General features: G+C 37.2%; 1 protein-coding gene, 1 long non-coding RNA gene and 2 pseudogenes across 34 annotated transcripts; 2 read left to right on the top strand and 2 right to left on the bottom strand.

Annotated features, from left to right (window-relative positions):
• Positions 1-53173: 53173 nt before the first annotated feature.
• LOC109702312 (large ribosomal subunit protein uL23 pseudogene) lies at positions 53174-53999 on the bottom strand (annotated as a pseudogene).
• Positions 54000-249518: 195519 nt separating this feature from the next.
• Positions 249519-251787, top strand: LOC109702311 (heat shock protein HSP 90-alpha pseudogene; annotated as a pseudogene).
• A 54467-nt stretch (positions 251788-306254) lies between these two features.
• Celf2 (CUGBP Elav-like family member 2) lies at positions 306255-1114298 on the top strand. Of its 33 annotated transcripts, none has more exons than XM_074056689.1 (16): positions 306255-306579; positions 505961-505999; positions 718310-718345; positions 829753-829829; positions 945748-945944; positions 1000528-1000610; positions 1031276-1031324; positions 1039480-1039614; positions 1047772-1047851; positions 1051894-1052052; positions 1055749-1055812; positions 1065857-1065991; positions 1092197-1092316; positions 1098856-1099053; positions 1103008-1103151; positions 1106688-1114298. In XM_074056689.1, the coding sequence occupies exons 5-16, from the start codon at positions 945767-945769 to the stop codon at positions 1106813-1106815; spliced, it is 1473 nt and encodes a 490-aa protein (XP_073912790.1). In that variant the 5' UTR covers positions 306255-306579; positions 505961-505999; positions 718310-718345; positions 829753-829829; positions 945748-945766; the 3' UTR covers positions 1106816-1114298. The 33 variants fall into 33 exon arrangements, with proteins under 33 accessions (XP_073912790.1, XP_073912789.1, XP_073912791.1 ...); XM_074056688.1 differs by lacking the exon at positions 829753-829829 and adding an exon at positions 789015-789084; XM_074056690.1 differs by lacking the exon at positions 829753-829829 and adding an exon at positions 768283-768432.
• On the bottom strand, positions 577272-611675 carry LOC141417534 (uncharacterized). The gene is made up of 4 exons (XR_012442171.1): positions 611546-611675; positions 605321-605482; positions 581079-581195; positions 577272-580785 (listed from the first exon to the last, which is right to left on the bottom strand). It is a non-coding gene; the product is annotated as an uncharacterized lncRNA (long non-coding RNA).
• Positions 1114299-1153433: the final 39135 nt, after the last annotated feature.

Raw genomic sequence — 1153433 nt, 5'->3', positions numbered from 1 at the left:
GATATCACAACAGAAAAGTGGAAAAGGAATTATAATAAAGTACAGTGAATGTAGACAACGTATGGCTAAACACAAATAAATACTAACAAAGCAAAGCAACAGCAATAAGGGCTTATGGATTGATTTTAAATATTTGGTGATAGAGAACATAGCATTGCTTTTCAGAGCTTAAACTCCAGGAGAAGTAACGAAGGTCCAAAGTTATGCTTTGGAATATGTTAGGTCTCCTATGATTCTGTGGCTTCACAAAAACTGAGAGATTTGTACACATAATAAAATAAAATTAAGACTGTGACTACATGTGAATTTCTCCAGTACATTCTGTTTGAGTTTTAGGGGTTGAAAAAAAAAAAAGACAATTAGGAAATCTGCTAGGGGACAATGTAGAGTTGTAAGGTTCTCACATTGTCTGGAGAATGTTAATATGAATTCATATTAGACTAATAAATTAACAAGTCATTTTATAATTCTAAGATGTGAGGTAAAAATAATGAAATAATTTATAATCAATATGCTAATGGGGATTAAAACATAATAAAAGAAGGAAAGGATAAACAAAAGTAAATGAAACAAGAGAAAGCCAATAAGTAGTAGGAATAATTCCATATACCTCTGTAATAATATTTTACTTAAGATGGAAAAAGTTTCTAATCATCAAAAATTATCAGAATGAATTTTGATGCTGTTTTTAAAAGACAGACCTCAAATATAAGAATGCTGAAAGACTGAAATGAGTGCATGGAAAAAATATACCATGTAATCACTAACTAAATATAGCTGTGTCACTATAAATGATAACACAATGGATTTTAAATCAAGGAGATTTAAGCATAAACAGAAATAAAGAAAAAAGAAAAAATAAATTTATCAAACCACTAAGATGTATCAATCTGAATCTGTATGCACTTAAAAACATTATCTCAAGATGATATCAAACAAAGTTGATACTGCCAAAAGTAGAAACACTCCACACTGCAACAGTGATGGAAGACATTAGTGTGCCTCTCAAAATGATTGATGGAGCAAGAAGACAAAAAATTGATAATAATAAGAACTGAAAACATGACTAACAAATATGCCCTAATTGAAAGAAGTGCTGATTTGGTTGCCATCACCTATGTACTAACAATCTCATTTTTCCATGATACAATTAATTGATTACTGTGTTCCAAGAGAGGAATTTTCGGAGAGTTGGAAGTCAGAAATGGAACAGAAGGCAATTTTCAGAAGGTCATGGTGGTTGGTGCAGCTTTCAGACATCTACATAAGTTCAGTTTTCACTTCACGTATCAGCACAGGTTTTCCTGATATCAGCAGCTTTCTTTGGTGCGATAGGGTTCTACAGTAACACCTTAGGATTGTTTTTGCTGTCTTCTGGCTATAGCTCTGCAAATCTTCATTCAGCTAGCTCTTCTCACAACTGTGTAAACTCTTTCCTCCTTATTTATTCCCTTCACTCCATAAAACTTCCTAGGAGATACTCTCAGTGACTGACCAGATCTCCTTCATTGAGCCAATATATTCATTACCTGCTGCTGTGAGTGCACTGCTTATGATACATAACTCTCCCTTCTCTGTAGAACTACCATTACCTTGATGCATGCCACCATACCCAATGGTTCCTGGGTATGAACCTCATCCACTAAATGAGATAGAGTGAGATACAGATCAAAACCCTGTCTGATTTGCCCCAAGGTGGAAAAATTCCATGGTGCCACTCATGCTCAAGAATTCTTCATGCTTCTCTCTCTCTCTCTCTTTCTCTCTCAATCTCTATCTCTCTTTCTCTCTCGGTCTCTCTCTCTCTCTCTCTCTCTCTCTCTCTCTCTCTCTCTCTCTCTCTCCTTGTATCTCTCTGTCTCCTCTTCATGGCTACCATAAGCAGCCAAGTGTTCACTTGCCTCCTCCCCCAATTCCTACCCTGCTTCCCTCTTATTCTCAGCAGATTCTTCTGAGAACAGCTTCAATTGCTTGCATAAGGATCCTCAACTGAACTCTGACCCTATGAAACTCAAGCTAAAACATACTAGAAGAGCTCTGTTTCTCTTTTTATTTAATCCTTATTGCATGTTTATTAGCATATATTAGTTATACAAAACGGTTTCATTGCGATATTCCATACATGTATACAATGTACCCACACCAAATTCATCCCTTTACCACTTCCCCTCATCCCCTGTCACCTCTTCTTAAAACAATTTCAACAAGCTATGTTCTTTGATAAAACCCAGACCAATAAAGGATTTGGTAATTCAAATGCTTCCAGGGTAAGCTAACCTTAATGGTGGGAATTGAGGACTGAGTCTCTAATTGGTTTTGCTTCAAATACATCCATGATTCCATTTCTACTGGCAGATTGAATGCTAGAGGCAGTGACATACAGTTTTGAGGTACTTAAGATGTCAGCAGCAGTCAACTAAAATAGTCTAGCAGTTATATATGATTTTGGGTGGTCAAGTAGCTGCTTCAATAAAGCATTATAGTAAAGACCAGGAAGTTACTTGGTTTCTTTTAATGGTACTCAAAACCGTGTACAAAGAAGGTGATAAGTTCAGAAATTCCCATCTCAAGGCTCTGCAATGGAAGCAGAAAGTTCCTAGTATTAGAAACCTTCATCTCTGTAGTTGCAGGAACAAGATCTTTGAAAAACAACCCTTAATTTAATCTTGCAATTGACTGAATTTTGACACATACTAAATTAACAAATTTGTAAGGTGTCTTTAAATGTAATTAAACTAATGATTGAAAAAGTGTGAGCAGAGCACCTAGAAGTGAGCCCCTCAGATTTTCCCACCTTTCATTGTAATTAGAGGTAGACCATGTCACTTTCTGAAGATGGTTACAACTCACAAATAGTATGTATAACTCACAAAATAATTCCTTTATAAGCTTTCCCTCTCCCATTACTCACCACCCATTGCTTCTAGACTTATAACTAGACTAAAATACCACCAGATGTGAGGGGTATGGATACTAACTGTGACTTGAAAGAATGTGATAGGCACACACAATTAATATTCATGTAAATCTTATAAATATGTATGGGAATAGATTTTCAAAATAGAATGTAATGTTGGGACAGACAACAAGTTTATATGAAAACACTAACTAGATAATCTAGATTCAATTTATTAGTTTGAGCATATGCATTAGTTCTAGCATTTCACCTTACAGGTTGAATGAAACTTGGAGCCAATAGTGATCTATATAAATGGAAATGTAATAGCAGAACTTCATGATTAAACTGAGGATAAGTATCTAAAAGTTTAGACAGGAACTAGGGGAGAGATTCATCATTAGTAACCATCCCTTCCCTTAATTATCTTTCCTCATATACTCTATAGGTGGAATCCTGAATAAAGGAAATATCAATGAATCAAATTATTGAAAAATACATTGATCAGGAGATCATAAGTTCCTAAAACTCTCTCTAATGGCTATTCTTCAAAGGCAGAAGATGCAATCGTCAAAATGAGTTTACTGAATTCATTGGCAAGGATAGGATTACAGGACACTAACCTAATGGCAACTTTTAATCAACAGGGATAAAATGGTCACTATTACTTTAATGAGAATGAGTACTGAAAGAATTATCAAAATAATTTAATCCTTGGATCTCTTTGGCAATTGTTCCTACTATTGTCTTAACAGAATTTCTATAAGCCAAAATCCTTTGGATCAGCAAACTGAGATCTGATCTGAATCATTACTACATTTCACAGTCTTTTTCTCTCATTCCAAAATCAAGTTAACTCACAGTCCCAGAATCCTTTGAATGAAAGGAATCCTTAGTACAGAATGAATTGCACATGAAGACCCTTACAACAATGCCTAAAATGTATGCTATAAATCCTCCCTCTAGACTTTCCCTAGAGGAATGTAAAGCTATTTGTTTGCATGACTAAGTATTAGAGGCAGGAAAAATTTTACAGGTCTTAAAGGGATTATTAGATGCTAACTCTGAACTGATGCTAAACTCTCATGAACCAAAACATCATTATGATTCACCCATAGGAATGCAGACCTGGCAGATTCCAGAAAGAACCCCCATGATTACTTACCCATTTCCAAAATATATAGTCATAATAAACAAGTTGATAAATCTCTATATTGATTTCGCCAGTAAGGACTATTATAATGGGAAACGCTTGGTCGAAACACCCAGAGTTGCTTCTACTGTCAAACCAGCAAATTAAAGGCAAAACATCATTTTTTGAGAGATTGCAGAGCTGGTCTCTTTATGGGAGAAAAAAAAACACAGGTGCCAAGTATATAGGTATTCATGATTATTTCCTTTATCTACATTGTAGAACCAGTTTGGTTTCACCTGAAAGGGATAGCAATACATCTTCACAATTATAATTCACTGATACCACAGCACTTCATCATAATTGAATCTGCAGAAAAGTTTAATATCCAACATCCACAGGAAATAAGTTTAATGTACTGCAGTGATTTTATAATAATTATAACTATTAATTAAAAACTTGGGAAGTATCTAGTATATTTGATGAGAAATTGAAATTACAGGGAGAAAAAAATAAGCACCTAAATATTTGTGACCCTGCCACTTGGGTGAAATTTCTAGAGATCTGGTGACCTAGGACTTGGCAAGATGTTGGGATGTAGCTCAGGGGTAGAACATTTGTCTAACATGAGTAAGACCTTGAGTTAACCACATACACACAAAAAAAGATGACTTCTTAAGATAAAGGATAAGTTAGTGGATTTGGCATAACTTATCACTAAGAAAGAAGCACAATGCCTATTAGAATGCAATTTTTATTTAATAATGTACTTTTGAGTACAACACTCTAAGCCATATACAGAATGATTATATAAGGCTATCAAATTTAGAAGAATTCAGAGCAAAAGAAGGCTCTAAAATAGTTGTGGGTTGACACAAAAGTTGCCCTGTTATATAAATCATGAAGCTGAGCACTTACCTGGAGAAGACATGGAACCATGAAAACTTGAGATGCTTGAGGATAAAGGAAATATGTGCAGAATAATGGAAGCCTTTAACACTGTAGCAACAATGGGGTGGGCTTGGAAAACTTCCAATCACAAGAAACTTAATCAAGCAAAGCCTCACTGCTTCATTACAATGTCCCTCCTTAAGTTTGCACTGAGACCTCTCTTCCTTCAAGAAGCTGCCAGCCAATGACTGGGTGGCCTCCAAAGTGCTAGCCACTTGTTCCTTGTCCTGTCCAATTGGTATGATTTTTATCAATAAAAATGTGACACTCTATAGAAATCCATATCCCTTAATGTTACATTATGGCAAAAGGAAGAAAAATTTACATAAATCTTTGGCAAAACTGTGAATGACTAGTATCCACCCCATGTGAATTAAAATTGTGTTGGATTCTTTGCCCGAATTGGAATGGACCCATGTACCCAAGACCTGATAAATACATTCTGGTAACATTGCCTCGTCTGGGACAGTAGCTGCTAGGATGATGTCTGAGGTATTAGAATTACTCTTTCAGATCTATCCAGTTTCTGAGGGGGTCAGAGTGGTTAACTGAATTAGCACTGTAAAGATTACCATGCCTATATTCTTTATGTCCTCTGGCCTTATATAATATACCTATTCCAGCATGTCCACTATATTAGTCAGGATTCTTCAGAGAAACAAAGCCAATTAAATGTGTATACTTGCAGAGAGATTTATTATAATGAACTATCTTATGTAATTATGGAGTGTGAGAGATTCAGACCCAGGAAAGCCCATAATATGGTTTTAATCAAGAGCCCATGTACCCATGAAGCAGGAGAGGTTATGGTGCAAGTTGAACTCTGAGTCCAAATCCAAAGACAGAAGAAAACCAGTGCCTCAGATCAGACAGTCAGGGAGAGTTCTTACTTACTCAGCCTTTGTTGTTCACCTGCAGTGGAGATGACAATGTGCTTTACTCAGTCTACTGAATTAAATGTTATTTTCACCAGGAAACACCCTCACAGGCACATCTAGAAATAATGTTTAACCAAACATTGGGGCACTCTGTGACTCTGTTGCATTAATACACAAATATAACCACATATCCATACCCTTTAGACTCCACGGTCCTTCTCTTGCCATCTTTTAGGGAAATTCAAGCACTTACATTTTGTTGGGCATTGGCCACTTTTTCTTACAGGTTTCTAAGAGTTACACTATCAGCAAATATCCTATCTCTTACTGTCCTTGTAGAGTGTTAAATCATGTGACTTGGGGAAACATACCTAAATCAATGACATTTTGGTTACCCAGTCTTAAATTCTATCTGCTTGATGAAACACCCTAAAATCCAACCACCAGAACACTTCTCCATGTCCTGCTTGGCACATTCAAACTAATTCTTATATTTCCATACTTACATCATTTTTATAGATCCAAAACAGGAGATGGTTCATAGTGGGATTTAAACCTAGAAAATAGCCTGCTGTCTAGGATAGAAATCTCTAAGACAGCCACCTGTTGACTTGCAGGGAAGAGACTGCTGCCCAGAAAGTTCAGGGGGATAGTGGGATCAAACACCCTCTAATTGTGGGAGCAAACCCCCTCTAAATGTAGGATCAAATGTTCTAGAGGACTTCATCCAAATTTTTAGGATCTCTGATTTCCCCTTCCAGATTCTGACCTCCACATAACAGACCTGCAGTGGCTGAGAATTCAAACATCTCTAGGGGCTCTGCCCTCACAATTAAGTCTTCAACCTGCTGTTCATCTGTGTCTGCTCTCCCAGTACAGGTGATAAGAGTTTTTTATACCTAACACTCTGGCTCTCTGGTTGTCACACTTAGCCATTAACAGCTGCCTGTTCAGAGCCCACAGTCGCTCATTATCCTTCTGCAGGGACTCAATATAACTTAGCAGTAACCAGTACAACTGTGCTATATTTGTAGACTTTGTTACCACATATATTTTAAATATTACCTCATCAAACCTGTAATAATATCACCTGTGCCCTGGAATGATTTCTTAAGTCAATACTGGTGAAATCCTTAATAATAAAATTGATGCTTTATGCTACCTATATCAATGCCCCAGTCACCTTGGAGTCTATCCCAAATAATCATCTTACCTCCACTTTTCTCTCTTGGTGCCATTTATGTTACTCCAGGCCTTTTGAGAAGTAGAGTCCAACACAAGATTAAACATGTAATATTTTATTAGGAAAAATACTTGCATGGGGGCATTAGGAAAGAGCCAATGAAATTTTAAGGAGCCATGAGACCAGGATGCTGTATTGATTCTGACCCCTGGTTCAGGAGATAGGAAAAGATGGATAGAAGAGGCCTGAAGAACAGGCAGTCTCAGGAATACTGGGCAGAGATGAAGGAATTTATCAAGCTAACGATGACTGTCAGGGTCATCAATATCCCTGTGACCCTGAGTCATTGATTAAGATCAACCAATGGGGTTGTGGCCCTCTTGCAAGTAATAATCAGCAATATTAAAAATAAGTTGCTGAATTACAGTGAGGGTGTGTGAAATGATGTTATAATGAGCACAAGGGACTCCATAAAGTTGAACCCAGTAAGCAGTGACTCTAAGGGGTTTTAGTAGTATTGTGCAAAAATGGCTGGAGGTGTCCATCCCATAGGCAATAAGTACCTGGTGGGGACTGGGAGGGACACTTCATAATTTCACACTTACTTCCACTCAGTATCTCAAAAGCTAGGAAAAGACTATGAGAATGTAATAAAAAAAAAACTGGTTCTGTACATTATTCTAACTTCCCAAGAATAATTTCAATGGCCTTGGTTACCCTATGGAGAAGACTATCTTTTAAAAACAGTAGAATTTCTTTTCTATAATTTTGGGTTATTTTCCTTTAAGACAATCACTACTTTCTTTGCTTAGTTTTGATTTCATCCCCAGAGACTGTCCTTTCAACTGGTAGTATTTGAAACCTTAAAATTTAAATAGTAAGAATCTCATTCTTACCTCATTGTGTCATCTGCAAATGTTTACCTGGATGTTCTTTTATAATGTTCAAGAAATCCCCTGTTCCATTATTTCTTTAATGTTTTAAGAAGAACATGTGATTTGTATCATACATGAAATTCAATATGAGTTATCTAGGAAAAAACCAGTGCTAGTAATTCACATAAAAATAATTAAAGAGAACCACACCTTTTATGACAAAGCATTTGAACAAAATTTGAAGGAGGGAATTAACCAGAAGTTTTAGTGACTTAAAATAAATTTCATAATATTCAAACTATTAGAAATCTTATCACATATTTATTAAAAGTGAAGAGATTTTTTTCTGAAGAAAGGAAATCTGACTGATGACTTAATAAATGCTTTCAAGCCTAAGTTGACTGCTCTGATCTCCATCTGTTCTTTAATGATGTTGATGATAATACCAGGAAAAAAAGATTTATGAAGCAAAAGGAAGAGATTCAGCAAAAACATAACGAAGAATGTCTTGATAAAATGAATCATTTAAAAATATCAGATTCTACCAATACCCCAAAGCCCTTAGATGTTCCTCCTACCTCTCAAGAACAATAAGATCAGTCAAAATGTTTGGTCTGCCTAGAGTATTGTGTTGTTGAAAGAATTCAATTTAGTTCATGTCTTAACTAAAATTATTATAAGTGTTGTATTCTAGACATTTAAAAAAGGCTGCCATTTTGGAAACTGTATTTCACTCCTTCAAGAAAAAAAGGCATACCTTATCAAACTTCATTTGATGAATGAGGCATTTGCTTGATAATGATAAATGATAAGTGAGAAGAAAACCATCAATCTGGTTTATAATTAATAAATACATTTAAATAAATCCCTGCTACATATATACATATAAGTTTAAGGCTGAAGAAATTGCAACATTAGCAATGCTTTGTCCAAACTGTAAATATTGATACTGATAATGTGATAGTAACACATTATCAGTAGCCGAGTTTGTAAACCAATGCTGTCAACTGTTTTTAAGAGGCTTGAGTTCTCCATTTATATTCTATTGTTATGGTCAATGCCTTGGTTTATCATTAGAAGAAACAGACTTATTGACCACAGATAATGCAAGGGGAAGTCTCACATTAGTCATCTACAATGAGTAGATATTATTTTCTTATCTAGACTTCCAAATCATTGTGACTAAGGGACTAATTAAAACATTATTTAAAAATCTACCATTTGAATAAATTTGCCTCTATTTATCAGTCTCCCATGAAATGTGTGTCCTTTGAAATCCATCCTCCTTAAATATTTTGAAAAATTTATACCAACAGCATGAAGTTTTAATTACAATTTATAGGCTTGTGTTTAAATTGCATTTTAAACTAATTTGGTTTGTTCTTAAAGTTAATTAACTAATCGAGAGACTGTTTCTTGGTGCAATTGAGATAATAGAGCAGATGTGGAGATTTATTGGCAACTGTTGGAAGCATCCCAAACTTAGACATTCTGTTTTTGTCATGCTTAACTAACCTTTAAAACCATGTTCCTCTTCAAGGCGAGAGATCTCATTTGTGTATGTGGACACAAGGAAAAATCAGGTAGGCTATTGTGAGCTTATTACCTAAAGACTTTTATGTATAGGTGCTAATATTCATGCTTTCTACCTGAATTCTATGGTCAGATACTAGCATCACACAAGTAAATGGAGTATGAGAGGGAGCTCGCACTACTGTCTTAATGACATGACTTGGTTATTTCTTCTGCTTTGTATTCAATTGTTCAGTTCAGTCCTGTTTGCTTCAAGCAATTCAGACCTATCAAAGAAGTTTCCTGAGTAAACTACATGACTCTCTGAGGAGAATAAAAGTAACAAATTTGACACCTTCCATACTCTACACAGAATGCAAACTCACTCTCCTTTTTTATGCTCCTGATATCTCCGGGAGATATGGGAGACAACCTCTTCTGTATTACATGATCCTTGTAACTGAAAAGTCAGCAAGTAATGTTTATTATGTTTTAACCTTATGCCACTTATTCCCCCTAAGGGCTTCATAGATGTTGCATTAGTTATTGTCATAACAATGTATTATACAAGTTCCCTTTCATAGCTGAGGAAGTAGAAGCACAGGAAAGGTAAATAATTTGTCCAAGAACCTACAAAAACTAAAATTTTGATCCAGGATTCTCATGTAAGTAATCTTGAGAAAAAGTGATTTTATTTTTTCACAATGTGCACATCAACCCCAGGGCCTCACAGATGATAAGCAGTGCTTTACCACAGAACTTCACTCCCATCCTAAGAGCTGTAAAGAAAAAAAAAGTGTACACATAAATTCAAATAGATATTATATATCATATTTCACAATAGCTTGTTTTTACTTCAAATGGTGCAAAAAATGCTTCACATTTCTATAGGGTTTATAAGAATAATTTTAATAGATGTTTGGGGCTAGGATATGTGGCTTAATACAGTACTTGGAGAGAGAGAGAGAAATTCTTAGTAGTTTACCTGGCGAGCTGTGGGTGTAGCTCATTGGTGGAGCTCTTGCCTAGCATGCACAAGGCCCTGGGCTCCATCTCCAACATTGAGAAAATAAAGCTTACCTGGTTTATATATCTTAACCAATTAAAACAATTCCCCTATTTGCATAATATACATATATAGAGAAAAAGAGTATGAGAAAATATATGTATGTAAGCATCTTAATAAAAATGAGGTTTTGCTTAAGCTGATTTGTTTTCCTTAAATTCTCAGAATGTGACTAGAAGCATAAATATATGGCTAATTTTACAGATCCTGTCATATACTATACATTTATCAGCAAAAGAGACAGGCAAAGATTGATCGAGTGACTCATATAGTGGGTGAAAAGTAAAGGCAAGGGTATCTACTAAAGAATGAGATATTTCCACTCAAATTGCTATGGCATGGGATGCAATTCAATATTTAAGAATTATTCTTGGGCAGTTCAATTATTATGGAAAATAAACACAGTTTTCCATAGGCAGAACCATAAAACTTTCCCAGATGCTCTAGAGTCTAAGGATTTATTTGATGCACTTTAGTCACTAATAGAATGCTCCTCAGTCTACCAACATCATTGCCAAACCATTTGAATATCTTTTAGTCAAAAGTCCAGATTCAAACATAGTATTTTGGTGCTGGTAATTATTCTTCTAGAGAATAATTAACCTCTCACAATACTAATATTAGGGAAAAGGTAAAAATGTTCATTGTCATGGTCACCTGTTATGATTCAGAGGTAGTAGTTTGATCTTCAGAATAAACAGGTTAATTTAAATGTGATAGGATAACTGAATGCTATGTTTTGTTTGTAATTTAAAGTATAATATGCTATTGAGTAGATAATGAGGTAAAGATGAAGATTCCATTCATTCCATATGTACGAAAAACTCAACCTATGCATCCACAGTTTCCATTCAAAGATTCAACCAACTGTGAACTGAAAATAATTTTAATTGCATCTATATTGAACATTTCAATAGTTTGTATGTCATTATTCCTTAAACCATATAGTATCAGAACTGTTTGTGCAGCACTTACATTGAAGTAGATACTTTATGTAATCTAGAGACAATGTAAAGTATAGAGAAAGATAGATAAGTTACATGCAAATACTACAATATTTTGGGTAGGGGCCTTGGGTAAGCATCCACAGATGTACAGGTGACCCTGGAACCAATTCCCCATGCATATGGAAGAATGGTTACTCAAGCTATTTTCCTAATGCACTGGTGGTTATCAGGTGATAATGTGCTTTTTTTAAATTTATAAACAATAGGATTGTTTCTGCTACTTGAAGGACTTCATAAAGAAAGTATTATAAGGTTTGCTATAAATCACCGGTGCTAAACATTGAGTTTATGCCTATAAAAATCAATACTATGACAGCCTGACTCTTTGGAGGATTTCATTATAAAGATGACTAAATATTCCATGAAATGTTCTAAAGCTTAGTTCATTTACATGGTAAATGACCATTATAACAAATTCATGAGAGCTGGCAGAAAGCAGGTGAACAAAAACAAGCTCAAAGTGAGGTACTTATGAACATTCAAATGAATGTTCCTTTTTGGTACAATGCAGTTCAAGCTCCCTTTTGAGTCTCAGCTCAATTACTATGCTCAATAGGTATTTGGTCAGTGCCTTAATGATCACTAAGATTGCAGTACAAATTTCAAAGAACAGATTGGAATGAGCCTTTGGTTCTGTTATGGGTGGTTTGAGAGCATGCTTTAATAATCCCCTACTCTTGTTCCGTTGACAAGCACAAGGTTGACATCCAGAGACTCTCTTCTTGGGCATTTGTGCATATCGGGTTTAGTTCCCTCACTGCCAACTTGATAGACCCACCAAATGACTAAGCATTCATCCAGAAGCTATTATACTTCATTCTCTGCAACAGGTTGGAGGATTTAGGTATACCATATTGGATGACAGCAATTTTTAGCAATCATACTCAAAATTATCTTTGCAATCTCTTTTCCATGAGCTAACATTTTCCTTGGTTTTTTTCCTCCTCACCTATCTCAAAAGATTTTAAAACCAATCATGCATATATTTAATAATTATATTAAATTAAATATAATTTAATATATTGTTTTCATAACTTTTATGTGAGATTTACTTTCTGGAGTATGTTTATGAGTGTGTGTTTGTGTGCACGCGCACATGTGACCATCTTATGAAGCAAAGATAGTGACAAAAATGACTCTATGTAAACTCTGCATTAAGCTGTTTCAAACTCTGCTTCAGCACACTATTATTTGTCTTCCAGCACTGCAAAAAAGTTTTGGGGTACAAGGCCCTGTCTTTGATTCCCAACACCACCAGAAAGTAATTCAATAAAGTCTTTGGTATAAGATATTCATTTTACTTATGCTTAGCATTTTTTGATCAATTCTTTTTGGTTTTCTCCCCTATGCTTGTTTAGTGTATCTTTTGACATCAAATCCTTTGCAAGCTGCCAGATTAGTTTGCACTGTTTGGGGAACAAGTTAGCTCAAAAGTAATCATGTACTAATCAATTACAAAATTTGAACATCCTCTAAAATGTTTTTCTTTACTTAATAATGAGTCATTATAATCTTGTAGCTATGTAGACCCAATGTTCTGTTCCCAAATATTAAAAGACAAAAATTTCATGAAGTCCTACTCTGTAAATCTTCTAAAGCCTTACCTATGCCAGATTTAGAAGACAGTATATCAGTTTGAATGCATGACTCTAGAAGTTGAATAAAGCTATCAAACTTGTTATATGTTATGAATTATTGTAGCATAAATTTATATAAATATGTCTGGACAAAAGAAACATGTTATGTTACCCAGGAGCATTTTATTAAAATCTACCAGCCATGGAAAAGTTATAGTTGCTAATACTTTAATGTACTTGTATTTGTGCAAAGTAATAGTACCTAACTCATATTCAGAATTAAATGAGGTAGTAATATGAAGTGCATATGCTCATACCAGTAACATAGTTATTGCTAAATAATGGTAATAATAATAACTAGAAATAATATGACTCTTAGGTGATCCAGAACATTGCATGGTACTAATAAATGTACTTTGCTGAATCTGGTAGAATTCATTCTCTTGAGATTAAGTATATATTTAAGCAAACCTCAAACTGGAAAATTACAAGATAGATTGAATATCCAAGACATAGAAAATATATCTAATCTCTTAAGTTTATATTTAGATGAGCCAAGATAGGCAACTGTGAGATGAGTTTATTGGCTAGACATATAAAACACATAAAAACCTCAAATTATAGTTGGAATCACCATGCAACAGTGATCATCGGTCATTTGTAGGTAAAAAATAACTGAGTTAAAAGAATCATACCAAATTAGTTCATGACAAAAAGCACATAGAAAAGGCACACATAACATCTTTTCCTTTAGATGTGGTACATGAATACCAATTATTCTATCTAAATACCTGGGATAATTATTCAGCAATTTTAGAGTTCTGACCTAAAAGTTCAGCCTAACTTCCCATGAGAGCTACTTATAAGGCTTTATTATGGTGTGATTACAATATAATTTAGCCCGTAAGTACATATGTGAGCCAAGAGGCTACATTTTATAGACTCTTTATTACAAGCTTGAGGGGAAAAATGATAGTTATCATCTGGGAATTTAAGATGGTATTTTAAAAATATGAGTGAGAAATGACAGACTGTTCATTTTTAGTAGGAGGAAATATCACTTAACCTTAGTTTTTGCTCATCTGGAAAACAGTGCATTCCACTGAATCCTTTTGGCCCATCAATCCTAAAGATAAGGTAAGAGACTTGGGAGCAGTTATTATTTTAAGAGAGGATGGGTTAAATTAATACTCATTGCTAATGAGGTCATAAAAGAGAAAAAAAAGACAAAACACATGGGGCTGAAACAAGAACTTTTTCAAGGAACTGAGAGCCTAAAAAGACCATAGTGAGCCTGTAGGGCAATCCCATTAAAGGTAAATAAGGAAGATCTTTGAGTTCTTTTCCACCAAACATAGGCAAGCATTCTTAGTCCCTGCCCTAATCCAGTGTCCATTCACCATAAAAAGAAAATACTTAAACTAAGTACTCAATGGATTTTTCTTTTCCTTTTCTTTAGAAATTTGTTGTAAGGGAAGAGTTCTATTATGCTGTGAAGAGCTGTTCTTATTATCCTAGATTCTACTTACATATTTATGTGTTTACTTTTCCCACTTCTAATTAATATCATAGTAAGCTCCTAAAATATTGTAATAAGACAAGAAGAAAAAACATAAGATATTCAAAAACATAAAAGATCAAGGAAATCAAGAAAAGATCTATTTTTCCATAAATTTATGATCAACTATGTAGAAAATCCCATGAAATCTAAAAAGTAGTAAAAAACCTAATTAGTGGGTTTAAGGCTGTAGGATTCAAGGTCAACATACAAATAACAACTGAATTTTATATAACAGTAATTAACAACTGATCATTGAATTTAATAACATTACCATTTGTATATTAGGTCTAATGTAAAGTTTAAAATGAGAGCAATTACTATTTGAAATCTGATTTAAATGGATGTATTCCTCCTTTTCCATGAACAAAACTATGGATTATTTTTCAAATGGTGGGCATTCATTTTGAAAATAAAATGCAGCTCATTGGTAGAGTACGAGCTTTGGCAGCACAAGCCCTGGGTTCAATCTCCAGCTAGGAAAGAAGAAAGAAAGGAAGGGAGGGAGGGAAGGGAAAAGGGAGGGAAGGAAGAGGAATATTTAAAAAAACACACTTATAATAACATCAACATCAAAAACATGAATCGCTATAAGAAAAATTTACCTGAAATTGTGTAAGATTTATGTATTGAAAATTATAAAACATTTTTAAAGGAAATTCAAGAATTGAGAAATATATCATTTTCATTCACTGAAAAACTCAGTATTGTTTAGATATCTAACCTCCCCAAATAGATATATAAATTAACTGCAATCCTAACAAAAATCCAAGTTGTCCAGTTTTTCTAACACTCATATGGAAATACAAAGTACCTAAAATAGCCCTAACAATTTTGAAAACTGAGGATACTACCTTACTTCAAGAATTACCATGTACTCTTGATATAAACATAGACAAACAGAGCAAGGAGATAAAATTAAAAGCTCAGAAATAGACTTGCAGGTAGATGATACTAATTTTTCATAAAGGGATATAGCAATTTAGCAGAGAAAGTATAGTCTTTTAACTAATGGTACTGGAAACTATGAATATCCATATTTTATTCATCTAAACTTCTCACCACATAATCAATTAACATAAAACTGATCATAGATCTATACATATAATTTTAAACTCTAAAACTTCAAAGAGAAAGCACAGGAGGCAATGCTTATGATATTGGGGTATGCAAAGATTTCTTAAATACCACAATAAATGCATAACACATAACCAGAAAAAAGTACATTAAATTTCATCAAAATAAAGTACTTTGACCTTCTAAAGACATAATTAGCTAATAAAAAAAATAAGTCAGAGGATGGAGGGAAGATAATTTTAAATTCTATATGTAATTGTGGACTTGAATCTAGAATATATAAACAATATTCAAATCTCAATAATAAGAAAATAAACAATCCAAATTAGAATTGTATAAAATGGTTAAACAGGTAATTCACCAAAGTAAATACATACATATAAAATAAGCACATAAGATAGAGGCTTGACAAAATCATTAGTCAGTAAAAAAATGCAAATTGGTACCAAAAAGAGGTAGCTCATTGAAAATAAACACCAATCAACAGAGGACTATCCAGTCCTCTGTAATAAAGGGGAATAGCAACTGATATACACTATAACATGGGTGTATCTTTAAATAATTGTTCTGAATAAAAGAAGTCAGCCTTTAAAAGAGTGCATACCATCACTATCAATGACTTCAATGCTACTAAATCCAAGAGTCATTTTTGGTTATCCCATTTCTAGAAAATACTGACTACCCATAGTGAAAAGTCTGTAGTCTGGTTGGGGATGGGGAGACTGGAAGGGGGAGATTAGAAAGTAACATGGGAAACATTTAGGAAGCCTTGAGTCTAATCCACAGTAGCACAAAAAATACTATTTCTATATAGATTGATAGACCTTTGTGATAACTTATGCGGGTAGCACTAGTCCTCTGAGTGTGCTAAAAAGCCACTGCAGAGTTCTGAAGAGGCAAGTGCTATTATACAATTCACATTTTAAAAGGATCGGCTAACTCATGTGTAACTAACTGTAACTGATTGTTTTTCTAACTTTAAATTTATCACCACAGCCTTCAAATGATTATAGCATGTTCTCCTAGTCATTTCACTCTTCCATTCCCTGAAATAACTATTTCTTTCACCCAGTTTCCATCCTCTATTCTATAGACTAACGATCTTGACTTCTACTCCAGTGAAAAATTGATATCAGAAGAGAAATTCCACTGATTCCCTGAAGTGTGTCCCCTCACCAGCCAAAACCTACACTCACCAGTTCTGCTCCTTGCCTTTTGTTTTTGCTTTTGTTTGGGATTTCATTTTTTTCTTTTTCTTTCTTGAGACAGGGTAGCCTAATACATTGGACTATACCTTACACCAGGATGTAGCCCATGGCTGACCTAGAGCTTACAATTCTCCTTCCTCAGCCACCTGAGTGCTAGGACTATAGGCATACGCCACCATGCCTGGCTCTTCCTTATCTTTTAATGTAGGTGAATTATTCCTCCCAACCTCTGAACTTGCTCAACGACATTGTTCATCTTGTCTCTAGATTTTGCTCTATGTGATTAATTTTGTGAGTCAACTTGATTGGGCCACAGAGTGACTAGATACTTAGTCAATCATTATTCTGGGTGTTTCCATGAACATGTTTCTGAATACGATCAACGTCTAAGTCATAGACTGAGTAAAACAGATTGTCCTCCCCAATGAAGACAGGCCTCATCAAATCAGTAGAAGGCCTGAGTAGAGCAAAAGTCTGATCCTCTCCCCCCAGGTAAGAGGAACTTCCTCCTGGTTGACAGCCTTTAGACTGGGGAATGCACCTTTTTCTGCCTTTGAACTTGAAATGCAGGCCCTTTCTGGTCTCAGAATTGGCAGACTCTGAAGGGAAACCATGTTTGTCCTCCTGAATTTTAGGTCTTTGGATTTAGGTTAGACCAAAGTCAGTGACTCTTCTGGATCCCAGCTTACTGACTTCTCTATCTTTATAATCATTCTCTCTCTCTCTCTCTCTCTCTCTCTCTCTCTCTCTCTCTCTCTCTCTCTCTCACATACACACACACACACACACAGATACAACTCTACCATCATCAGTTGTTTTGCTGTCTACTTGATCGTTGCTGTAAGCTAAAACTACACCACTTTCTCACATCAAATTTTTTAAAATTGCTTCTCTTGACTCTGATCTCACTTTCATCTGCTTCCACATTTTTGCTGCCCATTTGAAGCAAAATTCCTGAAACCTTTGTCGATTCTTACTGCCTCCAGTTCCTCTTCCCTGATCCTCGCTTCACTCTTTCTAATCTTGTTTTCCAGCCACCACCACATTGAAAGTGTCCTCGTCAAGATCATCAGTGGTTTCCACATAACTGATCACAAGTCACTGCTCAGTCTTTGTTTTTCTTACTAAATCATTAGCATTTGTCATCACTGATGGTTTCCTCCTGGACACACCTTTGTAACTCAGCTTCCGGGATGCTATATTCTTATTATAGTTTCCTTCACTACTTTTTACTCATGTTTCTGCTTTTAGTGTTGGAGTGTCACAGTGCCCAGTCTTTGATTTTGGCCCCAGACCCTGCTTTGTTCACACTCACACCTTTTTGGTTTGAATGTGCTGTTAAGCACCAGACATTGACAATGGCCAGATGGATAGGTACAGCTCAGAACTCTTCACTGTAGTTCTGACTCATATTTCCTACCATCCTATATATACTTTATGACGTCTCTTGATGTTTAACGGACAACTATAATTTGACATGTACAAACCTTGGGATCTGGTTTCCTCATACATTTTCTCCACTGAGGGCCTTCTAAACCAATACATAGGAATTCCGTCTTTTCAATTATTCTAGTAAAAAATCAGAGTCATCTCTGACTTCTTTATTTTAAAACAGTATGCAGTCCTTCAGGATATCCTGCTTTATCTCACCTTCAAATACATGCAAAATCTGGTCTTTTCTCAGCACAGGGAGTGATGACACATGTCTGTAATTCTAGCTACTAGGGAGGTTGAGATCAGAAGGATAACAATTCAAAGCCAGCCCAGACAAAAGTTAGTGAGATCCCATTTCAACAAACAAGCAGGCCATAACTGACATCCCAGCTACTTGGGAGTCATAAGTACAAGGATCCATGTCCAAGGCTGGAGCTCGGAAAAAGCATAAATCTCTACCTGAAAATAACTAAAACTAAAAGGGCTGGGGGCATAGCTCAAGTGATAAGCACCTGCCTAGTAAGCTCAAGGCTCTGAAAACAAAACCTTTGATGTCTTCAATGTCTCTGATACTAAACCATTGTAGTATGTCATATATTTTGTTTCATTTAGAGAAGTTCTCCATATATATTCCAAGTAATGATAATATTTTTAATATTTTCTTGATTGAAATATAATCTCTTGCTCTCTATTTTTCTGTTTCTCAATGTAATTGTAATGGATTCAAAAGTGTCTGTCTTTTCATTTCATCCTTGCCTCTTGTGGCCAAGTTAAGAAATACTCCTTTATCTGATGTAATAAAGAAGATACTTTACTGCATTAGTTCTTCAAGATGATTGCTTTTCATAATTATAAACACTTTAGAACATAGTCTAGTAGAAATTAAGGACCCACTTTTCCCCCAAAACATATTTATTAAATATTTTTTCCCTAAAATGCTATATTTTGACACCATCTGTAAATTCTTAGGCAGATTCTCTAAGAAAACAGTCTGAGACAAGATGATGGAGCTCAACTTGATAGGCAAAGATTGGGAGGATCACAGTTCAAGGTCAGATTAAACAAAAAGTTAGCAAGACCTATCTTCACAAACAAACTGAGCCTGGTGGTCACATCTGTAATCTCATCTACCCAGGAGATGAAAGTAGAAAGATAATGGTTCAAGGCTGACCCAGGCAAAAATGTGAGATCCCATCTGAAAAATAATCTATGGCTAAAAGGCCGAGGTTGTTATTCATGTAGGAGAAAATTTGCCTAGAAAGCACAAGTCTTTGAGTTCATGCCCCAGCATAGGAAAAAAACAAAAAAAGATAAAGAGGCTAACACTGTATTTGCAAAATGTAACCCACCTTCTAGGATGATATACTCTAATTTTCCTCTCTCTTCAGTTTCCTTTGCTATTTTTCCCACCTGTTCCCAGCCTCAGTACTGGAGTATGTAGTTCAATGGGCTTTTAAGTACCAGTTATTAGCAACTGTCAAAAGGACAGACAGTCCTTTGGGGAAAAAAATGACACTGAAGTAGGGAAAGTGGGAAGCAGGCCATGTCATGCACTAACCTTCAACTAATGCTATTTTCCAAATAACTGCTTAGAGTTCCCTCAGATACATCTGGCAAAACCAGACATAGATCATCATAGCTGTGCCTGCAGGTAGAGGGACAGGAAGGATGTCTACTTCCTCTCTTGTTGGTCCATCTGTCAATGTTCACACCATAAGGGGCTTATTCCTACTGAACATCTGGGTTACATTCCCAACAGCTTAGCAACTACTTAGGAAGCCATAGTCCATGCTCAAATGTAGGGTGTATTCTCCCAGTTCAGAGAAACTGAGTGAAAGAGGCAAGGAGCCAATCAAATCAGAAAGAATGAGTTGCCAGGTGTACACCTACAATCTCAACTACTTAAGAGGTAGAAGAAGAGGAACATAGTTCAAAGACAACCTGTGCAAAGTTAGTGCAAGACTCTATTTGAAAAACAAATAATAAAAAGGCCAGAGGTGTGGCTCAAATGGAAGAGTGCTAGCTAGCAAGTGTGAAGCCCTGACTTCAATCCATAGTACAACCAAAACAGAAAAAAGGGAAATCTCAAAGGATTCTGAGAAAGAAAACAAGATCGATATCCAAAACAATCCTACAACATGCTACTTGATATACTGGGTCTGTTTCTGAGTTCACTATACTCTTCCACTCATCTATTTATCCTGGGGGACACCAAGCTGTTTAACTGTAGTGTATTTACAATGGGTCAAATATCTGGTAAGTCAATGATAAGCCTTACATTGTTTATGGGTTAAGCTTTCATATACATTTTGGAATCATTTTTGGAAGTTCCAGTAAAGTAAAACCATTTAATATTAATTGGTATCAGATCATATTTATAAAATTTGAGAGAATCATCACTGCTTCATGACACAGTTTCCATCCTGGCACATGATATTTGGGGGTTTTCATAAACATCCTGAATACTGAGGTTAGATTTATACTTCATGTGTTTTCTTGTAACTGTGAGGGAATTCCTTGACTTTTGTTTTTAAATTGGCTGTGTTGATGTATTGGAACTTTACTGAACTGCATAGGCTGAGTTTTATCCAGCATGCTTATAGAACCCTTATCACATCTTCTGCATTGTGTATACATAAATCTCATGAATTTTCTTTGAATAATATTTTAGATTCTTTCTTTAAAACTCTTCAACATTTTATCTCATTTACTTTTCCCTCTAATTGTTCTACCTGAGACTTTCCACCTGATGTTGACTAAATGTACTGCTAGAAATCATCTTTGCCTTATTTCTGCATTCACAATTAGAGATGATTTTAATAGATGTGCTCTATCAAGGCAAGGCTGACAAGAGTCTGATTTTCATGATTTGATTATTAATTGTATCAAATGATCTTTCTGTCTCTGTTTACATGATCAAATTTTTCCTATTTGACCTGTTAGTGTAGTGAATTACATTATGAGGTTTTTTAATACTTCAATGTCTTTCTATAGGAACTCTATATTTTCTTGTTGAATTAAATAAAATATTTTCACTGGATGCAGTTCTGGAAAGGTTCATCCTTTTGAATACTAACTGGATTCTTTCTGCCGATTTCATCAGAACATGTAAACAAAGTCCCAGACTTCTCATTCTATCTTCCCTATTCCTAAAACATGTTGTATGTTTTCTGTTTATATTTCTATGTTTATTCTCAGTGTTTTGCTTAAATCTTTCCTCCACTACACAAACTTTTTGTCTTTAGCTATGGATATCTGATTTTTAAGCAATCCATTACTTTTATTTTTAATGTAAATATATTAACTGATACACAAAAATGCACATATTGATGAAGCACTGTGTGATGTTTTAATACATACATTCTGTAATATTTAAAGGTATATGTGTGTATATATATATATATATATACATATATCCAAACATTAAAAACTTCAATGATTATTTTCATTTCCTAAAGAGTTTTGTTTGGTTCATTTTTATATAGGATTTTTATTTTATTTCTCATTCTTTCATTTCATTTCTCTCCCTTTTTGGAGCTCTCTAATAAATCTAAACTTTCTTATTGTCTTTCCAAGAGTCTATTATTGCTAGATCATTTGGTTTGAAATCTCCCTTTAAGTATTTTTCTATCCTGGTAAATATTTTTCTATCTTGGTTTATCACTGTTATAAGATTACCTTCAATAAGGATTAAATTTTTTTGTTTGGAAGTTCTGCATAATGTAGGTTATTAATATATCTCTTCAGAATGATTTGGCTTGTTCTCAGTGGGACACTACACATGACAGTGACTCAACCTTGATGATCTGCTGTTTGACTTGGGATTTCCATGCCAAAGTATCACAAGGGTATCATTATTGGAGCTTCTATACCTGACTGTGGCACAGGCTTGGGGGTTTCAATTCACAAGAAGTTAATTTGTAAAATTATTTATTCATTATTTTCTGCACAAATCCCAAGACAGGAAATAAGCATTGTAATTGCTTCTCTAGACTTACGGGACATGTACTCAAGCTTGATTTTCATGACCAAGTCAGATGTTTAAGGTTTTATGAAGTGTTTACTTACATTCCTAAGGCCTTAAGGTTTGTGAGGTAACCGAAGCTCCAGCTCCTTGAAATTACATCTCAATCCACTGCATTGCCAAGCATCAATTCTTGTTTACTACACTGTATTTGAGTTCTTCTTTCACTCTTATGTATGCCTCTTCAAATTTCTTGACTTCGTGTTTAAATTATTACCATTGTGGTAATAATTTATCAATCACAAATTATATTTATGATCAAGAAGGAGCTACTCCTTTGTTGCCAAAAGTCCTGGTCTACTCATTGTTCCCCAACTTTTTCTTAATTTTGATTTCTGTTCTTGAATTAATTAAGCTTTCCTCATTTCTCAATTATCCTTGATTTGTAAATACCTCTCATTATCATATGCAAAATACCATTTTTCCTCCAATAAGTGCCAATCTTGCAACTTGAAGTCATCATATGAATTTTTATTGTCTAAAATGTAAGTTTTGTTGGATGTGGTGGCACATGCCTGTAATTCTAGTTACTCCATCCAAGGCCAGCCCTTGGATGAAGTTAGTGAGACTCCCATCTCAACAAACAAGATAGAGGTGGTAGTACCCACCTGTAATTTCAGCTATGTAGGAGGCATAGGTAGGAGGATTACAATTCAGATTAGTCCTGAGCAAAAAAACCAAAGACCCTATCTAAAAAGTAACTAAAGCATAAAAGGACTGAGGGAGTGGTTGAAGTGGTAGAGCACTTGTGTAGCAATTGTGAGGCTCTGTTTGTAGCCCAGGTTGCACCAACAAATAAATAAAAACATTAAGTTAAACTTTTTCAGTCCAAAGATCATGCTTCATGATTTTATGGCTCTCCCTGTCCTCCTGGTAGTTGTTATTTGGTATTTTCTGGTGCCGTATATTAGGAATTCTAGAAAAAAAAAAACTATCCTAACTTGTTTCAGAGTATGTCCTAGAACTTTACATAAATTATTAATTTATCCTCTTATGCAGCAGACTTGGGAGTATGCAGTTCAATCTTCTTTCTGGAGAAAACCTGTTGCAAAGAACTGCTGATCTGACAGACCTGCTGTTCGCATCAAGGTCAGGGTCATCCCAAGCATCTCCAGTCAATGCAATGGGCACTAGGGTGGGATGCCTCCTGTACGATGTGGCATCTTTGCTTGGCGTTCTCACTGTCCTGGCTGAGACTTCCTCTTAGTTGCATTGTAATCTAAGACTCACATCTGATCCTCCTTCCTTCTCTCTTCCTCAGCATGTTCAGATATGTATTATGGTCAGACCTTCACCATGAATTCTGCTACCTCTACTCTTTATCCTTCATAGATGTTTATGCTAGTAACTCTTTCACTTCTAATTCCACCATGGCCTCTGCTTCCCATGAGATTTAAGCAGACCATCATCTTAACTTTTTTTTTAAATGAGGAAACCAGAACTTTTAAAGATCAAAAGATTTGTCAAGTGCACACAGGTAGTTAATCAAACAATTTTTTCTGACTGCACAGCTCATGTATTTTCAATCACCTGGGGGAAGTGAAAACAATGGGAAGCAATGTCTGGCCACTTGTGGGCATTAAGGAATAACACTGAAATCACATTCCTCTAATAATCACTATTAGTATTTCATGTCCAAAGGGGTTAATAAAGTCATATTTGATTTGTTAAGGGGAAACATTTAACCACTGTTATTTCCTGACTTGTGAAAACATGAAAGGTTAGCATTTGCTTCAGATAGTCACAGGGAAGCCATATGAGAAAACAAAAACCATTCACTTTATACCATTCATGACTATTGATCAGGTTTGATACTATGGATTAGGAAGGTGTAAATAGTGAAAGGTCTAGAAATGTTTTATTTGGAAAATTCTTTTAAGGTTATCTCCACTGCTTTGGTTAAGGGCCTTATATCTAATTTTCTATACCACTCCCAGATTTCTCTATCTTTATGCATATTATATTGAATTAGAACTTTTGTTTTTATAGCCACCCATATATTCCCAAATCCATGGCCCAACCCAAATACCAGCAGGCAAATCTCACACATCATACATACACATTTAAAGACGTTATACCCATGAAAGGAAGAGGCAAAATCTTTCTTCATTGTGTGCTCATTTCCTGGGTTGATGCATTGCAATAGCAGGCATCTAATAAATACAGTGATATTCTTTAAATAAATAGATTTTATACATGTGTTAAAATATTTAAAAGACTGCCCCATGAGAAGAAATAATTCTTTGCAGTTATTAGAAGGTATTGCTTTATTATTTGGGATTCAAGCTAAAGTGCTATAACAAAGGCATCCTAAACAGAGTAGGTTAAACAAAACCGAATTTTATTCCTCTGTCACCAAAAGAAAAGGCCCCTTGACTGAAGGTACAGCCCTACCATTTTGAATACAGAGCAACAATCTTAGAATCAAGTAATTTCCTTAGCCGTGGTTATCTCTAACCAATGGTAAGGAGAAACAAAGTACAGAACAGTTCACATCTGATTTTTTTTTAATTTTTGTTGTTGTACTGGGGGTACATTGCTATATTTACCAAATTTCTTACAATCTATCATAGTTAAATTTACTCCCTCCATCATTCTCCTTTATCCCAACTTCCACCATTCCTGGAATAATTTCAATAGGTCTCATTTTTCCACTTACATACGTGAGTACAGAATGTTTTTACCATGTTCACCACTCCCATCAATCCCCTTTCCTTATACCTCCCCCTCCCACTGGTACCCACCCTCCAGACAGAACCTGCTTTGCCTTCCTGTTCCTGTTTTTATAGAAAAAAATGGCATTTTTATTTGCTTAAGATCACTCTACAGGGTGTTTCATTGTGACATTTCCATGTATATATGTATTGTAACACAAATTAATTCCTGCCCTCTATTTTTCTCCTTTCTACCTTAGTCACCTTCTTATGTGATGTCAACAGATTTAAAAATTCTATATTCATTCTTGTATAAGAAGTACATCAGCCATATTCACCTTCTTAACTTCCTTCTTTCACCTTCTCACATATGAGAGATGTAACCTGTTTTTTAAAATATTGCTTGTATTTGTATTGGTTCTATATTGCACATATAAGAGTAAACAAGTAGCCTTTGATTTTCTGAGCCTGGCTAACTTCACTTAAGGTATTGTTCTCCAGTTCTATCCATTTACCTGCAAAACAAAATTTCATTCTTTGTGGCTGAGTAAAATACTATTGTATATAAATACCACATTTTCTTAATTCATTCATCAGTAGTGGAGCATCTTGGCTGTTTCCATAGCTTAGCTATTGTGAATAGTGCTGCAATAAACATGGGTGTGCAGATGCCTTCATTGTAATCTGATTCATATTTCTTTGGGTATATCCCTAGCAGTGGTATTGCTGGATCATATGGCAGTTCTATCTTTAGCTTTTTGAGGAGCCTCCATAGTGGTTATACTAGCTTACATCCTCACCGACAGTGTATGAGGGTTCCCTTTTCCCCTCAACCTCTCCAACAAATCCAATTGTTTTAGTAGCAATACATGGACATGGCACACATCCTTTTCCATCCATTTGCCTAGAACTTAATTATGACTGTACCTTGCTGATTGAAAAATAGTCTTCAGCTCTATGTCCATGTATCAGTTAAATCTTTTCTTCTGTGAAATCAGGGGAGAAGGGGGAATGGGACAATGAACCATCACCCATAACTCTATGTAACAAGCATCTTTTAACTAGAACTGAATAGGAAGCAATATTTTTGGCTAAAAATTAGCAAGGTAACTTATTACTAAATACAGTTAAATAGAAACATGATTATCATCTACAAAAGAAAATCTAAGATCAATACTTTTTTCTCCAGTGGTAAGTTCAAAGAAATGACTGTTTGAGTTCTTATTGCATGATTTTATGACTCTACTGTATTTCTTATACAATATAGATCATATTGTATACAGAAGGCATTTAGGTGACCTGTTTCTTCCCACTCTACAAACTCCTTAAGAGTAAAGACTGTGTCTACTTTTGAAATCAGCTCTATGTCATACATGACAGATGGTACATACATAGCAGGTAAACTCATAGCTGCTGAATAAATGAATCAATGACTCTTAAAAAGGACAGACTGAAAACTAAAAGACTAGGGAATGCCCTTATGTTCATTAGTGAAGCTTGAACTGACATTTAATACTTGAAATTATCAGATTTTTGTATTGTAAAATATTGTACTATGTCTGTGAAAGGTATTGCATAAACATGAAACACAAATATGTGTTGAGTATAATTTTTTGAAATTTCCCACAAACTGACAGTAGTTCTTTCTGGAGTCACAGAAAAGATGAATGTTGGTTTTTGGTACTTCAATACAAAATGACTATAAACTCATTGTACCTCTGTACCCTCACTGAAATTTGAATCTTTATTCAGTTTATAGATTCAATTATTATTTAAATTAAAAAATCATCCCAAAATAAACCACTTAAAATAATGTCAATATCCTTGGAGAAGAACATTTTCAACCTTCTCTGTGCATCTCAGTTGTTCTAGATAATTAAGAGTCTTTCTACTTCTAAGATATATTAAGGGACTGGGTGACAAAAGATAAATAACACTATTTTCTCTCTCTTTCTCTCTCTCTCTCTCTTCTTCTTCTTCTCCTTCTTCTTCTGCTTCTTCTTCTTCTTTTCTTTTTCTCTCTCTTTCCTCTCTCTGCCTATCCTTCCCTCCATCCTTATTCTCTGCCCATCAAACTCCTTCCACTCACCCTATTTAAATATTCTATCCAAATTTTCCCTTTGGCTGTTATCTATATTTTTATTTATTCCTCAAGTCTGCATTTTTCAAGTATACTCTTTCCCTGGATACAGCAATAACAGTATATACAGAAGAAAAAAATCAGTAAGGAAATAATGAAATGCAAATAAAGGAAAGTAATGACAGTATTTTCTATAATTAATAACTAATACAATAATCAGATAGATTTTTTTCTCTTTTATACTTTTTTTTTGTCTCCCTTTCCCTCTTGCCTATTTGCCTTAACCAGGATTTTAAGAATAGGCTGTGAAATTAAGGTTGAACACAGAATGGTACACAATATACTCATATATTAATTCATATGTGATTATTATAGCAGATATAATTCATAAGCTGTCTGTTATTTCAGGGTAAATGAAAATCCACTCCACTCTATGACATGTTATGAAAAATGCATTCTCTACACAAGTAATAATACCAAAGACTCAGATATAACCTGAAGCAGCAATTCTGATTTTTATACCAGAATCTAGTTAAGGTTTTTAAATGACTTGTCTATTGCAGAAGAATAGGACATATGCTCATATATGAGTAATGCTGAATGGTTTTTATAGAGCTTCCTTAAAAAAAGGTAGGAGCCTACTTTGATGTCGGTGCCATTTTGAGAAGTGGATGAAATCAGAGAGCAGAACTTATCATTCAGTGATAGATGGGGAGGCTACCTATGGCCTAGTGAGTAGAAAAATTGGTTATGTCATTTCATGTGCACCACTGATGTCCCAAGTCACTGTTCAGAGAACCCCTATTTTTCACCATGCTAACTTGACTGGTCCATTTATTTAACATTACCCCATCAAGACCAACACTTTACTTTTGTCAGATTTGACCCATTAATTTGGTAATTCTCAGATACATCAATGGGGGAGGCACATATATCATCAGGATTTGTTCTCACATGTAATGTGCAAGAATAGTTTCTGTCCAAAAGCAAAATATTGTGGCTTACCCATGTATGTATTTGCTGCATCTATGAAGCATTTCCTAAGGGCTACAGAATTGGCCTTACACATTCAGCTGTCAAATGGCTCATGCAACCTTGGCTAAATTATTTCATTTTTCTGACTCATTCCTTCCTCCTTAAAATGAGAGAGCTGAAATAAGTGATCTCTAAATGTTTCTTCTAGCTGTTTCTTTCCTTAAAGGGCACTATATATAGCAAGGGCCATGCAGCAGGTCACATGTCACACAATATTATTTCCTGTAGTTGCAGTCATTCTGATGAATGAAATAAGAATGAGAAGCATACTCATCTCCCTTTGACAGTTCTCCTGCAGTCTTCAATAATGACTGATACGTAGCATTGAGTACAAATAAACAACAAAAACAAATTTCTCAGACTCAGCCTACAGAGGAATATTGGACAGCAGCTCTGCATCTTGCAGTTCTCCATTTCTTTTCTCCCTTATCGTTAAAGAAGTCTCACCTAAGTGCACCACAGAGCCTGTCCCATGATCAGTCACATTAGAGAGCAATTTTTACCTCATTTTCTTTCTTCCATATCAGACTATTAACTCTCTGAAGCAGGAAATGTGTTTTTGTGGACTTTTTTCCAATGTGAATAAGTTATTACTGCCTACCTTCCAAAGATCTCTATTTAATGATCTCTTTAATGACTAACTTCCTATCACTAATCATGAACAATGACTGAGTGGGGCCTGGTAACTCAAGCTTATAGTGCATTCTCACTGAGCAACCAATCCGGAAGAAGGAAATATGGTTAACATGACTTAACTTTTCAGATTAGATTGGTCAAAGTTCTTCATTTGCTCTAGTCAACTATTTATTATTCCCAGTCCAAACAACTGTGTTGGAGATGGGATGAGAGAAGGTTTCACCATTATTCACTTAACACAGAGAAACTAAAGCAGATACCATAAAAGCAACTGAGGCCAATAGGAAAAGGGGACCAGGAACTAGAGAAAAGGTTAGATCAAAAAGAATTAACCTAGAAGGTAACATACACACACAGGAAATTAATGTGAGTCAACTCCCTGTATAGCTGTCCTTATCTCAACTAGCAAAAACACTTTTTCCTTCCTATTATTGCTTATACTCTCTCTACAACAAAATTAGAAATAAGGGCAAAATAGTTTTTGCTGGTTATTGAGGGGGTCGGGGGGAGAGAGAGGGGTGGAGTGGGTGGTAAGGGAGGGGGTGGGGGCAGGGGAGAGAAATGACCCAAGCATTGTATGCACATATGAATAATAAAACAATAAAAATAAATAAATAAAATAAAACATGCATATTACGTGCTGTAGTTTCTTGCAACTATTGAAAATAATGGGCTACATACATCACATATGAACTAATTTTCAACCTTTGGGATAATGAATTCTAGAAAAACAGTGAGTAATAAATACTAGAATTAAAGTGACAAAGATGAGATATGTCACCTGACCTTAGGAAGCATGTAATCTATCTTTAAATTTAATTATCTATTTCCTGATTAGTAATATTTGATGTAGGGATTCTTCCAGACAGTGTTGAAGGGGTGAGAGACATCCTGAATGACTTCTTGTTTAATAAGAACTTATATTGTTTGAAGTCCCACACACATACCCCAAGTATCTGAAAGTGGAATACATTTCAGAGTTCCATCTGGAAAAATTCCCAGCTAATACCCAACATCATGAAATGTGAAGCAGGTTAAATTCCAAACCTGGTGGGAAAGGCAATCCCAGCATCTCCTGGTTAAAAGGTATCTATGGTAGTCAGGTACTGAGTGATCCCTTACAAAACATAGTCAATCAACAGCACATCAGAGGTCAGGGATAGCTCTCAGCAGGATTCAGAGCCATAGAACTTGAGAACTAAAAGGGTCTGATAGTTTATTTAATACCTCAAATTTGGACAAAGGCCCAGAAGCATTCTAAGTAGGACCTTCATGTGGGTTTTTCCTAGACCAAAGAGGCAGATATATGTGCCACTCAATTTGTTTGATGCCAGATTTGTACTACAAACTTCTTTTTTTTGGGCAGGCCTAAGGTTTGAAATCAGGGCCTCATGCTTGCTAGGTAGGCACCGTACCACTTCAGCCACTCCACCGACTTTTGTTTTAGTGGTTGAGTATTTTTGAGACACAGTCTCGAGAACTATTTGCCCAAGGCTGGCTTCAAACCATGATCCTCCTGATCTTTGTCTCCTGAGTAGCTGACTTTACAAGTATGAGCCACCTGTACCCAGCAAAATTCTCTTATCTTTATCCTTTGTGAATTAGTTCACTTTGTAGTTAGGAAAAGTAAGGGAAATTAAAAGATATCCAACTCATCCTACCAATTACGTGAAAATGAGATCAAAATTTTGTACCCTTTCTGCTAGAGTGTTTTTTAACTCTTTCTGCTGTTTTGTCCTGTTTATTTTCTGTTGAGACAAAAAAAAAAGTCATTTTTCAAATTATTTGCTAAGCAATTATACTTATCCTTGGTATAGAAGGCACAATATTCACGTGGTTCCTTGGAGTTAAGAAGTCAGGTATTTATTTTTGAATTACAATCAGTTATTTTCCTGGGGAAATCCAAAAGTTAAATTCCATCTAAAATATATTAACTTACCACTTGGTTCTCATAAACAATTCCTTAAGGAATTTAACTCAGAACAGGTTCTTAACACAGGATGCTGTACTCATGACAAAAGATAGTCACCTATTCAAATTCCTGGTGGTCACAAGCTAAAACACATACTCCTGTTTTTCTTAAAACCAGGTTTTTATCATGTCATGTGTTACAAATAATAGGTATCTTTTTCTCAGCAACTCAGGCCATTAAACAAAATCTTAAATGTCTGCTTTTTTTCTTTTACAGGAGTCCTTCCTCTGTGGCTGTTTTCAGTCTGCTGACATTAGCCCTTTTGGGCTCTGTTCCCACACTGAAAACAAAGAAAGAGGTTCTTGTGAAGATGAATTTGTGCGTGGCTTGGAGTGGTACACATGCCTTCCTTCTCTCATTCTAACCTTAGATATAGTTTTCAAGTATTTTCCTTATTACCTGTCAAAAATCAGTCCAACTGAGAAATATCAGACTAGATGTTTGTGGAAAAAAATGGCTAAAAATCAACTCTCTTGAATGATGTAAATAAAATTCCAATGTATGACCACATTACATTCAGTGAACTAAATAAATATGTGTTTATTTTGAATTTGGAAGTAAAATACTCCAATAATTCTTTCAATTATAGAATCATATCATTTCATTTTATACTCCATAATAAAACTCATTAAGCATAATTTATGCTATAACAAGAATATTCCACTGTCTTTGAAAGCATTAACTCTTATCTCTCTCAGATTGGTTTAGGATTATGCAAAAGGATCTACATGACGTGTTACGTTGTGAAAATAGAAAAGTGTTCTCTTTTTACTGTATCAGTAATCATCCTGAACTTTCTACAATAGCAATAAAATAAATAAGCTTCAATCTCTGGAACAGGCCTTCACTCTCAGCATCCTGTAAGCATCCTTTGATTTAAAGAAAAATGATGAGAAAATATGACCATTTCACCTCAACTATGCCACAGGATGACAAGAGCCAAAATGTCAATAGCAAAATGGAGCTACCATAAACTTGTGAAAGCAGTATACTTGATATAGAAACTATGTAACATTCCTGTTTCCACCATAGTTGTGGTATATTCCACTCAGAATTACATGAAATGCCATAAATAATAAAATGAGATTTTAAACTGTGGTTTTGAAGATAAAACTGGTGTTTACATGATGGTATATATGGAAAATTCACTATTGACGAAACTATTTGCAAAGAGAATTCAATAAAGTGACTAGATACAAGATTAATACAAAATAACCAATGCTTTCCTATGTTCCAGAAAACAACTAAAATACATTATTAAGGAGAATGGTGGAAGGGGTGAATTCAAGTATATTTGATATAGTGTTAAGAACTTTCATAATGCCACAATGTACCACAGCACAACAATTAAAAAAAAAAAAGATTAAGCCAAAAAGGAATATTTATGAGCATTAGAAACAGATCTGAGCTGGAAACTAACAACATAAAAATATTCCACACTGTGAAGAACTAAGACAACAATTCCTGTTGTAGAAAACATAAGGCAGAAACATCCATAATAGTAAAAATCATAATATATCTAAGTATAATCATACCAAGGAATATGTAAGACCTTTATTAAAAGCACCTACACAATAGAAGCAGAGGGTACAGAAGGTAATGCTTGAGTGCACAGAAGAGTGAGTGCTAAGGCTGAGAAAAGTTCATGTTTCCAAGATGTTCATTTCCAAAATTATACTGGGAATGCAGTGTCATTCAATCTTTAAAAGTTTGCTTTTTTTCATGAACTTGAAAAACTAATTCAGCAACTTACATGAAATATTAGATATGAAAACTAGCCAAAGATATATTTTACAAGAGAAAAACAATAAAGCAGTGCCTGCTCTCCCAGGTATGAAAATGTATCATCAACAATCATAATAGGACAGTGTAACCTTGTGCAGAAGAAGACAGGCACATCACTGGGCTAAAGTAGAGAGTCCAAGGCAGATGCAGTATAGATGGGACTTTGGAATGTGAAAATTATGATGTTTGAAACTACTAAGGAGAAAAGTATATTCATCAATAAAGTATATTAGGCCAATTTACTATTTGATATGGGAAAAAGATACAATTTTATATTTTTTCCCAAAGGCAAAAAGAAATTCCAGTTAGACCTAAGTGTAAAAATAAAGAAAAAAAATGTTTGTACAATTATTAGAAAAATATGGAATATCTACAACAAAAGTTCTTAAGAATGGAATATATTTAAAGACATCAAAGCATAAAAATCCTGAAAATATGCCATAATGAAATTCAAGAAATAAACTGGAAGAAAATACTTTATAACACATAAGCCAAATTAAATTAATATTGAAAATATGTAAATTAATAAATGTAAGTTTGTTCATTAAATGAGTTATAATTGAATATGCTAAATAACACAAAAATAAATATAGAAAATATAATTGAAAAGTGAATAATAGAAGCAATAAAAATTTCACAAGTCATCTTCAACTAAATTAATTAGAGAGAAATGCAGAATAAAAGTATACACTAGCCAGTAAACGCTTGTAAAGATGAACAATAAATAAAGTTTTGCAGAAATGAATCTGCATTAGAAAATGCTATGTACCAGCTTTGAAGAAAGAAGTAACTATACATCCAGACATGAACAGATCTCAAAAGAAAATAATTTAGTCTCCAGAAAGGCAGTTCCAATATATTCTGAGTGAATTTTTTTCTACTGGATGCTGTACTAGAAGTATGAACAAAGTGTGGAGGCGGAGCATGTATGTATATGAAGGTAGCATAATGAAACCCATCCAAAACCATGTGAAAAAGGGAGAAAGAGAAAAGGACTAAAGGAATATAATTGGGGGGGGGGAGTGAACTTCCTCAAAGTACACGATAGGTATCTGTGAAATTTTCCCAAAGAAATTCCCTTATAGTATTAATGATTGCTAAAATAATTGTTTTAAAAAACTGCTAGGGCTCAAAGGGCAGAATTGACTTTGAGAAAATGGCAGAAGGTGTGACCCCATAGCCGAAATATGAGTGACTATTTGACAGAAAAGTAGTGGAGAGGATATCGTCTCAGAAGAAGACATAATCGGATACAGTCATCTATAATCAAGTATTAGCTACTCTCTTCAGCAGGTCAGGGTCTTTGATGCCTTCTTGCCTTATACTGATCTGTTTTTCTGTATTTAACTCCTCCCCCCATTCTCCTCTCAGTTCCTCCCTCCCTGTGTGCCTGGGTAATTCCTCCTTCTGTCTCTAAAGCTTTCCCTGACCCCCCCCCATCTTCTTTCTTTAAGTTACCTTAGTCCCTAAGAGTTCTTTCCCATAAAATCTATTCTGTTTAAGGTTCAGAACCAAAATGAGTTAAAGAAATTGATTTTTTATAAAGTCAGTAAAATACTAATATAATGTGAATTAAACTCATCTCAGGGTTTGTGTGTTTCAAAGCAAAAATAAGGAAAGCAAAATACTAGTGTAAACCTAAACAATTCTGTAAGAAACATGTTCCTTAGGCAAATGATGCCAGTTTAAAATTAGTATATGAACATTTTTTGCCACCTAGCTTCCCACTTATAGATAGAATAAATGACTCCACATAATGGTACGTTTCTTAAATGTACACACGTAGATGTGAAGTTTGTTTTTCCTCTTCTGGAAATCCTAGGAGACTGCTACTGCTAATGTCTTTTCCTGTATTAAGTTTACAATTTTTTTAAAGAAAGAAGTAAGCAAATTTATAATATGAAAATTTAGAGATTTGCAATGTCAAGCCAATAATTTGACACATGCTCCTGTCCCCCTTAGGCATTACACTGAGGATGAAAATGTCCAAAAAGTTTAAAATAAATGGCACACAGAATCAGTACATTTTTGTGTCCTTTTATCAAAACTTGAAAAAGAATCTGCTGCTGATTTTTTAAACAGAAAAGGCAATATAACTTTGATTATCAGTTAAGAAATGTCCATCATATTTAAAAGTCCATGAAATTTATCTAATATAATTATTTTAGTATTTCATTGCTATCAAGAAAGGGATATTTCATTGCTATCTAGAAAGGGATATTTTATCCAAGCAAAGGAAATCAGAGCCCTAGTAAATAGGATCAATAGACAAGACAGACAGGAAAACTATATGAGAAAACAAAATAAACATGAGTGCATCTGCATAGGTTATTTGTTCTGGACATTATCAGTTAGTTTCAATCATTTCATTTTATTTAAACTAGGTTGAGGTTTAGGTTACTGAAACACAAGTGCGATCTTTGTGGACTGGAATCATTGCCATCACTTAAAGGGTTGTGTGGATCTGATACCAGACCTCTGGAAATCTAATAACTCTCTATTACTTATTCCTTAAAAAGAAGAAAGGATAGGATAAAAGTTAGATGCCCAACCTCCAGGAAATGGCTTAAGTTGCTGAAGCAAAATGCTGTCTTTATTTAGATGTTTAATAGCCATGGACAAATCATACTCAGGGGCAGCTGACTTGTAATCTCTTAATACACTTGTGTTCGATCAACTTATTGTAGGTTTTGGGTTCCTCTTTATATGCTTCAATTAATACATCAGTAGCAAAGAAACCTTTCAATCCAGACAGAAAATTACCATTTTGCTGAATGATTTACATTTATGCTTAAAAAAAATAGACCAACATTTCCAAAACAGTGATTCAAAAGGGTTATACATAGATTTCTGTTGTTCAAGTGGAATTCAATGTACAAAATACTAACAACAGAAATCAATACCTCCTTTCATTTCATAGTGTGCCTTAAACAACATCACTCAGCTTTTCAGAGACTGGCTATTTGATTCTGGACATGTTCCTAATGGCCTCTGCTTTAGTTACGAATAAACTTAGCAGAATAAAGTGGGAAGACTCTCACTCACTGTGATGTTCCTGCATTCCAAGAACCGTTCATGAGCTCATCCTGACAATGGAAGGATAAATGGAGGCTCCCTAAAGCTAATCACTCCTAAGTTCCAAACTATGTTCAAACCACAACCTTTAATAAAAAAGGATTTGTTCATTTTAACTTCAGTGTTTTTGGAAGGGAGGAACTGAAATGTCCATAACACGAAAGAGTATTTCTATCATTTGGCCATGAAGAGACCAGAGAATTCAACAGGCCCTTCCTCACTACAAAGACTGATCACATTATGCAATAGCTTTGCATCTGTTGTTTCTGTTCGCATCTCTCAAAGAAAGCTCCCCATTGCCTGACTAACCAATGGGATACTTTAGAACAAAATCAGATTGGGCTTGCTTTTTTCCTATGAAGTCCTTCTTAACAAAAACAATTAGGAAAATACAACTTGCTAAAAGAAAAGAAGTTTTGTTGTGTTATTGTTTTGTTTTTTCCTGGTGCAGGGGATCAAACTCAGGACCTTGGTCATGTTAGGCAAGTATTCTATATCTGAACTACATCTCAGCCCAATGAGAAGATATTCTATATCTCAGCCCAATGAGAAGTTTTAGTGTCATTTATAATTACATTTTTGGCATTATCAGAAATAATTAGTTTACATTCATAATATATCTGAAATATCACTTAGGAATAAATATGAAATGCAATTGAGAATGCTTATTTTCAATATTCAAGAAATGCAATAAACTATCTGATTTCTTTAATTGCCACAAGTTTAACAAATATGGAAACACACAGTTCCTTTATTTTGTTTTTGCCAATTCTTGTGCCTTTTCTTGAAGTATTTAAAAGCACCATCTAATCACCACTGAAAGAAAACTGTTTTATTTTTATCCACTCTACAATTTCAAAATTCTTTCAATTTTTCTTCAGCAAGAAAAGTTTAATGAGGCACATTTGATTGTTTCCATGGTATTTCAAAGGAAGATTACTAGCTGAAGGCAAGATGATGTATACAGAAAAATAATAAATGATAGCACTTGCAAAAGAGAGAAACTTTTAAAACAAATTCCATAGGATTGTAGTTATTTATAATCTATAAAATGCCAATCATTTTCTATCTGTTTAAAGATCAGTTTTTTTCTGATAAAAAAAAGGGGGATGTGTATAACAAGTCTTCAATCATATAACACAGCTTACCACTGCTGATACAAAAATATTCAATTGTGGAACTGGTTCAAAATTCAGTTTTCTATTTAAAAAAATGAGAATGATGTCTCCCTTACATAGTCTTTGAAGCAATAACTAGCACACTGAGATTTTTGTGTGTGTTTTGGAAAATATTAGCATCTATGCTCTGTTACCTCTGAACTTTGACACTACCAAATTTTCCTAGATACTTCTCCAAAGTATATATTGATGATTTTCTTCATAATTTTGTAAGTATCTTGATAGGGTCTAAAGTTTAAAATACAAAATCAATTAATTCAAACATTTCTGTAAAGACTCCTGCAGAAGAATCACAGTGTGACATTTATAACTTGTGATGATAACTAAATATCATCCTATTAATCTCCCACTCTCTTTCCCATGCTGAAGACTGAGTGGGTGAGTTCACGTGTCAGTGGGGGAACAGGTCTGGAAGTCACATGTGTCTGACATCACAGGTCTTGTGTTAACATCTCCAAAAAGAGATGGCCTAGCGTATAATATAAACATTATACTGGTGAAGACAATTCGGTACAATATCAACAAAATAAGAAAGTATAAGTCATTAAAAATGTAAACATTATGAGTTAGTGTGTTCTAATAGAAATAAGCTTGAAGCAAAAAGAAAAGGACTTGGTTTATAGCTAAATCTGCCCTTAAGAAAAAAATACAAATTCTTGAGCACCAGTTTCTTTATTTGTAAATTGGTGGTAGATTAGGTAATTGCAGAATTACCTTTAAGTTCAGGCTGATATGAATTATAGGGGGAAGTAAACAATAAGTGTTATGTACTGGCTAAGTTCTTAAGCCAGAGGGTCCCAACAGATAATATTTGGCCACCCCTGCCTCAAGAGTCCACAGAGATAAGTAGTGGTAAAGTAAGAAGAATTCATTCAGTATGTCCATACTGGGAAGAGCAGTAGTACCAGCATCCTAAACTCTTTCTTTGGAATATTGACAAGAGCTTCTAAGAGTATATAGGGGATGAATCAGGGTGAGTGATTAGAAGTATGTGTAGTCAAGCAGTCTTGGTCAGACTGTGATCTGATTGGTCGTTATCTAAGGTCTTGGACTGTTGGTGCTGAAGACATGTTAGTGCTTGAGGGGACAATTGGTTTAGTTATAAGATAACTGCCTACAGTTCTTGCTGCTCTCGGAATTTGGGATAAACTGAAAAGAAATGACTCAGAGAAAAATAGGCTAGTGGAGCAAAAATGGAGTCAGGACAATGACAAGGTCCTCCCTGAAATCCCCCCGTTTTAAAGGAGTCCCTGTTACATGTCATTTGAGTAGCTGTAAGTCAAAGGTTAACAAGGAAAAAGGACACAAAAACAGGTTAAAAAGAGAGTGGACTATTCAGTCTTTTCTTGGTGTGTGATCCGGCCACAAAGTCAAAAAAGAGAACTGCTGTATACTGACAGGCTAACCACTCAAATCTTCTTTGTAAAAAATCCTCGCGTCAGGTGCAACACAAACAAAAGCATCAGAGAAGCCAAATTCACTGAAGACCATAGTACACATGAGTATGTTAAAGTAATCCAGAGCCAGAAGTAGACTGTAAAAACAGATTTCATTCAGAAACTACTGCAATAAGGAGAAAGAGACCTCAATATAGAGCTGGGCCCAATAATGAAACAAGCAGAACATGCAGGAATTTATGTTACCATTGCATGGGGTATACATACCTCAGTTCTTCAGGTGCAATGTCTATGTTTAAAATGCTACCCAGGTGCAGCAGGACCACAAAGAGTAGGAAGATAGTAAGAAATGATTTACTAGTAAGGTGAAATACACCTTGAAACATGAGGCAGGCAGTTTGGATAAGGACTGATTATTCCAAAATGGTTTGGGCTTGGAATTTTATTATTCAATAGGGCAGGACAACTAGATAGGGTAAAATTAGGCCCCTCCCCAAATGATTTGGCAACTTTACAGTGGCTGCCGGGGTGTGAGAAGTTGTATACTCGCTCTTTTGAGAAAATGAGGGCAGGTCCGTGTGCATTTTATTGTTTTGTCCTTCCTGGTTTAGGGCTACAAGTGGAAGGTCAAGAAGATCAAATAGCTGTTATTATACCCACTATTCCTCCCTCCCCGCTCTGCTTGATGTGGATGGGGTGTGTACTCCATAAGGAGTGTATACAGCCACTGTCTTAATTGTTTGTCCAGCATGTTAGCTATCTGGGCTTTTATGATTCTGCCCCCATGAAGGAGGAATGGAATCTTGTTGTCCAAGGCACTTCTTTGTTCCTGCTCATATCTATCCAGTTGCTCAGGTTAACATTTATAGCCAAGGAGAAAGTTGGGGGTTAGGTGATGAATGAAAAATTGCTAAGAGGAGGAATCAAGAATAGGAGGATGAAGAGATCCTCAGACTGACCTAACAGGATTCTTGCTGAAGGCAGGCTGAGTGACAATCAGATATTAAGGATGATGCAATGTTAAAGGTAAAGGGATTCTCTATAAGCTGACTCAGCAAGGTTCTGGCAATCACTAGTCTAAACAGACCCCGAAAGGATGGAGCCACAATCAGGGTCTACTCAAGAAAAGAGCTCAGAAGAGTCTGACTGAAGTTTGGTCAAAGGAATGGTATTTGTCTGTGATAAGCAATGCACACAAAAAGGGACATAGAACAAAAATCACATCAACCAGCCACCACAGTGAGGTCAGTAGAGTTCTGAACAGAGACTGAAATTGTTCTAAGGACCAAAAAAGCAAGGTGCCAGTGGCTCAAGCCTGTAATCCTAGAACTCAGGAGGCAAAGATCAGGAAGATTGTGGTTCAAAGTCAGCCAGGGGAAATAGTTCTTGAGACTCTATCTCTGAAAAACCCTTCACAGAAAAGGGCTGGTGGGGTGGCTCAAGGTATAGGCCCTGAGTTCAAGCACCAGTGCCGCAAAAAAAAAAAGAAAAAGAAAAAGAAAACATTATACCAACATGTGGTCCTATTAAAATTAGACACAGCAAATGTGTAGCTATACATTTCATTTACTTTTGTGGTAGGAAAAACAAATCATGTGCTTTGTTGAGTCTATGCACTTATACAAATACCCTAATTAGAAATTCAGATTCTAGAAACTCTCTGTAAAGAAGACCAGTGCCCATTTGAATATTTCAGACTTTCTAAAAAAGAAAAAGTGACCAAGCTTTCCTTGACTGGTTGAAACATTCTGTAGAAAAAAAGAAAGAGAATAACTTATTCAATGAAAGTGTTAAATATTCTCCAATATCTAGAGTGAGCAACTTCTCTCGGCATGGGTTGAGCTGAATTTCAAAACCATTGTCATTCCTAAGACAACCTGTAGTTTTAAATGACTAGGCTGTCAGCCTGCAAGTTCCTGCATTGCCTTTCTGCTTTAGTGAATAGTAACAATTACATTGCAAACAGCATGTTATTTCCAACTGTTTTTTTTTTTTGACAGAAATCTTTGTGTTACAAATATTGCAGACTTGAGTTTGCATGATTCATTTTTTATGTAAATCTTAAGGGTGGAGTTTTTGTTAAGGCTTCAATAAATTTGATCTTTAAAATAGTATTGACTTATCTTTTGTTCACTCAAGAAAAATTGATAAGCTGAATGGTTATTTGTGTAGACCATTTTTGACATATTGTTGTCAGGTTCATATGGCGAGACTTTTTAATGGTTGGAATTCACTGGTTAGGGGAAGTGATGTAATTTGGAAGAAGAACTAGGGAAATTTTATATATATGTTTTTTTTCAAAGAACTTGTTGCAATGTCCCTATTCTGAAAAACAACAGATTGACATGTCCTAGACATGACCAAATAAAAGATATCAATTTTTAATTTAAAAAAGGGGGAACAAAACCTGGATGACTCTGACTCTCAATCTTTCAAGCTGATTTAAACTTTTAAGAACTGCTGAGTCTTTGAAGATCTAAGGAAAAACCAGTAGAATTAAACCTGCCTTCTGATTATTTAAATATTTATTTATCTATCTATGGATCTATCATCTATACATACATATATATATGTATAGCTGCAAATATCTAAAACAGTTTTTGCTGAACACAAAGGCATTGTATAGAAATAATAATATCTAGCTTTTTATACTGTATGCCTAGTAATTGATTTATAATCTACATGTATAATCCTTATGTAGGTATCTGTGTCTTTCTACCTGTCTATATGTTTCCTGAGCACTAAGTATGCACGAGGCATGGTCTTTGCAAACAGGAACAACTAAAGGGTAGACAAATGTTCCTGCCTTCGCCAGTATTCCCCTTAGATTGACTGTACTTAAAGCAGGTATTTTCATGACTGTAGGACCATGATCCCCCTTTTCTTAGAGCATTTACTTTAGAAAACTCATAATTACAACTTCTTTCTCTGGCTCTTCGAGATGTAAATCAGTCACTTTCCATTTTTACCACCAGAATATCTTTTTCAAGCAGCTAGGTGCTATCCCTTTCAAATGTGATCATTGAATGAGATAGTACCCCTATCTTGCTGGCCTTGTGGGAGAGAAGGAGTCTACTTTGATAAGAGACAATTAGCAAACACAGAAGGTCAATCTAATTATCTGAACATGATTTGAACAGTTGGCCATTTGTGATTGACTGAAAGCTCAACCACTAAGCCAATGTGATTGACTAATTAGCTATTTCTTACAAAGGCAAGTTCCTGTTTAGGATTTTATTTTTTCCAAGGACTAAGTAAGTTTGCAGCTTATTACCTAAAGACTCTAAGAAGGCTTCCTCAGATCACATTTAGTTTGATTTAACAATTTCCCCTTTGGTCAGCCTGGATTTTGAGAAATTGACTAAAACTTAGGCTGTTGACATCACTTTCTGTCACTATCCTAAAATGGACTTATTTGGTCTCAGTTCCCACGAGATAATATCAGAACAGTGGATTTTAAGGAATAGTGGATTTTATAAGGAAACTGAACAATAGAAAAAAATGGTTAACATCAGGCTAATTCAGGTTACTACTTCTCAGAGTTAAAGCAAATGGGACTTTCTTAATATGCTCCCTCAGGTATACTAGAATAACCTGTTTTCAGGAGGAAAGAAAACTGGTTTGTTTGGGGATCTGTTTATTTCCTTAAAGTTAGTTTGTGTAGCATTTGGTGTGAGTGATTCTCTTTTTGTTTGGTCATTTGGGGCTTAGTGCCTGAGCTTAGTCTAAAACAATGACTTCCCAGAATTTTGTTTACAAAGTCAACATCATTTGTCCTCAGTGCGTATTATGAAGTCTTGTGACCTTCAAATCATGATTATAGTATTAAAATTCACTGAGTGTTTTCAAAATATCAATCCTCACATCATCCTAATTTCTCCTTTTCCTTTTACCTGTACATGATTGTCTGACAAATTCTGGTGTTTCTTAGGTAATTCTTCCTTTTATTTAACTATTGTTACCACTGAGAGGCACAGCCATCTGCAATATAAAAGTAACTGTAAGTGAAACTAGAGTTTGGGATCCAAGGCCCAGACTCCTGAGATTCCGTATTGCCAGGTCCCACCACCTGCCCCTAAATGCCAAATAAAGAAGCATGGTGAAGGCATCTTCAGGGTATAGCGTAAGCTATAGGTTTAAGTAGACAAAAGAACTGGGGGCATGATCTGGTTGGTCTTTATCTCAGTTCTTATTCTGGGAGAGGTTTAGGAGTTGTAGCTAGAGGGTGGTACATCCAGAGGAGTCTCTACTGTTAGGAGTAGTTTTGAACCCTTGTCATGCAGATGTTGAAGTTGTTATCTGGAGAGTGGTCCATCCAGAGGAGGCTCCACCATGGAAGTAATTTCAGTCCCTTGTCATGGAGATGTCTCATCTGTCTTTGCTGAAATCCAAGGTGATTGCAAAGTGACTGCAAACAGAATAGTTTGGGGCAAAGACAGATACAAAATGGACAGACGCCATGGTTTTAGTTAATTCGTGGACCAAGAATGAGTCAGTGTTTTTCAGCAAAAGCATTTTAAGCACCTCTAACATGAACAGCAACATGATATACTATCCAAACATAGGTTTTAGCAAGTGTTCATTATTCAGAGCAATTTGACTTAGACAAATACACTTGTAAATAACTTTGTTTCTCCACAATCCATTTATCCAAATAATACATTTCTCAACTAAGAGCATCTTTTTATTCTTCAGGACTTCATTAAAATATCTATCTGTCTTTGTCTCTCAATTTCTCATTATTATGTCATAAACTATACTCAAGCCCCATAAGCAAATCCAGCCACTGTCTTTGCCAGGTCACCTTTCCACATCCCTGCAAAACCTCATAGCTATCCTTCCTTTTGTCTACCTTCTCAAAGAGTCTAAGACTTTATCAGGGATGTGGTATGTTTTTCAGAAGCCAAACATAAATTTAGCTTTGGTTAATCAGCAGATTTTTTGATTGAAAAACAAAGTCATATTTTATTGAAAACTAGAATTCCCGATATTCTTGGGTTTATATAGTATCAAGAAACACCAGAATTTTTTTTTTATTTTAAAATCAAATTTATTGAGATAATTTACATATAGTAATGTAAAATGTACCCATTTTACATGTCCTGTTTCATGATTTTCCCAAAAGTGTATATCCGTGTACACAATCAGAATAAAGAATATTTAACATAACAAAACCTGACTGTGATTTTTAATTATCACTCCAATTCCATAAGGAACTACAGTTGTGTTAATATCATTATCATTGCCTTACCCATATTTCTATATAAATGGAATGTATGTACTTTGGTATCTAGCTTTTTGTCTCACCGAATAATGATTTTTAAGAGTTATCCATGGTGCTCTGAGTAAGTGAATGAGTAATTTCTTTCTTATTATTTAAAAATATTTTATTGTCTCTATATAGCACAGTTTATGTCTCCATTACAGCAGCACCAACCTGGACTTATGCCAACAGAGACTCTGAGAAAGGGGTTTGAGTCAAGTAGAAAGGGATTTTATGCAATCTTAGGTCCCAAGGTAAGAAATGCCCCCAAGTTTGCAGAGGGCAAAGAGATGTTGACTGATATGGGGTCTTGGGCTGTTCTGGGGAGGGGTCTAAGGGCCAGGCATTGAGAGGGAGCTTATTAAATGTTGAGGTTTCCATAACATGCCAGCCTTGTTCTGCCTGAGGGTAGAGATTGTAGGATTATAATGGGGATAGTCTGGGCATTTGACTTTATGGTTCAGGGAGGGTACTACATTTTATTGTATTGTGAATATAGATTATATTATATGATTATTGATGAAGCTGGAATTAAATCTATTTGTTTTAAATTTATCCTTTTTGTTTTTCCTCTTTGCCTTATTTTGAATTAATTGAATATCTTTTACAATTGCATTTTATTTCACTCGTAGGCATATTACCTGTAACTATTTGTGATGCTCTTTGGAGGTTATTTCTGGATTTGTGTAATATATAATTTATTCATCACAGTCTACATTAAACTACTATTATACATTTTTACATGTAAATTATCTTTGCATTATCCTCAACCTGCCATACATTTGGTTGTACATATTTTGTAAAACAGAAATTATTATTTTTGCCTTAAATAGGCCACTCCCTCTTTGTAAAAAATATAATTTTTAAAAAGTTATTTTAGGTTCATAGAAAAATTGAGGAGAAAGTATAGATTTCCCATAAATCCTCTTCCCCCAACAGATGTATCACATCCTTCATTTTTAACCTTACCCACCACAGTGGTGTGTTAGTAATAATTGATGAAGCTCTATTGACACATTGTCATCACCCAAACTCCACTGTTTACATTGAGGCTTACTCTTGGTGTTGTGCACATTCTGTAGATTTGGACAGATGTATAATGGACATATACTAGAGGTACAAGTGGTAGGAGTGGTATTGTATGGAAGAGTTCCACAGCCCCAAAATATTCTCTGTGTTCTTCTTACTTAAACTTTCTTTCCCCACTGGTCTCTGACCACCACTGATATTTTTACTGTCTTTTCATTTTTGTCTTTTCCATAATATCATATTATTGGAATCATATAATATGTATCCTTTTCAGATTAGCTACTTATGGGTACATTTCCTTTCATTGCAATTAAATAATCATAAATATAGCCATTTATATTTATCAATAACCAATTTTTCTTCTCTTTTTTCTAACTTTAACCTTTCAGAAATGTATTCCTCTTGGTGTTGAGATCTTTCAGCCTTTCTATGTATGGAAAGTATTCATTTTGCCTTTTATCTGAAAGGTATTTTAAGCAGTTATAGACATCTAAGATGACACCCTTTTTTTGTTGTTTTAATCATCTTACTAACTTTGAGTTTCTTGCACACTTCATTTTCTGCTGAGAAGTTCTGTTGAGAAGAACAATGTTTTTCAATTTCAAAATTTTCAATGTTGTTATTGTTTTGTCATTGTTTTGTTATTGCTTATTGAGATTTTGAAACTGTGAGATTATTGTTTTTACTATATTTGGAAGGTTGGGGCATTATTTCATTAAATGTTCCTAAGATCCCTTTTCCTTCATAGACTAATTATACTGCTTGAAGTTGTCTTGCATTTAATGATATTGTATACAATTTTTAGTCTCTTTTCTCCATATATTTCAATTTGTGCAGTATTTCTTGCTCTATCTTCAGGTTTACTAATCTTATTTGCTATAGGGTTAATCTCTCTTGTGTGTTTTTCATCTCAACTGCTGTAGTTTCATCTCTGGAAGGTAATATTCAGCCTATTTTTCTATTACCTTTTATGTCTCTAACATTGTCGGTCATGCTCCTGATTTCTTCTTCAGGGGAATAATATCTATATTCATGTTCCTGTCTACTTTGCTACCTTTGTCATTTCTGAGTTAGTTTTGATAGATTGTATATATGTTAATTATGAGACACATTTTCTGCTTCTTTGCATGCCTAATAACTTATTGTTGGCTTTTACTCAGATGCTTAGTATTTCTGTACTCCAATAAATATCCTTAAACATTTTTATGGTGATTCCATTAAGCTACTGGGAAGTTGATCATTCCAGGTCTTGTTTATTTAAGTCTGTCAAGTGGATCCTCTAAGCAGTGCTTACTCTAGGGTTGTTTTTGCCGCATTTGTGAGGCATAGCTTTTCCAAGTGCTTCCTGCTTTAGCCTATGAATTGTGAGGTCTCCCACTCTGAATGGAGGGTAAAGAAATTATTCTCAGCCATGCTTGGGCCTCAGGAATTGATCTTTCTACTATAATATTTTCCGCAGTTTCAGTTTATGTCCGCACACATACATACTCTAATCAATATTCAACTGAAGATTTGAAGAGAATTGTCTGCACACTTTCAGAGATTTCTATGCACAGTTCTTTCATCCTGTCTGAAATTTAGACTTATTTCATAAACATAATTCACTCATTATGTCAGAAAACTTAGGACTTTACAGTGGTTTCACTTTTAATGGCATGGCCTGAAAACAGTTACTGGCAATACACTAAGATGTCTGAAGACTCTGATCACATTTATTCTTCATATTCAATATAAGAAAATAAGCTTTGCAATCAGATGCACTTTGGAACTAGTAAAAGTACTTATTAAAGCAATTATCTAGATAATTGAGAACTTAAAATGTAATATTTAAAGATACTACAAAACAAAATAGTTTTAAAAATTCTTTCTTGTCTCTTGTAAGTCATTGTCCTTTATTGTCTGGTATCAGAAATTTTAAATGATTATCCCTATTATTTTTTCTGTTTTTATTTTTTTTAGTTGTTTTTAGTGAGAAGTTAAGGCCTGGCCTGTGACTCAATGTAAGTAACAAAGTTTTAGTTTTAAGGACAGTTATTTTTGATATTCTGTGGTAGTTCTCTTATTCATGTCTTATGAAATTTGAATATTGATGTAAACAGAATTATAAGAAAATTCTAAAAATGCAGCATCTGAACATGTTTTATGATCAGACTATAATAGCTACAATCCAGTTACCTGCTTTTTTCCTTCCTTATTTATTTTCCTACCTTAGTTCTCTTCTTCCTTCTTTCCCTTCCTTCTTCCCTCCCTCCCTTACTTCCTCCCTCCTTCCCTCCTTTCTTTCCTTCCTTCTTTCCTTACTCCCTTGTATTCTTCCTTCTTTATTTCCTTCCTCCCATCTTTTCTTCATTTTATAATATTGCTAGGGAGGCCTTAGGAAAATGGTGCTAAGTTATAATGATGAATGACAATACTAAAATAATATTTGCATTCTAACACAAGTGCCAGTATACGCAAACATTCAAAGATATTCACTTTGAATGCTTCATTCCCCTTACTTCACTTGATAGGGCAAGGAATACTTTTAGATTTCTGCAAATATATGTTTCACAAACACATATACACTGGAAAAATTCAATGCAGTTATCTAGATAACTGAGGACTTAAAATGTAACATTTAAAGATACTAAAAAAATAGTTTAGAAAAGTTTTTGTTTAAATTATTTAGCTATATGCTTCATATATATTGTGCTTTTTCTATGCAAATATATTATGATTGTTTCCCAGGTCCTCTTTCACCCCAGTTAAGTTAAAGCTTCTAAGAGACTGGACTAATGATCTCACATCTATATTTACACATTTAATCCAGTCAATTATCAGATGCTAAAATAAACTTTTACAAAGTGGCAAATATAAAGTCTTTTCTCTTTTGAATGGTGGCTGAGTTTAAACAGTATAATAAGCCTTAAAATTGGTAAAAGTGTGTGTGTGCATGTGTATGTGTGTCTATACATCTATTTAGAGAGTTGCCAGTTTTATACTTTTTCAAGTTTTCATCCACCAAGCAGCTTTGTGAAACAGATGCTGTTTATCATGTCCTTGCCTTTTCCAAGTTGACGTTAATTTTAGAAGTCAATGAGAAACATTAATTCTAAAAGCTAAAATCCTTTGTCAAACTAAATGTGGGAAGGTAGACAGAATATTATAAGACTTTATTGGAAATACATCAGCTCATTGGTTCTTGTGTAGTCCTCTTTCTGCAGAGATCTATATTTATGCGTGTTCCTGTTCACTTCCTGAGAAATCTATAAATTATATCCATATCCATCAGTCTGACAAATGTATTACCTTATACACCAAAGGAGAATTTTATCAGGAGAATTTTAATGGCCTGTAGCTATTGAACACAGCTGGTGATAAACCATCTCTTATGGTATTGACCACAGCTCTTAGAATGCTTTCAAAACAGCATTCAAGAAAACCAGAAAATGGGGTATAATGTGCATGTTTCATTGCAGTATTTGTTGGAAAACATGCACATATTCTCAGCTTTATTATTGGATTTAAATTGCAACTAATTAGTAAATGTCATAGTTCTTACATCTGGCCCTCTGAAGAAACCTTCACTATGTGTCCAGTACTTTAATACAATCTATCGCTGTTTTACTAAAAAGAATACTAATGATTGACTTAAATGAGTATATTGAACAAATGTATACAGTTGGCATTTGAACTAGGATTTTTCTGCTAACAACATTTGCTCTTGAATTATACAAGATGTTCTCAGTTAAATACTGGGGTGTGATCATATAATTGAGGACCATTATTTGATAAACTATTAAGGAGAAAAAAAACAGGGATTCAAACATTCCCTGGCATATCTATTCTTTTTCTTCTTTTACCGATTTTCCTTTGAAGTATTTAACAATGTTCCATTCTAAGAAAATAAATCTAATGTAAAAGTTCATAATAATGGACTTCAAGAACCCTGTGAAGCAAAAGTCATAAACCCAATTTATTTCAGAGTAATTTTCAAACCACTGTGTTTGACAAATTGCTGTTCATTTTCACAATCAACAGCTAAAAGATTTTGCTTGCAGGTTTTTGTTTTTTGCATTTTCTTATGGGAAAATGTCACTTAAATGCCCCCCATCAATTGCAACATCGCACTGAGGTTTTAGTAAAAATAATTTGCTTTTACTTTCTATTATATTCTTTAGGGTGCCTTAATTGGAATCCCATTTTTACCTTCTCCTTGAATTTTGGTCCAAGCTAAATCCTACAGGCAGCTTACTGCATTAATAGGTAATTTTACTAGTTCAAAAATGCAACTGATTGCAAAAGCTTAATTTTGTGTATTGAATGTGAAGAATAAATATCATTAATAAAGAAAGAAAAAAATTGAGTGATTTCTTTTATTCTTATGAAACATATCCTTCAAATGTACATCTTAGGGATAATGAGTCCTTCTACACAATGAAATTATTTTAAAATGTACTTGCTCAAGCCTATCTTATTCTATAATTTCCAACTGTACTGTGGTGCTGGATTCTAAGAATACAATTGTGGGACAAAATAGACTCAGTCTTTTATTTTTATTATTCATATGTGCATACAATGCTTGGGTCATTTCTCCTCCTTCCCCCAACCCCCTCCCTTACCACCCACTCCACCCCCTCCCTCTCCCCACCACCCCCTCAATACCCAGCAGAAATTATTTTGCCCTTATCTCTAATTTTGTTGAAGAGAGAGTATAAGCAATAATAGGAAGGAACAAGGGTTTTTGTTGGTTGAGAAAAGGATAGCTATACAGGGAGTTGACTCACATTAATTTCCTGTGCTTGTGTGTTACCTTCTAGGTTAATTCTTCTTGATCTAACCTTTTCTCTAGTTCCTGGTCCCCTTCTCCTATTGACCTCAGTTTTAAGGTATCTGCTTTAGTTTCTCTGCCTTGAGGGCAACAAATGCTACCTATTTTTTTAGGTGTCTTACCTATCCTCATATCTCCATTGTGTGGTCTCGCTTTAATCTTATGATTGTGGGTTGTAGTGTGTTGGCCTCAAGGTATTAACTAAGTAATCATATAAATGTGTTATGATAAATTATGTCAAGTGCTTTGAAGAAAACATTAGGGTATACAAGGAGTATATAGTCAGGAGACATGATCTGGAATTAGAAATTGGTTTGGGAAGTCTTTTCTGAAAATAATGTTAAAACTGATTTAAAAATAAATGGATGTATAGGAATTAATTAGGCAGAGGGGAAGTTGAAAATGAACAATTTGGAATAAGAAGCAAAACCAGGAGAGGTCTCTGAGACGAGAAAGAACATTGTTGATTTAGGGGGTAAAAATGACATTAAATGAACCAAAAAGCAGCAGGAAGCTAGATTACATGAGATCATGAAACCATTCTGTTCTGGTGTTTCTACCCCAAGAAGACTGGAAATCCTGAGGGATTATATAACTGATATCAAATATATAGTTAGACACTTTTTCTTATAATATAAAGCTCCCCACAAACTAGAAGAAAAAATGTATCATTGGTTGTAATTTTAGAAGTTAAATACAGTAGCCTATATCTCTGATCTTAGAGTACAATGTCATTTTTCTTTAAGTAAATGATAATTTAGGACCTCCAAAAGAATCACCAGTTTATTCATTGTTTTCTAGAGCATGGGTTGGTAAATCTCAATACAGAATTTCTCCATTATGGTTGATGAACCTAAGCATTCTAAACTAAATTCTATGGTTCATTAATTGAACCTGTTACATCCCCACCTCATTACCTTGAGAAAGCTATGGTGCAACCAAGGTAGAGGTTAATGATTCTGAAAGGCTATTGTTGAGAATCTACCACCTGCAGATATTTAGATTTGTCCTTTTTCTTCATGGCTACATTATGTTCAAATAGTAGGTAAATCCTAAATAATAATTGTTTCTCTTTAATTATATGCCTCTGTCTATTTTTTCCTATATTTAAGAATGATTTTGGCTTCCAATTTCACTAATTTTCTAAACTCCAATTTTAGTCATACATACAGTCACTTGCTTTTCTGACTTTTGAAGCACTTGTTATCTTGGTTAGCTCCCCTACTTTTCAAATTAGTTGCTAACAAAGGCAAACTAAGATTTTTGAAATCAGAAAATGTCTTTTTGTCTATCTTCTGTTGATTCATAGTTTTGCTGGGTATAGACGTTTAGGGTTATAATTATCTACTTTCACTACAAAATATAGCATTTTTTGCATCAGAATGAAAGCATTGCCCATGATTCTCTGACATGCAGTGTTACAGTTAAAAATCTCCAAGCCTTTCTTCCCTCTAGATGATTTTATGATTTGTCTCTTACAAGGTTCTGTTTGTATCATGATGATATGCTTAGAAGTGTATTTTTTTCAAAATTTTCTTACCAAAACACTACAAAGTAATAATTCTAAGTCAAATAGCCTCATTTCTCCTCTACTCATTCTTACTAGTTGATCAAATGTCACTCTTAGTTGCTTCTTCTGAAGTTATTACTAAATAATATTAAGTAATTACTAAATAATGTGAATGTACTCATGTCTCTCAGTCTACAATGATTTTAATCTTAGAACCCATACTTTGTGTTATTTTTTTCATTAGTTTCTCCTTCTTATTTTCTGTGAATTAAAAAAAAATTGAACTGATATTAAACTTTTATACTGACAACCTAATTTTCTCCAATTGCTCTTTACCTTGTTTTTTTTTTTTTTTAACATTCCAGGCATTTTACTTTGTCTTAAAAATCTGCCTCACAAATGTAATTAGTTAGGCTATAATTTAGTTTTTATTTCTTTTAAGTTCTCTTTTGCTTATAGATGTTTTCATTATCCTGGAATTTTTCTTTTTAATTATTGGGGTTTTGAGAATTTCCTTTCCTTAAGTGTTTGATGGTCCTTGCCTACCCTTTAATATTTAAGACTGAACCACTAAAGGCAGTGAAATTTTTGGCTCAGATGTAAGCTGAAAATTAGGGTGCTTATTGCAATTTATAGACTTTCATTTTGCCCTCTTTGGCTTCCCAACTTCATTAGATTACAGCTTTTCAACTGCCTGAGTATTTGTAGCTGATTACAGAACAAATAGATTTGTTTTTCCTTCTTCAGAATTTTCCAACATCATTTTGTTTGACTGCTGTTGCACACACGTGTACACACAGAGGCACCACATTCATCTCCCGGCATAGAGTTTTATATATGATGGTCATGCTGTTTAGCAGGTGGTTTCCTGAAAGTGGATCACTGTTACCTACTTTGGTGCTGAAGGTAGTTAATTTCCAATTTTCTTTCATTGCTGAAATTTTCTGATTTCCTAAAAGCTAGAAGTGTATTTCTCTGGCCTTCGCTTTCCAAGACCTTCACACATTTTGTAACTCCTACTTATTTCCCTGCTTCTAAAATAGAAACTTCCTCCTGTGTGGGCAGTCATTTCTTCATTTTTCAATCCTTTTCCTTTCATGTATTATTCTTTAAAAAAGAATTACCAGTTTCCTCAAAAATTTAGCATATCGTCTGATTCTCAAATATTTAAGTTATTTTATCAATGACTTAATTATTCAAGGGTTAACTGGAAACCAGCTCTGAGTCAACTCAAAGGGCATGAAAAAAATATATAAACTCTTCAAGCACTTACTACATTAATCAAGTCGCAGGTAAAATAGTTAAAATAGTAGTTCAACTCATAATTTCAATAACTACTCAAGAAGTTTAGGGAAAATCAGTAGACTGAGAACAACAAAGAGAGGAAGCTGTGGAGGACAAGTCGAACTCAAATTGAACTCTTGATAATAGTGCTTGGGGGAGATGGAGGAGAAGGAGGAACATGAGCCTGGGAACTAGGAATAATTGTAGCAAGTTACAAACACAAACAGTGAGAAGTAAATGATAAATCTGTAGATATATGAGCACAAGATTACTAATGGCCAAGATTATGGTGGCTATTAGTAATTAGTACAAAAGAGAAAGGGACATATTAAAATGCACCAGGAGTTCTGCACCTAGATAGGAATCAAACGGTTAAATCTGAGCTGCAATTCACTGAAGAATAAAGCCATATGCTTAGTCTTACACATGTTGAGCTGGAGGTTGTAGCTGGTTACAAGATTTCTAAGTGGAATCCCTTACATTTGTTCCAGGAGTTAGAAGAACGAGAAGATACCATGGTAAGCTGATGGCCAGAGAATATTACGAATGATGATTCTCAATCTTTCTCTGCCCACTGTCCCCCTTTTTTAAAATCACAAGTGTTTTACAATGCTTATTTATTATTGAAATAAAATTCTTGATGATATAACCTATCTATGCCTTAAAATTAATGTAACTATAATATAAAGTAGTAATGAAAAGAAAACCAATTTATAATGAAAGAACAAGTTTTCCACTATAATCCTTGGACAGACTGCTGTAGAGGAGACAGTGAAGTATTCTGATTCTTACAATTACATGTAGAATAATGAGAATAGTGACAACCTTAAATGCAGACAGATTTAGGTATGTGGTATTGCTTATTTAGATGTTCTGAATATGGATACCTCAACTGCTGCAATTTTCCAACCACATAAGATAATCCTCTATCAAACTCCTAAGGAAAATAAACAAACAACAACAACAACAAAAATCTTTATTCTGTCATTTATATTTTAGTTGTATTATTGTAAAATTTATTGGTTGTAAAAGCATACAATAATACATTATGTTTACAGGTAAATTGGAGTTAGGTTCTAATGACAAAGGCATTTTTATCCTTCTGGTAAGTAGTACCACCTTTGCTAATAATCACTTCTAGGGACATAGTGAGTGTGGGACCCAGAAGAATATAGGATAATTGAATCCAGAAAATGTGATGATTGATCTTTAAACCCACATTTTCCAGATTTTTCTTCCTAGAAAGTTTGCATTTTCTTTCCTCCATAGACTTCTTCACTCATATCACTTTTTCTCTCCCATATAATGTTCCTCAGTCTTTGCCTCTTATCTAAACCAACTGAACAGAAATAGAATTACTGGGTCAGTGATGTTGAAACTGGAAGAATCTTTTTTTTTAATGGTGAAAAAAGATGTATATTTAGGATTTTCCTGCTGGACTTAGTTTAGATGATTCCAATTTTGTAGTCAACATGTAAAGCATGATAATCAGGCAGGAGCCATGGACATATGCCTTCTTCTTTCCATCAGACCTGATCAGCGTATTGACCTTAGCCACATCGATGTCATGGATCTTCTTCACAGCCTGTTTGAGCTGGTGCTTGTTGGCCTTGACATCCACAATAAACACAAGTGTGCTGTTGTCTTCTTTCTTCTTCATGGCTGACTCAGTGGTCGGGGGAACTTGATGATGGCATAGTGGTCAAGCTTGTTTCTCCTGGGACCCTCTTCCTAGGGTATTTGGGCTGCCTCCATAGCCACAGTGTCTTGGGCCACCTGAAAGTGGGTGACGTGCACATCTTCTTTTTGTGGCTGTGGATGCCTTTCAGCACTGCCTTCTTGGCCTTCAAAGCCATTGCTTTGGTTTTAGCTTTGGGAGGGCCACTAGCTTCCTTCCTCACTTTCAGCACCATGTTGGTGAAAAGCTGGAAGGATCTTTAGTGATTACCTTCATTTTGGACCAAAGAAGAAACTAAATTGTTAAATAGTTTGATAATTTTTGCCATAGTTGTGGTCAGAATTCCCAGTGGAAAAACATTTTAATTTAGCTGACAGATTTGTGATATTTTTAGCTACATGTATAAAGAATTTTATTTTTCTCTGCCACAACGAAGGGAATCATAAACTTTTAATAATTATAGGACAACAAAAAAGGAAAAACAATCCCCCAAAATAAGTAAGCTTCTAGAACTTTGATAAAACCCAAATAATTCTCATCCTTTGGTTCAGAATCTCTGTCAGCCCAGCTTCTGTGTGGTAAGCATACATACATGTCTATATCATGTTAACACTCATTACACATTTTGGTTTTGCTTTCAGAGTCTCTTTGTTAGTGTCAGTAATTATTTGTCAATTATACTGAAATAAAATCAAATGTATTTGTTGTTTGACAATTTAAAATATTTTACTACTTCAAAACATCTGTCTATTTTTTCCTTTCATTTCCTTCTTTCACAACATGATTTCTTTCTTCATTTGGACCACAATCTTTGAGACCAGTCACCTAAGTGTCAACACAATCTCAGAATTATGAGAAATAAGTGGATTTTAGTATACAATGGTGTCCTACAGCCAGAAGTAGAAGAATGTAGCCACTTCAGTCACAATATACACATACTTATGCGTGTATTTCCATGTATATGTATACACACATACATGTATATATACCACCAATGTATATGTATGCATGTAGATATAAACATATAAATATGTGTAGGCAAGTTTTATGTCACTGATCTTGTTTCTAAAACTTCTGATGTAAAATACTATGCATTGGGGAGTGTAGTAAACTGTTGAACAAGGACGCATAGGAAGTAAGTTAGATCACAGTCTCAATTCTGTCACTGACAGCAATTTCAGACCTTTTTGAAATGCACAAGGAATAACAAGGTGTTGTCTGATCATATTGGGCACCTGGCACAATAGAAGGATATTGGTAGTTCTGGGAGTGGTGGTACATGCTTAGAATTCATGTTACTTGGGAGGCAGAGATAAGACAATCATAGTTTGAGATCAGCGGGGACAAACATAGTGAGATCTCATCTCAACAAACATGCTCAGTGTGGTGCTTGTGCACATCTGTAACCATAGCTACTCAGGTAGTACTGGTAGGAGAATTGTGGTTTTAGTTTGGCCTGGGCAGGAAATGCTAGACCCTATCTGGAAACCAGATTAAAGCAAAAAGGAATGAGGGCATGCCCCAAGTGGTACAGGCCTTTCTTAGCAAACACAAATCCTTGAGTTCAAAACTCAGTACTAAAAATAAAATAAAAGACATTGATAGAGAATTTCTTTAACCAGAAAATTTTCTTCCAAAATTTATGGAAGAGAAGTTGTTATTTTCCCTTCTCCACTAGGATAGAAACTTCTCCATGTACAAGGACACTCCCATTCAGGGTGCTGGCACTCAGAGAAACGCTTACTATGGCTGTACTTTATCTTGACGTCAACTATGAAGCAGCTTTGGGGTTCTTTGATGGTTTTTCCTCTTCTTCTCACACTTTTGCTTTGCCTCCTTATCTTTGATTGTTTTTCATGTTTTAATGGATGCTTTATGTCAATAGGAAAAGTTTGGATATTTGTGTAAGACTCAGTATTTGCTGTTCTGGGATCATTTGTCAACATGGTAAAACAGTGAAGACAGAAATAAAATCATAGCCCATGCAGCATCAGAACTCCACACATCTAAAACACACCCAAAGAGAGCCATCTTTCTAAAACACTCCCAAAGAGAGTCACCAAAAGGTTCTTATTAGTTTGTTTGTTTTTTTCATTCAGGCAGTGTACACTTAATGACACCTCATTGATTTTGCACTGTTTAATTTAAAAGCGTGGTCAGGCTAGCACATAATCTTGTGTTGAGTAAAGACACAGGGTTATTTATATGGCAAAGCATTAGATGAAATGTAAAAGTCCCAATTGACTAACAAGTACACAATTCAAACCAAATCACATTAGGGGAGTCTGTGTAGGCTCCAGCACAAAGGCATCCCAAGGGATGGTGGCAAGGATCATTTGGCATCAAAATCAAACCTACAAGATTGTATTCAGAGTTCTTAATGTTTGAGTTTTGCTAAGAACTTACCCACTGTGGGAATTCACTCCTGCCTCCTGGCCAGGGACACAGGGTAGTCACCTACGATTTTCTTTTGTTTTAACAGTCATTTCTTTAAATGCTGAGGTGTCAGTGACAAAGCCTGAGAGTACATGAAACTTTCATACATAGAAGATAGATTCAATGTATAAATGTACACAATACAGACATGATCATACACACATGTAATATTTTCAATAATGGGACTGTTTGAGGGGTTTGGGGAGAAGGGTGGGAAAGAATGATAGAGAGTGAATAATATTGAAATTCATTGCATCTGTGTAAGGCACAACGAAATGCACTGAAATCTGTTGAACAATGCAGGAGAGGGGGAAAGGGTAAGGAAGAGTAATAAAGGGGGTTAGATTGTTTAAGTACAATATATTCACTGACGAAGTACTATGGCAATGAATGTACATTTAAATAATGAAGGATAGGAGTTAAAATAGGTTGTGTTAGTGGGTGGTGAGAGGTGAGTAGAGAGAGTAAAGGAATGTGAATATGATGATGTTCCTTATATACTTGTATGAACATAAAACAGTGAAACCTGACCATATCATTTTAAGTAGGGAGAAGGAAATGAGAAAAAATGATGGTGCACCTGACCAAGGTACATTGTAAGCATATATGGAAATGTCACAATTAAACCCCCGTCCTACTAGTATAGTCTAACAAAATACTTAGAAAACCACAAGTGCATAGCATATTGCCTGGCACATATGACATTCAGCTGACAGTTGTCATTCTTTTTCTTCTCCTTCAATCATTCATTCAAATTATTGAGTGACTACTTACTACTAGATGTTAGACGCCAGACAAATAACTGACTACAACAGACAAAATACATGGTTGGGGTGGGAAAAAGGCAGGATCACAAGCAAAATAAACACATAAAGTAAATTGCATATTTTCATATTTATATATATATAGAATATGGCAAGTGATGAAAATCCCATGACAACAAAAATTTAAGACAATATAGAGGAATCAGAGTCCTGTGAATACTGGGTAAGTGGGAGGAAGGGAGCCCTGCAGATGTCTCAGGCAGAGAGGGAAGAAGCTGCAAAAGTCCTGAGGTTAGGCAGTGCTTTCTTGCTTGGAGTTCAAGTCAAAGTCACATAGAAGACTAAAGTAGGAGGGAAAGGAGAATAGGGAAAACAGAGGAATTTTGTTTTTAAAAAAGAACAACAGATTCATAAGTAGCTATCAAATACTGAGCACTTACTATATGTGCTCATTTGATCCAGAGTAGTTGTTCAACAGATGTTCATTGAATGACCTTATAAATGAATATACTACATTGAGCACTTACTATAGATAGAGTTCTAAACATATTGTTTATAACAGACTGTTGTCTCCAATATCAACTATACATTGGCGAGGAACAGTCTTATCATTGGCAAAGTGTTAAGATTAGTTATTAAACAGATAAATTATGAATATTTGTGACAGTCTAAAGCCGATAGTCTAAAGCTGTATGAATTCCAAAAGGTTGTATTTTTGATATTCACTAATTATTAAGTCTTGGAATTTCAGAAGATATTGATTTCAGCCCTATACTTGGCTAAAGACTTATGCCATCACACCTTCATCTACACAAATCAGAACACCATTTACCCAATAAACAGATTGAATTTGAGTTACTAAGAAAGAATGGGATAATATTCCGCCAATCTAAAATGAAATTACCTAGATTCTCTGTAACCAGTGTTCTACTTCAGCTTTTTTAATTTGTAAAAAGAAAAATCACTCTTTGTTATCAGGTGTTTGGAATCATCACTGCAGTTTTGTTTAGGACTTCCTTTATGAATTTCACAAAGAGGTTCTGGATATGCAGGGACATACCCAGAACCTAGCTCCCACCAGTCATTCCCCCACTGTCTTTTTGAACTGGCCTTTACTTACCACTTGGGCTGTCTATATGCTTATTTAGCCAACTCAAAGGCTATGTCCATCGTTACCTTATAAACCATCACATTTATGACCTCTAAAAGCAAACTAGTTCAAATTCATTAACAATCTATTTAACAACAACAAAAAATAACAGATTCCCATGTTCTGTTGAATTGCACCTAAACTCTTTGTTCACTCTACTCATCAGGAAAATATGCTAATTTTCTCTCTGGCATTGTTCCAAGTTAAGGAACAATTACAAAGAGAAAGATTTTTATAAAAAGATATGACATAATGAGCTTCGATTCTTAGATAGGTAACTGGTAGCAGGATGCATGTTAGATAGATAACGTGAGAGACTGAACAGAGTGAGCAGTTAGGATGCTGTTGTAAAAGTTCTAGTATCAAAGGGGATTTTGCAATTTAATACCCACATAATCATTCAGCACCTTCTACATGGCTCACAGTTTACTTGCTGTAGCTCTGACAGTTTCCAACAGGCAAGTCTAGGGCTCTGGGAATGAAATTTGCAATTTTATTTATTTATTTACTTTTGTTCATGATATGCTGGTCAGGATGCTATCCTCAGCACATGTGTTCCATAAATACGTAGTTTTGTCTCCATCATGACTTACTTTTGTAAGCTTGAGACAATGTTTTAAGTTCTTTTCCCCTTGTTGAATTAGCTCTTCTTTAAATTCCCATCTAGCTCCAAAAAGTTATGCACAATCCTTACTTAGATAATCAGAAAATTCCCCTATGTTTTAAAATTGTTCTCTCAAGGATTGTACATTAAATCAATTTTCTATTTACATTTTTTTTGACAAGACTGGGTCTTGAACTCAGGGCTTCAAGCTTAAAAAGCAGGTACTCTACCACTTAAGCCGTAACTCTAGTCCATTTTGGTCTGGTTTTTTGGAAGATGAGGTATCTCAAACTATTTGCCCAGGTTGGTTTCAAACCACAGTCCTCCCAATCTCAGCCTCCCAAGTAGCTAGGATTATAGGTGGGAGCCACCAGTACCCTGCCATAAAATCAATTATGCATCTATCAGAAGACTAGTTAAATACATCAGAACATCTTATGATAGAATAACATGTTATTTTTAGTGACTCAATCTGTTGCTATCTATCAACTGCCATTCATTTGTTAAATGTAAAAACAGTTTGCAAGTCATGTATAATATGATTTCATTTATACTATATATTTCTAGGGAGAAAGAAACCACAGCACAAATTTCAATGATTTCCAGAGGAAAACTTTTAGATTAATTCTATTTTCTTCTTTACATTTTCTTCATTTTTTTATCTTTACAGTTTTCTGAATAGTTTTTGAATCCACATAAAAATTTTGAATAAATGTTAGAAAAATAAAATTGACTACAGCAGGGTTATTGAAATAAATATAAAATATAATCCTCTGGTTATGTAAGTGAATATGTGATTCCTTAGGTATTTTATAGATCCTCCCATTTATCTATACTCAGAACAAAAATCCCATTTCATTCCAACATTAGAAATTCCAGAGAATGGAGAATGCAAATGTTAAGGCCTGCTTTCATGATTATAACCTCCTTGTCTGAATTTTTTAAATAGCATACTCATTTTCCAAGGACATTCAATGAAGAAAAATCTGGTTCTCCATATACCAATCTCTCACTTCTTTTTATTTATTGTTCATAACAGGCAATTAACCTATTAAGGAGATTCCCTTCCATTTCTCCTGTGAAAATGTGAACTGTTTTATTTCTTCCCTCTACCATATTAACTAAAAACTGCAAGATTCAGAATCATTGCACTTGAATCCAATCAACATAGCCATTTTCAAAGTAGAATGGTTTAGCTGTTCAGTCCCTGCTGCTTAAAATTCTGCATTCCCCATTTAGTGTGTCAAAAAGCTATGGCTAATTATTCTCATAGCAATGATAATCATACCAATTATGACTCTTAAAAGAACTGAGAAGACAAAAGTACAGATAAGACTCAGAGAGACAAGTTAGGAAAAAAAAAGTGATTTCAGATGTCATAAACCTGAGCCCACATGGTCTTCTCCTTTTGGAAAGAATAATAATTCAAAGTATATGAAAGGGTCACATTATCCCTATGAAATCTTGGGAAATGGGTGAGCCTTCATTCTTACCATCACATCTATTCCCACATTTGGTGACTGTGCCAACTTCTTGTCAAAACCCATCCTTTGCCCACTCTAAAATTTATCAAAGAAAAGGTTAGCAACAACTCTAAGGAAATGAAAGGTATAAAAGGAAATATATTCTTCGGTCAAGAGAATTTGTCTTTAACACTATGAGTTGAATGCAAATACCTTTATCCACACATGTACATGTACACAAGTATATATCTTGCTATTTTACTTTTTTTTTTTCGGCAGTACTGAGGTTTGAACTCAAGCCCTTGAGCTTGCTAACCAGATATGCTATACTTGAGCCAGCCTGATATTTTGCTTCTAAACACAGTGATACTTGCCTTGTGCTCCATTAGTGACAGTAACAGAAGTAAAAGCATTAAGATTATAGCTTTAATCCATAGCTCAAATATTTGATAAATCAGTAACAGAAAGATTTTAAAGTTTCAGGCCATAATCAGATTATATCCAACATGGTAACCAAAACAGGGTTGCATTCTATTCACAATCTACTAAGCCAGTAAAAAGATTCCTGTACAATCAGTACTGTACTAGAACCTAAATAATAGGAAGACTCACAGAAATTATGAAGGCTATAAATTTTTTTAAACTATGTAAGATATCAAAATTGAAAGTCTATTTTCTTATCCTTTGTCTTTGTTTTCATAAGAAGAGAACTAATTTTCTCAGAGGGTTTGAGGAAGCTGCTATGCTAGGAATTCTTCATTAGAGAGGACAGGTTACATTAAAAAGAAGCAATAGAAATTTATATCTCTTGTCTTAATCAGCTCAGGCTGTTATAACAAAGTACCATAGATGGAGTGACTTGTCAACAACAGTTATTTTTCACAGTTCTGGAGACTGGAAGTCTGAGATCAGGGTGCTAGCCTGGATGGGTTCTGGTGAGAGCATTTCCCCAGATTGCAGAATGCTGAATTCTCATTTTATCCTCACTCGGCCAAGGGCAGAGAAAGGAAGCAAGCTTTGTGGTCTCTTATTCCATTCAATAATAGGACTTCACCTTTATGACCTTTTTATCTCTCAAGGGCCCCATCTCCAAATATCATTGCATTGGGAATTAGGGCTTCAATAAATGAATTTTAGGGGATCATAGATTTGACGCCTGTTTTGAAATTAGGTGTCAAATAAATGAAGTAAGAATTTAGTGCCTCTAATAAAAACATATGCACATGATATGTTGCAATGAACACAAATAGAAAAATAGGTTCCATCTTCCATGTTAAGGATTCCTGTAGAAAGCTGAGTATTCAGTTGATATGGAGCTACCTCTTTGCTGTGTGAGCTGCAAAGATTTTGTCCCATTTCCCATGAAGGCTCTGTGTGCCTCTGACAATAACGTCAAGGGACTGTGCTGCCATGTGGAGAGACGTGGGCATTTCTGAAAGTGTCACCCAGAGAGGTTCTCTGAGGACTCCCAGCCATGTGTAGATTTCTTTTTTCCCCTCTCTGCCTGCTTCTTCACTCCCCCACATGCCACCCTCCTTCCCCTCTTCCCTCAAATGTTCTGTAGCTGTCAAGCTTCTTTTATAGAAATAAGTGAAATTATAATGAGACAAGAGTTAGACGTGCTAGAGATGAAAAGAAAGACTTTAAGGAAATGAAAAAAGGAATTGCGGCACTCTTTGAAAGCCTTAAGGAGGAGGAAAGAGGGCAGATAAAGGGTGTCACTCTGCTCAGGAAGCTCTCTCCTCACATGCCTGACTTTCAAAAATGCCTCTGATAATTTCCCATGGAGTTGGTGCTGCATTTAACTGGATTTTAACAAAATTTCACTGCAGAGGCTCGAAAAGCTGAGACTCCAGAATTTTCTCCACCATAGCCTGTCAATTGGAAATCATGATTTTTTTACCTCTTCATGAAATTTCTCACTAAGAGCAGAGGTCTTCCCACTTCCTGACACAGCCAGTTGTCCATTTTTATCCAGAACGGACAGCCTGCTTATGATTGGTAATGAAATTGGTGCTCCCTCTACCAATCATAGTATTATGGCCTTAAAAATATTACAATAAAGAAATGATAAAAGCTTAAGGTGATGGATATGCTAATTACTCTGAGCTGATCACCATCCAAACTACATGTGAATCAAAACATCACATTTTGTCTCATAAATATATACAAATATTAGGTATCAATTAAAAAATATTGCTCATCATAGCAGCAAGCAGCTCTGTAATGCCTGTTTTCTTTCTTTTCCTTCCTTCCTCTTCCTTCCTTCGTTCCTTCCTTCCTTCCTTCCTTCTTTCTTTCTTTCCTTCTTTCTTTCTTTCTTTCTTCTTTCTCTCTCTCATTATGTGACTCAGGCTAGCCTTGATCTCATGGTCCTGCTGTCTCAGCCTCCCAAGTGCTGGGATTGCAGGCATGCTCCATTACACCTAGTTAATGCCTTACAAAATGCATTTATGGTCTTTATCTCCTTTTTGTGGTCTCTCTCCCTCCACCCCTCTCCTCTGAAGAAAAGCAACCATATCTGCCTTGTTTCTGTGTCATCATTATTTGATAGATGAAAATATGGTCAAAATCACAGTTTGTAAAGGGTAGAACATGGTCGAAACTTGAGCCTTTTGTTTTAAAATATTCCATTGTATGTAGCAGCTTGTGTGAGAATCAAAAGGCAGTCACGCTATATTCTGGATGAAGGAATCTCTTGGTGTGGATAGGCCTACAGTTTAATGAGGTAAGGCAAGTTTAGAGTGGAAAATTATGGGTGTACTTTTGAATATGGTGAGGTTGAACTGTCTGTAGGGAAGCTACATGGAATTCCTTTACATGTATGGAATTAGTATTCATGGGAGACACTTGGAATCCAATAGGTATTTAATCCAGAACACTACATAAAACTGCCCAAGAAGAGTGCATTGAGTTAGAAATGTTTTTACAGTTCAATGCTTGGGAAATGACAGTACTTGAATAAGGATGCAAAGAAATAATTAGATAATTAAAAGAGTATTTATTTATAATCATAAAATTCAAAAGGGAAAAGTCTCAAAATTAAATCCCAGTAACATATTTGGTTAAAAAAACAAGAAACCTGACCAGAACTGACATTAGAGATTCAGTATTGAATTCCAGGGCCTTCCTTGGTTGATCCTAGCGAAGGACACTATCTGCAAAAACACCTCAGACTGGAATTACGATCAGGTTTGGTGACCTGTAATTCCACGTCCTTCTATACTATTCATCTTGTATGAACTAGAATCAAATGAACTTGTGATGGTGTTAGTCATGCTGCCCACACTGTTCGAGAGCACGTGTGCCACTTTTGCACTTTATTTAGTGTTTGTTGTCTCTCCCTACCAGAACTCTGTGTTCACATGGTTAAATAGTCTACGTCTACAATCTGTCAATTGCTGAAGGCAGCCTTCCCAACGCTGAACAAATAAGGAAAATAAAGATGGGATGGGTTTGAGGTACTCCTGAGATTATAGTGAGGTGAACCTTGACCCAACTTTTATTTTATCAAATGACTCCCTCATGTGTTGTGATGAGGTTCAGGACATGCTACCACAGAACCTGCCACCTGACATCAGAGAAAATAGAAGAAGCAGGAAGTTCACTCTCCCGTTTCCCTCCTGGAAGCTGGTCATATAACCTAGCTAACTTTCCTCAGATGTAGGTCATAAGAACCTCAAATGAGATGTGTCCTCTCTATACCCAGAGGAAATAAGCATCCTTCACTTAGGACAAGTGGACATGGAAGAATCTCAACTGGCCTTGCTAACTCTCCCCAGTTCATTACCATTTGATTGTACGCCATTTGTGCAACCATTCTTCTCCTTGATTGTTAAGGTTGAATAGTATTCCACTGTGTATATCTTTATCCATTGATCCATGGACAGACACTTAGATTGCTTCCATAGCTTAGCTGTTGTGAATATTGCTGCAATAAATATGGGCTTACATGTATCACTTCAACAAATTTATTTCAATTCCTTCGGATAAAATACCCAGAGAAATTGTCAGATCATATAGTAGTTCTATGTCTGCTTTTCAGAAGAACTGCCATAGTGCTCCCCACAATAGCTATTTAATCCACATTCTCACCTAAGGTGTACCATGGTTCTCTTTCTTCCACATTCTCACCACTTACTATCTTTTGTCCTGTTTGATAGTAGCCATTTTTACAGATATGAGGTGACATCTCACCATGGTTTTAATTTTTCATTTTTCTGATGGTTAGTGGTGTTGAGCATTTTCTTCATGTATAGTTAGACATTTTTGTGTCTTCTTTTGAGAAGGTCCTTTGCCCACATGGTCAATATTGCTATCTTGTTAAATTCATCCTGATCCCAAATAATCATCATCATTTCTATGTATTTCCACCTAATCTCAGATTTTTATGGAAATAGAAAGCTTTACAAACTGGATGGCTTCCATTACAAGGTGAAATTTGCACTCCTCTAACTGTGGTATTTTGGGGTAGGGTTCCAATCATAAGTTTTGGAGCATTGAAGGTTGGTGGAAGAACCTGGGGAGAACTGACTTCTTCTCACAGGTCACTATAGGTGGGATCATTCCTAGGTCTTTGGAAAGATAAATTAGTCACTTTAGGTAAGAGAAAGAGGATTATTTGACAAAGAGAATTAATGAGCGTTTGGATGCTGTTAAAAAAAAAAGTTGGAATGGGAAGAGTTTAGGGAACTAAGAATTTTCCCAAGCTTTCTTTAGAGTATCATTCTGATTTTCAAGGTCATATACTTTCCTGGTAAATTCTGTAAAATTCTCATGGAAGACCTCATGAGCCTATAAAATTACATGAGCTTATCATAATGGAGTTCTTTGAATCAGATATTGTTGATAAAGCTAAAAAAGAAATATCTCAAACTTCTGTTTTGCAAGAAATGAGATGTTTAACATAGTCTTAAAAACATCCCTTTTGGCACAGTCACAGAGAATCAGTCTGTACCTTGTTTGGAGAATTTAGGAATTTTGGTGTGCCATTCATTTTCCTCTAGTTTCCCAAGACTTTTAGGAATCATTTCCTATATCTAGTTTTGAATTCAGTCTTCTCTTCATGGCAAAGTCCACTCAGTTCTCTAATGTTGTGCTTTCAATGAGCACTTCATTTCCAGTGAACACAGGTGATAATTAAATTTGTTTCTTCACCACTGCTTGCCATGAAGTGTGAAGGTTGTATTCCCTAAGGCTAGCTGACTTTTCCCCTTCAGCAGTAACCAAGCTGAAAACCAATTCTAGATCTCCTGCATGGTGATTTGTTATGTGCAGTCACTCCTGGGATTGATTCCCATGTCAATCTGGAAAAGGATTTAGTTGCTAGCAAACTAACTCTGGACAATTCAAGTAACAAATAAAGATTTTCCAAAGGCTGACAAGGTATCCACAGATTTACTAGGAATGCTGAAGAACCAAGTGGAACCAAGTGGGGGAAAAAACAGAGCTACTCTTGAGGAAAACAGTATGTTTTTCCTGTCCGACGGGGACATTTCTACTGCAGTCTCCAAGTATACCAAATAAGAGCTTGTACTATGGATTCCCCCTTAGATTAGACTTCAACCATGACTACATATTTTATTTTATTTTCTAGCCACAAATTCAAAATATGTCTAATTAGTCTGGCCTGGGATAGATACTTATAGCCTTCTATGTACTACCTTATTTGGTGTTGACATAGAGAAGCTTTAAAAGCAAAAACTGTAAGTGTTAGAAAAGAGGACACAGAGAAGAAAAAGAGACTGAGACCTCTATAGCCCCGCCCACACTTTATTTCTCAGTGGTAAGGGGCATCCTGCACTCTCGACAGGCTGAGATGCAAGCCACACTGGGGGGTAGGGGTGAGGAGCTTTTATGGGGTAGGCAGTCAGGGACCGATAAAGGGAAGTGTCTTTGTGATTTCAGACAGTTGCACCTTGCAAGCAGTCAGGAAACAATAAGGGGAAGTGTCCTTGTGGTCTCAGGCAGCTGTGCCTTTTGTTACATCAGAGGTAACTTAGGCAGCATGGGGGTCTGCACCTGGGACTTCTGGGACCCTGGAGAGTTAACCCTTTATTTCAGACCCTGAAGGGTATAAAGAAAGGGGGCACAGTGGTATCATCTGGCTACTTCCTGCTAAGAAGGGGCGGTGTGGTGAGCCTGGGGTGAATAGCTTGTAATAGCAGTAGGGAGCTGAGCTGAACTGGTCTTGTGTTATGGTGTTTTCTTGAAGAAACCAGTCAGCAAAGAGGTGTAGGGTTATTTATCTTAAGTGTTAGCAGGAGTAGACAGTTCTTGCATCATCAAAGGTGAATACACAAGGAACTGGAATTTTATTTTTTTGTACCTATTTGAGATGTAAGCTTAGAGCATTCATTATGCAAGACCCAAATAGGAGTAAGAGGAGGAGCATAAAAAGGGGGTCGGCCAAAGGTAATGCCCAAGGAACCCAGCTCCTTATGTTGTTCCAGAAGGACATTGGCTAGCTCTTGTCTCCTTTTTGTAACGGGCTCTTGTAACTCCTGGGCCTTGTTTCTGACCACCCCAGATTTGTTAGTATAACAGCAATATTCTTCATTTAGGAAAAGGCATGTTCCACCCTTTTCAGCGGTTAACAGGTCCAGTGTACATGTGTTTTGGAGCACCATGGAGGCGAGTGAATCTACCTCCTCCTGCACGGCCATTGTGAACTGTGAGACCCATTCAAGGTGGTTGTTAAAACTCTGTTGACAACTTTTGGTAGGTATGGATCAATGAGGAGATGCCTCCAATGCCTGTACCTATTCCAGCTGTGATCCCTATGGCTACTAGCTAGGGAATAATTTGGATAGCAATCTTTGATTGTGTGTAGGCTGCTAAGGGAATAGGGAGAGGTTGATCATTAGGTAAACATTGACTTGCAGAGTTAGGAAGCCCAGAGTGCAGATCCCTTTCCACTTGGGAGGCAGACAGGCATAAGCTGTGGTTCCACAAACACAAATGGCTCCAGAATGAAGTGAACGTAGAGGGAAAATGACAGAGCAGTCACTGAAGTTGTTTTATTACAAAGCTCTTTAGGAATTTTCCCTACTGATCTTGCCCCCTGTGGGCTTTAGAAGCACTGGGGCCTGGATGGGTGAGTGTTACCCCCAAATACACTAGGGGGAAGGGGGAGTTTTTTTATAGGATGAATTAAAATTAAAGCTTATGGAGGTAGCCAATACTTGTAGGAAGATTGGAGAAAAACATAGTCAACAGTCTTCAGCTAAAGAGGGGTTGTATCATTTAGGAGATGATGGGTGGAATCAAGTAGTCTGTATATCTGGGGGGGTCTATGTCACAAGTCCTACTGCATTGAGGAGGGCTTTTAAGCCTGTTGTTTGGGTTAGACTCCTAGCAGACACAGCCTGTCATCCTAGGGCAAACCGGATCTGCATAACCCCAATAGCTATTAGCTGTTAAGTTTCCAAATGAATATTTTCTTCTGTTTGTATAACAGGAAAAGACTTTGTCTGCTCTGTAACATCTTTGTGGCATATGGGAATAAGCAGAGGTGCAGGGACATGGTGGCAGTGGTGGGTCTACAGGGACTGGAGTTAGATTATCAAGAGATGCAATTGTAGCTGGAGGAGAGGGAATGGTAGGAAGAGGGACAGGGTGGGAACTACATCTCCAGGAGGTACATAACAAAAATCCCAGCATGGCCCCATTATGTAAGTTTGCCCCTCATAGAGGCAGAAAGTGGGTCCTTGTTTGACACATTGATAAGATAATTTTGAAAATTCCAAGAGGCGAGGAGATATGTGCAGCATTTACAGGGAGGGTAGGAATCCATTGCTACAGGGTAGAGTAAAGCACAGATTATAAGAATAAGTGCAGCATAAGAAATAGGGCACACAGGATAAGGTATCCACCACTTAAGGCTGGTGCCATGTCCACTCAAGGAGAGAGGTAGCCCACAAACCAACACTCAAGATAAGGGACACAAGAATGTAAACAGGCCACAAAAAGAGGGGGAGAGGAAACATAGGTTACATGTCTGATGTGGACAGATCAGGAAGTCATGGCGGGTGTGGATCCTGGGGCTTCTTCCTCTTCTTGGATGGGAGGTAGACAGTATATCCTGTGTTAAGGAATAAGTGAAGCAAGAGAATTATAAACATTGGGGTAGATGATGGGCAAAGAGTAGGAGGCAGAGGCAGAAGGAAAAAAACTCAATTTGGTCTGGGGAAAAGTTGGCAAAAGTTCCAAGGAGCCACAGGTCATCAATAAGATCAATGGTCTGTGAGAGGGTCAGGCAGATGTCTGGAGCATAGAACTGATGAAGGTCTGATAGGAGAAGGTTAGGAATTCACAAAACTGTTGGAGGGAGGTCATTTATGGGTTCGGGATTTCTTCTTTTTCTGGGATAAGAGATAGGCAGGATATCCTCAAGAGAAATGGGTCCTATAGAGGTGGAAAGAAAAAAGGGAGTTTGGAGTTTGAGTCTGGATATATGGACCCAGGAAGGGTGTCCCTAGAGCTTGGTCACCATGGAGATAGTCAGAATGACCTTAAAGGGTCCTGTCCATTTCGAAGAGAGTTATGCAGAGGACACCATGTGTGGAGGAGAGACATATACTTGATCCCCCACCTGAATGGGGGAATTATTAGCTGGGAGGAGGGAGTCTGCATCCTTCCAGAGGGTATTTAGAAGAGAGGTGAGAAGAGGAAGGTGGAGGGGGTAAAGGTGGGCGTATGGTGACAATGTTGGGAGACCTGGAGGTAGGAAAGGACACCCATATAGAAGCTCAAAAGGACTAAGGTTGAGGGTTTTTGGGGGGAAGGCCCGGAGTTTGAGCAGGACCAAAGGAAGGAGCTTAACCCAATCCTGGTGGATCTCAAGACCCATTTTAGTGAGGGCGTGTTTTAGGGTCTGGTTGGTACATTTGACCTTGCCTGAGGATTGTGAGTGGTAAGAAATGGGGAATTTCCTTGTAGTTTGCAGGTATTTGGCTATGTCCTGGGAAGTGGAGAAGGTGGGCCACTATCAGACTAAATGAAGGTTGGGAGACTGAAGAGGGGAATAATTTCTTGGGTCAGGATGGTGGCAATGGTGGAGGCCCATTTATTTCAGGTTGGAAAAGCTTCCACCCATCCTGAGAAGGTGTCTACCAGAACTAGAAGATATTTGTACTGCTTGACGGATGGCATATGAGTAAAGTCAATCTACCAATCCACTGCTGGGAGAGAGCCTCAGAATTGAGGGGTCAGAAAGGTTGGTGGTCTGAGGTTAGAGTTGGGATGGCTTTTCTTGCATATGGAGCAGCCTTGTAGAGGTGCTGTGGGTGAGAAGTGCCCTGAGAGGTGAGATGCATGTGAGTTTTAAGGAAGTTAGTTAGAGATTGTAGATTAGGGTAAAACAATTTGTGTAGATACTGGAGGGTGGAAAGAGTGGTCTGTTGAGGAAGTGCCAGGGAGTTTTCTAAGTACCACCAGCCTTGATGTTTTTGGGCCACTTTGGAGAGGAGAGCTTGTTCCTCTTCTGGGGTGTATGGGGTTTGGGGAAAGTCCTTTGTTAGGAATAGGTTAGGGGAAGGTAAAGGTTTGAGAGCTGTCTGTTTTGCTATTCTTTCAGCAGTATTATTGCCTTGAGAAAGTTATTGTCCATACCTTTGGTGTTTCCTGCAGTGGACTATTGCTACCTGGGAGGGTAGCATAGCTGCATTGAGGAGTTTCTGTTTGAGGTCTCTGTTTATGATGGGGTTTTTGCACTGGGTTAAGAATCCCCTTTCTCTTCAACTAAGAATGTTGGAATGGATGATGTGTATGCATATTTTATGTCTATATAAATATTAATTATCTTTTTTTGAGCTAGAGTAAGGGCTCATGTAAGGGCAGTGAATTCTGCCTGTTGGGAGGAGGTTTGGGGAGGTAAAGATAAGGCCTCAATAACTTTGTGGGAAGGGAGACTTGAGCAAGAACAATGACATATTCTGCTTGATGGGGAGGGTCCTTATAAGAGCTGCCATGTATGAACCAATAATCAGGAACATCTGGTATGAGGGTGTCTAGATTTGGAAGGAGGGGTTGAAAGTGAGGTCTAGGGTCTCAGAGTATGAGTGAATGGGGCCTTCCTGTAGTGGAATGGAAGGAAGGAGAGTGGATGGATTTAGGGTTGAGCATTGCAGGAAAGAAACTTGTGGATCCAACAGAGTGGCATGGAGTAGTTGGAATCAGGATGAAGGTAGAGTTAGAAATGCTTAGTGGCTAAGGAGGTCTTTGAGGGAGTGGGAGGAAAAAACTATGAGGAGAAAACTATGTTAGGTTATTAGCCTCAGTGATTAGAGTTGTGACAATGTCTAGAACACAGAGGAAAAGACCCTATCCCCTGAACACTGGATCTAGCTGTTTTGAGAGGTAAGCAATAGGGTGATGGGTGTTGCCTGCCTTTTGGCATAAGATGCCTAGGGCTTGGCCCTTGTTAGAGTAAACAGGTAGAAGGGTTCGGAGGAGTTGGGTAAATGGAGGGATGAGGCTTGGCTAAGTGATTTTTTGAGAGTGATTGGATTGGGGGTTAGGAAGGAGGGCGTGAGGATGGGTTCATCTAGGGACCCTTTGGTAGCTTTGATCAGAAGTTGGGCCACCAGGGAGAAGTTAGGAATCCATATCCAGAAGTAGTTAAAAAGACCTAGGAGGGACGAGTTCCCTTTTGGAGGATGGTAAGGGAATTTGTAATAAGTTTTGTATCCTCTTGGGGGGGATGGATCAGCAGCCAGGAGAGAGAGAAAGACCAAGGTAGGTGACAGAAGAGGAGAATAATTGGGCCTTTTGTTTTGATACCCTATATCCCTACCCAGCAAGAGCATTGAGGAGAGAGATGGTGTGTGTTAGGCGGTTGTCAGGTAGGACTACATAGGAGAAGGTCATCCATGTGCTGGATGAGCCTACTGGGATGTAAATCTAAGATCGGAGGTCATGTTGTAGAGCCTGGCCAAAATGGTGGGGGCTGTCCCAGAATCCCTGAGGCAGAACAGCCCATGTTAGCTGTTGGGAGAGAAGGGAGTCAGGGACTGTTCAGCTGAAGGCGAACTAAGGTTGGGATGCAGCATGTAAGGGGATAGTAAAGAAGGCATCCTTGAGGTCTAATGCTGTGAAGAACTGGGTAGTTGCAGGAATAGTAGAAAGAAGGGTATAAGGATTGGAACTATGGGATAGGTGAGTAAGACAGCCCTAGATCTTTTACTAATCAGTAGTCACCATTGGGTTTCTGGACTCCCAGGATAGGGGTATTATGAGGTGAGCAGGTGGGAAAAAATGGTGGTTGAGTTACATGGAGGGATATGAAGACAGGCTCCTAATTTGTGGAGTATGTCTCCTCCCAAGAGAGGGATTGGACATTGAGGCATTATGAGGAAAGAATGGATAAGAGTAACCTGGCCAAAACAACAAAGGACTTTTTGTGTCTGCCAGGGAAAGCTATTGGTCCCCAAGATTCCCATTACAGCTGTGTGGCTTTGTTCTGAGGGTCCTGACCAAGAGGTGAAGGAGGGAGAGAGTAGCCCCAGTATCAGCCACAAAGGTTATCTGTTGGTCTGCCACTGTCCCATTACCCTGGGCTCCTGTGACTGCATGATGTTTGTTGGAGGGGCTAAGGGGCCCTGGCCTCCTCATTCCAACAATTGATCATATGGGGTTCCTGGGGCAGTAGGGAGCACTGAGGATTGGGGGTTCCAACCCTGGGAGCAATCCATTTTCCAGTGTCCCCATTGGCCACAGGAAGGGCACAGCTTGGAGGGAGGTCTAGGGTTTGGGCAGGCCTTGGCCCAGTATCCCAGGTTGCCACAGGGGAAGCAATTTCCAGGAGGAGTGCCAGTGGAGTGACAGGCAGGGGTGGGGCTTGAGGCAGTTTTTTGTGGGCACACATGGGACTGTAGAACTGAGGCCAGAAGTTGGTATTTAACTTAGAGGAGTTTTTCCTTTTCTTTTTTATGTTCTTCATCTCTATTATTGAACACTTGAAATGCCACATTTAGAAGTTCCTATTGAGGGGTCTCGGGTCCCTGTTCTAATTGCCTTAGCTTTTTTAAAATATCTGGGGCTGACTGGCCTATAAATTGAACGTGGAGAAAAAGAATGGCAGCTGGGGAATTAAGGTCTAGATTGGTATATTTAGTGATGGTGTCTGTGAGACATGCAGGAAGAAAGCCAGATTCTCCTCCAGTCCCTGGGGACCTCTCTTATTTTGTCATAGTTAACCTGGGTGTGGACATTATTTTTCATCCCCTTAAGGAGGCAAGAGATCATATGGTTAATACGAATTGTGCCAGCACCCCAGGTTGATATGTCCAATCTGGTTCTGCAGAGGGAATAACATTGTCAGCCTCCAGGTGGAGGCCAGGATTTTGTCCATGTAGCTGATTGGCACGTTCCCAGGCAGATGGCCAAATACAGTTGTGCTCATCTGGGGATAGGGTGGAAGCGAGAATATAATATAGGTCAGCCCAGGTTAAGTGATAAGCATGAGTTATGTGGAGAAACTCCTTGCAGAATCTGATGGGATTTTCAGAGAAACATCCCAGGTGATTTTCTACCTGATGTCGCTCAAAGAAAAGGGACCATGAGCCTGAATATGCCCTCAGCCCCCACCACCTCACAGAGAGGGAACATGTGAGCTGCCTGTATGCCAGACCGGGTAAGAGGAAGGGAAGGCATGGGACTGGGGTGAGGACTAGGCTTGATGGGCTGGGAAGGAATGGCAGGGGGTAAGGATGGGGAGGAGTATGGGGAGGGAGAAGGAGGCAAAAGGGGGTACAGTCAGGGTGCCTGGTATGGGGGGTTCATCTGCAGGGTCATGTGTGTCTGAATCAGGAGGAGGATCATTAGAGGAGGTCTGGGGTGAGGGAGCCTGAATGGAGGTTATTTTGGAGGAGGGAGAAACAGGGTTGGAGAGAAGGAGTTGTTAGGTAAGCCAGTTGGAGCAGAGAGAAGCATGAGAATGGAGGAGAAGGAAGGCCTGCAGGTAGGGGACCTCTGACCATTTGCCATTTCATTGAAGAAATGAGTTCATGTCCTGGAGAATGGCCAGGTTGAAAGTGCCATATTCAGGCCAATGACTACTATTGTCCAGTGGATATTGAGGACAAATTTGGACACAAAGGCATGTAAGGTTTTTGGGTTTGAGGTCCGGTGTTAAACTGAGGGCCCCAAGGTGTTTTAGAAGGCAAAAAAGAGGACTGTCCATAGGGATAGATAAATTTGACCCCATGTTGAGAAGGAGAACAGGAAGAGGAGAGGGCCTGTGGACTCACAAGAGGGTGTCCCAGGTTGCCTTGTTCAGGCAGGACAAAGAGTCTTTGGGGAGATCGAGTGAGCATCCTTGGCTTCTAGGTATCCAAGATGATCCCCGGGACCTGGAGGGAAAGAGTTCCTGAAAAGAAGTGTTGCTCTTGGGGCACCTCCAAGAGCAAAGAGAAATCCTTACCTTGTGTCCCCTTCAATTAGTGGCCAATGTTGGGCACAGAGAAACAAATGGCAAAGGTCTCTGGCATGGAGGTCACAGATGTCCTGTCCTGTTTGGGAGAGAAAGAGAGAGAGAGAAAGAGGCAGACAGTAGCAGTGGGTTACTTGGTCAATCCAATATGGCCTCCTTTGGGAGGCCTTCCTTGCTCACGTGACAGTAAGGCAACAAGAGATGTAAAACCTCTGGGTTGCTTACAGGCCGACATTTAGTCTTCATGAGCTCGGGGGTGACCGAGATCCACTGTGTAGTGTTGAGGGATAAAGGAACAAGAGCAAGAGCAAGGGAGAGAAAGCAAAGAAGAGAGAGAGAGATGGAGAGCACTGGAGGAGGTAAAGGAAGGAGGACCTGGGCTAATGAACCAGGAGCCCTCCTCCTGGGTTTCGGCACCAAATGTTAGAAAAGAGGACACAGAGAAGAAAAAGAGACAAGACTCTGCAGACCAGACCACGCTTTATTTCTCAGTGGTGAGGGGTGTCCTGAACTCTCAACAGGCTGAGATGTAAGCCATACAGGGGGCTAGGGGTGAGGAGTTTTTGTAGGGTAGGCAGGCAGGGAGCGATAAAGAGAAGTGTCCTTGTGATTTCAGACAGCTGCCCCTTGCAAGCAGTTGGGAAGTGATAACGGGAAGTGTCCTTGTGGTCTCAGGCAGCTGTGCCTTTTGTTACACCAGAGGTTACTTAGATAGCATGGGGGTCTCCTCTTGGGACTTCTGGGACCCTGGAGAGTTAACCCTTTAGTGAGTTATTAGTTTCTACATCAGGAAGTAAATTCTGCTTCCTTTTAGACAGTGTAAGGTGAGTCATTCTCTAAACATTAATGGAGAAAGCTACCTCAAAGGAGCCACTGTTTATTATACCCTCATTGTCTACAGCAGCCACACTGACCAGCTTCTTTCTTTCGCTGGGCCATTTCAGTATCCTTCTCTTCTTATAACCATCTTTAGGAATTCTCTTCCACAGGTCTTTGTGTGTCTGACTTCTCCTCATCAAATCGGTCCTACCTTAAATGCCATTTCTTTAAAGTGGACTTCCTTAACTATCCTATCTAAAGCAACATGGCTGCTTTCTCTGATCTCCATCAACCACACTTAACCCCATTACTCAGGTTTCTTTCTTTACATCACTGATAAGAAACTGATGCATACTGATAATTAATCTGAAATTATCTCATCTAGTTATTGAAATGCTATTACCTGCCCTCCCCATCTAGAGTACATGTCAAGAGATCAAAGACCTTGTCTATGACCTTGTATGGTTTGTTTGAACCACTGACTCTACCCCAGCATCCAGAATAGTGACAGGTACATATCATAGCTCAGTTGGTATTTGTGAAGTAAATAAATTAATCTAAGCTCATATCTGGGATGGGCACAGACCCAGGTGCAATCAGAGGTCTGGACAGAGATGGGATGTAGGACCTCCCATAATTCAAGTATGTATTATTGTTGGTTTGCATTCTTCCCAATAGAGTGCTCAGCATGGGATGTTGGCTTCTGAGCTCAACCTGAATCTAAATAATGCATGATTGTGAGAGAGTGAAAATATAAAAGACCATGCCAATTGTAAGTCTTACCTACAATGCATGTAGATTGTTCTGCAGGCACCTCTTTCTGGCCAATCTGATGACACAACTCCTGGAATGCAGAGGTCCCACTGTGTAAATCACCATTGCAGCGTCTACTGATTCATGGCAATTTTTTGTTGAAATGAAAAGCTCTGCATGCCTCTAGGGCATGTACATTTGATATGCTCTGGGCAATATTACAAATGTCAGTGTCTGGGGTCTCATCATTCAACGTAGGAAACTGGAGACATTTCCTGGTAACTCTGAAATGATCAGAAAATTTTTAAAAAGAAGAAGAAAGAAAGAATGAAGGAAAGAAAGAAATAAAGACCCTAAAAGGCAAGTCCTAAGGATTATGGGATATCAGGAAAAGTTTGGAGGTATATTTAGAAAAGAAAATGATCATATCCTACACCTAAAATGGCATAAAATAGTTTGCAAATGCACATATCCACATATCAGTAAGTAAATGATAATTTCTATTTGAGACTTATATTCTTGCTTTGTAGTGTCAACTTAAGCAAAATGTAGAAGTATATTTTTCAAACACCCAGAGCTGCAGTGATGAAAAAGAGACTTGCCATTTCTGCCATGACCTCAATTTATGACTTCAGGCATGTCACTGTGGCACTGTCAGCTGCAGAATACTGAGTAAAATAAACTCTGTGGTCATTGCCCTAATCTTTCTCTTTGAGCCCCAGGGGGGAAAAAAAAAAAACCTCTGTAGTGTATACCTGTTGATGTTGGGATCTACTGCATGATTCTGAGGAATTTAATTTTGATAACCATCATGTGTAAATGCCATTTTCTTCTTCTTCTCCTCATTTTCCTCCTCCTCCTCCTCCTCCTTCTTCTTCTTCAATAGTCTTCTACTTCCCTGTGAATTACAAGGGAAATATTTTTCTAGGAGATTTTCTCCCTCCCAGGTAAGTATTTTCTATTTCACTGAAACCAGGTAAATATTTTAGTCTTCCATTTCGGATCTGTCTGCCAGTTATGGGGAGCCAATGTTGTGGGTACAGGCAATGACTTTTGTAATCCCCTTCAGATCACTGCCTCATTTAGCTTTGCCACAGGGGAGACTTTCCATTCGCTTTAGAAATTCCTTTTCTTTCTGTAATTCACTTCTCTTTTTGTTAGCTCTGCAGAAAGCCATCTCCATTCTTATTGTTTTGCTTTATCAGTGATTACACCGTAAGTCCCTGATGTCACCATAAGAGACTCCTGATCAGCTCTATGTGATTGGCTTCCATGAGAAGAGGGAGGAGGGTGAGGCAAACAGTTCTGGAAAGGCAGCTGGGGCTCAGCTGCCATGGTGATAAGGAACAGAGAACTATGAAGTGTCCAAGCAGAAAACTCGGACTAAAAAACTGCTAAGGCAGAGAAAGGCATAACACACATGTGGCTGGATCCTGAGCATATGTGCTCAAGCCAGAGGAGAAAATTTAAGGGAAAGGCTTCTTTCTTGGGCCAGGTAGATGATATAAGTCATTCGTTTGACAGTCAAACCTCTCATTTGAGATTTCTAGAAGGAAGCACGTCTCTCACATATGGCACAGGATATTTTTATCCCCAAATGCACTTTTTCTCAGAAGGGAAATTACAGAGATAAAACCATAGCGAATTTTCTGGGGATTAAAAAAAAAAAAAACACAGTCATTCTGAGGCCAAATCTCCCTGTGTTTATCTCAGTACTAACCTCCACTTACTCTACTGAGCATTGAAAGCTACACTCCCCCTAGATCTCCTCCAAATATATATCAGTAATTAATTAAATTTGTTAAATTCACTAAACATACATTATCTGACCATGTCAGTAGGGGGAATAAAGGAAAGTATTATTGAAGGTAATTTACAGGTTGCAAATTTTCAAAATGGTGAAGCCCAGAGATGCTATAAATTTCTAACACATGCTGTTATTATAAAAATAAAAACCTACATGGACATGAACTGGTATGTCATCCTTATAGCATGGATTCTTTCTGATGAAGCTGTTTCACTGTAGGCTAGGGTCACTTACAGCATTAGTATTCTGTGATTAGTCATCTTTTCTACCAAACAAATGCAATTTAAAAAGCTATCCAGATTGTTGCAGAAGCACAAACAAAACTCTGGCTTCTTCTTCATGTCACCTGTGGTCTCACAATGAATTTTTGTGTTATCTCTCATTGTATTTTTAAGTCTCTGTTGTTCTAATTCTTAGCTGACTTTTCCCCTGTGGGTCTGTAAAAAACATGCTCCTCCAGGAACAGAATTTTAGAGTTACTTCTCCATTTCCTTTGTTTTGGGGGACAGAATTAGTTGGGCCCTCAGGGAGGGCTTAACTCAGTGGTGGTAAGATAGAGAAGTTGGGTGTGGCAGTGCATTCCTGTAATCCTAGCACTTGGAAGACTAAGGCAGGAGGATCTCAAGTTAGAGGCCAGCCTGAACTTCATTGAGAGTTTGGGCTAACCTCACAGCAAGACCCTGTCTCAAAAAACAAAGATGAAAGCTGGCAGCTTTCATACTGTGAGAAAAGCAGGACCATCGTCCCCTCTATCCCATTAAACAAAAGGGAGAATGTGATGTACTGTGGCAAGCAAGTGTGTGTGTCTTATACCAGATACCTGGTGTGAGTCTGGCTCTACTACCCACTGACTTACACAGGTGGTGAGAACTATTTGTGTTGCTTTTATCGAAAAAACAATGCAGATGATAATAGTAGAAACAGACTCAAAATTGTGATAAGGATTAAGTGGGTTAAAATATGGAAATAGATAAATAGCTAATGAAGACATATATACATTCATACACACATACATACATATACACAATGGAATATTAGTGTGAATATAATATGGAAGAATGAGATCCTGTGATTTACAGCAACACAGATGGAGCTGGAGATACCATGTTAAGTGAAACAAGCCAGACACACAAAACAAACACCACTTGCTCTCATTCACTGAGAAAAGCAGTAAGTCACCCTAGAATGGAATGAAATAGTGACCACTAGAGATTGAGAATGGTAGGCGGACAGGAAGAAATCCAGTAACAGAGTGAAGGAGTCATTCTTCATTCTCCTTTAGCACATACAGGAGCTGTTAGCTGAGACAACCTGTGATATAATTTCAAGTGACAAGAGGAAAGCAGGATTCTCAACACATAAAATGGTCGATGCTCAAAGAGATGGAAATGCTTGATTTGATAGATACGCATTGCATCTATCAATTACACTAATTGAATTAGTATAATGTACTTCATAAAGATGAGCAATTGAAAATTTTAAATTTAAAAACAAAAGAATATAACCTCCCATTGACCTCTGTCCTTGCTAAGACCTGATATTGCAAAATAAGGAAACAATACATATGCAAATAAAATGTTAACATTAAGTTATGTGAATTTGTGATTCAGGTCAATTAAATACTTTGTTCTTAATGCTAAAAAATTATGAACATGCTTCGAAGTGTGCTTAGCTTGTGATAAGCACTGTGTGAGCGCTGGTCCCTATTATTATGCAATAAAATGACATTTTACTGCAGTGAATACCATAGGCTTGCCTTACTTGCAGATTTTGAGAAAATGTGGTAAAAAAAAAATTCCCACATAGCATCACACAGCTCAGTTCATGAGAAGTTCTGAACTAATTCTGCATTATCATCCGCTGTGTTTAAATTCTATACACCCTGAGCCCTTACGGCTTTTCCTCAATAGCAATCTCCTTGGAGCCATAGACTTGTGAATACCAGGGGTCTATTGTAATTTTAAGGCACTGAAGTGACTTTTCTTTTGGTGGGGTGAGTTTTGAACTCAGGACTACGTGCTCACAAGGCAGGTGCTCTTCGGTTTGAGCCAAGCTTCCAGTATCAGAAGTGACTTTTAAATTAATATTATGTGAAATGTCTATCATGGATAGATATTCTTTGTGCCACAACTCTGTAAGGTTAATTGGAAAGATCTTTTCACCACATTTTACTAGTGAAAAACTGGTTATTCCTAACTATAATCTATGAAGTTAGATAAAAGTAAGAAAATTGTATCAGTATTCGATAGAGGTTAAGTCCACACACAGAGGTCAGACATAGTTATCAGTCAAAGGAAAATAGCTGAAGAAGCTATGATGAAGAATATGTTCCTAAGAATTTTATATTTAATCAATCAGTAGTGCATAATGCTAGCAGATTTTTAATTGAAACTCATGTGATATAATAGATATTTATGGCTAGACATGGTGGTATAGGCCTGTAATCTCAGTTACTTGGAAGGTTAAGATTGGGAGGCCAACATAGGCAAAAAGTTAGTGAGAATCCATCTGAACAAAAAAGCCAGTATGGCAAAGTGTTTCTGTAATCCTAGCTAAGTAGGAGGCATAGTAGGAAGATTATCAGCCTAGGCAAACTCACAAGATCCTGTCTGAAAAAAATAACTAAAGCAAAAAGGGATGCGTTATGGCTCAAGTGGTAGAGTGTCTGCCTAGCAAGTGGGAGGCCCTGAGTTCAAGCCCTGAAAAAAGAAAAAAATTGAAGTTTATTATAGCTATGATGATATGGTCTAGAGAATAGAAAGAGTAAAGTTTTTTGTCTATGAAGTCAGGGAGGGCTTCACAGAGAAGGTGACAGTTTTAGCTAGGCTTCTCCAGAAGAAGAAAGGAGACATGGCATTTAAGAAGGATGCATTCAGTAACTTTTAGCTAGATTTGCTCTCTTCATAGTCTGTGTTCCTCAACTAAGATAACAGTGACTGTCACCCCTCGGACATGGAGGCCTAGACAGCAGATCGCCCTGAAGGCCTGCTCTCCAGCTCCCGGGTCATAGGGCACCAAGGCATTCTGAAAACAGCATGAACCACCAGGGTTGCTTGTCCAGGCAGAATCCTATCACTTTAAAAAACATTCACTTTTCATCCTGTAAATGCATCTTAGGTCTGCAGCGAGGAATATGCACTTGTACTTCCTTCAATCCCATCGGTGACAGCAAGGAGTGAACTCATGGGAAGCATGGTGTCACACTGGCTAGCAAATTCAGTCTACAAACACCTTCAGATCCACCAACCACACTATTTTCCAGGAACTCCATCATTTTCTTCCTAGTATTAATGAGGCTTCTTCGACATTTTTGTCCTAAAATGTTTGGTTTCACCAAGAAATCCAAGAGGACATTGTCTGTAGTCAACTGTCACCTGTTAAGGAGAAGTTGTACACATGCCCATCATGGACTCCAAAGTTTCCCTTCTTGCCCAGCAAGCAGACACAGCACAAAGTACAACCATCTGGAACTACTTTTAAACCATCATGACAATTTCCATACTCCTGACCCTCTATTTTCATATATATTAATGCCTAAGAAAGGCTGATTGGATTTCTTTAAAATAGAATTCAACCCACTTTTTAACTCCTTTTTTTGGTATGCAACTGATTACACAGGGCTAATCCTTTCCATTATTTTATCCTCCTATTTTCTTATGATTTTTTTTCTTTTTAAATGATCTAAAGTTGTGCTGTCTGATAGTCACCAACGTGACTAATAAGCCCTTGAAATGTAGGATACATCCAGGATGCTGAAGACCTTAGAACAACACAATAAAAAATACTTTGGTCTTGCACTGGCTACATGTTGAAATGATCAGGTTTGGTACATGTTGATACAATAGATGTATCATTAGAATTAATTTTCCTATGCCTTTTGCATTATAACATGGCTACCTGCAATGTACATTGTATTTATATTAGATGGCAATGCTTAGTAGTCTAGAAATGTAACCTTTTTCCTAATCCTCTGAGAACATTTACTACTTCTTTCTTTACTGAGATAGCTGGTTGACTGGATCATCTAGGATAGTTAATAGAAAAATATTTTTAATATCTGCCTGGATATCCTGCCAGTATTTTCAGTAATCTGTAAGAGTCTGCAATTTAAATATTTGTCATTTACAAAAGCATATAAAGTCTTTGTTTTTTTAGGATAACAAAAGATATTTGCAACTACTGCCCTGTCTAAAGGTTTCTTTTCGTCTCATATGCAGATCCATTGCTTGACACCAACATCCATCCATTTTGTTATTGTTGTTAGTATCTTACAAACCTAATTTATAAATTAAACTTACCACAGGTATGCATGTATAGGAAGAAAATATTACACATAAGGCTCAGAATCATCTTCAGTTTCAGGCACCCACTGGGATCTTGAACAATTTCCAAGAGGGTAAGGGGGATGGTGAAGAATATCATGCTTGTATATTCTGTGTACTTGTTTGTGGACGTGTCACATTCACTGATCTTTCTCCACTCAAAAGTGACCCACCCCCATGGTTTAGCTCTTTTAGCCATGCAAAATCGCATTAATACTGATGTATAGAGGCCAAGCACTATGTGAGGTATAAGGCCTGGCATGGTGAAAGATGGTAAGACACAGTTGTGGACCAATAGTTATATAGAAGAAACACAAAAAAGATCATTTCGATATATAAAAGGCACTTAGCTCAGTGTTGGGGGATAGCCATTGGAGAGTTGAGTCTGAAGTAAATTGAAGAGTTAGTAGACAGGTGAAGCAGTGGGAAAAATCATTCCAGGCAGAAGAACTAGTATGAGCAAAAGCTGAGACCAGACATCAGGCTAGGTTTCATAAAATATAAGCACTGCATGCCTTCTTTATTTTTCTTTCTGTCAAAGACCAAACTTTATGGAGATGCATCCAATTTAATGGATTAAAATGTCCTCAAGTTTATTTTGGTAGAAAAATTGGTATCAAAACACCTTTATAATACCATAATCTCCCATGATAAGGCCATTGGTAATGATTTCTTTCATTAAAAACTAGAATTCAAAATAACTAGTATGTGTTACTCGAAGAAATTTTCAATCTCTTTTCAACTTCCTCTTAATAATTCTCTATGGAATTCAGTATCTGTTGTTATTTGTTACAAGAAAATGGACACATAAGTATTATTCCCTATTAATTAAATCACACTATGATATATTTATACTGTAGTGATAGTATCATCTTGTTTAACAAAGCTAAGGCATAATATTAGAAATGATTGCAAAGAGTTAAGTATTGGGATATGGAAATGGGGTAATTTGTCTCTCCATCTGATAGTTTGTCCGAAAGTAGATGCTCGCTAAGCATTTGTTAAATAATTATTCAAAAAACTGATCAATCCAGTATTGCTGGATGCAGTGTTTCAGGGTTGTAATAATTCCCACAGAGGTGAAGAAACTAACAATTTTGTACATTGTATTGGGCTCTCTGAATTCCAAAAAGCTGTTCTTGGTGTATTTTGGCTATTTCTTAGAGAGATAAAAATCTCGTGATTTGCTTCCACTGTTCATTAATTCCTCAGCTAAATACTAAAACACCTAGAACAGCTCCAAATACCAAAGAAACAGTCAATTATATGCTATTTAATGAGGGTGATGACAATAAAAGCTACAAGGCTGGAAAATGAATAGCAATGCTAAGAGCCCATTTTAACAAGCTGGATGATTCTTCCAAATTACTACATTCAGGAATTTCTTTCTCTCTCTCTCTCTCTCTCTCTCTCTCTCTCTCTCTCTCTCTCTCTCTCTCTCTCTCTCTCTTTCCTAAATAGTGTCCCTCAAAGTAATCAGGGAGTTCTTGCCATGTAGTTTGACAGTTATGATTCTTTTATTGATAAGATATTCTTTCTGAAAGACAGATGTCTTAATAAGGTGACTGTAAAGAAGAATATCTGTGAATTCATGGCAAAGGAGTTTATATTGGTCAGTTTATCAGATTATAAAATTTTTAGGGGTAGAGCAATATTAGAAGCAATATTATAAATATGGCACAATAAATGTATGTTTCTTACATTTCCTTTCATGTCCTATAAACTTAGAACCATATCAAATACAATCTAAATTAGATAGTCAGTAGTATATTTCTAGCTTCATGAGACAAGTACACATTTCTATAAATGCAAAAAATATAAGAAAAGTGAAATCCATAAGTAAGGGAGGAGGTGATAGCTAGGAATTTGGCTCCTGCCAGGGAATAAAGTCTAAGAGTGTTTTACACTAGGGCACCTAAGAAGGTGTAGGTCTACGTACTAAAGCCAGGAGTTGGGGTGGTCCTTAGCAATATATGAGAAAAGCTGGAGTAACCTTCACATGATTTTGCTGAAAGCTCTGGACCAAAGTAAGACAGGGGACAAAGATGAATTCTGTTGACAAACTAGCCTCAGTTTTATGAACAGATGAGTAAACATCTCAATATCAATATCAACAGGATTCCAAAATCTAGTGTTTGACTAGGGGCTATAAGTGATCAGGTGAGGAAATGTCTAAAATTTTGTATAAGAAAAGCAATAATGAGAAAAAAAGAAACAGTAAGACAAAATTCAAAACAAATATTTCAATATACTTAAAATCAACCTTCAAACCAAAATTTCAGATTAAAAAAATAGTAGGTTAGAATACCACAGATTTTATCATACTTATTGATTTGATTTTAGGTAGAGGTTTTTATTTACAGAATTTGAATACACTTTAATATTAAATATAAGGCCAGAATGAAACAACTCCTTAAAAGAAGTAATGATTTACATATAAAATAATATTATTCCTTAAAAATATGAAAAGATTATGGAAGAAACATAATAATATAAGAACTGTAGCATATTTTTAAAACCTACTTCATATATATTTATATGTATATATTTATATTTAAGGTACAGCATTTGAAATTTTTAGAAAAGTAGGTAGTTTAAAAGTACCTGACAGAGGATTAATGGTTTCTAAGATTCACCCAGAAACCAGCAGAAATAAAATGAGATTAGAAACATGAAAGAGTAATCAATTTCTATGGAGAACAGATTGAGATGTTGCAGCACATTTTAATTAAATTGGCAAAAAAAAAAAAAGAGGGTAACAGTAAATATTATGTGTCAATTTGGCTAGGCCCTATAGCTCAGTTTATTTATTTATTTATTTATTTATTTTTATTATTCATTTATTCACATGTGCATACATTTTTGGGTCATTTCTCCCCCCTGCCCCTGCCTGTACCCTTTCGCCCCAACCCCCCTCACTTCCAGGCAGAACCTGTTCTGCACTTTTCTCCAGTTCCATTGAAGAGTAGACATAAGCAATAATAAGAAAGACATAGCATTTTTGCTAGTTGAGATAATGACAGCTATACAGAGAGATTCCTAGCATTGGTTTCATGTACAAATGTGTTATAACCCAGGATGATTCATCTCTATAGCTCAGTTTTTTAATCAAACACTAATCTACATGTTGCTTTGAAGGTGTTTTGCAGACATCATCAACATTTACCATATGACTTTAAGTAAACCAGATTTCCCTTCATAAAATGAATGGGTCTCATTTAATCAGTAATAGGTCCTTAAAAACAAAAACAAAGGTTACCCACAAAAGGAATTCTCCTTCAAAATTTTAACATAGAAACTCCACCTGAATTTCCAGGTCAATGGTCTACTATATTACTTGGGTTTTCCAGAGAAACAGAACCAATAGATAACAAAGATAGATATTGTATCTATCTATTGTATCTATCTATCTATCTATATATCTCCAAGATTGATTATGGGAATGTAAATGAGGACATAGTATTATGAGAATATATGCAATTATACATCATTACGAGAAGATAAATAATTATACAGCAATAGAAATATTTATTATGAGAATTGGCTCATGATCATGGAGGTTGAGAAGTCCCATAATCTGTGTGCTGGGTAACTGGAAAAGCCAGTGGTGCCATTTAGGCTAAGTCTAAAGACTGAGAGCCGGGGAGCCGGTGTAAGGCCTCGTTGAGTCTGGAGCCCTGAGAATGAGGGTGGCTAACATCCTAGGGCAACAGCGAAGTCACCGTTCTTCTACTCTTTTCTTCTATTCCGGCCCTCAGTGGAATCTTCAGTTTGATAGTTTGCCCTACAAAAATTTCTAGTGGGCCAGTCCTCACAATCACATGTGCCAATTCTTTAAGTAAATCTTCCTCTTTTTCCTTTATGTCCTGTTGGTCCTGCTTGTCTGGAAAACCATCTCATTCTTCCAAGAGAATAGAGATGATGGATTGAAACCAATATATAAAATGCTGGTATTTTTGTGAAACTCAGCAAAGACAGAATCTTTAGATTAAATGAAAGTAGATTCTAAAAACTAAGTGGAATAAGTGCAGAAAAGTCCAAACACATTGTGCTAAAAGTGAAAAATTGTAATCTTTAAAAAGAAATAATGAAAAAAGAATGACTTGCTTCTTTCTGAGAAAACTCCTTAATATTCTTTTATTGAGGAAAAGATGGTTGGTAAGGTTTCATAAAGATTTTTTAAAAATATATTTTCTTTATTTTTTAAATGATGATTAGAATGGGTATAAAAATTCTAAGTTTCAGTTATTTTTTTTTTTCAAAATTTGAGGCCAGCCCAGGCAAGTCTGCAAGTCTCCATCTCCACAAATATAACAACCAGTGGAAAATGGAATGGAGGTGTAGGTCAAGCAGTAGAGTTCCTGCTTTTCAAGTGTGAAGCCCTGAGTTCAAATCCCAGTCCCACCAAAATATATATATGTGTCCACACACATACACACATATATGTATACATATGTATGTAAATGAATATAACAAACTCTTGAGCAGCCACCAAATCAAAAGGGAAAATTTGAATCAGACCACAATGAAATGAAGCTAGAAATCAATAATTGGAAAATTCCAAAATATTTTGAAGTAACACATTCATAAATTCTGCAGGAATAAAGAAAAAAATATGAATATGATTCCAAAGGAATTAGACAATTAGAAAGTTGAAAATTAGAGATTGATAAATCAATTTTAAAATAAAATTTATCCAAATTTGTGGGATGCAGCAAAGGCCATGTTTAGAGAAAAATGGCCTCAAATAAATGTGCTAGAAAAGAAAACTTTCAATCTGTTTCTTAAACTTCTACTTTAGAAAATTACAAAAAGAAAAGTCAGTTGAACCCAAAGTTGTCAGAAGAAAACATGAATTTGAAGTTGGATGGTTTCAAATTCAAATTCTGGCTCTATCACTTACCCATGTGACATTAGATAGGTAATGAAAATATTCCCAACCTCAATGTCTTTTTCTGGCATTAGGTTAATATCGGCCCAAGGGTATGAGTTGAGAGGTATACCCTATGCTTCTGTCTTCTGGAAGAGATCATAGAGACTTGGCATAATTTCACAAATGTTTGATCTTATATTCAGGTAAATCCATGGAGGATTGTTGTTTTCTTTTCTTAAGACATTATTCATTACTGATTCTATATCTTCAATAGATGTGTGTCTATCCAGACTTGTTTACTGCTCCTTTGGTGAATTTTAGCAGATTGTATTATTTTTTCTTTTCTTTTTTTTTTTTTTTGGTGGTAATACTAGGAATTTGAACTCAGGGCCTTGTACTTGCCAGGCATGTGCTCTTGAGCCACTCCACCATCCCGTGTGTGTGTGTGTGTGTGTGTGTGTGTGTGTGTGTGTGTGTGTGTGTGTGTGTATGTATGCTATATTTTTGAGATAGAGTCTAGCTTTTTCAGAAGGCTGGCCTCAAACAATGATCCTCCTGATCTCTTGATCTCTGCCACCTGAGTAGCTAGGATCACAGGTGTGAGCCACTGGCACCTGGCTGAATTTATATTCTAAAATATTAGTATAACAATTCTTTTATTTCAGATTTTTTTCTGTTTTTCTTTGACGTCATTACATTCCTGAAACTAAAGAATAGTTTTTATATTTAACTATGTAGTGAAAGCATTGTATTATTCTTTTGTTTTAATTTTTTCTCAGGATAGATATTTAGGCCCTGTTTTTGAAAGCATAGCCCAAAACACCCACAAGATAGGAATTTCTCGATTGCATCTCCTACATAAAGAATGGATTTACCAAGAGTTATAGATTATGGAAAATGAAGTCATTTCTCCTGTGAGCCATTTTCCAAATGACATTCTTTTGAGAGAAATTTCTCAATTAATTCTCTGTCCTTAGTGATTTTAAAGGGTTCAAAGTCATAACCAGTAGAAATATTTCTCTTACCCCTTGTATCTTATACCCATTCTCCAAGAGCACTGTAATGCACCAAAACTTCAATGTATTTCTCCCAACCCATTTTGCCAATCTTGCATTATGTCCTAAACACAAAATACCCATCATTCTTTTCTCAAATCCCAACTATGTTTCCTGAGGAGCACTCTTCTTTTTTTGAAGTCCTGAGACTTCCTCCTGCAGTCTTTGGTTTATTTTACCCATTCTCCCACCATAATTCTCTATCTCTTAAGGAGTATGAATTTCCAAGGAGTTCTAGTTTATGGAAAGGAAGCCAAATTCTAAATGATGCTCTTGTGAAAGGAATACAAGACATAACAAACAACTTGAAGTGAACTAACTGCATGGCTTGTACTCTAAGACACTCATTTTCCACATTTTACACATCTCTTAAAATCAATCAATAGTATGTCATAATTTAAAGGGAAGCATTTATTTTTTCAGCAACATCCATTCTGAATCTCTCTTCATATACTTAGTTCTTTCTTCTGACCAACTGATATCCTTCTTTGTATCCTTGTCCTCAAAGACATTCCTTTTTCCTTAGTCTATAATACACCAACCCAAAGAGCATGATGTATGAGAAAGGAGGAAAACCCAAAAAAATCAGCATTCACTTTGGATTGGTAGAGGAAAAAGCAAACCTTTCTAGTCTCTATATCAGACATTTTTATCCTATCATATTTATTAGAAGGAACCTTATGAAGCAAGATATCCTCACACTTGATTTTGAACTTATAAAATATTATTGTAATTCACAAAGTTCATTGTAATATCACTAATTCATTTCTCTGAAATCCTTAAATAAAGTCATTCTATCAGAGTAAACAGTAGTCCTAGCTAATTTGGAAGCTAAGATAAGAGGACCGTTTGAGTCCAGGAGTTCCAGGCCAACATAAGCTAACACAACAAGACCTCTTCTCTTAAAATAAATAAGCATGCCATATGTTTATACACAACTTTGAAGGACATGGACGAACTCTGACTAATCTATAGGTTGTGGGAAGAAAACAGTTGCATCAATAGAACTGGAGAACATCATCTTAAGTGAAGTTAGCCAGGCTCAGAAAGTCAAAGACCACATTTTCTCTCTCATATGGGGAATATAGACCCAATATGAACAAAAGAAATATCATATGTATGTATAAATACATATAGAACATGTACTCCAAAATGGGCCTGGTAGAGGAGACTAAGGGAAGAGGAAAAGGAGGAAAGGAAAATAGTGAACAGTAATGAAATACATCACATCTGTGTAGGAACAAGACATGACAAAGCACACTGAAAACTGTTGAACAATACAGGATAGGGAAAAAAGGGTGAGGAAGTACAGAAGAGGGAATTAGATTGATTTAAACACAATATATTTACGGGTAAAATACCAACACAAAAATTCCACTGAGCGATGAATGGACACCTATACAATGAAGGACAAGAGGAGGGTGCTAATGGGAAGGGAGGATAAATGAAGAAAGCAAAGAAGATGAATATGGTTAATATACTTTCTATTTAAGAATGAATATGGAACATGCAAACCTGTTGAAATCACCATAAGATGGGGACTAAGGTAGAAAGGAGAATAATGAGAGGGATGAACCAATTGGGATATATATAAGGAAAGGTCACAAGGAAACTCCCTGTATAACCATCATAAACAAAAAAAAATGCCTTCTTTTAAAAAAATGAAGAACTGAAAGGTAAAAGAAGTCCTGTCTGGGAGTTGGACCAGTGGAAGGGAGATGGCATAAGGACAGGGTGCAGGAGGACAAATATGGTACAAGTACTAAGTATTCGTGTATGAAAAGGAAGCAATGAGACCTGTTGAAACTGTTCTAAAGGGGTGAGGGAAATAAAGGAGGCATATGGAGGAGGTGAATCTAACTAAGATACATTGTAAGCACTTTTGTAAATGTCCCAGTGTAACCCCAGTACTACTTTAATATGCTAATAACCAAGTAAAAGGCAAAAGGAGTCTTGATTGCCCTAGAAACTTCCTCAGAAACTAGACTCAATCTTAAGTTTTGACATAAAAGTCGTAAGTGCCTCAGAAAAAATATTTACTTTTGGGCAGTATTTTGGGGAAAATGCTTACTCTATTCTAATAGAAAAAATTAAAGTAGAAGAATGGGTACCAATGTATGTCTCCATGGACAACTGCCAAAGGAGAGCCACAGGTGAGTAACAAGGACTTATCCCACAACGCTATGAGGCTTGACCTCCGAGCTATTTGTCATTTATGCCAGTGAGATAAAGAGTAATGCTTTCATTTTCATGGGTTCATTTTATTTCCTTAAAATAAAGAAATTATAGTAGCAGTGTGGGAATTGCTTCTGCAGCACTACTGCCATTATGATAAATAGGGATACACATATTTGCTCTGTTTCTTGGTGAAAAATTTTAAATGGCATTATACTAAGACAGACTAATATGGCCAGTTGCTAAATTGTATTCTCATGAACATATCTTCTAAGAGGTCAAGAAAGGGGTCTTGCAAGTTACCTCCTAGGTAAATAATGATCCCCAAATCCTAAAAAATGGTCTTTCCATTCTTATGCATTTTCTTTTCTTCTTTTTTTCCCCAATAGTACTGGGATTTGAACTCAGAGCCTCACACTTGCTACACAAGCACTCTGTCACCTGAGCCACAAACTGGCCCTTTATCCTTTAGTTTTATTTCAGATACAGTCTAACACTTTTTGACCAATTCCGGGCTCATACCATAATCCTCCTACATAGCTAGAATTACAGGTATATACCGACATAGATGGGTTCTTTGTTGAGATAGAATCTAGCTAACTTTTTGCCCTAGCTGCCCTTGAACTATGATCGTCCTCTTTGACTCCCGAATAGCTGAGATTATAGGAATGTGCCGCCACACCCACCCCCTTCTTATGTATTTTATGTACTCACCTCTTATATGTACCTAGACTCTCAGCTATTAAAATTGGAGTTGATAATGACATTAAGTAGCTATCTCCTCAAGTTAGACATTGCTTCAAGAACTGATGTCACTAGGCCGTTTAAGATTTAATTCTGCTGAGTCTTGCTACCTATACTGAAAATTTTACTCAAGAGGTGAGGACATCTGTTCACCATGTAGATATGTGTTACATTGTCACTAGAAATTCTGATGAATACTAGCATTCCTGTTCCTTCAGTAAATTCTACATTTTTCCCTCTTTACAGGAGACCTTTGTTACTATATACATTCCAGATTGTGCCATTTGATGACTTCTCTGATTCATCAAATTTTTCACTATTTTAAATCTGCTAACTATCCATTCAGGTTTTAATTTTACTTGGCAAATTGTTCATTTCTATGTGTCTATATGTTCTTTTTTGAAATAATTTTTGTCTTTTCATAAGATGATGGTTTTTCCTCACACTGAAATCATTATAACCATACTGTTTAACATATGCATAATCCAGATATAATTATCTGGATTTCTTGGGATATAATCATTTGGTGTTTTTTCTTTACATGAGATCATTTTTAGCAAACTGCAATGCCTGAGTTGAATGTTTTCCCTTGTGAAAAGTTTGCATTTGTTTCTACCAACTAATTAAGAAGTATGGTCAAACCAGGACTACTTTTTAATTTAATGTTAATTTCTATCCAAGATATCATAAAACTTGCTGGTACATAGTGGAAACCCAGCCTTTTTATATAGTATTCTTTAAGACTGCAAGTTCTCAGAAGAGACCATAGGATTTCCACACAGAGAGCAAACAAAGAGACATAAGTTTCCCTGCTGTCTTTATGTGCTGGACCAGTGGACAGTTGTTCTACTCTATCTGTTCATTGAGAAAGCAGTCATATGGGCTGGGTGCAGTGGTTCGAGTCTATAATTCCAGCTACTTGGGAGGCAGAGATCAGAAGGATCATGGTTAGAGGCCAGTCTGGCCCAAAAGTTAACGATATTCCATCTCAACAAATAAGCTGGGCGTGGTGACATATGCCTATCATCCCAGCCATGTTGGAGGTGCAAATAGGACCCATTCCAGTTCCCACAAAAACATGAGACCTTATTTGAAAAAATAACTAAAAGCCAAAAGGGCTAGGGATGTGAATCAAGAGGTAGAGTACCTGCCTAGCAAGAGTGAGGTGCTGAGTTCAAACCCCAGCACCACCAAACAAACAAAAACAATGCAGACATTAAATCCTAACTTTTTGTGAAGAGTCTACACATGAACTATACCTCTTCTAAGACCTTGTTAAGAGTTCACCTCTGGTTCTCCATGACCATTCAGACTCTAACTCCTTGCTTGTTATGAACTGAAATCTTCCCATGAACATTTCTTTGTCAAATTATTTTGCCACCGTGCTTTGACTTTTTCACTCCAGATTTCCCTTTATCTCATTGGAACTTAAATTTATATTTTTTTCTTTTCTCCTTTTTTTAAATCATTTTTACATTTACTTACATGTGTATATATAGCTTAATGAATGTTTATCATGATTTATTCAGAATGGTTCTTTGCCATGCATTAGAATTTTATCAGGTTACCCGGGGTATACCATTGTCATAAACAAAAAAAAATTCTTTAGTAAGAACATTATTAAAATCATTATTTTACATTTAACTCTCATAGTTTGATATACACAGCAGTCATCTCATTTCATAAAACACTGATGCCAACAAATATATCTGACATTATTCTACACTAGTGAATATTTTTCTCCCTCCTAGCTAAATTCTGGTTCATTAAAAATGTAGCAATCATGGACACCATAACTTCATCCATAGACAAAAAAAGAAGATTTTGATACATATATAATGGAAATTAGGCATATTCATTAACATACTATGGAGAACATTTGAAAATTTAAAGCTGTTTGATTAAAAAACCTTTTACTTTCTTCATCTGAAAATTTTAAAAGTACACTTATAACTTTTGGTAATGATTCATATGTCCCTTGAAATTTTTTAGAAATGCCACTCAAATTATTAATGTTAGGTATGTTATTGCTGAAACAAAAGCTAAAATATGTTGAATATCAAGATCGCAATGTTCTAAATCATATAACATAGACATCTCTCCATAATTGCTGTTGAAATCCAAGTGGTCAAGTAATTTGGCAGAATCTGCTGAATGGTATTTTCAGTTTCTGGCCATATTTCATGATCATACTGTGTTTATCAGAGTTAGATGTACCAAAATTAAAGATGATTTGGATTCAAGAAGAAGGGCCCACTGAGACTCACAAATATGCAATGATACAAGAATAGAATTGGTAGCCAAGAGTTTATTGTGAGAGGAGTGGGAGTGAAGATTACACGTGGGGGAGCAGTGGGCATATCTGTGTCAGAATTTAATAATATTAGCAATAATTAATGGACCATGTAAGATCAAAGCCAATCAGAGAGCTAGCATCATGAAGAATTCAAACTATGAAAAGGAGGTAACACATGGTTACATTACTTTTAGGTCACGGTTATCATCTGCAAGGGAATTTAAGAAGTATTTGATAAAGGTCAAAACACAAGGAACATAGGCTAAGAGTAAGCCTGGAACAAACCTAATTGAACAGTTTGATGGATAATTCTATTCTATCCAAGTATGATATGTTTGATACATAGTAAGAACTTTTGTAAATGCCACAATGTACACCCACCCAGCGAAACAATAAACAAAAGTCTAAAACAATAAAAAAAGAAAAGAAAAATAATAAAAATGAAAAGCAAAAAAAATTATTATTTTTGTATTCCTTTTGTCAAGTGCCCTACTGTTTACAAAAATCAAGACAGGTGTTGAAAGCCCCTGCCTAGTAGTGTCTGCCTAGCAAGTACAAAACCCTGAGTTCAAACTCCAGTACCACAAAAAAGAAAAAAAAAAAACTAAGATAAATATAAATATTTAGGTAGGCGTCAACAAAAATAAAGGAAGAGACAAAGGGTTGGATTATATAGTTACAGATAAATGTCTTGGAAAGACTTAAAGAAGCTAAGTCAGACAAAATACAGTAAATTTGAGTAATATTGTTGGATTTACCCACAATCATAACAAATGTTGCAATATATGTTTTTAATGTTGTCAGTTCGTTCCATTCCATTTCCCTTACTCTTAGAAGAGCAAATTATTATTAATCCAGCTTCATGATGATTGCAACAAAGCAGATGCTGCAGATGAATTTGTTTATAGAATAAAATATGCTTTTGATAATGGCCATAGCTAGCTTTTACATGCTAAAGAGAAATATAGTTAAGATATATTAGATAATGTACTCTTAATAAATGAAGTGTATTTTCATTAACAATGCCTCAAGTTTTAATTAGTTCCTATTTATGGAGGCTAGTTTTATGTTTCATAAATTAATGTTATGAAAAGTCTATTTTCTTTCACAATACATTGTGCAATTTATGGTTTTCAAGATTCTGCCACAATTATCTTTGCTTGTTGTAATGGTTTTAAATTAATGTAGGCAGGTAAAGCTTTGCAATATAACATCAGTTTAAAAAGTTACACCCAGAGCTCTCTAGAACGTCTTCCATCCCAGAGAGGTAAGTGAACAAGTCAGCTCTACATTCATTGGAATAGCATGCTTTCTCAATGTGTCATTCTCAACAGGAACAGAAATCTAATCCACAAGAACCACATAAAAAGTTCTACTTTTCCCATCTTGTTTTCATTAATTGTGAGCTGAAATTTGCATTTAGATTCTACTTCTAATACTATAGAAGGGTATTGTCATTTATGTGAATCATCATAGGCTCATTTCACATTTAAAATATTTCTTGGCAGGACAGGCAAATCTATGAAGAGTTCAAATATCAAGAATGGAAATTTCCTGAATGCTCTTTAAGCTTGGTCTATACATAAAAGAGTGTCACACAAACAAACAAACAAAACCTAAAAGATCACAGTCTGCTACACTCTCAGCTACTTTTAAGCCTCCCTCCTCCCCATCCATTCAAAGGTCCATCCTTGCAAGTGACTCTGTGACTCACGCTAAGAATGCTCATACCCCAAAGTGACAACTTTACGATATGTGACTTTTAATGTCATGCATGCATAATCTAATGCCACATTTTAATTATTTTTCACATTAGTAGGGAAAGTTGATGCATGGGAAATGCCAGAGAACATACCATATGGTATTTCTTTTTTAGTTTTTAGAATCTAATTTTTGTTGGTTTTACTATCAAAAGAAAATAATAGTAGAGGATTGTAGTATATCCCTCATTGCTTTCTGTGAAAGAAATGATGTTCACGTTGTTCCTCATTGCTGAATAACTTGGAGTGCCTCTATTCCAAGGTATATGTCCCAGCTACATGAACATCAGGCTTGGCCACATGACTTGCTTTGCCTGATTGACTGCAACTGGAAACAATGCAAGTCATGCTGCATACCCTAAGTAGGAAGGAGACACTGTAGGCTTCACAATTCATCATTTCTACCTTGTTGTTGACAGTTTTTATCTTACATAAAGAAGAAACTGTGTAACAATATGATAGAATGGACTACTTACACCAAACAAAGGCATTGTGACATAGCTTCCAGGTCATTTGGAGGGCATTAAGGCTAATTAAGGGGAGAATTATGATAAGTTTCTAGAAATTTTGCAGATTTTAAATAGATATCTATTTCAGTCCTAAACCCCCTTGTCCTTTTGTTTTAACATGTTGACTAGCAATTCCTCTAAACAGTGCTAACCCAAGAGCCTAGTCAGAGTTCAGAAAATGTTTTTTATTTGTTTGCTTGTTTTTATAAGACAATTTGTTCCAAATTGAAACTTAATGTTCAAAATAGCATTAAGACCTAATTTTGTAAGGGGAAAGCCCACCTTTTCCTATTTTATGTCTCTCTGAAAGAATAATTCTAAAAGAATGAGGATTGAATTGTCTTTGGACTTTAATATAAAGTACTTTGCTACAATTGAATGGTTTGAGGCACAGTGAATTGAGTTTAATAAAGGCGGTCACATCCCCAGTGTGCGTGTAATGGGTGTGCAAGGACATTCTGGCGAAGGAAAAATTTATGTTTACAACAACAAGATTTTCTTCCCTTTGTGGTTTGAATTATTTTTTGATAGTTATAATAAAAATAAAGATGACAGAAAATTTCTAGAGTTCTAGAAGCCTGGAGATTGGCCAGCTGACACATCATTTCTCCTCAAGAATGCCATGTGCCCATAGGTACTGTACGTACAGACTGACCACCCGTCTTCTTCATTCTTCCACCAATGAGAAGAAGGAAATAGGTGGGCAGAGTTGAATGTAACCTATCTTCCTGAAAAGCTGGCTTTGGAAGATCTGGCAGAAGAATCCTCCTTAATAAGGTTTAAGGCTGACTGTCAGGTCTTCCTGCTATTAGATACAGTAGTGACATTTTAGTCAGAACCAAAACAAATAAAAACGTCCTACACACAAAAGAATTATGCTTGCATGTACTCTCCAATAAAGTTAAAACTATGAAAGTAAGACTTACTTGCTTACAACCTTAGAATGAAGATCTGGACCTTTGTTAGGTCTTGTAAATAATGCTCCCAGGCTCATCTTACATAAATCTTTTAGAAGAGAACTTCTTCCACTTACAGGAGTTTTGGATAGAAATTTAGTTTTATTTGTCTTTGGTCCTAAAGTAGTCACCCAAAACCATTAAACTATATGAAGAATCTCCTTGTTATAAAGGACTTTTTTCTCATGGGCTTCAAATTATGTGTTGGAAATCCACAAGGTGTTTCTGCATATAATTATTAACCTAATCACAAATATTAATGAGCAGGTAAATATTGGAGAATTGAAACTGATTTTTTACCCATTATAATATTATTATCTAATTAATGATAATTAATAGCTATTAAAAACTCAAATGAAAGCTTACCTGCTGCCTCTATCTGTTTTTATTACCAAAATCAAAGTTTTTCATCTTTGAAAAGGATGGGATAGCTAAGTCAAAAGTTTCCTTTGACTATTCAATACCTTCTAAACTGTGACCTCTCTCATTTATTATTCTTTGTTCTTTCCCTCTTATACTTCTCATATGTAATTAATATAAAGCACTACAGTTGGCATTAAAGAAAACAAAATGTAACATAAAAAGGTACTAACTCTATAATCATTCACATTCTTGTAATAAATAAAAGACATATCTACATGTCTTTAAGACATGGCAGATGTGCTGTATCATTAAATAAGACTTTATTAGATAGGCATCCATTGAAAAGCCATTCATGTGCACTCTGTTCTCTCTATAATGAAAAATAACCTTGTTTATCCAACTCATTGGGTTGTCTCACATTTGTTCTATTACAAATGCACAAGTCTACATGCATGCATCTGTCATTTATGTTTCTTCAAAATGGCCAGAACTCATCCCATTCCTCCAAGTCCCTGCTCAACTCTCACCCTTTCCGTTAAGCTTGTCTTTCCAAACTCAATAAAATTCAATTATTTACAATATCACTCCATTCTTCATTATTCTATTTCTTATTCATACACATTATCCTTACAGATTGCTTATTATTATAGAAAAATCATACATCTGCTATACTATAACTCTTTCAATTTGCAAATTTGAAAACTAGAATGAGTATCCCTTATGTAAAATCTTGAGACTCAAAGCATTACAGGTGCTGGTTTTCAGTTTTTGAAATGTTTACTTAGATTTTATCAGTTGACCATCTCTAATCTACAAATCTGAAAACCAAAATGTTCCAAAACATGAAACATTTTGAACACTGGCATGACACTCAAAAAGTTTCAGATTTCACAGCATTTTAGAGTTCAAATTTGTGTATTAGTAAAGGCAAGATAAAACAATAGCAGAAAATGCCTTTCTCCTTTCAACTGGTAAATAATAACTGTAGAGTTTAAAATTGCAATAGAAGGGAGTCTAACAGTAGAAAAGGAATCTAAGGAGGCAGAAAGGAAACCATGTAAAAAATTATGCTCTATCTTCTCACATTCTCCACATTGGTAACAGAGAGACCTTATCCTGGATTTCAGATTCCTTTGTCATATGATGTACTGTGATGCTAAATTAATGCTAATAGACAAACCTAAACTTTTAGCAATCTGTCACTGGGTGGTGACAAAGTCACATGGTACATAGTTTGAACAATTCCAAATGTAAACCACAAACACATTCAAATACATAATAATATTTCATATATACATATATCACTTTAGCTTCTTTTCTTGCTAATTTTGTTCTAATTTTGAGAAGCACACAGATATTTAAAACTCAGATTTCTAACCCTAAAAATTCACTTTTTTTTAAAGCTCTCATTCCCTTACTCAGAGCCACCTTAAGATACATCATTCTTACCTGATCCATCCTCCAAATCAGCTTTCAGAGTAACCGAAATGTCTAAAAAAGTTTGGCCTCCATTTCCCTCTGAGTTAAAAATTACTGACACTTACCTTCTTGTTCTTTTTAAAATATTCCTCATTTTCTTGAAATGCCAGAAGGCAAAAATATAAAGGAAGAACCTCAAATTTTCCAACGGTTTTAAACTCTGCAGCCATTATTTACCAATTAAAAGGAGACAGGCTGAATCTCATTCAAGGCATTTTCTACTATGCTTTCATCTTGCCTTTACTACTACTTCTAACTTAATTTCCACATGGCAGTACACTTGCCAATTAACTAGAGTTCCAGTCTATATATAAATACTGTCTATATTTTCAAGACTCTGTGCCTTTATCATCCTGTACAACCCGTGCTGTCTCTGACTGTCAGAAACTTGCCATCATCTCAGTATAGTCCAAATATTACACAAAATACTCCCTAATGGTTGCTGCTATTTGGGATTCTTCCCTCTCCTGAGAATTATTCATTTATTTCTCCAGGGATCTTATATACTGACCGATACTACATTTATTCTTACAGCTTGTTTCTACTTTCTGTTAAACCAAAAGCATTTTATTGCATAGACAAGATTAATTCTCTATGTTTTCTTCCTTCCAGTAAAACTCATTGCATCTGGCTTCTTCCTGTTTCTCAAAAAAGAACTTATCGAGCTACAATGAGCAGAATTTGGTATGATATATACAGCATGACTTAGCTTTTGAGCTGCCTAGTGTTATAACCATTTTTTAAGGAAATAGAATTACCAGTTGTAAAAGGGGAAGAGGAGAAAATAGGAATAAAATGGAGGGGATGAGCTCATTCAAAGTACATGGTGCTCACTCATGGAATTACCACAATGATCATATTATTAATGTATACTAATCCAAAAATATAATAAAACTATTTTTAAAAAGAGAGAAATGAGAGAGGGCTTCATGCTGCACACATTCACACACATTGTTAAACTGAATCTGTTTAGATATGCGGACATACATTTTTTGGATAATATTTTTACTTCTTTCTTAAATGTTCTAATAATATTAGAAGAAAACACAGTAGGGGAAGGGATCTTGTTTTTCAGATTTTAGGATAATCAGAACTTTACTGAAGGGATAGACTAGAGGGAACAAAATAGCAAAAAGGGACTTATAAAAATAAGGTAATGAGTGAAGTTTATCACAAAGGGTAAACTTAGCTTGAATTTTTGGTGGTAGGCAAGTGGGTTGAAGTGGAATGATTCAAAGAGGAAAATTACATGAACTGAGTGGGAGAAATGAGTGATTTTATAGTAAAGAATTTTAAATACAAAAGAAGAAAAATTGTATGAAGCTAAAAAATTTCTTTAATAAAAAATGTGAATGATCACACACAGAAAATGATTCATCGCAGGATGAAGGGTGAGCTTCGGCTCTCTTACAGTCATCTCGGTATGCCTGTGTGACCTTTGTAGACTGGTGAACAACAGGAGATGCCAACAGGGCTCCACAATCAGCAGAAAGGGAGGCAAAGTTATTGTAAGGACCGTAGATTTAGGATTTGTACAAAAACAGCTTTAAAATAACAAGAATCAGTACACAAACAAAATCTTGGGAGTGATTCTTGAAATAGCTAAAATCGTATTAATTTCCATTGTGAAAACTTAAGACTTTTGGGGAAAGGCATATTTCAAATATAGCTTTTTCAAAAAAGAGCTTATATTGTTAAAATGTGTTTTGGAATTTATTTTAGCAATTTTATACTTACATTTATGTATTAGAATCCTACTCATTTTTGTTTCAGTCAGAACTCAGCCCCTTATGTCTTTGTGATTGTGGGAAAACACTTAAACTTCCTTACTTTCATTCTTTTTGTTGGAAAACACAAGAAGAATGACTAACCTAGAGGTAGTGGGGTACCTGGAGGCAGCAAAGTGAATCAGCTAGCATGGAGCCCACAACCTATTAGGAATAAAGCCTTTAAGCTCTAACATACATTATGGGACTTTGTAATTAAAGTTTTTAGTTCATGCTTTGTACAGCTTTTATTAAATATTTTTAAATGTGTTAATTTATTAAATATGCTTCAGTCCAGTTGATTTTCTGCTTGACTTTTAAGCTCAGCTCAAGTTCAGAAATTTGGCAACATAACAATGTAAAGGCTTGGTTTCTTTACAATCTATCCCATTTCATGCAAACTTTCTACTTTCACCCTCCATCACAGCCCCCATACCTCTTTCTGCAGTATTTCTACTAACTAGTCAAGAATTGAGTGATGTTACTATTAAAGAATAAGATGGTACTAATGGAATAAAGAAAAATTCATCTCAGATAAAAGTAGACAAAGCAAAATAAAGCAGAAAGAGATCAATTAGAAAAATTTTGACTTATTCAAAACATAAGAAATTATATCTTCTTGAAAACCTGTGGATATGTACATGCTTTTGAACTCTTGTGAAAGCAATAATGACATTAAATAAACATTAAGTGCTTAAAACCCCATACATGTACACTAACAAAACTGACAAAATGTTCCATAGCTGCTGTAGTTTCTAGTTAGACCCAACCTACTGACCCATTAAAATTACATTTGCTGAACCAAAACTTAGCAGCTGGAATGCCATCTTGTGTATGCTTCAGTGATTCCACTTACTCAGACATTCCTTTTGCATATCTGACATACAGTAGATATTCTAGTCTAGAATAATAAAGAATGAAAACTAAAAGAACTTGAAAAATAAATTTGAAAATCACATATTATTTCAGAAATTTCAAATGATTTGAATTCAAATAGCTTTAATCAATTAAATTCATTAGATATCCATTATTTTCAAGACACTCTCGTAGATATGATGGGTATGCAGAGATATATAGCAATATACAAATAATAATAGCAATAAAATAAATAATAATATTTCACAGCTATGAATGGTTCATCAAAGGACTGCTGGAATGGTTTAATATTCAGGGAAAGCACGAATAAAACCATTTGATTATATTGATATATGTAGACAAAACTCTACCCATATTTGTGGAAATGTCTTAGCAAGTACAAAATTAGGCAGGAATTATTTAAATTGGTAATGCTCAATACCAAAAATATATAACCAATATATTGTTTAAAAGTGAGACATTAAAGAGTAGATACTCTTATACCACTATTGAAGAGATAAAATTAATATCTCAAGCCAATATGTCTTGAGATTGCATAAAGCAGGCATATCCATAGGAAGGAGAGAGGTGCAGAGGTCAGGAATAAGTGTTCCGTAAGTTATGATTAGTGTAATATGTATGGAAATTATCATAGGATGGAATAAGGACTATCTGAAAATGGTAGGTTTTCATTGAAGAGTTACACTGGACCATAATGAAGAGTGAAAAAGCCACATAAAACCCAGCAGATAATGTAAAGTAGTCTCTTAGTAGTGGAGAAAAATTAGTCCTCCATTAAAATTGGCTCTAGTTCATGTGCAAAGCTTAAAAGCAAACATGAAAAATATCAAGCTGTTTTTACCAATGTCACAGGACATTTGAGTATTTTTTAAAACACAAGATTTTCTTGGACTCAATAATAAATATTGTCTGTCATCTAACCAAAAATGAATAAACATCCATAGAAGTAAAAATATATAACACACAATAAAGAGAAAAATCAATCAAAACTGGTCCAATGTATACTGAACTTGAATACCACTCAGAAACTCACTAAAAGAAAAATCCTGAATGAAATGAAAACTAAAGACGTTTTAGATTCAGCAGAAAACTGATGTCAATAGGGAAACTGTAGAACCAAATTGGAGACACAGGTGAATATAGAGAAGTACAGCTTTCTAGAGCAGAAGTTCAATAGAAGCCACCACTAGGACCAGAAACTGATTCCTTCCACACAGGACATCATGTCTAACTGTCCAAAACAATTACAAGGAATACTAAAGACAACCCAATGTTTAAAGAGACAGAGCAAGCATCAGCACCAGATTCAAATATGGCAGGTATCTTGGAACTCTCAGACTTATATTTTAAGATAGCTATAATTAATATGCTAAGGCATCTAAAGGAAAAAGTACACAACAAAGAACATGTGTAATTATTATGGCTTGCATTTGGAATGTCCCCCAAAGGCTTGATCCATAGGTGGTGGTGCTATTAAGAGATGGTGAAAATTTTAGAAAGTAGACCTTAATTGGGAGAAGTAGGTAACTTATGGCATGTCCTTGAAGGACATATTTTGTCCCTGGTCCATTCCCCTCTCTCTCTATTTCCTGGTTGCCATGGAGTGAGCAGCTTTCCTCCATCATGATGTCAAGAGAATGCTGCTTCTGCCATGAAGCTTCTGCCTTAGCAATAGGCCTAAAAGCAGCTTGTGGAAGCAACCAACCAAAATCTCTGAAACCACGAGCCAAAATGAACCTTCCCCCCCTTTACATTGTTTTTCTTAGGTATTTTGTCACAGCATCAGAAAGCTGATTAACATGGAAATTTAATCAAGGAGGTAGAAATGTTTATAACAGATTAAAATAAAGCTGAGTATCGTGGCACATGCATATAATCCTGAGGATCATGGGTTCCAGGCTAGCCTGGACTACACAGTAAGACTTTGTCTCAAAATAAAATTTAAGAATTAAAATGAAATCCTATAAATAAAATTCTACAAAGAATGCCTTTGAGGGGCACATCAGTAGACTGGCGCCAGCTCAGGAAAGATCCAGAGAACTTGAAGAGAGGTCAGTAGAATTTCTAAAACTGGAGGCCAGAAACAAAAAAGATATAATAGAACATCCAAGAACTGTGAACAAATCCGAATTACCATGTGTTGTATGGGCATATAGGAAAGAGGGACTGCAATAGGAGAAATATTTGAAGACACATGCATGAGGATTTTTTTAACATTTATACCAAACATCAGATTGCAGATTGAAATGCCTCAAAAATCTATGCTGTGCATACTATATTTAAATGTCAGAAAATTTTTTTAAAAAAGAAGAAAAATGCTCTATCTATGCAGGGATAATGATAAATATTGCATTGGCCTTTTTGGAAGCCCTGTAAGCAAAGAGAATGTGGTGAAACAATTAGTTTTGAAGAAAAAAAATCAAATCAATGATTTAGAACTCTGTGAAATTATCCTTCAAAAAGTAAAGAACAAATGGAGTTTATCAAACAAAACTGGAAAAAATTTCACCAATAGATCTGTTTCTCAAGAAATGTCACGACAATTTCTTCACAGAGAAGAAAACTCAGATTTGCATAAAGAAGGGATAAATGAAAGTGAAATAAAATGTTTCATATTTCATATTGATCTAATAGACAAATGTTTGTTCAAAATAGTAACATGCTACATAAGCAAAATGGATGACAGCAGTCGTATAACCAACAGAAAGGAGAAATTGAGAATAGTTTGTTTAAAGGTAAACACCCTACTTCTGAAATGTATAGTGTTATTTGAAAGTGGGCTTTGTTATAAATATCTATTGCAAATTCTAAGATAACCACTAACTTTTTAAAGAAGTATAATTGATATGGTATGTGTGATAAGATATAAAATCATATAAAATGCTCAATTAAAACTAAAATGGGGGCCAAGGGTGTGGTCCCAGTGGTAGAGAACCTACCCGTAGAAATAAGGCCCTGAGTGCTACCAAAAAATGTGTTGGCCAGGCACAGTGGATCAAATATATAATCCTAACTATCACCATTCAAGGACAGACCAAGCAAAATATTTGAGAGATCCAATCTCAACCAATGGCTGGGCACAGTGTCACACCCTGTCATCCCTGTTACAGAGAAGAATCACAAATAGGATTGCTGTATAAGCTGGTCCAGGCATAAAGCAAGATCTACCTCAAAAATAATCAAAGCAAAAATGACTCGTAGTGTGGTTCAAGCGGTAGAGCACCTGCATAACCAGCACAAGGCCCTGAGTTCAACTCCTAATACTGCCAAAAAAAAAAAAAAAGATCCAAAATGATAGAAAAGGAGCTGAATCATAAAAATAACAGCAGAGAGAAAATAGTAACAGATATAAATCCAACTATATCAATAATGCTTTAAATGTAAGTAGTCTAAATACACAAAGTGAAAAAAAAAAAAGAAAGAAACTGCCCAAGTAGATGAAAAGCAAGACCCCAGTGTATTTTATCTAAAAGGCACACAGGTTAGAGGACTGGATATGGTAGCATACATCTGTAATTCCGCTACTTGGGAGGTGGAGACAGGAGGATTGTGGTTCAAGGCCAACCAGGTAAAAGTTAGCTAGGCACTACCTCAAAAACAAGCTGGGTATATTATGTGTCTATAATCCCAGACACTCCAGATGCAGAGGTAGAAGGATCATAGTCTAAAGTTAGGCTAGAGAAGCATGTGAGACCCTATCTGAAAAACAAACTAAAAACAAAAGGGTTGGGAGAGTGGCTCAAGTGGCAGAGCACTAGCCTAGCAAGCACAAGGCCCTGAGTTAAATCCCCAGAACAGAACACTTTAAATAAAAAGGGAGAGAGAAAAATACACCATGCTGACAGGAGACAATGGAAGGCTGCAGCAGCTATATTAATTTCAGACAAAGCTGACTTCAGAGCAAGGATAATTAGCATGGGATTAGGAAGGGCATTGAGTAATGAAAAAGGAATCAACTTTCCAATAAACTGAACAATATGTAATCTGTATGCATCTAACAAGTGTCAAAATCTGTAAAGCCAAAACTGATAGAACTGTAAGGAGACATAAATGAACACAGTATTGTACTTGGAGACCTCAATAGCTTTCAGTATTTGACAAATGCAGTACACAGAAAATTAGTAAGGACACAGTGGAACTCAACAGCACCATAAATCAACTGGAGGTAATTGACATTTAGGGAACACTTCACCCATTGGCAGAATACACATTCTTCTCAAGCTTTCATGGACATTCACCAAAATAGACCACACGCAGTGACACAATCCACACTACAACTATAAAGAATAGAAACCATGGAAGTATTCTTTGAAAACAAAGTGGAATTAAGATAAAAATCAACAACAAAAAGATAGCCAGGAAATTCCAAAATATTTGGAGACTAAACAAAATACTTTCAAAAAACAATGAGCCAAAACAACCTCAAGAAAAAATTTAAAATATTTTCAACCAAATGAAATTGAAAATAAAACATATCAAACTTGTATAATTCAGAAAAAGTAATGCTTAAAGAAAAACTTTTATCATTGAATGTATGTAATAGGAGAGAAGAAAGATACAAAATAAATAATCAAAGCTTCTATCTTAGTAAACTATGAAAGGAAGTAAAAATAAATCTAGAGTAGGCAAAAAAATTGAAAATTAAAACAGTGCAGAAATAGTAAAATTGAAAACAAACAGTAGAAAAACTTAGTAAATCTTAATGAAACATCAGTTCTTTGAAAGAATCATTAAGACCATAAGCTACCTCCAGCTGGTATAACTTAAGAAGAAAGGGAGAATACAGAAATTACTAACATTATAAATGAAAAAATAGCCATAATTTATGACACTGTCAACCTTAAAAGGAGAAACTTCTATAATCTGATAAAGAACACTATAAGAAACCTAGAAAGACTGTCCCTTCTCACTGGTCCTATTCCAGAACACACTGGAAGTCCTAGACAATAAAATGAAAATTAAAAGGAATACAAAAGATATATAGATTGAGAAGGAAGAGATTAAAAAGAAGGTCTTGGTATACAGATGTTGTCTCCCTATAAAGACAATTTCAAAGAATCACTAAAACTATCAAGAATTATAAAATGGTTGTAGGATATAAGGCTAAGATACAAATCAATTGCTTTCTATATGCAAGTAATGAAAATAATTGTTGTTTGGATTAGAAAGATGGTACCATTTACATTTAGCACATTAAAATTGAATATAAATCAAATAAAATCAACCCAATCTATATTAGGAAAACTGCAAAACTCAGAAGCAAGAAATCAAAAAACTAAACAGTGATACGTTCTACATTTATGGCCAGGAAGACCCTGTATTATTTTCATATCAATTCTTCAGAACTTCACCTATAGATTCAATGAAATGCCAGTAAAATATCACTAAGTTATTTTATGGATATTGACAAAAGGTTTCTAGCATCTATATGGATTATCCTATATAGGAACAAATTCAGAGAACCAGCATTACTTAACTTCAAGCTTACTATATAAAGACATAGTAGTACGCCAAAAGAACAGACAGGGATTTAGTGGAAGTGACCTACATACATACAAATATGGTCAACTGATCTTGGACGAAGGAACAAAGGCAGTTCAATAGTGAAAGGATAAGTCTTTCAACAAATGTGTGAAACAACTGGACATCTTCATGTGAGACCAGACCTCATATCTTCCTCAAATATTAATTCAAAGTGGTCCAGGAACCTAAACTAAAATGCAAAATTACAAAAACTCCTAGAGGATAACACCAAAGAAACCCATCTAGGTAACCTTATGTTTGGAAATGACTTCTTAGATAATCACCAAAACCATGATCTCTGAAAGAACACACTGAAAAGTTAGATTTCACTAAATCTTAATTATCTATTGTATGAAAGAAACCATTGTGAGACTGAAAAGGTAAACCACAGACTGGTAGATGATCTTTATCCATATTTCCTAATGGACTAATATTCAAAATATACAAAGAATTTATGTGATTCAATAATAAGAAACAAATTAACCCAATTGAAAATAATGGGCAAAACATCTACACAGACATCATGCCAAAGAATATATACAAATATCAGATAAGCATATGAAAAAACCCTTGGTATCATATGTCATCAGGAAAAGAAAACTGCAATGAAACACCACTCCACACTTATTGGAATGGCTAAAATTTAGAACATGACATCACCAAATGCTGACAAATGTGTGTAATAGCAGGAACTATCTTCCATTGCTAATAGGAAAGTAAAATGATGCAGCCACTTTGGAAGACAGCTTGGCAGTTTCTTACACGGAACATGTTTTCCATGTTATTCTATATCTTGCTCCTTGGTATTTACCAAAGTGAATTGAAAACTTACATCCACACACAAAGATTCACACAAAAGTTTACGGTAGCTTTATTCATAACTACCCAAACCTGGAGGAAATTGAAATGTCCTTCAGCCAATGAATGAACAAAGAAAGTGTGGTACTTAGAAACAATCAAATACTATTCAGTGCTAAAAGAAGTAAACTGTGCAGCTATGAAAAGACACGGAGGAAGCTTAAGTGCATAGAGATAAGAAAAAGAGGCTAATTTTAGAAGCTATTTACTATGTGATTCCAACAATGTAGTATTGTACCAAAAAATATCCTACAGAAACAATAAAAACATCAGTAGTTGCTGTAGTTTTGGGGGAGGAAAATATCAACATGTGAAATGCATACTAGGTAGTAGGAGTACATGTGGGTAGTTAAGATGGCTCTTGTGTGACACTGATGGTGAATTTATGTCATTATACATTTTTCAAAACCCACGAAATGTGGAAAAATGTGAACTATAATAGACACTATGGACACTAATAATACCCATCAATAATTGTTTATTAACTTCAATAAATGTAGCATATTATTGCAAACTGTTATTAATAGGGGAATCCATGTGAAGAGAGAGGGTGTATAGGGAAACTGTGGTTTCTGCTTAATTCTCTATAAAGCAAAAATACAGTTTAATTGCTTTAAATTGATGCAGAAATATCACAAATGATAGAACTAATAGACCAATAACACTAAAATCAATGTTATAATTGTGCTTTTCTTTTATTTTATGGTCCAGGGGATTAAATCGAGGGCCTTATGCATGCTAGGTAGGTACTCTGTCATTTGAGCCATGTACCCCAGCACTTTCTGTTTTGGTTCCTTTTCAAATATGATCTTTTTTTGCCCAGCCTAGAAATATAATCCTTCTACTTATGGCTCCTGCATAGGTGGGATTAAAGTGTTGAATAGCCATGCCTGGCTTGGTTTGTTGACATGGGGTTCCCACTAAGTTTTTGCCCAGCTGGTCTTGCATCTCAGTCCTCCTGCTTTCTACCTTCTGAATAGCTGGAATTGCAGATGTGTGTCTCCGTGTCCGGTTAATAATTGTATTTTATATGTTCAGGAAGAAAAAGGAAAAATTTATTGTGCTGCGTAGAAACATATAACTTATAAAATAATTAAAATTAATAGCTGTAGATAAAATATAATGCCCAATAAACAAATATACTACATGGGATTAACAGAAAAATGAAACATAGAACAAAAATATATTTGCATTGTATATATGGATTGTTACATGGACAGAGAGAGTCATCTAATAGACATCTTCAAGTGACCAAGGTACACAAATGGAATTTCCTAAAAATAAGAAGATTAAGAGAATATTTGAATAAATGGTCAAATACTTTTTTTAATTGAGTAAAAACAATGAAAGCACAGGTCCACAATGTTCCATGAGCCCCAAGCAAAGAAATATGAAGAAAACAATTTAACAAGGTACAGGTGGATGAAATCACTTAAGACAAGTTTTAAAGAGATAAATCATGAAAACCAATTAAAGAAGGCACATTTTGCAAGTGATAAAGGAGGTAAGACTAAGAACAGATTGCTACCAGGAACCCATGCACATGTGAAGAACTAGAAAAGCCCTTCTAAAATACTGAAAGAAAAAACTGCCAACCTAAAAGTCTCAGGGCATACACTTATCTTTCAATAATGAGTATGAAATAAAGACTGTCAGATATACAAAAACTGGAAGTTTTATCATCAGGTTTGTACTACAAAAAATGACAAAGGAATTGCTTCAGGCATAAGGTAAATAATGCCAGGTAGAAATACGCCATCTCTATAAAAGAATAAAGACAGTGGGTATGAAAAAGACATCAGTAATTTTTTTTAATGTTTCTCATTCTTGCAATCAGTTTAAAAACTTCTTTTTAAAAGTACTAATAATCTATTTTTTATTTTATAAGAAATATCAAAATAAAATGTATGGATATAGTGGCTCAAAGGTCAGGAGACAAGGAGATAGATGCTTCAGATATCCACTAAATATGAAGTAGCATGATGTCACCTGAAGGTAGATTATGGATTTAAAATGCATTAAACCAACTGTGAAGCAATCATCAAAAAGATATGGCTGCAAAACCAGCCAAGGCAATAAAATGAAATCATAAAAAAGAAGAAAAATAAGTTCAGATGACTAATGAATAAAAATGGCAAACATGACAAGATGTTAGACTGAGGCAAACCCATATTGATAATCACATTAATTGTTAATAGTCTAAATATTCCAATTAAGACAGAGATTCTTCAGTTGGATTTTTTAAAATTTCAACTATATACTGTCTACAAGAGATTCATTCACTAGAAATATAAAAAATCAATTAGGTTAAATCAAAGAGACAAATATATATTCAATGCAAACACTAATGAAATGAAGTTGAAGTAGCAATATTAATATCAGAAAAAGGAGATATCAGAAAAAAACATTATAACTCAGATAAAAGGGCATTTCATGATAGAGGATCCAATTCATCAATAGACATAATAATCCTAAATGTCTGTGTATTTAATAGCAGAACTTCAAACATATAGAGCAAAAGTGATAGAGGCAACAGAAGAAATAAACTAATTCTCTATTTTAGTTTGGTAAGCACAAAATCTTAATAATTGACAAGATTAGACAGAAATATCAATAAGCGTAAAGACGATCTGAATGACAACTATTAATCAACAAAATAGAATAAAACATTCTAGAATATTTTCCACCAAATCTACATTCTTTTAAAGTGCACATGTAACTTTTACAAAATAGAATTTATTCTGGGCTGTAAATAAAATCTCAATAAATTTAAATAACTCCCACAGATATGTCCTATAACCACAGTAAAATTAAACTAGGAACTGTTAACAGAAAGATACCTTGGAACTCACCAAATGTTTGTAAACTAAATGACATACTATTACATATCACATGGTTAAAGATAAAAATGTAAAAGGAAAATCACATTTTGAACAGAAATAAATTAAAAATAAAGCATATCATTATTTGCAGAATTAATCAGAGGCAACAGAGGAAAACTTATAGGACTAAATATTTATACTAAAAAAGAAGAAAGATCTCACAATAATAATCTAAGCTTCAACCTTATGAAGAAGAGCAAATCCAACCAAATGTAAGCAGAATGGGAAATAAGAAATATAAGAAAATAAATAAGTAGAAAACAAATAGAAAAGTTAATGAAACAAAAAATAGTTTTTTGAGAAACCAATAGTATCAATAAATTTTTAGCGAGGATCATGAACACAGAAATGAGATAAAAGTTACCAATCCCAGGAATTAGGTTTTATTGATAACTTTATATATTCTTCAAATATTAGTAAGGGAATGTAATGAATAACTTTATATCATTAAAGTTAACAACTTAGGTGAAAGGAATACATTGCTTAAAAGACTCAGACTACCAAATTTCATGTGAAAGATAATAGATAATGGAGAAAGACTGCATTTCCTAAACAAATAAAATTTATAGTTTAATACCTTCCCAAGAAGGACTTAGGACCATATGGCATCACTGGTGAATTCTATCAAATAATAAAGGCAGAATTTATGGCAATTTTGCACCAAATCATTATGAAAATTGAAAAGGAAAGAGTATTTCCTGATACCACAATCATGTGAAGATATGCAAAGAAAAGAAACAAACCAACTTCCTTCATAATTTTCTTAAAATTTTTAGCAGATCAGATTTGACTGAGGTTTATTCTGGGAATTCATGTTACTCAACATCAAAATTGAATTAATGAAATTCACCAAATCAAAGTATAATAAAAATATGATCATCTTGAGAAATGAAGAATAAAATTCAGCGTTTATTCACATAACAATTTTTAGCAATATAGCTTCTTAACCTTTGATCCAAATTAGGCATTTCTACTCTGTTTTCATAGCTTGCTATTATTTTCCATATCACAAGACTCATTACACTCCGTGTGTTGTGTAGTTATTGCCTCTTCAGTGACTCAAATGCCTAGGATCTGCAGTATATAACTAATACTCAATAAATTGTTAATGAAGGATTCACAGTTGGTTCTTGGCTGAGAGACTTGTGTTCATTTTAACATATTAGAAATATACAATAAGTAATTGGGTTTCTTTTACATTTTTATTAGCATATGTTAGTTGTAGAGGGGACTTTCATCGTGACATCTACATGTGCTTACAAAGTACCTTAATTAGATTTACCTCCTCCATCATTCTCCCTTATCCCCTCTTTCCCTGTTAGCACAATTTCAACGTTTCATTGTTCTATTTTCATATATGTATGCAAAGAACATCAACCATATTCTCCCTCCTTCGCCCTCTCTTTTCATCCTCCCCTTCCTATTGAGACTTGCTCCCAGACAAAACCTGTTTTACCTTCCTGCCCTTCATTTTCTTATGTATATATTGATTTATGGGGACTCGCCATGATATTTCACCCATGTATATATTGTACTTGAACCAGACAAATCTTCTCTATTACTTATTCTTTCTCTATCTTCCTACAATAGGTTACTGTTAATACGTATTTTTATGGGCCAGAAAAAGTGTTAAGTGATACCCATGCAACTATCAAAAAAGGTAGACTCTATTGTCATAATTGCAGTCTTACAGATATGAAAAAAAAGGCACAGATATGGTCAGCAAGGGCCCAAAGTCATATAGATGATAATCAGATTCTGGAAGCTGGATTTTCAACCCCTTTTTCCCCCTCTTACACAGAGGAACATGCTGACATGGGACAGGTTATAGAGGAAAGTGGATGTATTTACCCAGGCCACAGTAAGTGCAAACTTGCACATGACATTCATCTCTCTGCTAAGTAGAACATAAATGGGCTTCAGTGTTTGCCCTCAATAAGATCAGAAGAAATGTACAAGTGTAGAGATTCCATTAACAAATGTGTTGACAACCTTTTATCTGCTACTGCTGGACTAGGCAGGGGTTCCGAAAATAAATTAAACATAATCTCTGTCTTTGAAGACCTCACAATCTCTACGAAAACTGGCAAATTAAAAAGTATTTCTGTAGCTCTTTTTTTGTTGTTGTATCATGACCTTATTTCTCTTTTAAATTTGTAAACATAAGGTGATAATAAGAAAAAAAAATTCTTCTAGATTTTCTCAGTAAATAAAAACAGAATTTATTTTTCTTTTGGAAATTGTGAAAATTGGAATTTTTCTACATGATACGAGTTTATATTGAAGTAAATAAAGCATAAACAGTTAAATCAACACAAATCTTGTGACAATTGTGTCACATCCTGATCTTTCTTCAAAAAATTCTGAGACCTACACATGTGTTTAAAAAATCTACACATAGGTTAAAATTAGTTTTCCAAGCTTAACTGTACAACTTTGAAAGAGTAGTAGGATTTCATTTGCCAATAATTTCACACAATGTCACTAGTTAACAACCAGATAACTTCTTCTACTGGTGCCCCTTTTAAGACACTTGTATCTCAGAGCACATAATATAGAGAATGAACCTATGAAAATTACTTGGGCCCCAAAGAAAAATATAGGAAATTGCTACTTCTTAGGACTTATTAACATCAAAGCACATTGAATATCTCCCCATGTTGAGGAATGGGGTTATGCAGGTCAACCTCCACACTGGTACATTGTATTTCATCTCTGTCTAATGAGTCAGTTGAGATGGTGGTTCTAATTCATTTGATCAATGTAATCAGATAAAAAGGTGGCCTCATTGCCACTACACTACACAAAAATGTGTATTTATGTATAGAATGACACATAGTGCCATAAGATATTTTTAATAGAGCAAGCAACAGAACAGACAAAATTGCCTGAGATACTCAAAATACAGACTTTTTTCTGTGACCATGGAAACAGATATGGTATTTTTTAGTTTGAATTATCGTCAGAGGGAAGCTGTACCCCTTCAGAGCTTTCTAGTACTGTAAGGGTCTTAGTATTAATGAAAGAGGTAGGGATTGTGACTGGACATTGGGGGTTTTGGAGTTGATAGAAATCTCTTGGAAGGAAGGTATTAGACTTTTATTTGGGACTGGAGGGACTGGTATAGCAATCAGATGTCTAACTATTTTGTAGAGAAGTTCAGCAAACTAAGCTACTTAGAAGCTAGTGGTTTGGAGAAGAATGTAAAAAGAACGAAGTATATACTTAATGTCATATTAACATTATGCTATTAAGATGTACTTGTATCTTCAAGACTTTAATTGATTTTGAACATGAAGAGATGTTTAGTGTGAGTTAAGAAGAAATATTCACTAAGTCAGTATTACTATTAAACGAAAGTAAATTGACAGTATAGGTCCAAAGTGGTAGAGATGCCAAAGATCACTTTACCAAGTTGGTTACAGTTTTTTTTTTATTGTTTTATTATTAATATGTGCATACAACACTTGGGTCATTTCTCCCCCCTGCCCCTACCCCCTCCCTTACAACCCACTCCGCCCCCTCCCTCTCCCCCCAACCCTCTCAATACCCGGCAGAAACTATTTTGCCCTTATCTCTAATTTTGTTGAAGAGAGAGTAGAAGCAATAATAGGAAGGAACAAGGGTTTTTGCTGGTTGAGATAAGGCTACCTATACAGGGAGTTGACGCACATTGATTTCCTGTGTGTGTGTGTTACCTTCTAGGTTAATTCTTTTTGATCTAACCTTTTCTCTAGTTCCTGGTCCTCTTTTCCTATTGGCCTCAGTTGCTTTTTTTTTTTTTCATTTTTCTTTTATTATTCATATGTGCATACAAGGCTTGGTTCATTTCTCCCCCCTGCCCCCACCCCCTCCCTTACCACCCACTCCACCCCCTCCTGCTCCCCCCCCTCAATACCCAGCAGAAACTATTTTGCTTTTAAGGTATCTGCTTTAGTTTCTCTGCGTTGAGAACAACAAATGCTAGCTAATTTTTTAGGTGTCTTACCTATCCTCACCCCTCCCTTGTGTGCTAAAGCTTTTATCATGTGCTCAAAGTCCAATCCCCTTGTTGTGTTTGCCTTGATCTAATGTCCACATATGAGGGAGAACATATAATTTTTGGTCTTTTGGGCCAGGCTAACCTCACTCAGAATAATGTTCCCCAATTCCATCCATTTACCAGCGAATGATAACATTTCGTTCTTCTTCATAGCTGCATAAAATTCCACTGTGTATAGATACCACATTTTCTTTATCCATTCTTCAGTGGTGGAGCATCTTGGCTGTTTCTATAACTTGGCTATTGTGAATAGTGCCACAATAAACATGGGTGTGCAGATGCCTCTGGAGTAACCTGTGTCACAGTCTTTTGGGTATATCCCCAAGAGTGGTATTGCTGGATCAAATGGTAGATCAATGTTTAGCTTTTCAAGTAGCCTCCAAATTTTTTTCCAGAGTGGTTGTACTAGTTTACATTCCCACCAACAGTGTAAGAGGGTTCCTTTTTCCCCCACATCCTCGTGAACAACTGGTGGTGGTGGTATTGCTAATGATGGCTATTCTAACAGGGGTGAGGTGGACTCTTAGTGTGGTTTTAATTTGCATTTCCTTTATTGCTAGAGATGGTGAGCATTTTTTCATGTGTTTTCTGGCCATTTGAATTTCTTCTTTTGAGAAAGTTCTGTTTAGTTCACGTGCCCATTTCTTTATTGGTTCATTAGTTTTGGGAAAATTTAGTTTTTTAAGTTCCCTATATATTCTGGTTATCAGTCCTTTGTCTGATGTGTAGCTGGCAAATATGTTCTCCCACTCTGTGGGTGATCTCTTCAGTTTAGAGACCATTTCTTTTGTTGAGCAGAAGTTTTTAGTTTTATGAGGTCCCATTGATCTATACTATCTCTTAGTTGCTGTGCTGCTGGGGTTCCATTGAGAAAGTTCTTACCTATACCTACTAACTCCAGAGTATTTCTTACTCTTTCCTGTATCAACTTTAGAGTTTGGGGTCTGATATTAAGATCCTTGAACCATTTTGAGTTAATCTTGGTATAGGGTAATATACATGGATCTAGTTTCAGTTTTTTGCAGACTGCTAACCAGTTTTCCCAGCAGTTTTTGTTGAAGAGGCTGCTATTTATCCATCATATGTTTTTAGCGCCTTTGTCAAAGACAAGTTGGTTATAGTTGTGTGGCTTCATATCCAGGTCCTCTATTCTGTTCCACTGGTCTTCATGTCTGTTTTTGTGCCAGTACCATGCTGTTTTTATTGTTATTGCTTTGTAATATAGTTTGAAGTCAGGTATCGTGATACCTCCTGCATTGTTCTTTTGACTGAGTATTGCCTTGGCTATTCATGGCCTCTTGTGTTTCCATATAAATTTAACGGTAGGTTTTTCAATCTCTTTAACGAATGTCATTGGAATTTTGATGGGAATTGCATTAAACATGTAGATTACTTTGGGGAGTATTGACATTTTTACTATGTTGATTCTACCAATCCATGAGCATGGGAGATCTCTCCACTTTCTATAGTCTTCCTCAATCTCTTTCTTCAGAAGTGTATAGTTTTCCTTGTAGAGGTTTCACATCTTTTGTTAGGTTTACACCTAGGTATTTGATTTTTTTGAGGCTATTGTAAATGGAATTCTTTTCATACATTCTTTTTCCGTTTGCTCATTGTTAGTGTATAGAAATGCTAATGATTTTTCTATGTTGATTTTATATCCTGCTACCTTGCTATAGCTATTGATGATGTCTAAAAGCTTCCTATACTTTACTTTACTTTATACTTTTTACTTTACTTTTATACTTTAAAGTATAGGATCATGTCATCTGCAAATAGGGATATTTTAACAGTTTCTTTACCTGTTTGTATTCCTGTTATTCCTTCTTCTTGCCTAATTGCTCTGGCTAGGAATTCCAGTACTATGTTGAATAGGAGTGGAGATAGTGGGCATCCTTGTCTGGTTCCTGATTTTAGAGGGAATGGTTTCAGTTTTTCTCCATTAAGTATAATGCTGGCTGTAGGTTTGTCATATATAGCTTTTATAATGTTGAGGTACTTTCCTTCTATTCCTAGTTTTCTTAGAGCTTTTATCATGAAATGATGTTGGATCTTATCAAAGGCTTTTTCTGCATCTATTGAGATGATCAAGTGGTTTTTGTCGTTGCTTCTGTTAATGTGGTTTATTACGTTTATTGATTTTCGTATGTTGAACCACCCCTGCATTCCTGGGATGAAGCCTACTTGGTCGTGGTGAATAATCTTTTTGATGTGTTGTTGAATTTGGTTTGCCATTATTTTGTTGAGGATTTTTGTATCAATGTTCACTAAGGAGATTGGCCTATAGTTCTCCTTTTTGGAGGTGTCTTTGCCTAGTTTTGGGATAAGTGTAATACTGGCTTCATAAAATGTGTTAGGCAGTTTTTCTTCCCTTTCTATTTCATGGAACAGTTTAAGGAGGGTTGGTATCACTGCTTCTTTAAAGGTCTGATAGAATTCAGCAGAGAATCCATCAGGTCCTGGACTTTTCTTTTTAGGGAGACTCTTGATGGCTACTTCAATTTCATTTTGTGTTGTAGATCTATTCAGGTGATTGATTTTCTCTTGGTTCAGTTTTGGATGATCATATGTATCTAGAAATCTGTCCATTTCTTCAAGATTTTCAAATTCATTTGAATATAGGTTCTTGAAGTAGTCTCTGACGATTTCCTGGACTTCCATGTGTTTTTTGTTATCTCCCCTTTTGCATTCCTGATTCTACTAATTTGGGTTTTTTCTTTCCTCATTTTAGTCAGGTTTGCCAGGGGTCTATCGATCTTGTTTATTTTTTCAAAGAACCAACTTTTTGTTTCATTAATTCTTTGCATGGTTTTTTTGGTTTCTATTTCATTGATTTCAGCTCTTATTTTTATTATTTCTCTCCTTCTATTTGTTTTGGGATTTGCTTGTTCTTGTTTTTCCAGGAGTTTGAGATGTATTATTAGGTCATTGATTTGTGATCTTTCAGTCTTTTTAAGATATGCACTCATGGCTATAAACTGTCCTCTCAGGACTGTCTTTCCTGTGTCCCATAGGTTCCAGTAGGTTGTGTTTTCATTTTCATTGACTTCCAGGAACTTTTTAATTTCCTCTTTTATTTCATCAATGATCCATTGTTCATTAAGTAATGAGTTATTTAGTTTCCAGCTGTTTGCATGTTTTTTGTCTTTACTTTTGTTGTTGAGTTTTAGTTTTACTGCATTGTGATCAGTATGCATGGTATAATTTCTATTTTCTTATATTTGCTGAGGCTTGCTTTGTGCCCTAGGATATGATCTATTTTGGAGAAGGTTCCATGGGCTGCTGATAACAATGTATATTGTGTAGAAGTTGGATGAAATGTTCTGTAGACATCAAGTAGGTCTATTTGATCTATTGTATATTTTAGATCTTGGATTTCTTTATTGATTTTTTGTTTGGATGACCTATCTATTAATGACAGTGGGGTGTTAAAGTCTCCCACAACCACTGTGTTGGAGTTAATATATGCTTTTAGGTCTTTCAGGGTATGTTTGATGAAATTGGGTGCATTGACATTGGGTGCATATAGGTTGATGATTATTATTTCCTTTTGGTCTATTTCCCCTTTTATTAGTATGGAATATCCTTCTTTATCTCGTTTGATCAATGTAGGTTTGAAGTCTACTTTGTCAGAGATAAGTATTGCTACTCTTGCCTGTTTTCGGGGGCCATTGGCTTGGTAAATCTTCTTCCAGCCTTTCATCCTAAGCCTATGCTTATTTCTGTCGGTGAGATGGGTCTCCTGTAAGCAACAAATTGTTGGATCTTCCTTTTTAATCCATTTCATCAAGCAGTGCCTTTTGATGGGTGAATTAAGTCTGTTAACATTAATCATTAGTACTGATAGGTATGTTGTGATTCCTGTCATTTAGTTGTCTTAGTTGTTTGAAGGTTTGATTGTGTATACCTAAGTTGAGGTTACTCTCTACTGTCTTGCTTTTTCTTTTCCTGTGGTTTGGTGCTGCCTGTCTTTTCATGGTTAAGTTGGGTTTCACTTTCTGTGTGCAGAATCCCTTGAAGAATCTTTTGTAGTGGTGGCTTTGTGGTCACATATTGTTTTAGTTTCTGCTTATCATGGAAGACTTTTATTGCTCCATCTATTTTGAATGATAGTTTTGCTGGATAGAGTATCCTGGGGTTGAAGTTATTTTCATTCAGTGCCCAGAAGATCTCATCCCATGCTCTTCTTGCTTTTAATGTTTCTGTTGAGAAGTCTGCTGTGATTTTGTTGGATTTACCTTTGTATGTTATTTGTTTTTTCTCTCTTACAGCCTTCAATATTCTTTCCCTGGTTTCTGAACCTGTTTTAATGATGATATGTTGTGGTGTAGTTCTATTTTGATCTGGTCTGTTTGGTGTCCTGGAGGCCTCTTGCACCTGTATGGGAATATCTTTCTCTAGATTTGGGAAATTTTCTGTTATCATTTTGTTGAATATATTACACATTCTGTTTGCTTGCACCTCTTCTCCTTCTTTGATGCCCATGATTCTCAAGTTTGGTCTTTTGATGGAGTTGGTGAGTTCTTGCATTTTCTTTTCACAGGTCTTGAGTTGCTTAATTAATAGTTCTTTGGTTTTTCCTTTAATTACCATTTCATCTTCAAGTTCTGAGATTCTGTCTTCTGTTTGTTTTATTCTGCTGGATTGGCCTTCCATTTTGTTATGCAGTTCTGCTTCGTTCTTTTTTCTGAGGTTTTCCATATCCTGGGTGGTTTCCTCTTTAATGTTGTCTATTTTTGTCCTGAATTCATTTATCTCTTTATTAATCGTGTTCTCTGTTTCACTTTGGTGTTTATACAGTACTTCTTTGGTTTCCTTTATTTCTTCTTTTGCTTTTTCAAATTCTCTATTTTTGTTGTCTTGGAATTTCTTGAGTGTCTCCTGTACATTTTGGTTGACCATATCCAGTGTCATCTCTATAAAATTCTCATTGAGTACCTGTAGTATGTCTTCTTTTAAATTATTCTTGTGGGCTTCATTGGGTTCTTTGGCATAGTTTATCTTCATTTTTTTGGAGTCTGGATCTGAGTATCTGTTTTCTTCATTTCCCTCTGGTTCATGTACTAATTTTTTGCTGTGGGGAAACTTGTTTCCCTGTTTGTTCTGTCTTCCCATCATTGCCCTTGGTGTTGTTATTGTCCCTGTACTGTGTGCAATTAAGTATTTTCTAGCTTGTAATAATAGCAATGGTGATATTTAGAATAAAGGGTAAGAGGAGATGGAAAGCAAAGATGTTAAGGAAGAAGGGAAAAACAAATAAACAAACAAGTAGGAAAAAACAAAACAAAGAATCAAACAAAAAAGTTTCAAAGGTATAAACAAGGAGTGTTAGTGTACTAATCGACAGTAAGCTGAACAGGCATTAGAGAGACAGACAGAGGATTGAAAATAAAAAATAAAAAGAATAAAGATAAGAATAAAAATAAAAAATAAGTAAATGAAAGAAAAAATATATAAAAATAAAATAAAATAAAACAAAATGAAAAATAAGAAATAAAAAAACCCTCCAAGTTCAAATGCAATGAATTTTCAATCTTAATAATTTTGGTGTCTGTCTCAGCCTCCAATCTTGGAGATGGTGCCTCAGATGTTGCTCTGTAGTTGTCTCATCAAAGGGGATGCTTAAAGTAGAACAAAACTGCACAAAAAAACAAAAAATAAACCCCACAAAGTGTCCCAAGTTCAAATGCAGTACAGTTTCAGTGAGTTTTTCAGCATGCAGGTGTAGTTCGGTTGTTTTCTCATCAAAGGTAGGGAGAGAGAAAAAAGAGTCTGGAGACAGTTCTGTGAATGGTATCTGAGGCTGTGGCTTGCCTGCCCGCTGCTGTCAGCCTGCTGTTGCTGGAGGCTTTATTTATGCAGATCTCGGGAGTGAGCTTAGCACTCACCTGGCCCTGCAGGCTTTGTTTACTCAGAGTTCTCCTGTGCTCAAGCCTCTGCTACAAGCTTTCCCCTTTCCAAGCACACTGTGGGAGGTGACACTGCACCCACTTTCTCAGGCCTGCGTGTTTATTCACAGTTCACGTGGGAAGTGGGCCTTCCCCGCTCTCCTATGGAGTTTTCCTCCCTCCGCCACTCTCACAAGCTTTCCCACTCCTGGTTGCTGGGCGTGTGCCCCTGCTCCCACTGGAGCCTCTCTGGCCAGGCCCGGTTTGTTTATTTACAGTTCTGGGAAGGATTCCCCTTGCCCCCTCTTCAGCACTCAGTGCACCCCACCCTCTTTGCAATGTGTCTTTATTGTTCTTATTGCTTATTACTCAGTTTCTCTTTTTTCCCCAGGTGGAGATTGGTCTGTCCAGGGGGCTATGCTGTTCTGGCCCAGGGTTGTCTGTGGGAGTACTGCGTACCACTTAGCTCACCTTGTCCGTGTCTTCCCAATCCATCTGGGCACAGGTGACTCGTGGCCTGGGGGTCCTCTTGGTTTCTCTATTTAACATGAAGTGGAGATTCTCTGCACTGGCTGGAGGTGTGGAGGAGTCAAAATTTTGCCTCTTCTCGGTGGTTTTGCCTGCAAGTTGTGTCTCTGGCATCTCTCCAAGATTTCACTATAGGAGGCTCACTTTCTGCTTCCTCCCTCTAGCCACCATCTTGGAATCCTCCCTGGTTGCAGTTTTTAAGAGGTCTTTGTTTCTTATATTCATATCTTATATATTTAAATATCTGCATATATGTATATAATGTGCATGATGACATAGTTTAAAAATGAGCACTTTTCAGTGTGGTGTACAAAGAGTTTAGGACTTATCATTCCCATCCTCACAAGAAGAAAATAGCTGAATAAATGAAAAGCCAACAACTCTTCTTAGATTACTCATCACAGAATTGAAGTCAAAGGATGAACTACTGCTCCCTAAACTAGGAAGACAGTAATACAGAAAGCACAGGTCTCTGTGAGCAGAAGCTGCCAATGGGCCCTAGAGAGAACACTCAATGAGTAATACCTAAGGGCCAGCACTAGGGAGTTCCCCACACTTTCATAAGATTTGCCTCCAGGGGCCTGGTCAGTTGTAAGGATGTGAGATGTCAGTTATCAGATGCAGGGATGTGAGGATGGAAAACCCAAAATCTATAGGAGGAGAATATAGGAGTTTCCTGTTCAATTTTTCTGCAAACCTAAAACACATCTAAGAATTATATTCTATTAAATAAACAATAACAAAATAGCAATACTACTTACTGAACAATAAAATAAAATTTAGCATTTTATCCCATAGCTCAGATACCAATTTAATTTCTCTATGCAGATTTTGAGTTTCAGTTTATCACTGGGGTGAAAGAGGTCCTCATTGGTATTCCTTTCTGAAGGAAGAAAAAGTATTGGGACAGGATTTAAAGTGACAAAAACCACCAAAGTACAGGAGTTGAAAGTTTTCAGCCTTACTTCTTCCTCTAGACCCACTGATCAGTGTGGTAGTGCTCCACCTCTGATACAGTCCATCTGCACTCACCTCTGATCATTCAGCTGGTAAATTATTTTAATATTATACCTAATGTTTACTCAGCATCTATTTTACACTGGCCCTATGATAGTCATGTCATATACATTAGTTTGTTGTTTTCCTTTAAAAAAGAGAACAAAAAAAAGTAAAAAGTTTGAATTGTGCACCTTGATTAACTTTCCCAAAAGAATCACAGTCCTAGAAACTCATTGCCAGATCAAGAAACATAACATTACTAGTATCCAAATTTCCCTCTTCTCTTCATTCTAACTTTCAGCTTCTACCATTGCATGAAACTTCTGCCAGAACAGGTGTGCTCTGGAGTATTTTTGTTTTGTTTTATTTTAATTTTATATGCTTCAGATCTTGCAGAATTTATACTTTTTTGTGTCTGGCTTTTTTGATCAGTATTCTGTTTGTGACTTTCATCCATGTATTTTTTATGGGCATATTTCATTTATTCTTATAACCTTATGGAATTTCACTGTATATACACACACTGTAATGTATGGCCTATTGTGTGGAGAGAAATCACCATTGTTTCCAGTTTGGGGTTATGGCAAATACTTACTGATGTTATGAAAATATATGTCATTTTGTTTTTGATGATCATATATGTGTTTTGGTCAACAGATATGTCATTTTGTGAGTATATATATACATTTTATTGGTAAATAATTAAGACTAGAACTTTGGGTAGGAGGATACACATATATGTGGCTTTAGCAAATGCTTCCAAAATTGTTTTCATAAGTAGTTATGTCGGCTTTCACATCCACTCAAAGTAAATGAGGTTTCCAGTTGTCCCATGTTCCTCAAAATTACATCTTTTCTGTCCTTTTCATTTTACACCATTAGTTATTTTTTTGACAAATAAAGTTAAGTAGTATTTTATATTTGTCTTGGCCATTTGTATGTCTTCTTTTGCTAATTTTTCTACTTGATTGACTTTTTTCCCCTGTAGAAATATAGGAATTCTTTTTGTATTTGGGAAAACTGTCTGTTGAATATAAATATTGAAAATGTATTTTCTTATTCCTGCTATGTAGCTTGCCTATTCACACCTATAATTACATCATTTGAAGAACAGGGATTTAATTTGAATATAATCCAATTTAATTATGTGTTCCTTTATGATTAAGTATAGTCTTAAGTGCTTTTGTAGTGTGATTTAAGAAAATTTTACTTACCACAAGGCCTCTAAGAAATTACTATATTTCTATGTAAAACTTTTAGTAATTTGTCTTTCACATTTCAGTCTGTCTTCTGCTAGGCATTGATTTTGTATATGGCACAGGACAGAGGTCAAGATTTATTCTTTTACATATGGATAATCGTTGACCTTGGTAATATTACTAAAAAGAATACTCATTCCCCACTACATCAAAGGGTTGTTTGTGCATAGATCACCTATCTTTGTATGTGAGGACTTATTTCTATATTTTCTATTTTGTTCTGTAGATCTATTTGTTTATACTTATAATAAAAATCACAATGGAAAATCATTTTACTTGATAATTGGCTTACAGTCTTTACTAACTCCTTCAAGTTAATTTCTTTATTACTGGTCTTTCCTGAACACATTTTAAAGTTATCAGGTCAGTTCCCATGAAAACTATTCCAATCTTATTCTTCCAATATCTATATCACCTATTGGCCTGTTTCCATTATCCCTTTTTCCAGAAATTATATCTATTTTAGCATTCCTGTCTTAGTACTCTAGTATCTGTGTCACCTAGTCATCTGTCCCCATACTGTACTTTTTACCTTGGTTTACAATCATATGTCATTATTTAATGTACTAGATTTAAGACAATCATAGATTCTTTGCTATTTGTCCCACTGATTGATGGAGTCAAATTAATTCTTCCTTGAATACCTACTAGTTTTGGTGATTTTCTTAGCCTAAAGAAGGTATGAAAATAATATTCTGGGTTTTCAAAGTTTGGTCAAAAGAAATATTTGTTTCCTAGATCTATTCTAACACTCTTAAGCTAGTGAACATTTTCTGAGGAATCCCAAGCAACCCCATGGAAAGGCCCAGGTATAGAGGACCACAAAATTGCTACCTTTGAGTTCCCATCTCACAGTCAGCATTATTTGCTATATGTATGAGAGAACCATCTTTCAAGTTTATCTTCCAGCCCAAGTTTTAACTGTGTGGTATATAGATAAGCCATTTCCATTATACACTGACTAAATTGAAGATTAATAGGCACAAAGTGTTATTTTTCAATTATTTGAAATCACTAAGACCTGGGGTGGATGACTAAACAACAGTCAATAACTTAACATTTGAAATTCTTTAGTGTTTCTAAATATTTGACATTGTATATAAAGAAATGTAGAAGCTTGTTGTAATGCTATATTTCACCAGAGTCATCCTTTCCTCTACCAGAAGACAGATTTGAGGGCTGTACTCATTAACGTAGTGAAGAAATGAGTTGTATTGAGACTAATATAAAACCCAGTTTCCTTAGTTCACTTTTATTTGTAGTACACAACCATCCACAGTTTCTAATTTCTGATTTAGTATAGACTTAAACTTCTAAAATGCATTAAGAAACTGTGCATTAGCACTCTTCAAGTGTCAAAGGGTCTCCTGGTTTTTCTGGCTTAACAATAGCCTTGTTCCTTGAGTAGTCACAGACTCTCAGATACTAATTCATATCAAAAATTAATCAGCTATTGACCTTCAGCTATTTACCTATCAGAGGATCTCCCCATACATAACTGTGGTCTGCTTGTTTGTGTCTACAGCTCCCCACATTTATACATTAAAATCTTTACCTTCAGTGTGATGATGTTAGGATACCTGGCTTCAGGGAGGTCAATAGTCACAGGGGCAGAGCTCTGATGAATGAGGCCAGTGTCCTTATAAAAGAGAACCACAGAGTTGTCTTAAACCTTCTACCATATGAGGATATAGACAAAATTTCCTGTCAGTGAGTCTTCAGAAAACAGGCCTTCAGTAGACACTAGTGCTGCCTTGATCTTGGATTTGTTCAAACTCATGAACTGTGAGAAATGTATTTCTGTTGTTCATGCAGGCTTTCTATCACAGCCTGAGTCGACTAAGGCAGTCTTCATTACTTCCATAGCTTCCTAATGAGTTAACACAGATGATAGCTGAATTTTATATGGCTTTTCAAGTTGTCCTTACCGACATTTTTCTTCTTCTGGAAAATTCTGTATTTTCAGTAGCAGAATTTTGAAAACTTGTTTTAATTTTAACATCAAATTTTAAAGAAAGATAATGCTGTTTTTCACATTTTTGACTAAGAAATTATCCTCAAAGAAATTAAATTTACTAAAAGACACATGGTAATTTGATCAGAGTGGACAAGTTTGAATTCAAACTCATGTCTATCTCATTTCAGAATCTGTGATTTTAAGCAATAAGTTGTAATTTTCTAATATTTTATTAATGATCTATAATTCTGTTTAGGAGTTTTTTTTTAATAAGTAAAGCAAGATTTTGAGGGTCCTGACACTAAGAAGTAGAAGGAAGCAAAATGTACGTGGTAAGAATCCATTCATCAACTTTTTGGTTGGTGTTCATAACCCTGAGCTTAAGAATATACAGTGAAACTTATGCTAAGAAAAGAATCTTGTGGTGAGTTCCATTTCCCCCTGTGTTTTCAGAGCTTAATATGATTTCCTATGTTTCTTCTCACCCCAAATAAAAATGAGCTTTTTATCTAATATATTTGGAATTTTTTTAAGATGACAAGGCTTAGAGAATTTGGTGCAGTTGTAAGGCATTTTAAATAGCATTTAAATGAATAGCAGCATTTTCTGTCTTTTTATGAAAAAAATATATAGTGCATGTTATATCTTTTCATTGTCAGTATTCAGAGTTCACATAATTTAAATGGTTTGAAAATCTCTTGTAGTTGCAAGTTGAAGTTATTTTGTGAAAACAAGGACACCAGTCTAGGAATATATTAAGAAAAGATTCTTCTGTAGTCAAAGTTAAAACAGCAGCAAAACCAATACAAATATCCTACTTTAATATTTTTCCTTATTTTCATAAAAGTTAACAAATTATACTTTTGTGTATTTATGGGCTACAAAGTGAAGTTATGATTTTTTTTTCTTTTGTGATACTGAAATGTGAACTCAGGGCCTATACCTTGAGCCACTTCACCAGCCCTTTTTTTTGTGATGGCTTTTTTTGAGATAGGGTATTGTGAACTATTTGCCTGGGCTGGCTTCGAACCAAGATCCTCCTGATCTCTGCCTCCTGTGTAGCTATAATTACAGGCATGAGCCACTGGCCCCCGGCTGATGTCAAGATTTTTAGTGCAATGTCAAATGACAAAATCAAGATAATTAACATGTCCATCACCTCAAATATTTACTATTTTCTGATGAAAACATTTGAACTTCACCCTCAGTCATACTGAAATGTATAATACTCAATTATTAGCTATATTCATATGCTGTGCAGTAGATCTAAGAAGAAAAATAATTCAGACATCCTTCTCCTCTAACTGGCTTTGTATTCTTTAATTATCATCCTCCCCATTCTCTGCACCTCCAGCCACATATAACCAGATTCTACAAATACAGTATTACAAAGACCATATCGCTGCCAACTCCTCCATGATGAAATGAAGTGCTACTTTCTGTGCACAGTGTAACACATAAACCAACACATGAAATAACACATTGGAAACAAATACCTCATCCACTATTTTGATCAAGGCTGGACCACATAGACCAGTGTGTCCTATAAGATGATATCACTGAGTGACATTGTAAACCATCTTAAATTGTGCAAGTGTCTTCTGTAATGTTTACACAATGATGCAAACCACCTAAAGAAGCATTTCTCAGAGTGTAGCCTTGTTGTTAAGCAATGCATTATTAAATATGCATTAATAGATAGTCTAAGAAATTTGTAGCTTCCTGATTGCTAATGGCAAGATTCCCAAGAAGGGCTCTTCTTGCCCACTTTAGATTTCTCCTCATTGATACTTGAAATATTTTTTGATAAGCATAAACTCTTCCATTTTATCACTTTTGCAAAATGTAAACTTAGATTCTGCCACCTATTGCATGTATTTGTAAGGCATCCCAGTTGTATTTGCAGTCTAAGTTGTAAATAGCTGGTGCTTGGCATTGGTGATCTAAGTTGTAAGTCGCTGATACCACGAGCAAAGCAGGGCTACAACCCAGGTGTTCAGAACCATGCACCATACACATATCCACACATCATGATGACTTCATAGCTCAGACATTTTCTTGCCTCTGTGTTTGGGGCTATGAGGAAGAGAGAAAGATAAAAAAATCCTAACCCATCACTTTAGTTATAAGGGACTGATTTCTCCTGTTGTAAAAAGCCAATACATTCAATACATTTAAGCATATCTTTTCAAGTTGATAGGTCAATTAGAAAGCAATATCTTCCCTCAGATGAATTCAGTAGAGAAATAGAATTGGATTAATCAAGGGGAAAAATTATCCAGGAGAAAAATTAAGTGAAATTACCAAGACAATTTACTGAATAATAGATGCTAAATAAGGAAATGTTCATATGGGCATGGGTCAGAAACGTTCATGGTTCTATTCTGAAGCTTTGACATATAGAAATCAATATGTGGGTGGTGGGTTAGACTCTTAAAATAAGAGTCTAAGGGCAGCACCAAGAAATTACTTAAAAGGAAAAGTGTGCAAACAAACAAACACAAAAATCAGCACATCGTTTTTCTTTTAAACTCTAAGAATAGAATATTTTCTCTCCTGAAAGTTACATAAAATTCCCAATCTCTCAGTATTGGGAGTCTGTAACAATCTATCCAGGGTGCTAGACAGTATGGATTATGCACTGTTCTTGTCTTAGTCTGTTAGGGCTTTTATGAAGAAAATACCATAAGCTAAATGATTTATAAACAATGGAAATTTATTCCTCATAGTCTGGAGGCTGGAAGTCTGAGAACAGGGTGCCTACAGCGTGGGGCTCTAGACAGGGTACTCTCCCAAGCTGTAGACTACAAACTTCTCATGTGGTGGAAAGGGCCAGGAGTCTCTCAAGTCAATTTTATAAGGGCACTAATCCTATCATGAGGCCTCTGTCCTCATGACCGAGTCATCTCCCAAAGAACTCATGTCTTAATACCATCAATTTAAGGGTTAGGATTTCAGCATAAGAATTTTGTGGAGGGAGAGCATCAACATTCAGACCATAGCAATTCTCTTGCCATTTTGAGTATCTCTTGTATGATTCCAGAGTCTCAAATAAGGTTAATGGTGTAATCCTCTGATAATATATTAGTTTTCATATCCCTCCTTTTATCTCTAAGTACCCTGTTAGATCCAGTCTTACTTCACTCCTTTCAGTATAGGGAAAAGATTTAGGAAGGACTGTAATAAATTATACAATCATAAATCCAAATATACATTATCCTAATGAATACCTTAACTTTGCTTAATATGACAAAACTATAAGGATATTGATTTTTATCATATTTTCAGCTAAAAATATTGTGTGCTGATTCAAAAAATATTTGTACTTTAGAGCCTGTTACATAAGAATTCATCAGGAAATACATTGTAAATAGCATAACACTGAGGGCACATCTCTAACAAGCTTTTAATCTAGGGGAATATGTATATAAAAAGCATACAAGAGAGAGGGAGAGACTTAGTACAAGCACTAGAAGAAAGATACAAAAGTTCATGAATGAGAGAGTTCATCTTGTTGGAAATGAAGGAGAAAGAATGATGGGAAGGTAAAATTTGATTTGAGCCCAGAATATGTGCAGGATCTTGAAAAGTAGACATGTTGGGAAATAACACCCAGGTAAATGTCACAAAAGCAAGTTGAAATAGGAATACATGAAGCATTCTGTGTTAACGATATGGGGCCAGTCTGTATGCATAAGATGTAATGGGATTAATAACAGCAGTTTTTGCTTAAGAAATGAAAGATTCTTTTTAGTTTACGTCACAGTTTCAATAAATGTTCTATATACAATATTATATATGGCACCTCAGGAATTCTTCCATTTTGGCCTCCTTCTCTAGGGTCTCTTCCAGCAGTTCAATGGGCTTACAACCAAATAGACTGAAACCTCCAAAGACAAAAGTCTGTGGAGGGCATTGTGGAGGCATTGTTCATCATTTCTGCAGACATTCCAGAGCTTGAAACATGGTGCATCCTTGATGCCAGGAGATATCAAAATGCAGTCTTTCTGAAGGCCCAGAAGCCAAAACAAGTCCAGTGTTAAATATATAGTGGTGTCTTCACACAGAACATAGCGGATTATCACTATCCTTAGGAAAAAAAGGATGGATTGGTATTGTAGACTTTAAATGCCAAGTCTGAATACTTTTTTTAAAATTTTTATTGTTTTATTATTCATATGTGCATACAATGCTTGGGTCATTTCTCCCCCCTGCCCCCACCCCCTCCCTTACCACCAACTCTATCCTCTCCCTCTCTCCCCCACCCCCTCAATACCTGGCAGAAACTATTTTGCCCTTATCTCTAATTTTGTTGAAGAGAGTATAAGCAATAATAGGAAGGAACAAGGGTTTTTGCTAGTTGAATGCCAAGTCTGAATACTTTTTTTATAATAATTCTGTTTCTGCCATACCACATAGATTCATTCTACCCATTATACAGCACTATTGACAAAAAATCTTGACCTCATGATAGCAAGATTGCTAAAAACATTCACAAAACAGCCAAGTCTAAGAAAGACTGTGAAGCACCTCTTCTTTTAGAAATCTAAATTAGCACATAAAGATGTTTTGAAGCCTTTCTCACTCAAGAATGATTCTTTTAATGTCACCTTAGGTTAATTATAAGCTCTCTTCTTTCTTTCTTCCTTCTCTACCTTCTAACAGAAATTTCTAAGATTCACATAGTTCTAAGGCACAGGCTAATTATAGTTAAATATTTCCATGTCTTACCACTGTCATGGTACTAAATACTCTTTTTTTAGATATAGACTTTAATGTCAGTCATATGTTTTCTTCCAGATTTACATTCAGTTCTTTGAAGCTAGCACAGTCACAATAACTTCCTTTAATGAATAAACAATTTCCTAAGAGTTGTCCACCATGTATCATCTCTTTCCTTAAATTTATTTGAATTTTTATGCTGCATTTGTGACAATTGTGGGCAGGGCAAAAACTGTTAAATTTGTATAGGTAGCAAACAATGAGTACTTCATATACGTCAGGCACGCTAATGAGACTTAGGAAATCAAAGTGAGTAAGAAATAATTGAAAATAAGACAAGGTATGATAAAGTAAGTTGGAAAGATGCTTATTGATGTCTTAGGCAAACGTTATAACCCAGTAACTTCCAAATATTCAATTTCTTTTCACCAAGATTTATGTAAGCTCTACAGATTTCCCTGTCCAAAATGTATTAACTGATTTTTCTTCCAGACTCCATCTCTGAAGAAGGAATTTAGTGTGTCTTATTACTTTGAGTGAAGAAGAGTCATCCATGACTGAGAAGTTTGGCTGTGCCTGTGCTGATAATAACTTATGGATATTGGAACAGGAACAAGAAATGAAAAAGAAATGGTGATATAGACTTCAGCTTCTAGAAATTGAGCAAGTTGCCTTCCCTTGCATGTTTCAAAACTTTGATTACATGACAGTGTCCATTTTTTGTTTTCTATTTCATTCTTTAATGTTCACTCCAGCCATTTTCTAATTGTGAAAAGGCCATTTTCTAATAAAGAAGTGCTTAGTTTAGTGGCTTGAATAATATTCAGGTTTACGGCTGTAAACTCTGTGGTAGTGTTACTTTTCCTACTTTCTACTGATATTGTGACCTACTGGCAATTCATTTTTCAGATACTATTATAAAGTCAGATAGCCATGTACTCTGTCAAGATTATCTCAGTGTATGTATTGTCATTTAGTATGGTAGTAAAGAAAAAATATGACAAAAGATTAGGCCCTAGGAACAAAATGAAAGATTTGACTAGTTTTATAAGCTTTTATCATTTGATAAAAATACATATCTAGGGAATATTCACTGATCAGAAAGTTCTTTCAGGAGAAATTTAAAGGACATGCTAAAATTTAAGAGGAACTTAAGGCAGTGTGAGTCTTTTCAAAACGGCACAGACCTAGAAGAATAATGTGAGGAAGGTTGGAGACCAGAGTTTCTAAGTACTGGGGAGGGGACAGAGAAAGGACCCCCATGTGGTAAAATGTTGCTTTCTGCCATTTCTCAAACTGGAGCCAAAACTCAGTGTCAACACTGAAACCTTCATTTCCCTTAACCCCAAGTAACTTAATCATCAATATCTTCCATCCTCAGAAAATGTTATATTCTTCATTTTCTAAATTAGTGCAGTCACTTTCATATTGCAGACCCAGATTATCATCATCTGATATGTTGTAGTAATACAAATTTCTCACACCTGACCCCAGAAACCTTATGGCTTTGTCAACCAGCTCCTTTAGTGTTTTCAAATGCATGCTCTAAAACTCAAATCCAGCATATTATTCCTTCCACATAAAAATATTGATAATTCTTTCTCTTCTTTTCACTCTTCTCTTACATCTGCCCTTTGGTCTACTCTTTCCTCTTTAAAAATTCACTCCAAAAGCCATTGTGTGGAAATAAACAAGGTGAGAATATGTGGTGAAAGAGGGGCACTGGATATGCCTGGGCAGAGATGGATCCATGTAGTCACATTGTGGTTGTTGGAGACTGAGCAGGTTATGACACTCCTTACTTCCTAGGGCAGCTGACTGTGGTTGTCAGAATTGAAGCAGGATGAGAAAGGCATCCACATAAGATGTAGTGAGGTAGGCCACAGATGAAATGTAGGAGCCTCAGCAAAGTATTTGTGCCCTCAGTTCCATCCCCAGCACCACAAAAACAAAACAGAAAGAAAAGAAATGATAACTAAATGGACCACAAATTCTCTTTGCTATGAAGAGCATTAGCAAAATTTGAATGGAGTCAGAGGATTACTGATAATAACATTTAAGTGTTCACTTCCTGCTTTTTCTGGTGATATTTGCTGAAAAATATTCTTGTTTATAGAAAATTAAAATATTCAGAAACTTTAAAAAGTGATGATTTCAGTGACTCAAAAGCATGTTTCAGGTGCACATTCTAGCTCAATTTACTTTTTCAAAGCTTATTTCAAACACACACACACCCTGCCCTCCAACCTGTTTCACATAACTTATAATATCTCTTTAGTTTTACACATGTAGTTTTGCCTGATTTTCTTCATCTGGAAAACACTTTTACTCATTAAATTAAGTATTCAAGTCAATGGTAAGACACTGTGTAACAACTTATGAGAGTCCACTAAGGGCTATGCACTGTTCTCTCCTTATACATTTCACATTCTTCCTAATGAGTAGCAGTTAACTCTGTAATTCCATTGTAACAATGTGCTTATGACTCTGATGTCTTCCCTAGAATATAAAGGGTTTTTTTTTAATTGACATATTAAGTTTCTAGGGCTCACTGCCTATAATATCTGACATGTAGTATATCCTCAAATATATTCTGCATAAATGAATGACTGTTCTATGTCAACCTAAAGTGTTTTGTATGCCACAACTATCAGCTCTTCAATCTGTGACAGAAATATTTTAATTAGATAAGTATATAGATATATTGCGGAGAAAAACTGTAGATGTCAGCAGGCTTTTTTACATAGATAATATTTCTTAATATATTCTAATACTTTCTGCTTGAATATCATAGGGAAAATCCGTTGCCTTGTACGCTGACATCTAGTAGTGACCTATTCCTGAGTCCCTTTTCACAACCACAAATCAAGTGATCTCAGTGTCTCCCTCTTTGGCCACCCTGTGATTGCTGAGGCTAGGGGTTCTTTAACTTGAATATCCATCAAAATCACCTGGAGCGCTTGTTAATTCATAAATCTCTGGACCCCCCAACTCCAGAGCAGAGCCAAGCAATTTGCATTTCTAACAAATCCACAATTGATAAAACACTGCTTCCCTGGTTATCACTCTTTTAAAACCACTGGCTTAGGTTTCTCTCAGCAAACTGAAGATTAGTTAACACTCTGACTCATATCATTAATCCTCCAGTCAACATAAGAAAGGAAATATTTCCATTGAGTAAGTGAAGTTTGAGTATTCCCCTTGTATGCTATAACAGAATACCTGAGACTGGATAATTTGTAAGAGCAGTTTATTTCCTCACCTTTCTGGAGAGTGGGAAGTCTAAGATTAAGGCAGAGTCATCTGGTGTCTGGCAAGGCTGCTATCACTATTATCAAGATGGTACCGTCTCAAAGCATCCTCACATAGCATAAGGCAGAAGGGGGGAAAAAAGACCTAATCTAATTCCTTCCCAAGTTTTTATGAAGTGCTAATTCATTAATGAGAGCAAGGCCCTCATTACTTAATCATTTCCCCTAAAGTCCCCACCTCTTAATAGCACCACAATAAGAATTAAGTTTCAACATGAATTTGAAAGGGGCACATTCAAAGTACAGGAAAGAAAATAAATGCTATACAAAGTTTTCACTCCTCCATTATTCCAGGATCATTTCACCAAACCATGATTTGATTTCATTGCAGACTTCCTAGACTTCCATCTCACTGGACATCCCCAAAACCCAATTCTTTTCTCTACATTCACTTCTTTATTGCCCACTCTACAAGGGATTGATTATTCCTCCATAAGCTCAGTTATCTTAAATCCAGTCAGAATGTTTAATCCTAGAACGTACTCTCTTATACTCTTGCACCAATTTATGTTCCTTTTAGGCACAGGACCACTCTACCTCATCATCTAGCTTGATCATCTATTTACCACATCTTGACTCATTGAAGACCTTGCATCACAGTGTTCCTTTCTATTGATGTACAGCTATTACAGTGGGAATTTCAATGCCTCTGTATTATGCCTGGTTCTCATCCACCAAATACTAAAGACATTCTCTCCTAACTTATTTAATTTACCCTTTCCCAAAGTAAAGTGTTGAGCTCTTCCATGCAAATCATAAAATTATGCATTTCATTCTCTGACAACCATTTATCTTTCAATATACCTCATGTGTCCTTAAAATAAAGTCTACCAATACCTCTACTTTGTTCTCATGGAACAAAGGAGTCATTGGACTCTTTGCTCTTGAATTTCCTCATTCTTACTTTTTCTCCCTTGTGCACAGCAAATGCCAAATTTAATCTGAAGCTACATATATTTAATAAATCAGTCAATCTTTTAAGTATTGTGTCTTATTTTCTTCATTAACTATTAATTTTGTTTTTAATGGTTTCTAATGGTATTAAGTATTGAATTATTTTACTGAAATTAAATATTAATTCCTTAAATTATTAAATCCACTTGGAATTAATATTGTACCAGTCTACCTAAAATATACAACAGTATAATCTCAATCCTACATTACTTTTGTCATATATTTTATTTCTTCTTGTGTAATAACCCTATAATGCAACGAATTCAGCCCTGTTGGTCTTCTTTATCCCTCTTCCCCTTTTTAAACAAGTTTTAATGAGTTTCGTTATTCTATACTGCACTTTTTATTATTTTTCATTTGTGATTATATTTGTCATGGCATGTGTTCCTTCTTAATGTTAAATTTTTCTTCCATTATTACTTTCTTTTAAAGAGAATTATATTCCTGTCTTTCTTGTCACATAGGTCTGCTGTTAGCAATTTTTTTCAGCTTTTATTTATCTAAAAACTTACTATTTTTTGCTTATATGTGAGTGACATTTTGCTGAATATAATATTCTACTGATTTTTAAAGTTTTTCCTTTCAACACATTAGTCTCTATTATTCTTTTATTCCCTGGTGTCCATATTGTCCCTCATGAATATCATCGACTTTCATTCTGTTTCTGCACTATCATACGCCAAGTTATGTTTTTATCCTATTTATATTTCTCAGGACTTGCTGAGCTTCTGAAATCTGAAATCTGTATTTTTTTTTTACCAAATTTAGAGAAGTTTTGGCCCTTATTTTTTATACAATTTTCCCTGTTGTCTCTCTGCTATCCTTTCAGTCTAGTTTCACACATCAGAACCTGTGATGTTGTTATATAGATAGGACTCTGTTCTTTTATTTTATTTTTGCATTTTCTCTTTTCCAATAGAATATTTCTTATTTGTCTATTTCAAGTTTATTGAACTTTTTCCATTCTCAAATTTGTAGTTAATCCTCTTTCATTTTTCTGACAGCTTATATTTTAATTTTAAAAATTCCATTTCATCCTTTTTATGCTTGAATTTCTCTTCTATAATTCCCAATCTAATTGTTCACCATGTACTTTCTTTTCCTCTAGTATATATTAATTGTACAAAGGGGTTTCATTGTAATATTTCCATTCATGTATGTACTGTACTTTGACTGAATTCATCCCTTCTATTGGGCTTCCTCATCCCTCTTCCCCTTTGTAAACCAATTTTAATGAGTTTCATCATTCTGTTTTCATGTATGTATATGAAGTACTTTGATCATAATCACTCCCTTTCACCCTTCTCCTTTTGTCCTCCCCCTTTCCTCTCATTCATCTCCTCAAAGAGTAACTGCTTTATACTCATGTATATCCTTGAACATATTTTAAATAATTCTCTTAAAATCCTTGTCTACTAACACCATCTGAGCTTAGGTTTATATTGCTGGGTTTTGTTTTAGTGTTTTATTTTCTTTCTTGATTCTAGGACAGTCTTTCTTATTCTTTCACTGTCTTATAATTTTTTAACCTATCTTAGGCATTGATTGAAAAATAAGCTTGGCTGAGCCATGCTGCCTTCCACTAAAGGATATTGTCTTTTTTTTTTTTTTTTACTATTTAGATAAATTACTGGTGGGTATTTTTAAATCCCATGAATTTTACTTATATTCATTTTTAGGTTTTATTTTGGTTTTGTTTTTAGGCCTCATACATGGTCCTTATTTGTATCCCCTATATGTTGTGATCCTAATCCCTAATATATGATACGTGGAGGTGGAACCTCTGGGGAATAAGTATATCATGTGTCACCTCCAGAATGATATTAGTGCCCTTATAAGAGATATGATAAGACAGATTCTCTCTCTCTCTCTCTCTCTCTCTCTTTCTTCTCTCTTTCTATTCCCTCTTCCTCTTCATCATGATGATTAGTAAAAAGGATGTGTCTTTAACCTATAAAGATAACCCTCAGGAGACACTAGAACCATAATATATAAACATCTGGGGTTTTTGTCTTTTTTTTCTTTTTTAATTTTATTATTTGAGACAGGGTTTTCATATGTATCTCAGGCTGGCCTCAAACTTACTATACAACCCAGGCTAACTTTGAACTTCCAGTCCTCCTGCTTCTGCCTCCCCAGTGCTGGGATTATAAGTATACATTAATGGCTACTCTTTAAACCTCCGGGTCTGTGTTATTTTTATGGCAGTCTAAATTGATTAATATAGTTATTATTCTTATGACTCTCATATCATCCTCAATGGTTTGCCTATGATGACCTGTGATATCTTTCCATTCTAGATGGCTGAACCAGAACTTGAATTACACACAAATATGCAACCTGTATTATCTCTGGTCATATCCCAGCCCTGTTGCAATTTATCATTCCTAGGACTCACCAAGTCTTCCATTACGCATGTCCTTGAACACCAATGGGCAATCTGCACTAAGAATATTATCATTATCTTTTGTGGAACTCTCTCTGGAATACTGCTCTACAAATTCTAATTAGGCCTACAACCCAAACTCTATACTTTAATCAATGCCTCCTCAAATCAGTGAATTATTGGAGTCAAACGAATATAAAATTTGATTTCTAATATACTTGGTTCATGTCTATAGATATTTTCCCCTTTGTATTTTCTTTTTAAGTGTAATGATCTGAGAGAGCTGTCAAATTCTGTTTCCTTCAGTGTAGCCTATTTTTTTTTTCTGCTTGGTTCTTAATAAGATTCTATTTTTACTAACTTCAAAATATTAGAAAATATATCTGGTTACACTCAATTTATTGACTTTTCTTGGCCAACAACAAATCTTATTGATATTCATACACAATTTTCACTTACTTAGGTAATATTCAATCCATTAAATCTTTGATTATTGCTTTCTTTCAAAATGTTTTCCATTATGTCTTTTAATCCAGTGCCAAATCTTTTTTGTTGGTTCTTCAAGTTTTGGTCTTCATTCCATCATTTCTCTATTATTATGTTCTGATCAATCTGTAATGAATCAGTTTTGCTCTTAACTACTTTTCATGCACATCTTCATTCCCACTAAAGCTTTTTAATTTCCTTACAAATATTCAGCATTCCTTTCATCTCCTTCTTCATTTTCACCCAATGATTTCTCATGTCTTACCTATTGTTGGCTACATAATTTTATGCAGAAGAGGGCTTAGTACATAAGAGAAAATAAATGTTAAGGCAAATTAAAAATTAAATGAATTGATATAAGAAGTTTAAAAAATACACAGATTGTTCAGTCAGTGTGAAGCAATTGATACAATAATGAGAGTAAAAAATTAAAATCCAGTATATTTTTCATGACAAAAAGCACAGAGTTGATGTTTAACTTAATGGAAGAGAAGTTCTAACTGAAATTGTTTGTAATGTGCTCCATTTTTTGTTGCTTGACAATCTTCTTCCTCATATACTTTTTTTTTTTTTGATGGTATTAGGGTTAGATCTCAGGGCCTCACATTTGCTAGGTATGCACTCTATCACTTGAGGCACACTGCTATCTTTTTTTGCTCTAGTTAATTCTTCAGACAAGTTCTCACCAACTTTTTACCCAGAGTAGCCTTGAACTATTATCCTCACAATCTTTGCTTTCTGAGTAGCTGGGATTACAGGGGTGATCACCTCACCCAGCCCTTTCTTATAGTTTAAGCATTGCTATTGCCAAATAATCATTTCAAACAGGCCATTAAAGAAGGAAAACATTAAAAAAGTAGACAGTATTAGGTGGTCCAGTAATACCTTGTTTAAAGCTCTACTGTGATGGCTCTTTTGATGTGTCAGCTTGGATAGGCTAGTTATTCAATCAAACACTAATCTAAGTGTTGCTGTAGATATAATTTAAACCCCTAATCAATTTACTTTAAGTAAGTGAGATTATCCTGGATACTGTGGGTGGCACTGATTCAATCAGTTAAAACATCTTCAAAGCAAGGTTGCAATTTCGCCAAGAAGAAGAAATTCTGCCTTTGGACACTGACTTCTATTCATGTCTATGAATTATACTCTGAACATAGTCCCCTTTCCTCCTCATGAAGGACTTCATTACAGAGTATAGACTGTCACATTTTTTCTGTAAGCCAGTTTCTTGCTAAAACATCTGTATGTATGTCTCTCCATCATATATGTGTGTATACACAGCATATATATTGTACTGTACATGATATATGTGTGCATGTGTTTGTATATTATGTATTATATAAGTATAAATTATCTGTGTGGTTATATATATGCATATATAGTACATATTAATCAGGGCTCAATAAATGGATTTCAGTTCTGTTAGAATTCCATCTTAAGGGAAGGTCTGGAAAGGAGGTATTTTTGGATTTTCATTTTGATTTTGGAAATGTGGGGATGATTCTCCCACAAATAATAGGTGAGATTAATAAGGGACAAAATCAAGTTAGGAATGAGAATATATAATTACACCTGCATACTCAAGAGCTTCTTGGGGACTTCATATATTGTTTCTTAACAAAACAATGAAGAAATAATGTAGCAATTACTTGATGTAAGCTAAATAAATAATGTAGCAATTTCTTTTTCCATACATTCACTTAAATCCCATGCCTGACATTAAGCAAAAAGATGCATGATGGGGTACAGAACTATTGCTTTTATAACACATCAGTTAACGCATCACAAAGTTGCTTTCATTTGACTGTAAAAATTTCATTTTTGTTATAAATAATATAGCAAATGACAGTCAGTTGATAGATTTTCCCAATGAGCCATCTGTGAAACTAAATTTGACCCAATGATGATAATGCATTTAGGATCATTAACCTAAAATTTCATTCATGAGTCATAGCAGAATGAGCTCTAGAACTGTATGTTAATTATTGAAATATGAGTGTCTATAAGTTCATTAATTTTCAGAAGTTATTTAGCAACACCCAGGGAGCTTCCATGAAGCCTAAATTGCAGAAATGTTTTGTGAGCAAGAACCAAGCAGATTTCTTCCATTTATACAACTTGGAGTTTTAGGATCAAACTTAAGTGAGAAGTCCAACTCTGCTGTTTATTACCAATAGAAATCAGTTAGAAAATTTTTGTGTCACGGTGTCCTTTTCATCTGAAAAAATTAAGGAAATAGGTTCCATGTTCAAATGCTGTACAAATTAAACACAATAACAAAAGCAAGTTTCAAAAGAAGAAAATTCTATCCCTTGTGTCATTTTATTGGATATCTGTAAGATTTTTCTTTACAAATGAAAAAGATTTTTGTTCTGGTTTGAAAATCAGATTCATTGGTGTACATCTTTATCATGTGAAAAATCTACCAAAGCTTACCTTGTGTTTTTCTTCTGATGATGATCTTCCTGAATCACACATATACAACTCCAGTTATAGCGACAAGTCTAAAAATATCCTTAGGCTTGCCAATCCAGTTCTTGAAGGAAGAATAAAAGGAAGAGACTAGTGAGAGAAGGCAAACAGAGAGGTTAGCATACTGGTTATTTTGAGAAGTATTAGAAAGATAAATTATGGATGTGATAATAATAAATAATTTTGTGACCTCCAAGAGACAAAGAACTCTATCTCTCTGCAGTTGTGGTGGTCCTGATTAATAACTTTTAGAAATACTCTAGAAGATGAATAGAGGTCCTATTCCCTCTTAAAAACTAACTGTGATGGTTGACTTCATCTGCAGTACAGAAAATTTCCAACTCTGTCTTCTAATAATATTATTTATTCATGGCAAAGGATATATATCCAGCAGAATGGATAAGTATGCTGAATTAATGAGAAGCCTCAACATCTCACTGGCTTACAATAACTTATACTTCTCAACTGAGAGCTTCTCTTGGTGGCTGTCTGGCATTTTTCCATATTAGCACATGCATATGTAATCTCTTAAGCAAGAGAAGAGAAAGATGGAGAATTTTTTTAATCAGCCTTCACATTTCATGGTGAACACAAATGATATAGCTTCTTAAATCTCAAAGAATCAGGGAAGAGTCATCTTGTATCAACAAAAACAAAAACCAACAAAGTGACTAACAAGGTAGTATATATAAGTCTGCTTTTTATTACTCCAACAAAACACCTGAGAGAATCAGAGCATAAAGAGGAAAAGTTAATTTTTGGGTAACAATTTTTGAGGTCTCTGTCCATGGCTCCATTGCTTTGGGCACATGGTAACACAAGCTGGAGCACATGATATAGGCAGTCTGTTCACCTCATGTCCAAAAGAGAAAGAAAGAGAACAGCATCCATAATCTCCTTTGAGGTTATACTTCAATGACCTAACACCTCCCAAGTGATCCCACCTCACAAAGTTACCTCCACCCCCCAATAGTGCAGTGGGTGGGCTAAGAACAAAGCCTTTAACACAAGAGTTTTGGGGTACACTTATCCAAGCCACCACAAAGTCTAACCAGTTTTAGACTAGAACTTATTTAATATAAATGATTTAATTAATTATTAAGTTAAATAATCATTTAAAATTTACTTTAAGTTAATTATTCAATTTTTAAATAATTGTGTATGCTAGAAAGCACTTCTTTCTCATATGCACTATTACATTCATTTTCAATAATATGAAAATCTACTGAATCATTAGTGCATTTATGTTTAAATAAAATTTTCTTATACACTCAAGGTATGTATATAATTCAGATTATGATTCTTATACATTTTTCTGAAACTTTATCTTTATGATCTGCCAGCATTAGATGTGGATTTTAGCATAATCTTTCAGTAATATGAAAGTAGGGTATGTCAGATTGAAGGAAGAATGGTAACAAGATCAATTAGGAAAGCACCATTGCTTCTTTGTTCTAGACACAATATATTTTCCAAAGCCAGCCCACAGTGCAAAGACATTTTTAAGGCTTTGTCCACTTATTCAGAGAGGAAACATGGCTCAGTGGTCTGAAATAGCAGCCTTGAAGTTCAAGTTCTGTGAGTTCTGATATTACATTTTTTAAAAAAGAAGCAAAAACATTGCTAGTGCTTTTTAGATACCTTTAAAATTCTTCCTTAATATTGAGTTTTATTTATTCTTTCCTTTTTTGTTATTGCTCAAGTGGCATTGATCATATGGGTCATGGATCCAAAAGTGGAAGTCAAGGCTGTCCCGTGACTAAAAGAGACCACAGGAACATGTCTAGATGGAGCTTGCACAGGTAGTGGTTTCCTTTTTGTTTTGATTAGCATCTGAAGACTTTTAAGATGGTTGAAAAGTGAGTATTGGTTTAACAAAAGAAATGGGATACAAGTAAGAAAGAAGACTTAGAAATCTGGGGAAAAAAGAAGTGGACTACTGGAAAATTTAAATTGTGGGGGCATTTAATACTAATTTCAAATGGGATGAGAGTATTTCCTGATGGCAATGTATATATTTGCTTCTTTATTTTTCTAATACTGTAAGAACAAATCATCCAAATATCAAATACCTTTTTCAGAACACATGTGAATTTTACTGGGCTCTGCTGGGTTATTTTTCTAAACATAAATAGTTTTTCTTCCATGATGAATGTTAAAATTCTAAATTTTATAAAATTAAAAACAAAGAAATTACTTAGTAAAAGCATAAATTGAAAAGAGTCAATGAATGATCAGTAAAAATGAACTTGGTTTCTTTCTTTCTTTCTTTCTTTCTTTCTTTCTTTCCTTCTTTCCTTCCTTCCTTCTTTCTTTCTTTTTCTCTCTTTTCTTGGCAGTACTGGGATTTGAACTCAAGGCTTCACCTTCTAGAAAGGCACTTTACCACTTGAGTCATTCCACCAGCCCTTCAATGGTTTCTAATAGATTCATTTTGGATTAGCACTCTGATTTATTAGGCAAAGGCAATGTGCTCTCCTTCCAACAGTTCCCCACAGATAGTTGGTACACACAAATAGCCTACAGATAATAAGAATTGTTTACAAAATCATGACACGTAACTTGAAGAAGATTTTCTTCTAATATCCTCAAAGTTCTCCTTTATTACACTAAAATATAATTAAATTCAACTACTATCACGTATGATTATCTGTCCTGCAACAATGTTTTATTTTCAAGGACATGCAATAAGAATTCTAGCTTGACCTCAAGTGTTACAGTGTGTGAGGAAGAATTCTGTTGTGTATAATATGTGGCTACACAAAGCATTTGTGGATGCAGTACTATATATTTTTTAAAGCAAAATACTTTATGACTTGGTCTGACTTTTAATTCCCAAAGAGGTTATTTTGTAACTAAAAAAAAATCCACCCCTAATCTGAAATAATTTGGGAACTGGGAGCCATGGGAAATAGATATGTCATAGAAATATAAACAGTGATTAACGTGTTTGCCTCAGCTTCCTCCAGGAAAAAAAATGAATGGGTTTAATTAAATGATGGATAACTTTAGTTTGTTCCCTACTAGTGAAATCATATCAAATTTCTCATCCTGGAGATGTCCTTAAATGTGATAAACGTTTCACTTTTTACTTATCAGAATAAACGACTTGTACTGATTATCAGAATAACTACTTGAATTCATAATAGTTAAATAAAAAATATTAATATTGATTTATAGAATTTTGTCAACATTTGGGCTGTTTTTAATCGGTGAACACCCATTACAGAGCAGGCTGTCTAAATTTTCATGGTTCATTTCTTGTCCAGTAGTCTAAAAGCATTAAAGTATTTTCATAAAAAGTTTTAAAACTGCAAACATTTCTATACTTATAAAACAATTTACTCTGAAATGCTGAAGGCATGGTTCTTCATACTGAAATTAACAGAATGTTCTTAAGACAATCAAGTACTCAACAAATATTAATTTTCCCTTCAGGTCTGGGAGGAAACTGATTAATCATCTTCTAATCTAATAATTTTCCAAATGCAGTAATTTCGTAGTAACATCTCTGATAGCTATTTTAGAAATCAAAAGCATTCTGTTTCAATATCCTTGTTTTAGAAATGGGAAAAAAACTGAAGTGATTAGGCCAAGATTGCATAGGTAAGAGCTGATAGAGGACCAGAACCTAATTTTTTGTGTATATATATATATATATATATATATATATATATATGTCTATATTGCCCTTTTCAGACTGTGACAACAAAAAATATCTTTGTGCCGGTGCATCTGTCACTCATAGGTACACTCACACATACACAAGCAGACTCCAACACAGGCTCATACAATTTCTTTCTTGGACTATGACCTTCTTATTGAAATTCTGTATTTAAACTCATCACACCGACCTCCTGACTCTTGAAAACTCCTTGTCAATCCTTCCAATTTAATCTTTATAGAATAAAACCCTGACCTAATTCTCTTCCAATCAACATTCTTCAAGAGTTTTTTACACATGACATAAAATCCTTTTTCATCAGGCCATTATCCTTCTGTTAAGGCAAACTATGCTCTACTCTCTCATTGATTTTTTTTAAAATGAACTTTTATTTTAGAATGATTTTAGATTTGTATAAAATTTGCAATGATGATACAAGTTATCATCATCTACTCAGTTGCTCCTAAAGGTGACAATACTACATTACCAAGTGCTGTGGTTGGGATATGGTTTGTCCCACAAATGTCATAATGCATTCCCAGTACAACAACAATAAAAAATTCATTCATTCATTCATTTAAAAACACAATGGGCCCCATCCTTTCCTGGTCTCCTGTTTTCGTGCCCTCACATATTCCCCTTCTCTGTAAAGTTGATTCCCTTTTCATGTCTCCTCCAGGTTGTGATACAGCCACAGGTTCCTCACAGGACACTGGTGCCATGCTGTCTGGATCTTTCAATCACTATAATCATGAGTCAAATAAACCTCTTTTCTTTTTATAGTACACAGCATCTGGTATTCTCTTACAACAACACAAAATCAACTAACACACCATGGTTCATTTAACAAAGCAAGGAACCAACATTGGTATGTTACTCCTTTCTAAACTTCACATTTTATTCCTATGGCACTAATTCTTGTTGTTTTTTTGTTTGTTGTTTGTGATACTGGGGATTGAACTCAGGACCTCGCTCATGCTAGGCAAGTGCTCTACTACTAACCCATACACTACATTTTTCCTAATGTTATTTTTTCTTTGTCAAGGATTCAATCTACTTACTGTATTATACATTTTCAAATATCCTTACTTTCACAGTCATTACTTATTCTTTATCACCTAAGCAGTTTTGAGTACTAGTTAAGTATTTTGCAGAATGTCCCTCTATTTGGTTTAATCTAATGATTTCCTCACAATTATACTAGGATCATGGTTCTGGGGAGAAAACATTATAAAGAGGAAATGCCTCTCTCTTCCCATCTCATTATGATGTTTCTGGTGATCTTAACCCTATGAATATGGTCAAAGACTGTTTGACAGAATTCTCCACTATGAATTTAATATTTTTCCTTTTTCATATTCAGTGTTTTGGAATCAAGCCTGTCCATATGCAAGGGGATTGGAGAGGAAGTTTGTTAAACTCCACCACCTGGAAGGGGGGTATCTGTGTATTTACATAGAATTTTTCAATCATTTATTTATATCAGAATAAACTTGTACATATATATTTTATGCATTATACTTTGGGATATAATCCAGTTCTATATTACTTTCTTTATTGCCCAAATCGTTCCAATTTTTGCCATTTGTAGCTCTTTTTATGTTGGATAAGGTATCCCTTTAACATGGCTATTTTTTTCCTCTGGTATGCCTTTCTGGCAAGACAAGTTGCTCTAGGCTCATCTTGTGTATTTCCTTTCTTAGTCATAGAATTTTCCTTTTCTCCAGTAAGTACTGGATTATTTTATTGGGAAATTGAGTTTGGGCCTTTTTACTCCAAATATGCAGCACCCCATTTCAGAATCTGTATGGATTATTTATATGTGCTTCCTTTAACTTCATGAGTGTTTCTACAATAGTGGTTAACATTTCTCACCTGATTTTCAAGTCTAAGAGGATAGTCTGTCAGATCTTCCAGCTGTGCAAAAAGTTCCTGCTAAAAACAATAGACAAAGGTGGCCTGTCTTCAAAGTTTAGAGAATCTCCAATGATTCTTAAGTACCCACAAATAGGCATTTTCCCATAGATATTGCTAAAAGTAGCCAGAGCAATGCCAGTAGTGGGACTTACTACCTATCTTCCACTTGGCAAAGGAATGCTGACATAAGGAAAAGAGGCCATCAGAATGACTGAGAGTCTGTATAAACATTTTGTTTCCTCCTGGTACTCCATTGTCCTCTCTCTAAACCAAATTAAGGGAAATCCAGGATAATCATGAGTGATATTGTAGGGACCAAGAGTGTGGCCAGTATCTCTTCTTGGGCTTCTCCTATACATCTTCTCCCCTTTCTATCTAAAAAGAAAGGCAGAATAGAATTATCTTGTTTCCACTTGCATTTCTGTAGTAATGTGATCATCCAATGTGTATGAATTATGATGGACCAGGTCTAGTTTGTCAGTTGCTCCTGTTTTGCTGTGACTGGTCTGGGTGTGGTCATAGGACTTGATCTATCTACATCAAAAGATCTTTAGTGCCTTTCTCATGGAGAAATGGATGCTGTTGGTATAAACACACATGCTAGACTGAGTCTTGCAACTACGAGCTCATAATCATGAAGAAAAAATATAAACCTTTGTTTAGTCCACCAACCTTTATGCCCTTCTAGGTAAACAATAATGCTAGAATAACTCTTAGTGAGATTTTTTTATTACTACAGTTTCTTACGCACAGATTAAGATCTTCCCTAGATGAGTGTGTTCTGAGTCACAGAATCTTCAGGCCCACCTTTGAGTAGACTCTAGAGTAAACCTACATTGAGAAGAACATTCTAAGAGCCTAAGAGTAGGTCCCGTTGTTATTTTCAGTGTCCTTACCTCTCCATGGTTTTTGACTTGAGCATCTTGTGCTTGTAGGGTGGTTTTCTTTCTGATACATAGATTTCTGAGTCTAAGAGATCTATGTTAGTAGGCCATGCATTACTTAGGGCTTAAAGGAAATGTGATCTTGGGACAAGGGAAGGGTATGGAAATAAACTTCACTCCAACTCCATACCTACTCTGTGGTCCTCAGAGGAAAAGTAGGAAAAAGTCATTTGTTCCTGTTGCTTTGCAGAAGGGAATACACAGGTAGAGATGACATAGATGCTCAGATGGTTGCTGGACCAGATGAAGGGAACCTCAACATAGAAAAGAGATTAGGAAGACAAAGGATTGGCTGTACCAAAGTGAGTCAAAGACCCTCCTCCAAAAAGGAATCCCTCCACTATAGAGATACAGAGCTAGGTTGAATAGCTACCTCCCCAATCACATATGTATATGGGAACACTTCTTACAGTAGGGGCTGTCACACCACATGGAGCAGTCTGGTCACAGAAGTCAATCACATGAGGAAGACTTTGTCATCCCAATTGTCTTGCACTTTCCCTGACCCTCATGCCACGGTTTTGCTGGCACGGTTCCAGGCTGAGTTCACGGTGGAGAAGAGTTGAGTTCCAAACTGATTTTCACATCATCTAAACAATGAGTATATGTTATATACTAATACGTCAATAAAATGACTAGTATTTCCTCCACTAGACTATTCTTTCCTAGGTACAAGGAACAATATTGTATATTATACCCACAGTCTTCTTCAATAGTTGTCATTGAGGGAAGAAAAGAGTCAGGAGGGGGAAGAGAAGAAAACATCTCTCCTCCAAAAAGTGTTAATGAGTAGAAAGGGGTTTTTGTTTGTTTGTTTTAGTTGTTACAATGACTAGGGGATGTTCAAAGGATTTAAGTGGTAGGGACTGATCATTCTAATGGTCTGCAAGACAGTACCCCAAAATGAAGAATGGATAGATGAATGGATGGATGGGTGGATGATTGAATGAATTTGTTTCTCCATATTTTATGTAATAAATATAAGCAAAAAAATTCCAATAATGGAAAAGATGTCTTCTAGAACAGATGAAAAGAGATTTTGAAGTCTTTACAAATTGAATATTTAATATAAAAATAAAGTCATGTTTTGTATGGGACAAAAATATACTTTGCTATCTTCTTTAGTCTCATTTTAATGTAAATATTACTGATTTGTTTACTAGATGACAGTATATTTTTAAATCAACTACAAATACAAATTTTCCTCTTTAACTGTATCTTCTAAAAATCTTCTCATAGTATCTATCACATATTCAGTGTCCTAAAAATAGAGTGTCTGTACAAGATGTGCCTTTCTTTCCCGCCTAACCTCTTTCTGTGTCACTTTTCCTCTCTCTATTGCTATCTTTAGTCATCCCAAATCTAACACTACTGTGTGGTTGCTATGAGGAGAGCAGGGATCCAAACCTAAGCATGCTCTGTGATTATTTTTGTTTCCCAGTGCATTCAGCTTATTCCGTCTGCATGATTGCCAGAGCCTCCGAGAACGATAATTTCACATACCATTCTTTTTAGCAAAATGTGCTTAAGGAAGATGAAGCTGCCCACCCCAGGAAAGTGACAGGAAACAGAGGGAATGGGCATTGACATTTCTTCAGTGAAGTCACTATTGTCTTCTGTGACGTGCCAATGCTTTGATGTTTGCTTTTTCTTTTTTTCAGCCCAAATCGTGCTTGTTGGTAACTCCAGCTTTCTTTACAAGGGGGTCACAACCTCCAGAGAGCCTCCATCTGTCTGCCTGGAGCTGGTAGTTTCATTGGTATCAAGGTTCACTGTGGTTAGAGCTCATTAGAAGACGTGCTGACATTGATTTCAGACCTTTACATTCAATGATTTTCCTCTAGCTTGTTTCCCTATACATTGAGAGAATCAGAGGTATAATAAAGCCAAAAGAAATAACATACTCTAATAAAAAAAATGCAAGCCATGAAATATAGGCCACAGCTGCCAGATGATATAACTTCTAAAGCCAATCTGGAATAGGGAAGAAACCTAATTTAAACATTTCTATTATACAAAATATTCAATAGACCAGTAGCCACCACCTCCTACCCCAAATAAATAAATAAATAGAAATTCTTCAAAGTTTTCCAAGTTAACGATCTTTTTTTTTTTTGACCAGAATCAGAAAGACCTTATTTTTAGCTAAATCTAATTCACAACAGGACTAGAAATAGTGTGACTACTGCCATACTGGAGAATTTTAATTCCTCAAAGTTCCATCTGGAAACCAAGCAAAAAAAAACTGTTTTCTTGGCAGTTCTCAAGAAATGGTGCAGATTTCAGAAGATGAAGGGAAGCAAAATAAAGAATAGGGGCCCCATCGCCACCATCAAAACAACAGTAACAAAAAGCAGCTATTGAAATGCTTTGGAATCTATGGTTCAACTTCTTTTTTTTTTTTTTTTCAAAAAGTAGCAGCAAGATTGCTGTTTCCATTCCTGAGACTACAGATGGATAAAAACAGATTTTGAGAAAGGTGGAAACTTTCTTATTCCCTGGTTAGGAAACCAGCACCAGAGGGAATATTTTACATTTTCCTAAAACCTTGAATTCCCTGCCCAATGCCTCCCTGGACGCTCCTTACCAGCGAATTTGCATTGCCTCTTGGAATAGGCGGCATGGAAGTAGGGATCCCCAAATACATTCCCTTCTCCACAAGACGTCATGCTAGAGTTAACAGTTCAGAAACATTCCTGGCCCAGCCTCCCTGCCCAGAGGCTCTTCTCCATGCCTTGACAATTACATATTTGGATTTTCTAAGAATCCATGATTTTAATGCTCTCATTGTTCCAGACTACATTTATTCATTGTATATTGTAAGCCCTGATTTATTTTTTTATATTAGATTTCTGATCATAGTATTTATGCCCAGTTCTTTGCCTACTTCGAAAGCTTGTGAAATCTTCAAATATCATTTTTCTCTGTAAGTTTATCTTTGTGGTACTATTCTCTCTGCTGTTTTGAATTGAATTTGAGTCTAGCATTGAGTGTGTGTGTCTGTGTTTGTGTCTGTGTAATTGTGAGTGTGTGTGTGTGTGGCAGGGAGTGGGGGACTTTTGATGAGGACGTGAGGCATTAGAGAATATAAAACACAATGGATACATCACCAGGCATTTCTGATTATCTGGTGGACTGAATTGTTACCAAGCTCCCCAAACAGATACGCTTTCTTCTCTTACAAATAAATAAAGAAATGGCTCAGTCAGGTGCTATTTTCTCAGTCTAGAGAAGGGGTAACATTTCCCAGTGGGGTAAATTGTAATGGACCAGATGACAATACAAGCACGGAGGTTTTCTTAAGAGAAAGTGCTCTGGAAAATTAACACTTTTCAACAATAGAAAGGCTAACAGCTTCCATCTTTTCCCTAGAAGGGCGTAGGCGCTCTGCAGGCACACAGGCTTCGCGGCATCTCCAACAACAATTCCCCTAATGTGGGAACAGTGCCTGCCCCGGGCTCTGTGAGTGCAGGGCTAATTGTATGGTGTCAGATGGTAGGTGTGTCCGTGGTAAAATTTTAAGAGGCACATCAGTGCAGCTTTATACAGCATAATAGGCACTGATTAGGCAGCAGTGTGGCGAGGCAGCAGTGTGTTTCAGCACTGACTGTTAGCTGCCAGCGTTAAGGCCAACTTGAAAAACAGAAAAACACAATGGTGCTGGAGGGATGATGGCTGCAGTCCCAATTTCTTTCCTGAGGGATGAGCTATTGCTCTAGAAAGGATTGAGATGGGCACAATTGTCCAACTCTTCTGGAAGTCCTGACAGGTGCCTGAGGGTCACTCAGGGTCAGCTCTGACTTCCCTGTGTCTGCTGTAATCCCTGCAGCAGGCCATTCTACACTTGCATGGTGTCTGGTAAGATGGAGTCCAGACCCCCGTTCCCAGGCGGGATTGCATATAAGTGACACAAAGTGTTTGACACACATGGAAGGTATAGCTGAAGGCTCTTACTGTTACTGTTTCTGTTAATAGACTATTCCTAACCATCCAGTGTCAAAATGGCCCTGTCCAGCATGGAACCAGCATGTGACAATGGACCATGGCTCACCTTCCTACTCTGTGTCCTTGGCCAAATGACACCCAGTTGTCCACAGTGCCTGCTTTGTAAACTGGGGGTTTTGTTTTTGTTTGTTTTCTGATTACTCCCTGCTTTCCATTTCTGGAGTTACACCTCTAAAGAAGGCCTTGTGCCCTCACTCAAGTGTTCCAGGCCCAGGAAATCAACTACACCAGGGCCCACAACTGCCAGACAGAGCTCCTTAAACAGCACGGATGCAATCTGTCCTCTCTGCCCTTCAGATGTCCAACAATGACCCAGTTTCCTCTGCCTTCGCTGCCTCATCTCCCCCAGCTCTCCAAATAGAGCTTCATATACTGAGACTGGCCATTTTTCTTATTTGTACACATGGTTTGCTTTCTTTTCATTTTGTATTTTGTCTTTGCTTCTCTATCCTGTATTTGGAATGCTCTCTGTTACCTTCTGTGAAAGCTACAACTTGCACTACTCAAAGTCTATCTCCCTTAAAATAGTCTTTTCTGACAGTAGTTTTGCTTGGATTGCAGGCTCAGTCTTTTATGGATTCTCAGTGTCCCCATGGTTAAGGACAAACATCTTCACACCATTTACAACCAAATCAGAATTATGGGTCTGTTGTTTAGTCTATGCCTCACTTTCTTACCTACAATGCAGAAAAGGCTTCCACGTTAATGTTGAGAGGATTTCATGTGATAAATAAAATGCCTGACACATGGACAATCAAGAAATGGTGTTAATGACTACTGCTGTTTTTATTATTGGACTTATTATTTCCTACTTATCCAAGTGTTTCCAGCACCTCTGTACATGGATTATGCTAAATTACCAGTCATTCATAAGTTACTCACATATGGATATTCATTTAAGCCTTAAGCAGTTCAATGACAGGGATCATAAATCTTCATCCTTTGGCTTCTCCCCAATACCTACCTCCCCAAATCATTTAGCATTCAACTGTGCTTGGGGTTAACATTTAATACATATTACAATCACTGTCTACTCTTAAGGATTCACAGATGGAAAATCTAGCTCTATTACTTTGTTTATTAAGGAAGAATTTTTCCCCACATACTGTTTTCAACTTATCTTCTTTTACTTAGAGCCTACAAAAACCATAAGAGGTGATTTGAGAAAACCAAAAATCGTATGTTCTCCCTCATATGTGGACATTAGATCAAGGGCAAACACAACAAGGGGATTCGACTATAAGCACATGATAAAAGCGAGAGCACACAAGGAAGGGGTGAGGATAGGTAAGACACCTAAAAAATTAGCTAGCATTTGTTGCCCTTATCACAGATAAACTAAAGCAGATACCTTAAAAGCAACTGAGGCCAATAGGAAAAGGGGAACAGGAACTAGAGAAAAGGTTAGATCAAAAAGAATTAACCTAGAAGGTAACACCCACACACAGGAAATCAATGTGAGTCAACTCCCTGTATAGCTATCCTTATCTCAACCAGCAAAAACCCTTGTTTCTTCCTATTATTGCTTATACTCTCTCTACAACAAAATTAGAAATAAGGACAAAATAGTTTCTGCTGGGTATTGAGGGGGTGGGGAGGAGAGGGAGGGGGCGGAGTGGGTGGTAAGGGAGGGAGTGGGGGCAGGGGGGAGAAATGAACCAAGCCTTGTATGCACATATGAATAATAAAAGAAAAGAAAAAAAAAAGAGGTGTTTTGAGTATGTTTCATAAAATTCAAATGTTCAACACAATTAAGCCAGAATCCCAATTCCTGTAATCCTTCAAACTGTTTTCTAAACCACATCTCTAAAATTAGTATAAATGTAAGTAAGTTTTTTTTATTTTTTGCAGTGCTGAGGATTGAACCCAGCTAAGTAAACTTAGTTTAAAATAAAACCCTGGAAAGATCCCTTCCTTTCTGTCTGGCAGCAGCCATCAAGGAGTCCAAAATGAGTGCATATAAGTATATCCAGAAGCTGTGGAGGAGGAAGCAGTCAGACGAGATGCGCTTTCTGCTGAGGGTGATGCTGGGAGGACCAACAGCTCATGACTGCACAGGGCTCCCAGCCCCACCCGGCCTGACAAAGTGCACTGCCTGGGATACAAGGCCAAGCAAGGTTATGTCATATACAGATTCGTGTACGCTGTGGTGGCTGCAAATGCCCAACTCCTAAGGGTGCAACTTATGCCAAGCCTGTCCATTATGGTGTCAACCAGCTGAAGTTTGCACGAAGCTTTCAGCCCGTTGCTGAGGGATGAGCTGGAGATCACTGTGGAGCTCTGAGAGTTCTGTACTCTTACTGGGTTCAGAACCAGTAATACTCTCCAGCTCCTCTGCTACCACTAATGAAAGTAATGCTTGTGAAATTCATACCTAATAAACAATTTAAGACAGTCAAACAAAACCCCTAAAACATTTATCATAGTCATAGCTCCTATTTTATTGCTTTTTAAATTTCATGTATGTTCTAACTGACTTATATATGATATTATGATAAGAGGTCTTCTAAATTCTATGTGTTTTCTCTTATCTTGAATCAATAATTTTAATCCTCCTAACCTTCTAGGTTGCCATTGTACTTCCTGGACTTATCTTATTTTCTGAATAAAAACAATGTGAATAATAACAGTCAATGTACATCAAGCACTTACTCTGTGCTAAACCCTTCCTGCATCAAAATGAGATTAAAGGTGCAAGAGATTGATCGTGGAACAACTGCAAAGGATTAAAAGGGACAGAACCAGAGAAAACAGGGAGAACTTTTAGACTGTAGCATAGAAGATTGGATAGGAATTGCTTAAAACAGTAGGGCAGTTCTCAGGATAAGGAGAGGCCTCAAGCCAAAGTTGTTCATTAAAGGTGTTCTCTTTTCTTGCAAGAATTGGACTTGCTTTAGTAGCTTGTTGAAAATGGGGGCAGATCGAGGAAGTCATCAGCTGCAGCCATCAGCCAAGTATGTTCCCTACAGCAGGAGATGTAAGCAGCACATTTCCATGCATGCACTAAATTCATCTCAGAATGGATGAAAGACCTGAGAGATTATGCAATTTACCTAAAGGCATGCCACTAAGGAGTGGCATTGTTGGATTTTTTTAATTTTATTTTTAAAAATTTTTTATTATGATATATCCGTTGTACTGGAGCGATTAATTGTGACAATTCCAAATAGGTTTATATTGTACCTTGGTTAGATTGCCCCTAGAGGCAGTCTAACTTCAGATCCCATAGCAGGTAGATAAATCAGTAAGGGTGTGTGTGTGTGTGTGTGTGTGTGTGTGTGTGTGTGTGTGTGTGTGTGTAATACCTGTATATACATATCTATAGATATAGAAATAGATAAACATAAAGATGGAGAAAGAGAGAGTAAGGAAGAATATATGAAAACATAATATATATAGTACAGTCATCTCTGTATATATGGGGAATTTGTTCTAGGAAGCCCACACATAACAAATCTGCAGATATACTTTGTATATGAAATGACAGATATTTGCATGTAACCTATGCACATTCTCTATCTACTTTACATCATCTCTAGATATACAATGTAAATGATATATAAATAGTTGTTAAACTATATTTTTTAGGAAACAGTAACAAGAAAAAAATCTGCAAGTGTTTAATACAAATGCAGGTATTTTTTCAAATATTTTGAATCCATAGTTGATTGGATCTATGGATTCAGAACCTGTGGATATGGAGGGCTAACTGTATATGCAATATACAGTGTTACTGAATTTAAATTTTGACTGACTGCACTTTAGAGACAGACGTAGGAGGATGGTGAGTTTGAGGCCAACCTGGGCTACTCAAGTTATCCTTGAGTTTTACAAGCTATCTTACATAATAAGACCCTGTTTCAAAAAACAAGGGCTGGGGATGTGGTTCAGTGGTAGAGCACTTGTCTAGTATACATAAGGCTCTAGATTCAATCCCCAGTACTGCAAAACCAAAAAAGTTAACTCATTCTACTCCTTTTATAAATGCTATAGATCATTCTTAATCTAGCAAATTAGTCATAGGAAGTCATAGCTTATTACTCTTGGAGTGTGCTTTAAGCTTTATATTAAATGTTAAGAAATTTTGGAAGAAAATAATACTTCTACATCTTCTTTTATTTTGCTTACCTGGATTACAAAGAGTAATATTTAAACGGTAAATAAATACAATAGGAATCTCCTGAAAAGGTGAAATTCTCTCTCTATATATATACACATATATACATATATGTAATATTACATATATACATATATAATATTATATATCATATATGTGATATATTACACATCACATATATGATATATAATATATAATATATAGTGTGTATATGTGTGTGTTTTCCCTGATACTGGAGTTTGAACTCAGGGCTCACACTTGCTAGGCAGGCATTCTACCTACCACTTGAGCCACACCTCCAGACCAGTGTTATATTTTTATATATTTCCTTTGGCAATTTCTATCTGCTATGACATGATCCTCCAACAATACCAATAATTGTTTCATGTTTTTGTTATTGTTTTCTATCTAGATTACTACTTTGCATACTTCTCTTGTACGCTTGTATTAGTCAGGACAAACTTGGGTAGAGCAACAAGCAGACCAGACGTGGACAGAGAGAGATCAGCAGAAATATTCTCCTCCATGTGATCATGCAAACATCCGGGCTCCTCACCTGTTGTGGCTATGGCAACACATATATGAATAATTCATAGTATTCTACAATCAGGAGTTTTTCTGGGTCAGACATAGATAAAGCACATAGCAGTTTTGTTTCCATCCCATCTGAGTTTCCTAATTTATATACCTAAATATACCTGCAGACAGGTCTTCAAAATGCAATCTAGCTTTAAGCCTAGAAGAGGGGCCAATAATTTTGACTAGCTAGCTAGTAGTTTCTGCAAATCACATATGATGTTCTTGTAATCTTATTAATACTCCAACTTCCCTGTATTAGGATTCCCTTCCATCTTAACCATCTCACTTTTAGATAGCTTCCAAAGGCCTTTTTGTACATATATGAAACCTCATTTAAGCATCTGGGTAAAAGGTTGTGACTCTGAGTAAAACCAGTGCTGCCCTACTCTCAATGGTCAACTTTTAAATTTATTTGTTCAAGTTATTCCAACAAATATGGTTTATTAAACACCATACTTATTTTAAAATGATCAATAGACCATTAGGGGTTAAAACCTTATCTCAGCGAGAGCACACAAGGAAGGGGTGAGGATAGGTAAGACACCTAAAAAATTAGCTAGCATTTGTTGCCCTTATCACAGATAAACTAAAGCAGATACCTTAAAAGCAACTGAGGCCAATAGGAAAAGGGGAACAGGAACTAGAGAAAAGGTTAGATCAAAAAGAATTAACCTAGAAGGTAACACCCACACACAGGAAATCAATGTGAGTCAACTCCCTGTATAGCTATCCTTATCTCAACCAGCAAAAACCCTTGTTTCTTCCTATTATTGCTTATACTCTCTCTACAACAAAATTAGAAATAAGGACAAAATAGTTTCTGCTGGGTATTGAGGGGGTGGGGAGGAGAGGGAGGGGGCGGAGTGGGTGGTAAGGGAGGGAGTGGGGGCAGGGGGGAGAAATGACCCAAGCCTTGTATGCACATATGAATAATAAAATTTAAAAAAAAAAAACCTTATCTCTCCCATCTGTCCATTTTATACTTGAGGATGTTCGGCACAGGGCTAATATGACTATGGCTCCTTCTGGATGCATTCCCTATCTCCTTATCATCACCATAAATTGTGGAATGTGGTAGTTGTGGTAGTTCTGTGATGGAGCAGAATGAACACTAGATTGGAAGTTAAAAAAGAGTGGAGCTAGTTTCAGACCCATTTATTTGTATGGAAATACAAAAATAAAATTTATCTCTCTTAGCTTAGTTCCATCAAACTATAAATGGGAATCTTGCTCCTCTGATTTCACAAAGCTATGATGGGTAAAGTACAAATGTGCTTTGAAAACCATATCTCAGGTGCCAAAGGGTAGCAATCCTTGTTATCTTCATAACAGAAGATAATAGATCAACCTTTGTGGAGTTCCCAATTTTTTTCAGGTTCTGTATAAGGCACTGTAGAATGATAAACACGAGTGAGGAGCCATAAGTTAAGTGTTGAAGATAAAAGAAACTGCCACAAAAATATGATAAAAGATAAAAGATAGAGGCTCAAAGAAAATATGAAAGCAATTGCAAACTAAAATAGCATGGCAGAGCTCAGAGGGTGCTAGAGATAATCTTTTTGATCAGCATGGTGCAGAATAAATTAGGAAATCTTGCTGATCATTTCTGCTTTACTCTGGGCCACGCCTTGACGCAACCAATACTTACTGAGACTGCCAAGCCCACATCAGATTCTTCATGCAAATCCCTTGGATTCTGCAAAGTCACTAAGGATTTCTTTAAAGAGTCCAGGCCCTAGACCTTCAGAGGTATCACTGAGGGCATATGAGATGCCACTGTTAGGATGACATTAAGCTATATTTTTGCTGAAACTGAGAGTCTATAAGTTTATAGCCATATATTTATTTTACATTTTAAAGTGAAATTTAATAGAGAAACATAAAAACTATTAATAGTGGCCACTTAATAGTGGCCACATTACACAGTAAAATAAACAAGAGTAGCATACATATTTTTTATAAAACTAAACACTCAGGTGTACTAATGACAGTCACATAGGTATAATGATTATGAACAGACAAACACTATCCATTAGAAACAGGACAAAAGTGAAATGTGTAAGTGCTTATCACTATGTCTGGTAATTGTATGCACCCATCTTCAAAATTGATGTCATCTGAAATACTGTGATGGACAACCAGTCTTTTGATAAAGTCAATCAAAAATTGTGATCAGTCACCACTATAAATGCAGTTGCCTAAAGAGTCAAGATCTCAAGACATTTTATCTTTCACAAATACATACGTTCAAAGGGATATCTCTTTATTTATTGGGAAAAGCTCATCATTTAGGCATACATGCACAATATAGCCACACATTTCAAAATATCCATGTATTGACATAGATTATCTGGCATTGTACTGTTTACATACAACTTTTTTGGCATATGAGTTAGGAGAAAAAGTTCACACAGTCACTAGAATGTGCAGTAATTTGCTTCCTGAGCAAAAATGCAAGCAAGATCAGGGCAGAAGTCAGTAATAAAGACATGACAGCTCAGGGTTCAAGATTGGCTAATTAATCACTGCAATGACGACGTGATATTATAGGCGTTGGGACACTATTATATTGCAGGACTGATTGCAATATAATTATAATTATTGTTAATGTACATTTTTTTGGGGTCTTTTAATTTTTTTCAGGTGTGCTACCAAAATCTCTAGTATGTAAAAGTAAACTGCCAACACAGATAGAAAATCGTCACAGATGTCAGAAGAAAATTCTATTGACTAACATTTAATAATATCACTTGTATTTGTTCCATGCTATCTACTTCAACAGAAAGAAAAATATCAATAAATTAACATAATAGAAATTATGTTCCAATTTATGTGAAGTCTAGTTTATAGTAGGATGGGATGGGGATTGTGCTTCATGCAGTCATTCAGATACCCAGGCTGTTGAAATCTCTACCAATTTTTACTACATGCCCTCCTAGGTTATTCTGGGCACCAAGTCCTAGCCAGCTGACATAGAGAGAGGCTTTTGTGAGATATTTTTATGAGTTAGACAGTCACTTTTTGCCCATTCCATTGACCATAACGCAGTCAGATGGCCACACCAAATTGCAGAGGATGATTTGAAATGTAACATATTTGTGAACCCAAAAGGAAGCTGAACAGTTCTGAAGATAAACTACCTTGAATTTGTTTGACATGAGAACATACATTTGTATAATTCTTATACAGTTATATAGGTCTCATTCATCTTTTTGACTCTTTGGATTATAAACAACCCTGCAAATTATTTTAGTCATCTTCCTTGTTTTTGAAAACAGAACCAATTTTAAGCTTTTTCTAAGTCCTATGCCTTGCCCACCTGCTGCCAATTTGGGAATCTGGGACTCAGGTTCAATTCTTCTAACTCCAAGACTCATTTTCTTTCTTTATCTTGTCCCATGCACATCCCTTGCCACATGCTTTAATGGGAAAGAGAGAAGAAACACAGTGATTATTCTGCCTTAATATTGCTTTAAAAAGCCCACACAAAAGCAAATGAGAAATATTTATAGAGCAATATATAGACAAAAACCTAATAGATGACATAGAGGCTAAAAGCAATGAAGCTTGGTAGGGATAATCCACCTAATACTACCATGCATATTACATGCATTAGTCAGAAACCTAAGATTTCAATCTAAGGTTTCCGTCAGCTTTCCTGGAAATAAAGAATGTCCTAAACATAAGTTTGGGAGCTAATTTTTATCCTGCTCCTAAAAACAGGTTGCACCAAAACCTGATTCTTTTTGCAGGATTTGATATATTCTCAAGCACTGATTCATAGAGCATGCTAAAGAGAAAATAGTTCTGAAGGAAAAGAAAAAAAACCTTATGCTCCAGCTGAAAAAAGTAGGTTTAATAAGGTTAGATTCAGCCAGTGTCTACTGAGCACCTAATAGAAACTAGGCACTACAGATGATTTCACAGACCTTATTTTGTTTGTTCAAATGAAATTATGTAGAAGCAAAATCACATTTGTATTATCTAGAGGTATAAATTATTTGTGTTTTCTTTGAATCTCTTCAGTATGAAGAAATGATATTTGGCTTTAGTATTTTTTCCAGATTATTGCAAACTTTGCAAAAGTTTCCTTTATTCTTTAATAAAATCATAAATCTCAAAGCAGAAGGAGAGATCAAAAGCACATCTGCTCTACCTCACTACCTTGAAGCAATGAGTGCTGTTTCCCTACTCATTGGCTACATAACCATGAGCAAGTCACTTTTCTAAGCCTTGAATCTACACATGGTAAATCACACTACTAATAAGCTTCTGCTGTTTCTCGAGCTGATAGCTAGGAGCATCAAAGGTTCATTATATTTTCTAAATTATATAGTAGTATGTGTACATCAGATAATATTTGATTGTCATATTAACCGTTGAGACCACTGGGGCTTACATAGCGTAAAGGACTTACTAGGTGTCAAGAGTCAGGTAGAATGCTGGGGAAACCTAGGTCTAAAAAGCCAGAACAGCTTTTTTTGGATCTGAACTTTAATTGATTTATATGCAAAGGACTTGGACAGATGTTTTTCTGTTTCTTTTGATCTTTCCCAAGATTAAAGTGGGTGAAATATCATTGCAGAATTATTTTGTTCAGTGGGTAAAAGAGGCAGAAGCAGCATCGTGGTGAGTGGCTGATTCCATGAACCATTGCTTATGCATGGAAATCACAAAACCCTGGAGTCTCCACCTTTTCTAAATGCTTGAACATCACACACACACACACACAACTTAGGAATTGAAGCCCTTGCATTATTTTCCTGGTCATAGGTAGAATGGCACCAATCTAGGAGAGGGGACAAGTTCTATGGACCCAAATAAAATGGGTTTTGCCCTGTAATAGCACAAAATTAACACTTCTCTATATTTTCACTGCAGTTAGCATCTGAAAATCTATGTCTGAACGTCCACTTTGAGGATTTATTTCACATTCTGGTAAGAATGAGCCAGTATCAACTTGGAACACAGAATTTTGGCTGAACAAAAGAGATACTTGAGGTAGGCTTTTTAAATAAATGTAGGGAAAATAGTGTTGGTAAGTGTGCCCAGAGTCATTGTGGCTTTAGGGGCATTTTGATCAATTGAAATAACAAAGTAATTAACACCTGCTGTGTGTTGCAGCAGGGAACAAGGTAAATTGCCATTCTTTTGGAAGCCTCTGCCTTCTACAAATGCTGCTTTTGAAGGAGCGTCACAGGGAAGATCAACGTGTGCACAAGCAGATCCCTTTCCAGAAAGAGGCCTGCAAAATGTTTCACCTTTAAATTTACATATATATTTGTTCTTGTGCTCATCCAAGAATTTGATCTCTACAGGAAGATGTCTATAGATAAGGCCAAATCATACTTTACTCTGCTGGGTGAGCTCTTCTCTCTCAGATGTAAAATTTCTATCAATCTAAAAAAATAGGAGCTCTTTATACGTCAGCAAATAGTGTTCTTTGAAAAACTGATGCACTGGACTGTGTCCCCCTAAAATTCTTATGCTGAGCGCCTAATCCTTAGTATCACCATGTGACTATATTTGGAGGTAGGAAATTTAAAAGAGTAAAGCAATCCAAATGAGGGCACATATAATGGGCTCTAATCCACTATATGTGTCCTTATAAGAAAAGATTAGGACACAGACATGTACACAGGGAAGACCATGTGAAGGCAGGGTGAGAATATAGCCCTCTGTATGTAGAGAGAGGTCTTTGAAAAAAACCAATCCTGGTTTCCAGAAATGCTATGGCCACCTTAATAGTACCATTTGAACTGAACCATTGTTCTTAACTCTTTCTCAGGGAAAGCATTGGAAAAAAAAAAAAAAAGTGAAAGTTTTAACTAGTTCAATGAGATAAACTTGGGATGTTGAACTAATCAACCCTGTGTGAAAATCTCCCAGTTATTTTATGGATAACACTAAATAAGTCAGAAATTATATTTTATAGCTCTAGTACTAAAAAGACCTACTCTAATACATTTCCTTTATATAGAAATATGAAGAGTATTAGAACAAAGTGGAGTTTATAAAAAGAATGAATATGAAAAAGAAATTGGTGAATTAATAACCTTGCCCAAGAAGAGAGTCTTAAAACACACATAATACACACATATTGATTCCTTTTTATTGGATTGGTCCTATGTTGCACTCTGCCACCTATATTTTCAGTAGCTCCTCTGCTGTCCCCACCCTTTTTGTGACTCTTGAAAGTCGTCCACTTTTGTTTGTGAGACTGACTCTCTGTTTGGAGGGAAAGTACTCTGTCAAGCCAATGAAGTAGTGACTTTTACACTACCCCATTCATCATTGGGGTGGGGTAACTGAAAAAACACAGTGACTCAGCCTCCACCCCAGCAGGAGCTAAGTATATCATCTGCCTGAGCACCTGATCACCAGTTGCCAAGGCTGAGACAATCCAAGAGCCCTAGGAAGACAGATGTCCAAGAGACATGCTGCCAGGCAGAGAGCAACAATTTTTCCATAAATTGACTATCTCTGCTTCTATCTGCTTCCCCCTTCCCTGTCACATTTTCAGAATAGTTATTTCAGCCTTCGTCTGTTTGATTGCCTGTCCCCTTTGTCAGACCTGGTGAGCCATTTGGTGGCAATGGCAGTGGCCATCTGTGCTGTTAGAACGAGGCTCTTTTTTCATTACTTACCTGTCTTTCCCATTCCAGAGATTCTTGGTAATAAGGAATAAGGTGTCTCACTTTTCTGGGCTTAGTGCCACCAACTGGGTGGGCCTTACATCTTGAGCCAGACATTCAGGTAGGATAATCTAAAGGGGATTATATTTTCTTGGCAATTTCCTTTGCATTCCCATAGCACTGAAAGTTACCTGGCTGTCCCCATTTGACTATTCTATTGATCCCTCTACTTTAAGGGATTTACTTTTCTCCTGAAAGTCCAGTCTGCCGAGGCAAATGAGATTGAGCATAAGCTGAACAAGAGGGAATGATGAATGGGATACTCTCCAATTCTTGGGAAAAAAAGTGTAAATTCCTATCCAGTGGAATTAAGGTTATTGCATAGGGTTTTCCGGGTTTTAAAATACTATTAACAGATACTCAGGCCTATGGGGATACCCCAATTAAGTATGTGTTGCCCACACTCTTTTAGATTTTCTTGGGTCGTATATGCGTTCACTTTAAGTGAAAAAAAGCTAGCTTGGAAAACCAAAGCTCTTTACTTTTAGACCTAATGTAGGAGAAATAATTTTTTTTCCCAAGCTAAGAAAAATGATCCTCATGTAATCTGGAAATTACATGAGTTCAGCAGTTTTTTCACCCTGGTTTAATTTTCTCTTTGAAAATATTGGCAAAGATCAGTACAATTAGCTGTTAAATTAGAATATTTTAAAATCTAAAAGCTATTTGGTACAGTGGGAGCACAGCATGAAGGCAACCTTTATAGGGGAAAGCACAGCAAAGCAGGTTGGAAATGGGGTGTGTGACTTGTCCCTATTTCAGAGGAAATATGAACAAGTTACTAAAACTGCCTCTTCCTTTTGTTGTTTAAACTTAAGCTACTCTTCTTCTTATTTCTTAAAGTAATGCTTCTCTCCTTCCTAGTCCATAGTAATATTATAAGCACAAAAGGAATTAATGGTTATCAAGATCATAGAAGTATTGTTGTACTCTAAAATGAAAGTATAATCAACTGCAATAAATTCTCATCTAGACACTTTTAATTTAGAATTTGGTACAACATGCAAAGACACACTTCTGAAGTTCACTTTTGCACCATGTGGGAAGAAAACATTTGCAAAGATTTGAGAAGGTAAACAGAATTTTTATAAGAAAGCACATAAGCAATACATGTAATTATAATCCTTTTCCTTTAAGTAATTACTTAAAAATGAAAGAGATCTCCAAATTCACTGTTATCAATCTTAAAAAGATTGCACTTTATGAAACCAATAAGATATCATATTAGTGCAATATGTATTAGGATTTGGTTGTGGGGGACAGTACTAGTACTAAACTCAGAACCTCATTTGAGCCACGCCCAGAACTCTTTTTCTTTATTACTTTTTGGATGGGAGCCCAAGTTTTTTGCCTGAGTCCAAATGGGCCATCCTCAGACCATAATGCTCCCATCTACATCTCCCATGTAGCTGGCATTGCAAGCATGTACCACTGTGCCCAGCCCAAATATCAGAATTTTTAAATCCACTTTTCCCATCTCCATTTTGTAACTTGGCTAGAATATGACCCCAAAATCATATTTTTATTTTTCGACAAAATTCAATGAAATCTTGGCTCACATTTTGATGAAGGATACCTACCTATAAGCATGTAGTGAATTTGGTTGCAAAACAATATTCTATAGTGATAGAAGAAAGGGAGCATTTAATTCTCACTAATGATATTTGAGTTGGGCTTTAGAAATTAGTAGAATTCCAGTAGCAGAGATTGGAAAAAAAGAACATTCTAAGGAGGTAGGCTAAAAAGAAAGTGCATAAGGACATGATGTATTCAGAAACTGGCAAATTGTCTTATTGTTGAGTAATAGGGGACAAAAATATCAGAGACAAATTTGAACAATAAAGACTGTGACATGACCCTGCCTTTGGGTACCATGCTAATGAGATCACCTGCATATATTTAAGGAGGATCTAATGTAGCATTTGATTTTGGAAGAGCATCATGGTAAAACTTAAGAATAACCCCAAACAAGGAAAGAGTTTAGGGTAAGGGTTAGGTCAAAGGCAGGGAATAGACAAGGATATCTAGTGCACACTTAGCTTGACAAAGTTTTGAGGCTATATCAAAGGAGCTCTAAGATCAAGTTGCCCATCAAAATAACAGCATCTGGCTGGGATATAGCTCAGTTGTAGAGCACTTGAATGAGACCCTGGGTTTGATTCTAGCACCAAAAAAGAAAAGAAAAGCAATAGGTCTGAATGTCCTGAGATACTGAGAAATGAATAAGATTATTTACATGTAGAGATAGGAGACTAAAAATATAGCTCCTGGTCATTAAACTGTTGAATATTGCTTAAGCATACCAGTGTGTTGAATCAGATGAGAACAGTGTTGAGGACAAAGTGAAAAACTTGCCACAAATGGAAAGTAAGGAAGAGTCAGTGAAGGGACCCAAGGAGGAATTCCAAAGGAAAATTAAAAGCACAAGGTGTCTAGGATGTTTCTGAAGCTGAGGAAACATAATTCAGGGAAAACAACATTACTCTAACTGTCAAAGGCCACAGAGTTTGAATCAAATGAGAGTTGGGCAATTATTATTTAATAAATATAGAAACATTGATGATCTTTGAAAGCACAGTACCAGAGGAGAGAATGAGAGGACAAATAGATGACCTGGAGCTGAGAAAAAAGTAACTGGTTGAAAGACAAACATGATGGAGAATGAGCATCTTCCTCATAAAACTAAGGTCAGAGAATGGAGGATATTTAGAACTATAGAGAAATCAGTGGAAAAGTAAGAGTAAAGATCAAAGAGATAGATGAGATCAAAGAGGTAGTTTGTGAATACAGAGTCCTACAGAAGATAAGAGGAGATGGGTTTTAGGGGCTCTGTTTTAAGTGTAGATCTTGGAAAGAAATATGGCATCAAATTTCTTGGAGATAAGAAAAATAAGTACATAAAACTCAAACTATGGTGGTTTAATGTAATGACAAAAGAAACTGGAGAAGTCACATCAGCTGTCCTTGCTTTTCTCCAGTGAAATCAGAACTCAGTGGAAAAAGAGTAGTCTGGGAAAACTGGGATGATTATAAAATACTTAGTGGAATTAACCAGGAAATCAACAGAGATCAAAGACGATTGGCAAGAATCAATTAGGCAAAAGCTGATTTTGATGGTGATTTTTAATTTTTTATGTTCTCTGCAAAAGTATAAAAAAAGATTGTAATCCAAAAGAGAAAAGTTTTAAACTTGATACTATCAGATAAAGCGTACTGTATCTTTTTGTCTATCTCTATCTACTTACTGATTTTTACTTCTAAGCATGTATATGTATGGAAAGGTGACTGTATATTAATCAGGGTCATAACAGAAAAATGGCACACAACTCAAATGTGTTCATTGAGGAGAGTGTAAGAAAATATCCATTTATAAAGATATTGGTTGGGTAAAGAGAAACTAAGAATAGTTGATGATCTAACTGAGAGCAAGTGATAGTTTAAGTATGGGAAGGAAACCTGAGCGAGTAGGAGAGGGCTTTTATGAAACCTAAATCTGTAGCTCTAGAAAGGACCATTCGGCAGGAATTATGGCTTTTGGAAGTTGATTGAATTTTGCCAACCTGTGCCTCTGAAGGAATGAAGTTAAGGATATATATATTCTAATGGATGCATCTTCCCAAATCTCACCTTTTTTTATTTAATCTGAAGAGTAGGGAGTCGCAAGAGCCAGCTGGTGCTAGGAGCTCTTTCACTGACTGGAGAAATTGGAAGATAAAGTAGAGACAAGGCTGCAGGCATTGCTCAAGTGATTGAGCACTTGCCTACCAAACACAAGGCTCTGAGTTCAAACCCCAACAACCCTCTACCCCCAGAAAATGCAGACAATTTTAGTATAACATCATTAAAACATCCCAAACAACTTGTGGGTAAGACCCTGAATTTTGTAACAGATGTATTCTTGTTTTCATATTTTTAATTTTCTAAATCGAGATGTTCTTTTGATGGGAATAAATTTTTCCCTATTCCAAAAACTGTTCTTATATTTATGTTAACTCTCACAATCAAAGACAGTTTATCATAAAAGAATTATGGCAATGGAGAAATTATAAAAATGAAAAACAAGAAAGACTGAGGTTGACATGATAATTACTAAAACAAACTTTCAATCAAAATGCTTCTGAATATTCTTTTGGCAGGTGCTTATTGATGCAAATTGAACGGAAGATGAAGTAAGCAGATTGCCATTTAAATCTTAATTAAATTAAGACTTAAACATCAGTCCAATCTTTTAGTGTCCTCAATAAACAAGGGACAAGACTAAGCAAGAAAAGAAATTAAGATGCAGCTTAGCTTATTTTTTAATTTATCATTTCCAGCCCAAATGAGAAGATGAAGAAAAAGTGATAAGGAAGAATTCTCTAAAGATTTACTGGTAGCATCTTTGAAATTGCATCAATTGTGTTTGTACTATCACCATCCTTTGCTTTTCACCCACAACAATATCATCCCACAGTGTTTTGGAAACTCCATGTTACTTAGTCATATTTCTAAGCAATGCAAAGCCATTATTTTAAGAAAATTCAATGCAAATAGACATTATTGTATTTAGTATATATTTGGGACACAAACCTTTCTTTGAAGTTTGCTTGGAATTATGGTGTAGATGTCATAATTATAGTTTATTTAATGAGGTTTTCTCATCCTCTTCCAAATACTAAGAAACTAGCTTGTTTTGTCATTGCCTTGCATAAAATGTGTTGCAGTTCATCCAGTATGATAATTCTTTCATTGACTTTAAATAGCTTTAGAAGTTATCGGTGATAATCTCTCATATCCAAGACATAAATGACTTCCCTTAATAAAAATATATTGAAAGTCATTTAGAACACTACTTTAAACATGACACTGGGGTTACATAGCTAAAACATGCTGTGTTTCTCTGTCAAGAAGTTTACACTCTGTTATTTGAATCAGTTATGTAAATAAATAAATGTCACACAGTGTACCACAAGCTATAATTCCAGCTGAGTTCAAAGTACTCCAGGAGAGAAACAAAGCAAGAAATGTCTGGCTCTGCTGAAGAATAATGATAAAAGCTTCTTAAATGGGATGACATAAATCGAGTCTTAAGAAACAAGAACAAAACATAATTTTTAGTCTCTATTTAATCCTAAATTACATTGGATTCTCTTGTTTCTCTTGTGCACTGATAAAATTTTTCATTCAAAATTTTTAAGTGAATTAGATGAGGAAAATACTCCAAAAGCATTTTAGCTGTCCTAACTGCAACTAACACCTATTAATAACAAAAATGGATGCATCTTTAAAAATTTGGATGTTGCTGTTGATACATTACATTAAAAAACATAAAATAAAGCTTATATCATTAAAATTATGTCTACCACACCTGTATCAGATGCTTATTTGTGTAAATCCTATATTAAGACTTGTGACTGTGCATAAAGATGCAAAGGCAAAGACCTTGATCTTAGGGTACTTTACATTTGAGCAAAGAAAAGTGTTTCTGTTCAAAATAATCTAAAAAGATAGTTATAGGAAGGCACAAAAGAGCTATAGTCTGATGAGAGGAAGAGAGAGTATTCTATGAAGAAAAAGCTCAAAACTTTCTTCCAGGAGCTAAGAATTTTTCTACATATGTTTTGAGTTGTTTTCTGAATTATAGTGACAGAATTGTCCTGGTGATGGATTACTGTGATCGCTGTGTGTCCAGAATCAATTGTGAAATATGACACATTTCTTAACAAAGCTTCCATGGCCATGTGTGCAATGTCTAAATAAATGCAATAATGAATGGTCCCATGCTGGAATCAACATGGCCTTGACTTCCATATCCCACGGAATCTTGCTAAAACATCATACCAACCCATACCAAACAGTCCTAACCATTCGGAGAGAGGGAGTAAAGAGAGAGCCAAAACACTTAATTGTGCATTTTGAAAAAAACCATTTTATCTACTCAGAAACCTCTACTAATCTACCAGAAGTGATGGGATACAACTGCCAGGATAAGATTTTTGTCAAACAGGTGTCAAGTGCAAACAAAAGGGTTGGGATAATCAATATTGATCAGGTAAACCAAAGAAAATGTGAGACTTCAGTTTTTTCAAGACTTAAATTTCTACCCAAGCTATCCCAACACTGGCAGAAAATGCAGTCCTCATATTCTCAGACAACTGGATTTACTACACTAAGCACTGGGATCCATATGACATCATAGGAACTTCAAATCTTAACAGTATTCCTACCTTTAAAATGGGTCCAACTGGCCTGTCAAAGTTCATGGAGTACATTAAAAATGACTGAGCAGAGTGATTTTTAAAGACAACAAATAGGACGTGCCATACACTTGCTAAATAATCATATTTAATATCTAGGCACTATCGCGAACGGCAGATAAATGCTGAGTACATTAGGGCCCATTCAATTTGCATTTAACTTCAAGAAAATAAAATTTTTGAAGTAATTTGTTTTATACAACTATAGCTTCTAAAGAGACATAAATTGTATTTGTGTCTCTGAGGCTCAGTGAAATTCTTGATTGAAATGAAATGTATCATCTGGCTTCTGCATTGATTTTGCTTGAGCAAAAAAGAGTGAGTTGAGTCTCCAGACTGCAAATGCATATGATATGTGGCTGCACTTTTTCTAATGCAAAATTTCACCGTCTGTTGCCATGAAAAATGAAGATGTGCCTTCCTATTAAAACTGAGTAGGGGACTAGGGATGTAGCTCAGTGGGAGAGCATTTGCCCTACATATACAAGGCTGTACTCAATTCCCAGCACTGTAATAAATAAATAAATAAAACAAAACAGAAACTGAGAAGGGTCACTCTCTAGTATTTCCAGTGAAAAAATACAGTTACTGAGGGCAGAAATAAATTTTAGTACTGAATTATGTACCCTGGACCTACTTTACCATTATAGAGAGAGTGGACGTGTGTTTAAGTATAAGACACTGAAGTGTTTATGATCACTGCTCTAATAATGATTTTCGGATTTTCTTTACAAGCATTTTCAATTGAGTATAAATTTAGTTGCACATACAGGTCAGTTGTCTTGGTATAACCACATTGGGTAAGAGTAAAATGCAATTAGCCTTTGCTATATTTAGTCATTAAAATGGTGGGCTGCTTGTTTCAATACAAAATCTTGCCTATACTTACTAATACATCACCACTTTATGAGTTTTTGTTTTCTCCTCATTTAAAATCAACAGATTTTAATTTTTTAAGTGAGGCATGCACCATTTTTTCCTTGTCTCCTTCAAGAAGATTTAAACAGGGATTCAAAAAGAAACTCTGTAAATAATTTTCAATTACTTCTCTCTTTTTTATGAAAATTATGTTTACTTGCTTCTTTACATGTCTATTAAGAAGTCCCCAGTGCCTTCTTAAAGCCCAAAATAAACATTTCAAAGAGCAGTTGGCCTGAACAAAACCTTAGGGATGACTGTAAGGCATGGAAAAATCCTGCCATTCTCGTCCATCCTTGAGGACCTTATGGACAACTGAGGCATCTCACCTTCAAACAGAGATGGAAATTGTACAGACAGGGCCAGCTTAATGAGGTTGTCACCTGTATAAACACATTAGATGGTCTGCACTTAGAAGATTCCCATGGGTAATTTCATGTTTTGAAATTCTTAAACATTTGCAAATAAGAGGCTCTGTGTTTTCAATATGCATCTTGATCTGAAAATTATGGAGCTGGTCCTGACTTGGGGCAATATTTTTCACTAGTTAGCAATGCATTTTCTATCCATATAAGACATATTAAAATTTATGACAGATCTCTGTTTCTTGGTCCAGAGACATCTCATTTTGACGTGAGGAAGCAAAGTACTGTCTGATCGACAAAGATTAGAAAACCTCCAGCTTTAATAGATCCCAAAATAAACCCACCTCATCTTTGGTATTTCCAACCTCAGTGGGGAAAAGGAATTAGCATTTGAAATGGCTGATGCATGGAAATGCAGGTACAAATGGTTTTCAAACCCCAGAATTATAAGAGTTATTCAATTTATACAATGTAGTGAGTACAGTATCACTCCCTGCTCTTCTTAGTACATCAAGCTGCCACCTTAGAAATTTCATGTTTGAAGCCACCGAGAACCAAGGTAGCTAACTGCAAAATAACAAAAGTGAATTAACATGACCACTTAGTTAATCCAAGAAGTTAATGAAATTTTCACTTTTAATATACTGAAAGATCTTAAAATTGTTTATTATTTTTAATTCTATGTGAGGTTATATTAACAGTATAGTCTCAAAGTCCTATATTCAATCCATCACATAGTTCCATCTCTTAAGGAAAAGAGGGTCCTTTCAGTTTGCTATGGAACATTGTGTTTGTCTTTCAATCACGTTCATATCCATCACTTATCGATCAATCCACATCTTGTTCATCATTACTTCTCTCCCTCCCTTCATTGAGCCACACTTAGAATGCTTTGAATTCCATGTGATTATTTTGTCTTTATCACTAAAAGATAAAACAATCAAAGCAGTAATACGTCTCTCTTTATATCCCCAGTTCATTATACAATGTAAGCAATCAATGAGTATTTGATAAACTAAATGAATCTTTTCACAGTCCACTTAGGAAAACTCGGAGTTCATAGTGAGTGACATAAATTTGAGCTCTTTGACAGTGAAACAATATGACTCAGTTAACAAACCTTCTCTTTGTTGTTTTTATGAAACAACCATGTATCAGCTCTTAAGGATTAGTTGTATAAAAATATGAATAACTCAATATTATTGAGCTGTACATTAAGAAATGCTTAAGAGAATTACTTTTTATATGTTTTAATCACACTTTAGAAAAACCTCAAAAATAAGAAAGCAAATGACATAATTAAAAAGACAATGATCTGAGCAGAAAACACAACATCAAGGAAGTTACAAAGATAACAAATAAGCATATGAAATGAATCTCAACATACTTTTCACTGGAGAACTGTGAACTAAAATGAGTATCTCTGCAAGTATTAGAAAGTCTACAATATGATAAATGGATAATACCAATTTCTGATGAGAATATTTAACAAAAAGAATTCTCATTCATTGTCAATGGGAATGCAAAATGATGCATCAACTTTGAAAGACTTTTAACTTCTTACAAAGTTAATCATAGTCTTACCAAAGTATAAAATTATATTTATAGGTTCTTATCCAATTAAGTGGAAAAATTATCTCTATATCAAGACTTGAAAACAAATACTTACAGCGTCTTTCTTATATTTCTTATTTTATTTTAGTTATCAGATTCTTGTTGTATTGGAGGCATATTGTGACATTTATAAAAATGCTTAAATATATTTTAGATTCACCTTTATTTCCATTCCCCCCATTCTTAGAGTAGTTTCAACAGATCTCATTCATTTTCCATTTTCATACATGAGTACACAATATTTCCACCGTGTTCACCCTCCTACACCCTTTCCTTATATCCACCTCCCTCCCCCGGTTACAGCATCTTTCTCCATAATTACCCCAAACTAAAAGAAAATAAGATTTCTTTCAATAGGTGAATAGATAATGTAGGATACATTCAAGCAGTAAAAAATATTTAGCAATAATAAGAAATGCACCACAAAACCCCTGAATTAAACTTAAATGCTTATTATTAAGAGCAAGAAAACAATTGAAAGGATATATATTATAGAATTCCAACTATATGAACTTCTGGAAAAAACAACAATATATAGACAGTAAGAGATTAGCAGTTTTCAGGGACCTGAGGGTGTGTATAAACATTGGATATGTGACACACAGAAGATTTTTAGGGTGGTAGTTTTCTCAGTGTGATAAGGAAATTGTTAATTCATGACATTATACATTGTCAAAACTTAAAGAACTTTATTAGCACAAAGAGTAAACCTTAATATATATACACTTAAAAACATAGAATGTTTGAGTATTTCAAGAAAGAGGATATAACTGGATTTTAAGTATGAAGCAACATAAGTTAAAGATACATGGGGGGGGTAAAGGAATATCCTAGTAATTTTGAAAATTACTATAAATCTATAAGGCAAAGGAACTGCCTTATAGGAACATAAGCACTGTACCATAGCAGATAAAGTTGTTTTCCATGAGAGTATTGGGGTAGCAGTTAGCAGTTCTGATCCTAGTGTACATATATAGTGGAATTGAATGATTAATTAAATAGATGGTTGGTGGTGGTAGCCGATTATCATGAGAATTTACAGACAAGCAAGGGGACAAGCCTGTTGTAATGTACTAGGGTTGAAGACTTCAGGATGTAATCATATTTAGTTTAACATAGACACAGATGGTTACATATGGAAATATTAATAGATATAGGTGAATACAATGATTGGTATACACACCTATATTTTAATGCCCTGTCAAGCAAGAGGGCCTAAAAGAAATGACACCCTGGTAGCAGCAAGCATTCAAAGCATCTGGTCCCAGATTTAAAATGAAGCAAGGTTTCTTGAAGAAATACCTGATTCTACCATTGGAAATACACAAGATGATCCTGGAACATCTTATAAGGCCAAAAAGAAATAAATTGCCTTGAACTGTTCTTTGTGGTTATTATAAAATACCTAAAGCTAGATAATTTATAAGGAAAAGAAGTTAACTTGGGCTCACAGTTTTGGAGGTTGGATTGGGTGACCATATCCTTTAAGGGCCTCTGCTATGTCACAACCATAAAAATTGTGGGAAGAGAAATAGCCATGCAGAAAGAGCAGGCATTGAGATAGCTTCACTTTATAACAACCTGCTCTTGGGAGAATCAACTAGGTCCTGTAAGAACTATTTACGTCACTTCTGCGTGTGGTGCCCACAGTGACCTGATCACTTTCCACTGGGCCTCTTAAAGATCTCACTGATTCCACAGAGGGGACCAAGCATCCAGCACATGAACCTATACATATACAAACTACAGCAGAAACCTTTTAAACACACACACACACACACACACACACACACACACACACACTGATAGAGATATATCACAGGGACTTAGGAGGCAAATGAAGCTACCAATAGCCAATGCTGAGAAAATTTGAACAACAAAGTGAATAAAGTAGAGTTAGATCACAGCCCAAAGCATAAAATAAACATCAATGAGTCCACACTTAGGTATTTATTTTATTTTACTTTTTACTTTTTATTTTTTTATTATTCATATGTGCATACAACACTTGGGTCATTTCTCCCCCCTGCCCCCACCCCCTCCCTTACCACCCACTCTGCCCCCTCCCTTTCCCCCCACCCCCTCGATATCCGGCAGAAACTATTTTGCCCTTATCTCTAATTTTGTTGTAGAGAGAGTATAAGCAATAATAGGAAGGAACAAGGGTTTTTGCTAGTTGAGATAAGGATAGCTATACAGGGAGTTGACTCACATTAATTTCCTGTGCATGTGTGTTACCTTCTAGGTTAATTCTTTTTGATCTCACCTTTTCTCTAGTTCCTGGTCTCCTTCTCCTATTGGCCTCAGTTGCTTTTAAGGTATCTGCTTTAGTTTCTCTGCATTGAGGGCAGAGAAATTTTTAAGTGTAGCTAAATTTTTAAGTGTCTTACCTATCCTCATATCTCCCTTGTGTGCACTTGCTTTTATCTTGTGATCAAAGTTCAATCCCCTTGTTGTGTTTGCCCTTGATCTAATGTCCACATATGAGGGAGAACATATAATTTTTGGTCTTTTGGGCCAGGCTAACCTCACTCAGAATGATGTTCTCCAATGCCATCCATTTACCAGCGAATGATAACATTTCGTTCTTCTTCATGGCTGCATAAAATTCCATTGTGTATAGATACTACATTTTCTTGATCCATTCGTCAGTAGTGGGGCATCTTGGCTGTTTCCATAACTTGGCTATTGTGAATAGTGCCACAATAAACATGGGTGTGCAGGTGCCTCTGGAGTAACCTGTGTCACAGTCTTTTGGGTATATCCCCAAGAGTGGTATTGCTGGATCAAATGGTAGATCAATATTTAGCTGTTTAAGTAACCTCCAAATTTTTTTCCAGAGTGGTTGTACTAGTTTACATTCCCACCAACAGTGTAAGAGGGTTCCTTTTTCCCCACATCCTCGCGAACAACTGGTGGTGGTGATGTTGCTAATGATGGCTATTCTAACAGGGGTGAGGTGGAATCTTAGTGTGGTTTTAATTTGCATTTCCTTTATTGCTAGAGATGGTGAGCATTTTTTCATGTGTTTTTTGGCCATTTGAATTTCTTCTTTTGAGAAAGTTCTGTTTAGTTCACTTGCCCATTTCTTTATTGGTTCATTAGTTTTGGGAGAATTTAGTTTTTTAAGTTCCCTATATATTCTGGTTATCAGTCCTTTGTCTGATGTGTAGCTGGCAAATATTTTCTCCCTTCAGTGGGTGTTCTCTTCGGTTTAGAGACCATTTCTTTTGATGAGCAGAAGCTTTTTAGTTTTATGAAGTCCCATTTATCTATGCTATCTCTTAGTTGCTGTGCTGCTGGGGTTCCATTGAGAAAGTTCTTACCTATACCTACTAACTCCAGAGTATTTCCTACTCTTTCCTATATCAACTTTAGAGTTTGGGGTCTGTTATTAAGATCCTTGATCCATTTTGAGTTAATATTGGTATAGGGTAATATACATGGATCTAGTTTCAGTTTTTTGCAGACTACTAACCAGTTTTCCCATCAGTTTTTGTTGAAGAGGCTGCTTTTTCTCCATCGTATATTTTTAGCACCTTTGTCAAAGACAAGTTGGTTATAGTTGTGTGGCTTCATATCTGGGTCCTCTATTCTGTTCCACTGGTCTTCATGTCTGTTTTTGTGCCAGTACCATGCTGTTTTTATTGTTATTGCTTTGTAATATAGTTTGAAGTCAGGTATTGTGATACCTCCAGCATTGTTCTTTTGACTGAGTATTGCCTTGTCTATTCATGGCCTCTTGTGTTTCCATATAAATTTAACAGTAGATTTTTCAATCTCTTTAATAAATGTCATTGGAATTTTGATGGGAATTGCATTACATATTTAAATGGTTGAATACATAAATAAGTTTAGGTGGAGAGGCAAATCTTCCATGTAGAAAAATTCCAAATCACTTATGAAGTATACCACCCTTAAGGATGCAAGCAGAAACACTTACTCCCTAAATGTGCACTGTGCATAGTGACTTCCTTCCAATGGGCATAGAAAACTGAGTAACTTTCTCATGGAGAGACCTGACAAACACAACCTTGGCCAGGTGATCAAGGTCAATATCAACTCTAGCAAGTCATGTTGGGGATATGTACTCTTGATAACGATGTGATGAAAATAGTAGTCTATCACTGTGATCTTTCTTCCCATTACCTATTCTCCAGTCTAATCATTAGAACATCAGATTACAGTAGAGGAACATCTTGCAAAGTACTAGTTCCTTTCTACTCAAAACTGCTTAGGCCATTCAATATAAGTCTGAGAAATTATTACAAACCGGAGGCACCTAAGGAGACAGGATGCCAGGCTGAAATGTGGTATTCAGGATGGGATCCTGGTAGACCAAATGATATTAGGTAAAGCCTAAAGGAATCTGAATGAAGTATAAACCCAAGTTAATAATAATGTTGAATGTTATTTCTTAATTATAACAAAAAACTATACTGATAAAGATGGTAGTGATATAGTAAGATTCCCTGTGTGCAAGGAATAGGGACTCTGTCTGGATTATCTTAACGTTTTTCTCAATCTAAAACTATTTTAAAAAGTTTTTTGCCAGGTGTCATGGTAGAAGACTATAATCCCAGCATTCAGGAGGCTTAGGTAGTAAGATTGTGAATTCCAGGACAGCCTGGGCTACAAAAGCTCTATAGTGAGACCCTGACCCAAAAAAAGCAGATAAATAATAAATAAAAAATAAGGCTTATTTTAAAAGCTAATTTTTAACTCCATGAGTAAGAAAATGTGATTCTATATGGTTTATTTTTCAAATATCAAAGGCTTATTTTATTCCTATTGTATTTCATACTGGTAGGTGTAAGTAGATTGTAGAAAATAACCTTAAATTCCTTAATTTTCCAAGACAATCATTATGACTTTTCCATGGTCTTAAATGATAGGAGTTTTCATTGAATCAATGCAAATGTTTTAAGAAAAACTATTATTTTTCAAAGCAAATCAATTCTTAACACTTAAAAGATATCAAAACTTAACCTATAAATTATCTTTAACCTAGAAGGAAAATATTTATGGTTTCTCCCTCTACAAATCTGAAAACTGCTTTTAGTCAACTTCTATTTTCCTCCTTCTACTGCCAACTCCATTTCTTTGCCTAACTAGACAGAATCTCAAAGTTCAGCAGTTGAAATCTCAGTAATAGAAAACTAGGCACTTGTCACCATCATAATATACATGTCTTAGGAATTTCATTACAAAACATAAAAATAAAATTACCACGATGAAGGTATCCTTAATGTCAGTATCTGCCAGTGTCTTCATTCTCTTTGATGATGATCACTTCCTAGAAATCAGATGTGCTTATTCTACAGCCACTTTATAAATGTATTATTTCAAACTGAGGAGTTTATAAAAACAAATTTGTATATCAGCAGAATCAAAACCCAGTTGAAACTGCCTTTCTTCTCAATGTGCTTTGCATTGGTGATTTCCTTTTAAATATGAAATGCCTGCTTATTACTTTTGTAGGAGCTAAGTTTTATTCAGCTGATTATGAAATCATGAATGTGGTTTGATATATTCTATTTGGCTAAGTTAATATCAGGTTTAAAAAAGACATTAGTTCTGAGACTCTACATGTACATATGATCATATAAAAGACAGTTCACCTAATGTGGAAAGTCAGTCTTTTTTTTTCAGCACTTTGTAACTTCTTTTAAAATTGATATTACTATCTAGAAAATGAGTTCTGCATTCATCTCTTTGGGGATTAATATAAATTGTATTTTTATATCAGTTATGCCACACCATTTCCTAGGAATTATATTTGGAAGTCAGCCAGGCGAATGGAGAAGAACACTGAGAAAGAGAGGCAGACCAGTTTGACTTGACTCCTACCTCCACTCCTTGGATGTGTGGATATCTCAGATCTCAGCATCTTCACTTAGGAAATTGTGATGAGCTCATGCATATCCAGAACATAGCTCAGTGCTAGACACATTAGCAGGTTCTTAATAGAGGTTAATTCTTTTTAAATCTTCTACATTGCATTTGGGAGGACTCTTTTTATGGGTAATAAATATAACCAAACTATATTAGAAAAGGAGAAGATTATAGTTGAACAATAAAGATAAAGTAAAATTAAAATGCAGGATTTTAAAGGACAGAGTTTTGAGGTCTTTAATATGTGTTTGGATGGAACCTGAGTTGGGTGTGAGAGAAGAAGGAAGAGTATTTTTGCAATTTCAAGATTTGTTGCAATGTTACATTAAATCAGAAACACTGGAAAAGTTCAGCTTTTTAACTAAATGATGGTACATACATGATACTAAATACTATGAAGTCCTTAAAACTGTGTAGTGGATACCATTAAGTAAAAGAAATGCCAAATCACAAACTGGGAGAAAACATTCACAATACAAAGAAATTACAATTGTTTGTATAATGATATTATACTTGTAAATTAATTTTTTAAACTCAATGATAAAATATTTGAAGGTTTCCTTCACCATCTCAAAAGGTACTCATCCTAATAGTCAAAAATGTGCCAAATAAAACAGCAATGCAGTGCCACTACACATTTTTAAGAAAAGCTGAAATTGAAAAGACCAATAATACCAAGTGTTAGCAAAGAGGTAGAGAAACTATTACTCTCATATAAGTGCAAAATGGTATAAGTCCTGAGGAAAACCAATGGAAAGTTTATAAAAAATTAAACAGACATCTATTCTATTGCTCAGCAGCTCCACTCCTAGGTCCAGGAACAAAAAAGTAATTAACTCATATGTACATGAAAAGATTTATACAAAAATATGCATAGCCACCCAATATAAAATAACCGAAACCTAGGAGCCAACCAAATGTGTACCAATAAGAGAATTTGAAGTACCTTACATCATATTCATAAAAGAGAATATATCAAACAATTAATATATCCAATGACATGGAAAGAGTGCTCAAGGATGATGATCAAAAGACTGCCAATAGCATGCTTTTGTTTACATGAAGTTCACAAGCAGATAAATTCAGCGTGTGGCAACAGAAATCACAACCATGATAATTGACACAGAGCACTTAATGGAAAAGAACCTCCAGAGTGATGGGAGAGATCTATTTCTCATTATGAGGTAAGATTACCTACTTCATACATTTGGCCAAATTTACCAAAACATAGCCATGACATTTGTGCAATATACAACATGTAAATGATACCCCAATTTTTAATTTTAAAAAACTACAAGAATAAAGTATAGTTGAAACGCTTATGTAAAACAAACCACAAAATCAGCTTTCCACTTTGGCACTTTTTGAGTGCCACACCACGCACCAGGCTGTGGGACCACGGGCTGAACACAAGTGACAGATTTGCCCAGAGTGTGACCTAAGGTCTGAAAGGAGGATCATTAATGCCACATTAAGTCAGGGCCATCTGGTCTGTGATTCTGTCTTACAAAACCAGACATTTTCTGGGTGGACATGGTTTTTGTGTTCTCGTATGTCAGGAACACATCCTACAGTTTTCTATTCTCCTGCAATGTGTGTTGTAGGAGGCATCATCTACTAAGGAAATTAACCTTTATTTGATGCTTTTTGTGGTCCCCTGTATGCCATGACTTTGTTATTGGAATTATACATCATTAAAATGACTAAAATAAAACTGTATATTCTATTAGTGAGCCCTAAAGTACTGAAATTCTAGCTTCAAGTAAGGGTCTGGAAAACTAAGTGAGTCGATTCACCTTCTGTTTTTGCCCTTTTGACTTGAACTCTGATTATGTCAGACACTCGGATGGATGTCACCACCCTATAATCCTCTGACTAACCTTCACCCTTTGCATAGTTTTAGAGAAAGCTGAAGAAGCGCCCTGTCCAAATCTAGCTACTGGGCACTGTGTCATTTAGTCAATTACATTCACATTAGAGCTGACACAGAGAAATGACTGTTCACCGCCAAGACTCTAATTCTTGCCCTGTTTCCCCTTTTCTTCCACGACTCCACCTTCTCTCATGTGCTCCAAAACATCTCACTTATAACTAGGTGAAGGTGAAGAGCTTAAGTAAAAAAAAACAAAAACTGAGTTTTAACACATGGTTATTTTTGGTATCAGTGATATACCAAAAAAAACTGAATGCACAATTATAAACTGGGAAGTGAATTTTCAACTGGATGTCCAGTCCTGAATTAATTTCAACCTTCTGTATGATGATACTACTTATGACATGTTCTAAAAATAGGAAAGTCCAATTGCATACTTATTATTGGCATTCTGAAAAAAATGTATATTCTTATACATATTTAAATTTTTGAAATGTGACATTATGTGTTTTTTGTTTAGGTAAGGATGGATTCATGAAGAGAATATATCTGTTAAATGTCTTTCTTAACTCTTTGATGAATCATGTATACCAAATTTGAAAAAAATCACTTTAACAATATGTTTGCTATTTCCATCCAATGTGAAGAAAAATTGAAAAAAATTATGGTATATGAGAACATCCTTATTATATTTGGGAAAATCAGTGTCACTCTCTTGCTCAAATTGTTCCAAATTCAGAATATTTAACATGAGCTCAGCTTCTTTCCTATTAAGAAGGATCTGGTGAGATATGCTGAAAAGGATTTATAGGAAGGTCAAGATACTCAGATTTATCTGAATCCATCTACACAAATTTCTTTCTTTCTTCTTTTTCTTTTTCTTTCTTTTCTTTTTTTTTTTGACAGTACCAGGGCTTGAACTCAGGACCTTGTACTTTCTACACAGGCACTCTACCACTTGAGTCATGCTTTCAGTCCTCCAAATTTCTCCATTCCAGCCATCAGGGACCCATTCTTTGCTTTACCAGAGCCTGACATTCACATAAAATTTTCAATGAGCATGAGAAATCTACTTGAATCATGACATAAATGTAAATCATTACATAGTGGTAATCATAGAATCACCTTTCCTAGGTGTTCTTACTATGCTTAGAGGTGTTCACTTTCATTCTCTAATGCAATTTTTAAAAAGTTAGTATACTCAATAGTACCAATGACAGCATTTCCATCATAAGACTTTTGAAGTAGCCACTTTGTTACCCCAAGACAGTGTGCTTGTCTCTTTACAGGAACATTATTCCAGAAAACATTTAGGACTTGAGACTTTTATATTAAAGAAAAGTCCTCATTATGGACATTGTAGTAGAGTTTAGTGGATAATTGAAATAACTTAAGTAAATGCAAGTGTCCAATCTGACATCTTTACCCAGAAAATGACATCATTTAGAATGTTTGGGAAGGCACATATATCTTTAGACATTCTGCTACAAATCAGAGTTTTTCCACCAAAACTTCCGTTTTTAAGAGGCCTCTGAAAATTCTTTGTGAATATGAGAAAAAAGCCAAGTTTCTTATGTACTGATTAAAATGCATTAATTAAAATAAGGTGTCATTTCAAAAGTGAAGACAGATTTTTACAGCAGGAAATGGAGTTTCAGTAACAATAATATGTATCCTGGTTATCATTTGTGATGAGCATCAGACTCTGAGCTTTCTGACCAGTACCTTCTGTTTTATTCCACCAGGTCCTTTCTTCTTCTGGCCCACTTAAGGCTTCAAAATATTATAAGCAGTACATTTTAGTAGAGGAGACATTAATTTGCATCCTTGGCATTTAATTATCTCTGGAGTCATTCTCCATTCATATTTGGCAACAGATGTAGGACTGGTTTTCTGCTTCTAGTAGCTTTTCTCCTATATTCCATTTCTGTTTTCTTTCCATTCCCTGATTAGAAAAAAATCACCATGCCCCTTGTTTCTATTTGAACAGTAGAATATACAGTTGTGTCTGGAAATTCAATTTCCTCATGGTGGTCTGTTGCAATAAGTAGAGAGTTCTCTTCATAAATAAGTCTTAAATTAGGGAGACCAAACTTCATAATTTGTGATTCTATTTGTGATGCTTTTACATAGATTACTAAAGAAAAAGTAACATATACTTTACTATCTACAGGTAGCTCCATATCTGCAATCGCAGCTATTCAGGAGGTAATGACTGGAGAATCAGTCTGGGCAAAAAATTAACAAGATCCCATCTCAATATATAAGCTGAGCAATGTGGTACACACCTGTCATCCCAGCTACCTAGGAGGGAATAGATAGGAGGATCTTGGTCCAGCCCAGTCCTGGACAAAAACTACTTGAAAAAGTATTAAATCACAGAAGAGAAGGGTATGCTTAGCAAGCATGAGGCTGTGAATTCAACAGTATTGAAAAAAAATCAAAGAATTTATAAAGTTAGAGAATTGCTGTACTATAACTCAAAAATAACATGCAAATTTTTGAGGTGGGATTGCATGAGGAAAACTCCAGAATAGACTTGCTGTATATAAGTATTATTACTAGAATATTCCCCTAAATTATGAAAGGACAATTTTTAAGATCTCATTATCAAAGATATGATGGTTCAGTTGAAATTTATATAATCTAATCTTAGACATGAAGTCTAAGATTCATGGGTATATTCATAAATATAGTCTATAGAAACAAGAAGTTGAAAATAAATAAATCAAAAATAAAAATCCCCATTTCTTAATTTTTCACTGCCATCTGCTAGACCTTCATTATCTTCTAAAATACCTTACAAAGCGTGGTTTCAATGAAGCTGGAATTTTAATTTTTTCCCTCATATTTCTGGGTTTAATTAGCATTCAGTAAAGTCCTTAACTGTTTAAGAGTGGTTTGGTTATGGGAAATATGTTATCTCCTTCCAAATCCAGGGCTGTAAAACTGTCTTTAAACACAGTTAAATAAAATTGAAATACTTTTAAAATTGCCACCCAAAGTGTATGCTTTTAAGAGCTGTTAAGTAATTTAAGAGACTCACTCGGGCTTTGTCTTGAACAGATGCGTGAGCACAATGTGAAAGGGAGCACGTCTAACAGTGAAACAGTGGATGATGAAATTATGTATGTATTTATAGTACTTACATTGTTCTGTAGCTCTTTATATAACCACCTTTTCACTTCGGGATTTTTTTCATGGTATATGTTGTGATTTTATCTGTTTGCTTTTCTTTTCTTTGGAGACAATGGGTTATTTAGTATCTCTTTTTAAAAGCTGTTTAGGGGTGTGCATTTTAACAGCCTTTGCTAGTTGCATTATTTGCTTGATTTCCTGTCTGTGAAATCTCTTCCTTATGAAGCAAACAAAGAAAATGCTTTTGGCTTTGGGTACAGAGGAGAGAATCTTGTGATATGAATGGGGAGGGAACAAGCCAGAAGTTTTAACTGCCTTTGATGTATTTTCCCACAAATTCTTATTTTTCAAAAAACTTATCATCAAATTAATGGTATTAAGCATTACTGATAGAAATTGTAACATATAAACATTTTAAGAACAGTATTCTTTACATGTATTCTCATTTATCATAAAGCATACAAATGCATGCTTTGCATTTATTTATAAATATTGAACTTAATCCTCACAAATGAAATATTTAGGAGGTAAGTGTTGTTTTTCCCTTTTTAAAGGCTGAAAAACTGAGGTTCAGTGAGATTAAAATTTTTCCATAATAATATGGTCAGGGTATGAAAGAGCTGAGAAATTAGATCACTTCTATATGACTGAAAACTCTGAGCAATTAATGACAAAACAGTGAACAGTGTAGATAAGGATAAGTTTGTATTTTTGCAAAGGCTGAAGTTGAAGAAGTAAACAAGGACAAAAGTGGTAACATATATAATAATGATAGCAAGAACTACTACACTATTGTCATCCACAATTATGGTCCAGGAATCAAAACTACACCTGTCACATAAAATATATTTTTCTTTCCTACTAACCTAAGGAGTCACAATAGGACTCTCAGTTTAAGATCAAAAAATTAAATTCAGGAAAATTAGGTATCTCAGTAAAAGTCACACAGCTAGTACATTACAAATAGAGTCCAACTATTTTCCAAAATCCATACTTAATCTTCTGCCCCATTTGTAGGCTACATTTCTTCTCTACTTGGGATTTCACCTCAGAAAGTTATTCTGATGGAATATTGGTTTTTAAAAATCCTAGTATAATGTGACATTTATACAGCACAATGATTAGAAGCGCTGTTATATTTACAGATCTAGTCATCCTATTCTTTTCAGTTTAAAAAGAAAAAGATTTTCTGAAAATAGTGGAGAAAGGCTAGCCGCAGGTGTGAAAACCTTCCATGTAAGTCAAAAAATCTCTTAGCAAATGATAATATTCTCAGTGGATAAGGACAGAGGTATGATGTTAGGTCACTAAAATTCTGGAACTCCTTGCAATACGAGCAGAAAATAGAGCAAAAGAAATATGAAGTTTTCACAAGATGCACCATCTGAAAGCAAAGTTTAATATGAATAGCAGCCCAGAAATAGGATCTAACACTTCTTCAAAGTCTGTCTGAATGACAGAATCCTTGAGTTGTAATGTTAAATGTTTGGATTAAAATTTTTAGGTTATATCTACAAAGTTTGTCAAAGTCAAAGAAAACATATTATTTGTGTGTGTAATACTGTATAATCTACTTAGGCTGTCATAACAAAATATCTACTATAGACTAGATGGTTTAAACAATAGTAAGTTATTTCTTACAATTATAGAACCTGGAAGTCTAAGATTGGAGTGTCACAGTAGTTGGGTTCTGAAAAGAGCTTCTTTTCCTGACTTGTAGATAGCTGCTTTTTTGCTGTATGCTCATGTGATTAGAGAAAGGGTGAGCTCTCCGGTACTTCTTCTTAGAAGGACACTGATGTATTAACAGGGACACATCTTCATCTTAATGATTTCATCTAGCCCTGGTTACCTCCCTAAGTTCCATCTGAATACCATCCTATTGAGTGTTAGTATTCAAAATATGGATTTTGAGGTGTACACAGACATTGTCTCTCCCTATTCTCTCCGTATGTATATATATAAATATACACATACGGAGAGAGAGATACATACACATATATATAAACACATATATGCAAACACTGATAGATACATTGACACAGATAGAGATATAATTATATCTATATATAATTATATATTTTACTAATATAGATGCAAAGATAGTAGAACCAGGTATAAAAATAGAAGTGATGACATCTCCTTTCAATCTTCACTTATATATAGCACATCAACTATTTTTGAAACAGCTGACAGAATGTTGCTTTTTCTTCGTAGTGCAAAACTCAGCTTTAGCCTAGTCATATCAGTCATTTTTTCCAAATCAGCATCATAGATCAGCAGACAACAGAAGCACCTAAGTTTCATGTGTCTTTACAGGAGACTGGGCACACCTTACAATTGTTTATGTTATCCTGACCCGTAGGTTTTTTTGCTTTTATCAAACAATAATATTTTAAAAGAAGAAACAAGATAGAACTGAAGTACTAGGCTGGCTGCATTGTTATATATATTTAGAAGTGAATCCATTGCAGCTATAACTTTTCACAGTTCAGAGTGAAGATACTATTAATAAAATTTAGACTTTGTTAAAATTTGCACAAAAATTATAGTCTCTAACTTCCAAATATATGAAGGAAGGGAAATGGAAAAAAGAAGTTTTTATAACCAATATGAAAGTAAGGGGACAAAAGATGTGCAAAAGGACAGGAAAATGAGTGTGGTTACTGATGCCTATAATACTAGTACTGTGGAGGTTGGGGGATCTCAAGTTAGAGGTCATCCAGAGGCACATAGTGAATTTGAGGCCATCCTGGGTTATGTAGTAAAACTGACTTTAAAAAAAAAAAAAAGGAGTAAGAAAATCCGAACAAAGAAAAAAAATTCACCCACTTAGAAGGGCATCCAAAAAATAAAGAGTTTTAAAAAAGGAAAAATCAGGATAAGTAGGAACCATTTTAATTCAATGGTAGAAGTAAATCAGAAGTCAAATAAAAGCAAATGGATTGAACATTCTGAGTAAGCATCAAGGATCCTCTAAATAATATTAGCTAATTGATATTTAATATTAGCTAATTGACATTTCCCAGTACATATAGACAGATTTGCTTTACTAGTATTCATTTACTGTGGGTTTCTCTTCTATGTTCATGATTAGGATTACTAGCAAGTTATTTTATTTTTCCATACTTTGGTTACCTGATTTTTCTAATTTACAAACTTGTATTAGCTTCATAAAATGTAATAAGGTTGGGGGGTTTGTTGTTTTATGTTTGTGCTAAGCTAAGGAATTCGTATAATATTTAAAAACTATTGGTAGACGATGCCTGAGATGTTATAAGGACTTGAAGTGTTTGATTGCATTGGGGAGGGTAATTTTTAACTAAGGTTGAACCTTTTTAATCATGACACATCTATCAGATTTCTGATTTCTTCTTCACTACACTTTGGTAAATTTTATTTTCTTGAAAAGTAACACTTCTGGCTATTTTCATACGTATTGCCTCAGATATCTTTTATATTTTCTCTTGACACATTTAAAACTTCTATTCTAGCTATAATTAATCCTCCTTTACATTTCTAATATTCTTTATCTGTGTTGTCTTTTGATCCTTGATTTGTCATGCCAGAGATTTATCTACTTTATTAGTTTTTTCTTCTTATTGATCTTTTCCAGTCTGTCTGTATTTTCAATGTAATTAATGTTAGCTTATACCTTTATAATTTCCTCTCCTTAACTTTTATTAGCTTTACTTTACTCCTTTACTGAGGAGGGGGAAAGAAAACAGCTGAGGTAACACAATCTAGCTGCATTTCTCCCTCTCTGATTGTTGGAAACATTAGACAATTCTTCCACACCATGGTTTTCATGAATAGGAGACATTGTCACCCCTTTTTCTTCTATCATCAAGTTTAAACAAGGCAAAAAAATTATATATTATGAATTTATATGGGATTAAGAGTTGCCAGTTTGGAAAGACAATTAGAACATGTGTAAATTTTTAAATCACTGTAGAAGTTTGCATAAAGAAATGATCATTCTCAAAGGGACTGAGCTAATCTTTAAAGTGATGAGCACTTGAAAAAATGTCCTTTTAGTACTAACTCTGAAATTAATTGTTTTATGAATTGTACTTTTAAAAAATTCTACTACTTCTTTTATACAAAGATACTGTAGGATTATGTTAACTCCACAAAGCAGTTACATAAGAATTAAGTTATATAAATACAAAAGGAATAGTGCATTTGCATCTTGTAAAATAAAGTTAAATGTTTGGTTATAAGCAAAGTTACTGTCTGCTGTTTTTACAAAGATTTCTTGAAAGACATTTTATTAAAACACCATACAAATTAAATTCTTCAATTAACATTGATACTACTTCCTTAAGGGAAGCATGTTTAAAATTAAATTTGTGTGTGATTACCTCAAACATAGCCTTATTAACAACCACCTAGATGTTTGTGGGTTTTCATGCATTAAATTTTTGTTGCCGATTATTCACGGTTTGTTAATTGGTGTGATACTTGATGAATATTGATGGTGCATATTGTGGAAATAATTTCCATATGAAAGGGCGTAAGAGCATTTCCTGCCCAGGAAAAACCCTGCAAATAAAAATAAAAGAATTCTGAAAGCCTGAATTTGGAACATAAGTTGACTCTCTTATTTTTTAATAGTTAAGTATTTTCTACAACCAGACATCTCAAATGTGTGTATGCAGATTATAGCTGAATACTTTACTGGTGTCCAAAACAAATCAAGAAATTAATTTATTCATTAGCGTCCTGTTTAAATGTCTAATATGAAGGTTAAATGTTTGCTTTGTTTAAATGAAATATTCAGAGTTTAGGAAAATCTATGAGATTTAACTTCTATGTTTTCATACTGTATGTTTTTCTCATTTTATAGTAAATACATTAACTTAGCCAACACTGTTGCATAGGGAAGACCTCACTAAATTCACAGGATCTTCTTTAGTCAACATGTGATTATTATTTTTCAAGCTGACAACTCATAGATTACTGTATTTATAGTAATTAGTTTTATAATTTAATGAAATTGGAATCTGTTCAATGTCTTTGTTATCATAGAGCCACACACTAAGTGCTCAATAAATATTTGTATTTAACGACTCTTTAATATCTATTTAAAAACACTTGGACAATGTGGTAGAAGGCATCTAAATATCATCTCACTCAATCTTCACCAACTTTATTCTAAAATCATTAAAGTCATAACATTGTGGAAAACGAAGACTTGAGAAATTAAGTTCCTCATTGTTTGAGTTCAGGATCATCTTATTTAGGTAGTTATGGCTTTCTTGAAATTATAAATGGAAGGTAGAAATTGTGATATTTTATAGGCATCTCAGTGAGTTTATCTTTCAAACTTATAAGGACAAGGAAGCAGGCTGATTATCACATGGCACAGGTTCAATGACCTCTTTCCTTGAAATTGGATCATACTCTCTGGGGTTCCATCCTTATAAATATACATCTTGTAAACATTTTGGCAGCAAGATTTCCTATCACAGAGTGAGGCTTGAGTTTGGTCAATCTGAATTGCTTTTCTTTGCTTTCTCTACTAGCCAGGTTCCTGCATCTTTGGGTATCTTTTAATTTTTGAATCATATGCTAGTTCCTTAACATCAAGTACACTACGTACTTTTTCCTATAAACACTAAAACTTATTCAACCCCATGAATTATACCCACGTAGCTACTAAATAGTTAGTCTGGGACTGAATTTCCAAGTCTGGCTCTTCTTAAAAACAGAGGCTTTCTTGAGACCCTTAGCTCTTTGGAGTCTAGTTGTATGTATTATGTTTTTGGTGATGGTGCTACGCTTGCTAGGCATGCACTTTACCACTTGAGCCATACCCCAAGTCCTTTTTTCAAATAGGATCTTACTTTTTCCCTAGGCCTGGCCTGGGACCATGATCCTTCTACCTTTGGCCTCCTGCATAGCTAGGACCAATTGTTTGTTGAGAAAGTCTCCTGTCTCACTAATATTTTATCACAGCCTGACACTGACCTTGATCCTCCTGATCTCCACCTCCAGAGTAGCTGAAATTATAGGAATGAGCCACCATAACAGGCTCTTTTATGCATTACTGTTAATAGAAGAAACATAAATTAATCCTTTTTTAAGACTATTAACACAAGCAAGAGGACTAGTTTATTTTCACATATCTGGAAACCTTATGAGTTTGAAATAACTTAAGGACCCCAGACTACTTTCTGAATTCCAAAAATATGCTTTCCTGTTCCCTTTTTGTGACAGCAAGTGAATTACTTCTTGAAAATCAACCTGTCACCAATATCCCCAGTCCATCCCAATGGAGTCATGAGCTAAGTGGTCATGGTGGTAGGCAAGTCCACCAAAGTGGTCTTTCACTCATCATGACTGATTTGGCCATAGCCATATCTGAGCATCTAACCTGCTAGCAGCAGGGATAACAACTGGACCTTCATTCTGGTACTCTGTCCCTGAGTCACTAGCCAGCCTCCAAGTGCCGTATGATTACTTTGGACCCCCTTCCATCATGAGAGAGAAAATTCTTTACTCTCACTCGAATAGTCATCTGCTCTAAATATGGATTTGTCTTATTTTCTGTATATATTTTTGTCAAAATCATCATCCATGGACTTATCAAATATGTTTAATATTGTATTATTCCTTGCTTCTGATGGTACAACTCTCTAGCTATCTAACCAACCATTGGAACACTTAGTGGTTTAACAAAACAATCAATTATCTTTCTTCACTGTTGACTACTTGGTTGGTGTTGGTTTAATCCTTCTGTTCCATTATAGTCATTGGGCATCTCAACAAATCTGGGGTATCAAAATACATATCATTTAGGTGATGATGTCTTTAAAGCTTAGATGGCTGGGAGTTTCTCTCTTCATCTGGCCTTTCCACGTAGATTCTTCAGAAAGGTAACAAGACTTCTTAGTTGATAATTTAAGACTCCCCAAATCACACACACACACACACACACACACACTCACAGTTTCTAGCTTCTCTTAAGGTCCAGATCCAGAACTATCTTAAATTGTTCAAACATGGCCAGCAGAGTTTCAAGGGGAGAAAAAAACTTTCTGCTTCAAAAATAAGTAAAGAGAAAACAAGAAATTTTTAAAATGTGAACACAAGTAATAATCAACATAAAACCAAGAACATTTGCCTAGATTCTAAGGAGTGAAGAAGGACACTGTGTTTGAGGGCAGGGGTACAGGAGGAAGAGAAAGAACAGTGTGAGATAAGGCTAGCTCAGAAAACTGCAAAATCTTACCAGCCTCAATGAGGCTATGGGATCTTATTAGAAATGATATGGAAGGAGGCCATTCAATGATTTTAGATAGGGAGATTAAATGGATAGATTTTTCATTTTTGACAGTTCGTGCTGGCTAGAATAGAAAAATGGTTTGGCAGGGAACAGGAGTGGACTCATTTAGTAAACTGCTGCAATAATATGGGAGAGAGGTGACAGTTTATTAGACTAGGGTGGAAACATAGAAATAGAAAAAAATCAGGCTGCTTCAAAAGATTTATGAGATAGAATCAACAGGACATTATGATTAATTAAATGTGGGTATATCAGCCTCTGGCTTGAATCACTAGCTATATGGTGTTGAAGATCAAGACAGGAAGCCACAGAAGGAGATTTGGAGGGAATGCTCATTAGTTCTGCTTTGGATGTACTGAGGTTTGGTTCCTGAGAGACATCCCAATGAAAATGCTAGACAGGCAATAAGCCAACTATGGAAGTGGAGCCCAAAAATGAGGCTTGTGAGTATAGAGCTGTTAATTTATGAATTATAAAGGTAACTACAATAGTTGTGAATGAAGCCACTTCTGATAAGGAAAATGCAAAGTAAGAAGAAGAGAGGGTTTACTAAGCATCATTTAGGAAATCCCTGAATGATTTCCTAATCATTTAGGAAAGACCTTCACAGACATTTCAAGATCAAAAGCCAAGAAGATAAAACTCAAGGAGATGTGGTATCATAAATAATAAAGAAGATAATTATTTAAGAATATAAATCTAAGGTCTTGTTCATGATTGGATGCTGAGGTGAAGGAAATGAGACAATAGGGAGAATAGTCAATAATCAGGTTTCAAGAGGAGGATTTTTTTTTTTTTTGGTGGTGGTGGTGGTGACAGTGCGGTTTGAACTCAGGGCCTTGTGCTTGCTAAATAAGAGGAGGATTTTTAACCCAGTTCCTGGACCACCGCCAGTTGCTCGATTTTAATTCTCCCTACAGAGCCATCAGTGTAGCTTCTGGTTTCCCATGGCTCCTCCTAAATGGTATATTTCCTGTGGTACCTCCCACTGACCAACCCCACCTGGAAGCTGAAACATGAAACAATTCAGACATTACACAACGCTGTAACTTTGACATATATCATGCAGGTTAGGACTAGTTGGTGATCTCAGCCCCTTAGTCAGATATATTCAACCCAGTGAATTCCATTTGTATCCTATTGATTATTGATAAGTGCTAACCTCAGAAATTTTTTTATGTAAAAGAAATAAGATTCTATGTCAAGTTCCTGTTTTGGGGATTTTTCTAAAACTTGCAACCAAATCTAAACCTAATTAGTTACAGTAAGAAATGTTTTTATTTTAAATGCAATGACAAGCCATTAAAGTATTTTTCATCTTTTTTCAAAAAGTATATAAATCTTAAAAAGCTCAAAAGAGGGTTTTAAGGGAAAGCATTGGTTTCTGAGAGCAGAGGTATAATTATGAGGTGACAAACAGATGAATATGTATAAGGAAGGGTTAAAGAATTGCACAGTCTGTAAGATTTTATCTTTCATGCATACTAGTAAGTTCCTCTGCCACAGTTTCATGAATGAGATGCTTATTACTCTATACAAAGATGAGCACCATGTCAGACCCCAAATTTGCATCAGTTCCCCAACCCCCAATTTACACAGGGGAATTGAGACAAGGGTTAGGTGATACTACATTATTGTGAGTTTTCCTATAAAAACAATACAGGAAAAGAAACTGGAGTCTGGGTTTCCTAAAACTTTTTAAATGGCAGTTAGCCCGTTTGCTGTGTTTTGTCTATGTCTTCCAAGATTATTCACTAAACAGACAACCATCCTGGAAGAGATACTCTAGAAAAAATCCTTTACTCCCAAGATATTCAGAAACATGAAAGACCCATAAAGAATTTTCTGTCATCTGAGGAGGCCCATGACATTTGTCAATGGCTGAGCAAAACAAGCTAAAGGCTCATCAAGTCTGGATCATCTTCTGGTAGTTTGTAGATATGAGGACTTAGCAGAATTCAGATATTCATAATACCTAATAAGTGTTCCCCTAATTAGAATGTTCACTTGAGTATTTTAATTTCTGCATGTCCACAGCGTTTGTTAGCTGTTATGGAAGTAGCAGTGACTATCATCTAGAGATGAATGCAATTTGGGTTGCATAATGTAGTAGTGATTATGAGCACAAGACTAAGAAACCAACCAATAGGTATTACTGCATTTAAATTAAGAATTTCTACTCAATAGTGAACACCAAGTAGTAAACAAATTGGTAGAAAATATTTTCAATATCTGCAGTGACAAAGAGATTAATATATGAACTCTACAAGAATTTCTTCAGATCAGCAAGAAAAGATAGACTAACCACAGGAATTGATTATGATGATGCAATTCACAGAAAGAGAAATCAATTGTCCTAGAAATATTAAAAGAAATGATCTATTGGGTGGTTATTGACAAAATGCAAATTAAAACAATGAGCTAATCCAAGTTGGTAATAATCATAAAATCAAATGATAAGTCATGGTGGATATGTGGAAACTAGAGTCATAAGCAATATTGAAGGAAAAATAATGATGCAGCTTTCTATCACTCTAGCAAAGATACTAATCAAATGATAACCATAATCTGATAATAAAATTATAAAAAGAAAAGATTTGTTCAGGCTCACATATTCTAGTCCATGATCAAGTAGCCCCATTACTTTGGACTTGAGATCAGGCAGCACATCATGGTGGGAGTACATGGTAAAGCAAAACAATTCACTCAAGGGTCAGGAAATAAAGAAAAGACAGTGATAGGGACAAATGGGGATCCCAAAATCCCTTTCAAATGTATAATCCCAATGACTTAAAGATCTCCTACTAGGTCCTACCTCTGAAAGGTTCCACCAGCTCCCAGTAGAACCACCCTAGAATACAAGCCTTTAACACATGGGTCTTTGAGGGACATTCAAGATCCAAACTATAACTAAGGATATAGGAAAACTAGAACTACAGCACTGTTGATAGAAAAAGAATGATGAAGATTTTTAGAAAGCCATCTGGTGGTACTTAAGGAAATGAAATATGTTTATGCATATGCTACAATTTAGCAGTCCTTCTCTTTGAGTAGGTACCAGACAGAATCTCCCACAATTTCATAAAATGATACATCTGAACAAGGCTGCTGTCAGGATATATCAGACTCAGAAAAATATTTTTGGCAAAACTTATCTGAATATACAACATGATATGAAAATGTATTTAAAAATTTGAGGTCACATGAGTATAGTGGTTTACTGAAAATAATTTGGGGTAACTGATAGAAAAACCTTCCCAATGACTACATGTGACCAGTCTTCATAGTTTCTATATGCCATGTCTTTTTGTTCAGACCCAATGATTGTCTCTTCATGTTCATTATTGTCAAACATGTTTGACAATTTCTGAGCAATTTCAAGTCTTCTGCCATGAGTAAAAAGGAATAGACTGTTATTACTCATAACTCCATTACTGTTAAAAATAATATAGATAGTCTTGCCTCTGTAGTCATGTCTTATCAATAATTTGCTGATTACTTTCATGACTCATGACTCTATGCCAGCCATTCTGCATTCTTCCATCCATGAAAACTGCTACAAAAGACTATATCAAAAGTTGTTACTCTCCATTGACAATGGCTACAACATAAGACTTACCCAGATTATGAAGAATGCATTAATAATTTGTTCTCTTTTGATGTTAAGGTTAACATATATAGATTAACACATCATTTAATGCCATGTCTTCTTTTATTGTTTTATCACTTTTACATTTATTCACATTTGTATACATTGTTTGGGCCACGCCCCTCCCCACTTCCCACCCCTGCTTGTGGGCAAAACTTGTTCTGCCTTCTTGTTCTCTGATTACATATGAGCTAATAAGAAACACAGAGCATTTTTGCTAGTTTGAGATAAAGATAACTAAACAGAGAGATTCCTGGCATTGTTCCCATGCACATGTGTATTACAACGTACATTGTTTCATTTCTACCATACCTCTTCACTGCTTCCTAGACCCCTTCCCAAAGTGGCTTTGGCCAGTTTAAGATTCCTATATTTGCTACTCTGCCATGAGCACATCAACCACATTCAAGTTTTAGGTTTCCTTACCTTTCCCTGCTCCTCCTGAGCACATTCTCCCCTTAGTGTATGACCATGTATACCCATGTGTAATAATATTGCTATATTTGTTTTAGGTTTATGAGGGAGAACATGCAATTTTTGGCCTTCTGAGCCTGACTAACTTCACTTAAGATGATGTCCTCCAGTTCCATCCATTTACTTGCAAATGACAAAAACAACTAAATGGCAGGAATCACCACATACCTATGTCAATGGACTCAACTCCCCCATCAAAAGATACCCATTGGAAAATTGGATTAAAAAGGAAGATCTAATCTGTTGTTTACAAGAGACCCACCTTATTGAAAGAAATAAACAGTGGCTTAGGGTTAAAGTCTAAAAGAAGATTTATTAAGCCAATGGTCCTCAAAAACAGGCAGGAGTAGCAATACTTATATCAGACAAAGTAGACTTCAAACTTACATTGGTCAAATGAGATAAAGAAGGCCACTTCATACTAATAAAAAGGGCAATACACTAAAAGGAAATAACAACTATCAACCTACATGCACCCAATGAGTGCACCCAATTTCATCAAACATACACTAAAGGACTTAAAAACACATATAGACCCCAACACAGTGGAAGTGGGAGATTTTAATACCTGTCTATCACAGTAGATTGGTCACCTAAACAAAAAATCAACAAAGAAATCTTAGAACTAAATGACACCATAGATAAAATGAACCTAACTAATGTCTACAGAATATTTCACCTGACAACAGCACAATGTACATTCTTCTCAGCAGCTCAGGGAACTTTCTCCAAAATAGTTCATATTTTAGGGCACAAAGCAATCCTCAGCAAATATAAGAAAATAGAAATAATCCCATGCATTCTATCTGATCACAATGCAATAAAATTAAAACTCAACAAAAACAACAGCAGAAAATATGCAAATAACTGGAGGCTGAACAACACATTGTTCAAAGATCAGTGGGTCATAGAAGAAATAAAAAAGGGAATCAAAGGTTCCTAGAAGTTAATGAAAATGAAAACACCACCTACTAAAACCTATGGAACACAGCAAAGGTAGTCCTAAGAAGAAAGTTTACAGCCATGAGTGCATATACTAAAAAACACAGAAAGATCTCAAACAAATGACCTAATGCTTCATCTCAAACTCCTAGAAAAACTAGAGCAAGAAAATCCAAAACAAGCAGAAGAAGGGAAATAATAAAAATAAGGACAGAAATTAATGAAATAGAGACCAAAAAAAAAAAAATACAAAGAATCAACTAAACAAAAAGCTGGTTCTTTGAAAAAAATAAATAAGGTTGACAAATCCCTGACAAATCTGACTAAAATGAAGAGGGAAAAGACCCAAATTAGTAAAATCAAAAACAAAAAATGGGAGATACACTAAGGAAATCCAGGGAATCATCAGAGACTACTTTGAGAACCTACATTCAAATAATCTGGAAAATCTAGAATAAATGGACAAATTTCAAGATACTTATGACCATCCAAAACTGAACCTAGAGGTTATTAACCACCTAAACAGATCTATAACACAAAATGAAATTGAAGCAGCAATAAAGAGTCTCCTAGAAAAGAAAAGCCCAAGACCTGACAGATTCTTTGCTCAATTCTACCAGACCTTTAAAGAAGAGCTAATACTAACACTGCTTAAACTTTTCCATGAAATAGAAAGGGAAGGAACACTGCCTAACTCATTCTATGAAGCCAGTATTATACTCATCCCAAAACTGGACAAGGACACATCCAAAAAGGAGAACTACAGGCTAATCTCCTTAATGAACATTGATGCAAAAATCCTCAATAAAATAATGGCAAACCAAATCCAACAACACATCAGAAAATTCCTTCACCATGACCAAGTCAGCCTCATCCTAGGGATGCAGGGGTGGTTCAACATATGCAAATCAATAAAGGTAATACAACACATTAATAGAAGAAAAGACAAAAAGCACTTGATCATCTCAACAGATGCAGAAAATATCTTTTATAACATTCAACAGCATTTCATGATGAAAGCTCTAAGAAAACCAGGAATAGAAGGAACGTAACTCAACATTTTAAAGGCAATATATGACAAATTTATAGCCAACATCATACTTAATGGGGAAAAAATGGAACTATTTCCCCAATGCCATGTCTGAGTATTTTATATAGTAATCAATGTATTGCTGTGATATGATTTCTTTCTATGTTGTCTATACCCTTGTCTTCTGCACATAGCCACCAGTGGAAGGAGGCCAGAAGCCATTGGGCCAGTACTACTTTCTCAAAGAATGCCTATCCTTCATCTTTCACTGCTTGAGACCAAGCAGAAAGTGCATGATATCATCATATTGTTTATAGAAAGAATATATAAGTACAAGGGCTTAGTAGAATTGTGGACCAAAATTTAGGTATCAAATGCCCCTGGATGACTGGTGTGCTTGATAATTGAGGGCTTTATGGCATGCAGTTTCCAGAGGGAGAAGAGTGACCACTCTGGATTCCATCATTAGGAAGAGAAAAAATGAGTGTGGCATATAGTGTAAAAGATGGGTGACAGTCCCCTATTACCTTAGACAGTCTGGATATCTAATCTCATGTTCAACCACAGGCATGAGTGAGGTCCTGGAGTTTCTTAGGCATTTTAGACAGACTTTTTTGTTACTGTGACAAATACCTGAGAGAATAACTTAGAGAAGAAAGAATTACTTTGGCTCACAAATTCAGAGGCTTCAGATCATGGTCAGTTTGTTCCATTGCTGTAGGTCTGTGGCAAGGCAGAATATCATAGCAGTAAGAATGTATAGTAGAGAAAAGTTGCTTACTTCCTGATGGACAGGAAGCAATGAGAATAACAGGAAGAGACTGGGTATAAGCTATATCTTTTCAGAGCATGCATTAGTGACCAACTTCCCCCAAGTAGGCCTCATTTTACACAATCCTACTGCCTCCCAATAGTTATTTAAAATTTTAATCTACCAATGATTAATCCCTAATTCAACCACTTCCCCAAAACCCCACTTCTGCACTTTTGCATACTGCTTGCATCAAGAACCAAGCCTTCAATACATGAACCTTTTGGGAAAACACATCATATCCAAACCATAACACTATGGCAACTGGTCAACCACACATGCTAGGATAAGAGTCAGAAATCACCACAAAAGGGAGAAATGGTAGTTGAGATCCACATAAATCATGTATCAGGCTCAGGGCACTAACATTTATCACATTGCCAGTCTGAGAAGTCCCTGGCACCACGGTAGAACTTGGGAATGTTCAAGCATGGCACTCTAAACTGTAGCACTATCTGAAGCCTGGGTTCAAGAGCAAAATTCCTATGACCATGCCCACAATCATCACGTTGTGTAAGGAGGTTCACTCCATTATGATTTCAAAGAGAGGAAACATATGGAAACCCTACAAGGAAAATATTATGTATGCAAAGCAAAGAGTGTAATATAAAGTGTTCCAAATAGTAATAGATCCATATAGAATAGCCTAATGTATCAGACACCTCTTGGGTAATACTCACAATTTTCTTGGCCTTGCCAAGACCCCCAGATACTTCTGTGGCAACCACTTTTGCATGCTCTTCCAAAAGACTTGCCCAGATACAACCTGATAGCTCCTGATCTTGACCCATACAACAAACCATGGTTTCCATATCTGGAGTTCCCTGCACATACAGTACAATTGCAAACAGAAATTATGGGAGATTAGTGACTGCAGGATCCCAGTTGGCCAAGGGAGAACCAAAACCAGAGGATAAACAAGTACTTCCCACTTTGATTCCTGGAAGAAAATTCTGAAATACATTTCATACAACTCCTTAGAAGCTCCAGAAGAATCAATAGGTAAGAGTGAAATTAACTTGATAATTTTGGCTGTCATTCGTTCTATGCTCACTCATTTTGTCCCTTGCACCAGCACTCTGGGAACATTCTGAAATAAACTATCTGCATGGAAACCATTGTCTCAGACTTTCCTTCAGGAGAACCCAGGCTAACGCACATGGACAGAACTTTTAAAGACACAATGTTGTCTGAAAAGAGTTAGAAATAAAAAACAGATCTACAGCCCAGTAACACTTATATAAATTAAAAACACATACACATACCCCAAAACTGTAGTCATATATTTAGAAGAAGATATACACACATTTGCATGTAAAACCCTAGAGTTGACACTTTTAATGGTGAGGAAAATGAAAGGAAATGAAGTGGAGAATAAAATGACAATAACAAGTTGAGATCTGAAAAATTACTCAACTCAATCCCCCTAGTTTTTTATGGAAATAGAGGTATTGAGATATAGGAGTGAGAGAGAGAGAGAGAGAGAGAGAGAGAGAGAGAGAGAGAGAGAGAGAGAGAGTTCTCAAACAAAGGAAGGTTTTTTCTCCAAGAAATATTCCTTAGTTTCTTAGTGATTTTGAGGAAAAGTACACTTAAGAAAAAAGAGAAGGAAGATAGGATTTTCTGGATGACATTTACATCCTTCTCTACTCACAGAAGTGACAATTCTTGCTTATATGTCTTGTTCATCTTTGGTACTCTGGCTGTAGCACAGAATATTTGGAAATTTAAAATGAAAATATCACTGCCCCTTGGAAGTCCAAACCATACCTTATCTCACTATTTCACTTTAATTATTTCATTCTCTTTATATTATTTGTATTTGACCTGCTGGAAATATTGCTTACTGAGGTTGGTAGTGGAGTAGGACAAAGAAGAGACTTTCTGATATGAAATTTGCAATGCTGTTTTGCTCCTTCATACATAAGTATTCTGAATTTCCACCCAGATTTCCTGGGTATTTTGGGAACTACTATAATTATTTTGCCTGTGTTTTTCAAATCTGCATTTATTCTGCTTTTTTTCTTAATGTATGAACATTATGATGAAAAATCTGAAAGGAAAAAGAAAGGCAAATTGTGGCCAGTGTGTCATTGGTGAGATGCTCAGCTTTAGTTTGGTCTTGGTGACTTTCCCTTGCAAGGAAGGACATGCATAGTGCTTGATTTGGCATATGTTCTATCTCAAAGAAAATGAAAGAAACTTTTGTTCAGAAAGATAATAGGACTTCCCATTCCTACATATGGATGGCAAAAGATGGGCAATTTTCAGCAGCTGGATTGTCTTATTGTAAATTATCTTTGGCCCAAAAAATTGAAGCCTTTCTGTCACCCAAGTAAAGTAAGGAGGCACCCTGTCCACATTCACACATGTGCAATATGAACATGTGAGTTGAGAGCTGAAAACTCAAAACCTCAGCACTAATCTTCCTGAGAAAACTTACCCCTGGGTATGGACTGTTGTCAGAACACAAAGCCTTTTTAGGATGATCCCCTCCTTCCAATCATTCATGCTTCTTGTTCCTGAAATTTTAGTCTTACTAAAAACTTATAAGTTCAGAAACATTCCCTAAACCCTTTTAAAATTAGAATTTCCCTGCTAAAATGCAAGTGACATAAAATTTCATTAAGCTTACTTTAAGTATTTCAGACTTGCTTCATAATTTTCCCCTCAGGGAGCACCAGGCACTTTTAAGAGACAACTATGTATGGAAGACAGAACAATAGTTTGTAGGAAATATACTGTCATCAGTCAAATCTTTGCTGCTTTAGAGCTGTATGAAGATAAAGTACTCCCTCATCCATAGAGGATACCTTCCAAGACCCTCAGTGGATACCTGAAGCCATAGACATTACCAAACTCTATCCATGCTGTCTTTCCTATACATGTATACATATGATAAAGTTTAATTTATAAATGTGTAAACCTAAGAGATGAAAGACAATAACCAAGCAATAACCTCCCATTATCTGCAGGGGATATGTTCCAAGACTCCCAAAGGATGGTGCTGAACCCTACATATACTTTTCCCTAATTTATAGATAAGGCACAGTAAGATATTAATATCAATAACCAATAAGTTAAAACAATTATAACAATATTCTATAATAAAAGTTATCTGAATATATTTTTTCTCTCTCTCAATAACTTAGAATGCTATACTCACTCTTCTTCTTCTAGACTTTGGATAACAAAAACCATGGAAAACAAACCACAGATAAAGGAAGACCACTATAGGAAAAATTTAAAAACCTTATTTGCTCTCTAATAGAGATACCTTAACATAGGAAGATATTCAATTGTTACTTCTCTCTCTTTGTTGGTACATTTTTTCCCACCTTAATGCAAAGTACTTGAAGCTTTTATTGTTATTGGCAGAGAAATCTATCTAAACTGAATCATGATTCATTTCCTTATGTTCTCTTCTTTTTAAATCTTTTTAATTTTTTGTGGTACTGGCATTTGAGCTCAGGGCTTCAAGCTTAATATACAGGTATCCTACCACTTGAGCCATATCCCAGCCCCTTCTTGTTTTAAATGACCCCCTATTCATTAATTTTGGGGGTGAGGACAGAAAATCTTACAATAGTAAAAGAGAATAAGTACTCAATATTAAGAATTTTTTAAAATATTCTAGCTCTTTTGAAGCTATATACACTATGAAAAGGATACAGCAATAATCATAAAAATTATTTTATAATATACCAACTGAATGAATGTAATATTCCTTTTCTTTTTGCCACATAATATAATCTTCTATAAGACTTTACTCTCCTAGCTTTAAAAAATCCAGCCTCTATCATTATCAAAGTACCTTCATTTATTCCACTGTATGATACAGGGTAGTGGGATTATATTGCCAGGGTAGAGTAATAGAGAAATAGAAGATGGATAGATAGATAGATAGATAGACAGATAATAGATGAATAGATAGTTAATAGATGATGATAACAGATAGATGATAGATGATGAAAGATAGGTAGACAGACAGATATATGGATGGATAGACAGACAAATAAGATTTACTGCAAAGAATTGGCTTAAGTGGTTATGGTAGCTGAGAGGACCCATGATCTGCTGTCTGCAACCCAGAAACATAAGTGGTACAAATTCTAATCCAACTCTACAAGCCTGAGAACCAGGAATGCACATAGCATAAGTCCCAGTCTAAGAGCAGAAGACTGACATCTCAGCTCAGAAGTCAAGTAGAGAGAGAATTCATCATCTTCCACCATTTTTTTCCTTTTCTATTCCGGTCTTCAGTAAGTTAGATGATGCCAACCAAATTGGGAAGGACAATTTGCTTTACTCAGTCTACCAACTCTGATGCTAATGTCATTCAGCAATATCATCACAGGCACACCCAGAAATCATGTTCAACCAAATATCTGGGCATTGTTTGTCCCAATCAAGTTGATACATAAAATTAACAATCACATCAGTCATCCTTTAATGTAACAATTGATGCAGTGAAGGAAAGTTCCAGATCATCCTAAGTATGAGTCTTTCCATTTCTTTTTGACTGAAACCCACAGCTAGAAGCTTGGAAATATACCCTCAATAGTTTTAGCAAACTTCAGTTAGAAGCAATCTGACCATAACCTATTAGATGGCAGTATAATCAAAAAGAAAAATAGTTTATTTGTCCTAAAATATTTTTCTAACATCTCCCAAGGAATGGATGAGTCATTCCTGTATAGAAGATGTTTGGTCTAGACCATAAACATATCCTTACTACCTCTGGATAGAATGGATCACTTATAATATACACTTACATAGTTGACACCATTGTTACTCAGGATTTGGCTTGTTTGGCCATGGTGTCATGTTGGTGTGTTGGTACATTGTTCTAGTGTCTGATGTGCTTATATAGAATGGTTTAGATTATCCATGAAGAATTTTATCAGTATCCTAGACAATAAGACTTAAATACAGTGTATGATGTTCAAGTTAGAAGTTCGTGCACAGGGCTTCAGTTGTCTAGGTTAAAGTTGTATTTCTGTTATTCATTAGTATTGTGGTGGGAAAATTACTATTTCTTTGCCTCTGTGTTCTAATCTATAGAGTGACAGTAATAATAGCATCAACACTGTATGGTTATAAGAAGATCTTATGGGGTCATGGATATAATTCTTACAGGGCAGTGATAATTGTGTGTTAACTTTGAGGAGAAAAGAGCAAACCATATATTGTATAGGTAGTTCATCTGACCTCTGTACTCCTGCAGCAATTTCCTGATAAAGGACATCTTATTCTTTAGGCTTCTGCCCCTGATTTCAGATTAGCTTTCTAGAAATAGAAATAGCTCTCCCTTAGCACTCAACTTAGAAGTAGCTTGTTTGCTTCTCAAAGATCATGTGTAAAAGGGAGACCTGTTTTTACTACAAAGGTGTCATGTGTTCCCTCCTGGAGTGAACTTTTGTACAATTCCTAATCCAAGGTCATTGGCTTAGTCTTTCTAGTCACTTTATATTGTCTTCAAGCCTTGATTAGTGACTAGTAAGGGATCTCTTCACCTTCTCAAAAAATAATAATTTTTTGGCTCTCTTAAATCCGTCAATTTTTTTCCTTACTTCTTAGTTCATGCTAGGGAGGCACTGGGGCTCATTATGCAAATTAAAATGACTTATACACAACCCAAATCACCTTAGGTTATACTAACGAGCTCTAGATAAGAAAGAATGAACGTAAAATTGTATCAGGGGTATTTAGAAATAACTGCCCAACTAAAAGAATAATGAGATAAATTGTAAAGGGAAGCTATGGAGAGGTAGTTAAAATAATATTTTACATCTTCAATCATTTTTTAAAATGCGTTCTCCTGCTAACGTGTACATCTGAGCTGCATGTGTAAGAAACCATTGTGAATTTTGCCCAATATTGAGCTTGATAATGTGTGATTATATTAATAAAAGGATATTTTGCCTTCTTTAACACCAGTTCTAAGGGTCAGAGGGTCCCATGCTACCCTGCAAATCTGAAAAGTTTGTGACTAAATATACCAGTGAAGTGGTATCTCACTGTGCCACACAAAGATGAAATTACTGAAAGTGGTGATTTATTCAGTAACATGTAACTCTTCATCAATCCTATAACCTGCCCTAGCCATAGAGTCATTCAACCTAAATGAAAGTGTCCACGACTCAACCCAGCAGGAGTTTGTGCCAAACTTACAATCAAAGAACACAGATTTTTCAGACCCCTCTCTCTTCAGGAATTCCATTTGGGGATCTGCTTTAATGTTCTTCTCATATTTTAAAAAGTTCAATTTCTGAGAAAATAATCTATTTTAGATAATTTATGCATAAACAAATTTGTTGTTTAATAGTATCTGAATAGATATGGCATTAAATCAATTGAACTAGTTCAGAAAATAAAGAGACAAATTCTAAGGTTGAGTTTCCAGGGAGGAATCCCCAAACCACATTGAATAGTTATGCCACCAAGAGCATTTACTACTTCTACCATGATCAGGTAGCCAGAAGAATAAGGAAAATACCAGAAAAAAATCTGCTGTGGGTTCAAGCAACCCTGCCCCTGCCTTAGTTCACTCTAAATGGGTACCCAAGTCCCATTTCATTCATCCTTTGACTCCTCCAAATTCAGAATTCAAACGAGTGTATCTGATTGGCAAGACCTGAAGCAAACCTTGAGATCCCCAGCTGTGACAGTGTTGGAACTAGAGTGCCTAGCTTTTCTCTGTTTATTAAAGGATGATCAAAATACACATTGAATGAGCAAGGTTCACAGCACCCACCAAACTGTCATTGTAAATCCCAGCTGGTCCTGATCTCAAGGAGTATGATTCAAAGAAAGTCATGTGTGAGGACACATCTCTGTGACTGGTGTGTAGGGTAGCAATAGATCCATCCACACATGAATGGAAGGTATCCTCCTGCTCTCTTGTACAATCCACATTTAGAGAGCTCCCTTCCCCTCTAGATTTCCTAGCTTTTCACTATCCTCTTCATCCTCCACTTAAGGCGTTCAAATTGACATCAGAGTTGAATACAAAACTATGCATGTGATGTATCTGTGTTTGGCCCAGAAAGTTGATTTATTCATTGACTTGAAATCCCTCAACCATTTCTAGTATTGCAACCCAAGCCAGCATTTACTGTTGTTACCTAATGTACTTCTTATTAGACAATATTGATTGTATAGTTTTTTTCATATGAATTGTGATTAATCTAGTTCTCCTCTATTCTGTAGCTTATTTTACCTGGTTTCATCTTTCTGACCTGAGAATTTATTAGCAAATCAAATTGGTAAACACAGCTTTCAGTCACTCCTAAATTTGATAAGCAGACTTTACTGCCTATAAAGTTATTGCTAAAACTATAAACATATTGCTAACATTTCTTCAAATGTTTGTGGAAAGATCCAGTGTATATTTTAATCATTATTTATTTTCATTGTCCTCTGTGATATTTGTTCCTTAATTCTCCTTACCTGTTTTATTTTGGTTAATTATAATTGTTCAAAATTCCAATTCCTCTCCTGTTTTTACTCCAAATTGTTTTATATAATTTTAACATATATGTACTGTACATATATACTACATGTATATATATATATATATATATATATACAGCATATATGTATATGCTATAATTTAAGAGAGACTATAATCCCAGAGAGATTAATGTTAACATAGTATATCTTGGCAATAATATCATAGCACCTAGTGATTAATATAAGAATTTTTTTTAAAAATAGTGTAATTCCATTTGCAGCCTTTCCTTTATACTCTGGTTATCAGGTTTTATATACTTATATATTTATGCTCACCAATCCTATAGATTCTTTAATGTATTTGTCACACTTTTTATGTTTAAATCCCTTGCTGTTAATTTCTATATATGCCTAATTTTTGGACTGTTTTTAGAGCCCGATTTTTCTCTTTGAATATTTCAGTTCAAAATATTAAACTGTGGATGTTGCACTATTGAGACAGATATCTCCAAAGATATCTGTTATTGCCAAAGAAAGAAGAGTCTTACTCTTTGGCAGCTAAATTACTGGAAATCAACTTGAGCTGATTGATGCTTGGTTTCAAACTTTGTTAAGATAGGTCCATTTTGGTTTCACCTTTTATTTATAGAGTGAATCCCTTTGTCTTTGTATATAGTACTCCTAACGCTTTGGGAGTTCAACGAAAATCCCCAAATATTTACCTCACCCCTCTAACCCCATGGAACTTGAATTCCTAATTCAATCTCGTATGTGGGGGGCAGGTACATTTCATCTGTCCTGGTTTTAAACTTGTCTGTTCTTCTGAGCTCCTTGATCCCTCTTCTCACACATATTCATTCATGGTCTGAATTATCTAGAGGCAGTTTATCTGCCAATTTAGGGTTCCTCGTTCTATGGCTTCATTCTTCCTGGGATTCTGCCTGCCTCTCAGTTCTCAGCCACCCTGTGCCCCAAACTAACACTTCCCTCTTTGGGTTAATAATAATACTGTTTATTCCTGCTTGGTTTTATCTATCTAGTAGGTTGAGGATTATCCTCGGGGAAAAGCTATATTACCAGGATTTCACCCACTGTGTTTTTCTTCTTTCATGGGTTAAACCCCCTCCAGTGTCTACCTGATTTGGGTCATGCTCTGGTGCCTTCAAATAGCTTTTTAAATATAATTGTTATCAGCGGGAGAACTCATCCAATGCAAGCTATTCTGCAATCTATGAAAATAAGAAACAAAAAACATGTTCTTAAACATGAATTCATTTCTATCTATAAGAATGGACTATACATGTAAGGCAACAAAAACACAGAATAATGGATAATATGCTCTGGATTCTAATTTATTTATGTGACTGCAGGTAGGCTGTTTCATCTGTCAGCTGCATTCACCTCTTCTCTAAAATTGCCATTTTTTTTTAATGGAATGTGGTGACTCTCAAAAATAATTCATTCTTTATCCTTTCCCATTGCTGAAGGCAGCTGAAAGACTGAATTTAACATTTTGAAGCAATGTGAACTCTACTGGGGAGAGGGAAACTGTCTGAATTAATATAACTCCCCAGTTTGCTAAAACAACCGAGTGACTTATACACTGTAAAAATCTGATTCATTAAGTTCTAAAATAACACTGCTTAGCCTTACTCATTTCTCAGTACTTGTTCTTGACTTTACCTCCTTTGTGTGCAATGGGAGAGAACGTCAAGATACATGACGCCTTCCCCAATAATTTTTAAAAGTAAAAGTGAGATTGTTGCTATACTGTCTCTCATTTCCATTAGGTCCTCCTTGAGAAGTAAGTTAGAGGAATACAGATTTCTGGAGGTTTTTTTTTTCAAAACATAATACACAAACATATACATGCACACAAAAATGACAGCAAGCAATTTAAGAAATGCAGAGGTTAGGGTGTGGCTCAAGTGGTACAGCATCTGCTTAACAAGCTCAACAGCCTAAGTTCAAACTCCAGTACCACCAAAAATAATAGTAGTAATAACTAAAAATATTTAAAAAGAAAAAGAGACTGTTTTTGTTTCAGCTATAGCTTAGAGAAGGATCATTTTGTTGATTGAAGCCAATAAATGTGTCCTGTGACTTATCTTTTGCTCAAAATTTGGGTTTTCCAACCTCTGCATTAGATTGGGAATGGTTGATAGGACTCTCTAGTCCTATCAATTACTTCTTTTGAGTTATCTAGATATTGTTTAATAATTTTATACAACAAAACTATCCAGCAATTTGGAAAATAACTTTAATAATATTATTGAATATATATTCTCTCTCTCTCTACACACACACACACACACACACACACACACACACACACACACACATGGGTGATATTGACTGCTAGGAGAAAACTCTACTTGTGAAATGTTGGCATTAAAGCTTATAAGCCAGAGTTTAAATTAATGATAAAATTCACATTCCTAGAAATTTGCCATCTCCTAGTTCATGATTTTATATGTCTACCTTTATACAAGGTAGATCAATATTGAAATTGAGAAACAAAGTGGTAAAAACACACACATAGTCCCTCATTTGTAGTTAGGATTTATGCTTAAGTTGGTATCTGAGAGATACCATTTAATATAGATAAATGACTACACTAAATAACTTAATAACTACTATATAGATAGTTGGTTGCTTCCCTGCATGGAAAATATGCATATGCAAAGAGTAAAGAAGGCAAGAGGAAAGGAAAAGACACAGGGAGGGAAGGAGAAAGAGAGGGAAAGGAGAGAATGGGAGGGATGAAAGATAGGAAAGGAAGGAGGGAAGCAGGAGGCATAGACAGAAGAAAGAACACCTGTATTATAAAACCATTATAATAACAGTAAGATGGTGTGACACTGTACCATGAAGAAGGTTATTCAGCTAAATAATAGTCTTTGTTATCAGATAGCTGGGTTTGAATCTTGATCTTTCTGAATTCTTTGTGGAATTATGAAAATTACTTTTCTGAATTTTAGTCTTCTTATCAGTAAAAATGGGAATAGTATCCAAACACACATTAACTTCAATGTGATAGTGAGCATTAAGTTAGATAACTGATATGAAAATATGTGCCACAATATTTCTTTATATACCTAAACTATAGGTATAGTTTAGATGATTGAATCAAATCAATGAGCCAAACTTCCAAATACCGTTGTTTTGACATATGCTTTTGCAACATTCTTTTCCTTTTGTAGAGAAAAGCAAGCCAAATAAAAATAATTTGACTTCACTGAGACACTTTTGGTTCAATATATAATTATCCTAAAGTGTACAGATATGTCACTAAAGTTACATTAGAATTTGATGCTTTTTCCAATAAACAAGTTAATTTTATATTTCTAAACTTTAAAGAGAAGGTTGAAAACCTATTGCTACGAAAGATATTTTTGAAATTCTGTGTTCCAGCAAGGGTCAGAACTAAAGAGATTACTAACAGTTATTAGTGTTCAAATCCTAAATGATGCTTCAGGTGGTAAAACAATATATGACCTAATTCCCCATCCATGCCTTTGATTATTGTACCTGAAGAATTAGCAGTAATCCTCACTTGAAATGACTTAATGTATTCTGGATCTACTTGGCCCATCCCTTCTGTAGCTTTTTTCCCCTGAACATTTATTGACATAAACAATCTTATCCACATAACCTCATATAATTCCAACAACTGTCCCCTAAGGGTGGTACTATTGTCTTTTTGACAGGGAAAGCAGCTAAGGTTCAGTAAGTTTTCACACAGCAAGCAAGAGCCAACACTATTCAAAATCAGACCATTTGTACATCAAAGCTCCACTTTTGCATACACCCTCCTTAAGTGGATAGTCATGGATATTTCTATAGCTTCTCTATAAGTAGGAAAGTCATACTCATATACATTATGTCTTTTCAATTTTTGTAAGTTGGAGGTAGGTAAATTCAATACAAAGGTCATCTTTGAATGAGAATGTAAGCCAGAAGGTGACAGCCTCACAAGTGAGCAAGTGTGTGTAAGTGTGCACCCATCTGTGTGAGTCAGGAAGGCTTTGTGCTATTGTTTTGCCCGTGTTCATTAGCTGTGAGATGACTCTGTGTATGTACTGATCTGATGTTTTTGTAGCAACATTTATTGTAAGCACCACACTTCTGGGTCCTCGGACTTCCTTTCTCTCAATTGCTCTGTGAATACCTTGACTGCAAATATTGAGTCTGTGCCCAGTCCCCCAGTGACAAAACCATGAAGGTCTCCAAAGCACATGGTTTGAGAACATCTCCTGAGCACATTAACCAGAGAAAGGCTTCCTCTATACCATTAAACCAATGGTTTTGGAGATGACACCTGGTAAGTTTCTCAGATGAAGAGGAATTTCAGTCTGAATGCTGGGAAAATATTGTCTGTGAAGAGAGGTGTGTGGTAGTACATATCTTTTAATAGGTCCCCTCCACCCCAACATTTCAACAATTCCCAGGTATTACTTAAAAATTCATATCATTGAATGTAATTTTGTAAAACTGAAGTAATACTACAATCCCATAGGGTTAATTGCCAGTAACTAGATTTTCATAAGAGGACATTGAGAATGGTGAAACAGGAAACTACCAAAGATTTCTCAGGATCACCATGAAGGAGTAAGTTAAAGCATTTCTAGTTAATGGTTTATTTTTGCACTAATATAGTCATTCGTGGCTCAAAAAATATTTGCTGTATATAAAATAGTGAATAAACTATACGATTTTTGCCTTCTCAAAATGAATAGGGACAAGTAAATAGATGATTAAAATGTAGAAGGATAGGAACTTTAAGAATGCAGCAAGCTTTGATAGCCCATCAGAGGGCCCCTGAATTAAGAAGAATAAGGGGATTTTTTTTTTATGAGATAGATGATTCAACTGTGCTTAAAGGATAAGTAGGGGGTACGCAGAAAGAACTAGTGGGAAGAAATCCTGTGTGGGGAAGAAAGTGAGGTCGTTTTCACACTTCCTACTTTTAAGGTGTGTCAAATACCTATCAGCATCTGCTACCATTTCTACTAAGTACAGATAATGTGTCAAACACATTTTTAAGTGGCAAGTATTGTCTCTAAGTGCTCTTAATAACTTAAGGAGATAGATTTTTAAGTCTCCTTTTCACAATGAGGTTCAATAAATATTTGTGAGTGATTAGTACATGAATGGCAATAGAGATTGCCCAAAGGTGACAAAACATGAAAAAAAAAGAAGTTTATGAAAGAACTTAAGGAATAGCACAAAGTAGAAAGAGGATTAAACTACTGAAAAAATGGAAGAAAATCCAACGCAGTGAATAAAGAAAGGTGGTGTAGTCTGTCATGCCAACTAGAAGTCAGTATCGTAAAGACTGAATGTGAAAACAGGGAGTAGCAGTCATTTTTCAGGGGACTGAAAAGAGAGCAGAAAGCAAACAAACAGAGGAAGTGGAGAGAATGAAATTCATACAAATACCAGGCTGAGAGGAGAGGAGAGAGGTGGGCAGTAGAAAAGTGGAAAACAGTGTTCAGGGACTACATTGGTCTGAAATTTTAAGGTAGGATGAAAGCAAAGTATGTTTTCATGCTGACAACAAAAATGGGCAGTATTTAAGGAAAGGTAAAACAGGAAAATGAATTCTTCCTGAATATCTTCAGGGAGATGTGTAACGGAACTGAAGGAAGTGGGAAACTGCATACAGTCAGGGCCTTAGCTTAGACTAGGAGGAAGGACATTTTTTCTAATACAGCAGGAAGGAAAGATTTGGGTAGGTTTATATATTCTACATTCTCTGCTATAACTCCTCACATAGACTGTACTACAAAATTCAATCAAGTAATGAATTAAACAAAACTACCCAATGCAATTAAGATTCACCAGGATATTGATTTGGTTATTTGCTTCTTGTTTAGTCAGTAACATGCTAGTTAGTATTATGCACTAATTTTAAACAGCAGCTTAAAAAATTGAGAGTGAACCGGGCAGGGTGGCTCATGCCTGTAATCCTAGCTATTCAGGAGTCAGAGATCAGGAGGGTCGTGGTTTGAAGGTAGACCAGGCAAATAGTTCGCAACCCTATCTCAAAAAAACCCTTCACCAAAAAAAGGGCTAGTGGAGTGCTAAAGATGTAAGCCCTGAGTTCAAACCCTAGTACTACAAAAAAAAAAAAAAGCAACCATAAAGTTAACATAGCTAGTTAAAATAGCTAACTAATTGTAAAGAACAATTTAAGAAATAAGAGTGAGCAGAAAATCGGTATATTCCACCTTCTTATTTGCTCATTTTTCCAATTTGGTCTGCTGTCTTAAAGATTGGAAATTGTCAGAATTTTCCACCCACATTAATATGTCAGAATTATGAGGAATGCAGAAGTTTGGTGTCTTAGATACAACCTCCAAACAAACATGTCTACACCATCTTAGTTCTTGTATTGGAATCCTTTTTTTTCCCCCCAGCATTGCCACTGAAGTTATTTTTGGAACATCGTATAGATTTTTCATTGAAACATCTGTGTTAACTTTTATTATCCCTGGTCTGCTTTGTAATTTTGGAAACAGATATAAAGACCAAGCAACCCAAAGCGCAGTAATATAGTAGGAAGCATCCTTCATAAGTCAATTGAGGAATTTAATAATCTCTTTAGAAATAAGCTCTGCAGCTATGAGAAAAATGTGTGGGTTAAAGGCCTTCCAATTAAGAAAGGTTTCTCTGTGGATTTATAGGCTGGTGGTTCACTCTTCCTGTTCGTGTTTCCATGGCAACTGTCAGGTAGATTTTCTGCTACTTGCTAGGAAGTTGGAAATGTTGAGTCTGGTTGAGCCTTTTCAATTCAGTGAAGCTTAAATGAAATTCTTTGCAAGGAACTGGCATTTAGCCTGGGTCACTTATTCATATCTAGAAGAAAAAAATCAATTATAGTAATCAAATGTGCAAATTTTTTATTGGGATTATTTTTGGTACATATTTTGTGCTGTAATCTATTTTTAATGCCAGGGTGCTAAAGGTTTGAAGGGCTGCAGCTGGCCTCTTTGCTGTCTGATGGCTTGTGGCTTTAATTACAGCCCAAGACAGAGAAAGCAAGCTTTTTTCTGGTCTACTTTTGCAAGCTATAATCACCCCTGGTGATATTCTGAAGCAAACTAGGATCCAGGAGTCTCATTAGGTTGAGACACCTCTACTACTGCATGAAACACAGTGTACAACCTTTTCTTCTTTTATTTTTCCTTCCTGATAGTTGTTTGGATTAAAGCCTGGGAAAATAAATAATGTATATGCTATTATTTAAACTTCTTGGAAGTACACTGTCTTCATTTTCCCTTCAGATTAAACCCACTTGGGCATCACTCACTACAAGTTAATTCCAACCCACATTGACTGACAGCTCCACGTAGGATGGTCTTCTTTAATCCTCAAAGAAAGAAAAAAAAAATCAAGCATGTAGGAGGGCAAAGTGAGGGCTTTACATAACATACAACATATGCCACACAAAGGACAGACATCTGAGGGGCATCACTTAGTGCATTCTTTTGTTAGCATCTTTGCTCACTGGTATAGAAACATCAGTGTCTTCAGAAAATAAGGCACAGTGCTTATTTCACATGGTGCTGCTTAATTTTATCTGCCAGCTCCTCCCCTGTGAACATTTCATATAAGATATATTATTTATGACAAAGACTTTGAATGCAGATTTCTCTTTATTTTGTTCTGTTCTTCTTCTCTTTTCATTTATATGCCATATCTTTATCTATTACATGAATGCATCATAAAATTGAAATTGATTGTTGGTAAAAATAAGAATAAATAAGAGAAAGGAGGAGAGAGAGAGAGACAGTTCTTTAAAAAGTCAAAGCTGAAATGTCTTTTACTTACTTCTCTTGCCTTGTCTTATTTTTTCCTCTTTGGTCTAGAAACTGTGCTTTCTTCTATTAAGCTAAATAAAAACTTTCTGAGAAGAGCAATTGAAGTTGAAGGAAGCTCACTCTTCAGTCACTATGCTAGGGAGTGGAAATGAAGTCGCTCGGCTCTGCTCTCAACTTTATTTACTCTAAAAGGTGGGCAATTTTCTCTTAAAATCAATTGTACCTGGAGTTGTATGGCTCAGGCAGCAGAAGATGAATCTGTACCCAGAAGCAGAGAGGCAAAGGAAATCCATGTTCTGAACACTTGTTGACATCTGGAAAGCTAGGAAAGAATGGACTTTCTTAATTATAGAAATACATTAGAATAAGTGGAGACATAAAAGGATAAATTCTTTGCCACAGAGAGAGCACTCTAACTTACTCTTTGGCCCTTGTGAACAGAGACATTGTGGATAAACTAAGGAAGTGCAAGTCTCCTCTGAGGAAGCAGAAAGCTTTGGACTTTCGTTGTCCCTTCCCAGAAGAGAGAAATCAGTCCCTCTGTGCTTACTCACACTTTGGGTGAGAGTGCTTCTGCCCCTGCTCTTCCTCCAAAGCAGGTGCCTCTTCTGCTCCCATCCCTCTTGGTCCAGCATGTGCCCAAGTGTGGGAGGAAGGACCAGCTCTTGAGGTGGGCAGTTGCCCTGACTCAGGCTATGTCTTAGCTGAGCATAGATTTAATTCAGACTAACTCAAGCTCTCTTCTTCCAGACTTTTCCTCCAGGAAAAAATAGATAGCTTTTAAGAACAGGCCTCAAATGCTCTGCTTTGGCAATCCTCCTTGGGATTACCTGCTCTGCCTATCCAGCTCTGTCTTGTTCCTGGCTCATGGTAAGTGCCAGGCTTAATGCTGTAGAGTCCAGCCACTAAATGGGCAGAGATCACTTTTTCCCTCCTTTTTGCTCTTCCCTTCCCAGTTTCAGTCCATTAACCCCACTCTGATTTTTCTTACTTTATTTAAGACTAATTTCCCCAGTCTCTTTGCTGTGTTTTTTACACATGCATCATTTCCCTATGACTTGATAAAGACAGGAAACCTAACACCACTGTACTGTCTATTTCTTACAGCTCAGATGAGCACCCTTCTCAGGTCTCCTCCATCCACTCACACTGAGACTTTGCCTAAAAACCAATTCAAAGGTTGGTAAGAATCTCTCTTTAGCCTGGCAAGCTTCCCTCTAAAGTATCTTCTTTCAGGGCCCTCACAATCATAGTTAAGTTCTCTAAGCCTTAGTGTCTGCATTTATGAAATGAGTATAATTGTACATAAACTATATTCTTATAAAGATTAAATTATTTGAAACAGCTGGGCATGGTGGCACACACCTGAAGTCACATCTACTCTTGAGGCTGAGGCAGGAGGATCTCTTGAACTAGAAAGAAGACCAGCATGTGCAACACAGCAAGATTCTGCCTCTAAACACACAAGCACACACACACACACACACACACACACACACGTGCAATAAAGTTAGTGCATAATTGTCTAGCACTCAAAAAGTGCTTGATAAGCATTAGTTTTTACCATTATTCTTTGTGGGGGTTTTGTTGTTGTTACAAGCTTTAAAATCCTACAGGAACATGTTGGAATTTCTCTATGTGATATTAAGTGAACCTTAAAAATTCACTGAGCCTGCTCCTTTTGAAGTAAAATGAGGGAAATCACACCTACTCCCTAGGACTGTTAAGGCATTAACTGGGTGGAAGTCAGGTAGCTTTCAGAATGTGCCTGGCCCTTTAGCATGTCAGTTCTTTAAAACTCTTATTAATTATTCTTTTTATCTTTAATTCCCCATTGTGTGCCTAAAATACTTACATAATCTTCCTCCATCTTACTATCTCTTTTCTTTAAAATGTTCTCTTTCTTCTTTCATCCTTGGGGAAAACTCTGTTTCTTTGATGCCACAAATCTTAGAATACCAGAAAGCAAGGGAGCCATTCTTCAGCTCATTCCCCTTACAAATCTACATGATTGTTTTCAAGAAATTGCTTCTAAAAAAAAGAGCATCTCCCCTCACTGAGGTAGGATGACATGCAATGAAAAGAACATGTTGTGCCATTCCCAGAGAGGTGCAAGTGGTAAAGGGGGGTGTCTTCTGAAAACCCCTAACCCCAAAGAGCCCACTTTCAGCCCTACAGTGAAGGTATCCTTACTGGCAGAAGTGCTGGAGACAGTCTATCTTGAATGTCTCCTGCCCTTATCACACATACACATTTGGATGTTTTTGGTTCTTCAATCCTGGTTGTGGGGTCTAATTCCTTTGTTAAGCTTACAGTCTCTGCAATAGCAAAATGTGGAATTATTCCTGTCAAAACTGCCCCTTCCAGATTGGCTAACTTGAAGATCAGAGCTTTCTGCACAAGAAAAGACTTCCTGGCTCAATGTGTCAGCTCCTTTTCATGTAGCTAGATCTTTCAATTTGTAGCATAACCCCTGCAGCACAAGAGAAAAAAGATGATATGTCTGAAATGCTGAACTGCGGTCACCCTGCCTACCATTATGTTTCCACAGGCATTTCTATAAAAAGCTGCAAAACCAAGGGGTCTGAGATCTAACACCTGGAATGGCTGCAATCGCTCAAAGGCACCCCTTTTCCTATCTCTTGCTGATTGACCCCATCCTGTCTTGCTTTTCAACACACAGCCCCTATCTCTATTTTTAGGTCAGTGACCAGCCATTCAGAGAGGCTCCAAACACTTCTCACTGTTCTCTGGATAGCTTCCCCTGTGAGTTTGTTGTAAGGCTCAGAAAAACACTGTTCCTATCTTACCTGGGTCATTTATTGTGTGATATTATCTACTTTCCTGGAGTTCTTCAATGTTTCATTGTCTATAAAATAATAAACAATAGTGACAGCTAAAAGTGTTGAGTACTGCTTTCTGCAAGGTATTATTCTGAATGTTTTCAGTGTGCAACTGTATGTTGTGCAATTCTTTAAACCTCACCTCCATATTATGAATCAGGTATTTTTTGTGAGGGTGGAAATTGAACAGAGTTCTCCAAGGCAATAAATGGTAAAGCTGGAACTGGAACTGAGAGTCTGTGATGGTTAATCTTGATTATCAACTTGATTGGATTGAAAGACACCTTGAACATTAGTAAAGCACACTTCTTGGAGTGTCTGTGAGGGACTTTCCAGAAGCAAATGGACTATGGTACAGCAACTGAAGGGGGAAGATCTACCCTGAATGTGGATGGTACCAGCTAGTAGGCTGGGGGCCTGAATGAAACAAAAGTTCAAGAGAAATCCTGCTAGTGCAGGCTTGGTCCACTCTCTCTGCTTCCTGGTTTTCCTCCACCCTGCCCTTCTGCCATGATGTCCTCTCCAGAAATAAGGAGTCAAATGACCATGACTGCACTTGTAAAACCATGAGCCCAAATAAATCTCCTCCTTTTAAATTGTTTTTCACAGGTATTTGTCACAGTAAAGAAAAGCTAAGTAACACAGAGTCTACATTTATAATCATAAGTAACACTTATTGAATGTACAGCTTGTAATAGATACAACTCTAGTCAATTCTTATTATACACAGTAGTTATCGTCTATAAAGTAGCTGGGAATGCTGAATTAGTGAATACTGAACTGCAACTCCTAGGGGAAATACAGGGTTAGATTCTTGCAAGTCTCTGGTCACATCATTTTTGTCAGCAGATCAATACTGAACCTTGTATTGAAAGTGTTTCTGTTTACAGACACCTTGTTTAGTAACATTGAACTCATGGCCAATAATACTATAACTTGTGCCTAACAAAGCTTATATAACACATGGATTTTTCTCAATAAGGCGCATCACAGCCTCCATGCACTTAGGAACTCTAGACAGCACTTCAACACAACACTTGTGGGCCATTTCAAATAGCAAAATCACTAACAAAATATAATTTAAAAACACAGCAGTAAATAGACCACAAAAAGGATAAGTGTTTATAACATGAGAGCTGAAACCACAAGGCAGAGTGTCAGTTTGTTCAACCTCACCTGGGAATGTACAATGGGTAACTCCAATTATTTCCTGCTCTGTATAAGTCTTCAAGTGACTGCACAAGCAACAATGAGTCTTGATTTGGGGTCACAAATAAATTTTGGAGAATAGTGAATTTACTAATATGAAATCTGTGAATAAAATTTCATATAATTAGAAAGGTTCAGAAGACCTTAAAACAAGAGATGGACTGGTAGATGATTGAGAGGAGTTCCAGACAGGGTCACTCCCACATGCAAAAACATGGGGCTATGCCACCCTCTCCCCAAATCGAAGAAAGAAAATGAGATATTCTGGTTGCCTCTTCACATTGTACATGAAGCTTAATATCTAAGAAATACTTGTATATCTTGAGTCATTGTTTGGGATTTCAGAAATATGTTTTTTCTTTACAGATACACAACTACAACTTATATATCTACAACTTATAGTTTTTTCTCTTTGCAGTGGTTTATAGTGGCATCTGAGTAGTGGATATAAAAACATATTTTATTTCAGGAGAAGATAATTGGTTGGTGGGATAAAATAGGGAAGATTATTTATTCCCACTCCCCACACCATAGCTCCTGGCACTTGTAAACTAAGGCTAGGTTGCTGAGCTGGTTTGGGTTGGGTTTCTGGCATGGTTCTTTATATTTTGCTACTTGAAAATGCTAAATGGACCAGCAGTGTTAGCATTACCTACTTGCTTGTATAAATGCAGAAGCTCAGGCCTCCCATCAGACCTGCTGAATGGGAATCTGCATTTTAACAAAGTATGTATGTGCTTCCTATGTCAATTAAAGTGAGAGAATCAGAGCTTTGCAAAATCAAGCCCAGATTTCAGCTTGCTAATGCCTCACAATGTTAAACCCTATAATTCTCCCTTACTGTTTATATACTGTTTACTTTTACTCAAGTACCAAGGCCACTGGAAACTCAGAAAACGCTAGAACTCTCTGTGACTCTTGAATGACATCACTGAGCAGTCCACTCTTGGTCAAATTGCATTAGAGTCTTTTTCTGTTTTGGTTTTTTTTTTCTTTTTTGTAATTTTGCATTTATTCTCATTCTCAGCATCTGGTTATGTTTATTATCCATGACCAAAACTTGCACTGAGATGTTTAAGTTTCAAAATAGTCCACTCAGCCCTTTTGATCCATCATCAGACGTTTATCGTGTCATAGAGCCTGCATATCAAGTTATGACTCCTTTTACTAACTCTGAGAAAAAATTATGAGAGGTTTTTAATATTTGACTTTTTTAAACCAAAGCTTCTGTTCCAAATGTTTGCCCAACTCAGAGGTCCATGACTCTTAAAACTAGACAGTCCTTAAGTATCAGAAGATTCAGAGCAAGTTCTTATTCTTTCTACATAATTTCTCTTATCCAGAGTTTTCCAATCTGCAGAATAATAGAAAGATAATAGACAGCTTCTCAAATTCACAGAACCTTTAAAAGAGCTAATGAGAAAGTGTTTTCTAAAGCATAAAGTGCTGTGTAAATGCAAATTATCTTAGTTACAATAACTCAAAGTAGCAATAACTCATGGTCCTCATGCTCCTAAAAATTCAGTAATTTTCAGTGTATTCAGTGTTAAATTTCCAGAATCACCAACTGAAGTCTGTGGAATCAGATCATATCTTATACACATTTGTACAGCCAACACCTTTGACAGTGACTGACAGAAACCTGCTGCAAAGCGGGAGACATTCCAGGTTTTTTCCCGAAGTCTAAGCTTCTTTAAATGCAATGAAAGTATTTGGGTCATTTTTCATGAGACCATCAGAAACCAGAAAACTCTTGTGAGAGCCTCTTTTGGTGTTCAAATCATGAATCATGGTAGAAAACCAAAGGGCAAGTACATACATAAGAGAGAGACAAAATAAGAGAGGGGGAACTCTCCTCATAATTGAGTCAGTTGTCCCCACCTTGCAGCACAGCTCTATTGAGGAAATAAGGTTCCAACACATGATCTTTTGGGGGACACACTCAAACCATAGCAAAAAGTGTTAATGTTTTTATAACAAGGTGCCGTTTGGTCACTCATTTCTTATTTGTTTAAAAATATAAAACAGCTTATATGTGATTGGATATTAAATATAAAAAATGAACACATCTAGCATTTAAAGAGTGACATTAGTAATCCTATGGTTTACATATTGTTCCCTTAAATAAGTCTGACTTCATTTCATATCCAAACAGCAAAATAACTTAAAATATTATTCACCCTGCATTGCAAGGTTTCATATTATTTGGAAATACATATCACTTGGTAGTTTTTATTTTATTAAGGAAGACTCTTCAATTGTCATTTTAACATATTCTTTGAACTATCTTAGGTGATTGCCAAAATATTCTTCTAGACTTCTATGGAAAAAGTTTATTGTAAAATATTTCAGCTTCTGCTTATTTTTCTTACAATAAAAATAGCATAAGTGAATCTATATCAGTTGTTGCCATGGTAGCTAACATATTTATATATTGAGAAAGAACATGAAAATTTCTAGAAGCATTTCCATCCTTATGATATATGTCTCTATAGACAAGACCATATACTTTGGAGCACTTTAAGTTCAAGAGATTCTAGAGGATGTCCTGTTGTAATCATCTGGACGATCTTCCCACCATAAAAAGAGATGTCATCAGAGCTGGGTTTTGGTGTTTAGTTGCTATATTGGACCCTACTTATTGTACAGCAGGAAACTGATCACTGTTATTTTTAAAAAAGATTAGAAAATATTCCTCACAGTATATTTATGCTTCAGCTGTTTACTAAATGCTGTAAATATCTCAGTTTTAAAAGAGTTTTCAAACCTAATAAAACATTGATAAGTCACCTAACTGCCTGAGTCATAGGCTAGGTGGGCTCTAAATCAAGCATATGACATGTATTTATACCTGAACACATCTTTATGACAAAAAATTTACAATCTCTGCTATATTACTAATCTGGAAGAAGTGACAGCTACATACTGGATAATTATACAAAATATGCAAAGTGATGGAAGTATAAACAAGGCATCTTAGGAACACAGAGAAGGGTCATCTAACTTAGCCTAAAGTTATTAAGGAAGATTTGGAGAGAAAAATGGGAAGACGGAGAGGAAGGGAGAGAGATAATGCCTGAATTAAGTCTTAAAATGAGGACATTTTTTTCTAAGAAATCAATATTTAGACAGACAATTAAGGTAATATTTAGCAAATACAGTGAAAATACCCATTATGTACTTACAAAAGCAGTTCTGAGTATATGAAGGAAAATGTCCAGAGAGAGGCAAGATTACATAATGAGAACTCAGTTCAATTTAACTACCCTTATTGAGCCTGTATTATTGCCAGATATCTACTAGATACAATGGTAGCTCCCAAGAGGCTCACCTTGTGTGAAACATAAACAACCTTTAAAAATAGTTCTAATCTTGCTCTACGATAAGACTCTTTAAAATACATCTCACTGTAATTTTACTTTAAACTGGTTTATTTTGTGGTAAACAATTTTAAATTTTCTGATCATTTTAAGTTTTTCCTTAAAAACAAGGATGGGTAGACAAAAATAGGAAATAGTTATCTATTTTCTATTTTCCTTTTTCTTTCTTTCCTTTTATTGCTACTGTGGAAGACTCAGCAGAAAATGTGTTGTCTACAGGGGTAAATAAGAAGTATAATTGAACTGAAAAGCAAAGTGAAAGTAAAAACCACTGAACAAGAAGTTAACAGAATTTGGAATGATTTCTTTCTCTGCCACTTATTCTCTTTGCAATTTCTCTTGGGGGAAGCCCTAACCCAGGCAATGGTCTGAGTGTTTGTGTCTCTCCAAAATTCATGTTGAAAGCTAATCCCCACTGTTTTGATTTTAAGACTGGGGACTTTAGGAGGTAATTAGATCCTGAGGTCTCCACTCTCACAAATGGGTAGAACCCTCATAAAAGAGACTTCAGGGAGTTTCTGCCACTTTCTCCATGGGAGGACAAGTACCATCTACAGCAAGGAGGTGCCATCTTTGAAGCAGATTGCAAGCCCTCACCAGACACTGAATCTTGTGGTATCTCACCTTGCCCTTCCCAACCTCCCAAAGTGTGAGCAATACAGTTACATTGTTTTAAACTATGCAGTCCAAGGTATTGTGTCATAGCATCCTGAACCCAAGAAGCTCCAGAAAATCAGGGGCATGAACAGGTACCAGTTCAATAAGCTTAGGTGCTTGACCTTGAGATACTTACAGTGTGTGTAGAGATAATAGAAATTAAATAGTGTAATGAACTTGTGATGGAACAGTGAGAAAAGGAATTTAAATTCAGTCTTTCTATGGCTCCATTTCTTGTCATCAGATAAGATCATAAGAGCAGTGGGATAATTTGACCTGAATCCCATCAACTCATTCTAAAAATTATATACAAAGACAAATTTAAAATTTTTTTAAAGTACTACATATTTAGTATGTAGCACTTTTAATTTTTAAATTTTTTTAAGTTAATTTAATTTTTAATATTACAAAGGACTAGGCACTAGGATTTTCAAACAAGTGATATTAGTAAAACTAGAAAAATACCATTGATCAAACTGTCCAAAAATAGTGAATAATTCAATAAATTATAGTGTACACTGTATTTGTTATTATGGAATAATTGTATTTATCATATAGATAAAATATTCTATGTCATATAGAATCTATTATATAGATAATATAATTCTATAACATAAATTGACTAAATATTGATAATATTATTCTCATTGAGATATTTTAGTGAACAAAATGTTTTAGTGAACAAGACAGTACATGGAGCAATAAATATAACAAAGTTACCTGTTTGGATTTGTTAAGTTATCTGCTACTCTGAGATACCACCTTTGATTGCCTGTATTGTAGTTTTTTTCTTAATGCTTTTTTGTGTCTAAAAGTAAATTATAATATTGAGGAGAAAGACATGGGGAAGAAAATGGGAACGATTTGGACATGAGAGATGATGGGGAAAAGTTAGCAAGGAGCGAAAGGTCCTCTGGAAAAGAAGAATTCTACACGGAAGAGAGTAATAAACAATGAGTAGCTGACAGCAGGAGTTGAGACTAAGTTGCTGCTAAAGAACAAGAAAAGGCCTGCATATGACCCAAAAAATATGCAAAAGAAACTATATGAGGACCACATTTCCAACATGTAATGTACGTTTAATAAACACAAGTTTACAGAATTAGTAAGCATACAAATGAATAGTAAGCGCTTGTGGGAACCAACACAGGCAAGGTGGACAGGTAAACAAAAGACAGAGCTAGATAGTTTTAAGGATGTTCAAATTAACTTTCATTAATTTTAATTTTTTTAAGTGTTCTCTTTTTTATTGTGCAGGAGGTATTGTAAATGCATTGCGGCATTTACAATAGTTCTTACAATTTACCAAATATATCATACTTGAATTCACCACTCCATAAATCTCCTTTACCCTCTTCCTAACACACACACACTCCTGGAATAGTCACAACAGGTATTATCTTTCCATCACATATATGTGTACACAGTATTTGCACTATATTCACCCTCCCATACCCTTTTCCCCACCTCCTCCCCTGCCTCACTAGTACCAGTCCTGCCAGACAGAACCTGTTCAGCCCTCCTCTTCTCTGATTTTGTAAAAGAAAAAAAATAACATTTTTATTTGTTTAAGATAGCTACACAGGGTGTTTCCTTGTGACACTTCCACATATATATGTATTATATTGGTTCTTCTCTATTTTTCATCTTTCTACTTAGTCCTCTTCTTATGGTAATTTCAACAAGTTTAAAAATTCTATAGTCACTCTTGTATAGAGAGTGCATCAACCATATTCACCTTCTTAACTTCCTTGCTTTACCTTCCCTCTCTCATATGTGGTATCCCCTTAGTGTGACCTGTTTTTCATAATATTGATGTATTTGCATTTGTATGAAAGAAAATATGTGACTTTTGGCCTTCTGAGCCTGGCTAACTTCATTTAAGATGATGTCCTCCGGTTCCTTCCATTTACCTGAAAATGACAAAATTTCATTCTTTATGGCTGAATAAAATTCCATTGTGTATAAATACATATCCTTAATTCATTCATCAGTGCTGGGGCATCTTTGGCTGTTTCCATAGTTAGCTATGGTGAATAGTGCTGCAATAAACATGGGTGTGCAGGTGCCTTTACTGTAATCTGACTCACATTCCTTCAGGTACATCCCCTAGGAGTCAGTGGTATTGCTGGATCATAAGGCAGATTTATTTTTAGTTTTATGAGGGGCCTCCATACTGTTTTCTATAGTGGTTGTAATAATTATATAGTATATATAAGTTATGTATGTAATTACACATATGTAGACATAAGTATTAATCCTAATTTTAGGAAAGTTATTAAAATTAGTGATGAGAAAAACAAATAATTTTCATGTGTTAAAGCTGTCCCAGTGAGAATATAATGATTCAACAGTCAAGTCAATTAATGTATTTCACCGTAATAACAGACTTAAGAAGAAAAACATAATAATCATCTCAACAGTTTTCAAAAACATGGATTCAGAATTTTAAAAAAAACTCAGCAAACTAGTAATAGAAGAGAACATCCTTTACATGATAAAGAGCATCTATTTTTAAAAATCTATAGTTTATATGATGGAAAAAACTGTATAATTCCTCCAAAATCAGAGAATTGTCCTTTTTAAAGAATAAATGTTATTAAATATGCTCTTAGAAGATGCATATGTAAAGTTGTGGCTACAGGTGAACAAATGAACATCTCCATCATCTCACGTAGTTACCCATTTCCCCCGCTGTGGCAAGAGCATCTATAATCTCCTCATTTGGCAAAACGTCCTGAACACAGCATGCTACTATGAAGTATATTTCTCATTTTGCCCATTGACCTCTTGATTTGCTCATCCTACATCCTGCCTCTTGGTATCCTCTGACTTACATCTCCCCATTTCTTTCCCTACTCTAACTTGGGCAATCATCATTTTATTCTCTGTATCTACATACTTAGCCTTTATGTTGTTGTTGTCATTTTAGGTTCCACATATAACTGATCAAACTGTATCTGGCTAACTTCATTTAGCATATAATGTCTTGAAGTTTATCAGTGGTATGGCAACATTTCTTCTTTTTTGAGACTGAATAATACATTTTGTATAGATAGAAAAATACAACATAATTTTATATTTTATAGCATAGTTATAATTTTATACTTTACACTTTAATTTATATATGTATACACATACACATATAGGTCTCTTTATCAATTCACCCATTAGTGTACACCTGGGTTGTTTTTTTTCCATATCTGAGCTATTGTGAACAGTGCTGCAGTGAACATACAAATTCAGGTAGCTTTAGGATGGAGTAATTTCATTTATTTGGGGTATGTAGTCAGAAGTGGGACTGCTAGGTCATATAGTAGTTCTATTTGCAACTATTTAGGACCCTCCAGACTTTACCAATCTACATTTCCACAAGCAATATACAGGGTTCCCTTTTCTCCACTCTCTTGCCAATGCTTTTCTCATCTTTTTGATAATAGCTATTTTAAAGGTAGGAGTTGGTATCTCACAGTGACTTCCCCGACGATTAGAGGGGCTAACACTTCAGGACCTATTGGCCACTATTATGTCTTCTTTGAAGAAAGATCTACCAAATCGTTTCCCATTTTTAATTGGGCTGTATAGTTTCTTGACATTGAGTTGTATGAGTTCTTTATAAAGCTGCAAATTGAGAATAACATTTACAGACCATATATCCCATTTGTCAGTTAAGGGGTTAATATCCAAAAATTTCCTCTGAGCACTCCTATTCAACATCACAATGACAGTATTATTATAATAAGACATAGAAAACACTTCAAATAATCTACAAAAATTCTGTCTCAGTGATTTTCCTAAAAGTCACAGGATACAAGGGCATTATATGCAAATCATAGTTTCTACATACTAGTGAAAAAATGGAAAAATTGAAATAAAATATTCCCAGTAACATTTACAGGCATTCCAAATCACAGCCATAATTAGTTATAAATCTAAAAAAGCATAGGATCTGTATGTTGAATACAAAACACCAATTAAAAACATCAAAGATCTAAATAATTGGAGATGTACATTGTGTTTAGAAAACAGAAAACTCAATATTGTTAAGATATTCTTCCCAAAGTAAGCAGCAAATTTAATGCAATCAAGGCAAAATTTAATAAAAAATGTTATAAAGATCACTAGCCATTCTGAAATTGATATAGAAAGGCAAATGAGTTAGAGAAGTGAAAACAATTTCTGACAAATAAGGTAGATCATGAAGAGCTCTTAAAACTCAATATGAAAAGCATAAAATCAGGAAATAACAATTTTTTAATGGGCAAATGTTTTTACAGACACTTTACCAGTGAAGACACACAGATGGCAAATGAACACACAATCAGACTTCAAAAATATTTGTTCCTAGGAAAATGCAAATTAAAACCACAATTAGATATCGTGATGTACATATTAGAATGGCTATTATCATGTTATAAAAAAAAAAACACTGACAGTACCAAATGTTGACAAATATCCGAAGCAAGTAGAACTCTTATATACTGTGGATGGGAATGCAAAATGGCACAGCAACTGCAAAAAAAAACCATTTTAGCAAGCCTTTGTAAAGCTAAACCTCACTCTACAGATGACCCACTGCCCTACTTTTCATGTTAATCCTAGCAAAGTGAAACACCTAGGCATGAATGCTTATAGAAGTTTTCTTCATAATAACCAAGAACTAGAAACAATACAAATGTCATTCAACCAATGAAAAGATTATGACTGGTTTATGTCCATACAATGGAAGACTATGAAACAATAAAAGTGAATTAACTTGATTCATGTAAAAAGTTAAATAAATCTTAAATGCATTTTCCAAAGTGAAAGAGGCACAACTCCATGTGTATGACATGTGAGGAAGGCAAAACTACAGTGGCTACCAGAATTTGGTGAAAAGTGTGAGGGTAGATGAAGGTATTGGCCATGTAGGGGCAATACAAAGGAAACTAGGGTGGTGTGACATCAGTTACCTCATAAAATTGTGAAAGTAAGCTACTCCACATTTCAGGAACATAACCTTCAAGAGTTTGACTATCATTATAGAAATGTGCACTGATTGAGATATTTTGGGCCCTGCAAACAATGCAATGCATCTTTCTAGAGAATTTGTACCCAGCAGGATTCTGCACAGCTGGGTATTTCCACCTGCCAGTAAGCTCAGGAGGTTACTACCACGATGGTTTGCTTTATAGATATCACTGTAAGTGGGGCTGACAAGGCTAAAATTCTACTGCACTTTCTTCCTCTGACCCCAGAGATTACAAAGTGATGTCCATGGGATTTTAGTTGTTTAAAACATGTAAGTACTATTAAGGTTATTTTCTTTTCCAGTTTCAAAACTGAGTAAAAATTCTGAAGATCCCATCCAGGTTCCTATATAATGAAGAACTAGGACTTTTTTTCCCATCTAATGTTCTTCTCTTTAATGTTAAAACTATCCTCTGTGCTATTTCTCTATTTATAGCCCAGACAATTCAGCTCCAGGCAGGCAGTTCTATTGAAAGATAAACAAACTTGTAAGGCACCCCCACTGGTTTGGAAATGGCCAGCCTTGCTGACAGGGCAGAGTGCAGATGATGGAGCCCATCCAGGGGTGTTGGTCACTTACTACAAAGCTGAGGACCCCACAGTGTCTTTGGCCAAGGAACAGCTGGTGATTACAGCATTTTTATCTCTTAATAAAAAATCAAAACCAATGCCCACACAAACTGGTTAAAAATATCAGTTGGAGTTTTTATCTAATATATCAACTCTGAAATAACACCCTGACTTCCTTTGCCTAATGTGCTTATCAATCTCTGACGATCCTTTAGAGGATTTTGTTGAAAAATCTTGCCTTTGAAAATGTGATTTGATCAAGTTGGAGCAGTCACGGGCATCTCAAAGGCACATGCCCTTTTCTTACTGCCCCTGTCCCTGACTCCTCACCACTGGGGGTAGGATCTTGTGTATTCTTACATGAAAGGAGGGGATAAAGAATGATAATAAGTCCTCTCTCAGGAATGGATTTCTGCAGACCTTTTTTCAATTTGCCATTCTAATCCGTGGTCTCCTTGGATCTTTATACCACCTAGTTAATGAACTCATATTGAATCGTGTTGCCTCCTAATTAATTAAACTTACTATTATAAAATGAGACTGTTCTTGTGATCATGAGTCCATTCTTCATAATTGTAATTTGACAGCCTTTCATCGAAGGCTTTCTTTCTAATTTCTTTAAGTTTCAAGAATAAATTTCGGCAAACTAGTATCTTTCCAGAGTGTGGCCCAATCCATACTCTGAATAATTATTGTTCATCAAAGAAGCTGCCCTTGAAAAGCATCCAAGAGTGGTAAGTAGGCAATTAATTATGATATCATTATATTTATGCATATGATACTTGTTATGGTTTAGATAAGTATTCCCCAAACTCCATGGGTTAAAGGTTTGGTCCTTAGCCTGTGGTGATATTGGGTGGTGGTGGTACCCTTAAGAAGTGGAGCCTAGTGGAAAGTCTTTAGCTATTGTGGGATTTCTTTCCCTCCCTCTCTCTCTCGCTTTTTCACTTTCTGTACAGTGAGGTTTCATTGCTCTATTTTCATATATTGATGCAAAACCTATCCACCATATACACCCTCATTCCTCCTTTTCTTGTGCCCAACCTCTCCCACTGTTACCCACCCTAGAAAAAAATTTATTTTTCCCTCCTTCTCTTCATTTTTTTAAAGTAAGTGTATATTGATGGTCTAAGGGAGTTTTTAGCCTTGCTGCTTCAGGTCTGTATATATTGTGCTTTTACCAAATTAACCCCTCCTCTCCATTACTTATTCATTCTCCATCACCACGCCCCCTTAACATTCAACAGCTTACAGTACAGTGCATTATATTATATGCATATACAGATGGGTGTTTCAATATTTTTCATTCTCTAACATTTTCTTTCTCTCTCCCACCTCCCACAGCCCCCTCAAAAAGACTCACTAGTAAAATATTGTTCTCTCTCTCTCTCACACATGTCTGATCATGTATGTTTTTATATATACATTTAACTTATAGGTCTACATTACATATATGAGAGAAATCATGTGACTTTTGATTTTTTGGGGGTTGGCTTACTTTGCTTAACATGATGCTCTCCAGTTCCATCCATTTACCTGCAAACAGCATAATTTCATTCTTCTAAAACTCCATTGTGTATATATATACCACATTTTCTTAATCCTTTCATCATTAATAACATAAAGTCTGTTTTGGTACTCTGTTAGCTTTCTACCACTACAGCAAATGCCTGAGATAATCCACTTAAAGAGCAAATAAGTTTACTTTGGCTCATAGTTTCAGAGGTTCCAGTTCATTGGAACCTCCAAATTGGTTAGCTTCTTTGCTTTTGGGCCTGTGGAGAGGCAAGTCATCATAGTGATGAAAATAGAGCAATGAAACCTATTGAAATTGTTCAAAGGGGAGAAAGGGAGAAAGATGGAGAGGGACAAATCTAATTAAAATATATTGTAAGCACATATGTAATTATCACAATGTATTCCTCTATACAACTACTATAAGCTAAGGAGATCATTTTTTAATAACTTCGTGATGTTGAGAACATTTCTAGATGTGTGAGAGAGAATGAAACTGACAAGATATTTTAGGGGTTAAAGCACAGAAGAACGTAAAGGATGATGAAGACCCTGAATGTCACTAACATAAATCTAGCATCATTAGATCTTCATTTGTGAATATACTCCTGAAGCAGTATGGAGATTGAGTTTGAAACGGATAAGACTCTGGACAATAAAACCAGCTATCAGGTTGCTGTCATAATTCAAGAAAGAAAATGTACTCAGAGCAGTGAACGACAAAATATCTGAAAGCTTTCCAAAAGTTTTTTTTTTTAATCTTTATTTCTCAACAGCAGACAAAAACTAGATAGGTAAGAGAGACAGGGATGTGGAAAAAATTTTCTTACTAAAATTTCCAAACAAAATCTACTGTCCTTTTATTTTGCTTAATAATTAACATTATTTGATGGAGATGACAGATGACATTATACACAGTGTAATAGCAGTACAAATGAATTCAATTCCAAGTGAGGATAAAATTAATACTAATCATTTGTTGAGGTAAATTTCAGATCAGATGCAACTACTTATTATTAAGAATATAATACAGACATGTAAAAGGTCATAGCTGTTGCCTATGCAGATGTCCTACTTTCAGACTTTACTGAGTAGAGAACAAAGCAACCTTTCACATCTACTTCATTATATTTTGAAAGAGAAGGAAATGAGTTGTGTATTTTCTAAAGACAAATTTTTCATACATGTGCCTCCTTATGGTAGTTTTCCATACTGTAACTTAGTTTACTGATCTACAATCCTATGTTCCATGTTATATTTGCATTATTTTCATGTCCTTTCTCTTCTTCTTCTTTAAGGTGGTAGCCAGCCATAACTTCTAAAAAATAAACATACAAAGTAAAACCCTACAGCTGGCCGTGTCATGGGATAAGCTACAGCATTGCAAGACCCTAATTAATATTCATCATCTTTGGTCTCTACCGTTGATTCCAGTTTGTGCTCACCTTCAGCTCTATTTCTGTTGGTTAAGGTTACTTGTCTGGTGAGGCAACTCAGTGCCCAAGGCTGGTAAGGGTATAACTGAGGCACTGTAGCCAAAGAAGACAAATCCGTAGTCAGGACATGTATCACTACCTGTAAGGATGAATCTCAGACGGACCAAAGCTGTGCAACATTACCAGCTTACCACACGTAGCTAGACGGTCTCCTTGAGGAATTGTAGAGATGGGACTTTCAGCTGCAAGGGTAGCTAGATTAAGCTTGGTGAGATGGAGTTAGTGCCAGTGAAGCCTGATTTCCATCCTTGCTAACATGACTCCTTTATTCATGGGCAAAAACCATAGCCAAGAACAGGGGTTGGCTACATCTAGTGGGTGAAATATTGATTGCATCCACTTACTTCTCCATCCTTTCGTTGAAGTGGATGTTCTTTGGCAGGCATTGACATGACACAGAGTTCTGCATAGTTTGTATTCATTCCCATCCACAAACTTCTCCTTGTCTCTAATCTTCAATGTCTAGGAATCCATGTTTATTCCTAACTCAGAATACTTCTCTCTCCAAACAAAGTGCATTATCAAATGCACTATGTGAAGCACTGATACTGAGATTTCCCCTAATTACTATTCTCCAGAGACACCACTGCTTATGTCTTTACAGCAGTTATGTCATCTTGTATTAATAAACCAACTGACCTACTCATCACCTGGTAAAGCTGTAAACTAAGGTACTGGTATGATAATAGGTGGATGGCATGCAGTCTGAGCCACTAGCAAGCACAATGCCTGTGTTCAAAACACAGTACTTCCAAAAATTGATTTTACCTGACCAAGTCTTCACTATCAATTAGAGTCAGTATTGGCCTTTTAAATAATATGAACTAACTTCAGGACCCTATAGTTCTCTCCTGCTACTTTCCCATCTAGATTTTATCTACTGTATTAGAGTTGTCCATAACCAACAGTATGGACAGATAGAGAGATGATAGATAGATAGATAGATAGATAGATAGATAGATAGACAGATAGATAGAAAATCTTAAGGAGCTGGTGCACATAGGCAATTGTGGGGGCTGGCAAGTCAACATGTGTTTGACAAGCTGCTGGAAATTCAAGTGGAATTCTGTGTTCCAGTCTTGAGGCAGAACTTCTTCAGGAAATTCAGTCTTTTCCCTGATGGCCTTCATTTGATTGTATGAAGCTTACTCATATCAGAGTAAACTATTTTAACTTAAAGTCAACTATTTATCAATGTATTGTCCTAATCTAAAAATGCTTTCACATCTAGGCTAGTGTTTGACCAAACTAATGGGCATCATAACCTAGCCTACTTGACATATAAATAATTAATTGTGTATAAATTATATCCACTATGTATTCTTGGAGTACAGTTACATTTACCAGTCTACACAGACTAAGCAGAAAACTGCCAGTGTCTTCTATCATTGGTCTCCCTGGTAGAGTCGGTTAAGTGGTCTTAGGAAAGACTGGGGGAAGTGCATTCGGACTGTATCCACTTTCTGTGACAGTTCAGTCTGTTTTTGAAGCCTCAGATACTCTTTAAACAGACAGGCTCTGGTTCTGAGAATTTGCTCAGGTCTGGATTTGGAGGAAGAGGTCATGATATCCAAACTGACACTGCGAGTACCTGCCTTCTGCTTCCTTGCTCTTGATTTCTTGTAAAATCAAGTGGTACCTTGCTGCTGGCCCAGCTATCTCGCCATGGAACACCATAATCTGTTAGCCATCACCACAGATCTTTGCAAGTTGAGATAGGTGTCATCCTATCTCAATTACAGTGATTGTGTCCATCTTGCCTATAATGATTCAATACTGTCACTTGGTATGAAATATTATAGAATGTTCACATTTTGAAGACACAAGGAACCCATATTCAAAGCAGCCTCTCCCACCATCAAGCCTGACCTAGAAAAGATAGTCATTGAGTTTTCTGCACATATAAAATGAGAGTGAAAACAAAAAGAGGTGTATGTCACTGGCTGGTGTTTGACAAAGACAAGATTAAAACACCTAAGTGACTGTGAAGAAAGTGATTCATCGTCTATTATTAGTGAGTTGGAGTGCTTCTAATCCATGCCTGGCATAACGAAGAGATAGGTACTTAACATATTCCTCCCCACTGAAACCGTGAAGAAGTTACTTCTTACTATCTCTCTTCATTTGCTTGCTGAAGGATCACATTTTCCTTCCCAAATAGCATCTAAAAGGTAGCATACATGGTGAAAAATTGGTTAGGTATGGAGTGTGAAGGCAATTTTAATACTGAATTTATTTAGTCCAGAACATTTCTTTTTGTACATGTAAGTGTAACTTAAACAAATCAATTCCATCTGATTAAACTCACTTTACATGGTTAATGTACCGTGGGCTCTCTTTCTACTCTGGTGCTTTTCCCAAAGATCACACGAAAAGCATTTAGATGTTTGTTTTACGTGTCACCCTCATGTACACAAAATCCAACAGATTGAAAAGGAAACATTGCATTAAGTTAATTCAGCTTCAAGTTCAAAGGCTCATCATGTATGATAAACAAACCAAAAGAAATGATAAGATGCAATGTCACATTTCATTTAATAGTGAAATCCACTCACAACAGTGCAGGGTCTAATTCACCGTACCTTCACCATACACTCAAGTCATAGCTCCTCAGGGAAAGAAAACAAAATCCCTCCTAGAACCTGAAGTTGGCAAATACAATGTGAAGTTATAAATGATTTAGAACAGTGGTTCTCAACCTCGGCTACACTTTATAACCACCTGGGGAGATAGTAAAATTCCCACTTCTCTGACTTCACCTGACACTAATTAATTCAGAATTTCTAGGGTTAAAATCTAAGCATCAATATTTTCTAAAGAACCCCAGGTAATTCCAATGTGTGAGCAAGGTTGAGAGCTTCTCATTTAAAGAATGATTCTCAAAGTTTGGTGCACTTCAAGTCATTTGGAAGTTTATGAAACTCAGATTTCTGGGCCCAACCCCAGAATTTCTGAGTCAGTTCCATAATTTGAATTTCAAACAGGTGATGTTCTTGATTGGTCCAGGTAACATACTTAAGAAACAACTGATTTAGAGAAAACCAGTACACCTCACATAAGAAGTAAATCCTATTGGGTTGCCATTGATATGGTCACAAAACAATGATAAAAGATGTCTCTCCGTTTCTATGAGAAAACAAAGCAAAACTAAACCTCTACTACGTGGGAGTTCTGTGGAAGGATAAGCTGGTAATTAAATGAATACCCCAATTACAGAAATATGAACTCCTACAGAAGGAAAATAATCCAACAAGTTTGAGAATTTAAATATGAGTGTAAGGCGAAAAGGATAGAAGATATGCTTGTGATTTGAAATATTCTGGCCAAATAAGAAAAGAAGACAGTTTTATGTCTTCATTTGTTTGGCAGTGTCAGGAACCATTTTGCAGGTGCCTTTTATTATCAACATTATGGGAACAAATCAGACTAGAAAATACACCCTAATACTGATGGTGATTGTGATGATAAATTTGAATTCATTTGGAATCTCACAAAATATATTTGGCCGCTCATGTTTCTATGTTCTAAAAAATACGATGTATCTTATAACATTTAATCCTCAAACAAAAGTGGACCTGTTTTAATTTCTTCTCCTTCCCTCTGCTTAAACCAAGATTAGATAACATCAGCAGTTTGGTGCCTACCACAAAGTAAGCCCATGGGATTCAGTAAGCATGCTGCTTATTGTATAGAAAATCTTGAATAGGAACAGCGGCTTTCATCCTGAGTTTTTTATGCTGGTTGGTTGGTTGGTTGAGTGGCTTGTGGTTTGTTGACTTGCTAGTTGGTTAGTTGGTTGGCTTTTTCCTTGCACACATTGCATATTTAATGTTACTTAATCCAGTGAAACCTGAACTGATTTTTCAATGAGGGCTTCCTGGACTTCCAGTCTCTGTCACCTGGTCCATGTTGCCATCTGTGTTAATCAGGACAGCAGGAAACCCAAGAGACTACAGGACAGAGGCTGACTACAGATAAGCACAACCATGACTCAAACACGGAACTCTGTAGTCTCTAGGGGAATACATGCTGCTGTGCAACAGTCATCTGTCCATCTCTGCACTTCTGCCATCTTACACATAACACTGACAACTCTTGTTCTGGACTATCTTTTCCAGGATGTTTATACAGTGACGATAGAGAGATAGTCCCCCTCTAAACAGAAGATATATTTGTTTGCTGACAAGCACAATAAAGGTAATGTGTTTTCTCTCTTAGGGAAAAGATTGGGTAGGTTTGCTTGTGGTCTACTTTGAGGATTGGGGTTTCCTAAATTTGGGTTTCCTTAGCTGAAATCAAACCCACCACATAAGCAGAGTCCTCTAGGTTCTGCCTTTGCATGTCCACCATGAGGTGTCATGGGAAGGAAGCTGATGTAAGCATGAAACTATGACTGCCTATTGTGTCATGAGCAATAAAACCCTCTGTGTCTGGTGCAGGACTTTGGGTCTTCTGTCAGTATCCATGAAATTGTGTCATTTGGGGATATGTCATTCTTGACTGACAGGAAGGGTAAAATCCCAAACCTTTCACAGTACAAATACCAAAGCAGCAAACCTGTTTGTACATTTATGGTTCCTGTGGACTGTGTTTTAACAAAAAAAAATAGAAAGAGTACATTAACTATCAACAGGCTGACTGTTATTAAAATAATTATGTCTTTTCACTACAATAGGACAATAAATAGTCTTCAAAAGTCATAAATATGTAGATTCTGATACAGGAAGAAATCCAATACAGTTTAAATTAATAAATTGTATATATAATCTTATATACTACATAGATATGAAATTGCAAGTATAGATTATAAGTTTGTTTATGCTTAAGAGAATTTAGTGTCTGCTTCTTATATTTTTGATTTTTGCATAGTTTATGACAAAACTTCTTTGCTTTTACACAGAAAAAGTAATGAACACACTGGTTAAGAAAATATTTTTCAAAGGATAAAGAGAAACAGAATATAGTTGCTAGAAATACAGGCCACATTTTTCAGCCTCCTTCTTGCAAGGAATTATTATCATGTGACCAAGTTCTGGTCAAAGAAATATAGGTAGATGTATGTGTCTCTACGGGTATCTTTAAATGTATGCAATAGTATGTATTCCTTTACCCGCTCTCTTCTCCCAGGAATTCAGACTTGATGGCTGGAACATGAACAGTTAACTGGGACCATGAAGCAAAAGCCATGTGTTGAGGATGATGAAGATACAAAAGACCAAGGAGTCTGTGTTCCTAATATCATGCAATACTGTGTCAGACCAACACTTTCTAAAATGAGACTTCCAGAACATGAGAGGAAAATGACCTTTAATTGCTTTCAGCTACCTTCATTATAGCAGAAATGGCTCAAGGCAGAATTACACCTTGAAGAATCAGATTTATGTATCAACACTGGGTTCCTAGAACAATACTGACATTGTGAATATCAACAAGAATGTCATAACCAGTATACGACTTCAAAAAGAGAGGATAAACAAACACTCTACTCAAATTTGCAGAGCCTTAGCAGGACTCTTGAGGACTCTGTCTCTGTTTACAGGAAGCTAGTATCCTACCGATGATGTTCTAAGTTAACGTAGACGGACTCCTTTTGGCTGTCTTCCAGAATGCAGGAAGTGAATCACACCTCTCTGTTTATTAAACGTGCTATATTAACTTCCTAAAAACCCAGAAAATTAATACAGAGTAGAGGAAGCTACCTCCCAGAAAAAAATATATTTAATTAATAGAACTTTAAAATTCATTTTCCTGGCTTTAGTTTTTCAGTTTTGAACTTTTCTGAATAGCTATTATGCCATTCTAACAAGAATGTACATAAAATCAATAAACTGAAAAGTTCAACATTGTATAATATGACTAAACTTGGAAATATTGTGCAATATGGTACACACTGAGCTTATCCTACCAGACTTTTTTTTCTTGTTACTACAATCTCTCTTAAGGTGTTATAGTTTTTAGGTAATGGACTTCATGTTTTAAGGCAAAGTTATTTCTGAGTATCAGGAAGTGATCTTTAGAGAAAATTTGATCTGAAGTCTTTGTTTTTCCCCTTTAATCAATATTAAACTCAGGTAAAGTGTTTAGCTTTGAAAAGTTCTAACTCACACAGTGAATTCTTGGAGTATAAAATTAAAAATTAGTGAATACATAAAACAATAACTATGGTTAAGTTCTGGTTAGAACACTAGATATTACATAAGGTATGCAATACTAGCACTGAGACCATTCCTGAAGTATAACAACGTCATACCCCGGATTTTTAAGAAAAAGAGATCATTTGTAAATTTTGTAGGAAATGGAGAAGTTTGTCTTCTAATTCCTTACATTTGGGATTTGTTAGATTTAACTTGGCTCTAAAATCAGCATGCTTGCCAATTTAATCCACGTGTGACTCTGAATACCTAGAAATTCAGTCTCATTACATACTATTTCCTTCCTCTTTCTCAAATATCAATAGCTGCATCCTAAACGCTTAGAAAAATCTTAAAGTATTCTATTAAAAAATGGCACTTGGTTACTTGGTTGCAAATTAGCTAGCCCTGAAATCTGATGTATCTCAAGATTGTCCAGGGCCACTCAGCAAAGTGTCTCTATATATAAAGAAGAACAAAAAGCCATGCTTTACCAGATTGTCTACCAGGATAAGTCAGGAGCCACATCAGTGGCTACTCCTCTTGGAACTGACAGTGGAGAGACACATGGCGAAATACACCAAGTATGAAGGACTGTTGTCTCAGATCCTGATTACCACTGGTATCTCTGGTAAAGCAAGCAAGCAGAGACATCAGGAAACATGGATCTGGCAAGGAGGAAAGTCAATGGCTGGGTGCAGGTAGCTAATACCTGTAATCCTAGCTACTCAGGAGGATCACAGTTCAAAGCCAGACCGAGGCAAATAGTTCATGAGACCTCTGATGGAGTGGCTCAAGGTGTAGGCCCTGAGTTCAAGCCCCGATACCAATAAATAAATAAATTAATTAATTAAAATAAAAAGGAAAGTCAATAGACAGAATGCAAGCCTACATCTGTTTCAATTATGATCACTGCTGGTAACATTCAGCAGCTCAATTAGCTCAACGTAATGATGGAGGAAGAATTAAAATGATGCAATCACAAGCCATGGAATGTCAGCAGCCACTAGAAGCTGGAAGAAGGAAGGAATGGAACAGAATCTCCCCTAGAGCCTCCGGAGGGGCTATGTCCTTTCCTTCACTTGGACTTTGGGCCTCCAGCTCTATGAATTAATTCATTTCCATTGTTTTAAACCACGTTTGTTACAGCAGTCACAGGAAACTAATACACCCAGGAAGTAGATAGCGTTAACTACATTTTGCAAATAAGGAAATGAAACCATGAAAAAGGTGAGAGAGATCCCAAAGTTACGGGACAAGTGGCAGGACAAAGTTTGCAGTCCAAGCAATCTGGCCCCAGTGCTCACAGTCTCAGCCCCTCCACTACACCATTAATTCATAAAACCACAAGAAGTACTCCATATATCATCTTGTTATAGAAGAAGACTAGAGCTGCTTCCATCAAATGTCAGAAAGTCAACGCAGGCAGAAATTTACCTCTTATCAGTGATTTTAGCTGTGAGAAAATAGGGAACTAGGAGATGAAAAAATGAGGTACGAGAGACGTGTCGTAAGAAAGTAATCACTACAATAAGGAAACAGCTTCTAGGTGCTCTTATATTATTCTACCTGGCTAAGATAGTCAAAGATTTAAAACCTGTAAGTGTGATTTTAGGGAATGTAATATAAAGCTAGAAATGATAGAAAATGAATCCAATAGAAAAAAATACCCCAAAATGTGATTATAGAGTTTTATCATTTCCTTTGTCAGAAATACAGTTTATCTCAACATGACGGAATAGACTCAGGAAGGGATAAAAATATCATGTCACTTTGGCACCCTAAATAGAAGTGAAGATTAGAATGAAGATGTTTCACTAAACTGAAACAGTTGGGCTTGGATTTATGGGGTACCAATAGCACCAATACCAAGCCCAGCATCCAAGATTCAGGAGTTATGCAGCAAAGTGCAGAGTGACGTCATAAAACCCCTATGTAACTCACCCTTCAAGGAAGTTGTGTAACTCCTAGACCTTTTTACCCTGTATTTGCTCCTCAGTGTGCCCTGGGCCACCTAACTTGCTTCCTCATGTCTTGAGATTTGTATCCTTGAGCTGAAAAGTAGGTAGAACTGGTAAATATTGAAAACCTGGCTCCCTACAACATAAAAATCAGTTTATAGTATTTGCCAATGTCCATGGTATAAATATACTTATGATGGTGAATTTCAAACTATCGGAAAACCATTAGTAGGCCTAAAATAGGAAAAAAAAATACAATAGTCACCATTCTACTGTATTTCCACCAACAGGCAAAGGCAACTTTAAGAATATAAATAACTGTAAAATGCACAGAAATAATCAGGAAGTGGTGTTTAGAGTATTTATGACTTCCTTTTGAATACACTTATTATTGATTATAGAATTTAATTTTTAATAATGGCTGTGCCCAACAACATACTGAAAAAGATTCCTGAAAACTTAGCAGTTGACTCTCATGGGTCAGTACAAGCTGCCTTCATCCATCACACCCCTGGGAAGTGGACATGTCTACCCAAACAGTTAGATTTTTGAATTCATGTTTTCACCCAGGGATCTGAGGGTTTGGATTAATTCACAATTCATTTGTAGCCTCAATCAATGCTTATTGTGTATATTACCCTAGATTTTTATTCTTTAACGTATGATTGACACCAAGCTTTGGAATTTAGTGTTTATAAATACTCAGGAGTAATAGAGCATTTTCTTTATCTCTAGAACACCTCACATGTCTAAAAACTGAATATTAGACTACCTTTATTCTTCCTGTTTTGTTTTTGTTTTTGAAATTTTTTATTAGCATGAATTAATTGTACAAAGGGTTCTGATATTTACATATATGCATATAATTTACATTCATTAAATTCATCGTACCTACACTATTACTTTCTAAATTCCTCTCTCTCCTCCCCAGTTCTTCTTAACAGTTTGTAGTGGGTTTCATTATGCTATCTTCACACATATATACTGTTCAATCATATTCACCCTCCAATACCTTCTTATTCCCTCCTCCCCCTGGTTCCAATCCCCAACAGTCTCCCTTTACAATCATGTCGTGTTATTCTGATTAAGTCTTGATTCTGCATATGAGCAAAACCATGTGATGTTTGTCTTTCTGAGCTTGACTTACCTCACTCAATACAATGCTCTCCAGTTCCATCCATTTTTCTACAGACAACATAGCTTTAATCTTAAAAATTGATGTGGCTACTCTAACCCTTGGAATTCCCCTGACCACCTATGTCCACAGAACTTCTTAATTCACAGACTACTTCTCTCATTTTCTTCCCCATTTATTCTGGACTAAAAATCCTGTTAATTTTAATTTTAATTTAACTAGATACATTTATTATCACTCTTTCCAAGTCACCATTGAAATCATGCCCAACGGCAGACCAAATTTTAAATCAAAAGAAGTCTAATGAGGTTTTCCCTTGGTTTGTTTTTTGTTTGTATTTTTAAACATAAATAGTTCTTGGCACAGAAGAATTTTGGAGCTATTTGGCAAGTTAATGTTACTGATGCTCATAAGATCGGCAAGCAAGGATAATCTCATAAGTTTAACATAGTTGTTGCTTCAGCATCCATTTTTAGGCCTGGTGTAACTTGTTCGAAACCCAGTCATACCCTGTCACCTTGGGCCTGCTTAAAACTTCCTCCCAGTAGAGTAGTTTATAATTTAGCCCACTAGTTCCTCATCAGTTTGAGCCTAAACCCAATATGCCCCACAGCTGCTGACTATCATGAAACTTAATGGCAAACACCAGCATTATATAAACAAGTCCCATCTTCACATGCGTTCTCCTGAAATTAGTCAATGCATAGGCCCATGGGAAAGCCTAAGAGATAATGCCCAGGACCTGAATACAGGTACAACACCACTGTCCCTCTCACTCTAGCTTCCGATCTGCAGTTGAGTTCCCTGAAGCTTCCAAACATCCCGTTTCTCTGGGATCTGTAATTAATATCTTGTTTCATGCATTTTTGTTTCACCAAATCATTGTCTCAGCTGACTAATATCTGAACCTACCACAGCCTGCAAAAGCATGACAGTGTTGACTACAGCTGCTCCCAACACAGTAATGAAGGTCAAATGAGAAAGAAATCATGGTGATAGAATTCACAACAGATAAAGATCATGTTATTATCATAAACCAGGCAAGGTAGTCCATTAGAGACCTTGATAGACCCAATGAGGGTTAAAGCCTGATCAAGGATACCAGGGCCTGGTGGAAGGCAGCTGAGTTCATGTAAGTATCAAAATTCAGAACTTCACAAAGTGACTACAAAATGGAGATCAGATTTTCAGGAAAGTTTCTGATATGGTCTGTGTTCAAACAGAAGCCATCACAAAACAACAGTTGCCCATACCTACAAGCAAGTAAAAACAAGAATCTAGAAAGAGAAATGTGTAATCTTTGAAAACAAAAACTGATAACCTATCTCTATTTGTTCTGAACTGCCCAACTTGCTGGGATGCTATGTCAATGATATGACAGCATGCTGACATCTATCTAAAACAGTTATGAAAACACAAATTCACAGCATACGCCATTCCAGTTTCCCACAGCCAAGAACAATACCTGTGACATAAATGATATTTCTGACGTCAGAGTATAAGAAACCCAGAGCAATCTTACACTATATTAGATTCACTCATCACTTCTATATTATCCCAATTCTTGTTATCTATATTATAATTTCAACCACACTGTCATCAAGACAGCACCGTTTTTATATCAAAAATAAATTAGTCCCTGAGACATGTGCATGTGTGTTCATGTAATCACAGAGTGATACAGAACATAAGCATATTACCTCACTTCTATGAAAATAATCCTGTCTTACTGTATTACATTTAAGAGAAGAGCGTGCTATATTAGACATGGCATAGCCGGCACATTCATTTCAAATCCATTTCAGGTAAAAATTCTATTTTACTAAACTTGGTTGGATATTAAATTGCTACTGTGTAGTTAAACATCAAAATAGACATTAATTTCCAAGGTATACACAGGGGAGACTCCATTGCCTTAGTGGGCCTTTTCTTTTTCCTTTATATAAAGCAGATATTTATGCAGGTACTTTTTACAAATGATATCTCTCTGTCTCTTTGATACTCTTACAGCAAGAGAGATATATTGTGGACTTTGAAACTATGTTTCTAGAGTAAAAAACATATCTGAAGCTGTAAAGATCTAATTTTTTTATACAATTATGTGAATTTAGTGTGAGAGATTCTTAATGAAATTTAGCATTGTCTAAATTGGATTCACGGAGAAAAGTGTTCTTTTAAAATGTACCCAATATTTGAATGTGTTCTTCTGAAGCATGCTTTCTATACTTGTCTGTAGGTTATGAGCTTTTTGAGGGCAAGGATATGTCTAATTTTTCTTTGTATCTGAGCAGATATAAACATTCAATAGACACTTTATATTTATCGAATGAGCAGGTTTCGCAAAAAGTTTGCACAAGACTACTAAGCTCTTCAGTAGAAAACAAAAAAAAATCTGAAAGAGCAGCAAGGTCAAGGTCACAACTAAATGCAAAGATGTTGATAGAAGGAAAAAATAATAATAGAAAGCAGCAATGGGCTTTGGATGGAAATTCTCAAAGCAGGAGGGTTTCCAAGTAAAGTAATATTTAGAATATCACTGCTGTCCTTCACTGGAGGCTATCTATCAGTAGACCAACTACAGGACTTAGGAAGAAACTATGTAGCTTCTTCTCCCTACAGTTTGACTAACACTTAACCAGGACTATTCTTTATTATTTTCTTTTTCCTCAGACCTGCCAGTAACTTTTTTACCCACTCTATCTGGAATCTAATGGATACTCAACTATCAGCTTCCTTCATTTACCTCCTCTCCCACTTTTCTACCCAGTGTTCCCCTAAGACCTCACAATGCTTGTATTAATCATTAATCGAGTGAAAATGGAAATATCAAGGCATATATCAGCCTATAAAATAGATTGTTTGGCAAGAACTCTTATTCAAAAGTATGAAGGAAAATAAAAAAAGGAAGAGAGATACTTTTATTTCTTTCTGTTAAAAGATAAACTTATGGGGAAAATCTAAAGATTCCCATCTTATGCATGAGAACACATATAAATATATACACATATATATTATATATAGTGCAGAAAACAGGAAATCTTAAAGTTACTCTCTGCTTAATAACCAGGGGCTTGCAAACATATTTATTAAATAGAATTTTCATTGCATCTTCGGATATATGCCATCACACTATTTGTCTGGTGCTGTTGACTTTTCTCTCAGACCTATGCCCACAGTTTATGTCACCGTAATGAAATTGAATGACAGTGACAGAATCAAGTCTAAGTGAATTCTCATGCATCTTCCAAATTCTGGATAATTAAGTGTAGGATTTTAAAATTCCTTTATGTATATATTGCCAGCCTTTAATATAAGTAAACATGTTTTGTGTCTTTGATTATTTAATGCTGATTTTTTAATGTATTTTTTACTACTGACTATGGCAAGTAGGGGAATAATTTATCCTTTTAAGTCCAAACCTAAGATTATAGAATATGTACTTTCTCTTGAGCCTTCATTCAATTAAAAATCACATTCATCTTCATTATTTAACTCATTTTAAATGCACATACTAAAGTACTGTGTTCCAGATAAGGTTTTTGTCTTGAATGAGCCTATAGTCTGTTGTGGGGGAGGGACCAACAAAGAGTCAAAAGACAGAGATCCCAACTAAAGCAGTCAGTGGACATGCCTTAGCACAGAAGGTTGGGGGAACATAGGTAAAATCAAGCAGGTAAGCAATTAAGAAGGACCTTTTATGTTATGCTATGATGTTATCATCCTTTGACCTTTTTTAAGTGGGGAGTAATTTCTACCTTTCTCCTTTGGAATGTCTATGATGGCTTTATGGAGTGTAGATTTGCTATCATGAGTACAGTTGGGAGGACCAGTTAAGATAATGCTGTAATCTGAGAGAATCAAATCAATATCAGCAGCAATGGAAAGAAGAGAAGGCTTGTGGCAGCTGTGAGTTGCCACTTGGGCTGACTTTCAAGAACGACCTTGACATTTAAGTGCAGGAAATACAGTTAGCCAGCTTCCTTTAGTTATTATGTGTTAGGGATTTAAGCTCTCATTTGTTCCACCCAAGTAGCCTTGAGCCAACGACAAAAGGTGGCAGCAACATGAGGATTTGGCCATCCCCACCTGACTTGACATTCTTCTGATGGCTGATCTTCAGTCTTGAGTTTCCTGTGGTGATAAAGACTTTGTAAGCTCTGCTCAATTCTGTTTCCTCTCACCTTTCTTCTCACAGATACCAGATCTGCAATGTGATCTGAAGGCTCTTCCTGACCAATTCTATTTCTGGTCCCCTTTATCTGTCACAGGTATCACTCGCAAGTAAACTGCTTACCCTCATGGCTCCATCTCAGCCTTTCCCTCCTGGGAAACACATTCACCATAGGATATTTGAGAAACTACTAGAATACAGAATTGGCAGGAAAATTTCTGATTGTGTCAGAAGATGTTCCAAAGACAACTCAGGATTTCTGCACTGATCATATTCTTATTTTCGTAAATGTGTCACAGGAGCCAGAGCAAGTCTGGATATGGTTGCTTTTGAATATGGCAAACTGTTTCCTGTCTGGCATGTAACAGATCGAGCCCATAAATAATTGTACACATAGCTTTAGAGATCAGAAGAGAATTCAAGTCTGTCTCTGTGCATTAAGGATGCATATTTTATAATCATAAACTCACTAGTCCTGATTAACTGAGGTTGGTACAGTTGTCAACTACAGTAGCTATCCAATTCTACCATTAACATAACTAGTTGTGATAAATATTTTGCTTTATATTGTGACACAACACACATCTTTTACAACAGATATAATAATATAATTAGTGCACAGGCTCTAAATTCACATTGGAGTGCTTTCACACATTTTTTTTTGTACAAACTAGGGTAGCATATTTTTAACAACAATCCAATTAGGAGAACAACATTTTTGTGCTTCAGTTTTTTTCATTTGTTAAACAGGAGTAAGACAGTAGTAACCTCAAAGGTTTCCGAAAGGATTGAATAAGCAAACACATAAACCTTTAGCATAGTGGAGGAACCAGGCTATTTTTTTACTAACTCTTTTATATGTCCTTTAATTTCCTATGGTGATATTATTGTTCACATGCAAAATACACTTGTTCAGACAATAAATTGCAAATAAGTTGAGTGAAAAGAAAAGTAAAAATTTTCTACATCCATGGATGTCATACCCTAAACAAGACTTGACTTGTAAAGGTCAGAATCTTACTGAGTTTAATTCCAAACCATTGTCTGCCATATCCTTTCCAGGTTTTCTAGAATTCCTAGCAAGAAGGAGGCAAGGTGTTAAATCCTCCAGATCTCTGTCTAAGAACATTATTGTCAGCATCAATCTGCTCCTTTCTTCACCCCTTAGAAATTGTACAGTCATCCACTTCAGCATTCTCTATAATCCCAGGCTTCAAGGGAATCCCTTAGTAGAACAGTGGTGACATTCTTATAAGAACAATGAGCGAGTTGCAACATCATTTTTTCTATGTTCTTGCTTCTGTCACAATTAACTAAGAGCTATATCTGAGGATCTTTGCAAATCAGGACCAACTGTAAAACCTTCACCTGACTCTAGGATCCTTATTCAAACATAATTTGAATTCTAAGAAAGTTTAGGCATTCTCATTTGCCTTTTTTTAAGCCTACCAGAGTTTGAACTCAGAGGCTCATGCTTGCTAGGCAGACCTTCTATCACTTGAACCATGCCCCCCAGCTCTTTTTGGTTATTTTTCAGGTAGTGTTTCACACGCAGGTATGGATTTCCCTACCCATGGCCTTCCACATAGCAAGGTCCACAGGCATGAGCCACCAAGCCCAGCTTATATAACCTTTTGCTTAAGGCCAGTCTTAAACCATGATCCTCCTGATCTCCTCCTCCTGAGTAGGTGTGATTTCAGATATGGGTTATTGCACCTAGCATTTTTCTTCCTTTCTTACCAATACAATGTAATCACTGATATCAAGATTCTATTTTTTAAACACTGTTAGAACATGTGACCTGATAACAATATTTTATTCCATTTTAAGGCACCTAGAGGTATCTAAAAAAGTCAGGATGCATACTAACATGTTGGAGTTTTGGAGATGATTTTGGTTTTTTTGGCACTATTAGAGTGTGAGCTCAGGGTCTCATGCCTACTAGGCAAGGGCTCTTACCACTTGAGCCATTCCACCAGCCCCAGAGTTCTGTAGACTGGATATGTGAATTAAATCACATCTTAGAAATTCTACAGTAAATGATTATCTTAAGTATAGGATTTATTCACTAACAATAATCATAATAATATTAAATCTACTCTATGTGAATGAAATAAGAGCTTGAGTAATATCTTAGGGGTACAATTTCATGTTGTCAGAACCAAGTGAATAATATGTAAAAAAGAAAGCAGAAAATAAATGCTTTAATGTTGTTCATATTACACATTCCCTCCAAGTTAGTCCCACAATTATTCATATACCAATTCTATAATTAGTTTTAATATATAATTTATATTTATTATTTGCACTATCACTTGACATTTATAACTTCTTCTAGGGTGCTGAGTGGCTCAACTGGTAGAGTGCCTGCCTAGCAAGTGTGAGGCCTTGAGTTCAAACCCCAGTGTTACCAAAAACCCCAAGCAAACAAACAAACAAAAAAAAACCAGGAAAATAAAAAGGACAACTTCTATCTTGCTTTATTTCAGACAGTAGAAGCATTACTAGTTCAAATGCAAACTTATTATATATTCTGAGTGAAATGCTGTATCTCTTTAGAAATTCAATTTTTACAGTATTAACTATAGCTGTATTTTGTGTTAGTTTGTTTCCCTCTGGCATCCAAAGACATCAAGTTCATTCCATATGTAATTTCAGGTCAACACAGGCTGCTTAATTAGCAGCTAGTTGAATTGCAGAGCAATTTCACTCTGATAGTTTTAACAACTATAATAACATTTCCTGCAAAGTTGCCTTACGGAAATAACTGGTAGTATCTAACTCAACCCAATGGACATTCAGTTTCCACTTACCTTTGGTGACACAGCCCTCACTACCTAATGAGGTTATATGTTTTATGATTTAGCAGCTCCAGATTTCAGCCATCGTATAGATTTTATTTTGCCTAAATGCAAAAGTTCAGCATACTTTCTGGGCAGTCTGGTAGTATGGGAAAGGTAAAATAATGAATAAAACTATAAAAATTCTTGTTGATATTGACATAATTTCTTCTGCATAAGGAATGATTATACAAGGGAGGAGATAGGCTATATCAACAGAGGTTATATCCTCTGTCTGCTTTGAATGACCAGGCAACAATAATCACCTCCCACTGTCAAAAACCAATAGACATAGCTCTTGCCACCCTATTTCAAGTATCTCAATCACCTTCAGCCTCTAAAAGGACTTTTCTGACTGCTCATGTAGGCAATGTATTATTGTGGTAGAAACAGACAGACAACAACTTTAAGGAACTATTCAGCAGATTTGGGGGACAACAAAAGAAGGCTGGAAAGTAGAAAACAGTTAACAATCTGCAGAAGCCATGGGTAAAGATGAATGATGGTAGACAGTGAGCCCAGTCTTACCATTTTTCCTTTAGTTTTGCCTCCTTTTCCCTTAAATGAGCACACTTCAGATTGGAATTAAGTAGAAAAAAAAGTAGTATCTACCAAAAGGTGATGTGTGTGTCTCATGCTAATTAAATGCCCTCCATATTTCTTAGACAGAACCTCAGTTCAGAAATAAAGATCAAGCACACACCATATTCCAACATGTCCCAGGGAGGAATGGGTGGCCCTAAAGCAGGTGGGAGTCTCAGGAGATCATTATCTGGCTGGAAGAACTTTAAGAAGAATGTCTGTGGCAGAGATCTAAGGAGCTCAAAAAACTCAAAGCAAAGTGTTTAGATCTCTATTCAAAAATCTGTGACAAGGTGCAGAGGCAAGAATTACAAAGGTCCCATTCCTCAGCTTCACCTGGTCCCCTGCCAAGCTCCCACTGGTTTCAAAGACATGCCAGGCTTGAATCAGTGAGAAAGGGACCAAAGACAGGAAGAAAGAATTGCTGAACAAGGAAAAAGGAATTTCTGTGGAAGAATTTTAGTACAAAAGAGTGCCCCTTTTCTCGAACCCACATGAGTGCTAATGCAACAGAGAGAAGCATCCATTATATATGTATAATACATGGTTATAATATAAACCATATCATAGAAGAGATCATCTGATCATGCAGCTTATACAACAAATAACATATATGTTCTTTCTTATCAGAAGAAGTTGAACTGAGGGAAATAGGAGCAGTAAGGGTATGTATGAGACAGTATCACCATAAATCCATTTGAAGACTAATTTTTTCTTATAAATTCAACACTGGTTACTACTTTTCTCTTTTTTTTTTTATTATTCATATGTGCATACAAGGCTTGGGTCATTTCTCTCCCCTGCCCCCACCCCCTCCCTTACCACCCACTGCCCCCCTCTCCCCCCCACCCCTTCAATACCCAGCAGAAACTATTTTGCCCTTATTTTTAATTTTGTTGAAGAGAGAGTATAAGCAATAATAGGAAGGAACAAGGGTTTTTGCTGGTTGAGATAAGGATAGCTATACAGGGCATTGACTCACATTGATTTCCTGTGCGTGGGTGTTACCTTCTAGGTTAATTCTTTTTGATCTCACCTTTTCTCTAGTTCCTGGTCCCCTTTTCCTATTGGCCTCAGTTGCTTTTAAGGTATCTGCTTTAGTTTCTCTGCGTTAAGGGCAACAAATGCTAGCTAATTTTTTAGGTGTCTTACCTATCCTCACCCCTCCCTTGTGTACTAAAGCTTTTATCATGTGCTCAAAGTCCAATCCCATTGTTGTGTTTGCCCTTGATCTAATGTCCACATATGAGGGAGAACATACGATTTTTGGTCTTTTGGGCCAGGCTAACCTCACTCAGAATGATGTTCTCCAATTCCATCCATTTACCAGCGAATGATAACATTTCATTCTTCTTCATGGCTGCATAAAATTCCATTGTGTATAGATACCACATTTTCTTAATCCATTCGTCAGTGGTGGGGCATCTTGGCTGTTTCCATAACTTGGCTACTGTGAATAGTGCCGCAATGAACATGGGTGTACAGGTGCCTCTGGAGTAACCTGTGTCACTACTTTTCATCAGAGGGACCATAGTAAGGGATACCAGATTACCCAAGTATACTTAGAACCTGACTAATGACAGCACAGGAGAGAAGAGACTTTTCTGGATTTAAAAAAAAAAATGTATTCATAAAAGGACTTCGGAAAATAGGTATATCACTAATTCTTTTGTAGTCATAAAATATTTTTCATATTGAGGTCTTTGATTCATGTAACATTTATTTTTGTGTCACAAGGATTTTTAATATAGATAAAATTTATTATTGCAAATCATTTATTAAATGACTTCTTTTTCCCAGGAGTGCACTATAGTAATTCTCTGTCATCAAGTCCTTGTGTATTTGGGTCTGTTTCTGGTATATCTAGTGTCATTTATCTAAAGTTAATACAGATAGATGGTAGTAACATATACACACACACACACACACACACACACACACTTTTTTCTTCAACATTAATTTGTATTTGTTTTGTCTAGCAAATTTAGAATCAAATAATCAAATTCTACTTAAGCCTTAAATTATATTTAAATTGTAAAATAATTTGAGAGGAGTTCACATGGAGACATTATTTAGTTATCTATTAACAAAGAGTCTAGAAGAGAATTTACAACGACTTCAATCAGCACATGGACCAAGAACTCAATGTCTGCTGCACCACCTGTGTTGCTGTGCAAACTACCATGCTCCCCTCTAGCCCCAGTCTTGCACTTTTTGTACTCTTTTTTTCGTTAAATTCATCTTTTTTGCCTTTCCAAGGATGTCTCTTCAGATATTCTTGTCCTTTTCTCTTCAACCATCAATTTTTCATCTCTAGCAGATTATTCCCCTCAATATACAAATATGATGGTGTTTCTCCATCTTAAAAAACTACTCTTGACCTTAATTTTTCTTTCAGTGATCGCTCCAGATCTCTATTTCCCTATACCATAAAATGTTTCAAAGCGTTGTTTTTACCACAATCTCCCTTAAACTCCTTTGGCCAGGATTTCTCATGATTCTATTAAAACTGTTCTTATTAATATGACTAATGCCTTACCCATTGAAAAAAAATTTCAATGAAGTTCTATTTCTCTAGGAAACAATCCAGCCCACCTAATTTTCAAACTTATTGACAGATAATTATGTATTATATAATTTTATATCTTTTCAATATTTGTAACATTGATAAGTAATGATTATACCTATTATTTCCTTTTCTACCTTGTCCTTTTTTGCTTTTGAGGGTATATGTTCCCTTCTCAGACTGATATTTTTCTTTGATCTTCTTTTATTGTTTCTATTCTCACCTTAATTATGTTTTGATTTTAGCTCCTTTGGACTCATTTGCTGTTTTTATTGTAGTTTCTTAAAATTGAGACATCAGTCAATTTTAATTGTTTTTATACAGATAAAAATATTTGTCCAAATGGTCCATGCTTGAACTCTCATGCTTTGAATACCTGTCCCTTCTTTCAGAAGATGGCATTGAAAGTGACCCTCTGAGTGATATATGCTGATGGCACTCTGGAATTGGTTTAGTTAAGTCATTTCAGATAAAAACACTTATTATCACTGTGGATCCACTTCTCAGGTATTAGTTTATCAAGCCTTTGAAGAAATGAACTTTGAGTGGGTATGGAAGAAAGGGATGCATTTTATATAATGCTGCAATGAAGCCTCCCATTGGCTTTTGACTAGAAAGAATTCTGAGTCAGTTCACAACTCTATTGTGGAAGCACTGAAGAGATAGAGGCAAGAAGATCTCAAGTTCAAGGCCAGCCTGGGCTACATAATGAGACCCTATCTCAAAAAAACAAAGGCTGAAGATGTAGCTCAATGATTGAATGCTTGCTTAGCATGCAAAAGACTCTTGGTTCTATCCCAGTACCACACAGGAAAAAACAAAACAAAACTGTAATAGGCAGACAGTTAAGGGAATTACTAGACAGAGAAGTTCGTGACCTCACAAACAAAGATTTCAGTCAGTATAGACTCAAGTTACAGTTAAAGTTTGAATGGAAGAGCCTAGCATTGTTGCTCCACACCTGGTTGTTGCTATTTATATTCCTTTACTGAACCTACATTTTCATAAGCTTTTCATCAGCTAAATGATAGACACTTCTGCTTCATGGTCAAGACAGTCAGAAACCATTCATACAGGCCAACTGGCTTGTTTCCTTCTGTTTACTCCCTCATCTGGATTTATTAAGCAAAACCTTCAAAAATAAATGTTTCATGGATTATCTAGAGATCTACCAAAAATATTTGCCTTTAAAGTTTTCATACACAATTTGTTAGTTATTTTCAAAATATGTTCTAATCTTTGGTATGATGTTTTTCTTTAAATCTTGAATTGCTTCCTTTCTTATCTCAACTTTTTAACAAACTTTTTCTGTTATCTTTTAGCACTCTATTTAATTGCACTGAGGTCAGAAAATATGCTCTATCTTATTTATTCCCTTGGAAATTTTTTGAGCTTGCTTTATAACTTAAGATATTATAAAATTTGGTGCATCTTTTATATGTGCTTTAAAGGAATGTATATTCTGCAGTTTTGGATACAGAACTCGATGCAACTCAATAGATCAAGTTTCTAATTATTCTATCAATTATTTATAAAGCTGTATTAAAATGTCCAATTGTGAATTCATCTTTTTAACCCTTGTAGTGTCATCTGGTTTAGTTTTGTTTAATTTGGGTCTATGTATTAGATATGTGTAATTTCTAAATTACAATTTTCTGATAAACTGGACTTTTTATACTCTGCACTAATCCATGCCTGATAAATGCTTTTGCCTGCAATAGGTTTCTTTTGGAAATAATTAAGATAGTATGTCTTTCTCCATCTTTCAATTTTAGAGATGTCTCTGGTAAGGAACATGTAGTCTACTTGCAGTTTTGTCTTGTTTTCCAGCCTGAAAATTCTTTGATTTCTTTAATTATAGCATTCAATCCACTTACATTTAATGATACATTTGGAGATGTTTGTGCTTTGTATTTTTTGCACCTGTTCAATATTTTTCTCATTTATTGCCTTTTTTATCACAGCATTTTTCTTCCTTTTACTTTTGTTTTTAGCCTGTTAGACTGGAATTTTTAAACTTTGCTTGTAAGGTATCCTCTTTTTTCAATTCATTTAGTTCTCTATGTAGAATTCTAAGGTGATTCTCATGACCTGTGCCCTCTGCTTGACTGTGAGCAAGAACTGAAATATGATGAGATATCACTTCTATGATTGTGTCTCATATGACAAAAGGGAACTGATCAGGTGAGCTTGTATAAAAGATACTAATCACCAAGGAAGAAAAAGAACATGCATTAAAATGAAAGGATTAAAAAACAGAATATCAGCTGACTTCACAACATCCCTGATATGGATGCATATCTTCAGTGTGCTGAGAAAAGCCAGTGAAAAAATTTATAATAGATGAAAATGACTTTCAATAATGAGAGAAGAGTAAAAAAAAAAACATTCTCTGGCACACAAAAAGTGAATTTTCCCCACATGAAGCCATTAAAAGAAAATTCTAAAGTATATATTCTAATCAGAAAAGATGTGTTCCAGATGAGGAGTTTGAGATGAAAGAAGAAATAGAGAGAAAAGCAAATGGTAAATGTGTAGGTAAATCTAAGTGAACATTGACAGTATAGATCATTATATCCATAATGTCTTATAGCACTAAAAACAGAACAGACTTTAAGACTCTAAGTATGCAGGTGTTGAGATATTCAAACTGCATTATCTGGTGGAGGGAAAATAGGTTGATTAATTTTAAAATATAAAGTGTACATTAAACTTTATAGTGTAATTGCTAAATGTATTGGTTTTATAACCCTGCATAACAAATTATCACAAACTCAGCTGCTTAAAAAGACAAGTAGCCAGATGTGGAAGTACATGCATGCAATCCCAGCGCTTGGAGGCTAAGGCATGCCAGTCTGGTGCTATTTAACTAGACACTGTTGCAAGACTTAAACAACTCATTATTTCTTAATTTCATGGGGCAGGAGTCTGGCATGTATTAAGTGGGTTCTGTGCTCAGGCTAAGTGTTGAACAAGATGCCATACTTGAGATTCAGGTTACTCTTCCAAGCCCACTGGTTTTTGGGAGATTTTGGCTCCTTATGGTAGGACTACAAGACTTAACTTCTAGAGGCAGACCGCCTTTCCCTGATACAGGGCCCTTATCACAACATGGACAACTGATATGTGCTCGTGACGTTTAAAAAAATAAAATTTTAGCATTTAATTTCTAAGGGGTTAACAAACTATTTTTTTAAATTATATTTTCCCCCCTATTTGATTTTTATTTTTACTTTCTTTTTATAATTCTTTTAGTACAAAAAAAAAACTTGGGGAGTAGTGATTTCCTTTCCTTTCCCTATCTCTCCCATGTGATTTCCCCTTAGTGTGTGACCCATGTCCAATAATATTACTGCATTTGTTTTAGTTTTATAATCCTTATGGAAGGGAGAACATGCAATTTTTGGCCTTCGGAGCCTGACTAAGTTCACTTAAGATGATGTTCTCCAGTTCCCTCCATTTACCTGTGATTGACAAAATTTCATTCTTCTTTGTGGCTGAATAAAACTCCATTGTGTAGTTGCTTCAGCGTTCTGGTGGTGCTATGTCTAGGAGATTTTTGCTGTCGCTCAACCAAGATGCTGGAGGAAACCCAGACCCAAGACCAGCCCATGGAGGAGGAAGAGGTGGAGATGCTCGCCTTCCAGGCAGAAATTGCCCATTTGATGCCACTGACCATCAATACTTTCTACTCGAACAAAGAGATCTTCCTGAGGGAGCTGATTTCTAATTCATTAGACGCTCTGGACAAAATCCAATATGAAAGCCTGACAGATCCCAGCAAACTAGACTCTGGAAAGGAGCTGCATGTTAATTTCATTCCTAACAAACAAGATCAAACCCTTACTATTGTGGATATTGGAATTGGGATGACCAAGGCAGACTTGATCAATAACCTTGGTACCATCACCAAGTCTAGGACCAAAGCCTTCATGGAGGCTTTGCAGCCGGTGCAGATATCTCTATGATTGGCCAGTTTGGTGTTGGCTTTTATTCTGCATATTTGGTTGCTGAGAAAGTGACTGTGATCACCAAACACAATGACAATGAGCAGTATGCCTGGGATTCATCAGCAGGGGCGGGGGGCTCGTTCACAGTGAGGACTGACACAGGGGAACTGATGGGCCATGGAACAAAGGTTATCCTACATCTGAAAGAAGACCAAACTGAGTATTTAGAAAGAAGAAAGAAGGATAAAGGAGATTGTGAAGAAACATTCTCAGTTTATTGGCTATCCCATTACTCTTTTTGTGGAGAAGGAATGAGATAAAGAAGTCAGTGATGATGAGGCTGAAGAAAAGAAAGATAAAGAGGAAGCAAAGGAAAAAGAAGAGAAGTCTGATGACAAACCTGAAATAGAAGATGTTGGTTCTGATGAAGAAAAAGAAGAAAAGAAGGATGGTGACAAGAAGAAGAAAAAGATTAAGGAAAAGTACACTGACCAAGAAGAACTAAACTAAACAAAGCCTATTTGGACGAGAAATCCTGGTGACATTACTAATGAAGAGTACGGAGAGTTCTACAAGAGCTTGACCAATGATTGGGAAGATCACCTGGCAGTTAAGCATTTTTCCATGGAAGGACAATTGGAATTCAGAACTCTTCTTTTTGTCCCAAGTTGTGCTCCTTCTGACCTACTTGAAAACAGAAAGAAAATGAACAACATTAAGTTGTATGTGTGCAGAGTTTTCATCATGGATAACTGTGAGGAGCTTATTCCTGAGTATCTGAATTTCATTAGAGGGGTGGTGGACTCTGAGGATCTTCCTCTAAATATTTCCCATGAGATGTTGCAACAAAGCAAAATTTTGAAAGTTATCCGAAAGAATTTGGTCAAGAAATGCTGAGAACTAGTCACTGAACTGGCAGAAGATAAAGAGAACTACATAAAGTTTTATGAGCAGTTCTCTAAGAACATAAAGCTTGGAATACATGAAGATTCTCAAAATTGGGAAAAGCTTTCAGTGCTTTTACGCTATTACACATCTGCTTCTGGTGATGAGATGGTTTCTCTTAAGGACTATGCACCAGAATGAAGGAAAACCAGAAACGCATCTACTATATCAAAGGTGAAACCAGGGATCGGGTAGCTAACTCTGCCTTTGTGGAACGTCTTCGGAAGCATGCCTTAGAAGTGATCTATATGATTGAGCCAACTGACGAGTACTGTGTGCAACAGCTGAAGGAGCTTGAGGGGAAGACATTAGTGTCAGTCACCAGAGAGGGATTGGAACTCCCAGAAGATGAAGAAGAGAAGAAGAAACAGGAGGAGAAAAAAACAAAGTTTGAGAACCTCTGTAAAATTATGAAAGACATCCTGGAGAAAAAAGTTGAAAAGGTGGTTGTGTCAAACCGATTGGTGACATCGCCATGCTGTATTGTCACAAGCACATATGGTTGGACAGCAAACATGGAAAGAATCATGAAGGCTCAAGCTCGAAGAGACAACTCAACAATGGGTTACATGGCATCAAAGAAACATTTGGAGATAAATCCTGATCACTCTATTATTGAGACCTTAAGGCAAAAGGCAGAGGCTGACAAGAATGACAAGTCTGTGAAGGATCTGGTCATTTTGCTTTGTGAAACTGCACTCCTGTCTTCTGCCTTCAGTCTGGAAGATCCCCAGACACATGCTACCAGAATCTACAGGATGATCAAACTTGGTCTAGGTATTGATGAGGATGACCCTACTGCAGATGATGCCAGTGCTGCTGTATCTGAAGAAATGCCACCCCTTGAAGGAGATGAGGACACATCACGCATGGAAGAAGTAGACTAAGCTCCAGAAGAACCACTTGTACACCTGCTTCAATACTTTACCTTCATTCCTCTGGTAATATATTGTCCAGGGCTTTTTGTTGTTGTTGTTGTTAACATTTTAAGTCTGTATGGCATGATAACTACTTAAAGGAAGTTAAGATTTCTTTCTACTTTTAAGTGATCCTGTGATACTTTCAGGCAGTAAGGCAAAGCAAGTAACGCTTTTAGTTTCACAGTGGTTTACTTCGAACAGGTCAAGATGATGTTTGCTGTAAGATGTAACCTATTGTGTTAACTTCGTGGTCTCAAAGTGTTTAGCTGTTAAAGCCAGATTCCTTAGACCAAATTTTCTGTCACTAAAGTGTTCTGAAATAACCTTGATGTTTAAAAAGAATTTTTTTGTTAAAATAAGGCTTGAGTTTTATCTTGTAGAGTACACTTTGTAAATTTTCCATCCTTTGTAGTTCTGCATGTACTAGTCCTAGAAAAATGAGTGTGTGAAACTGAAACAACTCGATGGGAGGAATCCTCGACAGGACTTGTTTTCCAAAGAAAAGTACTGTTTAGAGAAAAAAAATTCCTAGTGTGCTGTAAAACCCTTACTCAACGAGGCTTATGTATGGGAATGTAGTGCCCAAGTCACATTCTGCTTTAAGAGGTAACAAATACAGATGAGTTAGAAATTTAAAAAATAATAATAATAAATAAATAAATAAATAAATAAAATTCCATTGTGTATAAAAGGCCACATTTTCTTAATCCATTCTTTGGTAGTAGGGAGACTTGACTGTTTCCATAACTTGGCTATTGTAAATGGTGCTGCAATAAACATGGGTGTGCAGGTGCATTTGTAATAACCTGAGTCACATTCCTCCAGGTATATCCCTAGGAGGAGTACTGCTGGATCATATGGCAGGTCTATTTTTAGTTTTTTAAGAAGCCTCCATATTGTTTTCTTAATGGTTGTACTAGCTTACATTCTTAACAGCCGTGTATGAGGGTTTCTTTTTCCCCGCATTCTTGCCAACATATGTTGGTGGTGTTCTTGATGATACTTATTCTAACAGAGGTAAGGTAGAATCTTAGTGTGGTTTTGCTTTGCATTTGCTTTATGGGAAGGAATGGTGAGCATTTTTTCATGTGTTTTTTGGCCATTTGGATTTATTCCTTTGAAAAAGTTCTGTTTAGTTCAGTTGCCCATTTCTGTGTTGGTTCATTGATTTTTGGGGAATTTAGTTTTTTGAGCTACCCAAGTGTAGCTCCCAGGTCTCGAGGTAGTTTCTGAAGTCACAGAACTCAGGAATTCTGATTTCCTACCCTATCTGCCATCTTGGATCTCTCTGAGGTGAAATCTTAACGTGTTTTTCATTTGCATTTCCTTTATGCCCAGACATGTTGAGCATTTCATTATGTATTAATTGGCCACTTGTATTTCATCCTTTGAAAAATTTTGGTTCAGTTGAAATTTGCCCATTTCTTCATGGGGTCATTGATCATTTGGAAGTTTACATTTTGGAGCCTGGTAAATTCTGATTATTAATCTCTTATCTGTTTATAGCTGACAGAGATATTCTTTCACTCTGTAGGCTGTCTCTTCAATCTAGTGACAGCTTCCTTTGTTGTGCAGGTTTTTAGTTTCATGTAGTCCCATTTCTCTTAACTGCTGAGCTATTGGAGTTCTATTCAGTAAGTTATTGCCTATGCCTATATGTTCCAGTGTTTTTCATATTCTTTCCTGAAGTAGTTTCAGAGTTTGAGGACTTACATTGAGATCTGTGATCCACTTTGAGTTGATACTAGTATAAGGTAAAAGACAGGCATCAAGTTTCAGTTTTCCTACCAAGATGTGTAAATGAGGCTATCTTTACTCCAACATATGTTTTAGGCCCCAATGCAAAAAATAGACGACCATAGTTGTATGGATTTATGTATGGGTCTTTTATTCTGTTCATTGGTCTTAACATCCATTTTTGTACCAGGACCGTGTTGTTTTTATTACGATAGCTCTGTAGTGTAGTTTGATGTCAGGTATTGCAATAACTCCAGCATTTCTCTTTTTTCTTCTAGTGCTTCTATATGAATTATATTTCCATTTCTTTTTTCCCCTTTCCTTCTCTCTCTCTCTCTCTCTTTATGTTGTGAATACCAGTTTAACACTCTTTACTGTTCAAATAAAATTTTAGGATTAATTTTGTATCTCTGTGTAGAATGTCATTGGAATTTTGATGGGGATTTCATTGAACATTGCTTTTGGTAGTACAGCCATTTTCACCATGTTTTGCCAATCCATGAACAATCCATGGATTGTTCCATGCCAATCCATGATCTTTCCATCTTCTGATCTCTTCTTCAATTTCTTTCTATAGTAATTTATAGTTTTCATTACAGAGCTCTTTCATTTCCTTCGTTAAATTATTATTTGAGGTTGTTGAAACTGGAGTTGTTTTCCTAAATTCTTTCTCAGTCTGTTCATTGTTATATAGAAAAGCTACTGAGTTTTTGTATATTGACTTTTTATCCTGCTACTTTGCTAAAAGTGCCTATGATGTCTAAGTTTTTGGGTGGAGTTTTTAGGGTCTTTTATGAATAAGATCATATGATCTACAAATAAGGATAATTTGACTTCTTTCTTTCCTATTTGAATTCCTTTTATTTCTTCCTCCTTATTGATCTGACTAGGAGTTACAAAACTATATTGAATAAGAGTGGGGAGAGTTGACATCTTTGTTTCATTCCTGACTTTAGAGGAAATTTTCCATTTCTTCATATTTAGTATGATGTTGGCTATAGGTTTGCCATATATAGCCTTTATTATGTTGAGGTACATTCCTTCTATTCCTAGTTTTCTTAGAGCTTTTATCATGAAAAGATGTTGAATTTTGCCAAAGACTTCTTTTTATCTATTGAGGTGATCATGTGATTTTTGTCCTTGTCTCGATTTATATGCTGCTTTACATTCATCGGTTTGCATATGTTGAACCATCCCTGCAACCCAGAAATGAAACTGACTTGAATGTATGATCTTTTTGATATATTGTTGAACTTGATTTGGCAGTATTTTATTGAGAATTTCATATCTGTGTCCATTAATGAAATTCACATATAATCTCTTTTTTCTTGCATCCTTGTCTGGTTTTTGAATGAATATAATGCTGGCTTCACAGGAGTGTTCCTTACTTAATAGTGTTCCCTCTCTATTTCATGGAAATGTTTGAGGAGTGTTGGTATTAGTTCTTCTTTAAGGTTCTGGTAAAATTCAGCAGTGAACACATAAGGGTCCTGGACTTCTCTTAGTTGGGAGACAGTTACTGGTTCAATTTCACTGCTTGTTATAGATCAATTTAGGTGATTTATATCCTCTTGGATCAGTTTTGTTTGGTCAGATGCATCTAGAAATTTATCCATTTGATCTGGATTTTCCATGTTAATTTGAGGGTAGATTTTCAAAGAATTCCCTATTGATTCTTTGGATTTCATTGGTATTTGATGTGCTATTCCCTTTTATTACTTCTAATTTTATTAATTTCAGTCTTTTCTCCCTCTTTCTAGTAAGACTTGATGGGGTTTATCAATTTTATTTATCTTTTGTAGACCCAACTTTTATTGCTTTCATTCTTTGCATAGATTTTTGATCTCTATTTCATCGATCTAGCCATTATTTTTGTTATTTCTCTCCTCCTGCTAGTTTTGGGTTTAGCTTAATTCTTATTTTTCTGAGAACTTGAGATGCAGCATTTGTTCATTTATTTGTGATCTTTCTGTATTTTTAATGCATTCATTCATACCTATAAATTTTCCCCTTATCACTGCCTTTTCTGTGTTCCATAGGTTCTTGTAGGTTGTGTTTTCATTGTCATTATATTATAGGAACTTTTTAATTTTCCCCTTTATTTCTTCAATGACCCACTGATCAGTCAACAAAGTATTTTCAGTTTCCATGTATTTGAATATTTTCTGTAGTTCCTTTTGTTGTTGAGTTCTAGTTTTATTCTGCTGTGGTCTAATAGGATGGAGAGAGCTATTTCAATTTTCTTATATTTGTTAAGACTTGCTTTGTGTCCTAAAGTATGGGTTGCTGAGAAAAAATGTGCATTTGTGCAATAGCTGGATGATATACTCTGTAGATGTCTATTAAATCTACTTGGTCTATGGTGTCATTTAATTCTGAGATTTCTTTGTTGATATTTTTTGTTGTTGTTGCTATGGATAAACTAACTATTGGTGACCATGGGGTATTAAATTCTCCTACTATCATTGTGCTGGATTATAGCTGTACTTTTTATTTCATTTGAGTTTGTTTAATGAAGTTGGGTGCACTGACATTGGGGGGGGTGTATAAGTTAACAATTGTTACTGCCTAACTGATTTTATGAAGCCAATATTACTCTCATCCCAAAACCAGGCAAGGACACCTCCAAAAAGGAGAACTATAGGCCAATTTCCTTAATGAACATCGATGCAAAAATCCTTAATAAAATAATGGCAAACTGAATCCAACAGCACATCAGAAAAGTCATACACCATGACCAAGTTGGCTTTATCCCAGGGATGCAGGGGTGATTCAACATATGTAAATCCATAAATGTAATATAGCACATTAATAGAAGTAAAGACAAAAACCACTTGATCATCTCAATAGATGCAAAGAAAAGCTTTCAACAAGCTCCAACACCACTTCATGACAAAAGCACTAAGAAAAATAGCAATAAAAGGAATGTACCTCAGCCAACATCATACTTAATGATGAAAAACTGAAACCATTTCCCCCAAAATCAGGAATAAGACAAGGGTGCCCACTATCACCACTCCTATTCAACATAGTCCTGGAATTTCTAGCCAGAGCAATTAGGTAAGAAGAAGAAATAAAAGGAATGCAAATAGGTAAAAAAACTGTCAAAATATCCTTATTTACAGATGATATGATTCTATACCTTAAAGACCCAAAAAAGTCTACCCAAAAACACTTAGATACCATAAACAGATATAACAAGGTGGCAGGATACAAAATCAACTTACAAAAATCATTAGCTTTTCTATACAACAACAATGAACAAACTGAAAAGGAATACATGGAAACAATTCCATTTACAATAGCCTCAAAAAAATCAAATACCTAGGAGTAAACTTAACAAAGTGAATGACCTCTACAAAGAGAACTATAGCCCCCTGAAGAAAGAGATGGAGGAAGACTACAGAAGATGGAGCGATCTCCCATGCTCATGGATGGGAAGACTCAACATAGTAAAAATGGCTATACTACCAAAAGCAATCCACATGTTTAATGCAATTCCCATCAAAATTCCAATGGCATTCATCACAGAGATTGAAAAATCTACCCTAAAGTTCATTTGGAAACACAAGAGACCACAATTAGCCAAAGCAATGCTGAGCAAAAAGTGCAATGCTGGGGATATCACAATACCTAGCTTCAAATTATATTACAAAGCAATAGCAATATAACAGCATGGTACTGGCACAAAAACAGACATGAGTATCAGTGGAACAGAATAGAAGACCCAAATATGAATCCACACAATTATACCCACCTTATTTTTGACAAAGGTGCCAAAAATATACAACAGAGAATAGACAGCCTCTTCAACAAATGTTGCTGGGAAAAGTGGTTATCCATCAGCAAGAAACTGAAACTAGATCCATGCTTATCACCCTATACTAGGATCAACTTAAAATGGATCAAGGACCTTAATCTCGGACCTGAAACTCTCAATTTAGTACAGAAAGTAGCAGGAAACACTCTGGAAGTATTAGGTATAGGCATAGACTTGCTCAATAGGACCCCAGCAGCTCAGAAACTAACAGAAAGGATGGACAAATGGGACTTCATAAAATTAAAAAGCTTCTGCACAACAAAAAAAAAGGTCTCTAAACTGAAGAGACCACCCACAGAGTGGGAGAAAATATTTGTCAGCTATACATCAGACAAAGGACTGATAACCAGAATTATACAGGGAATTTAAGAAACTAAACTCTCCCAAAATCATGAACCAATAAAGAAATGGGCAACTGAACTAAACAGAACTTTCTCAAAAGAAGAAATTCAAATGGCCAAAAAACACATGAAAAAATGCTCACCATCTCTAGCCATAAAGGAAATGCAAATCAAAACCACACTAACATTCCACCTCATCCCTGTTAGAATAGCCATCATCAAAAACACCACCAACAACAGGTGTTGGTGAGGATGTGGGGAAAAAGTAACCCTCGTACACTGCTGGTGGGATTGCAAGCTGGTAAAACCACTCTAGAAAAAAATTTGGAGGCTTCTTAAAAATCTAAACATAGATCTGCTATATGATCCAGTAATCCCATTCCTGGGGATATACCCAAAGGAATGGGACACAGACTACTCCAGAGGTACCTGCACACCCATGTTTATTGCAGCACTATTCACAACAGCCAAGTTATGGAAACAACCAAGATGTCCCACTACTGATGAATGGATCAAGAAAGTGTGGTATTTATACACAATGGAATTTTACTCAGCCATGAAGAAGAATTAAATCTTATCATTTGCAAGTAAATGGATGGAACTGGAGAACACCATTCTGAGCGAGGTTAGCCAGACTCAGAAGACCAAAAATCCTATGTTCTCCCTCATATGTGGACTTTAGATCCAGGGCAAATACAGCAACGTTGTTGGGTCACATGCTATGGGGAGAGCACATACAGGAGGTATGGGGATAGGTAGAAAACCCAAAACATGAAAGTGTTTGATGTCCCTACTCCAGAGGAAATAATACAGAAACCTTAAAGTGACAGAGGTCAACATGAGAAGGGGATCAGGAACCAGTGCAAAGATCTGTTAGAGATGAATCAACTTAGGTTGTAACACATTTGTACACATAGAAGCAATACTAGGAATCTCTCTGTATAGCTATCCTTAACTCAACTAGCAAAAATGTTTTGTCTTTCTTATTATGCTTATGTCTTCTCTTCTACAAAATTAGAGATAAGGGCAGAACAGGTTCTGCCTGGAAGTGAGGGAAGGAGGGAAAGAGAGGATGGAGGGGGTGGGCAGGTAGGAGAAATGAACCAATGTACACACATGTGAATAAATGAATAATTAAAAAAATTGTTTTTTCCTCCTGATGTATTGTTCCTTTTATTAATATGGAAGGATCTTGTCTCTTTAATTTAGGTTTGAATTCTACTTTATCAGATTGGGTATAGCTACAAATGCTTGTTTTGAGGGTCCATTTACTTGGAAAATAATTTTTTCTACCCTTTTACCCTAAGCCAATGTCTGTTTTTATCAGTAATATGTATTTCTCATATGCAATCCTCAGCTCTTATTTTTAAATCCAGCTCACCAATCTATGTTTTTGATGGAAGAAGTTGTGACCATTAACATTCAGTATAAGTTTTGAAAAGTTTGTGATAATTCCTGCCATTTTACTGCTTTTCTGTGCATATGTTTCTGTGTGTGTGTGTGTGTGTGTATGTTTATATGATTAATTCCTACTCTTCATTTGCTTATCTACTTATCTCATGAAATTTATTTATTCCCATACTTTCATGGCTATTTATATCTTCAACTTCTATGTGTAAGATTCTGTTGAGTATCTTCTGGCGTGCTGGTTTAGTGGTCATAAATTGATTTAGTTTGCTGTTTATCATGTAGTGTTCATATTTATCCTTCAATTATGAATGATAACTTTGCTGGGAAAAATAAGTTAGGTTTGAAATTATTTTCTTTCAGTACTTAAAATACTTTATTCCATGTCTTCTTTCCTCTTAAGGTTTCTAATGAGAAATCTGTTGTTACTCTGATGAGTTTAGCATTATAGTTGATTTGATGTTTCTTCTTTGTAGTTTTCAATATTTTTTCCTTGTTCTCTGTATTAATGTTTTAACTATAAGATGCCATGGGGAGGTTCTATTTGGTTGTGTCTTGTTAGTGTCATAGAGGCCTTGTATACCTGGATGGTATCTCTTTCTCAAGTTTTGGGAAATTTTCTGCTGTTTTTTGTTGAATATGTGTCCTATGCCTTTGACTTACACCTCTTCTTCAGTGCCCATGATTTGTCCTCTTAATGGAGTCACAGAATTCTTGTATACTCCATTTGCATGCCTCATTCTTTTTCCTATGTATTCATCTGTTTTTTGTATTATATTTACTTTGTCTTCAAGTCCTGAAATTTTGTCTTCTTTTTTGTTCCAGACTACTGGAGTGATTTCAGCTGTATTTTTTTTAACTTAAGAAGAAGCTTTTTATTGCCAGAGTTTCAATCTTGTTTTTTAGGTCCTCCTATATTATTATTGAATTCCCCTTTTGCATCTTTTATTTTCTTCCTTATTTCACTTAGCTGTTTATTTGTGTCTTCCTTGAATTCATTCAGGTGTTTTTTTGCATCTTCTTTGAGTCCATTTAGTTGTTTCTTTGCATACTCATTTAATTCATTTAGCTGTTCATTCATATTCTTTTTTATTTCATTGACTTGGTGGCCTCTTGCCATCTCATTAATCCACTGGCCTGAGGGTGTAACTTAACAATAACAAATTCACCAATTCAATACCAAACCTACCAAACTAGATATTTACATGTATCATAAAAACTTTGGTAGTATTATCTATATATAGTGGGGAGTTAGCAAAATGAAACTTGTTTTCGTAGAAGTTAAAACTTAGATAGTAAAAATAATGGGGTTAGGAGAGGAAATGAGAAGGAAGGAAAATGGGGAGAAATGGAGAAGTGCTGGTAACCAAGACCCTAGTGTGTAGGGATGTAGTTCAATTGCCGTAGAGAAGGGTGATTCCGCTATTGTCAGGGATAGTGGAAGGATAGAAAGGTTGAGAGTAATATAAGAAGGAGGTAGAATAAACCACATGTTTGTAAACAAGAGATGGGGGAAAAGAGAGGAAGAAAAAAAGGGGTGAGAAATGAAAGAGTAAGGAGGAAAAGTTGGCAATATAAGAATGATAGACAAATTAAAACTTTAATTTAAAATGTTTCTAAAGTTCAGATTTCTTCCTTGTTGAGAAGAGTGGATGTCTTTTCTATTATTTCAGTACTCTGAATTCTTCCTTCCAAGCTCCAGTCCTCAGGTTTTTGTCTGCAGTTCTCTTGTTGTATGTACTCATGTCTCGCCACAGGGCCCTGGATTGCCCAGGTGTAACCTGGGGGGTGTTGGGTGGACTCTGAATTAGGGCAGCTGTTGGATTTAGAAGGAGCAGTTCCAGATGTGTGAGGTAGCTGTTGTGGGTAAGTTGTAGGTTCTCCAAACATATCCAGTGGGTTAGAAAGCACTCTGCTGCTTTCAGAGCTTGCTCTTTTCCCTGTTCAGAGAATTCAATTGCTGCTCTGGCTGGTACATGAAAAGCAATTTTTAATTTTTCCCATTTTCAACTTAGACCCCCAATTTAATGTTTTGGTTGGGGAATGAAGGGCAAACTCTCCTGTCATTAATGTATATGCATATGCTGCTGACTTGGGTAGTCATCTAAGACTTCTAGCTATCTGACTAGCTCACTCAGGCACCATTCTTGTTTTGGGATAGAGACTTGGATTCTAAGCCTGCTTGCTTCCTGTCCCTCCTTTGGAAAGAGATGCTGGACTGAATACCTTCAACCCTCCCACACAGGGCCAGCCTAGGAGACTTTAATCAGTCTCACTGGGGGCTGGAGTTACCAGATTCAGCCCACTTAGCTATTAGGTTTCTCAAGTTAGGATAGATTATTTCCCATGACCTGAGCTGACCTATGTGATAGTCTGCTTGCTCCCTGTCCCTTCTTTGAATAGAGATGCTGCTCTGAACAGATTCATTCTTCCATTGCCAGGCTGGTCTGGGAGTCGTCAATCAACCCACTTAGGCAAAAGTTTTCTCATGAGGATGAGGGGTCAGATTTAGCCTACTTTAACACCCAGATATCCTGGAGGTTGTATGGATTATTTCTCATGAGCAGAGCAGCTAGCTTGTCTGATTGCTTTGCAGGCTTGTTTCTTTGGTATCAGAGGGAACACAGGTCAATGGTCAGTGACTGTCCCATGGCTTGGGCAAGTCTCTAAGACCTTGTGTTAATGTTTAGCATGTCAAGTGAGTGAGAACTAACACAGGTCCAGACTAGAGAAGAAAAACAACAACAACAAAATTCAGGTCATAACATGGAATAGTATAGGTCCCTATCAGTGCTCATGTGCCTGTCATGGGATTGTGCTTTTAGAAGCCTAGTTAAGAGGTTGGTCTCTAGGTATGGTCTGCCCTTATATTGGTGCCCTTTTTTTTAGTGAAACTAACTTGACCACCAATCTTTGCAGCCATGTTCCCCATCTCTGAATTGTTAAAATTTATAGAAATAAAAACCTCAAAAGTTTGAGCTAAAAATTGAAAACTTGAGTTGACTTGTATCTGTATTAAAAATAGTCAATCTGTAATTAAAATCCTTCCCAGATTCAGATATATTAATCAGTGAATTCTCCAAAATGCTTAAGGGAGAAATAATAACAAACTCTACCAGAAACAATGAGAAATGGCAGCATCTCCATTTGATTTTATGAGGCAAGCAAAATGGCAGTGGAAACTGTAGCAAACTGCTTTCTTAGCTAGAAGCTGATTCTTGAGTGTGGGCCCTTGTTGGTTCTCCAATTGAGTACATCTATAGGATTTCTTAGTGACCACAGAGAGCTACATTTCCGAGTCATACCACCCCAAGGCAACCTTACCCAAAGACTGGGCTACTAGCTGAACAAAAGCCCAGCACACTGACTTTGAGGAAGAATAAATGCTAATGCATTATCCTGGTTTAAAACTTTGAATTGTCTATGGCTTCTGGTCTTACCATAGCACAATAGAATTTTTCCTCTTTCCAGGACCACCTCCCTTCATAACACATCTTGACTAAGTTAGATTTACTTTCCAAGAATTCAGTTTGTTATTTAACATTTGAAAATCAATCAATGAAATTCACATTTGCATGAAAAAGAAAAGAAAAATCATGACTATTTTAACAAATAAGAAAAAGCATAGATAATTAAACAACCAGTTTTAGATTTTAAAAAATCCTCTTAGAAAACCAGCAATAAAAATTAAAGCTCTAAATCTAATGGGAAAATCTATAGATGTTCTATAGTAAAGATCTAATTATTGGCAAAATCTTAAAGAAATTTCCCTGTGGCTGTGAATGAAAAAAAGATGGTAGTTATTCCAGTTTTATTCATCAATAGTACCTAGGTCCCAGAAAGTGTAATGTGGCAAGAAAGAGCAATAAAAAAAATATGGAGGAGGGACTAAAGGAGAATAAATATTCTTTGCAGGTCATAAATTTGCATTTAAACAGGTTGACAAATTAAATGTTCAGATTAATATTGTGATATTAATAAAATTGGCAAGCTTATTGGATATGAAGCTAATATACAAAATTAATTACATTTTTATGTGCTAACAAAACACAAATGTTTTTAACTATAGCATTTATCATACCATGAAGGACACAAAATAAGCACAAAACATACACAAGAATTCTTAAGTAAAACTACAAAGCATTGCTGAGACAAAGAACTAAATATCTCTAGTTCCATGTTTGTGAATTCTTCCCAAAGTAATCTATAGATTTAATATAATCTCAGTAAGACCCCAGTATTTTTATCTTTTTTCTATATTAATTTGAAAATGGATTGTTATTTTCAAATATATGTGATAATGCAAAGAGCCAAGAATAGGAAAGACAATCTTGAAGAAGAAAGGCATACCTAATTTTTTATATTAGCAGTTGTTCATATGCATTTTTAAACTACAGTAATTAAGACAGCTTACAATTGGTATAAGAACAGATACCTGACAAAGGGAACAGAACAGAGAGTTCTTAAGCACATATTTAGTTAGCTGATTGGTATCAAAGTTATCACTTCAAAGTGTTGGGAAAATGATAACCTTTACAATAGATGATTATGGGTCAGTTGCATATCCATATGAGAAAAATAATTTACTCTATCTTACACTTTACAAATGCATCAATTCCATATAAATATGAAAAATAAAATATTAAATTCTAAGTATTAGAGAATCTTTTCATGATTTTGAGTTAGGCAAAGCTTTCTTGAACAGGACACATAAAACATCAACCAGGAAGAAGGAAAAAGATATGGTAGATTGAGCTATCTTAAAATTAAGAGCGTCTCTTCATCAAAAGTCAATGAGAGTAACATAGAAAACTTCAGAATGAAGTGCAATTCCCATTACTTATGTACCTTGAACTTGTAAGTTTAGTTATTGACTAAAAATTGGAACTCCAAAATCAATTCTTGCTACACTTTTGTAATCATCACAAACACAACACACCACACCATTTACATCAGATGAGGTAATGTTCAATATAGGTCTTCTCCATTCAGCTCTCATTCTATAAATAAGTGTCCTTTGTGTGACATATTTACTGCCATGTTTTGCATTTTTTAGTTATTTGTTGATTTTTTCACTGTTTTGAACAGTTACCAGGAGTGGTGCAGTGTGGGGTTCCTAAGTTCAAGGTTATGATGTGCCTCTCTGCTCTGTTCCTTTTATTAGGTATCTGCCTATTTTTTTTTACAGTGAAAATGTGTGCATTAAGTATTATTTATTCAGACATGAATTTTGCTGTTGGCAATGAGTTAAATATTAATGAATGCACAGTACATACTCAATATGGTGCTTTAAACATAAAACAAGGATATGTATTATTTCATTAACAAAATGGTGACCAAAATCACAATAATCTAACCCTTTTATCCCTCACTATCCATAAAGAATTGTTATTAGGGCTTATATGCTATGCACATCTTTCTGTATACTTAAATCTTCTCTAGATTACTTATAAAAACTAATACATATAATTTCTATGTAAGTATTTGCTATAATGTATCATTTAGGGAATAATGACAAGAAAAATCTGTGCATGTTCAGTATAGACACAATTATTTTTAAATATTTTTAGCCCTCGGTTAAGAATTGAAACCCAGGCTTATGAAATATCATCCATATTTCCACTTGGAGTAATGATTTAGTATTCAGTAATTCAGTGTTCATAGTAACTTTACGAACCACAACTACCATAAATAATGAGGATAAATTGCAGTAGTATTACACATGTGTTATAAAGGAATTGTTTTCAAAATATATAAAGAACTTTAGAAAAGAAAACTATAGGTAACCCTATATAAACATGGGCTGAATTGAGTTATCATCCAGGTAGACTCTTGATTTTATTTATTTGTAGAGTGAGACAGACAAAGAGAGATGGTCTGTACCATAGTTTCACTCACAAAAATGATAATCTACAATTTGGATATGACAAAGTTGTTTTTAAATTAAGTAATTTTTAATTTAATGAATTCCCAATGCAAATATATTTGGTGTTATACTTTATAAAAATGACAAGATCATGTCTAATAAGATCTCAACTAATATGCTAGAATAAACATGCAGCTACCTTATCTAAAGTCCATCAGTATTACTTGAGGCTGTCTTTTCTTTACAGAACTTAAAAATGTTTGAGAGTAATTTCTCAAACATTGTAATTTCTGTAGAGCTTTAGTAAAGTCTTGGTATTTTCCAGGAAAAAATATACTAAAAGATATTAATACTACAAAATTTCACTTACACAACTTTTGTCAGAATCTTTTTGTATCTGCTGTTTGCTTTTCATGGCTAAGCTTTTGCACAAGCATTCTTCTGTATGTCTCTATTTACTCTAAGTTGACCATCATTCACTGTCCAACTCCTTTGAAGTCTTTTCTGGTTTCTCCTTGAGAACTAATCCCTTCTGCTTCTGAGCTCACATTGTACTTTACAGACTTTTAGACCTTCCCTTTTTGCCTTGCCACGATAGGTTACAAATTCCACTTAGTTTAGAGGCAAAGCACACCTTAGTACTTATCTCACACAGCAACTTAAAATTTTTACATTTTAAATGCATTCTATAGATCCTTGATTTAAAAGGCACTTACTCTATAACATACATTTTAGTCATTTTCTAGGAAATGAATAATAAGCAAGTGAAAATAGGGAATAAGTAGGACAAAAGCAATCCCAACAAAATAAAATAAACAAAGTAAAACTGAAAAAAGCAGTTAAGATAACATGTGATAAAGCTAAGAAAGTTCTTTTTGAAAGCACCTTCACAGCCATACCCAGATCTTCCCTTCTCACCTAAAATTCTGCTATTCTTTTTGGCTCCCACCTTTCACTCTGCTTTTGACTACTGTCTTAGTACATTTTATGTTACTATAACAGAATGGCACAAACTGAGTAATTTATAAAGAAATATTTTTATTTGGCTATGATTTTGAAGGCTGGAAAGTTTAAGATCTAGGGGCCAAATCTGGTGAAGATCTTGCTGCATCATAATATGGCTGAAGGAGTCATATGGCAAGAGAGAGGACGTATGTACACTTGGGGTTCTCCCCCTCTTCTTATAAAATCATTAAATCCATCATAAGGGCCCTATATTCCTAAACCCGTCTAATCCCAGTTACCTTCCAAATAGCAACACATGAATTTGCAGTTTCTAACATATGAACTTTCAAAGCATGACAGCTACTGAGTTCTGCTATCATTACTCTTTGCCAGTCACCTGCCAGATCAGAGCTCAACCATTAGACTGTGGTCATGCTGGAATATCCACCTCTCCAACCTTTCCACATTTGCTTCGAAGCATCAAATTTAGTAGGATACAAATTCCCACAGTCAGATGCCAGTGTGCTGGCAGTAGACTTTGTTTCCTTACAGAAGGTGGCCTTTTTTATTTTGATGACTAACTGAATGAAAAACCATTCTTGATACCACAATTGACACTTGAGATAAATATCAAATAATAGTCAGTTTGTTCACCAATAAGAACAATCTCTCTGAAAAAAACTGAGTCAATTTTCAAGAGCAATTTGAGTCAAATTTCTTATAACTACTCCAGCAGATTGATACTTTATTTTTGGCATATATAAATACATTAACTATTAGAAGTTTCAAATTTGAACTGTATGGGTCACCGGTCTGCTTGAAAAGAGAAAAAAATAAGTAACACAACAACAGTAGAGTGCCTGAGATAAAAGGATGATTGTCAGTTGATAATGATGTTCAAAGCAACATTTTTGTTCCCTCAGTCTTGGGAGAATACACTGTCCTATGCTCTTGAGACAGCTGTTTTTATCATGGCAACAGCTGGAGCTGTGGAGCCCTGTGGGCAGCATCAGATCACTTCCTGGACCCTGTGGTTCCCAAGAGAGAGTACTTAGTGTCTCCTGCTGCAAACAGAGGACACATCAAAGGAAATGACATAGCAGTGAGGGCTAGTCATTTCCTAGCGCTATCCAAATTATATCAGGCCTAAGGCCTCTGAAAAAAGTCATTCTTACCTCCATGATGTTTTAGCTGATAAAATGCACATCTGATTAAAGATTCATCCTCATTAGCACTGTAATTAATACTATCATCAAAAACCTGCAATGAATAGCTGCACCACCAGGCCTTAGTGACAGGCTCAGGGAAGACAGAGGATGAAATAGATCAGTGCCTCCATTGCCTGCTGGACAGTTGCCCCAGATTGCCCATGAGCACAAGGGAAGAACTTTAAAAATGTCCAAAATGAACCTTTTATTTGCTCTTCATAAAGCTTCTTTACCTCCTATTGCACCCCTTTCTTTGTTAGTGGCACCAACATTCATCAGGAAGAACTTGGAAATGACTCAGATGCCTCTCTATCCTACCCTTAAACTCATTCACCAGACTTTGCAGTCTGTGTTGCATAAGTGGTTCTTTATTCTCAGTTGCCTGCATTTCTGCATTTCTTATTGCATTTACTATAAATATGTAGTTTCCTCCTAATCTTCCTCCAATCAGTTCTCAACAATTAATCAAAATTATTAATGACTGCTGTTTGTAACCATACAAACCATGGCATAATTTCACATTGACTTTAGGATCATCTCCAAACCCTTTTACAAAATGTGCAAACCTGTAAGTTATCTATTTAGGCATATCTCCCTATCTCAGCCATTCTAATTTTTAGGCTCCATTGGTGCTAAGCTACTTCCCCTAAATGAATCAAATATCACATTCCAATCCTTTCTTTGCTTATGTTCCTTTCTGCTTGTAATAAAAATTTCCTTCCATTTGCTTCCCCTACCTCTGCTTAAGGAACTTCAACTCCTCCTTGAGCCAAGCACAGATGTCACCTCTCTAAGAAACATTTCCTGACACCTTGCCCTCAATCCTATACCTTCCTTCCCTGAACCTAGTAATCCAGCCATTCCTCCATCTTTGGACTAATTCCACTATACTTGTATTATGTGCCTGGCTCCTCATCTGTATATCAAGCCATTTACTAGAAACCAGGGACATTGTCTTGTATTCTATTTATCACCAGCATCTTGCACAGTCCCTGATATGTAATAGGTACAAAATAAATATTTTAAACTGAATGAGGTTGAATAGAGCTGAATTACAATCTGGTTGCTGAGGGAGTACATGCAAATAAGAAGATTCAAATGCAAAGTGCCAAATGAGAGCTTATAGCTGCTCAAAAGAGAAAGCAATTACTCTAGGCTAGGGAGAGTTGGATTGGATGAGGCAGAACATTCGATAGAATCAGTGCTGTATTTCATGGGCATTTATGTTCATTTCAATCTTCCCAGAGTTACACTAATTGTAGAAGTGGCTGATTCAAAAGTAACAGGATAGTATCAGCAGGACCCACTTCTGGTGTACAATGTGTTCCTGAAAGCAATACAGGTACCTATATACTTCCATGTGTGGAGAACAAGGAGTGTAGCTTCATTTCCACAACAGCGTAAACTAGAAATTCTTTCAAATTAATTTTTATTCTGGTGTAATAAACACCCCTCGTCCCTACAATAGAAGACTTCCATGAATCAACAAAATAATATCCGAGTACAAAGCTTACTTTGCCAGTGTTTAAAGTAATACTAAGGAAAATGAGTAGGCACTCACCTTGCATTGTCTACAGTGAGGGTCTACCAGAGTACCTGCTGTCAGACCTAAGAGTCAGTCTTTGAGACAAATTGCTGCTTCTAGCCATAGAGAATTAAGACACACCTTTCTAGTGGTGGAAAAAGGTTATCTTCCTCTTTGCAGCCTTTTAGTTTTCAGTAATGCTAAATTCCCATTTCAGACCATCCTGCTAGAAAATAAAAAATTTAATAGTCAAACATGCATATATTTATCACATAACATGTTTTGAAATATGTATACATTGTAGAAGGACCAAATTGAGCTAGTTATCGTATGTACTACCGCATAGTTTCCTGTGGTGAGACTACCCAAAATTTCTCTTACCAATTTTTAATAATATATGTTATGGTTAACTATAATCATGTGTTATAAAGTAGTTCCCTTGAACTTACCCCTTCTAACTGAAATTTTGTGTCCTTTGATCAACATCTCACTAGCTTTCTCTATTCCACACCCTTCAACCCCTGGTCATCACCATTTGGTTCTCTGCTTCTGTGAGTTCATTGTTTTTTAAATTCCACAAATAAATGAGATTACGAAGTACTTATTTTCTATACCTGACTTATTTCACTTAACGTAAGATCCCCCAGATTCATTAATGTTTGTCTCAAGTGACAGAACATTGTTTTCTTGTGCTTGCTAGACAGGTGCTCTGACACTTGAGCCACACTTCCAATCCACAGAATTTTCTATTTTTAAAGGCATAATAGTATTCCATTGTAGGTATATACCACATTTTTCTTAACCATTTATCTACTGATGGACATTTAAGATGACTCTATAGCTTGGCTATTGTGAATAATGCTGCAGATATACTATTAACATTCTAATTAACTCAATTACACTGTAGTGGAATTTCTCATAAGTTGTATCTTCAATATTTTAAGATGTCTCAATACAGTTTTCCATAATGGCTGCATGAATTTATATTACCATCAGCAATATGTTGGGGTTCTCTTTTCTCTACATCTTTGCTAACATGTTAACTTTTATCTTTTTGATAATAGCCATTCTAATAGGTATGAGGAGATATTATATATTAATTTTCATTTCTGTAATGATTATTTATGTGAGAATTTTTCATCTACTTGCTAGAGATTTATTTATATACCTTCTTTTGAAAAAATTACTATTCAAGTCCTTTACCCATTTTTTAATCATTTGTTTTCTTGCTTTTGAGTTGTTGGAGTTCTTTATATGTATTGAATATTAACCTTTTATCGAATTCTTACTGGATGAGGGAGTGAGAGAGTCCTCACAGCTTCTCAGTTTCTATGTAAAATCACAGTTAGTTGAGATTCAAATGTGAAAAGCATTCCAAGGTGTCTCAAAACAAATAGTCTCACAAGGTAAAAGCTTTAGAGTATTTATTAAAAATAATATTACTTCCTTTTCTCCTTTTCTATCTATACTGACTCAAAATGGTTTGACAATATTTTCTCTCACTCTGTAGTTTGTCTCTTCATTCTTTTGCTTGCTCTCTTTAGTGTGCAGAAGCTTGTGGTTTGGTGCAATCCCTCTTGTTGCTTCTGTTTCCTGTGCTTTTGGAGTTATAGCCAAAAACATCATTACATAGAACAATTTCATGGAGCTTTTCCCACATGATCTGTTCTACTAGTTTCTGAATGCTTCATACATATTTTGACACCCATCAACCCATAATGATGATTCATTTAGGGATTTCTTGTTTTTAAACTGAGGTAAATATTCAGCTAAGTGAAAATGTATAGGTGCCAACCAACCCAGAAGGCTGCTCCTAGCTATCCCAGAAACTGGGAGTCCTGAATATCTTACCAGTTCCTTCCCACATGTGACAGCTTCTAGGCTTTCTACTTACTTCAGGACCCTGTGGAGAGTCTACTCAGTAACTCTTTATTCACTGAGATCAGGGCAGAGGATTTCCATGTTTGTCAGAGCTGTGAAAGATAATTGAGAAAGTAAATGACCACCATCATATTTTCAAACATACCCTGCTATCTCCAGTCTTGCTCACTTATCAGTCAAGCAGATCTCCAAAGAGTAATGCAGGGTAAAAGATATGTAATTTGTAATAATCTTCATTTTTAGATAAATAGACAAGTAGATACTTTGTTTAGCTAAATAACTTATCTGTGACTTATTTATTCCCAAGCATAAGAAGGTGACCAAGTGAGTCAGACATTTTAAGTGTTCCCCTCTTAGACCCAAAGAAGGGTGTTATGACCTAAATGTTCCTCCAGTCCAACAAAACCCTTTCTCCCTCCATCACTCAAACCTCTGTTCTATGGAATTCAGAATTCTCTTTTCTGCCTTCCCTATCCAGTCCATGCTTTACTCCAAACAGAACTATTCTGAATCTCAATTGACTTAAGGAGCCAATGCACCTCAGCAAGGCCAAGGATATTTTCCCCCAGAGAAACAAGAGTGTGGTCTTACTTGAGATACTACTGTCCCTCATGGTAGCACAACTCCAGCTACAAGACAAGCACCACAACTGGAACATTGTTTTCAGGAGCATTGATTCTTTTCTGGGCTTGCCTTACCTTAAAAGATCTTTTTCCTTGGCATCAGATTGGAAATATATGCTCTGATTAGATTATCTTCTTAATTCCAAATATGACTCACCTCTGTTCCCACCCCCATTCCCATTTAAAGAGAAAATGTCTTGATTATTCTATCACTAATTTAGTATAAAATGTTTTAAAATTTTTATATTAGTATATCTGAAGAATATATTCAGGGAGTGAACATATTTGAGATCCCAGGCATGAGTCACAAAATGAATACCATTTTCATCTGTTAAATGACATGCAGACTACAGGCTTTCGCTTAGACTCCTACTCAATGTGTGCTGAGGGATTCACATAGTCACAGGCATATGGACAAGCAAATTTGGAAGAGCTCAGAATAGAGTCCCTATAAGTTCATATATATTGAGTCCCAAGTGGAATATTGATCTTGATATCAAGAGTGAGATCAGGAGTGTTATTGTCATTGAATCAGTGAACTTAAATCTTAGGTGACTAGAGTAAGGTTAAGAGTGTAATCTACCAAGAAGGAAATATGTTGTAATTATATCCCTTGGGATACTAAGTGCATAGCAAGAAGAGCACAAACCAAAAACACTACATTGAAAAGCAAATAGTAAGTTTGCAAAGTCTTCTATGAACATTTTTTTGAGGCACCATCACACTTTATAGCTGAGGCTATAAAGAAGGCTTTAGCCTTCTAAGTGCTAAGATTACATGCATGAACCACCAAACCCAGCACTCTATGAATACTTTCTAATATTGAAAGTATAACTGATGAACAAAGGGCATGAATTTTATTTTCTCCAAGCTTAAAAAATTCATACAAGTTTAACATTTGAATTGGGAATATAACACAGAACCCATGGTTGGGAAAGTTGACTTTAGAATCATAGCGAATAATAATATTTTACCACTGAGTGTGGACAAAAAAATCTAACCTCTCCCAGAAATATTCCATGAAATTCTACAGCTGATGATTTGCAAATGAAACAGACTCACCTTGTATTTCCACTTATTTATTGCTAGAATAGTGTAAATGTTGCAGGTAATAATTATAAAAATGTGTTAATTTTATTAAGGTATAAATAAATAATTAAGTGACAAGTTAGATTGGAGCTTTTAAAACCATTTCCCTGGCTCTCCATTTATTCAATTAATTTAGTAGACAGTCACAGAACACATTTGAAGTTCAAGATCTACAGCACTGTGATGGAGGTGAGGTATAGGGTACAGAGAAGATGTGAGAAGTAAGACATTAGCCTTTCTCATAAGACTCGCAATGTAATAGAGGGAGTTAGCTTGCAATACCCAGAATTAGCATATAAGGTAGAAAGTCACAGGTGCTAAGAAAAATGCATACAAAATGACATGAGTTTGAGATAATGAATCATTCATATCTAGCTAGTAAAAATAAAGAAGACAATGGAAGATGTTGTATCTGAAATAGATCTTAAAATGTCATCTGTCACACTGGAATTAATCTCAAAATGTAGATACATAGGATAATGAAAGTAAACAGACACATGCAGGGGAAGGTAAGGTAGTTTCATAAGCCCTCAGAGGGTACACATGACCTGTCCTATGAAATTCTACATGCAAATGATCTGTGGAGAACATCCCCAACTGTCATCAGAGTCTCAGAACGGGTCTAAATCATAAAAAATGTTCAGGAACTCTCTTATGTAGAACATGTTCTGGGAATAGCAAGAAATATGCAATGCACATTTTATCTTGTGAACAATTATGGTATCAAATCAACAAGCAATGCGCTAAAAAGGAAGCAGTTTCAACCCATTAATTTCTAAGGTGAGGAAATGAATCTCTGAGAAGTGATAGATCTTATTATTGAATAGGGGTATGGGTAATATTTAGAATGCCTTTTTTGAAGATATGTGAAAAGTGGACTTTATTTAGTAGGCAAAAGGGAGTTATTAAATTGTTTTGGACAAGGAGCATATACAGAAGACATGTCTGGCATAACTGTTGGTTGGATGAAAATGGCAAAATCTAGACTCAAGAAGTTCAATTGGAATTTATTCTAATGGTTCAAAGCAGAAACAAAGATTCTCTAAATCATGATGGTAGTATAGAAAACGAAAAGGAGGCTGTGGATTCAAAAGGCTCAATGAAGGTAAACGCCATAGAATTCAGAATAAAATAGAATGTCAAATAGAGAAAGGTATCAAAGACGATGCAAAGATTTCAGGTCTTGGAAACTGGGGATGATATTGTGGAAATACGTAGCTCATGGGGAGAAAAAGTTTAAGATAAAGATGATACTTGGTTTTGATACAGACAATTCAATTAACAAAATGAATTATGCCAACTCCCTTTTAAAAGTTACAGCTCAGCAGTTAGTTTTTAAGGAGGCATTAGCATCAGTCCAAAGACAAAGTAATGGTCAGAGCTGATGTTCAGCCTGGTGCTATTTTCCTCCTGGTACAGGCACAGTATTTGTAAGCAAGAAAGGTCTAGTTAGTTGAGTCTATCTGGTGGTCTTTAAATAGAGTAGTTTATATAGGGGAAAAATCAGAATAACTGTTATGTTACCCATTAGTTTATCATATTTATTACTACTACACCAATACATGTTACTGAGGAAGTATTTCATGGGCTCTTGTGATATATTAGTAACACAGGTACTTTTCAAGGGGAGTACAAAAAAAAAGAATAGTTTTGAACTTTAAGCAATTGACAGTTTAGTAGAATTGTCAGACATAAACACAATCACTTCTTTCACGTTGACACTCCATTGTTTATCTAAGTCTAAAATGCTAGAAGCCTTGTAAAATATGCTTATCCCCTTTGTTCTTCTCTTAAAAATAGTTTCACTCTGTTAGAATTTGGAACAGGTAACAATCAGCTGAAAATTCAGAAACAAACCTTGTTACTACAGAATTCAAAGAAACAAATGCAAATTATTCCTTCAACTTTTGCACTTGCTCTATATGAAATTGATGGTAGCTTTTGACTGCCAGAGTGAAAAATCAAGTTTCAGCCTCATGGGTATATGTTCTGAGGTTCCATGGTAAGCCACTGAGGAGACTTCCAAGATTCTGATTGTCCTTAGATCTGTTCGTGTAAGCACATAAGACTCTGTATTTTCTGTCTTATACAAAAAACACACAGTTTCAACATTCTTGAATTTCTATTTTAGCCTATTTAACTATCTGTTCAAGCAAACTTTTTCACCTTCTAATCCTGTTGGCTCTAAAGTTTTACTTTTCTTTTAGTTAGCTTTTGTTAAGGTCAGAGTGAAACTAAATGATTTGAAATGAAAAGATAAAACCAAGGAGTGTGCCAGTTACTGCCTACTCTCCTCCCATCATGCCTTTTGTCCTTCAAGCTGCTGGTTTCTCTGAACAGGTTCCAGCCTTTGTGTGAGACCCTAGAGTGCTGGACCTGCAGCTGGCATATGTCATAATTACTTTGGAGTGGGACTATTCTGAGAGCATGGAGAAATAATGAGATTTGCCTGAAAAATTATTATTAGCACCTCTTAAAGATTTAGATCAAGCTTTGCCTCTCTCTCCTTATTCTAAAGTGTTAAATATGTTAATGAGGTGGTCCAGAAAAAAGAATAGAATACTCTTAATGCAAGTGTGAAAGGCACTGTAATAGAAGACTGGAAAAGATGAACATTTGAATTGTGAAGATATTCAGTGCTGCTACCAGCAAATAGGGGTGATGGGGAGCATGACAGACCACACCCTGATGGCTAAGGTGAGAATGGAAGAATAAGTCTCAGGGGACTAAGTCATACACCGATATAAATCATACTGAAAGCATGTAACTAAAGTGCTCCCCCATTTCAACACCCCACCTTAATGAGGTTTCTTTGCTAGATCCCTACATGAGTAAGGCTGCCCTCCATGGAAGCAGGCAGGCAGGCCTCAAGGGAAGCAGCTGTGTCCCAGCTGCAAGCAGAAGAATATAATTGCTAGAGAAAAAAAAAAAAAAAAAACAAGTTGGTGCTCTCAGGTGATAGTTTGAACTTGAGTCAACCTTCACTTGTTGTGATTTATTATTTGTGGGAACTTACACATTACTTGGTCTGGTCTAGCCAGATTATCTTCATCTGTAAAATGGGAGCAATGGTTAGCTCTATGTTGTGAGGTTTTGATGATAATTAAATAGGATGATACTTTTTAGTGGGGCATGGTGGTACAAGCCTGTAATTCCAGTACTTGGGAAGTGGGAGCATGGGGATGGAAAGTTCAAAGCCTCATGGTGAGTTTCAGGCCAGCTTGGTTGAGATGGGATCTTAGAACTTTTTTCCTAGAGTGACCTCGAACCATGATCTTTCCAATCTCCTCCTCCAGAGTGGCTAGGATTACAAAAGTGAGCCACCACTCCCAGCATCCATTCTGAATTTTTAAAAGGGATTTGACCATCTCTTCTGAAATCTCTCAGTTCAGTTTCCTCTGTATACACTGATGAATCTTCCTTCTCCACTAGTCTGTTTCTGTCTTTAGCCAACTGCATTGCCCTTACCTGCCTGAATCCTGCTACCATAACTGTATAGTTTATATTTTGTGGTTGATTTATTGCCCACCAACAAATAACCAACTTTGAGAGTTGTTGCATCTATGTTTTCTACATCTCATCCATCACTATCTTCATCAAACGTTTACCTACTTTCCCCAACCAATAGGAATGCTTCTATTCTATGTTACGATCCTTTACTAAATTGAAAGCAACTAAGGAAATGCAATTAGAGTTTAAGGAACATAATTAGAAAAGGAAATATACAAAGACAGTGCATTAGAGCATATTTAATATTTAAATACAAGTGTGTAATTTCCAATTTAGACTTATAGGGAAAAAAATCTAATGATGCCCCTTTTTATAAAAGTGTTTGCTCAAATCAATTTCTAGATTCCATTAAAGATGGATCATTATCCTGAAAGTTAGATCATGCAAATAACAGTTTATTAATATGTTTACAGAAACGAATTCTATCATAAGAAACATAGAATCTCTTAGGAAAAATCATATGTATATAACTACAAGGGAAGGTAGAAATTTAGTTGTAAGAGACGTTCAGATAAAGGTTATTGGAGCTCTGAGAACAAATGACAAAATTCCAAATACAGAATTAAGATCAGCTTCTTGGAGCAAGGATGTGCAAAGTCTTGGAGTATCTTCATGTGCAACTGTATGTCCTCAAAAAACAGTTGACTGCATCTCAGAAATATAAAGTGCACATACCCATTGAATTTATCTGTCATTCACTGTTAAACTCTCTTTATGCTATCATGCAATAACTATTTTTTGTCCCTACCCCAAACAGTCCCAAATCAACTAACTAGAAGATGGCTTAATTTTTTGTTAATTTTTTCAGTCTATAATATTAGCAAACATTTTTCTAAAGAGTCAGGAAGTTGATTCTTGAAGCTTTGATGGCCATAGGGTCTCTGTTGCCATCATTTACCTCTGCTACCATAGCATAAAATAGCCACAGACAGCATGTACACATGTATATGGCTCTCGTCAAAAAAAATCTTTGCTTACAAAAGCAGGCAGCAGGCTAGACTGAACCTGTTAGCACCAGCTTGCCATTTCCTGGTGTATAGTATACACTTATTGATGTGTCAATCCAAAGAATATTTATGCTGTCTGATATTCATAGAAATGGAACTATAGCAAGTATGGAGTAAGCATGTCTACTAGGGTAAACACCCAGCTCTCAAAAACAATAAGGGATCTGAGACTTTACAATAGCTGCAAAGGAGTAAGTTTGTCTGATAGTTACATGGATCCTGGCACAAGACATCTGGCTCCTGGGTCAAAGACAAAAGACAATTTATTACTCACCGTGGTAGAGTGAGATTGTCAACACTTCTTCTGCTGGTTCCCCAACCCCTGGTTCTCATAGTCAACACAAAGCAAGTCATTAATACTATACACATGGTTCATTGTGTTATAGGGAGAAAAACCCCAAACATAGAGACAGAACATGACTCTTCTATAATGCACAGTGAGCCTGCCTGAACTTTGCCCCATAGACAGACATTAACTTCATTACATTGGACACTAATCATGCCTATCCTATATGCTCTGAAGGTAGACATCATTTCCGTTTTCCAATGCTGTTCTCCATATGAACATATCTGAATAGATAATCCAGAACAAAGATGTGTAATGCCTCTACCCAGAAGACATGCAGGAGTTCTGGATGCTCACAGATAATTGTCTATCAACCCAAACTCCCCAAACTGTAATAATGTTCCTGTAAGTGTTGAAAGTGTTGATAGAAATACAGGGTGAAACAAATCACACTTAAAAACCCACAGAATTGCTATCTCAGAAATAACAGAAGTACTCTTTACCATTTTAAATATCACTTCAAAGTGAATCAAAGACATTAATGTAAGCCCTGAAACTTTGAAACTACTGCAGAACAAAATAAGAAACATATTGTATCATATAGGTACAGGTAATAACTTCCTAAATAGAACTCCAATAGCTCAGCAATTAAGAGAAAGGATTAACAAATGGGATTTACATGAGACTAAAAAGCTTCTTCTGCACAGCAAAGGAAATGGTCACCAGACTGAAGAGGCAGTCCATAGAATGGGAGAAAATCTTTGCCAGGTATACATCTGACAAGGAATTTGTAACTAGAATTTATAGGGAGCTCAAAAAACTAAACTCCCGAAGAATCAATGACCCAATGAAGAAGTAGGCAAATGAAATGCATAGAAATTTTTCAAAGGAGGAAATACAAACGAAAAAAAAAAAAAAAAAACACATGAAGAAATGCTCAACATCTCTGGCCATAAAGGAAATGGAACTCGAAACCACATTAAAATTCTACCTCACTCCTGTTAGAATGGCTATCATCAAGAAAAAGTTTTATACATGTATGTATGCATGTTTATAAGTGCATACATGCATGGAAAGGCATCCTTTGTGTGTTTATCAGAGATAAGGGGTAAACACTGTTATTAATCTGAAAATAAACTGAAGTGCTTCACATTTTAAGTAAACTCAAGAGAACTTCAGAAGTTTTCAAGACATTCACCTTCTCAGATTTTTGTGAAATTTAGTTTCTAAGAGTTCAAATGACATTTATATGGTAAAAGCTGACCCATGCCATTCCTAGTCTGCAATGCTGGGAAACCAAGGTAGTGGAGATGCATAGAGTGATTAGGACTATGGCCCTTGGGCAGAGTTAGAGCAAAATCCTAATTTTAAATACTACTTTTTGAACAAAAGTTCTTATATATTTATTACTGAACAAACCTGTTAGTGTTAGAAGCATAAAAACAAAGAAAAAGGCATTTTTTTCCTCCCAATAAAACCTGCCCAGCTGTCCAGATAAGGATGATTTTTTCAATTTAATATGGTAAGACGTTAATGGCCTTGATAAAGCATCAATATGCAAGTCATTTCCTTTCCTCCTCCTTACAGACCTAGCTGGGTTCTTCTCCAGTGCCTCCTTTTGGATATGTACCTGATTTTCTTAACAGTTTTCATTTTTATCCCCAGGGGATAAGATCATTTGCTTCTGTTTCTTGGCCAGGAATCATTTGATCCTGAAAGTATTATGTGAAGACTCAGTGAGGAAGAAAGCCAACTTCACAAGCCATCATGGAGGAGAAAGGGAGAGAGAGGTCCAATTGTTTTCAGTTTTTGAACTGAAATGGTCAAATATTTGATTAAAGTAAAATGCTACTTTTGCTCTTATAGTCACTGATTTTGCCTTCATGTATTTCTAGGGCAGTATAATAAGTTCTATAGAGAAAACAGAATGTAGGGTCACAATCAGTCTTTGCAAAAGGAACTGTCCTAACATCAGTATACATATATGTGTATATATGTGTGTATGTGTGTATACACATATATTAACCTTTTTGGAAATATGTACCTATAACTATGTCACTTTTAGTAGTTTTTAACTAGAACATTTGCCACAAAAGATTGCTGACTCATTGGACACAGTGAATTTTGTCACTTCCTGTGTACGGACATTTTTCAAGTGTGACCTTGTTTATACAAATATACATGAAGATTCCTAGAAAATGCTTTGAGTTCATCTCTCTTGTGCCTCATTCAAGTGTAAAGATGATTTGGCAGGGAGGAAATGAAATGGCAGGCACCAGGTTTTAAGTTTTATTTTCACCATGCTTGTACTTTGTTCTACTTTTAGAAGCAGCGTGATGTCAGTCACATTTAAATCTGATGAAAACCTGAATTTTTCATATTAATTAAAGTTCAATGGATTCCTTATAAAGAATACATGAAAAGATCAGCAGCAAAGGGGGGCAGGGGCAGTCATGTGGAGTGGATTTTCTACAGATTAACTGTGGCTGGGCTGAACTCCCTCCTGGGTCTTCTGAATTGACTCCAAATTCAGAAAGATTGACAATGTTATCTTATCCTGCATGAATTTTTTTCCTTCTTCAAAAAAAAAGCATAAATGTCACTGAGGGATGTGGTTTACTTAAAACTCATGTGTTCTCCCTTAACAGGACTATCACGTGCTCACATTTCAGTTGTGACACTCTACCATATACCATGAGGAGTAACCACCCCTGCCCTGGTGCTTCCGGAGGAAGCTATTCTGGTGTGAAGTGCCTCTCCCCCTCAAAAGCCACACAAATTTATCTGTGTTAATTTTTGACATTTTCAAACCTCCCATAGAATAGGGTACAGGATGAAATGGTCATGGGGACACACATTTGAAAACCTACAATAATAACAAATATTATTGCCTTTAAATATTTTACCTTTTCATGCCTCCACATTGAGTTATAGTAAGAAACTGTTGAGTGATATATGGATATAAGTCAATTCTTGGTAATATTTCTTGGGCATGTTGACCCCTAACAATTCTACATATTGTTAAGGAGGTTTGTTTCTTTTTTTTTTTAAGTAAGTGAAACATGATTTATTGTTTATGTAAAAGAAACTGAAAAAGAAACAAAGGGAAAGTATAATGAAGTAAGAAAGTAACTTCTTAGTGTTACAGGAGGAAGAAACAAGTGGAACTTAAATCAAGATTATGCAACTTGGTTGACTTTAATAAAATCCAATTAATTCACCTAATATAAAAATCAGCTACAATATGGCTGGAGGCATAGCTTAGCAGTAGAATGCTTGACTAGCATGCATGAGGTGCTGAGTTCAATACCCAACACCAGAAAAAAAAAGGATATATTAAATGATTAGACAAATATACAATTGTATATTTTCATAGTTTTAACACTGGTATATATTACTTGAGAAATAGTATTCAAACCACTATGACTGCACTTATGACTGCATCCAAATTATTCACCATCTTCCTGATTAGAATTTACTGAAACAGAGACATAAATAATCATGAATGAACCAATCAGTGAATTCTATAGAGAAAAATTATAGGTTTTTATACAGAAGGCCAAAATAAACATATCTAATAAAAAATTAAATTTAACTCAATGAGTTTTGAGTGCTTACCATGTATCTACCACCACATCACAGCAGCACACACACTGTTGCTAAGCAAAATGAAGGCCGACTATCTAAGGAATACTAAAATTTAAAAATGTACAGACTTTATTAAAAATCATGGTAGTTTATACTGATTTATGTAATAAGAAATAGAAAGCTTGTTTTCAAAATTGGTTTTGAATGCTCAGTGATAAATTTGAAATCCCAGACATCATGACTGCTACATTCACCACGAATCACAGCAGATCTGACAGCAGTGCCTTCACTTGCTTTATGAGTCAAAGACACGGTCCAAATGGTTTATTTGATAATAATTGAAAACCTTGATATTGAACAAATTTATTTTCTATCATGGGACTTTTTTATGGAACAAATATCTATTTTCTTACCCATCATTCAGTGGCTTTTTCCATTTATCAATTTGGAATGTATTTTCTCTTAACATTGCTTTTCTTTTAGTAACAAAAAGGATAAAATAGAAAAATCTTTAGAGTTGCATCCACAGTTTTCTACTTTTTGCTTGATCAAGTGAATATGTGCTATTTTATGTTTTATCTTTAAGAGGGGAGAAAGCTATCTCTATCATATTTCTTTATTAATATCTATGCAGTAATACAAGGTCAAATGTACATCAGGAAGTGAAGAATTCAACCCAGTTGATAAGTAAAGTTTATTATTAAAAGAAAAATGGGTATGTGAATGGCTTTTCAGCCAAGAAACCAAAAGATGGGAGCTATTTTGCTTAAGCTTTCTTCAGTGATACTGCTATAAGCAGGGTTCCCTCTTTTTACACACTTTTCCATTCTCACTGAAGAAGTAATGCTCCAAAGGAATAAGAAAGTTTACTCAGGAAGGTCAAACAGAATTCCTACTCTGGTTAAGGATACTGATGAATAGCAATTGCAAATTTTACTGTCTCCTGTATGTCTAAGTCTCATGCCTTTGTCTTTAATTCTGCAATCACCTTTCAACTCAAATTTTATTATGTTATGGTAGAAATAAGCAAAGTAAGATTCAGAGAGATTAAATAATATGCACAGGAAAGCCAGTTAGTAATTTCTGAAGCTGCAATTCCAAAACAGAGCACTCTCTCTAAACATGGGGACAGTTCATTGCATCACATGGGCACCTCAGTGGATAAGAATCCAAGATTAACTCACCAGGAAAAAGTCATGTTCCCTAAAAGGGTTCAATAATTTAAAACAAGGTATGTTTAATGGAATGAAAACTGAAAGAAAAATGTCATGTTCACCAGTTCCCTAAAGCAGATTAATCTGTTTTATATATATATATAATACATATATATAAATTTATATATAAATGTATTATATATAATATATATATAAATTACCATATATGTATATATAAATTACCAATGTTTTAAAAATTGTTATTGAGAATTAGTCAGATAAGAATGCATAAGACACACTCACATGTAGTTTGAAGTTCACTGTCACTTCGTGCTAACACTAAGATATTGGTGATATATCTTAAAAGAAAAGAGAATGCTACATAAATAGTTAACATACTTTTAAAAGACTTTCTTACTGATACAATGTGAATGATAGAAATCAGAATTGATACCTATCTCTTTGACTATCATGCTTTACCACATTCTGAACAAGTTGAATAAAGGCATGAAAAGTTACGAAGCTTTACTTTAAGATTATTCCTGAAAGCACAAAGCTGGATACTTTGTGCTATATTTTGCAATGTTTTTTTCTGTTATGCAAGCGAGACCTAGAAAAAGCATCTAAAAAGCCTTTTAAGGAAGTTTAATATTGAGATGCAATCATTTTTTTTCTGTTTGAATCTTTTATACAATGAAATGTTAAAAGTCCAATCCAGAGATGAAAATATTTTACATGATTAATGCTACAGAACACAGAAATCATGGAATGTGTTTATGACATGCAAACTATGAAAACTGCTCTTACTTGAATAACCAATCTAAAGTTTAAAATAGTTTTCCAAATAATACAAATTTTATTTTTCAATCTCAATTCTTTGGCAGCAATATGAATCAACCTTCATTTTGATTGGAAAGATACTAAATTTTTATTTTCTTTCCTATATTGTATAGATTAATATCTAGTTGGCAAGTAATATAACTTACTTATGCAAAAGAGGGGAATTTTATTTTTAAAATAGTGTTGTATCTTTTGGAACTTAAGAAAAGAAATATGGTTGGGCTCACAAAAAAAAAAAAAAAAAAGAACCAGAAGCAATTGTATGAATGATACCAGAATTCTGTCTTCAACATTCTGTTCCTCCCTCTCATCCCTTCCCCGCTCCCTCTCTCTGTCTCTGAAGACACGCAACCTCTCTTTTTCTAGTCTATGGCAAGACTCATGAGGATTTGCAACACTCACTCTGTTTTTCCTACAGCTGCAGTAACTTTAAAAATATCACATTGGGGGGAGAAATGTACCAAACAATGTATGCACATGTGAATAAGTGAATAAAAAAAGAGAGCATTTGGGTTTAGGAAAAAAAAAAAAAATATATATATATATATATATATATCACATTGACAATCTGCATCTTAAATTCAGCATCCTCCTAAAAGGTGTGAGTTTGGATCAAGAAAAGTCAGATATCTTCTGAACCCATCATCTGCATCTAGAAGTACACAGGTCAAAGGGATCACTGTTGTACTTATGTGGATAGAGGTTGTGACTCCCAAAATTGGAGAGAAAATCTGGGAAGAAAATCCCATCAATGTCACTATTCTGTGAATTTAAGTAATATCTATTAGGTTACAAGTAGGAGATAGTTATCACATTAACTTACCCTTCCCACCCCTTCACATCCAAAGACAAATAGGCCCTTGACTCACCACAAATCGGCAATTAGTTTAGGATGAACATTGCTTGGTTCAGTTGTTTTCACAGTTTGGATTTATGAAGCATTCCAACTGTAGTTGGCAAAAGTTATTGAGTACACTTAGGGAAGCTGCCAAAATGTGCAGTGTTTTTGGCAAAAGAAAAAAACCAGATGGTCCCATCAAATGGATCACATTCATGGGCATTAAATTAGATTTGAAGAGAAGAGTGATATCTACCTGTGGGATCTGTTTTAAAAGGTTAAATGGCTCAGTTATCATAAGCTAGGACATAAACCTTCAAGCAACTGATTATGATTTGAATATGTAGGCTACATTCCAGATATTGAAATAGTGGCAGGAGGAGATGCTCCAAGAAGACAGCAGAGCATGAGCTGAACTCTACAACAAAGCTGCTGGAAGCAAGGAAGTGATAACAAGTTGACAGATCATCCTTGCGATAGAAGTCAAACTTGAGCAGAGTCATCAAAGATGAAAACATCAGTGTGCATGAACACAAAGCAAGAAAGCAGAACTTCAAAGGGCCTCAAGTATGCAAGCAATATTCTAGGTTCCTATTTTAAGGCCTGAAGAGTGCTCAGAGAACATTCAGAATAACCTCATTTTGCAGATGCAGAAACTGAGGTTCAAAACGCTTAGGACTGAGTGCCAGGCTTTCAAATGCTGAGAACAGAAATCTTTCTATCATTCAATGGGGATGTTGAGTCAATAATTAAAAATGAAGTAGTCTGCTGGGAAAGATGGCCTTCAAATAAATTCATCCATGACTGTTTGTCTGACCATGCCTTTTCTTTAGCATTCCTCTCTATTTTAGTAATGAATGCAATGAGTGTCACTCAAAAGTCACAAATGGAGGAATGCTGCTGTTAATCCTAAGACCAACTCCACCAAAAATTGAATTTCTGGTACAATGAAGTTGGTAAAAACTCAAGGGTAAGTAGTTAATTTAATACAGTCAACTTAGCTTTAAAGGACATGTCTAACACATATCTCCTAATGCCTAATGCCACATACCAATAGATGATAGAGAGACAGATAGATAGAATAGATAGATAGTTCGATAGATAGGTGATAGATAAGGTAGATTTATAGGTAGATGGATGGATGGATAGATTAGATTAGATAGATTTATAGATAGATAAGTACATACATACAAAGAAATAGAACGGGGCAGAGATAGCCATTGAAATTTACACTTCTCTCTTCCAAGCTGTAAATCACCTGGAAAGGACCTGCACAGTAGCCAAGCCTTTCATTTTTCAGCTGCCCCTGCGTGATGACCAGAGTAACAACAGCAGTGATGATTGTGCTGCTTGCAGCTCTAGGTCTTAACCAATTGTGTGCTTGTTCTGCGCTTTACCCCCTTCTCCGTTGGCTGCATGAAGAGAACTCTTAGGCATGGTAGAGCTACAATTGGGGAAAAGCTTAGGTTCTGACCACATGGCTTAGAGAAAAGTTTTACATAGCTTAGGAACATCCACATTACCTGTTACTTGAGCAAGAAATAAACATTAGAAAGGGTGAACTACTGAAAGTTTACAGGTTACTTAAAAAGTAGCCAAATTACCCAATTTAATGCAATAGACCAGTTCCTTTTATAGATGCCATGTTAGATATGTCTGAAATGAATGACAATAGGCCACGTTCCTAAAGGGAAATGTATGAATAAAGTAGGTCTATTAGAAATACATAAGGCAAAGAAATTATAAGCCTGAGCATCACTCTAGTTATGATAGTATTTCTTCAGAGCTTCAGAGCTGATGTGTCTCTTTGCATATCAGAAAACAAAGTTTTACACTAAAATGATGACTTATTGTTTGATTCAAGCCACGGGATCAAATTATATTATTAGAGTGAGATTTCCAAAGAACTATTGGGAATTATTTAAGCTGTTATTTCTAACAGGTTTTTCTAAGTCATCTCCTTTAGGGCCTGTGCAGCCTAATTTGTTTGTGTCAACAAGAAAATATCAAAGAAGAAGAGCAAAGTTCTGAAATACCCAGCAAGTAGAACACAGACTCAAGAGACATTAATATAATAATGCCAAATCAGAAGAAGGCCCTAATGAGAATGCAAACATCCTGTTCAACTCCTTCATTTTACACGAAGTAAACTTGCTTTCCTTTTTTTAATGTTGCTTAGCTAATAAGACTTCAAAATTCAGAGATTCTGGACTTTTCATCTAGAGTGTTTTTCACTAAGAAACTCTTTCAATTTGAATTCCTCACAGATGCATACTTCAGTTATTCTCCTTTATGTTCCAAACTATTATCATGTACTAGTTTATGTACAGTGGGACTGAAGCACACTAGCTTAGAGAACTTGTTTCTTGTCTAAGCAGATGAGATCTACATAGCAATGTTTATTTCTTAGGGTTTTCAAAACTGTTACTGTGTAGTAAAGTATAATTGACCATGGTATCATATATTCTTGCAAGTAACATGAAAGCATGTCTTTATTATCCATATTTTTAACCAAGAAAATAACTAGCAGGAGAACATGAATATTGGAAAATCTTCTGGATACTCCACACTCTATGAGAGATGAGATTTCTTAGAATTAAAAGGGCCCCTATGACTTATATTCTAGTCATAATTCAGTATTTTGTGTTAAATAGGAACATGTCTAAGAATTGATATCACTTTTTCCATTGAAGACTCATAATTTCTTAAAGAGAAGAAACATTAAGTTATTCGTATAATTTGAAGTGACAGATACCAAGTTATGGTATGATCACAAGGAAAATTAAGTTATATCTTCTTCATCCTAATGATCTTTCCAACTATTTTTAACAAGAAACAAAGTTGACCACAGTGATAAATGCTAAAACCTGGGAATTTTCATTTTTCAAGGCAAATGCAGTGAATTTTATGCCAGAATCTCTGATTGTACAAATATTACATGACACCCTTGAGAACATGATTGCATACTCAACAAAAATAAATTCTTCCACCATACAAACATTGAGAAAGAATTAAGATTTTATAATCTTATTTATCACACAAAACTATTGTGTCTCTGTGCCAACAGAAAATATGAAAAGAGTAGAGTAGCTGAAAGAAGAGAAAAGAAACTCTCAGTAATGGGAATCACAAAAGGTATAATTAGGCTTTCTTTTTTCTTGCTGATAGGAAAGTGAAGACTGTATTTAGGGAAAAGAAATAGCTCCCACCACCAACGTGGAAGCCAAGTTACTGAAGGGAAAAACAAACCTCTGAGACTTACAATTCAGGTGGAATGACACCACATTGCACATGAAATATATATAGCTGTGTGCATATGTATGTATGATTATACGCTATGGTTCTCGGTGCAAGGCTTAAAAGATGGGCAGATGGTAAAACCCACTGATGAGCCTGTCAGGAAAATTACCCTTTGAGATTGACATGCAGAAACACAGTAGAATAGTATTTAGCCTTCAAAAAAGAAACACTATCATTTGCAAAAACATGAGTGACCCTGAAGGATATTATGCTGGGTGAAAAAAAGAAACAGAGTAGAATTGTAGATACTAGGGGTAGGAACGAGGAAGTGCAGGTCAAAGTGTGCAAATTTTGCAGTTTTGTTGGTGATTAACTCTAGTGTTCTACTGTGTAGCATGAGGACGACAGTTAATATTGTGATATATACTGAAAATTTTCTAGAAGTAGATTTTTCTTACAAAAAAAGCTACTATGGCAGGTTAATTTGTTTGACTGTAGTAATCATTTCACTATGGATACATATGTTAAAATATTATGTAAACCTTAAATATATACAATAAAAATAAATAGAAATAATGCTATTAAGTTGAAACAGCAAGAAAACAGAATGTAAGCATTAGTGATTAAGTCACTTAATATTTAGGGAAACCTACCTTTTTTCCATTGTTGGATACCGTTATAGTCTTTCTTAGGAATTCAAGGTAAAGAAGTCATTAGTGAATCAAAGATCCAAGTATGTTAAGCACATGATTAAGTATTAATCATACTAAAAATCACTGTTCCACTAACTTTTTTGATGATACAGAGAGAAAAACTTAAAAAATCACAAGTAAGCAGCCTTCCGAACTTTTGGATAGGGAACACTTCCATGTAGCTAGCACATAGATCAGGACCCAGAGCAAGAGCACAGAAGCAACTAAGTCATGACCTTAGTGGCTTTCTTAGCCACTACCACCCCCAAAGACTTGCTCCCACCCCAACACCCAATACCATACCTGAACTTTATTTGTGCTGAACTTGATGGAGTTGAATCCTCCAGTGTGTCCTCTAGCTCTGGGCACACGAATGCAGCATAACAAATCTTCCCAAAAATCAGTAGCTTAGAAAAACCTAGCCATCAGCTACATTTGTGTTTCAGACATTTTTTTTTCATTTTCCATTATGAAGAGCACATTTTACACCATCAATCAACAAATTTTTCCCTTAAGGGCTAGAGAGTAATAATTTTAGGCATTGTAAGTTATTACAGACCATCCTCAATGTTGTTATTATAGCAATCATATAGTATGTAAAAAAGCAATCAGATAGTATGTAAAAAAGGTGTGGCTGTGTTGGCGAGGATGCAGGGCAAAAGGAACCCTCATATACTGTTGGTGGGAATGTAAACTAGTACAACCACTCTGGAAAAAAATTTGGAGGCTACTCAAAACGCTAAACATTGATCTACCATTTGATCCAGCAATACCACTCTTGGGGATATACCCAAAAGACTGTGACACAGGTTACTCCAGAGGCACCTGGAGTTTATTGCAGCACTATTCACAATAGCCAAGTTATGGAAACAGCCAAAATGCCCCACCACTGACGAATGGATTAAGAAAATGTGGTATCTATACACAATGGAATTTTATGTAGCCGTGAAGAAGAATGAAATGTTATCATTCGCTGGTAAATGGATGGAATTGGAGAACATCATTCTGAGTGAGGTTAGCCTGGCCCAAAAGACCAAAAATAGATTGGACTTTGAGCACATGATAAAAGCGAGTGCACACAAGGGAGATATGAGGATAGGTAAGACACCTAAAAAATTAGCTAGCATTTGTTGCCCTTAACGCAGAGAAACTAAAGCAGATACCTTAAAAGCTACGGAGGCCAACAGGAAAAGGGGACCAGGAACTAGAGAAAAGGTTAGATCAAAAAGAATTAACCTAGAAGGTAACACACACGCACAGGAAATCAATGTAAGTCAACTCCCTGTATAGCTATCCTTATCTCAACCAGGAACACTTGTTCCTTCCTATTATTGCTTATACTCTCTCTTCAACAAAATTAGAGATAAGGGAAAAATAGTTTCTTCTGGGTATTGAGAGGGTGGGGGGGAGAGGGAGGGGGCAGAGTGGGTGGTAAGGGAGGGGGTGGGGGCAGGGGGGAGAAATGACCCAAGTCTTGTATGCACATATGAATAATGAAACAATAAAAAAAAGGTGTGGCCGTGTCCAGATTTGTCCAATTGGCAATACGTTGCTAATTTTTGGCTGTATTAAATTTTCACAGATCCAACATCTCAGTGGCTTAACACAGCAAAAGTGTGATTTCCTTCTCATGTGGACATGACTAGCACAGGCTAGATGGAGTAGGACAAGCAGGCACTTTCACGTTCACCGTGGCGATGGAAAGCAAACATGGCCACTGATCCACTGGCTCAGAGTTAACACCCAGAAATGATGCACATAATTTTCTATTCATGTCTTACCAGTCAAAGCAAATCACATAACCTTTGCTTCACTTCAAAAGTGCAGGAAAATATGATCCTCTTCCTGCCTAAGAGGAGAGGAGGGTTGAAGTATCTGTGAACACGCTCTTGATAACTCTAGTTGTTGCTGCGTTTGGACAATATGGTGGGCTTAAACCCTCGAACTTCACACTGCATTTCTGCTGATGTGAGAGATAGGTCATCACAGATCTTGGTGTTTGGGTTATGTGGCTGTTGATAAGGTGAATTATTTTCAATATTCATGGGTAAAGGGAATTAGACCTATTTGCTTTACATGGAAAATACAGCAGTGTGTATTCATTATTTTACCCCAAGATTGTGTCAACTCTCATGCTCTCACAATATTTTCTACAAAGACTTTGGTCATATTCTACAAAATATTATCCTTGGCCATCCATTGATCGTATCATATTAAAATGCTTTGATGAACAGAAAGTGGTAAGTACTCCAGGTGCCCTAGTAAGGTACATAACATGCCAAAAGGTACACAAGGTACCTGTAAAACTTAGGCACCTGCCACTCTTATAATGCTTATAAGATTCCATCAATCTGAGACGTTTTATCCAATCTGAGGCAAAGGGCTGCCTACAGAGTCATACACTCTTTCACCAGGACAGAGACACCACCATGGGCTTAGTGACTTTCTCTGTATTTTAGAGGTAACGTGTGGCATATTTATGCAGTATCTGATGCTCTTAATCAGTGACTGAAAGGATACCAACTTTATGTGCACAGAGCAGGAGAGAGCTTTGTGACTGTTCCAGACTTCATGACATGTCAGAGAGAATGGTGCTGGAGGCATCCGTGATAGATAAAGTGCTGTGTAAATCCCTGGTATTCTCCAAAAGATGAGTCACTACCTAGAACCCAAGGGTTCTGAAGCAAGGTACTGCCTAGTGCTTGAAAAGCGGCTGCTGCCTGGTTCAAGCAGAGAGCAAGTGCCTATTCGCGCATGCATATAGTAAGTTGGGTATAGCCAGATTTACCAAATTACAAAGTTGAACAGGTACAGACATAGTTCATCATACAATGGAAAACATATATTCTGAATTTGTCCTGAGTAAAGCCACATGACCCTTGAAATTACAAGAATAGATATTTCAGATCCCCATAGCTTTGCTATGTGTCTCCCAACACTCTAGCCTCCTGAAACAAAGAGGGAAAGGAAACAGGAAGGAAAGAAAGACTAAGTCATACTCCAAAAGTAGCTTGGTTGGTAAATATGTTGGTTTAAACAGAAAACAGTATCATGCTATACTACAGTGCTACTCAGAGACGTCCTCAAGAAATAGTGGAAGAAACACATCTTTTATTTGTAGAGCTACATGAAATAGACTTGGTTGCTGGGCATGGTGGCTCACACCTATAATCATAGCTACTCAAGAGGTGGAGATGCAAAGTATTGCAGTTCTAGGGCAGCCCAGGCAAAAAGTAAAAGAGACTCTACCAATAAAATCTGAATGTGGTGGCACACAGCATCATTCCAGCTACATAGGCAGTGTAAATAAGAGGATCACAGCCTGGGACATAAATAAGAAAACCTATTAAAAAATATTTAAAGCAAGGTAAAGATATGGCTCAACTCTTAGAACACCTACCTAGCAAGCACAAAGCCCTGAGTTCAAACCCCAGTACCACACAAACGCACACACACAAAATAGACTTAATCATCCCTTTTGTATGGAGGTGGAGGGAAAAAAATGTAATCTGAGGTGAGAAGATACATGAATTTAGTAATTACTGATTATTAAGAACCTGTAAATAACCACACAGAAAAACTGAATACAAGAGGAGGAAAACAAACATGTCATGGACCTATGAGTATGGGAATAAATCAATACCTACCAGGAAAAAAGAGGCACTCAACAAGTAGGCAGGATGAGTTTGAGTGTAAATATCAGAGAGACTCTGTCCCATCCATCTCCTTTCTTGCAAAATGGCACTATAAATGGAGCAGTGATGATGACGAAGGTGGAGACTATACAACAGCCCAAGAACCCTGGATCATCTGCACCATGGCTTTACTACCTATTTCTGTTCCTCAGTCTTCAACCCTGTCAGCAGTAGAGACCCAACCTGAACTTTTAATATAGAACTCTTATGCAAAGAGGTTGATCTGCAAACCTATCCTATGAGACTTCTACTATCTCAGAGGACAGTACATTCCCACCAAAACTAACACAAAGATGAAGATTTGCCCAACATACTCTCTCAGTGCCTCACCAAACACCAGCCTCAGATGGTTTATGTGATGCTGATGCTCAATTTACTTCCACAGAGTCCCACAGAACATGACTATGAATTAAATGACCCATCTTACAGCAACCTTGGTGAGAAAATGGACACCAGTTTTTCTGTTTTTAAGCTATTTTGTTTCACTAATCAATTTCGTTATCCCTGGGCCAGTACCACACTGCCTACTGATTAATAATAAATCCTAACACTGGTAAAGTAACCGACATACATATACACACCATTTTCTTTGGTAGAGAATTTCTGGCAGATTTTGGTCTTTGAGTATTCTATATAAATTTGAGAACCATGAAGTCTCACATGATGTCCTTTTGGAATTTTGAAGGAAATATCATTGAACTATAAATCAATTTGAGGAACAATTAGATATTTACAATGTGAGTCTTCAATTCACAAATATGACATCTCTATTTATTGAATTGTTCTTTAAAAAAATTTAAACGTCTCAGGTTTTCTCCATTCGTGTCAGACACAAATTTTGCTAGATTTTTTGTCATTTTATTAACATTGTAATTGGCACAGATGCTTTTGTGGTTTTTGTTTCCTGTTTGTTCATATATAGAAATAAATTTTTATATTAAGCATATAGCCAGTTTCATTTTCAAACATCTCTATTATTCATAGTAATTAATAAGAATTTGTTCTTGTTTTCTTTTCTCTCTCTTTTTTTTGTTGGTACAAGGGTTTGAATTCAGTTTCCTGCTTGCTAGGTAAGTGCTCCAACACTTGAACCATGCCCCCAGATTTATAAGTTATGGAGATGATACTTTTTCTTTAGTATTTATCAGAAAACTTGAAATAATATTTATAAAATACAGAATTCAATAACTTTAATATATCAAAACTCTTTGAAGTCAAAGAGGACATGAGTGCTCTAACAAAAAATTGGACAAAATGAGAAACTAAACTAACAAGATATATAAATCACTAAGGTAAAAGAAAAAGCATAATCTCAATAGCTTATAAATCAAATTGAAATACACATTTAGTATGGTTTACTCAACTTAGTACTCTTTTGGAATGGAATTATTTAAAAACTTTGCATCTATCAGTACTCTTGCCCTTTATTGACTATGGTTCCTCATTAGCAGATCCAACCAACCATGGATTAAAGATATTCCAAAAGTTGTGTTTGTTTTGAACATGTGCTGACTGTTTTCTTAGCATTCCTTAAACATTAAAGTACAGCATACATTCTACTTACATTGTTTAAGGTAATCTAGAGATGACTTCAGGTCTACAACAGGATATTCATAGGTTAAATTTGAATACTATGCCATTTCATATATGGGTTTTCAGTGTTCATGGAATTTGTTGTTTGCATGGGGTTCTAGAACCAAGTTCTATGGATACCAAGGGAAGATAGTATGTGCAATGTGAATTAGATTAATTTTTCTGGAATTAACTTTAGTAACATATGCATATATGTCACACCTTGAAAACTGTGCATAATTTCTAAGTCAGTAATCTTTTTTCCTTGATCAAAGAAAACACCTTATTAAATTTTAAAGCAGAAACTTTCTTTCACATAATTTAAAGTAACACATTTCCAGATATTAGAGTACTCTTTGTGTGTTTGGGATTGATTCTACCAGCTTTCAAATATCTTCAGACAAATAATTTAAAATACACAAGTCCTAACTTTGGGCATTTGAGTAACTTAAGAGCTATGATTTCATGATTACAATCACTGTGCTTTCATTCTCTATTACACATCTACTCTTTAAATAAAGGAAAACAGTACCATGGGGGTTAGAGAAAAGAACTCTACAAAAGCCAGTTTTAAAATTCTAAACTCTTTAAAAACTTGAGTCCATCTATAACCCACTGTATAAATGGGGTTCTTAGATTAATTTCCACACTGAATACAATGTGTATAAAAAGATGATTAATGCACCTGTGCTAATTTAAAACTTAAGTACATAGCATTAAAACTCAACAATAACCACATGCAATTTGCTGAATTGTTTGTTCCTCAAATTCATGCATACATTGAAGTTCTACTCCTCATTCAGAATATGACTGCAATTGAGTCTTTAAAGTATTAAGTTAAAACTATGTTATTAGAGTGGTCTGTTATCAATATGACTGATATCTTCATGAAAAAATCTGATGAAGGACACAGACACAGAGAAAAAAAACAAGGTGAGGACACAGGAGGAAGATTATCAACAAGCCAAAGAGAAAGACCTTGCAAGAAACCTACCCAGCTGCCACCTTGATCTAGGACTTATACCCCTCAGACCTGTGAGACAATAGTTTTCTACTTATTTCAATTTTAAGAAATCTATGCATTCCATGAAGACTATGTATAAATACATTTCTGTCAGACAACAGAAATGTTCTAAACACAAGTAAATTGTCCTAACAGACATTGGTTGCAGTAAACTGTCTCATTCACATTTGCTTGAGTAAAGGGGAAATGGTGACAGTCCAGATGCCACAGGCAGCCATCCAAGGAGGAGGCATAGTCTTGCTGGACCATGAGGAGGCAGAAATGGAGATGTAAGAGGAGACTCATTGCAGAGTTCCTTGAGGAATGAAACATCTTCAGCAATTCCAGTGCAGTCTCCATTTGCTGTCAGGCAGCACTTAAAAAAATGTACGTTAATTATGAAAAGAGGTTTCATTGTGATACCTCCATACATGCATATGACATACTTTGATCTTATTTACCCCTTCTGTTACTCTTTCTTATTCCCCTCTCCACCTTTTAAAAATAACTTTAATGGGTTTCATTACTTTATTTTCATATATGCATATGATACACTTTGACCATATTCACCACCCTCTTCACTCTCTCCTTTCACCCTCCTTCCTCTCTCATTGGTTTCCCACACCCCACAACAATCCCCCTTTTACATTTCTGTTATAGTTTTTAGGTCTAGATTCCACACACGAGATAAAACATGAGATTTTTATCTTTCTAAGTCTGTCTTATTTTGCTTAACAGGATGATTTCTAGTTCCATTTTCCTGTAAGTTGCAAGTGACACAATTTCTTTCTTTTTTTTTTTCATTTTTCTTTTATTATTCATATGTGCATACAAGGCTTGGTTCATTTCTCCCCCCTGCCCCCACCCCCTCCCTTACCACCCACTCCGCCCCCTCCCTCTCCCCCCCCAATACCCAGCAGAAACTATTTTGCCCTTATTTCTAATCTTGTTGTAGAGAGAGTATAAGCAATAATAGGAAGGAACAAGAGTTTTTGCTGGTTGAGATAAGGATAGCTATACAGGGCATTGGCTCACATTGATTTCCTGTGCGTGGGTGTTACCTTCTAGGTTAATTCTTTTTGATCTAACCTTTTCTCTAGTACCTGTTCCCATTTTCCTATTGGCCTCAGTTGCTTTGAGGTATCTGCTTTAGTTTCCCTACGTTAAGGGCAACAAATGCTATCTAGTTTTTTGGGTGTCTTACCTATCCTCATCCCTACCTTGTGTGCTCTCGCTTTTATCATGTGCTCAAAGTCCAATCCCCTTGTTGTGCTTGCCCTTGATCTAATGTCCACATATGAGGGAGAACATACGATTTTTGGTTTTTTGAGCCAGGCTAACCTCACTCAGAATGATGTTCTCCAATTCCATCCATTTACCAGCGAATGATAACATTTCGTTCTTCTTCATGGCTGCATAAAATTCCACTGTGTATAGCTACCACATTTTCTTAATCCAAGTGGTGGGACATCTTGGCTGTTTCCATAACTTGGCTATTGTGAATAGTGCCGCAATAAACATGGATGTGCAGGTGCCTCTGGAGTAACAGTCTTTTGGGTATATCCCCAAGAGTGGTATTGCTGGATCAAATGGTAGATCGATGTCCAGCTTTTTAAGTAGCCTCCAAATTTTTTTCCAGAGTGGTTGTACTAGTCTACATTCCCACCAACAGTGTAAGAGGGTTCCTTTTTCCCCGCATCCTCGCCAACATCTGTTGTTGGTGGTGTCGCTGATGATGGCTATTCTAACAGGGGTGAGGTGGAATCTTAGCATGGTTTTAATTTGCATTTCCTTTACACAATTTCTTTCTTTATGGCTGAATAATGCTTTATTGTGTATGTAGACCACATTTTTATCCATTCACCTGTCGATGGGCACTAGGCTGATTCCATCATTTGACTGTTGCAAATAGTGCTGCATGGGTATGCAGGTGTCTCTGTAGTGTGCTGACTTACATTCCTTCAATAATATCCAGAAGAAGTAGTTCTATTTTTACCTCTTTGATGAAATTGCATACTGATTTCACCTGTATAGAGACCTTCTCTATCAATAGTTTTTGGATGTGGCTCTCCAGTCTGCATTTTGCTTCTTGTTTTCTTTATGTACTTTTTTCCATCCTTTGACTTTCAACATTCTCCTATTTTACACTTTCCATATTTTACACTTTATACAGCTTTTTAAAATGATACCACTTGTAGTGACACAGAACTATAACTTTTGAAATTCCCTTGAAAATCTATCTTTTCACCAGGAGCCTTAGTTCTTTCACATTTATAACAATTAATATTATTCTTGAATTCATTTTACTACATTTCTTTTTATTTTTTATTTATTTATTTATTTATTTATTTATTTATTGCTTTTGAGGAGAAGAATAGGATATTGGCTCCAAGAGTGGATTTTCTAACCATACCTTTTGAAATTCTTTTGTTACACTTTACTCCTCTGGAAAATAATGATAATGGTAAAGCTATAGCGTTGCACTGAAGATTCAATTAGTTAACATGTGTAAAGTGTTTAAGTTTACATGGGTTTTAGGAATCACACTGTGCATTTTCTTTACAATAACAACTCTTTCTCTTTTATTACCTTTTTGTTTCATCAGTTTGCTTGATTATTTTCAACATTTTCCTTCTACTAATTTGAACTTTAAGCTCCTATTTCTTTATTTTAGTACTTACTCTTTTTTCCATGAACATTTAACATAGCGTGAGTACAAAAACAAGATAACAACTTTATAGAAAAATAAGACTTGTTCCTAGAAAACAAGACTCAGAGACATTAATGCAAGTTACCTTTCCTCTGACTTAGATACTATTTTTGATTAGCATCTCAGTTTTGTCTTTTTGCAAGAGCCTCACAATTCTGACAACAATATTTTGCAGAGGGAAAATTAAATTTATACATTTGGCTAGATTGTTCTTTACTTTGTATTTTATCATTAATATTCCATTTTCTTCTGATGTATCTAAGATATATGTAGCTATTCCAAATGTCTTTATTTTGTAAATATTCTAAATTAACTCTTTCCACAGCTTTTATTACAAATAAAAAACTCTGCTACAATACAGAAAAAAAAATACACACATTTAGACGTACGTTCCAATGCAAGCTGACAAATGTACACATCCATGTGTCAGCCACCACCATATTTTCTTCTCTCCAGAAATTTCCCTTTGCACCTTGGCATCATTGACTGCAGCCTCATGACCATTGTCTGATTTTTATCAGTGTAGATTAGTTTTGCCTGTTCTAGAACATCAGGAAACTCCGTACTGGTGGGTACTTAGCTCCTTTCAGAGAGCATAATGCCTGCAAGAAACATCTACACTCTTGACTTTACCATCAGGTTGCTTGTATTTGCTACCATTAGTAACGACTGAATGAGTCACCAAAATTTATCTATCAATCCACCACTAATTATGTTCTTACTTCCAGTTTCTGCCTATTGTAGGTAAATTGGTTATGCATATCAAATGCAATTATTTGGGAAATAGGTATTTTAACTTCTCTTGGATAAATTTTTAAGAGTTGACTGGTAGCACAGTAAGGCAGGTATGTTTTTGCCTACAAGAAATTTCAGACTGTTTCTTTTCTTGTTGTATCTGTGCCAGGTCTGGGTAATATAGTTAGCTTGCTGTTATTACAGAAGGGTAATTAGGAAAATATTCTGTCCTCTATTGAGAAAACTGTATAAAAATGGACATTATTCATTTGTTAGGATTCATCAATATAATCACATCTTGACTTTTCTTTCCAGTAATATATACTATCATAAATTTAATTAGTTTATTAATAAACAATTTTCAGACCAGGTGTGGTGGTACATGGCAGTAATCCCAGCATTCAGGAGGCTAAGGTAGGAGAATCCTGAGTTTGAGGCCAGCCTGGTCTATAGAGAGAGAATAGATAAATAAATAAATAATTTTCAGGTTCTCTGATTTTTGCTGTCAATTTTCATAAAATGAGTTTTTCAAGGAATTTATAAATTTTTATCTAATATGTTGCTGCCATTGAATGTGGACAACATTCCATTATTCTTGCGAGATCTGAAAGATGTATACAGATATTGCCTATCTTATTATTGACATTAGGCACTTTTTCTTTTTCTTTCATCAGTCTTGAAACTTATTAATACTTGTTTTTAATAGGCAAGGGTATGGTATATCTGAGACTATTCCAGGAAAAAATAGGTATTACCAGGCACAACATTCTGAGGTCAGAATTTGTATATCTATATTGATTTGCTGTCTACTCATTCAATCCATTTCTGAGAAAAGAGTCAAAATCTCTAACTCTAATTTTGAATTTGTCTATTTCTCTCTTCATCTTTGTGAGTTTGCTTCATATTTTTCAAGGTATCTTATATTTTATTTTTTTTAGGAAACCACACATTTAAGATTGCTATGTTTTCCTGCTGAGTTTACGCTTTTAGCAAAATTAAGTTTCTCCTTTTGTCTCTGCCAATCTTTCTTATTTGGAAATCTACCTAGTTTGATCTAAATTAATCATGCCATTGCTTTCATATGCTTCAAGACTTTCACGTACTTACATATCTACATGGTATACATCTGCCATCTTTTATGTTAAAGCTAGATGTACCTTTAGATTTTTACAGTAAATCTCTGTTGATTACACTTTGTTGGGTCTGATAATCTCTACCTTTTAATTGGTATTTTTGGTTCATTAACATTTAATGCAGTCATTGATATAGTTAGGTATTTCTACTTGTTTTCTATCTGTCTCATTGATTGTAATCCTATTGTTTCTCTTTTGCTACTTTATTTTTATAAGATTAAAGAACAATTCTCATGACAAGAAAATAGGCAAAAATAGTCATTATTGTTTTTATAAGTCAAGGTCAATGTCTGCCTTTAAAGAGTGTTGCGTTTTGTTTCATTAGGGTGTGACTTTGCTAGCATCTCTAATATAATTTGTAGAGGGATAATTTTAGATTTTTCTTAAGGAAGGCTATATAACTCTCAGATATGTCTTTTATTCTTAAGTTATTACCTTGCTGATTTATCCAGTGTGTTAACAAAGTTCTACTGCTCTGATTGACCTGGAATACCCAGCACTTCGCAGAACTGTGCAATATGAGTTCTACTCTTCATCTACCAGCAGATACACTGGGCTAAGCTATACAGAAACCCACCTTGGTTTTAGGGAAGCACCACTAAGGAACCTATATATACACTCAGGAGTTTCTCTCTCCATCCCATCCTCCTTTCTAGTTACTTGTCTTACAAATTTCAGATTCTTCTTTTTAAATTTTTTTTTCATTTTTGTTAGTATATATTCATTGTACAGGAGAGATTTATTGTGACAATTCCAGATAGTAGTACATTGTACATTGATTATATCATCTCCACCATATCCCCCTCCCCCAACCCCTTCCCTGTGCCACTTAAAACAATTATAAATGGTTTCATCATTCTATCTCATATGTGTATGTGAAACCCTTCAACCATATTCAGCTTTTCAAATAGTCTTGAGCTCTGTACCTCCTCTAGTCAGTGAGACTATGAAGCTTTGCCTTAGCTTTACTAGTATTTGGGGATCTTTCCCTAGAGATAAAACTGAGGTGAATGTAGAACTCAGTTCTACATTCCCTTCTCTCAGGGATGACAATTGAGCTTCTCATGATCCAGCACTGTACAGTTATTTCATATGTTTCTTCCAGTTTTATATTCCATGACAAGATGGAAAGTTCCACATTGTGTTATGTTTACCATGGCTGGAAGTGGATACTCCTTTAAAAACACTTCCTCTTTTGTCTTCATTGTGTCTCATCATGGAATTTATTCCTTTTATTAGTTTTCTTTGAAATGTGCCCTGCTTCCTGTGATTTCATATAAATCATTAAGAAGTAACTGGGGAATTTTTTATATCCTCCAAATATTGCTATATTTTATGTAGGATCCTCAATATATAACTCAAGCAATGTATTGTGGATCCAGATTTCCTGGGTTCTAAAGTGTCATATTTTGATTGAAATTGATTTGCATTTATAAATTAATTTGAACTAGTTCTGTATAACATTGTCATAATATTCATATCCTATGTTATGTATTTCAGCAGCATTTTATAAATTTTTCTAAGAACTTGCATATCTCTTCTTAAATGTATTCCTCAAAGCTTTCTGGCTTTATTTCTAGAAGCTTTTGCTTTTCATGAAATGTCATGTTTATTGCTGAATTATAGGCATATTCTTGATTTTTATATGTTTCTTTTATATCAGTCACCTGGATGATTTCCTCTTAGTTATAGCTACTTACATGTAGAGTCTTTTAAATGTTCTATCTAGATGCTATACCATCTGAAAATAGAAAAGAAAAATTACTGAGTTTTTCTTCTTTCACAAAATGCATACTGTTTATTTTTACCTCATATCTCTAAGATAATGTTGAATAACAAGGATAATCGAAATCACTCTTTTCTTGCTTCTTGACTCCATTGGGAATGCTTTTGAGTTTCAGCATTAAATATGCATGTCATAAGCTTTAGGTAAATGACATTTACTACATTCTACGATCATTTGTTAAAGAATTATTTTTACTTATGAATTAGTTTAAAATTTGCTTAGGTTGCTCTATTCTAGGCACTAGAGATACAACTCTCAATTCTTTGAAGAAAGATGTTCATTTCTTTGTTCCTGCTGAGTGTGTCTATTTCAATTACTCCCATTTCTCTGGTCCCTCCTTCTCTTAGTTTCTCCCCTCTTTTCAAGATGATGGCTACATAGATGTCACTTCATCTTGGAAGCCATCCCTGGTCCCTTATATCTCAACTGGTAATATCCTTTGCATCCCCATGTCATGCTATACTTCCCACATCCTGATGCTTATTACCCACAATTATAGTTATCTATAACTTGTCTTTGTCCCATAGTCTGAGATAAAATGTTGAATCTTGTTCCCAGTTGTATCTCTAGTGATGAGGGCAGCATCTGGAACAAATCAGATGCTTAATATTTTTTAATTGATTAATTGCTTATTATATGTCTTATTTGCTTTCATGACTGGGGTAGACCAGAATTTGATTATTTTGGAGGGTTAAATTTTAATTACTATGATCTCTGATATGAGAAGCTGGGCCCATTTATGACCCAAATTGGACCTGTTGTTTATGAAATGTAAATGTTGTGTTCAGATAATTTAGCACACCATTCTGAGACCTCTCTGTGGGAACCTATAAAATTTTCTCTAATTTTTCATATCAGAGAGCTAGATTTCTCCTATACAAATGTTCTACTTTTATTTTATGGACAATATTGCACGTTTCCAACCATATTTTCTATTTTTCACTGTTTGGGAAGCTAAGAATCATTGCAGCTTAATTATAAGAAGGTGTAAACCATTATAGAATCATTTTGGACATTAATTTGATTCCAGGTTTTCTTTTGTATTTGGTTTCTTATATTTTGCCTCTTCTCTAAAATATTAAATTATATTTTATATTGTCAAATTATATTTCCCTATAAACTACATTAAATCATTTTCAAGGAAGCAAGGTAAAATATTTTCAGGGGCAATGTGTTATTGAAGTAATCCTTGCTACCTCAATCTGTTTTAAATGCTGCTGGCAGATTTGTCTTTCAACAATACATAAATAATTATGCTATGCTCCTGCTTAAAATACTTCAGTGGCTTTTCTTTGCTTCTAGGGTAGAACACAAACTTCTTAGAAAGTTACATGTGGCTCCTCACAGTTCCTTTTTCAGAACAATATTGACTTTTTATTTAAGCACATCATGTCTGTAATTTTGATGAAATGATTTGTAAAATAAAAAGTAATAAATTTCTATAACAACATATTGGCTTACCTTTCCACTAAAATTATAGAGTAATATATTATATCTTCGTAATAGTGAACTTAGGATTAGTTTTGGTTTTGTTTGTTGTCTTGTTCTGAATTTCCCATAATGGTGTATACTGAATTCTGTTTGCCAAGGAATACAAATGATAGAAAGTTTATGTCATGCTGTATATGACAGAGAGAGCAAGAGGGGACATAAATAAGTAGCTATTGATTATTCAACTTATGTCTAAATGTGTTTTATGTCCTGTGTAGCAAATGGAGGTATATGTCACTACCTGGATAACAAAGTTAATTCAGAATCAAGAAATCCCCATTTCTTGAAATGGCTTTAAATTAAATGAAAGTGTTAAATTACTTCAGGAAAAGGAAAAAAGTCAATCTTAATTTGCAGTATTCAAATCTAATTTTCCATACCTACTGTCCCCTTTGATTTTCTTACTAAATCTAAAAGAGAGAAATTATGGTTGTTCCCCCTTTATTATGGGAGAAAGGGGTTTTAAGACACTTTTCTGTGCCTGAAATCATGGAAAGTACAGAGTCTATATATATTATGATTTTCCCAACATATACATGGCTAGCATAAAGTTTAATCTATAAGCTAGACATAAAAGATTAATAATAATAATAAAATAGAACCATTGCAGCATATGCTATGACAAGTTATTTTAAACATATGAGTTACTAATTTCTGGAATTTTCCACTTAATATTTTTAGACTACCGTTGATTGTGGGGTTACTTAAAGCACAAAAATGCAAAACCACAGACAAGGGAGACTACCGTATGTTATTTCTGGCAATACAGAAAATCACGGCTTAAGAAAAATAACTCTGCCCTAAAACATACTTCCTTACCAAGACTTGAAATGAAATTCTGAATTTTGGAATGGAATGCTGCATTCCTTTGCTAAAATATCAAAATAGCAAGTCCTTTAATTCTGCCTTACTAACAACATCAAAATAACAGAAGTTATGTCAATGAGTGTTTTGTAGAGCATCTGCAGGATGGAAAGGCTAAACTTCCTTTGAAATCAATTGATAGAGAGGCTAATTAGAGAAAACTCACAATGACTAAAAGTAAGATCTTGAAAGGGCAGAATAATGCCAGTTGACCAGTAGCAATAACTGTATCATACACCATTAAAGAAAAGTTATACATTTAAACATGCCAAATTTCTGGGATGCTTAAAGTGTATTTTAGCATACTTCATGTTCATTTACTTGGTTATACAAAAAGCATTTCCTCAGCCAACTAGATGTGCCGTAAGATCTTCTTTGAAATTATATGCATCCATCAGCCTCTCTAAATTGAATGCCATAAAATGATAAGAGATAGAGATATATTCTGTGCATGTACATTTATTTGTTGTCTTCTCTGTCATATGAAACTTTGCTTCTTTTCAATATGCTCTGAAAAATTCTAGCAGCCACTTTTCCCAGGAAATGGGCACTTCTGTAAAATGTTGTAGTTCTTTGTATCTCTCTAACACAGCAATTCTCTATATTTTCCATGGCTTACAGTATCCTCCACTTATATCATCTATGCTTAAATGGTAAGAAAATGCCATCTTACTTCATACTTCACATATATCCAGCACCTGTAGTTCAGGTACATGCTGTTTATCCATTTGGCCCACTCTCACCGTTTATTTCAGAAGCGAATTCAATCTAAAAGCACAGTTCACTTGTAGTGTGTGTTCTTCTCTATGTGAGAATGTGAGGACAAGTTGGAAATGGTCTCAAAGTTAAAAATCACCCTTATTGTATTCATTGTATTCTAAGCCAACTCTCAATCTCTGTTTTCATTTCTTTACAGTTTAAATTCCTGGAGCGAAATTGTCCACAATTCTATTTCCACCTGGTCTCAAAGAAATGATTGCATTAAAATAAAAATTATATTAAAATCAGGAAATGTGTGTCTGTGTCTGTGTATATTTTAAAAGATCAAGCTAAATTTTTATAAATTTAATGAAACGGGTCTAATAGTGTAGACATGGTTCCAGAAAACGACTCAAGGATCCATGTTGTAGGACACTTTTATGATAAGATTGAGGTAAACATTTCCCAGCTGTTAGGTTATAATAGCTAACTAGTACAATAAAAATGATAATTTTTGTGAGAATTCTACTGAAGGAAAAAGTTACTACACTGACTACTGACATCATTAAGATATCAGGGCCACCTATGTCATGTACTAGGCAGTGTTCCACAGCCCTGAAGACAAAACAATGAAACCACACTGAAAACAGTTGATTCACAGTGACGGAGAGACTTATCAGAAGGTAACAAAATAATTTTAATATATGTAAAAAGCTTCAAAGTGATTTTTAATTGTTAATTTTATCTGGTAATACTAAAATGTATCAATTTGGCTGTTTTTTTAAATGAGTTCACATTCCCCACCCTGACATTGAATTCTCTGAGCATGAAAATTTAATGTGTGACATCAAACTTTTCCAAAGAATTTCTTTGTAAAGTATATCTCTAATAAATTTGTTCAATGTGTTTCTTTAATGTTTTAATTTGAAAGTCACTTAAATGTATGCCACTACACAATTCAGTAGCAATTTACTTTTGAAGTGGTTTGTTTTGTAACCTGGTTATAAAATATCTAATATACTACTTGACTCCCCTCCAGCATCAGATAAATATTTCTAAAGTAACAAGTTAAATGACTTCTAGCTCCATATGTTTTACACATTTTCTTAAAACCTAGCCTTTATTTAAATAAAAATGTTTATTCTCTAATGTTCAATGTCAGGACTTTTTATTTATTAAGATTAACATTTAGATTATTAAACACAGTAGGCATTCTTTCTGCTACATTTAAAACAGACATTCAGAATGTAAACCAATATGAGCTACTCTATGTGTATCTGTACATTGTTTGACACGTTCTAATTTTTATTATTCACAATAATACCAAAGTAGTTAATATTGGCATGCTAGTCATAAATACTTACAATCTTAAAGTAAGATACCAATTTTTAAAAGCCATTATCCTTTGGATTTTTTTTCACTTCTGCACATTTTTTCTTCCTAGAACTTTTTCTTGAAAAAGAGAGGATTGAAGGAAAGCCACTTGAAATTATAGAATGCTTCAGGAAAATAAAATCTCTCTTCAATTAAGTCTTTTCAAAAAAATCTATGCATAACACTTTCCGAGCCAAGGCATAAGTTGGTTTTATTGCATTTTATGCTGTGACAAAGTACCATAATTAGCACATTGGTGTAATTCACCACTGTTTCATTACAGTTGATTGCCTAACTACCTGGGAAGTTAACATGGCTTCTTGTGTACTTGACCTGCCTTATTTTTCTATGCCATCGCTGTTAGTGGGAATTGAGCCAAGGCATTCATTGCTAACAGTAATAGAAAAAATAATCCTGATAAAACTTATAAAATAAGGAAAATATGTAGTTTTGCTCTTTGCCTCTTCACTCCTTTCCATTTTTAATTGGCTTGATTTTATGATGAAAATTCAAATAAAAGAACAACTATCTGACATTCAGCTAAGGCTTTAGCAATTTAGAAAGCCAAATCACTTTTATTTAATTTAAACTATTAATCATTTCTCTTCTGAAAGTCTGACTTTGAAAAATGAAGTACATTAAAACAACCCATGCTTGACTTTATGGGATTCTATAAGTAATACAGAAATAGTGAAAGCCATTTAAATGGCTTGAGGTAGGGATAACAGGAAATATTTTAATGCAAAAAATATCATGCAAAAGTAGATTAAACACTATTGTCTCATCAAGAGTAACTTTCTTCCAAGTCTTCAGCCAGTGGGAAAGAACCATGTACATGTATATCTTTGACTCCTTAACCACCAACAACTGTATGATATGACAAAGTAATTATCAGGGTACTGTTAGGTTAGAGTACCAAGAAAAGCCCATCCTTTAATAAAAGAACCAATGATATACACCATTACATAAAAATCAATGTGGAGCTCAAGAGGCAAAATTGCAGATGATCCATACCTCCTATAGGCTTATGATAGCTTCAGAACTAAGGTGGTCTATATGACCCTCATCTGAAAAGAGCAATCACAAAACGCGTGTGGAAAAGTCTGTGTAAACAATTTACTGTCTCACAGAAGGATGCCTTTTATTATCTGTCATAATTCCTCTGCTACAAAGTAGCAGTACACTGCATATTAAGTAACAGGTGTTATTGTTGTAGCTAAAATTAAAGGGTCTTCTATAGGAGACAACATAGGTTAAGTTTGCATTGTAAACCAAGTTTACCTCTGTGATCTTTAGTTACCTGCCCAGTTTCTGAATAGTGAGATAAACTTTTGCATTTGGTTATGGAGGCTTTCTTATTTTCAGATTTCATCCTTAGAAATTTCTAGTGCTTCTAGAAACTTCTTAGGCACTCTCACTTGAATTATTCTCAGCATCCCATGATCAAAAAAAGTCCAAAGAGAAGTGGAAGCCCTAATAATTTTACTATTTCTACTACTGCAATCCTAGAAATTTCTATATGAGGTAAAGAAACAGATAGGAGATAATGTGTTTTGGAGTAGGGAATAAGGACAATCAGGAATACAAAAAAATGGCACTAAAATAAAAGTAGCAAAAATGTTATTAATAGTGTTTAATGATTCTTATAAATATTTAGGAAAAATGAAATAACAACCCAAGCAGGAAGCAAAGACCATCATTATGAACTAGAGTGTATCAAGACATATGGAAGGGAATTACATGTAAACACCTCAAATGAAAACTGCAGAATACCTTTGCACTGATGATTTTTAGTTGTCAGGACAGTGAGACCCAAACAGCAGACAGAATGGTCCCAGCATGCTTGTTGCCTTTTTGTGTTTGCACAGTGGCTGTCAGTTTCAGCCTTGCAGGTAGTGGAACCCAGCGGGAAGAAGGGGCGGGACCCAGCGATACAGCCTGAACTGAGAGCAAATTTAAATTACTGAGCCTTTTTTTTTTCCTTTTTTATTTTTCTACTCTGCGACAAACTGAAAAGATTCCAGCACGCTAATTTAACCACCCTGCTTCTTCTTCTTTGCCTTTTTCTTTTTTTTTTTTTTTCTGTCTCCCTGCTTCCAGGATAATTAAAAGAGAAACCTGTAAAGGCAACATTCCTGTGAGCGAGTTGGTGCTGCAACGTGCTGGTAAGAAAATGAATTTAATTTTTTTATCTTTTTTTTTTTTTTGGCTTTTCCTTTTTTTAAAAGAGCTGAAGGCTTTGTCTGTCTAATGCAGTCATAAGCGTGGCTTCCCTGCCGTGAGGGGTTAGCATGTAACGAAAAGGTGTAATTGCCTGATATATGACCTTCGTATCATACTTATAATGGGTAATAACAGCATTCCTACCTACCCTGATGATGCTTCTCTCTGCAAATTGACTATCCACCCAGTTGCAACAGGGCTAAGATTGTCGCACTATGACAATGAGTTGTTGATTGTTTGGGGTTGGAGTTCCAGGGTCCTGTCAGAAAGAATTCCTGAGTTTCTCCAAGTTACTACATAGCAGGAGGTATTAATGGTTTTTAATAGGACCCTTACAGATCATAACTGTTTGCTGTTTACTGCACAAACAGGAAGTACAGCGATGGAACTTTTTTTAAGGAACACTGTAATTATTGCAGACTTCTTTAGTCCAGTTAATGAAACAAACTGAAGCAAGTGCTCAGTAAAGTTATTTTAATCCCTTTCATCTGTAAGTAGTCAGGAGTTCATTAGACAATCAACTGGGGAGAACCCATATCATTTGGGGACCTTGTACTTGAGATGTCAACTTTATTCTTTAAAAGGACAAATTTTAATTCAACCCAATTAAATTCAACAAGTATCTCGATACACTCTGCCTGGTCCTGCTACAGAGAATGTCCTATTATTCTATTGTGGAGGAGAAACTGAAACTAGATTGTGTAAATTTTCAGCAGCCAGTTTTCTTATCACCTTTAGAGCTGACCAGGTCAATTAAGACATTACAAAATCTATGACTATTAATCATAAAATAAAGTTCTCAAGGTGAAATGTCCTATAACAAATGTATTTCTATTCCATTTGTGCATGTAAATTTTGCTTATGTTGGTTTGCAACTATGGCCAGTATTTTTTAAGATTGGATTTTAACATAATAAAGAACAAGGATAGGATTAGTAATACTAACATTTTTACTATATACCAAACACGTCCACGTGGCTAGCCAGATTCTAGCCCCAGACGCTGGGAGACACATGAAAAGGTCCAGTCTGCTTAGATGTAAGTCAAAAAACTTAGGAGCAAATATCTTCCTTTCTTTTTTAATTTTGCTTTTAAAAGCACATAGGAAGCATCAAGAATACAATTTTCTGTTCTTCATCGTAAACTGATAGTTTTATGTAGTGTTTCCTTTTGTTTTTTTTTTTTAATAGATAAGTAGAAATGTAATGGAGAGCTGTTCAATTACAGAAAGCACTCTCCATGTATCCATTAAAAGTTTTTTCTAAAGAAAAACTCTTCCATGGATACTTAAAAGTTGTATGCTATTTGCATCTTACAGAAAATGTGGCATTCCGTATAGTGGTGGCATTTGTTCCTTGGTCTCTGTCTCTATTCTAATTGTGTCATTCTTACATTTAACAGCTGAAACTTACTGCCCTCGGGGCCTCATTGTTGCCCCCTCCCCCCCCCCAGATCACTTGCAATATCTGAAAAGTCCTCAGAACATTAGAAAAATGTCAATTGTTCAAATAATTTCTGCCTCTTTACAAGAGAAAATGCTGTGGATTTAATAGTTCATTTAAAAAATCTGTTCTTATCCACCAGCAACTGTCTATTAGCAACATTTCAGTTATAATTGGAATAAATTGTTGCCCAGTAACAAGCAGCTAACTCCACAGTGACTTTCCATAGAATCAGTGACTAGAAATAGCTACAAAGAGCTAAATGCAAGTCAAATGACAGCCCTTATATTTCTTAATTTTGAAAAAAAATGATTCATTTCTTTGTAATTTCACCATTATCTTCAGATTCTTAAATTTTCAAATCAAGGTGCTTCTTGCAAATTTCTAATTGACCAAAATGAGGAATAAAGGTCAGATCTGTGCAAATTTCTATTTGTGGCTCAAAATAAGAATACTAGAATGTAAGCATAACCTCCACTACTAGTGTTAACAAGATTCGGAGCTAGCAACACCATTATGTGTGGGGAGCTGCTCTCATTTCTAACAGAATGTAATGTAAAATTATGGTTGTCACTGTAGGACTCTGTCATTTGAACTAGTAATCAGTCCATAATTCTGTAGATTGCTGCAGTTTAACTGATGCTATCCCCCATTAATAAAATACTGAATAACACTGAAATTACATTTGTCCTAGCCATTCTTTCAGTAGATAAAGAACCAGGAATCCTAAGCCCCGGTACCTAAGTGTGTATATCGGAATGCCTTTTCTTCTTCTTCCCTTGCTTAAGTGCTATAACATTACAACTTCCAGAACAAAATTCTTTCACAATAGTTCTGCATCTGACATCAGCGCTTGGGGCATTTGGGAATAACTTGCACCGGTGTTAAAATAAAAAATACCTGACAAAGAGAATTCACATTGTTACTTTTCACACATACAGACAAAATTATTGATGGTGCCAAAATGAAGGCAACATGAAATTATAAGGATTGTTTACTGAAAATATGACACTTGATATTTGTTCAATTCATTATAAATGTTTACCAAGTATCAACTATACAACAAGTAATATGTCAAAATCTATGAGGAACAGAAAGAATTGAAAAAGCCACATCTTGGTCACTAAAGGAATTACAAGGTATTGGAAGTTCAGCTGGTAGAATAGCAAAAGTAACTTGATTAATTAACCTGTAATGAACTTAACATTCTGTTAGGCTACTGTGAGCAAGGAAATTTATAACATATTTTTTTTTACCTCCTAGAGCTGGTACATTCTTCACTTCCCATATTTGCTTCAATTCTATTCCTATATCCACATACATTTTTCTATTTCCTGTGTTTTAAAAGTTATTCTTGAAACAACAGTTTTAACACTTACATTTTTTAAGTATAAAAGAAATGAAGAAAGAAGCACTGAACTGCATATCAGGAGATATTAAGCCTCTTCCCTAATCACCTACTAATTTTGTTGCTTAGTCTTCCTAGGCTCTGTCTTCTCATCTTTACAAAAAGGAATTTACTCCATCCAACAATATAATTTTTTTAATCTCATCCCAATTGAAGATGGGCAATTTCCAAGAAAAAGAAAGAGAGTTATGGCAGACACCATGTAACAATAGTTTAAACAAAATGAAAGAGAATTATCAGTTAATAAACCACAAATCCCAACCTCCACATTTGTGCTGTGTTGATACAGGGTCATGCACATCCGTGGATTTTGTACCCACTTCTCTCTTCATTGACATGGTAATAGGGGAGTATTGTAATGAACAGTGAGCGTGTATAAAGAATGCTGCTCTGGTATGTGTTGGAATACATCTCAAATATGACCCATGCAGAAAAGAGAATTTTTCTCCTTAAGCCACTCTGTAAATGCTGACATTTTCTGTATACTTTTCAATTTGATAAGTTTTCATTAATGTATCAGATCATGAAACCACCACAAAAATCAAGAGGCAGAAAATCTTCATTCAACACAAGTTTCTTTGTGTTTCTGTGCAGTCATTTCGTGCCTCCACAACTAGCATGTAGACAACTACTTATTTGCTTTCTTTCACTATAGAGTAATTTACACTTTATAAATGTTGTATAAATAAAATCATGCAGTACACACTCTTCTACATCTAGTGCTTTTCACTTAGCATAATGTCGTTGTGATCCATACTTATCATTGCATTTATCAGTAGTTTTTTATTGCTAAATAGTATTTCATTTATGGAGAAGCCACATTTTTCCATCCATTCACCTGTTGAGGCATATGTGAATAGTTTCCATTTGGGAACTGTTATAAGCAAAGCTATATGAACATGCATGCAGACATCTTTATGTGTGAGGGTGTACGTTTCTCCTGGGGAATAGCTGGAAGTAAAAATGCTGGGTCAGGTTGTAAATATATATTTGAATGTATAAAGAAAAATCAAGCAGTTTTCCAAAGTAGTTGTAAGATTTAATGCTTATACCAGCAATGTGTGAGAGTTCTTTCCAGTTGCTGGACATCCTTGCTACCAGTTGGTGTTGCCAATCTTCAATTTTAGCTATTCTAATGAGTTTGTGGCAGTATGTCACTCTGGTTTTCATCAGCATTCTCCCTGGAAGCTAATGATGTGCTTTTGTTGTGTGTGCTCATTGGCTGATTATGAAGTGTCTTTTGAAGTCTTTGAACCAATTTTTACTGTCCTTTGTGCATTCTCTTAATATTAAGTTATTGGAGTTCTTTTAATATTCTGGATAGATGCCTCCTTTTAGATAACTGCATAGAAAATATTTTCTCCCAGTATACAACTTTTCCCAAGATTTTTAAATGGTATTTTTGTAGGAAAATTTATTTGCATAAATATAATCGCCAGTTTACCATATTACTTTTTTGTATTCTCTTTAAGAAATCTTTATCTACTTGACACAACAAAGATTTTTTTCCTTGATTTTTCTGTATAGACTTTATGATTTCAGTTTTTACTTATAGATCTCTGATGTGTTCTGTATAAATTTTTATGTTTGGTATGAAAGTAACATGAAGACTCATTTTTTTTGTCTGAGTAATTAATGGTTTCAAACCATTACTAAAAAGACTACTCGTTCCCCTATTTAATTACCTTATGTCACTGATAGTATAAATTATTAGCATATAAGTTCATCATTTGGGGGAATCTCTCTGTTTTGTATCATTCATCAGATGTTGATTCTTTCACCAGTTCTGTACTATATTGATTACCCTCACTTTGTGATGAGGTTTGAGAACAGGTAGTATAAGTTTTCCAACTTTTTTGTTCCTAAAAATTGTGATAGTTATTCTAAGTTGTCCTCATTTCCATATAAATTTTAGAATTAGCTTATAAACTTTTACCTCAATAAAAACCCTGCTGAAATTCTTATTAGAATCGCATTGAATATATAGCTCAATGTGTAGAACTGACATTTTAACTATATTAAGTCTTCCATCCATAAAAATTATTTAGTTCTCCATTTATTTAGGTTTTTTTTCATTTCTTGTAAGAAATGGATGGTAATTTCCAGTATAGAAGTATTTCACCACTTTTATTAAATTTATCTCAAAGTATAAAATGTTTTTGGATGGTATTCAAATGAAATTTTATTTTTATCTCATTTTCTAAGTGTTTGTGTCTATTATATAAAAACTTTTGATTTTTTGTATAACAACCTTTTATACTGCTACCTTCATAGATTCATCTAGTAGCTCTAGTAGGTGTTTAAATGTATATATTTCTTTGGACTTCCTAAATACAACATAATCCCTGGCAAAAATCCCTAATCTTTTCTAATCTTTTTTCAGCAGGTTGAAATATCTAGAATCTCCAGTAAAATGTTAAATAGAAAGTGTGAGTGTGAACATATTTGACTGTTTTCCAGTCTTGAGAAAAGACATTCAATCACTCACCTCATAGTGTGAGGGGCTTTCATGCATAAAGAAGTCTCTTGTGGCCCTCAGTTACTAAGAATTTTTACAATGAAAGGGTGGTGTCCGATTTTTATGCTGAGAATTTGACATGCTAATATTTTATTAAGGATTTTCTTGTCTAGATTCATGAGAGATATTGGTTGGCTTCTTTCTTTATTCTTAATGTCTTTGGTGTGGCTACTCTCACAAAATAGGTTAAGAAGTATTCGTTTTTCCTCGATTTTATGAACTACTAGTGTTAACTAGTATTCTTTTATTTTCCTTAAATATTTGTTGGAATTTACCAGTAAGCTCTCTGGTCCTATAGATTTCTTGTTATAAAACTTTTAATTACAAATTCAACTTCATTAGTAGATATACAGTTGTTTATATTTTCTGTTTCTTCTCATGGTAGCTTTAGTCATATTATTCAGAGACTTTATGTATTTCATGTGAGTTATCACAGTATTGCTACAGAATGTAGCAATGTTTACTACATGCTTATCCCTTTTGTATTCTGGGATCTGGAGTCATTTCCTTTATCATTCTTAACATTTCTTTTTTGCATCAGTATGTTAGTTTTCTGTTTCTAACATAACAAATCGCTATGAACTTAGTGACTTAAATAATACAAGTTTATGATTTTATAGTCCTCTAAATCAGAAGTCTGACTTAGGTCTCGCCAGACTAAAGTCAAAGTGTCAGCAGGGCTGCACTCCTTTCAGGGAAGGATCGATTTCTTAGCAGTTCTTGAACTGAGAGCACTGTTTCCTGGCTGAGAGCTATTCCAGCTCCTAGACATCACATACCTTCTTTGACTTGTGGATTCACATTGCCTTCCATCTTCAAATCCTTCAATGTTGACACAAGTCTCTCTCACACTCCTAATCCTCCTTTCTCCATCTTCTCCTATCCCACATCTTTAACTCAACTGAAAAGGATGTCCATTTTTACAGACCCACGTGATTGTGTGGGCACACTTAGACATCCAGAATCTCTATGTCAAGGGAAACAATTACATCTCCCTCATCAATCACATCTGCAGTTTTTTCTGCCATCTAAAGTCACCTATTTGAAGGTTTCAGGAATTAGAACCTGGGCATCTTTCAGAAGCTATTTTTCTGCCTTCTTTGGTAAAAACTGAATAATTAATTTCAGTCTTCTCTTCATTTTATAATCCATACCTTTAAAGCTATAAAATTCCCCCAGCCACCACTTAAGGTATTAGATGCTTCTCTCAAATTTTCACTTACTTTATTTTTATTATTACTACATTTAAATAATTTCTAATTTATTTGTGATTGTTTCTTTCTCCTACTGAATTTAGGGATGTATGTAACTTAATTTTTAAATACAGCTTTTCTAGATGTTTTGCCTTTTTCTGATTTCTACTTTATTTCCATTCTGATAAGAAAGCATAGTTAATATGATCTTTTAATTTATTTCCCAACATCTTGCTTATCTTGATGAAAATTCTAGATATGCATAAACAGAAATCATATTCCATAGCTATTGGTACAGTGTTCTTTAATTGCTACTTCTGTTGGTGGAGTCCTATAGTTATATTTACTTACTGATTTTTTTGTCTATTCTATCAATTTGAGAGTAGCATAAAGCCTACCTTTACCTATTATTAGAGATTTGTCTTTTTCTCTCCCTAGCTTCTATTGGATTTCTGTCCCTATATTTTGAAGTTCTATTCTTAGGTCATATAAATTTATAATTGTTATCTAGTACTACTGTATTGACTTCTGTTCATTATGAAGAATGCCATTCTTTTCTCCAGGCACACTCTATTTTGGTTAGCTTTTCCTTCCTTCTTTTATATTAACCAAGTACTTTTGAAAACTCCATTTTAATTTATGTATTGATTTTTTAATTCTATCTCTCTGCATTATTTTTCTGTGGTTGCCTAAGAAATTACAATATGCATTTAAAGCTTAATCTAATCTACAGTTACTATAATTAATATTTCATCAGCATATTTTCACTTATCATCTGTCTTTTAAGCTTTATTTTTAGATTGATTACATTTATAGATAGAAAGATGGATAGATAGATATGTATATATATTAAGCTTATTGGTAAGTTGTTTTATTGGTTTTTTAAAATTGTTTCTCTTTTAAACAATTTAAGAGTAATAAACATGTTTATATAGCCTGAGCAAACTTTTCTCATTTTCTGTTTATCTAAAAATGTTCTAATTTCATCTTTTTTATTTTTAGGATATCTTCACTAAACATAGAATTCATCATTGATAGCTACATTTTTACACTCAGAACTTTGTCACTCCAATATCATCTGGCCTCCATAATTTTTTAGGAGAAGTCAGGAATCAATCATAGCATTCATTTCCTCTAACTAATTTGTAAATTCTCTCTAGTTGAATTCAAATTTTGTTTGTTTATCTTTGGATTTCAGTAGTTTAACTACAATGTGTTTAGGAATGATTTTCTATGTTTTAATCCTGCCTGAAGTTCCTTAAGTTTCTTGGCTCTGAATTTAATGTTTTCCATCAATTTTAGGGCAAATTCTTCCATTATTTATTCATTTAAAAAATATTGCAATCACTTCTGTCTTTCCTTTCCTTTATAAATTGCAATTACCTATAACGTCACTGGTATTTTCTCACAGGGCTCTGAGATTCCATTTCAGGGCTCTGAGATTCCATTTATTTTCTTTCAACCTATTTCTCTTTGTTTTTCAAATTGGGCAGTTTTTTTTTATTTATCTGTACTTTATTTTATTTTGCTCTGCCATCTCCACTCTGGTTGAGTTTATCTAGTGAATTTTTAAAGTTTATTAAGTTTTCAGTTCTCAATTTTCTTTTCTTTTTTTTTCAGTACTGGTGTTTGAACTCATGGTCTTATACTTGCTAGGCAAGCACTCTATCACTTGAGCCATGCCCCCAGCCCTTCTATAGCTTATTTATTTTTTATTTATTATTTATTTATTTATTTATTTTTAGATAGGATCTTTCTTTTTCCTAGGGCTGGCCTCAGATTGCAATCTTCCTACCTATACCTCCCATGTACTTGGGATTATAGTCACTCACCACCATACCCAGCTTGTTTGTTGAGATTTTCTGGGCTGCCCTTTAACCACAATCTTCCTGCATTCTGCCTCTTGAGTAGCTAGGATTACAGGCATGAGGGTAGGCTGCCTACCCTGATCTCTATTTTTTTCTATTCATTTATTTCTCTGTTGAGATTCCCTTTAATTTCTACTCATAACAATATAATTTCTTTAATTTTTTGCACATATTTATAATTGCTGCTCCAAAGTTCTTTTCAGCTAAAACTAGAACCTGACATTCAGTTTCTGTTTATTGTCTTTGCTCCTGTTCTTTGACTACACATTCCTCTCTCTGCATACCTAGTAATTTTTGGTAAACTGGATGTTGAAGATAATACATTGCTGTGACAATGGATTCTATAGTATTCTGAGAATTGTTGCTCTTTACTTCCAATATTCAGTTGATTTGCCTGGATATGACTGACATGTTTGTCTTCTCTGTGATATGCAGCCACTGGTATCTCTAATCTGTCCTTATTGCTTCTAAATGCTGCTTTTTATTAGCCTGGCCTCCTAGAGGTCTCCTTTTTGACTGTGAAATTTGGCAACCAGAGATTTAGACAAAGATTTTACTCATATTTGGTGTTCATCTGTTCAATGGATTCTTTGTTTCTAGAATTTTTCTTCTAAATTCAGATGCTATGGATATATCCTCAGAATCTCACTTCTGACACATCAAACCTCTTTGGCTACAGCTTCCTGCTGCTTATGTTTTGTACAATCAAAAGCATTTTCAGGTTAAAAAGCAGTAAAATTTTATATCTTGTCCCATGTATCTTTTATCTTTCAAGAATAGATTCACCTTTGACCTCCTTCTACTTTGTTGCTTGACTCTGTAGAATCTCTCCTCCCCAAGTATGGCTCAACTGTCAGCCAGACACTATGGGTTTTCATTTCATTCCTGTGTAATTCATCTTTACATTCCTGTGTGCATTGCCAGCCCGGAACTCTAATTTCTGTCAACATTTGCTAATCAAGTTTTTTTTTCTACTGCTATTTTCCACTCTCATGGTCATGGAGATTGGGGAATACCCTCAGATCACAAACATAGTTTTTACCCTTTGCAATTGTTATTTTCTTAAAAGAATTAAACCTTAGAACATTCATCCTACATTTGAACCTATTCCATGGTCCTTAAGCTATTATGATCTTTTTGTAATTTATTCAGTCTCCATCATTGTTGTATGCAGAAGGGTTTGCATAGCATTGAACTCCACTGCCACCACTATAAATTCCCTCTGAAGGCATATTGATATATATCTGTGTCTGCTATGTCACAAAAACTGTTGAAGAAGTGAGATATAAGGTACTTCAAGTCAAAGTCTTTGACTTTTCAATGTATGTGAATTTCTCACTTTCTCTGTGGTTATTATACCCCCTTAATTAAGTGGTTAATAAATTCACATACCAAAGTCTCACTTTAAGTATTAGAACCATGGAAATGTCATAACGAAACCCAATATATTTTACAATTAATATGTGCTAATAAAAGAGAGAATTGGAAGTACTGAATTTTATAAAAAGGGCTCTGAACTAGATTCATTCTACTTTGGAGCAAACTGACAAGATTTAATTTAGTGATCAATGATTCCAAACTCTCCATTGGTAGCTGATCAGAGCTTCCATGATCATTAGTGTGTTGTTTTCCCATGGAGAGCAGGTAGTGAGATCATCAATTGCTCATTCTCATTCTTCAACTTAGGCTTCAAATAGTGGCTCATTGGTGAAAGTAAACTCTGCTCAAAGAAATTAGGAAGCCATGGCACCATGGCTACTATTTACAATAATAACTAGCAAATACACATGTGAGAAGTATTACAAATAGTAACTAATTCACTTTGTGTTCATGAAAATACACATTAAAATGGAGATCCTTCCACTGTGCTTTTACTGGATGTATTGCACTGTCTTTTAGCTATTATGGTCTTTTAGTAATGTATTCAATCTTCATCTTGCTGTCTGTAGAAGAGTTTGTATGGCATTTAACTCTACTGCCATTACTATAAATTCCTTCAGTAGGTATATTGATGTATATCTGTGTCTCATATGTCACAAAATCTGTTGAAAAAGTGAGGAATAAGGAATTCCTAGTCATACTCCTAATACATTTTGAGTTAAATTTTATTTTTGCACCCAAAAACAAATACATTGAGTCATAATCTCCATTATCACACAATGTGAATTTATTTGGAAATAAGTCGTTGCAGACTTAATTAATTAGGATTATACTGGAGTAAAGTTGGTTCCTCATACAACCATAAAATAGCCACGTAAAGAGCATCACATAGCGAGGTTCCTTGTGAAAATGAAGATGGAAACCAACCTCCTGCCACTATAAGCTAGGGAAAACCAAAAATTGCCAGAAAATCCCCAGACTCCATAAAGAGGCAAGAAAAGAATCCTTTTTAGTTTTCAAAAGAAGCGTGGCCTTACCAACTTCTGGCCTCTAGAAATGTGATACAATAAATTTCTATTATCTTAATTCACCCAGTTTCGGATACATTTTTATAACAAACCCTAATCCGGGTGCCACTGCTAGATATTCATTAATAGAAACATGACATAATTCTGAGATTTAACAATGAAAGATGAAACTTGGTTAGGATGGCATATGCCGTACTATGTTGGTTGTTCTTACAGTTCTTGTTTAAGCATTTGTTTAATGTAATGAACATGTCTATGGTTGGCCATCATATTTCTTATGTAGGCTAAGGGTAATAATCATTAAGTCTACATTATACTAATCATTTGTACTGAGTCACATACTAAGTTCTGAGAAGAGCTGGAAAAAGGAGAAGCATGTCATTTTTCACTCCTTATTTGTCCTCCAAATTACATCTGAGCCACTAAATATTAAATATTGTTTTTAACACTGATTCTAAAAAATTAAAAGTTTAACATCTGAAAGGGAAAGCATTTGAATTCAGACAAACCAGGAACTGTATCTTATACAGAAATTTCTTGTTATTCTTATTTTTGTAAGTGCTATTTTCTATACAGTGAGTGAGGAAGCCTTATCTAAGAAAGGTAACAATTAAATTCTAGAGTGGTCTTAAGGAGAAAGTTATGGGCATTCAGAGAAATAACATCCAAGAGCAAATGGAGGCAGATATAAAATAGCACTGTTAGCCAGAATGAGTTTGCAGAACAAGTAATGTCTGGAGCAGCGTAATGGTGAGAGTGGTTGGACAGAAGAGCAGTCACACGTTGTGGGCAGAACAAGGCAAACGTTTTCTATAAAGAGCCAGAGAACAAACGCTTCAGGCTTTGCTGGCCATGATGCCTAAGGTGCCTAAGACACCTCAAGTCTGTGCTGTGGTGTGAATGAAAGTACCCATACATAACATGTGTGTTAGCTTTCCATCACACTAACAAATACCTGAAATAATCAACTTATTAAGAGAAAAGGTTTGTTTCTTCTCACCATTTTGGACTTTGTCCATGATCAAGCTTTTATACCTCTGGTGGAGGTACAGAGTGGCAATGACAGGAGCACATGGTGAAGGCAACAAAAAGAGAAGCAAAAATGAGAGAGAAGGGGGCTAGAGCCCCACTATCCCATTCAAGGACATGTCTCCAAGGACCTGAAACCTCCCACTAGATGCTAACTCTTAAAGGTTGCACAACCTCTGAATGTTGCCAAGCTGGCAACTCATTTAATACATGGGCCTTTTGGAGACATTCCAGATCAAAATTATATCAATATGTAAATAAGTAAACATGACTGTGTTCCAATAAAATTTTATTCATGAGCACTAAAATTTGAATTATATATTATATGGCAACCATGTAAAAGTTGGAAAACCATTCTTGACTTGCAGACCATACAGCAGAACTAGTTTGTTACTGATGTAAGACATAGGACATGGTGAGCTCTGCTGATTAAATTATCTGCATGACAGGAAGTCATCAGGAAGGTTTTGAACTGACAGTTTTCATTTTTAAAGATCACAGTGACTTTTCTGAGAAGAATAGACTGTAGAGGAGAAACAGCAAAAAAGAAACAGGTTACTCCTAGATAGTGATGAAGAGGCTTGGACTAAGATGTTAGCGGTGGAGGTAATGAGAAGAGGCAGCTTTAGGGCATACTTTAAAAGTAAATCTAAGAGCTGGTGAATTGGGAATGGTGTCACCCACACAGAGGTCAATAGGATGAAATTTGTGTAGAAAAGATAGAAAAAAATGGGGGATTGAGATGAGTCCAAGGTTCGAATGTCCAAAGTAATATTCTAAGAAGCAGTGGAGTGGTTTTCTCTTTTTTTTTCTTTGTAAAAATAAACATTTTGTTTGTATTAATATATTTTGAAATTTATAAAACCAGATAAGAGACAAAATTAGGAAATGTTAATATCAATTAGATTAAAATGTTTCTTAAGCATAAACAGAGTATCCCAATCAAATAAGGGGTTTTCTTAACACAAGAAAATGTCTTATGTGAAAGAACACTATAGAAGGTACTTATATATTGGTATACTAATTTATCTATTAATTCTATGCTAATCTTAAAACAACTTCAAAGTCCATATAGTTACAGATCCCTTCTATCACTAAATATAAATTAAAAGAAAAGGTGCTTGCTAATAATTCTTTTACTATATAAGACAAAAAATAAATGTAAGATTAAACTGCCTTGCTCAATGCAAATTAAATATTCTTAGAATGTACAAAGAAAAATGACAAATTCTATACTCACACCAATTTGAGATAATATAAATATGCCTATATCAAACAAATATGAAAGGTTTTTTATTTGTTTTTCTTTTTTTCAGGGTGGGGGAGCTGCCTGCATTGGGCTTTTAACTCAGGGCTTTTTGCTTGTTAAGAAATCAGTCTAGCAACTTGAATCACACCTCCAGCCCTTGGATGGTTTCCTTATTGGAACAGGTCCTTAGAAACCATGTTTTGAACAAGTCTCTACATTTGTACGTCTAGTGTACTTTTGTGAACACATTCAGTGACTTCCCTGTACATTTCTCCATATCTGTCTGATTTTGATAGGGCAAGTATTTTGCGTCCATTCTGGCAATGAAGGAACTGAGTACAAGGAGATACCTGTTCAACAGTATGCAATGAGTTTCTAATGGTCTAGTCCTTTAACCCCTGTCCTCTAGACTCAGATCCTTTCCACTTTATCAGTCTGCCTCTGCCCCACTCATATAAGTGCACATGCATAAAGCAGGCAATCATTTTGAGTTGTCAATGTCTCAACTCGGTTATCAACAGGATTGTTCAAGCTCCAGTGCCACTCAGAGAAAAAAAACAATAGGAAAGTAGTTGTGCTTTCTGCTTCCAGATCAACTTTTCAGGGAAGCATCCTTATCTAGGAAGAAAGGAAAATACAGTTATATAATTTGAGGGCCTCTTTCTGGGGAACAAATCCACCCATGGGTTAAAGGACAAAGAACACATTATGTAGTAATTAAAACATTTTGCTCCCTAACACATATGCTCAATGTACATTAACCTCACAGGTAATTTGAGGCTAACAAAAAGTGCTCCTGGTTACTTAACACTTTGTTCATACCCTCTCTGTATTTTCTATGCATAAAAGGCTTAACTTTTAAATAAGAAACCCTTAAACTCTCAATTTCAAGCAATTAAGATCATAGAGTGCATATTTCTTTGAGTAGTCAGACATTTTCTTCTTTTTATTCTTTTTTATATCCCACTTTTAAGCTGTTTAGCTTTTTCTTTTGTAGTGGTTGTTGACAATTCCTTTTCATTTTGTATACCATCACTTCTGAGTCACTTTGGCACCTGGTTCTGCTCAAGTTAACTATAGATTGCTGCTTTCCACTACCAAGACTGCTGAGTTTTTGTTCTCTTGAATACTCATTCCGGTGCCGAGTTGGTTAGCTCCAATTAGTAAAGAGTGATTGACAACCTGGGAAAATTCTTAAATGCAAGAGCATCCTAGGCAAAATCACATAATTTTCAACTTGTTTTAATGTCATGCCACTCATGTTTACTAGAGAAGATTATCGTTTTAAGGCTCTATTTTTTTATTTAACTTTAATCAAATAGCCATTCCCCTCTGCCTCAACTCCAATCACATGGAATGAATTATTCAACTTTGTGTTTACCCTCAAAAAGGTATTTGAGAAGCAAGTTTGATACAAAGGCAAAAGGCTAATTGAATGTACAGGCTGCCTCTCCATTACCCTGCTCAGAGCTCTGCATCATGATGTCAGAAAAGGAAACAAGAAAAAACAGGAAAGGAGGTGTTAAAATAAATCCACCCAGCTGAAGTTCTAACACTAATACTTGGATGTGTGCCTACGCCCTCACCTTATTCTTAAATATCTTTAGCCCCCAAAGTTTATAGCAAATAAAAATCTACAGCAAATATATTTGCTCGTATGAAAATTGGGGGGAGAAGCAGAATATCAAATGCCTTAATGGATAGCAACTTCCTGCTGGAAAAATAGAGATTTATCCCTCATCCGGGGCATTAAAAGATTATAAAATACTTTGTAGAACGGGAATGTTTGGACTTTCTTTAATTATATCCTTTTTGACTTTCTTTCAGAGCTATGGTTTCTCATATATTTCATGTTCTTTCCAACAGCAATAGTAAACTGTCAATATTGTTTCCATTTTAACCTTTAATGTTCAGACTGTCTTAGACCAACCTATGCTCCCACATGTGTTCTTGTTCTATAGGTTCTTAACTTCCCTTCCTTTTGGATGCCTCATTTGGTGACCAATTTTTTTTAAAGTGCTCTTTTATTAAATTATGGGGACAAACAAAGACATGTAATTGAAATCATTCTCCCATAAAAAGACTCAAATTTTTAAGTAAATTAAAGGTGTTATTTTTAATTTTCCTAATAGCCAACTCAAATATATGCACAAATGGAGGAAAAAAGAGATAGGTCATTCAAAATAGTTAATTTAGGTATTACTTATGCTGTGGGGAGCTGGGAATTTAACTCAGGGCCTCACCCTTGCTAAGCAAGTGTTTTACCATTTGAGCCATACTCCCAGTCCTTTTGTTTTAAGTTTGGTTTTCAGATGAAGTCTCATGCTTTTTCCTGGACTGCCCTTAAACCTCAGTCCTCCTATCTCCCTCTTCCAAGTGCCTGGGGTTACATGAGTGTATCAACACAGCTGGCTGAATGTGGTACTTCTAAAATGGAAATATATATCATGCCTTGCAACATGGGGTTAAGAACAGGACACATTCCGCATTTTAAGTTGACCCTTGATTGGAAGTCTAAATTGAATTTTCATATCACACCTCATAAGATGAAGAAAAAAGCATAAATTTACCATATTATAAGATAAGATTGTTGATGATAATGGAGAAATGAAAATACAATTTTCCACCTCTGTGCTGGCAGTGCCGTTGATTCAGTGTGTCCCATGCCTGCTGAACTATAATGGGTAAGCCCAAAAGTATTTCATCTCTCACATTTTCCCATGTTATAGTCACAAAGTAGGTAGAGAAAATGGCTCACTGGTGGGCATTCAGACATCTATAATTTGGAGACTAATCCTATCTTAATTATAAACTTCATCAATCACATTTGCATCCTCACTGTGCCCTGGCTCTGGACTAGACAGTTTTCTAGGCAGAGCACTATTCTTACATCATACTCCTAAATTTAAGTAGGATTAATAGGCTCATGGGTTGTTTTTATATGGCCCCATGCCTAAGAATGGATTCACATTTTTAAGTGGGAATGAAAGGAAGAAAAAGAGGGAGGATAACAATGGACAGAGAAGACAAGATATAAACATAAGACAGAAACCATCCATGACCTAAACCTCCTAAAATAGTTATGATCTGGGCCTTTATAGAAAGAGTTAGGCAACACCTGAATGACTGGTTCACAATATTTTAACATTTCATAGCATAGGACTTTTATGTTCCTGATACTATTTTAATAAGAATATTAGTAGCTGCTTCCCATGGAAAATAATTTGCTCAGCAAATTATAATTTGCTATAATGTAGCAAATTAATCATGTCCTCAGAATATCTGTAGTATAATATTTAATACTATGGCAAAAGATTCTTCCTTCTTACTGTTGAATCATTACCACACATCAATTTAAATGTTATCAGATACTAGATAATATAAGTAGTATCCTCCATTCCTTCCCAGGAAAATGATGGTTACCAGCTTTCTGGCTCTTTTCTGATAGCAGATTATGTTATAAGCCAAGATTTGGGTAGACAAAAACTATAGATACCAACACTATTTAGTTCTTGATTACATCATGGGTTTTTACCCAGAAAAAACTGAAATCTGGCCAATGACAAGGTGCTTTTGTTTATTAAATTTTACAGCCCAAGCTATACTTTATCATTATAAAGTATATTATGCATTTTTTTTACATTTTATTTGGACCTAGTGACATTCATACCTTCGCCAGAAAGTTCCTATTTCAGAAGAAAGACCTGCTATGCACATTTCTCATCATAGCATCTACAAAGTGGGAGCATCGTTACTATATCTAATTTAAGATTGGACTGGGTCTGGAGGAGTGGCTCAAATGGTAGAGCACCTTCCTAACAAACGTGAGGCCATTATTTCAAACCCCACTATTGCCAAAAAATAATAATTCAAGATTGGAGAAAAAAATCAGTTATGGAAGGTATGGCCCTCTCTAAATTTGTCCAAAATCTAAAAATACATTAAATACTAATTAAAGGTATAAATTTATTTGGATTTTATTTGGACTTGTCACAAATATAGTACATGAAAGAGAATTCTAAATAAATTATTAAATTAAAAGTACAGAAATGGTGTTTATTTGGGGACTGCAACTATTAGTAGTCAGTAACTCACAGGCACAACTGAACAATTATTCTTTGACCTCAGATATTTCTGGAAACCAATTTTCATCATTTCTGGCTAGGGCAATTTCAGCTTCAAAAGCATTCATGATAAGTTATTAATTAGGAAACAAATATTTTATCTTCTTTATCTCCTTAAGGAGTACTAACAAGGTAAAAACACAAAGATAGGCTGAAGGCATTGGTTTTGTTCAGTAAGAATTGATAATATTGAAGGATTTCTTAGTCATTCTTTTATTCAGGCTTCTTGTCCTTTCTACCCTACTCCTCACTGCATCATTAACAATACATTTTTTTCTTTCTCTAATAACAAAGACTTAGAATCTGAGTTAGATGGAGGAAATGCTCTCTGTCCTTTTTTCAGTATTTACTATAGATGATTCATCTACATTGATTTCCAAACTGCATAAAAGTTATGATGGGAATGAGAGTCCTATCACTGTTACTTCATCTACTTCTATGATTCTTACTATTGAAAACAGACAAAGAGCCCTGTTTGTTGTAAGGTATGGCCTGGTTGGAAGTTGTGATGAAGAATATAGGTCGTGGAACCAAACAAACCTAAGTTTCAAGCTCTAGATGTATAAGGAGACCTTGAACAAGTTATATAAGCTTTCCAACCTTCCATTTATTCACTTGGAAAATAGAATATTAATACCCTCTTCAGTAATTCACTATGCAGAATGCATGATATAAAGTGTGCAAGAAAACAATGGTTCCTTAATAATGGAAATGGTTATTTTCATTAGTCACAGTTTTACCCTGTTCATCTTTTCCTGTGAAAATAAGATATAACAGTGTGCATTATTCAGCCACACTTACAGATTTAGCCTGGCTCCCAAGATCTCATCTATGAGTTCTGGTAGCATGAACTTATTTAGGGATTTGGACCTCACATGGTGTATGGAAATATAGTTCCTGGCTCTTTGTGCATCATTTAGCGCATAGTGTTTGTTCTACTTTGGTTTGTTGTTTTTTGTACTGTTTTAGTTTCTTGTGGTGCTGGGGATTGAACCCACAGTTTTGTGCATGCTAAGGCAGTACTCTACTACTTAACAAGGTCCCCAGGGAATTAATCTATTTTGAAATAGAATCTTTTCCTAGTGAAGTTATACATGTAACCTCAACATGTAAAATACTCAAAATAAAAGTTACTCTGTGAGGAAGTGGGAGCCCAAGGTCTTGCCCATTAGACCTCTGAGTAATGTGTGAAGGATGCAAGACCTCCATTAATTCCTACAGAAAGCCACTGACAGAGTGGCTCTCCCTGAACTTAGTGCCCTGCCCAGGTTTATTGGGGAACCAGATCTCCCCTGTCTAACTGAACTCCTTTCCCTAAATAAAGCTATCCATAACCCAAGGTCTGCTGCCCCAAAATGTCACATCCTCAATTTGAGGATAAATTAGACTGAAACAGAAAACAATTTCTTAACAAAATCCCAAATGCCTAAGCACAAAGATGTACTCCTTATTAGACTCACAAGGGGTACAGAGGTATTCATACCTTTCCTTTACAAGTTTTCCAGGTGAGCAAGCTGATATCTAATTAATGAATCACTGCTATAAAACACAAGATGTTCAAAGATTTCTAAACCCTCAAATTGAGGAGGAACAACCTCACTCATAATAGAATTTAAGCATAGAAAATGGATGTTTAACAAGTACTTTTGGGAATCAGAAAGAGTAACTAGAATCTGCATTGTAAAGAAATCTCAAAGTGGAAAAAAAGTCATCTACATTCAATAAATGATTCTTTGGGAAAGTGTTTTCTAAACATCCCATTAGCTCATTTTTCATCTTCAAATACCATTCATCTTTTTTTCTTATTGTTTGCATATTGATATAATTCAGATGAAGCATCTTGCTCAGTATTTGTGCTTTGTAAGAAGAAATATTTAAATGGGTTGATTTCCTACTGGCTCTTTCTTATTCAGTTTAAATAATCATCTCTTTGGAGAGACTATCCCTGCTACTGAATCCAGAGTGGTTACCAAGTCATTTCCTGTCACATCAAAGTATTTCCTGTAATCACTTATTCCTTTATACAGTCATTAAGGTAGAACACTGTTTCAGTAAATGACATACCAAATATTTGACAAAGTTCCAGTAAAATTATACCACCTAATGATGTTATAGCTGTCTTAGTTTATTTAAGTATACTCCATGATTCTCACGCAGTAATGAAATCACCTAACCATGTACTTCTCAGCATGAGCCCACTGTAAAACAACCTGTGACTATATTTTCATGTAATTTTTCATACTTAATTGTCTTTTTCTTATTAGTTCTCTCCACTTCTAAATGTGTTCCATGAACACAGGGACTTTCTTTGCATCCATTGGGTACCTGGTACATTTTAGACCATAATAAATATTTATTCAATGGATAAATGAACCACTTAATTGAGCCATGGCTTTCACCCTGAATAAAGAGACTTCCTGGAGGTAGATAAGAAATTCATGACAAAGAAAATATTCTCTCAGCTTCAATTTAACTCCAAACTTGAGTTAATCACTCTCCCACTCTCCATTTCTACCTGGTAAGCTGGATCTTTATAGACCTGAGATAATATCCCCGTCACAGATACTCAGTACCTTGCCCTGGGACTGATATGATACTACTGGAAAGTGCATAATTTGCTCATCAAGACTGGAGAAGAAGAAACAATATCATTTCTTTGTCTTGATACCTCAAGGTTTTATATAATGATTTTTCCTCTTTTAATTGTAAATTGTAAACTCGGTTCTGTAGTATAAGAGAAACCATGCAAATGTTATGTTTCATTTTCCTTCTAATAACTCAAAATAATTACTCACTGGCAAAAACACGGGCTTAGCTGTACATGAAATAATACAGAGTCAGGTCTCATTGCATATGTAGAAGGGCCAATTTAGGCAAAAGTTATTTCTAGCAATGGTTGATTCTGAATGCTCAATGGCACGTTTTGAATGTTCTTAAACTTATTAAGTTCTGAATCATGTTCTTATCTTTTTAAGCATATATAGAAGTTAGCATAAAAATAGCTATAAGTAGGTGAACAATATGGGTTTGCACATATACTTGGTGTCTGTGAGAAAGAATTGCAAATGGTTTGCATAGGAAATGACTTTCAGGAGAGGCTGCCATTTGGAAATTGTTAATCATATATTAATACTTTTCACTGCATGGAGAAATATTCTATTAGAAGGAGAAGTACCCCCCAAAATATCCTAACACATCTAGTACTTTTTTGCAACATTTTGAATTATTCACAATGCAAAAACTTTGTTGAATATATTTTATGCTTAATGTTCAACTGCAATTATAAAAATTAATCAATTTAAGTTATGAAAAAACATATTTAGCATTTACTAAATTGGTTTCATCGCATTAATGTTCTGTTAAATATTAAGAGGTGTTGGCTACAAATGGTAAATCATGGTAAGAACTCTGGGTTAAATAATGTTAAAAAGGTTACTTTACTGTAAAACATCATGCAACCTTAAATATGCAGGAAAGACATCATGTATATTCAAGCCAAATATAAAGTTTACAACATTTACCAAACTTTCATTAAGATAATTTTCTTTTACAAACAACAGGGCATTAATCATACCTTTTATTTTCCGTATTTAGATGCTTTGAGAATGTAGAGGATCTTGCTAATCCTGGAGAGACTGCCCTCCCAAAGCTAGTTCTTAAAGATAATAAAAAATTGTCTTTGAGCATAACCTTTTATACACAAACCAATCAATCTAAAACCCATACTTTCAACCACCTTCTTTATCTGACACACACAAGACAACATTTGCTTTCAAAGATCAAATATCAAACAACTAGAAGCCACACTTTTGGCACAACCTCACTCCAGAAATTATTCAAACTGGCCAATTGTAAACTTGCTCAACTGTTTAAGAAGCCTCATCTCTTCCTTCCTGGGTTATGCCTTCTCCTTACTCTTTCTACCTCCTGACCAAATCTGCTTCCTCATTCGGCCCTGTATGGTGTGGTATGTATGCATCTTTGTTTTGGAAAGTAGGAGTAACAAAAAGTCCCCTCAATGGCTTTGACCTCTTATATTGTCTGTCAGTCACCTCTATAAATTAAACTTCCATGAGTACAATCAAAACACACCATTTGGTGAATAGTTCAGTCAATAATGATAGAGGGAAAAAGAACATAGCTATAAGTCAGACTTGGGTTCAAAGCAACTCTGCTACTTACTACCTAAAATAGTATACCATAACTTCCCCAAGTGAAGATGTATTATGATGAGATATGTACAACATAGCTTCTGGCAATAGATGGGAACTTAATGTAAATTTATGTGCATATGCCCATTATATAAATAGAGGAAGGTACATAGTGAAGAATGGGGAAAGTTTTATATTAGTCAACTATCCTCAAGATATAAAGACATCATTTTATTTGCCTATGAATAAAACCAAACAATTTGACAAAGATGATTTTAAGATTACTGTGTCTTTGGTTTTCTTAACCTTAATTTGATAGGTCTCCTTAAAATTAATTTTACTCTTTATAATTCCTGTCTTCTAGGTTGGTCCTCAACCTTGTGTTTATCCAATAAAATGCAGCAAGTTCAAGCAATTCAAAGTATTCTATAAAGAAAATAAATATCTTCCTTAGCCTTACAACTTACAAAATCTCATTCTTCTCAGACAGCTTTTCAACAAATGTACTTGTAACCTTTGTTGAATTAGAAATGCAAGCATATCCCCAGTCCATATGTAGCTGACCACAATTACCCATTTTAATAACCAAAAATTTTAACTCAACTTTCAGCAGATAAAGAATCTAAAAATTAAACATACCAAATAAAATACTATAAGTCATGGAGTGCCATTCTTAATTAGGATATCTAACAGCTAGGCAGGCAGTGCATCTGCCTTCCTAGACATGGGTTTTATTTGAAAATCTAGCATTTCAAAACAGCCAGAAGAAGGTATTTTCCAATGGAAATATCCCTTTTGTTGAATTTCTCTTTGTAGATCTCTTCATGATAATGCTTTACTAGCATCCTGTATTTTATACCTCTTCATGTACTCTTTCTGATGCTACAAAGAATTGTCTTCAAGGGACATGCTGACATTTCACTGGGGCATTTGAGTAATATTTTACATGGTCTGCCAAGGGGATTGGCCTTACATAAGAGTCAACTCCTTATTCAGTCATTGGTGATAGATTTAATTACATCAACTTCCCTTTCTTAGTTTTATTGCTATGATAAAATTCATGTTGTTACAATATATCCTTTATTAAAACATTTAAAGCAATGATGAGCAATGCCAACATCCTGCATTTAAAAGATGTGACTGTCCAGGGGTAGCATGTATTCATTTCATCGTTCAACAGATGCTTTTCTCTAATAAACAAATCTAAACATGTTTATTTCAGCATACCACATTAACCTTTTTTAATTTGGTGTGCAAAGGGAAGCACTAGCACAAATATATACTTTTAAGTTTAGGATATTGCTTTTCTTCCAAACGAGTCTTTAGGTCACATGTGGGAGTGATCAGACAAATACCTGCAAGCTGGCATTCAACAAAGCAATCTGATGGATAATTCCTCTTAAGAAATGTGGCAAAAAACTTGTCATTCCTCATGCAGTGAGAGAAAATCATCTCTGTTCTATTTGTGGCACTAGCAGCTTTATATTAACCGTGTTCACAGCCCAGCCACCTCATGAGATGCTATGAGGATGAATACAACCATTTTTGCTGAATGCTTTGTAGCACCTCTTCCCAGAATACTCCCAGGAGTGTTACAGTGACTGTCACTGGAGTTAACTGTCTGTCCTATCCATTTCCAAAATAAGCAATAAAAGTACCAAGCAGAGTCCTAGAAAACCTCATCATAATCAAGATGAATAGGAAGCTTACTTATGTAAAAAATATATATATAAAGTCTGGTGGTTCTGATGTGGAGAAATATAGGAAAGCAAATTAAATCATTCCTGTTATCCATATTGATGATCAGAAACTTTGATTCTGTACTTGGCAGATACATGAAGAAAGATACCACTTTTAAGTGAATTAATTGGATCCATTAGAGCATTGAATAGAATTGGAATCATAGAAACATAGAATAACTGTATCTTACAATTGAAAACCCTTATAGTTTATCCAATGTTATCCTCTTTGCTCTCCTGGAAAGGCCAGAGACTCCAAGAGCACAGTAAATATCTTGGCAGTGAGGAAGTGAGGATCCTAAACTTCTTGCCTCTAAATTTGGACGAGACAAAGCATTAAAGAGAACAGTGAAGAGGTACTTTGAACATAGAAGTAAAGAACTGAAAGAGCTCTTTCCTATCTTATTAATTAACTAAACACACACACACAAAAAAAAATCACAGAAGAACAGGTACACAGAGAAAAGCTTACATACTGGTCCCTAAGATAATTTTTGATACTGTTATTTAATTATTGGCAATTTAAACACAGCAACTGGGAAACATCAGAGCTCAAATGGTCTTCCCTTATGTTTTTTGTCTTTTAGTCAAGAGTAACACATACCTAAACACTGTTTAGTTAATGTTCCTTTCTCATGCTATTATATTAAAAAGCAATCTAGGTACACATCTGTGGGTTTCTTGTGCTGGGATTTGTATCTTCATATATGAAGCTGTTGTCAGGAGGTTAAAAGCAGAAAGAACCAACAATGTGGAGAAGAATGTCAACTAAAGGTCAGTAGATAGGAAAATGGAGCAGAGAATAATTATAAAATGTTCAAAGCAACAAGTTGGTGAATGTGTTGACTCTATTTTCCTGCCCCATCTTCTCCTCATTTACCCCAATATAAAATTTAAATTCCCTTTGCCTTGCATATGTTTATGAATGTTTTTTATTTGACTAGAAAATGTAGAATCAGTTTAAAGTTAAAGTCATCAGGGCAAGTCGACATTTCAGAAGTGAACATTGCTGGGTTCCTGTGATTTCCAGAATGACTCTCAGGGGGCAAAAGGTGAGCAGTTACAACACAGCTCTTCTTGGTTTGTGTACTTAGCTTTTTGTTATTATTGGACATGAATTGCCAATGTTTCACTTAATACATAGCTGTAAAATTTAAATAGTGGAATGGTCAAGTGACCATGTCATAAGTCAGAGCAACATGAAGATTGGGTGGTGATTTACAGGCAAAACCTTGCTTCTTTTTAAGTTATGTCTCAGCCATTTAACCCACAGGCTAGTTTGTTTGTTCTTGCATGGATTGGATTGGTAGTGAAGATTTTTAAATTAACTTCTAGAAATTTCAAATCAAACACACTGCTGTCAACACAATTGCTTGTGTTATTAAAGATTGGCTTTCACGTGACTTCTAGACTCCAGCTTCCCATTGTATACGGTACAACTCTCTCTCTCCCCTCTGGAAAAAAAAAAAAAAGAAAACATGTTAGCATTTCCTTAATTTGGATGTTTCACAAAGAAACAACATATTATACTTTGATGCATACTTAGGAAGATATTAAATAATAATTGTCTAACTGGTAAATTATGATGGAATCATTAAAAATAATATATTATAACTACATTTATACCAAATTAATACATCATGATTAAAGGTCTTAAAATAGTAATGAATACTAAATGAACTAGTAATGGTGGTCTTTATGCATAATCCTCTAAATTATTCAAAAATATATTTACATCAATTAGGTCAATGTAAAAATGAGTAACTGAAGTTAAGTAAATTGTATTTGAAAATAGAGTACACATTCTATGATCATTTTAGGGCTCTACTTTGTCATAATAATTTTTCATTGCATGACTTATTTTATATAACAATGAGAGTGTATTATTAGTTGAATAAGTAAATTTTAGTAGCCTGTGAGAAAAAAAAACCCAAACTAGAAATTAGCATGTTGTGTTATACCATTGTGAAACATTAATTTTGATACATAAAACTTAACTTGATTTATCATTTATTTTTTAAAGTATTTGCCAAGAGTATATCCTTATTATATTGTCTGACAAGGCAATCTACTGAAGTTAGTGGGGATTACAGAGAAATCACACAGCAACAAAAAACAAATTACTAAACTAGTGAGATAGTTGAACATATGGGCTTTGAGTCAGACAGACCAAACTTTAAATTCTAGGACAGTCATTTATTCAGTGTAGGACCTAGTCAGATTATGTAAATTCCCAACCCATTAGTTGCTCCCTTTGTAAGAAAGGAACTGAAAATACTTGCCTCATAGTCTTGTACTCAGGAGCAGATGAAATGATTTGTGAGGGACATTTAGTATGGTATCTGGTACCTACATGTATTGAATCTTAGTCAGGTATTATGGGCTATATCTACCCTTTACATGTGTCTTCTTATCAAATAATAATGTGGTTATTAATATCATCCTATTTTATTGATAAGAAACTGGAGCAAGAAAAATCGATTGATAAATAACTAAAAGACATTATCACTATTGTTGTTGTCTAGCATTTAGTTTTGACAATGTTCAATCCTATTGTATTTTTTAAGTTTCTTCACTCAATTGTTAATTTCCATTATTTAACCATTTCAAATTGTTCTGAATTTCATTAAATTTTGATTTTTGTATGTCAGGCAAATAAAAGTAACTAGATAAAGAATTATAATCTATGCATGAGAGAACAATGCTTTTGCAAATTTTTTGTCAATGCTTGAGATTTTCAATATTCTGAAGAAATTTTATCATGAAGTACTTCATGAATTTTCTGAGAATGACTTATGCTAATACATCCTCTGTGACTTGTCCTAAAAACTAAATGTGAGGAGAGTCAGCAAAATGGTCAGATTTCAGGCAAAGTTGACAATTTCAATTAACCTCATGAAAACTCCAGAATTTCAGAACAATATTTTTTCATTTAGCTTCCTTAATTAAAAAAAGACTTATCTACAAAAGTATATCCCATATTTGAGGGGGAAGTATGACACATTTATGTACATAGGATAGTTGCCATTATTTACAAGGATCATTTATTTACTATTTTATTCAGATGTCAAGGGGAAGAGTATAGTGTTTTTTTGGCATGATTAGCATCTTATAAATCATTAATACTTATCTGAAAATTACTTTTGATTATTCTTTCAATAAAATTATTGAGGAAGTCAGGGGATAAGTCACTTCTACTATGTCATAAAACAACAAATAATATTAGACACTACAAATTATTTATCATTTCTAAAATTGTTGCCCATTCATATGAAAACATGTGTAATTGAAGTTTTAGCCTTTCCTAATCCTGCAGGATTGTAGAGTAGGTCAATTTTGCCTACATTGAAAATAATTCTATCTTAAAAGATATGGAGAATTTTTTTAAATATTAAAAATTTAGATTTTAAGGCTTACAAAGTCGACATGAACAGAATCACTTTTCTCCTTCACCACATTCCATTGCCAATCATTGTCTAACATGATTATTTGTTGGAAAATACCCCTTTCTTCACAGGGAAGTCTTACTATGGTTACTTTCTTGGATGTCATTCAGCCAAATCCACTAACAGGTATTCATTGTGAAGTCAAACTTGTCTCTAGTGATTTTGGAGAATAAAAATGATTCTTTACAAGATCTGCAATTGCCTTCTTTGCCATCCTTGAAATTATAATTATTTATCTGGTCAGGGAGGGAACACATATGCAACATGTCAATCAGCTTTCATCATTGTGACAAAATATCTGAGATAAGCAATTTATGAAGTGAAAAGATTTTATTTTGCCTCATGGTTTCAGATGATACAGGTCATAGTTGATTGGCTCTGTTGCTTTGAGTCCTGTGACAAGGCAGAACATCATGGTACAGGATACATGATGGAGCAAAGCTGCTTACCTCACAGCAGCTGGTAATCAAAAGAGAGAAAAGAAGGGGGCTGGGTTCAAATAGCCCCTTTAAGGGCTTGTCCCCAGTAATCTAACTTCCTTCTACTAGGCCCCACCACCTAATGAATGATACCACCAACTCCCAAATGGACTGCAGGCTGATGTCCACGCCTTTATTGCACATGGGCCTTTGGAGGACGTTTGGAAATTATTCACACACACATTATGTAGAATAAAGAGGAAAAGGAAGAGAATGATTACAGCAGCATATGGGATGTTACAAATTATATAAGGCTGTGAACTGAGAATAATTCTTTCCTATTCCTAAAGAAAAATATTGCTCTCACATGAAAATCAAGGTGCAGAAAGTTGAGCCAACTTGCCAAGGAACTAATAAAGAAAAGCTACAATGGGACTGAAGATAAAATTTCAATACAAATGGAAATGTTTTAGAGCCAGAGGTATTTCACCTTCAAAAAGATGACCTCCCAAACTAAAAATGAAAAGGTCACATAAAATGCAGCATTAGTTGGACAGTTGCTATGAAACTTTCAAAATATTAGTCATTGTTTGTTTCCCCAATGACTATTGTAAAAAAGGCAGCATTATTTTAATATCCATAGAGGACACACTAAAGAAAACTTAAATCTGATCATAGCTAGAAAACCACTGATTCCCCCTTCTCTGAGGCAGCTTAGCTTCCTCCAAGGTCAAGGTTAGAAGAACTTGCTTGGCAACAAGGCTTCCCTAACAGAGCAAACAAATGAGTCTAGGTACTTCAATCCAGCCTCTTTCACTAACATTAAAACCTATTCAGTATATTTTATTCAGTGTGTTTTAAAAACTTCATCCAGCCACATTTCAATAGATTTTGAATTATCTTGCACAAAAATTATACTTGTTTGCATAGCATATCCATTCTAAAATATGACTAAATGAGGTTTCCTGCAGTGCCTGCACTAGAAATACATTTGAATTTATTTGGTGTATTTTTGCTCTTGCTCTTCAATGTCTCCAAGAAGATAAGCTTCATTCTAAACACTCTTAGCAGCATAAACTGACAATCTGATATTTCCCTGAATGTGGGGTGGCTACTGGACTGTATTTCTGATCCTAGGGTTTTCTTAGCTAAACTATAAGAAGTCCATTGCCCCAAACTGTTTGTGTTGATTTTCTTTCTTTCATAATGGAATACTCATGAGTCATTGGAATGTGAGTTCTATCTGTAATCTCTGAAGCAAAAATCAGTATCACATTTGCACACAAAGCCAGCAGTATCTTTTCTGCTCATTTAAATAAGCAATTTAGCTAAGCCACAATGATCAAAGTAGTTGAACTAGTTGGGGTGCTCTAATAATCATCTTAATCTTATTTGAGAAACATTTACATTTCTTTTGTCCTTACTATCCTTACTATGTTTCAAGAACATCTTATTATTTTTTATTTGTCTGTTTCATACAAACACATGTGGTCATTTTTGTAAACATATGCATTAGGTCATTTTCATCACATCTTCCTTTCCTCTTCATTCCCTCTTTCCTCTCTCCTCCTCCTTCTCTTTTTACCCATTTCACTTCCCCCTTCGTCCCACATTTTATGCTATTCCATTTTCCACTCCTTTCTAGGCAATTGATTTATTAATTTAGGGTGTGTTCTTTCTTAATCTTCTCCCAAGATAGAAAGTGGCTATTGTGATGTTATTATCAAATAACTTCATTAAGCACTTCATTGCATTTCTCTGAAAACCTCTGCAAGTCATCCTCTCTCCTCATCCACAAGGGACAGCTTTAGTTTCACATCTTCTTCATCTCTAACCTGATTACAACCAACTAATTTTAGCCTTGCTCTCTCTCTCATCCATCCCCTACAGACCAGGCAGTGAGTCTCAAAGCCAATCAGATCAGTCTCGCACTTCTGAAAACATTTTGAAAATCAACCCTCACTTGGGAAAGTGAGAGAAGAGATGCTATTGTAACAGTATGGTAGAACCTCTGAAAAGGAAATCATAAAATTGCCATATAATCCAGCAATTCTAATTCTGGGTATATACCCAAAAGAACCAAAAGCCAGAACTTAAAGAGATACTTATTCACTGTTATTCATAATAGCAAAAAGACACAATCCAAGTGTCCATCAACAGAAGAACAATAAAATATGATGTAGACATGCAGTGGAAAACTAGTCCACATTTTTTAAGAAATGGAATTTTGATCCATCCTGTAACATAGATTAACCTCAAATATATTATGCTAAGTGAAATAAGCCAGTTACAAAGAACAAATATGATTCCAGAGATACTAGTATTCATGGAAACAGAAAGTAGAATGGTGGTGGCCAGGAACTGGGGTGAGAGAGGATTGAAGAACTTTTTATTGGGTATGGAGTTTCCATTTTACAAAGTGGTAAAGATCTCGGTGATGGATGGTGGTGACAGTTGTACAGCAATGGGAATGTACTTTATGCCACTAAACTATATACTTAGAAATGGCTAAAATGGTTAATTTTATGTTACATATATTTTACCCAATAAAATAAATCAAGCTCTACTATGGTTAGCACAAAACCTGAATTCTTTCATAAGCTGTAGGCTGTGCTATACCATTTCTCTAAGCCCTGATCTTGATATTCTCTGCCAAGAAAGTACCATTTTATTAACCTGAACAGTCCAGAGCACAAGGGATCACAATTTCCTTAAGGAAACAATGATTCTTTGTTCTCATGGACAGTAAGAAGTAATCTTCCCCGAGAGAGTGAATGGCTTGACCCAAACCTGATACTTCATAAACATTGAATCAATAAATGAATTTGAACAGGTACCTTGTAGATGATGCTACAGGAGTCACTATATTATCATTCTGCTATTTTTTTTTTCTTTCAAGGAAGTGATAGAATTTTGAGCTGCCTCAAAATAAATGGAGCAGCATTGTGAAATTTTGGAATTTAGAATATTTTCCCATAAACCTAAATTTCCAACACACGTGGACATTTTCTTATAGTTAATTTTATTACAGAAGGGTAAAATATCAAGAGTAGTACAATATCTTTGACTGTTCCACTTAGACATAGCATATTCCAAGTTCTCTTGATACTGAAGCCAGTCACTTCCCAATAAATTTCATCTTATAAATGTGAAGAATAATACATAAAAATCTGAAGGATTTGATCTAATTAACCTAAATAGAAAGCAATAGGTATATGACAGGAAGATTTGACATGTCATTGGCCCATTGTTGTACACCAAAAGAATATCAAAAATCCTCAATGGGATATTCTATTGTGAAATTCCTCTTCTAAACACTCAACCAATCAACAAGGGTTTGTTGAGTATCTATTATGTGTTCAATACTGTAATCACAAGGATTTATCACTAAATGTCACAATCACTACAAAGGCATCTATAAAAGGAATAATTTGATTAGACTCTAAGCCTCTGATATCTCATAGAAACATTAACATGCATCTATGCACACAACAAAAGATACAAATTTAGCTAAACTACAACAGAGAAAATCAAGCTGGAGTGATTAGAATACCATCTTTTTAAGTTATTCCATTATTAACCTATAAGCAATCAAGGGCAGGATTCAAAGTCTACCTCTATCCCATTAAAATCCCATTAAAAGAGTTTTCTCTTTGCAAATAAGAAATAAAAATGAATGTTCACATCTGGTATAAAATATTAAATAACTATGGGCCAAGTCAGTGAAGAATTATGTGTCCTTACTATGTTCTGTAATGAAAGGAGAATTGTTTCTCCACTCTGTACCTTAAAATGCCCCATTTACTAAGAGCTAGTATAGCACTTAAGGTTACTATAGAAGATTTCCATGTAAAGGATCTCATAGTTGCCTTGTAGGGCAAGAACAGAGAATAGATAACATTCACACAGAGATCATTTCACTGTTGTTTGTCATAAAGACCTTTAGTGTTATCTTGTGTGATGGAAATAAATACATATGTCCTCTTTCCTTTGGTTTAGTAACCTCCTTAGGAACAAGAACCATATATTGTTTATATTTCTAAACACCTCCTCTTCCTTTCATCTATCCATTCCCACTTGCCTTCACCAATAGGTATTTTTAGGGCATTCACTGTATACCAGGTCCCATGACAGAGCTCTGGGAATGTAAAGGCAAAGTAGAAACAGAGATCCCATTAAGACCAACAAGAAGACTTTGAAAGTTTCCAGTTATTAAGATCACGGATGCTGTACACAAAAAAACCAATTAAGAGAATACTCTTGTAGTATAACAAGAAATTAAGATAGCTTCTAAAGGAGTGGTGGTATTGGTAGAAATAAGAATTCAGAATTAGAATTGTACTTTTTTCTTTTTTTTGCAATGCTGGGGTTTGAACTTAGGGATTACTCCTTTGAGCCACTCCACCAGCCCATTTTTTGAGATAGGTTCTCATGAACTATTTGCTTTGGGCTGACTTCAAGCAGCAATCTTCCAGATCTCTGCCTTCTGAGTAGTTAGGATTACAGGCACAAGCTACCAGCACCCAGCAGACTTGGAGTTGTACTTTTCTGCTTACTAGCTGTACAGTTGGGGTAATTTACTTAACCTCTCCAAGCTCAAGTTTCCTTAGCTGAAATGGACACGTGGGCAAACCCATCTCGAAAGGTTTCCTTCAAGGACTGAATAAGTCAATGCATGTAAAGTGAAGAGCACAAGGTCTGGCAAAAACTAAATGATCAATAAATGTTCCGCTTACATTATAGTAAACGTCAAGTGCTATTATTTAAAGAGCACCAAATGGATACTTCCAACAGGTTGGAATATCACTGTATTTGGTAGAAATAAATAGAAACTGTGAAAGAGCATTTCACACTGAAGGAACCAATGGCAAGTCCAAGACCCTGGAGCTGGAGTCACAAGAGCAAGGAAACCAGTGTGGCTGGATCAGAGAGAAGTGAGTAAAGAGAAGGAGTCAATGGCATAAGACACTGTGAAAACTGACTTTTACACAAGAAAGACAAATATTTCAGAGGATTTTGAGTAAAGGCGTGACAAAACCACCTTACAATTTAATATCATCACTACAGCCTCTCTGTTGAGAAGCAGAGAAAGCACTGCAATAATACAGGCTAAAGGTGATGGCGACTCACATTTGAGTGGTGAGGATGGAAATGGTAGGAAGTGCTCAAACTCTAGAAATACCTGGAGAAAAAATAAGCAGGATTTGCTCATGAGCCAGAGGTAAAGAAGAAACAGGGTTTGAGGAATATACCAAGGTGTATAGCCTGGACAAGGAGGAGATTGGAGTCCCCATTAACTGAAGTAGGAAAGTTGGAGAAGGAACGGGTTTGGGAGCATTTCAGCAGCTCATTTCTAACGTATTAAGTTGGAAATGCTGAGGCAAGACTGTGAGTCAGAAAATACGCAGCCCCACATGAAGAAGAACCGGAGAGGGCAGCATCAAATAGATGGGGAAGGAGAGTTTCACAAGTAAGGAGGCAAAAAGTTGCAGGTTGGATATAATAATGCCAAACTTTCCTGAGTTTCTCGAGTCTAAGTGAGAGAGATCAGTCGGTTATAGAGGCAAAACACTTCTGGTGGTCAAGAAGACAATAAAAGGTTACAAGGAAATCACAGCATAGAACTGCAGTTAGATGGAAGGGATGAGATAAATAGAACACATCATGTCTTGCAAGTTCAGTAGACAATGCCTTTTCAGTGAGTGTTATTTTATAGGATAGAGTTAAGTTTCACCTTCCTGCACACTCTTCCCCACCATGGAGCTAAATAGAAGCTGAAAAACACCATGTAACAACAAGCCAAGCAAATGAGTGCATTAAATCCATGAAAAATTAGAAAGTAGGGATTTGCAGCTACAACGTGATTAATTTACTTCATTATAAAGGACTTTTACACACAAAATAATACAGTACAATTAATGGTCTCATTAAAATCTTTACTCACAAATTAGAGAAGGACTATAGGCAAGTGGGAGAGAGTTGGAGACAGGAGGAAGGAGACCAAATATTTTTATAGCCCTGTCTCATTCTTCTTCCCAAGGGAAAAGTCAATGAAAACCTGCCCCTCCCCTTCTGCTTTACGACTGTGACTATCCCCTGCCTATACAGAACCAAATTGCTCCCAAGAGTTCCACCAATACAAGGGTGCAGATAATCTCTGATTTAAAACGTTTTGAGTTACAATGTTTCAACATTACGCTAGTATGGAAGCTGTATACTTTCAGCAGAAATTCTACTTTGAATTTTGAATTTTCATCTTTTCCCAGGCCAACAATGTATGGTACAGTGCTCTCTTGTAATGCTGGACAGCTGCAGAAAGCTCTGACTGAGTCAGCCACTCAATCTGGGAGTAAACAAGAGACCCTCTGCAGTGCACTGTGTGGCTAAGCTAAGGTGTTCCACAGGCTCACTGCTTAAAATGCATTTTCCCACTTCTGATATGTTCAACCTGCTATGGGCATACTTGAATAGCTGTAATTATATTGAAATTATTTTTAAAATACAAGACATCCAAAAGTTTGACAAAAGCAATTAGATACTGCTGTGATGAGTTTGCTTAGGAGTTAGGAGTTGCAATAAAGTTGGAGCTGAGAAGGCCACACATGGTGGTGCATGGCTATGATCCCAGCTATGCAGGAGGTATAGGAGGAGGATCCTGGTCTAAGGCCAGCCTGAACAAAAACACAAGACATATTTGAAAAACAACCAAAACAAAAAGGGATAAGGTGTGGCTCAAGTAGTAAAGTGCTTGACTACCAAGCATAGGATCCCTGAGTTCAAACCCTTATACCACCAAAAAATAATTTTTTTATTGTTTTGCTGGGTGTGGGTATATTGTAGCATTTACAATCATTCTTACAATATATCAAATACATCATATTTTAATTCCCTCTTCCATTTCTCTCCCCTATTCCCCCTCCCCTGATCCCTGGAACAGTTAACAGGTATCATTTTTGCATTTACATACACACATATATATTGTATGCACCATATTCATCCTCCCACCCCTTTCCCCGCCACCTGTCCCCTCCCGCCAGTGCCAGTCGCCATCTCTGCCCCCATCCAGGCTGCAAAACCTATTTTGCCCTCCTGTTCTCCCATTTTGCAGAAAAAAAAACGTAATAGATAAAATGAGAAATGATGTTTTGCTAGTTTGAGATAAAGATAGCTACACAGGGAGTTTCCTCGTGTTGTTCCCATGCATAAGTGCACTACAGCTCCAATTGACTCACCTCTTCCAGTCCTCTCTCTCCTCCCTAGTCCACTTCACACAGTGGCCCCCACCAGTTTAAAATTTCTATACTCATTCCTGTACGGTGAGCACATAAACATCATTCAAGTTTTTGTTTTCCTTCCCTTGCCCTATCCCTCCCTTGCACAACCTCCCCTTAGTGTGACCCGTGTCCATAATATTGCTGCATTTGTTTTAGGTCTAAAATCCGCATATGAAAGAGAACATGCGGCTTCTGAGCCTGGCTAACTTGGCTTAAGATGATGTTCTCCAGTTCCATCCATTTACCTGCAAATGACAGCCTTCATTCTGAATAAAATTCCACATTTTCTAAGTCCATTCATCAGTAGTGGAACATCCCCTTCTGTTTCCATAGTTAGCTATCATGAATAATGCTGCAATAAACATGGGCATGCAGATGCCTTTGTAGTAACCTGACTCAAATTCCTTTGGGTATATCCCTAGGAGAGGTATTGCTGGATTTACGGCACATCTTTTTCTTGTTTTTTAAGTCTTCATACTGTTTTCCAGAGTGGTTGTACTAGTTTACATTCCCACCAGCAGTGTATAAGCTTTCCTTTTTCCTCACATCCTTGCCAACATTTGTTGTTGGAGGTGTTCTTGATGATAGCTATTGTAACAGGAGAGAGATGGAATCTTAGTGTGGTTTTGATTTGCATTTCCTTTAGAGCCAGGGATAGAAGCATTTTTTCATTTGGACTTCTTCCTTTGGAAAAGTTCTGTTCAGTTCAGTTCCCATTTCTTTATTGGATCATTGATTTGGGGGGAGCTTAGTTTTTTGAGTTCTCTGTATTTTCTGGTTATCAGTCCATAATTAGCTAGCAAAGATTTTTCTCCCACTCTGTGGGTGGTCTCTCCAGTTTAGAGACCATTTCTTTTGTTGTGCAGAAGCTTTTTAATTTCATGTAGTCCCATTTGTCGATCCTTTCTCTGAGTTGCTGAGCTGCTTGTGTTCTACTGAAGAAGTCCCTGCCTATGCCTTTTGCTTCCAGTATATTCCCTGCTTTTTCCTATATTAGCTTCAAGTATTCAGATCTGATATCAAGGTCCTTAATCCACCTTGAGTTGATACATGTACAGGGTGACAAGCATGGATCTAGTTTCAGTTTTCTGCAGGCAGATAACCACTTTTCACAGCAACATTTGTTGAAAAGACTGTTCTCTATTGTATGTTTTTGGCACTTTTGTCAAAGATTAGGTGAGCATAGCTGTGTGGATTCATATCTGGGTCCTCTATTCTGTTCCACTGGTCTTCATATCTGTTTTTGTGCCAGTACCATGCTATCTTTGTTGCTACAGCTCTGTAATATAGTTTGAAATCAGGTATTGTGATACCTCCAGCTTTGCTCTTTTTGCTCAGTATTGCCTTGGCTAATCACAGTCGTTTGTGCTTCCAAATTAACTTTAGGGTAGATTTTTCAATATCTGCGATGAAAGTCATTGGGATTTTGATGGGAATTGCACTGAACATGTAGATTGCTTTTGGTAGTATAGCTGTTTTTACTATGTTGATTCTACCAATCCATGAGCATGGGAGACCTTTCCATCTTCTGTAGTCTTTGATTTCTTTCTTCAATAATTTGTAGTTCTCCTTGTAGAGGTCATTTACATCATTTGTTAAGGTTATTCCTAGGTATTTGAATTTTTTGAAATGGAATTGTTTTCCTATATTCTTTCTCAATATGTTACTGATTTTCGTAAGTTGATTTTGTATCCTGTTACTTTGCTGAAGCTGTTCATGGTATTTAAGATTTTTTGGTGGAGTTTTTGGATCTTTTAGGTATAAGATCATATCATCTGTGAATAGGGATAGTTTGATTTCTTTTTTACCTACTTATATTCCTTTTATTTCTTCTTCTTGTCTTATTGCTCTGGCTAGAAATTCCAAGGCTATGTTGAATAGGAGTGGGGATAGTGGGCACCCTTGTCTCATTCCTGATTTTAGGGGAAATGGTTTCAGTTTTTCACCATTAAGTATGATGTTGGCTGTAGGTTTATCATATGTAGCCTTTATAATGTTGAGGTACATTCCTTTTATTCCTATTTTGCTTAGAGCTTTTATCATGAAGTGGTGTTGGATCTTGTCAAAGGCTTTCTCTGCATCTATTGAAATGATCAAGTGGTTTTTGTTGTTGCTTCTGTTATTATGCTGTATTACATTTAATGATTTGCATATGTTGAACCATTGCTGAATCCCTGGGATGAAGCTAACTTAGTCATGGTGAATGATCTTTCTAAAATGATGTTGGATTCAGTTTTCCATTATTTCATTGATGATTTTTACATCAATGTTCATTAAGGAGATTGGCCTACACTTCTCTTGTTTGGTTTTAGGATGAGTGTAATCTGGCTTCATAGAATGAGCTAAGCAGTGTTCCATCCCTTTCTATTTCGTGGAAAATTTTAAGTTGTGTTGGTATTACTTTTTCTTTAAAGGTCTGATAGAATTCAATGAAGAATCTGTCAGGTCCCGGACTTTTCTTTTGGGGGAGACTCTTTATTGCTGCTTCAATTTAATTGTGTGTCAGATTTGTTTAGGTGATTAATATACTTTTGGTTCACTTTTGGATAGTTGTATGTATCTAGAAATTTGTCCATTTCTTCCAGATTTTCCAATTTATTTGAATATAGGTTCTCAGAGTAATCCCTGATGATTCCCTGGATTTCTTTGGTGTTTGTTGCTATCTCCTCTTTTTCGTTTCTAATTTTATTAATTTGGTTCTTTTCCTTCCTCATTGTAAATCAGATTTTCCAGGAGTTTGCCATGCACTCATGGCTATGAACTTTCTTCTCAGGACTGCCTTTGCTGTATCCCATAGGTTCTGATTGTGTTTTCATTTTCATTAAATTCCAGGAACTTTTTGATTTCCTCCCTTATTTCTTCTATGACCCACTGATCTTTGAGCAATGTGTTGTTCAGCCTCTAGTTGTTAGAGCATTTTCTGCTGCTACTTTTGTTGTTGAGTTCTAGTTTTATTGCATTGTGATCAGAGAGTATGCAGGGGTTTACTTCAGTTTTCTTATGTGTGTTGAGACTTGCTTTGTGCCCTTAAGAATGATCTATATTTGAGAAAGTTCCATGGGCTACTGAAAAGACAAATACTAATTTTTAAAGTTAGGACAGGAAAGGAAAAGGAGGGGAAAATAGTAATGCCCCTTTAAAGGGAAAAAAATAAGAGAGTATGTGCAAAAACAGATTCCCAAACCATTAATGGTGGTACAAAGTACCAAAAACCATAATGCAGGGCCAGAGACCCAAGCAGAGTCTCCTTTTCACTTTTGCTCAGTATAAGCTCTGTGAAAACCTCACAAAGTATAGAACAGGGAACAGCTTTTCAATAATATCCATGTGAATCACGGCAACTAAACCCTATGTATGGAAACTGGTTGTCTCAAGTCTCATCTGGGCACTAAAAAAAAAAATGATGTGGAATTCCAGGGTACAATGCATTTTAATTTGTTCTTTGGGAAATTATTATTTGAAATACTAATTTTTTTTACTTTTTAATTCAGTTTTTTATATTTTGAGACCACTGTAAGCTCACATATAGTTGTAAAATAATACAGAGAGATTCCATATGTTCTTACTTATTTTTTTCCAGTGGTAACATCTTTGAGACTATACTACAATGCAGCATAACATTAATGCTATCAAGATGTCTATTTCCATCACCACAAAGACCCCTTATGCTGGCTTTTATATTCACACTCATTTACCTTCTATTCTCTACCACCACTGAAGTCCTGGAAACCAGCATTCTATTCCCCCATTTCCATAATTTTGCCATTTCAGTAATCTTACATAGATGGAAACACACAGTGTATAATTTGCTGCCTAATTCTCTGGAGATTCTTCCAGGTGTGGTATATATCAATAGCTCATTATTTTTCATTGCCAAATAGTATTCTAAGTATTCTGTGGTACGGATGTAGCATGGTTTGGTTAACAATTCACCCACTGAGTTGTTTCTTATTTGGAACCATTACACATAATGCCACTATGAATATTCTGGCAGTTTTTTTGTTTGAATAAAATCTTCATTTCTCTAGAATAAATGTTCAGGATTGCAATTTCTGGGTCATAAGGTATTTGCATGTTTAGGGTTTTTTTTTTTTTCTAAGAACAGCATAACTACATTCCAGACTGGCTTAAGCATTTCATATCCACTGTGCTATATGAATAATTCATTGTCATTACTTGCTTGCCAGCATTTGGATTTGTCCCTATTTTTTTCAGCTGAATCATTCTGGTAAGTGTGTAATGGTAATACTTTGTGGTTTGAATTTGCATTTTATTACTAACTAATGATTTAAAACATCTTTTCATGTTCTTATTTGACATCTGTACATCCTTTTCTATGAGATGCCTCTTCATGTCTTTGTTCCACTTTATAATTGGATTTTTTGGGGGGTAGATCTTTTGTTTTGCTTTTCCTTTTTGTTTTTTGCTTGTTTTTAACTGTTGAGTTTTGAGAGTTCTTTACATATTCTGGATACAAGTTCTTTGTTGGATATGAGGTTTACCAAGATTTTTCTCCCTATCCATGCATGGCTCATAGTCTCATCCTTTTGATAAGGCCTTTTATACAACAAATGTTTTCAGTTTCTATAAAGTACTATTTATCAATTTCCCTTTTGTGGATTGTGCTTTTAGTACCAAGTCTGAAAATTCTTTGCCTTGCCCTAGACTCTGAAAGTTTTCTTTATGTTTTTCTATAATCTTCTAATAGTTCTGTGTATTATACATAAGCCTGTGATCTATTTTGAGTTAATTTCTATATGAAGTGCAAGACTTAGTTCAAAGTTTACTTACTGTGCATTCTCACATAGTATGTTTAAAGAGGTAACATTCCTCCATTATTTTGCATCTTTATCAAAAATCAACTGGGCATATGTGTGCACATCTAATCTGGGTTTTCTATTGGTCTTTCTGTCTATTCCTCCACCAAAATTACACAGTCCTCATTCCTGTAGCTATGTAGTAAGTTTCATAATCAGCTTGACTGATTCATTCCACTCTGTTATGCTTTTTCAAACTTATTTTAAATAGTACAGTCTATATTTCCATATATATTTTAGAACAATATTGTTCACTATACCTTCAGAAAAACCACCTTTTGATAGGAATTTCATTAAACTTTTATGTCAACTTTGGGGAAATTGATATCTTTGTGATGTTTCCTTGTGATCTTTAATGGTGGCATACCCTTCAACATTCTTAGATAGTCTTTGAATTTTTTCATTAGCATTGTGCAGTTTTCAACATGTAAATTATATATATATATTTCACTAGATGTATATCTAAGTAAAGGATTTTTTTAAGCAATTGAAATGAAATTTTTAATTTTGGCTCCCTTGTGTTCACTGTTCAGATATACAAATACAATTGGTTTTATATGTTTGGGTCATATCCTGTAACTTTGCTCAACTCTAAGAGTTCTTTATCATTAAGGTTTTATATGTTGACGATCACGCCATCTATAAATAAGACATTTTTATTTTTTCCATTCTGATCTGTATGGCTTTATTTACTTTTCTTGCTTTGAAGAGATGGCTAAAACTGCCAGCACTATGCTGAAAAGGCATGTAAAAGTAGACATTTTTGTCTTATTTCTGATCTCAGCAGGAAAGTACTCATGATTATAATGTTTGCTGCAAGGTTTTTTGTTGTTGCTGTTTTGTTTTGGGTTTTTTTTTTTTTTTGCAGTAGTGAGTTTGAACTCAGGGCTTCACACTTGCTGGGCAGGCACTCTGTCTAGTACTTGAGTCACTCTGCCAGCCCTTACTGCAAGATTTTTTTTTTAGTTTGTATTGTTCTCTATAAAGGAAAGAAATTACCCTCTATTCCTGTTTTTTCTAAGTGTTTTTACCATATAATTGTTGGCAAATACTTATATCAAATAATAATATCTTTTTTTTCTCCTTTAGTTGCTAACATGATGGATTGGGTTAATTGATTTTCATTATTGAACCAGGTTGAAATCCTTTGAATACCTCTTAGTTAATCTGAATGCATATATATGTAAAGACATATATATACATATATATAATCACTTGTGTTTATTAATGTTTTATTAGGGATTTCTGGGTCTGTATTCATGAGGGATCTTGATTTGCAGCTTATCATTGTCAAGATTTTTGGTCTGGTGTTGGTACCATGATATTACCAGCCTTGTAAACAGAGCTGAGAAATGTTCTTCCGTTTTCCATTTTTTTAAAAGATTGTATATAATTACTGATGATTCTTTTTTAGATATTTGGTTATGGTATCAGAGCCCCAAATTCTCCATGGAAATTATGTGGACCTGGATGTATCTACTTTTTGAGCTTTAAATTTTTTAATTAATTTCCTCAATAACTACAGGACCATTCAAACTATTTCATATTGGATGAATTGTAGTAGTTTCTATTTTTTGAGGAAGTGTTCCATTTCATCTAAACATCAAATGTATGTATGTAAAATTATTGACAATATTTCCTTATTGTCCTTTTGATGGCTGCAGGTCTGTATTAATATTCCTTGTTTTATTTCATTACTGATGTTGGTAATTTTTATAGTCCTGATAGATGCTTGTCAGTTTTATTGATTTGTTTAAATCTGTATTGTTTCTCTATCTGGGTTTATTTTGCTCTGCTACTTCCAGATTCTAAGGTGAGAAGTTAGGTTACTGGATTGATGGTTTTCTTCCTCTCTAATATATAACTTTAGTGCTATAAATTTTCCTCTCAGTGCTGCTTCAGCTGTTTCTCAAAAATGTTGATATGTTATATGTAAAATATCAGGCATTTCAATACTGTTTCTTATTTCCTTGAAACTTTGACTTTGCTCCATTGATCAAGAGAAATAGAATATTTCAACAAATTTGAATGTTTACCTGATACTGTTCTAAAATTAATTTCAGTTTGATTGCACTGGATTAGAAAAAACACTATTATGATTTCAATTCTCTTAAATTTATTGAGATTTGTTTTCTTTACAAGATGTGAACTATGTTGGGGTATGTTTCAAGGCATTTGAGAAGAATTTGTATTCTTCTGTATTGATGTAAATATTCTATAAATGTACGTTAAATACTGTTGGTTAAAAGTATCACTGAGTACTTTTGTAACCTTATCAATTTCTCCTACTTGTTCTGTGAATCATTGAAAGAGGAATATTGGTCTCTGATTCTTGTGGCTTTGTCAATGTTTTCTAGTTCTTTCAGTTTTACGTCATATATGTCAGAACTCTGTGCTTGATTCATACACACCTAAGATTATTATTTCTTCTGGGTGAATTTAGCCTTTTACCATTATATAATATCTGCCTCTGTCTCTGGCACATCTCTTTGCTTTCAAATCTATTTCACCTGATATTAATATAGCCTCTCCTGCTTTCCTTTGATGAATAATTGCATGATCTATCTCTTCCTAGTATTTTACCTTCATGCGGTATATACTATTATAATTTATGTGAATTTATTGTTGACAATATAATTGGATCAGACTTTTTAATTCACCCTGCCAAGCTCTGTCTTTTAGTCCATATATTTAGACCATTTACATTATATTTAATGATTGATGTACTATGTCTGAAGTCTGGAATTTTAGTTTTCATTTTTTTGAATTTACTGCTTTTCATTTCTCTGTTCTTTTTCTTTCCTTCCTGTGGGCTACATAAACAAATTTAGAATTCCATTTTAATTTATCTATAATGTTTTCAAGTACATCTCTGCATAGGGTTTATGGAGGTTGCTTTAACTATTGTAATATACATGTATAACTTATTACAATCTACTGGTGTCATCACTTTGCCAGTTTGAGTGAAGTATAGAAACCTTTTCTCTTGTATGTCTCCTTACAACATCCCTGTTTACAATATAATTTTCTTAAGTAATTGTCTCTATACTCATTTATAATCACATAATCCAGTTACAATTTCTACTTCAGTTCTCAAACATAATTTAGAAAAATTAAGATGAGGAGAGTCAATTGCACTAACTATATTTTGCTCAATATGCTCTTTTTCTTCATGTCTCTTTTTGTTCTCATTAGAAAATTTCATATAGCTATTCTTTTAGGGTAGGTCTGCTTCTGCCAAGTTCGCTTAGTTTTCCTTCACCTAAGTAGTATTTTCCCTGGATATAGGATTCTTGCTGACAGTTATTTTCTTTTAGCATCTGCAAAATATTGTGCCACTTCCTTCTGCTTTTCATGATTTCAGATGAGAAATCCACAGTCATTCTAATTGCTTTCTTACCATAGGTAAGATACCATTTTCCTCTGGAAGCTTCCACTCTGCTTCTTGTTTGTTTTTTCGGATGCTAAATTAGTATGTTTGGGCACAGATTTCCTTAGATTTATCCTATAGGCTTATGTGTTTACCAAACTGGGGGGTAAATTGGTTCGAGTATTATTTATTTGCATACTTTTTTCAATATCACCCTTTTTCTCCTCTCCATCTGATACTCAGCTGAACTGACAGGACTTTTGTTATAGTCATACATGTCTCTGAGGCTCAAATCTTTTACTTTGTTTGTTTTATCCAATCTATTCCTTTGGTTGTTCAAGTTGGATATTTTCTATTCTGTATTTCATTCACTAATTCTTGCCTTTGTCCTCTTCCTTCTGCTGTTGAGACCACACAGTGAGCTATTTATTTTGATTATTGCATTTTTTTCATTTCTACAATATATTCAGTTCTTCTCTATATAGTCTATTTATTTACTGAGATTTTCTTTTATTTCATTTGTTTCAACTGTGTTTTTATGTGCTTATTGAGGCATTTCTATCATGGCTGTTTTTAAAACCTTTGTCAGATAAGTCTAATATCTCTGGTCATTCAGGTGTTGACAAATATTGATTTTTTCCATTCAATTTATGTCTTCCTACTTCTTTTTATGATTATTGATTTTTTTCTAAATGGAAGCCTGTAAGTTTTTGTCTCAATATGGGTCTTTAAACCTTAATTACCTTTGGTTTTAGCTGGCTTTACCTGACACAACTAATGCAAGGGAGTGGGATGTGGGTGTTGCCCTATTAATGCCAGGTAGAAGGAAAGGTCTGTATTCCCAATTAACATCCCCTGACACATAGGGTGGCCTCTTTTACTGATGGGTAACGGTGGAGTTATGAATTCCCCAGTGGCTTCCACTGACACCATGGTGGAGGTGGCCTCAATTCCACTGGGTAAAAGCCATGACTCTTGATTAGATCTCCTCTGGGATCTAATCAGAGAAAAAAAAAAGATAAAAGATAAGAGAAGGGACACCTTATTGCTGCAAGGTGGACTTGGTAGTCTAGCTTCCACATATAGAGACTACTATGAGGAAGGGGAGGGGAAAAATGACATCATTATTGGTGAGTGGGAAGTAGAGTTCCCTGTCTCTATTTAGTCTTTTTGACACCACCCTGCTGGGTGTTGGGTACACACCATTGTAGCTTTTTGGGGGTGAAACTCTAGGTTCCTCACTCAGCACTTTTTTTCATAGGTAAGATTGAAATCATAGATTCATCTGTAGTCTTTTATGGAAGAGAAAAAGTGTTATTCAATAGATTTCTTTTGCTAAGCTGCTTCTTTCCTAGCCCTTTGGGTTGGGTAAAGAAAACAGGATTCTAGTTTTTTATTTCAAGAGGTTAGCGAGTTTTAAATGTGCTACTGACATTTATGGATTCCCATATTTTCAGCTCCAAATCTGGAATATATAAGAAAAAGAAAAAACCATAAACTTTATCCTCATATCTCAGGTTTTCTAGATGATCCATCTTCTTCCCTCCACATTTCAGTCTTTTTATATCTGTTTTACATATAATTTCCAGGAATTTTAGTTCCCTCAAGCAGAAGGAATAAGGAGAAGTACATGTATCAACTCCATCTTCCCAGAAGCAGAAGCCAGTTATCTACTTATTTTTTTGAAAATATTTTATCAGTCAATTGTTATCCTCCTGCAAGAGTGAAATGTAGAAGAAAATCTTCCAAACATTGTCCCTTTCAACAGTTCTTTATTCTTGAGTCTCTTGAGTTTTTTCTTCTTACCCAACTTTCATCAAATCTCAGGATGCTGTTATTGAATGTGCATGTATGTATCAGGTGATAAATAATTCCAACCCATCCTGAATATTTACCACCAACTGCTTTGGGGATGAATGAGAATCTTAACGAGCCCAATATCTGACATACTTCACATATTATCAAAATGGTTGCTGGAAAGCCCTCAGTGGACTTTGAATTCCAGTGACTCTCCATCTCTCTCTTCACAGTCATTCCCTACCCCACCCTGGTTTCCATTAAGGGACAGAAAAAGCTACAGATCTTGAAGACATTTAACCTTTTGAAGCATGAGTTTTAATACTAGACTCTGGAAGGATGCATCAACTATGCAGCTATCACTACCACATCAGTCCATGGTCTGTACTGATTAAAGCCATGTGGCATTGTGGAGATCCAGGCGAGGGATGTGTTCTGTAGATCAGGCAATAGACATGTGGGGTGCTTGGTTTTCAGTTCAGTGGATTGGCCAGGTGCCAGCTCATTTCTTCACTTCAGCTGTTCCTCCTTCAAGTTTCAAGCACTTCAACATAACATTCAAATGAGCCCTTTTCTTTCCTTTCCCTTTTTTCAACAATCTGGCCATTTCACTTCCTGCTTCTATAACACTCTCAGTTAAGAACATGAAAGGCAGCATCTAAGCATATCTCGCATGAACATCCAGAAATACTTCAGGGAAAACTAAATCTTGAGAAGCAAAATATCTACCAGCTTTTTACTGATACCTCCACCAATCTGACAGTTATTTATATTTTTCCCCCTTCCAAGTACACTGTGCTTTGTAAAAGAGTCGCTTTCCCCGCCCTTCTGTGCTTCTCACACCCACTTCTGTGTAAAAGGCATGCCTGGGAGCCATTTGGCAAAATGCATGGACCAGACCTTGTGTGTTTGCAGGACCCAGTTCATTATTGCCAAGATGAAAGAGAATAGGCAGCCATTTTATCTTCTTGAATCAATCACTGTCCTCACTCTGACACTATTTTAAATATGATATAAGAAACACAGGCCTCCTGGTCATCATCTTTTGGAAATTTAAACTCTTGAGTATAGGTTAGATAATATAAATGAAACAAGCTGGAGAAAAACAATAAACTTGGGCTTAGATTCATCCATGTCTGTGAGAGTCTCAAGAAATCAGATGTAAATGCAAATATCTATAAAATACCAGGAAAGTAGAGATCTCATAATTACACAGTCCAGAGGATATAATATACCTTAGCATAATCCCATAAAGCTGCTCAAAGTTACGGAGGAAAAGGAAGAAATTGCCAAATAAGTGTATTCCAGATTTCAGTGGCACTTTACAGCCGAATGAGTGACTAGGGTAGGAAGAGAGGAAGTCTTGGGAAGAAGGGTGTGCAGTATAGATGTTGAATTTTTCTAAATGTCTTTGAATTCAATCTTTCTCCATCCAAATGAAAGTTGACATTATAAAATCAGACTTTGGGGAGAAAAGTGAAAAGGAGAATCATGCTAAAAATTAGAACATTCTAAGAAATCAGATATGATCTTTAATATTGAGAGCCCTCAATTTAGTGGAAGTTTGAAGGTGTCAAGCCCTGTTCCAGGGGTAAGATCTAATTTAGTCTACAGCTTTCTGAATCAATACCAAACAGGCAATGAAATAAAATGGATAAACTAGCTTTTCACAGCATTTACCTTGTTTTTGTATGTTACACAAAGCACCAGAGGAAAGAACACTTGCAAAAAATGAAAATGAATAAGCCCAGAACAACCTGGGAATAATATCCAAGTCTTGAACTGGTCCAAACTGGAACTCCTAGGAGGTGTCTGTGCCGTCTCACACAGACAAATCAAAAATTCATGTGCCTTGTAATAGGCAGCCAAATTGTGCATCCTGCCTCCAACAGATAAGCTTTCACGGTTGTGCAACACTGTCTAGCAGGTAAAAGGAAAACCACTGACCCCAGTGAGCAACCCACAATACAACTTGAACATGAAAATACCAGATGGATTGAAAGTGACAGACCTAATAAGCAACGTCTAGAATCTGCATGAACCTAATTGCACAAAATCCTTAGTGCAGCTGCTTCTATTTGCTTCCTCAAATCCTGAAGCCAAACAACCTAGATCAGAGTCTCAGCATGCTCTTGAACTGCCCAAGCCATCTAAAATGTACCTTTGGATTTATCTGAACCATAGCTGCAATTAGGAATTATTAAAGTGAGTTTTCAATATTCTGCAGGGAAGAATGTCAGTTAGGGATATTAGCTGAGTTTGTGTTTTATGGCTTATAATTTTAATACTTCCCTCAGCCAGATTTCTTAAAAGAAAAAAATATGTATTTTCAATTAATGAAATCATAGTGATCATATGTCTCGAATCCCAAGATGGCTGCATGCATGGTTGGGTAAATCTAGAACGTGCTTTTACTGAGAAATATGTAGTTCCTTAGAATTAGATATACTCAAGGAGGATTTGAGGCTCTGTTTAGCTTTATCTCCCACTGTTTTGCTTGTAAGATTGATTTCTCTTTTGCAAATAATGTCATGTACTGGAAGAATCAGGAGGTGATTATAAGGAAATGGAGAGGACTGGCGATAACCAAGTAAATTGACCTAGTTCTGTCATGCCTACTTGTGACATTTTGTAGTTTGAATGTTTGTGTCCCCCCAAAATAGATAGATCTTGAAATTCTAAACCTCAATGGATCAGTAATAGGAAATGGGCCTTTGAGAGGTGTTTGGGTCATGAGGATAGACCCCTCATAAGTGGAATTAAAACACTTATAAAAGAGACTCTAGAGAACTCGTTTGTCCCCTCTACCAAGGAGGTTAGAGTAAAAAGACGGTCCTTGTGAACCAGGAATCCAGACCTCCCCAGAGATCAGATGCTAGCATCTGAATCTTGGCCTTCCAGACTGCAGGACTGTGAAGTATAAATTTCCCTTGTCTTTGAGATTAACCCAAATCCTGTCACACAATGACTAGAACTTTGGTGCAAACTTAGAAACCTGGGACAGTGGCCACCGTACTCCTATTGCAGAAAATCCTCTGTGATGTCTTGATAATGAACTCCTGATGATTCATATAATCAGCTGGAATTTTCCTTTTCCCCATCATCAAGTACAACAGTGAATGAGGGATGTTTGGGGCTCACAACCAGATCTCTGCATCAATCTTGCCAATGAACTTGATGTGTAATCAAAGTCTAGCATTTGCGAAGGCATCGGTACATGACCAAAGGGGAATCTGATTTCTATCTGTTCTTGTCTATGAATTCTATTGCCTGCCCTGCCTCTTTTCCTAGGAAAGAAATCATATTTATGTGACCCATAATTGCCTTTAATATTAATTTATTACATCTTTCTTGGTTGTAGCTTCATTTTAGTTATATACTTCTATAGATGTTCATTTAATCAAGATGTTCACGTCTTATTCACAAACCTGTAAGTGCTATTATCTGAATGAAGATTAGACATCTCACTAATAAGATGTCATGCATTAATGCTTGATCCAGAATGCCAATGGCTTCTAGCACCTTGTACAACTATCTACTTAATTAAAGAAGCTTTTAGTAACATTTATTTTGTTATAATATTTAGGTGGTTTGCTTAATAAGTTGAAGCCTAGGAAGCATGGGGGTGAGGTGAGGAAGAGCACCAAATAGCAATTTTTATATGCATTTTTCACTTTTAAAAGTTTATCATCCCCCAGGTGATATTTCATCACATGTGTTCATTTCATCATCTATCAAATACTTATTGGCTCTGACAATGTGCCAGTCTGTGTTCTTGTAACCGGGGTTATCAGGAGTGAACAAATTGTGTAAACTTCATGCTCTCTTTGCTCTCTTGGAGTTTGTATTCTAATAACAATAACAGGGAACAAGCAAATACGTCAAGAATGAATTGCCTGATAGTGGTTAGTGTCATGAAGAAAATAAAGCAGTAAGGGAATGGGGGAGTTCTAGGCAGTGAGATGACCACTGTAGATTATATCCAAGATATCTGAGCAGAGATCTGAACATAGAAGGAAGTATACCATGCAAAGATACCATGCAGCAAAAGCCCATCAGGTTAAAGAGAATAGTTAAGTGCAAAAAGCTTAAAAGGAAAATGAGCTAGGGATGTTCCTGGAATAGAAAGGTCAGAAAGCATAGGAGATCGAGGGAGAGATGGCATCAGAGTGTAGTGGCAGTAGAATATGGAAACCCCACGAGCCTGCGTGGGAGTTGGGTTGCGTTCTGCATGAGACAGGAAGTAACGCAAAGATTGTGAACTGGAGAATCATATTAACTATTACTCTGCTGTTTGGAGAATAAACTGTAAAGGAGAAAAAAAGAACAGACTATGATGATAAAGTAAACTCAGGATTAAGCAGGTGGGTCATTTCGCATAGAAGGCAGGATATAGTGGGTATTAACACAGGCTCTGCAGCTGGAGCTTGAATACTGATCCTGCCAAGAGACCTTGGGTAAGTTATTTCAGCCTGTCTGTGCCTCCATTTCCTCTATTATGAAAACACAGATAATAATATCACCTTCTTTAAGGGTTGGAAGAATCAGATGAGTAAATCTGAGTAAACTACTTCAAGCAGTCTATAGCAAACAGTACGAATAATAGGCCTGCTATTACAGTTTGCTTTATGGAGGCTCATGATTTGTACTCATAGTTCCTCCCTTCAAATTTATTAAAGTGTTTTGGAATGCAAGAATTATGTCTTTTTCTGTTTACTGGTTAAAAAGCCAGCCCAAAAGAGCAAATGTCCAACCTTCAATAGATATCCGTTGAAATGAATCATTGTCCGGATGTCAAAAATCATTCTATTCCTGAAGGCACATGAGAACCAGGAAAAGTTGCCCTCATTTTTCTTTCTGGTTATTCTTTTTTTTTTTTTTTATATAAAGTGACCAGCTCCTTCCTCTAGGGTATAAATGAAATAAGCAATTTGAGAAGTTTCTGTGTTCAAACAGCATGCCTGTTCCTCACCCTCCATCCTGTCAGAGGAACTTGGTAATTATTTGTGCTGCTGACATCTATAGTAACAGAAATTGAACGTGTGATACCAAGTTTCAGTAGCTCCATACCTTAACAATAGAAAAGATTGATTTCTGTACTTACTACCAATACACATTTAACCAGAGACCTAGCTTATTATAAGAAGTCCAGTCTAGATACTTTTGCAAACTCTTAACAGGATAAATTAAAGTCATTTTGGCTCCTGCTGTTTTGGCAGTTCCCCCTCTCCTGTGAAATCACAGTCAGCGTTTGGTTACTCTTTTGAATTTCTTTTGACATTAGAAGATTGAAAGATCAGCTATTAGTCTTAGTAGGGGTCAAATCAACACTCTGGTCACCATCCCAGGCTTAAAAGAAATATCCTCGTGATGATTTTTAACATACTCCTTCACAGGAAGTTCCTGTTGCCTAAACTCCGAGTTCTGCAATTCAGTGATCCATCTAACACCATTAAAAGGTAAGGTCATTCAGGCCATCTACTCTTCACTGTTCTGAGTTTTACACAATGATAAATAGTCAATGTCATTAAACAATTCAAGTTAAGTGTTAACACCTACCCAGATTCTATGCCCCTTAACAGTACTAGAAAAAGTCACTACTTAAAAGTCACTAGAGATTTTTGCCTATTTTTTCTTATGAAATTGCTGACATACTGGGGAAACCACATCACCATATCAGATCTAGCAGTCAAAGGATGAGAAATGTCATAACCAGATCATCCTCACATCTGGTCTTACTAGATCTGATTTGATGAAAAAGCAGCATTTTCTTTATGCTGATACAATCAACTTATTAGGATCAGAAGGCTTTTTTAAAGAGGAAAATTAATACTATCAGTCCATAAGAGCAACTATTTTTGTCCAATTAAATAAAAAACATCTTTCATTGTCTAGTACAAAGTGTGAAAAAGAAAAGAAAAAAAAACATGAGTGCCAAAGGTAAGAACAATATGGAACCTCATATTTGTTATCCTATGGCTTCAAGATGTTTTTTAGCAGAGATGCCTACACATAATAACAGAAAGTTCAAATTACAGAAAAAAAGAGACAAGATGATCATATTATGTATCCAAATAAGGTGTCTTAAATTTCTATATTATAAAGTGTTCACTTCCTTTAAAGATTTTTAACTTTCAAAAATATGAATTCTCATAATGAATCCTCTTTGCTACAGGCCCCACCACAATCTATACTCGCTCCAAAGGAGGGGCAAAAGTAATGTTTGTTAGCAAAGTCTAGAATCCTTCTTTTGCCAGCAGCTCTCGCACTAGCCATCACCTCCACAAACACCCTGGAGCTATCCAGTTCTGATGGATTGCTGACAGGTTCATTCATATTCTTCACCAAGCACACAGAACTCCTGAGGGCTTTAAAAGTATTACCCCTAGATACTCAGGGAACATATGTCAATGTAAAGTTCTTAATTTCAAACGTTCTGGAATGAGAGATGTAACTCAGTTTGAAGTAGTGGAAATGGAGAAATTTTCAGAAAGAATTGCCCCTAGACTTTAGTTGGTTGTCTTCAGTGATCCATTCATGGGATTTGTTCTCAATAGATTGAGCAAGTTCCTAATGACCTACTGAAGGGTGGTGATCCACTGATCAAAGATTCCTTTTGATATGAATTAATAGTTTTTGATGAGCATCTTCAGGTTCAGCTTAATTGAGGTGAGGCAGAAGATAAAGAAAAATAACAGACATAGTCCTTGGTCACCAAGAACTTAAAGACATTAGTTCTAGGAAGTAACACACATGAAGCAGAATGTGATCAAGTGTTGAAAACTTCACCATCAGGATAGCTTCCTAGGGCAATATTCCCAGTTCTGGTTGAGAATAGAGCCCCAAGAGAACCTTGGGAGAGAGAAGAATGAGGATGTAGATTCACCATCATGTATGGTTGGGAAGAGTCTAGATGAGGAAGATTGACAACAGATGCTTTTCAGGTCCTCCTCCAAAGAAAACAAATATCTACAGATATTTCAATCTGCCAGTTAAGCAAAGAACCAGGGAAATAAGAGAATGAGTGCCAACTCCTGAAATACTATTGGGCCATCATGTGGAATGATGCAAATTGTTACACCAAGTCAATCTTCCCCTCTATTTCCTCATCAGAAAACTTGGAATAACCTCTAGATGCCTTGCAAAGCAAGCTAATTAACATTTATGACAAGTAAGGAATTACATAACAGGTTATATAAATGTATAATAGTGACAAGAACTAAAATGCTTTGCCTGTGGCATTTTGACTTGCAAGGAAATCTGAAAATACAAGTAAAAAAATGCACCAAGTATTCTAAAAGCTGCTAAGGACAGAGGGTACCAAGCAGTTAAAGCCCTCAGGCTATCCATAGGGCACTGAACTCTACAGTGCCATCTGATCACATTTTATACACATGGAGCCAGCTTCTCACAATTGGTTCTATGTGTGCAAATGAAGCTGGTATACATATACTACCTGTGCAAACTCATGAAATCACAGTTATGATGAATACAACACCTAGTCATCTTCATACAATAGCATCCTCTCAAATCCTCCATTGGGGTCATATCATTTATTGTCTTAATTGCTTTGACTATAAGTAACATTCATTTAAGAACTGAATCTCTTCTACTTTATAATTTTCAGACACTAATATATAGTAGTTGAGCATTTATATTTAATAATTAGGAAACATGAGCTTGATTAAATCTAGTAAAAGAAACCAAATGACCTTGAGGAAGCAAAAAGGGACCATGTGAATTCAAAGAATGCTTTTTAGCTCCATGTCCCACTGTGCCTCCCTAATACTCTATTATTATCACTGTTAACTTCACTCGAAATAAGTTTAAAAAAATGTTGCACAAAAAGAATCTGTGACTCCTCAAGGTCACATGCTAAGTGGGAAAGATGTAGAGTCAGTAACAGAAGACCTGTGCCTCCGATTTTTGCTCTTTGAACTTAGCTCTTAGAACATTGTTCACTTTGCCAGTTTCCTCCTGTAAAAACTGGGTATATATCTCATGGATACTAAGGATGAACATTTTTTTCTCATTGAAATCTGAAATGGAGAAGCACCTTAACACCTGATCGTGTACTTTAGTTGGTAAAATTAATACTTGCTTAATCACCAATGAGGTAATGGTGTGTCTAAAAATTCACAGATCTCGATTCTACAAACACTCATAATAACCAGCCCAGACAAGAACATGGAAATTGTTACAAACATGGGAAGGATGTGTGGGCAGATTATTAAAGTGCAGAAGTCACCAAGGCAAACTCATTGGGTGACTGGAATGTGCTGATTGGACGCCAAGTAAACTTTAGTCCGGCATGGTGACAAATGCCTATAAACCCAGCACTCCAGAGCCTGAGGCGAGAGAATGACAAATTCAAGGCCAGCTCGGTATATATAGTGAGTTCAAGGCTACACTGAGCTCTAAAGTGAATTCAAGGCCAGCCCAGACTACCTAGCAAGACCCTGACTGAAAACAAAATAAAAAAAGAAAAGGAACTTTTACAAAGACTCGCATTCTGGTCTAGTCACAGTTTGGAATGCATGACTATAAAATATGACAACTTTAAAATAACCCATCTAGGAGCAGGGAATAAGCATCACTCAGTCAAGGCAAACAAAACAATGAGAAGTTTCATGGATTGGATCTCAGAAGTCTATTATTTAAATCCAAATTCCATATTTGCTTGTCATCTTGATATTTTTGACAAGTGCATGTAAGGATTTTTGACACTAAGGAAGCTTCCAATATACTTTTACTATATAAAAAAATGTAAAACACATAACTCTGTCTCTAAATTGCTACTGTTTATTTTAAGAAATAAAACATTCATCATCTTAAAATTCTGCACTTCTGTGCACTGATTGCTGTGTGCTAAGGGTGAGGGTAGCAGCAAATTATAGTCGATTCGGCAGCACAGATAAACTGCAGCTGTTTTTAGTTCTGTTTCTGCAACATCCGTAGTAGAATTCAGAATTTACCAAGAGCTGGCTTTTCTCATTTTACTGGCAAAACAGTCACAGGCTTAATTACCCTCGAGGGTCCTGTGTAAATTATGTCCATAGATCTGGAGAAAAAAATGGCAGAAAATAAATATTCAGCATCATTTTTTTAAATGCAAAAATCACCTTGGCTGAGTTTGCATTCCCCCTAACCCCATCCCTGGTATCTGCTGAAGTTTGGGAAAAAGACAAGCTCTTTCCCAGTTCTTGTCACACCCTGTTCATCTTGGAACCCAGACCCTCTTTCTCAGCTTGTTATATTTATTCACCATGATCAAACAAGCCTGTCCTTCGCAGGCTGTGTTTACTTCTTCCTCTTCCCACAGTGCTGCATTTCCACTATGACAAGAACTCAGGTTCCTCCACATCATCCTCATTCATTGCTGAATTTTAAAACTCCTGGAAGAAATGCATAAAGGCACCCATTTGTGCAGTCATTCATTTTTTGCCTATGAAAAAATGTCCGGTAGCATAATTACATCTAACATTTATTGAGTGTTTACTCTGCCACTTATCTCAATAAGAACACTCGTAATCAGTATCAATAGAGGTAGGCGTTATTATTAGTAGTATTCTTAATTCAGTGACTGATCCCAAGGAGAACTGGGTGGGCTGAATAGGAAGAGAACTGGTCCAAAGTAATGGAAGACCACATCAGTTTCTAGCCAAACCCAGGCTGACTGACCCCAGAACCCAAACTTTTAACCAGTTTACTCTTATTTGTCTTCCTGATATGAGAATTTGGGACATGAGGAAGAAACAGGATACATAGCAAGAAAAATGGAAGGTTGTTAGCTGTCCACCATCCTGTCTTCAGTCAGTTTAACTAATGTAATAAAAAATAGGATATTTTGACATGTGACTCTCTCCTGGAGTTTAGGCTGACACCCAGACTCATATTTCACACTTGAACCCTGGATTTCTTAGTTGAGTGTATTGAAGACATCAGCCAAAGCTAATGTCAGGTTGTCTTGTAAAATTAGCCCAGTTTTAGGAAGTGATTTTGATTGGCACATTAAAAAGGTAGACAAAGGCAACAGCAATCAGAGCATGGTCTTCCTAAGTGCAGAAAAGCCATCATGACTCTCAACAAGAGCTCAGAAGCTTTTCCAAAAGCAATCCCACTATGACAATTGTGTGGGAGATGTTTGTACTTTGCAAAGAACTAGCAATCCTGCTGAGGAATTATGTAGTTAATGTGCTAGAAAATCCTTTATGAAATGACATTTCTTTTTCCGGCTTTCCAACCTCCCACACCTAGGGTTTGCCAATTTTTTGAATAAATACAATGGCCTCACTGGCACCATTGGATTTCATTTCCATTGAAAAAGTGACAAACTAAGTCATAACCACCCCCATCTCTTTGAAACCCACCCAGCTGTTGTTTGGACACCCCAATCAGGCTTACCATCTCCTTCATGTCACTAAGGACCAGGTGGCTTCTAAGAAATGACACCCAGTCCAACCTCTACCATCACCCATCTAGTGATGCTTTCTTCTGCTATAGCTTTCTTATTCTAATCTTTCTTCTAATTAATTGAGACTCTTGTGAGCAGTTGAGAGAAAAGAATTCTTTTCATAGAGTTTAAAAAATGTCCCTAAGACAAGTCTACCTCTATACAGTTGTGCGTTTGAATTTTTTGTGGCTGACAAAACCACAACAGTTGAATTCTTTGTGGCTGACAAAACCAAAATTCTGATACACAGAATTACTCAAAAGATGGCATGAGGTTATGTTTCTGTCTTCTGTGTCTACCATTTTGTGAACTTGGACAAGTGGTTTAACCTGTCTGGAGTTTGACTCCTCATGGAAAGTGAGATGGTCTTGTTTTGCATTATGATCCTATAATCCCCAAAACTATAGGAGTAGAAATTCTCTCTTATTTTCTTGAATTGCACAGCAGTAATCAAGACTCAGTAAAAATCCTTACATAAGTAGTAAATGTTGATGCACAGAATGTGAAAAAGCTAATGTTTGCACCTAGTATTAGCATCTCTTTTCTTATGGTGGAATTCAAATTGGACACAGTGCACCACAAAATAGTAATAGACAAATGACTTCGTATTCAGAAAAGATGGCACCATCTTTTGGGTGATCCAGGTTCCAAAGCAAGAAAAACAAGGTGGCTAAAAGGCAACCATCTAAAATAATCAAGTTATACCTACAGTTGTGGAATCATGTCACTGGGAACTGGTCACCTGAGGGGTTTCCATGTGATGAAAGTTTGTTAGGAGTACAGTCTGAAAGTAGTCAGGAAGGGAATGAATAAGAGGCAAGTTTTAGGGAGGCAAGCAGAATACAAGGAAGTCAACCAAAAAATTAAATAAACCATAGGATGCTCTGAGGCTTGATACATATACCAATCCAGGGACAGCCTGGCATTGATTTTGAAGGGCTTAGCTAAGTAACAAGCTAGGAACAGAGTTAAGCATTAACACAATTTCCAAAGTGCCATAATCAAAGTTGGGCAAGTTATGTGGATCTTTGGGAGCATGTTCTATATATTCATGAAGCACAGCCTAGGCTAATCTCTGGGAACAATTGCTTTTTAAAGGGTCAAGCATAGCCTATTACTAGGCTAAATAAATAATAATTAAAAAAAAGACATCAGAAAGTAAATGAGTCAGAATTAAAATGACCCATGACATTCCTTTTGACAGTTTTGGATATGATATGTAAGATGTGTCTGTATTATTAGCATTTAGGATAACAGTAAAGAAGCTTCGGAACTTCACAAGTCAACAGCTAATTTGACTTCCTAGTGGTAGAAAAAGAAAAGAAAAATAGTCCCGACAGATGTATCTCATGAAAGCAAAGTGCTGAAAATTAAAGAATGCCTGAAATGCTCCTGTCAGGTCCCATTCTCCTCAAGAAAGTCTTCCTATAGATGAACAATTTCAGGATGTTCCATTTATGAAAACCACCTCCCAGATGCTGAGCTAGACCAGACCACAGGACTGGCCCCAGGTTCAATGACTAATGAGGATGGTAAATTAGATCTTGTTCAGGTTTCTATCACTTGTGTTTACTATCAAACCAGAAAATACCATGCAAGAGACATATATGAGATCCAGGTAAGCATGCAGAGATCATCCTAGTTATTCAAAAAGTGCCAAAAGTGGTCCATGGTCCAATGGAAGTAAGTTATTCTGTTTAGAGGAACTGAACCTCTGACTGCTTGCTGCAAGCTACAAGGTCCAGTAGGGAAGGAGTATAGCTGCCTTTATCCCTGTCTTCATTACCATCTGAAGAAATGTGCATCACAGTTATTGACTCCATTGTTCTCTATTTCATAATCAGATTGATTAAATCTTTCGCTGCACCAGATCAGGCAGTAGACTACCATGAAAGAATTGAGGCCACTTCACGTTTTTGAAATGGTATAACAACATGAAACTGTCTCTGGGAATACTTTGTAAACATTTGTCTAAAGATCTATGGAGACGTCTGAAGTTTCTACTAATTTTCATTGCAGCAAGAAGGGGCAAGAAGAGCTGAATGAAAGAACCTTCCATACCTGATATCTTGCTCAACATTCACTGAAGCCAACAATACCTGAGAATATCCAGACCATGGCCTGAGACCATAGCAAATTTTCTAGGCTATTGAGTAGGGGTAGGTCAATTTTTTCCACAAAATACTACAATGTTTTACATTTTGTGCTAAGTGCTAGATACCAGAAGAGCCAAATATTCCTGTTCTCCTAATGCTTAAGAGCCTGTCCTCAAGCTTTCACCCAGCTAGTGATTCTATGGAGAGCAAAACCCATGCTGAGCTTTAAGCTGCCAGGATGAAATGACATGCAAAAGGAAAATGAGGGCACACTGCTGAAGGCAAGGGTAAGAGAATAGGGCTTGTGTAATATGGAAACAGCAGCCAGAAAGCCAAAGTACAATATGAGATGCAACTAGCAAGAGAAACAAAGGGCAACCAGACAATATTTCACAAATACATTAGGAACAAGACAAAGGAGAATGTAGACCCGCTAATTAGTAGGGAGGGAAAACAAATAGCAGATGCATCAGAAGGCTTGAGCTTTTAATACCTATTATGCTCTAAGCTTCACAAAAAATGGTTAGCTATCATCAGAAGCTGAATATAAACCACAGTAATGAGCACATGGGGAAAAAAGGGAAGTTTAAATGGAAACCAAACAGATTAGTAACTACTTAGTCAAGCTGGATGGTTTCAAATCAGGACCTGACAAGAGTCACAGTGCTATGGTAACAAAAAACTAGCTAGTGAAATGCAAGTACCTGTTTAAAATGCTATTGAATAAGTAAGATGATTTCAGGTGGCTGAATTCAGAGGCAAATGCAGGGTCAGCATTGAGCAAGAGGAAATAAGATGAGGCTGGAAACAAGAGGATTGACCTTGGGGGAGAAATCCACGTACCCCCACCCCCATTATGTAACAGTAAAAGTGAGCTAGAGATGAAGACTTACCCACCTAAACTCAAAAGTGGACAAGAGTTAGGAATGAGGTCCTGAAAAGTGACACATTCCAAAATAGAGGAACCATGTCTTAATAAAAATATCCTGCACTTGATGGAGCAGACAAAAGTGGATTCTGAGAAGCTGCCCAGGAACAATACTAGAAAGCTACATCAGTGTTCTGGACCTTTAGATTTCACATGAATAACAGCTAAAGTGTTTTACCCCTGCTCTGTGTCATGTACCATACTAAAATCTCCATGTGCATTTTTAATTTTCTCAGTAAGCCATTAAAGTAGGTACCATCATTATCTACAGTTTCTAAGCTCTTCACTTCCTTGAGTCTTAGATGCTTTGTGAAACCAATTTGAATTGGCACAACTGGAATTGGGATAAAAAGGGAAGGGGGAGAGGCTGCTTTTATCTATTCATTTGCTACCTGTAAAACACAAAATCTATACTTTGATTTGTTAATATACCTAATTTATTATATGGTTTTTCATTAACATGTAACTCTGAGGGCTCCATGCTGCTTAAGGCTATAAGCAGATGCATTTAATAAATAAAATATTTGAAGCTCTGTGTATTCATCACATCTTTCTCTAACTACAAGATAATGGGGAAGAAATGGTCATGGGTAACTGGATGGTCCACACTTGGCTGCAATTAATGAATAAGAATGGCCAAGATCAGTCCAGGGTCTCACAAGGTACAGCATCTTTGTGAGGTCACTTTTTATCTGAAGCAAGGATGCTGAAAATGTATGATTCCCTCACATTTCCTGCATCCATGGCAGATATTGCTAAATAATCCCAGCAATCTTTTGGGGCCAAGATGGGGCCTAAGAGTCCTCTTTCATACACAGCACAAGATTCTGTTTCAAAAATACTTAAAAGTTTTCAATGGAGTAATACTTTCTGCTACCATGGTGTCCTGTATTCCTGGATTGATTTCTTTTCTTTTCTTTTTCTGGCAGTACTGGGGTTTGAACTCAGGGCCTCAAGCTTGCTAGGCAGGTGCTCTACCACTTGACCCACTCTGCCAGCCCCTGGCATGATTTCTTAAAAATTCATTCATTTGACCAGCATTAGGAAATTTGGTGCTCTAACAGATGAAATGGATCTCCTTACTGAGCCCTTCTCAATCTTTTACATACCAACCAGGGTTGCATGTATACATGAACATGTAAAATGTATGTAGACAAGAACATAGAGTACAGCATTTTCTAAAGTTGGAAATCTTGGAACTGTCTTTTCCACCAACAATGTAACATCCTATACGGCACTCCAAGGTGCACAGTTTTAAAAGGTCAATACATACCTCTGTTGAGGAACCAGGAAGTTATTATTAATCATAATAAATGTGTAACTTTTCACCACTGGATGTCATTCCCACAATGGTCAGCCCTGGATTAGGACACAGCCAAGCAATCAGAAAAAGTACTCAAAGCTAAGATCCAAATGAAAGTGTTAGAGCTCTCTCAGTCTCCCCTGCTCAGAATAAGAGTTGTTTTTAGGCTCTTGGGCAGAATGCATTAGTGCCTACCAGTGGACAATCAAATAAGTCTCCCTCTGAAAAGCAGGATTGGGGAGGAGCTGGCTGTCAAACATGACCCAACAGATAAACCCTAATAGATTTCTACTGTCCAATTTTCCCTTTTATATGCTCCATGCAAGTTCTTCAGGCCACTGAGGTTGAACGTAATTTATTAGATTACATTGTTCTTCAGTAATACTCCAGACTAGTCTACACATGCATCTTTCAATGGATATCTAGGAACATTTTAGATAATTAAAACATTTCTGAGGATCACTTATTCTAAAATGGCCATTTTCATGCGTTGTACTTCAACTTTCACTGGTAATGGTCAGAAGGTACCTTGTCTCAGAATTCTGAGTCGGACTTTTGAGGACTGCCTACACTTAACCACATGTTGCTGGGATGCTGATGAAACCTTGTGAGCTTAGCACAAAACCAATACAGGAGGTTCCCCTAGCCTCTGCACTGAGACTGAGTCTTATTCCCCACAGTCTAAATAAGAACTCAGTCCTTCAGGCTGGCCCATCAGGCATCCATTCAACCTCTAGTCAACACTCTAGACTTACCGAGTAGCTACTTCACACGTTCTCCATTATTAGTAGGGGTACAACAGTAAAGACAAATACACCAGTGTGTCTCCATCCTGGAGCTGATAGTCTACATGCAGTATCAGTGGTGGAGTTGTGTAGTGGGGAGATGAGCCACCAACTATGCCCATTTAGCAAATGGAAGATTTCATATTTTAAGTTGGTTGATCACACAAAACAAGAGCATCTTAAGTCTATGAATGGTACCATCCAGTTTCTAGTTCAAGACCTTCAGCCAGCAAACCTGCTACACTCCCAAATTTCTATAAGTACACTGCACATGTTAATAGCTAAGGTTTAGTTTCAATTATGCACACACACATAATGAAATCTGTGTGATCCTTTCAAAGTATGAAGCCTGTAAAGAGTTGGTACTTAAAATAATCAGAAATGTGGAAGCACAAAAATAAAATAAAATAATTGAAGAAATAATAATGAACTAAAGTGACAATGTTATCTTGGGAACCTTCAAGAGATGTTTTCTCTTAAACTAAATGTGATTCTCAGAGGGAAAAGTTTGTCATAGAAATGTGAAAATTATGCACATATACATATGTAGATGCTTTCCTGTATATTTATACATAAATATAACAGAAAATCATGTTCTAAGAGATTCAGAGATCTTGATGCTACAGTTGGGTCCTACCTAGTATGAACAAGAAGCACAGACTCAAATGGGCAATCAGTATTAAGACAAGACTGAGATCAGGGGCTATGGCCAGTCAAATACTATTACCTTATGACATTGTCAAGTGCAGTGAAGGCATTTCATGATTTTAATTTTAAGTTGCTTCAAAAAAGATTTTACTTTATGAAAGAACAATTTAAATCACAGTCTTACAGATGATAAAATTTCTTTCACTGATACCTTCAGGAATAAGTAAGCATTTTTGTTTTGTTTTAAAGGATTTTAAACATGATCCTCTATCTACCATCACAGCAGTATGCAAATGGTGCCTCACAACTTGATTGAGGACTTTTTGTTTTGAGCAAATATATTATCAAGGCAGTTTTGAAACTTTGGGTGAAACTCTTGTTTGTTTGTTTAGAAATAGATGCTGTGAATATTTTAAGGAGAAAGGCAGTATACCACTTATATAGTGCCTAGAAGCCTAGAAAATCTCATATGGACTTTGAATGTTTAGTTGGTGTGCAAGGGTATGAAATCACGTTTCTGATATCTTTGCTCTAGTCCTAATACAGAGGGTTCTTCGATGATGAATTTCTTTTTATTTGCTTATGTTTAAAGGGTACAACATGGTATATGAGTGTGCATATACATATAAATATATTAGAATGATTGACTCAGTCTAACATATCCATTGCCTCACACATCATCATCTTTTGTGTAGTACAGCACTGTGAATCTACTATCTTACCAATTTTTAAATATACAGCACATTATCATTAGCTGTCATCCTCATACTGTACAATGCAGCTTACTACTCCTGTGTAACTGAACTCTGTGTCATGGGCCAACACCTCCCCAATTCCTGCCCCACCCCTTCTCCTGCCCCAGGACCTCATAACCACCATCTTGCTCTCTTCTTCTATGAGTTCAATATTTTTTTAGATTCCACATGTCAGCAAAATCATAAGGTCTTTCCATCCATGGCTTACTTTTCTTAACATAATATTCTTCGAGTTCAGGAGAGATGACAGGCATCCATTCTTTTTATGGCTGACTAATAGCCCTCTCTGTATACAAACAACATATTCCTTATCCATTCATTTGCTGATGGATACTCAAGTTAATCACTTCTGTATCTTGGCTGTTGTATATAAAATCATGTGTATAGTGTATATAATGAACATAGCATGTAGATACCTCTTCAACATATTGAGTTCGTTTCCTTTGGAGATATACCCAGTAGTGAAATTTATGAATCTTAAGGTACCTCTATTTTTAATTTTCAAAGAAACCTTCATACTGTTTCCATAATGGCTGTTCTAAATTATTTGCCCACCAACAATGTATAAGGGTTCTCTTTTTTCCACATCTTCACCACCACTTGTTTTTTGTCTTTTTGATAAAAGCCATTCTTCAGGTATGAGGGTATATCTCTTTGTGGCTTTAACGTGCTTTCCATGATGATTAATGGCATTGAAATTTTTTTGATGTATAAAGATTGTATATTCTATGTTGCATACCTCTTTTAAAAAGTTCTTAAAGATTAGTTTAATAGATCTGTTATATTATTAATCTGGTTATCAACTAAGTATATATCCTTTTTTCCTTCAACTATTATTGTTAAGATATTATAGGATAAAAATGATGGACTCTTACATGTGAAACAGTGTTTAAATAAAAACTACAATGATCCACTATGTAAAATTTTCCATGAAAATATCTTCTATGGAGTAAAAAATTCAGAAAAAGTATCATGTAATACCCTATACAATGTTACAAAACAACAACTAGGACTGCTCTGTTGCCTTTCTGATAACTTCTTAGCAAGTTTCTGTTACTGTTTAATAGGTTTCCTTCTATCATCATTTGTAACCATACATAATCTCCTTGGGTGACAGTATATCCACAATTTTTTGATAACTTCTAAGCAGCCCTTCGGTCCAACATGTATATTGAACTTGAACTGTCTGCTGAAGATCTCCATTAAGATGGCCAGCAGGTATCCTAACCTGTACATACCCATTCTGAATTCATGTCTTGCCAACCCCTCTCTCTGCCATTTTGAATTCTTTTTATTCAGGAACCATTTGTGAATAAATGATCTTTAATAATTTCTACAAGAGTAATGTCATATAGAAGACAAACTTTTATTTCTCTATATAATGAGACTTGAAATAGATGGATCCTTTCTAAATATATTTTGTCTTTTTGCTTCTTTGATGTCACAGGAGCACTTAGGAGCTTGACTTCTAGTCATTTGTACAAAGAAATCAGTCCTAACCTTGGACTCAGGAGGTGGTACTAAACTTGAACCATAGTTTTTTTTAAATCATCTGTGGTGTTATTTTGAACAATTCAAGCAAAATTTTGTGGTTTCATCATAAGCAAGAAAGAGACCCAGATGTATATCTTTACAATAGACTTACATGAAAGGAAAACAAGCAGTACATATTGTGTTGGCCATCTTTCACCACTGTGATACTCAATGTCATACCCTGTTTGATGCTATGATGCTGACCTGACATTAATTAAGCAAGCAATAAGGTAAAATAATGTGTTACTGTAGGATGTTCCTTTAAAGACAATGTATACCATGGAATACATGGAATATGTTAATTCTTCCAGCTTACTCAAATACATGAGTTCTTCTAAATGATGCCTTTATTTCTGTTAAAAGACTTTAATTTTCTGTATGCCTAGGATCCCAGAAATATTCTGACTAGCATCCAAGAGTCTAACAATGATTATGGAATTAGTCATGGCCACCAAAAATGACAATTGTTCTTTATAGAAATAAAAATCCTGTTGCTTCTATGGCTATTCCCCTCGGGGCTCTACCACCCGTCATGAGTAGGTGCACAAACAAGGCTAAGTTTACAAAAAGGAGTCTGTACAGACTGTCCCAAGTGCTCAACACTCTTCTGACTTGTCTCTGCATTCCTCTCTCAAGAAAGACTTTCAATGCAAGGAAGGCAGTACACAGACTCATTAGAAAGAACTCTTTTCCCCCACTTTGGTTTTGAAAGAACTTTCCCAGGTATTATTTCATTCAGTCCCCACAGAAACAATTTACCCAGGATTACACAGGTGGTAAGTGGACACTCTCAAATCTGAGCCCAGGCTTTTGAATAGCTAGCTTATTGTGAAACATGCTAAACTACACCAGCTCATCAGATTTGATTTCAATTCACAGATGCCCAAATTTCCATGATTCAAGATCCATCCTTGATTTTTTAAATTATCACAAAACAAATGTGCCAGGAAGAAATAAGTAAATTCTCTAGGCATTCTGGGAGAAAATGATGATGAATCAGAAGACCTAAAGAACCAAAAGCACAGATTGCTTGAAAGGTGTACAAGTGTGAAGGCTTAGAAACATGATCCTAGGATAGCAGACACCTTTGGGCTTCCTCACTATCCTCAATTCCTCAAAAATAAGCTAATTGTACAATAGCACTTCCTAGTCTGTGATTTAATTTAAATGCTCAACTAGCTGACATTGACATTGAATGTTATTACAGAAGGCATCCTGTGAAACTAGTAATATCTACATAACAAAAAGGGACCCTTGAGTTTAGGGATCTGAGTTTTTAACTTAAGACATCACATGCCATTCTACCCCCCCAAAAAAAATTAACAGGAAACCTTGACAGTGAAAAATCTCATGGCATGCACCCCATTTTTTAGTATGTTTGCAGCACACACTGGTGACCTGTCCCTCTCTATTTTACAAAGTGATCATGATCATCACAGGAGTGTGGTATGATTACCACACTCCTGAAAGCAGTTGTTATTGTGCACAGCACTATTTACTTACAATCCTTTATCACCAAAGAAGTGAAACAAGAATGCACAATTCGTTCATGACTCATTGGAATGAGAGGGACTAAAAAAAGGAGTATTTCTTATATTAAAAGAAGGATTTTGTCCTCAAAAGCTTTATCATTATTATTATTAGTTTTATTTTGACACTACTAGCTACCCAGGAGTAGCTATCATAATGCAGCCAAGGATAGTAATTGAATGAAGAATTGATTTTTATTTCATCTAACTAAAAGAAGCTCATATTATTTTTACAAATTATCCATAATTACAATTGTCTGGAGAATGTCTTATCAGCCTGAGTGGGACAGAAATAAGCTAGTGGTACAATAGCACTTCCTGGCCTATGATTTAAATTTGTATGTTCATTAATAGCAATGAAAATTAGCATTATAGCAAATTTAGTCCATGTCACTCTTGTGGGCTCAGTCTAATACTGATGATGAGTGACATGTAGTAGATATTGTATGTATTTCTGCCTTGTAACATTCAGACATGCCCATGCAGAGGGGCCTGGTGTTCTTTTACTGGATGGAGATTCTGCTAGACTTGTGACATCAATGCTTGTTTCATGAATTATTAAGCAACTGTCACGTTCTTTTATATACAACAGTCTTAAAGATTAGTAAACTACTTGCTAGTTACATTTTACATTTTGGAGACCACTTATTCTTGCAAATATGTCTTCCAGCCACTTTCATGTTTGATCCTTGGCAAATGGTTGAGGTAAATTAAAACTCTCCTACCACAGTCAGAATACTGAAGAGTCCCAGCATAAAGATACCACAGAGGCAGAAAGGTGTGATGGTTTTTCTCATCAAGGTCATGGTTGACAATCCTATAACAAAAGGAAGATTAACAAGACAAAGCATAACAAATGTATTTTAATCAAAGTTTTATGTGACACAGGAGCCTTCAGACAGATACAAACACCCCCAAGGGAAAATGTCCTTTTTCATGCTCAGATGTGATAAAGAATGTACAGGCAAGTAGATAGGGCAAAAAGAGTGTAAGCTGATGGTAACAGACTGAAAGGGAGAAACTCAGGTCAATTTAGGGGTTTCTTTCTGCCTTTCTGTGTAGGATTTCTTCCTCCCAAGTATACTGTAGGACCCCCTTGTAGAATTATGTTCTACTATCAGAGAAAGAAGATCAGAGAATTTCTTTTTTAAGGGCAGTTCTGACACAAAACAGTATTTTTAGGCTTTATGGCTTAATTTGGGAAAACAGATTCTAGTTTCTATGACCTGTCTTTGGGAAGAGGAATTCTGGTTTCTGTGACCCATTTTGGGGAGAATAAAGGTAAAGAGATAGCAAGACTGGAAAAGTTCAGAGCGATCTTGGTTCTGAGGTCTTCCAATGCCCTTTAGTTCAAAGTACTAAATATGCCAAAGTGTAGTTCTTCCACATATCATTTTCTGAGTTCCAACAATGACAAATTCCAGAACTTGCATCATAGCCTACAAGGCAGAGCCAACCTCTCCAAACTGTGGCTTACTTAGTAATTCAGAAATATTCTTCATTCTCAAGAGAATAGCAAAGCCTTGTAGAAGTCAAGCAGTTTCTGGAGCTGTTCTGATACCTAGCTGGGAGATAAGAAGGATTTTTTTTTTATTGCCTTTCCCTACTAACCTACTCTTCACATACACAACAGGTGTGTGCACATGGACACACACACACACACATTCATACAATCCAGGAGGACTTTTTCTGTGGGTACGGATTGAGAGTAGCACAGGTGATGGCAGAAGAGAAGGGCATTCTCCATTGCTATGAAACTGTCACCTATTGATACTTGGCTACTTACATACTTGTTTGGAAACAGTGGAGTGCTGAGATGGGCTGGCTGTACCTAAAGAGAAAAGGTTACTGAATCAGCCAATACAGCATGCTATTCACTAATTCTTATTAAAAACTATTTTCAGTGTTGAATTACTACTGTTCGTTTATTCCAGATGCGGAATAGAATGGTCTTTTTAATGTCATGTCTTCGAATTACATAGGAATAAGCCAGAGGGTGGATCTACACCTGCAGCTGATGACTGCTGACTGCTCACAGTATTTATAATGCAAAATAGCTAATTAAGATGATGGTCAAGTGGTAGTTTTCTGCTGATATTAGCACAAAAAATCATGATTGTGTCTCTATGTGCTCTTATGCTGTACAGTATCAGCAAGCTAACAACAAACACTTAATTTCAACCACAGATCATTTAAAAATAAACTACATCTTTTTAAGAAATGCATTTGAATTGGCATTCACTTACGGTCCTACATCATCTCAGACTGAACTAATATTTCTGCAAATCAAAATCTCTCAGGTGGAACCCATGAGGGGACAGTATATGTTAGAATCAACTACAGACATTTTTTTAACATACAGATTTCTTGATTTTACTCTAGACTTACTTGGTTAGATTCTGGGAATCTGCATTTTAACATTGTCCCTACCAGGTGATTTTTTTTTTTTAATTTTATCATTCATATGTGCATACAAGGCTTGGGTCATTTCTCCCCCCTGCCCCCACCCCCTCCCTTACCACCCACTCCGCCCCCTCCCTCTCCCCCCAACCCCCTCAATACCCAGCAGAAACTATTTTGTCCTTATTTCTAATTTTGTTGTAGAGAGAGTATAAGCTATAATAGGAAGGAACAAGGGTTTTTGCTGGTTGAGATAAGGATAGCTATACAGGGCATTGACACACATTGATTTCCTGTGCGTGTGTGTTACTTTCTAGGCTAATTCTTTTTGATCTAACCTTTTCTCTAGTTCCTGGTCCCCTTTTCCTATTGGCTTCAGTTGCTTTTAAGGTATCTGCTTTAGTTTCTCTGCGTTAAGGGCAACAAATGCTAGCTAGTTTTTTAGGTGTCTTACCTATCCTCACCCCTCCCTTGTGTGCTCTCACTTTTATCATGTGCTCATAGTCCAATCCCCTTGTTGTGTTTGCCCTTGATCAATGTCCACATATGAGGGAGAACAAAAGATTTTTGGTCTTTTGGGCCAGGCTAACCTCACTCAGAATGATGTTCTCCAATTCCATCCATTTACCAGCGAATGATAACATTCTGTTCTTCTTCATGGCTGCATAAAATTCCATTGTGTATAGATACCATATTTTCTTAATCCATTCGTCAGTGGTGGGGCATCTTGGCTGTTTCCATAACTTGGTTATTGTGAATAGTGCCGCAATAAACATGGGTGTGCAGGTGCCTCTGGAATAACCTGTGTCACAGTCTTTTGGGTATATCCCCAAGAGTGGTATTGCTGGATCAAATGGTAGATCGATGTCTAGCTTTTTAAGTAGCCTCCAAATTTTTTTCCAGAGTGGTTGTACTAGTTTACATTCCCACCAGCAGTGTAAGAGGGTTCCTTTTTCCTCTCATCCTCGCCAGCACCTGTTATTAGTGGTGTTACTATTAATGGCTATTCTAACAGGGGTGAGGTGGAATCTTAGCGTCCTACCAGGTGATTTTAATCCAAATTTAAAAGTCACTCTCTAAAACAAACTAGAATAACTTGACTAAGGTTTTCTAGCATCTTTATGATAAAATAATCAGTTATTTTCTTAAATTAGTAATTTAAGTAATGTGAAAGGAAAGGAAAATAATATAGCCAGACCCTGAGATCCTGACACCACAGGCTGTTCTCAAACACTTTTTCTGGACTCCAACTTCATCCACCCCAGAATCACCTACAATGAGCCAGCTCTGCCCAGTCCATGGGGCTCTAAGCAACACACGTTCTTCATTTAGGGTTGAGAGGTTCTTAGGCATGAATCCTATAGGAGTAAGGGGTTAATCTTCAATTGTCAAGCTCAATTTCTTGCCTCACTTTTATAAATTTCAAGTCAGAATTAATCACCTCTAGTAAAGTTTCCTTTTAGTCATTGTTTAATTGGAAATTCATGACTTCTAGAAAGAAACAAGTTATCAACCCTGATGGTAGTTAGCATTCTTTGGCCCCCAAGGCCAGTCAGGACAAAATGGTGTTCCCAGGAAGCCCTCACCATGATATGCTGCTCCATCTCCTCTTGTAGTTTTGCAGTGGTATTAAAGACTGCATCTCTTCTTATCTGATGAAGAAAGCAGGTGATCATAGAGTTGACTGTGTATTTGAAAACCTTAAATGAAGGTGGCTAAGAATGTAGAAAATACCAAACACTTTGAGTGTTCAATATTCTGAGTTTACCTAATAGCCAATGCAGTAGAAGGTTCTCAGGCTCTTCAAAGGTAGACAACATGTTGTCAAGCCTTTCTGTCACCACTGCTTTTGAAAAGTGCTCAAGTAGAAAAGTCTTTTCAATAACATCTAGTTGGTGCTACTGTAAAACTACTTAACCACAAATTTGGAAAGTCTTTAGTAATCATTTGTTCCAATGATTTAGTTAAAATTTAAGTCACACATCTGTTTGAAAACATATCAAGAGAGATAGAGATGCTTGTTCATGGGATGGTGATTGACAGGGAGGAACAGATTGATTTGGCATTTATGTAAAACTCATTAATCTTTTTCAAGTACATTCTTGGGAAACATGGAGTTCTCTCAACAAGCTGTTACCAAAACAGCGCTTTCATTTTTCACAGTTGGAATCCTAACTGTTTAAATGGAAGTCACAAGTGAAAGAAGGAAGCCCAACTCCGATGTAATAAAGTTCTATGTGATTATACCATCTAATATTGAAAGCAACATAATACTAGTTAAATAACATTACAGCCTTGCTTTAGTTTCTACAGTCTTATCTAAATAGAATACAGCCAATTCTAACGTTAGCCTTAGATAGCATGGGTTAAATGTTGATCCTTATATATTTATGAATTTTATCTCTCCTTTAAACATCACATCTATGCATTTCAAAAATAAAGGTAATTTATCTATTAACAATCTGGGAGTTATGCCATCTTGGTATATCATTTTTATATGATATATCATCTTTTTATGCCATCTTGGTATATTATTGGAAAATTAGATGCTACAATGACACAAGAGGGAAAAAAAGATAGAGCTATCATTTCTTGATGAGTAGTACAGTCACCCCTAAGAAGGCACCCTCCAAATATTGGTAGAAGACGTAGGCTGGTGGAAATTTTCATGAACTTAGCATTTCTGGCTTTGTTCTTTCTTTGAATGCTGTCTCTGCAAATTTAAATCCATCTTAATTCAAAATGCTGGGTTTGTAACTAAGAAGAAATAGTGCAGATGGCTAAATTATCCTCACTTGTTTGAAACCATGACAACTTACCATAATATAGCTTTAAACACCTGAAATTAATTAGAGAGAGCACATTTAAATATAGAAAGTATGATTTACAGTAAGGGCTAAAATATAGAGATGTGTTTTGATTTTAGGTTTTCACTTACTATTTTACCTATAAATGTTGATCAAACAGACTTTATTTTGTCTTTTAATAAAGAATATGTTTTAAGGAATGGAGGGGTCTAGTGCCCAATATTCAAAGCATGTAAATTTTAGGAAAAATTTTATCTTCTTATGATCATGATATAAACTTCTAGTGAACAGTATGGGAAATAGAAAGATACACTCTCAGTTTTTAATGACTCACCATAAGTCACTGATTTTCTTTTTACAGTAGTACTTCCTAAATGTTATTGTAGGTCATTCAAGAGCTGAAACTAGGTTTCATTTATCACTTTACCTCAGAATAATTTAGAAAGCATAAAGTCAAGTATAGTGGAGTTAAACAAGCTCTCGTTCAAATCTTGACTCCACAGCTGAGTAGCTGCATGACCTTGGGCCAATAACTTAACCACTATGATACAGAGGGAAGATTCACAAGGAGGGAGAAAGAGAATCAGAAAAGGTAAGGCCAAGACTTTGCCCAGATAAGATCTCCATGGAGAGACAATATGTTGTGGTCAAAGCATATTTAATCTGAGATGCTAGTGGACCATCCTGGAAAAGATATGTGGAAAGTATCAGAGAATTGGGATCCAGAAGAGAAATGTACAGACTGATAAATATTTAGAAGTCACTGGCAGACTATGCTTGAATATGTGAAAACAAATTAGATCATCAAAGAAAAGACCATAAAGACAAAAGAATAAAGCTAAGCATAAACTTGGAAAACTCAAAGATCAATCAATCATCAATGAAATAAATAAGAAAAGTCAATCCAGAAATAAGAAGAAAATCAAGATCCTGGCATGCCATATAGTATTTTGAATAGAAGAGGGTAAACCACAATATCACATGCTTTAGAGTAGTCAAAAAAGATCAAGACTAGAAAAATAAAAGGCAACTGTACTTGATGCAGTAGAATTATAGAGCCAGAAGACAAATGTGAAGAGGTTAGGAGTAAGTTGTAAGAAGGAAAAGTGGGTACTAAGTCTAGAAACACCCTTCAGAAGTTTAGGATAAAAGGAGAGGTTTTAAAAAATAGAACAATGATTTGGAGTAACTCAGAGAACTTTTAATGTTGGGAAACCAGGGTTTGTTTACTGATTGGCTCAAAGGGTGAAGGGAGAGAGAAATTAATCAAGTTTCTAAAGAAACTGGGAGGAAATAAGGCAAGGGACAAAGTTAGCTTAACCTTGGAAAGAGAAAATTTTCTTCCTCTGCATTGTCTCAGAAGGAGAAAAACACAAAGGGTAAGAGACAGAAATTTTATGATTTTTACTAAATTGGAACTCATGTTCCAATTCAGTTTCTCTTTCCTCACTTATCTGTAGTTCTGTGTCTCTCTCCTTCCATTTGCCAGATATCAACCAAAATCCTACCTTGGAGAAAAAAAGAATGGAGTCGTTTTTAAGAAATGGTTAACTTCTGGTCACTAAGGAATTTATTCCCATGCCCCCCTTGAGATCTTTCTTACTTGTCTTAAACAAAACTTGAATTTCATGACCTTACATGTATAATTTCACATAAATGCACACACAGGAAAATAGCCTTTGAGAGGGGAAATAAATTCTTTCCCTTTGGATTCACACCCTTTCCCCAGCCTTCTCTATTTCATCTGTGTGACCCTTCCTTAACATCACACTTATATTGTCCGTTTTTGCTCTCTGATCACATAATCCAGCACATATACAAATGCATGCTTTTAGAAGTATGGGGTCACTAGTGTATTTATAAAAGTGAAATCTCAATGTGTACCCTCTCCACCTCTTACTTTTTCTCCTCAATATGTCTCCAGGCTCAGGTGGGGGGACTGTCACCTGCCTAGGCAACCTACAGCCTGGTTTCCCTATCACACAATAGCAGAAGTATTGCAGAAGTATGCAGTTGCAATGAGAGTATGAGGCCTGCCAAGCCTAAAATATTTACTATCTGGCCACTGAGATATTTCTTAAAAAGAATCAATAGGTCATCCCGATACATCATTATGATGTGAGAGAACTGATGCTCTTTAAGAAAGAAGAACAGCTCAATTCATATCCTAATAGAATCAGACATAATATAAGATACTTAATACTTGAAGAGACCTTTAAACATCTTCTTTATAAACAGAATAGTTTTTAAATAAACCTGTGCCAATACATGTAAATATAATGAATTGGTTTAGTACCACAGAACTTCTTTTTTTCTTTTTATTATTATGTGCATACAAGGATTGGTTCATTTCTCCCCCCTGCCCCCACCCCCTCCCTTACCACCCACTCCGCCCCCTCCCTCTCCCCCTCCCAATACCCAGCAGAAACTATTTTGCCCTTATTTCTAATTTTGTTGTAGAGAGAGTAGAAGCAATAATAGGAAGGAACAAGAGTTTTTGCTGGTTGAGATAAGGATAGCTATACAGGGAGTTGACTCACATTGATTTCCTACCACAGAACTTCTTGATAAGAACAATATTCTAGAAAAGAAAAAAAATGTACTTTCTGTAATCCAAGCCCTATTACATCTGCTCTGGCATGTGTTTGGAGAGGTCCTATTTTGTTTATCCTTTTAATTACCACTGTTCATCCCATTGGAGAGGGGATACCCCCATCCCAGAGTTATGGCAATTAACAAATACATAACACCCAATTGGATGGATGGATGAAGTCAATAATAGTTTATAAGTCACATATACTCACAGGCTGAGGGAAGAGACACTGTAAAATATACAGAGCCATACAGCAACTGCACTTGGGAACAGAGTTAGCAGCTACAGGTTGTGGGAGGTAGGTTTTGGAGTATCAAAAGGATGAGATGCCCTTTGGTTCTCATGAGAGACTGTGATTGGATTGTTTGAATCATTTTGAGGGCCAGCAGGGAACAGAAAGTCACTACTTTGCTGTGAGCAAGACTATACTTGGTCATTTTCATAAGAAAGGTTATTTTGCTAAGACCTTATCCACAGGAGCAGAACAAAGAGAATGGCCTAATGGTCAGCTTACTACGGGTCCTCTCAATTTTACCAGATGTCAAGGTAGCTCATGGTAATAGGCCTTAATTTTACAATATGAGAAAATCTGTGTAATAAGTGGCTGTGTTTTAATGTAGATCTGGGCCTGGCGGTGCATATCTGTAACCCCAGGTACTTGAGAGGCAAAGATTGTAGGATCAAAATTTGAGGCTAGCCAGCAATATTATTGGACTTGGGTCACACACTAAGGGGAGAGCACATATGGGAGGAATTGAGACAGGTAGGAAGCCCAAAACTTGAAGGTGTTTGATGTCCCCACTGCAGAGGAGCTAATACAGTAACCTTAAAACAACAGAGGTCAATATGGGAAGGTGACTGGGAAGTAGTGAAGAGGTCAGATAGAGATGAATCAATTTGGGTTTTAATGCACATGTGCATGGAAGCAATGCTAGGAATCTCTCTGTATAGCTATCCTTATCTCAAATAGCAAAAATGCTATGTCTTTCTTACTATTGCTTATGTCTTCTCTTCAACAAAATTGGAGAAGAGGGAAGACAGATTCTGCCTGGAAGCGAGTGGGGTGGGCGGAAGAGGGAAGGGGTGGGGGGCAGAGGAGAGAAGTGGCCCCAACAATGTATGCACATATGAATAAATGAATATGAATAATAAAGTACTGATGGGCTTCAAAAAAAATTTGAGGCTAGTCCCTACACCCCCCCAAAAAATAATGAGACCCTATCTCAAAAATAAATCAGGTGTGCATGGTGGCACATGTTTGTAATACCAGCTATATGGGGAGTGGAAGTAGAAGAATCACAATCAAAGGCCACCCCAGGCAAAAGTATAAGACCCTATCTGAAAAATAGCTAAAGCAGAAAGGGATGAGGGTGTGACTCAAGTGGTAGTGTAAGTGTAACACCTGAGTTCAAATTGCCAAAGAACAAATGAGTGGCTATGTTTTAATGGGATTATGCCATAAGTATTTTGTCAGTGGTAGAAGGGTAAGGTACGTCAAGAAACTGCTTAGTCTTATCGAAGCAATTTACACTAATTATGCTTTATATACCTTCCATATACACAGTTTCAAAACAGACAAAACACTGTAAGCAATCACTTAAACACTGTACTCCCTGATGCCTTTGGTCTCTTGAAATGGCATCTTCCCTGTAAATGCATATTGCTTCGCTGAGGTGTTCCCCACTGAGGGGAATCGGAAAGAATCCCAAGCTGCTAATAACATATTTTTTTAGTTTGGTGGCTGGCAATACTGGAACTTAGAGGATGGTCTAAGTTGAGCCCAGAAACAGCATGTCTGGTTTGATTCTTGTCCCATAATATCATTCAGGGCACCAGCAGTTGACAAATGACACAACCAAGCCATTTTGATGATGGGTGCAGCCAGAGACAGAAACCACAACAGTTATTTCAACAGAGAGAATTTAATAAAAGGAAGTGTTTGCTAAGTGAGATATATAACTGCTGTTCTAAAACTAGTTTGGCTGTAAGGCTAAGAATGTGACACAATATTCAGTTCTAGAAACTGAAAAGATAAAAGCAGAACTCTAAGTAATGAGAGTGTAGACGTGCTGTACAAAGTAGCTTGCGGCTGAGGAACTATGGCCATCAGTTGGAATTAATAAATTATACAAAATAAGAGAAGGCACCCTGTGGCCAGGAACCAGACCTGTAGGGAGGGAGCTCCACTGATTGATGATGGTGGCTCTTAAAGGGGCATGATGTGATTGATTGGATAAGTTTTGAAAAACAAACAGCAAATTGGGCAAACTGGATTCCATTGCTACTGCTACTAGAATGGAATGTCATTGCCAGAATGACGTCTCTCTCTAGTATGGAGAACCTAACAGCTGGGGAGTCAAGCAGTGGTGTAAACTACACCCAATAACATACATAGGTGGACCGGAGGGTGAGTGTTGAAGCTAGAGTCAATGGCTTTATAACCAGCAAAGGAATATTAGAAAGGTAGGTGTAGCCTTAAGGGAAACATAACATTGTAAAGAATCCCACAGAATGGCAAATACTGGGGAGTCTTCAGTCCTATCCCTGACATTATGGAACCCAGGACAAGAGCACAGATGGAGATCCACTCACCACAAAAGCTGTGAAGTGATCAGACTTTGGAATAAAATATGTTCCATCCTCTTACCTTAATAAATATCATTTCACAGTGACCTGGAAGTTAGTTTGAAATATAATAAAAAGCTGGATCTGCTTGCAGCCCTACTAGAAATTTGTGGTAAGGAGAGTCAATCCTCCTCATCTCTCAGCCCTGACTCTGACTTCTTTTCCCAGCCCCAGCTCTGCACTGCCCCCATGTAGTTGTCTTACTTTGCATGAGCCTGGACAGCACAGTCCACATGTCCTTGCTTGGTTTGCAACTCCCACAACTAACTTAGCTCTACCACCGCTTGGGCTGATGGCTGAAAACACTATGGGTACATGATCAACCCAGAGAAAAGGCCTGGAAGAACCTGTAAGTAGCCAGTTAAGCAGAAGGTTTGGAGGCTCCTAGTACTTGAAGTCTGATTTAGAAAGAGGCAGTGCATGCAGTCCAACTGAGATGGAGTTTTGTGCCCCGAAGAGTCATCATGAATAAAGAGGGCTATGGCCTAAAGGAGCAAAGCAGAGCTGTCCAAAGCACAAGCCTAAGAGCAGTGCAGCTGCCATTATCACCCTTCAGCGTGGAGCAGCAAAGAAAAGTAGTGATGACCAGAAAATCCTGAGAGCAATGGTAACAGAGTTTACCTAACGGGATGTGGCCTTTATGAGAGAAATGCTGCTGTGGCCAAACAACTTTTTGCCAAGTAGGGATATAAGCAAACTACAAATAACTGTCTTCCTCATGTCTTTGATCTGCCATGATCTCCCATTGGCTAAAGCCACCAGGAAGCAAAAGGGCAAGAGATCCTAGATGTTGCAGTCCACATTGATCAACCTCTCAGTAACACAGAGAGATAGAGGGGTGTGGGGAGTGGATCAGAGGGGCATGTAGAGACTACACAGCAAACATAGGGTACTAGTCTTGCTAATGTTTGCTTTTTCCTATGCCTAATGCCAAGTGTCTATGCTTAAATATCCTCTACTTTTTTCTGTATCTGGCTTTCATTTATCATCTGTCACTAACCTCTCAACATCAACCTCATGTGCCCCACAAAAGAATACAGTCTATTCGTGTATAGTTGAGTCTCAAATTTCTAGCTCCAAACATACTAGAGAATAAGAAAGAGATGAGCAACAGTTTTGTGTTGAGACTGGGTGACCTTGAAACAGTGATGTGTGCTGAGGCAGTGAAATTACTGAAGAAAAGAAGAGAAGTCAGGGGTAGGAGGTCATTGTGTAGACTATATGCTACTGCCCTGTGTACTCCCCACTTGGCCTTATAAACTGTAAGGAAGGATGTTTTGACTTTTGGGTCTCCTTCCTTGTTCTGATTTTCACTCATATTTTGTAACCTTTTCATTTATGTGACACCCTTAGTTTAATCTTCCCCAAATCCTTTAGAAGTAGGATATAAATGAATACAGCAAATAGCAACAGGAAGTTAGAGAGTAATACAGTACCAGGCTTCTCTGTGACCTGCTGAGCACTCATAACAGAATCATCCAGATATTTTATCAAATGCTGATTTCTGGTCCTCACTCAGGGTTTCTTAGAGTCAGCCCTAAAGTAATTCTTGAGAATCATTAGTGAATGGGTTAAGAATACAAATCCTAAATTATAGAGTTGCTGTGAGATTTAAAGAAGGCTTCTTAACCTCTCTGAGCCTTATTTTCTCACCCACGAAAAGAAAAAGTAACATCTTTTCTATATGCTTTCAGTAAGTACCAAAAAAGACAGCATAATCTTGTCAGGCGCCATTACAGGCAAGCATTTAGTATTTGCTCTTGGTCTTTATGGAGGATTGGGCCTTTGTTTGATGGACCTTAAAGAGAATCTTAATAATTTCCAAAGAACCAATGTTTCTCTCTCTCTCTCTCTCTCTCTCTCTCTCTCTCTCTCTCTCTCTGTCTCTCTGTCTCTCTCTTACTTTGGGAGTTTATTCACCCATTTGGATTTGGTGACAAAAGAAGTTGAAGCAGGTATTTCACCTCCTCTATACTGATGACAAAAGCAAGACAGAGAGCATTCTCCCAGAACCTGAGTGCCCCATACTCGGCTGCTGGAGCTATACAGAAAACTCTGGAACTCCAACTCGAAAGAGATTATTTTTATTCCTAAGCAGTGTTGCTACTGCTTTTACTCAGCTTGCATTGAGAACGCCTCTCAGTTAGAAATTGTACCACCAGGCATTAGAACGATGTGCAAAGTCCATCATCGAAAAAGGCTGAGGCATAATAGAACACATTTGAAATAGCTCAGAAAATACACATGTTCAGTTACAGAAGCTTTCAGAGTAAATGACTTGGCTACTTGAAGCAGAAAGTAAGAAAATAAGCCAGGCTAAATAAGGGAATCTTTTTTAGATTTTTATTTCTTTTCCCTTGGGTGTTCAGGGAAGAATGCCAGGTATCATTGTAGCAAATTTTGGGAAACTGATTATTTCAATGGAGATGAAGATAGACTGGACTTTTCTGGCATTTTTTGCCTAAAAACTTACTTATATTTATACCCCAACTCTTTCCAAAAAAAGAACACTGGAGGCAGCTAGTAATTCCTTTCACCCCAGTGTCTGGATTTTGAGCTGCTATTAAGAACCTTGCAATTTCTATTGCTAGAGGCAGCCTTGCCTCGGTTGAGTGAAGAGGGACTTCAAGGTGAAGTTTTAATTCTGTGTCACGGTCGAAGTTGTTTCACCACAGTCTGGAAGCATGCATGTCAGCACACACAGCATAATACATTTGCCCCTAAACCAAAAACCCAAGGAACGGGTACAATTTAATGTGAGACAAAAGATGGCAAGCTCCTGGCAGTTAACACTCACATTATCCTTATCTCTTGTACACAGTCTTGGGCTCAGGGCTCCAAAATGAAGATCCTCTCAGGAACTTTTTGCCATGGGGGGTGTTTACAACAGTCACCAAGGGCAATCTCACAGCTAGCCTATTTTCTAGCAAAACATCTAAGCTGAGTTTGCCTTTTGACAGAGCAAAGGATTTTTTTTTTTAATTCCTAAGTGGTAGAAGAGTTGGCTACCAACAAGTGACTCTTGGCTGAACAGAAGGTCTCAGAACAGTAGAAAAAGAAGGGTGAGTCTTCTCTGTCCAAATTGACAAATGGTCCAAGTGAGAAATTCACCAAATAACTTCATAGTGATCAAAATTAGAAAATCTCTGTAGAGAATGCTTAAGCTCCCAAAGAAAGGGATCTGTCTACCTCCACCAATAACTAAACCATACAAGGATCCCCAGACTGCATCCAAAGTAAATACCATGGCCTCATAAGGTGGATAGATCTGGGGTGCTAGTGTCTCCCATTGTCACACATCCTTCTCTCAACCACACACAAATGTAAAGGAATTCAGTACTTCACACTGAAATGGCACCTTTAATATTCCTCCTATATCTGGCTGTTTCCTTGTTACCCACAAAGTTCCACACACATGTAAGACTCACATACAGAAAGCCTTTCTCAAAACTTGCTGATGTCAAATCTCATCTTCCTAGGCTAAGAAAATTTACATTTTTATTCAAGTTAATTTGTGAATAAATGTCAATAATTTCAAGCACTGCTTCTCCCAAATAGGATTTGCCTCTTATGATGATTTAGATCTGATAATGCATGTCAAAGAAAAGGTAAGGGGACAAGGAACTTCACTGTAACAGGCCAGTCTATCAAGAAAGCACTTTGAAGGTATCATGTCATCTAATTATCACATCTACTTTATGTGGCAAATCACTTATCATCCCGAATTTACAGATGAGGAAACTGAGACATGGAGGGTTAAGCAACTCACCAAAGGCTATGTAAGTACTGATGCTTCTATTCAAAGACAAGTTAGTGTGTTTCTAAAGCCACAGACTTAATACGTCTACCACACAAATGGGGGCAGGGAATAAACATTGGGGCATAATGAAATAAGTGAAGATCAACCAAATAAAACCGAAGGCTACTTATTCATAGCTTGCACAGCAAATGAGTCAGTCACCATCACTTGCACTTGGTTGGAGACTCAAACACAGGCAGAGGAGTATGAAGTTGTGGAAGGCTGCCCAGAAAGGGAACATCCTAGATGGTTAAGTAGTGGTATAGACTTGGCTTTCTCTCATTACTTCCTAAATTGGAAGCAGGGCTGAAAATTAGGGAGACTGTCAGTTATTGATCAAGTCATAGCAATTTTGGCATATTGTTACACAGGTTATTATTGGGGGCCATGAATTAAAATGAGAGATAGGAGACTACCTTCTGGCAAGTCTCACTAATGAACAGTTGGCTCCTTGAATCATTGGTGGGTCTCCTGGCTGGCTTTGGATTATGGTTCAGAGTTCTATTGTTAACTATGGCCTTTCCATTGTCCATTAGTTTGTGCTTTCAGTCTCTTAGGCAAAAGTCTTTTAGAATCATTCAGTTGCTCCTACATGTTAGGCCTCCCTCTAAAGAGCCTCCCAGTAGACAGCAGATTCTTTCACAAAAAGCAAGTCTGTGGAAGAGATTGAAAACTTGGTTTCTGGCAAACAGATGTCTGTTGCATTCTCCAGTGTTGATCCCTTCTATGTAACTTATTGTTTGTCTAGTGATGAAGAACAAAAAGGCAGAGCAATTGTTGATCTCATTCCTAATCTTGCCCTGGAGTAAACTTCAAAGTTTGGACCAAGTTATTGCTGTTCAATATCTTTACACTGAAAGCAAAAGCCTTGAAAATACCCTATATGTGCTGGAAGTTCACAACCAGATCACCTGCTTGCTCCTGTGAACTAAGCCCTCTTCAGCAGCAGATGATAACCTGCACAGAAACCTCTGATCTTTCATAATGCTAACAGATGGTTCTGCTTTTAAGAGGACCAAGAACAGAGAAACTCATATATAAACATCCCAACTAGCCAATACTTTTTCCCTGATCACCAGCTCTGTGCTCACAATGATGAAAAGCAATGGAGTATAATCCTTCCTGCCTTCAAAGGGTCCTATAGTCTTTTGGGTGCAAAATCATTTTTCGTTGGCTTCACAGAATGATAAATTCAGCACCAAGCATCCAGTGACTTTTGTCTTGAGAAATACATGAACCCCTAATAAGATATGGCGCTCACTATGATTTTATTGCCTCCTTCTAACATACAGTTAATATGAAAGTACTTGCTTTGGGGGACCTGAATCAATTATATATCCACAACAACTATAGTTGGATGTTCTAAAGACATTAAAGGCATAGAACACTGGATTAAAGGGATATTGGCATTTTATCTATTAGCCTTCCAGTGCAACAAATGCTGGTGACTAGTGCTAAAATTAGAATGTAATACAAAATAAAGCAATGGCTCCTTTCAACCACCAAGTGAGCTCAAATGCATAAGCGAATTCTCCATTGGCAATACAGGTAAAATGCATTCTTCAGAAGGCATGGACTATTTGGCCAATGTTCCTACCTTTCTTATGCTAGCAGGGAGCAATTCAGGACCAGAGAAAGGGTCACAGGAGAACAGACTGACAGGAAGAATACCCTGTTATATACTGCCTGGTAAGGAGAGTATGCAATTGGATGAACCTAGGTTCTAACCTGATCAGATATCACTTAGAGAAGTGACTTTGAACAAGTGACTTTCTTCTCTGGCCTTCAGTGGAAATAATACTTGATAGAGTTATGTAGGTAATATATGTGCAACATTTTTGCATAGATTTGTGTGTAGACATAACAAATGCTTTAAAGGAAACTTATTTAATATGTAAAGCTATTGGTTTACCCTAGTATTATACACTAAGATGGTAGCTAGACATGCTCACTTGTTATACTTCCACTCTACTGGAAGATTAAGAAAAGAATAAGCCTGAGATTTGTGAGACATCTTTATCTTGAGACACTCTTATCAGTATGGCCACCATCTTCTCACCATAAATTATGGGAATAGCCATGAAAGAGAGGAGCATTTTCCTTTAGGAAACCACAAACAGAAAATGAAGAATAAGTGATTGTTCACTGACAAGAATTCAAACCAACCTGAACATCCCTTCCAATGGTGTATGGTAAAAGCATCCCTAATTTGGCATTCTATTGGAGAAAAGTGGCAAAATAGATTCAGTAGTCTTCCTGGAACTCTTGAATGAATATCTAAGTTTCTACATCTAAAAGAAAATATTTTGTCCAAAGTCATTTTTAAGATTCTTAAGCCTGAACGCCTAGATTCCTAATCACTGCAACACACACATCTCAATGGGTTTTCTGTTCCTCTGATACATATACAGAACTAAGCAATCAGCCCACGCAGCATCTCAGCTCTTCTTGAATGCTCAATAAATAAGAGGAGAGACCACAATAAATCCTGTAAGATTATACTTTCTATTTTTAACATAAGGATACCCATCCCTACCTTATTCTTTTGTGATGTATCTTAAAAGCCAGACACAATCCATGGAGGTACATGTAGGCATTTGGGTGTGTGAGAGTATGTGTGTGTAAAGAAACGCAATTGTACATCTCCACTGAGGTGAAAGTGATTATTCTTAGATAGAAATATTCCCCTTAAGCTAGTATAGCTAGAAATCCCGTATCTAGATTAACTGGGTTTCTGCCTACAATCAAAAGAAATGACCCAAAGTACATTTCTGAAGCAAGGAAAAAAGTGTTTTAATTAATGAAAAAGATGCCCTATCATTTTAACAATCAGTTGGTCACCCATTGCATCATTCTAAAAAATGCACACACACATACACCCACACATGGCCACAGATAGAACGATGCTTTTGTTACCTTTCTTGAATGCTAATGTTTCATCATGTCATCTTATTGGTGTGCAATTATGCTCAGAACAGGAATACATATATTCTATGATATATAATATTTTTATTATATGATATATACGTATCAATATATATTTTTATGTTGAGTTACTCTTCAAATAGAACATGATTTTAAATAAAAGAACAAAGAAAGTCAACACTTTTAGCACGAGCAAGGTAGTAAAGCCACTCCAAGAGAAATTGTGCAAGAACTGAGAAAGAATAGCAGCGATGCATAAATTCTGGCAGAAGCAACCTTTCAATGAAGAGCATATCAAAATAAGGCCACTTCTCTGGCTAAAAGCACTGAGATGTGTGGGAATACCTCAGAGGAGGTGGTGTGTATGTAATGTTGGCTATGTTCCTTGAGAAAGGTAACAATCTGGAGAGAGGTTCTAAGAATAGACCTGTGCTAAGAAACCCTGCAGGATATAGAACGACACCGATAACAATCAGGGAAAGGAATTTGACAAGCACTTTTAAAAAATTATTCCTATTCAAGGCACCTGGCACCAATAAGCCATTCAAAATAGCTTTAGAAGTTCTGAGGCTATATATCCTCAGTTATCTGTGATAATAAACCCTAAATCCATTCCTACACATAGCCGGGCAGTGAAGTGTTATGCTAATTCAAATTACAGGATATGTGGCAGTCATTACCAATAATCTCTATATTGCTAATTAAACCCACAGAACTTTTATTAAAGTGCCTATAAATAGCTTAACAGATGCTTTTGTTTAGAGTTCAGGCTGATATCCTTTTAGGAGCTCATTCTGGTTTAATTTCTGGTCAGTGCAGGATACACAGAGACAGGCTTCACAGTCATTAGTGAGTTTGAGTCTAGCAGAGCCAGGTAGACAAACCATGTATCTTTAATGATAAACTGGTCACATCAGAAGTAAACTGGTTGTAACTGCTTTGTTGAATCAAAATACACACCATTTCTACTTCACGTGGACATATACTGAAGGATAATGAGGCAGGTCAAGAGCACAATACTTTAGAGTGGATTTATATGTTGTGTGTAAATTATTTTCCTGACTTTAGTCTTGAAAGAAAACTTGGTACAATTCTCAAAAAAAAAAAAAAAAAAGGAAGGGAAAAGTAACTTTTTTTTCCTTAATGGTTTCTTGAGATTTCATTTTCAAGAAATCACCTATGAATGAAAATAACTGTGTAGGTGGGAGGGAATCTTGGGGAGACAACTGTTTTAAATCCTGGTCCTTTCTACATACAGAGCTATCAAGAAATACCTACTACAAACACCTCATTGTTTTGCAAAAGTTCAGCCCCACCTGCAAGCTATTTGACCAACCAGCTGTCTGTGGGGTTACAACCATACCATGCAGTAATTACTGTAATCGGTTCTACAACTGTCAGAAATATGTTTTGGAGAGTAGGAGATTTTATTTCCACTGAATGTTCTAGCAAGAAAGTGAACAACAGATAAATATTAGATTGCATCACAAATGGATAATACAGGACATAGAAAAGCAAAGAGCAGATACAAAAATTCCTAAGCCTTATTGCTCAGTGTCTTTTTAATATGTAATTTGTCATTCTTGTATAGAGCAGTTGCTTCTTTTATCATCAGTGGTCACCTACCCATGTGTGAGCCACTTGCTCTCTGTAGAAATATTACCCACTGCCTGACCCCTTTCCCATAAAATGTCACTGTCTTTGTTCTTAGAACACCAAAGAATGCACATAGTCTTATAGACTACTTGTGTCTTTTTTTTTCAATACAGCAATAAATTAATACCTATCTTTGTGAAGATTTGATTCATCAAATAGGTAAAATTACTGTGCTTGTTGATATTCTCTAACTTTTATTTTTCTTTATCATCCCATCCCACCCTCTGAGAGCTAACATTTTGTTATGACATAGAACACAAGCACAAACCATAGATTAATACTGTTTATATCATGCAGAGATGAAGATCATTCAGAAAAGCCATGACTCTTTTAAAAATTATTTTAAGATTTACTTAGTTTGGTTATCTTTTTTTTATTTCATGTTCAGCTTCTGTGGGAGAAAAGGGCAGCAAGGTGTAGGGGAAAGAATCCAGAATGAGCAGACAAGGGCTATTGGCTCCAGTCTTGGCCCCAGCATTAATAAGCATATGACTGTGGACACATTGCTTAATCTTTCTGGACCCCAATTCCTGTCTATTAAATGAACAAGGTACACTAGTGACTCTCTAAGGTCCCTCCCAGCCCTCCCACTCAATCCTTAATCATTCATTGTCAACCTCCCTACTTATAAATACTACAGTAAGCCTGAGTCTTATTGTTGGGTTATTTCCTCCAGAAAAACGGTCATAGACTCAGCTTTAGATTTCAAGTTAACTCTCCCAAACCACAGAGATAACCATTTACTATGAACAATAGTTTACTGAACAATGGCTTAATAATGGATGTTTAAGCCATTCTAAAAACAATTTATTTTTGTTTTACTTATAAGTCTATCCTAATAAATATCCTAATAGTAGAAATCATTTGGTATGTTTGACATTTTTGAATTTTGAAACTCAAACTGATGTTACTATTTTATGGCTCTGAGAATCACAAAATTGAATATAATTTTATCTTCCAGATGGATCAATATTTTCCCTTGGCTAGGATTAGGTCATAACTTCAGATATCTTAGAAAATGCACCAGGATTTCCTTCATCTCTATTTCATGCTTGGTTTTGTTATTATAACTTGTTATTAGGTTTTTATAAATAAATATGTCTTTTTAAACTCACAATTATTTTTCATATGTATATTGCCTTGAATTTGAAAAATATGTTTGAGATGAGATTATGCTATTTTTAATGCTTAGTAGACAAAAACAACAAAAAAATAAACATTTGGTGGCTAGTTCCTCTTGACCAGCCCCAATTAGAAGGGGCCTTCCTTCTAGACAAGGGTTAGAGGATACTAAACATTATTTTTTCTGACCCTCAGATTCCAATTATATATGTCCTAGGTGGTGTATTAATTTGCCAGGGCTGTCTAACAAAACACTAGACTAGATGACTTCAACAACAGAGACTTAATTTTCTCATGATTCTAGAAGGCTTGATGTCTGAGATCAAGATGCTGGCAGAATTGGTTCCTTGTGAGGTCTTTTTCCTTGGTCTGAAGACAGCTATCTTCTTCCTGCATCCTCACTTGGTCTTCTCCCTGTGTGTTATCTCTGCCCTAATCTCCTTTTTCAAATGTCATTTTATTATTCTTTATTTGTTGTATAGAGGGGATTCATTGTGACATTTCTGTATATGCTTACACTGTACCTATGTTAGGTTCCCTACCACCATCTTTCTGCTTAAAATGACACCAGTCCGGTTGGATAAGGACCTAAATTCACCCTAATTTAATTTAATTACTTCTTTAAAGACTTTATCGCCAGCTGACATTGCAGTGCACACCTGGGGTCCTAGCCACTTGGAGGCAGAGGCAGGAGGATTGTGGTTTGAGGCCTGCCAGGCAAAATTAGCAAAAGGTCCTATCTGAAAAACAAACTAAAAGCAAAGGGATGGGAGTGTGTCTTAACTGTTAAAATGCTTACCTACCAAGAGCAACACCTTGTGTTCAATACCCCGTACAAAAATAAAAAAGAAAAACTTCATCTCTAAATACAGTCACATTCTGAGTTGATGGAGGTTGAGACTTCAGCATTTTAATTTGGTGAGCAGAGGATACAATCCAGCCCATAACAGGTAAATTCCTGAGAAACAAACTTTGAGATGGGGAGGGAAGGGCTCAGGAATAAAACTAGCAAAGAAGTGAGGAAAGCAGGGTGGGATAATGGAAAAAGTCTGATAACTTTTGTCAGAAGCTTCAGGAGGTAGAATGGATCTTTGGAGTTGGCCTAGATTAGGCAAGGGGCTTTCTCCTTCTTGTGAACAGAAGGAGATGTGTTTTGGGGCCAGGAAACTTCCTGTACTTAAAGAAATACCCAAAGCTTGACTCTTCTGTGAGCCTTTTGCCTAGCACAGGGGGCACTGAGTGCCTTATCCTAGAGGAAGGGACCAGGGTGGTGCCACCCCAACCTCTGCAACATCTGCCAGTTTACTATTTCATACGATTTTGGTAAGGACCAACTGAGATAAGCCTAAGGACCTGGAATGCAGTAACAGCTCTGTTGACTCTACTGATTTTAATTCCCTTCCATGGTCCCAGTCTGTGAATGTTCACCAGAGCCTTGGTTAGAGCATGATCCTTAAGCAGTGAGTGATCCTAGCCTCCCCCACAACTTTACTTGATGTGTTTCCCCTCAATAGAAACAGGGTCCAGGAGCGCTGGTTTTCAGGTACTTTCTAGTGTTGATATTTAACTTCCCTCCACTCTGACCCTCTTCTTCTGTCGTCCAGATCACTCTAATCAACCACACGCAAACCGCAACTCTTGATAAACACAGCTCTGTAGGGAGCTGTGTGCTGCTTGACTACAAAGCTCTGCAATTTTCAGGGTGTTTTTTTTTTCCTTATTATTTTCAAATCCTCTACATTTAAAGTTTCACAACAGCAGAGCTATGGAGAGGAGCGCATGAAACATAATGCACAGTGAGCGCTGGAAGAAAACAAAAGAGGAGTGGGTGGTTTCAGACAAAGCCATTGCCTTGTATCTCTGACACTAGGCTTTTGTTGTTGTTGATCAGTGCAAATGAAAGTCCATTTGGGAGAGCCACATGCCTCTCCAAACTGTAAAATAATACTCTAAGGCAGTGAGTCCTTGGGTTGTGGAACGACTAGGCTAAGAGGAGAGAGATTAAATGGCAGCCATTGTTACAGAAAATGTAACCTAACAATGAATGGATAGAAGGAAATAAAGAATTTTAAGTAAAGAAAGGTAAGATGGGGAAGAAAAAGAGATGCAGGCCACCATTCTTATCTGAAGGCTTTTCCTCGTGAAAACTAGTAGAGAATAAAGGGGGATTGCCTGACTGATTTGTTCTCCCAAGGACAAAATTTCATGTAGCCTGTCCTTCAACACCACCTGGGGTAGATCCTATTTCCAGGTGTAAATTCACACCCACAATGCTAAGAAGGGTAAAGAGGCAAAATACTTCTGGCCATGAAATCCTTCTGACCTCAAATGAGCCTTCTGAGTGCATTTGGGGGTGGTAGGAAACAGACTCACACCACGCAGAGTGAATAGAAAGGAGAAAAGATATGTCACATGAAAAGGAGCAGAGATCAGAGCATTTGGCCTATTGGTGTGCCAGTTCCCTTGGAATCTTGTCTATTCTTTAATCCTTCATTTACAGAATACCTTGTGTGTCTTGGTCTGTAGGGCTGCTATAACAAAATGCCAGAGGCTGAGTGGCTTAAACAGTAGGCATTCATTTGTCATAGTTTTGGAGCTGAGTGCCCTCAGGGTCAGTTCCCAGAAAGGGCTTTCTTCCTGTCTTACAGACAGATAGAAAAGACAGTTGTCTCTTCTCTGTGTCTTCCCATGGTGGGGATGATGGGGGCGGGGTACGCAGGTAAGAAGTTTTCTGTTGTCTCTTCTTACAAAGGCAGAAAACCTATCATGACCTCTCCTAAACCTAATCACCTCCTAAAAAGCCCCAGCTCCAAATATTGTCACATAGGTGGTTAAGGTTTCAACACACGAATTTTGAGAAGACACAATGCAGTCCCTGGTGCCTTCTTTGCCAGAGATTGACAGGCAGAGACCAAAAAAAAAAAAAAAAACAGAGAGATCTGAATTCTGTTTTCCAGGATCAGGATCAATGCAAGAGAAGGATGGCATAGTTAAGACAAGTCATCGAGAACTTTCCTGAAGAAGTAATGACTGAGCCAGAGGAAAGAATAGTGAAGGCATAGGGATGGTGAGAGCTCAGACCCTATAGCAGGAGGCCCTAGAGTGACAAGTTCAAAGTCTGAAGGAGGTCATTATACTGGAGCAGAAAGAGTTCAGGGAAGCATATGGGCAGGTGAGTTTGGAGAAGTTAGTGGGAGCCAGACCAGGTAGGGCCTTGCCAACTTGGTAGGAGCCGTCATTAACCCCAATTTAAGGAAAACCACCAAAAAGGACTGACATGAGGTAGCAGTCTAATTGTATTTACAATTGAAGATCTTTTGGAGCCTGGGGTGAGGAATAGATTGGAAATTGGACAGAATGCATTTAGATAGAGAGTTAGAATTCACTGCCAATCCAAACAGCAATGATAATAGCTTGGACTAGAATTATGATTGTGGAATAGAATGTGTGGATGGATTTGAGTTATCTAGGGATAAAGTCAACAGAATTTGGCAATAGGTTAGATACTAAGGGGAAAAAAAGAGGGAATTAGTGAATTTTGATATATTCAACAAGTAACCAAAGAAGCTTGCCAGATATGTGTGCACAGCACATCTCTGACTTCATACTCATCAGTCTTCACGTGGACCCCCCAGCATATGCCTCCCAAATCAGCAGCAAACACATTTCCTGTGCCTTTGACTGGTCCATGGCCTATTTGCTCTGAAATATTCTCCTTGTCCTCCTGCTCTGCTCTAATTGCAGAGAGGCTAACCCCTAAGATCTTTGTTTCTCAACCACTTCCAACTGTGTTTGGCCATGGGGAGGCATGTACTGCTAAGACAGTAGAGGGCAGGAAGAAGTGAGAAGCTAGTTTTGTTGTTATTGTTGTTGTTCTGCTTGTTTATTTTTTTTCTTGTTTAAGATAGTATCCAACTGTGTCTATGTCCTCTGGGGCTCTGCTTGTCCTGAATAGGTCAACCTTTGCCTCCAATTTCCCTCTGATGACCCTGGTTGATGAGTCCAGGAATATTATTCTCTGTTGTCCTTCCATATCTGAGATATCTCATTATCTCTTATTTGGCTTCTCAGCTTTTCCACCGTTTAAGAAAATACCTCCCTTGAGTTAAGTTCCCTCTGAATGACTGGTTTGATGTTGTCAACATACAGTTCTCAAAATCCAAAAATGCTTTCCTCTAGCCACTTACCAATGCCTGAATTTATTTCCCTTCACAATTAAATATAAAGCTTAAGACACAAATAGTCAAAGGGAACTTTACAAATTCAATTATGCTTAGGACATGTCTTCCCCTATAGAGCAGAAAATATGTATTTGGTTCAAGAAAAGAATTAGATGTCGGGATAGGTTACAGAAACACTAGAAAGAATCACAAAGGAAAGTCAAGTAACAAAGAAGTAAGAAAAGAAAAACATCCCAAAAATTGACTTGCTTCAAAATTTTGCATAGGGCAAGTTATAGGGTGACACCATTGTTTTTAAAGATATATAAAAGAATCTTACCAAAGGTTAAGTAAATTATACCAAACTGTTATTAACAATTAGAAAACTAATAGTAGAATCTCAATTGGAATTGTGATAAAGTTGTGTTCCAAAGAGAAGCTTGTGAGATCAGAAAGTCTGTTCTGTTTTTTTCCGTTTTATCCATGGTAAAGTTAAAAGAATTTCCTCCTGAGAGTCAATGTCAAGTAATAATTGCTGTTCACTCTTCATTTTATATGGAATGCCAGTTACAAAAAAATTATCTTTATACTCTATATACCATTGGCAAATACATGCCTAACGTACTGAGGCAAGTGGCAAAGGAGTTGAACCCAAGTTATGTTTGTTCAGCACTGGGGACCATTTATACTCATTAGGATAATTCTAGTATAAAACAAAATTGGATTTTCTCTGTTGTAAATAAAACCTATCTATCAGCAAGTTGTGTTATAAATGACTGACATTGTGGCTTTTGTAAAAAGCCAACATTGTTTTTATATGATAACTTATACCTTGTAGTTTATAAAACAAATCAAATTCTTCAACCTCTCAATTCCCCACACGCACTCTACCCATCATTCAAACATTACCAAGATTCAAAAGTAAAGTTCAGTAAACTGCAACAACAAAGGTATTGTACACCAGCATAAAAACCCTACCTGGCTCTCCAGAGTTGCCCAGGCTTTTGTTGTTTCATTTTCAGACTTGCCAGGACTTACATTGCTATGTGCACTTTCTTTCCTGAATGGATAGGTAGAGAGGTATGTACACTATGTATATATTCGTCTATGTGTAGAATAGTTTACCAAACTGTACTTTACTTATTACTTAAAGTGTCAAATGGAAGCCCTCAGTAAAGAATCTTCAAACCATATTTTTTTCATAGGTCCTATCATTAAGCATGCAAATTTCCATATCCTAATTCTTGTATCAATTTTTATTTTTACTTACTCATTTGATATGCCAAATATGATTAAGAACCTGCCATACTGTTGTGTTAGAGACCACCTTAACTTCATGGTAAAGTCTTCTGCACTGTCCAAGATGGTAGTCACTGGCCACATGTGGGAAATGAGCACTTAAGTATGTCTAGTCTACACTGAGTCACCTGTAAGTGTAAAGTCAACATTGAGTTTCCTAGACTTAGGTGAAAAATAGTATAAAGTTTTCACTAATAATTTTGGTATTGATTATATGTTGAAATGATAGCATTTTAGATATATTAAATAGCTAAATATGCTTGCAATGTTAATCTTAACTATTTTTACTTTGGTATGGTAGCTACTAGAAAAGTAAAAAAATGCTATGTTCCTAGAATTTTTGGTTTTTGAGGGCACATTTGGGTGGATTAAATAATCACTTGTGTCACAGCAAATTCTAATAAGCATCATAAAATTCAAATCCCCTTCCTTCACCAAAGTTAAATATGTCCAACCCGTGTAATTGATGAGTTAGGAAATTCAGTATTTCTTAGGGGATTCATAGAGTATAGCAAAATAAAATAAGATTTTTAGCAAGAGAAATTTGGTTTTAAATACACTATTCACTAGCCATGTGGACATGGGCAAGTTATTAAATTCTCATGAGTCTCGATTTTCTCATCTGTTCAACTCCCCACAGGATGTTGCATGGATTAAGGATAATGAAGGTGAAGTGCTTAGTGCAGTGTTTGAGATAAACTAACTAATCAAAAGTAATACTAATTGTTTTGTCACTTTGCTTTGGCCAGGGGACAAGTGGGCATAACAGCACTGTTTTTGTCACTAGTGTAACTATATTGACAGCATCAGTGTTCATAATACACAGTAGAAATACACTGATGCAGATGGAAAGAAGGGTCCTATGAACACAAATAAAGTATTATTTCGTAAGGGTCCTCTTAACCCTTTGTTAATTATAAACAGCAAAGTCTCCAACTCATTTAAATGGCTTATTTGAGAATTCCCAAGTAGCATTTAGACTAATGACCTAAGAAATAAGTGAGTAAAGCATGATCCTTTTTGCTCGCATGTAGAGTTTTCTGTTGCTTGTCACAGTCATGGTCTTTTATTAAGAAGCTCTATGACAATAAAATTTCCATTAGACTAGTTATTGAATGAAAACTTACCATTTAGCAAAGCATAGACATCTCTGGTCACCCCCTGTACTTCTATAAAATATACAGCAAAGCCAACTTTGCAGAGTTTTAAGCTAGCTTCCAACCAACTAAACATGGTAAAAGAAAATCTTGAGTGAGGGCTCAATATCATGAAACCCCAATCTGATTTATATCTATTATGACTTTATACAGATTTCCCCAAAATTCAGGTCAACTTCCCAAGAATAGCTGTCACTTAGTAACAACCTATGTAGTCAAGTCCAAAAGAGAATTTTAGTTTGAATTCATTACTTCTAAGGTGTATAAACCTCCTCTTCCTTTTCTATTCCAAAAGGAAGAATAGATAGTTACTAATCAAATGCAGCACACTAAAACACATATGCTTAGTATTTTTGGAAACAAAATTTATGTTTCAATTTTGCCACATTATTGTGTATGGTCCCTAAAACAAAATGAATTATAGTATAGTATAACCAATATATTACCTAACCACCAATGCTTTCCATGGGAAAATGAATCCAGAATCTGACTTTAGTCAAGCATATCCTCTTTTCTGTCCTGTGAGATTGGGGACAAAATTCTCTAACCCATTGTATCCTTTCAATTCTTTTACCACTTCCCCAATTTGTAAAGAAATTTCAGCCTCCTTTCCCTCCACCAGATCCATGACTGCTTGCTTCCATCAGTCTCCAGCTAACCTACAACCTAACCCAGTAAAAGACCAGATGAGCTGCCTGGTTTGCATTCCAGAACAACTATTGGGCTAGAATTACAGGGTATCTAGGCTTCCACGTTTTAGGAAGTATACAGTCATGTTCTTTCTTCCACCTAATTTATTCAATAAAAGTCTTCTGAATGTCTTCTTGATTACAGCTACAGTTTTAGTTGCTGAGATAAAGCAATGAGCAAAACAGACCAAAAATCCCTTTGTTCATGCAGTTTACATTTTAGTCTTGAGTAATCCTCAATAAACAAGATTAATAATTACAATATCTACTTATTTATACATCTACAGTATGTTAGATGATAAATGCTAAGAAAACTAAGAGCAGAGAAAGGAGATAAGGAATTGGAGGGACTGCATGTTAAGATAGGGTAGATGGAGACAATGTCACCAAGAAGATGACATTATGACCCAGGATTTAACTACCAGCACAGCCATCTAGGTACTACCTCATTTCTTTAGGTGCCTGGACAAGGAGGGACATAATCTCAAGATTAAAGTCACCAGGGGAAAATCTAAATGTGTGCCCCAATTCCAGCATTTACCAGAAGACTCTAAAACCACCAACATGACCACTAAACACTGCTGCTCATTGCCTAGAATTCCTTTGGGGACTTCCCCAGCTGGAGAAGTTATTAGCAGGGCAGGATTTTAGAATTGCTGGATTTCCAGCTGTAACAGCATTAAAATAGCACTAAAACAACACCCTCGCTCTCTGGCATCACTTTTCTCTCTATTTCCCCTGAACCTGTTAGGGAGAGGAGAAGGCAGATTCCCAGGGTAAATCTGTAACTTATGACTTCTGCAGACAGCACTGAGCTTCCAGCTCAGTGAAGAACAAAAGGGACAGCCTCTATGCAGTTAGAAATGAATAATCCTAATCACTTTCTGGTATTGATTATTTACTACATTGAAGAGTTATTTTAGAAGATTTATATATATCATCTTATTAATCTTCCCAATAATTCGTTTGTGCTATAAAATTACTTTTTATATATGACAAAACTGAAGCATAAAAAGGTTAAGTAACTTGCCTGAAGTAATGGTAGATAGACCCAAGACCCACAACTAGGCAGTCTGGCTCCAGAGCATTTATCTCTCAGGAGATATAGGAAGATGAGGTCTTAAAGGGGGAACTTTCTCATTTGTTAAATTACCCGCAAGGGGGTTTAATCACTTTAGGTTTCCACTGTTCCCACTGAATCCCTGAATTTTCCTTTCTCTTCCTTGTTTCCCTTCCTTGCCTCTTCTTTTTCTTTTCTTTTCTTTCCTTTCATTTCTGAACCACACATATCTGCCCTGCATGGCTGTCATGTTCCTGGCAGCCAAGGTCAATCTCTTTCTCAGACTTCCCACAGGGTAACAGCTACTCCTCTAGGCAGCTAGGAGCAAAGATGAAGGTACAGAAAACAAAGATTTCTTCTTCATGTGCCTCTTCTTCACCACCTTCTCTTAAACTCAGAGAATACTACGGATATTAAGGAATGTTGAGGAAGCAACCAATAGCTTTTATCCCCAAACCCAGGTGTGGGATGACTATCTCTTGACATACCTTTCTCCCTTTTTACTCCTTTGTCTTTGCCTCATCCAACACCACTTCTACCACCAGGACTGTCTGGAAGATAACCAACCTATGATGGTCTCAGAGAGGGCTATGGAAGGGGACAGTCTCAGATATGTGTAAGGAAAGGAAGGAGATTCTAAGAAATTGCAAATGGCAAAGTGGGATTCTGCATCACTGGTCATTTCTACATCATCCCAAAAATGTCAGGACATCCTGAGGCTATAGTATATTGCATGAAGGTGCATTCTATGGAATGTATATGCTATGAACCTAGAGTCATACCAAGATGACAAAACTCACTCAGCTCTGACCTTCAAGGATCTCCCAATCTAGATAAGTCTCATAATCAGTTGCCTTAAAAATATTTAACATCCTCACTTGTTGAGGTTTGTGAGAGGTGAATTGGAAGTGTTGATGTAAGTAGAAATGTATCAAAGTTATACTTTTTTTCAACTGGCAAGGGTATTGCTCAATGCTGGGAGCTTGAGGTTGTGTGTGCATCTTAGTGGTGTTTTTTGGTATTGGTTTTGGGTTTTGTTTTGTTTTTTTTTTCATTAAAAATACAAGTAAAAATGTAACATATTATTAGGATATTTTATTTACAATTTTAAAAAATTCATCTCTCCCATCCTTTGCCCTCTACTTTTTGCCTCTAAATCTCAGTGCGAAATATGAACCACTTCCAAACAAGTTAAACTTGAAGACCTACTTAGTTTCTCAGGCTCATTACCAAGGATTTAAAACCTCTCTATTCATTCCACAACAATGGTTTCCATGGCAATTACTGCAACACATGACATCCCCTGCAGCTCAGCTTTAAAATGCACCCACAGAAATGGCTACACATCAACACCTTCGGCAGGAAAAAGCTAGGCAGGTCTTCTCCACTGCTTCTGAGCATAAGGAATTAATTTTTTTAAGCATTAAAAAACAAAATAAGCCATTGTTATGATTTCTTTGTGCAGTATTGATTTTGTCCCTTTTTTATTTCAACCTTTCACACCTGTGAAGATATAATTTCTTTACAAATCACCCAAATTGCATTTATGTGAAAGTGGCCAAGACAAAGACAAAAAGGCTTTATCATAATTTCCATCGCTTCTTTCATTGGCTTCTGACCCTTTAATCATTATGCCTTGCCCTTTCCCCTTGTAAGGCTAACATTTCTTATTATTAGAATAATAATATTCACAGAGCAAGACACACACAGACATTTTCCCCATGAAGGAAGACATCAATTCTAAGTGATAAGTACAGGGCCAAAATAGAAACCTAGGCTTGATCATTACTCTCCACACAATTTGTCTGCCCTTCCTGCCTCCCTCCATGAAAAGCAAATAAATAGAAAGTACAGTTAAAACCACCCCCACAAGAAATTAGTCAAACAAACACATGAATCAGAATGGTCCCTTTGATTGAGCCATCCTGTAATGTGCCAGCCACTGTGGTAAGAGCTTTGCATTAATCTTGTGAGATCAGGATTTTTGCCTTTGTACAAATTAAGAAATGCATGCTCTAGAGATGAAGAAATGGACCCTTGATCCTACAGCCAAATGTGTCAGAATTGGGATTTTTAACCCAAATTGGCCTGGCTCCTGAGTCCATGCTCTCTAATGAATTGATAAAGGGGCTTATTTTCTGGTAGAGTAGGGTGAGGTGTTTATCAAGTGGCCACAGCTATTATGTGAGCACTTGAAGTCCCTTGCTCACTGGCTGGAACACTCCTGAACAAGTCCCTCACAGCTTGTTTCTCCCTCATTTTCCCAGAAAATATTAATAGTAATGTTGACCTGCATCCTTGGGCTGTATAACAAGAAACTGAAGTAGACACTAGGTGTTTAATGAGAGTTAAAATGCCAGCCAGTGGTGATGATGTTATAAACCCACAGGAATAGATACAAGCAAAGGGAAGACATGCAGAACAAAAATGCTTTTAAATGAGTTAAAGAGAGGGGCTTGCTCAAAAAAGGATGAATGCAATAATCCAGTTATTCTCATTCTGTCTGGCCCTGAACAGAAATGTCGTATGAGAAAAACATCTCCTGATTCTAATTTCTGCAAGACCTGGCTCTAGAGGTAAAAAAGCCCCCCACCAGCCCCACCCTGACCAAATTATCTGGGTCATTCCTGGTTGTTTCTAGTCTAAGAATACATATATCTCTGACATACTCTGTGTGTGTACATTAATTTCTGTGGTAGGATGAATTTTGGATTTACAGGTTTCCTTTTAATAAGCATGGCAGTAATGCAAATATCCCTTATCTTCAGCCTGGGAGCATATTTGTGTAATCATTAAATAAGGAGCTACATTAGCTTCATATTAAGGTAATAGCTATGCTTATCTAATTTTGCATTTACTTTACTTAGGCTCAGGCCTTAATGATGTATGATACCTTTAATAAAGGGTCAGCAATTAATGAGGCAGTTCAGGTTACTGTACTTGACTTTATGTTTTAGCTAGCAGAAATTGAACATGGTTGTAACTTTGTATCATTGTCTCCTTTTCCTGCACTTGAGAAGCTATGTAAAAGAGAGCTGTGGAAATAACATAGATCTGTCCTCACACATGTTCACCCATGTATTTATTTATGTGACAAGAATTTATTCAGCACCTAAGGGTACAAAACAAAACCATTGCATAAGCCTTATCTTCAAGGAATTCAGAGTCTAGGGATAACTACACTACATTTCAATAGACATCATTTAAAAAGAAGGCCCCAGGGGAAATGTAAGCTATGGTCAATAAAATGTGATCACACTGAGGCCTAAGGAATTGAGCATTTCTATAGCTTCCTGCTCATTTATACAGCAAACATGCAGGAAAATAATGTGTAAAAAAATAAAAATAAAAATCTATCCCAATTGCCAATCACTGTGCTCCGCTCTCATAGGGACCTTCCACGACAGTACAAAATAAAGGCACTCTGGGATTTTTAACTTTCATAGAAACAAGATTAAGCAACTACATTTTTTAAACCTTTAGGATGTCATCTTTTGTCCAGGGCTTGCAGGAATGAATTAAATTTGAATTCTTTGTGGAATCTGAAAGGACTTTAGGTTTTCTGAGGCTGTTATTTTGCAATGTTTCTTTTTTTTTTTTTTTATTCATATGTGCATACAAGGCTTGGGTCATTTCTCCCCCCTGCCCCCACCTCCTCCCTTACCACCCACCCCGCCCCCTCCCTCTCCCCCCTACCCCATCAATACCCAGCAGAAACTATTTTGCCCTTATTTCTAATTTTGTTGTAGAGAGAGTACAAGCAATAATAGGAAGGAACAAGGGTTTTTGCTGGTTGAGATAAGGATAGCTATACAGGGCATTGACTCACATTGATTTCCTGTGCATGGGTGTTACCTTCTAGGTTAATTCTTTTTGATCTAACCTTTTCTCTAGTTCCTGTTCCCCTTTTCCTATTGGCCTGAGTTGCTTTTAAGGTATCTGCTTTAGTTTCTCTGCGTTAAGGGCAACAAATGCTAGCTAATTTTTTAGGTGTCTTACCTATCCTCACCCCTCCCTTGTGTGCTCTCGCTTTTATCGTGCTCTTAGCGTGGTTTTAATTTGCATTTCCTTTATTGCTAGAGATGGTGAGCATTTTTTCATGTGTTTTCTGGCCATTTGAATTTCTTCTTTTGAGAAAGTTCTGTTTAGTTCACTTGCCCATTTCTTTATTGATTCATTAGTTTTGGGAGAATTTAGTTTTTTAAGTTCCCTATATATTCTGGTTATCAGTCCTTTGTCTGATGTGTAGCTGGCAAATATTTTCTCCCACTCTGTGGGTGATCTCTTCAGTTTAGAGACCATTTCTTTTGTTGAGCAGAAGCTTTTTAGTTTTATGAGGTCCCATTTATCTATGCTATCTCTTAGTTGCTGTGCTGCTGGGGTTCCATTGAGAAAGTTCTTACCTATACCTACTAACTCCAGAGTATTTCGTACTCTTTCCTGTATCAACTTTAGAGTTTGGGGTCTGATATTAAGATCCTTGAACCATTTTGAGTTAATATTGTTATAGGGTAATATACATGGATCTAGTTTCAGTTTTTTGCAGACTGCTAACCAGTTTTCCCAGCAGTTTTTGTTGAAGAGGCTGCTATTTATCCATCATATGTTTTTAGCGCCTTTGTCAAAGACAAGTTGGTTATAGTTGTGTGGCTTCATATCCAGGTCCTCTATTCTGTTCCACTGGTCTTCATGTCTGTTTTTGTGCCAGTACCATGCTGTTTTTATTGTTATTGCTTTGTAATATAGTTTGAAGTTGAGTATCATGATACCTCCAGCATTGTTCTTTTGACTGAGTATTGCCTTGGCTATTCATGGCCTCTTGTGTTTCCATATAAATTTAACAGTAGATTTTTCAATCTCTTTAATGAATGTCATTGGAATTTTGATGGGAATTGCATTAAACATGTAGATTACTTTGGGGAGTATCGACATTTTTACTATGTTGATTCTACCAATCCATGAGCATGGGAGATCTCTCCACTTTCTATAGTCTTCCTCAATCTCTTTCTTCAGAAGTTTATAGTTTTCCTTATAGAGGTCGTTCACATCTTTTGTTAGGTTTACACCTAGGTATTTGATTTTTTTTGAGACTATTGTAAATGGAATTGTTTTCATACATTCTTTTTCAGTTTGCTCATTGTTAGTGTATAGAAATGCTAATGATTTTTCTATGTTGATTTCATATCCTGCTACCTTGCTATAGCTATTGATGATGTCTAGAAGCTTCTGAGTAGAGTGTTTTGGGTCTTTAAGGTATAGGATCATGTTGTCTGCAAATAGGGTTATTTTGACAGTTTCTTTACCTATTTGTATTCCTTTTATTCCTTCTTCTTGCCTAATTGCTCTGGCTAGGAATCCCAGTACTATGTTGAATAGGAGTGGAGATAGTGGGCATCCTTGTCTGGTTCCTGATTTTAGAGGGAATGGTTTCTTAAAAACACTCCTGGAAATTGTTTTAGCTTTTTGGAAATAAGTAAGTCTCCTAAAATAGGTCCCTTCCACATATCACTGTTTAAATATTTAGATTTTTCTCAGAATATACATGCCATTTTGGCTTCAGAGATATACACACTTAACTATACATATACATAAATATTCATGTTTAAGTATTAGTCACTTCTGCTACTAAGATAAAAGTGAAATGGATCATTATGCTGAAAAGGATAGTGTTCATTTAAGAAAAGAAAGTCTAAATGAAATATGAAAGGGTAAAATTTCTAGATAAATTTAAACTATTCTAAACTAACTAATGAATGCAAATAGATTCAGTGAATAACTAAACATTGTTTCTATTGCTAAGTCAGTTTTAATGATAAAAAGAATTGGAGAAAGAAAAGAAGGGAGGGAGTTCATTTTAAAATAAGAGAATTGTGTTGTATTTTTCCAATAAACAGAGGAGGAAATATATTGGGTTTAAAATTCAGGACAAATTGGTTTAAATCCTAAATTGCCATAAACTCCAACAAGTGTCACAGGTTTGTTTCCCCAGGGAAATGGATCCTAGAGAGTGCCATCCAGCAGGTTTATGTGGCAGTGCTCTGTGCATCAGCCCAGACACAGCAAGGGAAGGAGGAGAAAGAAGAGGAATTGGGGAGGAGAGAGGCTGAGCTTTAAAGAAGTCTCAATAGATGCTTCGAGTTTGGGGGTATAGCTCAGTGGTAGAGTGCTTGCCTAGCATGCTAGAGAGAGGGTCAGCAGGGTGCCAAGTGCTTGAAGCCAGGATGACCCTTCAAAACTGTCCTGAATTGAGATGTGGGGTCAGGTCTGTGTGATTCACACGTTGATCATCTGATGATGGATAGAAGCTTCCCCAGGAAGGACCATGACTTTGGTTGACATGGCCCCCAACAGCACAGGCACGCCATCTGGGGAAAACAGCTGCAAAACAGGGTCTGGGAAGCACACAACAGCATCTGAAAACAATGTATTGGATCCATTCCATTCATTTATGCAACAGATACTTACAGATCTCCTATAATCTGGAGTTAAGGTACCTTGTGATCAAGGGATTGACAAAGCTAACCAAATCCTTACCCTCATGGAACTCTCCCTCTGGGGTTTGGGAAGGGATGTACAGAAAAACAAAGTAAGTAATTATAGAATGTCAATCCCACAAAGAAAAGAGTGATGAGCTAGGGATTAGTAGAAGGAGAGGCCACTTTAAATACAGCTCTCTGAAAGTGAAAGGATTAAAGATGGAGGAGATGATGATAAAGAGAGAATAAGAGCAAACAATTCATTTGAAAAAATTTCCAGTGAAGTAAAGAGATGAAATGGGAGGGAGAAGCAACAGGACATGGTCCAAGAAAGTACTCTGATATTTTCTTAAGATTGTTTTAAGGCAGATGACTAGAGAGAAAAAGAAAGGATGAGTCAGGAGCAAAAAGATAACTGAAGAAGAAAGTTCCTAGATCAGGAATAAGAGTCCTACGGCCCACAATCCAACCCAGCATCTGTTTTATAAATGAACTGTTGCAGGTCCTCAACCATACTCACTTGGTTATTTATTTTTATGTCTATGTTTTCATGCTACAACAGCAGAGTCAAGTACTGTGATGAATAGCCTAAAATATTTGCTATCTGAGCCTTTACAAAATAAAATGCTTGCTAATCACTGGCTTAGAGGAGGCAAGATGAAATGGGATCCTGTGCAAGGCTGAAGACTGTACACTGTATAGAACAGTACCTACCTTCCTGGAGGGAACAGATGGAAAGGCAAAGAAGATTTGTACAAAGGCAGGTAGCTTTGTAGATTTGATGATGAGTAAAGAAAGGAGTTCCACTTTGATGGCTTTTATTTTCTCCATGACAAGTAAGAGTGTGTGACAAGGGGCTGTAAGAATTTACAAAGGGAAATTACAAAGTTCTTGATTTGGAGAATAAAAAAGCTGACTTCCTAGGGAAGAGTAGAGGAATTGAAAGAAGTAGTGTTGAGTACTTATTAGCTTGTGGCCTTAAATCTGAAGTAAGCCTAATTTAAAGATGGGCCTACTAGTTAAGATGTAATAAATTTATGCTTTGACACAGTTTCATCTGTTCCCATCTATAGCAGTAACATAAAGGGGGAAAAAATACTTGGTTGAGTTTAGAAAGAAGACAGTCATTTCTATGTACCTAAAACAGAGTAGAAAAGAAAGCAGTTGAAGTTAAAGGGCTGCTGGTAGCTGATGTAGAATCAGCCATTTATGCTTGTGAATCTTAGTTCTTGAGGTATGGGAAAAAATGTGTTTCGTTCTGGGCTCACTCTTAAAACTGGGGTTAGAATGTATCAGTCAATTTTAACAGAAGAAACAAAAAAGCACTCTAGAAATTTTAAGCATAGAGAGATTTAATGCAAAGAATCAGGGGCTTACAAAATTACTGGGAAGGTTGAAGCATGAGGTTCAAACTAGATTTCTTGGAATGACTTCAAGAACACCATGTACCTAAACACTAGGGTGTTATAACTTCAGTGGCTTCAGAGCCATACTGTGCTAGGCTGGCAGTGACTACCAGTGTTGTACAAACTGGCTATCAGGAGAAAATTTACCAGACCTGGTTCCCCAGAAGAGACCAGCAGTGGCACCAGGAAGATTATCTCCACCTCACTTATACTTTCCAAATCTAGCATGTATGTACCTCATTGGGAAAATGTAAGTCTTATGTATAAGAGAGTTTATGGATTCCCAGCCTCTCCAGATAAAAGGAAGAAGAATTGGCAGTAATAAAAAAATCCAGCATGTACCACAATGAGCTGTCACAGTATGAAATGTTCTTCTCCTGAGACCTAGGATCTCACATTATAGAGAGCTGTGGGTTGCTGTAGTAGCCAAAGGGAAGCCTGAAGACCAAAAACTGAGTCAAATCACCCCCTGGATAAGTGACTGGTGCGATGAGCCCAGAAACACCCTTGAAAGTTGTATGTCCAGGAAGCATCAAGTGCTCGGTTGGAACTAGAAAGTAAAGACAGTAAGAGATGGAGAAAACAGAAAACCTGAAATCAAAATGAACCTAACAACCTGTATTTATTCTGAGGAATTTAGCAACTAAATCAGCAAGCAAGACACAAATTCACTCTACAAGATATTAATTTTATAGAAGTATTATAGCAAGGAGGAGGATCAGAAGAAAACAGACTAGGTCTGACTTCTGATAAAGTAGCAGGGAGATAGGGATGGCATAGCAGAGAGATAAAATCTGAGAAATCTGAATGTAGAGAGGGTCATGTAGCACTGGGGAGGGGGAAAGTTACGTAGCACAGGGGTAAAGCAGCCTATTGAATTGTATATAACCATATATGGATTAGACCTAGCTTTTTGCTTCTGTAAACTGCTTGCAAGGGTACATAAGGTGAGACCCTTTTGTTCTCAGGCTCAGTCTTTGGACACAAGTCTGCTGGGTCTGTGCCAGCACAATAAATCGCTGCTTCCTACTTACCTGCCTCAGTGTCCCATATCTCAGCTTGTAATTCACACCACAGTATTTATGATGCTCAAAGAGATAAGTGAAAGAATAACATCAATTTTCAAAGAATAATAAATTGTGAAAGAAAAAATGGCTAAAAGCAGATGGATATGAAAGAGAGCAACATAGAAATCTATGAAAACTATAGCTACTAAAGTTAAAATAATTTAATAGATACCATAATAAGACCAGTATAGTTAAGGAGAGAATTAGTAAACTGGAAGATAATACTGAGAAATTCACCTGGAGCACTGATAGAGAGATTAAAAATACAAACAAGAAGACAGGAGATGTAGAAGATCATGTAAGATGCTACCTTGTACATCTAAATAGACTTTCAAAAGAAGAGGATGCAGGCAATAATAGAAAAAATTATGTTTGGAGGCATACTTCTGAGGTTTTTGTGAAAGTTAAAAATGCATGTAGTTTTTCTTAGATTGAAAGTGCATTCTGAATACTAAGCAGGTTACATAAAAGTAAACCCACACTGAGATGTTGTAATTGAATAAAAGCATAGCCAGGATAATGAAGTCTAAAAGCCTCTAGGGAGAACAGAAAGATGACTTAAAAGAAACAGATAATCACAGTTCCATGTGAAATAGCATAATATTTTCAGAAGCAAATGGCATCCTAGTATCAGAGGACTGGAAAAGAAATAGATGGTGTCAAAAATTCTAAACTTAGATTCACTAGGATTTTTTTTTTTGATGACAGAGAAACAAAATATTCACACATGGAAAGATATAGAGTATTTAATACCCACAAACATTTACCAAAATTATTAAAGAATACTTGTGAAAACAAAAAGTGACCATATTCTGTTGGCATGGTATAAAAAGAAAGGACTGATTAAAGTATTGATATGTGTTGACTGTTGACAGTAAGAAAAAAATAATAAGCTGAATAAGTCACCTAAATAATGCAATTTTTCACCTCTGTCTAGGCACATTCAGCTGCTCAAGTGTTTCCAGGAAGAATGCAGGTAGTTGGGTTTTTACCCCATACATTCAAAAGCATAATAGAGGCAAGGTGAATGGCAGAGTGTGCCAGGGAGTAAGAATAATGGTAGACCATGGGCAATAAGTGAAGGCACAAAGAAATGAAGGTATCTAAGCAATGGCAAATAATGGAAAAATGGTTGGTGAGTTGAAGATATTTGGAGGCATCATTGGGAGATCTTGATGAGGTCAAGAAAACATTGCAGCCAAGAAGTTGGAAGGATATAAATCTATGTCAGAGTGTCGATCCTTATAGTAGACTTCAGGGGTATTGTTCTCATGGGGTGCTCATGGGTGTGAGTCATGAGGTAAACCAGATGATAAAAATTTAGAAGTAAGCATCAGGAAGTTATAGAATTATACACTGATCAGAATGAAAAGGAAGTGAGAAAGGGAGAGAAAGCAGAGGGACAGGGATCCAAATCTTCAATAAGTGAGAAGCATAAGGATGGTGTCTGCAAATGAGAGTGGTAAGAGAAGAAGAAGAACAGCCAGGTGGCATTTACCTCAATGGAATGGGTTATCTTGAAAGAACATGGATGTGGCCAGGGAGAACAACTCTGATAAATATGGTATTCTGTTTACACCTAAATCATGGCAAAAAGTGTGTCAGAAGTTACTGAGAAGGAGATTCTGGACCAATAAATGGCATTGCAAAAAAGAGAAGGGGTCTTTACAAGTTCCCACTTGTCAGACTGAAATTAGACATAAAGGAAATCCAGAAATTCATTTTTTATCATTAATAGCAGCTTAATGCTGCTATTGATGCCTATCGATGTCCCTTGTTCATTCTGGATGTCTCTGAATTAAATCTTGTGACTGGATTTCAGAATTCTTGGAAGGGTTCTTACATCTGGTCTGCATTGTCTTACAATTTCATGGTGTCTAAAGGTTGTATAGAACTATACTTTTAGGGTAGTAATCTATACCAAAAATACAGAATTCTCTTCCTCAAAGAATCTGCAGGCCAATGAAATAAGAGCAGGAATTAGATCTTTGTGAATACATGCACTTGCATTTTTTTGCTTGTATTGATTATATGTTATGATCAAAATAGTCAAATATCCTATGCAATAAAGTCTATCTGCAATATGTTTAAGTCTTAAATTAGACTCAGATTAAATAAGAGAATATTCTGATTGATCGAATAGTTTAAACCATGTGATTAAAAATAGTCAAGCAAAAGTACTTATTTTCTCAAGCATTTAAGGTATTTCAATGTCACAGTTACAACAAAACTTAAAACAAATCCCCTGCATTCTGAATTTTAGTTTATATTTTTTTATTTATTTAGTATATGTAATATTTAATAAAAGCCAATAAATACTAAATGTCAGAAAGAAGTATTGTTAGATTTTAAAACTTGCTCTGTATATTGAATAGAAAAGACCCAGTGTGGTCTGATATGGTCCCAGGACCTCAGAGAGATCTGTATTTTAAAGGTGGGTTAGATGCTTATACTCTCTCTACAACAAAATTAGAAATAAGGGCAAAATAGTTTCTGCTGGGTATTGAGGGGGGGGAGAGAGAGGGGGTGGGGGCAGGGGGGAGAAATGACCCAAGCCTTGTATGCACATATGAATAATAATAATAAAAAAAAAGACTAAGAGCATTTTCCCCCCTTCAGGAAAAATTTTGTGCTTAACTATGTGAAGTGGCATATGGATTGAGTAGGAAAAAATAAAACCATCGTGATTTCAAAAAAATAAAAATAAATAAAGGCAGGTTAGAAAGTTAAAAGTAGCTTGAATACTAATTTGGGGTGTGAAAGATGTATGTCACCTAATTGACTCTGTTCAATAAAGGGTGCTTATTTGGGAATAATGAGAAATAAAGATTAGGTGGTGAAGAGCTTTGAGTGCCATGGATATTATCCCATGGGCACTTTGGGCCCATGGAAGGATGTAAGGCAGATGTAGTGAGAACAGCAGCGTAGAATGAACTTGTGAGGAAATAGAAGAGGTGACACTGGAGACTGGACACAGTAGTATGATAATGCAGTGCCAGTTACGAAGAACTGAAGGACTGACCACCACAATGGTTAATAAGAGTGAAGGACGTTGGACTGAATGAGAAAGATATTACACCTAACCAGTGGACTTTGTTTCTAATTATTAATAGTGAGCTGATAACAAGGAATGAATCAGGGACTCAAAAGGGTCCAAAAGAGTTCAATTTGATTAAGAAAATTACAGTATTTCTCATGAAAATAGTGGCAAATAGGTAAGAAAGCTGAATAAATATATAAGCAACCCCCAAATTAGTAGCTGGCAGTATATATGTATATGCTTAAACTTAACCAACTAACTTTTTACTTACTTGTTTTTGTTAGATGTGATAAGTACATCCAATAACTTTTTAAAAATCTTGGGCTAGGAGTGGTACATGTATATAATCCCAACTACTCAGGAAGCACAGATCAGGAGGATCTCAGTTTAAGTCTACCTCATGCAAAAAGTTAGTGAGACCTCATCTCAACAAGCAAGAAAGACATGCTAGTTCACATCTACAATCTCACTTACATGAAAGGTGTAAATAGGAATATCATGGTCTCAGGCCAGCCCTGGATGAAAAGCATGAGACACTATCTGAAAAATAACTAAAGAAAAAAAGGGCTGAGGGCATGACCCAAGTGCTTAAACACCTGCTTAGCAAGCATTAGGCTCTGAACTCAAATCCCGTAAATGCCCACACTGTACAAAAAAAAAAGTCTTAACAATGAAAGAATAAAAATAAGCACAGTTATTTGCCATCCCAGGCATTCAATGGGAGCTGGAGCCAATTGCTAGTAATAATGGCAACCAAAGCATGAATAAACACACAAAAGAGTACTTATCACTCATCAACTTATTCTTTTCTCAATTTAAATTTGCTCTGACAGAAATATATTAACTCTTTTCATTGCTGTGCTGGGAATTGCACATGCTAGGCAAACACTCTACCACTGAGCTACATCATAATCCCTTATATTAACTCATTCTTTTTTGTTTTGTGGTACTGGGGTTTGAACTTGGGACCTTGCTATTGCTTGGCAAGTGCTCTACCACTTCAGCCACATACCCAGCCTTTTAACTCATTCTTGATGGGTATTAAATATTGAGTAAGCAAGAATATGTATAAAGCCCGATGTAGCGTAAGATCCAAGCTAAGATCTTAGCAAATCCATACTTCAAGTGTACATTAAAAGCCTCATTTTGCTTTACTAGCATAAGTTTTTGGCTGTGGTTAATTGGTATTTCACATAAAGTCCTAACAAAACTTGCTCCATGTCAAAAATTTATTCACATGGAAATTTATAGAAATTTTCATTTTCAAAATACCTGATCCAGACACATTTTCTCTGGTTGCTTCTGTTTTATACAACATGTCAGGCCTTTTTTTTTTTTTCCAATGCAAAATTCATTCTAACAGCATGTAAAAGGAGTATCCTCTCACCACGTGGTTTCTCTGGTGACCTAACATCAAATTGGTGCAGTGTTTTCTAAGAATTGAAAGCCTAGCTTTCCTCTGCCTATTAAGGTCGAGGGTTTAATTTTTTAGGTCAACACATCCAATTAAAAAAGGCTCAGTACAAAATAGACAGAAAAAAGAGAAGCCTTACAAAGAACAGATATTAACTTACTTACATATAAATTAGGAGGAAAGTGAAATTTTACTCTTGGTTTCTGTGAATGTGCTGGAGATTCAAAGTAAAACTCGACAAGTCAAGAAAACACATTTTAAGATGGAATGGGTAAGGAATCCTGTGATCTCTGGCAAAATCGAGGCCCATGAAAAGTCAGTGTCTCCTGATTTCTAAGAGTAAGTCATATCAAAGTAGATTTTAAGGCAAATCTAAGTTGATATTTTATTAGTCTCGTGGACTAGTATAAAAGGACTTGGAAAGGTCAGAGGAAAGGGTATGGGTAACTGAAAGTGTCCTTTCACTGACTGTACCTAAAGTTGTTAGTTAACGTGGAACAAGAGACAACCCAGATTAATTTCTTAGGCTCTATTTTTTAACAAGATGCAGAATGACAAGCATGAGATTTAGCCTTCTCAGGCTGATGTGTTGACATTTGCTATACGCAGCAAAGAAGAAGTAACCACCAAAGTTTTCTGATGTTTATGAAGATTTCTCGGTGGATAGGTAAAGGGGGCAGTGTGTGTTTGAAATAAGTACATGGTCTCTTAGACCATGTCAAACTACCTGGATTTGTATCTTCAGTCTGCTACTTATAAATGTGTGAACTTGAGAAAGTTGTTTAAACACCACTGTACATCGGTACAATGTCAAAAATAACAGCACCTGCACCAAAGAGTTGCACAAATACAATGAGCTAATGCATTTATCCCAGTACTTCCACTGTTACAGTGAGGCTACTTGGGGAGCCCAAGGAAAGCTTGATGGAGCCACAGTAATACTCTATGTTTGTGCAGTGGCCTTAAATTTTCTGAGATGACTTGTATATTCCCACCCTTTTATGCCTTTATTCGAGTTTTTCCCTTATTTCCAATCTCACTAACCACCTCTCCACCAAATTACTAACCTTGGCAAAAAATCAATGTCTTCAGCATGTTTCCTCTGTCTTACTCCATTCTGTCTACTCTGTTCTTTCACTCATCTTCATCCATTTAGTTGTGCAAGTGTATGGCGCATTGTCTTGTATGAGCTACACAAAATAAACTAACACCGGAGTTATTCTTGCCGGTGGTATAGATAAACAGTTCGGGAATCAAATAAGAAGAGGCTGTTCTATCTCCAAAGGAATTCACAGATCTATTCTCATTTCCACTACAAGAAGTAAAACACTAATGACACAAGGAAAGCACAGCTATTCAAGCATGGGTCCCAGATCCTAGCTGAGAAACTCAGAGGCAGGATAAAATATTTTGAGCAAGTACATAAATATTGACAAAAATATGGAAAAAATCAAAAATCAAAGCAAAAGTCAACCTTGGGCCAAAAGTAAGTGGTAAGAATGTGACAGGATACAGGAAAAAATAGCTACATTGGACAATACATGGCCAGTGTTGTTTCCTGCTTGGCAAAAGGGAACTGCAGGTTGGGAAACACCCAATCAGCTCTTCAGTTGTTTCCAAGAGGAGTGAAATCTGTATGTTTGTATTGTGGAATTTTAGTTCAGTTGTTGTTAACAAACCACTTCATCAGTTTTCATGTGATCCTCAGTTCTCATACGTAAGAGAAATCACCTAACATAAGTGTATATCTAGAGCTTGCTCTATAAGGCTCTTTAAATTGAAATATTGATTTTCAAAGTGAAAAAAGTACCATGCAAGAAAATTCCAACCCCAAAACATATCTATCATAACTAAATATGCTTCTTTCTGAATATTTTATGTCCATTACACTTGGACATTTCAATAGGGCAACTTAGTTGCCTAGTTTCAGCAACTAATTTTTAGTTCTTCTATGGGTCCAAATACTCTTTACATATTCAAATCTTGATATCATTTTTTTCTATAAAAGCTAAGATTAAAGTTATTCTATACTGATTGTTCTAATGTTCAGTATTTCCTTAGGTTGTTAATGCTAATATTAACACTATTAACACTTATATCCATTAGCTGTTTACCTTATGACTGTCTTGCTCTTCAATTCACTTATAATCTGCAAGTCTAGAACACAAGAAATATATTTCCTACTTTTCAGAATGTCAAAATGACTGATAGTTTTCCACACATAGTAGGACATAGATTTTTGTCTGAGAAATGATGGAAGAAACAAATGTATGAAAGAACAAATCAGTACTTTACAAGAGGATAAATAACAAGATTCTCTCAGTTTCTGATTTCTTGGAAATTACAAATGGAAATCTAAGAAAATACAAATCTTAATATAATGCTTCATGGAAATATGGATTTTGAGTTTGGGTTTTATGAACGCTAAAAATACAAGTTTGAAAATATTAAAGAATGTAGGAGCAATTTTATTGTCTTTCAATGTTCTTCAGAGTATTCACTTTTATTATCATGGGATGGATGCTCCAAGGCAAAGAAGAAACAGATGCCTTCCTTTGGCTTGGTCTCAGGAGCTCCTTAAGGGTCAGTATAGCTTGTTAGAATATTACTTAGGATTAATTTTTTTTGGCAGTACTGGCATTTGAACTCAGGACTTTAGTGCTTGCCAGCCAGGCAGGCACTACCACTTGAGCCATACCTCCAGTCCAGGATTAATTCTTCATTGAGTTGTTCTGATTGGTTCTAGAGCCTGTGACTGTCGCTTAGCTTAGATGACAGAAAAAAAAATATATTGCACACACACACACACACACACACACACACATATGTATACATTCTAGAATAAGCTGTTCTCTGACCTGGAAGAGGCAGCATTTAAGGAAGGGTAAACATGGTTTGGTTCTTTTTTTTTTGGTATTGGTTTTTGAACTCAGGGCCTCACACTGCTAGGCAGGTGCTCACCAATTGAGCCACTCCACTAGCTCAGGGAGGTTAAACATGGACAGTCTCTTCCCAGGGACAGTGATGCCCAAGAATAAAAGCAATATTCATGTTTTGGTGCTATGTGTTTCCTTCAGAATACATAGAAGGAATTTTTAATCTCCTCTGGGAAACATGAACTATCTGATATTATAGAATATTTAAAAATTCAGAACATCTGAGAAAGAAATGAAATTATTTCTGAGTAGGAGCTGCAGAGAAAAAAAATATGCCCAAAACATAATGAAGTATTGATGGAATGGTCTATAAATAGAAGGCTGATGGGAAAAAGGGAAAGAGAGACTGAGAGAGAGAGAGAGAGAGAGAGAGAGAGAGAGAGAATGTGAGTTTTACAGAAACAGATAACAGAGAATATGAGATATGGATTGACATGTGGGGATTCAGAAACACATCAAAAAAGGGTACCATAAATTATGTTCTCCTTCTACACAGTAATAATAGTTGCTGCATAAGGAAAATGTATTTAAATAAATTTTCTTTTAAAATAATACATTGAAAAACATGTTTTCATATGAACTTGAAAATGACAGAATGAATTGTCAAGGTCAAACCAGTTGAGAAGCTTATAATTGCTTTTAGATTAATCAATGCAGGCAAAACCTTAGGCAAAATAAAGGGAAGAGGAGGGAGGGATCTATCCTTTTCCCAGGTTTATTCATGCACTTTGCAAGATGGGTTTATTGAGTTTTACTTTGAATCTCTTAATCATGCTAGTATCTAGAGCTGGTCATTGAAAAGAAGACTCTAAGTCAACTTCTGTAATTTCACCCAGGAATGACTGTAGGAAATCCTTTTCTTATCTTCAACACTCATAACCCATTCTCAAGGAAAAGTAATATCCATTTTACTCACTTAAATGGCAGCATGTTTTTCAAGAAGACAACTAAGTCAACCATTTTGACCCTGTCATTAGTCACCTGTGTAATATTGGGAAAAGTCCTTAATTTCTATGAGCCTCAGTTTCCTCATATAAAATAAAGTGATTGAACTTAAAAATTTCAAAGTCCCTGACAGTCCTTTGAATCTGATTTTAACACATTAATTCATGACACAGGTCATAATATATTCAAGACATCTAGAGCAATGTATTTCTGTTTCAAGCTTCCTCTTATTGGCAGTTTTGTCTCTTGAGATTCAGAGAAAAGGCAATGAAAATGACTCAACAAACTGTTACATCAAATTGGTAAACATTTACTATATGATTGAGTCAATGCATTAATTGATCTCATAGCAACCCTAAAGAAGCCAATAGAATTTTCGAAAAATACAATGTACATGGTAGAGAATAATTTCCTTTTATAAATTCCTCTTCCTTGTCCATGGAAAGGTTACAATTTGAAAGAAATTGATTAACTCAGTTACAATTATTCTTCTATAGTTATAATTCTTTGTTGGTCCTGTCATATTACTATAGTCATTATTGCCTGTATGTCAGAGATAATGTTTTTATTTTTTTAATGTTGCAATTCATATTTTGAGTCTCCTGACAAGGATGTCAGTATTTGCACATAATAATTGTGATGCAAGATATATGGTGATTACAAGGTAGCAAATAGATAGTATTTACAGCAGAATAAAAGATGTGCCCTATTCATTCCATTCTCTAATGGTTGTCCCTCAAATATCAGCTTAAGTATAAACTTTAGCTATAATTTATATACTTAAAATAGATTCAGAAGTAACCAATTATTTGGATCAAGAACCAATCTGTGAAAGCTAAGTTGAAAATTGTGCCAATTTCAGTCCACTTACTGTCAAGAGAGTCTCTTTATGGGGAAGTACAGAGCACTGGAGCTTGGATTGACCATTGCAAATAGGAGATGACAGGCAAGATGAGAGATGAGAACATGACTTCGGCAGGGGTGGAAATTGTGTCAATAGTACTTAGAAAAGCTGACACACTGACACAAGTAACAGGGAAGGAGCACTCTCTCTCCCACATCCAGCTAAACAGTCATATGAGATTTCAACAAGGATTGAGATAGAAACTAAGTCTACAAAGTCATCTCCAAATCTTTTTGGAAATCAAGAAAATAACTCACTTGATGATTTTGTAATCATTAAAATAGCCTCTCATATTTACATTAAGGATAGAAGGGTCACAAATCCCAAGGAGCCAAAGCTAGATTTCCTTGTGTGAACATTTGTGATTCTCTGTGTAACACCAGAAAAGTCTTTTTTCAATCATTCTTCATTTCCACTTGACCCAATTTACAATGCCCCACACTTGTGAATTCCACCTTGAGTTCCATTTTGAACCAGTTTATTTAACCATTTCTACATCAATTTTAAGTATATCAATGAAATCCATTGCTGGATCCATGTGGTCATCAGTCTTTGGTGAGGCTGTTGAGCATTTCTCATAACCAGGATGTTAGGAAACCTGTTGGAATTTGATCATGCCTATGATAGTTTCTTGATAGTTTCATAGGGATATATGAATTTTAAAACACGGGAAAGAAGTGATCATAGAGTCTAGGCCTCTCACTCTAAATGAACCCTTCATTACCTACTTTAAAAACAAAGAATAAAACTAGCTCTCCTAATGTTTTCCAGGTCTAGTTAATAGATGCATTTTATAATTTCCTCAGTTGTGCATATTTCCTCTTAGATTTTTAAGCTAATCAATAAGCATGTGTTGAGTAATCCTTTTAGTCTCTGAGCTATGGTAGCTGATTTGGGGGACCCAATAGCACTACTCATGGTATTTTCCTTCCCAGCATGAAAATCTGACAAAATAAGCTAAAAGAAAGGAAAAAATGGGAACCACTGGACCATAAGTTTCTCCATTCTGCCAGTCTCTGCCTTCAATAAGAACTGAAGAAATCTCAGATTTTTTCAATAAAAGTATAGAATTTATTATTATTATTATTATTATTATTATTATTATTATTTAGTGTTTTGAAATAGGGTCTCACTATTTAGCCCAAGCTGGCCTAGAAGTCAACACCCTGCTGCCTCAGCCTACCAATGGCTGGGATTACAGGTAAATACCCCTGTATTTGGCTTTGAAGTATAGGAGTTAGAGAAGAAAGTAAGGGTTTTATTCTACCCAAGAATAAATAAACCACACCTGGCCTGAAACATTCAGTCCTAGGTTCCTCAATTTAAGAGGAGTTAGAGAAGCTACACTGTGTTTAGAGGACAATGATTATTCTAAGGCCATATAGCATAAAGAAAGATTGAAGAATAATACTGACTTTAACCTACAGAAGAAAGGATAGTAGGAAGATAATGAAAGCTGACTTCAAATATTTGAAGGCCTTGCTGTACAATTGTGTGAAAGAAAATTATAATATATATGTATGTAACCAAGATGTCTCTAATATCACCAACTTGGTTGATACAAATGAGCTTCCATCAATACCCAGATTTTATTAATCTGTCCCTCCTCACTTTTAGAAGTCCAGGATTTGACCCCACCACTCAGATTTATCCATATTTATGTCTTCTATCCTGAGGATATTTTCAAGGTAGTCACAATTTATCATCCCATGTTTTGTGATTGTTTTTGTTATTGTTGTTTTGTTTTGCTTTGCTTTGTTTTCTGCTCACACCTACATGGCCCAGCAGCCTTTTGAGGAACATGACTTCACATTTGCCAATACTGCTGGTGAAAACACTCTTTGTCTGCTAAAGAAGTCATTTTTTCACACCCCAAAGCTGCAAAACCGTTTTAATGTAAAACTTTATGAGCCTTTAAGCCTAAACAAAAGTGCTTCCTGTTTTGCTCCAAAGAGGGAGACAATCCCCAGTCCCAGTGAAGCCTATGACCTGGATTACTGTGACAACGCTACAAACTATTTTTAGTTCTACAACAAAGACAACTCAACAACATTTTCTCTTTTTCAAAAGCCCTGTCCTTCTGTAAAATATATTCCTAGAATATGACATCTTTGAAACAGGGAAGGAGCTGGCATTGGCCTCACACCCTCAAACTCAGAATTGAGCTCTGACCAGACAAAACCTGGAAAAATAAGTGGAAGTTACCAGGATATGCTTCAATATAAGAAAGAAAGTAACTGGGGCTTTTCAAAGGCAAATACGCAACCTTGAGAGATCATCTTCCCAATTCTATTCCTATTCAAGTCTATACTTCATAATCACTTGGGTGGAAAGTTATCTAGAAAGGATTCAAGCAGCAAATGAGTGTTTGGAATACATGACTCCAAAGATTTCTTCTAGCTTCAATACTTTAGGAGTCTAAGTATGTCTACTCACCTTGTACAGTGAACTGAGCTATCAATAGAAGAGACTAATCCACAGGACCATAATAACAGTCATCACTACTACCTGGAAACAGGATTCAGGATGTCTTGCCTCTTTTTCTACATGTAGCCATAGTACTGTTTTTCCAAATATTTGTAGATACTCTGCATTAAAACCACTTGAGAAGTCTGGGCATAGTGGTATATGTGTATAATCCCAGCTACTTGGGAGGAGGAGATCAGGAGGATTGCAGCTCAAACCCAGCCTGGGCAAAGTTAGACTCCCCTCTCAACCAACAAGCTAGCTTAATGGTACATATCTATAATCCCGGCTATGCAGGAGGTATAGGTAGGAGGATGGCAGTCTGAGCTGGCATGGGGCAAAAACATGAGACCTTATCCACAAAATGACTCAAAAAAAGGGATAGGGTTTGGTTCCAGCAGTAGAGTGCTTGCTTAGCAAGTGCAAGGCTCTGAATCCAATCATAAGTGCCTCAAAATAAATACATAAAATCACTTGAGTAGCTTATTAAAAATTAGATTCTGAAAGCCTTGGAACCTCATGGTTTAAAGCACTGCTGTACAATGCAACTTCCTGTGATCATGGAGACAGTCCATATATGCGTTGCCCAGGGCTGTCGCCACAAACCACAGGAGTTTACTGAGCATAATAAATGTGGCTAGCACAACTAGGAAACTCAATGTTTAAATTCATTTTTTAAGTTTAAATACCCACATGAGGATAGAGACCGCCATGTTGAACTTAGAAGTAAACTTGAGGTACATAAGAGGAAGGGGAGGGGGGCTGTTGAAGCAAAAACATGAGATTGCAGCAAAGATGAAGCAAGGTTTATAACAAGAAGGGAGCTTAGAAATATGTAGTACAGCAGTTCTTACCCTGACCTTAAGTACTGAATTATTTGAGGATGGTTGATAGCTATGGGTATTCCCAGTAATATACTCAAATAATAAATTCATATGAAGTTTTGGAACATGGGGGTTAGAGAATCCCTAAAGCTCATCCACTGTCCCTTTTCCAAACTACAAATCCCTAATTGAGAACTCCTGATATAGTAAAACCCCTCAGTCTATACAGAAGAAAAGTGAAAGTTTCAGGCTTGGCCCAAAGCCAATCATATATCATCAAACTTGGCTTCTATTGTCTCCCCCTCCTGGCCTCTACATCTTCCTTTACACTAGGGTCATGCAACATCATGATGTATGTGGGTAGTAGAACTAGCTAAGGTTTATGCAAGTTGGGATTTCAGCTGGAGGCGTTGGCATGAACACATTGGGTTTGCATGACAGTACTGTGTTTTTGCCCCACTTGACCTTGGTCTTTGGTTTTTAGAAATGAAGTTACTGTTAGCATAGTCTAAGTTGCAGGAAGAACAACAAAGTGCTTTTGCTTATCCTTCCTTTGTCTTCAAAGAATAAAATGTAGTTAAAAAGAGTCAATAAAGAGAAGCCTTGCTCTTTGTGTTTGATGAGGGGAGCCTTTGTGCAATTGATTTTCCAGGATCTCAGTCATATTACAGAAAGGTCCCAATACATTCCAGGAGTATTAACTGTTAAAAATAGTTTCCGTTGCTGGGTAAATACCAATTTGCAGCAATTGGGAAGAAAAATTTAGCATGACTGTTTACATACATTGTAGAGAGAATATTAACATTACCTTGAGATATCTGTTGTGTGCTTGTATGTGTGAAGAGAGAAAAGCTACTGCTTAATACAACACTTGGAACTCACATTTGCCATTGTATATTCATAAATATTAATCTAGAGAGATAATTAGCTCTATAAATTTTACAATTAGCTTTTCAGAAGAGAAGTGGATGCTAATAAAAAAAAATAAGGCATGCTTTTAAGCATCTCTGCTGTGAGTGTATTCACCCTCTAATCACTCTGAGGCATAGCCTGTCTTTGTTTAATCTTTTCCTGAAATAGGCATTCTTTACACTTATTCTATCTCTCCCTGGAGACTATCCGTTGAAACAGGGAAAACGTTTTCTATTCTTAAAATCTGGTTGCCATCTATTTTTTAAATCTTTAAAATTTTTTTTTCATCTGAAATACCACGAAATAACAAAAAGGCCACATAGTTCCCCTCCTAAGAGTTTGCTCCAATTTAGGCCAAGAGAAATTTGCATATGTGTTGTCCAAGTGAAATCAAGATGCTTGTATTTCTGTTCTCAGCATTTATTGGTGTTCAAGCATTAATCCAGTCTTTAAATCTGAGAATTAAATCCCACAATTTGATGTCATTTGCAAATTAAGAAGGTTCCAAAGGTCTTGCCACTGCCACCTTTGGTGCTTGTCTCTTTGGAAGATGCAAGAGAAACTATGTAGTATTACAGAGGGAATGATATAACTGAAAGTCAGCAGTGTTGTGTTCTAGTCTAATTAACACTTGGGCCCATCATATATAATTTCCTTCTCTGAAATGAAGATTCAGCTTGATAGTGAATTTCTTATCTAACTATACATTAAAATTTGTGAAAATACAGATTCCTGGAATTCCCTATAGCAAGAGTAAATCAGCATTTCCAAACAGGAAGGTCCATAAGTCTACATTTGGTTTTTTGGGGGGATAGTGGTGGTACTGGAGTTTGAACTCAGGGCCTTGCCCTTGTTATGCAGGTACTCTTCCACTTGAGCCATGCCCCCAGCCTTTTTTGTCTTTTGTTATTTTCTGGGTAGGGTCTTGTGCTTTTTGCCAGGGGCTGGCCTACTTGTGCTCCAGCACAGCTGAGATTGTAGGCATATGTCAACATACCCAGGTTGTGCTTTGACACAGGGTCTCCCTAATTGTCTTTGCTCTTGCTAACTTCAAACCCTGATACTCCTAGCTTTGCCTCCCAAGTAGCTGGTATTACAGTGTGAGCCACTGCACCCATCCAGATAATCTACCTTTTTAACAAGTTCCCCTAGTGATTCTTACAAAACCAGAAGAAACCAAGTAGATTGCATATGACAGCTAGTGAAATTGATAGCCTTTCCTCTTCCTTCCTGTTCTAAATGTCTATGATTTAAACTTGAGGCATGACACAGGAAGGAAACTTCTGGAAGAAAGCAATTGCTAGTGTGGATTATAAATGATGCAAAATATTAATAGAACTAGAAGTTTGCAATGGCCTTTCCTATTTGCTCAAGGCTTTTTTTTTTTCTTTTTATTTATTTAATTTATTTATTTGCAGTACTGGGGTTTAACTGAAGGTACTTTACCACTTGAGCCCTCCGCCCTACCCCTCACAGCCTTTTCTACTTTAATTATTTTTCAAATAGGTCTTCTAGTTTTTGCCCATGGCTGGCCTCAGAAAAGGATCCTCCCTATCTCTGCCTCTCAAGAAGTTGGGATTATAAACATGAACTACTGCTGTACCTGGCCCTCAAGGTTATTTCTTATCTGTACTATGAATGTGGGTGAAAGACTGGCCAAAATTTTCCCTTCAGGCATTCTCAAACATTCCCAGGATAAGAAATAGCAGGTTGGAGTCGGGAACACTATGTTGAGTAGAATACAAGGCCAAGTCTAGGGCTTGTCAAGAAAGTGCACCAAAATGAATGCCACATATAGCCACTGCTCTGTTCTAGATAGACCCTGTAGATATTGAAAACCTATAGGTTCCAGGGCTAGACCTGGATTCAAACCTATAACTCATGGCCATGTCACATAGATGAGCACTTATCCCAACTCTGCATCCATTAAAAAGTAGAGATAACAAAGTAGTTTGAAGAATAAATCAGATAATGTTTGAAGACATAGCACATGGTGCCTAGCACTTAAAAGGCAACAAAATATTAGTGCTTTATTCTTCTAGCTCCCTTAACATAAGATTCAACTTGGATCCATTGTCAAATCTCCCAATTAAGCTGGTACAATAATTGGAACAAGAGAGGCACTTAAATGCCTCTCAATAGAGAATGAATAATAAAACACACTCATATCTTTCATATGTACCTGCCTCTGATCTAAGCCTCATTTATTCTTCATGTCTGCTCCTTTATAGATGATCAAATCTGAGGCATGAAAAGCTGAAATGCACAACTAACCATTATCATTCTAGAATCCAAGTTCTTGACTACTTTGTCATTGCTGGGCGGGGAAAAAAGGAAGGAAAAGAAGTTCACATCACCAAGTAGCACATGAAGGCAACAGGCTACCCTTTCATAAAATAGGCATTTTGTGTCGTCTATATGGGGATTTTTTTAAAAATTCAGTGTGACAACTGTAAATAGAACATGCACATTCCAGTTGTTCTAGTCCTCTCACTTATTGAATGATAACCAAACTGCTTCATTCATTTCATTCTTATGTGCCCCTTCCTGGCCCCCAAAGTGTATGTCTTTGAGGTAAATCTTAGTGCTGTTGAGATTTCTGCCCAACGACTATATGTGTATGGTAGAAGTGAGTCCTTGCTACTCAGTTAAAGGTATCAGGAACTTCCCAAATTATTTTGGCTCCTCTCTTGTAGCAACATAAATATCTCAATATAAAAATGAAATATGAAACAAGCAAAAATGTAAATAAATTGTATGGACTTAGTTTTCCTTGTCTCTTTTCAAATTATGCTCCTAATACCTCAAAATACCACAACCATCCAGGTTAGTCCCAGTGTGGCATTCTACTAATTCCAGCTCAATTCATTGTTCATCTTTCTTTAATTCCCCTCATGGTTTTACTACTGGATGGCCTCAATTAGCTGAATTCAAGAAATTTGGGCATGCCTCATCATGTGGAAAACTAGTTTATGTCTTTCTACACTTGATTGGGGAAGACCTAAAGGAATGTTGGAAATAGATTATTTGTAAACTTAAAGGAAAGTTTACAAGATTTCCCAGCTCAAACACAAGTTAAATGGCACAAGAAAGAGAAACTGGGAGAAAAAGTGAAGATTCAATTCTTTGTTTATACCTAACATATTATGTCTTGAAGATGAAGACGTGACCCTTTCTAGCAGATTATATGTTAAAGAAGCATGAGTGTTTCCACCAACTGAGCCAGCAGGCCTAAAATTGTGCATGTTTTGCAACCAGCAATCTCTTCATACATTGATAGACCCATGACCCATTCCCCTAAATTCCAGGGTGGCTTGAGACACCCTAGTGTCTTTAGAGGATTGGTATTTGGAACTTTAAGCCACAGGAGGGAAAGAAATTGCTTCAACCTTGATGAAAACTTTTCCCGGAAAGGGAAAAGCATGTCAGTGAGACAAATGACTCTAGCCTCCAACCTTGTCCCTAGCTTCCTGAAGGACCCTAGGCCTGTCATTTACCCCTTCAAGACTCAGATGAACTGGTGGCTCTGGCACTCTGTGACTGTGAGATTGGTGCAGAATGATAGTTAAGGACGTTATGTGATTGCACTATCCTGGGATAGCCAGGAGCATCTGAGGAGAACTACAGCTGTTGATTTAGGATTGACCTCAGAGCAGCACCGCTCAATACAGCTGCGAGGTAAGTGGTGTTAGTAAGGGACATTTTTTTGAGGGATTGTGAATGACTGGACTTTGATCCAATAGTTAACGTGCTATGGCATTTTCAAATGGCATTAAGGAAGTACATAAAATTTGTATTTTTTTATCAAAATATATCATGGGTTAGAAAGGCTTAGCAATATTACCTCATTGTTATTAATGAAACAAGCTTCCAGTTATTCTCAGGGTATCACAGACTTTGATCAGCTGATTCTGAAACAGGTCCTCCCCACCCATGCTGAGGTGAGCACCATATCTGTATGCTGAACTTCAAACTCCTCATAGTGCTTCCAAATTCATTTGTTTACACTTGCCTCGCTTACATATTTGCACATAACTTACTTGATCCCTGTGCATCATCTGTGTTAGGTAGTTGGGACTGATGTTGTCAATACCTTTTGGTAAAGCTCTCTGAATATTCAGTGGTTCATCCCAGGCTACCAGGTTGGCATGTGACCAAGCTGAGTGTTGGAATGTGTCCTTTCCCCTCTATTGGAGAATATAAGCCATTGTCTTTAACCATAAAACCCAGAGAAACTAGGTGAGTTCTCATATGCCATCAGCCTGCCCATGGCTGAAAAGAAGAGCACATACCAGGTTTACTGACTCAAAAATTTATATTCTTTATATAAATAAAGCCTCTAATGTCTGGCTGAGGTCCTAGACCTCCCTCCAATGATAAGAGCAGTGACCTCAGGATCCCACAAGTAATGGACCTGACCTGTCCACATCTGGCTAGCCAGCCTTCCATCCTAGCAAAGTTTCTTCTTGCCACAAGTTTCTTTCTGGAATACTTAGGAATCCTGTACAGATGCATAGAGATGAGGCTGGTAATCTGAGGATTTGTTCACCTGCAGGAGTATAGGAACACACATTGCCTTGAGGTGTGACATACCAGACACACACACACACCATTCTTTAATTTCTCTAGTTAGGATGGAGAGATGGGAAGAAAAATCATCTTGAATTTTATTATCTTCCGGCAACAACAGGGGTCAAGAATAAATTGGTTATTTGAAATCTGCAAATAATCCCCAATCCTCCATGTTGGCCATTTCATAGAGGTACGTATAAGCATGGAAGTATTAAAACTCACCCTGGAGCAAGAAAAACCAAGAACCAGAATAATTTGCAAACTGAATTATCAACCCCAACTGGAGGGTAAGTTGTGTAATCAAAGGCATAATTTTCAGCAACAAATCAAAAGTAAGTAACAGAATCAAAGGCAGAATCATGCTAGGTTGTGTTCATTTCTGATTTCCTTTGGTAACTTTCCTGAGCCATCACTATCACTGGCCTTGAAGGAGTCCAAGGCCTTCACGTTCTACCTTCAACAACTCTTGATATCCTACCTCAACATCCATCAGGCCCGCCTTTCATAAAACTCTCTCCCAGGTGTCTCAGCCATGTTCCAAGTCAGAGTTACCTCATCAAAGTTTCTAGAAAATGCCAGTCTGGCTCCTCCCTACTCAGTTCAATCAAAATCTTCATAAATTCCTCAGCTGATGCTTTTGTTAAGATCTAGGCTCTGGGTATTTCTTTCTTTTCTTACCTTTTTCAGCAAAGTATATTTGTCTAGTTCCCATTCTTTCAAACCCCATTCCCATGCAGGGCAAAATATATATGTTAAATTACTGTAGTAGACAAATAAAATTCCTTTTTCCTAATAAGCACAAAAAATGCAAATTAAAACAATGAGGTAGACCTTTTCACTTATCACATTGACAATATTTTAAATATTTAATTCCTAGTGTTCACAAGAGTATGGTAAAATGTACAGTCTTATATTCACCATTGAGTGAATATATGCTGGTATAAAATTTCTAAAAAAGCAACTTCACCATCTATATTAAGAGCTAAAAGTGCTCAAACACCCTGACCCAGAAATTTCATTTATTTAAATTTACCCAAAGGAAATAGTGGAAGATCTGTAGAAAGATTAATTACGGGAATATTCAAAATTGCATTATTTATAATATCAAAAACAATAATTAAAAATCAAATATTTAGTAAGATGAAATATTTAATAAAATGGGATGGTTAAAGATATAATAGTCCATGCACACAATGAAATAATATCTAACATGTTTCTATGCTTTCAATATATTCATACTAGTGAAAATACAAAGGCATGTGTATAATGAGTACATGCATAAATACATAAGCATATATATAAACATGTGAACTAGTGAGGGGTTATCTCTGGGTAGTGAAATTACAAGTCATTTTTATTATTTTTTCCCTTGAATTTCTCCATTCTCTAAGTTTTCTGACCAAAAAAAAATGCATTACATTCATAGTTAGGGAAAACAAGAAAATATATTTTTAGTTAAAACCTGCTATAGAAATGGAAGTTTGAGCTGTTCTCCTTCCCAGATCACACATTTGCGCTAATTTCGGAGCCTGACGTTCTTTAGGACAAAGGTTTTCCATGAGCAAAAGTCTGTGGCAATTCAGATAGAGAAGAAAATTCTGCAGAGAGGGCATTTTCCAGGCACCTGGCCCCACTGTCTCCAGCTTCTTTGTTCACCTGAGCCGCCGACATGCCTCACTCAGTGTCTGTTTAGAGCACAGCTCTCCTGCACTCTCCGTAAGGTGGGTTGTCCTGGCTTAGCATGTGCTTGCTACCTGCCAGCCTGTGTGTGTTCTCACACACACCCTCTTGTAATTGGATATGTATTTGTTTCATTAAATTTACTCTGTCAGCAGTTTCTGCACTAAACAGTCCCTGAGGCCAAAAGAAGAAGAAAAAATCAGTAATCAACATCCTACTTTCAAGTACAGAGTACTGACCTATTTATAAAAGGAAATTAAGTAAAACCGGTAATTATAACTAGCATACAACCTTTCAACATTGTCAATGAGAAATTCAATTTGCTTAAAATAATGAGGTACTCTGCCAGGAACAATCTGTTCATAGGCTGTTCCCAAGAGCCTCGGGATGGAAAGGAAGCTCTGGCTGACATTTGATACTATCTGTCAGTTTATCAACTCTGTCACAGGGTGAATTTTACGATGGCAATAGGTTTGGGATGGAAAAAGGAAAGAGAAAATCACTTTTTCTCTTTTCTACCCAGGTATAAGAAACTTGTTAGAAAATGGATTCGGTTTCTATTTTGAACATTTGAACAAGTAAAATAACCTGCCTCAGACCTACTTTCCATGCATCCTGCAGCCTTGCATTTCTCTGCACCACTGTCCAAACCAATGGCTGAGGTCTCTGAGATTCCTGCTTTTCTGGCTACTCACAAATTCCTTTGCTCAAAGCTTGTCTGCCTTATTCCTTCAGAGTTCATATCTTATGAGTAAAACAAAGATATATAGATATAAATATAGATAAGTTGAATTAAAGAGTATCAAAACAAACCAATATGTCCTGATTTGGGAGTCTTTCCCTATCTCACTTCTGACTACCTCCTCCTGATTTTTCATTCATTCATTCATTCACTCAACAAGTTCCATTGGCTACTCTAAATGCATCCACTTTGCTAGAGGTTGAAGGTGGGGAAAAGAACTACAGGGGTGTGGGGCATCTTCAAAGTCCCTGATTCCAATAAAGGAGAAGACATATGAATGGGCCATTATAAAACCATCAAAAGTGTAGTGATATGGAGCTTTGAGAATGTTTACTACCTAACACAGATGCAGGGCCATGGAGAGGGGTTAGGAGAGAAGTATGGAGGAAGGAATAGCAAGGCAAATCTAAACTAGGTATGGAGGTACATGCCCATAATCCCAAAATTTGTGAGACAGAAGCAGGAGGATAGCAAGTTGAAGACCAGCCTAGACTACATGCTGAGTTTGAGGTGAGCCTGGGTTATACAATGAGCCTCTTTCTCAAAAACAAAACAAAACAACACCAAAATAATCAAAAAGCAAAATCTAAACAAAGTGCCAAAGGATGAGTTGAAGTGAACAGTGAATCAGGATGACAGGAAAGTGCTCAGCATGAGCAAAGGCAAGGAAGAAGGAATGAAAGGCCAACAAGAATGATGCTATGTTAGAAAACCATGTGGTAAAGCAAGAGATGAAAATGGAAAACTGAGCCGGTACAGCATTTGTCTTGTGCTGTGTAACAAAACACCCCCAAACCCAGGGTAATTTGAAATAACAGTCACTTTATTTATTCATGATTCTATGGATTATCCAAGCAGTTCTTTTGGTCCAGAACAGCTTGACCATAGATAGATGGTCTACTTGACTTTATCTAGAATGACTGGGATGATTTCACATGGTCCCTCATCCTCAAAGAAATTTTCCTTGAATTCTTCATAAGGAAACCAAAGGGTTCCCAGAGAGCCAGGAGAGAGTATAAACCTCAAAGCCCAAGTATTTTTCAAGCCTTCATTTGCATTATACTTTCTAATGTACCCACTGGCCAAAATAAGTCATGTGACCAAGACACAGGCAATATGGATGAAAACAATCAAGGGAATGGATATAAGGAGGTGTAATATATTACAGGCCAGTATTCTTACAACCTACCACAAAAGATGAATATGACAGGGGGCCTTGAGTGACCCACTCACAAAATGGGAAATCATTTAAGGCTTTTAAGGAGAGAAGTCTTATATTTTAAATGGTCCACCCAGGCAAATATGATTTCAGGGAAATAATTGATTCTTTGAAGAAAGCTGATTTTCTAGGGACAGATAAGACCTGGATTTAAATCTTGGTACCACCCCATTCTAAATATGAGTTTTTGAGTGAGCTCCTTACCCTCTGCAAGCCTGTTTTCCCATCTTAAAAGAGGCAACAATAATGCAATTGCTTGCCGCGTGGGGTTATATCAAGCATTACCTGCAATAAGGCATACAGAGCACCTTGCACATTCTGAAGCTTGTTGTAAGCACCTATTAAGCATTTTTCCTCCCTAATTTATTATCACTATTACAGATTTGAGGGTGATAGGACTGGAAGCAGTTAAGACACAGATTCAGAATTCCATATAAAGATTATGAAGGCCTGAGATGGGCGATGGTAGTTGAGGCAGAGAGGAGAGGATATGTTTGAGAAATATTTGCAGGTTTACATCGGTAGAACAAGGAAATTGATTGTATGTGGAGCTCTTAGAAAAGGAAGACTCAAGAATAATCTCCAGATTTTCTAGCATAAATGATAGGATGAACTGTTGTCTTTCAACTGATAAAGTTAATATAGGAAAAAAATGCTTGTTTAGAAAGATAAAATGATTTCTATGTGAGTTTAGTTGGAGGTGCCTATGGGAGTATATACTTATGACACATACACTTTTGGGGACCCATTGGACAGATACAGTGAGTTTTGGTTCAAGCCACCCCATGCTTATGCATGAGATTACACAGTGAGAAAAAACCTCTGGTAATCCCTGCAGAGTCCTCATTTGGAAGTGGCTAAACTCAGGAAAGTGCCAGAAGCAGACAAGATCAAGAGTGGTCAACCAGGGATAAAGGAAGTAGGAACTTAAAGAGGGACAAGGTTTTTGCTTCTTATCGGAGGAAGCAGGAGTGCAAGACTGATCCAACAAGGGCACTTCAGACTCTAATTCACATGATGAGAAGGAAGGGTCATCAGACAGAATGAAATAAAGACGTGACTTGGCTAAGAGCCATGGACTTACAACCAGGGAGTGCTAGGGACCCACTCATTTCTTTAGAAAATTCTCTTAACCCTCTGAAAAAAGTGGAAGAATCCATCTCTCTTCCTAGAAGAGGCAAGAAAGTCTTCAGAGAATGGGCCGGTACTCAGAGACTGCCCCAGACTCTGAGGACCCAAAGCTAAGCACCTGACAGAGAAGGGTGGTAGGTGGGAGCAGAACAGTCACCAGCCCATTGAATCCTCACTCTGAAGGTTGTGCTGAGACCAGGTCAAGGCAAAGATATACATGATATGAACAATATAATCATGATAATCTCTGGAATGACAGAAAGATTGGGAAATGACACTCTGAAAATGATCCAGAAAACCCTTCAATCCTGCTCCACTTTGGTGTAGTGGGTACTGAGGGTAATGAGATTGAGCTTGGGGAAAAGGTAAGGCTATTGGAATTCGAGGAGGAATTCCAGGTTCTACCTGTAATAAATACCTAGCAATACCAAATTCAAGCTTTTGTGTATAATGCTTACTTTGAAAGAGGGATTTAAGAAACTTAAATTTTACTTGCCTGAGTTTAGAATATTGTTGCCAAAAAGTCCACCCACAATCCACATTGTCTCAGAAGTGGACACTTGGCTTGGTGTCCTTTCCAAGAACACTGTGTACATGAGCCTTGGGTCTGCTTTTCTGTGGTGGGAAGGCAACAGTCTGTGCAAGAGGGGACCCAGATGCCACCACAAAACACACAGGTGTCTTCATAGTGACAAACAGTTCTGTACCACAAAGCAGACAGAAACATACAAGATGGAATTTGGAGTTCTCTGGGTCACTTAACAACTTCCTATTTTAAGATGTTGGAACTCCTCTGGTATAAGCACCTGCTTAGCACCTCCATGTCTATGTATTTGTTGTCTTATTCTTTGCCTAGTTCTCAGAGGGAAGTGAAGCCATAGCCTCAGTTGACCTTTCTTTCTTCTCTTGAGCATTTCCCACTTTCTCCTCTCTTGGAGTTAAAATAGAGCATTGAACTATGTGAGAGGCACAAGAGGTTGAGAAGTAGGCACTCAGCCTCACTGTTAATGGAGATGTACTACTTCCATGCTAAAGGTCTGAATTCTGATTCCTCCCACTGTGTTGTCTTCCTCTTCAGCCCACTAAACTACAGTTACTGTTCAAAGTTTTTCCAAGTAGCCCATTTCATTCATACTTCAAACACTACCAAAGTACCAGTGTCATGCCCCCACACCTTCTCATATTACAGTCACTTGTTTGGTTATCCCAGAACATCCTTTATTCAGGTGAGGAATGTCATAAACAAAACTCAATCCTCCTCCAACTCTCAAAACATGAATGTGATAGTTGAATGTGGTAATCAGGTATAGAAAGAGGCATGTCTCTAGTACCTTCAACTTTGGAAGAAAAGAGCTGGGCGTTATAGTTCATACCTGCAATCCTAGCACTTAGGAGGCTAAGGCAGGAGGATAATGAGTTCAAGGCCAGCCTGGGACACAAAGGGAGATCTTATCTCAAAAAAAAAAAAAGTGGAAGAAGATAGGGGTGAGTCAATCTAAGACAATGAGGGGCCCAAGCAAGAGAATTTGCCAGAAGAATTTCAGCAACTTACCATCACCCATACGGAACTCAGAAGAATAGCATACTGGCGATGCCATTCTAAAAAATTGGGACTATATTTAAAATGCCTTCCTAATATAGTTTGTTTGTTTATTTATTTATCATACATATCAAAATCCCCAAGAGAGTAAACTCCAAGAACACATTTCAGCCTGCTGTGGACAGGGTAGTCTAAGCTATGTGTTTATTGAGTAATAACAAACCACCCTTCCAAATCCTTTCCAGACAAGTATAGCTGTGTCATAGAAAAAAACCAACTCTGATGACCAAGAAAACATTTTGTATAATAGCCTTTCGTTATTACATACTAATTATAATTAACTTTAAAGGACCAGTGTGTGATACACAGTCCTCTAAAAATACTTGTAGTTGATTCCAAGTTAATGGTAAGATTGGACAAATGAATGCAATGAAGTGCAGGAACATTAACAAAAATCACATTTCAAGTGCCCTGATCCCTAGGCCTCTTCTGTTACATGCTCAGTGTGTTATAATCTTTCTCCAGTGCTTATTCTAACGACCCTAGCACTTGACTACAGATAAAGCAACACTTTCTTCCAATTAAATATTTTCTCTTAAATATTCCCCAGGGCACCCCAAAAGAAAATGGTGTCTAGGATTAACACACAAAAATTATTTCTCAATCAAACCCAAACATTAGACTTTTATTTTAATGAATTCAGTCTAGGAGACTGACTACCTTTTCACTCAAGGAGGATATCATTTATCAATACATGTTTTCTAGTGAAAACAAAATCACTTGGTACCTTGATTAAAAAGCATTTCAAATAATACTTGACATTAAACTGACATAAGTCTAATGTCCAGAGAGAGAGTAAGGGTCTTAAATGCATAGAATATTTCTAAAACATTTAATTTCTTATATTCCACCTGAATATTTAGGATGAGATGCTGATGTGGCTGAACTTTGTATTCTAGAACCTCAGATAGGCATGAATAAGATTTGAGCATATGTCTTACATATAGTCTCAGCCTGTCCTAGGGGAGGTCCTTAATAGATTGATGTCACTCATCATTCCTTCAAACTTGTTCTTTTTGACTTTTACCCAATTCTTCAGGGACTTTGCAAAGGGTTATATACAATAGCTGTGACTCATGTTAAGAGTTGTAATAATCAATATTGAAACATAAAACTGGAGTCACTTCAGCAGCACTTTGCCTTATGCAAAAGGGTGTGGTGAAATGCCCTGAGTTCCTGACTTCCTTGTACATTGGTTCCTGGCCACCTGGTTCCAGTTACATAGACCTATAGTTATGCAGCTGTGCACTTCTGTGCAAATTATTATTGAGACTGAGCCTGAAGAACTCAGACACATTGAACAATTTGTGGGATTTTATCAACCTTTGACAAATAAAGGGGTGATTTTTCTAATTTTTGAATAATTCAATATTTGCTTCTCTTTCTTTCCTGTGCCCATTTTAGACCTGATTTTTAAGCTTATTGGTGTATTGATGAGAATTACCAATTATATATTACCAATATATTGGAAGAACACTATAGAGAATAAGAGCAATGGTTTTCATGTTGTTGTTCATGTGCCATTTCTATTATTATTATCATTATTATTACTGTACTGGAGATACATTTGTGACATTTACAAAAGTTCTTACAATATATCATAGCTGAATTCACCCCCTCCATCATTCTCCTTGATCTCCCCTCTCCTCATTCCTAGAATAATTTCAACAGGTCTTATTTTTGCATTTACATACATGAGTACATAACATTTCCACCATATTTACCTTCCCTATATCCTCCCCACTCCCAACTGGTAACAGTCCCCCACCCCCAGGATCTGTTTTGTCTTCCTACTCTCCATTTTGATTCCACTTCTTATAAACTATGATCACAGCCTATAACTTAACTTCTCTGAGATTCAAGTGAGTTCCTTACCTGTAAAATGGAGATGAAAGTAGCTTATCCCTCTGGGTATATGGGTATACTAAGAGATTAAATGAGACAATGCATTAAAAGCAGCCCACACAAGCTTAGCTCAGAATGTGTGCTCTAAAAATAGCAGTAATCTTCATGTCTACTCTCAATAGACAAAGTCATGTTGTAAAGAATTTTTTGTTTCTGGACTCCAGTTGATATCATTAAGTGTGCCCATCAAGACTGTAAAAATGTGGGGAGTTAACAGTGGGAGAAACATTAGCTTTGAAGCTAGTTTATAAAGGAGAAAATGGAAAATGTGCCTTAAAAGAGTAAAAAGATTATCGTTCTGTTCTTTTCTGCCAAACCACCTGTGGCATGTTTTTATTTTTTCCATTGCCTTTATTGTTTAGACTCTGCCCTCTTTCTTTGTCTGCTTCAATGCTGACCTTCTGCACTTCTATATCCTTGGCCGTTATAACCAGCTAATGTGGTGAGAGCTAATGAACACTTACAAGTCTGTCATCAGGAAAATGCAGAGGAATTCATGCATCCCAGGAGGGGATGCTGGGGAAGAGGAAGTTGCCTTGTGATTAGACTCTTGCAAAACAAGCTTTCACTGAAGAGTTATTATCTTATTTGCTATTTGTAGGGAGTCAATTACCAAAATCTATTTTAAAACTTCTTCATACATGCCTGGCCTAGCTCAGAAGTTGTTTCAAAGACCACAGGACAGTATATAACCTGAGCAAATGCCATTCTACTTCCTGTTCTTTTAATTATATGGATTAAATTTATTTTTGCATATATATTTCTTAGGCATATAATTTGAATTTTTTAAAAAAGACATGGAAATTACCTTCATGGTGCTGATATTCATAGTAACAAATATCTGAGTGCAAAACATCAGAAATAGCTTTTATCCAGATGAATACAAGAGAAAAACATCTACAGAGAAAAAGAAAAACTAACACAATTATTTGACACATAAACCAAGAACGGGGCAAAGTTGAGCAGAGACTTGCAAACTTTTTTAGACATAGATCCTTCTCTAAGAATTTTTTTATGTCAAATTCAATATATAAACTATCAAGAGCAAGCAAGTAGAACACACCATGTGTCATACTTTAAGCATGTCATATGCAGTTAGTCAATCAAATCCTAGCAACCCAGTGAAATACATACTATCACAAATAGATTTATGATTCCCATTTTACAAAGGAGTTGACTGAAGCACAGAGAAGTGAAGTGACCTGTCCAAAGTCAGTTAGCCAATAAGGGGTAGATCCAGCATTGAAATCCAGAAAACTTGACTTCTGGGCTAGAAAGGTCTGGGAAAACAGCCTGGAGATGAGCCTTCCAGGGCCAGAGCAGCAGCCAGACCAAGAGAAAAAGGAAAGGGCCATAGTTGTTTCACAATTTCAGGGATATATTGATTCCAAAAAATTCTGCCAACATCCTAGCTTTTAGAAGTCCTTTTATTCTTCATTCTTCACAACCAAATGGAGGTTTAATTTCCCTGCTGAAATCCTGTGAAAGATAATCTCAGCCTCTTCATACTGCTTCAACTCAAATCTCTAAAAAACGTTCCAAGGGGAATGGAAGAAATGGAGGGAAAGCCACTTAAAGTCATTGCAGTACTGGTAGAGAAAGCAGGGACGGGTAACCGCGGGCAGCAAGAGCAGATTAAAAGATTTTAACAGTGCTGTAAAAATCATAGCACATCTCCAGTCGGGGTGATAGGATTTAATCGGGAAGCATAAAGAACTTTTGATAACCCAAATCTACACAGCACTACAACAATATACGGTTAAATGGAAAATACACACCATTGCCCTTAGCTGTGGGTCAGGGACTGCCTTACTGAAGTGCCTTACTTCAGTACAAATGCAGTTGTTCTTCTTTTAAGCATTCTGCCTCTACCTTAAGTGTCTAATGACTGCATTGTAAGTTTAAGCAATTGCCTACCTGTGTTCTAACCCCTCTTACATACCAAAGACAAACTTAGTTCCTTGGTGTGCATTTCCTCAATAGCAATTTGGTATAAGCATCTAGTTTCTTCTTCCTCTGGTTGGAAGCTGCACCCTCTGAGATGGGCTGTGGTCCTGCACCTGCTTTGAATTTCTTAAGTCCCTGTAACTTCGTGCAGTTATGTAAAGTTAGTGACCCCTGCCATTGAGTATGGGCTCCTAAAATACAAAGGCTCAGTCTCCCTCATGCTTCTTAACAAAGGATCGCATTTCAGACACACAGTAGGAGCTCAATCACTTTTAAATAGAATAGAACTGAATTTTTTGGAGTAGTATTGTAGTCTGAACAAGCCAAAAACAGTAGAACTGTGACTTGAAAATCCTTTCTATTTAGATAAATTTATTCATGTTTCACAAATACTTATTGCTTGCTATATACCACATTTTAGACATTACAATAAGATTGCAAAAATTAATAATATGTTATAATTTTGTCAATGAGCCACACCAGCACCAAAGCTGGAGTGGGTTAAGAAAATTATTTATTTCCTAACACAATTTTTAGTTCTCTCTCTCCCTCTTTTTTTTTTTTTTTTTTTTTTTTTTTTTTGGCAGCACTGGGAATTGAATTCAAAGTATCTCTGAGCCATATCCCCAATCCTTTTGCTTTAGTTTTTTTTTTTTTTTTCAGATAGCATCTCATGCTAAATTTTTCAGGGCTAGCCTTTAACCATGATTCTTTCCTCTCTACCTCCCAAGTAGCTGGGATTATATGCATTTGGTACCATACTTCACCTTCACTTACTTTTTTTCTTTTTTAATAATCGAACAACACTAAATGAGCACACATCTACTCACGAAAAGTGAGCAGGCACCATCTTTCGTGAGTGAATGTTTGCTCCTTACATGCAAGGCTAAAAAGAGTTGGTCTTTTGTTTTAACCAAATTGTCCCAATGGAGCCACAAAATGGGGGAACCATTGGTGAATAAATCACAGATAGCTTTTTCTGTCTTTTTCTAACTGATATTCTTTGAGGGATTTGAAGTTATTTCTAAAACATTAGGCTGTGTATATCAAGGACCATGAGAGGTCCAAAGAGAATATACATTCACGTTTAAAAATACTTCATTGCATTCATAGCCTTGCCAAGTAGTCAGAAATCTGTTTTTGCACCAGTTTTTCATAAAATCACACTGTAACTATAAATATTCAATTTCATTTTCTATTATTTCTAACTAAAAGAAGAGTCAGATAAATGTGTGCAACCTGAAATACCGGCCCAAGCCTTAAGAGTACACTGCTCTGTTGGATGGAGAATCAGAAATTCATTCTTGTAGGGAGGCTTACATCTGTTTTAAAACTATGTTAAGTGTACTGGGAAGACTCAAAATAGTTCCATGCAGCTTCAATATGAGAAAAATAGCCAAGAGGACAATGAATTGGAGGTACAATTATTTTCCATATATTTTGCAAATTTAGGCACTGCATTCTCCATTCAAGCCACAAAATGAATGAAGAGCAGAGGGGAGGAAGGCTTAAATTGCTTTTACCTTGGGGCCACTGTCTTCTGCCTCTTGGGATGCATTTCAATCTAAATTCTCTTCTCATTTTGGGAGAGTGGAGAGGAAAATGGGTAATTATCACAAAAGTAGACTTCACACATCTCATCACCAGACCCACAGCACTAACTTAAATAAAAACTTGCACTATTTTACTTAAAATACTACATTCTCTATTGAATAAAATAAGAATAAATGCCTTTTCTCTCATAGTCTGCTAATGAACCTCTGAATCTTAGTGATTGAAGAAAGTGGCTAGCTCTGCCTAAAGTCACAGAGTAAGCAAGCAATGTCTGGGATATTTTCACACATACATACATACATACTCATATTCTCTCTCTCTCTCTCTCTCTCTCTCTCTCTCTCAAAACACCTTTGATTAATAAAATTAATATTATTCATGATATAAATGATACAGGTTGGAGTGATAAAATGCTGTTTAAATTTTCTACAAATAATAACTAACTCTCATCAGAGAAAAATTGGCTTAAGAATCTATATATTTAATATTTTGCAGTCCAAATACTAAGTTAGGAAACCATGAATTAACCATTCTAGTCAGAAATAAGTTTTATGGCTACAAATGCTTGACCAAAAGAATGAAACATGTTGGAATTACTTGACTCAATAGGTTTATCTCCCAGAGAAGAGTTCAGTGACCTCTAAGATTCCTTGTAGTAGCAGTAGTAATCACAACAATGGTAATTCACAGAATCATTATATAAGGTATGGTGAGTAAACCAAGAAGTACTTAGGAAAAGAGCAAATACTGAATTTATTCAGCCGTTATTTCCACAAAAATCTATACCAGTAGATTTTGTAAGAATTATCTACCAGTTCTTTCCAACATTTGGTTAGTTAGCAGCATAGAAATCTTGATTCAATAATGATAATAAACATCAAATAAGCATGTCTAGCTTCTTTGCTGTTAATATAAACATTTTGTTCCAATTACCATTTGCTAACATGGTTAACTTATAACCCTTCTATAAAAAATTAAATATTCTCAAAGGCCATCTTTTTAACATATGTTTTATAAATCTATTGCATTCCCATGTTCTAAGAATATTGTTACAAATAAAAACACTTAATTCTGGGCTGAAGATATAGCTCAGTGGCAGAGTGCTTGCCTAGCACATGCAATGCCCTGGGTTTGATCTCCAACACCACAAAATAATACAGATATAGGTTTTTCTTAACCTCAAGAAAATCTCTGTCTTTACAACTGAACCACCCCTAATACAATTGCCCTTTTGGTTGACTTATTGGTCAAGTCAGAGTACATGATTGATCCTGTGGTTTACCACATAGTCAAAAATGAAATCAGCTTAAAGCATTGGCTGGGCCACACCCTAGCCAATTTGATCACATTTTATATGTATGCCTAAGCCGAGTTCAGGAAATTAAGATCCGGTGAGTTTGCCCAAATGTTCTGTAACTCTGTACAAGAACACAGGGTCACATCTGCCATGTGATTAATGGCAAAGTCATATACCAACTGGAAGGCATGCTTTTGGAAGTTTTCCTTTTAATCAATCCAAGGAACTTAGTTTGGAAAGTGAATACAATGAATTATTTTGAACTGCAATAGGGCCTCAGAAATTACTAGCCTGTAATCATGAGCCAAAAAAGTATTTGAATCATGTGCCTGAAATGCATGATCTATGCTGAATGTTCTGCCAACATTTTCAGGGCTATAAGTCATTTTACAACCTTGCATGTGACTCAGAATGTTGGAGAAAGCACTGGTATTTTGTTTTGTTCTATGCTTCTTCCCATTCCTTTCTGTCCCAAACCTTCTCTCTCCTTCCAACCAAGTGAGTTCCGTCTGTTTTTCAGTGTTTAATGAAAAAAAAAAAAAAGTGTTGGTGGTGGTGTAGGGGATTCTAGGATTCAATAGCTTCCGCAAGTTTGGACATATTTGATGGAATATTTGTGGCACAAAGATATCTGTGGGGTTTTTTCCCATAAAAATGTTACTGAGGAGACTTGGCCAATTTTGTTCCTCTAGGAGAGCTTAGGAGGATTTAGACTGCAATGGAAAATTCACTGGCTAGAAAATAAAAGACTGAAGTTTTAGTTCTAGTCCTGAAACCAAAAGCAATTACACAGTTGCCTTGAGCACGAATGTCCTTAGTAAATGAACAGCATGCCACCGACCCTATGGCTGGTTGCAGATGACCATTGACTTGGGACTGATTTACTCATGATATGTTGAGGAGAAGAAGTGGGCACTGCTGCCACTCTTGTAGCCAGTGAACATATTTTCACAAGCTGTAGGTATCTGTGTGGGTCACAAAACAGAAAATTAGACAGTATTGTATGAGGTTCAAATCAACCAATTTGGTTCTGTGTAACATGTTCGAACCAACTGAGATTTCATGAAATAGGTTATGTTGGTCGCTTTTTTGGAGTTGGATTTTAAAGCTCCTTGGAGTTGTTAGAGTAAAATTAGAATATTGAAATAATAATTTACTGCCTTCAGTTGGGATGGGCCAACTAGGATAAAGCAATTTCTTAAAGGAACTGGAGAAATTTGTCTCATTTAGCTGGAAAAGCAAGTTTTATTATTATTATTATTATTATTATTATTATTATTATTATTATTATTATTGGTGTGCTGGGGGGGGAGTACTTTGTGGCAGTTGCAAAAGTTCTTACAATATATCAAATATAACATACTTGAATTCACCCTCTCCATCATTCTCTTTATCCATCCTTTCCCCATTCCTGGAATAGTTTCAACAGGTCTCATTTTTCCATTTATATACATGTGTGCACAATATTTGCACCATATTCACCCTCCTACACCCTTTCCCCACATTCACTCCCCTCCAAAGACAGGATCTTTTCATCCCTCTTGTTCTCTTATTTGTGAAAAAAAAATGATGTTTTTCTTTGTTTAAGATGGGATTTTCCTTGGGACATTCCCACATATATATGTATTATAACCCAAATTGATTCATCTCCTCTAATATTCTGTTTTCTACCTTAGTGTCCTTATGATGATTTCAGCAGGTTTAAAAATTCTATATTCATTTTGCATAGATAGTACATCAACCATATTCACCTCTTAACTTCCTTGTTTTACCCTCCCTCTCTCATATGTGACCTCACCTTAGTGTGACCTGTTTTTCATAATATTGCTATATTTGTATTAGGTCTATATTCCACATATAGAGAAAACAAGCTGGAAAAGCATGTTTTTTAGAAAGATGTCATGACTACAAGGTAAAGATTAATGTTTAGACTACAACTGTTAAGAATAAACTGTATAACCAAGGGCCTAATAGAACCCTCACCTTTTTCTGAAGTTCTTTCTAGATCTAAAATTCCATGGCTATTTGTTTTGGTTTGGTTTGCTTTGGTTTGTTTGGGTTTGTGTGTGTGTATGTGTGTGTGTGTTTCTGTGTGTGTGTGTGTGTATGGTACTGGGTTTACCTTGAGGCACTCCATCAGCCCTTCAATGTGATGGGGTTTTTTTAAGGTAGGATCTCATAAACTATTTGCTGGGGCTGGCTTGGAAGCACAATCCTCCTGATCTCTGCCTCCTGAGTAGCTAGGATTACAGGAATGAACCACTGGTGCCAGGCCTCCATGGCTGTTCTAATCAAAGGAGACACCAAGTAAAAATAATACTAAGATCTTCTTTAAACATCACTATGTTATTACATGTTCTCCATAAATATTCAAAACCTGTTCAATGCTAGAAGCTGATCCTTGGCCAAAAGCAATTTTATTTCCTCACTCAGTTCATAACTTTAGTAAACTCCTAAACACTGAAATATTCATCAAATATTCCATGTCAATGAACTGATTGAAATGAGGAACTTAAGTTTCTTTTCCTAGCTCATCATGTGCTTTGTTCATGTGTTTCATTTTTCAGTGCTACATTTTATTTATGTAAAGAGAATGAAAAAAAAAATAGGAAACAGCAGCAAAATGAGCTACCTGACAACCTAACAAAATGCCTGCCATAGGAATTGTGACTTCCATTTGTAACTCGTGGGATCAGACTACAAGTATTGAAATTACAGGTTTATTCTTTGATAGATTTCAAAGCCAAGTGTGTCTATATTACCATTATGAAAAACAGCAGGTGTTTTTCATTCATCCTTATTTCCTCTAAAAAGAAAGCTATTAAAAGAAAAACATTGGAAGGAAAACCTTGAACTAACTTTTTTCTGTATGAATTTTAGAACATGACCATTAGGCTAGTTTTCTTCTTTAGATACAAGACTTTGAGCAAGAACTATAGAAGGTAAAATACTTCAAAATCAATGAATGAATCATTTTCATTTAGGTTCCGGGAGTGGCCCACAGTAACTAAAAATGAAGAGTTCAGGCACAAAGGCACCACAAGATGCTGGGTTTTTGGATACCAACAATGAAAATCCTAAATATCAGAGTAAGAGTTAAGTATTTGTTACAACCTTGGTTACAGCCATGCAATTACACAGAAGATATTTGATCCAGGGATTTCCAGTCTAAAGTAGCTGCTTGATTTAGATGAGAAAGAGCATTTTTAAACACCAGATGTGTTTAACTTAAGACAACCAAATTAATACTGGCCTGGAGACCCAACCTAAGTCATCCTTAGAGACTGTCCATTACATTAGGCAAAATAACATCCTGGACTTAGCACATCCCACAGGATACTCAATTAGCTCCAAAGACAAAATTAGACACTGTGGAAGCTTCTGCTGTTTTCTTACAGCTTGAGGGGATGGATGGATCTGGAAGTCAGACTACATTTTCATCTTTAATGGGTATTCTTTAAGAAAAGATCTAAAACTCTATCCAGGTTGAATTAGAGGCAAGGGAATGTTATCAAAATAAATGAGGCATGACCTCAAAAACAAAGCACTCCACTTTTGTCCAACAATCAATACTCTCCCAGCTCTTCCAAGCTCTCCCAAACCCAACCACTTGCCTTCTTGGTAGGTCTAGCCTTCTATTGAGACTAAATAAATGGTATGACTTAAGGAGTATCCCAAAGCTTCTACTCTGTCAAGTGTCTTCTCTAATTGTCTGTAATTCCCCCAGCAAACAGCAAATTCCTAGAAGTAGGTATCAGAAACACCCTTGGATTTTTTAAAAATGTAGAACAGGGGCAGGGGAATACCTCCTAAATCAGCAGACTTAGCATTCTACATCTTAAATGCTCTGGGAATGAGGAATGCACTGACCGTTGTGTATGACCCCTGTTGGGAACACTGACCTAAATGAGCCAGGATGAAAAGCAGCCTCCTGGCAAATACAATCTCTACAGAGAGAACCCATGTTCTTTCTTGCCTTAATTAAAATCACATTCTCCTATTATTTTAGTATCAGAAAAGTTTCAGTCTTACCTAATTTGTAAGAGGTACCTATATTCTGGATAGGAAAGCTGAGTCCAGAGAAGAAAGAATTATGAATCAACTAAGGTTTGTTAGCAGTTGGTAAACCCAGAATCCAGTTACTTCATTTTTGATTCAGTAGGCATTCTACTTAGCCACCACCTGCACTCCTATCATCAATTTGCTTATTTAGCACCTATCATGTGTATTGTGAAATAGCATCCCTCTCCAAAAAGTTGTAGTGAAGTCTGAATGACAAAATGGTACAAAGTACCCAGAGCTGTGTTTGGAACATAGAAACTGGCTAGTAAGCATTTTGCTCATCAAGAATCCCTTATACCACCTGTGAACACATACTCCTCCCCCAGGAACATCCCAGCCAAAAAAGTTTTAAACAGCTGATGAGAATGTCCTGGTTACAAGCCATGAGGAGAAAGAAGAGGGTGGAAATGCGATAAGAATAAGAAGTCTGGTCCAGGCAAACTTTCTGGGACCAGCTCAAAGCCTTTTAATAGAATCAATAGATGCTTCTTACAAAGGAACAGATAATTGGCTCCTAAAGTCTTTTTAAAGAACAGATGGGAGGTAGGAGTTGAGAACTCTATTCTGAGATTTCAATAATCACATTCAATGCTATGGTTTTAGCCAAATCACCCAAATGGCTTGTGACTCAATTCTCCATCTGCCAGGGTGCTAAAATAATGCCTATGCCATCTTTTTTGCACCTCCTTGCCTTAAAGATGTGGTTTGAGGAACAACTTGCAAAGCCCCTAAGGTATTTTGCATTGATTCAAAACCACTCTGGATACGAGGAATACACTAATCACTATGGTTAGAAGGAAATTAATTTTAACCTTTGTATTCAGAGAGTATCTAATAAGCCCTTTCTAACTGTAAATATTATTTTCAAAAGGACAGTTGATCTGGAACCTATTTATGTGGATCAATATATTTTGCTGTGTATCCTACCAATTAAGATAACTAGTTCAGGCTGAAATACCCTTTGATATTTTGATCAAAACTAAAAGGCAACAACATAACGAACCTTACTTCTCCTTGGTCAGTTAAATAAGATCTATCATAACAAATATGCTACTGGCTTGATTGAATGTGCCACAACTCCCAGAATTACTAATTAGAGCTGTTTCTTTAAAATATTCATGGTTTTAAAAATGAGAATATTCTTCTTACATAGGCACAGACTACTCTTCAATTCTCCATCCCTCAACACTTCCTTAAAATGGTGCCAACACAAAAATACAAATTTTTTTCATTCTAAATCCTAGAGCATGTGTGAATATCATTTTATTTCAAGAGTAACTTTGGAAAGTTTATCTAAATTACAATTTGAGGATGGCATTCTTTGTAGAAGTAACATTCTTGATGGTTCACTTCAAATGACTATTGTTTCAAGTCATTTTTGCTAATGTGAAAGAATGTAAAAAGTCCTAAATTTATCTGTATACAGGCTTACCTGCTCTTTGAGATAGAAGTTTGAAGGAAGTAGTTTTCCTTTGATGCAATTCCACTTAATTTACCAGGAATTTTTCTTTCATTCTAATAAAAGTTTGTGTCTATATGATATGAAAGAGCCAATAATGGATTCAGAAAGGTCATTAAAGTACTCAAACTTGTAATTTAGCAGGTATAAGGAAAACACATTAATTGACTTAATTTCTCACTTTCAGACTAATTTTAGTGATCAAGGGGAGAAAATGTTAGAGTTCTAAGTTGAGAAATTAAAAGAAATGGAGATAATGACAGAATCAAAAACAGATGCTTTTGTAAGTCAGAATTGACCAAGTAAATTTGGCCACAAGGAACCCAAGGAGTACATTACCTCGTGTCTTTTAGGAATGGAGAACAGAGAAAGTATGATGCATTTGGAGGGGTACTTCATAGGTCCTGCTGTGATTCAACTATGAGGTGAGTTGGAAAAGAAAGGTTGGAGAGATAGTCTGCATTGCTTTGCATCCCTAGAGTTATTGCATGGGTGAGAAAGGGACTACCTTTGACATCACATACACATGGCCACAATCACAAAGGCTCCCATGTGCTCATGCATCACTCTTTGAAACTTCATCACTATGGATGACATGGAGATTTCTGCAGCAGGTAGGCTTCTTTAGAGGGCTAGACCTAGAATCAGACACACAGACACAATAGAGAGACAGCACATCAATCACCTTTATCTACCATCTACTGAGTTACTTAGAGAACATTTTGTGTGCTTCTGCCCCATTCTATTTGACTTCTTCATTTTTAAGCTACAAGGATAGAACCCCCCATAATTTGTCTTGGCAAAGCACTAGAAAAAGTGGCACAATGTTGTATTTAATAATGCCTTTTAGAACCCATAAATCATATACACTTGAAATGACAACACAATTGTAATAAGCTATATGTGTAAAAGTAGTTAACTAAGATCACTTCAAATTATAGCTAACATTCCTAAACTCTGACATGACTGAAAAGCCCTTTCCATGAAAAGTCAATGTCATTTCTGTCCTTGTCTAACTTGATTTCCTGGTTTGGTTAGAAATTAATGATAGTGAAGCCAGGGACACAAGAGGCCTGTTAATTATATACAAGTGCTCAAGTAAACCTTACACACACACAACTTTAAACGGATGGGTAGATATAGACATAGGGAAATAAAATATCTTCTTATCTTTCTATTTTATACCAAGCTAAAGTGAGCTATTTGTCAAAGGCAGACTAGGCACAAATTTAGTACAGCCCATCATAACCAGGGAGAGAAAGGAGATAGGGATTCTGTATTCATCTATCACATTATCTACACATTAAATATGACCCCAAGATAATCTATTACTTCAGCCTAAGCTGTGGTCAGTTTTAGGAAAAGAAGAAAAAGAACCACTTTATCTACTTGTTTTGGTATTATGTGAGAGAAATAATCACTTGGCAAAATGAAAATTTCTTTTTAAGTCTACCTATTATTGGATTAGGCAGTAAGAGTGAAATAATAGGTGGAAAACCCATTCACATAAATAAAGTTCTGATCTCGGATCTCTTACTGATTAACCATGATCTTAAGCATCCTTTATGTGCCAAAATTCTACAAGTTACAAGGACATACACAGAGGGAGGAAAGGGGGCAAATAAATCATTCTGATAAACAGAGATAAATGTCTTCTAGAAATAAGTAATTTAGTGCTCCAGAATGGAAGGAGCAATATGTGCAAAGGTACAGTACAGAAGCTCCACAACAGAAGACACTAACAGAAAGATAGGAAGCTGAGACATGATGAATAAGCCTCTTAATTTTTCTAGGTCTCCATCCAAATGTATGTACAGAATGGGTTTATTTTGGTTGTTCTTCTTTCTGCCACTCCTGTGATACTTTGTTATATTACTTTCATGGGCTTGTGTTCCCATTTGGGCCACAATATGTGACCAATTTTCATGTACCTTGAAACCAGATCCTTACATCAGGTTTTCTTGACTAACCTAAGATGACAGGTCACTTCATCATTAAAAGCCTGGTTTCTGCACATAAATGGACCAAATATAGTAAGAAAGGTCTTGTTGATGTCTGAATTGCAAGAGTAGAGTTCTAGCTGGACATTTCAATCCTCAGTCAGATAGGTACAGTTGTTTTAATTATCCAATTATCATGAGATGACAGACTTGAGAGAAAATAAAACTAACATCAGAAGAAGTAAAGCATTGTAATAAAGCCCATAATAAACAGTCATTCAAGAAGACAGAGTGAGAAATCAAACTTTTTTAGCTTATAAGCTCTTAGCTCAGTAACTTTTTAAAACAGATTTTCTTTTAGTGTTTTTCATAGATCATGAAACAAATGTCAAATGGGATTATAAAGGGTGTTCTTTCTCTTCATACTAGAAGTGAGGGTGGACCATGTGAGGAATGGGAATATTGCTATTGCTTGACAACATTGTGCTCAGAAAGGCTCAAAAAGCAAAGAGAGTTTAAAATGGGTATTTACATACAATATCCATGCATATTTACATTTAATATCATATTGGATTTAATTTTATTACTTTCCAGAAGGCAATTGGGAGAAAAATAAACACAGAGGAATGTTATCTCATTGACATGCAGAATCAATATGATAATCACATGGCTGATATAAACTCATAAGGAAATGCTTATGACATTTCATTGGAGCTTCTCAATTTAGTATTTACAATGTCTGTGTGAAATGATATAGTAATTTTATTGTTTAATTATGGAGATGGCAGAACGTAGCAGATTTCTGACTTTCCCCCCTTAATTGCTATTAGCTTGCTCTCAAACTGCTGAATTCAGAAGTATGTAAGTTTGGTCTCCTGTTAGTCTTGCTGTTTCTTGTATTTAAAATAATGTCAAATCCTCCCTGAAAATGGTTTAAAAGAGAAAGCTTTTCCTCTCAATGTGTGGACTTTTATTACAAGCAATAATGGAGCACAGAGGTATGATTATGGTGAGATAATCACAGTGCAAAACAGAAATGATGCTTTGGAGTAATATAACTTCCCCAAAGTGATTATTCATCTTGCTGGTGTCCTTTAGATTTATTGCTGCTTCCTGTAAGGTGATGAGCACTTTTGGAAACAAGAGCTGAATTTTTTTTATTACTCTCAATGTCTATAATTTTTAAGTAGCATGATTTGAACTACCATGTGTATAATAGAGGGTAAGTCAGAATGAGGAATAAACAAATGCCTTGGCTCCCTCACCAGCTGGTATAGAATTCATGACAGTGGGCTCTGATTGATTGTAATGTTTGTGGAAAGGAGTCTGGGCTTGTGTTTCTAGAGTAATTTGAATTTGAGAATCTGGATTAACCAATTTCTGAGGTTGACTAGGTTGACTAGATGTCTCCTTTCTTCCTCATTTTTCCTTTGGTAATTCCAACAATCCTTATGCCCTTAAATTAAACAGTTGGATGTGTTTTAGCATTCCTCCTCTTCCAGAGTGGTAGAAGAATGCTTCGTTAGCCCTCCCCACCTCATTTCTTTCCAATTAAGTGATTCTCTCAATCCCTGGGTCACAGCCCCCTATTAAAAAGAAAACTATTGTGAAATACCAGGTTTCTTCTCTTCCAGCAGCAGTTTTGAGAAGGCAGTTCTCTGCAGAAGTTGTTTTTCTGACTTTAAAGGCAGATCTATCTTATGGCAAATGGCTCCATTTAAACAAAACAAAAGTTATAAAATCCCACTGTCTCCAGACCTGATAGTGAGTGATTAACATTCCTTACAATTTCACAGAAACTGCCACAAGGAACTCAGCAAGAGAGAATTGATGGAGTCACTTATTCACGAATAAAAATGAACAAGGTGGTGGGCCTGTTGACAGGGAGAGAGATGAGGCTCGCCTTATCTTCATGGTATTGCCCTTGCCGGTTGCTATCGCACTATTAAGATAAAGCAGGTTACTCAGGTTTAACAGCCACTGATTGGAACTTGGATAGCGAATTCAGGATTTTCTCTCTGTAAGTATTGGCCGCAACTTAGATAAAGGTGAGTTGGTAAATGAAAAATCCACTCTTCAGGAAACAGACATAAGGAGCAGTCCCAAGTGTTCATGTATCCAAATAGCCACCTACACATGGTGCTTTTACCATAAAATGGAGACTAGTGATCAATAATGGGGACTGATGAAGAGGTAAACTCAAAAGAGCTTGCTGGTATCCATAGGCTCAGTTTAATGAAGGTTTGATTTGATCAACCCAGTTTCTATCTCTCAGTTTCTGGGAACTGTCTTCCCATCAATAAATGAGATCTTCTGAGCTCTCATCTTTGTTGTATGACTGTGTGAACTATTCATTATTCTCTACTTAAATTTGTAAATCCCAATTTTTGGAGAAATAAGTTATACATGAAAATACAGTTGGTCCTCATGGTTCATGAATTCCCTTCATTCTCCTCACTAAATTATCTTTGTCACCTCCCAAATCCATACTTGTGTGCTTTTCTAGCCATTTATGACATTGCACAAAGAAGTAAAAACTTGAGTCAGTTGACATACACAGCTGGGAACATCCAGCTGAGCTTGAACAAGGCAACAAGGTACCTTCTTGTTTCAGCTCTTATACTATAAACCAGTGTCCTCTTCATGGGTTATTTAGGAAAATGTTTTCCACAGTTTGGTGCTTCAGTTAGTAATTTCACTATTCAAATCCATTCCCAGGCAGAATGATGAAGTGGCGTCTAGTATTCCTAAGAGCAAAACAGTTATGATATGCCATATGGACAAAATCCATGTTAGGTACGCTTCATTCAGGAATGACATATGGTGTTGCTGACAATGAATTCAATGTTAATAAGTTAATGATCTATATTAAATAAGGTGTCTTTACACAGAAATAAGCATAAAACCAGGTTATTATTGGTCAGTAGATGAATATGTTGAGACCAGAAGCTATAGTGGTAGTGTCATTTTTAGCCAAGCCACTTTCCCTTTAGACACAAAGAAGCTGTTGCATACCTTCAACAGAATAAGAGCAAAAATACCTCTTCCTTTCAAAAGATGGTTTTAGATTGGACAACTTTTGTGAATTTACTGATATCAATTCATATACACCAGTTTTTCAGATCTCTAACTGCTATATCTTCTAGAAGAACAAGCGTTCTAGTAATTATAGGATAAGATGAGAATGGTGGGAGAATGAATTCGCAAAATGGGAATGATGCAAAATCAGAAATTTATGGAATGTCAAAATAATAACTAGCATGTATTGTTTACTCACTATATGCTGGGACCTCTTACAGGTGTTAAGTCATTTAATACCCAACACTATAGGCTATTGTAATGCCATTTTAAAGTAAAGCAAGCTAGGCACAGAGTTTAGGTAGCTTGCCAAAAGTTACATAGCCATTCAGTGGCAAACTGGACTTTGAACCTAGCAGCCTTGTGTGTTTCCTTTTAGGAAACATGAAGAAGCCAGAGATTCCATTATACCCATACCTTGGGCTTTGGTAAAGGTGAACATAGGTTTGAAAAAGAGAAGAAAGTAGAGGAAAAGGAAACCAAAGAGAATCAAAGCACAAAGCTTTGCAGGAACTAAGAACCAGGGTGCACCATCCTTGCCAAAAGGGTGCAAATTTAATCGCATTCAATAACACCCAGTTCTTTTCTAATTGATTATAAATTTTTGTACTAGACTCACAAAGCACAAGGCTCAGAAAAACCCTGGCCATTACTCTGGACCTCGTCCCTTCCCCAATTCCTTCCCTAACTCAAAGCAATCCTGAGCTCTTGCCAACTCAGCTGTCTTAATACTTCCTGACTTTAGTTCTCTCTACCATCAGTGCTATGACCTCCATTTAGCACCCCACTATCTCATGCCGGGAACACCACTACAGAACACTCTTATTTCTAGGCTTGACTCTTTCCAGTCCATTATCTGTAATCTAGCTTGAAGAATATTTTCAAACTACAAATGTGATACAAACTAAAACTGGTGGGTGGCTTCCTAATATCCTATGAGTAAACCTATTTCAAGCTGCATGATGATCCAGGCTCTTCCATTCAACCTTTTCTGCTACTCTTCCACATTTCAATACTCAATAATCATTTCAATACTCAGTGCTTGAAATACTCCATTCCTTGAAAGAGGCATACTCCCTTTCACCTGAGATTCCTTGGACTTGCAGGAACTTCAGCAAGTCAATATGAAAGTTATCTCATGCAATTCTACTTTTGAGTATTACAGTGATTATAACATCTAGGAAGCCAACTCCAATTCATATGATTGGCTTCAATGATTCTTCCGTGCAACCGCAAAGCACCCCACTCTTATCGCAATGCACTATAATGATCTCTCACTGGTCTCTGACCCCTATTAGACTGAAAGATCCCTGAGGACAGGAACTGTCCTGTCTGTCTCAGGCCTACTGCAGATGTGTAGGGTAAGTAATATTTTGAAAATTATTTGTATAATGCTCTGTCACTTACTAGCTGTGGAAAACTACTTGGACTTTGAGTTTAAGTTTCAAATCTGTAGAAATAATAAATTTAAATGTTTACAGGATGCCTTATACATTGCTAATTCCTGGGCTAGCTTTGGTCCATATTTTGCTGATGATCACACCATTCTTTTTGAAGATTGAGATCAATATCTTCAGGTACAGCATGCCTCCCAAGCTCACTCAGGTTTCTCTGCAATCTGAGATCTCATGAACCTGATCTCAAAGGCATTAGAGATTCATACTGCTGAGTTATAGTATTGTGTGGCTATAGGAGTTTAATGAGGCAGAGAATATTTTATTATTTAAACAGTGTCAGAGTTCCATATAATATGAGAACTGTCTTTGGTTAGAAAACATCTTCCTAAAAGTTTTTGGTAGAACTTGAAACCACAAAAACTTATGGTACCATTGGTGCCATGGCTTTAGAAGAGTATAGAATTTCTCTATAAAGGAACAAAAAAGATAATTTGGGGTTTTGGGTCATGATAGGATAAGAACTAAGATTGAAGAAAGAGACACTCGGAAGAAAGAAGAAATAATGCACAGATATCAGACAGAATACTCTAGGGAAAACTGACAATCTTAGGCCCACAGTCCCAATCTGGCCACCACAAGAACTATTATTAGAATACAGCTACACTAATTAATCTACATGTCATCCATAGCTATTTCACAGTACAAGGGCAGAGTTCAATGGGTTAACAGAAACCACATGGCCCATAAACTCTAACATCTGGCTCAGGGGACACAAAAAAATTTGCTGACCCCTGACTATGGAAATGGCCAATGGACAGGACCCTTCCCTTGTTAACAATGGTTTGACAGAAGTCTTCAGATCATGAAGGACTAAAAAGAAATGTAACATGCAGTATAAAGCTCATAGCCTTTTTGTTCTTTGAGACAAGCTGGTTTTTCCATGAAGATTTTTTTGAAAGGACTTTGTATGCCACATTAGAAGAAGAATTGCATTTCACATCTGGGACCAAGCAACATGTTAGAGGTCCACTTCCAAAGAAATAAGCATTTATGCAGCCATGTGAGCCAAGATATCTGCTCAGAATGCACAGAAATCCCTGAGAAGAATTGATTAGGCTCCAGATTATGAGGGACAGGACTGAATCCAAACATAACTTCCTTTCTAAAGAGCACATATAAGTCACCTAACACAATAACTGGCACAAAGAACCTGCAAGAAGCACTAGGAATTATTATTATTACTTAGCCCATTTTTACTTTTATAGCTGAGAAAACCAAACAAAGATATAAGAAGCTATTCCCTAAGAACTTGAAGAAACTCACAATAAGCTCTCTAACAAATCTATTAGCGATTTCAGAATAAATGTTTTAAAAGAGAAGAATGAATATACTTGCCATGACAGTTAAAGTGGCTTCTGTGATTGAATCTTGAATTACTCTAAGCTTCCTTAGGCCATGTATAACAAAAAATGAGTACTGCATTAGCTTTTCTGTTTAGGAGGAAAAGGAAAGCTGACAATTAGAAAGAAAGGCTTCCTCAGCCCTAACTTCTAAGAGCATTTTCCACATAGGACTTTGAAGGTATTTGGAGTGACAAAATAAAAAAGTGATTCACAGTCTGACTTCACACCATAAGACCTATTAAAGTTTCCAAAGGTTCCTAGTTGTAGACTTGTCCCCCTAACCCTCTGACAATCAGAGAACTGAGGCCCAGGTATCCTAGAAAAACCCCACAAGTAATAATGAAGGATAGCCAGATTAAGCATCACAGGGATTGTATATCCACTGTTTTAGGTATATTTAGAAACAAGTTTCAAATAAAGATGTTGGTTTTGAGAGTTACCAGTACGGCTTTTCATGTGACTCAGTGAAGGATGAGTTACCTGGAAGAGTGGAGTGATCTCTGTAGAATACCAAGGACAGTGCCATAGACTGGGGAAAGAATGGAGCGTTTCAACCTTGAGAGGAAGGTTGGTGACGGGGTGAAGGAGTAGACTGAAGGCAGGATGAGTGCTGAGTACCTGGGTTTGGAAGTGTGTGGTGAAGAACCCTCTTCATGGTCATAAGCAACCTGGGTTTACTCAACAGGACAATTAGATAAAATGCCATCCTTCATGAAGGAGATGCAGCCTGTGGAATTGGCTACTCTGAATAATATCTGCCAGAATGTGAATCCTGTCTGCAGAAAATACCCAAAGGAGGTTCTTCTTATTCTCCAGAGGGCAGCAAATGTGGATAATCTGCATAATAAACACGCATCAGAAAAGAGCTCTGTATTTTACTAAAAGTAAAAGGGCAGTTTGTGAGTTGATTGCATAGTGATCATTTAATTTACTCTGAGTTATCTCTAATACTCTATTCTGATTCTACAAAGATGGTGTTCTTAGCAGCAGGAAATCATGTCATGCTGCAGTGTTTTAATATCATGAAGCCTCTTTCCCTTGGTCAGAGTGGACTATGGTTCATTTCTCCTGGCCACAACAACACCCAAGGCCCCTGCAACAGGAGATGCCCTTGGAAACAGCATGCCGTACCAGTAGCTTCTAGTACTGATGTGAGGGAGCCAGGAAGCACACCTGAGCTAGATCAGGAAGCAGGAGAATCCAAGACAAACTAGAGAAAATGAAAGAGGAAGACATCCTTAAATAACGATAATAATAAGGATTAAAAGAGAGAGCGAGAGAGCTCAACGTTCATTAACCATTTATAGCATGTTACCTATTGTATTAAATGTTATATATACTTTTATCTCATTAATTCTAACTACAACTCTGAGACAGGATCTATTATATACAACTTGCTGGTCAAAAAGTTACGATGTAGAGGTTAAGTGAATTGCCCATTGTCAGCCAGTAAGTTAAATTGGTGAGCTTGGCTTGGAACCAAGGAGTGTGACTGCACAGCTGATATGCTTAACCTCACACCAAATTTGATGAGCCCATCTGATAAGAATCTGTTAAGGCTGAACTCTGCGAGTCTCTCTGGATGTATTCCTTTGCTTGTCTTATTTCCAATGACTATTTATCCAGTGGGTTTTGGTTTTCTTTTGTTTTGTTTACTTATCTCTCTGGCTTGGAATGAGAAAGAACAAGATGTACAAGCAGTGTGCAGTGAGAATAATATTCCCAAGGGTGACACACAGATCCCTGTCTCCATGGCCTTTGCTTCCTCATCATCTACTCTGCTTTAGTGACAGTTGACATGATCACGGCTGACCTGTGTGTAAGTTTTTGCAATCCAGAAATCTGCTTCCTAGCAATTTCTGTAGTCCTCAACCAGAAGGACCTTTCCATACCTTCAGTCTCTCACCTATGTTTCAGCACCTGTCAGCTAAACTAACAAGTCACAGTAATGCTCCCCTTGCATCGTCAGAGTGACTTTAAAGATTTAGTCTGCATCTACACAATCAACATAATGTTGGCTTTCAACACAATCCATTATTAAGTCTAATCAATCCATATTATATTTGGTAATTTGGTCAGTCAATTTATAATGTGGGTTGTCAAAATGACCCAAGTGAATATTATTCCATATTTTTAACATACAAATCTAGTCCTGCTGCTATTATATATATTGATTGCAGAAAACTCTGGGATACAGTCTCAAATCCTAATAGGTGTGAAAATTCAGATGTTTTCCTGGAATTTGATAAATTAAGACAATCATCCTAGGCTCTGAGACATTTTTAGAGAAATTCTGCTCTGCTAAAATAATTCATGGATAATCATCTACCTCAAGGGAATGAGGGGAAAAGAGCAGATTCACAGGGACACAGAAGCAGATGGCAGGAGGAAAGGTCCTGGTGCTGCCACTTTTGTTATTAACAAAAAATAAGATGTCACTGGGACACATGTATACACTTTGCTCCTGCCCTTCACCAGCAGCATTATTGCCAAGTATAAGTGGATGAGAATATGTCTTCAGATTTACCAAAAAATAAGGTGTTAGACACATGCTCTAAAAATCTCAGTATTCATGCTGCTGTTTTTCTTTTATTGTCTTCCCTGGTTTGTTCTCAGTTTAATTAGATAGCAACTGAATAAAATACAGGGAAGGTGAGCATTCCCATTCTCCCTAACCATATGGGTATAGTAATGATGAGAGACAAATTAAAGATTCCCATCCTCCCCCATTCCGTCTTTTAATTCACTTGCTGTTATGATTTGCCTGCCTTCTATGTGTCATGGCTGAGGGTAATTCTAACTAGGGGAATAGGCTGATAATAACTGCAAGAGCTGAGTAACAGCAGCTAACATTTACCAACCTTCTACTATGGGCAGCTGCCGTTATGTATTAACTCACTGAATGCTCATAGGAACCTTTTATAAGTACTTTAGTGGATACTAATATTAATCCCATTTTACACTGGAGGCAACACTGTATGTCTCAAAAACAAAGCAATAATGCCTTATGTTTTCCTACCACAAAAGCATTATTCTTTGCTGGGTCAGCTGGGAATAAAGTTTCAAAAACTTCAAATCTTGAAGGAAAGCCTGATCAGCAAGGTTTGCCCTTAATGAAATAGCCTAAAGGCTGAAGTGAAAACCCCTTATTGATCATTCGTAATTCCAACTGGGTTTAGAAAGCATCCTTGTAGGGCCAGCTTCCCTTTCTTCACTGTATTCTTGCCCTTTGCTCCTTAACCTGAGATCTCCTTTCAGAGTTCTTACCCATCCCACACTGACGAAGCAGAAAGGTAGCAGCATCCACAGTATCAACCTAAGCCCCAAGGGGACAGGGTAGATCCAAGTGTTTGGGTCTCCCTGAGCTAACATGATTTCCCTCATTCTCTTCCAGTAAATTTCTTTGAAAGCTGTGGTCACTGCATCTGTTCCATGTGATTACATCTTTGCTAAAAAATACCACATTGTCCCCTAAATTGAGCACAATGTAGTTGAGTATAACAACAGTACATTCAGTTTCAACTGCCATTGACAACCTGTGAGGAGAAAGATTTTTCTCTCACCTACATAGAATGACTTTCAGGTGTTTCTCCCCACTTGAACTACAATAAAATGCTAATGGAAACTTCTTTCCATTTTGAATTTACTTTAGTTAAGCTAGTGTTCCTGTGTACCTGCATCTACCTGTGAAGCTGTTTAACTGCTTTATTGACTTATAGTATACTGCAGGTTTGGAGTTACGGAATTCCACCGGGATTCTCATTTCTTTGAAAGGAAAGGGTTATTTTCAAAGTGAAGACCTCCCCCATGCATTCATGTTAGAAAGAATTTGTATTAGCAATAGGTATAGACTAAATGAGATAAGACTGATCCAGGATAGGAAATCTCCTGTACCTAAGTGAGTTTCATATGCAGTTAACAGGCATGTAAATTTCCCAAAGATGATTAACAGCTTCACGCATGTGAGATCTGTCAGCACCTGACAAAGCTTGCATAAGGAGGAGAGGGGGAAGAGATTAGAAATAAACAGATCTTCTTGAGTTCTCCCTCCAGGGTTTTGTCTTTTTCCTATAGATTCTGATTCTTTCTATTTTTTTCTTGTTGTAGAGCTTGATATTTAATGCTTTCAAGAGTTCCCATGTTATTGAGTTGAGACAGAATAATTCTTCAGCTGGCTGGCTCTGATAGACGGCTACAGTATATTTTCTATTTGGTGTACTTCATTGACACTTTATTAAAATGTGTTTTCTTCTGTATATTAATTTTGGAATCCTCAAACCCTGAAAAAATCAATCCTTAATCTCCTATTTAAAATAGAATTTTAAGTGCTGATTATTTTTCTCTGTCAGCACTGCTGACTACATATCAAATGTTGGAGGACTCAGATTTTTTATGATTTTGTTTTTGTTTTTAATTTCAGTTAACTTTAAACCCTAGCACCCAGGCAGGATATGAGGTTTTGTGAACTTAGAACAATTTGGAAAGTCCCTCTAATTCCAAATCTTAGGTCACTGACATTTAAGAAGACATCACTATGTGACTGTTGTAACTAAATTAGAAATTCATCAGAGCAATTGAAATTCCTGGGTCACCCAAAAAAAATGTACAAAGAGGTTTGGTCACCCTCCATAATATCTTTATCTTATCCATAATATCTTATTTTAATAGGAGGCAAAAACCTTTCAAGCAAGTTCATAAGGCTTCATATCTCAGGGCCTCAAACTTTCAAAACCAAAACCTCAATACATACATATGATTTTTCAGGGGAAGGGAGAAAGCCTAGATGTTTTTGGCTTTCAAAGGATTATTAGAATTCAGGCAGTTACATTCCAGTGGTAATGATATTTTTAGCTGCTTCTCAGCTACTATTAAGTAAGTGAGTGGTCTCAGAACTTCCTTCTGTGAGCCCTCACTGTACCTGGTAAGCTGACATCTGTGAGCAGGGCAGGGAGAGAGAGTGCATGCAGAAGGCCAGAATTCCCTAGGTTGCAGGGAACTGAAGCAAAATTATACTAACTGCCTGCTCCATTTCTGTCTAGCAGCCTATATATTCTTTCTCGGATGTTTCCTCACCTAAGTGTCACCACTTGCCATCAGACAACTGAAGATCTCAGTGGATAGCAACTCTTGGAATGAAATATCAAAGAAACCCAATATGGCATGAGGAGGGAAGGGAACTGATGTGGTCTGAATAAGACCCCAGCCTGAGCCAAAGGCTCCTTGGTCTTTGGAGATCTCAGGACATTTTAACTTCTGTACTTTTGATTAAATTTTCTACATAGTCTCTTTAAAATGGAATTCATTTTCATTTTCTACCTGAATATAAGCACCATGAACATAGAACCATGCACATCTGGTTTGTTCATCCCTACATTCCAGGTGTTAAGCATATTAACTGAGATGTTGTGGTCTCCCCATTCTTACTTAACCTCTTAAAAACAGTAAGCCCTTCACAGTAGAGTCAAAAAATCCGGATCCTTGTGTCCGGAAAGCCAAATATTTTATTATTGTGTAGCCTGAACTGCTCCCATCACAGGAAAGGAAACAGAAGGCAGGGAGGGAAAGAAAGTGATTTATGAGCACTTACTATATCCCAACCAACCACTCTACTAGATCCTTTCTGTATGTGTTTCATAAATCCTCCTCCAAAATTTAGGAAATGAAGAATAATCTCTATTTTGGGGATGAATAAATTAAATCTCAGAGACAGGATTTGGTCACTGGACCAAAAGTGGCTTCACACTTCGGACTATGCACCTTTCCTCTTTACCAGGCCTCCTTCTTGTAAATTTGTGAGTAGAGAGAAAAAAAATCTCCAGGAAAGGACCATGACTAAAAGAGACACCTTTTAATTCTAAGACCTTAAGTTTCTGAAGAGTAGTAATTTGAATCCAATTACACAAATAAACTGTGGTGCAAAGACAGGGTATTCCATCTTGCCCACAGACTTGGTTAATACCGTATCTCCAGGTTCCTGGACTCTGGTGGGTAATGGTCCCCAACTTCTCCAGCACCCAAATTTTGGACCTCTACCCCAAATATTCCTTGGTGCTGGACTTTTCTGTACCTTACCCAGATTCTTTTTCTTTTCCCCTGAAAATAGTTTAAGTCAAGAAATCCTGCCCACCATGATTTAGAAAAAACTATGCTATAAAAGGCATACCTAACCTTTAAAAATAGCTTGTGAATTATTGGATGAATGGATATTTGTGTTTTTAATTGTTAGGGATTTATATTCCCTGGAAAATCTGCAAGCTGTTTTTAACCTCTTCTTAAAAATTTTCCCTCCTTAATTTAATTAAAACTCCCTTCACATCATCTTAGAGAAAATGTCTTACTATCATGGTTTCTGCAACATAAACTTCAAAGTCATTATTACTTTAGCTACATTCTTTATGGATTATTTAAACTCAGATACTTTGGGAATAACTACCTCACCAATGAAAGAAACATGTGCTTCAAGTGATCAGAACTCTTCCTGTAATCTGTTCTCCAGTGAGGATGTTGGTGGGGCCCTTGTCTTCCATTTTGAAATACTAATTGGAGGCATTTGGTTTAGAAATCTGGACACGTTGCACATGATATTGTATAACTTAGTATTTCATTGTATAAGTGAACCATCACAAAGCACAACTGAAGACAAAAAAAAAATTAAGCTTTTGTAAAGCTATTAAACAATAGCCAATTAGTTGTCATGTCCCTAAAGGAGTTTTACCTGATGTTTTATTACTGACAAATCTGTACTTACTATTATTCTATGTCTCTCATTTCGGAAGTTAGATAATAAAAGAATAATGGAATAATATCTTACCAAGCAAGACACTCCATCTGCTTTTGTTTGTTACTTTTTTCCCAACCCGTCGCCCACTTTCCCCAAATGCTTCATCTAATACAATAATTTTCTTTTAGCACAGAGCTATGGTTTTAATCAGTCCATCTGTGTGGCCCCGTCTGGGGGAAGAGATTGTGGAATTAAGGCTTGTTCAGTTCACATTTTGAGTGTAAGGATATTTGCAATCATACAGTTTCCTTCTGAAACTCAGAGTTAGCAACTGTGGGACTTTCCAAGAGTCTGCAGTCCTCACCAGTTTCCTTTTTTTCTCTTTTTTTCAGTAGGAGCTGTGCTAAATACCAGGCAAGAAATCATATGCCCACCTTGGCTGAGAGGTAACCCTTATACCCACCATCTCAACAGGAGCTCATTCAAAATTCTATTCAGTAGGGACTGGTCCACTAGCTATAGAAAGACAGAAGCTAAAACTATGAGGCAACTTTCCTCAGTAGAGTGTCAGGACTCTAGTGACTAGTCAAAATCATATCCATTGGATAGACATTGTCACTAGGTACTGCAAAACAGTTTGTAGCCATTAAACTAGAAGGCCATAAAATGAGTGAGATTTGGGCAAGCATAAACATAGAATCTGTTAACAGCCTGAGAACATCTTATTGATTAGAAGAGAAATTAATGGGAGTGGGCTAAATGGAAAAGGAGAATGAATTGATTAATATCTGTGTAGTACTTACCGCATATGAAATGCCATACAATCACTAAATGTGAAAGTTGCAGAAAATATAGCTGCAAATAAAGGAAACTGCCTAGATGAACATTACAGCTAAAATTTCAAAGAGATGGCTCCCGCTCTCCCCTTAATTCTCATTCCCCATACACATGAAGGAGCTGTAGTGTGCACAAAGTGTACATTTTTATGCCTCATTAGATAAAATGTGATGTCACTGAGTGACAGTTGCCAAAGGAGCTCTAATTTGGAATTGCCAATGTTATGCACCTTAAGATCCTCAACTATGGTACAGCATTAAAACTCATCTCACTGAATTTCTTTAATAAAAAAACACAGCTGTGAGCATCCGTTCAAACACGTACTCATCATGTTTTATTCCTATGAGTAATCATTTCCAGATTCAGCCTGACATTTGGAACTTTTTTCTAATTGGAAGACTTCAGAATTAACAGACACCTTTCCTCATTAAAAACAAAGCCAAACCCATGATGAGTTTGAACAAACTAAATGAGGAGTAAAGAAAATGCTAGTTCAAAAGCATGTGTCTGTATTTGGAAGTTGTCATTTGGATCTAATACCAGTTCCGTGTTTTCACAGAAATGGCCTGAAAGGCTTGAGACTCACCTGCCATCCCCAGCCCAGAAACCATACTTCAAAACTGTCTCTAGAGGTCATGACAGTTTAAAGAATATTCTCTTTAAAAATTTGAGAAGCTCTAAAAGAAGCAGGGATGAAGAACATTCACCTCAGGACCAGCCATTCTGTTGAGAAATGACTTAAAATTGACAGTAAAATTACTTAAGGTGCTTAAAAATAGGAAACATAAAATGGTATCTATTTGAGGCAACGTAAGAGAAACTGTAAATTCCTGGAATGTGAATGAGTGGAGATTTCAGCTAATCGCCCACCTTCCTTTTCATTTTTTGGAAGAACATCCACCTTTAACTTTCAGTTCCACTCCTAAGTTCTTAGCAGGGAACTTTTCCCCTAGCACAGGTGCAATTCACAAAGAAAGAATGGTGTTCTACAAAGTGTGAAATAAGAAAGTAAAAAAGGTATTGAGCAAAAATAGCAGACCGCTGATGCAGGGCAAATTACAAGAGGTGGGGTGGAGACTTCGTCTCCCTCTGAGCAGCTGCAAGGCTGCACTCCCTAGAGTCTCAGTTTCTGGAAGCATAAGAAGATATTAACGATCCATACTTCTTAGTATTGTGGTAGAAACAAGTGAGATGACTGTGAAATGCTTGGCATAATGCCCGCCACGCAGCAGGTGTTCCCATTCATAGCCTTTGCGCCCACATGCCAACAACACATCATGCACCTCAGCTCTCCCTCGCTTTATTTTCAAATGCCAGAATGTTTTAGGCTGTATTCTCATAACCGAAAACAAACTGAAGAAGCTCTTATACCTAAATTCACTTGCAGGATGTAGGCGGGATCCAGCTTCCACACACTGGAACACAGGAAATGATGCTTTCTGCCTACCTAGAGATAGCAGTATGAATGGGAAGAGGTTCGAGGGATGAGGTGGGATAGGTTTCCATATCATCACCTCACCTTGTAAGCAAGCACCAGACTCTTTCAGTGGTTCCTTTGATGCTAGAAGCCTAAGGTTGTACTTTGTGCAAGCACAATTTCATTTCCAACTTTTGCCTAAAACAAGAAAATATGTAAGTTTCTACTATATGGAAGCATATATAATCTAGACCTAGTGGCAAAGGTGAAAGTTAAGAAGTACTCTGACATCTAGCAATTAGATTGCTTTGAAGGATGAACGCTTAAGGCCATTTTTCTTTTATAATTCTGTTAGAATTGTTAACCATTAGTGAACCTCCACTCCCCATAATCTCTTTCTAATGTTTATTTGGGTTTACTTAGTCTTTTAAAAAACATTTTTATTAGCATGTAATAGTTGTGATATTGCCATATAAGTTTACAATGTACCTTGATTAGGTTTATTCCCTCCCCACCGCCCCCCGCTTTCATTCTCCTTCATCCCCCTCCCCACTACTTAAAATAATCTTGACAGGTTTCAGTGTTGTATCTTCATGCAAGTGCATAAAGTACATGGACCATATCACTCTCCTTCTCCTCTCCAGTCCCCTCCCCTTCCCATTACTACATCTCCCTAAGAGGACCTGTTTTACATTCCTGTCCTTCATTGCTAAGAGCATGTCCATCGTTCAAAGGATTTTGCCAAGGAGTTTCACCTGTGAATATATTGTACTTTAATCAATCTAAGTCCCTCTCTTAACTCTCTTACCCTTTCTACCCTACCACCTATTATTCAACAGCTTTCCAGTGCATTTCTTTGTGCCTTCTTTCTATACAGATATGATGTATTTCAATATCATCCATTCTTTATCATTTCTTTCTCTTTTCCCCTCCCTCCTCCACCTAGTCTCCTCAAATAGTCCCACTATTGAAAACATGTTTATATATATATAATCATTTTTATATTTGGGTTTATTTTGGATCTTCCACACATAAAACAAAACATGTGATCTTTGTCTTTCTGAACCTGGCTTACTTCACTTAACAGTTCAGCCTTCTACCCATAGATACTGAGTTTTCCCATGTAGCTGTGTGAATTTATATCTGGGTCTTCTTTTCTGTTCCATTGGTCTTCATGTCTCTTTTTGTGCCAGTACCATACTGCTTTTATTCCAATGGCTTTGTAGTATGGTTTGAAGTCAAGTATTGTGATAACTCAGTGTTGCTCTTTCTGCTCAGTGTTGCCTTGGCTATTCAAGGTCTTTTGTGCTTCCATATGAATTTTAGGATTGATTTTTCTTTCTCTGTGAGGAATGTCATTGGAATTTTGTTGAGAATTGCATTGAACATATAGATTGCTTTTGATAGCATAGCCATTTTCATGTTATTGATTCTGCCAATCCATGATCATGGGAGATCTTTCCATCTTCTGATGTATTTTTCAATTTCTTTCTTCAGTGATTTATAGCTTATATTATAAAGATCTTTCAATTCCTTTGTTAAATTTATTCCTAGGTACTTTATTTTTTGGAGACTATTGAAATGGGATTTTTTTTCCTAAATTCTTTCCCAGTCTGTTTATTGTTGTTCTACAGAAAAGCTTCCTATTTTGCATATTAATTTTGTACCCTGCTACTTTGCTGAAAGTGTTTATGATATTGAAGTTTTTGGTAGAGTTTTTAGAGTTTTTTAGGTATAAGGTCCTATCATCTGCAGATAGTGATAATTTCACTTCTCCCTTCCTTATTTGAATTTCTTCCTCCTGTCTTATTGCTCTGGCTAGAAATTCCAAGTCTATGTTGAATATGAGTAAAGAGGGTGAATGCCCTTGTGTCATTTCTGACTTTAGAGGAAACGGTTTCAGTTTCTCCATGTTTAGTATGATATTGGTTTAAGTTTGTCAGATATGTAGCTTTTCTATTGAGATACTTCTCTTATATTCCTAGTATTTTCAGCTTTTATCGTAAAAGGATATTGAATTTCATCAAAGACTTTTTTTCTGTATCTATCAAGATGATCATGTGATTTTTGTCCTTGCTTCTATTTATATGTTATATTACATGTATGGATTTGCTTATGTTAAACCATCTCTGTATCCCTAAAATGATACTGACTTGATCATGGTGAATGATCTTTTTAATGTATTGTTGAACTCCACTTGCCACTATTTTATTAAGAATTTTTGCATCTATGTTTATTAAAGAGATTGTAGCACTCAAAGCTGTAAACTTTCCCCATAGCACTCTCTTTGCTGTGTCCCATAGGTTCTGGTAGGTTGTATTTCCATTTTCATTAGATTCTAGAAGCTTTTGATTTCTTCTCTTACTTCTTCAATGACTAGTCTTTCTTTCAGAAATTTTTGGTGTTATTTTAGTACATTATAAAAGCACACAGTATGAGGAGCACATGGTAGAAAAACAAGTATTCTTCTGACCTTGAAGCATACTATTCCAATTCCTATCCCTAGAAGCAACTATTATCACCAAAACTCTAGGACACTTGTTCAAAATAATAACTATGCAGAAATATCAGTCTAAACACACACACGTTACACATGCACCTGTATCACAAGATAAACCCTTTTGTGTACCTGAACTTGGCTTCTTATACTTAACAATATACCTTGTAGCTCATTTCATATTAGCACCTATGGAGATGCCTCATTATTTTATAAAGGCTGCCTTGTACTCCCTTGTGTGGTTGTTCATACTTAATCTAGATCTCTCTTTTATGGACATTCACATTAGTTTTGGCATTATTACAATCATCATCATCATATTATAGAAACTGATTTTTGGACTATGTATGAACCTAACTCAGTTTATAACTGTAAGTATATCTGTAAGACAAAATTGATAAAAGTTGAATTAATAGTTTGAATCTGTGACTAGTGGCCTGGAAGTAGAGGTCATGGCGTTCTTCTTACCCAGGATTTCACCACAGCAGGTGGTAAAGGATTTACTGTCCTTTCTCCCAGCAGGAGAGTCTCTCTCCACACTATTTGGAGTTGTTGAAGATGTCAAGAATTCTTTCCTCTGTGTCTTTTTCAGTGGAGTCTTCTTTTTATTATACTAAAATCTATCAATAGGGTTCTTACCTGATTTCTTAGCTCTTGTGAAGGTAGTTTCAGTACATGAGACATTGGTGTGTCCATGGGGAGACATTCACTAGAGTCTCATGCTGAACAGCATCTTATTCCATCTCTCCTTTTTTAAAGGTAAGCAGGTTTTGCCAATTTGCTGCCATAGAGGTTTTATCAGTTTCACCATCAGAAAGCAGGAAAATTCCTATTCGCCGACATCCTCTACATCACTATTTCTAGGCTGGGGTTTTGATCATTACTAATCTGTGAAAATAATATCTCAGTATAGTGTTTGCTTGCATTTCTTTTGCTTGGTAACTGTATATTTCTATTCTCTTATATGTTAGCTATCCATTGCTTATGGTTCCATTGGATTGTAGGGTGTTTATATTGATTTATAAATCTGTTTATACATAGATAACAGCTCTGCCACAAGTTGCAAATGTTTTTTCTGGCTTGTCATTTAATTTTTAATTTTCTGATTTTTTTTTTGGCCATACAGAAAGTAATATGTGTGTGTATGTGTGTGTGTGTGTGAGTGTGTGTGTGTACTGTTGGTTATTTATATGAAGATTATTCTGTTTGTATGTTAACATTTTACCAGATACTGAATTATCATATTGTTTGTGGCAGTGTTTCAACTGACTCTTATGTTTTGCAAATAAATAACAAACCAACCACAAATATTCCTACATTTTAAATTTAATTTATTTTCATTGACAAATAAGATTTTTATATGTCTATGGCATCCAATACCAATATTCCTTCATCATTTGGTTATTGCTTTGTATTGATCAAGATGTTTATGGGACAATACTCAACATCCCCAAATTTGAAGAGGTTTGACACAACAAATTCTTTTCTTGCTGACCAAAGTCTACAGTGGGTCCAAGTGATTCTCGAGACTAGAAGTTGTTCCTACACTGGCTCATCCCTCCAGGTTGCGTGACCCTCACAACTTCCGTGGAGTCCATGCAGCAGAAGAGACAAACAAAGGGTAGCAAACCAGCACTTAAAACCTAGAACATTTCTGCTTCTGTTTCATTTTGCAAAGCAAGTGATTGGGCTAAACTCAAATTCAAGGAGCAGGGATGGTACCCCTAATACATTCTTGGAAGCAGAAGTAACTCAGATATGCAGTGGACAGTCTCCCTTAATTTCCTTGACTGAGTTAGCAAATCATTTATCCAATTGCTCCTTGAATAATAAACTCTTTATTAATTATCCTGCAAATTAAGTGAAAACTTACCTGTGAATGATTCAATACATTCTTTGAAATCTTGCTAAAAAAAATCTGTATTAATGTTCAGTTCTCAAACAAATCTAAGCCTTTTCTCTTTCTCGTGGAAGGTCCCATCAATGTTTTCTCCTAAAGGCCAACCCACATTCTAATCACACCCTCGAATTCAAGGACTATCCCCTCGAATTTTCTTCCATGTTTTATCCCCTTAATTTTAAATTAACTTTACACCTCCGAGGTAGGTACTTTCTTCAAGAACCATGTGTCTGTGTTTAAAAACATAAATCTTCACCTTCGTCACAAGCTCTCCTCAAAAGCAACATCAAAAATAAGTATATTCAAGTTGTCTCAAACTAATTAATAAAATTGAAAATGTTGACAGATAAGAATGATTCTATATTCTATGGAAAGATTTTTGCTGTTATCGCAAATTCTAACCAAAACCAAATGAATCATTTAATTGTTAAACTGATACAACACTGTCAGTATGATCTCCAAATGTCTTATTCTCAGTGCTTGGCATGATATATAATTTCTGACAACTGGTGTGTTCTTAAGAGCATCTACTATCCAATTGAGAAAAAAAAAATCTTTCCTTCTTCCCTGCACCCATTCAGGTCTACCTAAATAGAAATATATGTGACAGTTATCAAGAAGAAAAAATCGTTGGGCAGAAATCCTCTCCACATGCAAAACTATTAAAGAACCTGTAGGAGTGAATTTTCAACACTTCCAAAATACCATTTTAATGGCCAATTAGTTAAAGTTTTATTTGAATTAGTCCCTTCTGATCAATGGTGTATGTGCAAGAAAAATATCTGTTTTAAAGAATTCCCTGCATGATCAAAACAATATATAATTGCTACTTCAGTTGCCTTACTTTGTAGTAGAGCTAATATTTGGCTTTTCAACCTGAAATAAATACCTTCCTCTCCATTCTCTTCTGATTGTGCCATAATTAACACCAAGGAAGCACGAGTTTAACTCTATATGACAGCTATTTATTTAAAATACCTTCTGCTGCATATATTAACATTTTTCTTTCTACTTGTGAAAATAGCCTTGAGTTCAGCAATAAAGTCAGATTCACATTTCTCTGCTCAGGCATAATACATTGTTTCAGAGGAAGTCAGTGAGCTATATCACAATAAATATGTATTTACTTCACTGGGCAATTTAAATAGAAAGAATTTTCTGGAAATACATGGCATCCTCAATCTCCCCAACCATTCTCAAGTACAAACATAGAAGTCATATCCAGCTGAGGGCACAGCTCAAGTGGTAGAGTACTAGCTTAGCAAGTGTGAGGCCCTGAGTTCAAACTCCAGTGCGCTAAGTAAACAAACAAAAAAGGTATATCGCTGAGTGCAATGACTCATCCTTCTAAGCCCAGCTGTTGAGGTGGCAGAGATCAGAAGGATCATAGTTTAAGGCCAGCACAGGCAAAAAGTTAGTGAAACCCCATCTCAACAAAAAAGCTGGGCTATCAGCCTACCTATGTGGGGGATATAAGTAAGAAGACTGAGGTCCAAGGCCAGACCCAGGCAAAAGTGAGACCATATCTGAAAAATAACCTAAAATCAAAGGGACTGGAGACATGGCTAGTGTGGTGTTTGCCTAGCAAATGTGAGGCCCTAAGTTCAAACCCCAATACCACACACAAACACAAAAAGGGAAGAAGTCATATCCAAGCCAACTAGTAACAATACATTCCATGGGTGCCCTATCATCAGTTTCTCTCTAATTTTTGAGAAAATGAAATTAAGCCTTTACCTTAATGTTGTGGGGCCTAATTTATAATTTAAATATTTCTACTGTCGAAAAGACCTTCCATGTGAAGATAATATATAACAGAGATTATAAAGAGGAAATCTAGAAACATGAGTCATTTGTAAGTGTGACAACTAAATTTAATAAGGATAAACAGAAACAAGTATTATTTACCTGTTATAATAAACATTTTTTAATATTTCTCTTCCCCGGGATTATATAGTGAGGTCAGCCAACTCAAGAGAATTTCGAGGATGGAAAGTGTTGAGATTGTGAGAATTGCATAAATGAGGTCCAAGATGCTTGCAGAATGTAGTAGTTGGCTTGCAGCTGGAACCCAATATTCTGGCCTCCCCAGCCCACCTCTTTTTTCCATCATAGTACATAAATGATTAAGCTTCATAAATTATTAAGGGAAGGTATTGAAATAAAATCCCTAAATAATTTGTTTCCTGCATCCTGGAGAGATTTGCTATTTCCCTACAAAACATACCTAAGTGTCCCCAACTCCTAAGCATAGAGAAATTCATCTTTAGAAAAGAAAGAATATATTTATCCAATACTAGGATGGGGACTAGAATCCCATGTTTCTAACATCCTAGACCCTAAGCCAGTACAGTTTCTCCTGCACTGTTCTGCCTCCTTTATAACCACCGAGAGAAAGAAGATATCCTGCAGCCATCATGTGTGAGCTTTGTTCAGAGATGGGATATTTGCATCATTTACATCAGCAATGGTTCTGGTAACAGGAAATGAGGGAAAGGCCTGATGGCTGTCACTTAAAACCTAGAGATCACCATGCTTCTAGAACTTAGACACAATATCACATTGATACTTCAAAGAGGAGAATGTCCAGAAAATATGACCATGGTAAAACTGCTCTTCCTCAGCAGGTACAGAATTCCCATGACAATATGAAAAACTCCAAATTTGCCTTTCAATTTAACCATGCATCACAGGATTTGAATGTGTCATAATGTCTGCTCTGCTCAAATCATCCAGCATAGAACTTTGCTGGCCCTCTTTGATCCTTAGCATCAGGTGCTGTCTTGTTGCAGTTATGTTCAATTTCTCATTTGAATAGAGGTTGAGTAGAATTTCTGAAGTTCTCAAAAATAAGCATCATATTTACAAAGTTCAATCATAGTTTGAAAATTGTACTCCTTTAAAAATAAAGAAGAGAAAAGAAAAACCATCAGGTTATTATGTGTGGTTTACCCTTTAGTTCAATTGATGAATAGTTCATCAAAAAAGGATCTTCAGAAATATTCACTTTAATTAAGGGCATTGACATGGACAGGATGAAGTACCTTTAAATACTGTAAGCAATGTTGCCAGTGTCTTTTTGGCACAAAGAACAAAACAGCACCCACCATGCTTTCTTTCATTTATGTAAGTTAATGCCACCAGATGAGTGTTGTTGACACTATTAATTCCTGACCCCACGTTTAAAATAAAAATGCATGGATCATTTTTATTATTATATCCAAAAATTCTACTGTAGTATCTTCTGCTGCAAGCCCATAGTTAAGCTTACCACTGAACATCTCATGCAATGCTGAATTTCTGTATGAACCCATCCATCCATCCATCCATCCATCCATCCATCCACTTAAGAATGATGGGGAAATGTTCATATTGTGTAGCAGGAGGTTGGAACTGTGAACTAATCACTTCAACATCTATTAGAAGATCATGACTGTCACCTATAAGATAGGTTTCAGATTTTCTATTTGAGAAATTGATGGAAAAGAAATATTTTAAAGAAAGACCTATGTGGAGACTAATCATCACGTCATCTAAACATCTTTTGGAGGCATCCGTTATTAGCATGTTGGTATGTTCTGGAAGGGGTTTCTCACAAAAAGAGCCACTGTTAAAAATGTGTGAGGAATACAGGTGTCTCAATTATGACACCTGTCTCAGGGCAAGTCAAGAGCTACTTGGCCAAAGGGCAAATTCTCTACTGTTTCTGGACCAGATGCTTTCTCCAAATGCACATTTCTCTTTAAAACCATGAATAGTTGATTGCTGTGTGGGTTGAAATGAAATGTCATTTTCCTGTCAAACTGCAACCTCACCCAACTAGCAAAGTAGAAATCCCATTATAAAAGTCAATGAAAGCAGGGCTTCAGTAGATCCACTACCACAGAAGCCCTGCAGTGTTCAGATTTCTTGTTTAATCACCACCAGAGTTTGGACTGACACATTCATTTAATTAACATTGTCTTCTCTAAGATTCGATTTTGTTCTGCTTTGCTCTTTCTTTTGAAAAACCCAAAAGAGAGTTTTTACTGTAAGACTCTGGCTACTGTTTTTTGATCAAAAGACAACAAACTAAAATATATCCTAGAAAAATGTGCAATGGTTGTAGAATGTGTGATTGGTATCTGACATGGTGAAATTCTAAGTCATTGAATCCCTGAGTATCATGAGTATTTTATACCTAATACTATTGTCAGCTATGACTTCTGCTGGTGCTATTAATTATGACAAAAGAAATTATTTCCAATCTGGATTATACCATGGACTGTACTATAGTTCTTGAGATCTCACTTTGCATACTGAAGTAGCGATTGCTCAATAAATGCATAACTTCAACCAGTTGTGTAATTCTGTGAAAATATCACTCTCTTTCTCATCTATCCTCCTGTATCCATGCTGATTCGGAATGCCTTCTCTACAGTACAACTCTCTTCTGCACTCAGATCTCTCATATCAAAGCTTAGTGAGCATTGTCCAATTATGCCCCTCTCTTCCACCCACCAAAAGGTGAGACCTGGGTCCCATCTCTGCATTTCCATAGAAACCTCTAACTTTGTCAACTATGTCATGATTCTATAATGACTTATTTTTCCAGTGGTCTTACTCTGTACTCTTGTGAATTTTTTGAAGATAGGAATCATCCCATGTATCTTTGAACTTCTAAGACCAGCATAGTAGACAAATATTTACCAAGTGGGTAATTGTTAAAATTAAACTTGACATGTGAATCAGTGCATCTTGCTATGATTATCATAGTATTTTCAAAAAAAAGAAAGAAAAATATTTAAGTGACTTAACATATTACAATCTTTTGCTTCATTTTCCTTCTATCTCTGCTACTCATCTCACATGTGTATAGGCTCAATTATGGGGGTAGACGGACCATATACCAGCCATCTTGGTTTTCCTCCACACAACCTGCCACCCAGTCCTATGCACTTGGCTTTGAGCAGCAAAGAGATTTTGACTGCCTATAATTCAATTATATGAGTATATCATACTCTCTTTAAGAAAGAACAAAATTTTTTAACTTCTGAATTCAATGGAAGCTATGCTGCTGAAAATTTGTGGTACAACATCATTTTCATATCTTACTAACCATTCTGGCTAAATGTAAAATTTCACTAATTTCCCACAATCTGAACTCATCACACTATTTGTGTTTGGAAGTCAACAGAGAGTAGTGCAGAAGATTATGACTTCATAAACAGACAGACCAGGATCTAAATTGTATAATTCCACTTGCTGATGTGACCTTAGGAAAGTTTTACTTAGTCTCAGTTTCTTTATCCATGAAGTGGAAACAATGGTGCTTGGGATGTAAATTACATAATGTATGTCTATATGTGGACTCTAGAATATATGAAGTTTTATTTTCCCTCTCCATATGGGTAGAACACTCAGGAGGCTTTAAGACAGATTTCTTTTTGATTATCTCAGTTTCCTGTCACACATATCTGACCTCAATTCCCATAATCACATTTAGATTAAGGTAGGTTAACATAATCAGGAAAATTCTACTAGACAACCCTCAGACTATGTTATGTCTCCTTTCTTTTTTGCCTTACATATGCTGCATTTTCTTTTATTGTATATTATTTTTCATGCTGTTTATTTTAATGTGCTTCCAAACTAGATCACAAACTCCTTCTGAGAAGAGTTATTACCTTTATTCTGATTCAGAGTGTCTAGAAAAGACCTAATGGTAGATGATCAATAAATCATTCATTCATTCCTTTGTTCATTCATTCATTCATTCATTCCAGCATTGATGAAGACCATCCTGTAAGGAAAAAACAACAGAAAGTCAGCAAGATATAGATTGAAGAGCAGGGAGGGGCAGTTTCTTTTACTGTTACAAGGCTTACAAGCATCCCAGGATTTCTGGATTTTCTATCTATTATAGGGGCAAATTGTTTTCTCCTTCACACAATTATTGCCCAGTAGCTTTGTTACTACAGTGGAGAAGCAAAAGGGACCATCTGACTCTGTGAATTTGTTTTTTTTTTTTCAACAAAGTCCCAAACACAACTTGGTTAACTGAAAATTCACGTTAACCCACAGACATAGTGTTGCCTGGTCACCTGCATTAACAGTGATCCACAGCCAGACTGAGGATGTCTTTCTAGCAAGGAGCAAGTAGAAAAATGAAACAAATAAACAGAGAAAATGTTTATTGAAATGCAAATGAATCCTTTGTGCATGTTCTTTGGCTCTTTTGAAATAGAAAATCTGTAAGAAGATGACAGCATTTGTGGTGCACGCCTCCCTCCTTGCTTATCTCTACACTGCTGTAGGACACTAATAATATGAAAATATGTAAGAATTTGGGAGAGGGAATACTTTAATTTTTAAATGTACATTTCCCTCAAAAATAACAACAGGAATAGTAGAAATTTCTCAGATGTAAATTAATGTGGGCTCGAAATCACTGTCTTTCCCATGAGCTTCTGGACAGCAGGAGTGCAGGTAGAGCCTGCCCTCTCCCTGTCTGCACAGGAAGCCAGTGTGGAGGTGCATGCTGAGATCTGCAGGCCTGGCCTGCCATCTGACCCTCCACAAAGATTGTCTCTCAGCCAGCCTCTTCTGGGAACAAGGACATTCCTCATCTGCATCCCTGGTGAACAGCACTTGCTGGGAGAATTGGAGCTGGCACAGCACTTTGAGTTCTGCAGATAAGAAAGTTCTCTTGAAATGTAAAATACTTTTAAATGTTTGAACTATCATTGTCATGCTGAACAGACATCCTAGCATTTAGACCTCCCACTGGGGTGAGCCCTTTGCAGGGTCAGATTTCTCACAACAACGTAATTCTTGTCAAGGTAAAATTTTTTGACAAGAGTTTGAACCAGAGTTTTACATTTTTTCCCTGGTTTATACCTGATCCTTTTGTCTAATACCTTTTTTATTAATTATGGATCTTATGGAACACCTAGTGACCCCTATGGAGTCCCTTCTAAGGGAGAGGATGACAAAGCTGCCTGCAAACCTATCCAACTATCTCCTTTACTTGGAAGTGAACATCCCTGTTTTATCTTATGTCTTAGTGTACCTTCCGAAAATTCGAAATTGCGTCAGTCTTATGTGGCACATTTCATTACACCCATTTGTATTTTGAGCTTTTGCCACAATTACAATTTAATGGGTTATAAATCACAACCTCATACAATCCATACTCAGAAACAATCTCTTCTCTGTCTTGTAAAGGGTAATATCTTAGATATTGTGTTAGCCCTAAATTAAAAATGCAAGATTATGGACCTCATCCCTTCCCTGCCCCCTACATCATTCTCTGTTTTCTACCAGGTGGCAAGAGAGGTTACCTGTGGCTGAAAATCCTAGACTGCAATTGAAGCTTTACAAAATCATGTCTCCTCTTTACTCCCCCATGATAAATAGAATCTGTTCTGCCTGACACTGGTGAACAATGGGTGAAATGGATATTAGAAAAATCTCATTTATCTTCTGCTTTATTTCTTGATAAGGGTCCTTGTCACTAGGACTACTGTGTGACCAGCTCTGGAAAGGGCATCTCATTAGTTTTTCTTATCAAGATAGCAAGGTCCTTTCAAACAGCAAAACACTTACAATGTAGATTCAATTAAGAAGCTACATAGTGAGTGCATATGTGTGTGTGTGCAAGCCTGTGTTTGTACCTCAGAGCTTCTGCTTTGGATCCTTCAAGGATCAGTTTGTATGATGGTTGAATTCAGCCTTGAACTCTGCGTCCCCTTCCAGGCAGGCAGCTGAGAGATTGATCCTTTCCAAGTCCCATGATTCTGTCAGAGACAGACTTAGTGTGGAATGAGGGATGTGTGTGGATTTCTTTTCTGAGGTTTGTGCCAAAGCCCAGACAAAAGCTCTGTGTGGCTCCACAAAATTCCAAAGGGTTCCCCTGGTTTCCCTGGCTTGCTCACATGCAGAGGGCTATTCTGATAAGTGCACTTTGGAATGGCTCACAGTTGCCACCCAGATAACTGGGAGAATGTCAGGAAGTCAGTGGTGATTTTGAATATGTCATATGAAACTCAACTTTTTGAAAACACTAGTAACAGGCACATGAAGTGGGACAAGTGTACATCAGGGTACTGCTTGGTAAATTTAGCTGATACACTAAAAGAAAGTTCTTCTCTATAAGCAGCTGTGAAAACAAACTGGAAATGAAAATATCCTGCCAGGGCTGTGAATGATCTCCTGGGGATATTGGCCTCTTTTGAAAGCACAATGATGCTTTCAGGACAGTGGGGTGCCATGTAGCTCACTTGTTCAGTGGTTACAGGATGTTAGTAGCCCGTAAAATTGAATTTCTCCTTGTGGGATGCTATTGAATCCCCCCTTGGTGAGTGAATGTTTTGGGGAGAAGGACTGGTCATTTGTGGAGTCTGGTTGAGTTCTTGGTAATTCTGCACTTGAACCCTGTTCATATAGGCCAGCCATGGAAGGGAGAGCCAATCAGTTATCATGATTTACCTTCAAGCACTTGTGGCAGTTGTGATTTAGAAAGTATTTGTTGGTAGTGGATGAGAAAGTTCCAGAATGCAGAGAGTGTCCCATTTACCATAGATAGCTTCTGTGTCTAGCAGGTGTCTGGTGGAGAGTAGACACTCCATAAATATCTTTTTGAACAGACAAATGATTGAACATAAAGAAGATATCCCTGTTAAGACACTGTTTCTTATAAAGAAGAAACTCTCTTTTAAGATTCCAAGGAGCCAGGCTGGTGGTGCCTCCCGTGTTCCCAACTACACTGGAGGTGGGGAGAATTGAGTTCCAAGGCCAGCCCAGGGCAAAAAATGAACTGAAATTAATCTGAAAATTAACTAAAGCAAACAAGGTCTGGGGGCATGGCTCAAGTGGTAGAGTTGCCTGCCTAAGAAATACAAGGCCCTGAATTCAGTAAGAATAAATATAGTAAAATAAATAAAGTAAATATTAAGTAAGAATAAATAAAAGATTCCATGGAATCATGAGACTATGTGACTGCACCTTGGTTTTGTGTCTTGGTGGCTATGACTAATGGCCACTTATTTCTGGGGGTGGCATTTCTGGGTATGGCCATTTATTTCTGGGAGGGGAGTCAGTTTACTCTCAAATGAAGAAGATTGTGAACTGAGACCTTTCTAGATGTACCTATCCTAATCCTTTAGGGGACTTGACCCTTTACTTCCTTTAAATATACAAATTTTGGACTAAGGGCTAACAAATTTGTAGGCATATAGTGATCTTTTCTCTCTTTGAGACAGAACATCACAAGCTACCTAACTGTTCTGAGCATCTGATGATAAGAGGCTACAAAGAGTGGGGGAATTCAAGAAAGTTCAGACAAGAAACCTCCCAAGCCAGAATTCACCCACTTCACAATTTCCCCAAGGTCCAATCAGTGATCTGTGAACAAAGTCAGGTCATGTTCAAAGGAAAGATGAAAATCAACAACTCCAGCCAATAACAGTCACATCTAGTGGATTGCTAATCTCCCATTAAAACATCAATTTAATGTGTCACAGCCATGCAGTGTTGCTTGGTTTCCTTTACACTGTCACTCAGCCCCTTGCCTTGTTCTTGCACTATTTAACTATGTCTCTTTCCATTGCTACAACACTTGATAGTGTTAAATAGGATTTCAGGCACATCCATCTTCATGCATAATTAAGAAGTGGATTAGATGCTTTGAAAATTAAAATCACTGTCATAACTTCCGAGGCTAGAAAAATTTCCCAAATCCAGTATTACTTCCTGAGTTTTGTTTCATGGAATATTTATGACGAGCTGTGATAAAATATTGATCCAGGATGTTCTGACTAGAAACAGGTGCCACTGAGGTGCTACATCATTATGTGGAACTTGTATTTTGTTTGCTCAGACCCTCTCTCTAATACTCGAGCTTTGCTCTCCATTACTCTTGTCAGCACCACAATTTGCACTAAGAGTGGAGAAATGGAGTCCAGCAGGGTAAGTGGTTTCCCAGGCCCTTCAGTAAGGTATACACCTTACACAGCCTGTCCACTTGATTTTCCTGTAGTCTCTTGTTGCAGTGAGGGATGAAACTCTGAAGACTGCACCACAATTCTTGCCATTTAATCTATGTCTTTATAAATAGGATCACCAGGACATGCCTGGCTCTCCTCTCCTTAGATTTAGTTCTAATTTCTGAGTTTGATAACCAGCATCCAAGTCAATGGTCTCTCCTTACATATCCAACCCCTTGTTCCTGCTCTCCTGGTTCCCATTTTATTTCCTCCCTCCTGGTCCCATTTCTCCTCCAAGCTAAACCCTAAACCTCCTTCAGGGCTTTGCTGAATTGTCATCTGCCTCAAGAAAATCTGGTCTCTGAGGTTTCCTGTCCTTTGGAACCTCTGCAACCACCACCTATTTGTGTATGTGCACAGTATCACTGTTTTTATAGAAATGCTTTTTAGATGTGATCTCCTCTCTTCTATATGTTTTTGACAAGTTAAAGACAGTTTTCAAATGCAAACATAAATGGGGAAAAGACATAGCCACCAAACTCCAAAGCTATTGTTCTGTAGCCAAAGCCTGGCTCTTGCTTGGTCAAGACTTAGATGACCTATCAGTAAACGATGATCACAGGTCTTTAAGTCCATCATCTGATCAGGATTTTTCATTCTCCCCAGCCCCTCCACAGTTTCAATGTTTCAAACTTTCTTTCCCTGACACAATATATATATAGATATCCCCAGGACTTGGGGATTTAACCCAAAAATACAGACAAGCACAACATATTTTAAGTCTCTTCATTTTAAAATTTTGCAGATTTTTATCTTCCATGAGAAGCCTGCTCATTTTCATTTTTTTAACGCTTTAAGTGACTCACCATTAAGTGAAAATTCTAACCCAAAATGATTCCATGAGTCTGCTGTATCAGTTGAAAGGGCTACACTGCCATTTATGTTTATGGTTTTCACTACTCTGTAAAAAGTTGTTATAGGGGATTCACTTCCCTAAGTCACAGAATTAGGTAATGGGCTAGAATTTAAAAACAGATACGCTTGCCTCCAAACCTCATGCATAAATGTTTGTCTCTTCAAGAATTTCCCAACTGCACTAGCCTCACGATATACAAAAGCATGTCTGTTTATTTCCACCTGCCACCTAGCAGCAATGCCCAGGCACAGTGGTCTCCCATTCCCATGTTGACTTACACCACTGAAGCCCTGCACCCAGTCTTGTCCCCGGTCCCTTCTGCAGCCACATCCAGCATGCAGTCTAGAAACCCAGAGACGCTTAGTAGTATCACAGCTCCCTGAAACACTTTGTTACCATAGTTACTTAGTGTCCATCTTTCTTTAGCAGGCTACCAAGTCTTTGACTATAGACATCATCTTTTATGTATTTCAGTGCACATGTGGGTCTCAGGTCAGCATCTTGCCTATCCTAAAAGCTTTTCCATACATATTTGCCAAATGAATGAACAAATGAACTAGCTTCCTAGTTTCCTGAAACTGGCCAAGTATAGTTGGAGTAGGCTTTAAGAAAAAAGTACCATTTCCCCATCAGCCAAAGCTAAGAGTAGCTGCAACATTGACTACATAATGTAGTGGTGAACCACGAAAGTCTATAGCCTTTTCTCTCTCTACTTCATGTAATGATATATAGTGTTCCAGAAGTAATGGTCTGTAGTTTAAATGGGTCAGGTATATATTTTGATTTCCTCTTACTGCTTGTTGAAAAATACTTTATGGTTTTGTAATTTTGTTTCTTAATATCCAAGATGATTGACCATGATACCCTGTAGCAGGGAGGAATCCATCCTTAAATGTCAAGGTTATTTATTCCAAAATATTAGAACAATCTTATTTGAGATTTGATCTTCTCAAAAGCATCACTATGGCTACATTCCATTTGGTTCAATGGCTGAATAAAAGGAAGAACACAGAGCTTCAGAGTAAGCTTTGTCTATTACTGCATGAATCTCCTCCTGAGAGCTACTGAATTGAAATGTTACATGCTCCTCACCTTTCCTTATGATATACTGCAACTTCTCCAGGCTAAAGATTTCAATCCAGGATTTTTGGCTGCTAAACTGAAACTGATTTCCCATCTATTCCTCTTTGAAAGAGGTGCTAAGTCTAAAGAAGTCATTATCCTTTAATATTTTCACTCCGGTGAAACATGGATTCTCATAAATAACCCTGCACACATTTGTACATTCTTCATAGCCAAGAATGGCTAGGCTTTCATTTTCTAAATGATCTAATAAATACAAGGCAACTACCTTTCCTGAATATACTTGCCTTTACTATCATATAGTAAAAACGCAGGTCTGCTTTTCTATTGAGGAAGATGGCAATTTTAAGTAGATGGTGGATGCATTTTCTCTTTTATTTATACTCAGGTCAGTATCACCATAACCAAGTCAACAGCACCACTATTTTCTCAGGAAATAACCACATCCAAAGTGGTTTTGTGCTTCATCTATAGATATCATTTCATAGAGAGATATATAGCTCCAGAAACCACAGTGTACCTTAGACAGCAGTTTTAACGCACAAACACCACCTCTTGTCATGCAGATTTTAAGTTGATTCTGGAAGACGCATGATCCTCTCCTGTTTCTAAAAGAGGCAAGCAAATTCCCATATTCTCACATTTGGCTGGAACTTCCAAAACGTAGGGTCCTGGCTATCTTTTTCTAAGCACTGAAAAGCCCCTGTGCAGGGCAGAAAAGAACCAAAGACTTTGAACTGTGTCCACTTGCCTCTAAGGATGCCACGAGTCCACATTCTTGTTCCTTGGATTAGGCCAGTTCACCTACTCCCTCTGCCACCTGGCAGTAACTTTAGTGGCCAATGAGAGTGATTACTGAGGCAGCTCAACCAAGATACCCACCCCAGCACAAACTGCCCATAGTGTATGGTGCAATGTGAGCTTAGCTCCAAGAGTGCCAGCTCCATTACAGTCTACAGAAACCTGTGAGATCAGTAAACACTCTGCAAATGCTATTCGTACATCCAGGGATTTGTAAAGGACAATTCAAAGCCCAACCTTGTCCCTTAGTGATATTTTATCAACACCCCAATTTGAGGCAACCAAGGAAAATGAAAACAACATTTTCAGAGTGAACAATGCAAAACAAAAGGGCCCTATTGAAAGCATTGTGTGAGCATTCAATCAAAACACCGACTTGGATAGAAGCGGCATGCAAACCCTTAGACATCTTAATACTAGAAATATTATTTTCATTGTACAAAGTTAAACATTTCCTCTCTGTCTTGCTTCCAAAGTATGAAATCGGCTTGCTTTACTTAAACCCTTAAAGAATAATAACCATAATTTTTCATTAAAATGAAGATATGCATACTATACCACATAGAAATTCCATTTCTGAGTATGTATTCTCCATAACTCACGTAAACACACACAGAGAGGGAGGGAAAGAGAGAGAGAGAGAATATTTAAACAACTTAGGTATCCACTAACAGGAGAATGAATTTTTTTCACAAAATGAAATACCATACAGCATGAAAAAATGAAATGGTGCTACCATGGAAATCACTGTACACTCTAGGATGCTATCATCAAAAAGATAGACAATAACCACTCATAGTAGTACATCTCTATAATCCCAGTCCTCAGGAGGCAAGGTAGGAGGGTAGTGAGTGTGATGCCAGTCTGGGCTACATAGTGAGCCCTGGGCCAGCCTCAGCATATAACTGAGACCCTGTGTCAAAAAAAAAAAAAGACAAAATAATAAATGTGGACGAGTTGTGGAGAAATTAGAACCCTCCTGACTTGCTGATAGGAATGTATAATGGTGCAGCCACTTTGAAAAACAATTTGGGCATTTTCAAATGTGAACATAGATAGACTTGCCCTCTGACCCTTGATTCCACTCCTAGGTGTATACTCAAGGGACATGAAAATATATGTCCACACAAAAAATACACATGAATGCCAATAGTAACACTCTTCACAATAGCTAAAATGTAGAAAACACCCAAATGTTTATGTCTGTAAACTGATGAATGGAGAAATAAAATGTCATTTAATCCATCCAATGGAATGCTATTTGGTGATTTAAAAAGAATAAAGCCCTGGCACATGCTTCAATGTGGCTAAACCTTGAAAACATTAGGTTAAGTGAAAGAAGCCAGATGCAAAAGGCCAAACAATGTGCAAGTCCATTCATTTGCAATGTCCAGAGTATACAAGTCCATGCAGACAGAAGGTCGATTACTGGCTTGGTGGGGAGGAGGGACAATGGAGAGGGACTGCTGATGGGTACAGAGCTTCTTTTGGAGAAGAATAAACTTGTTTCAAAACTGGGTGGTGATGATAGGTGCATGACAATAACCAGCGATTTTACTTAAAAAAATAAATTCTATACCTTAATGGGAAAATTGGATGACACACAAATTATATCTCAAAAAACTACAAAGTAAAAATAGGGACAAAATTATCAACATGATTAATTCCTACAGTGCAATTCTGAGTAAGGTAAAAACAAAGGATGTGTTCAACATGAATCCAGTTATGTAATGCTAAAGTTTGTACTGAGCACCACCACTACGTGTGGAAGATCTATACACATAAGAAAGGAGATTACACTACAGGAGACACCCATGAGGCTGCCAGTGGTATTTGCAATATTTTATCATTGTTATTTGTTGGCAGTACTGGGGTTTGAACTCAGGGCCTTGGGCTTGCTAGGAAAACATGCTTGAGCTATGCCTCCAGTCCTTTCTGCTATGGGTTATTTTTCTGATAGGTTCTCACATTTTTCCCCAGGCCAGTCTTGGATTGTTAATCTCCTATTTATACCACCACACATAGATTATCCTTTGAGATGGAGTCTCATAACTTTTTGCCTGGGCTGGCCTCAAACTGCAATCCTCCCAGTCTCTACCTCCCAAAGGAGCTGGGATTATAGATATGAACCACCATGCCCACCCCTGCAATATTTTATTTATTAAATTCAGTTAGAGATACAAAATATTTATTGTGATACTATTTATGTCTTTTTAATTTGTTGAGCTGTTTCATAAAAAAAATAATAACAATTATAAGTAATCCCATTTATGCACAGGAGTCATTTGAATTTTCTTAGGACATGTGTTCCTCTATTGTTAACTTTCTGCTTCTATTCAGGTTTGCACTGAGTTGTAAAATCAAAGAAATATCACATAGTCTATAATTTTTATTCCAATCTTAACACCATACTACAAAATTGAGAAGAAATTTGCAACTGCACTTGAATGCTTGCCCTCAAAGTATCAATACCTTAAGTTATCACTATTCCCCTGTTGAAAATGTTTAATTAAAATTTCCTATCTAATAATGCCTTTTCTAAAATTCAAATGTTAGGTTTTAATAAAAAAACCTACACATGGCTAACTTGTGGACCACTAGGATCATTGCAGCCACTTCTTGTTCACTTTCTCATCCTAATCTTCTATTATTTGGGACCTTAAGAATATTGAAATGTTTGTTCCATCTTATGCTGTCAGTCACTTAATTATTTTGACTACCTCTCTTCTTTTTGACATTATCTTAAATTTAAAATAATACTGACATTCTTATGAGTACATTCTTAAGACTACTATTAATGAATTAAGAAACATAATAACTAGGCTTATTTTTAGTAAGATAAATCTAGATATCTTACAGACTGTCTAGGAAATGTGATGTATCCACTTAACACAAAACAAAATCTTAGCCCATTTGCCAATTTTTATAAACAGTTTTATCATCAAAGTATTTTAGACTTGTTTTTCTATTTTTTTTTCAAATTTTTCTGGTGCAGAGAAAGACAGAATAACTGCATAAAACACACGCCATGTGGCTTCATTTCTGAATTTGTGAGCATATTCTGTATAGATTCTTTTTGTTTCCTTTACAAGTCATGTGTTTAACATTTCAACTGGCTTGATAGAATTTGCTCTTCACAAAGTCTTGAGGGTTATTATCCAGAACTTATTATGTCCTTGGACTGTGGACCATATGCCCAGATAATAGAGAAAACGTCCAGATCTCTTTGAGAATCACAGAATCTTTAGATGAGGTGAGGGCACTTCCCCTTTGGTCAGACGCACAGCTGTAGCATCTTACCTATGCACACCTGAAGGGTGGGCTTCATGCAACAAATGTTCACAAGAAAATGTTTACAAATTTCATTTGACTTCTGATTATTACAGAAATCAAACATAAATTACCTTGCAACTCTTGTTATAGAAATGCTCTCAAATTGTTTCATTTAATCTCAAAGAGTAGTGGTTTTCATTCTCCTTAACCCACCTAATCCCTCAATTCATGAAGAAACTAAAAAGATTGTGCCCTGTACACAAATAATTTATTGCTGCTTTCCTAATGAGGGAATCCTATTCCAATCAAGTTATTCAGCGAGTTGTTTGCTCTTTAATACAATATTTATGTTCCCAAGTCTAAAATGCCCTCAGCATCATGATATTTAAAGGAACTTCAAAGTGAGTAATTGCAAATGTGTTCAATGCAACTTATTTCCTTTTAGTAATTATTCTGTCAAATCTCTCTGAAAATCAGAAGTCCATGCTTTTCCCTTCCTACCTCCTTCTCCATCTTCTTCCTTCAGACTTCCTGTCTCATTAAGGTGATTAAGGTGATTAAGGGTCAAACCCAACTTGGCAACATTAAAAACCATCTTGGAGGAGTTGCTGAGCACCTGGCCCATGGCAATCGCTTCTGAGCTTCTGGCCTCAACTTCCCAGGCCCCTGCACCTTCCAACCATCCCCCACCTTCATCAGAAATAACTTCCACCAGCACAGGCTTCAGTGTGTGAATGAGAGACCTTAGTGCCCTTGGTCCAGCTCCTTCGCAAGGACATGCAAGATGTTTTCCCAGCCCTTCTCAACCTTCCTCCCCTCCTCCCAGCAACCTGCTCTTCACCTACTCAGATTTTCCAGATGTCCCCAAGCACATTCAGATTTATTCTATGCAGGTGGATACATGCCCCATCCCTAAAGATGCCCACATCATTCAACCCCAAGAAATTGGAATATATTACTTTACAAATTAAAACGGACTTTGCAAGATGAGGAAGAGTGGCTCATACCTATAATCTCAGCTATTGGGAGGCAGACATTGGGGATCCTGGTTTGAGGTCTGCCCAAGGGAAAAACTTAGTGATTCCCCATGTCAACAACAACAAAAAAAGCTGTAATCACAAGTACAGAGAAAGCATAAGTGGAAGTCCTAGGTCCTAGTGGTCCCTGGCAAAAATGCAAGACTATTTGAAAAATAACTAAAGCAAAAAAGCACTGGGGGGCATGACTCAAGTGTGAGGTGCTGAATTCGAACCCCAGCACCACCAAAAACAACTTTGCAGAAGTGATTACGTAAAGGATTTTGAGATTGGGGAATTTTCCTGGTGGCATCAGTGTGACTGAAAGAGTCCTTATAAGAGGGAAACACAAGTGTCAGAGGGAGAGAAAAGGTGATGTGATGACAGAAGCAGAGAGAAAGTAGGAGAGGTGACAGTGGAAGGAGAGGGATAGGGAGAAGAGGAGGGAGGAAGGGGAGATGCCACCCAGCTGGTTCTGAAAATCTCCAGAAGAAGGGCCCATGAGCCAAGGGATGTAGGCAGTCTCTAGAAGCTAGAAAAGTTAAGAAAAGTGATCCAAGTTTTCATGCCCACCAGTAATCTTCACTTCCTTTTAAACTGGGCTCCTAATCTGATAAAACCTTGGTGCCTTATTCCAATGACTAGTCCCTTTAGGAAGAATTTGTAGTGCCCCCGGTAGATTTCTCCAGCTGTCTCCATGCTACATCCAATGGACCTCATATGGTTTTAGTTCTATTACAACACTCCCACTATTCGTTTAGTAGCTACGATCAATTCCTTCAATACATTCTTTGAAGCTGAGACAATGTTTTATCTTTTTGTATTCCTAGCATCTAATTCAATACTTGCAGTGCTGTAAGTAAACTACAAATATTTGTGATAGAACAAAATGAATGAATTCTAGTATTTTGCAAATAAGGTGTCAGGAAATTTCATTTATTTTTTAAAAAGTAATCAGGACAATCAGTAATTCTCTCTCTCTCCCGTTTCTCTCCCCACTCCCTCCTTCTCTCTCTCTTCTTCTCTATCCCTCCATCCCTCGCCACTTTAATCCAAAGTAAATATGAAGTAAATCAAATCCAAATTGAAATGTCTATGGAGCAGACATTGGAATGCTAAATATTGCAACCAGTCTCTGTCTCCAGGTCCCTGTTCAACACAAGTTTATGAGCAAAATAAACCAAAGTCAGCAAAAGATGTTTCTTACAGCTGTTTTTTTTTAATTGAGGATTAATTTACACACAGTAAGATGCTTAGATGTTAAATGTGTTTTTCAATTAGTTTTGATGAGTGAAAATCAGACCAAACATTTCTGTCATCCCAGAAATTCCTTCCTGCCCCTTTTCAGTCATTTCCCTGGCCTTCTCCAAAGTAATTCCTGAGCTGATTTTTCTCACTATGGGTTCATTGGCCTATTCCAAACTTTCATTGAAATTGAATCATTTATTTTCTCCTTTGTTGTATCTGGGTTCCTCCCCTTTTCAAGATTTACCTCTACTCTTGCACGTGTCAGTAGTTCATTCTCTTTATTGCTAATTCAGATTGTATTTTGTGAACACACCACAGTTTATATTTCCATTCTTCTGTTAATAGATGTCTGGGTGGTTTTCCAGGTTTGGACTTTTATGAAGAAAGCTGTGCTGAACCTCCTTGTCCAAGGCTTTTTATGGATGTATGTTTTCATCTTGCTTGGATACATTGCTAGTAGTGGAAATGCTACTTCACATTTTAAACACACATCTGCATTTTTAACAGAGAATTATGCACATCTAAATGTAAAAGTGATCATAATTGTCCTGTGAAGGCTAGTGCACTGCAATAGTAGATTCACTTACCATGTGTTTGGGGTCACCAGCCCTTGAACCAAATACTGAGGTAGGATTCTTGTGGAAGTGATATATTGAGTGAGTGCACCAGGAAGAATCTGTAAGAGACTAAGAGAAGAGGGAAGACAGGACAGAAGCTGATTAAAGCTGGAGACTGCCTCATCCTCATCCCACAGAAAGCCCTGGAACACCTCAGGTTTAGGTAAGAAAGATGGCCATCATACCTAAACATTAGCCAGTCATTTGCTAGGGAGCAATTCCCCACCACCACATAGGGAGTGGGACTTGATATGGGAAGTAAATTTCCACCGTCTCTGGGTGAAGTAGCTCCTGAGGTGGCCAAGGGCAAGTCACCCAAGACAAGAACAATTGTGAGCCATTAAAAAGCAACACACAGCACTTGGCTGATGGAGCATCCACCCAGTAACATGGATCAAGGCAGGACTCCAACAGGATCCATTACACCAGGTCAGTCACTAGAAGATATACATTTTCCTCAGGTCACAGTTTACCTGCATGTATTCAGAATTCAGAAATCCATACCCAGAAACACACTTAGACTTTATTCAGAAAGGCTTACCCTCCAGGGCTCAGATCCAATGGCTCCAGTTGACAGAATTTGACCAGGATTAGGATAAACCTAAAACTCACATGACTTCTCAGGAAGTAAAAAATACAGCAGTGGCTGCCACCATTGAACTTCTGTCTAGTACCTTGTAACACTGTGTCCCATGGGCCAGTTCCCTTGCAACATGTAGATAGTCATGACAGCCTTGGCAAGAAGAGGAGAAAACATGAAATTGTGACCGGAGGGAAATTTATAAACTAACCCTATCCTCATAGGCCTGGTCTTTAGAGCAAGAGATGTCTTTGAGGGATATCTTAATCCCAAATGAATAGAAATTTGTACCCAAACCAGCAGTGTTGGAGAAAGCCATAGGGAAAGAGTCTTGGGAGCCACCAGACGATCTTTTGACACAGAAATTTCACTTAGTGATGTGTTAATTGGAGTGCACATTAACCATGTGCTGAAAAAAAGAAATGTCACTACAACTTCAAATGCATCCATGGCAACTCAATGTCAAGACATCTTTCCATGACCCTTGCTGCACTTTGTATGAACAAAGCCCCATTCCATCTTCTCCATCTGAACTGCAGTATTCTGGAGGGTCCTGTTCACTGCACTATAAGGAGCTATTGTTCCACTTCTTAGAAATCCGATGGTGGTGGAAATGAGAGCTGTTATTGCAAACTCATCATACTTTATTATTTCCATCAAAGAAAGAGAGGAAGTCCTCAGGCAGGCTTAGCTGAAATATTACAAGGGCTAAGAGGTGAACTTGAAAAGCCTTTCATTTTAAGCGTAGCAGCTGCTGTGTACACTCAAAATACTGTGAGGAAGAACTTGCCTAAGAACAACAACCATGAAATTGAGCAACATTTATTAATCTCTGGTTATTTCTCTGTGGTTGTTCAATAGCAAGCATCCACAAGTTAATATTTAGGAGTATTCAAGGGGAATAGTCCAATAATTTACAATTCCTCCCCAGTTTCTCCAAAAGAATAAACACACACACACATACACACACACACACACACACACACACACACACACACACACAATCTAAGGTATTCCTACACTGATAATCAGAGTAAATTTCAAGAACACACTCATAACTTTTAAATTTCAGTCATTCTCAAACTCCTATTAAATCATTGATTTTTGGCTACTAAGGCTGTTAAAATCATGTGATGATGGGGACCCAAAGAATGTATCAGTAGCTGAACCAAGACAAAAACAGACAAGAAGAAATGCCAAAAGTTCATTATTTCTCCCATAATGACCAGTGGCCAGAAAGGAAAGTGAGATTATTTGTAGATGATGGGAATTACATGTTTTCCATGCAGCCTCAGTAGGCTGACTCATTGAAAAGCATGCTAAGGCTGACTTTTGTTTGCAGTCACTTATGACTGCTGTCATAGACTTACAACTGTGGGCCTGAATCCCACCCTTTGCCCTCAGAGATGAATCACAGCATGTAAGACAAGCGTTATTATATTTCTAACTCAACAGAAGCTACGTGTTATAAAATTACAGCACACAGAGATTCTTCAGCATGTCATCTTCAGTTCAATCCTGATAGTTAACCTATTGGAACAAAAGAAATCCATCTTATTGTGCTATTTTGAAAGAGAAATTGACTTTGAAAACAGATTTTTTTAGCCTTCTAAAACATATCTCCAAGAACTTTGAACTTCCCAAACAAATTAGATTAAGGATATAAACCACTGAAGACAGAAATATACTAACATCTTTAGATACTCAAAATTTATGAATGTTTTCAAAATTGGAGTAAAAGATAGACAAAAACACATTTTTTAATGGTCCTAGCATATCATAAGCTGAAAACAGATTTCTCAGCAACTAAAAGTAATAAACATATCAATACAATGATGGTAGCAACATTGATCTCTTCAGAATAATGCTAGATAAGGCAAGGAGTAGAACCACCAGTCAGTTTGAATATTCATACCAACGTTCTTTGTTGTAATCAGTTTAGGTCATAAGTTTTATAATATGAATGTAGAAATATAGACACAAGGTGATATGAAACAAGCTCTTTTGCAGAAAACTTACTGATGATTAAAGGTATTTGAATCTGGAAACGTGATGCTGAAAAAACACCCTCATAGCAGCTCTTGGGTCTTAAAAACAATACTACAAATAAGACACAAAAGGAATTTTCTCCATTTGCAAAAGAACAAACAAAAGACAAAGTACAGAAGTAGCGTTTGGCCAGAAATGACACATATACTTTTAATTTTAACTCTGGGATGAACTATCAAATAAAAGCGTGGTGTTCTAGAAATCTTACCTAGATAGAAAACAAATCAGGATAGGAAACTGCTTGAACCATCTGCCTTCAGTTCTGCCAAATGTATAATAAACTGAACAGGGTTTCTGACTTGCCTTCACATTAGTAGCCCCAGGTGTCTATGTGTGTGTTTTAAGGTGAATTTGTCTTTTTAGGCATATGTTACACTTGCATTCTTTTTCTCACAAAGACAAATATATCTAATATTTTTTGACATGGTTAAGGTGTTTTTGCAGTTGTAGAGATATATTCATGCTAACTGTACTAACTTAAATCATCATTATTCCAGCAAATCAAATATAACCGAGGAAAATAACAATACCAACAAATGAAACCAGTGTGAAGCCACTCAACACCGTGGTACTGGATTAATCGTGTTGCTCTTGGAGAATTTAAAGCTTTTAATCATGTAGTGCTGCCTTCTTTGGTTAAAATTCATGGGCACTTTACAGATTTACTTGGGCCCCCAGGGCCCCTTTATTTTTCACTAAGTACAATGAAAACCTGTTAAGAATAAAGAATAAAAATTAATGTCAAACTGAATAAAGGAGCTGAAAAGGTCAAAATTTGTTCCTAGGGTCAAAAGAAATATGCCTGCATGTGGAAAAGACCATGGAAATCAAAATTAAATACAGAGTTTATGCCCATAAACTTGGGAAGGAGAAAAACTGGCTACAAATTGAGTTCTAGTGGTTCTATGTTTCAAATCCATCACACGCATAAAAATATATTGTGGATACATGTAACTGTATGTATAAGCAAGAAATAGATTTTTTTTGTAGTCTAAACACTTTATCTCTTTATCCGTCCCATAAAAATGGGGACAGGCCCTCTCAGAAAACCCACTGCACAATGAAACTTACCACCAAGTATTGAAATTTTGGTATCAAATGAGAACACATTTTATAATTGAAAACAAACTTAGTACTGATACAGTGAAGAGATTATGATTCTTCTCATTTACTTAACCTCAATTTCAATGCATCACAAATTAATTTTAGAAGAAGGGTAATGCTGTAATTTTGCAAGTCATTAATAAACGCTGGGATTTAGGATTGCTCAGGGAGGTAAGGCTGGATACGTCAAAATTCTGAAAATTACTCTTTTTAAAAAAAATTTTATTGTTCTGCTGGGAGTACATTAAGGCAATTACAAAAGTTCTTACAATATATGAAACATCCCATACTTGAATTCACCCCTTCCATCATTCTCTTTTATCCCCCCCCATTCCTGCAATCATTTCAATGGGACTCACTTTTCCATTCACATACATGTATACACAGTATTTGCACCATGTTCACCCTCCCACGCCCTTTCCCCACATCCTTCTCCCTCCCACTGGTACCAATGTCCCCTGACAGTCCTGTTCCATACTCCTGTTCTCCAATTTTATAAAAGAAAAAAAAATTTTTGTTTGTTTAAGATAACTATACAAAGAGTTTCCTTGTGACATTTCCATACCCAAATTAGTTCATCTCCTCTAGTTTTCTTCTTTTTACCTTAGTCCCTTTCTTATGGTGATTTCAACAGGTTTAGAAATTCTATATTCATTCTTATATAAAGAGTACATCAACCTTATTCACCTCCTTAACTTCCTTCTTTACCCTCTCTCTCTCACATGTGACCTCCCCTTAGTGTGACCTGTTTTTCATAATATTGTTGTATTTGTGTTAGGTCTATATTCCACATGAGAGAAAATATGTGGCTTTTGGCTTCCTGAACCTGGCTAACTTCACTACAGGTCCATCCATTTACCTGCAAACAACAAAATTTCCATCTTCTTTGTGGCTGAATAAAATTCCATTGTATATAAATAGCACATTTTCTTAATAAATGTCAGTAGTGGGGCATCTTGGCTACTCTTTAATATTAACATCCACAAAGAATACCTTTGGCAAGAAAAGGGTATACAATTCTAAGGAAAAAGAAAAAGAAACGCTTTACCAAAAAAAAAAAGAATACTGTGCAAGTTTACCCCATACAAGCACCTGCAGCTGAAGGTCCAGGAATGAGGCCAAGGCCCATGAAGGCTGTAATAGGATTTCCCATGCCCTGCCAGGGCCAGGTGATACTAATAGTCCAGCTTGCTCAGCAGGCTTCATCCTTCTTGCTTACAGAGAGGAGAAATGTGTGGGTTGGCTCTATTGCAAGCTTGGCTTGGCTTCCAGGTGTCTCAGCTCGCCTTTCGTTCAGATTCGTTCACTGGGTAACCATATCTACTTAGCTTGAAAGTGCAAATCTCATTCTTTCCATTCAGTGCCCCCGACAAATTTAACCTTTCCCTATTCCAGGGGAAAACAACTACTGAGTGTGTGCCATTTGTTGGACTCTGGAAGTCAAATCAGTTTAAGCTTGAAGGACCCGTGTTGGTGTCACCTTTCCCAGAGCAAATAAGTCAGAAAGACAGGTGATTGGTCTGTGGTTGGAGGTCGCTCTACCTCCACCCCTAACTTATCTCAAGCAGATTCATGCTATTTCTGACCCTTGTATAGTTAAAGAAGCAAAAATGAGCCCCAAGTTAGCAATGGAAATAGCAAGCAAGAAAGAAAAGGAAGGCCTTCAAGTATTTCCTATAACTATCTCCAAAACAGTCAAGATGTCTGCCGGAGGAGGCTACATTGAGCCTATTTTTAGGGTTTACTTTGGCTAGGTTTTGCACATACACAGGCACGCATACACACATTGGCACACACAATACCATACACTTATAAGTAAAAGACTCTCCAAAATAAATTAGGCGGGAACGGAAGGGTGCATAATAGAAGGAAAAATGAATAAGCATACTGGGCAATCAGAAAGGTGTCAGCTCATTTGAATGTGTTTTAAGATGTCAGACTGAGAAGCACTGAGCTATCTGAATAAGTGAATTGAACCACTGGCACTGTGGAATGGCAGTTACAGTTATTACTCAAACAGCTAACTTTTTTGCTTTAATTAAGCAATGAAATCAGGACAATATCTGGGGTTCATCTTTTCTACATTACTACTGCCTGTATCAATGGATGCTGTGAAAATCAACCAAGCGTTTGTTTGGGAGAGAAAATAACCAATTCAAAGTGCATTCCTGCATTCTCGCTCCATCCAAAGAAATGAAAGCATATATATTAGTGAGTATGGGTAAGTGCTCTCAGGTGTCAACACACAGAAATGGAGATGTTTTTAAGCACAAAAGGCTGCAGGAATCGTTGGCAGACTGGTCATAACTATAAATCAATGTTGAAATATATCCTATAACATAAAGAGTATGTAAACTGGAATTATTGAATAGGTTCCCCAAATTTCAGGATGCCTTTTTATTTTTATTTTCAGGAGCAATATTATTCTTACTGATGGATCTTTTAAACACTCTTCGGTGTGTGGACTAATACAAATTAGATTTTGCAAAGGTGCTCCTGTGTGTTCACATGCATTACCTCAATCCACTGGCACATTGGAACACAGGGAATAAAAGCACAACCTGGAATCGGACGAAGGTCAGGGTGAAATAAAATTGAGCCTCTCTGATCTCAAGAGGTATAGCCCATGGCTTTTTCCAGCCAGGATTTTTCTGAGCATCTCAGAATGACAGTGTATTTTAGCTTTTTACCCTTAAAATGAATGCACTGTTTCTTGGTCCACTCACACCAGGAGCACAGTCATTTGACTAAATTGACTGCTTAAACTATACACCCCAAAGAGGCACAAATTCACAAAAGCACCCTGTCAATCTTTCAGTTTTCTCTGCTGTTTGAAAGGATGAAATGGACAATTTTAGGCAAAACACCAGCCTAGAGGGAGCAGCTGTGATATCCAGAAATTTAGAAAGGTCATTTCTCGGGCTTTCTCCATTAGTATTTTAAACAGTTTTATCGCAGCATAATTGACATACAATAGACTATACATAATTAAAATGTACAATTTAATAAGTTTTATCATGTGTAATAATCCATGAATTCATCACTAGAATCAAGATATTACCCCAAGGTCTCCTGGGCACCCTTTCCAATACCTCCTACCAAGCTCTGCATTACCTAACCCCATCCTACAATTTATGTCATGGATCTGTTAATGGGGCCAAGCAAGTTGTCCTTCTGGATTTGACTGGCTGCTTCTTCCTGATACTGTTGGTTTATTCCTCTCTCTGTCATGTTTCCTATAAAGTAAAAAGTAGTTTTCCATGATGGGTTCTGTTAAGCACATTGAGCTAAATTCAGCTCGTGTGTTCCATGCTGCATCACTTCCAAGACCCTGAATAGCTGGTTGGCCCAACTCTTTCTATTCTAGCGTTGCTGAGTGCTAGAATAGTGTTTTAGTTGTTTGGTTATTACTTATTTTGCTAGTGCTTTTTCTAGCTCCTTGAACATGCATATTAATTGGGTTCTAGTTTAGAGAGTTTTAATTTTGCCTGTCTTGCAAATTATTTTATTTCTACCCTTATTCTCTTCTCTTGGTAAAGATAGACAGCTTATCCTTATCTCAACCAGCAAAAACCCTTGTTCCTTCCTGTTATTGCTTATACTCTCTCTACAACAAAATTAGAAATAAGGGCAAAATAGTTTCTGCTGGGTATTGAGGGGGTGGGGGGGAGAGGGAGGGGGCAGAGTGGGTGGTAAGGGAGGGGTGGGGGCAGGGGGGAGAAATGACCCAAGCCTTGTATGCACATATGAATAAAAAATAAAGATAGACAGCTTGACAGTGGTTTGGTGGTAGTAGAAGTGGAAAGCAGTGCAGCCTTAAGTAATTTACTTTTCTTCTCTTAGCTTCAGTTTCCTTGCCTGCAAAATGGAGATTAAAATGTCAGTCCCAAATACCTGGAAGGTGGTTGTATAAATGAAAGAGATAATATATGGTTTGGTATTTTTATAAAGAGTAAAGTTGTAATCAAATATTTTTTTCTTATGCTAATATTCATCTGAGACAAGGAGAAGTACTAAATATTACATTGCTTAGGGGAAGAACTGAGGCAGAAAGCAAACAAGTGATTTCACAAAGCTGGGGGACAGAATGTCATCCACTTGGCTACCACCAGATTGCAGTGTCAAAGCTATATAGCGTCATTTTATTTCCAAAATATTCATGTCATATTCTTTCTCAAGAGGATGTGCAAGTCTTGATCCTGATCTGTTGTCATCTATGTCTCCCTGGGAGCCAGGACCCAAACACACAGAAGGATAAAAGCCTTCAAGTCTGTTCAATTCTGTCATCTGCTCTCACTTCCAAAATACATTCTAAAGACCACCCAAGCTGGATTACTCATTGTTGCCATTTTTCCCATGACATCTTCATTTCTATTCACAAGATATTATTTCTTCTCACTCTGAACTCTAGATAACTAATCTGAACTCCTCTCACACATTTTGCATAGTAATATTGCAGCTTATGTAAGACAGCATGCATCTTACAGGAAGGGATTGAGTCTTAGAATACATGCAATGTGTATTTGAATTGAATTTTTTTATTTATTTGAATTGTATTTGAATTAAATCTGACTTTGCACCCCAAAGAAAAAAACAGCACTGATTACCCATTAGACACGACACATCATTTACAATCAGCAAATTCTGTTTAAAAATTGACAAAGAATAACTGACAGTTTTAGGACTTCCTTTTTCAGAGAAGTTTTGGGTAAACAGAAGAATTAAGAGAAAGGTGCCTGTAGGTACCCCACGTGTAAACCGCCTTTTCCATTATCAGCATCCCCAGCCCCAGGAGGATATTGATTACAATTGATGAGCTAAACTTGACATGTTTTTATCACCCATCGTGTACATTACCATTCATGTTGGTAGTGCCCATGCTTGAGGTAACAACATATTTTTACTGCTCTAAAAACCCCTCTGGTCTGGGGATGTAGTAGTAGAATGCTTGGCTATCATGCACAACAAGGCTCTAGATTTGATCCCTAGACCCACAAAAAAAAAAATCCTCTCTCTTCTATTTATTCATCCCTCCTAACCTTTGACAACCACTGATTTTTTTTTTTAAATTGTTGTGCTGGATGGGAGTACATTGTGACATTTATAAAGGTTCTTACAATGTATCAGATATATCATATTTGGATTCACCCCCTCCACTGCTCTCCTTTATCTGCTCCTCCCTCAATTCCTGGAACAGTTTCAACAGGTTTCATTTTTGCATTTATATGCATGCGCACATTTTTGCACCATACTCACCCTCCTACCCCCTTTCTCCGTCAAGTTCCCCCTCCCACTGGCAGCATCCCCCTCCAAGGACTTGTCTTGCCCTTCTGTCCTCCGATTTTGTAGAAGAAAAAAGAGAAAAGGGAAAAAGAAAAACAAGACATTTTTGCTTGTTTGAGATAAAGGTAGTTACACAGGAAGTTTCCTTGTTCTATTTCCATGTATATATGTATTGTAACCCCAATTGGTTTCTCTCCTCTAATTTTCTTCGTTCTACCTTAGTTCCTCTCTTATGGTGGTTTCGGTCAATTTGAGATTTCTGTATTCATTCTTGTATAGAGAGTATATGAACCATATTCAAGTTCTTAGTTTCCTTCTCTTATTCTACCCCTCCTGCATGTGGCCTCCCCTTCATGTGACCAGTATTTCATAATATTACTGCATTTATTTTAGGTCTATAATTCACATCTGAGAGAGAACATGCAGCTTTTGGCTGTCTGAGCCTGGCTAACTTCACTTAAGACGATGTCCTTCAGTTCCATCCATTTACCTGCGAATGACAAAATTTCATTCTTCTTTGCGGCTGAGCAAAAAGACCACATTTTTTTAATCCAGTCATCAGTAGTGGGTCATCTTGGCTGGTTTCATAGCTTGGCTATTGTGAATAGTGCTGCAATAAACATGGGTGTGCAGGTGCCTTTGTAGTCACCTGACTCCCTTTCCTTTGTGTATATCCCTAGGAGTGGAATTGGAATTGATGGATCATATAGCAGATCTAATTTTACTTTTTGAGGAGCTTCCATCTTGATTTCCATAGTGATTGTACAGGCTTTCTTTCTCACCACCAGTGTATGAGGGTTTCTTTTGTCCCTACATCTTCGGCAACATTTGTTTTTGGTGGTGTTCTTGATAGTAGCTATTCTAACAGGAATGAGGTGGAATTTAGTGTGGTTTTGATTTGCATTTCCTTTATGGCCAGAGATGGTGAGCATTTTCTCATGCGTAGTTTTTTTTTTTTTTTTTAATTCTATTTGGGCTCTTTACTTTGAAAAGGCTCTGTTCAGTTCATTTGCCCATTTCCTCACTGGGTCACTGATTTTTGGGGAGTTTAATTTTTTGAGCTCCCTATATATTCTGGTTACCAGTCTCTTGTCTAATTTATAGCTGGCAAAGATTTTTGGCCCATTCTGTGGGTAGCCACTTCAATTTAGAAACCATTTCTTTTGTTGTGCAGAAGCTTTTTAATTTCAAGTAGTAGTCCCATTTGTTGATCCTTTCTCTCAGTTGCTGAGCCAATTGTGTTCTGCTGAGGAAGTCCTTGCTTATGCCTAGTGCTTCCAGTGTATTCCCTGCTCTTTCCTGTACTAGCTTCAAGGTTTCAGGTCTTATATTAAGGCCTTTAATATACTTTCAGTTGATACATGTACAGGGTGACAAACATGGATCTAGTTTCAGTTTTCTGCAGGCAGATATCCTGTTTTCCCAGCAACATTTGTTGAAAAGGCTTTTTTCCATTGTATATTTTTAACAATTTTGTCAAAAATTAGGTGGGCATAGCTGTGTGGACTCATATCTGGATCTTCTGTTCCACTGATCTTCATGTCTGCTTTTGTGCCAGTACCATGCTGCTTTTATTGCTATGGCTCTGTACAATACTTTGAAGTCAGGTATTGTGATACCTCCAGCATTGCTCTAATTTGCTCACTATGGCCTTGGGTTTTCCCAGTATTTTGTGTTTCCAAATGAACTTTAGGGTTGATTTTTCAGTCTCTGTGATGAATGTCATTGGGATTTTGATGGGAATTGCATTGAACATGTAGATTGCTTTTGGTAATATAGCCATTTTTACTATGTTGATTCTACCAATCCATAAACAAGGGAGGTCTTTCCATCTTCTGTAGTCTTCTACAACTTCTTTCTTCAGTGCTTTGTAGTTCTCCTTGTAGAACCCATTCAAATTCTTTGTTAAGTTTATTCCTAGGTATTTGATTTTTTTGAGACTATTGTAAATGAAATTGTTTTCCTATATTTTCTTTCAATCTGTTCATTGTTGGCATATAGAAAGGCTATTGATTTTTGTGAATTGATTTTTTACCTTGCTACTTTGCTTAGGCTGTTTATGATGTCTAGTTTTTGATGGAGTGTTTTGGGTCTTTTAGGTATAAGAGCATGTCATCTGTGAATAGGAATACTTTGACTTCTTCCTTACCTATTTGCATTCCTTTTATTTGCTCTGGTTGGGAATTCCAGGACAATGTTGAATAGGAGTGGAGAGAGTGGGGACCCTTGTCTCATTCCTGACTTTAGGGGAAATTGTTTCAATTTTTCCCCATTAAGAATGATGTTGGCTATAAGTTTTTCATATATAGCCTTATTATGTTGAGGTACATTCCTTCTATTTCTAGTTTCATCAGAGCTTTTATCATGAAATGATGTTGAATTTTATTGAGGCTTTTTCTTCATCTATTGAGATGATCAAGTGGTTTTTGTCTTTGCAGCTGTTAATACGTTGTATTATATGTAATGATTTGTGTATGTTGAACCACCCTTGCATCCCTGGGATGAAGTTGCCTTGGTCATGGTGAATGATCTTTCTGATATGTTGTTGGATTCAGTTTGCCACTATTTTATTGAGGAATTTTGCCTAAGTATTCATTAAGGAATTTTGCCTAAGTGCTCATTAAGGAAATTGGCCTATAGTTCTTTTTAGATTGTCTTTGTCTGGCTTTGGGATGAGTGTAGTACTGGCTTCATAGAATGAGTTGGGCAGTGTTCCTTCCCTTTCTATTTTGTGGAAAAGTTAAGGAGTATTGGTATTAGCTCTTCTTTAAAGGTCTGATAGAATTCAGCAGAGAATCCATCAGGTCCTGGACTTTTCTTTTTTTGGGAGACTCTATTGCTCCTTCAATTTCCTTTTGTGTTATAGATCTGTTTAGGTGATTAATATCCTCTTGGTTCAGTTTTGGATAGTCATAAATATCTAGAAATTTGTCCATTTCTTCAAGATTTTCAAATTTATTAGTACATAGGTTCTCAAAGTAGTCTCTGATGATCCCTGGACTTCCTTGGTGTTTCTTGTTATCTCCCTTTTTTCATTTCTGACTTTAATGATTTAGGTCTTTCCCCTCCTCATTTTAGTCAAATTTGCCAGGGGCTTGTCAATCTTGTTTATTTTTTCAAAGAACCAGCTTTTTGTTTCATTGATACTTTATATGGTTTTTTGGTCTCTTTCATTAATTTCAGCCCTTATTTTTATTACTTCTCTCCTTCTGCTTGTTTTGGGTTTTAGCTTGTTCTTGTTTTTCTAGGAGTTTGAGATACAGCATTAGGTCCTTTATTTAAGATCTTTGTGTGTTTTTAATACATGCACTCATGGCTATAAACTTTCCTCTAAGGACTGCCTTTGCTGTGTCCCATAGCTTCTGATAGGCTGTGCTTTCATTATCATTAAATTCCAGGAAATTTTTTATTTCCTCTTATTTCTTCTGTGAGCCACTGATCATTGAGCCACATGGTGTTCACCTCCAATTTTTTTGCATATTTCCTGCCACTTTTGTTGTTGAGTTCTAGTTTTAGTCCACTGATTTTTTTTTATGGTCTCTGTAGTTTGTCCTTTTCCAGAATGCCATATAGTTAGAAACATACAATATGTATCACTTTGAGATTGGCTTATTTTACTTAGAAATAATTACTTAAATTTTCCCTATGTCTTTGCATAGTTTGATAACTAACACATTTCTTTTTAGTGCTCAGTAATATTCCATCACCTAGATATACCACAGTTTATTAATTCACACACCTACTGAAGGCATCTTGGTTGCTTCCAAGTTTTAGCAATTATAAATAAAGTGACCATAAACATCTGCATTCAAGGTTTTGTATAGATGTATATTTTCAATTCCTCTGGGAAAAAACCAGAGACCACAACAGCTAGAATAGATGCTAAAAGTGTGTTTAGTGTAAGAAACTGCCAATGCTGTACCATTTTGTATTCTGTCCAGCAACAAATGAGTGTCTATTCCTTCATGTCCTCACTAGCATTTGGTAGTAGTGTCAGGATTCTGGATTTCAGCCATTCTGATAGGTAGATAGTTGCAACTCACTGTTGACATCATTTGGATTTCCCTGGGGACATATGGTATAGAATATCTTTTCATATGTTAATTTCTGTTATAATCTTCTTTGGTGTGGTGTCTATTAAAGTCTTTGAGCCCATTTTTTAATCATGTTAGTTTTTCTTATTGTAAATTGTCAGCATTCCTCATATATTTTGGGTATCATTCTGTGTGTGAGTATATAAGTGTGTGTATATGTCTGTGTACATACATACACACATAATATATTGTTGCTATTATTTTTAAAAAGCTACTATCTGTTTTTATTTTCCCTTTCTTAATCTTTTTCTCTTTCTCTTCAGTTTTAGAGTTAGGACTCAGGGCCTGGAGCTTTCTAGACAAGAACACTAGCCCTTGAGCCAACCCCTAGCCCTTTCTTACTGAAATAGAGTCTCCCTAACTTCTGCCCAGGCCAGCCTCAAATCTCAGTCCTCATATCTCTACCTCCTGTGGAGCTGAGATTACAGGTATATACCACCATGCCCCACCCTACACTTAATCCTTATTTTATGCTCTTTATTTATATAATTCTGACTTCTTACTTGTATTAGTTCCATTTTCTCTAAAGAAAAAATTTAACATTCCTTGCAAGACAGGTCTACTGGAAATAGTCACTCAATTTTTGTCTAAGAAAGTCTTTATTTCCGCTTCAATTTTGGGTTGCTAGCTGGGCATGGTGTCACATGCCTGTAACTCCAGCACTCAGGAGGAAGATGCAGGAGTATCTTGAGTTCGAGGCCAACCTGGACCACTACATAGCATGTTCCATGTCAGCCTAAGCTACACAGTAAGACCCTGTTTACAAAACAACAACAACAAGGGTTGGGGATGCAGCTGAGCTGTGCAATGTGTACCTAGCACACACAAGGCCCTAGGTTTGATTTCATCTCCAGCACTACACCCACACACACACACAAAACCCCCCCAAAAATTTCTAGGTTGGTAAGGTGTTTCTATTTTTTTTCTTCTTGATACTAAATATTTCACTTCACTCTGTTCTTCCTTGCTTGGTATCTGAGGAGAAGTCAATTTAAATCTTATCTGTGCTCCTCTACAGAGAAGCTACTTTTATTTCTCTGGCTTATTTCAAGATTTCATCTGCATATTTGGCTTTTCTGTAGTTTGAAAATGTATGCCAAGGTATAGTTCTTTTGGTGTTTATGCCATTTGGTAGTCTCTCAACTTCCTGGATCTGTAGTTTGGTATCTGACATTTACTTGGGGAAAGTTTTAGTCCGCATTATTTCAAATATTTGTTCTGTTCTCTCTTCCTCCTCTTCCTAAGATTCCTGCTATGCATACTTTATACTTTTTGTAGTTGTCCCACAGTTCTTGAAAATTCTGTTCCAGTTTTCTTCAGCCTTTCTCTCCTTTGCTTTATAGTTTGGGAGGTTTCTAATATGCTGTCTTGAAACTTAGAGAAGCTTTCCTAGGCCAGGTCTTGTCTACTAATAAGCCCTTCAATGGAGTCTTCATTTCTATTACCATGATTGTGATTTCTAGCATCTTTTTGGTTCATTCTTAGAATTTGTTCTTCTTTTCCTACACTGAGCGTGTTCTTGTGTGCCGTCTAATTTATCTATTAGTACCCTTTGCATATTAATCATAGTGCTTCTCTGTCAGATAGTTCCAGCTTCCCACCATGTCTGGATCTGATGTGTGCTTTCTCTTCAAGCTGTGTTTTTGCCTGTTAGTTTGTCTTGTGATTTTTTTTCTTGTTAGTCAGATATGATGCACTTAGGTAAAAAGAACTGCTGTCAATAGGCTTTAAGATAATGAGGATAGGGAGGGTATGAGGCAAGAGAAACATTCCATAGTCCTGGGTTAGATCAGTAGCCTGTGCCCCTGACCTCTGGACTTCATTTTTTCTTATTTTTCCTCCCCACTTATGTAAGATAAGATAGCTAGAGTGGGCTGGAATTGAATACACCACTCCCCTAAGTGGAACGCTAAAGCTAGTTGCTGGGGTTGGGTGTTTTCCCCTCCTCCTTATCAACCAGGCTCTGATACAACCTCAGCAGGTTAGGCTCTTGTTAACTAGTTTCTCCCAGGGGCAGACTGTTAACAAAAACAGAGTGCTCTGGCAGCTTTAAAAATGGTTCCTTTTTCCCCTTACCTCTGGAGAAATGCTGCAATATTTTTCTCCAGTATTTGCTATGAGAGCTTATGTTCTTAGAGGTTAAAATTCACAAAAATGTAGGGGAGACCACTTGAGTTTGGATCCTTCTGGACTTTATTATTCTCAGACTTGTCCATGCTGAGGCTCCAGCAATTTATTAATTGCTATTGCAATTTTCCTATCCCATCACTGGCTCCCATGGAGATTTCTGCTACAGTGTCTTGTGATTCTTTATGTCTGATTGTGAGATGACTCCAATGGTGGGGAAGCAGAATGTGCTATGACCTCACCTAAGGATCTAAGAAGCATGTTGATTTGTCACTTTGTCCTGCTTTTTACTTGTTAGGAAGGAGTGTCAACTTTCAAGCTCCTTACATATAGAAGTAGAAATGAAATATGCTCTTAGTCTTTTCATAACTCAGCATACCAATTTTAAGTCTGGGCAATTAAATTAAACCTGTCTTTATAATTAGTCATTATGCTAAAGGCTGGATGAGTTAAATATTTAACCTTTAATTGCCTCCATTTATTAACAATATAAAGCCTTTTAATACAGTCCAAAAAAAACAGACCAGTTCAGCCCAGCTGCTCATGGTTTTATTTGACAGATGTAAGGTAATAGTGGCCAACACAATGTATGGTCTTTGAAAAGAAATCTGCCACTATTATCCTCTGGAGACATTACAGTATACAATTACATGATGTTAATAAAATACTTGGAAGAGTCATCATTTACATTCTCTAAATTATATAGAAGCATAGTAAATACCTTTTATACACTGGCCAGATGTGTCTTAATGGCTAGTGAACAGGGCCATTGACACTACCCTTTCCACTGGGTCATAAAATTTGTGGCTACTGAAAAGCCCTGAGATAAGCATATGAGTCATGTGGTCATAGTATAAACTAACTTCCCCTTTTGTAAGCGTAGAAGTGGTTCTGATTGAGTAGGTTTGGGCTAAATGGAAATGATAAAGACTTGTTTCTCTAAGGCCTTCTGAGACCATTCCCATCAGTATCACTTGGATACTTACTGAAAATGCATATGCCTGGGACCCCAACATAAAATACTTACTTGGTACCCTTGGAGTGGGACCTAGGAATCAGAGTTTCTACAAGTGCCATTGGATGGCCATTGGCCCACAGAAAGACTTGAAAACCTCCATGTATATGACCCATCTATCCCTGGAATGTCATGCCAGAGTGCCACTCAGTGGCTTATTCTAAACAGCCACATTCCCGGTTTGGAATGTGTTTAGTGCTTGAAATGACTCAAACATGGCTGACTCAGGCTTTGGGGTAATCCTAACTGCTATCTGCTAAGCAATGAAACAAGTTGCCACAGGGTCAATTTGATTGAGTTGTTCAGTTGGCCAGAACAAGCCACTAATCAATGAGAGTGGCCTGATTATTTAGGGCCATATGAACAATGGAATCAAATGATGCTGGGAGATGCAATTGCCAGGAATCAACTGTGGCCATCTATCTGGGTGACTCTCTAAAAGACAGTCACCTGAAAATATGACCTAGTATCTAAAACAAATGCAGTAATATTAATAGACATAGATCACATTCTAAGGGGAGGACACATAGAGGAGGAACAAGGAAGGTAAGAAACCCAAAACTTGAAAGCATTTGATGTCCCCACTGCAGAGACGCTAATACAGTAACCTTAAAACAACAGAGGTCAATATGGGAAGGTGACCGGAAGTAGTGAAGAGGTCTGGTACAGATGTATCAATTCGGGTTGTAACACATATGTGCATGGAAGCGATGCTAGGAATCTCTCTGTGTAGCTATCATTATCTCAACTAGCAAAAATGCTATGCCTTTCTTACTATTGCTTATGTCTTCTCTTCAACAAAATTGGAGAAGAGGGCAGAACAGGTTCTGCCTGGAAGTGAGGGAGATGCGGGAGAAAGGGAGAGGGTGGGGAGCAGAGAGAAGAAATGACCCAAACAATGTAAGCACATATGAATAAGTGAATAAAGAAAAAAATATGACCTAGTAAGTTACTGTCTTCAATCTATATATATCCCTCTATCTGAACAGACTAAGTAATACAGAGTTGTAGCAAACCTGCTTCTTTGGCATACTGTATTCTATTCAACTGTCAGACATTAAAATCTTATTCTCTTATTGCTCATAATATTATTTTATAGGACATGTACATGGATCTTAACATCTAGCAAAAATTACCTCCAACTTATGTTAATTTTTAGGTTTGTTTTCTTGAAGTCAAAAAATTATACCTAATACCTTAAGAAATTAAATGAATAATTGTTTTTACCTTACTATGACCAAATTGCAGCATCTATAGTTTCAAGTTGTAACCATATTTGTTAGGTACTAAGGACTGGAAGCTGCTGAGGAAGATCTATAAACTGACTAGAGAGAATCACATGCTATCTTTAAGCTGATCTTACCTACATGAAAGACGAGGGTGATCTTCCCATGTTATAAAATTTCATGTGCAGCATAGGCATGCAATAGTAGCGAAAAGTCAGGAACTGGGCATGAATGCCTCTCTGTGGGTGAAAGCTACTGATAGGTCTGAGTCCTCCTTACTAACAATGAGTTAAAAAACAACTTACCTAAGCATACATTATTTCCAGAACTGGAGTAGGTACAAAAAAAAAAAGGACAGAAATCCCATTTCTTGTCTGTGGAGGAAGTCACAGTTCACTGGTAGGATCGCAAATGTGTCTCAACTGACAGCTGAAGATTTAGTCATTTGATCTGATCTGTCCACATGGGATTCATAGTGCTCCAACAAAGTCAAAACAAGATAAATCACACATTCCACCCCAATATAAAATGCAAGCCGTGGGATAGAAGTTCTAAGCGTCCAGAAAACAACAAATAAACAAAGCAAAACCAGTATTCCCTCCCATGAACTTGAAAATTGTGATTATTATCATCAAATAACTAAATTAAAATAAGGGATTTCATGAGAAGTTTTGCTCATTCCCCTATCTCCTTAATCAAATTGTTGTAAACAGCTAAAATAATTCTTTTTAATAAAGTGGTACGTGTATAAAATGAATGGGTCGGTCTTAGTGCCTGTTTTCTTCACAAAAAATAAGGAGTAGCTCTTGAATCAGATGGCTAAGGACAGAATGGTCATTTGTGTAGCTGAATGCTTTAGTTGCTACACTGAACTGTGTGTTTGTGTGTGTGTATATGCGTGTGTGTTCATAACAGCTTGCTCTATGGAGAATTTTTCCTCTTTTTTGAATACTGAGATATTAAATACAGAAAAGTAAATATGTATGTACAGCTTTAAAAATAATGATATATTAATCCTCACTTAACCACTACCAGATCAAGAAATATGATATGTCCTAGAATGCACATATCAGCACACGTGTACATAACCACTAGCATGATGTTTGTGATATATGTGCATGAAAATAAAAATAAAATATATATAATGCAGTGTTCAGGAGTCATTACTACCACTCACACTTATCATGCCATTGCAAATTCAGGACTCCCCAGGACCACCCTCAGGTTCAACGATTTGCTAGAATGTCTCACAGAACTCATGAAAACTATTGTGCTCACAGGTATAATTTATCAGTGAAAGGATTCAGATTGAAATCAACCAGTGCACGCAGCACATGGTACAATATTCAGGACATTTCCAAAGGAAAGGCTCTGAGTGGACCTTTCTCAGAGGAGTTCTGGGGGAAGATCTTGCTTCTCCCTGAAACGATGTATGACAGCATGTGTGAAGTACTATAACCATGGAAGCCCACCAAGGCTTGCTGTCCAGAATTTCTATTGGCACTGTTACAAAACAGGGTTGACCATCTGCACAGTGGACCTTGTCCCTAACCCTGCCAGAAGTTGAGTTGATAATGCATGGACCAAAGCCCCCCACCATAAATCATGCTGTTAGCATAGATCTGATGCAGTTCAAAGGCCCCTGGTAAGCAATGACCTGGTAAGCAATAGACAGGATATTCCAAGGGTTCAGAAATTATTTCCCCAGAGATAAGAGCAAAGATCAGGACTCTCTTTATATCTTTTCATTATAAATGTTAGTGTTAATTGTATATAATTTTAAAGCTTCTTATAAATGCCTGTAAGCATTAAATGTATATTTCACTTAAATTTATAGGAGTTTTGACCTTCATATAAATTTTTCATATAAGTACTATGTATATATATGTAAATATTGTTTTGCTTCTTTCAAGAGTTATTTTTCTTTAGTCTTTATTGACTTACTGTATCTAGATATTCTTATAAATATTAAGGACAGTGTCAAAGTCTTATAAGATGAAGAGTGAATTTGATCACTATCCACTTATAAATAATCAATGTGTATATGTATATAGAGAATGATACATATCTACTTATATATTGTGGTCTCTTGAGTGTTGTTTTTATTTGCTCCAGTGAGTTAATATTCTAGATGTTCTTATCAAATATTAAGGATAGTCTTAAGGTCTTATCAGAAAAAATGAATTTTCTAAGCATCTGTAGTACAGTAATGAAGCCAGCTACAACTTCTGTGGCTGACAGCCAAGTCTTCCATTTGTGTATGAGTATGCCCTCATGACTTTCTATGAGTGATCTTACAACCCTAGAACAAAACACATTTTTTATTTTAGTGACCTGAAAAGCTAGCAGTCACTATCTTATTGGTTAGCCTCAATATTTAGGATCCCATCACATTGCCCTTTTATATCCTCAACAAAGATGAAATCATTGTAGGTTAGGAGTCAGTAAACTCTATTAAAAGGGCAAGGTAGTAACTCTTGTAAGGTATGCAGAACACACCTTCTCTATTCTAATCACTTCTGCCATTGTAACATGAAAGCTGTCACAGTATATAAACAAGGGTATATGGCCCTATTCCAATGAAACTTTATGGGCACTATAATTTGAATTTTATATAATTTTTTACATATCAAGAAATAGTCTTCTTTTGATTTTTTCAACCATTTAAATAGGTAAAGATGATTCTTATGAGTCATATTAAAACAGGTACCAGGCTAGATTTAACCCATGAGCTATAATTTGCCAACTCCTGTCTTTGGTTAGTGGATTCAGAAGTTCTAAGTTGATTTTCCATTTATCTATTTTTTCCCTTTGAACAAATCCCAAGACCTTTTTTTCTAAGGCACTGGTGTTTGAACTCAGGGCTTCATGCTACCCAAGCAGGCTCTCTGACTGCTTGAATCACCCACCAGCTGATTTCCCATTGATAATAGAACATTCTTAATTACTTCTAACTCATCAGTCTAATGCTACTAACAATCAGGAAAATAAACTGTAATTCATCTAAAACATTTTAGAACCCAGTGTCATTCCTTAACTAAAATATATATAGTGGATGGATTCATTATATATATATTATGGTGAGTGAATTTCAATAAGCATTTGACCAGAACTAACGGCTAATGTTCTAGATTTTCCACCAAAATAAACAAAGAGTCTCACAATATTCCTGACATTAAGTCCCTAGACAAAATTTCTATGGCAAAAGAGAGATATTGATTATCTCCCCCACCCCCAGTTAATTTGGATAAAATAAGACAGTTTATCAAAATCATAAAGTAATTTAGAACAAGCCTAGCAAAATCTTATTTGCACAGATGTGGTAGAAATCAGAAATCACTAATGCAGGATTATCACTTTTATTCTGATGAAGACTAAGGAAGTACTCCTGCTACTAAATTTCATTTGTCATTGCATTAGGGCAATGAGCACGGAGTAATTCACAAGCACAACTAACCCAAAAATTCACCCGCTTAATTATCATATGTAGCTTCACTCCAACTTTTTTCCTTAAAGAAAGTAATATTTTTAATTATAGCTTTGCATAGAATATCTTTCTCAAATTAAAAGACTGTACTTCATGACTCTTTTTTTTTCATATCTAGGTCCACAGCACTGCAGGAAGGAGTGATCCAGGCACTCAGGTAGGCGCTTGCCTCTTAGCAGACTTGAAATGACTGCTCACCTGTGACAAAGTATTGATGGTGATTTACTTGTGTACTGTTGATATTCTGAATTTATGGTATTTATACTTCCTGAGACATAAATATTACATTAGCCTCTCTTTGGAGTTTTCTCGCCTGGATTCTGTTTATTATTGGGTCTAATCCATTGTGCCTTTGGGTCATAGATATGAGAACCTATCTGTTGCTGGATACTGGTATTCCCATATGACTATTTGATTTCACATTCTTATATTATTATTGCTTTGATTTTATTTCAAGGTGTTTTATTTTGTTTCCTCAAACCATAGACTTCTAAAAAAGTATTTTGAATAAGGTTATTAGAAGAATATTCAGAAAATTAATTCTATGGGTATGCTTTTGTGGACAGAAGCTGTCAATTATATATCAACTCCATCACTTCTGAATTGACAAACTGGCACATTAGACCCTCAATGACACATTTCACCAGTTTACACCACTTAGCAAAACTATATGAAAAGAGATTATATTTGTTTTCCTTTTCTGTGTGATTTCAGATATTAAAATGGTATCCAAATTAAAAAAATAATTATTTCTCTCAATCTGCCACAGGTAGTTTCCCCAACAATATTATTTCAATATCAAGAAGTAGCAGAGATGTATTCACAGTCCATCTTTCAATGCAGCTGATACACAGAGACTAATCAACCATTTCTAAGCCATTCTCACAGAAAGACTAATCACAAATCATTTTCCTCTTCCTCCTCCTAGGCTTTTAAATATCATTGCAATTGAATATTGAGAACCACAAACTCTGCAGCATTGTTTCTGATAAATGATTCCTGATCATAGTGATTTCATTCATTACAGCTTTTTAATTCCATGTTGGTCTTGTTGATTTTCATGGATGTGCTTTCATTTTGTCAATGCATTCCATTTTCTGTTTCTTTTCAATGTTTTAATCCAATTACCAGCCCCGTAAACAAGCATTTGCCACATCTATGTAGGTGCACTGAACTGTGAGTAGAAGTGATTTCTGATTACAGACAGGCTAATTTTCAAGGGACAAGAGGAACAACATGCAGTGAACTGAAGAATAATGGAAACTACCTTGTTAGGTGACACATGGCACAGATTTAAAGCACAGATGGGAAAGAAAGAAAAAAGTTACTTAATCCTAAAATACAAATGCGTTTTCTGGACAGTGGTTGTGATCTGGGTCATGTGTGATCAGCTTGGTTATGAGAGGAAACTACTTTACACATTTTATTGGGTAAGAGTACTTATTAGTATTAGGATTAGCTTCTCTAATTGAAAGAGTGACAAAAAGCAAGCTAGATTAGTTAAATCCCTAGAGTTTTGTTAACAAGGCCAAAGGCAAAAATCATTAAGCAAAAATGTCTTCAGGATCTCTGGATTTTTCTATTTGTCATCTTCATCTTTATTGGTGTACTTATATTCCATGCCTTTTTAGAAGGTCTGCTTTCACAGTTTCCTAGTTGCACCAAAAAATTTCACCTGCTTCCTTCACTGTGTGGTAGGATTAATAAATGCCTTAAGGAGTTACCTATGCAATAACCTTCACATATTGCCTGGGTTTCCTGCCTTAGGATGAAGTAAGGACCATGCAGAATCATGTTTGTTTTAATAGAAGCCAAGAGATAAGCACATATTCTAGAAAGTAAATAGGCTTTCATAGATACGCTGAATCACAAGATCACACCACAGATCAGGTTACTCCTCCATCTGTAGGAAGACTGACCATGATTATCTGTCTGATCAGAGCCAGAGTCAGAAGAAAGAGTTTGAAACTCAGCTGCTGCTGTTTGCTGTTTTACATTACTCATTCTTTCCCAGCATATGGGTGATGGGTGTGGGGTATGCAAAGCCCTTTCCATTGGCAGAAAGTTAAAGAAAACAAAGTTTTTAAAATTAAAAATTGCCACAAAATCTTTGTCAAATTGTGCTGAGCTACATCGCAAGTATAGAACATGCTGTTTCAAAGCTTCCAAGTCTGTGAATGGAGCTTCAGAGGCCGCAGGGTCTTGAGGAAAACCATCACACATAGGATATCTACAGCACTGAAAGCTATTTCATTGAGCCATTAATCACTGAGAGTTAAGATTTCCCCCATAATCATGCAGTCTCTGGTCACAGCAAAGCCAACAGAAACAAGAGGCTAAGCACAGATGACCACCAGATTCCAAAATATCAATTTCAAAAGGTTAATGAAGAGCCTTAAAGGATTGTCTGGGCATGGGCAGAAAAGCAGGTAAATATTTTATATACTGAGTACAAAGTGTGATTTTTTTGAGCCCACAGGAACAAGGAATCCAAAGGTGTATACAGATTAGTTCATATGTTGGCTTTGTCCTCTACTTCTCAGAAGCCAAAGGAACCTGGACCAACCTCTGCCTTCTGGTGGTTTTATGCAGTGTGGTCTAGATGTACTTAGTAATTCAGCTCTACACATTTCCTTCAGTTCTTTAGACAAATGTTAAATCATAAAATTTCCAGAGTATTTAAGAGACGTCTAACTGCCAAATGATGAATAAAACATATGATTTAAACACTGAAATCTAAAGTTTAATGTCACTTTTATCATTTATTTTCATTATATACTATAAAATACAGAGCCATAACTTATAATGACAATGGCAATCGTGTACACTATATTCTGTAGATTCACTTCTACTGCAATCAGCATATATCTTAGGCTATAATAAAATCCATATGTAACTGATACACGGCACTTTCAGCTTTGGTTTCTATATTGTGTAGCAGGGTTATTTGAATCCTTACTTCACTTGAAGCTGACTCTATAGCCCATGACCTTTATTGAGAAAAGTAGCACTTCCTTCTTTGGTGTGGGGTGATACAGTGCAAAAGAATGTTTCCTAAGTAAATCAAGGGTTTGCATGAGGTAGAGAAAGGCTCTTAAGTAAATGAAAACTGACATTTAGATGGTAAATAATCTAGTCTTCTTTTATAAATTGATCAAATGCAACGAATAATGGTCTCAGAGTCCTGTTCCTTAACACAAAGGGTCATTTCTGAATAGTAACAATGGGCCAGGAGGTGTACTGTCCTCTCTGGGTTTTTTCACCTCCAGCTATCACAGTTGTTTAGGTAAGCAGCAGCTGATTTTTCAGGACCCTGCTGCATGATATGGACAATTCTATTTACAAATCAAGAGTGTCAGTGTGAGAAAGTTCCATCATTGGAAAAGAATTCTAGATTCTCTTATCATGTTGATAAGATAGTGGGTTGGGGGGTGAGTACACTTTGCATATGCTATTTGTGGATAAGCTAAAAATGAGTTTTAAGTTATCACCATGGAAGAGTCTAGATCAAGTACCCTTAGCAGAAATTTAATTTCTGAAAAACCTTAATTTTCTGTGGGTCTGCTTTTGTTTTCTGTTTTTGCACAATTTCTTGATAACTCACCCCTTTTCTGGTCAAATAAGGGAAATTTCCCCATCACTCTAGCACAACTGAATCCACCATGTCTCTGAGATCTGTTTCTTTCTGAAGCAAGAAATCAGATTTCGTGCCTACAATAGACTCATACAGCCATACTGGGATGACTGGTCCTGAGGCCCATTCTTATCTTCCGGTGTTTGGGACTTTGAGCTGCCTGATGGCACATTCTTGCCTAAGCCTTACACAATGATTTTCTACCTCAATTGCTGACCTTGGAAGGTACATGTTCCTTGATCCTTATTTCAGGAAACTGTAGCACTCACCACTCACAAATTTGGGTTGTTTTCCTACATCCTTGAAAATATTCTATACTTAAACTTTTCTTTCTTTTTTTTTTAGAAGAATCTCTTATAGAATAGCTCCAGGGATCAGCATAGGCAAAGTACTAATACCATGGATCTGAGTTGTTTCTTAATGGATCTCATAGTCTGTGTCTAAAAGGATTGCCGTAGAAATGCTGAAGGTTAACTTTCCTGCTCCTCAGACTTGCTACACAGAGCACATTGGAGAGATGAATGTGCTGTTTAAAAATTTATTTCCTCTGCATTTTCTTTTCCTATAAATGGGAACCTGGGATCTCATAAAACTAAATTAAAATTATCAAATACTATTGAACCAACCTAATGAAAATTTTAACCAAAAGTCATTGTAAATTAGGTATGTGATATACTGAGAATACAAGCCTTTGTAAAGTAGATATTGTTCTTATGTAAACTCATGAATGGAGACTTTCTTGAATAAATTACTTCTTAATAACATCAGAGAGTCATTGGCTGGGTAAATATCTCCCTAGGGCTCTCACTGAGGTTCCTGAATTTAAATGTTCAATAGGACTTCATATTTGTCACCTTTACTAACGAGTTTTTCTTTATGAAATCATTATTAGCATGAAAAAGTTAAATTTTGTATCTAATTTCTAGATTAATGCTGTTTAAAAGACCTCAAGGGGCTGGAAGTTTTCTTGCTGGAATGCAACATTTACATAATTTCTATTGCCCCAACATTTATACTCCACAACCCGCTGTCAATTTGCTACCTGAAGCAGGAGAAAGAAAAAATGATCAGAACAGCCAGAATGCCAGGGAATTTCTGCTAAGAGGAACAATGGGCCTTCTCAAAGGCCCTGATGGCAAAATCAGTCCTATTCTTACTTGCAATTGAAGCCTTTAAAGCCTTTATGGTGGGTCTTCCCAAGGCTGGTACCAGCAAGGGCTACTGCGGCTGCTGCATTTATACTACTCATGAACAAGAATAGCACAATGGTTAAATGATTCCCTGAGTTGTTATAGTTACAATCTGGAGTTTTTATTTTTGGACTTAAGGTTTTACCTGCCTTACTTTCAGTTCAACATTGTAGCAGATGGTCTAAGCTTTCTCTTTTCAAGGCCAGAACTGTAGGTCCTGTAACTTCAGCTTAGAACTATCAATACACCCCACACTGCTGAACCCTTTAAGATAGAAGATGAAATACTTGTTTATAAACAGATCTGGACCTGCATTTCCACACATGGAAGAGTGAAGCAATGCCATGACATTTCAAAGATGCTATTCCCATGGCCTCTCTCAGAAAGAAAGATGCAAACAAATTTCCTTTATTCTTCTCCAGTGCAGCCTTCACACTACTCAGGCTCCTCCTGCTTGTGGTTTACAAGACTCTCTAATGTACAGCTAACACTATTCCACAGTGCACTAAGCCAGTACTTGATGCATGTCCAACAGAGAAGAAGACCTGGGTGCAGCATAGGGAAGTCAAAGAAGCATTGCTCCTTGATCACTAGATGTTCGTGGCATGGTAACTCTAGGATTTATAGCATTTAGCTTCCCTAAAAATTGAGTTATTACTTAAGTACCTATCCATGGTGATATAATTGGTTGTGTGAAAATGAATAGTATGTTTTCTGAGTGCCATAATTTTATCACCTTTGCAATATATAAGATGACTAAAGCATATTTAACAAAATCATCACGTAAAGAATTAAATCTAGTATTTTAGTATGCTTCACACTACTGGGAAATGTTTTCTTTTTAACACATAGGCTTAAAGGTGTTAACAAAAGTTACCAAGGCTGGGGGTATAGCTCAAGTGGTAGAGTCTTTGCTTAGCAAGCACAAGGCCCTAAGTTCAAACCCCAGTGCCACCTTACTCAAGGATGTTTTTATAGCAGTGAATTCACTCCTAAGCAAACTCCAGAAAAGGTATTAAAATCACCATGGCAAAGATGATAAAATGGGATAAAAAAATTATGGCTCTCAGAAAACATTTGCCAAAGAACTTAAATTAGCAAATAATTTTATATTAAACTCCATAAGGACAACCCTATTTTAAACCAAAGTTTTTAAGTTTGTCCCTACATTGTGCTACAAACTCAATGAAATACATATATACTTATAAAATCATATACATACATATATGTATAATATTTTCCTAATGAAATCCCATAGAAAATATTTCCCGGGCTACTTCACTCAACAAGTATGAGTTGAGAACATGCTAGCACGAGTCAGATCTACACACAGGGACTCTAGCAGCAGGGGTCAGAGCGGACAGGACTGAGTATGAGGTTACAATAGTGACTGTCTCTGTGGCACGTGAGTGGTAATGTACATGAACAAGGTACTAGATGACACAACCTCCAGTCAGTACTGTGCTTCCTCTTTGTATCCAAATTCTGAACAGACCTTCTTTCTCCACTGCCTTCCGAAGATTCTGACCTCACACAAAAAGTTCCCTCTCTTTTAGGTTCATTATGATGCCAGATTTGCAAGCAGCACCCTGAATGTAGGGTATGATATGATCCAGAATGAAATTACCATGTATTTAAACATTGAGATATGCCAAACAAATATGTTTCCTAGTCAGCAAATCTATATGATTAAAATTATCTATACATATCTTAGTAAGAGTTATCCATATATGTAGATGCAATATGCTATATATGATGTGCTGGTTGCCCCAAAGTGGATAAAGGAATAAAAGAATGCCCACCTTCTCCTATGGAGTACTCTCTCAGTCAGTATGCACTGGTTGACAGTACCACAGGCTTTGAAGACAGACCACATGAATGCAATCTTAGCTCAACTTTTTCAAGCTGTGTGTCCCTAGGAAACAACTTTTCTTTTATTGGCTCAGTTTTCTTTTCAGATAGCCTTCCTAACTCATGGTTTTCTATATTAAACAATAAAATATGCTTAAAATATGCTTATGGTGAAGGTATCATGAATGGCACCTGCTGTTATTCTGACCTAACTGTCTACCTGGAACAAACATCCAACCTGAGTTTGGAGGACATAAAGCAGACATTGATTTCTTAGAGTCTTTGAAGCTGGAAGACTAAGATCAGGGTGCCAATAATTGCGGTATATATTATGCTCATAAATTCATATTCATATTATATGCTAGAATATTAGATAGGATCCATTAGTACATAGTGTAGCTATATAAATAGAAATACATACTCCTTAATTTCCTTACAATAAAATGCCTTACTTTGCTCACAGGGTTTTTTATGGTGATTATTAATTTATTGTACAAAATAATGGGCTTCATTATGACACTTTTTTGGCAGTACTGGGGTTTGAACACAGAGCTGACACTTGCTACTGCCTAAGCCACACTGCCAGCTCTCATGACATTTCTGTACATGCATATTATGTACTGGATATTATTCTTCCCATCAACTTCCCTTCTTCCTCCTTCGCCTCCCACTGATCTCTCCTTCCCAAAATCCTTTGTTTAAATTTATCATGTCTTTTTAATTTGTTTGTATTTATGGATCTAGATTCCACATTTGAGAGAAAATATGCAAAATTTAGCTTTCAGAGTCTGGCTTATTTCACTTAACTGATGCTCTCCAGTGCCATCCATTTTCCTGCAAATGACATTATTTCATTCTTCCTTTTGGCTGTGCTGGAGCTTGAACTCAAGACCTTTGTGCTTGATACACAGGCACTCTACGATTTGAGCCACGCCCCCATTCCTTATTGGCTTTAGGTATTTTTTGTATAGGGTCTCAGGTTTCTGCCCAGGACAGGCCTCAGACCGTCATCCTCCTACATATCCCTCCCACATAGCTGCGGTCACAGTCACACACCATCACACCAGTTTGTTTATTGAGATGAATTCTAACTTTTTGCTTGGACTGACTTCAAATCACCATTCTATCTCTGCCTCCTGTGTGGCTGGTGGCTGGGATTACAGATGTGCACCACCATGCCCAAACCTCATTCTTCTTTATGGATGAATACTACTCAATTATGTATCTATAACACATTTTCTTTATCCCCATTCATTTGTTGATGGGCATCTGAACTGGTTTCATAGCTTGGCTACTGTAAATAGTGCCAGAACAATTTGATGTGTATGTATATCTGTTATATTCTGACTTGCATTCTTTGGGGTGTGTGCCCAAGAGTGGTATAGGAGGATCATCTGGTAGTTCTATTTTTGGGTTTTTTTTTTTTTTTTAGTCATTTATTCACATGTGCATACATTGTTTGGGTCATTTCTCCTCCCTGCCCCCTCTCCCCACTTCTCCACCTCTCTCCCCCTGCTTCCAGGCAGAACCTGTTCTGCCCTTATCTCTAATTTTGTTGAAAAGAAGACATAAGCATAATAAGAAAAACAAAGTGTTTTTGCTAGTTGAGATAAGGATAGCTATACAGAGAAATTCCTAGCATTGCTTCCATGTACAAATGTGTTCTGATCCAAGTTGATTCATCTCTAACTGATCTATACACAAGTTCCTGATCCCCTTCTTGTGTTGACCTCTGTCACTTTAAGGTTTCTGTATTAGGTCCTCTGCAGTGAGGACATCAAACACTTTCAAGTTTTGGGTTTCCTACCTATCGTCATATCTCTCGAATGTGCTCTCCCCTTAGCATGTGACCCAACTCCAACCACATTGTTGTGTTTTCCCTAGATCTAAAGTCTGCATATGAGGGAGAATATATGATTTTTGGTCTTCTTAGCCTGGCTAACCTCACTCAGAATGATGTTCTCCAGTTCCATCCATTTACTTGCAAATAATAAGATTTCATTCTTCTTCATGGCTGAGTAAAACACCATTGTGTATAAATACCACATTTTCTTGATTCATCTGTCAATAGTGGGGCATCTTGGCTGTTTCTGTAACTTGGCTATTGTGAATAGTGCCGCAATAAACATGGGTGTGCAGGTGCCTCTGGAGTAACCTGTGTCATATTCTTTTGGGTATATCCCCAGAAGTGGGATTGCTGGATGATATGGGAGATCAATGTTTAGCTTTTTAAGTAGCCTCCAGATTTTTTTCCAGAGTGGTTGTACTAGTTTACATTCCCACCAACAGTGTAAGAGGGCTCCTTTTTCCCTGCATCCTTGCCAACACCTGTTGTTAGTGGTGTTGCTAATGATGGCTATTCTAACAGGGGTGAGGTGGAATCTTAGTGTGGTTTTAATTTGCATTTCCTTTATTGCTAGAGATGGTGACCATTTTTTTCATGTGTTTTTTGGCCATTTGAACTTCTTCTTTTGAGAAAGTTCTGTTTAGTTCACTTGCCCATTTCTTTATTGGTTCATTAGTTTTGGGAGAATTTAGTTTTTTTAAGTTCCCTATATATTCTGGTTATCAGTCATTTGTCTTATGTGTAGCTGGCAAATATTTTCTCCCACTCTGTGGGTGGTCTCTTCATTTTAGAGACCATTTCTTTTGTTAAGCAGAAGCTTTTTAGTCCCTCAGCATCTAATCCTGGAGATGGTGTCTCAGAAGTAGTTCTGTCATTGTCTCATCAAAGGGGAAAAAAACAAAACAAAAACAAACAAACAAAAAAAAACACCAAAAAGTGTCCCAAATTCAAATGCAATACAGTTCCAGTAAGTTTTTCAGCACGCAGGTGTAGTTCGGTTGTTGTCTCATCAAAGGAAGAGAGAAAAAAAAAGATTCTGGTGACAGTTCTGTGAATGGCTATCTGAGGCTGGGGCTCACCTGCCCACTGCTGTCAACCTGCTGTTGCTGGAGGCTTTATTCATGCAGATCTCAGGAGTGGGCTTAACACTCACCTAGCCCAGCAGGCTTTGTTTACTAAGAGTTCTCCTGGGTGCAACCACCACGGCTACAAGCTTTCCCCTTTCCAAGCACACTGGGGGAGGTGACACTGCACCAGCTTTCTCAAGCCTGCATGTTTATTTACAGCTCACCTGGGAAGTGGGTCTTCCCCCCTCTCCTGTGGAATTTTCCTCCCACCACTTTTACAAGCTTTCCCGCTCCTGATTGCTGGGCATGTGTGCCACTCCTGCCTTCTCCAGCCAGCTTGTTTATTTCCAGTTCCATGAGGGATTTCCCCGCCCTCCCCCGCTTCAGCACTCAGGGCACCCCGCCCTCTTTGCTAAGTGTGTTTTTTGTTATTGCTTATTATTCAGTTTCTCTTTTTTCCCTCGGTGGGGGTCAGTCTGTCTAGGGGGCTATGCTGATCTGGCCCAGGGTTGTCTGTGGGAGCACCGTGTACCACTTAGCTCATCTTGTGATCTGCATCTTCCCAAGTGGTCTGGGAGCTGGCATCTGGCAACGGTGCAGGAGCCCTCCTGGTTTCTCTGTTTAACATGAAGTAGAGATGCTATGCGCAGGCTGGGGGTGTGGAGGAGTCAAAGTTTTGCCTCTTCTCGGCAAGGTGTTTCTCCAGCATCTCTCCAAGATTTAACTTTAGGAAGCACGCTTTCTGCTTCCTCCCTCTAGCCACCATTTTGGAATCTCATCTAGGAGTTTTTGGGTAGAGTTTTTTGGGTCATTAAAGTATAGGATCATATTGTCTGCAAATGGGAATATTTTGACAGTTTCTTTATCTATTTGTACTCCTTTTATTCCTTCTTCTTGCCTAACTGCTCTGGCTAGGAATTCCAGTACTATGTTGAATAGAAGTAGAGATAGTGGGCACCCTTGTCTCATTCCTGATTTTAGGGGAAATGGTTTCAGTTTTTCACCATTAAGTATAATGTTGGCTGTAGGCTTGTCATATATAGCCTTTACAATGTTGAGGTACATTCCTTCTATTCCTAGTTTTCTTAGAGCTTTTATCATGAAGTGGTGTTGGTTCTTGTTGAAGGCTTTTTCTGCATCTATTGAGATGATCAAGTGGTTTTTGTCTTTTATTTTGAGTTTTTTGAGGAATCTTTTTCTATGGTGGCTACAGTAATTTATATTCCTATCAACAGAATAACAGTGTTTAAGTGTTCCTCTCTGCCCTCCCCCTATCCTTTACAGCATTTGTTGATTTTTTTCTTCATGATTGCCATTCTGACTGAGGTGAGATGGAATCTCAATGTTGTACTGATTTGCATTTCCTTTATAGCTAAGGATGTTGAATATTCTTTCATGTAATTATCGGCCATTTGTACTTCTTCTTTTGAAAACTGTTTAACTCATTTTTCCATTTATTAATCTTATTATTTATTATTTTAGTATTTAGTTTTCTGAGCTTTTTGTATATTCTGGATATTAGTCACTTATCAGATGAATAACTTGCAAAGATTTTTCTACCATTCTGTATGCTGTCTCATAATTCTGATCATTGTTTCTTTCATTTTAAGAAACTTTTTAATTTGATGTTATCCTGTTTATCAATTATTGCTCTTATTTCCTGAGCTACTGGAGTCCTATTCAAGACATAGTTGCCTGTGCCTGTATATTCAAGTGATCTTCCTATTTTCTTTCCTCTAGTAGTTTCAAACTTTGAGGTCCTATGGTAAGGTCTTTGATTTATTTTGACTTGATTTTTATACAGAGTGACAGTTAGGAGTCCAGGTTCCATTCCGGGCATGTGGACATCAAGTTTCACTATTTGCTAAAGATGCTGTCTTTTTCCAATGCATGTTTTTGGCATCCTTGTCAGGACTCAGATGGCTATGGCTGCATGGGCTTATTTCTGGGCAATGTATTCCATTGGTCTATTTCTCTGCTTTTTGCCAGCACCTTGCAGTCTTTGATAAAATCACCTTCTATGTATAATTTGTGGTGGGGTATTGCAATAATCCAGCATTGCTCTTTTTTGCTCAGGGTTGCTGTGACTATTTGGAATCTTTCGTACTTCCATATGAAATTTTAGTTTTTTTTTTTTTTTATTTCTGTGAAGAATGTCATTGGATATTGGAATTTTGATGATTATTGGAATGAATCTGTAGATTCCTTTTGGTAAAATAGCCATTTCACCATATTAATTCTGCCAATCCATGAACATGGCAGGTCTTTCCATCTTCTAATATCTTTCTCAATTTCTTTAGTGTTTTATAATTTCCATTGTAAAGGTCTTTCACTGTCTTGCTTAGGTTTATCATGAGTGGACTTTTTTTTTTTTGAGGCTGTTGTAAATGGGATTGTTTCCTTATTTCTTTCTCAGCATGTTCATTGTTGGTATGCAGGGGAGCTATGGGGTTTGTATGGAGATTTTGTATTCTCCTTTTCCGAAAGTGTGCACAAGGTCTAAAGGTTTTCAGATGATGTCTTTGGGCTCTTAAGTATAGGATCATAATATCTGCAAATGTAGATATTGACTTTTTACTATTTGTGTCTCTTTTATTTCTTTCTCTTGCCTTATGGCTGTGGATAATAGTTTAGGCAATGTATTGAATAAGAGTGGAGAGAGGACACCCTTGACTCCTTCCTGATTTTAGGGCAAATGTTTTTGGGTTTTCTCCATTAAGAACAACACTGACTGTAGGTTTGTCATTTATAGTTTCTATTATGTTGAGATGTGTTCCTTCAATTCCTAGTTTCTTCAGGGCTTTTATCATGAAAGGATGTTGAATTTTGCCAGAAGCTTTTTCTCTGCCTACTAAGATGATAATATGATTTTTGTGCTTCATTTTGTTTATGTGCTCTATTACATTAAATTGTGTATGAATTTTGAACTATCTTTCATCTTGGACAAAACAAATTTGATCCTGGTATATGACATTTTTAATGTGTTGTTGAATTTGGTTTGCGATTATTTTATTAAAATTTTTCCTGTTCATCAAGGAAATTGGTCTGCAGTTTCTTTTGGTGGTTGTTTTGTCCTTTTCTGGCTTTGGCATTAGGGTAATTACGGGCTTCATAGAGTTTAGTAACATTCCTTCCTTTTTTATTTCATGGAATATTTTGAGGCACATTGGTGTTAGTTGTTCTTTAAAGTTCTGGCAGAATTCAGCAGTGAATCCATCTGGTCTTGGACTTTTCTTTGTTGGATGACTATTAGTCACCTCAATCTCATTGCTCATTGTAGATCTATTTAACTTATTTACCTCCTCTTGCTTCAAATTCGGTATTTCATATGTGTCTAGAGATTTATACATTTCTTCTAGATTTTTACATTTATTGAAATGTAAGTTTTCAAAATTTTCCCTTGTGATCTTCACAGAGTTGTTCCAAGAGAAGAGGTTGACAAGAAGGCAGGAGTTTCTCAAGGCCTAGTGATCCTAATAAACTACTTCTGCCTTTTAAATTGGAGTGAAGAGACATCTTTCCTAAACAATCATTCTGCCGACCTATTATGAGGAATAGAATGGTGTCTTCAACAGAGTTTCTAGGTTTTCAACCTTATTCCTCCATTCTAGGGGATACTTGTCTTATGTACATAGAAATGGCAGAGGTATAAATGCTTGAATGCTAACATTTCAATAATTGCAGAAAAAACCAAACCTCCACCTTACACTGAGAATATCAATCCCCCTGGACGTCTGGAATCCCCAGATAAAAGGTTTACTCTTCTTGACTTCTGACTTTGTCCCTATTAAAATACTAAGAGATTGTAAGAAGTGGCACAGAAACCTACCTATCAATTATACCTCACTATAGATTGATCATTGAATCTTCTCATGGGACAAGGTTTTCTTCAGGAAGAATCAGAAGACCAAATAGGGAGGCAGAGATAAGAGGATCATACTTCCAGAGCAGACCTGGCAAACATTAGCAAACCCTACCTCAAATCCAAGCCAGACACGGTGGTCTATACTTGTAATCACAGCTACTTGGGAGGCAGAAACAAGAGGATCACAGTCTGAGGCCAGCCCAGATTAAAGCACAAGACCTTGTCTCAAAACAAACTAGATTAAAAGGACTGAGGGTGTGGCTCAAATAGTAAAGTGCTTCCCTAGCAAGCATGAGGCCCTGAGTTCAATTCTTAGTATTGCAGAGAATAAAAAGACCAAGGATAGGAAGGTTGATCTGGTGACATGAGTGGCACCAAGGAGAAGGGAACAGGAGAAAGAGAGGCCTAAGAGCAACTCACAGGCCCTACCATTTATTCTAATCTCCACCTTGTGTAGGAAATGTGTGTATGTAAATTCCCTAAATGTCAGGTCATTATTTCTTAATGACCTCATTATGCTTTCTGCTGGACCTCAACTCAAGGACTCAATCTTGGCATCTCCCCTTGTCCCACTAATAAACACTAATTACAAATGTAAACTTGAGTTTATCAGCAGTATTCAGATGTAGCTACTCACAGAAGCTCAGGGGTGCTTGCAGATCTACCGGAATTAAAAAGTCCAGGCTGCATGTTAGAAGGCCCACCCAGGAACAATGCAGATGGCTGCAAGGGAGGAGGCAGAGGTGTCTTCCTGAGCTTGCAACCTAAGCAGAGGGGAATGCCTTCCCAACCTGCTCAAAAAGATTAGACAAAACCCAAACACAGAAAAAGATGCAAATATCCCCAGGAACTGGGACAAGTGTGAGCCTCAGCTCCAAATGTCAATTACTGGAAGTCTCCAGAGCCTGGTTAAAAATAGATTCTTTGTTCACATGTCAGGAAGGGTCATCTGATCAAATCAGATTCCCATCACTCTCTTATCACCCAAGAGCTGAGTTGTCACCCATTTGCAACTGTAAATTTTGGTTACAGTGCTGTCACAGGGTCTAAATTAGCATGCACTCTTTCAATTATATCCAAATACCATGGTCTCCAGGGTTTCATAGGATGTGCATAAGGTGGGAAATGCAGAAACAAAATATATAGAAGCGTTGCTAGAACCTGACTTATTTCCTCAAATAGCCTCTGTGGTTTGTGCAAAGGGAAAGAAGGGAGGGAGAAAAGGAGGGAAAGAGGGAGGGGAGGAAGGGAGGGAGAGAGAGATGGGAACAGGGAGCAGTCCCAAGTTGCCAGCAAGCAAGTGTGACTGACCAGGAGGCAGCACAGGTTGAGGATGGGAGAAGATACATCCCATTTTCCATTTCTGTGACCACCTCATTTAGAGACCTTTAGAAAGTCCCTCGTGCTGCCACTTTCCTCTTCCCTGTATTTAGATGAATCCCTACCTGCCCACCTTTGCCCAAGAAATACTGTACGAATGAATTAGATTTATTCTGAATGACTCAAGAACTTCTTTTGCTGAAAGTGCTTGAATTCACAGTCAACTCCAAATTAGACTCGGTAATCTAGAGAGCCGCAGTACAGATATTCTCAAATAACAGACAATCTAAAAGTCATTTTGACTTGATTCTGGTATGCAGTGTTTGATTTTGGAGGGGATGGAAGGTTTGCCTCTGATTAGTGTTATCTTAGGCCAGTATTAGGCTTCTGTTCTATTCCATGAACCCTGCCTGGCATGAAACAAAAAGATGAGGAACAAGGGGAGGCTCCAAATATAAATGTCGCCACAAAAAGTGAAGGAAAGGGGAAATAGGAAAGATTTTCCATAAATCTAGATTTAACTTTACATAGAGGAATGGAGTGGTATGTTTAACTTTTTATTTCTTGCCAAAAATTTCCCTTTCACTTGACTGGCCCCTTTATGTCTCTATGTCTATGAACCTTTGCAATTTAATCTTGCTAATGTGTTCCCCCACCTCCACTTTAATCCAAACAAATCATTATAGTCATGTTGACATTTGGGATATCTCAACCAAGTTTACCTCATTTGCACAATAGTTCCTTCCACAAATAAACAAGCATTTTAAGAATTAGTTCATCCTCTAAAATGATTCCAGATCCATTTTAGGTGACAAAACAAAATTTTTTTAGAACCTAGGTGTTCTTTTTTGTTGTTGTTTGCTTTGCTCTTTGATTTTGTGGTGCTAAGGATGGAACCCGGGGCTTCAAACATACTAGGCAAGCATTCCATCGAGCTACATCCCCATCCCATACTTTTTCTCAAATATAAACATCTTTATTTCTCTAGCCCTTTCCTAATCTAAATTGTCTTCCTCAAATTAAAATGCTCAAATATAAAATCAAAGGATTTTATGCCTATAAAATTGATTCCATTTAAAACCGCTTATAGGGTTTGCCCCAAAGGGCTATTCTGTTCTTTCAGATAGCTCTTGGCAATTCCACTGTCTCTTGTAGGACCCAGGCTGGTATTTTAGACCCTGCAGGTATTGGCAAGCAGTGCCCTCTGCCTCTTCTGACCTTGGCCTACAAACTCTACAGAATAACAAATGACCATTTTATAGTTCTTACTGTTTTCTAGGAACTCTTCTAAGTACTTCATACACATGAACTCATTTCATCACAATCCTGCACATAAGCACTTGTATTGTCTGCTTTTACCAGATAAGCCTAGTAGAGAGACCTTAAGTCAATGTCAGAGCATCACACAGCTAGGCAGTGGTACAGTGAGAATTCAAACCCAGGCCCGCTGATTCCAGTGTCCCTGCCTTAACTCTCCTCCTCCCCCTAAGTAGTATTGGCCTGAATTAGCCAAAAGTGCAATTGTCCTCTGTCCTCCTTCAGCATCCAAATGCTCACAAGGTAGCTCTACTAAGCACACAGAACACAGTACTAAAAATTCAACACAAAATTATGGTTTCCAAATATTCTGGTTTGCCGGTTTCTCTCCATCATCAGGTACAACAGAACACCCAGAGATGCAGAATGAGTTTAACCAGCTACCCAGGTGGTTCTATTATATAGCCAGGACTGGGAACCATCCATCAGCATTAATAGAAGACAGAGGAGAAGAGGAAAATGTAAAACAAGGGGTAGGAAAAAAATCTAGGAGCATTAGATTCTGTATGGCAGTGTTTGTTCCTGGGCCTGAGTCCCATTCACTGCAGCATCATGTATAGTCCTTTTTTAAAAAATTTTCCAACTTTTTAAAATTATTGTTGTACTAAAGCTACATTGTAACATTTACCAAAGTTCTTACAACATATCATTGTTGAATTCACCCCCTCTACCACTCTCTTCTTCCCCCACCCCATTCCTGGAATAGCTTCAACGGTTCTCATTTTTCAATTTCCATACATAAGTACATAATATTCCCACCGTATTCACCCTCCTTCACTCTATCCTTATATCCTCCTCCCTCCCACTGGTAGTCCTTTCTCAGACAAGGGAGAATTGCATGTCAGTTGGGCCCCTCTTTCTTGCAGGGAAAAAAATCACAAAATGCTAGCCAATACAGTAGCACAGTAGATAAGGAAGTGAAGTAAGAATGTATACGAGGTCTCTTCTGCCTTGAGAGATCCATGATTGCAAAGGAAAAATATTGTAATAATGCTAAGTGGTAACCATAATAGGGATTAAAGTCTCCTTTTCCCTCTGTCCCTCACTTTGCATTTACAGTAGAACTTCATCCTCCCTGCTTCAGTACTCTTTAAGCCAGAAAATTACTTGAAACCCCTGCAGTCCCAATGCCATCTCTGAGCAAAGATTTAATGCATGAGTCCTAGAGTGAGATTTCTGATTACCAAGGCTTCATTATCTTTATGAAACAAGCAACAATACATTTCCTGACATACAGGCAAGTTTTATCACAGCCTGTGAAATCCAAACCACTATTGTCAAAATAAATGGAGATTTTTTTTCTGTGTGTTTGCATACCCACTCATCTGCAAAATTTGGTAATTCACAATGGGACTCTCTGTCATTAGTCTGAATTAGGAAGTTCCTTCTGTATTTTAGAAATCAAATTGAAGTCCTCAGGAGGTTGAAATGCTCAAAATTATCTAAATGATTTTTATTATTGTAGCTTGGATTTTTATTAAACATGTTATTACTTTTCAGAAATAATGAACAATAATATAATAATTAATAATCAAACATACATCAAGGGGTACTTCATTTTAAGCTACAAAATTAAAAGGCTGGTGATCACCATTTGTGGCAGTGAAATACAGACTCCAGTTTTTCCAAGGCTCTTTACCTAGACAGTTTGGGCTTAGTGAACTCCCAAGCAGGTCCATTGCTTTCTCTCCAATCTCACCATCTGTCCACACCTGCCTCATGCTCATGACCACGAAGGTAGTTTTAATTTTGTTCATAGTTTTTAATGGCAAGAGAATGCCAGTATTCCCATTAGAAAGCCTATCTACCACACCTCCAGATCAGCCAACCTGACTACAAACAACCTTGTACTTGAATTTTCCCCTCCTCTTTCCTTTCCTATCCATACAACCCCAGTTTTCTCCTGTACTCTTCTACAAATAAAGCTCTCAAACTACATGAATGTGTGAGTTCCATTTTTTTCTTCTCCTATCACTTCAAGAAGTCTGCCTCATTTTTTACATAGAGCTGGGGTCAGAGTCCAGAATCAGACTTTTCCTTAGCAATAGGGCAAGCTCACTGAAGCATTTACATTGAAAACAATGAATTTTTGCAAGGTGTGATTATGCACGCCTGTAATTCAAGCACTCAGGTGAACAAGGCAGGAGGGTCTTGAGTTTCAGGCCAGCCTGGGCTGCATAGCAAGACCTATCTCAAGAAATAAAGACAAACAAAAAAAATTGAATTTCCTATTGTGTAATAAAAGGCAATACATAAACTTCAGGGAGAGAGAAGGAATAATGGAAGTATAGGGTTTAAGCAATTCCACCTAAAATTATGCACAAAAATCTAAAATGGAGCCTCAAACATTGCATTAAGTCACTTAGCACTTTGGGGATCAGAAGAGTATGGTGTTTGGGCACAAATCTTCCCCCAGAGGGGCTTAAACTTCCAGAGTCTCTCTCCTGCTGACGTCAGAGTGGAGTCGATTCTTCAACCTGCTCATCCAATTGGATCACCACCTGCCCACTTTGTTCATAACCTGAGGGATGACCTGACAGCACGTGGATGACCTTTTCCTACAGGTGCCCACACAACCCAGTTAGCCCTGCACAATTCCAAGTCACACTCCTGTGTCAGTACAATCATTCATAGTGTCCCCTATTGCTCTCACAGAGGCACCAGATGACCAGCTAGATGGTCACCCTACTTATGATGACCTTAGCAGCAAGTTCCAAGCTGATCTCCCACCCCTTACTCATGCCACACTCTTCATTCTTATCAGACTGAACAATTTTTTGTCATTACTGGGGTTTGAACTCAGAGCCTTCCCTTGCTAGGCGAGCACTCTACCACTTGAGTCATGCCTCCATCCTTTTTTGTTTTAGTTTTTTCAAGTAAGGACTCCTGCTTTTTGCCTGGGCCAGCTTCAGACCATAATCTTTCTACCTTACCTCCTGTCCAGCTGACATTACACAAATGACCACCATGCTTGGTTTATTTGCTGAGTTGGGGGTCTTGCTAACTTTTTACTTGGGCTGGCCTGGAACTACAATCCTCCATATTCCTGTCTCCTGAGTAACTGGAATTACAGCAGCTCTTAGCTACCTCTTTTTTTAAGTTAATAGAGTGTGAATTTTTTTATTATTTTAATTTTTTTAATTTTTAAGTTTATTTATTTATTTATTTATTTATTTAATCTCAGCTACTTTTACCTGTTTTAAATCTCTTCAATTTGCCTATTAGGCAAAGTGTTCTCAGTTTGGATTAGTCCTCTCCGCTGTTTACGTCAGCCTCTTATTTTAAGTTTCTTTCAGGAAGCCATGCCTGGGCTAGAGTCTCAGTAGCACTTCGTAAATCAAGTTGTTCTGATGGCATCCTCCATGTGCACCATGTCTCCATGAGGACAGGATCATATCTACTTATTCATCTTTATCCCAAGTACCTAGCTCGGCATTTGGCACAAGGAGACATTCAACAGTTTTGGGTATGAGTGATTTAATGAGAGGGTGAGTGAATGTGTGAAGTGTGGTTAATAACTGAGGTAGAGTTTGCTTTATTCCTGGTCGTACTCATGCCAGTACTCCTGGCCTGAATGTTCCTCCACCTCTGAAATCATCCTCATCCTGAACTCAGGGTGTCTGCTGAGTGAGTGAAAGCCTCTGACTTTTCAGAACACTCATGCATGGTGAAGAAAAGGGGGCAAAGAAATAGAATTCTATTTGGACTTGCCAAATAGAACATGGGAGAATTCACAGGATTTCACCATGTAAACTGGAAAATCAGACCTCAAGTTTTTCAAAACGCCAACTATGAGTAGCAAATATAAATAATGATGTTGATGGAAGGAGGGGAAAAAGAAAAGAAGGAAAACTAACCTGTAGAGTTAGGGGATCAAGGGAGATCAATGACATTGACATTGATTAAATATATTAGAAAACTGACCAAATGAGAAACCACACATCAAAACTTGAATTGAGAGTGAAGCACTGAGTTCAAACTCCAGTCCTACCAAAAAAACAAAACAACTTGAATTGATGGTGTGAGCCTCATGTATAAACTACTTGTCAGTTTTGCCAAAACACAATGTAATGAAAACAATTTCATTTATCACAAAATGTTAGCTAGCGTTTATCCATGTTATAAGTCTTTTGTATTAGAATAGCAAACCCAATGATAACATCTTTTTCTTCTTCAGTGATCTGTGTGTTAGCTTGGACCACTTTCACAGCTTTACAAAATCTGGAGTAAACTATAATGATCTATACCTATGCTGAATTTTGCAAGCTCCCTGTAAGGACATGGACCTAATCTCTAGGAATTTAAACACATGCAAACAAAAAAGAGAATAGCTATGATTTTGATATTTTGCTCTTTAGTTGCTGTTTTCAGTATATATTATTAACGTAATTTAAAATGGAATTATTTGAGACAAGCAGGATATCTTCATGTAGACATTAGGAGTGATTTGGGGGAGAAATACCATTAAAATACTGAATATTGGACTGGGTATTGTGGCTCACACCCATAATCCAAGCTATTCAGGAAGCAGCAATAGGGAGGATCATGGCTTGAGACCAGCCCAGGCAGAAAGTTAGTGAGACCCCATCTCAACAATTAAACTGGATATGGAGATCCATGCTTGCGATCCCAGCTATGTGGGAGGCATAACTAGGAGGATTGTAGTCTGAGGCTGGCCTTGGGCAGAAAAGCATGGCCCTAAATGAAAAATAATTAAAGCAAAAAGGGCTGAAAGTGTAGCTCAAGTTGTAGAGCACCTGCCTAGCAAGCACTAGGACATGAGTTCAAACTCCAGTAACTCAAAAACATTTGAGGCAGGGAGTAAAATCAAAGGGCATAAAAGAGGAAATTGATGATAAATTTTTCATGTTGTATAATATTTCATAGTACTAACCCAGTTCATAAGATGCGAAATATGAAACCATGTTTAAATAATATAATGAATGGGCATCTTAAATAATATATAAACAAATTCTAAGAATCAGAGTGCACTGTAGAGTGTCACCATCTTATTTTACAGATGAGGAAGTTGAGACCCAAGAAGGCAAACGTCTTGCTGTACCTCATGAGATTATCGTGATGCCAAGAGACCTTGGTAGTCTTTCCCTGGCCGATCTAATTAATTAATATGTGCCTGCTATCTTGGGATGCAAGACAATGACATAAAGTTATCCTGAAGAAATGAAAGCAAACAAATGGCTTGACACGTATAAAATGCCTCTAAATTAAGACATAACAAAAATAATACCAGTGTACAAAACAAATAAAAAGAAAGAATATTGTAGGGCTTCATGATAAGGAAAAAGTTATAGGTCATTCCATTTTGGAGCTCTTTCTCTTATTTTCTCTTCTTTTTATGAACTATATTTCATTGTGTGATCTTTCTTGCTTGAGAATCAGATATAAAAGGTATTATTGATCCAAAAATAAATTTCTAAATAAATATGAATGAAATAGTAGACTAAGAATGATTGAAATGGTATTTAAGTTAAAAAATAGCAATGCTTTGACTGTGTTATCATTCACCTTGACCCTTCTAAACACACATAAACACACACAGGCTAACTTTTTATCTGAAAATGAAGCCATCATTGAATGAACTCTGTGAAGGCAGAGGCTATTTCTGGCTTGTGGTCTTTAAGCTGCCAGCCCTTGCAAGGTGTTATGTATGCAATATATGCTTAATAAACACTCGTATATGGAAAGGATGATGATGATAACAACCTTTGCCAAATGCCAATTACAGGACACCCAGTCAAGGCTTCATGGGTCAATACATCAGCAGAAAGGAAGCAGCAAATGGAATTAAAATAATGTATCTGTTTGTTCATTGTTAATGGCTGCTATGAATTTGAATTAGACCAGTAATTGCTTCCCTGATATGAGAGCAAAATGCCAAGGTAAAGACTGTAATTAACATTCAGAGGGAATGTGAGCCCACTGTGTGGGGGACTCCTTTGAAAAGAAACCTCCAGCCTCCTCTTACCTTCTTCCAAACATCTTCCTAATTTCACAGCATCCTTTGACTTCAAAATTCTGTTTCTGTTGTTTTTGTTCTTTACCTTTCCACCCTTAACCCTGCTTTTAACTATTGCTCCCAGTTTTTAAGCTAGCAAAATTTCATGCATTTTAAAAATGATACATCTTTTCCATGAAAAGTTAGGAACTAGGATGTAGCTATCCAGCCAGTGAAAGGGAGTTTTGATGAGCAGACCCATGAGATGCTCAGTTTTTAAAATAATACTTATTGTCCAAACCACTTTGTATCCAAGGGAAAGTGAAAACTTTCAGTATTTTTTTGGTCATTGTTTAATAGGTAAATAGCAAAATAATGGCTCCACCTCCTCAGATCAAAGAAAAATCACCTAACTTGGTTATATCCATTAATGCATAAATAATATCATTATGATAAATTTTAAAAATCAAGCACTCAGGTCCTTTTGGATGCCAGTCAGTTAGCATCAGTTTGTGATCTCTGACTCCTCTTACTGATTAGGTATGTGATTGCTTGCTAAGTGTTAAAACATCCTCAGTGTCCCTATCAAGTATGCCATTCTAGAAGACGAGTCTCCCAAGAGAAGTAGATGACTTGGTGTTGAATGAATAACACAGCTGAAAACATTTACTTGTTCACTCCTTCCCTGGTGACTCTCTGCACTGGCTTCCATGGTACCCAGAAAGTTGTTTTGACTCATGAATCCACAATACAGCCAAGAAAACTCACAGCACCCTGACTACACAAGCACCAAATGACAGTTTTCCTTATTAGGGTACAGGGCTCCTAAACTGTGTACTTGATGAAGAATATGGAAGCAAAAATGCATTTCTCAAGTTAAAATCTGTGAGGGAAAGGAATGAATTTGAAATAAGAGACATCATCGTCTGGGGATAAGTAATGTCCAGGCAAAACTTTTTGAAGATCAGGATTTTACATCTCTAAGCAGGAATAATTACAGGGAAACAGGAAATAGTTTAATCAATTAACATCGCTTATTCAAGAAGTATGTGTTTAATCACACACTCTGTGGTGTATTTTACCATTTTCAAGCCTAACAGGGTGTAGGAGAAGTATGTTTCTGATGTGAAAATATGATTAATATTTTCATTAATTTAATTATGAAAAAATTAATTAATTTATTTAATTATGAAAATATTAATCATAAATATGATTAATATTTTCAATTGCACGGGCTACCCACGACCTGATGAGCTTAAAATCTGATTGTTTTTTCATTGTTGTTCCTCTCTTAGAACGACTTTAAAATGTCAGATTTTGTCTCCACAGCAGTAGGGGTTCTATCTGCAATACCAGTTGCACACAAAAACTTTACAAAAAATGTTAAAATGCATTAATGGAATCAGGAGAAAGCTATGAGCATTTTGTGTACTTCTAATGTCACACTGATCTCATTTTCGGTTTTCAAAAGCAAAACGAATTGCATAAAACTGAAACTTCGACATGGGTTGTATAATGATATAGCAGTCAGGAAAAATGAGCTAAGACAATTGGACTCTCAACCCGTTATAAAGTTAATATGAATGCTAAGAAGTAACTATGCTTTTTAAAGGCTTTATTTTATCAGTTTCTTCAGCTCAACACTGTTGACATTGTAGGTCAGAGAATTCTGTTTGGGGAGTGCTGCCCTGTGTGTTGTGGGATGTTTAGAATCCCTGGCCCCTATCCATAGATGCAGCAGGAGCCTCCCAATGTTAAAAACAAAATTCTGTCTCTAGTCATTGCTGTATGTCCCCAGGAAGGCATAGTCACCTTCCTTCCATTGAAAACCATTGTTTTCTATTAATGCCTAAGAAAGAGCAAATTGTATAAATTGCTGTTGGCTGTAAGAGCAAATTTAGAATTCACAGTAAGTTAAACAAAGAAATCACATAGGCTTCCCAGCAGGATTGTAGTTCAAGCTCAGTTCACACAAGAAGTTAGCAAGACGCTATATCAAAATCAGGCTGAAGGTAGGGAGGGGTATACGCCTGTAATTTCAGCTACTCAGGAGGCAGAGGCAGGAGGATTGTGGTTCAAGATTGGCCTGGGCAAAGACAAGACATCTTACCTGGAAAACAAACTAAAACAAAAAGGGTTGAGGGTATGGCTTAAGAGGTAGAATGGTTGCTTAGCAAGTTTCAGGTCCTGGGTTCAAACCCAAAGTACTGGTTCCCAACCCGCCCCCCTCAAAAAAAAGCAGAAATCACAAAGACTAGGAACCGTGACGTTATAGGATTTATATTTGTATTGTGTCTCAAGAGGTTCTTTTCTTACTGGTCTCAGGTTGCCTTTCTGAGTCACAATTATACTGCATTTGCTGCCTGGCACCTAAAGTCTACTCCTGAATTCCCAGAGCAAAGGTATCCTGGATCAATTGCCCAACTTTCCACACTGGGCAGTATCTCTAAAGGCTGAATATGTGCACCATTAAAATTGAAGGGGCAACTGAATTTATTTGTTTCACTACTGGTTTACCCCATGAAAACTTAACTGAATTTGAAAGAGAGAGGCTACAGTAGGAATGCAACGCTTGAGGCCAACATTTTCCAGTTTATGAAATGGTGTGAGGGCTTTTTTATCTCAAAAGATTTTAGCATGTCTCCTAGGTTATATTATGAAAATAGTTAGTGTGCAAACACCAAAAAACTAGAATCTATCAAAATAGGGAAAGCCACTTGCCTTTAATGGCAGGTCAGCTTAGACTTCCATTACAAATCTCCACTGAAGTTCATCTATCAGAGGAAATTTGCATTCTCCCAAGATAGAGGAATTCAGAGTGGACAGTTCTGACTTAAGATTTCAGCAGCACCTGTCATGATGGACTCTACTCTTCTCTAATTGTTTAATCTTTTGACTTCTGTGATCAGCATTCACCTACTTTTCTTACTACATCACAAGTCATGGGCCATTTTGTTTCTAACATCCTTTACTAGACTTTCTTCTGCAAAAGCTACAAATACTGCAGATTACACAGGGCCCCATCCTCTGCCCTTCTCGTTTCTGTCCTCCCACCTGTGTGGTCTCATCCAGTCCCATGGTTTCAAATGTAATCTCTATATCCATAACACATGGACCATTATACTCATAGATCTGAGTCCTACTTGGAGTCTTCATAGGAAATTAGGTGGGCATCCATCTCAACCTTAATATGGTTAAGATTTAACTTCTAATTCTCCATATTCGCTTCTACCCACAAGTCTACCCAGACCCTACATTTCCCCAAATCTACAAGTCATTCTTTCTTTGCTTCATGTCCATATCCAGCCACTCCTCACCTACCCTGTCGCACTCACTGCCAGCACAGGGTTTCTCCCCTGGATGGACACCAGCATCCCCCTAATGTTGCTCTGTCAACCAAGTCAACTACCCAATGCTTTAAACCATCAGATTCCCATTATTCTAGGGGCAATTCCAACCCTTATTAAAATATACCAGACCTTCAAAGCCTAGCCCTCTATCCCCACCACACCTTTCCTCGCTCATAACACAATGGTCACACCAGCATTCTATCATACAGCACAGGAAGTTTGTTTTTGCCTGCTGTTCCTTTGTGATACCCTTTCTGCAAATTCTTGTCCCAATTCCAATGATATTTTTTCAAAAGACCCTGTCACCTGCTAAAGCAGCTCTACCTCCTGTCGTTCTAACACAATGTGAGCCACTTCTATCTTACAGTGTCTATTCCTGAAAAGACTTGTTGTCTGTTCTCATCACTAGAATGTATGCCCACATGTGACCAGTGACTCAACTTTCTTCATCGCTATATCCCCACAGCCTAGAACATGGCCTGACACACAGAAAAGCTCAATGAGTACTTATGAGAGCTGTCTGTCTAGATATAATCTGAACAATAGAAGAAATCTATCTCAGGTACAGCCTGTCTAATAAGCCAACCATTCAGCTATATTGTATGCCTGCCTGCCACAAGGTGCATTTACCCATCCTGAGAAGTACAGATGAACTGAACTGCCCTTCAGTTATTTTCTTGTGTGAACTAAATAGGAATCACCTGTTTTAAGGCAGCTTCAAATTTTGAAATGACATGCAATTCTACTTCCACACTTTTGACTACCTCAAGAAGTAGTAATTCCAGAATTCTAACACAACTTACTCAAGGACAAGATGAACCACTGTGAATGAATTGAGCTAACAATATACTAAAAAAAAATATATGGGTATAGGTGCCCCATACTTAGTTCCATAGTAAGACTCTATTATCAAGTAATCTTTAGATGGTGATTAAAGTCACTTTCCAAAATATCAACATATTTGACCACTAGAAAATATGAAATTTCCCTCAAGAATAGCTTTTAAATTGGAACAACTTTCCAAAGCTCAGTTTTTAACTTTATACCACTGTTATTCTGTCTATAATTACTTCTTGTTGTCAACATCATCAACATTATCCTTGGTAAAAGAAGTATTTTGTCTAGAAAAGTAAAGAAGGCATGCAGTACAATTACTAATATTGACCTGGAACACAAAACAGGATGGTAGCTGAATTATAACTAATTAGAGACTTGCCTCTTCAGAATTAGGGAGATCTGCTGGCTAGACATGTTCAGCTTCAAGGGGGAAAAGACAGTGTGAACTAGGTAAAAAAAAAAAAAACAGAATCTATCTTGCATCTTTCTGCAGTTTGGCAATTAAATGAGTTTCACACCAATTGAGATCAAAGGTGTCCGTGAGCTGACACAATAAAAGAAGGTTATATATGCCCCTATGACATGTTGACAGAATTATAATCATCTCAATACTTAGAGAGGCAGAGGATTTGATGAATTCCTTACAAGGGATATCTTTTAATCATAGAGGAAATAAGTTCTACAAAAATATGAAAGTGGAGATGTTTAAATGCTTCCTTTGGCATCTACATGCTTACATTTTAATTGACAAAGAATTATGTTGGCAGGTCTACAAGGTATCCTCTGTCTTCTCATCCCCACCCCAAACAAACATAATATTTAAGAAGTCCTATTTTTTGTAAAAAAAAAAATATTGTAAATAGTTTCTATTATAAAAGGGTTTTATTTCCATCATACAAAAGACTCATCATTAGATGACTTACTAAAGAGCTCTCCCGTGTTTCTAAGTGTTTGTGTAGAGATTATTATTATTGGACCTAGGTGACAGATAGAAGGAGATTTAAAGTTCAAATTCTAGGAGCCATAACCAATTGAAGAGCTATCAGAAATAAAAGGAAAGCATCACTGAAGTCATGTAGTGAGTCAATAGGAAAGTAAGTTAAAATTTTAAAAAAACTATGATATAAAACAGGATATTGGTAGTTAATATAGGTTCATCAAAAGCCTTAGGGAGAGAAAACGGACCCTTTACATTTTGAGCAACTGGGGGAAAAAAATCCTTATTCCACACAATCTACACAGAACTTTCAACTGCCCAGCCTCCAGCCCATGAGTTAGACAGTCATACTCTTTGTCAAGCAAGTTTTAAGCCCAGCTCCACTGCTCAGTGCTCAATGGGTCCTTTTACTTTGAAGTTGCTGAACTTTGTTCTTGATTAAAAGTTATTTTCCATTCTTTCATGAAAGCATCATTTTTAGTATTTGCTGTTTGCTACCATTAAAATTAAAAGGAAAAGCTTAAATCGTAGCTCCTTTTATTGATCTATATTAGATAACAGTACAGGTTCAGATACTAGATATTAGTCACTGTAGAACTGCTCTATGAAATCAAACATACCTGCAGCACTGGACAGAAACTGCTTGGAGTGGGTGCGGTGCCACTTATCTGTCTTCCTAGAGACCCAGGAAGCAGAGAACAGGAGGATTATAGCTCAAGGCCACCTTGGGAAAATGTTCATGAGACCCCATCTCAACCAATAAAAAGCTGGGTGTTGTGGTGATGCCTGTCATCCCAGCTACATAGGACACATAAATAGGGGGATCATGGTCCAGGCTGACTGGGCATAAAAGCAAAACCCTATTCAAAAGATAACTAACACCAAAAGGGCTGGGGACATGACCCACATGGTAGAGCACCTGCCTAGCAAGTGTATGGCTCTGAGTTCACAAAAAAACCCACAGTTTGTAGAAGAGTTAGTGAGCCAGGACTTAACTTTGTTCCCATTACCAAACTAACCATTATTTTCCTCAGCTGTGAAATGGGGGGTAGAATAACTCAGCTGTCTATTTGCCTTATAGGGTTGCTACAAGTATAGACAAGCGTAAATAGAAGCTGTTAGAACTGGTGATAATGTGCACTAGTATGCCATCTGCATTTATAAACAGCACGTGATCAAGAAGATGTAGTACAGTGCCCGTGAAATATTGAACTGTTTGTCATGTCCCATTTGGGGTCAAGAGTCACTACCTCCTCCATGTGACCTGGTTTTTTTTTTTTTTTTTTCAGTACTGGAGTTTGAACTCAGGGCCTACACCTGGAGCCACTCCACCACCCCTTTTCTGTGATGGGATTTTTTTTCAAGATAGGGTCTTGTAAACTATTTGCCTGGGCTGGCTTCAAACTGCTATCCTCCTTATCTCTGCCTCCTGAATAGCTAGGATTACAGGCGTGAGCCACCAGTGCCCAGCTGATCTGTTCTTTTGGTTTCAGCTAGATTGATGTGGTCCTGGTATGGTTCTCTCTGGTTCAAACAATGATCATTCCCCATTAGTTAGAAAGACTCTAGTTGAACATCAACTGAAAGCATGTGGAAGGAGACAAAGGGATGCGTCCTGCTAATTTTCATAGGTGGCTTATAGACATGGTAATTAATGTACAGAAATCATCACAACATCAGAACTCAAGAGTAATAGGTAGACTATTAATATTTAAAAGATACAGGTCAAAGAGATCTTAGAAGTTTTAGCATTTAATGCATACATATTAGAAATGAGTGAGTCTGATCACTTAAAAAACAATTTTCTTTCTTTTTCTTTTCCTTTTTCTTTGGACATGTAACCATAAAACTAATCTGCGTACTTTCAGTTTATGGTCATGCTCTTTTTCTTGTGCTCACCATGTCTTAGTAGTAGAGACAAAAGCAATCCATTTCAACCAAAGCATTAGCAAAGGTAACCTGTTGTTGAAACAGTTCCATTCCCTGCAACATTATTTCGTTTGTTTTTATCACGATGCACAAACTTTGTGCCTAAATTTCCTGACCCAGGTGCCTTAATCATTCCTAACATAACTAATAGATAGTAGTGAAATGCTCCCATAATTTAATAGAGTGGATAAAGCCAAGATGGCTAACAGTTAAGGGTAAATCATGTGAACCTGTGAATCACAGTTTTTATCAGGGACTCAGTGGGATCAAAATGTATTCTTTCAATCTGTACCAAAGATAGTAGCAGGAAACTATTTTATAGATTTCTTGGTAATCTGAGCTGATGTTATACCTGTTACAGGACTTTTACAATAAAATGAAACACAGCAGGATAAAAAAAATACAAATGGTGATTTTATAACAGTCAATAAAAGCATGACTCTATAGTAATGGAAAATTTGTTCATGAATTGTGAAGTATCAGTAGCTCAGTTGGTGTGGTAATAAAATAATTTGTGTCTTGCCAGTGGAATTTTTTTAACATGCTAGCATGTACCTTTGATTTACTAGTTTCTTTTTTCTTTTGGGGTGAGGAGTTACCAAAGGCAATGAAACTATTAAGAAAATAATGTATCTTTGTCAAATACAGACACCTAATCAAAACAACCTTCTGAATGGCTTTTTAAACTACTTTATAGGCCATTACTTTTATTCATGGAGGAAATTATGTGCAAAATAAATTTATATTTAGTTCCCTCCCTTCGTGTAAATGAAGCTGGAACATTTTACATATAAAATAGTAAACTTCATGACTTCCTGTGAAGAGATACAGCTTTTTAACTACCCTTGAAGTCACTCATTGACCTATAAGAAATAAAATATACAAATAGGGTCACCATTTTAAGCAGAGAAAGGAGAAGCAGAATCATTTGGAAGAAGAGGGCAGGAATGATAAAGATTGATATTCTAATTGATCCAGCAAAATTAATTATTTCCAGAAGATTTCTCCCCCAATCCTCTCAAAGGGGAACACATTTTCTAAGTTTCTACTAGTGTCTTTGTAGATATTAATTTTCAAAGAAAACTTTCTTTGCCCTCACCTTACCCTAGTGTTCCAAATTATTATAAATAATTAAAATAATGGCAGAATCTTATTTCCTAGTGAGATTATATTGTCAAATTCATGAACTATAATTTTTCTACTTCAGTGACAGGACACATTCATTTAAATTATGTAACTTTATATTTGGTGTTAAAAACAAGGAGAGAAGATAATTATTACCTCTGAAATATGGAAAATGAAATCTTGAAGAGAAAAGCTACCTCTAAATACTTTCTTGCTCAAGAAACCAATCTAATTTTCTTTAAGCATCTAAGATTTTAAACCAACACATCTGAGAGCCATATTCAAAAGTTAAGATTTGTGCTAATCAGTCTTCTGTCACTATAACCAACACCTGGGATAACCAACTTATGAGAGAAAAGGTTTGTTTTAGCTCATAGTTTTGAAGGTTTCAGTCCATGGTTGATTGGTCCCATTTCTTTTAGGCCTGGGCAAGGTAGGGAGTGTGCAGTGGAACAAAGCCACCCATCTCATGGCCAGAATGGGGAGGGTACAAACAGACAAACAAAAACTGGGTCATACTGTCCTCTTCAAGGACAAGCCCCAGTGACCCAAAGATTTACTCATTAAGCCACACCTCTTGAAGGGTCTGCCATCTCCCAGTTGTGCCACTCTGGTGAACAAGCTTTCAACACATAAGCCTTTGAAGGATATTTAATATCCAAACTATGGTAGTGCTAGCTTGTTCTTAACAGGAAACTGAGGACACACCTATTCTTTCTTTTCCTTTACCCTTTTGGTGACTGTGCTGTATAAGTCTAGGACTTCTTACCAGTCACTTTAATATGATAGAAAAGATGTAAGTGCCTAGCTGCACAGGTCATGAAAATGTCTCCAAAATTAGCATTGTGTTGTGTCATCCTAATCACCTGAGCAACCACTTTCTTTATAAGTGATTCTGCTTATCTAATCTGCATTCCTATTGGCATTTCTCCATGTTTCACTGGGCTGGTCACAGACTATGGTTTACTACTCAGACCCAACCACGCCAATGGAATAGGAGCAATGTCAAAATCCTGTGCTCCAGTTGGCAGTGTTTGCTAGGCCCTCAACTGTCAAGTAGAGGAAGCTCTGCTTTGCTATGTTTGCACAATTAACACAATGTTAAATGTACAAACAGAACTAGAGTGCAAACAGCATATTGCTTTAGACACAATCACTGTCACACAAGAACTTAATGGTTCCTTGCTCAGAGGAAACAGTTTGGTTTCTTTTTTTCTCCTTCAATTCATCTAAAGGAAACAATAAGACTATATGGAAGGCTCACTGTCCTCCTGCTGAAAGTTTGGCTGAAACCCAGGTATCACTGTAAAGTCTTCACCAAAAGCCAACCAAAGTTAAGCCACCAAAGACCCTATCCTGTGCAGCTAGTGCTGCTGTGTCCTCATCACACCCAGAGAAAGAGTAAAACTGGCAGGATTGTGAGGGAACTTGGCTCTCTGTGATAGTGAATCTGATTACCTACCCTCTACACCAGTTCTCCATACTTCTTGAGTCCAAAAGATTTTTAAGAAGCAGGACAAATGATTAAATATTCCCTTTGATTCTGGGGAAGCCACACTAATTTCTTTTCCCAAATAATTAATTACTTTTGTATGTTGTGTGAAAGTGTTAGCCAAGCACTCTGTTCAATGCTGTGAAGTACATAATAGCAATAGTGCTGGAGCCAAACTCTCTGGGCTTCTTTCCTAATTCAACCACTTATTACCTAGCTTAGTGCTTTAATCCCTCTAGGCCTCATATAATCTGTAAAGTGGGGCTAATATTCATACCTATCTCCTAGGGTGATTATAACGCCTGATAGAGATAAACCAGTTAGCATCCTGCACATAGTAAGTACTCAATAAACGTTAGCTGTTATTCTGGTTTTAGTGGTAGAGATTTCAGCAATCTATATTCTATTATAAAAGGGGCAAAGGCAATTATTTTCCAGTTAGTCACAGATTACACACTTGTTCTGAATCACTTCATTTGACTGAATTTAATCATTTCTTGGTATTTTGTTCAGCACTAATTAGGTTCAGACTCAAGTGGGTCCAGTTGAGTTGTTGTTGTTTTTTTTTTTAACTTAAGACAGGACAATGTGATGGTGAGTCTGAGTTGAGTGCCAAGAAACGCTAGGACTCTAGCTTTGGTTTTACCAAAGGATACATAGCAAGTCACTCATTGATAAACAGGAATTTATAAACAGGGATAATATACTGATTTCATAGGTGTGTTACATTAAACAAAATTTTAAACATGACTATATTTACTGTAGAATACTAGTTAAATGTAAAGAATGGTTAACATCTTCAATAGAAGTTCTCTTCCTATCATTAAATTTCCTCCTTAGTTTGGAAGCTGTCTTGAGAAGTCCTTCATTGCCAGCACTCTTCTTAGACTAAGTACATGAGACCATTATGTAGAGCAGTTAATAAATAATAAGACAGCTGCTTATAATAGGCTCCTTCCCTAACTCTTTTCTCCATCAATGCCTATTCCTCTATGTCACAAAAGCCAATGCTATAGACTCCGGGGAGCAAGGGTTCTGAGATAAAAATAGCAAGCCAAGGATAAGATCATCATAGCATGTAGCAAATTTTGACTGGTTGTTTTTAGTTAAAAGACAGAGACATTTGGAAGTAATATGAGAAGCTAAAGAGCATCATTGAGGTCTATCTAAACCTTTTTCTCCAGTATAACCTTTATTAATCATGATTCCAGTCATGTGATCTGGATCCAACTAATCTTGATGAGCAGTGATTACATGGAACCTGGCTAGGCTCTTTCCTCAGATTGGGTTGCAAAGCTGTTTTTACATGCCCCTCCCCCCACACACACACAATTGAACTCAGCGTATAATGCATAATAAATTTAGCAAAAAGAAATCAAATCTCAAGAAACCAGTTGGGAAAAAAAATGAATGCAAATCCTGAAACTATCATTTAAAACTGTACTTGGTGTAAAACAAAATGCTCTGCCTGGTAACACAGATTAATAAAATAATTAAGCCATGATAGACAGGTAATGTTTTAGTCAATTTAGTGTGGGTAAAGCATTCTCTCACAGCTTGCAACTTCATTTCAGAGACTATAAACATTTGCATTTTATGAGTTTTTAAAAGCATATCTTATTTTAAATGCAAAACCTTAATGTCACATAGAACTGCACTTGATGAAAAGTTATTCCTAAACCATTTGGGACAGATGCCAAATGCTGGGTTTTGGCAGAGATTCTGAAGAGGACTGAGGTCAACCTTTAAAAGTAGCCAAGTAGATCTAGCTTAAAATATTAATCATTTGTTTACCCATACTTAATGCATTTTGCTCCTATTAATATACACAGGAAAATCACTTGGAATTTAACAGCAATCTATACCCAATCATCAAATATTTAGTGTCTGTTTAGGAAAAGTAATTGGTAAAAACTCAAAGCTACTATTTGTTCTTTTGATTAATGTTTACCAAATGGAAGTTTTGGAACAAAACAATACTTCAGTGTATAAAGAATTTGCATTTCTCCTGGGCCACAGAAGTAACACCTTTTTAAAAATTCCCTGTAGATGAACCAATGAGATGTCCCCTTTTGTTGCTACATACTTGCCTTCTCTTCTGAATTACTAACCACTGTCATTTACAGCAAATTTGTAGTTCAAAGAGTGGCATCTCTCCCCATCTGGGTTTCTTCTGATTGCACTTCTCCAGGTGTAGATTTTTGTCTCTGGGGGGAGCACAGTTCCTGCCATGGATTCAGGGTGTGAGGAATTGAAAATGAGTATAAATTGAGGGTAAAGACTATCCTACCAATGTAATAGACTTTCAATGATTAAACAGGTATAGTTCATGAAAGCATTTTTAAATTTTTTTTTACTTTACAGTTGTGCTGGGTGGGGGTACATTGTGGCATTTACAACGATTCTTACAATGTGTCAAATATATCATTGTTGGGTGAATCCAACTATGAAAGCATTTTAAAAATAGCTAAAATGATCTGTAGACATAGTCATTAAAATCAGATTTTTAGATTGTGGATATTAAGAACTATTTGAAAGAATTTGGGGGAGGGTAGAAAATACCTGTAGATTCATAAAATTCTGCATCATTTAAATAAACTTGTTCCATAAAATAGATTTAAAATACAGTCTTCTTAAAGGCTTAATCAGAAAACTGTAAACAAACAAATGTGCTTTTCTTTCTCTTTCAATGCAGAGTGAAGCCTTCATCACAAAACATTTTTACAATTAAAAATGCTCCTTTTATCAATAATAGCTTAATGCTTAAAAGATACCAACATATGAAGTATCACAGAGAAAGATATTGGTTTGTATGAACCATCAATGATAACTAATTTGCTATGACCAGCCATCTACTGGTGACTAGAAAAATTAAGAATGGCTTCACAGAAACAAAAAAAAATCACAGAATTCCTATGGAACTACAAAATAAATAAGTAAATAAACAAACAAGCAAAAAACAAACAAAAAAACCCCACAGAATAGACAAAGAAATTCTGAGCAAAATGACCAAAACTGGGAGCATTACAATAGTCACCTTCAAAAGACTCTACAAAGCTCTACTAATCAGAACAACATGAAATTGGGACAAAAACCAGCCAATAAATTAATGGAATAGAATAGAAAATCCAGAAATTAATCCACATATTTACAGTCAACTGGTATTTTTTAGAAGTACTGGAGTTTGAACTCAGGGCCTCACACTTGCTAAGAAGGCACTTTATCACTTGAGCCACTCTACAAGCCCAGCCAACTGATTTTTGACAAAGACACCAAGAAGGTATATTGGAGAAAGGGCAGTCTTGTCAATAAATTGTGCTGGGAAAACTAGATATCCATATGTGAAAGCATGAAAATACACTGCATATATCTCCCTATATATTAAAACCTACTAAAAAATGTGCCAAGTACCAAAATAGAGGATCTAAAACTATAAAATGGCAAAAAGAAACCAGGGGAAACAGTTGAAGGCATTGTTGTAGGCAAAGAATTTTTGGATAAGACCCTAAAAGTTCAGGCAACAAAATCAAAACTGAACAAATGACTTTGTATTCAACTAAGAGGCTTCTGGACAGTGAGGTAAACAATGAACAGAGAAAGGAAAACACCACGCAGAAGGGAAGAGAATGTCCATCTGGAAAGAGATCAGTGTCCACAACATACAAGCGACTCAAACAACTCAGTAGCAAGAAAGCAAATCCCCCCATCTAAACATGGGCAAAAACATGACTAGACATTTCTCAAAAGAAAATATACAAGTGGCCAAAAGCATATGAGAAAAAATGTTCAATATTTCTATATGAAAAAAGTTCAGCATCACTGATTATCATAACCACAATGAGATGTCATCCCACTCTAGTTAGAATGGTTATGTTCAAAAGCCAAAAAAATAACAAATGCTGGCAAGAAAAGGAAACTCTTATGCACTCTTGGTAAGAAAGTAAATTAGTACAGCCATTATGGAAAATAGGATGGAGGCTCATGAAAAAAGTGAAAATAGAGTTGAAATAAGATCCAGCAATCCAATCGGTGAATCTATATTCAAAGGAATGAAGTCATGATAGCAAAGAGATGCCCACACAGACCCTGTTTATTGCAGTTCTATTCACAATAGCTCAGAAATAGAATCAACTGGAGTTTCCACCAACAGATGAGTAGATTGTAAAATGTGATATAGATGGATCAATAGGTACACAGAGATAGGTAGATAGATGATAGATAGATAGATAGATAGATAGATAGATAGATAGATAGATAGATAGATAAAGGTGGTATATAGATATAGATTCACACACACAATGGACTGTTATTTGGCCATAAAAAAAAAGAGGAAATCCTGTCATTTGTGGTAATATGGATGGAACTAGAGGACATTGTGTTAAATAAAATAAGCCAGTCACAGAAAGATAAATGCTGAATGTTCTCACCCATTTGTAGAAGCTAAAAAAGTTGATCACAATGAAGTAGAGAGTAGAATAGAGGTACTAAAGAGAACAGATGAGGTAGAAGGGAGGGGTGACAGACACTGGATAGCGGGTACCAACATTCACTTAGATGGGAGAATTAGTTCTACTGTTCTACAGCTTGGTAGTGAAACTGTAGTCTATAATATTTTATTGTGTATTTCTTCTTGGATTTTTTTTTTCTGGAGGTACTAGGGATGGAACTCGGTCTCATGGTTGCTAGCCAAGCACTCTATCATGTGAGCCACTCCCCTGTCCTTTATTACATATTTCAAAATAACTAGAGAAGAAAAGTTCAAAGGTTCTCAGCACATAGAAATGCTAATATCTGAAGAGGAGGCAATGCTAATTGCCCTGATTTGATCATTACACCTTGTGTGAATGTATCAAATTATAAGACTATATCCATAAATAAGAACAAATATTATGTCTCAACTTAAAATTTTTAGAAAATGAAAATGTAGAATGATTTGTGTGAATGAACTGGAAGTCTTCACCATTTCCAGAGATTTTAGCAGACTTTTACAATATTCATCTTATCTTGACTTGAACCAGGTGACAAGCAGTGCTAAATCTTTATATACTATAATATTCGAGTGTTATTCTATGAACTTTAATTCCACAGTATATATGAGGAAAGAAAATTTTGATCCAGTTAAACAACTCCTAAATTTTGGCCCAATTGTAGAAATACTAAACATCTCCTAAATTCAGCATTTTTTTCCAATGTGACTGCTGCTGTGCTATCCTCAGGGTTGTTGTTTATGATGGGTGTTGTTTTAATGTGAAACATTCTACTGTGATGTATAAAAATGAATACAGCTGTCTCAAAAATATTATTTCTTGACTTTCGGTAAACCAAAATAGATACTTTGGTATGAATGATTTTCTAAGCAACGTCCCCTCCCCAGCATTCTAGAAAGGAAACCCTCAGTGGCAACTAACACAGATCCACTATAAGAGACAGGTTTTATGAGAGGCTTTGAAATATGCCTTCAGCTCCATGTTGATTTCAATAATGTTTGCGTTGCTGAAAATTCTTTTAGAAATTTGAAACCATTCACCAATGAGCATTCACCTTGAACTATGAATCCATTTTTTTGAAAGTTGTCCAAGACTTCTAAGGTGCCACCACTTTATAAAAGCACAAAGCCACACTACTTTTCTGGAAAAGAGAATTGGTGATGTTTGATAGGTCAAAGGAATAAAGAGAATTCCTGTAAACACACTATGACATTCTTGGAGGAAAGGAAAGAGAGGAGGCAAGCATTTAAACCAGCAATATGTATTCTTGGAATAGCCAGTGCATTTTGGAAATAATTTGTAAGATTTATTTAAACTCACATTCCACTGGCAATATTCTTCATCACATGGCCACATAAGTGCTGTTAATATCATTGTAAGGATAGTAAAAAGATTAAGTTTTCTTAAATCAGCCATGATCATTTGCTCTTCAAAGGACAGTAACATCACATATCAATCCGCTTAATCAAAGCAATTTAGAATCAATATACTGACATACTCAATAAATGCAAATTTGAATTCCTTACCTTTGTGTCCCAAGCACAGATGACTTCAAGATGAAGAGAAACTGAAGCCCCATCTTTGAACTCTGTTACCATTATAAATCATCTCACTTGTGTGTTGAACATACATCTAAAAAATTCTAGATAATGACATGACATGTTTTTGTCCAGGACCTTCTCTTCTAGAGTATGTGAATTTAAGAGATTCATTCTCCTCTCTGCTTCAGTTTCCTCAATGATATAGTAAAGTCCTCATAGATTGTTGGACCCCTTTATGCTTTCAAAGTGTGAGGTTATTATCCAACTTCATCAGGTACACTTTGTCAGTTACATCTTTGAACATATCATTCAAAGTGAAAAAGCTCTGATTGTTCACCTCTTTCTCTCAAATCCTTGCTTCCTGGAAATGTATCTAACCCCCCAAATTTCTTTATAAGTAGCTCAAAATGGCTTTACAGAATTGATTTAATGATAGTATCTGCTAGGATATTGATAAGTAATAGTAATTTTGTTATAAATTTAGAAAGCTCTGAAGAGAGTATAATTTTTAGTTCAGTTCGAAACTTAAAATATGGCAGCTCAATTTAAAATATTTCATCTTGAGTAGTATTACCACTTTCAACCTATTTCATACTGTTTTGAAAACATGTTCAATGTCAGCACTAACTTTTATGAATTATTCTTGAATTTACCTTTGCTTTTATCCAAATTTCAATTCTTAAGCTCTACTATTGACTATAATTTCCCTAAGGGTAGCTTTCTTTCTGTACTACTAACTAATCAATTGTTTTTGTTTCTGGGTATGAATTGCAAAATGACTCTAATTAGCTGAAACTAATAGAAATAGTAGTAATAACTCTATTGGTAAGTGCTAACATTTATATAGGATATTCTTGCTATCAAAGGAGAACAGAGTACTTCTCCAACTTGACAGGGTGATAAACAAACTGAATCCTGGTGATCGATTCCATCACCTAGGGTAAAATGTAGTAGCTATTAAATAGCCCACCACAGTACAGGATTGTGAAGGGTGAAAAACAAAAAAGATTTCTTTATTTATTGCCTTACATAATGTATACCCACTGCTGCTGGTTAGACTGCCAGAGAAATCTCAACTTGTTTATAATAAATCTCACCTCTAGTAGCTTGTGCTTCCACGGCAGATGCAGCATTAAAGCTGTGTGTTGAAATGGGACAAGTGTGATCTTTTAGCCAGATGGACCTGTTTCCTAACCTCATTTCTTCCACATGGGAGCTTGCCAGCTTGGGCCAATAGTCCAGCCTCTGTGAGCAGTCTTTTCCCCATGTGGTACCTGTAGAATGTGACGATGACTGTCTTGGTGAGCTGCTATAATCATGAAATGATATACAATATGCGAGTTCCCTAGTGTATGCTTTGTGCTCCAGTTGAGGTTCTACTCACAATAATTCCTCAAGGAATGAAATACATGGTTGACATCCAGGACTGAGAGTTGCGACGATGGCTGTGCCCATAGTGAAGCTGGTGTAGAGGGAGTATTGTCTACGTGCTTTCCACCTTGCTAGTTCATCCTTTTCCTATTCCTTGATCTAGAGAGAGTAAGTATTTCTTCTGACATTTTTGTGTGCTCTCACTGGTGTTTCTTCTGGATTGTTGACTTCTCTGGCCCCCCAGTGGGGGATATTTAAAGAAAAAGAAAACTCAGGGTCCTCAGCTCCACATGGTTTATCAAGTCCTGAGGTGCTTAGCCAGTCTCCCTATGTCTTTCTGCCTTTCAGAGTCATCTTGTGTTTGTTACAGATGTATAATCTCCAAAGTGTTTAGCTGGACTTCTAGGAAAAAGAGTGTAGGAATATCTTTATCTTGGTCTTGAACTAGAACTCAGATTTTCTGAACTAACTTTTATTTCTTTAAAAAAATTTAGGGGTATCTTCCTAGTTTTCTACTTTGTTGTGTACATACATACAGTTCTGTCTTATATCAAAGAACATCGCTATGTTTACAGTCATAACAGTATGGTACATACCCAGGAGCTACAGAGGAGACTGGAGACTTGCTTCCACTATAGGTCAAATCCAAGAAATTCCTTTCAGGGAAAAAATCAGCTTTCTATAGTAGCTTAACTGGGGTATTTCCATTTTCCTATACCACTTTTCTTTTTTTCAGAGTCACCTATTCTAAGTGTTAGAGGTTTCTGTAAGTCCTTCCCAGTATTTCCCACATCATTTCTGAACTGCTCTAACTTTTATTGATATTGAACTAAACCACCAGCTGGCTTTATAAATCAGCAGCAGCAACAACACAGAACACCTGCCCTTGATTGCTTTATACAGAAAAAAGGGTCACATCTTAAAAATTCCTTTATGGTATACAATAACTTTGTCAGATAGACAATATTTTCAATTTAATCCAATTCATTTTTTATTGAGCACTACAATAAACCAGGCACTGAGCTGCTGGGGACTCAAAGATGAATAAGTTCCTCCCCCCAAGGTGCTTACAGGAGAGTGAGAAGGAGGTCAGACATACCACGAACTGGTAGAGATGTCAGGAAAAATGCAGCCTTTGGGAAAAAGGAGTTGAAGCCTCTGAGTCATGTGACCTTTGAACTGGATCTTGAAACATGACGAGGATTACTTTTTTCTGGATCAGTATAAGGTAGAGAAGAAAATTCAAGCAAGTACATGGAGGCATGCATGCACACAGGAAAACCTAGTGTTTAGCACAGTGCCTATGGTTCTGAAAGTTCTGAGAAGACATATTTGCAGAGCTGCTGGTTAAGGTCATGTGGAGTCTAAGAGAGGGAGGAGAAAGTTCAAGGACTTTCGCAAAGCATTTCTTCCATGTCAGTTGCTACTTTACTACATGCTTTTACTGTTTTGTGTCTGTTCACCTACCTCATATATAGTGATAATATATGCACATTGTAAACTATATGGTGAGAATTTAGTCTTTTAGGAAAACATACTAAACGTGGGTTTCTCTGTCTGCCTTACTAATATACCCATTCTCTCTCTCTCTCTCTCTCTCTCTCTCTCTCTCTCTCTCTCTCTCTCTCTCACACACACACACACACACACACACACACACACACACACACACACACCTGGCTCACAGGCCCACATACACTATAATTACACGAACTAGTTAAATGATTTTACTGCCTCTAAATGTGGAATATAGTTGAGTTCTGGAGGGGAAAAATTGATTGCCATAACAAGGTCTACTGCTAAACTGAACATATGTTGCTCATAATGTCACTTTCTAAATCAATGAAATTATCATTATAGAACATGTCGACAAATTAGACATGTAAAGTGCCTGCTGTATGTGGGAGAGATGTAATTTGGCTCCATAAAAAGAAAATTAAACAATAAAATATCAATGACAGATGTAGTTAGCTAAAGGTTTTGAGGTTTAAATACCAATTTGTAGGGAAAAAATATGCAGACAAACTGAGGAGACCAGATAAAAATACCAGTCTTCACAGGAGAGGAGTTTTCAGTGTTTTGTCCTGATATTCTAAGACCTTAGCTGTGCCCTTTGTTTTTCAATGAAATATACTGACAAGTTCCTAACTTTTTCAAATCCAAACAAAGCAGATTAGTGATGATAAAAGAAATATAGCCAATGAAATAATTCATTTGTCTGATTTGGAAAAATGTAGTAGATTAGGTTGGAATTGGTAAGGTCACATCCTTCCTCTTCAGGAATGCTTTGAGTGGAATTTGTCTGTGTTTCTCTCCTCATAGTGTAACATGCCAAATATCCATAAGCTTTAAGATATTCCTATTTGTGGTTAATTATTCATAATATTTAAAACATCATAGAACAATATAAATAACTTAAAGATAAGTATGAAAAAATAATGAACATAATTATTGATGATAGGCTTACTGTTACTACAGTAAAAACCTGTGCATTTCTCTTTGAATAGTAAAACACATGAAAATTAATCTTCTTTTATACTGTAACTCCCTAGTGGAAAAACCAGTGTAGTTGAAAAAGTTGTTGACATAGTTTATAAAGCTTCAGCATCACCTATACATCAAAACAGGGAAACTGAAAATGTAGTGAGATTTCAGAGTACTGGAAAATGTCAATACCAATAAAATTTTTCCAATCTCTTATAAATCCTCTGATTTTTTTTTTTTTCCTCCACTACAGTCACCAATCTTGGGAACCAAGATTGGGTCTTATCATCATTCTGTTCCCTACTACTTGGCACAGTACTTTACAAAGCTAGTAGCTAAACAAATGCAAACATGAAAGCAGAGTGGTTGAAATATTTGCCATGTGAAAGCCATTTATCCTCTTCAGAAACTAGTTCTGTCTCTATGTGTTCAAGGAGAGGGACAACTTTACTCTTGGCCCTACATGGTTGAGTGGAGCTAAACGAGGGGTACATCTGCCTACTGGTTGTAAACAAACGGTCTAAGGTACTTTGAGGCAAGATCTCACTACTACTATGAGGTCCAGCAGTGTGTCCTTCCCTCTTCTCTGCATTCATGTCAGTTGCTCTGATTGTAGCAAACAGTCTACCACCTATCAGTGAACATAGTACACAAGTGAGAAATAACCTGTTGTTCTAAATTTCTGAGATTACCCTGAGTGGTACAATAGGCAAAGATAGCAGGGCTTCTAATATTTCTCAGGAGACAGTGCTTTGCCAATTAAGATGCCACATGGTAGACATCTTTGTATTTATCTTAACCTCCCTCCCAATCAGCATCCTTTTCCAAAGAGGGCAAGTTTGATTAAACATTAAGTATGGCAGCATCCACATCTGAACCTTTTCCACAAAGGGAAAAACTCTTCCCAACCTGGATTTATGTACTAAAGGGACAAAGATGACTCTGCAGGAAATTACACATGCAGGTGAGCATACACACACCCTAAGTGGCAGTAGTCACTGTCCACATGACTTGATATACATAGCTGGGTGACACGGTCATTCAGGTAGAGTATTAGTGCCATGAGTTTCCATGTCCAATACTATTGAATTGATGGTTCCATTACATTAGACACAACAAAATTAGCAGAGAGAAATGACATAATTACATAAAATGGGAAGAAATGAGAATCTAAATTAAATGACAGTCCCTTCTGAAAGTTGTGGATCGAAAACTTCTCCAGCATCTGTTATAGAAATATGGAAACGTATTTTTAAATGCAGTGTGAAATGTAAAATAAGAGACAAATATGGTTCATCCATATTTGAGGATCTTCACTTGTCATAATAGTTTTTCCAAAAAGAAAGTCGTTTAGAAAGGGTACCCTTCAGGATACCGCCACCAGCAGTGCTGCTTTCAATAAATGGTGGATTTAGTCTATCCATAGATACTCAACACTATAAACCTACAACTAAGACCAACCAAACTGAAGACAAGAAGCAATGTACTGACCCCAGGTTGGAAAGTTCCATAACAGATAGGTAATCTCAGGACTGTGTGAAAATGGTATGGTGTACTGGGTAGGCAAGCGAGGATAAGGATCCCACCCCCAAACTCTCTGTGAAGACACAGAGGTTTTGATGGGCATCATTACTAACATGGCTAACATGGAAACAAGAAGTAAGGGGGATATCTCCTGAGGTAACTGTAGGGCCATTTTATTTATTTAAAAATGTATCATCAGTGTGCATTAGTGGAGCAATGGAGACCACATTCTTCAGACAAACAGAAGAGAGCCTACAACTAGCTTCAAACCCCATAGGCTACTTGCCCACCAGTGGAGTCTACTTCTGGTCCCTTGAAGATGGCAATTCTCCCTGTAAGATTCTGTGAGAGATTTGCTGTCCTTGTTTGGATCAATATGTAGCAGATCCATAATCACAAACATAATTAGCATTTTTTTCTTCAAACTTTCCCTCTTCTATCTGTCATGAGAGATAAGTGTTCCAATTGCAGTCATCAAAGAAACAACTTTAAGCATGTAAGTAAATGGAAAGTGTGCAAGTGGAGGTAGAAAAACAGGAGAGCCTGAGCAATCTATCCCACCTGAGACATTAGGTCCATCCAGGATGGCTCCAGGTTTTGTGGGACTTACATGAACTTAGCAGACTCTCTTTAAGAATAGTATAGAATTACAAGAACAACATCAAGTTAAAAATGAATACCCTTCTAAGCTATGAAATCACAAATTTTCTAAAATGTCAAGAAATCCAGAAAAATAGCATGCATGTATTTATTAATAACTGTCCAAATACCTCAGTAATACCTTTTCTCCCACATGGCTTTTATTGTTGTTGTTGTATTGCCTTTGCTAACCTTTTGATATAACAACAATCTTGTATTTTTTTATGTAGAAATTAGAAGAGTAATTCATCTACCTAGAACAATTGGTTGTTGTTATTCTTATTGTTGTTGTTGTTATAAGTTCTTCCAACTTCACAACCTGTCATTGGTACTGATGTATACATATTTAGGATTATTGTTAAATCTGGAAAGAACTCCTTCAGTTTTCTGTCCTATATAACCTGTTAGATTTGGAAGAATTTTCTGCAGCAGTGCTTTTAATCCATGCATTTTACATCTTGTTTTTCTCCATTCTGCACACACTTCTAGTTCAGGGGGCAATTAGGCCATATTTGTGTTCTTATTGGCCTTTTGCCCCTGCACAGTTATGTCACAGTGCTACAATGGGTTGGCCCTGTAGGCATAGGAACAGTCCTAGAAGTCCTTCCTAAGCCAATAACTGGTAAACATTCCACAGTTGACAAGTATCAACCCCATAAACATATCAACCAGTCACAACCCAAACTGCCCTAAGCTAGAACCCAAAATTATGTGGTTATTTTTTTTTTCAATTTTCTTTTATTATTCATATGTGCATACAAGGCTTGGTTCATTTCTCCCCCCTGCCCCCACCCCCTCCCTTACCACCCACTCCGCCCCCTCCCGCTCACCCCCTCAATACCCAGCAGAAACTATTTTGCCCTTATTTCTAATTTTGTTGTAGAGAGAGTATAAGCAATAACAGGAAGGAACAAGGGTTTTTGCTGGTTGAGATAAGGATAGCTATACAGGGCATTGACTCACATTGATTTCCTGTGCGTGTGTGTTACCTTCTAGGTTAATTCTTTTGATCTAACCTTTTCTCTAGTACCTGTTCCCCTTTTCCTATTGGCCTCAGTTGCTTTAAGGTATCTGCTTTAGTTTCTCTACGTTAAGGGCAACAAATGCTAGCTAGTTTTTTAGGTGTCTTACCTATCCTCACCCCTCCCTTGTGTGCTCTTGCTTTTATCATGTGCTCATAGTCCAATCCCCTTGTTGTGTTTGCCCTTGATCTAATGTCCACATATGAGGGAGAACATACGATTTTTTGTCTTCTGGGCCAGGCTAACCTCACTCAGAATGATGTTCTCCAATTCCATCCATTTACCAGCAAATGATAACATTTCGTTCTTCTTCATGGCTGCATAAAATTCCATTGTGTATAGATACCACATTTTCTTAATCCATTCGTCAGTGCTGGGGCATCTTGGCTGTTTCCATAACTTGGCTATTGTGAATGGTGCCGCAATAAACATGGATGTGCAGGTGCCTCTGGAGTAACAGTCTTTTGGGTATATCCCCAAGAGTGGTATTGCTGGATCAAATGGTAGATCGATGTCCAGCTTTTTAAGTAGCCTCCAAATTTTTTTCCAGAGTGGTTGTACTAGTCTACGTTCCCACCAACAGTGTAAGAGGATTCCTTTTTCCCCGCATCCTCGCCAACACCTGTTGTTGGTGGTGTTGCTGATGATGGCTATTCTAACAGGGGTGAGGTGGAATCTTAGCGTGGTTTTAATTTGCATTTCCTTTATTGCTAGAGATGGTGAGCATTTTTTCATGTGTTTTCTGGCCATTTGAATTTCTTCTTTTGAGAAAGTTCTGTTTAGTTCACGTGCCCATTTCTTTATTGGTTCATTAGTTTTGGGAGAATTTAGTTTTTTAAGTTCCCTATATATTCTGGTTATCAGTCCTTTGTCTGATGTAAAGCTGGCAAATATTTTCTCCCACTCTGTGGGTGTTCTCTTCAGTTTAGAGACCATTTCTTTTGATGAACAGAAGCTTTTTAGTTTTATGAGGTCCCATTTATCTATGCTATCTCTTAGTTGCTGTGCTGCTGGGGTTTCATTGAGAAAGTTCTTACCTATACCTACTAACTCCAGAGTATTTCCTACTCTTTCTTGTATCAACTTAAGAGTTTGGGGTCTGATATTAAGATCCTTGATCCATTTTGAGTTAATTGTGGTATAGGGTGATATACATGGATCTAGTTTCAGTTTTTTGCAGACTGCTAACCAGTTTTCCCAGCAGTTTTTGTTAAAGAGGCTGCTATTTCTCCATCGTATATTTTTAGCTCCTTTGTCAAAGATAAGTTGCTTATAGTTGTATGGCTTCATATCTGGATCCTCTATTCTGTTCCACTGGTCTTCATGTCTGTTTTTGTGCCAGTACCATGCTGTTTTTATTGTTATTGCTTTGTAATATAGTTTGAAGTCAGGTATTGTGATACCTCCTGCATTGTTCTTTTGACTGAGTATTGCCTTGCCTATTCGTGGCTTCTTGTGTTTCCATATAAATTTAACAGTAGATTTTTCAATCTCTTTAATGAATGACATTGGAATTTTGATGGGAATTGCATTAAACATGTAGATTACTTTTGGGAGTATCGACATTTTTACTATGTTGATTCTACCAATCCATGAGCATGGGAGATCTCTCCACTTTCTATAGTCTTCCTCAATCTCTTTCTTCAGCAGTGTATAGTTTTCCTTGTAGAGGTCTTTCACATCTTTTGTTAGGTTTACACCTAGGTATTTGATTTTATTTGAGGCTATTGTAAATGGAATTGTTTTCATACATTCTTTTTCAGTTTGCTCATTGTTAGTGTATAGAAATGCTAATGATTTTTCTATGTTGATTTTATATCCTGCTACCTTGCTATAGCTATTGATGATGTCTAGAAGCTTCTGAGTAGTTTTTTGGGTCTTTAAGGTATAGGATCATGTCGTCTGCAAATAGGGATATTTTGACAGTTTCTTTACCTATTTGTATCCCTTTTATTCCTTCTTCTTGCCTAATTGCTCTGGCTAGGAATTCCAGTACTATGTTGAATAGGAGTGGAGATAGTGGGCATCCTTGTCTGGTTCCTGATTTTAGAGGGAATGGTTTCAGTTTTTCTCCATTAAGTATAATGCTGGCTGTAGGTTTGTCATATATAGCTTTTGTAATGTTGAGGAACTTTCCTTCTATTCCTAGTTTTCTTAGAGCTTTTTTCATGAAATGATGTTGGATCTTATCAAAGGCTTTTTCTGCATCTATTGAGATGATCAAGTGGTTTTTGTCTTTGCTTCTGTTAATGTGGTTTATTACATTTATTGCCCTGTAGGCATAGGAACAGTCCTAGAAGTCCTTCCTAAGCCAATAACTGGTAAACATTCCACAGTTGACAAGTATCAACCCCATAAACATATCAACCAGTCACAACCCAAACTGCCCTAAGCTAGAACCCAAAATTATGTGAGGTTATTCCGGTAACCAAAAAGGAAGTAAGAGTAAGGGGAGGGAATACGACAATAATGGGAATCCATGGTGGTCACAATATCACTTTCCACATTTTTTTAAGCATCTGACCCTTGATATTAGGCTGACTAAATATCCCTGGAATGATCTCAGCTTTAGCACAAAAAAAACCCTGAATCTTGAACAACCTCTCAGTACCAGGCAAATAAAAACATTCGGTAACCCTACTTTGTAAATGTATATCTAGGGCACTTTAACATGAAGCACTGATAAAAATTTAAAAAGCTAAATTCCAAATTTAACTTTACAGTCATCTTTTAGGAATTCCAACCCTGTCATATTCAATGCACTATTTCTTGGTTGGGAGAATGTTACAAAAAAATATTCAGCATAAACACAGAAGCACTCAGGTAAATTAAGTTTTGAATAATTTTAGCACATCAGAGAGATTAACAATGATACAGTTTATACCAAAAAGCAATTTTGGAATTGAAACCATTGGAATTAGTAATTTGAAAGAGGACCTCATAAGAAACAAAAGGAATAAATTGAAAGGGTTGAGGATTGATGGATAGCTATTGTATTTTACACTATCCATAAATTCCCTCAATGCTTAATCACCATGACACCTAAGAATTTGTTTCTTATTTTTGACTGAATTCTATTCTGTGGTAATATTGACCCATTTGTCTTTATTTGTACTCTGCAGTGATAATAAATGACCAATCATCCTAGAATATTTCACATACTTGTGAACAATTATTGCCCATTCCCTTTGCTAGTGTAAGTTAAACAATGTCCTGTCTGTTCAGCTTTTATTAAGGAAGATCCTGAGGGGAGCTTACTTGCCAATACTTCTCCTGCACCTAAAATGCAGTAATACTCAACATGCACCCAATATGTACTCAGTAAAGACCTACTAAATAAATATAGCTGCCACTAACTTGATGCATGAATTTGGATAATCCACCAAACTTCAATGGATTTAATTCTTCTTGTCTTTAAAAATAAGGAAATTAGATTGCATTCTCTTGGGCACCTAGTTCAATGCCGAAAATCTCTGCCATCCTAGGATCTAATTTTCATTCTTTGTCCCATGATCTTTCTGGGCAGCCAAAAGAAAATACAAAGCCCTCAGTGGGAGTGGGGGAGGGTGCAAGTATCCTGTCCAATATGCTGACAGGTCTTTATCTTTTATTTATTTTTTCTTTTTTGGCAGTACTGGAGTTTGAACTCAGGGCCTTGCATTTGGTAGGCAGGTGTTCTACCACACCCACAGTCCTTTTTGCTTTGGTTATTTTTTTGAAACAGGATCTCACTTTACACTGGGGCCTTCCTGGATTACAATCCTCTTATTTATGTTTCCCACATAGCCGGGATGACAGGCACACACCACCATGTCCAGACATTGGTCTTGCAAACTTTTTGCCCAGGTTGACCTTGCACCATGATCCCATGATCCTCCAGATCTCTACCTCCCAAGTAGCTAGGATTACAGGCTTGAGCCACCACACCTGGATCTCTTTTGTTATTTTTCTTATAAATGCTCCTTAAAGCCTGCTTACTTTTTAAAATGTGCTAGGGATGTGATGGACCGTCTGGCTCAGATTTTTTTTATTTTTTTGCTGCTAAACTTCTTTCCTTTCTTCCCCCTTCCTTCCTTTTTTTGGCTCATACCTATTGGTTGGTATCTGGCTTACATACCTGATTACACAGAGGTATCAAGCATATCAAAGTGCCAAAATATTGGGTATCCATAGATCTACATCTCCATATAAGCTCTATAGCTATAAATGAATAATACAAATTTTAAAAAATGTTAAGGCTTTGTTTACTTTCTTGCTTGGTTGTTTTAATTCACAAAAACATGATATATAACAAGATGGTTGAGTTGGGGGGAAAAACAAAAAGCTTCAAATTCCAGTATTTTCAACATTCATAGTGGCCAAAACATATTGGCCACCATTTTTCAGAATTCAGATACTAAAACATGTTAATAATAATAGAAAAATGAGAACACCAACACCAATCTGCTTAAGAAGTTTCATATAAGTATTGTTAACAGTTTGGATCACAATGATGTCATATCCCAACATGCAAAGTTTCTAATACTCAAGGGAGTGAAAGAGTCCATGCTCCTTCCAGATGGCATAACCTAATTCCACAGAGAAAATTACTCAAGTGGGATGAGCTGGCCCTATCTGTGTAATTATAAATTATAAATAAGTAATTAAAGATTAATTCTTAATCTCAGTAGTTTCTATGACGGATGGGCCATCTGGCTGTTCCAGAGATCATTTAAAGAACCTTGGTACTTACATGTCCCAATCAATGATAAGACCTTTTAGAGAGAAAAGGCACCAGAAGTTTTAGCATTTTCTACTTTAATGCTTTATTGGCCCATCTATCCCCTAAGTGTTTAAAAAGTTATCCGATGAGTCTGTTTAATGGCTCATATAGTATCTCTATAATTCTCTTTAATCCTCGTTTTTGAAAAGCTATGAAGACTTAGGAGACTCTGGTACTTTAGATCAGCCTTTTGTCATCCCAAGCATGATAAACATCTTGCAAGAAGAATTACTAAGTCACACGAAAAGACCTGGTATCTCACAGATACTATTGTATCAATTATCTCTGAATAGCTCTTTCCTGTGCCACCTTATGTTTTCCTTTCCCTGGATAATGTATTTTCTGCAGAAAACTGTCTGCTGTCTGGGAGTTGTGGCTTTCATCTGGCCATTGCTCTGCATTCCAATGAAGTGCACTGTGTGTAACAGGCAAGTCTGACTTCATTAGCACAGTCATTTGGAAAGCCTTGAGTATGGGGCGGTTCTCCCCGTTTTCTTCCCTATTCCACTTACCACCCAAACCCTTCCTTCTAAATAAGTCATCTAGTTAGTCCAGTTCCACCTTCTGAGTTTCCCCACTGGATGGCAAGCTGAACTGGCATAAGAAAGCATTCCAGGTCATCTATCTTCCTGCCTTTTTAGTTTGATGATCTATGAGCTAAGGTCCAAAAGAAACACCCACTTTAATGAAGTGAAGACACAGCACAAATCTCACAAACTAGATCAGATCTCTCCCTTGCTAATGAGCTTCTAATGGTTTCCCATGACAGAATAAAAGGCCAACTCTTTGTACAACTGGCTCTGCCCACCCCTCCAGCATCATCTCACAGTACCCTTGTTTGCTCTAGCTGCACACAGGAGGATAAGGAGATGATATACTCTCACCCTGCCTGCTGGAACTGTGAGCTGGCAAGTAGAGATGCATTGGCCACTGGGCATCCAAAGCCTTATTCTGCAGATTCTTTGATACAGCAATTTCACTTTTGCTTTTTATCCTAAAGAAAGAATCAGTGATATGCAAACAGATGGATGTACTAGGTTAAGGTATATGACAAGGTCCTTGATAGTAATTAAAAGCTGAAAACTCTCTAGATGTCTGCAAAATATTGGTTAAGTGTACTGCAATGCATTTCAGAACTGTATCCTTCAATGTACTATGGGGGAAAAAAAGAATGACTTTAGTAAAGAAGTTAGACAGGCACTAACTTAGCCTGATCAATGTCAACATCAATAGTCATAGATCATGATGGCTGTATGATATCATGAGATAACAATGACACTTTACCTCTAGTCTTTCTGTCAAAATTCCATTACCCTTGTCTTTTCCTCCCTGGCTTTTTTGAGGTATAATTGACCATTAAGAATTGTATATATCGACTGTATGTGATAGTCCATACCTATAACTCCAGCTACACTGGGGGTGGAAATGGGAGGATTATAATTCAAATCTAGCCTATGCAAAGAGTTAATAAGAACCCATCTCAAAAAGAAAGCTGGATCAAAATACTTCATATGTATGTATGAAAATAGAATAATAAAACCTGTTAAAATTGTTCCAAGAAGAGAGGATAAGATAAGAAAGAGTAACAGAGGGGGTGGGTTTGATCAATGTACATTATATGCATACATAGAAATACCACAATGAAACCCCTTTGTACAATTAATATGCACTAATATAAAAGAGAAGAAAATAAACCAAGTTAAGTCTGGTATTCACACCTGCAATTCCAGCTATATAAGAGATGGAGGTAGGAAGATCTTGGTCTGAAACCACCTGGGAAATAAACTAAAACAAAAAGGGCTGGAGGCATGGCTCAAGTGGTAGAGCACTTGCCTAGAAAGTCCAAGGCCCTGAGTTCAAACCACAATACCACCACCAAAAAAAAAAAATCGCATATATGAAGGTGCAGCATGATGTTTTGACCCATTATCTCATTCTGATCTTGAGAAAAAATACCAAACAAATTCCAATAGAGGGGCATGCTACAAAATACCTGATAACTTCTTTCAACTGTCAAGGTCATTAAGAAGAAGCAAAGCCTATGAAACTGTCACAGTTGAGAGAACCCTAGGATGATATGACAATGGATATCTCCCATGAGATCCTAGAGCAGAAAAGGGGTACCAGGAAAAAAACTAAGGGTCTCTGAACCAAGTATGGACTTTGGTTAATATTAATGCATCAATTTTGGTTCATTAACTGTGACAAATGTGTGGTACTAATGTTAAATGCTCATAATAGGAGAAACTGGGTATAGAGTATACTAGAATTTTCTATAAAATAATCTAAATTTTCTGTAAATCTAAAACCCTTCTCAAAATTAAAATCTGGTTAAAAGGGGGAAATGAAGCTTTAGGTATGTATGTCCTTTCCCCAAATATTTCACTAATTTATCTTTAAATGAAAATGGCAGATGGTCAAGTGGAATCCGATGATAAAATTATAAATATACATATGTCTATATTGTGTGGATACACACATATATCTATAGAAAAATCTGAATAAGTGAACATTAAAACATTAACAATGGTTTTATTTCTTTTTTGTCTAGTTTCTAATACTTAAGTAGGATTACTTATAAAAATCATTTATTTTTGCTTGTTTCACTGAAATCTTCCAAACATTTAAAAATATGAATGTTAGTTAGTTATCAGTGCCATCTCTTACAAAGCATGCTACATAAGGAGCATGGAAACAAAAACAAATATTATTGTACCATATACACTTCTTTTCTGCTTTATTTTGCAGCAATCTTAGCCTTCTGGAAAAGTTGCAAAGCTGTAGAGTTCCTATGTACCTACCATCCAGCTTCCCTTAATGTTAACATCTTGCATAGTCAGAGTGAAAAGTTCAAAACTAGGACAGTGACATAATACTATTAACAAAACAACAGGCATTATTTGTATTTCAGCAACTTTTCTATCTCCCTATTTCTTTTCCAGGAACCAATCCAGGGTTGCATGCTACATGTAGCTATTCTGTCTCCTTAGTTTCCTCCAGCTTTTGTAACAGTGACAGCACAACTTGCCTTGTCTTTTAGAAATGTGACATTTTCAATGAGAGCCATTCTAATAGGTATGGCATAATACCTCATTATGTTTCTGATTTCCACTGCCCTGATGATTACCAATTTTGTGCACGTTCTCATAGCTAGAGGGCATTTTTATATCTCCCATGGTTAAATATCTATCCAGGTCCTTTGCTCGTTTTTTAATTTGATTACTTTTTGTGTGGTTGGTTGTTTTGTTTGTCTGGTTGGTTGGTTTGAGCTCTTTGTTTTTGCTGCTGAGTTGTGTGAATTATTTACATATTTGGGATATTAACCCCTTTTCACATAGCTTGATATAGTCCCACTTTTTTGTTTTTGTTGTTGTTTCCTGTGCTTGGTGTGTGATAGCCAAAAAAATATCATTGCCAAATCCATTGTCAAGGAAGACTTTCCCTGTTTCCTTCTAGTTTTATGGCTTTAGGTCTTACACGTGGGTCTTTAATCCATTTTGAGTTGACTTTTGTATATGGTAGAAGTGTCCAACCTCAATCTTTTGCGTGTAAATATCCAGTTTTCTCAAATTCATTTATTAAAGAGACTATCCTTTCCCCTATTCAAAAAGACAAGAAGTATGCATTGGAGAGTGTTTAGACAGAAGGCAACCATTGTGTTCTATCTTGAGAATGTAAGTTGGTTATGGCCATTATGGAAAATAGTATAGAAATGCCTCAAAAAGTTGAAAATAGAACTACCAGATGATCCAGCAGTCTTACTTCAAGGAATTTATCCAAAGGAAATAAAATGATTAACATGCTAGACACCTGGATTTCCAAGTCCAGTGCAGTATTATTCACAATGGTAAAGATAAGGAAACAAATCAAGTGCCCACCCACAGATGAATGAATAAAGAAATCATAGTGTATATGCATAGTTGAATATTATACAGCCCTTAAAAAGGGAGAGATTTCCATTTGTGACAATAAGAATAAACCTTGAAGACATTGTATCAACCAAAATAATCCAGATAAAATTGAAAAAAAAGCCCTGCATGAGCTCACTTTTACGTAAAATTCTTGCTAAAAGATAAATACATAGAAATAGATAATAAAGCTATGGTTTCTAAGGGTGAGGAGGAAAAATCAATGGGGAAATATAGTTGAAAGGGTGCAAACTTGCAGTTCTGTAGGATGAATAAGTCCAGAGAGCTAATGTATGGCAAGAACACCATAGTTAATAACATGCTGTATATTGATAATTTGTTAAGAAAGTAGATTTCAGGGGTTCTTGCCACAAAGAGGAAAAAAAAAAGAGTAACTGGAGGATGATAAGAAAATTGTCTTATCTACAATAATGTTTCACTATATTTGGTACATCAATGCTGTACAGTTTAAATACATACAATAAAAAAAAATTAAGACCAGCTGTGGTTGGCTTATACATGAAATACCACATACTTGGGAGGCAGAGGTTGGATTGTGGTTTGAGGCCCATCAGACAAAAAGTTAGTGAGACAATATCTTAAAAAGTAAGCTGGATGTGGTGGTTCACAGCTGTAACTCCAGCTATAGGGGAGGCCTAGGTAAGAGGATTGTGGTCCAAGACACACCCTGCACAAAAGCAAGACCCTATGTGAAAAATAACTAAAGCAAAAAGATCTAGTAATATGGCTTCGTGTTAGAATGCATGCCTAGCAAGCATTCTAACAATGCCTTGAGTTCAAACCCTAGTGCCAACAAAAAAAACTTTAAAAGAAATGAATTTTAAAAACATCTTGATGTTTTAAAAAGAACTCATCAGTTATGTTGTAATATACCCTTCATTTGGGGTTTGCTTAATCTTGTTTTGAAGTAGTTATGCATTTGGACAAGAATGTCACAGAAATGGTGTTGGCATTTCTCTTCTCAGTACGTCCCATCCCAGTGTACATGTAGCCAATATGCCTTATTACTGGTGAAGTTCTCTTTGATTGGGCAAGATAGAATCTGCCTAGTATCTCCACTTCTAAATTAATATTTTTCTCTTGAAATTCCTTATCTTAGGGAAGTTACTTTAAGACTACTCAAATGTTCAAGTGTTCAGATTCCTTCTCATGAGTTTGTCTTCTAATTTCAGTATCCATTTTGTTGCTCATGTCTGCCACAATTATTACTACATTGTTTGTCAAATAGTGATTTTTCTATTTCATTCTTTATATATATAAATTCTTAAGGAAGAGATGTTCCTTCTCCCTTATTTATATACCTATATCAGCATGAACTTGTTATTTGAGTTATTATCCAATAATGTTACTTATTTTATTGTTCATGTTGTCTGAGACTTTTCCACTAGGAATTCCTTCAGGCTGGCCCCTTCGTCTTTTCATCATGTCCTCCACTGTGATTTATCAGTGGGTTCATTTTGTTGCCATGCAAAATACTTTCTTTTGTAGTCAAGTGCATGCATCTCTTATTATCTCTGAATTTTAAGACATAGTTAAAAAATCTTTCCCTATTCCCTGGTTAAAGATGAACCTACCCATGTTTTCTTGTAATGATTATATGGTTTTATTTCTTACATTTAGACTCTTATCATGTTGAGGTTCATTCCTGTGTATGGCCAAACACCCTTTCTCCATCATCCCTTTACAAAACCATCAATTTGGAATGAATCAAGTTATAGGAAAAGTATAGCACTGGATTAGCTATGAAAATAAAAGTTTTAAATTGTTAGAGACAATAGCAGTGCTTACTGTGGCTTTCTGAACGACTTGGTCTTTTTGCCTGGTTCACTAGTCATCTCTCCACAATCAGGGCAATATTGTTTCCCTAGATAAGAGCTTGTACCCCCCTGAGAAGGGGAATTAAGGCAGGATTCCTAATTTCTATTAGCAAAGTAGAAAATAGGCAGTTTCATGCAAAGGAAGGATTCAATTGTATATTTTTTGGCCTGAAGTTGGAATCTCAACTTTCTGGAGAAAAATTCTGAAAGTCACATAATAGGCATTTCTAGGTTTGCTTCCCCCTATAGAAATATAAAATTTCTATATTAGTTTATTCATTGACTTAAAAACTTTTGAAGAGAAGTGCGAGCTACACTAAAAAGGGAAGTTGAGGGTGAACACACTGCAGGGAACTGTAGCCCAAAGCCTAATGTGCAAATTGCAACATAGAAACATAAGAAATATGAAAAAGCAAGGCAATGTGATTCTTTTAAAAGTTCATAATTCTTCAATAACCAATCCAAGATACTGAAGTGGTTTTGAAATGCCAGACAAAGAACTAAAAAGTCTACTTTTTAAAGTGATCTGTGACCTCAAAAAGGATTAAAAAACCAACCAGATGGCTGAAGTGCAGAAGTTATTTTAAGACCTTGGTGAAAATGTCAACAACATAGATGAGAAATTCATCAAGGAAATCAAAATTCTGAAAAAACAAAAACTGGAAATGTTGAAAATGAAAAACTCAATAAATCAAACAAAAAACACAGTGGAAAGCATCACAATTAAACTAGGTCAAGCAGAAGAAGGAAAATCAGGGATTGAAGACAAAGTCAAGGAAATATTACATTCAGACAACAATAATGAAAAAAATAAGCCTGACTACAATTTTCAAGAACTCTGGGACATAATCAAGATACCAAACTTAAGAATCCATGAGGTAAAAGAAGTTGCTGAGATACAAACTAAAGGCATAGAAAACTCATTCAAGGAAACTCTAACAGAAAGTTTCCCAAATGTAGGGAAAGATACTGACATCCAAATACAGAAGGCACTTAGAACCCCAAACCCATATGACCAGGAAAGAATCAATCCATGTCACATTATAGTTAAAATACCAAGATTACAGAATAAGGAATTCTGGAAGCTGCAAGAGCAAACTACCAGTGTACTTACAATCTCAAACCTATCAGTATTACAACAGACCTCTCAGGAGAAACCCTAACAGCAAGGAAAGTGTGGAATGATATATTTCAAATCCTGAGAGTAAAAATTGTCAATAAAAATTACTATATCCAGCAAAATTATTCTTTAAAATCAACAGTGGCATAAAGACCACCAAAGATAATCACAAACTAAGGCAATTCATGACCACTGAGCCAGCAATACAGAAGCTACTTAATGTAATTCTACACATAAATGAGGAAGAAAGACAGTCACAAACATGAGAACTCACAAAAGAATAAATTTCATGAGAGGAATAGATGAACAAATGAAAAATGAATCAAACATGTTCAACTCAGTAAACCAATCAACTCTTAAGATGAGTAGGGGGGAAAAAATCATTTCTCAAATCAACAGGAAAAAAACCAACAAAATTACAGCAATAAGCAAATACCTCTCAATAATAACCAAACATTGGTACACCCAATTTCATAAAACAAACACTACTGGACATAAAGGGACAGCTAGGTCCAGATACAATAACAGTGAGTAACTTCAATACCTCAATCTCATCAATAAATAGTTCATCAAGACCAAAAAAATCAACAAAGAAATCTCAGAGTTAAACTGCTCAATAAATCAAATAGACTTAACAGACATCTACAGAATATTCCATCTAACATCTGTGGAATACACACTCTTTTCAGCATCCCATGAAACTTTCTCCAAATAGATTAACTTTTACTCCAAAAGCAAGTCTTAAAAATAAAAAGAGAAATGTTTTCTTGTATCTTATCAAATCATAATGGAATACAACTAGAAATCAATCACAAGAGAAAATATGCAAACATAGGGTCATTGAAGAAATCAGGGAAGGAATTTAAAAATTTAAAGTCCAAGAATCAAATGAAAACAATAACACAACTTACTAGAACCCTTGGGATATAGCAAAGAAGGAATTTTATAGCTATGAGTGCCTACATTAAAAAAAAAATCAGACAGATCTCAAGCAAACAATAATGTATATGAAGATCTTAGGAACACATGAACAAGCCAAACTCAAAAATAGTGGTCAGGAAGAAATAATAAAAATCATGTCAAAAATTAATGAAATGGAAACTAAAAGGATAATAGAAATAATCAATGAAACAAAGACTTGGTTCATCAAAAAGAGTATTAAGGGCTGGCAAGTGGTTCAAGTGGTAAGAGTACCTGCCTAGTAAGTATGAGGCCCTGAGTTCAAACTCCAGTGCTGCCAAAAAAACAAAAAGAGTATTAAGATTGGTAAAGCTTTAGCCAAATTAACCAAAAGAAGACTCAAATTACAAATGAAAAAGAAACAATATAACAGATATCAATTAAATCCAGAATGTTTTTAAGAAATATTTTGAAAACTTATATTCTAATAAATTAAAAAATCTAGAAGAAATTGGTAAATTTCTAGACACATATGATCTACCAAACTTGAAACAAGAGGATATAGACAATCTAAACAGATCTATAATAAGCAATGAGATTGAAGCAGTAATAAACAATCTAACAAAGGACCCAGTAGATTCACTGCCGAATTGTGCCCGAACTTCAAAGAAGTAACACCAAAGCTCTTCAAACTATTCCTTAAAATATAAAGAAGGAACACCACCAAAATCATTTTATGAAGCCAGTGTTTCTCTGATACTAAAAATGGATAAGGATGCAAAAAAACAGGAAAACTTTAGACCAATTTCATTGATGAGTATAGATGCAAAAATACTTAATAAAACAGAACCCAACAACACACTAAAAGATCATATACCATGATCAAAATGGTTTCATTCCAGATAGCCAAAGATGGTTCAAAATTCACAAATTAATAAAGGTAATACACCATATGAATGGAATTAAGGATGAAAATCACATGAGCATTACATGCAGAGAAGCCTTCGGTGAAATTCAGCCTCCCTTCATAATAAAAGCCTTAAAGAAACTAGAAATATAAGAATCAGACCTCAACATAATAAAGGCTATATCTTTAATCAACATTATACTAAATGAGGGAAAGCTAAAAGTATTTCCTCTAAAATGAAGAGTGCCTACTCTCTCCACTCTTACTCAATGTAGTGCTTGAATCCTTAGCCAGGGCAATAAGGTAAGAGAAAGAAAGAAAAGGGATATAAATAGAAAAGGAAGAAGTCAAGTTAGCCCTATTTATAGAAGATATGATCCAATACTTAAAAGACCCTGAAGATGCCCCCAAAAAGCTCTTAAATCTGATAAACACTTTTGGTAAAGTGACAGGATAGAAAATCAGCATAAAAATCTGTAATTTTTCTATATACCAATAGCATACATGCCAAGAAAGAGATCAAGAAAATAAGCCAATGAATAATCAATGAATGAATGGATAAAGACAGTTTGGTATTTATATACCATAATTTTCATCCATAAAGAAGAACAAAATATGTCATTTAGAAGAAATGGGTAGAATTGGAGACCATCAGGTTTAGCAAAATAAACCAGACTCAGAAAGACATGTATTACATGTTTTCTCTCATATGTGGAATTTTATCTACTTTTTTAAAACTAGAAATGAAAGCAGAATGGTGGGCTGAGGGGAGAACTAGCAAGAGGGTGGATGGGGGCAAAAGAAAGTGATCAGAGAGTAAATGTTACTGAAGCACATTACACATGTATGAAAATGCCATAATTAAGCCCATTATTTTGTATAATTAATGTTCACTAATAAGAAATACTTTTGACTACCTAGACTGCCCAAGTCAATACTTTTTCAGTAAATGATGAAGGAATAGGCCTCTAGTTTCCATAGAATTTACCTCATTGAGAGGATATTTCTACAATTCAGATATTTCTCTGATTCCCTAGTAATGTTTGTCTTTACCCAAAAAGTCTCTCAATCTTGAAAAGCATGAGAGATGCCCACTGAGATTTAGCATGTGAATAGAAGTGGTGGTCTCCATTAGAATGAGAACTGGTCTTTCAAAGCAAAACAAGTTTGTGTGGACTAGAAGAGATAGGAGCATTTTTAATGAAAGGCAGGAATTACAAGTTACAGGTACATATAATAATAAAGTGTTTCTGCAAAGTACTTCATGCTATGCAGCTAGATTAAGGGCTGCCCTTTGAGAAACTGAAAATAGCTCTAATTTCCAAATGGCTACATGTACTTGGACCATTATCACCCCTAATGGGAAGCTGCCATCTGCCCAAACTCACATTTGATGGTCCCTTCAGTGACAGGCATCTTAAGACCTCAGTGAATTTTTTAATTAGAGAATACAGCTGTTCCATTTTGTCTATTTCCCACTCATTTACTTAGTGTAACAGTAGCATCTTTGATTTAGTGATGTTTCATTGCTTGTTTATTCCGTACCTGAAGTCAGAATCCTCTTTGTCAGATCTTCACCCATAAGTACTTGCTATGGAAATGATTAGAGTGTCATACACAAAGGATTATTACCTTTAGTTGGGTACCACCCAGAGTATATGAACTTTTAAAGTTACTACACTACTGAAGGCAAATCTTCCAATGAAAAATTAAGAGAGAAAATAGATTTCTGGAAGCACAAACATATTGATGTAAATAAAATTATCCAGCTCAGCCACTCCAGTCCAATATCTTTGGTCATCTCTAATAATTCAGTACATAAAATATGGAAATGAAATTTTCCAAATTTTCTTAATAACTCCTTTGCCTTTTTATACTAATTATGTTCTATCCCAATTTTTGTAACAACTTGTTTATAACTGTATTTTTCCTCCAATAACTTGGATATGACTGTTTCGCAATCCCCTGAAACAGTGAAAATGATCCACAGCTGCTCAAACTCAAATCTTGAGCCCATGACATATAACTATAAATGTTATGCACTCACCCCCACCACTTCTCCATTGAGAATAGCATTAGAAAGCACCACACACACATGTGAAAATATATTATTTTCCCGCCCTCTTTGAGCTCAAGAAATATCCATGTTATTCAAATATCAATGTTGTATTCAAATGCATATAATTTCAGGGATAATAACATATCCCTGGATATGTTAGGTGTAATTCACATTCATAAGAAGCAAGAAAAAATCTTTTGGTCCTAAATTAACAACAATGGCACATGTAATTTTGTACTTATTTGGATTAGTGTATTTTTAAAAGTATTTGAAGTATATTTTCATGATTTCCTATGACCTCTAATTGTTCCCAAGTAAGGAAAAGGTGTTGCTAGTAATTGTTCCTAAGAAATACAGCCACTGTGGTTAGTACACATCCCAATACCATCCAGGCGAGCATGCCCTGCCCTCTGTGTCAGTTCCCTGTTTAATTAGAATACATTGGGTTTTTTTGGTCTTTAATACGCATATATATCTATGCCCATTATGCTAGTAAAAATGATTCTTCTGTTTTCTTAAGTAAGCATTTATTTAGTACCTGCTTTGAGTTGGGCCCTTTCTAGTCAGATATTTAATTGGTCAATAGTAGTCATTAATTTGTTTTTCCCTCAGACTCTGAGTACAGGGTTCAGATTTGTAAGTCAGGGGGAGGCTGTCTATGAGGAGGAGGGAATCTCCTCCTCACCTAAATTGGAAGCCAATCCCCAACAGTGCTGTTTCCATTTGCCCAAGCTATCCTGTTGAGTGGGCTCATAAAGAGCCTCAAAACGGCACACTCTCGGCCAGACTCAGTACATAACCAGAACACTCTAGCTCAGGAAAGCCAACTGAGAAGCATGAATCTTAGCTTATTCCTGTGGGAAAAGCTTCTTCCATAAAAGAAAATGGAATGTGCCTGCTGTCAAATCCTTCACAGTCATGCCATATAAAGCTATAGAGCGAAAAAACCTATGATTAAAAAAACAAAGAGTCATTTGCAAAAAGGCCTCTTTTATGGACAGAGCCTACTTCTGTTTTTCTCCTTTTCTATCATCACTCAACAAGCAAACATAAGAATTACAGAATTGGAATTGGAGCTCATGCAAAATAATATCTATTGGGCTCAGTTGCAGCTTCATCACCTTGATTTCTTCCTAAATTATTTTCCTTCCATTCCTCTTTTCATATCTCTTTTTATAGTTTTCAAGGCAATTTTCTAGAGCATATGAATGTATTCAATCTCTTCTCCTAGATCCATGTAAACATTTTTTACATGTTCATCCAAATTCTTTTCTGTACCCCTACTGAGCTCTCTTTGAAGTAAAGAGCTTCACAGATTCTTCCCAGCAAAGCATCAAGCCTCCTTTAGGAGGATTCCAGTTGTGGGTTGTGTTTAACCCCCTTCTAACTGATCTGCTGGCCAATAGTTACTATAATTCTAAACCAGTTCTATTCCCTTCCAGTAGATATATCTATCCCCACAAAACCACCATCTTTGTTCTGTTTCATTATGGATTTTTTGCTGCTGATATCTTTGGAATGGAAGACCACCCCCTCCCTCTAAAAAGGTCATGGAACCAGCTGATCATTAACGGTCTGTATTTTTAACCTTGACATAGGTATCTGTGGGTAATTCACATATCCCTTGGTAATTTTTCAGTACTTCAGTGTGATCAGTGATCATCTGGTCCTCCCATCTATTTTGTGCTCTGTGGAGGCAAAGCGGTTTTTTAATGTTATCTGCATCATATTGATGTTATTTCCTGCCTCTCTTTTGGTCTTGGATGACATCAGGATGGAAATGAACATTCAAAAATATAGTGTCCTTATTTTGAATTTTTGCGTGATTATTAATATCCCAATCTGCTTAGCTTCTTTCTGTGCCTTGTGCCATTTCTCATTTTAATTAGATGGCCAGTCCAGGGAATGAATTCCCACGTTGCCTAAATCTTCACCGTTCATCTAACAGAAATCAACTCCCTTGCCTTTCACTGCTTTCCTTCACTGTCTTCTGCTTTTAAAACTTGCAGTAGGATTCATTATTATAAAAATGGAATGAATAGTCTGTGTTATATGAGAGCAACAAGTAAAACCTGCAGAAAACTAGGATAGCAGACAACATGGACAATATTGATGCAGAGTTTGAAAATCAGCTGGTTAATATTCAATAATGCATTTATTTGTCAGAATGTGTTATAATCATTCTATGTGCTTATGGGGAATATAAGAATTTGACTATGGTTGGCAGCCTGTTGGAAAGATGCTATGTCAAAAAAGCTCAGTCCTCCCCCGCACAAAAGAGTCCCAGATACTGGCTTGATTAACTATCTTATATTGACTTCTAATTCAAATATAAGTGAGTCATTTTAACTTTAACTTCTGAATGAGGCCAAACCTGAAAATTAAGTTCCTAGTGCATGTTGTAAAAGAATTCTCATTATCCTCTGACCTTTCTCTTCTCAAAACTGAGCAGATACCAATAATCATTTTAAAGCAATTTCTTGATAGTTTTAAAACATGTTACCAGTCTCTTAGACCTCAAAATTGGAGATTCAGAGGTTATTAGATTTAGAGTTTCTATCCTTAATAATAATTAATAAAGTAAAATCATTATATTTTAAATTATGTTAGCAATTCAAATATCCTAAAATGCACCAAAAATAGATAACTACCATGCCACTTCTGAATCATATTTGCTTATAGTTTCCAAAACATAGCCTTTGTTCCCTGGTTTATGAACCAATCATTGTGTTACTTTCTAAGCAGAATCTGGGTGGTACCAGATCCCAGTACCTATATAAGCTCAGGCTACCTTAGAATACGTGCTTAGAAAATACCGCTGAATTTATTGAATAAAAGTCAAGATTTTTTCAGGGACAGGATCCTCTCAGAGACCTTTGGAAAAATACTGAAATGAAACCTTATGTTGTCCAGGCAGAAGAAAATCCAACCTTTAAAATCCTTCAAGATGGTGGACCTAAATATGCAGTTGTTCTCAGTTACTCCTACCCACCTTGGGTGATGAGATCTAAGGACTCCTTCAATAAATATTTCTCCAGGGTCTCCTGTGTGCCAAGCATTGTGCTAGGTACTGAATGAAAACAGGATAAATCAAATACATAGTATGGTCCTCACTCTCTTGGAGTTTTCAGTCTGGTAAGTAAGCAAATAAAAATACAATAGTGATTTTAATCAATGACAAACAGTATATTCAATGGTGGTCCAATAATGTTATAAAGGAGCTAAAAAATTCCCATTGACTTCTGACATCCTAGCATTTGTAGCATCATAGTACAATACACCACTCATGTGTTCATGGTGTAACAGACCTACTGTATTGCCATCATATAGATATATAGCACACACAATTATGTATGGAACATTACTATTTGATGATGTGCAACTATGATACTGGTTTATGTATTTACCGTACTTTTTATCATTGTTTCAGAATGCATTCCTCCTACTTACTAAAAAGACATATTTAGTGAAACAGTGTTATACCAGCAGCAACTTCATACATCTAGTATTTATTGTATTTCTTGACTGGAACAAGAAGTCAAATTGAGAGACTGACCCAGATCATCTAGGCTTACATATGTATAGTTGAATAGTCACACAGCAATGAAATCAAGTAATGACACATTTGTCAGTACACATAGCCATGGGTAAGCCACACATGACTGTATTTGCAAATTGTGGTAAGTGCAGAAGAATAAAGAGGATAGTCACTTTGATAGAAAGCTACTGGGGCTTAGGGTAGAAGGTGGTAGACACTTAGACCTGAAGTGTAAAAAGGATTCAGCTTTGTGAAGATCACCTGGAAAACAGACAGAGATCATCAAGGATACAGAACTAAGAAGGACAGCATAGATAGATGGTCTAAGAATGAAAAACACTGGTAGAGTCACAGAACTTACAACATGGTCTGTGGCAGGAAACAAATGAGATAACTCTTCATAAGCCATGGAGAGGAGTCTGACTCTGTATTTTAATAACAGTGCAAAGGACAAAATGCAGGGTTGTTTTGTAAGAGAGGAAAAGTCTGATCCATGTATGTATTAAAGAATTCTCTCTGGAAGAGGTCAATGATAGGACTGGGGAAGCCAAGATAAAGGGCACATGGTAGGTTGGTGGTAATTGGGACCACATAGTGGTGGGGGTGATGAAGAGAAAGTGGATGGAAGCAAATTCTTTAAAAGAAGTAGCAGGATTTGCTATGATCATGAGGGGGATAAGAGTATCCAGAATGACCCCCGCTTGCTGAATTATCAAACCAATGTGACTTGTTGTATAGACGGGGACAGAGGAGATGGGGGATGATTTTGTTGTTGTTATTGTTTTATAGAAGGTTCGTAGGAGGATTTAAAAGTTCAGTGTATGGGTGTCTTAAGTTTGAAATACCCTTGAGACAACCAAGTGAAATATCAAATAGAACTAATTCAGTTATTTGGTTTACAAATATTTATTTAATGTTCAGCATGTGTCATATACTGTTCTGTTATTATTCATGACTCTGGCTTGAAGGGAAGTTTGTGCTGAGTATAAAATCAGCTTAGAGCTCCTAAGAGTGCTGACTTCATTACACAAGGCATACTACCTTAGTTGAGAGTTACTAAGTGCTCCTAAAAAATGAACTAAATTACAGCTCTCCATGCTGTCCATAAGATTTTGGGTTCAGTGACACCTGAGTGACAGGACCCAGTCAACAATGTGTATTAATAATCAGTGTGTACAATAAGGGGATTGGACTCTGATCACATGATAAAGCGAGAGCACACAAGGGAGATATGAGGATAGGTAAGACACCCAAAAAACTAGATAGCATTTGTTGCCCTCAATGCAGAGAAACCAAAGCAGATACTTTAAAGTGACAGAGGCCAATAGGAGAAGGGTACCAGGAACTAGAGAAAAGGTTAGTTTGAGAAGAATTAATTTAGAAGGTAATACACATGTACAGGAAAGCAATGCAAGTCAACTCCCTGTATAGCTATCCTTATCTCAACTAGCAAAAACCCTTGGTCCTTCCTATTATTGCTTATACTCTCTCTTCAACAGAATCAGAGATAAGGGCAAAATAGTTTCTGCCTGGTAGCAAGAGGGGTAGGGGGGACAGGGAGAGGATGGGAGGGAAGGGAGGGGGCAGGGGGAAGGGGGGAGAAATGACCCAAACATTGTATGCACATATGAATAAAAGGAAAAAAAGTCAGTGTGAAAAGAGTATTACCATTTATTTATAATTGTAAAACATTGATATGATCTAAATGTCTATCACGGAAGGAAAAAAATAGTACATATTCATATATGGTAATGTTAAGTAGTCACGGTAAGTAAGTTCTCTTGAAATGTATTTAATGGCATAAGATAAAATTCAAGAATGGAGAAGTAAGAAGACTACCTGGGAATATTTATGTTATGATCCCAACTTGTTTTAAAGACTGAAAGTAATATGTACAAAGAGAAAAGACTGGAAGAAAATTAGTAAAAATGTCAATTAGAGTTATCAACAGATGATAAGGTTTGAAGCTGTTATTTTCATACAAATTTAAGTATTTTCAAAATGTTGTATGATGAAACAGCCCTATAGTTATTGATTACTGATAGTAAATAAGAGAAAAGAGCACCATGTAGGAACTTTGGGGAAACAGGAAGAACCAGTACAAATGATCCCTTACACTAAAGTTAAATGTATACACTGGATCTACTTTCAGTCACTGAAAGGATTAGCACTATTGTTTATAGCCAGTGTATCATTTGGTTACAGCTCCTTGGGGAAAATGTAGAAAAAATATCAAGAGATATTCTCAAGTAAGAAGGCAAACAAAATAATAAGTGAAATTATTACTGTCAAGTAACATTTACTGTGCACTTGCCATGGGTTAAGCATGCTTTTCAATATTTCACACTTAAGAAAGGCAACTGGAGAAAGCTAAATTCACACTGGATTAATTTGATTTAAATACTATCCCTTCCCTTTTCAAATACTCTGATGTAAAGTTAGGGATTGAAAAATTTAATAAACAAATACACACATGCAAATATATGTGTGCATATGTGTATATCATCTTCATATAAAGTTAATTAAGCAAGGGAAAGCTAAAATTTAATTAAAAATTGTGTCACTAATTCTAGCCCTAGTGATAAGGTGGAAGAATATAATGCTTGTCACCTGTCTGTCTGTTGATTTACCATTAATTAAAGACAAGTTGGTAAAGGCATCCTGACACTCAAGTGGTGAGACCCTGCTCAGATTTAGTTGCTATGGGTGCAAATTGAGGTCCCTAGAGTCACTAAATCTGTTCCATTCGTATTCCTCCTAGACAGTAGCATCTAAAAACTCCAAATCCCTTTGTTAAAGCTGATATAAAGACCTGCAAAAATAACAAACATCACTTCTCAAAATAATTGTTTCAGGATTTCAAAGATGTCTCAGAGATGTCTAGAAATCCCTGAATATTCCTTGTGCTCTTTATAGAATCCAACGGGCTTAAAAAGATCACACTGTGCTAACAATATCTCCTTCTCTGAGAAATATTGGAGTGTTGAACTTGTGGGAAATCTTTTTGTAATCTTGGTTTGGGAGTACATTTTAAATCAGATTTTCTGATATCCCCTCCCTCCCTCTGTCCTTTTGTTTGAAAATGAGTATTCTCACCTTGCATGCAATTACACTAAATAGAAAGAGAGCCTGCTGTGTTCCATGAGGAAATGTGCTTTCAGAAAGGTCAGCTAACTGTAGTCTGGAGGTGGAAGAGTGAATGTTCTGGAAAGTAAAAGAACATAATTCCAGTTCAGATATAATTTCAAATCTGACACAGAATCAAATTTGTATCTGAATTGCACAGAATTATAACTCTTTAATGGGTAAAATAGACCACCATGAACAGAACCATTAAATATGCCGGGTATTTTATAATTCCATCCAGATGGTTCCTTTTTCCTTTTCTTTCCATAGTTCTTTAAATATAACTTCATACTGTTGAGCTAATGCATTGTGTTTAGTCCCAAAATTGACCAGTCAAGTTAGATTCCTTGTAAGGCTATAAATTTCATGACTTAGTTTGTTCATTGCCATCCCCTGGTAGCAAAGGAAGAAGATGGAGGTATTAATGGACCAGCACAAATCTTAAACTGCTTTTGGAACAGTGAGTGTAGAATACAACCTGCCTGGAACTGAGGGGGGAAGGGGGGAGAGGGTAGGGGGGAAGCAGGGGGGAGAAATGACCCAAATAATGTATGTACATGTGAATAAAAAAAGTAATGAAAAAAAGTATATCACATTTCAATTTGCGTTCATAGAAAACTTTTTAAAACGTTGAGTGAGAAATTAAACAATCAAGTGTTTTCTAGTGTTCTTGTAATCTTCTCTCGTGTAGCTGTCCCATCCTGGTCTTGTTTTTAAATGAAGGTTTGTTTACTTATTTATTTTTTGGCAGTACTGGGGTTTGAACTCAGGGCTTCTCACTTGCAAGGCAGGCACTCTACCACCTGAGCCATTCTGCCAGCCCTAACATCCTGGTCTTGTTTGATTAAAGTTTAAAATACACTCGCAAATCAAATATACTGTTGAAAAAATACCCTTGTTGAAAAAAACGATGTGTTAGTAACAAGTCATGATCGGCTTGGTCACTGAGTTGACAAAGGTGAGATTTTACTTCACTCACTGGTGTTGTAACTGAGAATACTCAAGTGCATGCAGCCAAATCTAAATCCTTCCTCTGACTTGTGCTCCTCTTGAAGGGAGTCTGGCCTGTGACTTAGCCCCTGGATACTCCATGGAAGTTTTCTGTCATTATCAGCCATTGCTAATTTGTCTCTCATATTTTGGAATCCTCCTTGCCACCAGAGGCATGTGAATGTCTGAAGCTCTTAAATAAAATTGGCCCTAAAAAAACCATAAAGCACTATGGCATGGCAAGACATGGTGATTCTTATATTTTAAGGTATTTCTGTATTTTGTATTCATGTATGAAAATAGAACAATGAAACCTGTTGAAATTGTTCTAAGAAGTGAGATGGGGACGAGAGAGAATGATTAGAGGAGGTGAATCTAATTAGAATATGTTGTAAGTACATATGTAAATGTCACAATTTATCCTGCCTGTACAACTATTTTATGCTAATAAAAGAGAAAAACATTCAGACTAAGTAGTTTACTGATACTACCCAAGAGGAAAAGTGCTGGTAGTTTTAAAAAAAAAAAATTCTACCATGATAGGCATTAAAGTGTAATACTGACTCAGAATTATTCTACTGCTAATCCTTAGTTCAACATTATACACATTTACATATATTACAGTTGTTCACAAACATGGCTTAATGTTCCTAAAGACAGTGTTTTTCAACTGTTTTCAACACTATGACCCCTTAGTGAGTTTATAAATCAATGTTGCAGTTTGAAACTTCTCTTCTTTATTTTTAAATGAAAGATCTTATAGAACAAAAAAATTCTCTGAGTGCACCTCATATTACAAAGGTAAATATTGCTCAGTGAAATGTTTATTTTAGTTTGTGTGAATCTGGTGGGTTTGTATCTATGTCACAATGTGAAATAACATTTGAAGAAGCCAATATGATACGAATTTTATTTCCTTTTTTTTTTTTTTATTTTGCAGTACTAGGGCTTGAACTCAGGGCCTGTACCTTGAGTCACTCCACCAGCCCTTTTTGCATTAGGTATTTTTGAGATAGGATCTCACAAACTGTCTGCCCAGGCTGGCTTTAAACAGAGATCTTCTTGATCTCTGCCTCCTGTGTAGCTAGGATTACAGGTGTGAGCCACCAGCACCCGGTTGTTTTATTTCCTTTTGATGATAGTCATATTTTTTTAAAGTTCCACCCCAAAAGTGAATTTTAATTTCAAAAGGTATGTGTGTGTATGTGTACATGTGTATAGAACAAGAGCGGAGGATTCTAATCCATTTGTGTGTGTTCATGTGTGATTCTGCAACAAAAAGACTGATTCACACACACACAAAAAGAATAAGTATTTGACCTCAGAATTACAACAGTTTCCACCATCACTTCTAGACCTATTCACTTAGAAATGGAACAACCTCTTGTCTTGCTCACTGGTATAACTACAGGCAAGATCAATGTCTTTTGAGAATTGAACCCACTCCGAGAAGAGAAAATGAAGACAAAGATTAGGAAATACAACATGTTTGTCAATTGATCATCGCTTTTGTTCTTGGTTAACTAAATGAAAATTGCATCTCTCTTATTCTTATTATAAAGAAAATCACGAATCTCTTGGGAGAATTCATGGAATGAGAATTTGACTTGTGAAACTGCAAAATTCTTTCTAACGTACTTCTTTTGGGGATATAGTCATAGGCCCCCAACTTTCCATATTAAAATGAAGTGTATTCCTTGGATGATGCAAAGAACATAGACCCTTCCTAAAGTTACATGAACAACTCCAGAACAAAGTTCATGACATCTAAAAAATAGACCGCTTTACTTAACATTGGTGCTAGATTTATGTTTTTGAAGTGTATCTAAAGGTGAGTGTTTCTTACAAACAGGATGATCAAGAGGTCATATGCATTATTAATTCAATTAAATTGCTGCTTTTTAAGAGATGTTTTGTAGTTCTTAATAAAATTAAATATAAGCCAGGCACAGTGGCTTATGGATGTTATCCTAGCTACTTGGGAGATGGAGATAGAGAGGATCATGGTTTGAGGCCAATCCAGGTAAAAGCAAATAAAACTCTGGGTGTGATAGCAAGTGTCTGTCATCCCAGGTACATAGGAAGCATAAATAGAAGGATTGCTATCTAAGTTGATATGAGTATAAATGTCAGACCTTATTCTAAAAATAACTAAACAAAAAGGGCTGGGAGCATGGTTCAAGTGATAGAGCACCTGCTTAGCAAGTCCAAGGCCCTGAGTTCAGACCCCAATACCACCACTAAAAAAATCAATAAATATAAACCAAGATTATTTGGAGATATATGCATTCTGAGGTGTGTGTTTAACAGTTGACTAGAAAAGTACTCAAAATAATCCACTTACACGATGAAACAGAGGCACTCTAATTCACACTTTTTAGGATCATAGAGGAGAAACTGAGAAACTAGTCCAGATCTAAGTGATCTGTGTGAGGAGCAGTGGGCATCAAGAAGTGGCTTCAAAGGGAATTCCACTGCCTTAGAGTCTGTGAACTCGATGGTGCTTACTCCCAGGTGCACTTTCCTTGTCATTGTTCATAAATTTACATTAAAATACTTTAGACCTCTTGTTTCAGGCTTCAACCATTTTAGCCAAATTTAAATACCATTGGCCTCCTGCTAAATCTCCAGCTCTGACCTTCTTTTATACATTTGTTCTCTGCAGCCCAGAACAAGTCTGTCTGACATGCCACAACTTCACCTAGTTGCCAAAGCCTTAAATGACAGCACTGTTGACGATAATGCCTCTTGACTTTCTCAGCCATGAACGATCCACTTCACTCCGTTGATAGATGAGAAGGCTTTGTGAGTTAGGTCAGTGATCGTTTCCTTTTAGGACAAGATGAGTTGTTTCTGCCAATAGATTTTGATCTCACTATTGATAAAGACCATCTTTACTGGTGTCCAAAATGAAACTGATAGAGAACTTTAAATTCCAAGTTCATATTTACAAAAGACAAATACCAAGAAGAAAACTTTAAAAACAAAGGAAGAAAAAATAGGCAGTTATAAAATATAGGCTTGCAATCTCAAAATTTCACAAAAATCTTCATATTAAGGAGATATGAGAGTCCATAAGTAGTTCACAGAAAATTGATATAACCTTTTATCATTTTAAGATGTGTGAAGTCATGAGTTTCTTCTTTTCTCTTTTTTTTCTTCTATTGCTTCTTCTTCGTGTTATTACTCAGGATAGCTTTGGTTGCAGGTAACCAAATGGTTTTCAACAATAGGGAATACATTGGCCTAATATTCTGAAAACTTGAAGATAAGATAGGCTTCAGATTTGCTTTGATCTACTGATGATGCTCTATGACCCCACATCTCATAGACTCTGCCCTCCAGTCTGCTGACCTCCCCCTCAGGGCTTGATATAGAGCACTAGCTCTTGGTCCAACATTTGCACAGGAAAAATGTTCAAAGGGAAAAAAGAACGGGATATTTTTGTAACCTTTTCAAAAGTAGCAGGGAAATATTTTCATAAAATGACCCTGCATGTGATGTTCATGTCCTGTGATTCCAAGTTACATCCCATGAGCTTTCCCACAAACTTAACCAGACCACTTATACTTGCCTCTGAAACTGAGGGGACAGGTAAGATTGACATGAGATACCTAGGTAGAAAGTAAGTACTAGGTGCTTCAACAAAATTGGGGTTCTCTTGGGATAAAGAAATGAGAAAATAGATACCACACAGACAACAAACCTTACCCAACTTTCCAAAAAATTTTTTTCTTCCTGCTTAAACCTAAAGTTTACTATCATAACAACCACCTCTCTATGGTTCAGTTTTACCATGTGTTGGGTTTTGTTACATATAAAATGCTCCCTGAGCAATGAATCTATGTCTTCCACAGTAATTTCATGCATATATTATCAGGGCAAAATTAATAAATATTTGGTTATTTTATAAGAATACATTTCCTATACAGTCAAGATTGGTCTTCTTATGTATTTTGCATGCCTGAAATATGACACATGATATGGGGACTCACCATGTTACTGCTATGTATTTTCTTTGGGAACTACTATATAGGCCATCTAATATTCTAATACAGCAGATGTTTCCAAATTTCTGTCTGTATTTAAAAGTTTCTAAGACAATTTATTTAATTGATTTGCTGAATATTATTGACATGGTAATATTTGGTATTAAGGAAAGTTCACTCCTGGAGATACAATATGAAGATATCTCTGTCTATAAGAATTTTACCTACATTATAACCCATTACTAAATATTTAGAGTAGAGTCACTTTTTTTGGTCTTAATACAGGGTCTCAGTATTTAGCCCAGGTAGACCTTGAACTTTTGGTCCTCTTGTCTCAGTTTTCCAAGTGCTGTGATTATAGGCCTGTACCACCATACTCAGCCTGGGGTGTAGAGTGATTATGTTTGGGATAGAGTTGAGTTTTTCATGACCATGAAAACAATCTCATAATTTTCACATATAGAATTTATTTTCAATCCTCCTAAAGTACAATTACATTAAGGCTTCATCTATAAAATACATTTTGTATCACATAGGTTTATTTCATAGTTGTTAACTAATTTATTGAACATCAAAACCTGTTTACAGTAGATTCCTTCTGAATATTCTTCTGTTATGTTGACTTCTTTTGAGTTATTATGTTGATTTAAATAAACTCTTGAAAAAATATTTTTATTGGTTTCTTCATTTTTTCTTTTCTTGAGCAGTCACTTTATCAAGTTTATGATTAGTGATTTTCTAAGGACTATTGTCCTAGAACAGTGTTAATATCAAGACTCCAAAAATGAGATTGACTTGAAAAGTCAATAATTCTTTTGTAATTCACTGGACAAAAGATCAATATACCTAATTTTTTAAAACTTCAGGAAATTCATCAAATTCAACAACAAATACACATGTGTGCCTGTCTGTCTGTCTGTCCATGTGTCTATGAAGAGACATACAATCAAATAGGCAAATGACTAAAAAAGCAAAAGAAGGTTCAGTCGTGTGCTGTATGTGACAAATCACATGTACAACAGTGTAAACGGAAGAGCCCAGATGTGTAGAAGACGATCCTATCCAACTTTGCGCAGTGCCCTGATCTCAGCATAATAACAAAATTGCCTTACGTGCATTTCTCAGAATATATCCCACTGTAAAGCAAAGCATGACCTTATTAACAAGCATACGAAAAGATATGCAGTAAGATAATAAATAGAAAGATAAATCAACTCAACTTTGTTCAGAAATATAAGAAACAGTTACTTGTCTTGAAATATATATTTTGAAGAGATTGAATGTTCACTTATGATTTAAAACAAGAAAACATAATGGCAAATACTCCTCTTTAGCATAAAATAGTAGCAATGTGGGGGCAGGGAGATAAAAAGTACAGCTGTTGCCCTTGTTATCCAGTCACTGAATTTGTTACAAGATGGTTACATTTTATGTAGTTTAAAACTGATAGGGAATCTTTCAGTAATAAGCAAAGTTTATAAACTAAGCCCCTTCTAGAACTGAATTGCTTGAGCCCAAGGACTTTTCTCTCCCTCTATCATGGGTTCAGATGCCTACATTGTATCTACAGGTACCACAAATCAAGTGTTGTTAGCAGTTGAATGATATTGACATTGCTATCAGCAATCTACAGATTTTCATTTTGAACTGTGGCATTCTGAAATAAGTTGAAGCAGAAATAATATCCTTGGGTTGAAAGATTTCAAATTCTTTTTATTGATAGGTGACATACAGGACTAGCTATGAGTAAGTGGAGAAAGCTTTGAGAGGGCAGAAATAACAACTGGATACCTGACTACAATTATGGAAGGGGAAAAACAAGAGGAGGGTTAGAAGACAGCCATTCTCCATTCTGTTTGGTTTATTAAGCTTCAATTCACCTTGGGCTCTTTATCTACTTTTCACCAGGTTTGTCTCTCTGCTTTATTCTTTTCAGAACTCTAGAAGGAATTAACACCACAACCCTTTGGCAACACTTAGCAGGAAACCCTTGGAGGTCAGCTATATGAGGCAGTGTAGTGACATCTTCCTGCCTGCTGCAAAGACAGCATTCATCATCATTTAAGCAGATGCATGATGTCGCTAGACTTACTCTCAGCCACAGGTCATCAGTGTCCCATTACACAGCCAGTGTTGTCCCAACATCCATGTGGAACAGGAATCTCTAGGCTGGATATGGAAATCCTTGCTCAAACTCCAAGGAAAACTAAATGCACTAAATCAGTTGGTTAATTATCTGTGTCATTGACTTGGAGCCTTAATGGAAAAAATGCATTTCAGACATTGCATGGCTGCAAACAAAGAATTACAAGGTGACACTGACTATATAATTGACAAACTGCAGTGCTCTTAAATAGTATGGAATAAAACAAGCCACCTAGCCCAAAGAAAGCTCCTTTCTCCTCTTTTTATTCCATTCTTTTCCTCTTCTCCTGACATATGCCTCCCTCAGTTTCCCTAAGATCAATGCCATATGTCTTCTAACTTATTTGACTTTTGATTAAAACTGTCATATTGAGCAAAGCTTCTAAGAGGTTTTACTACCTCCTAATTGTCACATGGTTCTCCACTCTTTTTAACCTTGCCAAAAGCTGAAGTTCTCCTTAGTTGGTACATATCTGTGCTTCACAGCAATAGGAACCATCTCATCTTTATAACACAGATTTGCTATCTAGTCTGTGAGCCTGATCATAACGTACAAATTCATCTTTGAAGCCAAATCCCAGGGGCACAATACTGTGTGAAACCAAGGTGAAATTGCAACACATAAACAGAGATGCCAAACCTGACGTGCCTTTAAAGCAAGGATCTGTGAGTATTGGTCAACTTCAGTAGGAAATGAGTGACTGCTCACCAAACAGTCAAGCATGGCTTACCCGGAGCCTCACCCTCAAGTGGAGCCATGTGTCCCTAATGACAGAGGAAAATTGCTATTGTCGTAGAAGGTTTATATGTCAAAATGCTTGTCTTCCCCTCCCTACCAAAGAACAACTAGTCTCCAAGTTGTTTTGGATGTGTATTCCTGTAGAAAAACCATAGAGAAAAAGCAAATTATATTCTGGAAAAGAGAATGTTGTTCCTAACAATAGTAAAATAGCCAAGATTTTTGTTGTTGTCGTTGTTTGTTTGGTGTAGTGCTAGTTTTAAACTCAGAGCCTCATACTTGATAGGCAAGTACTCTACCATTTTTCACATAGCCTCTCATGATCTACCTACCTCCACCTCCCAAATATCTAGAATTGTAGGCACACACCACCATACCCAGCTGAATATCTATGGTTTTTAGCAGGCTTATCAGTATTGTCTGACTCTTACCATTCCTGCCCTGGTCCATCTAGATTTAGTCTGAACTCCTCTTCTTTGTTCCTGGGACTGAATCACTCTGGAGTCTTCTGTTAGTACTCTTTGGGTTCTCCACACGATCCAGATTCACTTGGATAGAGAAGAGATTTTGCTATTACTTGGTTTGGTGTCTGACTCCACAGTTTATTCACTCATTGCATTCATTCATTTATTTCCTATACCATTTTATTCATTTATTCACTTAATTCATGACATACCAACAAGACTTGCAGTCTGGTATGGGAGATGGACACAAAAGCAGTAAATGAATGCTGCCTATAGTTAGAGCAGCAATAGAAAAACATAGCAAAACCACATACACCTACTCAGGGGACTCGGGAAGATTTCCCAGGAGACCCAATGCATATGCTGATTCCTGGAGGATTCATGCAATGTGTCTGAGAAAGGAGGAAAAAGACAAGAGTATGTCTAACAGAAAGAGCAGTATCTGTAAACATGTTGAGGAGAGAAACCAGACACTGGTGGTTTCAGCCTGTAATCTTAGCTACTCAGGAGATGGAGATCAGGAGGATCACAGTTCAAGGCTAGCCTGGGCAAAAAGATAGACCCTATCTCAAGAATAATAAAAGCAAAAAGGGCTGCAGGTATGGCTCAAGTGGAAGAGTAGCTGACTCACAAGTACAAAGCCCTGAGTTCAAACCCCAGCACTGCCAAGTGTTGAAGCAAGAATGAGCTTTGGTTTTGGGAGGAACAGAGAAAAACTTAGACTGAGCATAGTGAATGAGATCAGGCTAAGGTGTCAGCAAAGGTCGAAACAGGCATGGCTTTATAGAGCTTGTTAAGGAGTTTGTTCTTCAGCTTAGAGCAATAAAAAGTTGTTGTAAGTTGTCTAGTAAAATGATTTAATGAATATTTCAAAGGATAGTTTTTCATGAAGTATTGGGTTTGAGTGGTGAGAATTAAGAGTCTACCAATCAGTTTGGTCAATAGTTCTGACAAAATATTATGATGGCTGAATTAAGTAACAATATAAATGAAAACGAGTGGACAGTGACAATAAATACCTAAGAATGGGAGTCGAATGGAATAGGTGATTTAGTGGGATATGAGAGAAAAAAGTGTAAAACATAGCACTCGGGCTCTGACATCTGCCATGGAAGGGAGACTAGTATCGTTTTATAGTTCTCAGGAACACTTGAAGGGCAAATTTGAAGAAAAATGATTATATAATAAGTTTTTGACACATTAACTTTTATAAAACTCTAAGAAATCAAAGCAGACAATGTGAACAAGTAGAGTTGCAAGTCCCTGAAAAGGCACAATGCTTAATTTTATGTGTCAACTTGACTGAGTCATGAGTACCCAGCTATTTGATCAAATGTTATCCAAAGTGTTTCTGGGATGGAGGGTAAGATGACATCTAGATTTGAGTCAGTAGATACTAAAACAGATTGTTCTCCCAAATATGGGGTGAGCCTTATCTAAAACTAATCCTTGACTGAGTAAGAAAGAACTCCTGCCTGACTAATTGGACTATAACATGATTCTTATCTTACCTTCAGATTCAAACTAAACACTGGCTGTTCTTGGGCTTTGCCTGCCAGCTTCTAGACTGGAATTTACACCATCAGCCTGGTTAGTCCTGAGGAGTTTAGACTTGAACTATGACTAACATTATTTCCTGGGTCTCTAGCTTTTGAAGTGTAGGCCTTGGAACTTTTTAGCCTTCATAATCAGATGAGGCAATTCCTTACAACAAATCATAAGCATATGCACAGACACATACACTGCTGCTTCTGTTCCTCAAGAGAATCATGACTTATACCAAAAGTATCTGGCGATGATATGAATTTTAAAGTTCTGAGCATATGGATGGTAAATGGAACCACGGGAACTGATAAGATGGTCTAAAATCAGGAAAGAAAAAAATAGATCCTAAAAGTGAGCTTAGAAGCATTCTAATGTTAGAAGTTGAGTGGAGAAAGCTGATTCAACAACAGAGACAGAAGGGATGACCAAGGAGGTCATCATGAGACTTGGGCATCATGAAAGGAAGAGAAGAATGCTATAAGATAGGAGTGGATGGATATACACTGTGGTGAATTTATGTCGATGACCAGGCAGTATTCATTGGATTAAGTAAAATGTTAATCAGTGCCTGTATAGTACAAATGCATTATGACAGGAGATGGTAAATGGAAGTAGGGAGAGGCAGATCTTGAAGTTAAGGAAGTAGGGATTTAGTAGGAAATTTATCTGAGAATTTGGTGTAAGAGAAAAGAGAATAGATTGTAGATGCACCTGGAGTCCTGCAAGGAAAGCAGGCCTGTGCTAGATTTGCACATGTAGAAAGAGTTCAAACTAATGATCAGGAATGAAAACAACATTCCAGAATGCTCTGGGAAAGACCACCCTCCAGCTTTCACAGGAAGTTCTCAGGTATCATGCAGACTGGAGTCACACCCCGTGCCTGTGCCTGGGACACAGCACTTACCTTCCCAAGCAAATAATTCCAAAAAAGGTAAACCAAGGAAAGATTTGAACAGAACTCCACATTCTTAGGGCTATTGTTTCTGGGTTTTGCTTGAACTTCATGTTAGAAGACCTAGGTTTTAACCTAAGTTTTCCCACATCTACTCTCTTAGCTTCTCTGAGCTACAGTTTGGCCATTTAAAAAAATCAGCATACCAAATGTTTCTTTTCCTGTGGAACTTAGGGATGAGTTATAGGAATTAGGTAACACACAAGGAGAGATGTCACTAACGGCAAAATGCTGGCTAAATTTGTATTTGTAAAACTTTTCTCTTATGAAAAAGTAGTCATTTGTGGAGTTCCAACGTTTTGCAACAGATTTCAACTACTCTCCCCTCCACACACCCATTTACGGTACACAAAAGCAACCTTATCCCTTATGGTGAGCCTTATGAAGTTGCTTGTGAAATAAACTTGGTAATGGACTTGGAAATTGAGATCCCTAAGGGTCCAATAGTCTGCAATTATAATTTGGAGGCCCTCCATCTCACACAACCTGGGCACGCAGCCCAGGTCAGAAAACCTTCTCTGGACGGTCATGGGAGCGAACGGCCTTTTTGTGACAAATCAGTATCCTCCACAGAGCTGCCCTGAGTATGAAAGAAGAGCAAGAAGGGCTAAAATGTAGATAATGGCAGATGAAACTGAAACGTAAAAACCATTTATTCTTTGTGCATTGTATTCACAATAGTGTGGTTACTCAAACTGTGGAGCTGTGTTAAACAGAATGAGGCATGGGCATGGGAACAGGGGGGTCAATGTATTTTCACTACATAGAAGCATAAAATCAGCTAGAAAGAGACTGTTGGGACATGGAGAAGGAAGGAGACAATTAGAAATGCAAAATGGGAGGAGACTGGCTCCTATAATATTTATTTATTTGTGACAGGTAAAGCACTCCATCATATCACCTAAACCATGGAGAATTGTGCTATTGTATTAATTACTCTCCTTAGTGACTCTCTGAGCTTTGGACTATTTAAGTTCTGGAATAAGAAAGTGCTAATGGATAGGGTATTGTAGATGGAATGAATTAGTATTTCATGCTGTGCTGCTGTCTGAAAGAGTTTTAAATGGTAACCCACAGACTTGCTGTGCCTCCTGCTTTTAGTGTTCATTCAGCCATTTGTTTCTATTAGTAACAGAGCAACTCTGGGGTCATGTAAAAATTCACAAAGGAAGAAAAGGAAAGTAGATGTCAGTGGGACACTTGGGGAAGATTAACATGTTTTGCTATGAGGCTGTTTATGGTCTACTTTATTGTGTATATTGAAAATAAAACCCTGATAGCTCATGTTTGAAAGGGAGATCCTTTTAAAATTCTAAATCAAAGCTACTTTGAGTGGAGCTTTTCAAAAAATTATACTTTTCACAGAAATTTTTTTGGCAACTTGGTACTGATTCTATACTGTGCCTTTGCTCCTTAGTCATTCTTACTCATCCAACCCAGGTTTCCACATTCATAAGAAGTCTAAACAAATATGCTTATGGCAAAACATTTCAAACTTCTACACAAATATTCATGGAGACCTAATCAAACATAAGAGAGACACTATATACTGCATGAGTATCTTCTGAGCAGAGACAAGACCAAGGTCTCCAAGAGAAATGAGCCTGGAAGATCAGTGTCTCCAGAGAAGAGAGTACCAGGCTGGGTATTAATTTCAGAAAAAAAGTTTGCAGAAAGGACACCCTTTCCATAAGACCATACGACCCCATGATGTCTTACAGTCTCACTTACCCTCTCTATTGTCTTTTTTAATAAACATTATGCCAATAGTCTACTTTGAAACTTGGAAGCAACACAACCAAAACAAAAAGAAGTCTCCTCCAAATTCTTCCCACTGCCTTTCAAGAATCCATTTCTGGTTCATCTGTACTGACTAAATCCTTCTCTCACACATCTCGCATTCTTATGTGAATTCTGCCTTGGCGAGACTCCCCAGAAAGCAAAGCCTGAGGCAAAAGCTTATGTGCAGAAATTCATTAGGAAGTGCACTCCCAGGAAGGCAGAATTAAGGGAAAAGAGGCATAAAAAGAGGAAGAAGTGAGAGCCGATACAAGGGCAAATTACTATTGCTAAATGGGCCACCTTTGGGGATTGAGATTGAGTGTCAACAATTGCTTGATCTTGTGATGATGTCCAGAAGCCAGACAGTGTGTCAAGGGAAGGAGAAAGAATGTACCTGCCAGCCCCCATTACCCATTGGTCAAAGTTCACTCTATGTACTTTTGTGAGTTTCACAAGCATGGCACTGAGCAGGTCCCAAGACATTGCTTGCTTTAGTTCTTACAAAAATAGAAGGCCCAGGGCATAAGGTGAGTGGTGCTCAGTGCATTAACATCAGGAGTTATTGGGTTCTACCCACACAAAATGGACCTGCATGAACACAGAGCTGGTTATCGAGCCGTGAATAGGCAGAGCAAATAGCCCAGGGCTTGGAAATAGAGGCGGTTGAAAAGATCTGAAAACCGACCAGCCAGAGTCTTCTACGCCCTTCAGTTGTACTGAGTCCTCTACTACAATTTGGACTTCACATCCTGAAGATGCCCTGAGAAGGGATGCAAAAGCAACCAGTCCCCTTGAAGCTAGCACACAGCCTCAATATCAGAGACTTAAAGTTAAAAGACGAATGAAACAAACAGCAATCTGACCTACTACATTTGGGCCTGAGGACATGAATGATATTCAGCCTCCAACACCCATTCTAGATTTTCTTGTGCTCAGCCAGCACTGGGTCCTGTCTGTGTTGCTTACCTGAAAGGTTGACTCAGACTTTCCTCCCTGAGGATATGATTGTCTTTTCTTCACAGGGTTGTGGTTAGTACAGTTGTCCATTTATCATGTTTATTACTTAACACATAGCACCAAGACCTACTCCAGTGAATCTCCTGGGTTCCAGACATGATCTCTCTATTCCACTGTGCAGCACCCATCCAGCAACTAATGAAATTCAGGATAGAACTACCAATTATAACTGCTATGACCCTTTGGGAAGCCAAGTGCCCTTTTGCAAGTGTCTCAAACACTAATCCTGGAAAATAAAACTTATGATTTGGTGGAAACTCAGCTTAGAGGGACAGAAGCACAGATTCCATAATTTGGTTATTGAATGATGGGGTAGATGATGCTACTCCCATTTCTATCTTGTTGGCTTCTAGACCCATAGATTCTATCCTTACCTGAGTTCTTATCAAACTATTCCATTCCTGTATAAGGCCAGCAGTTATGAGTCCACAGAATAACAAAATGATTCTGTTGAGATTTGCCCACTTAGAACTTTCTTGGTCATAAAATATATCCAAGATGATCTTATGTGGGATGGATTAAGTAGGTTGGGGCTTTGTGAAGAGAGACAGAGAACAATACCTGGATCCTCAGAAGGGCATATTGTTGCCTCCATCAAGTTGGAAGAGGTCTGATGGGAGTGACCTTCCACAGGGGTTTGGCAGGACTATGTAAGGAATGGTAAGAGAGGCAGGGGATGCAGCAAGAGCAGGAACAAGGTCACTGTTGCTAAGAGGGAGACCATACTTTTGGGCTCAGTTTTAATCTCCATTCCTGCTCCCATGGCTACTATTCATGGGTCCATTATACCTGCACAGGGATTGCCTTAGATAAAGCCTGAGGGACATATGCAGCATGAGTTGCCATGCCTGTCAGACCATACAGAAGTGGGGCTCCTCTCCCAACCTGAAGGGTATAGCAAGTTTTCTCAGACGAGATGAGCTCTGAACCAAGCCTTAAAGGCTTTGTAGGATTTGGTCCAGAAAGGTTGATGGAAATAACCTCCCAAGTAGAGAGAATCTCAGATCAAGGCACAGGGCTGGAACAGTGCTTGGAGAACTGTAATCTCTTTCATTATTTGCAAAAATATGCCATAATGAGAGGCTATCAGCTAGTAGATCATGTGGGATCTTTCACCACAATAAGGAACCAGCTTTTGACTTCATATGGGCTGTCAATCCACTGCAAATTTTTAAATAGAGATAACTTAGAATTATCTCTTAATTGCCTTTCTCTGGCTTAAAAGTAGAGGATCAATTTGTAGCAGTAGGGAGAACAATTGTAGTATTACTGCAGTTGTCCAGGAAAAGCTGGTGATAGTCTAAATAACTAACAAAGTTATCAAAGGTGTTGTGGTTTGAATATGAACTGTCTCCCCCAAAACACTCATGTGTTTCAGGCTTCATCACCAGCTACTGGTGATATGGAGAGGTGATTAGATCATAAGGATGCTAACTTCATCAGTAGCAGTCCATGGGTGAGTTCATACTGAATGTGCTATTTGGAGGTGAAGTATGGTTGAAAGAAGTAGGTCACTGGCAGAGGTGGGTGTTTAAAGGGTATATCTTGCCCTGACCCTTTCCTGTCTGTATCATTCTGCTTCCTGGCCACCATGAGACAAACAACTTAGCTTCTTTATGCCCTTCTGCCATGTTGTTCTCTCTCACTGTGGCCCAGAACAATGAAGTGAGCTGACCATGAACTGAAACCTGTGAAACTATAGCCAAAATAAATCTTTCTCCTTTTAAGTTGCTTATATTAGGTATTTGTCACAGCAACAAAAAGTCTGACTAACAAAGGAGGTTAGGAGAAAAGAAATAGTTTAGAGATTTGTTTAAGTGGTAATAATATCAATGGGACTTAGTAATCAATGAGATACAGAGAGAGGCTAAATAAAAGGTTTCTAGCTTGAGTTCCTAAGAGAATGTGGTAAAATTAGCTGGGATTGAGGATATAAGAGGCATTGGCTTGGCATAAAAGGTGATTCAAGCAGTTGTGGATGTTTACACTAATATACGCATGGACTATTCAACTTGATGTCTAGAAGAAAGCCAGGGCTGGAAATACCCTTGTATTTGTGAGTCAAAAATATAAGAACAGCCCAGCACCAGCGGCTCACGCCTGCAATCCTAGCTACTCAGGAGGCAGAGATCAGGAGGGTCACAGTTCAAAGCCAGCCCAGGCAAGTTCTGTGGGACCATATCTTGAAAAAAACCATCACAGGAAAAGGGCTAGTGGAGTGGCTCAAGGTGAAGGCCCTGAGTTCATGCCCCAGTACCGCAAAAAAAAAAAAAAAAAAAAGAAAAGACTATATGAGATCACCTAGGAAATTATCTAAAGGTAGGAAGTAAGTGAATCATGGATATTTTCTTAACTAGACCCAATGTGTAAAGAGTAGGCAGGCAAGCAATAACTTCCAAAGAGAAACTGAGGAAATAAATAAATTCGAGAAGCACTAAGGAAGAGTTTTGAAAGTTAGGAGAAAGTAACAATGCTGGGCTTGTAGAAGAAAAGGAACAGAGTTTTCTGAGAATAGAGAGAAATTTCATATCAAAGTTGGAAGTTGGATGGCCCTAATTTTCTCTGACATAGGGGGTGAGAGATGCATGATGGACATGATGATTGAGTGACTAGCAAGGTGAGAGGAGGGAGGGCTGCCCTAGTCTCTGATGGTAAAAGGATAAAGAGGGGACAAGATAAAGCAAAAGCTAATGTGTAGCTTTTAAGGTCCAGCCAATGGATTTTGTATCTACCCTGCTCACTATAGGACCCATCTACGGCAAAGTTCTGGAGGTCTGGGGACACTGGAAAAATGAGGTGACAGGGTAGTTGAAGCAGCTGTATCTTCTAAACTTGGGGGAAGGAGTTTAGCCAGTATGAATTTGGAGCAAAATGAAGAATCATAAAGTAGAAGCTTGAGAATGAAAAGAAATTATAATACAAATGAGGGAGCTGGAATAGTAGACCAAGGTGAGAAAAAAGAATATAAGGTCCAAATGGGTCTTAACTATACAGGGACACACTGCCTTGCCAACTCCCCTCCCTAAACCCCATTAGTGCCATCCCTGGTTCCTCTTCTTCACCAAATCGTGTTCATCTTATATCTCATACTTCTGAAATCCAGCTAAGTGAATTAGACTAATCTGTTGAATGAATTCATGATAAAATATTGATGGCTAATGAATGCTTGATGTGTTATCTGTCTCAGAAAACAGATTCCTAATGATTATGACTTGTCTAGGGAAGCATCAGAGTCACATATGGTGCTATTTAAATACTAAGCTCCCCTGGGCTCCATCCGGAGGAATCCTGATTCAGTGGCTCTGAGAGAGTGCTGGGCATCGGAATTTTTCTAAGTGCCCCTTCAAAAAGGAAGGTTAATGGAGAGAGATGGGAGAGACGATGAGCCTGCTTCTAGCTCCTCAAATCCATAACTTCTATATGCAGTGAAATATTGCAGTTCTGCTTTTGTTGGTCTGTAAGGCTTTTTTATTCTCCATTTTCTGATTTTGTATCTACCCTGCTCAACTTGCAATAACCCTACCTAACTAGAGTGTCCTTTTCCCTCTGGAGCCAAGAAGACACATGACCTAAGGACAACCAGTCAGAGGCTTTTCTGTGAGGTTCAGAAATAGCTCTGGAAGCCACAGTTCACAATGATGTTGCCACTGTGGTATAAATTTCAAGCCACTGGTGATCACCTTCAGATGCTGGTAGAAGTTCCTCTATTAAATGAAGGCAAGCAGAGGTAAAAATGGCATGTTTGGGCCAAGTATGATGGCACATTATCTGTGGTCCTGCTACTTAGGAGGTAAAGATGAAAGGACCACAGTCCAAGACTGGCCTAGGCAAAAGTACAAGACCCTATCTGAAAAAACAAACTGAAAAAGCAAAATGAACTGGGAGTATGGCTCAAGTGGGACAACACTTCCCTAGCAAGCATGAGATCCTGAGTTCGAGCCCCAGTAACACACACGCATGCGCGCACACACGCACACAGAGAAACATGAGTCCCTGAACTTGGTTCCTAAACATCCTTCTTTCAGTTCTATGCACTGTCCTGTATCCTTCCCAGTTATAGGAATCAGCAGTACTGATTTCACTCACTTGCAACTGACAAAGTCCTGATTGATAAAAATATATGTATATTATGTGTACACAAATATATATGGCAAATCCTTGCTAAGTACATTGACTTGTCATTCATTTCCCTGAGTTCACGTCTCTACATGGACAGGAAACTCTTTTACGATTGCATATCATATACTGTAGCAACACAGAAAGGAAGTGCATTAATTTGGCTGTCTAACACGTTAAAGGTTTAGATTGTAGCATACGTCTTGCCAGTATTACTATATTCCAGAACAAAAAAACCTGTAATTAGCACAGGAGTTTTCTGAGGTTCTGGTTTTAATAGCTTGGAAATTTTGCGTTGCATAGTAGGCAATCTGAAGACTCATCTTCCAATTCTGGGTTTGCTACTATCCATATACATGATTTGAGGGAAATCTTTGGGCTCTTTAAATCTAGTTTCAATAGCAAAATATAAATTATGTGATTCTAGATTTTTAAAAATCTACTTTAAACTGTCAAATATATATGGACACTTCTTCAAGTGTTTAAAAGTACATAAAGTTAGTTTGTTCTTCATTTAAATACAATCTCTTTTATCTCTTATAATTTAAATTTTGCTAAGCAAATCATTTTGATAAGCACACCCATGTACTGAAGGCTTGCCCAACCTGAGCATTCACAAATTAGGGTCTGAATCAATGAACTTGGGATGGGCCCAAGTGAACAGGTGGATGAGGTAGTACCACAGAGGGAACTGGGAGAAATCACTGTCAAGAGCCAAAAGCTGTAAATTCACCATTGCTTCTTATTCCCCCCAAAGGCAGAGCTACAGAGGAGAAGCTCTGGATTCCTCTTTAAATTGTCCCCATGAGATAATTAAACACAGATCCTTTATTTCCTAGGAAGACTCCCATATGGCTAAAAGATGTGAAAGATCAAGGCAACATATGTGAAAATGTGTCAAGTAAAAAGAAAACTCACTTATTTGAACATCTTAAAAAATCAAGATAAAAAAGAGAGTACCAAGGGAGTCATAAAAAGTTAGCTCTAGGCCAGAAAAATGCTGCTTTTAATTTCTATACGGTAGAAGAAAATTTAGTGCCATGAGTCACATTTCATTAAAATGTGTACCTTTAATGATTTATATTATCAAATTTGAATGGAAGAGATAAGATAGGATAGTTAAAATTGTCTTGCATACCATTTACTCAATAAGTAGGACCAACCACTTGATAGAAAAAATATAGAGGACATATCTTTAAACATAAATAGCAAATGGTTTCCAAGGAATATGAAACCAGAGAGAGAAAAACAATTGCCCACTATTTATATTCTTCTACTGTTAAGACTGTTCAGGGGCCCTGTTGGGTTACATATGCCTGAACATGGGACTCTAAAGATCCTTTTGCTTCAGGCACCAATACCTAAATACACACACACAAAGAAAAAGGCACAGATATAAAAAAAAAAAAAAAAAACCCAGTTAGAAGTATAAAGAGTGAAAGTGAGAAATTCTTCTGTAACCTTTCCAACTGGAACAATTCAACTGAAAGCCTTTTGCATCATTTTGTGGTCAGACTCCAATATAATGTGTAGGAGTTTGGTTTAATTATGACACTCAAAATTCTTACAGGCATTTATACACATTTGTACTTATTCCTTTGATTTAAAGCTTACTGTGTTGTATCTGTAAAAAAATAAAATGAGTCATTGGAAAAATCTGAGGCTCACTATTTGACAGACACATTGAGCTTTTACGTGGTTAATCTGACCATATTTGCTCTTTGACTTGAGTGGCTTTTCAGCCTTGGCTGTATATTAGAATTACCTGAGTGTACGAAAGACCAGCCCCCTTAGTCCATACTTCTGGGATTCTGTATTCCCTTAACTTTGACCTTTCTGCTGATTTTTGAATGCTTTTCTGCCTTCTCTTCCTTTCCCACATGTGCAGACCCCACTGTTATCTTTTCAACCATTAGCCTCTCAATGTTCATAACAAACTACAAGTCAAGTCTAATTCTTCACTGTACACTTTCCAAGATTCTGGCTTCTACAATTCTGAGTCCCAAGTCTAAACTAGGCCCTTACTTAATATTTCTGGTAACTTTTAAAAAATTTTCTGTATATGCTGCTTCCACTTTTCAATCAGCCAAGAAATATCAACTATTTCCTTTGTACTGTTTTAGCTGCTACAAGTAGAATTTCAAACATGGTAGTTGGGGTCTCTGACCCCAAGGAGCCTACACTGGATGAAGGGAAACATACAATAAATGCAGACAAATAAATGAATATGTAAATACAGAGAGCAGATACACACTCTGAAGAAGCTGAAATAGAATAACATGGTTAAGAGGGTGACAAGATAGTGGTCATATTCTCTTGATGGCTGGGAAGGCTTCTCAAGTGAGATGATTTTTTAAGTTAGGACCTAGAATATATCAAGAAGCAGACTGGAAGATAGCTGGGGAAAAAAGGACCAATGCAAAGGCCCTGCTAAAGGAGTGAGCCTGGTATGTCTGAGGGACAGAAAGGAGGCCTTGGTGGCTATTTGGGTAGGATAGAGAGAAAATAGGGAGAGATGAGGTTATAAAGATAGGAGAGGAAGAGAGTAAGGAATCCTTCTAGGTCATGGTAAGGATTTCTGAATTTTTTCTAGAAATCAGATCAGAAATAGGAGACCAATGAGGAGCTTTCAGCAGCTACACTACATGTTTGGATGATGGCTTCTTCATTTTCCATTCCTTCTTTGACCAGCTCTCATCTGGCTTCTGCTGCCTTCATTCTTCCAGCAGCGATGGAGCAAAGGTTAACACATCCTCCATAAGGCTAAATCCAGAGTATTTCCTGCCTTGTCTTCTATGTCACTCTATGCCCATACTCCTAAAATACTCTCTTTCCTCAAGCTCCATGATATCCCTCTCTATGGTTAATTCTCATGTTCTACCCACTTCTGACCCCTCATTTTCCTTTGTGGGCTTCTCTTTTCTATCTTCCTTTAATAGTTGCTATTGTGTCCTTAGCCCTCATCTATTGTGTTGTGTCCTTAGCCCTCATCTCTCTGTACTTACATCTAACCAGATCAGGCAAATCTCCCCCACTCCATAGATTTTAATTACATCTCTATGCTAATGATGTTACCATTAAAGGTTCAGCCCAGTTTCTGTCCCAAGCTCTGGGATTCACAGTGTCTCCTTTGTATCCTCACAGGGATGCTACAACATCAGCAGGTCCCAGAATGAATCCATAACTCTTTGTCCAGAGCGGTCACTCCCTCTGTGCTTCCTACCTTAAAGAATGCTACTGTATTTGATAAGTTTCTCAAGCTAGAAACCTAGTTATCATACATCATGCCTCTCTCTGCCTTCCCCTCAGCGTAAGATCAGTCATTCCATTCAGATTCGTTCTGCTTTCAGAGCATCTTTCAGCTCAACCTCCTGTCCTCTGCTCCGCCTCAACTGCCTTGATGCAAATCCTCTTCCACCTTTTGCCCATGCCAGTGATTCAGGGACCTAAGTGGTCTCCCTGCCTCAGTCCTGTTTCCATCCAGTCCATACCACAAGTGCTGCCAGATGGTATTTCTAACATGTGAATGGTTATATGCTCCCCCACTTACATCCATTAGTGGCCTTCTACCCTAGCCCCTTTTTCCTTGAGAATGAACCAAATGCTGAAACATGATCCTATAGTCCTCTGTGATCTGGCTGCTCCCTACAACTATCTCCAAACTGATTCCTTATCACTGTGTGTTCCCTGCCCATCCTTCCTCTCCCTTTCCTCAGAGCTGTTCCTTCTGCCTGCATAGCAGTCTTGGCTCACACCTCATTTCTACTTGACAACTTCAGGTCTCAAACTTCTATAAGAATTCTCCAAAAATAAAACAAAACAAAAATCTGACTCATGATGAGTATAGATATCGGAACATTTGGGTCCAAGATAGAGGAACCGTATACCCCATTTTTTGGAAAAAGCCCTGCATAGTGAGGGTATGGGGGATGTATCTCATTTTTATGGGTACGGTAATAGGTGGGGAAGATATGACATGGGGAAGATTAAACAGACTCAGTGAAGCAAGAGAGGGGGACCACCCACTTGAGTGGGACTAGATCAGCAAGAATGCATGACCCCTCAGTGCTTTTCTGTGCAGATATCCAAGCAAACACAGGCATACTTCAAGAACTAAGTGACCTCTGCTTACAAGACTTTCATAAGTTGTAAATTCCCAGAACTCAGAGTAAGCCTTGGAAAAAGGAGAAAAAAATATGAATTAACTGAACATTATCTGAGGTACTTTGGTGAAATGGATCTCAAAAAATAAATAAAGTCAAGTAAAAAGAAAAATAGAGACATTTCTTGCACACCTGTGTTGTGAAGAGAGATTTGCATTGCCTCACTTATTACTCTGAATACTAGTCATCTGTTTAATTTGCTTGTTTCTCTACTGAGACTGTAAATCCCTTTTTTATACCCACAGTACAAGGTCTGGCTAATAATGGGTGATCAATAAATATATGTGAAAAGAATAAATAAATGAGTGAATGTTTTAGAATCAAAAGTGAGTCCTAAGTAAGAATTCTGAGAACCTTAGTCTGTTTGGAAAAGAGAGCAGGATACAAGGATCTGTGGAGCAATAGGTTTCAATGGAGATACAGGTACGGTACCATTGAACTTAGGTACAAAAGCAGACAATGGGTCTTGATAACAATTGGGTATTCTGTGAAGCCAAACTAAGGAAATCACAGTCAGAATTTGTACACACCCTGCAACCTCCGAGGGCAGCGCACAAAGAACAGAGATAGATCAAGTAAGACACTAACTGAGGACCTACTAGAAAGGCATTTTTAAAGAGCCTAACAGTTTCTGTGCATTTGAACAAGCATAAGTCGATTTTTCTTCCTTTATCTTTTTTACCTCTCTATCTGTATGATGTCATCTCTCCATGCTTTATATTTGTATAATGGATTACAGTTCCCGATCTGTGTTCATTTAACCCTCACAGGTAGTAGAATATGTGTATAGCTTAAGGAATAGGCTCAAAACTCAGAAGCCAGAAATTTCAAGCTAGTTTTGCCCTACTTTCTCTGCCAAGGTCTTTTCCTACACAGTCAATTAAGCAACTGCAACATATGGTGAGTGTGGAGCCAAAACTAAAAATGAGGGTCATGCACTTTGCAAATGTAAAATCCATGCTCAAGCCAGGGCCTGATTTGGGGAGCAGCCAACTTCTTTATTCTCAAGCCCCTTTCATTCCACTGCTAAAAACTTTCCTGTTTTTCCTTCTCCATTTGCTCTTTCCTATCTTTTCCTTTCCTCTTTCCTCCCATCTCCCTGTCCTCCTCTCTTTATGTAGTAGATGAAACTTTCTGTTACCAAGCATGAGTTCCAAACAGAATGAATGTGAACAGCCAGCCCCAGGGTCCTCATACTTCAACCATCATCATTTATATCCAAGGACATTTTTCTTTTTAAGTAGATTTTCATGGCCTTATCTCTAGAAATTTGAATTCAAATATTCTGGGATGAGGCCCAAGTACTGGTATTTTTTAAATGCTTTCTCACCAAATCCTAAAGTGCATTCAGTATGAAGAACCACTATCTAAACTTTCCCTCTATTACTTGCTATTCTGTAAATTGGATCCATTGACCTGAAAGCTATGAAGGAAATTTCATTGACATCAGAGCTCTGTACATCTAATTATTCACTCAACCACTTATCTACATCATGGGCCCAAATTTAAGAAAACTTAAAAAAAAAAAAAAGAAAACTTTAAACTTTTTAGAATATGGAGTCATTCCTAAAGACCCATATCACCACAGAAAGGCTTGGTTAGGACTGGCAGTTATAGAGGATAGGGGGTGAGGTTGCAAGTCATGTGGGAAAGGAAGGAAAGAGAGGTGGGTTCTAATAACATTATCCATTGTAAGTTCTGATGATTCTGGTAGTACAAAGTTTTGTATTTTCATTTTGTTTTGCTTTGTTCTTCGCAAGAGGAATAGCTCACACTTCTTTTGAGGAAAATACTTTTTTAATCATATATTTGAACATCTAATATGACTTTAATTCTGATTATTTTGTTTTGTTTCAATGAAAAGTCTAAAGCCAATGAGCCATTAGAACTTTCCAATCTCACTCAATTCTGTGCATAAAAATATCAGGCAAGAATGAGAGTAATTACTTCCTGGAGGCATATGTCTTGGGCATTTTAAAAGAGGACAAGAAGCCAGTGTTTCTGGGTGTTGCCATGTTAGCAGTCAAGCTTGGTGAACTCTGGACATCTCTTCCCACTGATCTAAGGGAGTATCTTGGTTAAAGCAGGAAACACTTCTAAAATGAAGGAATATAAGCAGCTATATCCTCTGGTGTTTGCAAGGGTTTATTTTTGACACCATTATCTTGAATCCTACACATCAACATAACTCTAATTAGTTTAACATGTCAGTGGGTATTAGGTTGAAGCTATTATAGACTCAAGGAACTACTTCACTTGGAGCTCAGCAGGTTTCAAAAAGCAACATGCCTGTTGGTAAAACATTCTCCTCTTCTTAAATCATCCCAGAAACACTAAGAAAGCAAATAATTCCATCAAAGAAAACATTTTGTGGACATGAACTCAGTTACCAAAACAAAGTAGTCTTCAATGTCTTAGTCAGGGTTCTTTGGAGAAATAGAACTGAGAAAAAGAAAGAGAGGGGGAGAGGATTTATTGTGAAAAATTGGTTCATACAATCATAGCAACTGAGAAGTCCCAAGACCTACCATGTGCAAGCCAGAGGCCCAAGAAAGCTGGTGGTATAATTTGGCCTGAGTTGGAAAGCCAGAGAGCTTGGAATGAATGACAGTATAAATCCCAGACTTAGAGCAGGCGAAATTGAGATGAAATGTCCCAGGTCAGTTAGTGAGGCAAAACAAAAAGGAGCAAATTCCTCCCTCTACCATCTTTTGTTGCAATTAGTTCCTCAGTGGATTGGATAATGCTCATACCCTTTGGAGAGGGCAATCTAGTTTACTGAATACACCAAGTAAAATGCAAGTCTCATCTGGAAAACACTCTCACAGATACAGATGCTCCCAGAAACAAGGTTTAGTCTGGGCACCCTGTGACCCAGTCAAGCTGAAACAAATTTAACCATCAATGTTTTTTGGAACATCCATAAAATGGTAGCATTGGGTTTTCCCTTTTTCTACTTTCTTGGAGAATGTTCTACTTTCTTATAGAAGATATATTACCTTCCTATGCTTTCTTGAAACCAGGCCATTCAAATCATTTGTGATGTCAGCCCAGTAAGTCTGAAGTTTCTCAGCTATCACACCTCATGATCTGTGATGAGTCAGGTTAGACTATAATTTATTCAGGAAAAGCAGAAGACATGAGTGGAATTGGATGACTGAAATTTCAGGGACTGTACCTTGTTAATGTGATCTCAAAATGTTCAATTAATCTGGCTTTAAACTTATTTAGTAAATCTAAAGGACTCCTCTGAGGCTTGTGAGTTACAGTGACCATGAGTTTTATAACTTAAAATCCTCTACACCCTTATGGTAGGACTCTTCTCTTTTTTTTTTTCAGAAAAATTAACAAATTTCTTCTCATAACAGATTTTCACTCTTTCAATTTAATGATAATTTTTTTCAATTGACAAAATATATTTGTTGAATTATTTTCCCCAAAAAGAAATTGAAACTGTAACCCCCAGTACCTGTAAATATGACCTTATTTGCAATAGATTCTGCAGATGAACAAGTTAAGGTGAGGTCATTAGGGTGGGCCCTAATCCAATGTGACTGTTCCTTATAAAAGGGGGAAATCTGAACACAGAGCAAGGTACAGGTATGTATAGAAGGAACACAATGTTTTAAGACACCTGGAGAAGATGGCACCTACAAACCAAAAAATGTCTAGGGCTACCTGAAACTAGGAGAGAGGCCTCATGGTTCTCAGAAGTAACCTTGCTAACACTGATCTCAGACATGCAGTCTTCAGAGCTAGCCGATGACAGATTTCTGATTTTAAGCCATTTACTTGTTAGTACTTTGCTTCACAGCCCCAGGAAACTAATGCAACAGTATTTCCAGAAGACCTAAAGACCTTGCAGTGAAGTTCTAAGCAAGATTCTTTATAATCTCTGCCTGGACTATTCTTAAGCTAAATGAGAGCTGGAGTTCATGACCTCAAACTTGCTGCCAATGGGTCAGTGTCTTTGGGGTTCAGATGACTTGAGATATTTGTTTAAACTTACTTTGACTCATCTCACTTGTAGGGCAGGCACTTTTGTTCTTGTTTTGAGTTTGGGGTTTTTGTTTTGGTTTGGTTTTGGTTTTGCAGTGCTGGGGATGGAACCCAGGGCCTTTGCACATGGTAGGCCAAGCACCCTAGATCTGAGCTAGTATTAATTAACTACTGGTAAAAGCAGAGGCTCTAGAACAAGCCACATGTGAGCTCTCCAATGTAATGGCAGGGATACTTTGTCTGTGCTTTTGTTCCTTCATTGGTGAAACCAGACATAATAATCCCTACCTTGTGATATTTATGGAGCATTTAAAGAAACAATGCATTATAAAATGCTTGGCCTATATTAAGTGTTAGCATGAATAAAAATTTCCTTTGAACTGTCTATTTGTAGATTTCTAGTCTTGGGTGTTTAAAGGAATCAATAAAAATAAGCCTAAGCTACCATGTCAGGAAGAAACCCAGTTGGCCAATTATAACTTAAATCTAGGTGACAAGTTTTCAATCATACCTATGATCCTGCCAGGAAAAAAAAAAAATCCCACAGAAGATGAATTGTTTTAAAAGGAAGTTATAAAGCATAAGCCATTGAAACATATCTGTATTTCTCAATTTGCTATTACAAGTTTTCTGTACTCTATATTTCAACTCAAAGAATGGAAATCAAACCAACAGAAAAGAAATGGCCTCACCTTATTTGCAGGAGGTTACAGAGAAGTAAAGAGAGGGACAAGGAAATATATTTCCATATTGACCAGGTGGTCTGCCATTTCCCTGGAGAGGGACTATAGCAAAAGAAGTGTTCTACAGTTAAGTAAAGTGAAAATCACAAGCATAGTGACTTAACCCCATTCCACCTGCCTTTACAGGAAATATTTGCCTCCTACTTCCTTTGGTCTTTATTGGTCTATAATAATTATGTGATTAAAACACACAAATATACACAGATAGACACACAGAAAAGAAAAGCATTGAAAGAAAAGCTAGAGAGTGTTGGTCCCCACCCTCAGAGGGAATGCATCAACTCAGAGAACTATTTCAAGTTTGCAAGTGAACAATTTGAGATACCTACTTTGCAGAGAGAAAGCATGGACAAAATGGTACAGCAATTACATGATTTGTGTTATAACTTTAATATGTGTTAAATATTCAGTTATAAAAAGTTCCTCCTTGCATTTCTAATTATAAGCTGACATATTCATTTAAACATTGTCAACAAGAAATCAAAATTCTCACTTTTTAATACTTCAGTGGGAAGAAAGGCCTTAAGGTTTGATATCACACACTAAAAAAAATTCTCCTTTTAAAGGTTAAATCAAGTCTTTCTTTAAAAATGAATTATAGTGTTTCCTAGTACAGTCATGCCAGCCTCATAGCTAGGATACAGTTGGTTTTTGCTATTGTAATTGAACAATTTTCATTTTCCCTTTTTATTAAATACTTTTAAAACAGAACGTTCTTTACAGTAAAATAGAGAAATGGGGTGGGGGAGGAAACAAAGGCTGGCTAAAAAGGAAATCCAGATTCTTCTCTGTGTTTTCCCAATTTTCATAAAACATAAGATTTACAAACAAGAGAGAAATGGTCAAACTAGCTTACTTCTCAGGAAGCCTGACCATTTCAACAGAAGACACCTGGAGGAAGAGGTGTGTCAAGATGACCGTACCTGTGCAGTGGCAATTCTGTGATAAATTTTTTTGGAGCTTTGTAAAAAGCATTCTTTGCACACAAAGAGAGGGCTTTGCCATTTTCTCCAGTTATTTTTCATTATCCTCAATCAGCTGAGCCTGTTACATTCTTTTTTTCCCTCAATTGCGTACTATACTCACTGGTTACATCCCTTTTCCTTTTTTTTAATCCCTTTTTGTAAGGTGACTATCCAGAGAAGTATGTGTCAAAGAGAAGCAGAGCCGTGGTAGCTTAAACCTTGAAGCATTCTTTTCTTTTACAAAAGCCAGGCCTGTCCAAACAATTATGGGATGTCCTAATATTTTGTATAATGAAAGCTACTTTGGCCAGTGCACTGCTTAAATTGAATCAAGGGATTTTATCTTTGGCTATAATTGAAGAGGGGAGATAGGATTTAGAGGTGAAAAAAAAAATGTGGCTGAAATTAAGCCAAAAATGTTTAGGGTGTTTAAGGTAGGGCATAACAGAGTAAAGTGTTTTTCAAAGTATCTTCTGTCAGCTTAGAAATCATGATTTCATAAATAATAACCTGAGCTATAAAAATTTAAGTGGACAGATGTACTTTAAAGTATAAGGTTAGAGACAAACTTCAAAATAGGACCTGGTATGATTTAGGTGTGGTTTATTTCCCAAGGTTTATGTGTTGGGGACTTGATCCTCATTGTGGTGGTTTTTAGGTGGCTGGACCTTTAAAAGGCAAACCCTGCAGGAGGTCATGAGGTGCTGTCCTTGGAAGGGATTAAGGTAGTTCTTGTAGGATCATAAGTTAGTTCTCTGGCGCACAAGTTGTTATGAGAGAGCCCGGCTGCCTGTCTCACCCTGTGGTCTCTCCCTCTCGTATGTGCTCACATCATAGTGATGTGGTAATGCACCATGAGGCAATACTGTCTGGGGGACCCTCACGAGAGCCAGCACCATACTGTTTCGACTGTCAGCCTCCAAACCTGTAATCTAAATAAACCTTTTGTGTTTATAAGGTTTCAGCTTCAGGTATTTTCTTATGGTACCAGAAAATGGGCTAATACAGAATTTAAACTGCTTTGTCGTTCCTAAAATGATTACTAAATTGATAAAGCCATATGAGAGGTCATAGTTTTCTGACTATGAAAGGAAATACATGGGGAGGACTTAGAAAACAGAAACAATATAAGCAAAAGAAAATCAAATGCGAGAGACAATGGCACTAGTTGTAACATTTTGTGTATATTTCCAGTCTTTTCTTTCCATTCATGGACTTAAGTGTGAATGTTAGCCGTCACAGACTTGAAGGAACTTTGTGGTTTCTTTGAAGAGATGTGTGTAGTCAATAATTAAAATCAAAATAAAATATAAAATATAATTTCTGCCATCCTTGAATAAAGTGCATGATCAGGCAACATTTGGACTGCCCTGTGCCATGGGAAGAATAGTCTGGAACAGTATAGGGCTGTACATTCAGGGATCACCTTCCTCCACCCAGCCAGCCGCGTTCTCTGTTGCTGGTCCTCCTCTTGTCTCTCAATGCTGGAGAGTTTCCTGGTCAGCTATATGTTTTTCTGTGTCTGGTCTTAAATAAGAGTGGGAGAAAAAAATACGGGGATGTGGGAAGGAAAGGTCTTAAGAAAAGAGATAGCTGGACCAAGAATGCTGAATGTTTCCAGAAAAACAAGAACGTGGAAGATTGCTGCACTCAGTGTTCTGCACTGTAGTGCCCCTCTATGGGTTGTCAGTGATTGAGCTCACAATCCCTGGTGACACACCAAAATACATGTATCAGTTCTATGTCACACACTGTGTCCTGCCTTCATCACTTATTTTGTCTTGAAAGCCTGTCAGAGTTATTCCATCAAAACCTCTTTTTAACGACTTTGTACTATCCCATTTTAAAGATATGACATTATATGTATGTGTATACATATATTTAATTAATGAATATCAGCTTATTTGATACTTAATTTGACTATAATAACATTTATATTATTATATTTCCATAAATATCTTGCTACAAAAGTCTTTCAAAAGGAAAATTTTAGAAATAAGATTTGTAGCTCAAACCTCAAGAATATTTTTGAAAAGGTTTTTAAAGATTTTTATTAGCATGATAGCTATACAGGTTTCATGGTGGCATTTCCGGATATGGATGTATTGTACCCAGGCTTTGATGTCTACTCACTGCAGTATTCGCCAGTCACGTATGAATGGATGCATTTTCTTGTACATGATTCTGTCTTTCCAAATAATCACTTAAGGATGTTTACCAATTTAGTAAGGAAAATGCCAGACCTCATTTTTATTTTAACATATTTCTTTGATTCTTAAGGAGACAGTTTCTGTATGCATGTTTCCATTTGAATTTTTTCTTCTGTACATTTTCTGGTTTTGGTGTTTGCATACATTTTTTTCCACTTTGATTCTTTTTTTACACAGGGTCTTGCTATGTAGCCCAGGCTGGCCTCTAACTTGCAATCCTCCTGCCTCAGCCTCCAGAGTTCAGGGATTACAGACATGCATCACTGTACCTGTCAGGGTTTCTAACTTTGTCTTTCATATCTTAATGCTATCTCTATATGATGTTTTGGATGAGTGGATTCTCATTAACTCATGTGTGTAATGTTTTCTTTATATTTTTAATCACTGTTTTTAACATTTAGTTCATAGTTGCTTTTATTTAAAAACATGGAAAGAAAATATCAAGACAAACTTTCCATTCACATTTTCCTATAACTTTCCATGGTTTTACTTTTACCTTTCAAAGTCTCTAGTATTGATCTTGGTTTCTAATATGAATTGAGGGTCTAATTTGTTTTACCTCCATAGAAGTCTCATAGTTTTTCTGTAACACTAATGGAGTAATAATTCTGTTTCCTCTATCTCTTTTGTTTTCTATTATCTGATCATTTTTCTACTCTAGGAATGATATGAATACCAAGGACCATATTCAATTTTAGTAAAGTATTTGTTAAATTTTGTGCCAATGTTATCCCACTATAAAAATTATTGGCCAGATAGGGCTTTTTTCTCTTGGAAGTATCTCCTTTATAATTGTCCTTATAGGTACATAGTCGCCTACATACTCAAAGACTTTTGAGCCTGTAGTAAATTCTGGTAGAGTATGCATACATGATACATATATGAGGGTTAAAGTAGGGAGTATTTTCTCCTATAAAAGATTAACTGTGAATGGATATTTACAAAGGGTTTGAAGGCAAGCCATTGCTCATTATAGTCCTATACTGATCTTGTCAGAAAGGACACCAAGAAACACATTTTTTTATATTTCTTTTTTTTCTACCTGATCTTTTTTATTGTTTATTCATCTATTCATATGAGCATACATTGTTTGGGCCATCTCTCCCCCCTGCCCCCCATCCCCACCTTCACCTCCTCTCTTCCAGGCAGAACCTGTTCTGCCCTCTTCTTCTTCAATTTTGTTGAAGAGAAAACATAAGAGATAATAAGAAAGACATAGCATTTTTGCTAGCTTGAGCTAAAGATAGCCATACAGAGAGTTTCCTAGCATTGCTTCCATGCACAAGTGTATTATAGCCCAAACTGGTTCATCTCTATCACACCTCTCCACTACTTTCCGGTCACTTTCCCACAGTGGCCTCTGCAAGTTTAAGATTACTTTATTCACTTCTCTACAGTGAGCACATCACCCTTTTCAAGTTTTGGGTTTCCTACCTTTCCCTATTTCTCCTGTGTGCATTCTCCTCTTAGCGTGTGACCCATGTCCAATAATATTACTGCATTTGTTTTAGATCTAAAGTCCTCATATGAGAGAGAACATACGATGTTTGGCCTTCTAAGCCTGGCTAATTTCAGTTAAGATGATGTTCTCTAGTTCCGTCCATTTACTTGTGAACGACAAAAAAGAAACACAATTTTTAAAAAGGCATGAACAGGTAAACAACAGATAGTCACTGATCTACTAGTAAATGTACGGCTTCTGCCTTCTGACCTGAGCTGTGAATTTAATGTGTTCTCAGAAAACACTTAAGTCACACTTCTCACTCATTTCATTGTCCGGTTACACCACATTTATGATTCTAAAAGTCCTTTATCTTTCTTTCTGATTGTCAAGTAGAAGATGCTTTTTAGATAATAAATAAGAATGTGACTGAAGCCCTACCCTCCTGGCTTCAAATCTGACCTCCACCATTGACTAAATATGAGAATCATTTACTCTCTGTGTACTTTAGTTACCTCATCTGCTCATCTGTAAAAATGAAGTTTAATTTATTAGACACTAGGGTGAGGCTCAAGTGCTAGAACATTTGCCCAGCAAGTGTGAGACCCTGAATTAAATCCCTGTACTGCAAATAAATAAATAAGCAAACAAACAAATCAAATAGGTTTAGAGGTTTTGCAGGGCCTAGTCTCTATAAATTATTTTCTTATTGATGCTGAATATTTCTCATCAACACTCCTCAAAGTGTGGAAAGCAAACCGATACTGGTCTGTGGATTGATTGCTCTAGTTTACGGCAATTAGGAGTAAATATTCAGAAATGCTTAGCAATTTGGTGGAGTAATTTTATAGTTGTTAGCCGAATTTTCTTTTTTTTAAAATGAGGTTTGTATTTTGAATAAATTCACCTTTTTCAGTAATTTGATTTTATTTTGTTTTCCAAAAGTATTGGTACATAATACACTAGAAATTGAAGAAAAAAAAAAAAGAAGGAAGGAAGGAAAAAGGGAGGGAGATAGGCAGTAAGGACAACAGAGGGAAGGGCTGCCTTGCCTAGTAGACAAATGGGGAATGCTTCTCATGCTAAATGGATCATTTGATTGCCAAATAAATAGTTTATATAAGCAATCAATCTATTTTTGTTTGCGTGGTTACCACCGTGAATAGCATTACCAAGTTAGTAAGTGTTTAGGTCTCTGTGTTCAGGCGAATCTGTTGCACTGCAATTGCACTTAGGTCTGCTGGCGTTTCCTTCTCTTGTGACACAGAAGGCTTACCTTTTCTCTTAGTGACTTGGACAGTCTTCTGGGCTGGGGAGTACTCACTGAGCAGATGTTGGCATTGTTTCACTGACTGGCAACTTGGCCATTGTATTTGGCATTCCACATAAAGATTTGTGTCTTTAAGCACACAAAATCCAGAAGAGTCCAACTCTGTCACTAAAAGAGAAAACAAAAGGACAAGATCTTAAGATCAGTGCTTCAGGTTTTATCCCCTGGCCTATGATATGGAGACTATCTGAACAAGACATCTTTCCTTTGTCCCTGTTTCTGTAAGCCATGAACACTGGCTAACAAAGACAGACTGGAAATGACAACAAAAACATTACAGAGCTTTGAAAATCTCATCTGCTTCGGCAGTCCAGGAGTTAAGCTCTATTTTCCCCCCCTACTGTATGTACTGAATTTGGCCTGTGATTCCTTTGAATAGCATGAAAAGCAGCCGGCTGGGTGTGAGTCTCCTCCCTCTCTCTTCCTTTCTCACTTTTAAAATATGCCTGGCAAGGACCCAGCCTTCCCCTTCCCCAGCTTTACTCTGTTTTACCCTCCTGTGCAGCTGACCGAGAAAAGCATTCCTTCCTGATTATCAGGAGGGCCTGAGCCCAGTGGAAAATGCACCCACACATGTGTACCTTGAAAAACACGGCAGCTCTTTTGCTACACTTAGCAGGTTTTGAAGCTGTTGCCTTAGAGACCCTTTAGAATATTTTTTAGTTTATAAAGGGTCCCATAATAGCAATTCTCAAGTCATTGAAAAAGCACCAAAACACATATCTTTATTCATAGGCTTTTCATTGTATCAGGTACTGTGAGCAAAACACGAAAGCACTTGAAATTCCATTAAAGTTACATTCATTTATCTAAAAAAAGAAAAGAAAAAAAAAATCCTTGGAAGTTTGTCTCTATAGACATCATTAAAGTGAGGATATGTACAATACACATTTTATGTAACTGAAGATTAGTGTTAACTATTGACGTGCAGCTTTCGAACAGCAGGAGCTGATGCAAAAGCAAGGAAACCTAGCCGTTCTATTAATTGCCTTTTCTTTTAAATTATGAGAGGTCTTGCTATGTTGCCCAGGCTAAACTAGAACTCCTAGGCTCAAGGGATTTTCCTGACTCAGCCTCCCAATTAGCTGGGACTATAGGCATATACCACCACACCTGGCTTCACTCTGTATAAAATATACTATAAAGATGCTTTCATGTTTTGCAAAATGTCAGCTTCAATGCGCTCAACATATCAGTGTTATCAAAACTAAAAAACGGATTCAAGTAGCTATTCCTAGGACAAGAATCTTAATACAGAACTCCCTAATTTCCAATATTTAAAGATACAGTCCTTCTCTGATCATATCACTACTTTGTTTAACAGCAATCTTGAATGGGAATTTTTATGTCTGGCTTATAACAACTGCACAATAAAAAATATTAACCAATAAATATATTTTGGTGTCAATAACATCAGGGATATCTACAGTCCTTTATAAATAAAAAAAATCATCACAATGACATTGGTGTTTTCATTTAAAAATCAGTCTGGCAAAGAGTTACCAGATATAGCAAATAAAAACACAGGACCCACAGTTACAAGTCACATTTCAGACAAAAAGCAACTCGTTTTTAGTATAAGTGTATCTCATACAATACTGGGGGACACACTTATACTGAAAAAAATGATTCCTTGTTCCTCTGCAGTGCAGCACCTTGCAAGCTGTGTTCTCTCTGGCAGCCCTGGTCTGTCACAGGTGCCACACTGTGCTTTGCTATGAGAAGCATGTACACTGCATCCCAGTTTGAGTCAAGGACAAGCACAGGAGTTTCTTAGCTCCTTCCATCTGCCAACTTTCAAACTTTGGCACATCAACAAGACCAAGAAGGAATCTTGTACAGCAGCAGAATGCATTTCCAATTAGTCATTCTATTTTCTTAAAAGGAGAGCGTACCCACTTGAGGACAAGGTGAGAGTTGGCAAATATGCCAAGAAGGAGTGCTGGGCCAGCAGAAAGGGAAAGAATCTGTATCAGGAAGTACCAGAACAAAAAAGTTTCAATGCAAGCCTTTGTAAAATAACCCCCCCAATAATATAAGTTTAGAACAATCTAGGAAAAAACTGCAGTTTATTCAAAATGGAAAATATCTTAGGAAAAGAAAAGAAAAAAAAAGACAAAGAAAACGTTGTATTTCTTCCCTTGCAAAGTACTTTAAAAAAAATTCTTGACTATCAAGAATTTAGACAGCTTGTAAGAGATGAGCTTACTGAGAAGTCATACTTGTCTTTCTGAAAGCTTATTACATAATTGGCTTAACTCAGCTGATTGTAGATGTTTCTCTGTTAATTTATTGGCTAACACGTGCTTCCAGGAGCTTCCTACTCCTCCACTAACATTATGACGAGGTTTCTTTTTCATCTTTGGCCCGGATGATATTGCCCACCATAGGAAACCCCACCTTGGATTCTTACAGAACCTGGGCAAATGTTCTGCTTGCTGACTCTGTTCTTCTGTATCAGCGTTTCCCAGGGTGTTCCTGTGAGGCCTGGTGGGCAATGCAGATTCCTGGGCTCCTGCCATCATCTCCTGCCTGTGCCTCTGAATTTACACAAGCCTCCCCCAGGACTCTAACACCAGCACAAATGGAAACCACAGGCTCAGAGGGTTTTATTTGTTTGGATGGATGGAGAAGGAAAAAACCAAGGATTTCCTTTTTGTTTAGAATTGGGTTGTGGTTTTGACTTTTTTTTAACTGAAGAACACATCAGAAGAAAAAGAAAAAACAATATCACAGAAATTTTAGTTTTATGAACAGGAGAATTGAGTCTTATTAGTGCTAATAGTAGGATAACCAGGAACATGGCTCTACATTGGTTGAACCCTTTCTTAACACACAAGAGAGCTGACTTTTGAAGAATCACTAAAAGCAAAAATAATTTAATATAAAGGGTAAACTTATCAAAATTGAGAAAAAGAAGATAAAGAAAATGAAACTGTGCAGACAGTAACATGGAGGACAATCTTATTTTTTGACCTGTTTCTCACAGGTGAACTTAACTTTTGTTTATTATGAAAAGAAAGTTTATTGTTACCTTCTGTGTTACAGACAAATAGTTGGCTCAATTTTGAACAAAGCAACACTTTTTTTGTTGTTTTTAGTAAGTACCTTAACAGAGTAGATGAATTAATAATTTCAATGACCTATTTCTTGACAGAAAATAGATTCATTTTGTGTGATCCATTGTAATCAGGAATGGAATACTTAGGGAAAGGCAAGAAAGAAATTCTTACTCTGTAAAAGTGTATAATTAATGTGTAAGGTTCGTAGGAAGATACATGGACCTCAAAATTAAGAAAGAGAGGAGCAAAATATTCGGCCTTTTAGGGCTCAAGGGTTCTCTTTCCTCAATAGTAAATACTTCCAGGAAGTGGGTTTCAGATGAAGTCCTCCTGAACCCCTCCAGGGTTTCTCTACAGTGCCTTGGAAGTGACAGTGGGAGACTCATGGAACTCCTCTTACCCATCTGCAACCTGACCCCAACTCCATCCCCAGCCCCAAGCAGAAGCACACTGCTTAAGTAACACTGTGAGAGTGAGGCAGGAGTACTGGGGTTGTGATTGTTTAGGTGGGTTTTCTAGGCTCATCTGCTAAGTTCAGTGCCCTGGACCTCAGGTCAGTTGCTTAATTTCTCCATGCTAAAAAGACTTCATTTACATTAACAAACTGATTCTAAGGAGTAAATGAGTTAACACACCTAAAAATCAGCATAGTTCCCATACATAATAATAAACTATAAGCATTATTTTTTTTTTCTGTACTTGGTTCTTGGTGCAAGGTTTTATTTGAAGAAAAGGTTTTACTACTCTTAGACTACTGCTCTAAGACATTTCACAATTTAGGAACATGAGTTTGTTCTTTTTTTCCCCCTTTGGTCAAAAGCCAAGTTCTTCTTCCTTTCCCCCATTAAACCTGAACTCCAAGTGTTAAGAACTCACTTCCCTCCCTTCCCAGATCTGGAAGTGGTCAGTAGACTAATATAAGAATGATGTCATTATAGTTGCAGAAACTGTTTTATTATAATCTTTTGTTTTTGTCTTACTAACTTTCTAAAGGGAGATGCACTTTATTAATTATCTGAGCACTCAGAACCCATTGGAGGTATGCTCTATATAAAAGCTATTATTATCCCCCACATTTGGTGAAGTACTTGGGGATTAAAAGTGTTATGTAAATGTTTACACATGGTTATGCCGTGGCCCCAGATTCACAGTGGGACAGCAGAGACAGCCCAGAAAGAAACATGAAGTCCCAGAGAAGCAACGATTTATGCACAAGGTATGCAATTTTCTCTTAATTTTAGCATAAAGATAGTTGCACTTCTGAAGAATATCATTCACAACCATTAAGGAAAGCATGTATGACTGTAAAGGAGAAAGCAGGTCCTTGGAGAACAGGGTAGTAGGAAAGGGATTAAAATGCTGTGAGAGGCATTGCAAGTCACTAGAAGCTTCTGAAAATAAGAGCAGCAGCTTTCAAAGCTGTTTCTTCCACATCTTCCCCTCTGGAGGAGTTCAGGAAAGATGCTCTCTGCCTAAAGGCAAGAAAGTGGGACCCTCTTCCTCCTGGCTGATGATCTTAAGTAGTATTCAGACATTACAAAACGCTGAAGCACCATGCTCTCCTTCAACCTCTACTCTTTCTTCTGAGGGAAGTCTCCTGCTGGTGTAGAAAGAGAAAGAGAGATGCTGGGGATTGAACCCAGGGCCTCACACATGCTAGGCAAGAGCTCTAAACTCTCTTTTCAACAAAGAAAAAAGGACCACTGCAGAGCCTTCCTCTGGTTTATATGTCCAAGATACAATAGTAATTGCTTTCTTCCCTTCTACCAAAGACTGGGGAAGCTAGTTTTCCATTTATGGTAACCAGCTAAAATTTCCTTTTAAAATAAGAGTAAGGGAAAAAAAGGAATTTGACATAAACAAAAGATACCAAGTAAAGTTCATGCAGCTATACCAAAAACCTTGGTAGTCTAAAGGACATGGTCTGGAGCCTGAGCTTGATGATTTTAAGGACAACTAATTCCAGGATCCTATGAGGACAAGATCCTTCGAGGACAGAAGGAGGTCCAGCTGTAAAGGGATTAGCTACAACAAGGACCCTCCAGGGAAAACAGAACCCATGCTCAAGAGGCAGTGCTTATAAAAATAAGAAATCTGTGTACTTATAAAGAACCCACGCTGGTCCAGAGGGGTAAGACATGAACCATGGCCACCACAGGCAAATAATACTGCTCTGGCTGTGTTTTAACATCTGCTCTGCACAATTTCAGATGATCACTGGAAGGATGTTTAGCTTTAAATGAAGGACACAAGTGAAAGGAGAAAAGTCCACACTTTGTCTTCATGTTTAGAGATTCCACTTGCCCCCTTCATGTTATTTAAAAACGAAAGGAAGGAAGGAAGGGAGGGAGGAAGGGAGGGAGGGAAGAAGGAAGGAAGGGAAGAAGGAAGGAAGGAAATAAGGAAGGAAGGAAGGAAGGAAGGAAGGAAGGAAGGAAGGAAGGAAGGAAGGAAAATCTGTCAGAAAACACACAGTAAATTCTAGCTTGTTAGCAGCACACTCCAAATTATTTTTTAAAAACAAATCCTAACAGCAATGTAGTTACAGCCTCAGAAGGAAGCTCTAAACCCCATGTCAGCTTCCCAGAACCTAAGCCAGGAAAGAAAGGAAGAAAGAAACCTAACCAGCCCTCTGACAGGAATATGAAAGAAAATCTCTCAGGCAGGAGAAACACCCCAAAGGAGGAGAGGACTGCAGCCTGCAGTAATCTGTAAATGATTGCTGCTGAAGTCTGGAGGCTTCAGGCTTGATCTGTGTTTGTTCCAAAAGAAAGCCAAGGAGGACGGTGTTAATAAAGAGAGATTTAACTGAGAGCTGTGCTTGGAATAAAGTGGGCTACAAAAAGGTCAAATTTGATCAGTTGGAGCAGATTACAGGGGCTTTGAAAGGCGGTGTTAGAGGGCTGGGAAGCGGGTCTGCGAAGTAATATAGTGCAAGATTGATTTGGGGGGTGGGGGGTGGAGAAAAGCCAGGACCAGCGCTTATCAGCCCTGGAAGGAGGAAGAGCCGCGCTGGGCGCCGCTGCTGCTCCGGCCGAGCAGAGAAGCCACCGCCCGCGTCCCCGTCCTGTCACCCCATCCCCCGGCCCGGCCCCCTCCACTTGCTCACTCGCTCTCGCCTCAGGACTCGCCTTCCTTCCTTCGCCAGCTCTTAAGACAATGGTTTCCCTAATCTCTGACTTGGATCCCCTGAGAGACTGGAAAGTTTTAAGGTAGGCCTGCTTTGCTTTCTCCCCCAGCGCTGTGGGAGTTCACGGCCAAGTTCCTGCCCCCCGCCCCCTCCCCACTGAAGGAGCTTCTGCAGGTCGCTGAGATGCCAGGGGGGGTTCAGTGACACGCGGATCTGGCTGGAGGAATACTGGGTTTTGACACAGAAACCATGTCAAGCAGCCAGACAGACGGAGGCAAGTGAATGTGTGCTGTCCTCAAGCATCATTCCAGGAGGGGAAAACAAGCTAGAAGGAAGGCCGGTGGGTTTCAGAGGTCCTGACACTGGCTGACTCGGAAATTGTCCTCCTGCTTCATTATTAGGCAGGTTCAGAGGCATTGAAGGCATGAAGAGGGATGTGTGGGACTTCAGATAGGAAGGGGAACTTTTTCACAAAAGCTTTCTGCTGTTCCTCTTTCAACAAATGTGTTTCTCCTGCTGTGCCCTCTCCCCTCACAGCCACTCCCACGACACATCTGGAAAGCTAGGAAGTAAAATCGAGTAAGTACAATTTATGGAATGAAGTCTTTCTCTGAAAGCTCCTAAAAAAGGTGAACTCTGGCCTCTTCATCTCTCAGAGGCCCCAAAACTTAGAAGACAGGAGTGAAAAGTGGCCAAGTTCATGCAGCATTTCCACTTGAGTCTAAGCTGACACCTTTGGTAGAATCCGCAGTGGATTGGTAGATTTAAATAGACTCTACGGGGTATATCCTAGTGAAAGCATGTTGGGCAGTTTTTGAAATATAAAAATGTTCAATTGAGAGAGTTTTTATTAAAAGTGGTTCTACATAGTGTCATGTTTTCCCAAATACCTGCCGGACAAGCATGGTTTCATAGTAGGCAGACCAAAACCCGAGTGAGGAATACAAATGAGCAGAAGTATGCATGTTACTGGGACTCCTTTTTCCTGACATTTACCTTGCATTAATTAGCTGTTTCCTTATTTCCCTTTCATGAGTTCTGCCTTAGGACTTGTCTAATTTTATTATTTTTTTAAAGCAACATTATAGAAAGATCAAATAAAAGGGAAAAAAGGACCAATTTTGTCCACCTTATTTTCTTTCTTAATTGTTGCATCTTTCTTTCTAGAACTTTCTGTATATACGTTTTAGATCATGTAATATATGACATTTTATAATATTTTTCCAATTAGCATATCAAACATATTTTTATGCTTCTGCCCAACTTTCAAATGACTATATGAAGCCCCAGAATGTTGGTGTACATTGTTTACAAATTGTCCTGTTTGTTGAAAATCTAGATTGTTTCCAGTCTTTGATTTGTATTGACAACACAATGAACATCTTTGTGGCTATCACCTTCTACTTTCATTAATTAATTCCCAGGTTTTCTTACTGAAAAACAAGTACGACCGTTTTTATCAGTCTTCCAGTGCCTTTTTGCTTGTTTGCATGTTTAAGCTTTATTTAATTGAGACATGATAACTTCTACAAATGTTCTTATGGCACAGCTCTTAGAATAAGTTTTATTTTCCTTTTCTTTAACTGCATTACTAACCTATCTCTGAAACTAAAAGATATCTTAAGAGTGCTTTCAAAAAATTCTTTTTGGGTGATTAACTTAATGTTATTTCACAACTAGATAAGGAGGGCTCTTGCTCTAAAAATGTGTGTAACTGATTACAAGTCTTTAAAATGTAGCCCTCCTCCGGCCTTTCCAGATAATGTTTCTAAGTCTTCTCCTATTTAAAAATCAGCAACAATGTTGCCTTTCCCTCTTATGTGTCCCTAACATGAGTGAAGTGTATAATATGACTAAAGTAAAGCTTGACAAACTCAGACTGGCAAGAAGTGGGATAAACATTTTTGCATGGACTACTTTGGCTGTGCTAAGTTCATTTTATCAACACCTCTTCTTGCCAAGAATTATTCTATCTGCTTTTTAACTGTGTGTGAGCCTTCCCAAAGATAAAGTACATTTTAAGTTGCTTAGTTATTTACAGTAAGACATCCTAGTGGCTAATTTTGATTCATTAAACTGTTCACTCACCAACAATCAGTCTCTGCCTATAAAATGTAGAAAAGCAAAGATAGAACACAGCAGTATACATGGGTAACCTATCAGGAGAATAAGGTGTGCACTGTAATGCCATATTGACTTGTCTGTGATATAAATTATATCACAGATATAATTTAGAAATCCAGAGAAACGGGATGAGAGCTCCCATTCCAGTAAACTCCTTACCATTAAGTAGAATACTTGGAATATAAAGCATAGTAAAAGTCAGATAGGCTTTCAGTCCACATAACCTGGAATCTTTTTCAGGTGTTTTGTCAGGAGTTCCACAAAAGCTGTTGTTTCTGAAAAGTGATTGCAAGACACAATTTTTAAATCTGCATATGCCATAAATTTGATATTTTAAGATAGGATCTAAAACTAAAAGACAGTTTAAGAGCACTTTCAAAAAAAATTATTTTGGGGCAATTATTTTAACGTCATTGAGGTACACAACTTCAAGTCATAAACTTCTTGCTAAAACTTGTATTTGCGGTCACTCCATCCAAGGTCCATTTAGTCACATGGAAATATCAAGGGTGAGAATAATGCTATTGGCTAGTTCAGCAATTGTTCTCTTCCTCAAGGGACATAAAAGAAATCTAATGCCACCAAAAACACACCAACCATTTTTAACTGCAAGCCTGACCCCTTCTTGAGAACACACAAACTCTATAGCTCCACAAAGAAAAGATTCAAAATAAGCTAAATCAGGAAAAAGTATTCTTCGTATGCAGAAGAAGAAAAATCAACAATGTAGCAGGCCCACGAGTAAAAGAATAAAACAAATGAACCTGGCAATATGATTACTACAGAATTCAGTGTTCATGGATATTACTTAAGGGGGAAAATGTTAACAGCAAAGGCAATTAAAAGGGAGTGGAGCGTTGCACACCTGGCTCCTTCTCTAGCCCTCTCCCAGCCCCTGCATCATCTCTGGGGAGGGTCTTAAAAAACTCCTATCTACTTTAGCATTCCCATTGCAAGATAATGGAATTGAACATAGGAGATGAAGCCACTAGAAGCAACAGACTCACTAGTGGAACCAGCCCAATCTCCTTCTCTTCCCTCAGTCCTCTCCTCTGAGGGACTTTGCTCTTCACTTCTGTTCCCATGTGTCCTGTTACAACAGTTCAGCCTAGACTTCTCCTTAGAGTTCCCAGATGTCTCAGCAAAGCCCATCGTATGCATGCAGCTGTCAAAGCTCAGTGCAAACTGTATGTGTAAAATGTCTCCAAGACTTGTTCTTTTCCAGCTGTGGTAGGCTTCTGAATCCCACCATTACCCAGCCACGTACTCAAATGGGAAAGGCAGGCATCCTCCCTTGCCTCTCTTCTCCCTCTTAATTTACATCCAAAGCACTGCCAGTGCCTCTAGAGCTCCCATTACTAGCATCTCATTTTGCACAGAACTCACACTTCCTCCTGACTAGTCTCTCTGTTTCAACTCTTCTTCTCTCTCTCTTTTGCACACAAGAGGAGTGAAAACTTTCAAAAGCCATCAGCCAGATGATATGGCTTTCCCACTTAAACTCTTCCCCTCTAGTCTTAGAAAATAGTCAGTATCCTCATCTTAACGCCATCTGACCTGACTGTTGTCCACATCTCCAGCTGATTCTCCTCTCTTTTTTCTCTAGAGCTCATGTTGCTCCAGCCATGCTGATCTTTCTCTTCCTCAAAAACACAGCCAAGATTATTTTGGCTTTGTTTGCCTTATCTGCACCCCCATCCCCTGCCTGGAAATCTTTCCTTACTTATTGGCAGGGCTGCTTGTCACTCATGTTCAAGCTCAGATGTCAACTCCTTGATGAGGCCTTCCTTGACCTCCCACCTTAAAGTCATCCAGAAGTCACTCTTCTGATAGCTTGAACCAGGGACAATTTCCAATATGCAACTATTTTTGTCTTACAACGATGTCAATGTCATAGGGTTCAACTAGTGTTCTCATCACAGCATTCCCAAAACCTTACCATTTTCATAAGCATTTGTTCATTGATCATTTCGCTCCCTTATTAGAATGTATAATTGTTTTTAAAATTTAATTGATAGACACCCAGTAACTAAAATAGTTTCTAACACTTCTTAGTAGATAATAAGTAAATGAATGAAGAATAAATGAATGAATTAAATGGTCAATCTCTCCCTCAACTGATTATACACTCCGTTAAAGTCAGTGGCTTTGTATATTTTGTTCACACTATAACTCTAGTATTTACCACGGTGTTTTGGTGCTATTATGACTTCCAGCTCCCACTAAGGTATTTCTGTGTTGTTCAGTAAAGTATCTGATTTGGTAACATAGAAAAATATAAAATTCTGTCTGAGAATCTAATATATATCACTTATTCAATTCAAAGAATTCAAGAATTCATTCTTTCTAGACAAGAGAATGATCTTGGGCAGAAGTTAGCAAGCTTCTTCTATAAAAGACCAGATAGTAAATACTTTAGGTTTTGTTGGCTGTACAATTTCGGCCACAGCTACTCAACTCTGTCATTGTGGCATCAAAGCAGCAACTGACAAAATGTAAACAAGTTAGCTTGACTGTGAGCCAATAAAACTTTATTCATAAAAACAGGCCATGGGCTGATTGTGGCCCATGGACCTCCATCTACCTCTCATCTATTATCAAGACTAATAACGTGACTGACAAGAAAACAGAAGTGGCTTTGACAGATAGTTGAACAGACGTTTTTAAATCTCATATGACAAAGTGAATATGCTAAACTTGCCTCGTTATTAGAAAAAAAATTCAAAGGAGCTTTTGTGGTGTTTCTAAGGTCAGAGGTGTTTGAAGTCAGATGTACTTGATCTCACAAAGATGATTATAGTCTGAAAGAAATTTATGGTTTACCACATCCCTTAAATGTTTGGATGAACCTTAAAGCTATAACCAAATATACTTTTGCCTGTTCTCTTCCTGAGTGTGTGAGAAATTCCCATTAATGAGAACAACACATGTTGATGCAAAAAATAGACCAGGCCCTGACATGTTTTCAGTCTCTACTTGGCTGTTTCTTTCCTTTTCATTACTTTCTCTAGCTCATTTAGATCCATTTCCCTTTCACATGCCTGATGAACTTCCTAAGATGAATTCCACATTTGCTTGGGAGCGCATGCTGTGTATTTTTGGATGCATGCTCTATGTAGATGTTCACCATTGTTGTTACATGACTTCTTGAAGATGCACAGACTTGGGGGAAGGTAGATAGATGTTCTGTTAGTGGGCATCGAGGGTGGGCTACCCATCTGATGACCAAAAATTCATCTTCTGAGGAGGATAATACATGAGAAATGTGAATGCTTCTGACATGCCAAACATAATGCTAAGTGCTTCACATATAATATCTCATTTTATCTTTGCAACAGTCCTGTGAAGGAGGTAGTAGTATATTATTGTTCTCATTTTGAGGAAAGTGATACACAGAGAGGTTCAGTAACTTACCCAAATACACAGCAGTGGTGAAGGCAGTGTGGACTTGGCTCTTCTAATTCTGAGCCAAAGCACTTAAAAAATGATGTCATATACTATCCTAGTCAGTGCCTTTTTATGTTGGCCTTTTAAAATTATTACATTACAGAATGATTTATTTTTATAAAACATGATTAATGTGGCATATGCCACAACTAATAATGAAAAAGGTGATTAAAATATCACATAAAAATGTAAAGTTGAAAAAAGTTAGTTTTTCAGAGGTTGGTCAGCTACTTCCATGGCATTTTCATTTCATTCCAGCATTTTCAAATCAAAAACAAAAAACCATCATCAGTTTTTTGGGTTTTTTCTTTTTTTTTTTACTTTATTGGTTTGGATAATCAGTAGAAAAATATTTGCCTGACAATATTGCTTCCACTCTTAAAGGGATCTATTTCCTTAGTGGGCTAAACCAGCAAGGTGTCAAAAACAAAACCAACAAATTCAAATCATTTGAAATCTTTTAGCAAAATCACAAATGAAAATTCTCATATAATTAGGTAAGGTCTCTTCACGATCACAGACCACAGTGAGGACATTGCCCCAAAACAGAGGAGAATCGCATTCAACTTTCATTCCACCCTTTGTGATGTCAGAGATAAACAGAAACAGACAACAGTTAAAGTGGAAGGACAGATTTTCATCAGCAATCTATTATTGCAATAGGGAAGAGTGTCGAGCACCAACTGAACTCAACTTTGATTTGTGCAGAAGTGATAGGACATTTTAAAGGGAGAAGTAAGGAGTTGTGGTGGGGAACAGGGACTCAATATAGTCAGAGAAGTGGAAAGTTAGATAGGGTTGGTCAAGGTAACTGTGGATTAGGCCAGCTGTATCTGATACCTGGCAATGCTAGCTGCTAGAAGACCAGTCTCAGAGGCTGGGAGGCAGGGATCTGTCCTTCCTGATTTGTACATTTAAAAGAATGGCTTTCAGACACTTCCAGAACCCATGCAAATAACTATATTGTCATACAAATAAGAGTATTCAATAATGATTTCCAAATTTGGAGGGATCCATTAGGGCTAAAAAGATGTGTGACTCAATTTTGTTTATAAAAGTTTGACTTATTAGAATGTTATGGGTCATAGATAGCTTAAGAGGAAAGGAAATGAGATTTTTTTTAATGTATAGAAGATAGAACATTAAAGAGCCAGCTACATTCAAAACAAAATCCATAAACTAGAATATTAATTTATAATCAGATTTTAAAAACATAGCATACCCTTGTGGGTTATCAGGTTCTGGTCTTGTTCATTGTCTTGGAGATTTTTTTTTTTTACCAATAAATTAGACTGGATCTTGTCACAGTTACTCAGTGCAATGTAGTTAATTTTGTTTTACTTGATCCTGAATTGGCAGTTTTATGAATCTGTCAGGTTCTGCACTAGGGTTCTGCACTTTGACTACATTCAGTGGAAAGATCTCAAAACTTTAAGCAATATCATCAGAAACTTGTATCCCAGGTACTTGTCACTGTCCTTTCCATGGTCCCCTGAAATATTCCTATGTTTTGGTGTTATTTTATTTGCTTGTCTTTTGAGATGGGTTTCACCATTGTTACCTGGGCTGTCTTCAAACTTCAACATTACAGCAGTCCTCCTGCTTAGCCTCTTGAGTAACTGGGACTACAAGCATGGGCTACCACACCTTACACCAAGGGAGACATTTCCTTTTTTGTTGAAGACAAAGCAGTTGGCTTTAAAACTGAATGCAATAGATTTCAAGAAAGCAATAGAGTAAACAATAACTCTCTGAAAATGAAAAAAGACTTAAAATGGCCGAAGTTAGAGATGTGATGTGAATTCATTATAAAAATAACACAGTTCTGCTGGGGTTTAGCTCAGTAGGAGAGTTCTTGCTTAGCATTCAGGAGGCCCTGAATTCAATCCACAAAAAATAGTAACACAATTGACAAGGAAATGTGGTTGTTTCTGTGACACATAATATTTAAAAAATAATAATGGAAATTATGCTTATACTATTATATTAGAATATTAGTGTAATATTAACATAATTTAATATTACTATAATAACATGATATGATATTGTTATAATATTATTATTGTCTAATATCAAGTCAAGCAGTGCCAAAATATATGCTGAATGGCAAGAGCATTGATAAATTTTCCACCATTTTAAAAAATATATTTACTGATACAAATACAACCTAGAAAACACTAAACATCTGTTCTTATTAGACAGATTTTCATTCATTCTACCTATCAAATAAATTCAATTTTTTAAAACCCCCCCTTTTTTTTAATAAGGTGAAAGAATAAAAACCTTTGAGATTTTCCCAACATCATCAGGGAAATCACAAAGTCAGTTCAACACCGAGATAACTCCATCAAGAATTTGATTTGGTGATGGTAAAGTTGTTAAAAATGTCAAAAAGTTTGAACCCTTGACTAAATAGGGTCACTGTGAAATGATAATTAGCTACCTATTTAACCAAAATGATAATAAGAATTCAAAAATAAATACATAAATAAATTTAATAGAGTTAATTCTATTAAAGTGAAGAGATTCAGTTCCTTTAATCAAAGACACAGTAAGACAACATGAAGCATAGGAAATGATTGTGATAAGACACAGAGTATTTGTTTCCTAGACAGATTACTGAAAAGGTACAGAAAACCATTCACAACCATTAGTAACTGACTACTAATGCAAAGCACTTTGTCATTTTATTAGAAAGTAAAGCTCTAATTTTGCATCAGTAAATTATTGATATTAATGCTTATTTAAACAAAACTTTATATATAAATCCACTTCATCTTAGCCAACTTTGACCTCTGTTTTGGACTGAATTTTGTCCCCTTAAAATTTATACACTATGTGATACACCACCAATCTTTGGAAATGGAACCTTAAATTCAGATGAGGTCCTGAAGAAGGGGCCCTTGGGATGGGATTAGTGCCCTTGTAAGAAGAGAATGTTCTCTCTCTCATCCCTTCTCTTCCCTCCCCTTCCCTTCCTTTCCCTTCTTTTCTATTCTCTTTTCTCTTCCTCTTCTTTCCTTTCTTCTCTCTCTGCCATGTGAGGACATAGTGAGTAGTTGTTGCCTACAAGTCAGGAAAAGAGACCTCATGAGAATCAGGCTGATCTCAAACTTCTACTTTCCATATCTTTGAGAAAATAAGTGCCTGTTTAAGCCCACCAGTATTTTGGTATAATAGTCTGAACAAATTAGATAAGGCTAATTAATATAAGGCTGAAACCTAAGATTCCTTTCCTCAACACAACTTTCTATGTTCATTGAGATTTTGCTCTATACTGCTTTTTCTCATTCTGAACAACCAACCATTTCACTTTAAGACAAAATTATTGTTCTTTCTACTTAGCATAAACATGCCCTGCATTCCTTGCATACCTTTCATTCAAGGTTGTTTCCCTTTGTCCTTTGTTATTTCTAAGTTTCATTTACATATATTGATTCCAATTTTTTATTCTGAGTAACCTTTATCTTCTAGAGAAAACTAGGAAGTAAACAATTGTGAACACTCTACCAAAAACCAGTTTTCTGTCACAGATTAGTAAATTTTATAAATATACCATCTCACAATCTCTATGGGTTCATGCTTTTTACAACATATGTATTTTTAATACATCAAGAAGAACATGTATTAATAAGAACAAATGTTTATCTATTCTACGACTTATAAAAATAAGAAGTCACAAGTACATAAACTGTAACTTATGCTTAATAATGAATGTTCTCAGCATTTTATCTTTTTAAGAAATTTTTTAGATGCTTAATAAACACCTATTATTTTACTTAGTATAACACCAAGGTTGTAAATTATCAAGCAAAATTTTACAAACTGTCTTTAGGCAGACGTATTGTACAACACAATTATTATTGAAATAAAGTTTGTCCAAATAATGATTTAATTTGATTAAAATCAAATTAATCACTTTTATAATCTTAAACATCTAATAACTATAACCTTGACTTATCAGACTGGCAAACCCAGGTAAAATTAAAATGTATGTTTATATTTTATTTAATGTTGACATCTCTGAAAACATACCTATTTTATTAAACTGACACTATCAAAAATCTTATTTGTCAAATTTTTGCTCAAATTACATAAGGTTGAAAGAGTTTTGAGTTAGTTTCTACATTCCTATGAGTTTTATTTCTCTGTCAGTCAATAAAATTAAAATTCCTTTGAGGAATTTTATAAATTCATTTCATAATTTCATCTGGAAGTAGGGAAATACATATATATATATTATATAGCATATGCAAATAATACCTAAACATAAAGACAAACATGACTAGAGACTTTGTGGTTATCATTCTTCAGTTTTAGCCAGGAGTCAGTCATAAGCACAATAATTCAAAATTCAGTTTTTCATATAAGAATTGATCCTTATCTTTACTGCATTTTTAAAAGTATATCCAAGGTGTGTTTCTGGCAGATGGAGTAACTTAAAGTGGACCTATTCAATATTCATACCAATATTTTTGGAGCAAATGCTACTATTTTCTCTGATATAAAATCTTACAGAGACTATGGACTAAATGTCTGCTTCCAATATTTTTTGAAAGATTTAATTTTCAACCTGGGGTAGTTCCTTTTGGGAGTTCCCAAGTCCCCTGAGAGCCCCCAGTGAACACCTAAAGTTCCAGTGATGGTAGGAGTTGAGGGGCTGGATGGGAAAGGGAAGATATGGTGGAGGTAGAGCAAGGAGTGGAGGAGCTTGAATTGGGACCTACCCAAGGACACAGGGGAGCCAGAGGGAGTTGAAAGGTGGTGGGACAACCAGAGGAGCAGTTGTAATGGGAAGAGAGTCAGTTTTGGGAGATCTTGAATTTCCCAAAGAAACCATCAAAGTTCTAAATTATCCTTAGTGTCATCACATCAATAAATGGTCAGATTGTACCATAGTTGTACAGTGTGTTACCAACAGGAGTTGAAGGAAGGTTTTTTGGTTTTGGTTTTGTTTTCAGTCAGCTAGGAAGTTCCTGTGGGATGTGTAGAATCATATAGGATAAGGAGCCAGGAACGAACAATAATAATTGCATCAGGGCTCAGAGAGTGAATCCCCACTTGAAATAAGTATCCAGGAAGGAAAGCCTTCAGCCAACGAGCTTCCTTTTAGAAGCAGCCTGGAACTGTAACCCAGCTTCAGAGAATACACCCAGAATCATAAGAATAAAATCTGTCTTCACCATGTTCCAAGGGACTTTTGGATCAAGAATCAGACTTACCACCAGAGATCCAAAAGCAAGGAAACAGAGATGAGGCAAAGGACTTTTTGCATGCCAAATGTCCACTTGTCAAATCTAGGGGTCTGACAGTGCCAGATTCAGGTCTGAGTCACCGTGCCAGATGTCTGTCAGGGATAAACAAAGCCAGACACTAGTGAAAGTGGTAAGGACAATATGCTTTTGCAACAGGAAGAATATCCTTGAACTCAACTTTGATTTGTACAGAGGTGGCTGGTCTTTTTTAAAAGAAGAATTTAAGGAGTTAGGGGCAGGGATGGGAAGCAGAGGTTCAGCAGTCAGAGAAGAGGAAAATCACATGGGGAAATCTTCCATACCATGGAGATGCCGTAATTAAACATTCCTCCTTTTGATGGAAAAAAAATTAATAAAGGAACGGTTTTCAGACCCTTGAGAAAAATACTCCTGAGTTCTAGGAGCTACATATGTATTGCATGGGAACAAAGAAGGACACAGGACTGTACGCCCTTTCTAGTCAATGCTTTTAAGAAAGTGGTCAGGCCTGTAGTCAGGTGTTGGTTGGAGCACACAACCAAATCTGTGGCAAGCTCAAGCTTTCTCGAGCAGGCAGTATAAAGAAGGACTGGAGACATCCAAGAGATGTGGCTCTGAGTTGTTAGAAACTAATGCAGTGTTTATTCAAGTCTTTGAATTGGAAGAAGAGAATGGGCAAAATCATTTGCGTGGAGTCAGTAGTTTTTATAGGCAGAGGTTGAGGCTGACTTGAGATGAGAATTCAGAGGAACATGGCATCTGGTCAGAGTTGATTCTTGTCATGGAAAAAAAAGAATATGGTGCCTCTTCTTTCTCCTTCTCCCTAGATAAGTGTTTATGTTGAAAGATGACCCCAAATACAAGAGTCACATTCTGCAGTATACACTGTAAAACCAAGAATCAAGCTCTGTCAGTCCTCAAACAGAGCCACTGTGTCTCCCCTCTTGATTTTAGTGCATTAAGTTAGAACAAATTCCAGAGGTCAAGTGTTCACACTCCTTCTTCAATTCTGTGGGGAAAAAAATACTCCACTCCCCAAATACCATATTATTGATGAGGCTCACCATTATGTCCCCAGGATTGCCTGGGTCTGCTGTCCTTGGAAACTTGGAACCTAGGCTTGGTATATTCTGAGTTCTGAGAGCTTCTCTCTCCCTACCCAACATACCTCCAACCAGAAGTAAGATTTTCTTCCTGTGACTATTCCTAGAGCTGAATCAAATCCAAACACAGATCCTCAAAAATATATGCATATTTCCTATTTTGTAATGTGAATGTGTATCTGTCTATCTGTCTATCTATCTATCTGTTTAGATATCTTAGTTCCATTAATAAGCTATAAACTCCTGGAAGATAGATATGATCAATGTCTGATTCATCTTTTTGTCCATCTATATCCTTTATATTGCTGACACCATAATTTGCTGAGCCAGGCTGTGGCCAGACACCCACACATTCTTCATTTCTAAAATAAGAAATTGAACCAGATTATAACTAACAATCCCCCATCTATAAAATTATATGGTCCATGTAGGATAGAACAGAGAAGCACCTTCTCCGTGGATCGTGAATTCCACCTCTGAGTGATACTGTGATCCATTTCCTACACTGAGTTTTTCTCACAGCAAAGCAATTCTCTTTCTATTGATCCTCATTTTCTTTCAACACTGCTTTATTCCCAGTCCTTCTGTAGAGCTGATGGACTAAACTACAAATCTGTTTTCTGATGTCCTACCTCTGAACTAGCACTGTAATGTAAATCAGCTGTTGTAGGGATGAGCTGTGAGGACAAGTACCGACATTGGTGATCGTGTGACTCGTCCTCGGGGGCTGAATATTGCAATCAATCCAGGCTGCAGGTGTTTCAGTTAACCACCGCTATAGAACTCCATTTTGGTTTTTGTTGTGCTAGTTTTTCATTCTTATAGAGACACAAATGTCTAAGCCAGAAAGAATTGTTAGAGGCCTGTGGAAACAGCACTTTTATCTATTTCATCATGCTTCCTGGTGGGTAAAGTGATTTTGTGAACTGGAAAAATATTGCCCTTGTTTAAGATTGTTGTTTATAAATGATGTTTAATGCTTTTGCTGAGCCTTTGCATATGAAAGTCCCTTGCCACCATTGTTACTAGACAGAGCGGACATTATTGAGTTCCCAAAAGCTGGACTGCTGTTCCCTTTTTCTCCATTACAGCATATGGGTTTAAAGGTTTATTCTAACCTGAGCTCCCAAAAGTAACTTTCCCTGAGAGCTCTAATTAGATTGCCCAACTTGCCTCATTAGAATTTCTTCAGCACTTGTTTATTGCTCTACAAAAACATGTAGTTTAACTATTGGGAATTTTTTTTTAATTTACTTACTTATCTAGTCTTTTGTATTATAGATTAATCTCCTGAGAGCAAAAACCTTGCTCCCATGTGAAGGCTGACTGTGATGGGTGTTTTTTAAGTGTGCACATCTGAATGATGTGAACAAATGTAGCTCTCCTACATGCAGATGAGCATGACATCGGGCACTGATAAATGGTATTGTGCTCAGGGAACCCAAGAATGTGGGTGCTGGTGTGGATCAAGCCACTCCTCTCCCACAAATTTCTAGAGGGAATGAGGGTGGAGGGACCATGGGGGGGTCCTTCAGTTCAGTACTACTTTCGAGGGGAGGTGGAATATCCTATGATACCTAACCAACCTCCTATACTGCCATTTCTGGCCAAATTTGGGACTCTCAGGGCCTCAGAGAAACAGTGACAAATAGAAGCAAAGTAATAGTTTATAAAGGATTTAGCTTTGGTTCAGAACCCCTATATCATTCTGAGTACTAGAATATATGAAACATAATTTTTCTAATCTAGGTGGTCCTGAATAACTTCAGATTGAGGTGCTTGCTCTGTAAACACTAAAAAGAGAATAATCAGTGAATCCTTGAGGAAAAATCAGTGAAACCTTGGTCTATTAGGAATGTTTTAGCTTCAGGTAAACAGATACAGAATTTTTTTCAGCTGTGGTTTAAACCAAGGTTCAGCAAAGTTTTTCTGTAAAGTTGTCAAGGAGTAAATGTGTTTGGCTTTGCTGACCAACCATACAATCTCTGTTACTACTTCAGTTATCCCTTGCAATCCTCAGGAGATCAATTCCAGGAGCCCTCTTGAATACTAAAATCTGCAGATGCTCAAATCCCTTAAATAAAATGGCATGGGGTTTACATGTAAGCTATGAGCAGCCTTCCATAAACTTTAAGTCATCTGTAAGTTACTTATAATATCTATTACATAGCATTTATATAAATACTGTGTGGATTGTTTTGCTCTATGGTTTAGGGAATAATAACAAGAAAAGAAGTGTGCATGTTCAGTACAGACACAACTTTTTTCTAAATATTTTCAATTCATGGTTGTTTGCACACATGGGTGCAGAAGACCCCTTGGATAGTTAGAACCTACTGTACTCACCTGTGCCACTGCAGCAGCAGCACAACCAGAGATAATGTCTAATGAGTGATGAGTCATGACTGTACACCAATAAAACTTTATAAAAACAGGCAGGAAGCTGGATTTGTCCTCTGGGCCATAATTTGCCAACACGTAGGTTAGCTGAAGGACAATATACTCCATTGAGTTCTAATCCTTTCAGATATAAAGCAGCCTGGCCAGCAATAGGGAGATTGAGCCAGAAAAAGAAGAGAAAGTATGTTTTCCCTGGGGTATGTGCAGAGCTGGCCTAAGTTGTCCTGCATCTTCACCCTGGAAAGAAGACAGAGTATACAAAGAGGGAAGGAGAGAGAGCTAGGCTTTTGCAAACTCAGGATCACTTTCATTTTGGCTCCATGAAGGGAAAAAGCACTCTTCACCTTTTAAGGAAGGCCCAGAACTTGCACTCATTAGCAAATGTCCTTTCAGTGACTTGGAGTCTTATCAGTCCATAGCAGAAGCTCATCTGTTTGAGGGACAGGAGATCAAGGGAGGGAAGAAAAGAGAAGAGGATCCCTGAACATTCTGCCATAAAAGGAGTACAGGAATCTGTGGAGAAAAGGCAGCTAGGTTCATTTATTGTCCTGAGCCAAAAAAACAAATGACTTCTGAAGAAATGTGACTTGACCTGGTGCCTTAACTCTGTATCCAGAATGACTGAACTAGAATGAAGGCACAGAGCTTCGATATCCATGATTAAGTCAGTCTAATTGTCAACTTGATTGGATTAAAAAAATGCCTACATTAGTGAAACACACTGCTGGGTGTGTCTGTGGGAGCATTTCCACAGACATTTAGATCATGAGGGCTCCACCCTAATAAATGGATCCATCACTCAATGGATCCATATCATGGCAGCATTTGGGGGAGATGGTAAAAAGTAGGTGGGGACTTTTGAAGAAGCACATCACTGAGGGTATGTCCTGGTAGTTATATCCTGTCCTGGCTTCTTCCTGTATTGCCCTTTCTCTGCTTTCTGGCTGCCATGACTTGAACTGCTCTGCTCTACCACACCCTCCCCTCCATGACAGAATGATACCTCTGAAGCCAAGAGCCAAAATAAATCCTTCCTCCCTTAAGTTGTTTCTGTCAGGTATTTGGTCACAGCAATGAGAAAAGTAACTAATACAGCATCTCAGAAAAGCCCCACATTTCCTGCTGATAAATGGTGCCTCTCTGCCCCCTCCACGATGGGTCATTCATCACAATCACTACAGAACTGAAGCAGTACGTTTGGAGAGATTTAGGACTGAGAGAGAGCCCTGGGCCCAGTAAGGTAACATGGATTTCCTAGTTGCTTCCTGCAGTCTGAGGCTCTCAGAGAGCTCTGTCAGTTACAGCTTACTCTGAATTTAAATCAACACATCTGAAATCAGGGAACTTACATTTTGTGACTTATTCATAATTATGCAATGTGGAATGGGAGTCAGGGACAGAAGAATTTAGGAATTAGAAGTTTAATGAGGCTTTCTGTATCCCTGAAATAACACCCCATAAGTTCTCTCTAGAAGACCGGAAGCCAGGGAGACAGAGTGTTAAGGTGAGTTGCTTCCTGGTTATGATAGCCCTCTGCACTCTTGAATCTTACTTAATAAATTGCCACTTCACAAGAAATTGCCCTTAAATTACTAGATTGAAAGTGTCAGTCTGCCTTGTCAAAGAACTAGAATTATACAAGAATGGTGGTTTGAAAAGATCACTGGAGAGGGATGTGACTTGAGGTAGAATTTCTTTTAAAGATATTAATTTCATTTATGACTTTTTTCTGATGAGCAGAAAACCTTTGGAGCTCCTGCTGTGGCCTGGATGTGACCAGGTTCCCTCCTGGCTTGCCACCTCTGTCCTCCTTTTTGCTTTGTAACATGGGAGGCAGATTTTACATCAGGTGATCCTTGTCCTGAAGGAGAGAAAGTAGCCAGAAGGAACAGCACTGTCTAAGACATAATTTGCTCAATTAATATTTCTTTAGGAAAGGAGGAAGGGATCGTCATTCCCATTTTTGAAGGAGCATGAGTATCTGAGGAAAACAGTTTCTTTGGACTTAGAGCTCTGTTTCATTAAAACCTACTAACCAAGCTGGAGAGTGGAACCTCTTTGCCTGCTTCCTGAACTCTACCTCTGAGGGCTCATTACGGAAGGCAGATGTGGTTTTTCATTTATTAAACATATCTTGGACAAAGCCCTTAGAATGGAACTGGTTTGTTGTGCTTTCAAGTGCAGCTTTTAAGCTGTCCTACAATCAGGCAGAGCTCTCCAGAGGATAAAGCTATATTAAGCTTTAATTCTCTAGTTAATTTTTTTTGTTGCCATAAAATTAGCTTCCTTGTCTTTTGCTTATTCTCTGCAGTTCACCACTCAGTAAATCAGCAGACCTGTTGTGCTCTCAACCAGCCTGTTAGTAAGATGGGGAACAGAGCTAAGCATTTGCATATAAACTTCAAACACTACAAAGTTAAGAAAGAAGATTTGGCATCCTTGAATCTATGTTGCATAGCTTGGGTCTTTTGCCCCTTAAATTGGCCTAAATCCCTTTTGATCATCAGTTATTTTTTGGCAGGCAATGTTTTTCTTTATAAAAATAGTGAAAGGAAAGTGTTTTCACTTGTGGCAACACCATTCTCTCACATAGATAGTTTACTTTCATTGACCCTGCAATTGTATTTGCTCTAAACTTTAATCTTCAAGCCATAAAATAAAAGTTTAAGTCACATCTTGAGGCAGTAAGCTTCTGTGGTTTTGCCACTGGTACATACAGAAGCTTTTCTTAATGAGAGTTCAAAGGAGACAAACGAACCCATTCTAGAACGTTGGTGGAAATGCCATAATGTTCCATAAATCCATTGATCTGCATTTTGATTTCTCTTTATATCTGATCTTTAAAAGATAAGCAGAGGAAATTTAGTTAGTTTGGTTTTAGGGTGATTCTGAGAGCTGCCCCCCAGCTTCTGACTTTAAATAAACCTCTGTTTACAAAAGTATTGCTGAAAACCCAGTCCACCTGATCATAGCAATCAAGATGGTTTGGGTATATTGAGTGTATTTTACATATGCACAGCTTAATTATGACATCCATATAATTATTTTTCTCTGCATCATACACATACTGAATGGCCAAAGAGCTATCTGTAAGGGAAAAAAATGAATAAGTGGAAAATTAAATGTCCAGTTAACTAGAGACATGCTTCTGTGCAGATATGGAAAACAAGTCATATCTTAAAAATACAGTCCATTCTTCTGAAGGGCCTTGGATAAACAAACTTAGTATTACTCAAACTAATCATATGGCAGTAATTTGCTTCCTTGCTTGTCCATTAAACTCTCCACAGGTGATTCCATGTAACAATTAGGTTTAGTAAATTCCACATCCAGGTAATGGATTAAAGTTAAGCAGATATTCTTTTGAAAAGACAGCATGTAACTACAGGCAGTACTAGAATTTCCAACAGGAAAAGCTTGGTAAATGGAAGATAAAATATGCTAATCCACATGACTGACTCTTCCTTAAAACAGAAAATTAGGAGTTAGAACAGAAAATTGAGAGTTCATAGGTCAGAGTTATGTAGTGTCAGCAGTTTAGACAGGTAACTTGGGAACTGAACCCAGAAGCTTCCAAATGGTGCACAACAAAGATGGCAGGCAGTGGAGGGCCACAGAATAGAGAAGGGGACTGATGTTTCACATGGGATCAGAGTTAGAAGAGGGAGTGGACACATGTCTATCTAAAGGCTTTCTTTGTCATGAATTTGGTGTATTGACACAATTATATGATGAAATAATAAAATAAAGCAAACTTGCTTATTCTAACTTGTTCTTGAGGCTAAAGGGTACCAAGAGAAAAGTTTTCATAGCAAAATAGACTGAAATTCAAATCTACTCTTTCACTTCACTTCATAGCTGGATGAACTTAGCTGATTCTCCTCGGTCACCTACCCTGAAGGGGTCTTACAGATAATCTTTATAAAGCCCCTGGCATATAATACTCACCAACTAAGTAAACAAACAAACTGGTATGCTATGTAGTGATTAATATCACTTGTACCTAAACCCAAACACTGATCACACAGAGTATTGTTTAGGCAGCATCTATCCAGAAACTATATTTCAGGGCTATGGTTTTTAAGAGGTGGTCACTTGTCATTAGTTTTGGGTTAATGAGCATTTATGGGACTTGTAGCAAGTGCCTTTAGTGACCCTCTCTGAGGTTCTGGCAGAATGAGACAACCATGTGGCTGGCATGGACATACAGACTGCTTATACCAAATGCCAAAAGCAGGAGACAAAGCAGACCCATTAAAGTAGTGTATACAGAAGAAATGTTTTCTCTTTAGAGATATATCTCTGAACATTGTTAGGGATCTAAATTGTGATAATAAGAAGCAGATACAATGTTACCTTTGCTTTGATTTCATTTTAGTTATATTTGAATTTTACTTTTAGTTTGAAAAATTAAAGAATGCGCAATACTGATGTTTATCAAAAGAACTTCAGTTACCTAAGGTCAGAAACAGCACTCAGGAATAACCCTACTTGAAGAGGAAGTACCAAAATCAACCTGGCTCAAGAGCTGGACACTGTGAATACTATGATGAGTTTAGCATGAAACTGCTTTTGCTAAGATTACTGATGCAGAATCCTAACAGTAATACCCAGTGGCCTAATTTCAGTCCTCTCTGTACTTGAACTCTGAAGCATTAACATTGTTGACTCACCCCTCTCTCTTTGGGAACTTTCCTCTCTTGGTTTTCACTGCTTCTCCAACTTCTATGATCATTTTTTCACTTCGTAATCTCTGTTATTAGTTCCCACTCTCTGCCTCTTTGACTTTCTTTGCTTCCATTCTTCAAGACGTCAAAAACCTCTCCAAGAGGATGGAATGAAACTTGCAGAAGTGTTTTGTTTTGCTGATAAAATGTTTCCTTTTAATCTGATATTGCATGCCTTAAAGCACAACATGTATCTCCATCTTCCAGTTTATATCCACTGCCACTTGTCTCTTGCTTCTCCATTTCACAGTGTCCCTCATTGCTCCTTATCTGGATAGTCCCTACACACATTTAAAATTGCATCCCTTTTCCATACCCACCTCCTTCCTACTGTAAATTTTCAAGTCCATAAGCGTGGAAACTCCCAGTTTCTACTGCTCTACTTGGATATCCTATAGAGATCTAAAAAAGATTTGTTTTAAAAAATCTGTAACCAGTGCTGAATTCATCTGAAGGTCCAACTCTATCTCAGCTTTGATCAATGGCTTCCTTTACTTCCCTACCTCTTCATATTTAAAAAAAAATGGACTTATTCATTTAGTCTATCTTTATTAAAATATTTATAAAGCATCTAGTATGTGAGGCTTCATGCTACAAGTGGAGAATTCAATGATGGGACAAAACAAATACAGTACCAGCCTCATAGAGTTAACTGTCTAGGCAAAGAGAAAAATCATAATAATATAACAAAAATAAATATAAAATCACATTTGTGCTCAGGGGTAGGTAGAAAGGTACATGGTGCTATGATAATTATATACAGGTCTCGGACCTAATTAGGAAAGTCTGAAAAGAAGATGGAGGGGAATAGTTACTTACACTGAAATCAGAACACCATGTAGAAATTAACTAACAAAGAGAGCAGGAACTTCAACAAAATTAGAGATAAGGGCAAAATAGTTTCTGCCAGGTATCGAGGGGATGGGGGAAAGGGAAGGGGCGGGGTGGGTGGTAAGGGAGGGAGTGGGGGCGGGGGGAGAAATGACCCAAGCGTTGTATGCACATATGAATAATAAAAAGGTAAATTAATTAAAAAAAAAAAACAGAGAGCAGGAAGACATAGCACTCATTCAACGCCATGTTGAGGGTTTTACTCTTTTAATTTGAGAGCAATGGAAACCACTTGCATTGTTAAACAGAAAGGTACCTGACAAGCCTTGCATTTTCAAAATTCATTCTGACAGTGGAAGGGAGGATGCATTTGAGGGAAGGAAGATGAATATGGGAAGAGCATTTGGAGACTATTGTAGATATCCAGGTATAGATGACATCACTTGGAGATAAGTAGACGAGCCAAATGATATTTTGGAAGTATAACCTCAGTCTATGGGAGTGAGGGATACTGGACATGAGGGTGAGAGAAAAGGAAGTGTCAACTATGACTCCAAGGTTTTTAGCATGGAGGGAATTTCATTTATTGAATTTAAGTCTTGCCAGATGACCAGATTTGCAGTTGATTTTGGACATCATTGGTTTGAGGTGCCTCTACTGTGCCTATGAAGCTGTCAGTTGACTGCTCAGCTCTGGGATTCTAAGGAGAGAGCTGGAGAAATCTATGCATAACTCATTGTGTAGAGGAGGTCCTTGAACACACATGCAGTAATTGGATGCATCTACACAGTGTGTGGGGGGGGGGCGGGGAGGAAGTCACTAAGCCATTGATGATTGGCACAGAAAGGAAAGGGCACTGAGAAAATGCCACTTGCCCATGGTTTAGCGCCTGTCCCTCACCACATGTATTTAATTGTCATTACATTCTTTCATTTTCTTCATGGAAACATCTGTGAGTGAAGGTCCTTCTAGCTCCCTGCTCCTACCTTAATTGTTGCTTTCAGATCCTCTGACACTCTAACAGGGCTCACTGCCACCTTTCTTCCCAGCCCCAGCACTTCCTGAAGTTGCTGCTGGGTGATCTTCAGAAAAGAAAAGTGTGGTCTTGTTTCTTCCCTACTCACAAGCTCCTGGGGCTTCCTGTTGCTGACAGAGTAAAGTAAAAATTTTGCGGTGACACACAAGACTGCTAACAATGGAATCCCTCCTTCCCTTTCTCTTCTCTCACAACACCCTATTTATGGCTGCCTGGCACACATCACACTGCACTGTAGCTACTTATTCAAGAGTCTGTTTCCTCCCCAGCTGGAATGCAGTCAGCTCTCTGACCAAGGAAATAGACTTCACCACCACCTTGACATCTCCAAAGCCTCAAAGGGCATTTGGTATTTAGGGAGCATGCAGTGATAGGAACTCACTTGCTGTCTGACCTTGACCAAATAATGTTGTGTGTTCTGCCTTTCTTTCCACTGTACAAATGTGGATGCAAAGCCTTGCTGCTTACCTCCCATGCATTTTGCTCCAAGTGAAGAGCTCTCTCTTACTAAAGGAAAGGAGATAGATAAGGAGTGTGGAGAAGAAAGAATAGAAGAGGTAAGCAGTCATGTATTTTTAAGTCAATAGTCAAAGCTGCTTTACTGTTTTAGGCATGCTATTTTTACTCAAAATACAATCCCCTCAAAACTCCACTGGATTGAATCCCACAGTTTAATTATATGTGTTCAGTGAGAAAAAGTTCAGACTTCAATTTGAAGAACCTCACGGGAAAAAGATGTCTGTTTAAACAATTAACTATCTGCACTTATACATAGACCTGATTTATTCTTTTACTGCTTTTCCCTCATTTAGATTCTTTGCTTACTCTCTTTTCCTATGTCTGAGAGAGGGAGAGAGAATGTTTTTAAAGTTCAGAAATCTACTCATTTAGAAAGGGTATTATATTATTTATTTATCACAGATTTTTTTTTTTTTCTTTTTTGGTCATCTCGATTAGAAAGAAGCTGACTGGTCTTAACAGCTTGCCCAGGATTGATGCATTCCAAAGAATTGACCTATTAAAAAAGTTCCATACACTTCTAGGATTTTCACTTGTGAGGCAGCACTTAATGCAGACAATCCAAAGGAAATTTTAGAAATTATTTACTAATTTTGTTAAATGCTTAAATATATGGGCTCTTAAAAATAGAATATTCTCTTGTGATGGAGCAAAAAGACCCTTATAAATGGCATGGCATATGTAATTCAACTCTTCTGTAATTACCTTGATAAAGAAAAATCACAATAAAAAGTACATATACGGGACTGGGGATGTAGCTCCATGGTAGAGCATTTGCATAGCACATATGTGGCTTGTAGAGTACACATACGCATGCATGTGTGTGTCCTGTATCTTCTTGTACCTTCGAGCCCTCTACAGTGAGTCTACAGTTGAATATTACACATTAATAACTAAAAATTCATTATCTGAACACTGTCTCAAAGCATTTTATTTGCACTTAATCTATGTTGCTGGCTTTTCTAGTAGTGTTATTGGGTGGTTGAGGAGAAATAAAGATCGGAGGGCTGGCAGGGATAATAACTGGGATCTGGTTGTAGAAATGGGGAGTCGTGATTCATCTTAGGCTGTGACCTTATAGGCTTATGGATCCTCTCTATGTGCATGCAGCACTTTTTAAATAGTAGGCAAGAAAAGTAAAGTAAGATTTTGTCATCTAATTTGTGTGTGTGTGTGTTTTCTTACAGTCAAGAAAATGAAGTGGCTGAGTTATGTTTAATGTACATTAAAAAACAATCAAAACAATTTTATTCACTTAAAAATACTAAACTGAGTGTGGTGGAGATAGCACTATTAATCATAAATCCTTCATAAATATGATTTGCCTGTCATTTGAATAATCATTGCATAACAAGCTTGGTTTTAAACATTTTGCCTCTATCATCTCACTTCATCATTGCAACAACCCTTTAAGGCAGGTACCATTATCACCCCGCTTTTATAGCTGAGAAAAACAGCACAGAGCTAGTCCAAGTACACACAATTAGCATGTGTGTTTATTTCGGATCCTTCAACAAGTAAATAGTAACTATACTAAACAACAAAATTTCTATCTATCTGGCTAATGAAATTGAAACAGACCAGAGAGATAAAAGTTCATCTTCCCTTCTAGTATCACTTGGAATTCGTTCCCAGTATACAAATATTTTTAGTTATTAAAGTTTAAAAGTAGAATGTCTGACATCTTAAAATCTAAGAGCTTGATGAAAACCTTTTGTTTTCTCATCCAGATAATGAGCTGTGTTAGATGGGTCAACCAAACTTTTAAAATGCTATTAATAATGTGTGATGCTTATTTATTTTTTATTTGGCTAGCAAAGTTTCCTAGACTTTTCCATTTGTCTCATCTCAAGGTATTTCTCACCTTTCAGTTTTATCCACAAACCTTTCCAAATTCAAATGCATACCTGTACCTGAGATCTCCAACCAAAACTCTGAGGAGAAAGACTAAAATCAAACAAAACTTGAAGACATTTGAAATACCCATCAATCCAACCTTTAAAGCACTTCTTGGAAATCCCATTTCATAACCCCACATGGTGCTTCAAAAATAATTATGCACAGTCTCCAACTGGAGTGTTAACACTATTAGTGTTGAGCCCTAGTTTTAATAAGAATGCAAAGTGTAAAACTACTTCAAGTGACTACTTTCTTAAGCACTGTCAGAAATATTTAGTCTCTTGCTGAACAGACTGTGAGCAAACTGCAGCCAAAGGAGGTCAGCTCAGATATGTGCCTGCATCTTTAAGCTGCCAAAAAACATAAGAACATGTTTAGAACAATGAATTGTAAGGTGAAGGTTTAGCTCTCAGGAAAAGTTAACTCTGCAGCACTCACTCACACCTCTTTTGTTTAAGAGGGAAGACAAGGAATAAGCAAGGAACAGAGCCACCTAATGGAAATATTTCATCAGGCAGTGACCTTTCTGTTTGTCATTGTTTGTCCTCTTGCTTCCTTGGACATATTGTTTTAATAAGCATTTGTGATTTTAATCCACACAAGCATCTTACTGTTTTCCAAAGAGACTTGGATACTCATTGGGTTGTTTCACAATTGGAAATGGGTGCTTATTTTGGAGATGGGTCTTGAAGAATTGTTAGATCCACCTTCCCTGGTTCTCTTCTGTGTGAGTTGAATATGGTTTTGGGGGAGGGGAGAAAGAAGCCAATGTTTTAAGCATCCAGTGGTGATAGTAACATTTCTGTGTTCCCATAAACTTTCACAATGATAAAGGTAATATTTTCACATATTTTTAATATGTCTGGTGTTCTTTGCTTTGTAGGGGGAATTCTTTTATGGTTTATGTCAGCTACCTAGATATCTAGCACGTTGGTATACTTCTTCATGAGATAACATAACACTACAGAGTACTGAGGACTGCAGGCCATGTGCCCATCTAGCAAAAGGACTTTGAGAATATTACTTAATCTCCCCAGATCAGTTTTTTGTAAAATGATAAAACTAGACCAGAGCATCTCTCAAATCTACAGCTCTGATGAGATGATGCTTATAAAGCCCTCTCCAAGGAATTTCATCAAAAGTAGGCTATTCATACATAAATATCTTAAGAATAACAATAACATACCTACTATGTGCAGGACCATGCTAAGAACTTTAGGTACATCTTCTACTGTGAAACCTCACAACACCACTATGCATAGAGCCAGGTGAAGGAGCTTTATAGCCAAGCAGATGCCAGGATAGCCAAACCATAAGAGGGTTAGTTTCTTACATTAAAATGAGCATTTTGTTTTGCATTAAAATTAAACACCTTACTCATGCTTTCACTGAATAGATTTCATGAAAATATTTAAGTAATGATTGGATGGGGAAAAACATTGTTAGTCTTTCCATCATACCCATCTATCTAGCTCTGGCCTTCCTCTGAGGAAGATATTATTATTCACATTCAATAGAGGAATAGATGGTCTTGATGATGTTATTTATCCATTTCGTGGCCAGGATGGGCTTCAAACCAACTGATGCCCATTTCCAGGACTCATGTTCTCAAACATGATGTTCTCTGACTAGCTTGTGAAATTTATCAAATAAAAACAGAAGACCTCAGTTAAGCTTGAATTTCAGGTAAATAATGAGGAACTCTTTAGTGGATATGTCAAGTATTGTCCAGTCCATATAAGTACAAGAAAGCAATATTTGTTTTTTATCTGAAATTCAAATTTAACTGGGCATCCTAATTTTTACCTGACAATCCTATGTATGACAAAATTCAGTGTAGAGTCTGGATCTCTAGGCTTTAGGAGGTCCAATGAGGGTGAGAAGGAGGCACTATCTGTGAGAAGTCTGAAATCCTATGGATGAAATTGAACCCATAAATATAGTGAGAATGAAGGCATCCACAAAAGCATCAGAGTAGCTGCAGAAAATAAAGAATGCTGTGCTCCAAGACCCTGTTTTGGAGTTTGCCTCTGGGATCCAGAATTTGAATTGCAGTAGGCACAAGTGCAGTTTGTGCAAAGTAATTAAGAAAAGCAGAATTGTAGAATTTCAGTGTTGGACAGCCTGTGGCCTCTACAGTGCTTAGAGACTCAAATCCTTTGCTTTACAAATGAGGACATAAACTGTGCAGAGCAGAAGCTGGTCAGTACTAAAGTGCATCCACTCGCCTCCCTTACAGTGATCTCTCAGGATGAGAAGGCAGGATTGCTCAAGGCAAGACCAGTCAGGGAGGATGAATTCTGTGGCTTCCTGGAAGCCTTCTTTTGACCAGATTTTTATAAGTAATCAGGAGGGAACTCTACTGGGCCACTCAGGGGCATGTTCTGCACTTTACAAATAGCGTCATATTTGCACACACACAAGACACTATCCACCTAAGAGTATGCAGGAGCCCAGCATCTAAGTAATGGGCTACATAGGGATTTTTGCCCTTGTTCACTCGTTTTATTGCCTAAGGACTATTTCATTACTGGCACTCTAACCTCTCAGTCATCTCTGTGTCTGAGGTGAGGTAGGAAAAAAGAAAAGACATACAAAATGTAAATTATTTGTCTTTGCATCATAGAAATAAACTACTCTGAAAGGCATTGGGGTTGAAATGTACATATTAGAAAGGTAGCTAAATGGATTGTATTAGTCTTTGTTGTATGTGTGTCTTGGACAAAATATCTGAGAAAATAAACTTAAAGGAAGAAAGGCTTATTTTGCACCATGGTTTCTGAGGTCTCAGGCCATGGACAGCTGGCTCCATTGGTATAGACCTGTAGTAAAACAGAACCATCATGGTGAATGGAGATGTGGCATAGAAGGCTGATCACCTCATGGTGACCAGGAAGATGAGAGAGAGAGGAAGAGAGAGAAAAAGAGAAAAGGAAGGAGGGAGAAAGAAAGGAAGAGAGGGAGAGAGAAAAAGAGCAAGTGAGAGAGAAAGACCAAATAACAAGATGGGAACAAGATGTACCCTTCAAAGATGCACCCCCAGTGACCTACTTCCTCCAATCAGGCCTTACTTCCTAATAACACATTCAATATGAATTCACCAATGATTAACCCACTGATGAGGATGTTGCTCTCATGATCCAATCATTTCTTAATAGTGCCATCAGCTGGGGATTAAACCTTTAATACATGAGCTTCTGGGAAGGGGCAGTTCATATTCAAACTACAAGAGTTTACCTGTGATTTCAGTAATCTGTTATATCCTTGACCCTAGCTACCAGAAATGACCTAGAATAGACTGTATATAAATCTCTCCCCTGGACAGGCTCCATAGCACAGCACGATGGAACTCAACTGTGCTTGTGATTCATGTTTATTCCTTAAAGCATTGCTAAAAAGTGCCTGTATGTCATGTCTGGCATTGGTTTCATTTTTCCTGTATGCAGAGAATATTGTAAGATAAAATGCTTCATGACAGATAAAATAGGATGCAAACTGTGAGTAGAGAACTATGAGTTACTTCTCATTTTTCATTGATGTAAATGTCTCCAAAACAGAATAAAACTTCTTTAAAAATAAAGAATTATTAAAGAAATGTACATCAAAATTGCAATGAGATGCTTTCACATCCCCATTGGGATGCCTAGTATAAAAAAAATAGCAAGTGTTGAAACCCTTGTGTCCTGTTGGTAGGAATGTGAAAGGGTGCAGTCACTACTTAAAACAGTATTGTGGTTTCTCAAAAAATCACAATTAGACTTACAGCGTAATATAGAGGTTTTAATCTGAGTACATAACCAAAAGAATTGAAATCAGGGTCTTAGAGAGATGTTTGTGATCTTGTGTTCATAGCAGCACTGTTGAAAATATCCAAAAGCTGGAAGTAATTCAGGTGTCCATTGACAGGTAAATGGATAAACAAAATGTGGTCTATACCTACAATGGAATATTATTTGCCCATATAAATAATTATTTTTTTTTCTTTTGAGTTAGAGTCTCACTATGTAGCCCAGGTTGGCCTAGAACTCACAATCCCTTTGCCACAGCTTTCCCAGCACTGAGTTTACAGGCACATACCACCACACCTGACTGAAAAAGAAAATTCTGATGCTTATTACAGAATATTATGTTAAGTAAACTAAGCCAAAAAATAAAAAAGCCAACTACTGGATAAGGTGCCTAGAGTAATCAAATTCATAGAGAGAGGAAATAGAATGGTAGTGGCAGGGAGCTGGGGGAGAGAACTATGGAGAATTACTTGTTATTCAGCATTTCAGCTTAACAAGATACAAAGAGTTCTGGAAATTTGTTACCTAGCAGTGTGAATATAATTAATACTATAGAACTATACACTTAAAATAGTTAAAATGGTCAATTTTATAGTCTGTCTATTTTATTATAATGAATAATAAATAAGCAAATAAAACTAATTTGGTTATTTAATCATTTATTAAGCTGATATTTATTTTCCAAACAATATTCTAGACCAAAAGTGTCCAAGGGTAAGATGGATATGTTGAGACATTTTCCTGGGTGTTTGAAAACTATTCATGGAATGGAATGAATGAATTCAATGCCAAATGAATGAATGCATGGTCTTCCTGGAAATGCTACTGAGTCTGGGGAAGCTTCTCAAGGTCAGGAGAAGTAGTACCACTTGCTACATATTTGCCTTACATCAGCATCCACTGAAACACAAGCAAACAGTAGCACACGCCTCCAAGAAACTCAGAGTTTAGAAGAGGGGATTAAAATGGAAAGAAAAAGTAGTAATGTAAATCTTTTTGGTGGTACTAGGGTTTAAACTCAGGGCCTTATACCTGCTAACCAAGCACTCTATCACTTGAGCCACACCCCCAGCTCTTAGTGTTTTAGGTTGTTTTTCAGCGAGGGTCCCGCACTTTTTGCTCAGTGCTAGCCTTAGACCCAGAGCCTCCTACCTCTGCCTCCAGAGTATCTGGGATTACAGGCATGAATCACCATACCTGACCCTCTAACATAGATTTATAAGGGAAAGTACAAAGAACAAACTCATAAAGATAATGCTTTCTTTTGAGAGATGGTTAATTGTTATCAATCTCATCTTCTTACTTTTGTTATCTTATCAATGTAGTATGAACAATAATGTGCTTTGAATTTAACTTGCAATCCTACCAGTGTTGTCCACTTATGGTTTACTTTTGATGGATACTAAAATGAGCCAGAAAACAAAGAATGATATGATATACAGAAATGATCACAATTATATGCACATTAAAAGCAGAATTGCTTAAAAGTACCTTTGATTAGAAATCCATCCCCAATCTGCATCTTTGTCCCAAACTAATCATTACTAAGACATAGACCTTGACTGGATATATGCTCTTCTCTGAGACTCATTAGTGTGTCTAGACTTCTAGAGAATTTCCTTTCCATAGGCAACTTTCTGGGAATTTATGAATTTGAGATTTTTATTGATTCTAATTAATTTGAGTTACATGCTATATACATTTGTCCCTTGGGATCCATGGAGGACTGGTTCCAGGACCCTCATGGATACCAAAACCTATGAGCCCTCAAGTACCTTCTATAAAATGGCATAGCATTTTCATAGAACCTACACATATCCTTCTTTACACTTTAAACTTTAAGTCATCTCTAGATTATTTACAATACCTAAAGCCATATTAGTGCTATGTAAAAAGCTGTCACACTGTATTGTTTGGAAAAATAATGACAAGAAAAAAAAGTATATGCCTGTTTAGTACAGATGCAATTTATTTCAAATATTTTTATCTGTGTTTGTTTGAATCTCTGGATTCAGAATGAATGGTATAGAGGGTCAACAATGCATAGTTTTTAAACATCTTTAATCATCTTATGAAATTTGTTCTTAAATATTTTCATTCATTGCCAGAAGGTATTCCAAGGAAATTACTGTACCTGATTTGTAGGCAAAGCAAGCTTTGTGCTGTAAGGTGCAAGGATTTCTTCTGGGTGAAAACTTAAAATATACTTCTGCTCCCAGGCCTCAGGGAAGCCAGCATCCCCCCAAATAAGAAACAACACAGGGAGGGGTGGATGAGTGGGTTGCAGTGGTCCATGGTCCGTGCAGAACCAAGATGGTGACTCAGACCTTGCAGAGGTCGAGCCCTGTGCTGTGTGAAACCTGCGTCCTAAAACTGAAGTCCTTCAGAATTTCAAGCAGTTGCATTGTTTTTAGAACTGCTGCGATCACATTCTTAACTTACAGCTGCTTTTTCTGAACTCCAAACAGAGCAACCTGTAACCCATTGGCCAAGTTCTGTTTCTCCTTCCACCATTTCTTTGATCTTCAGTCATGTTTACTTCTTTGCCTCTCTTGGCATCACTGTAGAAAGGTTATTGAACTACAGCCAGCAGAGTGTCAAGATACAGCACTTTCTGTTGAGAAGTTTTATAAGACTCCTTTCTTTAAAATGCCTGGGTGGTATACAATAATGGAAATCCCCCCACTTGGATATATAAAGGCAATTGTTTAGCCTAGGCTCTGAAAATATTTCTAAAGGGCAAGCAATACAAATTGTGGGTTATTCAATGCCATGATTTAAAAAAAAAAAACCAAAAGGAGGATATTGTGGAATTACAGTAATAATACAAACAGTATTTATAGCAGATCGCTGGAATTTGAGTTGCAATATAATCATAGCTATTTTATAGCAATAGTCTTTACTTCAATGCAGTCTCTTTCCTGAAAGCTTAAAATAATGTAACCTAGTTTATATGTGTCACCCCGTAATGAAGCTTAGATTGACTCCTCATTTTGTGCTATTCTTTCTTGAGTCCTTAAAGAATGTTTTTTGAAAGAATTAATAGCTCACAATTCACTGCCTTTTTTTCTTTTTGCTGAACTTCCCACTCCATACACCCTGTGGGAAGGACTAATTGAGGAAAGAAAATAAAAGGACTGTAGGAGAGAAGTCAGTCAAAAACAAGGCCTCTAAGCTCAAGGGGCTTTATTTTTTATTTATTTATTTTTCTTTTACAGAGAGAACATTCAAATAAAGAAAATAAGGTTTTATAATTCCCATAATTTGGCTAGAAGAAGCACACAACAACATATTTCCTGTGTGTTAGTCATTTCTGGTTGCTTAGCTACAAAACACAAATATATTGCAAAACTATTTTTTCATCACAATTGTACACATCTGTCAATGAGTCTACTCCCCTAACTTTTTTTCCAATGTGTTAAAAACAATAGACGTAAGCATATCAAATTCCAAATTTCTGATTACACCAGCCTTGGCTAACTTTACATTTGCTTGCACGTTGGGCTCATTTGAGGCTTGACGTGAGAGAATTGTCTAAAATAATAAAAAAGTGCTGAAAATGGGCAGTGGTGGTATCCTGGAAGAACTTTTATTCCCCCTGAAGGCTGTAGAACAAAGAAAGGAATGTTCTTATATTCTGAAATGAAATGAATTAAATTCCCAATTGCAAATTTCAAGTATGTTAGCATTATTCTACAACAAATGGCTCCAGTGTTGACTTCCGATGGTGAATGAGTACTCTGAGAAACTTGAACATGGTCCCAGATTCCCTGGTGTTTACCTCCTCGGGGTTACAAAGGGTAGCAAAGGCATTTCTGGAACAAGGTTTCTGGAGCCCTTCTTTCCTCTCTACACTACACAGACTGATGTCAGCTGATTGTGTCAGCTTCCTTTCAAGGTCTTTGGCCTGAAGAGGTGATTCAATAAATCCAAAAGGAAGATATTGAAAAGAAGGGTGAGAATGTGCTTGCCAGCTCAGTGTTCCTTGAACTACTCCTTTTCACAGGACAGGAGAGAGCTCTTCATTCCTCCATGCACAAGGGGAGCCCTGACTCACAAAGGTGCATCAGGATCCTGACATATCACCCAAAGCCTGACCTCTATCTGGGCTATCTGTCCTACATCCTTGGTCCCAAAGAAAAACTAGTACAGTAACTGGCACATGGTAGGATTTAATAAATATTTACTGAGTGAACAAAAACTTAGTAGTTTCACGCAAATAGGTTCAGCACAAAAATTATAAAGCTACTCACAGATTTGAATGCCTTTGGAGCCTCTCATAAGACCTGCAGAGACAAGTAGGATCGCCCATAACACAGGGATTGTTTTTTAAAAATCATGAGTCTAGTTTCTTCTGCATTTCACACTGAACCTCAACTTCTTGACAAGTACAATTCTAGGAGTAGAACAAAGAGGGGGTAGCCCTTTCCAGGGTTACTATAGCCTTATGGTGGTTGTGCTGGGAGTTGGTTCTCTAAAACACTGTTGATCAAGCAGTTGATTAAATAACCCATGATTCAAGGTCAAGGGCCCATCTGTTTTCAAGAACTTCTCCCAATGGTCCTTATAATCATCTCAAAGTTGCTTCTCTCTACCCCAGTACCCTGTTTTTAAGCTAGAAATATTAGAGTAAACAACCTCTGAGAATGTGCATTCATCCCAGTAGAATTAGAGAGAAAGAAGGGCAAACTAAAAAAAAAAAAAAATCAGCCTGTCTCTAAAAACAGTAAAAAAAAACAAAAAAAATGAATGAAATACTTCAGTTACTTAAAAAAAACTACTAGCTTTCTCAACTATCTAGGAATTACCATAGGACACCATATTAAAGTTCTCCATGCCACTTGTATCAACTGGCATGTTTTGAATTTTTTTGAGCCTCCTGCAGACACTTAGAAGGGTGGATGTGTTGTGGATGAGAGAGAGAGAGAGAGAGAGAGAGAGAGAGAGAGAGAGAGTGTGTGTTTAAGGTGAGTTCTGTGAAGTGAAGAGAAAAGGTAAAAACATTTCTTATCCTTCATGCATCTGAGGATCTGTTCGCACACATAATACTCTTTAAATATGTGTGTGATAATGTCTAATGTCTTCTCTCCAGAGGGCTTTAAGCCTTTTCAGAATCATGGCGTGAAGCCCATCCTAATCAACCTGCTTGAGATAAATGAAGAAATAGCAGGCATAACTCAAAACCATGAATAATTTTCAAGGACATTTATGTTTGGTTTTGGAATGTGCATAGTATTTTTCCTTAGCCGTTGTGTTCTTTAGCCTGATGTTCGATTTAAGCTCTTTTTCCATAGCACAGACCAACTGACAGTACAAAGAAGCTACCCAGATGTCTAGTAGGGTCAGGATGAAGCCAGACCAAGATTAAGAACTTGCTGTAAATAAAATACAAAGTGGAAAATTAGGAGCAGACAGCATTATCTCATTTATTCTCACACTGCTTCATGAAACTTAGGTAGGAACATAATCAAGAATGTTGAATGGTGAAGATCAAGAAAAGTAAGGGGGCACAGCCCAGTATTAAAAAGGACTAGGGGACAGGCATAGGGCCTCATGCCTGTAATCCCAGCTTCCCTGCAGGTAAAGGTGGGAAGATCATGGTCTGAAGCAGCCTGGACTATTCAATTAGGCTTATAACTTTACATCTTGAAAATGCCACTACCTTGTGGCCTAATTCATTTTTAAATGCTGAAGTAGTTGCCGTGTAGGCTGTGCGCTTATCTGTCACAGTAGCAAAAAGAGGCCTAGCCCAATTCTTTTTGAGCTTATGATTTAAGGGGAACAGGGATAAATCCATTTGAAGGATCAAAACTGACCTCCAAGTTTATAAAATTTGGAGTACTGAGATATTTTGAAGAGGAGTAAGGGAAGATTGAGAGACCAATTTTGAACCAGTTAAAGTTGAGATGGCTTTTGCACAATTCTTAGGCATCCAAGAAAGCTGTCACATAAGGCAGCTGTATCTATATAAGAGGAACTCAGAAAAGAATTATGGGCTCAGGACATGAATTGTGGAATAATATTCAGCTGGAAATAAACCAAGCCACAGGAATGAATGAGGTCAACTAGGGAGAGAGTATAAAGAAGAGGAAGTGAGAGAACCTGAAGAACCCCATCAACTGAGGTTGGATTGAGAAAAAAGAACCAGTGAAGAAGAACAGTCAGAGAGAAGAGAAAAACAACAAGGGGTGGTTTTACAGACATTAATAGAGAACATTGTTTCAAGGGAGAGCTGTCAGTAGCAATGTTATATGGTGCCAAGAAACTATAGGCAAACCTTAAAGTGTGTCTATCAGATATGACAACCTTGAGGGCGATAACAACCAATGCATTGGTACTGGGTAGAAGCCTTTCTGGAATGTATAAGAGAAAAGGAAGAGGAGCCAATGTGTGGAGGCAAATCACTACTTAATTTCCTTATTTAATTCTGGAACTTCCTTAGTAAGCAATTGTAGATGGCTCCCTGTTGCCTACAACATAAACTCTGCACTTCCAATCCTCATTTGCAACCTGTCAGCCATATTCACAGTCTGGCCAAGCTCAAGGAATTCTACTTCTTTCTCATCTCTCCTCCTCCAGCCCACAGCAGCCCTTGCAGTAGGAAGTCCCTGCTCAATTCTTTGTGTCTCAGCTCCTACATGAAGTCTTTCATCATTGTCCTGATCTCTTCATCCCCTGAATTTTTACAGCAGTTCTGTCTGTCACCCCTGTAGTGGCATTTATCAGATCCTGTTTTTATTCATGTATCTTTTCTTGTCTTAACTTACTAAAGGGTAGGGAGTACAGTGGGCTTTGCATTTGGCATTTTCTCAACATGAAATCTTAACATAAATCAGTACACAGTATTAATTGTCTGACTACTGGTGACACTCTCCACTTGTTTTTTGGTTTTTTCTTTTTTTCTAATGTTGGAGTCACTGTCAAGGAGAACAGACCTACCCCTGCATCTCTCCAGATGACTTCTAGAATAATGCTGGCAAAATGACAAGATCCTGACTCTGTTTTTGTTTGCTTTGTTTTATTTCTGTTTTCAGTGAACAATTTTCACTTTAGAAGAATTGTCGCTTTTATTCACAATTGCAAAGATAGTAGAATTCCCAAATACCCCGCATCTACATGCTTATTTTTAGCATCATATATTATTATGGTACATTTGTGAAAATTAATTAACCAAAATCAATCAATTTTTCCAGATTTTCTGGTTTTTAATGGCCTTTTTCTATTCCAGGGTCCCATTCAGAATGTCACATTCCACTTAGTCACCTTGTCTCCTTAAATTCCTCTTAGCTCTACCACTTTCTCATACTCCTCCTTTTTGACGACCTTGACAATTTTGAAGTCTGTTAGATATTTTGTAGAAAGTCCCTCCATTGAAATTTATCAGATATTTTTCTCATGATTATCCTGGTATTTTGGGGGGGGGTTGGAAGGAAGAGCACAAAGGTAAAATGCTACCATCCATCCTAGGAAGTGTGCACAGTACCATGTGGTTTATGACTGCTAATGTTGCCTTTGATCATTTAGCATTCATCACTTTTCTCCGCTATCGAGATGTTCATTCTTTTTCTCCATCTCCATACCACACAACACTTACAGAAGTCAGAGTATGCCAACCACACTTAAGGAGTGGGGTGTTATGTTTTGCTTACTTGAGTTTCTATAAAAATTACTTGGATTTCTTCCAACTAGAATATTTATCTCTTGTCTCCCACTTACTTATTTAGTAAATTACTTATGTCAGGGTGGACTCAGTATTTATTTTTTACTTTGGATAATACTCCAGTACTATTTTATTTATTATTATTAATCAATAAAATTTTTCTAGCTTTACCATTGGGCACTTGCTTTCAGTCGTCTCCTATTTCTAACATAATCCTTCATGGGATTTTTGTTTATTTTGTTGTATTTAGAGAACTTTCATGCTCAAAAACAAGGTGTTCCAATCACACCATGTGTATTTCCTGCTCTGGTGCTAGAATCAGCCATTTATCTAAGAAACTGATTGCATTTATTGGAACCAACATTTGGGCACTACTTGTGCTCATTGCACTGGATTTTCATTTCATGTAGCCCCTCTCAGTTAACAGAGGCAGGAAATAAATGTGCATGTATATTTCTATATGTAACTATTTATATTAATAGTAGTCTAAACATAGTTTCATACAGAAGTCACAACTGTAATTATTGCTGGGTCATGAACTGTGTTTAATTTCATAAGAAATATAAAACTAGGGCTGAGGGTACAACTCAGTGGTAGAGAACTTGCCTACCATGTAGGAAGCCCTGGGCTTGATCCCCAGCACTGGAAGAAAAGAAGAGGGGAGGAAAGGAGGAGAGACTGTAAAACCATCCTACAAAGTGGGTATACAATTTTTGCATTCCTTCTATACATCAATGAATGTATTTAAATTTTATCACATCCTCACCAGCAATGGTACTATAATTTCTTTTGGATTTTAGCCGTTCTGATAGGTATCTCATAGTTTTCATTGGTATTTCCCAAATGACAAATGATATTTGCCATGTGTATATTTTCTTTGATGAGGTATCTAGATATTTTGCCTATTCTTTTAGTTGGATCACTGGCGATATTGCTTAGTGTAAGGGTTCTTTGCATTTCAGATGTGTTTTGCAAATATTTTTCCCAATTTGTGGCTTATAGTTTCATTCTCTTAGCATGCTGTTCTCATAGCAGAAGCTTTTTAATTCTAATATGGCCCAAATTACCAAATAGTTTTTCTTTCACAAACTTTAATTTTGATGTGTCAGAAAAAAAAATTATGCTGGAACTATAACTCAGTGGTAGAGCGCTTTCCTAGCATGTACAAGGTCTTAGGATCAATCCCTAGTACTGGAAAAAAAAAAAGAAAGAAAGAAAAGCCCAAAATTACATAGGTTTTCTCCTATTTTTTTTCCTATAGAAGTTACATCATTTTGAATTTCAGTTAATTTTTATGGAAGGTGTAGGTGTGTATCTAGGTTAATTTATGTGTGTGTGTTTCGCTAATTATTGCAGTAGTATTTGCTGAAAAAGCTTTTAAAACTCCATTGAATTGCTTTTGCACCTTTTAAAAAAGAAATCTCTTCTCTATATTTGTGTCAATCAGTGTCTGGGATTCTGTTCTCTTCCATTGATCTATGTGTCTATTGTTTCACTAGTAACATGCTGTTTTGATTACTGTAGCTTAATAGTAAGTCTTGAAATCAGGTGGTGTGGATCCTCCAGTTTTGTATTTCCTTTTAAATATCATCTTGGCTATTCCAGGTCTTTTGCCTTTCCAGAAACATTGCTTTATTTGTATTCACAAATAACTTACTGTCATTCTCCTTGAGGTTACATTTTATCTATGCAACCTCAATAAGAGGAGGTGGAAACAATTGACATCTTAATAATATTGAGACATTCAGTCCATGAGCACACACTGTCTCTCCATTTATTTAAATCTTTTCATCAGTGTTTTGAATTTTTCTGTATATAGGCTCTCTATTGTGTTAAATTCACACTTAAATGAGTATTTCAATTTCTTTGGTGGTATTGAAAAGGGTATTAATAAATTTCAGGTTCTAATTGTTCACTGGTATGTATGGGAAAAATTAACTTTGTATGTTGACCTATGTCCTGTAATCTTGCTATATTTGCTGACTAGTTCCAAAAGATACTTGGAGAATCTTTGTGATTTTTCTACTAAGACAGTTATATCATCTGAGATAAAGACAGTTGTATTTCTTCCCTTCCAATCTGTGTAGCTTTCTTTTTATTGTCTTTTTCTATTAGCTAGGATTTCTACTATGATGTTGAATTTTTGGCGTGATAGGAGAGAATGTTCTTGTGGTGTTTCTGATCTAAGGAAGAGAGTATCTATTGTATAACTAATAAGAATAGCATTAACTGTTTTTTCTTTTCTTTCTTTCTTTCTTTTTTTTTTTGTATATGTTCTTTGTCAAATTGAGTAAGTTTCCCTATATTCTTATGTTTTAGAGTTTGTGTTCATGAATTGGAGTTGGAATTTTCCAAATGCTTTTTCTGTATCAATTGATATGATCACGTGACCTTTATCCTGTTGAAATTATAGATCACATTAAATGATTTTTAAATATTATACCACCCTTGCATACCTGGAATAAATTCCACTTGGTCATGGTGTATACTGCTCTGTATACATTTTTGGACTTGACTTGCTAATGTCATATTCAGGATTTTTGCAGGTATGTTCATGAGAGATATTGGTCTGTAATTTTTTATAATGCTGGCCTCATGGAATAAGTTCTTTTCTTTTCTAGAATATGGAGAGTTGGTGTAGTTTCTTTCATAAATGCTTGGAGAACCATCTTGGCATGGTGAGATACTTTTGTTATCATTCAGAAGGGTATTAACTATTGATTAAAACTAATTAATTATTGATTAAAATTAATTATTGATATGAGGCCATTCAGGTTGTCTATTTTTCCTGTGGACCTGGGTAGTTTGTGTCTTTGTATTGGTCCATTTCAATTTAATTTAATTCATTCATTATTCTATTAATAACCACTGAATCAGGAATGATGACCCATCTTTAATTTCTAATAGTGGAAATTAATGTCTTCTCTCTTTTATTTTTACCTGGTTAATGAATGGTTTATCAATTTCATTGATCTTAAAAAAAAGACTTTTGAATTCAGTGATTTTCTGTTTTTGTTTTCCTGTTTTTCTCTTATTGTTTTCCTGTTTCCCATCACTGGTTTCTACTCTCAGTTTGTAATCTTTTTCTGCCTGCTTCCAGTTTAAATCTTTTTTTTTAATCATAATGTAGAAACTTAGGTATTAATTTTACATAGTTCTTCATTTCTAACAATACATTTGATACTATGTATTTCCCTCTAAATGCTGCTTTTGCTGCATGTCACAAGTTTTACAGCTGTCTTTACAATTTAATTCTTCTGTGGTCTAAGAACATACTTTGTATAACTAATATTTGTCTACATTTCTTAAGATGTGGTTTATGGCTCAGAATACAGCACTTGGTGAGTGTTGTATGTGAGCAAAGAACGAATGTTCACTCTGCTGTTAGATGAAATATTTTTTAAATGTCAGTTAGATCAAACTTACTGGTAATACTGTCAGAGTCATCTCTATCCTAACCTATTTTTCTTCCTGCTTGAGTTAACAATTACTGACAGAGAGGTATTAAAACAGTGACCATGTTTTGATCTTGAAGCAAAGTTAATGCTCCACCCCGCCCCAGGTACTGTAGATCCATGTTTGCTCTGAATCCATAGCAGTTGTCTTTCCATGAACCGTGACAGTGAACATCCTTGAAAAGTGATGCCAATAAATTCCTTACATATACAAAGGATTTTTTTGTTTAGATACTGGCTATGACAAACTGAACTTGCATTTGTGGAGGGTTTTGTGGGAGGGATCATTTCTCATTACTGAACTGATGATTTCTGAATCCTTTCAGTCTGGGCTTCTGCTCACCTCCATGGCTTCTTGATTCTTTTGTGGATAATTTTTTTCCTGATTTCTCTACTTCCTTGCTCCCATTCGATTTCTGCACCACAGTCCTGCTATTTTTGTTCTCAGTAGTAGAGACTGTCTATTAAATAAAAATTATTTGCAGCTCCGGAACAATATACAAAAGTACATTTATTGGAAGACTAGTGGCCAAATGTCAATCTAGTTTTTCCTGAGATTATTCTGTACTATGAAGGGCCCCGCTCCAGGGGAAGCAATTTACTTCCTCTGTTAGCCAGTAAAGAGGTGAGTCCGAAAAACTAGGAGAAAACTAAGAGGTCTTTATTAATACTTCTGGCCAAAATAGTGATTCTTTTCTGCTTTCTCCTGGAAGAAAAAAAAAAAAAAAAATATATATATATATATATATAGAGAGAGAGAGAGAGAGAGAGAGAAAGCTCTAAGATGTCTGAGCTTGGCTAATACATGAAGTGGTAAGTGAGCCGAGGGAGGACTTATTCTATTTTCACTTTTTTTCTCATAAAAAAATAAAAGCCTGGGGAAACTTTGACAAATGGCTCTTTTACAATGTCTGTAAATCACTTGTGCAAATTAGCATATGCCTTATGCTTGATACTAAAGAATTCCTGAGCCTTCCCTTCCTATTTACTCTTTGTGGAATTTTCTTGAAATTTTAACTGCGTACTAGGACCACAATAAAAGGGGATTTTGGTTGGGATTAACAGAAGATTCTGGCACAAATATTGATTTATGACATGGCACAGGGACAGAACATTTGAAATAAGAATTGTCATGGAAAACTAGGAAAGTATGCTGCTGTTTACTACTCTTTGATCCACAAGGACTTCCGTTTGAGAAAGAGCCTGTAACTATTCATTAGTTCTCAGAGCTTCATGTTAAATGGGTGAATGACCAGAATTTTCATTCCATTTTTGTAGACAAGCGTGAGAAACAGCAAGGTTTTAATTATTTGCTCAAGGACAAGACTGCTCTTCTAATTCCAGTTCCTATTCACTGCCTAAGCAGTTTCATAGCATGTAATATTTAAATTACTGCTTAAATGTTTTATTTAATGATGAATGGCTTTGCCATCATAGATCGGAAATAGTTCTGGCCATTTTCTTGCTTGAATAACCAGTGTCTCTGAGAGCATAGCCCTATTCTTTGAGGGCCTCAAATGAGAGATCTGCCGTAAGCATGTTTCCAAGTGCAAATTAGCTTTCTTAAGGAAGAAAGAGAGAAAACACAATCTCAGTTTCTCATCCATAAGCCTTCAGCTCACTGCTCCAAAGAAAATGGGAGCTGTTTTGCAAATAACCTTATGTTATTGGGATGGTATCTGTAGAAACACCCTAAAACCTTAAAACAAAACAAAAAACATAATAAAACAAATTGAAACAAAATACACATGCACACACACACACATAAAAGGACTCATAGCTAGAATTCAAACATTTCTGAATTATCTCTTCCAAGAGGAAGACAGTACCTTAGTGAGAGGTGTCAAAAGAGAGATTCTAAAAGCAGAAAATGAAACCTGGTATTCTTTGGATATGTTAATTGGCTTCATTTAATTAATCACTTCACAATGTATACATATATAATACAATTTCCTTGGCTTTTTTAACAAGATTTCACTATGTAGCACAGGTTGACCTTAAACTGGAGGTCTTCCTGCCTCATGAATACTGGGATTACAGACATGTACCACCATACCCGGCTAATATGTACAATTTTTGTCAGGTATACTTTATTTAAACTTAAAAAGTCAAACAAAGTACTCATTATGAACTAAGCATTCGGTTGAGAGATGAGCAAGTCAGTCATTTAATATAGTAAATCAAGATGTAAGTGCATCTGAGTGTCTGTTTCCCTCTCTGTACAATGACTCATTGACACTACCGTTACCATAGGCTTTTGAGATTTGAATGGGTTCTCCTATGCTGAGTTCAAATAGGAAAAAGCATTTCTTCTGACAAAATTTGAGGACCTCAATATTCGCAGTGAAGAATGGATTCTTTCCTCCTTGTCTGCTAAGACTCAGCATAGTCATGATTAATCGTATGTAGTATAGCCTCCTCATAGCCAAGGTTTCAGTGCGGTTTCCCAGCTTCTACATGCTTCCCAAGTCTGGTTGCTCCTAGAACATTTTGCTGACAGTGAAATCTTTCCACTCCCTGCCTAGAATCTCTCACAGATGTTCTCTGTATCAACCAAGCAGCAGCTGCTGCCCAGTCAGTGAGAGCCCAAGGAATCTGTGGTGTCTTTTCATCTTGGCAAGTATCATTCAGATAAGCAAATAACTTTCCAAAAAAAAATCCCAGAAGAATCTATGTATGTGACGGTTCCCCTGTCATTTTCTTTTCAGGAACTTGTCTTTCTTTTGATGTTTTTATCACCAGGGATGCAGATTTAGAAGGGATCCATAAATTGCAAGAGAAAGCAGTAATTGCCTTCTGAGTTGAGGGTAACATGCAAATCCAGTGTGGAGCACAGAACAGTCCAGATCATAAATGGATGCTTTTACCTTGAGTTCACATTTAACACAGAGCAGAAGGACACCTTGCAGCTATTCCTGCAAGGGGAATGCAGTACACATGAATCTCAAGACTGAGCTCTACTCTGCTGAAAATGAGGTTAGAAAACAGTCTAAGGGAAACTTATGTTTTCCTAAAATAAAAATTGAGTTTGGGCACCAAACTGTCGTACATGCTGTTTAAATAAGATTTGAGTACTTTCAAGTGATTGCAGGTTTGGGTTTTCTGTTTGTAATTCCTTCTTGCAATTTCTCTATACCTGTTAGCCTAAGGTTAAGAAAGATATATCTGATGTGATTTCTTTTATTACCAACATACTTGATATACAATTTTGGCAGTCAAGTCTGTTATTAACCTTGAAGAGAGAGATCTAAAAAAAGGTAAACAATAGCTTAATATTTTTATTTCCAGGATACACACACACACAAGATATAAAAATAATGTAAATATAGTATACTATATATGGTCATTTTACCATCGTTGTACTATATATGCATATAATGTGGAATATATTACATACCATACACTATACATAGATTGTACAGTCATTGCACTATATAATGTGTGTACAATATACAAAGAATGTGTATTGTTTGATATATAATACCTAGATGTAATATGTTTATAAACTAGATACCATGCATAGTACATGTAAGTAATAATTGTATAAACAAAAAATGAAAAAAGAAAAGAACTGTGTTAGGTACAAAGAAATCTGTAATGTAGTACAAAGATAATTTTTAAATGTCACTTCAATTCTCCTCATCAATCTGTAAAATAGTGGTGATGTCATCTGACCTACATACTTTATAAGCTCAAATGAAAAAATGTTCTAGGAAGAAAAATTTAAATGTGAAGACTGGTGGCGTCCTTATGATGCACGTGTTTGAAGGCATGCACATTCATTCTGGTACAAGCTTACTTTCTGTAAACATCTATGTGGTTAGAAGCAAATATAATGTATAAGAATTTCAGTGGCTCAAGATTGCAATCTTAGCTACTTAGAAGATGGAGATCAGGAATGTTGTGGTTTGAGGCTAACTCAGGCAAAAAAAAAAACTCCATGAGACCCCCATCCCAACCAATGAAAAGCTGGGTATATTGGCTTAGGCCTGTTATCCCAGCTACACCAGTAGATTAAATAGGAAGATCAAGTTCCAGTCCAGCCTGAGTATGAAGTGAGAGCCTATCTCAAAAATAACTAAACCAAAAATGGCTGGGATTATGGCTTAAATGGTAGAGAGTCTGCCTACCAAGCACAAGGCCCTGGGTTCAATCTCCAGTACCACCAAAAAACCCAAAAATTTAGATTCACTTTTCTAAAATAGAGAATGGCTTTCTTAAACCAAAAGCATCATAATGAAATGAATTTTAATAGTAATTTCTTGAATATTTTAAAAGACTTCTATTTGCAAGAGCATGTCTGTTGTATTAAACAGAGTGTGTATTTTAAAGCAATGATTCTCGGCCCTCATCGTTCAACAGTCACCTTGGCCCCATCCCAGACCTTCTCATTCATCTGGTTTGAGATGAGGCTTAGCCTTGGTTTATATTTAAGCTCCCTAGGGATTCTAATGGACAGCCAGATTTTGCAGCATTATGCATGAATTTGAAGGAACTCTACTAAACCCACTCACAGCAAAAGTGACTATATTAAAATGACCAAATCCAAGCCAATATTGTAAGCATTTAATTTTAACCATATAATACATTATCAGAAGCCATATACAGGATTTCTGCTTTTCCTCTCCCTCTCTCTTCTTTCTCTTACCCTGAAGGTATACAAGTCCATCCAATAACTGGAGATTACAATTTCCTGCTATATTGTGCATATCAGTTCAGATTAAATCCTTCAGGGGAAATTTCATTTCCTTTATCTATATGAAATTCCCCCTTTAAACAAGTACATTTAGGTAAAAGCTTTTCTATTTGATCTGTTCAGTAGCTCTTTATTGCAATAAAAATTATGTAGCCCTGAGTAAGTTTGAATGCTCTTGACTTATGGAGTGAAAATCTAGTTTGTATACATAATGTTTACACTGGCTTCTTTCCCTAACTGAAACTCAGTCTTTAAAATTAGCAGCAGAGCTTTGAATATAGAGGTGAGTACTGTCGTTCTATGTATCCCACTGTTTAAAAGCATGGCATGCAAAACTCAAAAACTGCTAAAGATTAGAAATATTCTTTTGGCCAGAAGATGTTTCATGGAAAATTAAAGTTTGGCTCCTGTTTATGAACGGGATTAAGGCAGAAGTCTTTAATTAAAGTAGTTTGCAGCCACCCATAACAGAAAGCTAGTAGCAACAAGAGTTCTGTTTTTCTCCCTCTAGAAGGCTGTTGTGGTTTCTTAGCATTTGCTGATCTCTTCCCTTTTAGAGCTGGAGGGGAAGTGTTTGGCCTTAATGTGAGGCTGGGTGATTCTTGAAGGCCAGAGGAGAGATAGAAAAGAGACATCAAAAGAGTAGGTTCTATTCCTGCTTCTGTCAGTTCCAGTAAATTGAAAGCACCATTTCATTTGACTCTATTGAGTTTCTACAACTGTCCAGGAAATGCGGATTATGACCCAGGATAGTGAGGGGAATCTTCAGAGAATTACACACATCCAAAGACAGAACACAATGAGAGTACACAAAACTGGGGGATCTGGATAAGTCAGTATCATTATTGCAATATCATACTGTACAGTTTTGTGAAGTTTCCCTATTGGAGAAAATAGGCACAGGGTACCCAAGCTCTTTCTGTATTATTTCTTACCACTGGACATGAATCTACAGTTATCTCAAAATGAAAACACACATGTATCAAGACAGCAGCATGAAATGAGATGTCTTTATCCAGATCTTTCACTTTCAGAGCCCAACTTTGGAGGCAGGGTACAAACAACATAAATTTTATGTATGATCTAAGAACCCAGGATTAACATTTCAATTTCTCTTAAGTGGTGCAGTGTTTATGCACATATGATGCAACTATTAATCATTACTTTAACTTTGTCTTGTCTGAGTTTATTTGCCTATGATTCTTGGTTACAATAATAACCAGCTTAATTAGCATGCTATTGTAAGCCCCAAAAAGGGGACAAAAAGATCTGAGGAGTTCAGGGAATCCACTAGAAAGTTGCAGAAACAGTTTAGGAAATGAACCAAAAGAAGAGCAACTCTAGATGTTTGGAAAACAAAATGATACTTGTGGAGTAGTCTCCAAGTAGGAGCATCAGACTAGGGAAGCATGGTATGGTTGGGATACCATTTTTCAGTTATAACATCACTTACTCATGGGTTAAAGTTCAGCCAAAAAAGGCCTCTCATTGTAAGATTTAGTTGACATGAGTTCCTCCCGAACACAAAGATAAGGAGAGCAAGGATCTGGCTTGTTGGTTTTCTTGGTGATAGGCAGACAATAGAAGTTAGTATCACATCAAACTACTCATAGTGAAGGAGGAAAAGCCCACTTTCTTCTCCACTCCTCAAGAAAATCAGGAAATGCAAATGTATGCTGACTGACCAGATGATGGTGAGTGTCTCCCTCAACAAGGATGTTCCAAGAAAAACAAGACTCATGCACACACAAAAGTGAAGGGGTGTGGAATTTAGAGTGCTCAGGCAGTAACTTTTCCACTCCCAAAATACTATCCTTAAGGTATTCCATCATTTGGAGTATTTTTCTGTTGAACACTAACCCTTAATTGATAATCCATGTAAAATGCACCTTCTTCTCATAAAGGTAAAATGCCAAGTCGTGAATACCTAAATTTGAATATCAGATTTGTCTGGGGATCACTGATGAGGCTGCTACATTGATATGGGAACAGGACCTGGAAGATGGAGGCTAAAAAAAGAGGCTCTGTCTCCTTCAGTTTTGTCCAGAGACTGTCCTACCTCAGGAATAATTAGGGACAGCACATCTGTGGTAGGTGTCATCAGCCCCAAGATGTAAAAAAAGGGCAAAGCCAGGCAGAATCAACAACAAAGTTCTACGGAACTTGTGCTATGACCAGTAACAAGATGTCATGAGAATCCTACAAATGGATCTTTCTCCAGAGACAGATTTATAAGTAGCTGTCAGCTATAAGGCCACAGGTAAGACTGATTATATTCAAACTTAACACCAGGGTCCACACGGCCTGCTCTTGACACAATAACTTATCAAAGGAACACAATCTAGGATCCGAAAATAATTGCTGACAGACATGATTCAAGCTTTATTGGCATTTTAAACTATATTAAATAAATTTTATTCAGTTCCCCAAATCCCTCTTTCCCCATCTCTCTATTCTCCCTCCCTCCCTTTCTCCTTCTCTCCCTCCAACTTTTAATATTCACTCAAAGCCCATTCTCATCCATCATTCTTTCAACTGATTTTTTTTTTCATTTTCATATGTAAACATCTGAGCTCAGATCAACTTTTGCAAATCACCACCATTCTCTCCCTCCTATGGATGTTTTAATCCTCTGGATGTTTTAATCATAGGAGGACAAAGTGGACCAAAGGTGGATTCCAGATAAGGAAAATGAGGGACAAAGTCCTCTTGTCAAACTTAGATGAGGGAGTTTACATCGTCATACAGTCATAACAGACAACAGTCAGTCAAAGTCAGTCTTCACCTGCTGCAAAACTTCATCTCTGAGGGAAGGTCTATCTGCTCCTATATGCTTCCTTTTGTGCAACTGAGTTGCAGTCAGTGAGAATCTGTGCAGGATGCACAAGCTTTATCTGCTTCCACAGTGCTCACACAGAGGGTCTTCTGTCCCCTTCTGCACATCAAGATGTCCATTTGGCACCTATTCCCTTAGCCACTTCCTCCAGCCTTGTAACACAGAGGTGACTTTGGCTTTTCCATCTGCAAGTGTGATCAGGTGTAAAAGAGGATGTGGTACCAAAGTGACACTGCTGTCACCTAGGATGGGCTTCCTACAGCTGACACGTGTCCACACAACAGTGATGCCCAGCCTGCTCATCTAAATCCATTGGCACAGGTCTGTGAGCCAAGGGCAGGAAATACAGTGTCCTACCACCAAAGTCTAGCAGAAAGATGTAATCCTTTCAATGTCACTGGCACATAAATCCTACACAGATTGTTGACTTTGAAAGGCTTAGCTACCAGACTTATGATCTAGCCTGTTTCTGACATACATACAAAGAAAGAGTTTCCCATTCATTGTGCTATAGAATGTCTCAGCAGAAAGGAAAAGAATCAGGATGGTTAACTGGAACCATATTTTGTCCATGACAGCAGTTCCCAGATCTGTTCCAGAGAATGCTAGGATCCTTGGCACTAATGTAACAGATTCTATGGCAACTGTGATTTAATGTTTACTGGGTATCCACAATGTGCTAGGTGTGATTCTAGGGCCAAGAGATCCAGCAATGAAATCTATTTCTTTTTTATTTGAAAGAAATAAAAAGTAAGAAAGTGGCAAATGGATCTAGTTGGAGAAGCTGGATCTAAGAAAATTCTAGTAAGAATACTTGGGGAAAATACTAAATTCATTATGCTTCTTTGGTAGATGGTCTCTAATATTGTCTGCTTAACTAATCTTTTCAAAGGACTTTACTATCTAAAAAGAGAAAATAAGGAAGTGGGTATTTTGGTGACACCTGTGATTGGCATATTCACTTATTTTTTAAATCTTAACACTAGCCCTGTTAAGTATTAATCCTATTTTTACACAAAATAACATTTTTTCCTAACTAAAAAACAATAGAATACAAATGTTTTATTTTTAACAATAACCATTTGGCCAGCACCATAAACAATTCATCCATGAGTCATTCACATTCAGTATTTTTAAAAATATTTTATTTGTAGCCAGGTGCTGGTGGCCCTATGTACTTGGGAGGCTGAGATAGGGAAGATCACAGTTCTAGACCAGCTTGGAAAAAAAAAAGTTTGTGAGACCCGCATCTCAAAGGAAAATAGTTAGGAAGCATAAATTTGAGGATCGTAGTCCAGGCAAACCTTGGCGGGGAAAATGACCCCTGTCTCCAAAATAACCAAAGCAAAAAGAACTACAGTAGAGTGCCTGCTTTGCAAGCATGAAACCCTGAGTCCAAAACCCAGTACCACCAAAAAAGAATTTTTTTAATTTGGTTCCTCTATATGGAGATCCTAAAAAGAAAATATCTTCAAAGTAGAAGAGATAGATTAAATATTTAAAAGCTTATAGTTTGTGTGGGAAAATGACTCTATTTTGACCAAAGATAAAGAACAAATACCTTACCATATTTGCTATTCAGTGTACTCAAATCATTTGATCAGACATGGAACTATACTGTATGTGGATACAATTTTTTCCTTTTCTGGCTTTATTCTGCTGATAACTATTCTTAAATGGTGGGTCAGGAGATACATTGTGCATTGTCTTTATTGAAGCCAACACTCTCCTCATTCATTTATATACACCCTTTCTCACTTTCTCAGAGGATTTGCTTTGAAATATCACTTCTCTTAAGCATCTTCAGATGTCCTTTCTTATCTGGATTACTCTCATTAGCATATGAACTGTGATAGTATCTTTTATCTTTAAACAAATACATAACAATTTTTTTGAACCACCTCTTCTGAACTGAATGGGAATCATTAGTACTGGACACTCCTGTCTGCTTACACACAACTAGAAAGTTGGGCAAAATGTACAAAATGAGTTTGTTGGACATGGAACAAAAGCAGCTCAAGATTCTAATCCTTTAGAGAAAAGAGATGAATGAATAAACCCTATGATCACCTCCTCTTCCTGCCTAGCTAGATGCACTTTGAGGACTACAGCAAAAGAAAGGATAACCCAAGCAGTAGTCTCAGTGAGTTCAGTAGACCAAGATTTGAGTTTGGAGAGGCTAGGGAAGCTGAGATTTGCCTGGAAAAGTGCCAGAACTGAAGGAGCTTTGCAAAAGAACACTAGAAATCCACAAAGTTCTCTGGAATCCCTGCTTGAATTCTCAGCTTCACATGCACTGAGTGAATAGCCACAGGCTGGAAAAGAGCCATCAGGGATCCTATTAGCTAGAAGACTTACAGAGTGCTCAGCAGATTGGAAGATGTTTAAATTCAACCAGCTAGAGTAGGGAGACTTTGTTGAACAGCTGTCTGCCTCTACCATACATCAGAGACCCCAAAAGAGTTACTTCTTAGAAGGTGGACCAAACTAGCCTTACAGTAAAGACTACTATAAGATCTGCCTAACAATTTGAAAACAGATATTAGGTTTGGGAATGAATATACCTTTGTGGCAGAGTGCTTGTCTAGCATATGCAAAGCCCCAAGTTTGATGCCCCTGGTATGGGGGTCAAGAGACACACAAATCTCAGGAGGGTTAAGCTGCCCCGCAGGTACATGACAAATCACTCTTTAAAGGAATAAAAGGAATACAACAGTGTAATATTTTAAATGTCCAACCTCCTCTTTTCTATTAAAAATTGACAGATATACAAAGAAGCAAGAAAATGTAATCTATCAGCCGATGGAAAAAGATGTATAAACAGAAGATATGATGAAATTAGCATGAAAGGACTTTAAAACAGCTATCACAAATACATGATATTTAATAGGATACATGGATATAATGAGGGGAGAAAAAGAATATATAAAACACAACCAAAGGCAGTTTCTATAAATTAGAATTAACAAATACACTAATATGTTTTTTATCACCAAATGGGCCTACCATCAGGTAAAACTGAAGAGAAGATATCAATGAATAGAAATTATCTAAAGTCAAGAAAGAAATTCAGAATAAAGGCTGAAGAAGAAATAGAGACTTTATCAGCCTATTTTAAGTGACTCTGAATGTAATTTGCAGTCCCACAAGTGAGGAAGGGAAGAATAAATAGTTGGTGAAGTAATGACTGAAAATTTTCAAAATGTAATGAAAACTACAGGCTCACAGACCCACAAATTTCACAAACACAAAGCAAGGATGGGAAGAATGCCTGAGGCATCTTTCCATATGAAGAAAGCCAGCAGGCTAGTCCTACCATGTTTTCATGGGAGAAGGAGTAGCAAGGGAGGGAGTATCCCAATGTTCAACTACTCATGAAAACTTTGCTTATATACCATTTTCCAGTGTCCCATTGACACAACAAATCACATGACCTCAGTCTGAATCAAAGGCTAGAGAAATACACTTTGTTTTGATGAAAGAAACAGCAAAAATTACAACCCAAAGGGACAGGCATGAAGTAAAAAGAATGAGTGGCCATTTGTGATCTACCAGCTCTGTGGGCAAGCCTTGATGACCATCTAATCTATATCTATCCCCTTCCATATCCCATCATTCTTGCCTTATTTTTCTGCCTATCCTTTAAAAGTACTCAATATCATATTAACCATTAACTTATCTACTCTGTCAGACTATAAATTCCATTCCATTCCCTCTTTTTAAGTCCATTATCAAATGCAGCCACATTCTATGTGATCAAAAAGATAGTTATTGAATATATTTTCATGTGTGGAAGAATAAATATATTTCCTAAAAAGTACACAGGATGTACAGACTCTCCTTTTCAATCAGACATTTAAATAACACTATCCCTTCAATTCATTTAGAAGATCCAGAAGCCAGAAGAGTTTATAAAGTAAAAGGAAATGTAATTTTGTCTCACAAGTATTGATAATGCACTATTTAAAGATGTATAATTTAATATTTGTTTAGGACAATGAGGTCTCTGTCTTTTGTACAAGTTTTATGTACCCACAAGTGACTCAATGACTAGCAGATGATAATAAGTAAATATTTTTTCTTTGACAGGCCAACTTTCAGAGAGTACTCCAAGAACTGAACTGTTCTCAAGAAGTCTTATTATTATTAAAGTCTTTTGTCATTTTTTTTCTATTTTTTGCCACACTTACTTACTTTCTTTTAGCTAAAAATGAGATTATAAAGACCTAAAAGCAAGTCATTAAAAAAAAAGCCCAAATTGCACATTCCCTTAAAATTTAATAATCAGACCAGAGCTTGGTTTGAAGGCTCATGTTGGTCAGGATGGTTAACTTTTATTATCCTAATTAGAATCCAATTTTAGGATTTCTTAATCAAAAGTGACTTAATATTCTCATGTCTGGGATAGAAAAGTCTGATCATTTTTCTTTGTTAAGCAAATAAGGAAGTGGTGAATAGCTACCACCACACTATGTTGTCTAAGAAGAAAAGAGAAACCTGGATAGAAGATAACCTAATTCTTCCATTAATAGTAGTTCATACAGGAAATACTATATTCCTGTATTTCTTCCTATTCAACTGCTATCCTATCAAATAATCACAAATGTACATGCAAAACTTTTTACTCTAACTAGAGTCTAATTCAGAGAGCTTCAAGTAATTATCTGGTCTATCAAGATCTATCATCAGCTCAAACAATTACGCCACCATGTTCTCTGACTCTTTTTAGAATCTTTGAGATTGGCAATAAAACAGTCTTAGATGTTTAAGGTTTCAGTTTACCTGGAAGCATCTACTTATATCAGTATAAATATTGTTATTTAGTAAAATAATGTTTATTTCCTCAGATAAATTCTTAATTCTAAATTTTCAAATGTTTTAATCTCAGTCCTCCAACACATTTTAAAAGATTTTGAGGATCTGAAAAAATGTTTGTTTATATGCATTTGTCTATCAATATTTACCTTAGAAATTAAAACTGAGAAAAAATTTACATGTATGTTGATTCACTAATTATAACAAATCCATGAAATGTTAATATATTTTTATGAAAATATATTAAATATATTAAAATACATTTTTATGAAAATGTATCTATTTTTAACAATTTTATGTCTATATTTTATAAAAGCATACTGGAAAATGGCATTATTTTACATTTTCACAAGCTATTTTATTATCTAACAAGCCATTTGGGCTTTCATGTATACTTCTACATTTGAACTGTTGCGATATTATGCACTATTCAGCCTCTAGAAAAACTCTACAGTTCACTCATGAAAGAATGAGATGAAAAATGGCGAATGATGTCGTACCATTATTATGAAAATCGTTTTGATTTCACAGACATCCTGAAAAGGTCTCTGGGATCCAGATGGGTTCCCAGTGCACTTTGAGAATGCCTGCCCTTCTAGTTCAAAGAATTCTGTCTGATGAGAGTCACCTGATAGCAATTTATGACTCATCAAAAAGTAATGAGATGTTATCAACAGTATTGGAGAGAAAAATAAGTTTTATTCTATTCTGTTGGTTTCTATGGCAAAAGTTAATTTTAATTCAGTTGATAGATTTTATCAACTGAAATTATTTATGATGAGATTTGGTGATGTTGAGAGCAAAACTTTAAATGAATTAAATTTAACAGTTTATTTGAGCAAAGTTCAGAAGCAACCTAGGCAAGCAGCTTTTATAAACAAAACAGGAAGTGGCATAGAAACAGCTTGTGAGTTGCAGCTCAATATTTTCTTTATTTGGACATAGACTGACCACTTGGCAGCCTATGATTGGCTGAGACTTAGCTACTTCTTAGAAGAATGTACTCTTAAATTAGATTGTTTGTCAACATACTAAGTCAAGTTGCAGTTACCTTTGTAGGATCTCAAAGTGGGAGGTAGCCTCAGGGCAAATTTAATTTAATGTAACAGTATGTTTTTATAAAGAAAAAATATATTTGCAAAGTCTTGTGGAAGTTAATGATCCCCATAATTGTTTCTGTGTGAAAGATGCTTCAGGTAAGTTCACCAGATGTGTTAGCCTAGGGTCACTTCAATCACCATTCCACATCGCTACCTTCCCAGCCTTCCTTCTGCTCCATAGACTAATATTGCAAGAACAGGATCTCCTGATTGTAAAAAAATCATAAAATCTTATTTTCTTTTCAGGTTGGTGTTCAAAGTTTATCTCTCAAAAATTCTGATTCTCCTAGAAGACATGACCCAGGCAGATTAAAATTATATCATTAAATTTGTGAAATGAAGATAGAAGATGATTAATATGAGCAAAGTTAGTATGTAATATATAACTAGTAATAATCTTTTTAAAACAATAGGTATAATAAAAGGAATTAACAGTCAACATGTTTCCTTTCTTATTCCAATTACGTCCAGCTCTCTGAAATGCTTACTGACAAGGTTTTGGGAGGCTTTGGAAAGGAGATGAAACTAGTTCTTCCTGTTAACATATGACTTCTATCTGTGAACGCTTACTTCTTTGAAAATACTAACATGCCATTTGCAAGCCTGTTAGACCAGATGGCCGTGCATAGAGGACATTAAAGTGTGTAAAGACTCTAATATCCATGTCTTCTGGTTACTAGCCATGTAACAAATTATCGCCAAGCCTAGCAGTCTGAAACCCCCTTATATTTTTCTCAGAATTTATAGGTCAGGAATTCAAGGGCTTGGCTGAGCAGTTGTCACTTAGGGTCTCTCATGCATCTGCAGTCAGATGTTGGCTGAGCTGCAATGATCTGAAGGCACTGGGGTGTATATCCAATTTGGCTTGCTCACCTGGCTGGCAGTTGATGCTAGTTGTCAGCTGAAACTCAGCTGGACTGTCAATCAGAAGGCCTGTTCATGGACTTTGCAGCATGACAGTTTCAAACTGCTTATGTGGCACCTGGCCGGATTACTCCAGAATAAGCATTGTAAGAGAATTAGCAGAAGCTACTTGGGCATGTTTGAATCCATCCCAGAAGTTTTTGGGCTTCACCACCATTGTGTTATATTGGTTACCAGTGTGTCATTAGGGAAAGTCCAGAATAAAGAGGTAAACAAAGCCTCCCTTTCAGTGGAAGGCATGTTCAATAATATGCAGATGTGCTTTGAAATTGACAAACCAGGTAAGGTTGAGATTGCCTGCTTTGACATTTTCAAATGAAGAAAGATTATTTCCCAGGAACACCATGCAACATCTGTAAATTGTATATCTTTATTCTAATGAAAAATATTCATGATCAGGTCTGGGCATGGTGGTGTACACCTGCAATCCCAGCTACTTGGAAGCACAGGTAGGAAGACCACCGTCTATGGCTAGCCTAAGCAAAAGCATAAGACCCTACCTGGAAACAAATTAAAGCTAAAAGGCCTAGGGGTATATAGCTCAAGTGATAGAGCATTTGCCTAGCAAGCATGAGGCTCTGAGTTCAAACCCAGTATTCACGCCACTCCCCCAAAAAATCATGATCACATGAAAAAAGTTATATTCAAAATCCTTATTTTAATTCTGTAGAGAATATTCTAGTCCATTTCGTGAATGCATGTTCTTTAAAGTTCTTTTGTTAAAAGTGGCAAGTTGCTGGGGTTACTGTTAAATTAAGTAGTATGATATTAAGAATTGCTCAGATAAGCTTCAAGTCAAGAAACTATTGAGCAAATGCTCATTCTTCTGGTTTGTGAAAACACAGGAGATGTGTACATGACTATAAAGAGAAGATTTGTATATTCTCAGCAAAGGGTTGACTACTATAATCTCTTTCATATGGGAATAAAAAGGAACAAAGGAGAAAGCTAAAAAGACATCCATGTGGAATTACAGCACTTGTATAGTGAGCAAAAGATAAGGAAAGGTATGAGCCTGATTCCCTAAACTAAAAATATCCATTGCCTATTAGCTAAAGGAACTGTAAAGGCTTTGGACACTGGACTGGCCTAAACTCTAAGCACTGAACAAGATCCTGTATAGATTAGCCACTTAGATGGAATTTAGGGTAGTTGACATGGAACATGGAAATTTAAGAATAAGAATTAGAATGACGTTAAATTAATTGAAATTCATGGTGAAGTAATAGAGACAATATGACATTTACCTCTTATTTTAAATGTGGAAATTATTTGATAAGTCGTAAGAATAAGCTTGAAAACAAAACCCCATGTGAACTACAGATAGTTACCCTTTACCTTTTGCTTCAATTACCTCCTAAATGGGTTTCATGTTTTCACTATTGGCAATAAAATTATTCTTTTAAACACTAAGTCAATCTGAAAACCTTTTCAGGGAAAAACAAAGGGCTTACACTGACCTATGAGACTCTTCGTGTTCTGAGCCTGCCAACAGTATCATCATTCACCTTCCTGATTCATTCTCAATCTTTAGGCTCTGGGATTGGTCCTCTTGCCTGAAATTCCCAGTCCTCTTCCTGCAAAGGTGCTCTTGGCTCACTCTTTAACTTTCTGTTTTCAGGAAATGCAATAATAGACATGACTATCAGACAGCTAAAAATCTAGGTCTAGAAAAGAAATCAAAAGAAATTTTTGGTATAGAGTCTTGGAAGTTGTGAGAATTGCTTCCATAAGAGTAAAGCTCCATGGGAAAAGGACATGATTCCAAGGGAAAAAAAAATGTGTAAGGATAGAACCTGGAGAAAGAGCTGTAGTTTAAGGGGTAACTTTTTGAAAAGAAGAAAAGAAAGAAGGGGGAGAGGGGTAGAGAAAGACAGAAAGAAAGAAAGAAAGAAAGAAGAAAGAGAGAGAGAGAGAGACAAAGAATAGAAGCAAAGAAAGAAAACCAGACACCAGTGGTTCACACCTAGCTCCTTGAGAGGCTGAGATTGGGAAGATCTCAGTTTAAGGGCAGCCCATCAGACGTCATAGTCAAATGAACCAGAGCAAAACGAACTAGAGGTATGGCTCAAGTGGTAGGCACCTGCTTTGCAAGTGTCAAGCCCTGAGTTCAAACTCCAGTCCTCCTACAAAAAAAAAAACGAGGAAGGAAGGGAAGAGGGGAGGGTATTAAAAGTTAGAGGGAATGAGGAAAGAATCACAGCAAGCAAAGGAAACTGTATAAATCTAAATAGTTCTAGCTATGCAACAGCATCGATTTTTTTCATGTTTAAATCGGGGAGAAATAAGAAAGTCTATTGACTTGGTAATTGAACAATTGAGAAGTTATCTGTGGAGTTTGTGACAACAGTGTCGCAGCCTCAGTACCTAAGATGGTGTTTATGCATCTTTTGTGATAGTTTAGGTATTCATGTTATTTTTCGACACAAGAAGGAGGGTAACTAAATTTATGTAGAGTTTGGGGATGTTTCCATTGTCAAAGAATATAATAAATATCACTGCCAGGACTTAAAACAGATACAAAGTCATTTGTATCTGGCCTTGGGGCCAGAAAACATATACCAGTGAAGAAATTCCCTGAATAGTTAGCTAAAAGAAAAAAGTCAAAGCTCATTAAGTGTTGAGACTGTGACAATTCACAGTGATTATGTTAATTAAGGATTAAAAACTAATACTTTGGATAGAAAGAAATGAGTACATAGGTCTACAGTGTACTAATTTTTTAAGGTTTTCTTTCTTATTTGTCAGGAAAGACATTTCTGTGAGGTCTGATGCTCCAAGTCACTCAGAGTTCTTATCAGCTTCAGCTATTAGAGCCAGTTTTGATAAAACATGACATTCCATTTCTTCTAGTTCAGAGCTAGTGTAAGTAGGAAATTTTCCTTTACATCATGTAGAGAAGAAAGAAAAAGAAAGAGGATGATGATGGTGGTGGACCTTGGAAATAGGAAAGTAAAAGATTGAAGAGAAGTTATCAACTGCATTGGGAGGTCATCCATTCACTTGAAGGGCAATTCTGTGAGGCCTCTTTAAGGAAGCAAGCTGGAAGGAGAGAAGGTTGTAGTTGGGGAATGGGGGTGTCTTATTCCATTGTGGCTGCCATGACCAAATACCATAAAATGAGTAGTTCCTAAACTGTATAAATTTATTTCTCATGATTCTGGAGGCTGAGAAGTCTAAGATCAAGTCAGATTCCTTGTCTGGTAACAGTCTCCTTTCTGGTTCATAGACAACACCTGTGTTGTCACATGGTTGAAGTGGCAAGAGAGCTCTCCCTGGCCTCTTTCATAAGGGCCCTAATCACATCCAGCCTTAGGAGCTAATTACTTCCCAAAAGCCCTACTTCTCACCACCATTATCTTGATTATTAGGTCTCCACATTGGAATTATATCAGTGTCCATGGTGTGATGGGAGTGGGTAGTGTGAGTGGCTGAGTGGGGCAAAGGAGGTGACAAGGCAAGATCTGGGAGTCAGGGTGATCAATGTGCTATCTGCATAGACTTTTTGTACTGTGCCTCTGTTTATGGTTCTAATACACTATTATGATAGTTAGCATATAGTAAGGTCTCTATAAAAATTTACTAAGTGGGAGCCAGGCATGGTGGCTTACAGCTATTCAGGAGGTGGAGACCGGAAGAATCATAATTTGAGGACAGCCCAGGAAAAAAGTTAATAAGACCCCAGCTCAAAAAACAAACCAGACATGGTAGTGGTACATGCCCATAATCCCAGCTCTGTGGGAGGCATAAGTAGGAAGATCATTGTTCAAGACCAGCCAGGACAAAAAGAATAAGACCCTATCTGAAAAATAACTGAAGCAAAAATGGGCTGGTAGAGTACTGGCTTAGCAAGCTTAAGGCCCTGAGTTCAAACTCACTTATCACCAAAAAAAAAAAATAAAAAATCACTAAGTAAATGGGTCAAAAATGTGCATTATTCATGTATACACATAAGCATGCACACACATAAAATCTCTGTTAATATCCTGGCTTTGCCACCAATTAATTTTTGATGCTGGCAAATCACTTTAACATCCAGCACAGTTTCTTCACCTCTTGATCTGTTAAATCTCAGAGAAGAAGTAGATCATTTCTTTGGTGTATTTTGCCCACACCCCAGGTATACCTCAGCCACAGAAGTTAATGAAATCATTTGTGTATTTCTTTACCCCTCTGCACTGAGCTCTTTGTGGGCAGGGACTATGTACTAATCCCCTCAGGCTGCCATAACAAAACATCACAGTCATGTGGCTTAAGCAACAGACATTTGTTCTTTGCAGTTCTGGAGGATTGGAAGCCCAAGATGGAGGTGCTGGCCAACTCAGCCCCTCATGGGGGCTGTCATCCTGGCTTGCAGAAGGGTAGCAAGTGCCCTTGGAAAAGAAGAGAAAGAGAGAAGGAGAAGGAAAGAAAGCAAGAGAGAATGCAAATGACTGCACATGAAAGTGTTCTGGTATTTCTTCTAATAAAGGCATACAAGAATCATGACAGGCCCATTCTCATGACCTCGTCTAAACCTAATTATCTCCCTCCCAACAGTCATCTCCAAAAATTACCTTAGGGATGAAGAGTTCAACATATGAATTCAAAGGAGGTACAAACATTCTGTATGTAACAGATCAGGGTTTTTTTTTTTTTTTTTAGCAGTACTGGGGTTTGAAGTCAAAGCCTGGTGCTTGCAAGGCAGGCACTCTACCACTTGAACTGCACCCCAGCCTTTTTTGCTTTAGTTATTTTTCAGATAGGATCTTGTGTTTTTGCCTGGGTCCAGCCTCAGACCACGATCTTCCTACGTTTACCTCCTGCATAGCTGGGACCAGGGACACGCAGCATCATGCCTGGTTGTAGCAGACCAGCTCTAATCTCCATCATCACATGTACTTCATGTGCCATTTTTCCCTCAAGGAAAGCTTGTTGAAATTTTAAAGCCCCTTCTTGTCGCCAAGTTTTATCAATCTAGAAGTAATGAAAACATACATATCCACAATAGTAGTTTCACTTTATATAAAATAAAAGAATCTTGGGTATTTTCAAAATCGTATAGTGTGTTGTTGTTTTGATATAGCAAGCTTAATTTGCTGTATCATTGCAGATTCATTTAAAAATCCATTTTAATAAGTGCCCTTGGAAGGAAAAATGAGGACAATTACTTTTCCCTGTTAGATAATTTTCATTCACTAAACAGAATCACCATTAAATAGGATTCGCCATGTGCCTCACTTTTCAACAGTCCTCAGTAGGAAATCTGGTCTACTTCCTACTTTATTTGAGGAAAAATACGAAGGATGTTGTCTAGTGAGTAAGGATAACACCTGCAGATGCCTAGTGGGATTATCACAGAAGCCACCTGGATAAAGAATGTCACAGAACAGAGTTCAAGTAGCGGGGGTTTCCTTAGCATTTTTTTCTTCTCTCAAAAATACCACTCTGCACTTTCAACACCAGTTATTACATATTCATCTTTTCTAATTTTTCCCCAAATAAAATACATTAATGCACTCCTGTTTAATAGAAATAGAACAAGTTAAAATGCTTCTAATGTTAATGAAACCTTTCAAGTCAATATTGCAATTCCAAGAGTGAGTCACAAAAAGCTTTATTACCCTCATAGTCACATCTAAGCCATTCTCAATCAGTTTTTATTGCATGTGTAGAAAAAATGTTAATATAACTTAGTATATTAAGTAGCAGCTCAAAATTCTCAGGTTTATTTTGCCTAGCTGATAACATTTTTGTGTCTTATTTCAAACCCTCTAAGTTAAAAATCCCTTGAGGGTTATGTTTTCATTCATATTCCCAGTAACCTTTTCTTTTCATTGTGCTAATTCATTCCTAAAGCAATATGAGGCAGAAAGAAGATGTAGACAATATTTGGAAACTGAACTAGAAGGAAAATATATATATATATATGTATATATAAAGTGGTAAGGAAAGATGTGTTTAGTCCCTAGCTCGATTGCTTGGCAGAAATCATTGTTTTAAGTGATTGATTTATTCAGCATGCTTTTCCATGCCAGTGTCATAGTGTCTCTAAACCAAAGGCAGAGGGAGTAATCCTTTTGGGGTTCCTAGTCTGTGGCTTTCAGACAGTATGAGTGGGGGTGTTCACATGGGCTGAGGGAAAGCCGGTCCCTAATTTCAGTTCCTCTACCACAAGCTCACTAAGGAGCAAGTTCAATGTGCACCAGTTTCCCCCTCTTAAAATAATCACTTCACGGTTAATCATTCTTTTGAAATTCCATAGGTCTGGATAGGACATATCCATACTTAATTCAGCTTGTTTTGTTGTCTGTTCCCCTCAGTCTTGGAATGTTCTGGCACACGGAAAAAGAGGATGTGTGTCTTTATAAGCAATAAATTGCTTATCTCAAATACAAAAATTGTGCTTCATGCTGCTAATAAAAGTATAGTGGAATAATCTTCCACTCATGTCCTTTGGGCACAGTTATGCAGAATAAGACATAAATTAATAGTTTATATTGATAAGAAATAGCAGAATTAAATTCTCTTTCTTGAGATAGGCAGGGTACAGGGATGACTAAAGTGGTAGTGTCTGGCAGATGCATATACTCTCAGAGGATTTGGGGTCTACAGATTTCTGTGGTAAATACTCTCACTATGGCCAATTGCAAGCCACCCACAGGATGTCCCTGAATGCAGGTATGGAAAGAAAATGCACACCATTGTCTCTCACAGATTGATCTGAGCCAGCTCTAGCACACCATTGGTTATGGGCAAATAAAGCCCAATCTAACTCTCCATAATGAGCCATCTTCCCAACCAGGGATTCTACAAATTCCTGACAAGCAAAAATATTAAAGTCAGTTAGCTTTAAGTTAGTCTTTCCATATCATATAGGTAAAACTCTTAATTACTACAGATGTTCTACAATGATATAAACATATCAAAGGAATCATTTATATTCGATTGCTGGATCACAGCCCATACCACAGCATCCTCAATTGCTTCTCTCACAAAGCTAATTTTATTGACCTCAAATTTCTGCATCTTTCTTCCATTTCTCCTATCAGACCTTTCCCTGCTACATTTCCTTTCCCAAGCAAGCTAAAATCTCATTCTCTCTTCCTTCTACTTTTTAAACCTGTGGTCCAAGATCAATCCAGTCATATGCTTTCTCTCCTCTGACCTGGACAGCTGAGCACAGATGGAGAAAATCCCAGTCCCGTGCAGATGGTATTCTTCAAATTTATAGCTTAAAACCTCAGTGACCTTTTTGTAGGTTCTGTCTACATTTCTACATATTTGATATTCCAAATATTTATCCCTTTCTTAAACCCACTATTCCATCTTTTTCTTTCTTACCAAATGACATTGCCTTCAAAGTCTCACCTCTATTTTTCCACCCATTCAATCTAAAAATGTACCTATAATCTCACTTATTCTTCTGTCCTCCTACTTTTTTCCTGACAAAGCCAAATTCCTGTATCTGTGTTCTGATACCCATCCTAATTATCTGTTCCTGGTTAGCACACCTCCTCCAAAATTACTGGCTTTAAAACAATTGATTATTTTCTCACATAGTTCTACAGATTGACTGGGTTCAGCTGTGCATTTCTTCCTGGGATCTTTCAAACAATTGAACTTGGATGCTGCTTGAGTCTATAGTAATTTGAGTTTTTCACTAGACTAGATATCCAAGATGGAGCATTTAACATGGCTGACAGTTGATACTGGCTGGGAGCTCAGCTGGGATGTGACTAGGGGACCTCCATTGACCCCTCCATGTGGCTTGAGCTTCTTACAGCTTGCTGCTGAGTTCTGAGAGAGAGTATACTCAGAGCAAATATCCCTAGAGACTGGAAGAAACTACCAAGCTAGTTATAAGCTTTGCCTAGAAATGGCAAAGTATTCTGACTGCTTTATTCTACTAGTCGACGCAGTTATAGAGCCCACCCAGAGGCAGCGGGTGGAAAAATAAACTGTAGTCCTTGATGGAGGGGAGTGGAAAGGTCACATACACTAGAACAGATGGAATGGGAGATACTGCAGCCATCTTTGGGACCTAAGTTCTGTCACAGAACTGAAACTCTCATTTTCATCTACTTCCTTCCTATTGGTTTCTGTCCTGTTTTAACCTATGAGCAAACTGTTATGTTGTTAAAAAAAAAAAAAAGTAGAGCTCAATGAGTTTATCACTTATGATATATCTTTCTCTGTGTGTATTATACTTTAATAAAAAATTTAAATAAGGTAGGAAAAAGGGAAGAATTTACGACTCATTGCTAACAAGAGTGTGGCTCTTCATAGACTGCATTTTTAATAATAACTTCAATGCTAGTTATCACACCAAACCTAGGACATTTTTATCTAGTCTAGACATGAATTATGCTTACCACACATATGAAAGGATATTTTAGTGACACATGCTAATGTTAGACAGACTAACCTATTGCATCTATCTGTCTGAAAAGCAAAAGCTTTTCATTTTTTATACCTTACTTTCTTTACTAGTAAAATGATGTAATAATTGGGCTTCTTAACTGCATATTGAAAGGATTTGGAAGATCTAGAAAAGGTTTTGAGGTCTAGGGAAAATATGACAAAATATGACAAATTTGATTTCTGTTATAGTTCCAGTGAAGTTAGGTGATCCTTTGGAAATTGAAACAAAGATGGCCCTACATGTTTACCTTAGCATGGAATTTTTGCTTTGTCCAGGGAACTAGGATAAAGTATTTTCTAAGTCTTGGTTTTAGGAAAAATTACAAAACAGCCACTTTTTGATATCCATCTTTCTTTCTGTGTAGTATTCACTTTCTCTGCACCCCTCCACCTCATTGCATACTCTTACCATGTCTTATTAATGTAATAGAGAGCTTAGAAATTAGCTATTTGTTACTGAGATAATTTTATACTGACAGGTAAGTGTACTGTATATCTCAGGGTGTGCATGTGTGTTTAAATCTTGCCTTTATATAGTAACTTTATTGTTTTTTCCATGTTAAACTAATTTGGATGAGGGGAAGAGGAGTATGTCCCTATAGAAGAAAGACTTATCCTAACAGAAACACTCTGAGGCTCTCTGTGTGACTGCGGTTTAGTGGTTTCCAAAATACCAATAAATAACTGGAATACTTTGAGAAATTCATGCCCGATGAGTCCAATGAGATCCAAAGTCAGGTCTTCTGATTCTCACAACAAAGCTGTTATCACACTGAGTGTTTGAACTAACCAAAAATTGGAAGGCAAAGTTTCCAATTAGTAAAATCCATACTTAAAAATTGTGTTTCTCCTTATTTCCATTTTGAAAACTCCAGCCTTAAATCCATGTGTTCCTTAACCCACTCTCTGCTCAGTCTTTCCCAACCAGGCATCTACTTCCACCTGCCACATCCCAGGCAGGAACCAGAGCACAGTGGCAGCAGCCTAGCCAGACCGAGAGCAGTCTCCAAGCAGAAAAAAAGCGACTTACTCTTTCTTGTTAATATATCTAGGTCGCCTCCAGCCTTGTTATTTTCTCCAGACATTAGTGGACTTACTAACACACTGGCCTGGAGGAGACAAGAGGCAGAATACACCCCTCCCCACTCCCAACTTGCAGAGAAGAGCAACTCCCTGCTATTGCTCCATAAATAATTGAACAGTCTCTTCCTGGCAACACAGTCAAGATGCAGATTTGATTTATTCCCTGGGACGACCAAAGGTGGCTATATAGACCCGGTGCACAGTCAAGCTGAGATGGGGACACTAGCGTGATTCAAATGTGTCAAATTTACATATCTGGTGCCCTTGGGTCTTGTGCCAAACACCATGGCAAGGAGCAATTGTTTTCTTTCTCTGCCTTATTTTGTTTTGTTTTCCCGAATGCTTATCATTAGGGAAAGAAACTTTATTCCACAACAGAGTGGGAAGCAATGTTGATGTAACCTAGGTGGTGTTCTGCATGTATCTAAGTTCACGGAAAAATATATACACTGATTCTAACATCCTTGATTGGTGATTGTTTTACCTTACTTACTCTCTTCACATTTCTTTTTTTTTTTTATCCACATGTGACTTGATCAATGGAATTGTTTTGCATAGCATGGTCTGTAAAGGATGCCAAGGAGCTGCTACTTGCTTGTGTTAGAATCCCAATAGGAAGGGAGAAGGAAAGGAGGAAGAGAGGGAGGGAAGATAAAAGGAAAGGAGGGAGGAAAGAAGGAAACTCAACTCAGGTGGTTCAAAAGACTTCTAATGTAGGATTTTATATTGGGTGTGGAAGCAGGAGATATAAAGGAACCCAGAAACCAGCAACCCTAGGAGGCCCCTGGAGCCAGTAGAGGCAATAGTGCTGCTAGAAGCCAATTTGAACTGAAATTGCAGAAGTGAAGAGTGGAGAGACGCAGACATTGCCAGAAACTTGATAACTCAGCCCAACCAATATGTAACTGAAGCATATACTTGGGTCCCTAAGTATGCTATTGTAGTAACTATAATATTGAATGAACTGATTTTCACATGTTATGTCCTTGACTTGGTATGCAAAAATCTTTTTTGCATTTCAAAGAAGGCTGTATTTTAAAGATATGCGTGTCTGCCATTTAATTACTCATTTTAGAAAATGCTGTAAAATTTTTATGTGAAGTACTTCCTTTGGAAAACATGCCTCCTCCCTTTCTCTCTCTCTGTCTCTGTCTCTCATCTCTCTCTCTGTCTCTCTCTCTCTCTCTCTTTCTCTCTCTCGCTCCTCTCAATTGTAGGCATTTGCAAAATATGCAGAGCATGGCTGGAACCTTTTTGACAACTATTTACTAAGACAAAAGTTTTGTTTTCGAGTCTGGGTTGCTATGACTGTGTCCCTAAGGAAGCTTGCTCAGTTTGGAAACATATAACTTTGAGGCCTGACCTCTGAGGTGATTTGAAGAAATGACCTAAGCAAATTAAGTTCTCAGTTGTTGTTAAATGACTTTGAGATATAGAAGGAGAAAAACAAAGTCACTACAGAAGTTCAAAGTCGTGATTTTCTGCTGAGTGTTCTACAAATTTTTAAGAAAAAATTTCCAAATAATAGAAACACATTCCAAACAACAGTGTCATCTGATTGACTACATACAGCTGTCTGCCTACTCCAAACATTTATGCTTCCCAGTAAGAGCTTGGGGGAACCAGATAAGGGTTCTTTGTAGCCCAACAAGATGGTAACATTCCCAGGCCATGAAGACTCTACTATAAACATATAAAATCAACAAAACCAATCAAAACAAAAATGCCCAAATTTTAGAGGCTCTGAACATTATTGGTTTTCTGAGCAGACAATGAGAGGAAAGAGAATATGGTCCTTTTGGTAAGACCCCTCGTCACAGAAGACTTGCATTTGGGGGCAACCTTTTGTGCTTTGTGTTCCATATACAGAATTTGGTTCCAAACTGGTTCCAGATTAGTGGGTTTTGTCTCATAGAATGCTTATTCCATGAATTTCTGTGATCCTTCTGGGTGGTTAAAATAAAACATCAACTTACACCATTCAAATTTCCCTTTGCTTGCTTGGAGTCAGCTTTCGTGTCTCTCTTCCTGTTTGTAACTGTACACACATCCACTTACTGGCTTATGTATACACGTACATTGTACCAAGCTGGACAATGCAGTATTTATGTTTGTACTTTAAGCTGCCCAATATTTTGTCATAAAATCTAAGGCTGCTGTAGGGGACCAAATGCATAAAACTTTCATGACTCGTATAAAAAATACAAAATGTTATCATTAATATTTAATAAAATTTGCAGCAGTCAATGAGCAAAATCAATGTTTTTTAATTAAGTAATTCATTTGTAATACCAGCCATGCCTTGTTGTGCGTTAGTATGGAATTTAGTGTGTTGAATTAAAATAAATAAATAAACCTAATTTTAGCCCTCAGGGTAATGGTATTAGTAATAAAGCCATTAATTAGTTACCTTTTCTTTGATAAGCAAACAGGGTTTCTTCAGTGACAACATCTTTCATGCTAAGGTGCTGTATGATTCTTAAGCTGGAATCTGTCCAGGCGTTTAGTGAGACGGGTTGCAGTCCAGACTGTTTTTTTTTTTATAACAGGCACATCTATGTCCTAGCATGTCTGCTCTTCCCAGACCTCTTCTAGGTGGAATTTCAGCAGCTGAGCATAGATGTTTATACAACCTGAGTGGGTTTTAAACTAAGGCTTTAGAGGCATCATATGTTAAAGAAATTAGCAGTAAACCAAAGGTTTGTTAATATCTTCACCTCCACTTTGCTCTGAAATTGTTTTTCCAACTCATAGTCCCTATTCAAGTCTCCTTTCCTTTCCCTGAGTCCTTGGAGTTGACTTTCAGACCCTTGCTCTTCCATGCAGCCTTCTTTCAGAGGATATAGAAGAGAGTTTCCTGTAAGCAAAGCTGGCCTGGGCACATGGAGTCCATTTTTCTTCCTTATGGTCCTTTCAAAGTACAGGTGTGACAGGTATGCTGGTATCTCTGTACTTGCCTTAAACCTAGTTGGCATAAAAATACATTAAAATTGCATAATAAAAACCCTACCACTGTGTTTAAAATACACATTCCCCAGATTGCAGAGAAGAGAAAGAGAAAAACTCAATTAGACTGTACCATGATATTCATACTAGTTGTTAATCATGAGTTGGAAAGTATAAAAAGACCTTGAAGATCATCTGACACAGAGTTTTAAGGATTATAAGGAAAAGGGGGGTAATTTTCCCCATTGGCTGTAATTATCAAAGAGTATAAATTATTTATGCAAATTCAAATTGTAAAAAATACAAGCATAACACTGAGGAGTTAGCTCAGTGCAAGAGCACTTTGTCCAGCATGCACAAAATCCTGGGTTTGATCCCCATCACACAAAATTTAAAAAACAAATTTTTTTAAGTAAGCACACTTTATTGTATACATTGCTATTGGTTAAATTTATTTAATGAAGGAGTCATGAAATTCCTGATGATTCAATTCAAACAAAATAATTCAAAATGAATGAAAACTAATATATGTTGGTAAGACGTGGCTTATTGAATCTGGGATTAACTTAATAACTTCTAAGGAATAAGAAAAGTGAGACATGCATCTCAATACATGGTCTTGATTCATTAATAATATCCAATAAGAAGTGTAAAAGATACAATAGATTTAGCAGAGTAGCCACAAAAATTATTTAATTTTGGTCTTTTTAAGCATCCCTACAAATAAATATCAGATATAAATTGGATTTAATTAAAATAGATCAAAGGTGATTTCCTTATCAGAAGTAGCAAGAATAGTTAATACAGACCCTTTGGAGGCTTAGGGGAACATGAGGAGAGACTGTGCTAGCTTTTATTATGCTTGACTTTCTTTCTTGTTTATTGAAATGTGTCAACTTTATTGCTAATATTTCACTGATGGTTCGTCCTTCATTTCTTCAATATAAAATTCAATTTAAAATAAAATCCGATATTCTGTCTGAAAATTTCAATTCCCAGCAGCAGTATAATTCAATTAAGTTCCAAATATTTCTTTTAAAAACACAAAATAAAATCATTCTCTCTACATATGCTATTTCTGCTCAGCTCCAAAAGGATAAAAAACTACATTTGTTTAGTCTTGGTTCATCTATCACTTTGTACATTTTTATGGATTTTTATGTGTAATCACATTTTCAGAGGGGATTTCTATATAGTCTGCTCCATTTCTGCAGAGTTATTATCTTTCAGCCTTAAAATTATAAAAATTGATACACAATCTTTGGTTTCTCTCTCCCTAGGAAAGTGATGGGTAGTTATTCATCATTCACTGTGACAAGCTAAACTCGCTTTGTTTACTGTACTGAAAGATGGCTTTTACTCTTGCTTCTTTTCTTTTCCCCTCTCTGCTAACCATGGTGGTTAGCAGCCATTGGGTGGGAGGATGGGGTACAGATACCTTATTTCTAAGCCTAGGAAGGAATCTGCATTTTTCTTCTGAAAGCTCAGTAAAGTATGTTATTTAAAAGGAATTTGTAAAAGAATTCAGACTTCTATTTGCCTATTCTGTTGAGGCTGATCTTCATACATCTCTTACCCTGCCTCTCTCTACCAATTTGTTGTTTGCAAGATGACTGCTCTCTATCAGACATAAAATGCTGCCTTTTTCACTTAAGTATGCAACAGGCGCTCTCTGTACTTCCAGGGCAACCTTAATGGTGCATTTATATTCCATTCAAACTTGAACACAGCAAGAGCAAAGCCTACCTATGGGGATCATAAGTACTGATGGCATTTGCCGAGATCTGAAAGCCTTGCATATGGCATTCTATTTACCTGAACCATTCCAAAGTGCTATCATTAAAACACAATTGTGCTTTACAGGTGTCAGCTGGGCATAGGTGAGGTTTAGAATCACTTTTATGCTTCTTTCCTATGGTTTTTGTTGAGGCTCATTTTAATCTCTGGGTTTGTAGGAAGGGCCATATAAAAAAAAGCTGCACACACATCAATCTCTTAAAAGTGAGCCAAATGTCAGCTTCCATTTGAATACCAACTGGAGAAATACTTTCTCCATAAATATGGTAGGAGAAATGGGAGGTGAGAAGAAACAGGACGGTGCTTTGCAGGAAAGCTCTCCCAATGTGCCCATCTCCGATGACATCCCATTCAACCCTCGCAATTATATGCTCAGAGACAAAACAATCCCCAGTTTGCAAAAAAAGTATAAAGTCCTACCACTCATCAGAATATATGTGCATCACGTGCCCTTGCTCACTCCTTCCACTCATAGCAGAAACTCCTGTACACATGGACAAACAAGTCTGCCCTAAATGAGATGAAAAAAAAAATGAGTCCATGGTACCAGGCTGATCAGTTCTCACAAAGTTTGATGGCTCAGATTTTCTGGTGGCTGCAAGCTAAACTTGTACGATCTGGAAATGACAATTCACTGACTGCCATCCTCCTTATATACGTTGGGTTTCCTGCTCTGTGAAATATTCTGCCACTTATAGAATTAGTTCTCTTATATTTTTCTCTTCTTCCTTCTCCCCATTAAGATAATCATATATTTCTTCATGATGATGACATTTCAGATGTAAGTTAAGCAATACTTTATAAAACATTAATCTGTGTGCGTGTGCGTGTGTGTGTGTGTGTGTACAGGTAGTTGCATGCATGCAGGATGGAGATTAAGGTCCATATCCCAAATTTCTGAGCTCATATTTCCTCATCTGAATGGAATCCAGGTTTATTTATACTACTCTTGTCTGTTAGCAGTTTTACATTCCTTTCCAAAGGGTCTTAAGTCTTTCCAATATGGCACCATAAAAGTCAACAGTTAATGTAGACTCTGAATAGGCTAAGTAGAGGCCATATAGTCATCTGAACAAGCAGTAATTCAACTTTCCGTCATCCTAAACTTCAAGGCAATATGACTAAACATTTTTGTAATGGATGGAAGATTCTCTTGGCTACTTGGAATTTTGAAGAGAGTAAGTAAAGGATAGAAGATAATGACTGAAATGGAAAGATTCAGTGGGAGGAAACCATTGTACTTTTCTGTAGTAGGGGTTAAATAGGTTACTTCATCCATCCCTTCATTCATTCCTTCATTTCCACTTGTGCCTTTTATTTTCTATAGACCTGGCATAGCCTCTGGCTTCCTATAGCTGAATGTAGGCATCTCTTTTATTTATTCAACCAGAAGGATCTAATTTTCTAGCTGCCCAAACCAGATCAAGCCCCAAAAATGCCCTTTTCCTGGATGGAAAATTCTAAGGCTGCAATGGATAGCTGATATAGACAAGACCAACAATGAGGACTCCCCATCTCATGAAAGCTGGACCTCCTTGCTTTCACATAAAGCTGAGATAATCAAAAAGCTTAAAATTACTGGCATGCCAGCAGTAATTTCTCAACTGAACATAGAAATGAGTACCCTCCCCCGAAACTCTTCCAATACAAGGATCCCAGAAAGCCCCAATATGACAACATTGGGATCCTTCACCCTCAACTAGAGGGAACAATATTGATTCTAATGTCAACCAATATGGGCCTGAGAACTGCTCTGTCCTTTGTTACTTCAAGGGATCATCCTTCTGGGCTCTTCTGGTGACCAACCACAAAGAACATAAGTCTCTCTGTGAATTTCTGAATGCAATGGGTCACTCCCTTAAAGGGGGAAGACCCTGGTCAGATGCTTCCTTGCTCTGTGTATGACCCAGTTCCCCTTATTGAAATCTTGAGTTTACCTTGCACTTCTGTGCTATGCCACCATTGTCTACTCACTGCTCAAGCTGAGATCTGGGGCTTCTGTCCCCTCTTTGAATAAGATAGTACATAAAGATCTAACTAACAAATGTCCAAGAGTGCTGGCCAGGCAAGCAGCCCTACAGAGGCCCTCAGCTTCTCACAAGTGTTCTAAGATGGCAATTTGTGCCAATAAGACTCTCCTCATCTTAGATGAATGGAGGGTTTTCTGAGTAAAAATCCATAACTAATGGTGGAGGAGAGAGTGTTTGTTTCCAATTCAAATTGAGATCACTTAATTGTTTCTGACAGGAACAACAACTTTCTCTTCCACAAACACATAGATGAAAGCCGCCGCCCTTATTGCAGCTTATCCCAGCATCTTTTTGTCTCTTTCATGCTCTGGGTAAAGTGCAGGGTCAGGGGAAATGAAGAACTAGGGCCATTGTACAGTTGTTCCCTCCTACTATCCTCAACTGTCTTGTCTACAGACATAAACTAAGATTTTATCTCTTACTTTTCTCACTTCTAAATCCCAGAGCTAGTGCAGTTCCTTCTTGTTTTTGCCAGGATGCACAAGGGGCCATTAATTACTTGTCTCTTTATATCCAGGAGAATAATCGGGATGATTGTAGTCAGATCCCAGGGAGTGATTGTTCAGGTAATCAAATGAAAACAGTTCATTCCAAGCCTGCACAGCAAGGTATATCCTGCTAATAGAAAGTAAATACTGTGTCACTTTCATAACATGTTTAAAGGACAGATCTGATGAATCCAGCCCCTCACATCCTACAGGGATGAAAAATGATGCTGACCGCTCCAATTTTTGCACATCGCCCCCTCAACACTTCTCAAATGTGCAGGTAAAGCACTGTCACACACTGGCTAACATCTTTAAATGCACCCTGGTTAAATTCACAGTAGAACAGTTATTTAGAACCTCACTTTGGTCTATGTATTATAAGAGAAAATGAAATTGTTTAGAGTTGAGTTATTGCAAAACTCATTCTTGATTCAATCATCTCATAGATTCTCAGAACTATAAATAAAATATGTTTAATTTACCAATACCCTTCTAGGAAGCCCTGTATTTTAACTTTTCAGAATGGAGGCAATTCTATTTCAAAAGCATTCTAGGAAAAGAGTCTACAGGGCAAGTCATTTAACACTGAGTTAAGGAGTCTGTCCTTCCGCCCATCCCAAATTCTTCCCCGTCAAATGTAATCCCATTATCTAATGTCCATTCTGTTTTCTACTTGGAAATAAAGCCTGCTTCTCTCCAACTCTCCTTCATACCCATAATCTTGTTCCTAAGCCTTCTCCTCACTGGGTTGAATAATTGCAGTGTTTTCAAATCGTTTTGGCCTCCCCCACCACCTTGCCACACACACGCTTTCCCAACCCTCTTGTCTAGGCCGACAGTAATGGCACCCCAGAGGTGACCATCTTCCTAATTATAAAACCTGACATCTAACCTCTTGAGAAATCTGACACAGGGTGAACTCAAGCAGTTCAATTTTCATTTTTAAATCCATTTAGCAAATATTTATTCAGCCTGCTAAGTAGAAGAAAACGTGCTCAATCTGATGGGAATCAGGAGGGGAAGATAGGCCTCCTATCTTCAAGGACCATAAATCTTTCGTCTGTGAATAGTTAAATAGAAGAACATAGTAATGATTTAAGGGATAGCACAAGCGGAGTCTGTTCCTTGCTGGCTGACAAAGGATGGGTTCCTCTAAGCTCTGAAGAGACTGTGAAGGGCTGGGAAGACTAGGGAGAAAAACAGTGGATTTGGGCTGGGGAAGAGGTAGATTGTCTTCCAAGCTTACTGATAATGGGGAACAAGTGACTATGTCTGCCCTTTTAACTTACTAGTTGCTGGAGAAGTAAGCATACAAGCATTGTAGGCCTGAATGTTCCAGGGAGAGATGTCAGGGTTATTAGAGGTACTACATGTACTATAGCTGGGCTCTGGCTCATTTCTTACAATGATCAAAACAAGAAGGGTGCTAAGGAGCATATCTTTTTAACCAAATCCTGTTAGAGCTGTAACTCTGACCTGAGGGTCCTTCAAATGAGATATGGTGCAGTCCCTACTACTGGGGCATATAGATTTTTGCAGAGGGGAATGATTCCTGAATCATGGAGATTGACCAGGCAGGAGGGGAATAAGGAAAAGTTGTAATATTATTTATTCTTCAACATTACTACCCTTCCAAGAAGCTGCAACCAGGCCAGAGCCAGCAGCAGTACGATTCATCTGTGTTCAGGAGAGTGGGGAAGCAAATGCCCAAGAAGAAGAAGAACTATTTGTTCCCGGCCACCAAATACAGATCTGAATAACTCCTACTGTCCCAAATAGTGACTGATAGGCAAGAAATTTTTAAAAATAAATGGTACTTTCAGGGCATGAGCAGTTGGTGTGGTTCAGGACCAAGATAGAAATCACACAATACTGATTTCAGTTACACTTCTAGATAATGATTGTTGGTAGAGACAGATATTTTTCATCACTTTAAAAAAGATACTTTTTTGAGATACTTGTTTTTGGTGGGATACTGGGAATTGAAATGAGGGTTTCATGCTTACTAGGAAGTGCTTGACCACCTGACTCACTCCAAGTCTTTGTGCTTTTTGTTTGGTTTTCAGGCAGGGTTTCCTGTTACCTTTGCCCAGCTGGTTCTGAAACTGTGAACCTTCTACCTTCATCTCCTGAGTTGCTGGGACTTCAGGAACACTCACCACCAAGCCCACCATGTTTTTGAGACAGTCTTTCTGACTTTTGCCCAGGCAATCCTTCTGTCTCCAACTCTCAGATAGTTGGGATGATTGGAATAGTTTGGATTCCATTTTATCTATACTTTCTTAAAATACCTATTTATGTAGATCATAGATCGCCTATCATGTAAACAGCCACACCTTATGCTGGCAAAAATCTATGAATTCTTGAGCTATGCTTCTTTCAGTTGATTATGGTTTGCAAAGATGGTATTTAGAATAGTTTCATCCATACACATAAAGGAAATATCTGTGTGTTAATTTTTCCCTCTTTTTTTCAGATTTTTTTTTCAGTACTGGGGATTGAATCCAGGGCCTCAAGACCTCGGCTGCTTGGCCCACACATGCAAAGCTTTTGTTTGTATTTGTTTGGGGAGCATTACTCACTACCTGTTTGCCCAAGCTGGCCTCAGTCTTCCAAGTAGCTGGGATTAGAGGCATGTACCACCATACCCAGCTCCTTTTCCAGACTTTGGTAGAATTTTGCTACCTTCAATAAATATACTAGTTAGCTTTTGTGATTGTGCTCTGAAATAAATCATAGAGAAAGGAATGATCAGGTTCTTCACATTTATTGCTGTTTTTAAAGGATGGAGATAAGGGGGAAACCTTTACCAGTAAAACAGATATGGAAACCTTTTAAGAAGGGTGTTTTCCTGCTTATTTTTGGTTTTCATTGTCTCTATATGATTCACTTTCTTCCCCAAATAATCAGTTTTTGAATTTATTTCTGAATTTATTTTTATTTATTTTTCTAAGTTCCTGTATTCTCTTTTCTATCCTATTTTCTCATCATTTTCTAATTCTCCAGAGCATGAACTTTTTTATCCATGTTTAGTAAAGTCCACTCCACCTGTAAATTTTGATGCATTGTATGTGGTATTTTTTATTCTCCACAATTTTATAACTATTTTATTTTCTGTTTAATCTAAGAGTTATTTAGCAGAGATTCATCTTTTTAATTTAATTTTTTAGATATCCAAAGGGATTGGACATATTAACCTAAATTTTTGTCATTAATCCCTGCTTTTATTGTATTATAGGCAGAATTAATAGCATTTAGAATTCATTTTTTATTTCTTTTTTTCAAGGAATTTCTTAATTTTTGATAGCTTTTTATTAGACCAATGCTTTTATAAAAGTTTTATTACGGTTACTTCGTACATTAAAAGTTAGAGATATACATATTTCCATTTTATGTATTTTAAGATATTCTCATAAAACACATTTTGACAATGTGTTTCTCTTACTTCTAAGATTGAAATGCTTCCTGATTTATCACCCACATGTTCTGTAATTTTCTTATTAAGGATTTTAATGTTTAATAATGAAATGGCACTCTTTATGCCCCAAGTTTTATTTGAGTTCAAATTTACCTTAAATTATTATTGTCATTGGTGCTTTCCTTTTATCTGTGGTTGCCTAGTGAGTACAGAAATTTTTAAACTTTCTAACAGGTTTCTATCATTTTGTTTCCTTTAAAAACAGCTTCTATCTAGCTGACCTTTGTTTTAAACATATTCTTAGTGCTGTTTTCAAAGGGAATTTTAAATCTTGTTCAAGCATTGATTTTCTGTCTTAACCAAAACATTTATACTAATTTATGTCATATTAATTGATGTAGTCCGTGTTTATGAACCAGTTTCCATAATTTTCCCATTTTGGGGCTTTCAGTTTCTCTAGTGATGAAGAAGGTACATTTCTCAAAGGCTGAAACCTAACTCACAGATCATTAACTTTTATTTTTCCTCATTTGTGTAGGATGAGAAAGTTTGCTTCCCCCTTAGCCACATACAAGCTAATTTTGTATGATGGAAAACCCAAGACTCTGATTATTATTACCTTGTAATTCTTATTAATAAATTATCAATTATTACAGAAAATAGATTTTCTTTCAAAAATTATTTTTTCACCTGTATGTTTATTTGCAACTATCGTTTGGGTGCAAGTCTGTCTTTCACTTGCTTGCTTACTTCCATCCTTGTATCTTTCACTTGCTTGCTTACCTCCATCCTTGTGTCTTTCATCTATTTGCTTACTTCCATCCTTGTACACTTTAACTTTCCACACTTTAATTCTTGACTTTAATTCATCTCACTTATCACTAGAATATATTTACATAAATTTTCATAACTCATACATGGACGGTATATTTTCAGAGACCTCACATATCCAAGTAAGACTTAACTGTTGCTTTAAAATCTGAAAGCCATCTGGTTGTATGCAGAATTCATGATTAACCAACTATTTCCTTCAGGAAAAAAAAAATTAAGGCTTCATTTTTTTTTTCCTGGAGTTTGCAGTTGAAAAAGAAAAGTCTGGCAAGGGAGGCAAGCTTTTATTAAAATATGAATTATTTCGAACTTATATACACTGTCCAAAATTATATAAAAGTAAACCCACCATCCAGATTTCACATTGTAAAATATTTTTCCCATAAACATTAGATCTCTTAACTTTATTTAAAGAAATGAACTTCTTGCAAAACTGAAATTTTATACCTGTTGATTTAAAAAGAAATCCTGTAATGTGTATGGATGAACCTTGAGAATATTGTACTAAGTGAAAGACACCAGTCACAGAAGGAAAAGTATTGTATGACTTCAGTTACGTAAGATGCTAGTACTTCTTTCATAGACACTTGCATTAACTTTTTGTTTTGTTTTGTTCTTTATCCTAATTCTTTTAGGGAGGAAGTCTGGGGTTTGAACTCAGGACCTTTGATTAAGAGAGCATTCTACTACTTGAGCCACACCCTCTCCCCTTTTTGCTTTAGTTATTTTTCAAGTAGGATCTAGCATTTTTTGCTTGGAACAAGCCTCAGGCTATGTTCCTCCTACCTGTGCACCTATGCCTCCTGCCTAACTGGGGTTACACACCTGACTTGTTGAGATGGGAATCTTGCTAACTTTTTATCAGGCTATCCTCGAACCACAATCCCCTAAAATCTGGAATTACAGTTGTGTGTCATTATCCTAATTCCCAAAGACAGACTTATCTATATGCAGCATTTGTCTACTGACAGATTCACCTCTTCTCAGAGGCAGCTGGTGAAATTCGAACCCTTGTCTGAGATCTGAAGCTTGATGGCAAGTTGTTGTGCTTATGCCATACAATTTCCACCACCTAACCATTATTGATCCAGTATGATTCTACTTTCTTGAGTCTCAGAAGTCTAGGCATAATGAGGTATCATTCTTTCTTTAACATGATCTACCTGGCCTGCAGTTGGGACCATTTATCCCAGAGATTAGTAGTAATGCTTTCAGTTGACAATATTCTTATCTAGTGCTACTGCTCTTCTGTGTCTTTTAATATGTTTGTGAGGAACTTGTAAGAGAAGCATGCAGAAAGTAACTTTGGCACTTTAAGCAGGTCATCGTCATAATCTAAAGAAGGTGATTGTTACCCTGTCCGCTGACTTGGCTGGTTTTCCCATCCCCATAGAATACTCATCACCATTGTTTAGTTTGCTATCGGTCTGCATCTTAGTACTTCTGCTTTCCAACTTGTCTCATAAAATGAAGCAATTAGCCAAGAAGTGAAGTTTTCAGACCTCCACAAGAAAGGGAAGGGAGAGAAGAAAGCAGGCACAGGATCCCTGGAGGGGCTCCAGTCCGGTTTAAATTGCCATAGAATAGCAGAACTGACATGTGGTTTCCCTCATAGTTTGTTTTCTTAAATTCATCTCCACTCTGTCATTACTTGACCACAAAAGCAAAGTGTTCTGTTGTCACTAAATTACTTGCCCGAGCAGGGAAAGACATTTATATTGGTTTAATCCTCATTCCTAGCTATGAAAATGTTGCCTCTCTTTCTCATGAAGTATAATTCATTATTGGAAAATCCCACGGCTAACACAAACAAATAGAATTATCCCATTGGGTTTTATTGTTGTAAAAAGCAATTCCTTCATTGATGAGCGAAACTATAATATATTAAGGGACGGAAAATATTATACTTAATGACAAGGAAGCCTCCTATGAATTTTCTCCCTGAAGGTTCTTATGCTTTGGGTCCTTGATACATGAAGTACACTTTACTATTTCTGCTCTTATTATTTTATTCCATTATTCCAAATTTTAAAACAGCAAATAAAACGCACCATGTTCTGGTACGGTACTAAGCTCTGGACTGATGGTTTGTCCCCTTAATGCAACCTGAGGCTTAGTAGAAACTGATATCTGATCTTGCTGTGACCCTAAAGTTCATTTGCCACCTGTTTTATAAGCTCTGGGTAAAGGGGATGGCTAAAGTGCTTACTGTCATTCTTCCTGTCTCTTGAACTGTTGGTACCACATTTTTTAATTAAGATATCACTGGAATAAAAAATAGCTTACTTTTATTTTTATTATATTTTAAGAGGCCATTAAAAGATATTTACCAATACTCTGCTATTTTGCTAGCAAAAGACACATTCACGCTTTCACACATGACATGCATATCTATCTTACATTTCAAGAGGAATATATTGCTTCATAAATCTTTGTAAATTTAAATACTGACTAGAGAAACAAAGAGACACATACTAAACTAGGCAGAACAATAATGAGACTACATGTTAACTCTGCTTTGTTGTATTTATTTCTAGCCTTAAAATTCACCCCTCCCAGAAATTGAGCCTTTAAGAAATAAACTTTGAAAAGCAGAGCAATTTTTCGTGTTTTTAAATTTTATATCCTGTTTTTATAAAGGAAAAGAATGTTTTATTCAAGCAATAATGTTGAGATTCATAGCATACTAACAGATTCCTACTTGAAACGTGTGCTTGGTACAGAAGCTGCAGTCTCTTCTTTCTTTGGATGTTACTGGTCATGGAGGCTGCTGCTGAGAATAGCATCTTTAAACTGTACTGAATTTGGCTGTGTGCTCCTCATGTGGCATCATTCACAATGCCTCTGGGCAAGCCAGTGGGACACTATGATAAGAAGTGCCTCCATTTTTGGTGCTGTTGCTACACCAGTCCACTGTGGCTCAGATGCAACTGAGTCCTGAGGTGTTCAGGAAAACGCAACTCAACAAGAGGAGCGGAGTAGAAGGACAGTTTGGACAGTAACCAAATGAGGTATTCCACCAGTTTTCACCTACAAAAATGGCAATTTCATATGGTTTAGCCCAATACATACTATTCATGTTGAAGAAAGGACATGGGCTAGTCACTTTCATTATGATTTTCCTCTTCCCCCTCCTCCTTCTCCTCTCCCTCTTTCCTGTCCCTCCCTTCTTCATTTCTTCTTCTCAGTCATTACCATCCTTCTCCTTCCCCTTCTCCTTTTCCTCCTCATTTCTTCCTCCTCATCCTCCTCTTCCACCTCTTCCCTTCTCCTCTCCCTCCCTTCCTCCTCATCTCTGCTTCCCTCTTCTTATCAGGAGCTGTTTGGGAATATGAGTCAGAAACATACAATGAACCCTACAATCTTCTTTCTCACTCTCCTTTTTCTCCCTTTATAACTGGGGTAGGGAGAGAACAAAAACTGAACTGAAAAAAATAACCAAGGCTAAGTAAACAATCATCTCCAAGGTCCTGTTCCACTTTCAGGGTTGAAACAGAGATTCCATGAAGAATAACTATAACTAAATTGGATTTTGCCGAGAGCTGAAGCTGTGTATTTCCCGGTGGCTGGCTGATGAAAATGGAGCTTTTGCATACCAACTACTCTCAGAAGTGGAGTCCTCACTCCAACTGTGAACTTGTTAACATTTAACATTGCAGTACTTTTAAACGCTGAAGGTCAAGGTATTAGTTCCCACAAATATAAATTACATTTTACTCTCAGATAATCCTAATTTTTTATTTCATGTGTAAAATCCACATTCTTTGGTATGACTTTAAATACTATGAACCAAGCTTATCCTACCCTTTAGGTATTTCATATATACTACTATTTCACTTACTGATAGTCTCAACATACATAGACACATGCAGTGCTTTAGCCATCTCTTGGCTTCTTGCCATTTCTAGAATGCATCTTATACTTACATGACCACAATTGCTTATTCGTACTATCTTCCTGAACTTGAAGAAATCTAAACAAACCATAGACCAGATGAGGTTCCCTCTTCTTTGAGGTGCTCCCAGTAATACTCAGTGTCTGAACCTTTGCCTTTATAGCCAGTGCCATTGTAAATGACTTTGATCTTTTTGTGTCAAATGATTATCTGTGTGTATGCATGGATCTCTTGCTTATCTGTTCTTGCATTAAGTAATTTATGTTACCTTTACAGATTACATGTAGGTATCTGCTTCACACTAAAGTTTATGTTAAAGGGAAAAGAATGTTTCTACAGATGCTAAAAAATAAAGCACAAAGTTACCAATGGAAGATGGTTGTTCTTAATTATATACAAAATATGACAAGTATAGATCCGGTCAGAATCTAGAATCTGGTTTTAGGACTGGGAGAAAACAAGCAGAAGGCAAGAATTGTATTGTGATGAACTGTCTAAGGAGCCTCATCTGACTTCCTGTAATTTTCAGAAATAATTATGTAAAAAATGCAAACTCAGCCAAAGAAACTTTTATTTCAAAAAAAAAAAAAAAGTCATAAAAATGGCTCCAGAAGGCCCTGGAAAGCAAAATGGAAATCTTATGTAGTTATTTCCTATTCTTGCTATAACAAATTAACACAAATTTTATGGTTTAGCACAACACAAATTTATTATCTTACAGTTCTGGAGGTCAGAATTCCTTCTGAGGTCTCTAGGGGAGAAATCATTTCCTTGCTTCTTCCAGCATCTAGAGGCTACTTCCATTCCTTGGCTCAAGGCCCCCTCCTCCATCTTCAAAGTCAGCGGTGTAGCATCTTCAACTGTCTCCTTTTCTCTGATCTCCACTTTCATTTCATATCTCTTTTTCTGTTTCTCCTCTCTCCCTCTTTCTCTTATGAAGTTCCTTATGATTACATTGGGCCCACCTGGATAACTCAGAATACTCTCTACACTCTCTACCTAGACATCCTGACCTTAATTATATCAGCAAAGTCACATTTGCCATGTGAAGTAACATGTTCACCAGTTCTGAGGATCAGGACATGGAAAGCTTTGGAGTGCCGTCATTCTGCTGTGGTGTCTCATGAGAGAGAAGGAACTCTGCCTTCTCTGGTGTTCTAATGACCGGGACAGATGGACTTTTTTATATCTTTAAATCAGTGTTCTATCCAGGGACATTTCCTTCCTTCGTTCTTCTCTTATTTTTTCTCCTTCCTTTCTTCCTTCCTCCCATTCTCCCTCCTTTCTTTCACTCCTTCTATCTCATCTTTTTGTAATTTTTTGTTGAGTCCCTATTATTCAGTTAGGCAATGATTTTAGATCATATTAGTGGTACTAACAGCAGTAACTTGACCACTTATCTCCTCTTTGTTCCTTCAAGACAAAGGTATTTGGATAAGACTCACTCAACAGACTTTCAAATACAATGTATGAGCCTTTTGTAAACAAATTTGAGCATTATTATTTAAGAACATGTATTGAAATTTTAAACATTTAGAACGAGAGTAAAATATTGACAGGACTACCTCTTGATCCTTACACTTTATGATAAATAAGAATGTTGCGAAGAAGAATCTGACAACTGAAAAAGTGCTGAACGTGTAAGTGCATTTAAAAAAGTAGATGAGTAATGTGGTGACATATTTATAAGCTATTTGTGTTATACCAAGCAAGGGCCTGTCACAGGAATTGCATTTCTAGACAGGGTGGGATGGGAGGATCAGATTTTTTTGTCTGGGTATCACAGCTTTCTGAATTTGCAGTTGAGAATAGAAGCCTTGGCAACTTCTCTTCCAGGGCTTTAAATTCTCTGCCGCCAGGTCTAAAATAACCAGGGACTGGCAGAAGCCTAGATCCATTCCTTCCCAGATTTGTAACATTGTTATTTTTTTCTGAACTCAACTGGTGGAATGTTTCATGCCAATCCAATTTGTAAAACCTTCCAATCCAAGCACATCACCCAGTAAGCATTTCTGACAGTCAGTGTCACTATGCATCTTTTTTATCACCCACCTTTTTACAAGGTATCACAGATAGCATGCAAAGTTCAACTGTGATTAATAGGACTCTTTCACCACTGACTTCACTGGGCTCCAGACTACTAAGAAAACTGTGACTGCTGATAAATCTCATGCAAAAAGAAGAGCTGTGTTGTGTAAGCGGGTTGGGCACATTCTGGCGCATATCATTATGACAGGATGGCACTTTACAAAGTTCAGTGGAATCAACCGGTGCTCTTGTCCAATTGATTTTGCTTCTGTAGCATGAGAATAACAAACACTGATAAGACTGAAACTCATGTGCACATGATAGAGATGATCTGTTTGACTGCTCATTTATCTAATTTTATAAACAGTTCTGAAATACCGTCCACACTTTGAAAAGATGTCTAGGTGTCCTTTTACCTTTGTTCCTAGAAATTAACACATCAAAGCTTCTGGCAGAATTCTAAGCTGAAAGATTAAAATCCATCTGGGAAACTCCTCAGAGGAAAGATGGAAATGCAGTTCTGGTTCTCCTGGGTTCAGTTCAGATGTTCTGGCTCTGTATGAGGGATGGTTTCATGTGTCAACTTGTATATGTGCATTAAGATTTATGGATAAAATGAGCAAGTAATTTGGGGTTGCTAAAGTTCTAAGTGACAAGTGATTCGAATGGTGAAAAAGCGCCTCAGGTTTGACGAGAGTATAAAGAGCACAGATACTCTTTCAAGGCATGACTTGCCTACTGGAAACATTCTGAAGGAAATTTAATTGTGCATGCAGTGTATTAAGAAGCATAGAGCAGACTTTCCTGTGAATTGAATTCTATTATGGGACAAATTAGATCACATCTTAACTTCATCTCACACCTTCACTTTAAGCATAGCTCAAAATTATCATTTGGTTAAAGAGCACCATGCAATGGTGAGGACCAGTCAGATGAATGGACTCAGATCTTTATAAAGTAGAAAACAGTGTCTTTTATTTTATAGAAGAGAATTTTTGGGGGTTTAGAGAGAAAGCAAAGCTTGCTCTGTCCAGCCTCCTTCATCAACTCCAACCTATGTTTCTTGAACCTATGGCTTACAGCTACACTTCGAAGTCTTCTTCTTCCAAACTTGAGGCATTTCATGCCAATGTGTCTTTGTCTGAGCTCTTCCCTCTCCCTGAAACACTTTATTTTCCTGTGACCTCCTGATTGTCCCTCAAAACCCTGAACAAATAGTCCTCACAAAATCAGCGAGCTACTCTTTTCTGAAACTCTTTATTTTCCCTCTCCCTGAAACACTTTATTTTCCTGTGACCTCCTGATTGTCCCTCAAAACCCTGAACAAATAGTCCTCACAAAATCAGCGAGCTACTCTTTTCTGAAACTCTTTAGCACATTGGTGAACTGTTTCAATTCACCATACTTATCTGCAAAATGGTTTGTCTCCTTGACAGGGGGTGAGCTTCTTAGGGCAAGAGATGTGTCACTTTCATCTTTGTTTTCCTGCCCTGCTCTGTTATACCAAAGCAAATCATAGGCTTCAGTCAGTACTTATTAAATAATTGAATGAATTTGCACCCAGACAAGATACCAAACAGTCAAAGAACAGCCCATCATCCTCCTTTATATTTTTTATCTCGTCAAAGAATGCAAAATTCTTAATGTTAAAAAAACTTCTCTGATGAAGAAATCAGGAAAAGGTTGTGAAACTTGAAATCCTCTCGTATAAAATGTTCATGTGGGTAGAGCCAACAGAGAAGAAACTAAGCCTCAGGGATTTTCACTCTGAAAGCCATGGATTTGCTTTCTTGTTGTTTCACCTCTTCCTACTAATTCCAGGCGATGGAGGCCTTTTGCAGGGGTTAATCTACATGTAATGAAGTTTGCAAGAAATCATAAACTGTACTCTACTCACGAGGCTCAGAGAGCTTTCTTTTCCAGGCAGCATGGTACAAAAGTGATAAATAAGCTGATGCTCGGTACTACAGGTAATACTTTTTCCCCCATGTCCAAGCAATCAGGAATTACTGTGAGTGGTTTCTTCACTAAAATCAGAAGTTTAGAACATACTCTGCCAAAACTGGAAGGTAACCTGATCATCAGAAACATGCAAGATCCAGGTGGTAAGTTTTATTTTGGAAGCCCTCCAGTTGTCTCTGACCCATGTCAGTCTGTCCTCTGACTTCTAATAAAAGTAATGGACAAATGTCCATTAATATCTTAATATCTCTTGCACAGATATTAAGAACTCAGTCTGCCACTTTCTATCATGTACTTGCTGGCCAAGAGAGTGTAAAGCATCCCTTCCTCTTGAAGGGGGTTTCAACAGAATGGTACACAAAATGACACAATTTAAACTGTAGTTCTGATTCTAGGAACAATAAGTAGCTCACCTGGAAGGAACACTTTGATTCCTTAGAAAGAGTGCAGTCTTCTCTGTGCATTATACATTTTGGGGAAGTTATAGTTAGATCAACTATAAATTGGTCTCCCAGCCTAAAATCCAAAGTATGCAGGTTTCTGAGATGTAAAGAATATGGTTAAATTGATAAGGGTTTTCCCCCACCCCAAACCTCACCTAATAGAATTTTGATGTCATATTTTTAACAGCACTGGTTCAGTCTGTGATCAGAAGACTTCCAAGTTCTTTGTCCTGTGTGGAAGAATCTATGGCAGGACACATGGATATAAATGGAATTTATTAAAAGTTAGGGAAGAGAAAGACAAAGGGAAACATAGTGGGGACGAGGTGGAAATTGGAAGCCAAGAGAGCATGTTTCTGCTCTTCAGGTGTTCTTAAAACCTATGCTAACCTATGGGAAGGGAGGAACCAGGAGAGTTCCACCAATAATCAATGAGTGAGGAGGAGCATGGTTGGTTCCCGGCCAGGGGGCAGTTCCTGAGCCAAAGTATGGTTAATCTAAGATGTAATGTATTTTATATGAGTCCCGAACTTTCCCTAATTTAGCCTGCTTCAATTTCATCCTTACAACAACCTGAGAGGTATATCACACTTTTTTAGATGAACAGCAGCTCTGATAGTTGACATAGCTTAGACAGCTTTTAAAAGGCAGAGCTGGACTTCAACCCAGATCTGGCTTCAGGCCTCTGTTCATTCCACTACTCAGTGGTGCTGCCTTGGTACTCATTAGCTAGATGTACAGGCTGGCTGGGTTTACATAGCAACAGGTTGGGGTCAAGCCACCTCTGGCTTAGAGTCTCCGCTCTGTCACTTATTTCCTCTGTGATCTTGGAAGAGTCTGTTAATCACCTCTAAGCTTATTGTTTCATCTATAAACTGTTGTTAATTTGGGGCCATCAATCTTCAAAGGATTCTTGGGAGAACCAAATGCCACAATGTATGCTAAGTGCTAGAAAAATATAAGATCTTGGATCTATTTCCTCTTGAGTGGTATTGTTGGCAAGGCTTATTCTTAAAAATATGTTTGCCTTAAAGGCTTGTATTATTTTAAGACATTGACATTCATCAAGTAGCACAGACAATGATATGCAATATAACCTTATTTAATTAGAGACCAAATAATCACAAACTCTTAATTACCTAAAAGGTTTTTGTTGTTGTTGTTGTTATTGTTTTATTAAACTCCACTTTTGAAAACTTTTAGAAAGTGAAAGTGTATGAACTTGTTAAAAATCCAAACAGCTTCTGGTATATTTTTAGGACTCCATTCAGAGACTATTGAGCAGGAAACTTCCCCAGGGACCCTGACGGATATAAAGTCAATTGTCCAAGGTCACTTCCCCAACCAGACATCTAGACCCAGGTTTCTGGGGCTCAGTCCTGTGGTCTTTCTGAGTCATCTTTCCCATATCCTTGTCCTGATGTTGAGCACACACTGGGGCTCAGATGAGAGCCTTTCAGATCCCCCCACCACAAGGAAAGGCATGTTCATATTGATAGTGTATTACTTGACTTTTAAGAAAGTTTCAACCACAAAGACTGGAAATAGTAATTTCAAGCTACCAGAGTATTCCATTACCCAAACAGTACTATCATTAATGATATTTGTAATTGTTGCATTTGCCTCACACACTAATGGCAAGATCAGTCTCCCTCGTGACTTGAGCTGAGATCCATGGTGACTGTGGACAACTTAGCCTTTCTCCTGATGCACTCTCAGGCTCTATACATGTTTTAGTTCATGGGGACGCTGCCATAGCATCCCTACATTTTGTACTCTGTTCATGGAGAAAGGCATTGCATAGCAATATAGAAGATAAAAAGCATCTAAAGATGTTTTTTGGTTTTGGACTGGTCAAGAGGGTTGGGTCTCTTTCCTTCCTTTCAGATGGAATTGACAGTACTGGGAAGGAGAAGAGAGACATTGCCAGAGAGGAAAATGTGATGCTATTTTTTGTCATTCTTCTTTTCTTAATGATTGTTTCCTTTTCATTGTGTGCCTTCTGACACTGACTCCTTTTGGATATCCTGGGTAGCATTAGTACAGAACATTCTAACATTTTGCTTTGAAGTGAGGATTAGAATTAACTGCCCTTTAAATACAGCAACAAATGAATTCAGCCCAAATCCTGATGAGGGAGGTCAGTAAAATTCTTCTTATTTCGTAGATGCAGGGCATTTCACACAGAGACACATAACAGGGTAAATTACTTGCTCAAGGCCACGCAGCAAGCTACTGAGTGGCTTGGGAGCAATTACACATATAGAAAGATCTTAATTATTTGAGCCCTGAGATTATCGAAGTGCCCTGATATCTGAGGCACCCAGCAGTTACTCTGCAGTCCCAATGGTTGCCATATCAACTGCCATGAGATCTGGAGTAACAGTTGAAAACTAAGAATCAGACAGTAGCAGAATACAAGATTTAGAAGGGTAGCACTTACCCCTGCATTCTTGCACAGGGCTGCAGAACATAATTCTGTGGACTTATCTACTTAACACGGTTGCCAGAGCAAACCCAGTCTAGTAAGTTAGTCACTGGGTTTTCTTCTTGAACAGAGAAGGTTCTTGGACCAGAATAGACTTTGTTAACCTTAACAATAAGAAATGTGAGTCAGAACCTTAAAGATAATTTTGACAAGAAAATGTTTTTAACTTGATTCTGGTAAGGCAAAGAAAGTCCAAGTGATAGATTTTTCATTTGGGGCCAAAAGGAGTTTGAGGTAATCTCAGAAGTTTGCTACTTTGGGCCAGAGGCCAAATCTTACAATGCAAAGAGGAGGTATAATGGGAGTTGTAAAATGGATTACAAAGAGCCAAATAGAATAAAATTGGGGTCTGAGGATAAAAGTTGGTAGCATGTTACTTGATTTCTTAAGATGAATCATCTGACCAGTTCAATAGCTCCGACATGCTGGTGTTAATGTAATTCTGAAATTGCCAAGCTTTGCTATTGTAAATAGCCTGACCACACAGTGAGATTCTGAGTGACTTGATTTCTCTGATATTGTTCTAAAGTAGGTCCTCTTTATCAAAGGCACAGGTACATGGGGCAGTTTAAAAGATAATATGGAAAGTCCTCTAGCACACAGACTTCACAGGTGCAGTCTGTCACCAACTTTCCATCATCCCAATAGGTCTGCTCCATAGGCAGTTGTTCATAAAACCCTTGTCTGAACATAGGATATGTATGATTAACTAGAAAAAGTAGTCTATTATGGTCAACTGTAAAATGTGCCACCTGGAAAAATATTGGAAACAGGCAGCCTGTCAGACATTTGACTTAAATGGCACTAAACCAGTTTGCAAACATATTCTGTACTATGAGACCGCCTGTCATTCACTGATGATGGATCTGCCAAAAATCTGGTATGGTTTCATTCTCTGTTTATAACCTAGAAAATGTTTGTCCATTTAGAAACCTCAAAGCTATATTATTTTTAAAGAATTCCTCTCACATTGCTCACTCTTATAATCTCTAAGCGAGATTATGAAGTAGAATAAGAACCAATGCTGACCGAGAATTGAATGTGCTAATTACCACACACTATGCTGTGCATGTCACATTAAATCCTTTCAAAAGTCCAGATGGATCTCCTTTTTACAAATGAGACACTAAGGTACAAAGATGATATGACCTTCCTAATGTCACCCAGCTGACGGGTGATGGAAATAAAGAATTGAACCCAGGCAGTCAGTCTTCCAAGTTCACATTCTCCTGCTGCCTACCGACATCCTTCCTGGACTCGCCTTATAAAAATATTTCTTCCAGAGAGAGATATTAGTCATCTTAGTATGAATTTGATGGTGTTACCCAGCCTACAGATTTTAACCTTACCTATAATTGTGTCATTGAACACTTAATTTTCCTGTTCAAGAAACTTCTAGGAGAATTTCCGCTTCTGACCAAGATGGAGTAGCAGGGACTGGATTTATCTTCTTGTCTTATGAAATATCCCAAAATAAAGACAAAATATATTAAATATGTCCTTAAAATATATTAAATAAATCAAATATATTTTTGAAAAAAATAGTTTTAAAGGCACTGGACACCAGACTGTGAAGGACAATGATCCTTTAGATATGGGGAACAGATGAGGTGAGCTATAAATTATCCCATTTATTGTCTTCTATCTTAAATTTTTTATTTGACACATTTTATTTGTATATATTTATGAGTTACAGTATAATAATTTTATATGTCAGTCTACTGTCTTGAGAAAGTTTCCAGGCCATGGCTCAGGGCACAGTAGGCTGGGAGGAGAGAGACTCTCTGAGTTGAGGAGATAAAGCTGAAAATCCAAGAACAAGGAGACCAGAGGTCCCAGGAGAGGACCGGAGAGCTGAAAGCTACAGAGTAAAAGTGTCAGAGCTCTGCAGAAAGCTCCTTTTGAGTATTCGGCTTAATACTGATTAGTGTATGTACGTAAAGAAACTATTGGAAGCTGGGGAGAGAACCATCTGAAATGACTTGCGGTGACAGTGACCAGTGCTCACATAAAGCTGAGAATAGTACCTGTTCCCATCAGTCTGACAGGAGAACCTGGAGAGTCACAGGGTACTGGATACGGTATACAGAAAGTTCTTGCCTTAACAATGGGTGATAATCCATAAATTGAGCAAGAACCAACTGTATGATACCTGTAAGAACTGTTGCCAATATAAAATTATATAAAATTATAGATAGGCTAACAGTAAAAGGATGAAAAGAGGACTAGGGATACAGCCCAGGAGCAGAGCAGGTGTTCAGCATGTGCAAAGGCCTGGAAGGAAAGGAAAGAGGCAGGGGAGGGAAGGGAAGAGAAGGAAAGAGAAGGGAAGGGCAGGGAAGGGAAGGGTAGGGAAGGGAAGGGAGAAAAGATGTGTCATGCTTACTATCTGGAATAATGTTAGCCAAAAATTCATGTCCACCCAGAATCTCAGCATATGACCTTATTTAAAAATAGGGTCTTTTGGAGATAAAATTTGTTAAGATGAGTATAACTGGTGGTCCTACAAAAAGGGAAGAAGAGACATAGACACAGAAACATCTACAGAGAAGGGCATGTGACAAAAAAGGCAGAGAGACTGGAGTGATGCAGCTGCAAGCCAAGGGGTGTCAAAAATTGTTGGCCAACACCAGAAGATAAGAAGAGGCTAGAGGCTCTTCCTTATTGTCTTCAGATGGATCATGGCCCTGCCAACACATTGATCTCAGAATTTATGGTCTCCAGAATTATGAAAGAATACATTTCTGATGTTTTAAGCCACCTAGTTTCTTATACTTAGTTAATATCATAGTCCTAGGAAGCTAATAAAGATTTGGGTACTGGGAAACAGTGCTGCTGTATAAATACCTACCAATATGGTTTTGAAATTGGGTAATAGGCAGAAGCTGGAAGAATTTGTAAGCACCTGACAGGAAATGACTAGATAGCCTTAAGGAGATTGGTGGTAGCAATATGTGCACTAAAAAAGATTCTGGTAAGGGCTTAGGGAGGAAGTGAAGACCATGGTGAAAAAAAGGCCTGTACTATTAGAAAATGCAGATGTCATCATGAACATTGGAAGGCATATGACTATTTCAGGGGTTCTGGTGAAGTCTCAGAAAACAATATGTTCTGAGATGCTGGGGAAAGACAGTCCTTGTTAGAAAGTGCCAGAACATTTGGCTGAATTATTAATTTTTTTGGTGGTGCTAAGGTTTGAACTCAGGGCCTCACACTTGCTAGGCAAGCATTCTATCACTTAAGCCATGCCTCCAGCCTTTTTTTATTTACTTTTTAAATTTTTCTTATCTTTAAGGCTTTGCAGGTTTTATTTTAATTAATTTAATAAATCTTCACACAGACTTACTATTTCCCTCCTTTATAGGTAAAGAAATTAAGACCTAGGGGATTATGTATCTTATCCCCTTCCCCTAAAAAGCTAGTAAATAATGGCCTAGACATAGACTCGGTTTTTTTAGATTTTTTATTAGCATAGGTTAATTGTACAAAGAGGTTTCATTGCGAATTTTGTTATATGGATACATATATGCATAGAATGCATTTGATTAGATTCACCCCCATCTGTGTTACCCTCTTTCAAGCCCTCTCCCTCTTCCTCTCTCCTTTTTAACAGTTTTTAGTGGCTTTTGTAATGCTATTTTCATACATATATGTAATGTACTTCTATCATATTTCACTCCCCCTACTTTCTCCTTTCCCCCTTCTCTCTCTCACTTAGTTATTTTTAAATAGGGACTTGTACCTTTTGCCTGGACCTCAGACTGAATTCCTCCAACCTCTGTCTCCCAAGTAGCTGGAGTTACAAGCATGCACAATCACACCTGGCTTGTTCTTTCAATAGCAGATGAAGTAGATTTCAGGGCACTGAATATTTATTGGGGATAAAGAGGACCATTTGAAAAGGATAAAAGGGTCCGTTCATCAATTTATCCTCCAGGCATAGTAATCCTAAACTTTCATGCATCTAATAACAGAGGTGCAAAACACATGAAGCAAAGGCTGATAGAAGATATAGGCAAGTCCAAAATAGTCAGAGATCCCAACATTCCTCACTCAAAGTTGATAGAACAACCAGACAAGAAATCAGCAAGGATATACAACATTTGAACAACTATTGAAACAACTTGACCTAATTGACATTAATAGGTCATTGCACCCAATAACAGAATATGCATTCCTTTTAAGTGCAGGTAGAACATTTAACAGAAGGGACCATACTGTGGGCCACAAAACAAGTCTTTCTCTCTCTATATATATATATATTTTTTTTTATTCATTTTTTTTTTAAAGCTTACTGAATGTCACAAATACTATACTTTGTATCCTGGACAAAGTATAATATTGATAACATTAATGTTGGAAGATTCTATTAAAATAATTTTTTAACAGTTATAGTGTTACTCTTCATTAATGATTTCTAGATTTAGGTTGCTTTACAATTGTTTATTTTGGTCCTATGTATTTCCATAATTATCAAATTTAGATGTATCTATTCAATTATTTACAAGAACAGCTTCAAGTTATCAATAAAGTTTGTAATGCAAAAAATCATATAATTTCAGAACTTGTGCTGCTGTCCATAAACTGCTTAAGCAATGTTCTTTATCTTAGCAAAACTTTTTTTGTATGTGTGTATGGTACTGGGACTTGAACTTAGGGCTTACATCTTGAGCCACTCCATCAGCCCTTTTTGTGTTAGGTATTTTAGAGATAGGGTCTTACAAACTGTTTGTATGGGTTGGCTTCAAACCACAATACTCTTGATCTCTGCCTCCTGAGTAGCTAGGATTACAGGCATGAACCACCAGTGCCTAGCTTGTCAAAACGTGCATACAATGTTTGAGTCATTTCTCCTCCCCCTCCCTCTCTCCCCCACCCCCTCGATACCCAGCAGAAACTATTTTGCCCTTATTTCTAATTTTGTTGAAAAGAGAATATAAGCAATAATAGGAAGGAACAAGGGATTTTGCTAGTTGAGATAAAGATAGCTATACAGGGAGTTGACTCACATTAATTTCCTGTGCGTGTGTGTTACCTTCTAGGTTAATTCTTCTTGATCTAACCTTTTCTCTAGTTCCTGGTCCCCTTTTCCTATTGGCCTCAGTTGCTTTAAAGTATCTGCTTTAGTTTCTCTGCGTTGAGGGAAACAAATGCTAGATAATTTTTTAGGTGTCTTACCTATCCTCACACCTCCCTTGTGTGCTCTCGCTTTTATCTTGTGCTCAAAGTCCAATCCCCTTGTTGTGTTTACCCTTGATCTAATGTCCGCATATGAGGGAGAACATACGATTTTTGGTCTTTTGAGCCAGGCTAACCTCACTCAGAATGATGTTCTCCAATTCCATCCATTTACCAGCGAATGATAACATTTCGTTGTTCTTCATGGCTGCATAAAATTCCATTGTGTATAGAAACCACATTTTCTTAATCCATTCGTCAGTGGTGGGGCATCTTGGCTGTTTCCATAACTTGGCTATTGTGAATAGTGCCGCAATAAACATGGGTGTGCAGGTGCCTCTGGAGTAACCTGTGTCACAGTCTTTTGGGTATATCTCCAAGAGTGGTATTGCTGGATCATATGGTAGATCAATGTTTAGTTTTAAAAGTATTCAAGTGATACAAAGTATACAAATAACAAAAAATGAAATTCAAAATTAGTAACATGAACTCTCCAAATATTTGAAACTAAAACATGTTTCTAAATAATGGCTCAAATAAGTCAAATAGGAATTAGAAAGAATTTTGAACTGAATAAAATATAGAAGCACAGCATATTTATAGTATTTCACTAAAGCAGTGTAAGGAACCTTTTAGCACTAAAGCCCTACATTAGAAACAAAGAAAAGTTCTAAATCAATGACTTCAGCTTCCACATTAAGAAACTAAAAAATAAGATCTAATTAAGCATAAAATAAGAGGAAGAAAGGAAGCAATAAAGACCACAGTGGAATAGGAAACAGAAAAAAAATCAATGAAACCACCAAATACTGATTCTTGAAGAAGATCAATAAAATTGCTAAACCACTAGTTAGACTGATTCAGGAGAAAAGAGAAAACATGATTTATTAATATTAAAAATGAAAGATGCAACATCGTTAAAAATGCTGGTGATGATGGATATTAGGAAGAACTGTATGCCAATAAATTTGAAAACTTTCATTGGTGGTTCTCAGATGTTCTCTGTAACAGGCTGTGTAGTAAATGGGCTTTAGGGTCACGTAGGTCTGTGTCACGTTTTTTTTTCAACCTTTAAAAATGTAAAAAGCATCCTTAGTGTCTGATGTTAGGCTGACCCCCGACTTGGATGATAAGGACAAATTTGCTGAAAGACTCAACTTTTCAAATCTCACTTAACAAGAAGCAGATAACCTGAATGGTTCTACATCTGATATGAACATCAACTTGCAAACTCAATATGAAATTGAATTTGAAACTTTCTCACAAGAAACTCCAGGTTAGCGTACTTTCCTGATAAATTCTACCAAATATTTAAGAAAGAAATAATACCATAAACTTTTCCAGAAAATTAAAGATGAGGGAATGCATCCAACTCTGACTGGATCCTTGAGATCAGCAACACCCTATTGCCACAAGCAGACAAAGACATTACAAGGAAAGAAAATTACAGATCAACAGCCCTTGGGAACATAGCTTTAAAAATCCCCCCCAAAATTTGAACTAACTGAAGATAACTGCTTATTAAAAGGAAAATCTAACATGATCATCTGGGGCTTATGCCACAATCTCAACCTGATTATAACAGTTGAAATCATTGTATCAATAAACTAAAAGGGAAAATCTATATGATCGTCTCAACAGAGAAAAAGGATTTGACAAAATTCCACATCCACTCATTATACAAACCCTCAGCAAACTAAGAATAGATGGAATTGTCTCCAATCTGAAACTTCCTTAATCTAATAATCTCATATTTAATAATGGTTTTTTTCCTAAAGATCAGGCATAAAACAATGACGTCTGTCTACTCAGCTTCATCCTGGAGATTCTGGCGAGTACCCTCAAGAATACAATATAAAAGATATTTATATTGAAAAGGAATAAATTAAACTGTCTTTTTTGCAAACAACATACAGAAAATAGTATAGAAACTCTTTTAAAAAGCTCCTAGAACTGATAAGTAGGTTTTGCAAGTTGGCAAGGCATATGATATATATATGGAATTAAATGACATTTCTACATGTTATGACTCCATCAAAAGTATTAAGTATTTAGGATAAATTTGGTGAAAAAAGATGAAAATCTAGGCACTGTAAACAGAAAACATTGTAGAGAGAAATTAGAGAAGACCTAAAAGCATAAAAAACTAGGTCTATGCATAAGAAAACTCAATGCTATTGAGATGTTGATTCTCTACAAATGGATTATAGACATCATACAATACACAATCATCTCAGCAGGGGGTATGGGGTAAAAACTTACTTAAATTCATATGCAAATATGAAGTGCCTAAAATAACCAACTAATTTTAGCAGAGAAGAACAAAGTTTAAGCTTTATTACCAAACTGGAATAATCAAAACAGAGTGCTGTTGGCACAAAGATATACAAGTAGATCCAGAAAACAGAGACAACAAGTAAGAAAAGAGCCATTTAGATAGATAGATAGATAGATAGATAGATAGATAGATAGATAGATAGATGATAGATGGATGATAGGCAGATAGATGATTGATAGATTGATTAAATATAGATGATATAGAGACAGCAGATTTCTGACAAAGGTGCAAAGACAATTCAGTAAGAACACTATTTTCAGCATATAGCACTGATCAATTGGACATCCAAATGCAAATAAACAAACATTCATTGATCTTTGAAGCATACTAACAGTAACTCAAAAATTATCATGGACCCAAATATAAAACTTCAAACTAGGGCTGGTGGAGTGCCTCAAGCGGTAGAACACCTGCCTAGCAAGCATGAAGCCTTGAGTTCAAATCCCAGTGCTGCCAAAAAAAAAAACTTCAAACTATAAAATTCTTAAAGAAAATGTTGCAGAAAAAGTTGTGTGACATACAGGAAGCAAAAAGTTCTCATATACCACCTAAAAGCAGGAGACCAAAACTGGTAAATTGGACTCATCAAAAAAATTTTTTAAGAATCTTCTTTTTGAAAGACATCAAGAATGAAATGAAAAGATACTGCAGACTAGGAGAAAATATTTGTAACTTACAAATCAGATGAAGGAATTTTCAGGCTATATAAGAATCCCAAAACTCAATAATAAGAAAATAAACCCACTTTTTTAAAAATTGGGCAAAATATTAAAATAGGCATTTCCTAAAAAAAGACAAATGTCAAATAAGCACATTAAAAGTTTCTCAAAAGAATTGGCTAACAGGGAAATACAAATTAAATGCACAAGTTACTATTACTCACCTATTATAGAATGGCTGAAATTAAAAGGACATCATATCAAATCATGGTTAGAGAGGAAGCATTGGAACCCTCACACACGCTCACCACTGGTAGGAATATAAAGTGATTGCTTAGAAAACAGTTTGGCATTTCTTCAAAAGCTAAATATACACTTACCATATGATGCAGCCATTCACTCCTAGGTGTTTGCACAAGAGCAAGGAAATCGTGGAATGTCAATATGAAGACGTATTCAAGAATGTTCATAGCAGCTTTATTTATAACAGTAAAAAATGGAATCAGCTCATGTGTCCACAAGAAGAAAACGGATAAACAAACTTTGGTATAGTCATATGATGGCATGCTGCTCAGAAAATGGGAATGAACCATTGATACATGCTACATGTATGAATCTTAAAATAATTATGCTGAGTGAAAGAAGCCAGGTCCCCTGAAAGTGCATGCCATATGATTCTTTTGTAGGAAATGGAAACTCATATAAAGTGACAGAAAGCAGATCAGTAGTTCTGTGGGGACAGAGCAGGGATGGAAGGAAGGGATTACCAAGGGACGGAAAGAACTTTTGGGGTTGGTGGGCCACATCCATTATCTTAATTGTGGCAATAATTCTACAGGTTTAAACTCAACAAATCCTACATTTTTTTTTTTCAGTACTGGGGATTGAACTCAGAGTCTTGTGTTTCTGAGACAGGCACTCTAGCACTTGAGGCGTGCCCCCCAGTCTTTTTGCTCTGCTTGTTTTTCTGATAGGGTCTTTTGCTAACTTTGCCAAGGTTGGACTCCAACTGGGATCCTCCTGTTTCTGCCTCCAAGTAGCTGGGATTATATGAATGTACTGCCATGCCTAGCATAAATCCTACACTTTAAGTTAATTTACTTTATTATTTTTCATGTTATGCTTTATGTAAGCTGACAGTGGAAGAAACGAGAAGGAAGGAGGGGGGGTTGAGAATAGGAGGGGAGAGGAGGGGAAAGAGAGGAGGAGATGGAAGAGACAGAAAGGGAGGTAAAGTTTATTTTAGCTACCAGAGAAATGGTCTAGGAATCTAGGTTAGTGAGAGGAAAGTGAAAATATTTCTTTGAAGTTCCTCAATATCATTTCCTCATCTCAGGTAGAGGGCACTGGATTGTGTGTATGAGCTAAGTGACATGTGCCACTGCAGTGCTTACTCAGATTGTCCTATTGCTTTTTACAACTTTGCTCTGATGTCTGTGGGACATCAGAATTCCACCCCTCCACTATCTCAGAAGAAGCTAACTGTCCTACTCCCAGGATGCCCAGAAGATAACGTGAGCAAGGCCACAAATAACTCCCGACACCTTTGTCATCAAGGGCTTAAGTTTTGGTTTTTGGTTTTTGGTGTTTTGGTTTTTTTTTTTTTTAGTAAAAATACCTCATCACTTTCTACTTAACTTTTACTGTGAAATTTCTGTTAATGATGAAACTTTCCAATAGGCGAACCTGATTTTTGTTACTGTAGATCTATAAGCTTCTTGAAGGCATCTAAAAAACAGTAAGAGTATAAAGATTGACTTGGCACAGAGAGTATGCATGGTCACAGATGTCTACTCTATAGTATAGCCCACTGACCTGCCCCTGGTGGCCCTGAGTGAAGGGCACCTGGCAGGACAGAGCAGGACTGCACCTGGAATGACAGGGATCTGCCTGCACTGTGGTCTTGAGCTCTCCCATAGTTCCCCCTGGAGGACAGGAGGCCACCAAATCTCACTGTCTCCTCGTGGAGTCAACCAATGCCCAGGCCAGACCCACTTGATAGCTGTCCACTGACAGTATGGCTGGACCTGGCCTAGCCGAGGGCATAGGGTGGGAGGCAAGTCATAGGCACAGTGCAGGGTTCACAGTCCCCTCTCTGCAGAAACCACTATTTGATTAGATGATAGGTTCCCTTTCAAGCATGTCGCGATCCATGTGCAGGCTCAAGTGTACCCACAAATACCTTCTCATTCTGTGGTTTGTTTTTAAGTCTTTCAATATAAACCTCTTTAAACCAAACTGTATTATTCTGACATTCTTTTTATGGCTCAGCATGCTTGTAATTCGGTCCATTCTGGAATACTAAAGACTGTCTCATTCTTTTTAACCATCTCATAGATAGTCCATACAAGCCACAGTACAATTTATGTAGCCATTGCCTTATCTGGGGCATTTAGATCGTTTTCTGTCGCAGACAGTGCTATACAACAGCCAGGTCCATGCCTTCTTGTGTACTTGGGATCTTTGGATACCCAGAAGGAGTTTAAACTCACCCTTAGCCCTATAACCTACCCTGAGAACTATCATTTAGCCCTCTATCTATTCTCAAAACTCCTAACTTACATATACAGACTTTTCTCTTACAAAGCATCTGTGATGAGAACCAGTGAAATAAATGATTATAGATCTACGAGTAAAGTTGGGAAGCGAAACTTTTTTTTCTTAGATCCCTCTTAATTGGACCATAAGCTTGTTAGAGATAAAGACTCTATTTTTATTCTATTTTTAGTGTCTCTTTACCACCTGTGATATGTTTGTTTGGTTTTCTTGCTTTAACCATGAGTTTTTAGAATTGGAAGGGCCTGGATTCAAACTTACTTAATTTCTCTGGACCTTAGTTTCCTTTTCTGAAAGATGGGTGCAATGATGAAGAACTATCTAATGGTACCTTGAAGAATAAAAGAAAAAATGTGAGACGTAAAGCAGAGTGGTTAAAACAGAGTAAGCATATAGTAATCGGTGACTATTAAGAAATAACTGACAAACTTTATAACATAACCTGCATCCAAATCTATTTCAATATTTATAATTTTGAGAGTTTTTTAGTAACATCAACTTCTCAATGTATTAATGTCTTTGTCACTCATGGACTGTCCTGTGAATGGGCTTATTATTTGTTACCTCCATACAACCACACATGCCCTCTCTAACCTTAAGCTAATCACCATTAGTAAGCTGTTAGGTAATCTCAAGGTTGCAAAGGACTTTAGAAGAGGATTTGTTCCAACCATGTATTCCCAAGGTGCACAGACTTTGTCTAACAATTTATTTCCCAGAACTGCTAATTCAATTGAATGAGATGTAAGGATATCCTTAATTTCCAGGGTCATATTATCTAATTTTCTTTTATCTACAAAGTCATTCAGGTGATTAATTTTCAGTTATTCCCAACACAAAAGGAAAAGACCTTTCTAAAGACAGAAGAAAGCACTTTTCATTGACTCAACATGGTCAATTTATTGGGCACCTCGCCCCGGCCACTCTTTGTGACAGAGATGTAGAAAAGCAATCAAGTGTTTCCCCTCTTGGAATTGACTGTCTAGCATGGGAGACAAACAGCAATGAAGGAGAGTTAGTGAGAATCTAGATTTATGAGAAAATAGCATTTCACTGATCCTAATTACACTGATATTGATCATGTGCTTCATGAGTTACTAATCCAAAAGAAGATTTGTCACAATCCAGGAGTTTTTGGTTTTGTCACTGCATAAATACTTGATAAATAACCAGAAGACAGTGTTTTGTTACACACAAAGTAGAGAATGTACCTTTCTAATAAAAATAGCTTTTTCCCAAAATCTTGATCAAGAAAACATTCTACAAATAAACATTTCTTTTTATGTTCAAAGACATGTCCACACACATGTGTGCAGGCAGATAGTCACACAAACATAAGTAAAAAGAGAAAGAAAATTTTATAGCTTGAAGCAGGCCCAAGAAATTTAAATACTGAAACCTTTAATTTATACCAATAATTCATATACAGCTATATGGGGTGAAAAAGGTTAATGATGGAATTTTTTTAAGTATGTTCCATTGACTATAAATGGCAGATCTGACAGTTAAAATGAAAATTGTTCCAGAAGAAACTTTAGTCAAACTAATTATTTGAGACGTTGTAAGGATGTATAATTATATTCTTCACCTTTTAAAAAAAAGTTTTATTACAAATGTGCTTTTAAAGAACAAGTAGAGAAATAAAAGCTGTAATTGTTCTTAATTATAGCTAACTGTAATTGCACTCAATTGCAATACACTGAATATCACCAATGGCTAAAGAAATCCTGGCATACAGAGAGTGCACTCACATTCATGAGATGAGGTATAGTTTTATGATTATTCTGTTTTCTGTAATTTAGCTCTTTTACTGTTGATTCCATTGCAGTTGGTTTTCTTTATTTATTTTAGTGATTGTACAGATATAACTCTCATCTGTCAATGGGCTGAAGGTTGTAGATTTCATCTGGGGTTGGTTCAAATTTCCCATGGCTGCAGAAAAAGACCTAGCAGAGATGTTAAATGTGAGATTTGGACATGACCCATAGTAGCTGAATGTACTGAATGCTTAGATTTGAATTGCCAGGGTAGTGAGGAATACCACATCAAATCTACCAGCAGGGTCCAAGAAGCAACCTGAAAAACTTGGAGGATCTAAAATAATATTAGCTGCCCTTTTCCAGATCTATCTTAGAATAGTGTTATATCAAAGGGGTAAAGGGAGGATTTTCATCTTGTGCTCTCATTCTGACTGTTCTGCTGAGGCCATGAGTGCCTGTGACCAGAAGGGTTGGGCCCCCTCCCTGGAACTGACCGTTGGTGAAGCTCTTGAACCTACCCCCACCATACCCCTCTGCAAAATGAAGGTTGATAGCACCATCTGTTCCTCATTAAAGACTATAGGAGGATCAATTTTTTAAAATAAATAAATAAATACACTATTGGGAAAAAGAAGTGGGTTCTTTAGCTCCAGGAACAGAGAGCAGTTTATTGTGTGCTTATGGCCATTGCTCCAAAAATAAAAAATAAAAGCAAACAAAGAGACCCAGATTTTCTCAGATCACATCAGAACAACCTTTATTTCTTTTCTATTTCTATGAAAGGCTGCTAACAGCTTTCAATCCTGTAGCCAGAGTCATCTGTGATACAATTTCTGGTGCATTTTTTTGAAGAAAAAAACAGAAAAACCCTCAGCTGAGCTCCATTCTTCACTACAGGTTGGAAACCAAGTCTAGTCCAGGGAAACACTTTGCAGAGCTGTCCTTTTAGCAGAGATCAGTATAACAACACTACTCCACAAATGCAGTATCTGACCCATATTTCAGGATACCACGTGGAGACAAACAAGGCCAAGTCACCTCAGTTGGAGTTTGTATTCTTCAGAGACCTTTCCACACTGGCAAGAGCAGTAATATAAGTCTTAGGTAATCTGGCTCATGCCCAGAAGTCCAGGAGTTGGGGTAGCCCATCTCTTTGGGTTTTCTTTGTCACTTCATCACAGGTGGAGTCTGCCCACAGGTGTCAAGAGGCTCTTTCCCTCTTTTTTCTCTCTTCTCCACAAACCTGTGTCCTTTACTCTCAGCAGCCTTCCCCATGCCATCTCTTACCCCAGAGAAGTGTCCAAGGTCCCACACTGAACACAGACTCTTCTTCAAAAGTATTGCACTTTAGATTCTGGGGAAGGGAAAATAATTAAGGCAAAATACCCTTCCTCTTGATAAATGCTTATCTGATAACACTGGTCATGACTTTGGTGTTAGTTATTATGCTAATGAAATCTGTCTGGACTTGTTGCACCAAAAACTCCCCTCCTTTCCTGGCCAGAAGCCAATCAATGGGATTCAGAGATAGAAATCTCTCCTGCCACTCATACTTATGTGTTCACTTATGTAAGTATCTGTGGCTGTGTCTTCCTCTCCAGATGTTCCACCTCATGGAGGAGGGGTCCATGTGTATTTAGTTCCTCTTCTATCCCCAGCACTCAGAGACCAGCACATAGAAGGAGTTGAATTTCTTAATTCAACAAATTAATAATTTGAATGAATTCAGTGTCAGTGCTTGTTGGTTGATAGATTGGTCCTTTAGTCAAACATTACAATACAATCCAGAAATTATCAGGGATAGGGATGATTGTCTCTAACTAAAAGGACTTATTTATGATATGTCCCTGGAAACTAAAGACCAAAATTAGTCATCACCAAAAAGCAGGTCCTCTTAAATTATTTACCGAAGGAAAAAAAAAATCTTATTTTTTAATTAGCATTTTCTTTGGCTTTTTTTTATACTTAAGAAGCCCAGTTATGATTTGCAGTACAACTTCACACACAAAACTCAAGCAGTATTAAATGCAGGGTTCTTTTAATTAACCAATTCAGTTCCCCTTATGGGAACACAGTATTTGTAGAAAATATGCATTTGTTTGTGTGTTTGGTTGGTTGGTTTTGGAGAGATCTCATTCTGTTAACAAAGACTTAAAGAAATGCATATATACTGGCAGAAGTAGCTCAGTGACAGAGTGCTTGCCTCATATATCTGAGGCCCTAGGTTTTATCCTCAGCACCGAACACACACACACACACACACACACACACACACACACACAGAGCCTCACATGTGTGTTTTCTGCTATTTGTGATTTTTACTCTTGCATTTCATCTCTGGTAAATGAAACTTAATGTGCCATTCTGAGGCTCTGTGACTGTCCTCTAGGGCTGGTTACATTTGCCATTGCTAAAGTCTAAATAAGTGAGTTTTAATGGCAGGGATTATTACTAATGGCCTATTCAGGTACTTAGTAGATCACATTATTTAATAGTGGTTGAATCACAGGGCATAAAGAGTGTGATGACTAATACACAGCCCAAGTTTGCATGGAGGCTTACTCCTCCTCAGAATGCCCATAGCAATGGCAAGGACAGGCTTCTCCTCTTAGGTGGATTCCTGAGCTAAGTGTCAAGATGACATTTGTGAAAGGAAAGAAAACAAAAGCCCTTAACACCATCTCAAAGCAACGGAAAGGACAGCAGTGCCATTTGAACAGTGGTCTCCCTTACAGACCACAATCAGGCCAGATGTGCTCCTTGCAGAGCTGATTAAGGGAAACCTATGGCAATTTGATTTTCAAGGCATTTGAACACAAGGGCACAGACAATGGCATGCATTTGTGACTGTTTAACCCAAACAATCCTAAAACAATATGAATAAATCTTGAGCCAAATAAAATCTTAGCAAGGCCTCCAAATAGGACTCCCAAAGATGCAAAGGAAGCTGGAAGAAGGAAGTCATTACATGTAATTAATCTTAGTTGTGTCAACTCTTCAGACAACTGTGATCCCATGCCTGTCTGCTATCAGAGGCAAGGCACAAGTTCCAAACACCTTCCAATACAGTCCTGTTTCCTGAGGGAGTTGGTAGATGAAAGGACAGTCTCCCATGATGGCAACTCTCAGCTGATCTGGGCTGGAAGCTTGTCTGGATTTTAATTAGACAGACAATGCAATAGCAAAAGTAAATTGAGCAATGTAAAGAGAAATTCTGCCTTCTAGATTCTTATTTTTAAACTAAGAGGTACAGAAAGTTTAGTCCCTTAGATGCAGATAAGCCATAAGATGTGTAGATTGGTGTCCCTCGGAAAGCTGGGAGAAGGCAGGACCACTTCTGTCTATGAATATGCCTGGTTCCTGGTGCATTCACGTACACACGGGAGTGGATTCAAGAGGCCAGCGTCTGTAGTGATGTGAAGTATCTCTTGTTGAAACCTATAGTTTCCTAAGTGACTTGCTAAGTTCATCCAAGGGTCTGATCTCCCCTTGTAGTTTCTCAATATTTTTAATGTTCAGAGCCAGTCAGCCTGAACTCAGCAAACCACAGCAATACCCAGTATTGCCTGCTTCATGTAGGTACTCCAAGAAGAGTCCCTGAAAAAAATATGGAAATACAATCATAAAAGGAAAGAAGTGAACAGGAGAAATCCGCATAGGGTAGAAGAAGCTGCATTTAACACCCTCCATATTGATTAGTCATGTCCACAGAGATCCTTTCCGGAACACCCTCTATAAAATCAGAGCTCCCCACTACCCTTACTTTCACTTTCTATCCCCCTACTTCGCTTCATTCTTTTTCATAACAGCTACTGTGTAATGGTAATAAATGCTTATTTGCTCATTTGTTTTTTGTCTCTGTTTCACTTCTAAAATGTCAGCTTCCTAACAGTGAGGCCTTTTGTTATGGTTGTTGTTCATCGCTATAACACAGAACCCAGAATGAATAGATAAATGTATAAATATTTTATATATATCATATATATTACCTGTATTGTATATATATCATAAATATTGTATATTATATATTATATATACACATATAAAACACATTTGTAGCTTATGTACACTGAGCTGCAAAATGTCATCATAATTTAAAGGATGGACTTTGGAGTCAGAATACCTAGGGTCATTTGAAATCCTTACTCCGTCATTGGTTCTCTGGCCTTGTGAAGGTACTCACATTTTTCTCTCTCATTTTTCCTCATCTCTTTCATGGTTTAGTAGTAACTGCTATGTCATGAGGCTTTTATAAGGATTAAGTGAAAGAACACCTAAAAGTAGCCTAAAGTAAGTGGCTGGTATTACATATGGTCCCAATGTGTGTGATCAATTATATGTGTGCACATACTTACAGATTTTACTATGTAAGAACAATTCATGTCTCTAAATGAACACACATACACACTCATTTTAATCTTATAAGTGAAAATTAAGAGAGAGTTATCTCAACCAGCAAAAACCCTTGTTCCTTCCTGTTATTGCTTATACTCTCTCTACAACAAAATTAGAAATAAGGGCAAAATAGTTTCTGCTGGGTATTGAAGGGGTTGGGGGGAGAGGGAGAGGGCGGAGTGGGTGGTAAGGGAGGGGGTGGGGGCAGGGGGGAGAAATGAACCAAGCCTTGTATGCACATATGAATAATAAAAGAAAAGGGAAAAAAAATCCAAAATAAAGAGAACATAAAGAGAGAGAACTGATCTTAGGGAAAACAGAGCAAGGGGATAAAGATTTTAGGCTTTACTTAACAAAGAAACCTGAATGTCCAAGGTATTTTGGATTTCCCAGAGCTAAGGGTCACCATATAAGAAAAAATTAACTGTCCTAAATTAATATACAGTTTTGTAATGATGCCTTTAAGCTAGCTTCTTATCAATGTATTATTTGGAAATATATTCCACTTTAAGAATTACAATTTATCTCTAGTTGGGTGAGAAGGAAGGAAGGACGGATGGAAGGAAATAGGAAGGAGGGAATGAAGGGGTTAGGGAAGGAAAGGAGGGAAGAAAGAAGAAAGGGACTCTCAAAGAGAGAGGGAGGGGAAATCTGCTTGATTATCCTATTTTCACCCTTAATTAAAATAAAGAAAACCTTACTCCTTCTACAACCAGAACATGACATAATTTGCAGGACAAGCAATAAACCTGTATAGCTATCCTTATCTCAACCAGCAAAAGCCCTTGTTCCTTCCTATTATTGCTTATACTCTCTCTACAACAAAATTAGAAATAAGGGCAAAATAGTTTCTGCTGGGTATTGAGGGGGTGGGGAGGAGAGGGAGGGGGCGGAGTGGGTGGTAAGGGAGGGGGTGGGGGCAGGGGGGAGAAATGAACCAAGCCTTGTATGCACATATGAATAATAAAAGAAAAAAATAAAAATAAAATGTATTTCATCATTAAGAAGTGTTTTTGTACTTTTGGAAGACTCAAAGTTATCACTGAAGAGAATCATTCCAGATCTTGAAAATATTTCTCATGCTGATGCACAATTAGCATGGGGGCTTATGTCCTCTGTTTTATGGTTGTTGGTTAATTTTGGAAATTGGCAAGCTGCACAGAAATAGATGGTGTGCTCTTGCTTCAAGACACTTCCAAAAAAGAACTGTTTGCATAGGTCAGGAATGGGGAAGGATAGAAGACGATGAGGAAGAGCATTATTTCTGACAGCTGGTAAAATCTGGCACCACTGGCAAATGTGCTACACATTTTAAATTAAAGGCATTTTTAAGGGAATGCCAAATAATCTATAAAAACTGTGTAGTACACCCGGGACACTTGTCTGGTATTGGAAGGTACTTGTCTCTTCTATTTTTTTTAATCCCCTTTAATAAAGTTGAATTTGTGGAGAGTTTTTTTTTTCTATTCATTCAAGTTGGTGATGTCATCAGGAACCTCACATCAAAAGGCAGCATTTATTATTGCATTCTGGGATTTTGAGGCCTTTAGGAATTGCTCAAGGATGCACGAGCCATCAGAAGCACACACCTTCAGCCATCTTGCTCTGTCTCTCAGAGCCTGAGAGACATACTTTCCTTGAAACGTACACTTTCACTTTGCCATTTTTTGTCATCGTGTTCCTTCAATTTTAGCATGTGCCTTCTTCTAGAAATCAGATTGTCTTGGAAGTGATAACTAAAGAAAGGAAGTTAGTGCAATTAAATTCCGAATACTGCTCTTCCTACAATAGCCATATCTAAAAATGAATTTAAGGGCTGGAATTACTTGCAAGTAGAAAATGTCCCATGGTTCTATTTCATTCACATTTATCGAGTGTCCCTTGTGTGCCAGGCACCACATAGTCAAAATTTTGTATGAGATGTGATCTTTGACTTAGAGGAGCGTTCAATAGCAGAAAAATAGAAAACATTCATCATTTTGTACCTTATATAATATCTTTTCCTGGCATGTATACACGTGCAAGAAGGATCAGAGTCTAAATTCATCTCAGTGCTGCCACTCACCACACTCAGCACTGCCTATGCCGATCGTGCATTAAATGCTCAATAAATATATTAGATGCATAAATATTAGTAATGCAGATGATTCATGCTTAGCAAGCAATGCTAATGACAGACAATTGGGCCTATAAAGTTCAATGAGAAATGCATGATCTTTCTGTGACTTTCTTTAAGTTCCCTCAACCAGGTAATAGAGGAGCAATATCTAGAAGAAGCATATAGCACTATCTGCTAAATACATTTTCCTCAAAGGTTTCTGTACAAAAGGTATAAAAACTTGAAAACAGTTGAATAATTCAGATGATTTGTTAGCAATAGCAAATGGGTAGAAAATAGCAATCATTGTTTTAAAAGCCCTAGTGTTTGATGATTTCCTAATCTCAAAGACTATGAGTGGCTAATGAAACCTAGCTACATTGCTGAAATTTGATACAGTGTTTATTTCTTTGGTTTTTCACTTTGTTTTTGTTTTTGAGACAGTTTCCCTATGTAGCCCAGGCTTGTGTTGAATTTGCCATCCTCCTGCCTCAGCCTCCCCAGTGTTGGGATTACAGGTCCCTGCCACCATGTCTGGTTTATTTGGTTTTGTTTTAATCTTGGAACTACGTGATTCAATGGAGTTATCAGGTTTTAAGTAATTGTAGTATCAACTAATGTAAATTTTTAAATGTACAGTTGTATAAAGCGTAATTTTCTCCTGCTGGTACTTAATAAGTGATAAAGATGACTTTTTCCTCTATCATCTGTCTTTTGCAGAAAGGATAGGACCAATGCCTTTTCCTTGAAAGTATAACTCCACCGAATGGAGCTCAGTATTGCCTTTGTGCATACATCTACTTACAATTTACCATTTGGAATTTCTAGTTTGTTTCTTAAGAGAAACAAGAACTTAAAGATACTTCTGAAAACTTATAATTCTGTAGCTCCCAGGCCTAAATCAACATCAATTTTACTTAGCGGCTTGTCATTTTTAATCTTTACAAGGTATCCAACTTAGTTTTCACAGAACCAAAAATGCTTCCACACTCATAATTTATTCATTTTATATCATGCTTAATTAAAATTTAAAAGTATAATGAGGTAAAGGAGAATGATGGAGGGGATGAATTAAACTATGATATACATACAGTAAGAATTTGTGTAAATGTCACAATATACTCCCAGTACAACAATCAAAATAAATAAAAAGTATAATGAGTACCACTACTACTAATAAGTTGGAAAACCAATACAACATATTCTTCATAAGTATGGAAGCTTAAGTGACAGAAGCCACAGCAAGGCAGGCATTCTTAGGATGGCTCAGTCACTATGTTTTCCATTGACTGGAGAATGTTAGCTAATCCAGTAAGCTTTTGAAATGGAGGTTAATTATGGTCACTTCTGTTGTTGTGTGGCAGTGGATTGTGATTTTGTCCCTAGTGGACATTTGGCAATGTCTGGAGATATTTTTGTAGTCCCACCAGAGTGGGGGCAGGTCAGCGGATGTTACTGGCATTTAGTGAGTAAAGGACAGAGATGCTACTAAACATCCTCGAATGCCCAGGACAGTACTTCCTACACACAAACACATACAACAAAAGATTAGCCCAAAATGTCAGTAAAATGCCAAGGTTGAATGGATTTATTATAATGTGTGAATAACATAGTTTTAAGAGATACCAACAGACTCATGATATTACGATATGGGTAACCAGGAAAGCAAACAAAAGGAGTTAGATTAGAAACAAGGAAAGGCAATACCTTAACCCTAAGCTGCTACTATGAGCTAGTTCTAAACATAGATCTAATCCCCAAGGTCATTAAGAGGACCATAAATGTTCTTTAATTCAGTCTTAATAAACTGAACAAATATTTATTGAATACTTATATATATTGGTCTGAATGACAAAACAATAAATAATAAACACTTAAAAGATACTCTTATTGTGATCAACATTATAAAAGAAAAATAAAGAAGGGGCACTTCTTAGTTGCGGTTTCCACAGTTGCAGATTCTGTTTGGAAGGAGAAATTTCTGACACAGGCACTGAATTCTTAGAAGAGATGAATATGTTGAAGCATTCAACAGCATAGTGGATGATGCCTTCTACCGTGGTTTTGGTAAAGGAATGGAAACTTGGAAACTTTCTCCCCAAAGGCAATTTTACAGCAATAAAAGCTGAAGGCTTGCTATTATTTGGTTACTAGGAAAGAACATTTCTATGGGAGCTACACTTAAAATCATTCAATTTTTTTTTCCAAAGGGAGTACATTTCTGGGAGAAACACCACCTCCCTAGAGTGCCCAGGTACTATCACACACAACAAGTAGGGATGGAGTTCTGGAAGCTGTGAAGGTAGAGAAAGTTCATAGAGCAAAAAGTCATTTATTTGGATTGTTAAAATGAGGAAAGAAAATAATTAAAGCAGAGGTTTCTAACCAGGGTTGATGCATTCACTTTAAGAAGGCTAAGAACCATGTATAATTGTGTGACACATTTTGTATGCACCTATATATTATTATTTTTACTAAGTAAGGCATTTAAATCTTTAATGAGAGCCTTAGAGGAGTCAGTGGACCCTAAGAAGATTTAATACCACTGTTCCTAAAAATTGTCCCTTTAATGCCTCAGTTTATAGTTGAACTTCCCTCTTTGTTTTCAAAATGTCTCAAAACAAAGCTTCTATCTCTTCCTACTGCTCATTTCTCATTCCTCTTTATCTCCAAGAACATGTCTCTGATTGAAAGACAAGATGTGGCAAGTAGGAGAATGCTCATTTTGAAATTTGTCTCTGGTCATTCTCATTAATATGCTATAGAGTCTTTAGTTAGTGACTTTTCTTTTGCACCACTTAAATTATCACAGCATCTGCCTTCAGCAGTCCCAAATGGTAGAACATTGTAACAAAGAAATGAAAAACAGCAATCTGTTTCTAAAAGAATTGCATTTCGTGCTGTTCATGGTCTTTCCTAAAGCTCACTTGGCATAGATCAATGCGAAACACCATCCACAAAGGAATCTGTCCCTAAATAACTTAGAAAGAGCACCTGTTGGTGCTTTGTCTAACTGCAAATACTGAAAAGGTGGCTTGGGATATGTTTTCCTCCTATTTTCCTTCTGAATGTTGTACATTTTTAATCTTTAATATTTTAAACTCAGTTAAGTTCTACCACCAGAAAACAGAGGTAGTTATATTGCATGTATGTAAAATTTCTTTTGAAAGTAACCATTGAAATGTTTATGGGAATTAATCAGAAATGTGATTAGTCAATTATAAAGTTCTAAACACCTGCATGTATAATATCTTCTTCACACATACCTTGGTACATTTTATTATGTGATTACACAAATTTTTATAATTTACCAAAACGAGCATAATCATGCTTATCTTCTTTTTGTCCCACAGAGAGACTGCCACAGAGTTAGCTGGAAGTCCACCAAGGTGAGCAGCTGGCTTTGCTTATTCTGTTCTTGATTTCTGATACCCGCAAAAGTGCCGTGTCCTCTTTCAGTGGGCTTTTCATTTTCTCTGCCTCATATCTATTACTGTGTCAATGCCAAAAATTATGTCTGAGTCACAGATAAGTGATGTCACCAAGAAGTAATGAGACCAATGTTTATGAATGAGTTAGAGAAGTATCTCTCATTCCTTTGATGTTACACCATATATTTGGAGATGTATTTATGAGCTATATTTGCCCCGGAAATCCTAAAGATGCTGCTTCCTTTATAATATTCATGGAAATTGCAGTCTGAAGGCACTTTGATTTTTTTTTATTCTTAAATTGCCAATTATTGTTATTTGTTTCTAGAAATTTATAGATTTGTAAAAGAATCTAGCATTTCCCCTAAAGAATTTACATCATAGTTTTGATGATATATATACATTTTAAATTCTTTTTATCATTTAAATAAATACTCAGTAATATGGCCAGAAAAGAAATCAATATATAATTGATCATTATTTTATTTTTTTATATTTCATAACATGATTAACAGGATGCAAACTCTAGACAACTGGCCCTCAAGAATGATTACTTAATGGAATGATTAATTAAGAATGATTATTTAATGGAAAGAAAGAAGGATTAAAGGAAAGGAAGAGAGAAGGGAGACAGGAGAGAGGAAAATGGAAACAGGATGGCCATATTTTAAGAGCCATTTTGCTGAATATTGTATATCTAGAATCTGGCCTTCACACCTTAGTAACCTTGGGGAATGGTTTGATATGTCAGAAGGTATTGCCTGGAAACTTTTGGAAATGTAAATTAAGAGAATCTTAAAAACAAGAAAAGAAGAGCAAACATAATGTGATAGTGAGCAGCCCTAGGGAGTGGGGGAGTGTAGATCATTACCATCTGGTGCAGGAGATAAGCACATTTGGTTGCTTTTTGTTTGTAGAAAAACTTTGCTTATAGGATCATGATTAATATTGCCAAAAAAACTGTTTACTGTGATCCAAATATTTAAATTATTATATGTCTTCATTCCTTGGAAAACATCCCAAAGAAACATTTCAACCATGTGCCAGTTTGCAGGGTTAAAGCTGTGTGTTGTGGTTTATCCCCCACTGAGTTTGTTTGTCATTGTGTTTTCACTTTGGAGAAAGTACACAGTGAAGACCTGTGTATCCATCCCATCATTTATGTGCAGAGAAGAGTTGTATGTCTGCCTGTGTTTGTGGCGAAGAAGTTAATCCTGAAATAATGGAATGAGGAATGACTTCCAAACTTTTCTATTATGGTTAAGGAGCAGACCACCTTTCTGTTGTCACAGGAGACCCACACCAAGTAGTAATCATGCAGATGAAAATTACTCAGATGTCTGAAATCTGCTGGAGCCTCCTGAATTCTATTAAGTAGTGCTTTATTCACACATTCCCTGGGTATGATCTGTTATAGCTGGCTTATTACTCAAGAGACTGCTCTCTTCTTGAGTTTGGTGGGTGGTATTTCAGTAATGAGCCTACTTATTTTTTGTCATGAATTTTTGTTATTCTATTGTTGAATCATGTTGAAAATCAACAACATGACAATAATTCTATTCTAACTGCAACTCACAGTGGTTGTCATGCCTGGTGATAAGAGTGTGAGAAATAAGATAGTTATTTCTCAATTACACTTCTATTATAGCCTCAGGTACTCTTCTGAATTTCTCTAGGGGCCCCTTTGAGACACATCTATTGACAATATTTCTCTCCTTCACATTAACATGAAATAACATAATTATTTGATGATGAATGTTTCCCTTGGTGTCCAGATCATTTCTTTTGCTAGTATCCATTTGTTTGCACAATCTTGTAGGATTCCATTACCTGTTCAGATTTCAGCGTGTCTTTAGATGTCCTTGGTCTATCACAGGAAAAGTGTAAATATCCTCTTCCATCCCAGGGTACCACTGAGAAGAAGGCATGTGTGGTTATTTTGTTTGTTTGTCAACTAATGATTCGTGGAACGTCACGTTTGGAGTTTTTTATCCTTTTAGACATAAAACCATGCTTATACTGAGTCATATAGGAAAAATGGAAAATTTGCAATTCAGGAAACTGCTACTTAGAGATACGCAGCTAGGAAGGAAGACAGTGGCATTTTATGAGTTTTATGGTTTGGTCTTCATTGGCTTTGATTGTCTTGAAATTTTCCAAAAGGCTATTTACAACTTTATTTGCACAAGGGTGGCATATTTCAACTTCAACTTCATTATGTGGCATTACTTTCAAGTAGCTAGCCACTGGCTGATAATATTCTGTGAGAATGTGCAAATCGTGTAGCAGTGGATTGTGTCTTGGGAGTTAAAAAATGCTTTGAGGTTGAAATGAGATATGTACATAAGGTGCTTGAACAAGCATCAGGTTTGTTTTTCATTACTCATGATAACCTAAATATGGTTTTGAATTCTTGCCACTGCTGAAATTAAATCCTGGTAATAAAATAAAATCCTGGTCACTAGAAAAAAGTTAGATTATATGAGCAACATGCACTAAACGTTTTAATTATATTATAAGTATTAAAACTAATGATCTTGTCAGGGATTTCAATGCATACTTCAACTGACTGCGTGTACTACTATGCTGACCTGTTTATCTTAAAGTGTCCCAGAAATGGGGAGTCTGTCTCCCTTTCTTGAACAGTGGAAATCATCATTTTCAATCTTGCATATGACTCCTCGCTTTTATTTTGCTTGTAGCAAGACAGTTTAGTATTTGTAACATTTTTTTTTCCTTCACAGTCGTGTTTTTCTAGATCTATTTTTTTATGGTGATAGGTGTTTAGTTTAGGTAAATGTGTTTAAATGAAATCATGGTGAAACTCCAATGTCCAAATGGAGTAGAAGCACTAAATTAATTATGATAAGCTGGGCTTGTAGTGTAAGTGGTGCCTATTCAGAGATAAAACTTTATTTGGGGTAGCAGAGTAAGGTATAAGCAAGGCTATCTCAGCAGAGGTTTTAGTCAGGATATGCACCATTAACTGCTATTTTTGAAAAAGAAAAAGTAATTTAATTCTTTGTTAACAGAGTCCACTGTTACTGAACATAAACTAAACAGAATGGAAAAAAAAGGGATTTAACTGACCTTAATAGAATCATCCTAAGTACAGCAGGAAAGATTCAGAAGCTCATTCTTATGTCTGGCCCTCAGAAGTCAGGATACTCTTTGAGGAACATGGAGTATCAGTAAATGAAACTTAAAATAATTAAATATACAAATCAGGTGTCATTTTGTACTAGATTTTTGTTTTAGCATCAGTCCATAGAGGCAAGGGCCAAGATTAAAGTTGTAAAAGAAAGTCTTTTGTTTCACTTATTTTAATCCAATAACTAGGTCCCTTTTTTTCCTGTGACTTCTGTGATGGGGTTAGGGACATAAGTATTCAAAACAGATGGTTCCTGAAAAAAAGTGTTTTGACTTTAAATTTTTCAGCTTCATGATGATGGGAAAATAATATCCATTTGCTAGAAGCTGGACTTCAAATTTTGATCTTTTCCAGGGCTAATCATATGCGGTATGGTACCCTTTCTCCAGTGTGGGTATTGGCAGTGAGTCACAGCTCCCGCCAGCCCCTTGTTCTCAAGGGGAAACAGCTACTCTCTACAGTGTACTGTGTAGCTGAGCTAGGATGTTCAAAATACTCTATGTATTTTCAACTTACGATATTTTCAACTTAGAAATTTATCAGGACAGAACCCTCTGATAAGTCAAAAAACATCTCTATAACCAATTCATGGACCACTGAGATATACCACAGGATTAATATTTGAGACCCTGTATCAAGGAGCTAAAACTGCATGTTTTTGTGATTATCAGAGATAAGTCATTCATTCCATTATTTAATACTAATAATTTTATTAGTATTAAATTATGGGTCACTGTTATCTGAAATCTGAAGTGAACAAGCTTCCATTTAGTGGAAAGCTGACCTTTTCCATTGACCATATTTCTCAGTTATGGATGTGACTGGTCAGGTAGCAACAAGGGAGAAAGGTGAAAGCAAAGGGAATTAAGATAAGCTCTGGCAGCTCAAGTTGCTACTTGTGGCTCTAGAGGGTTTAAGGTCAGATCTTCAGTTCCCTGTGGAGGGCTTTGGTAGGTAACACAACCTCATATTTCTTGTTGTCCTCGATACAAAATGCTGTATTCCAAAAGACCCTTGGAAATTAGAAGATAAACACATTGCTACTTCCAGGCTGACCTTTTACTAAGGAAAGAACTGAGGAATACATACGTCCTATCTTTTTTATAATCTCCAAGAATACTAATACCCTCCACTCTCCTGAGACCTACATCTGGTGGTGTTCAATGTTGACAAATTCATTATTTGCTCATTAATTCAATAAAGGTACGTCAAACACAAGGTATATGACAAGCATGGTTGGAGGCTCTCTAGGAGAAAATAGACAGGATGTAATTTCTTTTCTTGTGTAGTTCAGTCTAGTGGAGAAGACATAAATAATCTCAGTGCTGGGGGCAAAGTATTTAATGCCATAAAAGAAATAGAAAACCATCTAAGCAAACAAATAGTGCTGCGGGATTTTTGGCAATGAAATAAGCCACTTCTGTTAGAGGCAGTAAAGATAGCATCCTGAATTCCCCTTCTGAGCAGGACTCAGAGGCAGTCAGGTTTTAGCACTTGACAATGGGTACCCCATGGCATCTCCAGCCCCAGAAATTCCCAGAACCCTCCTCTTTCCAAGTCACTACTTGGCTAACAAGCCCACTTGCCTAAGTGATTGGTCTGTATACTTACACATCCCAGTCTCCTGCTTCCAGCATTCAGTTGTCGCATTGCTCCATAACTCTTGAGGTCTTCCTCCCCAACTACCTGACTCCCCACGTCCTAACCTTTTGTATTTATCTTGCACTCAAAGTCTGTGACTGAATTCTTTCCTGTACCAATCTTTCTCTTATAATAGCCCCCTTTATTGTTTTCCTCAGGTTGAATCCACTTAAAAGGCACTATATTTAGATCAACCTAGAAAATGCTTATTGAGTTTATAGGTAGGGTTCAAGAGGTTGGAAAAGGCCCAGGGTTAATTCAGTACTGCTATGATCTGAATGTGCTTCCCCCACCCGGCCCAATTCATGTGTTGAAAATGTAATCTTCAATGCACATGAGGGGAGATGGGGCCTGATGGGAGTATAATGTCAGAGCACTCGTGAATGGATTAGTGCCCCTCAAAAAAAAAAAAGCTTATAAAAGTAGGTACAATCTTGATTTTACTCTTCTGCCATGTGTAGACACCACATTTTCCTTTCTGCCTCTCTACCTCCCATCACGTAAAGATTTAGTAAGAAGGTCGTGTGGTACCTTCGTCTTGGGCTGCTTAGTCTCTAGAATTGTAAGAAATACATCTTGTCCTTTTACAAATTACCTGGTTTGTCATATTCCATTGTAGCATCACAAAAATGATTTCAACATATGCCCTGTATCTAGTCTGTCATCCTCAACAGATTGGCATTGTGCCCTTAATAATTACAGTATGGCTACAAGGGCTCCTTCCATCACATAGAAACTTACTGTCACATCACCATATTGCATTGTCTATGCAGCATTTGTAATTACCTTTATGCTTATTTGTCAGTTTGTTTATGATCCTTTTGCTTCCCTCTTAGCCCCCGAACAGTGTCCCCTTTGCTTATTTGATTTATTCATCCATTTGTAGGACCCACAACAGAGGTGGCAACCTATAAATACTTGTTGAATGGACATGTGAACCCCTACTTTAGAGACAAGGACATTGAGATCTGGTCTCCCGGTCTTTGTACTTGTTCCTCCTTCTACTAGGAGGTTTCATGTCATCTCCCTTTTCCTTTCCCCATTCCCAAACTATCTCCCACACATTCTTCTAGAGTGGGGTGGCAGAGAACTAATCCTCAGAGCTAACCCTATCCTGGCATATGTGTCACTTGATGATGTAATTTATTGGAGGACTTTTTTTTCCCTGTAAATAGGAAACATTTTAAGATTCCATTATTATTCATTGTGCCTAGCACTGCTTGGAACATAGTAGGCATTGAACAAATGTTTTCAGAGGTGTTTAACAGTCTGAATGATTGCTATTTGGATTAATGAATGAATGTTTAAATGAGTGAATAAATGTTTGAATTGGGAAGGAAGGGAGGAGGTCTTCCCAAAGACCCAGTGGTGGACCAATCTCTGCCTCTAACACCCTTCCCGCTCTGCCCAGAGATTTATAGTGTTTGGCACACAGAGATTTTCATCTATTTGGCTGAGAAGTTATTAACCTAAATCTGAGTGTTACTAAGTGGTTCAGAGCTGTTACTATTGATTGTAAGACAACATATAGGCTAAGAAGGGATCAGGCTTTGAGTTCAAACATGCTTGTATCCTATATCTTTCATTTCTTAACTGTGTGAACTTGAGTGAGTTAGTTAATATCTTTGCCACCATTTCTCATTTATAAATTTGGAAAAATTATAATAACCATCTCATAAAGTCACTATGTGGAGATAATCCACATAAAGTATTTAGCTCAGTGTCTGATGTACATCATTCAATCAGTAATGGTAGCTATTACTATAATTTATTCAAAAAAGAGCCTTATGCTAATTGTTTTTACCAACACTTGGGTCATGTACATATTTGGGGGAAGACACCATATTGTATTATAAGAAATGATCCAGTAAAGTAGTTCAGCACATATGCTCTAGAACCAAACTCTAGCTTCTATTCAAGTCCCAGTGTGTCCACCTACTGCTTCTGTGAACTGTGTACATTTCTTCACCTCTCTGTGCCTCATTTTTTTCATCTGTAAGAGAGATGGTAACAGAGCCAACAGTACTGAGAATTAAGTGAAGCAATACATGTAAAGTGTCCAAAATAATGTTTCCTCTGTCATCTTATTATAAAGAAATTAAAAATTGAAAGTTAGTTGGAGTTTGAGGTAGAGAAAATAAGGGAATATCAAGCCATAGGCCATGTAAATGGCCACCTAATTCAGATTTTAATTATTCAGAGCCTAGATTTTTGCCTTATTATGAGTAAGTATTGATGATTTAAAACAAAGTACCCCAAGTATTTTCTTTTTATTATATATAATATACATATTATATACACACATGTATATATACAGATATATGTATATGTGTGTGTTTCTTACTATAATTCATGAAAATAGTGTTCACCCAAAACAAGCATACAGACAGACCCTAACTTACAATGATTCAACTTACAAATTCTCAACATTTTGATGGCACAAAAGAGATGCACATGTGATGTTTGATCTATTCCTGGCATAGAGATCTTTGGTCTAATACACTCTCCTAATGCTAGGCAGCAGCAAAATCAGCCAAGTAACCACAAGAAGGGAACAACTGAGACTCTACAGTGCTCTCTGTGGCCAGCATTTTTTGGACATAGGTTTTCAATAACACATGAGATATTCAGTACTTTGTTTTAAAATAGGCTTTGTGTTAAATGATTTTGCACAACTGCAGCTAAGTGTTCCGCACACATTTAAGATAAACAAGGCTATACTATGGCATTTGTTAGATTAGATGTGTTTGAGGCATTTTGCCTTAGGATATTTCCAATTATAATGGGCTACCTGAACTTGACCCTGTTGTAGATGAAGAAGCACCTGCATATGCCTATCCTGCCCATCTATCATGGGAGCTCCATCAGAAACATGGTTTTCATTAATTCTCCAAATTACCTAAGTCAAAACATTTTATTTTTGTAGATGTGTATAAGAGCCCACAGTGACTGAATGAAATTACACTTGTTTTATAACATTGTGTTTTGATATGTAATAGACTATCAAAGAAAGGATCTTTACAAGGAAAACTTTAGAATATTGTCAAGTTACTCTCCGCATGACCTATTTAGATCGATCAGATTCTTCTTGTTGTAGACTGCATAATTAAATTTTAAATGGAACATGATAAAGAAATTATACTGGTGATCTCCAGAGATTTTGATACCCTATTTGGCTCTTTATAAGAGTATAGCAAAGACATACTTTAAAATTTAATAAAGGCCTGCCCTAATTTTTTTCCTCTTAGATTTTCCTTATCTGCTCACAATTCAAAGCTGTGTTACATGATCCGCAAGTGTTACCTGAAATAAATGTTCAAAATAAAAAATTCTTAAAAGCACATTTATCCTAATTTAAGCACATTTATCCCAATTTAAGAATTCTATTATTTGTGCATGAGAGCTTTTGTGTATCAACTGAACTGCTTTAAGATAAAACCTGCCATTTCCTGGATTTATCACTGTGGAGAATTGGCGCTCTATTCATTCTGTTTGTGGTAGCATTTATATCCTCAGAGTTTATAGAGCAAAAGGGTAGAAAATGGTTTCTGTGTAAGATGTATAATTTTGCAATTAGAATTTCTTATTTGCTATGTTAAAGTTGCACTTCTTGAGAGTCTGAAAGGGAAAACAGAGTCACCACGTGCTTCTGGAAGAAGAGCCAACACAGAACAAAGAACTATTGGCAGGAGCCTCCTAACAGCCACTGCAGCCTTTTGGGAAAATAATTTTGTTTCGTCACCTTTTGTCATTCATTTTCTTTTGTATTTAAAAGAACACTGGCAAGATAAAATTACATGTTAAGTACAATTTATTTCATTTTACTTAATAGTATTGCCAGTTATAAAGCACACCCATGTTAGGTTAAAAAAACAGACTTTCTTGTCCTCCTGAAAGTTTTCATATTTTGCTGTCCAATGAACTTTGTCAGAAAACCAAGTGGTAAGGTTGAGTGTGGTGGTACATCCCTGTAATCCCACCTACACAAGAGGCATAGGTAGGAGGATCACAGTCTGAGGCTGGCCCAGACAAAAAGTGACAGACTCTATCTGAAAAAAATAAACTAAAGCAAGAAAGCCTGGAGGTGTAGCTCAAGTGGTAGAGCACTTGCCCAGCAAGCATGAGGCCCTGAGTTCAAACCCCAGTACTGCCAAAATCTAAAAGAAAATCAGGTGTCTTGGAGAGTTTCCCTCCCCACTCAGGATGGGTTTGTTTGTTATACCTTCTTAAACTTTTGCCTCCACTGATGTTTGGAATTGTCAAACTACCAAAAATATATAAATTAATAAAATTGATTCTCATTTTTACACAGATAATTTTAAACCTTGTAAACCTTTCTTTTCAGATTAAGTTTTGTAAATGCTTCTATAATTCATTTTCCCTTTCCGCTTTTATTTTTTGGCAAATATTAAGATTTCCTTTGGGGCCCAAACCACTCAAGCATCCTATACTGTTTTCACTTTTCAAATAGTAAGCAACATTAAACTCACAAAGTACCATATAAAACCAAGCTGAGAGCTGAGGCAGTGACACGAGCCAACAAAGAAAAGGAATTCATTGCTAAGCATGACCTTTCATCCTTAGTCCTCTGCCTGTCATGCTTGGGATGAGGGTGGCTTTAAGGAGTAATGTTGATAATGAAACCCACAAAAACTCTTAAAAAGGTTATGGGAAGAGAGAGAGGAGTTAAGAAAGAATAAGACAGGTGGGGTAAATTTGATCGAAGTACATTATATGCATTTCGTAACCATCACAATGAAATCCCTTTGTATAATTAATGTACGCTAATTAAAATTACAAATAAATAAAATAAAACTGCTTTCCAGAAATTTTTTTAAAAAGAAGTAATGCTGAGCTACATAAACATTCTAAAGAGAAACTGAGGCTGGGAGCGTGATAATCTAGTAAATAAGAGGAAATTCAGCTCTCCCTCTATTATACAGCATTGGAGACTCTCCCTCACCCAGGTCCAGACCTTAGAACACAGGCTGGTCTCTACAACAATGACCCAGCTGCCCCTGATCCAATATGGGGCACCAAGGCCCCCTTTCTAAAGGAAAGAAAAATCATTCCCAAATTAGGCTTTCAGTGTTACATCACGAGTGTCCATGTGAGAAAGGAAATTTATGAGATCTACAGAGCATAAAAGGTATAAAATGGTTCCTGCCTTCAAGAACCACAGTATTCAACTTAAATGTTTGAACTCATTTAAGCAGAGAGGGCTACGGTGTTTACCAGTGCCTAGAGGCTGGGGAGGGGGGGATGGGGGAGAATTGGTAAGTTTAGTCAAAGGATACAATTTCTCAGACAGGAGAAACGACCTTGGAAAACCTGTTGTACAGCGTGGTGACTATAGCTAGTAACAATATGTTGTAGTTTTGAAATTTGGCAAAAGAGTATATTTTAAATTTTCTCATCACAAAGTGATAAGTATGTGAAATGGATATGTGAACTAACTTGATTTTATTATTCTACTATATATGCACACATATATTATATAAATATGTTATATGCTAGACACATATACAATTTTTATTTTGTCAAGTAAAATAAAATATTTAATTATAAATTAATTAAATGAATAAGATTTTAAAAGTGAGACTTTTGATTATAGTAAGAGAAAGTGTGTTCTTCCTTAACACAATGTCACAGATATGGCGAAAGAAAAATGCTTATTGAATACATTAAGTTCCATTTAATTTGACCAAATAGTTAAGCACAGAGGAGAGAAAGAACATCTATATATGAATATTTGAAAAAATCACATTGGAGAACACATGTCTTCTGGGAAAAGAAACAGCAGTAATGAAGCAAAGAACAAAGAATATGAAGCACCCTGAGATGGAGATTCAGCCAGCAAGGCTCACCCAGATGGTTTGTTAAGAGAATAATGAAATAATAAGAGTAGAAAAATGGGTAGAGGCCAAATTACAAAAGCTTTAAAATGATTTTGGTTTAGATTTGCTTGGTTTTGTTTCCAGTAGGCCATGAGCAGCATTTGAGCAGGATAAAGATGGGATTCAACAGGCTGCCGTGCTTGTTGAAGGTTAATCTCATAGTGTCCTGCAAAACGCACCATGTGGAAAGAGCCACCAGTCTGTAAACCCCTTGAGGACTGGAACTAAGTCCATTCCACTCCCCATTCTATCCTCACCACCTAGTACAACTCCAAATTAATGAGTAAATGAGAGTTATGGACTTTTCTAAATAGTTCAGATGAGATTAAATTCATGAACTAGACTAAGCATTGTAGAAGTAAGTGGATGAATGCTGAAAATGTTGGAAACATTAATTTTACCACTCACACGGTGAAGGGGAGAGCACTCTATGTAATTCTCAAGTTTCCAGCTCGGGAATGTCATAGTACTCACTACCAACCAAAACCAGGGAAATCTGAAGGAAGAACTTGTTGAAAGTTGTTTTGTATTTAGTTTGAGATAAAGGCCAAAGGGTGGAGGGTTGAGTGTCAGTTCTGGATGCGGGTGGGAGTGTGAGCACTTGTTTAGACAGGTGCTCTACCACTTGAGCCACTCCACTAGCCCAGAGTTGGGCATTTAGTCTGAAGCACCTTGGGTATGGAAATTCGGTGGAAGCCATTTTGTATCCCCAAATGGGTTTTGCAGTTGACTTCCTGGTGACATTCCTTGCCAAATTAGACAAAATGCAAATTAGATGGAGAATCCTTGAAAACAAATGATGTTGGTGCAGAGATAAATGCAATGTACAAATGGCTCTCAACTCATCCTGACAATTTCTCAGCAGGAAAAGAAAAAAAAAAAAAAAGAAAAGACTTCTCTGGGGTAACTTCCCTACAGACTGTGCTTCTTTATTGATTGCCCACCTCAATGACTGTCTTTTTCTTGACATTCACTATGGAAATTTAGTATGTGACACTGTTAGAGGAAATCTCTTGGCAACAAGATTGGTGTGCTGCTTGTTCTCATTTGGCCTTTTGCATCTTGGCCTGGAACTTCTTGGCTTATTTCATTGTGTCTGGGGTTTCATATTTTCTGGGTTCTTGCCTGAAGCTCTGGCAGTTGCTAGTGTTCAGTTGAGAAAGTCCTATCTAAGTTCAAGTTCATGATGCAAGTTTCTTTTTAATACCAGGGGAAATTGGAACCGAAGTGTAACACAGCATTTTAGCTATTCATTTTGTCATCTAGCTCCAGTCTTGCCCCGATTTTGTAAATTTAAATTTCCCATAAGAGAGAAGAGGTTACTTTTTCAGTGTTTTGAGACAACTTTATATATACATATCTATACATAATGCATATATATATCATATAACATACACACACACATATGTAATGGATAAGGAAAAATTCATACAGTGGCCACCTGATCGCTAACACAGTGTATAATCCCAAGGTTGTCAAATGATGAAGATTTTCAGTTTTGTTTGTAATGTGTATGGCCACTCAACATCATGTGAGATTGAAAGTGCTATGCTCCCATTTCTAGAAAAAAGGACAATTATACTTTATAGTTAGGAAATGAAATCCCACAAAAGAAAGTAAACACTGGAAACAAGATGTAGTGACAGTTGTTATCAGTGACTCCTTGAAGATTTCTTAGACTCTACTCTTTTCCTCTCTTCTACTCTTTCATTAGATTCTCCTTTTTCTCTGATATATATGTGCCTTGTAGCTGACTTATAAAATAGAAAGTAGCAATAAGGCCATCAGAAAGATAAAGAGTAAGCAAATTATTACTGTCTGTGAAGCAATAATCACATTTTAACATTAAGGTTGTCCAAGAAAGGATCACATAGTAATCTGCATACAAATTGTGCCAATAGTCTCATGCTATACGTCCTTTTCCCCTACAATACATACCAGCTTGTCAGATTTTGCATCTAGAATTGTAGAAACTTAGAACCAAGTAGAATTTGTTTTCTGTCTTCTGGTTCTATAGATGAACAGGCTGAAGATCAGAGAAAGAAAAGCAAATCTTAACTACACTAAAAGGGCTTTCTGGAAAAACTGATATTTGCTTGGTGCAGATGGAGTCCAGTTGTCATTTCAGGGCCTGTTTTAGGGTAATAAATTCAAGTACACCATTAGCCACTTTCTGGTTGCCAGTACCTTTTCCCCATTTTTTGGTAACTTCTATCCACCCCAATGCCCTCCTAGGGACAAAGACTTTAATTCTAATATTTTCTACCATAGCCTTGTTTATTTGAATAAAAAGCAAAGAACTGAGATGAGTATTAATGCAAACTATCTGTACCATGGTATGGAATAGTGCTTCTCAAATTTTGATGTGTATTTAAGTTATCTGAGGATTTTGTTTAACTGCATGTTCTGGTTCATTTGGCCTGGAGTGAGAACTGAAATTCTTCATTTCTAGTAAGCTCCCATAGTTTTCTGATGTTGCTGGTCCTCAAACTATCCTATGAGTAACAAGGGACCACCAGTCATATTTTGTTTAGAAGTGACAATCACTTTCCAAGTGCAATAGGCAAACTTTTATAAATATAATGCTTTTGTTTATTATTCTACCTTATATCTGGTTGCTCCTATTTGTTTTTGAGAAGACTCAACTATCATTGCAGTAGTAATTTCTTTACAAAGTCTGAGATACTATAAAAACCACTGTAGAAGCCTGCAGATTAAAAAGAACTCAATAAAGGAAAATTAGACTGTTAAACCCATATGAGTTTAGGACACAATATCAATCAAGATTTGACTTTCAATTCGGAGTTTATGATGAGCAGCTATAATTGAAGGAGAGACGATAAGTCTTTATACTAGAAAGATTTTGTTTTAGAAATCTGAAGCATTATTTGGGTTGAGTTCTCAGATGTTCTTATTCTGTGTCAGTGACTATGGACAATAAAAATATAGATAGCATGACAGTATGTCTGTGTGTAGATAGGTAGGTAGATATATACATACATACATACATAGATGATTCATACCTAAATGATAGATACAAAGGTACATAGGTGATTGAGAGATAGATAAATAGAGATGATAAATAGATAGATGACAGATACAAAGATTACTGATAGATAGATGATAGATAGATAGATACAGAGATATAATATAATATATATGTGTGTGTATGTATATATATAAAGAGAGAGAAACAAGCAGACAGAATGTGAACTGATGATAGTTTCGAAGCTAATTCCTAGAAACTGACATTTATTTATTTTGCAGAGATTAAAATTGTCTCTGTTTTATTTATTCTAGATGAAACTGAAAAATATTATAGAAACAGTATTACTTTTCTACTTCCACCTCTATTTCCATTCATCCTGTCCCCTCTACTAAAGTAAACTGAGGTGTCTCAGATATAGCAATCTAATTTGGAATTACTCAAGAGAAATAGAGAAAGTGATAGGTAATGCTAAATATTCAAAGTTCAATAATAAAAAAATAATCATTTCAGTGAAAATCCAGCTGTTCTTTGTTTTCTAATAGGCATGTGATGTTGATGAAAATAGCATTCAAGTAAAGTTTACTAAGCAGAATTGGTTTGATTCAGAATATTATATTATTTTACAAAATAGGAAATGTTATTTAGGTTTAACAAAGAGCTGAACAGTACAGCCAGTCCAAAGACCCTAATGCCAAAGGATTATCTTTAATTTTAGAGAAGGAAAAATGCTAGTGCATTCTACTTAAGGCATCGCATACTAATTCTTTCAGAGAATAGGCTGTATTTTCCATGTCCTTCATATTTCATTCCAATGAATGTTTTATGGACTTTCGCGAGGTTCAGGAATAGGTTGAAACACCATTGCAAACATATCAGGCCACTTAGGTTTAGACAATTCTAGATTTGAATTATGTTAGCACTCTGCTATTTAAATTACTTGGGAAAAGTAGGAGTTGCATGACAACTCAGATATCCTTTTCTATATCTCCCCTATGAGTTTATAGGTTCAGTGAATTTTCCCAAAAAAGATGCTGAGATAAGGATTTGTATTTAAGATCAAAAGGTTATAAGGACATGAAACTAGAAGGGAAGAAAGCCAGTATATCATGTGCATGGGTGGGTGACTGCCTGGCCAACTGGGACTCTGGGCCACTGAAGACCTTGTGAGGTACTGTCCCACAGAGAGAAAAAAACTGCTCTATTTATTCTTCATGCCCCATTCCTCACTGCTTCAAGTCATTCAAGGGGCATCTGCTGTCCTGACCCTTGCCCAAGCCAAGCATTTGTAGAGTAAAGAAAGTCCTCTCTTGGAGGCCGAAAATAGCTAGTATCGTTGGCTTCTCAAAGAAGGATCTATTAGGCAAAGCTCAGGGAAGACTGACGGCATAAAAGCAGGAAACTGCCAGTACCTAATTGTCAGTGTAGCCACTTTTGGATTCCCAGCACCTCTTACAGTGCCTGGGACTTAGAAGATGCTATTGAATAAATATTTATTCAAGAAAGAAAAAAGGGAGGGAAGGAAGGAATAAAGGAAGGGAAATAAATGATTCAAATAGAATTAGAAAAGCCAGCATTGGCAACACATCAACCAACAACAAATATAGACCAAAAGTTATGTATTTTTTTAAATGGTATTTCACTTCTGATTGAGGTCCCCAAGCTAGTATCTAAATTCATATTTGGCAGATTTATTACGCATGAAGAGAAGAGAGAAGAGAAGAAGGGAAGGCAAATAGCTGTGTAAATTAACTACCTCTGCTCTGAAGGATGGAATCTTAGACTTTTGACATTAATAGTTATGCTTAGCCATCTAATTTCTAAAAAGATTAATAGTGTGCTTTCCTGTGATTATTCAGGATGTATGTGATCTTATTCCATGTATTCCACAGTTATCACTGAATCACTGAAGAGTTGGTCTACATCTGGGTCATGGAGCTGGGGAGAGGGACATGGGGTTGACTAGTGAAAGCAGGTTTGAGGTAAGGACAGACAATGTCCAGTGTCTAGACAAAAGTGACAAAAATTCTTTATTTACCTGGAAGTTTGATAATATCAAGAGGTTCTGCACAACAAAAATGACTTAGTATTCTGTTAACATATTTGAATGCAGAGTAAAAAAATTATAAATCACCATAGATATTTTAAATACATGGCTCTAAACACTGAAATATCTAGAAATAGTGTATTATTACTTTCCTCTATTATTCTGATTGTTCTCATTTGTAGATAGATTGTTATAACTTGCAAGTATATCCATCTAGCCATGCATTGATCTGAAAGTAGTTGTAAGTCTACTGGATGTACATGTGTTGGTGGAGAGTGGGGGAACTAAAGGACTATAGAGAGGGATTGCTTCCAAAAATAAGTATTTTTTGTTTATTTTCTGGTTTTGATTATGTGTCTTTTTTTTATAGCAATCATGATTGGTACATGATTCTGTGAATGACTTTGTAGTGCTAATGTAAAACCTCTAAAGGCCATTTCCCTACTGAACACTCCTCTTTAATTATGGCAACTGCATTAACTTCATATCTGAGAACCATAGCACTCTTCTGTCCTCTTCGCTGGATCCTGAATGATACTGTTCTAGAAAAATAGCACCACAGGAAAAGAGGACACACAGGGAGGGCACTTTGAACACACAGAGTTTCAAAGTATTAGCAAAGGGTTAACAAATAAGAAATACTTATTCCTTGCCATAAACAAAAGCAGAAAGAACTTGGAAATGATTGCTATTTTTTTTCTGAAGAAGTGAAGAAATATGCTATAGAGACACCAGGGCCAACATGGACCCAGAGTACTGACATGTTTTCCTGCCCTGGGGACCTGATGCCACCTCCCTGGCTGGGCCTATTATGACCCTGGAACTAGGTGGCAGGCCAGCTACACTGGGGTGTGGGAATTCACTGCATAAGCACTTGCTTTCTTCTAGCAGGACTCCTAGCTCTTCTCAACAATTTCCTCATACTGATTTATTGATTTAATTTTAGTTGGCAATGGTGGTAGTTATAAAGTAAATTTACTCCAGGAAAACAGGATATTTGGGAAATTCATAAATGTTCACACACCATAGTCAGACCCTAGATCCATGTTCCATCTGCCCAAATCAGTTATAGCAAACAATCCACATAAAGCAAGCAGCAACTCCAATGTCCTCCATTTACTGAGTCAGGATGGTGAGAATAGAAGGACATGAATGTTGTTTTCATCTCAATAGTTAATCTTAGAAATCAAAAGTCAATGACTTTTACCAGCATCACGTCTCTCACATCATGCTTGAATTTGGAAATGTGTTTTTCTTTATTTTGAATCAGGCCTCAGGGGAAAAATTGTCTTAGATATATTTCTGTACTTAAAGCATGCAAAAGAACTGGCTTATATGTTATATTGGTTATCTGTTTCTATGTAGAAAAATTATCCCCAAATTCAGCTGCTTAAAGCAATAAAGATTTCTTATCTAACTTTTCTTGATCAGGAAACTAGGCATAGCTTAGCTGGGGGCTTGAACCTTGAACTTCAAGGCCTCTCAGAAAGTTGTAATCAAGGTTTTGGCTGGGCTGTAAGCTCATATGAAAACTTGACTAGGAAAGGCTTTCCTTTAAATTTCACTTATATGATTGTTGAAAGGATTCAATTCCTTGTACGCTATTGGACTGAGGGTCTGAGATCCTGCTCCTCTGTTGGCTGGCGCTTCCCTCACTTCCTTGCCTTGTGGCCCTCTCCATAGAGAAGCTGGCTTCCATTTTAGCGAACAAGAGAGACAAAGATAGGTCACAAAGACGGAAGTCACAGTTCTTTTATAAACTAAACTCATGACCTCCAATCACTACTACTAAGTTCTCTTCATTATAAATAAGTCATGAGGCTCAGGCTATTTTCAAAGGAAGAATTACATAAGAACACGAATACCAGGAGGTGGGGATCATTGCAGGCCATTTTCAGGGCTGTTTACATGGATGTGATTCCAAATTCCAGTGTGGTAGGTTTTTTTGTTGCAGTAAATGCTGTTTTCTAGAACAAATTCTCAATTATATGGGGTGACATGGATCAATATTCTGAGGATGAAGAAGAATCATAGGCCCAAGAGAACATAATGACTAGATTAACTATTTCTTTGATAGTTGGAAATTGTTCCACTGTGGCAAAGAAGAGCAGGCTATGGATGGACTCCACACCTTTCACTATAAATGACCACCTTTGAGGGATGGAACTCCCACATGAGGCTGAAGGAAGGGTTACATGAGCTCTGAATGGAGGAAGGCACGTGGAGCTAGGATCTAGATAAGATAGAAGGAATACAAACTGAAGTGTACACTTACAAAAATAAATGAAAGGACTAGAAAAGGAATGATTAGGAAGGACTTTAGAGCCCTGAATAAAACTCTGTTCTCAAGGATATAGTTACATCATCTATCTGAGATTGCTCCTTTATGGGCTGGCTCTGTAACCAGCCCATATGGTAACCATCATATGGTAGGCAAACCATGTCTTACAGGGTAGTTCTCTGTCCTCACAGGAGAAGGCAAGCGGGCTTCATACTTACCGTGAAACAACATAGTCCGTATGTCTTGGGCACATATTGAACCAAAAGTTGTGTTACCCACCTGTAACCATTACTATAACAAAATACCTGATATGATCAGCATATTAAAAAATGGTTTATTTTGACTCAGAGTTTTAGTGGCTTCAGTCCATGACTGGTTGATCCCATTCCTTTTAAGGCTGTGGTAAAGCAATACGTCATAGTGAGAGCACATTGAAAAATCCTTCACCTCATAAAAGACACAAAAAAGAGGGAGAGAAAGAGACTGGTGTTCCACTATCCCCTTTAAGAACACACTGCTACTGACCTAAAACTAGGCCCTATCTCGTGAAGGTTTCTATCAACTTCCAGTAGTGCCAGGTTGAAGACCTTGCCTTTAGCATATGGACCTTTGGAAGAGATTTCAGACACAAACTATAGCAGAAGTCAAGAGTCCCTATTCAAGTACTAAGATGTAGATGTGTAGCTTCAAGCCTGTCAAGTCACCTTGAGTCATTGAGTTTAGGTAACTGATCTATAAAATGGGTGATTCTGTCCCTTCCTCACTGATACAACCCTACAAAAGTATCTAGTGACCTATGTGTAGCTAAATTTAGTCAACACTTTAGTGTACATATTGCTTGACTCTTAGTAGTATTTAACACTGTTGGCTACTTCCTTATTCCTTATTGAACACTTCTTCCCTTGGCTATAGATATAAATCTAGGAGTCCCTAAGAAAACAGATGTGAGCTAGAGAAAACATTCAGCATAAGAAGAGTAGAGAGCCTAGACTAGCTCTACGGTAGTCACAGGCACTTTGGATCAAGAAAAAAGTTGTCTCCAGAAGCAGCATTGGCCTAAGAGGTAAGAGGGAAGCCAGACTGAAGTGGGTTTTAAAGTGAATTGAAAGTGAGCAAGTGTAGGAAATTCCTTCAAGATGTTCTTCTTCATGGGGGACAAGAGGGAGGAGGTGATAGTTGATGGGAAACAGAGTGAAGTGGGATGTTTTTTAAAGATAAGAGTCTTACCTCTATTTAAGTACACAGAAGGAAGGTATGGAATAAATTTCCTGAGAAGGCAAGATGTCATGGAATCCAGAGCACAGGTAGGCTTAAGAAGAGAGCCAAACTTCCATCCAACCAGGGTGGAAGGAGGAACAGTACATGCAGACTCAGATCTGCCTGAGGGATGGCAGGCATTAGTGAGTCTCCTAGAAATTCAATCTAAGAATGGACTGGAACAATGAGAGAGCCCAGAAGGAGGAAGAATGAGACTGGAGGGTGGGAATGCCAAGGGTTATTAGCTGTCCCTTCCCCTCCTGCCTGGCCACTTACCCTAAGCAGTAGAGTGGGGTGAAGAGTTGTGTGCAGCAGCACAGAGCTAAGAATAGGATGGGAAAGAAAGGGGAAAGGAGTACACAATGTAGACAGGAAGGAAGCAGTGAGAGCTGACCCACAGGGGAAGGCCCCATAGAAAAACCTTGGTCCATGGATGATGGTCTGGCTTTGACTTGGGCCATGAAGGATGGTCAGAACTTAGGAATCCAGGGGAGAGAAAAAAGGCAGATAACATATGCTGAGAATCTGCTCTCTGCCAGACACTGGCATATGTCACCTGTCCACTCCACAGCTTTTGTCAGAGAAATGACAAGCCTTATCTGCCCGTAGTCCTTCAGCTAGCAAGAGGAAGAGTCAGGTCCTGAGCTGAGGCTATGTGGCTCCCAGCAGATACCACACTCTATCTTTAGGACCACAGGCAATCTGAGAACTACATGGACTTGACTTAAGTGGTTTATGCAAGACAGCTTCGACACTGGCAAAATCCACACTTGGCCAACTAGACAGTGTCAGGGGGCCTGGGGATAATTGGGGGTAGCCAGATCTCCAGGAGTCTGTCCCTGTGCGTCTCTGAGTGATAATGGTGTCTGTGGCAGTCACTGGCACTACACCTCACGATGCTGTCCGTTCCACACACCTAATTTCCTGGAGGAAACAACAGCAAGGGCCTGTTAGCAGCTGTTGGAGGATAGAAGTCGAGGGAAGGTGGCAGTTAGTAATGCTGGCAAATTTCTGACGGGGCTCTTACAGTGTGTTAATGTGCATTCTGAAACAATATGTTTTCATCTTCCACTTTTCCCCCTGCCGGTTTGATTGAGAAAACCATAGCGACTGAAAGGACAAGATTTATGCAGATGGTATAACTGAAGATGGGGTGTAGGCGGGGGAGCCCCCTTGGGGAGGAATTTACCTTTTAAAACTAGAGGGGAACAGGTGCTCTGGAACCAGCACGTAACTGCAAGGGGGTGGGGATAGCATTCCTGAAGGGAAAGGTTACTCAGATTAACAACACACTGCTGAAAATGATGACATCCTGGCTCTGTCATTAAAACAGGTGGCTGTCATTATGGCCGCTCGCTCATAATGGGAAGATAATACTGGCTGAGAGAGATTTATATAGGCCCCAGAAAGATGAAATTGCACATAAAGGAGGAAACAAGGCATAAAGAAGACCAATTTGGGGAATTTCTCTCCCCACAGGATTGCATGTGATGCTCATTAATGGTGTAGAATTTGTGTCACCATATCCAGAGGGTTAAATTACCTACAGAGCTTTCATTTATTCAGGTTTGTTCAAGTATCCTTTGGGAAAGATCTTTTTCTTTTTTTCCTCTTTGGATGTTTTCCTTTAGTTTAAAGGAGTAGTAAATATAAAAATTTACTGTACATGACAAAACTTACTCCTGTTTTTTTTTTTTTTTTCCTACAAATGATGTCGGCTGCTCAGTAAACTTTTGAAATCCAAGAGGTGGGTCCAAATAATAATGAGGCCAGAGGGTGTTCTGTGCTGCGTAAGGTTACTGGTGGGTCCCTGTGCCCTGTTTTTCTTAAGCTTTGTTTGGCAGTACTGGAGTTTAGACTCAGGGCCTCATGCATGGCAGATGCTCTACCATTTGAGCCATGCCTCCAAGTTATTTTTCATACAGGGTTTTCTGTGTCTGCCTGTAGCTGACCTCAGACTGCAGTCTTTCTACCTATGACTCTCACATAATTGTGATTACAGCTGCATACCACCCTGCCCGGTCTCTTTGTTAATATGGGGATCTCACTAACTTTTTGCAAAGGCTGGCCTCCAACCATGATCCTCCTGATCTCTACCTGTGGAGTACCTGGGACTTTAGGCATGCGTCATCATGCCTGGCCTAAAGTTTTTAGTAATTTAAAAAGCACTTTAGTGGTGCTAATTTTTGCCCGGCACTATTCTCAGCATCTTACAAATATTAACTCAAAATAACACTTCCAAGGTTAGTTCATTTATCATGTCCATTTTACAATGATACAGAGAGAGGCTACTTCACCTCCCCACTAGCCCATGGTCATATAGTTAGTTAGTACAATATATACTTGGGATTCCAACCAAATCACTTTCCTCCAGAAACTAGGTTCTTAACTGCTGCAATTTTCTAGCCACAATATGTGTCACTTGTCTGTTTTTAGTCTTAAGGGCATTTACATTACTCATTTGTCCCATCTTTGAGTCTCTCTTCTGAAAAGAACACATTTTAAATCTCTTCCCTATAAGATGTTGTCGCATTAAAGGTCATATGATAGAAGAACTACACTTGTACTGGAGCCAACAGTGGTGTTTTCCATTTCATGAGGCATCTTTAAGATGTACAGCCATTGTCACACTCAGGCCTTGAGAGGCCAACTCTGCTTGCTGTGTGTACAGTTGGAAGATGCAGGGAAACCTTTTAAATCCATTAGAAGTGCACATGCCCATTCTCAAACATAAAAGATAAACACAAGCTTCCAGATATGCCTATAGTCTTGCTCCAGCCAGTCCCTTACCTACTGCGCAAATCTTACCTTTAGATGCTCTGTTTGGAGGGTATTTCTTTGGCGATCCTGAACACATTTTTTTTTTCCTGGAGATTTATAGCTGATTGGGCACAGATGGGAAGCAGGATAATTTGCCCTTCCCTCCCCCTCTCTATTCACCATTTGACACAAGACATGAACAGCTCTTTTGCCTTACAAGGCATAGCCAGATTGCCAGGTAATTACCTTGATTTATGATGGCAGGAGGAGAAGGTAGCATGAAACATAATTTTTAACTGAAGATGGTCAGATTACCACTCCCATAACTTGTGAATTACCTCATGTTGTGAACAAGCATGGTGAAAAGGGAAACAGTGTCTGGTTACCTCTGAGTCCTCAGTACCTAGGGCATTGCCTGTCTCACATATTTATAGAATAACTAATGCATAAGTGAGCACCTACTGCATATTCCCTGAGAGACACTCAAATGCATTCATCTTTCTACTTTCAATGTCACAGTGATGTAACAGGAAATATTACAAACCTGTACTACAAATCTGTAAGAGAAATATGACATTTTAGAGGAGGGAGAAAAAGCTTCTGCTTGAGGAAGATGAGAAGGCCTTTGAGAAGAGGGTGTTGGTAGTAGATAAGTGGAGTTCGTGGGAGCCAGAGGCAGGAATGCACAGACTAAATCAGAAACATCACAAGACATTGATGTGCACAGGTCATATAGGGGAATAAGAAAGTTGGGTACAGATTGGGACACAGTGTGTGGGATGTTGAATGCCAAGCAGGAGCATTTGTATATAGTTCACCGGGCAGAGGAACAGTTGAAGATTTTGAAGGGAAAGTCGCCTTTGGTGAAATTGTATGTAGTGAGGGCTTAACTTTTTTTTTCTTTTTGTTTTTGCTGGTTTTTTCATGTGAAGGGTGAATCTGTATGCAGAGCAACTAGTTAGGAGACTAATAGATTTTCTAGTAGAAGGTAAATTCAAACAAATATGGTAGCAGTGGGAACAGAAAGAAAAGATGTCTCAGAGACATAATTTATAGAATTGAAATTGTCTGGATGAGAGAAAAAAACAGAATCCAGATTTACAACTACAGATTTGAATCAGGATAATTGGTGGTCAAGAAATAAGGCAGTCAAAAGGAAGAGCAGGTGTGAATAGGAAGCTAATGAGTTTTGGGGACAGAAATTAGGGAACTAGAAATTGCCATCTATGGGCTGGGGCTAGAGAATTCCAAATTATCCCTATGGAAGTAAGAGTTGAAAAAATGAAAATGAACCACAACCCTGAAGAAAAATAAGTGAGGTCAGGTATGCAAGACTAACTCGTACACAAGTCAGCAAGAATATCTATCGTTAATTTTTCCTAAGCATGAGACATTCAAGAATAGAAACTTGTATTTCCACCTTGGTGACCATAATGTATTCCCATCTTCTTCCAATGAGTCCACAGAACATAGGACTGGACACTGCTTGAGTTTTAGGGCCTATCTACACAGACTTAATTCAGGACAGCCCCTGCCTGTACCCATGGCTCACTGGCATTTGTTGGATTGCTAAAATTTTGTTGCTTTTACCCTTAAACTCCTCAGTCTATTTCCCACCGTGAGCAATAAGAATAATGTTTTTAATATAAAAATCAGACCATGCCACTCCTCCCCTCAGACTCACCAGGATGCAAACCATAGCTCTTCTAAGCATATCTGTACCCTCTGCAGGCTGGCCAGAAAGCTCTTTGCCCTCCTTGCCTGCTGGTCCCCCTGGTCACTCTGCTTCCCTGTGCCAGCCACTCTGTCCTCCTTATTTCTCTCTCCTTCCTGTTCTGGGGCATTCCACAATTGAACGATTCTTCTCTACTTAGACTTCTGTCTCTGCCCTCACCTCTTTTCTGGCTTTTGCTCATATGTTACTTCTTGGTGCACCTTCCAATGCTGTCCCTATTAAAATCACTCCTATCCCAGCATCCCTTGCAGTATAGACTCTGGGACCAAATGACCTGAGTGAAATCTTGGCTCTCCTGTTTCCCAGACATATATCCTTGGGCTAGCTACTTCAACTTCTTGGGGGAGTTGTTTTTTTCTCATCCATAAATTGAGGGCATAATGATAGGGTTGTAGTAAAATGGTGTTATGTTCACATATGTAAAGTGCCTTGAATATTGCCTGAAACATAGCTCTATCTACGAGTTAGCAATTATTATTCCATGTTATTTACCATGACTGGACATACTATTTTCTAGTCTTTTTGCACATGAGTCTCTTTCCACTAGACTTTAAACTCCACTAAGGCGGAAATTTTATTATTTGGTTCAGTATTAAGTCTTCAGGAACTAGAATGGGTGCATATGTAGGTACTCAATAAATATTTGCTAAATAAATAAACATAGTGTTGTTGTTTTTCTCTGTCTCATTTTTGTGTCTGAGTTCCTTTACTTTGGCACTAGGCAGGACAGAATTCATAGGCTGACAAAATCAGTTCATTCTGAACCAGGACACTAATTCCTGGGTATGTTCTCATTAACTAGTGACTCTTTCTTCCAGAGCTTAAGTTCTTGGTTCTGCAGGAGCAGCCAGGGTCTTCTCTACTTGCTCCTTCCCCTTAGCCATCCTCCACATCTCTGGATGGTCTCTGTGAGCATTTCTTCTATCTTTAGTCTTGTTCTGCATAAGGGAACTCCATGGTAGAATCTTCAGAGGGAACGCAGTCTTCTGTCTGCACCCTACTCTACCATCAGTGGTCAATTCCATATGGTTTCTCTCTTTCACTGGGGCTGATAGCCTCAGTGAAACAGGATCAGCATCTCTATCACTAGCCCAGGCCAACTTTAAAGGCTGAAGTTCTGGTCTCTCACATGTCCAATGGGCAGAATCCCATTTCACCCTGATTAACACATAGGTACGAAGGTTATTATCAATCCAAACTTGAAAAGGTCTTCACACATATAATCCTTAAACTTCTCTAGGAGAACTGCGGTCAACACTAGTAAGACATCAGATTTTGCTACTGGACCTTAGGAGCCATTACAATGCAATTATTTTTCTATGGTCCTCTTGACACTGAACTACCTACAACTTCTCAAGGCATGTTTCTCCATGTGATTTAAAAGGTTCATTGGAGCAAATATGTTCTGGTACTTTGGTTATCTGGTCTGCTAACTTCCCAAACACCATGTCTCTATTCCCAATGCTCACCAGTGTTTCAAGGAAGCAGTGGACCTGTCATTCAACCGTCCATTCTTGAGGCTGCCTCTTGCCAAAGGTCAAGTCCCTGAATAGGTTAATAATCACCTTTGATAATGTCCACTGAGCCCTTATATCTCAATTAGTTCCGTTGGCTGGTGGGATGGATTAGTTATTAGGGCAAAAAATAATGTCCAGATCTATGATTCTCTTTGTTAGCATATACTGTCCTACATAATCCAGTGACAAGCCACAGAATTAACATATATTTTCAGATAACTTCAAACCTTGTCCTTTGAGACAATCCAGTACCTTAAGGAACTGCCCCTGAAGTCCTTCCAAACAGAATATATTGACAGGCAACACTAGCACCTCCCAGTAGTTCATTGCCTAACCAACCTTCCATTCCAAACTGAAAGGTAGAACAGGACATGGGATATATTGAAACATTCACTCAAACTGGAAAAATGCCACATGCACAGAGAGCTCCCGTTCTCCTGCTCTTCTGCCATCCCAATATAACAGAAGACTCCCTATTAAGCCACCTGACACAGCCTAACCAAGCTCAGTGCTCTGGATCTTATCAGCCAGGGTGAGCTAGAAGTGCCTTCTCCTTCCATTGGTCCAGCCTCCACCAGGCTGCAAGTGAAGGTATAGAGGGCAGGCAGTGGAAGTTTCTGGCCATGCAAATTCTGGTCACTAACTTGATACTGGCCACATTCACTCAACACTCAGAAAAACTACAGTTAGGAGGGATCCAGAATCCTGGATCAGTACCACACTGATGTCTACTCTCTTAATTCCAAATTAAGAAATTTCAGAAAGAGAAGGTCTCCGTATTTTACCATCAATCCTGCCCCATTAGATTACACAACTAGAAAGTGGACAAGCTAACACATATGGAAGGATTGATAAAGCCACTTCCACATCACATCCTGGCTTGTACCTCCTTTACCCATGATCCTACAATTCTGTGTTCCTGGGAAGGCCTGCAATACAGACCTTGCTTCCTAGCTGAGCCCATAGTAAATGCCTCTGACCACCAGGTAAATATTTCTCTTATCCAGATAGTAGCAGAAAATGGAGTAGCCTCAGAAGAATGCCCTCTAAGCTATGCCTGGAGCTCCTTGTCTTCAAAGGAAAGGTATGAGCATTCCTAAATTTGGGAGCTATTGCCAAAGCCACACTTCATCTTGTTGATGGCATCTTTGTGTTGGCCCTAAGTCTTGACATTCTTCTGCTTTATCAAGGTTTTTATAAGTATGTGGGCTTCAATCTTTTCTTTCTTTGACAGAATTAGCAGTTTTCCAAGTATTTCAAAAGGCCATGAGCATGTCAAGAAAGCCAAGGCAAATCTGGGCCATCTTCCAGTAGTTTGGACCTTATTCTCTGCACCCAGCCCCATAGCTTCCTTTCTGCCCAATAATTTGCACCTCTGAGTAACCTCTGAGTACTTGGTCTTCACTCTGTACCTGTGTACGTTCCTCTCTAAGCCAGAAAACTACCTTGCACAGAGGCTGTTAATGGTAATTATCTCCTAACTCATAGACCCTCTCACACTTGCCATGTTCCTGCTTAGTGTGATCAAAACCTTGTTCATGTCTCTCCCCTGGGTATTGGCTGTCTCTAGCTTCCTGAAGATTCCCCTACATGCCTCTGTACTCATCTAAAAGTTGAGATGCTTGCTCCTGACCATAGGGAAGGAAGAGAAATTCCTTTAGGTATTCCAGATATCCACTGGGCCCAAGTTCCCCAAAATGAACAAAGAGAGAGAGAGAAAGAGAGAGAGAGAGAGGAAGAAAGAGAAAAAGCCAGTAATGCATAAATGCAAAGCCAGTATCAACTCAAAGCAAATTATAGGGGGCAGGAAGGGGCCATGTCTGGGAGAGAAGATGGAAATTCAGGGTGAAAAATATGTGGCATGTTTGATCATGCTTGCCAGAGCAGGATAGGGCCCCATACATGTACTCCCTCCTGCTGTAAGCCACTTCACCCTCATTTTCTCCAACCCATCCTCTTCCTACATAATTTCTCTCTCATGTAATCTCTGCCCCCTCCCAAAGCCCCCACTATTTTTTTTTATTGCTGGCACAACTTCCAAGGGGCTGCGTCTCTTAAGTGGGTCTCTTCCAAGCCCAGTTCACTTCTGTGGACAAGCAACAGGGGTCCCTGAATGCTACTGTGGATGACAGCATGTTGTGGAGGAGGGTGGTAGGGGGTTCTCACTCCAGGTTTTGTCTTATGAAAATCTCACCTGAAATCCACACTCATTTCACATCCTTAGGATTAGTTTCTGGAAGAAAAGCCTCATCTTATCTATATAGGAAATAAATTGTCCAGATTGCTGGAACTTCACCCTTTTTATGCTAAAAGAGGATTTGTCCCCTTTGTGATTCTGGGTCTCTTGAAAGTCTTCTCTGATAACCTTGGCCATGCAGGGACCATATGGCACTGTGGTTCCTCCCCTCCATGCTGAGCTTATCCCCTGGCAACAGAAGGAGAGTCACAGGAAAGCTGGATCTTGGTTTGCAGATTCTGTGTGTGCCTTGCCATTATCTTTTCTTCTAAGAGGCAGGAAGCATGAGCTGGAAAAGGATGAACAGTAGTTCTGAGGGTGTCCATTATATTTGGGTTGCTAGAGACCCAGAGAACTTTACTGGGAGACAACAAATGCAGTGTGTGTGTGTTTGTGTTTGTACAGATGCTATAGCAAGGGAATGGCAACTCTGCTGACAAGGACTGTAGCCTCTTCTGTCTGAGATCCCAGAAAAAGCCAGTCTGAGCAAAGGCAGCAAGAGGCCTAAACCAGTCATGGTTTCAGATAGAGACCTAGAGAGGGACAAAAGAATTGTATAATGGTTTTGTAAGTAGTAGCAACCACAGGAAGAGATGATACAGTCCTTAAAGTTCTGCTCACTTTATTCTGTGCACATGGGTGGAATTTGTGATTTCTTTAATATTCTATTACCCAGGGGCTGCCCCACTTAGGCAGGATAGAAGAGTTATAGACTTGCAAGAACTTCATGAGAGATATATGAAGAAGGACTCTTTCCATGATTCCCCATTCTGCTTCCCTCTTTGGAAACTGAATACCATGTACTTATTTATCATTTTTGCACATCAGATTGCAACTTATGTGATTAAATTGCCTCAGGGCACAAGTACAAAATATGAAAGTTCAGTTAAAGTATGTCAGACAGAACAGCAGCAGCTATCAGCACATATGAAAACATCTACTGTTAAATGCCTCTTAGAAAAGTATGTCATGCCTGGCATCTGGAATCTAGGTGTGTGCTGAGCAAAAATAGAATTCCTACACAAAGCACCTTTTAGGTCAAAGTCAAGAACAGGTGGGTTGTGGCTTTGTGGTACGTGTACATTGCAATAGTCATTCTTTTGGGAGAGTCATGTGGTAACTTGTGGAACTAGCTGGTGCCTCATTGACCTGCTCTATTTCATGATCTACTACAGTTGGTGTCTACAAAAACCAGTTACCAAAACCAGCAGAACGAATTCTTCAAGCCAACCCTGAACTCACTTGCAGCACTGTCCTCCTTTTTTATTTTATCAAATATTTAAGCCCTTAACTGTAATGAGATTCCATTCAATGAATAGCCACCAGCAAATGAGAAGGGTGATGAGGTAGCTGAGGATGACACTGTGCTGTTTTACTCCTTGGAGAGCAGTAGCATTCAAGGCTGAAAACCTCCACAATCCTATGTGACTCGATGCTTGCGGTCAATCTTTCCAATTCAACTAGTGTCTCCTCTTTAGAGTCATTCATCTCAGCCTTGGGCAAAAAGGAAAAAGAAGGCTCATGCTTTTCCATTTAAATCAAAGTTAGTCACCTAGAGAGAAAGAGAAAATTGGAGACATGGGCTTCTGTTCTAGCCCCCACCCAACTCTCAGCTCCTTCCTCTTATGCATCCAACAACCTAGATGTAATGGGGCCGTTACCAAACCAGCTGACCATCAGCCTCATAAGAGAGGAAAAGCAGTCTGTGTGAAGACACATCTAATTCAATCTCCAAAGTGTCACACATTTCTTACACTGATGGATGCCCCCAGTCTCTGCACACTGAGCTTGTAAGATTGGCCAGTGAGCTGCAGGGCACCTTTGGCTGCAGGGCCTGAGAAAGGCATGAGAGTGGACTGCAAACAGACTCCAGCTGTTCCTGAGCACCACCATGGTATTCTAGGCCCCACAGGGTGCCCGGCTATCCTGAACCATGGGAATAGAGCTTCTCTGCAGGCATCCAAGGAGAAGCAAATCTTTGGAAATTTTCAAATGTCAGAAAGTAGCAACAAGGAATTACTATGCCAGAATTACTGTCTTGGTTGTATGTTCCATAAAAGAATCATGTCATAACAAACTCTTAATCCTTCCCCGAGAAAGTTCTGCACCTATTATGTACTTTTCTCATCACAGCTGTGTGATCCAGACCAACTCTGAAAAGAGCCAAATTCCTATCCCTTTGAAAAATTAAGTATTGGACCAGACCCCAGAGGCAAGAACCACAATAGCACATGGCTTGTTGGAGGCTCTTGAGGTGGAGGAAGAGATCATGAAAAGAGAAAGAAGGAAGCAAGCAAAGAAAGATGACAGCTATGAAGGGTTTTAGCCATTGGACTCTGGAAAAAAAGTCAGGAAATAAGCTGTGGAGTGGCTTTCCCCAGCACCCTAGAGTCTCTGCGTATTAATCTCTTCTCTATCTATCTATGCCTTTGTCTATCTACATCTATTTATTTGTAAAGAATTAACAATTATGAGATGGTTCAAAGAGAAGCAGGTATTATAGTTATTTAATTGGCTACTTTAAAGTTCTTTTTAATCAGGCATTTGTAGAATATAATTATGGCCTATGGCTTTATGGGAGAAAAGAATGGTTGAAAAATTAAGCAAAGATAGAGAGATAAATGATGCCCTGATTATTGTTCACCATTTGGTCCATATGTAATTAGTTTTCCTCCATCTTTCTGTAAGCAGACACCCAGAATTATCTCTATGTTCTTAAAGACTTCAGGTTTGGTAGTCGTAAAAGATGCTGCTAGATAAAAACAGATTGGTGAGTTGGTTCAGATGTCTCCATAATAGCAACACAGTAATAAAAATGCCATCACCTTCACATTGTAAGACAATAAAATGCAATGCTCATCACGGATGAATGGTTTGTCTCTTTCTGTCCTCGAGCCACAATCAATTGTACATCATTAACAAGACACAAAATCTTTACTAATTAGCTTTTATGATTATATTGTTATTGCATTGAGGCTGTTAAAGCATTGAAAATCAAGGAGATAGGCTGCCCACAAAAGAAAGTCGTATGAAAAGGGGTAAAATACATCCCACCAGTCATGTCATCATCAGAAATTTTCACTCTGTTACCATCTGTAATTTTCATCTGGATTTACTGTTAAAATTAATATTTTTAGTAAATGAGTGACAACTGTTAAAGAGAGAGAGAAGATTATTGAGTGTGCTTTCTCACCAGGAAAACTGAAAGAAATTCAGCTGTTGAAATGATCTAACAGTAATAATTGTTCATTTTCTCTTTGCTTGAAATCTTCAAGGCTATTTTTTTACCCTTCAGAGCATCCTTATATATTGTTCTTCTCCAGATATAAAAAAATAGAAGTCATCCAATTAGAAATAAGTCAGTGCTTTACCTTCTACTAGGATACATTTCAAATGGATCAAAGACTTAAATGAAAAATACAAAATAATAAATATATAAGAAGAAGCCATGGGAGAATTCTTTTATAACATCATAGTGGGGGAGCCTTTTGAAATCATTATCACACTAAACCCAAGAGCCTTAAAAGAAAAATTAGGTAAATTCAACTACAGAAGAAAAAATTCCACATGGCAAACTAATATATACAAAACAAAATTGCCACAAGCAAAGTTAAAAAATAAATGAGGAAAAAAAATTTTACAATTCATATCATAGACTAAGGCCTGATATTGCAAATATGTAAAGAGTTGCTATAAATCAAAATGACAAAGTCCAACAATCCAAGAGAGAAACGGGCGAAGAATATGAATAATCTTTTCCCAGAAAATGGTATTCAAATTGTTCTAAGACATATGAAAATATGCACAACACACTTATTATGAAATAAGGTAATTGCAAATTAAGCTACATTGAGAAGGCACTTTTTGATTATCAGATTGGCAAAGGTCAGAAAGTTTGTCAACAGATGTGTTGATGAGTGGGTTCTCTCGGACTCCTGATGGGGAATATAAATTGCTACAAAATCTAAAGAGGACAGTTCAGCAATTTTTAACAAAATGACAAATGTACAACCCTTCTGATTCAGCAAATCTACTTCTAGGAATTTACTATATAAATACATTGCAAAGACTTACTTAAAAATCATTCATCCCTGCTTTGTTTGTAAAAGCAAATACTGGAAAACAACCCAAATTCTCCTCTGTGAGGAACCGGTGGAATTATGAGAATCATCAATTCAGTGGATGATTCTACATAGTGAAAATGAGGACTATCCTCATATTCTGATTTGGAAAAATCCCCAAAATATATGAAGTAAAAAAGCAGTACATAACAAAGAGTACATAAATGCCCTGTATCTTTTGTTCAAAGGAAAGAAAAACTAAAATACATATGTATTGTTGTTTGAAAAGATAAATCATAATTAACAGTTCTTAGAAGAGGAACTGCCTATTTCAAAGGCTCCAAGTAGCTCAGCACTTCTCTGACTTCTCTGATCTCTCCTTCTGGCTTGAGCAATCTGTTTAATGATACATATACATTTTTAAAAGCATCATTTATTGATTATCTGCCAGGGCTTTAAATTGGTCAACATTGATCTCTCTTTAAAGTTCACAAAAAAGATAGCATCCTCTCCATTTTACAAATAAGAAAACTGAGATTCAGAGATGAGACGGTGATTAACTTGCTCAAGGCAAGAATTTGAGAAATTGCAGAGCGAATATTTGAACCCAAGTCCATCTGGATCTAAAGCTTGTAAGCTTTGTACTCATTTACATTATAGGAAGTGCACCTGGTCTGCCTATGAGGACCTCACGTGAACTGACAAAAGGGAGCTTTCACCTCTAGCTGTGTATCAAGGCCACCTACAGATCTTGCAGCATCTGAGCTATTCAATCTGAGCCCCTGCAGTAGAACTTTTGCCTGTGGGCTTTTCACTGCTGCTTGGATGAGCCTTATCCACAGAAGTTCCCAAGCACTGCTACACAGTGACCATAATATCAGCATACGCTGTCAAAACATAAGAACGAATTCAATTACCACACAACTATATGGAGTGGGTACTGTCAATATCCCCATTTCATAGATCCACAAGTTCAGGATTTGAGAAAGAGGTTAAATCATTTGTCCAGGTTCTACTGCCAATCAGGAGAGTGGGGAGCTGAGATTTTAAGCATAGGTAGCTAGCCTCTAGGGCTGCTATCTACTACACGATATTCTTAACCTCATACTGTGCTTATAAGTAATAATTTCAATAGTAAGATGAGAAACAGACACTGGGATGTTGTAGGGACTTTCTGTGTCCATGTAGACTGAGCTCAGAGGGACCCACAGGGGTCCCTTCAAATTACTCATGATGAAGACAAAGCTCAGAGTGGTGAAACGACTTTCTGGCACCCAGTGCGTGCTCACAGTGGTTTAAACACTTATCCGAGCTCCCCTGCCTTCTTCTTGGTCCATCACTGCAAATCAAGTCATCATTTGGAATTGTCTAGACCTACGTTAGGAAAGATTACACTTGTTAGAACAAAATGGGAAAGAAAGGGCAACTGAGAATCCATTTGCCCTGGCTTTTAAAGTTGTCTTATGTGGATGGATCAGTTTACAGATATTTTTATAGCAACATCCTTTTTCCTTTTTTCTCTGTTTGATGGGGAGCTTAGCAAACATCGATAGTGAGTTATTTTCCTTTATTGCTGCTGCAAAACTGCCCTTAATAAGAAGTGAAAGAAAGAAGAATGGAAGCTTATGGTCTCCCCACTCTATTTCTTCAAGGGAATCCCATAATCAAAGTTTGGGGGCTTTAAAATTCTTCTTAGAGAAAATGCTTTCCTGTCACAAGTGGAAAATGTTCCAGGTGCTACATTGATTGCATACTTCCTCTGCCTTTGGACACTTATTTTGCCTTGGGAGCAGCTCAGACTTGGATCTAAGCCTGTCTCCACAGTTTATAAGAAGTGTGACCCAAAACACATTTCTTTTTTTTTTTTCTTTTATTATTCATATATGCATACAAGGCTTGGTTCATTTCTCCCCCCTGCCCCCACCCTCTCCCTTACCACCCACTCCGCCCCCACCCTCTCCCCCCCACCCCCTCAATACCCAGCAGAAACTATTTTTCCCTTATTTCTAATTTTGTTGTAGAGAGAGTATAAGCAATAATAGGAAGGAACAAGGGTTTATGCTGGTTGAGATAAGGATAGCTATACAGGGAGTTGACTCACATTGATTTCCTGTGCGTGGGTGTTACCTTCTAGGTTAATTCTTTTTGATCTAACCTTTTCTCTAGTTCCTGGTCCCCTTTTCCTATTGGCCTCAGTTGCCAAAGCACATTTCTTAACTTCTCTGAACCTCGATGTTAACTGCTTCACCATGGTGTTAAATGCTATGGACTACACAGGTCTCTGAGGTAGGTCAGTGACCTGCCTTATGTAAAAGTATCCACAAAAGTGATTTGCACATAACAGGTGCCCCTTAAATCTCACTTCTAACAAGCAAACTCTGCTCCTCTGTAATCTCAATGAATGGCTCCATCTCCCTTTTCCAAGAACATTGAGGTTAAGTGAAGACTTTACCATAGGGCAACCCTCAAAGTACTCAAAGGCAACCACCTTCTCCCCAAACTCTCTTTCTTATGCTGCTCTGGAGTTCTTGACTTTTCCACATCTAATTCTTAGTCTGTTTACCATTCAACCAGTCTTTCCACTAATTCACTCAAATTGGTTTAGATATTTAGATGTGACCTAAAGTACCAGTTAATTTTTTTAAAAGAAGTATATTACAGGAAATGGTACGTAAGTGCTGTGATAGAATTAACGTTTTGGGTGTATGTATCCTCTGGGAGTCATTCACTCTCTGAAGAATTGATCTTGGATGCCTTTTGTTTGAGTATAAGAGGATAAATTGATTCACCTGTAAGTTAAATCCATAAGAAACCCTACTGGAATTACAAGGCCTGTTTTAAACAACCATCAAGCATTTGCCCAGTGGATTTCTTTCCCGTCCTCTTCTTTCTTCCCTTCTCCTCCCTTGTTCCCTTTCTTCCTCTCTCCTTGCCTTTATAAAGAGGGGAGAAGTCAAAGTTGGTGAGTGACCTCTTACCTGAAGAGCACTTACAACGACTTCTGCTCCCCCTGCCTAGTCGTAAAATGCCAAATTAGCCAACGTCTCCAGTTTCTCATTGTTCATATGACTTCATAACAGCTGGTAGCTGGTGCATATAAACTGGTTTGGAGGTCAAAACAGAAATAAGCCCTTTACCACAAACTAAGTTTTTCTTTCATTTTTCTCTGTCTTCTTAATTGGGTTCATATTCTCTGCTACATCTTTTTCTGCTCACCATCCCATGGTAAGATTATTCTGAAGAAAAACACTGTGAAGTCCTCTTAGTGTTGCCAGTTTTGTTATCTATTTGAGAGGATTGCTATGACTTAAGGAATGTTTATGAAGTGTTCAGCAGGCTGGGATGAAGTAGACAGATTAAATGTGAATGATTCTTTAGAATTCAGTAATGGAGCCTAGCTGAAAGCTATACCTCAGCAAAGAAATGTTTATACCAAAATAAGCATGTGTCTGTCTCTTTGTTTCTGTCTGTCCATCTGTCTGGAGAGAAGGGTGTCTGAAAGAAATTTGACAAGTTTCAACAGGAAAGAAGAAACGTGTTCAAGCATGAGGGAAATGTTTTCCTGAAATCTGTGCCTGGCTTCTTCCCAGTGATTTTGCTTCTCCTGGGCTTTGCAGCTGAATTCTCAGGGATGTATCCTCACAAGCACTATCTGTACCAATTCAGCTGCTTCTAGAATGAACCACATTTTAAAAGGGGAAAAAATGGAACAAACTGTGGAGTGAGGGAGATGCAAGTGAGAAACTCAGCCATCTGCCTACGATATTTTTTACCCCACCTGGAGTTCTCCAGAGTTAGCTTGTGGAGTGTAGAGCATCCTGGGAAGCTATGACACAGGATCTCTAATTTGGAAAGTCAACTGCTTTGCCCCTCATTTTGAAGTGTTACCTCATGCTTTGCCTTTCAAGTATGTTAGAAAACAAAGAAAGAATAGGACCACAACATCATCAAGTTGTATATATGTATGGTGTCTTTGTTGGCATGTTTCAAGACTATGCTAGGCTAGCACATTTTTCCAGTCCCCAAAAGTCCCACATCCATTTTAATACTTCTGTGGCACTTCACACTATAAATTTCTGAATATAAGTTATCAAAGTAGGTGCAATTTTATCATGGCCCTCATGTTTCTATATGGCATTTTACCTTTAATGGGAGTCTGTGATCATCTTCCATAAATACTTACTCAGTATTTAAAATACATTTAATTCTGCTCAGAAGAAAATAAATGGTTTTCTGAAAAAAAATGTTACATATATTTTACAAGGAAGAATGGGTGACTTAGCCAACATGGAGAACCAAACTGCAGTTGCTAGAATGTTCTTAAATCTCTAACCTATGTTATTCAGTGCAGTTCTCCTTTCTCCCTAAGATTGAAGATCACATTATTCCTGCTTGGATCTTTCTTGTCCATCAGCAGAAGGTGCCATCATCACATTAAGTATTGCCTTGCCTTTTCACAGACACAGAATGACCCCATTCCCCAGGGGAAGGTACTCTAGATTATTTCCTTTTGTGAAAAATATTTTACAGTCTTCTGGATGAAAGAGCACGAGGTAGGTGCAAAGTATTACAACATTGAATTATCATTTTCCTTTTCAATTAGCACTAGTTGCTATCACCTTGTGTGACCCAAACTGGAAAAGTATGAGCATCAACATGCATTTATTCCAGCTGTAGTGGTTATCAACATAGGCATAAACTGTCAGAACACCTGCTATAGGCTCCCAAACTCTCCAATCACTCAGAACAGTGTTAAATGGCAATTAGGATGGTCTAGCTAGAGAGTAAACTTCTTATCTGACCTTTTCTGTGGTAGTATCCTCATCCCTGGAGAAAATGGAGGTTTATAGGCATGAGCTGGTTACAGTAGAAAGCTTTCTGTTAAGTATGCTGTAAGAACAATGGTGGGAAAATTGAAGCAACTTGTGCTTTCTTCTTCATTTCTACAATCTTAGGGGCAGAAAAATTCTTCCTTATTACTCAAAGCATTCGAAGATAGCACTCTTCTTGAGGCACTGAAACAAATGGAGTGCCACCTGATGGAAAAAATTGGTTTTGATGTTTTATCCAGTATCCACCCAGTAAAAACAGCACACTGTTAAGCTAGTTGTTAGAACATTCTGTCAGATGAAAACTTCCATTAATTGATATAACCATGCTTCACTGGGCATAGTGAAAATTGAGGTTCCTAATGGTGACCTGGAGTCAATGAAAAATTCTGAAATGTCTTGAATCATCAGAGAAAGATTAAAATATGTTCAGTGTTATTTTAGTGTTAAGTGTGTTTTATTGTATTCCATATCTGGCAAATTGGTATTGCATACCTACTATTGTTAATAACACTCTACTAAACCAAGTGTTTGATTTGACACAACATTCCATTTCCCAACAGAGCTGGGTAGCAGAGCCTTCTTGTTATAGCTAACTGGTTCTTCTCTAGGCAGAGTTAGGTCATTCTTATTTTTTATAGTGAAACTAGTAGGTATGAATTGAAACCTTCCTCTTCTTTCTTTGTAATTGGGCATTAGCTTTATAGATTTAAATATGCTAGGCACATTTTAGAGGAAACTATTGTAAGTGGTCATGCTCTAGCCTCTGCTCCTAAATTTCTCAAAGTATAGCATTGTCTTTGGCTAATGGGGTTAAGAGAGGATATAAAGAAGGGACTTCTTTCTTTGCTGTAAGGTTTCTGCCTATTTCTTTAGCACAGTCTCTAGCTATCCAATGTACTTATAATTCTGACATGATCTTCTCATAAGCAATATTTTAGGCCTGATGAAGGCCAAAGAGTTAATTTGGAATTTAAAGGCTTTTGTTCTTCTTTTCCCTAAGATACATAAATAAATAAAAGAAGGGGGAAAGAAGAGGTAAGTTGTTTAAGTAGGTGAAGAGATTGAGAGTAGGGAGATAATGATTTCAAGTTTTTGAGGAAGATCCAAAGGAAAGCTGACCTCATTTTATTGTTAGAAGATTACATTGTGTATTTATAGTTTGTGATATTGACTTCCTGAAGAGAAAAACTGAAAATATATTCTGAAATCTTACCATATTAAAGAATGTTCCTATCCAGGTCAATTTCTTCATTTGATTAATAAAAGAATGGTGCCGGTGACACTGAAGATTTTGTTTGAAGGTAATATTTGAAATATTTTCCACATTGTTTAATTTGTCCTTCTTATATTAATCTTTCCTTGTCTCCCTGAGTTATTTTCTTTCTCTTTTTCTTCAGTTCTTTTTTCCAACCAATTTGTGGAAGAAAACAAAAAAAATGATCTAAGCTTTCAAAAGGTTCTCCTCCCCCATTTCCAGTGTACAAGCCCCATAGTGCCATATGGTAGAGGTTTCAGAAGAAACAAAATCAGATGCTGAACACCAGTCCTGTGTCTCTGACTTTCTAGAGCCATTCACAAAGTTTTGAAGAACTCTCAGAAATTCTGCTTCTTATAGGATTAAAACCATAATTCTGCTAGAAGATGCTTTTGTGCTTGGAATAGCAGATGGAATATACCATAACAAGAAATTTCTTTTCAACAACTAAAGAAATGAAGGAAGAGAGGAGATGTCAGGGAATGATTAGGAGGAAATAATATCTCTTCCAAGTCCCCAGACATCATCCACACCCTTGGCTAATGCTGAAGTAGATTGTTTTGTTGCATAGCCATCTGTTGCCTGAGTTCCAAGTGTCATATTTTAATCAAATGTGAAATACCATCATAGTTTAGTCAAATTATTAAACTTCTCTATGAGTAAATCTTGTTTTAGTCAACATTGAAAAAGATTTTTCTTATATTCCTCACTTATGGCTGTCATCTTTAACCTTGTCTGCTTAGTGGGGTCTTTTGCATCTCACCATGAAAAGTTAGAACATTTCCTTGAAATTTGTCAGAAGTGCATGTATAAGCAATCTACAGAACTAAAAATTTGAAGAATTGGAGAAGAGTGCACACTGGTTAGCTTTTGCCTGGCAGTGTGAAATACCTACACAGTTCCTCTGTGTGTGGACCTCTATGGATCCAGTATACCCATTATATGCATGTGTGCGTGTGTGTGTGTGTGTGTGTGTGTGTGTGTGTGTGTGTGTGTATTTTTGAAGTCATAGCTAAAAACAAGTCTCCATGAATAGGCAAAGGTGCCCACCTATGTCAAGAAAAGGGTTTATCTTTCTGCAGTTGTCACTAGACCCTGTTGATCCCAATTTGAATGCAGCAATGAATTCTCAACCTTTCCTGTTCTAGTAAACACAGCTCTCTACTCCCTGGAAATGCCTCATTTACTGAGTTCCTGCCATATTCATAGTTGTCTGAAAGGATTCAGAAAGATTCTTTTCTAGACAAAAATCTAAATTCTAACATCATGTGCTCCTGCTCAGACTGAAAGCATAAATCAGAATCAAAGAGGTATTAGAACAGGTATCTTTATTAGCACTATAAAGCATGGTCAATAAAAAGAAAAAGCAACACTCAGATAATATTATTTTGTAATTATTGGACAAATTTATAACTAAAATCACCTTTGAAACCATCGTATTCCTTGACCTTACAGGGGAAGTTTTAAAATCTTTTTCTCAGACTCCTCTCCCCCACCCTAACTATGGTGCTAAGAGTAAATTTGATAATGTCTATAAAATTGTTTTATGTTTATCAGAATCTACCACGAAAGAAATTGAAGCTATTTTGGCCTGATCAGTGATTTAAGGGGTAAACTGACCACTTTTTGAAGGTGATTTAACACTTTAAACCTTTATGTGCCACTTACTGCCTTAGCAAAGGTAATTTACTAAATGGTACTTTTGTAACTTAAAAGAATTAATGACCACAAAAGATAGCAAATTATAACCCTTTTAGTTTTAGGGTCAGGCCTATAGAATTATATGTGAGTCCATCCACCTTTCAAAGGGATTTGATTTTATGTCATCTCAGCAACTTAAAAAAATCCTTTGGAGAGCTCAAGAAAGCCTGAGGCTTTTCATTTGTCTGTTTTTCATTTTCTGACACATCTACAGAAGGAATAAGAAAATAATTTTTTTTAATTTTAAACTGAATGTGACCCCCCCTTCCCTCTTCATACTGCCATTTTTGAATCAACAAAGTCAAAACCCCCTATACAGAATCAAGGCAACTCTTTAAGTCACACAAGAATAATAATAACAAACATCTAACTTTCATGCAACATTTTAAACTTTATGAAATGCTTTCATGCCCTATTATCTCACAGTGCCAATTATGACTTAGCTACAGGGAGTTTTTTTCTAGCCAATTGAGAAAAGATGGACAGGGAAAAACTCTTAGCTGTCCTGGTGGAGATACACGTGTGATTTAATGAGAATGGCTATGGAGTCATTGTCTCTGATAATAAAACAGAGCATGTTTAGATATTCCACAAAATTCACCACTAACCCAAAAACTGGCCAGAAAAATTCTCTGCCCTCTTCTTTCTCATTTATCAGAAGAATATCTTGCCTTTCTGTCAATATTAATTATATATCTATAAGGCAAATGTTGAATAAATTCCAAATAGATATAGTGAAATGAATGTAGTCCTCTCTCTTGAATATTCTATGGTACTGTTTAATTTGCACAAATTTAATTATTTATTGTCCCATCGGTTTGCTATTAATCCTATGTCTGTGTGTTTCTCCAACCTTATGGAAAACTCTTAAAATATAGGACTCATTTTTTGAACTATTCTTGTAGTCTGCAAGGAGTATCACATATAGGACACCTAAAATGGCTTTAATTGATCCATGAATGTTTCCTGGACTGATTTCTGGCCTACACACAGTAGATACATTGGGTCCCAAACTTAACCATGGGTCAGAATGCCTTGGATGGCTTTTTAAAACAATTCTAGGGCCCACCACCAGAACTTCTGCAGTAATAGTTATGGGGTGAGGCTCAGAATTTGCATTTCTAATAGGTTCCTTGATGTTCACACTGCTAGTCTTGAGACTATACTTTGAGAATCATTCACTGCATTAGCTTTATGTTTAAAGTCTTCTCCAAATCTTATTTGATGGCATGGAAAGTCTCCACCCATTCAAATTGGGATTTAAGAACAGAAGACATTATTCATATAAACAAATATAGTTAAGGAACTTAATGCTAAACCCACAAGTTAAAAGACCTGAAAGAAATCAAGCTGTGCTCCAAATATATCAGGCTATGAATGAATAACTCTAACTGATGAATGTTAATAATAATAATTTTCTAAATGAGGTTGAATCCCACATCATCAGCATAGTTATTACCCAACTTATCAATGGATCATATTCCACAGTTTATTTGGAATCTCTTGTTTGGAACTCAAAATGTGATTTGCCATAGAATTGAAATAAGCAACGTTACCCAGATTTACAAAGGACTTACAGCAAGTTAGGGTGGGGTTTGGGATACTCAATCACCTATCTTGCAGAGGAAAACCCTGAGACAGAGAAGACTGTCTGGGGATAGGAAATTAAGGAAATAGACAAAGGACAGAACCAGGAAACCAGAAAAAGGACCAGAATTGCTGCAATAAGTCTGCAAATTACCTTTGGTCCAATGGCCTTATGTCACTGCATGAATCACTCACAGCCAGCAAGGAAGCCCAGTTGACAACAAGTTCTTTCTCATTTGAGGGTAAGGGAAAGAAGTAGAAGAGAGTAATTATTATCAGCAAATCAAAAAGAAAAAGTAGTTCCTGCAGCCACCACTTGGTATTGGCTGGAGTGAACCAAACCAGGTATTGTTGGCCATTTATGAAACAGGAAATTCCTGAGTACAACAAACATACACACACACACACACACACACACCCCCCACACACGTTTTCAGTGAAATGCTATACTATAGGAGCTCTGGTACTTGAGAGGTTGGTACCAAGAGGGAAGTAAGTATGCAAGGACTGTTTTGGGGAAAATGCCTAATGAGAGAAAATGGGGCAGGAGCCAGTAAAGGTGGGGACCAGAGTGGTCAGGCTGCCACGCAAACTTGATCCTGGGGAAAGAATGATGGGTGGAAGAATCTTAGATTGTAGTGAAGCCTAAGGAAGATTCAGCAAGGCCCTGGGATCCCTTGAGCTGAACTTGAACATGAGTTGCCTTGTATCTCTCAAGAAAGAGCCTGCCTAAGGATCCCTGTCCTGTCAGTCAATTGCTGTAGGCCCCCAGGGGGAAGCTTGGCACCATGCAAATGGACTTGTGGATTTCAGAGCCCAGCAGCTGGGGCTGTCCATCAATTACACATGTGATTGGACTTTTGTGAGGGCCATTTCTTCCACATAAACCAATAGCCTCAGTGTCCTGGGATAAATGTAAATGTAATAGTTCTGATTTGCAATGGTGATGATGTAATGTTGGCTATTAAAGTAAAAAAAAATTAGATTCATCATCTTTACTATTCCTTAGGAAGTAGAGAGGCAAACTAAAATCCACCATAATCTGAAAATCGTATTTTCAGCCACAGTTTCAATGGTATGTTCCTCTGAGCTGGTCTTAAAGTAATCAGAAAGAACTGCCTTGGCCTCACTTTTTTCTTGGAACTTATTAAAGGGGTAACAAAATGGCCTGGAGCTGGCAGCTAGAGAGTTAAGGGAGGGTGGGCATAAAGCCCCAAGCTAAATCATCAAGAATTGACAGCACACATTTTTTTTCTCTCCAGATTACCAAAATCTTCATTCTTTAGGCCCAGAAAAAAAATTCTTGACTTTTAAATTTGGACCACATAATTTTTCATTTTATATAAATAATCTGTGTTCCATTCCATTGGGTGGAATACATGATCATGTATAGAATACCAGCTGCCACCTAGTGATGTTCCCAAAGTTAAATATGCATATATCATTGCTGTATTTTAAATTATGTAAATAATTTGCTTTCTATTTCTTCTGATGTCAAAGCAGAGAAATGAGGAGTTATTATTTCCAAAACCTAGTGGGTATTGCATATTTTATAATAAGAGGTAGGAGTGCACAGAGAGCAGGATTCTCTTAGATAACTTTGAAAAAGTCTAGCTACTGCAAAGCTTCCTATTATGATGCAGGTGCATTGTATTCTAACTCAATCATGTTGCAATTCTCTCTGAGCTATTTTAGGCTTAAAACAGTCTGTCACAATCCATGACAACGTATCAATGGATTTTACTTTAAAAGTGATAAAAAATTTATCAGGCAAGGGACGATTGCCTAATGTTTAGTGTTATTTTTCTTAGAAGAGAATACATAGACTAAAAGTCAAACCATTATGGCTACTGATAAAGTTGCCCTTCTTGATGGTCAAGGAGATAACCTTCTAATGAATAGAGTTAAAATGAATAATAAGATAATCACTTTAAGAATAAAAGACCTTTTTAATTGTTCAAAATCAAATGCATTAACTAGTTCTCATATGCAACAAGATTAACAAAGATCTGGCTTTTTCTGATAGGGAGAAAAGCTAAGCTTATGATTGTGATGATGATTCTGACAAAAGTATCCAGGGACAACTTCCAGCTGTGGGACTGAGGCACAACCCAAGAGGCATGCAGTGAATTCCAGTGGGTCTCAAGAGCGAGGGGTGCATGAAAGGAAACAGCAGTGGTAAATGTTCTCTCATGTGAAATGAAACTTTGTCCTTAGGTAGAACAATTAGTTGTCTGTAGATCAAACCGTTTACATACTAATAATACAAAGACACATGCAATATTGCTCACTCTGTCTCTGTCTCTATCTCTGGTCACTCTCTCTTACACACACACACACACACACACACACACACAGAGCACATTTACTATTCATAAAGGAAAAATAGGTCTCTATGGTTCTTTAATTTAGAATACATGTCAAAAAAAAAAGGTGCATTCCCTAAGAAATGTGTTGTTCTTTGAGTCTCTTTTCACATAAGCTTTTCCTCATACGTGAGAATGGCTTGTTCCTGGGTTTGTGGCAATTAAAGATATGCATATTTAATGGTCCTGCTCTATCAGTAGGATGTTGGCTGATGCTGGTGTCGTTAGGTTGCCAATTTACTGCCTAGTAATTGCTGCTTAAATACTTCTTTGAGATGGGGAACAACTTTCTCTCACTGCTAGCCTGGACTAACAATGATGCTTCATCAAGCCAAGGAGTAAGGACTGGCTTCTAATTAAAACAACAGCAATATCACCTTTAGAACCGAATAACTTCCATTTCTGCTATTATTTTTAATGTGACTGACTAGAGGTTTAAAATACAGTGCTGATCAGGAAAACAGCTGAAAAGCTTATGTTTCTGCAGTCTGCTTAGAACAAAAATGTTCTGCAGAAATGTCTTCTGAATACATCCTAGCATTCAGATTTTCTCCAAAAACAAGAGATATCTAGTAAGATCTTGCTTTTGAATTCCACATACATTCTTAAAATAATTGTTTTAAAAATATTTCCAAAATGCTGATTACTTCATATCTCTAAGTGGTAAATACTAATCATCAATAGCAACTCCTATTTTCTTGTTTGGAAGAATACCATGCCAGTAACTTACAAAATATAATCTTATCCAGATCTATTACACACTCTTCTTTCAAAATTGTGGTCTTGGATAAACCCTTGACTCAACTCTTTATTCCAAATTTGCAAAATGAATGACACATAATTTTTTTTTACTCACAAGATTTTATCTTCTTCCAGCTTGTCTTAAGCTACCTACACTTTTCCATTCACCTAAAGTGAACTATGTGTGTTTCTTTACTCTCTTTTTTAGTTGAAAACTTTGTGAAACTTTAGATGTTGGAAGTCAAATTAAAAATTGCTCAATACTGAAAAAAAAAAAAAAAAACCATCCTGGATCCTACAATCAGTTAGACACCCCATCCCACAGAACTAATGACTTTTAATAAAGAAAGAATTAGCTAAACATGAAAAGTGCTAGAATTCTGATATCAAATGCCCTTCCTTAGGTACATGCTGATCTTCAGTATTGCTACACCTTTCTTTCTGGCACCTGTCCTTAAAAATAGCTTTCATTTTTTGCATCTCTCTCTTCTTTGATTGTCTGCCTCCTCTTTCCAGACCCAAGTCAAAGGATACCTCCTTAAAGGAGCTTTGCCAGGAGACCTACTCCCATTTCCTGCATGGGGAGCAGGGAATGTTTTCTTCTTTTTTTCCCCATGTCTCCTCACATTTATCCTGTTATGCTCAATTCCTTTCCTAATAAACTTTACAATTCCTTTTTTTTTAAGGAGCTTTTCCCAATCTTTCCAACTTGTATTATGTTTTTTCTATATGTTCTCATATCTGGCTACTTTATTTTTATAGGCGCATTCCCCATATTCCAGCCTACATATTATTTCTCTTAATATCTTTAAGACTTGGTCCAGCACTTATCTTTCCACCAACCACATCCCATCATTCCCACATTTAAATTTTTGTCTTTTTTCTGTCCTCCTGATTTTTCCTTTCAGCCTATAAATCTGCACAAAGTTTTCTCATACTGAAATGTCTTATTGATGCTATATCTTCCTAATTACTATCCTGTATATCTGTTTCTCAAATCCAAGTTTGATTATATATAAAGATTGCAATGTGATGTTTTGATATGTGTTTTCTAACTTCATTTCTTGGTAATCCTTTGCCACCTTGCATCTGTCCTTACTATTTCTCTAAAACTTCTCTGATAAAGGTAATCAATAACTTGGTAATAATAAAAATTAAGCCCTTGTGGAGTCCTCATTATACAGGATCTCTCTGTGCCACTGGTAATTACAGGCCATTCCTGCTCAGAGAAACTCATTACCTACAATTTTCCAAAGCATCCTCCAAGGGAAACTAGTTTTGAGAGATATGAATAGGTTTTATGTAAAAGAAAGTGTTCTGTGGTCAAATAACTTTAAAATCTCTCCATGCTGGGATCTTCTTTAAAGATGCACAAATAGAGGTGAACATGGTGGTGCACATCTATAATTCCAGTACTCTGAAAGCTGACGCAAGAGGATTGAGATTTCTAGACCAGTGTGGGCTATATAGCAAGAGCCTATCTCAAAAAACAAAGCAAAAGATTCACAATACAAATGAGCAGGGCTGTTCTACTTTAACCTATAAAGCTCATCTTATTATAAAATTTAAAATACACTTCCAGAACTACAGTTCTTGAAACTTCCTTTCCCTTTCATTGTTGTCTCCTGGTTCTCTGATCTCTATGACTATCCTTCTGATCTCCTCTTTTTTTTTTTTTGGTATTTCCAATTGTTCTGCTTTGACCCACTACACTTCTTTTTTTCTATATATTCTTCTTTTGATGAGCTCATCCTTTCTTATGGTTTCAACTATCTCCTAAATCTTGATGATTCCCAAACTAGGTGTCCGATCCTGACCTTCCCCTGTCATTCAGACTCACATATCCAGTTTCCTACTGTGCATGCCCCTAGATGTTTTCTTTACCTGGATGCTTCTCAGGCACTGTAAACTCAACATGTCTCAAGGTGGATAAGATCATTTCTACTTCCAGCGCTCATTTTATGTTTCGTTTTTTTTTTCAATGTTTGGGTCATTTCTCCCCCCTACTCCTACCCCCTCCCTTACCCCTCCACCCCCTCTCTCTTCCCCCACCCCCCATTTTATGTTTCTTACTCCTGAATATATGCTATTACTCTCACCAGAAAACATGGGACACTTGATTTTGCTTATGCTTTCGCTGCCAACACAGTCAGCACTACAAGAGTATCACAAGGGGATAACACGTGGTGGATGGAAAGATGTGGATTGAGAATGAAGATTCTTTAATGACAAAGAATATAGAAAGTTGTGAGGATGATTTAAAAAATCATACCAGGCACCAAGGTGGGGATATGACTGGCCCCCAACTTCCCGTCTCTATAGAGTGAAGATTCCACTAAGTGTAAAAACTCTGCCTGTGACATTTTTAAGACATTTTTAAAGGGTATCATAACCTTCACACCCACCCACACTGTGTTCTTCATGTCTGAAAGCTGCCTACTCATTGTGTGGATAAGATGTGGCATAAATGGCATGAATAAGAAGGCCAATCACTGGTTAAAGACCACCATGATATCCCAGCAGGGTACTGTGGGCCAGGTTGTCACTGAGTCCCAAGATCCTGCTGCCTCCCTAATTCGACCTTTCACTTTACAACTCCATAGGTGGTACCTTCATTCTTATTTTCTAATGAGATAAACAGTAATTTTAGGGCAGCATAAATAAATGAAAAGTGATGGACTTTGTGATCAGACACACCTATGTTTAAATCCCATCTCTCTCATTTGGCTCCCATGACTTCGAACAGGGCATCTAGAATTCCCTATAAACTTGGTATAAAAGTATCTACCTGACAGGAGGTAAAGATGGTAGGATGGTGGTTTAAGGCCAGGTCCAACAAAAGTTAGTGAGATCCTCTGTCAAAAAATAAAATGGTTCATGCTTGTAATCCCAGCTACTCAGGAGGCATAAGTAGGAGGATCATGGTCCAGAACAAGCCCCAGGCAAAAGCAAGACCCTAACTGAAAAATAAACAAAAGCAAAAAGGGCTGGAGGCATGGCTCATGGGGCAAGGCCCTGAGTTTAGACTCCAGTACCACCCAAATAAATAAACAAATAAATCTATTTGTGAAGGTTAAAGAGATAATTCACAGTGAGTTTCAAGTACATGATGGTCATTCAGCAGACAGTGGCTAATATCACTTACTATGCTGGATTCATCTCTGTTTCATGAACCAAATTCCTTCATGAGGACTGGCAGATTTCATATATATATATATATATATATATATATATATATATATATATATAAATGATACAGTCCGTAATTCCATCAGAACATTCTCATCTTGATGAGTTTTCACTAATTTCCTCTCTAACTCTGGTGAAGGTATTAGAAACAGTAATCTTGAAATTCAATACTTAGATAAATAAGAAGTACAGTGTATTTAGAGTCTCCATAAGATAGACTGGATTTAGGTTATGAAGCCTTATTTGCATCCCTTACATAATTAAAAAAAATCTATGAAATATAATTGATCAAACTCAAGGAGATGAAGAGTCATACAGGCTCTGCTGGCATTAGAACTTGAGGTTTTAAGCAGCCTCAGCTAGCGAACTTGAAGCTTAGTTCTTTAAGCTATCCCCTCTGGCTGTATGATTATATACAGCAATTTACCATCAGTGAAAGGAAAAGAAATGCTCACTGTGTCACTATTTTCCCCAGCCCTGCCTCTCAACTCAGGTAACAAAATTGAATCTACCATCTTAAAGATACATCAGGCTGTGCCTCATCGAATTCTTATGAACCAAGACTGAAATTAATTTTCACTACACAAACAGAGGTGAACTTCAGGTTTTCCCATAAAGGTAAAGCTTATACTGATTTTACAATGTCCTGACCCCAAAATTTATCTTCCCATATTGGCAGAACACAATTTTGATATTTGTCTGCAAATGAATGGCAGTCACTTTATAGTCTGCAGTAGATAGAGGGCGAAATAAATGCTAGCAATTTTTAGTTTTCACAGATATAGCAGAAAGAACACAGGATTTAGATAGTCCTGGTGTCAAATGCTGTCTCTCACCCTCATTTTAGCTGTGTGGCACATTATTTAAATGACTTGTTTTCCCCAATGAAAAGATTCAGGGATCAGAAGTTGAAAGAGTTAATTTCTAATGTCAGGTTCACAAACTGACATTCAACTTCAATTCTCCTTATGTGTAAGGTGGGAACAACATCAATTCATGGGAACCTGAGGACTTGAATTTTGTAGGTGATTGATTAAGAGGAATCTGTTTATCATTTGAAGCTCTTAAGTGCTGAGCAATACCAGAAATGCATTTGCATTCTGGTAAAAGAAGGCAGATCTATTCTTCCTGTTTTGCAGGTTAGGAAAATGGGCTTGGATATGTTAAATGACATTGCCAAAGTTACACAGTTGGTAACCATCCGAGCCAAGTGGAGAATGTGAGTCTTCTGACTGTAATTGAACACTTCTGCCCAGAACCACAGGGCTCTGCTGAAGACAGTTTGCGCCTGCATACATCTTCATGAAATTAACATGTTGCATCTCACATCAGACGTGGGGGATTGTGATTCTTTTTACATGAAGCCAATTTGCCCTACTCCTTTTTCCATGCCTCTAGTTTCATCAAGGATGCTAAAAATTACCTTAATTTTGCTTCCTTTTTCCTCTCTTCTCTTGTCTGGGTTCAAGACTTGTTTCTGCCTGAGTCCCAGGTTTCTAATCAGTTAAAAAAAAAACAAAACTCAATGCACTTATAAAAGTGCTATGGAAAATGTAAAATTCTTATAAATGTAAGGTATTGAGGATTGTCATCATTATGACTAAGTTTGCAATTTAAACCACAGTTCCATGGTCTCTCACCTTTTGGGATCTGACTTCTTGAAATTTCCCCTCTCCTCCCGTGAAGTAACTGGAAATACTGCTCATTTGCAACTCTGGATCTTTCTCTTGACCCCTGTCATGTGTTATTTCTCATTAATTACCTTGGATTTTACAGGTAAACTGCCTGAATAGCTCAGTTACGGCCTTTTCTGCTGTCCTTATCACTGTTTTCTTTTTGAGTGCAGATTCCACCAATATATCTGTGTCCCAGAAAAAAACTCTGACACCTAAAACAGTTCCTGACAGTTAATATCCTTCTGTCAGTAGTTTTGCCCTGATTTAGACCAATTCTTGACAGCTTCCCACAGGCAAACACCTGCAGAAATCTGCCAGTAGCCACAGGTGGGTTCCAGGACCTGAAGTCGATCCGAGGAGAACGCATGGATTCTTCTTAAAACTATTGTGAAAAAGTGAGGAGAACATTAGCTCCCTGCCCGCAAGTCAATTTGTTATTCAAAGGGAACAACAGGAACATAGAACATCTGTTGTTTCTAAGGCGTTTACATAGATACTTGGAGATGTAGCAGGTCCACTGGCATTTAAGAGTTATTTCCAAATACTGTATCAGTAAGAAGTATTTTTAGTCTTTGGGGGATTTGTACCTGGCAGATGCATTGTTGACATCTGGCAGGTTCATATGCAACCACTGAGATCTTTCAAAACAAAACTGTTGCAAAGGATATTTAAACCCAGAATGTCAGTTGGGAATAAAATGTTCCCTTCTTCGACTGTCTTTCCTGGTGTGAAATGTACAAATTTTAAAGATTAGGAGTGAGTCAATTTAGATATTCTAAAACATGAAAATGGAAAGAAAGCATTTTCCTGAATGTCATCTGCTTCTAAAATTACAGGGGAAAATTTTGCAGTTTTTTGAAGAAAACTGGGAGTAATTTTGTACACTTTCTTTACTGGACTTTAATTGACTATTTGGCAGTTCACTGTCATGTGCCCTGAAATTGGATTGGGCTCAAATTCTGATTCCCTTGCTTCATAGCTGTGTGGCCTTGAGCACTGTGCTTAACAATCCAGCACTCAGATTCTTCGTTTGTCACGCTGTCAAATGGGAATACCAGTAGTCCCCATCTCCTAGGATTGTTGTGAAGAATGAATGGTGTACGAAGAGTTGAAGTCAGTACCTGATATGGTAAGAGCTCAATTACTTATAACTGCTAATATGCTATACACAAAAATTAATATATTAAGAAAGACGTAAGGGCTTGGGATTTTTCTTTCAGAGAAAAGAAATTCACATCAGGCAATTCTTTGAAGTTGAGAATAGATTTATAAGAATGTTTTCATGAAATCACTACACTTGACTCATATCAAAATTATCAATTCAAAAATCAAATCTAAGCAACTGTTCTCAAAACATTTCTAGACTTCCCAAGATATTGGTTTTATACAATTTTCAGTTATTCAGAAAATGAATATCCAATTTTAACCTAATACTTCAACTAAAAGATTCATCTCTGCCATAGTTTAATCATTTCATTATCTTCTTACAGTTCTAATACTGTAAGTTGGGGGGGCAATTTAATATTGATTAAACGTGATTTGCTTCTTTCGAAAAGCTATGTAAAAAGTAGGTTAAATCAGAAGGCTTTCCCTATATTTATGTTTTATTGGTGATCTTGCTTGGTAGCTAATTAAGACAGCATGAATTCATTATAGCACTTAGGTCTTTGGGGAGTTTTGTATATTTTGAAGACATAAAAGTGATGAGATTGGCAACAGTAACTTGACCAGTATCCAGAATAATTGGCTGTATTAAAACTCAAAATTGTTTCATACACGCCAAGGATACACTAACACAATTTAGACATTTTTTTTTTTCAGCTCTGGGAATCAAACCCAGGGCCTTGAGCTCTAGCACTGAGCTACATTCTCAGCCTGTGTTTTTTGAGACAGGGTCTCACAATGTAGCCCAGGCTGACCTAAAACTTGTGATCCTCCTGCTTCAGCCTCCCAAGGCATGTACCACCACACCCAGCTACAATGTGGAGTATTACAGTAGCTTATGAATAGAATACCAGAGCTATATCTAGCAATTGCCAGGTGGGGACACCTATCAAAACTCAACAGCTTTTGGTTATTTATGCTGTAAAGCTATTGCCCTTAGCCTCAAAACTGAACATAAAGAAAGGAGAGAAAGAATTACGAAACAGAAAGGGAACCATTCTTCAGCCCTCCAGTTCCAGAGCAGTTTTCTGCCCTTGAAGCCCTTCCCTCCCTCTCTGCCCAAGGTGTGGTAATCATTTTCCAGGAAGGAAATTGGTAAGGAAAGGAGGTGAGTATATCTGGGGTCCCTCCAACACGACAATTTTTATCTTATACTCCGAATAGTGTAAGTTATGTTCTCTTGGTGCCAGGAATGTGCCTTCTAATTGTGCTACTAGTATGATAGCAAACCACAGATCATCAAACCTTGGGTTATAAATCCAAGAAAGAAGAAAAAGGGCAAGCTGTGGAAATTTCTTAAATAATTATTAATGATACTAATTAAATACAAATCACATTGGATTGATATCCAAAGTACTTCAACTAAAGAGCAAGTCAAAGTTGATGAGGCCCATAAATCAGTAGGTACATGGTAAAGCATCTAAGATGTGGGGAAATAGAATATTGATAATGAGAACATGAAAGAGGAAAACTTGAACCACAAAGGTTTTAGTAGGTAACTATTTCTTCTGTACCTTTGCGATATTTGTAAGAAAGTCAAAGCCATTATTTTTAGAGGGAATGTTGACAGTATCCAGAAAGGCAACACAAAAGGCAATGTGTAAGGTCAGCACTAGTAATTCAACGAAGTAACATCTGCCTTTTTATTCCCCTAACAAGATGCTAAAAATAGAAGAGAGAGATAAGAATGCAAGGAGAAATTGCAAATGTTTTAAATGCTGAAGAACAATGAACACACGGGAGTGTCAGATTTGGGCAACCAACTTTGAATCAGTTATATTTTCCCCCTTCTCCAGAAGCTCCAGTGATATTCTACTTTGTCACGTAGTTTTTCTTCCCAAACCATAGAATTTAACCTTTAGAGATCTGCATGTTTATTTGAAAGAAGCTATCTTATTTTTTCTTTTCCCTTCCAAGATGGTACCCATCTTATTTTAGAAAGGCCTCCTTCGATGTTAGGCTCTGGTGTGTCTTTATTGTAATGATCTTGCAAGTCCACACCCTGAAGCCCCTCTTTCTTTCACCACATGCTGCTTAGCTGTCTCTGCTTAAGCTGGGTGGGGCTTTTTGATGTTTCTCAAACCCACCAACTAGATTTGCGTCAGGAGGCCCGTACTTTCTCTTCCCAATAACTGGGATGCTTTTCTGATAGCTTTCATGTTCTCCTTCTGTCTCTCTGTCTCTCTCTTTCCTACACACACACACACACACACACACACACACACACACACACACACACACACACACATTACATAGTTATTCTAATGCCACTAACTTTTTGCCCAGACTAGCCTCAAACTGTGATCCTCCAATCTCCACCTCCCATGTAGCTGGGATGACAGGTATGAGCTACCTCATCAGCTCTTTTTTCTTTTTCTAATTGCATTACTTCTTAACTGGCATGGAACCACATATTAATTTGTTACTTCTACACACAGATTTTTACATCAAAGTCACAAAATCCTACTACTGCATGGGGCTGTATGCTAGGGACCCATGAAGGCTCTCTGTCCTCATGACATTCCCACTGAACTCCAGAGTTTGTATGCATTAGGTGCCCAGTAAGTCTTGTTGAATGCATGAATGCTTCCCATTCATTTTGTTCTTTTCATTTGAATCCCACTTCATTATCTTGACTTCTATTAAATACCTGTGATCAGCTATCTTTCTTCTGTAGTCTGTTTGGTTGTAAGAAGCATGTGTAAGTTGTTGAAAGGCTGAAGGGGAAATGGGCTCCCCAAACTGTGGCTACCTGTCAAAACATCTATTGGTTTAAATAACACACTTAGTAATACTCTATTGCTGCTACACTAAAACTAATAGCCAGAAGAAGTAGCATAGATATGGCCTAATATAATCAAAGTTGGAATCTGTACCTACAGTAATTTGTGCAAGTTAATACGTACTTCACAGTTGTCATCTATACTTTTAAAATACTGAGTTTCTATGCCTGTTTGATGAATACCAAAAAGTTACTTTGTTCTACCTTCTAGGCCCCATTATTTTTTCACTGAGACTCAAATAAAGTAGATAGTTCAACACTGCTTGCCATAGCTATTCTCCTTTCTAAGACTCCACTAATTTTATTGCGTTTTTATATTGAGATTTTCCCACTGAAATATAAAAAACAAAGCTAACATTTATTGTGCACTTTCTGGGTACCAGGCATTGCATTGACGCTTTCATGCATTTCCTTATTTAATCCTTTCTTTTCTATCAGGCAGGGAAAATTATATGATTTTCATTTATAGATGAGAAAACTGAGACTTTAAAAGTCCACACAGATTTGATAGCAATGGTTGGGGGAAGGTATTATCAAGAAAAGCAAAACTGGCAAGTTCTTGATAAATTAATTTTTATTTAATGTCTATCAAAGTCCTATGCTATGGTAGGTGCTGCTGAAGATATATCTACACACACACACACACATATATATATATATTTTAATGTAGGTTTTGATTCTTGCCCCCAAGGATTTAAGAGCAAGCATTTCTATTTGCATATAACCCTGAGTTCAATTACTGAGCTATTAATTGAGAATGGAAGATTTAAAAATGTGAATTTGCTGATTTTTTGAGATCTCAAGGTTGAAAAGAGCATAAGAAATAAAAATAAACATTTATTGAGTATCTATTAGGTGTCAGGTTCTTGACATCTATTAATTTCTTTTATGTTTGCAAAATTCATGTAAGATATGTATTATCCGTACTTCACAGATGAGTGAATAATCTCAGATAAGAAATGCAGAAGGACACAAATTCTTACTGAGTCAGAATTGAACTCCAAACCCTTTCTTACTCAAAAGCCCATCTTTCCATTTCATATCCAATCATAATAGATTCAGTTAAATAAAGTTTTGATAGCTGCTTAATGTGATCAATGCAGATGGCCACATAGAATAATTGCTGAATATGAAATAGCTATTCTGTTTTGTCTGATTAGCTTATTTAACTATCTATAGTTACTAGCTAGATGGATAATTGTAAAGTCTAAATGACTCTAGGTTATGTGGACAGAGGCCTGATGCTAGTTATTCTGACTCAATGACACTATTTCATTTCCCTGACAGCTCCTTGTCCAGTGGGTATCCTAAAGCACAGGGAAAGTTACACTTTGAGGATGGCTTCAGTTGTGTATAGATAGAAACACCATGCAGAAATGTCAGGCTTATAAATGGATTCACTAAGAAATAATGGTTTGATTGCAAAATGTTTCTTCTGTCTTACAAGCATTCACTCTTTAGATTTTGTTTCATTTGTAAGACCCCCTATTACATTTTAAATAACTATTTGAATATGTAAATATGAATTACACTCTCTTTGAAGGGACATCCTTATGTTAACTGAGGTACACCCATACCTTGAATTGACTAAATGCTTGCCCTTATAGACAGCACAAAATACTTCTATAATTAAGTCTTTTAATAATTTTTAAAGGAAACAGGGACCAGAGTAAAAATGAAGATAAATAGGGGTGAGTGTGTTCGCTCAAGTTTATTCTAATGACTAGTTTTACAAATCTTCTAAAACTTTTTAAGAACACGTGACACTAAGTTGCCCTCATTCCCTTTCCAAGTTCTGAAGAAACATTCTGACTGGGAATTAGGTAACATTTATTCTATGCATAATATATACGAAGATGTTTAAACTGTAATTGCAGTAATTTGTAGGAAATGTTCTTTCAGCAGAATGAAGATTGACCTACTCAAAAATATTAGAAAGTACAAGAGTTCACATTTTTGTGATAATATTTTATCATTGTGAAAACTTATTCTTAATAGACCCCTGCATTACATCTCAGCAAAGTGGTTTCATTTTCTTTAACAACCATTAATAGCTATTAGAGGTTAAAAAAATAAGGCTTTATATAGATCATTAAAATACACTTAAGTAATTTGTAATTGACAATTAAATCATCCTGGCACTGCATTATCTAAGTTTGATAGATCTGCCTTGTTTTAAGTACTGAGAAAAAAGGCCCTTTTGTAAGACGCCCCATTGCAGTCTATTCTTGCATTTTAATTGATCACAAAGCACACATTGTCTCAATGTATGTGCTTGGTAATCATCTTGTACAAGTTTCCTTTTGTGAGGATTTTGATGCTGTGTGTGGGAGTCTCGTTCATGCCAGAAACAGTGTCCTTAGTGAAATGTAGAATAAGCAGCAGCCATCTTTAAAACTTTGCCCTTGTCATTGTCATAATACATAAAATAGAGTTGGAGCTTTCCTCTTTGAAAGCCCATATTCCTCATTCTCTACCCCCTCTTCTTTTCCTTCTTCTCTATGAAGATCAGTGGATGTGTGCCTATGAAGCTAAGTCTTAAGTGTTACCATGGTGATCGCCAACAAGATGATGTCCCCTATACCTGGGCAGCCAATGGGCATTACTTTATCTAACCATATAGAAGGCTACATTTGTTGGTAAAATTTGTACTCTTTTGCTTCCTCCTGAAGAACTTTGTGGCCTTAACCATATAGGAATTCAGGTCAAACTAGTTGAATGTTGAGATCATATTGCAGAAACATCACTAAATTTGAAAGAGAATTCTGATCATTTCTATATCTATGTATCTCATAAGGAACTTCTAAAAATTCTACAGACAATGGATTCATTTCCATTTTTGTTCATTTCCCTACATCATACAGCAACAACAGAATTATTGTATAGTGCGAACTTTTAAAAAACAGAATAAGTTTTCTGTATTGCAAATTATTGAAAAGCCAAAAAATGTTCAGAAGGTTAGTTTTTCATAGAATTGGATAAAATCTCAGATACTTAAAAGTGCCGGTAGAATTTCCCCCTTCTAATATCTAGAAAAGTTATTTTATGATATAGACATAAAATCAAGTTTTATGTGAGTCTGACTAATCTTATAAATTTATCTGCTTTACTCTATCTTCCTCATATTCACATTTTATGGGTTTTCCTGTGTGATAAATGCATCATATTTTAAAGGTGAAAAAGTGTGATAGGTGATTTTTAAGTCATTTTTTCAAATATTGAAATTAGCTAGATATTGATAATTAGTAGAATTTAAATTTTTAATCTAACTAGGAAGGAGAAAGGGTAGTTATATAATCAGACTGAGCATCTTTATACTATAATACAGTTCCAGGTACACGATAACTACTCGGTGATTTTTTTTAATTAAATTGAATTAATGAATTCAGCAGGTTCAAAACACATTTACAGTAACTGTGGCAGAACTGTCATTGGTGGTTCAACTAATCTGTCTAAGACCACCCCACAACACTGTGGCCAGACTCACTGGGAAGAATATATGAAGTAAATATCAGCAACCAGAATCACAGTGGTCAAGCATCCTTGTCACCATAAGTGATAGGTGCATATGAGCACAGAAGAGAGTTCTGCCCTGAGAATTTTCAGTGGAGAAAGGAAGCACAATTCAAAGCATAATTGATGAAAATATTAAGGGAACACTGTAGAACTCTTTAAATTGTTTCTCCTATGTGAAGAAACTAAAAGTTACCAAGAGACTTTTCTGAAGGTCAGCCATGGATACACTACTTGGCAGTGGTGATCTTTAATTTTAGTCCCACCATTTCAATTTAATTCTACCACTTGAAACGTGTCTCAAGGTATTAATGAAAGAAATTAAGATTGGCAAGACACAGAGATGCTTCAGTCCAAAGTACAAGTAGCAAAATGATTGAGAATTTTTAAATATCTCAGTCAGTAGGGAAAACTTATAACAGCTCTTCAGAGGTTTCTTTTTTTTTTTTTTCATTTCTGGGAAGTGTACTAATACCCCACTAATTCAGAAGTCTGTTCAAAATTAGTAACTTTCCCAAATATAAACTATCATTGTAAATGTTATAAACTAAAGTATAGTATACTACTTAGTCAAATGGTGTATATTATAAAAACAGATATCACACCAAGGCTGTTTTAAATCTGTTTCCTAAGCTTATTCAGGTTACACCATTTCTTTTAACTTTTTACTCAAAAGTTATATAGTCTTTGAGATTTCTATTTAATATCATGCTTCAACTTATAACCTTTGACATACTCCAAAAATAGAATATTCACAACCAATCATGTTTTGTGCAAGAATAAAAAGGTATTGAAGCTTCTAATGAATAATATAATAAGTCATCTTAGTAGGTCAATAAGAAAAGAAATCTCAATGGATTTTCAATAAAATTACCTTTATTCCTAAGGGAGTAGGGGGAAATTAGAAAACCAGGAGTGCAAAGGGACTTTTAAATTTTAATAAAAGATGGCCATCATAAACCAAGCACTAAATAGGAGATGGACCAGGACTCAAATTACCATCTTTCATTAAATAATGTTCTGGGAGGTCTGAACAAGACACAGAACAAGAAGCAAAATAACAGAAATGCTTATTAGAAACACAAAAATAAAATTTTGTCATTTGGTAAAGAGATAAACATGCATATAAAAAATAGGGAAAAAAGTAAAATCTATAAGAATTTAAGGGTAATATTAAAATATTTAATCAATAATGTTATCGTAAATCAATAGTAACAGATGTGGAAACTATTTGAAGAAAATATTGTCCTCCCTAAGAGAGAAAACATTAAGATTTCAGTAAATTCAGGGTTAACCTATGATTGCAGATATGAAAAACCGTGCTATAAAGATTTCAAAATGTCCCAACTCAAGGATTTGGCACAAACACAAACTGAAATCCCACTAAAAGCACTTGAGATATAGCTCAGTGGTAAAGCACATACCTAGAACAGACAAGGACCTGGGTTCAATTCCCAGCCCTAAAAAATAAATAAATAAATAAATAAAATCTCAGTGGAGTTGTTTTGAATAGAGAAGATAGTTCTGAACATCAACTGAAGTCCCCTTTGAAAGGAAAGAATATAGATTAGGATAATCAGATGTTATCAATTATTACCAATTTTTCATTACTAAAGCAATGAGTCCCCAAGATAAGAAACGACAGACAGATTTGGTAACATGGACTCTGATGATCTGATCTGATCTGATCTGATGCATAAACACATACATCTCACCTCAAAAACACTGGGAAAAGCATCAGATAATAAGTAGTATTGGCTGGTTGTGGGTGGCTAAAACCTATAATCCTGGCCGCTTTGGAGGCTGAGATCAGGAGGATTGTGATTCAAGGCCAGCCAAGGTAAATAGTTTGTGAGACCCCCCAAAATTACCAGAGCAAAATGGACTGGAGGTGTGGCTCAAGCAGTAGAGCACCTGCTTTGCAAGTGCAAAGTCCTGAATTCAGACTCCAAAATCACACACACTCACACACACATACACACACATACACACACACAAACCAAATAAACAATATTGGTAAAATTACCTAGGTGCAAAAGGGGGAAAACTCAGGTTGAAACCTAATCTTATTACAGACACAAAAACTAATTCTACATGAATCAAATAGTAAAAATAAGAGCCAGCAAAATACAAAGGTATCAATGTACTTTCTGGGTGGGTAAAGCTTCTTATTTAAAAAGTAAAATGAAATAGAAGCAAAATAATATAAATCATTAAGCTGTATAAAAGATTTTCAATTCAGCAGCAGAAATGTTTTATTAAAGTAAATGAACTGGAAAAAAATTTTAAAGCATTAAAATATGGAAACAGAGAAAACTGTTGCAAGTCAGCTTTAAAGATCACTAACTTATGGCTGAAGCATGTAATCTGACCATAAAATGACAATGACAACAAACATTGGGGAAAATATTTATCTTCACTAGGATTCAAAGAAACACAAGTACACAGTGAAGTGACATTTTACTCAGCACATTTGCAAATATAAAACCAAATAATAGTGTATTTGAGAGAATGGCAAGGTATGCACTCTTGTATGTGGGTAATGTCAACATTTTCAAATGTCCTGTAAAGCAATTTAGCAATATGTGTTAAGCCCTAAAATAATTCTTTTTTCTCAGAAGAAAATCAAACATGCCCACAAAATTCATGTTTGAGTTTTCATCTTGGCCAGGCACTGTAATCCTGTAAAGCCCCACCTGTAATCCCAGGTGGAGATAGGAAGATCCCAGTTTTAGGCCAGCCAAGGCAAAAAAAAGTGAGAGAGTACCTCAGAAAACAAGCCAAGTGTGGAGATACATGCTTATAATCCCAGCTATGGGGGAACCATAAGTAGGAAGATAATGGTTCAAGGCTGACCCAGGTGAAAAACCACAAGACCCTATCTGAAAAACAACTAAAGCAAAAAGGGCTGGAGACATGGTTCAAGAGGTAGAGAGCTTTTATTTCTATTGCAAGGCCCTGATTCAAACCCCTTAATAAATTATGGGACATCCTTGAGATGAAATAATATGCATTTCTTGGAAAACTTATTTTCTTTTTATTTTATTTTCAGTGCTAGGGCCCAAACTAAGGACCAGGTGTTTGCTAAGCAAGTGCTCTCTACCACTGAGCTAAATCCTCAACCCTTGGAAAACATTTTTTTAAGTCATTACTAACAAGAGAAAAATGCCTCCTGTTGTATAAAAATACTGACAATCTCTTTTATATAAAAATTTTATATAAAATTGAAATATATGCATTGAAAATAGCTAAAAGGAAATATTCCAAAGTTAAACAATTTTTTTTCTGGTGGGATATGGGTGGTGATCATTTTTTTCTTTATACTTATTGGTATTTGCAGGCAATATTGTGAACATGAATTGCTTTTATAATCATTAAAAAGTCATAAGCATTATTTTTAAAAGAATCACATTGTATGTCCAAATTATCACTATATCTGAGTTAACAGTGTCTAAATTAAGACCATTTACTAGTAAAGTTTTAGTGGTATAATATTACATGCTCAGTGGGAATTCACTGTATTATACTGATAATTTTCATTTGTAGCAAATGCCAAATACAGGCTATAAAAGAAAATTTTCTTCCAAAGATTTCTGGGTGCATGAGTGCTACAAAACAAGTTTTGTTTCAGCCTGAAACAGCCTAGAAGTTGGATTCACCGAGTTACTCACCAATGTGGCATCTGAAACTTTTCTACTATGTCAACAAGGTTTGGATACCATCAGGGGCAGTATGTATTCTCAGTGGCTTTGCATAATGCTAAGGATTTTTGCAGGTGTTCTTGGCATTGGGCCTTATTTATAGAAATGAGAATAAAATGCATTGAGATGCTTACAGCATCTTTCTGAAGTCAGGTGTGTGTGTGTTGCTTTGTGTGTATGCGTGTATGTGTTTTCTCTACAAAGTATTCCTTTTGAAGTTCAGAGCTTAGGCAGAGAAAGCCTGAGTTTGGTGAGTATAACTTTTGACTGCATTAAATGGCAGCTTTAATCTCAGGTTATGATTGACATCATACAAAATGCATATTATTTCTTTGTTCTCTAAAACACAGTGGAAGACATGTGAGTATGTGTGGTGTTGGGTATACATGCTCATGTATGTATACGTGTGTTGTTTGCTCAGTGTAAGAAAAAGGGTTGCAAAGTTCAACTGAAGACAGCTAAGAAATTTGGCATCCTTCAAACTGTCTCCTAAGACAATTCTAATGACAGGCCAATGACACATATGTTAAGGAAATGTGACAAGAGTCTCAGTGGGAATGACCGCTGCTGAGGAGACTGGGGAGAACAGGCTGCAGAGTCCTTGGGTAACCAGGCTAAGGGCCTGAAGAGTCTCACGTGTGGTGTCACACCTGCCTGTCACCAACACAGACCATCAGTTGATCAAGGGTGAGATAAACTGCCCTGATCAAATTAGATGATTACACAGAAACAAGGTTATCTGAAGGAAGAATAAGAACACTCTACTTCCTAGTAATTTTGTTCTTTAGTTTTTTTGAGGAGTTTCAGGCTTTTATCTTTTGTCAGTTTCCCTAATATTATTCGTGGCTATAGACAGGAATTGTAGCTGTCTCCAAAGACTTGAGAGAATGGAAGAAGTGTTGTTCAAAGACCACTGGGAAGAGTAGCTCAGGGTGTAACTCAGTGGCAGAGTGCACACTTTTCATGCACAAGACCCTGGGTTCCATTCCTAGTACCACAACAAAAGATCACTGGAGTCACATGGCAGCCCCATGGCCTCTTGAACCTTTGATCATCTAAAAGTGAAAGGCAAACAACTTTTGTCTCACAATTTTTTACAGACCATGTGATGCTTACTACCTGCTTCCAGGCTCATTTAACCTCATTTCTATCCTACACACCTTTATCACTTTCTTCTTCCTAAAACATCACTTTGGATGCCTTTCTTCATTGTGGTTCTTTGATCACGCAGTCATTTGTTTATCCTATTATTTGACATTTATTGAACAGCTACTGTGTATCAGGCGTCTTATATTGGAGATATGGAAATTATCATCATGGCTCTTGATCTCAATGGATCAACAAATAATTGAGGAACATATAAGAAAATAAATTGACTAATTAACTTCTGTAATAAGACTACATGCAAATTATTCCACACTATGGTGGCTTGAGGCAATGAATATTTATTCTTATACTTTCAGGTCTGATGACCAAAGGTCGTTAGACAGGGCTAAGCTGGGTGGCTCTCTTTTAGAATATTAGTCAACTGAGTTTGGCTCCTGCTGTGTGTTCAACTCAAATTTTTACATTATGTGTGTTCTGGGGCCCAGGGAGAAGGGGCAGCAGGTTCTCTGGCACAAGTATTTCTCATGTCAGGTCACAATGCATAAATCCTAAACCAGTCCACACAGGCACATTTCACATAATGTCTACTAATGTTTTCATAGATGAAGCAAGTCCTGTTGTCATCCTTAATGCCAGTGAAATGAGGGCATATCTTCTACCTACACTAGTGCATTATGAGCTCATTGATAGAAAGTGGGCCTGAATAATTGGAAAAATAATCCAATCTAACATCAAATTATGACAATAAAGCATAGTAAATTGTACAAGAGAAGTCTGTTCAAGGTTTAGAGGAAGTGTAGAGAAATATTTCAGAGAATGGGTATATCAATCAGAGTTCAACCAGAGAAACAGAGCTAAAAGATGATAGACAGAATCTCCACCTTTTACTATGCTAAATCAGATTCATTTGCCCGTTTTACAAGATTCATGGGAAGACCTCACTCCCTAATGTCAGTTCCTCCACCTTTGGTCATCTAATGCTAACTTCCCCTGGCATGCTTTTTGCAGTCTCCCACATAACCCACCTCAAACTGGCCTCCTCTCCATGGGATCCTCACACTTTCCCTCTGTGTCCTAAGCAAATGAAACTGTACCCTGTAAAATTCTTCCAAGTCCGGTCCCCCACGCCCACCCTGGAAAGTCTCTCTGATTACTACATACACTTCTCATCTCTCTTGCCTTGGAGCTCTTAGGGCTCATAAAATCCCACACCAATTGATCCTGTATTGTTCTTTGTTTTACCTGGAAGTTGTGTCTTTCCATCTTGATTATCAGTTCCTTGAGAGCAGAGGCTGTGTCTAGTGCCTCTTTCGAATCTTCCATTGTGTAATTCAATTTTAGATAACTGACATTGTCATCCCTCAAAAAAGGGGGAGAGGCTTGCTCTGATCATATGGGTTTTGGTTTTTATTTTTGTAAAATGAGACCATATGATGGCATCTTTGTACTTTCATTGCTGATGTGATGATGTTCTCAGCCAACCAGTATTTCTGAGTACCTATTTTGGTGCTCAGCACTTTGAAATTTAAGCTGCATCCTGAAGGATACACAGAAATAAACCTTAGTGAGGGGGTGGGGACCATCGGAGTTTTACAGAATAGGAAACCGTATGAACAAAAGCACAGAGGAAAGAGAAATTGTGTCTTTGAAAAACTGGAAGAAGTTAAGGTGCAAAGGCATCTCTCTGGTACAAACACCTGAGAGATGAGTTGGAGCTTGTGGCTGTAGTTGGAGCTTGTAAGCCATGTTACATGGCTTAGACTCCATCTGAAGGACAGGAGGAAACTTCAATGGGTTCTAAGCAGGAGACAATTATGACCATAGTCCAATGTTTAATAATTCTGGCTGAAATCCATAGTAGGGATCAAAGCCAGAGAGATTAGAGACAGGAAGATTTCTTCAGAGGTATGATAACCTGAATTATAAGACTGTAGATGGTGGGAATTGGGTGCATTTTGGAGAAAGTATTGTTCAACTCATTCCCATTGTCTCTGTGGACAGTTTTACTCATGTGAATTCTAGTTTATATGTATTTATATTCATCAAATCACACTTTGGTTATGGAATTAAAAATGAACACAAGACCAAGAATGGCAGTAGATGCCTGCAATCCCAGCTACGTGGGAAGCACAGGTAGGAGGATAATGGTCCAAAGCTGGCCTGGCAAAAAGTGCAAAGCTATATGAAAAATAACTAAAGAAAAATAAGGGATGAGGGTATCACTCCAGAGCTACAGCACCTGCCTAGCAAGGCCTTAGTTCAAATCCTACTACCTCCCAACTCTACCCCAAAAGAGGTTTTTAATCTGGATTCCAACTGCCTCTATTTAGTTCATGAATATTTAGTGACCTGAACACTTATGGTTACCTTTCTTTAAGGATGTGAAACTTTACTTTGAAAGTGTAAAACAAGTGACCCAGAAAATGCTATCCAGGTCTAGAGCTTATAATTTAACTTTTGAAATCCTTATCAGGCAAAATTCACAGACACCTTCAAAAACTACTTTTGCTGTTGCTTTTGGAAATATTGGTTCCAAGCAGCCTTTTGGAAGCATATGAGTTTGTTCTGCACCATTGCTCCTGTCCAGTCCCCTGCCTCTGCCCCTTCCCCTGGTATATTTTTAGTTATGCATTAGAGGACACGATGAAGGACAGCCAGGCACTTTCATTTCTATCTTAGAAGTCAGGGCAGGCAGTGGAATGTTTGGCTAAATTCAGTGCAAGCAAGGAATTTAACTATGACCTTTAGGATCTACTTCTCCCCTCTGCCCCAGCTTCTTTTTCATTGAGTTTGCAGGCACAGAAGTAGCCTGCTTCCTGTTAAAACTAGGCTGCCTGCTAGGTGATTGCCCCAGTTCCCAACTGGTTTCTGAAACTTTCCTGCCTCTTGTTTGTATTGCCCTGCTTTTTTCCATTTAACATCCAAACAAATGATTCATGATATCATTTAGGGCAAGGCAACTCATAACCATGTACATTTTCTCTCTCCAATAGGTTTAAACCCTTTTGTAATATGTTTTCCTGTCTTTTTCATTGGAGCATCTTTCATTGTTTTCTCCTCAATTTTTGATTCACTCTGAGGTTCTGGTCTTGGTCCAATTCTCATTTTTCACCCTAAAATCTCTTCCTGACTGATCTCATATACTACAGTGTTGCTAATCAACTTGAAAGATCTGCCCATGGGTATCCCATGCTCAACTTGTTCTCAGTGAAATAAGGCATCTTCCCCATCCATCCTTTCACCTTATTTTTGGCTTCCTTCTTAGTTGAAGAATCATCATTAGCCATATTGTCTATGCTGGAAATATCAGAATTATCTTTCTCTCCTCTGTTTTCTTCATTTGACCCATTTAGCTGTCCACACCATGACTAAGTCATCTTTGACCCCTCTCCTTACTCTGTAGTTACTACGTAGGCAATGTGAAATAGTGAAGTGCTAAGCTTTTTAACTACGTACTGGTTTTGTCATTTGGGGCCTTTCTTAATCCCTAGTGCCCTCAATCTCTTCATTGGTGTAGTATAGGTGATAATTTTGATTTACTGGATTGCTCAGAGATTTGACTAATCTCACATGGAGCATCTTGCAACAAATAGGCAGTGGCGTATGCATAGAAGAAACTCTTCATAGGCCCTATGTCTTACCTGTAAGTGGTTTCCCATTCTGCCCCATCCTCTGCCTCTAGACTCTTCCCTGTTCTCAGTTCATGCCCCATAACTGAGAACAGAGTTATCTTTCTAGAGTCCCAAAACCTGTCATGGCTTTTTGTCAAAGTCTTCAGCACAAAATGTAATGTCCTTCATCAGATCAGCCCCAGACTGCTTCTGCCTTGTCTCCCTTACTTCTGTGGCCTCTATGTACCTTCCAGGAATTTTGTTTTGAAGCATGACTTAATTATGTTTCTAGACCATTTCCCACAGACACCCTGATGATAGTAACATGTTTAATAGGGATAAAGAAGTCAAAGTAATGCAATATGCCTATCCTTGCAGTGTGAAACAGAATCAAATTTAATGCACTTTAAAAAGTAAGATTATAAATCATTAGGAACTGATGTAAGGAAATGTGTGTAGCATTTAATAGCATTTACTGTTTTGTTTGCAATAGCAAGCAGAGGTTGGAACCAATAAAAATGCAACTTGCTGCAGCTCTCTATAGGTGAGAGGGAAGTAGAGTTCAGGATATATGAAGTAAGCCAACACTTGGGGCTGTGGCACAACTGAGTAAAGAGTTAGATGCACAAAATAAACCTACTGCTGAAAACAAAAGAAGAAAAGATTGGTCTGACTTCTGATTCTTACTCTTCGCCTATTGGAATGCTTGCTTTTGTCAAGAAACCACAAATATCACCCTCCCACTTCCATTGCCCCCAATTCTGAATGTCTCATCTGTTCATCTCAACTTCCATGTTCAGTCCCACCTGCCTGTAATTTAGCAACTTCCAAATATCCACATTTATGAAGACTACTGAAGGAATAAAAATTTTGTCATTTTATTTTCTTTGCCCCTATATAAGAGGCACTTTAAAGTAGAAAAATTTATGAAAACAACAGACTTATCATTCCATCTCAAGGAATGTATAAAATCCTAAGGTTAAGAGCAAGACCTTCCTAATCTTTCTGTCCCTCCCATGTTCTAGTCTAATGATTCAATGACTGCTTTTTATTGGGCTTGGTAGATATTTCACAAATTGTGTGACATAGCTGTTAGCCACTAAGACTAGGCAACTTAACAAGAAGAATGTTTCACAGAGAAATCCAGCCATTGAGCAAATATTTATAAAGTCTCTCATATATTCTATACCTTGTCCTACAGAGGAGATAAATTAGAGAAAGTCCCTGTTTTCAACAACTTAGGTTCAGATGGAAGAAAGTTAATAATGAAGTAAAAAAGTGAATAACTGAATCTTGAAAAATGACACAGAAAAAAGTAACCCTTGAATCTCCTGACTATTCTGTAAGATATGCATTGTGGTGGTTTTAATAATCATTTTCCCTACATCATCTGGGTTTCTTTTCTGTTTCTGTCATATACTCATGTGAATCCCTGTCTTGATTTTACTTTCCATAAAGAAAAGCTGGTCTTTGTCAATTTTGTGCTATTTACTTAAGAGTCCCTAGAATCAAAGCTACTAAGAAAAAGGGATCCCCAAGTACACCAAACTCCACAATCCCTTTTAAATGTGTGGATAATGGTGAGGTTTGTAGTTTCTCTGATATGGAAGCTTAAGCAGGCAGAAAGGCAGTTACTTGTGCATGTATTCACCTTAAAAAGAGCAGTAATACACTTGCTCCATTTCCCATGTAAATACTAATGCCTAACTTTTGGATATTCAGCTATGATCATCTCAAGATTTCTCACATGCCTGAGTGTGGCCTTGGCAAACATTATTCCAAAAATGACCACTCATTTGTGAACATGTTGTTTGCTAAGTCATGAAAGTTCACAGTCCAAAGCCAGATATTTTTATCAACTGGGCTATTTAAGGTATTTCATTTTAGTGGGAAATCTTGTACTTTCTTCCTTTCATCAATTTGTCTTCAATAAACGTAATCTCTAAAGCTAGTTCTTGGTCTGCTCTCATTTACAGCAAGCTGTCATTATTACTCTTTATAATAATCTTAAATTTATCTAGTACCTGTTTTCAAGTGGCTTCTAGGAGTTCTAAGTATTTCATGGTTTATTATTTATACTTACTTTTGGATAAATATGATACTTTATCATTTTAAGGGGCTTTATAATTATTCTTGCTGATTATTCATCCCTGTGCCCCATTCATCCTAGTAAGCATCTCCATTTTGAAAATGAGTAAAGAGTCCCACAGCTTATGGAAGAAATGTCCACTTATAAATTAGGGCCCTTCTTTATCACTGGTAAAGGTAGGTCTTACCAGTGATAAGAGGTATCACTGGTTACATAAAAGTACATAAAAGTAACTCCTGTTCCATAGTTCCTCGGATTGTCACCAAACTCTTTCTTCACCAGCATTATTCAGGGTTTACTTCAAACCAACTGTCAGTTTTATATTTCAGGGAATGGCTTCTGATACTCGTGTCTTTCAGTGTTCCCTCCTGCTTACTCCCACCAAGGCAAGAGGGAGCAGTGGGGTCTGGAAGAACAGGATTGTGGGCAATTCTTTGGTCTTTGCCTCCTGCCCTTAGTGTTATCAGGGGCTCACCCCCTTCTGTAGACTCCACTGCTTTGCCCACATTGCACCAGTAAAAACCCTGCCTCTGAGAGGAACTTTGTGCATTTTGCTCTGTATCAGTGGAACCATCCACATGTGGTTCGTCAACTTCACCAAGCGCCTACCATGTGCCATGCACTCAGTATGCTGGGAATTGATTTCTTTTAGACCTTGGTCATTACTTCATATTTACATCACAATATTTCTTTCATAACAATATGCTATGGTTCTTAAATGAGCCTGGCAAGTCTTGACATCTGAAACAAACTACTAAATAAATTTTTCTAGCATTGATGCCTCCACATTTCAGAATTGTTCTTTCAGGCTGTAGATCTAAAAGGCAGGCAAGATTTTTTTGGTAGCATTCCATCCTTCATCAAAGAAAGAATTTGTTCAGCAGAGACTATACATTCCTAGCACTCTTCACATTATACATTTCTATTGAGATGGTACTTTTTATTATTTTTGCAATGTAAATGTCAAGATGCAAAGACAAGTCACAGAAGGAAGAAAACAGTTGGAGTTATTAGTGCTACTTTTGAAATTTTAGCTCTTTATTCTGGAAATTGCCTGTAACAGAAATGAATGCACATATAATTTACCTTCTTAAGAATTTTTAGGAAGCGCAAATCTAGGAAGGTCAAGAAACTGCATGATAATCAACTTCCCACAAATACTCCCATATCATAGCACTTTCCTAATATTTATCTCATCAAGTTCACATTATTAGCTAAAAGTTTAATTTATAAAGTTTAAAACGTCTTCTTGGATACAGAGGGTATTGAAACAGTCAAGTTTTTATTGTTTTTCTTTGTTAATTACTGGTATAACACTTTTGAAAAAAAAATTCCCTACAAACCTAAGTAACAACCAAGACAGTTAGAAATTAACTCATGTGATAGTTGACCTCAAATAATAATAATAATTCGTTTGCAAATTGCTTAGTCTGAGTAGCCTCAGCCTTCATTTAGAATAAAGTTTTGAAGGAATTGATATAATTATCAGAGACAACCTTTGAGCTAATTGTTCATTAATTTACTATCTTACTCTCAAGTTACTGCTACACATTAGAAAAGTCTCAGGTTCATTACACTAAATGTTCTTTAAAAGCCATGCCTTGCCAGGGTGTGTCTCTGAGCCAGGCTGTGCGTGGCAAGGGGCTGTCCTTTGGGGTTGGTAGCCTGAGTTCCCATGCTCTGTCATTATTACACTTCTGCAGGTAAGTCACTTGATCTTTTTCAGCTGAGTAGGTAACAATACAAGCTCAGCCTGCTCTTCAGTGTTGTTGTGGGAATTCAATGAGCTGCTAAATATGAAAGGGTCTTGAAATTTAAAACAGAATAGCCTGAAAGGAGCTTTTCCATGTGATCATCTGTGCCAATCAATGCCTGACTTGGAATAAAATTTTTTTCAAATATTTGTAAAGGAAACTGAATAAAGGCATGTTGAAAATAAAAGGATTGCTCACAGTTCCAGTAAATCTATCCCTTTGTTTAACAAATATTTGTGAAGTCCCAGCTAAGAGATAAGTAGCCAATTGGGTGCAGTAAGGAGTGCAAAGATTAATTCAATGTGTATTTGGGGTCAAAGACTTACTACATAATATATAAATGTTATAAATAATGTGCCTTCCTTCTATTCACTCATCTTTATAATCCCAAATTCAGCACATGTATCTGATGGATATACGACCCCTCAATCTGTCATCTTAGTGGGACAAGTACTAAACTCTTACCTCAATAGCTTTCTCCTTATTTAGTTATCTAAACTAAAAAGGAAATCATGAGAGTATAAAATATTTAGTAGTTTTGTTCAATTCCAGGGGTCACTACTATGGATCCATAATTCATTTCAATGAAGGAATAGCCCTGCAGACTGCAACGCTGGCTTCCAATGTGAAGATTCTATTTGTGGAAAGGGAATGCATTATTGTTATATATTAACATTACCTCATAGTTTAATCCTGATTAGAAATTGAATGAAATATGCAGATTAGAGCTTTGTGTCTGAGCCATAATATTTTTACCCTTCTCTGATAGACAAAACCCATGCCAGATGTCTGTGCAACCATTCCACTTTTTATTAATATTTGTACTGACCAAACACACCCTGTTTCATTAGAAGCTCTTCACTTGCTTTCAAACAAATTAGTATTCGTTGCCCCCATTTAACTTCAGAGCAAAGAAAGCTACAGAAAGGTCAAGAGCCTTCTGCCCCAGTATTCAGCACAAATCACTAGAGGAGAGGGTCACACTCTATCTCCTTAAGGTTTCTCTGTTTCCAAGCTCATTTACATGATGCTTCTCCTACTTCAAAGGAATGCTTTAGATTTCCTATATCATTCCTTGACAAGGTCACTTATTTTCATATATTCACTCTATAACTTTCATCTGTTCTAATGAAGCAAGAATATGTAAAAATGGGGTTGTTTTAGAGATAGGTTCTTGTTTCAGTATTTGACCTTTGTCAGATGATTCACTCTGTCTTATTGCCATCTAGAAATAGGGATGGCAACTGGTTATCCTTTGCTTTTTCCCCTCACAGTCCAATTGATACACTAAACAGGATTACTGTACAGCAGAGATTAAAGAGCCTTCACTCCCCCCAACCCCTAGGGAATCTCCATTTCCCTAGTCCTGGACCAAGACCAGAAATCTAGTAAGGTACTAGGGTATGTTCCAGAGCTTCATATAGGTGGGAAACAGAACCTACCATTATTTTCTCTACTCTTATTATTCCCACTAATGCTTTGCATTACTAAGATGCACTACCGTGCTGGTACAGGACAGGAGCGACCCAGGTCTGGTTCAGGCTATTCCAAGTTGTTGCACCCAAGCTGGGAGCATTCTTGACTTCCTGTCAGTACACACCTCCTGGAGGGGGTGCCTTAACTTGTACTTTTGGTCGATTAGTTCAGTCCACAGCCTCTTGTCCTTTCTCTGTGTGTGTTTAACTTGCTATTTTATTTGGCTAATATGCATGGAATTCTTCTAATTCCAATAAATAAATACCTGTATCTTTCCCTGGTTAACAGTGTATGCAAAGCCCAGAGACTGTAATGAAATGGGGAAGCTGGTTTTCTTATTTTGGCCTTTTGCAGATGGTACTCCTGTGCTGATTAGGACTTCAATGTGACCAAATAATCTTCCATTACCTGTCTCCTTTAGATGCCCTGCTTCAGGTGAATTATCTCTGTTTTATGAGAATCCTGTTAAAACATTTCCAAATTCTCGCATCTCTGTCTTCTGCATCTCGTGCAGGTTGGGGATAAGGGTCTTGACCTTGCCACTCTTCCTGAGGACAAGAGGAGAGGAATAGACGAATCCAACTGTGAGTTCAGTGTCCCAGAAAAGACAGGCAAAAATTGTTTTGAGCATACTGACCTGTCCAAATCTTTCCTTAGTTCTCTGCAGTGCTTGCTGCTAGTTGATAGCAAAAGGGAATTGTGAAATCGGTTTTTCTATTAAATGTCTAATAAAAAGGTAACAGAGTTGCTTATTATTCTTTCCCACTTTTTTTTAAGATGGTAATTAGGAGAACTAACACCACCTAGGCTTGAGTGAATGCAAACAAGACCCCTATAGGCAGCACGGTGTATTAGTGTAAAAATATGCCTAGACAACATAACTTGTCAGAGAGGATTATTTCTACTTAGTGAGTCTGCAGGAGCCCCTTTGCTCTACTATTCAGCATTTGACTACGGAAGAGAGTGGAGAGAGAGAGAGAGAGAGAGAGAGAGAGAGAGAGAGAGAGAGAGCGCATTAGTGAACAGCGACTGTGGCATTGATGTTTGAGCGCACTTCTGAACTGGCTTTTGTTGAGACTATCAGTGTAGAAAGCATGCGCTGTCCCAAATCCGCGGTTACTATGAGAAATGAGGAGCTGCTTTTAAGGTATGTTGTTGTGTCCTTTGTTTTTAATGTATGCTTTTCCAGTTTCTAGAGCTCACTGAAACAATAATTGTGGCCCTGAATCAAGTAGCTTTCTTATTTTAGAAGATTGGGGGGTGGGGGTAAAAAAAAAAAGGAATCTAAACAGAGAGAGGGAAATGAAATCAAGACCAGGAGATTGGGAGAAAGAGGGAGCAAGCGAGAGAAAGGAGGACTGTTGTGAGCGAGTTCTATTTGTACTAGTTGCCTTTTGAAAGCAGATCATGTATTTGCTCACTGCTCTTTGTGAGTGGCCAGTGGATCATTTTAAGGGCTCCAAATCTGGCTCTCGGTTCGCCTTTTCCTTTGCAATGTCTAAGCCTCTTTCATTATTATGCACTCTGCATGGAATAATCACCGAAAAAGGAGCTGAGGAGACTCCATATTAGACTTGCGTTCCAAATACCGCTCTAATCTGGACTTAGCCTACCTAAATAGTCCTCCTGTGTTACCAGGTTTGGATCACTTTGTCCTGCTTGCCAAAATGTGTACCTGTTTTGAGACCTCTGTTCATGCATGGCGTCCTGGGTTCCCATGTATGGAAAGCAGATATTTGTTTCCTGCATCAGTGGTGGGTTCTATCACATACCACGAAGGAGGCACCACTGACCTTTTGGGAAGCAGAGAGAGAATTATGATAGAATTGGCATCCTGCTTTGAAAAATGTAGTCTTTTGTTTATTTGCTAGCAGACATTGTAGCACTGAATACATCTTTGGGTCTGACAATGGGACCAGTTGAACAATGGAGCTGTCAAACTAGCTTAATGCATGTCTGGGGTGTTTTTTTCTTTCTTTCTTTCTTTCTCAACACCCTTTTTATCTTCTATAATCTTGTTTGTATAGACTAACAGAATGAAGAGCTTTTAGAACTGCTTGGTTGTGGTTTTATGCTTTTAAAAATTTTATCTACTGTTCAGAGAGCTTCTTGCATTTTGCACTTATGTTGGTTGGATTAAGTTAGAGATTTATTGCTTACCTCTCTGTTAACTACAGAAAGAAAACTTATTGATTGAGAAGACTTGCAATACCATTATCATTCTAGTAAATGCTTGTGATTAGAACTGCTTCTACAGTATTTAGTGCTCAGGGTTTTAAAATTTGCCCATTTGGTAGACTAATGAAATGTAGCATGAAAGAGTAGTTAAGAGAAATATTTTTAATGCTTAAGTAAATTATCATTTCTAGTCTCTAGCTTCCCTTTTGGCATCCATGTAGATGAATAATTTAGAAATTCAAGGACAAATAAGAACTTTTGCCCTGATAATTTTGGTCATAAACCATTACGGCGTAGCCTATTAAGTTGTTAAGATGAAGGTCTCTACGGAATAGGTTGATTTTTGATGTATGCTATGTCCTTATAAAATGTGTTTCAATGCAGGGCAAACATTTCTCACGTCTTCAAATATCTTTCATTTTTTAAGATGAGCATCAGTTTCTAAGGTGAAAATAATTAGATTGCAGAAAGGGAACATAGAAAAATCTGTTTCAAACTTCCCAAAAATTGAAACCATTTTTATTGCCACATTAGATGTGAAAGAACTGGCCCCAGAATAGCAGATGTTAATTAATTTATGTGAAGCTCATCTTACTAAGATTGATTTCCATGAAGACTATATGTTTATGTAATGTTTTAGTGGTTTTGCTTAATTAGATGCTTTTGCCAGAGTAATATATCAAAGCATATTAGTAGATTCATAGAAAAAGATTAAGGAGTAATTTTTTTAAAATAGAAGAAATTGTTTTAAAGGATGAAATTTTTTGAAACTTCAGTTACAGATATTTCCTGTTATATTTTGGTTCACATTAGTGATGCTCCTAGCAAATAACAAGATATTTACACAAAACACAGTTATGAAACAAAATAGATTTTTTTAGAGCTTAGACATGGATTTAAATTTTTTAACTTAAGTTGAAATGTTATTAAATATTCAATGTAGAATTATTTATATAAATGTTATTGGCTAAATGGAATCACCTTTCCAGTGGAGATTTTCTGTTGATAATATTTTCAGAATTTAGGTGCACCCAAAACATATATATATATATATACATATATGTAGTGTGTGATGATATTTTTTAAGTTATTCATTGTGAATAGAGTGGATTTTAAATGCATACTTGTTATGTTCTCTTACTTCCAATGGGATCTGAACTGCTCCTGCATCGGATATACCAATAATTGCTTTTAGGATGAGCTCATAAAGGGTAATAGGGGACGCTTCATATCTGAGGCTAGCCAACTGTTACCAACACACCCAGATTCTGCTTCATGGGAAAAATTTAATTCAGAAATAAAGGTTGCAAGTCATTTTTTTTTTTTTTGGTTTGGGAGAAAATGAGTCTTCCGTGCTCCCTAGCTGCTTGTTGGAAGGAAACTTAGAGAAATCACTTGGAAACTTCCATGTTGATTTTTTTTAACTAAATTACCAATTATTTAGTTGTGATCTATTTGCTTTAATTCCTGAGTGATCTTAGGTCCATAAACAAGAAAAATCTCTCCTTATTTTGTTTGCTTCTCTGCTCATTGGATCCATTATTAGCTTCTAAAATTTGGAGGGTACCCTGCCTTCACCATCCCATTCCAGCATCCAACATACAGATAGATTTCTTTTTCTTTAACCTGATGGATAAGGTATGAGATTGCCAGGAGTTGGCAAAATTGTCTATGTCTATTTCTACAATAGTAACAAGATAATGTAATCAGAATCATGCAACAAACTATGTGTAAAAATTCCCCTGAATAGTGACCTCAGCAAGTGTAGAAATGAAATTTAATTCTAAGCCCAGAAAAGTAATAGAAAAAGATGCAAATTGGGAAAATGGTTTATTTCAACAGAAAGTAATGATTGCACCCTAAGCCCCTTTAAACATGAGCCTTGGGAATATTCACATACATGTGTTCAGCAGACCACAGACAGAGATCTATAACCTCCATGCATTAAAATTCTTTTATTTGCTAAAATGAAACCTGACAATTTTTCTTTTTCAAAATGTAAGTGATATAATTGTAAAATATCCTTTGGGGCTGAAAAATGAAGGCAAGCATTTGATTAATATTCATATCTAGGACTTTATAGCAAGTGTAGATTGTGCTTGAATACCTAGGAAGTCATTCAAAGAGTGAATCAATACTAATTATTGTAATCAGGGGGGTTAATTAGGTGAAAATGTGGCTGATAGAAAGTTCATTGCTCACGGCCCTGGAAACATCCAGGTTGGTGAAAAAAAGGTAAAACACAAAAGGAAGAGAATTCTGTGGGAGTGCTCGCTCAGTATTTAAGGTGTCAGAATTTGTAGATGAAAAACATAATTCGGTATTGTATAATTGTGGCAGTGAGAAAATTAGAAATATTCAGCTTGGTTTTTTTTGTATAGAGATTTGTATAAAAATTATTAAGAGAATGCCATTTGTTTAGTGGTATTTTCTGCTCTGAAATATTTATCTATGTTTCTTTTAACAGTAACAAGTACAAATCCATGCAGTGACAAAGTATTACCTTCTTGGATCATCTTTATCACTTTTAACTGAATTTCTTTCTATATTTTGGCAATTCTTGAGGGATTTATTGGTGGGGCATGGGATTCTCATTTCCTAAAACTGGATTGATTTTGTAATTGTCATTGGATTTGGAAGCTTTTCTGAACAGTGACTTTTATTCTGTAGGAAAGGGGAGGCAGTGATTTGGAATGGATTACAGTTTGTGACATTTAACTTAGCTGACATTGAGAAGAGGGTATCAGAGAAAGGAAGGCATATGTTGTAGCCCATTTAGAATGGAAATGAAGTGTCCCAGACTTGATCACATGGCACCAACCTACAGATGGGATGAAGATGGAAGGTAGACATTGTGTGTGTGTGTGTGTGTGTGTGTGTGTGTGTGTGTGTGTGTGTGTGTATGTGTGTGTTTTGAGCCTCCACTCAGCTCAGAGATGCTGCTAGTTAACCTTGATCTTGGATGAGATATCCATTGTTCCCAAACACACCTTCCTGTTTCATTAGAAGGTATCAGGTACAGGTTTGCTTATCTTCTCCATGGCTCTCTTCTGACTGTGACTGATCCACCCACATTTTCGTGTACGTCAAAACCATCCAAGTTAACAGGAAATGACATTTGTGGAGGGAGAGTGACACCAGCCCAGGGTGACATGTATTTCTAGGGCAGCTTGAGCTCCTGCTACCTCAGCCCATTCAGGTCGACCTGCCCATGATTGACTGCATAGGATCATGATGAATCACTCAAGTTTATGGAGCAGGCCTGCCAACATGCCCTAGAATTTCACCGTAAAATTATTCCATTCAACAAATTTTGTTGTCGTGGTAAAGAAGGGCTCAGATAATGTTGACACACCTCTGATATTCATGGCTTTTTTCATCCACTTCTTGAGAAAGCTCATAGCTGCAATCAGTAGCAATTTTGTGTTGATACTTATGCAGAGTGGTGCTGGCTTCTAGTAGATGTGCGAACTGATGACCCTGGGCACAATTGCGCATCTATGCAGAAATCAACCAGTGCTTTGCACCCTCCTGGAAAGTTGTCCATCTTGGTCATAAGAAAGGCTACAGACCCTGTGCTTTTTATCATGTCTTGCTTTTTTAATGTCTTTCCAAGCCCCAGAATGCTCAATGTCTGCTCTCCATAAACCATAACCTTCCTTTTCCCTCTGGATTGGGCTGCTGAACTTAGACATAATGGCAAAAATCTTACTGCTTCAAGAACAATCCTATTCCTATTGTTTCCTTCCTCTTTCTCAACTACCAAAAAATATTGGGGTATAGCTGTTATGATAGAAATAAGGAATAAACTAAAATTTATTAACAATCTTCTTTATGCTTGGCACTACACAAGTGATTACTTTTATCTTGTAATAATTTAATTTCCACAGATATCCAAGAGTTAGTTGTAGTTGTTATTCCCATTTGAAAGATCTAAAACTGAGACAGAGATAAAGTCAGAGGCCCACAGACACACAGCTCATTGTGGAAGGGACTGTAACTCAACACTCAGCCAAATTCCTTCCTTGGACAGTGGAAAGTATTAAATAGTTTTGCATTTTGAAGCCATTTCTTCCTCTGGTACAGCATTTGCACTGTAGACTTTGATTTGTCTCCTTATTTACCAGTAAGGAAGCTGTACAATTCAGCAAGAAACCATTACCTATGATCTGAGGTACAATCACTGGTCACTGTTTAGTTTCCTGAATTACAGCTCTTTTAACCTTACATACCTTCCAGTGTCACTTTGGTAGGCTTGACTAAAGAAATGGAGAATGATGATAAAGAAGAAAGAAATAAAGGAATAAGGAAGGAAGGACATTTGAAAGCAATTTTTGTTTCTGAGTTCTAACAACTCCCTGCTGTATCTCACTTGTTCACCTTAGAGTTCACAGGTTTTTGAATGAAAGCAACCTCTGCCTCATTTCTCTTGGGCTTTAATCTGTATGATGGGAACAGATGTTGGAGGGAATAATAAAGAATTTTAAAGCATGATGAAATTAAAATGAAAAATTTTATGTGGATAAATTGCCAAAATTTATCATATTGCAATCACAATCAATAAACCAACAAATAAATGTGTTATATGTATAGATAGATAGATAGTATTCAGTAAAAGATACAGTCTTGGCCATCAAATGGGTCATAATGCTCATGGGACAAAAAGAGAAAATGGTGGATGGAGAAAAGTCAAGGGTGAAATGTTGAAAAATGAGAGTTGAACCTGGCCCTGGAAGATGGGAAGGGTAGAAATAAGTGAGGAGAAGAAAGGAGTCCTTAGAGAACATCCTTAGTGTATCTTTGTTATTAAAAACCAGGCAAAACAAAATCTTTAGCTTAATCATCTTTCTTTCTCATTTCCTAAAGTCATTCACAGCTTTCCTCCTCTATATCCCTACCATATTCATATGAAATTGGGTAAATGTAGCTATAAATAAAGTGTAGAGACCAAGCAATTAGGTACTAGAAAGCTTTACATTCAATAATAGAGATAAGACAAGATTTAACTAACACACTACACTCAACTTGGGTAGGTAATTATACCACCTTTCCATGAAGAGTTTTGTGGAGTTTGTTTAAAAGAAAGAAAAAAAATATATCCCCCTAATGGACTTAGTGTGAATTAGCATCAAAAGCAAATTTAAATAAAAACTCATTTGGGATTTTCAAAAACCTCTTTTATAGGCTAAAGATGGTTCTAGATTCAAACCATATTATAGGGAAAAATAAATTTCCTGTGCTCAATACCTTGATGTATTTTCAACCTTCATGTCACTTTAATAGCTTGGTTATATAATTGCTGCAGTCATAATTAGGTTAACACATTGTACTTCTTATCTGAGGATCACGGTAGGCTTTGATTTGTTAGCCATTCATCCCTACTAGGAAGTAATGACCACACATAAGACAAAGGTCTAGCTGATGAATCAGAAAATTAAATGACTTTCCCCAGTGTCAATCAACTCTTTCACAGAGTGAAATGAAGAATCCAACAGGTTTGGCTCTGAAATCTCATAATCTTTTCATTCAGTTTGAAAGTAGCATTTGTCCTAAAGAGTCTAATCTGTACACACCAGATCAGATATCTTCTGATCTTAGCAGCCAAAAGCTCTTTGCTAGGGATCAGTTATCATTGTGAGTAAAGCAGACTCATGCTTCATTTTACAGAAACTCAAGCTTTTTTTCTTCATAATCCTCACTCTTCTTCAACTTGTATTTGTTCAGAAAAAGGAGCGACATCAGGCAAATGGGGCTGATTCTTTGTTCAATGGAGATACTGATTCTTGCCAAGAGTCTCAGTCAACCCCACGCGAACACTTACCATAGCCATTTGTCCATTTCTTTTTCTTTCACTTCCACCTGTTCCTGCTTTCTCTAGACTTAATGTTATGTCCGCAACTGTGTCCTGCCAGCTGTTGTTCTCAGCTGTTGTATTTTGTCAAGCAGCAATATCTCCTTTTTTCAAATTTAACAACATGTGATGGTAAGATAAGAACTTTCAGTGGTTTGGGAAAAACATTTGATGGCAATAGGGGTGTTGAAGGGTGGATTGTGAGGGAATTAGAAACTTCATGCTGATAAGCATAAATTTTGTTTCTGCAGCCAGGCTGGCACCAGATAAGGGCACCTGGTATAGTTTGACAAATCTCAGCATCTTAAGAGAGCACTGGAACATTCCTTCAAAGGCTTTCTTTCTTTCTTTCTTTTTTCTCTTTTTCTTTCCTTCCTTCCTCCCTCCCTCCCTCTCTCATTCCCTCCCCTCCTCCCTCCCTCTCTATTCTGAGTGCTTTCCATGTGCAAATCAACATGCTAGACAGGGAAGCCTTTTTCTTCACCCCATTCTTTCTCCAGACTTCTCCTTCCCAGTGTTCACATCCTATTTTTTCGCTTCATGGTATACAATCTTCTGTCCTCCCCCACCTACCTCCCCCTGGTAATGTCTGGAAAGGAATCCCACTGCTCTGCAGAGACAGCTGTTGCTACTTCAGAAATCAGCCTTGGTCAAGGCAAGTGAAACTTGATTTCTCCTGTAAATAAGCAACCTAGGGCTCCTCTCTTCACTTTGGTAGTCACCCACCTCCTCAGACACAGCTGGAGAGGAGGTTCAGAGCTTGTCTGGAGAGAAACAGGGAGACAGAGGGGAGAGAGGAAAGAAAGAGAAAGCTAAGAAAGAAGAGAAATAAATAAAGGCTACCTGAGTGTTGTAATGGAGAAAGGAGAAAAAGGAAAGGGCAAGCTAGGGAGGGAAGTGTTGAGGTGGCCGGGCTCTGAGTCTGAGAGATCCAGGGTATTAATGTTTCCTCTCCTTGGAATGGAAGCTCCTGACATCTCTAGAGGGGCATCCCATCTTCCAGTGCGAAGGTATGTATGCAAAGAACCATCTTCAGATGGAGGGCCTCTTCAGAAGGAAGATAAATTCATGCTGTAGTTTGGCTTTATTAAAAACAGAGTCAGAAAAACCCAAGATTGCAAAAAGACAGTAGAAGTTGTTCTCAGGGGAGAGTGGAGATTACTTAATATTCTCTTGAAAATGTAAAATAAGAATTTAATATGTATTTCCTTTGTATGGGTATTTAATTTTACTTATCTGTTTGTAATAATATGATAGAGAAACGCTCAATTGAAGGAGAAAAGAAGCAACCATTTTAAACTTATGATTGGTGATCTAAATATTTATTCTTAAGTGATAACTTCGTGGAACAAGAAGATATATTTATAATGTATTGCCTAAAGATTTGTTTGTTTGGTTTTTTAACACATTTTTAAAAACCCATTGTTTATTTTTCTGTGTTGCTAATGAAACTGGAGTAAGCCAAGAACAAACACATGGCCACAAGTCAGATACTCTCCCAGGTACTTAAAATTCATGTGGATTTCAAATTTATTGCCTGGAAATGATGGGAAATCCCATTATAGGGCCTGTATGTCTTGCTCCAAATGGCTCTGAATACATTGGGCTTGTTTTGTTGTTGTTGTTTAACTGAAACAGCTATGTTAATATAATTTGAATTCAAAAGTGTGATAAGGAGAAGATGCTTTGAATTCTGCTTGTAATGAGTAGCCAGGATTGAGGGGAAAAGATAACTTGAGCAAAGGTGGCTTTTTAAGAGAGGACTGAACAGTGCTAGTGCATCTTTGTACGCTGCTGATAGCTTTTTAAAGACCCTGTTATGTGGGGGAGTTATGTACAGGAATAATAAAAATTGGAAAAATCATCCTAAAATGTACAGGGTAATCTCTAGGACAAGAAAACGAGTGTTTCATTAGAAACTAATCACATTGTATCAGTCACCACTTTTTAAATTGTATATACTTTGCAAAAATGTTGAAAGACTTATAGTTAATGGACTATAGTCTAATTCATTTATTCTGAGTGGGGTGGCAGGAAAAGGATTCTTCCAATTCAAGCGATGTGTCCTCTATGTACAAATACATTTATTAGCACTGTTTCTATTGAGACTTGTTTTTAATGCTACTGATAATTCAGTGTTCAAACAATGGCTATTGGACAAAACTCAGTATGGGATGAGGGCCGAGGAGGGAAGTGGGGGCTGAAACAGCACACTGCACTGACTTGCATTGGAAGGCCTCATATAAAATGAGGTCATTCAGAAACTTTTCCCTTGAAGTGCTTCCAATTCTTGAATTGCCTTTTGTTTGGGAAATGAATAGCAAGTTGATTAAAAAAAGGAGACAATTAGGGGAGGTAGGGGGATGGGTCTAGAGAAGAACTTAAAGGTTTTCTATAATGGAGCTAAAACTATGAGGAAACTTCATTGTTCCCGACAGACAGCCTGGTCCCCAGTGATGTCAGCACACCCTGGTGTCACCAACCAGTTCATGTCCACTAGAGGGGCTTGCTATTGGCTTCATCTCCTCTCACTGCTGTTGATAAGATTCTTGGCTATAAAATTGCTTCACTGAACCCAAGTGTTCTTCGACTGTAGCCCAGTGGAGCTGTCTGCCAGATAACTCCAACTGCCAAAACATAATACCTTATGGCTCATTACTGCATGAAGATTAAAAAAAAAAAAAAAAAAAGAGGGGCCCTATTGAGTTGTTTTAGATTTTTTTCCCTTTCTGCGAAAGCAATGAAATGAGAAATTTAAGCCTTTCATCAGGTGGTATTTGATTGGGTGTTTTTATTTTCATTTTTAAGCTCAAGAGCTTTTGAATTTTGTATTAGAAAAAATGGCTAGCTAGTATGTATGTGTTGTGATCATAGAAACTGACTAGATATTAGAAATGGACACTACAGTTGGAAGATTGTTGTGAAAAACTTATGGGATGAGGGAGTGTGAGCGTCTTGTTTCCCCTCTGACACCTACATCAAGTGCCTATGCAGTCACTAAATTATTTATGTATTTGGCAGCCAGAGTATTTAAACTCAGCTACACTCCCTAAGCTTTCCTTGATTCCCATCACTGTATCCCACGTAGAGTGCATTTTCTTTTATATTTAACCCTGGTTTTGCTTCTAACTTTAAATGGCACAAGCAAATGTGCTTTGAAAACTATGCTACACTGTAGTTGTTAAATAAGGCAATAACCTATGCACTTGTAATTCTCTCCCTATGACCTACTTACGTACTACTTCACCCCCCCCCCCCTTATAGTATGATTAAAAGCTGCTTTAACTCCACTATTGCCTCAAGGGATTTGAGGCTAGAATTTAACTAACTGCTGAGAAGGCTTAAGTCAGTAAGAGGGCTTCCCTACAGCTTCTTCTAACTAATTCACATGCAATTAAAGAGAAAATAAATATTTTAGAAGTGTATATGTTAATGAAGCATTTCCTACCTTATAGAATGTAGATATATATGGAGCTTTATTCCATGGCTGATTTGAAAAGATGTCTCATTTTGATTAATGTGGTTGTGTTTCGCTTGTTTTGGAGTCCTCTTCTGTTCATTCCATCCTTAAGTATATTTGTTATATAGCCAGCTCATTGTATATGTTAGAGATATATGTGAATAATACATGGAAAACCATGAACTGTCAAGATTTGCCTGCATTTATCCCACTAATTACTTTAGTAAGATAATTAAAAGAACAAACAAAATCTTATAATTTCAAAAGCAGCTGGTAAGAGCTGGGATGGGAGTAAATGTAGCTAGTATTGTGAGACAAAGTTTGGGCATTTGGGGATATAATAATTCATTTTGTTGCAACTGTTTCTGGATTATTTATGAGCCAAGACCTGGGTCCTCGGGAAAGGCAGTAATTTAAAATGAAGGTTAGTCTGGCTCTACATTTTAACTACCTTGCAATTAGAAGGTCAAAAGCCAGATAGATTGTTTAGCTGAAAAAGGAAATCAAGTCAATTAAGAATATGTGGACTTAATTGAGTATCATAGGCCTTGTTACTCTATATTACTCAATGCACCAAGCCTGGATTTAAAATTGGTATGTGGATTTGAAGTTGATAGGTAAATATTTTCTTTCATAATCTCTAAAGATGGTTTTCATGTCACACAAGAAATTGGTTAAATGTGATACATTTAACTACTTGTGACTTAGTTGTCTAACCATTTGCCTACTGTGACCCAGGCATGCCTGGGTTTGTGAGGAGAAAGCCCAGCTCCCTACACAGTGTTCTGGTTTTCTTTAGAATACAACATAGAGTGGAAATCAGATTTTTCAAACAAAGCCACAATGTGTATACGGTATTTGTGAATATATACATACACACTTCAATGAATCATATACATTACCATATATAAGTTTAGGACATGTCATTTCAAAACAAAATAAAAAGTGATGATTACCACAAAAGGCATACTATATAAACTTCTGGTATGCAACTTATGATGTTGGTTTAGAATTTGAAACATGCCATGAAAGAAGTTTTGCATATTTGTGACTACACTGGAAAGTTTGTTTTAACCTAAATAACCACAAAGAGAGAGAGAGAATGCTAAATTAGAATGTCACTTTATAAATAACTTTTCTTTCAAGAACTTTCACAAGTCACTTGGAAAAATTAATCTTACCTACTTCTGTTTCTTTGTTAAGAGTTTTGCTTCTTAATTCCTATTAGTAAATCAGTCTCAAATCTTAAGTGAGCATTTAAGCTTCATGGCCATAGGCCTAACAACACATAGTCACTCTGTTGGCATTTACTTTAATCATTGTGTTAAATTCTTGGAAATGGCAGGTTCATATTTTACCATTTTTTAAATACGTGATTTATTACTGTTTCTCACTTTCGGTCCCTTTTACTTCATAGTGTTTTGAAGTTGATACAAAGGCAGTACACTTGTGCAAAGACGGCTGGTGTCCTCCTCCTTGAAGCACTGGGATAAGTCCTTAAATGTCACTTGGGCCATTTATCTGCTGTTTACTTTGCCTGAGCCACCAGCACTACTTCAGTGACGGCTAGTTCCCACGCTGGCAAGCGTGTCACGCCGAGGGGCACTGAAGCGACACTCGGTGGTCTGTCTGCCGTGGCTTCGGACTGGGAGCGTGCTTCTGGTCTGGATGTGGCACAGCAGCGACACTAAACAAACCTCTACTGCAAGTGGCCATTGCGGCCTCGTGCCAGGTGCCTGCCGTGGGAGCCGGGAACCGCGTGGAGCCGGGCGGTGAAGCAGTGTGCATCTCATCGGGATGCCTGCGAACCCCTGGCAAAGTCCTGCAAGGCGCGACGCCCCCGAGCGCCTTGGCCCTCAGCCCGCGCGCGGCCGGGGCGGGGCGGGGCGGGGCGGGGCGGGGCGGTCGGGGCCTCCCGGGCGGGCCCGCAGGGGTTAAGCAGCGGCGGCGCGGCGGGCACCCAGGGAGCTCCGCCCCCGCCCGCCGCACCTGGCGCTCGGCAGCCGGCCTGGCCGCCCGCCTCGGCATTGGCTTTTGGAGGGGATTGGCGGAGAGCGCGAGGGAGAGAATGTGACAAGTGCCGGCTCGGCGGCCGCCGGGGGAGGCTGCGCGCACCTGTCCCTGCCTGTCTCGCGCCGCCCGCGGCCGCTCGGACGCGCGCACAGCCACCCCCCCCCCCCCGCCGCCGCCGCCGCCCCCCACTCTCCCCGCCGCCGCCGCCGCCGCCGCCGCGTGCGCCCGAGAACATGACTTCTGCCTTCAAGCTGGATTTCCTCCCGGACATGATGGTGGAGGGCCGCCTGCTCGTGGCTGACAGAATGTGAGTGGAGCCGGCGGCCCTTGTCCGCGCGCGGCCGGCCGTCGTCCTCTCACAGCCCGCGGCGCTCGGGAAGCCGCCGCCCCGCTCGGCTGTCGGAGGCCGGCGCGGCTCGGCGCGGCTCGCGGGCGGCGGGAGCGCGTGCGGACGCGCGGCGCCTAGCGGTGCGGGGACACTGGGCTCCCGGGGTCCTCGGGTCCCTTGGGTCCCGGTGAGGACGTGAGCGGGCGCGTCCTGGTTGGCGTGCATGCTCGTGTCGCTTGAAATGCGGGGCGCCGGAGGAGCGTTCCTCGTCCATGTGAAGAAAACCCCCTTCTTACCGCGTTCCCCGCTGCTCTGGTTTGCCCTTTGCAAAAATCCCTTTCCTAGGGTGGGAGAGGAGAGACAAGGAAGGCAGAGGGGGATGGGGAAGAGAATTGTTATAAAGTATCCAGGGAGATTTGGGGGAGGGCAAGAAGATCACTACAAAGTATCCAAGTAGCCAGGTGTACTCTTGCAGAAATGAGAGGTAATTTTTTACGCAATAAGGGTGATTTGTCTGGTTTGCAATCTGTAATTTAATAATTGATTGATTCAGGTTTGTTTTTACGTGTCGTCAAACTATTGTAGAATGGTTATTGGAAATAGTAGAGGACTGGGATTCTTGTGCAAAGTACGTGTAATTTTTATCTGGCTAGTTTTGATGGGGAAGTTTCATTAGCTCTGGGATTGTTAATTGCATGTTGTATTTCATGCATGTGGTAGAGAACCTAAGGAAATAGAAAAAAGGATTGCCAGCGTGAGATAGAAAGGTCTTGGGTCCCTTCAAGGTGTGGAATATGTGAAATTGTCTTGTCAGGTCAGATATTTGCTTAGTGGATCTAGACTACAATTTAGCGATAAAAATGAAAAGATTGCTATCGTTAGTCAGAGTACGGAGGAAATGTTTTCTGTTCTCCCCACTGTAGGACATGGCACCATACACTTTCTGGCACCTTGTGGCTCTTGGAAAGGTTCAGACCTTTCCCAGCTTTAGGATTCATTTCCCTGGCAGCTAACTTTCCCTTGTGGTGTAGATTCTTTTTCTAGTACATTAAGTGTTAGGAGTTAAGATTCGTGGGAAACTCCACAGTAGTCCATTAATTAAGCACCCCTTCCCCAAAAAAATGGGAGATAAGGATGCTAGAATCTGTTAAATGTGAATTTTTTTCTTTTTGGTCAGTATGAAGGGTGTTGACTTGCTTGAACATGGTTACGTTCACTGTCTCAACTAAGATAATCAGCTAACAAATTAAAATACTGAATTTCCTTTTGGCACTTTTCTCTGAGAAATCTTGATTAGTAATATATTTGCCATATTTTAAGAAATATGTCTTGTCCTTCCCTTCAAATATATACCTGTGTAAACGCATAATACATGTTTGCACATGAGCTAGTTTGAAGGTGTGTGTTTTCTCTCTGTGTGCTGGACTGTTAGGACTGAGCCAAAGAGTTGGATTGATCATTATTTTGAATTTATGGTCACCTGCTACTTAAGTGACCATCATATATCTGGCTAATGAATGGCCTATGAATTTAAAGCTTTAATGGCCTCTGCAAAAAGTAGACTGTTGTCAATAAAATTATGAATTATGAAAATTTAATTTGTCCTTTTCATTTGGTAGATGAATATGCCTTGTTCAGACTCTGCACTGAACAGAATCTTTGTTCTTAGCTGTGGAATTTCCTATATGAATTCTAATACTTCTTTTATCCCACTTCTGTTCCAAATGTTCGTTATTTCCAATGATAGTCTTGGGAATCAAACCCAGCTTATTTGCAGTGTTTACCAGCAAATTGAACTAAGAAAAAGATTTGTAAATGATAGTTGTATTATTTTCTTCCAGGATAACTGTTGTGTGTCTCCATAGCCCAGAGAACATATAGTATGTTTTCCAAAATAGCTTGTAATTAGCTCATATTAGAGACTGTATTTGGGGGATCGAGGTGGGTGGGAGGGAACATCTGTTGAAAATGCTTGAAACCCACCTAGACAGTGTATTTTATTGCCATATTCATACAGTTGAGAGGATTGCTGTGTGGATATATTGTTTTGGGGACTAGTTGTTATGTATGGTATACTGCTATTTGGACTAAATTGCAGTCTGCAAGATACTGGCCTGTTCCTAAAAGGAACTTAAAGAAAGGATAGGGGCTTTTCTGGTGTTTCTAAAGCAGTAGAACATATTTTCAATGGTGTTTTCCCATAAGAATATATTAGATAAATTTGGAAGACAGAATATGTTTGAGTCCTCTAGGCAGATGAACAAATAGCTTTTGAGATGAGTTATGGTTGATGGCCCTATGAGCCAACCAGTGCTTAAAAAGCACAGATCATTTAAGGCTCTGTAGTGGTATAGAATTACTGTAAAAGTATGCTTCAAAGTTTGGGTGTTTTAAACATTCAGTACCACAACTAAATGCAAATGGACATTTTAAATCCTGGCTGTTGGTTTTATTGCTTTATGTGATTATAAAAACATCATTTACAGCAAAGCATAATGAAAATAAATGATTTTTTAAAATTCTGTTTTAAAGTAGGGTCATTGATTTTATTTTGGTAGGAATGAGTGTTTTTCCTTTGTTTCACTTTTTTAATGATATATGTGTCTCTGTGTTTGCATTTTAAACAAAAATTATGAAATAATGTCTTAGAAATGAGAAATTATAAGTGAAAAAACTGTAAGTGTAGCTTAAGAGCTTAAAAAGTATTAGTTCAGATTTGTGATGTTAGAAAATGCCAAGAAAAGGCTACTGATAAGATGAAATCTAAATTTTTTTCACATTTAGTAAGCAATCTTATTGAAAATAAGAAAAATTCTGATTATAAACTCATCAACATCACGAATTAACCTGTTTGTTGAGTTAGGTCCTCCCAAGTCAGGAAAACTGGCAAGATATGTATCCGCATGTGGTTAGACAGAAAGGTGGTCCTTAGGACATCATTGTGTAAGGGGGCTTTAGAGGTGATCTCATCTGACCACATTATAGATAAAAATTATTACAGGGGCAACGTGACTAGTCCAAGCAGCAAAGTCATTACTGCTCCCCGCCAAAATGAAAACACATGAGTTACTGAAGGCCTACATGTGGCAGGATATGTTATTTACACTGTCTTTGATCTTCTTGGTAAGCTACAGGATAGGTGTTTATCCCCAGTTTACAGATAGTGCTGAGAGAGCTCATATCACCTAGGCAGTAAGTAGCAAGGCTGTGGCTTTTCCCATGGGGGCGGGGTAATGTAACTATGTGTCTGTGTGCTCCTGGGGAGAGAAGAAAGAACTGTAAGGTAAAGTACATCATGGATTTTTTTAAAATCAGAAAACGAAAATTGTGTTACATGGGAATAACTGGACATTATAAGAAATGTGTATCACCTATTAAGGATTGATATATGTAAAGTGTCATTTAATACTTTGATTCAAATTCAGTTATTCCATGTTTATTAAGTAATGAGAATCTATTTTAATCATTTTTTGTGTGTGTTTACACAGTACCAGCAAAATAAAGACTGAAAGCAGTGGGATTTTTTTTTAACTTTTTCCCTATATGACATTTAAAGTTTACTTGGAAAATGCAAGTAAAAATAAGAAAATACTGACATTATTGACATGTATTGCTTGATTCCCAGAAGAAAATTAAAATGAGAAAACTCTAAAAGAAGAGCTATGCATAGAGTTCTTTAAGGAATAATTTAAAAATATTTTTTCAGTTGGGATTTCTTGGTTACCAGTACTTATTTTAGTATCAGCTGTCTTCTGAGACCAAAAACTCATCCCACTTTGGCTTTTAGAATGGGAATGTTATCTTTGATCTGGGCAGAGGTATTATTTTAATTGTTTAGTCTTGCTATATAATTGTAATGTGCTGGATTGAGATTGCTTTGGCATTTGTTGATGAGATGCAGCGAACTGGGGAAACAAGAACCTTGAAAGACAAGATAAAGAGGAGATAGGGTTTTCAGATATGAACCTAGTAATTAAGATTTCATGGGTTCATTTAGAATGTTTCCTACCTCAGAGGGATTTTTTTTTCCTCTCCCTAACAGCTGTAATAAAATAACACTATATTTTGCCTTTAAAGACTGCAGTTCCCGCTTTTCTACATAAATCCCCAAACTTCTCTTTTTGTACCTTCCTTTTGGTTTTGTTTCTTACAAATTAAGCATTCATTTTCATATCCCATAAAAGACAGGTAATGTTTTGGTATGCAGAATACTCTGATGCACTTGAGTGTGGGTACAATCAACACATGATATGATCCAGCTTTTGTGAAAAAATTCAGGGTAGTGTTCATTGTTGAGTTATATTTGTAGACTCCATGAAGCAGACACTAAATGACTGATGTCTTTATGGTGAATTAAAAAAAAGATAGGCCCTTACTAAACTTTAAATAATACTATAAGCATCCCTTATCTTATTTGCATTTAAATGGAAATGTTATACTTGTACAGTGTTTCACAAAGCTAAATTAATAAGTCATTGATGTGGTTTACTTTCAACACTGAACTTTACCCAAATGGTTTTGTTTTTTGGGGGGAAGGTTAAGATTTTGGTTCTCATTCGTGGATTAGGCCATCACAGAGGGCTAGGCATTGTATAATGTTTTGTTTTATAAAACTGCAGAAGGGAGTGTTTAGAAACTACTAATGATTTCCAGTTCATTAGCACCTGCAAGTTCTCATGCCATCCTGTTTGCACTATCAAGGAAGTAGCCAGGAATACAATGAAGCCTGCATCAGTGATGTGCTACTTGTGTAGCAGTGCAGAAAATGTATTTTTATTTTTCTTTACGAAAAAGTTGTTGCACCTAAGAGAAATGGAGCTGCACATTCTTGGAAAAACCTATGTGGGAAACAAAAACTAATTAGAGCAGTAAATGTGACACTCTCAGGTAATTGTAAAATGATTATTCCCCTTCAGCATCATCACTGTTTAATTGTGCCATCCAGCGTCCTCATGCTCTGAATCCAGATGTGAAGGGATAGAAACGTCTCCTCCTCCTGGGAATGTCTTTTTCAGTTAGTGTGAGCTTTACACTCCCCGTAAAGGACTTCTAAAAGAAAGGGGGAAACATTTAGTGAGGTTTGAAACAGCTTCTCCCTCCTGGTTTGTTCTGAATCATGATAGGAAGTGATTACTCCAACTATTTTTATAGAAATACAATTCTGCTTGTGTGGTTGAAATGCCTTCTATGAGAATATTTGAGATTTACACTTCTGCAGTGCCAACCTGGAGTTTTATGAACTGCAGGTTTTGTTTAGATACTGAGGGTGATATTTTAAAATCAGCTGGAAATTTAAAATGTAATGCTAATAAATATGTAATCATATGACTTTAAAAATGACATGAGTACAAATTTAGGTTTTGGTTAAATTTTAATTACTCCATTTGAACAAATGCCTGTGAGCCAAATTACCAGCAAATTACTAGACCTAGTTTTTTCTCCTAGAGACTTACGTAAACTTAGACTCTGTTTAGACTAAAATATCATTTTGTTATATTCTGTACTTCTCTACAGGCTTATGTGGTCATAAGGTCAGTTTCAAACACAGAAATTTCTTCTGGAGAGATCTTGGTTTAAATAACCAGTGCTTCCTTTAGGTTAGCAACTGAGTAAGGGTCACCCATCTGAATGGTCAATCGACCACGGTTCCTTTCATAGTAGTAGTAGTGCTTTAAAAATGGAATATGTGTACTGTTTTGATTTTAACTCTCAATAATTAAAGAAGTGAAAGATTTTGTCTCTTCACTAACACTATACATGGCTCTCTCTCTGATGTAACCCTGGAAATCACATTCCAGGTAACAGCCAGCTATGTTACCTGACATTTACAGGCCCAAATAGGACTGAAGTTTCCTACTTTCACAGATGAAGGTGATGACTCAAAATGCAGTTAACTTTGGCTGATTTATTTTGACATTTTGACATAACTTTTGATCAGCTTTAAAATGTTTTTTTGTAGTACCATCTAGTGTACTCCGAAGTACTTTGACTTACATACTAAGTCTGAAATTCTATGCTTTTTATGCTGAAAGACTTGATTTTCATGCTTTTTTGTAAAGGAAGTTTATAGCTTGAGTTAGACTCATTAAATTTTAAGGTGACATTTTATATCTTTTTGTATGAGTTATGTCATTGTTTCTCGTAGTCTCCAGCTGTAGCAGGAGAGTTTACACCTTGTTTATCTGATGTACAGAGTCAGTTGGCCTTTTAGGCAAAAAGAGGAAAATATTTTATTATCTACTTCACAACAGTCAGTAGGCATAAAGAGTGTGTGTGTAAATTTATATTTACAGTGGTCCTTTTTATTGGGCATAATTATTCTCTTAAAATATCTTCCATTTATTGGTCTTTGTTTATGAAACTTATGAAATTGTTACACAGCATAACATGTATTTACATATTTTTTCCTTTTTAACAGGAATTTAAGGTTCAGAAAGGTTTCACTGACCTACCATGTATTACACATTATCAATATTGCTAGGAAAAGGTCTCAGGACTGTGTTTTAACTCATCTCCTTTTGCCCAGATCCTCAGATTAACTTCTCTTAAAAAGGTGGAAAAAGAAGTTCACTCTGATAATTTTGTGGTATATTACTGAGTGAAAGGCCAGGATCTTTTTCTAGTTTAGTGGTTTTTTTTTTTTTTTTTATCCTTACTGCAAATTCCTTCTGGTTCTCATTTACAGTTGAGATGCTGATATTCTCAAGATCTTTTAGATTTAGAGCAGGAAGGAAAAAAGACCGTTTGTAGAAAATCTGGACAGTAGATCCCAAGTACGCATTTTCTTTGTATTGCTGTCTGATGTTGACAGGCCAGATCCTTTACTTGGTCTTCTTTGTTATTGCCACCATTTTATGGGCTCCATATCATCACCCTACAGCTTCCTGTTGCTAGTGAAAGGAATCCTAAAAATTTTGATTATTGATATAGGAATCTAGCATATAAACTGAACGTTTTTCAAGAAGCAAACTTTGTAAGAAATTGATGGGCCTCTAAGGGGGCAATAAGAATAAATTGTTATAAACCAACTTAAATACACACATAGACCCTCAACTTCCTGTTTTTTGGAAGTGGAGAAAAACACTGGGTGTCAGGCAAGTGAAACAAATACAGGTTAGGACCTGACATTTCATTTTGTCCTTGAGAAGTCTTAGAGAGATAATAGAAGAGAAAGATTACATGAACAAGCATGTAGAAGGGGACTAGTATAGATTTATTTAGTTCTGCTTATTTGTTTTATTCTTTTTTTAATTAGGATATATTCATTGTACAGGGGGGATTCGTAGTGACAGTTCTGAATAGACTTATATTGCCCCCGTGATCTCTCCTCCTCAGCCCCCTCTCCACCCCACTTAAAACAATTGCATGATGTTTCTTAGTTCTGTTTCATATACGTATGTGACCATATACCATCACCTTAATCTCCTTCTTCACCCTGCCCCACTGTACTATTTTACAGCCCTGCTTTTCATTATTAATATTTAAGCTTATGTTCAAGGGGGTGCCTCAATATATGTCCACTGTGGTGTGCTTTACTTTGGTCTGTTCAACCCCTTCCATTACTCTCTCTTACCCCTTTACCCCCCACCCCCCCATTTTTCAACATCTTTCAATATACAACCTTAAAAACTCAGATGTGGAACATGTTTGTAACAGTGGAACTACTTTATGAAACTTGGGGAAAGAGGGAAAGGAAAAGAGAATGATAGAGCATCAGTAGTACAGCATAACATAAGATGTGAAAGTAGAGGATATAAAATGTGTTTTATTCTTTAATACTGATTCTTTGTACCCTAACCTAGACTTAATGGGGCACAAACAAAGAGCTGGCTCTTTGTGAAGTTTTTCAGATGCCTTTCTTATGTTTTCCTGATTTATATAATTTGTTTTAGTCTTCTTTAGGGCCCATTTTATTATCCTTTTCTTGAGAAGCTTCTAAATTTCAGTAGAAGGGACCACATCCGTGCCTGGCATAACTCTCAGGCTTAGATCTTTGAGTGGAGAGCAGAATCAGAAACACCTAGGTTGTCACTGTTGTGAATCCCACTGAAGCAGCTGCATGTTTCTGAGCATAAAACTGTATTTTGACTTCCTGCGTTATAGAAGGGGTGTTGAGTTTTTGGGTTGAGCATAAGGGTAGCATATTTCAGAATGATTAACTTTATGGATGTCATTGTCTTGGCCAGCTATATTTGGCTGTGCTGCAGCTGTGTTTGCTTTCTCAAAATTGTCACCAGGAGGCCTCAAACTGCAATTATTCACTTCACTCCATGCTGGTAACATCTTTCCTCATGACTCCTATTGTCCAACCAATCATCCTTTCTTGGTGTCAGGATTTAGAGATAACATACTAGTCCTTTGAGAAGCCTGAATGCTGTTGAACACTGTGGGCAGCTCTATCTCAAAGCAGTTTCTTAATATTAAGTCTTTCTTTGTATTGCATCATAATGCTCCTGTCAGAATTCTTCCTTCTTTTCACAACAAGCCTGTATTTTCATGACTCCTTGTTCCTCCCTTTCTTTTACGTTTAGATGTCAAAAATATGCTCACAACATGTGTTGATGGACAGTATTTCTTCTTCCTTTGTTCACTTCAGCTGCATTTTTAATGACTTCTGGTGTCTTGGAGGCCCATCATGCCAACACAGATTTGGAGAAGAGACTTAAAGGAAACTCATTTCCTTTTTCTTCATTGGCACTTGCCACAGAACTTACTTTTCTCTCAGAAAGAATTTCTTAAGAGATAGTTTTCTTAATATAAAAAATAATCCATTTTAATTTCATTGACTGTGTAGGTCTTAATTTTTACATAATAACAACATCATCTTGGATTATTTCTGCCTTTCAGGGCCACTTAACTTGGGAATAGTAGAATGGAGGTAATCTTCAGAGCCTCTCTTTATGGCTAAGCATCCTTTACTAACCTGCCTTAGGTCTTCTGCTGGCTTGGCTTTTGATTCATTTCATGCCTATTTCTTCAAGTCTCTGTTGACTTGTCAAGTTTGCCCATCTAGAAATAAGGATAATAAGATATACTTCTTACCTATCCCACAATATTATTTTGAAACTGATGTTGGGAAAGGAATGAAAACCTAAATATTTAATAGTTTCATAGTACTTAACACTGACCACAAATTTACCTGTGTTTCCAGGGAGAATAAAATATAATATAACCTCATTACAATTGAGCAGTTAATGTTTTCTCCCTCAGAACATTCATGTTGTAAAGTCTTAGGCAAAGACTCATAAAGCAGTATTGCTCCCCAGTAAACTTCTAGGAAATGCTCAGTGGGACTGAGCTACAAAGACTGATTTTTTTTTCATCCTCTTTGTGCATGATGATTGAGAAATAAAATGCAGTTCATGTTACAACTGTGAACTTGTGATCAGACATTCCATTCTGTACTGGGGAGAAGCAAAAGCAGTATGTCCATCTAATATCCTCATAGGCACATTCTGAAAAGCCCATCTCTTTGCCTACTGAAATACATTTTGATTTTCTTATTGGGAGATAATCAGCCATACATTGTGAAGGCTGGTTCTCACATAATGGGAATCCTAACCCTGGCAGAAACCCAACCATTAAGGAAACAGTTTTGGTGATATGAATATAGAGGGGGAATCCTTTAGCCCCTATCGTCTAATGGCCTCAATAGGAGCTCTGGCCACAGAATACCTAGAGACCATAGGAGGAGAGTCTCTGCAGAAGGAGAAGAAGTCAGTGACTTTTTTTTTTTTTTTTTGCCTTATGATGTACATAAGGTAAGGTAGTGAGCATAGTGTGTTTGCTATCTACAGCATCTAGGTGCTGCCCAGCTTCAAATGGATCCTAGTTATTCTCTTTTTTTGTGCTTAATAAGCAGTCACTTATTTCTCCTGATATGGCTGATAGGCTCCCTAGAGTCCTAAGTGTGGCTGTATAATGTGAAGATTTGATCCTGATGCTACAAGTGGCTTGATTCATTTAGATCAGACATGACCAGATTCAGTTTGGAAGGCTAAATTCTTCGGTATATGAGTCCATTGGATGGGGAATGTTCTCTATGACAGGCAAGGGAATACTGAGCACCTACTGTGGCTAAGGGCATGACATTGACAATGGAGAAGCTCTCTATGCCATGAGTATGACCTCCAAAACACAGAATCTTTTGCCTTGCATAGCATAGCACTTTGCATTAGGGTGAGCCAAGTAGGAACTTTCCTGAACTCAGAGGGGACTTTAGCAATATCAGGGATTGCTGCTGTGGCTAAGCTTGTTGGGAAAGGGAAACTAGGTCTGTGGCATCAAACTAGCAAAAGCTTTAGAAAGGGGGGCAGCTGGACAGATACTACAAATGTTTCTGTACAAAAGAATTGGTCCTCTGTAATGAGCACATTTCATCAGTGTCAAAGAAGTCTAATTAGCTTTGTGGGCAGATTTTAGGTTGGGCCAAGATTTTGTATCCATATTATTATAAAAGTGATAAAAGTTGGATTGTTAATAGCCTCAGAAGTTATATGATAGACACACCTTTTTTGTCTCTACATCTTGTTTTTCATTTCGGTTCAGGACTTCCTTGTTTTTGTGGTGCTGGGGATTGAACCTGGCCTCGTGCTTGCTGGGCAAGTAACTCTACCACTTGAGCTACAGCCCCAGCCCTGGACATAATACTTTTGATTCATGTTTATTTTTTGTTCTCTGTTCAGTAAAATAATCATGCAGACCTAGAAGCTAAAAAATGTTTCGTAGTGTTAAAAACTAAACTCTTTGACAACCATAGCTCCTTTTTTATGTGTATTTCTTCTAATTCTGATCACTAAAACTTTAAGGGATGCTGCCTTCCTGTGGATAATTTTCCAAATTATTGTATGATCTCTATTAGTTGTTCTCTATTTAGGAACCACCATCGACTAGCCATTAGGCTAAGGAATTTATATATCACTAATAGAGAAAAAAAAATTTTGGGGGGGGGGTAAGTTGCCATTCCTATTTTTTCAAGTGAGAACCTCAAATTGAGGTTCTATGAAGTGGTTTGTGTATGTACTTCTCTCAGATGTTTCCGAAGCCAGAGGCTTTTTAAATTGTACCTTCGTGAAGTTTGATGGTAGAGGTTGCTTGCAATTCTTTTGAGGAATTCTTAGACCCTTCTAAAGCCATAAACAGTTGGAATTTCTAGATATGTTGGCAACTGCAGGTTTTGAATGTGAAATACAGCTTATTAGCTGTTACTCAGCAATCTACTTTTTATGATCTTTCGCAGAAATTACTTTCTCTGCATTCTATTTTATATCTAGACTAATTTCTGAGTCTAGAAAGCAAGAGTGTTGTAGATATGTCAGTAGAAAGGGGACCAAAGTTATGTCAATGTCTCTTAACACCTGAGGCAGATTCTCAGTACTGAGATAAAGATGCAATTAACATTGAATACTAAGGTGGATACTTATCCTCCATTTATTATTATGAAAAGGTTTGTTTTGAAAAAGCATTATATGCCTGGCATTTCCCCCCATTTACTTCCAACTTGTTAACTTTTGTATCAGATTTAAGTGAAAGCTTGGCCTTTCTCAGGGGTACCTCTAGCCAGTGCTGTGCCCTCTTGTGAATTAGAAAAGGGGGCCCAAATGGTGTTTAGCACTGTCTCCCTTAATTGGTGACTTTATGCAGTGTCCTCGAGTTACAACCATTCTTACCTACTTAAGTAGGCCACTAAGCAAACCTCTAAGCAAGATGCCAACATGGTTGACAGTTGTGACCAACTCATACATGGTACCTGGGCCATTTCAAGTGTCATTACCCTTTTAGACTCTCCACACCCTTTTGCTCAAGTGTGTAAACAAATTATTTGATAGGATCCTGGGTTTTCAACAAATGATAAATTTCTGTCTCTTGTAGATACTCAGTGTAAAGGAAGAGAAAATAGAAAAGTTAGAGTAGTATTCATGCATGGATTGGTATAACCTACAAACAGTTTCATACCGAATATTAGCTTGTTGAAATTTCTTTACTCTTGGCAGGAGACAAGCACTGTAACCTAAGAGAATGTGATTTGAGTGGAGTTTTCATGCCCTGTGTGCTTATTGTATTCTTGCTACTGATGCAAACATTATCTATAATTACATTTTCAAGTGACTGAAAATTGCAAGCTTTGTTGAACAAAAATACAGCCAAAGAGTGGAATGTATATCCACTCTACCCTCATTTGTAAGGATTTCAGAAATCAGACTATAAGACCCAGTACTATGACTCTCAGCTATGTGATACAAACTCTGTTCTCTGATGTTTGAACACTTTGTCAAAATGCTGGGTTTCCAGTGATGATCATGTAATTGGAAGAAAGTGCTTTTACTTTTTCTGCATCTCTTGTGCTCTATTGTCCTCAATCACAGTAGCATCGCTTCTCACAAATCTTCCGTTCCAAGATATAAAACAAGAAACCACAGTTTGATTTTGATTTAGAGCCTAACATGAAGGGCAGTGGAGAAAAGCTGGTTGAGATATAGACACCGTTGCCCTCCTGGGTCTGATACACAAGCATTCTTATGACATGATACTGTCTTCCTATTCCCAACCCCCAGTGTACCACTGAATTTTGAAAAATTTTTTCCTGAGAAGACCCACTGCATCCTTAGAACCTGCACATGATACAAAAAAAGCATCCTGGCTGGTTTACTCTTCAAGACAGAAGATAAGATGTTATTTTTAACTTCAGTGAGTGCCTAAATCATTTGAATTAAAAAAAAAGAATTGGACATTTTATAACTTAGTATTTTTCTCATTTTTAATTATGGTTTTACCAGTAAATGGGGGGGGGGGAGGCTTAAGGAAAGGGTGAAGGAGGGTGAATATGGTGGATGTATTTTGTATTCATGTATGAAAATAGAACAATGAAACCTGTTGAAATTGTGCTAAGAGGGGGAAAGGGGAATAAAGGAGAAAGATGGAGCAGATTAATTGAACTAAGATATATTGTAATCACCTATGTAAATGTCATACGATATCCCCTGTACAACTATATGCTAATAATTTAAAAAATAAAAAAATCCAGGGAATTACTTAATGAAATAGAAAATGTTCATTGATTTTAGATGGAAAACAAATGGGAGGAATAAATTATGTTGCTTTGTTTTTAAGGCATTAAATTTATAATTTAGATGGTGTTTTACAAAGTTATAACTTACGTTTTAGGCTCTAGTTGAGCCCAAAGTCTTTGAAAAACTAAAGAAAAATTATTGTAATGGTTTTAATCCAAAGTTGAAGAGGGAAAAAATACTTGACTAAGGTTGCTCAGAAAACCTACAAATCATTCCTTTTCTGACAGGTGGGACAAACATGTCATCAAACAAGGACATGTTTATTAGGTTCTGATTAAGTTGTGAGCAGTTAGAATCCATTTAGGCCTGGTATATGTATAGTGGATTGGAACTTCCTTTGTATGCTGTGTTACATTTTCTAATATAAACTCAGCATATGTTGGGTTTTAGATAGAACACTTTATAGTCTGGTGTGAAAGCTACCAATTACATTCATGTATTTTTAATATTCATAGAGTTAAGATAAGGGTAACTTTGGGGTTCAAGTAAAAAGTCTCCTATGTAATACAACGAATATATTTTTTAAATGTAAATGTGTTGTTGTAAGCAAGGTCTCGTGTAAAAGTTCTGATAGAGGTAGGCATTCTCCATAATATAATTGCCCAACTGTAAGTTATCACTAAGGGCAACTCAATTTGTATATTTTGAGTTCTCTCTGTGAATTACAAGTATTCTCTCTTAGGTTCAGGGCACTTTGTTTTGACAGGCTATCTGTTCATGTCTAAGTGCCTGAGTTTTTTTTCTTTATTCATTTATTCATATGTGCATACATTGTTTGGGCCATTTCTCCCTCCTGCCTTCTACCCCTTCCCTCTTCCCCCTACCCCCTCGCTTCCAGGCAGAACCTGTTCTGCCCTTTTCTCCAATTTTGTTGAAGAGTAGACATAAGCAATAATAGGAAAGACATAACGTTTTTTTTTCTAGTTGAGATAAGGATAGCTATACAGAGGGATTCCTAGCTTTGCCTCCATGTACAAGTGTATTACAACCCAAATTGATTCATCTCTACCTGACCTCTTCACTACTTCCTGGTCACCTTCCCATATTGACCTCTGTCATTTTAAGGTTACTGTGTTAGCACCTCTGCAATGGAGACATCAAACACTTTCGAGTTTTGGGTTTCCTAACCTATTCCCATTCCTCCCATATGTGCTCTCCCCTTAGTGTGTGACCCAAGTCCAACAACATTACTGCCTTTGCCCTAGACCTATAGTCCACATATGAGGGAGAACATACGAGTTTTGGTCTTCGGAGCCTTGCTAACCTCACTCAAGATGATGTTCTCCAATTCCATCTGTTTACTTACTAATGATAAGATTTCATTCTTCTTCATGACTGAGTAAAATTCCATTGTGTATAAATACCACATTTTCTTGATCCATTCATTAGTAGTGCGGCATCTTGGCTGTTTCCGTAACTTGGCAATTGTGAATAGTGCTGCAGTAAACATGGGTGTGCAGGTGCCTCTGGAATAACCTGTGTCGCATTCCTTTGGGTATATCCTTAGGACTGGGATTGCTGGATCATATGGCAGATCTATGTCTGCCATATGAGTTTAGTTTTTTAAGAAGCCTGGATATTGTTTTCCAGAGTGGTATAAGTGCCTGAGTTTTGATAGCTCAGGGTCTTAGCCAATCAGCAAAACTTACTATAACCAAAATAAGTTAGCTTTTAAAGTTATCTAGTTCTCAGGGTTTTCTGTGTGTCTCTACAGTAGCAAATTAATTCCCCTGTGGTCTTGTAAATACTGTGCAAGTCAGAAAATGCACTTCAATCATACAGTTTGTTCCACAGATCAAATAAAGTTAAGTTGTATAGCTGAGGAGTTTAGGATTTATAGTCACAACGGACATGTTATTTGTCTGAACTATCAGTTGTTTTGTTGTCATGTGAAAATAACCTAAACATTTTCTATACTGAAGTCTGTTCAGTTTTTTTTTAACTGTACAGTGCTTACCAATGAACACAGTATCTTAGGGATGATTCTTAACACAGCTATTCAAAATCTCATATAGACTGGATGGTTGCTGGCTGTTCTAGATGCTCCAGAATTTTATAAAATGTAATGAGTTCTTAGATTACAGAGCATTAAACACTATTATTCACAGCCTTAGTTTATGGCTGTTGACTCTGTTTTCTTCTTCATGGAGCCACTAGTTTAAAATGAAGAAGGATCTGTACTTTGTTCTTGTGTTGTGTTAGAAGACAAGTATTTAACTATTTCAACTTTACAAAGACCTTCATTCTTTACCCTATAGATCAGATGAGGTAAATATAATGTTGCCTCATCATTTTTTGTCATATCTAGATCCTTTAAAATATTTCATGTATTTATTACTAAGTACACTGGAGAAAATACAGTCTCTTGGTAGAAATGTGCATATTATATTAGTAGTTTTGTGTTCCTGGCTACTGAATTGTAGAACCCAGTTAACTTGTGATGGCAGAAAATCAACATTAATCAAAACTGGTAATATTGTACAGCTTTCCTTTCTTAAAAAGCTGTAGAAGTAATAGTGCCCTTCTCTATTAGGTCAGATTGGATTTGGTATGAGCTGTGGAATTAATTGTGCAAGCAAGAAAGTCTAGATTTTTGCATCGCTAACTTTCTTAAATACAACTATGTGCCAGTTAGTAAAAGTCTATGCATAGGATTAACCCAAACCTTTCCATAAATGGTTGTCCATGCTCTTATTTATTTTTTTACTGGCACATAAATAGAATATTTTCAATTTGTTCTAAGTTTTACCAGTATTAGTTGATATTATTCATGCTTTTAAGTGTTTAGAGAAGAAATTTCTAGCTTTCCTCTGATCCATTTCTTTACCCAAATCCTTTAAAGAAAAAAGCTATTAAAAGTTGACAAACTTTTCTTTAGTGTTTCTAATGTGTTGGCACCCTGCCTGGTACTTTTAGTTGTGCTACCTCAGTTCCCTTGTGCTAGAAACTCTGTATAACTCTCTGTGAATGTTCTTCCCCAAGTACCTCGGTTTAGTTTTAGAGGACTCTGAGATGAGACTTTTAAGGAAGTCTTTCGTTCAATTTAGTTAAATTCATGAAACAACTTTTCCTCATTCTGGAAAGCTCAAATAGGAAACTTGGATGCTTCTGATGACGTTCAACTCAAGTGTGACCAGAGCCAGCAAAAATGATCTGATGATACTGCCTTTGTTTGTTCTTATTATAATGCCCTTTGTGAAACACTTAACAGAAAAGCTCAGGCCACAACATAAGGACCCTATAGTGCTCAGGTATATTTTTGAATTTCAATCTCTGGGATACTCTTTCACTTTATAATGCTAAGTACTCTTTCTCATACAGTGCTAGAATTTCAGAGGATTTGTGAAATATGCATGTTTAAAATTGATTTTCTGATTTCTTACATTTATACCCAGCTGTTTGTTATTCAGTTCAGCCATCAGCATCTGAGTCTCAATGGACCATGAAATGTGCAGCTGTATTCAGATGTAATGCTTCCTCTTCCTAAATGTTTCTGTTAGAAGCTTAGAGAGGCAGGCTAAAGACTGCTGATAGCCGTGTTGCCTACATTAATTTACCCTTTGGAGCTACACAAATTCTGCTTGGCAATTTTATTTCATGACCAACAAGCAGAGCAATGTTTGTGATCTCCATCCATGGTACTTAAGTTGACACTGTATATATCAAGTCATCTGCATTGATATGAAAGGTACTTGTACAGCTAATTCAAACCGCAGGAAGCTGTCTGATCCGCATGCATAAATACTCTGGAAGCAAGGTTGTACTTAAGAAATATCAGTTAGGATTCAAATCAAAACTTTCCCTAGATTAAAATAGGTCTGTAAACTAGACTCTTGAACAGAGAATTTCCTAGGAAAAATAATTTTAGGATCATTTCTCCTTAACCTATAGTCAAACCTTGTTTCTAATTTGTACTTATTATTTAAATCTATGTTTCCTTTTGTATTTGTATGATGTATCTTTGTTTAGAGGCTACAGCTTCTACTAAATTTAATTACTTCCCTTCCAGGCTTTAAATTGAGGGCATCTTCTATTAATTGTTAATTACTTTCCTCTGCCATTTACACAGTATAGGTGCAGTTACTGATTGAGGGTATGCTTTGTATAATGACAGGCAGCTCCTTTGGTTTCAATATTTACCTTTCTATGAGGACAGATTTTTATTTCTCTATCCTTATCTTTTATTAAACATAAAAGCAGACACTCTGTTGATATATTGGACATTCTTATGATCCAGTGTTGTTATATATTCTAGACAAGTAAATGGAAATAATAATTGGCTTTGTGTTGCCACCTGGTGTTATCTTGATCTCTTTTGGCTTCCCTGGACTAATCTCCAGTGGCAATATGGTACCTGTGGTACTGTTCCATTGCTACACATTAAAGGAATAGTAGTTATGGTACTGGGACTAGGAATTCTGACAGGATTTCTATTATCAGTCAAATATTACACAGTACACAGCTGTAAAAATTAATTTGGGAGTTTAGGATAGTTTCGTTCCTGGATAGTGGCTGAGGGGGAGAGGAAGCCTCAAATATGGCCTGGATTGCCATAAAAGAATTTATCATATGTCTTTCCACCATCTCCTTAAAATTCTGTTGTTCTTTGTGTTTTTTTTTCTCTTTTTCTGATTACTATTCATTACCATTATCCCCAGTTCTTCCTGGCTCCTCCTTGTGGACATTTTCCCTTACTCTTTGGTCTTACCTGTTTTTCCCAACTTTCCCTTTTTAGAGAGCCTACATCCTCAGCTATCACGTCTAGGTTGAAGATGGTAAAAACAATATTTCTCAGCATTTGACCTTTTAGTCCAGATGTATTCTTGTGTGCTCTTTTTAGCCTTAGTAGCTGGACTTAGAGTCAATAGTGGTAGGTAGTGAAGACTGTCTACTCATGGATTAGCACATCACTAATACTTTTGGGTTGGCTACAATGCCATTTCAAGAGTTTCTTGAGAGCATTCTGAACCTCACTAAAGGATCTGTAATGTACAAAAAACAAACAAACAAAAAAAACCCAAGAGTTGTTTATTTTATTTATTTATTTATTTATTTTTGATTAAACCAAGGATTCCACAAAATGAAGGTATCTCTTGGCCTAGCTTGGACTGATTTCTTACTGACATTTCAGACCCTACTTTGAACTGAGCTTGCTGTGCTACTTGGCTTTTGTGTCATGGTGTGCTTTTTTATTCCATGACTATAAACTTTTTAATATTTTTAAAAATCATAAAGTTGGAGAGCAAGAAAATACCAGGATAAAATTAATGAATAATTTCAAATGGAAAAACTTGAAATTTCATCACTATTGGGAAGCTTGAGTTTATGGTAAAGTGATTTTAGTTTATGGTTTTTATTAGATTTTCTATAATAGCTCTACAGTTCTTGGGACTCCAGGTTGGTAGCTTTGTTGCTAGTAATGCCAGCAGAGTATGGGAAATGCTGTATCCCTCCCTTCCTGGGGGCAACTACCTCGGTGAGGACCAAGGCACAACAAGGATGACCATCGGTCAGTGTTCCAGGAGTGGACATTTTGACCTCCCTTGAGAAATGACTTCCCTTTTCCCACTGGTAACTGGGTTCTCTTTGTGGAGTCTTATTGCTTAGTTCCTAGACTGTATTCTTTTTTCTCTTTATTCTTTTATTCATATGTGCATATATTGTTTGTGCCATCTCTCCCCCTTACCCCCATCACCCGCTCCTGCTCCCCCCCTCACTTCCAGGCAGAACCTGTTTTGCCCTTTTCTCCAATTTTGTTGAAGAGTACACATAAGCAATAATAAGAAAGACATAGCATTTTTTTCTAGTTGAGATAAGAATAGCTATACAGAGGGATTCCTAGCTTTGCTTCCATGCACAACCCAAATTGATTCATCTCTACCAGACCTCTTCACTACTTCCTGGTCACCTTCCCATATTGACCTCTATCATTTTAAGGTTACTATATTAGCTCCTCTGTGGTGGGGACATCAAACACTTTCAAGTTTTGGATTTCCTACCTATCCCTATTCCTCCCGTATGTGCTGTCTCTCCCCTTAGTGTGTGACCCAAGTCCAACAACACTACTGCATTTGCCCTAGATCTGTGCTGGTAGAGGTATGTGGTGTGTGAAATTAAATGGTTTTTCAAACTGTAGTGCTTATTAAATTATTGATACAGGATGGTTGTCAACTTAGGTAAGGTGTGAAGATAATCCTTTTGATAAGTGATTATTTGACAACCAAAACATATCAAAGGAGTAGTAGTTATGGTACTGGGACTAGGAATTCTGACAGGATTTCTTTACTGGTCAAGTATTATGCAGTACACAGCTATAAAAATGAATTTTGGAGTGAAACAATATACATTTCACTGATTTTGTACACATAACAGATTTATAAATCATACATAAATTACTTAAAATCATACATAAAATACACAAAGAAGGTGAGATAAAATGCTCTTTGATTTTAAAATGTGCTATATAACCTTAGTTTAAAAATCCCACCTAAAACCATTGTAATACTTAGAACCCTGTGTATAGGTTTGAAATCATACTTATTTTAAATTTTACTGGATGGGTTTATTTTTATTAAAACATTTCTACAGCAGTGTTACTTACTAAATAAGATTTTGGAATTAAAAAACAAAATGGGTAGTTTTATGAATTCTTTGTGATGGAGGAGGAAGGAATAGAATCTTTTGTAGGAAGTTAACTGCTTTATCTTCTCTCCAGCCACCCACCAACCACCACCCCAACCAAGCTGAATGCCTCCATGCTTCCCCAGTGTCCTGGACATGCACAGTCCAAAAGTGTCCACATCATTCTCTCATGGCATTGACTGTGTAATGGCAACATCATCACGTTTGTGCCGTCTCTCCCATTATCTTTGGAGCAAACAGTAGAAACTAAGATGAAGTGAACCCCTGGCATTCTGTGCAGCAGAGAGGAAGTAGAAATAAATCAAATGAAAATGGAAGAAAAGTAGAGAAATCATATTGCTGGTGCTAAAAGAGTACTGATCACAGTGCTCATGGAGCACCTCCCATGTGCTAGAATTTAGGTTAGAGAGACGAAGGACACAACTTCAAAGCCAACATTAGTGCTTCTTGAAATATTCCTCTTACCTACCCCTTCTGCTGTTGTATGAATTCAAATGGTGGGCAGGGAGCCATGTAATTGCATTGTAGACTGAAAGAACTCAGAGCTTAGGTTCTGGATTCAGTTATTTACCTTAAAATATTTTACTTGTGGTGTATTTGTCCACCTACACTTTTTATTCCTTTCAATAAGCTTCCAGATTCACATTTTTGAGGAAAAAAGACACTTTTTAAATTTTTTAATTTTTTTGTGATACTAGAATTTGAGCTCAGAGACTTGCACTGCTAGACAGGCACTGTACCACTTGAGACACACCCCCAGCCCTTTTTGCTTCAGTTATTTTTCAAGTAGGGCCTCATATTCATGCCTGGACTGACTTGGACTGTAATCCTATTTATGCCCTCCATGTAGCTGGGATGACAGGCATGTACCACCATGTCTAGCTATTGGATGAGATGGGATCTCACTAGCCTCAAACTGTAATTCTCTTAAAGGATCTCTGCCTCCCAAGGACTAGGATTATAACTGTGAGCTACCATACTTGGCTTATTTTTAAAATTTGCTTAAAGCTAATTGATGGAAGATATGATAACTGCACATCATAACTTTGATCATTGAAATAGAAACTTACATATCAACTTTAGGGTAGTTTCACTGAAAAATAAGAGGAAAATATCTATTACATTATGCCGGTGCAACTGGAAGAAACTATGGGCTCAAGCAATCCAAGTATTTAGGTAGATAATATTTTATTTCTGAGTGACTTTGGAGCATAGTATGTGTTGAGGGTGAGGTGGGCAAGTGTTACCTTCATGTTTTGTCTAGCTAATATCTACAAAAACAAAAACAAAAAACCAAAAAACATCAGAGGGAATGAGAAGAGCACCATGTGTTGAAAGTCTACTTGGGCTATAATAGATTGGTGTTTAATGGAAGATGTCTGTTTCAGAATTTGCCATCCCTTAGGAATATAGCATATTTTGAAAATTTTTACTGTTTTCATGTCATTTATAATAGAACCATATGATTTTAAGGTGTAGGACAGGAGGAAATCAACAAATTCTCGTAACAGTGCAAAGCAGAAGAAATGATGGCATTATGTATCTGATTGAGTCTTCACTGCACTCTATGTGAATGCCTCCAACAATAAGCAGATAATTCAAAACAAGCATTAACAAGATAGACACAATGTTTTAGAGAGGAAACAAAATAGGTTTCCCTGTCTTCTAAACATACTGTCTTATGTTTACTGCTTGATAGGATCTGAATCTGTAACATTTTCATATTGGATAAATTTCATCATATGATAAAAGTAGCAATAGTAACAATAGTTTATAGAAATTTAAAGGTATAATTTGCATGGAATTTTAATTATGGAGCAATAGAACTCTGAAGACACCAGGAAAAGCATATTTTGTGTTGGATTTCCTATGCAGCAACTTAATTTGTTGCAGTTACCTGTTGTTCTGGTCTAGTTGGTTGTTCTCTTTTCCCGGTATAATTACTTTACTTGTTATTCTTTGGTTCAGCAAATATTTTTGATGACAACCTATGTACCAGTTATCAGCTAAACATGCAGGTAACATCCTGCATCCTCAAAGTTACTTCCTCATTCATAGAAAAGACCATTTTCCCCTTCTGTTTCATGAATTCTCCTCTTGCAACCATTTCAACCTTCTGTCTTTTAGAGTTTTCTATTATCCATTGCTGTACTAAGCTTCTGTCTAGTTCCATCTCTCTGATGAGTTGTTTTAGCTGCTATTCTCTGGCTTCCTGCCCTCATATTACCTTAGTCTGCTTGGGCTGCTATAAAATTCCTGGGTAGCTTAAGCAATAGCATTTATTTCTCATGGTTCTGGATGCTAAGAAGTACAAGATCAAGGTGCCTGCAGTTTTGCTGTGGTGAGGGCTTTCTTCCTCTCTTGGAAATAGCTGCCTTCTGGCTGTGTCCTCACATGGCTAACAGAGAAAGCTCTGGAGACTTTTTTTCTCTTATAAGGGAGCTAATTCCATCATGAGAGCTCTACCCTGGTGACCTCAACTAAGTCTAATTACTTCCCAAATTCTCCAACTCCTCATGCTGCCATACTAGGGGTTTGGCCTTCAACATTGATATTTTAGGGAGGGGCCAGAACACGAACATTCTGTTCATAACTAGAAGTGGGCTCAAAAGAGAATGGGGTAGAGCTAAGGAAGTGGCAATATACCATTAAGACCCATTCGCTGGGGGAGAGAGCTCAGTGGCAGAGCATTTGCCTAGTGTGTGTGAGGCCTTGGGTTCCATCCCCAGCACAGAGGAAAATGCCAAACTAAACACTAGCTATGAATTATGAAAGCCACAAACACACATGCTTTAAGATTTCTCTTTCAGATTCTGAGCAGGAGCACTCAGAAAGTCATGCCAAAAAAAGTTCACAAGCCCTCTTATCTGATGAAGGCTGAAAAAAAATGACATTAAAGTGAAGATATAAATTAAATATAGCTTATAAGACTTCACATTAACAATATAACTAACTTGTATTTCTTAGTTATTCCACATACTAAATTTCTACCCCGTCTAGTTATGTGAAGGGCCCCTTTCCATTCTGTCAACCCAGTAGAACCTCCTTCACCCTTCCATCAGGATAGTCTCATGTTCTGATGAAATCCCTTTGAAATTAAATACAGTCTGAAGGATTAGCAGTGTATAAATTGACATATTTGGATGTTCACATTCCTGTTAGTATAAAAAGGAATTCTGTCAGGATTGTCTGGATTTTTATTGCTCTAGAGTTTGAGATTTCTGTGACCCATTGCCATGTATCTAGATTTTCCTGAAATGAGTCTACCCCTTGGGGCACAGTTCCTCTTAGGGGTACATGGTTAACCATGGGTAGAGTTAGAATAGACTACAACTTATGTGATTTTTGTTGCATGATCAGAATTTAGGAATAATATGAAATGAAGTGGAAACCTGGGGACTTAATAAACCAGGAGAATACCAATAAGCTGGTTTTCTGTTGTGGTAGAAGGAAGCTTTATATTTACGCTGCTTTCTTTTAGATTCCTATTATTTTTCCACAGTAGACACTCTATGTATGAGTAAATGAGAGCTTTTTAAAGTCCGGAAATGTTGTGTTAGGGTGGATGACTTCAAATTGGGTGTCCAGAAGCTAGACTTCTTGTGATGTAAAGATAATGAGAATGCAGCTAGTAGGCATTTTGGCCATTCCTGCATACAAATGAATGAACAGTCCCTCTTGACTTCGACGAATCACAGTGATGATTCGTTCAACAAGGCAAGATTTCACCCTGGTTTGTCATGTCTTTTTTCTCTGAGAATTTGCCACTATCTTTTTTCTTTTAATCAAGATACAATTCATATGCCATAATAGTCACCCTTCTAAAATATACAATTCGGTGGGGTTTTTTTTTTCAGTATGTTCACGAAGTCATACAACCATTACCACTATTTGCAGAATGTTTTCATCTTCCCCAAAAAGAAACCCTGTACTCCTTAGTTGTCACCTCCCAGCTTGTCCCCCCACCAAACCCTCTAGCTCTTTGCAACTGCTCATCTACTTTCCATGTCCATGGATTTGCCTATTTGTCTCTGCTATACATTTCACTTAAATGTAGTCATGCAGTATGTGGACTTTTTGTTTATCTTCTTTCATGTAACAATGTTTTCAGTTTCATCCAGGTTATAGAATGTGCTATCAGTGTTTCATTTTTATGACTGAATATTCTGTTGTATGTACATGTATGAGAAGTACCACACTTTTATTCATCAGTTGATAGACATACATTTATGTTATTTTCATGGTTATAAATAATGCTGATGTGAACATTTATCCATGTATAAGTTTTTGTGTGAAATTTTTTTTTTTTTTTTTGCAGTGCTAGGCATAGAACCCAGAGCCTTGAATGTACTAGACAAATACTCTTTCCCTGAGTCCTTGGTTTTTAGAGACAGAGTATTTCTAGGTAGCTCAGGTTATCCTTGAACTTGTGATCCTCCTGCCTCTGTCTCATGAGTGCTGGGATTAAAGCCATGTACTACCATATTCCAAAAGAAATTATAAAATCATTATTTTAAATTCACTTAGGTATATGCTTAGGAATGGAATTGCTGGATCATGTGGTAAGTTTTGAGCAACTACCAAACTGTTTTCAAAATGACTGCATTATTTTTTTACCTTCCCACTATTAGTGTGTGAGATTCTCCACATCTTTGCCAACACTTGCTATTGTCTGTCCTAGTATCATTCTTAGCTATGTTTATTTTGTAGATGGAGGGATATGATACAAAAGTTAAGAATCAAACCAGAGAATCATAAGAAGGGTTAAGGATAGAACTCATGTCTTCTGACTCACACCATTCTTTCTGCCTCACTGTTTCAGGAAAGCTGGGTGGAAGAAGAGATAAATGTTCCAGGATTTTCTGTTTTTGTTTTCACATAAAAACAAGCCATTGGATTCTTCATTATCTACAATGACATCCAGTTGTTTTTTTCTAACTTCAGCCTTTTCTCTGAACATCAGACTTGAATAGTGAACTGCTTTCTTGACTGTCTTTACTTGAATGTGTACTAAGTATATCAAACTTTATCCATCCCGAACCAAACTCTTGACCTCTTTGCTCTTCCTTTTCCTGTTTCACTAAATGGTAATTTATGGCAAAAACTTAATTTCTTCTCTTCCTCTCATTATCCATATTCAGTCTGTCAACTACATTTTTGGTTCTGTGTTCAAGATATAGTCATCATTTTTCTATTACTTTCTAACTGCTCTGACCAAGCCATAAACATCACTCATCTGGCTATCATCTCTTACCTGGATTTCAGATCATGTCAGTCCCGTGCTCAGATCTCCTCAGTGGCTTTTCAAACCTGGAAAGAAGTTCAATATCCTTAAAATATTGTAAAGCCCCTGAGCACCCTGCTGCTCCTAATTCCTGACATTTTCTGTTTACTCTGCCCACCGTGGCTTCTTTGCTGTTCTGTGATGATGCCAGCATGTTTTCCTCTCAGGTTCTCTTCTCTTGACCCTTAACCCTCCCCCGCAGTTGTTTTGCTCTGGCTTATATCCTCACTTCTTTTAAGATTCTTCTTATAGGTAGCCTAATCCGAAGGCTATCTGGATCATCATGTCAAATATAGCAGCCAGTCACTTTCTGTCTTCTTCTTCCTTTCATGACATTGTTGACTATTTCATAGTATGTCATATGCTTATTTATTTTCTGTTGTGTCTACTGAGCTGTAAGTTTCAAAATAGCAAGAGCTTTGTCTCTTTGGTTTACTGCTATATTCATGGAGCCTGGAATACTACTTAGCTCATAATTAGTCAATAAATTATTATTAATTGAAAAGATAGGTTATTTCTTCTTCTTGGCATCACTCAGAATGTTTTTGCTGTCTACCTAAATTGGGTGAGCTTTTGCTCTTTCATACATTTTGCAAAAGACTTCCATATTTTTTGCATATCTTTGTGCCTTCCTATAACACATTTTCTTCTTATATAAATTTGCAATAATACTAGGCAAGTGCTTTGAGACCTCAGTGAAAAAATGTTTTCCCCTAAGTGCCAACGATTATAATATTGTCATTTTTATAACTCAGTCTGGTTTTAATACATTATAACAGTATGGACCCTATTAGCCAAGTACATGATAATAGCCTTCTATTATAATACCCTAGGAAATAATATTGTAATAATATCTTACTACTGTAGTTCAACTAATAAGAATCTCATTATATACACATAGAGCTCTCATAGTTTCATGATAAATATCCAGAGTAAGAATTGGATATTGAAATCTTGTCTAAAACATACCATAATACCCAAAGTGATATCTGTAAAATATGTCTGTATATTTAAATTGTACTTTTATAACTTAATTCATTCTTTTCTGTTACATGTTGTTACCTAAAATTTCATATTAAGTGCCTTCCAGCCCTCATCTCATCTGTTCATTTGATTTTATGCAATTGCTAAAAAAATAGGTAAAGCTAATAATAACCTTGGTGAAGATACTGTTCCTATACACTAAATAATTCAAGAGAATGTGAGGTAGCAGTTAAGAATGAAGAACTTGCATTTGAGTTTTAACTTTGTATTTTAATACTATGTGTAAAATGAGACCTTATCTTTCTAATTGTCAGTTTCCTCACCTGTAAAATAGGATGCATATTTCATAAGGTTTATGAGAGTTCAATGAAATGATTCACATAAAGCACCTGACATGTAATACTTGCTCAATAAATATTAACTGCAATTATTACTGTTAAACCATTTGAGCACTATGTGTGAAGAAATAGGCTTTGGCAAAGTGATGATAGAAAGTCTGTCAGATAAAGAGTAGTAAAAAGGCTTTAGGTAGAGCAGTACAATGCAAATGTATTACCTCTGCTCTCTCCCTCCCCCAGAACTGTATGGCAGTTTGTCCAAAAGAGAACTGGGGCTGCTTCTAAACACAATGCAACAAAAATAGATGGATACTTGCTTAAGGGACCATATATGTTTATAGCCTATTTAAAGAACAAAAATAGATCTTTTTGTAGGCTTATTTTAGCCAGGACACTCAGAATACCCATTAGATTCTGTATTCATCTTGGAGTTCATATTTCTCTTTCTGTCAAAGCCTCTGGGGGTGGAAGAGAGAAAAGGTATCTCGAATGCTCTGGGTTTGTTAAGAGCAACAACCTGATCACAAAGAGTTTGAGCATTCAGTGAGACTGACTTTGAGCTCTCTACACTTTTCAGCTATGTTTTAATTGCTGCTGTAGCATGTTTTCACGGCCCCCCCAACTAGGCTATAGGTTAGTGGTTCTGAAATGACTGCAGGACTCGTTAAGAAGCACCAAATTCTGGGCTCATCCTCAGGCTTTCTGATCAGTGGGCCCAGATGGGGCTGAGAGTTTACATTTCTAACAAGTTCCCAGGAGGACCTTGATGCTGCTGGCCAGGAAATCATACACTGCCAACTACTGCTGTATGCACTGTCTGGAGTGCTTGGCCCCAAGTTGGGCACAGAGTATACTCTCAATAAATACTTGTTGGTTCACTGCATCTAATGACACCAAAATGAAATATAAAGGGAAGATAAAGTATATTAAGGTTCTCATTAGGCTCACTGCCTGATTCTCATTAAGACTGTCCTGATTTCTTTTATGTCTTGGGCATGAGGGCTCAGTGCTAATTTTCATGACTTCTGTGGTCACTGAAGTACTATTGTTTTCATCTACTCCAAGGTTCTCCTCATTTACCCTTTCCTTTCTTGATCATTTTAGACAGCACTAGTAACAGCCAACAGAACCTTCAGGACTAACACGTGAAGGAGAATTCCTGTACTTCCCAAACAGTTTCGGTAAATCCATCATCACTGATCTCATTTTACACCTTCTCTTCACTTAGTTAGCATGAAACTAAAGCCTTTTTCTAAAATTTTTAATTTGATTGTAACTGCCTCCACTAAGCTAACATTTGATTGAGTCACGGGGGAGGAGAAGATTTAGAGCAAAGTGATATAGAACAAATTGGACTTGTAGAGGAAGAATTGTTTGGAATTTTTATATTGCCAAATTTATTGTTTATTTTCCTCACATTTTTTCTGAGAGTGAGCACTTGGATACTTCTTCACCGAATGGAATTTGGGGGAATTATTTTGTGCATCCTTTAAACTAAATAAACATTTTAGAACAAAGTGATATTTTCCTTAAACAGAAGTCTTTTTAAGTTTCAGTTTTCAGCAGCTCATTAACTATATACATGGCAGTAAAGTACTATGCAAAAGTATTAAAGACCTTTAATTACCTTTTCCACTGAATTTCACTCTGTTCACAGCCAATATATGAGTTCAGGGTTTAGATCACTCTTTCCCAAAGTAGATTGCATGGAACACTAGGAGCATGTTAATGTGGATGGAAAGGCCTCTATCACAGAAACAAAGAAAGCTCAGTAAACATAGGTTTTCACAAAGCTAAACAAGTATCTTTAATTCAGGACTGTCACAATCTTTACCATGGTTATTGAAAATTGTGGCTATGGAAAATGGATGTATTTTCAAACACCATGTGGCCATGGAAGCTTCTGTTGCTTGTAATGAGGACAGATGTTGGAAAGTACTGGGTGAAAGTCCTTACATGATTTCTTTGTTCATTCTTAAAGAAGCTTTAGAAGTACAGGAAGTTGTTCTTTTCGTGCAAATACAATACACAAAATTTTGGTTCCTTTTTGAACCAAATTTTTTGAAAAAAAATTCTCTTGGAAGATTTAAGATAGTAAAGTGATTCTGTTTGTTCAGTAATTCTCTTACCATTTCCTGAATGCTATTTCAGGTTAAATTTTCTGTGATACAGGCATTTTTATTCTATATTGCCTATGTCGGGACAAAATTTCATTGTCTAATTCATCCAGGATGATGTTCAATTGCCAAATACACTTCTAGGGTGAAATATTGCAGGCAGTCCTGGGTTTTTCCCCTCCCATCTGCCAAGTTTCAAAATTATGGAAAGTTAAACTAAATGTCAATTTAAGATTCAGTCATTCATAATTTAAACAAGCCCATGAAGCAATCCATCCAAATGGAAGATCATTCCTTGCCAGTCTTTCCAGGTTCATTGTTTTCCTACATCCCTCCCCTGTCACTCCCCAAGGTTGTATTCCAGTTAGCAATACTCTCTGCCTGTAATGTGTCTTTTCCCAGTCACTAGAAAATGTCAAGGAAGTATAGTTTGAACTGTAGAGGCTATTAATCTCTACGACACTGTCAAAGAAAGGAGTAGGGTTTTATAGCTGCAGGTTATTAACACTACTGACAATAGAAAAGTTGACATTTTTCTTTTCTTTTCATGTAGGCTGTGTCTTTTTTTTTTTTAAATTAGCACTGAACAGAATATGATGCATTTTTAGCTGTTTCAATGTTGCATTTATAAAAGTAATGAGAGGTGAAACAAAACCTTTATTTTATAATCAGGTTGTTGCATTCCTGAACATAGGGTTTTCTCAGGTACTTTGTGTAATTTAACTTTTAATTCCAGAGTGCTTAATTGTAATTATTTCATTGCTACCAACCCTTGTTTTCTGTTTATCCCCATCTTCACCCTCCATGTAAGGACTATTGGCATCTGGAAAGAGTTAGATCACCCTCATTTGACAGCAATATTATGCTTGTTAAGATCCACTGAGCTGTGAAAACACATCCATAAAACATCTAAGGTAGAATTTAAGAACAGTCTTTTTCCTCTCTCTTCTTGAGGGGTAATCCAAACTTTTTAACTTGATGTATTACAGAGCACTGTCATTTTGTGTTTCAGCTAATCTGGTTCTTATTCACTACCTGTAATTACAAGTGTAGGTGTGTGAATTAGTTGGTTTATAAACTCCAAAGTGTGCACACATGTAAATGTGTTGCATGCAAATGTTCCAAGTACGGAATACCTAATTTAACTGAATGACAGGAAGCACAACATCATTGAAATTGTCAGAAAACAGAAATTAGGTATTTTACAGCCCTTTTTTGTCTCTGTATGTTGCCTTTATGTATTAGAAAACAGAGAAGCTGCAAAATATGTACAGAACTGAGTGGGATCTTGGGTGTAACCTATTACCATGAAAAATTGGCAAGAAGGAAATTGCGTCTTATTTTCTGTGTGTTCTTATGTAACCTTGAACAAGCTGTTCTGTTTAAAAAAAAAAGTCTTTTCTCTTGGTTAAAAAAAATCAAACTTCAGCCTTCCAAATATTTTTTATAGCTGCACTCATTTGAGTGCCCCCCACCCCGTTTTTTTAAAACCGTTATCTCAGTGTGCTTTCTCCCCCTTCACGATTTCCCAAGTGTTGGATTGCAGATGGAAGTCTGGACTGAGTCTCAGCAGCTTGACTTTTAGCAATATTTAGTTATTTGGAAGATTACAGTGTTTTCAAGTGTGTTGGGTTCTATCATCACATTACTCCTGCATTCTGATGTCAACAGGACCTTACCAGCCCAGATTCCCTATTTGGGTCCAATCATTTTATGGTGAAAATAGATGGGGGAGAGGTTAAAGATATAATCTGTGAAAACAGTGTGAACCAGGACCTCTGATTTTCTCTAGTCTGAATCATTCTACAAATTGCCTTTATTTAGTGCTCGTCATTCCTTTTCCTGTTTTCTTCCAACTTCTTTGTTCCTGCCTCTCCTTTGTTTTTCTGGTCTCATATTTTTCCTCAAAACTTGCTTTATCATTTTGATTCTGCATCTTTCCTTTTCTACACTACCCCATGCTTCCTGTGCACACTTTGGCTCAGAGAATTTGACAGAAATACTGTTATTCATAATGTCTTGTCTACTTCCTTAGGGTGATCTTTTTTTATTTTTCTTTCTTTGAACCAGTTATGTATGTACTGTAGGTTGTAGAGAGGCAACTGCTAGATGTTAACAGTGCTTCCAGAATATATCTTCACAGTTTGGAGGAGAGTAGAATATCATGTATGGATCCTCAGAACATTACCAATACATGGAGGACTGATAATATCCTCCTGGATCTCCATTGTCTGTTTTCTCAGGGGTGACATAAATTCTCGCTAGCTCACAAGCCACCTGTGGCCTGTCAGGTGCTCAGAGGGCCTGCAGAGGCAGGCAGTACTTGAATAGCTTCATGAAGATTTGTAACTCAGCTGGCCTGCTACAGCTTTCTTGCTCCCTCTGGGTTTCTTGATAAACTGGCCTCCTGCTAAGGACAGGGAACCAAATGGCAATGGGAGGAGTTAATGAGCCACAGAAAATGTGGCTGTCTGTGAACAGAACGTTGCTTGTGTCCCAAACTCTTTGTCCCTGAAGTTTTCAGAGAAATCCAGTATGACGGGTTTAAAAACATCCTGCTTGTGATGATCTCTTTTGAATGGTAAAAGAAATTGGAATGTTTAACAATCATTAAACCACATTATTTGGACATTATGTTGGGCTTGGGCTTTAGATACTTCTGGGACATGCATGAGATGCTTGTCACTACTGAGAGGCAAGAATTAGGTCAAGTGGAAGGCATGTGTATTATCAGAACATGGCTTTTCTTAAACTCAGAGTGTTGGTTCTAATCTCCTTCTGCTGGACTATGTCAACTCCTACCCTGGGGAGACCATTTCTCATTGACTCACAGCTGTGTACACACACTGCCACCATTTTTTTTCTTTCATACTATGTTGAACACTTTGTTAGGTAGAGCCTGACTCCATCAGCTCTCATTGGTCCTTACCTCTCCATCCCAACATCATGTGACATTCTTATCTTCTGTAACACTTCCTGTTTTCTGTCCATTGCCAATCCTTTCCACGTAGCATGGTCATATCACTTATCTTGGAGTCTGTCTGGTGGAATCATGCTTTTTCTCATCATCCCTATCTAACTGGCATTTTGAGCTCTTCAGACTGCTCTCTCTTATCCACCATCCCTCTCCTACTTGTATTTTTCACTTATACCTTACTCCACCAATGAACCTATCTTTACTTGTCTGGTTCCCTGCTTTTGTCCTGACTAGTCCTGCATAAAACTTCCATTTATGAGGGAAGGAGAGATGAATAAAACCCAAAACCCAGAGAGAACTTAACCTATTCTGTAAAACTAGTTCTATTTTTAGCAGTCAGGTTAAGATGCATGAAAACTGAATAAATAGTTGTATGATTGGTCGTTGCCTTCTTTAAAGCATGGAGACAAATCTTTATTGTGGGGGTAGGGTGGGATCTGAGAGTAATAAGGATTCTGATCTAAACTAGTTAGTCTTTGATTTTTAGGTTTTGTTAAAAAGATAACCTTTCTTGAAAAGATTTGCCTTTTTGAGCTTCTTAAAAGAAAACTTATATTGGATCCATAGAATGATATAGATCCTATCTCGAAAATGTATTTTCTACTGCATTTCTCATGAAGTGCCTGCTTTACAGTTTGAATATTGCAAACAACTGAAACATATAGTTCTTTTTTGATTATCCACTTATATATTATTTATGGAAGATGTTTATATCTAACAAGATTCTTAGTTTGGCCCATATTATTTTGGACTTCATTCTCTAGCTGAATTGCCTCTGATAAAAGGAGTAGTACTTTTGTCTTAGTTCTATACTGTGTGCTGTACCATAATTCCAGCCTAGTTTCAAACATATGAACAAAGGATTTGATGTAGTTGGGGGTGGAGATGATTAAGTAAGGCTTCACTGAGACTGAATGTAGTTTCATATAAAAGAACTTCAGACTTCCCACTTTATGGGATTAACCATATGATTTAATAACTGCCTCTTAGATTTTAAAGCTTTTGTTCTCATATGAGTTGTGTGTGTGTGCATGTGTGTTGTTAATACTCCGTTTGCTAAATTAGGTCAGTATATCCTTTTACGGGGTAAGAAGACTTACCCCGTAGAGACCATTATCTTTTTCCAAAGATAATAAAAAATTTAGTTCAGGTAATCCAGTTTTTAGTTACTGTAATACTACTTTGCTTCATCCAGACACTTAAAATTGATGTTTCTTTCTTTCTTTTTTTTTTTTTTTTTTACCAAACTCTATGTTTTTGATCTCAGAGACTACCAGAGTAGAAAATGCCTGTCCATGTTTCCTTAGATGATGATTGTAAGGACTTTGATTACTATCCTGTGGGTTCTCACATGGACTTTTGCCTTGTTCAGAACCAATCATTATCATGTTTAAAAATGAAAAGCTAGATAGATAAAATAGAATTTACTTTCTATCCTTTAATGGTCTTATTTTTAGATGGCATTTCTCTGGCTTCTTATAAATTTCTCTGTCAGTAACCATATAAACTGTTATCCTTTATAAAAAAACAAAAAACAAACAAACAAAAAAACTCTTCACTCAGTGTCTTGCTTGATTTAAACAGCATCTCTGTGAAGGAGATGGCCCTGGTATTACAGTGGAATTTACAGGAGAAAACTGTAGTCTGGGAAGATGAAAAAAGTGGATTCATGGTCTAGAGTTAGTATAGTAAGTCTTGTAGTAGAGGACTCCTATTTTCAAAATCTGATGCTTTCCTTCCAGTATCTTAAAGCTCCTCTATGTCAATTCTTCAAAACTTGTTACTGTCTTGAGAGTGAAATTCCATTTTATGCTATTTAAATTGCCTCCTGATTACAGCCTTAATTGTATTTTTTAAATGTTGTCTTTTTCAGTCTAATCTTGTAGTACTGGGTACATTATTTCAAAAAATTTTATTTTACAGAAAACCAAGGTCATAACTAAATAAGTTGAATTCTTACAAGGTAAAAGAGACTTTCAAAAAATCCAATTCATCTATGCCTTTAAATTATGAACCATAAACACTAATTATGTGACACATTCGATGGCCTTTTTTTCTTTTTTTTTAGTCACTTTCCCAACAAAATGCCACGCAATAGCATTCTTTTGTACTTTAGATCAACTGTTAATTAGTTTTCTCTCAAGAGATGGCAATTTCTTCAGTTAACTAGATGAAATGCCCTGATCTCTTTCAGTATTTTCTAGTGCACAGTCCTCTCTTTCATACGGCCATTGGCCCTCTCTTTAATCTGAGAGGCATATCTAAGGAAATAAAATGCTTCCAGATGCATTCAGCATCAGTTTCAACTATGAGTTCTGAATGGATTATGAAGAAATGCCTTGTTGACTTTTTGTTTTTACACTTCCATTTTTAGGCTAAGAGAACTTTGGGATTTTTTTTTTTTTAACAAACTTCTGTCATTATTGTTTTAAGAAGCTCCTTTAAAAAAAGAATCAGTTTATTTGAGCATTTATAGGCATACTTTGATTTCCCTTAGCTCATCTTGACTATAAGGTTGGCTGGTCTGTGTATAGGTTTTTATTAATGACATTAATTATAAATACTGGAACTACAGTTGGTTATTTAGGGAAAAAAAATCCCAGGTAGGCATGGTTGGACACACTTAAAATCCTAGCACAAGAGAGGATCAAGATTCAAGACCAGTCTGGGTTGCTTAGCAAGTTCAAAGACACCTTGGGCTATGTAAGAAAAATTCTGATAGTGTCCAAATGTAGGCAAAATGAAGTTTGATATATAATTTCTAATGTCTTAGAAAGCAACAAACTCTTCAATTTACCTACTCAAGTTAGGAGGAATTAGATGATGCACATAAAATAATTAGTATAGAGCCTAACATATAGAACATGTACAATAAATGTTCTCCATATTTTAATACTGGTGTATAGCTGTATAGAAGCTATACAGCTGGTATATAGCTGTATAGCAGCAGTAATAGAATACATACAATGTCTTTTATTTCATCCTATTCACTAAAGTTTTTTTTCTCAACTTTATTTATTTTATAATATTATAGTTACTGCATTATCATTAGGACAAGGGTAGTTGATATTTAGGGCAATGATTCCTAGACTTGAAGAGAGATGCATAAGGTGCTTAGATTTCATGTTGACAGGGAGAGACATTTAAAAATACCTATTATCAGCTTTTATCATAATTTTTAAAAGAAGTAAAAAACAATTTCAGTGTGTATTATACTTTTAAATAATTTCAATTTATGAAAAGTCTACATTGTCCTTGTTGGTTTCATTTCACAGTGGCCTGGTGGAAACTGGGTAGACCTGTAGTCTGTGTAGGGTACTTCCTGACATGAACTGTAAAGGGTGAAGGGCAATTGAAGTGAGGACAGTAGGGTTGAGACTGTTCAGGGAAGACAATAAGCTCCCCTTTTTTTAGTACATTCATAAGATATAAATCTTGAGCTCTTATAAATTCTGAAAATTGATTGATTGATGGACATTACCATAATGGTCATAACCTATATTCTATGTGTTTTTATATCATTTATGCAAATTTTCTGTTGCCCAGAAAGACTGAAAAAGTTGATGAGAAAGGTATCAACTCATATTTCATCTTTTTTTTCTCCTTGTGTACTTGTCAGGATGAATATAAGTGAAAGACAGATACACACACACTCACACAAAATGAATAGGTAGATTATATATTTGTAGAATGCCTTTAAAAGTCCAAGTTGATATCCATCATTCTACTACTCTTACTACTATAGTTTCATTATAATCATAGCACTTTATAAACAGGATCAAATTCCTATTTCTTTGAACTTGCTGAATCAGAATAACATAGAAAGAATAATAGAAATTATTGGGCTGATGAGATACAATAATTTTAATAGATAATAGTTTTAATAGAGATATAGACAACTTAAACTTATAGACGAGTATTTTTTCCTTTCAAGTTTTTTTTTTTTTTTGGTCCTTCATGGGCCTTCATACATCATGTGCTTGTGAATAGGTAAATAAGACAGACTTGCTTAACTTATGTGCTTTATTTATTATTTATTTGTTTATTTTTGCAGTACTGGGGTTTTGAACTCAGGGTTTCACATTTGCTAGGCAAATGCTACTTAAGTGCTTTTTGAGATTTGTACTGATAATCTGATATTCTTTGGAATGAGATCTGAAGAGGAAAACAGAATTTTTATTTATTTATTTATTTTTTGCTAAGCATGAACTAAGTTTGATTTTAGCAGTACTGGAGTTTGAACTCAGGGCCTTGCACTTGTTAGACAGGTACTCTACCCCTTGAGCTATACCCCCAGCCCTAAACCAACCTAATTTTGATTCCAATTGTTCTACCAAACTCTTGAAAGCATCTAGAAAGTATGGCAGCTTCTGTAGACTTAAGTGTAAGAGCTACAGCTACCATCTTAAAAACGCCTATATATGAATTTTTGCTTCTTTTTTCCCCCCTCTCCCCATCGGGAGTGTCCCCTATTTAGCCATTTCTTAAGGTTCCCTTTCATTCCCAACTGCTGTATTATTTAAATCCCATCTACAGTACTCACTAGAAGCAATGCTTAAATCTGCTTTTGTATTGGAAAACAAAGCTTTAAAAGCAGCCAGGGGAGCCACACAGAAGAGTAGTGATTTTGTGACAATGGCCTTAATCCAAGAAATTCATTTAGAAAGAGTTTTTGTTTGTTTTAGGCAGAGTTGATTTTAGCATGTTTGTCCATTGAAAATGACCCATGTGTAGATAAAACCTCTGATGGAAAATGGAGATTTTTATTACAGGTAGCAATGTATGTGCAACATGGTACCCCATATTACACAATCCTATAAATTCTTTTAAATACATCTTATAACTATACAAATAATCCATTCTGCATATAGAATGTGGCCTTCTTTGCTCTCTATATAGTATTTGTAGGACCACTCCATAAGTGAGGCATTGTTGTTTCTGTTCACACTGATAAGATGTTTTGATAAGTAACTACTGCCTTCTTAAATATGCTTCACTAGGAATAGATAGCTAATAGCATGATCTGTAGACTGTAATCAGTTAGGTGGTCATGATTTATTATACAAGTTTCTCAACACTAACAGATAAGGAGAAATGTAAGATATAGTTATAAGCTAAATTCTATAAAATGCACTGATGATGCCAAATGAGAGAGAGAGGGTGAAAGATGGATGTAATTGAATCTATAAGAAACCCTTAGATAGGAAGGAAAGTGTTTGAATTGTATAGGGAAGGGAGTTCAGGATTATAACTTTTAAGAGTAAGAATGAAATGTTTACAAAGAGTTCTGATTTATTTGTTGATAGAAGTCTCACAAAACATCTTAGAGAAAGCAGAGTTAGAGGATTCCTTTTCATTAACATAGTAGACCACTAATCTTAAGAGGTGAAGAAGACATTTAAAATCAGTGCATTCTTACCAAAGTCTGAAAGGGCATAAACTTAGAAACAACTCTAGATTTAAGTCAAAAAAAAAAAGAAGGCATAAGACTAGGGGAATTTTATGCAGTGAAGGGCAAAGTCTGAATTAGGAAAATCAGGCACCAAGGCCAAACTCCTAACCACACACTTCTGGGGGAGGTAGTATAAGAACCAGTGCAGTGAGGTGTCCAGTCACCTGCGTCAAACACATTCTGAGTTAGTGGACGGCGGGGAGAGGAGCGTTGCTGGGATGATTATTGAGCAGCCATGCTTGGAGGCTCTGGTACCATCTGTATAACAGGGAGACAACCTGCCTTGATGAAAAATCAATCTTGAGAGGAAGTAGATGCAGACCCTGAAAGAACAGGAGTTCCTGGACCCGACTTTGTGAGATGCAAGGTAGCTAATGAGCCCGTGTGGGTCATATCAAGTGTGCCCAGGCATGAGGGTATGGGGATGTCGGGAGAGGCCAGTAAAGTCACAGAGTACTAAAGCCCTCTCTGGTACTCTTGCTCTGGGAGCTTAATTAACTCTTGCCAGAGAAAATAATAATTACATGAATGCCTTGCAATACAGCCGGTTAGCACCTGGAAAAAATTTCATTTTGCTAAATACTAATCTATAGAAAGTTCAGAAGAGAAAGGAAAACAAATTAGTGGCATGATAAACAAGGACTCAGCATGAAACTCTTACAAAGAAGCCCCAGACATGGCCTGGTGGCAGAGGATGCCATTGCAAGGCTTTATGCATACAAACAGTGATTATAGGCTCAAAGCCATTGACATCCTCACTTTTTTCCCCCCAGTGAAGGACTTCAAAGCTGGCTTTTTATTGTGAAGCCTCAGTGTGGGATGGCGACTGTCAGATCATGACTTGAGGGGAGTTACAAAATATTTTTGTTAATAGCCTGTTTCCCTAAACCCTAGCATCATTCTTTTAACTCCTGTTATCAGAAAATATACTTTAGGATATTGCATCCAAAGAACCATTATATTTAGCAAGAGAAATTCTGCTTTGTACTTATAGCAACACATGTTTAATTAAAGGGAATTTTTCTTCCACTTTTTTCCTACCTAGGTTTTAGATTGCCTGGAAAGAAATATGAGGCTAAGCAAAAAGAAAATATTTTATTCCCAGCCAAATGTGAATATTTCATCTGGCGGAAAAAAAAATCTAATGTTAAAATCCTGTATTTGGGAGCCACTAGAGAATTTGACATATTCCAATTGAGTTTCAGTATTTAAATGTGATACAAAAGAGTATAAATAAAATACTAGGCCAGTTTAACCTGAACTCGGCCATATAATAATGTTTTAAGTACTGTATAGTCTGCAAATTGTCCTTCTATAGGTGGAATCTATTCAGTTGTAATTGCTTTTGTGTGTGTTTCCTTGATGAAAAATACTCATTTTAAAGAGTTAAACAGTATTTACGTTCTCCTCCACTTCCTCTTGGCTTTAAGAACTTTGTTTTAAATAGAAAGCATTGTTTTTCAATAACTCACTAGCAAATTAGGTGAGAATTGCTTACTGCCTTTGTTTTGTAGCTGAGACAATTAAGCTAGAGATGTTAAAACTGCTTCATTGCTCTGTTTTGGTTAACTGACCACTACTAGAGTTACAGGCATCCTGACTTGCATTTCACACTTTCCCTTGTCTAACCTGATTCCCTCACATGATGATGCTGTTTTAATGAGTCAACTTACTTGTATTCCATTCCTCAGTCCCTGACTTTTTCACTTGATTTAATTGAAATCATGTGTCTATGTTAGAAGGGCTGTCACATGCTTGAGTTTATTTATTTTTTCAGGGGAAGTTTGAGACATTTTACTAAGATGGAAAGCAACTCATGCATCCTTAGTAAACAAGTACTCAGGGAAAATGGGCTTTTTTTTTTTCCCTCATAATGACAGAAAGTTTTTCATTTCCATTGCATAGTCCTTTGGTCCTTCTTAAGGCCAAACTAAGCCTATTTAAAGGACAAATCCACTGAGATGTTGAAAACGTATCCCACGTGACTACATTTGCTTCTCGGCCTTGAGGAATTTAAGCTTTCTACAGAATCTAAAGAGAAGAGTTATATAACTGCAATAAGCTTGTGACTTCACCCTCCAAGGTAAAGCCTAGGGCACAGAATATGGAAAATGCACTGCTTTTCTGCCTGCCAGAAGGAGGCCTGGCTTCAGGTGCAATAAGAGAATAAGAGGAGTGCTTTCACTTCTGGAAACTTTGACTCTTTAAGGACTGTCAAACATACATCTTCTGACAGTGTGTGCGAATGAGGCCATAGAGCCTTCCAGTTTAAATGACTGGGTTTCACCCTTTGATGAGAAGCCTGTCACAGAGCAGACACTTAGAAACAGTGAAATTGGCCATAGATCTCTTTCTTGAATTTTTTTTTTTTCTCAAAGAAAAGCTTATCTGAAATGCTAATCCTTAAATTAGGGGCTCAAGCTCAAAAATGGGAGAAGAAAAAAGAGAGTGAGTAAAGTTCCTGAATTGCAACTATTGACTACCTTTTGAGCCAAAGAGAGCATGAGTCCAGATTGTCTCATCAAGTCACTGAACAGCCCTGTGATCAGAGGGACCGACAGCAGTTTTACTCTATTCTCCAGCTATAACATAGAATATGCTTGCGATTTAATTTGGCCCACAGGTACTGACTGAATTTTACTCAAATACCTGCCATGACAGGACAGCTCGGGGTGCTCTTTTCCCAACACACGTGGTGCCATAGTTATCCAGAAGAATTGTGCACTCCTGAGCAGTGCCCATGTACCAGATTTGCTCAATATAATAAAATAGCTAATTACAGGGAAAGGATACTTTGAGTGTGGGAAGGAGTTGATAATACAGTGAAATTTTTTAGTGTTGTTGATGTTCCTGTATGTTGCGACCTCAACACTGCAGTCTTTAACTCTCTGTTGCTGTTCTTGCAGTGTCATCTTTCTCCATGAGCTTTGAGATGAAATATTTAGAAATATCCATGCTATCAGTAAAGGGATGGAAGCCTGTTAAATGCTTATTCCCCATTTGAAGTTTGCAAAGTGATTTGAAATCATTAAATGAGAGATGCTGATTTGAGATGGTCTGGCAAGTAGTAAAATACTTATAATTTAGCTATAAAATCTATGCACAAAAACATGTAAAGGTCAATATTGAAATGGTAGAATTTACTTACCAATTTTTATTTGAAAGTGCCCCTGTATGTTAGGCACTGTGTGTGGCATTTTCTGTTTCATAGTAATTTGGGGTTGTATTTTAAGTGAAAGCATCACAGATACAGGGTTTATTTCTTCACTTGATATTAAACAAAGTGTTCTAAGAATATACTTACAGATTTTAAGTCTGAATATCAGATTCTTCTGAAGTGTGGCAAGTTATCTTTAAATAAAAAAGAACATTACTGTTTTTTGTTTCTCAATATAGATAAGAAATGTTTAAATTTAAGAATTCAGTGTTGCATTGATACAGCAGCAATTGTCATGTTTGTCCACACTTGAAACTCAATAAACACTGATGCTTGGGTCCCTCTCTGACCAAGTAAGCCACAGTCTCAGATGTTCAGAGTCTCTGACGGTAGAGCCTGAACATCTTTGGTTTATTTTTCTTGAGGAGGAAGAGATGCCTTTGGTGTTCTGTATAAACAGTGTAATGTTTTGTTACTCCTGCAGAACTGTGTTTATGAGCCGTAGGAAACTACATTCATAAGTTGTTTGTTCAAAAATGTCACATTTGCCATATATGAGGCATGATTCCCAGCTCCTGAGAAAAAAACTTGGTTAAGGGATCTCTTAATTTTTGGCAAAAGATCATTTGAGTCTTCTTAAAGGTGTGAGTGTATCATAATAGTACCATGTCATTTCATTGGAAGATTTAGAGTAATTTTAGGGTCTACCTTTAGGCTGGTTTCTGAACCTTTTTCAACTTTTACATTTTGTTTCTTCTCAGCCATATTCTATGTTTGTACTGATTTGTATTAACTCACTATTTTCAATAACTCAGTCCTACTGCCACTCCCCATATAGTGCTCTATGGCCATCTAGCCAAGGAATTATTTTTGTTTGCTTGTTATAAAGAAACAAACAGTTCATTGCTTTTTTTTTTTAAATCTAGCTATTGGACCCAGGCCCTTGTGCACGCCAGACAAGAGCTTTATCTCTTTGAGTCATGCTTACAGACTTTTTACTTGCATTTTGTTTCTGAGGTATGATCTTCATACCTTTGTCTAGGCTGGCCCTGAACTCTGATCCTCCTGTCTCCACCTCCCAGGTAGCTGAGATTGCAAGTGTGCATCACCATGCCATGTTTGTTTTTGCTTTTCTAGATCCCCATGCTTCAAAGTTAAAATTAAGCAGCATTTCTCATTAAAAAAAAAACACTGTTCAATACTGGAAAACATAGAAACTAAACAAGTAATATCAACTGAGTGATGATATACAGTTTAAAAGTATCACTGAGGAATAACAGAATTAAAATTAGTCAGGTACATTGACCTAATCTGCTTCAAAAAGAATATTATTGTCATACTCTTCCATATTCTTATACTAATCTCTTTTCCATTCCCTGTTATCTAGAATCTCAATATATAGAGCTTGAACATCAGGGATAAAATGTACATTCAATTAGGCCAGAGCCTCTTTACTGACCTAAATAACAGTTCATTCATGAGGTAATGTGACCTGCAGTAAGAGAAATCTGTTGCCTGAGCTGGGGAAACCTGGCATAGCACAAACTCTCCAGTGGTCAAAGAATCATCTAAAATTAGACCAGGCTTCACAGGCCTGGTCACCTTTTTCAGGAAACTTTCTTCATCAAGATGTGCTGTAATTTGTCACCTAGACTATCCTTGGTAATCCTTTAATGTGTATCATTACTAGTGTAACATGCCTTGCCATCAAGGAATTGAGCAATTACAAAATTTGTACATTTTAGATTGAATTATTCCATGTATAACTTAGGGATCTTACTTCCTGTCAGAGAGTGTCGCCCTTTGGAGAGATGGTCAGTATATCATGGGGTTCAATGTGCCATTAACATCTTATTCCTGTCAGGTTTCTTCCCATACATATGACAGTGAATTCCTATACCAGTGAAAGGAAATTCCTTACCTTCTACAGTGGCCTCAGATTGTTTTTGGAAAGAGATCAATAGAAATAAATTCAGCACACAAGTTAGTTTAATACGCAGTGAACAATCTAGTGTATTAGATTGGTTAGAGATTTCCTGGATCATTTGACTCATAAGGTACTTTAATTGTAGTTTTTGATATATCCGTGTCAAAATGGGAAAAGGCAAGGATGTGATTTTCCTCTTTGAGTCATTAGGGAAAGACTTAAAATAAACCTAAAATGTTAAGTCCAGGCTTTATTATTCAACAAATGTTTATGGAGCATCAGTGAACAAGAAAGGCAAGTCATTCCTCATCTTTATGGGATGCACAATCTAATGGGTGAAATAGAAAATAGATACAAAAAAATTATGTTTGGAGGTACAGTGGTCTGGGAAGGATGATACAGCAGGGTAAGGGGATTTGATTAGGGGAGGGTTGCTATTTTAAATATGATGTCATGATGGAATTTATCCAGAAAATATATGGGGAAAAAATAGGAAGAAAATGAGAGCAGTATCGTGTTAATATAGGGGTAAGCAGTCCTAGCAGAAGTCACGTCCCGTGGAAATGCTCTGCAAAACAGGAGAGTGCCTGGTATGTTGGGGAAGGAATCTGAAGACCAGCATGGTGGAGTGGAAATGATGTGGGAGGAGGGTAAAAGGAGATAAGGGCCATACAAGCATGGGTGGCCATACCAACAAGGGTTTTGCAAAGATTTAATTTTACCAATGTATGGAAAGCCTTTGGAAGTGATTGAGCAAAGTGACTGATCTGGCCTCACTGTGTATCTTGGCATTTACCAGATGTTTGATTAGTTTTTATTTTTTCATAAATTTCTTCAACTTCCTTTAATTTTTTGTTTTCTTAAATTTTATTTCCTGGAACTCTTGCTCCTGCTTTCATTTTTATCTCTCTGAAAACTGTAACAGCTGACACTGGCTGTGTTGAGTATGCTGCCGATCACTATATGTTGATTTTTCCCTGTGCCCCTTACAATAGGCTTAAAACAGCAAAAGTTATCACTATGTTCATAGGTGAGGAAATTGTGATTCAGAGAACATAAATGGTGTACCCAAGGACTTGGGCCACACAAGTTGCTGACACCCTATCCCAAAGCCAGGCATTAGGCTCTTAACTTTTAATCACAGTGGTAACAGTCATCCCCAAACTCTTTTGAGTACCCCCCACTTACTCATCAGCCTGAGGCCCTCTAACCCCTCCAATTCCCATACCTGGTGACTGAGGGAAGATTTTAAGTCAGCCTGGATATGGAGGCTAGGTCTAGCTTCCACATACGGATCCATGTGTACGTGTCAGAGAGTGGGGTGATCTGTTGCTGCTCTGTGGACTTTATCAAATTATAATCTCCCAATTATAAAATAGTTTTCCATGTGTCAGGAGTGGGTGTGTGGAAAACTAAGAGGGTGTGTGTGCGCGCGCGCGTACACCTAATCTAGCTCATGATGGATCTCCTTCTTCCCCATTGAGACCACTGGTGCAGATGTTGCTGGGTTGAAGCAAAGCAATCAGGGTAACTAACATTTGTCTTGGCTCTTCAGTAACTATCATGCTCTTGCTTACAGGTAGAAACCATGAAGAGGGAGTTGAATTTGTGACTTACTTCACTCTGAAATCCCTCCGACATCATGTGATAAATGTTGCTCTAACCTTTTATAGCTGTTGATGATGTTGCCTCATGAATTTGCTGCTACATTTTGAAAGCAAGAGCCAAAGCCTCTAATAGAAATGCATGAGGTAAAATAAGTTCTAAGGAGGAAGCCATTACAACTTCTTACACAAGTACATAAATGTGTACATATTGGACAGATTTAAAATCACCGGGATTCTTTTATGACATTATATTTTATGAACATACTCTGATAGCCAATGGAAATATATTTTTGAGTTGTTGTAAAAGGTATATACCCTGTTGGGGAACTTTCTTACTGAACTTGGTAAGTAAAACTTGTTTACAAATGTGTAACATGTGTATACATTTGTTAATATATTGGAGCTGACTTTCTGTTTCCCAAGGAAAATAGAAATGGTTCTCACTGCCTGTGTGGAATATATTCTACTTTTCAATAAGATTCTACATACAAGGAGAATACAGCTTTTCAGAAGAAAACAAAACCAAAGGACCCATATGGACAAGCCCAATCTAAATATTAATATAAGTTGAATCATAGCTCTTTAGACACCACCACTTAGTACCCACTGTTCCTTATGCAAGAATTGTGTGTTCTGGATAACTGTAAATGAAATAGAGCATGCTTCCCTGATGTGCTTCAATGCATGGAATAGAAAGAGCACAGGTTAGTCACATCAGGTGGGAGTTTACATCTTTCTTTTCCTACTTATTGCTTCTATGACTGTGGACAAGCTGTTTAAATCCCAGTTTCTCTTCTGTAAAATGAGACTAGTAATAAATATTTACCTCATAAGATTTTGAGAATTAAAACAGAACAATAAATGTAAACTACCTGACCCAAGTGGGTACTTAGCAAATATTTCCTTCACGGTTAGTTGTCAAGGGTCATGCAGTAGGGAGTTAGCATTGGTGGAGAATGAAAACATACGACCTTATAGGGAAAAAATTATAAAGCAATAATTGGCAATATTGCTTGTCATTACAGTTATTTTACTTAGTGTGGTGATTGAAAACTAAATTTGGATCTAAAGTCCCTGTTGAGAATGTACTGTGTGACATGCTTGATTCAGGGTGCCGAGAATCCATTGGAGATCAAAATCATAGTCTCTGCCTTCATAATAAGAGAACAGACATTGACTAATTACTCACACTGATCTGACGAAATGTCAAAGTGCGACTGTGCTTAGTGCTATGAAAAGAAAGAAAATGATGTTATGAAACCATATAATAGGCACATTTGACCTAGTTAGGGAAATCCAGAATTCCTTTCCTTTAAAAAAGGCAACAATACTGATACTTTAATGGAGGGCTGGTGCTTTTAACCCTCAATATACTATTAGAGGCTGTTGGACTCCATTTTAGTTTTGGTGTTTCTTTTTTGAGATATCTTAGCTGTTTTTGAGGATTGCTATTTCATACATTTTATCTTTCTTAAAGCCTTCCAAGGAAAAAGAAAATTTACTTATTTTAAGGCAGAAAACAACTCTGTTTTATTACCAAATGGTTCCATTGGATCCTTTTACACAACTAAGATACATTGTGGCATCTCAGTGATTATTTTTGTCTTAAAGACAAAGATTATCTGTGTCTTAAAACATTTTCCTGTTTCATCATCTGAGGAATTAGTTCATACTTGCTCATTAATTTATCCCAATGCATTGAAAAAAATCTAAAATAATAAAAAAGGAAAGAGTGATGGAATTGTCAGAGGGATGATGTGAAAGTGAAATAAATGTTTACTACTTTATTATCCATGAGTTATCTTATCGCATTACCACAGTTTGTATCATTTTTCAAAAATCTAGAGACACCATCTTTCAACTAAATTTTAAAAAGTCTTTAGTTGAATTGGGAATTCAAGATTTCACATTCTTCTCATGATAAAAAGAGAGGAAAACTGATAAATACATCCTTCTATTAGACATGATTCAGAAAACAATGCATGGCTAAGGGTGTAGCTCAGTGATAGAGTGCTTGCCTAGCAAATGTGAGGACCTGAGCTCCATCCTCAGCACTGCAGCACAAAAATAAATGCATAAATATTTATAAACAAAAACAGGAGTCTGAGATGGTGAATGGTGATGTCTCTTTTTGAGCATTGAGAGAGAAGATCGAGATAGAGGGAACAACACAGGCAAAGGCCCTGAGGTAGAGAGATTCACTTGAGGGACTAGATGAAGGCTCATGTGACTGGAATGCAGAGATGGCAGACTGTAAGAAGCTGGAGGAAGACATGGGCATGCCTGATGCGGTGCTTTATGTGTGTTTGGAGAATTCTAAGAGCAGGGGAAGCAAACAAAGAATTTTAAAAAAGAGGACAGGCATTGTCACACATGAATTTCAAAAAAGGATTCCAGTTGAGGTGATTTTGAAGTATGTAATGTGACTAATGAAATAAGTACTTGTGTATGTGGGATTGGACCTTATAAGAAAGTTCTAAACTGGAAATGGTAGAGTGTGACTCATCCACATTTAGTTCAGTTTAAAATCTTGATTTATTAAGATCACGAACAGTGTGAAATCAGCTTGGGTAGAGTATAAACTGAGAAGAGATTCAGCACCCTGTCTCTAGGACCACCAGTGTTTTGGACTCTGAAGAGGAAGATGAACTTGTAAAGGAGGACAGTGGTATAGAAGAAATACTGGAAAGTATTGTGTGAAGGAAGACAAGGGAGGTAAATGTTATGGGAAGAATCCATAGCATCAGTTGCTCCTAAAAGGACAAATAAGGAAAACTTTTAAAAAATGTTCTTAAGTTTAGCAAAATGGAAATGTTTGCTAATCATGAGAAATAATTCAGCAAAGTTGGTGAAGTTACAGCTGGATTGGAATTAACTATGAACTGGGAGGAGAGACAATGGAGATAGCATAGATAACCATTCATGAGAAATTTGGTTGTTTAAAGGAGATAGAGAGGAAAGACACTCATCTCAAATGGGCAGATAAATGTTAACAGAGAGCCTATTAATTTTACCCTCCTTTATTGTTTTTATTAAGGTTAATTTTGCTATAATTCAAATCAGTATCATACCTTCATTAAACATTGAATGGTCATGGTGTTTTTATACTGTCAAGAGTGTCCTTGAGTTTTGCTTCCAAATGCAGAGGGCACCAGGTCTTGGATCAAGCTGAAAGGCATGAAGTTGTATTGGACCAGGCATCTGACATGTTTTCACAACAGTCCTATGCGGTTGATATAATTCCATTTTACTGATGATGAAAAACTGAAGTTCAGAGAAAACTTTCCTGTAGTGGTCAAGTATTTAGAGGCAGAACTGGGACTCATCCTCAGATGAGTCAGGCTCCATATTTCCTAAGAAGTCTTCTACCCAAGGCAACTGTCACAATTTAAATAATAAACTGCCTTTCACAGAGGTTTCTCAAATTGAAATCCAGATTCTTGCCAGATGTGATGGCACATTCCTGTAATCAGCATTTGGGACACCAAGGCAGGAGAATTATGAGTTCAGGGCCACCCTGAGCTACATATAGAGACCCCCATCTTAAAAAATAAAGCAGGATCTTGGGGTTATTTTTACTATATTTTTTTAAATGCTGTTGTGTTGATTAATGATGTGGCTACATTTGAAAAATGAGTCTTTAAGTGTGGTACAAGCTTTATAATCCCAGCTGCTTGGAAGGTGGAGATCATGAGGAATGGGGTTCAGACAAGCCCAAGCAAAAAAGTTAGCAAGACCCCATCTCAAACAACAAGCCAGGTGTGATGTTTCATGCTTATAATCTCAGCTATGCAAGAAGCATAAGTAGGAAGATTGTGCTCTGAAGTCAGCCCTGGCAAAAACATAAGACCTTATCAAAAAAAAAAAAAAAACAAAAACCAAACACACACACAAGGCTGGAGGCATGGCTCAAGTGGTACAGTGCCTGCCTAGCAAGCATGAGACCCTAGTTCAAACTTGAGTACTGGAAAGAAAAGAAAAGAAAAGAAAGTTGTCAGTTTCATTGTGCAAGCATCATAGAGTGTGTCACACAAACCTAGATGGTTTAGGTCAAAAGACAGACGTAAGATGTGTGAGGCTGCTGGCAAAACATGGCATTCTATTGTACAGTAAACCTTTTAAATAAATAAGACTGGATACACTAAAATAATGATGAAAAATTTCTAGTAAACTAGAAACATAGTTGTTTACTCTCAAGCATTATGTGCAGTACATAAATTTTATGTACTAATCTTACATAAGATGGCTAGCACAGTAGTTTGTTTACACCAGCAGCACCACAGACATGAGTGATGTGTTGCAGTGTGGTGCTACTATGCTAAGATGTCACTAGCGATTAGAATTTTTCATGTCATTATAATCTTAAGGATATGTCTTATAGATATAAGATCACATTTGTTCCACTCTCATATGTGTGATGTATTGTTGACCAGAAAATCATTATGCAGCAACTAATTATATATCCATACAACCTGGCAGTATAGAAACAATTTAAGGTCAGTTTCCCTGTTTCTCAATTGTTGCCTCATATAACATTTCTCTAAACTATCTTGGTGTTGGAATTAGTCCTGAAAACCGAAATCAGTGAAATGAGTTCCGAGAGGATTTGGAAACATATAAGATGTGGGTTTTGTTTCCAGTCCCTCACCACCTTAGTTACTATCATCTCAGTACTTTATCTGGACCCCAGTGCAGGAAATAAGCAGACAAAGTTTTTTCATGTCTCACCCCATTAAGCCCTGACTCAATGTGGGGGAATGTTGATAAAATGTTTTAACATCTTATCCTGAGTGAAAAACCCTGAGTGAACAGAAAGCATAACCAGCATTGTTATTGATCATGCATTGAACTAGATATTTGAGTTTGTGATGACAGCCTTGGGCTTGGAGATTTGCTTGCATGTTACATTATTATGATTTCACAGTAGGTTCAAATTGATCAAGATTATATAGCTGAGTTACACATTTCTCAGTAAAAGAAAAGAAAAAGTTGGTGGAAGTAAAGCCAAGCCATTTTCTTTTGTCTGTTTTTCTTCAGGGTCAAAGTTCCTGTTTAACATGGAGGTTTAGCCTGTGGAAGGCACCAATCTGAAAGAATTGCATGTTTTTCTCTTCTAGGGTTTTGCTTCTTCTCGGGTTCTCTCACAATAACTTTACCTCTTTAAAGTGCAGTGGCAAGTTGTTCATTTGCTTTGAGGAGAAGATTTTGATGTCATGATATCAGTGTCAAACCTGATCTATAATGTTACCCTAACCAGTTCGTAATGAGTAGTTGGAAGGCCACGGGCCTTTGTTGTCTTCACGTTACCCAGACCATCTCCACAGCACATGTTTCCAATGTCTGTGCCCATTTGTGAGGCTGAAATGTGCCCATTAGGTTTGAGAAGCTACAGCAATCTCTCCCTGTTCTCTCTTAACCTCACATCTGAGCACCAGTGACCCTGTGTGACATTTCAGAGTTTGGGCTTGGGAACAAACCAGTGTTACTGCTTGGGCAGATGTTTGCTCCCTCTGAACTTTAAAGAAAAGATGTACAGCGAGGAGCTCCTGCCACTACAGAGTTTACAGAAGATAACTGATGTTTAAAATACCTTGGATTAGCCAGTTTCGTTCTGATTTTGTAATCTCCATTTGGGTGATATTCTTTTAGCTGAATTATATCTTTCCACCCCTCTCTTTAAAATCAGAGGTACATTAACTGGAGGTGGGAAGCAAATGTTCCAGCAGTACAATAAAATTCACTTCAAAATGTAGAAAAATAAAAACTACATGTTTTTAGTAATTATATTAAAATATTACTACTAATTATAATTGTGTTCTATAAGTTATAATACTCATAATAAGTATTTCCCAAGGTATACTATTAATAAAAGTTATAAGCTATGTATTTTACAGAATATATGATACCAAGATGTTATTATGTCAGATATTAGCAATAATACTTTAATTACCTAGCATTTAAACCCACTAGTTGGAGCATGGTATAATGGTCACTGGCAGTGTGACTCAGTTTGCCTCACATAATACTCTCACTGTAGAATGACCTGTCTATCCACTAAGCGTTGGCAATACAGTCTCGGATTACTGTAGCATTTTTCTCTTAAGAATGCTTTTTTATTTTTTGTTTATGTTAATCTCCTCCCCCTGATGATCTTGTCTTTTCAGATAAAATTTTTCTAGAAAATCGATATATTTATTTACAATGTAGTAATGGCAGTAGTGATAAGGAACACACTTGGGAGTACTCACTGCAGCATGTGGAGGTACCAGTGGTTTTCTAGCATTTAGTATATATTACCAGCTTAATGAGTTACTAGCTTGTGATAGCTATAAAGAGAGCCCAATTTGTGGACACCTATTCCATACCACACATTATGCCTGAAGGCTTTATGTGCACACTATTTGGTTTCAGGTGTGATGGTTTTTATATTGGACTCAGCTGTGTTTCACTGGTTAAGGACCATCACATCAAAATGGCCCTGAGTCTCACAGAGCACTGATCTTGCCACTAATCATGGGACAGAGGCCAGATCTTCCTGGGTGCAGGTAAGATAGGGTGGTGGCATGGGATCCCACAAGCGTACTTCTTAAATTACTTTGTAAAGCAAAGGAGAACTTTATCAGAATTTCTTTACATTCATTGTTTGGGTTATTTTAAAACATATTTTCACAATGTAATTAAAAGTAAAATGAATGAGAGAATATTTTATAATGACCATATAACTTGGAACCTTGGGATTTGAAAACCTGTTTTTAAAAGTTTTGTTTTTTTGTGGTACTGGAATTTGAACTCAGGGCCTCATGTTTACTAGGCAGATGCTCCACCACATAAGCCAAGTTTCCAGCCCTTTTTGCTTTAGTTATTTTTGAGATATGATCTCACACTTTTTGTCTGGGCTTCCCTGGACTGTGATCCTACTACGTAGCTGGGATCACAGGCTCACATCAACATGTTCCATTTTTGTTGGGATGGACGTTTCAAGTAACTTTTTGCCATGGCTAGCCTAAAACTGTGATACTCTTGATATCTGCCGCCCAGGTAGCTGAGATTATAGACATGAGACACTATGCCCAGCTTGAAAACTTATTGTGGCCCACCTCTAAGTGACTGCAGTTGTCAGACTATCTAAATTCTTAGATATATCCAGCTCTGTCTGTAGTCTGGAGAAAACGCATGTGGATGCAATTACATTCATCAAATCTGTTTTGATCAGCAAAATATCAAATAATTTTAAAACATATTACTAAATTCAAAGGAGCTTTATATCCTTTTGAACATTTCTTAGTCATCCAAAATCAAAAGCTCAAATGTTATCCACAAAGGAGGTAAAAAAATAAAATATACTTTAAAAGGGTGGGAATTACTTTTCAAATGAGTACACAAGCAAACAAAACCCAGGCAAATATTGGAAAGTGCTTAGTGACTTTGGTTTCTAGCCTTGTTCTCCATTCTTAGAATGTGTCAGTTTATTCTAAAGTAAAATTTGATCATTGAAAATAATACTTCTATCTTGAACGCAGGGCCTCATGTGCTAAGCAGGCACTCTTCCACTTGAGCCATTTTGCCAGCTCCTTTTTTGTGTTGGGTGGTTTTTTTTTTTCTTTTATTATTCATATGTGCATACAAGGCTTGGGTCATTTCTCCCCCCTGCCCCCACCCCCTCCCTTACCACCCACTCCACCCCCTCCCTCTCTCCCCCACCCCCTCAATACCCAGCAGAAACTATTTTGCCCTTATTTTTAATTTTGTTGTAGAGAGAGTATAAGCAATAATAGGAAGGAACAAGAGTTTTTTGCTGGTTGAGATAAGGATAGCTATACAGGGCATTGACTCACATTGATTTCCTGTGCGTGTGTGTTACCTTCTATGTTAATTCTTTTTGATCTCACCTTTTCTCTAGTTCCTGGTCCCCTTTTCCTATTGGCGTCAGTTGCTTTTAAGGTATCTGCTTTAGTTTCTCTGCGTTAAGGGCAACAAATGCTCGCTAATTTTTTAGGTGTCTTACCTATCCTCACCCCTCCCTTGTGTGCTCTCGCTTTTATCATGTGCTCATAGTCCAATCCCATTCTTGTGTTTGCCCTTGATCTAATGTCCACATATGAGGGAGAACATACGATTTTTGGTCTTTTCGGCCAGGCTAACCTCACTCAGAATGATGTTTTCCAATTCCATCCATTTACCAGCAAATGATAACATTTAGTTCTTCTTCATGGATGCATAAAATTCCATTGTGTATAGATACCACATTTTCTTAATCCATTCGTCAGTGGTGGGGCATCTTGGCTGTTTCCATAACTTGCCTATTGTGAATAGTGCCGCAATAAACATGGGTGTGCAGGTGCCTCTGGAGTAACCTGTGTCACAGTCTTTTGGGTATATCCCCAAGAGTGGTATTGCTGGATCAAATGGTAGATCAATGTCTAGCTTTTTAAGTAGCCTCCAAATTTTTTTCCAGAGTGGTTGTACTAGTTTACATTCCCACCAACAGTGTAACAGGGTTCCTTTTTCCACGCATCCTCACCGACACCTGTTGTTGGTGGTGTTGCTGATGATGGTTATTCTAACAGGGGTGAGGTGGAATCTTAGCGTGGTTTTAATTTGCATTTCCTTTATTGCTAGGGATGGTGAGCATTTTTTCATGTGTTTTTTGGCCATTTGAATTTCGTCTTTTGAGAAAGTTCTGTTTAGTTCACTTGCCCATTTCTTTATTGGTTCATTAGTTTTGGGAGAATTTAGTTTTTTAAGTTCCCTATATATTCTGGTTATCAGTCCTTTGTCTGATGTATAGCTGGCAAATATTTTGTCCCACTCTGTGGGTGTTCCTTCAGTTTAGAGACCATTTCTTTTGATGAACAGAAGATTTTTAGTTTTATGAGATCCCATTTATCTATGCTATCTCTTAGTTGCTGTGCTGCTGGGGTTTCATTGACAAAGTTCTTATCTATACCTACTAACTCCAGAGTATTTCCTACTCTTTCCTACATCAACTTTAGAGTTTGTGGTCTGATATTAAGATCCTTGATCCATTTTGAGTTAATCTTGGTATAGGGTGATAAACATGGATCTAGTTTCAGTTTTTTGCAGACTGCTAACCAGTTTTCCCAGCAGTTTTTGTTGAAGAGGCTGCTATTTCTCCATCATATATTTTTAGCTCCTTTGTCAAAGACAAGTTGGTTATAGTTGTGTGGCTTCATATCTGGGTCCTCTATTCTGTTCCACTGGTCTTCATGTCTGTTTTTGTGCCAGTGCCATGCTGTTTTTATTGTTATTGCTTTGTAATATAGTTTGAAGTCAGGTATTGTGATACCTCCTGCATTGTTCTTTTGACTGAGTATTGCCTTGGCTATTCATGGCCTCTTGTGTTTCCATATAAATTTAACAGTAGATTTTTCAATCTCTTTAATGAATGTCATTGGAATTTTGATGGGAATTGCATTAAACATGTAGATTACTTTAGGGAGTATCGACATTTTTACTATGTTGATTCTACCAATCCATGAGCATGGGAGATCTCTCCACTTTCTATAGTCTTCCCCAGTCTCTTTCTTCAGAAGTGTATAGTTTTCCTTGTAGAGGTCTTTTACATCTTTTGTTAGGTTTACACCTAGGTATTTGATTTTTTTTGAGGCTATTATAAATGGAATTGTTTTCATACATTCTTTTTCAGTTTGCTCATTGTTAGTGTATAGAAATGCTAATGATTTTTTTATATTGATTTTATATCCTGCTACCTTGCTATAGCTATTGATGATGTCTAGAAGCTTCTGAGTAGAGTGTTTTGGGTCTTTGAGATATAGGATCATGTCATCTGCAAATAGGGATATTTTGACAGTTTCTTTACCTATTTGTATTCCTTTTATTCCTTCTTCTTGCCTAATTGCTCTGGCTAGGAATTCCAGTACTATGTTGAATAGGAGTGGAGATAGTGGGCATCCTTGTCTGGTTCCTGATTTTAGAGGGAATGGTTTCAGTTTTTCTCCTTTAAGTATAATGCTGGCTGTAGGTTTGTCATATATAGCTTTTACAATGTTGAGGTACTTTCCTTTTATTCCTAGTTTTCTTAGAGCTTTTATCATGAAATGGTGTTGGATCTTATTAAAGGCTTTTTCTGCACCTATTGAGATGATCAAGTGGTTTTTGTCTTTGCTTCTGTTAATGTGGTTTATTATGTTTATTGATTTTCGTATGTTGAACCACCCCTGCATCCCTGGGATGACGCCTACTTGGTCATGGTGAATAATCTTTTTGATGTGTTGTTGAATTCGATTTGCCATTATTTTGTTGAGGATTTTTGCGTCAATGTTCATTAAGGAGATTGGCCTATAGTTTTCCTTTTTGGAAGTGTCTTTGCCTGGTTTTGGGATAAGTGTAATACTGGCTTCATAAAATGTGTTTGGCAGTTTTCCTTCCCTTTCTATTTCGTGGAACAGTTTAAGGAGGGTTGGTATCAGTTCTTCTTTAAAGGTCTGATAGAATTCAGCAGAGAATCCATCAGGTCCTGGACTTTTCTTTTTGGGGAAACTCTTGATTGCTGCTTCAACTTCATTTTGTGTTATAGGTCTATTCAGGTGATTAATTTCCTCTTGGTTCAGTTTTGGATGATCGTGTGTATCTAGCAATCTGTCCATTTCTTTAAAATTTTCAAATTTATTTGAATATAGGTTCTCAGAGTAGTCTCTGATGATTTCCTGGACTTCCGTGGTGTTTGTTGTTATCTCCCCTTTTGCATTCCTGATTCTACTAATTTGGATTTTTTCTCTCATTTTAGTCAGGTTTGCCAGGGGTCTATCGATTTTGTTTATTTTTTCAAAGAACCAACTTTTTGTTTCATTAATTCTTTGTATGGTTTTTTTGGTTGCTATTTCGTTGATTTCAGCTCTTATTTTTATTATTTCTCTCCTTATCTTTGTTTTGGGATTTGCTTGTTCTTGTTTTTCTAGGAGTTTCAGATGTATCATTAGGTCATTGATTTAGGATCTTTCAGTCTGTTTAATATATGCACTCATGGCTATAAACTTTCCTCTCAGGACTGCCTTAGCTGTGTCCCATAGGTTCCGGTAGGTTGTGTTTTCATTTTCATTAACTTCCAGGAACTTTTTAATTTCCTCTTTTATTTCATCGATGATCCATTTTTCATTAAGTAATGAGTTATTTTGTTTCCAGCTGTTTGCATGTTTTTTGTCTTTACTTTTGTTGTTGAGTTCTACTTTTACTGCATTGTGATCAGATAGTATGCACGGTATAATTTCTATTTTCTTATATTTGCTGAGACTTGCTTTGTGCCCTAGTATATGATCTATTTTGGAGAAGGTTCCATGGGCTGCTGAGAAGAATGTATATTGTGTAGAGGTTGGATGAAATGTTCTGTAGACATCTACTAGGTCCATTGATCTATTGCATATTTTAGATCTTGGATTTCTTTGTTGATTTTTTGTTTGGATGACCTATCTATTGACGATAATGGGGTGTTAAAGTCTCCCACAACCACTGTGTTGGCGTTAATATATGCTTTTAGGTCTTTCAGGGTATGTTTGATGAAATTGGGTGCGTTGACATTGGCTGCATATAGGTTGATAATTATTATTTCCTTTTGGTCTATTTCCCCTTTTATTAGTATAGAATGCCCTTCTTTATCTCGTTTGATCAATGTAAGTTTGAAGTCTACTTTGTCAGAGATAAGTATTGCTACTCCTGCCTGTTTCCAGGGGCCATTGGCTTGGTAAATCTTCTTCCAGCCTTTCATCCTAAGCCTATGCTTATTTTTGTCGGTGAGATGGGTCTCCTGTAAGCATCAAATTGTTGGATCTTCCCTTTTAATCCATTTCGTCAAGCGGTGCCTTTTGATGGGTGAATTAAGTCCCTTAACATTAAGCGTTAGTACTGATAGGTATGTGATGATTCCTGTCATTTAGTTGTCTTAGTTGTTTGAAGGTTTGATTGTGTGTACCTAAGTTGAGGTTATTCTCTACTGTCTTGCTTTTTCTTTTCCTGTGGTTTGGTGCTGCCTGTCTTTTCATGGTTAAGTTGGGTTTCACTTTCTGTGTGCAGAATCCCTTGCAGAATCTTTTGTAGTGGTGGCTTTGTGGTCACATATTGTTTTAGTTTCTGCTTATCATGGAAGACTTTTATTGCTCCATCTATTTTGAATGATAGTTTTGCTGGGTAGAGTATCCTGGGGTTGAAGTTATTTTCATTCAGTGCCCAGAAGATCTCACCCCACGCTCTTCTTGCTTTTAATGTTTCTGTTGAGAAGTCTGCTGTGATTTTGATGGGTTTACCTTTGTATGTTACTTGTTTTTTCTCTCTTACAGCCTTCAGTATTCTTTCCTTAGTTTCTGAACTTGTTTTAATGATGCTATGTCGTGGAGTAGTTCTATTTTGATCTGGTCTGTTTGGTGTCCTGGAGGCCTCTTGCATCTGTATGGGAATATCTTTCTCTAGATTTGGGAAATTTTCCGTTATTATTTTGTTGAATAGATTGCACATTCCCTTCGCTTGCACCTCTTCTCCTTCTTCGATGCCCATGATTCTCAAGTTTGGTCTTTTGATGGAGTCAGTGAGTCCTTGCATTTTCTTTTCACAGGTCTTGAGTTGTTTAATTAATAGTTCTTCAGTTTTTGCTTTAATTACCATTTCATCTTCAAGTTCTGAGATTCTGTCTTCTGTTTGTTCTATTCTGCTGGATTGGCCTTCCATTTTGTTTTGCAGTTCTGTTTTGTTCTTTTTTCTGAGGTTTTCCATATCCTGGCTGTGTGTTGGGTGTTTTTGAGATAGAGTCTCATATTTTTGGGGGGCTAGGGCTGGCCTCAAACCATGATCCTCTGAATCTCTGCCTCCCAAATAGTTAGGATTACAGGCATGAGCCACCAGTGCCACCTCCAAATATCTTAATACTGTCTTAGAAACATCATGGAATTAAAGTAAGAGATTTCTAGCCTATGCTTGATTGCTGATCTTTCATCTCCATAATTAATATTCAATGTGAAATAAGTTACCTGCTGTTCTTTGAAACATATTAAAAGATGCCCTTTGGCCCTGTAGTTGCTCTGTGGATTGATGCCATTGGCAGCACTTGTGTAAGCAGAGAAAGAATGTGGTACAAAAATACATCAAGTGCAGCTGAAAGAGCAGTGGAGTTCTGAATATTACAAAAGATACAAATCATGTATACAAATCTGAATGATCAAATGGATATATTTCTAGTTGGACCTCTGCCTAAGAAACTATGTATTTGCTTAGGAGAGACTCATTAGTCTTGTCCAGCCATAGGAACTATCGATTATACTTATGTTCACATATTGAAAGCAAATGAATTGGGTATGTAAATGACATATTAATGAAAGCTTGTTTTGAGTCACTTACTTGAATTTGGGGATATGTTTTCTCATGTAACTCGTATTTTACGTGTAGGTTCACAGTGGGCTACAAAAAAAGCCTCTTTAACTGAGAATGGAACCAAAAAATGTTTTTGACAGTATTTTCATTTTTTGTTATCATATGGGAAAGTATTCTACTGTCATAATCCCCTTGGCCCTAAAAATGAATGATCTTGTCCTTGCCAAGTATGACTTGATGTTCTTCCTCTTCCTTTGTTCTTCATGAAGTGATAAAATCATGGAGTTGCTCTGTGTGGATCCTGTATTTGTCAGGGATATTTGGAAGGCGTGCTACATTCCTTTCTGTAAATGCTGAAAGGAAACCTAAAGCCTGTTGCATCTCACTCTCACTATTTCTCCAGCCTAAATAGCAGATTAGGTACACTATTTAAATAGAAAAAAAGAGAATGAAGGTTAATGTGAGAATTGTCTAATAAGAAGAGTACTTTCCATTCAATACCTTGTTAAGGATTAAAGATTCATTAAGAGTGTAGTATAGTCTGAGAGAGAGAAACAGAGAGAGGTGGTAAGGGAAATTTATAAGAGATGGTAAGTTGATCCCCCAAACCAGTATGTTGAAGATGTTTATGAAGTCCTATAAGAAACCCAAAAGAAGGGTGCTGTGTAAATAAGGTGGATTAATACAAGTATTAGTTCAAATGTCCAGGGTCTAAAAGGTGAATATGTGTTCTCCTTTGGCTCTGTTTAGTTTAGCGTTCACTGGAGACATGTCTTTGTAGCAAAGAGTGTAACTTTGGCAAGAATGAAATGGGGGTGAGCAGCTGTAAGGATTTTTAGAGGTGAAGAGTGATATTTTTAAAGGATATCAGGCAGGCAGACACTATGAAATGATGGTTGGAAACTTAACAGGCCAGATAAAATTACTAGTATTAGAACAAAGTCACAAATCAGAATTCTTAATTCGTTGCTAACAGTGTCTCAGAATGAGAAAAATAAAAATAAAACTTTTTATTTTTGTTAAAAGCTTATTAAGCAGTATGAGTGCCTGCCTACCAAGTGTGAGGCCCTGAGTTCAAACCTCAGTGCTGCCAAAAAATATAAAATAAAAAAAGCTTTTTAAAAATGATACATCAGCAGACTTAGTATGAGAAAACTGATTATTTAAGAGCATTTAAAGTTTCTTTTGAATTAAGAAGGAAAAGTCAGGATTCCTTGTTTAAAAAATAAACATTGTTCATAGACTTGAAAAAGCAGCTAGGAGTTAAAAAATAATAGATGGACTATTTACTGACCGATGGAGGAAGTTTTTTAACAACATTGGCCTGGTATAGAGATGACAAGTTTTAAATAAAGCAAACTTCACACCTTATTGAAGAAGAATATTGGAGATGAAGAGAAATATGGGGCCTTTTTTCTTAGAATCCTATGTGGTAGCCCAAATTTAGCAATGAGCAAAAAGGGACAGAATTTTTTGTTTGTAACAAGAAAATGCAGATGCTGTGGGGGTGCATTAGCATTGCAAGAATGTAGGCTTGATATTTTATACACCAAGAGCTGGATAAGTGTGGCCTGAGGGCTTTCAGTGTGCTTTACTTGCTTTAATATCTGCAGACAGAGCCAGATCCAGGGCTCCTTGTCAATGCTTGGATATTTTTTAGGTGACAGCCTTATGAAAATGCTTTACAGCCCAGAATTAAGTGAAGTACTGATTAATAGTAAGGAGTTTGAGTGAGCAATGCAGCATGTAGCACCTAGCATTCCCTTTTAAAAGAGTGCTGGCTCTAGCTGCAATGGTATACTAAGTCTTTTGGTATAGACTAAAATGATGTGGATTCATTAAGTAAGAATTTATAATAAAAGAAACATAACTTGGATCCACAGACTTGGTTTTGTTTTCAGCTTCAGAAGCCTAAGGAAAATTTAAATTACTTTCTAAGAGCTCTACAAATCAAGACATTGGTAGTCAGTAGTAGAATTTTAGGTCTATAGGGAATTGACTATAAGAAAACTTGCCTTCTAAATCTAACCTGGTTACTGATAGCATGTAGCTTTACAAAATATAAGCAAACTAGAGAGGCTGTGAAAGAAGTATTGGATTTGTAGGTAAGATCTGGCTTTGAATTCTTGCTTGATCACTTTCTGCTTGGTAACCTTTGGCAAGTCATTTTATTTTTCTGGGCTCCAATTTCTTCATCTATAAAATGGTAATTTCTCTAGTACTTTGCAGTTATAAAAACCATTAACTCTGAGATAAGTTAATATCTCCTTGGTGATTGTAGTTCCTACAATTTCTAAGCTTATCATTATAAATAACAGATTTTCAATATACAGAATAGTTGTAGGAGCAAGAGTGTAAGACTGGGAGAAATGTGTGCCAACACCAGAACAGCAAAAGGCTGCTCATTCTTGTGTTTCGTTTTGATTCCAGTTTTTGTAATGAATATTGTTGCTAATATTTTCTTCTTTCTTAAAGTCAAGTTCAGATGAAGTAAGGAAATATTACACTGGAAAAAATTCTAAATTATCCCAAGTGGGTTAGTTCTGATTAATCCAATGTTAAGGTACAATAAGATTTTTTATAGCTAGATACTTGATCCCTAAGTATGAGCAAAATAACAAAAGTAATTGTATCAGCTTGTTGGCATTAGAAACTTTTATCTTCCAAATATGCAGTCTTGAATATACATGCTGTGTTCTGGAAAATAATGTGAGTCCTTTGAACTGTATAAAAATACCTGTTAGTTTTATCAGTAAATTTTAAAGTTGAAACTGGAAAGTAATTAGGTTTTTAGTTAGCTATTTATTGTTGAGTATGTTAAACATTCTGATGCCTTGTAAGTGAGATACAGGAGTACAAGAGTGAGTGTCTTGATGGATGAGTTATGAACAATTTGCTTATAATAATAACCATACGACTTAAATAAACATAAAATTAATTTCACTTCTATGGACTTTAGTCCCAACAGCTCTAGAAACTAAATGAGTGGAAGAAAAATATGTAGGATGAAGATAGTAGGATTTATTTCAAAATGCTACGTCAGAATTTACACATACATTAGTATCAATAAAAACTTATTAGGAGTTTTGCAACTAAGGCCCAAAGTAATCCTTGAGAAAAACATATCAATGGGAGTGAAAAATATAAATGAAAACTAGGAAATGACCTGGTTAGGTAGACTGGAGCAGATAATTTTCTGCTAGGTCAAGGTAATTCTCTCTTCCTCTACTTGATATTTCATCCATTTTAAGTTTTGAGTGCTTTTCCTTGGAGGACAATTCTGTAGTCTTAAGAGATACTGGTATTTCAGAGCATTTAAAAGCATTCAGCATAATTTCTTTTCTTTTAATTTCCTTTTCTAGTTTCTGTGTAATTGCATTTCCTGATATTATCCTAAGGAAGTTCTTGGGGGAATGCATGCAGTAGGAAATGGATTTTGACAATATTTCTCTCTTGGGTGCTACAAACTTCACCTTTGATAAACTTTTGCTTTGCTTAGAGGAAATAATTAAAATGGGAATAAATTCACTGCTTTTCCAGAGCTGAATGAGTTCTACCTGTAATGAAGGTGTACACAGAATAATAAAACCCCAAGTTGTGAAAAAGAGAGATTCTCTAAATACATTTTCCTTGTCCTTACACTTTACTGCTTAACCCATTTCTAGAGTCATTGATTTCATAGATCTAGAACATTCTTCATGTTCCAGTCTTGCATATTCCAGAATCTACCCATGCCCCTCCACACCTCCCACCAACTATTCAGAAAGCCCAGGTAGAGATTTGACAGCACAGTGTTACATATATCCATTAAAATCTTTGTGGATGAATGAGTGTATCAGATAACAGAAGTGTGGATTGTTCTGTGTCTTCATGTGCTGCTTGTGGAAAATTAAAAAAAAAAAAATCCAAGGCAGAAAAATCTGTTACCTTGTGTATTATTGAACTATTCAGTAACCTTTGAATGCTTATCATCTTTGAGTAATAATGCCCTTGGACATGTCCATTTCTTTCATTTGGAAAATCATGCTACTCCCATCTTTAGTGTACATATGGTATGATTAAAGAATTAAGCAAACAAACATTTGGAGCAAAGGAGATTTGTTCTGCAGTTGATTAAATCACTTGAGCAGTTCACATTCTCCTCTATACTCGTACTTATATTAAAGTGCATGGTTGAGGTGTGTTGGCAATAGGTCCTTCATGAGCTAATATGCAAAACTTCCTTCCTTTTGTCTTTTGCAAAACTCTTATCCTCTCTATACTTGTGAGAGTAATCTTTACACTTCCTGATCTAGAAGTAAGAAGGAAAGCATTCTTTACGTTGTTCCTAATTCCAGAATTGCTTTATATTCCTTCTGTATAACTTGGTTTCAGTATATGCCAAATTTTTAAGTTGAAGTTAGTGGTCAACTCAATAAAGATGTGGGGAAAATGCAGATGGCTTCATTTTTGATTAATGGAATTTGAAAGTTCAAAACAGGGAAATTATTATTCATCCTTCTCTCTTGGGTAAGCCTTTCCTACCACCTGGCAGAACCATTCTGTGTAATCAGAATTACTACAATATAGTGCAAGCAACAATAGCATTTTGTAACAAAAAAATGTTACTCATTTGTATTACTCTTAATATTAAGAAAAAATAAATGTCTGAACCATCAAGTTTATAAACTATCATGACTTGCTCTCCAATTTGTAAATGTTTCAGCCATATTTATGAAAGCCAGTCAGGTTGAGTGTTAAGAAATTTGCCCTTAACACTATTAGTTCAGATGCTGATTTAGCTATAAATGGCTACTCTTGAGTGAATCATTTAACTTTTCACAGCCTTGCAATTAAAAAATGGAAAGACTATAGGCTCATTGTGAAAATTAAGTGGGGTTGTACATAAATGATCCCAAGTAAGAGGCCCCATTAATGTTAGTTAGCTTCCTTTGCTTTTTCTCTTTGTAAAAAATAATTATTATATTTACAAGTCTTTTAACATCATCAGTAGGTAATTTCTTAGTATATGCCTAGTTCCTGCCCCATCCTAATTACTCAGTAAATGTTCATGGAATAAGTGGGATGTGGCTATTATTTCCTCCAGTAGACAAGAAACAGATTTTCCTGTTTCTCCAAGATTACTGAGAAAATGGATTCACTGACTACATGGGCATCTAGAAATGTAAATTGCTGACTAAATTTCAGGCAGAACTAGTATTAATGATGAAAGTTTGTATATGCATTAGCCACTACTTTCTGTCAAGTGTTTATTGTGTAAGAATATAATTTGTATATGGAACTGGCTCAGATGTTGAAAGGCCCTTTCATTATGTATTGTAGAGGGAACCTCATCTACTTGCTCAATTGAAAACCTGTATGATAAGCTACTGTTCTGGAGGGGAAGGAGGAGGTTGGACAGTCTTTGCTGGAAGGTTTTAATTTGAACCAAAGTCCTGACATTCACTTAATGAAAATAAAATTACGTGAACTGTGAGTTGATTCATGTCTGTTGTCATTAGAATTAAGTTAACCAGTTGCCAGTTCTAGTGGCAGGCTAGAGCTCTCTGTTGCAGCATGCTTCTCTTTTCAGTTTCTAAGGTGGCTTGGTAATATGAAATAATCTGTTCTTTGAAAAAACAAATGTTTGTTGAATTTTTGAAATGTTTCAGCATCCATTCATAGAAATCAAACTTTCAGAAAATGAAATTGTTCTTTAAACCAAAATATGCTTATTTTGGAAGAGGGAGCAACACCAACCCTGTAATAAACACTTTACTAAGGTGAAGAATTGCTAATTTGCCTATTTAAAAAAAAAACAGATAAGAATTTTCATAAAGCAGTAAATGTTCTCACAACGGTAGCACTGCCGGGGCTGGTGGCTCACACCTGTAATCCTAGCTACTCAGGAGGTAGAAATCAGGAGGATCAGAGTTCGAAACCAGCCCAGGCAAATAGTATTCCAAGATAGTACCCTATCTTAAAAAAAAAAACCCATTACAAAAACAGGGCTGGCAGAGTGGCTCAACTGGTAGAGTGCCTGCTTAGCAACTATAAGACCCTGAATTCAAGCCCCAGTGCCACCAAGAAAAAAGAAAAAGAATCACAATAGTAGCTATAATGTAAGATGCTTTGAAGAAGCTAACTTTTACGAAGTGATTTCCTATATACTAAGCAAACAGACAAACCAGCAAGGGGAAAGGGAGCTCTTGAAGGGTAGTTCTAAATCTCTGTTCTAATTGAAGGACAATTGAAAATTGAAGTTTAACTAACCTCCACGTTCACAGCTATCTGGGTTTACATCTAAATCATAGGCAGGACATTTCAAGTTTGAAAAACTGGCTAAAGAATGCTAGGAAAAGAGCATTGGCATTCCTGACAGAATTTCTCTCCAGGAAAGATGGAAATTGTACTTTAGGAGCCTGTTTCACTGTTTTGGCATGATAAATTTGAGTACTAGCCAGAACCTGGAAGTGATGAGATGGGGTCAGGGGGAGAGAATTCATTGAACTGGCCATGTTGGAACCTTTATAAATATTCTCATAGGAGATTCATTTAGAAACAGATGAAAATATGAATAGGAGATTTTGGTTTTTTTACACTATGCTATGTTTATTAGCATGTATTAATTGTACAAAGCAAGGGATTTCATTATCCTAGTTCCATATACACATGTAATGTACTTTGACCATATCACCCCTTCTTAGTATTTCCCCTTTCCTCCAATTTTTACCCTTTTTAAAAATAATTTTTTAAATCTTTCATTATGTCTTTTTTTCCCTCTGATGTACTTGACACATTATCTTGCCCAATAAGTGTTTCACTAAACTGTTTCTAGTTTATATCAACTGGGTATCCATCATAGTCTTATAAACTTTCAGAGTACTTAGTCGTTTAATGGTGAATTTTCCCTGGACTCTTAGTTTTTAATTCTATATATTTTTGACTTATGGAGAATAAAACAAGTTTCATTCTGGGCTATCAAATTGCCCTGACCTAACTTTCTTTGTCATACAAATTCCAAATTTGCCTGTAACTTTGGTCAGTTTCTCTTTTTGCAGCATGTTCAGTACCCCAGTGGATGAGACTGGGGCTGTGCACCTTGGCTCTGGTTGGACTTGAGTTCTATACCCCTATTTGCACATTGACCCCTGCCCACATGATCTCTCAGAATTCACAGTGGTCATTACACCAGGCAAATATAGCTTAAAGTGATATCCTGCCTGTAGCTCCTTCCAACAGAGGTTCCTAAAGAAAATCATCCAATTACAGACAATGGGTGAATTCCCTTCTTTGTTGTAATGGTAGGGATGAGTTCCATGACCTGGCCCAGGAGGTGATATTCCTTTTCCAACTATATTCCCTATATTTTTTCTGTATTTCCAGATCACTTAGCTATTTATTCAGGAAAGTCTTGATGGTTAGCACAGATGAGTCAGTGTGCTAGCTTTTCCAGCAGAGTAGAATCTTAGTGGTATAGGAGACAGAGAACTTGGGCTACAGATTTCACTTTGTTGTGAGTTTCTATAAATCTCTCCTTCCTAATCTCAACTCTCTTATATGTAAAATGAAGGGATTACTTAGATGAGTTCTGAGTTCTCTTCCAGTTCAAAAAAATCCTATAATTTTCTGATTATAAATCTGTAGAGCTAGTATCTCACATTTCTAAATTTAAGCTGAAAACCAAGTTCCCTCAACACTTGGCATGAAGCACATGGTGGGTTATGAATAGGTCCATTGTTTGTGACTTGGTTGTCTCATGTATGATAGAATAAGTTTACTGACTTTAAGATTCTTATAGATGAGTTGGATTTGATGATATACACCCATAATCCCAGCTACTCTAGAGGTTGAGATCAAGAGGATTGTGGTCTGAAGCTAGCCTGGGCAAAAATAGTTATCAGGACCCCATCTCAACTACCAAGCTGGGCATGGTGGTGCACACCTGTGATCCCAGCTATGCAGGCGGCATAGGTAGAATTGTGGTCTGAGGCTGGCCCCAGGCAGAAACATCTGAAAAATAAAGACCCCATCTGAAAAATAAAGCAAAAAGGGCTGGAGGTGTGGCTCAAGTGATAAAGCTTCTGCCTGCCAAATGCAAGACCCTGAGTTCAAGCCCTAGTACTACCAAAAAAATAAAAAAATAAAACAAAACAAAACTTGGAGAGGGCGAAAGAGCCAAAGTTCTGAGTAAATGTGTCAGAGCTTTGTTGTCCTTCATATTGTATAGGTTGGATATCTCTTTTGCATATAATAAGTAGCTATTATGAAATAACTATTTAGAATGGGATAGTGTTTTCCACTATTTTTTTTTTTTACTAATACCTCCAGGCTGAATAAATAGATGCCAGATGAAGAATTCCACTTGTGCAAGAAGCATGTTTATACATGCTTCATGGAAGAGTCAGCCCTGAGGATGATTCTTAACCCCAGGTCTGATCCCAATATACATTGTTTCCTTAAGCTTTGGTTTTTATTCTCTACTCACTGGTGGTGGGTTCAGAGGTCATAATGACTTCTGTTCATGCCACAGGATCTGTTGACAGCCGACACCTCTGTTGGAAAAATAGGAATGAACTGGTGAGCAGACAATTATCATTTTGACAGATCTCCATTATTAGAGACTGTGCCATCTGATAAATTCCTAATAATGGTAAACGGATAGGTATTTTGTATTCTCAGCTCTGCTCTGTGTATGGCTTATACAGGAAGGAACCCTTAAGTATAAATGAATTTAACAAAGGGAGGAAGAAGCCAGTGAAGACTGGCTGTAAGGGTAGTTTGGTGACTATGGCATGTATTTCTTTTTGTCATAGATATAATGTCAAGGCACCTAATACCCAGCCTATGAATAATGGAAAATAACTTGGGTTTTATGTGAAAGCTTTTCCTAAGTTGTAGTAATACTTCCTTCTCTAAAACCTCAGCTCAACCCTCTGATTTTACCCACTTTATTTCCGTTTTTGATTCCCCTTTTCCTGCAGGTTAAGAGTTAAGAGCCAGAATTGTGGAGTTATGTTGATATGAATTAGAATTGTGGTTCCACCACTTAGTTGGGCAAGCCTAGTTATCTTTCATCTTTAAAGGGCATGACAATGCTTTCTTCATTTAATGATGGGGAGGATTGAATCAGAGAATGCCTGGAGAGGGCTTTAAAATGAGTCTATCATGTAGCAACCACATTTTCACTCCACGCTTCTTATTGCTAATCTCAGCAACAAAATATGGGCTGTTTTCAGTGTTCTCTGGAGCTGGGATCTGAACTCCATTATGGGCATTCCAAGCAGCTACCAGCACACTGTGAAGATCCAGCCCTGAGTAACTTTCTGGCAAAACAAATAAACAAAAAGGAATCTGCTATTTCTGTCCAGAAGACAGAGGAATCCAAAAGGATCTGTTTTTTTTATTCTATAATTGGTTACAACTCAGAGCAGTAAAATTTAACACCACAGTTTACATGAGCAACACTTTGTTAATTGTATGTGCCAGATACTGTGGGGGAAACACATACTACTTGAGAGGTAATCCTTCTGCTTAGGATCTTGTGAGACAGACAGGAAAACATGGATGCATGATTGACTGTATTTTTGAGCAAACTTGGATTAGAGATAGACTGTATACTTATAGCATACAAGTGTGATGTGCAAAATGCTACATTAGAAGTATAAAAGCCTTTGGGGCACAATAAGGGGAAGAAATGAATGCCATTTGGAAAGGTTGAAGGTGGCAGTGGCTTGGAATTTGACTTTGGCCTTAAAAAGGATTTACAGTATGTTAATAGAGTCAAGAGTAGGGTTGGAAGAGAGAAATGATGAAACCGTACACTTGAATCTACAAGTGATATAATTCACAAGCAGTATAATTTTAAATGGAAAATAAAAATATTGCTTATCCAATATTTTTTTTAAACTAGCTAATATGCCAATGGTATAGAAATATTGGGAAAAAAGTTCTGACAAGAGAATGTAGAAATTATGATCTAGAGACTAAAGACCTCTCGACCAAAAGGTCATTATCAGATGCTAAGGTTATCAGTATGTATGCTTTTAAATGAACCCAGTGGTCCTCCTAATATCATAATGGAAACACAAGTTCTAGCACATTAAAAGAATACTATTGAGGTGTTTTACTTTTCCTGTATTTTGCAACAATTTGGGCATCTGAAATTTTTTACAAAAGTACACTCTATGGCCTTATTGTAGTTGATAATAATACAGTGATCTTTAAAATATTCAATTTACCTTTACTGGGTTTTTCTTGTATTATAAACTATTTAGCATGTTGCAATAATTTTTATATTTACTCATAGTGCTGTTCCTCCCCTACATTAATAAAAAGAACAAGTATAATCCAAAGGCTTATGTGATACTGTCAATGAAGACATTAGAATATGGCTTCCAGTTCATTTTAGATAGAAAAAGTAGACCCAAAGAAATAAAGTACCTTTACAACATCATGCCATTTCTTAGTGACTGACCTGGATCTGGCAGCCGGATCTTTAAATTCCTAATTTGTGTTCAACCTTTACAATATAAGCCTAGCAACTGGAAAAAAAATTGAATTTAACAGTTTGAACTACTGCATTAGAACACCATGAATGAAGGGTACAAGAGGTTGTGAAGTGCATTTTGACTGGCAAATTGTTATTGGAGAATAACAACACTAAGTAACTGGTTTGGAAGTTCTTCTAAGTTCTTATGTTGCATGTATCAATTTGTTTAATCCACACAACAACAACTTGTTGTTGGTAGTGTTGTTTCCCCCAGTTTATAGATGAGCCATGAGGTACAAAGAGTTTACATAAATTGTTGAAGCTTGCATATTGGGGGTGTCATAGCGCTTTGATTCAGAAGAAGGTGTTCTGTTTCAGGGTGTTGGTATCTGCTTTCCCAAAATGGAATTTGCTTATTGGAACTTTTTGTCCCTATCTCCCATCTTGCTTGTGTTAGAATCAATTTTTATAATTTCACGTTAACTATACAGTTAGTAAAATAAAGACAATAGTCTGTATTAATGAAGTTTCATTTGAATCTTCGGTCTCTGTTCCATTTTCCAGAAATGTATAGGGCATTGCATTGTCCTAAATTAATCCAGATGTTCAGAACAAAAGTATATTTGCATTGCCATCTGTACGACTCTGTAGCTGCCCTATAACCCTAGGGCAGTTCCACTGAGGAGAAAGCAGCATCTCCCTGCTTGAGCAAGTGATTTAAACTCCCTTCACACTCTTAGTGAAAACAGCCATATTTTTTTTTTCTCTCCATGTAGGCTATATTTTAATTTTGGGACAGTCTTTTTTTTTTTGTACTGAGGCTTGAAGTCAGGGCTTTACACTGAGATAATATTCCTAAGTAAACAGCACTATCTGTATCTGCTCCCTGTGTCATAGAGGGTGTGAACCATATACACTCTACCCAGGTCCAAAGGGGGATATGGATTAGGCTCCTACATCATTTTATTTAAAAAAAAAAAAAGTATCTTGAGAGAGAGGTGGGACTGAACAGTCCAAAATGTTTGATAAAATTGAAAGAGCTTTCTTCCTCTTCTACAATTAACCCATATCTCTATTTGCATTTGTAAAAAACTCTTGACAGCACTACCAACACAACAAGAGAAATGCACAGCCTGAGCAATAAATCTCTAGAGGCATTCAGCATGTGCCACGGGGCTCATTAATCTTGATTATTTCCCATAATAGATAACTTCACAAATCAACTATTATTCCTAATCACACGCATAAAGATAACAGATCGGTAATAGCTTCCTGCATGGTTAGACCAAACTAAAATTTCATTCAAAAATATATTTCTACCAATTCCAGGGAAAAGGTGTTTTCTGCTTTCTTAAAGGGGCAGGAGGAGACTGGGGAGCAACCACTAAAGGAGAAATTGATCCTCTAGGACTGGGTTTTAAGAAGGGACTCTTTCATAGGAGACATCCACTAGCTTCTGTGTCACCATGTCACTGTGAAGTGGGTTAGAAAGACTTAGGGCCACAGGATGCCACAGAATTGCACAATTCTAGTCTATAGATGGTGTCTAAAAACATCAAAGAAAAAATAGCACCGTGCCAGGGCTATCTTGTATCTATAAAGATGTCGTTTGGTGTTTGAATTGTCCTTCAGAAACCAACTACCATACAGAATGAAGAATAAAAAGGCTTAAAAATGATGAGATATGTGTTTCCTGTGTATCTGGATTACAGATGATGAAGTTTTTTGTTTTTGTTGTTGTTTTGAGGCAATCACTCACTGTTTAGTCCAGGCTGATCTTGAACTTCCATTTTGAGTGCTGGGGTTACACATGTAACCCCATCATCATCCCATCCCCTCCATGTCTGGGATGGTTTTTGTTGTTGTTTCTTTTGTTTGAACAGGTGACACTAAACCTAAAAATTCACTAGTCTTTTTCAAGGGCCAAAATATATGTGCCCATTGAGTGATTAGAATAGTTCTAGCTAATGTCTCCCAGGTGAAGGAAATTAGCAACTGTGTCCCCAGTCAAAGTTAGGCATTTCTGTAGGCATCTTGGTTAACAGAGGAAATGACTTTGTTATCACATGAACAAGAGTCAGGGCCTGAAATGATATGCTCTACATTGATGATGGGGTTGACTCTATTTTACTCAGTCAGCTGGAATAATTGGCCTATCACAAAATATACCCACAGAAGCATGGTCTCATAACTCATGCCTTTTAAACCAACCACATTCCTCAGTAGTGCCAACAAGAGGCTGTTCTTTAAACCTCTTTTCCAGGTACCCAGACTTAAAATTTCATTCTAAACTTTCTTTACCTAAAGTAAAGGAGTTCTGCTGTCTCAAAACTGCTGAGGGAGGAAATAGAGATGGCCCACTTTCCATGGCCTTGCCCATTCTTCATACTTGTTAAATATTGAAGTGGAACAATTTCCAGACCAGATAATTGTATTTTTTTTTCTTCTGATGAAGTCTGTGTAAGGCAATGTGTTAGGCATTAGAGAGAGAAATGTCTAAGACATGGTCTAAACCCTCCATGAACATTTGCAGTCTGGTAGAAGAGGCAAGATGTACAAACAAATGTCCATAAGAGATTAAAAAGTGAGATGTGATATCTTTCTTATTATCTCTTATGTTTTCTCTTCAACAAAATCGGAGAACAGGGGGCAGAACAGGTTCTGCCCGAAAGGGGATGGGGGTAGAGTGCGGGGAGGAGGTAGCCCAAACAATGTGTACATATGTAAGTAAATGTAAAATGATAAAAGAAAGGGGAAAAAAAGTGAGGTGTGGAGTCTTTATTCCCATTTCCTGCGTGGGGAGCAAGATGTGTTTCTCTCTTTCCTCCCTTCACTTCTCCCTACTTAAGCCTGTTATACTAAAATACATCCTTGCTAAAGCTTAAAACAAACAGGTGAAGCATGCTAGAAAGAACTAATAAGTGTTGGGGACATTTGGATGATGAAGACATAAATTTATACTCTTGACAATGAGAAGAAAAGACATGTGAGGCAGAATGAATAGTGTAAGTCATAAGTATCTGTAGAAGATAGTGAATTGGTTTGGATCATCAGTGCTGTAAAATGGGAGAGATGACAGAAAGTATAAACGTAGACCGAATCATGGAGCACTTTGGACTTTTCTCCCTAATCATTGGAGGTCTATTAAAGGATCTGTAGCAGGAAATGATGTGGTTAGACCTGTGGTTTAAAAAGGTTTAATTCAGCAATATATACAGTGGATTAGAGGAGGAGGAGGAGTTAGAAGCAGAGTCAGTGTGTAGACTCCTGCTCACTTTGACTTGGGAAATGATGGTCTGTCTCAGCTGTGTAAATAGATAGGAAGTGTTTTGGAGGCAGGGAAAGCCAGTAAGTATTGGTGGTTTTGTTGGATGTACCCATTATCTACTGCTGGATAACAAATCACTCCAAACTTAGTAGCATAAAACAATGACCACTTCATTACAGACTATGGATCAGGAATTTGGACAGAACACAAAAATTATGACTTGTCTCTGATCCATAATATCTAATGACCTCATCTGGAAATACTTAAATGTCTGGTGGTGATTTAGTTGGTTGAGGACTGGAATCATCTGGAGGCTTCTTTGCTTATATATTGGACATGTAGTATGAGATTCCTGAAAAGCTGGATTCCACTAGAGCTGGTAATTGAAGCACATGTGTCTTTCAACATGCTTGAACTTCCTATAGGCTGGCTACTGGGTTATGAGAGACAGCAAGCTTGTGTAGAGAGAGTGTTCCAGGTAGATACCAGTGAAAGCAGCATAGTCTTTTCTAATCTACCTCAAAAGTTCAACCTGCCACATCTGCCCCATTCTTTTGCTTGCAAGAGAGTCTTAAAGTCTCGCCCAGATTCAAGGGGAGAGAATTGGATTCCCACTTTCAGTGGGGGCGTGGCAAGATCACATTGCAAAAGCGTGTTGGGTGGGAATTATTATTGAGGCCACCTTGAAATAGTCTGCCAAAAGTGGGAGTTGACAACTAGCAACAACAAAGATGACTAATTCAGTTTTGTATTTGCCATGTTTGAGGTGCCCATAGGACTTTGGAGGTGAAAGGAATATGGTAATTGAACATACAGAAAGTTACACTTCAGTCTAAAGATAGTGGATATATAATGAATATTTTTAAGTACTGGGGTATATTCAGAGAAGAGAAGGCAGTGAAGAATAGTCATGGCTCCTCAGGCATCTGTGCATTTAGAAGAGCAAGAAGAGGAGCTCAAGAAAGGGAGCAGAAGACTCAGGAATATAAGCCAGGCAAGTTGAATGAAGGAAGCAGTTACAGACAAGAGTGGAATATTCAGTCTTTTGAAAGTGACACCAGGAGGCAGAGCCAGATAGCAGTTTAAGGAGTAAGTAGATAGTGAGAGGGTAGAGGTAATTAGTGGGTGGCCTATGGAGTACCTTGAACTCTTTGGTGAAGTAGGGATAAAGGAAGTAGTTTAAAGATTTAGCACGTTAAAGAGAATATTTTTATATATTTAAAAGAAAAAATGGCATTTTTCTTCCAGATTCAGAGTTTTATTATTTTTGACTTTTGGAGAATAAAGAGTAAATCATGTCTGATTTTAGGAATGCCTCTTTTTAAAGTATGTCGTAGGTTAAGATATATAGACATTTTAACAGACTCATCCAAGAGAAAACTGATGATTGATTTTGATTTAGAAATGAAGGTATTGAAATTATATCATGCACTCATGTGCTACATAATGACATATTGATTAATGATGGACCATACATATGACAGCTGTCGAATCCTGTTAAGTAGGGTTATTTCAAGGAAAAAGATATTAAGCAACAAGCCTACAGTATGAAAATTTAATTATTCTTTTTTGTCTAACTGGCTTCCTAAAATAACATTACTCTAGGACATAGCTGCCCCACCCCAACCTAATTCAGGTTTCATCATTTTAACAAGCTGTTGTAGAGTCAGCTCACTTGAAGACACTAAGTGAACTGCTGGTCTGTCAGGACATGGATGTAAGGCCTGTCCTCCCTGGGGAGCTGTTCAGCAAAGGAATGAAGACTGTTGTAAGAAACATGGGCTCTTTTATAGAAGTTAATCACCCTCTTGTGGACTTGAGAAAATACTGACCCACATGCCCAAGACCTAAAAGAATGGGTGTACAGCACAGCCTCTCAGATTAAAATAATGTGCTCTGACTTTTCCTATCAATGCCTTTCCTAGTAGCTGTTTTTAAACTGGGTAAACTGTGCTTGTGAGGAAATTTGAAAATGCAGGCTTCTGCTGTCAAATGAGCATGTTCTGCTGATTGGGAACAATGCAAGGGAAAGTTAAATCAAAGATGGAGGAACACCTAGGTCCCTCCCTCCCATCAGCACCATTTTATCTAAACTCGTTTTATAAAATGTAACCTGTAGAAAAACTTAACCTGTTCAAAAAATGGATAGTCAAGCAATAGAAATCTGCAATGACTAAAAATTAGCCTGCCCCTGTCAAAATTTCAAATCTTAAAAATACTACTCTCAAATATAGGAGGAATAATTGTCAAAGATTTATTTAACTCATTTATGAGGAAACCAGTAATGTGGTAACATTAACTAAAGAACATTTGAGGGAACTTGGTATTTGTAGGCATTTGGAAAAGAATAGAATAGAATTTCTTTTTTTTTTTTTCCTTTTATTCATATGTGCATACAATGTTTTTCTCCCCTCTACCCCGCCCCCTCTCTCTCCCCCCACCCCCTCTCTCTCCCCCCACCCCCTCACTTCCAGGCAGAAACTGTTTTGCCCTTATCTCTAATTTTGTTGAAGAGAGAGTATTAACAATAATAAGAGGATAAAGAGTTTTTGCTAGTTGAGCTAAGGATAACTATACAGGGAGATTCCTCGCATTGCTTCCACGTACATATGTGTTAACATTCTAAGTTGATTCTTCACGATCTGATCTTTTCTCTAGTTCCTGATCCCCTTCTCCTATTGGCCACTGTCACTTTAAAGTTTCTGCATTAGTTCCTTTGCCTTGAGGACATCAAATACTATCATGTTTTTTGGGTTTCTTACCTATCCTCATACCTCCCCTTGTGTGCTCTTGCCTTGTCATGTAACCAAAGTCCAATCCCCTTGCTGTATTTGCCCTAGATTTAAAGTCCATATATGAAGGAAAACATTGGATTATTGGTCTTCTGAGCCTGGCTAACCTCACTCAGAGTGATGTTCTCCAGTTCCATCCATTTACTTGTGAATGATAAGATTTCATTCTTCTTCATGGCTGAGTAAAATTCCATTGTGTAGAAATACCACATTTTCTTTTTTTTTTCTCTCTCTCTCTCTCTTTTTTATTTTATTCATATGTGCATACAATGTTTGGGTCATTTCTCCCCCCTTCCCCCACCCCCTCCTTAACCCCCCCATCCCCTCGCTACTTGGCAGAAACTATTTTGCCCTTATTTCTAATTTTGTGGAAGAGAGAGTATAAGCAATAATAGGAAGGACCAAAGATTTTTGCTAGTTGAGATAAGGATAGCTATACAGGGAGTTGACTCACTCGCATTGATTTCCTGTGCATGTATGTTACCTTCTAAGTTAATTCTTCTTGGTCTAACCTTTTCTCTAGTTGCTGGTCCCTTTCTCCTATTGGCCTCAGTTGCTTTAAAGTATCTGCTTTAGTTTCTCTGCATTGAGGGCAACAAATGCTATCTAGTTTTTTGGGTGTCTTACCTATCCCCATACCTCCCTTGTGTGCTCTCGCTTTATCATGTGATCAAAGTCCAATCCCCTTGTTGTGTTTGCCCTTGATCTAATATCCACATATGAGGGAGAACATACGATTTTTGGTCTTTTGGACCAGGCTAACCTCACTCAGAATGATGTTCTCCAATTCCATCCATTTACCAGCGAATAATAACATTTCATTCTTCTTCATGGCTGCATAAAATTCCATTGTGTATAAATACCACATTTTCTTAATCCGTTCATCAGTAGTGGGGCATCTTAGCTGTTTCTGTAACTTGGCTATTGTGAATAGTGCTGCAATAAACATGGGTGTGCAAGTGCCTAGAATCTCTTGATTATATATAAAACTGATTGATGTATTAGAGAGTAATGAAGCCATAACCTTTGGTAGCAATTGTTTTAACCACATGTTAAATCTAGAATTTAACCTGTAACTTCTAATCAAATACTAACCAGCAAAACCAGACATAGGTATATCCTCCTAAAGAATTAAATTGTCTTTGGACAGGCCTGTTACACATGCCCCAGTAAGAAAATGGAAAGACATGTTGCTCTACCACACATCTTTCATTACTTGTAAGTTACAGATAATTATTCTCAACACCACACAGTTTTTAAGATATTTTTCCACTCATCTTTTAAAGTAATTTAAAGAAATTTAATAAAATTTTCAGCCCCCTTAGTTAAAATAGCTGTAGTGATCAAAACCCAGGATATTGCAAGATATTCTATTTCAGACCTTGACATTCTTATTCAGGCTATTGTAGGGAAGAAAAGGTTTCTCATGTATCTACATCACAAGGTTCATGGTTTGAGGCCCCTGTAACAAAAGACAGATTAACAAGAGGAAAGAATTTATTTAAGTTTACATGACATGGGACTCTTCATATGGAAATGAAAATCCAATGGAGACAAAGGAGTATGATTTAATAGTTTTTATAAACTGGGGAGACTTAACCGTGCCTGTTTATTTAGATTCTTTTCTGTGCCCCTGAATCTTCTGAGATACGGGATGTTCCTTTCTTTTGAGCATAGAGTGTGCACCTCTGATATTAGAATCTTATGAATGGCTCATTTCAGGAGGATGGAGGATTTTTTTTAGGTTGTATTATCTGCTTCCTAAGGGAAGGGTGAGAGGCAGGAGAGAGTGACCTTTCTGTTTCTGCTATTTTCTTAAATGCTAAGGTGCCTTATTTTGGAGTAGCATTGTTTGAACCTCATCAACATCTCAGACCAATAAATGAATACTCAACCTCACAGCAGAATGAACATCGACAGGTGGGACTTAGATGTCTTATATCCATCTCTGTATTTGCAACTCATCTTTCCTTCGCATTGCTGTGATGCTTCTCCTGCCATTTTGGATGCTGCCCAATGCTATTCCGTCTATTCCAGTATGTGCTAAAAGGAGGCTGTGCTTCATGAGTGGCATCAGTCTTAATTTCCTACTCTGTCAGGGAAATAGCATTTCAATAGATGAAAAGTGATATGGTCACTTGTAATTGTCTCCCCTAGCTTTTTGGCATCTTTTGGTATGTTGATTTGCTGACCTGAGAAGGAGTTAACACTGCTGTCAGGCATTTTGTGAGACATTTGGCCTGTTCCCTGTTCAGAGGGTGCTTAGCATATGACACCAATTTGGTGTTTGGGAATTAGACGGTATATAAATTCCAACTGTCTAGTCTCAGGGCTGGAGCTTAGAAAGTCCCAACACCCAATTTTTTTTTTAGTTGTGCCTCAGTATACCTGTGTTTTCACAAAAGTTTTGTGAAATTCAAACATGTCAATTTTATTTCACGATTAAAAATAAATATTTGTCAAGCTAGAAATGTAGAGGAGAAGAAAGAATAAGAAAGATATGATCAAATCCTAAAGTCATCAAATCCGACATCACAGTGAAACTGTTCTATAGGTCAAGCAAATTTTTCTTTTCTTTTTTTCTTGGTGTTTTTTGTTTGTTTGTTTGGGGAGGTTTTATGGTGCTAGGGATTGAACCCAGGCCTTGCAGTTACTTAGCACACACTCTTCTCAAGCAGACTTTTAAGGAAACTTGATACTAACAATAATGTACGTATGGGAAACAATTCAGTGATTCCGAGTTTACCAGGGAACAGCTTTTGTACTTGTGTTGTCTGGGCCCCTTTTTTGGTCATTTTGCCCAGTCAATACGGTTAACATTGCCCAAATTGTCAATGTGATCACAGCCTACCACTCATCACTTGCTGTGTGTTTTACAGCTAGATTCCCAGAATGGCTACCTAATAAAGCCAACCTGGATATAATTATGATAGCCTCAGATTGCATCCCTGCAACTCAGACTAAATTAACTCTTCTAAGGTTGAGTCAGTATTTTCTATCATTGTCATGGGCAATTAGTAGCCACTTACAATTGGTTACAGTTCATTTCTGCTAATGGTATTACAGATGAGATTGGATCAATCACATGACAGTCCACATGAATTCTCAGAGACTGGTTGTCCAAATAGTATTGGAAGACATCCCATTTTTCAGGCCAGTTTGGAAAACTGCTTTTCTTGGATTGCAGTGTTTTATTTGTACCGATCTGTATGAAATGTGTCTTTATGGCAAATTTCTGACTGTATTGAACTGTAGAGCATTAACTTTACCCTAAGCACATAACAATGACAATAACTAAATGTAATTTTAGAAATATGGGAATCTATGTTATTTTTCTAAAATGCCATTATTTTAAAGAATAGCTTAGGAAGAAAAGTTTGTTAGAATTTCTCATGGTTATAGAGATTCTAGTTACTAAGATATGAAATCCATTTATAGGTAAAGAGCTGCATTGTTTTTTGAAATTATCTTGTCTGCCTTTTCATCTTCATTCTTATTTTAATGAACTTGAGAGTGTTTAGTAAATCAGGTGACTTAAAATTGTTGAATGTTTTTCAACCTTCTCATACTGAAGTGGTCCACAATAAAGCTTCCATAGGAACCAGCTTTTTCCTGAAAACATCTTATTTGGAAGAGGGAAAAAAAGCAAAAGGAAAGCAAGAGCCATATCTATATGTTAAATACATCTGCTGATTTAAGTTTAAAGTTATAAAGGAGGAACATTTCAAGCACTGTGGGAAAAGACTATGTATAATGTGTCTGTGCTAAAGTGTAATTAGGTTTCTGAGTCTTGGTGAGGAAGACTATGTCCTTGGCAAATGAATCTTAACCATCAGATATACATAGGAACTTTTTAATGTAAACTGCTAGAGTAGAGGATGTTGGTGAGAATTCTAATGTAAAATCTTGAAGGATATACTGCTCTCATTTTAACTGGGTATCATTTTGTATGTTAATTATTGTGTCCATTCTGATCTTCCAAAATGGCAAGTAATGATGTATGAAAACAGTACAATCACATTTTGGTATTTTTGGCAGAGTAACAACTGGATTTCATTTGCTTCTGATTTTGGAGGTTATTATTCCAATTATTCTTTTAAATTATGTCCAATTTTTAATTTTCAATTAGCACTGGCCCTACTACATGTCCCTTTGATACTTTTTGTAGGAAATATACAAAATAAAGTTTCTTCCTGTGCTTGTTAGCAAAATACTTTGAGTTCTTTCATAAGAGATGTGTGCACACACATGCATGCACATGCACACGCACACATACACATACCCATATGCAGAGTTAATAACCAGACTTTGTTAAAAGTGACAATCCTCGCTTTTGTGTGGAAGCGAGGATTGTTTTTTTTTGTTTAGTTGTGTGCTACCTAATTCTGGAACATGTCATTTGGATGAAATCTCCCTGCACCATTATTGAGTCCCTGTCTGTGATTTCGTGTTGTCTGGTTTCAGCTTCCTGGCATTAGGCTTAATTTCACCAGTCACTGGTTTACCTGAACCAAGATACAGTCAGGGGACATTTTAATCCACAGCCTGCAGAGGGTCAGGCAGCTGAGGTTTCAGAGAGGCATGTAAGCTTCTGTGACTGTTGCTCACATTTTAACTGTGACAAGGAGTTGTCACTTGGAAACAGCCTCTCAGCTTGGGAACTGGCCTTATTGCCTTTCAACTTGAAAAAAGGTTGTGGTAGAATTTTTGTTTGGAGACCAGAAAAAGAGAGTGACAGAGGCAGGCATGTGATACTTCCTGGTAGGAGAAGCAGGGCTTTAGCATTCATCATGATGACAGAAGACACTTTGAAATGAAATTCTTAGAAAAAATGAGACCAACACTTAGAATTAGGAAGAAAGCAATGAAACCACTGTGTAATTCCCTTGTGAAAAAGAATGCATTTATTTTATCTGATTTTTAGAGTAAAACTATTCTTTAAAAAACATTTTCTTAGTATCGACAATTTGTTTTACCATTTTGCCATATTTATTCTACATTATCATAAAAGTATATTTGGATATCTTCCTCACATCTTTAGGGATTAATCTCTGTTTTTACTTCCTCTTGCCTTTGTGCTGCTATCAGATCTGATTTTGCAAAGACAAAGAAGTAGCCTCAAACTTGACCTACATTTATTTGAAAGGTATTATGCACCAAATGCAGAGAAGATGTAGGAGATGCATTTCCTTCCAGCTCCAAACAACTAAAGCTTAAATAATTTCAGCAAGATTATCTGTTAGAACAGCTCTCTTGAGAATTTTAACATTATGAATGGATTCTGCAATTAAAATATACATTTTGTTGTCTCCCTCCCAGTAATTACTTCTTCCTTTGTCTTACCTCTAATTTGCATTACTTAAGCAGAAAAGAGGGAATCTAGTTGTTTTCTCCTTCACAAATCCTTGTATGTAGTGGCAATTGTAATGTTGACTTAAGCTCATTTCTATTGAAGGAAAACTGCATTGCCAAGGAAAAGATACTAGTCTAATCGCTATATCTAATTACAAAGAGTAAATCACTAAAAACAAATTAAGTATCTTAAATAAAATGGAAAATAAAAGCAGTTAACAATCAAAGTGGGAAAATTCTACCATCTCTCAAGTCTGTTTCAGTGAGCTAATTGAAAGCAGCCATGTTTGGATGCCTGGGCAAACTAGTTGTTGGCAAAACTTTGTTCAGAGTTTGACCAAAATGACAAAAACCCAACCAAACAAGAGTTTAGATCCTAACCAATTCTAAGTATCTTTCAGTTTTAAGTTAGGAAGCAGTAGGTAACCATCTCTGTGTGGCCACACATCTGCTTACTTACTCCTTTCCTTATTAGCCCAAGATGATGGCAGTGACTTTCAAATTGCTATAGCTCTAATTTAAATAAACTGGAAACTAATGAGAATTCTATACTTGACCTTAATCTGAAGCAGCCGGAAATAAGCTTATTACTAACCAAATCCTCCATCTTCCATTTCTTTAGTATCAGTTCCTTATGTCTTCCCATACATGCCAATCTAACATGTCAAAAACAATTTAGGAGAAAAAAAAAATCACCTCAGGAAATGAATTGTTTTGTCACTAGTTCAAAAAATGTGATATGAGGAATACTGTTGTTCCTTACAAAATTCTACTGATCATGTTTTCACTTGACAATTTCCATATTGTTTTATCTAGTGTAATTTAGTTGTGTATAGTATTTTTATAAGTATCCCAACAAAAATAGAGCTGCCCTTCTCATTCATTCTCATGAGAAATGGTATGTTTGTAGTAAAAATTAAGAATGCAGAGATGGAAGAGGTATTTCATTGAGTGGTTAGTATAAGAAATGTGCCTTTGACAATATTGATATTCGTTCTCATTGACTTAGGTACTCATTTCCATTTGAACTTCAGAGGCATTTTCCAATCTCAATATATATGAAGAAATGTTACAAGGTTTAAAAATAGGTTTTTTTAAGAGTTGGGAGAATTTAAGAGAAGAGATAGGATAAAAGATAGAAATGTGGTATGGAAAAACTAAATGACCTCTTGGAGCAACTCCTTTACCTAGAGCCTCTTGACTCCATTGTAACAAGGTTCTACTGTCTTCTGAACTCTGGGACCAGATTTGAAGGAACCTAGTGTTTTAATTCAAAAGTATCAGGTCCCTTTTACTGTCCAACTATCTTGGTTTTGAAAAACAAGTCCTTGTCTCTTGGTCTTTGTGACCAAGTGTCCATATTAACTCATTCTGTTCTTTCATTCCTGGCTTTAAGATTCTGCTGAGTACCTGAGTTTCTATGTAGTTTTTAATACTATGACCAGCCTGTTCGGGACACCCCCAAATGGCTGGTCTCTCTGATCAACTAACATACTCTGCCAGGGCCATCACCTTTAATCGAGGACTTCCCAGCTTGACTGTAGATTGATCCCCTCTCCAGTCTCCAGCCTTCTAGGGTATAACACATCCTGCTCCTGACCACATGAAAATCTTAACACACTAAGTCAGATAATGCTGATGTTACACTTCAGTGATTGTGTTCTTTAAAGTCTGACATACCAGTGAATACGCAATGCAGGTCATGAAGTCTTGCACTGAGCCACAAATGTCCCCACATATTAACCAGAAAAGTAAATTCAGAATTATTAAGGGAAAATCAGAGAGCAAATAAAGGCTTACAATTTTGCCTTTTTGAAGAGTGTCCATATTCTGGATTAAATAAGGCTGAGTAAAGCAGGTTCTTAGGGCTGATAACTGGGTATCTTTGCCATGAACAGTGACAACCCTCAGCAGCCATCATTGTTTCTTTCTGTGAAGGGTCAATAGTGACAATGTTCTCTCTTGTTTAGTTGAGGTCAGTAGACTCCTGTCTACAAACCATATCTTGTACAGGCATATGTCTAATTCTTGCTCCTGCTCTGCCCTATTTGCCCTTGGATCAGGGAGAGTTTGATATCAACTCAAATCCCAGTATACTTGACAGAAATAAAGATACTTTAGCTTTGGAAAAGGAATCACAGAAGAAGAAGCACTTAGCAAAAAAAGAAAGGAAAAAATGGATAAGGAAGAAGACAAAAAAGGAGAGAGCAACCTTTGAAATCATCCATTCCTGTAGAAAAAAGAACATTACCATAGGCTTTTTTCTTTTCTATTTAAGGCAAATGATTTCTGAATGTAAAAAAATATATAATGAGCATACTGTTTTCTTTGCAAAAATAATGAAGAACCTGTGTAAAGTAGCATATCTGTTCTTTCTGTTCTGTAAACTGGGCTCTTGTTCTTTGTATGGTTAATTTCTATGGACTGCTGGACAGCTGATTTGACTGAGGCTTGGCTCTGCACACAGTGATAATACTACCTGGGCTATGAGCCAGTGGGGAGAGTAAACAACTTCCCCACACTTCTTTTTATCCCTTTAGTTTAAGAACAATCCAAGAGTATTTTTTAAAAACTATTTGGTTTAAAATGCAGATAACAGACAGAAATGCAAATAAAGTTATACTGTAAGAAACCCAGAGATGATTTCTCATTAAGTTTGGCCAGAGAATTTGGACTCCCCTCTTGAGGCATCAAACAACTCTTTACCATAGTCCTTCCCGTCTCTCAGAATGTGCAAAATATGTAAGTTCCTTGAAAGGAACAATTTGGAAAAATAAGGGGATACATGAGATGTGACTTTTTCAAGGAAATGAAAGTACTCTTAGAGTACTTTTACCTTTTTTTAATACTGGTATGTTGCATGGGCTGTTCTGCTCTTCACTAAAAATGATTAATAGCCCCCATCCATCACATTGTATAGTATGGTACATCTGAGTAGCAGAGAGCTTATAAAATATACTTAGCAATAAGTCACAGAAACATTCGTATTTTTAATAACATTTTCGAAGGAGAAAAATCTGTTTTTCAATAAATTTTGGCTTGTGTTCCCTCCAGATTTTATTTCTCATTTAAGATTATCTTGGGGTCGAATCTTTTTTTCATGCTCATTGGCTTTTTGCTAGGTTTCTGCCTAGGACAAATATGTTTCAGAGATGAATTAAAAAGAGGATTAACACATGGGCATACAATTCTAGATGTGCATAGAATTCTAGATTTCTGTTTTTGCTTTTGGTTGTGATTGAATTAATATCCATGTAATTAAATTTTACTGAAGTTTTGTAGTGACTGTTACTCATGATCAGATAAAAACTATTTTTCAACCCAATATATTTCTATGTTATTATCCTTATATATTTGCTTTACCTTTGTGGAATATCTTAATTCTACATACTGCTATCTAAATTGTTAAATCTTGCTTAAGACAAAAGTAGTCAGTACCTGTCATTTCAATGGTAGAACTCTGATTTTATTATATATTACTGTTTTTCCTATTATTAGAAACTTATTGTTCCTTCTTTTTAAAACTGCAGCTTATATTTGCAATGCATAATCACCCAGGGTCAGCATGTTGATGCTGTGGAACAGCTTCTAAAAATAATAGTTATAGAAAATCTTCTCTTTGCTTTTTTCCTTCCTAGATAGTCAACACTTGTTATTCACAAGTGACAGCTGTATGACTGTCTAGATAAGAGTTCCTAATAAATATAAATGGATTATATTCTCTAGAAAACAGAAAAGGAACTTTGAGAAGCTTGTGAATTTCATTCATACAAGAAAAGATGACACTCAACGCCTCCTACTTTTCACAACTCCCCATCCCCAGGTAAACATGAAAGTTCATGGATGTAATAGTATGCAGGGATTTCCTGTTCAGAAACAGTTCCCATATCATTTATAACAGAAGACATTTTTTTAATCACAGAAAAACGTTTTAACATTCAAACCCAATCAGCACATACTTTGTGGGAGGTGGAAAAACAAACTTAACTCCTATTCCTTATTTGTTGTAATGGGAAGTCTCATATGCCAACTTTTTGGCATCTCTTCTGTAAATTGGAAGGTTTTAGCCAATGAAGCAAAATTCACATTAGGATGCAGATGCCAAAATGTTGAAACACCAGGCAAAGAGGCACTTACTCACCTAAATACCTCTGGGGGTTCTCTAGATTTTGAAAGTTGATGTTTCTAAAACATTTTGTTTCTGAATCCTACATTTATTTAGGGCATTCAGGGGTGATTTATAAGGGGGAATCAGTAGACACTGTGGTTTAGATATAGAAAGTGAGAGAAACAGAAGTATTAAATGATGGCTCCAGAGTTTCTTGCTTGTGTCTTTGAATGAGTGGTAGTGCAGGTTAGAGTGCTAGTTATTGGGAGGGAGTCAGGTTTGGAGGGGATGATCAGAAGTGTTAAGTTTTAGGTACATGGAGTGAGTCGCCATATCTTTGAGGCATCCAAGTGGAAGTGTCAAATAGCAAACAGGGTGTATAGATCAGACCTCAGAGGAAAGGCAGTCCAGGTTGAAGACCTAAGACTGTGACTGTGTGCATTGGAGTGATTTCAATTATGAGAATGAATGAGATTGTTGAAGGGTTCATCAGCTAGGAAGAGGATGATGGGTCTACACAGGAGATAGAGAGGAATAGCCCCAGAAGGTATTAGCCTTACTATTAATGTCATAGAACCTGAGACATGTGAACATTTGAAGGTCAAATAAACTGGTAACCTGAATAATAAAATGTGTGACTTTTCCTAACAACTCAGGCATAGTCACACGTTGACAGCATCATAATCTAAAACTTTGTTATAGAACATTAGTTGTGCCCTCTACCCAGCAAGGATTCACTCATCCCAATTGGCTGAGGGGTATATTCTTAACCACTGTAACACGACAGAAAAACTTCCATCTTCTACATCCAAGCATCATTTCTCCCTTGCTTGGAATAATTTTACTTTAATATCATCCTGTGGGAAATGTGTCTAGTTTACTGCTCCATTTTTCTATTTTATATGGGATTATAATGATCTTCACTTTTGTTGACAATTTGGGTAATGACAGGAATATATCATTATTGCTGAGGTATCTTGGTTTAAGGCAGTCTCCTAGGGGAAAGCGTTAAATTCCCATAGTAAAGTTAGAGTCCAGATTTTAAAAGTATATTTTAAAAGTGTTTTTCTTTCTTATAGAAGTATTAAGGCTTTATATTGAACTAATTATGATGGTAGAGCTCCTAATAGAACTACTGTGGTTATCTAGTATAAGTGTCCCTTCTCAATCTTATTTACAACATTGAAGTTTCTGAATTTGACATTATGAGATTATGCTGTAATCCAGTGAATCCATTACATAGGTAGCAATAGATTCATAAAAATAGCAATTACTATTTACTTAAACCTCCCTTCCAGTTCATGAAAAAAATAGAACTTAGTAAATTTCAAGATACTTTCCTGATTTAAAAATAATTGGTTAAAGAAAAAGGCACTAACTGGTTTTTTTTTTTTTTTTTTGCATGCATAAGGAACACATTTAACTATCTAAGCAATTCCCAGTTTAAAATGTGACTTTACCATCCCTGTGTAAAGAATTTCTCCTGGGCATGGTGCAAACATTTGTAATCCTAGCACTCAGGAGGCTAAGGCAGGAAGATCAAGAGTTCGAGGCCAGCCTGGGGTGCATAGTGAGACTCCCATCTCAAAAGAAAGTGATTTCTGTTATAACTGAAGACACAACAGAGGCCCATGCTATTGACTCTTTTAGCAAGTTCACTGTCATAATTCCCTGAGTCTTGATTTATACTGAAGAGTCTTCATATACTAAATTACATGGCCCTAAAAACAGACTTCTCTTCTGGTATCAAAGCAGACTATTGTCTGAAACTCTTGTACTTTTTTCTTGAATTACAGTTTTTTATTGGAACGCTCTAGGTAACCAATTCAATGTAAAATGGAACTCTAACCCCCCTTCCTTAATTTGTCTCTCCATAGAAGTCATAAAAAAATAATCACCCAAGTATGCATCAGAATCATGCTTAACTCTTTTCTTTCCTTCGCTCCCCACAGCTAATAAAATTCTCAGTTCAATCTGTTTGTTTTTCCTAGGTACAGTTAAAAATTTTTGTGCCCTTCTCTTGGTCATGCATGGACAAACCATCTGTATTTTTTTTTTTTTCTTGTACTGGGGTTTGAATTCAGGGTTTTGAGCTTACAAGGCCAGAGCTCTAACACTTGAGCCATGCCTCCAGCCCTTTTTGCTCTGGTTATTTTGGATAGAGGGTCTTATTTTTTGCTTGGGCTGACCTAGACCACAATCCTGTTTTAAGCTTTCTGCTGCCACTGATATGACACCCATGTGCCACCATGCCCACCTTTTTTTTAATATGGGGTCTCACAAACTTTTTTTTTCCCCCTGGCTGGCCTGGAACCACAGTCTTTCCAATATCAACCTCACCCTGCAGTTAGCTGTTGGTTGAGATGGGGTCTCACTAACTTCCTGTCCAGGCTGACCTCAAAACTGTGACCCTCCTGATCTTAGCGTCCCAAGTAGCTTATATTACAGGTGTGAGCCACTGGTGCTTGGCTACTATACCGTGTCTTTATTGCAGTAACTTCTACACTAAAGTCACTGACTCTTCTAAAACTCAACTTTCATCATGTTACTCCTTTTTAAAAAATTCCCTGCTGCTTCCCCTTTACCTAATGGATTAAGTTTCAGTTTATCAGAATGTCCTAAGTGTACCTCACAATGAGACTCCACCCTGCCCTTTTTGAAAGACTTTAGTAATTTCTATTCACTTTCTTTACCCCAGCTATCTAAAATCATTTATCAGTATTTTGTTAAAATCCTCTACTTTATTACAACCAACCCCATACTGTGCTTCCATCTTTGAGCCTCTATTCATCATGCAAGAGTCAACTCAGATGTAATTTTTGCCCTGATGTGTTTCTGTATATTATGGGTAATTTCCCTCCTTTTTTCTTTCCTGTGACATGGTATAAAGTTACAGTAAAGACATTTCCTTTTACATTTTTGTTAACATTTTTACGGAAGCATTTTTAAAAGCACAGACTTTTGAATCAGATAAATCTGGATTTGGAGCCTGATTTCATGTAACTATGAAACGAAGTTATTTGACTTCTCTGAATCTCATTTTCCTCATCTATAAAGTGGGGATTATAACGTTACTTTTCTCAAAGGGTTGTCATGATTACCTGAGATAACTTGGTAAAGCACTCAGCACATTAAATACTGTGCCTGGTGCATGTTCTGTTTGCTGCGATGGTGTTTCCCTCAACATTGTGAGTGCCAGTTCCTTAGTAGAACGCACTAAGTACTCAGTGAAGGGCTAAAACATGGATTAATTTTGCCTATTACTGTTAGTTTGGTTGTACCAAAATTTTTGAAGTAAAAACTTTTGTTCAGAGATGATATTGTTACTGGGATTAGAATTTGAAAGTATGGAATTTAATAATTCCTAAATTTATCCTTTCCTGAAATGTGAGAAATTTGGGTTGTAATATTGTCAGTCATTCTATTTTTATTCAACAAAGTTTGAAAAATATTTATTCAAAGAAACAGGGACTAACACCACCCTTTTGCTCCTGGCCTTTGGTCTCCAGCATTAATCTGATTGTCACTGATATTGATTCTTCTCTACATCTTTTCATGTTTAATATACCATAAATTGTGTCAAATGGTACAAGTCTGTAAGTTTGGAGGAAGGTATATTTTTTGACAGTACTGGGGTTTGAACTCAGGGTCTTGCACTTGCTAGGCAAGCATTCTGCCTCTTGAACCACACCTCCAGCTCGAAGACAGTAATTTTGAAGGATGTTGTTCTTCTAATATTTCACACTCATTTGCCTGCACCTTGCCATATGCTGTAAACCATTGTGTTGCTCTTGTCAGGTGATCAAACTCTACAATCTTCAGATTAAGAAAACAACAAAACAATTTCAGCCTCTCTGGAACAACATTAAAAATATTCTGATGAGGTTTACTTAATGAACTAAGTAGTTACTGAGAATAGGGAATGACTTAAAAAAACAAAAACAAAAACATGTTTCCAGCCCATTCTGTTTTAGTTTATTTTTCAGATAGGGTCTCTGTGCTTTTGTCTGGGGCAGGTATCAGACCATTATTCTCCTACCTCTGCCTTCTGCAAAGCTGAGATTATAGTTATGTACCACTGTACCTGACCCAGAAATACTCTTGAACTAAGAAAAATATCCACTAACTGCATTAAGAAAAATTACTAAAACCAAGATGCAGTTCATTTTCTAATGTGCTCTTTGGATTTGATAAGCATAGTAATTTTCTGGGAAAACAATGTAATGTTCAGAACCTTAGTATCAATGTATTCTGTGTGTTCTAGTTTGTCTCCATATAGCATGTGGCCGGCACAGGTGAGTTTATGAGGAATGTAGAAAATGAATACTGAAACCCCTGCCAGTTACAGTTCTGTAATCACCTTTTCTGAATAGTCACAGTCAACTGGTGTGTAGTCATGTAGTTGGACCAAGCATCTTTTTTCCAGCCCTATAATTTCATTTCTAGCAGAATTGAGACACTGATCTGAATACATCTCCAGTTGAGTTATGTAATCAGAAATAAAACCTTTTATGTTTAAATTAATCAAGACATCCTAATTTTCAGTGGATGCAGAATAAAATAGTCCTTTTTAGTGTCTGCAGAAGTGTTTTAAAACACAGATTCTGGAGCTAGCCTGTCTTTTAATCTGACTTGTCACTTTCTAGTTGTATGATCCTAAATTCATTAGTTTGCTTGTTGGAGCTCAGTGTCCTAATCAGTGGTATGGAAAAATTAAGTACCTATCACAAAATGGTGTTGTGACATGATATAAGATTAAGTTTTTATAAAACTACAGAACAGTCTGTCAGCAGAATAAGATTAGCTGAAGTTGCTATTGCCTTTTGGGATGAGTTAGCCACAACTTCATTCACCTCCAAAACCTCATGGACTCTTGACTACTTATTCATCCTCTGCTTTTGTGGTAGCCAGTTGTTTTGTCAGTTACCCACTAAAAATCACTGCCAGGTTTTCTTTTGGGGCTAAGCATACCTATGTTTGTCTGTAACCCAATTCCCTTTTGCATTGCCCCAGCTCTAAATGGTCCTCCTTCCTGTGTCCTCTTAATTAAGTCAGTCTACAACTCTCTGCTCTAGCACACGGTTCTTCAGACACTTGAAGCATCTTTTCAGAGACCTTGGACTTGCTCTTGCTTTTGCATAGCTGCATAGCCTGGAGGCTCCCTCACTTAATTTAGGTTTCTGTTTGAATGTGATCTCTTCAGAGAAGTCTTTCTTTTTTTTTTTTTTTTTTTTTTCATTTTTCTTTTATTATTCATATGTGCATACAAGGCTTGGTTCATTTCTCCCCCCTGCCCCCGCCCCCTCCCTTACCACCCACTCCGCCCCTTCCTGCTCCCCCCCCTCAATACCCAGCAGAAACTATTTTGCCCTTATCTCTAATTTTGTTGTAGAGAGAGTATAAGCAATAATAGGAAGGAACAAGGGGTTTTGCTGGTTGAGATAAGGATAGCTATACAGGGCATTGACTCACATTGATTTCCTGTGCGTGGGTGTTACCTTCTAGGTTAATTCTTTTTGATCTAACCTTTTCTCTAGTACCTGTTCCCCTTTTCCTATTGGCCTCAGTTGCTTTAAGGTATCTGCTTTAGTTTCAAAGAAGTCTTTCTTATCTACTGTGTATATAATACCCCAGTAAATATACAGGTATATTATACCTCCTACTCTTTATTAGATTCTTCATAGCATTTATCATTACCTAACAATACAGTATGTTATTCACTTAAGATTCTTCTTAATGGAAAAAATAAAACTGATACAGATTTTACTGTATCTATTTTTGATTGGATATTGTTAATGGGTATCAGAACTTCATAATACAAAGAATATGTCAATATGGGTCTTATCAGATTTGCCCTGATAATTTTAAGAAGATGCTAGCCATATTTTATTTTTATTATATTTTAGTGCTGGGGATTGAATCTTGGACCTTGTGCATGTTGGGCAAGTGCTGTACCCCTGAACCATATCCCCAGCCCCTAATGACTTTAAAGACAGACTTAAGCCAAAAAGAAAAAATTTTAAAACCTAGAACTTAGTCAGTTTGTCTCTTTTGATACTGATCTTTTTTTTTTTTTTTTTTCATTTTTCTTTTATTATTCATATGTGCATACAAGGCTTGGTTCATTTCTCCCCCCTGCCCCCACCCCCTCCCTTACCACCCACTCCACCCCCTCCCGCTCCCCCCCTCAATACCCAGCAGAAACTATTTTGCCCTTATCTCTAATTTTGTTGTAGAGAGAGTATAAGCAATAATAGGAAGGAACAAGGGGTTTTGCTGGTTGAGATAAGGATAGCTATACAGGGCATTGACTCACATTGATTTCCTGTGCGTGGGTGTTACCTTCTAGGTTAATTCTTTTTGATCTAACCTTTTCTCTAGTTCCTGGTCCCCTTTTCCTATTGGCCTCAGTATATTCATTTCTGAAAAACTGTGGAATGGGGACAAGGATCTAGCACCCTTTAGGGTAGAATCCTCAGAACTTTAAAAATAGATATTTTAATGAGAATGGGAAAATTATATAAATTGAACAATAAATAGCCATTACTTTGAGGGGGATATTATCTTCAGGGAGCATGGCTAGCAGTGTGCAGGCCTTTTCTCCATTCAGGCTTACTCTCTATATCGCCCTTGAAGAAGGCAACAGAGAACCTCCTGTGTTTGAATATCTTCTTAACACAGAAGATCCTTTCCCTGTTGTATTATCCCCTGGTACTTTTGGTAGATTCTAGAGTAAGTGAAGCCCTTCCAGATACCCCACTTGAATGGGGCTTATGTGTGATTTAAAGTGAGGCTTACATTGTTTTTATTTAGGGATCTGTGGCAGTCTGACTACTGGTTTCCTCTGTGGCTCTGAAGGCTGCATAACAACTGTCCCTGCCTAGCCATGAGTGAGTAGCAACATTGTCAACTCAGGTGTCCATATAGGCCTGACAGCAGTGCAAACAAGGAAGGAGGGCAGGTGGGAGCTTTGGAAAAATCCAAGAGCTCCTGTCCCCTATAGGAAGAACAGTACCGCAGCCCTAGGTAAAACTGGGTGTATGAACCCAGATTTAATGGGGAGCCTAAATATTGGCAACTAATTCAATTATTTGAACATAATCTAAGGTAGATTTGACCTAGGCTTCACCAGCTGGTGTCCCTGCTTCTTGAAAGCAGACCTTTTCACCTTATCCCTGTTTAACAAAAATGGAAAGTGTTCCAGATCATTATGTCAGTCATAGGATAAGGAAACTTGATTGATTAGGGACCAACAAGTATGTGTGTGTGTATGTGTGTGTGTGTGTGTGTGTGTGTGTGTGTGTGTGTGCAGTGGTGGAGGGTACATATACACTTACATATTTCTGAGCTTCTTGGGAATGTCCTTTTATCCTCTAGAAGCTACCTTCACATTTTGGCCTGGATCCTTTGAATCTGACAGCTTTGTTTAACCTGTGAGAAGACTGTAATAATCGCATTATCCATATGAAGATTGTTTTTAGTTTGAGTTCACATCTACTGTAATCCCAACTACTTGATAAATTCTTACGGTTGAATGTTACAGTACATTTTAATCAAACATATATTTCTGGGTGTTTTAACCAAACATATATTTCTAGAGGTTAAGATACTTCATTTCCCTTTGTGTGTATGTGGGAGGGGGAGTGTTTTAGTCAGGTTCTTGCTATGTAGCCCAGGCTAGCCTCAAACTCATGATCCTCCTACCTCAGCCTGGAATGCTGGGGTTGCAGACAGGACATTCATTTCCCTTTTAAAGTCTTTTAGTCCATTAAGTTTTGGTATCTTAACATAGATGTTACTAGTTTTCAAAAGAAGTGAGTAAGCCAGTTTTCCCATTCCCCTCACTCATCTTTACTTGTCCTTTCCCCCATCTGTTCCCTTCTAGCCTCCCATACCCTTTGCCTCCTCTCATTCCCCTGCCTTCATTCTCCCTCCTCCTCTCCTCTCTGTATCCCGCCATCTCTTGTCTCTGTCCTTCCCTTCCTCTTTATCACCTTCTCTCTGTCTTCTTCTTCCCTTCTTTCACTTTCCTCCTTCCCCTCTCTTTGCTTCTGTAGACACATAGCAGGGGGTGGATAGAAGCATATTCCTCAAGTTTGAGGCACATTTTCGTCAGGTTATATAAGGATGCTCTCATTTCATTTCTCCCTCAGCCCATATTCCCATTCCCTTCAGTGGTAACCATTGAAGTGCATTTAATGATTCTTTCTATGTATATGTGTTCTAGAAAACTATATTTCCATGAATGAATTTTATAACTTGCATATTGGGATTATGAATTGTGGTTCTGTGTTCTGTTTTGTTTCGGTGCTATTTTTAGAGCTACTTAGATTGCTGCATTTGGGTCTTATTTCTTGTTTCTGACTGTTCCATGGTATCCTATCATGTAAATCCTCATTTTATTTATCCGTTCCCCTAGTAATAATCATTCCAAGTCACTTCCCATTCCCAGATATTTCAAATAGCACTATTGTGAATGTACTGTACAATTATGGCTTTGCAGGAGAGTTTCTGTAGTTTTTTTCCTCAGGACTAACAGTAAGGAGCACACTGATTTTCACAAGAGATTACCTTCTGGAATCACTGGACCCAGTCAGATTTCCAAGAGCTATGAATGGGGTTTCCTGTTTTCCCACATTTCTGTTTGTGTTATTTGACTTTGAGTTACAATCTGATAGCTGTATTGTCATTTTAATTTGCATTTCTCTGATAACTGGTGAGCTAGAGCTTTCCTTTATATACATTTTAGTCATTTGGATTTTTTTCCTTCTGTCAATCACCTGTTCATATTTGTGTTCTTTTTGTTGTTGTTAGGTTCTGGCTTTTTCTCAGTGATCTGTTGTATGTTCTAGATTTTTAATCCGTTGTTCATTTTAGATCTGGCAAATAACTCCTATTAATTTTATTTGTTGTGTCCTTTGTTGTAGGCATATCTGTCAGTGTATTTATTCTGACTTAAAAATGTTAAGAAGTCATTCTGTATTCCTAATAGTTAAGCATACTTCCCAACAGTTAACTTCTGTTAGCTTTGTAATTACACAGCTTGAGCATCCCTAATTAAATTGCTTAATTTTTTTTAAATTGTTGTGCTGGGTGGGGGTACATTATAGCATTTACAAAGGTTCTTACAATGTATTAAATATAACATACTTGAATGTTTGAGAGAGTTTTAGTTTTCAGATTTTAATTTTTTGAGTTAGGGATGCTCATTTGGTAAAAATCTATGCAACTATTTCAAAATCTGAAAAATTGGATCTGAAACACTTCTGGACTCAAGCATTTCAGATAAGGGATACTCAATCTATTCTTTTTACCTAGACATTTACACATTTCGAGGGGAGGGGTTGTTTTTATGGTAGTAAGATATGTGTACAACATTTTCTCTCAGTGGTAAACTGGTTTTTACAGTGCCATCTTCTACATAACCCTTCTATTTCCCACTAATTTGCCTTGTTACCTCTCTCATAAGGATCTGTTTTAGAACCCTCATTCTAGAATAGCAAACAAACTTGGACCTCCTAGGCAAATGCCTGCAAGAAAGCATGATAGCAGGAAGCCCTAGAACCTCATATACCTGGTTTAAGGCTGAAAGAGCCTTTAAATGTAGTCTACTTCATGTTCTCCTTTTCACATGAGGCATCTGAAGTTTATAGATTAAAGTGCTCAGAGAGGCATACCAGTGGCCCGGCTAGAATTGTAACTCAGATTTTCTCTAGGGCATCTAATAATCTCTGAATCAGTTAGCCCAGGTCTCTCTTTCCTTGGTCAGAGTGGATGATTTTTCAGCCTCACATTCTTTTCTTACTTGTCACAGTTTTGTGGGTGTCTTTAGCCTATCCAGTAAGCAAGTCTTTTGCTATCTGTACTGGGTACAGATATTGTATATTTTCCCCCTCCTTCCTTCCCTTCCTTTGTGGCAAAAGAAAATTTATTGGTGTCAGTATAGGAAAACAGCAGGAATCAAAGCAGACTAGGGAGCAATAGTGACAAGAAAGGTCCCTTGATGCTTTGTGTTTTAATATATCTCAAGAAATTAGTATAGCTTTCAATCCTTCCTAGATGTATTATGTTTTTAGATCTGTTACCAGAATGTTTTCTCTGTATGAGAATTTTATACTTGCATGACCTCCTCCTGTCCCTGTTTTTCATTGAGTAGAAGGAAAAAATTATATGAACAGAGTTACGTTCTGAGGAGTCATTCAATACTTAGTATTTCTTCTCTCCATCTTCTACTTAAGTGTGGACCAAACCCTACTTAACCCTCTTCACTTGGTCTAGATACTGGTTAGATATATTTATAACATACAAATATGTTAGTTCATGAAATAGAAACAGAAAGTCTTTGGAGGTGACACCCCTAGGCAGAAAATCTGAGATTTTCAGAGGAAAGGAGGATTTCTTGTGATGTTTTGTTGCTGTGTGGGAAAGGAGAAGGCAGTAAGGCAGCCAGTAAGATCTTGATGGTGTTCTCTGAGGTCATTGGCATTTTCAGTGGTTTAGTAACAAAGGACCCTTTCTTCTAGAATGCCAGACTAAAGTGTGCCAAAAGTGGCCTCATCCAGAGACATTTTTTCCGTGTGTTCATTCAGGAACTGTGAACCTGACCTTAACCATTTTACCTCATTTCATGCCTGAGAGGTTGCAGATCTTGACCACAACTAACAAGGAGTGAGTCCCTTGGAAATGTAATATGACAAATGCATAGTTTGCTGAATCCTTAACTGCCCTAATGGATAGAAAGACATTTTGGGTGAGCAGCTGTCATATTGGCCTCTCTCCACTGTGAGTGATGCTTGGTTAGGATGCCTTCTTCAGTCTTTTCCTTACTGTTACCTGCCTCTGGAATGACAGCTGTCATTTGGAAGAGATTTAAAATTCCTTGAGGAAATAATAATACATAGCATTTAATAATAGAATGATTTTAGTTTTACTCAAAGGTTCAGAGACCTTTTGGGCCCTCTAATATGTTAATCTTCATCTTCCAACTGGGTATTTTACTTTAAAAAAAATTCCCGTGATAAAAATGGGCAAATTCATTAAATGGCAGTGTTGAACAGCCTACCTATCCACCAGTGGGTTGTTTAGTTTTTTTTTCTAAAAGTAAAGTCACTTCCGAGAATATGGTATTTTTCATGCCTTTGTAAATGATGGGCATTTGTCAAATATTGTTAAAAATGATTCTAGGGAAAAAGCTTAGATTTTCTTGGCTCACATTTAATAAAATCTGCCCATTAAACTGAGAAATTTTTTTTCTCCCCACCAAAACCTAACAGTTCTGGAGAAAAGCTATTTTCAGTTATGAAGAAGTTCCCCCTTCTATTTAAAAAAATATGGGAAATTGGTCTTGGTTCTAGATTACAGAAGATTCCAAATGCTTATCTGTCTTGTGTGAAGGCATTCATTTTTCACCAAACAATGTGCCCTTATGTCACAGAGGTTATAGATGAGAAGTGATCAAAATCACATGAATGAGTCTCCCTGTGCTGTCTGTAGTATAGGTAAAATGTCTTGAGCTATGTTGGACACACTGACACTCTGTGTTTCCATACATTTTAGAAAGAGACTTCTCATAGAGAGCAGTGGAAGTTGCATCTTATGAATGTGGTTGACTTAAAATAATCAAATGTTTTATGGAGGAGTGCCCTGTTCTCTACAAAAGACAAATGAGTGCACCCTTTGTACTCAGCCTGATTTTTGTAAGGAAAATATGCTAGGTGTTAGGGGCTATCCAGAGCAGCTTTTTAAATCTACTTACCTGCTTATTTCTTGCCTCCATTTTTTACTTTTAAGGGGCTCTCTTCCATATTTACACCTTTAAATATACATGCAATACTAAAGGAAAATTTTATAACTTATCAGTGTAGGCTCAGCTGAAAACTGTTCTAATCACTCTGTGTTGGAAAATTTTGCTATTTATAGGCTTTTCCTTATTCTTTTTGGGGGGATGAGTTCACATTTTTTTCATTTTTATTAGCGTATATTAATTGTAGGGGGAATTTGTTGTGCCAGTTTCCAATAGCCTTACATCGTACATTGGTTAAATTGCCCTCACCATCCTTCTCCCCCACCCCACTTAAAGCAATTGCAAGAGGTTTCATCATTCTATTTCATGTATGTATATGAAGCCCATCAACTATATTCCCTCACCTTCATCTCCTTCGTTCTTCCCCATACACAAGTACCCCTCTCCCCATACTCTGCCTATTTTTATAGTCCTGTCTTATCTCAGTCATGGGGATAGTAAGGTTTATACTTTCTTGCAGATATATCTCAAGACGTACAAAGCATCATCAGCAGATCATTATCTAGAGACACAAAGAATTTGAAATCATGGGTATTTGATATGGGAAAGGGAATCAGAAATGGCAGGAGTTAATAACAATGCAAAATTGATTTACTTGTGAAGTATGTATACATAGTGCACATACATGTGTATATCTCTACTCACAAGCATATATGCGCACACATATATTCACATTAGAGGGACTAGAGATGCTGGTTGAACTAATACTGGTCTATCCATTTTCCAGCTAGTAAGTGAAGTGAAGGATTTCAAATGGGTTGGATTTAGGGCATTTTGCTCAGATATAAATGTCCCAGGGCCTTCTGCATGCTAGGTAAGCATTCTACCTCTAAGCAACACCCCCAGCTCATTTGTGTATGTATATGTGAATATGTATATGTATACACAAACATATTGGAGTATTGGGATTTGAATTCAGGACCTTATGCTTGCTAGGCAGGCATTCTATCCCATCCCTTTTTGCTTTTAGGCAAACTCTGGTAGAGTCTCATGTTTATGCCAGGACTAGCCTGAACTGTAGTCCTTCTGTTTATGCTAGATGACAAGTGTATACCAACATGCCCAGCTTATTGGTTGAAATGGAAAGTCACAAACTTTTTGCCTGGGCTGGTCTTGAAACTTGATCTGCCAGATCTCGAGTAGCTACCCCCCCACATAGCTAGGATTACAGGTGTGAGCCACTGTGCCTGGTCTTTTGAGTATCTTTTAATAGCAAAGGAAGAAATAGATTTGGTGGATAGCCGAACAGTTGCTTTTATGTTTAAGAAAAAGGAATTCAAGTGGCAATAAATACGGATAGCAATATTTGGGGGGAAAGCCATAGTAATAGTTTTAATGCAGATATCTATGAGGCAAGAGAAGTTTGGAAACAAAAGTGATTTATAAACCATGAAAGGTATGGCAAATGCAAACTAATTTATGATTGATAGTTTTGAAACTGAGTCATAGTAAAGAAACACATTGCTTTTCCATGCATATAGCCCATATCTGAAGCTTGTGTCCCAACTTCAAAGGCATTTTCTTATCTTACTGCCAGTATTCGGAAAGCCAATGAATGAACAGAGAAATGCAGGGTTTTTTTCATTCTACATTTTAATTAGTATATATTGTACAAAATAATGAGTTTCATTGTGACATTTTTCATACATGAAGATGTATTTTGATCATCTTCATACCCCTGTTATCCTTGATCTACCCGATTCCCCTTCCTCTTCCCTTATAGTCCCCTTTCTACCTTCATGATATCCTTTTTTAAGGAAATAAAAATTTTAATTCCTCAGTAATTCAATATCTTATTTTAAAATACAGAGGATTTTAACTTGCATTCTATCAAAGAGGCCATGGTGATTCTTGCTAATGCAATGTAAGTATATTATAAAATGTTTCTGGAAGGAAAATCAAGTTTGTTTTATTCACTGTTAAAATGGGCTTTTAGGAGTATTAAATTCATTCGTTGAGGATGCCATCATCAGCATCATCATTACTAGTAATATAATTATCATCACCACTAGATGGTGCATAGGGAATTTGGAGCCCTCAGTATTATAGAATTCATTTTCCTATCTGCTACCACTAATTGGCTGTTAGGGGAATATAGAAATATTTCAGAGGGTGGAGGAAAGGGGACTATAGCATTTGACAGACTATTCTTGTTAATTAAAATTATCCTGGAGATTGGGTGGTGGAGGTAGGCATGGCAGAAGAGGTGTTCCAAGTTTACACCTTTAAATATACATAGAATAGTAAAATAGACTTTATAAATGTCCTGTGTCAGAAGCAAGTATTCCTTAAATTGGAGTCAGAAAGGGCCTCTTCTGTTCTGGTGGAGCTAGGTTCTTGAGAATTCCTTATTAAACATGACAGTCTGTCTTGACCTGGGTCCCCAGCAGGTCTGCATGTGTGAATTTGCCTGAAATGAAATCCTGGAAGTCCTGGCTCAATTCCTAGCTTGTCCTCTCCGTGAAGCTGGCCCAGAAACATAAGAAATGAAATCAAGATTCTTGATTTGACAGGTGTCATCTTCCAAGACTATTACTTTTTGATTTCTTCTTTCTTCCAATGATTTTGATAGACTTTAGGGAGTCTCTGCTGTCAGAAAATATGCTGGCTTTTAGATTCATGTATGATATCTTGTGTCTGGCTTCTCCTGGACTGAGTGCATAAGTGGTAGGAATTATAGCTGGTTGCATTAAAGTAGTAACTATGCAAAAGCAGCTTATAAGTTCAATTCTGGGAAATGCTTTTCTATGCTTTATTATGTTCCTATTTCTCCTTCTGCTTAATTTTTAAAAATATGATGTAATAGCTCATTTAAGGATTCCCTGTTTCTCATTCTTCCTTCTAATCCTAGTGCCCAGAACATGTTGAGAAAAAAGTCAATAAAATGAGAGCAAATAATGATTAGAAAGATCTTTAAAAATGTTTTGAATGCTGAAATGATTTCTTAATATCCATAAGTATAATAGACCAATAATGTTTATGAAAAATACTAGAATAAGACAGGTGTAAGGATTATTAATGAGTAAAGCTGATATCATCAGTAAATATAAAGCATGTTGAAGAAAATTGTTTTTAGATGCTATATCAAGTCTTTTGATAACACAAAATTTGTATTTGTCACAAGTCACTTAATGACTACTTAAAACATACACTTTTACTTAGTTACATTCTCATTCTGTCATGTATCAAAAGAGGACTTGAAGTTAAGACCTGTAGTTGGAATTTCAATGCAGTCAAGCAACTGCTTTTTGTGTGAAGTGAAGGATGGTGGTAATTTTGGAAAAGAAAAGGTTCTTAGTAATTTTCTAGTTGTAATGGGTTAGCAAAGGTATTTCCTTTTAACTTGAGAAATTTAAATGTATGCTAAGGGTTTTAACCTCACAAAGATGTTTCTGTTCTGGAAAGACCAATATCTTGTCTAAATACATTCAGTAGAAAATGCAGTAATCTTAACATATAAATTTGAGTTCTGATTAATCAGTGAAAACATATAACAAAACACATCAAAATTAGTTTTTCTTTTTTAAAAAGTCATCATTTCAGTAGGTAACTTACTTTCTGCCTGTAATTCTGTCAGTCATGTGCTGCTACTAGATTCCAAAAATGCTGTTTTCTGGCGCAGAGTAGGGGCTTAACAAATAGTTTTGCATGGATGAATTGAAATTACATACCTAGAGAAAAAATTTGTCCCCATGTAAATATGTGTAGATCTTCTTATAGCAAATTATACATATGCAGATTAAGCAGGTGAATACCTGGAAGTTGGTAAGGTAGACCTGTGAGACATATACATACACACAAATTCAATTTTTAAAGTTTCATTTTGATTGGTAACATTAATTCACACATAGTTGTAAGCCTCTCACTAATGGCTTTCTATTGAATTAAAAAATTGTGAGCCCTATTCAGCCTAACAACTGCATAGACTCTGACCCTATATGCATTTGCTAACTTGTGTTGAATTTTTGAAAAGGGCATAGGAAGAATGTAGAGGATTGTTATGAAGCCTTGCCCTTCCTTATGTGAAAAAGAAAGGGTTTGCTTATAGGGAAGTTGCATTTGTGAGTCATAGGGATCCATTATCCATATCTGCTGAAGGGCTGTCATATATGAAGTAAATTTAGAGACCTATTTGTCCCTTTAGCTATTCATCACTGTTGATTGGCTCCAGTGGCAGGCAGCCGCATTTTTAGAGAAGAGAATGATATGGAATTTCTTCATGTGCAGAACATTAGCTGATCCCATTATTCAAAGCTATTCAAAAAGTCATAGCTGACACTTGACAGAAGTGGAGAGGAAAAACCATAGACTTAAGAAACAAAATACTGAAAAGTATGATGGAAATATAGATAGATTCAAGTTCCTCATCACCAGTGTTCATTCAGTTTCATACTACTTTAGTTGGCCAGTGGTATTAAAAGTATGATTTTCAGAGGAATCAATTTATGCATATCTCTTTGCCCTATCATGGAGTGAAAACTTGACTGATTTTTAACGTCTTGTACTACTGTTCTTTGAAATACAGCTGACATTTATACTTCAGCAATTGGTATTTGAAGGCAAAACATGAGGACTTTTTTTTTCCCTATAGCAGCCAGAGAGATTCTTTCTCTTGGTTTTCAATTGATAAATGCAGAAAAACAGAATTTTTAAATGACCACATCATGTAAAATGGTATTAGTAACTTCTAAGATGAAATTCCTTTAATACTATAAATCAATATATTTTAATTTCTTCTCTGAGAGCTCTAGACTACAGAAATGGGCAGATTATCCTTCAGATGATCAAAAGACCAAGCCATATGGAATTTTAACTGTTGGTAAATTGGTCGTATCTTACCAAAGTACATCATTTTCAATATTCTGTTCTTTGGCTTAGTATTTAGAATCTGGTAGTCATTCACATCCAGAAAGTGTGAGGCCTCAGAGGCTTGGAAGCTTGGAATTTTAACTGTTGGTAAATTGGTCATATCTTATCAAAGTACATCATTTTCAATATTCTGTTCTTTGGCTTAGTATTTAGAACCTGGTAATCATTCACATCCAGAAAGTGTGAGGCCTCAGAGGCTTGGAGGCTAACCACAAACTAATTGGCAGGCCAGAAATACAGTGCTACAGCTGGTTGTGATAACTGCTTTGGCTGAGTAAGTTTCTTTCTTAGGTCAGCCCATGTAATCATTTGGCATAATCTGTTGATGGTCTTCTAACCTGTGGAGCAAGAGTGACTTGTGAGTTAAGTGCAGTAGGATAGATGTCTATTTAAAATTAATAAAGAAAGAGACTCTGCTCCTTTTGGTTATTATCAAAGAAAACTATCAGGACTGGTCAAAAGAAATTTTTAAGGATATGTCAATGAAATTATGTCTGTCAAAAATCTTTCAGTAAGGTGTTTGTTTCAGTTGGAGATGTTACACTCAACATCATAATAGAGCAATTTATTTAACCGACACTTTTATAACACTTAATATATGATACGTATTAATCTGACTCCTTTATAGATACTATTTCATTTTATCAGAATAACAGTCCTATGATGTAGGTTGTGTTATCACCCTCGTTTTAAAGATAAAGAAACTCAGGTACACATAGTTAAGTAACTTTCTTGGGATCACAGAGCTACCAATGGCACTGTAGTGGATTTGGAAGGCTCTAGCTTTGGAATGCATGCTGAAATCAATGTACTGTGCTGTTTCTGAGTAATACAAGGCAATAATTTGTAAATTGCATTGACAACCAGTGATAAAAACTCCCTCATACCTAAGATATTTTATCCCTTTACATTATATCTCTCTACTCACATCTTTTATTGAGACCATTAAGAGATTCTATTGAATGCCAACTGTGTTGGATTTAGAACTCTTTGAATATGAAATTTACTGACTATGTGCCTTTGGAAGAGTCACCTTTCTGAGGCACTTTCTTCATTTAAATCCTGTTGATATCATTGGTCAAAATGTTCTGTAAAATGTAAAGCACTGTAGAAATTGGTTAGGCGTCATTCAGAATTACCAGTGGTTCTCTAATGATGAGAATGTCCATGAGAGCCTTGTTATTTGCCTAAGGTTCCACTATTCTGCTTATTCTCTGCATCCATTCTAGAGACTACTCCTTTAGACTTGAATCTACCGTTGTATTAAGCTATTTGAGGATTTATGTTTTACTACTAAATATTCACAGTAGAAACAAAAACCACATATGTGATGGTATCATGACATGAACATGACCCTTGTTCACATTAAAATGAAAAAATGGAGTCTCCATTCTAGGTGATAAATAACACAACACATTCACCAAAGTATTTTTAAAATGTGTGATTCTCCAGCGGCTCTCCTGCTGACCCTGAGCAATGTGATACTGAACTTCCAAAGCATCAGGCTTAGGATAGTACTCATCTTAGCTTCTGGTTCTGATCTTGGAAAAGCTAATTCATGCACACACAACATGATAGGCCAGGTCACGCCTCATAGGCTTTTTCTGTGCTATGCTCTTATACGTTTTTTATAAGGTAGAATGTATTCAAAGCATTCTGCCTCAAAAGGCATTTTACTCTAATGGTTGTGTGGAAATGTTTATTCTCTGCTGCTATTTTTTTTAAAAAAAGGGTAATCAGAAGTATTTAATTGTCTTAGATGCGCTACAAATAGTAATTAAAAGCTATTTTTTTTAGTTTTGCAAAAATATAAGCATGTCTGTGAATTAAATGAGGCCCTTTGTCAATCCTGGTTTGCACAGCAAAGGTAGTATGCTATAGTAGTGCCAAGACAGGGTTCATTGCCCAGCTGCATAAGTAAACACCATTGAAATGTGAGTTTATTCCAAGTGCTATCCTCTGTAATCCTATTCCAAACTCAGTGTATTGTATTTAGGATGTCTCTTACACGGGATTCTTATTTTGTCTTTAAATGGCATGCCCCCAAACCATATTCATATCTTCCATTCCCAAAGTTTTAAATAATAATACTCAAAATCATGTCACTTTGTTTAAAACAGTTTATTTAGTAAGTAGTTCTTAAGGTTCCCATTTTGTAAAGAGAATATCTAAGGAATAGCAGCCTCAAATTTATGCATAAAATTTTAGATAGCAGAAAAGCTAAAGTTATTAACTTTTGGATTCTTAGTCTTTGATTTTTCCCTACTAACTCAATAGCCTCTTCTTTGGATGTTCAAGAGAAATATTAAACTAGATAAGTATCTTAGCTCATCCTGTATGAGGCTAAGAAAGTCAAAAGCCTATGGCGTTATTTTAGAATTCAGAAGTCACTTCTCTTGTTCTTGAATAAGTTGAGCCCGAGAAAAGCAAGTTGGCAAACCCCAGTTCTTTCTTGGTCCTGACCAACTGATTGTATGACCTTTCTCAAGTTACTTAACTCCTCTGTCATTCTCTGTGAAACATGGAGGGCCATGTTCCCTTGGCTGTCTCAGATGGTGACTTCATCAGGAAAGGTGAGTGGAGATGCTCAAACAGATTGGCCTGCTTAACACAGGCCACCATTCAGTTGGCCAGGTACATGAATGAGGTGGAAGCTAGATGAAGATGGATGACTTTCCAACAAAGAGATACACCAGAAAAGCAATGTGATCCTTATCACTTTCTCTTGCCCTGTACTAATGAACATGTGATAATTCCAAGGTATTTCTTGAGTATACTTGCACAGACTAATTTCTGAGTTTGATAAAACAGAGCAATGAGTTGAGCTGGTGAAATGCAGTAAACATGCTTTCTAAAAGTCACATTTGACTTTACTACATTATTCTTTTTTCAGGAAGAGTAGATATTAACCTGCTATCTCAGAAGAAACAAACTGGGAAATTTCCTGTGATTCAGGATAGTAGACCTAATTTCTTATGAAAGCATCTGCCTGGCACTCTCTCCATGGACAATCCTTTCATAGCATTTTTAACAAATTTGAAAGAGAAAAATTGTTTTATAACAGCAATTAAATTTATGGTTCCTCTTGGAACCATTATAACTTACTCCACCAGTTCCAGGAGAAATGCCTTATTCAGACATGTCATTTTTGTAATATAAATCTTTAGTTCCTTTTCATTGACAAACTTTAAGTATTTAAAAAAAATTGGGGGGGGGGAGGACAGGTGTGGTGGCTCCTTATAATCCCAGGTACTTGGGAGGTAGAGATCAAGAGAATCACGGTTCAAGTCCACCCCAAGCAAAAAGTTAAGGAAACTCTACCTCAATCAGTTAAAAAACAAAAACAAAACAAAACAAAAAAACTGGATGTGGTGGTGCATGTCTATCATCCCAGCTCCTTGGGAAGCATAAATAGGGGGACTGTGGTCCAGGCCAGCCTGGGCATAAACAGTGAGATTCTATTTGAAAAATAGCTAAAAGCAGAAAGGGTTGAGGGCATTACTTTAGTGGTATAGTGCTTACTTAGCAAGGCCAAAGACCTGAATTCAGTACTACAAAAAAGGAAAAAATATATATGCAGTTTCAATAAAAATGCATACAAAATGCTTTTCACAGGAGAGGAAATACAAACTGCTTATTTATACGTGAAAATACCATTAAAGTCATCCAATAATGATCAAAGGGACTAGAACACTACAAAGTCAAGAGATGGGTATATTTGGGTTCAAATTCTTACTTCATTACTTACTTAGCTATTAGATTTTTCCTTCTTTTTGTGTAGTAAGATACTATTTGCATATAATAGAATTCACCATTTTATGTGTACTGTGTAATGTATTTTGAGAACTCTGCAATTGTGTACAGTCCATTTAGTTCCTTATTTATGCATCCATTTCCAAGCAGTTACTTTTCCTTATAAAAGCAGAACTTGATTGGAGGTAAGTTCAGTGCTAAGGGGTTTGTATATCTGGAAATACATGCAGTTGCTGACAGCTTCACATTGGTGAACAAAGGGATACCATACTTAACTAGTGCCAGTGAGCAAAAATTTCCTAATTGATTTATCAAGTAGTAAGATTGTCACAATACCCTATATTACTTCCCCAAGAAGAAAAAACCTGGCTTTGTTCCAGGTTTTTAATGTTCTAACAGGCTTTCATTTCAGATTTGCTTCCATTATGGAATAACTGAAATTTACCAAGATAATCAGACTTCAGGTTTACATCAGATTATTTAGACTTGCCTAATTCATATCATCTTTAAAATTCCTTTATCAAACATCTTCAGTGATCCACCTGAACAGCTTTTACTGAGGAAGCATGCTTGGCTTGAAAAAAATTCAGATTAGAAAAGATGTGTTTGACTGTGAAACACTTTAGGAGTCATTGCTCTTACCTTGCTGTATCTGGGCGGTGGGGGTGGGGGGGACTCTTGATTTATCTTCCATTTTCCCCATCCCTTCACAGCCCATGTAGTTCTTCCATGCCATGACTGGTTTGGGTCCTTCATTCCCTGTATTACTACCTGGAAACAGAAAAGGGCTATAGCAAGACCCAGAGCAGCACTAGAGACTACGCCGAGGCTCTCACAAACAAGTACTTTGTAGGTGCTCCTGCTTGAAACTTTCAGCCCTTCAAGTGCAGAATTACCGCAGGTGCAGCTCAAACAGTGCTCAGATTGGCCTCTCAAATCAACAGCTTTTAAGCACGTCCATTTACAGAGGCACTGAGAGCTTAGTGGTAGGTGTACAGCCTGTAAATAAGCTGAATGTCTACATTTTTCATGACTTAGATGCTGAGGTATGTTTCTGTCAGGGATAGAAATCACAAACTTAGACCCACTTCTTGACTAAGAAATTTGTAAGTCTATTCAATTGGACTTTGCAACTGCATGCAATTTTGCAAATTCAGAAATAATAAAATTCCCACCAATTTCGAAGCATAGAAAGCTAACTTCTCCCTTGATGAGTCCTATTACATGGTTGATGTAAAAATTTAAGAACTATCTTAGTGTTTTCTGAGGCTAGCCACTCTATGTGGACTTGTCAATAACCAGCACATATAAGATGTTAGAGTATTTGTGGATTATCTGTGTGAAAGAAATTAGGCAAATTATTTTAATGCCAAACCAATTAAGCCATATTTTCTATTTTGTACTGCTCTTCCTCTCTCCTTCCCTCTTGGCTACTATCCTTCTCTTACCATTTCTTCTTTTGTTTGTTCCCTTTCTCTCCCTCCAAGTATTTGTCAGGGCACCATGTTATGTTGGGAATATAGCTATGAACAGAAATAGAAATGACTCATGCACTTCAGGAGGGTATGGACAAATAGAAGTGCAGACATTAATGAAATAATCACAAAAATAAGTATAAATTACAAATTCTGATTAGTAAATGGAGAAAGCTTACCCAGTGCTAAAAGCAAGTGTCCATCCTTGCTTTCTGATTTTTCATTTGCCAAAATGTTTTTGCTGCGCTGGTCTGTTTGTTAATACAAATGCCCCTGCAGTGCTTCTTGTGGACACTTTGTTTAAGTAGGTCTTACTCTGAGTGTGTGGAGTCCAGTATGTGAAGAGAAAGCTTTGATGACAGGGAGAGTAGAGGTGATAATGCCTTTAACTGAGGAAATTTATTCCTCAAGGAAGGACTTAGTATGGACTGATGAGACCTTTTATTTTGTCTATATTTGCCAGATAGCCATGTAGCCTAGAATAATAGCAGAATGTGATTCAATCTTAAAAGTCTGGACCACTCCAGATCCAGGTAAGAGTTGCCAAAAAAATAAGAGATTTCTGGCAGCTGTGTTTGGTTTCTAGCCTGCCCTCTGTGGTGTTTTCAAGAAGCCATCGAATGAAACATTCAGTTCTTAAAAATGCATGCACTATCCAACATTTGAGTAGTGTGCTTTGAAAATAGGTCCCTGCTGCAAGCCCTTAACTATATCCCTGCATCCTTTCTGAGTGTGACATCCTGTCATTCCCAGTAATGCACAGAATTGCCTTGCTTTGCAGTCTGACTCCCTGCTCTACTCTCCTTTTTTTTCAATAACACTGGCAATCATTAGAATAATATAAGCCACTTACTAATCAGTTTAGTAACCAAGGACATCTGTTTTACATAATATAGAACCAAATTAGGAAGGTTTTCATGATGTTCAGAAATTGTCAGTCAGAAAACCTAATGGTAAAAGTCATTTAGCTCTTTTTGCTGGTTTCCAGTCAACTGTACCCCTAAACAGTAACAACAGAACATCATCTATTTGTGTTAATTCAAAATATCTTCAGGAGGTAGTTCTTTCATAGATAGGATTTGAAACACTTCTTGTTCATTTAAAGGTGGAATTTGAACCTTCTTTTTCCATCCTCTTAGATTCATTCCTTTAAAACTAGAGGAAATGACCCCCTAAAAAAATTGTCCCTTGCAGATCTTTAAAGCACCATGTATGTGTATCAAGTATTTAGTGTCCAATCTCATTGGCTAATATAATAATTTTTATCCTTGGAAATTATAATGCTGGACGAAAACATAGTAAATTACCATAAGAGTTGTGGGAAGCTTCTTGGAGGAGAAAGGAGAGTATCTGTCTTTAGATGTAATATTGTAACATCCAAAACCAAAATTTTAAATTTTGAGTATTACTTCCCATCTTAGTCTGTTTTTGGGTGCTATAAAAGAATACCCCAGACTAGATAATTTGTAAACAAGGGAAGTTCACGTTCTGGATGCTGGGAAGTCCATGAATGTGATGCCAGCATTTGACGAGAGCTTTATGTTGTGCCATAACATGATGGAGGGGCAGGCATGCACATTCGAGACAGAGGAAAACTCGAGCTTTGTGTCAGTAGCCCACGCCTAAGATAACTAACCCATTCCTGCAATTATGACATTAATCTTGTCATAAGGTGCCCTATGACCTCATCTGAAAGATCCACTTCTCAACTCTCTTGCATTGGGGATTGAGTTTCAACATGAGTTTTAAAGGGGATATTTAAACTATAGCTGTCTCCTTAAAGTATCAGAAAAGAAGAAAATAAGGGTAGTTAGACAGATAGACATAGATTTTTTTTTCCCTCATTAGTACTTGGGTTTGAACTCAGGATTTTGCACTTGTGAGGCAGGTGCTCTACAGCTTGATCCACACCTCCAGCCTTTTTTTGCTTTAGCTGTTTTGGATATAGGGTATCACTTTTTGGCCCAGGCTGGTCTGAACTATGATCCTCCTATTTCAAGCTTCCCACCATAACTGGGTCGACAGGCACATGCTATCATACCTAACTTTTTTCCATTGAGATGGGGTCTTGCAAACTTTTTTGTGCAAGCTGGCCTGGAACCATGATCTCAGCCTCATAAGTAGCTAAGATTACATGCATAAGCCACTGATTGCCCCTCAAGGGCAGATAAATTTGACACCTGAAACTTCTCAATGTTTGCCTGTCCCTCCATCTCTTAGATCTCCATTGCAGATCCTTGGAGTAAAAGTTACAGATGTGAAAAGAAGTAGGCATTACCAAGCAGGAAGATTCATGGTCTCTGAAGGATCCTTGTTCACAAGGACATTCTGAAAGGCGACATTCAGGTATATAAAATAGCTCACAAACCACAGACTGAGTGAATCATTCTTTCTAGCTTTAAGCCTTCTCAAATTATCCCTTTACATTTATCATTTTTAACACTCTTCTGATCTTCTCTGTTAGCTACTATAAAATGTATCCAGCATCTAACATAGAAAAGGGGTTAAGAGTAATGGGCTCAAGAAAACACAGTGATAACTCTGATGCCATGTACAGTATTGTGTATGGAACCCAGCTCTGAGATAGGATTCTGAGATAAGGGAGTGAAAGATCAGTGTTTGGTAATAATAACCAGTCAGGTTTGTGGATTGAACACCCTACCATGTTGGGGCAGTTCCTTCAGAGCCTGAGATACTTACTCATAGATGAGAAGCAGTTTCTCTTGTCTTAATGCACAGCTCTCAGACTTCTCCAGTGATAATTATACTAACAGATTATGATTTGGTGAAGTACTTCTGACATAGCTGAAAGATGAGGAGAATCTTACAAAGCTAGTATATTTAGAAGCATGAAGACCTATGTCTTTCCCTCTCTCCCTCTCTTCTCTCTGATGTCTGTTTCCCCTCAGTATTGAAATACTAAAGATTTTTGTATATACACATAGACACACACTAAATGTAGTTGTGCTTATTTTTGATGAGAATAGTTTCAACTGTTTTTGTGCCTATTTGAGAAAAGGACAGTATCACTTCTTAGTGAAGATGGAAATGGGGATAGGTTGAAAATAAATTATAATACAAATGTGCATATAATTCATTTCATTTTTTTCATATCTAAAACAGAAAGTGATTCAGCATTTTAAAATGTCACACTAAATGATGATGTTTTAAAATTTCCAAAAGTTAGTGATCATTGTGTTAGGCAAATAGGAAGTTTAATAGAGTATTGCCACATGTATCTGTTGAATGCCTGCTGTATGTTAAGCACTAAGTTCTGGGCATACAGTGATACACTGAACATTCATCACCCTGATGTTACAAATTTTATACTTAAGCATGTGAAATTTCAAAAGATGATGAAAAGATCAAAAATCCCTTTGATAGTTGTTCATAAATTTTTCTAATAATTACTTTCTATAGCTTATGGGTAACATTTCAAGTTTACAATGCTTTTTTTCTTTCTTTCCTTTTTTTTTTTTAAGTAGGAGATGTTTCTTATGGATCAGGGTAGAGAAAAAAATCACTGCCTGAGATTGTCTTTCTTGGAACAGCAGGTAGATACCAAGTTGACATAAGGCAGGATTTCCCTCCTTACTGTGTGTCATTGTTTTACTAGTGACTTCAGTGTACATGACTTCTTTTCTAATAGCAACCACTTAGCTGGACCATTAAATAAGTATGATGGTTTTAGGTTCAACAAGCTCCCTTTTGAAACTGACCTGCAGTGATAGAAATGGTCAAGAACTTAGACAAATATAGTATGAGGACCTCTGGGACCCAGTGGCAAGCAGATTATGAAACAGCAGGTGCTGTACTTGCTGAGCAGTCACACCCACCAGGAGCTCAGAGTGGGAAAGAATGGTCATTTCTCTTGTTGGCTGTAAAATTAATTTGCTTGACCAAAAAGCTAAACTTTTGTGAGGCAGGAATCAGGATTATTCAATGACCTTTGTTACTTGTAATGTGCCCATAGGGAAAAAGCCTTTGAGTATGATACATTGACAAAGAGAGCAGTTTTAAGATGGGTAGTTTGGTAAAAAAGGAGAATTTCACACAAGCGACCAAATGGCTCAGAGAGGATAACTCAATCTTCACAACTAAATTTTGAAAATACTTCTCCCTTGAGGGATGAAGTCCCTCTAGTCACTCCCTTTTTTAATAAAACGATGATCGATTATCTAATAATATGCTTTCTTCATTACTCCAAAATAGCACAATGGTCTAGAGTTGATGCTATTAAAATAGTAATGGTAACATTTTGTCACACTGCCTGTCACCTCCCAGTTTGCTACCCCAACTCCTTACTTTGTCACTAAAGCCTTAAATCCCTGCTGCCCCCATTAAACTGTCTACTTGTCTCCTAAAACTCATTTATACTGTTTGTTTTTGATGTCTTCCTTGGCAACTTAATTTATATGTCTTCCATTTTCAAACAGTAATACTCTGCACTTCTCTAAATTTCCTGTTTTCAAAATCTCAGGCTTTGAGTTTGTGTGGCTTCTACCAATGTAAACCATTCATTCATCTCATTCCTCTGACAACACACACTTATAATCTTCAGTATATTTCTTCGGATTTTCTTTCCATCACTCAGAAGAAGATCTTTCTGTCCATTTGACATAAAGTATTAAATCCTTCAACTGTGGTGACTTGAGCTACTTTACACTTCCTTTGAGTACCCAAAAATGTTCTGTCTAGAAAACAATGACCAATTAAGGATTCTTTTATGATACTAGTATCATAGAAGAGAGCAATATCTATATCCCTCCCACATTTCCAATTCTCCATGATTTTATTTTTAATTTTCCATCATCTTTCATAGCTTTTTCTTTAATAAGCAAGGAATCCTGAATTTTTTCACAATCTTACGTCATCTCTGTCTGTTAATCATTTCTTACTTTTTCTCTCACACATCTACTCTTACATTTCTAGATGTTAAAAATGGCCCAGTATGCCTGCAAAAATATGAATACAATCCGTTCAAGGTTGATTATAATATTAAGCAAAGTGAAAGAGAGGAGTCGAACTTTTCTCCAGAAATTTCCAAGGTAGCATTATACATACAAGTATGCATAAATATGTACATATGTGTACATTTGAAGCTATATCAAAATAGAAGTCTTCTTTTCAATACTTTTCTAAAAAGGCAAACATTGTCAATGTGTATTTTTTTAAAAAGCCTTTCTCTTGGTTAACTCTGGTTACAGCTACTTAATATTCACAGACCTATGTCCAAAGCAATGCCGTTAAATACACAAAATGTATTAGTAAGAGAATAGAATAAAGCAGTGTATTTGGACGCCTACTAAATTTTTTAATGTGCACATTATTAGTAGTTACCATTTTATATTTCCTACTACTTTGCATTGATCTGAACATTTGCCTTACATTTCATTACATATCCAAGGGAATGTGCTTACCCTTCAGTTATTTGTGATCATTCATATTTTCAGGCATTCATTCATTCTAGCAATTACTTTGCTAAAATTATTTTTATAGCTCTGTATTTTCCTAATGCAAAACCATTAGAGATACAAAATTGTCTCCTGAGATGGCATGAGGAGGTAGAAGCTGGTGTCCACCATGTTTGCACAGATTGCCCCTCCTCACCTCATGGTGGAAGGTGGAAGTAATTATTTTCTGACTCTGATATCCCACAACACTGTTCTTTTAAAGCACTTATCACTCCTAATTTGTATCAAAAAGTACTGACTATGAAGTATGTATGTAATATATAGTTGTATTAATGGCCTGAGTTCTGAAGTGCAAATGTTTTTTCATATTTCTAACCAGATTACATATATTTGAGAGCACAGTCTATTTGCTTTGTTTTTATTTCCCACAGCACCACAAGTAGTATATACTAAAAAAGTTGGATGAATGAAAATTACTGAAACCTAGTTTGATTTTAGTTCACTAAATGTCATAATTTTTTTTTCTGCTCTACCTTTTCCTATTACCTTATACATAATTAGATTTTGGAACTTTTTCACTACCAGTTTATATACAGCTAAATATAAAGAAAGGTGATCCATCCAATATTAGAAATATGAGAAGCCTGTGGATATGGATTTTAGTGCATTTGATTATTAACAAAGAGACGCTCTTGAAGCATCCAAGATGAACTCAGTTGTTATGTAGAAGTTATAGTTTTTAACCAAAAAATAATGTAGAAAGACTTGCATTGAATTTTGCATTTCCATGAAAATACTTCATGATAATACAGTTTGGAAGTTTGATTATTTGACTTCTTAAAAAAAAAACAGAAAGATAGTAATTGAGGTGGGGATGGTATTTATGGAGTGCCTTAGAAGCCAACAACAAGGAGACAGTGTCACAGATCACAGAGCTTATGCCCTTAAATATACATAAAGGAAGCTAGCTCTTCTATGCTTAGTTTCATAGGAGATACTCTGCACCAGAAGCATGAGGACCCTTGGGACTCATTATAGACATTGTATATTTAATCACTAGAGTAAAGGTAGAAGGACATTTTTGTAGGACTTTGATGCCCAACTTTAAGCTTTAAGACTTATTCTAGTTGAGTAAAGGTTCAGGTTAGCTGTTGTGGTTACACTATACTTAATAAGCCTGTTCTGAAAGCTGACTTTGACTTTAGTCTTTATGACCATTTGTAAAGTCCAAAGTTTTAAAATAATAACTACCACAGATTTTGTGGCAAAGAATCTTTCATCATTTGTCAATAATAGGCCACCTTCTCTATATATTAGTATGAAGAGATGGAGCAGGATAATGTATTTTCAGCTACGTTGGCATAGCAGCCATACTGTAATAATGGGAAAAAATAAACTGCTATACATAGGGTATGCTTTGCATCTAGTTGCAGCTCAGTAATAAGTGGATATTGGTGATTTTTTTTATGTAAAGAGAGGTCTCTGTGATGAAAGAAAGATCATTAAAGGGTTGGTCTGGGAATCTAGTTTTACAGCTGCTTAGACATAAAAGCTAGCACTCCTGAATAATAACTCTTAATGAAAGAACTGGGTTTCTGCTAATTCATAGAGAAAATGCATAACAGATTTTGAGTAATATTTTGAGTGGATATTGAGTTTTAAGTTTTGCATTCATTGGTAAAATTATTTAAAAAATGGGAGAAACCTCATTCAAACCTTTTAAAAACAGAATACAATTTATATCTGTCTCCACTTGTTACTCAGTAGTGTCACCCAGGTCCCTTGCTTTGTTTCCTCTGCTTCATTTTTAAGAATTTCACTGCCAGTTAAACATCTCCCTGAGTGTATGGTCAGACAAGAACAAAGAGAAAAAAACATCACCAGTGTTAACTTCTTGGCAAATCTCCTTCTTGCTAAGGATGTAAGAGCAAAAAAATAAAGAATGTAATAGTTTCTGAATAGGTTTTAATTATTATTACTTCATTTCTCCATTTGTACCAGTTTCTACAAGTAGGTTATACTTTTAAGAGGGCAAAAGTATAGTGTACAAGAGAGCAGAATATCAAGGGACGGAAATACAGGCACATGTCTGTCATGATGAAGGCTAACTCAACCCTAACAGCCAAGGAATGAAAATAAACCATCTTCACACTCCCACAAATGTGAGCAATAAAGGTATAGTCCTAGAAGTCAACATGATCCCAAATACCCAAGGGACGGGTATTAAACAATGACAGAGCCCAATGAAATTGTCTTTGTGTTATAAATTTTCAATTGTAGAAAGTTACAGCTCATTCAAGACCTAATATCCATAATGTAGTCTGACAGCAGCAAAATCACTCTACCGGCAAAAGACTTAAATGAAAAGCAATGCTAAATGCCTGCCTAGGAGAAAAAAAATGACAACATTATCTAATCACATGTCCAAAGGGTATCTCGGAAACAGAAAAACAGGGCCACCCAAATGGACCCATAGGCCTTTGTTTACCATGCAGCCAAAATATTGGTCATTTGTGCAGTGAAATTTGCTTTGTTCAGGCACCAGTAGATTGGGAATAATATAAGAGGCATAATAATGGGAGAGGTTATCTTTATCAGAAGATACAGTAATAGGCAAAAGGACGGTAGAAAAGTGGGGTCAACTGTGAGTCATGAAAATGCCATTGATAGTGCTCTTATATTCAAAAGGTTAAAAGTAGAAAGAGCTTAAAGAAGACAGTAGGGTTTCAACTCTGCTCTACTCTTTCCATTGTAAAGCAGTTTTCCATTGTAAAGTGAAAAAGCAGGAAATATAAATATAGGAAAACAGGCAAATACATCTGATTTCTTCTAAAGAGATACCCTGAGTGCAAAAGGAAGCAATCATTATAGAAGAGGAGGGTCAGGTAAAATAACAAGATTTTAGAGCCTCGAACTGACAGATGGCAAGAACTTAGCTCTTTAGGATTCTTAAAGCCCTTAAAATGAAAGCAAAAACCTTTAAGTAACCGCTCCTTCCCCTTTCTAATATTAATCCCACCCACATTGAAATAGTGATCCTTTAATCCCACAGGTTATGCTTAGGGACAGAGAAAAACTAAATACAAAGTTCTTGACATTTCACAGTTTTGAGTCCTGTGCAGTTAATACAGCAATTGTAATAGTAACAGTAATGATAACTGTGAAGGGAAGTTGCTAGTAGATGCACAAGATGTGGAATATGCTAATGTCTGAACAAAAGCACAGAACTTAAAAACAAAGGGAAATAATGTATATGAAACCTGATCCAATACATTTATGTGTAATTTAATTCTCACCACATTCCAGTGAGTATCATTAATACTACTTTGTAGGGGAAATCTGAGTCTCAAAAGGGTGAAAGAATTTCCTGCTGGGACTGGTCCCCACCCTGTACAACTATAGTCTTTGCCTGACTTTGTGGTCTTCACTTAGGCAGTCTCTTTTCCCTAGGTCTAATAAAAGTTACAACTTTCCTGACAGAAGAGAGTAATTCCTTAGGACCAAAACTGCACAAGACTTTAGAAAAAAAATTTTTTTTGGTGGGACTGGGGTTTGAACTCAGGGTTTCACACTTATGAAGCAGGCTCCCTGTGGCTTGAGCCATACCTCTAGTCCATTTCGCTCTGGTTATTTTGGAGATGGGGTTATCTCAAACTGTTTGCCAGGGCTGGTCTTGAACTGCGATCTTCACAATTTCAGTCTCTCAAATATCTAGGATATTTGAGATATTTGGCAGGACTTTGAAATCTTTCAAGAATGCCCCCCTTCCCTACTCACCAGGTATTAAGCAAAGGCAGGAAAACTATATACTTCTGCAATAATTTATGTTGTATTTTCAGAGCTGCCTTTCTTCTGTCACAAATAAGCTCTTTGTATTTTGAGTTAGAATTTTTTTTTGTATAGGCTGTAAATATTGCATAGAGATATTTCCATATGTTTTACTAAGATTATCATTAACACTCTTAAAAGAAATGAGTATGACTATTGTCCTCTCCCTTGTTCATAAATTAACCCTATACCCCAGGTAAAGTAAGCATTGCAAACTAACAGTGAAGAGACGCACCACTATAAAGAGGGCATTTGCCCTCCAGCTTTCCTGTGATCTCAAGTCAGTGTCAAGGTCCCACAGTCCTGCCTGTTAGAGTAAAAAGGAATGAAAATGACTTTGTTGTTGGAAGCTCTGAAGGCACTAGTGATGAAGAGGCAGGTATCAAGTGTTACCTCAAAAAATTCATCCCGTTGAGAATTTTGGCTGTATATAAACAAGGGTTTAAATATAACTAAAGTTTGCTTGATGAAAGCTTTGGAACTTTAGATTGGTTGGATATCACTGTTACATTCTCATAAGACACATCCTGTACTTTTTTCTTCTGGCATTTAAATTCTTGTGGGTGAGTCTGTCTTCCATGTGAGAACTTGCCATGAGTATAGGGGTCTGGTGCCTCTTGTTTACCACCATCTCTGTCACACAGAGGAGTATGCCTGCTACATTATAGGCCTTCACTAAATGCCTGAATGAATGGATCCTGGTTCTTAAGTATTAATGCTTATGTTGGCAGTGGGCTGTGAAAAAGCAGGGCACTAAGAATCAAGGATACAAAGGGAACCTACCCTTCCCTAGCCTCCACCTTTGTAGAGTGCCTCCTGGTTGTAGGAGGTATGAGACATGATAAATGTGAGGTACATGTGTCTGTAATTTAAATTGAAATAACTTCTTCTTAAATAATTGAAATAGCTTCAGCCACTGACTTGAGGGAGTATTTCTCAGTCACAGTGCCTAGAGTCAATGCAGTTTGAAATCTTAGGTCCTCATGTAGTTCTCCAATGCCAGTTTCTACAGCTTCTTGGAATCCTTAAAAGTTAGTCTTGTAATTAAGTATGTATATTGACTGATGCTTTGAGAGGTTAAAAACACCATGAGGGAGAAGATGAATCTTTGGTCCCAACTCCCTGCATCTTCCCTTCTAAGACATCAATAGCACTGATCAGTTCTAGCCTAATGTGTACGGCAGTATTTTATCTCCTCTCCATTTTAAGTTATATGGTAACTTAAAATACTGCAGTGCCATTGATGGCTTAGAACTTGTTTTAAAATAATTTATATGCAACCTCTATATTAACCTGAATACCTCTTTTTAGCAATTTCTCTTTCTTGACATGTCTTTTTTTTCATGCATAATAGAGATTCTAGAGGCCCAGACGAAGTACATGGCTTGTGCATTTCTTTAGCTTAAAATGCTAATTTTAGCATTTAATTCTAATTTAGGAAAAAGTAAATTTCTCCTGACTTGACACCATTTTAGCTCAAGACTTAGCAAACAGATTTTCCAAAAATAATTTTACCATACTTGTGAAATATGCTATAAGGAAATTTTTGTTAAATTATTGTTGTATTGGGGGTACATTGTGGCAATTACAAAAGTTCTTACAATATATCATAGTTGAATTCACCCCCTCCATCATTCTCCTTTATCCTCTCCTCTCTCCATTCCTGGAATAGTTTCAGCAGGTCTCATTTTTCCATTTTCATAAGTGAAATTCTTGCCTTTCTAAGAAATATTCAAAATAACCAGCCATTTGTGCCTCTTGCTCAAGAAAGAATATCAGCTTTAGGTCACAGAGCAAGAAATCCATTCAGCTGCTGTGCACTTGTTACTTCATCTTCCCTTCTTAAAATTTACCATGTCTCCCCTGCATTTTGGTCAAATTGCACAGGCTGCCCTGACCAAAAGCTCTAGTAGCATATGATATGGTTAGCACTTGTCAAAGTATGATCTGAGAATTGTGTCAGTCTCACTTGGGATAGGAGGTACACATTCCAGCTTCTCTCTCCAGACATATAAAATCATTCATACTTTGGGTAGAGCCTGGAATTTTGCACCTCTACCAAACTTCTGGGTGACTCTTGGCCCTTAGAGAACAGTTACAATAATCTAGCAAATATTATTGATAGTCTGTGATACACTAGATACATTGCTAGATTCTGGGGATATAAGATATACAAAAACAGATATGGAACCTGAATGCTACTTTACACTTGATTAAAACTGTTAACTTAGTCTTGAATTTTAAGATTCTCTGAACCTTTCTCTGAAATGCCTGAAAAACCTCGAGCTGACATTTTCAATCAATTAGCCAATTAACAAATATTTATTCAGTTCCTAGGAGAAAAGCACTTGAGATGATAGAGAATATAACAAGGTTCCTGGGCTCCAAGGAACTTATATTCTAGGTAGGAAAACAGCATATTAAAAATTAAAAGACAGCAGAGGAGTCAGGTAATTCAGTACAAGAGCACAAAAGAAACCTTACTCAAGTGCGTGATTAAGTGCTAAGTGTATGATACTCAAAATAAGGATTGCTGCTTTGGATGTTGTTCTTTCTTTCCTGTTCTCCTTCCATCTGCAGTTTTCCACATCCTAATTTCATCCTACTTCTAGTATTTACATTAAAATTCATAATATTAAGTGTTGCTCTTAAAATCTTCAAATTTTTCTGCTCTAGAATATTTGGAAATTTTGAAGCATAGGCCACCTCTGCTTCAGATAGCATATCATTCTGCTTGGCTTAATGTTACCCAACCATGTAGAAAAGGTTAATTACCCAATTATTTAGATAGTCAGATAAAGTAGGCATTTTCCTGTCTCAAAATGGTATTTTCAGTATGTGTGTGTTATCTGTGCATGAGGAAGATCATGATTTGAGGCAAGCCCAGACAAAAAGTTAGTGAGAACCCATCTTAGTAGATAAGCTAGGTACACTGGTGCACATCCCAGATAAGTGTAAAGTATTAGTAGGAGAACTGCAGTCTGAGACTAACCCCAGGCAAAAACCTGAGATCCTACCTGAAAAACAAAGCAGAACAGAGTGGGGACATGGCTAAAGTAGTAGAGTGCCTGCCTAGCAAGCAGAAGGCTCTGAGTTCAAGCCTAGTTTTGATTTTATTTAAAAAAAAAAATAATAATGTGGCCTCAACAGAGGGTAATTAAACAGTGCAAGAACTGTTTTGTTCTCTTAGGATGTGAGAGATTTGTAAAGATTTGCTTTCCACAAACCTGTACTATAACATACTCTTGAGAATTTTAAACAGGTTAGCACATTAGACCAAGTTAGAAATGTTCTATTTAATATTCCACTGTTCAGAGATTGCCCCTCTGTGATTTAAGTACTCTGATGAATGTGCTGTTTGGAAACTGGATGATTATCAGTCCCAGATGGTAGAGGCTACATTAGTACAGTGCTGTGGTCAAGAGCTTTGGTGTTCATTTCTGAGCTCTCTCACTGTATTAGGTGGCCATGGCACTTGTGTTACTTAAACTCAGTTTCCTTATATATATAATGCCCTAAATAGTACTAACCTAAGAGGGATATGAAAGATATTAAGTAAGTTAATGGATGTTAAGCACTTAACCAATAGCTAGATATGAAAGTACTCAATAAATACATTATTTCCTCGCAATGTGTAAGACAAATTACATTCTCTGGAATAACCTTTTGTCCTTGTTAAGAAACATTTCTGTACGTATCAACAAGTGTATGAATTTTTAAAAGTAGAATTACTCGTATTTTTTTCAGTTATCTAAATCTTGGACTTTAAAACCAAGTTTCAAATGTGTTTCCTTGTAATATCCCAAAGAAGAATATAAGTTTACAATTGCATTATTTAGTCATTCATAGTGTGTATGCCAATCAACATAAACTGAACTTAAAATGTTAAAAGTAATTTGAACAATTTGTCAGTTATACCCTGAAAAGATAGATGAGAGATAAATGTCAACTTGGGAATACTTTAAATTCAATTAATTATGTTTTTGGATATATATTTTAAAACTCAAATGTTCTTTCTTATATAGTAGCAATTTGAACCAAACTTGTACAATCTGAAACTATATACTCAAAGAGAATGTAATAGTTCCATAAAGGAGGCCTCTAAATGTTGATGGTAACGATTATACAGTTTTTACTTCCTAATAGCTGACATTTCTTAGAGATGTCTACCTATTAAGTATTAGAATATTTCTTTAAAAACTGAGATACAAAAGGAATTACTTTTGTCATCAAGATAAAGCTAAAGTCTCAGAGGTGACCTGGCTATGCTGGGCATCTCATAGCACACAACCGTCCAGGTCCAGCCTCCAGCTGAAGCACAGGGAAGTTCTGAGTGGCCATTGCTGGCCAAGACAGATGACCCTTCCATGCCTGTCCTGTGTCTCTCTCTCTTTCAGAAGCTTGTTTCTTCCACTCTATATTTATATACCATGGGCTAAAAATGTACAAGATACTGTGCTGGGTGCTATAGTGGTTACCAGAATGAAGCTAGCCTTCAAAAAATTTATAATTGAATAGAAAAGATTAGCCTGAAGACATGCTGTCGAATTTCTGTTTTAAAAATATTTGGGCAGCTGTCATAAAGTGCCTTTGTTTAATATATTTCAAACCTTGTTTTCCTCAAGGAAGCCAAGATACTAAAATGCATGGCATGTGTTCAATAGGAGAGCATCTCCTGAGTGTGTTAAACAGAGCAGCGTTCTCCCTTCTAAACAATTTATAATGATTTAAGATGGAACCTTGGGTGCTGTGACTGAAAAAAGGTCATATATTATCAAGTCTAAGAGGGAAAGTTAGTACTTATCAATTAATATATCGAAGGCATTAAGTGCAGTGGTATGTGACTAAACTGATGGGAGCTAATATGTAATTACTGTTTTATTACAGTGTGGTTATAGTGATTATATTCTATTTATCCTATTTTCCTTTGGAAACTACAATATAACATAATTATAATTAATAAGTGCAAAGATAGGCTCAGTTACTTAAGTCATGAAAACAGATTGCTATCACATATTGAGAATTTTTCAACCACTGTGTATAGAGAATATTTATAGTAATAGTTATGCTTCTGAGAATATTTTTAAGGAAACTGAAATAAATAAGCATGGAGTTTATATTGAAATGAATAGTTTTAAACAACAACAAGAAAAAAATTACTAGAATTTTGTAACTTGCTGTCTTTAAATCTTTTTTTTATATTTTAGAAATTCTCACAGTTTAGCTGAAAAGTAAAAATTCTAAGTTATAAAAATATGTTTCAGTAAGGTTTGTGTTTATAAAATATTATTGAACCTAATATTATCTTTTGGAAAACCACTTTGCTGCTTAATTAATCATAAATAGATGACATTAACTAAATGTGTCTTAAAAGAAATCTATTGATATGTTTTCACTCTTCCCTATTTTTAAGTACCCAAAAGATCAGGCATTCTTGCAGTGTTGAAGTGACCTGTTTCAGTTGCCTAGTATGCTTCTCTCTGAATTATTGTGGGTGCAGAATAATCTCTAATCGCCCCTCTCCCTTATTTAACCTCATGCTGTTTGCTCTTCAGTGATTGTATTAGCTTTGAGAAGACTGACTGCATTTTTGAACATGAAAAAAACATTTGATATATTTTTAAAGTGTCCACAATGCTGAGTTCTCCTTTTCTGGTCACCTATAAATTTTAGCTCTTTCAGATTTAATGTCCTAACATTTGTTAAATTTTAATTTCCTGAAACAGTGTCCATTATTTACCTACTTCAGAACACAGCTGCTAACTTTATGGAGTTTTCGTTCATTCAGTGTAAGTAAATTATTCTATTCATGTTCATTCAGTACAAATTTTTGAACACTTATTTTGTGCTAGGCACTGTTTAAGCCCTTGGAATGAAAGGCTATACACATGGCACCTTTGGCAGAAAACATTTGCTAAACCATGTAACTTAAAACTATGGTTCTTAGCATGTGGCACCTTCTTATCTGTGCTAGAGTTATGGGCAATGGAGTAGAGGAGTTACCCTGGGAGTGTTTCAAAATAAAAATTTGACCAATTGAATTTGGTTAGGGGTAGTCCTGTACCAGAGGACGGTAGAAAAGTGAGTTTGGCAGTCTGGGACCAGTGGGTAGACTAGAATGTCTATAGAGCAGAGACTTTGAATTGGATCATAAGATTGAGGCTATAGAACTAATGACAGGCCAGTCCTTAAAAGCCTTGATCACTCTGAAGAGTTTGAATATTATCTAAAAGAGCTTTGCAATTTTTCTGGGAGCCAGAACAACTGAGACAGATTTATATTCTTGAGCGATTCCTCTTGAAGCCAAGTAGAAAATGAGTTAGTGAGGTCTACACTAGACAACCCAATACAAAAGCAACAGGCTGTGGTTCCTCAAGCCCTTTGCCATTGACTTTGAAGTGCAGAATAATTTGCATATTTATTTAGTTCCTGTTGCATGTGATGTGCCTTAATAAATGAAGTTGAGAATTCAAATAACTGTTAGACCTGATTCCTACCCTCAGGACATTTAGCGTCTATTTGGGAAATAAAATAAAAACAATGTACAGTGTATAGTGTTTTAATAGCTTCTAGAGTATTTTCACATACAGTATCTCTCTTGATCCTTAAAACAACTGTGATCTTTCATAGAATAATTGACATTTTTAAAATAAAAGATTGTAGCACTCTTTCTAAGTAATAGAGATATAATTCCAAACAAGGTCTTTGGATTCCTGGGCATGAGATCTTGCTGCAACCCTAAATTGTTCTACTTGTAAAATAATAACATAATTAAATACCTATATAAGGTGAAATCGTATAAAATTTGATTACTTCTCAGGTGGCTCATATAGACAGTAACTATAATGAGTTTGGAGAAGAATTGTTTACTCTGTATCTTCAGTAATAATTTGTTTCTTGATGGAGTGGGAAGCTTAATTCTAGGGTGCAGAAGTAAATGAAGAAATGTGCAGAAGCAGACAACAGAATATAAGTCTTTACCTCAGGATTCTTGGAGACAAAATCAGGAAAGAACTGGAATTATCAGTGAAATTCAATGGTGAAAGACTTCAGAGTTTATCGAAATCACATGGGCTTTCCTAAAGAGAGTGGTGACCCCAGAAGTTGAGAAATACATAACTAGAAAGAAAAAAAAAAAAAGAACTCTGCAATGGTGTGTGGAATCAATGGGCAGATAAGATGCAAGGTCAAGTAGTCAGGAAGACATGCTGCTAGAACCAAAGGTGCTGTCCCTCTCTTGGATGAACTCACTGCCCTTGTTCTTCATTTCTTCCTCTTCTATTTACATGCCTACATATCACTATTTCATGTCATATCCCATAAAGCTCTAGATGGTAAAGATGTTTCTCTTACCCCACCAGCTCTTACCTTGTTTATGTTGCCTTTTCATACATCCTGTTTGATGAAATACTTTGCTGTTCTTTAATCATCATAGCTCTGATTTGTTGAAAATCTGTAAATCTTCGAAATGCTAGACTTACAGAAAAACACCTTCATAGCACTGGGTGTGGTGGTGTACACCTGTAATCTCAGCACTGAGGAGGCTGGGGCAGGACATTCTCAACTTTGAAAGCCCCTGTTTCAAAGACGCAAAAACCAACCAAAACAAATAAAAACGTATTTACTTCTTTTCAGGTTCTAGAGACTCTGCCATTGCAGCTTAAGATTTCCAAACTTACTCTTCTTTCACTTCAAGTGACGTTTTGGTTTGGCTTACTTACCCCTCAAGCTAGAGCTTGTCATTTCTGTCTTCAAAAATTTAGGGTGTTTGCATTTTGAATGAATTTTCTTCACCAGATGGATTAGTTGGTCATTTTCTTATATTCATGTCATTTTTTTCTCTTATTTCTAATCTCTTGCATATCTCACATTAATACTTTAGGCCCCCATACAGTTTAGCATTTTGATGCTGTTTATTACATTTCTAAATTCTTATCGGAGATACTAGTCTTAGTATTGGCTTTGCATTAACCCTTTCAGTATTCTGCCAAACAATTCCATTAGGGAATCTCCAGACCTATATTTGCACTTATTGTCATCTTTTATTAAAGTACAGTTCTCGTCAAAGGTTATACCTAACTTTTTAAAAATACAAATTTCAGAGTGGTAAATGTCTTTAACTTATTCCTCAAAAAATGTACAGACATGCAGAAGAGAGCTCTTTAAATATCTTCATAGCAATGCCACATAGCAGTGGAACACTATGGACTGAGAAAGCAACGTGGGTCATTTCTGCAGTTAATGTTTTGTTGCATGTTATATTTTCTTTTCATTTTCAGGTTCATTCTCTAGGCCTCTGGTTGCTGTGTTTAATATGAACATTGTCTAGTGAAAATGCCACATTTCATAATGTTGGAACAAAGTTTCACAGTCATAGTCTCTGAAAGCCACTTGCAACTCTACGTTTATAACTCAGTATCTAGCTAATTTATGGCAAGGTCAGAAAAGCAACCAACTTGTGAGTAAGTTAAGAAATACTGTCCCTTGTGCTCACCATAATTTATGTGCTTGGGCATTTAGGCAAAATACACAGATTATAGTTTGATGTATTAATATATTTACCCATAGGATATAAAGTCATAAGAAATGTCACCTGTTTGGGACAAAGCACAATGCCAAATGTAAAATGTTCACTATTTGCTTCTATTTAATGGACATTATGTAGTTTTCAGTAGAATTATAGTACTTATTTAACTTTACTCTCCCAGACTTTTATGTTGGCTTGATGCAGAGAAAGCAAATTACAAAATGTTCAACGAAAGAAGGAAACATCAGGAACTAACTTACAGACACATAAACTGTATTTATTTATTTACTTTTTTAAAACCACCCCCAGAGAAACCCTGATTGAGATGTGGGGAGTTGAAAACACACTTAAGCAGGAAACTCTCTTCTTTATTTCTGTGTTGTAGGCAAGGCAGCTTAATAGACTTTGAATATGATTAAATCCAGCCACTTAGCTTAACTGTCTGCCTCCCTATAATGCAATAGCCAAAGGTAATCTGCTTGTTATGCACTTTCTTTTATTATCCCAGCAAGTCCCACATTCTGGAAGCGAATGTTGTATTTACCATAAGCCATGAAAAGAAAAAGCCAGGGCTAAAAATACAAAACTGAACAAATGTAAAACACTGCTGCTGCTCAAGTTTTGTAATTGCCCCATAAACGAGACTCAGGCATCTGTGTGGCAGAGATACTTTTATGTGTCATTGAAAGAACTGGCTGAGCTTCAGATGGGTTTGCAGGAATATCAGCATTCATGAGTGTCTCTGAAAAATATTTTGTGCTGACCAAGCAAATAATACCAGGTCGTATATATACGACTCTACCTTTGAAAACATGATTGCCTAGTGACTGATTATATTTTATATGAGAATCGGGTAAAATTGTCCACCTAGAACCAATTGGTGGGGTCGAAATATTAAAGGGTAGAATTGCTCTGGGAAATCTATATTCTCAAATCAGTTACTGAAGGAGGGTGGGGATGAAGAAGGCAGGAAGTAGAGAGTGGAAGTGAGCTGTGGGTGACTGCAGAGAGATAAACAGTGAACTCCTTTCAGCCTGAATGTGGGGCAACCACAAGTAAACCAAATAGAGTTTGGGAAATCTAGCCAGACTTCTGTAGTAGACAGAAAGCTGCTTAATTAATTTTTCTTCTTTAGCATTTCATCAAACATTAGTTAAGCTTTATTTACCATTCTTGGTGCTGGGATCATGTTAGACTGTATAGCCTCCACTAAAAAGTAGATTTTATATACTGCTTATTTACATTGTATGTGAAACATGTATACATTTTTTTTTCTATTTTTAAATACTACTTTAATTCAGAGAGAATTGTAAGAACACTTATATTCTTTCTAAGTGCAGTTAAATTTGTAAAATTTGTCATTTAATTTTCACAACAGCACAGGAAGGTAGGCCCCCTTGTGCTCATTTCATATCTGAAGCATTTGGGACTCTGAGTAACTTGCCTAGAGTTTTAGAGCAAAAAAGCTGCAGAGCTGGGATTTGAACTTGGGTCTATCTTGCATCAAAATCTTCTCTCTTTTCCACTTATTACACTTCTAAGAAATATCTTGTAGAAATTTTATAGATAATAATTTTAATAAATGGATCATTCTAAATAATGGTACCTTATTAGGAACAGTTTATATACATTAATGCAAAGTTTTCCAAAAGGACTCAAAGTGTGATTAATCAAGCTTCTTACCATGGTATTTAACATAAGAAAATTATCTATTGCTCTATCTAAACAAGAAACTTAATTTTTTTCTTTCCTTTTATTATCCCATATGTGGTTTGTGTATCTACTAATTCATCTTTAGCTGGTTGAATGAAATTAGACACAAAGTGGATTGGGGAAGTATACCATTGGGTCGCTAAACCACCTTCCATGATTCCCTAATGGCCATATACGCATGTGCTCTTGAATTGTTGCTGTCCACATTCCTAAATAATGGAATCTTTCTTATAATCTAAAAAGTCTTTTCAAGATTCTTTCCCTGTAAGGCCAGAGGCAGGTTGACTTGCCGTGTCATTAGATGGCTCATCTTTCATTTACAACCCACGTCTAAGTGTGTGTATCCACATAGTGTTGTCTTTGCTCACTGATAACAGGGAGGTCATGAAAAATAAGGCAGGTTAGCAGCCAACCATTGCCAGAAGATAGTGCTGAGTTAGTAAATGTAGGTATCCAAAATGATAATCAGATTGCATATGAAAATGCAATCATAGTGAAAATCATGATTAGATTAGATCAGTGCTTGAACTAAGAGATTACTGTATTCCTATTATCTGTCTGCTCTTTCTCTACGCCCTCCTCCTAAGTGCTAGGCACTTAGGTATAAAGACAGATAGAGCAGTGACCATAGGAATGAGAAGGACGTGATAGAGTCAAGAAAAAAATTCATCATTTGGGATTTTCAGGGGTTTTTTGAAACTTTGGGCTTAGGAATCACAGTTTTTCAGTTGCTCTGGCCTTGTACTCACAGTGAGACTTCATAATGATACCAACAGTAGTAGTGCTAACAGAAAACTAGTGGCTAGACTGAAAGGTTGAATTTTAGTTTGCTTCTAAATCTTTAAAAACTCTCATGTTAAGATTGTCGATTGAAAGGTAGAAGTAATTAAAAAACAATGCTGTTTCCCCTCCCTTTTTTTTTTTTAAATGTGAGTCCCAGGAGCTTCTGTGGTCATTAAAAAATAAAACATTTGTGCAAAGCTTGTCCCCGTAAGCCTTTTTGAATGTGACTTTTATTAATATAAGCCAGAATGCCTTTGTTAAGCAGGGTAAACCCTGTTAAAAATGATTGGGTTCAGTGTTTCATAAGCACAGGGCAATATATGCAAGGAAAGTAGAATGTAAGTTATAGAAACATATTAATAACTATCTGCCACTTGTTAGGAAGAAGTTCTGATTATTATCTCCATGGTGCAGACTGGAGATTTCATATGTTACTGTATCATTTGAAAATCGATTTTTGCAAACACCTGTCCATAGGCCAGAAAAACTGCCCAGAGCCTTGCCAGGCCTCACACATAGAACTAGACTTACCTCCTCCCAGCAGAAAACACAGTGTAGTGGCAGTGGACTTCGCTGTTTTGGAGAGAGCCATACATCAGTAGAGTGAGGATTGACTGAAAGTATCAATGAAATGAGTAGACATGTGAAGTTAGAATAGATTTTATATTAAAGGAGTACTAGAGCTTAGCTACCCAAAGAAAGAGTGCTTGCTTATTTGTGTAAATTAAACAGGATTGCAAGTGGTGCCCATATAGGAAGAGAATCCTATTTTTTTCCTAGACATGTACATTAAGTCCTTTGTATTAAAATTGATAGAAGGCAGGTATTTCAACCATACTAAAATTGATATTATTAGTGAGAAAAACCCTGAGCTGTGTTGCATGACTCATTGTTCAGATTTTGACAGAGGTGGACCTTGCCTTCATTTACACAGTGTACAGCAAAAGGAATTGTTTTTGCTAACTGGTCTAAGATATTAGGTCGAGTATAAATATTAGAAGTGAATTTTGTCCAGTATGCTGCTTTCTGCTCTCTCTAACCAATAGAAATGTGGGGCTGTAAATAATTAAAGCTGAGAGCCATCCAGCATTAGAGACATATATGAAGTTTAATAAAAATCAAAGGCTGTTTGATACTCCACAGGCTGCTGGCAAAGCCATCACCTTTTATATCTTGGGTCAAAATAATATTCTGTCCTTTCTCATTTTTGTGATGGATAATTTCTTAAAATGACCATTTGTATTTAAATTAAGGACCTATTTAGAATACTTTTAATAATGTATGGTTTCATATTTAAGTGGCTTCAGAATTTATTTCACCATTATTCTTCTCTGTCAGGGAGCTTTGAATGTTTTTGTTAATTAAAGAAGTAGAAAAAAGAAGTATCTTCCTCCAGCCAGCCAAACTAGTTGTCCTTGTTATCGATTATTGTCTTAAAAACAACAACAAAACAAAACCAGCCTCACAGCCTGTCAGTAATGGGCAGGTAGTGAATTAAAAATTGCCTGTGTAAATCTCATGACTCTGATTTCACAGGTGAACTGCTTCCTAGCTAGAACCCATTTATCATGTGTTAATCCATTTACGAGAGTAACTTTCTCCTGACTTGTGACCATTCCCTGCTCCCCACACCTAAATTATTTATGTGCGTATTAAGTAGATCCCCCACCTTCATCAGCTAATGCAATTCTGTTTTCCCATGCAGCAGAATCTACAGCCCTTTTAGACTTTATTTCTTCTAGGCAACAATTCCTGAAGCACAAGTCCTTTTTGTAAACACGGTGGACATAAAAATGAGCACCATGACCAGAGGAGGTAGGATTTCACACGGAGTGTCCAAAATAAAGCCTGATGTTTTGTACTCTGTGAGTGTGGCCTTGGACACATCTGGTATTCCTATTATTTCCAAATCTAACCTTGCTGTGATCTTGCCCACTTTCTTTGACTCTTTTTTGCTCCCTGTGTGCTAAGGTGGATGACTGCCAAACTGACCTTGCAGATTGTCATTCTTTGGGTTGCTAATGAAGCCTCTGTGTGGAAGCCTCAAAAACAAGCTGATCTCAAAGCCATGAATAGTTATGGGCACATAATTAGGAAGTCACCTCATCACCTTCCATTCTCCCCCATACAAATTTGCTCTGTCCTCAAGTATTCATTCATTCAGGTATACTCACCAGCTAATCTCCAAAAATCCTAATGTCATTAAATCTATTCCTAGTGCTATGGATACAGAAAAAACACAGCTAAATTTGCTTGTGGGAAATGTGGTTTCCAAAATTGATACCATATGTCCTTGGGAGGGGAAGGAATTAAATGGTTTGTAGCCATTTCTGTATTATCCTGTCCTTGATGAGTGTTCAGCATTGGTAATATTTCTATGTCTTTGTTTTCAGTAATCTAAGACATAGATCTTTCAAAGTAGCTTTGATTTATTTCAAAGAAAACATGGAACTGAAGGCAGGAGCACAGGTGCCATACTTTATGTTAATAACTTAGAAACCATGTCAGTGTAGTAGTGTGTTCATTGTTATATGAACACTAACCTAGCATCCCAAATCCTAGCAGAATGTACTATCTATTCTATATTATTTTGAAAAGGCTTCTGTCATAGTAGTTTTTAATGACTCCACCAATATGAGAATTCTTCTTCAGTTTTTTTAATTTGATCGCCCTTACAAAATTGCCTATAAATCCAAACACACAGGACTGGGGATGTGGCTCAAGTAGTAAAACACTTGCCTAGGATATGTGAAGTCCTGGGTTCAATTCCCATTATTGGGAAAGGTATATGTGTGTGTGGGCTGGGGTGCATAAACCTAAAATCTAAAAGATACTGATATCACCTTTCAAAGTGGTAGGGTGTTGCTGTACCAGGAGCTCTAACCTGCTTTCAAATCAGAGTTTGAGCTTCCCACATTAAGCACCAATAAAGAAAGCAAAAAAACCTAGGCAGCTGTTTGTTTTCAGCTTTCACTTTTGAACTCACTCTTGAAGCTGTGCCACACTTAAATTATAGCCTTCTATTTATTTCCCATGTGTATAGCTCCATTCTCCTCAAGGAGTCTATTTAGCAAATATTGTCAATTCAGGAAAATTATGATTGTAATTTTGGTTGCCCCAGTTTAGAGGTGTCATTTTAACATTGAAGAACTATAGTAATATTCTTTGTGTTATTAAAAGTAAAAGTAATTATTTCAATAATTTTACAATACCAAAAATAATAATTGCAGGTGACTTTTCAGTTTTAATATTTGACTCACCAGCATCTTTCAACAATGATATGAGATCATGAAAAGTTAACAGAAGCAAAAGTAAATACAGCATTAGTAAACAGAAAGTTCCTAAAAGGATGAGGCTGGTGAGTTGATCAAAATTGCTTGTAAGGAATGTTGTTTATAATCTTTTTGTTTCCATGACTACAGATGTTTCCTCACCCAGTTTGTAGTAACATAGTATTAGTCTTTAATTTGCAAATGAAAGTTTTCAAGCCCAAATCCCATTGTCCAAGCTAGTTATTAAATTTAAACTTTATGAGTTTTCCTATATATTGCCTAGATTCATATTACCACTGTATTCCTGCTAAAGAATGATCTAGCTAGTGTCCTGTGTTTTGTGTGTGCTTGAACTGTTTTCCTTTCATGTCTTTTCCATGGGTGGGATAAAAAGAAAAGAGACAGGGAGTGTAAGAGAAAGTGATGATATTGCAGGGTTTTGTCATTGATAGTGTTTGACTTGTTTGTTTTATATTTCTTTGAGGCAAGTCTGTATTCCTTGTAGCTGAGTGGGGTGCATAGGATTTTGAGCTTTGGTGTTCTTTATCAGTTTATAATTCCTGCAGACCTACCAGTAATGTGTACACAGGGGACCTTATTATCTGGCCATGAAATATGGTCTAGAACCTATATATAGCTCTGGAGTTGGCTTGGCCTTGAGAAACTCAAAAGATCAGAAGGACTGAGTCAGTTTCTTCCAGACCAAATCTTAATAAATATTCCCAGATTATCACATTTTGTGGTAAACTGAGTCAGATAGAAAAGAACAGAGGTAAGGGCTCCTAGAAAAAGTAGTCTGTTTCTTCACCTGAAAACTAGAGCATCCAGTTTAAGCTATTCATTCTTGTCCTACTTCCCCTTGAATCTCACTCTGATCACTGCCCACATCTCCCACCCTTGTGAGTGGGAGGCAGCCCTAACACAATCTGTAGGAGCCTTCTGAAGTTCCATAGAACATTCAGAAGAGAAGAAGAAATGCTTTGTAGGGAGCAAGAACTTAGTTTTGTTTTTCAAAAGCTACACTGAAAGTTCCTATCCTATCCTGGCCCAATTATATCAAACCATGGGTTTGATTGCCAGTGACTTTCCTCCTAAAGAGCATAGTTGGGTGAAAGAAGCCAAGAGTGGCAGTGAGTGGGTCGGGGACAAAGTCTACTTTGTAAAGTAGACTCGTAACAGAGTTGCCTTGCCCCAGAAAACCTTACTCATGTAGTCACTTCAAAATAGACCAACCTTTGGACAGAAAGAAGAAGACATTTGTAACAACTTATTTTGAACCTTATGTATTAGATTGTACCAGCTTCTAAGCAGTGAGAAGTATGCAGATAGTGACGCTGTATCATTGTGTTCTGAGCCAGTGCCTGACATATAGTAGGGTCTCAGTAAATAGTTGTTAAATAAATAAAGTAAAATATAGTGGGGTGAATTAAATTATAACGGACACTATTGCAAGGTCAAATATCATTAACTACAGGAAAGTCTTCTTTCTGGACAGACTTCATTTTGCATAATTATCACTTTTTATCATTTTCAACTTTACAATGTTATCACCCTTTTAACCTTTTTACTAAGGATTCTAGAATGTTCTCCTTTTTTTTTTTTTTGCTGGTCCTGGGGTTTGAACTCAGGGTTTTGCACTTGCAAGGCAGGCACTCTAGTCTTGATCTATACCTCTAACCCTATTGCTCTGGTTATTTTGGAGGTAGGATATTGCTTTTTGCCCAGGATGGCCTAGACTACAATCTTTCTGTTTTACATTTCTCTCTATAGCTGGAATGACAGCCATTTTGCCTAGGCTGACCTGAATCCATGGTCCTCCCTTCTCAGCCTCCTGGGTAGCTTGGGATGAGGCATTCATCACCGTGTCCAGCTATTGGTTGAGGTGGGATTTCACTCACTTTTTACACTGCACTGGTCTTGAACTGCATTCCTCCCAATCTCAGCCTCCCAAGTAGCTAGGATTATAGGCATGAACCACCTGGTACCCAGCTGAGGATGTTCTTAAGAAGAATAATCTATCTCATTCCTAAATCATCTTACACTCCCCAGAAAGGAAATTTATAGTTTCTTCAGTTCTTTTAGTAGAATTTTCCCTAGAACTGTACTGTATTCTCAACATTTGTCTTAGAATTCTTCAAACTTCTGTAACTCACCAGTTGTCAATCTCTCTCAGCCACTAGGATTTCAGTGGCACATCTTTGGCTGTAGAATAGTCAAGGGTGGTTCTAGAAGATCTGATTAGTTATGTGGATGTAGCAACTTAGAGCAGAAAGGAAGAGGTGGATTATATCATTCCAGGTACCACAAGGCTATTTGTGGCATCGATTTCTCTAAAGTTCACCATCTACTCATGGTCAGACTTAGTGGAGGTCTAACTTCTAGAAACAAAAACAGATTACCTGGACCATATTGTAAAAAAAATTCTTGTTTATGTCTGGATAAAGAAAGGCACTTCTATATGTCAACTGAAGTATTGTTTAGAGCCATGACTGGTGCCTGATTTTCCCAAGAAACAAGCAATTTTTTAAAAGCTATTCTAGAGGGGTCTCTTCCCTTTCTTAAATAGATAAATGTTTAATTTTTAATATTTTCTTCCAGATTTTTTAACAGGTTATACAAATGCTAATAGAAAATAGGCTTATTATTTGAAGCACACTGCTGCTTGTCACCAAAGCTTCATTAACACCGTTATCACTGCCTGACATTTATCTTATAATTTTCTAGAGCTGACTGTTGTGTCTCCATGGAAACCCAAATTGCAATTGAAACAAGTATGATAATAAAGGCATCCAGCAAGACTGACAGCACACAGCCTGGTTGGCTACATTTGTTCATAGTTTCTTTGGAAGCTATAGCTAGAGACAGAAAATACGCACTTTGGGTGTTTAGAATTAACTCTCTCCTATCATGGTCATACCTGACTTTGCTTATATATATGACAAATTTATTATAACATCTTTGCTTCTGATGTTAGTAACAAGGACACTAATTTTTGCTTGGAACCATCTAAAGGCATTTTGAATATTGAATGTAAAGTTAAACATGATCTTACTTGGATCCAATAGGAAATTCTTTCTGAATGATTTTGAGACTGTGAAATGTTGATTAGTCCTTGAACTGGCAGCTTGTGGTACTTGAATGAATTTCTTTTGGGGTAGGAAAAGAAACTGCAGAGTTATACTATTTTTCCCTTGATACTGGTGAACCTATGTTGTCTTAGGTTCATGACTTCACATTGATTTGGTTGGTGCCTCAAAGCAAAGAGTCATGAAACTGGAGCAGGTCCATAGTGAATTAATCTGAAATTAATTTGATTCTGAAAGACTCCATCTGGCTGTTTTTAGAAAAGGCAGTTAGACAGATATATAAACACATGATCATCTGTATTCATTGTGCCAGATGTAGTGTCAAAAAATGAAGAAATGGCTTAAAAATCAGCCATGGGGAATTTTGATATAATGATATTCGGCCTTTTAGAATAACAGCCATTATAATTTAGTATATAATCCTATTTTTGTTCTTATTTGTTTAGGGGGTTATATGTAATGGTGTATATTTTAAGAAATAAGCAAATTAAGTGTCAAACCCTATTTTAATTGGTGATTTAAAAATGCTAAATTGAATTTCTGACATGCATGGGGGTGCTATAAACTTCCAAGTCAAAATGTACTATTTTGGTATTGATTTCATCTTATAATTTAAGGATTTAAAAACTAGGAAAATAGAATGTCATTTGGAGTTCCCTTTTGATGTGTGGTTTTGTTACATGACAAACTACCATATTTGTATTGTAAGGAAATAAGCATGGTAACCGACATGCGTAGAACTGTTTAAGTCGTCTTTCAGTAACTATCCGAACTTGGCAGTGCTCTTTTCTGTCACTTTTGCAAATTTCTTTAAGCAAACTACTAGAGAGGCAAATATTTTGGATTTCTGTTTAGTACAATTTATTGTACTAAATTAGTACAAACACTGCAGAGCATCTGATTGCCTTTCTTATGTCTGGATAGAAAAATTCTAGAAAATTCACACTTGGTTCTGTTCATGATATTATAATCATCTATTCAAGGTCTTTATATCCAATTTTTAAATCATTTTTATGATGTCTTAGAGAGAAAGAATTAAATTTTACTTCTGCAACAGTGGTACATTATTGATTTTGGAAAAGCAAACTCCCTTCTCCATGTCTACTTGCCCTCTCCCTCATTTCTTCCAGCAAAAACAGTAACAGGTAGGTTAAAAAAAAAAGGCAGAATACTTGGTAAAAATTGGACCCAAACAAAACAGAAGAATCTAATAAACAAAAATCAGTTGCTACACTTGACAATAAATTAGAGAGTGCATAAATCCTGTCACTGTTGTGTTAGAGTGAGAAAGTAGCATTTCAGCTCTTAACCAAAGAATGAGTTAGTCTGATTAGTTAGGTGGGCAGTATAGATGAAACCTTATCTTTTAAGGTACCAGTCTTCTTCGTTGTCTCATTTTGAAGAAATTCTTGTTACAATAAACTACATATTTCCTAGTCTCCTTAAGCAGAATTTATTGAGCATAATGTTACTCCTTAGATGAGAAAAGATCATCACTATACAGATTAGTTATTTTGCTCTGCTGCTGCCTATAGGAATTACTGGAGGACACAGGGCAGCTTCTCTCTGAGTGGGTTTTTACCTGTTAGACTCTGAGTCTCAGGTCTGTTGCCTATTAGAATGTGGGCCTACCTATTGGAAACCCTCTCTCTTGGTGGCTACTTTAATCTCCTGGGGCTTTAAAATGCATATGACCCAGGCTGTGAAGAACCAGCATAAAACAATCTTTAAGGAATGGATAGACATCAAACATAAACATCAGGAAGGGTACATTGTGACATAGATTTTTGGCTGCTGTGAGATCATTTTTTCTTAACACTGTTGCTGGCATTTCATGAACGCATGAGTTTGAAGGCATTATCAGAAAAAAAGAAGCACACTTGAACCTAATATTTTGGTATGTTTGTAAAACTTTGTATCTTTCTTCACAAATGGATTCTGTTTTCTAATCTAAACTACTGTCATTAATGTGATATAATTAGTTCTAGTGGAAGGAAACTGTGGCATTAGTAGTTTCCAGCATATTTCTATGTCTCATACTGCTGGCTTCCTCCCTTGGGCTGACATTCCATTTCATTTATATTCCTTGATTACACATCGTTTATGATCAAGAAAGGTAGGCCAAAAGTAGATTGAAGAGAGACCAGTCTGAGACCAGATTTTGCCATTGATAGATGATAAAATGAATAATTAATGAACAGATAATCAATATTTAACAGAAAGATAGAGTTCTGAATGCCAGAAGGGCAAAAAGGTCAGCAAAGTCTTTGTCCTGTGGTCCAAAGTAGGAAAACCCACTGAACAGTTTCTCGATGATTTAGGCACAACAGGATGATACCCAGAGAAAGGGCAGCCGCTGTGTGGGAGCAGGAGTACTTGTGAGAATTTAGAGAGATGTAGGTGTGATTCGGTTACTCATGGCTAGTAAGTGCATTGACATTCAGATTTAGTAGAATAGTTCTAGATGGGATAATGTGGTTATTTACAATAGTGATGTCAAGTCACATAACATAGGATTTAATCTTTACAACTTTTAAGACTTCTTGCCCTGTTAAATCTATTTATTTAGAAAATATGTATTAAAAATATACTGATACTGAGTTCAAACACTGTAAATGAGACCTTCCTTGACCATCTTACTTAAACTTGCAACCATGCATTTGACACTACCTCACCTCCATGTTTTATTTTTCCCCATTGAAATGTTCTTTCTAGTACATTGTAAGATTTATTTATTTTGCTTATTTTATGCCTCCCTCTAGAAATATAAACTCTAAAAAAGAGGTATTTTATCCTCATTTTGCTAATTGGTAAATCCTTAGCACCTTGAATAGTGCCTCAGTTGTGGAATCATTCCATAAATATTTATTGAATTTATGATTAAGACACCCCTGTCATCAAGAATTTCACAATTTCAGCTTGTACCTGATTAGGGGTTCAGTTAATTATTGTTTCTGTAGGTTCAATGGTCAAAGAAGGTAAGAAGTCAGAGTAAGCAGTCAATCTGTATTATACACATGTTCCCTGGGAGACACTTGATTCTGTTCTCAGATTGTTGAGGGTGTGGAGAGAATTTGAGCCAGTAAGAATAAAAGAGAAGTTGAACATGAAGCTTCATTGGAGACAAAGCAGACAAGAAAAGATTATTTTTAGATCTGCTAAATTTGAGGTGGTGCTAGAGTATTCTGTCAGATTAGAGTTGAATGATCAAGGCCAAGGAAGTCATTTTCATAGTGTCATGGTGAAAGACAGGAATATTTGAGAAAGGCGAACCTCTATCTGGGAATTCATAGAGTACAAAAGTACAGATGGGAAAGACTTTCCACCAAGGGCTCCCAAGATAGGCATTGTAGGCGTGGGTTGAGGACTGGGCTGTGTCCCTGTGCAAGGCCAGTAGTACATCTGACTGCCGTCCCAGGCAAGAATCTGTGCCTCTCCTGGTGTGCCGTCCTAGGTCGTGGGTCTCACATGTATGCTCCATAAAGAAGTGAGGTGCTCCTTGGATTTCCTTGCCTAAAGTCTCAGACCCTTTGTTAGAGCCACTTTTTTTGTTTTGTGTAATCATTTGGATTAAACAAAACCATTTGGAATGGTTCAGTTTATCATCCTTTGGCTCTGATTTTTTTTTCCCCAAACTCCATTTAAACATTGACCACGTGAGTGCAGTGTGTTTACTGAATGCCCACTGTGCTTGGCTACTTTAGTCACTTGCTTCTGACTGACTTAAGGCTCTTAGACATTGCTCTGTTATAGGCCATATCACCTTGGATTTGAGATTTCTATGGTATAGATGTCTGTCTCTTCTCATTGGTTATGAGCAGCTTAACTACATAAGTTACATATTTCTCAGACATCTCTCCTTCAAACCTATCATGTGCCTGACATAAAGTAAGACTTCAATAACGGTGTAAGAATGAGAAGGAAAGAAAATGACTTTGTGTGAGAATAACTTGTGGCATGTTTGAAATTCTGCAAGGGGGAATTCTCTTCTTTGACCAATCAGTGTTTCTACAGTGAGTAGAGGGTTTTATGAATCTAGTTTGACTGCCGTCTCTTGCATGAATAAGTCCAGGCAAAATATTTTCACTAGTGGCTAAAGCAGGAGTTGTTTGCTTTGAGAATCACAGCAACTAAAACCTGATCTGCAGGGAGCCATGCATTGTGTCGGTGTTGTTTGCCTTTCTTGATGTGTGACCCTTATTTTCATCATTTGCTACTAGACTATTAGGGGAACATTTTTTGTTAAAAATTGTTCATTTTGGAAACTGTGTGTTCAGGGCTAAGGATGTAGGTCAGTAGTAGAGTGCTTGAACTATATGCACAAGTTCCTAGGTTTGATTGCCAGTACTACACACACACACACACAAAAAGGCCCATGTTGAGTTTCCCATGACATTTTTCTTCATTTATAATGATTTACTTTTTAGTTAATTGATGGCCAAAATAATCTCTTCTCAATCATCTAAAAGAGCCATTTTCAATTACTTACCCACAGCAGATACCAAATTCAGCAACATTCACCTGTGGGCCAGTAAATCAGACTGAGGGTACTCTTGATCTGTCACTGAGTGGTATACTTGCCTGGCTGTCTGAGGTGTTTCCTTATCTGTAAATGGGGACAGTGATAGTAACCTAAGCCATCTAGGAGAGGACTTTTGGTGTGAGTCCCTAAAGCACTTTGGACATGTGAAGCCCTGTATGTTTTCTTTGGGATGGTTATTTCCCTGTTGCAATTTCTAAAAGTTCATCTGAAACACATCCCCCTCCTTGTGCAAATGCCTTCTGCTCAACCCTAAAGTCCACTGAGCTTTTTCTGATAAATCATGGAAGGAAATGAGTTTCCAGGGTGGGGGCTGTCTGTAGCCAATGCCTCACCACCTTCCCAGCAAGAGTTATTGTGTGTTTAGCCATCAGGTACCCCCTACATGCCTCCAAATTTACTTCTTTGTGGGGGTTTTCCAGCTTTCTGCTTTTTACTAGCAGTCAAATTAAGAGGAGGTAAGCAGGTTCCCTTTTTACTTGGTGAGTCCAAATGTTGGTGATCCGTGACCTTTTCTGCAGGAAAGTTCCCTGTGAGTCATGGCTGCGTTTTAGCCTGGTAATCAGATGTATAGTTTTTAGACTTCAAACCAAATACAGTCCAGCATTAACCCTAATAATCTAGCAAAATACCCATAACAAATGTGTTCTTTCCTAGTTGTCTTTGAAACAAATGATATCCTATACGTTTTTATGAATTTTTTTTTCAAATTTTGTCAAAGCCTAGGGACAAGCATATTACTTGGATGTGTATATAAAGTAATTCTGAACCTTTTCTTCAGAGGATCTAAAACTAATTTACTTATAATTTGAACATACGAGAAGGATTTTGCCTCTTTGAGGTATTTAAGGTATTATTTGCTCTAGTTAATCTTCCATGAGATACATGGCTGCCTCACCTCAGAGATTTGGGGCCTCATTCCATAATTGGTATGGCTATGACTCAAAATGTTTTGCTATACATGATAAATGGTAACAATACCTTCAAGATAAGTATAGGAGCTTCTTTATTTTCATGTCTTATTGGTGTTATAACTAATATCCTGGGAGTTTTAAGTTTGCCAAAAGTATTCAGCTACCTGTGAACCCACTATAGTTAGGACACAGCTCTGTCATACCAGTAGCAAACTGCCCTATTGAAAAGAGTCACAGAGAATGGAGGCTTTCTTCATGACAACCCTTAGTGGCACATTTTATAAGATGTTGTAGTTCCCAGGGCTTGAAGTTGAAGGGCAACTGATTCTTCTTTTTAAATTGAGAAGTTGAAATAAGGTTGAAGTGATGTTGAGCTTCCCAAGGATGGGGAAGGCATGGTTTATCCTCCTGTCTTCCAGAGGGCAGTGATGACTGTTCCCCAGTTGCCTTATTGCCAGTCTATGGAGAAGAGAATACTCTTTAAAAAAAAAAAAAAAATATATATATATATATATATATATATATAAAATATAGTTGAGTTAGGGGTACATTGTGGCATTTACAAAAGTTCTTACAATATATCAAATATATCATACTTGAATTCGCCCCCTCCATCATTTTCATTTATTTCCCCTCTACCCCATCCCTGGAATAGTTTAAACAGGTCTCATTTTTCCATTTACATATATGTGTTCACAGTATTTGCAAAATGACCAACAATGCCAAGACAGACAATGTAGAAGATGATTAATATTGATGAATTTCATGTCCAACTTTTGGCCTACCAGAGGTACCAGACCCATTGCCAGGCTTCTTTCTTCTGTTTTTGCCTTATGCAGCTCATTCTTGGATAGTTTTCTGGCAAAGCCTGTTTCTTAAGTATAAGTAATAATAAAAAATGTTTCCTGAGCCTTTTGAAAGAGTGACTTGTCAGCTGACTGAAATGATGAGACTGTAGCTAGGATTGTTGGGAAGAGCGCTGGCACAAATTAAGAGTGATGGTTCTCCAGCAGCATCTCCATCCGTGGCCACTCACAGCTCTCCCTGAGCCTATGGTGCTTTCCAGAGCATACAGGACACCTTGTCAACTCTCCAACCAGCATATAGTGAGTCTTGGGAACTAAATTGGTCACAAAAGGCGAAATCACACAAAAGTTTCAGGTAGCTGATTATATTATCTATATTTTTTTTCCATAAGTCAATCTCTATATCCAAACCACAACCACAGAATTATAAAAATTAAGAGCCAGATACAACTATACTTTTTGTCTCTCTTTCCTTATAAGTAAGGAAACTTAGGTACAGAGTGGTTGCATAATTTTCCTGAGGTCCCACAGTTAGAGATGGTGAGCCAAAAGCAGAACCCAGTCCAGCCAGCCTACTAACAATTTACCCACAGTTCAGTACCTCAGCTGTGATGTCATTTTCCTGCTTTCCTACTTTTATAAAATGGCTCCCTGTGAAATGATAATGTTTAGGTGAATCTTGTCTCTAATCAGCATTTGAAAAGAAAAGGAAAAATTTATCTAGAGCTTTTAAAATAAAAATTCAGTTTCTTTCTTACATTAGTCACATTTTAAGTATTCAGTAGCCACATACAGCTGTTAGTTACCATATTGTATTATGCAGATATAGATCATTTCCATTATGGCATAAAGTTGAATAGCACTAATACAGATCAGTCCAAAGAACAAAAAAGTAAATACAACAACAAAAACTATTAGAATAATAAGATTATAGATAACTACTAGGGAGATTAGCTACCTTCAGACAAAATTTTTCCAAGACAGTTTCTCCCATCTTTTTGTGTGGTTTTGGCTTAATACACATGGTGAAGACAGAATTTTATGTCATTTTGGAAGCATTAATATAGTTGTTTATGGTCAGTTGGCATTTCTCATAGCCATTTTGTAAGCTTATTGGTTTTCCTTTTATATAGATAAAAGAAATATAACACAGAAAGTAATCCAAGGACAAGAAGAAAGATTAGTGATCTCAGTTCTCTTGTTTCTCTTCTCCAAAAGGAAACCTGTACATCACTAGGCCTTATAAAAAGCTGTTGCCTAGCAATTAGTAATAATACAGTGTTGAATCATTATTTTTTAATGATATTTTACTTCTTTAGAGGAACTTCAGAAGATTTTTCATATCCTCTGTTGATCTAATTCTTTTTACTAGAAAATAGATTAAGGAAGTAGATCAGTGCCAAGCTAAAAGCAAAAAGTAAGCATTCTCATTTTTCCTCCAACATTACATCTTCATCTTGGCTCTGAGACTGATACCAACAATACCTACTGGCTTCATGCTCTCTAGCTTATGGTTCAATTCCATATGGCATCTGTCCTAGAGGAGCCTGATAGTAGGCCCCTTGCCAAGGGCCAAAAGCAGAATTGGCACTTAGGACCTTGTTGCAGTTTTCAGGCAAGGTGCCCACAAAGATGTATGTGTCTGTGTCCAGGGCCAACAAGTGGTCACAGAGTCCATGGGAAACATTACCCTGGAAAAGCCCACATTATAGAATAGGAAGGAATGACAACTGGCTTTTATATCTGTATCCACATTCTGCAGTCATCTTTTCTTGGGAAATGACATCAAAAAAGGCACATTACCCTCTGTGACTCTCAGTTGCTTTATCTCCAAAATAAATGATTTTCGTGATACTGTGTATTAGGTACTTGGCAAACAGTAGTAGGTCCTCAATAAATATTATTTGAATTTGAGTCTGAATTTCTGCACTATAGAAGGCACTGTACTGGATGCCAAAGATGGCTACGGAGTGAAAAGAAGTGAGCTAGTTTAAGTTTGTAAGACAGACAGATTCTTTTAAAAGTCTTTTTGAGGATCTTTCTGAGATTTGGGGTTTAATTTGAAACAATTTTTTAAAAATGTCTTTACCTGCTACTCCCCTATGAAGACAAAATAAGTCAATGAATCTCCACTAGAAATAAGCAGAAGTTGGGAGTCCAAAGAAGGAAGAGCTTGGGTGGATTAGAGCAAACTTAACCAAACTGTAAGAATGAATAGGATTCAAGGTGCGAGATTCAGTTAACAATGGAATAGTCAGTGAAATATGACCACCTATTCCAAATAAAAGCTTTTGATTGAGATAAGAAGGTGGTGGTAGTGGTGGTGTCTTTAATTTACATGACAACTAGACATGATTGGATTTTTATTTAAGGACGGGATTCTTGCACCCTTAGCACTTGATGCAAATCTTTGAATGGTTATTTACAAAATGGCAGATAGGAAAGGTTGTAAATATGGATGAGAGATGGTCATCAGTGTGACTCTGTGGGAATACAGAGGAAGGATTTATGGGGACTGATACACTTTTACATGACGATTGAGAAAACATGAGTTTTAAAGTACCTTAGGACTCTTTAAATTCAGAGCTTTGCACCATCTTTCCCACAGATAGAAAGAGGAAAGGTGTATGTATGCTTCTTTCAGTGCCACTTTTTATTTGGCTGTGTGGTTCCAGGGACTCAGTAGGACTTACTCTTGGCTTTGTCTTCCTATTGATTTGCCATGAAATGTTCACTTTCAACCAAAGCCAGACTGGATGTAATCCACATAGTAGATTAGAAACAGCTTACACTTTGGGGCCTAGTGAGCATCGGTTTGAATTCTAGCTCCCTAATTTATAAGCTGGTAACCTTGGGAAAGGAAATTACTTCTTAGATGTTAGCATTTAAAAACTACTACTTTCTCATAGGGTGTTATGAGGATTAAAAATGTAAAGCACCTAGCCCAGTATCTGGTATACAAAAAATACATATTATGATCATTGTTATTATTATTTAGGATATGAGTCTCTACTATAAAAAATTTGTATTGAAAAGTAAATTTCTGATTGCTACTTATTTCAAGTGCATCACAAATACAAAGAAGGTAACAGTGGAAATAGCTGACATTTATAGAGCATTTATTCTGGGTTATATACCCTATACTAAGCATGTGACTCTATGAGATAGATGGAGTCTTAGTTCCCATTTTATAGATAAAGGGTGTGAGGCCCAGAGTAGCACAGTTAGGAAGTAGTTGTGACACATTCCAGAGGCCAGGTCCTTAGCTACTACACTATACTCCCTCAGGATGAGAAGAGGTCTCCAGTTCTGTGAAGGACTGCTCAGTGAGAGGGATGATAAATATGCACTCACCTTCATCAAGTCCAAGCATGTAAGTCTGGAGCGCTCATCTCTGCTTTTGTTTTTTTATGTGACTCAGTGAGTTTGTATTTTTTGAGAAAGTACAAATGCCTCTCATTAGAAGAAACATTGAGGAATGCTTAGACATGAGGACAGGTATACTGTGTTCTACCTCTTCCAGTATATTAACTGTGATCTTTACAGGCAAGATGCAACAGCCCCATTTTTTGAACTTCCGCTTTCTGTTAGCTAAGACCTGTGACAGTACCTTCCTCTTTGCATTCTAGCTAGTTGTCAACAGCAATAACCACACGTCCTTCCTGTACCAGAAATAAGTCTTGCCACACTCTCAGTTCTCAGCATGCTTTGAACACTACACTCTGTACTGCATTGGACTCTGCCACCTCCACCCTCTGCAGTCACAGCTCCGCAGGGTTAAAATGTCTATTGAATTCTCAAATGGTGATAGGAAAAGAAGTATAGGTATATAAGAACAAGATAAATTATTTTAAATCTAACATAAACAAGCATTGCATTACACCTAAATTGTTGAAAGATTTTTTTCTCAATATTTTATTCAGCAGAACATTTTTATAACAATAAGGTTGATTAGAGAAAGCTTTGAAAATGCTTCAGTTAGATAGTCTGATTGTCTATGTTCGGGATAAAAACTAAAAGTGGTAAAATAAGGAAATAAGAAGTAGAAATTGAAGGCAAGACTCAGTGAAGAATATTTGACATTATTGTCCTTTCTTACATTAAACCTAGTTTAGGATTTCTCCTTTCCGTGAATTTTTGGGTTTTTAGCCATCAGTATTTTCTTTTCTTTTAAGGGCTTGAGCAGACTTAACATGCTCTTGTTTTGAATGTGTAACAAAATAAAGAACTGTTTAAGGTCTTTGAATACCCTCTTAGTATATTCTCTGAAGCTACAGTGAAATCTCACCTGCCATTTATTGTTTAGTTTTAGTCACTGTGTCTGTCCCCTTTCTGACCTTCCTGCGTGTGCATTGGGGGGTGATTATGGACCACCATAGATGTTGCTGGGTCAGCCAACTTTGTGCTGTTCAGGTACCTTCTGTTTTTCACAGGCTGAGTAGCTGAACCAAGACCTCAGCAGTAGAAATGAGTGTTTCTCAGAGGTGTTCAGTCTTCTCACTTGGCAGAGGAGCTGGGTATAGAATACATTTGAAGAGGTTCGGGAGCATTAAAGGAAAGGGTAGATGGTTTCACTTGATATTTACGCTAGGTCAACTGAGGGAGGGAGAGAAAACAAGGAATGTCTTCATTGTATTACATGATGGTGACCATAATTGCAAGCTCTAAACAAGTGTTCTCTTCCAAATGGGGATTTGAGAAACATTAGAGAGACAGACATGAAAAAGCTTATGGTTTTTTTTCTTTGTATTGGCCCCAAATATTTACTGAAGTTAGGAGAAGAGAGGGCAGACTTTTTTTTTTCTCTCTCCCAAACGTGTGATTGTTTAGAACTTAAGTGCAACATCTGGAAGTCAGATATACAGAGAGCAATTTATGGAGTGTGAAAGATTTGAAATATTCAGTGTCCTTTAGTGGGAACTCAACTTTCTGGGGCTGCATTTTTTTTTTTTTCCCCAGCACAAAGCAGGCAATTCTGAGATGCTTTTCCCTCTCTGAATTAAGCCTTTTATGCCTGGGTCCCTTAAACAATGTGCTTTTTAAAGGGGAGCCCCCTCCCAGCTCTGGCCCTTTTCTCCAGTGTGGGCAGCCAATCAGCTGCACAGAGCTGCATAGCTGGAGCGCTTTCCATTCTGAGCAGCAACAACATACTAATTTGATGCACACATGGATACCTCGCGCACTCTGCAGATTCATCACCAGCATCTTGCATTAGTCATCTGACGAACTGCCAAGTGTTTCATTTTCTTTCCATGTGACTTTATTATTACCACCTCTCCCCTCTCTTCCCAAACCTCCAAAAAAGGGCGGGGAGCAGAGGAGAGGGAGAAAAATACAGCAGAAATCAGCCCTGCCTTTCCCAGTGATAGCCAGCACAAGGCTGATAGGCTGCCTAAGCGATGCTGCTTTGATGGCAGCCTTGCAGATTGAGACCTGCACTTAACTTGCAACTGCCTCCCAAGCCTGGTTCTGAGATGTCCACGCCCTGGGTGACAGGCGGCCTGGTGCTACCCTGTGCTCAGGCTATGATGCTGAACAGCAGCATGCAGTGAAAACTGTGCCACTGCCACTGAAGAGCAACCTAATGGTGCCTCTGCTTTGTTTTAGTTCATCAAATTTCTAGGACTCATTGGGCACTTTCCCCGTGCTACTCTTCCTCCTTCTTCCGCCTCTTCACCCCCACCCCCACTATTTTTTCTTCCTGTCCCTCACTCTGCAGCCCTAACTCTGGCTCCTGGTTCCGTTTTTGACAGTAACGGCACAGCCAACAAGATGAACGGAGCTTTGGATCACTCAGACCAGCCAGACCCAGATGCCATTAAGATGTTTGTCGGACAGATCCCTCGATCGTGGTCAGAAAAGGAGCTGAAAGAACTTTTTGAGCCTTACGGAGCTGTCTACCAGATCAACGTCCTCCGAGACCGGAGTCAGAATCCTCCCCAGAGTAAAGGTACAGACAGCGTGGGGCTCATGGGGCAGGAGGGGGGTGGTCACCCAGGTATCTTTTGGGCATTGAGGCTATTGTGGGTATCGCTGGGCTAGCCAGAGCTACCCAGAGCCCTCAGCCTGGAGGAGGGAGAGGAGAAGAGGAGGAGGAGGGAGGGCTTGCTGGGAGCAGCTGGTGCTGGCAGCCCTTGTGCTCTGGCTGCTCCTTCGGCTCCTCCCCAGCTCCCGCCTGCCTGCTGAGACAGGTGGGACACTGAGAGAGGGAGGGCCGGAACTCTGCCCAGCCTCTGTCCAGGCACCTGATTGCTCCTGTGAGGTCACTTTCTAGGCATAGCCGGATCTTCCTGGGTGGGGTGGCTGCTCCTCCTATGAATAGTGTTTGTCAGCCTTGTATTTCAGGAGCTAACTCTTTCCATGCTACTTCCCCATGATTTCTCTTGTAATTGCAATTGTATTTCATTTGTCCACAGCCTGTGGGGACCCTGAAATGCCTTCTATACTGTTAGTATGGTATGAGAAAGAAAAGGTTCACTTTTAGGAGGGACGTCCATTCTTGAAAGCTAGTGTGGATCATTAAGTGAAGTGTGCATTTTTGAGCCAGGGAGTAGCACTCTAGTGGCTTATGATAGTTAGCACACCTTCAGAAATGCTTGAGGTTTACGCCCTTATCATTGGTAAGATTAAAGTGTACAGTCTGGTGCTCATTACTGCCTCCATTTTAAGATGATGGTTGTGGGGGTAGAAGTTACAGTTACTAAAATAGAGGCCAGGAACCATTGTACCAGGCTGATGCTCATGTGTATTCAAGTTCTATTTTATAAGGTCTGTGCAGACTGAACTTAAAATATCTCCTCTGCTGCTACCACTTGGTCTCTGTCACTAGTTTAACCTTCTCACTTCAGTAATTTTATTTTTTCTTTATTGTTAATTTCTCAATCCTCTCTGCTCAGGACTTTTCTGTCTTTCTGTGAATCTCACAGTTCCTTTTTCTCTGAACCTTGCTATTTTTGTCTGGCTTTTTACTTTATTTTTAATGTTGCATCCCATAAGAGAAAGGTCATTGTTTGGCTTGTATGTGCTCTTTGAGTATTGGCCTGAACTTTTCTCTGAGCCTTTTTCTTACTGTCAAGGAAAAGGCTTTTAGGACTAAGAAATCTTTCAGCTTCACATTGTACTCTGAGAAATGTTAGGCCATCTTTTGTTTCCTATAGTTGCCAAGGTCTGATAAGGTTTTGGATACTTTTTAAGGAATTTTTATAAAATACTAATTTTATAAAGGTGAACAGACTTTCCTTTAGATTATAAAGACTATAAAGATTATAAGACTCTAGTATTCTATCTTAAAACATACCATGTAATAACAGAATTGTTTTAAAAATACCATAAAACTTTGTCACCACAAATTTGATAAATCTGTATTTTGAAAAACAGAAAAATCATGTATCTAAAAATTAATAGAATTTGAAACCTCATAGATTAGAACAATATTGAGAACATTTTGTGAATATATTATGACGTTACTTATCTACATGTTTCCAAAACAGAGAAACTAGAGTTTATTTTGATACTTTTACAGTATTCTACTGAGGAGAGACAGTATAATATGTGGCATTGAGCTAAGGAATCTTCAAGTAAGGACCCTCCCACCACCTAGAATAGCACCCAAAGAAAAGTAGTCTAGAGTAGCAACCACATTTTATCCTCAACTAGGAAAACATGACTCTGAGTTTTGGGTTACCAGCATTTTTCAAAATGATCTCTGACAAAATATTCAGAGCTCATTTATTATTACGATGCTGCTTATTAGCATTTTAGCTTTTGAATACACATGTCTTACCTTGGCCAAGAGACTTTTTTCCTAGTCAAGTAAATACACGTGCATTACTTAGTCATACTCCCACTTTCTGTCTTTTCCCTAGGTGTTCCTTTGAGCAGCACCTTTACCCAGACTGCATTTGGATTATATGCTTCGTTAACTTCCATTAACTGGGTCTTCTAACTAGTTTGATGGAAATAGTTTGTAGGAGCCCAAGGTCTTAGAGAAGACCTTTTTTTTTGTGGAAAATACTATATTTCAGGACCTCTGATAGAAGCTTTATATATAATATTCTTATTACCAAAATTCTGAAGGTAGGTGGTATTAGTCACATTTTACAGATGAGAAAACAGAAACTCATAAAAACTAAAAATTGTAGCCCAGTTTACCCAGTTAATAAGTGTCCGAGAGGAGATTTAAACATTTACATGTACTGCATCATTTTGTCTCTCAGTGAGATGAGACAGAAAACCAGCTCTGATATGCCCTATTTTATGTCTTGGGTCAGAGTCCTACTCTTTAAGAGCATGGTGGATTTCATTTCTGTCTTTGTGTTTAGTTTTTCTAATCATGGGTTTGGATTGTGCATCACAGGATAGGAGTTACAGATGAAATCATTCAAAATCTTACCTTTGGAAATACAGGTCAGTTCCTATTACTGTGAACTCCAAGTCTCACATCAAATATTGCTTAAAATAATGTGGGATATCAGCCAAAGCTTGAAAAGGTTTTTGTTACAGAGACATCTCTATTGTAAAGGTATTTGTTGTTATGGGATTTGGGCTGTATGATGACATGCTCTCAGAGAATTACAGCCCTTAACCTCTTTACATTGATAACTGTGTGTGCCATATATTAGTTTACCTGTCTTATGTGAAATAGGACTCTGAGTTTACATTGGTTTTAATTGTGTCAACAGAATACAATTATATTTTCATAAGCCTTGGAAACTGGAATTATTGGAGGCTCTGTCTAAATGTGGTTTAAATGTTCTAGGTAAAGCTTTTGGAGAGGCCTTGATTAATTGCTTTACTGACTTTGGTGGTTCCAAGGGAAAATACAAAATTAGGCTATTACTTAATCCAGTTGAATTAGAGGTTTCTCTCTCTCTTTTTGCATTTTATATTTTGTTTAATCTTAGACATAAAAATTTTGTCCTGTCTTCATCCTTTAAGAGTTAAGAGTCTAAGCTGTCTATTTGTTCTCCATATAGAAGTATATATTGTCCAAGCAGGCTGAGCAACTCTGAAGAATCTGGCTAATTAAACTATCCTGCCTATTAGGACTTATAAGGAGCATGTTTTATTCTGTGATTATCTGTTGATTCTATGAATTTTGAGAAGTACTATATAGTAAGTAAGAACATGACTTTTAAAATTGACAAGACTAAATTGAATTTCTGGCTCTGCCACCTCCTAGGTATTGGACTTGGGTACATTACTTAATCACATCTAAAAGTGGAGACAGTCCTCACAGAGTTGCTGAGGTAATGAAGTTACTTGTCTTACACAGAGCTGGAATTTGGTAGGGTTTGTTATGATGGATATTATTGTTACACTTGTCATTATCATCACTGTGAATTCTAATATAAACAATAAAGTAAGTTCACAGGCAATTATAGTGTAAAGAAACATGAAATAAGAGTAAGAAAGAAAGAGATGGGCGTATTGAAACTGTGCATGTTCAGACAAAGAGTGAATAATTTGTAACTTACAGGAGATAGGAAGAGTAGACATCTTTACCAAATCTTAAAAACAGTAGTAGAATTTTAGTAAGTAAAGATGCTGAACATTACAGTGGATGGACTTGCCTGATTCAGGCAAGCAGGTGAGAATATGCAGGGAGCATTGTGAAAACTGAATTCTCCTAGAGTTCAGAGGAAATGTAAAAGAAATGAAATGAAATGGAAGGAGGGAGTGCAATAAAATGAAGGAGCCTATAATTTATAGTGTTTAGAGGGCCTTCATTCTTAAGATAAAAATTTGAGATTTCTTTGTTATGATTCTGGAAAGGATACTTCAAACAGGAGTCTAGGAAACTGGTACAATCTGTTAAGTTATGTTGAAAGAAGAATGTTTTCTGTGACACGAATGGAAAGGGAGGAACTAAGTGATATAGACGTAACAGTGATGGAAAGAAAGGAATTTAATTAAACTGTGGTATTGATTATGGAAAATTTTTGCTTAACTGTAAGAATTGGAGAACCAGCCAGCAATGATAGGAAAAGAGAAGAGGAGAATACTTAATTTCAGTTTTGATTGTGCAAAGTCTAAGGTGCTACAGAGAGTCAAGTAGGATGTGGGCCAAGAATATCCATCAAATTTGGTGATGGAGGACTTGAGAGAATTTTGGAAAAAGGATACAGATTGAGGAGGAGAAGAGGAATTGCATAAGTCTATATGGGGAGCTATGAATATAGACTTCTTTTCTGCAGAACAAAAGGCAATCGCAAAAGAAGAATAAAGAAAAGAATAAAGAATAAAGAAGACCTGAATCAGGGTCCTGAAAGAGAGATAATGAAAAGCTGAAGAGTTGTAGGTAGAAGAGTAGAAAGATAATTTGAGACAGCAAGGCAGTTAAGAATTAATATCACAGAAATTTTCAGTACAGAGGGAAATAGGGCATACTTGGTAGATATGCCCTGAGTCTTCCCATAAATAGTAAATATCCAAGAGCACTGGGTGGAATTGAAGACTTAGGAAGATAGGTTTAAAATTATTACTTTGGAAATTTTGATAAGAGAAAGGATAGCAGAACTACTGAAGAGCAGAAAAGGCTCAGGTACACTTAGATTATGAGTTTGACAGGGACCCGATGGCTGTACTTCTGGACTGTCCATATGTGAGTAAACAGAGAAATGGATTCCTAGGGAACTTCAAGTTGGGAGGTGGCTAAGGCAGGTATGGTAGAAGATTGGGAAGAGTAACATGTCAGAGTATGTTCTCTGGGGTCTGAAGAAGGGAAGCTAGTAAAAGCAAAAGATTACTACCTAGCCTAGAAGAAGAAGGACAAATTGAGTGGTTAGATATTGAGGTATGAGGAAAGAAGTGTGTTCAAATGAGACCATACTTGGAACCTATAAATAGTAGTAAATTATGTGCCATTGATTATCACTCTCCTATTATATAGCAAATCAGAGCTATTATCCAGGATCATGGCCCTCTGAAAAAACATTTTCTATGATAAAGCTGTTTATACTTTTCTGAACTTAAGTAGTTAATTATTGTTATTTTGATTTTATAAGAGTGACTAGATTAAAATCATTGAACCCTTGAGAACATAAACTGGGAACAGAACCTCTGCCCTAATCTACTGCCTTGTTGATCACATTTTACTGTTTCTTTTTTTCTGGTGACTTCCCAACCAAAAGAAAAATAGAAAAGGGAAGTGACTTATGTTGACTATTACTATGTTAACCAGGCCCAAAGAACAAAACTTCCTTTTTTCTTGAAATGTGCTGGGAGGTCATGGCATAACTGCTCTACAGCTGCAGCCCTGAAGTGCTCAGAGCCCAGGGTTTTCTGGGTGGAACAGAAATTAAATTCATGTCTCCTTTGGGAAGGGTTATTACCTTTGAGTTTCAAAAGAGCAGCTTTCATGATGCTTGTGACACTAATACCATTTCAGTTTCCTTTTGGCCACACTGCAGTTAGGGTGACCCACAGGACTGGCCCCACTGATCTTAGATTTTGATGGCAAGTCATTTCTTTCCATCTTACAGGCTTTACTTCAGTCTTTAGGAATTCATTAATAAAATCAAACTTTGTCCTAATCTCTCCCTAGTTCAGTTCAATGGAAAAGTTTCTTAAGGAATCTAGAGAATGAACAGGGACAAGAGAAAAGACACCAAAAAAAAATGAGCCTAACTGTTTTAGAATTTGGCACAGGGACAGCTCTCAGTCTAGATGATTCTTCTGTGCTATGGTAGAATGAGATGTGTCCTAAAAGCAGGAGACTCACTGGTACTTACTACTTACTACAAGCTAGTTTAGAGAATTTCTTTATCCATATGATAGAAATAATACTTATTACCCAGAGATGTTTTGCATATTCAGTGTGAGCAAAAATGTGAATACTGCTAGTATAGTCTAAAGAGAGTTGATAATCTTGTAAGTTTTATTCTTTAAAACATTAAAGGTTTGTAAAGAACACCCTTTGCCTTCTTATGTAAGGCATGATGTTGGAGGTCTACAGTGGGAGGGAAGAGCTTCGTTTCCACTTTTATGTCTTTTTTCTCTTCCTAACACTCTTGTCATAAATATCACTTAAGTAATGGAAATGGACTTCGAGCCTGTTTATTTAAGTGATGTCATCTCAAATTAAGCAATTGAAAATGAATATAAAAAGCAGGACGATAAACCCATGCTACATTTTAATGTATCTTTTTTTTTTTTTGAGACAGTCTCATGATGTAGCCCAGGCTAGCCTCACTCATCCTCCCACCTCAGCCACCTGAGTGGTAGGGATTACAGATATGTACCTCCATGTTCTACATTTCTGAAAAAAACAGGGTTACTGCCCTAAATTTTCTGGAGCAGTCTCAGTTTTAGTAGTGCTGTCTCAATGGCCCACAGGATACTTTCATCCTGAGTTAATTTTATGTGAACAGAAATCTCTTTGTTCCTTATGGTGACATCCTTTCATTGTTGACTGACCAGGGACCAGCAGGACAAACATCAGATACAGTCAAAATTTTTACATTCATGCGAGCAGGAATCCTCATCACGTCCTTGTAAAAGTCAGATTCACTAGTTATATGGTAATATTAAAAGATTTCATAATGCAGCTTTTTTCAAATAGAGTTTTATTTTAGCTTACACAGATAACACCCATTGAATGATTGACATAAAGGAGGGAGAAATGTTAAATATTCTCCTTTTAAGTTCTGATAAGAAGGAATCCCTTACGATGCCCCATACTCTGGAGATGAGTGACTGAGCTTTGTCTAGTATACTGCTGATTTCTGTTACTGTTATCAAAGGACACTTTCTGCCCCAGCAGATAATATTTATCATGGGTACATTTTGATCTTTACATCTCTGAAGAGAAAAAGAGGAAGAAAGGGAGAGAGGGAGACAGAGGACACACAGAAAGAGCCAATATCAAAGAAGACAAATTACTCCAGGCTACCTCTGACCATTTTGTTTGCTTCTCTTCTGCCTGGAACATTAAGCCTTCAGCAAGTCCCTAGTCATCTGGTCCCTAGTAGATTTGCATTTCTGGAATTAAAGTTTTAGAAGACTAAAGAAAACAGATTCTGGACAAAAGGAGAACAGACTTCTTTGGTAGAAATTGGGCAGGAGAAGAAAACCCGGGGCTTCATGGCTTATGCCTGTTTGAATGCTTTTAACATATTATAGGTTCATGGAAAAAGTGAAGTCTAGGCAACCTCACAATTTGCATTTGCCATTGAGAGTGCTTATAGTTTGCCTGCCTAGAGATCTCATTTGCCTTTTTATTTGCACCCAGTGAGATTTCTCCACAGTTGAGCTTCTCTAGCTCAGGTACACAATTGTATCACTGTGAATTGCTGTACTGTGGGGCATTCTGAAGCCTGGCCTCTGGAAATAAGAAATACAATTTCCTGACCAGAAAGAGTGGTGCTCGTTTTGGGGCAATGCTGTCAATTACTAGAAACATCTAGGTATTGCCTTATAGCTGCCTTAGCTTGACCTATACTCCCTTACTCATTTTTGCTCCAAAGACTCCAGGTTGAAAGGCTTATTTTCTCCCTTCTTCAAACTTTGGCTAATGAAAGTTCAAAATTAATCATGGTTAATCTATTTTAGAAGTGTTTGTAATGCTGTCATTAAAAAATAATATTTACCTTTTGAAGAAGTTTATCTTTAATGGAAAAATGTAACAATGCTATTAGTACAATTATTACCACTTTTTGTATCCTGTGTTAGATTCTTAAAAGGCTAAATTTGTATGGCCCCCAAATGCTAACAAAATGTAGGCCTGAGGTCTCGGGTTCTTTGTTCCTCATCCTAATTTTTTTGATCCTGAGACCATCTATTCTCATGCATTGTTTTCTAATACTGGTTGACCCAAACTTACACACAAAACTGGAGAACTATCAGATATAAGCATCCCAGGATGTTACTATCATGAATAAATACAGAATAATTATTATTCTCAAAACTTTTAGAAACTAAGAAGGTATTAAAAGATAATTGGCCAAATGGGGAAAAAGTAGAAATATCTAAAATAATATCTTAAAATTATGTGTTCTGGTGACAAAAATGAAGAATGATAGTGTGTTGCTTTCAGGACAGTTGATCCAGAGAGTTGAAAATTTTCTGACTCATACCATGAAATTCAGTAAAATATAGTTAGATATTAGGTGATGTAGTGATATATTAGGTATAACACTAAAGAAAGTGGCAGTGAACTGAATCACTTAGACATACTAAAGTATTAGGGTTTTCCAATATCTGAGGGTATTTTCAAACCAACCTTGATCAGTGCATGTTATAGAAAGAGGAATACAAAAGAAAGGCACATATAGGATGATGGATTACAATGTACTGGATTTCTACAAGCCTCTTTCACTGAGTTGTGTGGACAGCCACACAACAAGCAAAGCAAATTTTTCTATAAATGCCAAAGAGCTAGTCAGCTGAATGGGGACAAATTGTAATAGTAAAACTAATGGGTCAGGGTACATGAGGATGGTGGTTGAAATATTAGGAATTAGTATTTAGAATCAATATTTTTTTTACTTTCTATGTTCTATGTAAGTGACTGAGGAAGACATCCCTAATTCAGTATCCCCACTTTGACATTAATTGAAATTGGAGAAACCCATAAAATATACTTTAGATGATGATCAATTTGAAACATAAAGGAATATAATTTCTTTGTTCTCATTAGAGAAAAGACTTAAGGAATAATAAGAGAATATTCTGTCACTACATTCTTTAGCTGATGTAGATTCCAATCATTATAAAATATCTTGAAGTATTTTAATACCTTAGTTTTATGTAGCACAAATTCTGCAGCCAAACCTGCTTATGAATCAAGACCTGTCTCTCTATAATAGTCTCTAGCATCTCCTGCAGTGTTCTTAAGTGTCTCACCAATAAAGCCTAGGAATTGCTGCTGTTTTGTTGCCTTCTCCTTCCCTTTTAGCTTCAGGTAAAAAGATAAAATGCTTCCCAAACTACTATAGTTTGTAATGGAAATTGCATCATAGACCATGTAGAGAGATATGAAAACACTTTAGAGAGTGAGGAGCACAAGAAACAAGGCTTCTGATGAGGTTATGGTCAACATTACAAATGATGATACCAGACACCAAGTGTTAAGGAACTTACTGAACTTACTGCTTTTTGCAAAGAGCATTTTAGCTCCTATCTAGGTCACTGTGCCCAATGTTAGGAAGCATTATTGAAGATATATCAAGGAGATGGAGGAGCTCCAAAGGAGAGCAGCGTGAATCACAAAGGTCTAGAAAGGTGAAGCCATATGGGAAGGTCTAGGAGGTTAACTTAAAAGGCCTGAGAGCATTGAGTCATGAGAATGAGAAGAGGGAAAGGCTGTAGCATGACATTAAAAGGAGGGATTGTGTTCTCAGAAAAAAAGGAAGAGAATATGATTGAAGTTTTGAAGATGCTAAAGTGCAGAGTGAGGGTATATATAGATGAGCTCTTTCAATTAATGCCAAACCTAGGATTCTGCTGCTTGTATCTAAAATGTTGGAACAGCAGGTAAAGTATAGAGTTTGAACCAAACTTTTTTACACACAGAGGTGGTGAACTTAGAGCACAGTATGGAAGTTAAGGAGGTAGTAGGAGCAATTGAACTAACAGTTCCCAGGAGTAGGCCTCTGGCAAGCTCCCTCCTAAGGCTAATGCACAACCCTTTTGTAACCCTGATTTGGAGGTTAGGGTAGCCTTGAAAGCCTTGAGTGTCATTTATGTTGAATTTAATAGATAATAGAAAAATATGAAAGATTGGCCCAGAGAGCTTACCAAAGTACAAATTATATGACAGTAAACACTTGACGGTGCCTACTTTGTATAGGCATTGTTCCTAGTGCTGAGAATATAAAGATTAGCAGGCCATGTTCTTTACTCCAAAAGGAGAGATGATTTTAGACTTCTATAAGTTCTTTTGAAATGCAGAGACAGTTTTGGGTTAGGACTATCTATAATATTGTATGTATGGGTGTGTGTGTGAACACAGATATATTTTCTCTTCATAAGACAGCATGAGAGTGCACACTTGTAATCCCAACTACTTAAGAAGCAATCACAAGGATCACAGTTCAAAGTCAGTTCATGTAAAATTTTAACAAGGTCCTATTTCAGCCAACAGGCTAGGTCTGGAGATTCATACCTGTAATCTCAGCCACTCTAGAGAAGTAGGTAGGAGGATTGAGGCCCCAGGCTGACTCCAGACAAAAAGGTGAGACACTATTTAAAAAATAACTGAAGCAAAAGAAGGCTGGGGCTGTGACTCAAGTCATAGAGTGCCTGCCTAGCAAGTACAAGGCCCCAAGTTCAAACCCAGTACTGCCAAAAAAAAAAAAAAAAAAAAAAAAGTTCTGTGCTGTTCATATAACATAGATAAAGTGACCAGTTAGGGGAACCAAACCAAGGTCATGTGACAAAAGTCTGAGGTTTTTCCTTTCAGTGACATGCCCATATTTCTTCTTTCCTCTTTTTCTTCATTTTTACCTTTTTTTATTCTCCTAGTAGGGAGTTTAAGGCAAGAAGAGACTAAATGGTTTTTTTTAGTTAGCATATAATAGTTGTACAGGGGGTTACATTATTATTGCTTATACTCTCTCTACAACAAAATTAGAGATAAGGGCAAAATAGTTTCTGCTGGGTATTGAGGGGTGGGAGTGGGAGGGGGTGGAGTGGGTGGTAAGGGAGGGGGTGGGGGCAGGGGGGAGAAATGAACCAAGCCTTGTATGCACATATGACTAATAAAAGAAAAATGAAAAAAAAAAAATAAAAATAAAAAGTCAATACAATCCAAGTGCTTAGGACACTGCCTGGTACTCCTAAAAAAATAAATAAATAAAAAAAAATTTAAAAAAAATGATATTTATGTATGTGCTTACAATATCTCTTAATGTAATTCATCCCCTCCATAATTCTCTCTTCCCACTCCTCTCCTTCTTAGAACAGTTTCAATAGCTTTCATTATTCTATTTTCATAGATGAATACAAAATGCATTCACCATATTTGCCCTCACTCACCTTTTCCTTTTGTCCTCCCCACTCCCACTGGAACCTACCCCAGAAAGGACCAAACGGGCTAAATGTTTTGCTCTTGTGCTTTTCTGAGTGTTTTCTGGTTAAATATGAACTTACGAAGTTTGCTTCAGCCCTGCTATTAGCAAACTAAAGTATCAGTATCACATCAAGTTGGCCCCCCCAAATTCTTGCCATTGTAGTGCTATTTGGTGCACGTCCTGAGGAAGCACTACCAACCCTTCCTGGTGGACCTACTTCCAGTTGACATTAAAGAGTGATTAGTAGCCTTAGTACTCATGGGAGGCATGTGTGTTTGTGTGTAAAACTCACATGTATGTTTTAAAATCTGTGGAAATTATTTCACTTGAGCTGCTTTTTCTTTTCAAATTGATGTAATGTTGCCTACATGTAGACTTCTGAGGAATAAAGTATTTATAAAATGTTGACTATAAGTTACTTAATGCAGTGATTGCCATATAATGGGAACTGAGTAAGAAGTAGTAAGTTGTGGATATAATAGAAGAGAATAACAATGAAGAAACAGCAGTAATGGTATCTGACTGTATATAGTACATGCATTAGAAAGGGTTTATTCTAAGTTTTATGTAGGGAAATCTTATAATGCTTCTTTTTCAACTAGGTTGCTGGAAAATATACATAATTGAAATAAACATTATTGATCCTTGTAGGTTGTAATAGAATGAGTTGGGCTGCATGTAGTCAATAAAAGCCAGTGATCTCTGGAGAAAGAGTGTCAAATAAATACTCAAAATGAGAGACTATACAAAGCCTCATATAGGTTCCAAACCTAAGTAATTATTCAAAATTCTTGATCCTGTTATCCCTGGCCTTCAGGAAAGCAGACTCCTTCAAAATAATTATGTGTCCAATAGTCTTACTTTGAAAACCCAAATTTCCATGGATATGCTGTAATAATTATAGACCTTAAGTTATATTGTTCTGCATATTGGACTGGGTTTTATATTGCACTATACTTTCTGTATGGGTTTTTTTAGGTTTTGATTCATCAGTGACATGCAAACTTCATGACCTCTTCAGAGTTGACACTCCCAACTAAACTACTATCAAGAAGAGGTTACTTTTGAATTTTCAATGTTTATGTGCAGTGCCTCCCGCCCCCCATTTTTTTTTAACATAGTCTTTCTTAGTGCCAGATACACCCACTTTTGAATGTCAGTAGCGATGTGTTCTGTGACCAGGAGTAGAGGAAGTTTACTGACTTTCTTGGCAGGAATCTTAACCACCTTGAGCTATTCATCTTCAAGACAGTCATTTAAACAAGAAAGCTAGTTCTTTACCCACCCTTTTACCCTACCGAGAATCACCACTGGTTTCAGAAGCCTTTTCAGGATAGCTCATTTTGGAGGAAGTATTAAGATAATTAGTATAAGAGTCACAACTTTGAAAAGGAAATAAATGTGTTAACAGCTTTGATACACACTCCTCTCTTAACAAAAAAAACCATATTACTAAGTCAGCCTTTACATGAGGACTTACATTCTGTTTAGTAGAGAAATATAGTAATTGATAATAAATCTGAATAGATTTTCTGCCCACACTACACACACACACACACACACACGCACACACACACACACACACACACACACACACACACAAATTTATAATGAAAGAAAGGTAATTCTTTTTATTTTATTTTATTTTTTTTACTATCTGTGATGCGTCTTCTTTTCTTGTGTGTGTGGTGCGGTATTGGGGTTTGAACTCAAGCCCTTGTGTTTGGTAGGCAAGTTGAGTCAGGCCCCTGGCCGTTTCTGATGCTTCTTAAAAATTCTCATTCAAATCAGATTAGTTAATTAGTAAGTTGTTTTTTGCTTATGTTTGTACAGGTGCATTTTTAAAGAAAGAATACAAGGTATTAAAAAAGAGAATGTGAACCAAAATGTTTGCCTGAGTGAAGAAAAATCAATGAAAGAACCGTTTAATTTGTATATTCCTCTGTTGTACTAGAAATATACTTTTCCCTCTCAGCAGCCTAGTTTCATTGTCTAGATTGAATCAAAAACGGGCAAAGAGGAAATAAGGCCTTTATAAGATACTCAGGTTTGTTCAGGTAATAACATGTAGACCATTTTGCCTTCCCCTACCCCTTTTTAAAGGATTCAACAAAAACTTCTTCATTTGGATAAGGATGCCAGATGACCCAGGAGTGGTTAAGAAGGGCCTTTCCCTGTTGTTCTCCCCACGCGTTCTCCCTGATTCCATTGAGAGTATTGTGGGTAGTTGCAATCCCTATCAATCCCTAAGTGAAGTCAGTATGTCCTAGTGGTAGACTTAGAAGATAACACTGTGTGGCTCAATAAGTCACAACCTAGATTTGGAAAATATGGCTTCCAAGGAGGATAAATGAGAAACATTTGAACAGCACTGTGAGGTGTTTTTTAAAGGGATTAGATAGATCTGTAAGCATAAAATATGACTCTAAGAGCTGTTGCCATACTACCTGCCACATTCCCTCTGGCTTGCTCGGTATAATTGAGTGACTGAGTAAGCAACCTGGTTAGAAAGAAAAAGCAAATGCAGTTTCTATGCCCAGTCATCTCTCCTCATTGCCAAACAGGCTGCTGAGTGTGATGCTTTCTTTGTGAAGTGGACATCTGTCTAATGGGAACTGGATTGTGACAACCAGTTCATTTTACACAGGCCACTATACAGCTGCCAGATGGTGATGGGCCTTAGCTATTTTGCAAGTCCAATATGAGTTGTGCTCAACTCTAGAGGTGGAAAACCTTGGATCCTTCTACCAAGCCCTTGTCCCTGCAAAAGAAATTCTTCTGAGAGCCAAGGCTTTGCACTAACCTCTATGAAGGAAGAAAAATAGACTTAAGGAATGGTAATAAATTAAGGACATTTTTAATTATGTCTTTTAGGCCTTCTTCTCTACCTAATCACACGCTAATCTGAGTTTAGGTGTACCATTTTTAAGTGGAATATGTGAGGCTTTTATGCTACAGATTAAGTTCCAAGGCAAATAAATTTGTGATAGCTTAAGAGACAAAGGAAGAGTCTTTGTCAAATGGCAAAGTTTCATTGTTTGGCCTAAACTAATCAGTAATCAGGGGGCCTGCCACATGTCTTCAGGACTAGAATGCTTAGGAGATAAGAGAGGGCCTATGGCTCTGTGGCTTTCTCTTCCTGTGCATTTGCTGAGGAGTTATATGAATGTAAGTGAAACTACTGGTAGGGCTGCCCTAGCAACACATGCTGTGTTGACACATATTCCATCATGTTTGCAATGAAAATGCTGTATTTTTAGAACACCTCAGAGTCAGGAAACCGTTAAACCATATCGCATCCTTCTTGCCCTCTGGCCACTTTCCCCACACCCTCAGGAAAACTGCCCTCATTTTATAGAAAAGGAACCTGGGACAAAGATTAAGTGGTGTATGTGAGAAAAATGTATAATACCAGGGAAAATTGCTCATCTATTCTTTAAAATCTAACTCATCCTTTGGAGTAATTTTTAATGCTTCCATTTCTTTTACCTAAAAGAAGTCAAAAGACAAGTTAGCCTCTTATTTTTCTTTCCTGGCATTCACTCAAAAGTAGGCATATAATACTGTACTGTTAAAAAACAAAAATCAAAGCTCCAAGCACACTTTTAAATTTTTTTTCAAGTTTATGTAATACTTTTTTTCATAAATTTCTCTCATGTAGGTAGCTTACATTGGCACTATGTCCTTTGTATCTCTGAAGTTGCTGCACCTAACTCAGTATCTAGAATAAAGAAGGCATTCAAAAATTAACTTCAGATTGAATGAATGAAATAAATTCTACCTTTCTATAATCTTAACACCAGTTTACCCTCTTTCACAGTTACTGTCAAGCAGAGAGATGCTTTCATTCTGTGAACATATTTTGAGAGCCTTTGTTTACCAGACAGAGTGCACTATTAGGGGAAAACAAAGACCAAAGGTGTAACCTGAGAGTCTTTTGGAGGTGGAATGAAATGCACAATAGTGTGTGTGAATTTGTATTTGTATGTGTGTATGTTTGTGTATTATGGGGAAATATAGTACAACATTCTTCTTTATTTTTTCCCCTGAAATTTTTCTGACCAATAAAGAAAGGCTAAGAACAATTGTAATGTATAAATAAGGTGGAAAGAGCATCAGTGTTGTTCAACTTATACAGCATCTTCTTCAATGTTTCTAGTGCCTTACTGGGCATATGCTAAAAATCAAGTCTTCCAATAGTAATGCTTCTTTAGGTTCTGGGAGAGGCTGCACCTACCCTTAGCTCTCAGTGCAGCTCCAAAAGAAGAAATATTCACTCTGCCCTCAGTTCCCCAGGCCTATCTGTCAGCACCCACAAATGCATAGAATGGAGATATTTCTTATGTGCGGTTCTATTTATTAGCATGTTTATAGTCCTTAGTTACTTGGGGCCAGAAAGGAACAAAAATAGATCAACTGAGTGAAAGTGTTTTATAAGTTGTAAAGCTCCATACAAATGTGGGTATTTGAGTGTGTATTTTTCCTGGTTTGGGAGCTTTTGTTTACCCTTTGCCTACCAGATAAAATGCCAGCTTCCAATTTAAAAACTGACAGAATATGGATTGATGGTAGAACTGAAAGACAGAGCAGTAATGATTAAGAACAGGCCCTTAGAGGTGTAATGCTTGCTTTTGATTCCTCCTAAGCCACTACCTCTCTTTATGACCCAACTTGGTTTCTCCATGTCTCAGCTTCCTCATCTGCAAAAATGATCATGGTTGTTATGTAGAATAAGAGAAGTCATACACATAGAGCATGCAGAATGATGTCTGGCACACAGTAAGCTGTCATTATATCCCATCTACTCCAGATGAGAAAATAGAGAAGTTAAGTGAGCCATTACTGACATTGTTTCCCAGCAACACCTCTGGGTATAGCTGGGCTCCAAACAAACTGGCCTTTCAGTAAAAGCAGCATTAGTCCTCAATAACAGTGACAACAATAATAATAGCAACAAATATTCGTAATACTTGCTGTATGCCAGGTCCTATACAAGGGCTCAATAGCCATTATTTGGTCTATATCCTTACAACAATTCTGTAAGACAAGTGCTACTTATTGTGCCCATACAGAGGAGAAAACTGAAACTTAACAAAACTGACCCATCCAAGTGGCATATGTGGAAATGTAACCCAAGTAGTTGTCTGTTAAGACCCTCTACTCCTAACCATAGCGTGCTTCTTGTTCAGATGTTCCTATAGGGTAGAGTTGGGCATGTTTCTGGTCCTACTCTCTATGATTGTTATACTAAACTTCCATTTCATTTCAGGATATATATACTTTTGAGCAGTGTGGTAACCAATAGGTGCTTACTAATGTTTATTGAACTGCATTGAATTATTTCCTGAACACTCCTTTGACTTCGCACTCCTATCCCTGAATCCTGCCATTTCCTCTACCTAGACAAATTATTTCTTCTTCACAGTCCTGATTGTGTATCTCTTAGCATTTCAAAATCTAGTGCAAATGTCATTTCATCCATAATGGCTTTTCCTCCTGGGTACCCCATCAGAGAGTATTGCCCCATTCCATGGAAATTGCTATGACATTTTCTACCCCCTCACTGGGCAGTGCTTTCTGTGTCATGCTTCAGTTGTGTGTTCACTTTTATTGCACTTTAAGCTTCTTGTAGTCAAGGGCTAATTTAGTCCATTAGCATACCTTTTAAACCCTTAGGGAACTTAAAACAGTGCCTTAGAACAGTGATTAATATTTGTGGATTTGAGAGAACACAAAACACTGAAGAGAAAGAGATATTTTGTCCCACCTTTTTCTTTCCATGGTGCATTTGTAATAGACAATCCCTTCACCTTCCTGGTTTTGAGTCAGCTGGTGGGTACTCTGTGGAGCATGAAAAAATATTGTTTCAACTGAAGCAGCGGATATAAGAGAATCATTTTAGGGTGTCATTGTAGTGTGAAAAGCTTTGACATTTAAAATAGAAGAAGGAAGGAGAAAAACAGTTCACTCTGTAGTTGGAATTAGTTCCCAGCATAGGCTTTGAGCCCTCTCAGCAGCATGTTCACCTGAAACCCCTCCAGATTTACAGATGTTTCCTTTGGCTCTGGTGTGAAGAACCACACTGCAGTTCTCAGGAACAATTCTATTCTGACAGGGAATGATGTAAAAGGGAGGGGGCAGCAAACAGAGAAATGATTTCATAGGTCTTACCCACTTCTTGTTCTTAGATCCTGCGGCCCATACTGCCTTTTCCCTTTGAGTTTTAATACATTACTTTATTCACATAGTGCCAGCATACACAGCCTTTTTATGAGCTGTGAAAACTCCACTTATCTGAGTGCATATTTGGAACTCTGTAAGACAATGATGTGTTTTGTTGCTGGTTGTGATCCTAGAAGTTTCCTGAAGATCATGTGTAGGTAAATGGAACTCTTCCAGACGGGCGTTCCCCGCCCTTTGGAGGACTCAGTTTGTAACATAGAGGAAAGTTTATTTGGGGGGGACTAGAGAGGAAATATACTGAAGGAAATGAGAAACAAGTATGCAGTAGACGTAAGCGTGGAGATCCAAAGTACTCCTACTATCTCTTGCTCCTCGTATCTTGTCCCAGGTTTTAAACTGCTCTTTGGATTTAGATGTTCCAGTAGTCAACGGCTTGTCCAAAACTGGACTTAGTCTATCCTTTTGATCGTCTCTATTGCTGTTAACAGACCACCTTAATGTCATACAATCTCACAATCTTGGAATTACCCCTGACTCTTGCCTTTCCTTGCCTTCACACCCAAATCTTGTAAATGTCCATCTTTCATACTTTTTACAGCCATTCTATTCATTCCTACTACCACCACTATTTGTTCTACTTACTTAGAACATTGCGGTAGCCTTTCTAATGATGCTTTCTTTTTAACAGCTTTAGTGAGGCATAATTGATAAGCAGTAAAGTTTACATACTTATTTTGATAAGTTTTAACATATGCATACACCTGTGAAACCGTCACTATAATCAAAGTAACACAAGTATCTATTGCCCATGAAAGCTTCCTCAGGCTCTTTTGAACTACTTCCCCACTGCCCCCTCCCCACACATAACACACTGATCTGTCACAGTATGCTAGTTTCTATTTCCCAGAACTTTATATAACTACAGTCTTATGCTGACTGGTTTTACTCAGCATAATTATTTCAATTAATATCAATAGTCATTTGGATCAGTAGTTCATTCCTTTTTATTGCTAAGTGGCATTCCACTGATTTGATATACCACACAGTTTATCACTTTTATCACTTCTCCTCCTGTTGCCAGTTTGTGGCTATAATTTTTTTTTAAAGTTGAACATTCATACGCAAGTATTTGTATAGACATGTGCTTTTGTTTCTCTCAACTAAATGTCTAGGAATGGAACAACTACTTCATATGGTATGTTTATGTTTAACTTTTAAAGAAACTGTCATACTGTTTTCTAAAGTGATTTACAATTTTACATTCCTACCAGCAGTGTCTGAGAATTTCAGTTCCTTCTTCTTGTCAACACTTGGTATAATCAGGATTTCTAATTTTAGCCATTCTAGTAAGTGTGTAATGGTGAGTGCTATAGTGGCTTTAATTTTTATTTGCCTGACAACTAATGATACTAAGCATTAAGCATCTTTCATGTATTTGACATTTGTGTATCTTCCTTGGGGAAATGTCACTTCAAATCTTTTGCTCATTTTTAATTGGATTATTTCTTTATTGTTGAATTTTGAGAGTTCTGGATATGCTCTGTGTTCAAGCCCTTTATCAGATACATGTTTTACAAACATTTGCTGCAAGTCTGCCTCTTGTCTTTTTATTCACTTAAAAAGCAGACATTTTCATGGAGCCTATCTTATAAATTAGTTCTTTTAACTTAATTGTGTTACCAAGTTTATTCCAAAGAAAACCTAACCCAAGCTCACAAAAGTTTTCAACTATAATTTCATCTACTAGTTTTACAGTGTTAGACTTTTACATTTTGCTATATGATCTATTTTGAGTTGATTATTTTATACATTGTGATTATTTTTTGAAATTTGTGGGAGGAGTTTCCGTGTGGATATTTAATTGTTTCCAGCACCATTTGTTTTTATTCTCCTCATTGCCTGTGTACCTCTGTTTGTAAACATATAGGTTTATTTGTAGACTGTTTAATCTGTTCCATTTATCTTATTTGTCTTTGCATCAGTACAGTATTGCACTGGTCATTGTAGCTTTATCACAAATCTTGAGCTCATACCAGAAGTCCTCCAATTTTTTTGTTCTTTATCAGAGTTGTTTGGCTATTGTAGGTTCTTTGCATCTTTGTGGGAATATTAGAATCATTTGGGCAGTTGTACAATAATAGCTTACTGAAGTTTTGATTGGGAATGCATTGAATCTGCATATCAATTAAGAGAGAATTGACAGTATAGCTATACTGAGTCTTCTAACCCATAAAATGGTATATTTGTCCATTTCTTTGGGTATTTAATTTCTCTCACAGGTGTTTTATAGTCTCCAGTATAAATATCTTTTTTCACAGCAAAATATTAACATTTTGTTTATTTTTATTATCGTATTATTGTTGTACTGGAGATATATTGTGACATTTACAAAAGTGATTACATTATATCTTAGTTAAATTCACCCCCTCAATCATTTTCCTTTATCCTTCCTACCCCTATTCTTAGACTAATTTCAACAGGTCTCATTTTTCCATTTTCATACATAAGTGCATAATATTTTCATCATATTCACCCTCCGACACCCTTTCCTTATATCCACCCTCCTGCCTCTGGACCAACCCCCAGACTGGATGTGTTTTGTCTTCCTGTCTTCTGTTGTTTAAATAGCGTACAGTATATTTCATTGTGACATTTCCAAATGTATATGTATATAACCGAATTGGTTTAGCCCCTCCATTTTTCTCCTTTCTACCTTAGTCCCCTTCTTCTTGCGATTTCAGTGGGTTTAAAAATTTTATATTCACTCTTGTATAGAAAGTACATCACCTTCTTCATTTACCTTCTTTTACCCTCTCTCACATTAGTGACCTTTTTTTACATTCTTGTGCTTCATTGTTGAGGAGTCTGTTAATTGTTCACTGGAATTGTACCTTGGTCTTATACCGGCACATGCATGGCACTTAAGTCAGTGTAACCCTCCACTGCAGCTTCCTTGCCCTTTTCCATATCCTGTGTTGTTTAACCGTTTCCTTGTGTCTTGTTCCTACACAAATGTAGTGTACTTCATTTTAATTCACTCTTTCTTTCCTTCTGCTCTTCCTCCCTTGGTCTCTTCTACCAATCCCACTTTTGGATACATGCTCTGTATAAATTTATATACATATATATGTTATATTGCTTGTATTCACATTGGGTGTATATTCCACATATGAGAGAAAATATGCGGCCTGTGGCTTTCTAAACTTGGCTAACTTCACTTAAGATTATGTTCTTCAGTTCTATCTATTTACCTGCAAATGACAAGATTTCATTCTTCTTTATGGCTGAATAAAATTCCATTGTATAAGAAAATATCACATTTTCTTTATCCTTTCATCAGTTTTGGGGCATCATGGCTGTTACAATAGCTTTGCTATTGTGAATTAAGCTGCAATAAAAATGGGTGTGCAGGTGTCTTTATTGCAACCTGACTTGCATTACTTTGGATATATCTCTAGGAGTGAATTGCTGGATCATATGTTTAGTTGTTTTTAAGGATAGTGTAAATATCTTTTAGATCCTTTGTCAGACTTATCTGTAAGTATTTCATATTTTCTAGTGTTGTTCTGAATAATATTTTCTTTTATTTGCTATTTGCAATTCTTTTTACTTCACATGGAAATACAATTGATTTTTTTATGTATCGATCCTGAAACCTTGCTAAACTCACTTATTCTAGTAGCTTTTTTTCCTTAAGATTCCATTGGATTTTCTACATAAGTAGTCATGTCATTTGTAAATAAGGACCCTTTTACTTTTTCCAATCTAGCTTTTTTTTTTTTTTCTTGCCTGCTTGCACTGGCTAAAATTCGCAGCACAAAGTTGAGTAGAAATGCTAAGAGCAGACATTTGTGATGTTCAGGGACTATCATTCTGTGCTTTTTAAGTATACTGTAAGTTTTGGGTTTTTCATAGATGCCCTTTGTAGACAACATTCCCTTCTTGTTTTGTTGAGAATTGTTCTCAGGAATGGATGTTGAATTTTTCAGATGCTTTTTCTGCATCTATTGAGATGATCTTACAGTTTTCTTTTTTAGCTTGTAAATACGGTGAATCACATTGATTGATTTTTTTTTCTCTGCTAAACCAGCTTTGCATTGTGATACTAAAAACTCCACTTTGTGATGATTTTACTAGATTCTGTGCTTAAATTTTATTTAGAATTTTTGTATCTGTGTTCAGGGAAAATGTTTTTCTATAGTTTTCTTCTAATGTCTTTGGCTGTTTTTTGTATAATGTAATTCTGGCCTCAGAAATAAGTAGAGAAGTGTTCCTCCTCTTTAGTTTCCTGAAAAAAAAAATATGTAAAACTGTACTACTGTTTCCTTTCTTGTTTAGTGGAATTCCTCATATAACTCATCTAAGCCTCACTAACCTTCTTTGTGAGAAACTTTTAACCACAAATTCAATTTTTGATACATGTGGAACTATCTAGGTTATCTGTTTCTCCTTGAATAAGCTTCTGTCAAAGAATATGTCTATTTAATCTAAATTGTCAAATTTTTGGCATAAACCTGCATATAGTATTCTCTTCTCCTTTCAGTGTCTGTAGAATCTGGAGTGATGTCATCTCTCTTATTCCAGATACTAATAATTTGTGCTTCCTTATTGTGCTTCATCTGCTTTAAAGTTTCTCAATTTTATTTGTCTAGTCAAAGAACTAGCCTTCAGGGCTTTTTGGTTTCAGTTTGGGTTGTTGTTGTTGTTGTTATTGTTTCCAATACTGGGGTTTGAAGTCAGGTTTTCCTGCTTGCTAGGCAAGTACTCTATCACTTGAGTCACATACCCAGCCCCCCCCCACCCTTTTTTTTTCTTTATTTTTCAGCTAGGGTCTCATGCTTTTTACATGGGGCTGACCTCAAACTACCACCTTGCCAATCTCTACATCCGGAATAGCTGGAATTGCAGGTGTGTGCCACCACACTGGCCCTAGCATTTGGTTTTATTGTCTTTATCATTTTTGGTTTTTATTTCACTGGTTTTCACTTCAGTCTTTATTATTTCTGTTCTTTTTGAGTACTTTAAGCTTAATTTGCTCTTATTTTAGTTTTATAGTGAAAGCTAAAATTATGGATTTGAAATGATCTTCTCTAATGAATGCATTTAATAATACATGCTTCTTTCTATGTATTGCTTTATGTACATCCCACAAATTCTGGTATGTTACAGTCTCATTCCATTTATAATACTGATTTCTCTTTTTTATTTTCTTCTTTAATCCATGTAGTACTTGAAGTTTAGTTTACAAATATTTGAAGATTTTTCAGAGGTTATTCTAGTACTGAGTTCTGACAATTTCATTGAGGTCAGGGAACATATCTCACTTGAGAACTTTTATATTTGTTGAGATTTGTTTGACCCAAGATGTGACCTATCTTGGTAAATGGCCCATGTGTATCTGAAAAGAAAGCGTATCCTGCTGTTCTTGGACTGAATTTTCTCCAAATTAAATTTGGTTAATAGTGTATAAACCTTCTATATCTTTACTGGTTTTCTATATATTCTATCAATTATTGAGAAAAGCTATAGAAACTTCGAATTATCATTATGGGTTTATCAGTTTTTCCTTACAGTTAGTTTTTGCATCATGTATTTTGAAATTCTTTTGTTCAGTCCATACATGTTTAAAATTTGTATCTTCTCTTGGTAATTTGATCCTTTCACTGGTTTCAAAATAGTCTTTTTTTTTTTTCCTGGTATTATCCTTTGCTTTGAAATCTACTTTGACTGCAGCCATGCTTTTGACAGTATTAAGTGGTACATCAGTTTTTACATTCTTTCTTGTTTATACTATTTGTATCTTGATATTTAAGGTACATTTTTGTAGATAGAACATAGTTGAGTCTTTTTAAAAATGTACTCTGTTACTAGCTAGTAATTGGACTGTTTAGACAACTAACATTTAATGTGATGGATTTAGATGTATATCTCTGGGTTTAACTTTTTGTTTTCCCTATCCGTTCTGCCCTCTTTCCTCTTTTTCTGCCTCCTTTAAAAAATGCTTTTAATTCCTTTTTATCTACTTTGTTGGCTTATTATTAACTCTTATTTTTGTTATTTTAGGGAAAATTTACAGTATGTAGTATATATTTTTACCATATCACAGTGTACTTTCAAGTTAGAGTATATAATTTCATTTGTACACTTGCATGTCTCTCCTCCCAGCCTATATAAATGTTATTACTGTCAGACATTTTAATTTTATATGTTATAAAACCTACAATATGTTGTGATAATTTTTTACTAGGTCAAATAAATAAGAAAAATATTTTACATATTTACTCATGTAGTTACTATTTCTGATGCTGTTTATTGTTTGTGTAATCCATATTTCCTTCTGGTGTCATTTTCCTTCTGCCTAAAGAATCTCCTTTAATATTTCATGTATAATCGGTGAGCTGGTGGTAAACTCTTTCACCTTTTATACATCTGTAAATTTCTTTTGTTTTTGAAATACAGTTTCGCTGGCTCACAATTTTTAGATGTTTTTCAGTATTTCAAAGATGTTGCTCCATTTTCTTCTTGCTTGCATTGTTTCTGATGTCATCCTTTTTCTCTGTGTGAGTCTATGTATTTTTCTCTCGATTACTGAGTTTGATCAATTTGATTATAATTTGTCTTGGTTTGAGTTTATTCATATTTCTTATACCTGGGGTTCATTGAGATTTTTAAATCTTTGAGTTTATAATTTTCATCAAATTTGGAAAATTTTCAAACTTTTTGTCAAATATTTTTTCTGTCCCTTTTCTCTTTCACTGGAGACTCCAAATACTCATAGTTCACCACTTGAAGTTGTTTTATAGCTTAGTAATTTGGTGTTTTTTTCTTCTTTGTTGTTTTAAATTCTTGTTTTCTCTGTTTCATTTGGAAACACTTGTCATTAATCTTTTCTTCTGTAGTGTTTAATGTGCGTTTAATTCTGTCCATTGCCTTGAAATCACAACCTTTTGACTCAGCCTCCCCAGTACTGGGGTTATAATCATGTACATGGTACACCATTAATCCTTTTGAGTGGTTCTTTTCCCTTGCCTTTTGGTAGTTTCTTTGCTCATATGCATTGATCACTACTAGGCTGAATTCTAGAGAGGTTCCCTCTGCAGATCTCTAGAGTTTTTTCTGTGGAACTCATTCCTCTCCAGTACTCCTGGAGACACTGTCTGTCCTCACTCTCAGCTCCAAATCCTGAACTCTGGAACTCTACCAGGTTCTACCCAGCTTCTATCTCCCTGTACTGTGACCTAGAAATGTTTCCAGGGCAGAAAGCTCTTTTTAGGCTGAGGGGATAGTCCCGAAGCAGAAAGTTTACTCTTGACTATGTTTCTTACCTGGTTCTCTTCTCACAATTCCTGTGGCTATTTATCCAGAGGAATCACAGTGTTGATTAGGGTATATGAGCCTTTTGTAGCACCACATCATCTAGTAAATATAGCCTAGGTTTCTTGACTGTGTTTTCCAGTTCTCCCAAAAACTACTGTTATTCTCTAATTCCTTTTATAATCTTCATTTTTATTTCTGTAGATCTATTAGCCAGAATTTTTATACTCTATCTCTTACTGCTGACAGCTAACCTTTCTTCAGAAATCAACCATTTCCTGCAAAGTGAAAATAATCTCTTCCTTCTCCAAACTCCTAGGAAGGTTTATATACAGCTCTTTTATGTAGACTGTCACTTTATACCATGTATTAACTTATTTATGCATATGTCTTATTTCCTTTAAAATTCCTTAAGGATAGGATGCACATCGCATTTACATGTTGTTAGAAATAGGCAATGTGTATATAGTAGCCAATCCATGTATCCATTTAATATGTATTTATTGGTAAGGAACATGAAATAAATATTTATGATATTTTAGCTCCATGATAATGAACATCTTAGGCTAAAAGTAAGTGGGGGGGTATTGAATTGTCTATAGATGTTTGATCCTACTTCTAACTTAGCTGTGTATATCTTCTCTGAATTGCAGTTTACAAATAAGAATTGACTCTTCCCTTTGAAGGAATAAACTCTATAGGCAGAAACTTTCATTTTGCTATCTTTGTATTCCTTCAACCCAGCATTGTACCTGGTTCAAAAAATGACCGTTTAATCATTGAATGACTCTCAATTGGAAGTATTCTCCAAAGAATCATTCTTTTTTTTTTTTAAATCCACAAAGTCGGCTGTACCATGGAAGTGTCTAGAGCTTTTATCTTCTAAAATCTATCCAAAATACTGAAAGCATTCAAGGAAGGTGAAAGCACAACGCTGAATTCTGATTTCCAATCACTGATTTTTTTATCTCTTTTTTTAAAAAAATCCATTAGACTAAGTCTACCTACATGAGATACTTAGATATGATATGTTGGTCAGTTTTCTGTTAGCGTAACAAATATCTGAGATAATCAACTTATAAAAAGAAAAGGGGCCAGCGAGGAAATGGTACTTACATTACAACAACTGGAGAGGATAGTAGAGGAAACCCATTTGCTTCCTGGTCAGGTATGAAAAAGAGGGGAAAAGGAAGGGACTTGGGTCCCTATGTCCCCTTCATGGGCATTCTCCCAGTGACCTGACCTCTTCCCATTAAGCCTCACCTATTAAAGGTTCCACCTCCTCCCAGTAGTGCCACAGACTGGGAACCTAGTGTTTAACACATGGGCCTTTGGGGAGCATTTCATATCCAAACTATTGCAGTGGAGTAGTGAGAGAAACAGGAAGTAGAATGTTAGCTTCCAGGAGCTAAGGAGAGGAAGGAACCGGGAGTTACGGTTTAATGGGTATGAAGGTTCAATTTGGGCAAATGTTGAAGTTCTGGAGATAAATGACTGTGATGGTTGCACAATAGTGTCAGTCTTCTTAATGCCTCTAAACTGCTCTATATGGTTATGTTGCATATGTTTTACTACAATAAAAGAAAAAAGTTCACTGAATTCCTGAATATATATATGGAAAGATTATAGGTGAATCTGGGTTTGAATTTTACCTTCCCAAGATTGGACAAGCCACTTACCCTGTGTGAATCTGTTTCTTCATCTTCAAATAAGGCCTAATGTATTGAAAAGAACCTTGTCCAGTGTCTATAATATAGGGGGGCACTCATAAGTGTTCATAAGTAGTTTATCTAAGTCAGTAGAAGCTAATGCGTCTGTTCTCAAGTTCATAAGGGGCTCCATTATACCACAGAACCTTGAGTCTAGTCTTGGGAAATACCCTGAGTCGGAGGACTGAGATGTCTCCTGATGTTGTAGGACCTCTGGACCAGGATATGCAATGGGAGTCAAGCCACCAAACATGGTGATTTCAGGAAAGTGACCTGTAAGAGGGCACAAAATGAGGATACTGCCTTGAAATCACTGAGCACTGAGAGAAACTGGAGCCTGGAGTGAACCCTTTGCTTGCCCTTACATTTCATTTACATGTAGACTACTCAGGATACATACACCTAGCCAAAGGTTAGGTCTCCAAATAAGTAGATTTGAAGTCTTTTGAAAGTGAAAAATGGTTATTTAATGGTTGTTTCATTGGTTTTTAGATTTCTGAACAAAGTAGCTATCCAGAGTCTGAATACAGAGTGTGGAGATGTGCATGCAAATGCTTTCTCTGGTTTATATTCTTCTCTGTCCCTACTCTTACAGGCAGAGTCCCCATCCCTATGTCAGTTTCACTTTTGAAAAACTTGACAGCTTAGGGAATTTTCCTGAGTTATTGCTGTTTGCCCAGAAGAGCCAATTTGTAGTGAGGGATTATCACCTGCTCGTTTCTGGCATTCCTCATCAGTTTTAGGGAGCCAGCTGTCCCACCTGTACAGCTGTGTAGCTCCTCAGGCTGGGATCTTGTCATACTCCTACCCACTAAGTAGTGTTTAGTTACAGTTGAGATGGAGCACTTCCAATATAATCCCAAAATATTCCAGCAAGAGGTGCTAAGAAAGCACCATCTCCTGAATTCGTATCTGGCTTTGTTTCTGTGAACTAGGAGGTTAGAAAAAGTGATGCAGTCACTTGGAAGCACCAGTCATGTAGCTAGCTTTACTCTAGTAACATTACAGACCACAGCTGTTTTTGATTCCCAGGAAAACATTTCTCACATGCTGAGTAGCCTTGTGGCAAAAATGTGCCACCATACAACTATGTAACTGACCATTGGAGGGAGGCTGCAGTGTCAGCTGCTAATACTAGATGTCACAAGAGCTGGTTTCTGTGGAAGTCAGCCACTCTATTCTTTTACCTACTCTGTAACAACTGTCCCATGACTGGGTGTCACTGTCAGAACAATAACAGGTAAGATTTGTTGTTCTGGAAAGGAATCAGGGACTTAGAGATCAGATCCAGTCTCACTATATGACTTGAGCTATGCTACCCACCCTCTCAGAGCCCTTTGATAGAATCAATGTGAAATTCAGATGAGAGGCTTGAAACCAGGGATTTTCAACCCTACCTTCATGAAAATCACCTAGAGAAACTGAAAAACAAAAACACCAATGCCCTGAGTTTACACTCAGTAAACTAATTTCTCTGTAGAATCTAAAGGTTTTTAGGTAGTTATAATAAACATTCCAGGTTTAATAGGACCAAAATAGACAAGGCAAGAATGCTTAGCTTCATTCAGCTTGGTTTGACTGTCATTACATTCCCACTTGGTTTTTTGATGTCTGAAAATGTCAGCCCTCCTCATGTAAAGATACTGGTGTCCTGTTAGTCTTAACATTGTTAGCAGCAGCCAGCCACCTTGGGTCATTTTCATTGAGAAATAGCTTTCCATAGTTCACAGCCCTGAAAGCAAACACTCCCAAACCTTCAGCATCTCACTAGGCTTCCAATGACTTATAATAGTTTTTCCTCAGAGAAGGGGGTTTTCTTGACCTGGAGGGACAGGCGTCTCCTCTCCCTAACTATAATTGCTTCCTAGTTGGAAAACCCTTAAGACTCCTTTAGGGAGACAGATGCCAAATATAAGGCTGCAGGGGGAAGAATGGTTTTAACGGATAAGGTAGTTTCAAATCTTACAGCTGACTGTCAGTAGAAAAGCACAGGTTTATGTGACTGTGAATAGAACAACTCAAAAGTTTCACAGTGACAAGTGCAGTAATTATATTTAAATGAATACAAAGGAAAATCTCACCACAGTAAAGAAGGTTCTCTACAATGGGGTATAATTGAATTAACAGTAAGATCTGTCTGTGTTCCTACAACTGTTCTGCCAGCTCTATCTGGGCTGGTGCCATCTTCAGCCAACCATTCTGGTTTGTTTCTCTGAGGATTCCTGGGGAGGAGGAATCAAATGTACCTCAGTCATGGGTTTGTTAGCAAAAGAGATAACACCTCTAACAGCACAAGAATAGGAGAAAATCTTTGCCAGCTATACTTCTGATGAAAGATTAATAACTACAATATATAGGGAGCTCAAAAAGCTAAACTCCAAGAGAACCAACAACTCAGTTAATAAATGGGCAAATGAATAGAGCAGACAATTCTCAGAATTAGTACAAATGACCAACAAATACATGAAAAAATATTCAACATAGCTGGGCACAAAGCAAATGAAAATCAAAATAATATTGAGATTTCATCTCACCCTAGTCAGAATGGCTGTCATCAAGGAGTCATACCGTAAATATTGACAAAGATGCAGAGGAAAAGGTAGGAATGTAAATTAGTGTAGCAACTATGGAAAGCCTTATGGGGGTTCCTCAAAAAACTAAAAATAGAACTACCATATAACCCAGTGACACCACTCTTGGGCATATATCTGAAGGAACGTAAGTCAGGATTCAGTCAAGACACTTGCACACCCATGTTATAAAGCACTGTTCACAATAGCCAAGCTTTGTAATCAGCCTAGATGCCCTTCAACTAATGAATGGATAAATAAAATGTGATTTATATACACAATGGAGTATTACTCAGCCATAAAGAAAAATGAAATTATGTTGTTTGCAGGAAAATGGATGGAACTGGAGATCATTTTGTTAAGGAAAGTAAGCCAGGTTCAGAATAACACTATTCTCTTTCATGTGCTGAATCTAGACCTAAAAATATGTAGAGATATATGCATGTATACACATATATACAAATGCATGACTGTAATTAAAGGACCATCTGAGGGGGCAGGTGGAAGGGGCAGAGAGAAAGAAAATGATGGGAGAACAATGCCAAAGTATATTGTGTCTGTGTATGAAAGTGGCACAAAGCAATTCATTGAAAACTGTTGAAAAATGGGGGGGGGAAGTAAAGGGGAGAAAAGAAAGCAATAAAGGAAGTAAATCTGATCAATGTATAATGTATATATATGTGAAATACCACAATGTAACCCCTTTATACAATATATACTAATAAAAAATAAATAAAAAGTCATCAGGAAAAAAGAGATAACACCTCTGAAGGATCCAAAGTAGTTTTTTCTATGAGAAAAATTCAGGTTTAACTAAAAGAGTGTAATCTTTTAAGACACTTTGATTCTATGCATTTTTGCAGTGTTTTGTTAATGGAGTAGCTTTCCCAAGAAATTCTAAAACATACATGCTTATACAGTGTTTTGCATTTATAGATTTATAAGGCATTAACTCTCAGTATAATTCTGGGAAAGAGATTAACAGGATCCAATCATCCTCATTTCATAAATAAGAAAAAAGAATTTTACAGATCTGATAGTGGTCACCCAGCAAGGAATTTGGTAGATTAGGAATAGACTCATGATCTTAAAATTCTCATTTTGGTGTTTTTTCAAATTGAGTTTTCATTTTGAAATGAAAATATTAGCTTTTGCCCAGCAACCCAAATATCTCTACACCTGAACATTCATCTAAGTCCTTTAAAATCAGTCAGTCCTTTTTCTGCATAGGGTATGCTGAAACATTCATGGTCCATATGTTGATCAGTGAAGGGTGAGAAAAAATGAAAGCAAACTACATTAACTTGCCTGTATCCTCTAGGTAAACTCCAACCTTACCTTTGTTGTTATTAGCAAAGATCACTTACATATTAATGTCTTATGACATTTTATTATGATTGTACTGATAAATTTCAACAGAAATTCAGAAATAGATAATAGCAGCTTCTGAATCTGGAAGAAAGTAATGTTGGCAAACACCCATGAGGATTTTTTACCCTCAAGAGGTTCAACTCCATTTTTACTTCCTGTTTGTTTTATAGAAAGCAGCAATCACTCATATTTTATAGTGTCATCTGGGTTATAAAAATACCAATAGCTCTTTGTTGGATGAGCCATAATCTCAGGAAGGAATGGAGGTGAGCTTTGACCTCAATAGCCTCTGTTGAGAATTATAATTTTCAGCGGGCCACTTTTAGACACCCTGTGGCATTAGTGCCAACTGAGTATAATGAAGACAATAATGCTTTTCCTTGCATAGTTGAGAAGAAGCTTTTGAAGTACCTTTTGGAAACTGTAGAAATCTGTGATTTTTATTGTCACTATTCAACTATGAACTTAAACTCAACCCCTATCACACTTCTAGGTATGGCAATATTTCTCATTCTGTTACAACAGAGTAATGTCACACTTGGCATTTTTACTGTCCTTTTCCTAGTATATCCCCAAAGTGCTTTCTAAGGGTGTGAACTGCTATTTGGCTCATTTTTCTGTGGGAGAGAGACCAGAAACACAGCAGGCACCAGGGGGAGATTTAGTGTGCAGCAGGTCATTATGTAATGCAATAAGTAAAATTTGGTGTTCTCTGACTTTTGTTTTTGTGATTTTGCTACATCAGGTCATGAGGCCCTTGAAACTATACTGAAGTGCCATTTCTTTTTATCCTTTATTGTTCCTCAGTCATTAGTCATAAATCTGCTTTTAGTGTCACTAAAGGAAAGGAGAAGAGATAAATTGTATTTAAAGTTCAAGCTGGCACCTGATTGGATTAGGATAAAGTTAATTTATCATTACCTTGGTACTAGAAACCAGGCTGTCTTGGCAGGCCTGGGTACTACTATTATGCACTTGCTGGAGAAGAAGGGAGAAAAGGATTGCGGTTAAGCAGAAATCTCCAACCTGGTAATACTTTATACAAACAGGCATTGGTATGCAGTATAGCATTTATCTTCTGACTCCTTATTCCACATTGCCTCCCACTTGAGACCAAGAACATTACAGCTGTGCCAAAGAGTGGGTGGAATAATAGCCTCATTACTAATCTAAGTTAAAAACATAATGACTTTTTGAATGTCTTCATTCACAGATGTAGTCACACAAAGTATTAATACTCTTTCTTGAATGTTGTAGAACAGTCTTCATTTAAACCTCCTTTGTCCATGTTGATGATGAAAGTACACCTCAGGGGGGAAAAATTAGCCCCTTGAGAATACCTTTTATCCCTTACATTTGCATATAGCTTGAATTCATAATTGGGGTATTTTTATTGGTGTCAGTTGTATTATATAAATCTGTGAATATATGATTTAGAGTCATTTAGACCAGTCATACCACAGTGACCCTAGGAAGCACATGAGCATTGTCAGTCTCATTTTTAGAGGAAAAAAATGAAGACACAGGAGAAACTTGCTGAAAGCTGCTTAACTTCTGCTGTGGTCAGATTTTTAAACTAGAGTTTGGATATTCTGTTTGATATGAACTTACATTTGAATAGAATTAATCTATGAAAGGGGCATAAGGTATTTTCATATCCTTCTTTCACTTATTCCCCATGGTGGCCCAGTGAGAAGGCAGGGTGGGGATTAGCATCTACATTTTTAATAGAAAAGGAATCTGTGGTTCAATAGAAGTCAGTGACTTGCCCAAACCTGAGAGATTTAGGACTAAGGCTGCAGTAATTGACTCACAGGTCTACCTCTCACACCTGGGACACTGTTGAATCCAGGACTTTTTCCATTGTAATGTACAATGCCTACATTTATATAAAAGGCTTTATGGCTTACATTTATTTTCATCTCAAATTTGAGTTCCCTATATTCTAAATAGCAAATAGTCCCATATCAAATGTCTCAATAGAAAACATTTTCTCTGCTCTCAGAATACAATGCAGTGTACAGGTTTCCTCATACCTCCAATGAAAGCAACAGCATTTATTGGCCAACTGTCAATGAGCCACTTTTCTTTTAAACACATATTGTGGAAACAACATGAACAGTCCTTTGGGCTACATGGAATAGAATCTCACTTCTATTTGACTTCCACAGTCAGTGGCAGAAGAAAGGGTGAGCCAACTCTTAGGTCTTTATTCCCAAATGGGTGTCTGATATTTAGGTGCATGTGAATAAAATCTGTTCTATCTTTAACATCTTAGCTTATTGGTATATATTTATTGCTGATTTTAATTCATTTCCTTATGAAGATGTGTGCATTTTCTGATCTGACAGTTTCATTAAGGTTTTATATATATGTGTATATAAAGTATATATGTGTGTACGGATATATATATATATGGATATATATGTGGGACTGAGGTTTGAACTCAGGGCTCAAGGCTCCATGCTTGCAAAGCAGGTACTCTACCTCATGAGCCAGATCTCTAGTCCATTTTGTTCTGGTTATTTTGGAGATGGAGTCTCACAAACTATTTGCCAGGGCTGTCCTTGAACCATAATCCTTATAATCTCAACCTCCCAAGTATCTAAAGTATCTAGGATTATAGGTGTGAGCCATTGGCAACTAGCTTAAGGATATTTCTTTGTTTTTATTTTTTATTTAAAACATGTGTCTTGTGGCAGATTCAAGGTAGTTGTAAAATACTGTCTTTTTCAATACAGAAGTTGGATTAAAACTTAAAGTAATTGTCACTTGGTAACCAGAGTTCATATAACTATGTCAACATTCACCAGTGATTTATTGCTTTAAATTAGAATCAGCTGACATGGGGCTCCACAGTTCTTTAACTCTGCAGGATTAATATGGAACCTGCTGGTACCTATGAAGTAGTTATTTTATCTGCTGTTCTAAGATGGTGAAATGTTTAAAAGATGACTGTGTAACCAGTCTGTTATCTCCTGGTGTTCCAGTTTATTCTGGTCCATGTGTCAGTGTACAATCTCAAAAATAATTATTCTGCTGTAGTTAACATGAGAGCCAAGGGTAGCAACTGAAAAAACCTACATCTAGTAAGCCTTTCCTAAACTGGATGGGTCTATTTTGTTATCTTCTTCCAAGGCCTGTAATGGTTAGACCACTAGGAGCTTGAAGGTCAAGGACACAGAACGATTTATCTATTGCCAATGTCTTTTTCTACCTTCTGTCTTTCATTTTTACATAAACTTGATTAGGCTAGACTTTCATTCACCCATTTAGACATAGGTAGGCCTCTTAGAAATAAGGATACTGATGCTTAGTGTTTTCTTTTTTGAACAATATCTAGAGCAGAGCAATCTCCATTTGCTAACATTCTTCTTCTCATAACTGACAATTGAAGGAGATGTGAAAGGGAGTGGTCACATGGTCTGCTTAAAATCCTAGCATTTTCTACAAAGCTCATCAGAAGGAAAAGCATCATATTTTTTCATAAGCCTTGTAGTCTCTAGAGATAATTAGTCCTATTTACAAAAATGTTAGCAGTATTCTGTATACTATTATTGATCTTTCAAAAAAGACCTAAGACACACAGTTTTTTATATAAAGGTCCTCCAGTTAGATTACATAGTCTGTCTTTGAACAGTAAGTAGAATGTTAGTTCTTCAATTAATAAGGAAAAACACAGGAATTATATCATGGAGTAATTTTCTTCTTGTGATCCAAGAGTAGTTTGCCAGTGAAGTAACCAGGAATTTATTAAACCTCTGCCCAAACGGTTTATAGAAGCTGAGCATAGGATGATATAGAATTATATGACTATTTTTTACAGGAAAGAGATTATCAAGGAAGAAATGATTTGTGAAATGAATATGACTTTTGGCACCAACATCCTGAGAGAGTAGTTGGAAGCCATTGGTTAAGAAGATAATCCTAGATGTTTCCACTTATTGGTGTAATGGTTTTTTTCCTGTCCTGATTCAATTGCCAGTCATCTCTTAGTTCTTCTCCTTTCCCATTTGAATATATAGCTAATCACTTCCAAGCAAACTCTTAGCCCTCCAGCCAAACAATACTCCTGTCATTACTCCAGTGTGGGTCATGCTTGCTATTACTGCCTGACCAAAGTGCCAGAAGAAGATGTCAAGCTAGCCAGAAGAGAAGGCCCATATATCACACGTTGTCTGGATTTTGTATTAGATGCATCTGGACTAGAAGGATGGATAGATAAATGTGGCCATCCATGTCCCCTTGCCCCAAGTGTGTCTTCTCTTGAAAACTACAGTCTACTTCTAGTCACAATTAGGAGGACGCCCTCCAGATCCATTTGACTTGTCTATTTTGAGGAAAAAACCATCAATATTTTAAAAGCTGCTGACGGACAAAAAGTTTAATGGCTGGAAATTTAGTCTTTTTAAATTTTAATATTTTTATTGTCTACAAGATCTGTTCTTTACTTTTCCAGAACAACAGTACTGAGGAAAGTCTTAGCATAGAACAAGGGGTAGAAAGAAGACTAATGAGATAAAACTAATTGAGGATTTTTAAGCTTCAGATAACCTTGAAGTGGCCTAATTGGATGGCCTAAATTTCTCACCTGGGAACTTTCTAGAGCAGCTAGCACCTAGATGTCACAAAACTGGATCATAGGCATATGCTCCAAAGAATATATTTTAGGACATATCTTCTGGGGACAGATTTTAGAAGCCTCTGGATTTTTCGTTGTGGTTGAGAATGAATGATGTTAAAATTCACCCAAACTTTCCACGTACTGTCTTAGAAATAAAAGAACAAGTTTAGGAGGTTATGTTAACTCTTTGGGGTCACTGGAGCAGTTTTATAAATAATTTTCGAAAACTAGCCTATGTGATTTCCATTCTACCAACAAATTTTCAGGGATCACATTCATGAATGAGTGTGTGTGTCTTTAACCTCACCTATAGCTCCATTCTAAATATTAATTTTTCTTTGTTATAGAAAATGCTAAAAAGCTAAGAACATCTTCTCATAGCAAGGATACTATTATTTAGATTTACATGAAACCTAGACCAAGGGGGATAAAGAAGAATAATGAATTTATTAAACTAATGGCAATTTTCTTGATTTTCATAGTGTACCCTTTGATGTTTCTTATACTGTGTCATATGTGAGCATGATATCATTTTTATGAGTATAATGTCATATTTCCAGTATTGTCATGATTACTTTGGATGGTTTTAAAAACAATTGGAGAGCTACCTAAGTACTGAAGGTACTACAAAACACTGCCCAGTAACTCATAATTTACCCAAGGTAATGGTACGGGATCCTGCCTCTTTCCTTTGCCATGTTGGCCCAGACTGCGTGAGACATCTCTAGATTAGATTTCTGTACCCACCCAACCGAAGACCTACCTACCTGGATCTGAGTCACTTGAGACCACTGACAGGTGAGGAAAGCAGCAGAGGATGAGTATGAACTGCTGAGTCCACTCAGCTTGTTTAAAAGTGCTAACAGTAGAGGGGAAATTAACAGAAATTAACTCTTGTGAATTTTTATGAGCTAAATCTCACATAAAAGTTATGAGCAAATTAAATGTAATAATTGCTTGTCAATAAGGATTAAATGTTAGGTTTTCCTATTATTAATATATTTTTCTCTCAGTGAGTTTACCAAGTAGTTTATTCAGAAAAGAGAATATTCTCACCCAGAAACTATAAATCCAGGTTTAAATGTATTACTTACTTTGTCTGCCTGACTTTTGTACAGCTATTTACCAACTTCAGATATTCTGAAACCAAATTTTATTATCCTGGTATGTTTTTTACATAGCTATTTTTGTGTTCTCCCTGGGAAGATATGCCAAGGTGTAAGGTGGAGCTGATGATGCCATGCTCAGAGTGGCCATTGTCTCACCTGTATTTTTGCATGGCTTTAATTGGATCTGTAACATATAGACCAAAAAGTAGATTGTTTCTTGCTGTGTCAAGAATCCTATATGGTGGGGATGGAGGTGTGGCTCAAGGCAGTAGAGCATCCACCTATCAAGTGAAAGACCCTGAGTTCAAAACCTCAGTACCACCAAAAAAAAATCCTGTATGGATGTTCCTAGGTGGTGAGCAGCTTTCCTCCTCAAGAAGATACAGGGATTCAGCCTTCCTGTTTCATCTAATCTCTGCCACCTCCATCCATCCTCAGAAAAAGAAAAAGGACTATCATATTTGCTCCATTAAAATACTGGTCCTGAAACAAATGTCACTTCTTGCATCTCCTTAGAATGTATGTAATCAAATAGCAAGGGTCTAGCAAATGTTTTGAGCATGTGCTCTGCTATAATCCTGGAACAGAAAAAGAGAATAGATTTTGGTGGACATCTTGTAGTCTCTGCCACCAATGTCCTTTGTTGTATTGTTACCAGATTTCTTATAGGAAGAATCCAGGGGCATACTGTCATACAGACTGCTGGGCCGTTTCCCTAAAAATCCTACTCCAATTGGTCTGGCTTGGTTCCAAGATTCTTTGTTTTTACAAACACTCCAGCACTTTCAGGAAAGTTTGAGGCATACTTTTTAAAGAGGTAACTAAATTTTGGAAAGGTATTGTGTACATTTATTGCAGTCCTCTAAGAACCCGTGTTATAAGGAATTCTGGCAGACTAAATGGGTGAAACCTAATTCCTGACACATTTCCTTATTATTTTCAGTCTTAGAATTAGGCTGCAGGTCTCATTGTGTAGACATTACACTAATGCATCTGTTCCGACCTCAGTTTTCCTCAGAGAGGCTGATTGTTTCATTTACTTGATCACATTTACCAGCCATTTTGATATATGATGATTTTATGGTTTATATCAAATGCTTGGAATATATCGCCTATGACAGCTCTTTAACATATAATAAGTCAGTGTGTAAGATTGACTAGTAATGAAATCTTAAACTATTTTTCCTCACTCCTGTCATAATACTGAAGCCTTTAGAAACCCCATCATAAAAGTTAAAACCATAAATATACTGGATGAACAGCAATTTAATTTTTTATCAGTGAACAAAAATTATTTCTCATCCCAGAAACAGACAGAAAGCTTGTCCATCCAGCCTTCTAAACATGCCAGAGAATGTGTAGGGTATGTGTTTTATAAGCTTTTCATAGCATAGAATGCCTATTCTGTGCTACTGGCAGTAACATGGACTGTGTCCCTTTTGACAAATTGGAATGTGCTCAGGGAACACAAACCCTACTTTAATAATAGCTTAAGACAATTACATTGATGGAACTAAGTCTTCGTGTCATTAACAATAAAGGTATTCCAGGATCTTTTAAAAAGATGTTTTGAACTCAATAACAAAAGTAAAGACAAAAAACATGCAAACAGCTGGAAACTAAATAACTCCTTACTTAATGAAGAATGGATCATCCATGAAATAAAAGAGGAAATTAAAAAGTTGCTGGAAGTCAATGAAAATGAAAACACAACCTACTGGAACCTATGGGACACAGCTAAGGCAGTCCTGAAGGAAAGTTTATAGCCATGAGTGCATATATTAAAAAGACTGAAAGATCCCAAATCAATGACCTAATGATACATCTCAAACTCCTAGAAAAACAAGAACAGCAAATCCCAAAACAAATAGGAGAGAGATAATAAAAATAAGAGCTGAAATCAACGAAATAGAAACCAAAAAAACCATACAAAGAATTAATGAAACAAAAAGTTGGTTCTTTGAAAAAATAAACAAGATCGATAGACCCCTGGCAAACCTAACTAAAATGAGTAGAGAAAAAACCCAAATTAGTAGAATCAGAAATGCAAAAGGGGAGATAACAACAAACACCATGGAAGTCCAGGAAATCATCAGAGACTACTTTGAGAACCTATATTCAAATGAATTTGAAAATCCTAAAGAAATGGACAGATTTCTAGATACATATGACCATCAAAAACTGAACCAAGAGGAAATTAATCACCTGAATAGATCTATAACACAAAATGAAATTGAAGCAGCAATCAAGAGTCTCCCCAAAAAGAAAAGTCCAGGACCTGATGGATTCTCTGCTGAATTCTATCAGACCTTTAAAGAAGAACTGATACCAACCCTCCTTAAACTGTTCCACGAAATAGAAAGGGAAGGAAAACTGCCAAACACATTTTATGAAGCCAGTATTACACTTATCCCAAAACCAGGCAAAGACACCTCCAAAAAGGAGAACTATACGCCAATCTCCTTAATGAACATTGATGCAAAAATCCTCAATAAAATAATGGCAAACCGAATTCAACAACACATCAAAAAGATTATTCACCACGACCAAATAGGCTTCATCCCAGGGATGCAGGGGTGGTTCAACATACGAAAATCAATAAACGTAATAAACCACATTAACAGAAGCAAAGACAAAAACCACTTGATCATCTCAATAGATGCAGAAAAAGCCTTTAATAAGATCCAACACCATTTCATGATAAAAGTTCTAAGAAAACTGGGAATAGAAGGAAAGTACCTCAACATTGTAAAAGCTATATATGACAAACCTACAGCCAGCATTATACTTAATGGAGAAAAACTGAAACCATTCCCTCTAAAATCAGGAACCAGACAAGGATGCCCACTATCTCCACTCCTATTCAACATAGTACTGGAATTCCTAGCCAGAGCAGTTAGGCAAGAAGAAGGAATAAAAGGAATACAAATAGGTAAAGAAACTGTCAAAATATCCCTATTTGCAGATGACATGATCCTATACCTTAAAGACCCAAAAAACTCTACTCAGAAGCTTCTAGACATCATCAATAGCTATAGCAAGGTAGCAGGATATAAAATCAACATAGAAAAATCATAGCATTTCTATACACTAACAATGAACAAACTGAAAAAGAATGTATGAAAACAATTCCATTTACAATAGCCTCAAAAAAAATCAAATACCTAGGTGTAAACCTAACAAAAGATGTGAAAGACCTCTACAAGGAAAACTATATACTTCTGAAGAAAGAGATTGAGGAAGACTATAGAAAGTGGAGAGATCTCCCATGCTCATGGATTGGTAGAATCAACATAGTAAAAATGTCGATACTCCCAAAAGTAATCTATATGTTTAATGCAATTCCCATCAAAATTCCAATGACATTCATTAAAGAGATCGAAAAATCTACCGTGAAATTTATATGGAAACACAGGAAGCCACGAATAGCCAAGGCAGTACTCAGTCAAAAGAACAATGCAGGAGGTATCACAATACCTGACTTCAAACTATATTACAAAGCAATAACAATAAAAACAGCTTGGTATTGGCACAAAAACAGACATGAAGACCCAGTGGAACAGAATAGAGGACCCAGAAATGAAGCCACACAACTATAACCAACTTGTCTTTGACAAAGGAGCTAAAAATATACGATGGAGAAATAGCAGCCTCTTCAACAAAAACTGCTGGGAAAACTGGTTAGCAGTCTGCAAAAAACTGAAACTAGATCCATGTATATCACGCTATACCAAGATTAACTCAAAATGGATGAAGGATCTTAATATCAGACCACAAACTCTAAAGTTGATACAGGAAAGAGTAGGAAATACTCTGGAGTTAGTAGGTGTAAGAACTTTCTCAACGAAACCCCAGCAGCACAGCAACTACGAGATAGCATAGATAAATGGGACCTCATAAAACTAAAAACTTCTGTTCATCAAAAGAAATGGTGTCTAAACTGAAGAGAACACCCACAGAGTGGGAGAAAATATTTGCCAGCTTTACATCAGACAAAGGACTGATAACCAGAATATATAAGGAACTTAAAAAACTAAATTCTCCCAAAACTAATGAACCAATAAAGAAATGGGCAAGTGAACTAAACAGAACTTTCTCAAAAGAAGAAATTCAAATGGCCAAAAAACACATGAAAAAATGCTCACCATCTCTAGCAATAAAGGAAATGCAAATTAAATCCACGCTAAGATTCCACCTCACACCTGTTAGAATAGCCATCATCAGCAACACCACCAACAACAGGTGTTGGCCAGGATGCGGGGAAAAAGGAACCCTGTTACACTGTTGGTGGGAATGTAAACTAGTACAACCACTCTGGAAAAAAATTTGGAGGCTACTTAAAAAGCTAGACATTGATCTACCATTTGATCCAGCAATACCACTCTTGGGGATATACCCAAAAGACTGTGACACAGGTTACTCCAGAGGCACCTGCACACCCATGTTTATTGCAGCACTATTCACAATAGGCAAGTTATGGAAACAGCCAAGATGCCCACCACTGACAAATGGATTAAGAAAATGTGGTATCTATGCACAATGGAATTTTATGCAGCCATGAAGAACAACGAAATGTTATCATTCACTGGTAAATGGATGGAATTGGAGAACATCATTCTGAGTGAGGTTAGCCTGGCCCAAAAGACCAAAAATCATATGTTCTCCCTCATATGTGGACATTAGATCAAGGGGAAACACAACAATGGGATTGGACTTTGAGCACATGATAAAAGCTTTAGCACACAAGGGAGGGGGTGAGGATAGGTAAGACACCTAAAAAATTAGCTAGCATTTGTTGCCCTTAACGCAGAGAAACTAAAGCAGATACCTTAAAAGCAACTGAGGCCAATAGGAAAAGGGGACCAGGAACTAGAGAAAAGGTGAGATCAAAAAGAATTAACCTAGAAGGTAACACCCACGCACAGGAAATCAATGTGAGTCAATGCCCTGTATAGCTATCCTTATCTCAACCAGCAAAAACCCTTGTTCCTTCCTATTATTGCTTATACTCTCTCTACAACAAAATTAGAAATAAGGGCAAAATAGTTTCTGCTAGGTATTGAGGGGGTAGGGGGAAGAGGGAGGGGGCATAGTGGGTGGTAAGGGAGGGGGTGGGGGCAGAGGGGAGAAATGACCCAAGCCTTGTATGCACATATGAATAAAAAAAAAGAAGATGTTTTGACTATTCACTGTTTTGAATTGCAAGCTATTGGTCTTCTTGCTATAGAATAAAATGTAGAACTGAGATACACTTCATGATGAGAGAAATCTCCCTTAACTATAAGGAAGTATTATCATTTGTTTTCTGCAAAATTAAGAGTTGTAGATGTTTTGCCATGTAAACAATATTTGGTGCCCACAGCTTTTCAGCTCATTGCAGTGTTTTATAAAATGCCTTTTTTCACACCCCCCCATCTTCATAATTGTGTGTATGTTTGTTTGAAATTCAAACAAGCAATGACCCTAAAGTCCAAAAGGACCAAAATATTTGGAAATCCATCTTCATCCAGTCATCTAAAGAAGAAATAGTAGGAGCTTGCAGAATTTGTATTTCCCTTTTTTCTAGAGATTGAATAGAAGAATAAGTGTTATTGGCAATGATTGAGAAAAATGAAAGTTTTAGACTTCTGTGTATATGCAGTGTAGGGAAAGATGAAAGATGGCATGTTCTTCCTAGAATGAAACTCAGTAGCTGCTACTCAGTGCATAGCCCTGTCGTGTTTTCTGAAATCCTGAAACCAAGGACATACTTCAGTTTTCCCTCTGAGATGTTGTACAGAGATAGTCTATGTCAAAGAAGTCCAATCTCTTTTTACATGTTAATGAATGAGCAGTTAACTCTGCCAGTAAATTTTAATCACATCAAGGTTTAAGGACCATGTATGAAATTTATTTTTCTTGTATTCATAATATGTTTTATTTATTTAATCTTCTGAAAAAATGGAAAGCACTTCTTAATATACATCTTGTTAGTTTTGTAACAGTGAAGAGGCAGGGCATTCTTTGTTGGCTTAACTGGATTCTGGCCCAGGTTTATCAGTAACCAGAAAGTTGACATTCGATCAAGATGTCACCTCTCTGCGCCTCTGTTTCTTTTATTGGAAATGACTTAAATGAGATGATTGTTGACGGAAAGATGATCTCTTTTCAGCACAACATTTGAAGTTGATCACATTGAAATCAGGAACAACCCTTGTCCATAGTCACAGAGTGACCAGAGTTTTTCACCTTCTCCTGGCCACCTAATTTTTAGGGTCATTTTTCCTCTCTCATAGCACTACCTTATGCCCCAGCTCCCATGTTCTCACTGTATAAACTCTTTTCAAAGCCTGTCATCATAGATTTATTTACACTGCAATATAAATCATTGGGAAAATACACCACAGTGTTGATTCTTCTGAGGAATTTTTTATTTAAGTATCAATTTAAGCTTCAAAGTAAAAGTACAAGGGTGGTATGCTCTGGTGGTAGAATGCCTGCCTAGCAATCATAAGGCCCTGAGTTCAAGCCTCAGTAGTGTCAAAAAAAAAAAGAAAAAAGACACAAACTAAATGTACAGATCTCAGAAGGGAAAGGAATAATTGGGAGAAAAGATAGAAAAAAAACAAAGAGGGTATATTGTGTGGTTTTGCTCTACACAGCCCTGGCTTTCATCTCTTGTCTCAGAATCATTATTAGCACTATTTCCTCTACTATTAAAAGCATTATCACTTGAATGATGTGTTAGTTATTGATTACCCTAGATGTAGATAGAGGAAGCCTTCATGGTATCCCTAAAATTAATATAGTAGAAGGAAGAAAAGGACCTACCTTTATTTGGTGTGGTCTGTCTGCCTGATTCTGGGCATATAAAACATTCTGAGCATACAGGGTGTACATTATTAAATTAATTGAACCAACTCTGTATTATCTAACCATTAAACCGAAGTTATTTGGGGTCAGAAATTGGTAAACTATACTTCTTCTCAGGAAGCAGACTAAAGATTGTTGCATAGAGCATTTTTACCATTTGTAAAATTAGAAAGGCTCATGGAACTAATGCTATTAATTGAGCCAATAGGAAGTAAAAAGCCTTGAGGTGAGTCAGTTACTAAATTTTATTTTTGGTAGTGCTGGGGATTGAACTCAGGGCCTCAAGCATGGTAGACAAGTACTCTACCATTAAGCCACACCCCCAGCCCTGTCAATCATTAAGTCTTAACTGGGGTACTAGATGCCTGGTATCATGCACTGTCTCATGGGTGAAGGTGCACAGGGACCAAGGAAGCCTAAGACATAGTTGTTGCCTTCACAGAACTGCAATGATCATTAGGGTACCATGAGACTCAAGCAACTACAGAGTCATGATAAGAGACAGCAGTTTCCTGCATCCTACTATGTGATGGGAACTCTCAGAATGAAGTACAGCTTCTGGGAACCCCTTTGTCCAGGGTATACCTAACACATCTGGTGATCTGTATCCTAGACTTCTGCCTGACACGTTCCTTCTTTTCCTCTCCTGGGAAGCTTTTTTTCTTTTTCCTCTGTTGTTGCTGAATTAAAAGGAAGTGACAACTCTGTGGCTAAAGAACTTTTATGGTAATGAAACCTGGGTATGTTCATTAGCTAGCAATGGGTTTTATTTCAAATAAACTGTTTGGGAAATTTTTGCCTCTTACGGGCATACTGTGGAGTGTACAGTTTAGGAAAATTTTGTTGTGCCCTGAATAGGAAAGTCAATCAAAATGATTCCATTAAAATTGACTAGTTAAAGGCCACGTAAATGGATGTTCAGAGTATTCACAGGCCATGCAAATGGCTACACTTGGCTAGTTCTAAGTAATTACTACAGAAAACAAGTCAACAAAATCAATTCTAAACCCTATTAAAGAGGTCATGGTCATCACGTAGAAAAGAGGCCCCTCACTCTCCCAGGAGCTAGTATCATCCAAATACTCAATAAGGGCAGCTCAGCATGTGGTATGCCTGCCACTGCTGTCTGTCTACCTCAGTTTCATTTGTTATAAAATTAGGTTAATAACTACAGCCTGCCCCTTCCTACCTTAAAAGGAACCTGCTTAGGGTCTGTTTGGGCCAGAGCTTTATAGAAAACACAATGAATTTAAGGTAGACAATAACCTCTAACATTAATTAGCACTTTTTGTGTGTGCCAGGAGCTGTTACATACTTCCATAAACAACAAATATATAGCTGCTGTTACTAACCCTATGTTAGTAACAATCAGAGGCTTAACGAGGTTAATTTCATTTGTCAAATACCCTGTCAGTGTGAGGTGCTAATAAGGGATGACTAGAATACTGGACTCACTACAATTATGAATGAAGTAGGAGAGAAGTATCCAGTATACTTTGAAAACTCCTGCCTCTGCCATTAGAACTCAGGGACCAATTTAAACTTGGCTCCAAAGTGAATTTCTTATGTGATTTATACTTTTTCAGGCAATACATAAAAATATCCCCCTGAACTATCTGCACATGGGAACTGACTTAGCTGTTTTTTGGAGTAAGGTAGGTATAGTTATAAAGCCATAAATATTAGCTCTTCAGTATCACAGACTATAATAAATTTTTTAAAAAAGTCTAAAATAAGCGCAAATCTTTAGCCTAACATTATGGTTTGTAGAGCCAGAAGACTTGCCTCACCATTTTACTTTGTAAGACCAGAGTAAGGAAGTAGGTAACAAGTACTTCATTCCATTCCAGAAAAAATAATCTGTGTTCTATTCTGGATCACAAATGCCCTTTTAGATAGTTCAGACAAACCTATTGGAGATCAGTAAAAAGTTATAGTGTCACTGGTACCAAGGATACTTTATTGAGGTTCTGGGCTAACTCAGAGTCTGTAATTTATTGAAGCTGACAATAGAGGGCCTGTATTTTTGTCTAGTGGATATAAGTTGACTCACACTCATTTACATTTAAGCAGGACAATGAAGTTGGGACTTAAGAGATTGACCTGGTCTAGAAGCATGTTGTAATAGTACAGTATGCTGAAACTAAGAATCAAAAGATAGGATTTTAACCTACTGTACTGCTACTAGGCTCCTAATTATAATGCCATCCCATACTCAAGAGAATCTATACTATGAAATAACCTCATATTAGAAACTTCTTTTTAATGAGGTCCCTCAGTACTTTAGAAACTAAATCCTTTTTTAATAGGATTCAAGACAGAACTACCTTATACTGCATTTAACCCTATGATACCTTCCTTGATATATGTGACAATATATTGGTTCACTCACTCTTTACTGTTGCTACCCCCACTAATATCTAGTCTCTATCTCATGAGGAAGAATCCTAAGAGACTTGACTGGCCAGTGAATTGTTGCAGTCATACTGACTTTATGACCATCTAGCTAACTTTTTATGTTCACTCTAGTTATTAGTATTTTTCTTACCTATAGAGAAAAACACACTCCTCCTTACATCTCTGGACTTAATATTTGAAAAATAGAAAATGTAATCAAATCCTCTATTTACTTATTATCTTTAACTTCAAAGGACAGATAGTACTTTCTGTAGCAGAGGAGCCTCTTTTTTCCCCACAGTCCCCTGTTGCACCTGAACAAGCATACACCTCACCCATAAACTTACCCTTCTGATGTGTGGAGCAGGGGAGAAGGTCAGGAGACAGCTGAATGCAGCAGTTGTCTCACTAGGGGAAAAGGGGGTGACATTAAAATTCTTCAGATACTTTCACAGCTATTAGACATTTGAAACGGTTTAACATAAGTGGCTTGCTTCAGAGAACCCAGGAAAGGGAAAAAGCAGATTCCTACAATTTTGCTCTATGTATCTTTTTTTTAATCTGTTCTGTGCTTTAGTTGAAATTTACATAATAATGTGTTAGGAAATGTTGTAGTACATGCATCAGTCTTCAGTTTCTTTCTAAAAGAGTTTGAAAAATGCAGTAGATTTAGTCTAGAGGGGAGGGGCCTGCCTCCATTTTCCTGGCAGAAGATTTAGAGAGCTTTCCCATCAGCCTGGATCTCGTGGCCATGTGTCAGGTGGAGAGTGAAGGGAAGTGTGAAGTTGCCCCTCAGCCCGATAACATCAGCGTTCCCTCCTTAACTCAAAAGTTGGCTCAGATTTGCTGTATAGGAGTGATCCAACCAAATCAGGATTGAGGGAGGAACATCCCCGCCCCAGGCAGCCAGAGGAAAAGTGCACGTCCTGCTTTGTCACCAAAAATACCTCAGAGGATTCTCTTGGGATGGCATTTGGTAATCTTAATTGGTGATATCCACATAATTCAAGTACTAGAAGCAGAATGGCAGCATTGTTTCTCTGTTTCCTAGGTAGTAGCCAGATGGTAATACTTCATACATCAGGGTGCCAGTTATATCAAACTTATAAAACTCAGCTAATTAGCTATAGTTCCATTAAAAGTTGATTGCTGTAGCAATCAGCATTTGTTTTGGGCAGCTGCTATTCTAGCTACAAAAGTACCACTTTTAGAAAGGAGAAAAGGCTCCTCTTAATATTGGAGAAACACTTAAAACAAGAGAGGTTTAGATTATAAAAAGACATTTAGATGACATTAAAGGAGTCTGAGGATCTCTTAGAATAAGGAGCAACCCATCAGATAATTCAGAGGATGGTCTCCCTATGTAAGGTAGTGATTTGGAAGGGTGCTAGTGTGCAATAATTATTGGAGTGTTTTGGGTTTTTTCTTTTTTTTTTTCTTTTTCTCAACTATTTGTGTGACTGGGGGAATCTTTAAGTGGAATGAAGGGTTAGACTGGTAAGAGTTAGCTTGCAAAATTTTGTGATTCTACAGAAAGGACCTAGAAGCCACAAGAAGCAATGCCACCTTCATTTCTTGTAGTTTAATTATTCCTTAGTTTGGGGAGTTAAAGTAATAAAGAACAGAGGTATGTAAAACAAACCTTCATCTTCTTGCACATTCCTCTTCAGCTGACTCATTTTTGCTTTGATTGCCACTATTTTTATGCCTCCCATTCCTGTCTCTCATTTTATGTCATTGCAAGTGATCTCATTTTGGCATCCAAGTATGGAGAAGCCACAGTGACAAAATCATAAGCAGGAACACATAAATATGTTTAGCAGAAAGGGGATTAAACTTTAAATGTACCTGTGAAATTAATACCATCACTTTAAGTCATATCTTGCATCCCTCGAAAGCAAGCGGTGTGCTAAAGACAAAGCAGAAGAAATAAACACCTACCGCCCAGGACCACAGAGACCATCAGTTAATAATAGTGCAGTGATTGTGGTTTCAGTTGATAGGGTTTTGATTTCTGGGATGGGCAGACTTTTGGCTGAGGAAAGAGATATATCTGTGAGTCTCCGGGGTACCAACTGGTCTCTTCAAACATCTTTGTATTTTCTAAGAATGGCATTTTATCCTTGTTTTTTGCCTCAAGATGCTGAAAGTATAGTCACCTTCTAGATCACTAAACAATTAATCCTCACTTTTTTAAGATAAATACTAGGTTTTCTTTAAAAAAAATTATTCAGGGGCTTTTTGATGGGGTTTTTTTGAACCTTTACCTGCTTTGTAGAAAATGAAAGTATAGAGGGTCTTGGTATGAGCAAAGCCAGTGTTAGTTGAAGCTGTAGTGTAAAGGAGATTCACATGAACACAAAAAAATCCATCACTTAGGTATTAAGTTCTCTACATAGTGGCTAGAATAGAGGGAAGAAAATAGATTACAAGGAAAATCAAGTGTGAGGAAAGTGTCCTTTTTTTTTTTTTTTACTTAAACTGGCTTGCATGCTCTTGATTTGACAAGAAGTCAAAATCCCAATTGCAATTCAAGCTGCATAAAGCAGGCATCTGATTTGTTTGCAAATGTGGATAAAAATGAGAACTTCATTCACAGAAGGGAAAAAAGCCATCCGTAGCAGGTTCACTTCCAAGGCTGTAGTCCCTTGATCTATCAGTCCCTTAGAATTCAAAGGCAGCCTGTAAGGGAATTTTCAGTTCACAACATAATGACTTTGTTGATGTCTTGAATTCAAATATACCTTGAATTGAATTTGTCTGCTAGGACTATTACTTTGTTTAAAAAAGAAGTGTAGCAAGTAGTCATCACCTGGTCACTGTATAACTGTTTCCAAACACCTGTTTGCTTAGATTTAGAAAACAAAATAGATTACATATATTTAAGATGTTATATGGCTTTGAAGACATGGATAAACCCCTCTGAGTTCACTTAGAGTAGATTGCTGTTTTCACACAGCACAAGCTCCAACCCTGAAATACTTTTTATTTTATCATGTTAGCCACAGAATTATACAAAATCATTTCTACCTTTTCTCTTCAGTCTTCAAGTTTTGTGATTATTTGTATCTCAAAAAATGTACCACAACTTTCCATATTAAAATATTACCAAAGAATAGTATAAGAAAAAAAATTAACAATTAGAACATTCCAAATAGGTCCTTTTGGCCAGTTAAGAGACCAACTTTATGCAGGAAAATTTATCCTCAGTCTAGGCTGGTGGCTGTAGGAGAGTCATAAGGCATGATTTGTCATAGGATTGGCTTTAGCTACTCAGAATGGATATTGTTGGCAAGTGATCTGAAATTTTTGCCCTGCAGCTGTTGAATGACTATTTCAATTATGGAAACCCATTCAAGTCGGTGAACTCCTGTCAATACTTGTATTCTTTAAAAGCAGACACACAGATTTAATTTTTTTAAACTGCCTTATTGTTCATATTTTAGGGACAAAGTTCTTAAAGAAAACTGCCTTTTTAAAAATGGGACCTCCAAAGCATCAAAGTTTAGTTCTGCTCTTCCCCAGTGCAGCAAAGTTTAGAAACCTGGGGCAAAGTTTCTTTAATGAGTATGGTGTCAGTTTTCTTAAGGGCAGAATTAATTTTAAAATCTGATCCGTAGTATTATTCTCCAAGGCTGTGTCTATCCTCCATGCTGAAGAATGTAAATAAATTGCTGTGTGAATCAAGGCAAGCTATGATATAAACTGGTTATCTCTACATAAGAATTACATTTTTCCCCCTGTGGATATTATTACCAAGAGTTTCCAAGTAAAGATTTTCAAGAGAAACAGCTGTAGTTTGAAAAGATTTGTGATAATCCAGATGGTTTCATTGTGGATAAATCTACTTGATCATTTAAAATTAAGGTCTTTCAGTAAAGTTGAGTGTTTTGTGACTTTGATGATTTTTGAATTATGATTTGTGTGTGTGTGTGTGTGTGTGTGTGTGTGTGTGTGTACATGTAGATACCCTTGCCTATCTTATTAGGGCCTTCATGTAACAGTATCTCGAATTATCTAGCATTTAAGCTGGAAAAGTTACCTGAGGGAATTCTTTATGACAGCAGAAACTATTAGTGAAAAAGATACAGACAGACACCAACTACCCTACTTGGAGTATGTAGCACTCAGCCTCTCTGGAAATTGCCACTCTCAGCTTCTGATACATGATGGTATAATCATATCTCACAATTATGACACTGATTACAGCTTGCTTTCCAGCTGAACATACACAACTCTATTGCTGAACTTACCCATTTCTGGGAAGCTGGGTGGTGAAAAGCTGCAAGTGCCTCTAATGGGACTCTGGGGAGGAAGGTAGAAGGAATGACAGATGGGAGCTTGGAAATAGGTAGCTTTTCAATGTCTTGTCTTCTTCCCTCACTGCCCATTGTTGTCTTGCTATTTCTTGGCCACCCAGAGATGCTCCTTGCGAGGCCTCACAGGGCTTGCCGCCACACAGATTGTGTATTCCAGGACCTTTCTTCCATGTTCCCTATATCTCATATTCTCTTCCTAGGGACTGTGCTAGATTTTCAAAGTTAAGCAGCAGAATTAATTCACAATGGGATGCTAATGGCCAGTAAATGTATTACCCCTCTAAGGTATATACAGAATCATCAGAATCTTTTGATGATCAGCAAAGGGAGTCATCAGTAGTGGAAAAGTTAGACTCTTCATGGGCCTGAGACTATAATGAGGGTTCTGGGATCACCTCTCAAGTTTCCCTACTGTATCTATTTCATCTGTGAATTTAAAAAGTACTGGTGAGGAATAATGGAAGGAGTTGTTAAATAGACACTTGAAGAATGATTAGGTATTTGGGGCTCTAACTTCCAAAATGTTCATTAACACAATGAGTTGTTGAAGTTGTTGGAACAACAATTGGATGTTGAACGTCATCTGCCTTTTCTAACGTGGCTGCTGCCACTGGCAGAAACTCCTGAATGACTGGGTAAGGGTAGCACAAATTATAAAAGTGTAAGTGCTCATTAGACAGTGTCAATTGAGCAAACTAGAAAAATGTGAAGCAGCAAAAATTACCAGCATGAAGCAGAAATAAGAATGTTGCAACTTGTTGAAGCACCTGACTCATCGGACTGCATGATCCCTAGAGGCCCTGGGCCAGGCTGCTTCTCTTTTACATGAACAGAGTCTTTCTAGGTACCCCATGGATAGCAGGGAAAAGACGGGAAGGGTCCAGAAATGAACAATGAGGCCAAAGGGATTGGCCTCACTGATTCATGTTGCAACCACTGACCACCGGAGAGCATCTGGGTATTGTAGATATTTAACCACCCACCTAACACTAATGTTTGAAGCAGAACCTGCAGAAGGAGGGAGACCTTGTCCCCTGAATATGATGGCTGGGCCATCTGGTGTTGCAGCTGACCTGAAAATGAATCCAGCATATTTTAGACCTGAGTTACAGCTGGCATGGGAAAATCTAAGAGACAGGTGGTTCCCTTAACAGCTGTACTTTCAGTTAGGGCCAGCAAGAAAGAAAATTTCATGCTGTTGAGCCTTTATGGGTTATCTGGGATCTATAGTAGCTCCCTAACCTTTTGCCGTAATAATTTCCATACCAGGGAAAAATAATAATACTTCTCCCTTCCTTTGTTGAGATATTCTGTGTAGAACAATGAGTCTAAGATTTTAATTTATATATTAAGTGGATGGATAAAAAGACTATGATTGTTAGCTGGGAGAATACTGACAGAAACAGTAGTCTTTCACATACATTCTCATTCTGGAAATGTACCAATCAAAGTCCCGTTAGAGAGGAAGTATTAACTACTGCATCTAAGGCGATTGTTTAAATTTAGAGGTCTGTATTTTAAGATAACTTAACCAAACACTTTGTGCCAAATGAAGTGTAAGTCATTTTTAGCCCAATAAAGGTTAAAAATTTTTATTTTTTAAGAAAATTTGTTCTGAATGAAACACTATGGCTGTATATCTGTATATCTGAGGGTGGTAGAGGATTTTAGGCAGATCTGGTTTTTGTTTTCTGATTTATAGGTAATGAAACTAAAGTGTAGAGAAAATAATATATTTTCCTCTATGCCATTCAGGAACCAAACTATGAAACCAAAAGAAGACTCTTAGAATAATATTCCCAGTCTTATTATCTGTCTCACAACCCTCACGTTTGTACAAGTCATTATTGCACAGCCTGCCTGCTGGTACTGTGAGTAGGGTCAGGAATATAAACTGGGCTCTGCTCACCAAGCTGTGGACTGTGGCAAAAAGGCTGTGCCCACTTGGAGGCAGGACACATAAAGATTCTAAGTTTAACTGCCAAGTTATGGCACCTGTGGAGCTGAGCTCTTGTGTTTGTGGCAAATATGCAAGCAGTGAGGGAAGCATATACATGTTATCTAGGTCGTTCTCCTATGCTGTTACAATAAAACTAGAAATACCTTGATATAGTTTAAAGAATCTCTGTTTAAGTGGATATACAGTAAAACAAATAAATAAGAGCTATGCATAATTTGAAAGGATCTATAGCAATCTTTTCCTGATTTCACCCTAACAGTCACACAGAAAGAGTGAACCTTGGGTGAACTTGGAAAAAGCTAGAGAGATTTGGTGTGTTGTCCCATTTCCTCTTCTGTACATTAGTCACCTTTCTTCACTCCTTTCCACCACTTCACTCACTTTCCCACAACTGCTGAGATGCCAGCTTCAGAATTTTCCTTTTCTCAAAGAAAGAAAACACAAAACCACCCACCTTACATTCATTCACTGAAAGAACCTTGATCAAGAAGAAAACACCTTAAATAACCAAATTCACACTAAAATGTGAATTTTAGTTTTAAAATTTCTTCTTCCACAACAGCAACATTTTAATTCTTAAATAGCAGGTGGACTGCATGGTCCTTGTGGATTCTTAGGCAATGGGATTCTTTTTCAATGGGAAGTAGCAGGAGTTTCTTTTTGTGTCCAAGTCAGAGCTTCCCTCATTCCTGTGACCACTGTTGATCAGCACTCTTCAAGTGGACCCACCATGCAAGAGCACACAATTTACTCACTTCACATCATCTTTGTCCCGTGTTGCTTTTGCCTTACCACTGTGTATACTTAATACTTTCAATCCCCTGTCTCTTCTGTGTTCCTTTAGGCCAATCTAAACTTTTCATTCTGGATTCTGAGCGTATTTTTTTTAATCTCCCAAGCATACTCTTCCTTAATCTCTTTCTTTTAAGACAAGCAGACTGCTTCATCTCTTACATCTTTCTTTTAAGTGTTCACCCCCAAAAGCTACCTGCTTAAAAGTATCAGATTCTGCTTTGGTTATTAAGTGAAGCTGAAATTTGGAACTTCCTCATTGCTTCCTTATCGGGGAAGCTGACTCATGAACGTAGGAGAAGGAAAAGAGAACTTACTCAGAGTGTTGCATTTACAAAGCAGCAAGCTTTTCTTCTTCTCTACTCAGCCTAGTGAAGCATAGTTTATATTTTTTATATTTTTCTTCCTCTAGAAAATGATTACAGAAATGACAAGTAAAAAGAGTGGGGAGCCGGGGACATGACTCACATGATAGAGTGCCTGCCTAGCCAGTGTGAGGCCCTGAGTTCAAACCCCAATACTGCAAAACAAAAACAAAAATAAAGCAATAGGTTACCAGAAACTGACTTTCCTTCAAAATTATCCTTCAGTTTGAAGCAATTCATGTAGCTTTTCTTCGGCTTACATTGTGTCAGTAAATCTAAAATAACTAGTTAAGTTTGTTCAGTAAAAGTCCTACGAGTCAAGTAGTATGGCCAAATGAACTCTGGTCAGAGAAGTCAAAACAGCTAAAGTGAAGCTCATATAAAATATTTGATTCTTTGAAGAAACTCATAATTTTCAGCTTCTCCTGTGATTCAAATGATATATTTAAAGGGTTCCAGATCCTTGAATGTATGGCTTTTTTTTTTTTCAATGCCAAGAAGCTAGGGTCATACTCTACTTTGTCCAAAAGATGGAGGTTTTGCATGTTTATTCCTGGTGGACTCTGGCTGAATCAAGTGTAAAATAACAGGTTCACAATTTCCCAGATTAAGAGGAACCATCTTAGATATGTTTAAGAATGCTGTATAACTGATATTATACTTTATTTTCCCCTACTCCATTGAATGAGTTTTCTTATTTTGAGAAATCAGAATGCTGACATGAGATTCTAAATCTTTGATGGCTTGCAGTGTTAGCTATCTGCCTGTAGCTGTGTCATTTTGTTTCGCTCTTTGTCTTACTTGTATCATTCCCCTAAATAGAATCACTACTGATGCCTAAGCATCGTACATTTCTCTTGCTGTGATTGTGGTGTGAGTACCCCTCTTAGCTCTTCCTATTCCTATCTGGCTCCATTTATTAGGATCATTAAATTGAGGTAAAGACTCAGTTATGGTTGAGTGCCTCGCTTCATTTTTTTTTCTCTCATTTTCAACTTACCCAGTACAGCCCAAATGAAAAATAGCATGTTTTTTTTCTTTAAATTTCTAAAGTTTTTGTCAATTCTTTGTTCCTAAGCCTAGTTGTGCCATGAAACCATATGTTCATTTTAACAAACTATTAATCAATATCTTTTTAAGTACAAGGAGACAGCCATTGTTCAGAATACTGAAAGGTTTCAACATCATTGTCTTTGGTGGAGGGGGTTGGTTAGAACAAGGGTGTCTGCTGGCCTATCTGGGCAGGGGTGGGCAGGGGTTCAGCCTGGACTCTCATGGGCCACACATCCAGAGGTGTGCCACAGCCACATTTAATGCATGGGCCAGAGTCTGCTAACCTCTGTTTGGGCACATGTGCATTCATATTATAGCTTAATTTCTAAACTGATTAAAGTACAGCTTTTCTCTTTGGCACACCAGGTTTGAGCAGTCATATGTACAGAACTTTGTGCTGTGTTCTGTGGTAGAGATAAAATACCAACTATCCTATCCCTACTTGTAAGAAATTTATAATCCAGTTGTCTACACCTTTGAGTTTAGAAAGTGCTTTAAAAGTGTGATATTGCAGAGATATCTTTTAAGAAAATTATAGTTAATGCAAGTTTCTGGTATTGTTATTATGATTAAATACTTTCTTTATGTGGTTGCTATGCTACAAGTCCCATTAACACCTCACCTCCCTGCCACCACCTCCCACCCTCATTCTTGAATAGCTGTAGTCCAGATAGTTGGTGCACAGGGTTATAAGTTGATATCCAACATTGGTAAAGCTAATATATGTGATTTGAGATGAAAGGCACTGTGTAAATTCTTGAGATGTTGTTATTCTGCTCTCATATACTTTATTATTTTTAAATTGTGAATCCTTTTAAGTAGATTATTTGTTCTCCTCCTCTCCATTATATCTAAGCAGAGCATTCACAGAAATTTCTAAAACCTTTTCATTTTTCTCTGTAGGTTGTTGTTTCGTAACGTTTTATACAAGAAAAGCTGCACTTGAGGCCCAGAATGCACTGCACAATATTAAAACTTTACCTGGGGTGAGTCGGTTTACTTTTGTACCAAAATCACTTTATTGCTTGAAAATGATTTTTTTCAACTGAAAGTTCTAGTTTTGCGTTCTTAGTGCCAAAAATGACTTTGGTCTTTTGAGGAGTGTTTGCTGACCTCTCTGTTCTTGACAGCAGCCAAACCAGTTGGCTGGCCCATAAAGAAGCACTGGCATTAATGCTAATGGGAAGAGCTCTCAAATAGCAGGTCCCCTGGTTAGAAAATCAGAGTGACCCCACTGGGTACAGTGACTGCCAAAGAGTGTTGGGTGGGCTAAGATTTTAAAAAGAAAAAAAAAAAAAAACCCAACACACACAAGCAAAGCAAATGGAAAAGGAAAAGCTTTTACTCACCAGGAGCCCCTTTTCAAATTTAATCTTTAGATTTTCTTTTGAAAGGACAAAATGTACCCTATACAGACATAATATTAAGCCTCCTAATGATTTCTAAACAGTCAATGGTGGTTAACAAAGTCAGTGTTTTAATGCCCAATTTGTGGCTTCATGTTGATATAGAGCAGAAAATACAGAGCTTACAATAATTTTTACATTTCCATCCCAATAATACTTGATGATTATTACAATTCATTAGAAAGGAACTGATGTTGCATATAGCACCTTCATCAGAATCCATATTTTAAGGGACTTTTTTAAACAATTTTATGTATTGCATGCTAGTATAAATTTCCCAAATTGCTCAAATATCAATGATGAGCTAATTCAGAATTACAATGGTATGCATTGTTTATACTGAATGAACTGTGGTAAGCGGTACAAGTACAATGTTACAGAAAAGTAGTTTCATAAGAACAAAAAGAATAAAAGAAAGATCAAATGTCCCTGATGTTTTCAGGGTGTTAAGTCTAACTTTCTGTCACTTATATGTATCTGTAAACATACAAAATGTGTATGTATATGTGAACACATAAGTGTTTTATCTCCCTTACCCGCCAGAAAAGATAGCACTGTGTGATTCACCCTAGATCCATTGAATATTTTACATTTGTAGTAGCAAGATGCTCAATACATTTTCAAAATATTAGCTTCTTAATCGCCCCAAAGTAGCAAATTATAAATCTTGTCCTAAATCATACCACTTTGATTTTTACCTTTCAAGGAGAAAATCAAAGAATAGGAAAGCAAATGTGGTACCAGAATCATCTCCCCAATTTAATTTAACTACTTCTCCCTAAAACTTCCAAGGTGGTTTTTAGTAAGGCTGCCTTTGTCAAGGCTTTAGTATTTGCTTTTAGTAGCATAAAAATTGTAGTAATGTTTTAGCTTCATTCTCTATGTAAATGGAGTTTTTCCAGTGTAATTCTAGAAGGTTGTAGTGTTTTGTCATATTATTGAATGAAGCAACGAAGGCAAATATTTACTGGCTCAGCCAACAACAAGGAAATTTTTTAAATTATTTTTCAGAGCTCCTACTCAAATGCAAAGATCACTTTGTGTTCCTTCTCTTAAAAATAAATGCTTTATGATAACACACAAAATTCTTTCCAGGTCTGTTTTAAAAATTACTTGAAATAATGAATTGTTATTTACCATAATATGCTTTAATGCCAGATGGCATCATATTTTATCTGAATGCAAACCTTGGTTAATTTGGATGCATCTTCTGTACTAGAAGCACAGTTCCCATCTTCTGATGTGGAAATGTTCTCCAGAAACATGATAGGACATGTTGAAATGCATAGAAGTGTTGATGAGTATACTTCTGCTGTGAAATCTTCTCTCACCCTTTCCTTAGCAAAAAAAAAAAAAAAAAAAAAATGGAACATATAATTTATTTTTGAATGTTGTGCATTTTCTTAAAATTTCTACATGTGGAATTTGGAAGTGGTAACTTTGGAGACTCAATATTAAGGACAGTGATTTGGATGTTGGAAAGTATGATTGTTGAATTGCCTTTTGCTTTCTTTTTACCCAGTTCAATTTCATATGCTCAGTTACTTGAGGTAGGTTAAACAAAAATTTGAAAAGTCAGATCTGACTTGTAAGATTCATAGCCTTTACTGTGTACACACTTGCTATGTTTGTTTCAAATGTGGTAAGTGGGGACAGAGTTCCACATTTCACATTTATGTACGAATTTATCTGTTAAACATCACCTTTAACAGCTGCAGGGTAAACATGAAACTGGTTGCTTTTCAACTGCAAGACTTTGGTGGACAGGAAGACGTGGAATTCAGACATGAAAGATTAATGTATATTCTTTTGAGAAAAATATTACAGGATACCTTTTTGTTTGATTACAGGCCTTGGAATTAGTCAACATTTCCATAATTCTAAACCAATATACACCTGTTTTCCCACTGTGATGTGAAGGCACAACTTAATTTAACAGAAACCCTGCTGTGCTAAATCTCTCACTAAATACCGAGTGAGTTCAGTAATTTAAAGTTGTAGCACTACTATTCCAACTGGTTGTCTTCGTATTATGAAATTAATAAGAAATTAATGATGCACTTTGCCATATGCCTTCAATTTCTTTCTGAATAAAAATAGAAAGGGTAAAGAAAACTGCATCACCAGCTGACACTTTAAAGCTTTTCTGGTTATAATCATTTTCCTGTGGATAAAATCCATTAAAAAGGCAGTTGCTGCCTTTTTTTCTGACATATCCCAAACTTTCAATTTATAACAAGATCAAATGGTGCTGGGTGTTTTGTTTTGTTTTGTTTTTCCTGTGTGATTTTCTTTTGCAGTCATTTTGTATCATGAGGAACTTTTATCATGGAACCAAAGTTGATTAATGTTTAGGGTTTTACTTTTCCCTTTATGCACCATCTTCCTATCTTAAGGGAAACATGGAAGATGGTTAGCGCAGGAAGAAAGAACAAGCTGATAGAATTGTATACTGTTGAACAGTACACAATTCGACTTTCATTTAAAGGCACCCTCCTTTTCATGTCCTGCATGGATTTTAGAGCCCTGTAGTGCAGGATGGGGTGAGGGTATTGGGGTGAAAGATGAGGGCCATACTAAGCAGTGCAGTATAATTGAGGATACATTTCTCACCTGTACTGAGAAATATACTAGATCTTCCATCTTCTGAAATGTTCAGCATAAATCCTGGCCAAACAATACTAGAAATCAAGGGAGCAAAATTGACAGTTCCACATTGAGAGCAAGGAATGAGAGCCTGGGAGTTATTTCCTTGGTTTGATCAAACTCTCCTCCAGAAATGTTTGCTTGGTGCATAAGCAACAGATCAAATCTTAGGTACAATACCCATTGACCACTGATATTTCATGAGGTTAATAAATCAAAAATGATTAAGAGTGCCTGCTGTGTGCCAAGCTGTAAGCTAGGTATTAGCAGGAAACAGCCAAAGGTCAAGCCTGTTCTAGTTGGTCTATCCAAAGGATGAACAGAACTGATACATTCTTAGTTTATGCTTTAGTGCTTTTCTACTTTGACAGAATTCTTGTTACACATGCACACACACACACACACACACAATTACATTTGAATAGTGCTTTTTGTAGCCTGAAAGGAATATTATGACTATGTCTGTACTGCCTAGACTACTTGATGAGCCACTGGACTTGGTGTAATGGCTTGTTTGATTGACTTTTTCTTGATCAAATTTTGTCTGTCTCTGCTTTGATGATGTAACAAATTGTGCTTAAAGATAATCCTCTCTCCCATTTGTTTTTTGAGACAAGATAGCGCCAGGCTGCCCTCGAATCTGTATCTTTCTGTCTCAGCCTTCTGAGGGCTGAGATTACAGGTATGCATCCCCACACCAAGTAATGGAATTCTTTAGTTCGGGTTTCAGATAGGCACAACTAACCAGCAGTGTCATTCAGCAGAAGTTAGTGTTCTACCATTGTGTATCACAGAGAGAAATAAATCCTCACAAAGGCAACCTGAAAGATTCATTTTGACTTTTTTGGATTAATTTAGCTCAATTAAAAAGTATCTTAGTTGAGATGTAGAAAAAGTACCAAGACCTTTTTAATGATCAGATGTCAGGGATAAATATCCTGGCACCATTGATAGCACTGTGCCTATGTCATTTTTTTTTCAAAGTCTTAACACATACTGTCTCTGGCAAGAAGACTTTTTTGATTGAAAGTCTACAGCAGTATCACTAGAGCATTCACTGTATAAATTAATTTAATTAAGGTTGTAATAACAGAAGAATACAGTTTTTTAAAAGCTCTTAAATTTTAACAGCAAGGAGGAAACTGTGGAATCTAAATGTCTTGTAAAATATTAATTGCAAATTTCTTCCAGACATTTTCCTTGAATATGCCTTACCCTTTTCTTTTTACAATCACTGCCCAATGCAGTTTATATTAAGGAGTTATTGCCTAAGAGAACATTTGTTTAGAAGCACTCCATTTTAGTGCTGGCATACTGAAAGGTGTTTTATAATAACACATGCAATGTGAGCAAGGACTACACATAGATTTCAGATATAAAAACAAATGAGCCTGATCCTCAGTAGGAGGAAGCTGTAAATAAAGTGGCCTCCTGGGACAAGTGTGTTCACCTACATGAAGTGAATGGTCCCTTTCCTGGCTTGCCCTGAAGGAGATAAATTTACCTGTGTGGGTAGGCACTTTCCTCCCAAGTGGGCTTTAACTTAATCTCCACAGAATTGGCCCCCTGTGTCCTTTAATTGTGGATTGCTAGGGTTTATTCTTTTCAGTAGAACAGCTTGGTTCTCACTGAGACCAAATTCAATTTGCTCATTAAAATATATTTTGAGGTACTCATATTCTTTGAAGTACCTCTCCTAATTATTAATATGTATTTAATGCCTTTGTTCTCAGACCCATAATTGTTATTATTTTACCATTATAGTCATTATTATTTCTATATATAAAATCTTTTAACCTTCCTCTCTTTGTAACATGGAAATTTATCCCTGAAACCATCTCATTTGAATCAAAACCTAACTAGGCCAGGTAAGGTGAATTTTTTTTCTCAAACACATTTTTTTTTATTGTTATGAAAAAAAGCAGCCAAAACATCTGTACAAGCAGATTGGAGTCTTCAAAATTTTGTGTCGTGTGTAACACAATATGCATTCATGCATTCAGCAAATACTTACTGATTTTTTATTGCTCACCAGACACTGTTCTAGATACTAGGAAATACAATAATAGTAGCCATGCCCCTTAAAACTGAGTCACTAAAAAACAAAGCCTACACCGTGTTTATACACAGTAAATGTTGAGTAAATAGCTATTGAAAATGTAATGCCAAAATTATAGGTTAATCTCATTTATTACAGTATTTTCAAAGGAGTAATGTTTTCCTTCTAAAAAATAATTATACCCATAAATATTCCAAATGCTCTAAAATATAGGGTGAATTTAAATTTATGTTTTACATATATATGTATGTGTAATGATCTGATTTGCTTCATATACATAGATATGTATGTCTTTATATACCTATTGATAGATACATATTGATGCACAGACACATGTGGATATCAGTTCAGTCAAATACAGAAAGATACACCTTAAAGTTCCATTTTCCATTTGGCCTGTCAGCGTACTTTTACTTTACTGTAGTCAACTTTCTTATCTTAGGCTTCTTAAACTGTCTCTGAAGAACACAGTACAGTTATAACTCTTGCCTTGGAGCCAGGGTCTTGGCTGATGCACTCTGTATGGGAGAGAGTTCTTAGAACTGCCATTTAATAATCACGATCTTTGCCATTCACCTTCTTAACAGAAAAATGGGGCTGAAGGAGATACTGCCCATGAAACTTCTGGTGCTCAGAAAGAAATAAGCCTTTATAAGTCATTGCTTCTACCTGGTAGTTTTTATAGATGTAAATGCATCCTAGGTAGCAACCCAACATATAAAATGTGTTTTCCTTGGAATGTATAAACCAGGGCATACATTTGGTGTGCCTTCTTCAGATTTACATTTAGAGAATTTGGCATGGGGCTAAAATAATTTGGCCTCATAAGACTGCCTAAAAAGAACTATTCCTCTGCTATCTATGTTGTTTTCATGTAATATGTAAATCTTGCAGAAATAAAAGTTAAACGAAAAGTAAGGTCTTTATCTGTAGGATGACTTTTTTTTTAAGGATTGTGGTGAAGCATATCAAGGTATAGCTATGCAGAAGTCCCCTGGATACAAAAGTCTCTTCCTACTGTAGGAGCCACACCAGGGTGAGGGAGCAGGGTCAAGATGGAGAACCAGCCCTAAGGAGACTCAGTAAGGTATGGCAAAATTGCTCCCAACTCTACAGTTTAGACCCCCAAAAAAGTTGGAGGATGGTGGGAAAACCTTTACCCACTGGTTCCCAGTCTGCAGGCACAGGCCCCATATCTAATTCTTCATAAAAGACCATGGGGAACTGATTGTTTCGCCCACCATAGAGTTTACATGCCACCTAAATAGCAGTTATTTGGCTTTGGGCAGGAAGTGTATCAGCTCAATAACTGTGCAGTTATTATATATGGCTTTGATTAAAGTGAAAACTAAGTACTTTTCAAAAATGGCCCATTCATTACAAGGAAGTCTGTCGGAGAAAATTAATGAATTCCTATGTGGTTAAAAAGTTGAAAATGCCAGTACAGGGTTAAAGCAAGGAGCCAGCTACACCATTTTTATTTTTGGCAGAACTCAATAGAAGATGTTAATATTTTATTTTGCAAATAATGTAGTCTTGGTGACATGCCTAATTAATAGGATTGTTGTGGGGGCTTATGAAAGAAAGAATGTGTGTAAATGCCCTGACACTAATTCCTGACCAGATCTGCAAAGTCGCTGTATTATTGTTTGAGGAGTATTGACATTTCATTATCATGTGATGGTGTGGTAGGATTGCACAGTGACAAAACAAAGCAGATTTCACTTCTCTGTGATAATACAAGATTAAATTGGGAATGTTAAGATTGTTTATATAGACCTTAGTTCCCAAAAGGTTGATAAGATTTCAAAAGATCAGAAGAGAAAAATCCACAAATTTGATTAAAATTGCAAAGAAAGAGCTTATGATAGTCAAACGAAAGGAAGAAAAGTTCAAAATGCAGCTAGAAAATTGTCCAAATTCTGTTCTTAGAGTATGGGGTCTCTGAGAATTTATCACCTGAAAAGTGACAGAATTTGTCTGATAGAACTTGAATCCTACACACAGGAACTAGGTATAGCTCAAGAGACTATGTCCAGTTGAAGTAGGCTGGACAGTACATAGCCTCAAGCTTTAGGACACACACACACACACACACACACACACACACACACACACACACACACACACACACACACACACACACCATGCACACCCAAGCATATGAGATAGGTGAGTATGGAGAGAGCTGTCCTGGGAGCCCTGGGGTTCTTCCCTACCCACCAAGAAATAGAGAATGGCTGAGCCGGGAGAAGACCAAGGGCAGGATCAAAGGGAATCTTAAAGCTCTGCTGCTCAGCCTGGTCTGGTTAGTGCATGGGAAGCCACTGGTCCCTGAGGAGAGGAGACAGGAAGAAAAGCTTCATGTATTTCTGTGCTTGCTTTATCCTTACACTGTCATTGTACACAGGTGCTCAGGAAATCTTGTTAGTATTATGACATAAACTGTTAAAGTTGTCTTGATAATAAAACAGTATTTCAGGACCATATCATTACAGCTCTCACTACCTATAAGTCATTGAGACGAAAAGATAAACAGTAAGCAGTGCATGTGGGAGATTGCAGAAAGGGACACTATGACAAATGTTCTCTTTTATCCTCTTCATTGTTCCTGTCATTACTTCCCATCAGTACTCAACACGAATATCTGTGCTGCCATCTCCTCCCTGACCAGCACTTTAAAACACTTGAAATTCCTTCCTTTCTTCATCTGCAAAATGAAGTAGTTGGACTAAATGATTCTTAGAGGAGTCCTTTCCAATCTTACAAAACTGTTCTTTGCCTTGTATGCTTTGCCTGAAGTCATGTCCTACTTAATGAAAAAAAGTCTACATCTGTATGACTTGACTTGCTTCAGTTATCAGCTAGTAATTTTAGAGTACTTAATGTAGACAAATCTGAATCACTCAAAAATGCTTTGTCCACTTTGAAATTCTTTTTTTTTTAATTTTTTTTTTAATTTTTTTTTAAGGATATACCTTGACTAACTGCTGGGTTGCTCTTTCCTGCAGTTTTGAATGTATCTAAATGTAGACTAGTAAGTAGTATTGTAAGACTGTTTGTTTTAAGTCTTTGCCATTTTTGACCAACCCCATTTTTGTCTTAATTGAGCTTATACCTCAGTGCCCTAAGTTAAGTCATCAGAAGATGTGGCTGAGAGATCATTCCAAGTCAAAAGCATAAAGTTAGGGTATGATTGTCATCATCTTTAAATTCCTCACACTTTTTTTTTTCTTTTTTTCTTTTTTTTAATTTAATTTTTTTTTCCTTTTTCTTTTATTATTCGTATGTGCATACAAGGCTTATTCATCTATTTTCCTCTCTCCTCTGTTGAGAAACTACAAGAAGCTTAGCACTCATTCTTTCCATGAGAAAACAGAAAGGAAAGGGAAGGGGATAAACTCTAACAGGTCAGCTTAATTCCTTGTTTAGAGTGTGGGTTTGACATGAAAGGCTGTTTAACCTAATGAGATTTCAGGATTTTTGGTAGATTTCTTTTATATATGATTTCTGTCCCCAGTTAACAAGGATAAGTGAGTCATCTGTATTTGTAAATAGCTTTATGGGGTTGTTTATTTGTTATCTTTCTAAAAATATTTCAGGTGATATATCCATAGCCTTTACCTTCTTCTGCTGAGGACACAGAGGTGCCAGAGATTAACTTAACTTCCCTGACCTACCTTAACAAAGCAGTGACAGAACTAGAAATAAAAGCAGTTACTACAACTGTAGTAACTTGACAGTCATTTAGGCAAAATGTTCACCACGTTTTAGAGAATGGGAAATGTGACTCAGGAGGCCAGCACAACACAGCAATAAAAATCATCATTACGAAGTAGCTACTCTTTATTGATAGCCAATGCAGAAGTTTCATAACTATATTTTAATTTTCACAACTTCACAAGGCACATGTTGTATAGCCCTATTTTACTGATAAGGAAGCTAAAATTCAAAGAAAATGAGCACTTTGGGGCTATCTAGCTGGTAACTAAGTTTACAGGCAGTCAGGTTCAAACCAACTTTTCTGAACTCTGAAGCCAGGAACTTCTCACTCCGCTGTGTACATGTGGCTTTCCAGACCCTGCCTCTGCCAGCAGTGAGGGGGGTCTCACAAGGACCATGTTTGCTCCTCTTGGTGCTGTGCCAGAATAAGTTGAAACCCTTGGCCCTTGCCACTACTGTCTTCACAATGTGGTGTGCTGAGCTGTCAGTGGGGTCTGGACAGCAGGACTGTAACAGTTCCAGCTATACAGGACATCATCTGGGAGCAGCAGCCAAGACCAGAAAGTTATCTAAATATGCCTGCCCTCCCCCTCACACACACAGACACACCATGAGCTGATCCTGCTGCAGCAGGCTTCTTGGAGCTTGTTGGCTTAGCTCTGCCCTAGATGTGAAACCATACCTTCTTGAGCAGGTATAGGTCACAGAAAACATGGTGAGGGAAGCAAGATGTTTGCTTGAAACTACGGTATGAGGTTACTAAAACAAAGCTCTCTCTGAGAGGAAGCTACAGATCAAAGTCAGTCATTACTGTAAGAGGATCCGCTTTGCAAAAATGATTATAAATGCAACACCTTTCTTCAGAAAAATATAGCTTTACCAACATCATCTCATCAACATTCATTCCATTAGGAGGCTTTTCTTTATCTACATCCACAAGCTTTTGGTAGCAACCCACTATCTGCATTCTAATGCCTATCTCCATCTCACTAGCCTCTCTTCCCTCCATCTCTCTGCTTCCCTCTTTCTTATGGGTATGGCAGGGTAGAAAACTGAGGCTCATCTCAGAAGAGTAAGCAGAAACCCTGTTACCTATAACCCAAAATATGAAGAGAGAAGAACTGACCATGGCCAGAGACTGAAGTTGGGAAACAACTAGAAATTTCAGTCAACACTTTTACTGTCCTGAAAAATACCTGGGAACCTTCAGAACACAGCTGGTTCTACTCTGTGGTTTTATTGATGAGGAAAATAAGGTCCATGCAGTGACATCTGCATGGCCATCTAAGTTTCTACATAGGCTGCTGCTGGCAGCAAGGGACTGGACCCCACCACAAGTAAGGACCCTGAGAAACTGAGCTATGTGCCGATTCTAAAGGCCCCTCTTGTGCCCTAAAGAACAGTCACTGCTGTTTTCCAAGCCTCAGTGACATTAAGGACATGGAGATTAAGGCAACAGGTTTTCATTCCTACCTTCCCCATTGCCATTCCCTCTACCTGTCCAGCCACAACATTCTCTTTGCCTCAACACAAGGTGAGTTAGGATGAAAAGCTGAACCACTTACTAGTATATCAAGTTCTCTGGTTTCTTCTATCTAGTCATTACATTGTGGTTTATGTTTTCAGTTAACTTAAGGAATAGTCATATTTTGGAAGCAGAGGCTTAGGTTACCTCTGCCATAGCTTAGTTACCAACTCATGATGAGCCTGGGGTTAGACCAAGAAGTTCTCTCTAGGCCCACACTTCATTAATACTGTCATACTCAGGGACAGGAAGGAGAGAGTGAATGGGAAGAATGGGTTCTTCTAAAGTCCTGTCTACCCCTGAAAGTTTAACTCAGTGACTGTGGGTTATAGAATATATTTTAATGTGCAAAATTCATTACTTTAGGTGCTTACCTAAACACAGTATTACTGTTTCTTCAGAAGGGCAGTATTTAAGCATGTACCAGGAAATTGTGCCAGATATTTCGTATTAAGTAGCATGAGAGGGCCTGTGTATAGTATCCATATTGTCAACAAGTTATAGGAATTAGGGAATAGACAATTGCTGCCATTGTACATATTTTTTATGCTATATGCTGGTGTAAGGCAGAGCAATAGTTACAGAGCTTCAGGATAAGTACATTCTGGCAAACTTTTCTTCTATAAATGTTTTGTCTGCATGATTGCTATTTTTCAGTGGCTTTCAGAATTTAAGCAGTTTTAACCAAATAAAGATAAGTGTTCAATTAATAAAAGTAATAGTTAACATTTATTGAGTGTTGACTATGTCCTGGGAACTATTCCAAGAGCTTATATATACCTGAATTTATAAATAACAATAGTAAAACAATAATAATTTATTTTCTGACTCTGCTTGCCTTTTCAACCAGAAGTCTATCATTTAAGTTCAAAATAGTTAAAGTAACTATACCTACTACAGAATATTTTCTAATGGCAAATTAATGAATATCTCATATGGTTATTGACCTACTCCAACTGAATGCAAGTACAGCAGTCCCCTTTGTGTTCCAAGACCCCCAGAGGATGCCTAAAACCTCAGATAGTACTAAGCCCCGTATATCCTGTGTTTTTTTTACTAGACATACACACAGTACACAGTGTAGTGTGGAAATACTAGGCAAAGGGATGATTCACGTCCTGGACAGGCAAGATTTCATTGTGCTACTCAGGATGGTATGCAGTTTAAAACTTACACGTTGTTTATTTCTGGTATTTTCCATTTAATGTTTCAGGATTGCAGTTGACCATGGGTAACTGAAATCACGGAAAACTAACCTCTACTAAGTGGGGATGGGAGGGAGAACTACTGTATGATGTAAAAGACAATTGTCAGTTAATTGAGGCTAGGTTTATCCTACATTTTAATCCATTGCTAGTGCTGACTTAGGATCTATTATTTGTGAGCAATCATTTAAGTAGGTGCAGAAGGTTTAGCCTAGATTTTGCTTAGTTCCATCTTTTCTGCAGCTTGTAGAGGCACTAACTATAATCACAACTCTTAAAAAAATCCTCACAAGTACCACTTAATCATTTATTAAAGAATCTCAGTTACTAGCCTAAATCACTCCCAAGTCATAGTTGTCCAATAGTAAAACTTCTGTAACAAAGACTAAATATCAGTAAGAAAATAAGAAAGAATCAAATGCCTGGGAAATCCTAGAGCTAATTTCAGTAGGTTTCTGTTCATATGAATTTGTTATATGGATCAACCTAGGAAGAAAGGCCATATAGAAGAAAGTAGTCCAAATCAAATGATAGATCATAGACTATAGAAGCTTATATTGTCCAACCTCCCGACTTTATGGATGAAAAAACTGAAACCCAGGAAGCCCAAGTAATATAGTAATGATGATGCAATCAGTTACTGGTGGGGATAGGACCACAAATCATGTCATGCCCCTACAATACAAGAGTATGCCAAACATCATTGTGAAGAATCAGAAATTCAGAACCCATACAAGATGGGGAGGGTAAGAGAAGGGAAGTTAAGAAGGTGAATATGGTTGATGTACTCTTTATACAAGAATAAATGTAGAATTTTTAAACCTGCTGACACCACCATAAAAAGAGGACTAAAAAGAAGAAAAATGAAGATGAACCAATTCAGGTTATATTATATATATATATATGGAAATGTCACAGGAAACTCTCTATGTATCTATCTTAAACAAACAAAAATCTCATTTTTTTTTCATTTACAAAATCAGAGAACAAGAGGGTAGAACAGGTCCTGTCTGGGGGTTTGGTACCAGTGACGGGGGGAGGAGGTGGGAAAAGGGCATTGGAGGGTGAATATAATGCAAATACTGTGTACACGTATGTAAATGGAAAAATGAGATCTGTTGAAACTATTCCAGGAATGGTGGGAAGGAGAATAAAGGAGAATGATGGAGGGGGTGAATTCAAGTATGATATATTTGATATATTGTAAGAACATGTGTAAATGCCACAATGTACCCACACCCAGCACAATAAAAAAAAATAAAATAAATTCAGAACCCATGGTATTACACTCTGTGATGTGAGGCTTCAAACTTGGTGTTTCCTTTTCTTATTTCCATTCTCTGAGAAGGACCCACAGGTGATAACATTATTCTTCTGGCCATTTACCTAAGAAGATACACAAGGTAGATGGATCTATAACGAATTGATAAAGAAAAAGGAAAGTAGTCCTTAATATGTCTGTTTGTGTCTGCAGCTGGGGCAGTGATTCACAACTTTGCACAGTAAAATCACTTGAGGCGCTTTTAAAATTACACATACCAGGCCATACCATAATCAAATTAACTACTGCTCTTCCTGGGTGAAAGCCCATCATCAGTGTTTTTAAAGCTCCCCAGGTGATTCCAGTGTTCAGTCAAGTTTGCGAATCACTGTTGGAGAAATAGCCATCATTGACTCCAAGGGCTAGGTGTTGGTGATCAATGTGTTTTCTGTTTTCACAATTCACTTGGCTTCCCAGGGATACACTCTCACCTACCAGTTGTCTTCCCATAAGCACAGCATAGTCTTGCTCACTCAAAGTGCGGTCTGTGGACAAGAAGTAGTGATATCATCTGAGAATGGGTTAGAAGTGCAACTTTCAGACCCTATCCCAGTCCTGCATTTAACTGGATCCCCAGTTCTCACCATGTAGACACACAGAGAGACATAGTGTCATAGTGTGACAGTAATAACTATGTGAAGTGATAATCTTTTCATAGTGTATCTTATCTCTATATCAAAATATCACACTGTATATTGTAAAAAATAAATTTTTAACTTTTTAGAAATTAAATTAAATCCCAGATAATGCATACATTCGGTAACATTTGAGAAGCCCTGTTCTATAGAAGCAGGCCTTACCAGTGCTGTTTTCCTGGGTGTCTCTCGTAGTATACTCTAAGGCAGCCCTGAATGTGTGTGAATATGTGCCTCTTGCAACCACTGAATTGCTGTGTTCACTTATCTGAGCACTAAAGTTGCAAGATCTGAGGTAGCTTAAGAGGCTCCCACCTTCCTGACTTCTTTCCAGACCTTCTAAAGGTAGAGTTGGAGGCATCCTGACCATCTAGGATAGGACCCAAAGAAGTAAATAAAGATATAAGGGTGCCCTATGTTTTCCAGCATCTTTGAATGGGCAGTTGTACTTTCTGCTCTTATTTGTACTCTAAAACCTGTTGGGAAGTTTCTGAGTGGGGCTTATGAAGAATTAATACAACCTGGTCTCCTAGGGGATAGAAGGAATTGGTGCTTTGATAAGCACAGTTCTTCTGGCAAGAATAAGCTAAAGCTAAAGCATAAGGATCAAGTTCTTTCACAAAGAGTTGATCAGTACTCTGCAGCCAATTTCCACCTCATAGAAAGAAGAGGAATGCAGAGTTCCAGCTATATCATCATTTATGGATTTGAAATTCTTTACTAGGAAGGCAGAGCATTTATTATCCTGTTTCTCTTTGATACCCACAGCTTGAGAGACTTTTGCTGACAAATTTTTTCTACTACATGAATGCTAGGGTAGAAATCAAGACTTTCCTGCTAGCCCCTAAACCTAGACATCCAATGTTTTATTGAATATATCAATTTAAATGCTCCACAGGAAATTCTAATACTAAAGTCATTATTTTCCCAGCACAAAGGGATCCCTTCATATGTTACCTGTGTCGGTGAATTGGTGGACCAGCTAAGACAAAAAGCTACAAACAAACCATCCTCACCTTCCTCTCTTCTTATACCTACCTTTATTTTCCCTCATTTCCAGCCAGTGAGGAAATCCTATATTTTACCTTAATATTAAGCACCTCTAGAATTCTTCTTCTTTATCAGTTGGGACTTTACAGCTCAACAAAGCACAGAAAGAGGAAATTTTTCTGGGTTATCCCCATGAAAAAGTACTGTTGTCTTCCAAATGCTCTTTTGAATGAGTGAAGATGGATTTGAATTACAATCAGTGCACTGGAGTTGTGTATTACCTTGGCACGCTCATGGTTATGTGTGAACATTGTTGTTTCTTGTAGCAGGGGGAAACAAAAAGAAAAACAGATGTGATTGCTGAGTCTAACGGGTGAAATCCAAAGTCTATATTATGTTGTTGTTTCTTCAGCTTCTAAGATATTCTTGCCCTACATAATATGTCCCATCCAAACACCATACACCTGCTCTCTCACAATTCTAGAAGGGTAGAAGTAAATACTCCTTCATTGTAATCATTGTATCATCCTCAAATTTATCTTGTTGCCTTTATTCCCCTTCACTGCCGACATTTCAGTGTCTTCCATGCTAAGCTCCAGATTCCTTGAGGAGAGGGAACATTCTCAGAGCCTAGCTTGCTGTCCCATACCATAACTAGTACCCAGAAAATGTTTCTGAAACAATGAATTCTCAAGGATATATTTTATTCATAGACACTTTCTGTATATACTTTTTAAAACCTGAAGAGTTTGTCACAAATTTGTAGAGTGCCTCCCTAGCAAGCATCAGGCCCTGAGTTCAAACCCTAGTTTGCGAAAAAAAAAGAGTTTGTCACAAACTGGTGGGACAGAAGTGAGAAGTAGAAAAATGGTCTCAATCCTTTCATTCCCCCATTGCAGTCCTCTTAGACAGGAGGAACCCTATTCTATAAACTAGAAGCACAAGGTGAGAAATAAATACATATAGTATCATAAAACCTTTTTGCTCTAATTAATCTTTAAGTGAATGAAGGAGTTTATGATCATGTATTACTCTACAGTTTACTGTAGAGTTTATTTATATTATCTAATGTCCTTGCAATCATGCAGTTAGTTTTCTGATATGATTCTGAGCTTACGAAGGCTTCTAGGGGTCAGGTGATGTACTAGATGTATTTTCACCGGGCAAAGCCAAAATTCAAACCCAGACTTTATGATTCTGTGATCTTCTTCCCACTATAAACAGACACAAAGAGCCCTAGCTTCCAAGTCCCCATTAAGTGCTCTGTGTTCAAAGATGTAAGAAATCATGAAAGTAGGCTCACTGTTGCAGATCAAGTGCTGTCCATAAATGATTTTTACCTTATCCCTTAATATTGCTTCCATGTTCCTTGTCTACCTTTACCTTTGCACTTAATTTGGCTATATGTTATATATTTGAAGGCCTAAGCCATGAATTTGATTTTTAGAACACTAAGATTTAGGATATGGGTATTTATAGAACAAGTGAACCATCATTCTAATTTCCCTAAGCTCTGCCAACAAGTAATTTCCAGAGTAGGTAAACAATCTCACACATTAGGGTAGAAGGTGGAAATCAAAATGAGACAATGAAATAAAACTCAAACTCATAAAGAACTGCACTGGAGGAGAGTTCTTTCTTTGGCAAAATATCAACCCAAGTTAGTACTGCACTAGAAGATGAAATGAGTGAATATACCTGCTAAAAATAATATATCTTGCTCAGATGTCTAATAGACTTGATTTTAAACATGGATAATGTGAAATACCCCTCAGGACATTTTTCTAAACTTTCCATCTAGTTTTAGTGGATTTTTTGACTAGCCAATTTGTTTGAGAGAATCATTTCTGCTTAAACGTGATTTAAAAAGGGAAAATTACCTTGGTTATCTATTTTTATTCACTAAAACAAATCCCAAAGGCTATGGAGGTAGTTAAATAAATAAATGGAAAAAGAATACCAAATGAATGGTATTTATTTGTTGTAAATGAAGTTGCCATTCCTAAACCAATCAAATCATACATTTTTTATGAAAGGTTACAACTTGCAGTGAGATAGAAATGTTAGACACTAATTAATATATGTGGCTGGCAAAGAAACTCGGGCAACTCAGGACTCAGAAACTAAGCTATGAAGGATCATTAGAATATGAAATTCACTAATGCTTTTCCATTGATTTGATGAACACCTATGTACTGTCAAAAGGTTCAAGATAAAATATAGTTCACTTAAATTTTACAAATTAGCTTTAAACCAGAGAATTTAAAGATTTGCTTGTAGGAGGAATATTTTTATGGTGGGTTTAAGTTGTCTTAAAGTTGAAGGGAAAGTAGAGATTACTGGGTAAAGAATCAGTAGTAATAATACAGCATTAAAGCTGCTTGAAGTAAATAAAGGATGCTTTGTGTTGTACACAAAATACTCATCAAATCCATGGTTGACTGGTAGTATTGTTGTAAGACATCAAGTCTGTGTGTAATTTTACATGAATGAAAACTAGTAAATATTGCAAATGAGTTATTGAAAATTTTTCCAAACCTCTGTAAGAAAATAACCTACAAAAATAGAACTTTTTGGGTTTTAACTGAACTATCTTGAAATAAAATAATGCAGTTCCATTGCTATGCAATGTATAACTTTGAATCATGAAATTGTCCTGTTAAACCATTTTTAACTGACAAAGGCAACAATTTCTCACAATCAAACTTATCTTGAAGTACAGGTATCTCTATATAACAAATACACAGTTATGTTGCCAAAGGAAATACTGTGAAAAAGGGTCATTATGCCTTTTTGCAGATCAGGCTATGGCACAAGTACCAGGAAGAGGGAGTTGCTCAATTTGATGAGAAGAGAAATACAACACAGCAATGAAAAATATGCCTTGACAGGTAGCTTTGAGTTAAAGCATGAAGTCCCTTGAAATACAGGCCAAGGAACTGGAATTTTATTTAGAAAATAATTGAAAGTTTTGAGTCAGGGAAAGACATTTTCTAAACCTGAGTTTTAGACAAATTCAGAAGGTGATGGTATAGAGGTTTGAAGGCAATGGCCAAAACTGGTTAGGAAGCCATTGCAGGCATATAGGTGAGCCTAAATATAACCTAGGGTAGTAGATATGGAAATAGGATGGATTACGAAAAGAAAGAAATTGTGTGTGTGTGTGTATGTATACATGTATTTATACACATACAATACATTGAGAATTCCAAGGAGAAGAAAATTAAGGTAATTTCAGGCCAACCCACAGTGCTCTGTGAAGAGATCTGGGTAAGCAGAGAAGCTTCTTCTATCCCAGAGATAATGCTCTGAGGGCAGCAGTCTCAGTCCAGTATCATTGAGTTTTCAACGAGTGACCAACATTCAAGTCCAATTGGACAGGCTTTGTTGTCCAAAGTTTATTTCTTATGGGGATGCAGGAGGGGTGTGGTTTGAAGCAACTGATAAAGATCACTCTGGGAAGCAATACAAGAGATCGTCATCAACTGTGAAGCCCTGGAAAGAAGGCTGAAAAAATCCAGGTGATGAGACTAGTCCCCACTTTGGTGGCAGTCACTTGTGTGCTAAAGGAAAAAAAGGCTCTGGGGGCCCAGGCAAAATGCCATTGAAACCAAATGGACATCATCTTCCCACAGAGTGAAAGTTGGGGAAGGAGGGCTAGAGTGTCATCTCTCATAAGTATGCAGGTCTCTGTTTATCCCAGTTCACTGGATGTGAAGAATTGGATAACAATGAACTACCCAGACTGCTGGTATTGGGGATGGAGCCAAAGGCTGTGTGAGACCTGTGGCCAAAGGGAGTCATTATGGGCAGAGATTAATGTCAAATGATCATTTATTTTTAAACCAGACATGTTTCTCTTAAAATATGAAATTATACTATGTTTGTGGCATATAGAATTTAATATTGAAAATGAAAATGAACAGGTTATTAAGCCACTCCTTAACAGCCAGGTCAGGCATTACTGTTTCTGTGTGTATTTTGCATTGCTCAGTTAGGCAGAATGTCTAATTTAGCATCTGGTAATATCTGGAAAAATGCATATTAGAGTATCCTTTGTTGACTTTGGAAGACAATTCCTCATTCAAAAAGAAATCATTAAAAAGGATATCGGTAATGTTTCCCACTTAATGATAGGGCAAATTATTACCTTTTTTGTAACTTTAGCTAATTAATCAGGAGGGATTGTGATTTTCTGGCTTTCACGCAAAATTCCTTGGTCTTGTTCTAATCACAGCTGTAATAATGCATTATAATACCACTGTAATAGCAGCATTACAATATTGTAAGGCTTTTCTTACATTGAGTCTTTCCATTTATCTCCATTTTCAAAATTGTTTTATACCCTCCAGATTTTTTGTAGTTTTGTTTTTGGTTGGTTTTGTCTTTAAGATAAATTGATACTTTTTTCTTTTTAATTTAGACAGGATCTTGCTGTGTGGCCTTCAATGTGCTATGTAACCTAAGCTGACCTCAAATTCACTATCCTCCTGCCTCAGCCACCTGAGTGCTGAGATTACAAGTGTGTACCAGCATACCTGGCTAAAATATATAAGTCTAAACAAGATGGCTGTAGACAAATCTAGGCACAATCATAACTAGTTTTTGCTTTGGCTTTTGTGAGCCCACTCATTGACTGAACCGGTTGTTTATTATATCACAAAGATGCAGTGACAAAGGGAGAACTGAAATGTTATCAAAGAAATCTGCTCACAATAACAGCTAAGCACAATAGCAACAATACCTTCCACTGAAGTATCAAATCTGTTAAGAGTTAAAACCTAGCATAGATTTGCCTTTATAACTGACATACTATAATATGTCAAAGAAAAATTAAATGAAGAAAGAATCACCATTCTTCTTAAATAGCACTGCTTCAATAGCATTCTCATACTTTGTTCATTACAGTTATTTTTCTTTGATAGCCTATGCCTATTTTAGCCTATTCACTTTTCTCCTAGTTTTAAGAATAAATAAAGCAAAATGGAAGCTTATGTTATTATTTAGTATGAAAACACAGAGCTTAATCATACCTAATGACTATAATAAATGCTAGTCTGTACCTCTTCTTGTTTGGTATGTATTTTATACACAGAACATAACATAGGCTGAATAACTAGAATGCCAAGTTACAGATGGGGTTGTGGAATGTTATTTGACAGCCAATTAGAGTAATCTGTCAGAAATGATAACTTAATCACCATAACAGACTCCAAATTCCCTCCTAGAATTCTACCCAGAGTAATCTAATTTTCCTGCAATATTTTATTTTATTTTTTGCCAAAACTAAACAGTTTATATTGCGTATTTTTCCCCATTTAATCTATTGCATTATTCTAACAAAAATGTAAATATATAGTGTCATTATAGGTTTAAAAAAAGGCTGACTGGGAGCCTAATAAACCAAAAGCAGATATATAATTCTGGTTCCTCATGTTTTTCTCTGTCAGTGGGTTATTAATACATGTGAAAAGGCTGGAAGTTCAGTAATACTAACCATATCATATACTTCCCCAGAGACGAAGAAAGGCCATTCTTTCCAAGGTGTTCTTTTAACTTTCAAATGGGGCCTTTTCTTTTTTCCCCCTAGGGAAGCTTATGTACTACATGAAATAATGATAATAACCACATTGGCACTTATTATGAAGTCAGTGTTTTAAACACATCACATGTATCAGTAAATATTAGGAAGAATTTGTAATTTGTTTTCACTCTTGAGTTTTTCCCTCAGCTTTGATTTGGCATGGAAAGAAAAGGATAACTTAAGTTTCTTATTGTTATTCCACCCAAAATCTCTTTTTCTTTCCTTGACAAAGATCACTTTCATAAAAATACATGTTAGCAAACATTGACTGAAATTTTTCCATGCTCGTACAATGATAATTCTGGTAATACCAAAAGAGCACTGTGTAGTAAACCCCATATACTCTGTTTATACCTTGGAATTGCCTCTTCAGAGGGTAACAGTTTTCTCCAGAATTTCCAAAGAAGTGTTTCCATAAAGAGATCTGTATCTAGGGAGTTAACATAGCCAAATGCCAGAGCCTCTAGACTTGTGAATGATGGTTTACCCAACAGTAAGATGTCCATGAAGTGATTCACATTCACAGATTCCAGTGTAAATAAACCACAAAATTGAGGATCATTTGCTGTCAGAGAATCAAAATCATTATTTTCTTACAGAACAATTGATAGCTAATCTTCATTATCATTAATTTGTTTCTCACCAACATAGGTACAGAACCTTTCAGGTATCTTAGCCCACGAAAGAAACCACAGAGTCGAATTCCATTTTGAGTCTTATTTAGAAAGGCCTGAGTAACTATAGAATTAGAACCAACCTTGCACCTCTGGATTAGCACATATGTATTGTACATATAGTGCATTATAATCAGGTGGCACATTGGCTGGAACTGTACTTTCCTAACATGACTTTATTTTTATTTTTATTTTTATTATTATTATTGTGCTGGTGGGGGTACATTGTAGCATTCACAAAAGTTCTTACAATGTATCAAATATATCATACTTAAATTCACCCCCTCCATTGCTCTTTCATCTGCCTCCCCTAATTTCTGGAACAGTTCCAACAGGTATCATTTTTGTATTTACATACATGTGTATATGTTATTTGTATCATATTCATCCTCCTACCCCTTTTCCCACCACCTCCCTCTCCCCACAGGTGCCAATCCCACCCCCACCCCGCAGAACCTGTTCCACCCTCTTGTTCTCCAACTTTGTTGAAGAAAACACATAAATGAAAATAAGAGAAACATGGCATTTTTGCTAGTTTAAGATAAAGATAGCTGCACAGGGAGATTCCTTGTGTTGCTTCCATACACATGTGTATTACAATCCCAATAGGTTCATCTCTACCAGTCATCTTCACTCCTCCCCAGTCCCCTTTCCCATAGTGGCCCCAGCCAGTTTAAGATTTCCATATTCATTCCTATACTATGAGCACATCAACCATATTCAAGTTTTTAGTTTCCTTCCCTTGCCCTATCCCTCCTGTGTGCAGCCTCCACTTTGTGTGACCCATGCCCTAGATTACTTTAAAGTTATGGGGTTTTTTCTTTTGTTCATTGGAGGCTAGTAAGCTTTCTTTCCTGTTCTTTTCATGAAGAAAACCCAAACAATATTTTTAGTCCTGGGGCTAATTGAAAAATTTGTACATTCAGGAATGAAATATATATATGTGCACACGCATACATATATACATATACACTGCATGTTACTGTATGTGGGTTTGGGGGTTTTGTTTTGTTTTGTTTTAGTAGTGGAGTTAACTCTGGGCCTTGAGTTTGCAAGGCAGGCACTCTACCACTGAGCCATGCCCCCAGCTCATTTTTGCTTTAGTTATTTTTCAGATAAGATCTTAATGTTTTTTGTTGGGGGCTAGCCTTGAACCACAATCCTACCTATTCCACCTAGCTTGAATTGAGATATGTCCACCATGCCTTGTTAATTTGTTGAGATGGGGGTCTCACCAATTTTTTTACCTAGGCTGGCTTTAAACTATGATCCTCCCAATCTCCACCTCCTGAATAGCTGCAATTATAGGTGTGAGCCACCACACCCAACTATGTATGAATTTTTTAATTGGGAAGAAACTTATAGATTGAGGCAGTCTTTATGTCTAGAATGGAAAAGGAAAATTATGGTAATTTTTGTAGGTTCTTAGAAACATCTAACTCATTTGCATCATTACTGTGTGGGTATATGGGAGTGGAGGCTATGGGTTTGTGTTCCAGCCCCAGACAGATCCCTACTTACTTATCATGTGACTTCGACAAATTACTTAACTTCCCCCTCCCTTGGTTCTTCCTAAGTACCAATTTCATAAAACCATTGTGGAAATTAAATTGGTTAACATATATTTTTTTTAAAACTATAATGAATACCTGGAAAATTGAGAGTGCAAGGGTAATGTCCTATTTTCCCCAAAATTACCTGACTTCCACATTTCGCTTACAAGATATAGCTGTGAACTACAAATCTGGCTTTACCCAATGATAAAAGCTGGTTTTGACTGATCTAAGAAGTTACTTTTATCATTTATATTCTTGCAAAGTTGTCAGTCTATTAAAGATACCTTTGCAGGTTTACCATACTTCTACCATTTGAAACAAACAAAAAAAAAATTCAAAGAACTGATAAGTTTACATTTCTAAAGCTACCTTTGTTTCTTCCAAATCTTTGCAAAGCATAATATAACAGTGACCAAAATGACAGACCTGCCTGTCTGTGGGTGTGCTTTACTGTCACAGAAGAATTACATAGCCTCTCATTTGGGGGGATATCCTGAGTCCAGTTGGTGACAACTCTCTTGACACTTACTTTTACCATTCATAAAATTGTTTATAGAAAAATTCAGAAAAGTATAGGTGCTTTGGCATTTCAGAGTTATACTGGCAAGATACCAAGTATCCTGCATGAATCATTTTTGAATTGTCATGGAGTGAAAGAAAAATTCCAGTTTGTCTTTACTGGCTAGAATCACTGAATTTTCTCATTTGGCATGTAACTTCTTCATAAATTCCTGCCTCTCACTCACCTCTTTCTCTACTTTTAAATATTTTATGGGCAGCAGGTTTATAATATGTGCCAGCACGGCTGTTCTCTCAAGAGCTTGGGATAGGTTTAATAATGAAATGCATAGCAATGACTCTGTAAAACCCATTTCAGGTTAAAAATGGCATGTTTTATTGAATCTCATGTGAAAGGTAACTAACTCATCAATTGGGGGCGGCTGGGGTTAAACAAGTTTCAACATGAGTTCTCTAGTGTGTGAGAATCCAGACAGGCTACCCCACACCAAGCCTCAGCCTCTGGATTCCCCAGGACTCTCCCAGATGTCTGTGCTAATTCATAATCTTCCTTTTAGACATCACAAACTGAGGCAAAGAGGTTGGAAGAAGTGACAGTGGAATCGTCTGTAATGGGGACTCGAGAGAGGGTGGTCATTGATTGTTGGTGCTCTGTGGCTAGGCCTAATCCCTGTCATTGTGGCATAATACTTGGATTGTAGGTAGTGATAGCTATTGCCAGAACTGGTCACAACCCTCTTACATGCAGTTACCTCCACAGACTTTGAATAAGGGCTTTTCTCCAAAGTTACATCCTCATTTTCATTTTCATGAGTCACTCCTCTGTGATGAATCTAAGGTAACAACACGTTGAGGAATGAGGCATATCAGGTCCAATCAGAGATCAGTGTTTTTGAAGAATAGTGGTAGACAGCTCAGTTCTGGGTCCCCAGTGTATATGGGGAGAAAAGAGGAAGGTGAAACACATGCCCCTTACCAACTAGGAGGTAGGATGAAGAGGGAGGCTTTATGCAGGAGGCCTGTGTACTGCAGCATCACTAAGCAGGGGACGGCCACCATGTCTATGTCATAGGGAAGCAGCTGCATGTTGCTGCTGGTGCACAGTCTTTTGAATAGAAAGGATGGTGAGATATAGGCCTATCCTCCCTGACAGCTGAGTGGGCCTGCAGAAGTTGCCCTTAGTGTGTTGCAGTGAGATGCCTTACTCTGAGTTCTTCTGCTTCACCTGTGCACATGATGCCAGTAGTTAAGACGCAGGTAGAACAGAAATTCAAGTTGATCTCTAAGGAGGCTGAAGAGCCACCCACACCCGGGAGAAGGAGGAAGGAGGGAGCTATTAAATTTCCCCTTTTCGTTTACCTGTCATTTGTTTTTAAACGAAGAGGGCTAAATAGAGACAGAGACATTTGCTAGCACCTTGATGTGTAACTTTAGACAAAATGTTCTACAATTAAATGAAAAAGAGATTTATGTGCAACCAAAGAAATCTTTCCATGAAACAGATTTAGAAGACTTTCCTCATAGAAATGGAAACTCAAGGAAATATGTTAGGTCAAATGTCCTCCCACAAACAGGGTCTATTTCCAAAATTGTCTCCTGCCAACCTTCCTGGTGCAAGCACACTGCCCACAAAGAGCCTGAAAGGAGCAAACCATAGCTCTCCTAGAAGTTTACTCCCATAAGTACAGCTGAGTTGAGCACACTTAAGTAATGGATTCTTACTGGTGTTTCATCATGGCTTAGGAATGTCAGAGACTAGCACTTACAAAATTCCTACACTCAGCAAACAGTATAGATAGATCATGACAAAACAGATCACTGAATATTTTTCAGACATAACTAATCTGTATATTATGGAAATGCAGCCTCAGTTTAATTAGCACACATCTCTTAGGAGACTTCTTTTCAAAAGTTCTTAAAGATTGTGTTCTCACTTTCCATAGATAGGAGAAGGACATGACCCTGGGGAACTAGCCTCAACTGACTCTGAGATTCTCTCACAACTGGAGACCCCTTAGACAGTTGGGATAGAGACGCCAGATTCTCTGGGCCTTCTCTGGTCTGCTGCTATCAAGTGGGACCTCCACATTCAGAGCTTATGGAGACCCATCTTCCTGCCTGTCTAACTCTGATAGCAGATGTGGTCGGGTTCCCTGGTCATGTTGGAAGCAGTATTGAGAAGCAGCATGTTTGACCCCACTGATTTCATGTTTAGTGCTTGAGAAAGGTGCAGAGGGTGTGACCTCTGGCTACCAATCGTGGTGCCAAGAGCAGTTTTAATTCAGGGTTGAGTAGATTTGTATTATTTCCTTCTTTCTTAAAAGTCTCTAATCCATTAATTACTAGTCTTAACTGTGTTTTAGGTGTTTTGTTTTTAGTGAATAATCTTTAAAAACTGCTGGGCTGGGCCCAGTAGCTCACAGCTGTAGTCCCAGCTACTCAGGAGGATTGTGGTTCAAAACCAGCCTGAGCAAAAAGTTAATGAGACTCCTGGCTCAACAAGCCAGGCATGATGCGGCACACCTGTGGTCCCAGCTTCACAGGAGTCATAGGTAAAAGGGCTAGCCCTGGGCAAAAATAGGAGTCCCTATCAGAAAATAAGTAAAAAGCAAAAAAAAAAAAAAATGGCTGAAGGCATGGCTTAATTTGTGGAGTACCTTTCTAACAAACAGGAAGTCCCATGTTCAAATCCCAGGACCACCTCCCTCCCCTTCCCCAAAAGAAACCTCCTGTTGCATTCTCTGTTGATTAAAATGTCACATCATCATTCTTTAGTAATACTGTGACCTATTTTCTCTTACCCTGTGCCTTTGAACATGTTCTCTTCCCTGCAGTGCTCTTCATGTTCCTGGCTAACATGAAGATTTCTTTAAGAAGGAACTCAAACATTGATTCGACTGAATTACCTTCTCCAGTTTGTCTTTCCTTACTCTGTGTTAGGCCTATCTTCTGTGAGTCCCACACTGCATACTGTACATAGTAAACACTGTACTCTGGAAAATGATTGACAGAGCTGGCTCTGCTACACACCACAAGCTGCATCGCATGGTGAGAACTCTTTCTCCTGGCCCTTCCAGCATGTGACAGTGTCTGGTAAAAGCAGAAACAAGTGGATGAGGTCCCGGTCCCATCCACATCTTTGAAACACTTTCTGCTGCAGGAGAGAAGCCCTTTATCATGACCTGAAACTTTATAGTTTTGCAGTAGTTTCCTGCTCCACTCAAGAGCTCTTCCAAAGTTCTTGGAATCATGAGATTTTGAGGAAGAGAAGCAACATTATCAAAGTGACTGCCCCATGTTGTCTTCACATTCGCACACCGTCTGTCATCAGAAATCTAACTCAGCTGAACAACATCCATGATAACGAGCCATTGTTAGCGCAGTACCCATTGAACACTGCTGTCAGAGAAGGTCACGGTGCTTTTACATACATTTTCTGACTTGGTTTCAGAACGTACTTGCAGTAGGGTGACCATCTACTCAGTTACTATGGTCTGACAATACACATTTCCATGAAATGGATTTTCCTCCCTCTAGGCCCAGTGAAGACCAAAATGGAAGTTCAAGTGTAGTGGCAGTAGCTGCTTTATTATTACTGCTGTGACTTCATGGAGCCCTGGGATAGGCCTAGGTCAGAAATTGAGTGGTTGTAAGAAAACGAAGAGTGAAGTCTTACTGTAATATTAGTCATAAGGCTGCAGAGATAAAGTGTGAGAGGACATTAGAGGAAGGAACGATTACTTTCACATAAGGGGATATTGCAGGCCCCTTCCAATGAGTATTTGGCTTCTTTAGTGAGTGAAACCTGCATTTCTTAACCGAAGGCCCATATGTCCCATGTTGGACATTTTGTGGAGAAGTAATGTAGTCTAGGGGAGATGTGGTCTAGAGTAGGGAGATTAAATTTCTCATTCCAGCTCTGTCATTAACCAGCTGTGTGTCCTTAGTGAAGTTGCTTATTCCCTTCAGACCTGTAAATGGAGAGCACTGAACTGTATGATTTCCAGGATCCTTTATAACTGCAAAGTAGAATGATGCTCCCCTTGTAACCCCAAGATTTCCTCCTCTAGTCCTCCATACACTTAACAGATAAATCTGAATGTTCTCTTTTGATAAGTATATGCACATTAACCACCATGATGGACTGTAAGCTGCCTGAGGGCAAGAGCTATGTTCTGTGTCCCATACGTAATGATGATTGCACGTATGTCTACTCTCCTATATGTTTAACCTGTTTATGTCATCTGACTCTCTTCAGTATATTAACCCATGTAAGTCTCTCCTATCTTGAAAGGAAAGATGCCACTTCCCACCAGTTGAACATCACCAAGTGACTTGATTCAGTGCCCTGCTCTTGTCATCTTGAAAGTCTTATTTTTTGTCAAGAAACCCCTCACTTTCATTTTGCATTGGCCCCCCACCAATTATTTCATTGGTTTTGAAGTTATTGGGGTCAGTCTCTGCTCCCATCTTCTGTCAAGCTTCTGATCTTACCCACTTCACAAGTTTTCTCAAGTGGTCTTCATTTATCATACCTACCATCTTCATTTATTTCGGGAGTGTTCTCCCCTCCACTCCCAAAAATCTGGAGTTCTTGCCCTACTGCTACTCTACAAAAACTGCTTTTAATAAATTCCCTAAAGAAATTTTTGTTTCCAAATTCCAGATGATATGTTGGCATTGGCATTTTCATCATAGACTAGTAGCACCTGCTCTGACCACACACCCCCCCCTTTTTTTTTTGGTACTGGGGATTGAACTCAAGGCCTCACACTTTTATTTTTCAGATAGGACTGAAAAATAACTCACAATTTTGCCCAAGGCCAGCCTTGGACCACAACCTTCCTACCTACACCTCCCACATAGCTAGGATAACAGAACAGGTACATGGCACCATGCCCAGACTTTTTATTGAGATGGGGTTTCACTAACTTTTTGCCTAGGCTTCACTTACTTTTTCCTTAGGCTTGCCTTAAACTATGATCCTCCTGATCTCTACCTCCCAAGTAGCTAGGATTACAGGTGTGAGCCCTTCTTGACCCTTCCCTGTAATAGCTTATAGGGAATCCACGGCTCCTACTTTTTGTACCCCTTTGACTTCCCTTTCCTCTGTGCTCCTTAGATGACTATTTCCTGATGTTCTCTACAGTTCTGTTCTTGGCCCTTTTCACTGAAAGTCCCCCTTCCCCCCTGCAGCTTCACTGATACCTGTGGTTCCCACTGTCACCTCCCACTGTAGTCTATAGAGCCCTGGCCCCTCTCTCACACTTGAGCCCCACATTTCCAGCTTCTGTCTACTCACAGTCACATCAAGGTTAGCATGTGCTCCTTAGCCTCTTCTGATTTCACAATCCTTCTAGTCATCCAGGGTTGGAGTTCTCTTGCCTCGTCCCCACGTTCCATCAGTTAGCACTGAAGTTTAAATGTTCCTCAGTGTCACCTGGGTTATTTGCAGTCACCTCTTAACTGTACTCCCTGACTCCTGACTCTTCTATAGTCCATCCTCCATGCTGTAGCCAAAAATGACATTTCTATACCTCAAATATCATCTCGTTGCCTTTTCAACTTAAATCATCTATACCTGTCAGTGAACTTGCTAAAAAATAATCTCTTAGCTCGCAAGATCCTCTCAGATGGGCATGCTGACCACCTTTGCAGCCCTTTCTCATCATTTTCCTCACTCACATTGCACAATTAACTCCTTACAGAAAGGAATTGTGTTCACTCTTACCTCTGGGGCCATCCCTGGATACCATGCTTGTTAGGAAACCTTCACCTTCTTTGCTTCTTTGCTTGTTTCTTTCTTTCTTTGTTTTGTTTCCTTTTGTTTTGTTTTGTTCAGTACTGGGAATGTAAACCAGGGCCTTGCACATGCTACGCCAGTGCACTACCTCTTGAGCCACACCCCTTGCCCCTTTGTTTTTATTTGATTTTTTTAGGTAGGATCTTGCTAACTTTTTCCAGTCTGGCCTTGAACTCTGTATCCTCCTGCCTCTGCCTCCCGAGTAGTTGGGATTATAGACATATGCCACCATGCCTGGCTCAATCTTTACTTTCTTTGCCAGACACAGTGAAGTGCCTGCACCCTTGGACTCCCAGAAATTTTGCCTTGCCTCTCCTCCATCACTGGGCATGTTGCTCAGCTAGCTGTTTGCAGCAGTGTTTCCTCCTCAACACAGTGAGCACTTCATCTTTATTCCCAGGTTTTTAGCCTGACACACAGTGGCTATTTCTTCCATGTTTGCTGATTGAGTGGACAGATGCATCCTGGAAGACTAGCTTACTCAAAGACTGTTGGTCTTCCCAAAACATTTTCTTTTGTTTTTTCTACATTCCTCAGCCTAAATCAAAGTTTTCCACAATTTACTTCTGCCCATTTTTTAAGATATATATTCCCTTTTTTTCTGAAAAGACCCTAAACATTGCCGTCTCATTGTGGTCTCTGCTCCACAAGTGAAATACGTGAGTTAATGAACTGGAATACCACTAGACCCCACATCTCAAGGCCTGTGTTCTATGCATAAGAACATCTTGCCTTTTAGGGGATGTGAAGCAGCTCTGAATTATTTAACCTCTTATCCCTTGACAGTCCTCCCTCTTTCTTTTTTCCTCTGTGTTCTAAAACTCTGGCAGACATTAGGTGCACATGGGCAGCCTGATAATAATTTCCCATCACATAAGTGTCAGAGCCAAGTACCATTTTCCTTTAATTTAAATTAGATAAAACCCAGAGCTGTGACTTGCAAGTGATGGAAGTCCACTGGGGAAATTAAAGGTTCACAGAGAAAGGGACCCATTATAATAAAAGCATTTGCACAGCCAGTGATTCCATCCACCCTGTAGCTTCTGTGTTCCTTGGAGTATGATGAAATATGAAGCTAGAGGACCTTTCAAAGTAGTTACAGGAATTTATTTTAATAGCAGATGGTGGTAGCATTCTGTCTTGGACTAAACTCTGTGGATTGTACACAGTGGTGTGGTCAGCATTGTATAAACAGCCATGGAGCATCAGGTCTGCCTGAATGTCAGCCCCATTTGTTTCAACTTCATTCAGTTCCTGCATACGTACTAATGCTGATCTTAAGTTCTATGTCTCCCTCCTAACTCTCCCTCTTTTCCTTGTTTCCTTCCCTCCATTCTTCCAATGGCTCTCATTCCTGTTCTATACTTAGCATTTAATAAAAATTATATACTGACTCAGAATCAACTGTTTGACCTTCAAATTACTTATGAGACCTGAGAGAAATGTGTAAAGCAGACATACAGAACAGCCAGAAGAAAAACAAGACTATCTACATTTAAATAACGTAATCACAACAGCTGATTTTTTAGCACATCCTGGGTTCTGCTTATATATGAAGCACTTTATATACATTTTCTCATTTAATTCTTACCACCCTTCTATGGTGTAATCTCCATCTCACAGAAGAGAATATTAAAGCTAGAGAGGTTAAGACACTAGCCCAAGATTATGTAGCTGTAATGAATAGCAGAACCAGAATTTTCTACAATATAGAGGCAGAAATTATATTGAATGGCAAAATCAGGTTTTAAATTCAAGCCTGACTCCATAGCCCAAGCTTTTAAGTATTGTGTTTCAGTGCTTCCTGACTTAAAAGGGCAATATTCCAGAACATAACTCAGGTTTGTTTTTTTATAACATAGGTAATTTATCCTGGAGAAGCCTTATATTATTTCTTATGTGCCCTTGTAACAATAGCAGTACTTGAATTGAATCGTATCAGATTTCTGAGTCTGGTTTTACAGTTGTTCAATCTGCCTTTACTTTCTCACTTTTGTGTTTTTAGATGCATCATCCCATTCAGATGAAACCTGCAGATAGTGAAAAGTCAAACGGTAGGTGGCAACCAACTGTTTCATTCAATAATGTCTGCTTCTGTAAATTAAGCCAGGTGGGGGAGGGAAGAGCCAGCCCCAGCTCTTGTTTATCTCTGGCAGGGGGAGATCATTACTTCAGGAGCCTTCCACCATGGTCAGTATATCCAGAGAAGGGCAAACTCTACTGTCCTATCTCATTTACCTCTGGTGCATAGATCTGTGAGACTATTATGAGGAATGGTTAGGACCTGCCCTGTGTGATGGCCCTGTGCACTTGGCTCTTACTGATTTATTCAAACACAACACACAGACACCTGATGGGTAAGGGAAAGGAGTTACCCATTTAAAAAATAGACCCCTTTTTTTTTTTCCTTTCTATTTGCTCCTCTTTGTCTTATTGTACTCTTCTCTGGATTGTACCAATACATTTGCATCAGAATTCAGTCTTCTGATTACATAAATGTACTAAACTTTCTGCAAAAATATGCATTTGATAAAGTCCATGAATAACTGGATTTGCCTCTTCAAAGCACTAGAGGGTTGATAGCCCACATTTCTCTCTTAAGTTTTTGCTTCCACTTCTACGAACTATCAGTCCCTGTTTTATTCTTTAATTTCCTGAAATATATGTTAAAAGATCTTCTACCTTCTTATACCACAGAGCTCCTCTGTCCCATAAGACTGACGTAATCAGCACTGCTTCCTTCCAGCAGGCAGTTTTGCACCTCATTAATTAGTAATCAGGGCAGAAGCCATGCACTTAGAGACCTACATATCTGCAAATGTAAATTATGATTGGACTCTAAGTCTCTCTACAAGGTATTTTTTGCTAATTGTAGTGCATCCCATTTTCTGTATGGCTTCAGAGACTGAAAATTTTTTAAGAAAATTCCAAGTTGTCACATGGCACTACTAGACTTGGTCTGCCAGAGCTTTTCTCTATGGGACAGACTGATGCTTTACCCATTATCTCGCAACCCTGTTCTTTTCATAATGTGAATTGTCTTTTCCTGTGCTGCTTTATCATAAACAGGGCATTTAGTGTCAGAAGTGTAAAATCCACCAATGCTTTGTTTTAAGAACATGATCAAGTTGTTTCATTACTTCATTCAACAGTTACTCATTAATCACTTACTATGTGCCAGACATGTTCCTAGGGAGTGGCTTTGCAGCCATAAATTTGAAAAAGAAGATGAGATAGCACTTCTGTAAAGTGTTCGTTACTGTTTTTACCCAGTGGTTCTCCTTGGCTTTATAGCGTTCTTCACTGAGCATGTTTGCCATGCAGAAGGCTGTTTCCTATGCTGATTCCTCAAGGTCTTTTGCTTCAGAAGTGCCAACTCATAGTCTTGTTCTATTCCTTAGTGGCAAACAGGAGAGATGAATCTTATGTTTGTGGGGTAAATCCTGTCAATGAAGGTCTTCTGGCCATCAAGAGACATTATTTGTCCTTTAGCCCCATAATTTTCTGTCAGGACAAGGGCCCTGAAATGACTGTCTATGGAAAAATGTTTGTCTCAAAGCTGAGCCTTAGATTGTATTTATAAGAACATGAATTAGAGAACCCAGTTAAAAACATGTGACCTGATATACCCAAATAGTTGAAATATGAAGTTGAAATATGAAGCAGGTTCTTCTTTTGTGTTTCTCCTGCCATATGCACACCCTGATATGGAAATCCTTTGCATAGACAAGCTGCCAGGTGTTCTCTGCATGTTTTGCTGCTCTTGCTGTCCAGTTTCTACTCTGGACACTTAGGATAATGTTTGAGTTAGATCTAGAACCACAACTACAGATGTCAACAGTTCTGTGATAGGTGTCCCCAGTTTTGCATTATCTCAAAAAACAAGGAGAATTGGGCTTGCTATGATAAGAATGTGCCTGAAAATACCCTTTTTTCAGGAAGCAGCATGGTATAGCAGTTAAGACTATTTTGAGACATGCAGATTTGACTCCTATCTTGCACTTGTTAGTTGTGTCCTTGGACAAGTTACTTAACCTCGTGTAGCTTCAACATGTTCAGCTCTATGAGAGAACTACCATAGTGTGGTATTTTATAATGCCTGTCTTGTACGGTTGTTTGACAGTTACATAAGTTTATATCTGTAAAGAGCTTAGCATAATACCTGGCACATAGTAGATATACAGTATGTTAAGTTATGCTAAATTAATATCATAATTCCACTAACTGAGGGAAATGTTTTGGTGCATTCTAAGTGGCACAGGTTGGCACACTCAGGCTTGGGCTGTTCATACAAAGGTATAGACCTGTACATAAAAGAAAAACCCCTGGAATCTTCTAGTAGGGTCAGTTCTCCCTTTGCTTTGTAGATTGATCTTCACTTTCTGGATTTCTAGTAAGAAAAACTAAAAGGTGTAAATGGACTGAAAGCTACATTTCAAGGGCTTTTCTTTATGGAGACTTAAATGGAACCTCACCTTACATACACATGAACAGGTTTCACAGTTCTCTTTGGATCTAATTTAAGAATCAAAAGAAATGTATACTTTTCTAAAGTATGTGATAAAAGCTGCAGCCATTTCTGATTCCACATGGCATTTTTGACAGGTAAGCATAGATTCAAAGAGCACAAAGATTTCTTTGATTTGGATGCTCTAAATAGCTCCTATAGTTTTGAAAGAAGTATAACAAGCTCTAATTGTACTTTTATTGAGTTTGCTGGCATCTATGAATAGCACAAAGGACTCATCACAGTTAGACAGTTACTGTCTTCATTATCTGTGTGCTCAGATTTCTGAAACTTTGAATTTGCTGAGCAAGAAAGGACTGCTAATCACAGATCAATTAATAATAAATAAATTCTAACAAAGCAGTCACCCTTTCAAGACCTCATCCATTTAGAGATTCTGTAAAGGGAACCTGTGTGGTGAGCCCAAAAGTGTTAAATTGTTCTTAGATCAGCCCTGTACTTCAAAAATCCTACAAGTGGACTTCCTAAATCTCTGTGGCTTCTTATAGTCTAACCTTCCAATTGGCTCTGATTTAAGCTGCAACCTCCAGCACATTTATGCAAACTCACATTTTATTTCCTGCTCACATGCTTCTACTATACCAGGTGTTCAAAAGAAAAATCAAAAATCTCACCCTAGGAAAGCAATAAATGATGGGGCTGTTAAGAACACATTGAAAAACCTAATTGTCAATAGAATCCAACTTTTTTTATTTGTCCATTTCATAAAAAATGAGTGTTGTTATGGGATGAGCGTTTGAGGAGGTGTGAACTTGGGGTACTTGCATTATGCAGCACAAGCATAGTTACTCTTCCATTCTATGTGCCATTTATGTATGATGCTGTATATCATCCAGCTTTCAGTCCTCTATTACTGTGCAGCAGGTGGTGCCAGCTGTGTGAGATTTAAAAGTAGTTGCTGAAGCTAATCTAGCAATGAGTGGTAAGAAAATCATGAGGTTATCTCAGCTTCTGTGCTTGGGTCTCAGTGACTGGAGCCAGTATTAACTATTGTGTCATACTTCTTGTTGCAAAAGGCATGCTCTTCTTCTGTAGACAGGGCATATACATCCATCCTGCTTTAACCTTCCAACCTCACAACTTGTCAAGGGTCCTTAAAGCCTAGAATCCAGAAATGCTATTTAAGACCACTGTCTCTTTTTCTCAGGGTCTCCAAACCCTCCAGTATTTGTGTGTTGAGTTTAGAGCTAGCAAGAGTCAAGATAACTAAATATTGTCAGGGGAGGGTGAAGACCTGCAAATACTCCTTTAAAAATAGGAATCACAGGGTGTTTTTATCTAGTCACTTTCTGATTTACTGGAAGATGAAGAAATAATTTTGAAATTCAAAGTGGAGAGACTCACAGATTTGGAAGCAGTAATTAAATGCCATATGTTAGCACTAACACATTGAAAAGTTGTTAATTAATTCAGGCAGCCCTGGATCCAGGTGTGACTTTGACAGATTGTACACCAGGGTGTTAGCACAGACTTACAATTAGAGATTTTTTTTTTAATGAAGCTTCCATCCCCTTATTTTAAGAAGTTCCTCTTATACTTTAAGTATTAACACTTCTCATTATACCATAGGAGAACTTTTAAGTGCCTGCTGGTGTAGAACCCCTTTCAGTTCTGTTGCTATTGTTATTAATGGAAAAGACCCCATATATGCTGCCCTTCATATATAAAAGTATGACCCTGCACTCATTCATTGCTGTCCTAGAAGAAAATTACTTTTCCCCTAAAGGGCCAGGACTGTATCTTTCTATCTTTTTTACACTTTTAAGCATCAAGTAGACTAGCATAAATATAGAAGATTCATTTGAAGAATCTACATTCTTACAGATTAAAAAAATAAGTGAAATACTTACTTCCTATTAATACTTAGGGAAAAACTCACCAAAAAGGTCCTCAAAAAATGATGAGAGAGATAAATAAATTCAAAATAATTGTGTTTATTTAGAATGTTTACAAAACTGTTAGGGATTCTTGAGGTAGGAATGCTGGGAATAAATTTTATGAATAAGTTTTCCCTGGAAAATTGGGAAAACCCAAAGGAGAGAAAAAGCAGTATATATTTAGTCAGCTTCATGTGCCATTAAAGCAAACATGGCCCAATTTTTAGAACCACAGAGCAACTTTGAGTAGTAAGAGATGGTGAATGTCCGCTTACTTGATTTATGCATGTGCTCATAAGCCACACACAGAGAAGGAAATTAGCATTTTGAATAGCATATAGATGACTAGGGATACTTTTTTTCTTCATTAGCTAATACTTGTTTTTTAAGAGTTATCTTTCTTCTCACTACCTGGCTGAGTTTATCCTAGGAACTCAATTTCCTTATAAGTGGTTTCCATTTTCTTAATAAATATCTTAGGAAAGATAATTTTTTAGCTTGCTCAAGAACTGCATGTTAAATTTACTATAACATCACCCTGCACATTGTTTTAGCTATGGCAAACCATGACTACAGGTTTGCCAGTGAAGTCAGGAACCAAATGGGAATCTTTCATTTGCTTTTACTTAAAAGACCTAAAACAAGATACTTCAAGATAAGAAGTACAGAAGAAGTTTTTTTTTCCTCTCATACATTTACCAGCCATAGTTTGGTTGGCATAGGAGTCCCACAGATGAAAAGAAAGAGGAATGAGAATTCCTCTCACTCTTCTGCCCTATTTTGGTCAATTGCATCCTCACAGGAATGCCTGGCCACAGTCCTCCTGTGTGAAGGAGTACAGGCATCATAGGTAGCCTGTTTTTGTCCTGATGTTGGACAACACAAGGCTCTTTGTAAAGAAAGCTCCTGGTGTTTCTAGTGCTGCCCCTAACCATTAGGCCTTCACCACTTCCCAGTGTATCATTTACTCTGAGGGTAGCAAAAAGAACTTTAATAGAAAATGTAAAGGAATGTAACTAAAGGAAGTCAGGTACTAAACAGCCTCTCTCCGAGGAATCAGAGCCCATCATACCTGTTGCTCAGGACTATTTTGAGTCTCAACATAAGCAACATCCTTTGTTACTTTCTTTATTCATTGTGCCCCCTCTACTCAAGTCAAGCTGCTCTCCTCTATCTACCCCAAATACACTCCTGCTATTCTTGACTCTACCTTTCCTAGTACCTTGTTCCCTACCCACTACCAGTCTATCCAGACCATGCCTGTACTTCTTAAGGTCCAGCTCAAATGACCTTAAAAGAGCCCTAGAATTTCTCTGCAGTGTCTTAGGAACTGTTCTGAGCATGGAAAGACACTGGGTGTGAGGGATTAAAGAAAAAGTCTAGAGTGTAAAACTTCATTTTATGAGTGACAAAACTGAGGTCCAAGAAGTCAGATAATTCTCCAAGGTCACACATCAAATTAATGGCAACACTAGAAACAGAACCTAAATCTCTTAATCATCTGCCTCCTCTGATTGGAGGAAGCACAGTCGAGAGAAGAGAACACTGGACTGGAGTGGAAACCAGATTATCATCCAGGTTAGATCACATACTTGCTGAATGACCCCCTTAGGCAAATCCCTTACCCCCTTTCAAGTCCTCATGGATTTGTTTTAGAGCTAGGCAAAACATACCTCAAGTCCCTATTTATAGTCCAGAATTCTATGGCAAAGAACATCTAGCTGTCACATGTAGGCTTTTCAAAACTTCACTGCCCACTATAGTAGTTACATGGCTTTTAAATTTTAAATTAACTAAAATGAAACAACATTAAAAAAAAACAGTCCCTCAGTCACACTAGCCCTTTTTTAGTGCTCTGTAGCTACACATGTCTTTAGCTACATATTGAACAACATAGTCATGGAACTTCTCTGTCACTAGGGAGAGTTCTGCTGGACAGTGCTGCTTCAAAGTGACCTGTGAGTCACATCACCTGCTTCATGAACAGATCTTCCCTAGCTCCTGGAGAGCGCAGACCACATATTTTAACTTAGGTTCCAGAAGCAGCTGCCTCCAGTAAGTCTAGAATAAATAATTGTTGGTTAAAAGAAAATGAGACACTTACTATTCAAGCAAGGACTAAAAGAAGGAGAAATAAAAGCCAATTCAATCACAATGACAAGGTTACAGTACAGGTTCAGAACAAAGATTTACACACAGTGACCATGACAGAGCTTTGCCTTAAGCCAGGATTCTCTGTAGTCTCTAGGAAAGCTGGCTATCTTTTTTTCTTTTTGATTCTAAGAAATGGATTGAAACTAGGTGATGGGAAAAAAAGCAGGTCCTCTCCCCACAAGCATCTATGGCATCTAAAAAAGGGTCTTTTCTCCTAAAAAAAAAAAAAAGGCTCCAAGCACTGTCTTGAAATCAGTTATAATCTTACCTGTCAGGCTAAATGTAGGCCACATATCCTGAGCACAAAGGGAAATCTCCCAGATCATCTAAAGTAAAACTTGCTTTATCTCCCCGTCAGATTACAATTTGCACATCTTGTCATGTTACCAAAGTGCATCTCTGTCCCTCAATAATTGGAATAGAACAGCTCCTTTCTAACTCTTACTTTCTGAAGGGTTTAACCCCAGCAGAGTGATCTCAAGTAACAGCAGCCTTGCTTCCCTTTGCTGCAGTTGACTTCTGCATCAATTGGAACCAGCCTGGCTGGTCAGAATCAGGAGCCAAACCTGGTCAGGGCTGCACAGCCATTGCCAAGGAGGGACTTTCCTGGCTCTTCAGAGAAATGAGACTCACTGATCTCTTACTCTTGTCTAAATCAGTGGGGACTAATTCCCTTGGCTATTTTGTTAGATGTTCCATTTAGTGTTTCACTACATCTGCTCCTCTTATTTTACCCCCTGACCCTTCTCTTTTCATAACATCAGAGTTAAAAGAACATCTGCCAAAAAAAAAAAAAAAAAACCTAAGTTAAAATCTGTATCCAAAAATGTCTTTTGGTCTGGCAGAATAGCTCAAGCAAGAAGAGCACCTTCCTAGCAAGCATGAAGCTCTGAGTCCAAACCCCAGTGTTGCCAAAAAAAATTGAGATGAGTGCCTGCCTAATCAAAATGTCTCTGTAAAATAGTAGTGTTAAGCAAATGCATAATACTTTAAGAACTCAGTAAACATAAACACCTTACCATCAATGTCTTCTTTAATTTTTGTTTTTGGCAGTACTGGGGTTTGAACTCAGGACCTCACACACTTGCTAGGCAGGCACTCTAGCCATGCTCCCAACCCTTTTTGCATTAGTTCTGTTTCAGATAGGGTCTCACTTTTGCCCAAGTCAGCCTCGGACTGCAGTCTTCCAGCCTGTGCCTCCCACCTAGCTAGGATTACAGGTGGTCAGCACCACATCCAGCTTGGTTGTTGAGATGGGAGCCTCACTAACCCTTAACTCAGGCTGTTCTCGAACCACAATCCTCCCAAACTCCACTTCCCAAGTAACTTGGATTATAGATGTGAGCCACTGCACCCAGCCCCCTGTGGATTTCTGAATGGGGAGAAAAGGGACTTTATGGTGTTCTGTATCTAACGAAGACATCATGTTAGTAAGAATAAGATCTCAGTGAAATGAAGCACTCTTGAAAGGCAAGGTGAAAGGAGAGACAGGATGGGCTGTGCAGGAGGAGGGACAGACTGGAGGTCTAGAGTTAGTCTTAGGACTGTTCAGACTCACCTAGCAGGACCTGGTTTGATGTAGTTATGAAACACTGATTATAAGAAAATAGATGAGATAGCCTTTGCTCATTCATTATTTTTATCTCCTAGCTGTGGAAGACAGAAAATTGTTCATAGGAATGGTCTCAAAGAAATGTAATGAGAATGATATCAGAGTGATGTTTTCTCCGTTTGGCCAGATAGAAGAATGCCGGATTCTCCGGGGACCTGACGGGCTGAGTCGAGGTGAGTGTGCTGTCTGTAAAGTCTCTTTCCTTAAGTGCTAATTGGAACTCTGTGTCACAGTCAAGGTAGATGTACATAACACACACAGCAGGAGGTCACCTTATACTATATCCCATGTGATGAAGTTGTCCAACTTGAACTTTTCACTGTAGCTGAAGTGATCACCTCTTATTTCTCAGGTTGGGAAGGTCTGAGTGCCAGCATATTAGCTCAGGTTATCACTATCACATGGGAGGCTGACAGACTGCCCTATTGCTACACATCCCTTTTCAACCTCATATTGAAACAAATTTTGGAGAGTGAGGAGGAAAAGTGGAAAATGAGAACAGATATGTGTTGGTTTCACTTTAGTCTTCTGGCTTTCTGCTTGTGCCTGAAGGAAACATTAGGGTTTGTTCCTCTTAACAGTGATCCAAGTCAAGAAAGAATGGCACTGCTCATGTACAGTACAGAGCAGATAGGGTAACTGGGCCTGTCTAGAGTCTTAGAGTTGCATTTCAAAGAGTAAAACTCCTCCAGTCCCTAGACTAGAGTCCTTCAAGTTACAGAAATATGACTTTATCTTGAAGAAGATTGTAGACTCTTGTTTTGCCATCATCATAGAAGTGAAAGCTGTGGCTCAGAGCAGTGATGAAGACCTATATTTTTGCAAGCAGCCATGTGAAATACTGGGAAATCACCCTTTTTCCTCCACATTTGCCTCCCCCTTAAGACCACATACCTCTTTCCTTAAAGTACTCATGAAGGTTGGCAATGAGGGTTAACAGTTGTCTGACTGTGGTTTCCTGAGCCAGTCTGAAGTAGAAAAATATATATGTAAAACATATATATGTCAGTTCTTATAGGAAGTATATTTTTGCAACAGAAAGAGGTTTTAATTTTTCTATTCGTGAAATTACCAGCATAGTTTCCATGGGGCTAATTGGAAACTTTGTTCATTCATAAGCACTGGTTTTCGGCCAGCACTGGCACCCAAGCCACATTCTGAAAGAAAAAGTCTGACTATAGCTATCCAGGAGCTTACTTTCACCTGTCTGACTAGTTTTACCTAACTTCAGCACCATGTGAGGAAGAATATTTGTTTGTTTGTTTTATTTTTAGTTTTAGACATAAAGCCTTGCAGTGTCAGCTGCTAAAATTAAAAGCCCAGAGAATAAAAAGTTCTACCTCCATCCATCTCCAGAGCCCCAAAATAGAAGTGGTCTGGAGGAAAACTGGGCAATAGAATAGTTCCTGTATTTTCTTCCAAAGGTGGTTTAAAGGGGTGGTGGAGGGGAAGGAGGGAAGCATGGAAATTACAGTTTATGCATTTTCTAACAATTCTGAAATGCTGTTTATTTAACCCTCACTTCAAAGACTTGACTCTGTAAAAGCTGTACAAGATACTGAGGGTGATCCCCAAACAACAGATCCAGTACCTGAGGCTCATCTGTAGCTTATCACCTGTGCTGCCATTACTGTCAATCAAATAATCCATCACTGTGATGGATGGCACAACCTCTGGCTTGTGTACAACCTCACAGGCAGAAGGAAACCAGGAGAGCCATCCTAGCCAGTTCAACCATGGGAACTTCTAGTCCCACCTGACCATCTGATTCTACTGCAGTGTTTTATTTGTATATCTCCATCCATCCACTTGGGTAGACAAACTAGGAGAGAGAATACCATGGAAAAAGGTAGTGTGGTTAACAAAGAATAAAGCATGTAGGAAAGACATGATTGTCTTTCTATAATCCCTTTTCTGTTGCCAATTTGATTCAGATTCCCACTCTGTCCAGATGTTGTTCTCAGGACCACTTCAGTATTATCATTGTACTTGTCATTCCCCAAGGTACAAGTGCCATGAAGAAGGCACTTAAATTAATCATAGTGAAATTTATAGTGGCTTAGAGACCAGTAACCCTAAGTTCTAGTACCAAAACTTCTTTGACGTGAGATATGACCAATTAAATTTTCTATCTCTATCCCTCAGTTTCCCTGATTGTAATTGATAGCAGTGAAAATATCTTCCCTGTCCCTCTCCTAGGGCACCATTAATAACCAGTGTGGTTGCTTTTTGTCTAAGCTTACTATCTATCTAGGTTGGTAGATACCTTGAATGTGAAATGTGAATGCTAGATTTCTGCTCCCTCCTTATGTAGGTTGACCCATTTATGAAATGACTCTATTTCACTGTCTTTGTGTGTCCATGAAGGACAAGAACAAATAGCATTTAGAGCTCCTTAAGCATGCATTAGTTATTTCTGCACATAAGATTTTAAAGTACCACAACTTTCATGTGAAAGAGCAGGACACATGGTACTTAAAAAAGAGAACTTAGCTAATTTGATCTGCCATTTGGTTGATTAACCAGCACTTGACACCAGAAGCAGCCTGTTTCTGAAACAAGTTCTGGGAGACCTCTCATCAATATTTTACGCAAATGATGGCTCAGTGTGAAGAGGAGAATACCCTCTCCCTTTTTTAACAGAAAAGTAATTTCTGGTGAACTGATGAGCATTCCCTATTGGAAAAAAGAAAACACTCATTTATAACCATTCGTTCCAAAATATAAAGACAGACAGCGGTGCGTTTTTCAATTAGCAGGACCCAGGGACTCCTGGCTACAGAGACTTACTTCTAAATCAGTGTATTTGTTTTTAAAAAAAATTCTCTTTCATGCTACCATTTTTCTCTTGTTAAAGAATTGCAGGTTTCAATCAAATATTAATAAGTGTCTCCCATTAGTGCACTGCAGACAAAGGGTACTCAGCATTTCTTTTCTCAATGTCTATTGCTGGCTCAGCTGTTTAGAAAATAAATAAATAAAAATTAAGCAAAATGACAGCTTGACTTCTCTGAAATGTACCTCCTGATATAAAACCAGGGTATAAACTATTCAGAAGGAGAGGTTATTAGTCAAACAATTTGATTAGGTTGGTAAGATGCAGTTGAGTGATTTTCTTTCCCTGCTTTTATTCAGTTCAGCTGTAAGTATAAAGACAAAAAGGCATTTATTCTAGCTGGCACCCCCACAGTTTCCAATGTTATTTCATCTCTGCCACATCAGTAGTTTCAAGTCCTCCTTAATAGGCATTCCACTGAGGTTTCTCAGGCTTGTTGACTCAACTATGCATGAACATAGTGAGATGTCAGGAAGCACAGCAGTACCTATATTTTCAGTTAGAGTCATTGTCTTTAAAAAAATAATCATGATCTACATATCAGACAGAGAGAATATTTTACAAATCCTGTCAGTCCCAGCACCAGCCCATTTTCCAGAACAGGCATCCTCAAGAAGTTATCATAATTTTCTATGTGGAAAGCAAGTAGCACCAGCCAAGCACATGAAGCTACTCAGCAAATATTCAGACTCTTCCTTATATTGAGCAGTATGCCTGTGTCTAAGGATGCATTCCCCATTTGTGGACAGTAACCCATTCTGCTATCTTTCCTATTTTGGAAAGTATGGTTTCCAAAGCTTTCAAGCAGCTTTGAGATATTCAGGCCATTCTGAATGACCGTTCCACTTCTTGAGGCCCTTGCAGGAACCTGCATTGAGAAAACAAGCAGGCCCACAAGTGGCAATTCACATGAGATATTTGCTCTCAAAAGCAAATATGTATTTATTTGACATTGTCACCTTAACATGTTGATTTCTTAAATATACATGTTCTCACTGAAACCATAATTATTCTGTCAGAATAGGCTGGGTAAGTACAACTTACAGGGTTTTCCACACCATGGCAATTGAATATAACTTGGAGACAGTGAAGAACTTTGTTTTATTTTTCTTTCCCACAAACTGTAGTCACATCTTTACTACCATTTAAGGTAACTTTCTGCTTATGTAAGAATTTTCCAGCTGTGTTTATGGTGTTCCAACATTCCCCTGCCAAAACCCTGGACAAATGAATTGGCAATATTTTCAGGGATATTGGAGAGCACAGACTGGGTTTAGTCATTAAATTCTCATTTATTTTTGTTGTATCTAATCAAGATATTATAATAGGACTTTTGACTACTCAAACATATACATGGAAAAGACTCAGTTTTATCTCATTTTTAGCCCTGCCAATATAATACTTAAAATCAGATAGTAGGAACTTCTATCACATGCCCCCTAGATTATTGACTATATTTTGCTATCTTGTTCTGAGTACAATCTTCCAGTCCCATCTCAGCAATGAGATTTTGCCAGCTATTAAGTAAATCCTACTTTTCACCCAATCTCAAGTACCATAAATGAATGATGTCTCATTGCCAGTTCTCAGTAAACTAACCCACTGGTTATGGTTATATAGGCTAATTTTTATGCCCTAATACTATACTGGTACCATGTGTTTTATCAATCCTGCCACTGCTGAAAAAATACAGCCAGAAAAATTCGTTGCATTAATATCTGTTTCATGGGTTCAAATCTCCTTTGTACTACAGTTATTTTAAATTATGCTTCATTAAGTTGAAATATAGTAGACTACTATACCTCTTTCAGAGAAGAAACAAAAGCAAGAGGCCCTGGCATTGTTCATGCTGTTGAAAGTACCGCTTCTTTTTTTCTGGGACATGGGGGAACACAAGAATTCATCTAGTTTTGTAAAATTCCCTTGCAGCTAAGAGAAAAGGTACAGTACCTGAGTTAAGATATCCTTTCAATTGAAATGACAAGTGTAATAGATGTGTTCCAAAATCTTCTCTGTGACAAGGCTACGTGCTTTCCTTAGATCCTGTCTGTAGGAGGAAATTACCTTGTAAAACCTTTCCCCAGTCAATCATCTGTTTTAGCAGCAAGAAGGCAACCTCACCCAAAATAAGAGGGATTCAACTCTTTTCATTTCTCTTAGTAATCTCTGGCATTCTGAAAATGGACATGATAAATAATTGCAAGATAAATTACAAGTGGGCCACACTTACAGAGGGATCTTACTTTGCTACTATATATTTGGAGGTTTTAAGACCTTAATATACACACACATGCTATCATATCTACACCAGAATAAAAGAAGGAAATGTGGCTTCATTCTTTTGATACCTATGTCTCTTTTCACCAGTCTTAATTTCTCTAGAATTTTGGTCAGTTGCCAAAGGACTGATCACTGAGACAACATATTCAATAGTTCTAAATGATTAAGGGCTGATTCAACAAGATCAGAGATGTTATCTTGTCAAGACTCAGTGAACTCCACTGCATGCAGGTCATAGTATGAGACCAACTATGATCTAAATTATTTCTATACAATGGAAAGTCTTAGAGTTGACTTGTGAGAAAAAGCCAACAACCAGTTTTAATGATAGGAGCTCATGTGATCCTTTGTTAGTAAAGAAACACATATTGGACGCCTAATCTTGAAACTACCACTTTGTTTTCAGTGATACTGGAAAGAAAATTAAAAATAGGACTGCCATGACTTCCTGCTTAAAAGAAATTACAAAGGTTAACAAGCTACTATCCCAAGAAACATTTGGTTCTTAAGTTGCTCAACTTCATCCACAGTGGCACAGAGTGAAATTTTTCAACATGTATTCCCACTTTATAAATGACACAGTACTTTTTTTCCTTAAGTAATTGAACACAGCACACAATACAGAACTTGACAGAAGCCCCTAAGGAGACATCTTCTCTCTTACTGCACTACTGCCAATAGAATAAAAAGGTTAAAGAAGTCATCATATTTGTCAGATCATTTTTGGATGGGGTAAGGATTATAAAATTAGAAGCATCAGTTGAGTATTTAATTGCAGATTTCTTAGAGGAAAGGGCAATGGTTCAAGTTATGAAGATTTAATTTTATTGTTCTTTTGCTAATACTTTAATTCTGGAGCCTGCTAATTGCTTCATCTTTCTCACTAAGTTACTTACAAAAGTTCTGCTTTTATGAAATTGTAGTGAATGCATAAACTGTGCCTTTTGGATTCTTGTTGACATTTTACATGTCTTTAAATGCATTTTTAACCTGCATTTGGAAACTGACAGTTTGTACATGTTCCTGGATAATAAGAGCAAATGAAATGAATGTAATCATCTTCTTGACTATTAAAAGTAGAATTAGTCTGGGCTTCACCTGCTTTCAAATATATCTCTATCAGATGAGTTGCTTTTGCCTCCATTATAGTCTCAAGGCAAGAAGTAGAAAAATAAAAATTTATTAATATTTCTTCCATATAATGTTGGTGATGATCATAACACTTTTGAAGAGATTTTACATTGAAACAGATGGTAAATCTGAGACTATAATTTTATACCTCCGCATCAATATGGAAGCCAATAGAGGTATTGTCATCTCTCTCACACTCTATTACACACATTGTCTAGATGCCATAGAGAAGGCCACTAAATTGCTTTCATTGGTGACAAAAGCTGCAGTCATTCTAGGTACAGACAGCATGTTTAAATAGTAAGCTTCATCAGCTGCTGTCCTGTCAGAGAACTACATAAAACAGCTCAGCATTCATGGCAAGCGAGAGTTCATTCCAACAGGAATTCTTAAGGCCAGCTTAGCCAAGAGTTGAATATTAGATGAATTTCCCATGTACTGAGAGTTTTTGTATTTTAGAAATTATAGCATGATGCAAAAAGAAAAAAATGCATTGACTTATTTTCATAACTGGATGTCATTGTGCGTTGGGGGTAGCTGGCAGGCACTGCTTTCTCTTATTGTGGTTTAATTAAAAGGTGCTATGGCAGTATTGACTTGATAATCTCACCAGGTACACACACAGAGATAAAGAAGGAATATATTTTATGGCTCACAAATTGATTTACATAAACCAAACAATCTGCTGGTTGTTTGGATGTAGAATGTTCTATTTTGCTCATTGGCCACAGGGACAACAGTCTCATATTGTTGATGCCAGAATTCCACTTTCATGCATTTGTTTTGAAATGACAGTAGGCTTCTGCCGCTCAGTGTTTAGATCTGCTTCATTTGGAAATCTTTTAAGTAGTAATAATAATAATGTTTTGAGGAAATTGAGTGGAACACTAAATTATTCTTTGATACCTAAGTTCAAACTGTGCAAGGCTAAAGAAGCTGAAAATCAATGTTCTTCTAAAGTCATTAGAGATCATAAGTGAGCTAAGTCCCTATTGCTTTATATAGCTTTTAGTGTGCTGTGTGATACTATCATAAAATCAGCCTGGACCTGCATTAATTTCACAGTCTTTTTCTCTGAGAAGCCCAAGGGTGCGTGATGAATAAAATGTAGATTTTAGAAGGCAGTGTTTTCATTAGTGCAAAGGGCAATGAGCCGTGTAGTTGGAGCGGTGACCTGCATGGTGGCCAATGCTGCTACAAGAAGCAGGAACCAGCATTATAGATTCTGGTTATTTTACAGCACTAGAAAAAATAAACATGGAAAGCTTTACAATTCTCACAGTCAGTGTTCAGAGAAATGTACATTGTCTTGTGTATGTTAAACTTTATATTAGATCTCACAATGTTTCAGAAAGTCACAACTTTCAAAAGCTGTGAAGATTTTTATACCTATAAATCCAAGGCAAATTTTCAAATTTTCTTTATACGTACTGTTGAATATTCTTAGAGTAAATAAATAGAGTATTTGTTTTTGTAAATAATTAATTACTAAATATCTTGTAATGGATTTTGCATATTTGTTTACACTTGAATAGCATCAATTTATATTTTATACATAAAGTTTTTTTTTTTTTTTAACTTTCCAGATGTTTATTTGCTGACATTTTGAGCTCTTGAGATTTATTTGCTAATTTGCCCTTGGTGTGAAGATTTTCTTATTTATTTCTTAAAAATAAACAGTGAAATTTGAAATATAAAACCCTGATGTGTGGATGCCCTCAATGTAAAAATCATCCGCCAAGGAGAAAATGGAAAATAGCAGCTTTTTATTTTAAAAAATGCAAACTAGATCTTGCTAATTTCAAACCCTGTGGCTACAAAAAGTAACCAACTTCTTCCCACAGTTTCCATTAAAAAATAAATAAATAAATCTTTCTGCTTTGGTCAGATTAGCAAGTCAGCACTGTGAATAAACAGCAAAATAAGATAAAACCAAAGAGAGAAGTTGTTTATTTTTATGTACTACTGAGAACAGTGTCGTCTTGTGGCAGTTCTCGTAGACTGTGTTGGTTTAACAAGCGTCCAACCCTTTTGTCTTGTTGTTTTTTGTCTTTCCTGCTCCCTGTCCCCTTGTTTCCCACAGGCTGTGCGTTTGTCACATTTTCTACAAGGGCAATGGCACAGAATGCAATCAAAGCCATGCATCAGTCTCAGACCATGGAGGTACTGTATCATCTGCCCTTTCTTTGTTTTCTTTGTGCAAATGATGGGGAATGGTAAAGCAATTCTCTCCTGTGTGGATTGTTCACATGACAATCACAGATTTAAACTTTCACCATCTTGCTCTCATTCATTCATATTCATATTCTTTCTCTCCCTCCCCACTCCTCTCCCATCCCCCATTCCTTCCCTCCTCTTCTTCCTCCCTCTCTCACTGCCCACCCCCCTGCATTTTCTCCTTAATGACTTAAAATGTATTTAGTGAAACTTTCTACTTGCTCTACAGTTATCTTTTGAGCCTTTTTTCATAGTGGCACAGGTCCTGTGATATAAAGTCATTAGGCACTTTAAACAAAGTGTCATTCTGGACCGAAAGAATTAAATACATTCCCTACAACAGGGTTAGTATGGATTAAGTCCTAAGAGCCCTAACCCCAAATTGCTGTTTGCCCTATACTGAGTCACAAAGTTCTTTTCTTAATACAGGGTGAAGTTATCTGAAATCTAGTTAAACAGAATGGTGGTTTTGCATGTCAAAAACATTGAAGAAAGTTAATACTTCGCTTACATAACAGTGAGATGCTAATTTATATGAGAGTCCCCTGAAAAACTAGATTTGTTTCCTTACTTAAAAATGAGCAATAACAAAGAAACATAACGGCTCAAATCTTGTCTCCTCATGAGAGATAGTGACTTGAGGGAAAGGTAAATACACTGGTGTGGATATACACCTACAAGTGTAGATAGGTGGCTTTATACTTTTAGTCTGTGATTTGGGTCATGGCCTTCAGAATTTTGCACAAAAATATTCCAAAACTGATACGCCATTACTTACTCTGTATCGTCTGATAGAATCAATTGGGAGTGCATGTGCTGCTGTATTATGTACACTGTATCTTTGTGTATGGGTGATCTCTGGAGGTGGTGGCCTTGTGGTGTTATCTAAAACTATGTTTTCATATTTGGGAAAAAAGATAGTTTCAGTTTTATTTAATGTGCAAAAATATACTGTTTGAGCTTCTTTTTGACCCCTTTTTGTTGGGGTTTTATTTTTTTTGTTTGGTTTGGTTTGTTGGGTTTTTTTGTTTGTTTGTTTGTTTTTGTTTTTTGCAATGCTGCATCTCCCAAAGCATGCTGGGAGCTAAGTGATCATTATGCGTCATGTTCTGTGGCAACTTTTTTATAATGAATCAGGAGGTGGGTGGAAGGGAGGGAAAGGAGTGTGCATGGCATTGTCATTAAGTGTTTACTGTACTTTTCTGAATTGTGACATCAGCATTGCAAAGCCTATTGTCTTTTTTGAATATTCATTTTGACTTTGATATTCCTATCATATATTATATAATCAATGTGTTTTCCTTTCAGTGCAATGCATTTTTAAGACAATCCCACCCCCTACCTGAAGGCACGCTCAGGTGAAAATCAGCCATGATAGGAAATAATCAGCAGGATTTAACATATCTAGGAATTCAGTCTTGTATAACATGCAATCACATGTATGATAAAGTTTTGGCTCCCTTTTTCTCTAAGGCTACTCTGTTACTGTGAATTTCCAGCTGTTTTTCAGCTTGGAGATTAAAATGAAAGTGCCATTAGGGAAAAACAGTCTTTACCAGAATTTGTCTCTGCCATATATGCGTTTCATTCTTAATTATTTCCGTTTCCTATAATCAAGGTATTTATATCCAAATTAGTCTTCTTTTAGATAACTTTATAACGTAAATTCTTCCAGCCCTGTTACAAATGTAGCGTTCCCTTCACTGAAGAGTCCCCAAGTGGGGACAGAGAGAATGTTGGAGGAGTCTGGGTCTCCTATGTAACAAGGAAGTGCTGGAGATATAAGGCAGAACTGGGCATGAACCAAAACTAAGAAACATGAGGCTTTCATAATGGAAAGAAAGGGTTAGAGGGGATGGAGTTTACTAATTCTGAGGAAATTCTTGACCCTTTATTATTAATATCTCTATTATGAGAAAGTCAAACTTGGTATAATTGTTTTAACAACTGGACATCCACACTTAAGCAGAGGGGTTCTCAGACAGTTTAATTTTTTAAATTGACATTTAAACAGAAGATTATATATTATGCAGTTACATTATAATTATACAACTCAAGTTGTTGGGTTTTTTTAACTAATTACACTATTTTCAAGACTCTGGCACTTATCTTTAACTGAGATGTAGTATCTAATTTTAATTGATGTGAATATTAGAAGAATAAACCTTTAAAACAATTTTATATTGTATTTTCTATTTCCCTACTGTCCTCCACACTCAGCCTACTTGTTTTTCTCTTTTGTGATATAAATTAGCCATTTTTAAAGCCGTCTCATTGATCTAATTTTCTGCCTTTATGTCTCTTTTAGTATTTAAGGAAGAAAAAGCAAGTAAATGTCTTTTAGGCGGAGCTGCTGTCATTTGTCATGGGTGCACTTGATGCCAGCAGTAGCGACCCTTTTCCATGCAAAGCCCCTCTCCACAATTTCCATCTTCACACTATTTTGCTCTCTTTCAAAAAAAATGATAAAGTGAAATACAGAGCAGATAAAGAAAACTGAACTAGAGAATCTTTTAATGACAGAACATTATTTTTACGCAGTTCACTGACATGTAGCATTCTGTACAGTGACTCTGCCCTGCCAAAGCTGAAGATTCATAGACTGAAAGTTCTGCCACCACCAAAATGGTCACCTTACCTTTCTTACTCTTAAAATAGCAGACCTAATGGCCTCATGCTGCATCCTCAGTAAGCACCCACGTGATAAAGAAAAATGCAAGTTTGTTTTTTAGAAGAAAGGAAAATGGCTCAAAGGAAATGAAAAGAGAAAGTCATTTAAATAGCAGTATAGCATTTCTGAGAGAACAGAAAAGTGGTGTATTATCATCCTGAGTTTCAACAGAAGTTTTTATTTAATCACATGGGTGGAAGTGCTTCTTTTTACCTCAGCAACATATAACAGCTTCACTGGTGATGGACTGTGGAGCCAAGCCATACCTAGGAGAAAAGGGGGGTCAGGAGGGTATGTACCTGCTGAGTTCCTACCAAGTGGCAGACCTTTCATAGGTACTTTGGAAAGGAGGATGGTGTTTGAGGTATTAGCTGGTTATTATCCCTGAAGATTGTATCTACCTCAAAAATGAATGCATCCATATGAATTTGAACCATTTCTTTCTCACCATTCTTACTCCTTGCCTTTTAAAGGAAATTCAAATGAAAGAAGCTGCTAGAATGGTTAGATTTATTAGGGAGAGTAACCAAGTAGAATCCTCCTTCTGCTATTTAAACTGTATTTCTGACTAGAATGTGGGCTTTTTTGGTTTGCTGTAGGGATTTGGGTTAGAATAGATATAACATGGAAGGAAGAAGAGAGACCTTTCTGAAAACATGTGAACAGTCAACTTTTGTCAGTGCCTATGTTTTCCGAATATCTCCATCCTTCATCCATGTTCCTAAAATGAAACCCATTCTCCCTATTATTTTAGGATCAAATTATTCCCGTAGTTCCAGTGTTCAGTAATATATAACTGAGCCTGATGTGGTTGTATATACCTGTAATCCCAGAACTTGGAAAGAATAAACAATAAAAATGAATGGATGAGACATTTTCGTTCCCATTGCAGTTTCTCCCTGGCTTTGTACTCTGCTAATATGTGGAAATATGCAGACATACAAAAGAGAAGACTATCTTTAAGGCAAGTGAACTGTGAAGCTTAATTAAAGATAAGGTCTTTGTCTCAAAGAAAGGCCTGGAAAGCTGAAGGAACACACATGAGGAGAGAAGGAGAGGCAGTTTAATATAATTAGAGCAAAAAAAACAAATGGCTTCACCAACTATCAGTCCCCCAAAGAAATCAATGCCACTATCTGGAATTTTCTGTTGATGGTACCATGCAAAGAGAAGAAGGAATATCAAACCACTTTTAAATCATTCCAGACCATTCCATGCTCCAAGATAGTTAAGAAAGATAGATCCAATGCTGACTATCGTGAAAGGGTTCAACCAGGCTGTAACTTCCTCTTCACTTTCCAATGTGTCTAACCACAGGGCTGCTCTTCACCTATTGTGGTGAAGTTTGCTGACACTCAGAAGGACAAAGAGCAAAGGCGCCTCCAACAGCAGCTTGCACAGCAGATGCAACAGCTCAACACTGCCACCTGGGGGAACCTGACAGGGCTTGGCGGACTTACCCCACAGTACCTGGCGGTAAGTGCGGGAGAAAGTTGGTCAAGTATGGTCCCCGTGAAGGAGAGGAACACAACCCAGAAACTCCCAAAAGCTACTTTTTAAGTATACATTTTCCATACATTTTGAGTCTCAGGAATTATTGAAATCAGGATTTATACAAAAGATTTTTCCAGGTTAAATTGATTAGCATATGACTTTTGCCTAATTTTAATTCCAACCTGATATAGGCTGAGCAAAGTCCCATATGCTAAACTTGTAACCAGTGTTTCAAAGCCTGGGTTATGTAAGAGATTCTTGATAGCTGGTTATCTAATGATTCTGAGGCAGCTGGCTGAGAACTTACTAGCTGGCAAGTTGCTAGGTGCCCTGTCAAGACCTCAGCTGCAATTTCCTAGAAGTTTGAGTTTGTCATCCTAGGTCTTCCTGGTGGAAATGCACTGTGTTGATGAAATCAAATACTCCTTACTTCATGTGAAACCAAAGTTATTAGGTCCTATTTCAGGCCAAACAGACCCAGTTCTTTGAGCCATCCTTTAGATTTCATGGTTTCCAAGCATTGGCTTTCTTGCATTTCCTTTGTGTTTTTATCTCACTTTGTTAACGTCTTTATTGAAAAACAGAGGACAGAATTTAAGACAGCTCTTTTAATAAGATCTAATAAGGACAGAGTAGTGACTCTTAGGGTGGCCTTTCAGGTATCTTTGTAGCTTGAGAGTGGCATTTGTAGTAACCATTCTGATGTGACATAGGAGCAGTGAACAATGCTGTTTTTATTTTTACTTGAACTACTGCTAAACCATGCTTCTCTGCCCGCATTGAGGTTGGGCCTCTTATGCCAGCCTAAGAGTGAGTGAGTGTACACACGTGCACACTGTGTCCCAATTCTGTCATTTTACATTGAACTATCCTTCTCAGGATTAAATAATCCATTAGCTTCACTTGTAGCAAAAACTGTACTGTTTTTAAGGCAGCCGTCCCTATTTCCTTGAAAGGTGAGATTATCCTGCTTAATGTACACATGAGAAAAGGGGGGCTTCAAAAGGTTAATTACTTTTACCTAAGATCACACTGCTGCTAGTGGCCATAAGATTTCGGTGGTGCGTGTTCTCGCCCCTTTGCTGTGTTGCTTCTTGAGGACTCTCTGAGTGAGATCTGGACCACCTTCCTCTCCATACCCAGCCCACCTCCAGTACCCAGCAGGGATCTGCATGTAATAGCTTTTAAATACAGAATTGGTCAATGAGTGAAAAAACGTGCTTTTCCTGTTTCCTTCTGAGTTATTAACCCATGCTTTGATCAAGTTTACTGTCACATTCTAGCCATTTCTCCATGTTACCCTTATGATACCATGAGAGATTTTGTCAAATATCTTGCAAAATCTGTATATACTCTGCCATATCTTTTTCCTGGTCTATCTATCTAGAAATTTTGTTTAAAGAAAGAAATGAAGCCAAGAGCCAGTGGCTCATGCCTGTCATCCAAGCTACGTGAGATGCTGAGATGGGAAGGATTGTGGTTCCAGGCCAGGCCAAGTAAAAAGCAAGACCCTATCTCCAAAATAACCGGAGCAAAAAGGGCTGGAGGTGTGGCTAAAGTGGTAGAGCGCCTGCCTAGCAAGTATGAGACCTTGAGTTTAAACAGCAGTATTGCTAAAAAAAAAAAAATAGCTTAACAATATGTTCATCACAAATTAGTGCTGTTCAAGTATTTATAGACTTTCTCAGTTTTATTATATGTATCAGATTGACATTATGCTCACCTTTTCACACTTAGTAAGAGTTCAGCTTCCTGCTTCACTTTACTCTTAGAACCAAGACACCTGTGCCTCAGAATTCTGCACATCTCTTATACTGTACAGTCCACAGAAATCTCTGGTGTATGTTTCTCTTACCACATCTGCAAATTATCTCAGTACCTGAAAGAATGAATTAATCTCAGCCTCACTTACAAAAATTTTACTAGGTTTTTCTCCTCTTCTGGACATCAGTTCTTTCTGAAACACGTTTGTTCTGCCCCTTGTACCTACAAGTCCTTTCTCTGAAAGGGCTCTTGACCATTAAGGCATTCCCTATCTCTGTGTTGAGCCATGCATTCAGAGCCTGTCTCACAAAAGATTGGTTATCCATGTAAATAATCCTTGGTGATGGTTTCATAATACTCCAAATATTTACACCTGTCTCAACAGGTGTTATTAATTCCTCAAATATCTTCAAAACTAATTTTATGATTTTAGCTTTTAAAAATACATAATGTGAAGAGAGGGCTATACCTTGTAAGCACAAGAGAATGGGAAATTCAACAAAACATAACAAAATAAGGTGTTTCTGTATTAAAATGGATAATCCCTAGGTTTTCCCATGCCTCTTCCTCACTGTTTTACCTCTGTGTGTGACAGCCTATGTATGCGCATGCACAGAATAACTACGTAATATATTCTAAGAAGCTGAGAGGGATGAGTGAACATAACTGACATTTTCTTAGTGTTTATAAATACTAAGGCTCATGATACTATTGTAGCTGAAATTTAGGTTTAATCAGTCACGAATATGTCACTGTTTTTGATGCTTTAATGTCAGTAAAAGCATAATTTTTCTAGTTAGATTCAATTTTAGAGTTGTTTTCATTAAATTGAGGAGACCTGTACTTACCCACAAGAACAACAGTGTTCTACTTCATGTTTTACACAGCCACAAAAACATTCTGAAAGCTGTTTCTAAAATAGTAAATTCACCTTATCCTAAGCTCACAGGGTCATGACAACATTTTGACAATAAATTTGGTAAATTTATATGTTTTGGTAGCCATGTATGTTGTAATATGGGAAATAATTATATGCTTCTCCATGTACAAACTGTATTTGTGTTAGTCTGTCTTACCAAAAAGAATGCCCATTCATCTAGTCAAAGTCTTAGAGTAGCATCTAAATTAACCTACATTTCAACTAAGTTGCACCAAGAACAGGAGCTCTTTGGAATTAGAGCCACATGCCTTTGCCTTGTGGCATCTACTAATTCTACATAGCAGGGAAGAATGTGGTTTTGAAAACTATTGGTGAAAACACAGACTTTCCACAGGCATACTAATTAATTTTTTAAAAGATTCTAACATAATACATAGCTTCAATGTACATAGCATGTTTTGATATATATGTTTCTCTCTGCCTGTGAAGACCATCTTAAGAATGACTGACCATTTTCTTGGCCATATATGGTTGTGGCTATAAATGTATGACTGTGAATAGATACATTATGTGTAGAGTCATCATAATGATCCCTGTGTTGGTCGGAGAGTCAATGAATCCTTATGCTTCTGATGGAAGATAAAGAAAACTGTGAAGCAGGGTAGAATAGAGGAAGGGATGGACCTTGATTGACAGAGATGAGTTATGGTAACTACTAGACTACAGAGAGATATAATTAGTCACACTATGTTGGTTTCAATAGACTTAACACCTGGTTAAAAAAAAAGAGTAAATTGATTAATTGTTTTAAGGCAGCAGTGTTAGTGAGTTTCCCTAGTGTCTGTTTCTTAGTAGAGGGTAGACATTAATATAGATTTACAGCCTTAACTCTAGGGACATTTTGTCCATCAAAAGGCAGTGACAGCCAACTACATAAATGTAAAGGAAGCTGAATTTGTCCCCAATTTAATGAGGAAGTTACTTTGCTGTCATCTCCACATTGTTCTGACTTTGCACATGTTGTTCCTTTGCAGCTTCTGCAGCAGGCCACCTCCTCCAGCAACCTGGGTGCATTCAGTGGCATTCAGCAAATGGCTGGTGAGTAAGGAATCATGCCTTTCCTTTCACACGCTATCATCTGAATTCGGGGCTGGCTCAGACAACAGTGAGGAAGCAGAAGAGCAATTACCAGATGAACTAGCTTTCTGTTTTAGGTGTTAAAATTGGAATCAACTGCTCCAAAGTGCTTCCCCTATCTTTGCATTTCTCCTACCTGCTTTCCCCATGTGTGACACTTATGAAATGAAGGAACTGCAAATTCTTGCATAGTATATTCTCTAGTCATTTGTGGGTTTCTGTTGTTGTTTTAATGGGATTGATTACTGGGGGATTTCCAACAAGATTCCTATTTCCAGTGCAGCCAAAATGATTGACATCCCTCTAAAATTTTAATAATATGCAGTCAATAAAAATGTTCTGACCTCCATAATGAAAGCCAAGATAGCAGGCCTATGTTTGATACAGTTTGTAGTCCCTTGATAATGACAGACAATTAACAAGGTGCCTTTTTTACTTTAGTACCCCAGTTGACAGAATTGTGTGTCAGAAGCTTTTATGTGAAAGTATAATCTTTGTTCTCAGGAAAATCAAAGTGTGACTGTCTTTGAAAGGCAGTTTATTGAAGGATTCCTTTTCGTAATGAGCTGGGCCAGTAGTCACTGCGGTGCAGTGATTAGCGAAAGGTCAGCCTTACTGTGCCTCCTCCCATGCTGATATCCCACCTTAGCACAGGGCCAGGGATGGCAGCATGTGCAAGAAATCAGAACACAGGTGCCCATTAACCTGCTGGGAGGAACCAATAGAAAGCTTTTCCTTGTTTGGTTCTGAAAGTGTAGGGGAGAGAGGGCAAGGAAAAGGACAGATTTTCGGCATATTAGAGTGAAGCATAGTTCGATTTGATTAAGGACATCGTGAATCACTGAAATGAACCTTAAGTGTGCAGAATAAAAGCCAGACTTTATCTGTCACTAGGAAAATCCCTTCTTTTCCCATACTTCTTTCTTTTCTTCCAAATGCATATCTTTGGGTTTTTTTCCTTGTTTTCGTTTTGAATAAATCTGAAAAGACTGCCAATAAGGCTTCTCTCTATATGTGTTTTATGATCATTAGCCCAGCTTTCTCTGTGGTCCACAGACTAATAATAACTCCTTGTCTGATGGTATCCACTGGCCCACAATTATAATGATGAATGATATGTTGGGTTTCAAATCTGTTGGCATGGACAGGTTGTTCTGTAACACAGTTTTTGGATCATTAAAAAATATATATCTCAAGATGATAAGTAGTTAAATTATTGTATTATATTTAAGAATACAGTTTAGGATACTGGTCTTGGAGCTAAGAATCACATTGAATACTTAATTTATTTTCAAATCTGTGAAGGGAACTGGAGAGAGATTAATAAAATATACAAGGGGGTTTCTGTGTTTTAAAAGAAAAAAATTTTTCAATTGCAAGCTCCAAAAATAAATGCCAAGATTCATAATATTTTCAGCTAATGAGAGATTTGTTTCTTTTCTTAATAGTGTAGACACACCCATATCCAAAATTAAGGGTTTTCCTCCAAGGATGCCTCAGGCTCTCTCATTCTCACAGTTGAATTATGCAGAGAGGGTCACCTAGTCTGAGGCTGCTGCCCAGTGTGTCTTCCTGAGCGGACAGAATGCCTGTCATTTTTCATTAGAATGTGTGCACCTCTGCCATGTCAGCCACAGGTCGGGATATTAGCATTTACATGCTTGGTATGCTCATGTGAAAACTAAGGATGTCTGGGAGTCATTTTATGAGGGCCATGGAGCACGTGGCCAGTTTAAAGTCATTCTGCAAAACTCTAAGTTTTCCAAAAATGCCTACTTCTTGAGCCTTTAACCTGTTAAATTCAGCACACTAAGTCTGCACTGGCTGTGAAATCAAATTCATTGTCTGACATCCATCTTGCATGTTTAGCGTATTCAAAATGTAGATGTGAAGGCTCCTGGTGATTTCTGTAAAAATACACCCTTCATTTATATGGATAATCACATCTCATCTTTTTAAGTATTTGAAGCATTGTGGTTTGGATAATTTTTTTTTCCTAATAAAGGAAAGTTATTTGAGCTCCCCTTCTTTTTGTCTTGTCCCAAAAATAAGGCTTAACTTTTGTCCTGGCTACTAATCTACACTAGCGTTATGGAATGATCATGGTAGACTAGTAACATAGCTCACTTCCCAGAAGTCTTTCCTGACTCCCTTAAATGTGAGAGGGATGCCTTCTCTCCTAAAGCCATTTTTTTGTTTTATGAGTATGTCAGAATACTCTGTACTCTGGTGCTCCAAGCCACACAGTGAGCTCGAGGAGAACATGGTTAGTGGCTGATACACTCAGCCCTTCCTCCTCTGAGAGGTGCTCATTACTATTCTTGAATGTATGAATAAATAAATTTATAAATTGACATATGTAAATTTGTATTTTAGATCCCATTCCCAATAGAACTTAAGCTAAATATCCAATTTTTTAACTAAGAAATTTGGCTTTAGCTTTATGCATAAGCCAAAAAACAGTATATAAACTAAGGTCAGTGTCTTCACAAATGAGTTGTTGAGAATTTGGAGATGGAGTATGTAATATAAAACATCTTATAGAGCACATCATATGTAATAAATAGAGTGGAAGCCATATAATAATGAGATAGAAGGAATCCAAGAGGTTGTTTATCCCCAACCCCTCCTAATATTAAAATGTTTGTTGAGTGATTATTTTGACATAGTGAGAGTAAGCACATATACAATAATTCATATGTAATTTTTATGCATTATAGTGGCATGTTAATAAGCTCCACATATAAAATTTATGTAGTCCATCTTAGAACACTATCACCAAAGATAGTGAAATATTTTGGAAACCAATAATATTTGTCTATGAACAAAACAGTGCTCCAAACATAATGGTCTAGCCAGGCACAGTGGTAGAGGTCTACAATCCCAGCTACTTGGAGGGAGGTAGGAGGATCTCAAGTTTGGGGCCTGTCCAGGCAAAGTTAGTGAGACCCTGTCTCAAAAGTGAAAGGCCTGGGGATATGGATTGACTGATAGAGCACAAGTGTGAGGACCTGGATGTAATCCCCAGATCTGGAGAAAAAAAATAATAATAATGGTCTATCCTTTAGGAGACTGAGGTTTATAGATTTATAGTCTTGAAGTGGTTCATTTATGAGTAAAACATTTTTTTGTTTAAGGAGAAAATAAAATAAATCCAAAAAAGAAGCAGAAATTTTAGATGACAAGTTACCAAGTAGTTGTATCAATAAAACCTAATGAGACATCAGCTTTGCTTTTTTCCCCAGAAAATCTTTCCATTTTCCTTTCAAACTAAAAATAACTACCAATGTGTTTTATGATTTCTGTGAAAGGGAATCTTTACTAAATATGGAGTTTAAAAGCAGAAAATGGATTTCGAACCAAACCTTAATAAGCCGCATCTTTTTGTGCCTATTTTTTGTGTCTCTTTCACGTTGACTGACTTTATTTTCTCTCTTAAACCTCTAATAAAGGCTTGTCTGTTTTTCACTCAACTATAGTCATTTGTGCAATGAGTGTCTGAAATCTGAAAACTTGGAGTCTGAGTTTGGGCTAAGAATCTGGATTTTTCTTTAAGGAAAAAGTATCCTTAATTTCTTTATAACAACCATCATACTTCAGAAGATCATTGTGATGGAAAAACAAGAATAGTATTTCATAAGTCTGTATCTAAACTAGCTCCTTGTAACAATCTTGCAGCATGCCAAGGATAAAAATCACCACTTTGTTACTATATTGCAGTTGGAAAAATGAAAGTATGAAATGGTTAAATAAATTGTTTGAGACCACAGCATCAGTCAGAGTCATAATATGGATTAGAAAACATTTTACAGGTGGGCAACTAAGGTGTAGAAGAAAGGTTGATAAACTTGTCCATAGTCACTAAGCTAGTGGATCCATATTTCAAGTCCAGTTCAGCCTTGATCCCAAACCTGAAGAGTCTGTTGCCTGGAAGCCTATAAAACAGTGCTCTGAAGCCAGTTGACGGTGGCTCAGGCCTATAATCCTAGCTACCTGGGAGGCTGAGATCTAGAGGATCATGTTTCAAGGCCAGCCCAGGAAAACAGTCTGTGAGTCCCCATCTCCAAAATAACAAGAGCAAAATAGACTGGAGGTGTGGCTCAAGCTGTAGAGCACCTGCTTTGCAAACACAAAGCCCTGAGTTCTAATCCTAGTCCCGCAAAAAAAAAAAAAAATTCCTGATTTGCTGCAGCCAATTCAGGAATGTTTGCATAAATACAAGCTGAAATGATTCACCTACACAAATGGCTTAATGGGCCAAAATCTATGGATAGATAAAGCCCCAAAACTGCTAAAAAGGAAGCTATTCAGAGGTAGTAACAGAAAAATGCCTCCTTTCATTCTCGAAAATATTCCAATTTATTAAGGAGTAGGCTTCTCTTTGTTAGGAGAGTTTCCTTCTAGAATGAGGAATTGTTATTAAATAAAACATAGAGAATTGAAGCTATGGGTGAATAGAAATTATCTGTTGATGAATAGGGGGAAACTGCTTCATTTTAACTCTAATTTTCTGTAAAGTTAATAGTAATTCCCTTCCAAAATATCTGGTCTAAATTTTAAAGTAACAATAAAATTGTAGAGTATAAATATTTACTTAAAACAATAAAATAGATCTCTTTTTATCAATGTGAAATCTACTCCCTGAGAAGATTGTCTAAGAACTTCTGTCACAATTGGAGAGGATGGAGGACATTTACAAAAGCAATGTGTGGGAGGTCTGAGAAGCTCTATTTGGAGCAGCTCCCAGCATGAAGTGTGCATCCTAGGCCCACAAAGACCCTGTGTTCTTCCCTGAGTCTCCAGCAGTCTGCACACAGACACTTCCTGTGAAAGTGCTAATAGGCCTTATGAGAATGCTCCACAACCACCCATCTGTCACTTTTTAACAGACCTGATTGGCAAGCACTTGTAACAACTGGCATCTGTTCTTGCTTATTGATATGCAGATTTATGGTAATTGCCATGAACAATAAGATACAAAATTACCTAAGGTGAACATTAAATTAAATTTTCATGCTCTTCTCCTTATAAATAATTTTTTTAAATCTTAAGTTACAAGTAGGCATATTGTGCTGTGTATCTGTTTTGTACATAATTTCTTCATTTTGAGAAGGATTTTTTTCCCAAATAATGAATGAAAAGTTGAATCTGCATTCCCAACTTTTTATCCTTTTGCCATCGTGATAGCAGCTCACTGTTAGATTTCCTAAGACTTAAGTGTTTTTGCAAGTGTAGTCACCTAGATTATTGCCCATGGTTTGAGGGGTGCCCAGCTGAGCAGAGTGCTTCATAAAATGTTACAGTTTTTCTTCTCAGAAAAGCTATTTGCCAAGTCAGAACCAGCTTCCAGAAGGATGACGGGCGCCTTTCTGTCTGGTGCCCTTTCATGGTGATTATGTAGGAGTAGCTAAGAAAGAGAAAGTGGGGGGAGAACTGGAAAATGAGGAGGCTCCTGTGACAGGAGCTGAAAAGGAGGCAAGGAGCACTCACACATGCCAAAAAAGAAGAGGGAAAAAGGTAAAGGAACCAGGCATGTGAAGTCCAAATAAGCGGAAGCAGAAACCCACACTGAGACTGTGTGGAAGAGTCACTGTTGGCATGGCCCCAGTGAAGAATAAAGTGGAGCTCATGAAGGAGAGTCCTCCCCACCTGAGCAGCTGAGGGTGTGAAGCAACTGGTCAGAACTGTGATACAGTGCTCTAGAAAAGTCTGGTATGGGTAGAAGGAAGGGAGTGTGAGCCTGTTCTCATGCAGCTGCCCCTTCTGGTTTCCTTACATGGAGCCAATGCCTTTTCTCAAAACAGCAGGTCCCATAAGCAAGAGGGGATGGTGAGTGAGATGTCCACGTTCCACGTGAGGGTTCCTTGGTTGTGGATGCCATTTGTGATAGGAAAAGCCAAAACATCAGTCACCAGGGAAGTGTGCTGTTGTCAGGGAAGGGTTCAGAAACAATCAGTCAAAATTTCCTTCCATTAGTCCTAGGATCATTACCATGGTGTAACAGGGCATGTGGCATTGGTAGGGTTTTTAAGACAAGGGGTGAAGCCCAGTGTGGTGGCTAATACATGTAATCCCAGCTACTTGGGAGGCAGAAATAGGAAGGATCACTGTTTAAGGCCAGCCTGGGAGGGCAGGGAGAATTCTGAGACCCCCATCTCAACCAATAACTGCATTGTGGTATATCTGGCATCCACTGTGGGAAGCATAAAGTAGGATCATGGTCCAGGCTGGCTGCAGCAAAAATGAGACCCTATCTCAAAAATAACTACAGCAAAAAAGGACCAGAATCATGGCTCAGCTGTAGAGCACCTGCCCAGCAAGCACAAAGCCCTGAGTTCAACCCCCAGAACCTTAAAGAATGATGATGATGACCAGGGATGTCCTAAGCGAGGGTGGACTGGAGCTGGTATGAGGAGAAGGCCTTGCACTCATTGCTCTCCTGGCTGGCATGAGACCACAGCAAGGGGAGGACTGGGTTCTGCTGGAGTTCTGGGGCTGCTCTGTGTTACTTTCTGACCCCCACCTCTGCTGGGATTGTCCCTCTTTCAGTTGCATCCAGGAAAAGCAGCTAAGGCTGGAAAAGTTTTGTGGGTTGCTTCTGGGGGGTGGGTGGGTGGGTGGGTGTGTGTGTGTGTGTGGGTGTGTGTGTGTGTGTGTGTGTGTGTGTGTGTGTGTCTACCTGCCTGTCTTTGCCTGTCTGTCTTTGTACTAAATGGAAGAGCCATTTCCTTTCCTTCTTTTTTCTCTGTTCTCTGTATCAACTATAATTTCTTCCTGATTCCTCACATCACACAATCACTGTTCCAACCCCAGGCTTCACTTCTCATTCAATGGAAGATACTAGGACTTGTATCTTCTTCAGATTATTTAGGTAAGTCAGAGCTTTTTCAGCTTCTAAGGTCTGTCACACACAAAAAAAGTTCTGCTCATATGCCTCACATACACTTTTTAAATAAAGTTTCAGGGGGTTCATGGAGCACCTAAATCCCATCAGTGGGCCTCCAGATATATGGAGGGAAATAGCCTGCATCATACTCAGTGTTGAAAAGAAAGAGGCAACATGGGTCCAGGTCACTGAACGCAATGATCTATGGTATCTGAGATTCTGGTATCATGTTAAGAAAGGTTTAAATGATTTGCAGAGAAAGATATAGTACACAATTACTAAGTAGTTGCTGAATTGTAGTACTAGTTACAAAATGGTTAGTAGTTAGCTCAGTTCTTAGCTACTAAGGGACACGAGATCTCAGATTTAGTTCCTGAACTTCAGGGACCGTAAACTGAACAAACCATATTACAAAACACTGTCTCTCAGGCGGGACTTAAACATGTGGTAGTACTGGACTTAAGTCTCTCACAGGGCAGCTTTCATCTATTCATAGTGTGTTGCAGGTTAACAAGGCCACTCTAGGTGAACATGGAGAGCAGCAGGTCAAAGTTTATTTCTAGCGCCATGGCCACATTTCCTTTTGAAACCCTATGCTGTACCATCCTTTCTCTTCCACTCTCTCCCTATCCCTCCTAAACTTCTCCAAGATACAAAGTTTAAGCAAGTAAATGGAGGCCAAAACACAAGGAGGAAGAGGGCAAAGGAGCTCCAGATGGGGAACTAGAGGACAGAAGGAACACTATGGGAAAACCAGAATGGCAGGAAAAGGACAGGCACATGGAGAAGAAAGCTTGACTCTCCTCATGTTTACCTGTGACTGCTCCTGCTGGGAATAGCCATTGGCCAAGGACCTAATTTTGCTACCCCATGAGTGGACTAAGCAAGGCTATGGATGTTATTCCTTCTAGCTCTATGGCTGCAATACTGTGGTCCCACTTAGGGAGGGTCATAGATGTACCAGAGAAGCACCCGCTGACCTGAACCTAGAATAATGGGTCTTTCATTAATAGGTGCCAGGTAATGTCAGTGCTTAAACTCTCTTCTTATATGCCTAGCCAACTGTTAGTGATATCTGATCATCTAATTTACATCATTAAAGATCACTAAAGCATTAGAGGAACCATAAGTCACAAGAAGGGACAGATCAAATGTGCCTCAATCCTTGCAAGATTACTCACAACCCTGGTGTTCTTTACTGGATTGAAGTGAGTCTGAACTAAAATCACGCAACTCCCATATTTCTTCCATTTTCACTTAACTAAAGTAAAACTGAAAAATAAGACCAATGCTTCTTAATAAGCACATTCTCATAAAGATAACATAATTTGGTACTTGAACCAAAGCACCAATAGATGACTTTATTCCCATTTCCATTTGCTTGATAAAACAGGGCTGCAGGAAGGCTGTACTTTCCTTACAGAAATTCACATTCCACAAATATTTGTGTCCTGCTTCTAAGATCTGTACCAAAGAAGTAAGCAGGTATTTGGCTTTCACACTAGACCAACAGGTAAAGATATCTCCTGGAAGATGTTAAGAGTGTCATTTGAAAATGCACTGTGCATTGGTCAACAAAGCTATCAGGAGCTTTTTATCTGAGTAGAAGTACATCCTGATCAGGGTGTATTTCCAGGACAGAAGATCCAGTGGGAGCAGTGCTGTCTTAGATATCAGCAGCCAGGCTCCTAGCCAAGCTCAGGCTGGGGCTCCATGTCAGTGGCTGGGGCTTGCTCAGGTATGTTGCTGGAACATTATTTCACCCCTCCATCTACCTCTCCCAGCACATTTTGAAGCATTTATCAGGCTACTCTTCTTCAGGCAGATTAGAAATTTTTAATAGACATTTATTAAGCATCTGGATTTGAGGCATGCCCCTCATGAAAAGGTGAAATTAAGCCAATTTCTTAACTCCAATCTCTTTCTATATAGAATTCTTCTATATAAGGAGAGAAGCATTGTTACATTCTCTTACTGTGAAGTGAATCATGGAAGAAAAAAAACTTTATCCAGAGAATCTGTGGATTGAAAAATAGAAGAAGAAAGAAAAGATGTTGAAAATACAAATAGCATAGACACCAGACCCAAGCCTACCCTCAGATCATTGCCTGAGATCTTTCAACTGATCCCACCCTATTATGCTCATGAACTTTCATTTCTATTTTTTCTTACTTTTTTACTAGTTAGAAAATCATTCTAGTTAAGAATAGTCTTTAAAATGTAAATACAAATATTTTACAGATAAAGATATATTGAGGTACTGTCATTTCTATTCATTGTATTTTGAGTTCCTACTGTGGATACATGTTCAAGTTCCCACTTAAGATAAATCTAGAGAGAGAAGTTTAATTGTGATAACAACAATAATAGCTAAGATTTACTGAATACTTATATTGTGCCAGAGTGATTTCCATTCATTATCTTATTTATGTTCACAGCCTTCTAAGGTCAGATACAGTTAGTGTGGTCACTCATTAATCAAAAAATGAAAAGACTGACCCACACAGCTGGGAAAGTGGCAGTGCCAGAATTAGAACACCTAGCAATTCAACATAAAAGCATTTAACCAATGAAGAGTAATTTCCTCTATAATATTTAACATGTGTACTTGTTGAGTTTTGGGATTGGGAGTTTATCCTAAAGCTCTTCCTGCAGCCCTCCAAACCAAATCTCACTGTTGCTGATAGTTGAGTTGTAGAAATTACCAGTCCATGAGGCCCTGCTATGGCTAGTCAATACAGAGTGACCTCTTAACTTTGCTAGTTATCTCTAAGATTATGGAGATGATGCAATGTGAAGAGAGTCCTGAGTTAGGACAGGAAGTGCCCCAGTGAGTTGAGGAAGTGTCTCAGTGAGCTGAGAGAAGTACTAGGTAGAATATAGGTGCCCTTTCTTAGTGCTCATTTACCAGGAGTAGAAGATGGTGTCATAAAGACCTAAGGAGATGTCTTCAGAGGAGAGAGAGAGAGAGCCCAGTTCCTATTCAGGTGTGGTGACTACACAAGTCTAAGGCAACTCTCTTGCAGGTGGTCCTGATGATTTTGTGAGCCTGTTCTTTCTTGTTTGGCAACTGAGAAAGTCAGGCATATTGCTAATTAACTTTTCTCTTCTCTCCACAGGCATGAATGCTTTACAATTACAGAATCTGGCGACCCTGGCTGCTGCTGCAGCTGCTGCCCAGACCTCAGCCACCAGCACCAATGCAAACCCTCTCTCTACCACAAGCAGTGCCCTTGGAGCCCTTACGAGTCCTGGTGAGTAGAAGGCTCGCTCTTCTCTGCACTTGATGCAGCAAGAGCAGCATGCACATAAGTCTGTACATACCCAGAAAAAAAGGGTGGGGCCAGACAAGTCCAGGACAGAGCCAGGAAACTTGTACTTGGTCTCTCCGTTACAATATTTCTTATTTTTTATAATGGTACAAAATTTGAATATGTGTGTTTTTCCAAGGATAAAATGAGCAAAGTTTTCAGTGAGCAAATCTACCATACTAGCAATTTTCACATATTCATTTTGTTTGTTAAAAGGTTATATTGTCCATTCAATCCTTGTTAAGTCGTACTACAAGAAGCCTCAGTCTCTTAGTCCTGCTTTTTTGTCCTATCCTCTTAGAAAGAAACAAAAAACCAATTTAAGAATTCTGTGTTAAATATCAAACTCCCTAATCATTCTAGTGTTGGATTTTACACCAGCTCCATCCTTCATATTTGATTTTAAAATCTACGGTCTAGCAAGGAATATCTTTGTTGCTCAGTTATGTTCAATTCTAGACTATATAATTCACAATCTTTTTTCTTCAGAAATTTTGTTACCTTATTCAAAGCAGATGCCATTTTTCTTTTCATACAAGGCAGATATGATGTTACTTAGAAACCATTATTTGGTTTTGTTTTGTTTTATTTTTTTTAAAAAAAGCAGAATGTTTCACTGGCTTTTCTTTTTCTCTAAATTTTCTAGACCTTGATAAATGATCTCACCTCCTTTCACTGTTACATGAAGTTGTTGGCCTGGACAATCTCCAAGCTTTCTAACTTTGAAAATCCCAATACCCTCTATCAGCTGTGGCCAAATAATTAGCTAAGTGTTGACAAAACCCTAATGTAATTCTTCAGGATTTTTTTTCAGAAAAACACAAAATGAAAGCTGCAGCATACTATAGACCAAGGCTCTCAAGAGTTTTGATTTCAGGGAGCAATGAGACATGCTTCTTGAGCTTGTGACTCTTAAGGGAGCCATACCCCCTCGTCTCTTTTTAAAACATTGTGTAGACACTTCACTGGGAGTATAGTTGTGAGGGAGAAATCTAAGCAATATGTAGGAAAATCTGGTAGATTTATCTTTAATGTGCTGAAATTGCTTTGCAATTGTACATAGGTGTTGTGACTTCACTCTTTAAAATGTTTCAAAAACATACCATTACTATGTGTGAGCCTGATTTTATACAGTTAAATGGTATTCCTGGAAAAATCCACTTTTAGTCAGTTTTTTAAGGAATTGTAGCTTTAATGTGATCCATAAATTTATTTGAGTAAATCTTTAATGACTTCTTTTGAGGAATAAACATCTTTAACATGATTGTCATTATATAAAAAGTGATTTTTCTTAAAAAACATTAAAATTTGACCTCTGTAATTTACCTGTTTTATAAATGAAATTGCAAAGTATTTTCTTAAATAAGAATTTTTTCTCCTATATGAGAACCATGAAATAATTACACTAAAATAGCACAGAGTATTATGCATTTTATTCCATTTCTAACCAGAAGACTTGTCAAGTGCAAAGAGGATATAGCTGATCAGTACAGGTAATGTGATTAAATAAATAATATCTATAAGGTGCCTGTACAGCATTAGATACTGTCCCAGTGCTGGAGATATGACAGTGAATGAGACAGACCTATTACCTTCACTCATGGTGTCTTTCTGTCTCTGAAGGATCATGGACAATAAGCAAATAAATATATGATATGTATGTGATAGATAAGGCTGTTAAGACTGATCAAACAGAATAAGATAGAATAAGATAGAGAGAGTAAAGCTCTTAAAAAAGTCCATCTCTTAAAAGAGGAAGAAGGCTGAACTGAGTGAAAGCCAGGTAGTCTTTAGGAGAGGACAGAGCATTATAAAGGCAATGAAATGGGACAGAGTGTGGCATGCTGATAAACTAGAAAGGAAGCCGTGGTGCTGAGCAGAGGGAGGAGGGAAAAGGAAAGGAGAAGAGAAAGGTAAGATCCATGTCACTGTATCATTGCCATTTGTCTTAGTCACCTTTCTTGTCTCTGTGACAGAATGCCTAACATAAACAACCTAAGGGGAGGAAAGATTTATTTTGCTCACAGTTTCAGAGGATTTAATCCATAGTCACTTGACTTTGAATTTCTGGACCTGAGGCGAGGCAGAATATCATGGTGGCCAGAGCATGTGGAAGAGGCAGTTCATTTCATGGGAGACAGAGAGGGAATACAAGGAGGGACCAGGGCAAGATGTCAAAAGGACACATCCAGTGGCCTACATCCTCCAAGTAGGCCCCACTTCCTAAAGTTTCCAGAACTTTTAGGCATCAAAATAATGTCACCAGGTGGGGATCAAACATTCAACACAGTCCCCTGTGAAGGGGACTGTTTTGTATGGTAAGGATCACAAATCTGTTGTAACCTTCTGACAATGGGAGATACTCAGCATAGGAAGATGGCCTGAGTTTTTGTCAGTTGGGAATTTTAAGCATATTTGACCATTCCACTTATTCCTGAGTCACAGTGAAAGAGAAAATGTGTTTGGAGATGTTTTCCTTCTTCCTGCTCTAATCAAAAAATATCACTAGGAAAGTGTCCTTCCTTATACTCCTCATGAGGTATCCTGTCCTGCATTAGATGCTGCTGCCTGAGGCATCAATAAAAGTGATTTTTCTCTTCTCTGCTGAGGAATGCTTCGCATAAGATCTAAAAATACTCTATTAGAATCCTGTAGCAGCAGAAATGATTTAAACCTACATTTCAATTATTTTTCCTAAGCGAAGTAAGAAAATAAATCTGAGTTTTAAATGAAAGACTTATTTATTTGTTTTATTTCCATCGGGGACTTTTTCAAAGCCACAGAAAATGTGGATAGTATTCATGACTCTGTACCTCATCAGGGCAGTTTCCTGTGAAATAAAGGGAGTCGGAAGCCATTCCCAAGGCCAATACCATTATTTATTTTTTAAATAATAGTAGGTTAAACTTACTGTTTGTACCAGAAATAAGCCTAGTCATGCTGTCATGACTAGATGCAAATGTCATCCCCTCACTTCAGTACAGGCCTTGAGTTTGCCCTCTTTTTAAGTATGTCTCTTAATCTCCAGACAAATCCGTCTAGAAAGGAAAGGGACAATTTAATCCCCCAAACTATTAATTCTTTTAATAATTGTAAATTTAGCTTTTCAATTTTGCATACCCAGAAAAAGTCCCCCTACAGCATTATTATAAATGATTTTAAACAGTCTTGGCTTTAAAACATGAAAGATTAAGCTTTAATTTTTGTTTTAAAAAAAATCCCTTAGGCAATAAATAGGTTCCTTTATCTCATGGCCTTGAAATAAAAATTAAAATAGTTTAAATTGCCCATGGTTAGAATAAGTGTTTCATGCAATTATCAGATGGCAGTGAATAAAATTAGAAATTAAGTCACGGAAGAATAAAAGCAGGTAAGTGCATATTATGCCTCTGATGAGTGTCTCATGGATGTTTTGAAGCCTAATTTAATCATGGTTCTTGTGTTTTATTTTGATATAATAGTTTTTCCTTTGTTTGCTCCAGTCTCCTATTTAGTTAATTATTCTTATGGTCATTTCTTTTTTTTTTTTTTTGGTAGTACTAGGGTTCGAACTCAGGGCCTCACACTTGCTAAGCAAGCACTCTGGTCATTTCTTCATACTCAGTTTTGAACCTGTTTTGGAGGACTTTGTGTTTTATAGAAAGATGCAAATTGTATTTAAAGCATGCAGTTAGGTATCAAAGAGAGATAACATTTGTCTCCCATTCTGTTCATAGATGTATTGTTTTTGTCTGATAATTTTGAGAGCTTGGAAGGCAGCACTACTGTAATCACAGATGACCCTTTCATTGGCATTTTTCCATCTAAAACCTAATATTGCATTCATTTACCACATTATTTCACTAACCTTCTGTTTTCTTATTTTTTTAAAAAAAAAAAAAAGATGTTTTAAAATTCTCCAAATGTTTCTTTAAGTGCAGACTCAGTCAAGTGCACACTTCAAGATAATGGATAATTTCTTTCAATAGGGTAAGGCATTTTAAAATGCAAGAAGCATTATTCCATTCCCACCAATGCCTCTTCAAAGAGTTTTCCCTTTAAATTGAGGACTTAATCTAGGCAGTCTTTTCCCCCATTTTAAGCCTCCTTGAAGACTACAACAGAGTCCCAGAGAAATGCTGAACCTTTCTGGATATTTGAGGTTAGCCGAGGTTGAAGGTGTTTTGATGTGATTCAGACCGTTCCTGCCATTCTCACATAGTGATGACTGCTTAGCAGATGCTGTCTGTTACATACTTATATCTCCACAGCAACTGCTTGAGCAGTGGGCAATAGGAATTCACCCTTAAATGTGCTTTCATCTGTGTCATGTGATACCTGTGTACTGTGGAAAGAGGCAATTCATAGGCAGACTGAACCATGTTTCTGAGCCTTTTAGTATATGCAGGGCCAGTGCATGAAAATGTGTGTACTATCCCTTCCAAGTGGTGACTTGCACTGGGCAGTAGGAACATAAGGTGGATTATGATGAGGCCCAGAGACCAGGACAGACAGACCAAGGGTACGAAGAGAGGCTATCTCCTTAAGGCTACTACAATGATGCTTCAACTTCATATAGTCCAAGACTAAAAACTTCCACTGAGCTATTCTTCCTGCTGCCTTCACCCTGTATTAGTTCAGTCACTGACAGGACTTAGTGGCTGGGTCTCACAGCCAGCCATGATTCAGCAGTACACCTCATCAGTCTTTATACCAGTCAGTTCACCCTGTGAGTAGGTCTTTCCTCCAGTTGACTCTATCATGGAGTAGGCCCTTGTTTTTGTTCCATTGGAACTACTAAAATAGCCTCCAGCTAAGCTCCTACCCTCTATCCATTTTGCACACTTGCCAAAACCATCCCTATTTGGACATTTATTATTATTATTATTATTTGGCAGTTTTGGGGTTGCACTCAGGGCCTCACGCTTGCTAGGCAGGCGCTCTTATGCTTGAGCCACCCACAAGCCTGGCCATTTATTATTTGGCTTACTGTGATCGAAGTTAGAAAACAAACGCCTGAGCATGGCATTCCATGTCATGCCTGACCGCTCCATCCTTTCATATCAGAAGGACCTGCCCCTAGGCAGCCCACATTCCTGTAATATGCAAATCAGACTTTCATCCCCAAAATATGCAATCAGACTTTCACCTTCATGTAATTTTTCTCTACCAAGAATGCCTAGTCTACCCTTTCTTTCCATGAAGTTCTTATATACCTCTAATTTACTGCTGTGCATATTCTTGGGAAGATTATATATAGATATAAAATTGGTATTTCAACATAATATTAAAAAGTATGGTTTATACTGTTTCTATAAATTAAACTGTGATGAAAATGTTTTGTAGTGATTAATAGTATTAATAGTAATTAATAAAAATGGTTTCCAGTACCTTGGCATTTATTATTTAAGAATCAACGCAGGGCCACACCTGTAATCCCAACTACTTGGGAAGCAGAGAAAGGAAGATTATGGTTCAAGGCCATCCTGAACAAAATGTTAGTGAGACCCTATCTAGAAAAACATAAGTTGGGTGTGGCAATACCTGCCTGTGATCCCAGCAATGTAGCAGTGTACATAGGAGGACAGTGATTAGAGGCTGGCTGTATCTGAAAAATAAAATAAAGCAGAAAGAGCTGGAGGTGTGGCTCAAGTGGTAGAGCACTTGGTGAGGCCCTGATTTCAAATCCCCAGTACCATCAAGGAAAGAAAAAGAGTTAGTGCAAATGCCACCTCCATTAATAAAGTCTTCCAGTATAGTTTCACTTCCACACACTATCACTAACGTAAGTCCTTACATAGCTCGAGACTCAGATCCGTAGCAGCTCCTTCATAAGTAGTTACCTGAAGCTCCTTGAAAGCAGAAGAGAGAAGGAGAAAGGGAAGTGTTAACATGGAGTAGGTGTCCTGTAAGTGCCATCCCACTGTCCTCCCTACTACCCAAATAAGTTTTTCAGCCCTCCACTAAAACACTCATATTTTCTTTGAAGGACAATTGTTCAGACACATGTCTTGTGTCTCACCCTCTAGATAAGATACTAAGCTTTTAAAGTAGGAATAATTTGTTATTTATAGTTCCCCCTTACACTTGAAAAAACATATCACACACAGGCCTTCAGAGGTTTTATAATTAATCCAATGGAACAGCCAAGTACAAACAGTCTCAGACCAGTGTGTAAAAGTCATCCTATCTAGTGCAGTGCACACATCTCCAAGGAGGCACTCGAGCCATCTCAATGATATGGACAGGGTCAGTGCACCCACCTACAAAGAGTGGCTTTTAAAACTTTCTGATATGAATAGAATAAGGAAGGAGTGCAAGCTGGTATCAAATAAAAACACTTCATTTTGAGAACCACCTACAACAGATCAACCTCAGCCCACACGCCTTAATTACCTGTGCACTGAGAATGCCACATAGCCTTCTGGCATGTCTCTGCTGGTTAGATAAAGTAAGATCCCATTTAGCTGTTCAGAGTATTACTATTTATTCTGTAAAAATACAGAGCACTTTATTAATTCAGAGACTTTATTCATAGGAGGAATACTGGGTCTCTTGCCCTCCTCTTTTTCTTCTTAAGGCTCACCTTTGGTTATTGTTTATTTTCAGGGAAGAAAATCTCAAAGCAATCAGTTCTCTTAAGTGGTTTAGCTCACTCTCTTAAGTGGTTTGTCAAACAAAATCAAGCCAGTTAGTAAAATGAGCTGTTTGTAGAGTCGAATCAGTCAAGCATCATTGCACCCTTTTTTTACTACAGAAAGAATTGGCATCCCATTCTTTATTTATTTCCCATAAGTTGCAATGTTTTATGCTTTTTTTCTGAAAGCTTCTATGTCTACTCTTGGTCTTGATATTAATGTATATTTTCGTTAATATTAATGCAGTCAAGTATTACACATGATGCTCCATAAGTAAAATGTCACTGTAGTGACTGTAATCTCCTGACAGATATCTCATTCATTCAAAAAATATTTATTGAGCATCTGCTACTAACCAGGGACTATTCTAGACACTTGAGGCACATTACTGGACAAAACTGACAATTCCTGCTCTTGTGAAGTTTATTTGCTAGTGTTAGCTTTTTAAAAAGCATTTTATTAAATCCCCCATACTAAAATAATTTGAATAGCCTTTAAGTATAAACTATAATTTCTGTTCACTTAAAAAATCTTTTCATAACTAATATTTTTATACCTTATGTTAAATTTTGTGAACTGGTCAAAGGCGGAAAAGGGAAAGAACCTTCTTATCTACTTTCTTCATCCTCTTTAAGTTGTACTGCTTTTTATACATTCAATGCAACAAAAAGTTCTGAATAATATCTGCCTTTAGGGTAAGTTTGGTAGAGGACACAACCAAGAAATAAGACAGTTTTGCTGGAGAGACCTGTGCTTGGCACTCCTTAGTGGCTTCTCAAAAGAAGCATTGTGTGAAAACCAAAGTTTTTGAACATTTACAATTCATAATTTTGGGTAAAATAGTTGGGAATGATGTGTCTTTCTAGTAAATGGCAGTTTCTTTGCCATTAATTATCCTGCTGCTAAATATTTCTCAGTGGGAGGAGTTTTGATATGGAATTACTTTTAAATTTCTCTTTCCCTCAAAAAAATGATAACTGAGAAATCTGTTGGTCAAAATAGTCAGAACCACAGCTAATTCCCTAATTCATTACAATGTGCTCATCTGCCAGAGGGTCCTTGATTCCTGCTGGCAGAGTAACAGTGGATGGACAGCCGCAGTTTATGAGATGCCCCTGACCTAGAGCAGACTGGAGTCTCTTAATAGTCCTGAACTAATTTAAAGTTTAATAAAGCTGCACAGCTGAGGAAGTAGAGAGACACTTCAAAGCCCCCTCTTCTTCGGATTTATGCAAGTAGATTCCACTTCTGCCCCACTCTGCTTGTGAGATCCTGCCATCCTATAGGTACACAGATCCTGTCATGCATTCTAAAGGCTGTCACTCACCTAGTGCATTGTTCTTTGTTTTGAGTGGGCATTTTAATACTCACAGACACTGACTCTGGTTCTTCATGTGTTTGCTTTTGCTCTAGGTGACACCGAAGTCTGTGCTTTGATAAGTGTTACTGATTCATGTTTTAAATACTGCTCTGCATAGTCTTCTACATTGTGCAACAAGTCCACATCCAATCCCCTTGTGATGTTAGTATGAGCTCAGAAATATGTTCTCTGTCCATCACAACAACATAATGAGATTTTTATTCTCACTATGTCATCTGTGTTGCTATGTGATATAACCATGTTTATCACTGTTAGCACTGGTAGAAAGCAAGTATTAATTGTTTAATCATATTCTGTGTTAGATGGGAAAAACAAAACTTCATTCTAGTCACAAGTTCTCAGAAGTTTATAATCTAAGGTCTGTTTTTTAAGACTTGAAAAATTATGCAATAAAATTGAAATTTTTAGTTTAGTTAATACCATGTATAGCAGCCACATACAAAAAGAAGCAAAACATGCCAGCCTGTAAAATCTACTTGGAGAACAGTCAAACAGGTAAGGTACCTGGTGTCAATGACAGGAGAGAGTTTGTCCTAAGGAAATGAGGGGAATTTTAATAGATAAGTTGACATTTGAGCCAAAAATTTTAAGAATTGGTGGGATTTTTATAAAGTAGAAATGGAATGGAAGGCATAAGTGCCAAACATGAATGCGCAGATAAAGAATTTAATTAGCAAATGTATATTCATCTCATTTTTCACAAGTATGTGATGTATGGAAAATAATAACCATGGAGGACCATGAAACCTATTGCTGTGGAGCTGAGACTTGTTTTCAACCCCAAGAATGTCAGTGATTAGACTTCAGGAACCAACTTAATGTGAAAGAGAGAAAAGGAAAGAAGTTAGAGATGATCTCAGTGATTCCCTTTGGGTGACCAGTGGAGCAGTGCTTTCATTAGTAGGGAATTAAGAGGAAGGAAATGTTTAGAGCATAAGATGATTTGATTTGGCAGCTGTTGCTGAAGTCCATATAAACAGGCTTCTCTGAAATACATTGACTATCTAACCCTCAGGTTTACGAGAAACTGGAGCTGGAAGAATGGATTGGGACTTAGCTGCAGAGGCAGGGCAACTAACTTAAACTTGCAATCATTACATTAGAATCAACAAGGCAGAGAGGGGACTGACTGTATAAATTTGTGGGACACACAAATGGGCCAGGAAGTGGAAAGGCACCTTCTGGGCAGCCCAGTGTCAGAGAAGCTACGCAGGAAGGAGCTGGATAGAGGTGAGTGCACAGAAGAGCCATGTAAAGTTTAGCATTTAGGTGGTTACTTCCCTCTTGAGTGGTCATTCCAATCCAATTGATCAGACATCACAGTTCTGTGGTAGTGACAGAGAAGCAATGTGAGTCTGGAATTACAACCTTTTCATGAAATTTGGTGATTTTTTTTTTTCAAAAGTCTGTAAAAGCAGGATCACTTAAGGAAGAGAAACTGATTTTTTTTAAAAGATGGACAAAATGTAAACATATTTGTAGGCTAAAGAGAAGACTCCAAAACAAAGGGGAAAAGGAAGAGTCTAATGAGAGGTGAAAGACTAGATTGTGAAAGCAGATTGGATAGATGCAATGCAGCCTATATGCATGCCTCTTCTATAGTGAGGAAACTGCTGGGAGGAGTCAGTTCATATGGTATCTCCATACAGAGGAGCCCCCAAGGACTGCCCCACGGCTTAGCCTCTCCATGTCTCCCTAGCTGATAAGCAGAAAACCCAAACAAATGCTGAGTGAATGGATTGTGACCTTAAAAAAGAAAACACGTGAGGCACAGTTGAACACCAGGTCATGAAGATGTCCTTCCCAAAATATTAGCTACTGCACCTTGCCACTCTGTCCCCTACTAACCACCTAACTGAGTATGACATATCTCCTCAGTCCCCTCCAGGTGAAGCTGAGATGTTGGCCACAAGATCCTGGCTTCAACCACTGAGGATTCATCAGACATCCTGCCATTGATTTGTCAGAACTGCACAAGATTAGTAAATGTCTACCCCAATTTCAGATCCATTTCCAAGACCTCACTTAAGAACTGTGCTTGGAATTGGGCCCCTCTTTTTCTGTTTCTAGGTTTTCAGAACTGATAGGGATAGGAAAGAAATTCATTTTATCCAGGAATGAAAATTGGACTCACATTGAACAATTCATATTAAGTCCAGCAATGATGACTATGCGCATTCTTGCTTAAGTAACCCTTCTATTAATCATTTTAAGAAGAAGGAGGAAGAAGAACACATGAGCCTCCAGACATAAGGAGAAATGCAGCAGGATATTGCTGACATTTGAACCTACTTGTATGCCTCTCGCACAGCCAGAAAACAGTACCTGAGAGATTCAGTTCACTTGTCTCCCTCAAGAGTAGCCCCAACAGCAGCCTCGTGGCCTTGCCTCTCTATCTCTCCCTCATGCTAATACACAGCTGATGGGCAGAAACCCAAATATTATTGATACTCAGATAAGATATCAAGAATTTGAATCAGGGGCTAGGCATGGTGATACACTTCTGTAATCCCAGCTATTCAAAAGGTATAGGAGGATCACAATACAAGGCTAGACCCAAGCAAGAAGTGTGAGACGCTACCTGAAAAATAAACCAAAAAAGCAAAAGCAACTGGGATTGTGGCTCAAGTGGTAGAGCTCTTGAGGTTCTAAGGTCACTGCCTCTAAAAAAAAAAAAAAAGGGTACTTATCTCATAGGTTGAGAATCTAAATGGTTAGGTCTAGAAACAAAGAAAAACTCATAGGTGGAGTGAAGGTTTGAGATCTATAAAATATAAAGAGGAAGTGCAATTTTATTATGTTTCTAGAGAATGTAGACCTGTTGACCAAGAATCACAAGAGCAAGTCACTTAATTTTCTTATTAAATGACTTATTTATACTAAATACTGCTCCTCTGGAGAGCCATAAACTAGGTTAAAACTGAAGTAAGAGCCTAAGATATTTTGGGAGCTGGCAAAGTGGCTCAAGTGTTAGAGCACCTACCTAGCAAGCGTAAGGTCCTGAGTTCAAATCCTGTCACCACCACCCTCACCCCCAAAAAAGAAACTGAGATGTATTTGTCTGAATCTCTTGCCTTTGGAAAACAAATGCCTCCCTGCTCGTCCTAAAAATGTTAGAATGTAAATGCAAGGAGAAGATGGTTTTCTCACTACTTTCTCCTTTTGTACTTCACTGCACAAGGTGGCAGAGAACTTCACACAGTACCTCAAATGCAACTTCAAGTTAGAGAACCAGTTCTCCTCCTTACCAAAGACACATGGTACTGCTGGGTTAAACAGAATAAGACAGCCATGTCTAGACAGGATTTTAGCATCAAGGGTCAGGTGCCAGGCCTGTGGGGAGTTGTTTTTATTTCAGGCAACACACTGATGTATGCTCTGTGCCAGCTACTTGCTAGTATAGTCCTACCAAAGTATGTACTGGCATAGCCAAGCCCAAAGCCTTGCTTTCTAAATCCAGGACTGTGCCTGATGACCTCTTGCCACTGGCTAACCTTGGGATCATATTATCCAGAGGAAAATCTGACTCTGAGAGAAGAACATTCTTGCTGTGTGGACAGACTGCCCCCTCCCCACCTGAAGAAGTCCAGACCTCAGACAGGTAGTCAGTGATGCCAAAGATATGACCTGCTTTCTGCACCCCTTCACTCCAGAGGCCACAGCCTGGTCACATTGACACATTGTGTAGGGGCAAGGAATCTTTAAGGCAGTCTGTCCAGCTGCCTCATTCATGATCCAGGTGAGGAAGCAAAGGCCGACAGGGGTAAATGGTTTGTCTGAAGGGGACAGGTCATTAGTAGCAGGTGAAATGACAGTTATTTCCACCATGAAGTATTCCAAAGCAGGACCTCCTAAGAAACTAGAATTTTATTTCTGGATTTTTCTACTTGTATGGTCATAAGGAAAATATCATTAGAAGTGAAAATAATTGCAATTTTCTCCTTTGTTCCATTCTTAACTAGATCCATGTATACTGAAATTATCTAAAATGACTCTCAAATTTGTGGCTCCAAATACACTTTTCCTTCTTATGTATTTGTTCATAGGACTGGGAAGACACTAAAAATAAGGCCAGGTCGGAAAGGTACCCTGGTTCATTAAGAACTAATGACATCGATTTCTTAGCAATATCAACTAGTGAGAGCTCCAACACATATTTGGACATGAAAACTAAATTGAAAATAACAGTGTAACTACTTTGGACAGTAAAAGTGTGTTGTCTATATCAAGTTCTTACTTTCCAAAATGTTTGCTGTCATGGAATTAAAAACCTCAAAAGTAATTCAGAATCAAAAATCTAGTCATCTAGATTCTGAATCTTCCTCTCACTAATCCTCTAGAGAACCAGTAATGCTCTGCCTGGCCCAGTGTTGGCACTTAAGCCAACTTGCTTACCAGTTTCCTTGTGAAGAGGAAGTGGGCAGTTAAAGAAGCTGGTGCAGGTATTTGTGGGGTGGAATGTTATCCCATTAGAGTGTCAAACAGTGAAATCATACTGCCTCATGACCTTTACACAGCCATCTAACACAGTGTCTCCTCCTATCCACTGTTACTCTCCTCACTCCCCAATGAGAGGTGTGGTTATTGTAGAATAATTAGGCCCCACGGGAAAAGAGAAACTATTTCGTTAATGCCCTAGGGTTGTGATTAGCTAATAATGATAGTGCCTGTGTCACTGCGTAATTATTCTGCCTCTTCACGATCTTTTCCTGCACTGTTGGAATATAGGATCCAAGCTCATCAGAGGCAAAAAAAAAAACCAACCACAGGCTCCAATGTCTTGAGTATATTTGGAGGGTACAGACAATTTTCTCTGTGTTTACAATTATTTCCTAAACCACAAAGCCACTATGCTTTCACTATCTAATTATTCAATGGAATGTGGTTAATGAATGCATTGAAGGCACATTCTTGCTGTCTTCTATTAATGTTATTTTATACAGCTTAAAAGAAAATCTCTTGCTGTCTGGGAAAAAGTAAGAAGGAGAAAATTAATACATGTGTTCCCTAGGAAGTAAGGTAGCTTGTGGGATAGACTTATATTAGGCATGACCTGCGAAAACAAGGGGGAATTTCTTTGTATGGAAGAATTTTCTAAGTGAAAAAGTAGTAAATGTGAAGGATTCACAACCCCCAATGGCATTTTGTCAACCTTTAATCGAGGATCTTTCTTTAGAAAGATGAAGGAATCACTAATTCCTTAACATGCAGTAGTCAGCCTTGCCTCAAGTTGGGAATGCTGTTCAACATCCTGTCTTCTACAGAGAATAAAGAAATGTCACTATGTTTCCTGCTTCTTAGTGAGTGTAGCTTTTGGTGGGATTTTTAAAATATGTAAAATAGAACTGTAACATTATTTTTCATAGTTTTTTTACTCTTTGTTTTCGCTGCCTCCCAGCAACTGTTCTCCTTTTCTGTCCCAAACCAAACCTTACCTCTTTCTATAACCTTTCACTTTTTTATGTCTTAAATGACATTTTATATCCAGCCCTATAGGAAATTGATAGAAATACAATAGACATCCATGAGACAGTGCTTCTCAAAGGCTAGTGTATAAAAGAAGCACCTAGAGAGCTTGTTAAAAATCAAGATTCCTAAGACCCAGAATAGATTTGATTCAGTGGGTCTAGGTTCATGGAGAAAAAATACTTTTCTCCATTAAATGCATATATGGTTATAGCACCCTCATACAGCAATGTGTTGCCTGCCTCCAGCAGATAGAACAATTCAGACTGAACAGCCAGTAGAGCATATGCAGTCCTGGACCATGGATCAGATGGAGTTTATACCACAAGTCTATCTCTTCCCGATTGTTTTTCTCCATGGTTTGATCATTTGTGGTTTGAGTTAGGTATGCTATATGGGTGTACTAGAGACATAAGAAGGTAGAATCTATTTATATGATAAGTCTGATGGGACTTTAACTTCCCGAGATATTCTTGATCCTCAGTCTGTAAATGGTGGTGGCATTTTCACATCCTTCAGTTACGCCATGGGCCGTGAAAATTAGAACCCTCACCAAAGTTTTGCCTTATTGGAGTCCTCATTTTGGTGATGCAGCCAGTGTGTTAGGCACTAGTAAAACACAATGAGAGCTGGTTGGAAGGACCTCTGAGGCCACCAGGCCTAGCCCCAGGGACTGCAGAAACCCCTTCCTATATGACTCTCCAGGGCTTTCTGCTTTCTTATTTCTACAGACAGGAACAACACACCTCTGTCACTTTAGAAGACTTCTATCCTCAGACCGTTCTCCTTTCTATTTATCTGAAATCTGCCTCTTTAAAATTCTGTCCACAGATCCTAATTTTGTTCTCCTGAGCTATAAAGATACCTTTTTGATGTATGGACCTATGACTGGTTTGCTCTTTCTCACTCAACTTGACTTTCATATTGGATCATCCTTCTGGATGCTCTCAAAACTATACACACAGACTGGCTTTCTTTTTTTTTTTTTTTTTTTTTTTTTTGATGGTGATATTGGGAGTTGAGCCCAGGGCCATGTGCAAGGCACTCTACCACTTTAGCCATACACAGTATAACAGGAAAAGCTACAGAATTTATCATCATCCATGCAGTTGTCTCTTCAAGTGTTACAAAATGTAACTTCTCCTTTTGAGGACAGAATGACCAGAGTCCCCTCCTTCATATATAGACTCAAGAAATGTTTATCACCTACTATCCATCAGACATTGGTGCCATCTTGTTGATTCTCGCATCCATTCTCAGAGATAGGTTACATTTCTCCCTCATTGTGGATTGTTACTAAACCTCAGCTAAACTGAGCAGATTGACTGAGCTCTTACAGATTGGAAACGACAAAGTCAAAAATTAAGAGTGGATCTAGGTGACTACAAGTTCATTGCCTCTGTAAGCAAATCTCTATAGTAGCCAAAAGTTCAATCCAAGAGGCAAAAGAGGATTTTTAAATTCAGTATCAGCACAGTATTAACTCTATGGAACAAGTCAGCTGCACTTAAATTCTGGCTCTACCGTTTACCGTGGTGTGACCTTCCTTCCACAGAATGACTGTAAATGACTAAATGAGCTAATACACTAAAATGCTTTGAACAATAGTTAGCCCATGGTAAGAACTCAAAAAAATATATTAACTGTCATCATTAGCTTTATTACTGGTGAAAGAAAATAGGAAAATATATTAGCTTTCTGTTGCTGCTGTGACAAGTTACCACAAATCTGATTGCTTCAAACAATACATATTTAATTACCTTACAGTTCTATAAATCAGAAATCCAACATGCTCATTGAGCTGAGGTACAGGTATCACCAGGCTGAATTCCTTCTTGAGACTCTAAGGGGAAACCCATTTCCTTGCCTTTTCCGGCTTCTAGAGGCCACCTACTTGACTTGGCTCCTGGCCTTCTCCTCCATCTTCAGAGTCAGCACTGTTGAGTCAGATCCTTCTCATGCTGCCATATTCCTGGATTCTTCTCTTCCAATCCCTCTTCCACTTACATGAGCCCACTCAGATAATTCCAGACAATCTCCCCATCTTCAGGGTCAGCTAATGAGCAACTATAATTCCATCTGCAGTTTTAGTTCCTCTTTGCCATGTAACTAACATTTGCATAGGTTCCAGGAATGAGGACATGGACATCTTGGGGGAAGAACATTAATCTGCTTACTCCCTCTCAAAACATAGCTCTTAAAATCCAAATGAGCTTATCTACCCACCCAGGAGTAGAGATATTAGGACAAGGTAGAGAACAGAAAGTACCTTATCAAGTTTCCATAGCATGTTGTATTTCAACTAAGTGCCCCTTCCTTGGTCCAGTGGGTATCAGATCCAACCCAGTCTCTCCATTCAGATAGTCACTCCTCCAGTGAGCAAAATGAAGATCAACATAGGTAGTCTAGGTTTCCATATGGCAGGGAAAGGTACTTTTTCCTGGGAAATAGAGTTTAAGTCCTTTTTTCTCTGGAAGACTAAGAAAAGGCATTTATCTCTGGCACAAACCACCTTAAAAAGAAAACTTTTTTGGGGGAAAGGCCTTGGGTACCCTAAATATATGCTGTACCACTTATCTATACCTCCATCCACAAATGAAACTTTTTGTTAAGGTAAGTCATACCTGTTATTTGGACTGGTTTAAGAGAGGTTTCCATACAACTGTTATATATTTAAATGGCAAAAGCCATTTAGCATCCTTTCATGCATGGGCTTCCCACTCACAACTGAAAGCTGACTCTCATCTGTGCCCCTCACTCATATGCACTAGGCCAGGCTATTCAGCATTCTGATTCTGTGCTTTCCCATCTTTGAAGTGGAGGGAAGATTCCTGTCTAGTTCACAGGTTGCCTGGAGGATCCCACTTGCAGTGAAAGAATGTGTCTGAGAAACTTGTTATTATTGTTGATGAGGACTAGAAAAGAGAAACAAGGCCTTGCACTGATTTAGTGGGTCCAGCTCTCAACTTTGTTTCAGATACTAAGACAGCATCTATTCCAGGTGTACTGTTTTCTTTTGTTCTTCTTTTTTAGACCCTTGAATAATATGTGGCCTAATGACGAGGCACACAGTATGTGTCCTATAGGTTTGACCTGGACCAAGAAACCAAGAAAATACAATGGATGTATTGCTTACCCATGACAAACCACAGCTCTGAGGATAAAGAACCTGTCCTGTCTCCTCAACTTAAGTTGGTATTTGGGAATTACCCAGTTTGGAGTGTTTCTAATAGTGAATTAACCCAGTTAAATCAGCAAAAAAAATCCTGTGATAAGTCAGAGTAGGCATGTCCTCACCACTGGTCTTCTTTGACCACCTCACTTCCCTCATTCTCTTACATCCCCCTACCCACACACACACACATACACACATGCACACACACACAGTTTTCAAAAAAGGACACACTGTGCCTGTTTACCATGTGAGTTAATAACATGGCTTTTGTTTACTGCATGCCCATTTTCTTTGTGGTTAGCCAGATGGCCAGAACATTTGGGTGCTCATAGACAGGTTTAAAGAGTGGTACAGCAGGCTTCAAATGCAATGTATGGCAAGTTATCACTGCCACCATTGTGAGAAAGTTAAGGCAAGCTTTGCTGGCCCCTACTTGCATTCCTTCTGGTTATATTCTGCATCTTCTTTTTTGGAATGGAACAGCCTTCTACTAACAAAGGTGTTCTGGGTAATTATAATCCAACATTTGTATACCACCTTTCTCTGGAAATGTTCCTTTGACACTTTGTAAATGGCTTGAGAAAGTGAAGGGTATAGTTCTCAGTGGAGACAGCAGGGAGTTTTAGATAGGCAGAATGTAGTTACCCAAGACAACCTGCTGTTTGTTCTGCTAAGAAAAAATAGCCGGCTGCATTTAACTTGTCTGTTGTGTCGAGGGTCTCTTTATCATGTATCTACTGAACACTTTGTTTTTAAGTACTTGAGATTGACTGTGTGACAAATTTGGGTTTTTCTTTTGGTTTGGATAGATTGTTAATATCCAAAACATTCTTAAAGGTAGCTAGATATGCAATAGAAGTATCTCTTTCCAAATGAGACTCGACTTAGGGTGAATTTTCAAAGTATTGTGCAATTTTGCAGATTACATGAGGTCTTCTCTCTTTAAGGCACTTCATCTAGTTAGTTTTTCATAGTCTTCTGCTTCATTTCTCTCTGTCCTGTTCTTTACCTTCTCCCCATTTTTCTACTAGAATTTCACAAAAGAAGTCATAGACTAACATACTGAGAACAGCATAATAAGAGGTGAGAAACTATTTTCAGTTCAGTTACTATTACCAGTCTCCCTAGACTTTTAAATAAATTTTAAAAACTCAACATGTAAACAGATATCTTATTTGCATATTGTTTGTCAGTTACAAAATGGTCCCTCTACACAATGTAAGCTGCAAAAACTAAGGCCCTAATATATATATATATTTTTTTTTTCTCCTGCAATTACAATGACTATACCACAGCATCAACATTGTACAGTTTGCCAGGAATGGGAAGCACTACTTCCTGACCAGCAAGCCTTCTCCAAGTTACTTATCTGCATGCTTTGGCATCCTTGCTTCTCCCACTCTGGTGACAGTGGCAGCCAAGTCCAAGGCTTTTCCTACATGAACAGGAGCTCTGCATGTTTCTCATATGACCCAGTTCCTCAGTTTCCTCTCCTGCATAGTCTATCCCAGTTTGCTTCCTCTGCTGTGTGAGGAGTATCTCACTCAATCTATTCTTTTCCAAGTCCTTCCCAAGATCTAAATGAAGTGTGTGAAAAGGGGAAAAAATAAATAGAGCTCTGAAAATAGGGTAGCAGTGCTGGAGTTATCTTACTAGCTACAGTTCATCAGGACAAATTCCTGTAATTTTCCTTTGTCCTAATAAAATACTGGTTTTCACGACAGTGTATTAAGCTCCTTTGCAATGCAAGAAGTGGAGCCAGTTTTTTTTCTCTAAAATTGTTGTAAAGTTTGGATTAGTCTCATCGTGCCATAGCCAGTGCAGTACTTATATGGTTGCTGTTGGCATGTTATGTGTTTTTCCATCCTTTCACAAGCTCATGATGTGATTTTTTTCATTTAACAGTGGTTTGAAAGCAGTGTGCATTCAGTGGAAACCATACTTCATAGTTTGAATTTTGTTTTTTTCCCAACTAGCCATATGCAATACAATACTTTCTCATGCTGCTGGACAGCAGCAGCAAGCCACAGCTCCCAGTTAGTTGCAGGATCACAGGGAAAAACACCAGTCCTCTACAGTCCTGTGTAGCTAAGCTAGAATGGTCAGTAGGTTAGGTGTATCAAGTATACTTCTGACTTGGGATATTTTCAGTTTGTGATGGGTTTAGTGAGATGCAATCCCATCATAAACTGAGGAGCATCTGTATTTCCAATTTATTTGTATCTTTGAATCTTCAGTATGTCTCCTTTGGTCAGACTAGTTAGATCTCATTCTTGAATTTCTTTGTTAAATGTAATCTGACAGTTGGGCATCAGTGGCTCACGCCTATAATCCTAGCTATTCAAGAGGCAGAGATCAGAAGGATTGTGGTTCAAAGCCAGCCCAGGCAAATAGTTCCATGAGACCCTATTTCGAAAAAAACCCTTCAAAAAAAAGGACTGGTGGAGTAGCTCAAGGTGTAGGCCCTGAGTTCAAGTCCCGGTACCGCAAAAAAAAAATTTAATCTGACAATACTGCCTTTTAATCAGTGCTTTTACGAATATGGTTGAATTTATGTCTGTCATTTTACTTTTTATATTTATTTATTTTGAATATTTAAAGATGCTACATTTTGACTTCATATTTTTTATTTGTATTGTTATGATGCTATCCTTTTTATTATCATATTATTGTTGAACTGGGGATACATTGAGATTTACAAAAGTTCTTAACAATAGGGGGAAGGTGGGGGGGCAAAGTGGTAGGAGGATGAATATGGTGCAAACAATGTATACACATGCATGTAAATGCAAAAATGGTAACTGTTCCAGGAATCAGAGGAGGGGAATTACTCTGATTTGTAAATGCTACAGTATACCCACACCCAGAGCAATTAAAAAAAATTCTTACAATATACCATAATTGAGTTCACCCTACCCTCATTCCTGGAATAGTCTCAACAGGTACTTTTTATTTTCTAATTTCATGTCTTCTTGTTTCTCTAGTCTTGCTTTTTGCTTTTATTTTACATTAAGTGAATATTTTCTAGTATAACATTTTAATTTCATTAATGTTGTTTTTCAGTGTTTTAAAATTTTACTTTCTTAGTGGTTACTCTAACAGTTATAATATGGATCCTGTCTTATGAGAATCTGCTATAATTTATAATCTTAATTTCAGTAAAATATATAATGTTCCTCATATAATTCATTCCCTTCCTGCTTTTTTAATGCTATTATTTATGTACATGTCTATATATGCTGAAAACCCAACATTATTATTGTTTTACTACTACTTTACATTATCTAAAAGAACAGAGGACAGGAAGCACATACTTATATAGTACATTTGTAACTTTCATATTTACAGGTCCTCTTCCATTCTTCCTAAAGATTTGAGTTACCATCTGGTGTAATTTGCCCGCATCTACCTCCTTTGTGCTGTTATTGTCAAATATATTACATTTCTGTATATTATACACCCAACAATACAGTTATATACATTGTTCTATTCTAATGGTTTTTAATTTAGTTAGGAGGAAAAAATGCAGTTATACTTCCAAAATTACATAATTACTTTTATTGGTGTGTGTGTATGTGTGTGTGTGTGCACATATTTATATTACTATCTGAGTCACTTGCTTATAACTTAAAGAACTTCTTAATTTCTTGTAAGGCAGATCTGATAATGCTTTTGTCATTTTTTTTCATCTATAAAAAATTTTTTTCCTTTAGATTTAATAGATAATTTTGATGTATAATTTTTAGTTTTCTTTTCAACACTGAATGTATCCTGAGTTTTTCAAGATAATAATTCCACAGTTTCTGCTGAGAAGTCAGCTGTATATCTTACTAGGATACCTTGAACATAACAAGTTTTTTTTCTCTTGTGCTTTTTTCTCTTTGCCTTTGACTGTCAGCATGTTTTCCGTTACGTAGCTCCCATCCAAGTATTAACCAGGCCGGACCCTGCTTAGCTTCTGAGATCAAGTGCATTCAAGGTGATATGGCTGTAGACTTGAGTATAGATCTCTTTGTGAAAAAGTTGTACTTTCTCCTACTCTGTTGATTTTCTTGAATGTATCAATTAATGTTGTCATCATATTTGGGAAATTATTAGCCATATTTTTTTCAAAAATCTCTGGCCTGTCTCCTTTTGGTACATGCATTACATGGATGTTAGTGTGCTTAATGGTATCCCATAGTTCTCTGAGGTTCTGCTTACTTTTCCTCCTTCTCTGTTCCTCAGAATGTGTAGTATCTATTATTAATACATCTTCAAGTTCACTCATTCTTCTGCCAAACCTACTATGGAACCCTATAGTGAATTTTTCATTTCAGTTCTTTTCAACTCCAGAACTTTCTTTGTTTTTATAATTTCATTTTGTTGATAGTCTTTGATTAAACACTGCTATGCCTTTCTTTAATTCTTTAAGAATAATTTCCTTTATTATTTATAAATCTCTTTGTAATACTTGCTTTGAGGTCTTGTCTGCTAAGTCTAATATCTGAGACCCCTCAAGCATACTTTCTGTCATCTGCTTTTTTCCTTTGTGCAGACCATACTTTCTTTGCATGTATTATGTTTGTTAACAATTGGACATTTTAGATAAAATAGCAATTGTGAATACTGATCCTCCTCACTCACTACATGTCCCGCTTCCGCCACTGGCTTTGTGTTTGCTTATTTGCATAGCAAACTTAGGAAGACTATTTTGGTGAAGTATATTCCCTTGTAGTATGCCTCTAATGTCCTTCCTCAGAAGGCACAGCTGTGAGTGACATTCTTACTTTTCATTTTTAATGGCATCATTCTTCTAGATGACTCTCTCTGACTGCCTTTTTGCTTAATCTTTGTTAGGTTTTGGCTGATGTTTCTACTGTTAGCCTCCACTTATTTCTAGTTGTTTTCCTCTACTGCTTTTGGCCTGTAGCATACATTGTACCCTACCCCACCACCCCAGCCCGATCTGATTGAAGTCAGGCCCTTTTTCAGGGGTAATGTCTGAGCTGGTCCTCCAAGCATGCTCTGGCCCAGGATGGCTTTTCTGGCTCCCTGGTTAAATGTTTGTTAAACTTTTTCCTGATCTAGTATTCTCTTGTGGACCTGTCGGCCTCTTAATTGTTCACCACCAAAGTTTTTCTTGTCTTCTTTAGCACCTTAGGCCTTAACTTTCCCACACTCAATCCCAAATAAATTAATTTCCCTTTAGAAGACCCATGGAGTTCTGTGTTTTTATGGTATCTCACCCTGTTGATAGAGCCCCTGTGTCACTACTCCAGAACTGGTACAGGGACAGCAGCCTGCTTTTCTCTTTCCTTTTTTTTTTTTTTGAGGGGGTAGGATGGTTGGGGTTTAAACTCAGGGCTTCCTGCTTGCAAAGCAGGTGCTCTACTGCTTGAGCCACACGTCCAGTCCATTTTCCTCTGGTTATTTTGGAGATGGGGTGTCATGAACAATTTATTGGGGGGGGGTGGGAGGGCTGGCCTCAAACTCCAGTCCTCCTGATCTCACTTCCCAAGTAGCTAGGATTATAGGCATGAGCCACTGGCACCTGGCCAGCCTGCTTTTCTTTGAATGAAATCTCTGGTCTTCAAGAGGGTTGCTGTGCAAAGGTAGTGGGTGGCACTTGGTCTTCCTGCCTTTCCTTTCCTTGCATAATGAATGGGACCAGTACCTTCTCTATTAGTAAAGGCTGGTTGAGGAAAGGATCTCCATACTTCTTGGCTTGGACAAGAGCTTCTGTAACATGGAAGAAAAGTGTTTCTTGATTTGCATATGAGCTTAGGACAATTTCCAGAGACCTTTAAATGGTTGAATTTTATAATTTTCATTAGTTATGGTTGTTTCACTGGGGAGAAGATCCACAGATATCCTTATAATGCCATTCTAGAAGTGCTTCCTATTAACACCTAAAATCAGGTAAAAGTTTTTCAAGCTTTTATTGCTAGTTTAGAATCAAAACATGCATATGGGATAATCTTTATCCCCTTGCTCATTGGCATAACGATCTGGTAAGGACTATTACATGTAGACTGACATCAGATACAGTTCCCAGGAAATATGCCAGATGTGGGTGGGAAGAACTTTTGTTTCTGGCAGTTTGGGTGGACTAAGTTATCAGAAAGAGCACCCTTCTGAAAAAAAAAACTAACAAGCGTAGTAAGATATTGTTATAAACATAACTATTTTAATCATATCAATAACTAGTAAATTAGCAGAATACCCAGAAATCAATAATTAAGTAAAAGGGGGAAACCAGAGAAGTAGCACATTGGAGGTGGCTTTCACCTTAAGGATATTTAATAAATTAAATAAACTTGAGTGTCAGTTCTCAAAGCCTCTTTGTGCATAAGGAGCACGGAGAAGTTCAGAGGCATCTAGGAGAAAACCATTCCCATATAAATCGGAAACCCTAAAAGATTGAACTGTCAGTATAAGATGAAGAAGGAATAGTCACCTTCAGAAACTATAAAAAGAAGTGCCTTTCTCAAAACCTAGTGCTAAATGGGGATAGGGAGATTTCCTTCTGAGCGTTTATAACAGTAAGTCGGCCCTCACATGAGCTTGCAACCCAATTTTAATTTTTCTGAGTGGTCAGAAATCCTCAGCTCATTTAAAGCAGTCCCCAGTCTGTCCTTTCCTCTAATGCCTACCATGCAGAATCAAATTAAAGCATCCCTGAAAGAACCCATCTTCAACGCAGGCCTCAGAGACTTCCCAGAAACAATGTTCAAAACAGTTGAGATCGCAATTTTATAAAAAATCACAAAATGCACAAGTAAGCTAAGGACCAAGAGTGAGAGCAACAGAGATGAGTTAGACACCATACCAAGAAGCCACCAAGACTTCTGATAACAAAATTGTTAGCACACAGCATGAAAGGAAGTACAATTAATATGTTTATAGAAATTTAAGGAACTTGAAAAGTGAAAAAAGCAACTCATCATTAAAGTGACCAAGCATATTGATAAAATAAACTTCTAGAAATGAAAAACAATTAAAGGGCTAACAGAGTATCCCAACCGGTAGAGCACTTGCCTAGCAAAAGTGAGGCCTTGAGTTTAATCCCCAGGACCACCAGAAAAAATTTTAAGGATAAAATTAAATGGCTATGTAAATTTAAGAGCATAGTATATGCAGTTGAAGAAAGAATTTAGTGAGCAAAATAGTTTGTGAAATAAATATTTGTTGGTTACTTGGGGGTGACTATTCATTTACCTCAACACAATGTACTGCCTCTTGTTTCCATTATTACTATTGATGTGTCAGGTATTGAGATATATAATTATATTCCTTTGAGGGTATTTTTTGTCCTCTCTGGATGCTTTAATATCTTTTCCTTATCTTTGGTATTCTGTGTGGTGAATACAATTATGGATTTATTTTCATTTTTGTCACTTAGAACTCATTGGGATTCCTGAATATGTGTTGTGGTCTGTTTGTTTATTTGCTTGTGTGTTTGGGGGAGTGTTTTGTAAGTTTCGTGTGGTTTCTTCTTTTGTTTATTTTGATCTTTTATCAGTTCTGGAAAGTTCTTGGTCATTTATTTTTCTTGTATTTCCTTTTTCTCATTCTCTTTTTCCCCCTGAGGATCTTCGACTAGATATGTTAGACCTATTCCATATCACTTAACATCTCACATTTTCTATCTCAGTTTCTCAGAATAATCTCCACAAAAATCTTTTCAACTGTGAAGCTAAAGGTTATTGCTAATTTTTCTTTGCATAATAATAGGCTTGGGGTTTTAAAACCACATGTCTATAATTGTGAGAACTGAATACTGAAATATGTATGGGTGAGATAAATAAGGTCTGAAATGTATCTTAAAATACATTTTATGAGAGGGGTAGGTTGGTTCTTAAACATTCTAGAATCTGGATGTGGGTTTATAGGATTTTGTCTTGTTACTATCTCTGCTTTTCTATGTTTGAAAAGTTTCATACTATAAGAGGACAGAAAACATTGACTTGATTATATATAATAAAAAAAAACATATTTATATAATAAAAAAACAGTGTAAGATGTCAGAAACCAATGCCATACATGAACAGAAATTTGACAAGATGGGGAACTCATTTTTTAGGAATTTTATTTGGCCTCGTCCAAATAAAAGGTACATTGCAAGTTATGCTGTATAGTCTCTGAAGGCAGTGCAAGAATGAGTTATACTTGGGCAGGAACATTCTAGGAGGATGGGTGAAGTTGCTGGCTATTCGAGATGGAAAGAAAGTTTATATGCTCAGGATTTCACATCTAGAAAAGGACCAAATGCTTCTTTCACCAGTTGTCAGAATTAAGTTCAGCCTTTACCTTCATCACCATTATAAAGTAAAATGATATCCTTGGAGAAGATCATATTATAAAGCCATTCCATTGCAAGATAATTGGCATATTAAGAAGCAAACATAAATACAAAAGGAAGCCGCTTTGGAAAACCACTTTGGGAATCATGGTACACACCTGTAATCCCAGCTATAGTGGGATGCATGAAAGAAGAGTACCACACAAAAAAAGAAGCTAGTCAGAAAAGGTCACCTATTTTATGGTTCCTTTTATATGAAATATCCAGATTAGGCAAATCCAGAGAGACAGAAAGTAGATTGGTAGCTACCAGGGTTAAAGGGGACCAGAGGGAGGTGGAAAGTGTGATGGGCTATACAATTCTTTGGTGGGGGAGGCACAGTAATAAAAGTTATTGTTATCTAAAGGTAGATAACAATGGTTGTACAACTCTGAATATACTGAAAAACACTGAGTTATAGATTGTAAAGGAATCAATTGTATGATATGTGAATTATACTGCAGTAAAACTGTTATTTTTTAAAAAGGTGGTTTCTTTTCTGAAAACTAGGATAGGAGAAAAAGGTTTGTACCAAAATGGTTTTATTTCCTTAACATTAACACTGCCATCTGGATCCTAAAGTTTTCTGTCAAACTCAGGAAGATGGAAAATTTTCTTATTTTTCCCAAAAATTCACTGAGAATATTCAAGTCTGAAGGAGAAACAATAAAAAAGATACAAACTGCCACCTTGTTCTCCCACCAGCCTTTTGTTTGAGTAATTTCTCAGCCTGGATGACAAGGACGCTAAGAGGGCAGAGTCTACTAAAGTGGGCTAATGGAGGATAACCCAAAATGGCAGGCCTTTCATTCACAAGCACTCCCCTACTAACCACTGTATTAGAAAAACAGAACAATGATCATTTTAAGGATCAAAATGATCCTCAGATATGCAGTGGTGGGGATGGAAACCAGGGACATGAGTGTACAAAACACCCACTCTGCATTGAACTATATCCTCAGCCTGCTCTGATGATCTTTTTAATTACCAAATCTAATTGACAAAATGACCAGCAGTACAATACCATTCGTCTTTTACAGGGAAAAACATGAGGGAGGATCACAGACTTGCAACAATTAAGTAACTCCTCAGTTTATCTGCTGTGATCATGACAGATTACTTTTCAGTCTAGTTGGCTTCCACTCATCTTGTGCTTTTTCTTTCTTTTTTTTGCTTTGTTTTTCAGTGGCTGCTTCAACCCCCAACTCCACTGCTGGTGCAGCCATGAATTCCTTGACCTCCCTTGGGACTCTGCAAGGACTGGCTGGAGCCACTGTTGGATTGAATAATATTAATGCACTAGCAGGTACCATAAACAGTGAGTATTTGTTGCTCTGGTGGACAGCCTTCCCCCAAATTCTCCACAGAAAATGGTCAGCCAGAAATGACCTAAAAAGGATATGGAATGGGGAGAACTAAAACTTGGGATGGAGGAGCACATACTTTAACAAGGCAAGAGTTATCCCCATTTATATTATCTCACAAATGCCCAACTACTTCCTACCACCAGTTTCTTTCCAAATATATAGTATAAGTCAAGTTTTGAGGAATTTGGTTTGGTCTTGGTTTTCTTCTGTTCTGTTGTGAGACAGTGTGTTTTGATAGAAAAAAATGGAGTGGAAGTTGGGAAGCATGTGTCCCATCTCTACTGCTAATTAACTATAGGAGCTCAAGCAAATCCCTGGTCCCTCTCTGGGCTTCAAAGCATCCATTTGAAAATTGAGGGTTCTCGATCAGATGTTCTTACAGGTGCCCTCCAACTTTAAAATTCAAAGATTCTTGACAATTATGTAGGGGAGAACATGAGGCTTTGGAAAGCATGAAATGAAACTGAGTGGGGAAGAGGCACTGACATAAAGGGCATTGTCTGGAATCTTTATTAAGCATGAGTCTTTCTACAGCAATAACTATATAAAAGAGCACCATTTTACTGTAGTGGGTGAGACTTACCAAATTACACTTGGGTTAAAAACATAGAGACTCTAGGATTTACTCTACAAAACAGACCTGTATCTCTTCCTGGCTTTTTAGATGCATATGTGGGTTGAGTGGCCAGACCTAAGGATGAGTCATGTTTTAAGCTCTTGCACTGTAGAAACTAATCCTCAGACCTCAAAGGGGATGCCTAATTTGCCTGTCCCTCCATCCAGTCACCCTGGTTGCTTGAGAGTATCCAAGCCCAAGAAGACCATGACAGCCAACAGAGCTTTTGAGTTTTGCACTAGTTGGCTACCCTCCTGCCCATACAGCCTAACACCTCTGCCCATTTAGGCTTCTAATAAAGAAGTCGTCATTTGCCCTACTTTAAGCCATGATTCAAAGATTAGTAAACTGGTTTTAGAGCATGATCAGATCATACAATTTTTAAAAGCCAGTAATTCCAATAATTTATGTTTGAAAGCTCGAAAGGAATAATGCAATTTTATTTGGTTGTAAAAAAATCCAAATTTCTTCCAAATAAGGATTAACTTATATAACCCTGTTAAGGCACTAAATCATATGTTTAGGAGTAGAAAATTTTCAGGTTTTATTAAGTCCTTTCAGATGCTCTGGGAAAACCAAATAAAAACTTGGACTGAGTTTTATCTGACCATAAGGAAAAGAAAACCTTTTCCTGTCAAATATAATGGCTTTTGATTAGCATATAGTAGCTTACCTGGTAACCATGTGACAGCCAGAATGTTTTTATTCCAATTAAAACTGCCTCTAGCTTTTACGTTTTCCAGCAGCCACGTAGGAGCCTCATGACCTTGACTCCTGTTTCTGGTACAGCTACTCTTTTTGACCTTGTCCTGCAGAAGCACCAGCCCACTTGTCTTTCACCTAGGTTGAGGATGTATGTGTTCGCACACATCCCTCATGCTGCTTCTCTTGCCCCAGGACCTAGTTCCCCTCAAACAAGGACTTTGATTTGATCGCCTGCCTGTCCTTGGTCTGCAGAGTAACAGGCCAGTGGGAATGGTTGTCCTCCTCAGCACGTGCTCATGACTGCTGTGTGTCTGTCCTCTCGTCTGCGTCCTGCTCCTCTCCACCCTACTTTGTTGTATGTTACTGGGCTTTTCCCATCCTTATCTTGAGAACCAAGGGGTCTTTGTTGAATGGCAGAAAAACCACAACTAGTTCTTGTGTAGGGTCATAATACAAAACTTGCTCTGGCAAGGACAACAGGCTTAAATTATTTTGCTTCTTTTAATTCTTTGCCATTGAGTTAATAGACATATGTATAATTTGTGGGAAATTAAGAAATAATGTTTCTTTGTGAAACTAGAACATAACCTCTACCAGTCAGCATGAACCAGGAAAAATGTTTAACCAAAAAGCATGCACAAATGGCAATATGTTCTTTCTCATTTGATAAGTGTCACTAGTACAGAGCTCTTTTACAGTCTGAACATTTTAGAAATTTTTGCTGCTTGTCTTAAATTAAATATCAAGGGAAAACCTGCTAGGATGGAGTATCCTCTCAGATCATTCTTCCTCAGCAGAAATGATAATGCTACCTGTCCTACTGGATAATTCTCAAAGAAGGCAATCAAGAAATGATTACAGTCAGCTCCTACAAGAGTTGACCACACCTGCTATATCATTGCTGTTTCCTATGGTACCATTACTACCATAGGAGAGGATTATGGCTTTCTGAATAAAACTAACTCTTCCATGGACAAAGCAGCCAAGAGGCTAAGATGTTCCCTGCCAGAGGGCCCCACCTCCCCTGAAGGGGTATTTTTGGTTAGTAGCTAAGTGAGACTGTTTTACAACTTTTTCCTTCATTAGTGAATTGAGATGCAAAAAGAAAGAAAGAAAAAACAATACAACTCCCTAAAGATAAATCTGGAATCAGCAAGCTCAGAAGAAGGAATAAGGGTTATTCAGGGTTTTATCACCTTTGGATTACTTGAGGGTTCCTTGGGCATGTTTTGTAGATTGCTATCTGAACTAAGACAAAGGAAATGCTTAGGACAAAATGTCCACCTGAGTTTGTACCTTACTTGGTATGTTTAAATGTAAGTGGCATCCTTATTTTTATTTATTGAAATTGCATAATCTTACCATATAGTGCTTAAAATTACAACTGGTTGAACATATCTAGCCACAAATGCCTGGTAAGTAGAAAAAAGAGGAGAGATTTGGGCATGCCATTGTAGCTTGTCACTCTTTATTTGCACTGTAGGATCACTGTTAGATACACAGCCCCATGTACATTTGTGACCGTATTAACATACACATACATGAAAGTGCCAGTAGTTGTAATCCTATTTGGATACCCTGGTCCCAGACATTTTATACTTAGGTTCTTGCATATTAGCTTGTAGCTTAGAAAGATGTATCTCATCTCTGCAAAGTAAAACTATCTCAGTAAATAGGTTATAAACCTACGAGAACATACACATTCCTCTCTCTCTTTTTATTTAGTATACAACATAACAGGGTGGCTTACAAATAAATGTAGTCTGCTTATGGTACACTACCTCTGATTTTATTCTTCAGTACCATCTCCATGGTGGCCACAAATTATTTGTGGGTGTGTCCATGTCATTTTAATAGGTTTTGTCAGTAACGTCACAGCTCCTTGGTCTCTGTCAGTTGAGGACCACTAGAGAGTGATTAGTATAAAGGACTCAGCAGTCAGCCTGCACACCAGCCACATTGTCAGACCAGTTACGGAGCCCTCCCTTGCAGAAGTTTACCACACCTGTCATTTTCTCTCAGCTTTCCACATCCAAATAGCAGGCATGAGAACCTAGATTAAATGGGAGGAGATGGTCGGTCCGTTTGACCTTTTCAAGGAAACGTCCTATTCTTTTTAAGTGGAAGCATTTTATTCAACTTAACCTTCTTCATACCTCTACCTCTGTTGTCCAGGGCTTCTAGAGGTGATCACGTATAGCAGCTGAGTTGACAAGTGTTGTCTTTGATACCATGGTTATTTAATATAGAATAACAACATCAGGTAATTCACAGGAATTACTCCCAAAAGTTTAAATATTCCTTTGATAGTTCTTCAAATTCTTCCATGTTATCTACTCCCCTGGATTTGGGAAACACCTCACCCACCAGATTTTCCAAAATAGTTTTGGGTTTAAATATTTGTAATACACTTGTCAAAACTTCCATCTTTTTTGTCTAAAAAGATGTTATGCCATAGAGAAGGAAAGCCCTGAGATGGAGAGGACAAACCCAATCTCTCTTACCTATAGAAGTCCCTGCATAACCCCCTCTTTGGCATCTATAGTCCATCTACCTAGCGCCTTCTCTGTCACCTCCCTCACCTTCTTCAGGCAGGCAAGACCAGACACAACTATCATTTACATGCACAGTACCAACAGAAGCAAACAGAACCCTCCAGAAAATAGATCTCCTCTGTGGTACAGCCCTAAAACACAACCAATCACTGTGAAATATAGCCAGGAGAGATGGAGGACATGGCTAGAATGTCATTTGCTAGAGCTTCCAGCCTCACAAAGACTCATTTAGTCCTGAAATATATTTCCAGTGTTTCAGAAGTTCATTTTGTTTCTTTTTTAAGAGGAAAAAAATGGCAAAACGGGGGAAAGAGTTCAAAGTCAAAGATAATCCTTCAGACATGGACAATAAAAAAAGGCCACATTCCAGAAGGAAGGGGGCTGGGGCACAAGTGACCACTGCAATAAAATACCACCTGTGTGTATTAGCCCCCCCAGAAAAGCCAAGTCAAAGAGATTACATACAGGGCTTATGTGGCAAGACCTGAAAACTCCAAGACAAGACCACCATCTGACAAGCTGTTAGGATAATGTGACACTCTCGCCCATTCCATGGGCAAGAATTTCTAGACACAGAATTTCCTACAACATAAGAATTTGAGTTTCCAGAGGAATGTGCTCACCACTTGATCATCATCTGTATCCCTAGGAACTGTTAACACACTGACAAAAGTAGAACTGATAAAACTCACCCCATCCCAATTGTTTTACACCTTCCCCTCATGCTCTCAGAAGAGAAACATGGACATTTCTTTGTACAGAATACTGGGAATTAATGATTAAATAATACCAAAGAGCGAAAAGAGAAATGACTCCTAGCCATTTGGCAGCCACAATTATCAGGGATGGACGGGAAGAGAAGAGACAGTGAAGCAAATTTGATTAGTTGATGTCTGAGGGATCATTTAGAGTAATTAGAAGGAGAAACTATCACTAAGCTCTTAACAGTGCTTATTTGCACAAGCAGCTGACAAAAAAAAACAGAGAGATTCCTCCATAATAAAAACCTAAAGTAGATCCACCAGGACCTCTGCTGGCCAACCCCCCTTACCTTACTTTACTGGATCTTCTTGAAATCACTTCCTTTCTCCATGGGCTGTTATTCCATCCTTACAGCCTTCAAACCAGCCTCACCAACCTCCCCAGCCCTCTGTGAAGAGATTGTAGTCCATACCATTTCCCAAGCCCCAGTTATATCTCCTCAAGTTGCAGACCTGAGGTGACATGCAAACCCTCTACCATTATTAAGCTACAGCATAATTCATATGTTGCATGTTGTCCTTTTAGTCCAAGAGATGAAGTTGGCAAAATAACAAACACATACGGTATAAATAGGACATTCCTCACCTTCTCTATTTCGTGTGGAAACTGTAACATTGATAAGGTTGTTCTGCTGCTCAGTTACTCATATCATTTGCATGCATCCTTATCTTAGCTGTCCTCTATTCACATTAGACTTCTTACCAACTTTCTCAGTTAGCCATCCTTCCTACTTTAATACCTCTTATCAATAATCCTAATTAATTTTCATTAATGTTTTCAGTTATTTTTTGTAAGATCTTTGAGACCTTTTTAATCATAAAGGGAACCAGGGCAATTGCAATGTACATCTTCCATTTCCTGAGTTCATATGAAAGTTAACACTCCATGAAGCATTGCTTTACTTTGACTCAGCACTCAAGGAAAATGTGACAATCAGTAACTGGACTAGAGCAGCCAGGCTACAATGACAAGATCAGAAGAGCAACTGGTCAACATGCAGTTCCTATCAGCTTTTGTCAGGATCCAGCTTCCAGACATAGTATCATTTCAGTTGGCTAGAAAACATGACATGAAGCTGTTTCATTGCCAGTTGCCTAGAAACTGATTAATAACATATGTGTGCCTTTAGTAGGGAATAAATGGCTTGAGTTCTCTGTGGTTATGGGAAGGGTCCATTTTTCCTCCCATTCCTTAATTCTAAATTACCAGGCCATGTATTTATTCCTGAAGTCCTAGTCTCTGACAACAACCTGGTTAAGCAAGTCAGTTAATGGCACTGCTAGGTCACTGTTGTCTAAAGTACAGAATTTGTCTACCTTGCCATTTCCCCATCACACAGGTTAAGAGGGAAAGGTTTTATTTTATCCTTGCCTCCTCAGCCCTGTGAGCCATCCCATCACTCCTCAAAATTTCCAATAAATGGATTTAGGTATGCAGATATTACAGATCTCTGCCACTAATGTTTTTTTTTTTTTTTACATGATTCTAAGCTCTGAGAACTAGAAAGCATTTGTTTCACAAAGATATAACAGTGGTACTTGCCAGTAGCACACTGCATGGAATGAAGATGTGCTGTCTAAGTGTAGTGCCTCAATTTGAATTTTGATCACTGGCGTAGTGAGCGAGGGTTATCATTGCTTAGGTCTCTTCCCACCCCTCCAACCCCATTATTGTGATTTATTTCTTCACGGCTTCATTTTTTATTTTCTTTTGGTTTAATTGGTGTGCTAGCTGCATGCACTTGCTGTTGTACTTGTGTCAAATGATTTTCTAACTTCCTTTGGAAAGCACTAATGAATAAGTGCTATTTCTCTTCTCTATTGTTGGGTTTTTTGTAAAGTTGCTCAAATGCTCTCAGGTATGGCGGCTCTGAATGGAGGACTTGGCGCCACAGGCTTGACGAATGGTACGGCTGGCACCATGGACGCCCTCACCCAGGCCTACTCAGGAATTCAGCAGTACGCAGCAGCCGCACTGCCTACTCTGTACAGCCAGAGCTTGCTACAACAGCAGAGCGCTGCAGGCAGCCAGAAGGAAGGTAGGTGCCTACATGGGCCCAAGGGTAGGACCAGCCCAACCTACATTTGCCTTTAGAGCATACTTAAAAGATTGCATTGGACTTCTGTCATAAGAGAAATCAATTGTTTAATTTCTAGTATTCGTGACTTTAAAAAAAAAACTGACAAGCATAACCCATTTATTCCAGTTTTCTGTTTATCTTTTATTTATCTTTTGATTTTCCATCCATATCTTAAGATGAAGTTCTCATCCACTGTGCATCTACAGGCAGTTACTTACTAGTTGCTGCCATGAAAACAATTGCCAGGACCTCGCTCTGCCAAATCAGTCTCTCCTCCAGGCAGAAACTCCTCACTAGTGAAAGAGGATGAATCAGTCCAGGCTGGTGTGAGTGGAGAGCCTTTCTCCTGCATTCCCCAGGGTCTTGGAGTCCATGCACCCTGTCATTGTGTGGCTCAATGGTTCTCAGATTAATGATGAAATCCACAGTTAGGATTGACTTAGTCTTTGTTTAATTGGGGGTCTTCTAGGGAAGCAAGTAAGTGGTTGATTACCTTGCTTCTCTGCCAAACAGGGCAACATAAACAGGAAGTTAATGCTAAGAATAAATTACAGCTAATTATAAAATGGTTAATGATTTAGTCCAAATAAATTTCTTTCCTTTCTCCTTTGCCCTCACCCCATAGTTACAAACTGTTTTTGTCTAAATAACAGTGTTCTTTTAAGTAGAAGTACGATTGTTTAAGGGGACACAATTTAAAGGATGTTCGTGTGTTTAAAAGGAAAGGTTTATTCTTTTAATATGTAACAGAAATCATTAAAAATCAAAGATATATGAAAGTCTAGGTTTTTTTCCTCATTCCAACTTTCTTTTTACTCTCAGCTATGACTATTGTTGTAGGTTTTTTTAAGTATGCACAACTGTTCAGACAACTGTGGTTAACCAGGCATGTGAAAGGGACTCTGCATCATAAACACCATAGGTCTTCTCCCAAGAAAAGGCTGTATTTATTTATTCCCTTTGTCTGGGGTCTACCACAGTGACAAATAAGGGGGCAGCAGGAGGGATCCCGTAAGATGAAACCTCAAAAAACACAAAGCCAGTTCCCCCACTTAGTTTTAGAGGTGTTGGTCACCTCTCCATTATCTAGCACAGCATTACAGTAAGCTATATATACAGCTTGTATCACTGAGAAAATACCCATCACCAAAAGATTCAAAATTTGTTTTCAGTGGTTTAAGGATAAAGTCTGGGCCCTAAAACAACATTTTTCTATATTGCTTCACCCCAACCCATTGCCCTTAATTTCTTTGCCTTGAGTTTTAAGGATTTGTAAAACAGGTAAAAATAACTACCATTCCTAATTAAGCATGTGGGCTACCAATAGCATGATTTAGTTTACTTTTGGGTGGTGGATTTTGGTTTATTCGGTTCTATAGTTTTTCATCATCTCTCACCTTCTCATACCGCTCTTCTGATCACCTTCTTGCCAAGTTAATGTAACACAAGAAATTTAATTCATTATACCAAGAGGAAGAAAAACATAATGATTTCAAGTACTAAACAGATTTTTAAGATTTCCTACTCCATAGGTCTGTCCTTTAGTCAAGAGAAGTGCAAGGCAACTTGAGGTATGCAGTCATGTATCCTGGTGTACTTTTCTCCCACAAGAAGATTGAGCTAGTCTGGCTTTGCAGAGAAATGGTTAATGCAGGAAAGCTCATCACCTTTCTTGCCGTTCCTAATCCCCTGACCATTCTACCTTCTCATCTCCCTTCATTTCAAGAAGCAAGTCCTATGCATGAGAGTAGTTAGGGCTGCCAGGTAGCCAGTGGGCGTTGGTGTCCAGTACACTTTTGTTCCCACAGACACCCCCCAGTGTTTTGTGCTGTATCAGATGCCCTGTGAGAAATATAAAATATGAACACCAACCATCTGGGAATAGCAGTGTAACACAGAAAATTCTCCCAAGTTAAAATAACATGTGCTAGGAGAAATTGGACAAAAGGGTGCTTTGTAGATAGGTTTTTATTACTTTTAGAGATAGAAAAGAAGATGACTTCAGTGGAATCCTCAAACAGGAATTTATGTTTGGGTTTTTGTTGTTGTTGTTTTGGCATCAGCCACTGCATTCAAGGGAGGTTTTCCATATAGAATTACCTTTTCCTCATTTTAACGTTAAAAATTTGGGACACTTGAAAAATCAAACTGTTTCTTGGCGATGAAAAAATGGGACATGAGGGAGGGGGAGCCAGCTAATACTACTGACATTTTTTTCCATGGAAAATGAGCTAAAGAACAAAGCTCCTTTGGTTTGTGTAGCAATCTATATTTTCATGGTCGTCTTCTCTGGCCTAGATACAGACAGAATGCATAGCATTTTGGAATCCAGGATTATTCAGGCAAACCCATAATCTGTACATTAAAATTATATTTTCTCCTCAGGCTTCAGAAGGAGAAATGTACTTTAAAACTCAAATTGGGCCCCATCAATTCTCATTTGTGCATTGGGGTCTTTTATTTAGAAGGAGCATTAAACTTCATGGTATAGATTTGGCCAATATACATATTGCAAGGATGTGCATGGCACGGTAGCACTCAAGAGCATCCCTTTCCAGTGTTTTGCTTTTTGCATCCATTCCCATTAAAGCCAGAAAGCATGTAATGATCTCACTAAGCTATAGCTGTATCCCTTTAAAACACAGGCTGCCTCTCTTGCACTTGAATGAGAACATGTCTATCACATTTGTAAGCAGTAAGAAAGTTAAAGTAGTCGTGTAAATGCATTTTAAAATAAGATGGACTGCATCTTTGGCTTCAGTGGTTTGCCTCAAGAATTCTTCCTTGTTAAAAGTCCAGTTCATTGGGACACTTTTAATTATTTATTTTGGAGCAGGAAAAGAAACTTGGTTGAACATCTCTTTGCAAAGATGTATATTTACTTACTTTTACAAAGTTCTTTTTATCCCCCTTTTATTTCTCATCATTCACACATAGAGATACCCTTCCCCATCTCTAGGGAATCCATTGCAGCCTGTCCTCTGGAGCTTCACAATGGGGTAGGCAGGCCTGGTTCCCCTCCTGTGAAAGCCAGTTACAGAAGTTACTTCACCAGTTCTGTAAGCTCTCTTCTCTCCTAGACAATGTCCAAGCAGCATTCCGTCCTTATCTGTCCAGTTCATTTAAGTTCTATTTTAACCTGCAGGGAGATCTTTTACACATGGGTAGATCTGAGGAATAAAATGAAGAGCTTAGCCCTCTAATCATTATAGCTCAAGTCTTCCCAATTCTGCCTTTGATTCTGGTATTTGCTGGGAAAAAATGGGTAAAAGGCAAAGACTTGGCTTAGCTCAGTCTTTGAGAAGCTTTTACATCCACTGCATTCATTTCCCAGGCTAATTCCTACAAAAGTTGTGAGACTATAGCTACCTTTTTTCCCCTGTTGACTCATCATCTCTAATAAAGATGATTATTATACTGTGTGATAATAGATTTGACAAATCAAAACTGACTGGATAACTGGGTAAATAATTGAGAGATCTGAGCAGCATTACTACAATTTGCTTAGAATGCACAGAACACTCTCTTCTCCTTTAAGAGATAGTTTATACATAAGAGAAATCATGGCCACCCAAGAAAAAAATGCCTAGATTCTCTATCCTTCTCCTGCCTACTACCATGTTCACCTCCATGCAGAGGAGAATCACCTGTGTGTCAATGGGCAGTAATACATGTGATCCACATAAGACTGTAAAAAAGAAAGCTGTAACTAACATCTCTCTGGAAACTAGAAAAAGCTGAAGGATGATTGCTTTCCTAAAAGACATGCCAGCACTTGACATTTATCTATCTGTTTGTTCTTTTATAACAGAAAGCAGAGTGCGTAGTCTACCTGTTAAAGTCTTCCTAGGAAGAGGCTTTGGGAACTAAGACTGGAGGGATACCTTATTCTGGTTTTTTCTTCTTCTTTAGGTCCAGAGGGGGCAAACCTCTTTATTTACCACCTTCCACAGGAGTTTGGCGACCAAGACATTCTGCAGATGTTCATGCCTTTTGGAAATGTTATCTCTGCTAAAGTCTTCATTGACAAACAGACCAATCTGAGCAAGTGCTTTGGTATGCAAAAGAAACTTAGCTAGAACATTACAGTAGGTTTCTGAGTGAGGAGTCAGGATAGGGCCTTTTCTTTGTCGTAGCGTTTCTTGATTTACTGGATGCATATAAACAGATTCGGGGAAAGTTTTTTAATCAAAAAGGGGGCTATATAAAAGAATGATCTGGAAACTTCCCTTACCTTAGGTAATATTCTATACTGTACTATTAAAGTATCTTCCTATATATACCTAATTATGTTTCACCGTAGAGCAGAAGCTGTACAGATTGAACCACAAATTTTTATCAGATGGTTGAAAGACTATAGTTTCGTTTCTGCTGGTATTGAACAGCACTGCAAACACTGTGCCACTAACTCTGTACTCTACCAGGTTTAATACAATTTAGACACTGTGGTGTTGATCACTTATTGTTTTAGGGCTTACTGTTCAGTACCTAGACACTTTCACAAGCAGGTATTTGGTCAATTGTTGCCACACTGAAGCTCCATGTGCACAGGACAAGCAGTTGCTATATCTCCTGGTTATATAAAATACTGATGGGATTAGAGGACCAGAATTGAGGATTATAAGACTGGCAGGGCCTGCATGAATGGATATAGAGCACAGGAGTGTGTCGATATGACCCACTAGATAACTCAGCTTCTCAGTGCACCTAGCTGTCATGCCAATTTTCCTCAAGCAGTCCAGAATCTTGCTCCCTAAGAGAATAAGAAAAACTCAAAACTGTCTTGATTTTTTTTTTTTTTTTTTTTTTTTTTTGGTGGTTCTGGGGTTTGAACTTATGGAGTTGTGCTTATTTGGCAGGTGTTCTACCACTTCAGCCATGCCCCCAGCACTTTTTTGCTTTAGTTACATTTAGGATAGAATCTCACATTTTTTCCCAGGGCTAGGCTCTGTGATCCTTCTACCTGTACCTCCTGTGTAGCTAGGTTTATAGGCTGTGCCATCACACCCAGCTTGCTGGTTGAGATGGATGGGATTTCTCTAATTTGTTACCTGAGCTCACCTCTAACCACTATCCTCCTGATCTTTGCCTCTTGAGTACCCAGGATTATAGGCATGAGCCACTGGACCCAGCATGTGCTGATGTTTTTATACCAGGAGGACAACATTCATTAATTCCTAGTTTTACTTTTCAGATCAATGTTGCCCCATAAGTAATATGTTCAGAGCATATATTACAAGTTTGACAAGCTCTGGCCCAGTTTGAGTTAGAGCATTTGCTTTAATCACTTCTGTAATTTAATAATTCATGTTGGTAGGAGGCAGTAACAATAGCCTAAAATAAAATAGATATGGGCCAGAAGAAACACATAGAATATGTCACCAGGAAAATATCTAAGGTAGAGTGGTTCTCAAACATTCAAAAACTAAAGTCCAGAGAAAATGTTTTAGCTCCTAAAGCATTTGTAATGCTTTTCTGATATCTACACCATTATCCAGGAAGGTCTGAGCCTTGTTTGTTAGGGGAATTAGTATGTCAACCATTTTGAGACGCTGTTTTTATCCTAGTAGAAAGGTGGTCAGTCTGAACCCATTACATTATGGCTGCTGCTCTGGGAATAAAGCTCTTTGTAATGGCTTATGGGTGAAGTAAAAACTAAGTTATTAGACAGAATGTGTGTGGGTAGGGGGTGCTTTTGGGAAGATTCTCTGCGCAAAGTTTTGAGACAGACTTTTATATTTCTCATAGCTAAATAGTGTTCTAAGCTTATATGGAGATTAGAAAGGGACCAGCTTCATGGTTTGATCTGAGAAAATATTACCTTGAAAAAAAGATCGTATCACTGCTAGGAATCTCTCTGTATAGATATCCTCAACTCAACTAGCAAAAACACTTTGTCTTTCTTAAAAAAACAAAAAAAATTTTATCAGCCCAGGAATGGGGCATGGCTCAAGTGTGGAGTGCTTGCCTAACATATGTGAGGCCCTAAATTCAATCCCCAATACTGCACCCTCCCAAAAAAAAGGCCATTTATGAATCAGTCCACAAACTATTTAACCAATCTATTAAGCTATAGCTGTGAGAATCAGCAGACCATTATTTAGTATTAGGGGCTGTGTTTCCAGTATTTATTAAAAGCCTTAACATCCCAGGTCTCTCAGTGAGCTAGCGTAGTTTCTTCAGGCCCCAGGTTTGCTGGATTGTGAGTCATAAGATGGCACTCATTCTTTTATTCATACCTGTTGGCCAGGTTTTGTTATCCATCTCACTCTTGACCCATTTTCATTCTTTAATCATCTTGCTACTTTTGGATAAAGAGCCTGAGGGAAAGGAAAAGATAAAAATCACAGCAAAAATCTTGGACTAAAGATTACATTTATTGGGAATTAGATTTAATACAAATGAAAGCAACCATTTTTAGCCTGCCTGTGAAAATTGTTCTGCCTTATGCCATGTGCGCATTTTTATTGGCTGAGAACTCTGCTCAAAGTATATTATGTTCATTTCTTCCTTCTCTAATTTGTAAAGGAATTTTCTCTTTCACTTTAAACTTTAGCAGTAGATAGATGGAGATGATCAGTATATAACCTAACAAACAGCTGATGTTTAGAGCTGAAGTTATATCTGTACAGCAACTTCCTTTTGATGGTAAACGTCAGTAGGATCTGTTTAAGCTCACCGCTTGCCTCAACATGAACTAAAGTTTTGCTTGTACCCCTGCCTCAACCTTACCCCCTGTTGTTAGAACAAACTGTATGTTCAGAATTCTCTTGTTTCTGGGTCTTTCCAGAGCATCATTCATTTGCTTTTCAAAAGCATGCCCTCCCTACTGTTTGTGGTGGTGGTTCTTGCTGCAGAGAAAGATACTGGAAATTTGCTGAGATGGTTTTTAAGCCCTGAGCCAAAGAGAAGGCACAGCATTTCCCTGGGCTGGTCTCAGTAATAACTCCAAGATGTTAAAAACCAAGTCTATCTTATTTTAATTCAAGTTGTTCACTAATTGATCCTATGGCCAAACAGATGTAGGATCTATGAACGTTTATATCTCTGTATAGAGAGAATTGGAATGCACTGTTAACCAGCCCCTCCCGAACTATCCTGCCTTTAAGCCTCATCTGGTTAGGACATGTGAGTTTCTGGGGTCCCTTTGAGCACTGGAATATTTATACCTCTGCTTAAGTGTGTAGTGTTTATCTATCTATCTAGGATTCTATCAGAAATATTGTAATAGATTTAAAGCACAAACAGATTTGAATTGAAAGCACGAAATAAAGGAACTAAATTCAAACAAGTTTTGAGATTTTAGTTCTCTAGGGAAGAAGTTTTTCTTTTTTTTTTTTTTTTTTGGTCCTACCTACCAAAATTACCAGTGCAACTAGCTTTTGCGCTACTTCTCAGTGGTGGACATTTCCAGTATGTCCCTAAAACATGCCCTGTATGCTCTGGTACACCATAAATCTAAGAGAACTCGATTGAACCTATTAGCATGTGCAGTTACATTATGCAGCCATCCCAGAAAGCCCTGATCCCACTTTTCTGCTCTGCTTCCTCTCATCTTGACTCCCTCCTTCTTTCCCTTTTGTGTTTTCCAGGTTTTGTTAGCTATGACAATCCAGTCTCTGCACAAGCTGCAATCCAGGCTATGAATGGCTTTCAGATCGGCATGAAACGCTTGAAGGTGCAGCTGAAGCGCTCCAAAAATGACAGCAAACCTTACTGATCCTAACCCCAGAGGCTCCCTGCTCTTATTTTAGCTTTCTTAGGGTAAGTCCCGTGAGCCGGCCTGTTCTCAACAGGGAAGGCAGAGGAGGATCACAATGTCACCTTTCACCAAGAGAGACGGTTATTTTTACAATAAGGCCTCCATTCCCCTCCCCATCCTCCCTTACCCAGTTTGCCATAATTAAAACTTGGGCTACCTTGTTTCTATTGAGTAAATTCCTCCTCCAGTTGTACCACTGTATTCTCCTTTGTTTTGCAATTTGAATCTCCTTTTATTTTTTTTTTTAATTTTTTGTTTTCATTTTTGCTTTTTTAAAGAAAAACATACACAAATAAATGACATCTTGAGAAATTAAAAGGCAAACAAACGCTAATGTGCAATTCTAACTCTGAAACCACTGGTGCCCCAAGAGCACTGCCTGGAGAATTCACCCCTCCTTGTCCGCGCCTGCCTCTCCAGAGGGCCCCCAGCGTTTAGCGTTAACGTGGTGGCCTAGCAGAGGGAGAAGCCAGGAGAAGCACTTAAAACAACACAAAAACCGTCTTTCCACTACATCGGTTTGTTTTAATAAGTAGGATTTTATTTTAGGGTTCAAAGAAACATGACATTTATTGGTCAGATTATTACACTGGTTGTCTATTTTGTTATTGTTTTATTTTTGTTTTTAGAAAGGATTAATGTAAAAAAAGATTTAGAGATCTGTTTCTTAAAGCTACAGGGTTTAAAAATAAAATAAAAATGAGTGAAAATACTTGATGTTTCTTGAAAGATAAATTTAATAATAATAAATACATAAAGAATACATAAATAAAAAGAAAGCCACAGGCCTGTAAATTTTATTTGTAAAAAAAGCATTTCTATTTTTATACAAAATTTTTACTGCCTCAGAAATAATGGAAGTTATTTATTGCCTATTGTTAACTTATTGGATACCTAAAGAGCAGTTCTCTGTTTAGCTAGAACTTTCTGAAGTAGTCTCTAGAGGAATTGTTCTAGGAATGGGCTTTTTTTCACCGTTGAACCCTAGACCTAAAGTTCATGCTTTATCCTCTCGTTGTTTGTATCTGTCTGATTATTTTGTTCGTAATTTCCATTATCTAGTTTACAGTTCAGTCGTCTGACTTCCCAGTATGTCACCTTTGTTGAAACTGGACCCTCTCCCCTAACCCTTGCCAATCCCTCACCCCAAAACACCTGGAATCCATCCCCTCTCACTCTCTCCAGATGGATTCTCTTGGGGTTTTCATTGTGCTGTGGAAAAAGAGTGTAAGAAATGCAAATTACATGAATGGCTCATAGACTCCCTAAAGACCTAAGATTTGCATTAGTTTTTCTCCTGCACCCTTAAAAGTGATTTTGTTGCTGCTGCATAGATTCTGTGTAACTTTTTACTCTTCCTTGTTTTTTCCCTAGACATCTTCATGCCCGTTAGTTCATCGTTTGCCTAGCATGTCCCTGTGGCGTCTCAAAAAAAGTTTCATCGTCCCGTCATTGTTTCTGATGTCTTTCTGACCTCACATCATATTTGGTTCTCCTACTGACCTTTGATCTAGTTTGACCTTTGAAATTTGCATGTGACCTCATCTAGCTATGAATTCTGGGAAGTCAATGTGAAAAACATTGCTGCATTCATGCAAGACTGAAATTATTAGACAAATTATAGAAAAAAAAAACCTGTGGCAAAAATATTTCTTTCTTATTTTTTTTTTTCTTTTCATAAAACAGACTTGAAAGTATTATACAGGGATTGGCATTCTTCCCGGTCACTGGTAACAATAGCAATATGTGTCCAGGGACACAGAATGTTGGTTTCTAACAGACTACTTCCAAAAACAGTTTGAGAAAAAAACTGTCTGATTTTAAGTCTCTAGAGGTCTGTAATAGTTTTTACATTTTTCAGGCAGTGTAAAGTTTTTTGATAAGGCCATTTTAGGTGGCTCACTTTCTCATTAAGATATATATATAGAACCACTTTTTGTAGATTAGTATAAGAAAAATATTTACCCTGTTTTGGGGCAAATGCTACCTATTTGTGTCACCTTTTGCTGAACTGACTCACAGTTAGACAATCCATGGTTTAATGCACATGAAATTACCTATATTTTATACTGTTTCAATGTACAGGAGAAAGGTCACTGTAAACTGTGTTATGTTGGTGCTTCTGTGAATTAAGTTGTGGTTTCATCATGAGTCTTACGGTCTTAATGTTCTTTGTTGATAAGACAAGTTTAGAATTGGTTTACTTAAAACAAAAAAGAATTTAAAAAAAAAGTTGTTTGCTAAAAAAAAAATTCATGTGAGGAAAAAAAAACTATTCCAGAATAAGTTTTGTGTTGGCTTGTGAAGCATTGATGTCATTTTTTTTTTATTGTGGACTATTTAGATGTGTTTGTGTTCAGCAAAATGTGATCTGTTTTGTTTTTTTTTCTTTTAAAGAAAAAAAGTGAAAATATATAGTGCCAAATTCCAAAGGTACTTCCTTCCTAGAGCTTCAGTGTGTTTCTTGTGAGAAGTAATTTGATAACATGGGTATTTTATTATGTGTTTTGTATAAATCCCTAATATTTAAAAAAAAAGGTTAAAAAGTTTGTTAACTTGCTATTCTGTGGTCTTGTTGCCTGAAATTGTTATTGTTTGTTATTTCTCTATGATGTTTTTTGTAAGACATTGTATAAGTGCCCATGTCTCACTTTTTTAACCACTCTGCACATCAACGCTGTGAAGGCAACCTCACAATGTATTTTCTTCATAATATATGGAAACCTCTAAGGTGAGAAAGTTGTGAACTTTTAACCCTTTCTACCCAGAGCTATCTGGAATGTTGGTAACTTTTTATACTGTATCGTTTGAGCTTTTGGGGTATTCCCAATTTGATTTTTGTGGTATTCCTAATTTGGATTTTTCCACATATCTTCTGAATTTATTTTCACTACTTTTTTTACCCTTTGAGATCCAAAACATCAATTTGAAGGGGAAAAACACTCTCTAGATTTTTTTACTGTACCATTTTTTTCTTTTACTTCCTAATGTGCTGCTGGAATTTGAATTCCTAATATCTTATGCTCCTTCAGTTTAAATTAAAAACAGTTTATTGGATAAACTCTCTGAAGGGAAAAGTAAGTAGAGTCAGCCCCTAAATAAACCTTAAAAATGGTGTATGCTATTTCAGATCATGTTTAGTGGTATGTTTTAGTCTAGAATACTTTCACATACCTTACAGTTAAATGACTTCTGTGGTAGATAGTGTAAAGAATTTTACTTTTGTTTCTTAAATACTCCTAAATAATGATGAATCAGCCATTGTGCTGGGGATTCTTTGACCCCAGCAGATGCCTCTGAATAAGCAAGGTATCTGGAGTGAGAAGCTCATAGTCCTTTCCCTTCCTTTTTGGTTTTCTAGCTTTTAAATTGAGTATATTTAAAAGAGACTGGCCATATAAGTAGAGCTTGGTTTTTCATCACAATAACTGACCAAATACCTAGTCACCAGTTCCTGCTGCCACTTTTTAAAGTGCCATATTACTCTGACTTTGACTTTCTGTGAATAGGTATCTGGCTGTCTGGACAAACCCTAAACTCATACCTATACCCCAATACAAACTCTAGCCTTCCTGAAAGCAGGTCCTCTGAAAGCTTCTTAGTTTCAGCTCCCTTTTCCTACTCATTCACCCTGTTTGGTTTAATGTGTTTGGATGTGATAGCCCTGGGATGGAAAGGATTAGCCTCTAATGCAAAAAACAAAAGTTTCCTTATTCTAGCACATGCACTTCTAATGAGATGATCTGTATTATCCTCACGTGTGTTTACTACTGCCGGGGCCTTCCATCATCCTTTGAGGGCTATTTTGTACTTCCTGCAGCACTCAGCTTAATAATAAAAGTGATCTCACTCTCTCTCTCTCTCTCTCTCATCTACTATATGATGGTGTGTAGATACATACATAGACACACAAGAGATTACCATTTGAATTTCTTAGACCATCAACATCTATTCATTTATCAATTACATAAATCTCAAAAACTTTTTTCTCATTTTTTTCATTGAAGCAAACTGCCTTCCTTTCCTCTTAACCCACCTGCATCTCCCCCAGAGAAAAACCTGAGTACAGTTAACAGAAGGATCAGGTGGGCATTTTCAGTAGCGCATTTCTGATTTTGCAGGCAACCAAGACAGTACAGTACATTTAGGGGGAAAGTCTTTTTTTTCTTTGTTTGTTTCATTTTTAGAAAAATAACCCTCCTCAGAGACAAACTGTCCCTTTATCTTTTAGTATCAAATAGAAAAAGCTGCAAGGGTGCAAAGGGCCTGTGCCAGAAGACAAAACACAGGGAAACTGCTTTTTTTTTAAAATCAAGTGTAGAAGTAGTCATTTTTAAACTAAATTAGAGAATTGTGATAAAATGGCAGTCCTAAAGGCGTAACAAGTTCATCTTTCTTTCACCATAGGGGTTATAGTTCTTTGGCTTGTGCTATTCTGGAATCATTTTACTGTTTGTTTTTATTATCTTAAGTGCTAATTAAAAAGAATAAAATCTTTAAAAAAACTGTAGTTTCATTAACTTTTTGAATAATGTCATACAAAAATGTGTTTTTTTGTGCTGTGAGAATTGTTGTTTGTAGATTAATATCATTTTGTTTAGAATTACAAAATAGATTTTAAATATTGTCTGAGAAAAGCCAAAGTTAATGAAACCTAGTGGAAACTGTAAGACCATTTGAGTATTGTTTGTTTTATTGATGCATTTGGATTTTGTTGTTTGATGGAATTTGAGCCAAAAAAAAAAAAAAAATACGCAGGCTTTCCTATTTCTACAACTGATTGTACTTACGCATTTTGTACCAGTGGAACTTTTTATACTGGAGATTAAAAAAATGGAAATTTTTGTGGCTTACTCTTGTGGGCCCCCTGACAATGACTGATTTCAAGTTTGATTTCTGGTTGATAGAAAGAAAGTTGCTTTTCTTTTAAGAATTAAAAACTTTGGCTTGATTTCTTTTTTCCCTTTGCTTATATCTAGCATTAGAATTTTGTCTTAAAATACAGCGGTAAGTTTCACTTTTTATTCTGTATTGTGCAGTTACACAATAAGGTAATTAGATTTAGAAGTACTCAGTCACTTTAAGTGGATAAATGTATTAGTTAACTTTAGGGGTTTGCTTTTTTGCTGTTTAAAGTTTTTTCTGATTCTTCTGTCCTCATTGTGAACATAACCGTGTAGTTAAAACAGTCAAACTTATTTTTGTAATGTATGTTATTGTGTGATGCGGTTTTTTGCTTCTGTCTCCAATATTAAACCATTTTCCTAATACTTGTTTCTCTCTCTGCGTGTTGTATTGTTGGTAGTCATTCTGTGTTGGTGATACATCTACACACCTCACTGTTTCACGTATGTTTTTTTTCTATATGTTGTGTAAAAAGATACAGTCGATTCCACCTAAGTGAATATCTGATTTGGGGAAAGAGGAAACTGCACACCAGCCTCCTTTGATTTATCTACAGCAGCCTACTCTTAACGCCACTGCCCAGATTAATCACATTTTCCTATGGTTCACCTAAATAACTGCCTCCTGAGGGGGATTTGCCAAGTCATTTTATGGTCTTTTGACCACACAGGTTTTTTTCACCTCTTCTGATCTGTCTCCCTCCCCCACAAATATATATACTGCATATATATGTATGTAGTTCCTAACATTCACTGAAGTTTACTGCTGCAACCTTAAGCAGCAGCAGACCTGGGGTTTCTTCTGTCTAACCCCCAAGTCCAAAGACATATCTTTACAGTCAAGCTCTTCTTAGAAACTGATCACCTTTTCAAAGGAGGTAATCTCTCAAGGAAGGAAAAAGTAAACTTATTTGGTGAATGGAAGATGAGAAAAGGGTTAAACTTAAGTCTCTGTGTTGCCATCAATCAATAGATATGTATAGAAAAGTAATTTACATTATTTCTACAAGCTAATTGAACTCAGCAGCAGCTTTAATTATTAAAACTAATGGAAGAGAAAAGAAATAGTTCCATGTATTCAAATGGAAGCTTTACTTGGTCTGGAGGGGGAGGTGGAGCTCACAATGCCATACTGCAAAGGACAGCTCACAATGCCATACACAGCCACACTCCTTCCTGGACAAACACACAGAAGTAAGCCGTGTTCCCACCATCGCTAATGCCCATTACCAGAAAGAGACTTACTTACGTACCCTCTACATCTTAAGCCACAGGCCCTCCTCCCTTTTCTGCCCATCTCCTGTGCTCAGGAATCTGACTGCTCTTAAAGTGCTCTTAAAAGATTCCATCAATGTTTGCTCCCTATGTCTTCTCACTCCTTCCAACTTTTCAGACACACAAGCTGTCTGCCTCAGGCCACCCAGCACCTAGTGCCAATGAGATTTCTCCCTGCAGGTGCTTAGCCTTTCCGCCCTCTGGTTTCAGCTGACCTTCTGGCCCCAAGATTGTATTTTTTCAGTCAGGTCAGCTCTTTTCACCCATAGGCCAAACACATCAGTGGTAGTGACTTCCACCAGCTCCAAACCTGCACGGATGGGAGCTGACTTCTGCTGACACTTCTGCTTTAAATCTCAACATAGCCTTCATCAGTGTGCCTCTGAAAACCCACTGCTAGCATTAGTGGGGAAAGATGGCTAAGGGTGTGATTTCTCTTTTCTTTCTTTTTGGGGAAGGGGGTGGGAGGCATGAGGGAGGGAAGATGGGAAAAAGAAGATGATCAAACTCCAAGATGCAAGTGTTTATTTTTAAAATGCAAAAGTAAATATAACCAGCATTGGCTCAAGGCAAAATACTCATGTTGAGTAGAGGAAAGGAAATACAAAGCCAGTTTCTGTTTTTGGAAAAACAACAGAAACAATAATTCTCCAAAGAGAACAAAATTCCTAGCTCATTTAGACACTTATGACTACAAAACTGGTCCCTGTTTAAACTCATACTCATAATTTTGATTTTGTAAAGCACCATTGCAGTGTGAGCAAGGTCTCCTTGCCATGCATAGACCACCATGGAAAACTTAGAGAAGTGTCAACAGTCCCTCCTGATGGAAGCCACAGGCCTGCCCAGCCCACAACACATGCGTGCATTCCGTGGGCTCAGCCTCTTCACTAGCAGGCTAGGAAACACAGTGAACATCATAAACATACTGTGAATCGTTCCTGATAAGTGAATAAATAAAACATTGTGACCAAACAATCAGCTTATTCACTTATCAGGAATCGACTGTTCTGCTAAATCGCTGTTTCTGTTTTTCATTTCTGTTGTAGTTCACTATTTTTGCTGTGTTCTGTTTTCTCCTCTCATGCTTGGGCAGAATCACTGGGAATATTATCTTCATGTGACCATGAAACGTTTATATCGAGTGAAAATGATATCTTAACAAAATCTATGCACTTGCTATCAGGAACACAATACTGGATGTGTCTTATATATATTGGACTATATAGTACTCGATTTCTTAAATAAAGCTTAAGAAAGGACTCTGTTGTGTGTAAAGTTAATGTGATTATTTTTCAAAGCAGTGTTTCTGAGGGGTATTTTTGTTCTTTTAAAGTCTTGAGTGATACAGGATATTTTTCATTAAAATTATATCACTGGCTTTATGACTTAATATTCAATAAATTGACTTTGGAAACAACATGGAGTGGGGGGAAGTTCTTCTAAGTGCATTTTAGCAAGAGTTTTCTGGAAAACCATACCCTTACTAGAGACCCTGGCAAATCTCTACCCAGACACTGTGGGAAGCCAAACGGAGCAATCCGTTCACCTCTAAAAGACCACTAGAAAGCATCCAGAGTTCACCCTAACCTAGAAAACTCTACTGCCTTCAGAATGTGATTTCTTTAGGCTCAGGAGAAAAAGGACAGAAAAGAAAGGCACCTGCAAGAATAATGCTGGGTTGTGTCAGTACTTTGCCAGAATGGTGTGACACTAAAACTATGCCCTGCTGGAGAACAATGGTCATTTTACTCGGACCCACAAGATGAGAGACAGCAGGGGAAGGTGTCTGATCATTCCAGATGAGAAGGGTAAGATTTCAAAGTGATATGTGAGAGAGAGAGATCCTGTAACAGTTGCGAAGCTTAAATGGGAGACCTGCTGCTTGGCCCTTTGAAGGAGTGTTTTTGAAATTTTTCCTACAGGCCATAAATTTGAACAGAATGACATTTTCTGTCGGACTTTTTTTTTGCTTTGGGTTTTTATATTTGGTTTGTTTTCTCATTTAATATTTGATTTTAAGAAAAACTCATAAATTTCTACTTGCAGAATGACACAAACATCCTAATCCTTTATAAAAAAACAAATCCTATTTCTCCATGATAATAAGAGAAAAAGCAAGATTAATGAAAATCTACCAACAACCCAAAATTCTTCCATTTTCTGCCTCCTCCCATTACAAACCTCCTACTTATAAATTTGTCACATGACCCCAAATTAAAAACTTCCAGTGCAAGTGGGAGCTCAGAGAAACCACCAAGGCACAGAAGAGGATAACCAAACCAAGGGGCTCTGAATAAACTACCTTTGCTGGCACCATACAGCCTGGAGTGGGGGAGCTGGCACTGAAAAATCCTGGCCTTCAGGAACTGGGCTCAGGTGTTAAACTAGCTGCACAGAGAGGTGCCCTAGGAAATCCTCTCCCAGTCCTTCTCTCTTGCCAGGCAGTCACACAGATAGAAAGCATCTTCCTTCAAAGAGATTGTCCAAGGTTATCATGAGGAAGAGGGCTCTGAGCCTCAGTAGGGCAAGGAAGAATGAAAGCCAGCATATTCCCCTTGTCTGCAGCCCTGAATCAAGAGTACCCATGCCTCTAAACCAGCTCAGAATGCCAGGTTGAGGCAGCCTTAAGTCAGATCTGCCCTACAGGAGCTACTTCATGGGGAATGTAGAATTTCTTTTAACCTCTATCTACTGGTCAGCAAAACATCCCGGCACCAACTTCTACCTGCCTGCATCAGGAGGATGTCTTTAAGAAGAAAAATGTATGTATAAACAGAATGCACACACACGCACATATACTGTGAACTGGCCGACTATAATTAAAGCTGCACAGAGCCCCTGATGATCCTTCCATCATGGAGCCTATATGAAAGATACAGAAAGTGAGAACTTGGGAACATTCTCTGGGGAGCCAGACTGCCCCAGTTTGAATGCTAGCTCTCCCAGTAATCACTCGTAACTTCTCTGTGCCTTGGTTTCCTCGTTAGCAAAATAAGAGCAAAACTATTAATGCATGTGGTTGTTATGAGGATTAACTAAACCACACATATAAACTGATTTGATCAATTGTAAGCTCTCAGTTAAGGCCAGCCAACTAGTAGCAGTAACAGTACTCACTGACATGGTCAGCCAAAGGCCTGGTCTCTTAGTCTCCTACCAGGTATTCTCTCAGCCATCACCAGAGAACCCCACAGTTTTTGTGTTCCCTTCCGTAACTGCAGACAAGGTCTAGATAGAACCCACAACTCTTTCAGCAGAGATCTCTGTACTAACAAGTCCCAGAATGGGCATTTTCCCTTCAGGAGAAATTGTCCACTAGCAGCACCCCCTTGGTACAGGTTAACACACCACACAGAGTGGCCCTGAGCCAGCAAGACCAAGAAGGGAACATATTCCTCACAATTAGCCACACCTTCCTTCTGAGTGTTACAGTCATCTCTTGCCCAAAAGGAAAGCCTAACTGTTCAACTTTGTGTCCAAGGCAGAACAGACAAGGTCAGCTATAATTTACCTGTTGATTCTAGGCATTTCCAAGGCAATGTGACAGCCTCAGCATCATCCAGAATCAGTTGCCTGTTACCACCTTGGGAAAAAAAGCTCAGCTATAGCCAAGCAGAGAGCTCTCTAGATCCATCCTTACCCTAGCCCCAATTTAACCAAAAACACTTGTTTTACTTACCAGTAGTTCATGTCATGTTTCATTTAGAAAAACAATTTTGCTAGTCAAGCACAAATACAAAAAGTCACTGCTTTAGAGGGTAACTATGAGAGGGGCTGAGCACTACCTAAGCCTGTGGCAAACATGTATTGTCTTTAGAGTCACTTTTTCTCCCCTCTTCTTTCCTCCTCTCTCTATCCCCTGCTATCTTCTCACAGCAATTTGTCTAATACATGCCATATGCTATCGTGTTCTGTTCACGTCATTCATGTCTGTCTCCCAATGTGCTCTTTGAGGAAAGTGACTATGTCCCATTCATGACCCAGTGCCTCATGCAGCACCTGCCACACAGGTGTTCAAGAATGTTGCCTGGATGGATAGATGAGTGGGTGGGCAAACGGATGAATGTGGCAGGTGATTCGGCTGGGACTGGAGAAAATCATCCTGCATTAAAGGGACAGTTACTCTGGACACACACGTGGAGAGACATCTGGTTGTGGGGTGGGCTGGCAATGGTTGAAAATGGAGGCTGCTTGGCAAAATTCAGGCCTGGGACACAGGTGGGACGGGGTGGGACAGGGAAGTACACTTCCACTCACGTGCCCTGAGGATGTAGGGAGAAGCCTTATGGCCACACAGCTCACCAGCCCTGGGTCCTGAATGGAAGGACATGCCTGCAGCCAGTCAAGCTATCCTGTCATCTCTCATAATTGCATTTTGTACTCTCTCAGGAATATTTTATATACAGGAATTTATAATAAATGTTAATAAAATTTTAACATCGAAGAAATCATAAAAGTCACAGAACACGCACTAGAAATCTAGATTTCTAGTACAAGTCACTTGAAAACTATGAGTGAAAAAAAGTGTCTGAGGCCTTCCTGAGAAACAGGTCAACTCCCCTTTCCCTTGTCTTCCTAACTCAGTTCCTATAGGACTTGGGAAGTTGAGGGCTGGAGAAAGATGGGGTCCAGACCAACCCACAAGCAGTAGTGTACAACTGAGCTACTGAAACAACCTTGAAAGGCAAACGGTCCCTGCTGCTGTTGGGATTGCCATTTAGCCCCAGGAATCCCAGGAAATGTGCTTTAATCCTAGGATGCATAATCCACTCATCATTCATTTGTTCAAAGCCAGGCTCTATGGTACAGGCCGGGAATATAAAATAATTAATACATTATCCCTGCCTCTCTGCCAAGAGACTGAGTGGATGGTCCAGGCAAAACCCTCCATCCCCACAAAGGACCCAGCGTTACCACAGTACCTCCATGCGGTTCATGGTTGAGACTCATGAAGAGCAACAGCTCATTCAGACTCCAGCCCTGCAGAACTCACTACTGCCGAGACTCAGCATCTCCTGATAGAGCTAAAAGCTCTAGAAGCAAATACCTCTTCTGAGGACAGAAGAGCTCTCTGTAAAGTTACCAAGGACACAGCTGATCAAATTGGTCCTAAGTGCTTAAGGGTCGTGTTTTCCAACTGGCTAGCCATGACACATTCTTACCAATTTATAAAATGTGATCCACCCCATCAATTCACCACTTTAAAAACTATAAAGTGAGGCCAGGCATGATCCAATCTACTTAGGAGGCAGAGATAAGGAGGGAACAAGGTCTGAGGTCAGCCTGAACAAAGTTAGCAAGACCCCATCTCAATCAATAAACAGGATGAGGTGGCATGCACCTGTGGTACCACCTAGCAGAAGGCATAGGTAGGAGGATTGCAGGCTGAGGCCAGTTTCAGGCAAAAGCACAAGAACTTACCTGAAAATTAAAGCAATAAAGGACTGGAGGTATGGCTCAAGTGGTACAGCTCCTGCCTAGCAAGCACAAGGCCTTGAGTTCAAAACCCAGTGCCACCCCCAAAACAACCAACCAAACAAAAAAATTCTGTGAACTAAAATACATGCTGTGAACCCTATGATGGGAAGGGTGGGCTTTAAGGGGAGACAGGGCCTCTGCAGAAATGAAGATTGGAGTCTATGGCATGACAAGAATGCTCCATTGAGCTGACTCTGCAGTCACCATCCATCTGTAGTTCTAGGGTCACAAACCTCAAAGCTTGCTCTCCACCCAGCTCCCATTTCTGTCTACCTTCCCATCCCCCTACAACTATAAACACCCCTGAAGTGGCCCATTCCTACAAGCTAGATCCACCCCTATTCCTAGTATCAACTTCCACCCAGGAGCTAAGAAATGATGATCACCTGCCTGCTTTCCCTGGCATTTAACCTCTGCAGAGCAGGTGTCAGAGAAGGGGAGATTCCCAACTACCCATCCTGTCTCTGGGATGAGAAAGTGAGAAAGGCAGCCCCTTCAGCTAGATGAGAGCAAACCAAAAAGGAAATACTGGTCATCCTACCATTAAAGAATGTGATAAATATAAGCATATCACACACTTGTATAATTTCAACTATCCAATTTAGCATTTGGATAAATCACTCTCTTATAGTATGGTATGAATTTGGAAACACTGATCTAAGGTAATGCTTTCCATGTTTCTTTACACGGACATGAACTGCAAAATAATCTCTGGGAAAAATAAGAAGGTGTGAGAAATGCTATTAAGCAGACCCTCCTCTTGGAAATTTATAATTTGCAGTAACATATGAAAAGCTCTGAGAAGTTTCCACATCCCCCAGTAACTTTGCTTAAATTGGGTATTGTTGAAACTTTTAACCACACGATACCTGTTAACCAGATGGGTGATGCCATGTGGTGGTAAGCAACACTAACTTTGAAAGATACTGCTTGGGTTTGAATCATGGCTCTTAGCTATGACCACTTCTTAGCTATGATCTTCAGTAAGTTACTCAGCTTCTTCATCTGTAAAATGAATATAAACATTACAATTACCTACCTATATACAAAAGTATTCCTAACAGTCCCTGTAACACAATAAACACCAGATAAGTGTTTATTCACATCCTACAGAACCAATGTTCTAAGACACTTTGAGAAAACTAGCAGAGAATTAGAATAACTATAACATTCAGGGGGTCCTGTGTTGCCACAGACTACTGACTAGTTGGAGAGAGCGGTATATAATTATGACACAATATGTTAAGTCATGAACAAGGAGTAAGTGAGAACTTTGGAGCCTAGAGAAGGCAAGGAACAATGTTTCTAATGGCGAGGGAGGGTCAGAAAGAATCTACAGCCAAACCGTCAGAAATCCCAAGATGCCAGTTGGATTTCACCCAGCAGAAAAATGGAGAATGACAGCAGCAAAAGCAGGGAAAAAATGGCGGGGTGGCGGGGGTGTGGGGGGAGAGGACAATTAGGTGTGAAGGATGGAGAGAAAGTCAAAGTGGTAGCGAATGTCCCTGGGATAGATACAGGAGCAGGAGAGTCATATCCTGGGAAGACGTGGTTAAATGGCAGGTGGTTGGGTCAGATTCAAATCTACTCTGGTTTTGAACTCAGAAGGTGGGAACCAGGAGACGTGAGTAAGTGGGTGACTCTATAATCATGAGGTTGGCTAGGCTCTCACCCAGTAAGAGTGTCAAGAGAAGAGAAGAGGACCTGTTGTGAATTGTGAGCGACACCAACAATAAGATGCAGGAAGGTGGTATTCACAGAGCTCAGGATAGATTCTCTTGATGTTAACATCTTGAGGCTACAATCCATTCAGAAGTCCAATTTGCCCAGTGACCTTTCCTTTCTCTTCCCAACAGATGGAAGAGGCCTGGGATAGAAGTTTACCGCCTTCTCCCCTCTTTAGTACTGGCCAGGAGATTGCCAAGTTCTATGAGCACCCACAAAACTCTACGTTTAATATGTGTTCCAGAACAACTCAGTCTCGGTGTTTGAGGGCTGTCCCAAAGGCACCACGAGACTTTAAAAAAAAGAGGCAGCTCCAGGATTGCACAAAGTGCAATCTACCAGGGGCTTACTCAGTAGCATGGTTCTGAGCAGCAGCAAGACCAGGTAGATCCCTGCAAATTGGGTCACAAGACAGATTTTAAAGTGATTTCACCTAAGCCAGAATGTACCTGTTTTGCCCCAAGCTAATATTAGAATCAGGCACATTCCTGACTATAAAACTCCACAGACCACTCTAATGGTTTTGCATATGTATAATATGCTAAGAAACCATGTGGGGAAAACTTACCAGGGTTATTCAGGGGCAATCATGGTGGTAATGATTCAATATGGCTGCAGTCATGTCAAACTTAAGCTATATAATATAGTTACTTCTCACAGGAATATACTGACATAGCTAAATTTATAAACCAGTGTGTTTTCAACATTTGCTTTATTACAGCAATTACACTCAAATACTCTCTCTCTATCCCTGATGTCCTTATCTCTTTCTTGGTCTAAATGCATCCCTTCACTTCACTTAGGGATGTCAGAAGTTGGATCAAGGGTCAAGAATGTCTGTTGTGCACATTACTTGGTAATAAGAAACACATTTTCCTCCTTTTTGTCTATGTCTGTGTCAAAATAGCTGTATCAAAACCATAATAAAACTTTCTGATCCTCATTTAGATCAACTGACTCTCCAGGTAGTACTAGCTCACCTCATTAGTTGCCTTCCCTCCCTTGCAGCTGAAAACTAGCAAATAAACATAAGCGTGTCCCTTCCTGTGTGAAATCCAGCTCTCTTCTTGCCAACTTTCACTTTGAGCCTAAATGGCCCAGCCAAAAATAGGTACCTGCTGTAGTGTGCCCAGAAATACAATGCTGGCTGTAGTTTTACCGGTCAGCTCTCCCAGAACCCGGGCAACTGCTGGAGACAGTAAAACATCACCCTGTGCCAGAAGCAGAGCCCAACCCAGTGCCTAGCCTTGGGCCTCCTCATTCCTCTCATGCTGTACCTGCCATCTGCTGACTCCCACAACCGGGAAGGGCTCTCTGCTCCACAATACTCCTGCCTAACAAGCTCCACTTACAAACCAAAGCCTTTCATTCCACAATTAGTCAAAAGACTAAAATGCAATTATCCTACTAAAAGTTATTAACAATCCACCAGCAACTGTCAGTGGCCCTTCTTTGACAGGTGATTTTAATCGAACTGAATGGGTAGTAGAAAGAGCAAAAAAGAGATAGGAGAGGGTGTGAGGATATAGTCAGGCGCTTCCCCAAAACAAATAACTTCTACCCAGTGAAACGGGTATGTGCCAGGCCCTGAGCTACAGGGGCTCTCTATAGTGTCATTTAATCCTCATAGGATCCAGTGAAGTGGGGCATGAGCGTTTCCATTCTGCAGACCAGCGAACAGTTTCTTATGTGTGTCGGCCTAAAGCTCAAAACCCAGTAAACACTGACCCCTGATCCTGGGCTGATTTGGTGCTTCTTTGTGTACAGGTGGCAAGCACCTGAAGCACAGGGGGCCAGTATCGTCCTTCTTCCCAGTGCCCACTGGATAAGCCCTGGAAGCAACCTCAGCGCACAGCCCACCAGCACAGGCCTCCCGCATGGCGCAAAGGGAGCCCTAGCCTGCCACGTGCCTCACCCTGAGGGAAACCCCGGATGCAGCGCATGCGCACATCAGACCTCCCTGCCTCAGCAGTTGAGAACTGGGTACCGGAAGCAGATCCGAACTTTGGCATCACGAATTCAGGTGGGCACGAACTGAACCGACTCTCCCACATACAGCCTGTCACTTGAGCTCGCCTTACATCAGGCCAATTTCCTGTGTCTGAAGGGCATTTCTGTAATAAGTTGTCCCATTTCCCTCACCTTTGGCCCAAAGGCCTTCTGCCTGGAGGGGTCCCCCGATCTACTCTTGATGCCTGGCCTCAGCACAGATCGTGTGGGCCCCACAGAACATGGAGTGGCCCTTCCAGGACACCACAACACAAGCCTCCTTCCAGCAGGCTGGGTGGGCGGTGCTTCCACTAGCCACACCCACACCCGCTCCCTTGTTCTGACCTCCAGCTCTTGGGGAAAGTGTCCTGTAGTCCAAAGGTTTTCTGGCCCCAAAGAAAGAGGCAGGAAATCATTACCCTCACCATTGCTTTCTCCCCTGGCTCCAGCCCTCCCTCCATTCCAGAGTTTTCCCATCTCAGGCAGAAAAATAAAACTAACCCACCAAGAATACTTTCTAAGGTTTTTATCTTACACTTGTCCTCAGTTCTTAAAGTACTTTGTTGTTTTGTTTCTCTCTGCTTTAGGGTACAGGTGCCACAGAAGATTCAGGATGCCCAGTTACATGTGAATTTCACACAAACATCAAGTAATATTTTTAGTATAAGTATGTGCCAAATATTGCATGGGATGTGAACACAAGAAGGCAACCAAATCAAACTTTGCAAAGCCCAAATGGTCAGGGTCTCTCTCACTCAATTTCTCCACCCCCACCCCCCATATACATATCTTTATTTAAACAGCATTGCAAAGTGTTCTACATTTGGGCACTTACTCTTGATGTAAACTTGGACAAATTACTTCAGTAAAGGGCCTGGTGCAGAAATAAGCACATGATAATATAAACTTTTTAGTTAGAATTGGAGACTGAACTGAAGTAGTAGCTATGACACTTCACAAGCAATTTAGATCCATCGTGTGAAAGGAATTAACTTACCCTTCTCAGAAATGTCTCAGAAATGTCTGCAATCAGCTTAGTCAGAAAAGCAAAAAAGTTTGTGTTTGGGGAAGGCTACCCCTTGCCTTGTACTTTGCCTTCCCCTTCCCTGGTTCTAGACATACCTCTGCCCTAAGAGGTGTCCCTCTGTGGAGGGACTCTAAAGCAAGATGTGGGAGATGTGAAAGACACAGTCGCTTTTTCCAAACACATGTGCTAGACCTGGGCTCGTCACATTTTCATAATTATGACAAAAATACCTGAGAAAAACAGCTTTTTTTCCAACAGTCCATGGTCAGCTGGCTTCGTTGCTTCCAGGCCTGTGGTGAAGCAGAGCATCATGGTGGAAGGACATGGCAGAGATCAGCTGCTCACTTTGTGGCACAGAAAGCCAGGAACAATATATACCCTCAAAGACATACCCCCAGCAGCCTACTTCCTCCCATCAGATCCCACCATCCAGTTTCCACCACCTTCCAATAGTACATTCAATTATAAATCCATCAGTGGATTAATCCATTGATTATATCATTCATGATCCAGTCACTTCCCAAAAGCCCCACCTCTGAATGTTGCACTGGAGACCAAGACTTCAATACATAACTCCTTGAGGGGAATGCACCATATCCAAATCATAACACAATCTTACTCAGCCATCCTATACCATCCTGCCCCACCCATCCTTTCCTGAGCATCTTCCCTCACCCAACCTGATTAATACCTTCATCCATTTCACAATTCTTCTTTGGGATTGGAGTTGCCGTGCTTACAAGCAGCTATCTCCCTTCATGACATTATGACCACTCACATACTAACCTGGACCTCCACAGGTTCATACTCTTCGTGTGTGTGTGTGTATTCATGTGCAAGAATTTGAAAACCAAAATAAATTTGGTCTTGAGACAAAGGTTTCCTTCTTAGTTCAGATGGGCTCTTTTTGCCTATAATGGTAGAAGTCCAGGGGCCATGTCAGGATTGGATCTATCATTCCCCTGAAGAGATTAAAACAAAAAGAGTTGAGTTTGACTGAGGGTTCCCTGGGCAGTAAAGGACAATAGAAGAACATCATTTGGTGTCTTCTCACGTAAGGCCTTTGTGGTTCTGATCATTGTGTACAGAAAGTAACTTATGCAGAAATCCTGTGTCTGTCCTCTGCCCATGTCCTTCTCTGAGGAAAAAGAAAAGTGACATAGATCACTTTCAGATTCTTCTAAAAAGAGTCAGAAACATTACTTTGCATTTTGTTTTCTCTGGACCCACAGACACAGGAAATTGACATAACTCACTAAGAACTTTGGCTTTTTTTTTTTCTTTGTGATACTCAGATGTAAACTCAGGGCCTTGTGCTTGCTTAGCACTCAACCACTTGAGTGACACAAAAGACGTAAGTGGTCTCTGCCATGATTGATGCCTTAGTTATTTTTACAATAGAATCTTTTTTTTTTTTTAAATCATCGCCTGCCTCCACTTGCAATCCTCCTACCTCTACCTCCTAAGTAGCTGGGATTATAGATGGTGTGCCACCATCTATAGGTTGAAGCTTATCTTTTTGAACCTATCTTCCCTTGTGGGGTTTGAACTCAGGGCCTCCTGCTTGCTAGGCAGGCACTCGACCACTTAAGCCAATCTGCCAGCCCATTTTTGTATTGGTTATTTTCAAGATAGAGTCTTGAGGACTATTTTCCCAGGGTTGGTTTTGAACCACAATCCTCATGAATTCTGTTTCCTGAGTAGCTAGGATTATAGGTATGAACCACTGGGACAAGAAGATTTTTAAAAAATAAGCTACCACAGTGGCCTGAAAAAGCACTGAGGGAAGAACTTCCTAAGTCTCTTATGGGGGCCAAGCATTCTTCCAGGCACTAGAAGCTAGAACAAAACTAGCCCCTGCTTTCAGAGACCTTTCACTAGGTGAAAGGTCTCCTTACTGGGGGAGCTTCCATCAGCCTATGCTTGGGGCAGAAAGACCTCAGGAAGGCTCTGGTCAGTCAAGTGTTTGACAATGGGAATGAGTAAGATGAGGGAGATAGGAGGGGCCCAGTACCTGCTCCCCTTTGGCCATTCTGACCTCCACTCCACACATTATACTCATTCTCCTTTCTTCTAGCTTCACCTTCTCTTCACCCCTTCCAAAGGATGGTAGGCCCCTTGTCACATTTAAAGGTCAGGAATGGAACCAATAAAAGGAAGAAAAACTTATACAAGATCTTGTTTTGTTGGTTTTTTTCTAAGACTTGTCTTTAAAGAGCCCCTGGATGGAGGAGAAAGGGAGGGAGAAGTGTAAGGAGTCAGGAGGTCATAAAGCATCTGACTGTACCTCCTTCTCCACTCAGACTATAGAAAAAATCAAGGTCAAAAACAAAGCCAGGGTGGAAGACTGAGGAGAAAATCATAAGGCCAAAAGCAATAGCAGCTACCCCTCCTTAAGCAAATGTTAAATGCTCCTATTATAGCAATAAATTACAATGCAGGATGGAGCGTACACGGTGTAAACACCTTTAATACAATTCTAATTTTCTCTTTGCTTCAAGAGCCACCAATTGTTATGGCAACAAAACAGAAAAACAGATCACAGTATTAATTTGATATCTCAGCTTCATTTGTTCCACATTTGCAATACAACACATGCATAATAAATAGCCGGGGCTGAGCCAAAGCTGAGAAAACTCACACCACCCAAGGGCACCGCAGAGCACCCTCTCAGCCTTGAGTTTTGTGAAATAAAAAATAAATAATAATTTTCTACTAAGAATGCCAGTTCAGTTTCCCACACAGTTTGCTGTTTTGGTTGCTAACACTTGAGAAGCAGATAATTCTGCTCTTGTCAGTCCAACAATGATACAGGGAGACCATGAAAGGCAGCAGAACTGGAGTGGGGGAGTTCTCTGCTGCCAAGTTTCTGGTAAAGGAAGCTCACCTGGCCAGGCTCACAACTTTCCATGTACCTGCCCCCTTTCCTCCCATGAATCATGTTATACTTTGCAACTGGAATTATGTTGTCAAAACAAAAACTGAACACAGATGCTCCTCAGTTTAAGATGAGGTTACTTCCTCAATGGACCCATTGTAAGTTGAAAATCTCATAAATTGAAAATTGATATTAAGTCAAAACTTGATGTAATACATCCAATCTATGGAGCATCATGGTTCACCAACAATGCACTGTAAAGCATGGTTTTTCCAAATCCTTCAGTGAGGGAGAACCAGGCAGATGAGAAGACAATCAAAGATACAAGTGTCATCAAACAACAAATCTAATACTGACTTGTGCCCACGCCCAAGCACTGTCAATATCAGACAACATAAGAGCAGTTTGTTTCTGTTAGGAAGGTAAAACATCAGTAGAAACATTCCCTAGTGGCAAAAAATAGCCACTAAGCCACCAGGGGTATTCGGCAAATGGCTTCCTCTTCTGGCCTCACAGACTGAATAGTTCCATCATAGCCCATGAGGTAAAGACCTGTGGCCCTTTCTCTCCCTGAGTTGCCTGAGAAGATCCTGTTTGGGAAAAAGTGATCTGACTGCTCTGAGAATTCTCTGAAAATAGATTCCAGTTATTTCTTTTACAACAAAACTAGCATTTTTCATTGCCTTCTGGTTGCATAGATCTAATGTGTCTGTTTTATAGGGAGAGAGTCTCTGTCTCCCTTTCCATAGGACCCACCAAGGCACTGATTCCATATACATGCCCAAACTATATCAAGGCAAGCTTCTGTCCAAGGAATGGGGCAGAAATGGGAAACAACACTTAGAATATGGTAAAAATCCATGCGCTACAAAGCTGTGAAGAATTTTGGTGTCTCAAATTGGCTAAGACTCCAAGACTGGGAGGCCAGAGAACAGGGTTCCTGGTTTTGGCCCAGGATTCTTGGGTGACCTTTCGTTCTTCAAACTGTGTGGGAGATGGACAAGTAGAGTTGTAGAAGCAGCTCTGGGTACACGATCTTGATCTTCCACTAATTTTCTGGTGATGAGTAAATCTCTTAAATTAGCTAAGCCTCGCTTTCCTCATCTGTAAAAGGAAAAGATAAAATTAGACCTATGGCGAGAACTAATCCAATCTGTGACTAACATAGGTACATTCTAAACAATATCAAGCTGAATATTTATGCATTCATTAATTCCTATTAACATGCTACTTATTTCGATAACTTGATACAGAAAAGATTTAAAGCTACTGACCACCAATATATAAAATAGAGCAATGTAATAAGAATTGAGAAGAAATGACAACGAGGAACAGGTAAAGACAAACAAAAGAAGGGAATAAAATGCCAAGAAAAATTAGAACACAAAATCCAGTTCAACCAAAAATTGTGCTCTGAGCTACCTCAACACTGGAATGAAAAGGGAAAACTTACCAAGATAAAAAAATAAATAAAAGCAATCAAGCATTCAGTAAAGAAACAACTAGATTATGTACAAAAAGAGCCAAGAAATTCTCCTATAGATCATTGTTAGAGGACAATGTTGAATATAATGGGCAATGTCCTGAAAAACTTCTTTAGGGGACATGCACAATGAATTCCTAGGAATTAAATACAGACTGGAGGCATGACCCCAATATGAAAGTCAGTAACTCAGCTCTCCAATGCAGTAGGCTTTAGGCCTGAGGCTCCCTGTGGCTCAGGCTAAATTCAAGGAGAAGTTTTAGATTATTTCCATCTTACAGAAAGACAAAACATCTTTCAGCAATCTCCTTATGCTATTGTTTCCAACACATCTCAAGATGTCAGATAAAGACATTTCTGTCAACTGCTCTTTTTTCAGCTTTATCAAGCCATAATAATATGTACAACATCATGATTTGAAATATGGAACTAAAAGTTTGTATCTTTTGGCCAACATCTGCCCTTACCCCTACCCTGAGCCTTTATCAGCCACCATTCTATCCCCATTTCAAATAGTTGAACTTCATTTTGGAAGATTCCATATACAAGCAATACCATACAGTATTTGTCTTTCTCTGTTTGGCTTATTTTGTTTAGGAAAAGCCCTCTAGGCCCCACCCATGTTGCTGCAAATAACAAGATTTTTTTTTTCTGCAGTGCTGGGGCTAGAACTCAGGATCTCACTCATGCTAGGCAAGTGCTCTCTACTGAGCTATACCGCCCAGTACTTCTTTCTTCTTATGTCTGAATAATATTCCAGTATATATGTGTTTGTACCACAATTTCTTTACCACTCATCTGCTAATGGGTAGTTAGAGTAATTCCAGATCTTGGTCAGTGTGAATAATACTGTTGCGGGAAATTATGAGCTGAGATATGGGGCACTGAGGCAGTTTAGCAGGAAGCAACTTTTACTGTGCCAGCACAGACCCAGCGGACTCGTGTCCAAAGTCTGAGCCCCGAGAACAAAGAGGCCTCACCTTATATACCCTTGCAAGCAGGTTACAGAAGCAAAAAGCAAAGCTCAACCCACATGTGGCTGCATGCGACTTCATTGGCTATTTCATTTTCTCAGTGCTATGTGACCTTTATGTTTCAATTCTTTTAAGTTTTCTCTCTCTGCTTTGCCATCCCTTCCCCCTGTCTCATCAGAACACAGCCTGTTTTCTGGCCCTCCTCCCTGCTACAATACTACAGTAAGCATGAAAGTATAGATTTCTCTGTGAGTCACTGATTATATTTCCTTTGGATACATACCCAGGAGTAGGATTGCTGGATCATATGTGTGCTAGTTACTTTTACATTGCTGTAACCAAATAGCTGACAGAAATAACCTAAGGAGGAAATGTTTTGATACTGGATTGTTGATCCCGAGTTGGTGTCCAGGTGAAGACGATGATTGAAGACTGTGGCCCAGGAGTTCAGAGTAAAGCAAGCACAAAGTTTATTGAAAGGATAGCAAAGCTACAGCGTGCACAGGAGGGCCTTAGGGAAAAAGCTAAGTGTAGTATAGCTGGAGTCTAGGAGTGGTGCAGGACTCTGCCTGGCTTAAGTCCACCTTTTCTACCTTGAAACTATGTTTGTGATTAGATGTCATCTAGTTGACTTCCTGCTGAGCCCAGTCATCTGGTCACTCCCATCCTTATCCAACTGGACATTCCTGAAGGGTCTGGTCAGCTAGTCCTGGCCTTCAAGGCCACCATTTACACTGTATAGCTACCTTTTAATATCTTGGTGAAAGACTTGTTGTTTTACTTCTTTGAGGAGCCCATTCCTCATGTCTCCTTAGATGTTTACTTCTAAAGATGCCTTCCTGTCTCCCTTATCTAAGATAAAGTCACTTCTGTTATTTGCTCCCCTCACAGTTTGTTTTGGCTCATAGTTTCAGAAAGTTCAGTTCATGGTTGCTTGGCCTCATGCACTTAGACAGAACATCATGGTAGCAGGAGTGTGTGGCAGAAGGGAACTGCTCACCTGGTGGAAGATAAGAAGTAGCAAGAGAATGCAAGCAGAGACCAGGGGAAGATACACCCCCCAAGAACATGCCTCCAGTGACTTACTTCTCCAACTAGACCCCACCTCCTACCTTTCACCTTCCCCCAGTAATGCCATCCTATTATGAATCTACCAAGGGATTAATCCAGTTATTAAATCAGAGCCCTCATGATCTAATTGCTTCTGGAAATGCCATCAGAAGTGTGCTTTACTTATCTCCTATGCACTTCTCATCCAATCAAAATGACAAATTTAACTTTCACAGTATGGCAGTTCCATTTTTGTTTTTGTTTTGTTTTTTTCTGTAGTGCTGGGAATGAACCCAAGGCCTCACTCATGTTAGGCAAGGGCTCTACCACTGTGCTATACCCTCACTCTCCGTGGGGTAGTTCTATTTAAAAATTTTTAAGGAACCTCCATTTTACTTTTTACTAATTTACATTCCCATCAACAGTGTGCATGTGTTCCGTTGCTTCCGTTGCTCCTCACTAACACCTGTTATCACTTATCTTTTTGAGAAGCGCCATTCTAACAGGTGTGAGGTGATTTCTCATTGTGGTTTTGATTTGCATTTTCCTGGCAATTAGTGATTCTGTCAACCTTTAAAAAATTCAGCTAACTATTAAAGGAAAACAACTCAGTTTAGTTTCACCTTCAAGGAAACTAAAAGATATTTATAACTCAGAATGGTAACAAATGAAACCAAAAAGCAAATGGAAATGACCAGGCTTGGAGGGGGAAGGTCAAACTAAAAAGCCTACAGGATGGGTTGTGCCAAGGAGAAAGCAAATTTGCCCCAAAGCAGCCTCAAAAGCCTCAGGGCTAGAAGAACAAGTACAATAAAAGACAGGTGTCACTGGACTGTTTTAACAAAAAAACCTTAAACTGGGCCACTTAACAACAGAAAGGTGATGTTCACAGTTCTAGAGGATAGGAAATTTAACATCAAGATTTCAGAGGTGTCTGAGGAGGGCTCTCTTCCTCATAGATGGTGTCTTCTCACTGTGTCCTCACACAGGGGATGGGGTGACCATGCTCCATTAGGCTTTTTTCATAAGGGCACTCATCCCATTCTTAAGGGCCCCACTAATCACCTAAAAGCCCTATCTTTGGGTAGGGAGCAGGAAACAAATATTGAGATCAGAGCAGCAGGGAAAAATGAAGAAGTAAAGCAAGAAAATTGAATGTCCTCATGAGAACTTCAATTTCCAAGCCCTAACTCACACAGTCAGGAAACCAATTCACCTCTAGCTCCCAGGAACACTGAGGCATCAAACCAGAGAAGGGTCTCCACCATTGCCAGGTGCCAAGGAAGTAGGTAGGACTGGACTTAAGGGAAAAACCAAAGGCTGCATACTGAAAGGCAAGACAGTCCTCTGTTCCCACCAGCACAACGTCTTCAGCAAACAGGGACATACGCCCAAAGGACCAGGGTATACTCCTCCAGAGAAACTGAAACACCCCAGGGAATGAACCACAGATATGACATATGGGGGTCCCCAAGCAAAAAGCCTACTCACTACCCATTCCTTCTCCACTCTAGCCCCAAGATAATAAACCCCTCATAGACCAACTGACCTACACACAGAAGCCCAGTCACCTCTATTATTATTATTTTTTGGACAGGGTCTCCCTATGTGGCCCAGGTTAGTCTTGAACTTGAGATCTTCCTGCCTCAGCCTCCCAAGTGCTGCCATTACAGGTACACACTGCCACACCTAGCCCCAATCCACTTCTTGTACCTCATTCTTAGCTACAAATGAAATCTGAGTCATCAGCCATTTGAGAAATGCCATCAAGGGAAAGAGACACAAAAGTAGCAGAAAAATGAAAGTTGGGGACAATAGAAATTACAAGGAATAAAATAAAACAAGAAAAAAAACTTCTTATAAAAAATATTCTCAGCTAGATAGGGGAAAATCTAAGCAGATGGCAAAATAATGCAGTTATTAACTCCAAGAAAAATAAAAGTCGAACAAAAAATAAAATACTGTCACAATACATTATTTGGCTCAGCCATGAAAAATATTCACCCAGTCACAACAGAAAATATGGAATAAGAATGTAATGGAAAATATGATTTAAGCATGGTGAGAGGATGCAGGAGGGAAGGCAGGAAGAGTCCAAATCCTCCTATTCTGCAAAACAGATGAATTAAGAAAGACATCGAATTCTTATGTAGGAGTGTATCATTAAATCCTGAGAGAAACAGGAGAGAGAATGAAAAGCATCCTTTAAGGGAAAGTGTAGAATAGAAACAGCAATTAGGAGACCTCTATTTTGGGATTGGTTTTTTGCTTTGTTTTGTTTTTGGTGTTACTGGGGTTTGAACTCAGGGCTTTGTACTTGCTACGTAGGTAGTCTACCACTTGAGCCACACCTTCAACCCTTTTTGTTCTAGGATGACAGGCGTGCAACAATAACCACACCCAGCTATTGGTTGAGTTTTTTGGGGATTTTTTGCCCATGGTTGGCCTTAAACCACAATTCTCCCCTTCTCAGCCTCCCAAGTAGCTAGGAATACAGGCATGAGCCATTGCACCTGGCTAGAGACTACTTTTTCTGATTTAACTTTTTAGCATCATTTCATTTGTTTGACAGTTTGCATGCTTTACTTCAATAAAATAAAAATTCATATTAAAATTATATGCAAAATGTATTAAGTGATGGTCAATTTACATTCACCTCCCCTAACAAGTTCCTAGGATTGAACTGTTGAATGAACCTGGCAAGGCAGGCTCAGTTAAAAAGTTAAATCAGAAAAAAGAAATCTCTAGCCAGGTACAATGGCTCATGCCTGTAATCCTAACGACTTGGGAGGCTGAGATGGGGAGAATCGTGGTTTAAGGCCAACCCCGGGCAAAAATAAATAAATAAATAAATCTCAACAAGTAGCTGAGTGTGGCTGTTGTTACACACAGTAGAGCAAACCCTGAACCCTGTGCTATGACCTACATGAGCTCTAAGCACCTCACACCTTCCTGACACCACGTAATCACAGCGGGCATTGTCACTGTTGTTACCTCCTCTATGTGCCAGTCCCTTATCCTAGTCTGTGGCATGTTTTAAGCTATTTGTCCCACCCATACAATGGATATTATTATCCCCTATTCAATAGGTGAGGAAAATGAGGGGGGCAGAGAGAATAATTAATTTATCCATCAACCCCAGCAGGCCTGTCCTGAGCAGCCTGCTCCTTCAAAGGATAAAGGAAAAGTCTCCTGGGACCCAGGAATCTGAGCGAGAAGTGAGAGGCCTCCTCCCTCCTGCAGCACTGACATAGGTCCTGTGGGAGGGGCTGCCTGTTCCGGCCTTCTGGGCTCTGCTAAGTGTGGGTCTGCCTAGAGCCATTAGCAGGCCGAGTGGCGGCGACCTATGAATTACACAGCTGCTCTGAGGGATAATTGCTCTGTAGTCTAATCCACAATGGGCATGAGGGACAGAGCTTTCAAAAGTGGCTGCCATGCATGAAGGGCTGAGGACATTCATAAGACACAGTTCCCTGAGAACAAAGCACCAGCTAGCACAGAGAGGTCTCGTAGCAATGGGACCCTACAGAGTGTCACTGAGAAGCGAAGATCCACGTGGACACTCATGCCCAGGGGGCTGAGGGAACCCCTTCAGAAGCACCATGTTAAGTGTGTGAAAATTAATAACACTGCAAGTGAGTAGGTAGGAGGTATGGGGGAATTTCACTGAAAGATGGCACCTGCAGGACAAGGACAGGACTCATGAGTTGACCCCTGTGCTGGCACAGGCTGGCTCCCAGCTAACATTCTGGAACTGGAAGTCACCCAGGAAGCAGGGACTCCACAGCCCTCTCTCTTGATTTCCCATTTCTTAGAACCCTGTTCTCCCTCAGTGCACTACTCCACCCAATAAGCCTTCATAGACCATCTACTGTATGCACATTCCTGAGCATGGGACATGCAGATGGCAGTCTGGTGCCTGCACACTGAGTCTAGCAGGGGCCATGGTGGAGCCTTCACAGGCAGAGCAGGTGCAAGGACAAGGGAGCCATGAAGAGGGAGGGATGGAGGAATGTCACAGACAATAACTGAGCATGGTGGCTGGAGAACATGCAGAAGTTGGCTCTGGAGACGCTGCTCACAGAGCCGTCCCTCTCCACCCTCCACAAGGTTACAGATACACAAGGGGACAGGGGGCATAGCAAGGACCCCATGTCCTCCCATCTGATCCTAAAGCTGGGTAGCGAGCCCCAGATCCCTTTCTGATGTCAGTCTTTGGGAGCTTTGCCTGGCTAGAAGCTGAGAGGGTCTGTAGGAACCACATAATGGGGTGGGTCAGAGGGCTGAGGACATTTGTAGTGTGACATGTAGGAGTTTGGCCTTAATCATATCACAGTTATGTTAGTTTTATCATCGCTAATGACTAAATACATGACAGAAACAACTTAAGGGAGGAAGGATTTATTTTGCCTCATGGTTTCAGAGGTTTGAGTCCATAGTCCTTGGCTCCGTTAATTATGGGCCCATGGGAAGGCAGAACATCATGGCGGCAGGAGCATATGGCAAAGGCTGCTCACCGCATGGCAGGCAGGAAGTAGAGAGAAGAAGGGACCAGGGACGGATATAAACTTCAAAGACACGCCTCTAGGGATCCACTTCCTGCAGTTAGGCCCCACCCTCCCAAAGTCTCCACTACCTCCCAAAGGAGCACCACTAGCTGAGCACCAAGTGTGGAACACATGAGCCTGCAGGGGACATTTCATTCTTAGATCCTAAAAGTAGCGTTAAGCATGGTGTACAAGTTGGGTCCTGGTGTAGTGTTGTGTGTTGTGTATTAGTTCAGGTGGGGTGGAGTGTTATATGTGACATCAGAATTGAGTCGTAGCACAGTGTGTCATGTAGGTAACATCACATGGTACGACTTTATGGTGATCCCAGAGCCACCCAGGGATAACCATCCCCAGACTCTTGCTCCTCCCAATTCCTGTCCCCTCCTCTACTAAAGGGAGTTAGAATGACACCGTTTGCTAAAGGGGGGCTGGAGGGACACAAACAGATCTCTCCCACCTCAACCCACACCACTTTCCCTGACTCAGAGCCCTGGTGATGCCGAATGCACCCATCGGTGCCTCACCCTCTTACCCATCTGTCACCTGCTCTTCCCACTCACCCACCAAACTGGTGCTTTTAATGGAATCAGCTTAAAAAGAAAAAAAAAAGCTCCAAGTAACAAAGAATCATATAATTACTTTGCAGCTCCTTGTCCTTGGTACTTTTATGCTTGTGTTGCTGTAATTATACATTACGTGGAGTTAGAGTCACAGCTCTCGCGTGGCCAATCAGGGACATCTGCAGGATCTTCAAGTGGGGACAGGGGAGAAGCATTAGAGAGAGCACTTGCTGACGGAGTGCATTCTTACTGTGACTTCTGCAGGCCCCAAGCATGGAAGGCGGAGACGAAAAACCTATGACTCTGAACGTTGGGGGTTCGGCAAAGGAACTAGGAGCAAGTATGGATCCCACTTTCACTGTGTGCCAGGCCCTCGTTTATCCAAGAGTCTGTGTGTCCCTCTTCTGTCTTTTATAGGGACATTCTCTGATAGGGATTTAGGACTGACCTAATCCAGTTATTATCCTACCTTAGTTACATCTGCAAAGACTCTATCTCCATCTAAAGTCATATTCTGAGGTTCCCAGTGGACATGAATTTTGGGATACCCTATTCAACCCATGACACCTATTATGTGTAGACATCATGCTAGATGTTTACCTATATTGCCTGTTCAACTTTGAGTCATGGTTTTTACCCTTAGTACTCAACAGGGAGCTGATGCCCATTGAGTGATTACCCAAGGCCACACATGCACTGGATCTGTCACCAGTGTCCTTGCTGAGCCCTCTCTGTTACCCTGTCACTAAACTATGATCTTTCCCAGGGCAATGTCTGCTGATGGGGAACTGACCTAAACTCTGTCCAGCTCTCTTAGTCATGGACCTTGCCCAGATCTGTGGTTGGGTGAAGCAATGGGCAGATAACAGTGTGAATGGCTGGATATTACATAAATCCACACCATGGGGAGGCTGAAACTAGAGGGAGGCTGGCTCAAAGAGTCAGCCCTCCTCTATAGTCTGTAGAGGATGAAATTTATGGCAAAGCTATGCTCAGAAACGTCTGTGTCTTTGTAGAGGCTAGAGGTGAAGGAAGGGCATCTTCAAAGGTTTCCCTTCATTCAGAAGACCACTGAGCTCAGCCATATGCAGGGCACTCTTCTGAGTCCTGGTTTCCAGAAAAAGCACACTGTGCTTTGAGCTTTAAAGGAGGTCTGTCACCTGGCTGCAATGTAACAAGCACAGATGGACAGAGAAACGGAGGACACCGATCCTGACCTCTGAGGCTTCATGCAGACAACAGGGAGCAAAGCAGAGACACTGACAAGGAAACACACAGAGAACAGCACAAAATGAGGACAAAGTGCTCACAGAAAGGGTGCAGCAGTGATTGGGGGTTGGGAGGTCCCAGTCATAGTGATCATGTTGAAGGAAAATGGAGTTTTCCCCAGGAAGGAGCACTTGAGAACAGAAGTGCAGAAGAGCCCAGAGACAGTCTGGCAGAAGGTATCAGTAACCTGTTAAGTTGTTCATCCTCCTCCTGAGTTCTAGAGATTACCACCAGTGTTAACAGCAAATGGTGTTTTCAGAAGACCTTGGTTTTTGCATTCTAATCCAAACAGAACTCGTGGGTGTAAATGGGGTGTATTAAATGTTAGGAAATACTAAGGGAGCATGGTGGGGTGCAGGTGGAGTCTGCCGGCAGAGGGGGCGTGCTTTTCTTTTTCAGGTGCTTTTTAAAACCTACGCCAACCCACGGGGAAGTGCAGACCCAGGAGATTCCCATGCAATAATGAATGAGTGGGGAGGGGCATGGGTGGTTCCTGGCCAGGTGTGGTGGTCTGAGCCATCCCTGGGCAACCTACGTGAGTCCAAACTTTTCCTGCTTCTAGCCTGCTTTACCAGGTCTCGTCCCATGTCCTTTGATGGGAGAGAAAAGTGGCCCAAAGTGACTCCAGCATGGAGAATGCATCTGGGAAGGAGGTACAAGATAAGTGATGAGGTCAGCGGCTCTTGGCACCTGTCAAAGTGCGAGTGGAATCTGAGCAGCAGGAGGGAACAGCCAGTGGGGTTGGCACTGTTAGTGGCCTGGCAGGTCACGCCATCAAGTGGCCCGAGGAAGCAGACACCACCTCCTGCCTCAACCAAGGAAGAAAGGGAAGGAAAGGGTTTGCCTAGCAAGATCCCAACCAACAAGAGTCCCCAGGACCTTGCCTGTAAGTAACTCAGGTATTAGGTGGGCTTGGGGTCAATCAACCTACGGTCTTCCCTGGGCCTTCCTGCAGGAAGACAAAGACATTCTCTTTCTATTTTTCCTCAGAAAACCCTTATAGGATCTGATTTTCAGATCACTTTTTCAGAATGATTTCTTTTTCTTCTCAAACTTGACTCCCTCTCTTCTCACATTCAACATCTGATTTGTCAGCATGTCACACGTTGGTGCTACCTCTCCCAGCACGTCTGCTGTTATCACCATGAGCACAGCTGCCATCCTCTCGTGCCTGGATTTCTGTAGAAGCTTCTAACGAGCCACCCTGCTCCACTACTGATGGTGCTTCACATGGTCTGCCCTCCCCAGCTATCTCTGAACCCATTTCTCCCTCATACCCTCTCCCATCTGTGTCAGTGTCCTTGCTGGTCTCCAGCAGGCTACATACCTCCTACCACAGCTGCTTCCTCCACATGGGAAGACACGCCTCATCACTTCAGGGCTCAATCCCCATCCTCCCTCCAGTCTGTGCTCAGATGTCACTTTCTCCATGAAGCCTACTGTGACCCATCTTTCAGAGATTGCAATCCAGCACTTTCCATTCCCTTACACTGGCAATGTGCCAATAGAACAACCAGTTCCATGGATGGTAGCTGTTGCTGATTTCCATGGTGTAAATTCACCCACTGTGGCCAATTTCTACTCAACGACATGAGTCACCCACCAGATACAGAGTTGGGAAGAGACGGGCCACAGGTGTCAGCGTACACTGCTGACAGAGCTTCACGTTCTAATGTTGGCACTCATACTTAGTTGTTATATTGCTCCTCATTGTCTATCTTCTCCCACTAGAATAGAAACTTCTCAGAGTCCGGCTTGGTTTGTTTGGTCTTTTAGTCCCTGATATGTCTCAAACGAGCTGTGGCTATGGATCACATCTGGCCTGCAGCTGGTTTTATAAGCAGTGTTTTGTTGGAGGAAGCCGCACTCCTTGTAACTTCTTGTCATGGATGCCTTGCATCACAATACAGAGTCAAATAGCTGGGACAGAGACCGTTTGGCCAGCTATACACTAAACATTTGCCATCTGCCTTTCATAGAAAAAGTGTGCTGACCCCTAACTTAGAGGAGTACCTGGTACAAAAGTCTCTCAAAAAAATATTTGTTGGATGAATGAATGAGTGAAAATCAGACAGAAAAATCAACATGGAGACTTGTTTCCTCTAATTATATCTTAGTCCATTTGGGTTGTTAAAACAAAATACAATAAATTGGATGGCTTATAAAGAACAGAAATTTATGTCCCATCACTCTGGAGGCTGGGAAGTCCAGCCTCTAGACACTGGCAGATTCAGTGTCTCTGAGCTCAAAGCACTGCCTTCAAGGGAGGAGTTCTCTTGGGCCTCACTCAGAAGGGCTCTAGTCCCACTCATAAGGGCTCCACCCCCATGACCTAATCACCTCCCAAATGTCCCACCTCAAATACCATCACACTGGCTGGTAGGATTTTTAGCATAGGAATTTGGGGGCCACAGCAATAGTCCTTCTATTCTGCTTGAAGTCCAAGTCTTTGCTTGATGCATTTGGCTAGAAGGTGTGCCTGAGCCCTGACCTCTGCTTCATGCTCTGAGGACACTCTGGGGTCATCTGAGGACCTGGCTGTGACTCTCTTGTTGAGCTTTAGAGTAGAAGGGTCGGATGCTGCGCTACTGTCTTCCCAGAACTGGCCCCCAGCCCGTGCTGCCTCTTTCTGCTAATGAGCTGTGCCAGGCAGGACACACTGTGTGGTTACATCACTGCGTCTTCTCACAAAACACTCCCAGGTTGGCTCTCTTCAGCCCCATGTTACTGAGACCAGATGGAGGTTCCAGAAGTAACATCCCCAAAGTCACAAGGCTGTTCAGTGGAAACTGAGCGAGTCTTTTGGAGTCCAGTGACTTTGTGCCGTTTCTGCCTGCTTGTGTGACACTGACCTCGTCGAGGGGCCATGTGCCCAAAGACCAGTTTTCTTGGTTTGAAATAAGGAACGGAAAATTCCAGGGAGACTTATTTCTTTATAGAGTGTCATGAATTACATTGTTAAAGATCTCATGAAGAATTTTAACTCAGTGCAACCCACATCATGCTATTTTGAAGAATCCACAGATGGAGGTGCTGCCAGGGGGATCCTCTCCCAGCTCCCTGGCTCCATAACTCAGAGCCAGTCATATGGCTCACTGCATCATCTAGGGTTTATACTTGCAAATCTCTGCAGAGAGATGACACTTGAACTGACATATGAGGAAACAGGGTGAAAAGGAAATTAGTGTGCCCGACTGCATAGCCAGCAAGCTGGCGCCAGGCCGGATTAAAACAAAAACCTCCTGATTCCAAGCCCCGGTCTGTGACACAGCCACTCCACCCTGTTACTCTAGTCTCCAGTGTAGTGTTAACTCAATTTGAGGTCAGAGCATACATTCAATTAATTTGCCTCTGGAATGATAGTAGATACTCAATAAATTATAACAACATAGACATTTAGAGTAGAGGAGGACTCTGGAGGTCCCCTGGGCCAGTGGCTCTTAGTCATGCCAAAGTGTTTGCTCTGGGGTGGACCTGGGCATCAGCATATTTTTGAAGCTCCCCCAAGTGTTTATGGGATACAGCCAGACTTGAAAAGCACAGGTCTGGTCCGGTCTCCTCATCTTAGAGACACAGAATCCAACCCTGGAGGTTTTAAAGAACCTTCTGCCATTGACGTAGAGCCATCCAGGGACCGACTCCGAGACTGGGCAGGTCTCCCTGGCCACTGTCCTCTGCTGTACTATGTTCCACCATGACAGGTAACAGAAGAGGGAAGGTAAGCATTGGAGGGGAGGGAGGTGTCCAGTAAGTTTTGGAATATTGGGAGTTTTCCTCCAAAGATCCTTAAGGACCCCTGAGATCTCTGAGTGTGCAAGTGATGGAGGATAGAGACCAGAATCATGGCCCTATTTTTCTGATCTGGAAAACAGAAAAGCTACAATCATGTAGCAGTGTAGTCTGTCTTGGCTGTGGCCTCACACAGACCTGGGTTCTAGTCCTGACTCTTCTAGCTACGTGTTCCTATGCAAATTCGTGGCCCTGTCTGTGCTCTGTGCTCTTTGTTTGTTAAGTGGAGCTACTCACAACACTAATTCTGTTTGTGACTGTGAGCACTGCTTTGTGAAAGCTTGGTCGATAGAACCTACTCTGACCACGTGCACCGAATCACTTTATCAGCTCCTTTAAGTCAGGACTAGAATCACACACTATTTACAGATGAGCAAGCAGAGATGCAGAGAAGTGAAACCATTGGCCCAAGGTCACACAGATCTGGAACTGTCATTCAACCCCGGGTCTTTCCGCACATGCTAAGTCCCTGGCAGCCAGATCTGCAGAGCCTCCTCCCTCCCGGGCCTTGGGCCTTTTTGGCTCCAATGTGCTGCTTTTTAATGAGCCTGGAAAATTAACTCCTTGTTAGGATTCCTGTGGAGTGAGAGCACAGGAGGGAAAAAGGAAGCCACTGTCCCTGTGGCTGCCACAACCAGCTGAGTCCCTGGAAGGAAGGAAAGTAATGAAAGCCATGAATCCTGGGCTGCATCCTACATTAACAACAGCAGCATCAGCGTGGCTCAGGCAGCCCTCTCCACAGGGCCCTGGGACAGAGAACAGCTGATTTGCAAATGAGGAAACCGCTTAGCTGTGGATTTACTGTCTAATGAGCAGCTATCTTTCATGTTTATGAGAGAGACAGTCACCTAGCATCACCAGGAGGCACTGCAGGAAGCAGGCGGCACCAGCCCTGGGGCTTTTGGACAGGCCACCTAGGGATGCCTCTGGAATCAGCGAGAAATGCGACAAAGGCCACAGGGCAGGTAGAAGAAACTCTCATCCATCACAGGTCTTCTGACAAGGTTGGCTCTTGCTGGAGTCCTCTCTTCTTACAAGAGACAGCAGAGCTGGGGACAGTGGCTCATATTCATAACCTCAGCTACTCAGGAGGCAGAGGTCAGGAGGATCAAGGTTTGAGGGCAGCCCTAGCAAGAACTTAGTGAGGCCCCATCATAATAAACAAGCTGAGTGTAGTGGTGCATGTCTATGGTCATAGCTACAAGGGAGACAAAGGTGTGAGGATGGCAATCCAAGGCCAATCCAGGCAAAAACTCAAGACCCTAACTAAGTGCCAAAAGAGACAAAGACAGAGAGACTTCTGGAGGCATAAAGTGTGAAACAAGACAAGGAGTGACTCCTGCTCGGAAGCAACTGCTGTGTGACCTGAACCACTCCCTTTGCCCTCTCAGGTCCTAAGCTAACTTCTTTATTCTGTAACCAGGAGACATTCAAGGTAGGCAGGAGACATTCAAGTAGGTCTGGCAGCGCCATCTCTGGTAGGCTGTGCCATCTCTGGTGCCATGACAACACTGAAGTGTTTGAAGACAAGAAAACTGCATCCCCCCGCAAAATGTTCCTTTAGAAGCTGGGGGTGTTTGCACCTGGTAGAGGGGAAAACCATTGTATACTTCTTTCTGATGCCAGTGTGGGGCATTTGGATTTCACTCCACTGGGATTTGGGGAGCCTTTGGGGTTTTTGAGAGGAGAGAAATCATCCAGGCTGTGTCTAAGAATGCTGTAGGCAGGGAAACGGGGAAAAGGGTTGGGCTCAGGGCTGCCCCAAGGCAAGAGTGAGGACAGTGGCCTTTGGAGCCCCTCCATTCAGCCCTCTGTATTTCCATTAAATTTGAAAAGTGAAGCCTACTTAAAGGTTCTTTTCCTCCCAAGCATTTGTTTAAAAAGACTTAAGGCAGCTAGAATGCAGGAAGACATTAATTGGGCCAGAAAGACTCTATTTGCCAACCTGTAATCTCTGCTCCTCCTTCATTAAAGAAGCTGCAAAATCACCCTTTCCAAACCTGGGTTTTCAACCAGAAATGCCAACTGCTCACACTTATGTGAGAAGCACGTTCCAGGCCATCCCTGGAGCCCCACCCTGGCTAACAAAGCCCCCCCACAACCAATGGGGGTGCTAATTGCATGTGGAGGGAGCACTGGCCATGACCTCTTTATCCCTTTGCTTCTGAGCCACCCGCTGCTCAGTGGAGCCCAGTTCTGGGCTGTCGTCTCCAGTGCCAAGCCGGGCCTCCTCCCTGCTTCCAGCCTCATCATCTGGGTCTGTGTTTGGCTTCTCCTGGCTCTGCAGAGCAGAGGAAGCGGCAGTGGCAGGTGGTGACAGCTCTGGATGCTGCCTCCCCAGCACTGTGGCCTCCTTTCCTGCTTAGCTGTGCTTGGATGGACTGGCAGTGAAAGGCAGTGCACAGTAGCCACCAAGGGGACACTGTGACCCTGTATGCTTGAGGACAACAGACTATTCCTGGATCTCAGCCTCACAGGTGGAGAGGGAAGGTGTGACATAATAAAAAAGATGTATTTGGTCTCTGTCCCCAGTTCCTGGCACACAGCCATGAATCCCCTTGTAATTTCCCAAGAGAGAGGGGATACCTCTCACTCTACTCTTTAGCCTTGACCCCACTTGCTGACACAGAGCAAATTTTAGGAACTTTAGGAAACTGGGAGGCAGGGCTTAGCTGGAAGAAGTAGGTCACTGGGGGCCTGTGCTTGGGGGCTGTATCTTGTCTCAGGCCCCTCTCTGTCTGTCTGTCTCTCTCTGCCTTTCTATTTCTCTCTCTTCTCTCTGTGTCTCTGTCTCTCTCTCTCTCTCTCTCCCCCCCCCATTCCTGTCTGCCATGAGCCTCTGCCACATGCTCTTTTCACCATGATTGTTTGTCTTACCATGAAGCAACAGAGCCAAGAACTCTGAAATTCAGCCAAAATAAATAATTCCTCCCCTAAGTTGTTCTCTCAGGTATTTTGGTCACAGCAATGAGTAGTTGTAACACAGTGTTCTCTAACGGAACACCATAAACCAGGTAGCTTAACCAACATTTTTATCTCTCAGTTCTGGAGACTGGGAAATTGAAGATCAAGGTGCTGACTCATTTGATTCCTGGTGAGGGCCTCTTCCTGGTTTGCAGATGCCACCTCTGGCTGTGTAGAGAAGGAGATCATCTCTCTTGTGTCTCTTATTATAAGGGCACTAATTCCATCCATGAGGACTCCCCACTTCATGACCCAATTGCCTTCCAAAGACCTCACCTGAAAATACCATCACCTTGGGGGGCAGGGCTTTAATGTGTGAATTTGGGGGACAGGCAAGCATTCAGCTTGGCAGTGATTTCCAGAGGAAAAAAAACCCATCAAAGAGCTTCCAGAGAGTAAAGCTTTCTAGAAAAATACAAGTTAAATATCTTTCTGTCTGGTAGAAAAGGGATGAAGGGGTTCGTTAGTGGAAGATGAGGTTGGAGAAATTTTGGCCAGGCAAGAGAAAGGAAGCAAGACTTGGGGTGGAGAGCAGCAGGGTTACTCACCCAGAGACTTAGCACGATCCAGGCAAGAGTTGCTTGGAAAAACTGACAGTGTTAACAAATAACCTCAGGCTTCATGAACTGCCTGAGGGCCTTCCAGAATCTTCCTGATTAGTCTGGGTGGAGGAGGGAAAGTACAGGCCACAAAAATTGTTAAGAAAGAGAATATTGCTATAAACTTGGGTCTTAGGGGCAGAAAAAGTCAGAGAAAGAGAGAGAGAGGTCAGCACCTGCCCCAAACAGGGTGGGCACTGGGAAGTTCCTAACCACTCCTCCTAGATTGAGGAGTCCAAGGGCCAACTCGTGGCTCTCCCCTCTCATTTTTCTGTTAGCACTATATGGATAGGGTGATATGTCCTGTGAAAGATACTTTGGTATTGAAGATGTGTCAGACAGAATATAGGTTAGGGCCACAAGTCAGAGCAGTTATCTAGCCCTGGATGAGGCTCAAAGATGCCCTATATTTCCTGGGCCCAGGCCCCTGTCTGGTAGAACCAGAGGTGAGACAGATGACAATCCAAGATGGAAGCCTCCCAGGCAGTGACAGATGTCAGGTCCCATGCTGATGCTTCCTTTCTGTCCTTCCTATGGCAGCATCTTACCCAGGTCCATTACAGAATTCAACAGAGTTAGGCACCTGGTCACAGTGAGGACAGAAACCTCTACATGGTGCATTGGGGTGAGCCGGGAATCCCTGAGGAGGCATGAGAGCAAGAGAAGTTGTACCCTACTCTTAGGGCCTGGCAAAATGGCCCCATTATTGAGACAAATTCCCCACCCATTTCAAGCATCAGTTATTGTTTCTGGCACTATGGCTTCCTGCTTTGGCTGTTCCTGGGAGCCAGAGAATTAGGGCTCCCTGGTTTGCAACCCAACCCAGTTGGTGGGGAAGGTTGCAAGAAGCAGGGCCCAGGAGATCAGAGTGCAACAGCCTCAAAGGGTTTGCTCTGTGCTGTGGTCTAAATGTGGTTTGTACCCTCTGAAAGTCAGATTGAAATGTAATCCCCATTGCAAAGTATTGGGGGGATGGAAACTTAGCCAAATATAATGTTTAGAGGTGAGGCCTTTGGGAATTGATTAGGATTGGATCAAATCATCGGAGTAGAGGCCCTAGGTTGGAATCCCGGTGGCTTTATCAGAAGTAGAGGCACACCACCACAACCACCACCACCACCACCACCGCCACCACATATATGTGGCATCTGTCTTTTACAATGTGATACCCTGAACCACCTCAGGATTCTGCCAGTAAGAAGGCCAGTACCAGATATGGCCCCTCGACCTTGGACCAGAGCCATGAGCCAAAATACATTTTTTTTTATAACTTTCCCAGTCTGTGGCATTGTGTTATTAGTAAAGAACCAAATAAGATACCTTCTCAATGAGAATCCTCATTGGGGTGAGTACAAACACAGCTTGCTGACATGCAGAGAAATGGTAGGAGGTAAAGTCTGAATGTTCAGCTGATGCTGGACTTGGCACATGATTGGGCTAAGAGGTGTGGACTTTTTCTGGTAAGTGTTAGGAAGACACTGAATCTCTGCAGGAAACAGGCAGAGTAGAGCCCAGAAGAACCTGTTTATTCCTCCAAGAGGCTGCTCTTCTACTCTTGGTGCCCAGTCAACCACCTTCCAGACCAAGGCCCAGTAACGACAGGGAGATGGGTGAGGAACAAATTTTCTGAGCTAATTAATGGACAATGTAGAATGGGAATCCAAAAGGAGGGGATGTTAAATACAACATGACGTGTACAACCACCAATCAAAAACTCAGTGATGAAGAAGAAATTGTTATTCAGTTACAGAACTTCAGCAGAAAAATTTCTTTGAAGATTATTTTGATTTGTCATTTATGGTGACATAATTATGTATCAGAGATAATCATAAAACTTCCTTTTACAAAAAATGGGTCCTGTTAACTCAATAGCCCTTGGTTTTGCTGTGACCTGAATGGGGGCTTTTGTTATATTTTGGGAGGAAAGCCTGGGGCCAAGAATTTTTCTCTGCATGAAAGAGAAGAGGACACTACCTGGGTTAGGCATTTCCTGAGTACAGGGAGATAGAAAACACTCCAAGGAAAGAGAAGTGAAACATCTGAACTGGATCTTTGAGCAGTTTGCTGTGATCTAACCCCTACACTGGCTCCCCTTGAGACCTGACATTCTCTGCTTGCTAGTGTTGTTGTATGAAGGGATCTTTCTGAGTTCTGCTCCCAAGCCGGCAGAAAATAAAAATAGAGGATTTTCCCACAGTGCTGGGGCTAGAGGACAAGGGGCGGTTGATGTCCAGCCCCAGTGGATAGATCCTTGGATATTGACCATGGCCCAAGGGGTCCTGAACACAAGGCTGGAGAGAGGGGTAGGATGACCAAAAGAATAGTAGCATCCTGGGGACAGTTGGTAGAGTCCAACAGCGTGTTGAACTGCGACCAACTAAAGCCAGCACCTGCTTGCATTCCTGCTTCCTGCATTTGTGTGATGAACTTTGATTCTCCTAGCTCAGCAGGCCACAGGGGCCATGAGTGAGGAGGGCAGGAAATCAGCACAACAAAGACTCACAGGAAGTTTGTCATGGAGAAAAATAAATAAAAATAAGCTTGCACACCAGCCCTGCTCTGGAAACCCAACTGTTCACCCTGTATGTTAAATGTAAGCTCACTAAAAAAGAAAAATAAATATATATAAAAACCCATGTATCTATGAAAGCAATTGAAATCCTTCTGGACAGAAGGCATCCCCTGCCTGTACCCCACCCTCACTTTGCCCTATGACTCTCCCGAGCTTGATACAACTAGCAATAGAAATGAAGACTGTAATTAAAGTGAGACTGGCTGATGCTGCTGTTCAAATTAAACTCCTTTAAAAAAAAACATTTTCAATAAAGAGAGGCTAAACTCAGCATGCTTTAGTCATTACTGTAGCACTTTTCTTCCAGAAGGATTAACAAATATGAAGTATACAGAAATTTTGATCAAGCAAAGTATTTTAAAGGGTTTTCTTCTCTCCGACTTTCATTCAAATTGCACTACTGTGATTCAATTCTTTTGTAATATAGATATACACATGCCTGCTGTGTCACTTGCACCCAATGAGGACAATAGGACCCTCTGTAGGAATGAATAGAACTTTTAGGATCTGCTGGGAAAAGCCATATATATAAAAATATGTGTGATAATGGCCCTATATATAAATATATAAAAACAAGCACTTGTTTCCATTGCTAGGATGGTGGTTTTGAACTTGGTAACACACACACCACAAAAAAAATGCATTGAATAGCTCAAGAAAGCAGAGCTGGGGATTGGGAGTACGGCCTATGGGAAGCCAGAGAAATCCAGATGGACAGGGAAAAGCTTGTGAAGGCCTGAGTCCAAATGGCTGAACATGAAAGAAATTAAACCCCAGAGCTTGAGGAAGAACCCAGCACAAGACAGCTGCTGTCTGCAGGGACCACTTTAGGTTCAGTGACTAGAATGGAAGGAAAAAGGAGAGGAGGAGGAAGAGAGAGGGCAGGAGAGAGAAAAAGGGAAGGTGAAAAGAGAGGAAAGAGAGACACTTTTGGTCTCACATCAGCAAAATCAACTCAAACCAGCTCCAGGAAAAAAGGAGCATGCATGAAAAAGACAGGGGTGAGGGTATGAAACATGGAAATCTATGCAGATGGGCCTCAAGAAAGTTCTGGAACAGGAATTAGAAAGTCTTCAGAAACCCAAGCCATTCTCTTTCTCTTCTTGCTCCCCTACTCCCATGCCTCCCCGCCCTCCACACCCCTTGTCTCTTCTTCCTGTCTCCACAGCCTGGCGTTCACATCTCAGCCCACGTGACGACACAGGCAGACCCCTAGGACTGTGTGTATTCCTCACATCCAGTTGCTGGCAGAAGCCAAGTGGCCAGCTTCCAACAGCGAGAATTTGGTTGACCCACACACCCACCTCAGTCCCACACTGGCAGGAAGGGAACCACATCTTGGGAGGCTGGGCCAGAGTCCATCCCTGGAGGGGACTCCTAGGCTAGAGGGAAAAGGAAAAGATGAGATAAGGTAAGGTTTGGCAAAGTGAGAAGACGGGACAAGGGAAGTGTGGAAAGGGCAAAGGAGGTCCCAAGGAACCTCTTTCTCTTCCTGTTCTGAGGAAGCCTGGTGTCCATCCTCCTCAGACTGAAAAGATGGAACATTGCTGGGAGAAATGTCTACACAGTCATGCTCTGAGGCACACGTGGACCCTTTGAAGCCCCCTTCCACCCTTTCCTCATTCAGGAGCCACCAGACAGGAGCAGTCTACTGGGACCTCCTTATTCCAGGGAGTCACAGTGGAAAAATGAATAATGGCTGAAGACAATTGTCCTTGCTACATCTTTCCTTCTGGAACTCTCTCTAGACTCTACCTCCATCAGCACCCTTTTCCGATCTGTTCTTTATCAGGTAGGCACCTCGGGAGGTGGGGGGTTGAAAAGCCAAATAGGATCTAATGCTGGAGTCCTACACTATCATTCCCTTTAATCATTTTAAGTTTTTTACTTTCATTTCAATGTACTCCTAAAGAATGTAAGTAAGATGGAGGAACTGCGGTTCTATTGCCTTCTTCCCAGCCAACAGCTGTGCTCCAATTCTGTGGTCAAAGCAGAAAGTGGGCATTCTTCTAGCTCAGGCGATCCTCCTGTAAATATTGTCGGATTTGTTCACTTTTTTCCCCTGATCATGCAACAAATACTTATTGGGGTGTTTTCAGATCCCAGCAATGTGCAAGGCACTGGCAAATAGCTATAAACAGAACAAATACAAGTTTCCACTGTCACAGAAGCTCAAAGACTTGCAAGGAATGCAGCCACTGAAGAAACACTGCCCCATGCGAGAGGTGTTACAAAAGGAAACTGAAGGTCATGGAAAGAATTTATGGGAGGTAAGTTAAAGAAAGCCTTCTTGACTAGGTGAAATCTAAACAGACTTAAAAGCCTGTGAATTAGTTGCTATAACAAAATACCACAGACTGGCTTAAACAGCAGAAATATATTTCTTCACAATTCTGGAGGCTGGAAGTCTGACATGAAGGTGTCAGGGAGGTTTGTTTCTTGGCTTATTAATGGTTGTCTTCTTCTGGGGTTCTCACGTGGTCCCACTGGGTGTGTCTATGTTCTAATCTACCCTTCTTCTCATAAAAGGACAATCAGATTGGATTAGGGCCCACCTTAATGACTCCTTGTAACTTAATCATCTCCCTGAAGGCCCTGTCTCCAAATGCAGTCACGTCTGAGGTACTTCAACATGTGGATTCTGGGGAGAAACACTTCAGCCCATAAAAGTCTATTAGGTGCTAACCAGGAGACCACCCTCCTAGTTAGAAGGAATGTTCTTGAAAGAAAAAAGTAGCTAGAGAAGAGCATTGGAAAGAATGTTCTAGAAAGGAAAAGGTAGCTGGAGAACACAGTGTGATTGTGTGACTGTGAAGTAAATCAGGTTAAATATTTTAGACTCTTTCTTTTTTTCTTGAGATAGGGCCCTACTATGTAGCTCTGGCCTCAAACTCTAATCAGTCCTTCTGCTCAGTCTCACAATGCTGGGATTATGGTGTGTGCCACCACAAACTGGCTCTAGATTATCTTCGAGGTAACCTTGAGATCACTGAAGGGCTTCAAGCAGAAGAGTGGTACAACCATTCCTGCATCTCAGAAAGATCATCCAGGTTACACTGAATTAAGCGAAGGGGACAAGAGTGGATACAGGGAGACCAGGTACAGCTGACAGTCAGGTGGGTAAATTGGCTTGGGCTGGAATGCTGCGGGTGGGGGTGCTGGATGGACTGGAGAGATGCAGGATCGTTTTGGCCTGGGTCATGAGTGGCGTTGAAATGTGAGATGAAGGGAGGTCATGCTCAGGAACAATTAGGAAAGGAAGACAGGGAACCGTGACGGCGAGTCTCAGTTTTGGAGTTGGCAACAGAAATGTAAAGTCTGATAGCCTTTGGGCTGTCCAAATGGAGGTATCAAAATGGACAGCTGGAGAGAAAAGAGACGTGGGTAGAGGATATGGTTTGGGGAGTTGTTGGGGTGAGGAAAGGAAGGAATGGAGTATAGATATTTAAGGACTGGGAAATCAATAAAGAGCAATCAAAAAGTCAAGAAGAAACAGAGAATGTGGCATCTGAGAAGCCAAGGGACTTACATATCCCAGAAAGGAGTGGGGGTAGTCAACAGGCAGCATGGACTCACATATAAGGGCAGAGACATGCTGGATGGATCCATGTGGAGGTCATTGCGGGCTTGTGTGACAGCAGTGTCCAGGGCCAGGTAACTTGAATGCCAAAGTTTTCTGGGAGGAGGTGTGAGCGTATTTGGGAATAAGAAGAGAGGGAGGAGTCAAAATTGGAGAAGTTAAGGATCCCAAAGAAACTTTTTTACAACAGAAAAGATTTCAACACACTTAGAGGATGATAGAAAAGAACCAGCAGAGAAGGAGCAGAGGAGCCTGAGATGCCAAGGGGAACTTCGGCCTAGGAAGAGAAAAGAAACAGTCCTTTCATTTTTCCGAGTGTAACCAGAGCCTGCAATTGAAGCAATAGGGGCCCTGTCAAGAGGTATGTGTAGAGGAGCTGCAGGCCATGAATGTAGGTTGAGTGGACTAATTAATACAGGAATGAACAAATAAATGAATACCTAGCACATTTGGCAACAGACAATACAACTCAGGCCTGTTATTTTGCATAAGATTTGTCCCAAGATGGTCACCTGTGCTCCTTGGCTATTTGGTATCTGCAGCAGCAAGCTAAACCACCTGTTACCACATGAAGTAGGGCACCACACTACCCACAGGCAAGCCAAAGTTTTTCTCCAGAACATTCTGAATTCGGTCTAAAAGCTAGAGAAGTGTGATTAAGGCCCCCAAAGCTTGCAAACCACAGAGCAGACAGGAAATGGTTTGGACCTGGGTCATTTGAAGGGGTATTACTAGGAGCAAAAGTGAGAGGAAGTACCACTTTGAAGATGGGCTTCTCTACCCTCCCTCCTTTCTTCCACCTCCTCCTCTCCTTGCCTCTGGTCCGCCCCAACACCAGCACAGGTGCCTCTGGCTGCCATGGTCCACCCACCTCTGCAGGCCCTGGGGTCCAGAGTAAAGCTCACTCAAATCACTGGGCCATTGCATTTCAAATTAAATCGCCCCCACAGACTCTTGTCTTTCCAGTTAGTGGTCTCATTAAGGCTCAGATAATGGAAGAGCTCTTCCTGCTAATGGGTCATGAGCAAGTGAAGGATGCAAAGTGGCCCCTCTACTGCTTTAGTATGGAGAAACTGGAGGGAAAGTTCACTGACTAAGGCCCTAAAGTTTGGAGGGTTTTGGAAGAACTTTCTCCTGACTAGAGGAGATCTGGAGCGTGAAGAACAAACTCACCAGGCTGTGCTTGTAAACAGAATAGGCATGCATTTGCGCATCCCAGGGACAGAAGTCCAGAGTTCTGGAATTTGTCATTCCAGAAGTTTCCATTGCTAGGCAGGAGGCATGTGAGACCTTTGAAGCCTGAAGAACTTTGTGGAAACTGTGAGGCTGCTTAACAGCAACAGTGTAGTCTGCTAAAGTGGCCTAGTTTGGCTTGATTTCAACTCCATGAACCACAGGTTCAGAACCAGGTACCCCTCTTCAGGGGTGTGAAGATCTTTGACGATGACCAGGGAACTGGAAATGGGGACGTTTACTAAGATGCTCCCTGCATTCGACTCTGTGTTGCCTGCTCCCCACGTCAGTAGCTGCTTGAAAACTGGAAGGTCCTGGGCTCAGAGAACTTTTTAGTTAGGACTCCACTGGTGTTCCTCCAGGGACCTCACCAGTGACATGGGGAAATGGAAGGGCCCCTTATTGCCCACCTGTGCGCTTCTGACCATGCTTATATGCTTAGAAATGAGACCACCTAAAGAAGGTGGGATCTAATAAAGAAAATGAATTCCATTTTGGGATTCCAGGCATGAACAGAAACTAAGAGCAGCCCTAACTATAGAGACGACAAGTGTCCTTGAAGGACAATAGCAGAACGGTTATTACCACAAATTTGCTTGCACACACGATGTTGCGTTAAAATCTCTCCTGCTAAATTGCATGGAAACAGAAGGGCCTCAGGTGTGGGCCTTCCTAAGTCCATGAATGTAGATCATCTTCCCACAGGCAAGAGCTGTCAGGGAAAAAGAAGTGGGGCTGCTCAGTCTCATTTCACTTAGTCCCTGACTAGTGTTCTTTGTTGCTGTTGTCATTCTTCAGAAGACCTCTTTGGGGACAGCTGAGGACTGGGAGCACTGCAGTGACCCACCCAAGGCCCTCCTTCCCAGCTGCCCCTCCATTTCTAAATCCTGCAGAGACTCCCCAGCCTCCAGGAAGTCTGCCCTTTGAGGGGCCCCAAAAGGATGTAAGGGGTGTAGGGTCACAAGTGGTATGCAAAAGTTTCACAACCTATGATCTCAACTGCCCTAGTTATACCACACAATGGAGGACCAGGAGGGAGCCATCACTATAGCAACTAGATTAGAGTACAGGAGGCCCTGGTGACTCAGAAACCTGTCCTGCAGTCCCTCCCAACAGACTCCCAAAAACTCAACAGGAGAGGAAAAGGAGCAGGAAGTCGCCAAAGGAGAAACTCAGCAAAGCCTGTAGTTTTCCCAAGACCACTGGGAGCGTGAGGCAGACCCAGGATATAAAGCCAGGCCCTCTGGCCTCTGAGCTTTTTCACCCTTTGGCTTCATTAAACCTCAGAAACACTTAAGAACTAAATTTAACACTTAGATTGTATGCAGTGCTCAACCTCAAACCTTAATCTCCAAAGATTTTGCATAGGGTACCTACATATGGGTATATTTGGGAACAGACTCAAATGACCCCAAGAACCCGAAGACCTGTGAAGAGTTTTCTAGGTTCTACATAAAGGGAGGACTGCCTGGCTGCCTTCTGAGAGAATGGACACACAAGCCTCCAGCCCACTTCCTCAGCTGGGCCAGCAGCAGCCAGATGTCCTCAGTGTCAGACACTGTCCCAGCTGCCTGCAGGTATCTAGAGACAGTCAGAACTCGGGCTGAATATTTGGCTAAGGTATCTAGATACCATTTGTCTCTCAAAGGTTGCACAGTCACATGGCACGGATGTAGTGCCTAACTTCTCCTGCTGTCCAGGGGTTTGGGACATTCACTCTCCCACATGTCCATGATTTCATAGTCACACAGTCAGCTCCACACACTCAGCACATCCATATGACCACTTAGTGACCACAGGCACTGAAGATGATACAAAATTAATATCCCCATCTCTGAATTCAGACTCACTGGAGGAGACGGACAGCAGGCTATCTATGCCACTCTATGGCAGAACTCAAGAAGCTGAGGTCTGGCTACCCTCTGACAAGCTGCAGGCCATTGAGCCTCAGTTTCCCACCTGCAGGTTGAGGGGGTTGGAACAAGCTGTGCTCTGAGGAGCCTCAGGGTCCTAAGATGAGGCTTATGCATCCGGGGATGGCAGAGTTGTCCTGGTTTTGCCAATGCCTGGAGCCCTCCTGTACTGTGCCCTCAGGCAGCACTGCCCAAGGCCTGTGACTCAGCGCCCTTGAGAACGACAGAAGCAACAGGGGGAGGAGGAAGCAAACTCCACCAAGCAGCTCCACTTTTCTACCAGTTGTCTGCAGAGTTCCAAGAAGAGTCTGGAAGCTCTGGAAGTGTCAACCACTGTTGGGCTGGATGCCCTCTGAGTCTTCTGGCTAGGAGATGCTCTGTCAGCAGGAGGCCCTAGCTGTGCTCATCCTGTCCCCGCTTTGTGGCCATGGAATGAGGAAGTTTCAGTGGGCCTCCTCCTACTGGATGGCTTGGAGGTTGCTGCTTGATTTAATTGTCTTGAGACAATTCTGAGACCAGAAAACGCATCATGTTATGTGTAGGAGTGAGCTCACTGGAATCCAGTTTGGAAGGTACACCCTGCCCAAAGTCACACAGCCTGAACAGGGCCAGGCTGGTCTGGCTCCCACGATGATCCTACGACTCAGAACTGCAGCTTGCTTGCTGTGAGGCCTGTGTGAGCCACTCTGCCCCGAACTGGAGGACAAGTGGACACAGAGGCCTCCTTGCCCCATCTACCAGCAGCAGTGTCCAACGTGTCC

The sequence above is a fragment of the Castor canadensis genome, chromosome 15 (genome assembly GCF_047511655.1).
Source record: "Castor canadensis chromosome 15, mCasCan1.hap1v2, whole genome shotgun sequence".
NCBI lineage: Eukaryota > Metazoa > Chordata > Mammalia > Rodentia > Castoridae > Castor > Castor canadensis.
Note: the sequence above shows the minus strand (reverse complement) of the source record. Positions and strands in the feature narration are given on the sequence as shown.

Excerpts from the sequence above, each read along its gene's own strand:
- Celf2 (XM_074056674.1), top strand. The coding sequence starts at position 609,549 with ATGTTTACACATGGTTATGCCGTGGCCCCAGATTCACAGTGGGACAGC. Across the intron at positions 1,031,325-1,039,479 it reads AGATAGTGAAAAGTCAAACG|CTGTGGAAGACAGAAAATTG; the intron begins GTAGGTGGCAAC and ends TTTATCTCCTAG. Across the intron at positions 1,052,053-1,055,748 it reads TTACCCCACAGTACCTGGCG|CTTCTGCAGCAGGCCACCTC; the intron begins GTAAGTGCGGGA and ends GTTCCTTTGCAG.